The following is a 1,153,433-nucleotide window of genomic DNA, read 5'->3' on the forward strand; positions in this document are numbered from 1 at the left end:
TGATCAGATCAATTACCCCTGCTGGAGCTGTAACCCCTTCCTTTGCCTGCTGATCTACCAGCATGAGGAGGCCAAAGTGGCCAGGCTGCAGCCATAGCTGTAAGATTATTGGGACTCCTATGGCGTCCTCCAATAGAAGCATTTCCCGCTCCTGCCCCCAGGAACCAGGAGCTCTAGACCCACAGAGTCTAAAGTTTCTGTGAAGAGAAGCATAAATTCCCCAGGTGGGTCACTTAGAATAGTGATGAGCAGAGCCACTCCTACTTCTACCGCTTGGACCCTGGACCATCCATTCTACCTAGTGGGGACAAATGCACATGCAATGGCCATTGGCTTCAGATGTGTATTGCATCCTGAAGATAGCACACTATCCCCAAACTAGCTCCTCCATGCATCTTCAGGAGGCCATCTCGCCACTCTATTGGGCAATAGTTGGTGGTTGATGTGATATGCACCACACTGCCTCCCTTACTCTAAGTTGCTGTTATGCACAGTCATATGTAGATTAGACATTGTGTAAGTCGTTGGATTGTCGTGCTTGCTGAGGTGCAGGAAGCCGGAAAGGTAATCCACATACAGAATGTGTGTCCATTTCAGTAAGTATGAATTGTCCTTTTCAGGACAGAAGGGGTCCTGTATAATCAGCTTGCCATCAGCGGTCAGTTGAGCTCCTGGGTGCCTTATTGCAGACTCGGTGTCAGTCTTTGCAGCTGGCAGGTTCGACAATCAGCAGTGTCAGTAGCTAGGTCAGTCTTGGAATGGGGATCCTATGCTATTGGACCCCTGTACTGCCTCCATCTCTGCTCCATTTGGGAGCACAAACATTAAGATGGCTGAGGACAGGGCTGATTGACAACCACTGGACGATCCATCCCACTCATCTGGTTGTTCAGTCCTTCTGCGAGTGGTCAGCACTGTCATTAGCATAAAGATGCTCACCCTTTGTGCCTACTCCCGAAAGGGCTCAGCTGCACTGCAGACTGGGCAGAATAGGCCAAGTGACAGGCCAGCCCTGGTACTGGTGACTAACAGCCTGCTGGACCTCCCTGCCCTAGTCCTGAGCTTGAGCTCTGCCGGCTGGCTCTGGGCCTGGCCCTGGAGGGGTCCACAGGTTGCAAGAAGTACCTTGTGCAATCCACACTGGAAGCCTGTCCTCACCCAGATCAGGGTGGAGCTGAGGGGGCCCTCAGGGTTTCAGGGCCTGGGTGTAACAGCAGCCAGTCAGATCAGGGTAGATACACACAGATACACACACACACACACACACACACACACACATATTATCCCTGGGGCTCAGCCCAGCTCACTCTGGAGGCTGAAGGCACTCCTGTCAGCCCTGTATCTGGCTTCATTGGAAGTTTCCCAAATGCAAAGACTTTTTGTTGTTGTTGTTGAACTCAGGCCCCTTACTTTCTCCACATTCATGCCTAAAACACAAGATGCGAAAAAAAAAAGCCAAGTGCTCAAAGGCATACGGTAGTATGGTGGCTAATTCTTTGGGTGTTGGAATTAAAAAAAAAAAAAAAGCCCTGAGTTTGAGTTCAAGGTATGGCTTTGTCACTTTTGACTTTAATGTTCTTGGATAAATAACAATTCTCTGAGCCTCAGTCTCTACATCTATAAAACATGAATAATATTACCTCCCTCACAGAATTGTGAGGATAAAGGAAAACACATATGTAAAATGTTTGACACAAAACAAGTATTCAACAGAGGCTATATAACAATATTATTAAAAACAAGAGTTTGTGATAAAATAGGGAACACAGAGAGAAAACCCAAAATAAATGCAGAAGACAGAAAGAAATGGGAAACACCGAAGACCCTGTGGCAAGCATGAAAATCAGACCTCCTTCAAAAGAACCTGCTGCAGGCTTATAGTGACCACCAGTCCCTGGCCACCCTCTGGAGCTATCACTGCGTTCACACCAAGGCCACGCTTTCTTGAGTTACTCCTAGCCAAAGACAGAACGTGGTGGGGCACTAGTGTCTGCCCATTCCTGTGGGATATGGGACCCCTCTAATGGGCAACTATGGCTCCAGGACTCCCATCAGCCGGGCTGGAATTTTCTTAGAACTGAGTCTGAGGCCCTTCCTTCCATCGCCCCTTCCTTCCCTGTCTCCTTTCATAGGTGTCCAAATGGTATTACAATCTGAAGGCTCTCCTGCCCCTTTCCTTCCTCATTCACAGGTGTTTACTTTAACAAGTCTCTGGCACAAATAATCCCATCTTGGCCACTTTAGAGCACCTGAACTAACACAGGCCCCTTCCCTAATGCTGGGCTTTCTTAGAGGGAGGGTCCTGAGAGGATCTGTCCCAAATCTGTGTTGTGCACCACCTGGGTGAGGGCAGCCGCAGTTCCAGGTTGACATGAAATTCTTAGATCATGGAGCTTGAATGGGAAACAGGAAGTGAGTGTCCTTGGGACATGCTATGATGCCTGATGGTTCATGTTCCTCTCTGTACCTGAAGTCGCCCCTCAGATTAAGCAATCCCTGCCTCTTCCTGCCCCCACTCCCTAGGCTGGCTCCTCTGGCCTGCACTTCAAATTCATCCTGCTTGTGCATAAACATAATTAGTGTGAATGCTTTGTTTGGTTGAACCAGTATTCTATATAGGTCTGGGGAGGAGTTTATTGTTGGCTTCTCTGAAGCCATAAATGTAAAGGAGAGCTTTAGGTGGGATGTGGCTCCCTGGGCAGGGAGACAAGCTGCAGACGTGGCCCAAGCCTAGGAGAGCTGGGAAACTCCAGCCCAGGGAGGGCTGTGGCTATGCCCACTTGCAGGTTGGGTTAAATCCCCAGCCTTTGCAGGGACAGAGTGTAGCCCTCAGGGTCCTGGGGGTTCTGGGTCAGATAAGGGTCTCTGGAGACTTCCCTCCACCCCTCATCCCAGGACCCAGTGCATCAGGGAAGTCCTCAAGGTCTGCAGCATGGCGCTGTGGCCGCACAGGTGCAACAAGTGGTCGTAAAAGTCTTTCACCTTGAACATCATGTAGTACAGAGAATAGGGTGAGGAAAAGTCACAAAGGTGTAATTGGCTTCCCTGCCTCCAAGGAGAGAGGAGATTAAGAGCAGGTCACAGAAGGCTTCCACCCATCTAGTAAGCTGAGGTCTCAAGGTTGGGAACAAGCCAGGCTTCATGCTTGGAAACATAGAAATGTTGCATTTTCTGGATTCAGACACATGTAACCACATGTAACCAGCACTACAGTGTCATATAGAGTAGATTCACTACCCTCAAAAGCTTCTGTGCTCTGCCTCTTCATCCCTCCCTCCCACCTAACGCTTGGCAATCACTGATTTTTTTTTTTACTGTCGTTTAGTTTTTCCTTTTTCAGAATGTCATACAATTGAAATCATACTCTGTACTCTTTTCAGACTGGCTTCTTTCACGTAGTAATACACATTAAGTTTCCTCCATGTCTTTTCAAGGCTTGAATGCTTATTTCTTTTTAGTGCTGAATCATATTCCATTGTCTGGATGTACCCCAGCTTGCTCATCAATTCACTCACTGAAGGACAGCTTGGTGTCTTCTAAGGTTTAGCAATTATAGCTAAAGCTGCTATAGACATTCATGTGCAGTCTTTGTAAAGAGATAAGTTTTCAACTCTTTTGGGTAAATATTCCAAAATGAAATGGAGAATATGTTTCGTTTTTTAAGAAACCTTCAGATTTGTATCCAAAGTGACTGAATCATTTTGCATTCCCACCATTAATGAGTGGAAGTTCCTGTTGCTCCATGTCTTCGCCAGCATTTGGTGTCGTTAGTGTTCTGGATCTAGTCATTCTCATAGATGTGTAGTACTATTTCATTGTTCCTTTAATTTGCATTTCCCTGATGATGTATGATACGGAGCATCTTTTCATATGCGTACCTGTCATCTGTATTTCTTCTTTGGTGAGGTGTCTGTTAAGGTCTTTGGCCCATTTTTTAATAGGGTTGTTTTCTTTTTATCAAGTGTTAAGAGTACTTTGTATTTTGGATAACAGTCCTTTATTAGATATGTCTTTTGCAAATATTTTCTTCCAGTCTGTGGCTTCTCTTCTCATTCTCTTGGCAGTGTCATTTGAGGAGCAGAAATGTTTTTTTTGTTTTTTGTTTTTTGAGACAAAGTCTCACTCTATTGCCCAGGCTGGAGTGCAGTGGCACAATCTCGGCCCACTGCAACCTCTGCCTCCCGGGTTCAAGCAATTCTCCTGCCTCAGCCTCCCAAGTAGCTGGGATCAGAGGCATGCGCCACCATGCCCAGCTAATTTTGTATTTTTAGTAGAGATGCGGTTTCACCATGTTGGCCAGGCTGGTCTCAAACTCCTGACCTCAGGTGATCCACCCGCCTCAGCCTCCCAAAGTGCTAGAATTACAGGTGTGCACCACCACGCCTGGCCAAGAAATGTTTTATTTTAATAAAATCCAGCTTATCAATTATTTCTTTCATGGATGTTGCCTTTGGTATTGTATCCAAAAAGTCATTGCAAAACCCTAAGTCATCTAGATTTTCTCCCGTTATCTTCTAAGAGTTCTATAGTTTTACATTTTACATTTAAGTCTCTTATCCATTTTGAGATAATTTTTGTGAAGAGTATAAGGTCTGTGTCTAGCCATTATTTTTTTTTTTTTTTTGCATGTGGATGTCCAGCTGCCCCAGCATCATTTGTTGAAAAGACTCGGCTTTATTGTATTGCCTTTGCTCCATTGTCAAAGATCGTATATTTATGTAAGTCTATTTCTGGGCTGTCATTCTGTTCCATTGATCTATTTGTCTCTGTGCTGTGTCTTCATCCCTTCCTCCCCCTTAACTTCTGTCACCAATATCACATTGTCTTGATTATCATAGCTTTATAGTTAGTCTTTAAGTTAGATAGTGTCAGTCTACCAACTTTGTTCTTCTTTAATGTAGTTTTGGCTACTCGGGGTTTCTTGCCTCCCCATACAAACTTTCGAATCAGTTTGTCAGTATCCACAAAATAGCTTGCTGGGATTTTGATTGGAAGTGCATTAAAACTATAGATCAAGTTGTGGAGAACTGACATCTTGACAATATTGCATCTTCCTAACTATGAATATGGAATATCTCTCCATTTACTTAGTTCTTTAAATTTCTTTCATTGTGGTTTTATAGTTTTCCTCATATAGATGTTGTGCATATTTTTTAGCTTTATACCTAAGTATTCATTTGTGGGGATGCTAAATAGTATTGTGTTTTTTAATTTCAAATTCCACTCATTCATTGCTGGTATATAGGAAAGTGATAGACTTTTAGATATTAAACTTGTGTCCTGCAACCTTGCCATAATTGCTTGTTCACTTGGAGTTTTTCTAGTACATGGTATGGAGCATGTGAATCCAATTTTATTTTATTTTACAAATAACTATCTGGTTATCACAATGTCCTTATTTAAAAGTCATTTTCTTCTTCAGTGACTTATCATGTATAGTTTACACTAAATGTTCATATGTATTGCCATCTATTTTTATACTGTGTATTCTGTTCTGTTGGTTATGTGTCAGCAGCATATAATTTTAATTATAAGGCCTTTATCATGTTTTAATGTTTGATAAGGCTCATCCCCTGCCCCCCATTCACACCATAATTATTGCTTTTTCAAGAGATGGGGTCTCACTATATTGCCCAGGCTGATCTCAAACTCCTGGCCTCAAGCGATCCTCCTGCCCCAGCCTCCCAAAGTACTAGGATTATAGGTGTGAGCCACCGTGCCTGGCTCCTGCAAGTTTATCTGTTCATATAAACTTTACAATTAACTTCCCTAGCTTAAAAAAATAGTTATTTTTAATTGAATTACATTGGGGGAAATTGATGACTTTATGACATCAATTTCCCCCAATGTAATAAATATATACTTATTTTTATTATTATTATTTTTTGAGACAGAGTTTTGCTTTGTCACCCAGGCTAGAGTGCAGTGGCACAATCTCGGCTCACTGAAACCTCTGCCTCCCCAGGTTCAAGCAATTCTTGTGCCTCAGCCTCCTGAGTAGCTGGCCATCAGGCACCTGCGACCACACCCAGCTGATTTTTTGTATTTTAGTAGAGACGGGGTTTCGCCATGGTGGCCAGCCTGGTCTTGAACTCCTAAGCTCAGGCCATCAGCCCAGCTCAGCCTCCCAAAGTTCTGGGATTACAGGCACGAGCCACCACACCCGGCCTCTACTTACTTATTTTATTATATTTATTTATTTATTTATTTTGAGATGGAGTCTCGCTCTGTCACCCAGGCTGGAGTGCAGTGGTGCAATCTTGACTCACTGCAACTTCTGCCTCCTGGGTTCAAGTTATTCTCCTGCCTCAGCCTCCTGAGTAACTGGGATTACAAGCACGTGCCACCATGCCCAGCTAATTTTTTGTATTTTTAGTAAGACCGGGTTTCACCATGTTGGCCAGGCTGGTCTTGAACTCCTAACCTGCGCCTCCCGGGTTCAAGCAATTCTTGTGTGTCAGCCTCCCTAAGTGCTGGGATTACAGGCATGAACCACTGCATCCAGCCCATTTATTTATTTTAGATTCAGGAGGTATACGTATAGGTTTGTTACATGGGTATATTGCATGATGCTGAGGTTTGGGCTTCTAACCCAAGTACTTCGCCCAAATGATATGGGATGGGACAGGGAAGTTCTGGTTAGAGAAGGGCGGGGTCCCTGGCGAGGGCTCCATCCCCATTTTGTGCTCAAATGTTGTGTTTCCCAAGACCACCCTGGCCTGCCACACTCCCATCCTGTGCCTATAAATACCCTGAGACACTAGCGGGCCAAGCAGCTGGATGTTGAGAGGAACTCAGCCATGGAAGAAGACACAAGCCACCTAAAGATGGCAAAACTGAAAGAGCACACCATAACACACGCCCACTGGGGCTTCAGCTGTAAACATTCACCCCCTAGACACTGCCATGTGGTCGGAACCCCACAACCTGTCTGTATGCTCCCCTAGAGATTTGAGCAGCGAGCCACACCCCCATCGCACGCCCTGCAGGGGGATAAGGGAACTTTTCCCATTTCACAAGTATTGAATAGGTAGTTGTTCAACCCTTGCCCCCTTCCTTTCTCCCTGCTTTTGGAATTCCTAGTGTTTATTGTTCCTGTCTTTGTGTTCATGCATATCTAATGTTTAGCTCCCACTTATGAGTAAGAACATGCAGTGTTTGGCTTTCCGTTTGTGTTAATTTGCTAAGGATAATGGCCTCCAGCTGCATCCAAGTTGCTGCAAAGGACATGATTTCATTCTTTTTTATTGCTGTGTAGTATTCCATAGCGTATATGTGCCACATTTTTCTTTACCCAATCCACCATTGATGGGCACCTGGGTTGATTCCATGTCTTTGCTATTGTGAATAGTGCTGTGATAAACATAAAAGTGCAGGTGTCTTTTTGGCAGAACAATTTATTTTCCTTCAGGTATATATCCAGTAATAGGATTGCTGGGTTAAATGGTAATTCTATTTTTACTCCTTTGAGAAATCTCCAAACTGCTTTCCACCGGGGCTGAATAAATTTGCACTCCCACCAACAGTGTATAAGCATTCCCTTTTCTCCACAACCTCACCATCATCTGTTATTTTTTGAGTTTTTAAGAATAGCCATGTTGACTGGTGTAAGATTAAACAGTGCTTGAAGGAAGTGTATAGCTCTAAATGCATATGTTAGAAAATAACCTGGGCTGGGTGTGGTGGCTCATGCCTGTAATCCTAGCATTTTGGGAGGCCAAGGTCATCAGATAGCTTGAGCCCAGGAGTCTGAGACCATCCAGGACAACATGGTGAAACCCTATCTCCACACACACACACACAAATATCTATATCTCTCTCTCTCTATATATATATAAAAATTTAGCTGGGCGTGGTGGCGCACACCTCTAGTCCCAGCTACCCAGGAGGCTGAGGTGGATCACTTTAGCTCAGGAAGTCAAGGCTGCAGTAAGCCAAGATCATGCCACTGCACTCTAGCCTGAACGACAGAGCAAGACCCTGTCGAGGGGCGGCGGGGGGAGAGAGGGAGAGAGAGAGGGAGGGAGAGAGAGAGGGAGGGAGGGAGGGAGGAAGAGAGGAAGAGAGGGAGAGATAGGAGGGGAGAAGAGGGGAGGGGAGGGGACAGGCTGATAATTAATGATGTTGAGCATATTTTCATATATCTGTTAGCCATTTCACATGTCTTCTTTGCAGAGATTTCGTTCAAGTCCTTTACTCAGTTTAAAATCAGGTTATTTTTGTTGTTTTTGTTTTTTGCTATTGAGTTGCAGGATTTCCTTATATATTTTAGAAATTAACCCTTATCAGATATATGATTTACAAATGCTTTCTCCCATTCTGTAGGTTGCCTTTACATTCTGTTAATTGCTTCCTTGGTATGCAGAAGTTTTTTGGTTTGATGTAGTCCTATTTATCTATTTTCAGGTTTGTTCCCTGTGCTTTTAGAGTCATATCCAATAAATTATTACCAATGCCAATGTCAAGAAAATTTCCCCTATAGTTTCTTTTAGGAGTTTTACAGTTTCATGTCTAACATTTAAGTCTTCAATTCATTTAATTTTTGTGTACAGCGTAAAGTAGTGTTCTAACTTCATTTTCATTTTCTCTTTTTTTGGCATGTGGATATCCAATTTTCCCAGCACATTTGTTTGAAGAGACTATATTTCCTCTCTGTCTCATTGCATATTCTTGGTACCTTCGTCAAAGATCAATTGACCACATATACATATGTTTACTTCTGGGCTCTCTATTTTGTTCCATTGGTCTATACGCCTGTCTTTATGACAGTATTTTTTAGAGTCAGACTCATGGAATTTATTTTTTAAGAGTCAGACTCATAGAAGCAGAGAGTACCATAGTAGTTGCCAGAGTTTAGGTGTGAGAGAAATGAGGAATTGTTGTTCAATGGGTATAAAGTTTCACTTTTGCTAGACAATTAAGTTCTGGAGATCTGCTGTACAACATAGTATTACAGTTAACAACATGGTATTGTAGAATTCAGAATTTGTTAGAGGGCAGATCTCACCTTAAGTGTTCTTACCACAAAGACAAAACAAAGCAGAAACAAAAATAAAACAAAGCGGAAACAAAAACAAAACAAAGCAGAAACAAAAACAAAAGAACACCAGGAACTTTTTTAGGTGTTGACTGTGTTGACTTGATTGTGGTGATAGTATCACAGGTGTTTGCCTACGTCCAAACTCATCAAATTTTACATATTAAACATGTGCAGTTCTTTGTACGTCAATTATACATCAATAAAGCTGCTTTTTAAGAAAGGAAACCACTGAGTTGAAATGGTCAGCTTCTGTCTTAAGAAGCTAGACAAAGAGCAAATTAAACTCAAAGTAATTAGAAGGAAGTAAAAAAGAACAAAATTTATTTAAATAGAAAATGGGAAAATAATGAATAAACAAAAGCAAAAGTTAGCTCTTCTTGAATATTTAATAAAATTGAGAAATCTCTTCGCTAGACTGATCAAGCAGAGAGAAAACACAAGCGAGCAACATCAGAAATGAAAGGGGACATTACTCTTCATCCTAAAATGAGAGACTTGACCTAGCTAGCCTCTGACGTCCCTTCCAGCTTAGCTCAACCTTCTCCCAGGGCTCCCTGCAACTCTATTTCCACTCGTGCTGAACTCACCAGGAAGGAATCCCCCAGTGGCTTCACCAGCTCTGCAGAAGCCACTCACTAGGCTTGTGATAAAGGGCGCCAGGGAAGGAGCCTCTAGGATGACTGTGACTTGGGATCCTCTGCAGGAAGAGCAGCCTCAGATTGCTGACCCCCTCTCTGGTTGGTAAACTAGGACCCATTGGTAGTAAGAAGGTTTGGGATGGGGAGCATCGGAGAAGGGCCGTGGAACTACAGACAGAGCTGAGAGCCCTGCACCATAAGGAAGTAGCTTCCTCCATGCCTCAGACCCCCCAGTGAGCAGGTTCCAGAACAGTCCTGGACGCCCAGGCTGCTCCCTAGCTGCTCTTTTGCCCACCTACCCCATTCCTGCAGCCTTGAGCTCCTCCAGCCTATAGTAGGGCACTTCCATCTGCTAATGGATAAAGTCCTCTGGGACACCTAGCAGGAAACACTAGAAGCTCAGGATGACACAGGCTGTGGTGGCAAATCCCTGGCTGTAACGGCACTCAATGAAAGGCAATCTCTACCCCTGGGGCCCCAAATGCCTCTCATTTCCAATTCCCCAGGGTCAGCTGGTTCCCACAGCAAGCCTCCTCTGAGAGCTCCAGTCGGGAACTGCTTGTCTAGACCCAGCTCAGGTCTAGATGCCCAAGGTCAAGACTTCAGTAGCCAGGTTCAGTCTGGGAAATAAGATGAGAAACCCAGGATAGTGACCCTGGTGACATGTAGGCCCCCTCTGTAGCCAGGATATGGGACCCCAAGGGAGACTTGAGAAGGCAGCCTGCCTGCAACAGCTCTCACTCAGAGGAAGACACAGATCAGGAGCAGGGGCAATGAGGAGGCACCAAAGCCTGGATCAACAGCGGGCTTCTACTAAGTGTGAACCCTGCAGGTGCATCTGGGGAGCCTCTTGTCAGTGTGGTGAGGACAGAGAAGGGGGTTTGTATGAAGTGTGTAGCCTTGTAGCTGTTGATCATAGCAAGTGATCCAAAAATGTATGGCTGAGGATGGGCTGGCAGTCCCTTAAGCCTGTACTTCCCACCTGTTTCCATGTGAAGGCACTCCTGGAAAGTGAAGGCATCGATGTGGTACACTGGGGTAAACATACAAGTCTGCAGGTGGTTGGAGAATGACAGCAAGGCTCCTGTCTTCGGTTTGTGCTGCTCTAATAGAACACTGTAGCCTGGGTGATTTATACAGAACAGAAATGTATTTCTCAAGGTGTCAGTGGGTTGCGTGGTGAGGGCTGCTGTCTGCTTCCCATGTGGCATCCTATGGCTTTATCCTCCAGAAGGAAGAACACTGTGTCCTCACTTGGCAGATGGGTCAGAAAGGGCAAACTTGCCTCCTGAATCCCTTCTGTAAGATCACTAATCCCCATTCATGAGGGTGGAGGCCTCATGGTCTAATCACCTCTCAAAGTCCCCATCTGTTAATACTGTTGCACTGGGAACTAACTTTCAACATGAATTTTGGAGGGGACATCATGTTTCAAATCACAGCAGATTCTAACAGCCCAGGCCCTTCCAGCCACCTTGGGGGCTGAGGAGCTTGGCATCTCCCATTCAGGAATATGAGAGTACAGCTCTGGGCTTCAGGCCCCTCCTACCCTGACTCTGGCTCTACTCCAAGCCCAGCTCTTAACAAAGATACCTACTCCCTGGGTGGTGGCAGCAGCAGTCACACAGGATGGGAGCTTGAATCTCCCGATCTCAGCAAGGCAGGGATCTATGAAGGCATCCAGGCTCTACCCTCTGGGTGGCTCCACACCGAGTGCTTTTCCCTCAGCTCTTTGAGGCCAGCCAGCACCACCAGGAGCCCCTGGCACAGCTCACAAAAGAAAAAGCAAAGGCCAGGCATGCACACGGGGAAACACAAAAGTAGACACCTCCCCCCAGGCCAGCAGATGAGGGAGGGAGATGAGGCAGATCCATGGGCAAAGATGAGGAGCCAGTCCTGTGAAATGTCCCAGAAGGCCGGGTCCTACCCCTGGCCTAGGTGAGGGTTAAGACCAGAGGACTGGTCACTCTGGCCACCACCACCCCAACCCCCACCAGTGTGGCAGCAATAAGGCCAGGTCTGAGCCAAGCTGCTCTGAATACACCTGGCAGAAAGTGGGGAGTAATGAGGACTGAGTCACTTAGGAACAGCCAAGAGGCCACTCCTGGGCAGCTTAGCGCAATCAGCACCCTGTGTGAAATAATAACCACTTCTACTGAGGACTCCCAGTGTGCCGGCCACTGTGCTTACCACGCTCCACATCTTATTTCAGTTCACCTTCACGGCAACCCGTGAGCAGGTCCCTGAGAGACTTAGGGAGCCCTGGCAGCTCTCAGGTTACAAAGCTCCTTATCCTTGCACATGTCAGGTCCAATTAGTCCACCCTCTGATTCAGCTGGTGAAGAGGAAGAGTGGATGTCAGCACAGATTGATGGTGCATTTGGGGATTGAAAAATACCTGAGTAATCGGCTAGGTGCAGTGGCTCACGCCTGTAATCCCAGCACTTTGGGGGGCCAAGGTGGCCGGATCACCTGAGGTCAGGAGTTCAAGACCAGCCTGGCCAACATGGTGAAACCCCGTCTCTACTAAAAATACAAAAATTAGCAGGGTGTGGTGGCATGTGCGTGTAATCCTGGCTACTTGGGAGACTGAGGCAGGAGAAATCACTTGAACCCAGGGGGGCAGAGCTTGCAGTGAGCGGAGATCGCACCACTGCACTCCAGCCTGGGTAACAGAGTGAGACTCCGTCTCAAAAAAAGAAAAAAAATACATGAGTAATCAAAAAACTCAAATATTAATAGAATAAAATGTATAAAACAATTCATGCCTAAAATTTCTTCATTGTTTCAGATGTAGAATAGTTAATTTAACTTAAATCATTTCTTAAAAAGACAAATTCAGAAAATTTACTGTGTAATTGAAAATAATTTTTTTAAAATGTTGAGGGTGATCTTAGCCTGTTCTCTGTCTTTCATCTTGAAACACAACTTTTCCTTTGTAACATTTTACTCATCCCCATCTTAGTTAGTTTGTGTTGCTATGAAAGGATACCTGAAGTTGGGTAATTTATAAAGAAAACAGGTTCATTTGGCTCATGGCTCTTCAAGGCAGGCTGTTCAAAGAGCATGGTGCCAGCATCTGCGTCTGCTTCTGGTGAGGGCCTCAGACGGCTTCCACTCGTGGCAGAGGGCAAGGGGAGCCTTTGTGTGCAGAGATCACAGAGTGAGAGAGAAAGCAAGAGATGGGGGAGGTGCCAGGCTCTTTTTAACAACCAGCTCTTGGAGGAACTAATAGAGTGGGAACTCACCCAGCCCCCAAGAAAGAGGGCAATAACCTATTCTTGAGGGATCTGGTCCCATAACCGAACACTTCCCATTAGGACCCATCTTCAACACTGGGGATTAAATTTCAATATGAGGTTTGGAGGACCCCCTATACCAAGCCCGTCATATTAATAATAGAAAAGATAAAAACATAGGTTAATAAATTAATAACCCATGATTCAAAGCAAGAAAGAGAACTCTTCATGAGTCAGAAACGCAGAGGCAGCCCTGAATGAAGGAGGTAAACGGGCAGCCCAATGGAACACACTGGCACGCTACCCGGCCCTCCATGCCAAGGCTGCTACTGTTACCCAGGGGCTGCAGCATCCCTTCAAGGCTGTGTGAGTCCCCCAGCAGCATAGCTTCAGCCTCCCCAGCCCCAAGTCCCACACTGCCACCTGCAGGCCAGCCATCATTACCACGGCATGGCCAAGGACACGCAGCCAGGAGCCATCACAGCCCAGGGCATGCAAGGAACTCTCTCAGAGATGAGGTTACAACCAACAGTCACCAAATACATAAAGAAGGCAGCATCCATGAAAGAGAGGCAACAAAGAACCTACCCCCAAGGAATCCAGTCACAGAACAATCAGAAAAACGTGTTAAAATACATACGCTAACATCATCACAGTGAAAGGAGTGAAGCCTATTCAGGAAATGAAAACACGTAGTTTTGGAAAAGATCCGCTTAGAGAACTTAAAATGAAAAATGTGATAGTCAAGTTAAACAGAAACCCCAAAAGATGAATCCAGGAGCGGACTGGACACAGAAGATTGTGTTCATGATCTGGAAAATCATGCTAAGAAAATCCCCCGGAATACAGCACAATGAAAAGATAGAATGCATAAGAGGAAAGTTTAGGGATACACAGCGTTGATTCAGATATTCCTACATCCAGTTAATATGAATTCCAGAAAGGGAGGATGAACAGCAGTTGTGATAAAATTGACAGGTAATTTCTTAGAGCTTCAAAAAGACATACATCCAGAAGTTGAAAGAGCTCACTGATAATTTTTTACCTTTACACTTTAGAAAAATCAAAATTAAACTTTTTGATTTTATTATTTTTTTTTGAGACAGAGTTTTGCTCTGTCACCCAGGCTGGAGTGCAGTGATGCAATCGTGGCTCACTGCAGCCTCGAACTCCTTCTGGGCTCAAGCAGTTCTCTTGCCTCAGCCTCCCAAATAGCTGGAACTAAGGTGTGCACCATCATGCTTAGCTAATTTTTTATAGAGATGAAGTCTTGCTTTGTTGACCAGGTTTGTCTTTAACTCCTGGCTTCAAGTGATCCTCCTGCCTGGCTTCCCAAAGTGTTGGGATTACAGATGCGAGCCATAGAGCCTGGCCAAAGTTAAACTTTAAAAATCAAAGACAGGCCGGGTATGGTGACTCACACCTGTAATCCTATCACTTTGTAAGGCCGAGGTCAGAGGATTGTTTGAGCCCAGGAGTTGGACACCAGCCTGAGCAACATAGGGAGACCCCGTCTCTACAAAATTAAAAATAAAAATAAAAATAGCCAGGAATGGTGGCACATGCCTGTGGGCCCAGCTTCTTGGGAGGCTGAGGTGGGAGGATCGCTTGAGCTTAGGAGGTTGAGGCTGCAGTGAGCCATCATCTGCCACTGTACTCCAGCCTGGGTGACAGAGTGAGACCTCATTTCAGAAAACAATAAATAAATAAAATAAAAGACAAAGTCCTAAAAGTTACAGACAAATGACCTGCAATGGGGACTCCAGCTGCCATCAGATTGCATATCAGCAATATCAAATGCAAGAAGGCATTAACATCTGAGCATATGCAAGCATGAACCAAGAATTCTATACTCTTCCAGGCTATTACTCATAAGTCAGGGCAAGAAAAGAGAATTCTAGACATATAAGCAGTCAGAATATTTACCATCCACACACCCTTCATTAAATATTCAATTTTGCACTCCACTAAAAAGAAAAGCAAACGCAAAAGAAAGAAAGGAGTTACAAGAAGCAATGACAAGCAACTAAATCAAGAAACTATATTGTAAAGTGGAAATAAAAATTTCTATTTTGCAGTTTTTAATACACTGGAAATAAGATTCCAGGTGATTAGTAGAATGTTTGGGTGGTTGGGGAGCGGCACATAGGGCAGGAAACAGGAAGCTACAAGCATGCCAGGATGCTTGTCTTGTTTGGGGAGAGACAATAGAGACTGGTGGACTTTTTAATGGGACTTTAAAAAAATAAAAGTTTAGGCTGGGTGTGGTGGCTCATGCCTGTAATCCCAGCACTTTGGGAGGCAGAGGTGGGTGCATCACTTGAGGTCAGGAGTTCAAGACCAGCCTGGCCAACATGGTGAAACCTGTCTCTATTAAAAATACGAAAATTAGCCAGGCATGGTGGTACACACCTGTAGTCCCAGCTACTCGGGAGGCTGAGGCAGAAGAATCGCTTGAATGCGGGAGGCAGAGGTTGCAGTGAGGAAAGATCATGCCACTGCATTCCAGCCTGGGCGACAGAGTGAGACTGTCTCTGAATGAATGCATGAATGAATGAATGTTTAAGTAAGAAGACTTTTTTTTTTTCGGAGACAGAGTCTCGCTCTGTCACCCAGGCTGGAGTGCAGTGGCGCGATCTCAGCTCACCGCAAGATCTGTCTCCATGGTTCACGCCATTCTCCTGGCTCAGCCTCCTGAGTAGCTGGGACTACAGGCGCCCACGACCACGCCTGGCTAATTTTTTGTATTTTTAGTAGAGACGGGGTTTCAGTGTGTTAGCCAGGGTGGTCTCGATCTCCTGACCTCGTGATCCACCCGCCTCGGCCTCCCAAAGTGCTGGGATTACAGGCGTGAGCCACCGCACCTGGCCGTAAGAAGACTTTTAATGAAGCTAAATTTGGAAATAAACCAAATTTCCATCAGCAGGGGAATGGATAAACATTGTGGGATATCTACATACATCCTAGTGAGTTATACTAAGGAAAGAACTACAGACACAGCAACAGGGATGACTCGCAAACGCAAAACGTGTTGAGTGAGAGAAGCTGGACACAATGAGTCAAAAAGTCAACGAATTGTAAGTCAAAAAAATTTTAAGTGGTTCAAGGTAATAATTTTTCGACTATACCATTCCATTTGTATGAAACTCTGGAAAAGACAAATCCATTGTGGGAGAAAGCCGATCAGTAGTCACCTGGGGCCAGGAGTGGGGAAACTGACTGGGACGGAACGCAAGATAACATTTTGGGTGATGGAAATGTTCCATATCGTGACTGTGGTGGTAGTTACACATGTATATAAATCAGAATTCATTGAACTGTGCACTTACTCTCTTGTACACTTACTGTACACTTAGAATGTGTGCTATTGCATATAAATGATACGTCAATGAAATTGACAAGAGGAACCACCAGAATGGTGGAAATAGGATGCATAACATTCAAACCAGCAGAGGGGAAAAGAAAAAAATCAAACCAGAAAGCAGGAAGGCGGGGGAGAAAGACGAAGCATGGCAAACAGAAAACAAGTGTGTCTCAAGCCCCAGGACTTGCTTTGAAACCCAGCGATGGTAAAATAAATGGAGAGGTTGGGGTGGGGAGTGAAAGGAGACCTGGGGCATGGCACAGTGTTTCCTGGTACCCAAGATGGAACTGAAAATCTATAGGCCCTTAGAGGACTTAAGGTGCCTCCAGGAAATTCTGGCAGTGTTCAGGGACCCGAAGAGAGGACAGGAGGACAAGGACAGCAGAAGCGCTGAGGCCAGAGGGAGGAAGGAAAAGCAAGAAGGGGCTTCAACGGTACCAACCCGAACTAGACGATGCACAAGCAAGGGCCACCTGGACCCTCCTGTGGAAGCCTCAGCCACCATGGTCCAGAGGAGCCCAGTGGGGGTGGTGGGATGACAAAGATGCCCCGCAGTAGACCAAGCAGAGCCAGGGCAGGCATCAGGCATTTAAAGCTCCCCAGGTGAATTCAAGGTGCAACCCAGGTGAGATCCATCACTCTGGGGTCAAAGGATAAAGAGCCACGAGGACTTGTGAATGCCAGCAAATCAGCCAGAGCCTCTCTCAAGAGCACCTGCCTGCCTCTCCCCACCCGGGTGGCCCCCCTTCTGGGTAGCTCCCCATCCCTTCTCTTCCTTACTCATATTTTCCTCCCCTTTGTCTTTTCCTCTTTCTCCAACTTCGCCTCCTTTTACCACTTACTTTGCCAAAGCTCGCCACCTAGTGTTGGTAGACTTTTAAAACAGTGGCCTTTATTACATATTTATCCAGATGGTCCCCAACTGAATGGTTTGACTTACAGTTTTTTGACTTTCCAATGGGTTGAGATGTAACCTCATTGTAAGTCGAAAAGCAACTGTACATCTTTTTCAAAACCAAGACCTAAATCTTACTAAAGTAACTGGCTTTTTAACATAGTGAGTCATTCACCGCTTAATATTTCCTGTGCCTCAGCTTTCCTAATAGGAAAAAAAAATCAGTCCCCAGCCCTGACCTCTAGTGGTTAACAGCCTCCCTGACTCCCAGGACAGCCCCCTACAGACCCCTGTCCTTCATGGAGAAAATTCCAGGACTCCTTGCCCCGTTTGTTGGGTGTCCCTGTGGAGTTTTACAGGACAGAGGTGCTAGGGAAAGATAGATTCCTGCAGGGTATGCAGTGTGCCCTGCTTTTCTCCTCTGCAAGAATGGTTTCATCTGAAATGAAGGAAATTTCATTTAAAGCCTCAGCTGATTACCACCACCAACTGAGCAATGTTAGCTGCATGGCCTGGGCTCAGAGAAGGCGGGGGTTACCCATGCCCACCAGCCACCTGCCAGTACCTGAGGCCCTTCTCCCAGTGCTGCACCATCCAAGGAATGGAAAGGATACTTGCTCTTCGATTTTCTGCAGGAGATTCTTGTGAATGCCGAGCTGCATCGAAGGAACCAGGGGGCCTGATATTTGAACCAGCCTCTGTCCTCATACTCAGTTGAGGCTGTGCTCCCAGGGCTGCTAGGTCACACAACTCCAAGAGACAAATTCACACCATCAGTTCATGTGAACAGGATCCCCTGAAGTTGTGCAGTGCACAACCTGTGCAGCCCTATGTGACAGGCTTGTGGCCCCCTTTTTCTCTCATGAGGGGCTCTGACAAGCTGATGAATGATGCCCCTGCTCCTGTGTTTCTACCCAGCTTCAAGGGAAACCATGCTTGTTCTTCTGGACAAATCCCTCCAACTCTGTCACCTTCAGGACCTTGAAGCTTATTTCCAGCCATCTCAGACAAGAGTTGGAAATGAGGTAAGGACTCAGATACCTCCTCACTGAGGAGCGACCCTGGCTGAGCAGTGGATGAAATGTGTACTCAGACACAGGTATGCAGTGTAAGAGCAGCTAGGGGACTGCCCAGCTCAAGTGGCCAAAGTGCAGCCCTGAGAAGCTGGAGCTGCTTGCTTTTATTCAGTGCAGGCACAATGCCAAAAGCCTGGAGCAAACACTGGAGGTAATTAACATTTATTGTTCCCCTTTCAGGGAAGGTCATGGGCGTAGATGATCAAAGGTCAGTTCCTGGTCAACAGAAGTAAACAAGCCTGTTTAAGATAAATTCCCCCACACTCCCTCGTACCTACTCCTTGCCCTCTGCCTCAGGGTTATAGAACAGCTGTCTTTAGCTATTCTCCTCCAAAGCTATGCAGAGCCTTCCAACCTTTCAGAAGGCCTGCTCCTTTCCCTATAGCTTCTCCCACCACTCTGACCAATCTCCTACACTTGTGGCCCCCTTTTTCTTCCCTTGCCTCATGAGGAGCTCTGACAAGTTGATGAATGATGTCCCTGCTCCTGTGTTTCTACCCAGCTTCAAGGGAAACCATGCTTGCTCTTCTAGACAAATCCCTCCAACTCTGTCACCTTCAGGACCCTGAAGCTTATTTCCAGCCATCTCAGATAAGGGTTGGGAATGAGGTAAAGACTCAGATCTCTCCTGAGGAGCAGACATTAAACTGGCTGGGTTACCTTCGGCCCCTCCCCTGGCTTCTTGCTCTGCGTGGCTCCCAGATTCAGTCTTGTTGGAGCCTCCCCATCCCTGGCTGAGATCCTCCCTGTACTTCTGGCCAATATCTGGGCCACAGCACTAGCCCAGCCTCCTGCCCCCTGCCCCCTGCCCTTGATCTTGTCCCAGTCTCCTCCCAAACCTTATCTGAGCACAAGTGGCATTGCCTACACTTCTGTGTGAGAAGGTCCCCGCCCACTCTGCACAAGCCCACGTTTGCCTCCTTCACAAGCCTTGCTGGCCTGCGGGGACAGACGCTGGCCTCTGCAACCCTGGGGCTGCTGATCACATAGCTGAAGCAGAGACCTTATTGTAAGCAACTTTTCATGTGTGTGTGTATGCCTTTTTCTTGGGAGAGGGTCTGTGGTTTATATCAGCTCTTCAAAAAGTCCACATGGGTTAGGAATCATGAAAGCATTGCATGCTTTTTTGTGGTTGGTGGGTGACGATCCATTTCTTAGAATGTAGGTTCCCATTCATTTATCAAATATTTACTGAGCACCTACCATGTATCAACTGCTGCTCTAGGCACTGAGGATACAGCAGTGAACAAAACAGATGGTAGAATGACTTTCTAGGAGCCAGAGACAGCCTGAGGCTCTAATGGGCACTGAAGAAACACCACAGATTCTAAGTTGTGAACGCTGTGCAGTTCTGAGCTGTGAACCCTATGAAGGTTTTACTAACAAGTTATTGATGACGGCAGGCACAGCAGTGTTGATGACAATGGCCACAGCAGGAGCCAGATAAACTCCCAGATAAACCTCTCACTGCTGAACCAAGGGGAGGGGCCGTGGCCTGTGACAGGCAGCCATGGTGAGGAGGCAGAGGAGAACTGAGGTGTCCCCACCCCATGCCAGCCCAAATAACTGGCTCCCCCAGCCCTCGCAACTCATGCCAGCTGGAGGGCTGCAGATCCCAGGCCAGGCCAAGACACAGGCTGGGCTCCAGTCACCCTTCCCCAACCTGGAAACCAGAACTAGTCTTCTTTCCAGACTCAGGACAGGTAAGGCTTCCCAGCACAGGTGTTCCTGACAGCGTGTCTGTGTGAGAGAGCATGGAGCAGGGGGTGCAGCCAAGAGGGAGCCCCTGGGACAGGGGGCAGAAGGAACAAGGTCTCAAGTGCTGCTGCAGGCTCCTAGGCAGCTCAGCACTGGAGGCATATGCTGCAGAGGCCGTGGCCAGATGGAGAGGGCCTGGCCAGAACGGGATCTCCTCTTCACGAATCTGAGGGCTGCCCACACTAGAGAGGTTCTAGGTATTTGGAGAGTCCCTGGCGGGTCAGGGGAAATGGAGAAGAGGGAGAGTGAGAAACAAAACTTGCCAAGACCCATTGGATGCATCTGGGAAAGAGGCAAGAGCCCAGGCGAGGCTCCCTCTGCACTGCCCATGCCTTGGAGTAACCCACCTCCAGGAACTTGCACACCCTCCTGCCCCACATACAGGTGCACACCTCTCCCCCGATGAACTGATGCCCCTACTAGACACACCCATTTAGCTCCTAGGAATGGTGAGACTATATTTGCATGATGTGGCCACTACACACATCACCAGAGACTGTGGTCCAGGTTCGAAGAGTGAAGCCTGGGTAACTGGCAGGGAGACACGCGCACATCTCCCACCTGGAGCAGCCAGAATGGGACATCACCCCACAGGCTTTAGGGCGCTGGGAAGAGAAGGGTGATCTGGGAGGAGGCACGAGGAGACCAGAAGGCAGAAGGAGGGTTAGGATGATGGAGTCAGCAACATAGGCTGGCCATCCCCTCAGCCCCTCATTGTTCTTGATAGCAGTGCATCCAGGAGCTCGAGGTGGGGTTGGGGCTTGGGCCGCTCTGCAGGAAGTGTGGATGGATGCATCTCTGCTTTCCATCTCAGTGTAAGGAGGACAGCTGGCTTCTCAGTGCCCTCAGCCCCTGTTCTGTGTGGGTCTGAGGACTTGGGCCCTCTGAGGTCCTTCTGTGTCTGGGGTGGGCTCTGTGGCTCACCTGATTCTCTCCACACCCCGCTGTGAAATGAGTGCTGTTCTCTTCTGCCCTACATCCCCAAGAGTCCCTGGAGCGATCTACTGCCCATCTTCTCCAAAAACACACAAGGAGAGCCCTGCCCCAGTCCAAGCTGCAATTCTGCAAGAGCTTTCCGGGGCCTGGGGCACCTCGAGGCAGGTCCTGGAGAGAAGGGAAGCAGATCCTGCACAGAGTCCCCATCGCTCCTCCCTCTACAAGCCCTGACCATGAGCAGTGTGTCTCCTCTCTGTCACAGTCCTCCGCTTCCTGCCTTGGTCAGGCCCCTGCCCTCTCCCGAGCCTGGTGCCGGTCCAGAGCCAGCTGGAGGGCGCACTTCAAGGTCTCCACGTTGTTCAGGACGTTGTATCGACTGAGGGCCACCAGCCGATAAAAGTCCTGGGGCTCATAGGTGAAGTTCATCATGCCATAGGGGGTGTCTGGCCTGTTGATGACAAAGTCCCCAAAGGCCTTCTCCTCAGCTGTTTGTCGCTCCACACCTGTGGGTGGGGGAAGCAGAGGAGAGGCCAGGATGGAGCCCTCTGTGGAACTGGCTGGAACAGCCCAGAAGTCTTCCTTGTGCAGGACACCTGGCTGGCTCCCTGCGGGCCCTGCTTGGGCCACATCTCAGCTCTCAGACCCCCCAGGAGGGGCTGGCCCCATCTGAACGCTGAGACCCAGGGAGCAGAGGGCCACAGGGGCCAGCTCAGGCCCACCAGGAGGCGTGCTTAGTGACATTCTCCAGGGAACCCACCCTCAGAACAGCGTCCCATCACCATCCCAGGGCTCTGTGGGTCAGTCCCAGGCCTGGAGCTTCCCTTACCTGGGGCCAGGTGTGTGCGGAAGGTACGGTTAACCAGGGGGAAGTGCAGCACAATGGGGGAGCGGGGGTCCTCAGCCTTGGCAAACAGATAGCACTCACGGGCCTCCTCCATGTCCTCAGGGCCCACCTCGATGCTAGGGAAGGGGATTCCTCGGTCCAGGCAGTACTTCTCTGTCATCTTCAAGACCTGAGCAGGAGCAAGCCTCTGACTCTGCCTTTCCTCCACCCTGGCCACTCCCGCCGCCCTGGACTCACACACGCCCAGGCTTCAATGCCAGCTCTGTTTCTGACTAGCTGAGTGACTTCAGGCAGGTGACAGCTCCTTTCTGAGCTGGTTTCTCATGTGTAAAATAAAAAATTTTTAAACTTCCGGCCGGGCATGGTGGCTCATGCCTGTAATCCCAGCACTTTGGGAGGCCGAGGCTGGCAGATCATGAGGTCAAGAGATCAAGACCACCCTGGCCAACATGGTGAAACCCCGTCTCTACTAAAATTACAAAAATTAGCTGGGCATGGTGGTGTGTGCCTATAGTCCCAGCTACTCGGGAGGCTGAGGCAGGAGAATCATTTGAACCTAGGAGGCAGAGGTTGCAGCGAGCCAAGATTGCACCACTGCACTCCAGCCTGGTGACAGAGTGAGACTCCATCTAAAAAAAAAAAAAAAAAAAAAAAAAAAAAGCTCCCCATCCAGTGGTGTTGTGAAGATTAACAATAATCAGTAATGATCAACAATCAATCATCCACTGCCTCAACAGCATTCCGCCATGGTCCTCCAGGAACCACCATGGTCTTCCCTTCTCTCACCCCTCTCTGCTCCCTATTAGAAGCTGATGTCAGTTTCACAAGGTTGACATGCGACAATCACAGAAGGTCCACGTCAGAAGAGGCTTCATCAATCCCCAGTCAATCCCAGGCTCTCACTGGACCCAGGACAAAGAGGAGACCAAAGGAAGGGCTGCTCCAGCAGCACCACCAGCACCCACATGGGAATGGGGGCATCCGTCCACCACCCAGCAGAGATGGAGGGACTTGCTGCAGGGCTTCTGCATCAGAGGGGACCCTCATGGCTCTGTTGTTACCATGGTAACAAAGGGGCCACAGACTCAGGTCCAAGCTGGAGTGGGGAAATCTGTCATGAATGGGCAGAGTCTAGAACTGGGGGATCTTCTATGGATGAGGCTAGAAGATTCCTGGGGACCCTCTTTGGCCTCCTCTTCCCACGCCCACCATAATCTCAGCAACTCTCCTGCAACTGGGAGACCTGTGCTGCCAACAGCGTTCAGAAGGCAGCTCCCTCACACACAGAGTGGAACCCAGGCCGTCCACAAAGGGCAATCCCCACACACCCAGCCAGTCCCCCTCACCAGAGCCTTCTTTCCCCTCCTCTCCTCCCTCACCCTTTCTGTCCACTCACTGCAGGTGCTCCCCACATCCCTGCCTCCCAGCTCACCTCAAAAGGGGCTTCCAAGGAATAGTCAAAGGACAGAATGAGGTCCACTGCTCTCTGAGGCAGCAGAGCCAGTGGGAACGGAGAGTTGATGGCAAAGCCTCCGTCCACCAGGTACAGGCAGTCCCGCATGGGGGTGAGCTGGTTGGGGAAGGCGTCCGGGTGTGTGTCTGCAAGGAACCCATGTGTACGCACAGGGACGAATGCAGTTACTCTTGCTAGCAACCGCTTCTGTATTTGCATTCACGTTTGCCTTCTCTCTGTAGAGTTCTCTCTGACAGCCATGGAGACTCCTGCCCCAAGCCCTTGGCCCTGCCTTCCAGCTTCCAGCAGTATTTAGAGTCGCTCCGCATCAGCCCATAGGCAGCAGGAGACCACACCTCAACCCCCAGCCCAAAGCCAGCACTGGCTCCAGTGAGCCAGAGGTGCAGGCAGGAAGGGAAGCCCCCCATCTCCCACCCAAGGCAGCACCCACCTTTCCAGGCCACGAACTCCCTGCCAGCCACATAGTCCTTGTGCAAGCAGAGACCCCGGGTGAAGTTAAAGCTCTGGGCGGAAGTGAAGCGGGAGGTGAATATGTCCAGCACAGCCTGGGAGAAGGGCCCCTGTGGGGTGAGGAGCCTCGTTCGCAGCCTCGAGGGGTTGTGCAGCTGAGGCTTCTGGCAGTCGTCTAGACAGGGGCGGGACAGTGAAATAGAGGGGAAAGTGGCATCCTCCTTTGCCCAGTGGTCCTTATAGTTCAGGGGTGCCCCTCCCCAACAGTGAGCCCTCCCCACATCCCTCCTCCTCCCTGACCCCACCTCCCAAGCCTCTGACCAATGCTTCATTGAACCACTTTGAAACGACTTTTTCTTTTGTATCCTCTATGTTTTGAAAACTGCCTACAGCATTTACTAAATAATAATTTATCTTTCACCCTTCCTAAAATAAAGTTTGAGTCTACAGCTTCCAATCAGAACTTCGTCCATTAAACACTGACTGAGCAATTACTATGCCCAGCACTGCACTAGGCATGAGGGCTGTGAAGGTGAACGGGACCTGCCCTGGCCCTCCCAGGTGCACGGCCTACTTGTGGGGGAAAGTCACATAAAGAGAGAATAAATGATGACAATGCTCCGGGGTAAGGACGACGACAGGGATGTGCACATGGTCCTAGGGGACCATGGTGGTAAGATTCTCAGGCATCCTGGAGGGATGGAGTGGAAAAGGGATGTCTGAGAAAATGACATCTGAGCTGAACTGAAGAACAGAGCAAAAGTGATCCAGGGGAGAAAAGCGGGAAGGGTGCTCTGCACCGTGGGGCCCCCATGAGCCATTTAAGGACCAGGCTGAAGAGGGGCAGACAGAGTATCAACCCAATACCCAGTAGTCCTGCACCGAGTGGACCTAATTGGATCCCAGAACAGAGAACTCAGAGGTGTGGCTTGATCATACCTCTGGGCATCTAGACACCCTAAGCTAGAAGTCATTTCCTCAGGACTTCCCCGAATCCAGTGGGACAGCCAAGTCCTTCTCTGTCCCCTCCCTCATTCTTCTTGTCTCTGCCAGGGCCCTGTTGCTGGAATGTGGTGTGGGAGGGGCTCGGGGTCGCTACCCTCACCTGTGATATTCACACTGCCTCTGTACCACTCCAGGAAGCTGAGGCCCGAGCCGGCGGTCTTTAGGAAGATCTCATCCAGGCTGGTGGCAAAGGCGCTGCCCCACATACCTAAGGAGACAGGCAGGCCCCCACCCCACGTCAGGGCCTGGCCCCGGCACCTGCCTGTCCCCAGCCCTCCAGCCTCGACTCACCTTGCAGGTAACAGATCCGGGGTTCAGGCTGGAGCTGCAGCAATCGTCCCATGAAGAGTTCTGAGCCGAAGAGCTCGGTGGGAACATAAGCCCCGTACTTGGGGAAGCCAACCTCATAGGGCGTGAACTCGCACCACTCTAGGGGCCCGAGTGAAGGGAAAGTCACCAGGGGCTTCCCACCACGGTGCTTGTGCCCAAGCAGGAATCTTAGCCTTGACAATGACAGGAAGAAGCAGCAGCCCCGCTGTGCTCCAAGGTGCCTGTGTGCAACCACCTCCTCTGGGTACCCTGATCACCCTGGCCTCTCACCTCCTCCTCCCCACCTCCTCTACCTCCTTCCTTCGTCTCCACACCCAGGCACCTGCAAAATCTTCCCCACTCAAGTTGGTGCGGACGTTGACACTGGTGTAAATGGGGTAAGGGTTCTGACCCTGGCGGACCGCCTCCTGTTGGTCAGACAGCTTGGCAGGGTTCTCCTGGGCAGGAAAGAAGGGAGGCAGCTTGGCCTTTCAGGAGTTCCATTCCCCATCCCCGTGGCCTGGGGCCGGCACCCTGCAAGGCGTGGTGTGCCCACAAGAGAGGCTTTGGGTCGCCAAGGCCAGTGCTGTAAGGACAGCCCTCTGAGGGACAGGCTTCAGGCCGCAGCCAAGGGGAGCCCACAGTGGGTCTGTACAATTCCAGGGACTATGGGAACACCCTCCCTCCTTCTTTACTATTCAAAACAGCGTATCAGAACACCAGGGAGTCAGGGTGACATGGTTAAAGGAATCCTTGAAAAGCCAGTCCAATTTCTTTAAAAAATAAATTACTAGAAAACGTGGATTATTTACTTAGAAATGAGAAATCACTTGTGATATCCACCCACAACTGATCTCCACACACGGGGTGGTGGGGAGCAGCTCCGAATCTTATCGCCTGGAACTGCAGCTGGGTCTGAAGTTCCAGGAGCAGCCAGGCGGAGTGAGTTATGGCGGAATTGGCTGAGAAGTGGGTGTGGCGCTGGGCCTCACTTCCAGGTGTGGGCTGAAATCACTTTCAAAACATCCTGAGAACAACTAAAATCACTCTCTCTGGAAGGGGGGCCGAGGCATGGGTGTGTTTGAAAAGCTGCGCCGGTGATTCTAATATGCACCCAGAGCTGAGCGCTGCGGACCAGGCTCCTCCTCCCCAGGGGTTAGGAGCTAGGGAGGCAAAATGGTACCAGCCCACCCTGGAGTCACACTCCTGGCCCCAGGGGAGCCGAGAGCTCAGGAACAGCTTTGTAAATCAGATCTTAGCCTGAGGGATGAGGCAGAAGCAAGGGGCGGGTGGAAGGAGTGGAGAGGAGCCTACGTATTTCCTTCTGGCTCTTCTCTCACCTCCTGGTACAGGAGATACTCAACAAGGAGGCCCCAGAGGTCGATGAGGGACACGCTGTGGCCACTGCGCTCCCGGACCCCCAGTTCCTGAGTGTAGTACTGTAGCCGCTCCGTGGACAAAGCTCCCATCTTACTGCTGCAGACGTGAACCTGGGCACGCTCAATGGGGCCCTGCAAGGCCACCTGGGACCAGGCTGGGTCCCTGTAGAGTGTGGAGATGCACCTGGGGATTGGAGGTGTGCCTGAGTCAGGGGCAGGAGAGCACAGCCACGGGAGAGAGGGGTGCAGAGTCTGTGAGTGGCCCTCCACCCCCACCACTTGCACTGCTGCCCTGCAAACAACCCAACTCAGAGGGGCGCTTGGGACTCAGCCTCTTCCTGCCCCTCCTAACACCCTGGGAGGCAGGATCCCAGCCCCTCAGGGACTCCTTAAGATCACCAGGTCACAACCCCACACTTTGTGGGGTCTCCTTTACCCTGTGCCCTGCCCCCACCTCACTTACCAGGTAGACCCAGAGACCCCACTCAGGTAGGTCACAGTGTCTAGAAGGCCGAGCTCCTGCAACCCTGCCAGGCTGCCGTACAGAGAAGACATGGCTCGGGTTCCACCCCCGGAACCCAACACAGCCACTACAGGCACCTGGGTACAATAATAACAAGGATAACGACTCCGACTACCACCGTCATTGACGTATTACTGCCTATACATGTAGGACATTATTCTAAGAGTCTTACACGTATTATCTCATTGAATCCTCACAGCAACCCAATGAGAACCCCATTTTCAGCCAGGCACAGTGGCTCACGCCTGTAATCCCAGCACTTCGGGAGGCCGAGGCGGGCGGATCATGAGGTCAGGAGATCGAGACCACGGTGAAACCCCGTCTCTACTAAAACTACAAAAAAATTAGCCGGGCATGGTGGTGGGCGCCTGCCTGTAGTCCCAGCTATCTGGAGGCTGAGGCAGGAGAATGGCGTGAACCCAGGAGGCGGAGCTTGCAGTGAACTGAAATTTCACCACTGCACTCCAGCCTGGGCGACAGAGCGAGACTCCGTCTCAAAAAAAAAAAAAAAAAAGAGAGAACCCCATTTTCCAGATGTTGAAACTGAGGCACGGGAAGGTTAAATAATGTGCCCAAGATCATACAGTTAAGTGATGAGCTCTCACACCTAAGCAGTATGGCTCCAGAGATAGCCCTTAACCATTCGACCTGGAAGATATAGACCTGGAAGGTATATCTGATTCCCCAAAATCAGCTACAGCAGGTTCCTCTCAACCGTGGCACTCTCGATATTCTTGACCAGGTAGCTCTTCGCTGTGGGGACTGTCCTGTGTGTTGTAGGATGTTTAGCAGCATTTCTGGCCCCCTCTACCCAGTAGAAGTCAGCAGCCTCCCTCCACCTCCCCTTTCCCCAGCAGCAACAATGAAATCGATCTCTACACATGGATGAATGTCCCCAGGGGTGCGGTGGGGAGGAACTAAATTGTCCCCCGTTGAGCACCACCGAGCTAAAGTGACAAAGGCCAGCAAGCAGCCTAGACCTGCCCCCAGGCACCAAAGGTGCCCAGAGGTTTTAAGGTCTCAGGATCGGAGGTGCCTGAGGGGTCAGAGTCCATGCTTTTGGTTGCTTAGCTTTCCCAGTAAGATTTGGCTCATTCCACTCTGGATTTTTGTTCTTTTCCCTGTTCTCTTTTCGTCTCCTGTCTTGAAAAAATGCTCCCTGGCCACTGCTCACAGAAGGCGCTGTCGCTTCAGAGTGCTGGATGAGACAGAGCAGACACCTAGCACAGAGAGGGCATACATATTGCCCCAATGAACGATCTAGCCTTGTCAGCGCTGGGCCACAGTGATAGCGTCTCCTGAGGACTCAGGCAGCCTGGAGGAAGCCGGCAGCCTATTCCTGATCCCCTGTAAGTCCCTCTCTCAGCACGCCTTTCCTCCTGCCTCCTGGCCACAGGCTGGCTGTCTCTATACCCAGAGGATCCCAGGGACCCCCCAACCTCCACATCCCTTTGATCACATTACAGACTCAACTGTCCCCCTCCAAATTCCTGTGTTGAAGCCCTAACCCCCAATGTGACAGTATTTGGAAACAGGGCCTACAAGGAGGTAATAAAGGTGAAGTGAGTAAGGGTAGGGCCTTCAACTGATAGGACTGGGGTCCTTAGAAGAGGAGGAGGAGACCCCAAGGCGCACGCTCTGCACACATGCACAGAGGAAGGGCCACATGAGGACATGGCGAGACAGCTCCACCAGGAAGAGGAGAGGGAACCCAGCAGAAACCAACCCTGATGATGACACCTTCATCTCGGACTTCCAGCCCCTAGAACTGAGAGAAAAGTCATTTCTGTCATTTAAGCCACCTAGTCTGTGGGGTTTTGTTACGGCGGCCCACATAGACATCCAGCTTTGGCCAGGGCCGTTTGGCCCTGGTCCCATATGGGGTCCTAGCTCTGCCGATGGTGCCCACAGCTCAGGTGAACAGGCCAACCTCCTCTGGCCCCTCTTAGCCATGCTGGTCCTCTCAAGGGAAGAGACTTGATTTAGTCCTAGAGGCTCTGGGGTCCAGCTCCTCCTCCATTACGTACCTGGCCACTGTCCAGAGCCTCACTCAATCCCAGCACTTGCTGCAGGGCCTTGGACACGACCTGCTTCCTCCTGTCCAGAAACTCCTGCTCCCCGTCAGAGAGGTCAAAGCCAAGGCGTAGGTCTAGGTCCCCGGAGCTGCCTCAAGTAGGGTGGGGTGGCGGTGGGGGGTTCTGGGTGACTGTCCAGTGGAGGAGAGCCTTGGGCCCAGCCCAGGTCTTTCACAGGAGCAGGTCCAAGGGATCCGCCCACCAGCACCAGAACCAGGGAGGGAAAAATGTCATCCCCACCCCACGGCCTGAGCTTCTTGGGCAAGAGAATGGAGCACGTTGGGGTATGTCCCCGCACTTCTAGCCCAGCCCCAAGAGGCCTTCTGCCTGGAGTCCCACTCACCTCATTTCCACCTTCATGCTCAGAGCCACCTCCTGGCCCTGAAAGACACAGCAGCCCCAACCCTGAGTTCTCTGGGCAGGATTCTCCCAGGGAAATGGCTCCCCCACCTGCAGCCCTTGCTGCCCTGCGATCTCTGGCCCGATGTGGACATCATAACTGACCTCTGGACTGACCTGATCCAGCCACCCTCTTGGGTCCCTCCTCCAGACCTCTCTTGGTGGTCACAGAGAGCAGGCAGGGGTCCCTCTGGCACCCAGACAGAGCCTTACCTCCCCCAGGGCCACAGAACACTGTTCCTCCTGGCCTAGGGGCAGAGAGGAGAGCAGGATGCCCCCCTCGCCCAGCTTGCTGGTCTGAGCCTCCAACTCTGCGCTGGGGCCACTCTGTGGAAAAGAAAACACCCAAGAAGCTCTCCAGCAGGGAAGAAAAGTCTCCCCCAACGTGGCCCTGGAACGCCAGTCTGGGCTGAGTTGGATCTACCGACCATCCTGGCGGCGCACTCACCTGCACAGCTGCCAGCAGCTCCATCAGCTCCACGTGTAGCCTGGAGCTCAGCACTGGGTTCACGTGGAAGGTAAAGGTGGGTGGGAGGCCTGGCTCTGTGGGAGGCTGCAGGGGCAAGAGCTGTGGCTTCTCGTAGGCTCCAGGCACTGCCAGCTGGAGCTGCCTAGAGCCTGAGAGCAGAGGGCCCAGGTGGGTGCGCAGGTGAGGGGGTGGGTCTGTGTCTCTGCGGCTTATGCTGGCAGCGCCCCAGCAGCAACCCCTCCCTTCTCTTCCCCTAGGAAATGCCAGCTCTTATCGCCCGCTCTCTCTTGAGCACTGCTCATAGAGAAAGCCTCTGGAAGGACTCTTGGGTCCTCTAGCCTGCCCTGGTCAGAACTGGGACTCGGGAAGGGTGGGAAGCACACAAATGCCTGGAGGGGAAGGCAGGGAGCGGGGAGGGAGAGGGGCCCTGCCCAGAGCCTGTGGGGCTGATGATTTGAGATGATTCTATGTTTATCATAAGAATGAGCAGTTTTCAGGCAGTGGTTTCCCGCTTGCCCCACTTCAGCCTCTTTACTCATTGTGTTGGAGGTTTGTGGCCCAAGAGAAAACCAGTAGGCTGCAAGTTGTTCTGGCCTTTGTTTCCAAGTGTAGAACGTTGGGAGAGGAAGGTTTGTAGAGGCGGGAGGAGGAAGAATGGGATGCGTGGGTACAGAGAGATGCACGTCCTGGAGAAGCGGCGGAGGGCTAGCCCAGACTGGAAGATGAGGCCCAGGCTGGGAGGAGTGAGGGGGTGGGCTTGTGGGCTCCGGAGCTCCCTGCCCAGCTTCCCAGCAGCTTTCTGGGGAGGAGGCCAGACCCCAGGGAGAAATGGCTGCACATGACATCCGGGCAGAGGGGGCCGCAGACAGCCTCCCAGGAGTCCCAGCCCCTAACACAACATGGAAGCAACAGAGACCCAAAGTATGCGAGGACAGCAGACACTGAGGGATGAGAGGTCCAGAGGAGTCCCTGCCCTACAGCCCCTCCTTGCACTAGATGAGGCCCGGAGACTCGACATGACCAAGTGTGGGGAGGGAATTCAAGAAAATAAGGAAAGTGATATTTTATTCATGCCAAGGCCTATGGACTGAGATGGAGACGTGCTATTCATAAGAAGAAACCATATAATCCGTGGTTGAGAGAAGCGGAGTGTCACCGACCTGGGTTTGACCCTGGCTCTACTACTTACTGGCTGTGTGCCCGTGAGCAAGTGTTTTCTTTGGGCCTCAGTCTCATGAATTAGAGGATACTGATTGTGCCTGCTTTACAGGGTTGTTAGGAGGATTATAAGGCACATTAAAATGCTTAGCCCAGGGCCTGCCTCAGAGTGAGCACTCAGGGTTCCCTGGGCAGGACTCATCCTGCAGGCTCAGGCTGTCAGCACTGGAAGGGGCCTTTGCTGTCACACAGCCACTGCTGCTATCCCACATCTGGACTTCCCTGCCTGGGTGGCTGTCCTCTGTGGCACTGGGTTTGACAACCCCAGTTCTTCATTTCCCCTGTATTCTCATTCTGCCATGTGACTTCAGCTCCTCCCGCTAAAGAGGCCAACTATATACCCTGCCCTCCAGCTTTGAGTTCAACCCTGTTTTGGCCAATAACATGTTAGGTAGTGGCCAGGCTGTGACCAGGCTTAACAAGCGCTTACTCAGTTGGGCTTGCTCTCTTGTTCCTCTGCTGATGCCTTGAGAACATGCCCAGGCTAATGGGCTTGTCACAGGAGGCAGAGGAGAGACGCATGGCACAGGGCTGGGCCACCCCCGCCAAGCCCAGCCCAGCTGACTGCCAGTTGTGTGAGCCAAATAAATGCTGCTTGTATGCCACTGAGATCATGTGAGTGTTTGTTGTAGAGCAATAGTTGGGCGGATACAACCTCTTTGCTCGAACACTTCCAGGGACAGGTTGTTCACTGCCTCCAGTGAACAATCCATCCCATCGTTAGTCGGCTTTGAGCAATGAAAACTTTAAGAACTTCCTGCCCCAGACCCACCTCCTTGACATCAGTAGTTCCAACCCCGGGAGAGAAGGCAAAAGACCCAAGGCCGCTGAGCAGACTCACCGTACTCTTCCCGTGGGGCTGTCCCATCTCCCCGGAGCGTGCCCTGGATTCTCAGACAGGGGTGAGCCTGAGGAAAGCAGAGGCCTGTAGGAGCCAGACAGCCCACGGCCCCAGCCAGGATGGAGAGAGGGAGGAGTGCCTAGGGCAGGGTCTGGGAAACAGCCATGGCCCCATCCAGGATGGAGGGAGGGAGGAGTTCCTGGGGCAGGGTCTAGGAAACAGCCCTCCCAGGACCTGGGCCTCACGGGTAAGAATCTTTTACAGCAGCCCAAGGTCATACCTAGCCCCTCTCCCCAGACTCAGAGGAAGTGGGTGCTGGTGGGAAAGGGGGAGGAGTTGAGGGGCCATGACAGTGGCTGCTCCGGTGGTCTCAGCAGCCAGAGGCCCAAGTGAGTAACGTGCTGTGTGGGAGTAGGAGGCTGAGGTCCTGGGCTGTCCACCAAGTGCCTGGCAGCTTCTTGTCCTTTCCCTCTGGAGGTGCCTCCCTAGCACATCTCCCCTCCGAGGAGGGCTTGGGTGTCCTTCAGAGGCAACTGGGCCTGATGGGCCCTGTCACGGGTTCCTCACTGCCCCCCAGCCCAGAACAGCGCCAAGCTTGCCTTCCCCACTCACCACCAGAACCCCGTTGGTGATGACTTCAGATGCAGGCACCTGGCTGCAAAGGATGAGGAATACATGGAGAATACATCTGGCCCCATCATGATGGCCTCTACAATCATAATGTGACTGAAGCAGCGGGCAGAGCATGAGGAACACAGCAGGGTTTGGAGTGGGGCGAGCCTGCCGCCCAACATGCAGATGGGTGTCAAGACCAGGCCATTGCCTCCAGGCCAGGCCTCCAAGGCCAGTGCAGGACATGGTGACTGGCACCTAGGAGCTGCCCTGACTCAAATCTCTGAGTCTCTGAGGGCGTTGGCTCTACCAGAACTCACCTCTTCTCCAGAACAAATTCCACCTGCAGCTCTTGTGAATCCTACATGGAGGGGGAGGGAGCACCAATTTTTTCAAGGCTCCAAAAGCCTCCAGAGCTGTTCCTGCCTGCCAGCCCTGCTTGGCTCCAGGGGCTAGAAGGGGAGACTGGCATTGTGGCTTGTCATGGACATAGGAGGGGCAGTGGTATCTCCATGGAGAACCTCATTTATTCCAAAATATGTGTCAGGTGCTGTTCTAGACATTGATAATTCAGCTGTGACTGAGGGAACACACAGCCCTCAAGGAGCTCATATTTTGGTTTCATGCAAGGAAGATGTATTAGAGGGAGACCTTTATAGGGTCAGGGCTGCGGGGTGGAGGAAGGTCTGCCTTGGAGGCTTGGCCTGTGCCGACCAGAGCCCCCTCTTTGGTGGCCCTGTGCTGGGCCTCCCCTCCTCCAGCTGGGCTCTCCGCCAGCACTGGTGGGCTCACCTGGTGGTTGAGTGGGAAGGTGTGTTTGTGAGGTTGGCCACACTTGAGGCTTCTCAGGTCAAACAGGAGCAGAGAGAGCTGGTCGCTGCCCAGGATGTCCTTGTCATAGAGGGTGAGCTCCAGGACGTTCTGGGGACAAGGCAGGCAGGAGGTCCGAGCATGAGGTAGGACAGGAGGGTAGCTGCCTGAGGAGTTCCCCTCCCGCAGCCTGGCCCCTGGCTGGCCCTCACCTTCACAGCACCATGGATCTGGTAGTGGAAGGTCTCATTCCACTCGGGGTCACTGCAGTTGGCCACTATCCTAGTCTGGGCAGGGCTTGGGGACGCCGTGGGCAGCCACAGTTGCACATAGCAGTCGGCTTTGGACACTGCAGGTAGGACAGGGAGGGGCCGGGGCCTCAAGCTCTCATTGCTGAAAAGGTTTCCTTGGGGAGGCTAGGGCAGAAGGGGAAGGAGCAGAGTGGGGAGGGGAAGCCGCCCACGTGGCATGGTGGGGTGAGGAGGTGGAGGGAGAGCCTTGATGTCTTTCACTCCATCTTGATTCCACACACCTCCCATTCACCTGAACAGAAATCCTGCGGCAGCCAGTTGGAAAGATCCCATGGCAGCACAGACCATTAATTCCAGCTACTGCCTGATTCAGGCAGTAAAATCCCCTCCCTGTGTGGGCACTGGCATGGAAAGCTCCCTGAGAGCGCGTGCTGACTTGTAGCCACAGCGGGCCTCACACTGTCACCCAGGGCGGCACTCCCAGGCACAGGGAGGAGGCCGAGTCTGCACAGCTGTCCCCTCCAGCCCTGCCTGCCCTCACCTCCATGGTCAGCACCAGTCCCTCCACCTACTCTTGCACTCACACACACACTCTTGCACTCATGCACGCACACATGTGTAGTACTCTCACACTGGCACACACACACGTATATACACACACTCGTACTCAGTCACACACACTGGCACTCACTGTCATGTATACAGACACACATACACAACACGCACACACGTATACACACATACACACTCACGTTCACACACACTCGCACTCACATATATACACTTCCACTCACACTTGCACTCACACACTCCTACATGTGTATACACACTCGCAGTCACATTTGCACTCACACACTCGCTCACACTTGCACGCATGTATATACACACTCGTGTTCCCACACACTCGCACTCACATGTTTACACCACATATACACGCACTCACACACACGTATACACATGTACTCACACTTGCACTCACACATACTTGCACAGATGCCTACACGTATACTCACACATGTATACACACATGCACTCTCACTTGTACTCACCCATGTATACTCTTACACACACACACTCTCTGTTAGCCAGCCTGAGCTGAGCTCTGAGGAAGCCGCAGGGAAAGGACAGAGAGAAGGATGGAGATGGGGTCACTCACGCAGGTCTGTGCCCCGGATGTTTGTGGCCCTCAGCACCTTCACCTGGAGGTCATAGTATGGGTAGGTTTCCCGCTGCAATAACAGAACTCCAGGGACTCAGTCAGCTAGTGTGAGCCTGGTCCCTCGCCCCATTGTTCCCCTCGTCCCATCATGGAGCAGCAACCTGGCATAGGGTCACTGACGTCTCTGTGCCGGGGAGCAGGGAGACCTTGGCGGGTCCCAGGCATTGGGAGTTCAGCACCTTCGTGATGTGTCTGGACCCTGGAACCCATCCGGTCTGGGTTCAAATCTAAATCCAGCACGGACTCACTGAACTAACGATGGCTGTCACGCACCACACACCTGCAGCTCCCCTCAGACGCTCGCGCCCCCACTCTAGCTTGGGAGCAGCTGTGAGAGCTGTGCTAATGTTGTGCTTGAGAAGATTAAATATTAAAAGAGAAAACTGTGACACCCCCTCCCTTGCTTGCTCCCTGACAGAGGCTCAAAGACCGTCTAGGAGGCAGCGAGCAGGTGAGCGGAAGCCGAGAGTCACCGGCCGGCCGGTACCGGTCTGACGAGTCACCGAGCAGATTGCAGCTGGGCTTAGGAGAGATAACATCAGCATGCTGCCTACTGGGAGGGAAACTCTCCCCTCACAACCCCACCAGCTCCGTGGACTCTACAGCCAGGCTCGCGCATCCTTGGTGAAAGCCAACCCACCCCAGACAAGTGTCAAGTGAACTAACCCTCCATTTCCTAATCGGAGGGAGCTATTTTTAAGAGCCAAGGTCTAATTTAAGCTCTGCCAGGTCATCTAGAATAAACAGGTCCCACCCCAACTCAAAACCCAGGGCTGGGGCTGGTCTCAGTCTTCACAGGGCACTGCAGCTCCCAGGACTCCCCCAGTCCGGGTTTCCCAGGTAATCTCAGGTACGTTACCCGCCAGTGCCTCCACAGAGGGCCCCTCTTCTCTCTCTTCTGAAGCAGCACTGCCCCCAGGAGGGGCAGCATCTTGTCTGCCAGCCACCTTGGCCAGAGTGCCCAAAGCATGGCTGGGCAGCCCGGGCCCCAGCAGGGAACCCTGCCTGCGCTCCTCTGGTTGCACAAACTGCTGGCTCAGGTGTGACAGGCAGCACTGAGTTGGGAGGGTGGAGCTGCCTGCTCTGCAGAGAACTCAGGCTGGATGGCCTGCTGGAGGTGGAGTTTGACATGCTCCAGGAAGTGACTGGAGCTTAATTTCCCCAGGCAGGAGGCAGCTCAGTCCCTCTCCAAGAGACTCTTGGGGTCTCTGGTTAGCACTCTTGTTCCCAAACCCAGCGCCCTGGTTATCACTGGGCTGTTTGTGAAAAATAGACACCGGAGCTATTTCCAACAAGACCTCTAGGTGAAGCTGGCACAGCTGGCCCAGAGACCAGCTGGCAAGTGCAAATCAGGGAAGAGTCTCCTCCAGCTGTGGAAAAGGCCTGAAACTAGCCACCCTTCAAGTCCCACCTTCCCTGCGGCTCTTAAGCTGAAGCCTAGAAATCTCTGCTTCAGTGTTTCATCTGGGATCAAAGATGTTTCTCTCTTTATATATATTTTCTAATTATACTTTAAGTTCTACGGTACATGTGCACAACGTGCAGGTTTGTTACATGTGTATACATGTGCCATATTGGTGTGCTGCACCCATTAACTCGTCATTTACATTAGGTATTTCTCCTAATGCTATCCCTCCCCCATGCCCCCTGCCCCCCGACATGCCCCGGTGTGTGATGTTCCCCGCCCTGTGTCTAAGTGTTCTCATTGTTCAATTCCCACCTATGAGTGAGAACATGTGGTGTTTGGTTTTCTGTCCTTGCGATAGTTTGCTCAGAATGATGGTTTCCAGCTTCATCCATGTCCCTACAAAGGACATGAACTCATCAAAGATGTTTTTAATCTCTCCTGACCACCCTCATTAATTCGCCAAACACCAAGAGCCTGGTGGGTGCCAGACCTGTGCTAGGCCCAGAAACGCAAAGGTGACAGAGGTGAGGCGGGCCCATCCACATCCTGGAGAAATTCAGTCTCATGACTCCCTGTGGCTTTGGCCCAGGCTCGCTTCCTGGGTCAGTGTACAGTGTCCAGGTACAGACAGGCATATGGGCAGGGGGTTATAAATAAGGACAGGCCAAACAACAAGTCTACGTATCCTTCAGCGACCAGATATACAGGCTTTAGCATTCTCTTTGGCCATCGTAGGCCTTAGGCTGCAGATGGATGTGATGTTCGCTCTTCTGTGGACCACAACCATCAAGGTGGCTGAGACAGGCACAGTCTCCAGGAAGAGTGAGGATCTCGGGGGCCGTGAACTGTGGGAGGGAGAGAATTTCTGTCCCTCAACTAAGATTCAGTCATCTCCACTCTTCCCAAGGCCTAGAGTCACAGGCTGAAAAATACAACATCCAAAAAAGATGTGATTCAACTCCAAAATGAACCGAATGGGCAAGTTCAGACCAGAAACTCCCCCCAAAAAAGGAATGTGTGACTGCCAGTGACCAGGCCCCAAAGAAGGGCCTGTTTCTGCTTTATTTGGATTGTGAAGCCAAGACTTGGCCTGGGCTCTAAGAAATGAGAGTCTGGCAGTTGGTGATAGCTGTGAATGTATGCAGGGGACCTGCGGATCCATACAAGAGGAGAGGGCACAGAGCTAGCTGGGGGCAGAACCAGGCTGGGGCTCTAGCTCCTGACTGATGTGTCTTTCTGGCTGTACCATCCTCTTCTGGAAGTCATCGGCCCCACTGCACAATAAAGTCATTGCCCCTAGTGCCAGATGGGACAGAGACAACAAGGACTACATTTTCTCTTTGGAGTTGGCCAAAGTGAACCAACACTTCTCCACTTCCCAAACACCTCTGCGTCCCTCCATCCCAATTCCTTCATCATGGGCTGCAGGAAGAGGCACCAGGTGCTACTACATGATGGGGGAAAACACTTGGATCTCCCAGACGCCAGTGTGTCCCGCAGAATTCTGTAATGATGGATGTGTTCCGTATCTGTGCTGCTGACTCATCAGCCATGACCACACTGGCTGTACCACGTGGCATTTGTAATGCAAGTATTATATTCATTTTTTCTTGGTCACTAATTGGCTTATTCTTCTAAGTTCTTTGCTAAACTACTATCTTTTCATTGTTATTTTCATCAAACTCCACGGGAGGGAGAAATAAGAGACCCAGATAGGCTTGGTTTCTTGCTTTATTAGGTTTATTATAAGGAGCAGTGATGAGATCTTTATCAGTCCTCACTACAAAGCTTTCATCTCCAGCCTTCTCCATAGCTCTGTGGAGGGCAGAGAGTTGAGGGAAGGAAGAATGGAGCTTGGGAGCATGGGATCATGTATGTATACCAGGAAAGAAAACACACATTCTTTATTCTATTGCTTCAAAGACAGTTTGTGAGAATGGAAGATAACAAGCACAGCTGGCCAGGAAGGCAGGGCACACATGGCAGGTCAAGTTCCTGCTATCCAGGGAGGTGGCCCAGAGCTTCCCTGCTGCTCCTGGAGGAAGCAGAGTCCAAGCTGGCCCAGATGAGGCCCCGGGCAGCACTGCTTCTGTGTGGGTATGGCCAGTCGGGACGTGGCGCCACACACTGCTCCTCCGAACTCTGGTGAAGGGCTGCCCAGCCTCACAGGCCTGAGCAGAGTCTCCCACATCTGCGAATGGGGCCAATGGCACTCACTGTCTCTTCAGGCCCCCACGGACGGCATGCCTGGGGAAGCCTAGTCTACTTACCATCAGCACGTTGATCTGTCACACAGCATGGAGCCATAGTTTACAAAGGACCACGGCAGGTCAAGGACAGGCCACTAAAACTGTTGGTGCTGGGCACCATCACCCACCCTCACCACCATCAAAGACACTGGTGCAGTGAGACTTCGAGTCTGCAAAAACCCCGGGGAGGACAGGAGGCAGGGCCACTCTCCCTGTGTGTCATCAGCCTGCAGTGCCTGAAACTCCAGCCTGTGCACCTCTGGCAGGATGCCCCACACTGCTCCACAGGTTTGGCGGTGAGTTATTTTTAAACCAGCGTCCTGCTGTTCTTGCCCCCCGCGTCCCCTCTGCTGTGCCTAAACACCTCTCAGGAACACTTGGCAGCACGCCATTGTCAGTTCCAGGTCCACTCATCCCCTGCGTGTTGCCGGGACCCACCTTCCTGCGCTATCCCAGCACAACTCTCCAACCACACCATTGCTGAACAAAGCTGGGGAGTGACGGCCAGGGCAGGCTGTAAGGCAAGTGAATGGAAACTGGCTGGAAAAAGAGAAAGGGCCCAGAGCACAAAATCGCCACGCACAAAGACTAAGCCAGCCTGCCTGAGTGTCTGGTGAGCGAAGACGGAGCAGGCACCTCTGTGGGAACATGTATCTAGGGATCACGCATACCCCAGACAGGGCAGGCCCATCCTCAGGAGCTGCAGTCACACTCAGCCCGGCCTGAGGCAAGGGATGCAGGGCCTTGCCTAGGCAGAGAATGATGCTCTCCGAGGCATCTAGGCATGGAGTGTATGGCCAAAGAGGGTCTATTTACAACATACCTGACAATCAACTAGCACTGTATTCCTAGAACTGAGACCCCTTGCTTCTCATCTTACCTTGCTTAAATATTAGTTATTCCCAGAGTCAGGGAAGTGGGAGAGAAAGCCTGGGTAGGGCAGTGAGGGAAGTGATAAATGGTGAGAAAGAAAAGGAGACTGAAAACTAACAGGGCGGCTACCGAGGGGTGCAGGGCACAGTTACCATGGAGACGTAAAACACTACACAGAATGCGAGCCATCGGGTCCATGCGGCCAGAAGCTTGAGTGCTGTTCTCTCATGGAACTCTCCAGTGAGCCATGCTGAGCGGTCCTTGTGAAGTCATGTACTTAATAGAAAAGCCCTTGATGAACAACCCCATGGTTACAAACACTTGTGACAAGTTTCCTTGTTCAGGTGACTGGTGTGCAAAGGCAAGATGGTGCACATCCTCCTGACCAAGCAGGTACTGAATTCTCTGGAATTGCCCACAACATAATGGTATAAGGTATAACTAATCTCTTTTCCCATTAAAAAGCTGGCAATGCCAGACCATGAGTCTAATTAATTCAGAGTTGTTCCAGGGCACAAGATAGCCAGTAATGTCCAAATGGGGAGCCTTGTGGTGGTGGCAGCCAGGATTCCTAAGGCCAGGTGCTCCTTCACCTCTCTGGGAGAGCCAAGCTGTCCATCCGCTGGATCCCCAGGATGCTGGGCTCAAGTGTCAGCTGGGTTTACCTCTTTGGAACAGAAGTAATGGACGACCACTCCATTGGGGTATCTTGCAAATGCACTGCAGGGAAGAAAATGGCTTGGGAGTGAGGACTGCTTCTAAGTGACCACTTCTCTGGCAGCGGCACCTCCTACAGAAGAGGCACATTGCTGGGGGGCCATTCCAAAAGCAGCCCACCCAAACCTCAAAGAACAGCCTGCCTGAGGGGCTCTGGATTTCTGTAGCCATCATCTCTGTCAAATAACCAAACAGAGGATGAGGTGCACACAGTTAAGAGTGCATGGGGTATTTTTTTATTATGCAAAACACAAGGCATATTAAAGATGGGCAGTGCACCAGCCCAAAGCTCAGCCCTGGCTTCCTGAGAGCCAACAATGTTCATCAGAACAGGTTTCAGGCTAATTCTGAAAAGGACGGCGAGTTTGTCTTTCTAAAGAAAAATATTTTTCCAGCTACATAAGAGACAAATCACTCTCCTTTGAAGAAAAGGGGACTAACTAGAGTATATGTCTTAACACAGTATGAGTCTGGCTCAGGATCCTACTTGAGTCACAATGCAGTAGCTTGAAAGATCTTTTTCTTCCTTCACTGGATCTTCCTTATAAGAACTTTCTGCAGACCTACATCTCTTGGGCACCCACTATATCAGGTTCTAGCTTCAAGAGGGGAAGAGTTTTATGGACAAGAATCCAACAGCTCCATACCATACATTGCAGGTCTTTAAATTCTCGAAGCCCACTCCCAACAGATAGAACAGGCTGCTCTCTGAAGGCTCAAGAACTAAAAGTTGTCAGGACAGCCAGCAGCCATGTTCTCCTTCTCTGTTAAAGGGCAGAAATCCATCCTGAGCGTTCTCCACCCCTGGGAACCTCCACAAAGCCCAGATGCCACACAGGTGTGAAGGAGGCTCACCTGTTCCCAATCTTCTTCTTACACACCATGCACACCTTCTCCTCTGTGATGATGCACTTCACCTGCTGGTGTAAAATCCGCTCTTCCTGGACCTGGAAGAACAGGGGGATTGAGGAAGAAGTTCTACAGTGTGGCACCCAGAAACAGGAGGCAGAGGCCAGCAACTGTGTCCTCTTTCAGTCGTCACAGATTCTTCTGCTTAGAACATTGGCAATTCAATGTCAAGCTGGCTACTGGATCAGCTTGAGCTGCACTGTACAGGCTCTGCCTTGGTCAGAAGGGAACATGTGGACATTGTCTCATACTAAAAGTTAAAAGCCCACCCTAGAGTTTGGAAGGCCCATACCTACCCTCAGGAATTCTGCATGGAGAAGGTTCTTGAGCACTTGATTGAACCGTTTCTTTTGTGCATTTTCTTCCAAGACCTTTTCCAGGAAGATGCGTATGTCATTGATCTGAGTGTTTGCTGGCAGAAGGTTGAGGGCCTAGGGACAGGAACAGAGATAGGGACTGGGTGAGGTGAACAGGAGTGAGAATGAAGAAATGTCTGCAGCCGTGGAGCTCTTGGACCCTAGTCCCTTTCCACATTTCCTCTTCTCATTCGGTGCTCCCTGCAAACACCCTCCATCTCCCTAGGAACAACTCCTGACCTTGGTGGTGTCCAGTTTGCTGTGGTGTAGCTCGAGGACCTGCAGAGCGGCCTGGAGGTTGGCTTTTGGCTCCAGTAGTTCCAGCTTGATTGGCCCCAGGCAGTGAATGCTGGGGGGCGACAGGTACATCCGAAGCAGGGACAGATACACCTGTCTCAGAGAGACATGAGCTACGTCAGGCTGGCAGCAACCCTCCCAGAACCCCCAGCACTGAGCATGCCTAACGATTCGAGGGGCTCGCCTACAGTAACAGCTATCACTGAGCATGTAAAACTGGTCATTTTCACCTTGTAAATTGGTAAGGTCAAACAGGCAACTGAAGATGTTAATTAAGGATTGCTTTTTCCCTGAGAGAAAAAACCAAATGCCTTGTATTCGTTTACCATTATGCCATTTACAAAATGCTACCACTGTAAAACAATTCAAAAAGATTCCTCATTTCCTTTGGCTTTAAAAGCTGAGACTCCGTCACATTTTTGCAGGTGGGGATATCCTAAGGTGAGATGCTGCATTGCCTACTGGTGCCAGTACCACAGGCTTTCGCAACCTCAGTGCGCATTCGGGGCCAGATGATTCCTGGTTTGGGGGCTGTCCTGTGCATTGTTTAGCAGCATCTCTGGCCTCTACCCCCTGGATTCTGGAAGCACCCCTGTCCTCAGTCACAACAATCAAAAATGTCTCCAGACATTGAAAAGTCAATGTGTATTCAAGATATAGTACATCAGAACCATGACGGGTTCCCGCTCGACAGGCAGACCTCATAATTTATGACACAAATCAAGAGAGTAAAGAGACAGGAGTGCTATTAATCACAGGGATAACAAAGATATACGCCAGAACTACCCCAAGCACACCAGGATGAATGGTCCCCTGCTGTCCCTCAATACACACATGCAAGATCAATCAGAGCCCTGACTCGTGCCCTGTCTTATTCTGCCACTCATATTATTGCCACCTCTGGTCAAACCAACGGGGAGAGGTATGCACACGTGCTCCCTGGGTCAGGGTCACTACTCACATCTTTGTTGCCATCTTTGTTTCGGTCATAGTGTTTGTGGCAGTACCTGCAAGGGAGAGAGTGGTGAGAGCAGGTGGTGTGAGGGGGGCACATCTAAATGAGAGGCTGTGCGTGCAGCCTGCTCGAGCAGCCTAACCACAGCCAAAACTGCGGGCCAGGACGGAGGCGATTCTTGCTCCCGCAGTGGAGTATGGGGAGATGGCCTTCTTAACTCTCATCTCTCTGCAGGGCCTGCTTTTAGACTGCTTAGGAGGTGGGATGTTGGGGCAAACTTACTCCTCAGCCATCCTTGTATCCTTCAAGATGTGGACATAAATGAAAAGAGCTTGTTCATGTTTCCCCATGCGCCCCAACAGGAGAGCTCGTTCTTCTAAGAGGCCTAGGAGGAAAAGGAATATGAGGAACCACTGCCGCCATCACGCAAGCACAAGGTGGGGGCTATGCTGTCAGAGGAGTGGACACGAGGCAATATAAAGGGAAGACAATAGGATTCTTATTGCTTGGGTTTTTCTTCAAGGAGAAAATAACTGAAGTTTAAAAAAGGGGGAGGGAGCTATTTTAGGAAGTACTTTATCCCATCTTTTTTGAGGTCACATATAAACTGGGTAAGAATATTCATTCAGCAGCCAAGTACTTAACAACCACCTACAACATGCTAGGTGGTTCAGGTAAGATGAGCAAATGCTTGCTCTCAGCTCTCATAAAGACAAATTATGCCAGATTACAAAAACTGCTGAACAATGAACTTGGCCAAGAACATGTTCTGAAGCAAAAAACAGGTTGCAACCTGGCTATCAATTAGCATGTGGTTCATACCCAGGAAGGAGACTTTTCTCAGTCACGGTACAAAAGTGAGTCTTCAGAGAGGACAAAACAGGAGCACTGGCCTGAAATGCCTGGTTTTTCCAGGCCCAACTTTTGTGGAGAGTTGGGGAACAATTAAAGGGGTGGATTAGTCTTTGCATGACCTTCGCTGAAGTGGCTTCTGGCCCTAAGCCAGACACTCACCATCAAAGGGAAAATCACAGATGAGCCGGCCTGGATCATAGTAGCTGGAAATCTCCAAGAACATGAGGAGCTTTTGCCGGTATTCTCCCAGCTCACCCTCTTCCTCTCCAGCTGGGACTGGGGTTTTGCCTTTAAGGGAAACCAAGCTCAAAATGAAAGGACACTGCCAGGTGGCAATGTAGGGTCATCAAGAAAAATGAAGGGAATGGGGTTCAAGGATGTCACCACATGACCAGAAAGGGCCTCCAGGGTGGCTTCCATGCTAACTTCTTTTAGTTCATAGTCTCCATGTGGCCCCAAAACATCAGCTTACGGTTAAAAAAATAAGCTGAATAGAGAAATACTCTGTGGGCAAACCTGTTTCTTATCAGTATAGCTGTCATCTTGCAGACAGGTCTGTTCCTTCCACCCTCCCCGAGGGATGACTCTGAGACACTCAGAGATGCCAGGACCTAGACAAGAGCTCCTGAGTCTCATGTGCCAGGCTTGTGTCACTTAGCTCCCCTGGCTCCTCTTCAGAACTTCTGCGCACCTGGGCAGAGAATAGGGTGGCCTGCTTACCCCCACCACACGTGGCACCTGGGTCTGTGCTCTCCTCTAAGGCCTGGGGCCAACCGGCTTCCTAAAAGAACTGGTACCTGCAGGGAAGGACAGGAGATACTCCTTCATCAGACCTTGCACCTTCTCACAGTATAGCTGGATCAGGCAGTTGTGGAACCGAGAGCCTGTCTCCTCCCAAACATGGATGATGTGTTCCTGAGGCAAGATGTAGGTCTTTGTCACTGGTATTCTCCAGGCTGTGACCTGGTCTCCCAGCCTCCCTCACATTTTTAAGGCCCAACAGGTCCCATCCAGATTATCCCCTAATCGGGCTGCAAAGATGACTAAGAGACAGCTCGTCTAAAGCCACCAGGAAGTTTCACAATGCGACCCAGTAACGTGAGGAGCCATCTTCTCAATTACTAAACTCCATTTTACTAATTTTGTCCCATAATCCTCCAAACTCTCATAGCGACTCATGTAATTGTGGTTAAATATCTGCATCCTGGTACTTAAGCCTATTTGATTGTCCTGTGGTCACTTTTGAGTTTCGCTTTGGAATTTTTTTTCCAAATGTGGCTTTGGAATTTTTTTTTCTAAAACATTATTCTTTTATCCCTCTGTAGTTTACCTAGATTTGGTAGGTAGCATTTCCAGCTTGGTCTACTGGGATCTTTTTCTTCAGAGGAAGCTGAAATAACCCTCATCCTTCCAATCCCCAAGTGACATAAATCCCAAATCTGAACAGCCCGATAACAGAACCACGCAGTCCTGGATCCTGGGTTTAAAGCTTTTTAGTGCAGACCAAAAAATACCTTACCAGATAAGGAATAGCCAGACCCTTAAAATTCTCTATTAAGAAGCCGAGGACTCGATCACGTGGCAGAGACTCCACTTCCGGGAGATCTTCAGTAAATATCTGTTAGAATGAACCCGAGTTCCAGCAGCAGAACCATCTGACTGCAGTTCCAGCAAACACACACGCATGTGAGCGCAGGGATCAAACAGACTTTAGGAGGGCAAGGGTACGAGAAGGCATCTGTAGGCAGTCAGCATGTCAGACGAGGCACAGGCCTCCTCATGCCTGTGTAAGGCTCTCTCTACCAACTACAGTGCTGGCTCGCGCTTCCCAGTCCACCCTTTCTTCATGCACCAATGAAGACAGATGCATGAATCCACCCTCCTCTCCATCCACTGCTGTCTCAAGTGCAATCAGAACCAAGTGTTTACCAGATAAATCCAAGGGACTCCTGTGGCTCACCTTCAGGCCATCTTCTGGGAAGTCTCTCAGCACCCACACTGAGTAGGAGAAAATCAAATGCAGGTTTTCTGTGCCTAGAAGGAAAAGCAGGACTTGTCAGCAGTTGAGGCCCATCTTGCCTGTGGCACTGGGAAGGCAGGTGGGCAGGTTGCCCCAGAATTCATTTTCCTGAAAAGACAGCTCAAGCATGAGCCACTTGGGGTTGTTAGCCCTACTGGGCTGGCTCCATACCAGGGGGCTGTCACAGGCCAACCACCGAGGGACTTTTATGCCATTTGGAGGAATGAAATTGAGTGAACACGAGCACGGGAGGGAGGGGAGCAACCAACCAGAAACAGAAACAGAGGGAGACCAGGTCATTTGAACAGGAGCGCTTTCCCACCCCTTTCAAAAGGCGGACTTACCCAGATGCTGCAGATACTGCACTGTCCTCTCGTGGCCTTTCAGAGGGGAGTTGGCTTTCTTGGACTGGTCCACGAGCACCTGCAGAGCTGGCCACCAAGCCCAAGAACAAGGTCATGAGCCTTTTCCCCACGGGAGATTTCCATATCTCAGTGGGTTTCCCCTGCCATGTACAAGAGCCCCTCCCAGATCCAAGGAACCACTCCCACACCTTTCTCGTGGAGCCCCTTCTTCTCATACAGGATGATAAGCTCACTGTACTTGTGAGCCTTCTTTAGCACGTGCTCGCTCTCCTCGATGTGGCAGTGATTGTTCTCCAGGCGTAGCAAGGGGGCCACCAGGGCCACATTTGTCTGCAGAAAGAGCAGGAGTTCAGTGGAAACTGCTTCCTGGGGAGCCCCACCCTTCCCTGGCCCAGGCCTGCTCTAGGCTGAAAGGCCAGGAATGTAGCACAAGCAAGAGAAAGCAGACAGCCCTCTTTCAGGACAGCAGGTAGAGGCTTTTAGAGCATTTATGGACCTTCGCACAATGTGTTTTAATGTTCTGTGGGGGAGAACATTTCTTGAAGGAAATACTGTCCCAGCTGACTTTGTAGCACTAACTGCAATCCGACCAGAGAAGATGAATCCACTGTACAATTGTGCATTGATATCTTGCCCTATCCTCTTAATTCCAAGAGACTCACAGACATCAGGAGAAGTCTATATGGTTTCCAGAATCAAAGACTTCACTCTTACTAATGGCAGGTCCCTCAGGGTCTAGCACTCCCTTTTACTTTCCCAGACTGTCAGGGTAACTGGGAATTGTGGCACCCGAGCGCTCAGGTAACTCACATGGAGATAGCACTTGAGCAGGGTGGTGTCGATGATTTGTAGCAGCTTCTTCTTGGATTTGATGGTGGGAGTGCCTTCCATGAGCGGTGAGGTGCTTGACTGGTGATCAGAGTCATTCAGCTTCTTTACCAATTGACTTCGTTTCTGCAAAGGTCAAAATGTGGGGTTAAGGCCAGGACTAAGTCTTCCTTTGTCATCTGAGCTACTGGGTAATTCTGAATACCTCCAATCAGCTCATGCCTATTGGCCTGATCTCACATTAGCATTCGATTTTTAGCACTGCCAAATTGCCACAGAGACAACAACAATTATTTATTGAATATTTACTACAGACCAGGCACCATGCCAAGCACTTTATATATACCATCTTAAACCTAAAACAAGTGCCGATAATATTATCCTTATTTTACAGGTGAGGAACCCAAGGCACAGGTGTCAGCTGCTACATAAGGGGTAGGGCAGGATTCACACTGGGGGCTGACTCCAAAGCCCATGTTCTTTTATTTTTTTAAAAATCAACCTTATTGAGGTATAACTTACAATAAAATCTAATCTTTTAAAGTGTACCATCAGATACATTTTGACAGATGTGTACATGCATGTAACCACCTCAGTGAAGGAAGATAACATTTCTATCACTCCAGAAAGTTCCTCGTGCTATTCCCAAACAATCCCACCTACTGATCTGCTTTTGATCCCTGGAGATGAGTTTCTGCCTATCCTAGAACTTCATCCAGTATGTATTCTCTTGAGTCTGGCAGAGCCCATGGTCTTGCTCTGCCATCTCTCTGGCACAATACTAGTGTCAGTTACTTCACACATTCCCATTGTCAGTGAAGAAGGCCAGGGAAGGACGTGTGCTCACCTTCCTACAGCTAAGACATTGGCAGTGGAGGGCCTTCCACAATGCCACTGGCTTTGGGAGATAGTATGCCCAGGAATCTTTTTTACTTAGCACAGTGTGTGCAGTGTGTAGGCAGTGGCAAGTTTGTGTGCTCCTTGCAGGCTGCCAGCCCCAGGAGGGTACCCCTGGAGCCCAATGTCAAGGAAGGGCCAAGGCCACCCATGCCTGATCAGACCTGCAGGGACTCACTGACCCAGAGGCAGGGAGTGGAAAGTGGCATGACAATTTTTCCAGCAATACTTCTTCTTTTTTTTTTTTTTTTTTGAGACAGAGTCTCACTCTGTTGCCCAGGCTGAAGTGTAGTGGCGCAATCTCGGCTCACTTCCACCTCTGCCTCCTGAGTTCAAGCAATTCTCCTGCCTCAGCCTCCTGAATAGCTGGGATTACAGGCGTGGGCCACCACACCCAGCTAATTTTTGTATTTTTAGTAGAGACTGGGTTTTGCCATGTTGGCCAGGCTGGTTTCGAACTCCTGACCTCAGGTGATCTTCTGTCTCAGCCTCCCAAAGTGCTGGGATTACGGGCATGACCCACCACACCCGGCCAACAGCAATACTTCTCAGTGCCTACCCTAGAGCATTCTGGAGACCTCTTACAAAGATCTGCAAAACACTTAAGAGGAAAAAATATCAATAAGGTCTCTGATTCTGAATGGGTACACAGGAAATAAACAATAGCCTTCTGTGACAGAAATCTAGGGTTAAGAGACTTTAATGGAGATGCTGGCTTTAGTGCTGACTTAAAAAATGTATCTGTCTATAACAGTAAATCATAAAAAATTTTAAATCTAAATACCTCCCTAAAAAACATGTTATATAAGGACATTTATTGATAAGGAAGTACTTTCTCAGTATATGGCTAAATTTTTAAAAAGTTAAGCTATAAAACAATCTACAATTTGATATCCATTTGCAATAAATAAACCAAGAAGTAAATAAACAAAAGCTAATTCATAGATATACAAGTCTAGAAGGACAACACTAAAATGTTAGTTTCTTACATTCTGGTGGTAGAGTTATAGGTAATTTGTATTTCTGCTTTGTACTTTTTTGTGTGTGTTTTCCAAGTGGTTCCACATACAGGAGGCATTTTCCCCAAAACCATGTATATTACAAAAAGTTTGTTTTAAAAAAACTTGTATGCTTCTATCAACTAAAATTTACTTTTTTTAGTTTCTATAACAGCTTTGTGTGAATTTACTAGGAATTGGGTGTGTTTATTTTTATCAAGATTTGGCAGAAAACCCCACCTCAATGGTACTGTAAAGTTAGAAGTAGCAGAAAGAAACTTTACCCCAGGCAGACTTCCTACAGCATTAATTTACAGACTGCCTTGGCATTAGAGAAGGCCCTCAATTCCTTGCCACAAAGAAACAAGTACTGAAACTCCCAGGCAAACTCTTTCACGCACTCTGTACTATACCTACCTGTGTCAGGTAGTCAATCAGAGCTAAGTGAGCCTTCTCCAATTCAGCCCCGGAGAGCACAGGCAATGGGTTGGGATACTGCAACTGCTTTCTGTAGTCTGTGGGCAGCAGGTCAGGGTACAGGCCCATCACATGGGTGGGATCTATATGGAAGGTAAACATGATTCCTCTGGAAAGGAGCCCAACAATTTAGGGATAAAATAAAACAGGACTATTACTATAGCAAAATAAGTTCCAGACTGATTTAAAAAAAAAAAAAAGACTCTCAGTTCATAAACATTCAACGAGCTGTAGACTTATGATTTGAGCACTTTTTATACATATGTTAAAATTCACTAAAACATCACAAAAATGCCTGACTATATTCAAATACACACACATAATTAGAATTGAATATTTATCAAGCCTCTGAAAGTAGAGAATAAAAAATTTCTAAGGAAAAATGCTGATATTGAAGTAGAAGAGATCAAGAGACTCAACAATAAAAAATTTAAGTCAAAAAAAGAAACATTACTAAAAAAAAAGACAACAGGCTAGGGAATATATTTGTAGTATATATGGCAAGAGGCTAATTTGTTGATTACAAGACTGGGCAGCATAGTAAGAACACATGTCTACAAAAAAATTTTAAATTTGCTAGGCATGGTGGCATGTGCCTGTATCCAGCTACTTGGGAGGCTGAGGTGGGAGGATCGCTTGAGCCCAGGAGGTCGAGGCTGCAGTGAGCTGTGATCATGCCACTGTACTCCAGCATGGGCAAGAGTGGAGACCCTGTCTCAAAAAAATTTTTTAAAAGAGGGTAATATGTTGATTAAACAAATTCACATAAATTGGCAATAAAATGTAAGACTTCATTTGACAAATGACCAAAAGACAAGACCAACTGACAAGAGAATATAAATATGTGGGAAAATGTTCTGCTATATTAAGAATCAAAATGGTGCACGTTAACAATGTCAAAGAGGTGACATTTTCCTTCTGCCTTAGAATTTATGGTGTTCTCACAGATGCTCGCAGATTTTTTTTTTTTTTTTTTTTTTTTTTTTTGAGACAGGGTTTTGCTCAGTGGCACAATCTTGGCTTCTTGTAGTCTTGACCTCCTGGCTCAAGTGATCCTCCTGCCTCACCTTCCCAAGTAGCTGGGACTACAGGCATGTACTATCCTGCCAGCTAATTATTTTTAAATTTTTTGTAAAGACAAGGTCTCACTATGTTGCCTAGGCTGGTCTTGAACTCCTGGGCTCAAGCAATCCTCTTCTCTTTGGTCTCCCAAAATGCTGGGATTATAGGCATGAGCCACTGTACCTGGCCACTCCCAGATTGTAACAGCAAAATGCTGTAAGTAGCCAACATATCCCCTCACTGACTGGGGGCTGGTTATATAATTTACAGTGCATCAATGCTGTGGAACACTATGGTGTATGGTCAATTGGCACTTCCCATCCATTTCTACTCCTTTATAGTCCACAGGGGCTATAAAACTGAAAACTACTTTTATCAAACTCCCTAGCAGTCAGGGTTCTAAGTGAAAATCTGGTTCCACCCAGAAACAGGATATGAGATTTGGAAACTGAAAGTGAGATGGAAGCCTCCCTCTTCCAGCTCATGAGTGTGTGCAGCCAGACTCGGCATTTCCAGTGTCTGGTTATCAGCTCTGCCATTCCATAGAGGCACCTGCCTGGATACAGCAGCCTGCACTCAGTCACCAGCTCTGTGGGAACTGAGGATACTACAGGGCTTAGGCTGTGGAAGCAGTAGCAACTTGCTGACCTCTGGATCACAGGGATGTGCCCACATCAATGTCCAGTAGTGGAACCCTGTCTTCTGCTCATTCAGCTCATCCAACAATCTGTGTGTCTATATGTAGTAAAATATACATGCCACAATATTTATCCTTTTAACCATTTGTAAGCATACAATTCAGTGGCATTAAATACATTCACACTGTTGTGCAACCATCACACCATCCATCTCCAGGACTTTTCCATCATCTCAAATTGAAACTACCTTAATAATAAACAATTACTCCCTATTCTCCCTCCATTCCAACCCCTGGGAACCTCTCTATTTTACTTACAGTCTCCATGAATCTGCCTACTCTAGGTACTTCAGATAAGGGCAAGTTCTCTCTTCCAGGCTATGTGGAGTCTTGGTGGTAGGATAGCTCTAGGGACCTACCTTTGCCTTCAGAAGCAGAGGGGAGCCAAACCTCTTTCTCCACCCCTAGTAGAGTCTGGGGGTCAGACCATGACCTAATCCTGGCTAATCAGATCCCTTGATCTGGAGGAAATGATGCAAGGATGACAAGTAGCGTGGTACACACCAACATATATCATACATCCCATCCTATGTGCTCCTCTTAGGTAACATGACACTCCTCCATCAAGAGAGGAAGTCTGATGAACTTCCTTGCCTTGAACCTGGCAGGACCCTTGTAAACCAACAGAATATAGGAAGAGTGAGAGTCACAAAAGACATTGAAGCTTCTGCCTAGGTCTCTTAAACACGCCTTCCGGAAAGAGCCAGCTGTTATGCATGAGGACACTCAAGCAGCTCTGAAGAGAGACCCCCTTGGACAAGAACTGAGGCCCCTGGCTCCAGCCAGCACCACTTTTTCAGCCATATGAGTGAGCCAGCTTGGAAGTGGATCTTCTAGCCCCGATTTCAAATGATGGTAGCCCAGGTGACATAAAACTGCAACTGCCTGAGAGATCTGAAGCAAGGACAGTGCAGCTGACCCCTTCCCAAACTCCGGACCAACAAGTACTAACAGAGATGGATGATTACTGTTACTTTAAGCCATACAGTTTTGGGGAGATTTCTTACGTAGCATTAGACAGCTAATACACTAGCAGAGGGCAATTTTTATCAAGGATGCAACAACAGGGGAAGTGGCAGTGGCAACGGCTAAGAAGGTGGCTATGCTAGTGCAGGATGGCCCAGCCTGTCCTGGCTACAAACTGATCATTGTCTGGCTTCCTGTTTTGTTTCCAGCTGGGAGGGCTTCCAGAGCTCCCTTCGTTTCCATCTATTCCCCAGCCTAATCTCCCATCAATTTTATGAATTCTTTCAACTGTCATTACCCTAATATTCCAATAAACTCTGCTTAATTTATCCAGATTCTACTTAAACGATCCAGAGTTGGTCTCCATTGCTCACAACCAAGAATCTTGACTGATACAGGGAATTACCACAGTTCATTACTGGCCAAGGTTGAGGAATGGTGGAAAAAAGGCAAAGCAATGAAGAGGAGAAAAGAGGAGATGCTAGTATGATATAGAGTCAATCCAAGTATATATAGATAGATTGATCCAAATTAAGCAAAACTGGGATATACAGTTTTGAATATACAGTAATGAAATTCAATACTAATAACATCAAACACTTACAGAGCACTTGTTAAGTGCCACACACTGTTCAAAGCACTTCATATAATCCTTATAGCAGCACTCTAAAGCAAGCAGTAGTATGATCATCTCTTTTTTGCAGAGGAGAAAGCAGAAACACAGAGAGGTCCAGTAACTCTACCAGACCTCAGGCAGACCCCAGGGTACCTGCTCCTCGCCACTACACTCATGTCTAGAGGTTTCAGGACATTAAGAAAAGGAAGAGCTTCATGGCACTGCCCTGTGTTGGCTCTCATAAATGATCTGCAGTTTAATCCAAGGACTTTGGTTCAGAACAGCATTCAATAAACACTAGCTGATCAAATACCCATTTGTTGAACTGAATGACTTTCTGCTACCTTTCTCTAATGGCAAGGGCATATCATACTGGAAAATTGGGAGTCCACATTTATTGAGAAGACCAGATTCATAGGATTAGGAGTATAGATATGTAACCACTGTGGTCACCCCACAGGATCTTGCTAGGTATGAGGATCAATTTAGCTGAGCCTAAACCTTCTCCATTCTCAGAAGTCTGTTATCATTTCTCCCCATACTTTTCAGGCTCCCCTCCTCCATTAGTCCCTTATATAAAGGCCTCACCACTTGTTACCTGTGCCAAGTTTAGCAAAGACCTGCATGGACTCATCAAAACGCTTCTGGCAGAAGAGGTTGAAGGCATACAAGTTCTTGATGTGATGAATTTGTTGCTGCTTTTCACTGTCAGAATCATCTTTCATTTCCTAATAACGGAGCAGAATATGTAAGAGTTCACTCACTCAACAAATATTGTTCAGTATGTTCTTGATGTTAGAGAAGATGCTAGGAGCTACAGACACCAAAGTGTACAAGACAAGGCCGGGCGCGGTGCCTCACGCTTGTAATCCCAGCACTTTGGGAGGCCGAGGCGGGCGGATCACAAGGTCAGGAGATTGAGACCATCCTGGCTAACACGGTGAAACCCCGTCTCTACTAAAAATACAAAAAATTAGCTGGGCGTGGTGGCACGTGCCTGTAGTCCCAGCTACTCGGGAGGCTGAGGCAGGAGAATCACCTGAACCCAGGAGGTAGAGGTTGCAGTGGGCCAAGATCATGCCACTGCACTCCAGCCTGGGTGACAGAGTGAGACTCCATCTCAAAAAAAAAATAAAAAATAAAACAAAGTGTACAAGACAGCCACATGGTATCCACCTTGCAGCCTGCCCTTACAGTCTAACTGTAAGACTGCTAAGTAACTACGCAATTAAAACACAACAGGGTTTCTACAAGATGCCTAACCGGTAATCTTGAAAATTGTCATGGTCATGAAAAACAAGGAAAGATAAAATGTCACAGACCAGAGGACACTAAGGACACATGACAACTAAATGCAATCTGATTTCTGGATTTGATTCTGGAACAGAAAAAAGGACACTAATAGAAAAACTGGCCAAATCTGAATAAAACCTAGAGTTTAGTTTAAAAACACAAAATAGGGTAAGAGTGATGATAAGCATGTGGGAGGGGTCCCCAATCCAGTCTGAGTCCGGGGTCCAGGATGGATTCCAAGAGGGACCTAAACTGAGACATAACGGATGAGTTGGGCCAGGCACGGTGGCTCATGCCTGTAATCCCAGCACCTTGGGAGGCCGAGGTGGGCAGATCACCTCAGGTCAGGAGTTTGAGACCCAGCCTGGCCAACATAGTGAAACCCGTCTCTACTAAAAATACAAAAATTAGCTGGACATGGTGGCATGTGCCTGTAATCCCAGCTACTCAGGAGGCCAAGGCAGGAGAACTGCTTGAACCCAGGAGGCGGAGGTTGCAGTGAGCCAAGATCACGCCACTGTACTCCAGTTTGGGTGACAGAGCGAGACTCCATCTCAAACAAAAGGATGAGTTTGAGTTAGCTAAATGAGGCTGAGCAGATGACAGGGAGGGGAAGAGGAGCATGTACTCCCCAGCAAAGGAGACAGCACATGTGCAAGGCTTTAAAATGGCAGAGAGAGCACAGTGTACTCAAGGAATGAAAAACATCCGATGGGCCGGGCGCGGTAGCTCACGCCTGTAATCCCAGAACTTTGGGAGGCTGAAGCGGGCGGATCATGAGGTCAGGAAAGACCATCCTGGCCAACATGGTGAAACCCCGTCTCTACTAAAATACAAAAAATTAGCTGGGCGTGGTGGCGCACGCCTGTAGTCCCAGCTACTCAGGAGGCCGAGGCAGGGGAATTGCTTGAACCCGGGAGGCGGAGGTTGCAGCGAGCTGAGATTGCACCACTGCACTCCAGCCTGGCGATAGAGGAAGACTCTGTCTCGGGAAAAAAAAAAAAAAAGAAAGAAAAAAAACAGAAAGCCATCTGGCATAGCTGGCACGGTCGGGAAAGGTCCTATTCTCAGTAAAAGCTAAACAAATGCAGCTGCTATGAGCTTTGCTTCTTCCTCATAACCTATTTTCCCCTTATACCTCTTTAGCCAATCTTTATCAAATTTAGTTTTTTCTTTCAAAATGTCTCTCAATTTCCCCCTTTCCTTTCTTTTCCTATTACCGCCACACTAGTCCAAGCCATCATCAACATGTGGCTGTCCCTGGTCTCCGCTCTCCTGCTTGGTGCTTCAAAGGCTTCCAAAACCTGGTGCCAGCTTCCTTATCTAGCTGAGTCCCAAACACTTAGGCCATACCTTCTTCTCCAGTCAGGACAGGCTCCAAATGCGATAGACACAGGCCACACTTTACACTTCTTTAACTTCCTCTCCATCTGGAATGTTCCATTTCCTGCTCTTGATCCTAATCTAACATATTCTTAAACGGTCAACTCAAGTGTCCAGCCGTAGGATGCCTTTTCCAGCCCACAGCGAACTGTCCCTCTCTGACACTTGGCTCCAGGACTTATCAATGCCAAAGTTTAGTTTGTAATTTCCCTCTGAAAGTTCCATTATGTTTGTGTATCTATTTAAATAAAAGATAGGTTCTTCCTGGACTAACATGATGTCAATCAACCTTTTTTTGTCATAAAAAGGGCAGAGCACAAAATAAGTATGAGCCTAGAAAAGAGAAGGAAAAATGGGAACCCACTTCCATTTTCTTTACCTGAGATTAAACAACCTGAACTAGGAAGATCACTGAAAAGACTCTGAGACCTTTCTGCTAAGAAAAATAGACTAAAGAGTTTCATACTGCATAACCTTTTTATCAAAAACTAAATACATTACTTCCATATGTTAAATATATGTAAAAGATTAAACATATGTGTTTAATCATTAAATATATATTTTAAACGTATACTAAATATGTTTATATTTTAAATATATATGTAAAAGAGTAAGGTCATGATAAATACAAAATTTAGGATAATGATTACATCTGGAGGAGAGGCAGAGGGATGGGATGGGAAGGATTATAAAAAGTTATAAAAGTTATGGTTCTTGGGTAGGATGGTGAGTTCATGGGTATTCACTGTATTATTTTTAAAAATGAAAATAAAATAATATAGGACAATGCATGAGTAGAAAAAAAAACAGTAAGATGCTGAAATTCAGTGCTCTAAGAAAGCAATCATCTTTATGGAATATTAACTATGTCTTACTATTAAGATCAGATTTTTATTTTAAATCCAGAACATATATGTCCAAAGTAAATGTTCTTCACGAGTAGCCACCATAGGTAACTTAAAGTATCTGCATTCTAAAAAAGTGCTTTCCTTTTAGAAATAGTTTACAGGATACTCTAGAAATTCAGTTTTATTACTATTATCTTCATAAACATCTCTTCTTTAAAGTATCACTATCTGAGGCTGGGCATAGTAGTTCACATCTATAATCCCAGCACTTTGGGAGGCTGAGACAGGAGGATCACTTGAGCTCAGGAGTTTAAGACCAGCCTGGGCAACAAAGTGAGACCCTGTCTCTACAAAAAATAAACAAATTAGCTGGGTGTGGTGGTACATGCTTGTGGTCCCAGCAACACAGGAGGCTGAGGTGGGCTGATCACTTGAGACCAGGAGGTCAAGACTGCAGTGAGCCAAGACTGCATCACTGCACTCCAGTCTGGGTGACAGAGTGAGACCCTGTTTTAAAAAAAAAAAAAAAAAAAAAAAAAAACCTCAAAAAACCCCCAAATACATAAAGTAGCAATATCTGGTTTAACAACTAGGTTAGGCTCAGAATGACTTTTGGTTGTTTCCTAAAAGCAAATCCACCCCCTACAGATGACAATAATCATCACTGACGATGTTTAAAAGAACAAGACACAGACTCTGACATCAACATTGGAACAAGAGGTGGTCACTATTTTGCTGTGAACAAGATCCCTTGCAAACATTACAGTAAGCATCATAAATATAAGACTGCCGCCTGGCTGAATACAACAACTTGAAGTAGTTTCAGAATATCAAAAGAAAGCCTACTTATCCAAACATAGGAGTCTACTGTGGAAAGGAATTTTGAGGGGTCCTCTAGTTGTTGCATTCAACTTTACTATAACAGTATATTTATGATTGCTACTAAACTTTAATGTCTCCATTATCTTTAATTTTTCATGACCATACAATATATTAAATTATTTTATTCTCCCATTAATTTTTTTTTTTGTTTTTTGAGACAGAGTCTCGCTATGTCACCCAAGCTGGAGTGCAGTGGCATGATCTTGGCTCACCGCAACCTCTACCTCCTGGGTTCAAGCAATTCTCCTGCCTCAGCTTCCTGAGTGGCTGGGATTACAGGTTCCTGCCACCATGCCCAGCTAATTTTTGTATTTTTAGTGGAGACAGGGTTTTGTCATGTTGGCCAAGCTGGTCTCGAACTCCTGACCTCAGGTGATCTGCTCGCCTTGGCCTCCCAAAATGCTGGGATTACAGGCGTGAGCCACTGCTCCCGGACTCTCACCTTAATTCTACAAGGTACTATTACTAGAATTGATATTCATTCTACATTTGACAGATAAAGTGAAAAAGTAAACTCACTTAGAGTTACATAGATATTTTACGGTGGAGTCAGACCTAGTATTCAAGGCCCTGGACTTTCAGCTATGTGCTTATTCTACTAACCCAAAATAAATATGAACATTGAAACCCAAATCACCTACTTTCAAGAACAATAAGGAAGGAAGACTAGTCAGGAACAAGACTTACTGCGAGCTGCAGAGCCAATTCAAACTGCTTGTCCTGGAGAAGTTGTTGGATTTGGGTTGCCATGGGGACAGGGATGAGTCTCCAAACAAAATGATTGCTGGCCACATAGATAATGTTTGATCTGGAAGCAAGAGTAAGAATATTAGCAAAAGATCACAGGCTTTGTGATGACACAGGTGACTTTACAACTTTGGGATAATATACAGCCATAGCAAAAAAAGAAATTCCTTACCCTCCTGAGGTAATGAAACGGGGCCTTTGCAATTCAATGCTTTGGACCAGAAGCCTCGGTTCAAATGTTCGGATCTCAACATATCGAGGCAACACTGCAATGATGTAGGGAGGCTGGTGCTCTGTGAAAGAGAACATACACAGCAGTTGTTCCGGTCTAAGGCTTTGGGTTTATGGAGTGTTTCAGCTGCCCATTCTAAGATACATTTAAATGGATCTCCAAAAAGTCCCCTAGTCAAATATCAAGCCAGGATCTTACACTGTGATTCAGAAAGAAAGAAAAAAAAAATTGGCCTGTAATCCCAGCAACTTGAGAGGTTGAGGTGGGAAGGTCACGTAGGCCGGAAGTTTGAGACCGACCTAGGCATCTTAGTGAGACACTGCCTCAACAAAAACATTTATTAAAAAATTAGTCAGGTGTGGTGGTGCACACCTGTAGTCCCAGCTACTCAGGAGGCTGAGGTGGGAAGATCATTTAAGCCCAGGAGTTTGAGGCTGCAATGAGCCATAACTGCACCACTGCACTCCAGCATGGGTGACAGAGTGAGATCCTGACTCTAAAAAAAAGAAAAATAAAAAAAAATTGCTTTGCTTGAGTTATGATCAGAGAAATCTCTTGCACAAAAAAGACACATCAGCTGTGCTGACAGTCACCTGATCCCACTCCTGCCTTATTCCCCAAAGAACTGGATAAAAGTTTCACTTGCTCCTTTTTCATCAGTCACAAAGCCAGGCCAGACAAAGGCCAGTTGCAGCTGCCCATAACAATGCATCAGTGGGAGAACCAGGTAACAGAACCTCTTCTTTCATTCTCTTAGAAAAGTGGCGGGAGGGGGAAAGGCCGGGTGCAGTGGCTCACGCCTGTAATCCTAGCACTTTGGGAGGCTGAGGCAGGTGGATCACGAGGTCAGGAGATCGAGACCATCCTGGCTAACATGGTGAAACCCTGTCTCTACTAAAAAAAAAAAATACAAAAAAATTAGCCGGGCGTGGTGGCAGGCGCCTGTAGTCCCAGCTACTCGGGAGGCTGAGGCAGGAGAATGGCGTGAACCTGGAAGACGGAGCTTGCAGTGAGCCGAGATGCACCACTGCACTCCAGCCTGGGCGACAGAGCAAGACTCCATCTCAATAAATAAATAAATAAATAAATAAATAAATAAATAAATAAATAAATAAAATAAAAAATAAAAAAAAAAGAAATAAAAAAGAAAGGTAGGGGGAAGGCAAATTCTGTTTTCCCTAAAATTACTCTAAGGGAAGAGTTCCACATTTCTAGCCAATGTTGTTTCTGCTAGAGATTTTCACAGAGAAAAGGTGTGATGCTCCACCTGATGGCTGCTATGGTTTGGCTATTTTTATTCCCTCCCCAACTTATGCATTGGACACTTAATCCTCAGTGCAAAAGTGTTGGGAGGTGGGGCCTAATGGGAGGTGTTTAGGTGGTGAGGCTCCAGCCTCATCAATAGATTAATGCACTATAAAAAGGGCTTGTGGAGTGGGTTCTCTCTCTTCTGCCATGTGAGAATGCAGAGCTCATCTTTCTCTTACCCTTCTCCTTCCACCATGTGAAGGAGCATCAAGAAGGCCCTTACCAGACACCAGATGCCGGCACCCTGATCTGGGACTTCCAAGTCTCCAAAACTGTGAGGAAACAAATTTCTGGTTTTTATAAATTACCTAGTCTGTGGTATTCTGTTATAGCTGCACAAATGAACTAAGACATGGCTTAATGGTACACAGAGAAGGTGGCTGGATGGACTTCTCAGTGAAGGCATTTCTATTTGATACTTGCTGTCGAGTCTTAAAATTGTTTTCCTCTATTATATCTAAAAAAAAACCTTTCATTCATCTATCCATGACCCCAAATTTACCCTTCTGATCCAGTACAAATTATTGGGTTATACTCCTTTTCTTCACTCTTCCTCTCTCTTTTGAAAATAACTTTTAATATATCCACTATATTTTTCTGTACTTTTTGACAAGCATGTGACAGTCCAAAGCTTAAAATGCTGGATGAAGCAGAACAATTCCACACAGTGCTAAAGAAGTCAGCATGCAAAAAGCAGACTGACAAAACCATAAAATCATTGCAAATCAAGTCTTCCAATATTTGAGAAGTTGTATGGTGAAGGAGATTTAACATAAATGGAGGGAATTTAGAAAATAAGCAACACAAAACATATCTTTAAAAACACAAATCTCAGAACAAGACTGAATAAGGATCTGCTTTACCTTACACTGAACTGTAAGATAAATTTATTGTTTGTATACTATATGAAACATAATTTCACTAACTTAGAGATAATAGAAATATTTTCTATGACTATATTCTGTGCTATATCAAGAATCCGTAAAGAACTACAGTGAGATATCACCTCATACGCCTTTAGGATGGCTACTATTAAAAAAATGAAAATAACAAGTGTTGACAAGAATATGGAAAAATTGGAACCCTTGCGCACTGTTGGTGGGACTGTAAAATGGTGCGGCCGCTATGGAAAACAGTATGGTGGTTCCTCAGAAAATTAAAAATAGAATCACCATATGGTCCAGGAATCTCATTTCTGGGTACATATTCAAAACAGTTGAAAATCAGGATTTCAAGGAGATATTTGCACACACATGTTCGTAGCAGCATTATTCACAGCAGCCAATGGTGAAAGTAACCCAAGTATCCACGAACGGATGGATAAACAAAATGTGGTATATACACACAGTGGAATATTATTACTTTTTTAAGTAATTATTTTATTACCTTTTTAAGTGGAATATATATTACCTTTTTAAGGTTCAGCCTTAAAAAGGAAGGCATGAACCTTGAGGACATTATGCTAAATTAAACAAGGCAGTCACAGAAAGACAAATACTGTATGATTTCCCTTATATGAGGTATCTAGAAGATGTCAAATTCATAGAAGCAGAAAGGAGAATGGTGGCTTCAGGGACTGGAGGGAGAAGAACTGAGGAGTTGTTAATGGGTATAGAGTTTCAGTTTTGCAACATAAAAAAGTTCTGAAGATCTATTGTACCACAATGTTAACATACGTAATACCACTTAACTGTACACTTAAAAATGGTTCAGGTGGTAAATTGTATGTTATGTGTTTTTTACATTTAAAAATAAAAATGTTTTTAAAAGTAAAAAAATTAGTAAAAAGCAAACCACTAGATGCATAATTACCACATAGAAATTTAACTTCAAAATATATATTCATAAAAATAATTTCTTAGTGTGTCTAATTTGCTAATATTTCTAATTATCCTTTTTTTTTTTTGAGACAGAGTCTCTCTCTATAGGCCCGGCTGGAATGCAGTGAGTGGTGTGATCACGGCTTACTGCCGCCTCCATCTCCCAGGCTCAAGCAATCCTCCCACCTCAGCCACCCAAGTCCTGGGAATATATGCGTACAGCACGATGCCCAGCTAATTTCTTAAATGTATTTTTTGTAGAGACAGGGTCTCACTATGTTGCCCAGGCTGGTCTCAAACTCCTGGGCTCAAGCAGTCCTCCTGCCTCAGCCTCCCAATGTGCTGGGATTACAGGCATGAGTCGCTGCACTAGTTTAATTATCCATTTTCTGATAAAAAGTTTTTCCTATTATATTTGCAATTTATACTATCAATGAATAGTACAATAAAATTTCAAAGCTATGAGGGAACTCAGAAATGAGTAACTTGAGAACTAAGTTATATTTCTATCATTTTGAACGCTACTGCTATTATACTGATATTTTTCATCTTACCAGAAAAATGAAATTAAAAGCATATTGTTTTATATTGAATTTTTTATTTTATTTTTATGCTGGCCTCATTTTGAAAAGTTAGTACAATTTTCTTTAGTGCTAACTTGTATAACATATGTAAAATTTCTTTCTCCTTTTAAAATCTGTCCCACTTGAATACGTTCTCATTTAATTAAAAAGGTAATCTATAACAGAAACCCCTTTGGTTGTCATATCTTTTGTTGACAATAGAGATGGTCTGGATCTCTTTATATCTCCAAAAGTTGGGAGACTGGCTGGTGTACAGCAGGCATATAAATAATGACTGACCAGGATAATGATGCAATTATTCAGCAAGCATTTTCTTACACGCTCTGATGTTTCAGGCACTGTACTATGTAGTAAGGACTCAAAGTGGATCAAGACATGCATCCAGACCTCACAGAGCTCCTACAGGAACAGAGGAGACAGATCGCTCACGTGTGACAAGTTGCTGTGACAGAGATACCTGAAAGGGTTAGGGAAGCACCAAGAAGTGACTAATCCTGCCTGTGGGTCAAAGGAGACCTCACAGGGCAAGTGCCTCAAAACTTTCTTCAGCAGTAAGACACAGACATGGTTTTGAGAAGCACTGATGAAGGCCCCAGGCACTAACGAAGGTTGGAAGACAGGAACTCTCATCCTGGGAAATCAGAAACACGCTTGACTTTTACATGCCTCTTAAACTCATCTACCAAAGTTCCTCTTCTGAAGGGAAAACAAGGTCGCCTAGAACATCGGGAAAGCCTCTCATAAAGCTCCATAAGCCCCTCAAACTTGTGACTATCCATAATCCTGGGCCTTTTAAAATACTGACCTTTTGATTTCTCTTCCTTCTAGTCTACTTATCTCTAACCACAACCAGAACAATCACCCTAGAACATGATGTGTTTTTTGTTTTTTTTTTTGAGGCGGGAGTCTTGCTCTGTCACCCACGCTGGAGTGCAGTGGCACAATCTCGGCTCACCGCAACTTCCCCCTCCCTTCAAGCAGTTCTCCTGCCTCAACTTCCCAAGTAGCTGGGACCACAGGCACACACTGCCACACTCAGCTAGTTTTTTTTTTTTTTCGTGTTTGAGACGGGGTTTCACCATGTTGCCCAGGCTGATTGTGAACTCCTGAGCTTAGGCAATCTGCCTGCCTCAGCCTCCCAAAGTGCTAGGATTACAGGCGTGAGCCACTGTGCCCGGCCAGAACATGATGCTTTTATCAAGACATTCTACCATTCAGGAATCTACTGGCCTCCCAGACCTTCTCACGGACATCTACCAACTGGCCCTATTTCACTGCTCTGTAATTCAGACCACCTGTATCAAGTCAGGCTCTGTAATACCCTCTCCCAAATCGGCATGTCTTTCTTTGGACTTCTACTCATTTATTGGGCTTTCTGCCTAGATTGAATGGAAATTTTTCTTCAAGCCAGGTTCCAAACTCCCTGCCTGACCTAGTCCATAGTTCAGTCTTACCTATGTAATGAAACTTCTTCCTAATTAAACAACAAACTTCCCTTTCTCTGAACTACTGAATTTTAACTCATCCAATTTAACACCTTAAGCAGTGCCTTGTTTTGTCTCTTTATCCAAGACTGTAACCCTTGTCTCCAGAGACAGGGGTCTTTAAAGACAGAAAGCATGTCAGTACGTCCCACTTCACAGCAGTAACTATTTTAGTAATGCTCACTCTTCCGACTGAAAATAAAATGGGGCAAGAGTGGTTATATGCTTCCAGGCAATTCCATTGTGGAGAGCTGGGAACCTGAAGCAAGCATAAGAACAGAAGCACCTAATGCGTAGAATAGAGGCTGACACCAAAATCACCTAAATGTTGTCTGTGCCTCTAAGCTACAAAAAAAAAAAAAAAAAAAAAGCAACAATAGAAAAACCCTTCAACATGGAATTACTATATCAAAAACCCTTCAATATGGAATTACTCATACTATAGGAATACACAAGGAATTTCCACTAATTTCCAAATGTAGTCTATTTGGCAGAGGACACAATCAAAACTCTTAAAAAAAGGAGGAAGAAAAAAACTAAGAAGTAAAAGATAGCAGTAGATAATCACTTCCTAAAATAAACATTTCTGTTTATATGTTTTCCCCCTCTGGAGTAAAACTCAGCTTCTTGCAAGAACTAGACTATCCCATTTTTAATGACCCTAAAATGTCATCTACTTATAAGAAGGGGAACTGAAAGTGAATGACACAACGTAAACCAGTCTGCTAAAGCTACGAATGGGACTCCGTTCTGCAGGAATGGCACACAACCTCAACCCAAAGTGGGAAACAGCAGCTACTGTTGGTCTCACCCATGGCCACTGGTATGTCCGTCCAGTTCAGGGCACATTTCTGTGTGCAGATCCCTTCCTCATTGAGTACCACGGTGAGATCATCCTGGCCCACAGCCACTTTTCCATCTGCCAGAGGTGCAACTAAGGGCTCCAGCTGTTTTCCTGTTGGAAAGAGCTCTTTGATGGACCCCTTTCCATCCACCTATAGGAAGAAACAGAGTGAGTCACCTAGCATTCCCCAGCCAGAGGTAAGAACACAGGAAAAATCCAGATAGAACCCGAAACCTAGAGAAGCCAATAATATTCCTTGTTTGACATAAGAAAATGTTACAGAGTTTATTATAATAACCGTTGTTATCACAATGTAAAACCCGTTCTCTAATGCAAAGGAAAGCATCTAGCCTGGCAACTGACAATGCCAGGTGCTGGCAAGAATGCAGAGCAACTAGAACTCACATTCACTGCTGGTGGGAATGCAAAATGGTGCAGCTGTTTTGTTTGTTGGTTTCTTACAAAGTTTAAGATACACTTGCCATATGCCCCTTAAAGATACACTTACCATATGCCCCAGCAATCCCATTCCCAGGCATTTGCCCAGGAATGCCAATGTATGTTTACACAAACGCTTGTATGCAAATGTCTTAGATGCTTATTCAAAATTGCTAAAAATTGAAAACAACTTTTTTTTTTTTTTTTTTTGGAGACAGTCTTGCTCTGTCGCCCAGGCTGGAGTGCAGTGGCACAATCTCAGCTCACTGCAACCTCCGCCTCCTGGGTTCAAACAATCCTCCTGCCTCAGCCTCCTGAGTAGCTGGAACTACAGGCGTGTGCCACCACGCCAGGCTAATTTTTTTTTTTGTATTTTTAGTAGAGATGGGGTTTCACCGTGTTAGCCAGGATGGTCTCAATCTCCTGACCTCGTGATCCACCCGCCACGGCCTCCCAAAGTGCTGGGATTAAAGGTGTGAGCCACCGCGCCTGGCCAAAATCAACTTTGTCCATCAACTGATGAATGGATAAACAAACACCTTGCCATAGACTACTATTCAGCCATGAGAAAGAATAAACTATTAACACACACAACAACATGGATAAATCTCCAGTGCATTCTGCTAAGTGAAAGAAGCCAGACTCAAAAGCCTACATATTGTGTCATTCAATTTATATGACATTCTGGAAAAGGCAAAGCTATAGGAGATGAAGAACAGATGAGTGGTTACCAGAGGTCTAGGAACAGAAGGAGAGGCTGACTTCAATATGAGGGAATTTTGGGGGGTGATGGTAGTGTTGTGAATCTCGATTGTGGCATTAGTCACATAAATCTAAGCATTTGTCAAAACACAGAACTGTACACCAAAAAGAATAAATTTTACTGTATGTAAATAAGTAATTTCTGAATAGCCTGGTCCTAAAGCAAGGTTTCCCACCCTGAAGGTGATGTCAGCATCCAAGGCAGTCAGAGAACTGAGAGCCTTAAGTCCAGCTTTTGCTCAGTTCCCTTATTCCTTGTGCGCTCTCTCACCATCTGTAGGCCTACTTGCTATTGAGTCAGTGGCACAGCAGTGACTCCTCCAGGAGTCTGCAACTCTGATGCTGATAAAATCAGGATATTCAAATGACACAAAGATGGAACAAATATATTAACAAGATAACAATGGGGCCAGGCATGGTGGCTGTAATCTCAGCACTTTGGGAGGCTGAGGCAGGAGGGCTGCTTGAGCCCAGGAGTTTAAGACCAGCCTATGCAACATATTGTGACCCCATCTCTACAAAAATACAAAAAAAAAAAAAATACAAAAATTAGCTGAGCATGGTGGTAGGCATCTGGGCTACCTGGGAGGCTGAGGTGGGAGGACTGCTTGAGCCCAGGAGACGGAGGCTGCAGTGAGCCAAGATCCTGCCACTGCACTCCCGCCTGGGTGACAGAGGGGTACCCTGTCTCAAATAAAATAAAATAACCAATGAAGAGCTCACCCAGTGGAAGGTAGAGAGAGAGGCTTCTAGAATTGCCATGTCTGAATTACAAGGGGTGTGAAGCTAAGAGATTTAGATTATTCAATGAAACGAACAGTGTGTCAATCTTTTCTACATATAGTATGCATATTGGAGAAAAACAACGTCATGGATATTTACAACTTACGTTAAGAGAAAACACAGGTCATAAAACAATTGTATAGCATAGTATTTTTACCAATAGGATGGAAGTTCATATACCAAGAAGTTGGCAGTGACTATTTCTGAGTGGGGGGACTATGGTTGATTTGCACTTCCTTTATCTCCTTATCTATATTTTCTGTAATAAACACGTGTAAAAACACGTGGCTTTTGAAATTTAAAAAAATAGTGAGAATCACTTTTAGTACAAACATACAAAAAGATTTGACGGCAGGAGAGGAAACTCAAAGTCTTAAAAATACTTAAGTTTATACTAAAATTAGTTTAAAATTCCTAAGCACTGAAGCCTTAGGATAGCAGTCCATGATGATCCACTGGACAGAGGCAAACAGCCTTCATTATCTGTCCCAATAGTAAAATACACACTGTGGATCATCATTACGTAAAGAACTGAGCGTTGACTCTTGGACTGACTTAAGTTACAAAGATATCCTATTTGTGAAAAATGCTGAGCATGAATGATAACTACACATACAAATAACAAATCCTGTTATGCCAAAAGCTCTACTTAAAGTGGTCGCTTGACCTGGAGTTTGGAGCAGATAATCATCTTCCCCAAGATAAACTAATGATATTTGCAAAATAATAAGATTTTACCCTTATTAGGTAGTAGTCTCTCTTGAAACCCACACAGATAGAATTTTCACACCACGCCATGGACTTGGGCACATCTGGCACACTAAAGTCCCCCTGAAAAAAGAGAGCAAGGATCTGAATGAAATAAATATTTTTTTAAAAAATCATGACTTTCCTGTTATTCTGCAACCTCCATTCTGCAAAACAACCCTCACCCTCATCGGGCACAATTCTACAGGCACAAGGCCAGGAAACTACCCTTAATAAAAATACAAGTCCATGAACTGGACAAAGTACATTTGGAAAAGGTGAAAACCCACTTTGAAATAAACCAATCTATAAAAACACTGTAGAATCATATTACAAGTAGGCATCAACAAGCTCTCATGCACTTCATACCAGAGTATTCATTTGCGTAGAATGACAAGACTGGAGTCCTGAACTTCACTAGAACCGAGCCACTGCAGCAGCTCCCACCCAACCATGGACCAAGGAACAGTGGACTTACCTGCAATTCATGAAATTCCCTGTCCTTCCAGAAATAGAGCTGCAGCTTCTTTTTTACTGCCACACACATCCGTAACACCTCCTCACCGGTCTCTGTGTGCTGGGAGGAGACATGCAGAGCAAATGAAAATACAATGACTCTCTCTAACTGAGTGATAACTAAATTAGAGATTGTCTACCTTGAAATTGCTACTACTCTGAAAATTCCCTGTAACACAGTCATCCTGCCAGGAAAGCTGAGCAGAACACCATTCTCTAAGATGCGCTAAGAAACAAGTGACTGAGGAACACTTCCTCCCGAAGGGTTGCCAGCCAAAGACCACAGCACCAGCAAATCACATGGACATTCACAATTCAGAGGAGAAAATCCTGGGGCAGTCCTTCCCCTATATAACTCCTCCCTCCTTTTTGCTCTTAAATGTTTCTTGCTCCTGGCTGTCAATGCATGCTGGGTTAAGGGTGACCATGTGCCAGTGACATCAAGCCCACTTTTAAGCCTTTAAAGAGCAAGGAAAAGAGTATTCCTAAGCATAAAATGATGCAGTGTCAATGTAGAACATAAATGCTAAAAAATGGTAAGTTGAGTAGAGAGAGGGGTGAGGCAGATTCTGAAGAATAAAAGAATGATAAATTGGCAAAAATAAAGAGCGATATCTTTTCTGAACAATGAAAAGTCCCTAATGACAAAGACCTCAGTGATCTGTTTAGAACAAGACTCCATTTAATGTCTTATAATTATCTTCATGATATTGTTACAGTCTTGCTTTCCCAACAATGGTTTGTCCAGGACGAGAGTTTTTGTCCTCGGTTAGCTGCCTCTTGCCAATAGTATTAGATTCTCATTAACCCACGCACAGGGAATGCAAACGCTTCAACTTCACACTATGCACCAACAGAGAAATTTCTCTAATACAATTAAATATTCTCTTTGGGCCGGGTGCAGTGGCTCATGCCTGTAATCCCAGCACTTTGGGAGGCCAAGGTCACCTAAGGTCAGGAGTTCGAGACTAGCCTGGCCAACATGGTGAAACCCCATCTCTAATTTAAAAAAATACAAAAAATAGCCGGACGTGGTGGTGCACACCTGTAGTCCCAGCTACACAGGAGGCTGAGGCAAGAGAATCACTTGAGCCCGAGAGGCAGGGGTTGCAGTGAGCCGAGATCGTGCCACTACACTCTAGCCTGGGCGACAGAACAAGACTCCATCTCAGGAAAAAAATAAATAAATAAATAATCTTTGGAGTCTCTGTTGGGTATGGATCATCAGTGTCATTCTTCCCATCTAATGGTAGGAATGATGTAGGAAAGACTGTATTGATTAAAGCATAAAGCCAAATTTCATCTTGGGTAAACTTACCTGGAGGTCACAAGTAAACAGTGATGCTCCCTTTGCCTTTGAAACCGTAGTGATTTGTTGAAATGTCAATAGGTCATGGACATAAATGTTATTTTCTGTTTGGGAGGAGGTATAACATCAGGATCAATGATCATAATTCTCTAGCATAGCCACTATCGAGGCAAAAAAAGTAACTGTGTTAACATCTAGAAGAAGCAAATGGCAGATGTTGGTTGAAGATGTCCCTTCAGTTTCACTAGGATGATTCATTCTCACCTATAACCAGTACAAAGCATTTAAGAGGTCACTTGGTCTTCTAAACTTGGATATTTTCTTCCTTAAACATTTGAGCTTGGCCCGGCATGGTGGCTCACACCTGTCATCCCAGCACTTTGGGAGGCTGAGACAGGCAGATCACTTGAGGTCAAGAGTTTGAGACCAGCCTGGGTAACACAGTGAAACCCTGTCTCTACTAAAAATACAAAAATCAGCTGGGTATGGTGGTGGGTGCCTGTAATCCCAGCTACTCAGGGGGTTGAAGCAGGAGAATCCCTTGACCCAGGAGGTCAGAAGTTGCAGTGAGCCAGGGCTGCACCACTACACTCCAGCCTGGGCGACAGAGTGAGACTCCGTCTCAAAAAAAAAAAAAAAAAAAATTGGGGCTGACTTGAGTAAAAGAGATCTTTCACTTCCAAAACACTCTTTTTTTTTTTTTTTTTTTTTTTTTTGAGGCACGGTCTCACTCTGTTGCCCAGGCTAGAGTGCATCAACAAAAGGGGCATGATCTCAGCTCACTACAGCCTTAACCTCCTTGAGACTCAAGTGATCCTCCTACCTCAGCCTCCTGAGTAGCTAGGACTACAGGCATGCACCACCACACCTGGCTAATTTTGTTTATTTTTTGTGGAGATGAGGTCTCCCTGTGTTGCCCAGGCTGGTCTCAAACTCCTGGACTCAAGCAATCCTCCTGCCTTAGCCTCCCAAAGTGCTGGGATTACTGGTGTGAGCCACTGCACCCAGTCCAAAGCACTCTTATACTCTGTCCATTTCAAGTCTGAAATATTATGATGCAGTATTTATACAAGAAATGGCTTTCAAAGCTACTCACATTAGGAGGCTCCAATTAGAAAAGGGAAATCCCCTGTGCATTTTGTACTAACCCATGGCAATGATTTCTTTCCTAGCAAAGCAATCAAAATAATCATTTTACCTGGGCCTCATATCTAGTTTTAGTCATGAAGATTAAGTTACCTCAGATGTTTATCTGTGGACCCAGGAACAACATTTAACATGATTTTACTCTTTGGGCCCCAGGGTCAACAGCGCAAAGTGTGAGATCAGCTGCTAGTCCCCTGCATGTCCAGAAAAGGCCTCACTGGCTGCTTTCTATGAAACCATGGTTTTTCACATGAGGGCCTCAACAGTGTAGCCCTGCTCTGTCTCTTACCTGATATCCTGCCAATCTCCACCACATATCCTTAGTCTGGCCACAATAAACAATTTGCCACAAACTGCCACATCTCAAGGCCTTTGTTCTAGTTGTTCCCTGTGTTTGTGATACGCTGCTGGCCTCTTTTCCTACTGAAAGTCTAGTTATCTACTAGACAATATAGTCCCTCCCATTACCAAGATTCCACAACACTTTTTATAAATTTTCACTGTAACTTACCACATTGTATCGTGATTACTTCCTGTCATTTAGTCTTCATAATCAGAATGTAAGTCTCAAAGATAGCAACTATGTCTCACTGAACTTGGTATCCCGAATGTCTAGTCCAGACTTTGCATAGAATAGGCTCAATAAATATTTGATCAATGAACGAATGAATGAATAAAGTGAGACTCCTTGGAGAGAAGAGTTCGAGTCTATGGAGGATGCTGCTGCCTTTATTAACCATGTACCCTGTTATACCAGGTTTGGAACACGTCAGTTCATTGTTAAGTAACCACTATCAAATTAACCATGAAAGGATTAATTAGGTCATATCTTTTCTTGTTAGACACAGGATACAAATGCAACTCCTTTTCTTACCTAACAAGCTGACCAGAATCTTAAACTGGGAAACCACATGGATCTGGAAAATAGGAAATCATGAGACCCAATTAAACATTTCTGACAAGGTTTAGCAAATGTTCATTCAATAACAGTAATAAAAAGGGACCACGGAGCCTATCCAGTTACAGGGATCTCACTGATTTTTCTGGGCACTATAATTTCTGTGATTATCATTTCTGCTTGTGAGAGAGGATCTCAGGCACATGATATATGAGCAGACACTCCTGCATAAATAGAAGGTCAAAGAGAAGAGGATTCAGAGTTAATAAATAACATTACCAAAGTTCTAGTCTGACAGGGTCTCATGTAAGTCAAATATTCTTGTAAGGACTGCCATCACTGCTTACCTGCTGAATCTTTTTGGAGAAGTTCTTATTGGATTTCTCTAGTGTCACTTCAAATCTGTTGCAACCTATGGAAAACAAATAAACACTGGTAGTTCCAAATACAGGGATACATAGAAAAACCACTACTAGAAAAATACTGCTCCATACTGCTCTCCTATATAAATCTTTGGAAGTTCCTGAAAGACTAAAAATCAGAGATCTAAATAGCCAGCTCTCTTACAAGCACTATAAGATGCTTTCAACTCTAATTTTAGAGCAGAGCGTTTCATGCACCTTCACTCGGCATCAGCAGAAAGGATCACACAAAGTTCACTGAAGCGGCAAGGTACTCGTGAGTCTGAAGATCTTATCTTGCAAAATCAGTACCTTGGCAAAGTGTTCCACAAGGAAGGGTGTAAAAAGTAACAGTCAAATATAAGAGCCCAAGCCATGAAACCCAGCCCAAAGCATCCTTAGATCTAGACCAACTAATTTCCAGCAACTATTCTAACTAAGTTCTGTATCACGGAGACAGAGCAAACACTCAAACCCATCTCCAGAGCTAAAGCAATTCAATGCGTCTACACTTACTGCCGCTTTCAGGTGATGCTACATCTGCTGGCACTGTTACAAAAAAGGGGAAGAAAGTTATATACCATAAAAACATGTGAATTCAGCCTTGCTGGGGATGACAAAAATATTCAGCCTCAAAAGTCACCAATGAGTCAAAAAGAGAATAATTATCATCATCATCATCAGAGCAGCTATCATGAAGCAATAACTACATACTGGGTTCGGGGTTTAAAAATTTATATATATTTTTTTCTGTAAACTCACAACTACTCCCAAGAAGTAGGTATTATTATTCCAAGCTCATATTTGAGGGGCATGAGGGGTAAAGCAGTTAGGTAACAGCCAGTGAGGGAGCCTACAAGCAAACCCAGGCTGACTCTAAAGCCTGTGCTCTGAACCCACGCCCTGCTACCTGCCTTCTACTTCATGGACAGGATGCTCGCACTGCTGACCTGAGTTGTTCCCCACAGCTAGCTCTGCCCTTGCCCTCTGGAAATCAGGGAGACTCTTTGGGGCAGCCATAAGAACTCATGCCACCAAAGCTGGTCTTACTTCTTCCATGTGTCCCTCAGCAGAGGGGATGAAGAAAGGGCCCTAAAGTTGCAGGGAGTGTGCCCTGGTATTCTGCTGTTACATTTCATGAGAAAAAAAAACAATTCAGACACTTCCTACACTTGAAAGCGTCCTATTATTGCATTTAATACTTCTCTTTTCTTATTTTTTTGTTTTGTTTTGTTTTGTTTTTTTTTGAGACAGAGTCTCATTCTGTTGCCCAGGCCGGAGTGCAGTAGTGCAATCTCAGCTCACTGCAACATCCACCTCCCGGGTTCAAGCAATTCTCGTGCCCTCAGCCTCTGGAGTAGCTGGGATTACAGGCATGTGCCACCATGCCCGGCTAATTTTTGTATTTTTAGTAGAGACAGGGTTTCACCATGTTGGCCAGGCTGGCCTTGAACTCTCGACCTCAGGTGATCCACCCACCTCGGCCTTCCAAAGTGCTGGGATTACAGGAGTGAGCCACTGCCCCCGGCCTATAATTCTCTTTACAAACAGAATTTTCTAAGGCAGAGATTCTTAAACTTTTTTGTCTCAAAATCTTGATAATCTTAAAAATTACTGAGGACCTCAAAGAACTTTTTTGGGGGTTATATACATGAATATTTATGTTAGAAATTTAAATACATACATTTAAAAACATATATGTATTTAAAAATAACAATAATAACCCCATAAGTAAGAACCCACATCTGCTTCTGCATTTAATCTGTTTTGATAATTTAATTTGTTTTGGTTGAAGTATATGACAAAAAATCTGTCCTCATATAGATAACATAGTTGAAAAGGGAAAAGTACTTTAATAGATTTTTCAGATTCTTCTTTGATACTACACCAACACTTAACAAATGTAATTTCTTGTAAAGCGAAATCTCACACCTGTCAATGAACTTTTCATTTTCTGTTACGTAAAAAAACATTGGTCTACCTTACACTTTGAATGTATTTTTTACTCATACGTGATTTTAAAACTCATGCATTAGTCATTTGGAAAATACTGGTTCACTGAGTTATGCAGATTTTCCAATCCAGACCTACATTTCATTATAGGATGTTAAAAAATGACACTCATTATTATCACCCCCAATCTCATCAGAAAAAATCTTTAATTATGGAGAAGCTGTCACACTCAGGGGAGTGAACACAAGTTTTCCATAATTCTATTTTTTTTCTTAAAAGCTCTAACTTTATCATTCACAACAAATACTGCCAGTTGTTTACCTTAAAGTAACAGATTCCCTTTGTTCATAAAAAAAAAAAAAAAAATGCCAAATATCTAAATGGTCTGAAAAAACCACAACCTGTCATTCTTTCAAACAAAAATAATACTCCCTGAAAAAAGTAGCCAGTTTAGCTCGTAACTCAATCACATAAGCATTTTTCCCTTGAGACAGCTATCGGACTTCACACCCTAGCACACAGCAGAAGTGCTTTATGTGTACTTCCCATTATATCATATGAGATTACTAAAAAGATGTGTTGCCAAAAGTCAAAATACAATAAAAATAACTTGTACTGCCTAACCAAGAACACTTTTAAGTGAAACTAGCTTTAAAAAAAAACAAAAACAAAAACAAACTGGCCAGGTGTGGTGGTTCACGCCTGTAATCCCAGCACTTTGGGAGGCCGAGAAACCTCCCAGGTGTAGATCACCTGAGGTCAGGAGTTAAAGACCAGACTGGCCAATATGGTGAAATCCTGTCTCTACTGAAAATACAAAAATTAGCCAGGCATGGTGGTGGGCGCCTGTAATCCCAGTTACTCAGGAGGCTGAGGCATGAGAATTGCTTGAACCTGGGAGGGGGAGGTTGCAGTGAGCCGAGATTATGCCATTGCATTCCAGCTTAGAAGACAAGTGTGAAATTCCGTCTCAAAAAAAAGAAAAGAAAAAATAAATAAATAAAACCCATCACTTGAGGCAAGGAGTTTGGGGCCACCCTGGGCAAGAAGAGACAACTCATCTTTACAAGAAGTGAAAAAACTATCTGGGCATGCTGGTGTGTGCCGGTAGTCCTAGCTGCTTGAGAGGCTGAGGCGGGAGGATCGCCTGAGCCTAGGAGTTATAGGTTGCAGTGAGTCATGATTGCGCCACTGCACTCTAGTCTGAGTGACAGAATGAGACCATCTCAAAAAAACAAACAAACAAAACCCACTGTGAGCACATGGTGAGAATTACACAATGACCATCAGTACAGCTTGGTACCACTGTTTTTTTCGTTTTTTTAAAAAAATCTCTATTTGAAGTTAGGTACTACTGTTCTGATTTGTGTTCAGGTGCTAACCAGTTTTAATTACCATTCCTTTTGCACCATCATTGTAAATGTCAATACAGTGAAAAAAAAAAAAAACAAAAAACGAAATGTTTTAGTGTTTCTGCAAACTTGGTTTTGTCCTTGTAGGTCCTCTGAAAGGATCTTGAGGATCCCCAGGGGTCTAGAGACCACATTTTCAGAACACTGCTCTAGGATGACAGCATGACTGAAATAAACCTAGAGTTGTAAAGGCCTCAGACATGAACAAATCTAAGCCCTCTCAGTTCAAAATAAGAGTAGACTGGGCTGGGCACAGTGGCTCATGCCTGTAATCCCAGCACTTTGGGAGGTCGAGGCGGGCGGATCACTTGAGGTCAGGAATTCCAGACCAGCCTGGCCAACATGGTGAAACCCTGTCTCTAAAATAGTACAAAAATTAACTGGGCATGATGGCACGCATCTGTAGTCCCGGAACTTTGGGAGGCTGAGGTGGGCAGATCACTTGAGCCCAGGAATTCAAGTCCAGCCTGGGCAATCTGGCGAAACCCCATCACTACAAAAGATACAAAAATGGCTCAGCCCAAAATCTCCTTAAGCTGATAAGCAACTTCAGCAAAGTCTCAGGATACAAAATCAATGTGCAAAAACCACAAGCATTCTTATACACCAATAACAGACAAACAGAGAGCCAAATCATGAGTGAACTCCCATTCACAATTGCTTCAAAGAGAATAAAATACCTAGGAATCCAACTTACAAGGGATGTGAAGAACCTCTTCAAGGAGAACTACAAACCACTGCTCAACGAAATAAAAGAGGACACAAACAAATGGAAGAACATTCCATGATCATGGATAGGAAGAATCATATTGTGAAAATGGCCATACTGCCCAAGGTAATTTAGAGATTCAATGCCATCCTCATCAAGCTACCAATGACTGTCTTCACAGAATTGGAAAAAACTACTTTAAAGTTCATATGAAACCAAAAAAGAGCCTGCATTGCCAAGTCGATCCTAAGCAAAAAGAACAAAGCTGGAGGCGTCACGCTGCCTGACTTCAAACTATACTACAAGGCTACAGTAACCAAAACAGCATGGTACTGGAACCAAAACAGAGATAGAGACAAATGGAACAGAACAGAGGCCTCAAAAATAATACCACACATCTACAACCATCTGATCTTTGACAAACCTGACAAAAACAAGAAATGGGGAAAGGATTCCCTATTTAATAAATGGTGCTCGGAAAACTGGCTAGGCATATGTAGAAAGCTGAAACTGGATCCCTTCCTTACACCTTATACAAAAATTAATTCAAGATGGATTAAAGACTTAAATGTTAGACCTAAAACCATAAAAACCCTAGAAGAAAACCTAGGCAATACCATTCAGGACACAGGCATGGGCAAGGACTTCATGTCTAAAACACCAAAAGCAATGGCAACAAAAGCCAAAATTGACAAATGGGATCTAATTAAACTAAAGAGCTTCTGCACAGCAAAAGAAACTACCATCAGAGTGAACAGGCAACCTACAGAATGGGAGAACATTTTTGCAATCTACTCATCTGACAAAGGGCTAATATCTAGAATCTACAAAGAAATCAAACTTACAAGAAAAAAACCAACAACCCCATCAAAAAGTAGGCAAAGGATATGAACAGACACTTCTCAAAAGAAGACATTTATGCAGCCAACAGACACATGAAAAAATGCTCATCATCATCATCACTGGCCATCAGAGAAATGCAAATCAAAACCACAATGAGATACCATCTCACACCAGTTAGAATGGCGATCATTAAAAAGTCAGGAAACAACAGGTGCTGGAGAGGATGTAGAGAAACAGGAACGCTTTTACACTGTTGGTGGGACTGTAAACTAGTTCAACCATTGTGGAAGACAGTGTGGCAATTCCTCAAGGATCTAGAACTAGAAATACCAGTTGACCCAGCCATCCCATTACTGAGTATATACCCAAAGGATTATAGATCATGCTAGTATAAAGACACATGCACACGTATGTTTAATGCAGCACTGTTCACAAGAGCAAAGACTTGGAACCAACCCAAATGTCCATCAATGATAGACTGGATTAAGAAAATGTGGCACATATACACCATGGAATACTATGCAGCCATAAAAAAGGATGAGTTCATGTCCTTTGTAGGGACATGGATGAAGCTGGAAACCATCATTCTCAGCAAACTATTGCAAGGACAAAAAAACCAAACACTGCATGTTCTCACTCATAGGTGGGAATTGAACAATGAGAACACTTGGACACAGGAAGGGGAACATCACACACTGGGGGCCTGTCGTGGGGTGGGGGGAGGGGGGAGGGAAAGCATTAGGAGATATACCTAACGTAAATGACGAGTTAATGGGTGCAGCACACCAACATGGCACATGTATACATATGTAACAAACCTGCACGTTGTGCACTTGTACCCTAGAACTTAAAGTATAATTAAAAAGAGTGGAAAAAAAAACCTAAAAAAAAAAAAAGAAAAAATCTAAGTAATGCTAAAAAAAAAAAGATACAAAAATGGGTTGGGCATAGTGGTGTGTGCCTGTGGTCCCATCTACCTGGGAGGCTGAGGTGGGAGGATGGCTTGAACCCAGGAGGTTGAGGCTGCAGTGAGCCAAGATAGCGCCACTACACTCCAGCCTAGGCGACACAGCAAGACCCTGTCTCAAAAAATAAAGGAGCAGAATGAAGCCTAGAGATGTCTATTGAGGAATGTTTATACTCATATTTTAGAATCAACCAGTTAAAAACACATTTATTGAATAATTACTAGGCTAGACATATCAGAGGATAAAAATGTCACTGGCTCAACTGAGCTCCAGGGAAATGACTCAGATCAGATCAGAGCCTACGATCCCTACCCCTAGTCTTTTCTTGACCCTATTATCCCCTCCCTTTCCTCAGAAAGACAGTCTACCCAAAGACCTATTTAGGCTTGAAATATCTCAAATCTGGAAACCAAATTAACCCTAGAACTAATTCACACGGGCCCAGGTCTATTTCTGGCCCACATCAGGCCAGATCTGGGCCAGAACTAAACTGTTCACCAAGAGTATAGGGAAAAATGGCATTTCTTGAAGAAAAGTTTCAAATCAGAATTTGATTTCCTAATTGTCTATATTTAATCTACCTATGGCGAAACCAAGGCCCAGGAACATTAACTAATTTGTCAAAGGTGACATGATAAAATGATCATAGGGCAAGGAATAGTCGCCACCAGGGTTCCAAGCCAGATTAACACTAATATTACCAGTTCAGGTCTATACTGTGTTGAGACTTCATTTATAAAGTCTTGTTTTCAATTTCTGATCACCACTTACATGTGAAAGCAAAGCAGAGAGTCAAAAAACAATTGTTGAATGCTGAATAAGATAAGCATTTTTAGCTTTAAAATTAAAATGTGAGCTTAATTTTAAAATTATAGACCAGGCAAATATCACAGAACGCAAATATTTTGGCTCCGAGAACTAAAAAAAGAAATTTTTTTTTGAGACAAAGTCTGTTGCTGAGGCTGGAGAGCAATGGTGTGATCATAGCTCACTGCAGCCTCAACCTCCTGGGCTCAAGCGATCCTCTCACCTCAGCCTCCAGAGCAGCTGGAATTATAAGCACGTGCCACCACATCCAGCTAATTTTTTGTAGACAGGGTGTTGCCATGTTGCCCAGGCTGGCCTCGAACTCCTGGCCTCAATCATTCCTCCTACTTCAGTCTCCCAAAGTGCTGGGATTATAGGCATGAGCCACTTCACAGGCCATGAGAATTAAAAATTTAAAACATTAAAACAAAGATCAACAATGTACTGCTCCAGGGCCTAACTGAGGCCTTTGCATGTTTTTGTAAATAAAGTTTTATTGGAACATAGCCATACCTATTCATTACATATTGCCTACAGCTGCTTTCATGTTACAAAGGCAGAGTTAAGTAGTAACAACACTGCAAAGCCTAAAATATTTATTCTTTGGACCTTTTCAGAACAAGTTTGCTGACCCTGATTTAGAGGACAGTTGAAAAACTTAGAAATGAAATAAATTATCTATTTTGTTCTCTGGTTTCTTTTCTTACCCTGCTGCAGAAACTGACCAGGATATCTTCTCTTTCCCGAGTGCACTAGTAAGGTGCTTTTTCCCCCAGTGTTACCCTTGCTCCAGGTTCCACAAGAGAGCTCTATTTATCTTAAGCTATCTCTTAAGCTATTTACCAGAGAAATATATATTATATTGAAGGGTATGAAATTAACTGCAGATTTCTGTAGAGTGGCTCCAGGGCATAATACCTAAACACATCTATTCTCCATAAAGAGAGCACAGAAACGAAAACAAGGAAGGGCAGTGAGGTACTTTCTGCCCCAATAAAAAACACTCTTTAACAGAATACATTTCAAATACTTTAGTTATTACTCTACATTACTGACAGTCACATTTGATTAGAACTTTAGTTTTCACAGTTTCTTCGAGCCTATTATTGCATCCACCCCAACAACTTTGTGGGGCAGAGAGTTTATAGAAAACTGATGTTGGAAAGAACTTGCTCACGGTCACGCAGCCAGGGGGAAGTGCACATGAAGGCAAACCCTGGTCCTCTCTTCTTGTTCTACCCCTCATAAGCCAACAAGATATTTTAAATCGATGTTGCCTAATTTTTTTTCCTACCACCACACCATATATACAGGAAGCTTATGCCCATTAGTAGTATTTCTTATTATTGGTAGTGAGTCTCAAAGAAAAGAGGAGGAAAACAACCACCTCCTCTTTTCTTAGAGACTCACTACCAGTAATAAGTAATTCAGTAATAAGTAAACCAGCAATTCATCCTCACCTCCCAAATGCAGGTAGGGCAATACAATTTGGAGGAGAAAAACCCTAGGCATTCTCAAGTCTTCTCCCCATTTTCCCACCGTGCTCCCTCTAACCTTCAATCTCTCTTTTAATGGTCCAGGAATAACTGATTTCACAGTTGTATACTAGCTGACTATTAAAACTTATTTTTTTGCATGAGCAATGTGCACTTACCAACGTCCTTCCGAATCCTATAGAGAAGAAGATGTCCTTGTTTGGTTCCCACAAGAAGCCATTCCTCTGGAAAAACAAAACAAAACAAAAACAAAAACAAAAAAAAACCAGCTTTGAGAAAGGTCAATCAGCTTGAGTATAACCCTATTTTTTTAGCTGGGGCTTGTAATCAGAAATCAATGTGTCAAGAAAATGAGTTGCTTTTGATAGGAGGTGTTTTGCAAAGCTAAGAAATGTTTATACTCATGTTTGAAAATCAACCATTTAAAAACACATTTATTGAATAATTACTAGGCTAGACATATCAGAGGATAAAAATGTCCTGGCTCAATTGTTTTAATGTTAAACTAATAAAAAAGATAGAAGGGCTTTGTATTTTTAAGATTAAATTATTATGATTTTTATTTTTTGTTATATATACTTTTATTAAGATATATATCTTCAGATATATATTTTTAAATTCTGCTAAAAAGAATATGATGAAAGTTTATAAAATCACAAAATGGAAGTACAAATGTGAAACCAGGTATCCAACCTCAGCAATAATAGCTAAGAGGCATCCTTTAAATGCTTTTACTTTCAGGAAAATAAATGACGTAACATAATAAGCTTACAGAATTCATTATCTCAAAAGATAGTCTAGTAGAAAATATTTAATAACAAGTGTTGATGAGAATATAAAGAAATTAGAATCCTCATACACTGCTGGCAGGAATGTAAAATGGGAGAGCCACTTTGGAAAAGTCTAGCAGCTCCTCAAAAGGCTAAACAGAGTTACCCTGGGACCCAGCAATTCCACTCCTGGTTACACACCCAACAGAAATGAAAACATATTCTACACAAAAACTTGTACACAAATGTTCACAGCAGTATTATCTGTAATAGCTAAAAGATGGAAACAAACCAAATGTCCACCAACTGATGAACGGATAAACAAAATGTGGCATGTCTATATAACGGAATATTAGCTAACAATGAAAAGAAAGGAAGTATGGATATATGCTACAACACAGATGAACCTAAAAACATGATGCTAACTGAAGGAAGCCAGACAAAAGGCCACGTGATTCCATTTATATGAAATGTCCAGAGTAGGCAAATCCACAGAGGTAGAAAGATTAGCGGTTGCCCAGGGCTGGTGGGCTTGGGGGAAAATAGAAAGTAAATACTAATGGGTACTGAGTTTCTTCTGAAAGTGATGAATATGTTCTAAAATTTATTGTGCTGATAGTTGCATAACTCTGTGAATGTACTAAAAACCATTTAATTGTACACTTTTTTTTAACTTTTATTTTTTTAAGATAGGGTTCTACTCTGTTGCCCAGGCTAGAGAGCAGTGGTGTGATCATGGCTCATTGCAGCCTCCACCTCCCTAGCTCAAGTGATCCTCCCACCTCAGCCTCCTGAGTGGCGAGAAATACAGGCATGCACCACCACGTTCAGCTATTTTTTAAAAAATGTTTATAGAGATGAGGGCTCACAATATTGCCCAATCTGGTCTCCAACTCTTGACCGCAAGCAATGCCCCTTCAGCTTCCCAAAGTGTTGGGATTACAGGGGTGAGCGACTGTGCCCAGCCAAATTGTACATTTTAAAAGATGGTCTAGGCTAGTGGTTCTTAAACTTTAGTGTATCACAATTATTTGAGAGTTTGTTAAAATACAGAATGCTAGGCTCTACCCCGGAGCATCTGATTTAGTAGGTTTAAAAGTAGGCCCAGGAATTTTCATTTCTAACAACTTCCCAGATGATGCTGATGCTGGTGGTTCAAGGACCACATTTTGGGAGGCACTGGTCTAGGTAAAAAGAGGCTCAGAAAGAGTTTAAATAATTACCCTGACAGACCCATATTACATCATTCAAGGAAGGTAAGCATGTACAGATACTTCCTTAGCTTTTTGATAACATAAAGGTCACTCATTCCTTTCATAAACTCTCTTGATTCTTGACCTCTGTAAAATAAAATCTTGGATAATGGTACAAATAGATAACTTTTATTGAGCATGTATTGTGTTCCAGGAAATGCTAAACGCATCTGTTATTTCACTAATCCTCACAACTATCCCTTGAAGTAAGTCCTTTTTTCAAATCCCCATTTTATAGATGAGGAAGTTGAGGCCTAGGGAATATATAACTTTTCCAGAGTCACACATGTGGCAAGCAGCAGAGTTGGGATCCCAACCCCAATTTGTCTTGATTCCCAACCACATGCTGTGATGTACTTACTAAGGCACCCATGTCAAAAAAAATGGGTGTCAGCCAAAGGTTGTCTGAATGGCAGTAGTTATATTTATAAAAACAGGTCAGCACCTACATTCCTTATCCAAAGGATCAATAGTATTTCTCCAGGATGATGTTCTTAGTCATCCAGAAAAACAGAGTGATTCTATTTTCTTTGATTTGGGGTCTTAAAGGAAAGGCAGGTCACACACAAAAAAAATGTTGAAATCAGAAATAACAGCAGCTCTAATGAAGGCTGGAGATTTATGCTGCAGCAGAACATGAAAAAATAAAAGAATTCATTTTGCAATATTTGTTTTGTAAAAGATACTATATTTAGAACTTTATAGATATCATGATATCAAGCAATTTAGCAATATTAAAGTTGATTTTTAGGCCACCCACTGATATTTCAGATATAAATAAAATGAAGTGGAAATTTTTTAAAAATCCACTCATAACATACATAAAAATCTACAACCAAAACAAAAGGCCAACATAATGTTCATCATCTTCCCCATCCTTCTCTCTCCACTCTGTCCCCCAAATCCCTGCCAGTTCCTGCTTTTCTTTATCTTTTTTAATAGCCTCAGCTTCCTCCCAAGTCGGCCAGGGTCTATCAATTCTACCTGTAATGGTACCTCATGACAGCCTCCTCCTATAGAGTCTCTCTGGGGACCCCTGTGACACCTTCAACTGGTCTCATTCACTCCATGCATTCTCTCGCATTTGCTGTCAGTTATCTTAGAGCAGATCTCTGATGCTGTCACACTGGGGCTTAAAAAATCCTGTGAAGCTACACTACCAAAATATGAAGTCAAATTCCTAAACATGACATTCAAGAGTCTATTTTCCATTTTTATTGAAATGTTTCTTGCCAATAGATTTTTTAATTTACTTTTTTTTTTTCTTGTGAACCCAAACTAAGACATGACAAAACATTTTAAAAAGTCAAATGTCTAGGGGCCGGGCACGGAGGCCGAAGTGGGCGAATCACTGGAGGTCAGGAGTTTGAGACTAGCCTGGCCAACATGGTGAAACCCCGTCTCTACTAAAAAATATAAAAATTAGGCCGAGTGTGGTTGGCTCATGCCTGTAATCCCAGCACTTTGGAAGGCCAAGGCGGGCAGATCACCTGAGGTCAGGAGTTCAAGACCAGTCTGGCCAACACAGTGGAAACCCATCTCTACTAAAAATACAAAAAAAATTAGCCAGGCATGGTGGTGTGTGTGCCTGTAATCCCAGCTACTCAGGAGACTGAGGCAAGAGAACTGCATGAACCCCGGAGGGAGAGGCTGCAGTGAGCTGAGATCGTACCACTGCACTCCAGCCTGGGTGACGGGGCAGGACTCTGTCTCAAAAAAAAAAAAAAAATTAGCCAGGTGTGCTGGTGAGCACCTGTAATCCCAGGTACTAGGGAGGCTGAGACAGGAGAACCACTTGAACACTGGCGGCGGAGGTTGCAGTGAGTGGAGATTGTGCGCCATTGCACTCCAGCCTGGGTGACAAGTGTGAAATTCTGCCTCCAAAAAAAAAATTAATTAAAAAAATAAAATGTCTATTCTACTGGTCATAAAAGGGAATCAATCCGATGGATTAAATTCTCTGTAAACTTTTAAATCAACCTGATTGATTACATGTGCCATTAGCCAGAGGACCTGTCCCATGTTGGGTCCTCCACTCTCTAGGACACGTTATTTAACAAAGCTGTGCATGCACAACACAGAGGATGACAAGCCTGCAGAGCACGCGCAGCATGGGATGGACAGTGCCTTCTGAGACTCAATACAGTAACACACAACAGAAAGTGAGACATACTAAGCAAACACAAAACGCACACATAAGCAAAGCAGTATCAGCCCTAAAAAACTCCTGACGGCCTAACCCTGAGCCACAAGGTTGGACTTAATTCCTCCTGAGAAGGAGGGCTAGGCCCTATTGCTCATAATTACCCTAATGGAGCTCCTTCCAACAGTGCAATGCAGTCCAACTTCATGTAATAAATTCCATTTCTGGCCCAATGCTGGCCACTGCAGGGACCACAAAGATAAGTAAGATAGTAGTCACTTCCCTTCGTTGGGTAACATGGCAAATAACAGTACTTCTCATCTGGGCATAAGCCCCCAATTAGCTGCATTAGAATCACCTGGACTTATTAAAAATGCACATTCCTGGGCCCTGCACATGGAGATTCAGATTCAATGGCTTTGAAGTGGTACCCTGAAATTTACATTTTAAAATTTAATCTTGTTGGCTGGGCAAAGTGGCTCACGCCTGTAATCCCAGCACTTTGGGAGGCCGAGGTGGGCGGATCACCTCAGGTCAGGCGTTTGAGACCAGCCTGGCCAACATGACGAAACCCCGTCTCTACTAAAACTACAAAAATAAGCCAGGTATGGTGGTGGGTGGCAGTAATCCTAACTACTCGGGAGGCTGAGGCACGACAGTGGCTTGTACCTGGGAGGCAGAGGTTGCAGTGAGCTGAGATTGCACCACTGCACTTCAGCCTGGGCGACAGAGCGAGACTCAGTCTCAAAAAATAATAATGAAATAAAATAAAATAAAATAAAATTAAATTAAATTTTATTTGTTTTTATGAAACATTCATGTAGTTCCAAAGCTAAAACGACGAAAAGTCTAGTTTCTATCATTGTCCATTTTATCCTCTCTTCTCCCTTCTGCTATGGGCATCATTTTAGTAATTTTTGACTTATCTTTCCATTGTTTCTCTGGAAAATATAGGTATGTATGTATATATAGACATACAGATACTCATATATACATGTGAAGTCTGCATTTTTTACAGGCTTTGAATATACATTCAAGTTTGAGAACCAGGCTCTAGAAGCAGACATGATTTACAGGACATGTGACCTTGGAAAAATTTCTTAAATTTTCTAAGCCTTAGGTCTTTCTTCTGTAAAATGGAGTCTTATTTTATAAAAGCCTAATACAGATTAGCATTTAACAACTGCAAGCTATTACTATTCATATTAACATTATTCATTAAATATATATTTAATGAATACCCATTGAGTCAGGAAATGTTTTAGGTACTGCAGATATAGCAATGCAGAAAACAAAGATACTGCCCTGAGGGAACTTATATTCTAATGTGGAGTGAGAGAGGCAATAATAATTAAATATATAAAATAACAGTAGATGGTGACCCATGATTAGAAGATAAGGCTAAGAAAACAGCACATTGGTGGATGTGGCAATCTCTTTTATATAGGATACACAGGGAAGGTTTTGCTGATTTGGGTGACATTTCAGCAGAGAACTGAGTGAAATGAGGAATGAACCATATATACAAAGGCAAGTGAGTGCCAGGCCAAGGAAACAGCAAATGTAAAGGCCCTGAGGTGGGTATGTGCTTTGTGCATTGATGGAACAAAGAAGGCTGTGTGGGACTGGTACCAGAAAGGAGTGAGAGGTAAGTACACAGAAGACAGGGAAGAAATCAGGGCCTGATCATGTCAGATGTTGCCAGACAGGGTGAAAACTTTGGAACTTATTCTAGTTGTGATGTGATACCATGAGAGGGTTTTGAGTAGAGGATGGAATCAGATTTAGGTTTTCAAAGTTTCACTCTACCTGGTAGACAAAAAACTGAAAATGGCACACTGGCAAATATAGGGTGATCAATGAGAAGACTACTACAGTAATTCAGGTGACAGATGATGGTGCCTTCAAGAGTAGTAATCATCAAGATAGAGAGAAATGACTGGATTTCAGATTTATTCTAGGGGTAGAACACACAAGATTTGCTGATAGATGGGATACAGTGTAAAACAGAATGAAAGAAGTCAAGAACGATTCCAAAGCTTTTGGCTTTAGTCAAAGAGGTAAATAGAAATGCCACTTGCTGAGACGTAAGATACAGGAGGACAGGCATGTTTGAGGGGAGAGGAATCAAGAACGGTTTTGGCTATGCTACTGGACATCCAAATGAAGATGCTGAAAAGGCAGCAGGATTATACAACTTTGGAGTTTAGAAAGAAATCATCCTCATCATGTTCTCTCCTGATTTCTATTTCCCAGGAGACAGAGTATGTTGTCTCTAAGACATTTACACCTCAAATACTATTTGGCCCTGTGTGACCTGCCTCTGGAAGTTCCTGGACGAACTTTCCATCCAAAGGCACAATGTAGTTAAAAAGGGGTAATGACTAGAAAGAGCAATAATTACTGCTGCTCAAATCTGGAAATAAAGCACTTTTGAAGCAGGAGGCAGTTAATGGCCTCTTGTAACCTAATATGTACCTAAGCACCTTAGGAACCAAAGAGCATTTCTCCTGTTCGGTGGGTGATCAAGGAAGGCCAAAAGCTACCTATTGTTTCAAAACTGTGTTCCTGAAAACCACAGGTGCAAGGAATCTTTACTGTGACAAAGTGGAGTTGGTGAGAGTCTAGGAGCACTATGTGCTAATGGTCCAACAGGAGATCAGAGTCAAGGATTCTGACGAGCTAAGTCAAGTGTAGCCACAGCTGCATTAATCCCTTTCAGAAACATATGTCCTTAGCTGAGTTGGGTACCCCCTCATCCATGTTGCAATAATAGGCAGCATATGTCTCTAGTATTATAATCTGTTCACGTGTATTTGTCCCCCAGTGTGTGTCCTAGGAGCACAGGCACTGTTTCTTATTCATCATTGTATTACTGTCCCAAGCAAAGAGAATGGCCCGTGTAGCCACCTAATAAGTATATCTGATGAAGCAATGGGGGAATTAATCCTTTCATGCAGTGTCAGGTCTTTCATTTAAAAACTTTTTCTCCTCCTCTATTTAAATGTTTAATGAGAGCATTTAATGACAGAAATTGGTTTTCTTGAGATGTCTGGAGGAAGTAGGATTCTCCTCTTAACCCAAAGGACTAGAACTGCTTACTGTGGAGGTATGATTTTAAAGAGACCCAGAGCTGCTAAAGGAGGAAGGGTGCACATTAACATGAAAATTCTTCGTGAAAGAACCCTACAGAAGAAGTCATCAAGAACTCTGCAAGGATGACTCGGTGACACTGTGAACAGCTGACGCACATGGTATCAGACACCACCAAGATTCCATAAGGCCCATCATGGTTACCTATCTAGCTCAGTATAAGATCTGATTAAGGGATCTGAATCATCTTTTTATGGTCCTTGATTTCTAGGACCTAAACATTAAGAGGAAAGTTAGAAATGATTTCCTTGGTCTTTGGCGGCTGGTATCAAACCAGTCACTCACGGATAAGAGCACAATGTTCACCGTTATCCCTGAAACCTTCATTTGTATTTCAGAGCACACAAGAGATGTCTGTCCCGGCCTTCTGCACTAGTCAATCCCAAAAGGACTATGCTAGTTTTTATGGGTTAGGTTTCAAGACAGTCTGGAAACTCTTCCGCCTACAGTTAGGTAACTTGGACACTTTGGATATAAGGTAATCAACCGCTTGGCTAGATTCAAAGGTTAGCTAACTACATGAGTTCCCTACAGGAATGAGAAATGAACGAATGATCACTAAGGGGAAAAAAAAGCATATGGTGTTAACTTGTTCAATGCCCCCAAAACCAGGGTTGACTTTCATCTAGAAAACAACACAAACATCTGGACAACTTCAAGCCCCTGGCAGGCTGAGAACTTCTTACTGCTTTGACCCTCTAAAATGAAGTCTTCGTGGGAATCAAAATGGGCCAAAGCTGAGCACAACTAAAAAGGAAAGCTCATCCTCCCACTCTGCACAGAGAGCAAAAGCAAGGGGAACTCCCCTAAATGACTGGATCACTGGGATCACCCAAGTAGCCCCACAGACATCGATGTCTATAGCCGGTGGTCATCTCTCTGCCTTCTCTCATCCTAAGCCCCTCTCGTGTAGCATCCAACCGAAGCCCACACGGATGGACGCCTGTCCACTTCCCCGGCCTCAGAAAAGATCCGGACCGCTCCTGTGCTGACTCCGCCTCGGCCCCGCGGCCCCTCGGCTCACCCCAGGCAGCCAGACAGTCGATTTGCAGAGGCAGCTTTTCTAGGATCGGCACTGGCTCGAAAGCGTCGTGCATGGCGGCAAGGGGAGAGTTGCCACCGCCGTCTCGCCCAGAGTGTTCCGGGCCGGGCTGGGGTCCGGAACGAGTCTGGGCTAAGGGTAGACCGGGATCCGGCCAGGAACCCCCCGGCTACAGGCCCTTCAACAACACAGCCATCGTCAACCCCGGACTTCCTGCTAGTTAGGCCCGCCTCTTCCGCAGCCGAAGTCCCGCCCCTTCCTCCCGGTGCACTCTAAATGAATTGTTTTGTTGCTGAGTTGCCATCGTCACTCTGGACCCATAGCTACTCCATCCCGAGTAGCCATGGGCTTACCATAGAAGGAACAAACTCTTAATCTTAGAACTGCTTTAGGCAGTGGGCGTGATGGTTAAAAACTCGGCCTTTGGCGTCGACCTCAGACGGAGATCTACCAATTAGGAAATTAGCTGTGATTTAGAAAATTTAATATTTCGATGCCATACTTTCCTAATCTGCAAAATTTTTGTAAATACCTGTGACCTAGTGTCGTGAGCGCTTAGCAACACCTGACACCCACTAAGCTCTCAGTAAGTGGTAGCTTTAGTATTACCATTATATCCCAATTAGTACAAGCACCTTACCTTAATGCTTTCATGGTTGTTCTAGGCCAGTGGTTCTGAAAGTGGTTCTAGACCAGCAACAACAGCAGTAGCAGCAGCACCTGTGAACTTGTTAGAAATGCAAAGTTTCAGGCCCATTCCAGTTCTACTGAATCTGAAACTCGAAGGGAACAGCAACCTATGTTTTAATAAACCCCAAGGTGAGTCCATGCACTTAAAAGCTTGAGAACCACCATTTTAGGTTAGGGTTGTTCAGCGATAGCACTACCGGCATTTAGGACAGGATAATTTCTTGTTGGGGGAGGGGGCATGTTCTGTACAATGTAAGATGTTTAACAGCATCCCTAACTTCCACCCACCAAATGCCAGTTATCTTCCCCACAGAGGTATAAAAATGTCTCTTTTCCGTATGTCCTCTGGGAGGCAAAATTACCCTGAGAACCACCATTTGAGGCCAATGCTTTTCAAATTTAACGTGCATACAAATCACCTAGAGACATTGTTAAAATGCCTCTTTTGATTCAGTAGGACCAGAGTAAGACCCTCAGTTGAGCACCAAAAATCTCCCAGATGTTGCTGGTCCCTGGATCACATTTTGAGTAGCAAGAGTTTAGGCAAGAGATGATTCACTAACTCTTGGAAGTCAGTGAAATAAGCCTCCTTTTAATTTGATGACCACATTCCTACCAATTCAACTTTCCAAAGCTGTGTCTTACATCCTAATATTCCTTTAGGAAGGTGTCATGGCTTTTCCTCCTATAGGACCTGGGACCTGTACTGTCTGCGGTTACCTTAGTATTCCCCTTGAAGACTTAAAAAACAACAAAGTTTGGGCTGCAAGAATGATCTATATCTGGTCATTTCCCCCTAGGAAAACATCGTAGGTCAAAAAATTAAGCATTTGGGTTTAAAGCAAAAATGTAAAAGAAAAAGGGTAAGTCTGTGATATGAAGTCAAAAAAACTGGTCCTGGTCATTTTATTTTTACACAATATCAGTTTCTTCATATGTAAATTAGGAATACTTGTCCCATCTTTACCAAATGCTGTTCTGATAATCAAGTGAAAAGTACTTTCAAGTAGTCAAAAACATGAAAATTGCTACACAAATCCTGTGTTATAGCTGATTTTCACCATAGAAGCTGATCACCTTCTTAAAAATTTAGAATTACCAGCTGTTGTGCTGGAAGGTCTAGTACCTTTTCGTTCAGGCCCAAAACCCTAAGGTTTATATTGTTTTACAGATTACTGCAAAGCTATCAATTTCTTCTGAACCTAAGAAATGACACACTATATCTATTCCCAGTAATACAGAAAGCTGTAAGTAGAATTATCAGGGCCCAGGCTATAGAACTTGAACTATACACTCCCGCTTAACACAATGGGCTTTTTTTTTTCCTAGTCTCAAGTCAACATCAAAGCAGCCTAAAAAAATAATTTGACCAACTATCCTGCTGCATTACAACTATTATTCATCTGCTACGTTTTAATATGCAATAGCAGCATGCAACAATACCACCAGCTTTTGGCTAATGACTTAGCATGAGAATATAGTCAGTTCTTCAGATTGCTGTTCCTCAGAGATACTTCCTAGGAAACTTTTTTAAAAATCACCATAGCAAAGAGTTGTAGAGAAACTACCTAAGGGTTAACACTTTCACTGCAGTATGAGTTAGTGAAGATTGTGGTCATGTGGTCATTGGTTTTAACAGAAAATAAGACAATCTAGAATAAAAGCCATAGAAAGAAATTTTTCATGAGTTTGACAGAAAGAGTCTTTAGAAAAAGTTTGAAAAAAATGAGAAAAATACATTAATTTTGTTAAATTTTTTTATATTAAAAAGTGGCATGAACTTTTTATGTAGAACAAAAATCTTGGGAAGGCAAAATTGGATAAAACCATTAAAACAGAAATAGAGTGCTTCAAATGAATCCCATCACCTTGTGATGTCCCTTATTAACAGTCTCTAAACCAATACCAGATACCAGAACAGTCCATCCTAAAGAACGAGCAGCAGTCCAGGGCCTCCACGCTACTTCATGCAATAACTGTTTAAATTAAGCCAGCAGGACCTGTTTCCTTTGTATAAGCTACAACTTCTGAAGCATTACAGTTCCTCTAGCACGGTGCTCAATCACAGCACTTGGAGCACCTCTCTGCATAAAGGCAAACAAAACATTGCCTAAGGACCCTGCAATGCCACCCTTGGAGGCTTACAAAACAGTAGTTAAAAGTTTCGGAGTGTGCACCACATTGCCAGCAATGGGATGTGTCACAATAGCAGATGTCAAAAGAGTTAAGCTAATATTTCTCTTTAAAGTACATCTGAAATAGAAAAATCTTTAATATACACCATTTGTAAACAAAATTGCACTTGATTTTGCTTTTTTAAATGATCTGAATCATACTGTAACAGTTTCTCTTTTTTTTTTTTTCTTTTGATCATTGATAGAACTATGGCTCCTTAACTCAGAAGGGCCCTTTTTTCTCAAAACAACCTCTGCAAGATGTAACCTTGACTTCCCAGGAAAATGAAAGGTAGTTAACAATTTCCCCCATCACCTATGTAACTCCCTAAATAAATAAAAATTACAGGCAGTTGCTCCTGGAGATTACATATTATGGTGTTGATGACAATCTTTTAGAAGACGTTAAACTTTTTAGTTTGTCAGATTTAAAAAATGAAACATTACAGAAAGTTCAGGAACAACACACTTAAGTTGCATGAACATCCATGTCAGAGTCTGGGAGGAAAGGGGGCAGCAGTGTTGTAAATAAGAAGCTCGTAGATTTTTCTCATCTTATGAACTTGTTTTCAGTAAGATGTTCTCTTTGTTCTGACACCTCTCGCCAACTCCAATGCCCAAAGATCAAGGAACAGATCAGGATGTCATTGCTTCCTTTAATCCCATGGAGCCGTACAGAAGACTGACACAGATGCTGATCTCTTCCCTGATGGTAGCCATCTTTAACTGCAAATCTTCCCATTCCTTACTCCATTTTGGACCTTTCAAAGTGTGTGATCATTCGTTCCTAGGGAAAAAAAAAAAGGTTGAAGTATATTAGGTTAAAATGATCTATATTCCAAATATCTTCTATACAGACTATCCAAGCAAACATCTTCCACGAGTACTTTATGTTAATTAAATGTTTAGAGAAATGGTTCCTAAACATTTGTGAAGATTTTGAACATACAGATGTCCAGACCTCACCCAAGAACAACTAAATCAAAAGCTCTAGGCTTCTGGACAGAAAATCAGCACTCAGAAGGAAATGTATAGAGTCAGCTAAGATCTTATGTAAACAAATATTTACATAAGATTAGGCTTTAATAAAAATGTGTAACTCCTCTAATTCAGGAATTTCACTTGAAGACCCAGTGAAGGATGAGGGCAAAGACGTGCACCTAGTTAGCACTTTGCACTTTAGAATGGTTAGGAGGGTTGATTTGTTATGTGTTTTTTACTACACTTTTTAAAAATCATGTAAAAAATAAAATTACATTTAATTTAATATAGTATTTACAGTATCCCATTTCAATTAAAATAATTAATGTACTACCCTTAAATTTCCCTTCTTAGGCAATTTTATACCTTAGAGTTAATTTTCATTTTTCTTTTGCTTCATTTGCGAAGTACCTCTCACTATTGTATCACAAACTGACAGAACTACAAATCCTTTTTGAATATAATCAATCACATCAGATAATCTATAGATGTTTCCCTTTTTCTTAAAAATATCCTTTCCGATGCTCTCTGTTCTCCACTCCATCCAAGCCTGGTGCCCAGCTGCCAACCTGAGAATTTCTTACATCATACTGGGAATTTTTCTTGTCTCTGTGTTGGACCCTTTATTTCCTAGATCCCAAGTCTTTTTCCTAGCTTCCTCATTTTTGTGGAGAACATTTTCCCCTACTTTCTTCAGAAACTGCATATAGAACATCAATTATTTTACTTCTTGTGTGACTAGAAACATCTTTATTTTACCCTCATAATGATAGTTTAGTTGAGTACAGAATTCTAGGTTGAAAATGATTTTCCTCAGAATTCAAAGGCTTTGTTCTGGCTCCCAAAGATGTTGTTGAAGAGCCTTATGCCATTTTGATTCCTGGTCCATCATGTAAATTGTTTCTCCTGTAATTCATTTAAGGTCTTTTTCAGTTTTAAGGGAAAAAAAGGCCTTGGAGAAAGTGATGTCAGCAAGATGACAGAATAGGAAGCCCTGGACACTCCTTCCCTCTACAGACACACTGATTCAATAACACATGGAAAAATTCCCTTTGTGGGAAATCCAGAAACCAGTTGAGGGTCTTCTGCACTATAGGAAAGCATGAAACCAGCTGAATCAAAGTCGGCAGAAAAACCTGAGGCACCCTCTTGCCATAATTCTTCCCTTCCCATGGACCCAGCACAGTACCACATGATAGAGAGGAAACCCTCAGCTCCCAGCTTCTTTTTGCAGAGGGAAGGAAATGACTGGAATGTACATCCAACATTCTGACTTTTCTGGAACCTGCACGAGAGACTGTTTTCTGTCTTGCCTGAGTCCGAGAGCTAAAAACAAAGGGCCCAGGTTGGAAGTTGCTGAAATCAAAGTGGAAGTTTGGACTAGCAAGCATGAGCTCACTACAGCCGCTCCCCCAGCTCAGTGCAGAGTAAGCAGGTAGAATCCCCAACATCCCCAAATCCTAGCTTTTCCCTAGGGAGGAGAGATGGACTGTGAAAATGTTCCAACTTTGTAAGAGGTTACCTGAGGGAATGGTTTCTGTAGGGAATGGTTTGAAGCACAGATGGGACCAGTATATTTTAGGTGCCTGGGGCCAGTATGAACAAAAAAAGAGCTGGGCTATGCCACTGGCTCCAGGAGACCCATGATACAGCAGATAAACACAAAAGGGAGCAAGAGATTATAAATTCCTGGGGAGGGAAAAACCCAGCAAATCCCTCTGATTGGGAATACATATGCAGAAGTCCAGAAAAGACATAATACAGAGTGGGTTAGAGAGGCTATCAGAATGATTGATGAGGGTGTTCTCCTGTACAATGCCAGTCCATGAACACTGGAAAGGTAACTGTTTTTTTTTCTAATGCAATGAAACCAACACAAAGAATTAAGGAAAATAGAGAATCAGTGAAACATGGCCCAAACAAAGGAAGAAGATAAATCTCTGGAAACCAACCCCAGTGAAACAGAGGTATAGGAATTATTTGAAAGAGAATGCAAAACAACTATCATGAAGATGTTCAACGAACTCAGGAGAACAATGCATGAACAAAGTAAGAATTTCAATAAAAATATACAAAACATTTTTAAAAATATGCCAAGAAACTGGATAACCTAGAACAAAATATATAATTCCTAGAAGTATACAATCTACCAAGACTGAATCATCAAGGAATAGAAAATCCGGGGGGGGAACACACAACCTGGTAAGACCTACAACAAGATTCCATCAGTAATCAAAAACATCCCAACAAAAAAACAGCCCAGGACCAGATGGCTTCTTTAGTTGAGTCCTACCAGGTACTTAAAGACAAAGTAACACTAATCCTTCTTAAACGCTTTCAAAAAAATTAAAGACGAAAACATTTATTTGGAAGGAACTTCCAAACTTATTCTATGAGGCCAGCATTACCCTAATGCCAAAGCCAAAGACATGACAAGAAGAGAAACGACAGGCCAATATCCCTGATGAGCAGACGCAAAAATCTTCAATGAAACAATGGAAAACAGAATTTAACGGCACGTTGAAAGAATCACATACTATGACCAAGTGGAACAAAATAGAAAGCCCAGAAATAAAACTACACATACATGGTCAACTGATCTTCGAAAAGAGAGACAACACTACACAGTGGGGAAACTGACAGTTTCCTCAACAAATGGTGCTGGAAAAACTAGATATTCACATGAGAAAGAATGAAAGTAACTCATCTTCACTATACACAAAAATCAACTCAAAATAGATTAAAGACTTAGACAAGTCAAAATAGATTAAAGAATTAGACATAAGATTTGAAACCACAAAACTCCTAGAAGACAACCTAAGTTTCTTGAAATTGGTCTTAGCAGTGATTTCTTGTCTAAGACACCAAAAGCACAAAACAAGAGCAAAACAGACCAATGGGACTACATCAAACTAAAAAGCTTCTGCACAGCAAGGGAAGCACACAACAGAATGAAAAGCAACCTACAGAATTGGAGAAAATATTTGCATACTACATACAGTCACGTATACTTAATGATAGGGATACATTCTGAGAACTGCATCATTAGGCAATTTCATAGCTGTGTGAACTTCACAGAATATACTTACACAAATCTAGATGTTATATAGCCTACTACATACCTCGGCTATATGTATAAGCCTATTGCTCTAGGCTAAAAACCTGTACAGCATGTTACTGTACTGAATACCAAAGGCAACTGGAATACAATGGTAAGTATTTGGGTATCTAAAGTTATCTAAACATTGAAAAGGTACAGTAAAAATTCAGTATTGGCCAGGTGCGGTGGCTCACGCCTGTAATCCCAGCATTTTGGGAGGCTGAGGTGGGTGGATCACAAGGTCAGGAGACCGAGACCATCCTGGCTAACACGGTGAAACCCCGTCTCTACTAAAAAAATGCAAAAAATTTGCCGGGCGTGGTGGCGGGCGCCTGTAGTCCCAGCTACTTGGGAGGCTGAGGCAGGAGAATGGCGTGAACCCGGAGGTTCTTATGGGACCACTGTCATATATGTGGTCCGTTGCTGACTGAAATGTGGCATAGGACTGTATCTGATCAGGGTTAATATCCAAAATATATAAGAAACCCCTACAATTCAACAGCAAAAAATCAACTAACTTGATTAAAAACTGGGCCAGGGACTGGAAGAGACATTTCTCAAAAGAGGGCTTCCAAATGGCTGACAGGTATATAAAAAAAATGCTCATCATCACTAATCATCAGAGAAATACAAACCAAAACCACAAGGTGTCACGTCACACCTGTTAGGATGGTCATTATCAAAAAACAAAAAATAACAAATGTGGGCAAAGAAAGAAATTGGAACCCCTGTGCATTGCTGGTGGAAATGTAAAATGGTGCAATCACTATGGAAAACAGTATGAAAGCTCCTCAAAAAAATTAAAAAATAACTACCATATAATCCAGTAATCCCACTTCTGCATATATACCTAAAAGAAATGAAGCAGGATCTCAAAGAGAAATGTGCACTCCCATGTTCACTGCAACATTATTCACAACAGCCAAGGTATGGAAATAACCCGTGTCCACTGACAGATAAATGGATGAAGATAACATGTTACATATATACAATGGAACACTTGTCAACCTTAAAAAGGAAGGAAATTCTGACATGTGCTACAACTTAGATAAATCTTGAAGACATTATGCTAAGTGAAATAAGCAAGCCACAGGGGGACAAATGCTGCATGATTCCACTTATATGAGTTATCTAAAATAGAACTCAAAGGCAGAAATAGAATGATGGATGCCAGGCGCTGAGGGAGGGGGAAAGCAAGAGTTGCTATTCAACAGGTATAAAATTTCATTTAAATGAGATGAAAATGTTCTAGAGATCTGCTGTACAACATTGTGCTTATACGTAATAATACTGTAACGTACACTAAAGGAGTTAAGAGAGTAGATCTCATTGTTATGTTTTCTTACCACAAAAAAGCCTTATGTATACCTGGAAAATCTTGCACAGTGTTTTCACAGAGGAAAATATGAACAGATGGCTGAACTCAGTGCCACCAAATTACTATAGCAAACTTGCATTCCCATGAAGGGCACAATCAGGTTTCAATTAATCAGCCTTCTCTGCTTATAGCAGCTCATGGAGAGCTGAAGTACAAGGGAAGCCTTAAAGGCAAATAATTAGCAGAGGAAGACCTCAAGAGGGAGATGTGGGAACAGCAGAATATACCACAGAAAGCAAAGTGTTATGTAGATAGGTTCAAATCTGAATGGTAGAGTTCTCAATTATTTCAACACATAGAACAGCTAAGGAATTTGATACTGTACATGCTGTGTCAAAGATCATGTCAGTGGGAAATGAACAAAACATTTTTAGCAGCCAATTCAACACAATGAATCAGAATCAGACAAAATGCTTCCAAAAGGCTTCCTGAAAAAAAACAAAACAAAAACAAACAAACAAAAACTCTAAAATGACCTAATATTCAGAACATATCCAGAACTAGTTTCCATGAACTCAGGCCACAATTCTTTTTCTTTTCTTTTTTTTTTTTTTTTGAGATGGGGTCTCACTCTTTTGCCCAGGCTGGAGTGGCGTAATCTCAGCTCACTGCAACCTCTGCCTCCAGGGCTCAAGTGATCCTCCCACTTCACCTCCCAAGTAGCTGAGACTACAGGTGTATGCCACCATCTCCGGCTAATTTTTGTATGTTTTGTAGAGATGGGGTTTCACCACGTTGCCCAGGCTGGTCTCAAGCTCCTGACCTCAACTGATCCTCCTGCCTAGGCCTCCCAAAGTGCTGGGATTACAGGCATGAGCCACTATACCTGGCCCACAATCCTAACATAAGACTTCATGTGAAGCCTTCTAGATTAACTGTATGGAGGCAAACTAAAAGATTAAAAACATAAATATTAGAGGTACTAATTATAATCCTTACTATCTGAAGAAGGTAGTGACAAAAATATTATTAAATAGTAGGTAACAATTTAGATTTTGTTTTGGTCTACTATATTCCTTTCTCAATATTTTTCCTTATTATTTTTGCCAATATTAGATTAGAGTTAAATTTGCATTTCTTACAGACAAAAGAACTAGATGGTGGAGAGTACTGTATTTACTACCCAATTTAAACAAAAACATTCTGAAGTCTGACCATATAACTTTGAAAGGTGAAACATGTATAGACAGATGCAAAGAAAGGAAGATTCTTGAATGTTTGAACTCTATTAGTATTTCTATTCTTATCCTTTTCAACTATATAAACTATAGTTTTCAGGCCACTACTGAGTCAAATAAAGAGAATCTCCATGAACAGACGATTCATGACTTTCTATTTAGTCACCATATACATAATTTATGCACGTGAATTGAGTACCAACCTCATCTGAATCCAGAAGGGCTGGAAGTGCTCTGCAAAGAGAGAGAAATACTAAATTGAACAATGTAAAATAAAGCCATAAATGGTTCATAAAAGACAATGGAATAATGCAATTAAAAGCTTTATAATTATCTAAGATTTGCATTTTATTAATGGCCCTTTTAGGAAAAATAAACAGCAAATACAATAAGCAACAGTTACAGAAATTGTATAGAAAAAAAACGTATTTTGCAATGCAACAGGACCAATGTTTCATTAAAATTATAGCCCTGGAAAGGAACTAAAAATTTCAAAAGGAGTATCCCATTCATTTTAAGATATACTACATAGCTAAATCTTTCTAAGCAGAAATGTCATCTGAATGAATAAACCCAATTAATTTTGTTTGCGGATTATTCCTATTCTTTTAATTATTTTTCAGTATCTTGTATTTTCATGAGTATAACTTGCTCATTTAAAATAATAACAAAGTAGTACTAACTTTGAAATAGGATTCTTGTGGTAATCATTCAAAAACTTACACATCTGTCACAGAAGAAGGAACATTCTCTTCTACCCACTTCAAATCATCTTCCTGCTGGGAACATACAAATACCACTCATTACTAAAATGCACCACATAATACATCTCAAGTAAGGACATGAAGGTCTTAAAACTTGTCTTTCATAATTCTGTAGTCATACATTCACAAATGGGACTGCTGACAGAAAAGTCAAATATTTTAATTTTTAAAAACATTTTTAAAAATCCCTTTGACCAACATCTCCCCAGTTCTCCCATAGCCCCTGGTAACCAGCACTCAACCCTCTGCTTCTAGGAATTCAACTTTTTTAGATTCGACGTAAGTGAGATCATGTGGTATTTGTCTTTCTGTGCCTGGCTTATTTTGCTTAACATAGTATCTTCCAGGCTTCTTCACGCTGTTGCGAATGACAAGATTTCCTTCTCTTCTGAATCTAAATAGTATTCCATTGTATATCAAAATACACATTTTCCTTATCCATTCATCTACTGATGGACATGCAGGTTGATTCTGTATCTTGGCTACTGTGATTAATGCTGCAATGAACATGACAGTGCAAGTATCTCTTTAACATACTGATTTCATTTCCTTTAGGTATATACCCAGTGACATGAATCCTGGATCATAAGGTAGTTCTATTTTTAATTTTGAGGAAGCTCCATACTATTTTCCATAATGGCTATACTAACTCACATTCCTATCAACAGAGTACAAGGGTTCCCTTTTTTCCATGTCCTTGCCAACACTTGTTATTTCTTCATTTTGATAAATGCCATTCAAACAGGTGTGAGGTGTTATCTCACTGTGGTTTTCATTTGCATTTCCCTGAGGATTAGTAATGATAAAAATTTTTTCATATACTTGTTGGCCATTTGTAGGTGTTATGTTAAGAAATGTATATTCAGGTCCATTGCCCATTTTTAAACTGGGCTATTCGTTTTCTTGCTACTGAGTTCCTTATATAAATTGGGTATTAACCCCTTAACAGATGCAATGTTTGCAAATGTTTTCTCCCACTCTGTAGGTTGTCTTTTCACTTCGTTAATTGTTTCCTTTGCTGGGCAGAAGCTTTATAGTTTGATGTACTCTCACTTCTCTATTTTTGCTTTGTTCCCTGTGCTTTTGGGGTCATATACAAAAAAAAATCATTGCCAAGACCAATGTCACAGAATTTTCCTCCTGTTTTCTTCTAGTAGTTCTACTAAGGGTTGGAAGATGGGACAAAGAACAAAGACAAATGGAAAAGTCATACTTACTGCTTTGTTAACTTTACTATTTCCATTGGGTTCTTGTTTGGTACTTCTCATTTTCATTCCTTCTGTAGAAGAAAATAAATATACACTGTTTAACTTTGTGAACAGACCAACAATGTTGGCAAAACGGATTCAGAACTTTTTCTTTTTTTAAATTAAAAGCCCCAAAGTTACTTATCATAGTTTTATTTTAAGCTTCCTAATACTTGTGAAGTATACAACAGATGCTTCTCCATCTTTATATGTAAGCTGGGAAGTTCAAAGCAAAATTTTTAGCTCACTTCTAGCAAGTAAAATGGATACTTAATGTGCAATTACTTACTGAATTTACCATGCCTTCATCTTAAGATTCACACCCTTATTTTCTTAACCCTGACTTCATCCCACACCAAATATAGGAACAACACAGTTATAAAATAATAAACAATGTACTTACAGAAAAATAATATTTAAAGTACTAATAAGAGGTGAATTTTATTATTACCAAAGCTTTCTTTCAGCATAGGCTCCTTTTGTTCATCCTCCTCCTCTTCCTCAGACAATGGTGAAAAGGCAAACCTAACAGAACCAAAGTGAACAGAAGGAAAAAATTAGAAAACTTCAAAAACTGCTATACCAGTTGCATTTTACAAAACTAATTATTGAAACTGCAATTATAGTAATTCATTAAATCAGTTTAATAATAATATTTCTTCCCCTTCAGAAAGCTCTTTATTGCCTATATTAGCAAGGGAGAAGCAGGACAGTATCATATTTATGAGTGCAGGCTCAGCTGAATACTACCTGTGACATCAGACTAGTTACTTAATCTCTCTGTACCCAGTTTCCTCAACTGTAAATAAGGGGACAATAGAACATTACTCATAGGGGTGTTTTGTAAAAGTAAGTCGTTACAAATAAAGTGCTTAGAACAATACCTGTCACATTCAGTAGACAGTCAACAAATGTTCATTCATAAGGATATGTATCAAATAGAGTTAAGTAAATTCTCATCTAATTTAAAATCGCAGCCTTCAAATTGGGAGTTAAGAGAAGGGAGGCCTATTCCAGGTAATTTAATTTCAGTTTACAAGTGGGAAGCTCAGAAGATGAAGGTCTGATCTGGTATATCTCAGATGCCTTTCCTTAACAACTTCCAAGAGATTCAGCAAAGCAGCTCCCAGACATGTAATTCCTAGAATGCTTTAGCTTTTATTTATTTGTTTTATTATTTATTTATTTATTTATTTTTTGAGACGGAGTCTCGCTCTGTCGCCCAGGCTGGAGTGCAGTGGCATGATCTCACCTCACTGCAAGCTCCGCCTCCCGGGTTCACACCATTCTCCTGCCTCAGCTTCCCGAATAGCTGGGAGTACAGGCGCCCGCCACGATGCCTGGCCAATTTTTTGCATTTTTTTATTAAAAATACAAAAATTAGCTGGGCGTGGAGGTGCACGCCTGTAATTCCAGCTACTTGGGAGGCTGAGACAGCCTCAGGTGATCCGCCTGCCTCAGCCGCCCGCCACGGCCTCCCAAAGTGCTGGGATTAAAGGTGTGAGCCACCGCGCCTGGCCGAAAACAACTTTGTCCATCAACTGATGAGAATCCCTTGACCCCGGGGAACAGAAGTTGCAGTGAGCCAAGATTGCACCACTGCACTCCAGCCTGGGCGACACAGCGAGACTCCGTCAAGAAAAGAAAGGAGAGACAGAGACAGAGAGAGAGAGAGAGAGAGAGAGACAGAGAGAGAGAGACAGAGAGAGAGAGAGACAGAGGAAAAGGCAACAGCATTCCTACATATTTGGAAAAGCTGTATATATTTTTAAAAGTTGCATTCGTAAGAGTCACAAATTTAAATCAGAAGTTACAAAACGTAATTCAAAGACTAAAAAATGGAGAGATGCCATACTCAAGGAATTATCAAAAATATATATATAATCTCCCTAATTTATTAATTCAATTAAGTTCCAATCAAAATCTTAATAGGTTTTCCTAGAATTAAGCAATCTAAAATTTTTATTAAAAAACAAAAGCTGGGTGTAGTGACATGTACCAGTAGTCTCAGCTACTGAGGAGGCTGAGGTAGGAGGATCCCTTGAGCCCAGAAGTTTGAGTCTAGCCTAGGCAACATAGCAAGACCCCATCTAAAATAAAAAAATTTTAAAAATAAAGGGCAAAAATTCAACACCAAAGGCTTTTAAAAAATTTTTTTGAGACAGGGTCTTGCTCTGTTGTCCAGGCTGCAGTGCAGTGGTATGACCACGGCTCACTGCAGCCTCGACATCCCAGGTTCAAGTGATCCTCCCACCTCAGCCTCCCAAGTAGCTGGGATTACAGGCATGCACTACCATGCCCAGCTAACCTAAAACAATTTTTTTTGTAGAAATGGGATCTTGCTATATTGCCAGGGCTGGTCTCAAACTCCTGGGCTCAAGCAATCCTCCCGGCCAGACCTCCCAAAGTGCTGGAATGACAGGTGTGAGCCATCACGCCTGGCCAAATGTTTTTTTGGTTGTTTTTTTTGAGAAAGAGTTTCACTCGTTGTCCAGACTGGAGTGCAATGGCGCGATCTCAGCTCACAGCAACCTCCCCCTCCTGGGGTTCAAGCACTCCTGCCTCAGTCTCCCAAATAGCTGGGATTACAGGCATGTGCCATCATGCCCAACTAATTTGGTATTTTTAGTAGAGACGGGGTTTTTCTAGTTGGTCAAACTGGTCTCGAACTCCTGACCTCAGGTGATCTGTCCGCTTCAGCCTCCCAAAGTGCTGGGATTATAGGCATGAACCACGGTGCCTGGCCCAAAGGCTATTTTTAAAAGAGCCAGGTAGTATGCAGCTGAGCCTGCACTTATAAATATGATTAGGGGTTCAGGCCCTCCAGATACCACAGTTTATCAGAAGCCTAGGGTAATTCAGACAGTGTGCTACTGATGCAGGAGCAGAACAGAAGAGAGTAGAGAGCCTAGAATCAAGTAATTCTTGGTGGATGAACATCTTGATTGTGATTTTTTTTTTTTTTGAGACAGAGTTTCTCTCTTGTTGCCCAGGCTGGAGTGCAACGGCATGATCTCAGCTCGCTGCAACCTCCGCCTCCCGGGTTCAAGCAATTCTGCTGTCTCAGCCTCCCAAGTAGCTGGGATGACAGGCGCCTGCCACCACGCCTGGCTAATTGTTGTTATTTTTAGTAGAGATGAGGTTTCATCATGTTGGTCCGGCTGGTCTCGAACTCCTGACCTCAGGTTGTCCACCCGCCTCAGCCTCCCAAAGTGCTGGGATTACAGGCATGAGCCATAGCGCCCGGCCTGATTGTGAAATTTTTAAAAAGTCATTAGAGAATAATTTTTTGAAATCACCTTAGGCTAGATAAGAATTTGTCAAAATAAGATGCAAAATGTACAATCCTTGAAGGGAAAAACTACTCCATATTTCTGAGATTTTGTATGATTAAAAACAGCATAAAAATCATAAGATTATTAACTGGCAGAAAATATATGCAATACTTAGAACAAACAAAATATTGGCATACAAAATATATCAGAAATTCCTACAAATTGGGCCTGGTATGGTGGCTCACGCCTGTAATCCCAGCGTTTTGGGAGGCCAAGGCAGGCAGATCGCTTGAGCTCAGGAGTTTATAACAAGCCTGGGCAACATGGCAAAACCCCATCTCTACAAAAAATACAAAGATTAGCCCAGTGTGGTGGTGCACACCGGTGGTCCCAGCTACTCAGGAGGCTGAGGTGGGAGGATCATTTGAGCCCAGGAGGTGGAGGTTGTAGTGGGCCAAGGTTGCTCCACTACACTCCAGCCTTGGCTTCAGAGCGAGACCCCATCTCAAAATAAATAAATTCCTACGAATCAATACATAAGTGATTGTTACAGTCTGAATGTCTGTCCCCTCCAAAACTCATGTTGAAACCTAATTCCCAGGGTGACAGTGTTGGGAGTTGGGCCTAATGGAAGGCATTTAGGTCATGAGGGCTCCACCCTCATGAATGAATTAATGCTGTTACATAAAGGGTTTTCTGGAGTGGGCTCTCCCTTTTGCCCTTCCACCTTCTGTCATGTGACGACCCAGTAAGAAGGCCCTCACCAGATGCTGACACTGCGAGCCAACAAATTTCTGTTCATTATAAACAAACAGTCTGTGGTAGTTTGTTATAGCAGCTGAAAATGGACAGAGACAATGATCAATAAGCCAATAAAAAATAAGCTAAAGATCCAACCTTAAATGCAAAAAGTAACAATATTAATTCTCATCCACCAAATCTGCAGAAATTAAATAAAATGATGGGACATAAAACAAGGGAAGAAGAAAAAACCTCTCTCATACCATTGTTGTTAAATATGCAATTTCTTTCAGGTTTTTTTTGGGAACGTAATCTGGAAATACTTTAAAAATTACAATCTACACATATCCTTCAACCTAGCAAATCCAAGCCCACTCATTAAATATTTCTTGAGCATGTGCCAGTGTGTAGTGAGAACCTAACCTTCATTGACTAATGTGAGGTGATCCCGACACCCATAACATGTCCTGTCTTTATTTGCCTGGGGACTTTGGCTGACAGTGTAACAGTATGGTTTATGATAGGGGCTTTGGGCCATGCCATATCAGCTCTGACCTCCAGAGGAAATGGTATTAGCATGACTGCCAGGAGGGGTTGGAAACTAAAAGTCAGCAACAGAGACAGTATGTGATTGAGCCCCAGTAAAAACTCTGGACATTGAAAGCTCAAATGGGTTTCCCACATTGGCAATAGTCTGTGCATACTGTCACATATTTGGCTGGGAGGAGGTAACACTGCCCAATAAAAATCTTGAGTGCTGAACATTAATGGGCTTTCCCAGACAGAAACAATGTGTTACTACATTTTTGTTGCTGGGGAAAAGAACTGACTTGATGTACTTCCTCAGAAGAGAGACCGAACACCAGGAAAGAAAATACAGATTTCCCCAGACTCTACCTGCTATCACCATTTTGTTGTAATACACCTTAACTGTGAGTATAACTGTACGCTGCATCCCATGAGGCCTTCTAGTAAATCACTGAACATCAGGATGGTCTTGAGGACCCTGACACACCTCAAACTGGAAATATCCCAAATGCCCATTAATAAGAGAATATGTTAATTTAACTGTACTACACATGTCCCATATTTATGCTATCCATGAAAATGAATGAGTTCAGTTAAACCTGTTACACTGGAAGGAATCTCCACAATGTACTGTCACAAGAGTAATGTAAGATTCCATACATGAACAGGGAAAAGACACATTATAATATGCAGTTAACACTGAAGTCACAGAGAAAGGGGGCAATGTTTTAAAAGAAAAGGGGGAAAAAAAGAAGAGGGAAGGTAACGCAAAAATTTTTTAATGACTGAGGAAGGGAAAATATTTAAATACAAATATAGCTAGTGAGTAACCAGTAGATCAACAGACGGATATAAAAGAAGGGTCTCCAGAATGTAAAAGTTCTTTCTCAATAGTGTGATTTCAGATCTCCTTTATTTTCTTTCATTACTTTTCTCTATTCTGACTTTTTTTGATAAACACATATAAAGTGCATAGTTTGAAATGACAGCAAGGCCATTTTCATGGAGTAAAAGGATTTCACCTATTTTCTATTTCAATCTTTCATTGGGTCTGGTTATAAAATTAGTCATTTATATCATGCTACCCTTTTCCTTCTTTGGTGGTATGGGTGTTTAATATAAGCTCTTAACCGTCTAAATGCAAATGGGGGGGGGGGGAAGGCATAATCACAAAATAAAGCTAGGCAGTTCCTAAATGACTGAAATTTGCCTATAGTTGGACAAATCAGATTTACACATACATTTTTAATTTCAAAGTTGGTTATGTAAGTTTTAATTTTACCCTTTCTATCATTACAAAGTGAGCTGGGCTGCTGGTTACAGAAATTTTCTTTCCTTCTAGACACTAGACAGGAGAGACTCAGTGTAAGTGATACAATTATATCTTCTGTTTTCTTTGAGACAGTCTCACTCTGTCACCCAGGATGGAGTGCAGTGGCGCCATCTCGCCTCACTGCAACCTCTGTCTCCGGGTTCAAGCGATTCTTGTGCCTCAGCCTCCCGAGTAGCTGGGATTAGAGGTGTGCACTGCCATGCTCGGTTAATTTTTGTATTTTTAGTAGAGGTGGGGTTTTGCCATGTTGGCCGAAACCATGTTGGCTCAAACTCCTGGATTCATGTGATCTGCCCACCTTGGCCTCCCAAAGTGCTGGGATTACAGGCATGAGCCACCGTGCCTGGTTGACACAATAGATTATATATCTATCTCCCTTGTTTACTATACAAATACTTACAGTTATACTTGGTTTTATGGTGCTTCATTTTACTGTGCTTCCCAGATTTTGCAGCAACCCTATGTCAAGGAAGTCTATTGGTGCCATTTTCCAACAGTAATGTGCTCACTTTGTGTGTCAGCATTTTTTTTTTGAGAGGGAGTCTCGCTCTGTCACCTATGCTGTGCAGTGGCATGATCTCGGCTCAGTGCAACCTCTGCCTCCCAGGTTCAAGCGATTCTCCTGCCTCAGTTGCCCAAGTAGCTGGGATTACAGGCATCCACCTCCACACTCAGTTAATTTTTGTATTTTTAGTAGAGACGGGGTTCCGCCACGGTGGTCAGGCTGGTCTCGAACTCCTGACCTCAGGTGATCCAACTGCCTTGGCCTCCCAAAGTGCTGGAATTACAGGCGTGAGCCACCACGCCCAGCCCCTGTGTCGGTATTTTTTTTTTTTTTTTGGCAATAAAGTGTTTTTAAATTAACGTGCATATATTTTTTAGACATAATGCTATTGCACACATAGTAGACTACAGAATAGTGTAAACATAACTTTGATATGCACTGGAAAAAACAAAATATGTATGTAACTCAATATCTGCTTTATCGTGATGGTCTGAAACCAAACTTGCAATTTATTTCCATAGTATGCCTGTGTATTTATCACAAAATGTCAGAGCTGAAAGGAACTTCATGTTGCTGGGTTTAATTCCCCCTCAGTATATAGAAAGGAAACTAAGGCCAGAGAGGTGGAGAGGCTGCATGCCAAAAATCATGAAGTTAAGAGGAGAGCTGAGATAGGAACCCAGTTCTTCTGATTCCAGGCCCAGTGTTCCTTCCACTATATGACACAGCCCTGATACTGTCCCCCAATGCACCACCCCTAATTGATGACATGGTCATCTCATGTTAGCAGAGTAAACAGAAGAGTCCAAGAACCTCTGGTTGTTTGCAGATGGTCGCCAGAGAACCATGATGACAAAGAGGATCATGGAGAACAGCAAGCGCCAGATGGCATCGTCTACCCACAGCTCCCGCCAGTCCTACAATACAGGGGAGAAGTACAACATTTATACACATTATCTTAACCCCTTGTTCATAAAGCCTTTGGCATAGAACAAAAATCACTTATTTGTTCATTCAAGTTATGTTTACTAAGAGCCTGCTACGTGCTCAGTACTGTGGTAAGTGTGGGGAAACAAAGTGAATGAATGTAGTTTTTGCCCTTGTAGTGCTTACTGTTGTTAAAGAAAATGCATCAACGGAACAGAGTATTTGTCAAAGCTTCATCATCCCTCTGAGAAGCTTTAAGAAAGGGTTTTATACAGGGTTAAGAGAAAGTTACCTTATACAGTGTAAGAGAAAGTTACATTAGGTTGGTATACTTTATAATTTTCATTTTCATTATTTATTGAACAAAATAAGAGCCTTAGCTGCTTCTGAAGAAATCCTACTGTCACAGTCGTTGAGCTCAGATCTTAAGGATGTGGCTTCTATTCAGATTAGTATTATTTACACATATGGTACTTAATATTTAGTACTCTGGACTTCTTAAGATTTTTAGTTAAAATAAGACTGGGTTATAGCACACTGTAGTTATAACTTACAAAATTCTCTCCCAAAACTGGGAGAATACAGTCAGAAAAAACAAACAAAAAACTACTATACCAAGCACCATGATAGTACAGAATACTTAGGAGGAGGGAAGTATCACAACCCTCAGAGTAGAGACCTAGCTCTAATTTTTTATAAGGTATATAACTTAGAAGAACCTTACCACTGTCATCAACACCATCAGTTGTTTATAAGACAGTACATTATTCATAAATGTGCTTATAACTCACCGACTGACATGTCACTATTCTGAACTTCATGGTTGTCCAGATGATAAACACAATGGATGCTAACAGTAAATGAAAAACCAGGTCAGAGTATGAATGCTGGTTTACATCCCCAATTACATTCCCCCATTTCCGGTTAAGTGGAATCCCACACACCCCGAACCCCCAAATACATCACAACTCTATCAGTTATTTTAACAAATGTATTCAATACAAAAGGACTGTATACCTGCTATCAGCAAGGCTCATGATACATACTCTGGCCAATCCTTTCTCTATTTAAAGAATAATTTGGTAATAATGTTATTTGCCATCTGGCTACATCAGTAACCAGTGTGGTTGGAAAATAAGGTATTGGAAATATAGCTCTTTCCAGCATTATCAATATAATTTTTTTCTCCTTTTATCCTTAGTATAGTAATGCTAATTTTTCTTTGGCTGGTCAGATGAAAAAAAATGGCTGATAAAACGACTGTAACACAAACAGAAGAGCTAGTTCCAATCATAAATCAGACCTCACTATTCCTGGTACAAGGGTCAGGAGGTAGGCAAATTAGCCTAGTTTGGTTACAGTCCACCTAATGTCAATTTTTTACATATGCTTGCTGACATATGTAAAACCACTATAATAGCAATGCACCCTAAAATTCTACAACTATTTAATAAAACTAAACAAACATGTGGTAATGTCTTCTAAAAGGAGTACTCTCTGGCACTTAAGCTAACTAACCTCAAGAAAAAGAATGCCTCAAGAAAGAATGCAAATAGAAGAGGGATAAATGAAGAGCTGAAATATGAGGTTGATTTCCAGCTACTGTACATAAAATAAATGGTTCTCAACTTTTTAAAAACCACAGATCCTTCTGAGAATTTGACAAGAGCTAAGAACCCTTTTCCAAGTGAAATATACAAAACTTTCTATGTCCACCCATGGCCTTTCAGGTTAAGAATGTCCATTCTAAACAGATCACATTTGAACTCCAAGAAGAAAGTCCCAGACTTACCTGCCACTGCCAAAATAAGCGTGTTGGTGAAATGCCGATACAAAGAGAGTTTTACAATGTTCCTCCGAAGTTTTAATAGCTTCATTGTTTGAGTCAGGCTAATAAATATGTGTTTGCAGGTCAAGGAATTCAACATTCAGGAAAAAACAGTAAGCTAGCCAATTAGTTTTCAGGTTTCTTTAAGGATCTGGGGTCATGCCAATAAACTTATAGATCTCTCAGAGGCCTTATAGCTCTCTTATTCTCACTTAATCTCACAAACACCTCAAGATGAATAAGAAAGTCATCATTTTATTTTCTTTTCCTTTTTTTTTTGTGAGGCAAGGTCTAGCCCAGGCTAGAGTGCAGTGGCACAATCACGGCTCACTGCAGCCTTGACCACTGAAGCTCAAGCGATCCTCCCACCTCAGCCTCCCAAGCAGCTGGGACTACAGGCATGTGCCACCATGCCTGGCTAATTTTTAAATTTTTTTGTAGAGATAAGGTCTCGCTATGTTGCTCAGGCTGGTCTTAAACTCCTGACCTCAACTGATCCTCCTGCCTTGGCCTCCCAAAGTGCTGGCATTACAGGCACGAGCCACCATACCTGGCCGGAAGTCATCATTTTCAATGAGACATTAAAGAGAAGACAGAACCAGAATAAAGTAAGAATGTACAAAATCACAAGAGAAAAAATATAAAAAAGAGAAAGGAAGAGGCTTTCTAGAGAAACAAAAAAAAAAGACAGAAAATAAATAGAGAAATGGCAGAAGATAAAGTGAACATGAGTAACAGGCAAGGGACAAAGAGTTAACATCATCTTCTCTCTCCCTTTAAGGTGGGTAGCTCTGTTCTCATCTGTCCAGCAAATCTAGTTGAGGGTCATAATTATACTCGTGCCTATAATCTCCCAGAGATCTACACTCAGTCCCCTCATGCCATCTTAAGGAACCTGCCATCAGTTGCCTGCACTATCCTGAATTAAGAGGACCTTACAATTGGTTGAGAAGCTCATATGGTTTGCTTCCAAAAGCAATGACTCTCCATTTTCAGAACATTATTCTCAAGTAGAAGTTGCCAGAGAAAAACAGGAGGGGAATTGGTGACTACTAAAAATGGTATCTGCTCTCACGTTCAATGTTCTTTTCTTTTTGAGACAGGGTCTCACTCTGTCACTCAGGCTGGAGTGCAGCGGTGCGATCTCGGCTCACTGCAACCTCCGCTTCCAGGGCTCAAGCAATTCTCCTGCCTCAGGCTCCCGAGCAGCTGGGACTACAGGTGCAAGCCACAATGCCTGATGAATTTTTGTATTTTTTGTAGAGATAGGGCTTCGCCATGTTGCCCAGGCTGGTCTCAAACTCCTGAGCTTAAAGCAATCTGCCCATCTCAGCCTCCCAAAGTGCTGGGGTTACAGGCATGAGCCACTGCACCCGGCTCAATTTTCAGAATGAGAAGCAGATACAAAAATAAGGGATTTGGCACTTGCTCTGCCCTTACAGAGCCGTAGCTGTTACCTAGTCATTGGGTTATCTTACTGTACAATCCATTCCCACCTCCCTCTTCTCTCAACGCTTGCAGAGGTTCACAAAACACTTAGAAAGATACTAATCTAGAAAAGCTTTGGCTATTTAGTCCAAGGACACTTTAACTGAAAACTCTTATACAGCAACCCACTCAAATTCACAAAACAATTTTGTTTACATTCACAGTTTTTCAACAGTCACAATCTATCAGGTCAGTAATAATGAAAACTGCTAATAGGACCAAATATATAAAAACCAAAACAAATTCAATAAGATAAAGTCCAAAAACTTGAATCCTTTAGCCATCAGGCCAAGCCCCTAATATATAAATTTAATTTTAAAGAGCAGGAGAAAAAGATTGCTCAAATAGAAGCTTGTTTGTTATCTGCTGGTTGACTCTGCCTGTAAATGAATCAATTATTTATTCTGAAGGGTGGAAATCTTCAAACAATTCCAAGCCAGCTTTTGAATGAGGCAAGAAAACACTCACTCCATAAGGGTTAAAACCTGCTGAACATACAGAGTTTCAGAAAAGTCAAAGCACCTTACATAGTTCCTGAAATCAAATTTTAAGGATCAAAATCTTTTCATAAGTTTCAAAGCATTTAAGAATTGCTAGAGGCTAAAAGGCAGAGCAGGACCAGCACAGCCAGTGACTCTAACACTAAATGATTAGGTACACAAACAAGAAGTGCAAAATCAAGATGAAATGCTCACTTAAAAGAAAAAAGCCAAAAGATTTTATCTCGAGCTCGGTCCACAGTCACCAATTTCCAATTTGATTTTTAAAATTAAAAAAATAGAAACAAAAAAAACTGCTTACCTGAACCCTCAGGTTGTTAAGACTTAGCATGCACTGTTCCCCACACTAAGGAGTAATTAACAAAACTGATAAAAACTCTTTGCAGAAAGATCAATGGAAACCCATCTCAAGGGGAGAAAATGGACCATCATCAAACAAGCCAATGAGAAGGATATCCACCAGCACAAGGCAGTGTCTAGGAAAGCCAAGGGGATAAAGGCCAAGGAAGCAAGATCAGTCTGGGCCTGCAGACAAAGAAAAAGAAGTGGTGAAAAACAGATGTCTAGAGAGGCACAGAGAAGAAACCACCACATGATTCTGCATTTACATAATCACTGGAAAGTTTTTGCATTGAACTGAAAGAAAATAAAAAGAACATTTGACACCTAATCATTCTTCCCTTCTTATAAACCATCACATAGAATATACAGCTATAAGCATTTCACATAAATTGTCATTTACAATCTCGAAACATACTGCTAAGTACGAGTTTTTCATATATAAAGATCCATGTTAACAAGTGACCATATTCCAAAAAAGTTCTAATGTTTATAAGCCCCATCCTTAATCTATCATTTCCTATTATTGCAATTTTGGCTACAAGTCTGAAAAGACTTTTCTCGTATTTAAAAAAAATTACTGCATCATATACAAAGAATTATTAATTTCTAAAATTATAATATTTTACAAATAAGAGCTCACCCCAAAATAAAATGTAAGGCAATTATCTGTCTGAAAAACTATGCTGCATGTTTCCAGGAGTTTATATAGAGTATGTTTTTTATATAACCCTAATTACCCAATCAACAGGCATTACTGAAAGGATATCCATAAAATAACACAGGCGTCAATTGCTGAGAGGGCCAGGTTTACTATCAGAGTCAAGGGATAAGAAAAATACTATAGCAACAGCAGAAGAAAGAAAATGAAATTGACAGAGGGTTAAAGTTGCTAGAAGTCTAAGAGAATTACATACAGAGGACAGTGTGATTTGAAAAGCAAATGTGCATCCACAAAGTGTTTGATTTAAGAGGCAATTTATTGCAAAACATATTGAGCCGTTTTCTTGTGGGCAAAGCCAAGTTTATAGTTTTTACAATATTGAATCTAATAGGTTGCTGTGGAGTCTTTTTTTAAAAAATAAGAAAATTAATTGAAATGGCCTAGAGAACCTTATACTTCTTCGTATTAATCCAGTGGTAACATAAATTTCTTTTCTCCTCTTTTTTAAGGAAGAGGTATCACTCTGTTGCTGGAGTGTAATGGCATGATCATGGCTCACCGCAGCCTGAACTCAATCAGTCCTTCCACCTCAGCCTCCCAAGTAGCCAGGACTACAGGCACCCACCACTGCTCCCAGCCATAAATTTCTTTATCACTTAGATTCTTTGGTTTCCTTCCCTGGCAAAGGGAATAATTATACAATTCTCAAAAATGGTGTGAAACTTCATTAGCTGCATTTTTTTTTCTTTTTTTGAGACGGAGTCTTGCTCTGTCGCCCAGGCTGGAGTGCAGTGGCACGATCTCGGCTCACTGCAAGCTCCGCCTCCCGAGTTCACACCATTCTCCTGCCTCAGTCTCCCAAGTAGCTGGGACTACAGGCGCCTGCCACCACGCCCAGCTAATTTCTCGTATTTTTTTTTTTTTTAGTAGAGACAGGGTTTCACCATGTTAGCCAGGATGGTCTTGATCTTCTGACCTAGTGATCCGCCTGCCTCGGCCTCCCAAAATGCTGGGATTACAGGCATGATTACACACCCAGCCTCATTAGCTGCATTTTAAGGAAGTTTTTGAAACTGAAATGTTAAGAAACAACAGTTACTTTAGATTAGATTAACTAGTAAGTGTATGACTCCAAAGTCTGCCATTTACACAAGAATTTCAGTCTGGATTTCAGTCTGGATTCCATTGATTAGAAAAAGAAAAAAAAATGCAAGTCTACTGCTTGGGAGGAGGAACTAAAACAATTAGCAATTTGGAGACAGGTGGAAAAGCATTCATTCGGGCACACACTAAATTTACAAAGCTCTAATAGATTTAAAAGAGAACATGAACTATACATATATTTTGAAAATCAGAGCCCAAAAGTGACTTAAAGCAAACAGAAAGAAGCCCACAGACATTTCCAATCCACACTGTCAAGATGTAAACAATATAATTGAACTGACCACAGAAAATGAGATTAAGCAGTACTAACCCCAGTAACTCTGAGGACCCCTTCCATGCCAGAGAACAAAAGATAGAGGGCTCCTGCTACTACAACCTTATGAAGAGTGACTCCAAGGCGTGGCCTAAAGAGGAAGCAAGGAGATATTTGAGTACATATGGGACAAATGCCGAAACAAGCTAAGTAACAGGAACTTGTGTTAATTAATATAGGCCAACAATTTAAAGCAATAAATAATATACACTTGATTCACCTAAGAGAAAAAAACTAAGACCTTATGGTCTTAAAACAAGATAGGGAACACTACAACTTGAGATCTTGTGTCTGGTTACCACATTTTAAAAAATGTTTCCTCAGAGAGTTTTGAAACATATTCACAAGTAGTATAATGCACCCTTATAAACCCTTCACCAAGGCCCAACAACCACTAACCTATGGTCAGTTTTGTCCCATGCATACCCCATCCCCTTTCCACCCTTTCATATTCTCTTGATGCAAATCCTAGACAGTATATCTTTGATATATTTCAGTATGTGTTTTTAATAAATGAGGACCTTATTTTTCTTTGGTATTTCAATGGCTACAAAAGGGCCTTTCTTTTTTTCCCCTAAAGAAACAGGGTCTCACTCTATCGCCCACGCTGAAGTGCAGTGGCCCAGTCACTGGAGCCGTGAACTCCTGGGCTCAAGCAACCCTCCCACCTCAGCCTCCCGAGTAGCTGAGGACTACAGGCACGTCCCACTACACCAGGCTAATTTTTTTTTTTTTTTTTGATGTTTTGTAGAGACAAGGTCTCACCGTGTTGCCCAGGCTGGTCTAGAACTCCTAGGCTTAAGCGATTCTCCTGCATTGGCCTCCCCAAGGGCTGGGATTACAGGCATGAGCCACTGTGCCTGGCCCACAAAAGAAACTTTTAAAAAACATCACCAAGATACCACCATCAAATCTAAAAATTCTAACGATTCCTTAATATAATCAAATATCCTATTACGGTTCATTAAATAGTATATTTGCAAGCTCGAAACCTAATATATGAAAAGTCTTCTGAGCAACTTCTGTTTGAAGGAGAAAAAGTCTTAACTCCTTGAGATTCAAAATCCTACACAACCAGAATCCACATGTTAACAAAATCCTTAGGTGATTCCTTAGTGTAGTGTAGTTTAAGATGTGCTGCCTTAAATCATGTCTGCATAGGCCTTACCAATATTTGTTCTTATATTTTTTGTTATACATTGGGGAAAACTCCATATGAGCAGGGAATTTTCTCCCCATTCATCTTGGAAACCTAGAATACTTCCTGGCATATAGGAGGCACTCAAATAATTGTTAAATAAATAAGTTTTAAGAATTAAAATTCCCCATATCTCTAATCCCATTTAAAGCAAAACTCCTTTAATTGAATAAACAAACTTAAAACAACTAACCTTAATCCTACTTAAAGCACTATAAAGTGATGCTATAGCATTACTTAATCCCACTTAAAGCAAAATTCCTTTAAATAATTGTCTATACAATTATTCTAATTCCTCTCCTCCTATACTCTCTGGAACTCTCCCCAATTAGGCTTTTGTCCCTATCTCTTCACCAAAACTATCACTATGACCCTCCATATAGGTAAACTCAATGGCCAATTCTCACTTGACCTATCAGGATCTCTTGACACAATCACTTCCTCCTTGAAACACATTCTTCAGTTTTCTACCCACCTCACTGGTCTCTCCTCAATTTCTTCTGCTAACTACTTCATCTTACAGACTTCTAAATAATATTAAATATTCAAGGGCCCAGCCCTTGGACCTCTTCTCTATATATACTCACTTCCTTGGTGACCAAATCCAGTCTCATGACTTTATTTATTTATTTATTTAACTTTGGAGATGGAGTCTCGTTCTGTTACCCAGGCTAGAGTGCAGTGGCATGATCTTGGCTCACTGCAATCTCCGCCTCCAGGGTTCAAGCGATTCTCTTGCCTCAGCCTTCCAAGTAGCTGGGACTACAGGTGCATGCCACCACAGCCGGCTAATTTTTTGTATTTTAGCAGACACAGGGTTTCACTGTGTTGTCCAGGCTGGTCTTGAACTCCTGACCTCAGGCAATCTGCCCGCCTTGGCCTCCCAAAGTGTGAGGATTATGGCGTAAGCCACCACGCCTGGCCTTCATGACTTTAAATAATATCTTTATCTTCATGACTCCCAAACTTTTATCTCTGCCCCAACCTCTCCCCTTTGTTTCCCCTACTTAGTTATCTAATTCAACTCCAATCTTGCCCCTGCTCCACACTTATTTCACCTAAGGTCTTCCTGAACTCAGTAAATCTTCAATTCCATCCTGCCATTTTATCAGATCAAAACAATTGGCATCATCCTTAATTCCTCTTCTCTTTCCTATCATACATCTGATCCATCAGCAAATTCCACTGGTTCCACCTTCAAAATATATATAGAATCTGATCTCAATTCAGCATCTCTTCCCTTGGGTATACATATAGCTCCCTCACCTCCTTGAAGTCTCTGCTTAAATGTCATTAAGTGAAGCCCTCCTTGATCACCCTATGTACAACTGCAAGCTCTAGCTCCTGCATTACCTGCTCCACTGCACTTTCCACTGACATATTAAAATATTTTACCCACTTAAATTTTGTCTTTGTCCCCTCCCTCCACAAATGTAAGCTCAAAATCTTCTGTTTACTTGCCATATCCCCAGGGCCTAGAACAATGCCTCAAAGAATGCCTATAGAAGACACTCCTCAATAAAAATAAAATTTTTTGGATAGAAAAATATTTTCAGACAGTTACAGCAAGAATGCGTTTCCCATAAAAAATCTAATTTGCAAAAAATATTTTGGAAGTATGGAAATATATTCGGAAGTATGGAATACATTTGGATTTGGAAGTATGGAATACATTTGGACTTGGAAGTATGGAATATATTTGGAAGTATGGAATATATTTGGAAGTATGGAAAATGAAACACATTTTCCCAACATTTACAATGCTACAAAATTTCAAATACCTTTCTTGTTTCAGAATTATTTCTTTTATCAACTATTTCAGAACTACTACATTGGGAACATGCAATACTGTTTTAATTTAATCAGCATTTTAATTTGCTCTTCCATACAGGAAGTTAATACTTACTTGACGATGCCATATCCCAGACTGACTATGATGACCAGGGTTCGAGCCAGTGAGCGTTTCACTGCTGAAAGCAGCTCTGCAAGGATCAAAGCACCCTGGACTATGAAAAAGAAGGGAAGAAATGGCACCATAATCTAGGTTTGGCAACAGGCCAGATGCCAATACTAGACTGCTGCTTTCTACACTCTTCAGAATAAGCATTGATATTAGTCCTGCTAAAATAGAATACCTCTTCCACAGTTTTTACAGGATACAAGCTGATGCCACTCACAATCTTACTCATGTCTATGTATGGCAATCTGGGTGCGCTCAACTCAGCTCCCTCCCCGACCTGGCCCCAAATTCACTAAAACTTTAACAGAATACCTCACCCTATATGGACAGTTTGTAGCATCGAGACAATTTCCCCCATTTTTAAAAACTGTGAAATACAGCTACACATAGAAAAGCACAAAACACACTCGTGTACACGCTTGTTGGCATGTACAGCTTAACTTTTTTCAGATCTACTATTTTCAAGACCTTTCAAAGACCAGGGAAAATCTTATCAGTTTATCTCACAATAATAATTATGACTAAATTAAATGGTCTGACAAGAAAAAACTGAAGCAATCACAAAAAACTACAGTATAAAACAACTTCTGTCATTACCAGTTCACCTTACTAAACCATAAGCACTCTCCTATTTTCTTGATATGACTATATTTTATCAGTTAGATGCACTTTCCCACCACATTTTGAGGTTTTTTAAATCAAGGTGTGTCTTACAATCAGTGACATTTTACAATTAAATTGACAGCTTTACTTTTTTTCTTAGATGTATAATGGTGCCTTAGAAATCAACAGAAATTGAGATTTGATGTTAATAATCATTCCCAAAATGGTCACTACTGTTGTGACTTTTGTGAGCATATTTCAGTAAAATTAGTCTTACATCACTGAACTCATAAGATTAAAAACAAAAGTCAGAGTCATAGTGATTCTGCTTAAGATATTGTAATAATTAAGTAATTGAAAAGTTAAGCCTATGTAGTGACTGCTGACCTTAGGAATATTTTCATACATCTCACCTTCCAACCACTCGAACTGGCAAAGATTTTCTGGTTACTTACCAGATTCTCCTTTGTATCGGATATTCTGAAATTCCGCATAGAAGACAGCTTTCTCAAGCATTCCCAGGAAGATGACAGCACCAATCCAAAACTGAATTCTCAGGAGATCTCTCCAGTAGCAGGCAGACCATGCCAGCCACAGAACACCAAACAGGACATATACAATACACATCACCATGAAAAACTGTTATCAAATTGGGTAAAAGATAAAAAGGAGAATTAGGGCCAAGAGCCAAGTCTGTAGATTTAGAATCAATATATACTTTTTTTTTTTTTTTAAGAGATGGGGATTTGCTATGTTGCCTAGGATGGTCTTGAACTTCTGGACTCAAGCAATCCTCCCATCTCTGCCTCCCAAAGTGTTGGGATTACAGGCATAAGCCACAGCGCCTGTCCTGAATCAATATACAGTCTTAACAAGTTACAAAAATATATTCTACCTTCTAGTTAAGAAATAATTCTTCCTTTGGAGCTTAACATTAACTAATATGAAAGCATTATCTTGTCTTGAGCAGAGAAGACTACATATGAACTTGTCCTCAAGAGCGAATGCTCTCATATGTATATATATATATGTGTGTGTGTGTGTGTGTGTGTGTGTGTGTATGTATGTATCACATATGTATACCATATAAAAGGTGCTCTCTATTATACACACAGACACATATATGGTATATATAGAGAGCACTCAGCCTGCTCTCCTATAGTAAAAGAGCTTTTTCTGGTCAGGCGTGGTAATTCACACCTGCAATAGTGCTTTGGGAAGCCGAGGCAGGAGGACTGCTTGAGGTCATGAGTTCAAGGCCAGTCTAGGCAACATAGCAAGACTCTGTCCCTACAAAAAATAAAAATTAGGCCAGGCATGGTGGCTCATGCCTGTAATACCAGCAATTTGGGAGGCAGAGATGGGCAGATTACTTGAGGTCAGGAGTTCAAGACCAGCCTGGCCAAAACATGGTGAAACCCCGTCTCTACTAAAAATACAAAAATTAGCCAGGCATGGTGGTGCGCACCTGTAGTCCCAGCTACTCAGGAGGCTGAGGCAGGAGAATCGCTTGAACCCAGGAGCTGGAGGTTGCATTGAGCCAAGATCGTGCCATTCCACTCCAGTCTGGGTGACAGAGTGAGACTACGTTTCAAGATAAAAAATAATAAAATAAAATAAAAATTAGCCAGGCATAGTGGCACACGCCTGTTGTCCTAGCTGCTTGGGAGGCTGAGGTGGAGGGTAGCTTCAGCCTGGAGTTTAAGGCTGCAGTGAGCCATTATCCATTATCATGCCACTGCACTCCAGCCTGGGAGACAGAGTGAGACTCTCTTTTTTTTTTTTTTTTTTTAAAGAAGGAGCTATTTCAGCTCACGATCTAAAATTATATAGATGAAGACAACACTGAAGAAGAAAAATGGCATGATGATTAGGATACATCTAGAGGCAAGGAAACACAACAAAACGGGAAAACTATTAAAGGGAAAGGAAGAAGAGAATAATCATGAACAAAGAAAATTGAAAATATATTAAGGATATTCTGAGACACAGACGTATGCACACATACATGTATGTGCACACATACACACATACACACACAAAATGAAGAGAAGGGAGCTTCATCATTTTGTTAATTTTTTGTTGTTGAGACAGTTTCACTCTGTCGCCCAGGCTGGAGTGCAGTGGCAAGATCTCAGCTCACAGAAGCCTCTGTCTCCTGGGTTCAAGCAATTCTGCTTTAGCCTCCCGAGTAGCTGGGACTACAGGCGCCTACCACCACGCCCAGCTAATTTTTGTATTTTTAGTAGAGATGGGGTTTCACCATGTTGGCCAGGCTGGTCTCAAACTCCTGACCTCAAGTGATCTGCCCGCCTCAGCTTCCCAAAATGTTGGGATTACAGGCATGAGCCAGGGCACCCAGCCTCATTTAGTTAATGTAAGTGGGATCAGAAACAATAGAGTTGTAGTAAAAAGTGCCCCACTATGCATCCTAGAGAGAATGTGAGATGATCTTTGAGGTATTTCCACAGGTCACTGACCCCTTCATTATATGGATAAGAAAATGAGGCACACAAGGGTATACTGACTCTCTCAAAGTCCCAGTCTAATAAGAAATAAATCCAGGACTACAAGCAACATTTTCTGAATTGCACAGGAACAATTCATTAAAAAGAATACTGCCACAAAACATGGGACAATCTTTGAACCCAAAACCATCCAATACTGAGGTTAAATAATATAAAGTCACTTACAATCATCAAGGGATAGTCTTCAAGTGTGAGGTATTCATAGGGACCCTTCACTTCAACAGTCACTGCCAAAACAGAGTCCTCAGAATTAATTTACAGGATGCAGAAATTAAACAAAAATATTGCCTAATATTTGTTTAATGAACTTAGTAAGAATTTCATTGGGTCATTTACTTTTAGGCACTTCAATCCTGGTCAATATTACATTATATTTGTACAGCACTTGGAAAGTCATTAAGTGTCCTCATAGTTCATGCTGTGTCCTGCACAGGTTTCCATGCCTCCACCATAGTCTGAAGTGGGAAGGCTCTTTTGTTTCCATACTCACATCTTAAAAAAGACTAGATTGAATATTTCCTCCACACAGCCTTCTCTGGCTGCCCATCTGGAACAACTCTACACATACTCTAAATTCTAAACATACTTCATATATACTTTTCCTTACAACACATCAGTAAAATATGCCTTACAGGACTTCCTTTTTACATATTGCCATCTTCTTTGTTTTCTATCTTTCCTCACCTGTATTTTCCTATTGCTTTACTATTTTTTCATGGACTCCAATTTTCTTTTATTGCTACATTCATGTATCATTTTCGGAATGAAGGCATTGGAAAAAAACTTAAAAATTTAAATTAACTCACACAAAAAAATATACCATCCCTCATACAAGATTGAAATCTAGCTTCACAATCAGGTACCCTAGATGCTCACTCCAAAATAAAAATAACTCAAAAGTTCAGATGCTTCAAGGCAAAGCTCCATCCAATAAACATAGAATTGAACTTCCCCAAAACCTGCTAGTTAACATTTTTCAAAGAATTTGTTAATAACAAAGTGTTTAATGAGACAGATAAAGTAACAGTAATAACATATATCTGAAAGACATATTTGCCTTAGTAAAGCAAACATTGACTAATTTTAAGATTATCTGTAATTTTAAAAACTATTTCAAGATGGACTATTTTATTATTGTATTGATAAAATAATTTGGATAAATTCTAGGCATAATTAATAAATAAAAATCTGACTTGAGTGGTGATCATCCCTAGAGACAGACTAATAACTGTTCATTCAACAATTCCCTACTAGCTTCTGATATACCATTATTTAAAGTAAACTACATCCAATACTTACATGAAAAAAAGAGCATTCCATAAGAGCAATTATAAAAATTTCAGAGCAGAACTATTATTAAATCTATACCTTCCTAATTCAATAAAAGAGTAAACAAAATAATTAGTAAATACTTGGATCATATTCTTTGCTTACTCTATGCCTTGGTCAGCAAAATATAGCACATGGGCCAAATCTGGCCACCAGCTTTTTCTGTTAATAAAGTTTTATTGGAACACAGCCACATCCACTCATTTACATATTGTCTACAGCTGCCTCTGCACCACCTCGCAGAGTTGGGTAGTTATAATAGAGAAAAAATTTACTACCTGACTCTTTAAGAAAAAAATTTGCTAGCCCCTGCTCTATGCTAAAATATACATTTACTAAGCACTTATTATTTGACAGGCCTATGGAAAACACAGCAGACAGAAACATGAGTAAGATGTTTTCTGCCATCAAATGGGTAACCACCTTGCAGGGGAGAGGGAGTTGACAAGCTACATAGAGAACTATCCCTCTCAGCCAGACTAGAAGGATAAGTAGAGAACTATCCCTCTCAGCCAGACTAGAAGGATAAGTATGTATTTTCCAGAACAAAGTAAAAAGCCTTCTAGGTAGAGGAAATAACATGAACAAAACAGCTGTGAAAATGTGTGGTATATTTAAAGAACAAATATAGTCTGAGACTGCATATAATACCATATAGTAGTGGTGTTTTGACATAAGGCAGCAAAAGGTAAACTGGGACCAGTTGTAAAGAGTTTTATAAACCTTGCTGCAAAATGTAGTCATTTTATAGGCAATGGGGAGCCATCCATTAAAGGTTTCGATGAAGGGAAGAAAAATGATAAAACTGTATTAGTGATGATGTATCTTCTCCATTCCAAAAAAAGACGGGTATTTTTAAAATGAAAAAACAAGGCCAGGTGCGGCGGCTCACACCTGTAATCCCAGCACATTGCGAGGCCAAGGCGGGCAGATTACTTGAAGTCAGGAGTTCAAGACCAGCCTGGCCAACATGGTGAAACTAAAAATACAATCTACTAAATAAAAATCTAGTAGATTTAATAATTTAGCAGATAAATAATAATTTAGTAGGTTGTAAAAACACAATGTACTAAAAATACAAAAATTAGCTAGGTGTGATGGTGCAGGCCAGCAATCCCAGCTACTTGGGAGGCTGAGGCAGCAGAATCACTTGAACCCAGGAGTCAGAGGTTGCAATGAGTCAAGATCACACCACTGCACTCCAGCCTGGGTGACAGAGTGAGACTCTATCTCAAAAAAAAAAAGAAAAAAAAAAAGAAAAAGAAAAAAACAAAAAAGGATATAAGCTCAAAAACAAGACAGACATTTCCAAGAATCAAAACAGAAACTCAAAACAGTGCACGAGGCCGACTCCATGATCATGTTGGGCTCTTGGGCCAGAAGCAGGCTATGGTAGTTGGAAGTGCTGTCCCTATGGGATCTATGGTAGTTGGAAGTACACTACCAATGTACTACGGTAGTACATGGGATCATTGAAGCTAGTAGGTTTCAAAGAAAAAGAAGAGGGACCAGAGCCAGGCTGGATGCATGAAGAAGCTGAAGTAGGGTGGAATAAAGCTTCTCTTCCAGCCTTTTCAAAGAAAGAAGGTTGAAAATGAACACTGGTAACTGTGCCTTGAGACTATAATCCATTAGAAAGTCATGGGCCTAAAAAGACAGGAGGATACACATGTATGAGTGAGGGGGAGAGGGACAGGGAGAGAGGGAGAGGGAGGGAGGGAGGAGAGGAAGAGAAAGAGAGAGAGAGACAGACAGACAGAGAGAATATGCGTGTGTGTGTCAAAACCAAGTAGTGGTATCCCAGAAGTTCAACAATGATTTAATGTTAGAAGATCAGTTAATTTAATGTATGACATTAACTTATTAAATGAGAAAGCCCATATGATCATTTAAATCAGTACAATTAAACTATTTGATAAAGCTAAGTATTCATTCTTAACATTTTTTTTAAAAAAGGAAACTATTCTCATTAAACTAGGAATAGAAAGGAACATCTTTAACCAAATGAAGAATATTTCAAAAGTTCTACAGTAAACACAGTACTTAATGGTGAAATATACCAATACAGCCAGTAAAGTCAGGAGCGAAGTAACGGTGGCTGCCATCATTGTTTCTATTCCATATTCTGCTTAAGAAAGCAGGGTAGGAAAGGGCCAGGCACGGCGGCTCACCCCTGTAATCCCAGCACTTTGGGAGGCCAAGGCAGGCGGATCACAAGGTCAGGAGATCGAAACCATCCTGGCTAACACGGTGAAACTCCGTCTCCACTAAAAAATACAAAAAAATTAGCTGGGTGTGGTGGCGGGCGCCTGTAGTCCCAGCTACTTCGGAGACTGAGGCAGGAGAATGGCGTGAACCCAGGAGGCGGAGCTTGCAGTGAGCCGAGATTACGCCACTGCACTCTAGCCTGGGCGACAGAGTGAGATTCCATCTCAAAAATAAATAAATAAATAAATAAATAAATAAATAAATAAATAAATAAAAAAAAAGAAAGCAGGGGAGGAAAGGAAATTGCAAAAACACAAAGAAGAAACAAGGGGGAAACCACAGGAAATAAGACCAGTTAGGAAGTTCTTGGAAATTCCACGTAAAAGATGATGACTCTATGAACTAGGCAGCAACCTTGGAAAGGAGAACACTTAAATTCTTGAGACATTAAAAACTACCAATGTTAATTAATTTTTTTTTTTTTTTTTTTTTGAGAACAAGAACGAAAGTTCTTGTTGCCCAGGCTGGAGTGGAATGGCGTGATCTCGGCTCACCACAACCTCCATCTCCCGGGTTCAAGCGATTCTCCCGCCTCAGCCTCCCAAGTAGCTGGGATTACAGGCATGTGCCACCACACCGAGCTAATTTTGTATTTTTAGTAGAGACGGGGTTTCTCCATGTTGGTCAGGCTGGTCTTAAAACTCCCGACCTCATGTGATCTGCCTGCCACGGCCTCCCAAAGTGCTAGGATTACAGGCATGAGCCACCGCGCCCGGCCAATGTTAATTAATTTAAAATTTCCTTATCTCTGGCTTGGTGACCAAGTTTTGACAATTCTAGTTCAGAATACTGAAAACATGTTACTAACTAAAAATTTTAACAGCAGGAGTGTCAAATGAAGGAAATAGAAATCTGATACCTGTAATACCTAATAAAAAAGCATATGTAAAGTACATGAATGACATAACCAGATAATAACATAACCATTAAAAAAAAAACTGAACTTACTGGTAAAAAGATTACTCAGTGAATTTTCTTTTGATGATTCCTTTGAGGATGAAATGCCAATATGTACAATAAAAATGTATGGTGCATCTTGCCAAGTTTGCAATGGTTCATGCATTGCCTAGAAAGGGAAAAGGGCATCACATCTATAAATCTTAAGAATTAAGAGCACAAATTAATAATACAATATGCAAATTTTGCTCCAGAATGTGCCCAGAAATATGGTAAAGTCCTTCTCTTTCATTCATTGAAACATTAGGCACAACAAACCAAACAAGCCTAGTGCATAAAGTAGGCTAGATTATGAATTACTGAAAGGCAAGATACCATGTCTTGTACACAAAAATCACATTTAACATATTTTTTTAATGAGGAAACCCCCAACTAAAATCACTAATTTAATCTCTGTTTAACTAAGCCATACTAGGATACTAGTTTGTGTTTTATGCAGACATTACAAAGGAATTTAAATGATTATTTAAATCACCTTAAACAAAACTTAATGATGGTATCAGTAAAATGAATTCTAATCACCAATTCCTAAATCTAATCCCTTTGTTCAACATGCTTCCCAAGAATATCAGAATTTCTGCTGACATGGTCTCACATTTATATCAAAAATTTAACCTTGAGCTAGTCTATGTGGTAAGCAAGAGTCACTACCCCTCAAAGTCAAGGAAGACAAATTAACAGTCTCCAAGTCCTTGACTTTGAGGGGTAGTGACTCTTGCTTTTCACATAGACTAGAGTCTTCACAAACAGAAGACTAAGACACAATGATAAAGAGGAACACAGAAAATAACTGGTTTCTTCTTCCTTGGAATTGCAATTTACTACCATCTGTTCTTAAAAGGAGAAACGTTTATCCAGAGATCTCTGGGTAAGCTTCTAGGTTCTGTGAACCCCCCAAAATGAATAGCTGATTTTTTATGTTTATGCATTTTCCTGTGGAGCCATAGTTCTCCTCAAATGGTTAAAATATCCTACAACCAAGAAAAGGCTTAGTTCAAAAATTATATTCCATGATAAAAATCCATGTCAAACAAAGCAGACTAAACAATTCTCCAGATATCCATTTACTAGGTTATCTTAGTAAAATTTAAGAATATAAATGTCTTCCTAATCATACATTGATTTATCTCCACCTAATAGTCTCTGACGAGACTCACAACCAATTTGTGAGAAAACTTTGCAGCTTCAAAGTTATGGGTAATACATGTCTGCTTAGCCATAATTACAGAACCTTTCCTGAACTTACTTACTCATCAACCTATAAAATGCTGGTGTAATAACCTGCTCTATTAATCATATATGTCTTAAAACCACCTCTTACAAATTCTAAAATAAATTGATCAATTCTCATATTCCAGGATTTGAGAAAGTTTATACTTAACTCTGGAATGCAGAGATTCTGACCCTGTAAAAATAACATTTATATGCCAGATAACTCTGTTAAGCATATGACATTTATTACTTTTTTTTTTTTTTTTTTTTTTGAGGCAGAGTCTCGCTCCATCGCCCAGGCAGGAGTACAGCAGTGCAATCTTGGCTCACTGTGACGTCCGCCTCCCGGGTTCAAGCAATTCTCCTGCCTCAGCCTCCCAAGTAGCTGGGATAACAGGTGCATGACACCACACCCAGCTAATTTTTTTTTTTTGTATTTTTGGTAGAGACGGGGTTTCGCCATGTTGGCCAGCCTGGTCTCGAACTCCTGACCTCAGGTGATCCACCCACCTTGGCCTCCCTAAGTGCTAGGATTAAGGTGTGAGCTACCACGCCCCGGCCCATTTACTACATTTTTACATCCTCACAGCAGCCCTATCAGATAGGTATTAACTCCTTTGTAAACTAAGGTAAATTTTACACAACATAAAATTCACAATTTTAATGCGTATAAATCAATGGTATGTGGTACAAGCACAATGATGTGCAAATATCACCTCTATCTAGTTCCAAAACATTTTCATCAACCGAAATGGAGACCCTGTACTCATTAAGCAGTAGCTCCCCATTTCTTCCTCTGTCACCACTTGCAACTACTTATTTACTTCTTGTCTCCATGGAGTCATCTATTACGGACATTTCATATAAATGGGTCTAGCTTCTCTCACTTAACATAATGTTTTCAGGGTTCATCTATATTGCTGTATGTATCAGAGCTTCATTTATTTTTTTCTTTTTGAGTTGAAGGAATTGGCAAATATTTTATTGATCATGGTTAACTATTTTCTAAGTACTGAGACCCAAGTTTTGTTGTTTTTTTTTATACCTTAAGTTCTAGGGTACATGTGCACAACGTGCAGGTTTGTTACATAGGTATACATGTGCCATGTTGGTTTGTTGCACCCATTAACTCGTCATTTACATTAGGTATTTCTCCTAATGCTATCCCTCACCCAGCCCCCGACCCGACGACAGGCCCCACTGTGTGATGTTCCCCGCCCTGTGTCCAAGTGTTCTCATTGTTCAACTCCCACCTATGAGTGAGAACATGCAGTGTTTGGTTTTCTGTCCTCGAGAGTTTGCTCAGAATGATGCTTTCCAGCTTCATCCATGTCCCTACAAAGGACATGAACTCATCCTTTTTTATGGCTGCATAGTATTCCATGGTGTATATGTGCCACATTTTCTTAATCCAGTCTATCATTGACGGACATTTGGGTTGGTTCCAAGTCTTTGCTATTGCGAACAGTGCTGCAATAAACATACGTGTGCATGTGTCCTTATACTAGCATGATTTATAATCATTTGGGTGTATACCCAGTAATGGGATGGCTGGGTCAACTGGTATTTCTAGTTCTAGATCCTTGAGGAATTGCCATACTGTCTTCCACAATGGCTGAACTAGTTTACACCCCCACCAACAGTGTAAAAGTGTTCCTATTTCTCCACATCCTCTCCAGCACCTGTTGTTTCCTGACTTTTTACTGATCACCATTCTAACTGGCATGAGATGGTATCTCATTGTGGTTTTGATTTGCATTTCTCTGATGACCAGTGATGATGAGCATTTTTTTCATGTGTCTGTTGGCTGCATAAACGTCTTCTTCTGAAAAGTGTCTGTTCATATCCTTTGTCCACTTTTTGATGGGGTTGATTTTTTCTTGTAAATTTGTTTAAGTTCTTCGTAGATTCTGGATATTAGCCCTTTGTCGGATGGGTGAATTGTAAAAATTTTCTCCTATTCTGCAGGTTGCCTGTTCACTCTGACGGTAGTTTCTTTTGCTGTGCAGAAGCTCTTTAATTAGTTCTGATTTATCTATTCTGGCTTTTGTTGCCATTGCTTTTGGTGTTTCAGTCATGAAGTCCTTCCCTATGCCTATGTCCTGAATGGTATTGCCTAGGTTTCCTTCTAGGGATTTTATGGTTTTAGGTCTAACATTTAAGTCTTTAATCCATCTTGAATTAATTTTTATATGAGGTGTAAGGAAGGGATCCAGTTTCAGCTTTCTACATATGCCTAGCCAGTTTTCCCAGCACCATTTATTAAATAGGGAATCCTTTTCCCATTTCTTGTTTTTGTCAGGTTTGTCAAAGATCAGATGGTTGTAAATGTGTGGTGTTATTTCTGAGGCCTCTGTTCTGTTCCATTGGTCTATATGTCTGTTTTGGTACCAGTACCATGCTGTTTTGGTTACTGTAGCCTTGTAGTATAGTTTGAAGTCAGGTAGCGTGATGCCTCCAACTTTGTTCTCTTTGCTTAGGATTGTCTTGGCAATGTGGGCTCTTTTTTGGTTCCATATGAACTTCGAAGTATTTTTTCCAATTCTGTGAAGAAAGTCATTGGTAGCTTGATGGGGATGGCATTGAATCTATAAATTACCTTGGGCAGTATGGCCATTTTCACAATATTGATTCTTCCTATCCATGAGCATGGAATGTTCTTCCATTTGTTTGTGTCCTCTTTTATTTCTTTGAGCAGTGGTTTGTAGTTCTCCTTGAAGAGGTTCTTCACATCCCTTTTAAATTGGATTCCTAGGTATTTTATTCTCTTTGTAGCAATTGTGAATGGGAGTTCACTCATGATTTGGCTGTTTGTTTGTTATTGGCGTACAGGAATGCTTGTGATTTTTGCATATTGATTTTGTATCCTGAGACTTTGCTGAAGTTGCTTATCAGCTTAAGGAGATTTTGGGCTGAGATGATGGGGTTTTCTAAATATACAATCATGTCATCTGCAAACAGGGACAATTTGACTTCCTCTTTTCCTAATTGAATACACTTTCTTTCTTTCTCTTGCCTGACTGCCCTGGCCATTACTTCCAACACTATGTTGAATAGGAGTAGTGAGAGAGGACATCCCTGTCTTCTGCCAGTTTTCAAAGGGAATGCTTCCAGTTTTTGCCCATTCAGTATGATATTGGCTGTGGGTTTGTCATAAATAGCTCTTATTATTTTGACATACGTTCCATCAATACTTAGTTTATTGAGAGTTTTTAGCATGAAGGGCTGTTGAATTCTGTCAAAGGCCTTTTTGGCATCTATTGAGATAATCATGTGGTTTTTGTCTTTGGTTCTGTTTATGTGATGGATTACGTTTATTGATTTGCATATGTTGAACCACCCTTGCATCCCAGGGATGAAGCCAACTTGATCTTGGTGGACATGCTTTTTGATGTGCTGCTGGATTCGGTTTGCAAGTATTTTATTGAGGATTTTCGCATCGATGTTCATCGGGGATAGTGGTCTAAAATTCTCTTTTTTTTGTTGTGTCTCCGCCAGGCTTTGGTATCAGGATGATGCTGGCCTCATAAAATGAGTTAGGGAGGATTCCCTCTTTTTCTATTGGTTGGAATAGTTTCAGAAGGAATGGTACCAGCTCCTCTTTGTACCTCTGGTAGAATTCAGCTGTGAATCCAACTGGTCCTGGACTTATTTTAGTTGGTAGGCTATTAATTATTGCCTCAATTTCAGAACCTGTTATTGATCTATTCAGAGATTCAACTTCTTCCTAGTTTAGTCTTGGGAGGGTCTATGTGTACAGGAATTTATCCATTTCTTCTAGATTTTCTAGTTTATTTGTGTGGAGATGTTTATAGTATTCTCTGATGGTAGTTTGTATTTCTGTGGGATCAGTAGTGATATCCCCTTTATCATTTTTTATTGCATCTATTTGATTCTTCTCTCTTTTCTTCTTTATTAGTCTTGCTAGAGGTCTATTTGGTTGATCTTTTCAAAAAACCAGTTCCTGGATTCATTGATTCTCTTGAAGGGTTTTTTGTGTCTCTATGTCCATCAGTTCTGCTCTCATCTTAGTTATTTCTTGTCTTCTAGTAGCTTTTGAATTTGTTTGCTCTTGCTTCTCTAGCTCTTTTAATTGTGATGTTAGGGTGTCGATTTTAGATCTTTCCTGCTTTCTCTTGTGGGCATTCAGTGCTATAAATTTCCCTCTACACACTGCTTTAAATGTGTCCCAGAGATTCTGGTATGTTGTGTCTTTGTTCTCATTGGTTTCAAAGAACATCTTTATTTCTGCTTTCATTTCGTTATTTATCCAGCAGTCATTCAGAAGCAGTTTGTTCAGTTTCCATGTATTTGTGTGGTTTTGAGTGAGTTTCTTAATCTTGAGTTCTAATTTGATTGCAATGTCGTCTGAGAGACGGTTGTGACTTCTTTTACATTTGTTGATGAGTACTTTACTTCCAACTATGTGGTCAATTTTGGAATAAGTGTGATGTGGTGCTGAGAAGAATGTACAATCTGCTGATTTGGGGTGGAAAGTTCTGTAGATGTCTGTTAGGTCTGCTCGGTGCAGAACTGAGTTCAAGTCCTGGATATCCTTGTTAACCTTCTGTCTCATTGATCTAATATTGACAGTGGGGTGTTAAAGTCTCTCATTATTATTGTGTGCGAGTCTAAGTCTCTTTGTAGGTCTCTAAGGACTTGCTTTATGAATCTGGGTGCTCCTGTATTGGGTGCATATATATTTAGGATAGTTAGCTCTTCTTGTTGAATTGACCCCTTTACCATTATGTAATGGCCTTGTCTCTTTTGATCTTTGTTGGTTTAAAGTCTGTTTTATCAGAGACTAGAATTGCAACCCTGCTTTTTCTTTTGCTTTCCATTTGCTTGGTAAATCTTCCTCCATCCCTTTATTTTGAACCTATGTTTGTCTCTGCACATGAGATGGGTATCCTGAATACAGCACACCAATGGGTCTTGACTCTTTATCCAATTTGCCAGTCTGTGTCTTTTAATTGGGGCATTTAGCCCGTCTACATTTAAGGTTAATATTGTTATGTGTGAATTTGATCCTGTCATTATGATACTAGTGGGTTATTTTGCCCGTTGGTTGATGCAGTTTCTTCCTAGCATCGATGGTCTTTACAATTTGGCATGTTTTTGCAGTGGCTGGTACTGGTTGTTCCTTTCCACGTTTAGTGCTTCCTTCCGGAACTCTTGTAGGGCAGGCCTGGTGGTGACAAAAATCTCTCAGCATTTGCTTGTCTGTAAAGGATTTTATTTCTCCTTCACTTATGAAGCTTAGTTTGGCTGGATATGAAATTCTGGATTGAAAATTATTTAAGAATGTTGAATATTGGCCCCCACTAACAGATTGTCTGTTAGTCTGATGGCCTTCCCTTTGTGGGTAACCCGACCTTTCTCTCTGGCTGCCCTTAACATTTTTTTCCTTCATTTCAACCTTGGTGAATCTGACAATTATGTGTCTTGGGGTTGCTCTTCTTGAGGAGTATCTTTGTGATGTTCTCTGTATTTCCTGAATTTGAATGTTGGCCTACCTTGCTAGGTGGGGGAAGTTCTCCTAGATAATATCCTGAAGAGTGTTGTCCAGCTTGGTTCCATTCTCCCCATCACTTTCAGGTATACCAATCAGATGTAGATTTGGCCTTTTCACACAGTCCCATATTTCTTGCAGGCTTTTTTCATTTCTTTTTACTCTTTTTTTCTCTAAACTTCTCTTCTCGCTTCATTTCATTCATTTGATTTTCAATCACTGATACCCTTTCTTCCACTTGATCGAATCAGCTACTGAAGCTTGTGCATGCATCACATAGTTCTCGTGCCATGGTTTTCAGCTCCATCAGGTCATTTAAGGTCTTCTCTACACTGTTTATTCTAGATAGCCATTCATCTACTCTTTTTTCAAGGTTTTTAGCTTCCTTGTGATGGGTTTGAACATCCTCCTTTAGCTCAGAGAGGTTTGTTATTACCAACCTTCTGAAGCCTACTTCTGTCAACTCGTCAAATTCATTATCTGTCCAGCTTTGTTCCGTTGCTCGCGGGGAGCTGCAATCCTTTGGAGGAGAAGAGATGCTGTGGTTTTTAGAATTTTCAGCTTTTCTGCTCTGGTTTCTCCCCATCTTTGTGGTTTTATCTACCTTTGGTCTTTGATGTTGGTGACCTACAGATGGGGTTTTGGTGTGGATGTCCTTTTTATTGATGTTGATGTTATTCTTTTCTGTTTGTTAGTTTTCCTTCTAAGAGTCAGGTCCCTCAGCTGCAGGTCTGTTGGAGTTTGCTGGAGGTCCACTCCACACCCTGTTCGCCTGGTTATCACCAGAGGAGGCTGCAGAACAGCAAATATTGTTGCCTGATCCTTCCTCTGGAAGCTTCATCTCAGAGGGACACCCAGCTGTATGAAGTGTCAGTTGGCCCCTACTGGGAGGTGTCTCCCAGTTAGGCTACATGGGGGTCAGGGACCCACTTGAGGAGGCAGTCTGTCCATTCTCAGAGCTCAAACACTGTGCTGGGAGAACGATTGCTCTCTTCAGAGCTGTCAGACAGGGACGTTTTAGTCTTCAGAAGTTTCTGCTGCCTTTTGTTCAGCTATGCCCTGCCCCCAGAGGTGGAGTCTACAGAGGCAGGCAGGCCTCACTGAGCTGTGGTGGGCTCCACCCAATTCGAACTTCCTGGCCGCTTTTTTACCTACTCAAGCCTCAGCAATGGCGATGCCCCTTCCCCAGCCTGGCTGCCACCTCGCAGTTCGATTTGGGACTGCTGCACTTGCAGTGAGCAAGGCTCCGTGGGCGTGGGACCCGCTGAGCCAGGTGCGGGATATAATCTCCTGGTGTGCCGTTTGCTAAGACTGTTGGAAAAATGCAGTATTAAGGCGGGAGTGTCCCAGTTTTCCCAGTACAGTCTGTCACGGCTTCCCTTGGCTAGGAAAGGGAAATCCCCCGACCCCTTGCGCTTCCTGGGTGAGGTGATGTCCTGCCCTGCTTCGGCTTGCCCTCCGTGGGCTGCACCCACTGTCCAACCATTCCCAGTGAGATGAGCCAGGTACCTCAGTTGGAAATGCAGAAATCACCCGTCTTCTGTGTCGATCACGCTGGGAGCTGTAGACGGAGCTGTTCCTATTTGGCCATCTTGGAATCCAGCTCCCATTCATTTTTACAGATGAATGATATTCCATTTTATGAACATACAACATTTTACTTTTTCATTCCTGCTTGTAGTTTGAGATTTGTGAGCCTCTCAATCTTTCTGAAATTCATACTTTCATCAAATTTGGTAAGTTTCTGGGCATTATTCCTTCAAATATTCTTCCCATACCTTTCTCCCTCTCTTCTCCCTCTGATGAATTCCTATTATGTGGATGTTGATACACCTGAGGGTGTCCCATAGGTCTCTCAGGCTCATCTTCATTCTTTTTATCATTTTTATCTCTATGTTCTCCTGGTTTCCTTTAGTTTCTTCATCCATGGTTTTTTTATTTTTAGCTCTTTGAGTATATTTAAGACAGTTCACTTAAAATCTTTGGTCTGGTAAGTCTAATGCTGAGGCTTCCTCTTCAAAGCATGTATTTTTTTTAATCCTGTAAATATGCCATACGTTGTTTCTGTGCATGCCTCATAATTTTCCACTGAAAACTGAATGTTATAAAGTGGCAACTCTGGAAACCACAATCTGCCCCCTCCTTGGGGTTTGTTAGCTGGTAATAATAATATGGGTTATGTCTCTTTTGCTTAGTAAGTTTTCTAAACCATTTTTGTAAAGTCTGCATTCTTAGACCTGTGTGGCTACTGGAATCTATATTCCTTTAGCTTAGTGGTCAGCTAGTGTTTTGACAAAGATTTCTTAAACACCAGGAGCCAAAGACAAAAAAGAACAGAATATCCTCCCAGTCTTTGCACCCTGGCGCAATCCTTCAATGCTTAGCTGGGCCAATTAAAGCCATTCCTTATTCTTCACTTTTTGCTTGTACAGAGCCAGAATGAAAGCTTAGGGTCATCTAAGGTCTTTTCTGATCGTATGTCCAGTCTTGAGAATATATATGGCTTTCTTCATAGCTCAATATACACAGAAGCCTTAAAAAGCCTTGTTCTCCCACAAATCTCCTTTCTGGACCCTTTCCTTCTCATGCTTGACAGTCTCTCTATTGCTTATCCCCACTGTTATCCCCTTCCCTATGCACATAATACTTCTGCATTCAAATGCTTTTGGCAAACACAACCCAGGAAGCCACTCCAGCCCTGGGAACACTCTAAGTTGGGGAAAACAAAGTTAAGTCCTGGCAAGGTTCCTTCAGGGAGCCTCCAGGCAGGTGAAAACACACAATGGCAAGTCTTTAAGAAAAAGGTCTGTATTAGTTCCCCTGGCACCAGCAACCTGCACCACGACTGCGAGTTGCCATCTTCCTGCCTCTGAACTGGGAAGGAGGGTATGGTAAACAAATTACAATATCACTGCACTTTCTTAATGTAATGTAGCAGCTTCTTTCTTTGTTGAACTTTTTCCTTATTAAGTTTTGGTTAGATTTCAAAGTTCTGTGAAAGCTGAATGTGATAGCTTTCATCAGCTTACTAGTTGCTTTTGTGGAGGCATGGAGACCTGGACCTCACTACTCCACAATTCTTGGTAATATCATTCCTATTAGCTCCATTTTATTATGTAAGAAACTGAAGCACAATAACATTTCCAAGGGAAATATTAAGTTGTGAAGTTGGGATTTCAAAGTCTAGGACATCTGACCCGAGAGCCTGGGCTCTTAACTACCATCTCAACTATTAATTATTTTGTTCTCCATAACAAAACTATTTTTTTCTTTTTTTTTTTCTCTTTTTCACAGTCTACCACTAGCTTGTGAACAGAACTGTTTTTAAAGCACTGTCTTCATGGTATGATCTCAAAATTGTAAGTGCCCTTCAAAAGAACCTTTTAACCCCATGAGTAAGGTAATTAAAGCTACAAGTGACAATCCAGTTATTGATGCTGTCAGACAGACAGCCTACAAGAGTAGTTTTGTTCCCAAAACATTGTTTTTGATTAAGCACTGCATTGTCAAAAATGCAATTGTTACAAAACTAAACATACTCTTACCATACAATCTAGCAGTCATGCTCCTTGATAATTACCCAAATGAGTTGAAAACTTATGTCCACATAAAAGCCTGGACACAAATGTTTACAACAGTTTTATCTATAATTGTTATAACTTGAAAGCAATCAAGATGTCCTTCAATAGATGAATGGATAAACTGTGATATATCCAAACAATGGAATATGATTCAGCACTAAAAAGAAATGAACTATCAAGCCACCAGAAGACATGGAGGAAACTTAAATGCATATTACTAACTGAAAGAAGCCAATCTAAAGAGGTCACATATTTGTACAATTCCAACTAGATGACATTCTGGAAAAGGCAAAACTATGAAGATAGTAAAAAGATCAATGATTGCCAGGAGTTGAAGGGGAAGGGAGAGATGAACAGGCAGAGCACAGAGGATTTTTAGGCACTGAAACTATTCTGTATGATACTACAAAGGTGAAGATGTCTTTACACATTTATCAAAATTCATACAATGTACACTGCAGAGTGAACCTTAAACTATAGACTTTGATAATAACATGTCAACGTGGTTCATCAACTTTAACAGTGTGCCACAGTGGTGCAGTATGTTGACGATGGGGGAGGCTAAGTGTATAGGTATAGACACAGCATGTGGGAGGTCTCCTTTTTTTTTTTTTTTTTTGAGACAGAGTCTTGCTTTATTGCTTAGACTGGAGTACAGTGGCATGATCATGGCTCACTGCAGCCTTGACCTCCTGGGCTCAAGTGATCCTCACTTCAGCCTCCCCTGTAGCGGTGACTATAGGCATGCACAACCATGCTGGGTAAATTGGGGGTTTTGTTTTTTTTTAAGACGGAGTTTTGCTCTTGTCGCCCAGGCTGGAATGCAATGGCACGATCTTGGCTCGCCGCTACCTCCACCTCCCAGGTTCAAGCCATTCTCCTGCCTCAGCCTCCCAAGTAGCTAGGATTACAGGCATGTGCCACCATGCGCAGCTAATTTTATATTTTTAGTAGAAATGGTTTTCTCCACGTTGGTCAGGTTGGTCTTGAACTCGTGACCTCAGGTGATCTGTCTGCCTGGGCCTCCTAAAGTGCTGGGATTACAGATGTGAGCCACCGCACCCGGCCAACTTTTGCTTTTTGTAGAGATAGTGTCTCTAATGTTTTCCAGGCTGCTCTTGAACTCCTGGGTTCAAGTGATCCTCCCACCCTGGCTTCTGAAGTGCTGCAATTACAGGCATAAGCCACTGCACTGCCCTCTCTGTACCTTTTACTCAATTCTGTTGTGAACCTAAAACTGCTCTAAACAATAAACTCTATTAATTTTTTTAAATTATGTTAAATGTATCACATTATTGCTTAAATCCAAAAAACTGAGTTAATCAAAATATTAAAGTGTTCTCTTTTATCAATATTTCCTTAGAAGAAGGGACATGCAGAGGACCTTTCTTCCATAAACATATAGATTTTTGTTTTTTTTTTTTTAGATGGAGTCTTGCTCTGTTGCCCAGGCTGGAGTACAACGGAACGATCTTGGCTCAATGTAATCTCCACCTCCTGGGTTCAAGGGATCCTCCCACCTCAGCCTCCCAAGTAGCTGGGATTATAGGCGTGCGCCACCACACCCAGCTAATTTTTTTTTTTTTTTGTATTTTTAGTAGAGATGAGGTTTCACCATGTTTGCCAGGCTGATCTCGAACTCCTGACATCAGGTGATCCACCCACCTTGGCCTCACAAAGTGCTGGGATCACAGGTGTGAGCCACCACACCCGGCCCATAAACATATATGTTTAATCAGAGCTTTAATGAAATAGGATGGAGGTACTGAATTTGTGAGTATCCTTTTTGCTTTTTGAGACAGAGTCTCATTTTGTCACCCAGGCTGGAGTGCAGTGGTGCAATCATGGCTCACTACAACCTCTGCTTCTTGGGCTCAAGTGATTCTCAGGCCTCATGCACCCAAGTAGCTGGGATTACAGGTGTACCCCACCACACCAAGCTAATTTTTGCATTTTTAGTAGAGATAGGGTTTTGTCATGTTGACCAGACTAGTCTCAAACCCTGGCTTCAAGTGATTCACCCACCTTGGGCCTTAAAAAGTGCTGAGATTACCACTGAACCCAGCCTGTGAATATTCTTTAAATAGGATTATAAGGTATTTGCCTTGGACCAAATTTTCAGGAAGAAAGATCAAAAGATAGATAACTCTTTCATTTCTTTTGACTATATTTTGACTAAGTATTCCTAAATATTACTTGTGGTATTCAACAGGCTCACCTTTCAGCCAGTTTTAATCACTGTAACAAGACTCAAGCCTTGAGTAGAACTCAAAGTATGCTGTGCACAGAAGACAACTGAAGAAAGCACAAGTGCCAATATCCATATAAATGAAGGTTCACCCTCAACAATAATTTTTTTGCTGTTGTTTTTGTTTTAGAGACGAGGTATGGCTCTATCGCCTAGAGTGAAGTGGTGTGACTTTGGCTCACTGCAACCTCTGCCTCCCAGACTCAAGCCATCCTCCCACTTCAGTCTCCCAAGTAGCGGGGACTACAGGTGCACGTGCCACCTTCTGGCTAATTTTTCCATTTTTTGTAGAGACGAGGTTTCACCATATTGCCCAGGGTGGTCTCAAACTCGTAAGCTCTAGCGATCTGCCTGCTGTGGCCTCCCAAGGTGCTGGGGTTACAGGTGTGAGCCACAGCGCCTGGCTTAACGATAACTTTTTAAATACAATTTACAAGAACAAATTGTTGCTTAACTAGACAAACTGCATAAAATCTATTTTAAATGATGACAGCCATTGTTTTTGTGAGGAAAGATGGAAACTCACTGCTATGGTTTAGATATCTGTCCTCCCAAATTTCATATTGAAATTTGATCCCCAATGTTTGAGGTGAATTCTAGAGAGAGGTGTTTGGGTCATGGGAGCCAATCCCTAATGAATGGCTTGGTGCCACTGTCCTTTCAGTAATGAGTTATCCCTCTATTGGTTCCTTGATTATTAAAAAAAAAGCCCACTACCTCCTCTCCTCCTCCTCCCTCTTTCCTTCTTCCTCTCTTGCCAGGTGATCTGCACACACAGGCTCCCCCCTTCACCTTCCACCATGAGTAGAAACAGCCTGAAGCCCTCACTAGAAACAGATGCCGGCACCATGCTTCTTTCATAGCCCACAGAACAGTGAGCCAAATAAACCTCTTTTCTTTATAAATTACCCAGCTCCAGGTGTCCTTTCATAGCAACATAAACAAAGACACTCACTCTCACTTTCTTGGGGCCATAAATTGCTATGAAAAAGCACCTTTAAACTGTGCATACATGTGGATCTAGCAATTCTACCTCCAGGAATTTAGCCTAAAGATTATAAATGTACACAGAAATATAGCTAGACATTATGAACATAACTTTATCCATAATAGGGGAAATTTGGGAACAACCCCAATGTTCATCAATTGGGAGTTATTAAAATCATAATAAAATGGAACACTAAGCAGCCATAAAAAGGTGAAGTAGTATTCAATGTACCAATTTGGTAATAAAAAGAAAAAATTATACAATGGTATATAATATGATCTTATTTTGGTTAATATGCATGTGCTCTGTGTAATCACACCAAACTGCTAAAACTATTAGAACATAAAATTACAAAGGATTTTTACTTTTAAGTTATAGAATTAAAAACTTATCCCAATATACAATTCTTCTGAGATCAGAAAATAAAGACTTAAAAGCAAATGTAGTTAAAATATTAATCACAACACTGCATAAAATTCCAAGATAATGAAACTCATAAAAGTTCAAGAACAGAGAATTGAACAAATTGCAATGTACTCATACAATAAGACACTATACAAGCATTTAAGTAACGATGCAATACAATATTTACCAAACTGACGACATGTCCATGTTATATTGCTAAGCTACAAAAAAAAGTCATATAATACATACTCTAAGATTCCCTTTTTAAAATAATATAAACATGCCCATATACAAAAGAATAGGAAGATAAATATATCACTGCATGGTATTATAGATTACTATTTTCTTCTTTTCATTTATGTATATCGTCTCCATTTTCACAGTGAATATATACCTATTAGTAAGAGAAAATCCAATGAATATCTTTTTTCTTTTTTTTTTGAGATGGAATCTCACTGGCTGCCCAGGCTGGAGTGCAGTAGCGTGATCTCAGCTCACTGCAGCCTCCACCTCCCAAGTTCACGCGATTCTCCTGCCTCAGCCTCCTGAGTAGCTTGGATTACAGGTGCCTGCCACCATGAGCAACTAATTTTTGTATTTTTAGTAAAGACAAAGTTTCACCACATTGGCCAAGCTGGTCTCGAACTCCCAACCTCAAGTCATCTGCCCACCTTGGCCTCCCAAAGTGTTGGCATTACAGGCGTGAGCCACTGTACCCAGTCCTAATGGCTATCTTTTGTTTAAAAAAATTAACAAAGACTGTCATGCCTAACTTACATTCAGTTAAAATTCTGTACAAATAAAACTGGGGTTTAGGTAGTGAGAACACTTTCAGAATGGCAGAATAAGAAACTCTGAAAATCTACTCATCCATAAAAGCAACGAAAACACTGGCAAAAACTATCAAAATCAACTTTTGGAACTTTGGAAATTATTAAAGTCTTTCAACAATCCAAGAAATGTTTCTTCAAGAAAGGCATCTGAATCTAGGAAAGAAAAGCAAGCTTGAGATGTCTGTGTTCACCCTATTCCCATTCCTCTCTCCCAAGCTCCTTAAAACCAAAGTCCCTGAAACTGTTAACAGCTGATAAAAACAACAGCTTAGCAGCCACTAGGCAAAGGGGGTAGGGGAAGCAAACACAGAGTTTCACTCTGTTGCCTAGGCTGGAGTGCAGTGGTGTGATCTCGGCTCATTGCAGCCTCCACCTTCTGGGTTCAAGTGATTCTCCTGCTTCAGCCTCCCAAGTAGCTGGGATTACAGGCGTGCACCACCACACCTGCCTAATTTTTGTATTTTTGGTAGAGACGGGGTTTCACCACGTTGGCCAGGCTGGTGTCAAACTCCTGGCTCTCAAGTGATCTGCCCACCTAGGCCTCCCAAAGGAAAAAATACATTTGGAGGTCCCTAAAAGACTGATCACCTGAGCTGTCTGGCAAATTGCTGAAAAGCTCCATTCTCAGGGCTTGTCTTTATCTGACCTGACTCAGAGATCACCCAGTGTCAACAACCCTGTACTCAAAGCATTTGTCAAAAACATTGAACAGCAATCCTTCAAGATCACAGCTGCCTGAGGTGACCTTACCAACTGAGGCTATTAAGAGGCTGATTGGAAACTTAAAAGGAAAAATTGGAGAATGAGATGTCCATAGGAATTTTGGAAAGCTCCAAAATATTCCTGGAAATCTAGAAGGCCATATGTGCAGGGCTGTGCACACATGCCCAGGGCTGTGCACAGGTCCAGGAGAGACCTGAGGAGGCCCTAATCATTCACTGGCTGATCTTAAGGTTCTGTGCAAGCAGGAAGTAAAAGTTGAGACAGAGTGTAAACTGTGAAAGAAGCCAGACACAAGTCCATGTATTATATGATTCCAGTTACACAAAATGTCCAGAAAAGGCAAGTACAGAGAAAGAAAATAGATTACTGATTGTCAGAGGCTGGGGGCAGGAGAAATGCGGAGTGACTGATGAGTATGGGGCTACTTTTGGGGATGAACAATTCTGGAATTAGCGATTGGTGCTTGCACAACTTGAGAATACTAAAAACCACTCAATTATATGCTTTAATAACTTTAATAACAACTTTTAGGCTAGGTGCAGTGGCTCACGCCTATAATCCTAGCACTTTGGGAGGCTGAAGTGAGACTATTACTTGAGCCTAGGAGTTCTATACCAGCCTGGGCAACATGGTGAGACCCAACCCCCACAAAAAATTTTTTAAAATTAACCAGGCATGGTGGTATGTGCCTGTGGCCCCAGTTACTTGGAGTCTGAGGCAGGAGGATCACTTGAGCCCAAGACGTCAAGGCTGCAGGGAGCCATCTTCATACCACTGTTCTCCAGCATGGGCAAGAGTGAGACCTTGTCTCAAAAAACGAAACAAAACATAACTTCTGTAATATGTATATTATACCTTCATAAAGTTGTTATAAAATTAAAAACTTTAATCAGCTTTGTAAAAACCATAACCCAACATTGATAGCTGTCATCCTTCCTCTAAATTTTTAACTGGTGATGTTTTGAGGAATTAATTATGAATTTGAAAATAGTATCCATACAATGCATATTTATGAAAACTTAAGGCATATTTATAGCTTTAGACCTTATTTCAATTTTTCCAAACTCTCTTTCAATTATATTTTATCACAGATAATTTTAGATGAAGTTTAAGAGTTCTTATTTTTAATAAGTTTCTTCCTGTTTACAGATATTTATGGGGGGATAATTATAAAAGCAATACATGTGTACAGTAGAAAATTCAGAAAACACAAAGAAACTAAAAATCACTCATACTATCATCCAGAGATCCAACCATTTTTAACATTTTGGTCTATAGCTTCCAGATTTAACTTTCTTTTCAAATATTAGCATAGTATGGGAGAACAATTCAGAAATACACAAATTTAAGAAAACTAAAATATGTGTTCAATGCCCCAAATCCCCAAATATACTTACGGTTTTGTCTCCAATAAAGGTAAGGTTTGTTCCATTCTCCTTAGCCTTTAAACATTAAAAAAATAATAATAATTAATTCAGAACTTCTTGTTTTTAGCTGCCCAAGTTCCTGTAGCCACTGGGGAAGCCTGCTCCCCAGGTGCAGCACTCCCTCCTTAGAGATGCAGTGAGCACGGGTATCTCCTGCACCACCAAAGTTTTTACTGCACTCTCAGAAATATATAATGAAAACAATTACCTCCTGTTTTTCTCCTAAAAGAGGCAGTCGATGCATAAAATCTCCAGAAAAGGTCTATAAAAGAAACACAAAACAAAACATTAAAGGTGTGTAAATACTAGAAGAAAAGTGTAGCTCAAAATACAAAGAAATGGTTAGAACAAAACACCACACCCTAACTAGTAAATATAATAACACAGCATCAGTAGACAAAACATTTCCAATTAACCACAAACAAGTGAATAAAACCCTGCTGGGAACTAGAAAATAGTATCAAACCAAAATGGCCATTCAATTTTTCTATCAGAATAATAAACATTTAAGAATGACAAAGCTTTAGATATAGGATGTATGCTTAGGATAGAAGAAGCTTAGATCATTTCCCCTCATTCTACAGATGAGTAAAATGTGGCTCAAAACTACAAAGCTTTAGACAAAGAAATAGGATTTAAACCTAATATTCTTTTTTTTTTTTTTGAGACGGAGTCTTGCTCTGTTGCACAGACTGGAGTGCAGTGGTGTTATCTCGGCTCACTGCAAGCTCCGCCTCCCAGGTTCATGCCATTCTCCTGCCTCAGCCTCCCGAATAGCTGGGACTACAGGTGCCCGCCACCATGCCTGGCTAATTTTTTTGTATTTTTAGTAGAGACAGGGTTTCACCGTGTTAGCCAGGATGGTCTCAATCTCCTGACCTCATGATCCGCCCACATCGGCCTCCCGAAGTGCTGGGACTACAGGCGTGAGCCACCGCGCCCGGCCTAAACCTAATATTCTTGATGCTTAGGTCTGCTGTCCCTTCCACCATACTACATTTTTTATGCCTGTAAAAAACTACACTAATTATCTTTCTTACCAGTTATCAGTAGATGAGGCATTGTCCTTCCTGAGTAATGAGACTGTGTAATTCAACCCTGTTACATTAGACTGGAGGAGGAGAGGAAACCTTACCAATAAGCCAAGACCCTGGAAAGATTACAGCACATCTAAAAGTAGTCAGCCTCCAGCAACCAGATGCATCAGGTAGCTTTCCATAATCAAATCCAAGAAAAGACCAACCAATCCTCCTAGTCTAAGGGATAAATTTGGAAAACCAACAGAAAACATACAAACTACACAACATCACATTGCTTCTAGCTTTCTCTACCATTCTTTCACCATCTTAAAGCTATTTTCTTTTCCCTCCAAGACCATAAAATCTAAGTTATAATAAAAGCGGAACTCTTCCTTCAATTACCAATTAATTCATCTGCTCATCAATTATCCCTTTTTTTTTTTTTTTTTTGAGACCAAGTTTCACTCTTGTCGCCCAGGCTGGAGTGCACTGACACTATCTCAGCCTCCTGGGTTCAAGTGATTCTCCCACTTCAGCCTCCCGAGTAGCTGGGATTACAGGTACCCGCCACCATGCCCGGCTAATTTTTTTGTAGAGACAGGGTTTCACCATGTTGGCCAGGCTGGTCTTGAACTCCTGACCTCAGGTGATCCGCCCACCTCGGCCTCCCAAAGTGCTGGGATTACAGGCCTGAGCCACCGCATCTGGCCTCAATTACCAATGACTAAATTTGTCTTCTTAATAATAAACTTTACTTCTAGTAATTTGACAGTTCAAGGCAAGTTGCTAAATATTCCAAAATAATTTTTAAATATAGTAAGGACAAGTATAGATGATAATTACTATAACTATTTTCAACACATATAAAATTTTTCTATCAAAAAACTGAGATTACTATTTCTAAGACAACAAAATTTGATATCAGAATCTCCACTTACATGATTGCATATGTGTAAGCACGAAAAATGTATGATTATTCACATCTCCCTCTTTCTACAAAATTAAGGTGTGAAATTGAACTCTAAGACAATGATGATACCCTTCTGATTTCAGATCTATAGAAGTAAATTTTAAAAACCCTGATTTTTCTGGGAACATATTAATTAGATGAGGAGACCAAAGAATTAAAAATGTGACGTTTTAAATGTCCATCAACAGATGAATGGAAAAACAAAATGTGGTACATACATACAATAGAACATCACTTAGCCTTAAAAAGGAATGAAATTCTGATAACGCTATAACATGGATGAACCTTAAAAACATTATGCTAAGTGGAAGAAGTCAGACAAAAAAGAACAAAAGTTGTATGATTCTATTTATATGAGGTATCTAGAATAGTCAAATTCATGGAAAGTAGAAGAGTGGTTACCATGGTCTTGGGGTTGGAAGGTGGGGAATTTTTGTTTAATAGGTATGATGTTTCAGTTTGGGATGATAAAAGTACTAGAGATGGGGCTCAGCCCGGTGGCTCACACCTGTAATCCCAGCATTTTGGGAGGCCAAGGTGGGTGGATCACTTCAGGTCAAGAGTTCAAGACCAGCCTGGCTAACATGGTGAAATCCTGTCTCTACAGAAAATACAAAAAAAATTAGCCAGGCGTAATGGTGTGAATCTGTAGCCCTAGCCACTTGGGAGGCTGAGGTGAAAGAATTGCTTAGATCCGGGTGATGGAGACTGCAGTGAGCCGAGATTGTGCCACTGCACTCCAGCCTGGCGGACAGAGCAAGAATCTGCCTTGGGGAAAAAAAAAGTACTGGAGATGGGTCGATGGCTGCACAGCAATGTGAATATATTTAATGCCACTGTATTATACACTTAGAAATGGTTAAAATGGTAAATTTTATGTAGTGTATATTTTACCACAATAAAAAAATGGGGGTTTGCTTTTTACACACAAAGCAAAGTACAACCTCTCTTTGATGAGTATGTATAAGTGGCTGACTATGTACCTATCAGAACATGCTTCCACTTACTTCTGCCAAAAGAAATACTTGAGAAGTCGGAAGTGGATACAGCCAAAAATATATACATTCCAATTTTTGCCTATTCTATTTATCTCCAATCACTTTCAAAGATTACCTGTGTTTTAAAGAGTTCACTGCAGTTCTGGAACAATTTTGATGATGTTTGATATTTCCCAGACAAGCCTCTTTTTTCCTTAAGTTTTTCCAAATACAACTCTACTTCTTCTGCCTGGAAAAAGAGATAATACAGAGTAGTTAACTCACCTTCCAAAAAATAAGATACTAAGAGCACAGCACAACAAACAGTTCACCTGCAGTACAGATACAATTTTGAGTTTGCTATTTTAAAAATGAACAGCATCAGATAAAGGCTCTATATAAAAATATCTAAGAATCAAACACTATCAGACTCAAGGACTATTAGACTCTAGTCTTTGGCTCACAAGGCATAGTTCTACTAACAATTCTGAGTAGACTGGGAAACTGCCAGAGTGTAGAGGGTTTTGTCACATTAAAATATACTTAAAAGATTTACTTGACCAAATTAACAACATCAACAAAAAAATATTCATGCTCATAAGCTAAGATAGAGCAGAAAATTGTTGCAAGCACAGAACTAGGATAATCTTCTTAAAAATGCAAATTGAGAGATAGAAACAGAATGGAAAAGGTCTGAAAAATTCAACTCAGAACTATATATATGTGTGTGTATATATATATATATATTTTTTTTTTAACTTTTATTTTAGGTTCCGGTATACATACGCAACTTTGTTATATAGGTAAACTGAACTCACAGGGAACTGTTTTACAGATTATTTCATCACCCAGGTACTGCCTAGTACTCAAGAGTTATTTTTTCTGATCCTCTCCCTCCTCCCACCCTCCACCCTCAAGTAGGCCCAGTGTCTGCCGTTCCCCTCTTTGTGATCATGTGTTCTCATCATTCAGCTCCCACTTATAAGTGAAAACGTGGTATTTCGCTTTCTGTTCCTGTGTTAGTTTGCTAAGGTTAATGGCCTCCAGCTCCTTCTGTGTTCTTGCAAAGGAAATGATCTCATTCTTTTTTATGGTTGCATATGTATCACATTCTTTTTTATGGCCGCATATGTACCACATTTATCCAGTTTACCATTGATGGGCATTTAGGTTGATTCCATGTCTTTGCTATTGTAAACAGTGCTGCAGTGAACATATATGTGCATATGTCTTTACGGTAGAATGATTTATATTACTTTGGATATATACCCAGTAATGGGATTGCTGGGTCAAATGGTAATTCTGTTTTTAGCTCTTTGAGGAATTGCCACAGTGCTTTCCACAGTGGTTGAACTAATTTACACTCCCACTAACAATGTATAAGCATTCCCTTTTCTCCACAACCTTGCCAGCATCTATTATCCTTTGACTTTCTCATAATAGCCATTCTGATGTGAGATGGTATCTCATTGTGGTTTTGATTTGCATTTCTCTAATAATCAACGATACTGAGCTTTTTTTTTTTCATATGCTTGTTGGCTGTATATCTTCTTTTGAAAAGTGTCTGTTCATGTCCTTTACCCACTTTTCTATGGGGTTGTTTTTTGCATATAAATTTGTTTAAGTTCCTTATAGAGGCTGGATATTAGACCTTTGTTGGATGCATAGTTTGCAAATATTTTCTCCCATTCTGTAGGCTGTCTACTCTATTGATAGTTTCTTTTGCTGTGCAGAAGCTCTTAAACTTAATTAGATCCCATTTGTCAATTTTTGCTTTTGTTGCAATTGCTTTTGGCGCAATTGCTTTTGGCATCTTCATCATGAAATCTTTGCCACTTCCCATGTCCAGAATGGTATTGCCTAGGTTGTCTTCCAGGGTTTTTATAGTTTTGGGTTTTACATTTAAGTCTTTAATCTATCTTGAGTTGATTTTTGAATATGGTGTGAGGAAGGGGTCCAGTTTCAATCTGCATATGGCCAGCACGCTACCGCAACACTATCTACTAAATAGGGAGTCCTTTCCCCATTGCTTGTTTTTTGTCAGCTTTGTTAAATATCAGATGGTTGTAGGTGTGCGGCCTTATTTCTGGGCTGTCTTCTCTGTTTCATTGGTCTTTGTGTCTGTTTTGGTTACTGTAGCCCTGTAGTACAGTTTGAAGTCAGGTAATGTGATGCTTCCAGCTTTATTCTTTGAGCAATATATTTTCAACGCTCAAGTATTCTAGATTATGGCAATTCTCAAAAGTGTGGCCGTTGAACCATAGACAAAACTATTTTCATGGCTGGGCACAATGGCTCACGCCTGTAATCCCAGCACTTTGGGAGACTGAGGCAGGTGGATCACCTGAGGTCAGGAGTTTGAGACCAGCCTGGCCAACATGGCAAAACCCCATCTTTACTAAAAATACAAAAATTAGCCGGGTGTGGTGGCAGACACCTGTAATCCCAGCTACTTGGGAGGCTGAGGCTGGACAATCACTTGAACCCAGGAGGCAGAGGTTGTGGTGAGCTGAGATCGCGCCACTGCACTCCAGCCTGGGTGACAGAGTGAGACTCCATCTCAAAAAAAAAAAAACTATTTTCATAATAATAATAGTATGCTATTTGACTTGTAACGATATTACAAAAGCAATAGTGGGTAAAACTGTTGCCCCTTATCAGGAACTAAGGCAGTGGCATTTAATTCTACTAGCAGTCATATTCTTCATAGTCACAAACTGGCAGTTTTTAAAAATGCCACTTTTATGTAAGAATATCCTAGATAAAGCAGTAAAAATTATTAATGTTATTAAATCTGGACCTTTTGAGTACCTGACTTTTTAAATAATCTAGGTGACAAAATGGAAAGCATGCAAAATACAATAAATTATTGTCTTGAGATAAAGCACTCTGCAATTGCTTTGACTTGTGAGTTAAACTAATCATTTTTTCCACGAAACACCATATTTACTTGAAAGAATGACTGAAAAACTACCATTACTCAGACTTGGTTATTTGAGAGTTATTTCTCTGGAAATGGGCAACAGAGGCTGTCCCCTCAAGGAAGACAACTGACAGTATTCACTGCCAAAATAAAATTTGAGATTTCAAGCAAAAACTGGAATTTTGAAGAACTTGTATCTGCTACACTGAATTTAACGGCTTCCAAAACTTAAGAACCTACTGATGAGATGAAGAGGGCAGGGTATAGTTATAAACAATGTAATTTTTAGCTAAGTGTGAAATGAGTTAATATTTATAAAAATGTATATAATTCAGTCAACTGCTATTTTCTAAATGACCAATAAATGATGCTACAAGATCACACACAGGTAAAAGATACATTCATATCAGTGGATTTCTTATCAGAGTACAAAAAAAGTTCATTAATATTTCAGATTCCACATTGCAACTAACCTTTAAAAACTTCCACTTGTTGAGTTTTGGTATAGAATCAAAAAAGAATATCCTCAGTTATCTGAAAAGGCCATTAAAATACCATTCCTTTTCCCAACTATATATCTGTATGAGGTCATTATTTTCTACATGTACTTAAGCCAAATTATTGCAACAGACTGAGTGAAGGAGGGAATATAAGAATACAGTGATCTTCTGTTATGCCAGATAGTAAACAAATTTACAAAAATACAAAACAATCCTACTCTTCTGTGTGGTTTTCTGGGAAAAACAGTTATTTATATTAACATGCAATAAGTTTATTATTGCTACTTTAAAATAAACTAATAAATATTTTTATATTTTCTCAGTTGTAATTTCTAATAGCATAACCCACATGCTCAAAGGCTTTCTGGAGTCCACAATAATTTTTACAAATATAAGAGTTCTGAAACCAAAAAGTTTGAGAATTGGTGGTCTGCAAATTGGGAAGCATGCATTCTAGTTTCAGCTCTCCTCCTCCATAGCTACATGATACTCTTTCCTCTATGAAATTAAGAGACTGGAACCAGATAATCACTAAGGTCCAAAAAAACTCTGTAATTTTATGTTCCTTACCTTGAAGTTATAGATTTCATTGTAACAATCAGCGCTTTTCAGATACCAGGTTATATTCAAAGACAGGTCACAAGGTTCTCCATCAACTACAAAAGAAGAAATCTTTGTTAACAAAAGATAATTCCCCAACAAAGCATTTTTCCTAAGCTGTTAACCTATATCCTATTCATTTCGTACCCTAAACTGAGATACTCAAAGACCATCCTTTCTCCAAACATAAGGTATTGAAATAATACATGCAAAAAGAGCTGGATATTAAGATAAAAGTATTGTTGTTCATAGAAAAATAGCAGGTAAGCAGTTTTTAACCTCTGGAAACTGTGGATCTATTTTTATGCCATAAAGTCCTAACTTCTGGATCTCTATTGAGAAAAACCTGGGAGTGATAAAGCACTCTAAATTCAAGCCAGTCTTCTATTATTTAAGTATTTATTGAGCAGGCTAGGTGCGGTAGCTCACACCTATAACCCCAGAAGTTTGGGAGGCCAAGGCAGGGGGATCGCTTGAGCCCAGGAGCTCAAGACCACCCTAGGCAACATAGTGAGAACTCATCTCTACAAAAAATGATTAAAAAGCTAGGCGTGGTGGTACATGCTTGTAGTCCCAGCTACTCAGGCAAGGGAGGCAGGAGGATCACTTGAGCCCAGGAGGTCAAGTCTGCAGTGAGCCATGATGGTACCACTGCACTCCAGCCTGGGCGACAGAGCGAGACCCTGTCTCAAAAAACATAAATAAATAAATAAATAAATAAATAGCACAAGTATTACAAAGGTATAATGGCACACTGTTAGGCTAAAGAGGGAAACGAGTGGAAACAAATTATTAAGACCCTTCAAAAGGCTAGTTGAAGAGACAAGCAATAATAAAATTAGGAATGCATGTCACAAGGCAATATTAACAACTGTTAAATGGTGTTAAATGATGATATACATAATAGTTCCACTGAGAGCAAAATTGCTATCTCAGACCTTGAAAGATATCAAGATAGAACAGAAAGAGCAATGAACGAAAAGCAAACATGGCTGTGGAAGGTAGAAATAGCAAAAGCAAAGATAAGAGTATCAGATTTTTTTTTTCAAAGCCTACCTTAAAAGAGGCCTCAAGGAAGCTCATGTTATCATGGAAGCTTCATAAAGCTCATTAAACACAGTTTGGAACACAGTATTCTAATGGATCAAGACATTATTCTGAAGACTTGGGAGGGTAAATCTGACTATATGACTGATTAGCTGGAGGAAGTCAGTATTCGCTTTTATCTTTGATTCTAGCTATGAAAGGAAAAATATACTAAAGACTCCCTACTTTATATAAATGTAATAATAAACATGACAAAAATAAACATGACTGCATTTAGGAATCTACTTTTCATTCATAACAAAAGAAGCAACCTAATTATAAGCTTCCTTTTTTTTTCTTTTAAACTGTTTTCTCAAACTAATTTTTAGATGACCAACACATTTTCAAAGGACTCTATTAGAATGTTCAAAAATTTGACCTGTTGGATAGAATTTATGGAAATGATAAAAAGCAATTGGGCTATGAACTATTCAAAATAATCCATACAGGGACAGGATTAACTAATAAAAAGCCAGTAAGAACACATCCCCCAAACAGGAGACTTGTAAGGAAATTTGGCAGCAAAAATACTGCTGTTTATGTTACAAGACAATATTTAGAACTTTAAATGAAAGGCTTTAAGAGACAATAAGGTCGGGCGCGGTGGCTCACGCCTGTAATCCCAGCACTTTGGGAGGCCGAGGCGGGTGGATCATGAGGTCAGGAGATCGAGACCATCCTGGCTAACAAGGTGAAACCCCGTCTCTACTAAAAATACAAAAAATTAGCCGGGCGCGGTGGCGGGCGCCTGTAGTCCCAGCTACTCGGGAGGCTGAGGCAGGAGAATGGCGTGAACCTGGGAAGCGGAGCTTGCAGTGAGCCGAGATTGCGCCACTGCAATCCGCAGTCCGGCCTGGGCGACAGAGCGAGACTCCGTCTCAAAAAAAAAAAAAAAAAAAAAAATGGTCCCAGCTATTCCATGGAAAGCTATATACCATCCCCCAAAAAGTACAAAATCAAAGACAACTGGTAAATATGAGAAAGCACAGAAATAACAAAGAAAAAGATAATGTTAAAGTGTCTCAGGCCGGGCACGGTGGCTCACACCTGTAATCCCAGAACTGTGGGAGGCCAAGGCAGGCAGATAACTTGAGGTCGGGAGTTCGAGACCAGCCTGGCCAATATGGTGAAACCCCCACCTCTGCTAAAAATACAAAAATTAGCCGGCGTGGTGGCACGCGCCTATAGTCCCAGCTACTCGGGAGGCTGAGGCAGAAGAATCGCTTGAACCCAGGAAGCAGAGGTTACAGTGAGCCGAGATCGTGCCACTGCATTCCAGCCTGGGCGTCACAGCAAAACTCCGTCTCAAAAAACAACAACAAAAAATAAAGTGCCTCAAATCCTCCAAAAACAATGAAATATAAACACTTCAAAATACGCAGTTAGGGCTGGGCATAGAGACTCATGCCTGTAATCCCAGCTACTCGGGAGGCTGAGGCAGGAGAATCGCTTGAACCTGGGAGGTGGAGGTTGCAGTAAGCCAAGATCGTACCACTGCACTCCAGTCTGGGTGACAGAGTGAGACACCATCTTAAAAAAAATGCAGTTGGTTTAACTTGGCAAAACACCACTAGATCAAACTACACGAGAAAAAAAGACTGGACCTAATAAAAGAATAAAACAGCAAACAGGCTGTCAAGCTATTCCAAAAGACAAGGGTTACTAGGTTACCCAGTAAACCAATCTCACAAGGCCAGTGTCAGAGTAGATTTGATCTAAATCAAATATAAGTCACTGGTCAGGAGACTGATTACATATTCATGGATACAGTATATATTCTTCAGAGAAATTCTACCTGCTGTTTTCACTCCCACTAGAATGTAAGCTCGATGAGGGAAGAACATTTTTCTATTACTTCCCCACAGTCTATGCAATAAGTAATAATTACTCACTAAACAATTGAAAAGAATAAAATTATCCAACTATGACTTAAAATTTTGCACTTCCGTGAAGACAGTATGCATAGAATCACACATCTATCATCAGGATTTTTATCCCTCATCTAGAAATAAAGCTGCCCACGATCAATCGTTCTCTAAATTAAAGCCGGTTTCAGAACTAAAAGGAAGCTTTTACTGAACACACAATGGGATACTTTAGATTCAGATACAGTCATTTTTCCACTAGACAAACTAGTTTTGTTCTACATAATCCCTATTTCTTGATAATATCTGAGCTTCCTCTTCCAAAGCAGTAAAATACTCCTTTTGTAAATAAAGGATCTACTAAATATATTCCTTCACAGCCAACGGCCTGACAAACCTAGGTCATGTTTGCAGTAAACATTTAACAAGCACACAAGAGTAAAACCTCTTTAATCTACACAGAACAGATTAAAACCACCATGCAGGGAATCAACCCCAACATAATCACAGTCATTCACTACATAACATTTCAGTAAATGAAAGACTACATATACAACGGGGGTCCCATAAAATTGTAATATCGTATTTGTACTCTACTTTCCTATGTTTAGATATACAAAAACTTACCATTGTGTTACAACCACCTATAGCATTCAGTACAGTAACATGTTATACAGGTTTATAGCCTAGGAGCAATAGGCTGTACCATACAAACTAGGCGTGTAGTGCCATCCAGTTTTAAGTATACTCTATGATGTTTGCATAATGACAAAATCACCTAAGGATGCTTTTCTCAGAAAGTATCAACTGTAAATGTAATTCGACTGAGATGTGACTGAATATTCAATGTAGTATATACAGCATATATATTAATATATACATTATATATACTAATATATAATGTCTACATAGTGTATATATGCAATGTAAACACCAGAAAAACAAGAGAAGAAAATAAAGTTCACACGAGTACTTTGAAGATGATTCAGTAAAAGGACCTTAGTAATACTAAAAATATTTATACCTAGATAATGCCAGACTATTAGATTTCAGAACTTATAAAATAGGTAATTTAAAACATTACCTATAAATTTTTAAAATTCAAATTAAAACTTCATGAAATTCAAAAACTCACACTTCAGGAAGATAGTGGTATTTCTGAAGAGGATCTTTCCAAAACTAAAATAATTTTTCCCCTGCAAACATAAAGGAAAGATAATTAGCCTCAGATGGCTTCAATTACCAAAGCATCATATAACTATCTAAGACTGCTAGAAATTCCAACTTAACTTAAATCTTTATGGGACGTACCCCTTAATCAGTTCATTCCCTTTACTCACCAATCACTGCTCAGAATAACCAATCATTTTTTCTAATGAACTATTCTGTGTGCAAATAACCAGAGTTTTATTTTCAAATCTAAAAAGACTTAACTATTAACCATTTTAGTAACAAGTAAAAACCTAACTGAACACCTGAAAATCTTCACCACTGAACAAAAGGTATAACGTTTACCATAATAAAAGCCCAAATAAGATTTGGACATTACAGTCAGTGAGCAGAGCAGAATGAAACAAAAAGGCCAACGTAGGTTTAATGGGGCTAATGCTTTTCAGCATTTCCTCCCTGCATCTGGTTTTTGTCTGCTCACAGGACTATACCTGTTACTGAAATAAGGTTTAAAATGGGTAAGGGGCAGAAAGGGTCAACCCATGTAGTTAATTATCCAAATGAAAGACTAGCCTTACCACATTAAATTTTAAGTACTATTTCTTCAATTTTAACCATTCCCATGTTAAAACACATTTCTTAAATCTCTATGCTTTCTAGTCACACAGTAAAGCTTAGAATAGCCATTCCAAAGTTGAAGCGAAGTCGAACCATCTCGTAAGCAGAATTACCCAGGGACCAAGAAGTGCAGAGGAAGAAAAAGAAAGAAAGAAATGAAGACTCCTATTTACATATCTTTCTTATCCAACCCGGGGACACTGGATTCTGTGAAACATCTGAAAGATAAACAACTCTCCGTTTGTACATCAAGTTTACATCTCAAGTCAGGCACTGAAAGTTCTGTTTTTCTGATGAGAAGCCGCTCCACCACTCCTTTCTGTTGCTGAAGTGGCCCTTACATTCCCGCTAGCCTAATCACAGAAGTGCGCGGCTTTCCACTCCAGGGAGGTGGGTCCCAGTTGGCTAGCCACACAGACCATCCCAGCAACCCCACCCCTTTTGAAGAGACTTTTGCGGAACCTTCATGGACCCCTTGGGCCGCCGTAGCCCCACCCCTTGCTCCTCTAGGTTCAGACGTTAGTGAAGTGAATACTCACCGACGGTATCGGAATGTGCCATTTGGACCGGTCGGCAGCAGCTACGGTTGCCGGTCCCGCACTGAAAAACGACAGTGGTGACGGGTGAGCTCCCAGAAGCAGAAGAATGACAGGCAACACCTGAAGCCACGCAGCCGCCGCCATCTTCACAGCCGTGGAGTGCCTACCGAAAGCATTTCACCCTCTTCCGGTTCGTCCCGCCTTCTTCCGGCTCTGCTCTAAGGGCGGGATTATCCGGGTCCTGGAAACGTCGCGGAGCTTGTTTGCTGTGCGGCGTAGCGGCCCCTCTCTCAGACAGTCGTCTGTGCGCCGTGAGACTTTGGACCTACTGCGCAGGCGTCATCCTGTTGGAACCTGGTCAGCTGGGTTAGAGAGATCGCTACATGCCAGCCTGGCCTGAGTCTTTTCTGTCTCCCAGCCGTTAAAGGTTTTAGGACCAGGCAGGCACCCCGTGCAGGATTTGGCTCTCTACTTCCGCTCGCCCCAGCCCTTCATCCCTTCTAAGTCAATGTCAGACTTTGGGGCCAGAAAGTCTGGAAAAGCCCTAAGCCTGGCTGCCCAAGTGGCGTCTAGTAGTGAGTTCTCCGGTTTGGGTGGTATTTAAGCAAAGGCTGGAATTCGGCGGTGGTGGAGTACACGCGATTCCTAGACTGGGTAGTGTAACAACCTTCAAAGGCCCCTTCTAGCCCTGAAGAGTACGATGCTGCAGTACAATCTGGCTGGAGACCTAGCCTCCAGCAAAGACCCGGCCGGCACTTCCCACCCTTAACCGAAAACGGAGACAGAGAGGGTCAGTTTTCAAAATCTGTGGCGTGACCCCGCCACTGAGATAGATCTGCAGATGCTTCGTCCCAGTCAGGGAGGCCGTCTCGGCATTTCCAGGTTCTTAACGCTCTTGATTTTTACCCTCTAGGACTCATTGCGTACACGCCCTCACCGCCGCCCAGTTTCGGTTCCTAACAAAAGCACGTTCCTCATCAGCCACCCATAATCAAGACAAATTTGCCAAATAAATCATTGTAGAAACGCTAGTTTGGGCCTGAAAAATTCCAGGAGCAAGAGTCAAGATTTGTCACTCCATGAGAATCTGGAGGGGACTCCCTTCCCAGAAACTTGACGATGAAGTACTGGTTGTAATTTTAGAAAGACACCCAATCGGCTTTTTTAAAAGATCGCCCAGGGCCCTTGTCCTGAGAGCTGGGAGCTGGTCGGAGTGACAGAGAAGCCATGGAAGCAGCAGTGAAAGAGGAAATAAGGTAAAGGCCAAGTGCTTCTGTAGCGAGTGACCCCAGGGTCCCTAGAAACAGGGAATAGTGTTTTAATTGCATTTCTTATTTGCGTATTTGGTATTTGCTGACCTTTATCTTTTCTCTCAATTCGCGGGAAGTTAGTTGATATTAATAGCCTCTCATAAAATACTTTCAGGATGGTTAAATAGGCCGGGTGCAGTGGCTCACGCAGGTAATCCCACAGCACTTTGGGAGGCTAAGGTGGGAGGATCGCTTGAGTTCAGGAGTTCGAGACCCCCTCCCCGCCCCCTCGGAGTCCCAGCTACTTGGGAGACCACTGGGAGGATGGATTTGGAGGCTGCAGTGGAGCTGTGATCTTGCCACTGCTTGGGCAACAAAGTGAGACCCTGTCTCCAAAAAAAAAGGATGGTTAAATAACATTAACAGTGGAAAAGTTGCAATCAGAACTCTTAACACGTGAATTTCAGGCATGTTGCTTTCCAAATTCATCTATAATCACCCCTTCCTATATCATCCCAGAGTTAATTCTTCGAAGCTGTAAAGAGGAAACAAAAGATTCTCCAATCTTTGTACACTTGATTAAAATAAACTGGGCCGGTTCGCTCATGCCTGTAATCCCAGCACTTTGGGAGGCCTATAGGTGGGCAGATTGCTTGAACCCAGGAGTTCAGACCAGCCTGGGCAACATGCTGAATCCCTGTCTCTACAAAAATTTTAAAGTTAGCCAGACGTGGTGATGTGGGCCTGTAGTCCCAGCTACTCAGGAGGCTGAGGCAGGAAGATAGCCTGAGCCCAGGAGGCGGCAGTTGCAGCAAGCCAAGATCGTGCCACTTCACTCCAACGTAGGAGGCAGAGCGAGATCCTGTCTCAAAAAAAATTTTTTTAATAAATTAAAATAAACGGACAAAGACTGAGTTCAGTGAAGGACAAACAGTTTTTTAGTATGGCCAAGTATATCTGCCTGGGCTTGTTTTCATAATATTTCGACGTTTGTGTTCAGTCATAGCTTTCTACATAATCATGGACATGCTGACTACAGATGCATTCGGCCACACTAGTGCATGAAAGCCGGTGTAATTTTTTTTTCTCCTTATAATCTGTAGTTGTTTTAATCAGATGGAGGCTAGTTTAAATACATATACTCAAACTTCAATATACATATATCTCATTCATGTTTTATCCCAGAAACAGCTCTTCTGGAAACTTGGTTTTAAAAAACATGGCCCCTAGTTTGTCACCTCATCTTAAAAAGCAAGAAATTCCCCTTCTACGTCTGTTCTGTTCTTATTCTAGCACCTTGCACCTCTATTAAAGCATTTGTCAGCTTGTATTGTGATTGCTGGTAAAACCCTAACTGATAGCTTGAACACAGTTCATATCTTCCTCAGAGCCCAGCTCTCAGGAAGAATATTCTGAAAATATTTTCTTGAATAAATCGGTGGGTGGGTTATGGTTCTTAGTTTGTCTGGTTGGTTGGTTTTGGTTTGTTCGTTTTGGGATGCTGTTTTGGTTTTCCTCCTTCAGATTTTACTTTTGTGGTCATAGCCTTCAGTCATTATTTCAAAAGAATATGTCCTCATAAGTGACAGTGATCTTTTCCCATTACTTTTGGAGTAATCCCAGAACCTGATGTTTTGTTGTTTACCTCAGAGGGTTTACAAAAGGCTATTGTTCTGCAACATAATGTGCTATTATGTTATACTGTGGCCGTGACACAATTTTGCATTGCAGAATAGACTCCAAAGGTTTATTTTGCATGTTCATACTGTCGTTAGAGAAGGTACAAAAGTTGGATTCACAAGCCCTGTGTGAAATAAATTTCTCAAAATGTCTTTTTATTTAGTCTTGAAGATGAAGCTGTAGATAAAAACATTTTCAGAGACTGTAACAAGATCGCATTTTACAGGTAAGGAAAATAAATATAGTAGCTAGATCAAAACATCTCTGACAGTATTTCAAAATTGATGCTTATTAAATTTTTGGAACTGATAGACTTTCCAAGGAAAGGATAATTTAATAATTAAGGAAATCATCAGACAGGAGACTCACTTTTAACTTTATACATTTACTCCTGAAGTATTTAAATTTTTCAATAAACAGCTATTTTATTTTAAAAGCCAAAATATTTTTAAACTAGTTTTAAATTTTGACGCTTTGAATAGATAACACTTTTACATGGTTCAAAAATAATATAAAGAGCTATACATTGAAAAATGTTGCTTCCACTCCTGTCCCCTTCTACCCATTCCTCATCTTGTCCCGAATAACCGAATTTCTTCATTTCTTATTTATCCTTCCAGTATTTTTTTGTAAATACATGTATTTTTATATTATTGCTTTTCTCTTTTTTTAATCACCCCTTTTTATACCAAATAGGTTTTTTTTCCTGCTTTATAGTTTGTTCTGAGGAGAAATTCATATGAGTGCATGGAGATTGTTTCTCCTTTTTACAGCTGCATAATATTCCATGGGGTAGATATACTATTAATATAATTTATTCAGTCTGTCTCTTATTGCTAGACCCTTGGGTTGTTTTTAATCTTTTGCTAAAATAGCACTACCACAATGAAGAGCTATACATAGGTCATTTTCTACACATGCAGGTGTATTTATAGGATACCTTTCTAGGAGTGAGATTACTGGGTCAAAGAGTAAATGCATTTGAAATGTGTTAACTATTACCAGATTTCCCTCCATAGGAATTATACCATTTGTACTCCTATCAACATTATATAAGATTGCCTGGCTGGGCGAGGTGGCTCACACCTGTAATCCCAGCACTTCGGGAGGCCAAGGCAGGCGGATCACCTGAGGTTGGGAGTTTGAGACCAGCCTGACCAACATGCAGAAACCCCGTCTCTACTAAAAATACAAAATTAGCCAGGCATGGTGGCGCATGCCTGTAATCCCAGCTACTTGGGAGGCTGAGGCAGGAGAATTGCTTGAACCTGGGAGGCAGAGATTGTGGTGAGCCGAGATTGTGCCATTGCACTCCAGCCTGGGCAACAAGAGTGAAACTCCGTCTAAAAAAAAAAAAAGATTGCCTGTTTCTCCAGAGCTACAAAAAATATGCCTTTAAAATCTTCATTTTATTTTATTTTTATGCATTTTTTTGAGACGGAGTCTCCCTCTGTCACCCAGGCTGGAGTGCAGTGGCGCAATCACTGCCCACCACAACCTCCACCTCCTGGGTTCAAGCGATTCTTCTGCCTCAGCCTCCCGACTAGCTGGGATTACAGGCATGCACCACCACGCCCGGCTAATTTTTTGTATTTTTAGTAGAGAGGGGGTTTCACCATGTTGGTCAGGCTAGTCTTGAATTCCTGACCTCAGATGATCCATCCACCTCGGCCTCCCAAAGTACTGGGATTACAGGCGTGAGCCACCACGCCTGGCCATAATGTTCATTTGAAAAAAAAAAAAAAAAAAAAAACAGTCTTTACGTGATCTTGAAACTGAAATAATCAAAAATTGTATTATACAGTATAGCTTTCTAACATATTCCCTCTCTGTTTAATAGGAAGAAAAGCGTATTATGTTAATTCTGAACAGGTATCTAGAGGGAAGTCTACAGTGAATGCCTGGTAACCTTGTTAAACCACTAGATTATATTTAATATCCACTAGAAATTATTTAGTTACTATTAAAGTCCATTTTATGGAAAGAGGGAGGGAAATTAACAAGTTCACAAATGTCATCTATGAAAATTGCCCCACCATCTCAAGAAAGACAAGATGTCATCCTTTGAGCAACGTTATAATAATCAATTGTATTAGTATTCTTACTAATACTCATCTTATTAGCATTCTAATAATAAAGTTCCTGATTAGCACTTTATTATAGTACTAATACTGTTTGTGCCCTGAAATTCACTGAATATCATAGTGAATTTTAATGACTTCCACATGATAATATAGTCTTTTGGATACTGACAATCACAAATAATTATCAAGCATCTGCATACTCCGTATCTATAGGCGTCAGAAACAGTGGCTTTCCAAGAAGTCCACCTATCAGGCATTATTGGATTCAGTCACAACAGATGAAGACAGCACCAGGTTCCAAATCATCAATGAAGCAAGTAAGGTGAGATGGAAGTATTTTCTACAGAGAATAATTTGTTTCTGTATTTATTGGGCCTGAATGAAGTAAATTAAAGCTATGTATGCTTCAAAAATAAACCTCGTTAGAAAAGGAATATCAGCCTTTTAGTGATTAGTGGCTCACGCCTGTAATCCCAGCACTCTGGGAGGCAGAAGTGGGCAGATTGCTCGAGCCCAGGAGTTCGAGACCAGCCTGGGTAACATGGCGAAAACCCATCTCTACAAAAAGTACAAAAAATTATCCAGGCACAGTGGTGTATGCCTGTAGTCCCAGCTACTCAGGAGGCTGAGGTGGGAGGATCTCTTGAGCCCGGGAGGTCGAGGCTGCAGTGAGCCATGATAGTGCCACTGCACTTCAGCCTGGGTGACACAGCAAGATCCTCCCTCAAAAAAGAACAAAGAAAGAAAGAAAATGAATGTCATCTTTTCGTATCTATACTAATAATATTGTAATAGGTATATGAATATAAGTATATAGATTGCCTGTGTATCAGATGTTTTCCTAAATGTCTTACAAATATTATTTCCTTTTGTTTAGTCTTCGTAACACATCTAAGAGGTACATTATATTATCCCAATTTTCAGATAAGGAAAATGAAGTCTGGAAAATCACTTGCCCAAAGTCTCACATTTAGTAACCAAAATTTTCTCCTGCATCTGTCAGACGCTGTCACCCACGTGCTTTCTAACACTGTTACACAATGCCCATTTGCATGTTTAGCCTGAGCAAGGTACAAATTCAGGGTATGTCCAAATCTCAAAATGCAGGTGGGCCAGGGGGAACAGGGAACAGGCAAAAGGACTATGCAGTTGAAAACCCAAGTAACAAGTGTTCCCTCACCTGAGCTGCTTCACTAGAGGTTACCATAGTTTTTGCCTAGTGAGAGGGTTAGGGAAGTATATCTTAAGTGCTTTATCTCACCCGTGAAGTTGTCATGTTACTTTAGATGGGCCAGTCATAGAGGAAGCACTATGGGCTGTGCTAGGAAGTGTGACTGTGCACTACTGCCTGATGCCTTCAACCTGACCTTCACTTTCAGATCCTGCCTGCATTCTAAAGGCATCCTAAGTTTCTAAGGCCTCTGAGACCAATCTGACTTAACTGGTAATTCATATCACTGAAAGACAGTTAAGGCCATTAGGTCTGGGTCCCATAACTGCTTGGATAATAACGGCACCAACTCACTAACAAGTCCCAGTTCTGGGAAGCTGACGTTCGTGGCAAAGCTGTGAACTATGTGACTACTATAGTTCCTGCCCTGCAGCGCTGTACTGATATTCGTGGGTTCTCCATAATAATTGTAAGGCCTTTAATTTAGAAATGGGTCCAAACTTTATTCCCAGACAGAAAGAACAATTGTACAGTAAGGAAAACTACCTTCATTATGGAGTTTTAGAGATTTTAGTCATATGGAATCTTCATCCATAACTTTCTTGCCCAAATTCAAAATAATGAGCTAGAATCATATCAACAGTTCTGTGTTCTTTATCCCCATCCCCTGTCCTCAACTTCTACAACATAGTTATTGTGGCGGTACATTTAGCTCATCTCTCTTAGCTGCACAGATGGGGCAGTTAGCCTTTCTCCAAAATCTAGTACTGATTCTTACACCACCCATTTTTCTGGAGTAATTTTCCTCCTTGCCTAGTGTGTTTGATACATTTGAGTTCTCAGCTCATGGTACCCCCAAAGCCATAGGTCCTCTAATGCTGATTCAGGTCTCCCTTTATATTCTTATTTATATATGTTTTTTATATATCCTTTTGTAGCCTAGTTTGGTAACTGTTCATGGAGAAAAAAATGGGACAGCACTAATTTCCTTCCTGGAGAGCCAACCACTGTTTGCATGTGGTCTAATAGCCTGACACCCGGCCAGACCCTTCTATTCAGGGTCAGCAGAAGCAGTTGGCTCCAGGAAATGCATCAAGTCCATCAGAGGCCTTCCAGGAGTCTTTAGGCCTTGACCAGATGTCAAGAACCTTTCTGTCAAGTTTTTCTTCTCATTGTCTCATTTTCTTTCCTGTTTCCATTGTGTCTAACCTGAGAGAGTTGTAGTTGTCCATAGTCAGAGCAAGAATCCCTATCCATTCTTGAGGATGCTTAGTATATTGAGCACCTGGTCATGAAGACGTGCTGAGGTAAAGTAAATGAGGCAAAATCACCCGGAATATCAGTGGTGAGCCGAAATGAAAATTCTCAACACAGCGTGATACCAGTTTGCGGTGGACACCCACATATGCCATTTCACGTTACTGTAGATCAGTTTCTCTTTTTGGATCCTGAAAAAGTGAGGAACAATGCTCTTCAGGTCAGGTGCCAGGACCAGAGCCCAACAACTCTGGATGCCTTCAAAGGCAAAGAAACCACAGTCCAGGAGGAGACACAGGATCTCAGCACAAGACAGCACCTGGCTCAAAAGGAAGCTGAGGAGCCTGATAAACAAGGACAAATTACCTGGGACATCAGCAACGTAGCTCCCAAGACTGAGAACTTTGAGGACCTCTTGGAACAAACTCCATGCTCAGGTATTAGAAATATCAGAACCACATAGGGAATCTGCATGCCCTGATCTCAGGCAAATGTATGCAAATACATATTTCGGGAGATCACCCTGAAATTCTGCACTGAACTCCATTTTAATGTCCTCCTTGTCATGTGGTGTTGAGATGACTAGTAGGTACATAAGGTTTCATGCCCTCTGTCAGTCTGTTAGAGACAACAGAGGTGATGGTGATCACTAATGTTGCCTGCATCTTATATGCAGCTCATTGCATAGTGAAAGAGCCTCTATTAGGCCAGGCGTGGTGGCTCACACCTATAATCCCAGCACTTTGGGAGGCCAAAGCAGGCAGATCGCTTGAGGCCAGGAGTTTGAGACCAGCTATGGCCAACATGGCAAAACCCCATCTCTACTAAAAATACAAAAATTAGCCAGGCAGGGTGATGCATGCCTGTAATCCCAGCTACTCCAAAGGCTGAGACATGAGAATCACTTGACCCTGGGAGGCAGAGGTTGCAGTGAGCCAAGATTGTGCCACTACACTGCTGCCTGGGCAACACAGACACTGTCCAAAAAAAATTGACCTAAAACATGACAAAGACAGCATGGAAAAAGAAAATTACAGATTAACTTACTTATGAACATAAATTAAAAAATTGTGAAGGCTGTACTAATAAAGTGAATCCTTCAGGATAGTAGAAAATAATTATTGTGACTGAGAGGTTATACATATACATTGATTAAATTGCCAAGCTGCAAAAGTCTTGAGAAACGGTCTCTTTTAAATTCCTGTTTAGGCCAGGTGCAGTGGCTCATGCCTATAATCCCAGCACTTTGGGAGGCCCAGGCAGATGGATCTCCTGAGGTCAGGGGTTTGAGACCAGACTGATCAACATGGTGAAACCCCATCTCTACTAAAAATACAAAAATAAGGCCGAGTGCGGTGGCTCACACCTATAATCCCAGCACTTTGGTAGGCCGAGGCGGGCAGATCACGAGGTCAGGAGTTCAAGACCAGCCTGACCAACATGGTAAAACCCGTCTCTACTAAAAATAACAAAAATTAGCCAGGCATGGTGGCATGTGCCTGTAGTCCCAGCTACTCAGGAGGCTGAGGCAGGAGAATTGCTTGAACCTGGGAGTCAGAGGTTGCAGTGAGCCAAGATTGTGCCGCTGCACCCTCAGCCTGGGCAACACAGTGAGACTCTGTCTCAAAAAAAAAAATTTTTAATAACAAAGAACTTCTATTAAAAATGGTTTCTGGGATAAGATGGGTGTTTCAAGGAGATTGCACATTAAGATATGGTATGAGTGTGATCTGAAGTTTTAAAATAAGCTGCATACATCCACTTATTCAGAATGATAGCTTTTTATTTCAGGTCAAGAGGGACAGCCCAGAGTCTAAGAGGATCATATTCAGCTCACAGCTGCAGTTCTCAAATTACACTGATCAGGCAGATTCTGACAAATCCAACACTCTTGGTGCCTGCCTGCCCCTACACCTTTAAAACCCTTAAAGCAGTAACTTTGGAGTTGTCAAGATTTGTTAATTTTTGAATTTCTCCCTCTCAATTCCCTTCCCCAATCTGCTCCTTAATAAACAACCAGGAAGCAGAACCAAGCTTCATTCAACATTGGGTTAGGCTGCCATAACCAAATATCACAGGCTAGGCAGCTTACACAACAGATGTTTATTTCTCGCAGTTCTGAAGGCTGTAAATTCCAAGATCAAGGTGCTAGCAGCTTCACTGTCTGGTGAGGGCTCTCTTCTTGGTTTGTAGATGGCTGCCTTCTTCTTGTGCCCTCGCATAGTGGAGAGAGAGTGTGTACACAAGCTCTCCCGTCTTTTCTTATAAGGGCACTAATCCATTCCTGAGGACTTCCTCAACCTCGTTACCTCATCTAAACCTAATTACCTCCCAAGGGCTTCATCTCTGAATACCATCATATTGTGGGTTAGGGCTTTAATAGGAAACTTTGGGAAGACACCATTCAGTCCATAGCAAACATGATGTTCCAGGACATAGATCTGTTCCAAAACAAGCTAGAATGTTGACCTGTGTGTTGTTGCAAGGTCGGAACGTCCAGGCTTTGGAGAAAAGCTGGTTGCGTGTTCAGATGCATAAGTTTTCTCACATAGGGTCCTAATATAGTGTTGTGCTTATTCCTGATGACAGAATAATCAGGTAGATATTTAGTAAAGAAGTTTCCAGAAAATAGAAAGTGATCAGGAAAGTGTTGACTGCTTTTGTAGAACTCAGTTGTTGTTGTTGTTTTCCTACTACTATCAGTTTTCTATCGTCAGTGAAAATTTGGTCTGGATTGAGAAAGAGAGATCTAGTCTTGTGATCTAGGCAAAGGAAAATGTATGCTGTCTTGTGAGTCTAGCTTAAATAGCATTGCTAGCAAGGATGTCTGGAGCAATCTACTTTATATTGCTAATTATGATGCTTTCTCATGATATAGGTGACCATTTGGCAACACGTTTATTTTCTTTTGCAGCCTGTTTGCAAGGTTTCACCAGAGACAACACTTCCAGCAGCTTCTCCGAGGATGCAGGAATATCTCTGAGCACCTCTGTGAAGTTACCCCTTGCCTCTTCATCTAAGCCTAATGAAAATGAAGCTTTGCCCAACCAGCCACCTTCTCAGCAGATAAGGCACAACTACCGCTTATTAGCCAGTACTGTGTCTGCAGAAATGGCCAGGAACAGGCAGCTAATTTGGGAACTGGCCAGACAATCAGAAGCACACCTGGACAGGCCAGTTGTCCTTGGGGAACAGGCCAGTGCCCAGCGTGAGGTTGCCAGTATTCTTTGTAGAAAATCAGTGCTTGCAATAAACCAACTGGCTGCAACTGTAGAAGGGACAATTAGTGTCCTACAGCAATTTAATGAACTATTAGACCATCCTCTGGATCCCGGGAGGTCTTGATCACAGCTGGTAGAGGTGGCCACTCACTGTTCTATGTCTTTTAGGTTAACAGTTCTTTACATAACAGTGAAGAGTCCTGGTGCCTCAGGAAAAGCAAGATCAACCTACCAAGGAAGAGTTGATGGAGTCATAATTTTCCTACTTAACACCCACTGCAAATTTAAATATGTGTTCTAGGGCTGTTTGTTAATTCTATTATGGTCTTTACTAATTGTGATTCCCAGTTCTGGGTGAATAAAAAGTTTTTGTTTTAATGTAATTGTGATCAACACTATGCTTGAAGACATAGACAAAGCTATTTCTACCACCATGATGTTTACAAAATATCTGGTATTTTCGCCTATATGGCCATTAAAAAAACTAGATTTGTGGATAACAAACCACCAAGTTTTAATTGTTTTTATTTAATAAGGGAGAAATAAGATAGAAAAAGAGAATTAATACTCTTTTTCCCAGACTGAGAGGCGGGCTTCTAAGTAAAGGTATGTGAAAAACTGAGTAGAGGCTTGTAGTACTAAAATGAACCTCCAAAATTTATTCTTTTCTCTGAGGATTTATCTCAGCTTCTCTGTGTAATTGGATATTAACACATCTTAAATTTTTTAAAGAGATGGGGTCTCACTGTGTTGCTCAGGCTGGAGTGCAGTGGTTACTCACAGGTGCAGTCATGGCACACTGTAACCTCAAACTACTAGGCTCAAGCAATCCTCTTGCCTCAGCCCCACTGAGTAGCTGGGGCTATATGCATGTACCACCCACTGGCATGTCTTAAATACTTCTAAGGGAGCAAAACACATGCTCTCTCACCTCATTTTAACTATCCATTTAAAATTATTAGATGTATGTTCATTTTACATAAATTGACCTGGCTACAATTGAGTGTAACTACTTATATTATCTAAGGATTAATACTAGATTCTCAATTTAAGCAGTCCAGCATCTCTAACTTCTTAATGTATTTTTTCATTGTCATTTCCAATCATCACTAACAGGAGGAAGAGATTTGATAGTTTATTTGTATATTATTTTATTTATAAATATCCAGCAGGTCCTAGCAAATAGGAAAGGAATATCTACAAATGTTTACTGTTTTAGGTAGAAGAATATAACAGTCATGTCCAAACTTTTTGAAAGAGCAAGGATGTGGTGGAAGGATTGGGAAAGAACTGGCAGTTAAGCCTCAGGGAAGTGGCATTTAAACTGTCATCCACAGAGCCCTAAGGTTTCGACAGAGGTGACTTAGGACTCAGTACAGGGAAGGCAGGGGACTCTAAGGTGGGACACTGAGCCATTCCCCACTGTCTTTAACCCAAGTGGCTTTACTTATTGGACTTCTGGGAGTCTGCTGATATTTAAAAGAAAGAAAGAAAGAAAGAAAAAACACATGAGCCCAGATCATAGGAGGAAATGCATACTAAGGTCTAAGGAAAGTAGAGCCTGGACCAAGAAAGCTATGTTGGTGATAATAAGAGATAAGGCACAGTGGCTCATACTTGTAATCCCAGCACTCTGGGAGGCTGAGGCAGGAGGATCACTGGAGGTCAGGAGTTTGAGACCAGCCTGGTCAACATGGTGAAACCCCATCTCTATTAAAAATACAAAAATTAGCCTGGTGTGATGGCACGCACCTGTAATTCCAGCTACTCAGGAGGCTGAGGCACAAGAATCTCTTGAACCTAGGAGGCGGAGGTTGCAGTGAGCCAAGATTGCGCCACTGCACTCCAGCCTGGGTGACCAAGCAAGACTCCATCTCAAAATAAATAAATTTAAAGAAAGAATGACTGTAAATATTGCTAAATTTCAGAGTGATTTTTGCTAAAATTAGATTGCTAAATTAAAATGAGGATTAACTCTGATTTATACATGAAGTCATTATAGTGAAAACAGGGTTATTGCTCTCTTTTCCCCCCTGGGCTGCAGCCTCAGGAACAGAACATACAGATCAGTCTTTGGTTTAAACAAAAATTAGTTTTTTTTTTTTTGTAGAGAAAGCTGTTTTACTAAAAATGGGACAATCTCTGAGTGAATAACTAAATGTAAATTGTTAATCATATATAGGCAGACCACCTATATGCCCCCTGCTTAGGAAGTTCTTGCCCATTTTTGCCTACTCAAAGTCTTACTAATTCCTGAAGGCCCTGCTTAAATCTCTATTCCTCTAGAGAAATGTCCAGAACTTCTAACCCTACAGTCATCATTAATAACCCTTCTTAATCTCTTGCCTTTCTGTTTTAAAACTTATCACAGAATGCTCTGTGTTAGCTTTGCATCTCTTTTATCTCCTCCAATTTCAGCCTCCCCAAAAGTTCAATCATTGCAATAATAGATGCCAAATAAATGTTAATTGAATGGAATTTGAGAGAGCAATGGAAACACATGTTTAAATAGTGAGAAAATACATAATCTAACAGAATTTGAACTTTGTACTTGGACATATTTCCAAATGTTAAAATTTTGATTGTACGCTAAAAGTAGTTTAAATACATAAAAGAACATTAAACATGCAAGCAGTAATTACAGTATGATCACTATTGCATCATAACCCTGCCTTAGAATATCTAGAAAAGGATCCACAGCCATAGCACTGTTTACTTGTTCACTGTTCATTATCATGTTACAGTTTAACTGCCCTGATTGCTTCCCTGTTTTCGCAAGAGGCAAAGTTCCAGTAACATCATGTTTTTGGTGCTGGCTTGGTATTCTTCATATTTCTTATCTTTTACTTGCACCACATTGTACCCATTCTAAGCTATGTCACACAACTTACCGAGTTTAGCTGTCATTTAACAGACATAATAGTAACAACACAGGCACCCAGTAGTAACCAAAATTTGGCATCATACTTCGTGAGGAAATTGCAATTGACTAGTGTGGCATGGCCCACCAGTTGAAAACCATGGTCTTAAAATATTTTTCTAGGTGCTCATTTTGTAGCCTGAGTCCTGTCATTTCTGTTCTCCTAGAGCTTCTTGTTCTGTGTTTTATTTTTCAAATTCTCTATTATCTTCATGATTCTACATTGTTTCCGTGTCCCACGGTAGGCAGAATTTTACTTAGGTTCCCCAGCCTCTTGTAAAAGTTCCCCGGGTCTATTTTCCCAGCTGTGAAAAATCAATTCCAGTTTGATTTTAGTGCACCAAGCCTCCTTTCATCCACCACTAGAGAACTCCAATGATCATCATTTTATTCTGTACTGTTTTCTCTTCTGTAGCCTGCCACCCTTCATCTTTCATCCAGCTGGAATCTAGTTACTCTGCTTTTAACAGGCAAACTCTTATTCTTAATGTATCTGTAGTTTATCATAGATACAGTAGCCACATGTCCCAATCTTCCAAGGCAAGTTTCAGTTTATGCCTGTCTTTCAGTGTAATTATTAATAGAGACTTCTTTCACTCTGAAGATCCTGGTTTGACAATTTTATGTTCACCTAGCCACAGAACACATAGGAGATATTTCTTGTTGCTGCTGTAGCTATAGTCAAGCAAGTACATACATAAACTGGGGAGCTTTTTTTTTTAATTGCCATTGTTCTCCAATTTGCTTGGCCTATCATAATTGAAACAAATACTTTCCTAATTATTGTAATTGGTGCAAAATTGGCCATCACTTGGGTAACCTGTTGAAGGTAATCTCTTGTATCTGTTTCCAGGTTCCTCTCCTGGCTGAAATTTATGGTATAGAAGGAAACATTTTCAGGCTTAAAATTAATGAAGAGACTCCTCTAAAACCCAGATTTGAAGTTCCGGATGTCCTCACAAGCAAGCCAAGCACTGTAAGGTAAGCCAAGGAGCGAGGTATTTTAGAGACACGCTTGATATATTCTTTTATCATATCTTGAGTAATAAATTTTGTTATGTGCACTTCTTATTTTGGCTGCTCAAAACTACAGTCATTTAGGTTGGTGTAAAAGTAATTGTGGTTTTTGCCATTACTTTTAATGTATTCAGTTATTTGGGGATAAGTCTATCCATTTTCCTTATTATCCATTCTGTTTTTTCTTCATCCACCATTTGATTCATCAGGATTTATTTAACGGGGAGAAGCAGAACTTTGATCCCTGCTCTCCTTCTCACAAAGAAAGTGGTTTTATTAGCCAGACTATGGGAGCAAGTAGAAGGAAAGCTACTTATTACTCACTCAGATTAGCAGCAGGGCTCCGGAGATCTAATACGCTAGCCAAACTCCCATACTTACAGTAATTTATACTATTGGACGGACTCACTTAATTAAGGTTATTCTCAGAAGTCTAACATGTAATTTTACTTAGTGTCAAGGTAAATTAATAATCAGTGTCTAGGTGAAAAACAATCTTTGGGGACTAAAGCATTTTCAAGTACCTGCAAAACTTTAATCTCTTCTCATAACACTTTCCAGTGATATTTCAACTCAGTTTTGCCGGTTGGTTTCCATTATATTGTCATATTATTTCACTAAAGGAATATCAGATTATGCCAGATGCTTTCATTTTTACTATATCATTACTGTAGTTTTATGTAGATTATTTTTTCCATGAAAATCTTATAAAAGGTCAATACATTATAATGAGAAATGAATTCAGTTATGATAGAATCATCAAAAGTTTAAAATATATCTATTCACTGAGCCACACTATATGCCAATAACTTAGTAAACATAATTTTTTTTAATTTAATTTTTTCTTTTAATAGAGACAGAGTCTTGCTGTGTTACCCCAGCTGGTATCAAACTCCTGGCCTCAAATGATTCTCCCTCCTCTTCCTCCCAAAGTGTTGGGGTTATCGGCATGAGCCACCATGCCTGCCCTAAATAAGAACTTAAAAGAGACTGTTTCTCAAGGCTTTTGCAGTTTGACAATTGAATCAATGCATACATATAACCTCCTGGCCACAGTATGTTATTTTCTACTATCCTGAAGGATAGTACAGCCTTCACAATTTTTACACTTGTGTTCGTAAGTAAGTTAATCTGTAATTTTCTCTTTCCGTGCTGTCTTTGCCATGTTTTAGGGTCCAGGTGATAATTCACTTGGTATGGTAAATATGGTATTAATTCTGCTTCTGTACTGAGTTCTTTCTAGAGGGCCTTTGGCTACTGTAGTAACTGGAAAGCTAAAAACTACGTTTCTTCATTTCCCAGACTCCCTTGTAGCTACAGGTTCTGATATAATTCAGTTTCCACCAATCAGATGCACTTAAAAAAACCTTGATTTCAGAACTGAGTTCCCCATTTTGCTTATATGGATTTGGCACCTGTAGAGTGGCTCTAAGGCCATTAGTTAAGGCCATGATTTACTCATCTCTGAATCATAGCTAAGGTGGCATGATCCTAGAGCCCAGCAGTTGTCATAGTGACTTCTGATAACTCAACTTCCTGATTCTAGCTAAGATAGAAGGTCAGTTGGCCATACAGTTACACAGTATTGTTCTAGGGGGTCATTCCTGGACATGCAGCCTGGAACCTACTACCTCAACCCTTCCCGTGATGTTGTAAGCAACAAATTATCCATATGAAGTCATTTATTTTCTGCTTAAAATAGCCAGAGTTGTTTTTGTTTTCTACAATTGAGCCTTGGTTGATAAAGTAGTTGGTATTATAAATGAATATAAGCAACAGCCTCTCAAGGATGGGAGTATGAGATTGGCTGGCTGACCTAGCTGGATTTGGAGGCAGTGAGGATGTATTTACCTATAGAGAATGGGATACTACTGTTACAGGCTGAATTGTGTTATCCCAAAATTCAGGTGTTGAGCCCTAACCTCTAGTACCTCAGAATGTGACTATATTTTGAGATAGGGTCTTTAAAGCAGTAAATAAGTTAAAATGGGATGATTAGGGTAGGCTCTAATCCATTATACCTGGGTGCCCTTGTAAGAAGAGGAGATTAGGACACAGATGCAGGCACAGAGGGACAACCACGTGAAGACATAGTGATAAGGCAGCCATCTGCAAGCCCAGGAAATAGGCCTCACAAGAAACTCAACTTTCTGACACCTTGATCTTTGACTTCTAGCCTCAAAAATTATGAGAAAATAAATTTCTGTTGTTCAAGCTACCCAGTTTCTGATATTTTCTTATGGCAGCCCTGCCAAACTAATAGAACTAATAATAGACCACAAAATTCTGTGGCAATGTTACTTAAATGACCACTGGTGGTCAACTAAAATAAAGTGGCCCATTGAAAGCAGACCAAGAGGTAGGGCCATACTGCATTCTGATTATCATGCAGAATTCAGAGCTCTGAGGTGGCTTGGCTGCTACAACTTCACTGAAGAGTTTAAAGAAAGAAAACAATAGTCTCAGGGCTTTAAATTCTTAGCTCAAGGTATTGTCAGAAGATTGTTAATTTTCTGTGACAATCCTAAAAGTCCTCATATCTTCTGTAGCTGCAGGTACATATAGCTGAAAATCAGATGCAGAGTTTGATATTGCAGGTCACTGAATTAGTCCATAAGTTAATTTCAGGCATTAACTGGGAAAACGTAGGACTCCTCAAAATTGAATAGCAGGCTGAGTGCAGTGGTTCACACCTGTAATCCCAATACTTTGGGAGGCCAAGGCAGGAGGATTGCTTGAGGTTAAGGGTTGTAGACCAGACTGGACAACAAAGTAAGACTGCATCTCTATAAAAAATTAAAAAACTAACCGGGCATGGTAGCACACACCTGTTGTCCTAGCTACTCAGGAGGCTGTGGTGAAAGGATCACTTGACCCCAGTGGTTTAAGGCTGCAGTGAACTATGATCGCACCACTGCACTCCAGCCTGGGTGATGGAGCAAGACCCTGTCTCTAAAAAAATAAACAATTTTTTTTAAAAATTGAATAACAATATTTGGGAAGAGTTGGGTAATTCTAAATAGTCAAACCTCAAAATTTCACTGGCCCTCCCATTTCAGCAGAAGCAACCCCTCCTATAAAGGCAGGTGAAGCTGATCCTGCCTTGCTTGGATACCCTGTATTGACCTCACCTAAAATATACATGCACGGGGATTCCAATTCTCCTGTGCCCGACCCCTACCACCCTTCACTGCCTCCAGACCCATCATCAGAGTCAGATCCCAACATGCCCAGAGAGCCAATTACAGTCAAACCCGGGGGAGAAGGCTTGCATGCCTGAAAAATTATAAGACTATATAATGCAAAAAAAACCTGGGAAATATGAATGGAAATGGTTTCTGAGGAATTCCTAGACCAGAAAGAAGGAACTTAATTGTAGATCAGGCTAAATTTATTGACTCAGGTACACATACCAGATAATGTAGATTTGATATGCTAGCTTGGGCAACTGAGAATGGCTCTAATTGATGGCATAGTTGGTTAATTATAATCTGAACTCAGCTATGGATTCTTCTGAATGAAGCTGAGATATCAGGAATTCCTTGGCATGGTGTAGAGGAAATGATCCACAGACTTAGAGAGATAAAGATGTTGAAGTGGATTTGTTTCATGCAACCAGCTCATCTAGCCCCTCTGGATTCTGTTCCCCACGAGAATCCAGAACATACCCCCTTCACTGAGAAACTGATGAGGGAGCACTTGGAAAGCATTGTAGTGAACATCTTCCTTTTGTGGGCTGGAGATAATGGTGGGAAATGATGCCGTTAAAATGGTCTCCCTGATTTCAGTGGAGATAATGAGACTCCAGGTAGCAGAGGCAGAGTAGAAACATTTAATTGTCAGAGACAAGGTGAACATAATTCCATTATGTGTGGTAGGACCCATGTAGTACTCAAAATGGTTTAACGCTTGGGGCAGTAAGCAATTTATGGTGGGGTGCATTAGACTGACATATATGAACTACAGTCCTACTTAATGGAATCATCAAAAGAACTCTGTCTGGGTTCAATGGATAGTGAGAGACAGCCTCTCAGCTGTCTCCAGAGTTAATTTCCAGATCCTAAGCATCTTGCTTGAAGAGAAGGCATAGAATCCATGGAGGACTGAAAAGACATCATAAGAACATAAACTGTCTCTTTTTACCTTCCTGAAAGAGTCCTGTGAACATTTACTGGGGACACTGTGCACTGGAGAAAGGGAAATATCTAGCTTTGAGGGATTTTAAGTGCTGTGTCTGAGCTTACATAATTCTTGTGGATCTAAAACATCCTAACAATGTACCTGTGAAATTGGAGGCTGGTGGGAATCAGGCAATAAATAGGTAAATAAAAATTTGACCTGGTTCCATCTCACTGTGGAGAGATGGACCCAATCTGTGTTATTTCCTCAGTTTCTGAGTATGTGTTTGGAATGAGAAAGAAAAACAATAGTTAGATTTTACACACCAAAATCTAGAAAGTTACTAGACCTTCCAGACCAAGGTGATGATGATGACAACGATGATAGCTAACATTTACTGTGTGTTTTTTTTTTTAATGTGTCTGGCACTGTGTCAAGAGCTTTACACATGTGATCTCATTTAATTCTCTCCAAAAACTTTGTTGTTGCTTTTGTTATTTTCACTTTACAGATAAGGAAACCAAGACCTAGAAAAGTTGGATAACTTTGTTATCCGAAGTTATAACGTATATGATAGAGTTATGCTCAATTTAAGCTCTTTGGCATCAAAGCCAATGCTCTCATTAACTTTTCTCTGTTGCCTTATCTATGGCTATGTCACATGAATATTGATTTACTAATTAATTACTTGGAAGTACAAATCACATAGGGCCATGTAAACCTATAGCAGCTTGTTTCTCTCTTCCTGTTTTGTTTTCTAGGCTGATTTCATGCTCTGGGGACACAGGCAGTCTGATATTGGCAGATGGAAAAGGAGACCTGAAGTGCCATATCACAGCAAACCCATTCAAGGTAGACTTGGTGTCTGAAGAAGAGGTTGTGATTAGCATAAATTCCCTGGGCCAATTATACTTTGAGCATCTACAGATTCTTCACAAACAAAGGTATTCTTATGCATTACTTGACACATAAAGACCTTAACATAACCTGGTTAATGAATATCAGTTGCCTAAATAGATAACATAGCACCATAGAAAATTGGTTTGCCTTATTTGCTCTAGTATTGTTCTGAGAAATTTTACCTTTTCACCTGTGAAGGTGAATACAAGCTTTATGACAAAAATAATTCCCAAACTTTTGTAAATGTTACACTCTTAACATGTCCTGTGTGTAACTGATGGCATTCTCTACCCTGCACACCCTTCTATAAAAGCACTCTGTTGACCTGACAAATGTTAATGTGAACTAGCATACCTTCGTAATTTCACTTCACTCCCTTGCAATAACACAAATTACCCTAGACTTGAATAGTTGTCCAGGAATTTTCTGGGACCATCTGCTTGATCAAAGCTGTTTATGTGGGGTGCTCACATGAATTAGGAGGTGGTGGTAAGGAGGAGATTCTTATTCCATTCTTACGAACACTGTTTTTAAATCTTTTAGTCTATAGTTCTTTCTATTTTTATCATGATAATAAACGTATTATATGATCTGCAGAAAGCATTCAACATTCATTATTCCAACATAGTCATTTTTCTGAGTTTCAACTCATTTCTGTTTTAAAATTTTGATACTAAAAATATCTCATTTTCTCATCTCAGAACTAATACTTGTTCATCATAGGCAGATTAGAAAATATTGAAAAGAAGAAAATTTAAAATCCCCATAATCTCTCCACCTACTCTCTTAGTGCCTTATGAATAGTCAAGTACTTGTTTAACTGAAAAATACTAATAATAGCAGAACAAATATCTGTGTACCCACTACTCATGTTCTTTATATGTAAAGCCTTTTTTCTAGCCAGGCACAGTGGCTCACACCTGTAATCATAACACTTTTGCCGAGGTGGCAAATCAGTTGAGCCCAGGAATTTGAAGCCAGCCTGGGCAACATGGTGAAACCCTGTCCTACAAAAAAATACAAAAAAATTAGCTGAGTTTAATAGCACATGCCTGTAGTCCCAGTTACTTGGGAGGCTGAGGTAGGAGGATCACTTGAGCCCAGGAGGTCAAGACTGCAGTGAGCTGCGACTGTGGCACTGCACTCCAGCCTGGGCAACAGAGCGAGATTCTGTCTCAAAACAAACAAACAAAAAACGCTTTTTTTTCTTTTGTAAACCCCGATGATTTTGTTCTGTTTTCTTTTAAACATTGTTTTCTTTCCTATCTAAGTTGATCCTTTTACTTACTTATGTAGAAGAGGCACATGGTACAAAGGAGTATATATTAATACACATTTCTATGTAATAATAGTAAAGAATCTCCTTCCCCCTGTGTCCTCTAGCTGCCCACTTTCCATCGTTGAAAGTAATGTGTTCTGGTCGGGTGTGGTGGCTCATGCCTGTAACCCCAGCACTTTGGGAGGCCGAGGCAGGTGGATCACCTGAGGTCAGGAGTTCGAGACCAGCCTGGCCAACATGGTGAAACCCTGTCTCTAGTAAAAATACAAAAATTTAGCCAGGTATAGTGGCACATGCCTGTAGTCCCAGCTACTCAAGAGGCTGAGGCAGAAGAATCTCTTGAACCCAGGAGGTGGAGGTTGCAGTGAGCTGAGATCATACCATTGCACTCCAGCCTGGGCAGCAGAGCAAGACTCTGTCTCAAAAAAAAAAAAAAAAAAAGTAATGTGTTTCCAGTTTTTTGTGTATCCTTTCAGAAACAATTTATGTATACACATTTTATATATATTCTTTGACTTTTCCTTTCCTGACACAAATGGCGCCACCTTTACACATTATTCTACACCTTGCTTTTTTCTGTTAACAATGTGATAATTCTTAATTTCTTTAAAGCAGCTACATAATTTCTGTTGTATGGCTTTACCATGATTCACTGAGTAAATTCTCTATTGAGGGATTTAAAGTTGTTTCTAATCTTGTTTTACAACTAGTTAGTTTACTAATAACCTTGAATATGTGTCATTGTGCATATATACAAGTATATTTATAGTATAGAGTCATAAAAGGATAGTTGTTGATCAGATGGTTTGTGCATTTGTAGTTTTTTTTTTTTTTTTTGAGATGGAGTCTCGCTCTGTCACCCAGGCTGGAGTGCAGTGGCATGATCTTGGCTCACTGCAAGCTCTGCCTCCTGGGTTCATGCCATTCTCCCACCTTAGCCTCCCGAGTAGCTGGGACTACAGCGCCCACCACCATGCCCGGCTAATTTTGTTTTTGTATTTTTAGTAGAGATGGGATTTCACTGTGTTAGTCAGGATGATCTCGATCTCCTGAACTCGTGATCCGCCCGCCTCAGCCTCCCAAAGTGCTGCGATTGCAGGCATGAGCGACCACGCCCCGCCTGTAGTTTTCATAGGTATTGCCAAATTGCCTTCCATAGAGGTTGTACTGGTAGCTATAGTTCCATGATTTACATTTATATTTATAATTATATTTGTGTTAGGAAAATCAGATGATCTAACTGGAAAAAATTTTAAGTTAGATTTTAACCTCATAACATTAACAAAAATCAATTGCAGATGAATAAAAATTAAACATAAAAAGACATAAAAATAGAAGAAAATATAAAACAATATTTCTGTAATTGTGAGAGTGTGACATAAACTGAAGAGCCATAAGGAAAAGATTGATGGATTTGATTACTTACACATTTTAAGCTTTGATTCTACTCAGAAAGCAACACAAGAAGAAAAAAAGCTTTATTATAGACACACACACACACACACACACACACACACACACACACACACACACACAGCGTGAACAAAATTAAAAGTCAAGGACTTCCAGTTTCCCGTCTGGCATGTAAGGAGCTTAGAAGTCACTACTCCATCCTAACAATGACTAAAAAGCTCAACAAATCAGTTTTTGCCTTATATAGTTTGATGCTCTGTTAGACTCATACACGCATTAAAGATTGTTACGTTGAGCTGGGCACAATGGCTCATGGCTATAATACTAGCACTTTGGGAGGCTGAGGCAGGCAGATCATCTGAGGTCAGGAGTTTGAGACCAGCCTGGCCAACATGCTGAAACCCTGTCTCTACTAAAAATACAAAAAAATTAGCTAGGCATGGTGGCATGTGCCTGTCGTTCCATCTACTTGGGAGGTTGAGGTGGGAGAATCACTTGAACCTGGGAGGTGGAGGTTTCAGTGAGCCGAGATCATACCATTGCTCCAGGCGGGGCGACAAGAGCAAAACTCTGTCTCAAAAAAAAAAAAAAAAAAGATTGTTATGTCTGCTTAGAGTATTGATCCCTTTATCATTGTGTAATATCCCTTTTTATCCCCCCAAATTTTCCTTGCTTTGAAATCTCTTCTGTCTGAAATTAATATATCTACTCTTACTCTCTTTTGATTGGTGTTAGCATAGTATATCTTACCTTCAGAGGTAACCAGTTTACTAAATTTTGTGTTAATCACTTCCTTGGGTTTGATTTGGTTTGGTTTAGTTTAGTTTTGTATTGTTTTAAGACGGAATTTCACTCTTGTTGCCCAGGCTGGAGTGCAGTGGTGCGATCTCAGCTCACTGCAACCTCCGCCTCCCAATTGCAGGTTCAAGCAATTCTCCTGCCTCAGCCTCCCAAGTAGCTGTGATTACAGGTGCCCACCACCACGTCCAGCTAATTTTTGTATTTTTAGTAGAGACAGGGTTTCACCATGTTGGCCAGGCTGGTCTCGAGCTCCTGACCTCAGGTAATCTACCCGCATTGGCCTCCCAAAGTGCCCATATTACAGGTGTGAGCTGCCGCACCCAGACTCCTTGGGGTTTTTAATTGGATTCCCACATATGTATGAATTCCCAAACAACATATTATTTGGATTCGTCTTTTCTAAAAAAACTTTTATGTAATAAAAGTATGCTGTATATATTCTTTTGTAATGTATTTTTCACTCAAATATTTTTTTTCTTTTTCCTTTTTTTTTTTTTTTGGAAGATATGGTCTCACTATGTTGCCCATTAAATGTATAAAAGTTAGCCTACATCATTCATGCTCTTAGAAATACAAACTGAAATGCATTTATTTTTTCTACAATTTTAGATTGGCAAAAACTGAAAGATTGATAAAGTCCAGCAATGTTAAGAATGTGGGGAACTGAGCACTGAAATACAACTATGGGTGGAAGAATAAATTGTCACAATCATTCTGAAAGACTGTACATTATAGTGCTGTGTTCTGGGAGTGAGGAGAGTTACACCGAGTGTAGGGAGCTATGTTCTACCTTGCTTACTTAGATTTTGTTGAAATATTATGAGCATGTTTAACATTTATAATAAAAAATGATAAAAGTATTTTTTAAAGAGTTAACAAAATTAAAATACTTCTACATTAAGAAATGAAGCTATTAGATTAATGTTCATCATTACTGTCCAATTTTATAAACTCATTTTTAAATTGTTTTTTATTGTTTAAAGATGAGATCTCACTATGTTACCCAGGCTGACATCGAACTCCTGGGCTCAAGTGACCCTCTAGCCTCAGCCTCCCAAGTAGCTGGGATTACAGGCAGGCACCACTGCACCTGGGTTCATTTTTATTTTTATAATGATGTTATATTTAATACATTAAAGGATATAACTGAGGTCTCAAAAGTTGGAAATGAAAAATCTTTATCATTGAACAAAATTCTGTCAGTCTTGCCATTGAGTGAAACAACTTTATTTACGTTAAAACAGAGCTGCTAAAGAAAATGAGGAGGAGACATCAGTGGACACCTCTCAGGTAATCTAGATTGATCCATTTATTGTTATCTTTTTCACCATCATCATCATGATAGGGCATATAAGGAATTCTCTTTCTTCCTTCTACAGAAGGGTGCTTGTTAAATGATCGACTGCATATAAATAGGACCACTTGTTTCTTCGGCTCACCTTGTCATCTCGTTGATTCATTCATTCATTTATTCATTCATTCATTCATTCATTCATAAAAACAGATGCTTCCTGAGTGCCTACTTTTTGCCAGGCATTATTGCTAGGCAAGGAGAATCAGCCTTGAATAAAACAAATCCCAAACATGTTCTCATGGAAATTAGAATCTATTGGGAAAGACAGACATTGGGTAAGTAATTACAAGCATGAGGAGTGTTACAAAATGGTGCTGTAGGAGAATACAAGGGACCTGGCCAAGATGAGGGTCAGGAAAGACCTTCTGAGGGAAATAATGTTAAAGCCGAAACTGATGTCTACACAAGTCAAAAAGTTGTATATACACAAGTCAAAAAGTTGGGAAAAGAATGTTCCAGGTAGAGGGAACTGCATATTCAAAGATGTGGAGGTAGGATGGAGCATATTCCATTTGAAGAAATGGAATATGTATGCAATATATATTTATTTCATCTGGAGAAAGGAAAGCAAAGGGGAGGGTGGTATGTAACGAGGCTAGAAAGACACGCAGGGCAGTGCTGTGGAAAGATTTGTAATAATTATTTTATCTAACAATTATTTGTTAAGTACCTCCTATATCCCAGGCACTGTTCATGGAATTGGTGAGACATCATTGAAAAATATAAGTCCCCCATTTATCATGCAGCTTACCTTCTTCCAAGCCATGTTAACCTTTCTGAGTTTCTCCTAAGAGCAAAGGAAAACTCTGGAACGGTTCTAAGTAGCAGAGATGCATGGTCTTATTTCTATTTTTAAAAGATTATTTTGTTGAATTGTGAAGAATGGACACTCCAGAAATCTTCTCTCTCTTCATCCCCAATCACATGTATCTTCAAAAGAGCACTTTTCACAATATTGATTCTTCCTATCCATGAGGATGGAATGTTTTATCATTTGTGTTCTCGCTTATTTCCTTGAGCCGTGGTTTGTAGTTCTCCTTGAAGAGGCCCTTCACATCCCTTGTTAGCTGTATTCCTAGGTATTTTATTCCCTTTGTAGCAATTGTGAATGGGAGTTCATTCATGATTTGGCTCTCTGATTGTCTAGTGTGGATGTAAAGGCATGCTTGTGATTTTTGCACATTGATTTTGTATCCTCAGACTTTGCTGAAGTTGCTTATCAGTTTAAGGATTTTTTTGGGGCTGAGATGATGGGGTTTTCTAAATATAAAATCATGTCGTCTACAAACAGAGACAATTTGACTTCCTCTCTTCCTATTTGAATACTCTTTATTTCTTCCTCTTGCCTGATTGCCTTGGCCAGATCTTCCAATTACTATGTTGAATAGGAGTGGTGAGAGAGGACATCCTTGTCTTGTGCCAGTTTTCAAAGGGAATGCTTCTAGCTTTTGCCCATTCAGTGTGATATTGGCTGTGGGTTCGTCATAAGTAGCTCTTATTATTTTGAGATATGTTCCATCAATATGTAGTTTATTGAGAGTTTTTAACATGAAGGATGTTGAATTTTATCAAAGGCCTTTCCCGCATCTATTGAGATAATCATGTGGTTTTTGTCTTTGGTTCTGTTTATGTGATGGATTACGTTTATTGATTTGCATATGTTGAACCGGCCTTGCCCCAGAGATGAAGCTGACTTGATCGTGGTGGATAAATTTTTTGATGTGCTGCTGAATTCGGTTTGCCAGTATTTTATTGAGGATTTTCACATTGATGTTTATCAGGGATATTGGCCTGAAGTTTTCTTACTGCCCAAAATAATTTATAGATTCAATGCTATTCCCATCAAACTACCATTGACATTCTTCACAGAATTAGAAACAACTACCTTAAATTTCATATGGAATCAAAGAAGATCCCGTATAGCCAAGACAATCCTAAGCAAAAAGAACAGATCTGGAGGCATCACATTACCTGACTTCAAGCTATACTACAAGGCTACAGTAACCAAAACAGCATGGTGCTGGTACCAAAACAGACATATAGACCAGTGGAACAGAACAGAGACCTCAGAAATAACCAAATAACACCACACATCTACAACCATCTGATCTTCGAGAAACCTGACAAAAACAAGCAATGTGGAAAGGATCTCCTATTCAATAAATGGTGCTGAGAGAACTGGCTAGCCATATGCAGAAAACTGAAACTGGATCCCTTCCATATGCCTTATACAAAAATTAACTCAAGATGAATTAAAGACTTAAATGTAAAACCCAAAACCATAAAAACCCTAGAAGAAAACCTAGACAATACCATTCAGGACATAGGCGTGGGCAAAGACTTCGTGATGAAAGCGCCAAAAGCAAATGCAATAAAAACCAAAATTGACAGATGGGATCTAATTAAACTAAAGAGCTTCTGCACAGCAACAGAAACGATCATCAGAGTAAACAGGCAACCTACAGAATGGGTGAAAATTTTTGCAATCTACCCTAAGTGCTAATATCCAGAATTTACAAGGAACCTAAGCAAATTTACAATAAAAAAACAACCCCATCAAAACATAGGCAAAGGATATGAACAGACACTTCTCAAAAGAAGACATTTATGTGGCCAACAAACATGAAAAAAAGCTCAACATCACTGATCATCAGAGAAATGCAAATCAAAACCACAATGAGATACCATCTCACACCAGTCAGAATGATGATTATTAAAAAGTCAAAAAACAATAGATGCTGGCGAGGCTTTGGAGAAATAGGAATGCTTTTACACTCTTGGTGGAAATGTAAATTAGTCCATTGTGGAAGATGGTATAGTGAGTCCTCAAGGGTCTAGAACCAGAAATACCATTTGGCCCAGCAGTCCCATTACTTGGTATATACCCAAAGGAATATAAATCATTCTACTATAAAGACACATGCACATGTATGTTTATTGCAGCACTATTTACAATAGCAAAGACATGAAACCAACCCAAGTGCCCATCAGTGATAGACTGGATAAAGAAAATATGGGACTGGGTGTGTGGCTCATGCCTGTAATCCCAGCACTTTAGGGGGCTGAGGCAGGTGGATCACCTGAGGTTGGGAGTTCAAGACCTGCCTGACCAACATGGAGAAACCCTGTCTGTACTAAAAATACAAAATTAGCTGGGCGTGGTAGTGCATGCCTGTAATCCCAGCTACTAGGGAGGCTGAAGCAGGAGAATCACATGAACCTGGGAGGTGGAGGTTGCAGTGAGCCAAGATGATGCCATTGCACTCCAGCCTGGGCAACAAGAGTGAAACTCCATCTCAAAAAAAAAAAAAGAAAGAAAGAAAGAAAATGTGGTATGCTGTGGCTGGCAAGATGGCTGAATAGGAACAGCTCCGGCCTGCAGCTGCCAGCAAGATCAACACAGAAGGCAGGTGATTTCTGAATTTCCAACTGAAGTGCCCTGACTCATCTCATTGGGACTGGTTAGAGAGTGGGTGCAGCCCATGGAGGGCGAGCCGAAGCAGGGTGGGGCATTGCCTCACCCGGGAAGCACAAGGGATCAGGGAACTCCCTCCCTTAGCCAAAGGAAACCATGAGAGACTGTGCTGTGAGGAATGGTGCATTCTGGCCCAGATACTACACTTCTCCCATGGTCTTGGTAACCCACAGACCAGGAGATTCCCTCAGGTGCCTACACCACCAGGGCTGCACAAAACTGGGTGGCTGTTTGGGCAGACACCGAGCTAGCTGCAGGGGTTTTTTTTTTTCATACCCCAGTGGCGCCTGGAACACCAGCGAGACAGAACTCTTCACTCCCCTGGAAAGGGGGCTGAAGCCAGGGAGCCAAGTGGTCTAGCTCAGTGGATCCCACCCCCACAGAACCCAGCAAGCTAAGATCCACTGAGTTGAAATTCTCACTGCCACCACAGCAGTCTGAAGTTGACCTGGGATGCTCAATCTTGGTGGGACGAGGGGCATCCGCCATCACTGAGGCTTGAGTAGGCGGTTTTCCCCTCACAGTCTAAACAGAGGCACCTGGAATTTTGAGCTGGGTGGAGCCCACCACAGTTTTGCAAAGCTGCTATAGCCAGACTGCCTCTCTAGATTCCTCCTCCCTGGGCAGGGCATCTCTGAAAGAAAGGCAGCAGCCCCAATCGGGCTTATAGATAAAACTCCCATCTCCCTGGGACAGAGCACCTGGGGGAAGGGACAACTGTGGGTGCAGCTTCAGCAGACTTAAACATTCGTGCCTGCCAGCTCTGAAGAGAGCAGCGGGTCTCCCAGCACAGTGCTCGAGCTCTGCTAAGGGACAGACTGCCTCCTCAAGTGGGTCCCTGACCCCCATGCCTCCTGACTAGGAGACACCTCCCAGCAGGGGTTGACAGACACCTCATACAGGAGAGCTCCGGCTGGCATCTTGCGGGTGCCCCTCTGGGACTAAGCTTCCAGAGGAAGGAACAGGCAGCAATCTTTGCTGTTCTGCAGCCTCTGCTGGTAATACTCAGTCAAACAGTGTCTGGAATGGACCTCCGGCAAACTTCAGCAGACGTGCAGCAGAGGGGCCTGACTGTTAGAACGAAAACTAACACGGAAAGGAATAGCATCAACATCAACAAAAAGGACGTCCACACAAAAACCCTATCCGAAGGTCACCAACATCGAAGAGCAAAGGTAGATAAATCCATGAAAGTAAGGAAAAACCAGCGCAAAAGGCTGAAAATTCCAAAAACCAGAACACCTCTTCTCCTCCAAACGATCACAGCTTCTCAACAGCAAGTGAACAAAATTGGACGGAGAATGAGTTTGACAAATTGACAGAAAGTAGGCTTCAGAAGGTGGGTAATAACAAACTCCTCCAAGCTAAAGGAGTATGTTCTAACCCAATGCAAGGAAGCTAAGAACCTTGAAAAAAGGTTAGAGGAATTGCTAACTAGAATAACCAGTTTAGAGAAGAACATAAATGACCTGATGGAGCTGAAAAACACAGCATGAGAACTTCATGAGGCATGCACAAGTATCAGTAGCCAAACTGATCAAGTGGAAGAAAGGATATCAGAGATTGAAGATCAACTTAATGGAATAAAGAGTGAAGACAAGATTAGAGAAAAAAAAATCAAAAGGAATGAACAAAGCCTCCAAGATATATGGGACTATGTGAAAAGGCCAAACCTACCTTTGATTGATACACCTGAAAATGACAGGGAGAATGGAACCAAGTTGGAAAACACTCTTCAGGATATTATCCAGGAGAATTTCCCCAACATGGCAAGACGGACCAACATTCAAATTCAGGAAATACAGAGAACACCACAAAGATACTACTCCTCAAGAAGAGCAATCCCAAGACAATCATCAGCCTGACCAAAGTTGAAATGAAGGAAAAAAATGTTAAGGGCAGCCATAGAGAAAGGTCAGGTTACCCACAAAGGGAAGCCCATCAGACTAACACCGGATCTCTCTGCAGAAGCCCTACAAGCCAGAAGAGAGTGGGGGCCAATATTCAACATTCTTAAAGAAAATAATTTTCAATCCAGAATTTCATATCCAGCCAAACTAAGCTTCATAAGCAAAGGAGAAAGAAAATCCTTTACAGACAAGCAAATGCTGAGAGATTTTGTCACCACCAGGCCTGCCTTGCAAGAGGTCCTGAAGGAAGCACTAAATATGGAAAGGAAAAATCAGCCCTAGCCACTGCAAAAACATACCAAATTGTAAAGACCATTGACACAATGAAGAAACTACATTAACTAATGGGCAAAATAACCAGCTAGTATCATAATGACAGGATCAAATTCACACATAACATTATTAACCTTAAATGTAAACGGGCTAAATATCCCAATTAAAAGACATAGACTGGCAAATTGGATAAAGAGTCAAGACCCACCAGTGTGCTGTGTTCAGGAGACCCATCTCACGTGCAGAGACACCCATAGGCTCAAAATAAAGGGAGGGAGGAATATTTACCAAGAAAAAAAAAAAAAAAGAAAGCAGGGGTTGAAATCTTAGTCTCTGATAAAACAGACTTTAAATCAACAAAGATCAAAAGAGACAAAAAAGGGCATTACATAATAGTAAAGGGATCAATGCAACAAGAAGAGCTAACTATCCTAAATATATATGCACCCAATACAGGAGCACCCAGATTCATAAAGCAAGTTCTTAGAGACCTACAAAGAGACTTAGACTTCCACACAATAATAGTGGGAGACTTTAACACCCCATTGTCAATATTAGACAGATTAACGAGACAGAAAATTAACAAGGATACTCAGGACTTGAACTCAGCACTGGACCAAGCAGACCTAATAAACATCTGCAGAACTCTCCACCCTAAATCAATAGAATGTACATTCTTCTCAGCACCGCATCGCACTTACTCTAAAATTGACCATGTAATTGGAAGTAAAACACTCCTCAGCAAATGGAAAATAACGGAAATCATAACAAACAGTTTTTCAGACCACAGTGCAATCAAATTGGAACTCAGGATTAAGAAACCTCAGTCAAAACTGCACAACTACATGGAAACTGAACAACCTGCTCCTGAATGACTACTGGGTAAATGACGAAATGAAGGCAGAAATAAACAAGTTCTTTGAAACCAATGAGAACAAAAACGCAATGTACCAGAATCTCTGGGACACAGCCAAAGCAGTGTTTAGAGGGAAATTTGTAGCATTAAATGCCCATGGAATACAACTTACAAGGGATGTAAAGGACCTCTTCAAGGAGAACTACAAACCACTGCTTAAGGAAATAAGAGAGGACACAAACAAATGGAAACATTCCATGCTCATGGATAGTAAGAATCAATATTGTGAAAATGGCTGTACTGCCCAAAGTGATTTATAGATTCAATGCTATCCCCATCAAGCTACCATTGACTTTCTTCACAAAATTAGAAAAAACTACTTTAAATTTCACAGGGAACCAAAAAAGAGTCCATATAGCCAAGACAATCCTAAGCAGAAAGAACAAAGCTGGAGTTATCACTCTACCTGACTTCAAATTATACTACAAGGATACAGTAACCAAAACAGCATGGTACTGGTACCAAAACAGATATGTAGACCAATGGAACAGAACAGAGGCCTCAGAAATAATGCCACACATCTACAACCACCTGATCTTTGACAACCTGACAAAAGCAATGGGGAAAGGATTTCCTATTTAATAAATGGTGCTGGGAAAACTGTCTAGCCATGTGCAGAAAACTGAAACTGGACCCCTTCCTTACACCTTATACAAAAATTAACTCAAGATGAATTAAAGACTTAAACATAAGATCTAAAACCTTAAAAACCCTAGAAGAAAACGTAGGCAATACCATTCAGGACATAAGAAATGGAAAAGACTTCATGACTAAAACATCAAAAGTAATAGCAACAAAAGCCAAAATTGACAAATGGGATCTGATTAAACTGAGGAGCTTCTGCACAGCGAAAGAAACTATCATCAGAGTGAACAAGCAACCTACAGAATGGGAGAAAATTTTTGCAATCTGTCCATCTGATAAAGGCCTAATATCCAGAATCTACAAGGAACTTAAAATTACAAGAAAAAAACAACCCCATCAAAAAGTGGACAAAGGTTATGAACAGACACCTCTGAAAAGAAGACATTTATGTGGCCAACAAACAAAAAAAGCTCATCATCACTGGTCATTAGAGAAATGCAAATCAAAACCACAATGAGATACCATCTCACACCAGTTAGAATGGCAGTGATTAAAAAGTCAGGAAACAACAGATGCTGGAGAGGATGTGGAGAAATATGAATGCTTTTACACTGTTGGTGGGAGTGTAAATTAGTTCAACCATTGTGGAAGACTGTGGTGATTCCTCAAGGATCTAGAACCAGAAATACCATCGGACCCAGCCATCCCATTACTGGGTATATTTCTAAAGAATTATAAATCATTCTATAAAGACACATTCACACATATGTTTATTGCAGCACTGTTCACATTAGCAAAGACTTGGAACCAACTCAAATGCCTATCAGTGATAGACTGGATAAAGAAAATGTGGCACATACACACCATGAAATACTATGCAGCCATAAAAAAGAATGAGTTCATGTCCTTTGCAGAGACATGGATGAAGCTAGAAACCATCATTCTCAGCAAACTAACACAGGAACAGAAAACCAAACACCACATGTTCTCACTCATAAGTGGGAGTTGAACAATGAGAACACATGGACACAGGGAGGGGAACATCACACACCGGGGTCTGTTGGGGGATGGGGGGCTAGGGGAGAGATAGCATTAGGAGTAATACCTAATGTAGATGATGGGTTGATGGGTGCAGCAAACCACCATGTCTATTTTTTTTTTTTTTGAGACAGAGTCTCGCTGTGTCGCCCAGGCTGGAGTGCAGTGGTGTGATACTGGCTCACTGCAACCTCCGCCTCCCAGGTTCAAGCAATTATTCTGCCTCAGCCTCCTGAGTAGCTGGGACTACAGGTGCCAGCCACCACACCCGGCTAATTTTTGTATTTTTAGTAGTTCAATAGTTGCACAGCAATGTGAATGTACTTAAAGCCACTGAACCTGAACTTTATACTTGAAAATAGTTAAAATGGTAAATTTTATGTTGTGTATATTTTACCACAATAAAAAACATATTTATGTCAGCTATGGCCCATAAAGATTATTACTGACATGTATATAGAACACAGATTTGATTTGTTAAAGGTACTGACGTCACACACTGGTCTTCTAAAAGATGAACTCACTTTCTCAGTCTTTTAAAAAAATAATCCAAATAAAATGAGCTATTGTGGTAAACACATTTGTTGCAATTTGTAAACTCAGTTTGCTCCCTTTTTTGTACCAACAGGAAAATCAAGAAGATCTGGGCCTGTGGGAAGAGAAATTTGGAAAATTTGTGGATATCAAAGCTAATGGTAAAATTGAAACTGGTATAGTATTAAAACAGATCATTCTAAAAATGTCTACATAATTCTATCAAAAAGCCCCTTGATCTCTGGCACCTAAAACAGGTGACTTTAACAGAAGAACAGAAATCCCAGATCAGATTTGCTATCCTTCAGTAATGCATTGCATCAGAGAAATAGCAATTATTTGCCTTTTGTAGGAAGTGTAAAAGAAATATAGGCCACACGGAGCTTATGGTCTCATACAGGGTCATGGGTCAGCACACTGCTTGCACTGTTCATCAGATAAGACAGCTACAAATTCCACATTAAATTTTTATGAGAGTGAAGTGATGAGAAACCCAAGTTCTAGAGCCACTCTGTTGCAACATTTCAAGCCAATGGTTCTCAACCTTTTCTAGGCCTCCCCATCATTCACATGGGTATCACATGCCCATCTGTCACATTTCTCACCAGGCTTAGTGATGGAATTAGGGTAGAGGGGCGAGTTTGTCTCTTTAGGAGATATCTTTCAGGTACTTGGGGCTTATGCAGTTAGAAAAATACTCACTTTCCTCTTTCCTCCTCCCTATTCTGTAGAATAACAAACCCTTTCTAACACCTTTAAAATTCCCATTCTAGCCATCATTATCTATAGCATAGTATAATGATGAGGGCTGACAGAATGCCCCAAATTAAAAGTGGGGGCATGGGTTCTCAGGCCCTCCTTTCTGTAACATCATCATCTTTTTATCTTTTTTTTTTTTTTGAGGCAGGTTCTCACTCTGTCACCCAGGCTGGAGTGCAGTGGCATGATCATGGCTTACTGCACCCTTGAACTCCTGGCCTTGAGTGATGCACCTGCCTCGGCCTCCCAAAGTGCTGGGATTACAGGCATGAGCCACCATACCCGGCCATGTCATAATCTTTTTCACCTTCTCTGTAGCATCCCTTTTCCACAAGCTCCTACAAATAAGGACCATTTGATGTCAAATACTTTAACCTAAGCATAAATTAAAGTCCACGTTATACCTCCTAGTCATTTGCATTTTTCCCATAGCTCTAAAATAATTGTTAAAGACTTCGTCTTTGGTTAAAGGAAATTTATATAATCACAGAGGAGGAGTATTTTGAGGAACCAGTTATGGCCCTCCTGGTGCCCTTGACATTTGCATTCCCTGTAGGTAGTCACAGACGAGGCTGGCAGTAAGAATGATCAGGCACAAGACAATCAGTCATTTCATCTAGTGTAGACTGAAAGTGCACAATATCCTTTGCTTCCTAAAGCAAAGAAATATGTGATAAGGAAAATTTCGATTAGGAAAAAATCTAAAACTTTGTAATGATGTTTTATATAGAGACGAGATTTACTGTGAAGAGGACACAGAGAGCTTCATCACACAGCTAAGGCAACAGAACTAATACATGACCAGAACTTTGCCTTACACATTTTTGTATCCCCACAACACCTGAATATAATATCTCACAGAGGGTCAGTACACAGCATTTGCTAATTGATCTAGGTGAGCCCAGGTCTCTCAGCCTTTAGTCTAGTCATCTCTCTGCACTCAGAATTAACTGAATCTCCTTAAGTGAGTGTTCTTTTCAGAAACAAAACTCAGTATCCTGGTCTCTACAGGCCCTTCTTCTATTGGTTTGGATTTCTCCTTGCATGGATTTGAGCATCTTTATGGGATCCCACAACATGCAGAATCACACCAACTTAAAAATACTGGGTAAGTGAAAACAAGAATTCTTATGGGAGTCTCTGGTTTTTGTATTGAGATGATCTGAAAACATTTGTGAGCTGTCTGAGCCAGTGCTAATATGTGCCAGGCCTTTTCCTCCTTTATATTGCTTGTGGATCTTTAAGAACCCTCCTTGAATGATCACTCAGAGCAGTGGTTTTCCTTTTTTTTGAGACAGAGTCTTGCTCTGTCGCCCAGGCTGGAGTGCAGTGGCACAATCTTGGCTCACTGCAAGCTCCACCTCCAGAGTTCAAGAGATTCTCCTGCCTCAGCCTCCTGAGTAGCTGAGACTACAGGCACCTGTCACCACGCCTGGCTAATTTATTTTGTATTTTTAGTAGAGACAGGGTTTTACCATGTTGGCCAGGCTGGTCTTGAACTCCTGACCTTGTGATTCACCCACCTCAGCATCCCAAAGTGCTGGTATTACAGCAGTGAGCCACCGTGCCTGGCCGGTTTTCCAGTTTTATTTATTTTTTTAATGGAAAAATTAGATAACTGTAAAAACTATAATACTGAACCTAGAAATATAGAGGAAGTAAAATTATGGAGCTGCTGTGATCAGAATAGAGGGAAGATCTTTATCCTCGGGTTTCACTTTTACCTCTCAAGACCTTTTGTGGAGCCTTGGGAGAATATATTGTGAAAAATCACTGACCCAGAAAAAGGCTTTTACCAAAATGGGAGAGTGAGCCAGAGAATGGAAAAATGTGGTATCTCATATCACCTTTAGTTTCCTCAGGGATATCATGTCAGGCTAACACTATTGACAAATAGATGCCCGAGGCATCAGACTAAGAGGAAACAAAACCAAAGAGAAACAGAGTCTGATAAGATTGCCAGGTTCAGGTGCTGTTTACTTTCAGGTAGGCACAGTGGCAAGTCCAGCAGAAACTGTGCTGCTCTCACACTGATTTCAGCTCTGTGCTCCCACCCCCAATTCAGTTCCCCATCTTCCCCTGCTAAGCACTGTGGAAGCCTGTTGGACACAATTTTTTTTTTTTTTTGAGACAGAGTCTCGCACTGTCGCCCAGGCTGGAGTGCGGTGGCGTGATCTCGGCTCACTGCAACCTCTGCCTCCCAGGTTCAAGCGATTCTCCTGCCTCAGCCTCCCTAGTAGCTGAGACTACAGGTATGCGCCACTACGCCCAGCTAATTTTTGTATTTTTAATAGCGTCAGGCTTTCACAGTGTTGGCCAGGATGGTCTCGATCTCTTGACCTCATGATCCACCTGCTTCGGCCTCCCAAAATGCTGGGATTACAGGCGTGAGCCACCGGCACCCAGCCTGGACACAATTCTTTTAACCGCAGAGAAGTACTCACAAAATTCATCAGTGGGTACTTGCTGTGTGCTTGCTATTGTGGAGTATTCATAGGAGAGAGTCCTCCACTCAAAGGATATTTAGGCTGGGCACAGTGGCTCATACCTGTAATCCCAGCACTTTGGGAGGCCGAGGTGGGTAGATCACTTGAGGTCAGGAGTTTGAGACCAGCCTGGCCAACATGGTGAAACCGCATCTCTACCAAAAAATACAAAAATTAACTGGGTGTAGTGGCACGCACCTGTATTCCCCGCTACTTGGGAGGCTGAGGTGGGAGAACTGCTGACCCTGGAAGGTAGAGTTTGCAGTGAGCCAAGATCGCACCACTGCACTCCACCCTGGGTGACAGAGTGAGACCCTATCTGGAAAAAAGAAAAAGGAGATATTTAGAAAAGATGTCTAAGATGTGATCGTATGTGCTAATGTCACAGGAAGTGGTGCCAAAGGAGTCAAGGGAAGAGGACCACGTTCACCTAAGTTGGGTCAGGAAATCTTTAGGGAAGTGGCAAGAGTTGAGCCTCCAAAGATGCGTGGGACCTAAGTGTTTAGAGAGAAGAGTAGAGCTGTTCTATTTATTAATATTAATAATATATTTGTGATGGTAATTGATGATAATCTTTGTGTTTCAGTGATGGAGATGCTTACCGTCTTTATAACCTGGATGTCTATGGATACCAAATATATGATAAAATGGGCATTTATGGTTCAGTACCTTATCTCCTGGCCCACAAACTGGGCAGAACTATAGGTATTTTCTGGCTGAATGCCTCGGAAACACTGGTGGAGATCAATACAGAGCCTGCAGTAGAGGTGAGCTATTTATCATGGCTACATGTCATACTTAAAGAAGAAACAAAACCACTGCAGTGGAGTTATAGCTCTTATCTTTGTATTGGCACTTCTCTGCCAACAAAAGCTTTACAGTGTAATCAGTGAATATCAGTAGTATCTACTAAAGGATCAGACTGTTACTTATATGTGGCTGGATGTTGCAGGTTAGAGGGAAATTTCTCAAATTTTTATTCCATTCTTTTTCCAGTACACACTGACCCAGATGGGCCCAGTTGCTGCTAAACAAAAGGTCAGATCTCGCACTCATGTGCACTGGATGTCAGAGAGTGGCATCATTGATGTTTTTCTGCTGACAGGACCTACACCTTCTGATGTCTTCAAACAGTACTCACACCTTACAGGTATTTGCACGAAGAAGTGCCAGTTTCTTGTTCTGTTACATATCCAATGTCCCATGTGTCATCACGGTAAGTTAATATTTGTTGTATACTATGTAGAGTTTATAACTTACCCAAGCATTTTAATTAGCAAGCATTTCTGTTCCCATCCTCATCCCATTCAGTTCAGTAAAACATTGCACTGGGTCTAGAATGCTCTACTGTCTAGTTCCTAATACTTGCCATCTGCTTTCCTTGAAGCTTTTAGCCCCTGGGCTATCTCTACCTTTATCTCAGATGACCAGTATCCCAACTTCAACTTTTCTATGTTTTCTTCTCCATTAAAATATGCAACTGGCTTTAGCATTAGAGCATTTTATTTTAAAAGAATGCAAGCTTTTCTCTAAGATCAGAAACAAGACAAGGCATTGCATTTTCACCACTATTATTCAACATTGTACTGGAATTTCTAGCCAGAGAAATTAGGCAAGAAAAATAAATAAAAGATATCAAAATTGGAAAAGAATAAATAAGATTATAGGAGATGATATGATCCTATATATAGAAAATCCCAAAGAATCCACAAAAAAATTACTAGAGGTAGTAAATTCAGCAAAGTTGCAGGGTACAAGATCAATATATTAATCCACTCTCACACTGCTAAGAAGAAATACCTGAAACTGGGCAATTTATAAAGAAAATAAGTTTAATTGGCTCATGGTCCTGCAGGCTGTACAGGAAACATGGCTGGGGAGGCCTCAGGAAACTTAACAATTATGATGGAAGGCAAAGGGGAAGCAGGCACATCTTACCTGGTCGGAGCAGGAGGAATAAAGAGAGGGAGGAGGTGCCACACACTTTTAAACAACCAGATCTTGTGAGAAATCACTATCACAAGAACAGCAAGGGAGAAATCCGCCTCCATGATCCAGTCATCTCCCACCAGGCTCCTCTTCCAACATTGGGGATTACAATTCGACGTGAGATTTGGGTGGGAACACAAATCCAAACCATATCAATCAATAACGAAAAAAAAAATTAGTTCTGTTTCTATATACCCGCAATGAACAATCCAAAAAAATTTAAGAAAACAGTTCCATTTACAATAATATCCAAAAGAATAAAATACCTAGGAATACACTTAACAAAGGAGGTGAAAGACTTGTACACTGAAAACTATAAAACATTCCTGATAGAAATTAAAGAATGCCTAAATAAATGGAAAGACATCCCATGTTCATAGGTTGGAAGGCAATGTTAAGATGGCAGTAATATAGAAAGTGATTCACAGATTCACTGCAATCCCTATCAAAATTCCAATGGCTTCTTTTGCAGAAATGGAAAAGCTGATCTTCCATAGAATTGCACAGGGACCTGAATAGCCAAAACAATCCTTAAAAAGAGAAACAAAGTTGAAAAATTTATACTTCTTATATGATTTGGCTGTTTCCCCACCCAAATCTCATCATGAATTCCCCTGTTGTGGGAGAGACCCGGTGGGAGGTAATTGAATCATGGGGGCAGATCTTTCTCGTACTGTTCTCGTGATAGTGAATGAGTCTCATGAGATGTGATGGTTATAAAAAGGGGAGTTTCCCTGCACAAGCACTCTCTTTGCCTGCTGCTATTCACAGAAGATGTGACATGCTCCTCCTTGCCTTCGGCCACAATTGTGAGGCTTCCCCAGACATGTAGAACTGTAAGTTCTACAATTAAACTTCTTTCTTTTGTAGATTGCCCAGTCTTGGGTATGTCTTAAGCAGAGTGAAAATCAAATACAACTTCTCAATTTCAAACTTACTTCAAAGCTATGGCAATCAAAAGAACATGCCACTGCCCAGGCACGGTGGCCCATGCCTGTAATCCTGCACTTTGGGAGGCTGAGGTGGGTGGATCACTTGAGGTCAGGAGTTTGAGACCAGCCTGACCAACATGGCGAAAACCTGTCTCTACTAAAAATACAAAAATTGGCCAGGCATGGTGGTGGGCTGTAATCCAGCTACTCGGGAGGCTGAGGCAGAAGAATCGATTGAACCCACAAGGCGAGGTGGAGGTTGCAGTGAGCCAAGATCATGCCACTGCACTCCAGCCTGGGTGACAAAGCAAGACTCCGTCTCAAAAAAAAAAAAAAAAAAGAACATGCTACTGGAATAAGGATAGACATACAGACCAGTGAAATAGAATTGAGAATCTAGAAGTAAACCCATACGCTTATGGCCACCCAAAACACTGGGATTACAGGCACAAGCCACAGTGCTTTGTCCATGTCACCATTATAATTTCAATAAAGGTTCATGACCATTCGATGAAGAAGAAATAGTCTCTTGAGCATATGGTGTGAGACAGTTGGATATCTACTTGCAAAAGAATGAAGTTGGACTCCTATATTCAAAAATATGTTATATGTGTATCATATACAAAAAAATAAAATGGTTCAACTATATAAGAGCTAAAACCATAAGACTCTCAGAAGAAAACAGGTAAATCTTCATGAACTTGGATTTGGCAGTGGATTCTTAGATATGACAACAAAATCGTGAGGAACAATGACAAGAAACACATGTTAGAATTCACTAACATTAAAAACTTTTGTGCATCAAAGAACATAAAGTGAAAAAGCAACCTACAGAATGGGAGAAAATGTTTGCAGATTGTATATCTGATATGGGTCTCTTATCCAGAATACATGAAGAACTGTCTACCACTGAGCAACAAAAAGACAGGCTGAGCACTGGGCCCATATCCCTCATGCTCGTCTGCCACTGAGGGCGCATGCAGCCTCTAGACCACAACCAAACAGTGACCCAGACTGCTACAGCCACCTTCTGGGCACCATATCACAGAGCAGGGACCCCAGGCTGTAGGGAAAGAGCTTGCAGGGCTCCTGGATAGAACTGTACTTTAGCAATGATAGGAAGGGGAACAGTGCTCCAACATCAGTTTCTGTTTATAATGGTGACATGGGCTGGGCACAGTGGCTCACGCCTGTAATCCCAGTGCTTTGGGAAGCCTCCAAAGTGCTTCCTTGAATTCAAGTAATCCTCTGCCTTGCTTCCCAGAGAAAGGCTGCAGTAAGCACTGTTCATGCTGCTGCTCTCCCGCCTAGACAACAGAGCGAGACCCTATCTCTAAAAACAACAGCAACAACAACAACAAAATTAATGTAATAGTGACATGGAAAAAATACAGCTGGATGCTTAAAATGAATTTGGACAGAGTAGCTCCAAAAGTTCTGTGACAGCCTACCTCTTTTACAGACATTGGAGAAAAATAGCTCTCAGTCTGAGGAAGATACTGAGAAAAGGAAAGAAGTTGAAAGCATCTTGAAGAAAAATTCAGATTGGATATGGGATTGGACAAGTTGGCCAGAAAATATTCCCCACAAGGAGTTCCTCTTTAAAGCACCTGAAGCACGTAGCTACCCAGCATGGAATTTAAAGCCTGATGAGGAAAGGGGGCATTTTCTCAGCAGAATTTCCAAAGGGTTTTGCTGCTGTCTCATCTGGTGGCCATGGGATTGGGGATCTATATTGGAAGGCATCTGACAACTTCTACCAGCACCTTTTGATGAATAATTTGAATCCAGCTTTGTGCGTATAGTGGGGATTTCTATCTGAGCTTGTGACACAGCTAACTCAGGAGCTGTTATGGTCCTTGGGTGGCTGTTTCACTTGTTTTTATTTGTTCTGTAAATACTGCTTTCCTAATTTAGTAAAATGAAAGAATAGACACTAAAATCACACTGACCTATACTTATACCTATAGAATCAGTTAATAAGGGTATCAGACTGATTAATATCTACTGTAACAATTTGGCAGTGAGTTTTCTTTGGATATTAGTATAAATATGTAAGTATCGTTTTAATATATTAGTCATGATATAGCATTTTAAAAATTATCTGTAACCTGAATTCTGTTAAAACACTTTATATTCCAAAAGAATGAATGACAGTGATATTAAAATCACTACATTAAAGGGTTTGCCCAGAATAAATATTGTGGCCTTACTTACACTACTGTGGAAAATATTATGTTTAATTTAAATAAATGCAGGTTGTCTACTAAGACTACACTTAACTATGGTAATTGTTCTTAATAAATAGAGAACAAGTTACAGCTACAAATGCCACCATACACTTCATACACCAAATTGTTCTCACTTTTGCAGCATAAGGACTTCAACCTCCAACTATTAGGTAATCAACTTGGATAATGTGTCTGTCAAAGGCACGTACTCAGTATCTTTTCCTCTTTATCACTCTGGATTGCTGAATTTAATCCTATCCTTTGTGCTCAACTTTTTTGTGCTGTTAAAATCAGCTTTATCCTAAGCATATCTGTATCTACTTTAAAAGATTGGAAATGGAAAAAAATAAATATTTGCCATATCCTTTAAAAAAAGAAAAGAAGCCATACTTTAAAAGACTAGAAATGGAAAATAAATAAATAAATCTTTACCAAATTCTTAAACAACAAAAAGATAAACAACCCAATTCTAAAATGAGCAAAGGATTTAAAGAGATAGTTCTCCAAAGAAGATAAATAAGTGAACAACAAACACATGAAAATATGCTCAGCATTGTTAGTCATTAGGAAAATGCAAATCAAAACCACAGTAAAATATCACTTCACACCCACTAGGATGGCTAAATCCAAAAAAATGGAAAAGCATAAGTGTTTACGAGGATGCAGAGAAATTGGAACATTGCTGGTGGAAATGTAAAATGGTTCAGCCATTGCAGAAAAGTTTGGCATTTCCTCAAAAAGTTAAACATAGAATTACCATATGACTCAGTATGATGGTTAATTTTATGTGTCAATTTGACTAGGTCGTGGTACCCAGGTATTCAAACACCAGTCTAGATGTCTCTGTGAAAGTATTTTTTAATGAGATTAACATTTAAGTCAGTAGACTTTGAGGAAAGCAGATTACTCTCCATAATGAGAGTGGGCCTCATCCAGTAGTTGAAGGCCTGGAGAAAAAGACTAAGGTCCCTGGGGAAAACAGAATGTCTCCAGCCTGCCTTCAGGCTCAAGCTGCAACATCAACTCCTCCCTGGTTTTCTAGTATGCCAGTATCTCCTGCAAAACTCAGACTTGCCAGCCCCTACAATCACACGAGCCAGTTACTTTAAATAAATAAGTATTTGTATCTCTCTCTGTGTATGTATACATATTTATAAGTATATAAATATATTCAATATAAATCCTATTAATTCTGTTTCTCTGAAAAACCCTGTGTTCTCTGAAGAACCCTAACTGATACACCCAGCAATTCTACTCCTAGATATATGCACAAGGGAATTGAAAGCAGGGACTCAACAGATACATGTATGCCAATGATCACTGTAGCATTATTCACAATTGTAGGGTCCAGCCCTATGGGGCTTAGTGGGTGTTGTCCCTATGTGCGGAGATGAGAGATTGTAAGAAATAAAGACACAAGACAAAGAGATAAAGAGAAAACAGCTGGGCCCAGGGGACCACTACCACCAAGACGCGGAGACTGGTAGTGGCCCTGAATGGCTGGGCGCGCTGATATTTATTGCATACAAGACAAGGGGGGCAGGGTAAGGAAGGTGAGTCGTCCAAGTGATTGATAAGGTCAAGCAAGTCACGTGATCATGGGACGGGGGCCCTTCCCTTTTAGGCAGCCAAAGCAGAGAGGGAAGGCAGCATTTTCTTCTATGCGTTTTCTTCTATGCACTTGTAAGAAAGATCAAGGACTTTAAGACTTTCACTATTTATTCTACCGCTATCTACTATGAACTTAAAAGAGAAACATGAAAGTGGACAAGGAACGTGACCATTGAAGCACAGCACTACAGGGAGGGGTTTAAGCCTCCAGATGACTGCTGGCAGGCCTGGATAATATCCAGCCTCCCACAGGAAGCTGGTGGAGCAGAGTGTTCCCTAACTCCTCCAAGGAAAGGAGACTCCCTTTCACTATCTGCTAATTAACGGGGCCTTCCCAGGTACTGGTGTTACCGCTTGACCAAGGAGCCCTCAAGCGGCCCTTATGCGGGCATGACAGAGGGCTCACCTCTTGCCTTCTAGGTCACTTCTCACAATGTCCCTTGAGTACCTGACCCTATACCCGCTGGTTATTCTAGGTTATATTAGTAATGCAACAAAGAGTAATATTAAAAGCTAATGATTAATAATGTTTACGCTAATGATTGATAATTGTCCATGATCATCTCTATATCTAATTTGTATTATAACTATTCTTTATTCTAACTATTTTCTTTATTATACTGCTACAGTTTGTGCCTTCAGTCTCTTGCCTCGGCACCTGGGTAATCCTTCGCCCACACATGATAGCCAAAAGGTAGAAACAATCCAAGTGCACATCAAAGATGAACACATAAACAAAATGTGGTATATACATGTAACAGAATATTATTCAGCTATAAAAAGAAATGAAGTTCTGATACATGCTGCAACATGGATGAACCTTGAAAATATGGAAAATGAAATAAGACACGAAAGGACAAGTATTATATAATCCACTTATATGAAGTAGCTATGATATGCAAATTTGTCAAGACAGAGATGAGAGGGGGCTGAGAGGTGTGAGTGTTAGGGAGTTACTGCTTAATGATTACAGAGTTTCTGCTTGGGGTGATGTAAAGGTTTTAGAAATAGTGGTAATGCTTGTACTACATGGTGAATGTAATTAATGCCATTGAATTGGACACTTGGAAATGGTTAAAATGGCAAATTTTGCTATATATATTTTAACACAATTTTTAAGAATCAATAATGTAATATGCCATAAAAACCCTCATTAAATTGTGCATTTTAGATGGGTAAATTGCATGGTACGTGAATTCAGTAAAGCTGTTAAAAGTATTGCAGCATCATTTCTGCTGCATTCAGTTGTTAAAAGCAAGCTAAGTCTAGCCCATGTTCAGTTCCAATTGTGATGGGAGGAATGACAATTTATGGATATGGGCACCCATGCAGGAATAAGTGCTATCAAAGCCCACCTGCAGCTACATTCAACATTGTTATTAGTGAGAATGCTGGTTTATGATAAAGCACTTCCAAAATACTGGATCTCCCACCATGTTCAAAGACAGTAAAGATTATTTGTTGACTCCTGCTGAGGGTTTAGCTCAATCATATACCATACCCTCCTCCGTCTCCCATCCAATCTAGTTATATCACAATTTTTGGTTAAATCAATATTCAATGTTTACATTTTTCACATGCTCAAGGGTGTCTGTTACTTTATCCAGTCTACTTCTTTCCCTGGAGACTTCCTTCCCTACCAGAGCTCTTCATCTTCCTCCTCCCATCTGGACCATTGTTCTCTAGGTTCCCTGCACAGCTTTCATCTCAGAACTTACCTTTGCTGTTTTCTGGTGTTGTATCCCTCCTTTCTTCAGTTCCCTGTTTTTCTCTTTTCTGGTTTATTCCCTTGCTGTGTTTATTTGTTTGTAGCATCTTCTGGTAGTTTCCTAAGAACATTTGCATTGGAGGTACTCTTTTTGCTTCCTTGCAGGTATGAAACCATCTTTTTTCCTACCTTTACCTTTGGCTGATAATTTGCCTGGCAAGACTGAATATTCTTTCTCTCAGAATTTGAAGGCATTTCTTTTACTGTCTTCTACCTTCTTGCTCCAAAACCATTCTTAATTCTATTCCTTTGTTCCTCTGTATATAATCTATCTTTTCTCTCTGAAATACCTTCTCTTTATCACTAACATTCCAAATTTCCAGTATTCTGAAATTTTGTAATAAAATCCCTTGATGGAGATCTTTTGTTTGTTTGTTTGAGTCAGGGTTTTGCTCTGTGCCCAGGTTGGAGTGCAGTGGTGTGATCATGGTTCACTGCAGCCTCAAGCTCCTGGGCTCAAGCGATCATCACACCTCAGAATCCTGAGTAGATGGGACTTAACAGGCATGTGCCACCATGCCCAACTAATTTTTTCATTTTTTATATAGGCAGGGTCTCCCTAGGTTACCCAGGCTGGTTTTAAAACCCTAGGCTCAAGGGATCCTCCCACCTCAGCTTCCCAAAGTGCTTTACAGGGATTACAGGTGTGAGCCACCATGCCTGGCCCTAGGTCTTTTAAAATAATTATTGTTCTGGATGTTAGATGTGGACCCCTTCAATCCTGAGAATTGTGTCCTTCAGTTCTGAGAAACTGTTTTGTATTATTCCTTAGATTAATTTTTCCCTTCCTTTTTTTCTTTCTACTCTACGGATTTTATAATCTCCTTTTCCTTTTTTGCCTAGTTTTTGAGCAATTTTCTCAATTTTATCTTCTAGGCTTTCCATTTATGCTATCATGTTTCTGCTTTCAAGGAGCTCTTTCTTATCCTCTGATGGTTCCTTGGTTTTTGTTTTCATTTTATGCAAAGCAATGGCAAAACATTTATTATCCTGAAATGTGTACATCCTATTTTTTTCAAGTAGCAAATTTGCTGGTAACATAATTTATTTAACCTGTTTCAGTCAGACAAACTCATGATCAATGCTGCTCTGTATAATTTCAAGTCTGATGAGCCTCTTTTTTGTTTTTTTGTTTTTAAACAAAAAACACTCTGTTGCCCAGGCTGGAGTGCAGTGGCGTGACCATGGCTCACTGCAGCCTCTAGCTCCTGGGCTCAAGCAATTCTTCCGCTTTAGCCTCCTGAGTAGCTGGGACTGTGGGCATGTGCTACATGCCCAGCTAATTCTTTTTATTTATTTATTTTAATTTTTTTGTTGAGATGGGGTCTTGCTCTGTTGCCCAGGTTAGTCTTAAACCCCTGGTCTCAAGCAATCCTCCTGCCTTAGCCTTCCAAAGCACTGAGATCTTCTAAGTATTTTTACCCCACTTCTAAAACTTGATGAGGAATTCAAAATAGCACACCACGTTAAATGACATTTATTGTTTTATAAATTGTATACAGGTTGAGTATTCCATGCTTGGGACTCTAGAGTGTTTCAGTTTTGGGATTATTTTGAATATTTTCATTAAACTTACTGGTTGAGCATCCCAATCTGAAAATCCAAAGCCCAAAATGCTCCAATGAGCATTTCCTTTGAGTGTCATGTTGGTGTTCAAAAAGTTTCAGATTTTAGAGGCCAGATTTGGTGGCTCATGACTGTAATCCCAGCACTTTGGGGAGCCAAGATGGGCGATCACCTAATGTCGGGAGTTTGAGACCAGCTTGGTCAACATGGTGAAACCCTCTGTCTACTAAAAGTACAAAAATTAGCTGGGCATGGTGGCATGCACCTGTAGTCCCAGCTACTCGGGAGGCTGAGGCAGGAAAATCGCTTGAACCCAGAGGCGGAGGTTGCAGTGAGCTGAGATCGTGCCACTGCACTCCAGCCTGGGCGACAGAGCTAAACTCCATCTTAAAAATAAATTAATTAATTAATTTTAAAAAAAAGTTTCAGATTTTAAAGTATTTCAGATTTTGGATTTTCAAATTAGGGATACTCAACCTACACTTGTTTTATGCTATCCTAGTCTTGTTTAAGGGTATAATACCTTATTTCATCTCTCTAGAGATACTAATGATAATGTTTTGATATTTACTTTGGTTCCTTGCATTGTTCCTGTTTTCTTGGAGATCCTTTTCTGTTTCCTTATTTGAGTCACTGTCTCTGATTTTGGAGACTTTGCTCAAATGTGAGTTTTGAGACACAATCTCACTCTGTTGCCCAGGCTGGAGTACAGTGGTGCAATCTCGGCTCACTGCAACCTCCACCTCCTGGGTTCAAGCAGTTCTCCTGCCTCAGCCTCCCAAGTAGTGGGGACTACAGGTGCCCGCCACCACACCTGGATAATTTTTGTATTTTTAGTAGAGACGGGGTTTCACCGTGTTGGCCAGGCTGGTCTCGAACTCCTGACTTCAAGTGATCCACCCACCCCGGCCTCCCAAAGTGCTGGGATTACAGGTGTGAGCCACCACACCTGCCTCCATTCATATTTCATGGTGAGGCTCTGTGTGCCTAGATGAGGCTTCCACTCTAGTTTTGAGAGTGGGCATGTCTACTGGTGTTTGGGAGCAGGGTGAGCTCTTCTGTCAATAGCCTCCTCAATACCACTCTGGGGAGAGCTTCCCTGGCTTTGGCCAACAGTTACCACCCTGCTCCTGCCTGCCACCTGCCAAATTTTTGTTGAAATTACTCCACTCCCATTCTCTTTGTTTTTGTGGCTTTCTTCCTTTTTTCTTCTCTTTACTCAGATTTTAGTGTGACTTTAGGAGGGGAAGGAGATACATGCAAGTGGTTGACCAGAAGTCCTTCACGTTATCAGTAAACATTTTGATAATAATTTACTGAAACTTCTTCCCAACTTCAGTTTCTTTACCTTTAAGTGAGTCCCAATGCTGCACCCTGACTTAATTTTTCTAAAATATAGGTCTGCTAAGATTACATCTTGCCAGACTTTTGATGGCTTCTCATAAGACAAGATTCAGAATTCCTAACCTCAATTACAGGGCCCTTGACAATCTGACCCTATTCAGTTTCATCTTCTACTGGTCTCTCTCACAGTGATACCCTTGAATATTTATTTTTCTGTAAGCCTGTCATGTACTTCCTTGCCTCTGTGTTTTTTCTGTTCCCTGTGCCCGGAATGCTCTATCTATTCTTCCTGTCTGGTATATTCCCACTAACTCTACAAGGTCCAAACCAGGTTTTATCTCCTCTGTGAAGCCTTTCAAGACCCTATACTTCACCACAGGCAGAATTTATTAACCTCTCTGTGTTCTGGTAGCACTAAACTGATGCTTAACCTGGCAATTATACCTCAGGGCAGAGCACTTTATTTACACTCCTGCCTCATTAGCCAGGTTGTCACTTCCTTAAAGGCAAGGACTGTGCTTTCTTCTCCTTGTTATTCTAAGCATAAGCTCAGTGCTGAATACTCTGTAGACATTCAGGAAATGTTTATCAAATGAATAATGGTCATTGCCATGGCAGTTGACTCAGTTGTCATCTCCCTCTTTTAGGCACACAAGCCATGCCCCCTCTTTTCTCTTTGGGATACCACCAGTGCCGCTGGAACTATGAAGATGAGCAGGATGTAAAAGCAGTGGATGCAGGGTTTGATGAGCATGACATTCCTTATGATGCCATGTGGCTGGACATAGAGCACACTGAGGGCAAGAGGTACTTCACCTGGGACAAAAACAGATTCCCAAACCCCAAGAGGATGCAAGAGCTGCTCAGGAGCAAAAAGCGTAAGGTAAAATAAGCCAACATTTCTGAACCTTTTAATTACAGAGTTTTAAAAAATGTTTTAGACTTGCCTTGGCACATCAGTGGTGGAGAAACATCTGATAAAAAATGGCTGTGAAAATAGTAGATTCAAATATAATTGTCACTGTGATAAGAGAGAAAGTGAATGGTAAAAAGGTGATGACCCCATCCATTCCTGGCTTAGTTATCTAGGTCACCATAATGAAGAAGGGGTCTAGCATTTTCAGTTCCGTTTGTTGTGGCCACCCTGTAGTAATGTGATCCCCCCACTCAAAATTTAGTTTCCATGTCTCAATTGGTGACACCACACTTGCACTAAGAGTATATTAAAAAGTTTATTACTCATATAATGAGGCTTTCTGGGGAGAGCAGGGGTGGCTCCCAAGCTGGTTTGAAAATGGCTTGAGAGAACTGAGAAAGGAGATTGGCTCAGCTTTTATGGTGGTTAGCGGGTGGGGACAGGGCAAGGGCTCTTGCACGCAGGCTGAGGCTTAGATAGTTTGAACCCCCTGCTGGCACCAAAGGAGGGGGCACTAGAGCTTTCTTTGTCAGCTTGTCCAGATACGGGCCGAAGGGTAAGGGGGGAGTAGCAGGGCTTGAAAACGCTTAAAAGTCAAATATCAAATATGGTATCAAATTCTTTATTACACTGTTTTTCCTGCATGCTTCCCTGGTGGACTCCACCTGTCAATCTGGCCAAGAAAAGAACGGAAATAGAAAATGGGGAGGGAGAGAAGCCCCTGGAACATGTATAATGCTGCTTTCCAGTTCCAGGAGTGGTGGTGGTGGTAATAGCAATAATGAAAAGATGGAAGGAGAGAAGAAAATGGAGAGAGGAGAAGGGGGGCGAAACCCTATGTGTATCATGTGAGTGAATAAAGTCCCTCTCCTTGAAAGTAAGGTTGACTTTTCAACCCATTCCTTTGACCTCCCCACCAGGCTTTTCACAGACAGCCAGAGCCCATCCAGTTAACTCCTAATTTCCCAATTAATAAATAGTTACCATATATCAAGCTGTTATGGGCTAGACAATATGATAAAACACATTATTCCATCCAGCGATGACAAAACTATAAGGTAGGTCTTGTTACCCCATATTTTAGATGAAGAAGCTGAGGCTTAGACTGGTTTCAAAATTTACACAAAGGCACACAGTGAATAAATAGCATGGCAAGAATATGAACCATGGTCTGCCTGACTCCAGATCTTCTGTCCTTAATAAGTAGTTATTTAATGAGGCCTTGAACCTTCAAGATGCTATGGTAGTGCTGAAGGGTATACAGAGATGAGCTCCTTGTGGTCTTACAGTGAGTGAAGAAAAGGCAAGTATCCAACTACAATACAGGAAAGTAACATAAGGGCCAAAGAAAGGTCAGGGTAGGGGCAGGCCAAGAAAGAGAAGATTGTATCCTCAAGACTTAAGCAGGGCTTTGTTCCAGAGGTGCATTTTATTTTATTTATTTATTTTTTATTTAATTTTTTTTTGGGGACAGAGTCTCACTCTGTCACCCAGGCTGTAGTGCTATGGTGCGATCTCAGCTCATTGCATCCTCCATCTCCTGGGTTCATGCAATTCTCCTGCCTCAGCCTCCTGAGTATCTAGAATTACAGGCATGTGCCACCATGGCCAACTAATTTTTGTATTTTTAGTAGAGATGGGGTTTCACCATGTTAGCCAGGCTGGTCTTGAACTCCTGACTTCAGGTGATCCGCCCACCTGAGGCTCCCAAAGTGCTGGGGTTACAGGCGTGAGCCATCATATCTGGCCTAGAAGTGCATTTTAGATGAGCCCTGAAGCATGTCCCTAACTAATGAGTAAGCAGGGAGAGGGAAGAGGGCAATGCAGCCAGAGGAAGGAGCATTAGGGGTGTTCGGAAAGCAGTGCACAGGCAAGTTTGACAGCCAGGCATGTGAGGGTTCTAATAGTGGAGGATCTGACCAGAAAGGTTGGGACCTTTGTGTAAACTGCTTTGTATGCATTTGGAAACATTACAAGTTTTTGAATAAGGGGTTAATATCCAGAATATATAACAAACTCCTACAACTCAGCAACAACAAAAAAAAACAGTTAAAAAGTGGGCAAAGAACTTGAATAGACATCTCTCCAAAGAAGATACACAAATAGCCAACAAGCACAAGAAAAGATGCTCAACACCACTAATCATTAGGGAAATGCAAACCAAGACCACAGTGAAATCCCATTTTACATAATTAAGATGACTACTATTTAAAAAAAAAACAAAATAACAAGTGTTGGCAAGGATGTAGAGAAATTGGAATCTTTGTGCACCGTTGGTAGGAATGCAAAATGGTACAGCTGTTATGGAAAACAATATGATAGTTCCTCAGAAATTTAAAAATGGAATTACTGTATGATCCAGCAATTCCACTTGTGGGTATATACCCAAAGGAACTGGAAGCAGGAACCTGAAAAGATATTTATACACCCATGTTTATAGCAGCATTAGTCACAGTAGTCAAAAGGTCAAAGCAACCCAAGCTGCTTGGGTTGCAACTCCATTGACAGACGAATATGTAAACAAAATGTGGTATATACGTACAACAGAATATTATTCAGCCTTTAAAACGAAGGAAATTCTAATAGATACTACAGCATGGATGAACCTTGAGGATAAATGCTAAGTGAAATAAGCCAGTTACAAAAAGACAAATACCGTGTGATTCCACTAATTTGAAGTAATTGGAGTAGTCATATTCATAGAGACAGAAAGTATTATAGAATGGTAGTTGCTGGAGCTAGGAGGAGGGAATGAGAAATCATCATTTAATGAGTATAAAGGTTTAGTTTTGCAACATGAGAGAGTTCTGGAGATTGACTACACAACATTATGACTGTACATACTTAACAGTACTAAACTGCACACTTAAAAATGGTTAAGATAGTAAATTTTATGTTATGTGTATTTTACCACAATTTAAAAATTAAGGCTGGGTGCGGTGGCTCACACCTGTAATCCCAGCACTTTGGGAGGCCGAGGTGAGCAGATCACCTGAGGTCAGGAGTTCGAGATCAGCCTGGCCAACATAATGAAACCCTATCTCTATTAAAAATACAAAAAAAAAAAAAATTAGTCCAGCATGGTGGCGGGCACCTGTAATCCCAGCTACTTGGGAGGCTGAGGCAGGAGAATCGCTGGAACCCAGGAGGCGGAGGTTGCAATGAGCCGAGATCGTGCCACTGCACTCCAGCCTGGGCGACAGAGCGAGACTCTGTCTCAAAAAACAAACAAAAAAAAAAATTTAAGAAAATGTTTGAGCAATGAAGAATTAAACTTTAATATTCAGGACTGATTAGAATAGAGATGAGGAAGGAGGATTAGATGGTGTTCTGGCCAAATAAAGTGTTATTGAGGCCCTAGACTGGTGGAAGTGATGGTATTGTAAAGTCACAGAGAGATGCTAGAGACACAGCGCTGTGGCTTACAACTTTTCTCAAATCTCCTTCCTAATATGCCTGCACCACTGGGCTTGGGGACTTTGTTTTTAACATGTTATTCTCTTAGTTTCTTTAATGTTTGCTTATATCAATGTTATCTGAGCGTCTAAATGTCTAGGGAGCAGGTACCCTGCCTACTTAGTTCTGTATGTATAGTATGCAGCACTCAGCATCATGGACAGATAGACACTTAATGCTATTTAAAGAACATCTATTGGTTAGGCAGCAATAATTATAAAAGAGCATTGGCCTGGTTTTTTTGTTTTTGTTTTTTTCTTTTTTAGAGATGGGGTCTTGTTCTGTCACCCAAGCTGGATTGCAGTATCATGATCATGGCTCACTGTAGCCGCGACCTCCCCAGCTCAAACAGTCCTCCTGCCTCAGCCTCCTGAGTAGCTGGGACCACAGGTGGACACCACCACACCCAGCTAATTTTTAAATTTTTTTGTAGAGACAGTGTTCCACTATGTTGCCCAGGCTGGTCTCAAACTCCTGGCCTTAAGCAGTCCTCCCACCTTGGCCTCCCAATGTGTTGGGATTGCAGGTGTGAGCCGCTGTGCCTGGCCAGCATTGGCCCAGTTTTGGTATCAGTTGAAATTCTCATAAGCACATGAAAGGTTATAGGGTTTTACTGGTGTCTGAAATATTTATTTTTTGTTTTTGTTTTTGTTTTTTTGTCTGAAATATTTCAATACTAGTTGTAGTTGTTTGTAAAAATTGAACCCCCAAACTATGGCGAAAACATATACGTGAACATTTGTCTTACATAAAACTGATGAGACCTCCAAACCTTCATGTCCTGACAGCTTGTGGTCATCAGTGATCCCCACATCAAGATTGATCCTGACTACTCAGTATATGTGAAGGCCAAAGATCAGGGCTTCTTTGTGAAGAATCAGGAAGGGGAAGACTTTGAAGGGGTGTGTTGGCCAGGTATGAAATCACTTTATACACTTATTATTTCCACATGTTCTGTCCCAATTAATGAAGGCTGCGTGGTCATCATTCTGCTCCCTTGTAGATGTCTCTTGCTCCTCTAGCTACATTTTAAGCATATAATTTAATGAAGAGATAGGTTTGCCTTCTTTTGTATCTTTTATAATACCTGGTACTATATGCTTTGTATGTATTTATCAATCAATAATTGAATGAATGAAAAATAAACAAGCAAACCTCAGTGGCATGCTGTTTCTCCAAGCAAACAGAGATAAAAAGTCGGGGAATAAGAAAAGCAGAGGAGGAGAAAGAAAAAAAGTGGGTCCTGCAAGCTCTCTCCTTGTGATTGCTCTTCACCCTTTTAGCCCATAGTTTTGACTTCCCAGGCTTTCATGAGTCACCTCAGCCACCCTGATGACTATGGATTCTTCATTTCAAAAGTTATTAAAAGTTATTAATTTAAAGCCTTGGTAGAAACTCCCCAAGGACAAAAGGAAAATACGTTGTTTAGAAATAAAGAGTCAGCACTATCTATCATAAATCCATGCACTGTAGAGAAACCCCGTGCCTTTCTTTTTTTCCCTTTACATCCCTTGAACACAATTCCCTGTTCTCTTTAAGAACCAAGAGATCACTGCAGGATATTTGCCATCCTTCCTTGGGCTATATTAGGCCATCAGTGAGGGACAGGCTCTATCATGATACTTGTGCATTGGCATTCCCCTGGGCTTCTGGTATTGAAAGATCTAGTGATTGTCACTGGAGCCCAGCATTACCTTCCTTCACTTCTCAACAGACCATGCCTCTGTCAGCCAACTTTCGTGTTTATGTAAGGTGCCCATTTCCCAGCTCTCACATCTGATACCTTCTTTACAATGCATCCTACTGTGAGGACCACTGTTCTTGACAGGCTATCTACTGTTCTGCCTCCACAGGTCTCTCCTCTTACCTGGATTTCACCAATCCCAAGGTCAGAGAGTGGTATTCAAGTCTTTTTGCTTTCCCTGTTTATCAGGTTGGTTTTTATTCCTTTGTTCTTTTCTAGTTACCTGAAAGAGTGAAAGAAGTGGAAAAAGTGATTGAATAAAACTATTCTTTTTCATTGAGTAGCTTTTGATATATAATGCTTTTATTAAAAGGCAAGTATGGCCACCACATTACAGACTCTGGGGGTGCTGGGAGAGGTGCCATATGCATAAGCAAATGCACAAAACCTGTGATTTTGACCTCTATTATAATAGACTCTATGATATATCAAAGTACTTTATAGCAGAGGTTTATTATATTTTCAAATTGCTATATATATTTTATATAAAATTGTGTTCCATAACTGTTATTTAAATATGATGATACATGTGAAAATATCTTACAACGTATTTGTCATTAAAAGTGAAGTATGATTTTTAAATAATCTGATAAGAACCACAGAGGAAACTGGAGAGGCCACATCTGGAGAACTGTTTTCAACCAATTATGATGATATTAATGATGGCAGTGTTGATGATGATGATACCTAATGCAAATGGAGTACTTGCTGTGTGCCAAGCACTGTGCTAAGGATGACTTCATGTGCATCATACCATTTGTCTTCATAATAACCCTCTGAAGTTGGAACTATAACTAAATCTAACCCCATAGAAGAGGAAATTGAGACATAGAGAAGCTTAAAAACTTGCCAAGGTCATGCATCTAGTAAGTGGTGGAACCAAAATTTGAACTCAGGTCTGTTTGTGCCCTAAGCCCAGCTTTTAACCACTAAACTGTAGTTTCTGGCATCAAGTATTAGGGCACTAATAAACAACTTAGTACAGGGATAGACAAGCGTTGGGCCAAATCTGGCCATGCCTATTCATTTCCCTATTTGTGGCTGCTTTTGTACTACTATGGCAGAGTTGAATAATTGAAAAAGAGACCTCATGGCCTGCAAAGTTGAAAATATTTACTATCTGGACCTTTACCAAAAATGTTTGCCAATCCCTGCTTTAGATGGTTCTAAAGGAAAGATATGGTAGTTAAATATTTGGAAATCATTTACCCCCTTATACATAGAAGAACACACATGTTTAGAAATAAAGATTCAAAAAAAAAAAAAAACAAGCCACCTCCAGGAATTTGAAAGACTTTCTTGTGGGCGAGGTGACAGATGTATTCTGTGGGGTCTCAGAAGGTAAGCTAGGTAGGCTCTGCGAGGGGAATGTTATATACAAGGAGCAGGATTTTTGAAAAATAATAGAATGAGCTGCCTGAGGGACTCCCTGTCTTTTTAGCTATTCAGTCAAACGCCAAAAGATAAGTGATTCTAGAAAAGACCAGGGATTCTACAATACCATGTTAGCTAGATGACTCAACTGTCCCTTCCCACTCTAAACTGAACAGTTCTGTGTAGGATACAAACTATAGATCATGTTAACAAACAGGTATATTGGCTGTCAAGTCTTTCAAAGTATTAGAGAGAAGGTAGAATCTTGTCATGTTCAGCTATAGTTGCCCTTAGTTAAGAGTTGTAGCATCTGATGAATGAGAAGGAGCCCAATTGTGAACATTCACAACCTTTCCCATAGGAGTCCTGCAGGGAGGTCTTGGAATGAATTTGCCAGGCAATATATATTTCACAGACAACACAGGGCAGCATTCTTTTATTCAGCAGCAAATATTTATTGAGATCTGTCTATGGGCCAGGTACTATTCTAGATGTTTGGGATTTATTAATGAACAAAACAGACAAAATGTTGTTCCCTGTGGAACTTATACTCTAGCAGTGGAGCAGAGGACAGAGCATAGATAATAAACATAATTTTTAAAATGAGGTAGCAATGGTGACAGCTATTATATAGACATCATCAATGTAGGAGTGTCATGACCAAGGTTTACTTCCTAGGGATCTACGGACATCCTCTTCCTTTGGAATGACATGAATGAGCCTTCTGTCTTTAGAGGGCCAGAGCAAACCATGCAGAAGAATGCCATTCATCATGGCAATTGGGAGCACAGAGAGCTCCACAACATCTACGGTTTTTATCATGTAAGACATCCAAAAAGAATTAAACTGGGCTTGTGTGACCCACCTTTTGGCTGAAGGTCATTTGCTTTGTGATATAATGGCTATTCTCTACTGTTCATTTCTCTTTGTGTGTCTTTTCTGACAACTGCAATGAGTCTTAGGTAGTAGCCAATACAAGACTTTTTATTATTTCTCCCTTTGCTTCTTTTCTTTTCATGATGAACTTGATGAACTTTTAAATATTATGAAATTAATTATAACATAAAGCTTCTGCCTTGATAGGAGCCATTAATAAGTGGCACTCACTGGCCACTACCTCAAACTTTTATTGATGCAAGCAGTATATAAATATGTGAATGAAGGTAATTAAAACAAGTGTTTTAAGATTTCACAGATATCTAAATACAGCAAATCTTATATTCACACTGGAGGAGCAATATTTAGAACACAGACACACAGCTTCAATAAGTATATTTTAAAAATGTAAAGCCTTCCTTAAGTACTTAGCTTCCTCAATAAAGGTGGTAAAATTATCTTTCATTTGCCAACTACATCCAAAAGACGTGGCAGACACTTGACCTCATGTATACCCATGGTTCTTTGTTATTTTCAAATTGTGACTGTATTCCTGTGGCCCTCTTACCTATTGGTATTTTCCAATGGGATCTTTTGGCTAAATATAAGCATAGTTTTCAGATTGTGTGTGTTTGCCTCTTTAACAGCCTGTTGCAGTAACTGTAGACTGCTTTAGTTAGTGAGCTGTCTTATATAGGTCAGGACCAGTCATTTAACCTCTCTGAAGCTCAGTTTTTCGTACCAATGAAAACTGTCTGTCTCAGAGGTTGTTACGGAGATTATATGAGAAAATTATATTAAATGCCTAGCAATAGTAAGCACCAAAGAAATGCTAGATGATTGTTTATTATTATTTCATTGCTATTGTTAACCAAAGAAAATTTTCCATTCTTTTAATAGGGGAATTTAGAGTAATTTCATTATACCATGAAAATTATTTGATGGATTTATTTTAATATTTTCCATTTCATGCTCCTGCCTACTGTTTGCTTTTTGTATGTTAGATAGCTTATTGGGGATGTCTGTACAAATCCAATCATCTCTTTGAAATTTTTCTTGTTTGGTGATATAGCAAATGGCTACTGCAGAAGGACTGATAAAACGATCTAAAGGGAAGGAGAGACCCTTTGTTCTTACACGTTCTTTCTTTGCTGGATCACAAAAGTATGGTAAGGAATGGCTCATATCAGACTTAAAAACACATTAGCAACTTTTTTTTTAACCATTTATAGAATGTGATGTTACTGTGCTGATGCCTTCCTTTTCCTTTTTTTTTTTTTTTTTTTTTTCATTTGTTTGTTTGAAACAGAGTCTCGCTTTGTCACCCAGGCTGGAGTGCAGTGGCACAGTCATGACTCACTGCAGCATTGACCACCTGGGCTCAAGCAATCCTCCCACCGAAGCCTCATGAGTAGCTGGGATTACGGGTGCACACCACCACACCCAGCTAATTTATATATGTATATGTATTTTTTGGTAGAGACAGGGTTTCACCATGTTGCCCAGGCTAGTCTCGAACTCCTGGACTCAAGCGATCTGCCCACCTTGGCCTCCCAAAGTGTTGTGATTACAGGTGTGAACCACCACACTCAGCTGATGCCTTCCTTTTCAATAGCCATTGGTCAGGCCTTTGATTGTAGACAGTGGTATGCCCTAAAGTGTGGATTTTGTCCTATAAGACAGAATAAACAAATTTTAGTCATTTGATACTTGTTTCTCACTGAAGAAATGGCCACTTCGTTGTTGGGAGAGTAACTTCTAAGTATTCAGTTTGCTGGGATAGTCATCTTTGGTCCTGTCTCTTTGATTTATCAAAGCCAGGGAGATACACCTCTAACACATTCCATTAACCAACTGTTCCACTTAGAAATGTGGCTTAAAATAGACCTGGCTGTTGCGTGTGGTCAGGGTCATCTATAACTGGATGCAGTTTACCAGCTAATGCAGATCTGGTTCAACTTAACAACCCTGTGGCAGGAAGGCTATTTTAAGTCCCCTGGCCTTGCATAAGCAACGGAGAGCTTAGATCCTAGTTTAAAGAATCCAGCCCTTACTATCCTGTGGACATTATTAAGCCTCCCACTCCACCCCTGAAAACCTGGCCCTGTGGCATTCTGGAAAGGGCCAAAATATTACAATCTCAGGCAAAGATTCATGTACAGAGGTATTCAACACAGTGGTAGTCCTTGAAACAAAAGTAAGAAAGAAAATCTAAATACATAACAATAAGGGAATAGTTATAAAAGTATGGTATAGCAACATGATAGATTATCGTGAGGCTATTTATGTTTAAAAAATTTTTTTTCTTTTTTTAATTTTCATAAGGCTATTTTAAATGGTAGATTTAATTGCATGAAAAAATGTTTTTGATATGATAAATAAAAAAAGGAACACCTAAGTGTTTATAATATTAACCTAATTTTGTATTGATATGTATTAGATGTACATATTTTCAGGATATGTGTGATAATTTGATATGTTCATATAATCAAATCAGAGTAATTGGGATATCTATCACCTTAAATATGTATCTTTTCTTTATACTAGGAACGTTTAAATTATTCTCTTTTAGCTTTTTTAAAATGCACACAATCAAGGCTAACTATAGTCACCTTACTGATCTATCAAACATCAAGTCTTATTTCTTATTATCTCAATTTTATAAAAGATTAATGGAAGATAGTAATTTAAATAAATAAGTGGGTAGATAGGCAGACAGTTAAATATAAGAAAATGTAATACCTTGGTGATTTTGAGTGATTTTCATTTTTTTCTTTTATCTAACTTTATTTTACAAATTGTCTACAAGTATCATTTTTAATCACAAAAAAAAGTATTTTTAATGAAAACATTTACCAGCAACAGTTAAAAAAAGATAACAGAAGATTTAAATATTAGGTTATTGTTGATCTCTTATGTTGGTCCATTGCTTAGCCTGCAGTACTCTGTGTGAAGCTATCAGCTTTGCTTCACTGTGTAGCAAGACATTACAGGAAACACTACTTTGTTAAGTCATATGCGATGATCAATAGCCATAGAGAACTTCTGACTAAACAATAGTATGAGACATGAAAATATCTGCATGTTTATGTGAGCTTTCTTTCTTGATGAGAATGTCTCCATACGGATTTCAAAATCATTATGTAAATACGTACATATCTCGCTTGAAGTCAAGAGGAAATTAGAATACTTTTTTAAAAGAACAATCCCTGGAAAATATTTTTTTTGAGCCAGGCACAGTGGCTCAAACCTGTAATCCCAGCACTTTGGGAGGCCGAGGCGGGTGGATCACCTGAGGTCAGGAGTTCAAGACTAGCCTGATCAACATGGTGAAACCCTGTCTCTACTAAAAAAAAAAAAAAAAAAAATAGCTGCGTGGTAGCGCGCACCTGTAATCCCAGCTACTAGGGAGGCTGAGGCAGGAGAATCGCTTGAACCTGGGAGGCAGGGGTTGCAGTGAGCAGAGATCGTGCCATTGCACTCCAGCCTGGGCAACAAGAGCAAAACTCTGTCTCAAAAAATATATATATATATATTTTTTTTGGTCACGAGCAGTGGCTCATGTCTGTAATCCCAGTACTTTTCTGAGGCAGGTGGGCAGATCACTTGAGGTTAGGAGTTTGAGACCAGCCTGGGCAACATGGTGAAACCCTGTCTCTACTAAAAATACGAAAATGAGCCAGGCATAGTGGCACATGCCTGTAGTCCCAGCTATTCAGGAGGCTGAGGCAGGAGAATTTCTTGCAACTGGGAAGTGGAAGTTGCAGTGAGCCAAGATTGCACCACTGCAGTCCAGCCTGGGCCACAGAGTGAAACTCCATCTCAAAAAAAAAAAGAATTTTTTTTTTCCTGGCCATAGGGCGGCCTAAAATTTCTATGAAAGATTAAAACAAAAATAGCTACCAAAACTATTTTGGTAGAAGATAGACAAAAATGCTTCAGAAGTAGTATATATTTCATAAAATAAGACTTTCCCTTTTATGGCTGTCTTTGGTGGTATATAATCTCTCATCACAAACTCTTAGCAACTCTTCAGTAAATAAGAACAAGAACACTGGCTTAGGCATCAGAGTGCCTGGGCTCAAATCCTGCCTCTACCACTTAATAACTGTGTAACTCTGGGTAGATTATGCATCCATTGCTTGCTATACTTCCCTCATCTATAAAATTGAGTTTATAATAGTGTTTATCTGATAGGATTGTTGTGATTATTAAGTAGGATAATACCAGCAAACTATTCGGCATAACACCTGGCTCAGTATGGGTTAAATAAATGTTAATTATTGTTATTGCTACTGTTATTATGTCTCCCCTTTAAGGCCTGTAACACTTCTCTCAAATTTTTTAGGGTTTTCTTTGGAAGCAGGGGCTGGTGGAGGTGGGAGGAAATAGGTACATAGATCAATTGAACAGAGTAGAGAATCCAGAGTATCCAACACATATGTGATCAATTGCTTTGCAACAAAGTTTCCAAGGCAATTTAATGGAGAAATTACAATTTCTTTTCAGTAAATGGTTCTGAAACAACTGGATATCTGTGTGGGGAAAAAAATGAAACTACACCCCTACCTCATACCATATTCAAAATTAAACTAAAAAATTAACTCATTTTAAAAGCTAAAAATACAACCTAACTTCTGGAAAAAAACATAGAATAAAATCTTTTTTTTTTTTTTGAGATGGAGTCTCACTCTGTTGCCCAGGCTGGAATGCAATGGCATCATCTCAGATCACTGCAACCTCCACCTCCCGGGTTCAAGTGATTCTCCTGCCTCAGCCTCCTGAGTGGCTGGGATTACAGGTGCCCACCACCACACCTGGCTAACTTTTACATTTTTAGTAGAGACAGGGTTTCACCATGTTGGGCAGTCCGGTCTTAAACTCTTGACCTCAAGTGATCTGCCCTCCTCGGCTTCACAAAGTGCTGGGATTACAGGCGTGAGCCACTGCACCTGGCCAGTAGAAAATCTTTATGGCTTTGAAACAGACAAACATTTCTTAGAAAGAACACAAAAAGCATGAATCATAAAAGAAAAAAATGACAAATTAGACTTTATCAAAATTTAAAAATGTCTGCCCTTTCAAAGACATTGGTAAGAAAATGAAATGGCAAGCCACCGACTGAGGAAAAAAATATTTGAAATATACATATACAGATATATCTGCCAAAATACTTGTATCCAGAATATATAAAGAACTTTTACTACTCAATAATAATAAGAAAGACAACCTACTTTAAGAGTTGGTTTTCTGAAAAAAAAATAATAATAACAAAATAGATAGACTGCTAGCTAGACTAATAAAGAAGAAAAGAGAGAAAATCCAAATAAACACAATTAGGAATTACAAAGGAGAAAATGTAGGAGAAATGGATAAATTCCTGGACACATATACCCTCCTAAGACTGAACCAAGAAGAAATTGAATCCCTGAAAAGACTAATAACGAGCTCCAAAATTGAATGAGTAGTAAAAAGCCTACCAACCAAAAATAGCCCAGGACCAGACAGATTCACATCCCAGTTTTACCAGATGTACAAAGGAGAGCTGATACCATTTCTACTGACACTATTTCAAAAAATTGAGGAGGAAAGACTCCTCCCTAACTCATTCTATAATGCCAGCATCATCCTGATGCCAAAACCTGGCAGAGACACAAAAAAGAGAAAATTTCAAGCCAGTATCCTCGATGAACATTGATGCAAAAATCCTCAACAAAATACTGGCAGACTGAATTCAGCAGCACATCAAAAAGCTTATCCACCGTGATCAAGAAGCCTTTATCATTGGAATGCAAGGTTGGTTTAACATACCCAAGTCAATAAATGTGATTCATCACATAAACAGAACTAAAGACAAAAACCACATGATCATCTCAATAGATGCAGAAAAAGCTTTCAATAAAATTCAGCATCCCTTCTTGTTAAAAACTCTCAGCAAACTAGGTACTGAAGGAACATACCTCAAAATAATAAGAGTCATATTTGACAAATCCACAGCCCACATCATACTAAATGGGCAAAAGCTGGAAGCATTCCCCTTGAAAACTGGCACAATACAAGGATGCCGTCTGTCACCACTCCTATTCAAAATGATATTGGAAGAAGTCCTGGCCAGAGCAGTCAGGCAAGAGGAAGAAATAAAGTGCATCCAGATAGAAAGAGAGGAAGTCAAACTATTCCTATTTGCAGATGACATGACTCTGTCTAGAAAACCCCATAGTCTCAGCCCAAAAGCTCCTTAAGCTAATAAACAACTTCAGCAAAGTCTCAGGATACAAAATCAACATATAATAATCATTAGCATTTCTATACACCAACAACAGTCAAGCCTAGAGCCAAATCAGGAGCATAGTCCCATTCACAATTGCCTCAAAAAGAAGAAAATACCTAGGAATACAGCTAACCAGCGAGGTGAAAGATCTCTACAATGAGAACTACAAAACGCTGCTCAAAGAAATCAGAGATAACACAAGCAAATAGAAAAACATTCCATGCTCATGGATAGGAAAAATCAATATTGTTGAAATGGCCATACTGCCCAAAGCAATTTATAGATTCCGTGCTATTCCTGTCAAACTACCAATGACATTCTTCACAAAACTAGAAAAAACTATTTTAAAATTCATATTGAACCAAAAAAAAAAAAGAAAAAAAAAAGAGCCTGAATAACCAAGGCAGTCCTAAGCAAAAAGAACAAAGCAGGAGGCAATATGCTACCCAACCTCAAACTACTACAAGGCTGCAGTAACCAAAACAACATGATACTGGCACAAAAACAGGCATGTAGACCAATGGAACAGAATAGAGGGCCCAGAAATAAGGTTGCACACCTACAACCATCTGATCTTTGACAAAGCTGACAAAAACAAGCAATGGGGAAAGGACTCCCTATTCAACAAGTGGTGCTGGGACAACTGGCAAGCCATATGCAGAAGATTGAAACTGGACTCCTTTCATATACTGTATACAAAATTAACTCAAGATGGATTAAAGACTTAACAGTAAAACCCAAAACTATATAAAAACCCTGGAAGACAACCTAGGCATTACCATTCTGGACATGGGAATAGGCAAAGATTTCATGATGAGGATACCAAAAACAATTGGAACAAAAGCAAAATTGACAAATGGGATCTAATTAAACTAAACAGCTTCTGCACAGCTGAAGAAACTGTCAATAGAGTTAATAGACAATCTACAGAACGGGAGAAAATATTTACAAACTATGCATCTGACAAAGGTCTAATATCCAGCATCTATAAGGAACTTAAGCAAATTTAAGAGAAAAAACAAACAGCCCCATTAAAAAGTGGGCAAAGAACATGAACAGACACTTTTCAAAAGAAGACATACATGTGGCCAACAAGCATGTGAAAAAAAGCTCAACATCACTGATCAATAGAAAAAAGCATATCAAAACCACAATGAAATACCACCTCACACCATTCAGAATGGCTGTTATTAAAAAGTGAAAAGGTAACAGATGCTGGCAAGGTTGCAGAGAAAGGACAATGCTTATACACTGCTGGTAGGAGTGTAAAATAGTTCAACCATTGTGGAAAGCAATGTGGTGTTTCCTCAAATAACTAAAAACAGAACTACCATTTGACCCAGCAATCCCATTACTAGGTATATACCCAAAGGAATACAAATCATTCTGTCATAAAGACACATGCGCGTGTATGTTTACTGCAGCACCTGTTCACAATAGCAAAGACATGGAATAAACTTAAATGCCTATCAGTGGTAAACTGGATAAAGAAAATGTGGTACGTATACACCATGGAATACTATGCAGCCATAAAAAGGAATGAGATATCTTGCCTGTGATCTGGTCTTTGATATTTTTTTCTTTTTTATTAAATTTATTTTTATATATATGAATGAGATCATGCCCTGTGCAGGAACATGGATGGAGTTGGAGGCCATTATCCTTAGCAAACTAATGCAGAAACAGAAAACCAAATACCACATGTTCTCACTTAGGAGTGGGAACTAAATGATGAGAACACGTGGACACATAGAGGGGAACAACAGACACTGGGGCCTACCTGAGAATAGAGGGTGGGAAGAGGAAGAGGATCAGGAAAAATAACTAATGGGTATTAGGCTTAACATCAGGGAGACAAAATGACAAAATAATCTGTACAACAAACTCCTGTGACACACGAGTTTACCAACATAACACACCTGTGCATGTACCCCTGAACTTAAATATTTTTTTTAAATGAGCAAAAGATTTCTATAGACACTTTTCAAAAGAAGATACATGAAGAGGCTGGGCATGGTGGCTCACGCCTATAATTTCAGCACTTTGGGAAGCCAAGGCAGGTGGATCACTTGAGGCTAGGAGTTCAAGACCAGCCTGGCCAACATGGTGAAACCCCTCTCTGCTAAAAATACAAAATTTAGCCAGGAGTGATGGTGCACACTTGTAATCCCAGCTACTTGGGAGGCTGAGGCAGGAGACTCACTTGAACCCTGGGAGGCAAAGGTTGCAGTGAGCCGAGATCACGGCACTGCACTGCAGCCTGGGCAAGTGAGAACATGACTCCATCTAAAAAAAAAACAAACCACATGTATTATATGCAAGTTAAATCTTAAAGTTGATTTTTCAAAGGGTTCCTCTATCAGACCTAAATTATACTTAAAAAAAAGTGCAATTTCAGAATATTTTCCTAGAATGTTTGTTTTGTAGATTTTAATAACTTTTCACGTTAGAAAATTGATACTTTTCATTGTAGAAAATTAGAATTTATTTATTTTAAGGCAAGAAATTGGTTTTCCTTTTCATTAAGTTGTCTTTTACAAATAAGGAATCTACATAGGAAATTGAACGCATGGGTTGATTTGTGATTTTAATACATTGTTGCTGGTGACCAAAGGTGCCGTGTGGACAGGCGACAACACAGCAGAATGGAGCAACTTGAAAATTTCTATCCCAATGTTACTCACTCTCAGCATTACTGGGATCTCTTTTTGCGGAGGTAAGATGAGTCCTTTGAGGCTTGAAGTGCAAGGAAATAAAAAATGAGGGTGTTTTCATCAAAGCTGGTTACAAATCCCTTCTCATTAGCTGTTGTGGGCAGACATAAATGTGGGAAAGAAAAAATGTGAGAAAGTGAAGAGGAGCGGATTAGAGAGGAGAGTGAAAGGCATGCCTCAGAGCTATTTCTATCTGGTCTCTGTTGAGGGCATGAAATCAAGTTGTCAGAAAGGGAGCCAGAGCCATTTTCTTATCACTTCCTTCCTAGACGCTCTTGATAACTAAGTTTCTCTTCCTGACAGCTATCTTTTCTTCTTGAAAGTGAGAAAAATAGAACTACAAGGAATTTAGCAAATCAGAAAGTCAGCCTTACAGAAATTCTTTTTACTCAGCAGATTTAAAATTCTGTGGCATATTTTAACTGTACTAAAACAAAAACATATGCTCTTGAGAAAGATGAATTTAGTTAAAATAAGATTTTCCAATGGACTATCTTCCCTGCATCCTAAGAATTCTCTGTAGATGAGCGATCTCAATATGGAGGGGGCTCAAGATGGCTGCAGTTCCAGCTGCTCTTTGTTTCCTGTAGGAGTAGAAGCAAATTAATATCATTCTTTTGATGCATGTGTTTTTATTGCATTGGTCCATGTACAATACAAGGAATATGTATATACCACTCAGTGGCCCAGCATGGAATTCTATTCTGATAATCAGAACCTCTACTTCTGATTATCTGCTTCTCTTCAGTTCTTTCTGTTTTTATCTTAGTTCAGCTGTTGCTTCCAAAGGAAATCAGTTGCCAACCACCCCCCTCCAACACACACACACACACACACACACACACACACACACACACACACACACACACAGTTATTTAATCAGGCAGACATTTTTCAGTGTCTGGGTTATCTGGTTTGGGGAACATACAGGAATATTGATCTTGAAATAAAGCCTCTGACCTTTCGACAAGAAAGTAATATTCTAAGAGCCCATTGTCAGATCCCCAAACAGGCTGAATTATGTAGTAAGGGGGTCACCTGTTTGAGGCCACGGCTTTATCCTGTCATTTGAAGTGCATATACTGCACTTTTCTCCTGTCGGTCTTCAAGACCTTAATTTCCCTGTGTGCATCATTTATCCAAAGCTTGGTTGCCTCACTTGGCCTTCTTTTGCTTCCAGCTGACATAGGCGGGTTCATTGGGAATCCAGAGACAGAGCTGCTAGTGCGTTGGTACCAGGCTGGAGCCTACCAGCCCTTCTTCCGTGGCCATGCCACCATGAACACCAAGCGACGAGAGCCCTGGCTCTTTGGGGAGGAACACACCCGACTCATCCGAGAAGCCATCAGAGAGCGCTATGGCCTCCTGCCATATTGGTATTCTCTGTTCTACCATGCACACGTGGCTTCCCAACCTGTCATGAGGTAAAAAAGCTTCATCCATTCAGGGACCCCAGCAACCAATCTGTAATAGAAGATCTCAGTGATTAAAGAATGCAATAATTACAGTGATTTCAAGAGAAAGGTGAAGAAAAGCTACATGTTTAATCAAGTTTCAATAAGCTTATTGAGCAGCGCGGTGAACAGGGTGCTGGCTGTTGGGGACACAGAAGATAAAAACTGCTACTGCTTTGTGACTAAAGTATGAATATTTGATAGGAGACAGAATAGAGATATTTCAAAGAAAAAGGAAGTGGCTTTGTAATAAAATTCATTCAGTATTTAACCTATCAGTATCTTCTCATGAAGAATAACTTATTTTGCCAGGCTTAGGCTTGAATCATATGAAAAAGAGTCTTGGCTCTTTGGCACGTTCCCATTTCCTTTGAATAGTTATAAAACTGAAAATAGGCCAGGCTTGGTGGCTCACACCTGTAATCCCAGCACTTTGGGAGGATCATCTGAGGTCTGGAGTTCGAGACCAGCCTGACCAATATGATGAAACCCTGTCTCTAAAAATACAAAAATTAGCTGGGCGTGGTGGTGTGTGCCTGTAATCCCAGCTACTTGGGAGACCGAGGCAGGAGAATCGGTTGAACCCAAGAGGCGGAAACTGCAGTGAGCCAAGATAGCACCACGGCATTCCAGCCTGGGCAACAAAGTGAGATCCATCTAAAAAAAAAAAAAAAACTAAAAATATAAGTGATTGATTGCAATAAGATGTCTATAATGTTAAAACAATAATTTTTTTTCTTTCCCCAGGCCTCTGTGGGTAGAGTTCCCTGATGAACTAAAGACTTTTGATATGGAAGATGAATACATGCTGGGTGAGCATTTCTGTTTTTTTTTTTTTTTTTGAGACGGAGTCTCACTCTGTCACCTAGGCTGGAGTGCAGTGATGCTATCTCGGCTCACTGCAACCTCCGCCTCCCGGTTTCAAGAAATTGTCTGCCTCAGCCTCCTGAGCAGCTGGGATTACAGGTGCCCGCCACCATGCCCGGCTAATTTTTGTATTTTTAGTAGAGACAGGGTTTCATCATCTTGGCCAGGCTGGTCTTGAACTCCTGACCTCATGATCCACCCACCTTGGCCTCCCAAAGTGCTGGGATTACAGGCGTGAGCCACTAGGCCTGGCCAAGCATTTCTTGATTAATTACAGTCATTATAAAAAGTGTAATTACGTTTTTATTATATTTTCTAATATAAGAGCAATAAAAAAGTTCCTAATTCCAAGAAAGACAAAAAATAAAAATATAGGAAATTCCTTCACCAAGATTTCTAATGCATTATTAGTAGGATCATACCTCCATTCTGTTGTGATGTAGCATTTCTCATAATATTGTTCTTGCTGACTTATTTGTGGATGTCGTTTAGGATTCTTGTTCTGGGTTCACTCCTCTAATCCTGTGAGATCACTTGGGGGAAGGGAAGTAGAAAAAAACAGCCCAGGTGGTGATAGTAAAAAACCAGAAGAGCTTATTTCATATGCAATAATAGGGTTTTTCTTTGGTTGACCTCTTCTTTAACAAAGATTAACTATCAAATCCAGAACATAGAATTTTACCAGCTTAGTAGCAGGGCTCAAGAAGCCAGGCTAAATATACTGTTCCCCAAAGGGTGACTCTCATTTCTGAGTTCTATTTTTTTTTTTTTTTAAATGGAGCCTCACTTTGTCACCCAGGCTGGAGTGCAGTGGTGTAATCTTGGCTCACTGCAACCTCTGCCTCCGGGGCTCAAGCAATCCTCCCACCTCAGCCTCTCGAGTAGCTGGATCACAGGCATGTGCCACTATGCCTGGCTAATTTTTTCTATTTTTAGTAGAGATGGGGTTTCGTCTTGCTGCCCAGGCTAATCTTGAACTCCTGACCTCAGGTGATCCACCCACCTCGGCCTTCCAAAGTGCTGGGATTACAGGTGTGAGCTACCACGCCCAGCCCCGTTTCTGAGTTCTTTTAAGTCTCCACTCATCATTAGGTCTCAGTTTAATAGTCACTGCCTTGGAGAAACTTCCCTGACCACTCCTGGTTTCCTTATACCTTATTCTACCTAGTAAAAATCAGCCCCTCTTATTATGTAACTTTCATTCCATTTTGTAATTTGGTCTCTTTTGGTATTTGTCTTAATTCTAATTAATTTGTAATTATTTTTTAATATTTGTTTTCACTAACTGTAAACTCCGTAAGGTCAGGAGCCACGCTTGTCTTATTGGCCACTATATCCCCAGAGCCTAGCATGGTGCCCGGCATGCAGTAGGCACTCGAAATAAGTATTTATTGAATAAAAGAGCAAAGTAGTAAGTGGGTGAATTTTACATACGTGTTGTGCCAAAGTCAAAGCAAATTTAATAATCCAGATTGCCTTTAAGAAAACTAGAGGCCAGGCATGGTGGCTCATGCCTGTAATCCCAACACTGTGGGAGGTCGAGTATGAGATCGCTTAAATTGAGGAGTTTGAGATTAGCCTGGGCAATATAGCAAGACCCTGTCTCTACAAAAAATTTAAAAATTAGCTGGGCACGTTGGGTGTGTACCTGTCATCCTAGCTACTCAGAGGCTGAGGCTGGAGGATTACATGAGCCCAGGAGTTAGAGGTTGCAGTAAGCTGTGATTGCACTGCTGCACTCCCACTTGGGGAACAGAGTGAGACCCTGTCTCCTGTCTCTAAGGAAAAAAAAAAAGAAAAAGAAAACTGCAGCCTCTCTGATGATAACTCCAAGCAAGAGGGTCTGAGCACCCACACTGACCACACTTCTGGATAATAGTTGTGGGCTCCCCATCTTCAGCTTCACTGACAGCAAACAGTAAAGCACTTGGAAAGGAGCAATGGGGGTGCTTTGACTACTGACACATTAGCAGTTAGACACAAAATGAGACCGATGGACTGTGTCAGAGTCCCTTCCTATAATCTCAGTATACCCAGAGTGCATTAATGACAGGCGATGACCTTTTTGAGCTCACCTCTTTGAGCGCCTGCCCTCTTTCTATCAGTGCATCTCTCTAACAAATCATTGGTTCAAGTCAGTCTCTGCCTCTCCAAAGTTCACAGCTGGGAGGTCTGTAACACCATGATAGCTAGCACTCAGTTAAAGAGAAAGGAGATTTTTAGACCTCTTATAATGATACTCAACTTTATTTCCTCTCCATTACTTAGGGAGTGCATTATTGGTTCATCCAGTCACAGAACCAAAAGCCACCACAGTTGATGTGTTTCTTCCAGGATCAAATGAGGTAAGAGTAATAACAGCCACATATCTGATATGTCTCATATCTCTCATCCCTTCTTTTCTTTTAGGAAAGAGATTTCTTCATCATGTGTTTGTGAACACACCCCAGATGACTATAGCAAGTAATTATTATAATAAGTCATGACCACTGTCCTCAGAGGTCAAGAAACTTAATGGAGGAGAGGAGGGAGAAAGATGAATTGGTGAGGATTCCAAGGAGGATCAGAATGATTTTTAGTCTTCACACTTTGACTAGTAAAAGTGAGTCCTGATAAACACACCGAGGCTTGGGGTAGGAAGAAATCTTCAGTCTGCTATGAGGTATCAAACTCTGGGGGAAAGCAGATATGAAGTGACTTTGCTCTTTGGTCTGGCTCTATCTGAAGCCTGAGTTTTTGGTACCAAAAGCTGGTCTCAATACACTCACTGAAGTGGGTAAAAAGTAAAAATAGTGACTCCCCTCCCACATTCCTCTGCTCTTTTATTAGTTATTGTCACTAATTACTGTCCCAGGTATAAAATATCATCCTAGACCTGCTGGAGCCCAGGGCACTGAACCCAGGCAGGGCACAGGGGAGAGGAGGGAATACCAGCGGTCTGCAGGCAGAGAGCCATGGGTAATAAGAGCAGCCTTCAGAGACAGGCCACAGATAAATCCAGAAGGGCCAGGAGAAGAGCTGGAGCAAAACTCAGGTCACCAGACTAAGGGAGGAGGGTGTGGAAGGGAGAGCAGGAAGGAGACAGACCCTAGAGAGCATCCTTGAGCACGGGAGCATGCCACAGGGTTCAGCAGGCAGGGGAAGAGCCACGCAGGTATGGAGCTGGCATGGGACTGCCAGGCCACATAGTCATGGACTGTCAAGGCAAGTGGCAAGGTAGCTGAGCCAGGCCACGCTTGCTGCTCAGTACTGTCAGGTGCTGGGCTGGCAACCCCATGAAACCACATCCAGCGCCGTGCTCTCCCTCAACATAGCTTTACATGTTTGGTTGTTCTTTTAGTTTCTTGAGGCTTCTGTAACAAATTACCTCAAACCTAGTGGTTTAAAACAACAAAACTTTATTCTCTCACAATTCTGGAGGCTTGAAGTCTGAAATCAAGGTGTCATCAGGGTTGGTTTCTTCTGGAGGCCCTGAGGGAGAATCTGTTCATGCCTCCCTCTTAGCTTCTGGAGGTTGCCAGCAACCCTGGGCTTCCTTGGTTTGTAGCCACGTCACTGCAGTCTCGCCTATCTTCATGTTGCCTTTTCCTCTGTGTGTCTCTGTCTATCTCTTATAAGGACACTTGTGGTCACATTGAAGGCCCACCTGGATAATCTGGGATAACCTCCTTGTCTCAGGATCTTTAACTTAATCAAACCTGTGACCATAGAAGGTAATATTCATTCCTTCCAGGGATTGTGACGTGAGTACATCTTTTTGAGGGGCGACGGTTCCATCTGCTATGCTTGTCATTATTGACAGAACAGTAACCAGGCTTCTCTCCAGAATGTTCATGAACTATGGTCTATTCTCTTGGTTTCTCCAGTTATTTGGAGTTCTGAAGATGAGGGCTCTTTACTAAGGTTCCCCTGCCAAGTAGAAACCTGAGGAAAAGGTTAAATGCAACAACTGCTGAGTAAATGCCCTGCCAGATATTTTTGCTGAGAATTTCTCAAGTTGATTCCAGCAAAGTGGTGGGTTCCCATTAAGAGGAACTGGCTCCCTTTCCGACTTAGTCACAGAGTTTTATTCGTGATCTATCATCATTCCAAACACGTCGTTGTGAGTGTGTATTATGTTCCTTCAGCACTATTTCCTGGACTGTTCTGTGATTGTTTCTCTTGCTTCACAAACCTGCCGTATAAAGGATGTGGTAATCCCTGGAGGTGAACTTGCAAAATAGACTCCAGGGCTGCCAGAAAGTGTACTGAGCTAGAAGAAAGAAAAAGATGTTTGCTTTCATTCTGCTTCTGATGATATCTTAAGAATTTATCCCATCAAATTACTTTAGAGACCTTATTGGTACTTCAGCAACTAAACCCCCTTGATAGATAACAACCTTATCTTTGAATTGTGCTTTGTTTAAAAAAAAAAAAAAGATACTATAATAGTAATTCAAGTTTCCATTTTTTTCCTCCCAGATATGTTTCCTTCTCTGATGCTTCCTTTTCTCCTGCCTCTTTTGTAATTGATTTGCCTGCAATGTGCTTGTCTTCTTTGTTGTTTTTTTTTCTTTTCTCCATCACCTCTTTCACTACTAGAAGCATTAAGTTTTTATAAGCCAAATGGACTATAAGATCCATGAGGACAGGAACTATGTCTTTTCTGTTCAGTCTTGTATATTCAGCACCTGGCACAGTGCTGGGCACATGGTAGATTGTTCAGTCGGTAGCTTTTGGATGAATAGAAAACAAATGGCCTTTTAGTTAAATTAATCAGCCATAGTCTTTTGGGATCTTCCTAAAAGCACGTATTCTTCCTAACTTCTACCCAATATATTTTTTAAGTTATATTTATTTTAGCTTTCTGGTTATTTGAAATCCAGGTAAGTGGATATTTTGCTGACTAATGAAATGGTGAGCAGAGTTGCTTATGTACTCTTTTTTACTGGACTCTGTTACTTTCTAGGTCTGGTATGACTATAAGACATTTGCTCATTGGGAAGGAGGGTGTACTGTAAAGATCCCAGTAGCCTTGGACACTGTAAGTTATTTTCAGACTACTATTTTTACCTATCATGCTCTATTGGTCGGCTAGGGCTGCCATGACAAAATACCACAGACTGGGTGGTTTTACCCAACAGAAACTTATTTTCTCGAAGTTTTGGAGGCTGGAAGTTCCAGATCAAGGTGCCAGCCGATTCTGTTCCTGGTGAGAGATCTTTTCCTGGCCTATAGACTGCTACCTTCTTGCTGTGCCTACACATGGCAGAGAGAGATAAAGAGAAGGTGCTGTCTCAGTTTTCTTCTTACAAGGACACTGTTCCTGTCGTTTCAGGACCCCATCCTTATGACCACATTTTTAACCTTAGTTAACTCCATAAAGGCCTGATCTCCAAATATCTCAGGCTTGGGGATTCAGCATATGAATTTGGGGGACATACAAACATTCAGTCCATAATGTGTTCCTCTGTAAAAAGAACCAAGGATGCTAGTGTTCTGCACAATAGCACATATGCATAGAGACAGAAGGTAGGTCCGGGGGTGCCTAGTGCTGGGGCAGAGGAGGGTTAAGGAGTCATGGGGAATGACTGTAAACTGGTCCAGGGTTTCTTTTTGGGGTGATGAAAATGCTTTAAAATTGAGTGTGGTGATGGTTGCATGACTCTGAATATGCTGAAAACTGTTTAATTGTATACTTTAAATTGGTGAGTTGTATGGTATATGAATTCTATCAAAGCTGTAAAATGTGAGAAAAAAAGTTAAAAATCACATCTACTCTGATTTCACAGAATGAGACATCAGAGACAAACACACCTCTTCCCCGTATGTTTACATTTGTGTGTCTAAGAAGAACAAAAACACTGAAAACAAAAAACATGGTAGTCACCATATGTGCCATCTGGAATATCATTCTACAGGATTAAGGCAAAAAACAGGAGTTTTCAGTTGTAATCCTGGGCCCAGGGGAATGCATCAGTTATGATGTTAAAATCAAAGTGGTCCATCCAGGCTATCTTGAGTTTCTAAAGGGAACTTTCTTTCTACACCTGAATTACAACCACTGCCACACTACTACAGGCCCAAAGTAGTGTGAAGATTAATAGATACTGATATTATTTTGTAAACCATCAGCAGCAATATGAACCCCATTATTTAAAAAAATAGTTTCAGATACCAACTTTCAGATCTAGAAGAGAACTTAACAATTATCTACTCTAATCCCTCACACAGGTAAAAAACCCTGAGATTCAGAGAAGTTAAATTATTTGTCCAGGAACACAGCAAACTTGTGGCAGAATTGAGACAAGCCCCCAGGTGCATTCCCTTGGGCTGGACTCCCATTCTGGAACCCATTTCACTCTAACTTATGGCCTTGTTCTTTGAAAAAAAAAAAAAAAAAGAAGAGAGAGATTGGCCAGTGAGGAAGGGGCATGTGTGGGGAGATGGAAGTGCTTTACTTCTCACTGCCGAGGCAAGTTAAGCAGAGGTGGGACATCTGAACTACTGAGTCCTCAGTCTCAACTTCATGTATGTTCTTGTACTCTCCTGCATGCTCATTCTTGAGTCAGAGCAAAGCACAAGCCCTTCTCTGACACAGGCAGCTTCCTTATAGGAGGTGGGAAACCTACCCTGGCATTGCTACCTGGAGTGCCATTCCAGAAGACTCATAGTTATGGGCCTGTTGTTAGGGTCTCTTAAAGTACCCTTGGTAGTCTCTAATGTAAGAGCAGCAGTTTCACAGATTTACCCTCAGAATTGAGTCAGTCATCCAGGTAATCCATGTAATCCAAACAGGGAGCAAGAGGGGACAGGCTGCAGTGAGTGAGGACAAAAGTCATCTGTCCAAACCAAGAAACCACCATCAGTTATACATACACACATACACAGACTTCTGGGCCCACTCACACAGACAGAAAACTTCACTCTTCAGCAGGGTTCTGGAAATAAGCATGTATATACTACACTGATAGGAAAATTTAAAATACAAAATAGGAAAAGCCACTTATAGGATGGGCAGAAAGGAATTCATCACTTAAGAGGAAAAAACAGCAAAGACAGGTATAGATAACAAACCAATGAAGGGTGGGAAGTTTCCCTAATAATTAAAAAGTGGACCATTCTTCAGCGTTAGAGCTCTTTTCCTTTTAATGCCAGGACCCCCATATTTGCCATCTCTGTGCCCCAAAATTTATTTTGCCTACAAATCCGTACTTGTAGACTGTGAATTTTATAAAATGAAATATTTTTAAATTCTACCTTGAAATTTTCTTATATGAATACTGCTTCCCTGAGCGTGCTGCTCTGTTACAGATTCCAGTGTTTCAGCGAGGTGGAAGTGTGATACCAATAAAGACAACTGTAGGAAAATCCACAGGCTGGATGACTGAATCCTCCTATGGACTCCGGGTTGCTCTAAGCACTAAGGTATTTGGTAAATCTGTTACTCATTTTGTTTCTACTCTTTCTTTACAGTGATAGCCTTTTGAGTGTGTGACACTACGTAAAAGTGGTGAGCTCCTGACATTTATCTAGAAATCAAGGTTTGAATCATTTCTGAATCATTGTTCAGCTTGTCTGCCTTCCTTGGAATTGTTCTTAAGGGAACCTTTGAGATCTAGGAATGACAGAAATGTTCCTCTTGGGCACTGTGAGTGTTGGTGCTCTTCAACTTGACGTTGATTACTACTGGAGTGAATGCTTTTTGGGCCATAGACAGCCTTCCCACGTGGATTAGCCCTGAAACCCAGTCTCCCATAAAACGGTACCCATGTCTATGCACCATTTCAGAGATCCCAGTCCCAACCAGTGATTTCTTATCAGGTAGCTCCAACAACTAAAACCCCCTTGGGCAAAGCCTGGGAGGATCCAGAAGTGATGTGTCCTTTTCAGATTTTTTAAGCCTAGTGAGGCCTGTAGCAGATTCCTCTCCTGTCCATTTGTTCAAACCTAGTACAGGGCCAAACACCAACCCTTACTCTTACTATATTAATACTCACTTGCATTGATATCAATATTATAAAATAATTCAGTTGTAGGGTTTTTTTTCCCCTATCTTTTTCACTTAGGCATGTCTTCTTGGGCCAAACTATGGGTCCCAGACCCATGTGAGGCCCCAGAATAAATACAAAAGACTAGCGATCCATATCCTCCTACTAAAAATAAAAATAAATTTAAAAAAAGGAAGCAGATACCATTCTCTGAGTGGAGGGTCTTCTAAAGATAGTTGATGTCATCTATTATGTATTAATTTTTTTTAACATCGTTGTCATTCAATGAACTTTCTTGGCCTTGTTGTCACATTCTGGTGGAGTATTTTCAGGGAATCCACTTATACCACTGAACATACTTCACAGTTTAAATTCTTTGAACAAAGCCTAACTCTTTGTGCTCCTCTTATGTGACTTTCCTATTGTTTTACTATCTACTCAGGAGTGATTGGCTATTGAATATGTTAGGTATTTGTACGACTACTTTATATAGCTTGAATTTTTCACAAACTTTTTACTCTGTTGTTACCCTTTAGGAGCTGACATTCTTTTCCTGTAAAGCTATCATATAAGCACATTCTGTCTCTGTGATTCATTCTCCAGGGTTCTTCAGTGGGTGAGTTATATCTTGATGATGGCCATTCATTCCAATACCTCCACCAGAAGCAATTTTTGCACAGGAAGTTTTCATTCTGTTCCAGTGTTCTGATCAATAGGTAATGGCAGCTAAAGAAACTGTTTGTTTTCTTAAGTAAATCACACTATCCGTTCAGCATCCTCAAATCAAATGCACAGGTATGTTTTAAGTTACTATTTAAAGAAATGAATGGTGAAGGCCGTTTCCGGAATATTTTTTTCTTTTCTTTTCTTTTCTTTTTTTTTGAGACAGAGTCTCACTCACTCTGTCGCTCAGACTAGAGTGCAGTGGCGTGATCTCAGCTCACTGCAACCTCCACCTCCTGGGTTCAAGTGATTTCTCCTGCCTCAGCCTCCCAAGTAGCTGGAACTACAGGCATGCACCAACATACCCGGCTAATTTTTGTATTTTTAGTAGAGACGGGGTTTCACCATGTTAGCTAGGCTGGTCTCAAACTCCTGACCTCAGGTGATCCACCCACCTCAGCCTCCCAAAGTGCTGGGATTACAGGTGTGAGCCACCGTGCCCGGCGCATTTCTGGAGTATTTTTCAACCTTTCTACCATAAACAATCCTCCCTTATTGTCTTCACCTTTCTTTCCCCCACTTTTTTTTTTTTTTTTTTTTTTTTTGAGATGGAGTTTCACTCTTATTGCCCAGGCTGGAGTGCAGTGGCACAATCTCGGCTCACCGCAACCTCTGCCTCCCAGGTTCAAGCGAGTCTCCTGCCTCAGCCTCCCAAGTAGCTGGGATTACAGGCATGCGCCACCACGCCTGGCTAATTTTGTATTTTTAGTACAGACAGGGTTTCTCCATGTTGGTCAGCCTGGTCTCGAACTCCCGACCTCAGGTGATCTGCCCACTTCGGCCTCCCAAAGTGCTGGGATTACAGGCGTGAGCCACTCCGCCCATCTCCCCGACTTTCTAAAAAATGAAAAAGGACTTAATTTAAGTTCCCACTAATTCCATTCATTCATCCATTCACCAGCTCACTAAATATCTGATTTATTACAATTTGATTATAATATCCAAGTCACATTTGTAACTTTTGTGTTCTTCAGTTATTTTTCAAATAACTTGTTAAAAAGAGCCTGATTTGGCCACCAGTTAGCTGTTCCTTGGTACACAGAGTTGTCTTTTTTTTTTTTTTTTTTGAGACGGAGTTTTGCTCTTGTCGCCCAGGCTGGAGTGCAGTGGCATGATCTCAGCTCACTGCAACCTCAGCCTCCCGGGTTCAAGCAATTCTCCTGCCTCAGCCTCCTGAGTAGCTGGGATTACAGATGCCCACCACCATGCCTGGCTAATTTTTTGTATTTTTTTAGTAGAGACGGGGTTTCGTCATGTTGGGCAGGCTGGTCTCGAACTCCTGACCTCAAGTGATCCGCCCACGTTGGCCTCCCAAAGTGCTGGGATTACAGGCATGAGCCACCATGCCCAGCGAGTCGTCTTTTATTATTATTATTATTATTATTTTGAGATGGAGTCTCACTGTATCACCCAGTCTGGAGTACAGTGGTGCGATCTCAGCTCACTGCAACCTCTATCTCCCAGGTTCGGGGGATTCTCGTGTCTCAGCCTCCCAAGTAGCTGGGACTACAGGCACCCACCACCACTCCTGGCTAATTTTTGTATTTTTAGTATAGACAGGATTTTGCCATGTTGCCCAGGCTGGTGTTGAACTCCTGGCCTCAAGTGATCTGCCCACCTCGGCCTCCCAAAGTGCTGGGATTACAGGCGTGAGCCACCGTGCCTGGGTCTTTTATTATCTCTTCATCCTAGTAAATATGACTCCCATATGGATCATGCCTCCAAGGGACAGATGGGAGAGGAACTCACAAGGCTGGAGATGTTGAGCTGGTGGCCACTTCAAACCCCCATCCCTCTCCTTTTAATACTGTTTGTATCTATTCCAGTTTTGCTGACCAGAGGGGTCATTATCCCAGCAAGTGTGTGGTGGAGAAGATCTTGGTCTTAGGCTTCAGGAAGGAGCCATCTTCTGTGACTACCCACTCATCTGGTGAGAAAGCAGTCCATTCTTACCTCACCATTTGTTTTTATAAACAGAAGTATCTGCAGTGAGATGATTAGTCCCCAAACGGAGATAATATGCTGAGCCTGAGTGTGTGCTTTCAGGTAGAGGTGAAATATACTAGTCTGTAGAATAAATGAGGCCATCTTGCTTCTCTTCATGAATTGATCTTTCTGCTCACTTTTAATGTTTTTCTAAGGAAACTTATTTGGGGCTTGAAATAATATCATAGCTTCTCTGAATATTTGTTTAAACTATAGCTGCCTGAAGACCTGGAAAATCCTACCCATGTGTTTGGAGTTTATGAAAGGGCAGGATGGGACTTATATCCTTCCTTGCTTCCTGAAGTTCTTGGACAAATTTATTCATTCCTTACGGTTTCTTTTCAACCAATCTTGCGGTCAAAACAATGAAGTTTTCCACGTTTCTAAAACTTCATGGAAGTTCATGGGTAAAAGTGCTATTAATTTGGAGTGGGGTATAAGGTTTTATGATACAGTGAGAAAACATTTCAGATTTGGAGAAAAGACTTTTCCCTTCTAGAGATTCATCAAAATTTCCCTCTTTTATTGTCTTGCTATTTAGATGGTAAAGATCAGCCTGTGGCTTTTACGTATTGTGCCAAAACATCCATCCTGAGCCTGGAGAAGCTCTCACTCAACATTGCCACTGACTGGGAGGTCCGCATCATATGACAAAGAACTGCCCCTGGTGATGTGAGCAGGGACCTGCCTGCCCCTTTCAACCTTTCCCCTCACCTTTTTTGAGATTTTTGCTGCAATCTGTTTGCCTTCCCTGAATCAAAATAATCTTTCATTCGTCACCATTATACTAATGAACAATAGATTTCATGTTTCAAAATTTCAGATTTTACATGTTAAGATGTACTAACAATATTCCTTGTATCAAACATCTCCTTTTCTCCCTGATACATAGCCCTGAGACATTTATAGCGTTCAGGAGTCTTCTATTGCTTCCATTCCTTCAGCAGGGCTGCGTGGGTCTGTTTTAACGTGGGCCAAGCCTACCTGGGCAGCCCATTTGCCAGGGCTTGCCTCAGGCCATGCAGCATTGGCGCTCTGGCTGCAGCAGCTGAGTTGCTCAAGGCCAGTGTCCAAGTGGACAGCAGCCTCTGGTACTCCCCCCAGTTATCTTCCACCCACATGGACTGGGCAGAGCAGCCCTCTTCTGTGTGCACTGCATACGCTGCAGCCGTGGGAGTTATTCTCCCCTAGAGATCGACTTGGCAGCACGAAGGATTCTTTTCTCTTTCATGCTTCTCAGGCTCAATAGTTTCTAATTAATCTTAAAATCCATGTCTTTTACATTGTTTTTTTAATTAAGTGCTGTTTACTAACCAAATAATATTTATAACATGAGTAAGCTATAATTAATAACAATGAAATAAATACCCATGTACCCACCACTGGACTTCAGAAGTAGAACTCATGACTGGGACTAGGATGAGGCAAGGGAGACCCTGGCCTTGGGCACAAAATGTAAGGGATGCCAAAAAAATACAGTAATCAAAGTAAGTAATATTTCAATCCAATATTTTTAAAAATCAGAATTAATGCAAAAAAAACCATGATGAACAAAATATTAAAATTTAAAATAAAGACAGGATTAGTATTACTGAGTTTTCCTTTTGTCCCAGGCTCTAATATGGCTTGGCATGGGGCAGAACATTACAACATACCAGTCGTGTCATGGTGCCCAAGGCTCCACAGACCTCAGTGGCTCCCTGCTGCCTGCCACAGCATCTGTTTTAGCAGCCTCGACTCCTCAGCACTCCTCAGCACACACCTCTTCTTATCAGGCTTCCTCCACTTAGCAACTTGCTAACGGCCACCTCTGTGCCTTCTGATCCCTGGGCGCCAATATCCTCCTGCCCTTACCATCCTTCCAGGCCCAACTTAAATCCCACTTTCCCATGAAGCCTAACTGCGTGAACACCCCTACCCCCATACCCATTAGCAGTGATTTTGCCCTTCCCCGTAATGCTGTCCCACTTATAACTGTGCTCTACTTAGCATTCTCAGGGATCATACCTTAATGTTTTCAGTATGTCTGCGTTCTCCTACTAGATTGTATGTCCCTCAAGAGCATGTTCTGTTTCTCTTCTGTCTGACAGAGCACTATTATACCTGACTTTCAGTAACTGTTAGCTGTGATTAGTTAGCTGGTGGATTTAATTGATTAAAAAATTACGATTGAATGTATTTCCATCTGATTTGCTTTTCTGGTACAAGATTCTTCCCAAAGGCAATCAACATTGTGCATTTCCTTGTGGACACATTTCATAGTATGAGTTGAGATTTGAGCTCTGCACCATATGTAAGCTCACAGAGACCTGCACAGATTCTTTGCTCCTATTTCTGTAAGTTTTGCAGTTGAGAAGAAAGGAGCAAGCTTATATTAGCTGAAGCCATGGTGCCTATCTTCAAATTTCCCTTGCCAACCTAAAATAAAACTTAGCCAGAAGACTGGGTGCTCCTCCCTAATATAAATGATAGTTTTTAATAGCATTTACAGTTGAATAAGAACTATCTTTAGGTCAACATTTATTGCACGTCTAGTCTTCCATTTAAAATATTATTGGAGGAATGGAGCAGTAACTAGTAGAGTAAGTTAATGAGGAACTGCTCTGTTTTGACCCAAATCTATATTGAAACATTTGGCTAGAGACAAGTGGAGACAGCCTGGGTGTTTTTAATGGTTTTCTGCTCTTATTGCTTCTCACACTTTACCTACCTCCCATTTCTGAATTTGTGTACCAGAGAGCAACATGGGGCTGAGTTGGCCTACAGGTATTGTTACTTTTTTGTGGCTAATTCTTAATATGGTTTCATAGGAAACTGGATTTTATATAAGAAATTTTATTCATTTCAACAGGGTTCCTAAAAAAGCTCTAAAATGAATGCATAGTGTGTCTTTCCTTCAAGATGTAAATGTCAAGGAATGAGTTGGCAAATCAGTTTAAAAACACAAACTACCCAACAGAAAAATGTAAGTATAATCTTTCAGAGTGGCAATCTGGCAACAATATAAAAAATATTTTAATTTTAATAAAAATATGTGGGGGTCTCACTATGTTGCCCAGGCTAGTCTTGAACTCCCGGACTCAAACAATCCTCCTGCCTTGACCTCCCAAAGGGCTGGGGCTATAGGCATGAGCCACTGTGCCTGGCCTTACCTCCTCTGTTGGAACAGTTGGCAACATTGGAATGGGATCTTTTGATTACATGGTAATTTTTTTACTTTTGAGCATTGTATTAGGATCATATAGAAGAATTTTCTTGGTTTTAAGAAAAATACAATTCTGGAGTTTGGTCTGTGTGCAGAATTCCTTCACTTTGTCACATCCTTTTCACTATCAAGGCATCAAAATGATAAGCAGCAGAAACACAGTCAAAGCACATAAACACTGGGAGTTGAATAGTTTTTAGCTAATTAACCACTCTGCCTGAAAGCCTTAGTAATGAGATTCCTAGGATTTCCACCTACCAAACCCTCGAAGGGCTACTCTAGACTAAAATAACTTCTCAGGCCAGTGGGTAGAAAGCCATCAGCAGCTCCACTGGAAACAGGCTATCATATTAGCCACTGACAATGGAGGCCATATAGCTAGCATTCTAGGAGAAATAGCAGAGACATTGGCATCTTATATCAGATCTGCTTGTCTCATGACAAGCCTTGCTAAAGGCTATAGTGCCACACGAAGACTTGCCAGAATTAGACAGCTGCTGCTGCTTTTTTTTTTTTTTTTTTTTTTTTTATTGAGACAGAATCTTGCTCTGTCACCCAGGATGGAGTGCAATGGCACGATCTCGGCTAACTGCAACCTCTGCTTTCCGGGTTCAAGCGATTCTTCTGCCTCAGCATCCTGAGTAACCGAGATTACAGGCATGCTCCACCAGGCCCAGCTAATTTTTGTATTTTTAGTAGAGAAAGGTTTTCACCATGTTGGCCAGGCTGACCTCGAACTCCTGACCTCATGTAATCCACCTGCCTCTGCCTCCCAAAGTGCAACAGCTGCTTCTTGACAGTTGTTTCCACCCAGGCCGACGGTATTAGATTGCTGTCCAATCAGAGCCAGGGAAAGGGGAGCCTGACTATTTACATGCAAGGATACAGAGATCTTATACCTAATTCACATCAATTAAATCTTAGTCAAGCATTTACTTCCAAGGAAATCAAGAGACCTGGAGTCTAGTTTGCTTCTACAGTGAACTGGCTGAGTGATCTTGGCCATGGCATTTGACCTCTCTGGGCTTTGTTAAAGAAAAGAGATAATCTCTAGCCTGGGTGCAGTGGCTTACGCCTGTAATCCCAGCACTTTGGGAGGCCGAGGCAGGGGGTTCACTTGAGTTCAGGAGTTCGAGACCAACCTGGCCAACATGGTGAAGCCCCATCTCTACTAAAAATAACAAAAATTAGCAGGGCATGGTGGCACATGCCTGTAATCTCAGCTGTTCAGGAGACTGAGGCAGGAGAATCGCTTGAACCCGGGAGGCGGAAGTTGCAGTGAGCTAAGATTGCACCAGTGCACTCCAGCCTGGTGACAGAGAGAGACTCCATCTAAAAAAAAAAAAAGAGAGATAATCTCTAAAATTTTGTGAGTTTTCTGATACTTAACTGTCAAAATACAGCAGATATCTCAAGTTTCCTCAGTTGTAAAATGGACTTAGTGAAACTTGCAGAGTTTTTCTACAAATTTAAAATATCTTATGTGTACAGAAAGGGAAAAATAGTAACATTACCAGGGAGAAACCCAGTAAACATCACTTTAGGCAAGTGATCAAAGTTGACATCACCTGTAATAAAACCTATCAATATCATGTGCCCCCAAATATGGTTTGAGGAGGTAGCCATGTCACATCTGTGACAGTCTTCCCCTAAATCCATAACCTCAGTCTAATCATGTGAAAAATATCAGAGAAACCCAAATTTAGGGTCATTCTACAAAAACCTGACAAGTACTCTTCAAAAGTGTCACGGTCATGAGAGACAAAGACTGTGGAATGATCAGAGACTGGAGGACACTATCTTTGCAACTCTTTTGTAAGTCTTTGCAAGTCTTTTGTAAGTCTAAAATTATTTTAAAATAAAAAGTTTTTTAAAGGTCTCTGTGAAGTGGCTAGCTCCCAGTAGGCACTTAATGAATGAGAGGTATTATAATGATAAGCAAAGACATTGCTTCCAATAGTGTTAGTAATCAAAGAAATGCTTCTTGGTGGAAAAGACAGAGCCATTAGTTGGCAATGCTGTGCAGCAGAAACCATTCCAGCCACAGATATTACATGACCGTGGGTGAAATATGTTATAAAAACTAGTTCTTTATCCTTGAAGGGGCTTCTGGGAATTGAAATGTGCAGTTGTTTATGTGTTCATTATCTGCCCTTTGTTCATGGGCTCGAGTTGGACTTCTCCCTGATAGCATTGGTTTCCACAGCTGTGCCATTGAATAAACCTTGAGTTTGGACCTGTTCATCTGAGAGAATGTTTTATCCACAACAACTGACAGAGCAAAATGAATGGCACCTTGCCCTTTCTGTGTTTGATATGCCCACCCTGCTCTGACAAGAGGCTCGCTGGTGTCACACACTTCTGTTAGTTACTCACAGATGGTGCTGGCTGAGACAGCTGAGGAAAGAAAGCTCAGTGGGTATGCGGCCCAAGACAGCTCCTTCGCCTGGAGCAGATCAGCAGAGAAACTTTGATTGCACTGGCAAAGCCAGAAGTGTAAGAAATTTCTCTTTGCATAGGAAAATTTCATTCACCAGATATATAACACGCATTTATTAAGGGCCTTCTAAACCTGAGAGGGAAATGGGAACCCACTTCCCAGCTCCACGGTCTTATGGGCAAACGGGAAGTTAAATAAGCAAAAACAATACAGTGTGGGTCAGTGCTCTGAATTTCAGGGTGGGATAGAATGCTAGGCTGGGACCCAAACTTATGACAGTGGGGGAAAGAAACCCCACCTTTGCTGTCTATGCCACTGGTGACTTTGAGGGTGGAAGTCAGTCTTTTTGTTGCAGGCAGATAGGCCAGCTTCTGATTGGAGATGCTGCATACCACATGAGCCTGGGCAGATTATACCTATTCCTGTGCTGTCCACATAGCAGATATTCAGTTAATGCCCATTGAGTGGATGCTGATTTGCGTCAGCGAGTAAATGTAGCATTCGACCTGATCTAACTCCAAAGTAATATTAAATTCAGGTCTTCTCTAACAACACCATTTATTGAGTGCTTAAGAAAATCCTGGCACTGTGTAAAATGTATTACATAAATTATTTAATTGTTACCAAAACCTAATAACAGAATGACTGTAATTGTACCTATTTTATAGGTGAGAAATCTGAGACAGAAAGGAAGAAATAACTCACCTAAAGTTACACAGGCACAGCCAATAAGGGGCCAACCTAGACTTTGAACCGAGGTGGTCAGTCACCAGAGACCACTGTCCTCTATTCTGCCTCTCCAAGACTAGTAAAAAGCCCTGGGCATTTTCTTGGAGGGACAGATGGCTAGGCTGATGGTTCCTGCAAGCCCAGACATAGAGTCCTTCAAAGCCGCAATCCCAGGGATCAGGAGGCTGATAGTACTCCCTATTTTACCTGTCACTTCCCACCTTCTTCCATAGCCTCTAATCTTGGATTATTGAGACTGGTCGCATGGGAACAGGCATGACTGCAGCCTAGGACATGCCTCCACTCTGCCATACTTGAAATGTGCTCATCTCCTTACAGCCCAGGGAGCAGCTATTGTGGGTAGAAGACAAGGTGGAGGCCAGGCAGGCACTTCCCTTCCCCAGAGCCACTTATGCTCTCATCTAAGAGCCCTGAAACCAGGTGTGACATCCCAGGAGTTGACAGACAGTCTGGTTCAGTATCTAATTCCAACTTCTGTCTCAGATGCCTAATGTGGCATGGCTGAATGAGTCAACATATAACCTGTACAGTAAGTCCTCACTTAACATCATTGATAGGTGCTTGTAAACTGTGACTTTAACGAAAACATACCGTGTGCTGTAGGGACTTAACTCTTGTTTATATCAGTTAGCCTGGTTTCACTATACAGTACATCATTTTGCTTAAAGTCACAGCTTACGAGAACCTATCGATGATGTTAAGTGAGGATTTTCTCTGCTCAGGTGCACTTTTTTTTTTTTTTAAGACGGAGTCTCTTTCTGTCACCTGGGCTGGAGTGCAGTGGCGTGATCTGGGTTCACTACAACCTCTGCCTCCTGGGTTCAAGCAATTCTTCTGTCTCAGCCTCCCAAGTAGCTGGGATTACAGGCACCCGCCGCCACACCCGGCTTATTTTTGTATTTTTAGTAGAGACAGGGTTTCACTATTGTTGGCCATGCTGGTCTCGAACTCCTGACCTCATGTGATCCACCCGCCTCGGCCTCCCAAAGTGCAGAGATTAGAGACGTGAGCCACATGGCCCAGCAGGACCACTTTTTAGCAGATTCAGTCCCAGTGTTCATTTTGTGGATGGGGAGAGACAAGAGGTGGCAAGGTCAAGTGTGCAGGTAGAGACAGGGATTTTCTCAAATGAGGACTCTGCTGAGTAGCATTTTCCATGCAGACATTTCCAATGAGCGCTGACCCAAGAACATTCTAAAAAAGATACCAAATCTAACATTGAATAATGTTCTGATATCCTAAAATTTTAGGACTAAAAATCATGTTCTCTAAAATTCACAGAATATTTTTGTAGAATTCAGTACCTCCCGTTCACCCTAACTAGCTTTTTTGCAATATTGTTTTCCATTCATTTGATGGCCAGTAGTTGGGTGGTCTGTATAACTGCCTACTCAATAACATGTCAGCAGTTCTCAGCTTCTTTCCAGTGTTCACCTTACTCAGATACTCCCTTTTCATTTTCTGGCAACACCAGCACTTCATGGCAACAGAAATGTCCCTAGCCAGGTTCTCTCTCTACCATGCAGTCTCTCTTGCTCTCATACTCACAGTGTTTCTTCACATCTATTTTTAGTTTTCCTGGCTCAAGCATCTTCAGGCCACTGAAACACAACCCTCACTCTCTTTCTCTCTCCCTCTGGCATGCATGCTGCTGGTAGGAGACCCCCAAGTCAACATTGCTTCAGAAATCCTTTAGCACTCATTTCTCAGGAGAACTTATGGCTTCAGAATCACAGCTCGGTTTTTAAGATGGACATAACCTGTACGACCTTCTGATGGGCTTTCAACTTTGAACTGGATGTGGACACTTTTCTCTCAGATGACAGAATTACTCCAACTTCCCCTTTGCAGTTGCTTCCTTTCCTTGAAGGTAGCTGTATCTTATTTTCTTTAAAAAGCTTTTTCTTCCAAAGCCACTTGCCATGCCGACCGTCATTAGCGCATCTGTGGCTCCAAGGACAGCGGCTGAGCCCCGGTCCCCAGGGCCAGTTCCTCACCCGGCCCAGAGCAAGGCCACTGAGGCTGGGGGTGGAAACCCAAGTGGCATCTATTCAGCCATCATCAGCCGCAATTTTCCTATTATCGGAGTGAAAGAGAAGACATTCGAGCAACTTCACAAGAAATGTCTAGAAAAGAAAGTTCTTTATGTGGACCCTGAGTTCCCACCGGATGAGACCTCTCTCTTTTATAGCCAGAAGTTCCCCATCCAGTTCGTCTGGAAGAGACCTCCGGTGAGTAGCTTCCTGCTTGCTGGCTGGGTTTTCCCCCCACGGAGGAGTCCTCTCACTCAGCACCTCCGGCAGCTCAGCTGTGCACATGGGCACTGGGGGAAGGATCCTGGCAGCAGCTCTGCTGGGCTCTGTCTTTAAGTGTGAAGCAGGGAGGAGAGGAACAGGTCTCAGATATTTCACCAAATCTCAGCAAAATCCAGAGGGAGAGCGCAGGAGGTGGGGCTGATTCTTATGCTCTGGCTCTTTCTCTCTGAAAAAAAAAAAAAAATCTTGCTTTTTATAAAAGTGGGTGGAACTCAGTTTAATTCATCCTGTAAAAATAAATATTCCTTTCTCAGAACAAATTCCAGACAGCCCAGATGTACCTGTTCGTTTTAAATATTATTCATCTTTGTAAGATTATTTCAGTTTCTCTGGCTAAAATCATGATGTTATTCTTCTTTAATTTACCAATGGCCATATCTTTCTGAAACACAGAAACCCTAGAAAGAGAAGAGTCATAGGCAAGGAATATTTTTTCATGCATAAAATGTTGGGGTTAAAGAGAGAGAGACCTAGCAATCGCTTTTGTCCACCTACCTCACCTCATAAGTGAGGAGTCAAGGCACACTAGAGTGAAATATATCTAGTGGGCACATGACAGAGCCCGGATTAAAACTTTCTGTTTTAGGAAACTCTCCCAGCCTCTGGGTTTCATTTACAGTGATCGCCAGGAGGGAAATCACATTCCCCTGGCTCACCTCTCTGATCATCCCTCCAGTGTGACTCTTGTTCTTAATTCGAGAAATATTTATTGAGCATCTACTAGTGCCAGCACTGGGCAAGCAACTGGGGGGACAGCAGTGAGTAAGAAAGACCAAAATTCCAGCTGTCTTGGAACCTAGGGTCCTGAAGGGAAGATGGGCATTGAACAAGAGTGACATTGTCAGGAGACGATGTTCTGGGTGCCACAGGATCATGTGGCAAGGAGAGCTAACCTGGTCCAGGGAGACAAACCCTCTCTGAGGAAATGATGACAAGCTGAGACCCAATACTATTGATTAGCCATGGTTTTCTTTAACCTAAGGTGGGCCAGGCATGGTGGCTCATGCCTATAAACCCAGCATTTTGGAAGGCCCAGGCTGGAGGATTGCTTGAGCCCAAGAGTTAGAGACCAGCCTGGGCAACAGGGTGAAAACCTATCTCTTTTGTACTAAAAATTCAAAAAATTATCCAGGCATGGTGGCACATGCCTGTGGTCCTAGCTACTCAGAGGCTGAGGTGGGAAGATCACTTGAACTCGGGGAGTTGAGGCAGCAGTGAGCCGAGATCATGCCACTGCACTCCAGGCTGGGTGACAGGAGTGAGACCCAGTCTCAAACAACAACAATAACAACAACAAACCTGAGGTGGAGTACTAGACAACCCTGTATATTCCATAGGGGCTCTTCTTGGTTCTATGGTAAGGCCCATAACTGTCCTGAAGGCCTTCAGTTTAGAAGATAACACTACTCTGCTATCAGAGTAGTTGGACATGTCACAACCCCCTGCTGAAATATCTTCAGTGACATCCCTCTCTCGGCCCCCACTGCCTTCAGGACAAGTCCAAACTCCTTAGCCAAGCCATAGGCCCTTCTCAGCTGGTCCCTGCCTACCTGTCCAGGCCCATGTCCATCCTCTTTCCCCAGATCCTGACACACCAGCAGTGCTTGGACATTTAGCTGCTCTGTAGTTCCAAGTCTTCTCACACCGGAGGCCTTTGCTCATGCTGTCTGTCTGCCTGACATGCCTTTTTTGTTCCTATCTGAACCTCTGCTCAGGTGTCACTTCCTTCAATCTTTCTCATGACTGATTTCCTCTCACTGAGAGCAGAAATCCTTCCTGTTCATCTTTGAGGCCCCCTCACCAAGCTCAGGCCAGTCCCATAGTGGGTACTCAGCTGATGCTGGTGAGTGAAAACCCACGCCCAAGGGCCTTGACCAGTGAGACAGGATAGGCCTGCGTTCCCAGGCAGGGAGTTCCTAAAAGCCCTTTCTTGGGCCAGACATGGAGGCTCATGCCTGTAATCCTAGCACTTTGGGAGGCAGAGGTGGGAGCATCAATTGAGCTCAGGAGTTGGAGACCAGCCTGGGCAACATAGTGAGACCCTATCTCTATAAAAAAAGTTTAAAAAAATAAAAGCTCTTTCTCAGAATGGGGAAAATTAAAACCTACAAATACTGTTTTCAGTGAAATCATTGGTGGACTTGAGTCTTCAAGCGAGACTTACAAATTAATAAAAATTCTTTAAGGGCCTGTTATGCTCTAGGTACTAGATTGGGCAGTGTCCATGTTTGAAATGAGGGGTGCAGAAGACTTGTCTGTTCTAAATTGTGCCCCCACCACCACCATCACCAACAACAAAGATCCTGGATTTTCCACTGTTTGAGTCACTAAAGGACCAGATAACAAAGGCCACTCTTGGATAAAATGCCCACATGTTCCCCTGGGGTTAAGATCACAGGAACACTGCCCATTGGGTTCACTAGCATAAATGAGAAATATAAAATTAGAGATGGTCAGAGTTGGAATGATTCTTGGAGAGGTGCTCCAGTGTCCTTGCTTTATAGGTGATTAAGGCCCAGAAAGGGCAAATGACTTATCTACAGCCACACAAGTTGACTTGGAACTGAAAAACTGAAATGACTCCAGAACTTTCTGACTGTAAAGCACTTCTTGGAGACATCAGTTCTCCATAAACTTCTTCAGATGTAGTGACCTTTGCCAGCCCTATGCAGTCTGAAAAGACTGTGTCCTATCAGGAGAAGCACCACACAGGTGAGTAAAGGCCTTCCTGCTTTTACTGTCTAAGGCACAGAACCTTTGGAAACCAATCTGAATTTTTTTTCGACCATCAAGTATTATTTATTATAATTACAGTGATAATGATAATAATGATAAAGGGAGAATTATTCCTGGCCAACTATAATTCTAGTTAAAATAGCATGCTGCACTTTCAGCCTTTCCCTCTTAAAAGAAAACAGGCTCTGGCCGACTGTTCCCAGCTCACCTGTAATCTCTTCTCTTACTCACCAGTGCTACCTCACAGACTTTCTTCCTCTACTCGGGAACATCATGCATTGAGTTTCCAGGGCAAACAATCTGGTTCCTCTAGACTTTCCTTATATGATCTATTTCTAGGATCAGAAAGCAAACAAATTATTCAACACTTCTCAACTGTTAAGGCAAGTTTTCTTGATGACAGATCCCAGGGCAGAATAGAATGGGTTCTAGAACAGGGCTTCTGGGATGCTGGTGCCCAATATACTAGGGATAGGTTGGGGATGGGAGGGCAGGTCGTGTTTCATTCCATGGGGTGGAAGGTTCAATTGCACCACACTCCTGGCCTGTCTCCTTCCCATGGTGGGTTTGTAAAGAGAACTTGACCTGTAAAGCCCAGTTCTTGGCTTCTGTCTTTCTCTGGGAAGCAAGCTGCCTGCAAGAAGCATGGCTTCTGCTCTCTGCCCTCCTTGCAGTAAGTTTTCTGGAGGCAAGTCCCCATGGGGAGTCATGCAGGAGTCCCTGGGCCACCTGGTAATGTGTGGTTAACAGTAAAGATAATCGCTAATCTTGAGTGAGAACTCACCACATGCCAGTAACTAAATGCTTTCCATATGTTAATTCATTTAATCTTCACAACAATCCTGTGAGGAAGTACCATTATTGTCCCACTTTACAAAGGAGGGAACTGAGTCTCAGAGGGATTAAATAACTCGCGCCAGATCTCCCAGTTAGTGAGGGTTGGAGCTGGGATTTAAACCCACACAATCTGGCTCTAGAGCCCCAAATCTATCTAATTCTGAGATTTAGATGTCAATATCCATTTTTATTAAACAATAAATGTGGGATTTTGGACTCCCACCTGCCCTGCACTTTTGTAGTATTCCTTTATTGGCTCAAAACTCATGCATGGAAGTAAGGTGTCATTTATTGGGCCTCCTCAAGACACAACAGGCATTGAGTGACACCCCAGGGGTTGCCCCTGAAAGCATCAGCCTCTATAAGTTGGAGATGGAATGGCACAGTGGCTAAGAGCCCAGGCTCTGAGGTCAGATAACCTAAGTTCAAGTCTGGGCCTGCTACCTAACACTTAGGTAATCTTGGTCACATACTTACCCTCATTTTGCCACAGGTTCTCCATGTGAAAAATGGAGAAAAACCATAATTGAAGAACCCATCTCTTAATTAATTGAGGATTAAATGAGTTAATGCAGGCTAAAGGCTTAAGACCAGCACATGGTTGAGTGCTCAGTAAACATAGACTACTCTTATTACTGCCTACAAGCAGCTATGCAGTCTCTTAAAAGTGGCAACATCATAAACATTTTTCCAGCTTAATTTGTGCCTATGACCAGTCAAGATATTAGCTACAGCAATGTGTTTGAGTACTTCATGCCTGGTCTAAATGCATCCATCCATCTCAGCATGAGGATGTGTGTGTGAATGCTCCCCTCATGGGCAGGGGACTGCTTGTCCTTTAGGGCAATTCTAGTTATCTACATCAAATATAAAATGTACATTTGGTTGTGAAAATCTGAGTGTATCATAGAGCCAGGAAGGAGACTACAAAAGAGGGATCACACTTGGCTGGGAAACTTGGCACCTTGCCCAGTGATTGGCTTTAAAGGCTCACTGAGACCAACTTGCTGAGCAAGGGCTTCGTTTTTCCCATCTGCATGTGCCTCAGTCATGCCAGGTGGAGAGTTCTTAAGCTTCTTCTCTCTCATCTCCTGCAATTCCCAAAGCAGGGGCAACCTAGATCCCTGCTTCTTTTGGAGGGATGAGAAGTGAAGGGCCAGTTGCAGGACCTTGTGATGAAAAGGTATCTGGTCCTCTCCTCACCCTTGGTAACATGGGATCCCAGAATTGCTCCACAGGGCCCTGCCCTGCACCATCAGCTCAGCTGGCCAGGGCTTCCAGCAGTGGACCCTGACAACAATGAGGTTCCTGGGCTCCTCCTGTCTCTGGTGCTAGGTGGAGTCACCTTTCTGTAAATTCCATGTTATTCCAGACCCACCCTAACCTAGAGCTTGGAGAAGGAAGGGCCCACCGTATTTAGCAGCTGGATTAACCCAGACTTCAGGTTAAACTTCCCTCCATCAGCATGGTCTCAGTGTTTCTTGGCTCTGCTAGGAGAGGTTATTTCTGGTTGGGCCTCCAGTTCACAGCCCTGAATCGGAGTCAAAACTGCATCATTGATATACAGCCACCTCCAGCTTAACCTCCAGCTCCTTCCCTAGGAAATCCGTTCTCCCTTCCTCCACTGTCCTCCAAGCTCCTTGGGCTGATAGCTGGGCCTTGCAGTTTCTCATCGCAACCTTCTGCTTAGCTCTCTCCTCTATTTGCTGTTGGGAGTTGGGGGAGCTTGCCACCTTCCCACTTAACTCCAGATCCAGTGCCTTCTCACTTGCTGATGGTGGCTGGAGCTCCAGCTATGGGTCTTTTCCCCTCACCTTTTCCCCTCACCTCTTTCCCTCAACTCCTGTCCCCACCTCTCTGTCATTACAGGGCCCCACCCGTTCCCAGCTCAGAGCTGGGTCTCTACTTCAGCCACATTTCTCTGGTGTTTGCCTTTCTTCCTGCCAGGTATTACTATCATACCCATATCCATCTGTGCTTTGCCCAGTAGTCCAACCTCACCCTTAGCCCTGCTCTTCTTCACTCCTGGGGCCAGCTAGTGCCCTCCACCAACACCTGGACCTGTGGACACCTCTTTCCCAGACAGACGGCAGCAGCCTCTTAGTCCTCTGAATAGATGACTTTATTCCTTGTATTCTGGTACACAGAAATCTCTTGAATTAGGCTTATTTTAAGAATAGAGTTTAGATAAGTTTCCCAAGCTATAATTCATCATGAACCTTATTTTCCCAAGTCTAGAAGATTCTCAATACTAGTACTTTCTTGATCTTATCAGAGGGTGTCCATGGAAGGTCATGACCATCACCCAGCTGAGTGCAGTAGAAGGAAGCTTTCTAATGTAAGTTGCATCACAGTTTCAGAGATGTGAGAGAAATTCAGAAATGTGAGGGAAATTGTGAAATGTAAAACGTGAGGGAGAAAAGCATTCAGAATGGAAAAATAAGACAAAGAGTCCCTTCCCATCTAACTCACAACCCTGCCATCCCCAACCTATTCCTTTTCCCAGGCTCTTTCTTTCTTCCGTGCTGTCTATCGACATGGACCCAGCCACACCGGCTGGTTTTTGCTGCTTTCTGTATGACCTGGTCTCTTGCCCCTTCCCAAGGTCCTCATCATCCAGGCAGAACCAACTTCTTCCTTGTGCCAGGGCTGTTACACCAGGAGAAAAAAAAGTATGACATTCTTCAGGGTAGATCTTCTTACTACTGTGGAATTATTGTCAAGTCTTTAAATTTATTTCGCCAAATGTGCTCACTTTCTGAACCCTTAACATGGCAGAAACATCTTCTCTCTTCTCGAGGAAAACCTGTAAGAAAAAATCAGAAAGATTATTATAATTACAGAATTACAATAATCTCTGGGGTGGGGGAAGGAGAATTAAGTATGATTGTTTTCGAGGAAGAAAAGAAAGAAAAACACCTGCCCGTTTACTTACAAGAGGGAGGAGAGCTAGAACTGAAAGGAAAATGGAGTGGAGGAAGCAACAGGGCTTGTGACGACCCCTAACCTGGTGTTCTTCCTCTCCACGACCCGACCCTCACAGAATTCTTTTTTTTCTTTTTTTTTTTCTTTTTTTTTTTGAGACAGGGTCTCGCTCTGTTGCCCAGGCTGGAGTGCAGTGTCTCCAGCTCAGCTCACTGCAACCTCCACCTCCCAGGTTCAACCAATCCTCCCACCTTGGCCTCTCTAGTTGCTGGGACTACAGGCATGCGCCACCATGCCTGGCTAATTTTTGTATTTTTAGTAGAGATGGGGTTTCACCATATTGACTAGGCTGGTCTCAAACTCCTGACCCCAGTGATCCACCGCCTCAGCCTCCCAAAGTGCTGGGATTATAGGCATGAGGCTCTGCACCCGGCCTCCCTCACAGAATTCTTTCCGAGTGCTTGTGAAACTTCTGAGGCAAGTGACTTGGTAGAGGGTGGAGGTTCCTATTTTGGTTTACACAAGCAGGGGTGAGCCAACACTCAGAGTGTGGAAAGCACAGGAGTGTGGGGAGAGAGAAGCACACAGAAAGGAGCTGCTAGGAACCGGCTGAACTGTGGTGGGAGTGAGGAGGCTCTGCCCTCTCAGAGGCTATGGAGTGGTGTTCAAGACAATTCACAAGGAAGCCTGGTGCCTCAGCTAACACTGGGTGGCATTCTGCTGAAGAGGAGCTGACACGTACTTTTCCATTTTCATTCAATCTTCAAGTTTAAACAATCACCATCAGAACTTTCAGAAGTGTATTATATACTCCAGAACACCAGAAATATAGTATAAAAGCTGCTATTTTTAAAATACCCCAGAGATATAGGACCAAAAATGGGAACTACTTTCAGCCTTTCCAGATGGATGGCTTTCTTTCCTGATATAAAGGTTTTAAAGAGAAAAGGATGGCTCCATCTCCTTGAGTAACCTACAGCTTGTAACTTTCACAGTCTGAACACTCATCCTTATTTCTAACTAGAATGTTTCCAGGTGCAAATGTAATATATTTTCTCTGGCTGTGACCCAAAAGACAGTGAAATAGAGTCAGCTGATTTTCCCTGTATGGTAACCCTCCCTATTTTTTTCTCTCTTTTTTTTAAACAGAGATAGGAGTCTCACTATGTTGTCCACACTGGACTTGAACTCCTGGGTTTAAGTGATCCTCCTGCCTCAGACTCTGAGTAGCTGGGACTACAGGCATATCCTGTTTTTGAATCATGTCATCCCTCTTTTAGTTAATTCAGATCAGTCACAAAAGTGTTCCAACTTTATGCCATAGGCATGGCTTTTCCAACATGGAGGACGTCAGTGCTATAAACCTTACACAGCCAATCCTTGTTATTTGCAGATGCCATATTTGCAAATTCACCTACTCGCTAAGGTTTGTCTCCTCAAAATTAGTACTTGAGGTGTTTTTGCAGTCATTTGTGGGCATACACAGAGCTGTGAAAAATCTGAGTCACCCCACATGCCTGTTCCCAGCTCAGGTCAAACAAGGCAACACTCAGCCTTCTTGTTTCAGCTTTGATACTGTAAAGAATGTCCTTTTCATGACGTCTTTAGTGCCATGTTTTTCTCATTTCTGTGCTTTTTATTGGTGACCTCCAAGCATAGTGCTGAAATGCTGTCTAGCATTCTAGGAGGCTGTGGTGTGCCTCATGGAGGAAATACGTGTGTCAGATAAGCTTTGTTCACACACAAGTTATAGTCAGTTGGCTGTGAGTTCAATGTTATTGAATCATCAATCAATAAACAATAATTTAATGAATCAATATTAAATAAGGTGTCTTTAAGCAGAAACATCATAAAATAAGGCTCTGTATTGATTGGTTGATGAAAATGTGACCAGAGACTCATAGGACTCTAACTCTGTAGTTCCCCTAGGAGCAATGGTTCAGTATTTACTAATACAGTGTTCTCAGCGTTATTATAAAACATAACTACCAAGAATAATGAGTATTGACTATACTTCATTTTCTCTGTATTCTTAAATATTACAGCTTGAAACAATGCTCTATTAAGAATGTGGGCTGGGCGTGGTGGCTCACACCTGCAGTCCCAGCATTTTGGGAGGCCAAGGCGGGTGGATCACTTGAGCCCAGGAGTTCAAGACCAGCTTGGGCACCATGGTGAAACCCTATCTCTACCAAAAATACAAAGATTAGCCAGGTATGGTGGTTTGTGCCTATAGTCCTAGCTGTAAGAGTTAAAAAGAAAGAGGAAAGAAACATGAAAAATGGCTCAATAAAGACAGGTTTATTTTGGAGAATAAACCTGAGAGGGGCTTCTGGCTGATTTCTGTCAGGAGTACTCTCTCTTACAGACTAAGTGTATTTAAGGGTTCAGGGTGAGAGAGCCTATCACAGGCTTGGAATGTTTCTGTGTGGAGGAGAAGTTCATTGTGGGTTTGGAATGTCTCTGGTTGGAGGGGAGGTTATCTTGGGGCTGGCTTGTCTCTGGTCAGGGAGAGAGTTTATCTTACGGTTGGAATGTTTCTGGTTGGAGATGTCATTTGTGGTTTATGGTCATACTGACATTAGCCATTAGGCTGATGCCCTTTGGGTTGGATTTAGGCAGTTTTTGATCAAGGGGCACTTTAAAATGGTGGTGCTTGTCCAAGATGGTGATGCTCCTGCTCTGTCACTAGCTACTTGGGAGGCTGAGGTGGGAGGATCACTTGAGCTACGGAGGTTGGGGCTGCAGTGAGCCAAAATTGCGCCACTGCATTCCAGCCTGAGTGACACAGTAAGACCATCTCAAAAAGAAGAAAAAAAAAAGAATGTGATCAGTATGAAGTATTGCAGCATGTTTTAATCCATTGCAGTCATTCTTCTTTTTCATGTTCAAATTGTTCCATCTTTGGACAGTAGGAGCCCCTGTATGTTGCCTGTATCATTTCACGTTGCTCCATTAATCTTTTATCCCTTTCTTGTTTTCTGGCCACAACAAAATGTGCCACGCCCATCTTGTACATTTGTTGCCCCACAACTGGAATGAATCATTTCTTCAAGAAACCCAGTTCCTTTGGTCTGAAAGGGAGGGAAAGAAAGGGCATAAGATTGAGAGGACAGATGGCCACCAACTTCCCCAGCACTTGGCCATCGCATCAGCACTTTCTTTCTTTCTTTCTTTTTTTTTTTTTTTTTTGAGACAGAGTCTTTACTCTCGTTGCCCAGGCTGGAGTGCAATAGCGCGATCTTGGCTTACTGCAACATACATCTCCTGGGTTCAATTCATTCTCCTGCCTCAGCCTCCCAAGTAGCTGAGATTACAGGTGCCCGGCACCACGCTTGGCTAATTTTTGTATTTTTAGTAGAGATGGGGTTTCACCATGTTGGCCAGGCTGGTCTCGAACTCCTGACCTCAGGTGATCCACCTGCCTCAGCCTCCCAAGGTGCTGAGATTACAGGCGTGAGTCACTGCGCCTGGTCTCACATCAGCACTTTCAAGTTGGAAGCTTTCTGTCCATACCAGACGGTCTCTTGCTCTAATGACCTCTTCCATGTGCCCCACTGCCTCTAAAATTAATACTGACTCCTGTGTATCTTCTCAGCCAGGAGTCATTTGACCTGTGTTACTCAGTTCTGAAAAGAAGAAATCCTAGGTTGGCACACAAAAAAAAGTTACTCCATGCCAGCATGAGAAGAGAGGGAGGGGGCTGAATCACAGAAAAACCTAGGCTGTGGCAGGAAGCTCTCTGCTCCTAGTGCCTACGACCCAGTTGTTTCTTCTCCCAGGAAAATTATATATCTTTCCAATGAAGCTGGCTCAGCGAGTGGTCTGCTTGTGATCTGCTTTAAGAGTGTTACCTTCTGTCAGACAGTTTACAGAGAAGTGAGGTCACTGTCCTAGCCACAGAGAGGAAGAACTGGGGGCATTGTGCAGAGTGGATAAAACAGCTAGAGTTAGAACCAAACAGACCCGGTCTGAACACTGACTCGGCCACTAGCAAGTCACATAAGTAAGTCACATTTTTTAAGTTTCGCTTTTCTCTTCTGTAATGAGGATAAGGATATTCCCATCATAGGGCTGTTTTGAGTGGCATTCAGCGTCCTAGTAGGTGTGCAAGGTAAGGTAGCAATTACTATTAGCATAGGCAGCAAAGGGTAGGAGCATAACACAATGATGTTATGACTTCATAACATCAGAGCACATAACATCAGAGCACAGGCTCTGAAGTCAGGCAAACTTCATTCAAATCCCAGCTCCACCGATTAACGATGTGACCTCAGGCAAATTATTGACCATTCCGAGGTCTCAGTTTCTGCATCTGTGAGAAGAAAATGAAAATTCCTACTTTCATAGAGTTGTTGTAAGGATTAAATGAGATTCTATACATAACATAATACAATGAGTCAATAAATAATGATGATAGTAACTGAAAGACAAAACGAGGTACCCATTTGAGAGCCAGCCTTCTGTCTACTCAGCAGAGAATCATGATAGTGTCATCACGGGGGTAGGGGGGATGGGGAAGGTGCATATGTTTCAGTGAAAGTGACAATTATATAAGTAACTTTTAGGAGCAACTTCTATTATATTCTACAAGACAGCAGCTCCTCCTGGGGGTCATGATGGGGACAGAGCTGTAGACATCATGGTGAACAAATTAAAGTGACTCAGCAGTTTAATGCTGACAATGAGAGGGGCTGGGACAGAAATGGCCAAGAAATACAAGAAAAGATGCATTTTCCTAATTATAAATAAGGCAAAGCATCTTTTTTGTACACTTGTCTGTTCCTTGATCATCTGTATTTCACTGTACATGAAACACCTGCTAATGCCTTTTGCTGATTTTTCTACTGAGTTGTCTTTTTCAATTTGAATTGTAGGCATTCTTTATATATCCTGGATACTAATCCTTTCTTGGTTAGATGTGTTACAGATACCTTCTCCCACCTTGTGACTTGCCTCTTCACTCTCTCAAGAATACTTTTTTAGGCTGGGCGTGGTGGCTCATACCTGTAATCCCAGCACTTTGGGAGGCCGAGATGGGCAGATCACCTGAGGTCAGGAGTTCGAGACCAGCCCGGCCAATATGCTGAAACCACATCTCTACTAAAAATACAAAAATTAGCTGGACATAGTGGCGGGAGCCTGTAATCCCAACTACTCGGGAGGCTGAGGCAGGAGAATCGCTTGAACCCAGGAGACAGAGGTTGCAATGAGCCAAAATCCTAGTACTGCACTCTAGCCTGGGTGACAGAGCAAGACTCCATCTTAAAAAAATTAAAAAAAAATCTTAAAAATTAAAAAAAAAAAGGCTGTTGGGACTTTTATTGCAGTTACATTGAATCAATATGGGAAGAATACACATCTTGACAATATTGAGTCTTCCTATCCATGAAGCAGGGATGTTTCTCCATTTAAATAGGTGTCTTTTAATAAAAGTTTTATAATTTTCTCAGTGACATCTTTAACATTTTTTTTTCTTTGAGATGGAGTTTCGTTCTTGTTGCCCAGGCTGGAGTACAATGGTGCAATCTCGGCTCACTGCAAACATCACCTCCCAGGTTCAAGCAATTCTCCTGCCTCAGCCTCCCAAGTAGCTGGGATTATAGGCATGCACCATAATGCCTGGCTAATTTTGTATTTTTAGTAAAGACAGAATTTCACCATGTTGGTCAGGCTAGTCTCAAACTCTTGACCTCAGGTGACCCCCTACCCTTGGCCTCCCAAAGTGCTGGGATCACAGGTGTGAACCACTGCGCCCAGCCTGCCTTGAACATCTTTTGTCAGATTTATTCCTAGGCATCTTTTAACAAAAATGGTTAAACAAAAGTCACTTTTTTTGTTGTTTTTTTTGAGTCAAGGTCTCATTCTTTCACCCAGGCGGTGGCTCACACGTGTAATCCCAACACTTTGGGAGGCCGAAGCAGGCGGATTACCTGAAGTCAGGACTTCAAGACTAGCCTGGCCAACATGGTGAAACCTCGTCTCTACTAAAAATACAAAAATTAGCCAGGCGTGATGGTGGGTGCCTGTAATCCCAGCTACTTGGGAGGCTGAGGCAGGAGAATCAGTTGAACCCAGGAGGCGGAGGTTGCAGTGAGCCGAGATCGTGCCACTGCACTCCAGCTTGGGTGACAGAGGGACACTCCATCTCAACAACAAAAAAATTATTTTAAGCTATTATTTACCCTGTAATGCCAAAGTCATGGTTTCGACCAGCCACGGTGGCTCACACCTGCAATCCCAGCACTTTGGGAGGCTGAAACGGGCAGATCACCTGAGGTCAGGAGTTCAAGACCAGCCTAGCCAATATGGTGAAACCCAATCTCTATTAAAAATACAAAAATTAGCCAGGCATGGTGGTGTCTGGGTGCCTGTAATCCCAGATATTTGGGAGGCTGAGGCGGGAGAATTGCTTGAACCCAGGAGGTGGAGGTTGCAGTGAGCCGAGATCATGCCACCGCACTCCAGCCTGGGTGACAGAGCAAGACCCTATCTCAAAAATAAATAAATAAATAAGTAAAGTCATTGGTTTTCAACTTTAGTGGACATAAGACTCTCCTGGTGAGCCTATTCAAAATGCAGAGTCCCAGACCCCTACCAAATCCTCAGGTCTGGGATGGGCCCTGGGAATCTGTATTTTCAACTGGCAGACCAGATGATTCTGATGCATGAAGTTCAAAGATCACACTTTGAGAAGCACAGAGTAGACAAAGGCCATCAGGCATTCATGAGCAGACAGGGAGACTGGGTGTCCTCCTAGCGGGCAAGCTGCCAGGCCTGAGTTTCCTCCCATGTCAGCTCCCTGCTCTTACATTAGAGCTGCCTATTTAAGCACAGTGAAAGTTGAAAAGGCTGGGCTTTCTTATGAATATAATTCCCACATGACACACATTCATCTGCTTTCCCCATCCACCACATTCTCTGCCCTAAAGGTCCTGAATTTGCAACAGTGGATATCTGCTCACTGCCACTGGGACCTACTCTAACAGGGACTTCCATCTGCAGTCAAGTTACCTACCCTCTGCATCATTTTCACAGATGAGAGTCCCTAAATGACTGGTCAAGGTCTTTGAGGGGTGGGCCAGGGACATCAGGAGTGTGAAGGCGTCATTACCCCCAAACAATGGCATGGAGCAGATTCCTCCTATGCATTCAGTAGCCTGTATAGGATTAGTATATCAGAAGGCCCCATGCTATAGCCCTTTGATCACCAGTGTCAAAGGCATGAACATCTTTTGCTGAGACAAAGTAAGCCTCTCTGTAACTATAGTAATATTTTCTTTTTAGAGGAAGAATCCCAGCAAAGGGTGATGAAGGTTCCCTAAAGGTCCTCAGACCACTGCGGTCTGTCCTGAGGCTGTCCTTGGAACTCTCTCTCCCCTCCCTGGCTCCCTCTCACAGAGTTGCCCCTAGACCACGGGCTCAGGGGCCTCCAGTCAAAGCTGCTGACTCTGACCATGCATGGTGCTGCTGAGGGTGGAAGAGCTATATTAGGCTCCAGGCCATTCACAAGAGGATTAGGCGTGGACTGAGGGTGCAGTGGGAAAGAGGCAGCAGGGAAGGCCCAGCTCTACTCCCAGAGCATTCGCCATGCCCTACCTGCTGTCAGGATTCTTCTGTGACTGTGTGATCCAAGAGAGGGACAGGAGAAATGGAGAGGGCACCATCGCACAGCCCCTCAAGTTTGAGGGGCAGGATTTTGTCGTTCTCAAAGATGTCTGGCCCAGAAGTGCCTCTTTGAAGATTGTGTGTTCCTAGCAGGTGTTCAGGCCCTGGCCTCCCATGAGCTGAGCCACAAAACCAAGATTTAGGCCATCACATGGAAAAGGCCAAAGGTAGGGATGGAGGGGATGGGACTTCAGGAGCCAGCTCTTGGGGAACAAGAAGCCAAGTGATCCAGAGCCTGAGGCCATGGATCCCTCCTCTGGGCAATTGACTTATCAAGGGTCTCTTTATCCAAAATACCTTTCTGCTCCTTCCTGAAACTGGAGATGTTATTTTCTATTCCTGAGCTAGAGATTATTATAATACTTTATGGGTCCCTGAAATCGTAAATATTTTTAGGGAGCTAATGCATTGTAATCGAATATCATGTCTCTTTTTTTTTTTTTTTTTTTTTTTTGAGAGAGAGACTTGCTCTGTCACCCAGGCTGGAGTGCAGTGGCTTGATTATAGCTCACTGCAGCCTCAACCCCCCAGGCCCAAACAGTGATCCCACTTCACACCTCAGCCTTCCAAGTAGCTGGGACCCCAGGCATGTGCCACCACATTTTTATTTGTTTAAATAAAAATTTATTTATTTATTTATTTATTTATTTATTTATTTATTTATTTATTTATAGAGATGGGGCCTCACTATGTTGCCCAGGCTGGTCTCAAACCCCTCGGCTCAAGCAATCCTCTTGCCTAGGCCTCCCAAAGTGCTGGGACTACAGGCAAGATCCATTTCACCTGGTCTCATGTGTCTTTTTCAGAGCAGGTGTTTTGGGGTGGGAGAGTAGAGTGGTTAGAAGTACTAAGGCTCACAGTTTCCGGGAGAGTTCTGTGGAAGGTGGTGAACAGTAAAGAAATGGAAGGATGGAGACCTGCCTTCTTAATCTTTCACCTAAGGCTTGTTCATTCATGTGCTGTCGCTTCTGTTTAAACAGAAAGGTCCGTGCTGAGCAGCCAGACTCCTTACGGGATGAAGCAGTTTGTGTCAGGCTACCTTATGGCGCAACCGAGAAGCCCCTTGTGTCAACTTGAGTGGGTGAAAGTGCTTGGGAGTGTGTAGCACAAGGCCCTTCTTCCTGCTTGGAGAGGCTCAGAGCTCCAAAAAGGGTTCACTGCATTTAGAGCAGGCAAGAAACTCTCTAGACCAGTAGGCTCTGAGGAGGGCATATACAGCCCAGTAGATCTGCAAGATGATCCATTGGAGTGGATGAAAAAACTATTAGAAGTATTTATATCTATTTTTTAAATAAACTGTAAATTTCAGAATGGTTTTAGATTTACAGGAAAAAATTGTGAAGATGGTACAGAGTTCTCATATACCTTGCAGCCATTTCTTCCTATTACCAACATCTTGCATTAGTACAGTACATTTGCTACAATTAAATTAGCCAGTGTTAATATATTATTATTAGCTGAAGTCCATACTTTTCCTTAGTTTTTTGTCTGATGTCCTTTTTCTGTTCCAAGATCCCACCCAAGATATGACATTACATTTAGTAGTAACGTCTCCTTAGCCTTCTCTTGGCTGTGACAGTATCTCTGCCTTCTCTGGTGTTTTATGACCTTCACAGTTTTTTAAAGAGTACTCGTCAGGTATTCTGTAACATAATGACCCTCAATTGGCATTTGTCTGCGGTTTTTCTCCTTATGGGCTTAAGGGTTTGGGGGAGGAAGACCACAGGGTAAAGTGCCGTTTTTGTCACATTATATATCAAGGATGCGGGCAATAAACATGCCTTCTCATTGTGGTGTTGACCTTGGTCATGTGGCTGAAGTAGTGCTTGTCAGGTTTCTTTACTGTGAAGTTACTTCTTCCCCTCTTTTCATACTATACTCTGGAAGCAAGACACTAAGCATAAGCCCATACTTAAGCAAGGGGGAATTGTGCTCTGCCCTCTTGAGGGCAGAGAATCTGCATCAATTATTGGGAATCATTCTGCATGGGAGCTTTGTCTATTCTCCCCATTTGTTTATTTATTCAGTCACTTGTTTATATCAATATGGACTCATGGATCTTGATTTTTATTTTAAGTCGTAATCCAATACTGCTTTATTTTGTTGCTTAGGTTGTCCCAGCTTTCTTCACTGGGAGCTCTCAGTTGGCTCCTGTGTCTATTTAACATACCCTAATTGTTTGTGGGTTTTTTTTTTTTTCCTTGAGCACTTTCTTACTTTCTGGCACTACCAGCTCATAATGTGTATCTCCTGCCCCAATCCTAGAATCAGTCATTTCTCCAAGGAGCACTGGTTTCTTTTATTGAAAAAGGTATTAGATATCAAGATCTGGTTGCTAAGTCTGCTCATTGCTACCGGAGTGTGATTGCTTCTGTTCCTCTCAGCTTGTAGAGAAAGGAGATATGTGTGTGTACTAAGCCAGCTGTATACACATATCTATAATATTTCTATGTATAACCATCTCACATATCTGTAAATATTTCTATATAAAGCCATTTGTATCTATACTAAGCTAAACATGAGTTCACACTGACATAACTAAATATTTCTTGGCTTAGTGTGTTAATATAAAAGGAATATTTTTAAATTTCGAATTCCAGTTGTTCATTGCTGGTATATAGAAAACTAATTGGTGTTTATATACTAACTTGGAATCTTGCAACTGAGCTATACTCACTTATTAGTTCCCAGTGGATTTTTTTGGGTCATTTGTTTGGAATTTTCTACATAGACAATTGTGTCATCTGTAAATAAAGATAGTTTTTTTTTTGTTTCCAATATTTATATCTTTCATTTCTTTTTCTTATCTTGTTGCATTAGCTAGGACTTCCAGTAGGACACTGAATAGGAGTGGTACAGGAGGACATCTTGCTTTGTTCCTAGTCTTAAGGGGAAAGCATCTAGTTTCTCACCCTTAAGTATGAAGTTAGCTGTTATTATTTTTGAAAGTGGATGATCGTTACCAAGTTGAGGACATTCTCCTCTCTTCCTAGTTAGCTGAGAGGTTTTTTTAAATCATGAATGGGTGTCAGATTTTGTCAAGGGCATTTTCTCCATCAATTAATATGGTTATATAATTGCTTTTCTTAGCCTGTTGATGTGGTAAATTACATTAATTGATTTTTGAATGTTGAACAAACCTTGTACCTCAAATAAATCCCACTTGGTCATGGTGTCTGTTTATACATTGTTGTATTTGAGTTGCTCATATTTTGTTGAGGATTTTGCTTCTATGTTCATAACAGATATTGGTCTGTAGTTTTCCTTTATTAGAGTATCTTTTACTGGCTTGCATATTAGGATAATGCTGGCCTGATAGAATGAGTTAGGAAGTGTTCCCTCTGCTTCTATTTTATGGAAGATATTGTGGAAAATTCATATTATTTCTTCCTTGAATATTTGGTAGAATTCATTAGTGAAACCATCTGGTTCTGGTGCCTTCTTTTTTGGAGGGTTATTAATTATTGACTCAATATTCTTGATAGGTATAGTGCTATTCAGATTATCTAATCCTCGAATGAATTTTGGTAGCTTTTGTCATTCAAGAAATTTGTCAGTTTCACCTGTTATCAAATTTGTGAGCATGGAGCTGTCCATATATTCCCTTATTATCCCTTTAATGTCCAAAAGTTCAGTAGTGATTGCAGGAGTCTGTCCTGCAGACCCCAGCTCGTGCGACGGATGAATAACATACCAAGACACCAATATTTAGTGAAAGAGCAGCTAGGGGTCCAAGCCGCTCACAGATACTAAGGAAGGTGCTGTGAAGAGTCAGCAGCCACGGCCCTGACTAGCTAGCCCTGTGGGCATTTATTTAGCACAGTTTTAATGACAAAGGCTTTGAGTCAACACACCTGTGGGTAATTAATCTGGTTGCCCCCACCCCGGGGGGAGCTATCCTGCCGTGAGTGATCAAAAGTTAGTTTTAGGACCACATGAGTAAACAAGCTCTTTAGATAAACTCCTCTACATTCCTATGTATCTGTGCCCTAAGCTATTAAGTGGATTCGGCTGCCTTCAGCCAAACACTTTATGCAAACCTCTAGGCCTTCCAAGAGGGTTTGTGTTTATATCCTATAAATTCATCTTAAAATTTTTGCCACCAGCCTGACTGAACTCCCAAAAGTGATAACCTCTCCTTCATTTTTAATATTAGTAATTTGTGTTTTCATTTTTCTTGTTTAGCATGGCTAAAGGTTTATCAATTCTATTGATCTTTCCAAAGAACCATTTTTGTTTTCATTGACTTTCTATTGTTTTCTTGTTTTTTATTTCATTCATTTCTGCTCTGATTTTTTATTGTTTCTTTTCTTCTGCTTGCTTTAGGCTTAAGTATCTCTTCTATAGTGTACTAAGATGGAATATTGCTTATTGATTTTTCTTTTCTTTCTTTTCTAACTTATGCATTTAATGCTATAACTTTCCCTTTAAACACTGCTTTTGTTGCATCCCACAAATTTTGATGTTATATTTTTATTTTCACTTAGTTAAAAACATTTTGTAAGTTCTTTTGAAATTTCTTCTTTGACCCTTGTGTTATTTAGAACTGTGTTGTTTGGTTTCCAAATAATTTGGGATTTTTCAACTATCTTTTTGTTATTGATTTCGAGTATCATTCCACTGTGGTCTGTGAAGACACTGTAGGCTTTCTATTCTTTTAAATTGGTTGCCGGACGCAGTGGCGCACCCCTATAATCCTAGCACTTTGGGAAGCTGAAGCAGGTGGATCATGAGGTCAGGAGTTCGAGACCAGCCTGACCAACATGATGAAACTCCGTCTCTACTAAAAATACAAAAATTAGCCAGGCATGGTGGCATGCATCTGTAATCCCAGCTACTCAGGAGGCTGAGGCAGGAAAATCGCTTGAACCGGGAGGTAGAGGTTGCAGTGAGCCAAGATCGCACCACTGCACTCCAGCCTGGGTGACAGAGAGGGACTCTGTCTCAAAAAAAAAAAATTGGTTAAGGTGTGTTTTATGGCTCAGAATGTGTTCTGTCTTACTGACTTGTTACCTATGAATTTGAGAAAATGGTTTGTTCTGCTATTGTTGGATGTAGAATTCTATTAATGTCAATTTGATCCAGTTGGTTGATAGTGTTGTTCAGGTCAACAATATCCTTATTGCTTTTCTGCCTGCCTGCTTGATCTATAATTACTGAAAGAGAGTGTTGACATCACCAACTATAATACTGGATTTGTCTATTTCTCCTTTCAGTTCTATCACTCTTTGCCTCATGTATTTTGACACTGTTGTTAGGTGCACACACATTTAAGATTGTATGTCTTCTTGGAAAATTGACCAATTGACCTTTTCATCTATATGTAATGCCTCTCCTTATCTCTGATAATTGTCCTTGTTCTGAAGTCTGCAGTTTCTGAAATTAATACAACTCCAACTTTCTTTTGATTATTGTTAGCATGATATATCCTTCTTTATCTATGAGTTTTTATATTTAAAGTGGGTTTCTTGGCCAGGCATGGTGGCTCACGCCTGTAATCCCAGCACTTTGGGAGGCCAAGGCGAGCACATCACCTGAGGTCAGGAGTTTGAGACCAGCCTGGCCAACATGGTGAAACCCCATCTCTACTAAAAATACAAAATTAGCCGAGCATGATGGTGCATGCTTGTAATCGCAGCTACTCAGGATGCTGAGATGGGAGAATTGCTTGAAACCGAGAGGCGGAGACTGTGCCATTGCATTCCAGCCTGGGCGACAAGAGCGAAACTCTGTCTCAAAAAAATAAATAAAGTGGGTTTCTTGCAGACAACATATAGTCGAGTCTTGTTTTTATCCACTTTCACAGCCTTTGTCTTTTAATTGGTGTATTTTGATCATTCACATGTAAGTGATTATAATATAGTTAGATTACTACCTACATGTTTATAACTGATTTCCATTTATTGCATTTGTTCTTGTCCCTGCCCCTTTTTCTGGCTTCTCTGATTTAACTGAAAGTTTTATATTTTATCCTATTTTATCCTTTTACCTCTTCTTTTTTGTCTTTTTTTTTTTTTTTTTTTTTTTTTTTTTGAGACAGGGTCTGGCTTCTGTCACCCAGGCTGGAGTGCAGTGGTATGATCTTGGCTCACTGCAACCTCTGCCTCTTGAGCTCAAGCAATCCTCCTATCTCAGCCTCCTGAGTAGCTGGGACTACAGGTGCATGCCACAATGCCAAACTAATATGTTTGTATGTGTGTGTGGGTGTGTGTGTATGTGTGTATGTATATATATGTATGTGTATATATATATGTATGTATATGTGTGTGTATATATATATATATGGCCCCATTCTTCTCAGCTTCATGGAGTCTTGGCATTCCTGTGACACAGTTCAAACGGGGTCTCTCCCCCCACCTTCCCCATATATATATATATATATATATATTTTTTTTTTTTTTTTTTTTGTAAAGATGGGGTTTTGCCATGTTGCCCAGGCTGGCCTCAAACTCCTGAGCTTAAGCAGTCTGCCCACCTTGGCCTCCCAAAGTGCTGGGATTACAGGTGTGAACCACGGCACCCGGCCTTATCTCCTCTCTTGGTGTATCAATTATATTTATTTTTTCAATTCTAGTGGTCATGCTAGAGTTTCCAGTATACGTTTTCAACCAAGTCCACCCTCAAATAACACTATACCATTTAGTTTGTACTCTAGGTACTTTATAACAGAGAACAAAGTATTACCATTTCCTTCCTTTCTTTGCTTATGACATTACTGTCATTTGTTTCTCTTATCTGTATGCTATAATTGCCCAATACATTGTTTTTATTATGATTTAACTAAGTTACCCTTTAGATTAAGAATTTAAAATCAAGATTTTATTTTATCTTCATTTATTTATTTCCTCTCCAGTGCTCTTCCTTTCTTTATGTGGGTCCAAGTTCCTGACCTGTATCATTTTTCTTCTCCCTAAAGAACTTCTTTTAACATTTCTTGCATGGCAGGTCTGCTGGCAATGAATTTCCTCTACTTTTGTTTGTCTGATTAAGCTGCAGAATAACAATATTAATAATATCACTACCAAAATAATTCCTGAAAACAGTTTACAGTCTTTCCATAGGCTTTCTTCTTTCTCCTTTGATTTAAAATGGTTTTAAATAGTTGTTCATTGCCCGAACACTATAGGCAATATATTACATACTTTACATCCTCCCTTTAATCATCAGGTACTTTGTTGGGTTTTTGTTTTTTCTGAGACAGAGTCTCACTCTGTCGCCCAAGCTGGAGTGCAGTGGTGCGATCTTGGCTCACTGCAACCTCTGCCTTCAGGCTCAAGCAATTCTCCTGCCTCAGCCTCCCGAGTAGCTGGGACTACAGGCATGAGCCACCATGCCTGGCTAATTTTTGTATTTTTAGTAGAGACGAGGTTTCGTCATGTTGGCCAGGCTGGTCTCGAACTCCTGGCCTCGTGATCCGCCCACCTCAGCCTCCCAAAATGCTGTGATTACAGGTGTGAGTCATTGCACCCGGCCATCATGTAATTTTAAATCTACAAATAACGAAATACTGACTACTTATTCTCAGTCCTTATGTTAGTGTCCTTCTATACCTGGTTGTCTGAAGGTTATTCTCTAGTATATTCCTCAGGAAGAGCTCGTGGGAACAATATTCCCTGAATTCTTATGTATTAGAAAAGTTTGCCCACATCCCTTATTCTTGAAATGAATAAAGGAAGTCATATTGTATATACATCCTTGGTTCACATTTTCTTTCCTTGAGCATCTTAAATATACTGCTCCAATTTCTTCTGGCATAAAAAGGCCTTGCTACTGGAAAGTCTGATAATAATCTAATGTTTTCCCCTTAAAAGTCACTTGTTCTTTCTCCCTAGATGTCCAAACAATGTTTTTTTTTTTCTTTGAATCCCAGTAATTTTCTAGAATGTATATTCATGTTGGTCATTCTGGGTCAATATTCAATTTGCCCTTTCAATCAATATGTAGTATTAAATATGTGTTTTTATTTAAGGAAAAATATTTTCAAATTATAGTGGGGTTTTTTGTTTTTGTTTTTGTTTTTTTGAGACAGAGCCTCACTCTGTCGCCCAGGCTGGAATGCAGTGGTGCAATCTTGGCTCACGGCAATCTCTGCCTCCCAGGTTCAAGCGATTCTCTCACCTCAGCCTCCCAAGTAGCTGGGACTATAGGCATGCGCCACCATGTCCAACTAATCCTTTTAATCTTTGTAGAGACGGGGTCTCACTATGTTGCCCAGACTGGTCTCGAACTCCTGGCCTCAAATGATCCTCCCACCTTGGCCTCTCAAAGTGCTGGGATTACAGGTGTAGGCCACCACACCTGGACAATATTATTATTTCTTATGGTTCATATTTCTTAGTATCTTCATAACATTCAAGGTTCATATTTCTTTATGGTTTTGGTTTTTGTCCTTAGGATATATTCCAAAAGGGATAGACAGCCAAAATGTTACATTTTAAGTGACTTGAAGTAATTATTTTTCTGTGAATGGTTATGCAGTTAGGTCCCTTTGCTTCGGTTTGCTTTCAGCTTTTACAGATGGCTTTTTAAAATAATTTTTTCTTTAATTTTGGCTCTTAATTATTTAAAACTTTACATGATTCCTAAGTCAAAACTATTTTTAAACAGTTATATTCAGAGTTCTACTTCCATCCCTATTTCTACCACCTTATTCCTTCCCTCCCCATATAGGTAAACGTTTTTGAAAACGATTGTTTTGGTTTATCCTTCCATTCCACTCAGAGTTGCAGATGGGACGCATGCTGTGGGGTGTAGCATAAGCAAGACTTTCCATCTACTAGGAGTATACACCCCTGAGTGCAGGAGCTTCAGCTCACTTGGGTATATTGGGTTGTTGTGATGGGGGTTGGGGGAAGGTGGAGAGAGAGACCCTGTTTGAACTGTGTCACAGGAATGCCAAGACTCCATGAAGCTGAGAAGAATGGGGCTAAAACCAGATCACTAGCCTGGCGCGGTGGCTCACGCCTGTAATCCCAGCACTTTGGGAGGCCAAGGCTGGCAGATCACTTGAGGTCAGGAGTTCGAGACCAGCCTGGCCAACATGGCGAAACCTCATCTCTCTCTACTAAGAATATGGAAACCACCCATGGTGGCACACATCTGTAGTCCCAGCTACTCGGGAGGCTGAGACAGGAAAATTGCTTGAACCTGGGAGGCAGAGTTTGCAGTGAGCCGAGATCGCGCCACTGTACTCCAGCCTGTGTCGCCCACTGCACTCCAGCCTGGCGACACAGTGAGACTCTGTCTCAAAAACAATACAAAACACTGAATCTATATTTTATTTATTTTTATTAATTTATTATTATTATTATTATTTTGATTCTCCTGTCTCAGCCTCCCAAGTAGCTGAGATTACCTGTCACCACGCCTGGCTAATTTTTGTATTTTTAGTAGAGACAGGGTTTCACTATGTTGGCCAGGCTGGTCTTGAACTCCTGACCTCAAGTGATCCACCCGCCTTGGCCTCCCAAAGTGCTGAGATTACAGGTGTGAGCCACCACGCCCAGCCGACACTGCCCTAACTCTCAAGTTGCATCCTTACTCGAATAGTATGACAGTGTGGGAAGCAGCATGGGACAATGTAAAAAGGAGGCATGTTTCTGGCTTCTGCTACTTACTAGCTGTGTGTCTTTGCACGAGTTTCTTAACCTCTCTGGGCCTCAGTTTCCTTATCTGAAAAATAACAATGATAGTATTCCCTTCACAGGGCCAAATGGAATACTATCAGGAACACTACATAATGGAACTCAATAAATAATAGCTACTGCGGCCGGGCGCGGTGGCTCACATCTGTAATCCCAGCACTTTGGGAGGCCGAGGCGGGTGGATCACAAGGTCAAGAGATGGAGACCATCCTGGCCAACATGGTGAAACCGTATCTCTACTAAAGATACAAAAATTAGCTGGGCATGGTGGCGCATGCCTATAGTCCCAGCTACTCGAGAGGCTGAGGCAGGAGAATCACTTGAACCCCGGAGGCAGAGGTTTCAGTGAGCCAAGATTGCACCAGTGCACTGCAGCCTGGCGACAGAGTGAGACTCCGTCTCAAAAAAATACCTATCTATCTATCTGTCTATCTACTGTTATTCTTACCTGGTCATTTCCTTTTTGTTTCACAGGAAATTTGCGAGAATCCCCGATTTATCATTGATGGAGCCAACAGAACTGACATCTGTCAAGGAGAGCTAGGTAGGAAAGTGCCTCAGGTCAGATCCTGCCAGATGATCAAGGGGTGATTACAAGGTGTGATCCCCTTCCAGGAGGTAAAGGGACAATCTGTGCTTGCTTCCAGTAACTTTTTGGAAGATTTTTTATAACAGTTGCTTTATGGTCGTTTATCTACATGCTGGCGATTGCTTCATTTCCTCCTACATGCCTCTTTAGCACTCTGCCATGCATCACAGGGGGTATCTGCATCCTGTGGCCTCCTCTCCAGTATCTCAAGGACACTTACATACCCCACTCAGCATGACAAAAGCCCTGCTTTTCACTGTATCGTCTTTCTTGGAAGACAGCTCTGTGACTGTGCACCAAGCATGCCCCTTGGGCATGGAGATTCTAGATACACACACAAAAGGCATCGCCAAGGAAAGCACTTGTAACTGGAACCCTTGTTTAAATTGCCCCAGCATAGCTCCATCTTAAAAGAGTCTTTCCACAAAGATGGCATCCGCCATGTGGATGAGCATCCAATTTTCTCTTTGATTGGTTAGCTTGACTGCTCCATCTGATCTTCCTCTCTCTCGACCTCTTGTTCAGAAAGTATTGTCTTTGGTGTGGACTATAAGCAAGCTCTGTGAAGTAAAATTGGAGAGAACACCAACAGAAACAATTTAAATTTGAGGAAAAGGGGGCACCTAAGACCAAAGGAATTTGGCTTATTTCATTCCAGAAGGGGAGGCTGAGAATAAATCAGATGAATATCTGGGTTCCTGCACCTGAGGGAAGGCTTCCTGCAGAGCCCTGGGCATAATAATCTGGGACCTTCAAACCAATAACCTCTTTCCAAGGAAAGACTGGCTGCTTCCAAGGAGGGTAGGGGAGAGTGGCTGCAGGCAGCTCTCAGTCTCCCCTGCACACTCTCAGTTGCATTTCACTTAACCCATCCTCCTTAGAAGGCAGCTCTGTGACCAGGTACACCCCCTATTATATATATATATACACACACAGAGAGAGAGAGAGAGAGAGAGAGAGAGAAAGAGAGCAAAGTGTTACCTCCAACTACATACAGTACTCTGTCAGAAAAGAGGTTCAGAGAATAAGAAAACGTCCCGAGCTCATTCCGTTGCCAGCAATGTCTTACTGCCCCCTATAGACGGGTTCCAGGGCAGCTGCCTACCTGGCCTTCCTTCCAATACAAATCATCTTGGTGGATGGTTCTCTGAGGCTCAGTCTTCGCTGAAGTCAGAAGAGGAATTGGACTCACATTGCAAAGGCACAGGGCAGGGCAGATTTCCTACAGGTGTTAGGAAGAACAACCCAGTTATGATCACCTACTGCTCTGTCTCCATTGAGGCCTAAAAAGGAAGTGAGTTTATACTGCAGTTGGAGGAACTGCCTGCAGCCTTGAGGAAAATGTCTAGTCACAAGGGAGTAAGTTACCTGTTGATCATATTGTCAAGGAATTCCTGTCCAATTCTCCTTCCCTGGGTTGACACCTCTGTAAGGTCAGATCTGGAAGTAGGAGAGTGGGCACCAAGGGAGTCCCCGTTCAGGGAAGTGGAGTGGCTGGCTGGGATTGGGGCTTTTTCTTCCCAGGAGGAGCAGGAGTGCTCACGATCTGTGCCCTGTGTCTGCCTGCAGGGGACTGCTGGTTTCTCGCAGCCATTGCCTGCCTGACCCTGAACCAGCACCTTCTTTTCCGAGTCATACCCCATGATCAAAGTTTCATCGAAAACTACGCAGGGATCTTCCACTTCCAGGTGAGGTAATGAGAGTGTAGTTAAGAGGGCCAGCGGCAGGCCACCCACCGCTGGTCTCCTGGCCTTGACTTCCCAGAAGCTGGAGGAAACTTCCCACCCATCTACCCGCAGCGGCAACAGTCGGCATGGACCCCCTTAAGGCTTCAAGCCTGGGAGGAAGCAGTTGCTTATCTCTGGCTCCCTAATCCCTCCCCCACCACCTTCCACTATGTCCCAGAAAGACAGGAAGACATCCTGTTTACTGTGGGTCTATTTTTGTCTTTGCAGCTGTCTGGCTGCTTTTATTGCCTGCAGCCCTTCTCAAGTAGGTCCCTAAGATATTAGCACTGTGACACCACAGGACCCTTCAGGTTGTACAGGAACCCCTGTCCAGGGCTCCTGTATACTTCTTCCTCTCTAAGGCATGGCGGTACCAAGGCTATCACTCCTCTCTTCCAAGCCCTGGAAGAAGAGTCTGCTTAACCTGGGGATCAGGCTTCTTGTTTGCCCTAGAACTGAATCTGATGGTTCTAGAATCCATCCAGCTACTGGAAATTTTCTGGGTCCCAGTCACCTTGGCATAGAGCTGGTGCTAGAGCAGAACCAAACTGAATTCTACCTGTGAGGGTCTCGTAGCTTCCGGGATGCTGGGGAGTCAGCCTGTCTCCAGCTTCAAAGGCTCCCTCATGTCCCAGGATGACCCACATTATCAGTTCTTGCTCCCCGGGTCTTGCACCTCAGCACGGAAGGCCTCAGAAAAGGTCTGTCTCCAGGCTCAGACTCCCCCTCCTGCCGCCTTGGGAACATGGCATATTTAAAGGGTCTCAGATCTAAAGGGCCTTACATACAAATATCAGATAGATTTCTGTTCTCATTTCAATGAGGGAGAAAGTGCCATTGAAAAGGAGACTAAACCACATTTGGCCCTTTTCAGTTCAAACTGATTCATTCAAAAAAGAGCGACATCCAAACTTGAAATGATTGAACAATGTTCCTGCTACAGCTAGAATAGATTCTGGGTCACTTTGTTCCTCCGTTTCAATCCTTGTTCTTCAGTTTGGCATCAAGAAATACCTAAATCAGCACAGTGCCTTCACTGCATAGTTCCCAATCCTGGCCACATTGAATCAGCTGGGGGCACCTGAGAGTGCTGACACCCAGGCCCTGCCCCAGACCTGCTGAGCAGGAGAATGAAAATCTTACATCCTAAGACACTCATGGAGCACCTACTCTACCCATTACTGGGCTGGACTCTGTGGAAGACATGAAGTATATGTAACTCACTTCCAGCTCTCAAAAAGCACCCAGTCCAGTTAGAGACAGATTTACACACCCCAAACACAAAATAGGATGAACAGGCACCCAGATGCAGAGTCCAGGAAATGATGCTGCTTTGGGATTCAAGAACCCCCTGAGGAATGTGGAGGAAGGACACATTTCCTAACAGTAATTTGAGTATGTGACTCTGTGCGTGACGCTTCTGTGCAGTTCTGGCGCTATGGAGAGTGGGTGGACGTGGTTATAGATGACTGCCTGCCAACGTACAACAATCAACTGGTTTTCACCAAGTCCAACCACCGCAATGAGTTCTGGAGTGCTCTGCTGGAGAAGGCTTATGCTAAGTAAGCAACACTTTAGAATGTGAGGTGGGGCTAGAGGTGAGAAAGTGGGTTGCAAAATCCAGCCGAGACCTCACTCACAGGAAGAGGCATGTGCCTCTATACGTGCATATGTGTGGGCATGCAAGTCCAACTGTGACCCAAAGTTAGAGATCAGTTCCAGGCAACAACAGCTCTAACTAAAAACATTAAATTTAAGAGTAGAAATGAAGATTTGCATAGAAGACCTTTAGCTTTAGCTTACCATAGCGAGTTCTTTCATTGCACCTCCATGGTGGCATTGCAAGTCTTGGATCAGAGCATTGTATCTCTGGAGCTCAGATCCCAGGGTCTCGCTTGGCTCAACCTCATGTGCTTATAGCAGATTTATAAAGCCATGTTGTCTCTCAACTTAAAAGCTCCACCCCAGATGCTAATAATGGATTTTTTAAATTTTTTTGAAACAAGGTCTCACTCTGTAATGCAGGCTGGAGTGCAGTGGTGCAGTCACGGCTCACTGCAGCATTGACCTCCTGGGTTCAAGGTGCTCCTCCCACCTCAGCCTCCCAAGTAGCTGGGACTACATGCGGGCATCACCATGCCCAGTTAATTTTTGTATTTTTTTGTAGAGACGGGGTTTTGCCATGTTGCCCAGACTGGTCTCGAACTCTTGGGCTCATGCAATCCACCAGCCTTGGCCTCCCGAAGCGCTGGGATTGCCGGTGTGAGCCACCACACCGGCAGCTGCTAATGGCTTTAATGCAGCCCTTCCTCAACGTTCAGGATGTAGTGGAAAGAGCTCTCAGGAAGTGGGGATAGCTGGGTTTCAATCCCAGTGCTTCTGGCTCTCTGTGGTCTTGGGTGGGTCACTTAGCCTCTTGAGCTCAGTTTCTTCATTATGAAGAAAGGGAATCATTGTTTCCATCCCATGAGCTCATAGGGTTAATGTGGAATTGATGAAAGAACATCACAGCATCCAAGAGGTAAAGTTCTGGTGGCAGTGGTACCTGGGTTTTGTTCCCTGGAACTCTGTGACCCCAAATTGGTCTTCATCCTCTCTCTAAGGCTCCATGGTTCCTACGAAGCTCTGAAAGGTGGGAACACCACAGAGGCCATGGAGGACTTCACAGGAGGGGTGGCAGAGTTTTTTGAGATCAGGGATGCTCCTAGTGACATGTACAAGATCATGAAGAAAGCCATCGAGAGAGGCTCCCTCATGGGCTGCTCCATTGATGTAAGTCTGGGGTGTGGGGCACAGGGTGGGGAGCTCCAAGTGTCAGGAAGCCTTTTACCCAATGAAGGGCAGCATAGAGCTTTTGTGTGGGACAGAGCGAATGTTTTGTTTGAGGAAGCAGGAACTGGCTCTCAACTTTGAGGACTGGGAATTTCTCAAGGGAGAACAGTTCTTCCGGATTTTCAATAAAGACACTGGTCAAGGACATTTCAAGCCCTGGAATGTCAGTGGAAATCAGTCCAGAGGCCTGTGTCAGTGGAGGCCTCCCTTGCTGGTGCTCCTCAGTCTCAGCACGCTCCCATTAAGCTGGCCACGTACTTGGCTGTGGACCTGAGCCCACCATTTCCCTAAGAAAGCCTCCCAGTCACTGGGCTTTCACCACACCTCCCCGCTTGAGACGTGGGCTTTGTGTTGTTACCTGGGAGAAGCTAAGCCTGCAGCACCTTTCAGTGCAAAGAAATGCTGTGAACTGAGACAGGAGCCAAGGGTAGGGAGATGGCCGCCCATGGCCAGGCCTCCTTCAGGGGGCATGCCTTCCCTGAGGGCTGCTCAGTATATTGATATGATAATCTTAGTGGTTTCCATTGGGGAGGATGGGGCTGAAGCTGAATTCCTGCCCCTTCTTCTCCCAACACGCCCAATGGACAGCTTGGAAGGTCAGTTAGCACACAACACCATGGATGAACTTTTTTTCTGTATCACTTTTCTCCGTCTTTCCTCCATTCGTGCTCTGTTGATCTCTCCTCTCTCCCTTTGTCTGTCCCATCTCTTTCTCCTCTCTCCTTCCCTTTCCACCCTTCTGTGTTTGTTCTCTCCCTCCCCTGTGTTGTTCCCTACATTCTCCATCGGGCCTCAGGATGGCACGAACATGACCTATGGAACCTCTCCTTCTGGTCTGAACATGGGGGAGTTGATTGCACGGATGGTAAGGAATATGGATAACTCACTGCTCCAGGACTCAGACCTCGACCCCAGAGGCTCAGATGAAAGACCGACCCGGGTGTGTACACCTCCGATTATCAGAACTGACCATCCCTCCAACCCACATGACCCCGCCCTATTAGTGTCAGACTCCCCTCAGCAGCCAGGGCCTTACCCACACACCCCCACCTGGCACCTCCCAAGGGTCTGGGTTGAAATAACTTGCTCAGCCAAGGCTCCTGAAGAGGGTGCAAGAACCAGGATTTTGGAGGGAATCTCTGCTGGAGTTTCTGCATATTCCATGGTCCAGGCAGTTCCTCTCATAACGAACTATCAGACAGAAATACTTGTAAAGATACTTCATTTATTTTGAAATATTTTTCCTCTTCTAATGTATTCATTTATTCATTCAACACTTATTTTTGAGCTCCTACTATGTTCCAGGCACTCCTCTAGCAAACAAAGCAAATTCTCTCCTCTTTTTCAATATTTGTGGAAAAAGCAAGGTCTCCCTCTTGTAGAGTTTATATTCTAGTATTTTCATAAGTTATACCTGCTCACTGGAGAATACTGAGCCATACAGAAAAACACAGAGGAAAATTTCACTTATATTTTTCCCCATGTAAAGATAACCACTCTTAACATCTAGTATATGTTCTTCCAGGATTTTTCTATGCACACACTGAATCTGTATTTTTATTTTTAAAATGTTATCATATTGTATGTACCTCTTTGCAGCCTGCTTTTTTCAGTTAGTTTTTTTTGTTTTTTTGTTTTTTTTTTTTTTTTTGGAAACCAAGTCTTGCTCTATTCCCTAGGCTGGAGCACAGTGGTGCCATCTCGGCTCACTGCAACCTCTGCCTCCAAAGTTAAACTAATTCTCCTGCCTCAGCCTCCCGACATAGCTGGGATTACAGGCACACACCACCACACATGGCTAATTTTTGTATTTTTTAGTAGAGACGGGGTTTCACCATGTTGGCTGGAATGGTCTTGAACTCCTGACCTCAAGTGATCCACCTGCCTCAGCCTCCCAAAGTGCTGGGATTACAGGTGTAAGCCACCACACCCGGCCTAGTTTGATATTCTTAATGTGCCCAAAGTATTCTCCTGTAACATTTTTTAATAGCTACACAATATTCAAACACACAGATATGTTATAATTTATTTACCCAATACCCTATTATTGGAAAGTTGAGTTCTTTTTTTTCTTTGTTTTGTTTTGTTTTGCTACTATTCTAAAATGCTATAACGAACATCCCAATAGATACATCTTTGTATACATCCATGGTGACTTCCATAGGACAGATTCCCAGCAGTAGAATTGCTGGGTTGAATGATATGCTTAGGTAATGACAGAAGAGTCATTTCAAGCAGCTTCCTAGGTCTAGAACTAAGGATTAATGAGTCTCCCGCCCCCTCCCAGTCTATTCAGCATGATCTGGATCATGAGGACTGAGATCTGGAAGAGACTGAGATCTGGGAGAGGCTGAGATACCAAAAGCCCTGGCTCCACCCATACCCCTCGCCCTGAAAACAGCTCTAGGAATTCCGCGGCCTAGCAAGGCTCCGGGAAGCTCCTTTTAAAGCTGTTACGTTAGTAGGCACATGGAAGCCATAGAGAGCCTATCCAGGGCTCATGGGACTTTAGTGATCCTGCCCTTCTGCCAAGGATCCCCCATGGCTGCAACTTGGAAATTTCTGCAAATGGAAGAGCTACTCCTTAGGCACGGTCATGTCTGAGCAGGGATCTCCTCGGGCTTTCTTAGAATTCTCTCCCTGGGCACTGGGACTCTTGATTTCTTGAATATTATGTTCCAGGTGGGTGTGGAGGAGGTGAGGGGATGTAAAGAAGGCTAGACTTGGCCAGGCGCAGTGGCTCATGCCTGTAATCCCAGCACTTTGGGAGGCTGAGGCGGGTGGATCACCTGAGGTCAGGAGTTCGAGACCAGCCTGGCTAACATGGTGAAACCCCGTTTCTACTAAAAATACAAAAAATTAGCTGAGCATGGTGGCACGTGCCTGTAATCCCAGCTACTCGGGAGGCTGAGGCAGGAGAATCGCTGGAACACGGGAGGCAGAGGTTGCAGTGAGCCGAGATCGCGCCACTGCACTCCAGCCTGGGCGACACAGCAAGACTCTGTCTCAAAAAACAAAAAAGAAAGAAAAAAAGAAAAAGCTAGACTTACATGTGTCACTTAACCCCTTTTCTCAACCTCTTTCTCTTCCAGGAATAGTCAACCCTGGATGGCTTCAGGGGAAGGGGGATCCTGAAGCCCAGGGCAGCCTCCAACTCTACCCCTTCCTCCTTTGAAGGATACTAAGGGGTCCAGAAAGGAGGGGCAGGACACTGTTACCCACCCCACATCCCAGCATCCACATTGCTCTCTGATGGTCAGGACAGAGCCTTCTCAGGGAGACCAGCCTGTCTGGAGCTGTGTCTCTTGGCACTCTTAAAGGGCCACTGAAGGTCCGTTCGTGGTCGTGAGGCACACTTTCAGGGAGCAGAGTGGTCTGTGTCTTCACAGAGCCCGGAAAATGAACTAGTATGAACTTTGCCTCCAAGCAGCAGAACTTCTGTTCCCCCGCCCCTAATGGGTTCTCTGGTTACTGCTCTACAGACAATCATTCCGGTTCAGTATGAGACAAGAATGGCCTGCGGGCTGGTCAGAGGTCACGCCTACTCTGTCACGGGGCTGGATGAGGTAAGCCTGGTGGGGCTTGGTGGGGCAAGGGCACCCTCCTGGGTTAACCTCATGAAGTCAGGACTTAGCTGTTGGGGCCCCTTCCCTGTCTGCAGAGCTTGCCTCCAATCAGGACATTCAGTTCAAGGTCCAAGCCACGCCTGGGAGCAGAGGGGCCTGTGAAACTGGTAGAGGTGGATCCTGCCACAGTTGGTGCACAGTTTATCTTTGCTTTTCGTGCTAAAGATGGCAATTTTTCCAACATTTCCAATGAACAAATTGAAATATCACTTAACTTTGCTTTTACAAAGTTGGTTTCATGTGTTCTTGAGCTTCCTGTTCTCTCGTGTTCAGATAGCTACAGTTGTCTCTGGGTAGCCACGGGGACTGGTTCCAGAAGCCCCAACAGTAACAAAATCTGCAGATGCTCAAGTCCCTTCTGTAAAATGGAGTAGTATTTGCATATAACCTATGCACATCCTCCCATATACTTTAAGTCATCTCTGGATTACTTACGATACCTAACACAATGGAAATGCTATGTAAATAGTTATTGCACTGCATTGGGTTTTTTTGGTATTATTTTCTGTTGTTGTATTATTATTTTTTCTTTTTTTGAATATTTTTGATCCACAATTGGTTATATGCCAAAGCCATGGATACGAGAGGCTGACTGTTCTGTTTTGCTCCTTCTGGGACTTCTGGGTTTTCCTGGACCATGTCTGAGACAGGAACGTTGTAAGACCTGTTGCACACAGTTGGGCAGGTTGTGCCCTGTACAGAGGGATGGGCTGAGAGGGGCAGTTGCCTGCATCACCCATTGCAGCAGACTGGAGGGAGTCTGCTTGTTTGTAGTTCCTCAGTCAGCAGGGGCCTTTTGTCTTTCTTTCTTTCTTTTTTTTTTTTTTTTGAGACGGAGTCTCACTCTGTTGCCCAGGCTGGAGTGTAGTGGCACAGTCTCGGCTCACTGCAATGTCCGCCTCCTGGATTCAAGCGATTTTCCTGCCTCAGCCTCCTGAGTAGCTGGGATTACAGGCGCGTGTCACCATGCCCAGCTAATTTTTGTATTTTTAGTAGAGATGGGGGTTTCTCCATGTTGATCAGGCTGGTCTCGAACTCCTGACCTCGTGATCCGCCCACCTCGGCCTCTCAAAGTGCTGGGATTACAGGCGTGAGCCACCACGCCTGGCCAGCAGGGGCCTTTTTTCTAATTTATATGAAGACACCTAATTTATATGTGTTAGCAGGGCCCTACTGTTTATGCCTCACCTCCTCCCCCGAAGCTCATAACGGCAGGATGTTCCTGAGAAAATTGCCTCTTAGAAGATAGAGAGGAGATGGCCAAGCCCTAAGTTAGGCAGACTCAGGAGGAAAGGTCTGACCCACCCCCTGCCATTCCCCAGCACACTTGTGATTAATCTCCTTGGCCAGAGCCAGGCAGAACACCCTCGCGTAAGAGATTTGCCCCCCAGCCCCGTCCCAGCCCTCAGCAAGACAGAAGATTCCCTTTCCAGAGAGGCTGCAGAGCATGAGAGCTCTTTCTGTGTGCTTAAGGTCCCGTTCAAAGGTGAGAAAGTGAAGCTGGTGCGGCTGCGGAATCCGTGGGGCCAGGTGGAGTGGAACGGTTCTTGGAGTGATAGGTAGGTGAGGGGACCCCACGGGATTGGCGGTGGCGGGGAACAGGGTCCGGGACAAGGCTGTGTTGGGAACTGAGCCATGAGAGTATTGAAGATGCTTGGTATAAAATCACCCTCAAAACCAATGATCCGCAGAGAAGAGGGGCACAGGTGTTGGCTCCAGGGAAGGGCCAGGAGTGGAAGCGGGGTGCTGGGGACCCAGAGAGGTTGCTGACAACCATTGGCTGGAAAGGAAGGATTCCAGAAAGCGTGGGGAAGGTCCAGGCAGGAAAAGCGTATGAATGCAGGGTTCTGGGCTAGAGAAGTGACTTCCCTTCTTGGGGTCTTGTGTTGCCTTTCCTGTGAAATGGGAACAGTATTATTAGCACTTACCTTGTGGGCTGATATGAGGAGTAAATGGGACTGTTTTTGGCAAGTGCTGAGCCATTGCTAAGATTCCCTTACCCGTGCTGTCCCTGTATAAAGGCACAAGGGCCCTTTGAAAGAATTTTACTGCTTATCATTGAAAGGAATAGACTGGGGGCAACAAAAATAACAAACATGCGAAGTTATTATGAAGGCTCCAGCACATTTGCAAAACCTCCATGGTCCTACTGGTTCCTGATTACCTCCACTGAATGAGAGGCAATTCATTACTGAATGAGCCATAAGCGCCTCTTATTTCGAGAGGGGGATGGCAGGACTCAGTAGAGGAGAAGGACCGCACCCAGGCAGCCTGGGCCCCTCGGCTCCTGTACTTATATACTGCTGGGTACTTCTTAGCCCAGCATGTAATTACTGGTTCGTTCAGTCATTCGTTTAGCAAATGTTTCTTGGGCACCTACTACATAGGAGGCACAGGTCAAGGCACTGGGGATATTCTGTGAACCCATAGCCTCCCTTGATACACTGTGATTAGGGGCTGATCCTCATGTCCTGACTGCCTCCTGCAGACATTCTCATGCCTTCCTTCACCTATGCACGCTACACCTATCCTTACTTCCTCAGTGCTGACTTCTGCCAGGCCCTAGGCTACCCACCTGGGGATGTAGAAATGTAGAAATGAACACAGACACGTGGGCCCTGTGCCTGTGGGTTTAAGGTCCGGGGAAGGACAGGCAAGCACACACTAATAATTGAGATGAGTGCCACAGTAAGGATCACAAAGAGGGGGCCTCTGCACCTAGTTTGGGTGGGAGGGGAGGCGTAGAGAAAGGTTACCTGGAGGGAGTGACATTGGAACTGTGCTCTGTGCTCTGGGAAGGCCCTCAGTGACTCCTCAGTTGTCTACTTCACTGGCCCAAGTCACCTGCAGGGACGCTTGCTGTGTTCTCCAGCCTCAGAGCTTGGTGTGCAGCCCTGCCCTGCTTACCATGATGCTGCCATCACAGGGGCTGGAGACAAGTGGACCCAACGCTGTTCACTCAAGGAGATTCCCTTTGCTGCATCCCTCCTCCTGGTCTCAGGAATCTCCATGTCCCCTGCAGTGTTCTCTGACTGACTCCAAGCGCTTCCTCCACCCCTTACCTTTCCAGGGAGCACCCAGTTTAGTTGAATTCTCCTCTGTGAGCCTGAAACACACATGCACTTTATTGCCACCATAGTGAGGAGAGAGAGTGTGAAAACTGCCCAGCCTTTAGAAGCACAATGCTTGATTATTTCCCAGCACAGGAAAGGAGATGTTTACAGACTTGGCCTTTTTCCTTAGTAAATCAGAGTTTCTTATTATATGACAGACACTATGCTAACAGCTTTGCATGCATTATTGCATCTGCCCATCCCAGCCCTGTGAACAGGTGACATAATCATTTTCCTTTTGCAATTGAGGAAGCAGAGTCTGACAGAGGTTAAGTGACCTGCCCAAGGTTGCATAGCTAGCCCTATTATTAAACGGAACTCCCAGTTTGTCTATGTCCAGAACCCATTTTTTTTTTTTTTTTTTTGAGACGGAGTCTCACTCTGCCACCCAGGCTGGAGTGCAATGGCGCGATCTTGGCTCACTGCAACCTCCGCCTCCCGGGTTCAAGTGATTCTTCTGCCTTAGCCTCCTGAGTAGCTGAGACTATAGGTGCCCGCCACCACGCCCAGCTAATTTTTGTATTTTTATTAGGACGGGGTTTCACCATATTGGCCAGGCTGGTCTCGAAATCCTGACCTTGTGATCCGCCCACCTCGGCCTCCCAAAGTGCTGGGATTACAGGTGTGAGCCATTGCGAGCAGCCCAGAACTCAATTCTTAACCTTTAAAGTATGATGAAAAGAAGGATCAAGCCCTCACCAGCCCATTTAAGGAGTTTAGGCTCAGTCTTGAGGATGTGAGAAGTCATTGCTATTGGGTTTCACACTGAGGTTAACAGGTGAAGTCAGCATTTTGGTAGTTCACAGCAGCTGCAACTCTTTGTATTTCTCTGATACCTCCTGTCCCAACCTACATCAGGCCTTCCCTTCTTCCTGCTTCCTTAATTCCTCCATTTTCCCACCAGATGGAAGGACTGGAGCTTTGTGGACAAAGATGAGAAGGCCCGTCTGCAGCACCAGGTCACTGAGGATGGAGAGTTCTGGTGAGTCCAGAACCCAGGAAGACCCAGAAGGGTAAGGGTGGGGAAGAGAGGGGAAATCTCAGACCTCAGTCCCCAGCTAAGGTTATCAGATTCCAGCCCTTGGGAGATCTGGGCTGTGTTCTCCTCCAGCCCAAGGCCCAGCAAGGATGAGGTTCTGAGAGGAGCCTTCCAGGCCACAGGGACAACTGAGCCCAGGACCAGGCCAACATGACATGGCTCTTGCCTCCTGTGTGCCCCTCCGCCACACACTCTATTCCAGCCACAGGCACCCTGGCCTTAGCACAATTCTTTTCTGAGCCTAGGAAGCTCCACTTACCCTGATCTTCCAACGTCAACCTCACCCTCTCTCAGGTTGTTTCTATTCAGGCTTCAAGTCTCAGCTTAAGGAGAATTTTCAAGTCTCAGCTTAAGGAGAGCCCCCTAAGTTCCCCGAGGACTGGGATTAATTTATGATGCTCATCACCCTTAAAATTGTTTGCTTAAGCCGGGCGCGGTGGCTCACGCCTGTAATCCCAGCACTTTGGGAGGCCGAGGTGAACGGATCACGAGGTCAGGAGATCGAGAACATCTTGGCTAACACGGTGAAACCCTGTCTGTACTAAAAATACACAAAAAAAGTAGCCGGGCGTGGCAGCGTGCGCCTGTAGTCCTAGCTGCTGGGGAGGCTGAGGCAGGAGAATCACTTGAACCTGGGAGGCAGAGGTTACAGTGAGCCCAGATTGCGCCACTGCACTCCAGCCTGGGCGACAAGAGAGACTCTGTCTTGGAAAAAAAAAAAAAAATGTTGTCTTAGTATAATGTCAAGGGAAAGGTTTTTTGTGTTTTTATTACTTTATTTTTTATTTAAAAACTATAATAGAGACGGGCCTCGCTATATTTCTCGGGCTGGTCTCAAACTCCTGGGCTCAAGCGGTCCTCCCACCTTGGCCTCCCAAAATGCTGGCATGTGGGCCTGGTCAACATATGGGACCCCAACTCTACAAAAAATTTTAAAATTAGCCAGATGTGGTGGCGTGTGCCTGTAGTCCCAGCTACTTGGGAGGCTGAAGCAGGGGGTCACTTGAGCCCAGGAGGTTGAGGCTGCAGTGAACTATGATTGTACCACTGCAGTCCATCCTGGGCAACAGAGCAAGACACTGTCTTAAAAAAAAAGTGCTGGGATTACAGATGTAAGCCACCACACCTGGCCTTCTATTTTTTATGGATATATCATAGCTATATATATTTTTGGGGTACATATGTACCCATATTTTGGGGGTACATATGTACCCATATTTTGGGGGTACATATGATATTTTGATACACATATACAATGTGTAATGATCAAATTAGGGTAATTGAGATACCATCATCTCAAATATGTATCTTTTCTTTGTGTTGGGAACATTACAATTCTTTTCCTCTAGTTATTTTGAAAGATATATAGGCTGGGCGTGGTGGCTTATGCCTGTAATCCCAGCACCTTGGGAGGCTGAGGCGGGCAGATCACTTGAGGTCAGAAGTTCAAGACTAGCCTGGTCAACATGGTGAAACCCCATCTCTACAAAAATACAAAAATTAGCCAGGTGTGGTGGTGTGCACCTGTAATCCCAGCTGCTCAGCTGGCTGAGGCAGGAGAATCCCTTGACCTCAGGAGGTGGAGGTTGCAGTGAGCCAAGATCATGCCACTGCACTCTAGCCTGGGCAACAGAGCGAGACTCTGTCTCAAAAAATACACACACACACACACACACACACACACACACACACACACACACATATATATACACACATATATATACACACACATATACACACACACACGTCTGTATATATATGTGTGTGTGTATATATACACACACACACTATACTATAAATTCTTGTTTAGCTATGTTTGTCTTACTGTGCTATTGAGCATTAGAGCTTTTTTTTTTTTTTTTTTTTTTGAGACAGAGTCTCACTTTGTCGCCCAGGCTGGCATACAATGGCGCAATATCGGCTCACTGCAACCTCCGCCTCCTGGGTTCAAGTGATTCTCCTGCCTCAGCCTCCCAAGTAACTAGGATTACAAGTGCCCGCCATAATGCTCAGCTAATTTTTGTATTTTCAGTAGAGATGGGGTTTCACCATGTTGGCCAAGCTGGTCTCAAACTCCTAGCCTCAGGTGATCCACCTGCCTCAGCCTCCCAAAGTGCTGGGATTACAGGCATGAGCCACAGCACCCTGGTGAGCACTAGAGCTTATTTCTTCTATCTAACTGTATTTTTGTATCCATTAGCCACCCTCTTTTCATCCTCCCCTCTCCTTCCCTTCCCAGCCTCTGGTAACCACTGTCTGCTCTCTACTTCCATGACATATGCTTTGTTTTAGCTCTCACATATGAGTGAGAGCATGCGACATTTATCTTTCTGGCCCTGGCACATTTTTGAATCATTGTTAGAAAAGATGATGGTTTGGAGTAGATACATCAGAAGTGACAGCGTTTGCCCTAAAAAGGAAAGACAGGCTCCTCTGGGACCCTGACCAAGTTCCTGTGAACTATTTTATTATTGTGCTGTGTTAGTCCTGGGGTCTTCCGTTCCCAGCCCTCCTCACCTGCTCCCATATGGCTCTCTCTCTTCTTCCAACCTCTCAGGATGTCCTATGAGGATTTCATCTACCATTTCACAAAGTTGGAGATCTGCAACCTCACGGCCGATGCTCTGCAGTCTGACAAGCTTCAGACCTGGACAGTGTCTGTGAACGAGGGCCGCTGGGTACGGGGTTGCTCTGCCGGAGGCTGCCGCAACTTCCCAGGTGGGAGATGCTCTTGATGGGGGGAGGGTCTAAGCCGAAAAAGTTCCAGGCAGAAGAAGCCTAACTAGTGCTTATTAAGTCTCTCTGTTCCAGACGTCCACTATCTTATTAAACCTTCCCTGTTTTACTGAGAAGGAAACCACCATGCTGAGAAGTTTGCAATAGGGAGCTGGTAGCAACTTTGAAGCAGGAAACTGTGGGAACAATGCAGATGCTGCTTGACTTACGATGAGGTTATGTCCAGATAAGCCCATCCATCTTTGAAAATACCCTAAGTGAAAAGTGCATTCAATATGCCTAACCCACCAAACATCATAGCTTAGCCTGGCCTACCTTAAACATGCTCGGAACACTGACCTTAGCCTAAAGTTGGGCAAAATCATCTAACTCAAAGCCTATTTTACAAGAAAGTGTTGAATATCTCATGTAACTTACTTAATACTGTACTAAAAGTGAAAAACAGAATGGTTGTACGGGTACTCGAAATCCAGTTTCTACTGAATGTGCATCTCTTTCACATTGTAAAGTTAAAAAATTGTAGCCGAACCATCCTAAGTCAGGGACTGTGAGTACTGTGTCAGTAACAGTAAGGGCACTATTGGAGAACCAAGTTAGCAGCTGCTGCAATAGTTCAAGTCAGAGATGATGAAAACCTAGACCAAGTCAGTAGCAGCAGAGATGGAGGGGAGACAGCAGATTTAGGGAGAGCATATTGGGTGATGTAGGGAAGGAAGAAGAATGATGTCAAGATTCCCAGTTGGGGACCTGACAACATTGCAACATAAGACACACAAGAAGATCGGGTGGGTGGCTCATGCCTATAATCCCAGCACTTTGGGAGGCAGAGCCAGGAGGATCACTTGAGCCCAGGAGTTCAAGACCAGCACAGGCAACATAGTGACACCTCATCGTTACAAAAAATAAAAAAAAAAATGAGGTGGGAGGATTGCTTGAGCTCGGGAGGTTGAGGCTACAATAAACTGTGATCATGCCACTGCACTCCTGCCTGGGTGACAGAGTGAGACCCTGCCTCAAAAAAAAAAGACACACAAGAGAAAAATATCAGCGTGTTGTTTGTTTTTGGTGGAGTTAATTGTGGGGTTCTAGGGAAAGGAATTTAGCTTGGGACATGGAAAGTTTGAGGTTCCTGTAGAGTGTCCCAGTGAAGATTTGTAATAGAGCATCGGATGCGCATATTAGATGGCACTTGGTGATATGATAAGAACTCAAAAAATATTTGAGGAATAAAGGAAAGAAGAGGCCAGACGTGGTGGCTTATGCCTGTAATCCCAGCACTTTGGGAGGCTGAGGCAGGCGGATCACTTGTGGTCAGGAGTTCGAGACCAGCTTGGCTAACATGGTGAAAACCCATCTCTACTAAAGATACAAAAATTAACCGGGGATGATGGTGGGTGCCTGTAATCCCAGCTACTTGGGAGGCTCAGTCAGAAGAATCGCTTGAACCCAGGAGGCGGAGGCTGCAGTGAGCCGAGATCGCGCCACTGCACTCTAGCCTGGGCAACAGAGCCAGACTCCGTCTCAAAAAAAAAAAAGTGAGAGAGATTGAGGCTGGGATATATGGCTCAGGCATCATGCGCGTGTAGGGGGCAGTTAAAAAGCAGAAGTAAGAAAGATTGCCTAGGGAGGCAGGAAGGGTGAGGTGAGAGGAGAAGAGGCCCAGGACCAGATTCTAGTCACCAACAGCGTTTAAGGGGCAGGTAAGGAAAACAAAACCATCAGCAAAGACTGAGAATGAAAGCCCAGAGAGGAAGGAAAAGCCACACATACAATCAGTACAGCTCCATCTGAATAAAGGTAGCGCCCCCCCCCCCCCCAAATCATTAGAGAAATGCCTGAATCGTGTTTTCTGTTGATATTTCCTAAGCACCTAGATGTAGGGAATAGAAATAAATGGCTCCCTCTGTCTCATCCCCTTCCTGCCCTCTGAGAGGCAGCTGTGAATGCGTGCTTCCTTTCTGGGGGTGCAGATACTTTCTGGACCAACCCTCAGTACCGTCTGAAGCTCCTGGAGGAGGACGATGACCCTGATGACTCGGAGGTGATTTGCAGCTTCCTGGTGGCCCTGATGCAGAAGAACCGGCGGAAGGACCGGAAGCTAGGGGCCAGTCTCTTCACCATTGGCTTCGCCATCTACGAGGTGTGCAGTCCTGATTGGCTCCAGCCCAGGAAACATACTTTCCCAGGGAGGACGCTTCCAGGGGCTTCTAGAGGGGCCCTCTGGCTTCCTCAATACCCAGTGACCCACAGAGCTCCTGGTATCAGGACCACTTGTGTTTGTAACAAGCAAAAAATACCAGGGGGGGCATTAGAGAGGCAGTGGAGCGGGCCTGGCAGAACAGGTGCCTGGGGGTCAGGCTTCCGCATGCGGGCTGCAGTTGCTGGCATTGCCTTCCGCAGGCTCCTCATCCTCATTCACATCTGAAGCATCTTCCTTTCTGTTTCTTCTCAAGGTTCCCAAAGAGGTATAGCAGCAGCAGCGGCCAGCAGTTGTGTGCAGCACTACCCAGGGGGCCCCGAGTCTGTCTGTGGCTCGTCGAGAAGCTTCCTGGTGGGGTTTGTGGGCAGGACTGTGATAGGAGAGGGCCTTGCCTGTGTTATTTCCACTGCAGAGCAGGTGCCTCAGGGCATTGCATGACCCATGACTACCACCCCCAGGATGTGCACTTTCTCCCTCGCACCAGACACTGCACGTCACACACATGCCTTTGCACACTCACCCTCCTCCACGCTTACAGCCACACACACAGTCACACAGACGCGTTCTGAGGGTGGCTGCCCGCTTGGGATGGAGGAATCACTTCCCTCAGAACCCAGCCAAGTCCTCTAGGCCTCCTTGGGGGTCCTTCCAGCCTGAGGGGCTTCGGAGCTGAGGAGCAGCTGTTCTGGTAAGTGTCCCTGAGTGTGGGGATGACACATTTGCCATTCACTCTGAATCACAACAGAAAAGGAAGAGGAAGTGAGGTAGGGAGGCTATTTAAGCCTTGGGAGTCGGAAGTAGGGAGGTTGAAACTGTGACATGGGTGACCAGGGAGTTGGGAAGGGACCCTTGGAGGTGGCTGTGGCAGGACAGGATGTTCCTCCCGAGGGGCTCATGTGCCCTGGGCTCTCCCCATCTCTCAGATGCACGGGAACAAGCAGCACCTGCAGAAGGACTTCTTCCTGTACAACGCCTCCAAGGCCAGGAGCAAAACCTACATCAACATGCGGGAGGTGTCCCAGCGCTTCCGCCTGCCTCCCAGCGAGTACGTCATCGTGCCCTCCACCTACGAGCCCCACCAGGAGGGGGAATTCATCCTCCGGGTCTTCTCTGAAAAGAGGAACCTCTCTGAGTGAGTGCTGGCCCAGCTTTCCCACGTGTTTCTAAAAGCTCACATGGCCCACTCCAGAGGTTGAAGGCATGAGGCAGCTAGACACGTCTCCTCCAGGGTCCTTCTGCTGCTCCTGAGCCACTGGCCACATTACCCCCATTCATTCATTCATCCATTCTGTGATATTTATTGAGCACCTACTATGTTCCAGGCACTGTCCTAGGCACTAAGGATAGAGTAGTGAAGTAAACAGAAAGAAATCCCTGCCTTCATGGAGCTTAATATTCTAACATGAGACAATAATGGATAGGAAAAACATATGTAGCATGTTAGATTTGGAGAGGTGATATGGAGCAAAAATAAAGTAGGGAAGAGGGATAGGAGGTGTTGGGGATGCTTGAAATTTTAGGTTAGCATGGCCAGGAAAGCCACATCCTGTCCCTGGCCACCACAGATGAGCTCATAGCCCCTGCCACTCTGATCTCTGTCCTTGGAAGATGCACCAGGTCCATGGGTAGGTGGCTGGGTCATGCCTTTGGGGGGCTCTGAGCAATACTAACAAGAACCTGCGTGCCTGGGCTTGGCTGTCGGGGATGGTGCTGACATGGGGCTGGTTCCTGGGGTTGGGGTGTTCCAGGGGTTCTCTAGAGGCTGGTTCTGGCTTGGCTGCCAGGAAGCCGTGCACCAGAGCAAACCGTCCACGGGCCTCCTGCTTGCTTCTGGTGACACTGAGACCCCACATGTCTGTATTCCTCACAGGGAAGTTGAAAATACCATCTCCGTGGATCGGCCAGTGGTGAGTGGTTTAGATCTTCTGTGCGAAAAGTCCAGAGGGTCCCCTTCCCTGACCATGCAGGGGACAGATGGTGCAGGGGAGAATGGGCACTGGCAGAGGGAATGGGAGTCTGGGCTGTGCTGAGCAGTCCCTCCTTGGCACTGCAAATCCTACTTTGGCATGGCCAGAAGTAATCGGCCTTAAGCACCGGGGGCCATTGAGGCAGTTCAGGGGCTGGGAAATATGGAAGAGGGTCCTGGAAAGGAGAAGCAATTTGAACAATCGGAGGGAACAAGGCCACAGGAAGGGATGACAAGAGCCGCAGCGAACACTGGATTCTGAGACTGGATAACATTGGATTTCACACATAGAGAAAAGAAAGTAAGCTGGTGCCGGACCTGGTGTTGACACTTGGATCCTCCACTTACCAGCGGGGTGACCTGGACAATTTCTGTAATCCCTCTCACTCAGTTTCCTACTCAGTAAAACGGGGATGATAATGTGCCTTGCAAGGCTTTTGTGAGGCTTCATCAATGAGGTGATGTATGTGAAGTGTCTGGCACAGCATGGGCACTCAAACAGAGGTGCTTTTTCACACTTTACACCTTACAAGGTACTTTTCACATGTGTCATCGCGATACTTGCAAGGTTGCTGAGAGGTAGATGGGGTTATAATCCCTGGTGTTCAAGAAAGGAAGCAGAGGCTCAATGGGGTTGAATGACTTCTCTGAGTTCACAGAGCTCAGTAAGTGGCAGGGTTGGAACTCACATTCAGACTCTCTGACTCCAGACTTAGGTTTTTCCGCACCTCCACGCTGAGGCCAGCCCCAGGCAGTGAGAAGCCCAAAGTCCGAAGCACAGAGTGCTGTGTGTTGGGCTCTGTGTGTTGAGGAGTCTTGTGACTGCCTTGGGGCTTTGGGCTGTAGTCAGCTGACAGTCCTTTGTGCTCTGTGGGGATGACGTAGGCCAATGGGAGGACAAATGCCCCTCTGAACTGTCTTCTGGGCAGTGACAGTCATGGTCATAATCCTGACCCTGAGCCAGTGCCAGGTCTCCAAGTGCCTTCTGAATGACCACAGGCGATTGGTTTTAGTGGTAGGTGTGTGGGGATCTGTTCTGGTCATCTGGATGCTGGTCATCGGTGTGCAGTATTGATCAGGACCTGCAAACCCAAAAGCTTATGGGAGCTGGCACGTCACGTGAGTAGAGCAGGCAGGTGCAGGGGTTTTGATGTCCCTGCACTGACACAGTTGTCTGCAGTTCTCAATTGACATTTCGCTCCAGTGTCGAGGGTCAACAGGAATGTTGGGGCGTGGGGCAATCTGGAAGACACAGGGAGCAGGGCCCTTGGCTCAGCTGATAGTTGCCGCAGGGATTACAGGCCCAGGGCAGCCTGCCACAGCTGGGGCTTTTACCAAAGAAAATCTCCCTATGTTAAATGCTTGCTCAAAAATTTTTAAAAAATATTCTGTAAGTCAAAATCCATTGTTAGGTCAGTTTGAGAGAGCCATGTTTTTGGTGTTTTAGTAACCAATTTCATTTTTTTATTATTTATTTATTTGTTTATTTTTGAGACGGAGTTTCACTCTTGTCACCCAGGCTGGAGTGCAATGGCATGATCTCAGCTCACTGCAACCTCCGCCTCCCGGGTTCAAGCAATTCTCCTGCCTCAGCCTCCTGAGTAGCTGAGATTACAGGTGCCCACCATCACGCCTGGATAATTTTTGTATTTTTTAGTCGAGATGGGGTTTCACCATGTTGGCCAGGATAGTCCTGAACTACTGACCTCAGATAATCCGCCCACCTCAGCCTCCCAAAGTGCTGGGATTACAGGCATGAGCCAGCACGCCCGGCCACCAATTTCATTTTTTAAAAAAGGAAGAAAGAAAACCTTAGCCAGAAGATCTTTTTCCTTGCCATATGCAGTAAGAGTAGATTATAAAAACAAAGTCAGAGCAGTCACTGGTGTCTGGGCATGGAGGAGAAAGAAGAATTCTCTTCTCCCTTCACCCTCCATGCCCCTTTTTGGCTCCATGTGATTCAGATTTCTGGACCCTGGAGCCCCACCCCAAGCTAAAGACCAGGATACAGGGAAGCCAAAAGCCACTGGCGGTTCTGAGAACTTACTTTTCACTTATTCTGCATTTACTGTTTCCTTTTCTTATGCAGAAAAAGAAAAAAACCAAGGTAGGTGTGTGGGTAGAGAGCATGAAGTGTGTGTACTCATGCATATGTATGTGCATGCATGTGAAGTGTGCATGTGTGAGCTCATATGCATCCATGCACCAGACTTGCCTCTTCCTCCCCCTCCTTCCTGAGCTTCTGCTGGGGCCGAGCGTGCAGTAATGACAACTACGATTTGCTGGGGGAAGGCTACGTGCCAAGCACTCTTTTAGGTGCTTTCCATGATTAATTCCTTCCTCACAACAGCCCTATGAGATTAGTACTATAACTATCCCCATTTTCAGAGGGAGAAAAGGTACAGACTTGACTAACTTGCCCAAGGCCACACAGCCAGAGAGGGGCAGAGCCAGTACTTAGAGCCAGGCAGTCTGGGTCCAGAGTCCGTGTCCTGAACCACAAGAGGCCATCATACACCATCAGATTTGGTGCTAGCATTTCTGGTGGTGCCTGGTGGTGATGGATCCATCACAGGGGTCCTCCAGGTACTGGTGCTGGCCCAGACCAGAGCTGACACTCCTCAGGCACTACCACATTCCAGGCACTGTGCTTGGGGTCAGTCCCTCTCTTTTTTTTCCCCCCCAATTATAACAGTATCTACAAAGTAGGTGCTGTTATTTTTCCCCTTTCACAGGTGAGATAGACTCAAAGAAGTGAACTTGCCCAAGGAACAGAACTAATGAGTGGGGAAAATGGAACTGGAAACCATGTCTGTTTACTCCAAAACCTGTGTTTCTTGCCCTCTTTCTCTGATGCCAGCCCCCTACACTTCAAGGCCTGTGTTGTCCAGACCCACACTCGGGCCTGCCAGTGTGTGCCTGGCAGGGATGCTCCATGGCCACACCATATCCATCCTACACATCCCCCCTCAGACTGTGACCTCCATTTGCTCTGGGATCCCCACAAGCTTCAGCTGCTTGAGCAAGACACTGCTTAGAAGGCAGAGCAAGCCAAGGCCTCTGGGGCCTGCTGGGAGCCAAAGCTGGGGAGCCGTTTCCACGGGTCTATCTGCTTGAGCTGTCCTAGATGAGCAGCATGGAAGGGCAGTGGTGCATGAGTCCAGGCGGGCTGCTTTTCTGCTCCGAGAGGCTCTGCCTGCCCAGTTGTTCTCTGCATTGCAGCCTCAATCCCCACAGCCTTGCCTTCCCCCGGCTTTCCCTACAGGTGCACCGCATCCACAGTGTTGGCACCATGCAGCAGCCGCTCTCCGTCCTTTTCATATCCTTGTCACTTGCACGAGCATGTCTTGAAAATATCCCTTGTTTGTGTAGCATCTTAAATGTTTTTGCAGTATGATTTTGCATTCAGTATCTCATTTGATCCCCACAAGAGCCCTATGAGGAGGGAAAGCAGATTTTACCATTAAAGGATGAGTAAACTGAGGCCAGAGAGGATATTTTTGGTTTTTTTTGAGACAGTCTCACTCTGTCACCCAGCCTGGAGTGCAGTGGCTTGATCTTGGCTCACTGCAAGCTCCACCTCCCATGTTCACACCATTTTCCTGCCTCAGCCTCCCAAGTAGCTGGGACTACAGGCACCCACCACCACACCCAGCTAATTTTTTTGTATCTTTAGTAGAGATGGGGTTTCACCCAGTTAGCCAGGATGGTCTTGATCTCCTGACCTTGTGATCTGCCTGCTTCGGCCTCCTAAAGTGCTGGGATTACAGGCGTGAGCCACCGTGCCCGGCCAGAGAGGATATTTCTTATATGAGGGGCAGGGCTGGGATTCCAGCCCAGTGTTCTGATGGCTCACCCACTGACCATGCCACTAATCCGTGTCCTTTTTCAATCTATACTTTGCAGGGTTGTAGAGGTTCCTTTGAGGTGCCTCAGTAGCTGCCATGGTGATGTGGGGTGCTGAGGGCAAAGAGCTCTGTTCTCATTAATCAGAGAAGCTTGTGTTTTTATATACACCATGTTTCTGCAGGAAATTTAATTTGAACAGTGTTTCCATCTGGAAAAAAAAAAGTCTACAAAATACTTGACAATCACTGCACTAGATCATGCTGCTTTTAGCATTCTTAGCATTTCACGTGCTGAGCTCTCAATACTCTACCATGAGGAGGGATGGAGTGGGTATGAAAAGATAAAGAACTGAAGTCACACGGCTTGTCAGTGGCAGAGATAGAGCTTGAACCGAGGTTGAAGAGCTCCCGCCTATTCCTTTCCTCTTCTCACTGGATAAAGCTGCTCCAAGAGAGGTGCTGCCTCAGTGTGCCTGTTCAGACTGTAATCCTCCCTTCCTTCCTGCCTCCTCCCTCCTCTCTCCAGCCCATCATCTTCGTTTCGGACAGAGCAAACAGCAACAAGGAGCTGGGTGTGGACCAGGAGTCAGAGGAGGGCAAAGGCAAAACAAGCCCTGATAAGCAAAAGCAGTCCCCACAGGTGTCTGGGCATGTGGCATGGGTGGGGTGGCCAGCACGCTACAGGGGCTTCCTATGCGCTTGGGATACACAGGGGCTGGAGGCTTCCCAGGAGTTTGTCTTGAACATCTGGAGGTTTGAATTTGTCCCACTGACCTTTTCTTTCAGCAAGTTCCCCTGAAATTTGGGCTGCTGCTTGGGTGAATATCCCAGGATGGGGGTTCCATTCTAGGAGTGGACTGGCAGGCTGAGCCTCCCATGGAGCTGATCCAGCCAGGATACAGAGAAGGGGAGGCAAAGGCTGAGACAGAACCAGCTTGAGAGCGGAGGCGCAACTCTTGTCTCCTGGTGGCCTTGAGCATTTCACAATAGGGGGATAAAGGATAGGAGCAGAAAAGTGGGGCTGACTTCAGAAATGGGGTCCTCTAGAGCTCACGGGAGGGTGTTAGATTGGAGTGGGAGCTTAGTGGAGGTGAGCCTTAGAGGCAAAAGTCTCCAGACCAATCCAGGGCCCCTCTTCTATCCGGGGGCCCCTCTTCTATCCAGGGCCCCTCTTCTGTCTGGGAGCCCCTCTTCTATCTGGGGCCTCATGCAGTGGGGCCTAGGGGAGGTTCTCTGAGGACTTGGCCTTGATGACAGGGTGGCTGGAGGAATCAGAACGGTCAGACCTTCTTTGACCTGCGGGCACCTTTAGTTGGAATGGTCAGGCCTGGGATGGTGGAGGGGGCTCTTGCAGGTGGGGACTGGGGTGGCGGGGAGGAGGCTGTATGGCCGCCATATCTCCTTTGGCTGGGGGCGTCAGGGCTGGAGAGGTGTGAAGAGTCCCTGAGGCCTCGATGCATCTCACTCCAGCTCACCAGGTCTGCATTTGCCCGTCCCCAGCTCCTGCTGCCACCTCCGGCCGTTTTAGGCACTTGGCTCCCTTGGCCCAGAGGAGCTTGCCTCACAGGCCTGTGCACCTCTGACCCCTGTGAACCAGTTTTCCTTTGTGCCTCCACAGCCACAGCCTGGCAGCTCTGATCAGGAAAGTGAGGAACAGCAACAATTCCGGAACATTTTCAAGCAGATAGCAGGAGATGTGAGTACCTCCAAGCCCAGGACGCCCACAGGTGCTTCCTTCTCTCCTGGATTAACTGCTCAGATTACCAATTATTTCATTATTGTTTGGTAGAGGTCACTTTGGACTTTGGTGGAGCCAGGGGATGTGTGCGTAGCACACAAATCCACAAGCCCTTGAGTTTTGGACTGCCACGTCTGCTGGGGGGCTCAGAGGCCTTTTTGCTCTGAGCTGCCCACGGTGGTCCTGATAGCTGAGGTGCAGTATCTGGCCCCCTGTCTTCCTCAGAAAAGCCCCAGCTTCCCATGACATAATAGCACCGACAGGGATTTTACAAACACAGCCAGGTGGAATTTGTTTTGCAAAGTGTCCGCGCCAGGAGCTGCTGTACTCCTGAACCATGACCCTCCTCTCCCTTCCTCCTCAGGACATGGAGATCTGTGCAGATGAGCTCAAGAAGGTCCTTAACACAGTCGTGAACAAACGTGAGTTGCTCAAACCAAATGGGGGTGGGGTGGGTGGGGAGTCCCGTTGTCTCAAAGCAGCTCCTCACTCTTCTCCATCCCCCCAGACAAGGACCTGAAGACACACGGGTTCACACTGGAGTCCTGCCGTAGCATGATTGCGCTCATGGATGTATCCTTCCTGCCGCCCCTTCCCGACCCTCTGTCATCAGCCCACGGGGGCCAAGGCAACATACAGGGTGCCCAGTCAGGCAAAGGGCCCTAATTTGTGCCCAGGGAAACTTAAGGAGACCCTGATTCAGAACATCTTGGATACTCGTCTGAAAGGGGTTGTTAGAGGCGGAAGGGGAGGATGTTGGGTTGTAACTGCCCTAACCCCTGTGCTTCTCTCAGGCCTGGGATCCTGCCCAAGCAAAAGTGGTCCTTAGGAGAGCGGCTCCTGGGTTACAGAGTAGGCGCAATCTCTGACTGGTGGTGGAGTGGAGGGGAGGGTTAAATAGTACAACAGGGCAGTGGGTAGGACAGCCCGGAGTCTCCTAGACCCTCCCTCCAAATCCAGGGGGATTTTGCTGTGTGCTGTGTAGCCCTGACCTCCCTCCTCCAGACAGATGGCTCTGGAAAGCTCAACCTGCAGGAGTTCCACCACCTCTGGAACAAGATTAAGGCCTGGCAGGTGGGAAGAGAAAATGAAGCGTGGGAGTCAAGAATGGGGTTGATTTGGAGATTCAGTGTGTGACCTCCATCCTCAAATTTTCTATTGCCAGAAAATTTTCAAACACTATGACACAGACCAGTCCGGCACCATCAACAGCTACGAGATGCGAAATGCAGTCAACGACGCAGGTGCTGAGAAGGAAGGGGTGGCAGGGATGTGGACCCGAGACGGTGGGAGCAGGAATGGGAGGGGACTAGGCTACTAGGGCCCCACTAGAGAAAGGAGAGGGAAAGGGCTTCTCACTTTCCCTTCCCAGGTCACAGAGTGGCCGAGAGGCAGGGAAAATAGAAGGCAGGCCCAAGGCCTCCAGCTCCACGTCCACCTCTAACATGGTCCCCTCCACAGGATTCCACCTCAACAACCAGCTCTATGACATCATTACCATGCGGTACGCAGACAAACACATGAACATCGACTTTGACAGTTTCATCTGCTGCTTCGTTAGGCTGGAGGGCATGTTCAGTAAGTGGGAGAGGGGGGCTGCCCTCTGCTCTCTTGCAGGGGCAGTTGTGGCAACAGGCATCTCACCTGATAATCTCCAGTCTGCTCCATCCAGGCTGAACAAGGGCCAATGACCTCTTTAGGCCCAGAATGGGATGGCAAAGGGAGGGTTACTGGTGATTCTCTGCCTGCACATCTTTGTGCTGATGAGGGACAGCACTGGGCACATGGTCCTCTGAGGGGAAGTTACAGTAGTAGAGGCGGAGTGCGCCTGTAACTGGCCTCTGGCCTGTGCATTCTTTCACAGGAGCTTTTCATGCATTTGACAAGGATGGAGATGGTATCATCAAGCTCAACGTTCTGGAGGTAAAGCATAGGCACAGCACATTCCCCCTACACATTAAAACTCAAGGTGGAGGGGTCAACGGGGCGGACTGGACCCAGGGTGTGCTCCTCATTTCCACACAGTGGTGGAGGGAAGGGATAGGAACAGAACATGGAGGGAGGCTCAGCAGGCTCCCAGGACACATGCACTTGAGGCCCAAAAGGACCTCTGCTCCCCCAGTCACTTGATGCGGGAAAACATGCACCTTCTTAGGGAAGATCTAGGAGAAAGGAAACAGTAAGCCACTGCTTCTTGGAAAATCTTCTGGGGGTCTGACCTGCTGGGACTGTTCCCTTTCCTCTTGCCCCGTAAGATTCCTAGGGCGGGGGGGGGGGGGGTCACTCTTTTCTGATCTACATTCTGATCTTGGGACTTCTTTCAGTGGCTGCAGCTCACCATGTATGCCTGAACCAGGCTGGCCTCATCCAAAGCCATGCAGGATCACTCAGGATTTCAGTTTCACCCTCTATTTCCAAAGCCATTTACCTCAAAGGACCCAGCAGCTACACCCCTACAGGCTTCCAGGCACCTCATCAGTCATGCTCCTCCTCCATTTTACCCCCTACCCATCCTTGATCGGTCATGCCTAGCCTGACCCTTTAGTAAAGCAATGAGGTAGGAAGAACAAACCCTTGTCCCTTTGCCATGTGGAGGAAAGTGCCTGCCTCTGGTCCGAGCCGCCTCGGTTCTGAAGCGAGTGCTCCTGCTTACCTTGCTCTAGGCTGTCTGCAGAAGCACCTGCCGGTGGCACTCAGCACCTCCTTGTGCTAGAGCCCTCCATCACCTTCACGCTGTCCCACCATGGGCCAGGAACCAAACCAGCACTGGGTTCTACTGCTGTGGGGTAAACTAACTCAGTGGAATAGGGCTGGTTACTTTGGGCTGTCCAACTCATAAGTTTGGCTGCATTTTGAAAAAAGCTGATCTAAATAAAGGCATGTGTATGGCTGGTCCCCTTGTGTTTTGTTGTCTCACATTTAGATATCAGCCATGCATGACTGAATGGCTTCCAATCATATACTCACCTATCACCTACAAGAGAACAATGAAAAACACACACAAAAACAAAATCTTGAATTTTGTAATCATGCCTATTGCTATTTCTTGAGCATAAGAATGGCTCAGATACTTTCCAAGACATAAAAGGAAGGCAGAGGAATAGTTGTTGCTGTAAAAGACATCAAGAATAAATGGGTCATGTACAACGGGAGGGGCCGGTTACCTGAATAATGGAGTGGAGATTGAGCTATCCTAGCTCCTCTGCTCACTAACTGACCTGTCGCATGACCGTGGACAAAACCCTGAACGCAGCTGTTTGTTTGCTAAACTTCTCTGGACCATGGCCTGCGGCATATCTATAGGCATCCTGTGTTTTCCACCCAGTTTCCTTCTTCCTCGCTAAGCCAACGTGGAAAGGGCTGGCCGTGAATATGCAGACAAGGTAACGAAAGTAAACCGTCAATTAGTAAAAGTACTTTATTTTCCTCTTGTATTTGCTTTATATCTTGCTTTACAAAGTTACGAAGTTCACAGCTTTATACCAAAATGTAAGAAGGCTATTTGCTTATAAACATTTTTGCAGTCAGGTGTCATCTGATTTCATTCTTCTAATCCATATTCAATATTAAAAAAATCAGAAACCAAGGGTGCTGGAGCAGCTCTAGGGCATATATTTCTCTTAAATAGGAGAAAGATTTTCAACAGCTTTTCCTCCTTGACCCCCTCCTTTCCCAATTTATTTGGGTCACTACCTTGAATTTAGAGTGAATCTGGGAAATGTAGTCACCAGGTAACCCAGCAGGGCCATATACTTGGGCTTGGAGGTGAGGTTAGAGGTTACTGTCTAATACAGTAGGTCTGGTTTCTATGAGGAGCTCATATCCACTTGCATAAGGAAACCTAGTCTATCCCAAATCACCTCCACCACAACTTCTATTCCTGTCTATTAGACCACTTCTCTTAAACCCGAGGAACCTGATGATTTGGGGGCAGGGATAAAACCATTATTTTATAAATGTGGCAGGTATGGCCTTCGTAATTCTAGAAGCTCCCGTTTAGGTAACAGAAACAAAATTTAGATGTAAGCATAAACTGCAGTTATTTGAGCAAACCAGAGCATATGTGCTGTTCAAATCCCACTTCACAATATACTTCAATCTCACCTCCAATGAATTCTCTTCCATAAAATAAACCATTCCACTAAGTATATACCTACTCCCACCAAATCATCCACATGCCTCATCACTAAAGTTGTCCCTTGTATAATCTACCAGCAAAAAGACAAAATAAAACCTGTGTTAAGCAAATAATCACTTAAACAGTAATAATATTGCCTCTAAATTAAAGGTAAGTCAGGAGCTGAACACTCAACTGTTAACTCTTCTGGGGAAGAAGAAAATTTTTCCCACAAAAGCAGGAGTGCAGTAGTAAGTAATGACTTTCTCTCAGATTCAAGTAACATCAGGTCAAGATAACCTTTGCTGTTAGAGTTTTGTTTGCATGGTGTGGAACTGCTTTATAAACTGAGTAGAGACGTATGCCAAAATTATTTTTAACCTAATTAAAAACTTTCACAGAAAACTTGAAGTGACTGATACTTTATCACAACGAACTGCCATTTAAACACTAGCATAGGTACACAAAAAGATTTATACTATGGTTTTCTTGGCTTTAAGCCATTAGAATTAGACAAAAGCAACCGAGAGTAACATTCTAAAAGTGGCTTCAACTACTTTAAAGACATGAGTCAGTTTTTGTCAGGTCATTTAATGGTTTCTTTCCTTCACAAAGCCACTAAATGCCAGAGTCAACACAGATCCCTGAGCCATAGCTCTTCTCTGAGGGGAAACAGGGTTATAATCAGTCACAACATTGTGGAAGACATTAAAAAAAGAAGGCAAAGTTCTGTATAATTTTCAAGACTCTTGTAAGTAGTAACACACAGCCATAAGCAGCCAAAATGCTTATGGTCCCTTTATTTCTTAATAGAGGGCTAGAACCGTTCATTTGGGGTAACACACTAATCTGGTGTTAAAAGAATTTCATGTGTTCTTGAAACAAAGGCATACTGCCACTGCTTCAAAAAAAGCCTTTGTGAAATGAAGAAAAATATGACAAACACAGGTTCCCACACGTACACATACATACAAAGGAACCTGCACACTTGCACACACACAGGCAGGTATAGGCACACAGTTCCACCAAAGCGAAGTCCAAATCAGAGTTCTTACCGATTCTACCACTCTGTAATACTCTCAGAAGTTCCCACAACTGCCCAACACCTCACCTACCCGTTTCCTGCTGCACAAAGTCTCCTTCACTCTCATCTTTTCGATACATCGTCAGGCAGGGCAGAAGGGCACTACGCCGCAGAGCATTCGAGGCTCTCAGCACACTGCCAGCCAGCGTGAAAATGCGGCTTCACTACAGCCCAGAGAAAAGGGCCAGGTTTAGTCATCGATCCAGATGCATTTTCCCGGGAAATGACCATTCCCAAACCCACAGAACAGTTTGGCTTCTCTGGATATCCTTATAGGAAATAGGGGTGAGAGGTGGGAAAAGCTTCTCAATCTCATACAGAAACAGCACAAATATTTAATACACCTTTTGCAACAAGATCTTCTCTGTTCTCCATTAAGCATCATGTAAATCTCACTAGTGTGGTTAACAAAATGGCTTTCCCCAAGGACAGAAGTCAAGAGCTTGTGGGGCCATATATTATCTAGTACTAGGCCATTCATTATCTCCTAGATTAACTCTTTTTTTTTTTTTTTTGAGGTGGAGTTTCACTCTTGTCGCCCAGGCTGGAGTGCAGTAGTATGATCTTGGCTCACTGCAACTTCTACCTCCAGGGTTCAAGTGATTCTCCTGTCTCAGCCTCCTGAGTAGCTGAGACTACAGGCACATACCACCACACCCAGCTAATTTTTGTATTTTTAATAGAGACGGGGTTTCACTATGTTGGCCAGGCTGGTCTCAAATGCCTGACCTTGAGTGATCCACCCGCCTCGGCCTCCCAAAGAGCTGGGATTACAGGTGTGAGCCACCAGGCCCGGCCTCCTAGATTAATTCTTGACATTTTTTGGATCAAGTAAGAACCACTGGAGCCTTTCCTGGAAAAAAGAACACATACTCAGTCTCACACACAATTTCTGGGGGCTCACAGACCCTCTTGAAGCCTATCCATAAACCCCCTGGTGAAGTCCCCCTGCCCGATAGCCTGAGGGAAGACATGTGAGTGGATATATGTGCACTAACAGGGGCGAAGACAGACCTGGATGGTCTGCAATCCCAGAGAGCATGAGGCACCATGTCCCAAAGCTTGGTATGTGGCCCTGGGCTCCTCCCCCAATTTTATCTCTCTGAAGAAGCTGAGTTTTTTTTTTTTTTTTTGAGACGGAGTCTCACTCTGTCACCAGGCTGGAGTGCAGTGGCACGATCTCAGCTTACTGCAATCTCTGCCTCCCGGGTTCAAGCGATTCTCCTGCCTCAGCCTCCTGAGCAGCTGGGATTACAGGCGCCCACCACGCCCGGCTTTTTGTATTTTTAGTAGAGACGGGGTTTTGCCATGTTGGCCAGGCTGGTCTGCAACTCCTAGCCTCAGGTGATCTGCCTGCCTCAGCCTCCCAAAGTGCTGGGATTACAGGCGTGAGCCACCACGCCCGGCCACGTTCTGAGTTTTGAGGATCCAGAAACAAAAGGCTGGAAAGCGACACTTCTACAGGTTTACTGATGAGTCCGGAGAAAATCCAAAAACAAAGCCCCACTGAGGGTTTGTGAATTTGGCTGTTCTCAGTGGCCAGGCAGAGTCTCTGCTCCACTCTTCTTTCCCAGCTAGCAGGGAAGTGAAGGCAAAGAACTGTCTCAGAAACAAGTCTCTAGGAAGTCTGCTTGAGGTCCTGAAAACTGTATTCAGATGCTTTATTCTAACCCCCTCTCCCCCACCATCTTAGTTGCTGCAGGGGGGTGGAAAACACCCCGTGAGCCCAGAGGAATATTCGATGGCTGCCATCGGTCTAGGCACGGCCATACAGTGGGAGAGATGGAGGCTGGCAACTGAACAAACCAAAAGGGTTCAAACCAACATTAGGCTTGCAGGGTCAGACACTAGAAAGGAAGATAAAGGTACACCTCCAGTTCAACAGCCTGACAGGATCTGTAACAGGTAGTGCCCAGGTTCAACAGCAGATGTAAAGGTAGACGTTAGGTCTACGCACTGCCTCACACTGAGCTTTCTATCCACATTTACAGAGATTTACTAGAAGTGGTGTCTGTAAGGACTTGTCACTATGTGATTTGCTTCCTGAATTCCTAAAAGATAGTCAGCAGAGCAGCCACTGTTTGTCAAAAATCTACTGTGTCCTTTAGCACTTAAAGCCAGCTCTATCTATAAAGCAAGAAAACAGTGACACACACTGCACATAATTGTTAAGAAAGAAAACTATTTGCTTCCAGTTTAAATACCCAGCTATTACAAATGGAGAAATTAAAACTGATCCTCAAAGTCTGGCACTTAAACAAACTTGTACTTAAAAGCCTGACTATAGGTTTAAACCATCATAAGAACATAAATTAAAAATTGCAAACTGAAATCAATAAAATATACATATGATTAGGGTCAAACTGGGTAACCAATTAGGATCTGTATCTTCAATAAACATCTGGAGAACGCAAATAGCATATATCACTATATGCCATGCTGTCCCAGAGAAGTATGGTTCCTTAACATTTGTCTAAATCTATTTAAAACCTCCAGCAAGAACTTAAAAGTGTAATTTATCATCCCATAGAGCTGCCCAGACTTATGCTAGGGGTATGCCTGGCTAGTAACCACTTTCTCCTTCCTTACTTCACCAAGAAAGGGAAGAGAGTGGCCTGTGTGGGGGGCCAATGTGAAAATAGTTCAACTAATGACTTCCCAACGTGGGAGGCAAAAAACTTCATGAATCAATTTTGCTGTCATCTTCAGCATGTCGTTCAATATGTCCTGCAGCATCCTAGGAATGAAGGGAAAAGGGCCCATGAGAGAGAAGTCGATAGTAAGACAGGAGAAAGTCAAAGCCAAGGAAAGCCATGTGGGTCCATTCCACCTAGGATCCAGACAGGAAAGGCAGTTAGGAGCCAGCACTTTGCTAACTTACGTGAAACCATGTACTTAAAGGTGAGCTGTTGTCTCAGCACAAGAGCACTGTAATAAATCTCCAGGTTCAGTTACTGGATTTGAAACATCTGAAAACATTCTCTTTAGGCCCTTTCTCAAAAATGACCTAATTCTTCATTTGCAACTTCATTAAGCTACCCCCCAAATCTCTGAATCATAAAAATAAAAAACCCTAGGCCCTCCCTATATATGGCAATTCTCAATAATAAAAAAGGTTTGCTAGCCCCTGCTCTGAGCAGTCTACTGAATCCCAGGCAAACCTCAAGTCCCACTAATGTACCTGTTTGGATCCTTTCCTAGCAGTGAAAAAAGCATCGCAGTTCTTCCAGCGACATTTCAGAGTCTGGAAGTTGGGATTAGTGTGGTCGGTCAGCAAGTGTTGTTTTAAATGATCTACAACGCCAAATATCAGAGAGCAACCATGCCACTGGAGAGAAAGAAAATGAGGAGACTCGGTGAAAAAGGGTGCAGTGAACGTGAATCAGAACAGCCCCCAGCTGGATCCCATAAGCACTATGGAAGCAAAAAGCCAGCCCCTTATTTCAAATTTATTCTTGGCTAGAAAAGACAACAAAGCCAAGGCAACCAAAATATCAGTATAATGAGGAACCTTGAAAATACTGGAAAAATCTTTTGATATTTTGAGAGGGCACAGCACTAACGTAGCAATTACAACTTCTTAAATCAGGAAAAGGCCAGCAAATGTTTATGGGTAAATTACCATGAAATTCTGTTTAAACTGTATTTTTTGATGTTGCCATCATAAAATTGAGTTTCTATCTTAGTTTATTCAATACAAAAGGCAAATACCTTTCCTATAATATCGAAAGGGCTTTTTTTTTTTTTTTTTTGAGATGGAGTTTCACTCCTGTTGCCCAGGCTGGAGTGCAGTGGCACGATCTCGGCTCACTGCAACCTCTGCCCCCTGCCCCCTGGGTTCAAGCAGTTCTGCTGCCTCGGCCTCCCAAATAGTTGGGATTACAGGCGTGCACCACCACGGCCAGTTAATTTTTTTTTTTTTTTTTTTTTTTTTTAGTAAAGACAGGGTTTCACCATGTTGGTCAGGCTGGTCTCAAACTCCCAACCTCAAGTGATCCGCCCATCTTGGCCTCCCAAAGTGCTGGGATTACAGGCGTGAGCCACCGCACCCCGCCCGAAAGGGCTATTTTTAACAATTCTAAGAACTGTTGAATGTAAATGTGAAAATAAAAATGTCTGATAAAGAAAACTACATTTGTGGAAATATTTATTGTAGAATACTGTGTTTGCCATGGAAGCCTGACTTTACTCACAACCTTTGTCACTTGAATCTCAATCTTATGAATACCTACTTATTTTTTTAAGCTATAATTTTACTTATAAACGTGGCTTAATTTCATGTATTAGAAAGCATAAGCTAGTGTCTTATGCTTCCTAAGTGGTGGCTCAGTGGGATTACACCCTGTAATCCCAGCACTTTGGGAGGCCGAGGTGGGTGGTTCACTTCAGCCCAGGAGCTCGAGACCAGCCTGGGCAACATAGTGAGACCCTTTCTCTACCAAAAAAAAAAAAAAAAAAATACAGGCCGGGCGTGGTGGCTCACACCTGTAATCCTAGCACTTTGGGATGCTGAGGCAGGCGGATCACCTGAGGTCAGGAGTTCAAGACCAGCCTGGCCAACATAGTGAAACCTGACTCTACTGAAAATACAAAAATCAGCCAGGCGTGTGGCATGTGCCTGTAATCTCAGCTATCCAGGAGGCTGAGGCAGGAGAATCGCTGGAACTTGGGAAGTGGAGGCTGCAGTGAGCCAAGATCGCACTCCAGCCTGGGTGACAGAGCGAGACTCTGTCTCAGAAAAAAAATAAATAATAAAAATAATACAAAAATTAGCTGGGCATAGTGGCACATGCCTACAGTCCCAGCTACCAGGGAGGCCGAGGTAGGGTGATTGCTGGAGCCTGGGAGGCTGAAGCTGCAGTGACTGTTGTGACCACACCGCTGCACTCCCGCCTGAGTAACATAACAAGACCCTGTCTCAAAAAAAAAAAGAAAAGAAAAACAAGGAAGCACAAAGACTCTCTGTCTTGGCTTTTCCCTACAGGCTTGTTGGTAAAGTCTTGTGATTCTAATTCGAACACATGTTTATTTCTTAAAAGTAATGCAGGCCGGGCACTGTGGCTCACGCCTGTCATCCCAGCACTTTGGGAGGCCGAGGCAGGTGGTTCACAAGGTCAGGAGTTCAAGACCAGCCTGGCCAACATGGTGAAACCCTGTCTCTACTAAAAATACAAAAATTAGCCAGGTGTGGTGGCGGGCGCCTGTGTTCCCAGCTACTAGGGAGGCTGAGGCAGGAGAATCGCTTGAACCAGGGAGTCGGAGGTTGCAGTGAGCCGAGATTGCACCACTGCACTCCAGCCTGGGCAACAGAGTGAGATTCTGTCTCAAAAAACAAAACAAAACAAAAAAAGTAATGCAAAGTTAAGTTTTTCCTCTGTCAGTACTACTCCATCCTTCTCTCTATAAAGCCAGAGGTATCTTCCCCATTTCTCTCTATAGATTAACTCTATTTGTGTACTCTGGATCCTGTCGTTCAGTAGTGCCTCCTTATCCATGGTTTCACTTTCTGAGGTTTTAGTTACCTGTGGTTAACTGATCTTCAAAAATATTAATTGGAAAATTCCCAAAATAAACAATTCTTGAGTTTTAAATTGCACATTATTCTGAGCAGTGTGATGAAATCTCCTGCCATCCCACTCCATCTTGCCCAGATGTGAACTGTCCCTCTGTCCAACATATCTACATTATATTCGCTACCGCCTGTTAGTCACTTAGCCCTCTTGATTATTACATCAAAAAAACATAGACCATATCCCCCTTGGATAAAGAGGAACTGCACTAGATTCTGCTTGCCTTCACTGAGAAAATTAAAAAGCAAAGATAGTAATATGTAAAGAGCTAAAAAGTCACTAAGCTGTGGGCAAGCGTAAAGTCGAATTTTAAAATGGAGAGTGTCAAGTTCACGCCATCAATGCTGAAAAGGATCTTAGGGTTTTAGGGAAAAGCTACCATTGTTAGAACTGACGAAAAAAAAATTAAGGCTTATAAGAAATAGTGTGAAAATTTTAAGGGTTAATCATCAGTCCTAACCCCAAAATAAAAACCACACAATTCAGCCTGATGAACTAAGGTTTAGAACTTACAAGACCTTAAATTTTTTTTATTTGCCTATTCCTCAAAAACCAATGAGGACACAAACCAAACCATTAACACTAGTAATCTCTGATGAGCGGGAGTAGAGGGGGCAGTGCCATTACCAAAATAAGCACTTCCGCTTTTTATTTCATATATTTCTGTACTGTTGTTTTCTAAGCATGTATTGATTTTATAATAAAACAAAACCACCACCGAGGAGACAACCTGTGATCTACAGTGTAAGGCATAAAGTAGATGCTAAAATATAAAAATGCTACACTGATGATAATGAAGATCTATCAATTAGCCTAGGGTGAAGCAACCTATAGAAGTCCAGTGACAGGAAGAGTTTCACTCCTTACCCAACAGCGGTAATTCTGCATCAGATTAAGCCTCACGGCCTGAATACTGCCATCATAACAGCCAGTGTAAATCTGGAGAAAGAGAGGTTTATAATATCAGACCAAAATACATACAAACTACAAAACACCCTCAAAACAAGAGTCACAAGCTCCTTGCAGCAGCTACAAGAAAACAAACACCTAAATCAAAACCAGCTCCAGAGCAGGAGAATGGGAAAGTATTTTCCAGATCTTCTAGTCTAGGTATTTTGCAGCTGTGCTCCTTAGAAAGCCACTTGGGACCAGGGCAGAGAGGAGTGGCAGGGCTCAGAGGCACCCACTTGTCCTTTATACTTTAACTGGGGTAGCCCTGGTTTCTATCGGGTGCTCTATGTTAGGCACCTGTATTTCCCTGGAAAAGAAAGGATTCTACTACTCAGAGTCTGAAAAACATCCATTCTGGTTCAACTCCATAACTTAAAAATAAAAAAAACAAGGCTTAGCAGGGTTACGTGAGTTGGTTTCTACTTTTAGGTCTGCTGTAACCATGCCACACTGGCCAAATCTCCTGACTCCATTCCAGTGTTCCATTCAGATCATGTCTCTGGAAAAGGCACCACTCAATTTTTTGAAGCATCTTAAATTTACCTTCTATTAAACTGTAGTTGATACTACCATTTTTATTGTAATAATTTTGGCTATTAATAGACAATGGAATATTCAACACTGTCCCCTGGTTACTTCCCTATTATGCCAAGAGATGGGAAGGTACTTAACAATGAGGCATATCAGAAGCAGATGTCACTTTTGGAAGTGACAAGAATTTTTTAGCAAACACATTCAAAAGCAAATATCTTACATGACAAATAACACTCACCATGCTTTTATGGATGGTCATACACATAATCATGTCTTTGTGTCCTCCATAAACTTGTAATCGATCATGAGACTTAGGCAGAAAAAAAAAAAGAGAATTGAAGTTATTTATACCTTGCGTTTAATAAGTACAGTCCCTAAAGGCCTTTGGCAGGTTTAAAACCACACCTGAGGCGCCAAGTGGAAGCACCAGTAGCATTCTAACAGAAATATAATCTAATGGCAATTTTTCTTTTACATTCTACTACTCAAGGAGGGAGCTGGTAATTAGAAGTAATAAAATCAATTTTGTTAGAATCAGAGTTTCAAACTTGAAACTGCACACAAGGAGAACTAGACAGGTTTTAAGAGACTGGAGTTGCTCTCCAGAAATTAAGTTTTGACACCCATGACCCAGATCAAGTATCTTAGAGTGGTTTCTGAAAGCTGCAGTCCACAGGCCAGCTGTTTCATAATTATCTAGAATGCTTGTGAAAATACAGATTCCTGGGTTCCATCCCACCTTACTGTATCAAAAATCAACACTAAACCCAAATAGACAATCTCCCCAAATCATTCAAGCAAAATACTGAATCTAAATTCTACCTGTAATTCATAGACACGAACAAATTTATCCAGGCAAGCAGTCACCATCACTTTTCCTAGGATATTCACCACAGTCACTGCATGATTGTGACCTTTATAGATCCGCACGAGCTCACCAGTCTATGTCAGAAGAGAAGTAAGAGTCACCAGACTGACTTTCGAGACTCCTTCCTGGTTATAATTCTATAATTCTAAGAGGCATAATTCTGAGGATACTGTACACATATAATTAATACAATTAATTGTATTAACTGTACAAATACAGTTAATACAACTGTATTAACTTTAATAGCAGAAGTATCCCACAATCATTTATTACATATACAAAATATATGGATTGTATCCTGATGGAAAGACTCTAATATTAGTCATGGAAAGAAAGCGGCCAAAACTCTATCTGTATTTATAGCTTTCCAAGTACTTTCACTTTTTTCATTTCACTGGATCTAGACCACAAGTCTATCAGGTGGGAATTATTCTGAGGTTATGAACCAGGAACTGAGCTTCAAAAAGCTGCCTCTATGACCTGAGAACAGTCTCTCAGCTGTTTCTGTTGTTCATTTTTTTAAGAGATGGGGTCTCACAGGCCGGGCACAGTGGCTCACACCTATAATTCCAAAACTTTGGGAGGCCGAGCTGGGCAGATTACTTGAGCTCAGGAGTTCAAGACCAGCCTGGGCAACATGGCAAGACTCCATCTCTACAAAAAATATAAAAAAATTAGCCAGGCATGGAGGCTCACGCCATTAGTCCCAGCTACTTGGGGGGCTGAGGTGGGAGGATCCCTTGAGCCTAGGAGGTTGAGGCTGCAGTGAGTCAAGATCGCACTACTGCACTCCAGCCTGGGGGACAAAGTGAGACCCCTATCTCAAAAAAAAAAAAGAAAGAAAGAAAGAAATGGGGTCTCACTTGGTCACCCAGGGTGGAGTGCAGTGGTGCAATCACAGCTCACTGCAGCCTTGAACTCCTGGGGCCAAATAATCCTCCCACCTCAGCCTCCTGAGTAGCTGGAATTACAGGACGCACTGCCATGCCCAGCTAATTAAAAAAAAATTTTTTTTAAGAGATGGGGCCACTATTTTGCCTAGGCTGGTCTCAAACTCCTGGCCTCAAGTGATCTTCCCACCTCAGCCTTCTGAGTAGCTGGCATTACAGGTGACAGCCATTGGGCCCAGCTCTCAGCTGTTTTTACTAGTTCTATTTTAACTACATATCATATCCACTTTCTGGAAGCCTCAGCTGCTCAGTTTATTTCAAGTTTAAATGAGGCATTCAAACTAAACCTTACATAAAGCCTGTCTGTCCACCATTAAAAACTTTGATGAGGTAGAATTTCTAAATTACACAATATTATCCAAGAGCATATGCACAGGGATGATTACGAATCCCTTCGGTGGATAAAGGGCTTAATTTAAATTGCAAGAGGTTTAAGAAAACCATCAAGCTTTAACCATTATTTTATTCACAGTTTCTTTACACAACACCAACACAGCTTACGTGAATGTTGTGAGCATGGACTGACTGATCACTGGAGCCACTGAACACGAGATCATTCACCACCTTAAAGAAAAAATTAAACAAGTCAGATTCTGTATACGGTTCTTAATTTTCTCTATAACTTGTAATACACATTGGCAAATTCTAATTTCCATCCTATTTTGAGATGAGCACGATGAACTAGGTATAAAAGTTTCTCAGATGAATTTTCTCAGCTGAAACTTACACCCCCCTACCAAGCATGCTAATGAACTGACAATGTATTATTACGTTTGTTACCTTTCCAGAATGATTATGAAGCAGCCTAGAAGGGCATTCGAGTATACCCACAGTATAACAAAATACACTCATTGTTTCTCAAATGAAAGTGCATCACTTGGTGATGTTGGTGTAAAGAAAAGGTTTGCAATCTCCTTGCTCTTTCCAAGGTGGTGCTTCTAAATGATGCATGAGACAACACGGGAAATGCCATTTAAAACCCTTCTTTGTTTTGTTTTGCTTTGCTTGAGTCAAGGTCTCACTCTGTTGCCCATGCTAGAGTACAGTGGCACAATCATGGCTCACTGCAGCCTCGATCTTTGGTGCTCAAGTGATTCTCCCACCTCAGCCTCATAAGTAGTACAGGTGCACACCACAACATCCCGCTAATTTTTGTATTTTTTTGTAGAGATCGAGTTTTGCCATGTTGCCCTGGCTGGTCTCGAACTTCTGAGCTCAAGCGATCCCCCTGCCTCACCCTCCCAAAGTGCTGGGACTACAGACGTGAGCCACCTCGCCTGGCCTCAAAACCCTTCTATTTGTGCCAGACAACTCCGATTCTCTTGCACTGTACTTGCCTTCATGCAAAGAATGGTTTTGCTATGGCCCTCCAGAGTTCTGAGGAGCAGTCCATTCCGGGCATCGCGTACACTAATTGTGCAGTCATAAGACCCCACGACCAGCAGTTTTCGGGCACCTTCCTGAGCTGTAGCAAGACAGCTGACTGCCCGAGGGCCATGGCATTCAAAGATCTCAAGTCGTTTGTTGTTCTGGAAAATAAGCCAAGATTACAGCTAAAACCAACTTAGCTGGAAAATTCAACTAACCAACATCATTACCTTGGTACAAACTCATTTCTGTCACCTGTACTCAAATTTTCATACCCACTCTGCAGCCTTAACTTATCCATCTCCGCTATTTCCCACTCCAACCCTTTTTACTGAACCTCCCCCATCCCCTGATCTGAGGAGGGCAAACGCTTACATTATAAACTCATTTATAACTTCAACCCACACCATCTCCATCCTAATTAGAAACTGGTTCTCTTTTTATGCTTTCTTTCACCACCTGTAAGTTAATAATAATGAAGGGTGAACCTTTTTTTTTCAAACTCTAGTGCATATTCCCTGACACCGACCCAGGAACTATTTCTGTCATCCAAAATTTAGGCAATCTATGTGTCATGCTGTTTCCAAAAATCTCTATTTAGAATTACCTTCCTAGGTAATTTCAGTAAGTCTCAAATTCTCCACTTTTTTTTTTTGAGACGGAGTCTCGCTCTGTCGCCCAGGCTGGAGTGCAATGGCGCCATCTCAGCTCACTCCAACCTCCGCTTCCTGGGTTCAAGTGAGTCTCCTGCCGCAGCCTCCTGAGTAGCTGGGATTACAGGCGCCCGCCATCACACCTGGCTAATTTTTGTATTTTTGTAAAGACAGGGTTTCACCATGTTGGCCAGGATGGTCTTGAACTCCTAACCTCAGGTGATCTGCCTGCCTCAGCCTCCCATTACAGGCGTGAGCCACCACACCTGGCCTAAATTCTCCACCTTATTATGATGTTCTTCTGGCACCTGGTTCCATGTCATCTCTCACAACATCATTTAGTAGACTATAGAAGCCTAATTATATCAGAGTGGTAGGGTCACATCCTGAATCCCAAAACATTCTTTTATCTCAGATTTTAGACTTCTTTCCTTCATCCCCCAGCCAACCCTGTTCATTAAGCCTCCCACTTCCACAGAAGTTTTTTAGGTGCATGCCTGGAGTAAGGCTCCTAAAACTAAGCAGAAAGCGACAGCTGGGAGCCTACATTGCTGAGCAATGATTTCAACAGTGTTGAAGTGCTAGGGAGACAGACTGAAAGGAGGTCAGGACCCAAAGGTGGACCGGCCCTGGTAAACAGTCCTGGCTCTCTGTTGTGACTCCAGAAGCACTACATTCTAAGAGTATGGGCAACCTAGGAAAAAGCCCAGCCCTCATCTTCAAAATTCACATCTATGCAGAGATTCTCAAATGTCTGTCTCTAGGACCATCTTCTCCAGGGCTTTTCAATCCTTTAAAGAACTTTTCCATTTGAATTTCTTGTCATCATCTCATCATTTTGCCTCAAGATTGTCTTGCTCCTTACTTCTGTCTACTACTTAAAAAAAAAAAAAAGAGAGAGAGACAGGGTCTCACTCTGTCAGCCAGTCTTGAGTACAATGGTGTGATTATAGCTCACTGCAGCCTTGAAGTCCTGGCCCCAAGCAATCCACCTGCCTCAGCTTCCTGAGTAGCTGGGACTCCAGGCGTGTGCTACCATACTTAGCTTTTTTTTTTTTTTTTTTTTTGAGAAACAGAGGTCTTGCTTTGTTGCCCAGGCTGGTCTCGAACTTCTGGGCTCAAGCAATCCTCCTACCTCAGTCTCCCAAAGTGCTGGGATTATAGGCATGAGCCACCATACCCATCCACTTCTGTCTACTTCTGATAATCTCACGAAAGAGAAGGTAATTAGGCAATTATCACGTTTTAGCCTTTAAAATATTTTAAATTTACTTTCCTCTCCATTTCTATTGCCCTAATCCAATTTAATCAGACTTAGAACTTGTCTGCATCTAAAATGCAAAAATCTTCACTAATTGCCCTTCTGTGATGTATCATATCGAACAGACCAAATCACTTGGCACTTGATTATATACGTGCTAAATTCTTCTCACTTGATCTTAAGTTTCCTGTAGGCAGAAACCATGACATATTTCAATGCACACCTTCTGTTAGTTCCAGCTAGCATGCAGCCTATGAATGACACTGTAATAGTACCATTCTAACACATGGTTACAAGATGACCAGAGGATATGGTGCCACAACTAATTAGCAATCAAACCTATCGATTCTACCTCTTGGATTATATATTTCCTCCATTCCCTTCTCTTCATCCTGTTTAACCTTTTTCATGTCAGCTTCCACTACAAAACCTCCTAAATGGTCTCCCTGCCTTTGCTAATACCAATCTTTCCCAATCTTATCAACTCCAGTGACTTTTTCTAAAATATAATGGGATCATGTCTCTCATACTTTACAGCCTGTAAGATGAAGTCCAACTACCTTAACAAAGCACACAGGGCCATCAAAAACTAAACCTTATCCTGGGGCCTAGCACATAACAGATGCTCAATAAAGGCTAGGTCAACAAATGAATTTATCTCTGGTTTAGGAAAGAATGAAGCCATATGGGCATTACAGCAAACCTCTTAGTTCACCTCACAGATGGGCCGCCCTCATGAAACCCTAAACCAGTGCCAAACCACACCAATGTCATACTCAACGGAATTTAAGTTCATTTTTCTTCATTTTTTTTAAAATATGTAATGCTTCATGAATTTGCGTGTCATCCTTGTGCAGGGACCATGCTAATCTTCTCTGTATCATTCCAATTTTAGTGTATGTGCTGTCAAAGTGAGCACTTAAGTTCATTTTTTATGATGTCATTCTTAAATTGAGACAGACTAGTTTAATACATGACTCATTATTTGGCCCCAAATCTTCAGACTTGGTTTAATTTAGTGGAGTTACATTTTGGTCCTGGAACATTTGAGTAGAAGCAGAGAGAATGGAGGATCTTGTTTCACTTACATCAGAAGATAACTGTGTTTGAGTAGTGGCTAATTCTGCTGCTTCCTCACAGAAGAAAATAGGAAAATCCCTGCCTGCTACTTCTTCCCACACATGCTCACACTGTTTTCAAGTGCATGGGAAGTAAGCCTTTTCTCCTCCAACCACTAACCTTTATGTTGAAGGTGACCACAGTGCCATTTGCCAGTCCCGCATAGAGGATTCGCCATCTACTGTGGAGGCAGAGGACCCGGTCTTCCAGCTGTAACTGCTCCACACACTCTCGGCTCTGATAAAAGCACACAACCTTTAATCAGCAGAGGGTACTGGCAAATGAGATGTCAAAAACAATTCCTCCAGAAAGCAGACTTTAAAATGACTCTTATGCGGAAGAAAGTGTGACATCCTCTATTTTGTAGGGGACTATCTTAGATCTGTTTCTCCTTTGAAATATGAGGCCTAAGACTTCCAAGCTGTAGGTAATATGAAAAATAAACATAAATTCTAGTAATGTTACCCATGTTTCTAACTTAGAATGTAGAAATTCTTCAAAGGGTACTATGAGTTAGGTCTTAGCCTCTTAAATTAAGAGGCCAAATATAAAAGACAAAGCTCTATTTTGACATCTAAAGAGGAAAATCAGGATTATAGTTATATATTTGATAAATGCACTAATCAAATATGTGGTTTTCCGCACATGATTCTCTATTTCAATAGCTCCCAAATGTCTCCTTCAAACTGGTGCCAGGTTAGCTGGGCTAAATTACTCAAGAGGCTTTTAAAATACATAGAACCCAAGCTCCAACCCCATCCCTGAGACTCTTAATTCAGTGGGCTCTAGAATCTGTGTTTTAAAAAATTTCCCTAGTAATTCAGATGCACATGCAGATTTAATACCCACTGTTTGATCTGACCTTCAAAAAACGATTTCTTTTTGAGACGGAGTCCTGCTCTGTCGCCCAGGCTGGAGTGCAGTGGTGCGATCTCGGCTCACTGCAAGCTCCACCTCCCCGGTTCACACCATTCTCCTGCCTCAGCCTCCCGAGTAGCTGGGACCACAGGCGCCCGCCACCACGCCCAGCTAATTTTTTGTATTTTTTTAGTAGAGACGGGGTTTCATCGTATTAGCCAGGATGGTCTCGATCTCCTGACCTCGTGATCTGCCCGCCTCGGCCTCCCTTACATGCATGAGCCACTGTGCCCGGCCAGAAAACGATTTCTACCAATTTCCTCCAACTAGATTGTACTAGCAAATCTCTTTATCTAGAACCAAGAATTGGGACAGGACATAGTAAATTCAAAATTTGTTGTTGAGGCCGGACACAGTGGCTCATGCCTGTAATCCTACACGTTGGGAAGCCGAGGCGGGTGAATCACGAGGTCAGGAGATTGAGACTATCCTGGCTAACACGGTGAAACCCTGTTTCTACTAAAACTACAAAAATTAGCTGGGCATGGTGGTGCGTGCTTGTAGTCCCAGCTACTTGGGAGGCTGAGGCAGGAGAACTGCTTGAACCACGGAGGCGGAGGTTGCAGTGAGCAGAGATCAGGTCACCACACTCCAGCCTGGGCGACACAGCGAGACCCCGTCTCAATTAAAAAAAAAAAAATTTGTTGTTGAATGATACTGAAGACCCAGGTGTAGCTTTTTAAGTGGGCTTGGCTGTAGATATTAAAATCAAGATGGTTACAATTGGGTAGGATGAGAAAAGCTGTGGCTTGTCAAATCCATTGGTCTCGTCTCCCAACCTTCTTTCATACCTAAAAGAGTCAGTCACTTAAATTATTCAATTTCTCCCCTGAAAAAATCACAAACATAAGTGCCATATATGAAATTGTAAGATACAGCAAAAGACAGTAAATATGCCTAAATATTAAGATTCATGTTGCTTCCCATTAATCCTATGAGATCTTTTGTAACTTTATAGGGGAAATTGAACATTACATAGCAATAAAAAAGGAACAAACTATTGGCACATGTACCAATACAGATGAATTTTCAAACATTATGGTGAGCTAAAGCTAGACATAAAAGAACACATGTGGTACAGTTATACTGATATGACAGCTAAGCACAGAGAAAAGTAATCTATGACAGGAGTCAAAATAGTGATTAGCTTTAGAAGAAGGTTATGCCCAGGGAGGCATTTGAGGGAAGCTTCAGGGCTATGAAATGGTCTACGTTTTGATCTTTGTGGTAGTTATACAAACAAATATCTGCAGAAAAATTCATCAAGCTGTATACTTAAAATCTGTGTGCTTTACTGTATGAAGTTATGTCTCAATGTTAAAAAATGGTTACAAAATCTTTTTCACTAGTGTACGGTCCTGCTATGCCAAAGACTACACGTTAGAACCCTTAATACTGAAAAGCCTTTTAAAAGAGTTTTTGCTAATATTGTGAGTAAAAATGGTATTCCTTGTACTTTGGTTTTAATTTGCATTTATTTGCAAGATTGTATTTTTTTCAGTTATTTGTTATTTCTTTTTAAGAGACTTGCTTGTTTTTTGTCAATGTATGTTTAGGGATTTACTTATGTATTTGTTTTTTGAAAGACAAGGTCTCGCTCTGCCTCCTGGCTAGAGTGCAGTGACGTGATTACTGCTCACTGCAGCCTTGACCTCCGAGGCTCAAGGAATCCTCCCACCTCAGCCTCCCGAGTAGCTGGAACTACAGGCGTGGGCCATCGCGCATGCCTAGTTAATTTTTAAATTTTTTTGGAGAGATGAGGTCTCGCCATGTTGCCTAGGCTGTTCTTGAACTCCTGGGCTCAAGCGATCCTCCCAACTTGGCCTCCTAAAGTGTTAAGATTATAGGCATGAACCACTGCACCTGGCTATAGGAATTTAAAGGTGTAAGCCCCTTACAACATATACCAAACCTGTTTGTCCTATCTTAAGTTACGGCTTTTCCCCCTGGTTTTATGTAAGACTATTTATTACCAAAATATGCTTACAATTTTTTTTTACAAGTTTGTATAATTTTTTACAGGTTTGTACAAGTCGCCTAGCTAGGCTTGAACTCCTGGCCTCAAATGATCCTCCCACCTCAACATCCCAAAGCACTAGAATTACAGGCATGAGCCACTGTGCCCAGCCTCTTTTTCTAGTTTCTTGGATTTTAAAGCTTTCTTCTTTTCTAATAGAAGCAATTAAAACCACGAATTTCCCTTTTAGCAGTGCTTTAGCTGCATCCTACAAATGATACGTTGCATTTTCATTTAGTTAGGTATTTTCTAATTTCCCTCGTGATTCCTTCTTTGAACCACAATAATTTAGAAGTATCTTATTTTCATCTCCCTATATTTGGGGATTTCTTAGATTTCTGTTACTGCTTTCTAATAAATGTCATTGTGGTTAGAGAACATACTTTGTATGATTTTGGTGCTTTTAAATTGATTGAAATTTATTTAATAGCCCAGCATGTGGTCCTGGTAAATGTTCTATGTGCACATTCTTGAAAAAAATGTGTATTCTGCAATTTTGAGTGGAATGTCCTATAAATGTTAATTGGATCTTGATCGTTAATGATGTTATACGGTTCTTTTTTTTTTTTTTTTTTCTTGAAATGAAGTTTTTCTCTGTTGCCCAGGCTGGAGTACAGTGGTGCAAATCTCAGCTCACTGCAACCTCCACCTCCCAGGTTCAAGTGATTCTCCTGCCTCAGCTTCCTGAGTAGCTGGGATTACAGGCACGTACCACCAGGCCCAGCTAATTTTTTTGTATTTTTATTTTTGTTTATTTATTTTTTGAGACGGAGTTTACTTATTTTTTCAGACGCACCACACCCAGCTAATTTTTGTATTTTTAGTAGAGATGGGTTTCACCATGTTTTTCAGGCTGGTCTCAAACTCCTGACCTCAGGTGATATGCCCACCTTGGCCTCCCAAAGTGCTGGGATTACAGGCATTAAGCCAACCACAGCCAGCCTAATTTTTTTGTATTTTTAGTAGAGATGTGGTTTCGCCATGTTGGCTAGGCTGGTCTCGAACTCCTGACCTCAAGTGATCCACCCGCCTCAGCCTCCCAAAGTGCTGGGATTACAGGCATGAGCCACCACACCCGGCCAGTGTTGTACAGTTCTTGTATATCCTTCATGGTTTTTTATTTAGTAGTCTATCAATTATTGAGAAAGGGTTGTTAATGTCCCCAACTATAACTGTGAATTTGTCTACTCCTTTCAGTTCTATCAGTTATTGTTTCACGTATTTTAGAGCTCTGTTATTAGGTACCTGTACTTATAATTGTTATATCTTTCGGGTGTGCTGACTCATCATTATGGGATATCCTCCTTTCTCCAGTAGTATTCCTTGTCTTTTTCATTTTTTAAAGGGACAGCGTCTCACTCTGTCACCCAGGCTGGAGTGCAGTGGCATTGTCATAGCTCACTATAACCTCAAATTCCTCAGCTCAAATGATCCTCCCACCTCAGCCTCCCAAGTAGCTAGGACTACAGGTACATATAACCACGCTTGCCTCATTTTTTTATTTTTTGTGGAGACGGGATCTCATTATGTTACCGAGGCTGGTCTGGAACTTACAGTCTCAAGTGATCCTCCCACCTCAGCCTCCCAAAGTGGGATACAGGCATGAGCCGCAGTGCCCAGTCACGTGTCTTAAAGTCTGCTTGCTCAATATTAACATAACCACTCCAGCTCTGTTACTATTTGCATAGTATATCTATTTCCATTCTTATTCTTTTACTTTCAACCTATTTTGTCTTTACATTTAAAGTATGTCTCTTTGCCTGGGCATGGTGGTGCATGCCTGTAATCCCAGCACTGTGGGAGACCAAAGCAGGAGGACTGCTTGTGCCCAGGAGCTTTAGAATAGCCTAGGCAACATAGCAAGACCGTATTTCTAAAAAAAAAAAAAAAAAAAAAATTTAATTGGCAAACCATAGTGACATGTGCCTGTAATCCCAATTTACTCGGGAGGCTGAGGCGGAAGGATCACTTGAGCCCAGGAGTTCGAGGCTGCAATGAGTTATGATCACGCCACTGCACCCTAGCCAGGGTGACAGGCCAAGACCTTGTCTCAAAAATAAAAGTGTGTCTCTTGTAGACAACAAAGATTTTGATGTTACTTTTGTATCCAGCCAATTTCTGTCTTTTGATTTTAGTGTCAGTTCACTCACATTTCATATAATTATTAAATATGGGTAAATTTAGGTCTCCAATTTGCTATTTGCTTTCTATTTGTCTCATTTTTATTCCTCTATTTCTCCTTCTACCTTCTCTTGTATTAAGTATATTTTTATTTATTTATTTATTTTTTTGAGACGGAGTCTTGCTCTGTCGCCCAGGCTGGAGTGCAGTGGCGCAATCTCGGCTCACTGCAAGCTCCGCCTCCCGGCTTCACACCATTCTCCTGCCTCAGCCTCCCGAGTAGCTGGGACTACAGGCGCCTGCCACCACGCCTGGCTAATTTTTCGTATTTTTAGTAGAGACGGGGTTTCACCGTGTTAGCCAGGGTGGTCCCGATCTCCTGACCTCGTGATCCGCCCACCTCGGCCTCCCAAAGTGCTGGGATTACAGGCGTGAGCCACCGCGCCCAGCCTTAAGTATATTTTTAGCTCACCATTTTAATTCCTCAATTGACTTTCTAAGCTCAATTTCTTTGCATTGTTCTTTTTTTTTTCTTTTCTTTTTTTTTTGGACAGAGTCTTGCTCTGTCGCCCAGGCTGGAGTGCAGTGGCATGATCTTGGCTCACTGAAATCTCTGCCTCCTGGGTTCAAGTGATTCTCCAGCCTCAGCCTCCCGAGTAGCTGGGATTACAGGTGTGCGTCACCACACCCGACTAATTTTCATATTTTTAGTAGAGACAGGGTTTCACCAGGTTGGCCAGGCTGGTCTCACACTCCTGACCTCATGATCCTCTTTGCATTATTCTTTTAGTAATTACTCTAGGGCAGTATTTCTCAAAGTGCGGTCCCCAAACCATCTGCATCAGTATCACCTAATAACTTATTAGAAATGTAAATTCTTTTTGTTTGTTTTGGTTAATTTTTATGCTTTTTTGAGGCAGGTTCTTGTTCTGTCACCCAGGCTGTAGTGAAGTGACACAAGCACAGCTCACTATAACCTTGAATTCCTGGGCTCAAGTGATCCTCCCACCTCAGCCTCCCAAACAGCTAGGACTATAGGTGTGCATCACCACACCCAGCTGATTTTTATTTTTTATAGAGACAGGGTCTTGCTATGTTGCCCAGGTTGGTCTTGAGCTCCTGGCCTCAAGCAATCCTCCTGCTCTGGCCTCCCAAAGTGCTGGGATTACAGACATGAACCATAGTACCTCGCCTAGAAATGTAAATTTGGGAGCTTGATCACAAGCCTACTGGATCAGAAACTCTGGCAAGGGCTGCATGTGGTGGCTCACGCCTGTAATCTCAGCACTTTGGGAGGCCAAGGTGGGAGGACTGCCTGACCTCAGGAGTTCAAAACCAGCCTGAGCAACATGGTGAGACCCTGTACCTTAAAAAACAAAAAACAAACAAACAAAAAAAACACCTCTGGGAGTGGGGACCAGTAATATGTGTTTTAACAAGCTGTCCAGGTCACTGTGATGCACACTAAAGTTGTGAGCCAGTGCCTCTAGGGATTATATTTTTAAAATTATAACAAGCTAGTTCAAATTAATACTTATTCCCAGTAAAATATAAGATCCTTGTCCTAGCACAGCTCCATTCCCTCCCCCTTCTTTATGTTCCTGTTATCACATATATTCCACCTATGTTATAAACTTAATGATAGTCATAAATTCTGCTTCACATACCTCCATCTTTTAAAGAAATTAAAAACATATTGTATATAATTTTAAATGTAATTTTCTCATGTCTTTCAGTGCATTTAGGTTTAAAAAACTCTCAGAGGAGATGTCCATTTCTAATTCTGCAGATTTAAAAAGTTTATACATTTTGCTCTTTTTTTTTTTTTTTTTTTCCTGAGACGGAGCTTCGCTCTTGTTGCCAAGGCTGGAGTGCAGTGGCACAATCTCGGCTCACTGCAACCTCCACCTCCTGGGTTCAAGTGATTCTCCTGCCTCAGCCTCCCAAGTAGCTGCAATTACAGGCATGCACCACCATGCCTGGCTAATTTTGTATTTTTAGTAGAGACAGGGTTTCTCCATGTTGGTCAGGCTGGTCTCAAACTCCCAACCTCAGGTGAATCCACCCGCCTCTGCCTCCCAAAGTGCTGGGATTAGAGGCGTGAGCCACTGAGCCCGGCCTACATTTTTCTCTTTATTCTATCTAGGATTAGTTTTGACATATGATATGCATAACATTTATGGCAAAGACCAAGGAAGGTATATTATTAATAGTAGGAAGTGAAAAAATACTGGTGGAGAGAGACAGAAAATATGGTTTATGTGTAAGTCTCATATCTACCTAGGGCTACAACAATGTGCTAAACATTGTTTAGAAGCAAAAAGGAGATGGTGGGTAGAATGAAGCGTCTGCCACAGTGTCTCCACTCCACACAGTAAATACAAAGGCGACTCAATATGAACCACTTTGGATTTCTCTGGACCCACCTACCTTAACATTATAGCAGCGGATGGTATGGTCACTGGACCCGGTGTAAAGGGCAGCATTCTTCCCGGAGGTCTGAGTAACCAGGAGGCAGTTAACTTTGGAGGTATGACCCTCAAAGACACCAATACATTTCCGACTCTAAAGTTTAAGCACAGACCAGATTATTACTTATGAGATATAGGAGGATTAGATAATATATTTCCTCAACAAAAAGATGCTAAAACATTCAGTTCACTGCTGTATCCTCATGTCTAAAACAGCACCTGGTACACAAAAGATGCTCAGTAAATGTATGTTCACCAAGTGCCTAGCAAACAGTCACAGGCAATGAGGTATCTGAAAGTATATGTTAGTTGAGCCATACCAGAAAATACTTATGGCAACACTGTAAGACAGCCAGAATTTTAATTAACGTTTAGGGCAAAGCTTTCTGACATATGGACCAAGGACCTAGCAAATCCAAACTGCAGCTAATTTCCCACAAAAGATGAGCATTTGATAAGCAGTTTGTGAGAATGCACCATGGTATTCAAAAACGTCAGGTGCTATCACAGGTCTAGTGGTTCTGGTGTTGTTTCTTTTTTTTTTTTTTTGACAGAGTCTCGCTCTGTCCCCCAGGCTGGAGTGCAGTGGCGCGATCTCAGCTCACTGCAAGCTCTGCCTCCTGGGTTCACACCATTCTCCTGCCTCAGCCTCCCAAGTAGCTGGGACTACAGGTGCCCGCCACCACCCCCGGCTAATTTTTTGTATTTTTAGTAGAGATGGGGTTTCACCATGTTAGCCAGGATGGTCTCAATCTCCTGACCTCATGATCCACCCACCTTGGCCTCCCAAACTGCTGGGATTATAGGTGTGAGCCACTGTGCCCGGCCACTGGTGGTGTTTCTTATGGGTACATTCCAAATGTTATCTCAGTGCACATACTGAGATCTATTTAGAATGTACATATATACATACACATACATATTTTGATATCCTGTTCCCCTAGATCTTACACTTATACATCCTGGTAGCACTGCTTCCTTTTTTCAGTCATTCGTGTTAATCCTCATATCATTAAGCTAAAGGAATCTACACACCTGTTGCCTATATAGCAAACACATTTTCCTGGTCCATCATCTAACTTTTTAATTTTCACTGACTCTAGCAATTTTAAATATTTTCATGGTATTCATTCAGACATCATGTTCTTCAAATTTCTTAAGCTTTCATTGTTCATAAACATAATTAGTTTATTAACAAATTCAAATTCAAAACTCAAAAGTTCATTCTTTTGAGAGTAATAAGCATCAGATAATACTAAGTGTGAGGCAGTGGAAAAGTGTTGCTCTCCTTAATAACTTGAACTCTGTAATCAATCACTTGTCAGGGAAAATACCTCCTCCAGTACTTCCCCATATTCACTTCATCCCTCCTCTATTATGTAGCTGCTATGCAAGTGACCCCATTACCAACTCCAGCATTGGGACCTGAACAGTCCAAGACCACTGGTGTAATCCCAACCCCCTTTGCCACAGGCAAAGGTGATCGTTCAGGGAGTAAAACACAGGACCCTTCTGTGCTGGTGGGAGGGAAAAAGAGACTCCAGTGGCTCCTGACATTTACCCTGTAAGCAGGAGGGGAACTAGCTTTCAGGAAGAGGTGATACCAGAGAAGGCAGAGTAGGGAGACAAAAAGAAATTAAGTCCCCAGTGACCTTGCTGAGCTTCTGGATTAAATGCATCTAAAGTCAATCTCAGGCCCACCCCTTCCTTCAGACAGCCAACAAATTCCCTTTATTGTTTAAAAAAGTATAAACTGGATTTTCCAAAACCTGCAACCAAAAACATTCTACATGTTCTATCAACTTACCACCAGATTATAAACCCGAACAGTTTTATCTGCTGAACAGGTATATAGCAAGTTCCCAAATATCTGAATTGCATTTACGGCAGCTTGGTGTCCCTCAAAGCTTCCTTCTGTGGGTTCATCATCATCTCCTGGCTCTGAAGATATTTCTGGAAAACAAGAATAGGTTTCAGAGACATGTCTGCTAGAGTCTGAAAAGATACTCAAAAATCAGAACTATTATACAATACAGTAGTCCCTAGATTAAACCAAAAGTAGATCCCTTAAATCTTAGTTCCCCTATCAGACTACTACAATTTTCAATACCCATCTTCACTATGAAGACTGCATGATAAGCAAAGGCAGAGAAGGCCTTTCACTTAGGAAAAAGATAGATAATTATATAATGAGCTTTTGGGCCAGGCGTGGTGACTCACACCTGTAATCCCAGCACTTTGGGAGGCCAAAATGGACGGATCACCTGAGGTCAGGAGTTGGAGACCAGCCTAGCCAACATGGTGAAACCCCATCTCTACTAAAAATACAAACATTAGCCAGGTGTGGTAGCGTGAGCCTGTAGTCCCAGTTATTTGGGGAGGCTGAGGCAAGAGAATCACTTGAACCCAGAGGCAGAGGTTGCAGTGAGCCAAGATCACACCACTGGACTCCAGCCTGGGCGACAACGACTCCGTCTCAAAAAAAAAAAAAAAAAGAAAAAGAGCTTTGAGTGATACTTGGAAGGTATCCAATCTCTCCCACACTTCCAAAAAGTTATTTCTTTGAGTAATGTAGTATTCCTTAAGCAGTTCCTTCTGAAAGCAAATATCCTTAGAGCCAATGAAACCTTAATACTAATTAGTTGAACAGATAAGGGAGCCGGATAAGACAGATGAGAAAGGCCAGGCATGGTGGCTCACGCCTGTAGTCCCAGCACTTTGGGAGGACAAGGCAGGAGGATCACTTGAGGCCAGGAGTTCGAGACCAGCCTGGCCAACATGACGAAACCCTGTCTCTACTAAAAATACAAAAAAAAATTTGCCAGGCGTGATGGCGCGCACCTGTGGTCCCAGCTATTTGGGAGGCTGAGGCAGGAGAACTGCTTGAACCTGGGAGGTGGAAGTTGCAGTGAGTAGAGATAGCGCCACTGCACTCCAGCCCAGGTGACAGAGCAAGACTCTGTTACAACCAGTCAATCAATCAGATAGATGAGAATAAGAATCTGAAAGACCAGGATTTGAGGTTTTAAGAATATCAGAACTGTTGATCAAGGCAATCCTCTTGGTGATAAACCCCTCCCCATTCTCCTATTCTATAAATATATTTAAGTAGGTTTAAATCCTGGCTTTAATATTTACAAGGCTTTTAATTCTGTGGTTAACTTAAATAAAACTGAACAGCAAATACCTGAAGAATTCTTTGATCCTTTTATGGAGGAGATCACAGTCTGAGTTTCTGCCACACTACAAAATAATAGCAAAAGTGTTCTCAGCATCTGTGTGAACAGGGCAGGTAGTAAAAGTAAAAATTTCTGACTCAAAGGATTTTTCTAAACAATGGGCAAAGTAGCAATGATATAAGAGATTAGATTTTCCATCTGAAATTTCTTAATGAAGGGAAATAAAAGCAGAGTGAATATTTATAACACAGTCAAAAGAGAAAGCAGAAAATCTCTACTGCTGAGCTTTAATTTTTCCATATCCACAATCTCTACTGCATTCACATAAAGTTTGGTTTTTAAAGAAATTCTGATTCATAATTTCAAATTCTATTTAAAAAAATAAAGTTGGTGAAAGTTGTTCTGACTGGACCAATACAATATTCTTACCTTACAGGGATGCCATCTTTATAGCGAGTGCCAATTTCACTGGTAGAGCTAACTTCATCACACCCAGAACGAGACGTTTCTAGTGGGTTTTGCTCTGTAGAGTTCCAAATATCCTTTTTAGATGGGCTGTCTGGTTTCTCTTCTCCTGATTCTGAAGAATCAATGGCTACTACTTCTAACTGAGGATTAGGAATTTCTAGGACTTCCAGAGACGAGTCACTATCTGGCTCATCTCTGACACTCTCCTGCTCCCGACCAGTCCTGCTGTCTTCCCAAGTGGAGGTTGTTACTTTCCCCCCTTTAATTAACTTTCCAGCTTTTACTTTCCTTACAGGTTTAACAGTCAAAACATCCTGTTCAGTGTCACTATTCTCAGGAACATGGGCAGCCCGTAGACTTTTCTTCTTCCGGAGTTTCTTCTTTTTCTTGCTTCCCCTAGTCTCAGCTGATGTCAAAGTGGATTCTGCCTGTTGTTCAGGCTGGTCAGCTGGAGAGTGGGGTTCCTTCTCCAAAGGGGTTTCTGAAGCAAAAGACAATCTTAGAAAAGAACTGGTACAGGCTTCAGACCCACTATTGCCTTTGGTTGGCTCTTCCCCTTCTTTATTTATGCTAGAAAGACCAGCTGATTGGGAAGAGGGAGAGTTTTCTCTGTTTCTGGTATTTCTTTGCTCCACAGAAAACTTCAGTTCTTGGCTAGGCTCATGGAAACTTTCTGTTGACTCTGGTAAGGACAATCTAGCAGTGATGACTGGATAAACTGGACAACTGTCACTGATCTCTCCTGAATTGAGAGGAAAAAAATTATTGCATCCTTTTTTGTGTTTGCTGCAATTTATCACTGACTGAAACTCTACCAAATATTTCAATGATATGTTCAGAAAACCATGACTGTTTCAGCTGGTATCTCACCCCTCAGTTTCCCATCACCTACATACACTCCTATGACAACACTTACTACCCTCTGCCTTGCGTGAATCTCACAAACACTGTGTGTCTTATTCCCTACAAAAGCTCCTTGTGGGGAGGGATTGTTTCTATCAATCTTTTTTCTTGTTTTAAATGTCCACACATTTAACATTGTGGTTTATTCTTAGTAGACACTTAAATGTCTACTTAGCTGAAGTCCTTTTACTTTTATTTCTTTGAAGTTTTCATTATCCACACCCATCCAATTTAGCTACAGCTTAGTAGTTAAAAAAATTTGCTGACTTAGAAATGTCAATTTCCTTTGACTTAGTTACTTCATGTCTAGGAATTAAAAGTGATGAAATAATCACAGATGTACTCAAAGACATATACAATGCAGTGTTACACAGAATATGAAAAAAGTTAGAAAACTAAATATTCAAAAAAGATTCACCACATAAATTATTGTTTAGCCAGATTATGCAACTATTCAAATATTATGCAACTTGTAATATAAAATACTTTAGATAAATTATTTTTACAACAGAAAAATCATTATATATTAAATGGAAAAAGTCAGGTTATATATGACTGCTCCTTTGTACAAGTTCTACATGTAAACACAAAAATATGATTTAAGAAAGATTGAAATAATATGTAATACGAAAAATAATAGTACCAAAATATTTCATGTAATCCATAAATATATACACCTACTATGTACCCACAAAAATTTAAAATAATTTTTAAAAATATGCTAGGGGCTGGGCAAGGTGGCTCATGTCTGTAATCCCAGCACTTTGGAAGGCTGAGGCGGTCGGATCACTTGAGGTCAGGAGTTCAAGACCAGCTTGGCCAACATGGTGAAAGCCTGTCTCTATTAAAAATACATAAATTAGCTGGGCATGGTGGTGGGCGCCTGTAATCCCAGCTATTCGGGAGGCTGAGACAGGACAATCACTTGAACCTGGGAGGCAGAGGTTGCCGTGAGCCAAGAGCATGCCATTGCACACCAGCCTGGGCAACAAAAAGCGAAACTCTGTCTAAAAAAAAAAAAAAAATATATATATATATATATATATATATATATATATATATATATATATATATGCTAAGTCACGCGCAGTGGCTCACACCTGTAATCTGAGCACTTTGGGAGGCCAAGGCGGGTGGATCACTTGAGCCCAGGAGATCAAGACCAGCCTGGGCAACATGGTGAATCCCCATCTCTACTTAAAAAAAAAAAAAAAAAAAATTAGCCGGGCATGGTGGCAGGCATCTGTAGTCCTAGCTCCTCTGGAGGATGAGGTGGGAGGATCAACTGAGCCCAGGAGGTCAAGCCTGTGGTGAGCTGTGATTATGCCACCATACTCCAGCCTGAGTGTCAGAGTGAGACTCTGTCTCAATAAATAAATAAGCTATATATTTGATACTAACATCTAGATTAATATTGCAACATAGTACTGGTAGTAAAATCTAGAGTAATTTTTTAAACTTTTTGCTTTTGCTCAGGAAACCACACAATGCCAGTTTGTTGGACTTAATTTTCAAATACAGCACCACTGTGGTAATGCAAACTTCTAACAGGATTTTACATAGCTTAGACGTATTCTCAAATGATAACCAGGTAAGTGTTATTTTTTGAAAAGAGTGAAAACCCTGGCTATTTCTCAACAGCAAGTTCTTAGTAGATGATTCCAAACCCCATCATGGCCACCTGCCTCTCACGCTTATATTAATCCTGGTTTGTATTTGAGATTATATAGACAGTAAGTGCAAAGAAATTCAGAGGATAGACCTTATTCAGAAAATTGGCTGAATTAACTTCAACCCCATTTATTTCACACGAAACAAATTTTGTACTTATCCTAATAAATGGAACCTTGTGGGTGCTAATACAAAGTCAACTCTAACCCTAGATTAGAGGAAATGAAAGAAAATGACTGATATTTAAATTACATTCTCTAAAATATTTTAAAAGAATCCTCCTGTATATATGAAGAGAATTCCAGTGACAAATTAGTTGTACTTGCTCATTTTAGTTTTAATGAGCAAGTATGGCTTATATCACTCATATAAAAATGCCCCAGTCTCACTACTGGGATGCCCTTAACCCAGAGAAAAGCTTACATACTATTAGCTTCCAGTAATTCCTTGGACACATTGCAGGCAGAGCTTGGTGGCACAGCATTCACATTCTCATCTTGTTCAGGAGACATGGGCTCTTGTTTAATCTGAACTGATGAGTCTGGAGCAGGGACACTGCCATGGGTTTGGAAAGTAGGAGACGTGGTTATTTGAAGAGAGGCTCCGGTGGGTGATGGAGACACATGGGAAGATGGAGGCTCCAGAAAAAGTGGGAAAAAGGGAGTGGGCAGCAGTGCGGCATCAATGGATGTTTGAGATCTACTGTTCCTTCGTTCTCGTGTGAGGCTACAGGGAACCTGGTCTGGGTGCTCAGAAGGTTCATATGTTTCTAGAATGGGAAACATACATACATAGAAATGCAAAAATGTTATCTGAAAAGTCATTTGTGTCTGAGCTAATTTGTATTTTTAAACATTAGAAAAGAATTATAAATAAGTATATTAGTATAGTCCCTCATAATTCTCCGAAATATGGAGAATATAATCTCTACAACCACCAAGGATACAGAGAGAATAGGCATCAACATTCTTTTTTTTTTTTTTTTTTTTGAGATAGGGTCTCGCTTTGTCACCCAGGCTGCAGTGCAGTGGTGCAAACACTGCTCACTGCAGCCTTGACCTCCTGGACTCAAGCAATTCTCCTGCCTCAGCCTCCCAAGCAGCTGGGATTATAGGCACATGCCACTATGCCCAGCTATTATTGTTATTATTTTTTTGAGACAGAGTCTCACTCTGTCACCCAGGCTGGAGTGCAGTGGCGCAATCTCGGCTCACTGCAACCTCCACCTCCCGGGTCCAAGCGATTCTCCTGCCTCAGCGTCCTGAGTAGCTGGGATTACAGGAGCACGCCACCATGCCCAGCTAATTTTTGTATTTTTAGTAGAGATGGGGTTTCACCATGTTGGTCAGGCTGGAATTATTATTATTACTAATAATAATTATCAATAATTTTTGTATTTATTTGTAGAGACAGGGTTTCACCACATTGCCCAGGCTGGTCTCAAACTTCTGGGCTCAAGGAATCCACCTGCCTCAGACTCCCAAAGTGCTGGGATTACAGGCATGAGGCACTGTGCCTAGCAACATTCCAATTTTTCAAATTTTAAATGACTTATCCAAAGTTATATAGGCTACTAATGGAAGGGAGAAGATTTGAACCCAGGCCTTTTGATTCCTAATCAAAACTCTTTCCATAACATATTGTCTGTTGCTAAACATTTTTGGGATGCACAGTTTACAGACCTTTCTATAGAAGGAAGAAACTGGCCAGGCGTGGTGGTTCAGGCCTGTAATCCCAACCATTTGGGAGGTCAAGTTAGGAGGACTGCTTGAGCCCAGGAGTTTGGGACTATCCTGGGAAACACTGGGAGATTCCATCTCTATAAAAGCATTTTTTAATTTTTATAACTTTTTATAATTTTATATAACTTTTTATAACCTTTAAATTTTTACAATTTAAATCATAATTTTATAAAATTAAAAGTTAGAAATTTTAATAACCAGGCATGGTGACACACGTCTGTAGTCCCAGCTACTGGGGGGAGTGAGGTGGGAAAATTGCTTGAGCCCAGGAGGTCAAGGCTGCAGTGAGCCATGATCGTGCCACTGCGCTCCAGCCTGAGTGACAGAGCAAGACCCTGTCTCAAAAAAACAAAAAAAAAGGATGAAACCAAGGAGACAGGAGAGAAATAACATGACCTTTTCATGACTACTTTTCATCCCCTCAAAGAGAACAAAAAGGCCTGGTGCAGTGGCTCATGCCTGTAATCCCAGAACTTTGGGAGGCTGAGGCAGGCGGATCACCTGAGGTCAGGAGTTCGAGACCAGTCTGGCCAACATGGCGAACCCTGTAACCCTGTCTCTACTAAAAATACAAAAATTAGCTGGGGGTGGGGTGGGCACCTGTAATTCCAGCTAATCAAATGCTGAGGCACGAGTATCACTTGAACCTGGGAGGCAGAGGTTGCAGTGAGCAGAGATTGCACCACTGCACTCCAGCCTGGGAAATAGAGCAAGACTCTGTCTCCAAAAAAAAAAAAAAAAAAAAAAAAAAGCAGAGAAAACAAAAAAGTAACACGCTATAGAGGGCCCAATCCATCAGATGCCCTCTGAATACCTTGTAATCCCTGTAGAATCTGTATTCTATGGGTCCTCAGTGCACTCATCTCCATAGTTATCTAAAAATAAAGTATTTTATTAAGCATTTTGAAATCCAACTTGTAAGGTCCTCTAGGTCTCCCCATTTTTCTTCTATGTCCTGACCAAAAATCAGAGTGTCTTGACTGCTCTGTGACCCAGCCAGCCGCAGGTTTTCTCCAGCAGGCTTGAACCCTACCTGGGGCCTTGAAGATTCCCAGGCACTGATAAAAGTATCTAGGTTGTTGCCCAAAACACTGAAAGAAATTGGCCCTGGCCCTGAGCCAAATTCCTTAAACCCTCATATAAACTCCACATCCCGCCCCCTGGCTGTGGATATACCTAGGGAGAACACCCTTGTGGGGACTGCTGCAGCCTACTCTGTAAGTAAGCTCTCCTAATAAATGCTTTGGACTCATCACCCTGGCATTTAGTGCTTCTTTCTTTGGAATCCTAACTGTCCCCCATTAGGCACAGTCTGGGGCACTTCCCTTGTGGAAACTCCCCTGCCATTGCTTTTGGGGTGACTCCAGACATGGGTTTGGCAGCACAAAACAAGATTTCGGAGATGATCCATTTTTATTAAATCCTCCACATGCTGTTACCTGCTGCTTGAGCATAAGTAGCCTCTGAACTTCCACATAAGCTGTCTGAAGGGCTGCACGGGCTTGCAGAAGATTGTTATCCATGCACTGCAATGACTTACTAAGTTCTTCCTCCCTTAAAGAAATATTCAGCAGCTGGTCAACCTGAGAACGTTCTGCCAAAAGAAATCATAAGGTTCAGGTTAATACGAGAGATTTCCCTCTCATCACACAGCTCAGAAGACTAAACTATACCCATTATTTAGGATAAGACTTTATGTTCTCCTCAGTAGGTCATTGGAAATTCATAAAACATTTAGTCAAGCACAATGATATCAAAGCTAGGAACCAAAAGTGAGAACTGCTAAGATGGAGGTATCTCATAAGCTCCAGTGTACCATCACATCATTCTGTCTCATCTAATCACCGCCTTCTACCACCACCTTTCCAGGTGAAATCTGTCCCATGCAAACCACCTGTTCTAGGACTCGTTTCCCATTCTTCCTTTATCTACCACTGTCTTCACACAGGACTTTTGCTTAGATTGGACTCTAGACCTAGACTGCTTGCACTCTCTTTCCAATCCATATTTAGTCTGTTAGTTGACTTAAAAATTGTTTTTATTAGAGAAGACTTCCTGAAGAAAATACAGCTTTGAAATAGTACATTTAACTTAGTTTGAATAAAATGTTCTGTGTATGTATTTACCATCATTGTGTTTGTCTGTTTCCTATTCAATATGCCAGGACCTCTCCCTTAAGCTCCACACCCACATATCCAACTACTGACTATGATATTTCTAGCTAGGTTATCTCAAAGGTCCTTTAAGTCAAAGAATCCCTGAGGGAATTCATCATCTTTCTCTATTCTCAATCTGCTCCTCTCATGGAGTTTTCTAGCTCTACATATGCTCCATCTGGTTGGCCCAGCCAGAAATGTGGGTTGTCCTTGACTCCTCCCTTATCCATCACATCCACTCACTCAAGCCTCATCCAATCACTTCCAGGACTAGCCCTTATACTAGAACTGGGTTAGAGTCAAGGAAAAGCAAGAATCACAGAAATACATCAATGAGGGAGCAATGTTAATAACTTCTTTCCATAATTCACTTTAGAAAAGCAACCAAGGAAGGGAGTGTGGAGGTGGGGCAGCGGGGAAGCAACCAAGATGCCTCAAAAACTGAAAGTGAGAGAAATGGCTATACATGACCAAGAGGGCCAACACATTTCATCCCACTGAAAAGGCTCAAGGAAACTTCCTGGCTTTATATTGTCCAAGTGGTATACTAACCTTGGCTTACAAGTCTATGTGACATCATATATTTCTTCTACAGTTGTTAACTGGATGTATTAGGAAATCAAACTTTTCTTTCCTCTTAAGCAAGGCAACAAAAATGTCCAAAAAAAGTAAATGGACAATCAGTGTTTGATAAATGACAAGCTATGCTCTGTGTCAAGCTGCACAAACGCTGAACTGCTACAAGAACCTCTTGGGGCTGGGCACGGTGGCTCACATCTATAATCCTAACACTTTGGGAGGCCAAGGTGAGAGGATCACTGGAGTCCAGGAGTTTGAGTCCAGCCTGGGCAATATAGCTAGACCCTGTCTCTACAAAAAAATAAAAGAATTAATGTAGTGTCACATACCAGTAGTCCTAGCTGCTCGGGAGGCTGAGAGAAGAGGATTGCTTGAGCCCAAGAGTTGGAGGTTACCAAAAACCCGCACCCCCCAAAAAAAACCAAAAAACACCAACTTCTTTCTTCCAAAATATTCTGCACCATACCTTTTTTTCCTTTAATTTTCCTTCTTTTATTTTTTCTCTCAAGACTTGGGAGTTCAGGAGAAGATCCATCCTGGAAGGATAAAGAAAACTGAATAAAATCCAATGTGTAAAAGCCATTATCCAAGAGGAGAAAAAGGAATCAATTCTAAGATAGCCATACACTGTTCTTCACTATTGCTACCATCTCTAACATGATCGTAGAAGTCTCACGCACGTGGTACCAACGCAAACTTTAGTTGAATAAACGTATCTGATTTAAAAAAAAAGAATCCAGGGTGAAGTGCCTCCTAGCATCCTAGAGGTAGGAAAGCCCATGGAGGTCAGGGAAAGCATTTCATCTTGGTGTAGTAAGGCACAAGTAGAAGTATAGACAAAGCCAGTAAAATAAATATATCTGATTTATAACTTGGCATAGTTTCTACTTTAAATTTCAGCAAGAAAACCTTTACAACAAAAAGCTTAACAGTCCATGAGACAAGCTCTTTGTCATAGGACAATCCCTCAGCTTGAAGTGTATTTTAAGTCATCCAGTAACATCCACTACATATAGCATCTAGCTCAAAGGAGCAGAATTGCAATTTGAAGCAAGTCTAAAATTCATGACCTTAACTACTATGCTTATCACCTCAGTATTAAATGAGAGAAGCCCAGCACAGTGACACATGCTTGTAGTCCCCGCTACTTGGGAGGCTGAGGCAGGAGGACTGCTTGAGTTCAGGAGTTCCAGAGCAGTATGGACAACATTGTGAGACCTCATCTCTAATATAAATTTTAAAATATTATAAAATAAATAAATAAATAATGAAGAGAAGAACCCATTTTTTTTCACATTGCCAGATCCCAGACTGTATCACTACCAGCAACTCTTTCTTTTCAGAAAGGGATACTGAGAGGGTTAAGCCAATATTAGCGGCAGAAATGCCGGAAGAGCAGAAGTGGTATCAGTGAAATAAAAGACTCTTAAAGGCCAGGGTGGGTAACTGAAGGACGAAGGACAGAGTTACACAGACTAAAAATATTTCTATACTCTGCTCATATATATGCACTCTAATAGTATTAAAACCATCTTAGTGTTAAGCCTATCACTCCTGAATCCAGCAATCATCCATGCCCTACAAGTGCAACAGTAGAACGCCTTTCTTCAGTAGCAGTGCAGAACGCATCTATGAAAACAGATTGGGTTACAGCTGAATATGTGACTTATCCTTGGTCAGGTGATACAAAGAATCATTGGCTTGGACACTGGTTTTAGATATGACTTCATATTTTCCTGGTACTGTACATTCATATTAGATTACATTTAATTTAGCAGAATTACTCAGTGTAAGAAACCAGTAGGATGAAAGTAAGAACCTCACAATTCTTCTAGAAGTTGAGAGAATCACAATCCCAGATACCCAAGAAAAACAGTTGAACCTTTTTTCATAAGCAACCAACTTGCCACATGCGATGTTCTACAAAAAGCAGAGGGAATTATACTCACTCCAGTGGCTCTTCGTTTCTTTCTAATACTTTGGCCATCATTTTGTTCAGCACCAGAGGTACAGCTACTATCTGTGGCTGCATCCGCTAAACTGGAGATCGCAAGGGCTGAGGATGCGCTTGATGACAGACAGTTTCCCTCTCCATTACTCTCCTGGGAATTCTGATTCTCTGACGGTGGTATAGACCTCTCCTGGCTGTTCAAGTCTTTTGCCAAATGCATCAAAGGTATTATATGGTCAGAGGATAATTGTGCACTATGTCGCCTTTGGGTAGCAACATTTTCAGCCCTTTCACCTGTTCGGAGGGAGGCAGCCCGAGGTGTCACTTCTTGTTTGAGGTGCATGGTTGCTTTCTGGCTCTGTCCAGCCCTCAATGAGTTACTAGGTGAAACCATCTGCTGGGGCTCATTTTCTTTGCCTGTACCTTCCTCACTGAAGAAGCTATACACAGAAGGAGCTCTGTCCATGATCACGCTGCTCTCAGAAAGGCTTCGCTTTCTTGCCAAGCCAGGGGACGAGGAAATGGAAACACCTTCCCACTGGAATCCTTCTAGACTGGACAGATCAGGTTCCCCATCCAAATCTAAGGCTTCTTGTTCATTTTGAACAAGGGGTACCATTTCTATGCCAAACCTTAAGGAAGAAAGAAAAAATGAAAACATAAATTGGATATGGTTGTTGGGAGGGGCATTATTTTTTAATGTGCCAGGCTCTCTCAAGCACTGAGGTTATAAAAAGTAAGGTGGCTCTTGCCTTCAAGGGGCTCACAGTCTAGTCAGTGGTACAGATATAAATATATTACGTTGTCACAAGTACCAGATTAGAGGTTTGTATACAGCTATAATAATATATTTGAGGGAGTAAAAATTGAGTTTTGTTTCATATGGAGCGCTAAATCTATAATAATACATACAGCATATAATTTTTAAAAGCAAACAAACCAAAACAAAAAAAAAAACCCTTTTACTGAGCACTTACAAGTGCTTTATACTTACAATTTCAAATGCTACTCACAAGGTGTGGGAAAGGAAAGTGGGGGGAAATAAACCCATTATTTCAACAAGTACAGAAATGCCCCTGAAGCCTGGAGAACTGTATCATCATGCAGCAGAGTTATGACTTTCAAGTAGCAAACTTACGTTGAACACTGTTTTAGCATTCAGAAAAGTCTAGTACCTCAACATAAGATGAAGAGCCAAAATATTACACAAGCGCTTAAGAGAAAGCATGTTGTAGTCATAAAGATAATGCCCAGAGTACATACAGAAAAGTTAACTATTCGTAGGTTCTAAGTAAAAGGTAATGAGAACAGTTGTATTTAAAAGTTATAGCACGCATTCCAAAATTAAGATCTAGAAAAAGACAGAGATCTATAGCTCTACATTTTTATGCTGTCATTTTCTACCCCTATAAAGTGACGGATTTTACCCCTGTAAAGCCATGACTTTTTTCCTACGTCACCACCTTGTTTCTCAAGTAGGTGTGCTTCCATTTTAACCTGCACTCTCTGCTAGGAAATACTTTATTCCATCTGTCATAGAGTATCAGTCACTATTTGATATTAAATCAAGACATCTACAACAGATATTGTTGGCAAACATTTAATTAAATGAAACACGTAGAATTCTCTTGATCAGGGTCAAAGGGTTACTTTAAAAGAAAGTGAGGAAAAAAAAGACACCGAAAAGCAGCACACACCTGGGTAAGCCTTTGCCCAGCTCTTGCTTTTTCTTGGTTACTTGCTGAATGACCTGTTCCCAGTTGACATTTCTCCGAGATGCATTTAGAATCTGCCGTAGGGTTGGCTTGAGCCCAGACTCCTTCTCTGTCTCACTCTTTCGGTGACCGCTAATATTGCGAATGCGGCGGGCACTATTGAGGTTTGGCTCAGGAAGGTGTACTCCAGTTTTGCTCTTCAAACTAATGTGCCGGGTTAGATCCCTCTGAAGTGAGGCAGGAAAGCCAAGCTTACTTAGTTCAGGCAGGAGAGGGCCCGAGGGCTGACTGATGTCACTTTTTTGAAGCTCTGCATCCAAGCTAGCACTCTCAAAGCCTTCTGTTTCATAAGATACATGAGATTTAATAGAGTCATCAACCTGTGCATCTTCTAGAGAGGTTTTCAAGTCTAGCAATAAGCCAGGGTGTGGACTGGCTGCAGATGTCATTTGTAATTCAGATTCTTTCTGGCGAACTATGGGATTACATGGGGAAGTGGATAGCTCTCTAGAAGTCTTCAGGATGCGGTCATCCTCCTCTTTCTCATCAGCAGTTCGAGTGCTGCCAGATAACAATTCTGTAGTTGCAGAACCTAGGGTTCCAATTTTTGTTCCATGCTTTTCCGTGTCAGATGTCTCTCCATCACTTTCATCTTCTAGTGCGTGCACTTGAAACTCAATTTTCAAAGACCCTTTTTCAGATTCTTCTACATTTCTACTTGCTTTTGCATAGTTCCTGGTACTTTTAGAAGTGCTAAGAAGTGGATTTTGCAATGACTCATGACACTGTAGCACCTCTTTGGCCTTTCGTAAAGTATCATTTAAATTATCACCAGATTGCTTTTGAGAGCCAAATGTACTTTTATTCCCTTTTAAAACATGAGGACATGAACTACGCAGTTTGGATATGTAAGGACCATGGTTATCTTCCACAGTGGGCTTGTTCGAGGGATTTGAGTGTTCTCCAGGGGAAAAAAAATTTGTTTTGGTGTTTTTTGAGATATTCTTTGGATCTTGCTTTTGAGACAATGATTTAGTGGCTGGACATGGAAGGAGTGGGGATTTCAATGATGGCATTTTATTTGGTGTATGCTCTTGTTCAGGTTTTTCTGCAGTGGGGCACTGTCTCACCACCTCGAAGGAAGCAGCGGAATCAGAAGAGGCCTTGTGATTAAGAGATCCAGTATGTATTTCTTTTTGTGTTTTCTGTGTTGGGGAATTACGTGTTTCATCAGTTTGGGGCTCCTGTATTCCTGTAGTTATCAAGCTAAAATCAAAGAGAGGTTTCTCTATCATTTCTGACTTGTTACCAGTGATGTCTTTCAATCCCGACTGTAAATCCAGAGTCTTCTGAGAAGGGTAAGGCGTCCAGCGACGAGGCTTTTCCCTTGCCGCACTGCCATTCTTTCCACTAACTTTGGAAGTAGCAGTGTCTGCTTGTTTAGTGGTTTGGCTTTCCAGCTGCTCAAAATTGAAGTCGAGTAAGCCTTCTGAAGGAAATTTATCACTTGTAAATCCTTCAGAAGGACCTCTATATGTGGCAACTGTACCAAGTTTGTCATTTTCTTGCCGCTGCCAATTATATCTGTCGTGACTGTATTTGTTTGACTTATTAGATTTCTTGTTCCATAGCATAGTCATGTCTTCCATTTGACAGTTAGAATTTCTGTTTCTGCCTGGTTGAAATTTGTCTCCAGGGCCACTGTAATTCCAATTATTTGTACTACGTACACTGGATTTCCAGTTTCCGTTACTGTTGTTCATATGCCAACTGGAAAAGCCACCTGTTCCTTCAGAAAGCCAACTGGAATTCCTTCCTGTACCATTATGATTCCAATCTACTGCTCCACTATTTGAAAGCCAACCACCTCCAGAATTACTATGGTTGTGAAACCAAGTCGAGGAGCCTCCTGCAACACCCTTATGCCACCCGGAACGTCCTCTTGGTCCACCACCATTCCTCAAAGAATGTGGAAAGCTGTTTTTCCTAGTATTATTAAAGCCATCTTTTTCCCATTTCCAATCCCGCTGTGGAGGTCCACGATGATGCCATGCAGGCTGACTGTAACTCTCTCTGTCTTGGTAAGGAATTCGGTCTTCTCGTCTCCATTGGGGTCGTCTGTCATCAGAGTTTATTTCTTGGTTGCTATTGGAAGGTTCATCTTGTCTGGAAGAAAAACAGTTTTTCATTAGCGATTTAAAGGAATTCCTATGCTACCTTGAAAGGCATAACCCACCAAACTTCCCTTGTACTTTCCTCCCGTTACTTAGAATATGTAACCGAGTCTGGTTTTATATCTAATAGTGGTTGTTTTCATATCTTTAAATGATATATTTAAACGTATATTCCTCAACTTATTAATTTAAAAATAAAACATTTTAAATTACTTAAATTTCAAGTAATTACAACCATCTCCCCCATCACTCAGAAATATTAAAAATTTGGCACATTTGGCCAGGTGTGGTGGCTCACATCTATAATTCCAGCACTTTGGGAGGCCGAGGCGGGCAGTTCACTTTAGGTCAGGAATTCAAGACCAACATGGCCGACATGGAGAAACCCCATCTCTACTAAAAATACAAAAATTAGCCAGGCGTAGTGGAGCACGCCTGTAACCCCAGCTACTCGGGAGGCTGAGGAATGAGAATCACTTGAACCCAGGAGGTGGAGGTTGCAGTGAGCTGAGATTATGCCATTACACTCCAGCCTGGGTAACACAGTGAGACTCTCTCAAAAAAACAAACAAAAATTTGGCACATTTATATTCCCTCCCTTTCTTGGTCTTGTTTTTCTTGGCATGTTCTGAGATTTTGTCCCTATCATCCAATTATTATTTTTGTATTATGCAGGTTTTTTGGAAAAAGAACAAGTATATTTTATAGCTATAGTTATCTTTTTTTTTTTTTTTTTTTTTTGAGACAGAGTCTTGCACTGTTGGCCAGGGTGGAGTGCAGTGGCACAATCTCAGGTCACTGCAACCTCTGTCTCCCAGGCTCAAGCAATTCTCCTGCCTCAGACTCCCGACTAGCTGGGATTACAGGCATGCGCCACCACACCCGGCTAATTTTTGTATTTTTAGTAGAGACGGGGTTTCACCATGTTGGCCAGGCTGATCTCAAACTCCTGACCTCAGGTAATCCACCCACCGCGGCCTCCCAAAGTGCTGGGATTACAGGGGTACAGGCTTGAGCCACTGCGCCCGGCCTAGTTATCATATTTAGTACAATTTTATGTTCAGCTGCCCTTAATACCATGATTTTTCCAGTTGTAGGTTCTTTCTGAAAAACTCCATTTCTTAACCTATTTTAAATAAGATGATACTTTGCATGGTTATTTTTATTAATAAACACTTTGTCCAGTACCCATTCAATAACTGTTAGTGGTATAAGAAGACTTTTATGTACAGTTCCAGTTTGTGAAGGCCTTAGAACCTAGCTGAGACAGTAAGGTCACAAACAGGAGGAAAATAGCATATACCAAACAAGTAGTAACCATAATATGTGCTATAAGGAGCTTCATGAGCCAGAGGTTTTTAAAAAGAAACTACAGCTGTTTCATGTTCATGTCAGACGAGGAGTCCACAGAAACATGAATAAGCTTCAGTAAGCATCACAGCAATAGGTGTAAAAACCATTTTCTTCTACAAACTGCCTATGGTGTGCATGGGCATGGTGCTTAGCATGTGGTAAGTGCTCAAAATACTGAGTACTGCTAGCTAAAATTTACTGAGTACCTGAGTGTCAGGCATTTAATGCTAAGCACCTTATATAGATTATCTCACTTAGTTTTTATAATCCTGAGGCAAGTATTTTTTTTTTTTTTTTGGAGATGGAGTCTCGCTTTGTCGCCCAGGCTGGAGTGCAATGGCACGATCTTGGCTCACTGCAACCTCTGCCTCTCGAGTTCAAGCGATTCTCCTGCCTCAGCCTCCTGAGTAGCTGGGATTACAGGCTCCCGCCACCACGCCTGGCTAATTTTTGTATTTTTAGTAGAGACGGGGTTCCACCATGTTGGCCAGGCTGGTCTTGAACTCCTGACCTCGTGATCCGCCCACCTCAGCCTCCCAAAGTGCTGGGATTACAGGCATGGCATGTATTCTTATTATTCCTACTTTATAGATGAGAAATTGAGCAGTAGAGAGAATACATAACTTGCCTAGAATAAGATAGCCAGAAAGCAGTAGAGCAGAGATTTAATCCTTGGCAATCTGACTCCAGCCAGAGTCTATACTCTTAACCACAGGCCTTCAGAGAATCAACATCTCAAAACAAAGTTTCCACATTTAAGTTCCTTCCTCTGACCTTGACTTAAAAATCTTAAACTCAATACTGACTTTAATTGGCTTTAAAGGCTTTCAATGTCTATGATATTTTGGACACAAATTGGAACTTCTTCCTTTTTCACAAGACGGAATTTAAAAGTCTATTTAGAAGTTCAAACATCCACTCATATTATATAAATTACAATCATTTCTAAACAGGAGACTCTTTAGAAAGTAACAAGTATTATTACATGCAGTAGCAGAATTTTTTTATAACCATTAACCAAATTGCCTTTATCTTTTGATTCTATGCAATATGCAACTTCTGGCATCCAAGGAGACCACTGACTCAGCTATACTGATATGATCAGAAATGGGAGAACTGGGGGATAAATAAATCACAAAGTAGAATTCCTAGATCATCATGAATTGGCTAGATTCAGAAGATAGGAGCATTCAGCTAAACCCATAGACCAGAAAGAATAATCTAAGTTAAAAATTCATGAAGGAAAAAAGAAAAAAAAAAATACTCCTGAAGAAGTAGATGATTTTGTCCAGGTGTGGTGGCTCATGCCTGTAATCTCAGCACTTTGGGAGGCCAAGGTGGGTGGATCACTTGAGCCCAGAAGTTCGAGGCCAGCCTGGGTGACATGGCTAAACCCCATCTCTACCAAAAATAAAAATAAAAAAAAAAAAATTAGCCACGCATGGTGGCGATGCATGCCTGTAGTTCCAGCTTCTCGGGAGGTTGAGGTGGGAGGACTGTTGGAGCCTAGGAAGTTGAGGCTGCAGTGAGGTGTCATCGTGCCACTGCACTCAAGCCTGGGTGACAGACCGACACCCTGTCTCAAAAAAAAAAAAGAAGTAGATGATTTTATAAATAGGTCATCAAGGAGGCACATCAAAAGACTCAAAAAATAGTAACTATGATACAAATGTCTAATCTATTCTGACTTAATGTTTAATTATTTACACAGATAAAGCTAATAATGGCACTAGTATGTAAGAACAAAATAGAAGTCTCCCAGAGGCTCCAACTGCCTAAAGCAGGATAAAGTAAACTGCAACTATATTAAAAGTAATGAAAATGTCATTTGAAGGACTAAGCTACTAAATGATTTAAGAACCATGTGGTTTGAGTGTCCCGTATCTGAAATGCTTGGGACCAGAAAGGTTTTGCATTTCAAACTGCTTTGGATTTTGGAATATTTTTGCATATACATAATGGGATATTACGGGAATGGGACCCAAGTCTAAACATAAAATTCATTTATGTTTCATATACACCTTTTATACACAGTCTGATGATAATTTTAGGTAATATTTTGAATAATTTTGTAAAATGAAATGAGGTGTGGAATTTTCCACTGGTGGCCTCATGTTGGCACTCAAATGTTTTGGATTTTGGTGCATTTTCAGACTTTGGATTAGGGATGCTCACCCTTTACTGATATTTTAAGATGAAGAAAGTCTCCTTCAAGGAATTGTTCAAAAAACTTTTTTTTAATTTTAATTTTTTGTTGTTGTTATTACATAGATAAGGGCTTCCTATGTTGCCCAGGCTGGTCTTAAAGCCCTGGCCTCGTCTCCTCATGCACCAGGACAATAGGCCTGAGCCACCGTTCCTCCCGGCAAAAAAACTTTTAACATATAGAGTAAAAACAACTTCCTTTTTATAGTTAAGCCTCTGACTAAAAAGGAGGTACAGACGGGGTATAACTAGTATTCAAAGAAGAATCTTTAAATTTTTATTTTAGAATCTGAAATGATTCTCTTCATGTTCTGGGACTTAAAAAATTATCCCACCTCATAAGTGCTTCTCTCTCTCTTTCCCTCACATTGAAAATTTCTACCTCATTAATTAAACTCTTTTTAACAAATTTTATAATTAAACTCTTTAGACCAGAAAGCAGTAAGGTAAAAACATAAATGCCTAATACCTGAATGTATAAATGTAGGTATGAAATTATGCAGTACAAATTAGAAAATTTATATTGCTTAAATTATCTTGACACTTATCAAAAAAAATTTATTCAAGAAAGCACTGTGGTAGTCACTGGGGATTCAAAGACAAAAAGATAAATCAAATTTGGCAGAAGCAACACGTTAATTCACACCAGTCAAAAAATATTTTCCTAAGAAATGTTATTTGGCAGTAAGACTATACTATATACTATAGACTACACTGTTATTTTGGCGATACGACTATACTATATACTATACGATTTATACAATGAAGCTTATATTCTAACACCTTTCCACTGGAAAATTTAAACGCCAAATAAAAACTTATTGGTATTCAAAAGATTTGGATACTGGACAGGTACGGTGGCTCACGCCTGTAATTCCAGCACTTTGGGAGGCTGAGGTGGGCAGATTGCTTGAGGTCAGGAGTTTGAGACCAGCCTGGCTAATGGGGTTAAACCTCGTCTCTACTAAAAATGCAAAAAAAATTAGCCAGGCATGGTGGCAGGCATCTGTAATCCCAGCTACTCAGGAGGCTGAGGCAGGAGAATTGCTTGAACCCAGAAGGCAGAGGTTACAGTGAGCCAAGATCACACCACTGCACTCCAGTCTGGGTGGGTGACAGAGTGAGACTCCATCTTAAAAAAAAAAAAAAAGATTTGGATACCAATAAAGCCATTCTCAACATAGTTACCAACATGGCAAAAATTTCAGATATGTAGCTACAGCTTATGTAGGAACAATACTAAGTTTGCTTTTTTAAGAAGATATTACAGTAGTTCAAGAAAACATTCCATTGCCCTTTGATTAGTAAGACAACAACCTCAAGCTAAACTTTATACCTAAGTTTAAATGCCATGGGCTGACCAGTACAAAGATATAAAATATATTCTCTGCTGTGTTCTGTTATAGATAGGCTTTTTTTAAAAAATCAATTACTTACCGACTTTGTTCTTTCCTTTGTTTTATTAACTGAATGAGTTCCTTGTCAAAATAATCTTCTTCCTCTTCCTCTCCTTTTCCATCATCTTCTCTTTCCTGGGCATCAACGTTATCTTTGTGCAACTGGCCAGAAATGTGCTTTGCATATGCAGAAAGACCCACTTCTGTGACCCCGCACACTCGGCACTCATGACTAATGTCCCTAGGGAAAGAGGGAGATGAGGGACATTCAATTCTCCCCACTGGCATGGCACACTCACCAGATCTGTTATTGTTTCCTCTGAAGGACACTGCACACTTTGGCACAGTGAAAAATTAGTGCTAATTAATTTCAATGCTCCTTTCATCACTTTTAATAAGTTTGTTTATAAGTTACTTTTGAAATGATTTTAAGATTCTTTTCCAGCAATCAAGAGGCAATAGACTTCAGATAAATGTCGTTTAGGAGGAGAAATCTTCTTGAATTGCTGTACTTAAAATCTTGTCAGAGGAAACATGGTGAAAGGGGAGGCAGGGCAGGGGGCTCAGAGCAAGCAGAAGTTGCTCTGGAGCACACCCATGGTGCCAGCTGCACTCAGAAGGCCTGGTGACAGCGCTTACATTTAATCTTTAGTCTAGAGCTTTCTTCCAGTGAAAGTTAAGGGGTGGAAACAAGAGTAGGTGGCGCAGCCAATCCCAAGTCGGTAACTAAATCGGAACAGCTGGAGCTCTGCCTGGAATGTGAGGATTCCGGACCCCAGGAGTAGTCCAGGCAAACTTTTTTGGTCTGGATGATACATGTGATCTACATTCTGCTTCAGAAGGGCTTATTTTAAAGGGAATGGAAAGCATTTCAGTTGTAGGAAGTTAACAGCTGTGCCAAGCAAATGTGTTTTCTCAAGTTTCAGAAAATGCTACAGTTGAGAGAGATGCAAAACCAGGTTTTTAGTTAAACTAGGCAGACTTTTTTGCTTTGTTTTGTTTTTTTACTTTACATACTTCATGCAAATCTCACTTAGCCAGTCTTCAGAAGCCAGTCTTGAATCAGTGTCCACAGCTGTAGCAGATCAGTAATTTAACTGCTTTTTAGCTTCTGGAAATCCCTTGACTGGGTCAGCTGACTATGCAGTCATTTATGAGAAACATCTGAACACCATAGTTACAAGACAGCAGTATCCATTCAACAATCCAAATTGGCTTAACTCTGTATCATGTGTCCTGGATTTAGACTAGTTATATTTTTGCACTTCCTATGCCAATCTATTAAAAAAAAAACCAACAACCCAAAAGGACATGCCGTCTTTGTCCAGACAGAACACATACACACACGTGCACCTCTGTTCCATCTTTCCCTCACAAATACCTAACTAGACATAGGCAGAATTTACATCAACCAGAAGAGACCCTCAAAACTGGGCACTTCATTTACTAGAGGACAGTTACTGTTACAGATCACCTGAATATTCATTCAAGGAAAAAAAAAAAAAAAAGGCCGGGCTTGGTGGGGCTCACGCCTGTAATCCCAGCACTTGGGGAGGCCAAGGCGGGCAGATCATGAGGTCAGCAGTTTGAGACCAGCCTGACCAAAATTGTGAAACCCTATCACTACTAAAAATACAAAAATTAGCCTGGTGTGGTGGTGTGCACCTGTATTCCCAGCTATTCGGGAGGCTGAGGCAGGAGAATCGCTTGAACCCAGGAGGCAAAGGTTGCAATGAGCCGAGATTACACCACTGCACTCCAGCCTGGGTGATAGAGCCAGACTCCATCTCAAAAAAACAAAAGAAAAAAAAAAACAACACCTTACCAAAAAACAGCTAAATTCTAGGTGTGCTGTTTTTTGGTAAGGTGTTTTCTTTTTTTTTTTAAATGAATATTCAGGTGACCTGTAACAGAAACTGTCTTCTAGTAAATACTTAGCATAGACACTCTTGTTTAGGGTGACAAAGTTTAAACACTCAAACAATGCCCAGTAAGTTTAAAAAAACAACACTGTTCCTTATTTTGTAAGGATCATGGAGAAGAGCTCAGAAAAACTGAGAAAATTTGCAAGTTTTCACTCTTTTTTGACTTTGTAACCTCAAATACTGACATTTTTAAGATTCATTTTAATGTGCTCTGACCAGGTTTCCTAAAAATATCAATACCTGATTACCCAGAATATCAATATTCTAATTCCACAGGTACTTAAATACATTATTTTTACTGAGGGTTTTCAACTGCACTTACTACATTTATACACTTAAAGAATAATCTTCGGCCAGGCGTGGTGGCTCACACCTGTAATTCCAGCACTTTGGGAGGCCGAGGCGGATGGATCACCTGAGGTCAGGAGTTTGAGACCACCCGGGCCAAACTGGTAAAACCCCGTCTCTACTAAAAATACAAAAATTAGACGGGCATGGTGGCGGGCACCTGTAATCCCAGCTACTCAAGAGGCTGAGGCAGGAGAATCGCTTGAACCCAGGAGGCAGAGGTTGTAGTAAGCTGAGATCGCACCACTGCACTCCAGCCTGGGCAACAGAGTGAGACTCCGTCTCAAAAAGAAAAGAAAAAAAGAAAAAAGAATAATCCTCAACTTTCTCCAGTTTACCAGGGATACCGATACTTTTCTCTCAAGCAATTAAATTGATGGTAGCTCATTCCAACTGAACGTTAATAACAAGCTGTTTCTCAAAGCAACACACAAAGAAGTTAATTATATAAATCTATCACAATGGGCAGCATCAGAACAGTCTGAGGACTATAACAAATCTACAATATCTCATTTACACTATAAACATTCCAATCAACTCAATTTTCCAGTTAGAAAATCTTTTTGTTGGCCAGGCGCAGTGGTTCAAGCCTGTAATCCCAGCACTTTGGGAGGCCGAGGTGGGTGGATCACGAGGTCAGGAGTTCGAGACCAGGCTGGCCAATACGGTGAAACCCCATCTCTACTAAAAAAAAATACAAAAATTAGCCAGGCATGGTGGCACACGCCTGTAATCCCAGCTACTCAGGAGGCTGAGGCAGGAGAATCGCTTGAACCTGGGAGGTGGAGGTTGCAGTGAGCCAAGATCACTCCACTGCACTCCAGCCTGGGTGACAGAGTGAGACTTGGCCTCAAAAAAAAAAAAAAAGAAAATATTTTTGTCTTAAAACTCTCTAAAACTATGGAAAATATCTTAGCCTACTTTTCTACCTAAAAGCTCATAGAATGCTAAACTGAATATTGCAGTACCAGAGACATCTTTCTATTGGGGACTTTAGTATAATCCCTAAAAAGTATTTTAAAATAAAATCCATGATTTTATCCTTACTTCTAAAATGCAGAGAATCTGTCTAATGCTCAAACTATCAAAACCCCTCGCTCTTAAAAGACACAACTAGAAAGCAATACTGACTTTCCAAAATATTAAGGAATGTCGTATAAAGTAGGCAGAACTTAACTGTTAAAAATAAACATCCATAATCGTAAACCCACACACCCTGCAACCCCCAAAGCACAAACATATGTTGGATTCTTAACAGTGGAACATTTTCAAACCATTTTGCAATCCTAGTGAGAAAGAATATAACCATAGTTCCAAAATTATTTGACAGAGAACAAATCAGAGACCCTGCCCAGAAGGGCATACGCAATAAGTGCAGTATAAAAGTTAACACTAGCCAGGTGCCCACGCCTGTAATCCCAGCACTTTGGGAGGCCGAGGCAGGCAGATCACCTGAGGTCAGGAGTTCAAGACCAGCCTGACCAACACGGAGAAACCCCGTTTCTACTAAAAATACAAAATTAGCCGGGTGTGGTGGCGCATGCCTGTAATCCCAACTACTTGGGAGGTTGAGGCAGGAGAATCGCTTGAACCCAGGAGGTGGAGGTTGCGGTGAGCCGAGATTGCACCATTGCACTCTAGCCTGGGCAACAAGAGCAAAACTCCGTCTCAAAAAAAAAAAAAAAATTAACACTAAAAATAATTTTTCAAAAACCAAATCCCTAACATTTTTCTTATAAATAAAATCCAGTTTAAAATAGAAACTTTGCAAGAAACTTCAAAAAAAAACTTTATAAGAAACTTCAAAAAGAGAAACTTCAAAAAGTGTGTAGGGGTAATATGGTTACCTCCACACACATCTGCGTTTTCAGGAGATGTGGTTATACTACCCTGTTCTTTCTCTATGTAGCCACATCTTCTGAAAATTCAAGTGTGTGTGGAGTAAGCATATTACCTCTATTACCTCTGTTCTCTACACAACAGGCATTCATGCTTCAACATAGTGTTTGGGAAACCATGTTTTAAAAGCCTAATAGCAAGTTAATATTTTAATGAGGTTACTTGATAATTATTTATTAACAATCAGTTAAAATACTTACTATACTGTGTGAATAAATAAAATAATCACGGGGGAAATGTACAGCTTTGCTCCTTGGCTAGCAAAGGCAATAATTTTCCTTAGGGCATTTAAAGGAGGGCCTAAATTAGCTTCATCCTGTTACCACACAATTTCCTCTCATGTGTGAAACACAAAGTCTTAAGATACTCTCTCCATAAGCTTTTCTTTATTAAGCTTGCTCTAACTACCCGACAACAGCTGCTGAATAAATAAAGGTTTGTGCCTTTTTAATAGTCTCTATCTGGAGATGTTACTTACGGCCCACACATCTGAAGAAGTATATTAGGAAAAAATAGGGAAATGTTTCACATGTCCACAGCCATGAACCAAGTAAGACCAGTTACTTATTGCTTATTCAAGCTTGCTGCAAAGCCTAAGTAACACATACTTTGCAATTCTTAACCAGATCACAACCAAAAACTGTAGACACAACTATAAAGAGAAAAAGAAAGTCTCAGTGTCAGAAACCCAGTAGTTAAAAATGAAATCCAGAGGAAATAATCACAAACTCAGGATAACAGGGTAAAGAAATAATGACTGATAATTATTTGTCCCTATGGTACAAGCTGGTGAAGACCGTCCTTACAGTAAATGCTCCAAGTCCGTAAACAATTTTTGAGATTTTATGGGGTTTTCTATAATTTTGTAAGCTGGTTTTTCTTGCTACCTGTTTGTCTTCTCTCTTATATGTAACATGATTTGTTACAGGTCAGGAACACTATATCCAATATGTGAGTAAATAAGTACTAAAGGCTATCCTCTAAAGAAAATGAGTTTGGGTGCGAAACCTGACATTCCCATTGGCAGCTCAGGGAGGCTTTTAGTGCCTTTTTCCTAATTATTTTACTGTGATCCACATAATTTAAAATGGTAGATAAAATCTCCATAGCACAGTGTAGTTGCATGGGTGGAAAAGAACACATTACAGAACAAAACATAAATGACAATGTGGTTCATTAAGTTAACATCACAAAACAAAATGTGTATCTATAAATATAAATGTATAGGCCAGGCGCGGTGGCTCACGCCTGTAATCCCAGCACTTTGGGAGGCCGAGGCAGGTGGATCATCTGAGGTCAGGAGTTCGAGACCAGCCTGGTCAACATGGCGAAACCCAGTTTCTACTAAAAAGAGAAAAAATTAGCCGGCATGGTTGCGCGTGCCTGTAATCCCAGCTACTTGGGAGGCTCAGGCAGGAGAATCGCTTGAACCAGGGAGGCAGAGGTTGCAGTGAGCCGAGATCACACCATTGCACTCCAGCTTGGGCTACGAGTGTGAAACTCCGTCTCAATAAATAAATAAATAAATAAGTACGTAAATACATAGAAAGAGGTCTGGATAGGATACGCACCAACCATTGAGTCTCCTCTAAGAGAGAAATAGGATTTAGAGGGGAAAGGGGGGTGGAGAGAAGACTTTTACTTTTTAAACAACTTTTTATGATTCTGTATTGATTATAAACACGAGTCTTATGTGACCAAACTTGGTTTTGTTTTGACAGGGTCTCACTGCCACCCAGGCTGGAGTGCAGTGGCACAATCATAGCTCACTGCAGCCTCAAACTCCTGGGCTCAAGGGATCCTCCTGCCTCAGCCTCCTTAGTAGCTGGACTACAGGTGCAACCCACCACACCTGGCTTTTTTTTGTTTTGTTTTTTGTTTTTTTTTTTGTAGAGACAGGGGTCCCACTATGTTGCCCAGGTTGGTCTTGAATTCCTGGGCTCAAGTGATTCTCCTGTCTTAGCCTCTCAAAGTGCTGGGATTATAGGCACGAGCACCGCGGCCGGCCCAAACTTTTAAAAATGTTTTAAATGGATGATTAGTGACGTCTGAAATAAATGAGGCATTAATCTTTGAATGCAATGGGCTTCTCTCCTACAGACTAGATTTACTGACCTTGTTTGTTTTGTTTAATGATATAGTGCATATGGGTAGGGTGGCAGGTAAGTCACCCATAATAAAATGAACTCTAGAAGGAAGTCTGTTGAAAATGGGATTTTTAAGTAAAATACTCCACATAATCAAAAGTTGACTGCATTTCATAGATTCTGAATGTTAATGACATAGAGATCATATATATTCAAGGTATTATGATAAGGGCTTCTGGCCATGCAGAGTGGCTCATGCCTGTAGTCCCACCACTTTGGAAGGCAGAGGTAGGAGGATCAGCTAGAGCCCAGGAATTCAAGACCACCCTGAGCAACAGAGTGGAACCCTGTCTTTACAAATAATAAAGGCCAAATGAAAGACAGAGTGGAACTCTGTCTTTACAAAAAATAAAGGCCAAATGAAAGACAGAGAGGAACCCTGTCTTTACAAAAAATAAAAGCCAAAAATAAAAGCCAAAAGGGTGTGGTGGCACACGCCTGTAGTCCCAGCTACACAGTAAGCTGAGGTGGGAGGATTGTTTGAGCCCAGGAGTTCGAGGTTGCAGTCAGCTGTGATCGTGCCACGGCACCCCAGCCTGGTGACAGAGTGAGTGAGACCCTGTCTCAAAAAAGTATATATTAAAAATAATAAGGGCTCCCCATACTAAAATTGAGTGAGTGACAGTCTCCTTTATATTGCTGCTAAGACCTAACCTTCACATAATAAGAGACTGGGGGCAGGGAAAAATTCCACTAATAGGCTAAAGAGATGCTGAAAGTTTAATAACACATTAATTTGCCCACAGAATTTTAAACTGTAGGTCACAAAAAAATAAATTTCAAATGACCTAGGTTGACATCCTGATCAAAACTTGTAACTACTGGCTAGGCATGGTGGCTCACGCCTGTAATCCCAGCACTTTGGGAGGCCGAGGCGGGCAGATCACAAGGTCAGGAGTTCAAGATCAGTCTGACCAACATGGTGAAAACCCGTCTCTACTAAAATTACTAAAATTAGCCGGATGTGGTGACGCACGCCTGTAATCCCAGCTACTCAGGAGGGTGAAGCAGGAGAATCGCTTGAACCCGGGAGGCGGAGGTTGCAGTGAGCTGAGATAGCACCACTGCACTCTAACCTGGGCAACAGAGTGAGACTCCGTCTCAAAAAAAAAAAAACAAAAAACCACAAACTTGTAACTATTATTCATGGGATAAGATATAATTCCTATTTCCTAGGTTCCCAATGTTCCTCCATCTATCTTGTTTCCAAACTTCAAATTGACAGAAGTCAAATACATCAAAATAAATCACAAATAGACCAAAGACATGGAATATACACATGCTACTTTTTTTTTTTTTTTTTTTTTTTTGATACAGGGTCTGGCTCTGTCACCAGGCTGGAGTGTGGTGGTGTGATCTTGGCTCACTGCAACCTCCACCTCCCAGGCTCAAGCATCCTCCCACCTCAGGCTGATGAGTAGCTGGGACTACAGGCACATACCACTATGCCCAGCTAATTTTGGGGGTTTTTTGTGGGGCAGGGGATAGAGACAGGTGATATGGTTTGGCTGTGTCCCCACCCAAATCTCACCTTGAATTGCAATAATCCTCACATCTCAAGGGTAGGGCCAGGTGGAGATAACTGAATCATAGGGGCAGTTTCCCCCATACTGTTCTCATGGTAGTGAATAAGTCTCAGGAGATCTGATGGTTTTATAAATGGGAATTCCCCTGCACAAGCTCTCTTGCCTGCTGCCATGTAAGATGTAACTCTGCTCCTCATTCACCTTCTGCCATGATTGTGAGGCCTCCCTAGCTACGTGGAACTCTGAGTCAATTAAACCTCTCTTCTTTATAAATTACCCAGTCTTGGGTATGTCTTTATTAGCAGCGTGAGAATAGACTAATACAATGGGGTTTCCCCATATTGTCCAGGTTGGTCTTGAACTCCTGGGCTCAAGCAATCTGCCTGGCTCAGTTTTCCAAAATGCTCGGATTACAGGCATCAGCCACTGCACCTGGCCTACATTTCATTTTTTAAAGGTGTCCACTTATTAGATTTCCTTTCCTTAAACATCTCAAGCTTCAAATCACAGAATAGCATCCTTCTTTTTTTTTGAGACAGGGTCTCACTGTGTCACCCAGGCTGGAGGGCAGTGGCACAATCACAGCTCACTGTAGCCCTGACCTACCTAAGCTCAAGTGATCCTCCCAACCTTAGCCTCCTAAATAGCTGGGACCACAGGCTATTAGCTGCCACACCCACCTAATTTCTTTATTTGTAGAGACAAGGTCTTTCTACGTTGCCCAGGCTGGTCTCAAACTCCTGGGCTCAAGTAATCCTTCCACCCTGGGCTCCCAAAGTGTTGGGATTACAAGCGTGAGCCACTGCACCTGGCCAGCATTCTTAAATACATTTAAGGTTTATATTTCAATTCTGTTTATACCAATGAGATTCAGTGCTATTTAGCAGACTTTGGATGTCTCAGACAATTCCAGCAATACTAAACGTTTATGGCATGCAATAATTTGTAACACTGCTGAAGTAAAAATACAAAATGTCCTAGTTGCAAGGCTAGCACGTAGGAATGAGAAAGCTTACTAATGAGAGAGTTAGCTCATCCCAACTCACCTTTGTTGCAATCTACTTGATAGGGCTGCTGTGAATTCACACATTTGAGATGCCCAAAGGTATCAGAGTTTATCCCTTTTGAATGCCAAAAATCTACTACACTTGGTATTAATTCTAAAAGGTTGTTCTACGCCATAAGACAACATTTGCTTTTGACGGATTACTGCAAAACAAACTGACAGGCACCATCATCACTCAGATCCACCCACATTCACAAACTTATGGAAGAGAGCCGTTCCCATACCTGCCCTTGAGGTTCTCAAGTTCCCTGTGATGCAACATGCTCCGCATGTGTTCGTCCATCTCCTTCAAAATAAAAGAAAGTAGATTAAAACTAAGCAGGATTGCTTTGAAAAAAAAAAACTCCTCTGTTCCTCCTCAATCAAAAATTGGGGCTCAAACTCCTTATGTCAAAATGTGTTTTTGGTTATTCTCAATTTAATACTGAAATCAGTTCCTTAATAATTAACTGTGTTTTTTAATATATTTCATGTTTAAATAAAAAGAATTCTTAAAAAGACATATTTAAGTGGCTTTCCAAAAAGATTAGAAAGTATTATCTTTAGGAAGCAAAACACTTAAGAGTAAACTAAGTAAGTTAAATTCTATCCCATTATAAAGAATTTACTAAAGTTCATTTAAAAAAAAAACCTTTCAAATCACTCAACTTTTCAACTATTTGGCTTCTTTTATCCACAGTTTCTCAAGAGTAAGCTACAACTCTTACTTTACCCATGTCTTGGACAGGGCCTAGCATATAGTCATCAATAAGCATTTGTTGAATGAATATAGATGGATACATCAATTCTAGATAGGAGTTACAAACATAACAGAGCCTCTCTATGCTAGATAAGAAAGTTTTAAAAAAATACTTTGAACATAGCAGCTTAATCAATCCTTTATCTTCACTGTCCACTCCCTCACTTCCCCAGTGGATTTGTTTGGTTCCAATGAAAAGTTTGAACATTTATAGTAGGTTCCCTTCTTCCCATCCTTAGAGGGAAGAAAATATGTGGGAAAGCTGCCACTTAAAAACATGCACACGGCTGGGCGTGGTGGGTCACACCTGTAATCCCAGCACTTTGGGAGGCCGAGGTGGGCAGATCACGAAGTCAGGAGATCGAGACCATCCTGGCCAACATGATGAAACCCCGTCTCTACTAAAAATACAAAAATTAGCTGGGCGTGGCAGTGCGTGCCTATAGTCCCAGCTAGTCAGGAGGCTGAGGCAGGAGAATCGCTTGAACCCGGGAGGCAGAGGCTACAGTGAGCCGAGATTGTGCGACTGTACTCCAGCCTGGCGACAGAACGAGACTCCGTCTCAAAAAAAGAAAAAAGAAAAAACATGCACACATGTACACATACACATACACAAAACTCAAAAAGCTATAAATGTCTATCCCTTTGTCACTCTACAGTATACACAGCCAGTATGCCATAATTAAAGAATGGCTGTTCACATATATAATAATAAAGGGCTACTACACTTGTTGTGTTATTGCTATTTACTGCATTCCGTGTGAAGTCCCTCAAACATTTTCTCACTTGAACTGCAAAATACTGCCGAGGGAGTATGATTAACTTCATGCTGAAGAATGCAGAGAAGTTACCTCATTCATTCACCAAATATTTATCAAATTCTTATTATATGCCAAGAATAGAGCTAGGCATTGAAGGTTAAGCGTGAAAATATTCAGTCTTGGCCGGGCACAGTGGCTCATGCCTGTAATCCCAGCACTTTGGGAGGCTGAGGCAGGTGGATCATGTGGTCGAGTTTGAGACCAGCCTAGCTAACATGGTGAAACCCCATCTCTACTAAAAATACAAAATCCAAAAAAAAAAACCAAACCACTAACTGGGCTGGTGGTGAACGCCTGTAATCCCAGCTACTTGGGAGGCTAAGGCAGGAGAATCGCTTGAACCTGGGAAGGCGGAGGTTGCAGTGAGCTGGTATCACGCCACTGCACTCCAGCCTGGGCAACAAGAGTGAGACTCTGTCTCAAAAAACAAACAAACAAACAAAATATTTAGTCTTGCCCTCTCGGAGTGACAAATAATCAAGTGGTCAAAGTGGGATTCAAACCCAGGCAGATCTGACACCAAAGCTAATGCTTCAAACACCATGTCACACTGTAAGCATTTGGTGCATTGAAATTTTTCATTATATACAGTTCATTTGTCAAAAACAATACAACACAACCCACTGTTACTTAAAGTTATCTACTATAGTGTGATAAACAGGGTTGTGATTCAAAACGCCTTTTTTTTTTTTTTTTTTTTTTTTTGAGACGGAGTCTCGCTCTATCGCCCAGCCTGGAGAGCAGCGGCTCGATCTCGGCTCACGACAACCTCTGCCTCCAGGGTTTCAAGAGTTTCTCCTGCCTCAGCCTCCTGAGTAGCCTCGATTACAGGCATGCGCCACTATGCCCAGCTAATTTTTTGTATTTTTAGTAGAGATGGGGTTTCACCATGTTGGCCAGGCTGGTCTCAAACTCCTGACCTCAGGTGATCCACCCACCTCAGCCTCCCAAAGTTCTGGGATTACAGGCATGAGCCACTGTGCCCAGCCAAAACACTTCTTTTAAATGGCAATTTTACTGAAGATTACCATCGTTTCCTTCCTAGCTCTACAGATGCTTCATAAGGAGAGAGTAGGCCAGGTGCGGTGGCTCACGCCTATAATCCCAGCACTTTGGGAGGCTGAGGTGGGCGGATCAAAAGGTCAGGAGTTCGAGACCAGCCTGACCAACATGGTGATACCCCGTCTCTACTAAAAGTACAAAAATTAGCCAGGCATGGCAGCGCGTGCCTGTAATCCCAGCTACTCAGAAGGCTGAGGCAGGAGAATCGCTTGAACCCAGGAGGCGGAGGTTGCAGTGAGCCAAGATCGCGCCATTGCACTCCAGCCTGGAGACAGAGCAAGACTCCGTCTCAAAAAAAATAAAAAATAAAAAAATAAGGAGAGAGTAGCTTTACACATGACCTCTTCTAGCCACAACTGACTGGCCGCTAACTAAAATTAACACTTGTGGACCTGAAAACTAAGACAAGTTAGTGACAGAATAGAATGAAAAATCGATTAATATACACATCTTCGGTGGGGCACGGTGGCTCACGCCTATAATCCCAGCACTTTGGGAGACGGAGGCGGGTGGATCACCTGAGGTTAGGAGTTCGAGACCAGCCTGACCAACATGGTGAAACCCCGTCTCTACTAAAAATACAAATTAGCTGGGCGTGGTGGCGCATGCCTGTAATCCCAGCTACTCAGGAGGCTGAAGCAGGAGGATCACTTGAACCCAGGAGGTGGAGGTTGCAGTGAGCCGAGGTCACACCATTGCACTCCAGCCTGGGCGACAAGAGCAAAACGCCGTCTAAAAAAAAAAACTTCTCAAGTCCTGTTATTCAATGCTTCCTGTTATTCAATTCCTCCTTGATTTAGATGCTTACCAATATGCCTAATCCCCTTTACTTGAGCTAAATTTAAGTGAGTTCTGTTCCTTACAACAAAACCATTCCTGACCAAAACAGCATTCACTGAAATGGGTTTGTCTGACAAAAAAACTGATTCTTCTTACTATAAAAATGTTATCACCCACTAATAGTTTTAATGTGACTTTTGTTTTTTTTAAAACACTTCACTAATCTTGTCCTAAATTTACATGCAAAACCTTCTCCCATCCTGCTCCAAGGAATGAATACAAACATTGAGACAACTGAGCTTTCAAAAATCATTAGAAAAAATTCAGCCAGACATGGTGGCTCACACCTGTAATTACGCCCAGTACTTTGGGAGGTCAAGGTGGAAGGATCACTTGAGCCTAGGAGTTCAAGATCAGTGTGGGCAACCTAATAAGACATCATCCCTACAAAAAAAAATTTTTAATTAAAAAATAGCACATGCCTGTAGTCCCAGCTACTCAGGAGGCTGAGACGGGAGCATCACCTGAGCCTGGGACACAGAGGTTGCAGTGAGCTGAGATGGCTCCACTGCACTCCAGCCTAGACAGCAGGGTAAGACCCTGTCTCAAAATGAAACAAAACAACAACAAAAAAAAAAAAAGAAAAAAAAGAAAGAAAGAAAAGAAAAAAGATCCACAGGCACAGGATTAAGGTAATAGCCCCAAATGCATTCCTTCTCATGTATTAGGCTTCTATTTAGGCCTTGTATATTAATCAGTATTATATTTTTAAAGGCTGGGTTGGTTGGAGGGGAGGGGGGACTCATGGTTAAACACATGTGGAAAACATTGAATAATACAAAAAATATGACCAGGTGTAGTGGCTCACACTTGAGGCCAGGAGTTCAAGACCGGCTGGGCAACACAGTAAGACTCCATCTCTATTATACACATATATTTAACTCCAGGGCTTCTCAGTATTTTATGTTAATGGGCCTCAGGATACTCAGGGATACCTTACACAGCTTTTCCCCATACTCAAGTCACTTAGAACCTTTTCTCCTCCATAGTTTATTTGGAGAAACCAGAGTTACACTAGTTTGGGAAATTGGAGACAAGCATGGCTTCAACACCAATTGTTCATAGTCCTATCTGAAAATAAGTATCAGTTATCCCTTCCAACTAACCCATTTTGTTACTTTCTTAAGTCATACCACTCACTTAAAGCAGGCCATTCCCTTGCTTTAAAAAAAAATAAAAAGGCAAAAAATAAAAATAAAAACTACAACCAGCTTTTCCTTTTTTTAAAAAAAAGGAAAATAAATAAAAACTACAATCAGCTTTTCCTAGGGCAGGAGTAGATAATTCCAGCCCTTCATTTAACTTCATTATGATCATGGAAAAGTATGAAGAGATAAAAGTATGTTTGAAACCAGAGTAGCAGAGCCAGAAAGATTTAAAATGGCAAAATCACAAAATCATGGTATCACAAGATAGGGCTGCTATTCTATGAAACTCTGATATCACATCTCTGAACAGCAGCCTTTCCATCTCACATCTTCTCCCTACCTCTGTCCAACGTGAAAGTAGTCATAAGGAATTCTGACTTATTGACAATTTGTATAAACCTTCATCAAATTTTTAAAACTAGAAGAGCATTCTTCTATTTTTGTAAACAGTAGCAGGTATATTATTAAACATGATTTTTAAATCTCACTAATTTTTCCATCACTAACAGAAATCTAGATAGAAAAAAAAATAGTATCCACCCAAGTCTACTTGGTGGATCATAATCGACCCTTCAGTCTGGCATCCAACACTGTTTATCAACTATCTTCACTTAATTACAAATTACAGTCCTGCTATTCCCAAGGCAAAACTGTTTTAATCAGATGAGCCTTCTTGCCAACTCCTAGAACTGTCATACTCCATTCCATTTGTCTCTGTACATGTTGTTCTCCTACCCAAAATATCTCTTCCTCGTTTCTCTTAAACCATCGTTACTCTAGACACTTTTCAAAGTTTACCACTTCCACTCACACTTCCCTGGCTAACCTAGCCCATGATCCTCCCAGTTCTCTGCATTTCCAGTAACAATCAAGAGCATCTTAAAAGCAAAGAGAATAAATTCCTCAGTATTTAAACTAGCAGCACTACTCTGAAAGCAAATGATAAAGGCAGGTAAAGGCAAAAAGTGACACAAATTGCAGCCAATTTTAGGTCCTAAAAAGATGTTTTGGCCGGGCACAGTGGCTCATGCCTGTAATCCTAGCACTTTGACAGGCCCGAGGCAGGTGAAAAACCTGTGGTCAGGAGTTCAAGACCAGCCTGTGCAACATGGTGAAACCCTGTCTCTACTAAAAATACAAAAATCAGCCATACCCAGCAGCACATGCCTGTAATCCCAGTTACTTGGGAGGCTGAGGCAGGAGACTCACTTGAACTGGGGAGGCAGAGGTTGCAGTGAGCTGAGATTGCGCCACTGCACTCCAGCATAGGCAACACAGTTAAGTCTCCATTTCAAAAAAAAAGTTTTACTTTGAGCAACATCCCCACCTTGTGGACATCTAGGATATTGTTAATACCATTTCTGCTGTGCTGCATTTTTCACAAGCATAGGCATAAACAGATTGTAGGTACATATAATAGATGCTATATCCTTAGCTAATCAAAAAGTACATGATTTTAAAATTACAGAAAGCAGTATGACTTCAAATAACCTTGGAATTTTAAGGTATCTTCCCTATAACTGGTTACTAAATTTCTGTGTCATCTAGTTTTGAATACGCTCAAATTCTGGATGGACAGAAGTTTAATAATACAGGTACTGGCTTTAGGAGGCAGTAACGAGAAAGAAACCAGTGGAATGAGACTATGGTTTAGGAAAGAAAAGAAGCATAAATAAGACATTGTCAAAGCTTTTCCTATTAATAACATATGTCTATTAATATTAATAACATCTATTAATAACATGTCTCTTTAAAAAATAGTCATAAAGCCTCAGATTCTCCCTCTTCCATTATTACCTTTTTTGAGCTGTACACGATGTGGCATAATATGCATTTTCGTTCTCGTACCATAGTGACCAGATCTGAAGCACTCAACGTCACAGCTGCAATGAGGAAGTAACATTTAGTAACCTTTTCTCCTCAGTACCTTCTTACATTCATCTTCACATAACCAAAATTACAAGTCTTATCTTCCTCACCTCCACCTTGCTCCTCCCCCAGATCTTTCCGTTTCCAGGTGCATAGGGTAAACATTTTGGGAGCCATCCTTGATCCTTCTTTTTCACCCCATATCCACCCTCATTAGGAAATTGTCAGACCTACCTTGCTATATAGCCAAATTCCAACACTTCTCACCACCCAGCACATCTCTCATCCCACACGGCATTACCCTACTACTGAAACGACTCCTTCCTTCTGCTCTTGTCCTCTCACAGCTGATTCTCAAAACAGTGTTTTGAGAGTAGCCAAAGATTCTTAGAATAAGATTCTTTTAAAGTTTAATTCAGAATGGACAGGTGCAGGGGCTCACGCCTGTAATCCCAGCATTTTGGGAGGCCGACGCGGGCAGATCACGAGGTCAGGAGTTAGAGACCAGCCTGGCCAACATGGTGAAACCCCGTCTCTACTCAAAATACATAAATTAGCTGGGTGTGGTGGCAGGTGCCTGTAATACCAGCTACTCAGGAGGCTAAGGCAGAATTGCTTGAACCCAAGAGCGGAGGTTGCAGTGAGCTGAGATTGCACCACGGCACTCCAGCCTGGGCGACAGAGCAAGACTCCAACTTTGAAAAAAAAAAAAAAAACAAGTTTAAGTTAGAACATATACAGGTTGAAAATTCCAAATCTAAAAATCTGAAATCTGAAATCTGAAATGATCCAAAACCGGAAACTTTTTGGGTGTCAACATGATGCTCAAAGGAAATGCCCGCTGGAGCAGTTTAGATTTGGAATGTTCCGATTTGGGATGTTCAGCCAGTAAGTACGCAAATATTCCAAGATCCGAAAAAATCTGAACTCCACAACACTTTTGGTCCCAAGCATTTCGGATAAAGGAACTCAACCTGTATGTAATTCCTCTGCTCAGAATTTCCCAATGGCGTCCATCTCACTCACAGAAAACCTAGTCTTTGCCATGGCTACAATATCTGTTTCTCTCTTCCTCTCCGAATCATTCGCATGCCCTCCCGTTCTTCCTCTATCATTCTGGTGCACTTGCATTCCCCTCGTTGCTATTCTTTGTTCACATCACAGATCCTCCCACCTTTGCACCTCTACATTTTCTGTTCTCTGCCTGGAATATTCTTCCTTAAAAAGTCCTTATGGTTCCCGTGGCTCATTCATTTCCATCAGGTATCTAAAATATTGCCTTATGGGAGAGGCCCTGCCTAACCCTCTACATAATATTGCACTTTCTGACACCCCACCTCTCCACATAGTTCCAGTTTCTCTATTCCCCTATTAACCTGCTTAATTTTTTATAGCACTGTGGTAGATCATGTTTCCATAGAAGGCCTCAACAATATCTGCTACCCCATGTGCTCTTTTGCAATGTGATCTTGCCACCATCCATGAAAAGGTGGATGGAGTCTGTTTCCCCTCCCTGTGAACTATTTTGATCAATAAAATGTGGCAGAAGTGATGCTGTATAACTTAAGAGGCTGGGCTTTCAGAAATCTGTACCTTCTGCCTCTGCCCACTTGTTACACTCCCTCTTGAAAGCCAGCCACCGTGCTGTGAGAAGCCAAAGCCACAGGGAAAGGCCAGGTAAAAAAAGAACTGAGGCCCCCACTGAGTACCCAAACAACAAGCAGGACCAACTGACAGCCAGAAGCGTGAGCCATCTTGGGGGCTCCAGGTCCAGCCACCAATGAGAGACCCCCAAGTGAGACCAATACATACACCATCCAGATAAGCCCTCTTCAACCCAGAGAATTGTGAGACACAATACAAGAGTTGTTTTAAGCCAGGAAATTTTGGAATAGTTTATGAACAAGTGACATCTGGAACATTATCTTTTACTACCTGACATAGTATGTATTTGTTATTCTCTGTCTCTGCCAATTAAAATTTAAATTCCGTGAGAAAAAGGACTTTGCATATTTTGTTCACTAGTATAGTTCGGTCTAGCACTTAGAACAGTGTATGACATATCATAAGGAATTCAAAAGTATTTGTTGATTATTCCAAATGGAACTATCCATCTTGGGTTACTAAATGTGAGTTTAGTAACTGAGCTGAGTAAATAGCAGGGTTTGAGGCCAGGCACAGTGGCTCACAGCTGTAATCACAGCACCTTGGGAGGCTGAGGTGATAGGATCACTTGAGGACAGGAGTTCAACACCAGTCTGGGCAACATAGTGTCTCTACAAAAAATGAAAGAATTAGCTGGGTACTATGGCTCATGCCTGTAATCCCAGCTACTTGGGAGGCACAGCAAGGAGGATTCCTTGAGCCCAGGAGTTTGAGGTTATAATGAGCTATGATTGTGCCACTGTACTTCCACCCTGGGTAAGAGTAAGGCTCTCTATAAAAAGAAAGAAAGAAAGAAAGAAAATACCAGGGGTTTAGATTAAGACTCAACAATGGTTTACTCTTTCATAATCCTCTGGCACTAGCACACTTTCCTCAAGTCCCTGCTAGAGATGCTCTATATGAAATTTTAAATCTACTCCCCAAGCAGCATTGTTCCTTCTTCTACAGAAAACATCAGGCTCTAATAGATCTGCTTCCTCATTTGGGGTACATTCCTTAGGAGATTTTAAAACTGTGACATAATGAGGTTACAAACTACCACAGTTTAATCTGTAACTCCTAGATAATATGGCAGAAGGACCAATGAAAGAGGCCTAAGGTTCTCCACTCCTGTGATTACTCGGCAGTTTTCTTGCCATGCAACCCACTTCATAATATTACTGAATGCCTAAATAATTTTATTCAATAATAAAGTTCAGGCCAGGCATGGTGGCTCATGCCTATAATCCCAGCACTTTGGGAGGCCGAGGTGGGTGGATAACTTGAGGTCAGGAGTTCAAGACCAGCCTGGCCAACATGTCTCTATTAAAAATACAAAAATTAGCTGGGTATGGTGGCACGTGCCTGTAATCCCAGCTACTCGGGAGGCTGAGGCAGGAGAATCGCTTGAACCCAGGAGGCAGAGGTTGCAGTGAGCCGAGATGACGCCCCTGCACTCTAGCCTGGGCGACACAGCGAGACTCTGTCTCAAAAAATAAAAATAAAAAATAAAATTCAAAACACTAAAGTAAGATTATCGGGTAAAAATATGGACATTTAAGAAAGCTGAATGTCAATTAGCTACCAAAACAAAGAAATATACCTTTGTGGATAGGTACAGTATTATTTATACTTTCCATATTACTAATAATCTCTTAAATCTCAAACAGAAATGTTAAGTGCTGTAGCATACTACTTCTAACTGCTTTATAATGTAACATCTACTTCAACTTTAATTACTACTTACATGCGTTATTTTGTTACTTCATTCAACAAACATTTATTGAGCACTAAGCACTATTCTAAGGGTTGGAGAAATTGGTAAAGATACGTCCAGAAATGTTTTAAATTGTGCTTCCAATTATTAACCACCAAAGCAAAACAGGAACAAGAAACTTAGAAGCAATAAAGTCAGTAAAAGAGTGTGACTCTCTGGTAGAAATTATAGCAGTTACTGTGGAGTTTTTATATATTTACTTGGTTGAAAACCAAGCACTAAAATACAAACTGTGCTTTTATTTGACAAAGCCAACAACATCAACCCCTAGCAAATGGATAAAAAAAATAAAGCCATACAATATAATAGAAATACTCTATATCAACCTTTTAACCAAAGTCTCCCTCTTTTTAGTTATTTTTTCCTTTCACAAGCTCATTTCTAATCTGCATGTATTAAGAATACTCATTTTCATTTTCTTAAAAAATCAAAATATAACTGCCAGCAAAGTATTCAATCGATAAGGAAGATTTAGTATTTAAACCCTGAGGTGACATGATTCCAGGCAAAGTAACTTTAGTTTATATATTCTTAAATTGGGTAAATACATAAATTCCATTAAGCTTTCTGAAATACTGTAATTAGCCCAGTCTTCTAGATGGGAACCACTGCTCTTTTTAAAGGCCCTGACAAAGACTAGAAGCCAAGGAAATACAAACCATCCAACTCTGTGATCTCAACCAAGGTGACTGAGAAGTGACAAACTAGAAGTAAGTAAATAAGGAATCCAAACCTACTGCCATCCTCACTTTAGTCACCTTACACTGGTTTTCACCATGTTGGCCAGCTGATCAAGAACTGACCTCAGGTGATCCACCAGCCTCGGCCTCCCAAAGTGCTGGGATTACAGGTGTGAGCCACCATGCCCAGCTTCATCTCATTGTTAACAGTACATTTAGTAATCTTTATCCATTTTGTATATATATATATATTCATAAAGTGGATCATCATAAAGGTCTTCATCCTCAGTCTTCACACTGAGTACACCGAGGAGGAAGCAGCGGAGGGGTTGGTCTTGCTGTCTCAGGGGTAGCAGAGGCAGAGAAAAATCTGTGTATAAGTGGACCTGCGAACCGCAAACCTGTGCGGTTCAAGGGTCAACTGTATACTTTCTCTTCCTTAAGATTTCCTTAATAATAATATCTTTTCTCTAGCTTACTTTAAGGATACAGTATACAACATATATAACATGCAAAATATGTGTTAATTAACTCATGTTATCAGTAAGGCTGCTAGTCAACAATAAACTATTAGTAGTTAAGTTTTTGGGGGAGTCAAAAGCTATAGATGGATTACTGACTTCACAGGGTATCGGTGCCCCCAACCCTTGAGCTGTTCAAAGGTCAACTGTATTTTTCTTTATCAGTCTATCTATGGGTTTGTTAATATTATTAATCTTTTCAAAGACCAGTTTTGTCTATTTTCTTTTTCTATTTCTTAATTTCTACTGCTGTCTTTATTACCTTTCATTTAACATACATTGGGTTTATTTTGTTCTTCATTTACTAGCTTCTTAAGGTAGAACTTGAGGTCAAGTCTTTAGGCCTTTTTTCTTTTCCAATAAATATATTTAAACCCATAAACTTCTCTGTAAGCACTGCTTCACTGGCATCCCACATTTTTTAGTACTTTTTAATAAACATTTTATTTTAGAATTGTTTTAGATTTATAGAAAAGTGGCAAAGATAGAGATAGTATAGTTTCCATATACCCCACCTCTAGTTTCCCATATTAACATCTTTCATTTGGCCACGTCAGTAGCTCACGTCTGTAATCCCAGCACTTTGGGAGGATGGCTTGAAGCCAGGAATTCAAGACTAGGCTGATCAACACAGCAAAATTCGTGTATCCACAAAAAAATTAAAAATTATCCAGGTTGCTCAGGTGTGGTGGCTCATGCCTGTAATCCCAACACTTTGGGAGGCTGAGGCAGGTGGATCACCTGAGGTCAGGAGTTCCAAGACCAGCGTGACCAACATGGTGAAACCCCATCTCTACTAAAAAGAAAAAAATTAGCTGGGCTTGATGGCAAGCACCTGTAATCCCAGCTACTCGGGAGGCTGAGGCAGGAGAGTCACTTGAACCTGAGAGGTGGAGGTTGCAGTAAGCCAAAATCGGGCCACTGCACTCCAGCCTGAGCAACAAGAGTGAAACTCAGCCTCAAAAAAAACAAAAAAAAACAAACAAAAAAAACTTACATTAGTGTGTTACATTTGTCACAATTAACAAACCAATATTGATACACTGTTATTTATTTATTTATTTATTTGAGACAGAGTCTCACTCTGTTGCCCAGGCTGGAGTGCAGTGGTGCTATCTCAGCTCACTGCAACCTCTGTAACCTCCACCTGAAACTACGTCTCAAAAAAAAAGACAAAAATCTTACATCAGAATGTTACATTTGTCACAATTAACAAACCAATATTGATACATTGTTATTTATTTTATTTTTTGAGACAGAGTCTCACTCTGTTGTCCAGGCTGGAATGCAATGGCACAATCTTGGCTCACTGCAACCTCTGCCTCCTGGGTTCAAGGAATTCTCCTGCCACAGCCTCCCAAGTAGCTGGGACTACAGGCACCCGCCACCATGCCCCGCTAATTTTTGTATTTTTAGTAGAGATGGAGTTTCACCATATTGGCCAGGTTGGTCTCAAACTCCTGACCTTGTGATCCACCTGCCTCGGCCTCCCAAAGTGTTGGGATTACAGGCATGAGCCACTGTGCCCAGCCTGATACACTGTTATTATGGAAGCCATATTTTATTCAGATGTCCTCTTTTTCTTTTTTTTTTTTTTTTTTTTTGAGACACAGTCTTGCTCTGTCTCCCAGGCAGGAGTGCAGTGGCATGATCTCAGCTCACGGCAACCTCCGCCTCCCAGGTTCAAGCAATTCTCCTGCCTCAGCCTCCCGAGTAGCTTTACAGGCACCTGCCACCACGCCCAGCTAACTTTTGTGTTTTTAGTAGAGACGGGGTTTCACCATGTTGGCCAGGCTGGTCTGGAACTCCTGACCTCAGGCTATCTGCCCTCCTTGGCCTCTGAAAGTGCTGGGATTACAGGTGTGAGCCACCATGCCCAGCCCAGATGTCCTCATTCTTTACCTCCTACCTTTTTTCTCTTCCAGCATGTCACAGAGGATACCACATTACATTTAGTCATCATTTCTCCTTTGGCTCCCCTTGGCCATGACAGTTATCCCACAAATTTTGATGTCGTATTTTCATTATCATTCAGTTCAAAGTACTTTCTAATTTCTCTTGTGATTTCTTCTTTGACTCACAGATTATTTGGAAGATTCACTGAATTTACAAATACTTGTGGCCTTTTACACATCTTGGTTTCTAATTTAATCTTATTAAGAGGCTAGGAGCTACGACTCACGTCTATAATCCCAGTACTTTGGGAGGCCGAGGTGGGTGGATCACCTGAGGTCAGGAGTTCAAGACCAGCCTGGCCAACATGGTGAAACCCCGTCTCTACTAAAAACACAAAAATTAGCTGGGCATGGTGGTGGGCACCTGTAATCCCAGCTATTTGGGAGGTTGAGGCAGGAGAATCGCTTGAACCCAGGAGGCAGAGGTTGCGGTGAGCTGAGATCATGCCACTGCACTCCAGCCTAGCCTACAAGATCGAAACTGTCTCAAAAAAAAATTAATAATAATTTTATTACAGTCAAAGAACACATACTATATTATTTTAATCCTTTCAACTATACTGAGAATTACAGCCCAGCATCTGGTTTATATATACACTTGGGGAAAAAAAGTATATTCTGCAGTTGTTGTGTGGAAATCATTTATATTGATGTTTTTTTTAAAGACAGGGTCTCGGCCAGGCACAATGGCTCAGGCCTGTAATCCTAGCACTTTGGGAGGCCAAGGCGGGCAGATCACCAGAGGTCAGGAGTTTGAGACCAGCATGGCCAACATGGCAAAACCCCATCTCTACTAATAATATAAAAATTAGCCTGGTGTGGTGGCAGGAGCCTATAATCCCAGCTACTCGGGAGGCTGAGGCAGGAGAATCGCTTGAACCCGGGGAGTAGAGGTTGCAGTGAGCTGAGATAGCGCCACTTCATTCCAGCCTCAGCAAAAGGGCAAAACTCCGTCTCAATAAATAAATAAATAAAAATAAATAAAGACACAGTCCCACTCTGTCACCCAGGCTGGAGTGCCATGACACAAACATGGCTCACTGCAGCCTCAACCTTCTAGGTTCAAGCAATCTTTCCTACATCAGCCTCCCAAGTAGCTAGGACCATGGGCACATGCCACCACGCTGGGCTAATGGTCTTATTTTGAACAGATTGGGTCTCTTCATGTTGGCCAGGCTAGTCTTGAACTCCAGGGCTCAAGCAATCTTCCCACCTCGGCCTCCCAAAATCTATACTAATTTTTGTTGTTGTTATCACTGAAAGAAGAATGTTCAAATCTCTCTGACAGTGAATTGTCTATTTATTCCTTTAGTTGTATCCATTTTTGCTTCATGTATTTTGAAGCGCTGATATCAGGCACAAGCATAGTTATAACTGTTACATCTTTCTCATGAACTGACCTTTTATTGTTATGATATGATCCCTTTAACTCTGGTGATACTTTTTATATTGAAGTCTATTTTATCTGATATAAATATAACCACTCTAGGCTTCTTATGCTACTTTGTATGATCTTTTTCCATGCATTTGCTTTTAGCCATTTGTCTTTATGCATTAAATCAGTGTATATTTCATTAAAGTCAATGAAGTTATTAATATAGTTGAATTAGATCTACTATTTTATTATTTATAGCTCCTCTATTTTTGTTCAGTTATACCTGTTTCTGTCTTGTTTGGATTATTCACTTTAATTTTTCTACTAGTTTTTTTTTAGCAACACTTCTTTGCATGATTATATTTTCCCCCCAGTGGTTGCTTTTAGGAATTCCAACATATATCTTTACCATTATACTCTTTACTGTGTTAAAAAGTACCACTGGCCGGGCTTGGTGGCTCACGCCTGAAATCCTAGCACTTTGGGAGGCCAAGGCAGGAGGATCACCTGAGGTCAGGAGTTTGAGACCAGCCTGGCCAACAAGGTGAAACCATGTCTCTACTGAAAATACAAAAATTAGCTGGGCGTGGTGGCAGGCACCTGTACTCCCAGCTACTTGGGAGGCTAAGGCAGGAGAATCACTTGAACCCAGGAGGCAGAGGTTGCAGTGAACAGAGATAGCGCCACTGCACTCCAGCCTGAATGACAAGAATGAAACTCTGTCTCAAAATAAAAAAAGTACCACTACAGGTAATATGTAAAAACCCTGCAACCATATAGGCCCATTTACCCTCACCCATCATCCCATGCTTTATGGGATATGTTTTATATCTACCATAAGAAATGAACCCCCAAGATGATGCTTTTTTGTGCTATAGTAATTTTTTTTAAGAAATGAAAAAGAAAGTTTTAAAATATCTACCCAGATATTTACAAGTTCTAACCTTCATTGTTTTCTGAAGATTCAACTTTCCATCTGGTATCATTTCCCTACAGCCTGAAGAACTTCTTTTAGCATTTCTTATAGTGCAGATCTACTAGCAATGAATTATCTGACAATGTCTTTATTTCATATTCTTTCTGTTTTTTTTTTTGTTGTTTTTTTTTTTTTTTTTTGAGACAGAGTCTTGCTCTGTCACCCAGGCTGGAGTGCAGTGTTGCCACCTCAGCTCACTGTAACCTCCACCTCCTGGGTTCAAGCGATTCTCCCGCTTCAGCCTCCCAAGTACCTGGGATTACAGGCACCAGCTAATCATGCCTGGCTAATTTTTTTTATTTTTAGTAGAGATGGGGTTTCACCATGTTGGCCAGGCTGGTCTCAAACTCCTGACCTCTGGTCATCACCCGCATCAACCTCCCAAAGTGTTGGGATTACAGGAGTGAGCCACTACACCCGGTCCCATATTCTTTCTTGAAGGCTATTCTGCTGAATCTGAAATTCTGGGCTGACATGTTTTTTCCTTCAGCATTTTAAAGATTCTCTATTCGCTTCTGACCTCCACTGTTTCTGATGATTCGTCAGTGGTAAACAGAATTCTCTCCCTGTATCTAATGTGTTGTTTTCTTTGCTGTTTTCTAGATTTTTCCTTTTGTCTGTCAATAGTTTAACTATAAGGCACCCACCAAATTTGGGAAATTTTCAGCCATTAAATTTTTAAATATATTTTTCTTCCTCATTGTTTTTCTTCTCCCTCCCAGATTTCAATTAAATGTGCTAGGTTTTTAAAATATTGATCCCAGGTCACTGAGGATGTATTTCTTTTTCCCTCCCACTCTTCCTTCAACTTTAATTTCAAGGATGCTTTCCTCTGTCATCTCCATTCTTCCATTAAGCCCCATCCAGTTTAAATTTTTATTTCAGATATCATATTTTTCAGTTCTAGAATGTCTATTTAGTTATCTTAGTTTCACACTCATTCTTTATGAATACATTTTCCTTTATATCATTTTTATTTCCTTTACTAATGCATAGTTATAAAAGTTTAAAATCATTTCCTGCTAATCCCAACGTTTAAGCATTTTAAGGTCACTCTCTAGAGTGTCATTTAGCTTGAGAATAGGTTACATTTTCCTGTTTCTTTGTATATGAGTAGTTTTGGAATATATCCTGGATATTTTGAATGTTATATTACAGCAACTCTGGAGTCCTTTATATTCCTCCAAAGAGTATTGACTTTTGTTTTTTTACTTTTGTTTTCATAGTATCTAACTTGGTTAACTCAAACTACAAATCTGTCTCTTAGGCAGTAGATGAAATCTCCAGTTTTTTTTTTTTTTTTTTTTTTTTGAGATGGAGTCTCACTCTGTCACCCAGGCTGGAGTGCAGTGGCACGATCTCAGCTCACTGCAAGCTCCTCCTCCCGGGTTCAAGCAATTCTCCTGCCTCAGCCTCCTGAGTAGCTGGGATTACAGGCATGTGCCACCACACCTGGCTAATTTTTTTGTATTTTTAGTAGAGACGGGGTTTCACCATATTGGCCAGGCTGGTCCTGAACTCCTGACCTTGTGATCCACCCACCTCGACCTCCCAAAGTGCTAGGATTACAGGCGTGAGCCACCGCGCCCGGCAAAATCCTCAGTTATTTCATCCTCAGCTGGGCTTCTTTGGAGTCTGCTCCACATATGCATAATTCAGCAGTCTGCCAAGGTTTGGGCAGAGTTTATTCACAGAGTCTGATGCTTCTCCTCTCTCTCTGCTTTCCAGGATTCTCCTCTCACTTCCCAACAGCTGTAGTTGCTTGAGCTTTATCTTCTGGTTCTTCAGGCCACAAAGACTAAAGTTTACTATTGGAATTTTAAGCACCCTACATGACATAGATCAGGGCCTGCCCTAAAGTTAGAAGCCATGAAAATGGGAAATTACTCCAAGTAGTCCCATTCTTGTGTTAACTCCCCGCTAGAATCTGCCTGGTTTTTTTGTAACTCTCCAGTAGATTTTACTGGTTTTATGTATTTCCATCCAGATGTAATAATAGTTGTTATCTGTGGGGGCATTGGCCAGGAGGAGCTTACTCAGCCTATGACCAGAACAGGACTCTCATGTTTGCACTTTTGAGAGCCACCAGCCTCTTCGAATGGCTCCAAGCAATGCTCAAGCGGGACAGACTGATCAAAGAAGACATATCCTCCATCATGCGATGGAGTAGGAGGCCCTAGGTTTAGTGACAAAGTCTGCTGGGACCTGGGTGACTCCTGAATAGCAGCTGTTCATGAGGTGGCTCGGCATTCCAGCCTACCTCAATTTTACGGTGCCTCCATCTAAACATACACATACATGGTTTGCTCAACCATACACTGAAAAAACTATTCTCATGCATGCTTATGTTTTATGCCTTTGTCCCTCACTATTAAAAGCCCTTCAAAGGCATCTAATTATGTAAGATATAAATCAAAATATTTAAAAGGTCTTACAAGGCCCGCTTGACACAACCCTTGCTAATGTGTATTACATAGGTTTGAGCTACTTTCTTGTTGATCTCTGTGATCAGACAAAATGACATTTTCAGTTCTTCCCACCTACCACACTCCTCCCACCTTAGGGCTTTTTCATATGCTGGTCCCTCTCCCTGGAAAGCTCTTACTCCTTTTCATCTAGTTAATTACTCATCCTTCAAATCTCAGTCCAAATGTCAGTTGCCTAGGAAAGCACTCCCTCATCTCCCAGACTAGGTCATACCCCTCACTGTGCACTGCTCTTCTGAAACCCTATCTCTTCTTTATAACACTTATCCCAATTGTGGCTATTTCTGAGGCACACTGTAGAGCAGCAATTCTCAATCACATCAGACCCAACTTTTTTCCTAAAACATATCATTGTGGAAATTTTCATTCATACATAAAAATAGAAGGCTTATTATAACAATCCCCAGTGTTCTGATCAGCCAGCTTCCCCAATTGTCACCATACAATTTTTTCTTTAAAGATATTTTGTACCCCCTTTTGTTGTAAATATTTTGTAATAACCTTCTTATCCTTCCTGAAATAAAATGCAGAGCTACTGTAACTTACTTACACATGTAAAACTTCAAATATCAATTAATGTGCTAACTATAATAAAAATGAAAAATTAAAGGAAAGTGAGTTATAAAGTAACATGTATATCAACATATAAATGCTCAGACATGACTATATTAGAAGAATAAAACTATAAATATGACTACTACAAAATCAGACTAATATAGACAGGCATGTGATATTGTTGATAAAAAATACCATGAATAGGATAGGCATGGCGGCTCACGCCTGTAATCCCAGTACTTTGGGAGGCTGAGGCAGTTCAAGACCAGCCTGGCCAACATAGTGAAATACCATCTCTACTAAACACAAAAATTAGCCAGGCGTGGTGATGCGTGCCCGTAGTCCCACATACTCAGGAAGCTTACGCACGAGAATTGCTTGAACCTGGGAGGCAGAGGTTGCAGTGAGCCAAGATCATGCCACTGTACTCCAGCCTGGGTGACAGAGTGAGACTCTGTCTCAAAACAAACACAAACAGCATTGCTGTCTGCAATATAATTTCCCAAAATAGTGACCAACTCAATAATCTTTCTGAACTAAAGAAAGCACAGTCCCTTGATTTACACATTAACTATGCTTCAGGCAAAAAATACTCTGTGTTGACCAGGCGCGGTAGCTCACGCCTGTAATCCCAGCACCTGGGAAGCGGAGGCGGGCGGATCGGTAGAGTCCAGGAGTTCAAGACCAGTCTGGCCAACATGGCAAAACCCCGTTTCTACAAAAAAAAAATTAGCTGGGCTTGCATGCCTGTAATCCCAGCTACTCAGGTGGCTGAGACACAAGAATCACTTGAACCCAGGAGGCAGAGGTTGCAGTGAGCCAAGACCATGCCACTGCACTCCAGCCTGGGGGGTCAGAGTGAGACCTTACCTCAGAAAAACAACAACAACAAAAAAAATACTGTATGTTTATGTTAAACAAATTTGGTTTGAGGCTCAGATAATTATAAACAGATTTTTCACCTACATGAACATCTTCTGGGACATTAGAAAGTGATGCAAGGTTTATGTGTTCTCACCACAAAAACTTATAAGTAATACATATGTTAATTAGTTTCATCTAGCTATTCCACAAGGTACAGCAGGTCCTCAAAAAATGCTGTTTCATTCAATATCATGCTGTTACAACATTAATGAGAAAAAATAAATTACTTCCAGCTGAGGCCACTGTCCATGAAGACTTCGTATGTTCTCCTTATTCCTTCATGGGTTTCTTCCAGGTCTCCAGTTTCCTCCCACACCCCGAAGTAAGTGCCTGATAGGTGAACAGGGTGTCTAAACAGTCCCAGTCTCAGTGAGTGTGGGTGTGTGTGTGTGAGTACACCCTGGGATGGAATGGCGTCCTGTCCAGGGTTGGTTTCTACCTTGTAACCTTAGCTGCTTAGGATAGGCTCTGACCACCTGAACACTGAACTGGAATAAAGACGTTGGAAAATAAAAGAGTGGATAAATAAAAATTATTATAAAATAAAAATGTGTGACGTATGCACAACAATAAACAATGTGGTACGAAAGCACCCACCTGTCATATTTGTTGATTTTTAACCACATGGTAGTAGCCAGTGCTCCTTAAAATTTTCACTTTGGAAATATTTATTCCTTGATTTAGCCCACCACCAGTGGGACTGTGGTCACCCATTGATTTGCCAAAAATTAGGCAAATATCCTGTTTTTATTACTCTTTCTTTTTTTTTTTTTTTTGAGACGGAGTCTCGCTCTGTCGCCAGGCTGGAGTGTGGTGGCATGATCTGAGCTCACTGCAACCTCCACCTCCCGGGTTCAATCGATTCTCCTGCCTCAGCCTCCCGAGTAGCTGGGACTACAGGCGCATGTACCACCACACCCAGCTAACTTTTGTATTTTTTAGTAGAGATAGAGTTTCACTATGTTGACCAGGATGGCTAGATCCCTTGACCTCGTGATCCGCCCACCTCAGCCTCCCAAAGTGCTGGGACTACAGGCGTGAGCCACCGCGCCCAGCCCTTCTTTTTTTTTTCTTCCAGAGACAGGGGTTTGTTCTATCACCTGGGGTAGAGTGCAGGGGCATGATCATAGCTCACTGCAGCTTTGAACTCCTGGGCTCAAGTGATCCTTCCACCTCAGCCTCCCAAGTAGCTGGGATTACAGGTATACGCTACTATACTTGGTCAATTTTTAAAATTTTTTGTAGAGACAGGGTCTCGCTTTGAAGCCCAGGCTGATCTTGAACTCCCAGTTTCAAGTGTCCTCCACCTTGGCCTCCCAAAGTGCTAGGATTACAGGTATGAGCCACCATGCCCAAGCTACTCTTTTTTACATCTACGTATAGCTCACATTTATTTCAATGTTTAGTATTAGAAGTGTTTGGGGTCTTCATTTAGAAGTTTGGTGATGTTCTTGTGACCAGAAATATGCCATAGGAACTTAACTCTTTTTTATATCAATTAACCTGTGGCAAAATTAGTTTTGTTATTATGCTGTTTTGCTTAGAGTCACAGTTTCCAAGATCCTATTGATGTTAAGTGAGGACTTGTTATATATATATATGTCAAGGCACCATATTGTACACAATAAATACATATATTTTATTGCCAATTAAAAAATTAATTTTTTTGGCCAGGCACAGTGGCTCACGCCTGTAATCCCAGCACTTTGGGAGGCTGAGGTGGGGGGATCACCAGGTCAGGCATTTGAGACCAGCCTGGCCAACATAGTGAAACCCCATCTCTACTAAAAATACAAAAAATTAGCCAGGCATGGTGGCAGGTGCCTGTAATCCCAGCTACTCGGGAGGCTGAGGCAGAAGAATCGCTTGAACCTGGGAGGCAGAGGTTGCAGTGAGCAGAGATCGTGCCATCGCACTCCAGCCTGGGCAACAAGAGTGAAACTCCATCTTTAAAAAAATAAAATAAAATAAAATAAAAAAGCTTATAGGGAAAATATGGCCTGGATGCAGTGGCAGCACACTTATAATCCTAGCACTTTGGGAGGCTGAGGCAACAGAATCACTTGAGGCCAGGAGTTCAACACCATTCTGGGTGACACAGTGAGACCTCCTCTTCACACACACAAAAAATTTATTAATTAGCTGGGCATGGTGGCACGCACCTGTAGTCCCAGCTACTAAGAAGGCTGAGGTGGGAAGAGGATTGCTGGGGCCAAGGAGTTTGAGGGTGTAGTGAGCCATGATCATGCCACTGTACTTCAGCCTAGGTGACTGAGCAAGACCCTGTCTCAAAAAAAAAAAAAAAAAAAAAAAAGCTTTTAGGAAAAACTATTACTACCCCCTCCTGTTTCCTAGCCACCGCCACTTCCAGTCAGCCACTCTTGTGAGTTTCTTATTTGTTTTCCAGAGATATTTTTCAATTTTTTTGCATGAAAATACAAAACATAAAATTTACCATCTTAACCATTTAAGTGTAGTTTAGTGGTATTAAATACATTCATAATGTTGTACAACCAACACTACCATCCGTCTCCATAACTACTTGCATCTTGCATAACTGAAACTTTATATCCATTAAACAATAACTCATTTCCCCCTCCCTCAACCCCTAGCAACCACCATTCTACTTTCTGTCTCTATGATTTTGACTATCCTCCACAGAGGATATTCTATGCATATATGGTTGTCCCTCGATATCCATGGGGGATTGGTTCCAGGATCCCCCTCAATACCAAAATCTGAGAATGTTAAAGACCCTTATATGAAATGGCACAGTATATGCATGTAACCTACACATACCTTCCGTATACTTTAAATCATCTCTAGATTACATGTAAGACCTAATACAATGCCTACACATAACTTCATTTATGTGGATGCAATGTAGTATGTACTCAGCACGTAGCAAATTCAAGTTTTGCTTTTCAGAAATTTGTGAATTTTTTTTCCCCAAATATTATCCATCCAAAGTTGGTAGAATCCATGGATGCAGAACCCATGGACGGATATGGAGGAACAATTGTATATGCAATACATAATATTTTTATAAAACCACAGTGGTTGCAAAATGCACACCCTCTTTTGCACCTTTTCTTTCTCACTATATGGGAGGTCACTCAATATTAGCACATATAGAGCTGGCTCATTCTTTCTAGCAAATTCATACATTTATTTAACCAATCCTTCACTGATGAAGACCTGGGAGCTTCTTGATAGTTTCTTTCAGATTAAAACATGCACAAACATGCACACACACACACACACTCGACTGTAGAGTTTCCACTAGTGATTTCACATGCTAGAGGTCCAAGTAGAGCATTCATATGTAACTTGTCTGCCCAGGTGCTCTTATTCATTGGGTACAGAAATTAATCCTAAACTCTCCACTAAGATACTCCCAATTACAAAACACACAATACATAGACTTCTCACTGAGCCATTCCTGGTCCCAGAACCAAGTCGTCTAGCATCTTCCATTCCTCTCAACTCTTGTAGAGCAGCCTTCAGACTACACGTGCACTAATCTAGATGTACAATAATCACTATTCATAGTCTTTCCTTTTTAAATATCTTCCTTTTAATCAAAACAATTGAGGCCGGGCACTGTGGCTCACACCTGTAATCCCAGCAATTTGGGAGGCTGAGGTGGGTGGATCACCTAAGGTCAGGAGTTCAAGACCAGCCCAGCCAACATGGTGAAACCCCGTCTCTATTAAAAATACAAAACGTTAGCCAGGCATGGTGGTGGGCACCTGTAATCCCAGCTACTCGGGAGGCTGAGGCAGGAGAATCACCTGAACCCAAGAAGCGGAGGTTGCAGTGAGCTGGGATTGCGCCACTGCACTCCAGCCTGGGCGACAAAGCAAGGCTCTCTCTAAAAAAAAAAAAAAACAACACACACACACACACACACACACAATAGGTTCTGAACTAGCCTGATCAGATTCGTTCACACCCTCTACCTCCTGCCAGGCCATTTTTTATTATTTTTTAATTTTTTTTTTTTGAGATGGAGTTTCGTTTTTGGAGTACAATGGCACAATCCTGGCTCACTGCAACCTCCGCCTCCCAGGTTCAAGCGATTCTCCTGCCTCAGCCTCCCAAGTAGCTGGAATTACAGGCATGTGCCATCATGCCCAGCTAATTTTGTATTTCTAGTAGAGACGGTGTTTCTCCATGTCGGTCAGCCTGGTCTCAAACTCCTGACCTCAGGTGATCCGCCCGCCTCGGCCTCCCAGAGTGCTGGGATTACAGGCGTGAGCCATCGCGCCTGGCCCCTTCCAGGCCATTTTAAAGTTCTCCTCGAAAACCATCTAGTATTTCTAATTAAAGGGCTCCTACTATCTTCTAGACTCAAGAGTTAACTCTAGGCATGGCGCGGTATTGGCAAATGTGTAGTAGATACTAAATAAATTCTAGTTGCATCTGAAAATTGTCTTTCATTATTTCATTCACGACCAAACTTGAGAACGGGGCTTAAAGCAAATTTTAAGATTTCCCATGCTATTTACAACAGTACTAAGCTCTTAATAAGCACTCAAAAGTTATCTGTGGGCCGGGCGTGGTGGCTCAAGCCTGTAATCCCAGCACTTTCAGAGGCCAAGGTGGGTGGATCACCTAAGGTCAGGAGTTGGAGACTAGCCTGGCCAACATGGTGAGACCTCGTCTCTACTAAAAATACAAAAATTAGCCGGGCGTGGTGGTGGTGCACGCCTGCAATCCCAGCTACTCGGGAGGCTGAGGCAGGAGAATCTCTTGAAACTGGAAGGCGGAGGTTGCAGTGAGCCAAGATCCCGCCACTGCACTCCAGCCTGGGCGAAAGAGCGAAACTCCGTCCTAAAAAAAATAATAATAATAAAAATAAATAAAAATACAAAAAATTAGCCAGGTATGGTGGTGGGTGCCTGTAATCCCAGCTACTGGGTAGGCTGAGGCAGGAGAATTGCTTGAATCCAGGAGGCGGAGGTTGCAGTGAGCTAAGATCGCGCCACTGCACCCCAGCCTGGCAACAAGAGCGAAACTTTGTCTCAAAAAAAAAAAAAGAAGTTATTTGTGCTTTGAATAAACTGGATATAAACCATTATGGTGGATACAGCACTTATTTGCTAGGTAAGAGAACTTCGCTTACCTAGGATGACAGTCTCAAGTTGCTAAAAGCCACGGATATCTCAAACTTCTCAATAAGATGCCTTAATCTTACTCTCAAAGATGATTACACAACAAATTGAAAGGGGAAGAGGATGTAAAGCATTTCCTCTCCACAATTATACACCGAGATTCGGACTAAATATTAAACGGACACAGTAAGCTGTTGTTACTATTTGTTATTAGTTGTTATTATCAAGACGCATCCCACAAGGAGAGAAACGAAAGGAGGAAAAAGAACGGAGGTTGTCAGTCGCGAGAGGTTGAAATGTGTCCCTGGCCTGAGACCTACGGGCTTTAAGGACCAGGGTCTTTGGACTCCCTGCCCAACTGGGGACGAAGGAGGTCAGTGGCTTCCCCTAAAGGTCAAGGCTTTGGAGCCACGTTTCCTTCTGGGGCTGGGAGCAGAGCTGGAACGCCCCCGCGAAAATCCGTACCCCGAAGCCAGCAGCACCGCCTGCCCATAAACCCGCGCCGGCTCTGGGAGAGTGGACCACCAGGTTGCCCCTGAGCCGCAGCCTGCAGGAGTAGAAACCCGGTGGTGTCTTGCAGCCCCACAACCTCCCTAAGGGGCAGACGACCAGGACCCTTGGGCTCCGATACGCTCAACGCAGGCCGGCCCGTCGATACTCACATTCACAGCCAACCCCTCTTACTCCATCAGGCCGCCGAGAGCCAGGCGAGGGAGCTCCCTGACGCCTCAGACGCCCCCTTCAGTTTTGGGTCCGGGAGCCTGCTCCGGACCCGCTCCCCGCCGGGCCCCGCCACAGCCGCCGCCAACGCGCAGGCGCACACCGAAGCCGTCACGCTCGCTTTTTTTTCCTTTGCCGTCCGCAGTTCTCAATAATCTAGCTTTATTTGAACACAAGAGAGTGAACAACGGACACACAGGAAGAGGTTTTTCTCAAAAAGAATGGAGGAAGAACAAAGGCAGGCCCGCTTGCGGGAGAGTCAGTACGCAGCGTTGGACGCTATGAACAGCCTCCCTGGTCCCTTTTTCATTCTCCTTGTTTCTCCTTGTTCTTTCCCGGCCTCCCTGTAGCTCCTACTCTCTTCCTTGGTGTCCCGCCATTTCCTTTAGTCAGTGGCAACTGTTCGGGCTACATTTTGAAAACACTCCTTCCTTGTAAAACTTTCTGAAGTTGAATGGAAGGTGCAAGAGCTTTAGAACAGCCAGACCTGAGTTTCAGATCTTGGACTAGCTACGAATAATTTGTGACTTTGGGTAAATTACAATTCTTCTTGGAACCTCAGGTTCTTGAGTTAAAATTAGGATAATGTTATCTCACAGGGTGTTGCTAGGATTAAATAACATAGGTCAAGTGTTTATCTATGAATGCTGCCTATCACAGAGCAGACATTCCATAATACTGACTTTATTCTTACTCATGCCTAAGGTATTTATAATATTTTTTAAGTAGAGACGGGGTTTCACCATGTTGCCCAGGCTGGTCTCAAACTCCTCGGCTCAAGTGATCTGCCTGCCTTGGCCTTCCAAAGTTCTGGGATTGCAGGTGTCAGCCACCGCGCCCAGCCTACATTTATTATTTATTTATTTAGTTAGTTAGTTAGTTAGTTATTTTGAGATGGAGTCTTGCTCTGTCGTTCAGGCTGTAGTGCAGAACCGCTCTCTTGGTTCACTGCAACCTCCACCTTCCGGGTTCAAGCGATAATCCTGCCTCAGCCTCCCAAGTAGCTGGAATTACAGACGTGCACTACCACGCCCAACTAATTTTTGTATTTTTAGTAGAGATGGGGTTTCGCCATATTGGCCAGGCAGGTCTCAAACTCCTGACTTCAAATGATCCGCCCACCTCGGCTTCCCTAAGTGCTGGTATTACAGGTGTGAGCCACCGCGCCCGGCCGCCTATATTTATTATTAAACTTAGCCCATACCCATTCCCTCAGAAACCTAATTTTAGTGACTAAGACTATCAGATAAATGAAATGACATTCAGGTTGATAATTATGTGGAGTGTCCCTCCTATATTATTGAGATTATAACATCTCTGTTTAACAAGACCTTCAACGTCTCAAATAAAAGTAAGCAGCGGTGGGGCACAGTGGCTCACGCCTGTAATCCCAGCACTTTGGGAGGACGAGGTGGGCAGATCATGAGGTCCAGAGATCGAGACCATCCTGGCCAACATGGTGAAACCCCTTCTCTACTAAAAACACAAAAATTAGCTGGGCGTGGTGGTGCGTGCCTGTAGTCCCAGCTACTCGGAAGGCTGAGGAAGGAGAATCGCTTGAACCCGGGAGTCGGAGGTTGCAGTGAGCCGAGACCTCGCCCCTGCACTCCAGCCTAGCGACAGAGCGAGACTGCGTCTCAAAAAAAAAAAAAAAAAAAAAAAGAGAGAGAAAAAAGAAAGGAAGCGGCTATATTAACCTCTTCTATGTAAATCCAGATTTGTTCTAGAGGTTTAGGAAACTTCCAATTCCGTGTTTGTGACATCACAAGTCCTTGAAACACTCAAGGGTTGTGGTACGCTGCTCATTCTATTCTCCTTCAAAGGCATGCAATGGAGGAACTATTTTACCCTATAAACTCTGGGCCATCATTCAGGGAAAAGCCTGTAGAAGACCACAGTCAGATATTGGTGAGTGCCAAGGTAACGCTAGATTATGGTTTCTCAACTTTGGGATTACTGACATTTTGGAACATATACTTTTTTGTCAGGGGTATCCTGTGCATTATAAGATGTTTAGCAGCAGACTGGGAGCAGTGGCTCACACATGTAATCCTATAACTTTGGGAGGTCAAGGGAGGCAGATCGCTTGAGTCCAGGAGTTTGAGACCAGCCTGGGTGACATGGTGAAACCGTGTCTCTACAAAAAATGCAGAAATTAGCCGGCAGTGGTGGTGCACACCTGTAGTCCCAGCTACTCAGGAGGCTGAGGTGGGAGGATTTGAGCTGCAAAGGTAGAGGTTGCAGTGAGCTGACATCACACCATTGCACTCCAGCCTGAGCAACAGAGCAAGACCTTCTCTCTCTCTCTCTCTCTCTCTATATATATATACATATATGTGTGTGCGTGTGTGTGTATGTATGTTTAGCAGCACTGTTGGACACGATGCTAGTAGTACCCACCCCCGTTTCCCTGTCATCACAATAAAGCATCTCCAGACATTGCCAAATATCCCCCGGAGGACAAAATCGTCCCTGGTTGAGAACCACGGAATTATATCAATGACCATCACAACCCTAAATGAACTAATGAACTCAACCATACATTTTCTCCACCTCTGCCCTCAACAAGTGACTGCTGCTTGAGAAATTTACACAGGAGGGCAGAAAATGGTGAGTTCATTTTTGCCCATATTAAAAAGGCCCTCAATATTGCTTACCAGTCCTACAACATTCTTCTGTCAACTTGTTGTATTACTTTCTACAATATTCCAAATCTTCTCAGCTTTCCTTTAAACTCCCAATACCACCTCCTTTTCTATCAGAAGATGACCCCATCTTCAACTTCACAGAGAAAACAAGTCAGCAAATGAGAACTTTAACTTCCTGTTACTAAACATACAGAAACATACTTCCTCTCATAATTGGGGAAATATCTCCTCTCTCTCTCTTTCTCCCTCCCTGCCCTCTTCCAAAACCATTATTCTTACCAGTGTTTCGAACTGCCTCTAAACTGCCTCTATTCTTACCCTTTCAAGATCTTTGCCTACTGACTATCCCTTCTCTTCCTTTATTCAACCATTTTTTTCTCAGTTGAATCTTCCCTACCATGCTCAAGTTTCTCCTGTCTTAATTCTAACAAAAATCAAAAAAACAAAAACAAAAAATCTTGATCCTTCATCATTCTCCCTCCTTCCTCCCTGTCAAGGCCAAACTTTCCAAAAGCATTCTACAACTTGTCCCCATCTCTACATCTCCCCCACCTCCAAACTACTAAGTTGTTTTTTTCAACCCCAGCATTCCAACAAACAGCTTTCACTGAGATAATCAGTGACCTCTGTGTTATGAAATTAAAAAAAACATTTCTCAGGCTTCATCTTCCTTGATCCCTTAGGAATAGACTACTTACTCCTTGAAGCACTTTTTTTTTTTTTTTTTGAGATGGAGTCTGGCACTGTCGCCAGTGATAGACATTATGATAGTAATGTAGCTGGGATTACAGACACCCGCCACCACACCCAGCTATTTTTTCTTTCTTTTTTTTTTTTTTTTGTAGGGGGGACGGAATTTCACTCTCGTTGCCCAGCCTGGAGTGCAATGGCATGATCTTGGCCCACTGCAACCTCCGCCTCCCAGGTTCAAGCGATTCTCCTGCCTCAGCCTCCCGACTAGCTGGGATTACAGGCGCCTGCCACCATGCCCGGCTAATTTTTTGTATTTTTAGTAGAGATGGGGTTTCTCTATGTTGGCCAGGCTGGTCTGGAACTCCTGACCTCGTGATCTGCCCGCTTCAGCCTCCCAAAGTGCTGGGATTGATTACAGGCGTGAGCCACTGTGCCTGGTGAAGCACTTTCTTTTCTTGATTTCCAGCAGTTTATTTTATTCTTAGAGGTGCATGGAGGGGTTCCTGCAGCAAATAGTTTACAATAATCCTCCATCTGCTTAAAACTCTTCAATAGCTTTCAGTGCCCCTAGTACAAAGTGGTCTAAAATTCCAAGGCCTTCCAAGATCTAGCGATTGTTGGCCTTCTAAAGCTTTCTTTCCTCTACACTCGGGGATGTACGATTAGCACTAAGCCTCTAACAAGGATGAACTACTAGAAATTTCCAGAAGGCGTTATGCTGTTCTCGACATAAGCTGTTCCCCAGAGCCTGGAAAACTCTAGCTCTTTCTCTGCCGGATTTCCGGGGGAACTCCTACTTATCCTTCATGACTCAAGTCACTTCCTCCGGGAACCCTTCCAGACACCCCTAAGAATAAAACGCTTTGTTCATTATCAGCCAAAGGCGCCTCAAATTTTCTATGTGCTATGCACTGTATTCTATCCACTATAATTTGTTTACATATCTATATCTTAGTCTAGACATATTGAAAGGCGATGAAGAGCAGGGAAAGCACTGTATTCGCTTTCTTTTCTTCAGCGTTCATCCAGCACAGTGCCTGGCATACGGTTTGCCCTCAGTAAATGTTTATTGCATGAACACCTCCCAGCTTCGGGCAGGACTGAAATCTATCCGGTTAACTAGTGAATTCCCAGACTCTCCGTCTGCGTGGCAGGGACATTTAAACCCCCAGCACCGTGATTGGCTCCAGCTGCAGGGGTGTGTCTGTGTCCGCGGCGAACGGGAAGTGAGCAGGCGCGCGGGCTCGGCGCGCGCAGGCGCGACTAGGGTGCAGCGCCAGGTCCGGTGTTGGGGTGTCCGAGTTGCCGCCGGAGAGGAGTGGCCTCGCCCGCTTGGTGAGTCTCCAGGAGTGGGACGGAGGGAGCTGGCCGGGATGAAGTCTGAGACTATGTCCTGAGAAGAAAGAGTGTATCGTATTGGTTGAAAAGTTGGTGGGGTCGGGCTTAAGCGGAGGAGGGGGCTCTCTGGCCCTTACTCGGCAGATGGGCCCGGAGAGAGGACGGGAGGTGCCGGGAGAACATCGAGGGACCAGTGGAGGAAGGGTAGCTGGATGGTAATTCTCTGGACCCTTCCTCGAAATTAAACAGAGATCACTTTCCGCCCCTCACCCTTACTGTGTTGCTGTAGTTGACATTAATAGACTGCCTGTATGGTGACCACAGTGATCAGATAGCTCTGAGATAATGGCTTGAGGAAGGACTCTGAGGTTCCTGGTATTGGATAGCCCTTGCTCTCTAGAAAGGTTCAGCCTTACCTCGCGGCATTACTGCACAAATTAGAGGATCAGGAAAAGAATGAATTTCACAATTCGGGATTGGAGTGGTGGGGGGAAAAAGTACTGTAAAGTGTAGTTTCATCTCGTCCTTTTTTTCTTCTTTAATCAGTCACCACAATGTTAGGAAAGGCAGTTGATGGTAGGAGGAAACGTAAAGACATAAAAGTGGGAGAGGAAAAAAAAGTCAAGAAGGGAGTATCATTTTGCCTTTTGCTATTTGTCATCTCCTGGAATGGGGTCTGTATTAGTGCGTTCTCACACTGCTATAAAGAAGTACCCAAGGCCGGGCTTGGTGGCTAACGCCTGTAATCCCAGCACTTTGGGAGGTCGAGGAGAGAGGATCATATGAGATCAGGAGTTCGAGACCAGCCTGGCCAACATGATGAAATCCCATCTCTACTAAAAATACAAAAATTAGCCAGGCGTGGTGGTATATGCTTGTAATCCCAGCTACTCCGGAGGCTGAGGCAGGAGAATCACTTGAACCTGGGAAACAGAGGTTGCAGTGAACCGAGATCGTGCCACTGAGCTTCAGCCTGGGAGACAGAGTCAGGCTCCAACTCAAAAAAAAACAAAAAGCAAAAGAAATACTCGAGACTGGGTAATTTATAAAGGAAGGAAGTTTAATTGACTCTCAGTTCTGCATGGCTGGGGAGGCCTCAGGAAACTTATAATCATGGTGGAAAGCAAAGGAGAAGCCAAGCACCTTCTTCACAGGATGGCAGGAGAGAGACAGTGAAGGGGAAAAAGCCCCTTATAAAACCAGTATCATGAGAACAGCATGGGGGAAACCACCCCCATAATCCAATCACCTCTCACCAGATTCGAGATGAGATTATGAATAGCCAAACTGTATCATTCTGCCCCTGGCCCCTTTCTTTCTTTCTTTCTTTTTTTTTTTTTTTGAGATGGAGTCTCACACTCTGTCACCCAGGCTGGAGTGCAGTGGCGCGATCTTGGCTTACTACAACCTCCAACACTTCAAGCGATTCTCCTCCCTCACACTCCTGAGTAGCTGAGACTACAAATGTGTGCCACCAAACCTGGCTAATTTTTTTTTTTTTTTTTTTTTTGAGATGGGGTCTTGCTCTGTCGCTCAGGCTGGAGTGCAGTGGCGCGATCTTGGCTCACTGCGACCTCCGCCTCCCAGGGTCAAGCAATTCTTCTGCCTCAACGTCCCAAGTAGCTGGGATTACAGGCACCTGCCACCAGGCCTGGCTAATTTTTGTATTTTTAGTAGAGATGGGGTTTTGCCATGTTGGCCAGGCTGGTCTCAAACTCCTGACCTCAGGTTATCCACCGGCCTCCGCCTCCCAAAGTGCTGGGATTACAGGCGTGAGCCACCGCGCCTGGCTAATTTTTGCATTTTTTAGTAGAGACGGGGTTTCACTCTATTGGCCAGGCTGGTCTCAAACGCCTGACCTCATGATCCACCCACCTCATCTTCCCAAGGTGCTGGGATTACAGGCATGAGCCACCACGCCCAGATTCCCTGGCCCCTTTCAAATCTCATGTCCTCACAGTTCAAAACACAATCATGCCTTCCCAACAGGCCTCCAAAATCTTAACTCATTCCAGTATTAACCCAAAAGTCCAAGTCCAAAGTCTCATCTGAGACAAGGCAAGTCCCTTTTGCCTAGGAGCCTGTAAAATCAAAAGCAAGTTAGTTACTTCTAAAGATGCTATGGGGGAATAGGCATTGGTAAATGCTCCCATTCCAAATGGGAGAAATTGGCCAAAACAAAGGGGCTACCGGCCCTATGCAAGTCCAAAATCCAGTGGGACAGCCATTACGTCTTAAAACTTATTTTAATCTCCTTAGACTCCATGTCTCACATCTAGGGCACGCTGATGCCAAGGGTGGGCTCCCAAGGCCTTGAGCAGTTCTGACCCTGTGGCTTTGCAGGGTTCAGGCCCAGAGGCTGCTCTGCTGGGCTGGCATTGAGTGCCTGAGGCTTTTCCAGGTTCATAGTGCAAGCTGTTTGTAGACCTGCCATTCTGGAGTCTGGAGAATGGTGGCCCTCTTCTCACAGCTCCACTAGGCAGTGCCCCAGTGGGGATTCTGGGGGGTGGGCGGTGTCCAATCCCACGTTTCCTTTCTGCAGTGCCCTAGCAGAGGTTCTCCATGAGGTCTCTTCCACTGCAGCAGACTTTGGCCTGGACATCCAGGCATTTCCGTACATCCTCTGAAATCTAGACAGAGGTTCCCAAACCTCAATTCTTGACTTCTGTGCACCTGCAGGCCCAGCTACCACGTGGAAGCTACCAAGGTTTGGGGCTTGCACCCTCTGAAGCAACAGCCCAAGCTGTACCTTGACCCCTTTTAGCCAGGAGCTGGAGCAGCTGGGACTCAGGGCCCCAAGTTCTGAGGCTGCCCACGAAACCATTTTTTCTTCCTAGGCCTCAGGTCTTGTGATGGGAGGGGCTGCCATGAAGATCTCTGATATGCCCTGGAGACATTTTTCCCATTGTTTTGGTGATTAACATTCAGCTCCTTGTTACTTAACGCAAATTTCTACAGCTGGCTTAAATTTCTTCTCTTTGCTTTATAAATTACTTGGTGGTCTCAGCTCAGTGATCCAGTGATCTGAGTGATCTCAGGAAAAGAAAGAAATATTAGCAAATAAGAGAAACACCTTACATTGCCATACTCCTTTGACAGGTCATGTGAAAGTAATTTAAGTGATCATATCACTTAGCCTGCAGCTTGAATATTTGTCTCAGGCTAGGTTTTACTTTAGGTGCTTGTAGTATGTGTTTATGCACTAGAAAGTTAGTGTTATCATAGTTCCAGCATAAGGATGTCTTACTGTGCCAAATAAACAGTGGAATTCCTATATGTATCTTGATATTTGTTTCTTGTACACTGAATGAACTTAGGTACAATACACACAAGCCCACTTAACTAAAGGTCACATCTTTTTTTTTTTTTTTGACAGAGTTTCACTCTTGTTGCCCAGGCTGGAGTACAATATCTTGATCTAGGGTCACCTCAATCTCCACCTCCCGGGTTCAAGCGATTCTCCTGCCTCAGCCTCCCGAGTAGCTGGGATTACAGGCAGGCGCCACCATACCTGGCTAATTTTATATTTTTAGTAGAGACGGACGGGGTTTCTCCATGTTAGTGAGGCTGGTCTCGAGCTCCCGACCTCAGGTGATCCGCTCGCCTCAGCCTCCCAAAGTGTTGGGATTACAGGCGTGAGCCACCGCGCCCGGTCTAAGGTCACATCTTTTCTAATCATTTAGAACACAACCTAGAACCAGAAAGAAAGTAAACAAAAACAGGCCTGTACTCATGGGACAGCTGTGGAGTCTTCACCTATGAGTCATACCACCATCATAATTTTTGCCATTTAGAGTACTGTTGTTATTTTACTTCATGTTTAATGGGTTTTTTAAAAAAACATTGCCCACTTCCAAAGTGATAATCTGTGAAATCATGGTTTTTATGTATTTTATAGCTTTTTTAGCATCCATTATAATAAATACATAACTATTAAATATATAACTCTTTCATATGTAACAGTTAAAATCATATTCTTGCTCAGCACTTTGGAAGATACTGCTTTGGGCCTAATCAGCTCATTTTTAAAATGAAGATTGAACTAAAGCTTATGGGCTTGAAAATTCTGTGATCTCTATGATGATGTTCATTATCATAACACAATTCTAGCAAAGTTTACTGGTTCCACCAGATGAAAGTAGATTAGGGCCGGGCGGTGGTTCATGCCTGTAATTCCAGCACTTTGAGAGTCTGAGGCAGGAGGATCGCTTGAGCCCAGGAGTTTGAGACCAGCCTGGGCAACATGCCAAGACTGTCTCTACAAAAATTTTTTAAAAAACTAGCTGGACCTGGTGCCCAGTGCCTGTGGTCCCAGCTACTCAGAAGGCTGAGGTGGAGGATCGCTTGAGCCTGGGAGGTCAAGGCTCCTGTAGATTAAAATAACAAAAAGGAAAAAGAGGATGTTTGCTCTTTGATATCAGCTGCCTTTTTTTTTCCCTGAATTCAGGCTTTCCCCCGCCCCCGCCCCAATTTGGTTCCTTTATCTGCAACACTCTGGACATCTGTTTTTGAGCTATGTTTGTACTCCACATTGTGTATATATTAGCATGTATAATATTATAATGTTGCTTATCTCCAAGAGTGCTGAACTTTTTATTCCATTACTATATTTTGTTTCCAGATCTGTAGGTTGACAGACGGGCAGATGACAAGGACTGCTCTTTTCTTTTCCCTTTTTTTTTTTTTTTTGAGACAGAGTATTACTCTTGTTGCCCAAGCTGGAGTGCAATGGTGTGATCTCGGCTCACCGCAACCTCTGCCTCCTGGGTTCAAGTGATTCTCCTGCCTCAGCCTCCTGAGTAGCTGGGATTACAGGCATGCGCCACCACGCCTGGCTAATTTTTTGTGTTTTTAGGAGAAACGAGGTTTCACCATGTTAGCCAGGCTGGTCTCAAACTCCTGACCTCAGATGATCTGCCTGCGTTGACCTCCCAAAGTGCTGGGATTACAGGCATGAGCCACCTCACCCGGCCAGGACTGCTCTTTTTCTTTGCTGTGATAGGTAGAAACTTGAAACAGAAGGATCCAGTGCCTCTAACAATTAGAGGAAGTGGATTATGGAGCCAGGAAACAAAATGTACTGTGTTTTTTTAAATAGTAAGAGTAGAAGAAGCCCATTTGTATTCATTTAGATTCACTGACATTTTGGTTTGGGTTTCAATTTAGGTTGTATTGCTACTAAAGTATTTAAATCACTGATTCCTATGTTTTTCCAGAATTCTCTCTTCTTGTTGCTTTCTGTAAGTTCTGTAACTTAGATGTAAAGTTTGTTTAAATTTATTTTGACAGTGTTTTGGAAATTGAAATTACTTTCGATGGCCTTTCAATACTTATAAAACTCAAGCCAGGTGTGGTGGTGTGTCTGTAGTCCCAGCTACCTGGGAGGCTGAAGTAGGAGCATCAGTTGAGGTCAGGAGTTCAAGACCAACCTAGGCAGCATAGCAAAATAAATTTCAAACTTCTTGGTATAGTATACAAAGCTCTTCACAATATGTGTTCTGTCTTGAAAGCCATCCCCTGCCCTCCATACATACACACACACATTATATTCCTGCCTCACCACTGAAGCCTTACATTGTGGCTTTTTCTTCCTTTTTGATAATTTAATTTAAAATCATAATTTTTTGGACTTGATCATACTTGGATTTTGACCCACACAAATGAGAATCAGGGTGTTTGTGTTTTTTTGTTTGTTTGTTTTTTAAGACAGTCTTGCTGTGTCACCAAGGCTGGGGTGCAATGGCATGATCATAGCTCGCTGCAGCCTCAAACTGCTGAGCTCAAGTGATCCCCCTGCTTCAGCCTCCTGAGTAGCTGGGACTACAGGTGCACGCCACCAGGCCTGGCTGATTTTTTTTTTGTTGTTTAATTTTGTGTAGAGATGGGGGACTTGCTTTACTACCCAGGCTGGTCTCAAACTCCTGGCTTTAAGCAATCCTTTTGCTTTGGCCTCCTAATGTGCTGAGATTGTAAGCATGAGCCATCATGCCTGGCCAAAATCACGAGAGATATTTCATAATTATTATGAAAAGTTATAATAGTTTTATTGAGCACTGTGTGCCAGGCACTGCTCTAAATACTGTGCTTGAATTAGCTCAATCCATGTAACAACACTTAAAGTAAGCATTATTCTCATTTAATGAGGAAACTGAAGCACAGAAAAGTTAACAGTAATCAGGATTTGAAACCATTATGCCTTCAGATATTGGGCACATAACTACTATACTATGTTGTCTTTTGTATAAGCAAGAATGCCACTCTTTTCTGTTGGGGGTATCCTTTCCAGGGACGTGAGTGCTTATATTCTCTCTTTTTTTTTTTTTTTTTTTGAGACGGAGTCTCGCTCTGTCGCCTAGGCTGGAGTGCAGTGGCGCGATCTTGGCTGACTGCAAGCTCTGCCTCCCAGGTTCACGCCATTCTCCTGCCTCAGCCTCCTGAGTAGCTGGGACTACAGGCGCCCACTACCACGCCCGGCTAATTTTCTGTTTTTTAGTAGAGACGGTTTCACCTTGTTAGCCAGGATGGTCTCGATCTCCTGACCTCGTGATCCGCCTGCCTCAGCCTCCCAAAGTGCTGGGATTACAGGCATGAGCCACTGCGCCCGGCAGAGTGCTTATATTCGCTGTCTGTAGCTTCTGACTCTTAATATCGGAATATTTGAAAAACTAACCAGAAAGCATCAAAGTGGCTGGGTGTGGTGTCTCACGCCTTCTGGCATTTTGGGAGTCCAAGACAGAAGGATTGCTTGAGGCCAGGAGTTCAAGACCAGCCTGGGCAACATAGTGAGCCACCCTATATCTACCTAAATAAATAAATAAATAAATAAAGCATCTAAGTGAACTTAATCAGAGCTAAACTATGTGGATGGTTTCGGTGAATATTTCATTCAGGCAGGGTGAATCCTTGCCAATTAATCTCACCCCGTACTTGGTATCTCCCTGGCAGATACCACACTTATGCCTGCCACATTGTCTCTTCCTGGGTAGATTGCCAGCTTCTGGCTCTTGAGCCCCGTTCTTATCTTTCACATAGAACGTCCCCTTTCTGTTCACATAACCATTCTCATTGATAGGGTTAATAAAATTGATTACAATCAAACCTACATCTACCTCCCCAGTATTACTCCTGGGTCACTTAGAGTAGAATTGTGGAAGTTCCTAATTTGACAGGGACTTGAAGACCAGGCGTTGGACATCAAGCAATTAAGTTACCATAGGTGCTTCTGTAAAACTGAAGTTTAATTTTTTTTGTAATTAGAGTCAGGGTCTTGCTATGTTGCCCAGGTTACATTTAAACTCCTGGGCTCAGGTGATCCTCCTGCCTCAGCTTCCTGAGTAGCTGGGACTATAGGCCTGAAAATGTAATTTTGGTTTTCTTTTTGGTTCCTGATTTTTAGTGGGACTTTCCCATTTGTTAATATGATTTCTGTCTTGAATCTTGTGCTTCAGTGTACTTTGAAACCAAGCTGATTTTTGTTTGTTTTGTTTTTTCGTGTTGTTTTTTAAGATGGAGTCTCGCTCTGTCGCTGAGGCTGGAGTGCAGCGGTGCGATCTCGGCTAACTGCAACCTCCGCCTCCCGGGTTCAAGTGATTCTCCTGCCTTAGCCTCCTGAGTAGCTGGGATTACAGGTGCCCGCCACCACGCCTGGCTAATTTTTTTTTTTTTTTTTTTGAGATGGTGTCTCACTCCGTTGCCCAGGCTGGAGTACAGTGGCACAATCTCGACTCACTGCAACCTCTGCCTCCTGGGTTCAAGTGATTTTCCTGCCTCAGCCTCCCAAGTAGCTAGGATTACAGGCACATGCCACCACGCCCAGCTAATTTTTGTATTTTTAGTAGAGACGGGGTTTTGCCGTGTTGGCCAGGCTGGTCTCGAACCCATGACCTCAAGTGATCTGCCCTCCTCAGCCTCCCAAAGTGCTAGGATTACAGGCGTGAGCCACCATACCCGGCCTTTGGTATTTTTTAGTAGAGACGGGGTTTTTCCATGTTGGCCAGTCTGGTCTCAAACTCCTGACCTCAGGTGATCCACCCACCTTGGCCTCCCAAAGTGCTGGGATTACAAATGTGAGCCACTGCGCCTGGCCTGAAACCAAGCTGTTTAGTAGATACGATTCTGTGATGTACTTAGTATATTTGCATTTGAGTTATAGACTTTGTATGGTAAAAAGAAAAGAGTTTTTAAAAAGAGAAAAAAATATGTATGTATATTTGCATAGTTTTGGGGCCTATATATAAAAATGGTTAAAGTTGTTTGTGTAGAAGGAGATAGAAAGGAAAGCCCAGAGAGGAAGTAAAAGGAGGAAGCCATCCTTAACATAAAGGAGACCCTTGCCAGGCAAAGTGGCTCATACATGTAATCCCAGCACTTTGGGAGGCTGAGCCAGGAGCATCACTTGAGGCCAGGAGTTTGAGACCAGCCTGGGCAACATAGTGAGACCCTGCCTCTACAAAAAAAAAAATAATAATATAATAAAAGGGCCAGGTGTAGTGGTGGGCACCTGTAATCCCAGCTACTCGGGAGACTGGGGAAGGAGAATCACTTGAACCCTGGGGCAGAGGTTGCAGTGACCTAAGATTGCACCACTGCACTCCAGCCTGGGCAACAGAGCGAGACTCCGTCTCAAATAAAATAAAGTAAAATAAAATAAAATAAAAAGTGAGACTCTGTCTCAAAAAAAAAGTTGTATATAGCCTATACTTTATATCATCAACTTTAATATTCAAATTTAGCCTTGCAGATGGAACTATTAATATTTAGTAGCTATTACTTTCAGCTACATTTACATAAATGTGACTCATATTCAACATTGTTACTTTCCTTTTGTTTTGCCTACTATTTATTTCCACTTCAGTAAAAATATTAATATAATGGCTAACATTGAACACCGGCCATGTGCAAGGCATTGTACTAAGTACTTTGTGTAGATCATCTCTTTTTAATCTTCACAAAAAAAACAAAACTATAAAATAGAATGTTATCCTTGTTTTACAAATACAGAAACCGAGTTTTAGTGGTGTTAGGTAATTAACTTGGGGTCACACAACAAATACATTGTGAGGCTGGAATTTATATGCTGGAATTCCCACTCACCCACTATGCTATCCTGCTATAAACAGAAGTTTCCTCTTGCTGCGGATGCATTGGTTACCATGGACGTAGACTTCTATCAAGCCAAAGAGAATGCTGAACTTAAAAGTACAGTAATAAACCCTTTGAGTGTAACTCATTGAGGAGCTTTATTGTGATTAATTTTCAGAGAAGGAATAAGGCAGGAAACTAATTTGGTAGAATATTTTAGCTGCAAAATCCTTGTTTACCAGTATAAAAAGAATTATCTTATAAAATCATTCTTTGCAAGACCCTGTGAAATTGATGGTGATTTTTTTTTTCTTTTTTTTTCAGACAGTCTTGCTCTGTTGCCCAGGCTGGAGTGCAGTGAGTCTTGGCTCACTGCAGCCTCTGCCTCCCAGGCTCAAGCCACAGACGTGCACTACTGCACTCGGCTAATTTTTGTGTTTTCTTTTTAGTAGAGCTGGGGTTTCACCGTATTGGGCAGTCTGGTCTTGAACTACTGGCCTCAAGTGATCCGCCCACCTCTGCCTCCCACAGTGCTGGGATTACAGGCATGAGCCACCACGCCTGGCCTGATGGTGATTTAAAGTGCTCTTTCTTCATTACTTCTTGAGTAGCTCACCAGTTTTACAAATGAAGCCACATGGATCTTCCAAGGCCTTATTTAAATTCCAGGGCCTTTTTTCTGTGTATTTCTTTCCAAGAAGCTCATTTACTTTTCCTTTCTTCTTTTCTTCTCTTTTCTTTTACTTCCTTTCTGCTTGCATTTTTTTTTTTTTTTTTTGAGACGGAGTCTTGCTGTTGCCCAGGCTGAAGTACAGTGGCATGATCTCGGCTCACTGCGACCTTTGCCTCTCGGGTTCAATCAACTCTCCTGTCTCAGCCTCCTGAGTAGCTGGGATTATAGGTGTGCATCACCACGCCTGGCTAATTTTTGTATTTTTAGTAGAGACGGGGTTTCACCATGTTGGCCAGGCTGGTCTTGAACTCCTGACCTTAGGTGATCTGCCCACCTTGGCCTTCCAGAGTGCTGGGATTACAGGCGTGAGCCACCGCACCTGGCCTCTTGCTTGCTTGTTTTCTTATCTCCTCCCTTCCTCCCTCCCTCCCTTCCATTTCTTTTCCTTCTTTCTTTTCTTTTCTTTTTTTTTCTTTCTTTTTTATTTTTTTTGAGACAGAGTCTTGCTCTTGTCACTCAGGCTGGAGTGTAGTGGCATGATCTCGACTAACTGCAACCACTCCCTCCCGGGTTCAAACGATTCTCCTGCCTCAGCCTCCCGAGTAGCTGGGACTACAGGCGCCCACCACCACACCTGGCTAATTTTTGTATTTTTAGTAGAGATGGGGTTTCACCATTTTGGCAATGGCTGGTCTTGAACTCCTGAGCTTGTGATCCGCCAACCTCGGCCTCCCAAAGTGCTGGGATTATAGGCGTGAGCCACTGTGACCGGCCCATTTCTTTTCTTTCTTTGGGGTCTTGCTCTGTCAGGCAGGCTGGAGTGTAGTGGGGATCATGGCTCACTGCAGCCCTGAACTCCCAGGCTCAAGTGAACCTCCTAACTCAGTCTCCCAAGTAGCTGGGACTACAGGCACTGGTCACCACACCTGGCTATTTTTGTTGTTACTTTTTGTGGAGACAGAGTCTTGTTGTGTTGCCTAGGCTGGTCTCAAACTAGCCTCAAGCCGTTTTCCTACCTCAGCCCTCAAAAGTGCCAGAGTTACAGGCATGAGCCGCTGTGCCTAGCCAATAGACTTCTTTTCATTTTCTAAATTAATGTAGATTATTTTCAGCTTCTGAAATAATAGAAGACAGTTGAAAACCATGATTACTGTGGTCTATTTCTCCTTCAATTTAACTGTCTTCTTTGAGTCTGTAGAAGAGATAAAATTTCATGGTCTTATAGAAAGCATCTGAAATTTTGAAATGAGCCATCATATAGGATTGCTTGACCTATTTTCCAATATTCAGCAGCTCTCATATGATCTATTGTTTGTTAAGGGGGCGGTGGATACAGTCAACAGAAAAAACTTTTTTTTTTTTTTTGGAAACAGGGTCTTGGTCTGTTGCCCAGGCTAGAGCACAGTGATGCCATCTCGGCTCACTGTACCCTCTGCCTCCCAGGTTCAAGTGATTCTTGTGCCTCAGCCTCCTGAGTAGCTGGGACTACAGGCATGCGCCCCATGCCCAGCTAATTTTTTGATTATTTGTAGAGAACGGGTCTCACTATGTTGCCCAGGCTGGTCTTGAATTCCTGGCCTCAAGCAGTCCTCCTGCCTTGGCCTCCTAAAGTACTGGGATTACAGACGTGTGCCACCACTCCCAGCTCCAGAAAGACTCTTTATCAGACCATGAATTATACTTAATTTGCGAGTAGATCCCGACTTGAATAATCAATCTGCTCTTTACTGACACAGCCGCCTTGGGTAAGTTACCTAAACTGAGCCTTAGTTTCTCCATCTGTAAAATAGTATAATGAAGATAATGATGTAGATAAATACTTAGTAGGGTATCTGGTGCCTAAGAGGTACTCAGTGAACTTTTCTTTCCCTGCCTAGGTTTAAATTAGAAAAGAAAAAGGTCAAATTAGGAGTCTTTTAGTAAGCCCAAGTGAACCATAGCATGAGAAATAGGGTGTAAAAGCACTGAGAAAAATCTTGCATTTTCCTCTGAAAGGCACACTATTAGCATAGTATAAGTTCCCAGCAGCACTGGAAAAATGACACAAGTATTTAATAGATTAGATTAAATCTGAGAAAAGTACGTTTAATGGCATCTTTGTATCAACTGATGTTTTATTTTTCATCCCACCCCACCAGTTCTCTTTTCTGTAATATTCTGGGTAACCTTTTCCTGATTCCGTAAGGAAAATGTCTGCAGAGAATAATAAATATGAGTAAGGCTATGTAGCTAATTATAGGTTACATTCTCTCTGACTCGTCTCAGCAAACTTACAAAGACCAATAAGAACTTGAGGAGTATTATTCCTTGTCTGTCTTTGTCCTTCCCCTTACAATTCTACTTTGACTCTGTTACTTTCATATACAGTTGACCCTTGAACAACATGGGCTTGAACTGCGTGGGTCCACTTATAGGTAAATTTTTTTTTCAGTAAATACAATCAGCCCTCCGTATCAGCAGGTTCCACATCTATAACCAAATGCAGATAGAAAATATGGTATTCAGCCAGGTACGGTAGCTCATCCCTGTAATTCCAGAACTTTGGGAGGCTGAGGTGGGAGGATTGCTTGACCCCAAAAGTTTCAGAAGTTTGAGACCAGCCTGGATAACATAGTGAGACCCTGTCTCTATAAAACAGCTTAAAAATTAGCCGGGCATGATGCATGCACCTGTAGTCCCAGCTATTCAGGGGGCTAAATGGGAGGATTGCTTGAGCCTGGGAGGGCAAGGCTGTAGTGAACCTGATTGCACCACCGCTCTCCAACCTGGATGACAGAGTGAAGCCTTGCCTCAAAAAAAAAAAAAAAGAAAGAAAGAAAGAAAAGAAAATACGGTATTCATACATGCAAAACTCCCGTCTACAGAGGGCGGACTTTTATATCTGCAGGTTCCTCAGGGCCAATTGGTATCCACAGGCAGTACTGAATCCAACCCTCTGAGCGACAGCCACACTAAACTTGTGCTCAAAACCCTCAAGAACACAGAGTAATCTTAGGCAGCTGCATCCTGGCGTTAGCATGCCAAACTTGGGAGTAGATATCTGTTACTTGTCTTGCGTGTTGTCTGGTCAGGGAAGAAAAAAATATTAAGCAGAACTTCGAGTTCACATGGAAAGGATGTGTCCTTCAGAATGACCTCATTGCGATGTCAGGGGTGATTCCTCACGTTATCCATCTCCCAGTTATATCTGCTTTCTTTTTTCTTTTAAAGAAGGCAGCACAGAGGTCAGGAGTGCATTCACTCCTAACTCTGGAGTTTTGCTTTTTTTTTCCTAGGAAGCTAGCAAAGACTGACTTGTAATTGGCAATAATCACCTCTAGGAATAGAATTACAAAATTACATAATTTGTGATATTTGGGCTTCCTTACCCCAGAATGTCTCCCGACCCACAGGATACTATATCTGAAAACCTCACTAAGGGTGCCTTTTCCAGGCACTAATGGATTAGTGTATATTATTTTTCATATTTTCTTCTCTGTCGGGCATTGAGGAGTTACACATGACAGGAATAGATAACTTCAGAGCATTACTGCCTGGGGAGGGCAGGCTTTGGAGAGGTATCTCGGTTGGGGCTTTAGGAAGTGATGGAAAAGCATGAGGCTACCTGGGCAGATGTGGGGTATTATAGAAAGGAAAGGTGTGCAAAAGTGTGGAGGTGAGAGGGTACAAAAAATAATCTCCATTTACTTTTTGTAGTTGCAAATAGGAAAGAGTGACAAAAGAGGAACAGTAGCATGGACATGTGTATGTATGATAAAGCTTAAGACTCAAACAATTAGCAAATTAATAAAATACCTGGTTCCTTTTATGCTTGTATCTAATGAATGATATCTTTATATCTTGATTATATCTTAGTGTGGAAACTTTTTGCCTGAAGCACAGTCTATGGCAAGCAAGATAGAAACTTAAATTTGGAACTTAAAATGCTTTTTTTCATGAGCACTAATGGCTTTAATCAAGGCTCAAAATCTTTTTTTTTTTTTTTTTGAGATGGAGTCTCGCTCTGTCACCCAGGCTGGAGTGCAGTGGCACAGTCTTGGCTCACTGCAACCTCTGCCTCCCAGGTTCAAGCAATTCTCCTGCCTCAGCCTCCCGAGTAGCTGGGATTACAGGCGCTCACCACCACTCCCGGCTAATTTTTGTATTTTTAGTAGAAACGGGGTTTCACCATGTCGATCAAGCTGGCCTCGATCTCCTAACCCCGTGATCCATCCGCCTCGGCCTCCCAAAGTATTGGGATTACAGGCGTGAGCCACTGCGCCTGGCCCTCAAAATCTTAAACCATAAAACAGCTATGACAGTAGAATTATAAACAAGGCCAGGCACGGTGGCTCAGGCCTGCAATCTGGGCACTTTGGGAGGCTGAGGTGGATAGATCACCTGAGGTCTGGAGTTCGAGATCAGCCTGGCCAACATGGTGAAACCCCATCTCTACTAAAAATACAGAAATTAGTGGGGCGTGGTGGTGCATGCCTGTAATCCCAGCTCCTTGGGAGGCTGAGGCAGGAGAATTGCTTGAACCCAGGAGGCAGAAGGTGCAGTGAGTCAGGGTTACACCACTGCACTCCAGCCTGGGCAACAGAGTGAGACTCCATCTCAAAAAAATAAAAAAAATAACATGATAGTAGTGGTTCAATTAAAAACAACTGAAAAGATTTAAATTTTTTTGTTTGTTTGTTTTTTGAGATAGGGTCTTGCTCTGTCACCCAGGCTGGAGTGCAGTGCCATGATCTTGACTTACTTCAGCCTCAACCTCCTGGACTCAAGCAATCCGCCCACCCCAACCTCCCCGGTAGCTGGGACTACAGGTGTGCGCCACCATGCCTGGCTAATTTTTGTATATTTGGTAGAGATGGGGTTTTGCCATGTTGCCCAGGCTGAACTCCAACTCCTGAGCTCAAGCCATCCACTCACCTCAGCCTCCCAAAGTGCTAGGATTCCAGTCATGAGCTACCACACCCAGCCAAAAATGACTGAAAAGATTTATATGTGATCATATCATACACTTGCAATAGCAGTTTTTGGTTTGTGGCTCTAGTGATTCTTTGCGAGCTTTGTGCTACTGTTACATGCAGCTTTGTTTCTAAGAGCCATGTAAATACTTTGAGAGTACACCCTGTTTTTCTACTTATTTGTTCATTCAGCTATTTTTGGAGTATCTACCATCAGATCCTATTAGGTGTTAGAGATACAAAGATAAAATCTCTGCCTTCCAAGAATTCAGTCCAGTACATTCTTGGGGAATTAAGTTTTCTGCTTATCAAAGAGTATATCCATGGCAAGGTTTCTCACCTCAAATTGACATTTTGGGTCAGATTATTCTTTGCTGGAGGGCTTTCCTGAAGAGTGTTGTAGGATGTTAAGCAGTTTCCCTGCCTCTACCTACTAGATGCCATTAACCAGCCCCATCACCTGGCCCAAGTTGTGACAATCAAGCAACTCCAGACATTGCCAGATTCCTGGGGTCAAATCTGTAATAAGAACCAGAGTTTATCTGTGTCATTGACCGTGAGTTTTGATAAATGAGTTTTGAGAAAATTCATACAAAGCTAGCAAATGTAACAAAGAACCTAGATCCGTTGCACAATGCTTGTTATTACTCCACATGACTTCTCAAAGAGGAATTAGATAACAGCCGTGCTGAGTAACACCTACGAAATGTTTTATTTTTTAGCTTGGATGTCTATGAGATCTCCTTCTGAGTTACTGTGTATAGGAGAATAATTGTTTGGTTTCTTAGGGACTCCAGTAAAACAACAAAACAATATAAGCCACTGGAGGGGAAGAGTCTAATGCATAATAAAAACCTTAGTCTTTTCCGAGCTGTTTGTACCAGCATTTCCCTTTTCTTGTTAAGAGTGAAAGTATTTTCTCCAGTGAGTGTCCTGGACAACTGGCATATTTAGAAATGTTTCCTGTGTTCTTCAGGCACATAACTTCAAATTTTGTTACTTTACTAAATTGGACTTTTCTTCACCTACTGCTTTTCCATGTTCAGACAACACATGAAGAACATTGAACAACCAAAAATTCACTTTAATAGTCTTTTAATGCTTGTCTTCCAGTAATGCCTTGCTTCTCTAAGTAGAGGATCCACTTTCCTGTTGGAAAGAGTACTTCCCTAGAAGTCCTAAAACCTGTATTTTAGGTTCACCCTTGGCACTCTTATTAAACATTCATTTAGCCTCTCTCGGTCTTGATTTCTTTACTTGTGGTAGACTAATAGATATAGAAAGAGGTTCTTTTATCCTGTTTTCCTGATAAGTTCCTAAATTCCATAAATCTACACTTTTTGCTCACACAAACTTTTATATATCCTTATTCTTATACAATATCCACATTTCCATTTCTGTGCCTAATAGAGTTTTGATTCATCATGGATAATCTGTCATCAGAAGAAATTCAACAGAGAGCTCACCAGATTACTGATGAGGTAAATGTTTTACCTAAAATAAGTAAATAATTCTATTTCAGTTTTCATATTGGAGGAGTGAGAGAGCCTTCTTAGGGACATTTTGGCCTCTTCCTAGTCCATTAATATCAAAGAACACATTTGCTCCTTAGTGCCATTGCTGGTTTTTATTTTCTTTTTAACTCACCAGAAAACTAAAGTGAAAACAATTTGTATGATTTTTATTTTTTAGGTAATTATTAATATTACTTAAGTGTAACAAAGATACTCTACTATGTATTTGAGAAATGCTAGACTTCTATTTAACAATTTCCTAATATCTGTAATTTACTTAGATTTCTACCTACATTAAATTTTTATTCCCATGAACTTCACCATCCAAATATTCTCTTTTTTAAAAAAACTTTTTCTTTCAACATCACACTGGAAGTCCTTACACATTTTCTCTTAAGGAGCGCCTGAAAATAACTAAAAATGTAGTGATCAACTTACTTTTTTTTTTTTTTTTTTTTTTGAGACGGAGTCTCACTCTATTGCCCAGGCTGGAGTATAGTGATGCGATCTCGGCTTATTGCAACCTCTGCCTCCTGTGTTCAAGCGATTCTCCTGCCTCAGCCTCCTGAGTAGCTGGGATTATAGGTGTGTGCCACCACGCCCAGCTAATTTTTGTATTTTTAGTAGAGATGGGGTTTCACCTTGTTGGGCAGGCTGGTCTCAAACTTCTGACCTCGTGATCCGCCCACCTCAGCCTCCCAAAGTGCTGGGATTATAGGCTTGAACCACCACACCCGGCCATTGTTTTGTTTTAAAGGGAAGGATAGGCTGGCAATTCTTTTTGTTTTTTCCTTTAATGGAAACAGTCTCACTATGTTGTCTGGGCTGGTCTTGAGCTCCGGTACTCAAGAAATCCTCCTGCCTCGGCCTCCCAAAGTGCTGGGATTATAGGCATGAGCCACTGTGCCCGGCCTGAGCTGGCAATTTTTAAAGATAGAATAGCATCATGAATTTGGCCTGTGATCAGATTTTTTTTTCTACATATTTTGGAATGCTAAAATTCTGTGTTCTTTCCTAGTCTCTGGAAAGTACGAGGAGAATCCTGGGTTTAGCCATTGAGGTAAGAAAATGTTAGTCATCAACTTAAGTATAGAAATTTATAGGAGCGATCCTAATACTTCTGGCTGGAATTAGTATTAAAGGGTAATGTATCAATATGCTTTATTATTTGAAATTAACAGTTGCTGAAATGTCAAACCATGCACTAATGGGAATTTTCTGTTTTTCCCTTTAACAGTATTGGAATATGACAGGGAAGATGAATTCACTATGAGTTTGTGACTTAATTATTTTGGGGGCTGCTATGTTAAAGTGTGTTAGTTTAAGAATACTAGTTCTGTCTGTAGCTCTAATCCTCTGAGAGCTTGGGTTTCTAAATTATTCTGTGTTGCTCTTGTAGGTTTTGTTTCTGTTGTTTTTGGTTTGTTTTGTTGTACTATCAGCTTTTCCCCCCTTGTCTTAGTCTCAGGATGCAGGAATCAAGACCATCACTATGCTGGATGAACAAAAGGGTAAGTTAAATTATTAGCAGAAATTCTTAATTTGACTGTGATGCCAAAAAGCCCTATCAAATTAGCCACATACAAATTTCAGCCTTTGGGAGAGCCTTCCCTTTGTAAAATAAGAATGTTATGTTTACTTCTTGTCTTCTGATTTGAATTATATATCATGTTCACTGTCTATTTGGGATGGCAGGCAACAATGCCCAATTGTATATACCAAGTATGTGTTAGGCCAGCATGGCTTATTTTGTGTATTGGTTATATGTGCCTTAGACATTATGATAGTAACATAGCTGGGATTACAGGCACCTGCCACCACACCCAACTATGTTTTTCTTTTTTTTTGGGGTGGGGGACGGAGTTTCGCTATTTTTGTCTAGTTTTGGGGGTGGGGGATGAAGTTTCGCTCTTCTTGCCCAGGCTGGAGTGCAATGGCGTGATCTTGGCTCACTGCAACCTCCTCCTCCTGGGTTCAAGTGATTCTCCTGCCTCAGCTTCCTGAGTAGCTGAGATTACTGGTGCCCACCACCACACCCGGCTAAGTTTTTGTATTTTTAGTAGAGACGGGGTTTTACCATGTTGGCCAGGCTGGTCTCGAACTCCTAACCTCAGGTGATCCACCCGCCTTGACCTCCCAAAGTGCTGGGATTACAGGTGTGAGCCACCGTGCCGGGCCTTTTGTTTTGTTTTGTTTTGTTTTTTTAATTTTTATTTTTTGAGTCGGAGTCTTACTCTGTCACCCAGGCTCGAGTGCAGTGGTGCAATCGTGGCTTACTCCAGGATCCTCTACCTCCCACGTTCAAGTGATTCTCCTGGCTCAGCCTCCTGAGTTGCTGGGATTACAGGTGTCCACCACCACACCCAGCTAATTTTTTGTGTTTTTAGTAGAGATAGGGTTTCACCATGTTGGCCAGGTTGATGTCGAACTCTTGACTTCAAGAGTCACTTGATCCGCCCACGTCGGCCTCCCGAAGTGCTGGGATTATAGGCGTGAGCCACCGTGTCTGGCCAGACATTGTGATATTCTTACATCATCCTCAGAAATCAAGTTCTAAAACAGATCTAGATTCAGGTATGCTTGGAAACACTTGAGTTGAGTTGGCCCTGAGTAATCAGGTCTAGTTTTTATTACTCTTATAATAGCCCTCAGGTTTTGAACCTATTATAGAAATGATGGGGATTTGACCTCGTCAAAGTACCCTTAACTTGGTTGTAAGGATGATCTCTAAATAACCGTCCCTTGGTCCTACTATACAAGATTCTTTTTTTTTTTTTTTTTTTCGAGCGGGAGTCCCACTCTGTCATCCAGGCTGGAGTTCAGTGGTGCAATCGCAGCTCACTGCAACCTCCAACTGCCGGGTTCAAGCAATTCTCCTGCCTCAGCCTCCCAGGTAGCTAGGATTACGGCACCCATCACCACACCCAGCTAATTTTTGTATTTTTAGTAGAGATGGGGTTTCACCATGTTGGCCAGGCTGGTCTTGAATTCCTGACCTCAGGTCATCGCCCACCTCGGCCTCCCAAAGTGCTGGGATCACAGGCGTGAGCCACCATACCCAGCCATATACAAGCTTTTTAGAACAAATTTTTCCACAGCAAGAGGCTAGGTGCCTCCGGATCAGTACGTGAAAGATTGTTATCATGTTGAATCGCTTCTAATACCTTTTGACACTGACATACTCACTGTGGGGAGTTATTGGTAGATTCAAGGTTGAAGTTTGCTGTTCCATAATAATAGCATTTTCTGGTTGACACTGTGAATGGAACACAAAGTGTTAACTTCACAACTTATTCTTAGAACAACTAAACCGCATAGAAGAAGGCTTGGACCAAATAAATAAGGACATGAGAGAGACAGAGAAGACTTTAACAGAACTCAACAAATGCTGTGGCCTTTGTGTCTGCCCATGTAATAGGTGAGTTGATAAATTAAGATGGTTTCAAAATAAGTAATGAGAGTACCCCACCTTCTCCCACCAGCTAAGGTCAGAAGTATGACTGGGCTTAATGAGGAACTCTATTAGATAAATCTAAGTTGTCTCTCCTTCAGGCAGATTAAGCTTTTTGTGTAAATACTGCGTGTTCACTGAAAACTGTGACTTACATTTGACCAATCCTGGGATCAAGTCCAATTTCAATTTGTAGTAATACATGAAAAGGTTAGGAAGTATAGGGAAATGTATATCTGGATGATGGAAAGCAGGATGGAGTTATTTTCTTTTCCTTTCAAAGGAGGAGTATTAACAAAATATATATTTTGTGGTAGGCACATGAGGGATGGCCAAAAGAGTAGAAGAGTTGGGAAAGAATGGCAAAACATAAAAAATACATAAATCTAATGTTAGATTATATGATAGTGAGCAAGGCTAAATCTAATGTTAGATTATATGATAGTGACCAAGGCTAGGTATACAGAACTGATAAAGGTTGGGTTGGAGAGCATCTTATAGAAGAGGTAGGATGTGGATTGGGCTTTGAGTGATAAGAAGGATTTGGATGAACAGGGAGGAACAGTGAGGGCATTTCCTATGAAAGGTTCAAAATAAAGATTAACAAGGAGCTTGACTTAACTGAGCTGTGTGACTCATGTAGATGAGAAGTGGAAAGTAAGATATAAGTAGGTAGTAGAGGAACTTGAATGCCAAACTAAGGAGTTGACAGATTGGAGTGGAGTATAAAAAGAAACGACAGTATCTGGAGATTGAATGACTGTACTCACTGCTGAAAGTTTTGTTTTGTTTTTTTTCTGAGACAGGGTCTCTGTTACTGAGGCTGGAATGCAGTGGCGTGATCACAGCTCACTGCAGCCTCTCTTTCCTGGGCACAAGAGATCCTCCCACCTTGGCCTCCCAAAGTGCTAGGATTACAGGCATGAGCCACTGCACACAGCCAAAGTATCCTTTTTTTTTTGAGACGGAGTCTCACTCTGTTACCAGGCTGGAATGCAGTGGCGCAGTCTCAGCTCACTGCAACCTCCGTCTCCTGGGTTCAAGTGATTTCTCCTGCCTCAGCCTCCCGAGTAGCTGGGACTACAGGCGCATGCCACCACACCCAGCTAATTTTTGTATTTTTAGTAGAGACGGGGTTTCACTATGTTGGCCAGGATGGTCTTGATCTCTTGACCTCATGATCCGCCCGCCTTAACCTCCTCAAGTGCTGGGATTACAGGTGTGAGCCACCACACCCGGCCTCAATGTATTCATTTTTAAAGAGGTTCTTAGACATTAATATTTCATCCAGTTCTCAGCTGGTCTTGTAAACCAACAGCGGTTATATTTTTATATTTTCAGTAAGTGTTTTTATGAAACAACATTTTTATGCCATTTCTGTTATAGAAAGTAGAGATTAATTGCTTGTCAGTCAACTTTAGTGTTTGTTTTGGCCATGAGGAAAGGTTTGACAGTGTTCTTCCTAGTCTTATCCATTGGCTTCCTATTCTAACACAAGTCTGTTGACCTGTTTACACCTTGGTTGACCAACTGAAAGTTCTGTATTTTTTGAGACGGAGTCTCGCTCTGTCACCCAGGCTGGAGTGCAGTGGTGTGATCTCGGCTCACTGCAACTTCCACCTCACGGGTTCAAGTGATTCTCCTGCCTCAGCCTCCCAAGTAGCTGGGATTACAAATATGTGCCACCATACTCAGCTAATTTTTATATTTTTAGTAGAGACAGGGTTTCGCCGTGTTGGCCAGGCTGGTCTCAAACTCCTAACCTCAGGTGATCTGCCCGCCTCTGCCTCCCAAAGTGCGGGGATTACATGCGTGAGCCACTGCTCCCGGCCAAAAGTTCATATTTTAATAACTATGACTTGTCAATCAGAGTTTAGCAGATTACTTTAAGCAAACAAGTTAAAATGTACAGATTATTTGATACAAACTCTTAGCTATGTTTTACAAACATAATTGTACCTTTCTCTTGTGTTCCATGTACCTTCTTGGAAGAGTACAGAAGAGAGGAAGTAGATGAATTTTCTTGAGATCAGATGTTAGGAGAACAAGGAGAAAGAAGTCTCCCCTAAAATCTTAGAGGAAGATCAGCTCTAAGTCACGTGTTGATAAATAGGAAGAGCACTGAATTAGACCTAAGATGGTCTAATATCATAGAAAGTGGGAAATGCAGCTACAGAGTATTAATTTTATGTCTCTTTGTGTATCCCAGCCAAGCATAGGCAAGCTTTTCTTGAAGACTGGTGGGAAACAAGGTAGGGTATGGTCCTGAATCAGCATTCTTCAGCCTCTAACCTCAGTAGAACCCTTTCTCAGTGGATCAAGAGAAGGCATTACTTTTTTAGAGATGGCCTCTCCCTCTGTCTCCCGGGCTTGAATGCAGTGGTGCCACCATAGCTCACTGTAGCCTCAAACATCTGGGCTCAAGCAATCCACCCACATCAGCCTCCCAAGTAGCTAGGATTACAGGTGTGTGCCACCATGCCCAGCTAATTTTTGAAATTTTTTGTAGAGACAGGGGTCTTGCTATGTTGCCCAGGCTTGTATCAAACTCCTGGCCTCAAGAAATCCTCCCACTTCAGCCTCCCAAAGCACTGGGATTACAGGCTTAAGCCACTGCACCCAACTGGCACTTCTTTCTTTTTTTTTTTCTGGCACTTCTTGAGAGATGGAATCAAGGGGCTGCTGTAACAAAACAGTTCCCTTAAGAGAAGAAAGTATTATCTCAGTTAAAGATGTCTGATTGTAATTGTCTTTCTTCCACCTATTTCTTTCTTACACCATTGAGACCTTGGCCAGTATGATATCTCTTATCCTCAGCTCTGTTCCTATCATTCTTGCCTGTGTCTTGATCTTTCTAATCTGCTAGTCTGTGTTTCAGTTAGGCTCGTCACATGAATAACCATAACATGAGCTTCTTAAAGGTAGACATGAGATCTTAGTCCTATGTGTAAGGCCTAGTCTTCATACCAGCAGTAGCAGTAACAACCCAGGTCAGGTCCAGAGTTCCTTATTTGCCATTTGGAAATACTTTTTCTTTTCTTTCTCTTTTTTTTTTTTTTTTTTCTCGAGACAGGGTCTCGCTCTGTTACCCAGGCTGGAGTGCAGTGGCAGTCATGGCTCACTGCAGCCTCAACCTATCCTCCAGCGTCAGCCTCCTGAGTAGCTGGGATTACAGGCACATGCCACCACACCCAGCTAATTTTGTATCTTTTGTAGAGACAAGGTTTCACCATGTTGGCCAGGCTGGTCTTGAACCCTTGGGCTCAGGCAGTCTACCCACCTTGGCCTCCAGAAGTGCTGGGATTGCAGGCATGAGCCATTAAGCCCTGCTGGCCATTCAGAAATCTAAAAAACTCCTAAAGTTTTGTTTTATTTTTGCTGTAATGGTGCCACAACTCATTAGGGTATAAAATGTAACCTGAACTGAAGCTATGTTTAGTCTTTATTACTTGCTGTAGATATTAATTGGTTTCACTACAGAAATACTCTTTTTGAGTCAGGGTCTCACTCTGTCACCCAGGTTGGAGTACAGTGGTATGATCTTGGCTCACTGCAGCCTCGACCTCCTAGGTTCAAGTGATCCCCCCACCTCAGCCTCATGAGTAGCTGGGACTACAGGTGCATGTCACCATGCCTGGTTTGTTTTTAAAAACTTTTGTTTCTTCTTCTTTTTTTTTTTTTTTTTGAGACGGAGTCTCACTCTGTTGCCCAGGCTAGAGTGCAGTGATGCAGTCTCAGTTCACTGCAACCTCTGCCTCCTAGGTTCAACCGATTCTCCTGCCTCAGCCTCCCAAATAGCTGGGATTACTGGTGCCTGCCACCACGCCCAGCTAATTTTTGTATTTTTAGTAGAGATGGGGGTTCACCATGTTGGCCAGGCTGGTCTTGAACTCCTGACCTCAGGTGATCCGCCTGCCTCGGCCTCCCAAAGTGCTGGGATTACAAGCATGAGCCACCATGCCTGACCCTGTTTCTTTTCTTTTCTTTTTCTTTTTTTTTTTTGAGACAGAGTTTTACGTTGTCACCCAGACTGGAGTGCAGTGGTACAATCTCGGCTCACTGCAACCTTCGCTTCCTGGGTTCAATCGATTCTCATGCCTCAACCACCCAAGTAGCTGGGATTAGAGGCATGCACCAACACCTTGCTAACTAATGTATTTTTAGTAGAGACGGGGTTTTGCCATGTTGGCCAGGATGGTCTTGAACTCCTGACCTCAAGTGATCCACCCACCTCGGCCTCCCAACGTGCTGGGGTTACAGGCATGAGCCACCGTACCTGGACTTTAAAAAGTTTTTGTAGAGATGAGTTCTCACTATGTTGCTCAGGCTGGTCTCAAACTCCTAAGCTCAAGCAATCCTCCCACATTGGCCTCCCAAAGTGCTGGTATTACAGAAATGAGCCACCACACGCAACGTCACTACAGAAATATTAATGTATTTAATTATGTGGTACTGTCCAAAACATCTTGCCCCCAATGGATTGGGGTAACAGTTGTGGGCCTGTGCATTAATTTAAGGTACTATTCTGAACATGTTAATTTAATCCTTAAACAGTAGCCTTAATATGAGATAGATGTTTTTTATTATTATCATTTTACATCCAGGCTACACTATGTAGTGGAAGAGCTGGGATTCAAAACCAGGCAGAACCCCCTTGCTTTTTTTTTTTTTTTTTTTTTTTTGAGACAGAGTCTTGCTGTATCACCAGGCTGGAGTACAGTGGTGTGATCTCAGCTCACTGCAACCCCTGCCTCCCAGGTTCAAGTGATTCTGCTGCCTCAGCCTCCCGAGTAGCTGGGATTACAGGCGTGCACCACCACGCCTGGCTAATTTTTGTATTTTTAGTAGAGATGAGGTTTCACCATGTTGGTCAGGCTGGTCTCGAACTCCTGACCACGTGATCCATCCACCTCGGCCTCCCAAAGTGCTGGGATTACAGGCGTGAGCCACCGCGCACAGCCCACAAATCCTTTTTTAAAATCACATATCTTAGGCAGTAATTGATAAATTGTAATTCTAATTAACAAGAATTTGAAAGCAGACAGATTTAAAATGGGAAGTCTCAGAATAGTAAACTGCTTGATGTCCCAGTTTAAACATTCTTTTTTTTTATTTTTATTTTTTTGAGATGGTGTCTCGCTCTGTTGCCCAGGCTGGAGTGCAGTGGCACGATCTCGGCTCACTGCAAGCTCCGCCTCCCGGGTTCACGCCATTCTCCTGCCTCAGCCTCTCGGGTAGCTGGGACTACAGGCGCCCGCCACCACACCTGGCTAATTTTTTGTATTTTTAGTAGAGACGGGGTTTCACCGTGTTAGCCAGGATGGTCTCGATCTCCTGACCTCGTGATCCGCCCGCCTTGGCCTCCCAAAGTGTTGGGATTACAGGCGTGAGCCACCACACCCGGCCTTAAACATTCTTAGATAAGGTATTCTTCTGTCTTAACTTGCCTGTTTTATAAAGTCTAACAATGGCACATAGTTTGAAGACAAATTGGCATTTCTGGACCACTTACTAGAGAAGTTCCAAATTGGCACTACAGGTTTACTGCTATTCCGATCTTAAGTCATACCAAGGTGTAAAAATTCAGCTCCGACTAATTAAAATGAATATTGAATTATATTTCATTCAGTGGTTTAGTGCTTCTTCCATCCTGCTCACTGGAGACACAAATATGAGTAAGGCATACCTCTGGCCCTGCCTGTTTTATTTATCATGACATGATTTTTTATACCTCACATAGTATTGGATATACAGTAGTTACTCAATAAACACTTGTTGATTTGAGTGTCCTTGAGAAACTTGTTGGCTGGTGGGAGAGTTTGACGTGTAAAAAGATTTTTTAAAATTACAATGAAAAAATATATAAGAAAATAAAATACATAATAGAAGTCATTAAGAGAAATCTTAATCACTAAGAGGAAGGAGTCTCAAAGCACTCCATTGGTTTTTGCCTTCTCTCATATTGTCTAATTTTAGGAAAGAATATCATCACCCAAAATTCTGAGGAAAAATGAAATGTGCTCTGGTTTAAATAGTTTTCTTATTTTTCTTTTTATCTAGATTCTCAGATGTTGGTTGTTTCTATGAAACCAGGCAGGAAATTGAATGCATTATGTTTTTAAAACTTTAAACCTGCTTCTGTTCTGTTTGACTGGCATTTACTATTTTCTGCATTTCATTCTCTCACCTAATCTCTTCCTTTCTAATCTGCTTACTAAAAATGAAGATTTAACATCAGAAGCCGGGCTCAGTAACTGATCAAAGGGAACTTTAAGATGCAGTCTTGTGGCGCAGTTTGGGCTGCTAACCTGCTATCTAAAGGTGATGCTTCAAATGGCTTTTCTGTGCATGTGCATGGATTTTGTGAATGGTGAAAACTGTCTCTAAACTGTGTGGTGGTGTGTAGTGTAAAGTGAATTTGTTCTTGATGGGTGCTATCTCACAAAAGATGGACTTGACAAAAGGACCTTAATTTATAATACCATCCTTTGACAAATGTCTCTGATAACTAAGTTTTTGCTAAATAACATTTAAGATTACCAAAATAACAATACTCCTGGAGTTTCTTAAGAAATTTAAAATAGGTTGATCTTTGAGACAGCTGCTGCAGTCTAGTTCTGATAAAAGGTAAGGGAAGTCATGCTAAATGCTTCTCTGTCTTCATAGACTTTGATTTTAGCATCCTGTCTTCCATTAAGTTTCCCTACTTTTTTCTGGTTCTTGAGTCAAGATTTCCTCTATTAAAGTTTTGCTTCTAATGATTAGGATTACCCATGATTTAGGCCACTACCAAATTAAGGAATCAATTGCCAGTCTAGTCGTCTCAAATCCTATTTGGAACAAGGTGGGATATAAAATTTTAAATGCTACCATATCTGGTATCTTCTTTCCTTAAATAAGGGTTTCCCCTCTACATATGTTATAAACTATTCTATAATTCCTGTTACATCATGTGTTAACTTGCTGTGATTTCATGTTGAATTAATACAAAACTAACTAATATTAATTTTTCATGGGAGGTAAGTTTTGTCAGCTTACTGTTTATTATTGTGTCTGACTCTTAAGTTTAGATCTTTATGAGAATTATGAACATGATTAAATGTTAAAAAATTAAGTATTTGATTTCTACCCTTTGTTTCCTGCCCTCCTTTTTTCTTCTTTTCTTAGTTTGACTATCCAAAGCATACACACACTCACATTCACTCTTTATTATTAGTTAATAGTTATTTGGTCCCTTTTCTCCTTGATGTGAAATAGTCACAGCTAATATTTAGTTTTATTTTTGCTATTTTTAATTCAGTTAAAACTAATATTGATGCAACCAAAACTAAAAAAAAAAAAAAAAAAAAGAAATTATCGTTTTTGTGCTCATACCTTGATATTTACAGTTTTATGCTTGATACCAGCTTCCTGAATTGACTAAGGGATATTTCAGATTCTTACTTAAAACTTGCCTTTTTTTTTTTTTTTTTTTTTGAGACAGAGTCTCGTTCTGTCCCCCAGGCTAGAGTATAGTGGCTCAGTCTCAGCTCACTGCAACCTCTGCTCCCAGGTTCAAGCGATTCTCCTGCCTCAGCCTCACGAGTAACTGGGATTACAAGCGTGCGCCACCACACCCGGCTAATTTTTTGTATTTTTAGTACAGAATAGGTTTCACCATGTTGGTCAGGCTGGTCTTGAACTCCTGACCTCAAGTAATTCACCCGCCTTGGCCTCCCAAAATGCTGAAATTACAGGCGTGAGCCACACACCCGAAAACTTGCCATTTTTGAATGAGACGTTTAAGTGGGAAAAAAAAAAAAAAGGTTCCAGTTAAAGACTATTAGACCACTCAGAACTAACAGTCAGTTGTAAATCTAAGTTTCTAGATGGAGTTCTGAACTTCATTAAAATTTATCACAAATTTACTTAGGCATTTTATCATGAAGACTAATTTCTTCCCAGAGGGGCTGTACATTTTATTTTCAAGAGTCCTGTCACAGATTAGAACTATTCTTTCTTACTGTAGACTAAAACAACCTGGTCCTAGTAATCTTTCATGTCACGATATTCCAACTACATTCATGTACCTGTAGATCTCAAAGCCAAGAAATGGTAATGGACCAAAAAGTAAACATGCCAGTTGGTAACCCATGCACTTACAGGCATGAACTGTTGACTAAAGGTCAGGTTGAAGTTGAAGCCAATGAATGAAAATATTTATCCAGTGATTTACAAAGCAGTTTTATGTCTGTTATCAACAGAACATTTTACAGCCCTGCTAAACATTAAGTATTGTTATTATCCTAGTTTTACGTACAAAGAAAGGGATGCTCTGACACTGAAGTTTGCTCAAGATTCTGTAGCTTCTGAATGACATGCCTAGGATTGGGATTTAGTTATTTTACTCCAAATGCTGTTACTTTTTTGTTTTTTGTTTTTTGTTTGTTTGTTTGTTTGTTTATTTTTAGATGGAGTCTCACTCTGTCCCTCAGGCTGGAGTACAGTGGCATGATCTCAGCTCACTGCAACCTCCGCCTTCCGAGTTCAAGTGATTCTCCTGCCTCAGCCTCCCAAGTAGCTGGGATTACAGGCACCTGCCACTGCGCCTGGCTAATTTTTTGTATTTTTAGTAGAGACGGGGTTTCACCATCTTGGCCAGGCTGGTCTTGAACTCCTGACCTCACGATCCACCCACCTCGGCCTCCCAAAGTGCTGGGATTACAGGTGTGAGCCACCGCGCCTGGCTTTTTTTTGTTTTGTTTTAATCCTGACATGTCCCTTTGCTTCTTCTAGATTAATTATTTAGTGCTCCAATATATAGACTACTAGAGTCTATAATAGACTACCAGAGTAATCTAAAGTACTCCTCCTGGATCGCTAAATGTCCCACTGACCTTATATAAAACAACAACAAACGATTCCCAGGCTATACTCCATGTGTATTGGAGTAGAATCTTCAGAGTGCAGCCTACTATCTATGTGTTCTACAGCAGGGGCCCTCAACCCCCCCAGCCATGGACCACTATTGGTCCACGGCCTGTTAACAGAAACTGGTCCTCATAGCAGGAGGTGAGCATTATTGCCTGAGCTCTGCCTCCTCTCAGATCAGCAGTGGCATTACATTCTCATAGGAGCAAGAACCCTATTGTGAACTGTGCATGTGCGAGATCTAGTTGTACGCTCCTTATGAGAATCTAACTAATGCCTGATGATCTGAGGTGGAACAATTTCATCCCCAAAGCATCCCCTGGTCCCCATTCGTGGAAAAATAGTCTTCCATGAAACTGGTTCCCCAGTGCCAAAAAGGTTGGGGACTGCTGAGGTCACTCTGATACTCAGTCAAGTTTGGAAGGTATTACCTTTAAAGCATCTAAGACCCTTTGGAAGGAAAGTAAATTAGTTTAAAAACATATTTATATTTGTGAACATTTTTTATTTTATTAACTTAGATAAGCAGCTATCTGACAATGCCTTAAAAACAGGTTCCAACTTGGTGGAGGAAACTCCAGGGTGATGGCCAGTAACAGGGTCTTGAGCAACCAAAAGGCATTACCTAGAGTGGACATGCTGAATGAGACGCACTGAACTGTCCCACCACCCCTTCATAAACACGCAGAACATACTATAACTGCAAGAAAAACAAGTAGTTTTTTTCCCCATCCCATTTGAAGGTAAACATGCCAACACAATGCAAAGCTGTAAAAAAATTCAAAGTCAGCTGGGCGCGGTAGCTCACTTCTGTAATCCCAGCACTTTGGGAGGCCGAGGCAGGCGGATCACGAGGTCAGGAGATCGAGACCATCCCTGGCTAACACGGTGAAACCCTGTCTCTACTAAAAATACAAAAAATTAGCCGGGCGTGGTGGCAGGCGCCTGTAGTCCCAGCTATTCGGGAGGCTGAGGCAGGAGAAGGGTGTGAACCCGGGAGGCGGAGCTTGCAGTGAGCTGAGATCGTGCCACTGCACTCCAGCCTGGGCGATACAGCGAGACTCCGTCTCAAAAAAAAAAAAAAAAATTCAAAGTCAGCTTTTTGTGTCTTTTCCCCTTGTTACAGAAAGAACATCTTCAAAGATCCAGTCTTCTTTTTTTTTTTTTTTTTTTTTTTTTTTTTTGAGACGGAGTCTCACTCTGTCACCAAGGCTGCAGTGCAGTGGCACGATCTGGGCTCACTGCAACCTCTGCCTCCCAGGTTCAAGTGATTCTTCTGCCTCTGCCTCCTGAGTTGCGGGGACTGCATTCGAGCGCCACCACACCCAGCTAAGTTTTGTATTTTTAGTAGAGACAGGGTTTCACCATGTTGGCCAGGCTGGTCTCGAACTCCTGACTTCGTGATCTGCCTGCCTCGGCCTCCCAAAGTGCTGGTATTACAGGTGTGAATCACCGCACCCGGCCAAGATCCAGTCATTTTAAAGACAGCAGAGTTTGATAACCAATCTGATTCTTTGTTTATAGACTATGTTTCAATTAAAAATCATTCACATGATCATTTTTAAACAATTCATTTGCATTTTATGCCCTTATATCTAATTGTGGAAAGAAGAATTCTCATAAGTGTAAAGAATTTTTTCAAATATTGCCTCTTAATGTTGGGAAGGAGGTTGGAATGCATATATATTCCTTAATAGACCAGAACCCAAGGTCATGTCCCAGTCCACTCCTCTTTTTGTGCTGTCAGAAACATAATATCTCATTAGTTACTTTGGAATTTCAACCTTCTCTCTTGCACCTGTTCCACAATCCGAAATTCTAATAAAAGCCCCACTTCTGTTACTTCTGTTAATATTTGTGGTTATTAACTTTCTGATAAACTAATATATTGCTTTTGTTTTATTTACTAGCACTTACTCTGCTCTAGAATTTTGCCTGGGACCTTTCTTATTATTAACAAAGAATACATGTGAATATTTATTTTAAAAATATATATCCTACCTTGTTCCAAGAAAAATTTAACATGGCTTCTTAATAAATAAATGGGTTAATTAATAAAAACAGCATAGAAACATAATTATGATAACTTAAAGTGGTACCATGAAACACACTTGGAGAACTAGCTCTTCAGTGTTCATAAATTTGCCTTTGCAATGCCTCTCACAAAAAAAAATTAGTAGTATCCTTTCTGTAATGTTAATGATAAAGTCTAAGATTCAATTCTAGGTTTGCCGAAAATGAATCCTCACATGCCTATTAAGGAAGAAGTCACTTTTTTCATAAAATCTCTTCCCTACCTTTTTAATTTTTGCAATTTTAAAACTTCCTTATTAATGTAAAATGTAGAATAAATCAGAGATCAATATTTGAGCAACATACTATTTCGTTTTTGTTTATAGAAAAGTGAAAACTAAAATTGAATGAAAGCTTGACTTTAGCCAAATAATCAAGAAAAGTTTTGTGTCACTTTTCCGTAACAGCCATTTTTTTTTCCCTGTAATAGCCACTTTTTCTTTCTTTTTAAGACACTTAGACTTATGATTTTTTTTTTTTTTTGAGATGGAGTGTCTCGCTCTGTTGCCCAGGCTGGAGTGCAGTGGTGTGATCTTGGCTCCTTGCAACCTCCGCCTCCTGGGTTCAAGCGATTCTCCTGCCTCAGCCTCCCCAGTAGCTGGGATTATAGGCACGTGGTGCCACACCCAGCTAATTTTTGTATTTTTAGTAGAGATGGGGTTTCACCATGTTGCCCAGGCTGGTCTTGAACTCCTGACCTCAGGTGATCCACCCACCTTGGCCTCCCAAAGTGCTGGGATTACCGGTGTGAGCTACTGTGCCCGGCCTTGATCGTTTTTTTAAAGAGGAAACTCTTAAATGAAAAACTCCTACACTACAGGATTTATGAATGACCGCTTGTGTGGTCAAGGTACTTATTTGTCCGCTGATTGTCCAATTTGGAAATTATTCATGCCTTTCTTTCCTGATGGCTGGTTTGTTTGTAAGAAACCATTGTTTAAAATTTCATGGAAAATTCTAATAAAAACTGATCAGCTGGAACTACGCTGGTTCAAATTCAGTCTTCTTATTTTAAAATTTTATTTATTTATTTAAGATTAGGTCTCACTCTGTCACCCAGGCTGGAGTGCAGTGGCACTATCATGGCTCACTGCAGCCTCGACCTTCTGGGCTCAAGCAGTCCTCCCACCTCAGCCTCTCGAGTAGCTGGGACCACAGGCGTGTGCCACCACACCCAGCTAATGTTTGTATTTTTTTATAGAGATGGCATTTTGAGGCAGGGAGCAGTGGCTCACGAGCCTGTAGTCCCAGCACTTTGGGAGGCCGAGGTGGATGGATCACTTGAGGTCAGGAGTTTGAGAGATGGGTTTTTGCTGTGTTGCCCTGGCTGATCTTAAACTCCTGAGCTCAAGCGATCCACCCGCCTTGGCCTCCCAAAGTGCTGGGAGTACAGGCGTGAGCCACTGCACCCAGCATCAGCCTTCTTATTCTGTCATCCCTTGTCAACCTCTGAGATGCCTTCAAGGAACCTCTTAAGGTATCCCAGAACACCTTTTCTAAGGGACCTTTTTTTAAGTAATGTGCATTAACCTCTTTTCTAGATAGTGCTGGATACACTAGGAAGAGAAAAGCAAAACGATAGTGCCAGAGGCTAAGGGAACCTGAAAAATCAAATAGTTGCCTTTTGCTACTTGCTAACAGCCTAGTGAAGATTTGGTAGAAGTAGTATTTGGACCTTTTTAAAATTTTTTTTAGTGTCAATGGGTTTACATAATTCATCTATTTCCTATTCCATATTGCCATGGAGCATAGTGTAGATCATCTAGACTTAGCTGTATGCAGCTTTTCTACTAGAGTTATTAGTGTCATCCTCAAGGTAACAGGCACTAATAATTAGAACTCTCCGTCTTCTTTTTTTTGGTATCTCCCTACACTCCTGACTCTTATATAGAACAAAGAACTTTGAGTCTGGCAAGGCTTATAAGACAACATGGGGAGATGGTGGAGAAAACTCACCTTGCAATGTAGTATCTAAACAGCCAGGCCCGGTGACAAATGGTCAGCTTCAGCAACCAACAACGGGAGCAGCCAGTGGTGGATACATTAAACGGTATGCCAACTCCTCCTGATATTCCTGTACCTTTCTTAATGAATGGTTCACTTAGGAGATGAGTTTAGCAGTACATGACCCCTAATAAAACAAATAAAAATTGTATTTATTCCATTTTTAAAATGCATTTAAAAATCTGCCCACTGACAAAATGTGGGTTTTTTTTATTTGTTGTTTTGTTTTGAGACAGAGTCTTGCTGTGTTGCCCAGGCTGGAGTGCAGTGGCGTGATCTCAGCTCACTGCAACCTCTGCCTCCCAGGTTCAAGTTATTCTCCTGCCTCAGCCTTCCGAGTAGCTGGGACTACAGGTGTGCGCCACCACGCCCAGCTAATTTTTGTATTTTTAGTAGAGACAGGGTTTCACCATGTTGACCAGGCTGGTCTTGGACTCCTGACCTCAGGTGATCCACCTGCCTCGGCCTCCCAAAGTGCTGGGATTACAGGCATAAGCTACCACACCTGGCCAGACAAAATGTTGACTGTGGTGGTTGACCTTGGGTGATGGAATTAACTTTTCTTTATACTTTTCAGTACTTTCCAAATTATTGAACTAGACATATTTTACTTTTATATATAGAAAAAAATAGGTTTTAAAATGTGTCATCTAGAACAAGGGTCAGCTAGATTCCTGTAAGAAGATCTGTAACGAGCCAGAGAGTTAATATTTCAGACTTTTCAGGCCATACAGTCCCTTGCAATTACTCAACTCTGTTGTAGGGTTAAAGCAGGCATAAACAATATGTAAACAAATGAGCACAGCTGTGTTTGAATAACACTTGATTTACAAAATCATATGGTGGCCAGATTTGGTCCTTGGGCCGTAGTTTTCCAACCTCTCTCTTAGGGCAGTGCTTCTTTAGATAGACTTAACTGTGCATTAGAACCACTTGAGGGGCTTATTAAACCGTAGGTTTCTGGGATGCACTTACAGTTTCTGATTGAGTAGGTCTGGAATGGAGTGTGAGAATTAGCATTCTCATGTCTAACAGCTTCCCAGGTGATGCTGGGAATTAAGCTTTGAGAAACACTGTTTCAGAGTTTCTTTCTTTTCTTACATGGCTTTAAGATACTGTGCTCTCTTTGATGAGTCTCCCAGTTTTTATTATAGAATGTTTCCCAGGAATGGTAACCTATATTCTTTTGGATCTTATACTTGCTGAGAGTCATTTTGGTTACTTACTTTTGTGAAAAGTAAATCCAGACTTTTATTTAAATTCAACAAAACCTATGGAATTAACTGTCTTCTTGTGATAGCATAACTAATGATGCCAGAGAAGATGAAATGGAAGAGAACCTGACTCAAGTGGGCAGTATCCTGGGAAATCTAAAAGACATGGCCCTGAACATAGGCAATGAGATTGATGCTCAAAATCCACAAATAAAACGAATCACAGACAAGGTAAAAGCTTTTTATTGCCACAAGAAAATGAGACACCCAGTTCAGTGTTTCAGTAATAGACATCTGTGCTAGATACTGTGGGGGACACGGTAGAATAAGCTCCTGTCCTCATAGGTCTTAATTCTGATGAGGTGGTGGTTCTAACACATAAAACAAGAGCCAAGTCCTCCCTGTCATGGTAGTTGGTGCATTTTGAAACCAGAGTTTTGGAATATAGTAGTTTTACTTAAACCTTCACACATGAAGCTTAGTATCTACTTTAGCTTTTGAGCGTGTTTTTTTCTCTCCCAAATGAGTTTTATTTTGTTAACTAATTTTTTAATTGAGAATGGGGTCTTGCTCTGTCGCCTAGGGTAGTGTGGTGGTACAATCACAGCTCACTGCAGCCTGCCTCCTAGGCTAAAGCGTTCCTCCCACATCAGCCTATTTTGTTAACTAAAAATAAATTAAGTTCCTGAATCCTCATCTCATGAAAGAGTCCGTAGGTGAAAATCTGTTCTGCAGAATAGTTCTTATGGAGTGGACACACGAAATAGAGTCATGTGAGTGAAAGAAAGTTGTGATTCTTTTTTTTCCCCCTTAACTTTACATGATATAAATATAGTGAAAGCGAAATTGTTTTCAGTGTTTTGATGTGTCACATGTAAAGTCATACCTTGGCCAACCGTGGTAGCTCACACCTGTAATCTCAACACTTTGAGAGGCGGAGGCAGGAGGATTGCTTGAGCTCAGGAGTTTGAGACCAGAGCAAGACCTCGACTCTACTAAAAAAATTTAAAAATTGACCAGGCATGGTGGCATGTGCCTATTGTCCCAGTTACTCGGGAGGCTGAGGCAGAAGGATTGCTTGAGTGTAGGAGTTGAAGGCTGCAGTGAGCTGTGATTGCACCATTGCATTCCAGCCTGGGCAACAGAGTGAGACCCTTTCTCAAAAAGAAAGGAAAAAAAGAAAGTCATACCTCATTAAAATCTCAGTGAACTTTAGGGTGAGTTTTTAAGCTTGGCTCTCTGTTAAATCACTTTTGATGGATTTAATTGAAACAGTGGTTCACAAGATGCTTTAAATGCTGCAGTCTGGGTTTAGGCTATATTTACCTGTCATTTTAATTCAGATGTTGGTGAGGATGGTAATAGATTCGTTTCAAAGATCTTTGGAAAGGTTATTTCAGTCTCTCCAGGTTAGACTTAGGGTGTCTGAATCCAGATGAGATTCTATGATTCAGTTCAGAGGACTCACACAAGGTCCAGATCTTTAACAGAGAAGAGCACTCTTTCATATTTCATTGCATCAAAAAATGCCATTGATTACAGGATGCATCCCAGTTTCAGGCATGTTAAACTATGAAAAAATGCGTTATAGAATTTATGAAATATTGGCAAGGTCTTATATGTTACACCTTTGTCATGTTTATATACCAGGGGTTTTCCAAATGAATTTCATATTCTGTTACTTCTTGCCCAACATGAGTTTTGTAATGTAACTTCACGTGGTTTCTTGGATTTTCTTGGTGTGTCAGTTACTCCAAGTGTAAAAAGTTTAATTTTTATTAGAGTTACTTACCTTGTAAAGCTGATATCTTTCTTGTTTTTCAGGCTGACACCAACAGAGATCGTATTGATATTGCCAATGCCAGAGCAAAGAAACTCATTGACAGCTAAAGCTACTGCTGTTCTTCTTTATCATTTATTCACTTCCGTAGCTCCTCCTTGAAAGTTATTACCTTTTCAGAGTTTAAGTTTTCGGTTCCACGCTCTTCTAATTGGGAGATAATATGGAAGAAGGGCCAGAGCAGTTACAGCCCTCCTTCTTTTTTGTTTTCTGTTGAGGGCCGACTGCTGCTCTGCCTTCCTTCTAGTATTTTCTTTCTCAATTCATACGCTTAGATTGGTTTTCATATGTCATGTTTAGTGTTTTCATCCTCCTCATATACTTCAGCAGGTTCTTTTGCTTTCAAGATTTGGAAGCATTGCCAAAGACAGCCATGAAGAAGGAAGCTGTAGAGGTGTTTTTTGTTGTTGTTTATTTTTGCTTTTGTGGTTGAGGGAAGGACAAGAGATAAGAGGTTGTTACCTCAGTAAAAACCTTCAGGCCACAAAGCAAAAAGTTGCATAGCCACAACGAAGATCTAGTTGGATATAGTTTTTGATTTAAGTTGCAGTTATAGCCAATTTAGGCTAATGCTTGGTTTTGGAGCTTTTATACACAACGTTTTTGTTAGGCATCACAGTTTTGCAACCTCTGCTCCAAAGAGAAAAATAGAATGAGTTTTCTTTCTTTTTTTTTTTTTTGGAGTCAGAGTCTCGCTCTCTTGTCCAGGCTGGAGTGCAATAGCGCGATCTGGGCTCACTGCAACCTCCGCCTCCCTGGTTCAAGCAATTCTCCTGCCTTGCCTCCTGAGTAGCTGGGATTACAGGCGTGTGTCACCACGCTCGGCTAATTTTTGTATTTTTAGTAGAGACAGGGTTTCACCATGTCAAGCTGGTCTTGGACTCCTGACGTCGTGATCCACCCGCCTTGGCCTCCCAAAGTACTGGGATTACAGGCGTGAGCCACTGTGCCTGGCTGAGTTTTCTTAAAGTGAGCTTAATTTCTGAACTCTTAGTGATTCATATATGTACATAAATCTGTGATCCCATTTCTTATTGCACCATTCAGGAACACTTTATATAAATGAGTGGCTTTTTATTTCATATTATTAGTAGTATCATGGTTCCATTACAGGCCTATTAACATCATACATTGTCATTAGTCTTTGAAGAAAAAATATGTAAATATATATGTGTAACATGAGAATTTCTCTCTAAAGCAGGGCTTAAAATTTTTTGGAAAAGTTTGACAAAGCATACCACATGAATTCAGATTTACCTCAATGCTAAGAATTATGTTTAGTTAGGAAAAAGGAAAGTCATTTTGACCTCAGGTAGAAAAATAGATTGCTTTGAGTTTTATGTAGCTTTAGACTTTAAAAAGTTAGAATTTATTCTGTAACTAAAAATTATTTGAAAAAATTATGCCTCTGGTTTAATTATTGGTGATTACACACTCTTTCTCTTACCCTTGTGTATTGAACTATGTCCATAATCAAGTTGATGTGGATCCTGAAAAGTGTTATGAACATCTGATTGGTATTTGTCACATTTATTTTAAAATTAGCATCTGAACACTTCAAAGCTGTCAGTGTGTATTGGTTTCACCAATAACCACTGCTTGATCCTTACAATTAAATTTTTTAACTAACTAATGGTATTGTTCTTTCAAATAGGTAACATGTTTCTATGACTGTTATTTGGGGGAAAATAGTTTCATCAGCTCTCATTTAACAAATTAATAAAGCAAAGATCCATACATCAAGAAACACTACAGCAGGAAGCTGCCTTTAGCATCTTTCCAGTATTTATTGAAAATATTGATGGGACTTAAACTTACCTTGCTAAAAATTTATTGTGAGGTTCATTTTAATCATTACTAGTCTTACTCACTTGAGCTTAAATACACTAGTGACTGGAAGGGTAATGGTTCTGTGTGAGAACTACAACTCACTGGAGAAGATACAGTTAATGTGGGAGCTTTCAAAGGCTAAAGAGGAAAATATTTAAATAAAGTGAGATGCAACTACACCCTCTGTAATAGAAATGCTCCATGTCAAAATGAGTGGTTTGGCAGGGATGGTAAATATGTAAAGTAAGGTGTAAAACGGAGGATTGTGCTTTACCTAAATGCCTTTCCTAAAACCATTTACCATAAAAAAAAATTTTAGCACTGTTCTGGATAAAGGAAATAGTTCTGAGAATACCAGCATGCTACACTCACAGTATGATTGGTTAGAAGCATGGGCTGAGGCATTATCTGAATTTTCACTCTAGCTGAAGTGACTGTAAGATCATTTCTGTGCCTTAATTTGTCTGTAAATGCAGATTAATACAAGCATACCTCAGATACTGAGGGTTCAGTTCTAGACCACTACCATAAAGCTAGTATTGCAATGAAGTGAGGCACATGAATTTTGGTTTCCCAGTGCATATAAAAGTTCTGTTTACACTATTCTGTAGTCTATTAAATGTGCAATAGCATTATGTCTTTAAAAAGCAATGTATATACCTTAATTTAAAATACTTTACCATGGGCCAGGCGCAGTGGCTCACGCCTGTAATCCTAGCACTTTGGGAGGCCAAGGCAGATGGATCACTTGAGGTCAGGAGTTTGAGACCAGCCTGGCCAACATGGTGAAACCACATCTGTACTAAACATACAGTTAGCTGGGTGTGGTGGCATGTGCCTGTAATTCCTCTACTGAAGTCTCTTTTTTGTTTGTTTTGTTTTGTTTTTTTGAGAAGGAGTCTTGCTCTGTCATCCAGGCTGGAGTGCAGTGGCGTGATCTGGGCTCACTGCAACCTCCACCTCTCGGGTTCAAGCGATTCTCCTGCCTCAGCCTCCTGAGTAGCTGGGATTACAGGCAGGCACCACCGTGCCCAGCTAATTTTTTTATCTTTAGTAGAGACAGGGTTTCACCACGTTGGTCAGGCTGGTCTCGAACTCCTGACCTTGTGATCTACCCGCCTCTGCCTCCGAAAGTGCTGGGGTTACAGGCGTGAGCCACCACACCCGGCCTCCTCCACTGAAGTCTTCAAACGCCCAGTCATCCATGAGGGTTGGAATCAACTTCTTCCAAACCCGTGTTAATGTTGGTATCTTGACCTCCTTTCATGAATCATGAATGTCCTTAACGGTATCCTTTCCAGAGGGTTTTCAGTTTACTTTGCCCATATCCATGAGAGGAATCACTATGGCAGCTATACCTTTATGACATTTATTTCTTAAGCAATAAGACTTGAAAGCTGAAATGACTCTTTGATCCAAGGGCTGTAGAATGGATATATTAGCAAGCATGAAAACAACACAACATTAATCTTGTACATCTTCATCAGAGCTCTTGGGTGACCATATACTCTGATGCTCACTATCAATAAGCAGTAAGATTTTGAAAAGAATACTTTTTTTTCTGAGCAGTACTTCTCAACAGTGGGTTTAAAATATTCAGTAAATCATGCTGTAAACAGATGTGTTATCATCCAGGTTTCATTGTTCCATTTATAGAGCACAGGTAGAGTAGACTTAGCATGATTCTTAAGGCCCCTATATTTTCAAAATGTTAAATGAGCAATGCCTTCAGCTTGAAGTCACCAGCTCTATTAGCCTCTAACAAGAGAGTCAGCCTGTCTTTTGAAACAAGCTAGGCATTGACTTCTCTCTAGCTATGGGAGTCCTAAATGGTGTCATTTTCCAATAGAAGGCAGTTTCATCTACATTGAAAAATCTATTGTTTACTGTAGCCACCATCATCATTATCTGGATAACTTGCTGCAGCTTCTCCATCAGCACTTGCTGCTTTATCTTACACTTTTATGTTAACAGATACAGCTTCTTCCCTTAAACCTCATGAACCAACCTTGGGTAACTTCCAACTTTTCTTCTGCAGCTTCCTCACCTCTCAGCCTTTATAGCATTGAAGGGAGTTAGGGCCTTGTGTTTACTGGAGTAGCACTTTTAACTTCCTTCAAGAACTTTTCCTTTGCATTCACCACTTGGTTAACCGGCGTAAGAGGCCTAGCCTTTAGCCTGTCTTGGCATTTTTTTTTTTTTTTTGAGACAGAGTCTTGCTCTGTCGTCCAGGCTGGAGTACAATGGTGCGATCTCAGCTCACTGCAACCTCTGTCTCCCGAGTAGCTGGGATTGCAGGTGTGTGCCACCATGTCTGGCTAGTTTTTGTATTTTTAGTAGAGACAGGGTTTTTGCCATGTTGGCGAGGCTGGTTCGAACTCCTGACCTCAGGTGATCCGCCCACCTCGGCCTCCCAAAGTGCAGGGATTACAGGTGTGAGCCAACGCGCCCGGCTATGACTCTTCTTTTCACTTGAACTTAAAGGCTATTGCAGGGCTATATATTGGCCTAATTTCAATATTCTGTCTCAGATTAGGGAGGCCCAAGGAGAGGAAAGTGATAAGGAATGGCTAGTTGTTGGAGCAGTCAGAACACACATTTCTCAATTAAGTCTGCCATCTTATGGCTTGGGCAAGAAGATGAGACCGTTTCTACAAAAAAATTTTAAAATTAGCCAGGTGTGGTGGTGCATATCTATAGTCCCAGCTACTGAGGAGGCTGAGATGGGATGATTGCTTGAGCCTAGGCGGTTGAGGCTGCAGCGAGCCATGATTGCGCCACTACACTCCAGCATGGGTGACAGAGCGAGACCCTGTCAAAAAAGTTTGCCATCTTATATTGGCATGGTTTGTGGCATCCCAAAACAGTTAAAATAGTACCATCGGTGATCACAGATCACCATAACATATCATAATAATGAAAAAGTTTGAAATATTGTGAGAATTTTCAAAATGTGAGACAAAGTGAGGACATGCTGTTGGAAAGATGGCACTGATAGACTTGCTCGATGTAGGGTTGCTACAAACTGTCTATTTGTGAAAAAACTTAATGGAGTGCAGTAAAATGAGGTATGCCTATAATTCCTACATAGCATTGTATTGCATAGAGTGGTAACACAGGTAAAGCACTTAGAACAGTTCCTGGCTAATGTAAGAGCTTAATAAGCAATAGCTGCTATTCTCTCTAAAGTGGAGCTCTTTCTGGTCAAGCATCTCTGTGAATTTGATGAAAGACAACATAGCCTCTCCCCAGAGAAACAGGCACACAAATGCAAATCATGCATAAGTGAGGTCCATAAATGGAGGTCTTGAAAGCCCGTCCATGGAACCCAGGTTGAAACTTTCCCACAGCTTCTGCTATTGAGAAAAAAGAGAGGTGAGGCCATCAAAATTAGACTCCATCATGCATTAGAAATGGCTGTTCACTTAAAGCCCTTTCTGATTTTCTCCCATAACATTGTCTGGAAACTTGATTCACTTTTGAAAGGTAGTAAATGGTTAACACAAGCTCTGGAGTCTGACCACCTGGGATCAAATTTTGGTTCATTCATTTACTTCTAGTTGTGTGGCCTTGAGCATAATACTGACCTATAACTAAAGAGGTAAAAAATTATATCCCCCACTGAGCTTGTTTTTTAACACTAAGCTCCCTCTTCAAGTTTCCAGTCTTATAACCATAATGATCTGTGTCCCCTATAGCCATGCCTATTTCTTTGCTTCAGTTTTAATTCATCTTTTGTTTCTATACTCTAAACCTTTCCATTTCATGTGTGGATTATGAGTCTGTCCTTAACTTAAACATCTATGGCCCAGACATCCTGAACTCAGTTGCACTTAGAATTAGCTTTTTAAAGACATACACTGTAGTCCCAGCTACTTGGGAGGCTGAGGCGGGAGGATCACTTGGGCTCAGGTGTTCAGGACCAGCCTGGGCAGCATAGTGAGATCCCATCTCTCTGTCTCTCTCTCTCTCTCTCACACACACACACACACACACACACACACACGCACGCACACATGGCCAAGAGGTATGTGAAAAAAATCTCAACACTGCTAATCATCATGGAAATGCAAATAAAACCTACAATGAGATGATCTCATTCCAGTTATCATGGCTATTATCAAAAGTGAGAAAATGCTGGCAAGGATGCTGAGAAAAGAGAACTAATTCCCACTTGGTGGCAATGTGAATGAGTGCAGCCACTATGGAAAACAAATATGGAGATCTCTCAGAAAACTAAAAATGGAATTACCATACTATCCAGCAATCATACTACTGGGTATTTATTGAAAGGAAAGGAAATCAATATATTAAAGGGATACCTGCACTCCCATGGTTATTGCAGCACTATTCATGATAGCAAAGATAATGGAATCAACCTAAGGGTCCATCAACAGATGAATGGATAAGGGAAATGTGTATATACACAGTGGAATACTATTCAGCCATAAAAAGAATGAAATCCTATTGTTTGCAGTGACATGAATACACTGGAGGTGTATCCAAGGAACTGGAGGTCATTGTGTTAAGTGAAATAATCCAGGCACAGAAAGACAAATACTGCATGTTCTTACTCATGTGAGCTAAAAAATTTATTTCATGGAGGTAGAGAGTAGAATGATAGTTACCAGAGGCTGGGTAGTGGGTGTACAGGGTGGGGCGATGAAGGAAGGTAGGTTAATGGGTAGATACAAACATACAGTTAGATAGAAGGAATAAGTTTTAATGCTTGATAGCATAGTACGGTGACTATACTTAATGTAAGTTTCAAAATGGCTAGAAGATTTGAAATGTTCCCAACACAAACAAATGATAAATGTTTGAGATAATGAATAACATAAATATCCTGACTTGATCATTATACATTCTATGCATGTCTCAGAATATCACAAGTACCCCATAAATATGAACAAATATATATCAGAAAAATAGTAAAGTGAAAAAGGAAAACAAAGTAGCTTATCTAAGTGCTGTTTTCTTTAGGTCACTCTTACCAAAACTTCAGGTTATCCCAATTACATTCCTAATCAGATTTTATTTCTCAGATTGATATTCAAGTTTCTCATCTAGTCATTTAAAAATTTATTTTTTCCATAAAGTAAAAGCAAGTTTATTAAAAAAGTAAAGGAATAAAAGAATGGCTACTCCATAGGCAGAGCAGCCTATTTTTTATTATTTTTTTGGAGCCACAATCTCACATTGTTGTCCAGGCTGGCCTCAAACTCCTAGGTTCAAGGGATCCTCCAGCCTCAGGCCTCCTCAATAGCTGGGACTATAGATGCCTGCCTCTGCCTGGCTCCATTTTTTTATCCTTTTAATGTAGTGTCCACTCCAAGCCTTCTATTTCTGTACAACTTGTAAAATTCTACTTTCATGCCTTATAGATGAGATAAATGGCATGATTTACTGAGTGCTTACTCTGTCATGGCCACTATGCTAAGTGCTTTTATATAGTTTTTTGCAACATACCTGAGAGGTAGGAGCTATTCCCTATATTTACAAGTGAGACGAAATTGCTCAAATTCATAAAGCTAATAAATGACGGACTCTGTATTCAAACCTGGATCTTTCTGACTCCAGGGCCCATAATTTTAATATACTACATTGCCTTCCAAACCAAGCTGTAAAAAATTTGGGTGACTTGGGCCAGATGTGGTGGCTCACACCTGTAATCCCAGCACTTTGGGAGGTAAGGCAGGATTGCTTGAGCCCAGGAGTTTGGGGCCAGCCTGGGGAACACAGGAAGACCCCGTCTTTCTAAAAAATTAAAAATTAGCTGAGTGTGGTGGCAGATAACCTGTAGCTCCAGCTACTTAAGAGGCTGAGGTGGGAGGAGATAGCTTGAGCCCAGGAGATCAAGGCATTTGTGAGCTGTGATCATGCCACTGCACTTCAGCCTGGGCAATAGAGCAAGACCCTGTCTCAAAAAATACATATAGGCTGGGCGTGGTGGCTAACACCTGTAATCCCAGCACTATGGGAAGCCAAGGCAGGGGGATCACCTGAGGCCAGGAGTCTGAGATAAGCCTGGCTAACATAGTGAAACCCCATTTTACTAAAAATACAAAAATTAGCTGGGCGTGGTGGTGGGCACCTGTAATCCCAGCTATTCAGGAGGCTGAGGCAGGAGAATTGCTAGAACTCAGGAAGTGGAGGTTGCAGTGACCCGAGATTGTGCCACTGCATTCCAACCTGGGCGAAACAGACAGCCTCTGTCTCAAAAAAAAAAAAAAAAAAAAAGAGACTTAAAAGCCAGGCAGTGGCTCACACCTGTAATCTCAATACTTTGGGAGGCCAAGATGGGAGGATCACTTGAGTCCAGTTTAAGACTAGCCCAGGCAACACAGCAAGATCTGTCGCAAAAAAAGAAAAAAAAAATTAGGTGACTTGGACTAGTGGCCAGATTCAAATCTGGGTCTTTAGACCACAAGCTAGTTTACTTGATTAGCTCATATTTAAATCTAAATCTTGTTTGCTGTAACTTTGGGCATATTACTGTATATAGCCCTTGCCCTCAAAGAGTTAGTCTATCATGAAAGATAAATATAGAATGTGAGAAGTGCTATAGTAACAGATGGGTGAGCAGTTAATTCGGCTTAGACGCAGGAAAGAGGCTTAGACATACAGAATGAGCATATTAATTAAGAGAGGGCAGGCTGGGCACGTTAGCTCACGCCTGCAATTCCCAGCATTTTGGGAGGCCAAGGCAGGTGGATCAACTGAGGTCAGGAGTTTGAGATCAGCCTGACCAACATGGTGAAACCCCGTCTCTACTAAAAATACAAAAATTAGCCAGGTGTGGTGGCACCTGCCTGTAATCCCAGCTACTCAGGAGGCTGAGGCAGGAGAATCACTTGAACCCGGGAGGCGGAGGTTGCAGTGAGCCAAGATCGCGCCATTGTACTCCAGCGTGGGCAAGAGTGAGCCTCTGGACCAAAAAAAAAAAAAAAAAGGGCATTCCCAACTGAGTGAACAATACAGTTGGCCCTAAGTATCCATGGGTTCCACATCTGTGGATTCAACTGCAGGTCAGAAATATTTGAGCGGGAAAATGCCTCAAATTTCTAAAAAACAAAACCTTAATTTAGCATGCATCAAATACTATGTTGAATCTATGCAAATGAAGTTATGTGTAGGCATATTAGGTATTATAAGTAATCTAGAGATAATTTAAAGTATCAGGAAGATACTATGTCATTTTGTATAAGGGACTTGAGCATCATGGACTTGGTATCCATGGAGGTATTGAAACCAATCCTCCATGGACACTGAGGGACAAGCTGTATAAAGGAGGTCAGAAAAGACTGCACTGTGGGTTTAGAGAGAATAATCTGATATGGGTGGGCAGGCAAATGAGAGTGAAGAAAGGGCAATAAGTCTAGGCCCAAATTGTGAAGGGTGGTAGTTGTGGATTCTGATAAGAGTGTGGATTAAACTCCAATTAATAATTAAATGGGAACATTTAAATTGTTAAATGTATAAGTTCTGGCCAGGCGTGGTGGCTCACGCCTGTAATCCCAGCCCTTTGGGAGACCAAGGCGGGTGGATCACCTGAGGTCAGGAGTTCGAGACTAGCCTGGCCAACATGGTGAAACCCCATCTCTACTAAAATACAAAAAATTAGCAGGGCGTGGTGGCGTGCGCCTGCCTGTAGTACCAGCTACTCAGGAGGCTGAGGCAGGAGAATTGCTTGAACCTGGGAGGCAGAGGTTGCAATGAGCCAAGATCGCACCACTGCACTCCAGCCTGGGTGAAAGAATGAGACTCCGTCTCAGAAAAAAAAAAAAAATGTATAAGTTCTGATTTATTAGATGAGAAGTACTGATAAAACACAGAAATGTTAATTGTTCAGTAGATCAATAAGATTAATAAACATTAAAATTTAGAAAAAACAAAACTCCTAAACTGGTATGGATAAACTAGTACCCCTTTCAAAGTGAGAAATAGAAAATGACATATGGGAGGCTGGGTGTGTTGGCTCCCACCTGTAATCCCAGCACTTTGGGAGGCTGAGGTGGGTGGATCACCTGAAGCCAGGAGTTCAAGACCAGTCTGGCCAACACGGTGAAACCCTGTCTCTACTAAAAATACAAAAATGAGCTGGGTGTGGTGGTGCATGCCTGTAATCCCAATTACTCAGGAGAATGAGGCACAAGAATCAGTTGAACCTGGTAGGTGGAGGTTGCAGTGAGCCAAGATAGTGCTACTGCGCTCCAGTCTGGAATGAAATTCTGTCTCAAAAAAGAAAGTAACATATGGGAAAAAGAGAACACCTAGACCAGATTTACGTCAGAAAGATTTTGTCGTGGAGGTTAAATAGTAGGTTTGTGTGATCTCTTGACTTAATGGATAAGCTAGGTTTAACCATTATTGAGAACTGTTGATATATAGTTAGTAATAGCTTTGTGACTAAGATAAAATCAGAAAATGACCAAAATGGTAGCTTTCTAAATGTTGATGTTAGTGGTAGTCTGAAATCCTCTACCTTTGTACCTTCAGATTCTTTTTTTTTTTTTTTTGAGATGGAGTCTGGCTCTGTCACCCAGGCTGGAGTGCAGTGGCAAGATCTCCGCTCACTGCAAGCTCCGCCTCCCGGGTTCACGCCATTCTCCTGCCTCAGCCTCCCATGTAGCTGAGACTACAGGCGCCCACCACTACGCCCGGCTAATTTTTTGTATTTTTAGTAGTGACAGGGTTTCACCGTGTTAGCCAGGATGGTCTCGATCTCTTGACCTCGTGATCTGCCCGCCTCGGCCTCCCAAAGTGCTGGGATTACAGGCGTGAGCCACCGCGCCCGGCCTTTTTTTTTTTTTTTGAGACGCAGTCTCACTCTATTGCCCAGGCTGGAGTTCAATGGCACCCTCACTGCAAGCTCCGCCTCCCGGTTTCAAGCAATTCTCCTGCCTCAGCCTCCTGAGTATCTGGGATTACAGGCACGTGCCACCACACCCAGCTAATTTTTGTATTTTTAGTAGAGATGGGGTATCACCACATTGGTCAGGCTGGTCTTGAACTCCTGACCTCGTGATCCACCCACCTCAGCCTCCCAAAGTGCTGGGATTACAGGCGTGAGCCACCGCGCCCAACCTCAGATTCTCTTAATAAGCATAGTTCTAGTATCACAAAATGTTTATGTCACATGAAGGCATTTCACTACTCATACAATCTGAACATAAGCATGAAACATGTCTTCCTAATCTATTTATAGGTTTAAGTTCTCCTGTCCTCCTCCTTTAAAGGATTAACCTTGCTTCCAGCCAAAGTTCATTAAAAAATTCTTTATTTAGTATATTCTGTCACTCAGAGAGTAAGCTTGATAAACATAGGTTGTTTTAAAATATTATAGTAATGGTTTATTGATAGGTAATTTGGTTAGTAGAGTTATAAATACAAAAAGGGAAAGGTTACCAGAAATAAGACATTATTTCTAACAAATCTTCAAGAAAATCTTGATTATTAAAGTCCCTTTTATCTTACAAGTGTTGCATATACAGTTTTGGCTCTTCAGAGCCCTCTACCAATAAGGCACCTGCAATAGTAGATAATTTGCTACCGCAGCCTTAGAGAGCAGTTCTTAGAGGTCTGCTGGTGCTTCTCTTGACAAAGCACACTTTTTTTTTGTTTCCCCCGAGACAGAGTCTTGCTCTGTTGCCCAGAGTCGGAGTGCAATGGCATGATCTCGGCTCACTGCAACCTCTGCCTCCTGGGTTCAAGCAATTCTCCTGCCTCAGCCTCCCAAGTAGCTGGGATTACAGGTACCCACCACCACGCCCAGCTAATTTTTGTATTTTCAGTAGAGACAGGGTTTCACCATGTTGGCCAGGCTGGTCTCGAACTCCTAACCTCGTGATCTGCCTGCCTTGGCCTCCCAATGTGCTGGGATTACAGGCGTGAGTCGCCGTGCCCAGCCAACAAAGCGTACTTTAAAAAAAAAAAATTATTTTTTATTTTTTTAATTTGAGACAGAGTCTCACTCTGTCACCCACGCTGGAGTACAGTGGCATAATCTCGGCTCACTGCAACCTCCACCTCCTGGGTTCAAGCGATTCTCCTGCCTCAGCCTCCCAAGTAGCTGGGATTATAAGCATGCACCAACACACCCAGCTAATTTTTGTATTTTTAGTAGAGACAGGGTTTCCTCATGTTGGCCACGCTAGTCTTGAACTCCTAGCCTCAAGTGAGCCACCCGCCTTGGCCTCCCAAAGTGCTGGGATTATAGGCATGAGCCACCATGCCCAGGCCAAAGTGCACTTTTAATCAAGACAAACAGTCACACATTTATGTACATCCTAAAGTCCTAGTATAAAAACTGCGACTGAACTGATGGACTAGAATAAAAATAATAAATCCTTAGATCCATGCCAGCCTCTCACAAATTATCTGAATTTCATAAAAATATGAAGTGTTAACACAGAGATGGAATGGCAACAGACTTTATGAAAGCTCACACAGTGAAACTAAACAAAATCTCAAGCTGTGGTGTGGAGCTATTCTGTTACCAGGCAGCACCCCCTCACCATATAAATAGCAGCTAGCTACTGGTTTCTTAAAGCCAAACTAATGATGGTTTTGAAGAGAACCTTGTCTATTGCCCTACTCATGACTCAAAACGGAAGACTTTTCCTGTCTCCTGATCCTTTTTCTTTTAGCTTATTTGAGAAGAGCCCTGAAATGAGAAAAGATCATTGAGTGAAATATAATCTCCTGAAGTATCATCTCCTTACTGTAGATACCCCTAACAACAACAGGAGGCTTTGACTCAGCCACATTCCAACAGAGGTTCTAAGTCAGTATCCTGTAAGGTTTCCATAGTCCTGGAGAACTTCACGCAAACTTCTTCTTGGTGGCTGTGAACCTCTCCATGTACTAAAAAACATGAAAGAATACATAAGGGGTATTTTGGCATGAGTAAATAAATATAAGCCTAACTATTTTTTTTTTCATTTTGGTTTTTATTGCATGTGGTTTTTCATTTCCTACAAAATATAACTGCTGTAAATGCAAAATGAATTACATAGTTTTGGCCAGGTGCAGAGGCTCACACTTGCAATCTCAACACTTTGGGAGGCCAAGGTAGGTGGATCGCTTGAGCCTAGGAGTTTCAGACCAGCCTGAGCAATCTACCAAAAATAGAAAAATGAGGCATGGTAGCGCCTGTAGTCTCAGCTAATCAGGAGGTTGAGATGGGAGGATCACTTGAGCTGAGATCCTGCCACTGCACTCCAGCCAGGTGACAGAGTGAGACCTTGCCTCCAAAAAAAATAAATAAATAAAGCACATAGGGCCGGGTGTGGTGGCTTACACCTGTAATCCCAGCACCTTGGGAGGCTGCGGCGGGCAGATCACTTCAGCCCAGGAGTTTGAGACCAGCTTGGCGAACAAGGCAAAACCCCATCCCTGCAAAAGTTAGCAAGGCATACTGGCACACGACTGTGATCCCAGCTACTAGGGGGGCTGAGGGATGAGAATCGCTTGAGCCCAGGAGGTGAAGGCTGCGCCAGTGAGCTGAGATTGCGCCACTGCACTCCAGCCTGGGCGACAGAGTGAGACCCTGTCTCACACACACACACACACACACACACACTATATATATATATATATCAAAAGACAAAGATGAAGACAAAGATGCTTTACAATAAGCTGTCTATAGAGAAAAAGTCATCTTGGTACAATACCATTCAGCCAATGCTTTGAATCTACTTCCAAAATGGGGAAGAACAAATCCTGTTGACATGAGCTATAAACATTTCTGTGGATTACTTCACCATTGTCTTCTCTGGGGTAGTGACTAGAAATGCAGAAGTACATTAATTCATACCTTATCATAGCCTTCCAGTTCTCGAAGTTTCTTTATTTCAAAAAGATTGCCTTCCACAGCAAGCAGACAGATCTGGGAATCACTGAGGATGCTCTGGGGAAGCATGCTGAGCTCAAGACAATTCTCTTCCAGGCGAAGAATTTTAAGGCGTGGACAGCAAGATATCTTCACTGAGATCTGAGATATCTATTGAAAAACCACAAAAGAATAACAGGAAAAAGCATAAGCACTATACTGGTTACTTTTAGTACATTAAAACAAAACAAAAATCTTTACTTGACTATTTGTTCTAGTTTTCCCCTCTTTTACCACCTCCATTTTCTCACTGCCTACTCACTCCAGAAGCCTCTGTTATCTAGCTTCTGTTACTACGCCCCCACTTAAAAAAAATGCTTTTATGAAGGTCACCCATGGCTTTTTGGGAACAAAATTTTCTGATGATAAAAGCACTGTATGTTCATTATAGAAAATTTGAGAATCACAGGTTTAAAGAAAAAAGTTTACCTGGAATCCACCACCCAGAAATAACCACCATAAACATTTTGGTACATTTACTGCCAATGTTTTATGTGTACATAGATACTGACCACTTTACTACCAAATTCAAGGATCCATTGTCCTCAGTCCCTACTGCATTTAACTGTACTATCTATCCCTTCCTTAAAACCCCTTATTTTTGTCCTTTTTTGGTTTTTCTTCCTATCTTTTGGATTCTTCCTTACTTCTCTTGTTTTTATGGGCATTTTTCAAGTAGCTGTCTGTAATACTTCATATGTCATCTTCTCTCTAAACTTCTTCTAGAAAGCTCATTCATTAAAGTCCATCACTTTTGTTATGACCTCAAGATCTGTATCTATACTCTTACCTCTATTCTGCTCCCACGTTTCCAACTTTCAGTAAGATATTTCCATTTACAAGATTCACCACAGACAACTCAGCATGTCCATTCTCAATAGCACTACTGTTCCTTTAGGCCCTCAAGCTCAATACCAAGCAATTGTCTTTGACTCACCCCTTTTGCCATTTAAATACTAAAAGTCACCAAATTATTTGATTCTGCCCAGTATCATCTCAGACCATCACTTATTAGAAATCATGGGAACTTTAATAAGTTCAATAACTAGCAATGCAAGTTCTCAGACCTCATCCCAGCCCTACTGGATCAGAAACACTGAGGGTAGGGGGCTAGTGATCTCTTTAAACAAGCTTTTCTGGTTAATTCTGATGCATACTAAACTTAGAGAACCACTGAATAAAGGTACTGGCAGAGGTGAATGTGGAGCAAATCCTCAACTAATACTTGCTGCTTAATTGATTCAGTTTTTTTTTTCCCCCAAGAAGCTCTATAACATACAAGAATATCCACTTAAGGTAAAAAAACATGAGGCCAATTCCTCAAAGACAGACTGAATTTCATCATGATGTAAAATCACTACAATCTAGAAAAGTAATAACCACATGCAGCTTCTGGCCACTTTAATGGACCATGCAGATCTAGAAATACAGACACTAGAAAACTAAAGGCCATCCAGTCTCACAGTGTTTAATATTTCATCACTTGTGCCTTCATGCCTAGACAAGAATCTTTGGATTGGTTTTCCAGACAAATATTAATTGAAAGCTTCCAAAGTAATGGAAACAAATTTCAAATATTATAATTAAAGCTGTACAACAGTGAAATGGGCTATCTCCAGAAAGCCTATCACTTAATATTCTTCAGCAAAAGGAGACACACTTTGTAACAAAGATGTCAAAACCCCACACAAAACGAAAAACAAAACTGAATTACCTCTGACTCCCGACTCTGAGAACCTCAGTTTAGGCCTCATTTCCACATTATATCCCTGACATAGCTCCTGGCTAGCTGGTTAGGGGCATATATTTGAGGAGGATCTGAAGAAGTCTTCAAGATTTGTGAGACAGTAGTTTAACTTTTGAAATGATCTCTCCCTGTTACCTACCCCACCCTCCCCAAAACACCTACACAACTAACACATCCAGTGTCTCAACTAATTCCATGGCACTTTGGGCCTTGAAATTAGTTCAGCCTATAGAAGAAACCTCTCATTTAGCCTCTGATACTTAGCTCTATGATGGCAGTTTAGGAAACAAGAGGTTAACAGGTATCAGGAGACCTTAAAGCCACACATATGCTGTAGGAAAAAAAACCTTAAAGCTCTAGACCTGATTCTGGTTGAGGTTGAGTTCGATGACTTGCAGCTCTCCCACTGAGTCAGGTATACTTCGAATCTGGTTCTTAGAGAGATCCATCACATCCAGGTGCCGTAGGCTACAAAGTTGGGGAGGTAATGCTCCCAGTTGGTTCCCAGAGAGGCTCAGGGTCTTGAGGGCAGAGAGTTGCCCAAAGGTAGACGGCAGCTCTCTAAGGTGATTGTTGTTTAGGCTTAGCGTCTCTAGTTTTTTCAGATTGCATATCTCATCAGGCAGAACAGCTGGCAAAGAAAAATTTTTTTAAAACCTGAATGTGATAGAGCTGAAAACAACTTTGATGAAGTTTATAAAGACTATATGGCAGCCTGCTTCGCCTCTTGTTAATATATGTAAAACTCCCACATGTGCCATTTTTAGATATTGCATTTTACCAACATAGTCTTTAGAAGGTGAGGGTGCCATCAAAATGCCGGAGAGCATTTGTGTGTATAATGGGCTCCTTTTGTAAAGGGGCCCAAGGCACAATCCGACAGCAATTTTGTGATATTTGGAAGATCCTCCCCTTCTCATCCATCCCCCATTCCAAGTTAGGTAGCTTTGTTTACATTACATCCCCAAAATGTTCTTCTCTTTCAAGTCCAAATTAACCCAGTAACAATCATTATAACACCCAATCATTATAAGGCTTATTTTAGATGTAATTACAAGAAGTAGAAAGAAGGCTTCAAGGATTCCGGCATTCGCAACTTGAGCCCTCCTGCACGGTTTCATAACAAAAACAAAAATCAGCTTGTAAGAGAAAACCACCCCTGGTAACAGCTGATCACTAGCAAAAGCCTCCCTGGCGAGAGCCATACTCAGTTTGTTGTTGTTCAGGGAGAGGCTCTTCAGCAGAGTGAACTTTCCTATCAGCAAAGGCGGTAGGCTTTCGATCTTGTTGTTGGACAAGTCGATGGTCCTGAGATTGCTCGTCAGCTTCTGCAAGTCTGCGGGGAACTGGAGAAAGGAGTTCACAGCGTGGGGAATCCCGCACCGACTAAGTTCGCCGCCCCCGCCGTCCCTCTCCCTTTAAGTTCCCTGGTCGTGTCCCTCCCAGTCTCACCTCGGTCAGCCCTCGGTCCTTAAGCTGAAAGACACCAGTTTTCTGCGCCGTTTCCACATGAGCGCGGAGCGCACTGTTTCCCATCCTAGCGCCGCGGCTCAGGTCCCTGCGGGAAGGAAGCGCTGCTGTCACCGCCCAGTCCACCCGGTCGGCCTCCCGGCTGGGGCTCCTGCCCCAGCTCTCAACTCCCGCCGATCCCTGGCTCCTGGGGCCCGACCCAAGAGCGACAAGGAAGAAACGGAAGAACACACAGCCCGACCACCAAGCCCTGCCGCCTTTGCAGCTCTGCGGAGGCCAGGCGCCTCTGGGAGCCTACGGAAGATCAGGGAGCCCCGGACTCGCCTCCCACCGCTCAGCTGCCGTAAGGCTCCGCAGGTGAAGACCCAGGACCCGCAGTAGCCGGGATGCGCTCCCCGGCTTAGTCCCGGGCGGGAACGCCCTGTGACGTCATCGAGCCGCGCCGTGCGTTCGCCCTGCGATCCCGCTCACTCTTGGCGCCTTCGCGGAAGGTGCGTCCGAGCCATGGCCGCTGCCAACCCGTGGGACCCGGCGTCCGCGCCTAACGGCGCTGGGCTAGTGCTAGGCCACTTCATAGCTTCGGGGATGGTCAATCAGGTACGTGGGGGTGGCGGTGGTGTCATCAAGGGGGTGCCCAAGGTGGCAACAATATGGCTGTGAGTTGGTGCTGCTGGCTGTGGGAGTGGTGAGGGTCCTGGTTGGGGTCTGTACTAGAGTAATAAGAGCCCCTTCCAGGCAACAGCCGCGAACGTTCTGCCGTGGATGCTTGGAAAGCGGGGATCTGAGTAGATGGTGTTTAGGGTAGACTGTGTTTTGAGTGTCTGTAGGGTAAATTTGTCCCAGTCCAGTTTGTGGGAGATTAGACTGTTACCAGCCTTTTTTTCATCCAGTGATACTGCCTCTAGACTGTAGTGTAAGGGCGGGGATGGGAAATACGGGTCGTTCTGTCCCCTTGCGGAACAAGCATTTCCAACAACCCTCGTTTGTGGGAAGTGTTGAATCGTATTTGGGGCGGGAGGTGCTGGGTAGAGAAGAGCGCCAGAAGCTCTTTTTTGACATTTTTATTTTATTTTATTATTTATTTATTTATTTATATGAGACAGAGTCTCGCTCTAACGCCCAGGCTGGAGTGCAGTGGCGTGGTCTCGGCTCACTGCAACCTCCGCCTTCCTGGTTCAAGCGATTCTCCTGCCTCAGCCTCTGGAGTAGCTGGGACTACAGGCGCCCACCACCACACCCAGCTAATTTTTTTTTGTATGTTTAGTAGAGACGGGGTTTCACCTTGTAAGCCAGGATGGTCCCGATCTCCTGACCTCGTGATCCACCCGCCTCGGCCTCCCAAAGTGCTGGGATTACAGGCGTGAGCCACCGCGCCCGGCCTTGGCATCTTTAAAGGCAAAAAAAAAAAAAAAAAAAAAAAAGTATTGGCTAAAAAGATAAGACCTTGGAACGTGAATGGAGGAAGAGATTAATTTTGAGAAGGAGAGAAAAGAGACATTAACCCAAGGAGTCACGGAGTGGCAGTTTTAGGTTGGGCAAGAGGAGCATGTCGGAGGAAGGAGCCAACAGAGGGAGAAATTGAACATGTGAGGAAATAATGGAATGCAGTGACAGGAGGGCATGGGGCAAGTGGGATCAAGGGCATTGAGAAAAATGGGGAAATAAATTTTGATATATAGAGGAAGTTGAGAAATTTCACTAAAAAGAAAACAGAAAAGTTAAACTGATCTGTAAAAATCAGCACATATTAGCCGGCATGGTGGCGTACACCTGTAGTCCCAACTACTCCGCGGACCACATGGGTCCTGGAGGCTCAGATGGGAAGATGGCTTGAGCTTAAGAGATGGAGGTTGCAGTGAGATGCGATCGGGCCACTGCACTTAGCCTGGGCGACAGAGTGAGACCCTGTCTCAGGGAAAAAAAAAAAAAAAAAAGCACTACAAACATGATGGAAGATTTACGGAAAATACATAACTTTTTATAGTCAGAAGAGCCATTAGAGACTCTAATACCTTACAGTATTTTTTAATTTAAGAAACTAAGGCTTAGACCAAGAAACTTGCCCATGGTCACTAGACTGTTAAAGGAGAATTAGATCTTAGTACTCTCCCTTTTGACACATTGTATCCCCTCTCAAGATGAACTGTTATAAGAGGCTGTGATACTGTATTAAAAGATTTTAAGCTTTTGTTGAACACCCATTGTCTGGGTGATGGGGAGATTCAGGTGGTCCTAGTTGACTAACTTTACCAGGAGTGACCACAGCACTCTACAGTGTAATCCTTCCTCCCTTCTCTCCTGTGTTTTCTTTTTTTTTTGAGACGGAGTCTCGCTCTGTTGCCCAGGCTGGAGTGCAGTGGCACAGTCTTGGCTCACTGCAAGCTCCACCTCCTGGGTTCATGCCATTCTCCTGCCTCAGCCTCATGAGTAGCTGGGACTACAGGTGCTCACCACCTCACCCGGCTAATTTTTGTATTTTTAGTAGAAATGGGGTTTCACCATGTTAGCCAGGATGGTCTCGATCTCCTGACCTCGTGATCTGCCTGCCTCTGCCTCCCAAAGTGCTGGGATTACAGGCGTGAGCCACTGCACCCGGCCCTCTCCTGTATTTTCTTTTTCTTTTCTTTTCTTTTTTTTTTTTTTCTGAGACATAGTCTCCCTCTGTTGCCCAGGCTGGAGTGCAGTGGTGTGATCTTGGCTCACTGTACCCTCTGCCACCTGGGTTCAATCAATTCTCGTGCTCCCGAGTAGCTGGGACTACAGGCACCTGCCATCACACCTGCTAATTTTCATATTTTCAGTAGAGACGGGGTTTCACCATTTTGGCCAGGGTAGTCTCAAACTCCTGATCTCAGGTGATCTGCCTGTCTCGGCCTCCCAAAGTACTGGGAGCTGAACCCAGCCTTTTTCTTCTTATCAGGTTACCTAGTACTCTCACTTGTATTGTCCAGTTCTCCTGTCACAAAATAGTTTGGCAAACTCATAATAGAAAACATTTTTGAGGGTTCACTCCTGTAATCCCAACACTTTGGGAGGCCGAGGCGGGTGGATCACCTGAGGTCAGGAGTTTGAGATCAGCTGGGCCAACATGGTGAAACCCAGTCTCTACTACAAATACAAAAATCAGCCGGGTATAGTGGTAGGTGCCTGTAATCCCAGCTACTCGGGAAGCCGAGACATGAGAATCGCTTGAGCCCTGGAGGTGGAGATTGCAGTGAGCAAAGATCGTGCCACTGCACTCCAGCCTGGGTGACACAGTAAGACCCTGTCTCAAAAAAAAACAACCCCCCAACTTTTGGTACTTGGTATCCCTCTAAAGAGCATTGGTAGGAAATACAAATGCCTAAACCAAAGGAGTAAGGCACTGGTGACAGAATTTCAGGCATTGATGGGTGAACTCTTTTTTGGGGGTGGTGGTTGTCTTGGGGGTGTCTACTGTCTCTCAAGTAACATTAATTAGACAGTTACTGGTTTTACCTACAGTTAACATGTCCCACTCCATAGCTCCTTAAGATCCCACTCCATAGCTCCTTAAGACTTCTGACAACCTTACTACACAGCTAGTCCCAATGAGGGAGCTATTTACAGACTTGTAGGTTGGTTTTACTTTAAGCAAACTTTATACATAAAAACTTTTGTCTCTTTTTTTTTGTTTTTTTTGTTTTTTTCCCTGAGACAGAGTCTCACTCTGTTGCCCAGGCTGGAGTACAGTGGCACAATCTTGGCTCACTGCAACCTCCGCCTCCTTGGTTCAAGCAATTCTCCTGCCTCAGCTTCCTGAGTACCTGAGATTACAGGCGCGCACCACCACGCCCGGCTAATTTTTTTAATTTTTAGTAGAGATGGGGTTTCACCATATTGGTCAGGCTGGTCTCGAACTCCTGACCTCAAATGATCCACCCGCCTCGGCCTCCCAAAGTGCCGGGATTACAGGCATGAGCCACTACACCCAGCCAAAAACCTTTTCCTATTAGAAGGATTTAGCATTGATTCTTTCAAAATGATTTGTCACGTCATCCCTTCAAACAGCCCATCCCTTTAATGCACATCATTTTTTGTGCATTAAAAATTAAGACTATTGAGTTCCTGCTGGCAAGGATTTTTTAAAAATTGAGTGATTCCTAAAATTGTGATTTGATACAACTCTTCTAGAAAACATAGCTTGTTTGAAGTTTTGTTTCAATCTGTTAGAGAGTGATTTGGTGAAAGAAAGGTAGGGCTATCTGTAGGATAATGGGGTATTGCTTTAGTTTATTCCCCTAGGGACTGCTTTAGTGGCCTTACATTCTAGATATTTTTCCAGCAAGTGTGAGTGAGTCATGGAGTCTTGACCAAAGCTTGATCATTGCTTATTGGCAATTAATAAGATCAGGGTCTGGATCTACCAAAAAACCCACAGAATCTACTAATTCTGTTTTCTTAACTTGTGTCCTACTCTCCTCTATACCTCTTCTCCCATTTGAGAGCCTCTGCTCTTAAATTCTCTGCTATACTACCTCCCTTTTAATGTCCCTCAGCTAGAATTCAGTATGAAAAGGAAGGGATAGGAAAAAGAAGAAAGAGTGCCCACCAATTACAAGTTTATACATACATATATGGTATATAATGTTACCAGGATTTTTTTTTTTTTTTTTTGAGATGGAGTTTCGCTCTTACTGCCCAGGGTGGAGTGCAATGGCACGATCTCAGCTCACCACAACCTCCGCCTCCCGGGTTCAAGCAATGCTCCTGCCTCAGCCTCCCAAGTAGCTGAGATTACAGGCACATACCACCACGCCCGGCTAATTTTTGTATTTTTAGTAGAGACGGGGTTTCACCATGTTGGTCAGGCAGTTCTCGAACTCCTGACCTCATGATCCACCTGCCTCGGCCTCCCAAAGTGCTGGGATTACAGGCCAGGATTTTTATATTAAGTATAAAGGTTCTGGATTTGAGCTTCTTCTTGTGCCTAGCCACGGAATAAACAGAAATACCCTGAATAGACTCCTTTTTCTCAGGATCCTTTCATTTTCAGGGTTCTTTTGCCCTTTGGGGCATGTAATAGCAATATATAGTAACAATAGCTAAAGGAAAAGACTTTTCTGTATTCCCCAATCCCTGATACTTTTTTCTTTTTTTTTTTAAATGTGTTAAACTAAGTCTCAATCCTCAAATAGTTGTACTTCCTATTTATTATGGAAAATAAGCCTCCACCTCCCTAAGTGCAGGGATTACAGGTGAGAGCCACTGCACCTGACCCTCTTTCTTTCTTCTCTCCTTTTTTGTTATCTGCTTCTTAAACATTCTTATTTTTCCTCTGGTTTCTCTTGCATGTTCTTAGCTAAGCACCATTACTCTATTGTTGAACCCGACAGTTTACTAGTTTGCCAGATGTACAACTAAGATTAGTGTGTAAGCATGGAGAGAGGGAGATATACCAGTGAACAGGTTGGTTACAATGTGATAAATTGTAGAAAATATTTTACTTTCATTTACCTCCTGAGAGAAACAAAGAAAAAAGGGTCAGCTGATATGATGGAAGGGCAGTGGATTAGATGTGTTCTCACTTCCATCTTGGCACACACTGGCAGTGTGAAGTTGGAGTAATACTTTCCTGTTCCTCAATTTTGCCATCAGTAAAATATCTTGTGTTATCTACTTCAGTGAATGGCATAACTCTGTCCACTCACCTGAAGCAAAATCCTTAGAGTATTAACTGGATTTTATCCCTTACCATATCAACTAAGATTTGTCAATTCCATCTTTGCAGGAACTCCCATCTTTTCTTCCTTTCCTTTTTAACTGTTACTGACCTAGTCCACATTCTCATCCTTACCTGGAATACTGTAGCAGCCACCTGTTTAAATATCCAACCTCTCCAGTCTATTTCTCCACTAGTGTTTTTTCTTTATGTTAGCTAGTTACCAGGGTTTTCCTTCTTTTTTTTTTATTGTGGTAAAATACATATAACATAAAATTTACTATTTTAACTGTCTTAAAATGTACACTTCAGTGGCATTTACTATACTCAATATTGTGCAACTATTTTCAAAAACATCTTTATCACTCCAGATGTAAACTCTGTACTATTCCCTATTCCCTCCTCCCTCTTCATTAGTGTTTTTATTTTGTTTGTTTTGTAGGTGTATTTTTTTTTTTTTAAGAGAGAGTCTCTCTGTGTTGTTCAGGCTGGAGTGCAGTAGTGCGCTCACAGCTTACTGCAGCCTCAGCCTCCTGGGCTCAAGTGATTCTCCCATCTCAGCCTCCCTAGTAGCTGGGATTACAGGCATATGTCATCATGCCTGGCTGATTTTTGTATTTTTAGTAGAGACAGGGTTTCACCATGTTGGCCAGGCTGGTCTCCAACTTCTGATCTCAGGTGATCTACCCCCTCGGCCTCCCAAAGTGCTGGGATTACAGGTGTGAGCCACCACGCCCAGCCAGTTTTATTTTTCATACTGCCCCAGTTAAATATCCCCACCTTCCCCGCCGCCGCTGAGACAGGGTCTCACTCTGTTGCCCAGGCTGGAGTTGCAGTAGCATGATCACAGCTCACTACAGCCTCAATCTCCCAGGCTCAAGGGATCTTCCCACCCCAGCCTCCCAAGTAGCTGGGACTATAGGCACATGTCACCATGCCTGGCTAATTTTTTTTTTTTTTGAGACAGAGTCTCTCTCTGTCATCAGGCTGGAGTGCAATGGCGTGATCTCTGCTCACTGCAACCTTCGCCTCCTGGGTTCAAGCGATTCTCCTGTCACAGCCTCCCGAGTAGCTGGGACTACAGGCACGCCACCACACCCAGCTAATTTTTGTATTATTAGTAGAGATGGGGTTTCACCATGTTGGCCAGGATGGTCTCGATCTCCTGACCTCGTGATCTGCCCACCTCGGCCTCCCAAAGTGCTGGGATTACAGCCGTGAGCCACGGCGCCCGGCTGCCTGGCTAATTTTTTTAATTTTTTGTAGAGACAGGGTCTCCCTGTGTTGTGCAGGCTGGTCTCAAACTCCTGGGCTCAAGCAGTTCTCCTGCTTTAGCCTTCCAGAGTGCTGGGATTACAGGTGTGAGCCATCATGCCAGCCTGTATTTCTAAATAAGTATTATGTATGATTATATTACTTCTTCACCAGAAAATGTTCAGTTGCTCCCATTTTCTGCAGTATGATTGTTGAGCATAGCACTCAGGATCATCTATGATTATGTTGGAGACTATGTTTTCAGCTACATCTTACCCCTCTTTTCACATATATGCTAACACTGGTGGTTATTGAGCATTTGTAATGTTTTTGATCTTTCTATCTAGAATACCTTTTTCTTCCCATCCATTATGAGCCTCATGAGGGTAGAGAGCTTGTTTCACTCATATTTGAATATTTCGTTGACTAACTCAGTAAGTGTTCATAAAATTGATTATTTTTGGACAGTAAACTTTTACTATGAAGAGCCAGAGAGTAAATATGTAAGGCTTTGTGGGCCATATGGTTGCAGCTACACAACTAGGTGGTTGTATAAAAGCAGCCAGAGATAGTGTGTAAATGGATGAGAGAAGTCATGTTCCAATAAAACTTTATTTCTGGACCATGAAATTTGAATTTCAGATCATTTTCTTTTCTTTTTTAAGACGGAGTTTCGCTCTGTCACCCAGGCTGGAGTGCAGTGGCGCGATCTCGGCTCACTGCAACCTCTGCCTCCCAGGTTCAAGCAATTCTCCTGCCTCAGCCTCCCAAACTAGCTGACTAGCTGGGATTACAGGCGCCTGCCACCACGCCTGGCTAATTTTTTTTTTTTTTTTTTGAATAGAGACAGAGTTTCACCATGTTGGCCAGGCTGGTCTCAAACTCCTGACCTCAGGTAATCCACTTGCCATGGCCTCCCAAAATGTTGGGATTACAGGTGTGAGCCACTGCGCCCAGGCTTTTTTTTTTTTTTTTTTTTTTTGAGACAGGGTCTCACTCTGTCGCCCAGACTAGAGTGCAGTGGCAATCTCAGCTCACCACAACCTTGTCTCCTAAGCTCAAGCAATTCTCCTGCCTCAGCCTCCCGAGTAGCTGGGATTACAGGTGTGCACCACTCCTGCCTGGCTAATTTTTGTATTTTTAGTAGAGACGGGGTTTCACCATGTTGTCCAGGCTGGTCTTGAACTCCTGACCTCAAATGATCTACCCACCTCGGCCTCCAAAGTTCGGGATTACGGGCATGAGCCACTGTGCCCAGCCTGTTATAAAATATTGTCTTTGATTTTCTTTTTCCCAACAATTTGAAAATATAAAAACCATGCCTGGTTCACAGGCTGTACAAAAACAGGTAATGGGCTGCATTTATTTCATGGACTATAGTTTTCCAGTCCCTGGCCTATCTGATCTCTAAAGTTCTTTGGCCTGGACGCGGTGGCTCACGCCTGTAATCTGGGCACTCTGGGAGGCTGAGGCGGGTGGATCACCTGAGGTCAGCAGTTCTAGACCAGCCAGGCCAACATGGTGAAACCCCAACTGTACTAAAAATACAAAAAAAAAAAAAAAAATTAGCTGGGCATGGTGGCAGTAATCCCAAAAACTCCCAGCTACTTGGGAAGCTGTAATCCCAGCTATTTGGGAAGCTAAGGCAGGAGAATCAGTTGAATGCAAGAGGCAGAGGTTGCAGTGAGCAGAGATGTTGCCATTGTGCTCCAGCCTGGGTGACAAGAGCGAAACTCAGTCGGTGGCTCACGCCTGTAATCGCAGCATTTTGGGAGGCCTAGGTGGGCAGATCATGAGGTCAGGAGATCGAGACCATCCTGGCTAACACAGTGAAACCCCGTCTCTACTAAAAAATACAAAAAAATTAGCCGGGCATGGTGGTGGGCGCCTGTAGTCCCAGCTACTCGGGAGGCTGAGGCAGGAGAATGGCATGAACCCAGGAGGCAGAGCTTGCAGTGAGCCGAGATTGCACCACTGCACTCCAACCTGTGCGACAGAGTGAGACTCCATTTAAAAATATATATATTATATATAATATATATTTTATATATAATATATATTTTATATATATTATATATTTTATATATAATATATATTTTATATATACATTATATAATGTATACATTGTATATAATGTATATTATATATAATATATACATTGTATATAATGTATATTATATATAATATATACATTGTATATAATGTATATATTATATATATATGAAGTTCTTTGCTGTGCTAGCATTCTAGAAAGCAAGATGATAGAGAAAATTATGGATGAAGTCTAGGAATGCACAAGATAATACTCAATTCTGAGATAATGTGCATGGACTCATGGAATGAAAGGATGAAAAAGAAGGGGTAACCTTTTTAAAAGAATAATTATGCCTGGATACAAATAATCCTTTAACTAAAAGATGAGAATGTGAACATACACAGTATGAATGACTTGTAGGCAACTGAGGTCATTTAACGAATCAGATAAATAATTCCATGAAGGCGAAAATATTTGATTTCAACCCCGGAAGCTCTGAGAGACTGGGCCTGAGTCATTTGGAAAGGTAGAGGTGATTCTCCAACAAATTTAGCCTTTGAATCCTTTGATAAACTATCAGTAATACAAATCTATTTTGTATGGTACCTTAGGAAATAATACAAAGGGAGTGTGTTGTTTGTTTCTCTTATTTTTTTTTTAAATATTTGAGCAAGTGATTTGTGATGGTGAAGGTTCTAAAACAGGAATTACACATTGCTACTATTTTACTTTGTACTTCATGTTCAAAGGCAGTGTTGAACATAATATTTTCTCATATTTTAGACTATGGGCATGCTATTCCAATGTACCTAGAAACTTTTTGTGACATTCTGCTACTTTCCTTATTCATTTACCAATAGGAGATGTTAAACATGTCTAAGAAAACAGTTTCTTGTTTTGTGAACTTCACCAGACTACAGCAGATCACAAATATTCAAGCTGAAATCTACCAGGTAAATCATTTTGTTTTCACTTTCTTTTTTTTTTTTTTTTTTTTTTTTGAGACGGAGTCTTGCTCTGTCACGCAGGCTGGAGGCTGGAGTGCAGTGGCACAATCTCGGCTCACTGCAAACTCCGCCTCCCAGGTTCACGCCGTTCTTCTGCCTCAGCCTCATGAGTAGGTGGGACTACAGGCGCCCGCCACCATGCCCGGCTAATTTTTTGTACTTTTAGTAGAGATGGGGTTTCACCATGTTAGCCAGGATGGTCTCGATCTCCTGACCCCATGATCTGCCCGCCTCGGCCTCCCAAAGTGCTGGGATTACAGGTGTGAGCCACTGCGCCCGGCCTGAACTTTTCACTTTCTACTCCTAGTATAGGAAAACAAAAACAAAAGTTGGCCAGATGTAGTGGCTCACACCTATAATCCTCGCACTTTGGGAGGCCAAGGTGGGAGGACTGCTTGAGCCCAGGAGTTTGAGACCAGTGTGGGCAACACAGGGAGATCCCGTCTCTACAAAAAATTTTAAAAGTAACCAGACATGGTGGCACACACCTGTAGTCCCAGCTACTTGGGAGGCTGAGCTGGGAGGATCACTTGAGCCTAGGAAATCGGGGCTGCAGTGAGCCATGTTTGGGCCATTGCACTCCAGCCTGGGTGACAGACGGAGACCCTGTCTCAAAAACAAAAAAACTTTATTGGTTCAAACAGCAATTCCTTTGAACTTAGAACAGTGTCTAGCACATAACTAGCTAGCTACATGTTTACTTACTAATAGTAGTTACAGTAATAGTAGTAAGAGTAGCAGCAGCAGGGCAAGAACAGCAAAATGAAAAACTTCAGTAAATCCCCTGGACTCTTTTTTTTTTTTTTTTGAGACAGAGTCTCACTCTGTCACCCATACTGGAGTGCAGTGGCACAATCTCGGCTCACTACATCCTGACCTCTGGTGATCCACCTGCCTCAGCCTCCCAAAGTGCTGGGATTACAGGAGTGAGCCACCGCACCTGGCCATGGACACTTTCTGATTGAGCTAAATGTTACTTTTGTTCCTCATGTAGAAAAACCTGGAAATTGAACTCCTGAAACTAGAAAAAGATACAGCAGATGTTGTTCATCCTTTCTTTTTGGGTAAGTGGTTTGGTTAAGTGGATAATCACTGGAATTTCAACTTTTTCTTGGATTACTGTAAATAAGCACCAGTCAGTCAAATTATGATACACCATCATTTTTCCAGGTGTTGTCCCAAAGCTAATGAAATCTTGTATTTCTATGCTGAAATAGAAGTTCTGTTGGCTTGAGTAGTACAAATAGCATAAAAAGTCACCAAATTGGCTCTTCAAAGTCAGGAGAACTTGAAAGACAAAGTCTGAGGAACTTTTCAGATTAAAAGAGACTAAAGGGACATGACAACTAAAGCACTGTATGATCATGGATCGATTTTTTATTTTAATGAGATGGGGTCTTCCTATGTTGCCTAGGGTAGTCCTGAATGGCTCAAGCAGTCCTCCCAAATCACCCTCCCAAGTAGCTGGGATCACAGGTACATACCACCATGGCTGGCAATGTTTTGAATATTTGATGAGAAAATGTTCTTGTGGCCAGGCGTGGAGAGTCACGCCTGTAAACCCAGCACTTTGGGAGGCCAAGGTGGGTGGATTGCTTGAGCCCGGGAGTTCAAGACCAGCCAACATGGTGAAACCCTATCTCTACAAAAAAAATACAAAAACTAGCCAGCATTGTAGCATGTACCTGTAGTGCCAGTTACATGAAAGGCTGAGGCAGAAGGATTGTTTGAGCCTGGGAGGTCGAGGCTGCAATGAGTTGTGATCGTAGCACTCCACTCCAGCCTGGGTGACAGAGTGAGACCCTGTCTCAAAAATTAAAATTCTTTTTGCTGTAAAGGACATTATTGGGATACTTAGTGATGTTTAAATATGGACTGTATTAAATATTGGTAGTATTGTATTAATGTTATTTTTTGAATTTGATAATGTGCTGTAGTTATATAGGAGAATGTTCCTCTTCTTGGGAAATACATGCTAACGTTTTACAGGTAAAAAATATCATGCTGTCTGCAGCTTACTCTAAAGTGGATCAGCAAAAATTAGAGAGAGAGAGAGAGAGAGAGAGAAGAGAGAGAAAGAAGATAAAAAGAAAATGTAGCCAAATGTTAATAATCGGTGAATAAGTAAAATGTATGTGTGAGTTCACCAAGCTTTTTTTGAAACTTTTCTGCAAATCTGAATTTTTCCAAAGAAGAATTTTAAAGAAAGGTCAATTGGCAGCCATTAACTGAATGGGGAAAATAATGAGATAATCAGAAATAGCTTGTAGGATGACTTTTTTTTTTTTTTTTAAGAGTGTGTCACTCTGTAACCCAGGCTGAAGTACAGGTCGCTGTAACTTCAACACGTGGTTTCAACTGATTCTCTCAAGTAGCTAGGACTACTGGCATGTGCCACCATGCCCAGCTAATTTTTGTTTTTTCAATTTTTTTGTAGAGATGAAGTCTTGCTATGTTGCCCAGGCTGGTCTCGAACTCATGGCCTCAATTCTCCCGTTTCAGTCTCCCAAAACACTGCGATTACAGGTATGAGCTAGAGCACCAGCTAAGGTGACTCTTTTTCGATGGTCTTTTATAGACTATTAGAGTCAGGGATAGGAAAAAAGACTTTGTGTTAAGAATATAGCTCTGGCTATAAGAACTGAATAAGAAGTAGAGATGAGAAACACAGAGAAAGAATTTAGCACTAGATTTGGTTATCACTAGGAAAAGAGATAATAGAAATATATTAGATATACAAAAACCGACTAAGAGAAAGTTGTTGAAAATGAAATTGGTATTGGTATTAAAGACAGCAAAAAGGAGACAGGAGGGTAATGATAGGATGAATTTTTGACATGGGTAGTGTCAAACCAAGGCAAAGAAGAAATTATTCTGTTATTTGTCCTATTGCTAACTATAATTACTGTTTTTTAATTTGTATAGCTCAGAAGTGTCATACTCTGCAAAGCATGAATAATCATTTGGAAGCAGTGCTGAAAGAGAAGAGATCCCTTAGGCAAAGACTGTTGAAACCCATGTGCCAGGAAAACTTACCTATTGAAGCTGTTTATCACAGGTTAGACTGAAAAGTAGAAATTAACAGTTACACCTGTTTTCTGAGTTTACTTTTTGTTTTGCAGTTACTTTGTAGCAGAATTCATAAAACAATTAGTGATTGTATTTGTTAACATTATTAATGGTGATATATTAAATCAGAAAGAAAATCTTTGCTTTTAAACCATTATACCTATGGCAAAAAGGAAGAACTTGGCCATCGTGTTTTGGGAATTATAAATTATGAGTTTAATGAAAGAAATTAGATCCATAACATGTAACAATAAAAACTGTTTGTATGTGAAGTAAATTCATTGTTGTAAAGTACATTCATTGTTGAGTTAATGTTGCCTATATGTAAAAATTCTATTGGCGGGGTTTAACTGGGGCAGATGAAAACACTATCAACTAAGGGAGGAAAAAACCTGGATTCTGTTCTCATCTCTACTGTTTATATGCCTCAAAGCCTTGAGCAAATGATTTACATTTTTGCCTTAGTTTCCCAATAAATAGAATAGAGATGAGTTCTATTGCCCTCTTCCTCACAGAGTATTACAAGTATCAAATTGAAGATGTAGATTATGACTAATGATAAATACTAGCCTGGACAACATGGCAAAACCCTGTTTCTACAAAAAAAAAAAATATAAAAATTAGCAACACATGATGGAACACACCTGTATTCCTGAGCTGGGAGGGTGACCTGAGCCCAGGAGGTCAAGTCTGCAGTGAGCTGTGATTGCACTAGCCTGGGTGACAGAGTGAGACCCTGTCTCAAATAAATACGAAGCAAGCATCTGGGGATCTCATTGCTAACTTTCTCCGCCAGTGCCTCACTAGCTTAAGCAAATCAGTATCTTAAGTGTCAGATTTTTTATTTTGTAGGAAAATAATAGATATACAAAAACTTATTCTTCCAAAAAAACAAAACAAGGCTGGGCACAGTGGCTCATGCCTGTAATCCCAACACTTTGGGAGGCCGAGGTGGCTGATCACTTGAGGCCAGGAGTTCAAGACCAGCCTGGCCAACATGGTGAAACCCCATCTCTACCAAAACATACGAAATATGCTGGGCATGGTGGCACATGCCTGTAATACCAGCTACTGGTGAGGCTGAGGCAGGAAAATCACTTGAACCCAGGAGGCAGAGGTTGCAATGACCTGAGATTGTGCCACTGCACTCCAGCCTGGGCAACAGGGTGAGACTCTGTCTCAAAACAGAAAACAAAACCCCTTTCTTGTGGCTATATTCAGTATCTGTTTAGTACATTATCATTACCCTTAATGTATATATTGTACTACATCTAAGAACTAGGCAATGATTTGAAAGCATTTTTGCAAGTGCAGAGATTCAAAGTAGCTTTCTATGTAGGCTATTTCAGTTAAGTACATTTATCCTTATTGTCTTCATTCTTCACAGAGAATGAGTAAGTTGAAATGGAATGAGGCCAGGCGTCATGGCTCACGCCTGTAATCCCGGTAATTTGGGAGGCCAAGATGGGTTGATCACTTGAGGCCAGCTGGGAGTTTGAGACCAGCTTGGCCAACATGACAAAACCCTGTGTCTACTAAAAATACAAAAATTAACTGAATATAGTGGTGCACGCCTGTGATCTCAGCTACTCAGGAGGCTGAGGCACAAGAATCACTTGAACCCAGGAGGCAGAGATTACAGTGAGCCGAGATTGTGCCACTGCACTCCAGCCTGGGCAACAGAGTCAGACTCTGTCTCAAAAAAAAAAAAAAAGAAATGGGGCTGGGCAAGGTGGCTCATGCCTGTAATCCCAGCACTTTGGGAGGCCAAGGCTGGTGGATCACAAGGTCAGGAGATCGAGACCATCCTGGCCAACATAATGAACCCCTTCTGCTAAAAATACAAAAATTAGCCAGGCGTGGTGGTGGGCGCCTGTAATCCCAGCTACTTGGGAGGCTGAGGCAAGAGAATTGCTTGAACCCAGGAGGCAGAGGTTTCAGTGAGCCGAGATTGCACCACTGTGCTCCAGCCTGGTGACATAGCAAGACTCCATCTCAAAAAAAAAAAAAAAAAAAGAAAAGAAAATGGAATGGGGTTTTTTTATCTAGGGAGAAAATGATTAACATTGAGGTTTCTCTAACATTAAGTTGGATTCCAGATAGGATTACTGTTGTCTCTTTCCATTTTTTTATTTGGATGACAAGTTGCTTAAAGTGAAAGAGAAGGACCTTTTTTTAATCACTAATATTTCTATGAATGCAGGAAGGTTGTTATTGGCTCTCTAGGTTGATTGTAATTCTTATCTCAAATTAAAAGTCCTGATTAAAGGAGAAGAAAAGGAACGTAAAACAATTAAACTTTAAAAAATGGTTGACTTTTTTCTTTCTCTTTCAGATATATGGTACATTTGCTGGAGTTGGCTGTGACTTTCATTGAGAGATTAGAAACCCACCTTGAAACAATTAGAAATATTCCTCATTTAGCTGCAAATCTAAAGAAAATGGTGAGTATTAATATAGCAATCTTCAGTTATTTTTTACTAGAAACTTAGAGGTGTGCTCTCCCAGTTTAGCTTTTTAATAGCTAATATTACGAGCTAGTTAATTTTTAAATCAAGAAGTATTTTCTTGGCCTGGCATGGTAGTTCACACCTGTAATCCCTGCACTTTGGGAGGCCACAACGGGTGGATCACTTGAGGTCAGGAGTTGGAGACCAGCCTGGCCAACATGGTGAAACTCCATCTCTACTGAAAATACAAAAATTAGCTGGGCATGGTGGTGCGTGCCTGTAATTCCAGCTACCCGGGAGGCTGAGGCAGGAGAACTGCTTGAACCTGGGAGGCAGAAGTTGCAGTGAGCTGAGATCGTGCCAGTGCACTCCATCCTGGGCGACAGCAAGACTCCATCTCCCATTAAAAAAAAAAAAAAAAAAGAAGAAGAAGTGTTTATTTATTTAGACCTTGGATTTAACATTTTCTTTTTTATATAATTTTTATTTAGAAGCCATTTTAAATTATTTTATTCCAACATTTAATAAACATGTGTTGGCTTCATTGTGCCGTGGCTATGCTACATGTATTGTGAAAGATAGATATGACCAATCCCTGCCTTCAAATTCTCAACGTTTGGTGAGACAGCTGTAAAATATACATTTTCTACTTATAGGATTATATTTGCATAATAAATGCAGCAAAGAATTACAAAGAGATGCCATCTATTGAGCATAGAAAAGGGAGGAATTACTTCCAGTTTAGGAGGATTCTGAGTAGGATAGGGATAGGAAGACTTCAATAAAGTTTTTGTTTTGTTTTTTAAATAGAGACGAGTTCTCACTATGTTACCTAGGCTGGTTTCGAACTCCTAAGCTCAAGTGAGGCACCCGCCTCGGCCTCTTAAAGTGCTGAGATCACAGGCATGAGCCACCATGTCCAGCTTTGCAATAAAGATTTATTTAGGTGTTAGCAGTAAGCTGAATCTTTATTTATTTATTTATTTTCTGATATGGAGTTTCACTCTTGTTGCCCAGGCTGGAGTGCAATGGCACAATCTCGGCTCAGTGCAACCTCCGCCTCTTGGGTTCAAGCGATTCTCCTGCCTCAGCCTCCCAAGTAGCTGGGATTACAGGTGCCCACCACCACACCTGGCTAATAGTTTGTATTTTTAGTAGAGACGGGGTTTTGCCATGTTGGCCAGGCTGGTCTCCAACTCCTGACCTCAGGTGATCCACCTGCCTCAGCCTCCCAAAGTGTTGGGATTAAAGGCCTGAGCCACCGCACTTGCCAAAGTAAGCTGAATCTTAAGGAATAAGTGAAATTCGGACATGCATCAGAAAGAATAGTTTGGCCAAAAGGAGCAATGTGAGGAAAGACATAAAAGTCAAAGAACCCAGAGAGTATGGGGGAAAAGTGATACTCCACTTTGGCTGATGCGTAAAGGTATTGAGGAGATTAGCTCAGGGTTAGTTTATGCAGTGCCTTAAAAACCAGACTAATAACCTTAGACTTTACTGTCTGAGTATTGGGGAGCCATTGAATGTGTGTGTGTGTGTGTGTGTGTGTGTGTGTGTGTGTGTGTGTGTTTTCTTTTTTTAGTGAAGGGTGCAGAGGAGTGACTTGATTAGAACTGCCTTAATCATGGAGAAAATATTGGATAGAGCAGACTGAGCCTTGCTACTCTTGAGTATGGGCAGAGAGTATCAACATCACTTGGAAGCTTGTTATAAATACAAAACTACAGACATCATGCACCCTAGAACTTCAGAATCAGAATCTACGTTTTAACAAGTTCCTCAGGTGATTCCTGTGCACATTAAAGTTTGATCAGCTCTGGATTAGAAGACTAGGCAGAGAAACCAAAGGCAGAAAAACCTGGAGACTAATTACCGTCATTCAGATAAAAGATTTAAAGCATAGGAATACAGAAGATAATTTTTTTAGATTTTGGAGGTCACATTTTTAGAACTTGGCTATGAATTGGACAAGGGACACATCAAAAATAATGAAGTTTCTAGTCTGGGTGACTTGAAGGTGAGTAGTATCAAGTGTGGGTTAAAGAAGTTAGTAAGTGGGCTGGGCGCAATGGCTCACACCTGTAATCCCAGCACTTTGGGAGGCTGAGGTGGGTGGATCACGAGGTGAGGAGATCACGACCATCCTGGCTAACATGGTGAAACCCCGTCTCTACTAAAAATACAAAAAATTAGCTGGGCGTGGTGGCACGTGCCTGTAGTCCCACCTACCTGGGAGGATGAGGCAGAAGAATCGCTTGAACCCAGGAGACGGAGGTTGCAGTGAGCTGAGATTGCGCCACTGCACTCCAGTCTGGCAACAGAGTGAGACACCATCTCAAAAAAAAAAAAAAGAGGTTAGTAAGTTTATTTTTTGACACATCTTGCACATGTAGTAAATGGTCAATCATTTTTGAACTGTAGTTAGACTGAGTTTGAGATATTGAAGGTACATCCAGATAGAGATTACCAGTAGTCTTAAATGTGGGCCTGAATTTTAGGAAGGAAGTTAGGTTTAGCAATATAAATTGAGGGTCATCTGCATTGAGTGATTATTGAAGACAAAAGAGTTGAACTCACAAAGAGTAGGTTTGTACTGTAAGAAGTGGGAAAGCACAGTTTTAAGGAGCTTTTGAAGTAAGGGGCTGGAAAAAGATCATGTGTTAACCTTTGGTATCAGTTACTGATGATATAATGAATTAATAAGAGACATAATTTCTCCTGTTTCCCTTTTCAAATGTTACAGAACCAGGCTTTAGCAAAGATGGATATATTGGTGACTGAGACAGAAGAACTGGCAGAGAATATACTCAAGTGGCGTAAACAACAAAACGAAGTTTCGTCTTGTATCCCCAAAATATTAGCTGAAGAAAGTTATCTTTATAAACATGATATTATAATGCCTCCTTTACCTTTTACTTCTAAAGTTCATGTCCAAACTATTAATGCCAAGTAGTCATCAACTTTATTTTTGCTTAATTATGTGTAGTCATATGAAGTCTATTTCTAGTTGACTGTAACATGGGTATTAATAGTCTTTGCTGCTGGTAATACTGAAAGAACCTGCTTTATATTGGAGTATCAAGATCTCAGGTTCATTAAGACCAAACTGACTTTTCCTTTGTTTTTCATATATTTTTATTCTACCTTTCAGTAAAACTAGAGAAGCTAAAAAATAGCCATGACAATTTATTAATATAAGTGAATTAACCATTTCTCAGGTGGGAAATTCTCTTTTTTTAAAAATGTGTGTTTATCGTCTGGTGTGGTGGCTCACACCTGTAATCCTAACACTTGGGGAGGCTGAGGCGGGCAGATCACTTAAACCCAGGAGTTCAAGACCAGCCTGGGTAACATGGTGAAATCCCATATCTACAAAATAAACAAAAAATTAGCCGACCATGGTGGTGCATGCCTGTAGTCCCAGCTATTCGGGAGGCTGAGGTAAGAGGATCACCTAAGCCTGTGAGGTCATGGTTGCAATGAGTCATGATCACGCCACTGCGCTACAGCCTGGGCGACACAGTAAGACCCTGTCTCAAAAAAAAGAAGTGTGTTTCTGGCCAGGCACGGTGGCTCACGCCTGTAATCCCAGCACTTTGGGAGGCCTAGGTGGGCAGATCATGAGGTCAGGAGTTCGAGACCAGCCTGGCCAACATGGCGAAACACCTGTCTCTACTAAAAATACAAAAATTAGGCCGGGCGCAGTGGCTCACACCTGTAATCCCAACACTTTGGGAGGCCGACCCAGATGGGTGGATCACCTGAGGTCAGGAGTTTGAGACCAGCCTTGACAACATGGTGAAACCCCATCTCTGGTAGAAATATAAAAAATTAACCGGGCATGGTGGTGGACGCCTGTAATCCCAGCTACTTGGGAGGCTGAGGCAGAATAATCGCTTGAACCCAGGAGGCAGAGGTTGCAGTAAGCCAAGATCGTGCCTCTGCACTCCAACCTGGGTGATGGAGCAAGACTCCATCTCCAAAAAAATAAAAAATACAAAAATTAGCCAGGCATGGTAGCATGTGCCTGTAATCCCAGCTACTCAGGAGGCTGAGGCAGGAGAATCACTTGAACCCAGGAGGCAGAGGTTGCAGTGAGCCCAGATCGTGCCACCGCACTCTAGCCTGGGCAACAGAGCAAGACTCTGTCTTAAAAAAAAAAAAAAAAGGTGTTTCTGAATTAGAAGGGTCTTCTTGAATCTGAAAATGTCTATGATGATTATTCCTGTGGGAATGTCACTAAGTATGCAGAAAAGAGTAACACAGCCAGCCTGACTTATCCTTTGAAAGGCCTGATTATAAGGTTTGTCCTCAGCTGTTGCATCTGGGAACTTAGATATCAGAAGGTATCTTAGTCTGTTCTGCTGTCATAACAGAATTACACAAACTAAGTATTTTATAATGAACAGAAGTTTATTTGGTTGACAGGTGTGGAGGCTAGGCAGTCCAAGAACATGGTGCCAGCATCTAGTGAGGGTCTTGCCATGGCAGAAGGCACCACATGGCAAGTGAGCATGAGAAAGATATATGGGTCTAAACTTAGCCTTTTATCATGAGCCCACTCCCAAGATAGCAGCACTAATTCATTAATGAGGGCAAAGCCCTCCTTACCTAATTACTTTTTAAAGGTCTCATAACACTTTTACAATGTCAATTAAATTTCCAACACTTGAACTTTGGGGGACATATTTAAACCTTAACAGGAGGGCTCCACTCACTGAAAAGAGTCGTTCATGGTAGCTAACCTGTGGTTTGTGCTGAAAACCTGCTTTCTTCCTGGGAGTCTAGAATTTTGGTACATGGTAGGTAGAAGGTACCTACGTGACCAGCCCCCAGTAAAAACCCTGGGCACTGTATCTCTAACAAGTTTCCCTGGTAAACAACATTTCTCACATGTTGTCACAATTCAGTTGCTGGTGGAATGAAACAACAGATATGTGTGACTCCACTGTTAGAGGACTCTGGAAGCTTATACCTGGTTTCCCCCAGACTTTGCCTCTGTACCTTTTCTCTTTGCTGTTTTGCTTCATATGCTTTTGCTGTAATAAATCATAGCTGTGTGATGATATGCTGAGTCTTGTGAATTCTCCTAGCAAATCATGGAACCTGGAGGTAGTCTTGGAGACCCTGGCATACAAAGCAGTTCCTAAGTGTTTACTGGTAGCTGTAGGAATAGGCAAAGAAGAAACAGCAAAGAAAAAGGCACACTGTGGTATAACTTTGGAGGTTTACCTTGCAAAATGCTCAGATATTTTACCTATCAGAGGTTATTGTGCATATAATAGAGAGTGATATACTAACAACTGCCTCAGGATATACTCTTTTTAATCAGTATTGTAACTAACCTTGGCTTATTTTACTTTTAGACTTGGGGTTCTATTTTGCTTTAAAACATGTACATCAGTTTTGTTTTTTGTTTTGTTCTTTTCTTTCCTTTTTTTTTTTTTTTTTTTAAAGACAGGATCTCACTCTGTCACCCAGGTTGCTGAGAGTGTGGTGTGGCCCAATCTTGACCTCACTGCAGCCTTGACCTCTCAGGCTCAAGTGATCCTCCCACCTCAGCCTCCCAAGTAGCTGGGACTATAGGCACGCGCCACCACGCCTGGCTAATTTTTGTATTTTCTGTAGAGACAGAGTTTTGCCATGTTGTTGAGGCTGGTCTTGAACTCCTGGGTTCAAACGACCCTCCCGCCTCAGCCTCCGAAAGTGCTGGGAGTACAGGTGTTAGCCACTGCGCCTGGCCTCATTGTACTCCTTAACACAAGAAGACTTCAACAATGATAAGTAGTTGTTTATAAGGAAGCAGGATCATTACCAAAATAAATCCTGCTAAAACAACAGGAATCATGTTTTAAAGCCTAGTTTGCTAATTTTTGCTAGTAGGATAAGAGTGATCGTAATATCTCGAACATTACATAGACACTTAAAACCTTTAGTTGTATTTCATCAAAAATCTGTTCATACCCCACGTTGGTTTCAAAACATACTATGCTTTTTCTTCGTGTTATTTCCTATATTCATTTTTGTGTGTATGTGTATGTCACAAATATTGATATGCCTGGTTGTTTATTTTTGTTTTCTATTATGCCTTTTTCAAAATATAAAAATAAACTTGTAATTTCTAACTAAAATTTTTTAGTCCTAGTCTGAATTTAAAGTGATAGAAAGGACTGATGCACTGTTTAACTTATACAGTATAGGCATATAGGCTCTCAGAATCAAAAGAGCTTGAGGTAAGTTAAGCCTGAGGTCTACTTCAAAGAGAAAGCTAATTTAATACTCTTCCAGAGTCAATCAGTGCTGATTAATTTTTCTTTAATTATTCAACTTTTAGATGTGTGGATATTAAAAAAAAATTAGCTCTGCATGCCTTTTTTTGTTGTTGTTGTTGTTCTTGTTTTTTAGATGGTCTTGCTCTCACCCAGGCTGGAGTGCAGTGGCACAATCATAGCCCACTGCACTCTGAACCTCCTGGGCTCAATGGATCCTTCCACCTCAGCCTCCCAAGTAGCTGGGACTACAACTGTGCCCCACCACACCCAGCTAACTTTTAAATTTTTTTGTTGAGATGAGGTCTCGTCGTGTTGCCCAGGCTGGTCTTGAACTCCTGGGTTCAAGCAATCTTGGCCTCCCAAAGTGCTGGGATTACAGGTGTTAGCCCCTTGCACCTAGCCTGAATGTCTGTGTTTCCTACTTACACTAGAAGAGGTGTGTGAGATTTGCAAATTTATTGCCAGCATAACAGTGATGCCAGTTTGTGAAGACCATTCTGGAGGAATTGAGATGCTGCCTGGTTTTCCTAGCATTTTTCTTATTTTCTTTCTTTCTCTATGTGACTCTACCAGTCTGACCCCTGATTTATCCTCTGAAACCCTCAATGAAGTCAGGAACAGTCTGAGGAATAGCAGAACCTAAAAGATTTCTTGACATGCAAAATCTATAATAGAGTTGAGATTTTAATAAGACTGTAATTAGTGTATTGTGGGATTTCTTCACATATCTGTAAAACACATGAATTTACATAAAAGATTTATCTCACAATTTGGGGAATCCACTAATTGAGTTTACTAAAAAAATTATGCATTAGACCCTTGAACAATATAAGCTTGAAGTGCATATGCAATTTTTTTTTTTTTTTTGAGACAGGGTCTCACTGTCACCAGGCTGGAGTGCAGTAGTGTCATCTCAGCTCACTGCAACCTCCGCCTCCTGGGTTTGAGCAATTCTCCTGCCTCGGCCTCCCAAGTAGCTGGGATTACAGGTGCACACCACCATGCCCGGCTAATTTTTGTATTTTTAGTAGAGACAGGGTTTCACCATGTTGGCCAGGATGGTCTCGATCTTTTGACCTCGTGATCCACCCACCTCGGCCTCCCAAAATGCTGGGATTACAGGAGTGAGCCACAGTGCCCAGCCACAATTTTTTTTTCAATAAATATATTGGAAATTTGGAGCTTTGTGACAACTTGAAAAATTCACAGGTCAGGCACAGTGGCTCACGCCTGTAATCCAGCACTTTGGGAGGCGGAGGCGGGTGGATCACCTGAGGCTGGGAGTTCAAGACCAGCCTGAGCAACATGGAGAAACCCCGTCTCTACTAAAATTACAAAATTAACCAGGAATGGTGGCACATGCCTGTAATCCCAGCTGCTTGGGAGGCTGAGGCAGGAGAATTGTTTGAACGCGGGAGGCGGAGGTTGCAGTGAGCTGAGATGGTGCCATTGCACTCCAGCCTGGGCAACAAAAGCAAAACTCTGTCTCAAAAAAAAAAAAAGAAAAAGAAAAATTCACAGATGAACTGTGTGGCCTACAGATATCTTGAATGCAAAAAATATATATAGATACAAGTCTATCATTTACTACCACAAAACACACAAATCAATTAAAAGTTAAATTTTATGAAAACACAGACTGTACGTGTAAGCAAATTTAAAATGCAGTATTAAATCATAACTCTATAGCCGCCACTGTCCGGCCACAGCCCCACACTCTTCACTGTCGCTCGTCATCTCGCACAGGGTGGCTCCAGTTGTGGTGTTTGGCGCCAGAATTAAACCACCACCATGTCGAGCAAAAAGGCAAAGACGAAGACCACCAAGAAATGCCCTCAGTGCACAATATCCAATGTGTTTGCCATGTTTGACCAGTCACAGATTCAGGAGTTCAAAGAGGCCTTCAACATGATTGATTAGAACAGAGATGGTTTCATCAACAAGGAAGATTTGCATGATATGCTTGCTTCTCTAGGGAAGAATCCCACTGATGCATACCTTGATGCCACGATGAATGAGGCACCAGGGCCCATTAATTTCACTATGTTTGGTGAGAAGTTAAATGGCACAGATCCTGAAGATGTCATCAGAAATGCTTCTGCTTGCTTTGATGAAGAAGCAACAGGCACCATTCAGGAAGATTACCTGAGAGAGCTGATGACAACCATGGGGGATCAGTTTACAGATGAGGAAGTGGATGAGCTGCACAGAGAAGCACCTATTGACAAAAAGGGAAATTTCAATTACATCGAGTTCACAAGCATCCTGAAACATGGAGTAAAAGACAAAGATGACTGAAAAGAACTTTAGCTAAAACCTTCCAATTACATTGTCTTACTCTGTTTTATTTCTCACACACTTCCCCCACCCTCATAGAACCTGTTGCATGCAACTTAGTTTCACAGCTTTGCCTTTTTTTAAAAATGTATTTATTCCAGACCTTTCTGCCACTTAGCACTTGTATAATCAGACTGGAAATGGTGATGACGCCATAAATTGTATTGAAAAAGAGATCGCCAATAAAAATCAACAAATGTGAAAGCCCCCCCAAAAACATAACTCTATAAACTAGTACGTACTGTACTACTGTAATTTTGTAACTGCCTCCTGTTTTAGTGAGTCAAGTGTTGCCAGCATCTGCTTAAAACTCTGTGATGCTAATCATCATAGCAGTTCCTCTCTTCAGTAAACTGTGTATCACAATAAAAAGTGATCTCTTGAGGTTCTTGGGTGTTTTTCACCGTATTCAGTGCAATATCATAAGCCTTGAATAACATCAGGGGACCAGTACCAAGTGCCACTAGTGATGCTGGAAGTGCTCCCAAGAAGCAGAGAAAAGTCATGACATTACAAGAAAAAGCTGAATTGCTTGATATGTACTATAGATCTGCAGCTGTGGTTGCCTACCATTTCATGATAAATGAATCCATTGTAAGGACCATTGTAAAATTTAAAAAAATTGTGCAGCCATGACCACAGCTACACCAGGAGGCACAAAAACCTTGAGCTTTTTGTGAAATACCTTTTTATAGTTTATTTTTATTTTTTAATTTGTGTAGAGATGAGGTCTCACCATTTTGCCCAGGCTGGTCTCAAACTACTAGGCTCAAGCAATACTCCTACCTTGGCCTCCCAAAGTGCTGGGATTACAGGCGTGAGCCACTGTGCCCGGCCCTGAAATGTCTTTTTATCTCATATTGAAAATGCAGCTTTTGGCAAGGTGCAGTGACTCATGCCTGTAATCCCAGCACTCTGGGAAGCCGAGGTGGGCAGATCACCTGAGGTCAGGAGTTTGAGACCAGCCTGGCCAACATGGTGAAACCCCATCTCCACTGAAAATACAAAAATTAACCAGGCATGGTGGTGCACAGCTGTAATCCCAGCTACTCGGGAGGCTGAGGCAGAAGAATCGCTTGAACCCAGGAGGCAGAGGTTGCAGTGAGCTGAGATAGTGCCACTGCACCCCAGTCTGGGCAACAGAGCAAGACTCTGTCTCAAACAACAACAACAACAACAAAACAACCAAAAACACACAACAACAACAACAAACAGAAAATGAAGCTTTTATGTGGGTACAGGATTGCTGTAAGAAAAACATACCTGGCCAGCGTGGTGGCTCACACCTGTAATCCCAACACTTTGGGAAGCAGAGGTGGTCAGATTGCCTGAAGTCAGGAGTTCAAGACCATTCTGGCCAACATGGTGAAACCCCGTCTCTACTAAAAATACAAAAAAATTAGCTGGGTGTGGTGGCACACGCCTGTAATCCCAGCTACTCGGGAGGCTGAGGCAGGGGAATTGCTTGAACCAGAGAGTTGAAGGTTGCAGTAAGCCAAGATCGCGCCACTGCACTCCAGCCTGGGCGACAGAGTGAGACAACATCTCAAAAAAAAAAAAAAAAAAAAAAAAAAAAAAAAGGAAAACATACCTATCTATATACCTATATACTCTTAATATGATTTGAGAACAAGCAAAGTCATTATATGACAACTTGAAGCAAAAGGAAGGTGAAGGATCCAAACAATTTTATGCCAGTAAGGGATGATTTGATAAATTTGGAAAGGTTTGGTTTAAAATATGTCAAGATAACAAGAGAAGCAGCTTCTGCTGACCAAGAGGGAGCAAATGAGTTCCTAGACACCATTAAGGAAATAATTGAGAAGAAAGGGTATCTGCCTGAACAGCTTTTCGGTGCATATGCAAGTTCCCTATTCTGGAAAAATAAATGCCACAAAGGACATTTATTAGTAAGGAAGAGAAGCAAGCACCAGGATTTAAGGCAGGAAGGGATACGCTAATATTTTGTGCAAATGCAGTTGGGTTTATGATCAGCACTGCCCTTATCTATATGGCTGCTAACCCTCAAGCCTTGAAGGGAAAAGATAAACACCAGCCACCTGTCTTTTGGTTGTACAAGAAGACCTGGACAATAACCCTTTATCTGAATTGGTTCCATCTATGCTTTGTCCCTGATGTCAGGAAGTACCTTGCCAGTAAGGGACTGCCTTCTATTTTTTTATTTTATTTTTTTTAGACAGGGTTTTGCTCTGTCGCCCAGGCTGAAGTACAGTGGCGCGATCCAGGCTCACTGCAGCCTCCGCCTCCAGGGTTCAAGTAATTCTCCTGCCTCAGCCTCCCGGGTAGCTGGAATTACAGGCGCACGCCAACAGGCCCGGCTAATTTTCGTATTTTGAGTACAGACGGGGTTTCACCAGGTTGGTCAGGCTGAACTCGAACCCCTGACCTCAGGTGATCTCGCTTCAGCCTCCCAAAGTGCTGGGATTACAGACGTGAGCCACTGCACCCGGCCTGCCTCGAAAATTTAACCACAGAATTGACAGTTCAAGCGAACGCAGAGAATAAAAGTATTTAGCAAATTACTTTGCAAACTTTCGGACCAAAAGTTGATTTACTTGACTTTACATAGCACGGACACCTAGTCGAGGAACAAAAACTATTTCTGGGTAAGCGGGGCCAGGAACAACAGACTTAGCACTGAGTCCTCGCGGCCCACTCGGCTCAGGATTGGCTGAAGCTGGGCCGGCACTGCTGGGCCCGGTGCGGCACGCGCATGGGTGGGGGCGTCCCAAGAGGCTGTAGGGCGGAGCGAGGCGGGGCGAGCCCGGGCGTCCTCCCGCCCACCGACTAGCCAAGGCTCGGCGGGCACCACCCAGCTCGGGATGCAGCGCGTGTTTGGGCGGGGGCGACCCGGGAGGCTTCGGATGGAACGAGGCGGAGCGAGCCCTGGCATCCTCCCGCCCACCAGGCTAAGGACTGGCCGAACGTCCACACGGGCCCGCCTGCTCTGGCTGCGGCGCGTGTTTGGGCGGGGGCGAGTCAGGAGGCTTTAAGGAGGATTGAGGGGAGGCGGGGCCGGGAGTTCTCCCGCCCACCGGGCTCAGGATTGGCCGAAGCTAGGCAGGCACCGCCCCGCTCGGGCGGCAGCTCGCGTCCGCGCGGCGGCGTCCCCAGAGGCGCGTGGGGCGGGCGGGGCTGGGTTGGGGCTGTGTCTGGGCTTAGGGCGGGGGCCTGGGATGCTGCCGCTGAGCTGACCCGCTGGACTTGGGTTGTGGCAGACGGATGGCGAACGTGCAGGTCGCCGTGCGGGTCCGGCCGCTCAGCAAGAGGTGAGTCTCCGCGGGAGAGGGCGCCTGAGGCTTCACAGGAGCTGAAAAGAGCGGGAGGTCCGCGTCTCCCCCTGCAGAGATTCTGGCGCGCAGAAATCGGTGACAAAGTGACCCGGGGGGTCGGGGTCCGGAATCCACGGAGGCCTGGCGGGACGGGACCTCAGTCGAGCTTTCGCGTTGTGTCCTGGGGATAGCGGTTCCCGGACGGCCGCGGGAGGGCTGCCCTGGGTGAGCGTCGCTGGCGTCCTGCCAGCAGGAGTTTCGAGGGACGGCGGCTCGAGGCTTGCTGCATCGGGTTGGGCCTTTGAGAAAGGCTGGGAGAGGGATGAGCATTCTCCTCTCTCTTTCTGGGGGCTTGGGAGTACCCATGAGGACTGAGGCTGAATGGTGTGTGTTTCTGGGTGCGCGTGGGCTTCTCTGCGAAGATGTGGAGAAAGCAGAAGGTGAGGGCGTGAGGGGGAAATTGAGGCCGACACAGGTCGCGGTTTCTTTCTATGCTCGACAGCTGATTTAATCCAGGACGGAACTGTTAAGTAGGGGAAGTTGTTCCAACCCCTTCTTTCTCTCAGAGCCCTCAGTGCCCGTTTTCTCGTGGCTTATTTTGATTCCGCACCTCTCATCTCAGCCCTTGAGACATCCAGTGTGCAGCCACGAACTTTTTTCTCTTTGTCACCAGATGAAGTGTTTTTTAAAGATCAATTAGAGTTTGTTGACAGGTGGAGAGAGTTTAAAGAGCCTTCTATGTAGTAAGACCGCCAAGAGCAAAGGACTTAGACTGTAAGGGACTAACTAGAGGTTAAGTTTTGGTGGGGAAAGGGTGGTTGGTGTGGAGGGAAGTGAGTGGTGGAAGGTAAATCTGGCAGAGGGTGCTTTGGGGACCAGGAGGCACATGTTGGAATTATTTGGCAAGTTTAAAAATCTCTGGGACATAAGATAGCTTGATAATTGGGCAGAAGGATCAAGAAAGGTATCGTCTCCCATAATAAAATTGGGTACTAGTGTGGATTATGTTCGTCCTCATATAGAAATGATTGGCTTTGAAAAGTCTTGTAATTGACAGACTAATGAGAAGAGCAATGAGATAGAAAGAAACAAAAAGTTAAAGAGAATAGGAAGAAGGCAAAAGAGGTACACTGAAGAAAGAGGGAAAGCAGATGCCTGACCTGCTGCGTTTTGATTGGTAAATGGCTTGTGACACCTGGCTTCTTCATAACTGGATGTGGTAGCTCAGGGCTGGGGGGGGTTTTATAAGTGCAGATGCTATGCTGGAGGTAGTCTCTGGTATATTCTGTATTTGTGAAACTGTTCTTTTAGGGTTCTCAGGATAACAGTATTGACCACTCCTAACATTCAGTAACTTCTCAGTTCCTTGGACACTAGGAATTTCTTTCTTTTTTCTTTTTTTTTTTGAGATGGAGTCTCGCTCTGTCGCCCAGGCTGGCGTTGAGTGGCGCGATCTCGGCTCACTGCAAGCTCCGCCTCCCGGGTTCACGCCATTCTCCTGCCTCAGCCTCCCCAGCAGCTGGGACTACAGGCACCCGCCACCATGCCCGGCTAATTTTTTGTATTTTTAGTAGAGATGGGGTTTCACTGTGTTAGCCAGGATGGTCTCGATCTCCTGACCTCGTGATCTGCCCGCCTGGGCCTCCCAAAGTGCTAGGATTAGAGGCGTGAGCCACTGCGCCCAGCCGGACACTAGGAATTTATAATAGCATGAATTAGATTAAGAAAATGATGCTGAAATTGGTTTACTTGCAGCCACAGTAGAGAATAACATACCAAACAAAAGTGAAGGGAAAATGAAAGCACAATTTATTTACTTTCAGCTCAAGTTAAGAGCCTTGAGCAGCAAGTGGTAGGATGTCAAGACTGTAGATACCCAGGTGTGAACAGATTGTAGCAGGCTGAAGATTCAGGAGCAGATACAGATAAACCCAGTGTGGCCCCAGCCAAGAGGTCCGGATCACTTCCCTCTTCTCACAGAATCCTGCAGAGATGGCAGCTGTTCTTCAGGGGGTGTTATACTGTCTTCATTGAGGCTTATCTGAATGTGGGGAATCTGGTGATTATGTGGTTTGTTCCAACCTTCAAATAAGTCATTGGCACACACTCAGTTGACAGTCATTGGATCTGATGTTGTGCTTGGGAAGAAATCTTACAGATGATCTGGCCCAAGCTTCTATTTTTTGTTTTTCCAGATGACAGAATGGTTTGGCTTAAGTTCTAAAAGTAGTAAGAGCCAAGATTTGATTCATTAGACCTACTGCTCTTTCTGAGATTACAGAAAAGTTGCATTTGTGTCTCAAGTGCCTATTTATTCAGTAGGACTAGAGTTGACGCTCAATTTTTTTTTTTTTTTTCTTTTGGAGATGGAGTCTCACTCTGTCACCCAGGCTGGAGTGCAATGGCGCGATCTCAGCTCACTGAAACCTCCGCCTCCTGGGTTCAAGCGATTCTCCTGCCCCAGCCTCCTGAGTAACTGGGATTATAGGCGCCTGCCACCATACCTAGCTGATTTTTGTATTTTTAGTAGAGACGGGGTTTCACCATGTTGGCCAGGCTGGTCTCAAACTCCTGACCTCACCTGCCATGGCCTCCCAAAGTGCTGAGATTATAGGCATGAGCCACCACGCCCAGCCTGACCCTCAATAAAATGATACTGCTGTATAGGAAATGGTTTTGATGTCCTCCCCTCTACCTCACAGTTTCCCATAATCAGAAATTGCATATCTCATTATGAAATTGCTGCCCTTTGTCTACTCCAATTAACCATTATGAGAACACATCTGATCTGCCAATACTGTAGGCTCTAGAAGACTATTTGCCCTGTCAAAACTTACTCTTTACCCACTGTATAGCTTTGTTTTTTTTTTTTTTTAAAGTTTTTCCAAGAATATGTAAAATGAGATTTGGAGTTTAATTAAAGTCAGAACAGGGATACATTAAACAAACAGAAGATACTTTTCTGATTATCAGTTTTTGAGACTCAAAGCATCCCCAAAACATTGGAGATCCAGCTTATTCCTGAGAGACATCAATCATCACAAAAGGTTTTCACTCTGAACTATTCACATTTTTGTAGCAGAAAACAGAACAAAGTTCTGCAGACATCCTTCCTTTCTTCTTTCTAAAATGTGTTCACAAACAGGGTCTTTTCATAGTTCAAAAGGAAAACAAACAGGTTTCTTTCTTGGCCAAATGGCTTATTACTCTCACCCTGGGATCTGATTTCTTACTAAGAAAGTTCAGGGCACCAAATCCAACCAGAAATTCCCAGGACACCAATGGCTACTTAACTATGAGGGGATGGATGCTTTAATCTTTCTATGAGGGGAGTCATTCTCCTGGGATTATTATGCCCATCAGTAGTCCCAGGAGAGGTAGGTGGGAAGGAGGGTGAATGCAAAAGCTAAAGGGTCAGAGAAAAGAATGAGGCTTTCATGAACAACCCATAACAAGGCAGAATGGTCGTTTTACAAACCAACCACTACAAACTCCAAACATGCACACCCAAAACTAGAGGGGAAAATAAAGAGCTCCTGGGGGATGAGAGGAGACAAAACATGGTCACATAGAACAGCAGACTCGCCTGTGAACATTTCTCACCTTCTTAACACTGGAAGATGTTTAATTAAAAAGTTGCTGTTCAAAATGGTACTGAAAACATATCTAAAAATAGGTCTGTAGTCATCTTAAAAATAAAAGGTCACTTCTCAGATAAGAGGAGTGACAGATATTCTCAGATACTAACACTTGAGCTGTCTTTGATGTAAATTTGTAAAATGGCCAGGTAGAGAAAAAGGAAGGAAAGGAAGGAGAGAGGAAGACAGTGAGGGAGGTAGGGAGGGAAATTCAGAGTACGATAGGAAAGGCAAGAAAACTGGAAGAACACATTTTTTAAGCCCATGCTTATCTATCCCAGCAGCCAAACAAAGCAGATCCACAAAGGAAAAAAAATGCAGTTCTTTTCTAAGAACATTCTGAAAATCAACTTCAAACTCAAAACATAAGAAACTGCAATCTGAGAACAACTATCACAATGCTCACTGGACTTAAAAATGACTACTGAGACTGGGTACTCAAATGGGTCAACACTCTTCAGAGGTCATTCTTAGGCATTATCTGACACAATACTATGATCAGGCGTTACCCACCAAGTGGAGGCTAAAGTGCCTCTATTACTTGGTGTGGACCTGCTCTAGGAGCAGACAAAATCACTTCACTTTCTTGAAGTACAAGAGGACTCTGCCAGCAACAAGATGCAAGCAGGGAGGAATGGCAGAAGAAGAGCAAGACTGGTTATCAAGGGCTCTCTTCTGATGTACAGAGTTAAAAATACCTGCACAAATGTGCTAAGTAAAAGAATGGGAAGATGAACTATAATACCAAAGACAGAAGACATTCCTCCCAGAGGAAAGAAGGGAAGAGGACCTCAAAACAGTGTCACAGGGTAATGCTACCAGAGTTGCACAAACTGTGCTCTGTCCCAAGGGACAAATACCTCAAGGTAAAAGGAAAAGCAGCTCTCTTTTTTATCATTCCCCCCTGCTAGTTTTAAAGACCCCAAGCCCAGAATCTTGCAACACTGAACCATAGGTGGGATACAAAGGAACATGAATGGTGTTAGGCCCACCAAGCCTCTGTATCCCTTCCTCAGACTTCCCCATTTCTTCCCAAGCACAACAACAAGAAGCCAGGCAGTTGTAGGTTGGTATTTGATTTGGAACAAAAATGAGGGGTATGAGGGTGGCTCTCAATAAAAAAAAACAACTAGAAGGCGTGGTGGCTCACGCCTGTAATCCCAGCACTTTGGGAGCCCAAGGCAGGAGGATCACAAGGTCAAGAGTTCGAGACCAGCCTGGCCAGTATGGTGAAACCCCGTCTCAGCTAAAAAATACAAAAAGCCCGGCGTGGTGGCGGCCACCTGTAGTCCCAGCTACTCAGGAGGCTGAGGCAGGAGAATCGCTTGAACCCGGGAGGCAGAGGTTGCAGTGAGCAGAGATCATGCCACTGCACTCCACTCCAGCCTGGGCAACAGAGCAAGACTTTGTCTAAAAAAAAAACTAGGAAAGCCAGAGTTTAACTGTTTTCCTCTAAGGACTGCTTAGCGCTACAGAAATACACCAAGGGCCTTCAATCTAACTTGTTTAACTGGGAAGGGGGACAGGAGACAGGGAGAAGAAATGGTCAGATGAAGCTCATCTTCCCATCATTTGGCACCCAGAGGAAGAGTGGGAGACGGAGACTGTAATGGGGACTGCTGGTATTGCCTCTTCTGTCTTTTCACTGTTGATCCTATTGGCCAAATCAGGTGCACACAGGTACCAGTGTTGCTGCTTTTCTTCTAATCCTTGCAGGAGAGTCAGATGCCCATCTCCAACTGAGCATCACCCCCCAGCTGCATGTTTCCTGTCATGATTGTTCAAGTTGTTCAAATTATTGACTTCTACTTGTGGAGTCTTCAGTTAAGGTGCCAGGGCTAGTGACTCCCGGGATATTGGGCAGATGGCAGGTGGGGTCTGAGCCATGGAAGAACTGCGAAGATCCAACAGAAACTTTCTATCATAAATGATTTGAGTTTCTCCTGGTGTGGTGGAGAAGAGCGTCCCCTCGGGCGTGGTGCAATAGTCAAGAGGTAGCTGCGCGGCGTCGCTGATGGCCACGGTGTGGGTGGGGAAGGCGCGGCTCTGGCTGGGCTGGTGGCCGCTGCCAGCGGAGGAGGACATGGCTGTGGACGCGGGCTCTGGGCTTTGTGTGGCGGGTAGGCGGCGGCGCCGGGCCGGTCTGCTCCAGCTCCTAGGGCGGGTGGAAAAGCGAGCTCTGCGCACTCCTCGCTCGCTTCCTCTAGTTCCCTCGTCTGGCTCCGCCCCTGCCGCCAGCCGATCCTCGGGCCTCGCCAGCAGCCTCAGCAGCAGCAGCAGCGGCGGCGACGACCACGATGACAGGAAACCTACATAGCTTTTTTTGTTTTTTGTTTTTAAGTCTGTAAAATAGGGATAACTACTTCAATAGTTTTTATGAACATTTGATAAAAGAATACATTACAACAATCTTTATTCCTCAGACCCCTGTGCTTGGCTGTCTGGTTTTTAAACGTTTTACAAGGGGCCAGGCAGTGTGGCTTATGCCTGTAATCCCAGCACTTTTGGAGACTGAGGCAGGAGAATCGCATGAACCCAGGAGTTCAATACCAATCTGTGTCGTCAACAACAACAACAACAAAAAAATTAGCTGGGCATGGTAGCAAGTGCTTGTAATCCTGGCTACTTGGGAAGTTGAGGTGGAAGAAATGCTTAAGCCTAGGAAATTGAGGCTGCAGTGAGCTATGATTGCACCACTGCACCCCAGCCTGGGCAGCAGAGTGAGATCCTGTCTCTAAATAAATCAATAAACAAAATTAAATCTAAAGACCCCTGTCTCACTGTGTTTCTCCTACCCCCAGTCCTCTAGGTCATAGCCTGGGAAGCCTGAGGAAGGATAAAAAATAAGACTGAAGGTATTGTCTCAACTTTCAGGTTCTAGGCTAGGAGTAATTTAATTGATAACTTTTATTGTTTGTAGTGGAGGATGTTCTAATTAATTCTCATCTGTTAACATTTTGGTCATGAGTACTTTAGCTGTGGCTTTTCATATTATGAAAAAGGATAGGTATCAGGTATGTGGGTCATCTGGATTAAGCCCATTAAAGTGAGTGTAGAGATTGTTTAGTTGTTAGCAGTATTACCACATAACTGCAACATAGGAAGATTCTTGAGGAGCTTGGCCCTGCTTCTGATTTAAGAAGATATAAAGAAAGGATTTGAGAAATATATTCTCAGGGTCTCAGCAGAGAGGATTCCAATACTTTTTTTTTGTCAATATCCATGCCCAAAATGCTGGAGAAAATGAGAGATGATGCCGTGTTATATGCTGGGCCAAGGATGCTCTCTAGAGTTTCTTTTCTTTTGAGAGATGAGATCTTGCTCTGTCACTCAGGCTGGGGTGCAGCATCGTGATCATAGCTTGCTGCAGCCTTGAACTCCTGGGCTCAAGCAGTCCTCCTGCCTCTCAGTCTTGCAAGTAGTTGGGATTGTATGTGTGAGCCACTGCTCCCCGCACTCTCTAGGGTTTCTAAGCCTGACTTCTAAGGTATAATTCAGAGCCTAGGCTTCCTGGTCAGACAAATATGAGTTTAAATCCTAGCTCTGCCACTGATAGCTGTGTGACCTTGGACAAGTTACATAATTTCTCTCAGCTTTAGTCCTCTGCCTGTAAAAATGATATGTTAGCAAGCTATGTCAGGAGGATACGTAGGAGGATAGCGTAAGATGAAGAACAATATGTAGTGCCCCTAATAAAGTGCCTTACACATAGAGGGTACTAAATGTGAATGTGAGCTGTTGCAGAGCCAAATTGTAAAGATCCAGGGAAGCATGCCAGCTAGGGGACTGCTTGATGCGACGCTTATAGCCATTTATGGAGACAGACGCTTCTCTTAAGGGTACAGCAGTAGGGAAATATTTTGTCCCACTAGCACTGGTTTTAGGCTCTTTTTTCTTGATTTTAAAAACAACATTTCTTCTGAGCTTGGGTCTTGTTTCTAGGGAGACCAAAGAAGGGGGAAGAATTATTGTGGAAGTTGATGGCAAAGTGGCAAAAATCAGGAATTTAAAGGTAAGCCTGAAATTGTTTTTCATTTTCTTTCCACTGAGGAGCTAATATTGTTACAGGGGCTTCCAGGCTGAAGGTGTATATGTGAATGTGTTTAGAGTTGGGGAGGAAGGGGTATATAAGAGGAATAGGGGGAGGAGCTTATGCCAATCATAAAGCAAATCAAGAAATCAAGAAAGAAGTGCAGGGCATTTGGCTGCTGCAGCCTAAGTTTTATCAGATAGGGTGCATCTGTTTTGGAAATTAGTTGGTAGATGTTTTGAAAGTAAACTTGGGATGTTTTGGGGGCAATAGTTAACTTAAATCGTGCTGCAGGCAATCCATATTCTATTTAACTCACCTGACCACCAGTTAAACTTTGTCCTTATCTTTTCAGTTGATACCACTTTATCTAGAGACATTATTAGGCATTGTAGTATGCACCTGGTAATGCAGGGTTTCTTTTAGCTATACTGAGATCCAAGTAACATCTTTCAGATCCCAGAAGGGAGTCAGTCACTAGCCTGGGTTTTGTTACAGATTCTCTTTCACAGATCTTACTGAACTTAGAGTCATAATTGGACAGACATTTGGAACTTCCTTCCGTACCCCTCAGTCTCCCTTAGGGCTAATTTTTCTCCATCCTGTTACTCCATTTACCAGGCAAACAGAAGACGGAGGGGTTTCTTTCTTTCTGGGCCTTGGGGAGTGGAGAGAGACTGGGGAAGCTGACCATGTGACTTTTGCTATAGTCAGCTTGCAGGTGGTACTCAGCATTCCTGAGAGCTGAGGAAACTGGCAAAACAGAGTTATTTGGACCCCAGTCTTCACAGTCATGCCTGCTCTCTTGTTACTCCTGTGATGTGATGTGTTTCCTCTTGTCATTAGTTCTCTGCTAAAAAACAATGGGGACCTACCAGACTTTCAACGGGGCTCCCCAGGGACAAAGGACCTTTTATTCTCTGCTGTCTCTTATTTATATTGCTGTCGCCTAATCACTTCAGCTGCTTTGTTGTAAGATTCTCATGTTTTTGGTTCTTAAGAATAAGTCTCAGCCAAGATCAAACTTTAATCTGCCTTCTGCACACCTCCCTGGCTGCTGACTTCCCTGTGGTCAGTTATCCAGGAAGAATCTCTTAATCATTCTGGCAGCCTAATTCTTCTGTAGTTTATGATGGCTAGTGGCAGGGTTGTCTTTCCCTGTCCGGAGTGTATAAGATAAGGCATTTCTGTGAATAATGCTGTTCTCCTCAGTACCTGGAGGTCAGTGCAAGGCCAAGCTCTGGTTCTACTCTCATCTACCTTGAGCAGCTACATTGCTTCTGACTCTTCTGTCCAATGTGGTGTCTAAATGGGGGTTGAATATTCCAGGAACCTCAGTGAAAGCCCCAGGTTGATGAAGCCTGTCAGGCACCATGGCCAAACTACTCACGTACTCCCAGTATCCTCTGCAGAAATACTTAGAAAAGAAATAATATAGGTTGAACGTCTTAATTTGAAAATTTGAAATCTGAAATCCTTCAAAATCTGAAGCTTTTTGAATGCTGACATGACGCCATGAGTGGAAAGTTTCACAGCTGGCTTCATGTGATGGGTTGCAGCCAAAACTATTTCATGAACAAAATTATTAAAAATATTGTATAAAATTACCTTCAAGCTATGTTTATAAAGTGTATATGAAACATAAAAGGATTTCATGTTTAGACTTGGATTCACCCCCAAGATATTATGTATATGCAAATATTCCAAAATCCAAAAAAATCTGAAATCCAAAAAATTCCGAAACAGTTCTGGTCCCAAGCATTTCAAAGAAGGGACATTCAACCTGTAGTGATAAGAAGATGCCCAGAGCGGGAGAGGCTTTCTCTCCCAAGCTTTACCACATCTCATATAGTTGGTTCATATGTAGGCAGATATATGATAGAATGACAGACAAATTTAGTTATCTGTGCTTTATTTGTATCTAATAAGATGGAGAGAAAGATTACCTTTTCTTTTTCAGGAAGATAATATAAACAGTCTCATGACCAGTCCAAGTCTCTCTAGCTATGGTAGAGGGTGATCAAGTGCCACTGGCCAGATTCTAATATTATGATAGAAAAGACACTGGATCCTATGTTTGATTTTAGGTGGACAATCGACCAGATGGCTTTGGGGACTCCCGGGAGAAGGTTATGGCATTTGGCTTTGATTACTGCTACTGGTCAGTCAACCCAGAGGATCCCCAGTATGCATCTCAAGATGTGGTAATATCATTTATCATTTTTCTTTCACCTCAGTTCTTTTTTTATGTATAATATTTAAGATGTTTATTATAAAGATACTTTGCAAGGTTAGTATAGCACAGTTGTACAGATTGGAAGTACTCTAATTGGTACTTTAAGAAAACTTTGAAATAACTAACAGATTTTCAAAAAGAAGAAACTTCAATACATCAAGAAACCATTGGCCTTTTCAAGTAACCATTTTCATGGTAGGTAACAAAAGAAGCTTATTTCAAATGCGGTAATATCGTGTATTTCCTCATTTCTTCATAACTGGATAATCATTGGGAAATTAACATGAAATCTGAGTCCTGGCTATTTCTTATGATACTTTTGTCTGAAACTAATGATGTTTTGGTCTGAGAAATGGTAGTGAGAGGTATCACTTCCAGAAAGAACAAAGAAGGTGGGAAAAGACTGCTTGAACAAGACATCAAAGTTGGCTAGTGTCCATTTAGGCTTGAGCCTCCTCATGATTCAGGTGGGTATAAGTTAGCTCAGGTAGTGTTCTGCTCCTATGATAGGTGAACAGCCATGTGCACAAGGGAATTATAGAGGTTAGTATCTTCTTTGAACCTTAGGCTTGTACTTGTCCTCCTAGGTAGAGTGGAAAAGGGCTAGACAGCTAGTCAGCCAGCCTGCAAGGTAGGTAGGAGGCAGGTGAATCTTATCAATCTGCTGTTTGAGCAGCCAAGGCTTTGCCAGCTGAGCCTGTTGGTCACCCGTCATGTGTCTTGTGGTTCTGCTTAGCTCTCGGTCAAGTTTCCAAGGCAGCAGGAGGTCTGGCCAGTGGGTCTACAGGACTTCTCTGTTTCTCTGAAGCAGCAGTGTTGTCTTGGTTTGAGCACTGTTAAAGGCCATGTACTCAGACCCCATCATGGCCAGCAAGCCTTGCCTCATTCACTTCTATGGCCACAGACAGTAGCCCTTGCCCCAGCAGCTATCAGGGTACTTTGCAAAAGTCCAAACCTAAAATTGGAAAAGCCATTTACTTGGCCTTTCATGGTTCATTATCATCATATCACATATGAAAGAAAAGACTATGGGAATATATCCTTGGGAAATACTACTGGAAATAGAAATATTTTTGGGGAAACCTGGACAGTCATTGCCTAGGATTCTATATAACTTTGAATAAAAAGTCAAACTATGTTTTCTGACAAATATTTCAGTCTTTCATAAAACTTTTTTTTTTTTTTTGGTGGGGGGCCGGGGGGCGGAGATGATCTTGTTCTGTTGCCCAGGCTGGAATGCAGTGGCATGATCTCAGCTCACTTCAGCCTCTTTCTTCTGGGCTGAAAGTGATCTTCCCACCACAGCCTCCTGAGTAGCTGGGACTACAGGTGTGTGCCCCCATGCCCAGCTAATTTTTGTATTTTTTGTAGAGACAGGTTTTCATCATGTTGCCCAGGCTGGTCTTGAACTCCTCAGCTCAAGCAATTATCCTACCTTGGCCTACCAAAGTGCTGGAATTATAGGCATGAGTAACTGCACCCAGCTATAAAGCTTTTAATAATTATGTCAAAGGAACAACATTATCAAGTCTGAGTGACTCAGAGGAGACAGTACTGATTTTCTGCTATTGTAGACTTCTGAAGATGATTGAATATTTCTAAATCACAGATTTAGATATTTCTAAATTTAAATATTTCTAAATTACCCCATTCTTCCCTTCTGAAAGGAACACACAGAAATAAGACCGTAGACCACTGTGGGATTTGCTGTCACAGTGGGCCTCTTCTGTTATATAAGCATCTCACCTTTGTAGTCCTAATGTGTTTGCTGTTAATGCTCAGTACAAAAGAGCAGTGTGGACATTACCTGCCCTCCACTGAGTCTTCTCTGTCCTTTTGAATACGAGGACAGGGGCAGGTCTAGGCTTGTCTTGTGGCCCTTGATTTATGTATTTATTTATTTTATTTTTTGGGGGGATGGAGTTTCGCTCTTGTTGCCCAGCCTGGAGTGCAATGGCACCATCTCGGCTCACCACAACTTCTCCTCCTGGGTTCAAGCGATTCTCCTGCCTCAGCCTTCTGAGTAGCTGGGATTACAGGCATGTGCCACCACGCCTGGCTAATTTTGTATTTTTAATAGAGACGAGGTTTCTCCGTGTTGGTCAGGCTGATCTCGAACTCCCGACCTCAGGTGATCCGCTCACCTCAGCCTCCTAAAGTGCTGGGATTACAGGCATGAGTCACCATGCCAGGGTGGCCCTTGATTTTTTATCCCAGCACTCAAGTGTGTATGAGGCATCTGGTTACTAGTGTTTGTAACCATTCCCTTGAGCTCCTCCAAGAAGAACCAGCAAAGTAACTAACTTTGAGTAAGAAAGATGGGACTCCTATAACAGTCCACAGTTGTGACTGTATTTGTGGCGTAGAAGACAGTGGCCTTTCTGTTAGCGGAAAGTATGAGCATTCTGATAGCTGTTTGAGACCTGCCTGGCCATGGCATACGTGTGGCTGTTCTGTACATAAGAGGAATTAACTATTTTGTATAACATTTGATAAATCAGTCATCTTAGAGGGGGTGTGTGAATGTGTTAAAATTTTATGTGTGTGTGTGTGTGTGTCTGTGTGTGTGTATTAGTATCATTAAGCTTGAGTATGAGTTTGGTTGTGAGTCCCGTATTTTACATTTATGTGTCTTAACTGTATAAAAATCTAGTGAAAGCCCAAAAGGCCATAGAGGAGGGAAATTCATAAATATGATTCTTCTTTTGCCTGATTTGAAATTTGATGGAAAGATCAAATGAGATCCAGACAGGAAGCCTGTGCAGAGAGATAAACCAGTGTCTCCTGAGGTTTCTTCTGGCTTGTTTATTAATTGTCTGAGTCCCTCATTGGTCCCAGGAGGAGTTAGGATAGGAAAGAGAAGGAAGGGAACCTCTGTCACAAGCTGGAGTGGAGCCAGAGGTCCCAGAGTGGTGGCAGGACTCATATCTACATGATACAATCAGAGGCCCTCATTGCTTTAACACAGAAATTGGAGCTCAGGTTTAACCCTAATCACTATGGCTCTGAGGCCACCACGGACGGGTAAGAAAGGTGGAATCTATACAATCTTAGGACTTGGGGTGGAAAAGAATTTGGATGTAACCCAGTTTATCCTCTTCACAGCGTTTTTTTTTTTTTTTTTTTTTTTTTTTTTTTTTTTTTTTGGAGTGGGGGGTGGGGGTGTGTGGACAGAGTCTTAGTCACCCAGGCTGGAGTACAGTGGCTCAATCTTGGCTCGCTGCAACCTCCGCCTCCTGGGTTCCAGCGATTCTTGTGCCTCAGCCTCCTGAGTAGCTGGGACTACAAGCGTGTGCCACCATGCTCAACTGATTTTTGTATTTTTAGTAGAGACAGGGTTTCGCCATGTTGGCTAGGCTGGTCTCGAACTCCTGACCTCAAGTAATCCACCTGCCTTGGCCTCCCAAAGTGCTGGGATTACAGGTGTGAGCCACCACATCCAGCTCTCCACAGCATTAGTGATCAAATTTTGAGAGGAGGGGTCAGTCTATTGAAGTATAATTTAGATATAGTGAAAGATTTACCTTTTTTTCTTTTTTAACAATTATTTATTATTATTTTTAATAGAGATAGGGTCTTGCTGTATTGTCTAGGCTGGTCTTGAGCTCCTGGGCTCAAGTGATCCTCCCGCCTTGGCTTCCCAAAGTGTTGGGATTATAGGCATGAGTCACCACGCTTGGCCAAATTCACCTTTTTAATGTACAGTAACACATTCAGGTGTGTAACTGACACTACAATCAATATACAAAATAGTCTATCATCCCAAAAATTGCTTCATGCTCTTTTATAGTCTATTTCCCCAGGCCCTCACAATTACTGATCTGTTTTCTGTCCCTACAGTTTTATCAGTTCCAGAACGTCATAAAAATGGAATCAAACAGTATGTAGTTGTTTGAATCTGGCTTCTTTCACTTTGCGTGATGTATTTGAGATTCATCTTTTTTTTTTTTTTTTTAAATGGAGTTTCGCTCTTGTTGCCTAGGCTGGAGCGCAGTGGTGCGATCATGGCTCACTGCAACCTCCACCTTCTGGTTTCAAGTGATTCTCTGGCCTCAGCCTCCTGAGTAGCTGGGATTACAGGCGCCTGCCACCATGCCCAGCTAATTTTTTTATTTTTAGTAGAGACGGGGTTTCACTATGTTGGCCAGCCTGGTCTCAAACTCCTGACCTTGTGATCCACCTGCCTTGGCCTCCCAAAGTGCTGGGATTACAGGCGTGAGCCACCACACCTGGCCAAGATTCATCTTTACTGTTGTGTGTGTCACATCTTCTAACCTTGATTCTTTTTTTTTTTTTTTTTTTTTTTGTTGAGACCGGGTCTCGCTCTGTCACTCAGGCTGGAGTAGGGTGGCGCAGTCACAGCTCACTGCAGCCTCAACCTCCTGAACTTAAGTGATCCTCCCACCTCAGCCTCCTGAGTAGCTGGGACTACAGATACGTGTGCCACCATGCTCGGCTAAGTTTTGTAGTTTTTGTAGAAATGTGGTCTCACTGTGTTGCTCAGGCTGGTCTCAAACTCCTGGGCTCAAACGATCTGCCTGCCTTGGCCTCTCAAAGTGCTGGGATTACAGGTGTGAGCCACCACACCTGACCTTGATTCATATTTATTTAAATTATCTGCTCTCCCAGAAGGAATCTCATGACTTTGGAAGCATGGATTCTAACTATAAAGGATACAGTGTGTCTTTCATCCCTAGGTTTCTTCTTATTACAAAGGAAGGACTGCTCAGAAATATGGCATTGATTTCAGATATCAAAATATCTGAGGGAACTATCTAAATTTCCCTTAGTGGATATGGAGGGAGTATCTAAATATCTGACTTTAGGGGGATTTAGAGCAGCATCTTAAGAAGCCATTCAGAGGTAGATGTTGACAAGAATGTCACCTGATCAGTGTTGGTGCTTGTGTTAGTCTATTTTGTGTTATAAAGGAATACCTGAGGCTTAGTAATTTATAAAGAAAAGAGGTTTATTTGGCTCACAATTCTGCAGGCTTTATAGAAAGTATTGTGCCAGTATCTGCTGTTGCTGAGGGTTCAGAGAGCATCCAGTTGTAACAGAAGGGGAAGGAGACAGTCTTGTCACAGCGAGAGAGAGAGAGCGAGAGATGGGAGGGAGGCCACTCTCTTAAACAGTCAGCTCCAGTGTGAACTAATAGAGCAAGAACGCACTCATTACTGTGGGGAGGGGACCAGGCCATTCATGAGGGATCTGTCCCCATGACCCAAACACTTCTCAGCAGGCCCCAGCTCCAACATTGGGGGTCACATTTCAACATGAGATTTGGAGGGGACAGATGCACAAACTGTGTCAGTGCTGCCTTGTCATAGCCTCTTAGTATGTTAGAGTTTGAAGAGAACTTGTTAGTCATCTAGGCCAGAGTTTGTTGACCTCAGCGCTGTTGACATTTTGACCATATAATTCTTTGTTGTGGGGGTCTGTACTGTGCATTGTAGAATGTTTAGCAGCATTCCTGGCCTCTACCCACTTGATGCCAGTAGCAATCCCCCAACTGTGACAATAAAAAACATGTCCAGGCTGAGCACAGTGGCTCACGCCTGTAATCCTAGCACTTTGGGAGGCCAAGGCGGGTGGATCACCTGAGGTCAGGAGTTCAAGACCAGCCTGGCCAACGTGGCGAAACCCTGTCTCTACTAAAGATACAGAAAATAGCCAGGCATGGTGGTGCATGCCTGTAATCCGAGCTACTCGGGAGGCTGAAGCAGGAGAATTGCTTTAACCCGGGAAGCGGTGGTTGCAGTAAGCCGAGATCGCACCACTGCACTCCAGCCAGGGCAACAGAGCAAGAGTCCATCTTAAAAAAAAAAAAAAAATGTCTGGACATTAGCCACTAATCTAGGCCAACCCTCATATGTTACAGATCTGGCCATGTAATTTATGGCATTATACAGGTGGTTAGTGCTCAAGCTGGAACAGACCCAGGCTTCCTTATGGTGGTCTTTTTATTGCATTGTATCATTCTCTGTCTTTTTATATTTACAGCCTCAAAAGATAGGTTCAAAGTTAAAATTCCTTAGTGCTTTGGCACTCTTCCTGGTCCTTAGTGGTGAAATGCCTGAGTAAATAGATCAGTTGTCACCAACTAGGGACTACTAGAGGACAAGTCAGCTACTGCAAGTTCTACTGAGAAGCAGCTTTATTTGTTAAATGCCTATTGATAGCCAGATACAATTGTAAATGTTTATCACTTCATTCACGTTCTATTAGATCTATATTATTTACTCCATTTTGTAGATAAGGAAACTGAGGCATAGAACGTTTATAGGACTTGCCAGTAAGTGGTGGAGCAAGAATTCAAATTCAAGACTGTTTAACTCTAAATTTTATGTCATTTCCACTAAACCTCACTGACTCTCAAAAAGAAATACCATTTAGCCTACTAGTGATCTGATCATCTCTTTATGTATATTTGATATAATTTCTTAAATACCCTAAAAGGTAGAGGATTTTATCCCCCTTTTATAGTGGAGGAAATTTAGGCTTAGAGAAGTTATATGATCTGCCAAAGTTACACAGTAAGATGTGAGTTCTAGATTTGAACACAGGATCATCTGACTGCAAAGTTCATATTCAACACTATGCTGCAGTACAAAAGGAAAATGAAGGATATGGGAAAAGGAAGCGATGGAAAACTGGAGAAGGGGAGAGAAAAGACTATAGTGAATGGGATGTGGTTGGAGATCTCTATAGTACCTGTCTTGTCCATTACTCCTTGACCCTGGTGTCAGCTTCCTGTTTTTTTTCTTTTTCTTTTTTCTTTTTTTTATTTTTTGAGACAGAGTCTCACTCTGTCACCCAGGCTGGAGTGCAGTGGTGCGATCTTAGCTCACTGCAATCTCCGCCTTCCGGTTTCTAGCAATTCTCCTGCCTCCGCCTCCCGAGTAGCTGGGATTACAGGTGTGTGCCACCACACCCGGCTAATTTTTGTATTTGTAGTAGAGACGGGTTTCTCCATGTTGGCCAGGCTCGTCTCGAACTCCGGATCTCAAGTGATCTGCCCACCTCAGCCTCCCAAAGTGCTGGGATTACAGGCGTGAGCCACCACACCCAGCCAGCTTTCCATTCTTAAGGCAAGTCATTATTGGTCTAAATGCTGTTTTCAGTATTTGTTAATATTTGGACTTGCAGCAGAAGCTTTTCTTCAAAATTGGCCTGTATTTTTTCTGGCTTGAATCTGTATTAAAGTCAATTTGCTTCTCTGAAATTAAACCTGGACTTGAATTCAGGCAGTCAGTTATTGGCTAGCTTACTTTGGGCAAGTTGCTTATCCTCTTTGCTTTCTAGTTTCTTCAGCTCTAAAATAGAGATCATATATGCCTCAAAGAGTTATTGTGAGGAGGAAATGAAATAATTAAAGTGCCCAGCCCAGTACTTGGCACCTCGGCGTCAAATGAGTTTATGAGTGCTGTGCCTTGGGTCCCTGCCGTGATTACCATTATCATACGTAGTACAAGAGAAGCAAGGCTCATGATATTTTTCTGAGTTGAACTAGATTTGGAAACCTCTTTTCTGAATCTGGTTATGATCCCTTCTGGGACCATCCTGCTCCATTTGGAAAACTAACTTCCCTCCCTTCCTCCTGGTGAGGAACATCTGTTGGCGCAGGAATCCTCTGCTCCGGCGTATTGTGTTTGGGTGACTGTGTGTTTGTAAAACTTTCCATGAGGAGTATTAGCTCAGCTTTACCCACCAGGGCCTGAAAGTGGCTGTTTAAAACAAATGCAGACTGAGTCAACAAAAATCATGTCTATGAACAAAAAGCTAACCGCTCTTCATGGAAAGAATTGCTCCTATTCTTCTGGAAATCTTTATTTTAAAATGGTCTGTTATTTAGCTAAAACACTTGTAGCATTTCCAGACCAAAAAAAAAATCATGTTGAGTGAGCAGGAGATTTTTGTCTGAATTCAAAACAACCACTGTCTCCAAAATTGAAAGTATTTTAGTAGTAATATGGTTGTGCTTCTTTTTTTTTTTTTTTTTTTTTTTTTTTGAGACAGAGTCTCACTCTGTTGCCCAGGCTGGAGTGCAGTGGTACAATCTCGGCTCACTGCAAGCTCTGCCTCCCAGGTCCACGCCATTCTCCTGTCTCAGCCTCCTGAGTAGCTGGGACTACAGGCGCCCGCCACCACGCCCGGCTAACTTTTTTTTTTGTATTTTTAGTAGAGACGGGGTTTCTCCGTGTTAGCCAGAATGGTCTTGATCTCCTGACCTCATGATCCGCCCGCCTCGGCCTCCCAAAGTTCTGGGATTACAGGCGTGAGCCACCGCGTGGTTGTGCTTCTTGTTGTTTTAATATTTATTTGGTCTCCACAATATACTGAACATCAAACAACACACAGAATACATCATTACTTATGTCAAGGAGCCCTGAGAGAGAGTGAGCAAGTGAGAGTGAGAGAGACAGACAGACGGAGAAAAGAGAGTGTGCTATAGATTCTTTGGTGAATATCTTTTCCAATTCTGGACTTCAGTGTGAGGATGTCAGGAACCTGGAGAGGCTTCAGAGGGAAACCACACATACTCCCCCAAATGATTACAGAGCTGGACTGCAGGAACCAAGAGGAGCCACTATTAGTGTAGTATACCTCATGGGCATTCCACATGCGATTATTCAGTAAAGGAATGTTGATCCTGCGATGGGAAGGCAGAGATGATAATGCTCCATAAGTACTGAACATGAGGAGTTTTTTTCTGGAACATGAGAACCAGCTGGTCTTTGTTTTCATTAGGATAAAAGAGATTTCAGTTAAATTGCAGAAAATTGTACGTAATTAGGACACGAAGAGTAACTTGTACAGAATTTTTGAATCCTGATACATAGTAGCTAAATAGCTTGACTTTAGAATTCCAGAATATTAATACTGGAAGAAATGTTAAGAGACCATTCAAGATACTTACTTTTTCAGATTGAAGGTCTAGAGAGACAAAATAACAGTTAGAAGTTTTTTTTGTTTGTTTGTTTTCTTTTTGGCCAGTCCAGAATTGTTCTTGATGTGGCTGGGAAATCCTGTTGTTTATTCTAATGGTAGGGGCCATGGACTGCAACACAATGGTCCTAGCATAACAGGTAATGTGCCACTAGCAGAATCTCAAGGAAAGATCTTGTTCTTTAGATCTAACCTGTCCCTGGCTCTGTAGTCAACTGGGATGAGGAAATTGCCCTATTGCCATCTAGTAGTATGGGGAAGTATTCCATACCTGTTGTTATGCGTTCTCTAATGTGACCAGGTGTGATTAGATACTGCTGCCATAAAAGCAGCATTTCTGTTTGGGAAACCCCAACCCATTACAAAATGATAACAAGTGATCTGTTATCTGCTGCCTCAGAAAGTACGCAGGATGAGCTGGAGAGATGGAGTGTGACCTTCCCTTCTTTTATGCCTTACTTTTCTTGTATCTGCTGAACTTGGAGTGTGAATGAAGGTTTTGGGGAAGGTGGAAGAATGACTGAAACTGAGGAGGGACCTTTGAGGGGCTAGAGGAGAGGGAAACATGAGGAACAAACTAAGGTGAGGAGGAATTTGAGAGCTCACAGAGGGGTGGGCACTGTTAGGATTGTGTCACTTTTTTACAGCAGGTATCTCCATTTTAGGGATAGGAACAGGCTCAGATTTGTTGCATTATTGCTTAAGGTCATACAACCAAGTGATGGACGCAGCAATCAAACCTTGACTATGTGACTCCATGGTCCAAGCTCTCGCACACTATACCACATACAACTCTATTCCTGTATTTCCAGTGCTGCACATCTTCCATTATCAATCAATGGCTATTAGATTAATTATTCAATTAAAGGTTCAATGTATGACTGACAAGATAGGACTCTGCCTTCTTGAATTTTGCTGCCTGTTTTGGGAAGGCCTCATAATTTGCCTAAGTTAAAGAACCACAGATGCCAATCAGTTTCTTTGTGCATCCCCTTTTTCTGATGCATGTATGTGCTAGGGGAGCTGGGGAGTATGTGGATTCAAAGCAGCATTTTCTCATGAATATTTGCAGAGCTTTGTACATTCCATCACTAGTGCTGGTTTTTTTCCAACCAAGATGGAGACAGAAGTCGAAGGGAGAGAAGTTTATAAGAAAAAGCCTTTTTGTGCAGTAATCAGATGGGGCTCTGCAGAGCTGAGTGGAAGATGGGAGGGGTTACCATGAGTGTTTCAGTATGTCCCTCTGCCAGCAGCACAGCTGTTTGGTTCCATAAGCATGTCTGTGAGCTGGATTTTAATCTAACTTGTTTTTTCCGTCTTTAGAAACTTGACTGTGAATCTTTAAAGAGTAATTTTCAGACTCGTAGAAACATCTGAAAGACAGAGATTCTTGACAATGTTTGCTGCTCGTGGCACATGACTATGCAAAAATGAACAGTGGAAACTAGAGAAATCTTTTAAAATGCCAAAGCTTATGTGGATTTTTCCCCCTGTAAGACAAGGGTAATGGAAATTCCTTGTGGTAGCTAGAGCCCTTGAGATCCAGGCTGGAGAGAGAGGTTATCTGTAGGGGAGACATGCCCAAAGCTTGATAGTCATTTGCAGATGACCAAGGGCAGCCTAAGCATAAATGGAGAGTTCCTAAGACAGTTGTCCTTGATGTTACCCCATTTTTCTCTTGCTTGGATCTGCAATGCTGAAAATTCCTTATACTCACCCTTTGCACCTTAAACTTGGGTTTGTCCTGGGTTTAAAGCGATTGTCAATTAATTGCTTGAGGAAGAGAAGTATGATGATGGTGATGATTACTTTGAGAGTCTTTGGACAAAATGATTTGCAAAATCTTCTAAACGAGAGGATATAAAATGAACAGCAGCCCTTTGAGCAAAAGATCTGTATGTCCACCACAGTAGACAGGCATGCACAGGCAGACTGCTAACAGGTGCTAAATTTTCTTCCCACATACTTGCACAGTAAGCCTGTGTCCAAGTACCCTCTTAACCCCATTTCTGTAGTCCTCTGTTTGGGGGAGCCAGTGTAGCTGACCAACAAAAGGCTCCTTCTAAATACAACATTCAGAAAAGGGTTCAGAGAAAGTTTTGGGAAAAAATGGTTTCTATTTCTGTGCTCAGCAGAAAGCAGATAACGGCATAAATGAAAATGTCAGCTAATTGATTAGCTTATTAAAATATTTTGCTTAAAGGCAATGTAAGATAATTGCAAAATATTCGAACAGTACAGAAGACTATAATGGTAAAACTAGAAAAGCCTTCCCTTTCTATACCTCCCACTCATCTTATTCTCTAAACGTAACCATTGTTTACAATTCTTTTGGTATCCTTCTAGATAGCATCTATTTCTTATTTTTCAAAGGAGTTAGCATATTAAGGAAATTGATTCATCTGTCATAGATACTACAAACATTTTCCCTGTTTATACTTTTGTTTTGATTCTGTTTACGATTGTGTGTGTGTGTATATATATTTTGTTTGTTTGAGACAAGGTCTCGTTCTGTTTCTCAGCCTGGAGTGTAGTGTCGTGATCATGGCTCACTTTAGCCTCAACTTCCCCAGCCTAAGCAGTCCTCTTACCTCAGTCTCCCATGTAGCTGGGACCTTAAGTGTGTACTACTACTCTTGGATAATTTTGTAATGCCAAGCTGGTCTTGAACTCCTGGGCTCCACCTTGGCCTCCCAAAGTATTGGGATTATAGGCATAAGCCACCGCACCTGGTGCATGCATATATATGTATATTTATTTTTTTTTTGAGATGGATTCTCGCTGTGTCACCCAGGCTGGAGTGCAGTGGTGCGGTCTCAGCTCACTGCAACCTCTGCCTCCTGTGTTCAAGCGATTCTCGTGCCCCAGCCTCCCAGGTAGCTGGGATTACAGGTGCCTGCCACCATGCCTGGCTAATTTTTGTTTGTTTGTTTTTTTAAATAGAGTCTCGCTCTGTTGCCCAGACTGGAGCACAGTGGCACGATCTCGGCTCACTGCAGCCTCCACCTCCTGAGTTCAAGCAATTCTCCGCCTCAGCCTCCCAACTAGCTGGGACTACAGGCACCTGCCACCATGCCCAGCTAATTTTTGTATTTTTTAGTAGAGACAGAGTTTCACCATGTTGGCCAGGCTGGTCTCGAACTCCTGACCTCAGGTGATCTGCCCGACTTAGCCTCCCAAAATGCTGGGATTTCAGGCGTGAGCCACAGTGCCCGGCCAATTTTTGTATTTTTAATAAAGATGTGATTTCACCATGTTGGCCAGGCTAGTCTCGAATCCTGACCTCAGGTGATCTGCCTGCCTCAGCCTCCCAAAGTGCTGGGATTACAGGTGTGAGCCACTGCTCCCAGCCTGTGTGTGTGTGTGTGTTTGTATATATATATGTGTGTGTGTGTGTGTGTGTGTGTGTGTGTGTGTGTGTGTATGTGTTTGAGATGGAGTCTTGCTCTGTCGCTGAGGCTGGAGTGCAGTGGTGCGATCTCGGCTCACTGCAAGCTCCACCTTCCGAGTTCACGCCATTCTCCTGCCTCAGCCTCCTGGGTAGCTGGGACTACAGGCGCCTGCCACCACGCCTGGCTAATTTTTTGTATTTTTAGTAGAGACGGGGTTTCACCATGTTAGCCAGGATGGTCTTGATCTCCTGACCTCGTGATCTGCCTGCCTCAGCCTCCCAAAGTGCTGGGATTACAGGTGTGAGCCACCGTGCCCGGCCCAGCCTATATTTTTAATGTAGTCAAATTTATCATCCTTTCTCTGTGGTTTCATGGTGTGTTAGGCTTCGAAAGGCTTTCTCACTCTGAGATTATAAATGTATTCATCATGTTTTTTTTTTTTCCTGGCATGGTAATGAATTTTTAAAATATTTACATATTTAATCTATTTGAAATTCTTTGGCATAAAAAATGAGGTAGGGCTTCAGCTTTATATTTTTTCCCCAGATAACTATCCAGTTGTCTGAATACTATTAGTTCATCTATTTTTTATTGATATACATATTTTGGGGGTACATGTGATATTTTGATACAATCTGTCATGATCAAATCAGGGTAGTTAGGATAGCCATCGCCTCAAACATTTATCTTTGTGTTGGGAGTGTTATAATTCTTCTCTTCAAGCTATATTGAAATATACAATAAATTATCATTAGTTGTAATTTTCTTACTGTATTATTGTATACTAGAGCTTACTTCTTCTAACACAGTACCGTTTATTGAACACTCATTCTTTCTCCACTGAAGTGAAAGGCTACTTTTATCAGTTAATACATTGCTATATATATTTGGGGTCTCTGTTTTTTTTGTTGTTGTTGTTTTGTTTTTTTTGGCAACCGAGTCTCACTGTGTCATCCAGGCTGGAGTGCAGTGGCACAATCTCAGCTCACTGCAACCTCCGCCTCCCAGGTTCAAATGATTCTCCTGCCTCAGCCTCCCAAGTAGCTGGGATTACAGGCCCCCACCACCATGCCTGGCTAATTTTTGTATTTTTAGTAGAATCAGGGTTTCACCATGTTGGCCAGGCTGGCCTCAAACTCCTGACCTCAGGTGCTCCACCTGCCTTGGCTTCCCAAAGTGCTGGGATTATGTGAGCCACCATGCCCGGCGTATACTTGGGGATCTCTTTTAAAACTCTGTTTTGTTTCCTCAACTGTATTTTTGTGCCTGAACCATACTGTTTCAGAAAGTTTCAAATATACATGAAAACACCATCTTGTTTCACTACTTTTTAATATTGGTGAGGGCTCGTTCTTTCTCAGACTGTCCTAGTTATTTTGGTTATTGCCCTTCCCCAAAATGCCATATCTTTCTCTGCTTTTGCTTATATTGGCTCCTCTTCCTAGTGTATATTAATACATCTCACCTCTCCAGTTTCTATCGTACAAAATACTGCTTGTTCTTTAAGGTTCAGTTAAAATGATGCTTCTTCCTTGAAGTCACCATCTCTTGGATTCTCATAGTATCTTGTTACTCCCTTGTGATACATTCTGTTTACTAACTAAAGTTAATGCTCTTTGGATACAAGGCTTATCTATTTTATTAGTCTGAGTGATCCTTGAAGGCAGACTAGGTCTCATCTATCTTTGAACATGCCACGTTTCCTAGCACAGTGACCATTCATTTATTCATTCATTCAGTAAGCATTTAGGAAGCAACACATGGGGTTTAGTGCTGCGAGGAATACAGAGTAGTAGATGTGATTCCTGCCCTCAAAAAGCTTACAGTCTTATTGGGATTACCAGGCTTTAGGTATGTAAAGATCATCAAGAATAACAAGCATTTAAGTGTTATAATCGTACTTAGAGTAAGTACTTAAGGAATCCAGAAGAATAACATATCCAAAGTTTGTTTTGAATGAGTTCAGGGAGGGTCATTTTGGTTGGAGGGGACAGCTTAAAGACTCTAAGGCAGGAATGTACACCATGTGTTTGAGGGGATCAGGTGGTGCTAGTCTGGGTGAAACTAAGAGGATATAGTCACAGTGCCCATCTTTCCAAGTGTTTCAGGAGGCCAGACTCCTATATTTCACCTCTAAGCTGGTCCAGACTCCTAGAGGAGATGAAGACCAAACGGTTTCTCTGGTACAATGACAAAGTGGTTTCAGAAGCGTACTGGATACTTAGTTGAGTCCAGCCTATATAGGACATGTCATCACTCCCATTCCAGGAAGCAAGAAAGGGAGGATGGGTGCTTTCCCTTTAGATAATTTGGAGGAGCTATGAGGACTTTTAACCTGAGGAGAGGAAGCAGTGTATACTGGATACAAGGTTATAGGTTACAGAAAAAGCATTCTTCACTCAACAAACATTTATCTATTATATGCCAGGGATGGGCTAGGTGCTGGGTAAACAAATGGGGGGTGCTTGTGCATGTGTGTGTGAGAGAGAGAGGGTTTTGCTTCGTTTCTTTCTTTCTTTTTTTTTTTTTTTTGAGACCAAGTTTCGCTCTTGTTGCCCAGGCTGGAGTGCAACGGCACGATCTTGGCTCACTGCAACCTCTGCCTCCCGGGTTCAAGCGGTTCTCCTGCCTCAGCCTCCCGAGTAGCTGGGATTATAGGCATGCACCACCATGCCCAGCTAATTTTGTATTTTTAGTAAAGATGGGGTCTCTCCATGTTGATCAGGCTGGTCTCGAACTCCTGACCTCAGGTGATCTGCCCATCTTGGCCTCCCAAAGTGTTGGGATTACAGACATGAGCCACAGTGCCAGCCTGCTTCGTTTATCTCACTTGATATATCTGTTTTTCTTTCTTTTTTTTTTTTTTTTTAGTATTTATTGATCATTCTTGGGTGTTTCTCGGAGAGGGGGATTTGGCAGGGTCATAGGACAATAGTGGAGGGAAGGTCAGCAGATAAACATGTGAACAGAGGTCTCTGGTTTTACTAGGCAGAGAGCCCTGCCGCCTTCAGCAGTGTTTGTGTCCCTGGGTACTTGAGATTAGGGAGTGGTGATGACTCTTAACGAGTATGCTGCCTTCAAGCATCTGTTTAACAAAGCACATCTTGCACTGCCCTTAATCCATTTAACCCTTAGTGGACACAGCACATGTTTCAGAGAGCACGGGTTGGGGGTAAGGTTATAGATTAACAGCATCCCAAGGCAGAAGAATTTTTCTTAGTACAGAACAAAATGGAGTCTCCTATGTCTACTTCTTTCTACGCAGACACAGTAACAGTCTGATCTCTCTCTCTTTTCCCCACATTTCCCCCTTTTCTATTCGACAAAACCGCCATCGTCATCATGGCCCATTCTCAGTGAGCTATTGGGTACACCTCCCGACGGGGTGGCGGCCGGGCAGAGGGGCTCCTCACTTCCCAGACGGGGCGGCCGGGCAGAGGCGCCCCCCAACCTCCCAGACGGGGCGGCGGCCGGGCGGGGGCTGCCCCCCACCTCCCGGATGGGGCGGCTGGCCGGGCGGGGGCTGCCCCCCACCTCCCGGACGGGGCGGCTGGCTGGGCGGGGGCTGCCCCCCCACCTCCCGGACGGGGCGGCTGGCCGGGTGGGGGCTGCCCCCCACTTCCCGGATATATCTGTTTTTCTACAGGAGGGTTTTCTGAGCAAAACTCTCCATTGTCGGTCTGTTAATATATTCTTTATTTCACCTATCAGTGCAAAGATGGACAGTGTGTTTGATTTATATTCCACAAACCCTATAGCATTAAGTCTAGCGTCAGCAGATGATCTGCAAAAAATTTACATTTTGCTCTATGGACTCTAGAGCCTATTTTACTTTATTTTATTTATTTATTTATTTTGAGGCAGTCTTGCTCTGTCACCTGGGCTGGAGTGCAGTGGTGCGATCTCAGTTCACTGCAACCTCTGCCTCCGGGTTCAGGTGATTCTCCTGCCTCAGCCTTCTGAGTAGCTGGGACTACAGGTGCGTGTCACCACGCCCGGCTCGTTTTTATATTTTTAGTAGAGACAGTGTTTCACCATGTTGGCCAGGCTTAGGTCTTGAACTCCTAACGTCAAGTGATCCACCCACCTCAGCCTCCCAAAGTGATTACAGGCATTAGCTGCTGCACCCAGCCTAGAGCAAATTTTAATTTAGTGTTTGTTTCCTACACCAAAGGCAGGCAGAGTCTTTGTCAGACATGGCAATAGTATGCTCTGGCTTCTAGAACATGGCTGGGTGACTTTATCTCTTAAAGCCAAAGCCAGAAATTGATAATTTACTATGAAATATTTTGGGGCATTTCCAGTTGCAGGTTTTGATATACCTGGCTAAGGTATGGTATGTTCAAGGTAGAGGGGTCGTGACTGCAAGTTGTCCAGGTTCTTGGTGTTTTGAAGAAGGAATTGGACAAAATGCCCAGTAAAGCAAAGAAAGAATGAAACGAGAGAATGAAAGCAGGGATTTATTAAAAATGAAAGTACACTCCACAGTATGGGAGCAGGCTGAGCACTGACTCAAGGGATCAGATACAGAATCTCCTTGGGTGCAAATACCCTCTAGAAGTTTTCCCATTGGCCACTGCATGCTCACCTCATGTAAATGAAGTGGTAGCTTGCAATCTGTCTGATTGGTTGCAGAAGGCAGTCAACCAGAGCCTGAAGTGAAGTTGCAAAAGTCACACTGCTGTGCAAACAGAGGTTAGGGTGAAGTTACAAAGTCATACCTCTATGGTAAACGAAGAAGACTCGGCCAGCAATCAGCCTGATTGGTTGTAGACAGCAACCATTCAGAGCTGTGGAGTGAAGTTACAAAGTTGCAAATGAAGCCAAGACCCCCAACTCCTTCATCCCACCCCTTTTGTTACTTTTGTTACTTAGGCGTGGAAAGTCTAGGGTTTTCCTTTCAGTTTAGTTCTGGGAAGTTGGCGTGAGAGCCTTAGGTTCCCTGCCTCTAGACCCTATTCTCCTGCCTCATATCCAGTATGGATCCTTGCTGCTACTTGCTGCTCTTTCTGAACTGCATTTTTTGGGACTGGAGTTTGGCCTCATATATTCTTTTCCAGGATAAAGTTTGAGGTGGTTGTTACAATATGTTGGCTCCAATTATTCTGTGATTTACATATATTTACACAAGCCCACTTTCCAGTAAAAATAGACTTTTTATTTATTTATTTATTTATTTTCGAGACAGAGTCTTGCTCTGTTGCCTAGGCTGGAGTGCAGCCTGCCTCAGCCTCCTGAGTAGCTGGGACTACAGGCACGTGCTACCACACCTGACTAATTTTTGTATTTTTAGTAAATATTGGGTTTCCCCATGCAAGCCCAGCTGGACTCGAACTCCTGACCCTGTGATCCTCTCAGCCTCCCAAAGTGCTGGGATTACAGGCATGAGCCACCATGCCAGCCAAAAATAGACATTTTAGAATTGTGAGCAGGTGTGGAGGTGAAGAGGAAACAATTTGTGTCTTTGTTCTTGTAATCACCAGATTACAAGGTTCTTGCCTGCTGCCCCATAGAGCCAATTTACCGAGACAGTGGAATCACAATAAAGAGTTGAATAAACACAGAGCCAGCTAAGCAAAAGCCCAGAGTTTATTACTCAAATCAGTCTCCCCAAATATGTGGAGACGAGGGTTTTTAAAGGATAGTTTTGCAGGCAGGGGGCTAGGGAATGGGGAATATTGATTGGTTGGGTCTGGGATGAAATCATAGGGGGTCAAAGCTTGTCTTCTTGTGCTGAGTCAGTTATTGGGTGGGAGGGCCACAGGACCAGATGAGCCAGTTTTGTAAGGTCTGGGTGGCACCAGCTGGTCATCAGAATACAGGGTCTGAAAAATACTTCAATTCCTATCTTTGGTTCAAAGAACCAAAGGAAAAATACTTCAGTTCCTATCTATAGGAGCAATTGAGGAGGTTAAGAATCTTGTGATCCCTGACTGCATGACTCCTGCACCGTAATTTCTAGTCTTGTGGCTAATGTGTTAGTTTTACAAAGGTGGTCTGGTCCCCATGCAAGGAGGGGGTTTGTTTGGGGAAGGGGCTGTTACCTGTTTCAAAGTTAAACTATAAATTCCTTCCTTAGTTAGCTTGACCTGTGCCCAGGAGTGAACAAGGTAGCCTGGAGGTTAGAAGTAAGATGGAGTTGCTTAGGTCAGATTTCTTTCACTGCCATAACTTCCTATGTCAGATTTTTCACTGTCATGATTTTTGCAAAGGCAGTTTCAGTCTGTCTGCTTCTACTTGTTTGATCCACGCTTCTCTTACCTGTCTCTTAAATCAACATCAAATTTGATTTTTTTATTTGTGGAAGCTCATAAGGTCATATAATATGTGATTATTCTACCTCGTTCATTCATTCAGCATGCATTTACATAAAAATATGCCAAGAATTGTGCTAGGCACTGGAAATAACCAATAAGAACCAACATTGTATTTGTCCTTTAAAAACTAATAGTTCTTGACAGAGACAGATACTAAAGAGAGAATTACTCCACAGTGTGGTAAATGTTATCATATTTTAACCAAGGATTTGAAAAAACGTGAAGAGGGAGGAAGATTGTTTTTGTCAGGGGAGGAAATCTAGTTCATAGTATGATTGCTTTATTCAGGATCAAATTGATTTTTTTTTTTTTTTTTTTTTTTTTTTTTTGAGACAGGGTCTCTCTCTGTCCCCCAGGCTGGAGTGGAATGCAGTGGTGTGATCTTAGTTCACTGCAGCCTTGATCTCCTGGGCTCAAGCAATCCTCCCAACTTAGCCTCCTGAGTAACTAAGACTACAAACATGTGCCACCACACCTGGCTAATTTTTTATTTTTTGTAGAAACAAGGTCTCACTATGTTGCTCAGGCTGGTCTCTAACTCCTGGGCTCAAGTGATCCATCCACCTCAGCCTCCCAAAGTGCTGGGATTACAGGTGTGAGCCATCGCGCCTGACCTGGATCGAATGGAATTTAAATCCATATATTCTGTTCCAAAGATGAGAAGGACATTTCTTCTTAAATCTTGAGGGTGCTGTTTCATGTACATAAATTTAACCTCACAGCTTGGTGAGTTTCCAAAAAGATCAAAGACTTCTCAAAGCATCATATGAATTATTCACTAGTCCTAACATGGAGCTCTCTCCTGAGTTTTATTCTGGATGCCATTTAATCTTATAATAAAATAGATATATGAATCATTTGGTTGAGGCTGCTACTTAGCATATTAACTTGATGTATGGTCATTATAGAGGGGCTGGATTCAGATGTTTGAACTACAGCGAAAACCTTTCTGCAGGAAAGGCAGAGTTGACAGTTTCTTATTTTTCAAGTATGAGGCAAAGGAACATGAGCTATTTATAGACTCACTTCCGCAACAGACTGAACACAATAGAAGCCTGAAATCAAATGGTGACCAGATGTGCCCAGGCATCCCCCAAGTCTAGGTGTCAAAATTATAAAAGACAGAGCCCCTGGGGAATTGGTTTCAGGGCAGAAGCAGTGCACTTAAGCCCATAAGATCACCATCTGTATACAAATAGCCCCTTAAACAGCTGGTCCTCAGGAGTGGAAGAGGTAAACAACAGTGTGTTCAAACTCACTTTTCTTGCTTCTCTTCCTAGAAGTGGGGGATAATCCCTTTGTCAATAACTTTATTTCCCAATTCTTGTCTCTCTAGTTAGGCAGTTAGAAAAGATACAGCTGCGTTCTGGGGATATGCGCTGAATTGGTGTCCGAGGAAGATTAATGCAGCTTCCATGCAGTTGGTGGAGATCATGGTTCTGCTGAGATGAGAAGACATCTGACAGGGATGGAAACCCATAATTACTTTTCTTTCTTTACTGTTCCTCCCCTGTTAAACTAATTTCATCTTGTTTGTGGTGGTGTTGTGGCGATGTTTAAAGCACAAACATGTCGTGGTCTCTGGCTGGTATTGCTTTTCCTTTTCTCCCGCATCAGAGATTTTAAGAAAATACAAACAACTTCCTCTTTCCATAAACATCTGGAAACATTCCCATGGAGTTTAGATTCAATTTCAGGGTTTGGAAAAGTTGTACTTAATTTTGGAAAATGTTCAAACCAGCTTGCTTCAATGGGAAGGGAGAAAAGAAAATAGCACTTTTTGAGAACCTACAGTCTTCCAGGTACTGTATTGAGTACTTATCACCTTCACAACAACCCTGTAAAGTGGGTTAGTACTCTGTTTTACAGATGTGCTTACTGAGGTTCAGAGATGAAGCCCAGTTTTAGTCCATTCTACTGTCTCACCACATCCTGCTACCTTTGCACTCCTTCTCTGTGCTAACCTCTAATACTTGGAGTATGACATGAATTAGCTGACAATTGGAAAATATTGGACTGTTAAATCTTGCATTTACTATAGGAAAAGACCAAGAGTCATGAATATAGAACATGTGTTTTCAAGCCTCTCTATTGGCCCCTCTCTCTGAGATGTGCAGAACACCACCTATTTTTAGTTTTGTTTTTTGAAACAGGGTCGGACTCTGTTGCCCAGGCTGGAGTGCAGTGGTGTGATCTCAGGTCACTGCAACCTTCACCTCCTGGGCTCAAGCCACCTTCCCACCTCAGCCTCCCAAGTACCTGGGAACACAGGTGCGCACCACCACACCCAGCTAATTTTTGTATTTTTTTTTTTTTTTAAGATGGAGTTTTTCCAAGTTGCCTAGGCTGGTCTCAAACTCCTGGGCTCAGGTGGTCCTCCCACCTCAGCCTCCCAAAGTGCTGGGATTACAGGTGTAAGCCACTGCGCCCAGCCTATTTTTAGTTTTGTATCCAGAGTAAGTGCTTGTATACATGTACAGTCAGGGTGCTTTCTTCTGAATCCCCTGAGTAGACCTAACTGACCCAGCTACTCTCTAAGGCACAAAAAATAGCTCACCCATTATAGCAAATGGATGCTTCATTTCACTCATTCTGACCCAGAGGCTGGGTTTTGAAGTGTACTTCATTGATTGATTGATTGACAAGGTCTCACTCTGTCTCCCAGGCTGGAGTGCAGTGGCGTGATCATAGCTCACTGCAGCCTCTATCTCCCGGGCTCAAGTGATCCTACCACCTTAGCTTCCTGAGTAGCTGGGACTACAGGCATGTGCCACGTCCTCCACATGGAGGAGTCTAAAGTCTGTGCACAACCCTGTAACCATTGTGCTCTTTTTCCTTCCCAGCACAACCCTGCATTTTTCTGGTGCTTTTTTTTTTTTTTTTTTTTTTTTTTAAGATGGAGTCTCTCTCTGTCACCCAGGCTGGAGTACAGTGGTGCGATCTCAGTTCACTACAACCTTCGCCTCCTGGGTTCAAGCAATTCTCCTGCCTCATTCTCCTGAGTAGCTGGGACTACAGGCATGCACCACCATGCGCGGCTAATTTTTATATTTTTAGTAGAGATGGGGTTTCACCATGTTGGCCAGGCTGGTCTCAAACTCCTGACCTCAAGTGATCTGCCCACCTCACCCTCCCAAAGTGCTGGGATGACAGGTGTGAGCCACTGTGCCCACCCTCCTGATGCCTCTTTTTCTGAATAGATTCTTTCTCATCTGTGGAGTACCCTAGGAATTCCAGTTTCATATTAGAGAGGGAAAGAATAAATACAGGACCTCCAGACTGAATCTAGGAGAATCTTAATATATTATACACACACACACTTATACACACACACACACACACACACACACACACACACAAATATATATTTGAATATAATTAAATCCTATATTGTTTTACAGGTTTTTCCTAAATCCCACCTGCTTCCAAGTATTTATTTTCTAGCAAGTATTTATTTACCCCCCTCTGATCAGTATCTTCCACATAGAAGTACTTACACAGTAGGGAGGATGAATCTCTTAGGCATTTGTCAGCTCCGTTAGGATTTTTAGAGGTTTACTATGTTTTATTGAAAACCAGCCTCAAGTTCCTGATTGACTGTCCAGGTTTGTGTCAGTATATTTCTTAGTTGTCACTAACAAGTAATTGTGGAGCTGAGTGCTCACCCCCACCCCCCGCAGGTCTCTTTTCCATTATCTTATTTTTTGTTTTTTTGCATACACTTTGGTAAGTTGCTGAGACAACCTTGAGAAACACCTTTGTCCAGGGATATGGGCTAAGGCTGGAGTCAGGCTTTGTTTGCTTGGTTGAAGTGACTTGCTATGAAGGGCTGAGGTGTAAGAAGTGCCACAGACGAGTGTGGTTAGAGATCTTGTGACTCTGGCATGCAGCACTGCCCTTCTGCAAGCTAGTCTTTAGGATTGGAGGAGGGTAGTGTGGTTTGTGGGTAGTGTGGCTTGAGGGAAGACAGGACCCTGCCAGCCGGATGCGTGAGGTGGATGCTGTTCAGATGAACACATAACTAATCTCTTCAACCAGACCCTGGATTGCCAAGAATGATATGGGCTTCACCTGGGCTGGCTGAACCCAACAATGAAACCGGAATTGTCTCAGAGGCTCAGCTCCCTTGCTTCTCTTACATTAAGATTGGTCTCTAGAGACCCATTTAGACTAAACAGTATTAAAAACAGGAAATTTGCTCCTAGCAGCCTGATTGCAGGAAAAGTTTTTTCCACATAGGCAGGAATGAATGTTAAGAACAAAAACTCCATCCTCCAGGCTTGTTTTCTTATATAAAATTATTAGCAACCAAAAAAACTTGAAGCATCTTTGACATATTGGACTACCTCTCAGAGTGCTGACAGGACCCAATACCAAAAGGTGATAAAGAGCTCTTGTGAACACAATCAAAAATATGAAAACGGTGCTTTGTGGAAGATACTGACCTGGTAATGTTTATCTTGCCTGAAGATCAAATATGTGGAAATTAATGCAGAAAGGATTGGGGGAAACCTAAAGAACAGCTATAATTTAATTTTAGTCAACACTCATTTATTGTGACTATTCTGGATTCAGTCCATAGATTATGTATTCATGTATTCAGTCAGTGTTAACCGAGCATGCACTGTGCGTTGTTGCTGGGTGCCATGTCCCAGCTTCAGCCTTAGATGTGTGAGATCCTCTTTCCTCTTTGGTACCTCAGGGGCTTGCTAGGGTTTTCTTATGACAGTTCCGGGCATCCCTAGATCTAGAGACCAAACTCCTGGGACTGCTGCTCTTTTGAATGATTTTGCTGCTGAGGATAGTGGGGGGCGGGAAGGGGAATATATTGGAAGAAGAGAAAGGGGACAAAGAGAAAACTAAAAGCTAGAAAGGAAATGCTTTTTTTCTTCTGTGATGTCATTCTGCCCAAATAAGTCGAGTGTTGAAGAAGGCTTCTAAGCCCTCAGAACGTGACCCAAGTCCTCTCTCTAACCCTGGCTTCTATTCATAACCCTAATGTGGCTCAGTCAGTGTGTCATGAACACACTTCTGCAGAAGAGACGGTATGGTCAAAAGATTCTTTAGTAGATCTGTGTCATTTCTTTGCTTGTGAGGAAACAACTATTTTTAAAACTTTTTTTTTTTTTTTGAGATGGAGTCTTGCTCTGTCACCAGGCTGGGGTACAGTGGCACAATCTTGACTCACTGCAACCACTGCCTCCCAGGTTCAAGCAATTCTCCTGCTGCAGCCTCCTGAGTAGCTGGGACTACAGGCACGCGCCACCACGCCCAGCTAATTTTTGTGTTTTTAATAGAGATCGGGTTTCACCATGTTGGCCAGGCTAGTCTTGAACTCCTGACCTCGTGATCTGCCTGCCTTGGCCTCCCAAAGTGCTGGGATTACAGGTGTGAGCCACCGTGCCCAGCCCTGAAATTTTAATTTAAGTGAAGGTGACAGTGGTTTCTGGCTAACTAGTTAATCAGAAATGTATTTGAATAATGGCTGGGTGTGGTGGCTCATGCCTGCAATTCCAGCACTTTGGGAGGCTGAGGCGGATGGATCACTTGAGGTCAGGAGTTCCAGACCAGCCTGGCCCATATGGCAAAACCCTATCTCTACTAAAAATTCAAAAATTAGCTGAGCATGGTGGTGGGCTCCTGTAATCCCAGCTACTCGCGAGGCTGAGGCAGGAGAATCACTTGAACGCAGGAGGTGGAGGTTGCAGTAAGCTTAGATCACGGCACTGAACTCCAGCCTGGGCGACAGAACGAGACACTATCTCCAAGAAATAAAATAAAAAATAAAGAAATGTGTTTGAATAAGAGTCTCATTTTGTGATCATTTACGTAAAAGCAGCATAACCATTGCTTTATGATAGTCATTTTTGCTGCTCGCTGAATATTCATTGCCCTTCATCTTCTGCTGCTAGGATTTCACTTCCCAGCCCCACTTGGTTAGGTGGGGCCATGTGATTGGTTCTAGCCAGTGGGTTATTAGCAGAAATAATGTCTGAGCCTTTGATTGCTGGGATATGACCCTCTAAAGCCCTCTTTCCTTTCGGCAGCATGATCAGCAACATTGGAGATGGGTTGTTCTCTCAGTTGGGCCCTAGAGAAGCTGTAACAATCAGTGTCCCCTACTGACTCCTGTGTAGCATAAGCCAGAAATAAACTTCATTGTTTAAACCACTATTCTTTTGGGGTTTGCTGCAATAGCCAAACTTATACTTTCTTTTTCTTCTTCTTTTCTTTTTTTAAGACAGAGTCTCACTCTTGTCGCCCAGGCTGGAGTGCAGTGGCGCAATCTTGGCTCACTGCAACCTCCGCCGCCCGGGTTCAAGCTTCTCCTGCCTCAGCCTCCTGAGTAGCTGGGATTACAGGCACCCGCCACCACGCCCGACTTATTTTTGTACTTTTAGTAGAGACGGGGTTTCGCCATGTTGGCCAGGCTGGTCTTGAACTCCTGACCTCAGGTGATCCGCTTATCTCAGCCTCCCAAAGTGCTGGGATTACAGGCGTGAGCTACCGTGCCTGGCCCAAACTGATTCTTTCTTAACTGATAGATTACTCACTGTTGAGTTTGTTGAATGGCTTTAACTTTGATATAGTATCAGTCACAGTAAGAAAATGGGTCGAGGTGATCTGTATATGTACTTTCATTTTATTTTCAATGATAAATTATTTTAATGAATTTCCAAGGATTGAAAGTACCCAGGACTCTCTTAGTCTTGCTTTTTTCCCCCTTTTTCTATGGAAACCCACAAATCTATTCTATTTTTTGAAGTTGGCTCTAAAAAGGACTTTTGCCCTACAGCAGGGCTTGGCAAACTATGATCTGTGGGCCAAATCTTGCCACCACCTGTTTTAGAAAGTAAAGATTTTTTGAAATACAGCCATGTCCATTAGTTTATGTAATATTTGTGGATGATTTTGTATACTACAAAGATGGAGTTGAGTAGTTGTGACAGAAACATTATGATCCACAAAGCTGAAAATACTTGCTATCTGGCTCTTGATAGAAAAAGTTTGCCAGTGTCTGCCTTGTAGGATCCTTAATTATTAGGAATGGAAATGTTCCCAGAGGATTTGCCTCAATTGTTGGAGACATTCTCGTTCTTGGAAATTCCACCTGATGGAAGGAAAGCCTTCTTTTGGATCTTTAGTCCAGCATCACCTTTTAAATATACTATCCTTTAGACAGAGACACAGCTTACCCTTCTTGGGTTTTGCCTATGACTAGATAAAGACTCCCTCAACCTTGATAATCATGCCATCTTTTATACTGCCACCCTCATTGTCCTTGTCCAGGCCAGCTGCTGGGCAGACTGCTAACATGTCCACTTCTCATACAACTGCTCTTCAGTGTGTCTACTTTATGCTTGTTGCTGTTGGCTGTTAAACTTGCCATTGTATTAGGGCTTTTTCAGGATACAAGGACGAGGGGTGATTAGGTTATCTCACATTGTGGGTCATTAAGGCTATGTGGGGAAATAAACTGGAAACTGTCAGCAGTCACACAGCCAAGCCACATGACACTGGAATATTATTTATTACTGCTCAGAATTCAACAGTAACTATAAGAGACTAATGGTACCTCTCTCCTGTCAAGAACTCCCCAAAAGAGTTGATCAGTTAATCTTTGGCATACCCTTATTAACATTATTATGATTATTATTAGAGACAGGGTCTCACTCTGTCGTCCAGGCTGGAGTGCAGTGGCACAATCATGGCTCACTGCAGCCTCAATCTCCTGGGCTCAAGTGATCATCCTGTCTCAGGGCCTTAGCCTCCTGAAGTAGCTAGAACTACAAGCATGTTCCACCACACCTGGCTAATCTTTATATTTTTTGTAGAGACAGGGTCTCTCTATATTGCCCAAGCTGGTTTCAAACTCCTGGCCTCAAGTGATCCTCCAACCTTGGGCTCCCAAAATGGTGGCATTACAGGCCGGAGCCACCTCGCCTGGCCCCTTATTAGCATTCTTATTTGGGTCATCTGTGAGCTGACAGTGAGCACCTAAGAACATGAGTCTTAGGCTCATGCTAAAAATGCTTACCTTTGCTTGGAAATCGAGTCAGTGAGGCTCTGGAAAGAAGTGACATAAAACATGGTAAATTATGATAAAGGAATCATTTGTGGTTGTCTTTTTAGAAGAGGCTGTGGGAACGGCAAGAACTTAGAGTCTATTCCAATAAAGCTATCTTTTATCATTTCTCACAGGATTCTAATGAATCCATCTTTTTGTAGGGAGGAGGGAAGTGTTAGAGCTAGATGTCCATCTGTCTGTTAGGATAGCCTCATAAGGAATTTATCAGATCTCACATGCTACTCGGACAGTTGTCCATGGGAACATTCTTTAGCAAAAAGAAGCACTGACAGAAATAGCAAAATCCAGCAGGTTGCAGTGGCGCATGCCCATAATCCTATCAATTGGGAGGCCGAGGTGGGCGGATCACCTGAGGTCAGAAGTTTGAGACCAGCCTGGCCAACGTGGTGAAACCCCGTCTCTGCTAAAAGTACAAAAATTGGCAGGGTGTGGTTGCACATGCCTGTAATCCTAGCTACTCAGGAGGCTGAGGCAGGAGAATTGCTTGAACCTGGGAGGTGGAGGTTGCAGTCAGCCAAGATCCTGCCACTGCATTCCAGCCTGGGCAACAGAGCGAGACTATGTCTCAGAGGGGAAAAAAAAAAAAAAAAAAAAGAGCAACATCTGTATAAAGAAAAGAAAATATTTTTGATTATCTCAAAGCTAACTTTTTCTGGTTCCCTCAGGAACTAGGGTCTTATGCTGGGAATATGGATTTATGTTTCTGTATGCATTTATGTATATCTGTCATCTGTATAATGAGTGTATGTATCTGTTATCTCTATATAAACTCCTCCTATTTGTTATTTTCTTTTTCTTTCCTTTTTTTGTTTTTTAACTTTTCAGAAAATGAAGCACTAGACAGGGACTTAGGGGACTGGCCTAGGGACAGAGAGATTTCCATTTTTGCATTTTTACCTTCCAATAAAGGTAATAAAAGAGTAGCATTTAGCAAAGAGGGGATATTTTAGGATCTGATACCAGAGAGACCCTAAACTTTCATCTTTGGTACCCCAACCCCTTCTAGGTGAAAGATGGTCAAGCATAGTGATTAAAAAGTATGGTTTATTTCCCAGATTCATAATTTACTGGCCATAATCCTGAGCAAGTCCATTTATATTTCTGTGCCTCAGTTATCTATAAAATGAGGATAATAATAATACCTGAGAGGAGTTGTGAGGACTATATTAGTAAATAAATGTAAAGCACTTATAATAGTGCTTAGCAGATAATAAGTGCTGTCTGTTGTCATTATTGACTTCTCTGATACCATATCAAGAATTTATCGGCTGGGCGAGATGGCTCACACCTGTAATCCCAGCACTTTGGGAGGTTGAGGCGGGTGGATCATCTGAGGTCAGGAGTTTGAGACCAGCCTGGCCAACATGACAAAACCCCATCTCTACTAAAAATACAGAAGTTAGCCGGGTGTGGTGGCTTGCGTCAGTAATCCCAGCTACTCGGGAGGTTGAGGGAGGAGGATCACTTGAACCCAGGAGACAGAGGCTGCGGTGAGCCGAGATCCTGCCACTGCACTCCAACCTGGGTGACAGAGCAAGACTGCATCTCGGAAAGAAAAAAAAAAGAATGAGGACATCTGAATAAAATAATGGCTTCCATAATAACAGTGTATCAGGCTGGGCACGGTGTCTCATGCCTGTAATTCCAGCACTTTGGAAGGCTGAGGCGGGCAGATCACAAGGTCAGGAGTTCAAGACTGCCCTGACCAACATGGTGAAACCCCGTCTCTACTAAAAATACAAAAATTAGCCAGACGTGGTGGTGGGCGCCTGTACTCCCAATTACTTGGGAGGCTGAGGGAGGAGAATCACTTGAACCTGGGAGGTGGAGGTTGCAGTGAGCCAAGATCGTGCCATTGCACTCCAGCCTGGTGACAGAGCGAGACTGTCAAAAAAAAAAAAAATTATAAGAAGGCTTTTAAGTGGACAAGAAAAAGAAAAAGCAGTTCAGTAGAAAAACAGTCGAAGTAGGCACTTCATAGGAGAGCAAAACCGAATGGCCCAAAAAATGAATGATGAGCTCAAACTCATTGTTACTCTAGTAACAAGATACCAGTTTGTTTCCTTTAAACTAGGAACAGTGAAAAAGAACAGTGATGCTGATTGCTGGTGAGAATGTGCAGAAGAGGGCCCATACATTTTCGATGGAAATGTAAAATTGTTACAGCTTTTGGGAAAGCCATCTGGCAATATGTATTAAAATAAATATTTTACCCTTTGACCTAGGGGTCCCACACCTGAAACTTACTCTATAAAAATAAAAACACCAGGCTGGGCACGGTGGCTCACGCCTGTAATCCCACCACTTTGGGAGGCCGAGGTGGGCAGATCATGCCGTCAGGACTTCAAGACCAGCCTGGCCAGCGTGGTGAAACCCCGTCTCTACTAAAAATACAAAAATTAGCCAGGCATGGTGGTGGGCACCTGTAATCCCAGCTACTCGGGAGGCTGAGGCGGGAGAATCCCTTGAACCCGGGAGGCGGAGGTTGCAGTGAGCTGAGATCGTGTCACTGCACTCCAGCCTAGGTGACAGAGCGAGACTCCGTCTCAAAAAACAAAAACAGAAAACAGCAGTTCATAAAGATATATAGTCAAGGATTTTTTTTTTTTTTTCCAGGAGTCTTGCTCTGTCGTCCAGGCTGGAGTGCAGTGACACCATCTTGGCTCACTGCCATCTCTGTCTCCTGGGTTCAAGTGATTCTCCTGCCTCAACCTCTGGAGTAGCTAGGAGTATAGGAGCCCACCATCATGCTGGCTAATTTTTTTGTATTTTTAGTAGAGAGAGCGTTTCACTATGTTGGCCAGTCTGGTCTCAAACTCCTGACCTCAAGTGATCCGATGCCTCCGCCTCCCAAAGTGCTGGGATTACAGGCATGAGCCACCACACCCAGCCATGGTCAAGGATGTTTACTGGAAACATTGTTAGTAAGGATAAGATAGTAGAAACAAAGTGATTGCTCGTAATAGTTGAATCAGTTTTGGTATATTCATAGGATGAAATACATTGCATCTTCCTTGGAAGAATTTCCATGAAATGGTATTGACTGAAAAAGAATATGACAGCATCCCATTTTTTAGTTAAAAAATTATTTAATAACATCCCATTTTTAAAAAATATTAAAAAACATCCCATATATATATATGGGTTATATATAAAACCCATATTATATATATATAAAAATGTGTGTGTTTATGATTATGACTATGGGAGGAACAAGAAAGGATGCCTGATGTTAACATGTTATCTGGGAGTGAGAATTAACATAGGAGGAAAGAGAGAAGGGAGATGAAAAGGAGATTAAAAAAAAAAAAGGAGATAAAGCGTTCCCACCTCAGCATGAATGCTGTCTCAATTATTTTAAATAGTATTTTGTGTAACTGTGGCTGTATGTGTACACATGAAAAAGAAGAGTTATATGCATAGCTAATAGATACAGTCTTTATGTCCATGATATGTGATAAAAAGCAGGTTGATGTATATTGTATGTATCTATTTCAGTAAAAATAAAACAAAGACCACAAAAATCCTTGTATATGTGGAGAAAGGTATGGAAGGAAACACATCAGGCCACTATTTGAGTACTTCAATGAGTAGGATTGGGGTGAGCTTTTTCTCAAACATTGTATTTTTTTTTTCGCTTGGTATAAGAAGTGAGCATTGTTTGTAATTTGAAAAACAGCAAAGAAAAAATGTAATTGTGTTCTACTCATTTAATAATGGCCATGTGGGTGAAACTTGTGCAAATGAAAAGGTTAATATGTGCAATGAAAAGGTTAATAATAGGCAAAAAGACTCCAGAAATGATTTATGTGCAAATGAAAGGTTAATAATGGGCAAAAGACTCCAAAAACGATCAACAAATGGGAGTGGGATCAGATTTTATTACTTTTGGCCAAAGGCCATTTCAAAATATTAGTAAGACTGTTATTCAGAAATACTGAAGGGGAGACATGGTAAAGTTTCTTCCACTGTAAAGTGAAACAACGGAAAGTAAGGAACCTTGAGGAACAATTTTAAATTGTAGAGTAATAGCTTAGTGTTCAACAGATAAGATTTGCCTTTCCTGATAACTCTGCCAACAGAGTTATTTTGTTAGCGGCAGAATATCACAGTGGTTCAGAGCAAGAGCTTTGTTTAGAAGTACCTACTACTAGCTGTGTGCCTTCATTTTTCTCATAGGAAAGTTAGAGAATGGCCGGGTGCAGTGGCCCATACCTGTAATCCCAGCACTTTGGGGGGCTGAGGTGGGCGGATCACCAGGTCAGGAGATCGAGACCATCCTGGCTAACACGGTGAAACCCCATCTCTACTAAAAATACAAAAAATTAGCTGGGTGTAGTGGCGGGCACCTGTGGTCCCAGCTACTCGGGAGGCTGAGGCAGGAGAATGGCACGAACCCAGGAGGCAGAGGTTGCAGTGAGCTGAGATCGCGTCACTGCACTCCAGCCTGGGTGACAGAGCGAGACTTCCTCTCAAAAAAAAAAAAAAAAAAATACAAAAAGAAAGTTAGAGAATAACAGTAACTACTTCATAAATGTATTGTAAGGATTAAATGAGTTAATCTTTAAGGTGCTAAGAAGTAATCTAATACAAAAATAATTCCTGAGTTAAGTGTTATTAGCTATATGGATCTAAAATGCTGGTTTTGAATAGAACACTTCTAATGAAGTATTCATTGTGTAAAAGAATCCTAACAATTCACCTTACACAGTAAGAGCCGTGCCCAGCACAGTGTTTTGCTTTAGTACATGCTTTACAAATACTGGTGGAATAAATAATTTTCATTCCTTTCACATAATTTTATTAGAGTGTCTGATTAGTTCAACATTATTTCACATATTTTGATTAATATAGGATTTCAGAAATTAATGCCAGTCAAATTAATGTTTGACTTCAGAAAATTAGGAGGAAAAGAACATTTATAGGGTGATAACTATTACCTATAATAATTTTTTTTTCTTTGGAGACAGAGTTTTGCTCTTCTTGTCCAGGCTGGAGTACAGTGGCACGATGTTGGCTCACTGCAACCTACTCCTCCCAGGTTCAAGGGATTCTCCTGCCTCAGTCTCCCGAGTAGCTGGGACTAGGTGATAATAGTTATCACCCTAGTTGGAATTGGATTCAAGAATGAAAGCGACTCCTGTGTACATAAATATACACAGCTTTCAATGGGGGGAATGTGAGTATGCTAACTTGTGCTTTCAACAGTCATTACACATTATCACAACTTTATATAGAAAAGGAATCTAAACAATTTTGTTTATTGTACTACCATTTGATTTTTAAATTCTCTTTCACTGTTGTTTTCATTCCTTCGTTTTTGTTTAAATTTTTATTTTGTTCTTTTCTTTTCTAGAGACAGGGTCTTGCTCTTTTGTTCAGGCTGGAGTGCAGTGGCACGATTATAGCCCACTGCAGCCTCAACGTCCCAGGCTCAAGCGATACTTCCACCCCAGCCTCAGCCTCCAGAGTAGCTGGGAATGCCAGCATGCACTATGACACTCTGCTAATTTTTTTATTTTTTGTACATACGGGGTCCCACTATCTTATTGAGGTTAGTCTGAAACTCCTGGGCTCAAGTGATCCTCCTGCCTGGCCTCTCAAGGTGCTGGGATTATAGGCATGAGCCACCGTGCCTAGCCCATTCCTTCATTTAGTACACACTTTATGTATTTAGTAGTATACTTTTATTATGTATTTCTTTAGTATACACTTTTATTTACTATTTATTTATGATTTACAGGGCCTTGCTGTCTCCCAGGCTGGAGTGCAGTGGTGTGATCATAGCTCACTGCATTCTTGACCTCCTGAGCTCAATTGATCCTCTTGCCTCAGCCTCCTGAGTAGCTGGGAGTACAGGTGTGCGCCACCACACCTGGCTAATTTTTGTATTTTTTGTAGAGATGGGGTCTCCCTATGTTGCCCAGGTTGGTCGTGAACTCCTGTGCTCAAGTGATCCTCCTGCTTCAGTCTCCCAAAGTGCTAGGATTACAGGCATGAGCCGCCACACCCTGCCACTATACACTTTTATTTGTGTTGATTTTGTTAATTTATATTGGGCTAGATAATCATCCATTTCATCTAGGTTTCCAAATATATGGTGCTAGAGTATATCACTATGCATGAATGTCCTCTTCTAATTTAAAAAATACTTGAAAAAAAAGTTGTCTTTTTTTATTTTTATTTTTTATTTATTTATTTTTTTGAATCTTGCTCTGTCACCAGGCTGGAGTGCAGTGGTGTGATCTCGGCTCACCGCAACCTCTGCCTCCTGGGTTCAAGCGATTCTCCTGCCGCAGCCTCCCGAGTAGCTGGGACTACAGGAGTGCACCAGCACGCCTGGCTAATTTTTGTATTTTTATTAGAGATGGGGTTTCACCATCTTGACCTTGTGATCCACCTGCCTCGGCCTTTCAAAGTGCTGGGATTAGAAGTGTGAGCCATCGCGCCTGGCCAACAGTTTTGTCTTTTATATATGGTTCTTTTTTCTTGTCCCCAGATATTTTTTTTAATCTTTTCCTATCTTAATCTGGCATTATCTATTTCATTGTTTTTCCAAAGAAATTGCTTTTGTAAATATTTATTCTTTATAACACATTTTGTTTTCTAGTCTGTTAATTTCAGTTTTTACTCTTTTATTTCAGTTTTTCACTCTTCCTAATTTTGTTGAATTTTTAAAAATTTAAATTTACATATGGTAAAGTTTACTTTTTTGGTGTACATTTCCATGAATATTTACACATGCATAGATTCTTGTAATCACCACAGACAGGACACAGAATGATTTGAACAACTCCAGGAATTCCCAAGTGCTGCCCCTTTGTATTCACACTATCCTGCCACCCTAACCCCTGGCAACCACTGATATGCTTTTTGTTCCTTTAGTTTTGCTTTTTCCAGAATCTCATACATAGACTTAATGTAGTATGTAACCTTTTAAGACGGGATTTTCAGCCTGGGCAACAAAGTGAGACATCTCTACAAAAAATTAAAAAAAAATTAGCCGGGCATGGTGGCACACATCTGTAGTCCCAGCTACTTGAGTAGCTGAGGTGGAAGGGGAGGGGTTTTAGGTTGCAGTGAGCCAAGATCGTGCCACTGCACTCCAGCCTGGGTGACAGCGCAAGACTGTCTCAAAAAAAAAAAAAAAATTCTCGTAAGGAACATGCAGCCTAGAACCCTCGCAGGCACCTGTGCAGTTTAATAGGGTTCACACTCTTGTGAAAATGTAATGCCTCTGCTGATCTGACAGGAGGCAGAGCTCAGGCAATGAAGTGAGCAATGGGAGAGTAGCTGTAAATACAGATGAAGCTTTACTTGCTCCTCGCCTGCCTGCCCACCACTCACCTCCTGCTGTGTGGCCTGGTTCCTGGTTGGGGAGCCCTGACTCAAGCTTTACCCAATTTCTTTTGGTTTATTTTGCTTTTGTTCCCACTCATTCCTTAAGATGAATATACTGTTGAGCTAATCAATGGCTAACTTGCCCTAAGGCTTGAGGTTGGGGTTGAATAAACGAGAGGCCTTTATTCAGATCAGCAGGAGGGGTTTCCTCCAGTAGGATTGTTTTGTTCTGGCATCTTTTAACTTTAAAGCTTCCCTTAAGCTGGTTTCTCTTCATGATTCTCCTTCCAGGTGACCATCTCTTTCCCTTGGCTCTTTGGGCCCAGCAGTGGTGAATTTCCATTTTTGTTGGTTCTAGGTTACTGGACTACTCTTTGTGGTTTCCTGCTTCTCACAGTTGACCTAAAAGGAAGAAGCTGAGGCAAAATAAGCAGAAAGTTTGTTTGGGCCAACTTGAGCATTGCAACCTGGGAGCAGAGGTTCAAGTTGCCCTGAATATACACTCCAATTAGCAGCAGTTATAAGTAGATTTTTTTTTTTTTCCGAGACTATGTCTCTACAGAAAATTAAAAAATTAGCTGGGCATGGTGGCTCGCACCTGTATTCCCAGCTACTCCAGAGGCTGAGGCAGGAGGGTTGTTTGAGCCTGGGAGGTCAAGGCTGCAGTGAGCTGTGATCACACCACTTCATTCCAGTCTGGGTAACAGAGTGAGACCTGTCTCAAAAAAAAAAAATTTTCAGGAAATTAAAGTGTTAATTGCTGCCATCTAATCCTTAGACTTCATTCAGGATTCACTGATTGTCCTAGTAAGATCCTTACAGCAAAAAGATTAAGTTCAGCATCACTTGTTGCATTTAGTTATCTTAACTCTAGTCTAATTCAGTCTGGAATAGGTCCTCAGTTTTTCCCTGATGTTCATGATCTTAACACTTACGAAGATTACAGGCCAATTATTTTGTAGAATGTCCCTTTTATTTTATTTTATTTTATTTTATTTTATTTTATTTTATTTTGGAGACAGAGTTTCCCTGTGTCGCCCAGGCTGGAGTGCAGTGGCACAATCTTGGCTCACTGCAACCTCCACCTCCAAGGTTCCAGCAGTTCTCCTGCCTCAGCTTCCTGTGTAGCTGGGATTATAGGTGCCTGCCACCATGCCTGGTTAATTTTGTATTTTTAGTAGAGATGGGGTTTCACCATGTTGGCCAGTCTGGTCTCGAACTCCTGACCTCAAGTGATCCACCCGCCTCAGCCTCCCAAAGTGCTGGGATTATAGGGGTGAGCCACCACCTGGTATACATGTCCCTTAATTTGGATTGTCCAGTGTCTCCTCATGATTACATTCAGATTATGTATCCTTGATACCAGTATCACTGAATTTACTTTGATTGCTTGATTAAGGTGGTGTCTGCCAGATTTTTTTCACTGTAAAGTTACTCTTTCTCTTCTTTGTAATTAATAAATATTTTGTATTTAATAAATATTTTGTAGGAAGTACTTTGAAACTATGTATTCCGGCCCTCATCAGACTTTCAAATTATTTATATCTGTGATCCATGGTTATATTATATATTATATCTTTGATTCATGGTTTCTCATTTTATACAGTGGATTACAACCTGTTACTATCATTGCTTATTGTGTTAAAAGAAAAATTTTAGACAAATTTAACAGAGCTTAATTGAGCAAAGAAGAATTTACAAATAAGGCAGCCCCTAGAACTACGATAGGTTCAGATACAGCCTGAGGCTGCCACATGGTTGGATAACACTTTTGGACAGAAAAAGGAAAGTGACATACAGAAAACAGAGGGATGAGGTACAGAAACAGCTGGATTGGTTACAGCTCATTTTCTTCATTTGAACACAGTTTGAACAGTTGGCTGTCTGTGATTGGTTGAAACTTGGCTACTTGTTACAAAAGTAGGTTACAGTCTGTTTATACATTTAGTTAGGTTATAATCACTATGTATGGAGAAACCCTTAGGACAAACTTAAAATCTGCAAGGAGACAGCTTTAGGCTAAACTTAACAATTGTGATGCTCATTTTGTTCCTGTTAGTGGAAAATGATATTTAGAAACCAAGTTCTGGGTGCTAGATGTGATCATTTCTGTTGGGGTATCACTGTTTTCAGGTCCTCTTGGTAAAGTTAGACAAAGCTAGGGAATATATATTTGCATATACATTTTCATATATATACACATACATTTATCTATTTCTTTTTCAATCTATATTGAAGCCTATGAATTCTCACTGATTCTGATCTAATACCATACAATTCATTCTTTTTTGTTTCCTTGACTCTACATTAAAGGAAAATAATTCATTCTTGCTTTCTTCCTCTCCTAATTTATAACTCCTTTATCTGATGATGAGGCTGGCTGTGGTGGTGTGCAACTGTAGTCCTAGCTACTTGGAGGCCACGGCAACTCCTTGAGCCCAGGAATTCAAAGCTGTAGTGGGCTGTGATTGTACCACTGCACTCCAGCCTGGGAGACAGAGTGAGACCCTTAAAAACAAAAAACAAAGAAAAAGAATAATGAAAAATGAAAGCCAAGTTTCTCATTATCACCTGTAGCTCGCTCTCTCTCTCCCTCTCTCTCTCTCTCTCTGTCTCTCTCTTTTTTTAGAGACAGGGTCTCACTTTGTTGCTTACCCTGGAGCGCAGCTGCATGATCATAGCTGATTGCAACCTTGAACTCCTGGGCTCAAGTGATCCTCCCACCTCCGACTCTTGATTAGCTGGGACTTCAGGCATGAGCCACTGCCCAGCGGATGTCTCTCCGTTTTGGATCCATACTTCCTTGTTCAAATAAAACTAACTTGAAGGAAGGGGTGGGGCAGAGAGATTTGTTTGACTGTCTCTGTGGTTACTTGCCTGGGTATCTGTTGTTCCTGAGGTGGGAGATCTTTAGTTGTAACTATGAACTTTCCAAGGTTGACAGTGAGGTATTAAGAGATGACAAATGGAAGTACAAAGATTTTTCAGAGGGAGTCATGTGACATGGTTGTTCTCCTGTTTTGTCCAGAGCTCTGATGTTCTGAAGGATTGAAATGAAAAGGATACATTTTATATTTTATGGTGATACAGTCCTGGGGTCAACCTCACTGAAGAGAGGCCTTTATCTGGGGACATTATGTGGGGCTTCAAGGTAGGGACCTCTCTCAAAGTGTGCTTTGAAATAAGTAAGTATAGCTTAAGATGCAGATCAGGGCCAGGCGTGGTAGCTCACGCCTGTAATCCCAGCACTTTGGGAGGCGGAAGCAGGCAGATCACCTGAGGTCGGGAGTTTGAAACCAGCCAGACCAACATGGAGAATCCCCACCTCTACTAAAAATACAAAAATTAGCTGGGTGTGGTGGTGCATGCCTGTAATCCCAGCTACCTGGGAGGCTGAGGCAGGAGAATTGCTTGAACCTGGGAGGCGGAGGTTGCAGTGAGCTGAGATTGTGCCATTGCACTCCAGCCTGGGCAACAAGAGCGAAACTCTGTCTCAAAAAAAAAAAGATGCCGATCAAATGCCAACACTGCTATGAATATTTCCCTCACTACCTCAGGCCACAGTCATTTTCCTTTCTCCAAATATAATATTTATGTCTCCTCTTTATTCATATTCTACTATGTACTGGTATTGAACTGTTTACTGACTCTATGGTCTATCTCTCCAACTATATGATAAGTTTGTTGTGGACTGAAGACAGTGTTTGAAAGGTTTTTCAAACCTCTCTCAGTGTCCTGTGTGGTGCTGGGTTCCTGTTAGGAACTCAATAAATACTTTCTTCCAAGATTAAGAGAATTCTAGTTCTGGGACTTGGATGGTTCAAGACTCATTTCTTTCAAAATAATGACTCTTCTTTCTTTCCGTTGGGTATGGCATAGATTTCATTTGGCTTTGTTCGTGTTTACCTTCATTTCAAAATTTCTGTTGTAGTCTCTCCCTTCTCTTGTTCTTTGGGAACTGTTTAAATACCAATTTCCATGGTATGCATTGCATGGATAAATGTAAAATGTGGACGAACATGGGAAATAAATCTCTGTATTTCACAGCATAAAATGGAGAAGGCAAATAGGAAATCTAGACTCATTTGTCAAAGTTACATATAGGCTGTTGCCTGGAAAAATCTGCAATTTATCAGGGATAGTATCTGGTCCACACTTGGGCCAGGGCCCAAATTATGTCAGTTAACTTCTAGCTAGGCTTACAATGGGAATAGATGCATCTATAAACATTTATATTGGGTAGAGACCCAAAGATGAATGGCCTGTAGTGGGATTGAAGGAACAGCCCAGAATTTACCTGACATTTATGAAGTGTGGACAGTATTTCCTGAAACTGTGGGTTTATGTTTGCAAAGCTGGCACAGATGACACTTTCCCTTGTTAGACTGTTCACACTTTGGGTAAGCTACTGCCAAGTGGACAGTGGCTTATGTAAGGCTTGGATGCCTTGTGAGTGGAGCTATAGTATGCTTTCCCATGCTATATACATTGGGAAATTAAATAGAAAATTTTAATTACTAATTAAAATGAAAAATATTAAGTTGTCTAAGCATAAACAGAAAAACACTATTTATGTCTATAATATAACAAAACAAGGTTCAGCTTAGTATCCTCATTATATTTAGGTATTCTTAATTACTGTATTTACATCAGAATTTAAGATCTTGAAGGAACATTAGATATATTATCTAGAAATAAAACAAAAGTCTGAAAGAGTAATTTCACCACCAAAATGTTAAGAATGTATTATCTCTGAATAGTGGGATCATTTTTGTTTATCACCATTTTCTGTTGTCTTTTTTTTTTTTTGAGACAGAGTCTCCCTCTGTCATCCAGGCTGGAGTGCAGTGACGCAATCTTGGCTCGCTGCAACCTCCGCCTCCCAGGTTCAAGTGATTCTTCTGCCCAAGCCTCCCAAGTAGCTGGGACTACAGGCATGCGCCACCACGCCCAGCTAATTTTTGTATTTTTCATATAGACAGGGTTTCGCCATGTTGGCCAGACTGGTCTCGAACTCCTGACCTCAGGTGATTCACCTGCCCTGGCCTCCCTAAGTTCTGGGTTTACAGGCATGAGAGAATAATTTTCATAGTGAATACACAAATACTGACTTGTCAATAAAGATGTTATCTGTTACTGCATTTAGTAGCAATTTTTCTAAAAAGGAATAAAGTTTTCTAATATAATTCTTTTATTTTAACAATGGAGTTACAGACCCATAGAGATAAGTAATATTTAAAATTCATTTAAACAGAATACATCATAGACATTTAAAGCTATTTTCTTTTTGATACAGTCTCATTCTGTCACCCAGGCTGGAGTATGGTGGCACAGTCTTGGCCCACTGCAACCTCTGCCTCCCAGGTTCAAACGATTCTCCTGCCTCAGCCTCCCAAGTAGCTGGGATTACAGATGTGTACCACCACACCCGGCTAATTTTTGTATTTTTAGTAGAGATGGGGTTTCACCATGTTGGCCAGGCTAGTCTCATATTTCTGATCTCAAGTGGTCCACCCACCTCAGCCCCCCAAAGTGCTGGGATTACAGGCATGAGCCACCACCCCCAGCCTTAAAGCTATTTTCTGTTTTTGGAGACAGAGTCTGACTCTGTCGCCCAGACTAGAGTGCAGTGGCGCGATCTCGGCTCACTGCAACCTCTGCCTCCCGGGCTCAAGCAGTTCTCTTGTCTCAGCCTTCCAAGTAGCTGGGATTACAGACACACGCCACCACTCCCGGCTAATTTTTATATTTTAGTAGAGATGGGGTTTCACCATGTTGGCCAGGCTGGTCTCGAACTCCTGACCTCAGGTGATCCACCCACCTTGGCCTCCCAAAGTGCTGGGTTTACAGGCATGAGCCACCATGCCTGGCTGCTATTTTCTTCTTCCTATTTTTTTTTTTTTTTAGGTAGATTAAGAAAAACTAATGAAGAACTTCTTTTCTGTGTGAAAATTTTAGTTTTTAATAGCAATTTCAGTTTGTAATAGACATGCATGAAACTTTTCTGTGGGAAGGTATTAAGGGCTGAGTACTACATGTATTTTGTTGAATAACTAACCTCTCTCTCAGTGGAATGATTTTCGTATTTATAAAAGAAAAAGAATGACCCCTAAGCCCTAACAAAACCTTCAAGACATGAAGAAAGAGTTATTATTATTATTATTTTATTTATTTATCTTTTTGAGACAGAGTCTAGTTCTGTCGCCCAGGCTGGAGCACAGTGGTGCGATATCGGCTCACTGCAGCCTCTGCCTCCTAAGTTCGAGTTATTCTCCTGCCTCAGCTTCCCAAGTAACTGGCATTACAGGCACCTGCCACCACGCCTGGCTAATTGTTGTATTTTTTAGTAGAGACAGGGTTTCACCATGTTGGCCAGGCTGGTCTCAGAACTCCTGACCTCAGGTGATCTGCCTGCCTCGGCCTCCCAAAGTGCTGGGATTACAGGCATGAGCCACCACACCTGGCAAGAGTTTTAATTCTTCTTCTTCTTCTTCCTCTTCCTCTTCCTCTTCCTCCTCCTCTTCCTCCTCTTCCTCTTCCTCCCCTTCTTCCTCTTCCTCTTCTTCCTCCTCTTCCTCTTCTTCCTCTTCCTCTTCTTCCTCTTCCTCTTCTTCCTCCTCTTCCTCCTCTTCCTCTTCCTCCTCCTCTTCTTCCTCCTCCTCCTCCTCTTCTTCTTCTTCCTTCTCCTCCTCCTCTTCCTTCTCCTCTTCCTCCTCTTCATCCTCTTCCTCTTCCTCTTCTTTTTTTTTTTTTGTGGCAGGGGAAAGAGTTTCATTCTTGTTGCCCAGGCTGGAGCGCAGTGGCGCGATTTCGGCTCACTGCAGCCTCCGCCTCCCGGGTTCTAATGATTCTCTTGTCTCAGCCTCCTGAGTAGCTGGGATTACAGGCATGCGCCACCACGCTCAGCTAATTTTGTATTTTTTTTTTTTTTTTTAGTAGAGACGGGGTTTCACCGTGTTGGTCAGGCTGGTCTCGAACTCCTGACCCCAGGTGATCCACCCACCTCGGCCTCCCAAAGTGCTGAGATTACAGGTGTGAGCCACCGCGCCTGGCCATCTTTAATTTAATGGTTTATGTGAGGGTTTTTGATATCAGTTTTTTTTTTTCAAGACAGCGTCTCTCTCTGTCACCCCAGGTAGATGGAGTGCAGTGGTGTGATGTCGGCTCACTGCAACTTCTACCTCCGCGGCTAAAGCGATCCTTCAACTTCAGCCTCCCAAGTAGCTGAGGCCTCTCAGCCTCCCAAAGTGCTGGTATTACAAGTGTGTACCACCGTGCTTGGCCAATTGTTTTCTGGGAGGCCAAGGTGGGTGGATCGCTTTGAGTCCAGGAGTTTGACACCAGCCTGGGTAACATGGCAAAACTCCATCTCTACAAAAAATACAAAAATTAGCTGGGCATGGGGACATGTGCCTGTAGTCCCAGCTACTTGGGAGGCTAAGGTGGGAGGATTGCTTGAGCCTGGGAAGTTGAGGCTGCAGTAAGCTGTGATTGTGCCACTGTACTCTAGCCTGGGCAGCAGAGGGAAACCTTGTTTCAGAAAAAGAAAAAAAATTATGGGTACATAGTAGGTATATATATTTATGAGGTACATGAGATATTTTGATACAGGCATACAATGCGTAGTACTCACATCAGGGTAAATGGGATATCCATCACCTCAAGCATTTATCCTTTCTTTATGTTACAAACATTCCCGTTATGCTCTTAAAGTTATTTTGAAATGTACAATAAATTTTTGTTGGCTGTAGTAATCACGTTATGCTATCAAATACTGGATCTTACTCATTTTGTCTAACTTTTTTTGTACCCATTAACCATCCCCCTTTCCCTCTACCGCCACTGCCCTTCCCAGCCTCTGGTAACCATCATTCTACTCTCTGTTTTCATGAGTTCAAGTGTTTTAATTTTTAGCTCCCACAAGTTTGTCTTTCTGTGCCTGGTTTATTTCACTTAATGTAATGTGTTCCAGTTCTATCCATGTTTTTGTAAATGACAGGGTTTCACTGTTTCTATGGCTGAGTAGTACTCCATTTTGTATATGTACCACATTTTGTTTATGTTTGTCTCTTGATGGACATTTAGGTTGCTTCCAAATCCTCACTATTGTGAATAGTACTGCAATAAACATGGGAGTGCAGATACCTTTTTGACATACTGATTTCATTTTCTTTGGATAAATACCCAGTAGTGGGATTGCTGGATCATATGGTAATTTTATCTTTAGTGTTTTTTTTCTGAGGAACCTCCATACTCTTCTCCATAGTGGCTGTACTAATTTACATTCCCACCAATAGTGTATAAGGGTTCCCTTTTCTCCACATCCTCACCAGCATTCATTATTGCCTGTCTTTTGGATAAAAGCCATTTCTCCTGGGGTGAGATGATAACTCATTGTAGTTTCAATTTGGATTTCTCTGATGATCAGTGATGTTAATATATCTTTTTATATGTCTGTCATTTGTATGTCTTCTTTTGAGAAGTGTTTATTCAGATCTTTTGCCTATTTTAAAATTGAATTTTTAGATTTTTTATTGATTTTTTTGCATTCCTTATGTATTCTGGTTATTAATCCTTTGTCAGATGGATAGTTTGCAGATATATTCGCCTGTTCTGTGGGTTGTCACTTCACTTGGTTGATTGTTTCCTTTGCTATGCAGAAGCTTTTTAACTTGATGTGATCCCATTCATCCATTTTTGCTTTAGTTGCCTGTGTTTCTGGTGTATTATTCAAGAAATCTATGCCCAGACCTATGTCCTGGAGAGTATTCTCAGTGTTAATGTTTAGTAGTTTCATAGTTTGAGGTCTTAGATTTAAGTCCTTAATCCATTTTGATTTGATTTTTATATAAGGTGAGAGATAGGGGTCAAGTTTCATTCTTCTGCATGTGGATATCCAGTTTTCCCAGCACCATTTGTTGAAGAGACTGTCTTCTCCCCTGTGTATGTTTTGGCACCTTTGTCAAAAATGAGTTCACTGTGGTGTGTGGATGTCTTTCTGGGTTCACTGTTTTGTTCTATTGGTCTGCGTGTCTGTTTTTATGCCAGTACCGTGCTGTTTTGGCTACTGTAGCTCTGTAGTATAATTTGAAGTACGGTAATATGATTCCTTCAGTTTTGTTCTTTTTGCTCAGGATGGCTTTGGCTATTCTGGGTCTTCTGTGGTTCAATAAAAATTTTAGGATTGTTTTTTCTATTTCTGTGAAGAATGTCATTGGTATTTTGGTAGAGATTGCAAGTATTTCTCATACTACCCCAGTTAAATTTCTTTTTTTTCCCCAAGACAGTCTCTTGCTCTGTTTTCCAGGCTGGAGTGCAGGGACGTGATCATTGCTCACTGTAGCCATGACCTCCTGGGTGCAAGCAATCCTCCCACCTCAGCCTCCCAAGTAGCCAGGACTATAGGTATACACCACTACACCCTGCTAATTTTGTTTATTTTTTGTAGAGACAAGGTCTCACCATGTTGCCAGGCTGATATTCAACTCTTGCACTCAAGGGATCTTCTTCCTCAGCCTCCTAAAGTGCTGGGATTACAGGCCTCAACCACTGTGCCTGGCCTATAGTTTTCATTGTAGAGGTCTTTCATTTTGGTTAAGACTATTCCTAGGTATCTTATTTGTAGCTATTGTAAATGGGATTGCATTCTTGATTTCTTTTTCAGATTGTTCTCTGTTAACATATAGAAATGCTACTGATTTTTGTATGTTGATTTTGTATCTTGCAAGTTTACTGAATTTGTTTATGAGTTCTAACAGGTTTTTGGTGGAGTCTTTAGGTTTTCCCAAATATATCATCTGCAAACAGGGATAATTTGACTTCTTCCTTTCCAATTTGAATGCTTTTTCTTTCTTTCTCTTGTCCGATTGCTCTAGCTAGGACTTCTACATTGAATAACCGTGGTGAAAATGGGCATTGTTGTCTTATTCCAGATCCTAGAGGGAAAGGCTTTCAGTTTTTTCCTGTTCAGTCTGATACTAGCTGTGGATCCCTTCTTGTATATGGCTTTTATTGTGTTGAGGTATGTTCCTTGTGTACCCAGTTTCTCAAGGGTTTTTTTTTCTCATAAAAAGGATGTTGAATTTTATCAAATGCTTTTTCAACAATAGTTTAAATGATCATATGGTTTTTGTCCTTCATTCTGTTGACATGATGTATCACATTCATTGATTTGCATATGTTGAGTCATCCTTGCATCCCTAGGATAAATTCCACTTGGTCACGATAAATGATCTTTTTTTTCTTTTTTTTTTTTTTTTTTTGTGAGACTGAGTCTCACTCTGTCGCCCAGGCTGGAGTGCAGTGGTGCAATCTTGGCTTACCGCAACCTCCATCTTCTGGGTTCAAGTGATTCTCCTGCCTCAGCCTCCCAAGTAGCTGGGACTACAGGTGCGTGCCACTACACTCAGCTAATTTTTTGTATTTTTAGTAGAGACCAGGTTTCACCACGTTAGCCAGGATAGTCTCGATCTCCTGACCTTGTGATCTCCCTGCCTCGGGCTCCCAAAGTGCTGAGATTACAGGTATGAACCACCACGCCCAGCCTGAATGATCTTTTTCACATGTTGTTGAATTTGGTTTGCTGGTATTTTGTTGAAGATTTTTGCATCAATGTTCATCAGGGATATTAGCCTGTAATTTTCTTTTTTTGATGTATCTTTATGTGGTTTTGGTATCAGGGTAATACTGGCCTTAAAAGATGAGTTTGCAAGTATTCCCTTTTTCATTTTTTTGGAGTAGTTTTAGTAGGATTGGTATTAGTTCTTTAAATGTTTGGTAAAATTCAGCAGTGAAGCTGTCAGGTTCTGGGGTTTTCTTTGCTGGGAGATTTTTATTACAGCTTCATTACTTGTTACTGTTCTATTCAGGTTTTGGATTTCGTCATGGTTCAATTTTGGTAGATTGCATGTGTCTAGGAATTTATCCATTTCTTTCTAGGTTTTCCAATTTATTGGTATATAGTCATAGTAGTCTCTAATGGGACTTTGGATTTCTGCAGTGTCAGTTGTAATGCTTCCTTTTTCATTTCTGATTTTATTTATGTGAGTCTTCTCTTTTTTTCTTCATCTGTCTAAAGGCTTATCGATTTTATCTTTTCAAAATACCAACTTTTCATTTTTATTGATCTTTTGTATTGCTTTTTTCATTTCAATTTCATTTATTTCTGCTCTAAGTTTTTTTCTTCTGCTCATTTTGTGTTTGATTCGCTCTTACTTTTCTAGCTCTTTTTTTTTTTTAATTAAAAAAATAGAAATGGAGTCTTACTATATTGCAAGAGTTTATAGAGCTTGAGCCCAGGCTAGTCTTGAACTCCTGGGCTCAAGTGATCTTCTTGCCTTGGCCTCCCAAAGTGCTGGGATTACAGACATGGACCACCATGCCTGGCCACTTTTCTAGTTTTTAAGATGCATTATTAGGTTATTTGAAGTTTTTCTACTTTTTTGATATAGATGCTTATTGCTGTAAACTTTTCTCTTAGTAGTACTTACACTGTATCCCATTTGTTTCTTCTGTTTCCGTATCCATTTGTTTCAAGAAATTTAGGCCAGGCATGGGGCTTACACCTGTAGTCCTAGTACTTTGTGACGCCAAGTTGGGCAGACTGCCTGAGCTCAGGAGTTCAAGACCAGCCTGGGAAACATGGTGAAACCCTGTCTCTACTAAAATACAAAAAAAACCAGGCGTGGTGGTGTGCGCCGGTAGTCTCAGCTACTTGGGATACCAGGGCATGAGAATTGCTTGAACTCGGGAGGGAGAAGTTGCAGTGAGCTGAGATGACGCCATTGTACTCTAGTCTGGGTGACAGAGCGAGATTCCGTCTCCAAAAAAAAAAAAGAAATTTTAAAATTTTCTTCTTATTTTGTTCAGTGGCCTAGTGGTCATTCAGGAGCATGTTGTTTAATTTCCATGTGTGTGTATGGTTTCCAAAATTCCTCTTGTTATTGATTTCTAATTTTATTCCATTGTGGTAATAGAAGATAGTTGATATGATTTCAGCTTTTTGGAATTGTTTTATTATTTATTTTTATTTATTTTTTCCTTAACCCACCTTTCAGGAAGATTTTTTTTTTAAATTATTTAAGATGTGTTTTGTGGCCGAACATATGGTCTATTCTTGAGAATGATCCATGTGCTGAGGAGAAGAATGTGTATTCTGCAGCCATTGGATGAAATGTTCTGTAAATATCTATTAGTTCCATTTGGTTTACAGTGCAGATTAAGTCCAACATTTCTTTGTTGATTTTCTGTCTGAATGATCTTTCCAATGCTGAAAGTGGGGTGTTGAAGTCTCCAGCTATTACGGTATTGAGGTCTCTCTCTCTTTAGCTCTAATAATATTTGCTTTATATATATCTGGGTGATCCAGTGTTGGGTACATATATATTTATAATTGTTACATCCTTTTGCTGAATTGACCCCTTTCTGATTATATAATGACCTTTGTCTCTTTTAAGTTTTTGTCTTGAAATCTATTTTTTCTGATACACATGTAGCTACTTCTCTTTTTTGGTTTCCATTTGCATGGGTTATCTTTTTCTCTCCCTTTGTTTTCAGTGTATATGTGTCTTTATAGGTGAAATGTGTTTCCTGTAGGCAGCAGATTGTTGGGTCTTGTTTTTTAAATCCATTTAACTCTGTCTTTTGATTGGAGAGTTTAGTCCCTTTACATTCAAAGTTATTATTGATGAGTAAGGACTTCTGCCATTTTGTTATTTGTTTTCTGGTTGTTTTGTGGTCTTTTCTTCCCTCTTTCTTTTCTTCCTGTCTTCCTGTTTTGTGAAGGTGATTTTCTCTGGTGACATGTTTTAATTTCTTTTTATTTTTTGTGTATCTTTTGTAGGTTTTTTGATTTGAGGTTACCATAAGGCTTGCAAATAACCCATTCGTTTAAACTGATGACAACTTAACACTGATTATTAAAACAAATAAACTAACAAAGAGAAAACTAATAAAAATGTCTGTAATCCTAGCTACTCAAGAGGCCGAGGCGAGATGATCCCTTGAGCCCAGGAGTTTGAAGCTGCAGTAAGCTATGACTGTGCCACTGCACTTCAGCCTAGCTGACAGGATAAGACCATGTCTCAAGAAAAAAATAAATAAAGAGCCAGACACAGTGGCGCACACCTGTAATCCCAGCACTTTGGGAGGCTGAAGTACGTGGATCACTTGAGTCCAGGAGTTCAGTACCAGTCTGGGCAACATGGGGAGACCTGTCTCTACAAAAATACAAAAAAATTAGCTGGGCATGGTGATGCACACCTGTAGTTCCAGCTGCTGGGGGGCCAAGGTAGGGAGATCGTTTGAGCCCAGGAGGTCAAGGCTGTGGTAAGCCAAGATTGTGCCACTGCACTCCAGCCTGGGGGACAGAGCAAGACCCTGTCTCAATTAAAAAAAAAAAAAAGAACAGGGAGTGTAGTCTTGAGTTAGCAGCTCCTTTGTCCCTAATTACGTGTATTACTTTGTTTAATCTTCACAACAAACCTGTATTACAGATACAAAAATAAACATTTTATACCTAAAGAAACTGAAGTTTACAAAGTTTAAGTAACTTGCCCAAGATCACACAGCTTTGAAGTATAAGAATACACTACACCTTGGAATCGTATCAGAGTTGTCACAGAATTGAAGGGAAAGTTGAAAAATGGGCAAGAAGGCATGGGATGCTAAGCAGCAGGGACCCCAGGCAGAACCATATCACAGAATCATCTGATTTGAGCACACACTTGGCACTTCTACCACTGTATGCCCAGCAGCAGTGCTATTGGATCCTTGATGCCAGCATGGACAATTTATTAACTATTCTTTATTTTTATGTCTTTCTTTCAAAATTCAAATGATAATCTAGTTGTCAAGTGACATCTAGTTGTCCGGCCCCGTTTCTTTCTTTCTTTTTTTTTTTTTTTGAGATGGAGTCTCACTCTGTCGCCTAGGCTGGAGGGCAGTGGCACGATCTCAGCTCATTGCACTTCCGCTTCCTGGGTTCAAGCGATTCTCCTGCCTCCGCTTCCCAAGTAGCTGGGATTATAGGTGCCCGCCACCATGCCTGGGTAATTTTTTGTATTTTTAGTAGAGACAGGGTTTCGCCATGTTGGCCAGGCCTGTCTCGAACTCCTGACCTCAGGTGATCCACCCACCTCATCCTCCCAAAGTGTTGGAATTACAGGCCTGAGCCACCGCGCCTGGCCCTGTCTGGCCTCATTTCATGTGCTAGTGTTGTCCTAGATGGAGAGGAATATCTGGCCTGTTTGGCTTCTATAGTAGAGCATTGAGCTGTGCTTCCCACCAAGACTGACACAACCAAAGATTCAAAGGAAGAGTATTTTGATGCTGGGCAACAATACAAAGGGTAAATATCCGCTGTACCAGCTGTGGGTATGCAGATGCCCACGTAGCATTCTGCTGAAGACTGGCTGAACTAGGAAGCTGTGCCTTCCCCATAAAGCTGGCTATTTTTTCCTGAGACCAGAGTCTGCCTAACAGAGCTCAGTAGGACTTCCAAGCAGTATACCAAGTACAGGAGTTTTCACATGAGGACCTCTGCCTATTTCTGATTCACTAAAGCAGGGGTAAATGACCAGCAGAACCAGCCAGCTCTTAGGGTCAATCTGAGGAGGGAGTGTGTAGAAAATAAATGCATGTGGAAAACACCTCCCTAACTTCTGGTCTTACTGATCTTCAGTATGGTATCCTAAGACCCTGAATTTGTATGTTATTGGGCAATATTTCACTGCAGCTTTACCTGATTAACCATATTAAATGTTTTCTTACGAGAGATACAGAATTATTTTGCTTGCATATCTTTGCTCTTCTACACTCTCTTTGCCTTAAGTTTAGAGACCATATTACTTTTGTATCTTATCTTCAGAGTCTAGTATTGTGTCTAGATACACTAGGCACTTAAAAAATTTGACCGGCTGAATGAATGAATTTTCCTTAGCTATCTTTTTATGAAGCTAAATTGATTCTTATGAAATGGTAGTGAATTAATAGTCATGTATGTTTGAAATATTTTATATTTTTTTAGATTAGAAAATAATTCTAAATCTGCTATGAGAAGAAGGACCACAGTGATATTTCCTCTGCTTTTGTTGTTACAGGTTTTCCAGGATTTAGGGATGGAAGTACTGTCTGGAGTTGCCAAAGGCTATAACATATGCCTTTTTGCTTATGGACAGACAGGCTCTGGGAAGACATATACCATGCTGGGGACCCCAGTGAGTATTACAATGATATATATTCCTAATGCCACAGCAAGCCTGAACCTTGCATTGTCCTTACTACTGTGAGACAGAATATGATTTCTGTAGGCAGTCAACTTTAAAGAAGATTGAATGAGCCTTCTTCTGTTTTAAGAATGAGTTTTTCGGCTGGGCGCAGTGGCTCACGCCTGTAATCCCAGCACTTTGGGAGGACAAGGTGGGAACCCGGGAGGCGGAGCTTGCTGTGAACTGAGATCGTGCCATTGCACTCCAGCCTGGGCAACAAGAGCAAAACTCCATCTCAAAAAAAAAAAAAAATGAGTTTTTCAGCATTTAATTGGAAGGTAACCTTTGAATAATTAACCCTTATTTATTTATTTATATATTTTTGAGACGCAGTCTTGCTCTGTCGCCGAGGCTGGAGTGCAGTGGCGCAATTTCAGTTCACTGCAAGCTCCGCCTCCCGGGTTCACGCTATTCTCCTGCCTCAGCCTCCAGAGTAGCTGGGACTACAGGCACCCGCCACCACGCTTGGCTAAGTTTTTGTATTTTTAGTAGAGACGGGGTTTCACCGTGTTAGCCAGGATGGTCTCAATCTCCTCATCTCGTGATCTGCCCGCCTCGGCCTCCCAAAGTGCTGGGATTACAGGCATGAGCCACCATGCCCGGCCTTAACCCCTCTTTATTAAACCCTGAAGAGCCTTAGAATTTTACAGCTCCCTTTGACAAAGCAGTTCTTGTCAGTCCTGCTGAATTTCTACTTATCTCCAGGTTCATTATTTGGATCTGTTTTGCACCTTTGTTGTGGACAAGACCTGGACTAAATCTTAAGTGCATGCTAGAGCTGTGCAGAGATTTGATTATTGTGGCCAAGCTCCAAGCCTACATGTGTTAGATCTGTGTGTTGGAAGAAAGCAGGAGAACTAGCTCCTGAGTCAGGGGCTTTCAAAAGTATGCAGGATTTAATGAGAGGCTTCCTTTATCACAGAAAATCAGGAGGGCAGAGTTGCTTAAGAATACCTTTTTGTTTTGGGTTTAGAAATATCCTGGTCAGGGTGCCAGGTGTAGTAGCTCACACCTATAATCTCAACACTTTGGGGTGGCTGAGGCAGAAAGATCTCTTAAGCCCAGGAATTTGAGAACAGTCTAGGCAACATAGGGAGACTCCATCTCTACAAAAAATACAAAAGTTAGCTGGGTGTGGGGGCACATCCTGTGGTCCCAGCTACTTAGGAGGCTGAGGTGGGAGGATGGCTTCAGCCTGGGAGGTTGAGGCTGCAGTGATTAGCCATGATCTTGCCACTGTACTCCACCCTGGGCAACAGAGTAAGAGACCCTGTCTCAGCTGGGTGGGGTGGCTCATTCCTGTAATACCAGCACTTTGGGAGGCTGAGGCGGGCAGATCACAAGGTCAGGAGTTCGAGGCCAGCCTGGCCAATATGGTGAAACCAAGTCTTTACTAAAAATACAAAAATTAGCCAGACATGGTGGCGTGCGCCTGTAATCCCAGCTACTTGGGAGGCTGAGGCATGAGAATCGCTTGAACCCAGGAGGGAGAGGTTGCGGTGAGCTGAGATTGTGCCATTGCACTCCAGCCTGGGAAATGGGACGAGACTTTGTCTCAAAAAAATAAATAAAAAGAGACCCTGTCTCTAAAAGTATATATGTCCTGTTAGGTGGGTAACAAATAAACACTACACAGGGACATTCTATAGGACATGATTCCTCTTAGATGATTATCCCTGATGCCTTGGGCCTAGCTCATTGCTCGCTTTGTCCTGTGTTTAGTGTGATTTCATAGTATTTGACATTAAAAGAAGAATTGGGGCTGGGCATGTTGGCTCACACCTATAATCCCAGTACTTTGGGAGGCTAAGGCAGGCGGATCACCTGAGCTCAGGAGTTCAAGACCAGCCTGGCCAACGTGGTGAAACCCCATCTCTACTAAAAATACAAATTAGCCAGGTGTGGTGGTGGGTGCCTGTACTCCCATCTACTTGGGAAGCTGAGGCAGGAGAATTCCTTGAACTCGGGAGATGGAGGTTGCAGTGAGCCGAGATCATGCCATTGCACTCCAGCCTGGGCAACAAGAGTGAAACTCCATTTCAAAAAAATAATAATTAAAAAAAAAAAAAGAAATTGGCCACTAAACGAAAAGTATAAAGCCCTTAACCGAGTACAAGTTAGCACTGGATACAAGATGGGAAAAGAAACTACCTCTTTCTAAATGTGTTTTTTTGCTGTTGTTGTTTTTGTTGTTTTGTTTTGTTTTTGAGATGGGGTCTCACTCTGTTACCCAAGCTGGAGTGCAGTGGCACGATCTCAGCTCATTGCAGCCTCTGCCTCCTGGGTTCAAGTGATCCTCCCACCTTAGCCTCCCGATTAGCTGAGACCATAGGCACACGCCACCATGCCTGGCTAATTTTTTTGTATTTTTAGTAGAGACAGGGTCTCCGCAGGTTGCCCAGGCTTGTCTCTAACTCCTGAGCTCAAGTGATCCACCCACCTCGGCCTCCCAAAGTGCTGGGATTACAGGGGTGAGCCACCACACCTGGTCTAAATGTGTATTTTGAATACTCATATACTCTTGTCCGCCTGTAAGGACTGGAGGTATAGGGGGCTGGGGGAACATTGGTAAAGTGTTTTTATCCAAGAATAATGTAATCTTCATTGCATAAAAGCAGGTATCTGGGTTTGCCGGCTTCTCCTCTTTTCCTTCTTATGGTGATACATATTCCTCTCATTTGGTACATTTCTCCCATGAGTGTCTCTCAGAGCACTGGCACATAAAAGTCTTCTATATTCCCCAGTGAAACTGCCTGGAGTGAAGAGGCTAGCACAAGGAGTCCATGCACTCATCCCCCATGCTGAGGATGGTTCCTGGGTATTCTGTGGGGGAGAGCATCATCTTAAGTAAACAATAATGCTTTCCTTTCTTCTGTTCACCAGGCCTCTGTTGGGTTGACACCACGGATATGTGAGGTATAGACTATCTTTTGGCTGGATCCTCTCAAAGTAGGTCTCTCTACAATTCCTACAATGAAACCCCAACCCTCTGGTTTGTGCAGGGTCTCTTCGTCAGGGAGAAAGACTGTGCCTCACTGCCTTCCTCCTGTAGGATAAAAGTAAGGTAAGAACCTCCCAAGCTCTGGGACCTACAGTAGTTCTTCTTCTACTCCAAATTCTACCATGTTCAGCTGTCCTCTCTTTGCTTCCAGAGTCACCACAGGGATGGAGAAAAGCCACAGAAGAAATATCTTGCAGTACAAGAGCTGAGAAAGATACTTAGGCCCTTGGTTGTAGGAAACTTAATTTCCTACCCATAGACTTAACAAGCAGGTCTTTCCTTCTGTGGCCCAACTTACCCTGGCTGTCTAGTAGCCCTTGAGATGCCTTCACAGAACAATAGAGCTCAACGGTCATGTTTGAAATTCACTCAAGAAACAACCTCTGTGGCTGGGTGCGGTGAATCTGGGAGGCGGAGGTTGCAGTGAGCCAAGATTGTGCCACTGCACTCCAACCTGTGAGACAGAGCGAGACTCTGTCTCAAAAATAAAAAATACAAAAAACTCTATTGTATATGTATGGAAAGAGAATCAAGGGGGAACCTTGGCTTGATCATTGCCTTAGAGTGTCAGAAGTGGAGCTGGAACAAGAACTAAGACCTCCTGATTTTTAGCTCAATGTTGTTTCTACTTTTTTTCAAAATATAATTATGTTGCCTTTTTCTACTTAACTCTAGTTTTCTAGAAATCTATAATGAACGGGTGCGGGATCTGTTGAAGCAATCTGGTCAAAAAAAGTCCTATACCCTGCGGGTCAGGGAGCATCCAGAGATGGGGCCCTATGTACAAGGTGAGCTACTGTGGTCCTGGAGATCTGAAACCAAACTGAAGCCTGGGAAGCTCTCCTAATGTTCCCTAATTCATTGAACATAGGTGTAATGAACACTTATCGTGTGCCAGCTACTGTACTAGACACTGAATATGTATTGATAAATAGAGAAGACGTGGTCCTGCCCTCAGGCAAGCTTACAATCTAGTGGGTGTGAGTCAGGAAACAAACAATTACAAGTAGTGATAAAGGTTAATAAATAAATGGATGTCAATGGCAAAGAACGTTGGAAAGTGTTGGTGGCCCACCTGTATGAGGTGATCAGGAAGAGCTTCTCTGAGGAGGAAACGTTTAAGCTGAGACCTGAAAGGAGTATAGTCGTGTGAAGAATGACGTAACGTGGTGAGAAGTGTTTCAGGAAGAGGGAGTGGAATGGACTAGAGCCCTGGGAGAAGGCTTGATGTTTTCAAGGGGCCAGTGTGGCTAAAGCATGGTGAATGAGAGGGAAAACTGTAGGGAATGTGGTGGGGTCTGCAGGCGCCCAATATGGCATGGCCTCTACTGGTTCCCTGGTAAACCAGTCCCCTTTCTCTGCCATTGGTGGTGGTAGTCAGACATCAGACATGGGGTAGGATTTGATGTGTTTCCTAACCAAATACTGGTGTTTGGTGCTTGGTACCATCTGTCTTATATCATTAAGGTAGGTCCTGCTATTAAGTAGCAACAGATGGGTTCTTTTATAGGCGAAGTTTTTACCCTTCCAGGCCACTTATAAGAAGTAATATATGGCCCAGGTGCAGTGGCTTACGCCTGTAATCCCAATGCTTTGGGAGGCTGAGATTGGTGAATTTGCTGGAGGTCAGGAGTTCGAGAGCAGCCTGGCCAACATGGTGAAACCTTATCTCTACTAAAAATACAAAAGATTAGCTGGGTGTGATGGCACATACCTGTAATCCCAGCTACTCGGGAGGCTGAGGCAGGATAATCACTTAAACCTGGGAGGCAGAGGTTGCAATGAGTCGAGATTGCGCAACTGCACTCCAGCCTGTGCGACAGAGCAAGACGCCATCTCAAAAAAAAAAAAAAAGTAATGTATATTTTATGTTCCTGTAGCAGTATGCTAGTTTATTTTTTATTTTTATTTTTTTAGCCACAAGGTCTTATTCTGTCACCCAAGCTGGAATGCAGTGATGCAAACATAGCTCACTGCAACCTGAACTCCTGGGCTCAAGTGATCCTTCCGCCCCAGTCTCCCAGGTAGCTAGGGCTACAGGTGTGCATCTAGGCAGCGGATTTTTAAATTTGCTGTAGAGATGGGATCTCACTATGTTGCCCAGGCTGGTCTTGAACTCCTGGCCTCAAGTGATCTTCCCACCTCAGCTTCCTAAAGTACTAGGATTATAGATGTGAGCCAGCGTGCTTGGCTGTAGTATGCTAATTTAAATCCTGATAAGGAGCGGGACATGAACATCAAGAGCCGGTCTTTTCTCTGGTCAGGGCATGGCAAATGGATGACGCAATAGGTATGCTAGTGACTGATTCTGCTACCTATGTCTTTTCCCAAATGTTTAATCATAAATAGCAGCCTAGAAACAACAACAAAAACACCATTTCCTTTGCTAGGAACCAGTTTAAGTTTGCTCTGTAAAACTCTGTGGGTATACATATCTGTGTAAAGCAATACTTTCAAGGCAGACCATGAGTTGATGCAGCAGTATCAAACTTCTCATCTTAAAAGTCTGTGTGTGGGCCGGGTGCAGTGGCTCACGCCTGTGATCCCAGCTCTTTGGGAGGCTGAGGCGGGCAGAACATGAGGTCAGGAGATTGAGACCATCCTGGCCAACATAGTGAAACCCTGTCTCTACTAAAAATTCAAAAAAATTAGCCGGGCGTGTGGCACACACCTATAGTCCCAGCTACTCGTGAGGCTGAGGCGGGAGAATCGCTTGAACCTGGAGGTGGAGGTTGCAGTGAGCCAAGATCGCGCCACTGCACTCCAGCCTGGCAACAGAGCAAGACTCCGTCTCAAAAAAAAAAAAAAAAAAAAAGTCTGTGTGTGTATGTGTGGGAGGAGTAACCATAGGAGACCTCAGACATAGTTCAGATATCCGCATTATACAGAAAACAATGAAATCTGGAGAAAGTTAAGGGTTGTTCCCAAAGTCACACAGTTAGAGTTGGGACAGAATTGAAACTGGGAAACTTGCATTGCATTGGAAGAGAAGAATGGAACAGAATCCTGTATATCAAGAACCTGGAAGGAGACCTAGGTTCCTAGATGATTTGATTGGTATAGTACCTGCAACTCAGAAAATATGACTCTTGGAAGGTCATATAGCTTGGGTCATGTGTCCAATGTCAATGACAGGATCAGGATTCAAATCTCAGGGTTCATGGTGCAAAGTTCAGGACACTTTTGGATACCTTTATGGAGTGAATCCTTGAAGGGAGGGAGGTAGGAAATACTACATTCTAAACCAATAAAAAATCTCTTAGATTCTGTGTTACAAGTTTCTTGAAGCCATTCTGGACTTTCTTAAACCATTACAAATACAGGTGGACATTTCGTTGTTTTGTTTTTTTTTAAATTATACTTTAAGTACTAGGGTACATGTGCACAATGTGCAGGGTTGTTACATATGTATGCATGTGCCATGTTGGTGTGCTGCACCCATTAACTCTTCATTTACATCGGGTATATCTCCTAATGCTTTCCCTCCCCCCACCCCACAACAGGCCCCTGTGTGTGATGTTCCCCTTCCTGTGTCCAAGTGTTCTCATTGTTCAATTCACAGGTGGACATTTCTTTTTTCTTTTCTTTTTTTTTTTTGAGACAGAGTTTTGCACTTATTGCCCAGACTGGAGTGCAATGGCGCGATCTCGGCTCACCACAGCCTCCACCTCCCAGGTTCAAGCGATTCTCCTGCCTCAGCCTCTCGAGTAGCTGGGATTACAGGCATGAGCCACCACGCCTGGCTAATTTTTTATTTTTAGTAGAGATGGGGTTTCTTCCATGTTGGTCAGGCTGGTGTTGAACTCCTGACCTAGGTGATCCACCTGCCTCGGCCTCCCAAAGTGCTGAGATTACAGGCATGAGCCACCGCGCCCGGCTGACATTTCTTAATGAAGGAGCCATGAGCTGAAATAGTATAGAACCAGCCTTGGAAGCTAGGACCCTGAGTAGTCACACTGAACTATGTTATTCTCATCATCACCCTCTGATGAGATCTTAGTAAACTTTTTTAAAAAAATGTTTTCTTTCTTTATTGATACATATATCTTATCTATCTGCCTGTCCATCTGTCTTAAGGCTTATCCATTCTGTGAATATGACTTTAAAGTGGAAAGTGGTTTCTGGCATGAAACCAATTCTACAGAAATTTATTGAGTACCTACAAGATGCCTATACTATTCCAGGTGCCATGGGAAATATGAAAATATAAGCCCTTAAAGAACTTGCAGTTCCAGTTCAGAATTGTGAGATGGACCTTGATAGCTACCTAAATCCAAAGAAAGGAAAAGAGTAGCCTTTCCATTAAAAAGTTTATTTATTAGTCGAGAGATTAAGTTGAAATCTGAAATGCACAAGGGCCTGCCCAAAGCACACATAAGAGGCCAGTGGTTATAGGATCTAAACTGATATCTAAGTGAGACAAAGACAATATTGTATTTTTACTGTGGCCTTTATTTTAATATAAAGGTACAGGTGCAAACCAAGAAGCAGGTAGTTGGAACTTGAGAAAAATTCTGTATTTCCTGTGTACTCAATCTATAAGTCACAGGAGTTTCCCCCCAACCCCAACCATTTAGTTCTTGTGCCTTTTTTTTCTTGCCTTTCTGCATAAACTAGGACCTCTAGTACAATAGTAAATAAAAGTGGTGACAGTCTTGTTCTCAGAGGAAAGCTTCACCATTTTACCATTAAGTAATATATTTGCAATAGTGATTGTTTTTAATAGATATTCTATATGCTTCTCAAACTGTAGTGAAGGACCAGTTTTTTTTGTGGTGGTGTTTTTGTTTTTGGATCAGAGTCTCACACTGTCATCCAGGCCGGAGTGCAGTGGCACGATCGTGACTCACTGCAGCCTCAAACTCCTGGACTCAGGCAGTCCTCCTACCTCAGCCTCCCAAGTAGCTGATACTACAGACATGTGCCATCATGCCCAGCTAATTGTTTTTTATTTTTTCTTTTAGAGATGGAGTCTAGCTATGTTGCCCAGGTTAGAAGAACCAGTTTTTTTTTTTTTTAATTCCAATCTTTGGTATACTAATACATTTATAAAATAAAATAAGGATGAATTACTAGAAAAAATTAAAGGAATATCTTAATTACAAGCCCCAAATCTTCTTTACTAGATTCAACAGATATAAAATTACTTTATCAAAGTTACCCTTTTATTGTTTTTGGTTTTGTTTTTTTGAGACGGAGTCTTGCTTTGTCACCCAGGCTGGAGCGCAGTGGTAGGATCTCAGCTCACTGCAACCTCTGCCTTCCAAGTTTGAGTAATTCTGCTGCCTCAGCCTCCTGAGTAGCTGGGATTACAGGCACACACCACCATGCCTGGCTAATTTTGGATTTTTAGTAGAGACGGGGTTTCACCATATTGGTCAGGCTGGTCTCGAACTCCTGACCTCAGGTGATCCACCTGCCTTGGCCTCCCAAAGTGTTGGGATTACAGGCGTGAGCCACTGTGCCCGGCCCCTCGTTCTTTTTAAAAAAAAACAGAGTCTCGCTCTGTCGCCCAGGCTGGAGTGGCACGATCTTGGGTCACTGCAACCTCTGCCTCCCGGGTTCAAGCGATTCTCCTGCCTCGGCTGAGGCAGCTAGTCCTGACTAGCTGGGACTACAGATGTGCACCACCACGCCCAGCTAATTTTTGTATTTTAGTAGAGGTGGGGTTTCACCATGTTGGCCAAGATGTCAAACTCCTGACCTTGTGATCTGCCTGCCTTGGCCACCTCTTTTGTAGTATATTTATTTATAGCTATAAATTTCCTTGTAAGCATGACTTTAGCTGTATTGCACCAGTTTTAATGTGTAGTATTTTCATCATCAATCAGTTTAAAGTATATATAATTTCCAATATGATTTCTTTTGACTCATGGATTTAGAAGTGTGTTTCTTTATTTTTTAACACTCAGGGATTTTCTAGTTGTATTTTTGTTATAGGTATCTAGTTTAATAGTATTGAGTTCAGAGAACATGCTCCACATAATTTCACCTAAAACAACATGTATACAGACATGCTTTGGATATATTTGGTTTGATTCCAGACCACCACAATAAAGTATCACAATAAAGCAAAAATCAAAATAAAAACACAAATGTTTTGGTTTCCCAGTGCATATAAAAGTTATATTTATGCTATATTTTATTAAGTACGAAGTAGCATTATGTATTAAAAATGTACATACTTGGCCGGGCATGGCGGCTCACGCCTGTAATCCCAGCACTTTGGGAGGCTGAGGCAGGCAGATCACAAGGTCAGGAGATAGAGACCATCCTGGCTAACATGGTGAAACCCCGTCTCTACTGAAAATACAAAAAATTAGCCGGGTGTGGTGGCGGGCACCTGTAGTCCCAGCTATTCGGGAGGCTGAGGCAGGAGAATGGCATGAACCCGGGAGGCAGAGATTGCAGTGAGCCAGGATCACGCCACTGCACTCCAGCCTGGGTGACAGAGTGAGACTCCGTCTAAAAAAAAAAAAAATGTACATACATTAATTTAAAAATACTTTATTGCTAAAAAATGCTAGTGGTTACCTGAGCCTTCAGTGAGTCATAATCTCTTTGCTGGTGCAGGATTTTTTCTTAGTGATGATGGCGGCTGACTGATCAGGATAGTGATTGCTGAAGGTTGGGATGGCTGTGGCAATTTCTTAAAACAACTTATGGAGTTTGTTACATCAATTGACTCTTCCTTTCATGAAAAATTTTTCTGTAGTGTGAAATGCTGTTTGATAGCATTTTACTCACAATAGAACTTATTTCAGAGCTGGAGTCAGTCCTCTTAAATCCTGACACTCTTTTATCAACTAAGTTTATATAATATTCTGTTTCATTTTTTTGTCATTTCACACAGCATCTTCACCAGGAGTAGGTTCCATCTCAAGAAACCACTTTCTCTGCTCATCCATAAGAAGCAACTCATCATCCATTCAAATTTGATCCTGAGATTGTGGCAATTCAGTCACATCTTCAGGCTCCACTTCTCATTCTACTTCTCTTGATAGTTCCACCACTCTGGAATTACTTCCTCTACCAAAGTCTTGAACCCCTTAAAGTCATTCATGAGGGTTGGAACCAACTTATTCCAAACCCCTCAATGTTGATATTTTGAGCTCCTCTCATGAGTCATGAATGTCCTTAATGCCATCTAAAACGGTGAATTCTTTCTGGAAAGTTTTCAATAGACTTTGCCCAGATCCATCAGAGGAATCACTGTGACAACTATAGCTTTATGAAATGTATTTCTTAAATTATCAGACTTCAAAGTTGAAATGATTCCTTGGTCCATTGGCCATAGAACAGATGTTATGTTAGCAAGCATGAAAAGAACATTAGCTTCTTGTACGTCTCCATCAGAGCCCTTGGGTGACCAGGCACACTGTCAATGAGCAGTAATATTTTGAAAATAATCTTTTTTTCTGAGCAGTAGTTCTCAACAGTGGGCTTACTGTAAGCAGATACGCTGTCATCCAGGCTTTATGGTTCCATTTATAGGGCACAGGCAGAGTAGATTTAGCATGATTCTTAAGGGCCCTAGGATTTTTTTTTTTTTTTTGAGAGAGGGAGGGTCTTGCTCTGTCACCCAGTCTGGAGTGCAGTGGCGTGATCACAGCTCACTGCAGCCTCAACTTCCCAGGCTCATGTGATTCATTTTCCCACCCATGCGCTACCATACCTGGCTAATTTTTTGTGTATTTTGTGGAGACAGGGTTTCACCATGTTGCCCAGGCTGGTCTTGAACTTGTGGGCTCAAGAGATCCACCTGCCTTGGCCTCCCAAAGTTCTGGGATTACAGCTGTGAGTCACCGCGCCCAGCCTGGCCTTAGGATTTTCAGAGTGATAATGGCTTCAATTTAAAGTCATGGTGGCTCATGCCTGTAATCCCAGCACTTTGGGAGGTTGAGGTGGGTGGATCACCTGAGGTCAGGAGTTCGAGACCAGCCTGGCCAACGTGGTGAAACCCCCATATCTACTAAAAATACAAAAATTAGCCAGACGTGGTGGCTGGTGCCTGTAATTCCAGCTACTCGGGAGGCTAAGGCAGGAGAATCACTTGAACCCAGAAGGCAGAGGTTGCAGTGAGCCGAGATTGTGCCACTGCACTCTGGCCTGGTGAACAAGAGTGAAACTCCGTCTCAACAACAACAACAACAATAATAATAATGATAATAATAATAATAAAATAAAGTCACCAGTTGCATTAGCCCCTAACAGGAGAATCGGCCTGTCCTTTGAAGCTTTGAAACCAGACATTGGCTGCTGCTTTCTAGCTATAAAAATCCTAGATGACACCTTTTTCCAATGGAAGCCTGATTTGTCTACATTGAAATTCTGTTGTTTAGTGTAGCTACCTTCATTATCTTAGCTTTAGCTATATCTTTTGGATAACTTATTACAGCTTCTCCGTCAGCACTTGCTTGCTTCACCTTGCACTTAAATGTTACTGAGAAGCTTCTTTCCTTAAACCTCATGAACCACCCTCTGCCAGCTCCAACTTTTCTTCTGCAGCTTCTTCACTTCTCTCAGCCTTCATAGCATTGAAGGGAATCAGGGCTTTGCTCTGGATTAGTCTCTGGCTTAGGAGAATGTTGTGATGGTTTGATCTTCTAACCATACTGTAAAAACTTTCTTCATATCAGCAAGAAGGCTGTTTTGTTTTCTTATCGTTCATGTGTTCACGGAGTAGCACTTTTAATTTCCTTCAAGAACTTTTCCTTTGCATTCACAGCCTGGCCAACTGTTGGGCGCAAGAGGCCTAGCTTTCAGCCTTTCTTGGCTTTCGACATGCCTTCCTTGCTAAACTTCAGCGTTTCTAGCTTTTGATTTAAAATGAGAGACTCTTTCACTTGGACACTTAAAGGCCATTGTAGGGTTATTGGCCTCATTTCAATATTGTTGTGTCTCAGGGAATAGGGAGGCCTGAGTAGAGGGAGAAAGGTAGGGGAAAGGTTGGCTGGTGGAGCAGTCAGAACATATACATTTATCAATTAAGTTCGCTTTTCTATACGATTCTTGGTGTACCAACACAATTATAATAGTAACATCAAAGATTACTGGTCACAGATCATCATAACAGATATAATAATAATGAAAAAGCTTCAAATATGTATAGCACAGTTTGATTTGTAGCCTAGCACATTGGCCAGTTTTTGTAAATTTTCCATGTATGCTTGAAGAGAATATGTATTATACAATTGTTGGGCATAGTGTTTATATATTACTATTTATCAGGTTTGATACTTGTTCAAATCTTCTGTACCCCTATTGATTTTATTTTTCCACTTGTTTTAACAGATACTAAGAAATGCAAGTTAAACTTTCCTACTATGAGTATGGATGCCTTTTTCTCCTTTTAATTCTGCCAATTTTTGTTTTATATATTTTGAGGCTTTATTATTACATGCATACAAAATTAGAATTGTTAAAACTTCCTGGTTCATTGAACACTTTTTTCATTGTGAAGGATTTTTCTTTATCTCTAATAATGCTTTTACTTTAAAGTCTACTTTGTCAGGCATTAACGAAACTAGCTTTCTTTGTGTTATTGTTTGTATTTTTATCTTCTTTTCTACTTTTACTTTCAGTTTTCTATGTATGTTTCAGATGTGTTTTTTATTTTAAAAAATTTTCCTTTTGCTTTGTTTTACCTTTGTTTCATCACAGTTTTGGTCTTTTAATTTGGTATTGTGGTCTGCTTGTATTTAATGTAATCACTGATTTTATTTGGGTTTAAATCTGTTATTTTGTGTTTTCTCTTTACTTTTCCTGTTTTATGTTCCTTTTTCGTTACTTTGTCTTTTGGTTTGATAACTTTAAAAAATTATTCCATATTCCTTCTCCACTAGCTTATTATTTACACATTGTCTTACTATTTTGGTGGTTACTCCAGAGATTACAACATAGACCATTGATTTATCAAAGTCTAATATTTACTGGTTGTTCTGCTTCTTCCCAGACAATAAACCTTTTGGACCTTATAAGACTTGAACTCAGTTTGTCCCTTCTTGACTTAAATGCCATTTTTAGGGCTCTTAATTTTTAAAGAATATCCTACCTTTTATCTCTGAGTGCCTTCTACTTCAAGAATAATCTTGTTTTCCCTCTAGTGTGGATCTGCTATTGACAAGTTCTCTTTTGGCTTTTTGTTTGTTTGTTTGAGATGGAGTCTTGCTCTGTCACCCAGGTTAGAGTGCAGTGGCGCGATCTCGGCTCACTGCAACCTCCGCCTCCTGGGTTTGAGCAATTCTCCTGCCTCAGCTTCCCGAGTAGCTGGGATTACAGGCACATGCTACCGTGCCCAGCTAATTTTTGTACTCTTAGTAGAGATGGGGTTTCACCATGTTGGCCAGGCTGATCTTGAACTCCTGACCGAAAGTAATCCACTGGCCTCGGCCTCCCAAAGTGCTGGGATTACAGGCATGAGCCCCCATACCCAGCCTGCTTTTCTTGTTCTTGAAGGTAAAGTTCACTGAGTACAGAATTTTAAATTGATGGTTATTTTCTTTTAGTCATTAAAAATTATACCATTCTCTTCTGCTTTCCACTGTTTTTGCTGAGAAGTCATCTCCTAGTCTAATTTTTTCAATATTTTTACTTTTGTCTTTGAACAGTTTATTATGGTCTACTTATGGGTAGATTTAGGTTTTTAAAAAATCATGCTGGGATTCTTGAATTGTGCTTTTGTATCTTCTTATCAGTTTTGGAAAGTTCTTAGCCATTACCTTTCCCTTTTTTCCCCCCTTCCCTCCACTACCATTACCTCTTATAATAATCCTTCTATCCCATTCTTTCCTCTTCTTTTGGGACTCTAATTACAGGTATGTTAAGGCCTATTGCCTGTATACTCTGTGAGTCTTACCATTTCTTCTATATTTAATTAATTAATTTATTTATTAGACATGAAGTCTTGCTAATGTTGCCCAGACTGGTTTTGGACTCCTGGGCTCAAGGGATCCTCCTGCCTCAGCCTCCCAAGTAGCTGAGATTACAGGTGTGCACACCTAGCCTCCATTTTTTTTTCTTTGAGATGGAGCCTCGCTGTGTTGCCCAGGCTGGAGTGCAATGGCGCAATCTCAGCTCACTGCAACCTCCACCTCCTGGGTTCAAGCGATTCTCTTGCCTTAGCCTCCCGAGTAGCTGGGATTACAGTCGCGCACCACCACAGCCGGCTGATTTTTGTATTTTCATGAGAGACGGGGTTTTACCACGTTGGTCAGGCTGGTCTTGAACTCCTGACCTCATGATCCACCCGCCTCAGCCTCCCAAAGTGTTGGGATTACAGGCGTGAGCCACTGCACCCGGCTCCCTCCATATTTTTAATCTTTTGTCTCTCTGTGCTAAATTTTGAGTATGTTTCTGATCTATCTTCCTGCTCACTCATTCTTTCTTCAGCTATGTCTAACCTGCTATTAAACTTTATATTGAGTTTTTATTTTCACTTACAGTATTATTTCTCAGATATCCATTTTATTATTTCATTATAGTTTCCAAGTTTACAATCTTGTCTTTAAACTCCTTGAAAATATTAAGCAGAGTTACTTTTTTTTTTTTTTGAAACGAAGTTTTGCTCTTATCGCCCAGGCTGGGGTGCAATGGTGAGATCTTAGCTCACTGCAACCTCTGCCTCCTAGGTCCAAGTGATTCTCCTGCCCCAGCCTCCTGAGTAGCTTGGACTATAGGCTCCCGCTACCATGTCCAGCTAATTTTTTGTATTTTTAGTCGAGGTGGGGTTTCACCATCTTGGCCAGGCTGGTCTTGGAACTCCTGACCTCATGATCTACCTGCCTTGGGCTCCCAAAGTAGTACTGGGATTACAGGCATGAGGCACCGAGCCTGGCCTTTTTTTTTTTTTTTTTTTTTGAGATGGAGTTTCGCTCTTGTTGCCGAGGCTGGAGTGCAATGGCGCGATCTCGACTCTCCACAACCTCCGCCTCCCAGGTTCAAGGGATTCTCCTGTCTCAGCCTCCCGAGTAGCTGGGATTACAGGCATGCACCAACACACCCAGCTAATTTTGCATTTTTAGCAGAGACAGGGTTTCTCCATGTTCGCCAGGCTAGTCTCAAACTCCTGACCTCAGGCCCGCCCGCCTCGGCCTCCCAAAGTGCTGGGATTACAGGCATGAACCACAGTGCCCAGCCTTCAGGGTTACTTTTAAGTCGGCCTGGTAGCTTCAGTATCTGGGTCTTTCTTGGATTGCTTTCTATTGACTATTATTTTTGTTGGTTTCATTTATGTTACTTTGTTATTTTGGGTGTAATTGTATTTAGCAATAAGCCCATGAAGTTACTTTGTTTTTGAATCTCTCATACAGAGATTCTCTGGAACAGTTGGGAAGGCCTTTGGGACTTGGTCAGTAACCAGCCATGAAGATTTACTTTCATGCCCGTAGGCTCCTCTTCACCTATCTAAAGCCTCCCCATTCTATAGTGGCTAAATTTAAGTCTCACTTCTTCTGTGGAACCTGTCCTGACCACGCCTCTGATCTCCTCATCATGTATCATCTTTCCAACTCCTGTGGCACTTGGCCATATTGTCTTGTGTAGTGTAACTTACCATGATTGTAAACTGTGGGAGGACAGAGATGAGTGTACTGTGTATTTTGTATGCCAAACCGAGTCTGCCACCTTGTGGGGAAAACAACACTGGCCTACCTCAGGGACTTTGTGAGGGCCAAATGAGAACAGTTCTTATAACCTATATAGCAGAACTGTAAGGAATTATAGTTGTTGTTAGCATATGGTCTATATGACTTATAGACCATAATCTCTGTGAGGACAGAGACCTATATTCCTAGAGTCTATCATATACCTGACAAGAGGTTTCCAATAAATATTTCTTGATTTAATTTATTATCTGAATGAATTTGGCCAGATTCCCTCATTTTTGTCTATTAAACAATATGAAATAGGAATGATAAAGACTTACAAGAAAAGGTTAAAGTTTACCAAAAATCTCATTTAATTTCTTTTTTCCGTTTCACAAATCCGATAGGTTTATCTCAACATGTAGTTACCAATTATAAGCAAGTAATCCAACTCTTGGAGGAGGGAATTGCAAACAGGTAACAGGTTTGTTTGTTTCTGTCATTCTTTTATCCTCACACTCCTATCCTGTGTTCCCATTTCCCTTTGGGGAGTGTATAATGACACTTAAAATTGTCTCTGTGTGTAGAGATGTTCACAACCAGGAGGCTCTTCCCAGAACAATAGTGTTCACAGGGTAAGGGGTGGTGACTAAGATTTAGTCTCTTCTCACTAGTAATGAAGCTGGAATCTGTTCTGGACATAATAATATTAGGCAGTAAGCCCAAGGAAGTTACTCTATATTTTGTTTAGAGCTTCTAAATTTGGAAGAAAGGGTTCTTACCTGCATTGTCCTCTCCTCAGGTTTGATAGATATAAGGATGAATATAGTGTAAAAGGTTCATAAAAACATTTTTTTCTAGTTTTGCATACTTATAAGGTAGCCCCTCAAAAGACTGTTTTGAATCTGCTATGAATAACTAGGTGCTGTAGATTCCCCTAAAAGCTATTGTAAATTGTAATAACATTTCATGTTGTAAGTTACTATGAAATACCTAGAATATTACTAGTAAATGTCCCTAAAAAAGGCTTTTTTTTTCTGGGGTAAAAAGGTCTTTAGAGCCTTCTATTTATCCTGTTAATAGCAGGACCAAGTTAATTGAACATAAAGGAAGAAATTTAAATTTAACATTCTCCTGAGCTTCATGGAACTCTCCTGGAGACACTTACTTCTGGTCTTCAGGGTACCCTGAGCTCCATGATTTTTCAGTGTCAGGCTTGAATCATGAGACTAGCCTCTAGATTTTGGCCCTTTTCTTCAATTCTCCAGATCCTCTGAGAACAGAGCTCAGTGAGATGCTCTTAGATAAAGGAAAACCTCTCCTGACTTTAAGGGTTAACACTGTAATGGATTTCTAAGGGAGACTGTGAATTCCGCCTGGCTTAAGCATGATATTGATGTGATTTAAGATCTCATTTCCAAGATCTTTCTGACACTGTAGAATTAATATTCTGTGTTTAATCAAAACTTACCTTCTCTGTCTTTGAGGTATCTTCTCTAGCAAGCTTTCTACATCCACTTGTCTTATTAAAATGACTCCAAGAATAAAATAAAATAAAGTGAAAGAATAAAATAAAATGGGTCTATCTTGGGCATGTTCTTCCAGGATGATGACGCTCTAGTCTTCATTTCCCTTTTCACTTGAATTTTTGCTTCTATTGCTTAAAAAAAAAAAGTTTCAGTGTAGTTTAGTATGAAGCTACACTCCGTTTTATGCTCAGATATCAGCACCTAGAGTGCTGCTTCTGCCCTCTTTGGACTATTCTCTTCACGATACTGGACTAAATATGTGTGTTTTATGATTCTTGTCGGTGAACCTCAGCACTAACATTTCTTGTATTCTGTATGGATCCTTAAGAATCCACCATGTGTAAACAATCCTCGTCCTAACAGTTTTTCCTTGTATACACAGAATCACAGCAGCCACCCATGTTCATGAGGCCAGCAGCAGATCCCACGCCATTTTCACGATCCACTACACGCAGGTTGGTAACTCCTTATGTTTGGTGAGATTTCTTCCTCTCCTTGTACCTTTAAACCACTTTCTTGTCTTCCTTCCTATTTCTTTTTTTGTTTGTTGGTTTTTGAGACAGGGTCTCAGTCTGTTGCCCAGACTGGAGTGCAGTGGCGCGATCTCGGCTCACCTGAACCTCTGCCTCCCAGGCTCAAACAATTCTCCTGCCTCAGCCTCCCAAATAGCTGGGATTACAGGAGACGCCACCATGCCCGGCTAATTATTTTTTAATTTTTAGTAAAGACGGGGTTTCACCATGTTGGCCAGACTGGTCTCAAACTCCTGACCTCAGATGATCCACCTGGCTCGGCCTGCCTAAGTGCTGGCATTACAGATGGGAGCCATCGTTCCCGGCCCTGTTTCTTTTCCTTTCCTCCTACTCTCATATTTATAGGTCCTCTGATAGAACCTAATATTGTAAACCGGATTTACACACAATCCGTTAAGCTATACACCTAGAATGGGTAGAAGCATTTTATAAAGACTAATCAAAATATCTTCTGCTTATATTTATTTTTAACATTTTAAAACGCTTTCACATCGGTGTGATCAGTATGGACATTTAAAACAAAAGGTTGAAAAGAAAATAAGCATTAAAATGAAATATTAGAAGATTCACTTCCATTGTGATGGATTGAGGAGGTCAAGTCATATCCCCAAAAAGCAACTATAAAGCTGGACAAAATCCTTTCTGTGGTCTGAAAATAGATTAAAGGAATGTAACAAAGTGAGAAGTACCACACCCAAAATAAAATGATGACTAAAAACTTCCTAAATTTGTTGAAAATCATTTATAGATCTAAGAAGCTCAAAGGACTCCAAGTAAAATAAACACAAAGAGATCCACACCTAGACACATCATAGTTAAACTGTTGAAAGACAAAGAGAAAATCTTAAAAACAGCTAGAGAAAAGTGACTTATACAGTAGAACAATTACGTGATGAATGGCTGACTTCTCATCAGAAGCATTGAACCCTTAGAAGTCAGGGGGCTGAGATAATATAAAAAACTGGCAATAAGAACATTCCCAGATTGGAAAAATAAAAAGTAGAATTTATTGCCAGCAGACTTACCTGACAAGAAAACTAAATGAAATCTTCTAGGCTGAAAGAAAGTGATATTAGAAAGTATCTTAAATCTATAGGAGACAGTGAAATATCTGGGAATGATAAATGTGTGAGTAAATATAAAAAAAACCTACATTCTTTCTCGTTTCTTCTCCTAATGTCAATAAAAGAATAAGATTACATAAAACCACAATTGTAACAATGCATTTTTGTACATTGTCATATATGAAAATAACAGCACAAGGGAAATGAAAGGAGATATATTTAAGTAGAGTTACTATATTTTACAGGAATTAAGTTAGTATTATTTTAAAGTAGATCATAAATAAAGATATGTATTGTAATCTGTAGAGCAAGTACTAAGAAAATAGCTCAAAAATACAATTTTAAAAATCAACATTTCTTCTGCCTCCTCTGGGCAGAAAAAACAACAGAAATTAAAATGGTACATATTAATAAAAATACCTAACAGTTAAAGGCAGTGGAGGAAGAACAGAGGAACAAAGGAGATATGAGACACAGAAAAAAGAAAAATCAGACATGGATGGTTCTGAGCACATCAATAATTATTAAATACATTAAGTGTGAATTGCCTAAGGTACAAATTTTCAGATTGCATAAAAGCAAGACCCAACTACATGCTGTCTATAAGAAACACACCTTAGAATCACAGACACAGGTTGAAAGTAAAAGGATGGAAAAAGATATACCATAATAATAGTAACCATAAGTCCTAGCTAGAGTAATGAGACAAGAGAAAGAAATAAAGGGCATCCAGATCAGTAAAGAGGAAGTCAAACTGTTGCTGTTCGCTGACAACATGATTGTATACCTAGAAAACCCTAAAGACTTATCCAAAGAGCTCCTGGAACTGGTAAATGAATTCAGCGAAGTTTCAAGATACAAAATTAATGTACATGAATCAGTAGCTGTGCTATACACCAGCAGCAGACAAGCTGAGAATCAAATCAAGAACTCAACATTTTTTACAATAGCTGAAAAAAAAAAATACTTAGGCATACACTTAACCAAGGAGGTGAAAGACCTGTACAAGAAGAACTACAAAACACCGCTGAAAGAAATCATATATGACACAAACAAATGGAAACATATCTCATGCTCATGGATGGGTAGAATCAGTATTGTGAAAATGGCCATACTGCCTAAAGCAGTCTACAAATTCAATGCAATCCCCATCAAAATACCACCATCATTCTTCACAGAACTAGAAAAGACAGTCCTAAAATTCATATGGAACCAAAAAAGAGCCCACATAGCCAAAGCAAGACTAAGCAAAAAGAACAAATCTGGGCCAGGCGCAGTGGCTCATGCCTGTAATCCCAGCACTTTGGGAGGCCGAGGCAGGCGGATCACTTGAGGTCAGGAGTTTGAGACCAGCCTGGCCAACATGGTGAAACCCCTCTCTACTAAAAATAGAAAAAATTAGCTGGGCGTGATGGCAGGCACCTGTAATCCCAGCTATTCGGGAGGCTGAGGCAGGAGAATTGCTTGAACCTGGGAGGCAGAGGTTGCAGTGAGCTGAGATCACACCGCTGCACTCCAGCCTGGGCAACAGAGTGAGACTTCGTCTCAAAAACAACAACAAAACCAAATCTGGATGCATTACATTACCCAACTTCAAACTATACTATAAGGCCAATAGTTACCAAAACAGCATGGTACTGGGACAAAAACAGGCATATAGACCAATGGAACAGAATAGAAAATGCAGAAATAAAGCCAAATACTTGCAGTCAACCGATCTTTGACAAAGCAAACAAAAACGTAAAGTGGGGAAAGGACACCCTATTCAACAAATGGTGCTGGGATAATTGGCAAGCCACATGTAAGAGAATGACACTGGATCCTCATCTCCCACATTATACAAAAATCAACTCAAGATAGATGAAAGACTTACATATAAGACCTGAAACCATAAAAATTCTAGAAGATAACATTGGAAAAATCCTTCTAGACATTGGCTTAGGCAAAGACTTCATGAGCAAGAATCCAAAAGCAAATGCAACAAAAACAAAGAGAAATAGATGGGACTTAAATAAAACAAAAATCTTCTGCACAGCAAAAGAAATAATCAGCAAACAGCCCACAGAGTGGGAGAAAATATTTGCAATCTATGCATCCTACGAAGGACTAATATCCAGACTCTACAAGGAACTCAAACAAATCAGCAAGAAAAAAACAGTCCCATCAAAAAGTGGGCTAAGGACATGAATAAACAGTTCTCAAAAGAAGATATACAAATGGCAACAAACATAGGAAAAAAATGCTCAACATCACTGATTATCAGGGAAATGCAAATCAAAATCACAATGCAATACCACCTTACTCCTGCAAGAATGGCCATAATAAAAAAATCCAAAAAGAGGCTGGGTCAGTGGCTCACGCCTGTAATCCCAGCACTTTGGGAGTCTGAGGCAGGTGGATCACCTGAGGTCAGGTGTTCAAGACCAGCCTGGCCCACATGGCGAAATGCTGTATCTACTAAAAATAAAAAAATTTGCTGTTGCGCTCCTGTAGTCCCAGCTACTCACGAGGCTGAAGCTGGAGAATTGCTTGAACCTGGGAGGCAGAGGTTGCAGTGAGCCGAGATCATGCCACTGCACTCCAGCCATCTCCTAAAAAAAAAAAAAAAAAAAAAAAAAAAAAAAAAAAAAAAAGATGTTGCCGTGGATATGGTGAAAAGGGAACGCTTTTACACTGTTGATGGGAATATAAACTAGTATCACCATTATGGAAAACAGTGTGGAGATTCCTTAAAGAACTACAGGTAGATTTACCCAGAGGAAAAGAAGTCGTTATATGAAAAAGATACTTGCACATGCATGTTTTAGCAGCACAATTCACATTTGCAAAAATACAGAACCAGCCCAAATGTCCGTCAATGAGTGGTTAAAGAAAATGTGGTGTATGTATACTGTGGAATACATTCAGCCGTGAAAAGGCACCAAATAATAGCATTTGCAGCAACCTGGATGGAATTGGAGACCATTATTCTAAGTTAAGTGTCTCAGGAATGGAAAACCAAACGTATCTTCTCACTCATAAATGGGAGCTAAACTATGAGGACACAAAGGCATAAGAATGATACAAAGGCATAAGGACACATAGGCATAAGGACGCAACAGCATAAGAATGAACTTTGGGGACTTGTGGGAAAGGGGGGTGAGGGATAAAAGACTACACATTGGGTACAGGGTACACTGTTTGGGTGATGGGTGCACCAATATTTCAGAAATCACCACTAAAGAACTTATTCATGTAACCAGACACCATCTGTTCCTCCAAAACCTATTGAAATTTTTAAAAAAGTAAGCATAAGAGAGCTGGAGTGGTATTTTAATGTCAGGCAAAAAATAGGTTTTAAGGCTGGGCGTGGTGGCTCAAGCCTGTAATCCCAGCACTTTGGGAAGCCGAGGTGGATGGATCGCCTGACGTTAGGAGTTTGAGACCAGCCTGGCCAACATGGTGAAACCCCGTCTCTACTAAAAATACAAAAAAAATTAGCCAGGCATGGTGGTGAGCGCTTGTAGTCCCAGCTACTCAGAAGGCTGAGGCAGGAGAATCACTTGAATCCAGGAGGCAGAGGTTGCAGTGAGCTGAGATCGTACCATCACACTCCAGCCTGGGCAACAAGAGTGAGATTCCGTCTCAAAAAAAAAAAAAAAGGTTTTAAGACAAATACTAGAGACAGGAATATTTCATAATGATAAAGGGTCAGTCAGTACATTGAAGAAATACAACATTTATAAATGTATGCACCCTGAACAACCAAACCTCAAAATACATGAAAACACTGATGGAATTGAAAGATTAAAATAGACAGTTCAACAATGGTTGGATATTTCAGTACCTAATTTCCAGTAGTAGGTAGATAACCAAACAGAAATCAGTGAGGAAATAGAAGATTTGAGCAACATTATCAAACTATGTGACCTGACATTTTCAGAACACTTCATCCAACATCACAGAATACACATATTTTCAAGTGCACACGGAGCATTCTCTGAGATAAACCCTATGCTTCCTGAAGCTAAAGTAACCAAGATAGTGTGGTGTTAGTGTTAAGATAAATAGATTACTGGAATAGAATAGAGTCCAAAATAGACTCACACATATATAGGCAACTGATTTTTAATAAAGTTGCAAAGGCAATTCAGTGGAGAAAATATGTTTTCAGCAAATGGTGGGAGAACAATTGGATGTCTATATGAAAAAAAGAACTTTGATCTATATTTTGCACTTTATCGAAAAGTTAACTCATATTGAATCATAGCTCTAAATGGGAAACCTGAAACTATTAAACTTTAGAACATAACTTAGGAGAACCTTTGTGATTCTTGATTAGGCGAAGGTTTTATAGATATGGCACTAAAAACACAAATTGAACAGAAGTACAAATTGAAATCGAGTTAATCACAATTTCAAACTTTTGTACTTTTATAATTTTTTTTTGAGACAGGGTCACACTCTGTCACCCAGGCTAGAGTGCAGTGGCACAATCATGGCTCACTGCAGCCTCAACCTCCCGGGCTCAAGTGATCCTCCCACCTCAGCCTCCCAAGTAGCTGGGACTTACAGGTGTGTGTGTGTGTGTGTGTGTGTGTGTGTACACTTACAGTGTACAAAATAACTTTTGTATTTTTTTTGTAGAGACAAGGTCTCGTTATGTTGCCCAGGCTGGTCTTAAATCCCTAGGCTCAAGTGATCCTCCTGTCTCAGCCTCCCAAAATGCTGGGATTACAGGCATGACCCACCATGCCTGGCCTTTTGCACTTTTTTTTTTTTTTAATGAGACTGATTCTTGCTCTGTCACCCAGGCTGGAGCACAGTGGCACAATCTTGACTCATTGCAACCTCCACCTCCCGGGTTCAAGTGATTCTCCTGCCTCAGCCACCTAAGTAGCTGGGATTACAGGCACGCATTACCATGCCTGGCTAATTTTTGTATTTTTAGTAGAGACGGGGTTTCACCGTGTCGGCCAGGCTGGTCTTGAACTCCTGATCTCAAGCAATCCAGTTTGCCTCTGCCTCCCAAAGTGCTGGGATTACAGGCATAAGCCACCGTGCCTGGCCCCTTTTGCACTTTTAAAGACATTATTAGGAGAATAAAAAGAAAAGCAGGCCAGGTGTGGTGGTTCATGCCTGTAATCCCACCACTTTGGGAGGCCAAGGTGGGTGGATCACTTGAGATCGGGGGTCGAGACCAGCCTAGCCAAGATGGTGAAAACCCTGTCTCTACTAAAAATACAAAAATTAGCCAGGCTTGGTGGCTTGCACCTGTAATCCCAGCTGCTCAGGAGGCTGAGGCAGGAGAATTGCTTGAACCCAGCAGGCAGAGGTTGCAGTGAGCCAAGATCGTGCCACTGCACTTCAGCCTAGGTGACACAGCAAGACTCCCTCGAAAGAAAGAAAGAGAGAAAAGAAGAAGGAAAGAAGGAAAAGCAACAGATAGGTAGAACTTTTTTGCTAAACATACATCTGATGGAGGAATTATATCCAGAATATATAAAGAACTCTCTAAACACCGTAAGAAAACAACTCAAAACAATGGCAAAAATTTTGAACTGACATTTCACTAAACAAAATATGCTAGTGACAATTAGGGAGTTGAAAAAATTCTCAACATCCTTGTTCATTAGGGAAATACAAATTAGAACCAAATGAGATACCACTACCCACCTTTTAACATGGCTAAAATTATACTAAATATCAGCAAGTTGTGTAGGAGCAGGAGTTTTCATACACTGCTCTGCTGGTGGGAATGTAAATGGTATAGCAACTTTGGAAAAGAGTTTATCAGGGTTTTCTTTGTTTGTTTTTGTTTTGTTTGTTTGTGATGGAGTCTCACTCTGTTGCCCAGGCTGGAGGGGCAGTGGCGCGATCTTGGCTCACTGCAGCCTCTGCCTCCTGGCTTCATGCCATTTTCCTCCTCAGCCTCCTGAGTAGCTGGGACTACAGGTGCCCGCCACCACGCTTGGCTAATTTTTGTATTTTTAGTAGAGACGAGGTTTCACCATTTTGGCCAGGAAGGTCTCAATTTCCTGACCTCATGATCCACCTGCCTCCACCTCCCAAAGTGCTGGGATTACAGGGGTGAGTCATCATGCCCAGCCTAGCAGTTTCTTAAAATGTATACCTACCATATGACCCAGCAATTCTACTCTTAGGTGTTTATCCAAGAGCAATGTCCACAGAAAGATGTGCACAAATATCCATAACTGTTATTTGTAATTACCCCAAAATAGAAACAACCTGCACATCCATCAAAAGGCAAATGGATAACTGTGGTATATCCACACAATGGAATAATAGCAGTAAAAATGAATGAACTTTTGATGCATGCCTTAACATGGATAAATCTCAAAATAATTATGTACAGTGAAAAGAGCTAGATGTACGATTCTATTTATATGAAACATTCTGAAAAGGTAGACTTACAGACATAGAAAGTTAAGTGATTGCTTCAAGCTGGGGATGGGAACAGAATGACTGCAAAGACTTGAGGGATTTGGGGATTATTTGAAATGTCCTAAAACTACATTCGGTTGATGATGTATGATATTAACAATTTCTGGTCGGTGCAGTGGCTCATGCCTGTAATCCCATCACTTTGGGAGGCCGAGGCAGGCAGATCACCTGAGGTCAGGAGTTCAAGACCAGCCTGGCCAACATGGTGAAACCCTGTCTCTGCTAAAAATACAAAATTAGCCAGGCCTGGTGGTGCATGCCTGTAATCTCAGCTACTTGGGAGGCCGAGGCAGGAGAATCACTTGAACTTGGGAGGCCAGAGGTTGCAGTGGGCCGAGATCGTGCCATTGCACTCCAGCCTGGGTAACAAGAGCAAAACTCCGGCTCAAAAAAAAAACAGACAAACAAAAAAAAAAAAACAAGAAACAAAAATTAACAATTTCTAAAACAAAATAACAAAACCGACATTGAATCGGGGTTGGGGGCAGAGTAGTTTCTTCTTGGGGGCTGGATGGCGCTAAATAGAACTTACAGGGCAGAGTTTCTACCCTGGCAAGTTAAGGTGCTGTGACTGAGGTTAGGAAGAGACCATCAGAGGCCACCCACATGCTGTGGCTCTCTGCTAATAAGAGTCAGAGCCCCCTGGGAGGGAGTTGAGCATTTGCGTGGTAAATTGTACTGAAATTTCCTGATGCCACTGAAAGTTGTGCTCAGCAAACTTCATGGAAGTTTATGTACTTAGTCTGTAAGTTCTGCTGGTGTTTTTTGTTTTGTTTTTTTTTTTTGAAGTGATGATCCAGGGCCCTATTGATTTTATCTGTCAGATATTGAGAGCTCACCTGGTTTACATCACATTAGAATACAGATTTGTTGAGTGAATTGGATAAAAATCCAAAATATCACCTTGGTTAGAAGAGTTCTAAGGGGAAAACAATACAAATCGTTCCAAATGACAGGCTTTAAATGTTTTCTCCTCTAGGCAATCCTGGAGAACAACCTCCCTTCTGAAATGGCTAGCAAGATCAACCTTGTGGACCTAGCAGGCAGGTAATTAGGATTTTAAAGCTAAGGGGAATTACTCTTGTTCTTGCCTGTTTTACAGGGAATAAGCTGTTCCAATCTTTTTCACATTTCAGTCATCCTGAGAGTATTACAAAAGAAATAAGCTCTTTGAATGCTAGGTTAAGAAGTTATTTTCTAGGGGCCGAAAAGTTCCTCTACATCAGGGATTCTCAATCTTGGTTGTACATTAAATCACCTGAGGACCTTTTCTTTTTTTGAGACAGTCTTACTCTGTTGCCCAGGCTCCAGGCTGGAGTGCAGTAGTATGATCATGGCTCATTGTAACCCTGAACTACTGGGCTCAAGTGACCCTCCTGCCTCAGCCTCTGGAGTAGCTGGGACTACAGGCACGTGACACCACATCTGGCTTTCTTTCTTTCTTTCTTTCTTTTTTTTAATGGAGACAACATCTCATTATGTTGCCCTGGCTGGCCTCGCACTCCTGGCCTTGGGCGATTCATCTGCCTCAGTCTCCCAAAGTGCTGGGATTACAAGCGTGAGCCACTGCACCTGGCCACCTGAGGACCTTTTAAAACTCCCCATACCTACATCTCAGATCAATCAGATTATTAGGAGGTTGGTGGGAGTGCAAGCATCAGGATATTGTTAAAGCTGCCCAGGTGATTCTAATGTATAGGAAGGATTAAAAAACCACTGCTCTCAGTGAAGGTAACTGAATTAGTACAACTTTTCTCTTTGATTTAATATTGATTTTATTTTTTCTTTAATATTGATTTTTATGCAGTTCTTTACTTAAAAAAAAAGTTTTACTTTGTGGTGCACATCTGTAGTCCCAGCTATTCAGGAGGCTGAGGTGGGAGGATCACTTGAGCCCAGGAGTTTGAAGCCATCCTGGGCAACATAACAACATAGCTCAACCCTATCTCTAAAGAAAAAAAGTTTAAAAAATCTTGAAAGGTTGAGAAGATACTGCCTTGTAGGTATTAGAAGGGAGCATGAATTATAGTTACATATGTATTTAGAAAGAGGTAGTCTTGAGGGGGATAATGTGATCACAAGAAAGGGTAAGATGAAATAAGGCAAATTTTCTTATTTTAAAACATAATATGGTACAGTATTCCCTTAAGAACTAAGTGCTGTTTGAAAGGAACTATTATCAGCCAATTGGAAGTGTGAATTTTTAATATTTCCCATTTACTTAAAAAAGAAATTCAAACTGTTGTCAGCTAACGGCACAAATACCATAAAACTATAAATATAGGAATTTAAAACAATAGAGAAGTGAATATACCAAAAAGCCGTGCTAATATCATTACTGTAAATGAGCATTACATTTAGCATAAAGTGTTCTGACAGTCAAAATAAAAACAGAAACATAATGAGTTATTTGATTTTTATTGCCTGAGAAGCAGAAAAAGTCCAGTTCATTACAAAATGGTAACATTTTCTTCTGGAACTGAATTCTAAAAGGAATTTATTATGTGAGTCCTTTACAGCATGATATACAGAATAACGGATAGTATTTTTCAACAGCATTGTAAAGATAGTGTCTTATTTGCTTTTGTTTTTGTTTTTCATTGACTGTGTTTTAGCGAAAGAGCAGATCCCAGTTACTGTAAGGACCGCATTGCTGAAGGAGCCAATATCAACAAGTCCCTTGTGACTCTAGGAATTGTCATCTCCACCTTAGGTATTTTCTGATAGATAATGGGAGTGGGAGGGAGAGTTCGGAAAATAACTCATGTTTTCATTTTGTCGCAATAGGGTAGACACAGGGTTCCTTTTGATAAGGTTACCTTCTGGTTTGGGGCATGAAAAGTTGATATTTGTCCTTGGTTTTAGAGTAGAATGCTGTCCTACTACCATCATTTCTCAAAGAGGGGAGTCTAAAAAATTATGTGACTCAAACATTCCATATCGTGAGTCTAAAGTCTTTAGGAATACCTAAAATATCCTATTGTATGCAGAAGGGATTAGGAAATATGATACTTAAGTCTGTGTTCTCCAACCATTGTTTTGTTTTAATATATTTGCTTCATAATTCCTTCTTTCTTCCATTTTCTTTTTTCATCTTTTAAGCCCAGAACTCCCAAGTTTTCAGCAGCTGCCAGAGCCTCAACAGCTCAGTCAGCAATGGTGGTGACAGTGGGATCCTTAGCTCTCCTTCTGGGACCAGCAGTGGAGGGGCACCCTCCCGAAGGCAGTCTTATATCCCATACCGAGACTCTGTGTTGACCTGGCTGCTGAAGGACAGCCTTGGAGGCAACTCTAAAACCATCATGGTTGCCAGTGAGTGGGATGCCAGAGCTGGACCTGTGTTGGGACTGGTACTCTATCTCAGAGAAAGGGCCATGGCCCCAGTGAGTGGGATGCCAGAGCTGGATCTGTGTTGGGACTGGTACTCTATCTCAGAGAAAGGGCCATGGCCCCAGTGAGTGGGATGCCAGAGCTGGATCTGTGTTGGGACTGGTACTCTATCTCAGAGAAAGGGCCATGACCACCTAGGTTTCTCATTTCATCAGGGGTCTTATACAGCATGGGCAGTAGTAACAAGGCAAGTGATTAAGAGCTGGGATGGATGGGCTGGCATGTTTTTAAACTTTCTCCTTCTACCTCAGCGGTGTCTCCTGCACACACTAGCTACAGTGAGACCATGAGCACACTGAGATATGCATCCAGTGCCAAAAACATTATCAACAAGCCACGAGTAAATGAGGTGAGACCTTTTCAGAAGTCCTGGTCTGGTATAGTTTACACAAAGCTTTCCTTATTTTTTTTTCTCTCGTGATTTCTTTCTCTTTGTACTCACCTCAACTTTCCAGACTTGTCCTCCAGATGATGAGGGAGTAGAATTCTTTCTTGTACTGTCATCTCCTTCTTTCCTATCTCTACTGCCTTCATTCAGTAACCTTTTATGAATGACTTATTTCAGATACTTCTCTAAGGCCATTCCTCTTAAGATTTCTTAGTTTACCATTACTACTCTAAGAAAGGTCATTTATTTTTTATTTTATTATTTTATTTTTAGAGACAGGGTCTCACTCTGTCACCCAGGCTGGAGCGCAGTGGTGCAATAATGGCTCACTCTAAGAAAGTTCATTTAAAAAGTTTGTGTTTACTGCTTTTATTTTGAATTTATGTTGATTTATTCCTGTGTTTTTGTATTTGTTTGCCTGTTTTGAGAAGGGGTCTTGCTCTGTTGCCCAGGCTGGAGTGCAGCAGCACTATTGTGGCTCACTGCAGCTTCAACCTCCAGGGCTTAAGTGATTCTCCCACCTCAGCCTTCTGAGTAGCTGGAACCACAGGTGCCTGCCACCATGTTAGGCTGGTTTTCAAAAAAATTTTTGTAGAAACAAGGTCCCACAATATTGCCCAGGCTGGTCTCAAACTCCTGGACTCAAATGATCCTCCTACCTCAGCCTCCCAAAGTGCTGGGGTTACAGGTGTGGGCCAAAGTGCCCAGTCTTATGCCTGTGTTTTTTTATGCAAGTAGTCTGTGTTTTATTTTTCTCTATGCAAATTGCAGTGACTTCTCTGTTTAGATTAAAAGGAGAGTGTATGAATTCATTGGTTTTTGTTTATCCTTTAACACACACACACACACACACACACACACACACACACCCCATACGTACACTGTTTTAAAAAGGCAATGTAATTAGGCAGTATAGGCTTAGTCACAATACAGGAAGGTTAGTACCTACTACCTATACATGCCCTGGCTTTTGTGTTACCTGCTTGACCTCTAGGGAAATGATTCTCAAACTTTAGTGTGTATCCGAATCACCTGGAGGGTTTGTTAGAATGCTGCTGGGCCCCAGTCCTTCAGAGTTTCTGATTTATTTGGTCTGGGGTGGGCCAAACTGTGCGTTTCTAACAAGTTCTTAGGTGAAGTGGGTGCTGCGGGTCCTGGGACCACAACTTGAGAATGACTGCTGTAGAGACTACTCCAAAGGAGTAATCTACCTCTTCCCAGCCAATTGCAACTAGCATTTCACAGCTGAGTGGGACTTGATAACAATCAGTGGTGATGGAGTTCTCTGTGTTTCAGGATGCAAACTTAAAACTGATTAGAGAACTCAGAGAAGAGATTGAAAGACTGAAAGCCCTGCTGCTGAGCTTTGAACTGGTATGCAGACAGTCAGAACCTTTCCGTACTTAAGTGAAATTCTCCTTCTGAGCCTCTTTTCTTCTCCATAGAGTCTGGGCCCTGCTGCATTCTATGTTCTCAATTGACTCTCTTACGGCAGAGACAGGAGCAAAGACAAAACAGAGATTTCTCTGATTTCTCAGTGTAGCTTCAGATGGTGTGGGCATTTTTTCACTTTATCATCTCTTGTCTTGTGCCTGGATGGTCCTTGCCCTGTGTGGGCAGGTACGGAGAATGGGGCCCTCCAGGAAAATTTCTTTGTATTTTCCATCTTTGTACCAATATGAGCCCAAATACTTAGGCTCCTGATTTCTTATTTTAATAATAAAGTTTTTCCTTTATCTGCATCTTATCCTCCTCCACAAGTGTAAGGGTGGGACCTACCTGAAGTTCAGACCAGGAAAATATCAAAGCACATCTCTATCTTTGTGCAGAGAAACTTCAGTTCATTGAGTGATGAAAACCTGAAGGAGCTGGTTCTCCAAAATGAATTGAAGGTGGGTGTGTTGGGTGGACTCAGTTGTTCTTTACATCACCTGGGAGCTCCTCCATTATTCCGGAGCTAGGTAGGGTTGCTCCCTTGGCAGGGCAGAGAAGAGCTGTCTCATTTAAATACAATGTTTGTTTCCTTTAAGCCTTGACCGGGGGATGTGTTTGCCTAGGGGGACTGTTAATGGCTTTCTGACTTTCTGTATTGTTCTCTCAGGGATTCGTAAGTCCTTTGGATAGTGAGAGTAGCCTGGGGGCAAAAGACTGTTTTCTTGTCTAAATCAGTCAACCAAGATGTATTCATTGTTTGAGGATCAAATAGGTGCTCAGCATGATGCTGCAAGAGGTACAGAGAGGTCCCTGCCCTCATATGGTTTGCAGTCTAGTTGGAAACACATTTAGAGAATGGTGTGTTTCATGAACCATGTGATTTAGCTGAAAGAGTCTAGGGAAGGAAGAAATCATTATGGTTTGGGATTTTCAGAGCAGATATCATATGTTGGTGCTGGAAGGCAGAGAACTGACCTTGAACTAGCCCTTGAAGGTTTGCTAGGGTTGTTACATAGGGAGAAGGGGTAAGGCATTGGGTGAGGGAGGGATAACATAAGCAAAGCCTTGAAACTGGGAGAAGGAAGGGGTGTGAGAGGCCATGTGGAAGCACACACCGTGAGGAAGACTAAGCTGGTTAGAATGGGTGTTCATGGTAGAGGGTAGTGCAGGTAAGGTTAGGGCACATTTAGAAGGTTTGAACTTGGTGTAAACAGGATTAATAGCTTCTTGAATCAGGTTGGTGACATAATAAAGGAGTATCTTTGGAAAATTAATATGATAGTTGTATGCAGGATGAATTGAAAGGTGGGAAGACTGGAAGCAGGGGACTAACCAGGAAAGAGACTGCTGTAACCCCGTGAGGGCAAGGACAAGACATTTTGGAAAAGTAGAATAAATGGTGATTCCCAGAGACATTTTTTTTTATTAATTTTATTTTTTTTGAGAGGGAGTCTCACTCTGTCACCCAGGCTGGAGTGCAGCGTTGTGATCTCAGCTCACTGCAACCTCCGCCTTCCAGGTTCAAGTGATTCTCCTGCCTAAGCCTCCTGAGTAGCTGGGACTACAGATGTGCACCACCACACCTGCCTAATTTCTGCGTTTTTAGTAGAGACGGGGTTTCACCACATTGGCCAGGCTGGTGTCAAACTCCTGGCCTCAGGTAATCCACCCGCCTTGGCCTCCCAAAGTGCTGGGATTACAGGCATGAACCACTGTACCTGGCCCCCAGAGATATTTAAAAGGAAGAAATGGTGGGCAGTTTTTTTTGTTGACGGATTAGATTTATTTTTATTTTTTTATGTTATTTTTTTTGAAACGGAGTCTCACCCTGTCACCCAGGCTGGAGTGCAATGGTGCGATCTCAGCTCACTGCAACCTCTGCCTCCCAGGTTCAAGCAATTCTCCTGCCTCAGCCTCCTAAGTAGCTGGGATTACAGGCTCACGCCACCACGCCCGACTAATTTTTGTATCTTTAGTAGAGATGGGGTTTCACCGTGTTGGCCAGGCTGGTCTCAAACTCCTGACCTCGTGATCCACCCACCTCGGCCTCTCAAAGTGCTGGGATTACAGGCGTGAGCCACCGCACTTGGCCTATTTTTTATTATTTTGGGACAGAGTTTCGCTCTTGTCATCCAGGCTGGAGTGCAATGGTGTAATCTCGGCTCGCTGTAACCTCTGCCTGCTGGGTTCAAGCAATTCTCCAGCCTCAGCCTCCCAAGTTGGGATTACAGGCACCCACTGCCACGCCAGGCTAATTTTTTGTATTTTCAGTAGAGAGGGGTTTCACCATGTTGGCCAGGCTGGTCTTAAACTCCTGATCTCAGGTGATCCGCTTACCTCAGCCTCCCAAAGTGCTGGGATTACAGGCGTGAGCCACCACACCCGGCAGACAGGTTAGATTTAAATCCTACAACCAAACGTTTCAATTTCCAATATTCTGTTGCATCATCCTTATATGTTATTAAAGTATCCTGGCCATGTTAACATTTTGTCACCCTTAGTAAACCTCAAGACTAAATCACACGTCTAGAAGTTTCTCTAAAAAATTCCTCCTTCAGTCATGTATTCTGATTTTTTGTTCAGAAAATATCATCCCTCTATACTAAGAGATGAAGTAGTGGAGCCAAAATCATTCCAAACTCATTAGCATTCTTGCATTATGCAGGCCAGCTGAGCTGGACTTGAACCTGCCCCTTGTTGGCTGTATGATCTTAGGCAGTGTAGGAGTAGGTGGTGAAAGCTGGCCAGAGGGGCAGCTGTGCCAGGTTGGCTGAACTGTAAGCCAGAGTGTCCTGCCACTCACCAATGCCAGGGGTCCCTATCCAACCCAGCCCTTTACAGGTACCCTGTAGTTTCCTGGTTTCCAAACTTCAACTCAATGATTATTAAAATAATGTTTCTAGGGTACATAAAGCACTTGTACCTAAACCTGGCATAATTTTTTTTAACTATTCCCTTTATGAGAGAAGCACTTAGCTAAATCTAATTTTTTTTTTTTTTTCTGAGCTTCCTCAGTTCTTCCATTCCCAGGATAAGCTCAATGCTTAGGCATCGGTTTCCACTAAAAGAAGAAAAAGTACCCTACATTTATCACTGTGCATGTCCCTAAAGTGGTCTTAGCTTAAGGCCTCTAAGGCTGGGTACATTTACTTTTAAAAACTCTGTTCCTGGTACACAGTAAGAACTCAGTATTCTACTGTTATTATTGTTTTTATTGTCTTATTACATGATCTTCCAGACAAGTTCCATATAGTCTTAGTTCCACCTGGGGAGATTCCTCTCAGTGCTTTGTGGTTCTGTGAGCCGTGTGCAAGCTTATATTATAACTCAAAGTACTGTACTTTGGGAAAGAAGTGTGTAGGTCATAAAAGGGTTCCCAAGTATGGATCATGTAAAACTGGGGTGGGGAAAGGGAAATTATAAACATAGATGTCTAACATCCCAATTAATTTTTAAAGAATAACTTGAAAATAACATGTTTTTTTCTAATTATAAAAACAATACATGTTCATTGCAGAAAACTTTAAAAATAACATTTATTGAGGGGGCTTCTGTTTATACAAGTAACACTTGCTTATTGAAGAAAACTTGGAAAACACAGCTTGCAGTTGGAGGAGGTACAAGGGCTTCTGTGGGGCTTTGAATAGTATCTGGGAGGATCATAAGAAAGCAGTACCCTGGGGAAATAGGAATAGATTGTAATGACTTCTGACCTTTAGTCTGTTCCCCATGCTGAGTGTCTCAGATCACCTCCTATACCTCTGCAGATAGACCAGCTGACTAAAGACTGGACCCAGAAGTGGAATGATTGGCAGGCCCTCATGGAGCATTACAGTGTGGACATCAACAGGAGGAGGGCTGGGGTGGTCATCGACTCCAGCCTGCCACACTTGATGGCCTTGGAGGATGATGTGCTCAGCACAGGTGTTGTGCTCTATCATCTCAAGGTGAGGAGGCTAGTGTATCCTTTTCTTCCTAAGCCACTGGTTCCAGAGGTCAAGGAGGGAAAAGCTAGGAGCAGCAGCCATGTTACTGTGAATTGAAATCAAGACAGATGCTACAGAGCTGCCTTCAGGTTTGCTCTCAGGAAACGTCTACCTGACAAATTGTGATCTGTTTTGCCTTCGTATGTATAGAGCAGAAGACTGGAAATCAGAACAATTGTTTTTCAACTGCTGCTACTGTTGTTCTTATGTAACTTACTTTTGTTCTCTTTGCCTTAATTTCCTCATTTTAAAGTAAGAATGATGCTTATCATATTCCTTTTCTGGCTTAGTGAAGCATAGGGGTATAGTCATGGAGAGTGAAACCCTAACCTCAAGATAACCATTAGTGCTCCTAAACTCTACAAATACAGACTGCTCAAAGGTGGCTTTCAGGTTGGGCGCGGTGGCTCACACCTGTAATCTCAGCACTTTGGGAGGCTGAGGCGGGCAGATCACTTGAGGTCAGGAGTTCAAGACCATCCTGGCCAACATGGTGAAACCCCACCTCTACTAAAAATACAAAAGTTAGCCGGGCGTGGTGGTGGGAGCCTGTAATCCCAGCTACTTGGGAGGCTGAGGCAGGAGAATCACTTGAACCCAGGAGGTGGAGGTTGCAGTGAGCTGAGATCACGCCACTGCGCTCCAGCCTGGGTGACAAAGTAAGACTCTGTCTCAAAAATAAATAAATAAAATAAATAAAAATAATGTTTTTAAAAAAAGGTGGCTTTCAGAGACTAAAGGGAATTCAGAAGATTTGAAAGTTTTCTTCTGACACTTCCCCACTTCATTCAACCCCAAATAAACAGTACACTTCCCACTTCTCCATCACTACATTTACCTGGAAAAGGAGACAGAGAAAGTAGGTAAAGGAAGCTTAAAACATAGGGAGGGTCCAAAGAGCTAGAGTAGTGTGATGGTGGGGGAAGAGGGGATGACAGGCATCCATCTAGAAAAAGATTAAAGTTAAAGCTTCCAAACAGCACCTGGCCCACCTGGCTCTGTGTCACCTGGAGGCCAGTCCTCATTTCTGATTGAAGTGGTTTTGAGAGTTAGTGACCTATGGTAGATAGAGTCTTTTATCTTGTTCTCATCAATGTGTTCTACTGTGGGAGGACAGTTCCTTTTGACAGCAGAACGTACTTCCCATGCTCAAAATCCCTGTGCTCACTGAAAATCTAGTTTTCATTCTCATAATTATCCCCAGCTGACGTTTAAAAAGAACAAAGAGTTTCTGGGGAGTATGTAATGCTGCTGTTATCCCTGGAGAAATTGGACTCCTTCTTAGTGCTGCAGGGCATATGGAAGTGAGATGTTAGCAAAGCTCATCGGTGTTCTTAGGATAAGCCCTTTGGGAAGTTGTCAGAGACTGAGCTGCTCAGACAGAAAATTTAAAGTAGCTTATTTTCTGGTATACAGGGTATAAATTTTCTTAGTGAAAGTGCCTGAGGCAGAAGTGGCTGGCAACTTTTACCTTAGCAAGAAAACTAAACACCAAATGGCTGTATAGATCCTCCCATTAGTCAGAAGCACAGAGAGAGGTTGGAGGTCAGGAAGAGACCAGATTGATTAAAATGGTCACTATTTGAGTAGAACTGATCTGATATATGGATTGGATGTAGAGTGAATAGATGAAGCTAGAAATCAAGTAGTAGAGCTTAGGGTCGCAGCAGAGGGTTAAAGGACATGACTATTAGATTGAATCGTAGACATGGAGATGAATGATGAACTCATCTGAAGATAGGATTGCTGATTTTTTTTTTTTTTTTTTTTTTTTGAGACGGAGTCTTGCTGTGTCACCCAGGCTGGAGTGCAGTGGCGCGATCTTAGCTCACTGCAACCTCAACCTCCTGGGCTCAAGTGATTCTCCTGCCTAAGCCTCCTGCATAGCTGGGATTACAGGCATGCACCACTGTTGGGAATAATGCTTAAAATTTTAAGGAAATTGAACACTTAAAGGATTTTTAGTAAAGCAATTTTACTTTTGTGCAGAGGGGTGCTTCTCCTTGGCCAGTTGCCATGAGAACACATCTGAACAAAGGGGCATGAGAGCCTTTATTTCTGACACAAGTCCTGCTCCTGTACCCTTTCTCCTTCCCCATTGGCTGGGGTTGGGTCGTACATTCTAAACTAATCCTGGTTGGCTAAACATCTGAACCTTTTTGGATAAGGTGGGCACATAAGGGAGAGGGGGGAAGGGGTGTCTGCAATGAGCTAGAGAGCTAGTTTTTTTTTAAATAAGGAAAGGAATGTGAGCTGGTACTGATAACGCTGGTACTGTGGCATGTCTGGGCATGTAATAAAGGCAGAAAGGAAGAAAAAAGAGAAAAAGGAAAAAAAGGGGTGGGGGGTTACTATGAATTGAAGAATAAAGGATTGATCAGGCTATTTGAAGAGAAACTTCATCATATCCCACAACCACCATGCCCGGCTAATTTTTGTGTTTTTAGTAGAGACGGGGATTCACCATGTTGGCCAGGCTGGTCTTGAATTCCTAACCTCAAGTGATCCACCCATCTTGGTCTCCTAAAGTTCTGGGACTACAGGCATGAGCCCTCACGCCCCGCTGGACTGCTGATTTTCATTGCTTAGTCAGTGCATAGTGAGGATTTTACTCCCTTCCTTGTGCATTTCTGGTGGACCTGGGTGATGAGATTTTAATCTACTTCTAATCCTGGCATTTCTGCATTTTATGTACTTTCCCCACCTTTTGTTTGTTTAGCTATTGACTTAGGTAATAGTACTAACAGTAATGGCCCAAGATTCTGTTTGTTGTTGTTTGTTTGTTGGTTTGTTTGTCACTAAGTTGGTTACAGACCTAGAACTAGTCCCTGGCAACTCGGAAGCTGTTTTTTCCTGGGTCACCTTGGGGAAGTGTCTTGGGTGGGAAGAGGACAGAGGGAAGGACAGGGAGAGCCCAGGTTACTGATATGCTGGACTTCATCCTCATAATTGCCTTTGTGCCACTAACACTCCCTACATAAAGAGGCAGGGTGGGCAGTGAACACATATGCCAGCCAGCTCAGTCCTCATCTGACATGCCATCACCTTTTGTTGGTAATTTCTACCCTGCAAATCTAGAAGTTATGATGTGCCATAGCCTTTATCTTTTTGGAAGGGCTGTCCCTGAACGCACATGAAAAGTTTCGACCGTTTTCCCTTGAACTGCCCTCTGATTCTGTTTGACAGTGTTTGTGGAGGCTAGCATCTGTTGACTTCTGTGGTCCTCAGTGCCTGAGCAGGAAAGGCTGGCTCTGGCTGTTTGTGTGTTTGCAGAGAGGAGGGACAGAGGGGCATGCAGTGCGGACAGAGCCTCATTCATTATAGCTAGGATTCTTCCTTCTCGCAAGCTATTTTGGAGGAGTGTCAGGGACCTCCCTGCTCTGGCTGCTGACAGTGAAGCCTAGTGGGGAATTCTCTGGTCTCCCTAAAAACATTACTGGGCCAGATGTGGTGGCTCATGCCTATAATCCCAGCACTTTGGGAGGCTGAGGTAGGCAGATCACCTGAGGTGAGGAGTTCGAGACAACCCTGGACAACATGGCGAAACCCTGTCTCTACTAAAAATACAAAAATTAGCCGGGCATGGTGGCACGTGCCCGTATTCCCAGCTACTCGGAAGGCTGAGGCAGGAGAATCGCTTGAACCTGGGAGGCAGAGGTTGCGGTGAGCCAAGATCGTGCCACTGCACTCCAGCCTGGGTAACAGAGTGAGACTCCATCTCAAAAAAAAAAAAAAAAATTACTGGTTGGGTGCGGTGGCTCACGCTTATAATCCCAGCACTTTGGGAGGCCAAGGCTAGCGGATCGCCTGAGGTCAGGAGTTCAAGACAAGCCTGGCCAACATGGTGAAACCCTGTCTCTACTAAAAATATAAAAATTAGCTGGGCGTGGTGGCAGGCACCTGTAGTCCCAGCTAGTTGGGAGGCTGAGGCAAGGGAATTGCTTGAACCTGGGAGGCGAAGGTTGCAGTGAGCTGAGATTGCACCACTGTACTCCAGCCTGGGCATCAAAGTGAGACTCTGTCTCAAAAAAAACAAAACAAAATAAACAAAAAGACATTCATTACTGGGGAGGTGTTATGAAGTCGAAAAAGCTGCAGGGGCTTAGGATCCAGAGAGACCTGATTTCTAGTTATAGCTCTTCTATTTGGTATGTGGGTTTCTCAGGCAGTTTATCCCCTGTGAGCTTCAGATTCCTCATCAATAAAAAGGAGATGTTAATACCTGTATTTTGAGTTGTTAAAGGATAAAGTAATATGATTTGTATAAAGTACTCAGCATAATGCCTAGGACATATTGAATAGTCAATAAATGATAAAGATATGTCTAAAATTTAGCATCCCGGTTGCCATGTTGCTGCCTTTTCCTAACATAGCTATGTGGGTCTTAAGCAAATTTGCCATAATCTGAGGTCTAAAAGGCCTTGTCTTCAACTAATCCACTGATTCATTTGTACTAACTCCAGTTTCCCCCTCCTCTCTTACACTCTCTTCCAGTTCTTTTTTATTCTAGAGGTGCTTTTCTCCTATTTGTGCTTTTACCCTTCTTAGAATCTGGTGTCTGTTAAACTTCATCTGCGGACCAAGAAGGTAAAAATCCTGTGTTTCCATAAATCTTCACAAAATGCTTGTTTGATTGAGACTTACTGGATCAAACTTGGACCACATCAACCTTTGCCCCTTAGGGAAAAGCCATACTTTTGCATGTACTTTCTCGGACTAGAGAATTTTTCTGACCAATGGCTGTAACTATTCCCTAACTTTAGGCTGTGGGACAGAAAGGAGTTTGCCCACACTTGCTGGACTTTGCAAATAGCTTGGGCTGCTTTGTGGTATATTTTTTAGCTCTACCATCTCAGGGGCTTCCTGGGCTGTAGAGTGAGTGGGCAGAGGGTCAGAACAGCCGGGACCAAAGTTGAGAAGTGGTACCGACCAGGCTGGGATGGGATGAGAAGTGGTACAGATGAGGCTGGGAAGACAGTGAGAATATTCTAATGTGGACTCTCCTGTAGGGCAAGGCTCTGTCCCTTTTAATTCTCATTAAAATGGCTTTTTTCCCCCTTTAGGAAGGGACAACAAAAATAGGAAGGATTGACTCAGACCAGGAACAGGACATTGGTAAGTGGCAGAGTATATGAGTCCAGCATTTTGGGGCTAGTATTTGTGCCCGAAAGGTTTCTTCGAGGACTTTGATGATGCTCTGAGAAGAAGGGAATCATTGGCGTATTCAGGGCCTGCTTCTCTTTCTGCTGCTAGGTTTCAGGTCTGGGACGTCACAGGGGGAGACCCACGCAGTGGGAGGATTTCAGGTCTGGGTGGTTTCAGGTCAGCTCTTCCTCTTTTATTATGGTATGAGGTCTTCCAGATTTTGGATTCTGATCTCACAGAAAGAAATGGAGAGGGTGTTTCCCTGCATCGTCCTCCCACCCAAGTGACCACCACCTCTTTTGTAGTCCTGCAGGGTCAGTGGATTGAGAGAGACCACTGCACTATCACCAGTGCCTGTGGTGTAGTTGTTCTACGACCTGCCCGTGGGGCCCGCTGTACAGTCAATGGCCGGGAGGTCACTGCCTCCTGCCGTCTGACTCAAGGTAGGACTGTCTGTAGCCCTGTTTATCCCAAGATGAGTGATGGACCAGCTCCAGTTTCATGGGCCCAAAGAGCTCAGTGAAGCAGGCTTTAAAAATGGATCACCCAGCCTCTGCACCCTGAAGTCTGAAGATTTTCTAATATGATCCTATTCCCATAAACAAGCCTTAATTCCAAAGTCTTGGAGTGAAGAATGACTGTATGAAATTTGTACCTGTGTTAATTAGCTCTGTCTCCCTAGGAAAGTCTCTGAGCCTCAACTTTCCTCATCTATAAAATGGGGATAATAATAGAATCATTGTGAGGATTGAATGAACCTTATAGTTCTTAACAGTGTGCTTTGCACTCTGTAAACACTCATTATCATTATTACTTTAATTACCGCTACTGTTATTAATCTATGCAAATTCTGTCTGTTCTTTTGAGACTGAGCTGAGATTCCTCCTCTTCCATCAAGTGTTCCCTGACTACTCCACCTGGAACTCAACTTCCTTTCCCTTGGAATAGTAGAGTTCTTCCTGTCTGTCTTATTAATTCAAGATGTATGCTGTGAGATGCAGAATTAATATGTATCTTATCAACTCAGCAAAATTATCAGTTATCGAGGGCATGACTTTGTCTCACAGAGCAGTGCCGTACACATAGTATGTACTCCAAAACATGAGCTGTTGATTGAATTCTCATTTGTCTCTGTGCTGCAGGAGCTGTCATAACCCTGGGGAAGGCACAGAAGTTCCGATTCAACCACCCAGCAGAGGCTGCTGTCCTGCGGCAGCGAAGGCAGGTTAGCAGGGCTGTGTTTTCTAGGTTATTGCTGGCCTCCCTGTTTCCACCTTTTAGATGAAAAGCCAAGCTGGGAGAGGTGGAGGCGATGACAGCAGCCTCACTGTGCTTTCTTCCTTGTTCAAGGTTGGAGAGGCTGCTGCTGGTCGTGGCTCGTTGGAGTGGCTGGATTTGGATGGAGATCTCGCTGCCTCCCGGCTGGGTCTCTCCCCTTTGCTTTGGAAGGAAAGGTAAGAAATAGCTGCTTATACTGATGTGGAACCTACTGGGTTCGCTTCTTAGTCCATGACAGCATGGATCAGGGTGGGGGTGGGGGGTGATTAATGTAGCAGCCAAGGTCTGAATGAGCCCTTGTCTGAATCAACTTGGGCAAGTCATTTGATGATGCTGAACTAGCTGCTAAGTTCGTAGTTGGCAGGGAATTGGTCTTGGCCCTTGTTCATTTCCTCTTTGGTATTTCGACTTTTTTCATCACTGAAAGAGGTACATTATTTGATGTTCCTGTGGCCACTTTTCTCTCTCCACAAAATTTAGCTGTGCTGTGTTTGTGGACATCTTTGTTCTGAGCTTACCTTCCCATATACTCCTTTAAGTTCTGGCCTGTGTGTGAGCTCATAGTATATGTCACGTAGTGTATGTGAGCTCATAGCTTCCAGAACGTATGGCTTTCTCTGAGTTTTTAAAGATAGTGTGTGACTGAGAAGGCTTTCTTTCTCATAACCAAGAATCCAGAACTGTGCATAGAGGGGCAGAAACTATAGGAACAATATGAAAATATCTTTTGGTTCTACCCTCTCATACCCACTTTGCCTGCATTGTAACTATGAAACATTGAGTCAGAGTTTTATATGGGATTGATGGCAACTACTTTTCTACTTCATACTTCATCCGTTTCTACATAAAACACCCTTCCCAGATCCAGAAGCCTTGCAGATTTGGTACTGGGAGTCCTTCTATTCCTGTACGTCAAAGTGACCTCTGCCTTAGAGATTTCCTTTAGAAAATTTCAGCAGGGGACTTGGTGCCTGTGACATCACTGGTGTTGGGAGGCTGCCAAACACCTTGAGCACAGGGTCTCAGTAGTTATGATGGCCCGTAGTTTCTTCAGAAGGATCCAGCAGTTCTTTCCTCAGGCCAGCAGCATTTGATGGCAGATGAAGACAATCTTATGTCTGACCTTGGCAGTGAGGAATGTTGGATACAGGAGCAGAAGTGCTCTGATCAGGGCTGGGCACGGTGGCTCCTGCCTGTAATCCCAGCACTTTGGGAGGCCGAGGTGGGTGGATCACAAGGTTAGGAGATCAAGACCATCCTGGCTAACATGGTGAAACCCCGTCTCTACTTAAAAAAAAAAAAAAAAAAAAAAAAAAAAGCTGGGCATGGTAGCACATGCCTGTAGTCCTAGCCACTCAGGAGGCTGAGGCAGGAGAATCACTTGAACCCAGGAGGCAGAGGTTGCAGTGAGCCGACATTGCGCCACTGCACTCCAGCCTGGGCGACAGGGCGAGACTCCGTCTCAAAAAAAGAAAAACAAACAATGCTGTGATTCAGGAAAGCATGAACAGCAGGCAAGTCCTCATAGGAGAGCTGCTGAGTGAAGGATGCTACAACAGAAATTGCGTGAAGGATGATCCTAGTGTTGAGTAACTGAGAGCTCTATGGGATGGAGAATAAGGTAGAAGAGGTGACACAAGGTGGACTCAGGACTTAGGCTGGAGCTTTTGCTTTGTCAGAGTGACTTTCCTTTTTTGTAGTGAAGTCATGAAAGTAGCTCCTGTTTTAGGTAAGGTTTGTGTTGGGAAGACTCTTTGAAGATCTGTTTTTCCCAGAGTTCAGAGGTTTACAGAAAATAACACTGCAACTTAAATAGCTGAGAATGGAAGAGATGCATTGCAGCAGACAAAACCGATTCACGTCCTGGCTGTACTGCAGAAAAGCTGTGTGACCTTAGGCAAGTCAATGAACCTCTGAGCCTGTTTCCCTACCTCTAAAGAGACGATACTGCTATCTGTTTTCCAGGGATGATTGAAAGAGCGAGTATATATGCACGGTGCAGACACACCCCACAGCCCCTATTGCTGCCAGCAAGGCTGCCTCCCTTTCTCTTTCTTGTCCTCCTGTCTCAACCCAGCTGACCTATCCACCCCAGAGTACATCATGGTGTTGTGCTCTTCTCTTGCCTTTTTAAAGTCTTCTATGGCTCTCTAGCCCCACAGGCACTGACATGAGCTTTCAGACACACAAGAATGTGTCCTTTCATTCAGAGAAGACAGGAATTTCAGAATCAAGGCCTCTCCCACCCACTGTCTCCACTCTTGAGCACCAGCTCTAGGAGCCTGTAGGCTGGGCTGGTCCTGCCCAGCTACTGTAGCCAGCATCTGTACCAATCCCTGGTGGAGGTGGTGTGGTGTGGTGCTCAAGTCCGTGATTGGGCAAAGGGACCAGGGAGAGGAACCTGCACGACTAGAGAAAAATATAAATTGTCAGCTGGGCTCCCAGTCTGGATTTGTGGTTGTGTGTCTACGAGTCTCTCCCTCTGCTCTTGGATGTGGTTGGCTCCAAAGCCTCCCTTTATTCCAGGTTTCCTTTCCCTCATTTATCTCTGGAGCAGCATTCATGAGGAGCCTGCAAAGCTGGAGCTAGCTCCAGAGCCAGGGGAAATTGGCCAGTCTGCCTTCCTTTTCTCCTTGCAGCAGTAATCTGGACCAGAGGGGAATTTGTCTTTGAATACCATTGCCTGTGTTCTTGGCATTTTCCCATTTGGAATTGTAGGGGGTTAACCTTAAGTGCCTAGAGCCTGGGAGACACTGTTGCTGCTTCCGCTGCCACCACCGCTGCCACTGCGGCTTTAGTAAGTAGATGCCACTGCAATCTGCTGCAGAAGCTGCCAGACCCCGAGGCTGGGGGACAGCTGTGAGAGAAGAAGCAGGAGAGTGCAGTGGAGTCCTCACAAGCAGGTGTCTAGGCAGCAGCTGGGGGATACTGGAGCCATCAGAGATGAAGGGCAATTACCTGATAAAGACAGAGGTCCCTTGGCTGGCAGGTAAATGAAGACTTGCCCTTTGTAATCTAGCCAGACATGTAGTATAAGGTTGCTATTTTCTTTTTCACCTGCTTTCTGGGAACTTGACAAAATGTGCTTAGCAGAGGGACCATTCTGTGCGGCCTCTTGGGTGAATGTGCTGCATCTATACAGATGGCAGCAGACAGCCTCTCCTTGCAGGTCCTATGGCTATGCAGGAAACAATATCATAGCTGTCACTTTCTTAGGTGAAGGGTAAGGAGCACCCCTTCTAGGGAGAAGCAGATTGTAAATCTGAAGGTTGAGGAGAAAGCCAGACAAGGAGACTGAGTAATCTCAGGGAGTTCAGATAAAGACCCTGTCTCAGCCTCTTGCATCTGGTGGTCTGTGGGTCTTAGCTGGGTTTGTCTAGGATGGGCTCATGTTTGTAATTCAGCCATTTCTATAGTCAGACAAAATTTGGAGCAGTAATACAAGCATGATACATATGGATGTATGTTTCCTGTTAACTGCTTTCTCTATTTGTTTGGCATTAACAGGTTTCTATTCCAGTTGCTATCCTGAGCCTCCACATAACAGAGAGTAACCTTCCTCTTTCTGTATGCTCCACTGTGTATATTTGGCCTTTTGCCCACAGCAATCAGTGCCAGTCTTTTGAGCACACTCACTCAAGTGTCTGGACCTGTCCTAGTCCTTGGACCTGTTGCAGATTGAATGACCTCATAGCCTTCTTCCCTGGGAAGAGACTGTGGTTGTGTCAGCTCCCACTCCCATTCCCCCGGGCTATTCCACCTATCACTCTTCACCCATCCATCTTTTACTATCCTCCAAAGGCTGCGTTATGAAATCTTAATTTCTTCCAAGGCAGGGGCGGCAAACATTTTCTGTAAAAGGCCAGATAGTATTTTAGGCTTTGTGGGCCATATGGTCTGTGCTGCAACTACTCAATTTTGCCAGGGTGGTGCAAAAGCAGCCCTAGACAGTACGTAAATAAATGGGTGTGGTTGTGTTCTAATAAAACTTTATTAATAAAAACAGGCAGCAGACCAGATTTGGACTCATAGGCTTTCATTCGTGGACCTCTTCTGTGATACCCGTGTGATTTCATTCTGCTCTACAAAGTGGTGGATCTCCTAAAAAGTGGTTCCCTTACAGCGTATGGGTCATACTGCCTGAGATATAGTTCCAGCATCAAACCAATAAGCTTCTCCAAGCTTCCAAGTCATGACATCCTGGGATTGTGGGGAAGGCTAGATAAAGCAGGCTTGATTCTAACTTTTTTGTTAGCCTCTGGCAGAATCTGACTCTTCCCAGCCACTCCCATTCTGTGCCCATCCTGGGGTGCCCATACAGTTGGCTCCTTTAAAAACCTAAATGACAGGGATGAAGATACCCTGCAGAAAAAGCATTTGAGGTCCTTACGTGACCCCCAGGGAAAGGTCAGCAAGTAGGTAGAAGCTGTCAGTTTTCAGAGTAAGCCTCTGAGTCATCTGTGGTCATATAGGAACCTGGTGGCAGAGTAAGGCATGACTAAAATCTAGAATTTTTTAGGTCGGGCGTGGTGGCTCATGCCTGTAGTCCTAGCACTTTGGGAGGCTGAGGTGGGGAGATCACTTGAGGTAAGGAGTTCGAGACCAGCCTGGCCAACATGGTAAAATCCTGTCTCTACTAAAAATACAAAAATTAGCTGGGCGTGGTGGCATATGTCTGTAATCCCAGCTACTTGGGAGGCTGAGGCAGGAGAATCGCTTGAACCCAGGAGGTGGAGGTTGCAGTCAGCCAAGATCATGCCACTGCACTCCAGTCTGGGTGACAGAGTGAGACCCTGTCTCAAAAAAAGAAAAAATCTAAATTTTTTTGTAAGCTTTTTATTATGGAAGACTTCAAATACAACACAAATTATCAACTTACGGCTAATCTTAGTTCATTTATATCCACACTCACTCTCCCTCATTCCCTCTCACTGGATCTAGACAAATTCTTGACATATTTCACCAGTAAATGCTTCAGTATATATCTTTGAAAGGTGTGGTAGAGTCTAAAACTCTTGAATCCTATTCCAGGGCTCATTCACTGAAAACAGCTCTGGAGTGGAGACCAGCTCTCCTTTGGGTCACACACACACAGGCGTGGTGTGTGTATAAATTATCAGCTGCCTTTTGCTACCAGATCACAGAGGATTTCTGTTTCAGGGAATGGAGGTGCAGTAACAATCTCTGAATATGTAGGAGAGAGTTTTATGCCCACAGTGTTTCTGGAGCTTCTGCTTTACTGAGTATTTCCAACATATTTTTAGCAGACACCTTTTTGTTCTTTTTAAAGGACCAAACTTCTGAATTTAGCTAAAATGTTTTTGTGTCTTTTTAAAAAGAACAACTTTCCTGGTGATTTTCCTTAACTAAAATGGATTTGTGTTTCTGCTAACCCCACAACTCTAAGACTATGCCAGTTTAATGACCATTCTCCCCTCCTGCACTGTGACATCGTAAGCTGCCTGTGACACCAGGCCTGTTTGTCCAAGGTTGCCAGAAGTCCAAAGCACTCTCTACCCTGTTGATTGCAGGGGCTCTCTTGGAAGGCCTTACACTGCTATCAGTTTGTCCTGAGCTTGGTTTGCATTTCCCCTTGGGTAACCTCAGCCGCTTCTGTGACAGGAGAGCGCTTGAAGAGCAATGTGACGAGGACCATCAGACACCGAGGGATGGAGAGACATCCCACAGGGCCCAGATTCAGCAGCAGCAGAGCTACGTAGAGGATTTGAGGCATCAAATCCTAGCAGAAGAGATTCGAGCTGCGAAGGAACTGGAATTTGACCAAGCTTGGATTAGCCAGCAGATTAAAGAAAGTAGGTGTCCACCACTTAATGTGTCTGCCTCACCTCCTTATTCTTTCATTTTCATGCTTCCTCAGCCTTCTGTATTCTCTCTTTTGTTTTCTTTGTGATATGATGGAATCTTTGGTATTAGGTGTTCTCTTTTCTTTTAGACACCAGAGATTCTTATAAGAAGAGGGCTGGAAGCAAGAATAAGGACGCTAATTTCCTTATTGTCCTCAGAATTACGGACCTCCTACTTACTGCTCCTCATTTGGTCATGTATCCATACCCTACCGCCTGCCCTAGCACGTGCCCACTGCTGTGCTGAGTCCTGAGGGTCTTCATTCCCTTACCTTGTGGTAAGGGAGCCCTGTAGCCCTGCAGCCCTCACCCTGCCACATCACCTTGGCCAGCTCTTTCACTCCACACAGGTCCAGCCATGGCTGGAGGTATCTGAGTCCAGGCAGCCACAAGCAGGGAAGGAGATGCTGAAATTCTCTCTGGGTGTTTTTGGTTCCCAGACCAGCAGTGTCTGCTCAGAGAAGAGACCTGGCTGGCCAGCTTGCAACAGCAGCAGCAAGAAGACCAGGTAGCAGAGAAAGAACTTGAGGCATCTGTGGCACTTGATGCTTGGCTTCAGACAGATCCTGAGATTCAGCCATCCCCATTTGTCCAAAGTCAGAAAAGGGTGGTGCACCTGCAGCTCCTGCGGAGACACACTCTTCGGGCAGCAGAGCGGAATGTCCGGCGGAAAAAGGTCTCATTCCAGCTAGAGAGAATCATCAAAAAGCAGAGGCTGCTGGAGGCCCAGAAGAGACTGGAGAAGCTCACGACATTGTGCTGGCTCCAGGATGACAGCACCCAGGAGCCCCCATACCAGGTCCTCAGCCCTGATGCCACAGTCCCACGGCCTCCATGTAGAAGCAAATTGACGAGTTGCAGTTCTTTGAGCCCCCAAAGACTCTGCAGCAAGCACATGCCCCAGCTACACAGGTACAGCCAGTAGTTGTCACTGGGAAGCACTCGGTTAAAGTTTACAACCTTCTTGCCCAGGTAGTTTTCTGTTTTTCCCCATGCCTCATTTCCTCAGTCTGTGAAATGGAAGAATGTGTATATTTCTCTCTTCCTCATGACTTTTTCCATCTTCTGGTTACTCTTCTTTCTGTGTATATCGTTTTAGATTCAGGCCTTTCCCATCTTCCTTACCCCCTGAGTAGCAATTCTTGCTTCTTTGGTAACATCTTAGGAGTAAGGATCTCGGCCTCACTTTTCGTCTGTTCCTTAGACCTGGGCTATCCATATACGTTTCCTTGTATGTCACACCTCAATCTTGTCATGCCTGTAACCAGACTTCTTGACTCCTACACCACCTCCCTCCCTCTCCCTCCTCGACCTGCCACATCAAGTGAGCTTTCTCACCCCACCTCCCACCTGGTGACTGAGCTATCTTTTTGACTCCCAGGTTCAAGTTGGGACCTTCCTTGTTTCTTTTCTCCATTACTTCTTACATGCCATCAAGGCAGGGCTGTATTATCTCCCAGACTCCTTGGAGCAAGGGTTTGTGTCTTATACCTCTTTGTATCCTCAGGACCTAGCACAGGTTCTTGTCCATAGGACGTTCACAATTAACGTCTGTTAGTGTTGTGTTTGCTCACCTCTCTGGTCTTCAAAGTACCAGGTGGGCTTTTTAAAAAAACTTTATTATGAAAAAATTTTAAACATATGCCAAGTTGGAAGAATAGTACATGTATCACTGATATTATTCAGCAATTATTAGGTTTTACACACTTGCCTACCTTCCCATTTTCTGAAGTTTTTTAAAGCAATTTCTAGACACCATGTCACTTTAGTTCTACATTTCTAAGTATATACTTCTAAAAAAAAATGGACTTTTCTTGTAACCACAATGTTATTGTGACAGCTACCAAAATTAAGATTATTTGATGTATTCTAAAACCTAGGCCATATTCAAATTTCTCTGCTGCCCAAAACTATTTACAGTTTTCTTTTTTCTCTCTCTTTTTTCTCTAACATGGTTCAGCATTGAAACCGTTGGTTTTTCAAATCAAGATCCAAGTAGGATTTACACACTGCATTTGTTTGTTGTTTCTCAGGTTTCTTTTAATCATTCTTCTTGTTTTATTTGTAATCATTATTTTTATTTCTTTTTATTGATAATTATAGTTCTGTAGAATATGTATCACTCTATAGATTTATCTTTTGGTTCCTCATAATACCATTTAAATTGTTCCTCTATTCCTCATATTGCCTATTAATAGGAAGCTTTCCCTACAAGTGTGATTAGCTTCAGTTCAGTTTTTTAACAAGATGAAGAAATTGAGGAACAGAGTGGGCCTGGAGCCTCTTGGAGAACTAGGACTAGAGTCCACAATTTCCTTTTATACCTGGAGAGCTTTTCTCTGGGTCTGAAGTCTATAGGAGACAGTGACACTGGCCTTGTTTTTAACCTCCTTCTGTCCACAGGAAGTAGTACCTCTCACATCTTCTGAGATAGCTTTCCTTGTCTTCACAGCATTTTCCTAAGTTGGGATCCCTCTACCACATTGCCACCTAGGCCTGACCCTACACACCAAACATCAGAGAAAACATCATCAGAAGAGCATTTGCCACAGGCTGCTTCCTACCCTGCAAGGACAGGGTGCCTCCGCAAGAACGGCCTGCATTCCTCAGGTCATGGGCAGCCCTGCACAGCCAGAGCAGCCTTGGCCAGGAAGGGAGCCTCAGCTCCAGACGCTTGCCTCACCATGAGTCCCAACTCTGTTGGCATCCAGGAAATGGAGATGGGGGTTAAGCAGCCCCATCAGATGGTGAGCCAGGGCTTAGCATCTCTGAGGAAATCAGCTAACAAACTAAAGCCAAGGCATGAGCCAAAGATCTTCACCTCTACTACCCAGACCAGAGGGGCGAAGGGACTAGCAGACCCTAGCCACACACAAGCTGGGTGGCGAAAAGAAGGGAACCTTGGGACCCACAAGGCTGCTAAGGGAGCCAGTTGCAATTCCTTGTATCCTCATGGACCCAGGCAGACTGCTGGGCACGGAAAGGCAGTCAAGACTTTTTGGACAGAATACAAACCACCTTCTCCAAGCAGGGCATCAAAAAGGCATCAGAGGGTTCTGGCAACTAGGGTCAGAAATATTACCAAAAAGTCCTCTCACTTGCCTCTTGGCAGTCCTTTGAAGAGACAACAAAATACAAGGGACCCAGACACCATGGTCCCACTCACAGATTTCAGCCCAGTAATGGATCATTCAAGAGAAAAAGACAATGATTTATCTGACACAGATAGCAACTACTCATTGGATTCTCTCTCATGTGTCTATGCCAAAGCCCTGATAGAGCCACTGAAGCCAGAGGAGAGGAAATGGGATTTCCCAGAGCCAGAGAACTCTGAAAGTGATGACAGCCAACTATCTGAGGACTCACTGGCTGAGAAGAGGTACCAAAGCCCCAAAAACAGGCTAGGGGGCAATCGTCCCACCAACAACCGTGGCCAACCCAGGACCAGAACTAGAGCTTCTGTGAGGGGCTTCACTGCAGCCTCAGACAGTGACCTACTTGCTCAAACTCATAGGAGCTTCTCCTTGGATAGCCTGATTGATGCAGAGGAAGAACTGGGGGAAGATCAGCAAGAAGAACCTTTCCCTGGTTCAGCTGACGAGATACCCACAGAGACTTTTTGGCACCTGGAGGACTCTAGTCTGCCTGTAATGGACCAAGAGGCAATATGCAGGCTTGGTCCCATCAACTACAGAACAGCAGCTAGGCTGGATGCCGTCCTGCCAATGAGCAGTTCGTTTTACCTTGATCCTCAGTTCCAACCCCATTGTGAGCTCCAACCCCATTGTGAGCTCCAACCCCATTGTGAGCTCCAGCCCCATTGTGAGCAGGCTGAATCACAGGTAGAGCCAAGCTACTCTGAACAAGCCGACTCTCTCCAAGGCATGCAGCTTTCAAGAGAGAGCCCACTGATGTCCATGGATTCCTGGTTTTCCTGTGACTCTAAGATCAACCCCAGCAGCCCCCCAGGAATAGTGGGTTCTTTATGTCCAAGTCCTGATATGCAGGAATTTCACTCCTGTAAGGGGGAGAGGCCTGGATACTGGCCAAATACTGAGGAACTAAAGCCATCAGATGCAGAAACGGTTCTGCCATATAGCTCCAAACTGCACCAAGGCAGTACTGAGCTCCTCTGCAGTGCAAGAGATGAGCACACAGCCTCTGCTGCTGATACGTCTAGGCTGTCTCTCTGGGGAATTCAAAGGCTTATTCAACCAGGAGCTGATGGCACCTTTCAGGGCAGATGTATCCCTGACATGACCCAGCAGGGCAGCTCTGAAGCATCCCACAATTCTAGCGTATCAAACGTGCTGGCTGCCTCTGCCACCACCTTGACTCATGTAGGCAGCACCCATGAAAGGGATTGGTCTGCCCTTCAGCAGAAGTACCTCCTTGAACTCTCTTGTCCTGTTTTGGAGGCCATAGGAGCACCCAAGCCAGCTTACCCCTACCTTGAGGAAGACTCTGGTTCCCTGGCCCAAGCTTCTAGCAAAGGAGGAGATACTCTATTGCCAGTTGGCCCTAGGGTATCTAGCAATCTGAATCTCAACAACTTTCCAGTCCATCTGTCCAGAATCAGGCGTTTGAGGGCAGAGAAAGAACAGGACAGTTTAAATGCCAAATTAGAAGGTGTTTCAGATTTCTTTAGCACTAGTGAGAAAGAGGCGAGTTATGACGAAACTTATTCGGCAGACTTAGAATCATTGTCTGCTTCTCGATCTACAAATGCACAGGTCTTTGCAACAGAGAACGCGATACCAGATTCCATGACAGAAGCATGTGAAGTCAAGCAGAACAACTTGGAAGAATGCCTTCAGAGTTGCAGGAAACCTGGACTGATGACTTCCTCTGATGAGGATTTTTTCCAGAAGAACGCTTGTCACAGTAATGTCACTACAGCCACCAAAGCAGACCATTGGTCCCAAGGCTGGGCTCCTCTCAGGAAAAATAGTGCAGTCCAGCCAGGGCAATTAAGTCCCGACAGCCACTACCCACTAGAGGAAGAGAAGACAGATTGCCAGGAGAGCTCTAAGGAAGCAGTTAGAAGACACATAAATGTTTCCTTTGCCCTTCCTTCAGGTCCAGAGCTATACCTTCACTCTGCTCCCTGGAATCCATTGTCATCTTCCCTGCAGCCCCCACTCTTGGAAACATTCTATGTGACCAAAAGCAGGGATGCCCTGACAGAAACTGCCTTAGAGATTCCAGCTTGCAGAGAAGTAAGGGTACCCTCCCCACCCCCCAGGGAAGCCTGGGGCTTTGGTCACAACCACCAAGCTCTCCAAGGTGCTTATTTGAAGAATAATTTGCCAGTGCTGTTACAAAACCAGAATTCTAAGATTGCCTCATCTCAGCAGGTCACAGCTGAGATACCAGTTGATCTGAATACCAGGGAAGTCATCAGAGAATCAGGTAAATGCCCTGGAAATATTACAGAAGAAAGCCATGATTCAGTTTATTCTTCTGTTACTCAGAACAGACATTTTCTCCCCTCTACCAGCACAAAAGTATGTGAATTTGAAAACCAAGTTGTAATTTTAAATAAAAAACACAGTTTTCCAGCACTTGAGGGAGGAGAGGTCACTGCTCAGTCCTGTTGCGGTGCTTCCTCAGACAGCACTGAGTCTGGGAAGTCTCTCCTCTTTCGTGAATCTGAGGCACGAGAGGAAGAAGAGCTGGATCAGAATACGGTTCTGAGGCAGACCATCAATGTAAGCCTTGAGAAAGACATGCCAGGGGAAAGTGCTGTTTCTTTGAAATCCAGATCAGTAGATCGTAGAGTAAGCAGCCCAGTGATGGTGGCCCAGGGTGGTGGCCCAACCCCTAAGTGGGAAGGGAAAAATGAAACTGGGCTTCTTGAAAAAGGTCTTCGTCCCAAAGATAGCTCAGAAGAGTTTAAGCTTCCAGGTACAAAGCCTGCATATGAAAGGTTCCAGTTAGTTGCATGCCCTCAGGAAAGAAACCCCAGTGAATGCAAGTCACAAGAAATGTTAAATCCCAACAGAGAACCTTCTGGAAAGAAACAGAATAAAAGAGTTAATAATACTGATGAAATGGCTAGGCTAATTAGGAGTGTAATGCAGCTGGAAAATGGCATCTTAGAAATTGAATCTAAGCAGAATAAGCAGGTTCATGCTTCCCACACACCAGGAACCGATAAGGAGTTGGTGTTCCAGGACCAGAAGGAGCAGGAGAAGACTGACCATGCCTTTAGGCCAGACAGCTCTGGAAACCCTTTGCCCTCTAAGGATCAGCCATCTTCTCCAAGACAGACAGATGATACTGTCTTTAGGGATAGTGAAGCTGGAGCGATGGAGGTTAACAGCATTGGGAACCATCCCCAGGTCCAGAAAATCACCCCAAACCCCTTCAGGTCAAGGGAAGGTGTACGAGAGAGTGAACCTGTGAGAGAGCACACCCACCCAGCTGGATCGGACAGACCTGCCAGGGATATTTGTGATTCTTTAGGGAAACACACAACTTGCAGAGAGTTCACCAACACTTCTCTTCACCCACAGAGAATGAAAGCATTGGCTAGAGCTCTGCCATTGCAACCCAGGCTAGAGAGGTCTTCTAAGAATAATGGCCAGTTTGTAAAAGCATCAGCAAGTCTCAAAGGGCAGCCTTGGGGCTTAGGAAGTCTTGAGGAATTGGAGACTGTGAAAGGTTTTCAGGAAAGCCAAGTAGCTGAACACGTAAGTAGTTCCAACCAAGAAGAGCCAAAAGCTCAAGGTAAAGTTGAAGAAATGCCTATGCAAAGGGGAGGCAGCCTTCAGGAAGAAAATAAAGTGACTCAGAAATTTCCTAGTCTCAGCCAGCTTTGTAGGGACACGTTTTTCAGGCAGGAAACTGTCAGCCCATTACTAAGCCGGACAGAATTCTGTACAGCTCCTCTTCACCAAGACCTGAGTAATACCTTGCCCTTGAATTCTCCAAGGTGGCCAAGAAGGTGTCTTCATGTACCTGTTGCTCTAGGCATCTCTTCACTTGACTGTGTGCTGGATCTCACAATGTTGAAAATTCATAACAGTCCCTTGGTAACTGGAGTAGAGCATCAGGACCAGAGTACGGAGACCAGAAGCCACAGCCCCGAAGGAAATGTTAGAGGGCGTTCCTCTGAGGCACACACTGCCTGGTGTGGGTCTGTGCGATCCATGGCCATGGGATCTCATAGTCAATCTGGTGTACCAGAGAGCATTCCTCTGGGGACAGAGGACAGGATCTCAGCAAGCACCAGCCCCCAAGACCATGGAAAGGACCTCAGAATCACCTTGCTGGGTTTCAGTACCAGTGAAGATTTTGCTTCTGAAGCCGAGGTGGCTGTACAAAAAGAAATAAGAGTCAGTTCACTGAACAAGGTCTCTAGCCAGCCTGAAAAGAGGGTCAGCTTCTCCTTGGAAGAGGATAGTGACCAAGCCAGCAAGCCAAGGCAGAAGGCAGAGAAGGAGACTGAGGACGTCGGACTGACCAGCGGTGTTTCCTTAGCACCTGTTTCCCTGCCGAGGGTGCCCAGTCCAGAGCCTAGGCTGTTGGAGCCCTCTGACCATGCATCCATGTGCCTGGCCATCTTGGAGGAGATCAGACAGGCAAAGGCCCAGAGAAAGCAGCTTCATGACTTTGTGGCCAGGGGCACAGTCCTTTCTTACTGTGAAACTTTACTAGAACCCGAATGTTCTTCAAGGGTTGCTGGCAGGCCTCAGTGTAAACAAATAGACCAGTCATCATCAGACCAGACCAGGAATGAGGGTGAAGCACCGGGATTTCATGTGGCATCTCTATCTGCTGAAGCAGGGCAGATAGATCTGTTACCTGATGAGAGGAAAGTCCAGGCCACATCTCTGTCTGCAGACAGCTTTGAATCTCTGCCCAATACGGAAACTGACAGAGAGCCATGGGATCCTGTGCAGGCTTTCTCCCATGCTGCTCCTGCTCAAGACAGGAAACGTCGTACTGGAGAACTGAGGCAGTTCGCGGGAGCAAGTGAACCATTTATATGTCACTCTAGTTCTTCTGAAATCATAGAGAAAAAGAAAGATGCAACCAGAACACCTTCCTCAGCTGATCCTTTGGCCCCAGACAGTCCTCGTTCTTCAGCACCTGTGGAGGAGGTCAGGAGGGTAGTATCAAAGAAGGTAGTGGCTGCCTTACCTTCTCAGGCCCCTTATGATGATCCTAGAGTGACTCTGCATGAGCTAAGTCAGTCAGTTCCGCAGGAGACTGCAGAGGGCATACCCCCTGGCAGTCAGGACAGCAGCCCAGAGCATCAGGAACCCAGAACTCTAGACACCACATATGGAGAAGTTTCAGATAATTTGTTAGTGACTGCACAGGGAGAAAAAACAGCCCATTTTGAAAGTCAGTCTGTGACCTGTGATGTTCAGAATTCTACAAGTGCCTCAGGGCCTAAGCAAGACCATGTCCAATGCCCTGAGGCTTCTACTGGCTTTGAAGAAGGTAGGGCAAGTCCCAAACAAGATACCATTCTGCCTGGAGCTCTGACAAGGGTTGCACTGGAAGCTCCCACACAGCAGTGTGTGCAGTGTAAGGAGAGTGTTGGGTCTGGGTTGACAGAAGTCTGCAGGGCTGGCAGCAAACATTCCAGGCCAATTCCACTGCCAGATCAAAGACCAAGCGCAAATCCTGGGGGAATTGGGGAGGAAGCCCCATGTAGACACCCAAGGGAAGCTTTAGATGGCCCTGTCTTCTCAAGGAACCCTGAAGGCAGCAGGACTCTCAGCCCGTCTAGAGGGAAAGAGAGCAGAACTCTTCCTTGCCGACAGCCATGCAGTTCTCAACCTGTTGCTACTCATGCTTATTCCTCCCATTCCTCTACTTTACTGTGTTTTAGAGATGGTGACCTAGGGAAGGAGCCTTTCAAGGCTGCCCCACATACTATCCACCCACCCTGTGTAGTACCTTCCAGGGCCTATGAAATGGATGAGACAGGAGAGATCTCTAGGGGACCTGATGTGCACTTGACACATGGCCTTGAGCCCAAAGATGTTAACAGGGAATTTAGGCTAACAGAGAGCAGCACTTGTGAGCCTTCTACTGTGGCTGCTGTCCTATCTCGAGCTCAAGGCTGCAGATCCCCTTCTGCTCCTGACGTGAGGACAGGTTCCTTCAGCCACTCAGCTACTGATGGAAGCGTGGGGTTAATAGGGGTTCCTGAGAAAAAGGTTGCTGAGAAGCAAGCAAGCACAGAACTTGAGGCTGCCTCTTTCCCTGCAGGCATGTACTCTGAGCCCCTGAGGCAGTTTAGGGACAGCTCTGTAGGTGACCAGAATGCACAGGTGTGTCAAACCAATCCAGAACCACCTGCAACAACTCAGGGACCACACACCCTGGATTTAAGTGAAGGGTCTGCTGAGAGCAAGTTGGTGGTAGAGCCACAGCATGAATGTTTAGAAAATACCACTAGATGTTTTTTGGAAAAGCCACAATTTTCCACTGAGTTGAGGGATCACAATCGCTTGGATTCCCAAGCCAAGTTTGTAGCAAGGTTAAAACATACCTGCAGCCCCCAGGAAGACAGTCCCTGGCAGGAAGAAGAGCAGCACAGAGACCAGGCTTCAGGTGGTGGAGAAGGCTTCGCCCAGGGTGTGAATCCCCTTCCTGATGAAGATGGCTTAGATGGCTGTCAGATTTTAGATGCTGGGAGAGAGGAGGTGGCTGTGGCCAAGCCTCCTGTGTCCAAGATTTTATCACAGGGCTTCAAAGACCCAGCCACTGTGTCCTTGAGGCAAAATGAAACACCGCAGCCTGCTGCTCAGAGGAGTGGCCACCTCTACACTGGCAGAGAGCAGCCAGCACCCAACCACAGGGGCTCACTTCCTGTGACTACAATCTTCTCTGGCCCCAAACACTCCAGGTCCTCCCCCACACCACAGTTCTCAGTTGTCGGCTCTTCTCGTTCTCTTCAGGAGCTGAACTTGAGTGTGGAGCCTCCTTCCCCTACAGACGAAGATACACAGGGGCCTAACAGATTGTGGAACCCACATCTCAGGGGCTATTCCTCAGGAAAGTCAGTGGCAAGAACATCTCTGCAGGCTGAGGACAGCAATCAGAAAGCCTCATCTCGCTTGGATGATGGGACTACCGATCACAGGCACCTGAAGCCTGCCACCCCTCCTTATCCAATGCCTTCCACTCTCTCACACATGCCAACCCCTGATTTCACGACCAGCTGGATGTCTGGTACTTTGGAACAAGCCCAACAGGGAAAGCGAGAGAAACTGGGTGTCCAGGTTAGGCCAGAAAATTGGTGCTCTCAGATGGACAAAGGAATGCTGCACTTTGGCTCCAGTGACATCAGTCCCTATGCGCTGCCGTGGCGTCCGGAGGAGCCTGCACGTATCAGCTGGAAGCAGTATATGTCTGGCAGTGCAGTCGATGTTTCCTGCAGCCAGAAGCCCCAGGGGCTGACACTATCAAATGTGGCCCGGTGCTCCAGCATGGACAATGGCCTAGAAGACCAGAACTCCCCTTTCCACTCCCACCTCAGCACTTACGCCAATATTTGTGATCTGTCAACCACACACAGCAGCACTGAGAATGCCCAGGGTTCAAATGAGGCCTGGGAAGTATTCCGAGGGAGTTCTTCAATTGCCTTAGGAGACCCCCACATCCCGACGAGCCCTGAAGGAGTAGCCCCCACTTCGGGTCATGACAGAAGGCCTCAGTTCAGGGGCCCTTCTGGTGAAGCAGACTGTCTGAGGAGTAAGCCCCCCTTGGCCAAAGGAAGTGCTGCAGGTCCAGTGGATGAGATTATGCTGCTGTATCCATCAGAGGCAGGCTGCCCTGTGGGACAGACCAGGACGAACACATTCGAACAGGGCACACAGACCCTCGGCAGCAGGCGCCACTGGAGCAGCACTGACATCTCCTTTGCTCAGCCTGAAGCCAGTGCAGTATCAGCCTTTGATCTGGCCTCATGGACCAGCATGCACAATCTGTCTCTCCACCTCTCACAGCTCCTGCACAGTACCTCAGAGCTGCTTGGGAGTCTCTCCCAGCCAGATGTGGCCAGAAGGGAGCAGAACACCAAGAGGGACATCCCAGATAAAGCCCCACAGGCCCTGATGATGGATGGCTCTACTCAGACCACTGTGGATGAGGGCAGCCAGACTGACCTCACCTTACCCACCCTGTGCCTCCAGACTTCAGAGGCTGAACCTCAGGGAGCCAATGTGATCCTTGAAGGGCTAGGCTCAGATACCTCGACTGTGTCTCAAGAAGAGGGAGATGTGCCAGGGGTACCTCAGAAGAGAGAGGCAGAGGAAACAGCACAGAAAATGGCTCAGCTCCTCTATCTTCAGGAAGAAAGCACTCCCTACAAGCCCCAGAGCCCTTCAATACCCTCATCCCACTTGAGGTTTCAGAAAGCCCCCGTTGGGCAGCATCTTCCTTCTGTGAGCCCCTCAGTTTCTGATGCTTTCCTGCCTCCCAGCTCCCAGCCAGAGGAGTCATATTGCTTAGTTGTCAGCAGTCCCAGTCCCAGCTCCCCTCATTCCCCAGGGCTCTTTCCCAGTACTTCCGAGTATCCTGGGGACTCCAGGGTCCAGAAGAAGCTGGGCCCCACAAGTGCTTTGTTCGTGGACAGGGCCTCCTCCCCAATCCTCACTCTTAGTGCCAGCACCCAAGAGCCGGGTCTTTCCCCAGGCTCTTTGACCCTCTCAGCCCCTTCAACTCACCCTGTTGAAGGCCACCAGAAGCTTGACTCCAGCCCAGACCCTGTTGATGCCCCAAGGACTCCAATGGATAATTATTCCCAAACCACTGACGAGTTAGGTGGCTCCCAGAGAGGTAGAAGTTCCTTACAAAGGAGTAATGGGAGATCCTTCCTTGAGTTGCACTCCCCACACAGCCCACAGCAGAGTCCAAAACTCCAATTTAGTTTCTTAGGGCAGCACCCTCAGCAGCTTCAGCCCAGGACAACTATCGGGGTCCAAAGCAGACTGCTGCCACCACCACTGAGGCACAGGAGCCAAAGGCTGGGCAACAGCTTTGTGCCTGAGAAGGTGGCTTCCCCGGAGCATTGCCCACTGAGCGGTAGGGAGCCAAGTCAGTGGCAGAGCAGGACAGAAAATGGAGGTGAGAGTTCAGCATCTCCAGGGGAACCACAACGCACTCTGGACCGACCTTCTTCATGGGGAGGCCTCCAGCACCTCAGCCCCTGCCCTGTCTCTGAGTTGACTGATACTGCAGGGCTCCGAGGTTCTGCCTTGGGCCTCCCTCAGGCCTGCCAACCTGAGGAGTTACTGTGCTTCAGTTGCCAGATGTGCATGGCCCCTGAGCACCAGCACCACAGTCTGAGGGACCTCCCGGTGCATAACAAATTTAGTAACTGGTGTGGGGTTCAGAAGGGCTCACCTGGGGGGTTGGACATGACTGAGGAGGAGCTGGGGGCCAGCGGTGATCTCAGCTCTGAAAAGCAGGAACAGAGTCCCCCACAACCTCCTAATGACCACAGCCAGGATTCTGAGTGGTCCAAGAGGGAGCAGATCCCCCTGCAAGTTGGGGCCCAGAACCTCTCACTCAGCGTGGAACTCACAGAAGCGAAACTGCACCATGGCTTTGGGGAGGCCGATGCCCTGCTCCAGGTGCTGCAGAGTGGGACAGGGGAGGCGCTTGCTGCTGATGAACCTGTGACATCCACCTGGAAGGAGCTCTATGCACGGTAAGGACCCCCAGCCTGGAGTCGGGAGGGGAAGGGGTGGGCTGTGAGGAAAGAGAACCCAAGAAAGCTAATAGCTTGCTGTTTCCTCTGCCCTGGTTCATCTCTGGGATCTTCCAGGGGTCAGAGATAGATCTTAAAGTGAAGGACATTCAGGGCCAGCTTCAGCGAATCGTGTTTTGCCTCAGGCAAAAAAAGGCCATTGAGACCCTCAGGAGAGAGCGGGCTGAGCGACTTGGGAACTTCTGCCGGACGCGAAGCCTTAGCCCTCAGAAACAACTGAGCCTCCTGCCCAACAAAGATCTCTTCATCTGGGATCTTGACTTGCCCAGCAGACGCCGAGAATACCTGCAGCAACTGAGGAAGGATGTTGTGGAGACCACCAGGTAGTGTGGACCGAGAACCCTGCTGGGAGCAGGCTCTGTTGGGGGAGGGGAGTATGGGGAGCAGGAGCTGAAGTTTTAGCATCCTGGAGGGTTCTCTATAGGAGACAGGGTAAATGGAAAGAGGACATAGAAGGGAATGGAATGAGGGAGGGGGTGGGCAGAGAGAAGGCACAGGAAATGATGGACAGAAGGGCTCTGACATGCTATGCAAGTCTGCAGGCCTGGGTCTCAAGGTGGCTTGGTTCTCTCTGTCCAGCAACCTCTCCTGAGGCTAAAAAATCATACTTTAAAACCCTGTGGGCAAATGGAGGTTGGGTCTTTTAAGAAGGTGGTATCACCCAAGCTAGCCTTGGATGGACAGACCAGGACTGTCACCCACCCACCATGTTCTTTCCACCCCGTGATCTTCCTCAGGAGCCCAGAGTCAGTGTCAAGGTCAGCTCACACACCCTCTGACATAGAGTTGATGCTGCAAGACTACCAGCAGGCCCATGAGGAGGCCAAGGTGGAGATTGCCCGGGCCCGAGACCAACTGCGGGAGCGGACTGAACAAGAGAAGCTGAGAATCCACCAGAAGATCATTTCCCAGCTATTGAAGGTGTGGAGTGGGGCATGCCTCTGATTTCAGGATAGGCCTGGACCTCAGACTGGTACACCTTCACCGTGGCCGCCTCTGAGTCTTGGGACATACGTAACATTTGGAGGAGGCTGTGGGACCCCTGTTGTCAACTCAAAGCTGGGCTCACTGTCTTTTTACATCATCACACCAGCTCCTTTCCCCAGGCCACGGCCTGGGAGGAAGAGGCTTTGGTGTGAGGTGCAGGGTGTGGGGAAATACGAGCAGTGGTGGCTTTAAGGAAGCCAGGGCATGTGAGGCTAAGTCAGGGAGGCCCTGGGAGGTGGGTGAAGGAGCAGTAGAGGTGAGCAGGGAAGGGGTGGCTTTGGGTAGGAAAAGGCGTGGCCTGGGGAAAGTGAGGGTGCATCAGAAGCTGGTTAATGGTGATTTGTCCTTCCCAGGAAGAGGATAAACTACATACCTTGGCCAATTCCAGCTCCCTGTGCACCAGCTCTAATGGAAGCCTCTCGTCTGGCATGACCTCTGGCTATAATAGCAGCCCAGCCTTGTCAGGCCAGCTCCAGTTCCCAGAGAATATGGTGAGTAGGCAGATGTTGGGAATGAGCCAGGGGCCTGGACTGCCAAGGCAAGAGTTTGAGCAGGACGCTGTGCCTCCTGGAGTTTGGGCAAGACGCCGTGCCTCCTGGAGGCCACTGCTGACATGAGCCCTTCTTATGTGCAGGCCTTTGGTTTTCCATTTAGTTCTGCCCCCTGCTCCTTCTGTTCATTCATTCAACAAATGTTTATTCTGTGGGTATTATTTTAGGATACAGCGGTGAGCAAAACTGTTCTTGTCCTTAGACTGTTTGAGGGATAAATATTAAACAACTGATTTTATTGTTTAGTTATTGTTGCAGTAAATTGTTTGAAGGCGGGTTGCTAAACCAGCATAAAACCAGGGGTCTGACTTAGTCTAGAAGGTCATAGAGATACTCCGAACAGAATGTGTTTAAACTGAGACTAAAAGGATAAGAGGTAGTTAATGCAGTAAAAGCTTATTGGTGCTGTTATTGGGAGAGATGTGGGCCTAGCAAGTGAGGCCTTGAGGAAGAAGAGTTTGAGGAACTCAATGAAGGTTAGTGTGGTTGGAATGTAAAGAGCGAGATGGGAAAATGACATGAGAAGGGACTAGAAAATCATGTGGACTATAATGAGAGTTCTGGCCCCTTTCTAATCCATCTCATTGTGTTACTTCCCAAAAGTGAAAAGGCTGCTGAAAGTAATAGAAAACTTTTAAGTAGGGGAGTAGAATGACTGGATAGTAAGAAAAGGAGGCAGGAGCAGCTGTGGGAGACCTCCTAGATGACCACGGCAGAGCTGAGAGAGATGATTGCTTGCTTCAGGGCACTGCTAGTGAAGACGAACAGAGGAGGATGTAATGGAGAGAGAGATCTGCAGGACTTGGTGACTGGTTGGGTGTTAGAGGAAGGAAGAGCGGGGAGTTGAGAAGAGCACACACTTGACTTGAGCAGCTGAAAGGCGGTCATGTGAACAATGACAAGGAACACTGGAGGGAGAACCAGGTTTTGTGTGGGAGATGATGAGTTCAGGTTTGTACTTACTGAGTTGAAGGTGCCTGTGAGAAATCCAGATAGAGCAGTTGGAAATATAGAGCTCATAAGTAAGATCTGGCTGGGGATGAATATTTGAAATTCATTTTACAAATACAACGTCATTTAACAAAATAATGTTTAAACAGTAGCAAAAGACATACAATGTCAGGCACATGTTTGAGTCTCCTATTTGCTTTCCCCAGAAGCAGTCATTTACCCCAGTTTGTTGTATATTTCCAGGGATGATGTATATACATCTTTTTGTAAAGCAGATGAATGGGAGTATACTGTACTCACTTTCTCACTTTGCTTTTTCTTTTAAAAATATCTTTGGGATATCATTGCATATCAGTAAATCTAGTGCTGACTTCTTTTAATTAGTTATTTTAAGAGCCAGGATTTTGCCATGTTGCCCAGGTTAGTCTCAAACTCCTGGGCTCAAGCTATCTTCCCACCTCAGCCTCCTAAAACGCTGGGATTACAGGTGTTAGCTACCATGCCTGGCCTTCTTTTTAACAGCTGAATAGTGTTTCTTTTTTTCTCTTTTATTGCATGTTTTTAAGTTTGATGTTTTATATAGATAATATATTCATATAGTAGAAAGGGCACAAATATATACACATACAGGTTGAGCATCCCTAATCCAAATATCAGAAATTCAAAATACTCCAAAGTCTAAAACGTTTTGAGCACTGTGACACCGGAAGTGGAAAATTCTACACCTGACCTCATGTGACACATTGAGTTGAAACACAGTCAAAACTTGGTTTCATGCACAAAATTATTTAAAACACTATATGAAATTACCTTCAGGCCGTGTGTATAAGGTATATATCCAACATAAATTTTGTATTTTGACATGGATCCTATCCCATCATATCTCCTTATGCATATGCAAATTCTCCAAAATCCGAAAAAATTCACAATCCAAAACACTTCTGGTCCCACACATTTTGGAGAAGGGGTACTCAACCTGTAAAAGGGATACAGGGAAATACCCATCCCCGCCCTCAGTGTACCTAGTTCCTCTCCCTCACCCGACCCAAGGAAAGCAGTGTTGTTTCTTGGAAGGTATCCTCCTAGGGGTCTTTATGCATACAAAATAAAGCATATTATGCCACTGTCCTATACCTTATATATTTTTTTCACTCAGTATAATTTGTAACTCTATTTGAATATGCAGAGAACTTTCTCATTTTGTTCATTGCTGCATAGCATTCCATTGTAGAGTTGCACCGTCATTTACCCAGTATTCTAACTTGGGTTGCTTTCAGACTTTTGCTGTTATCAGCAATACTACAGTGAATAACTTTATTCATGTATCATTTTGTACATAGGCAAATATATTTGTGGGATAAATTCCCAGAAGGGCACTTGTACAAAGAGTATATACATTTAAATTTTTGATAGGTACTATTTTCTCTCACAGATGAGCTAATTTATACTCCCACCAATAATAGCTGAGAGTTTACCTTTTCCCACACTCTCACCAACATGTTATCAAATGTTTAGATTTTGTGTTGAAAATTGTATCTCATTTTTCTCATATGCTTGAATATTTGTATTTTGTTTTTCATGAGCCATCTGTTCATATCCTTTGCTCTTTTCTCTTTTTCTCTTACCAATTTGGAGAGTTCTTTATATTTTAGTAAGAATAGCCGTTTGACTGATACGAACTAGAAATATTTTTTTCCCAGTGCTTCCTTCTCTTTTGACTTTGCTTATTTTGTTTGAGGCCATGCAAGCAGATATATTTGTCCGTTTTCCTTTTATGGTATCTAGGTTATAAATAATAACTAGAAACACATTCTTCAATCCACAATTATAAAGAATTTCTTCCATGGTTTCTTCTAGAACTTCTGTGGTTTTATTTTTCATATTTAAATCTTTGTTCCTTTTGGAGTCATTTTCATATGAGGTATGGATCCGATTGTGTTCTTTCCAGATGGCTATCTAGTTGTCCCTGTAATGCTTGTTAGACAGTTTATCTTTGCCTCACCAGTTTAAGGGGTCCCCTTTCCTTATACCAAGGCTTAGAATAGATTCTACCCTGCGGTAGTGTTAGTCCACCACTACCCTCATTGCTCTTCTCTTTCTGAGTTTACCAGAGTATTCTTTCTTGTTTATTAAAAAAAATTGTCTTATTTTATTATAATTGACACATAATGTAAATATTTATGAGGTACACTGTGATGTTTCAATCCACATATGCATTGCATAATGATCAAATCAGGCAATTAGCACATCCATCACTTTAAACATTTATCATTTCTTTGTGGTGATAACATAAAACCCTTTCTAGCCAACTTGAAATATACATTATATTGTTATTAGCTATAGTCACCCTATTGTGTAATAGAACACCAGAACTTATTCTTCCTTTCTAACTTTGTACCTGTTGACCATCCACTCCCCATTCCCTCTTCCTGATCCCCTCCCCAGCCTCTGGTAACCACTATTCTGCTTTCTTCTTCTATGAGATCAACTTTTTTCTTTTCTTTTTTTTTTTTTTTTTTTTGAGATGGAGTCTTGCTCTGTCGCCAGGCTGGAGTGCAGTGGCTCAATCTCGGCTCACTGCAAGCTCCGCCTCCCGGGTTCACGCCATTCTCCTGCCTCAGCCTCCTGAGTAGCTGGGACTACAGGTGCCCGCCACCACGCCCAGCTAATTTTTTGTGTTTTTAGTAGAGATGGGGTTTCACCATGTTAGCCAGGATGGTCTCGATTTCCTGACCTCGTGATCTGCCCGCCTTGGCCTCCCAAAATGCTGGGATTACAGACGTGAGCCACCGTGCCTGGCTAACTTTTTTATTTTCATTATTTATTTATTTTTGAGGCAGAATCTCACTCTGTTGCCCAAGCTGGAGTGCAATGGTGCAAACTTGGCTCACTGCAACCTCCGTCTCCCGGGTTCAAGCGATTCTCATGCCTCAGCTTCCCAAGTAGCTAGAATTACAAGCGCCCACCACCACACCCAACTAATTTTTGTATTTTTAGGAGAGACGGGTTTTCACCATGTTAGCTAGGCTGGTCTCAAACTCCCGACCTCAGGTGATCCACCTGCCTCGGCCTCTCAAAGCGTTGGGGTTACAGGCGTGTGAGATCAACTTTTTTAGATTCCGCATATGAGTAAGATCACGTGGTGGTTGGCTGTCTATGCCTGGTGTCTTCCACTTAGTATAATGTCCCTGGGTTCACCCATGTTGCCACAAATGACAGAATTTTATTCTGTTTTATGGCTGAATAGTATTCCATTGTGTATATATGCCACATTTTCTTTGCCCATTCATCTGTAAACATTTAGGTTGATTTCATCTCTTGGTTATTGTGAGTAGTGCTGCAATAAATATGGGAGTGTAGATATCTCTTTGACATACTGATTTCATTTTCACTGGCTATATACCTAGTGGTGGAATTGCTGGATCATATGGTAGTTCTGCTTTAGTTTTTTGAGAAACCTTCATACTGTTTGCCATAATGGCGGTATTAATTTACATTTCTACCAGCAGTGTATAAGAGTTCCCCTTTGTCGACATCCTTACCAGCATTTGTTGTTTTTTGTCTTTTTATTATAGTCATTTAGATGGAGCGAAGTGATATTTCATTGTAGTTTTGATTTGGATTTCCCTAAAAACTAGTGATGTTGAGCATTTTTTTCATATACCTGTTGGCCATTTGAATGTCTTTTTTTGAGAAATGTGAAATCAGGTTTTTGCCCATTTTAAAGTTGAATTCTTTGGGATTTTTTGCTATTATTTGAATTCCTTATGTATTCTGGATATTAACCTTTGTCATATGCATAGTTTGCAAATCCATTCTCCCATTCTGTGGGGTGTCTCTTCACTCTTTTTTCCTTAGCTGTGCAGAATCTTTTTAGTTCGATGTAACCTCATTTGTCTATTTTTGCTTTTGTTACTTGTGCTCTTGAGGTCTTGTCCAAAAATTCCTTTCCCAGTCCAATGTCATAAAGCATTTCTCCTATGTTGTCTTCTTGTAGTTTCATATTTTCTGGTGTAAGATTTAAGTTTTTGATCCTTTTTGTATATGGTAAGAGATAGGGGTCTAGTTTCTTGCTTCTGTATGTGGATATCCAGTTTTCTCAGCATCATTTATCACAGAGATTGTGCTTTCTCCCTTGTGTGTTCTTAGTGTGTTTGTCAAAAATCAGTTGGCTATGAATGTGTGGATTTCTGTGTTCTTTGTTCTGTTCCTTTAGTCTGTGTGTCAGTTTTTATGCCAGTACCATGCTGTTTTGATTACTATAGCTTGGTAGTATTTTTTGAAGTCAGGTACTGTGATGCCTCCAGCTTTGTTTTGCTCAGAATTTCTTTGGCTGTTTGGGGTCTTTTGTGGGTCCATATGAATTTTAGGATTATTTTTTCTATGAAGAATGTTATTCGTATTTTGATAGAGCTTGCATTGAATCTGTAGATTGCTTTGGGTGATATGGACATTTTAACAATATTCTTCCAATCCATGAACATGGGATATATTTCCACTGATTCATGTCATCTTTAATTTCTTTCATCCGTGTTTTACGGTTTTCGTTGTAGAGATCTTTCACCTCTTTGGTTAAATTTATTCCTAGGGACTTTATTTTTTTGTAGCTATTGTAAATGGGATTGTGTTCTTGCTTTCCTTTTCAGATAGTTTGCTTTTGGTCTATAGAAACACTACTGATTTTTGTATGTTGATTGATAAATAAAAGTAAAATTCTAAGCCTCCAACTGACTGAACAGACCTCCTCTCAGCCAGGGAGACCCCAGAGAAACCTTAAAAGTTGAGTGCATGACCAACAGAAGATGTTGAAATAAATGCCCTGGCCAGGCACGGTGGCTCACGCCTGTAATCCCAGCACTTTGGGAGGCTGAGGCAGGCTGATCACAAAGTCAGGAGTTCGAGACCAGCCTGGCCAACATAGTGAAACCCCATCTCTACTAAAAATACAAAAAATTAGCCAGGCGTGGCAGCATGCACCTGTAATCCTAGCTTCCTGGGAGGCTGAGGCAGGAGAATTGCTTGAACCCGGGAGGGTGGAGGTTGCAGTGACCCGAGATCATCATTGCACTCCAGTGCAGGTGACAGTGTGAGACTCTGACTCAAAAAAAAAAAAAAAAAAAAAAAAGCTGAATGCATGACCATGACCTGATGGGAGGTTGGACACACCTGCTTATATCCCCTTCCTCGCTAACAGATATTAGGCATTCTTCCCTAAGGGCTAAACAGAAACCAGCCCTTTCAGCAGACTCCACACTGATAATGTCAGTTACTAGTTTATCTTCCCAGTTATAGAACAAAGACGATTAAAATTTTTTGTTTGTTTGTTTTTTTAGTCAGAGTCTTGCTCTGTCGCCCAAGCTGGAGTGCAGTGGCACAATCTCAGTTCACTGCAACCTCTGCCTCCCGGGTTCAAATGATTCTCCTGCCTCAGCCTCCTGAGCAGCTGGGATTACAGGCGCGCACCACCATGCCTGGCTAATTTTTGTATTTTTAGTAGAGACGGGGTTTCGCTATGTTGGCCAGGCTGGTCTCCAACTCCTGACCTCATGATCTGCCCACCTCGGCCTCCCAAAGTATTGGGATTACAGGCATGAGCCACCGCGCCCGGCCTGTTGTTATTATTTTTAATAGTTTTGTCTTTTATTCTTCATAGCAAAGATAGGAGTTGTCTATCTATCACAGTTATAATATTAGAGTTTTCTAAATTTGTCTGTGTACTTAGTTTTACCAGTGAGTTTTATACCTTCAGATGTTTGCTTGTTACACATTAGCATCCTTTTCTTTCAGATTGAAGAAGTGCCTTTAGCAGTTGTTATATAAGACAGGTCTGGTGTTGATGAATTTCCCCAATTTTCATTTGTCTGGGAAAGTCTTTCCTCTCTTCTTCATGTCTGAAGGATAGTTTTACTGGATGAAGTATTCTTGGTTGATGTTTTTTTCCTTCAGCACTTTGACTGTCATCCCACTCCCTCCTAGCCTGTAAGGTTTTTGCCGAGAAGTCTGCTGCCAGACCTATTGGAGCTCCTTTACTTGTTATTTGCTTGTTTTCTTTTTTAAAAATTACAGTTTAATTTAAGTGTTTTGTAGAAATGGGAGTCTCACTATGTTGCCCAGGCTGGTCTTGAACTTCTGGCCTCAAGCAATCCTCCTACCATAGTCTCCTAAAGTGTTGGGATTACAAGCATAAGCCACCACACCTAGCCTATTTGCTTCTCTTCTCTTGCTGGTTTAATGACCTTTTCTTTGTCCTTGACCTTTGAGAATTTGATTATTATATGCCGTGGAGTAGTCTTATTTCATTAAATTTAATTGGGAACTTTTTACCTTTCCATACCTCAATATTTATATCTTTCTCTAGGTTTGGAAAGTTCCCTGTTATTATTGCTTTGAATAAACTTTCTACTCCCCTCCGTTCTCATTCTGCACTCCCTCTTGAATGCCAGTGACTCGTACATTTGTTTTTTTTGTTTTGTTTGTTTTTTTTTTTTTTAGATGGAGTCTTGCACTGTTCACCCAGGCTGGAGTGCAGTGGCACAATCCCTGCCCACTGCAGCCTCCGCCTCCAGGGTTCAAGCAATTCTCCTGCCTCAGCCTCCCAAGTAGCTGAGATTATAGGCGCCAGCCACCATGCCTGGCTGATTTTTTTTTTTTTTTTGTATTTTTAGTAGAGACAGGGTTTCACCATGTTGGTCACGCTGGTCTTGAACTCCTGACCTCATGATCCACCCACCTCGGCCTCCCAAAATACTAGGATTACAGGCGTGGGCCACCGCGCCTGGCCACATTTGTTCTTTTGACACTATCACACAGATTCTTTAAGCTTTCTTTTGTTCTTTTTCATTCTTTTTTTCTTTCCTCCTCTGTATTTTCAAATATCCTGTCTTTGAGCTCACAGATTTATTCTTCTGCTTTATAATTTCTGCTGTCAAGACAGCATTTTAATGCATTTTTGTTTGTTCAGTGTATTTCACCTCCAGGATTTCTGTTTGATTTTTAAAAGATTATTATTATTATTTACTTATTTATTTATTTTGAGATGGAGTTTCACTCTTGTTGCCCAGGCTGGAGTGCAGTGGCGTGATCTTGGCTCACGGCAACCTCCGCCTCCCGGGTTCAAGCGATTCTCCTGCCTCAGCCTCCCGAGTAGCTGGGATTACAGGCACCTGACACAGCGCCCGGCTAATTTTTTTTGTATTTTTAGTAGAGATGGGGTTTTACCATGTTGGTCAGGCTGGTCTCGAACTCCTGACCTCAGGTGATCTGCCTGCCTCGGCCTCCCAAAGTGCTGGGATTACAGGCATGAGCTACCACGCCTGGCCAAGATTATTTTAATCTCTTTGTAAAGTTTCTCTCATAGATTTCTGAATTATTTCTCTGTGTTTTCTTGAAGTTTATTGGGCTACCTCAAAACAACTATTTTGAATTCCCTGTCTTAGATTATACTTCTCAATCTCTTCAGGATGGATCACTGGCACCTTATTTAGTTGGTTTGGTGAGGTCATAGTTCCCTTAATGTTCTTGATGCTTTCCAATGTGTGTCAATATCTGGGCATTGAAGAAATTGATATATATTCCAATTTTTGCAATCTGGCCTTGTTTGTACCTGTCTTTCAGAGAGCCTTCCAGGAATTCAAAGGAGCCTGACTGTTGAGTTCCCTAAGCCTGTGGTCACTGTAGCCATCTTAGCGCTAGAGGGCACTGTAAGCCTATGTAGCTGGGACTCTGTTACAGACTCCAATGTCCCTGGCCCCGATGGACCTGAGTAAGACCCAGGGAGAGTTCCCCACCTCGTGTGGTAATGCTGGCCAGGGCCCTGAACCAGGTGCTGGTTTTGTTGTTGTGGGCTTGGTACTGGGTTCCAAGGAAAAGTTTCATGCATAATTCGGTCTCCTTCCCTAAAGTAGATGGTGTCTTTCTCTGTACCATGTTGCCTACAGTTGGAGGGAAAGGTGATGTGGGCAGTCCTGTGGCTGCCACAGCTGATGCTATGCAGGGCTACACCTGAAGCCTATGGCCTCTTGGACCAGGGTGGAAATGGGTCATGCCCAAGGCCCAGGCTGCTACCATGCTGAAATTTATTTGGGGCCCAGTGATGTGAGAATCCCATTCATCCTGATGGGGTGGGGAATTCCTTTCTGGTGCTTAGTGTGGGTCCACAATCTTTGTCCGTGGGCACAGGCCTGGAATTAGGCTGTGGGGTTTTTTCTGGTTCTGTGTATTACTGTGGCAGACTTAGTACTGGGCTCTAAGGCAAAGTCCCATGTCCACTAACCTCTCCTTCTGCCATGTGGGCGGTGTCTCTCATCACTACCTAGGGTTGGGGAAGGGTTGGTACAGATAATATGAGACTGTCCTTCCTATTATCTTTAATGCATCTTCTTCTCCTTGTAAAATCTAGTACTTTTATCTATCAACTGGTTTTCCTAGCTCTAGCGAAGATATTTTCTTTTGTGGATTGTTGTTCAAATTGATGTTTCTGTGGGGAACTATCACTGACGGGTCCTATTCTGCCATCTTGTTGTGCCTCTGTGTTACTGATCTGTTGTTTGTTTATTTTTTTGAGATGGAGTCTTGCTCTGTCACTCAGACTGGAGTGCTGTGGCGCCATCTTGACTCACTGCAACCTCCGCCTCCCAGGTTCAAGCGATTCTTCCTGGCTCAGCACTCCGAGTACCTGGGACTACAGGCATGCATCACCCTCCATGCCTGGCTAATTTTTCTTGTATTTTTAATAGAGATGGGGTTTTCAGTGTTGGCTAGGCTGGTCTCAAACTCTTGACCTCAGGTGATTTGCCCACCTCAGCTGAACAAAGTGCTGGGATTACAGGCATGAGCTACTGCACCCAGCCTGTTGTTTGTTTGTTTATTTTTTATTTTTTGAGATGGAGTCTCACTCTCTCACTCGGGCTGGAGTGCAGGGGCGTGATCTCAGCTTACTGCAACCTCCACCTCCTGGGTTCAAGCGATTCTCTTGTCTCAGCCTGCTGAGTAGCTGGGATTACAGGCGCCTGCCCCCACGCCTGGCTAATTTTTGTGTTTTTAGTAGAGATGGGGTTTCACCATGTTGGCCAGGCTTTTCTCAAACTCCTAACCTCGAGTGATCTGCCTACCTCAGCCTCCCAAAGTGCTGGGATTACAGGCGTGAGCCACCGCACCCGTCCTGTTGTTTATTTTTTATATGAAATTTAGGATCACCTTGTCTAGTTCAATTGCAAGAACTTGTTACTATTTTTAATAGGATCATGTGGATTGACTTAGGGAGAAACCACGTCTTATGCTATAGAACTTTCTAACCAAAAATGTACTAGGTTCAAGCTTTCTTTTTATGTTTTTAAAGTTTTCTTCATATGTCTCTCACATTTCTTGTCAGATTTATTTCTAAGTATTTTAAGTTTTTTGTTACTCTTGTAAATAGGTTTTTTCGTTCCTTTATATCTTCTGATTATTTTGTGTGTATTAAAGCTATAGATTTCTGTGAATTAATTTTGCATCTATTTTTTTGGTTGATTCTCTAGACCTGCACTACTAATTTAGTAGCTGCTAATACATGTACCTATCTTAATTTTTTTTTTTTTTTGAGACAGTGTCTTGCTCTGTTGCCCAGGCTGGAGTGCAGTGGCATGATCTCGGCTCACTGCAACCTTCGCCTCAATCTTTAAGCGATTCTCCTGCCTCAGCCTCCCGAAGAGCTGGGATTACAGGCGCCTGCCACCATGCCTGGCTAATTTTTGTATTTTTAGTAGAGATTGGGTTTCACCATGCTGGCCAGGCTCGTCTCGAACCCCTGACCTCAGGTGATCCACCCATCTCGGCCTCCCAAAATGCTGAGATTACAGGCGTGAGCCACCACACCTGGCTTTTTTATAGCTTTTGAGCTGAGATAGATATATTTTTGCAATACTAAGGAAATATCCAACTATTCCTACTTTATAGCATATTCTTATCCAGAATGGGTATTTCAGAGTCTTTGGAGATGATTTCATTCATTCATCCATCCATCTATCTATTTTGGGGCTAATATTGAACTATTCTTGCATTCCTGGAATAAATCCTATAATATATATTTATGATTCTGATATACTATTCTTTTAATGTGTTGGAGTCCAGTTATATTTTAGAATTTTGCATCCATATTTGAATTTTTCTGTGGTTTTTGCTTTCACAATATATTCCTTAGGTTTTGTTATTACTTTATACTCCTTTAATAGGAAAGAAAGGTGGTAGTTTTCTTTTTCAAGGTTTATGAATAGTTAAAAAAGTAATAAAAACTTTATACTTATTAAGTTGGCAAAATTTAGGAAGCCAGATGATGCCAGATTTTGGCAGGACTTTGAGGATATTGGAACCATTACAGGTTCCTATGACTCAGCAATGTTTGCATAGGTTATGAGAGAACATGTAAGGAATTGTTTATTAAGGCATTATTTGAAGTGGCAATGAGTTGGAGGACATTCGCAAATCCATCACTGAGAAGAGTGGATAGGTAAAATGTGGTAGTTGCACACATGAAATATTAATACTATGCAAGACTCGAAATCAGCAGATTAAACACCTAGGCAGAATACTGAGTGAAAAACTTTTTTTTTTTTTTTTTTTGAGACAGAGTCTTGCTGTGTCGCCAAGGCTGGAGTGCAGTGGCACGATCTCGGCTCACTCCAGCCTCCGACTCCTGGGCTCAAGAAATTCTCCTGCCTCAGCCTCCCCAGTAGCTGGGACTACAGGTGCCTGCCACCATGCCCAGCTTATTTTTTTGTATTTTTAGTGGAGACGGACTTTTACTATGTTGACCAGGCTGGTCTTGAACTCCTGACCTCATGATCCGCCCATAAGATGAGATATATTACTATTTGTGAATTAAACAACATATACAGTATATAAATACAACATACACAACAATCACTTTTTGCAAGAACACATACAAACAAAAAGATACACTCTAAGCACATCAGAATGATTTGGATGGGAGTGTGAAATGGGGATGAAAAGTAAAAAAATTTGAGAGCCAGACACGGTGGCTCACATCTGTAATCTCAGCACTTTGGGAGGCTGAGGCAGGAGGATTGCTTGAGCCCAGGAGTTTGAGTCCAGACAGGGCAACATAGAAAAAAAAAAAAAAGCCAGGGTGGTGCTGCACACCTGTAGTCCTAGCTACTCAGGAGGCTGTGGTGGGAGGATTGCTTGAGCCTGGGAAGTCGAGGCTGTGGTGAGCTGTGACCATGCTGCTGCACTCCAGCCTGGGTGACACAGCAAGACCCTGTTTCAAAAAAAAAAAATTTCTTTTGAATCATCTTTTAAAGTTTGATATAATAATCCTTTTAAATTGACAAGGCTTGGTGTTTCAGTAGGGGATTAGTTATTTGAAAAACTTCTTCAATGGAAGATGGTCTGTTAAGATCAGGGGTTAGCAAACTATGGCCCTTTGGCCAGATCTGGCCTGCTTCCTGTTTTTGTAAATAAAGTTTTACCGGAATACAGTCATGCCCATTCATGTACATGTCTTCTATGGTTGTGTTCCCACTACAGTGGCAGAGAGTTGAGTAGCTGCAGCTACTCAAATGGCCCACAAAGCCTTAAATATTCAGTATCTAGCTCCCCACAGAAAAAGTTTTGCCAGCCTTTGGTTTAGATATTTCATCTCTCCTGGAGCCCCTTTTGATTCTAACTTATTCATTTCTGTGTATGTTGTTATCAGTTTCTTTTTCCTATTGTGATAGTTTCTCAGTCTTTTCTTGCTTCGTGGTTAGTAATTTTTTGGAATGTATTTATCTGCTGTTTCTTGCTTTTTTTCTTTTTTTTTTCATGTAAGACAGGTAATGTGCTGACGTAACAAGGTTTGAGAGAGGCACTTCTGAGACATGTATGTGAAAACCCGATCGTCATGCTTACGAACTACAAAAGGATCGTGTCTGTGGTTTTCTTATGGTTGGATTGAAGTTATGCGTTTTTGGCAAAAAAAATACCATAGAAGTGATTTGCCCTTCTGAAGGTTGACAGATTAGGCAAAGAAAAATACAGGATGCTAGTTAAATTCAAATTTTAGACAACAAATAGTTTTATAGTATAAGTATGTCTCATGCAATACCTTATTCTCGGTGCATTGTATCAGAGGTTACCGGATACCGACATGTCCTGTTTCTGGTGATGTGAACTTTGATGTTAAGGTGGTGGTTGGGGGTCTCTCCACTGAATGTTGCTATATTGTCCTTTATGATTAATGAACATGGCTGAATGTGGTGGCTGACGCCTGTAATCCCAGTGCTTTGGAAAGCTGAGGCAGGAGGATCACTTGAGTCCAGTATTTTGAGATCAGCCTAGGCAACATAGTGATACGCCATCTCTACACACACACACACAAAAGCTATGTTGGTGGTGCATGCCTGTGGTCCCAGCTACTTGGGAGGCTGAGGTGGGAGGATCGCTTGAGCCTGGAGGGGAATGGAGGCTGCAGTGAGCCATGATTACATCATTGGCCTTGGACAGAGGGAGACCCTGTCTCAAAAAATCTTGGAGACTAGCTGGGCAAGGTGGCTCACGCCTGTAATCCCAGCACTTTGGGAGGCAGAGGCGGGCGGATCACGAGGTCAGGAGTTCAGGAACAGCCTGGTCAGCATGGTGAAACCCCGTCTCCACTAAAAATACAAAAATTAGCCAGGCATGGTGGCACACGCCTGTAGACCCAGCTACACAGAAGGCTGAGACAGGAGAATAGTTTGAACCCGGGAGGCGGGGTTTGCATTGAGCTGAGATGGCGCCACTGCACTCCAGCCTGGGTGACAGAGCAAGACTCCATGCCCCACAGCAGCCCCCCAAAAAAATATTGGAGATGATGGAAAATCCTGTTTTTCCTCAAACTTTCATCCACTGATTTTAGTGTCTACTGGTGTATCTTACCTGTAAAAATTATTACTGTGATATTTTAGGGAATTTTGTATTTCCCTCATTTATTCTACATTTATTAATTGGAACTTTTCTCTAAGAAAGTGCAGTCCCTTCTTCCGCCACTTAATTTATTCAACTATTTAATTTTTTTCAGTTTGGAATCATATTCTTTGGGGCGTAATTCAATACAGTACTGTCATTATTAATTTCATTGTTCAACTTGTTCCAGCTTTAATTATTTGGAGTTCTTTCAGCTTGGGTCTTGTGTCCTTTTGACATGCCCTGTCTTTTTTTTTTTTTTTTTTTTGAGACAGGGTCTTGCCGTGTTGCCCAGGCTAGAGTGCAGTGACACAATCATGGCTCACTGCAGCCTCGACCTCCCTGGGCGCCGGTGATCCTCCCACCTCAGCCTCCTGAGTACCTGGAGTACAGGTGTGCACCACCATGCCCGGGTACTTTTGTATTTTTGTTTTCTAGAGATGGGGTTTTACCATGTTGCCCAGGCTGGTGTTGAACTCCTGGGCTCAAGGGATCTGCCCGCCTGAGCCTCCCAAAGTGTTGGAATACGGACGTGAGCCACCGTGCCTGGCCCTTGAGCACTTCTTTAATTGATTTTTTTATTGTTATAATCCATTGGCTTTAGTATATTCATAGAGTTGTGTATCCATCACCAATTTTAGGACATTTTCATTACCCCCCTAGTTATTCCCTAAATTCACCATTCCCCAGCCCTTGGCAACCACGAATCTACTTTCTGTCCCCATGGATTTGCCTATTCTGGACATTTCATATAAATGGAATTACACAATATATGATCCTTTTTGATGGCTTCTTTCTCCTAGCGGAATGTTTTCAGGATTGTGTTAGTTTCTTAGAATTGCTGTAACAAATTACCACTCACAGAGTGGCTTCAAACCACAGACATTTATGCTCTCATAGTTCTGTAGGCTAGAAGTCCAAAATGTTGGTGTTAGCAGCACCATACTCCCTCAGAAAGCTCCTGGGAGAAGGATCTGCTCCAAGCCTCTTTCCAGGCTTCTGATGGGTTACCAGCAATCCTTGGCATTCACTCCCATTTCTATCTCTGTCTTCACATGACATTCTTGCTCTCACTTGTGCGCTCTCTCTCTCTCTCTCTCTCTCTGTGTGTGTGTGTCTGTCTCCCTGTCTGTTTGTCCCCGTGTTTTCACATAGCCTTCTTTTTTTTTTTTAATTTAACTTTTTTTTAAGAGACAGGGTCTCTGTCACCTGGACTGGACTGCTGTGGTGCAATCACAGCTCATTCTTACCTGCAACACCTGACCTCAAGTGATCCTCCCGCCTCAGCCTCTCAAAGTGCTGAAATTACCATCGTAAGCTACCACATAACTTTTTTTTTTTTTTTTTGGAGACAGAGTCTTGCTCTGTTACCCAGGCTGGAGTGCAGTGGCACGATCTCGGCTCACTGCAACCTCTGCCTCCTGGGTTCAAGCAATTCTCCTGCCTCAGCCTCCCAGGTAGCTGGGATTACAGGCATCCGCCACCACGCCCCGCTAATTTTTTGTATTTTTAGTAGAGACGGGGTTTCACCATGTTGGCCAGGCTGGTCTCCAACTCCTGACCTCAGGTGATCCACTCGCTTCAGCCTCCCAAAGTGCTGGGATTACAGGCGTGAGCCACTGCACCCAGCTCCACATAGCCTTCTTATAAGGACATTAGTCATTGGATTTAGGGACCACTCTAATCCAGTACTATCTTATATTAACTTGGTTACATCTGCAGGGACCTTATTTTCAAATTAGGTCAAATTCACAGATACTGGGAAAATACTTCAACATATTTTCAGTGGAGACAGTGATTTAACCCACAACAAGGGGTCCTTCATGTTGTAAAATATATGAGAGCTTCATTCGTTTTTATGGCCGAGTAATACTCCATTATATGAATAAACCACATTTTATTTATCCATTCTTCAGTTGATGGACATTTAGGTTGTTTTGTGCTTTTTGCCTACTAATGAATATTGCTGCTATGAACATCCCTGTAAAGCTTTTGTATGGATATGTTTTCATTTCTCTTGGGTATGTATCTAGAGTTGAGTTGCAGGATCATAGAGGAACTGCCAGACTGTTTTTCACAGTGGCTGTCCTATTTTACCTTCCCACGAGCAGTATATGAGCAGTGTGTTTCTCTCCGTCCTCACCAACAGTTGCTATGACCTACTTTTGATTATAGCTGTCCTAGTGGATCGGAAGTAGTACCTTATGTGGCTTCAGTTCCATTGCCCTGATGGCTAATGGTGTTGAGCATCTTTTTATATATATATATATATTATATATATATATATAATATATAATATATAATATATAATATATATATAAATGTGCCTTTGCCCATTTATATGTCTTCTTTGGAGAAATATCTAGCAGGATATTTTGTCTATTTTAAGATTCGGTTATTTGTCTTTTTAAGAGTCCCTTAGCAAATATATAATTCACAGAAAATGTCCTCCCATTCTTTGTGTCTGTTCACTGTCTTGATATAGTGCCCTTTGAAGCCAAAAGTTTAATTTTGATGATGTCCAGTTTATTTTTTATTGTTGTTCCTTGTGCTTTGGTTTCATATCTAAGAAACGAGTGCCTAATCCAGGATCACAAAGATTATGCCTATGTTTTCTTCTAAGAGTTTTATGCTTTTAGCTTCCACATTGCATTCTTTGGCCCATTTTGAGTTAATTCTTACATATGGTGAGAGCTAGGGGTTGAATTTCATTCTTTTCCATATGGATATCCAGTTCTCCCAACAACATTTGTTTAAAAGATTATTATTTCCCCCATTGAATTGTCTTGGCACCCTTGTCAAAGATCAGTTGACTATAGACATATGGCTTTATTTCTGGACTCCTAATTCTATTCCATTGATCTACATATCTATCCTTATGCCAGTACCACACTTTTTGTGTGTGTGTGACAGGGTCTCGCTATCTTGCCTGGGCTCGTCTCAAACTCCTGGCCTCAAGCGATCCTCCCACCTCAGCCGCCCAAAGTGCTAGGATGACAGGTGTGAGCTGTTGCACCCAGCCTCACACTGTCTTCTTTACTGTAGTTTTGTAGTACCTTTAGAAGTCAGGAAGTAGGCATCTTCCAACTTTGTTCTTTTTCAAGATTACTTTGACTATTCTGGGTTTCTCAGATTTCCATATGAATTTTAGGATCAGCTTGTCAATTTCTGCAAAGAAGTCAGCTGGGATTTTCATTGGGATTACTTTGATGGGTAGATCAATTGGGGGAGCATTGCTATCTTAATATTAAGTCTTTAGCTCTGTGAATATGGGATGTCATTGTGTTTATTTAGGTTTAATTTCAACAATGTTTCGAAGTTTTCAGAGTATAAGTTTTATGCTTATTTTATTAAACTTATTCGTAAGTATTTTATTCCTGTTGACAGTATTATAAATGGAATTGTTTTCACTTCATTTTCAGTTTCTTCATTGCTATTATGCAGAAATAAAATTGATTTTTATATATCGTTCTTGTCTCCTATACCCTTGCTGAATTCATTTATTAGTTCTGATGGTTTTTTAAAATAGATTCCTTAAGATATTCTATATGCAAGATCATGTCATCTGCCTTTTTTGTTTTTGTCTTGCCAGTTGTGCTGGCTAGAATCTCCAGTACACTGTTTATTAGATGTGGTGAGAGCCGATGTCCTTGTCTTACTCCTGATTTGAGGAGGAAGGTATCCATCTTTCACCATTAAGTATGATGTTAACTGTGCATGTTTTATAGCTGACCTTTATCAGGTTGAGGAAATTCCCTTATATTCCTAGTTTTTTGAATATTTTTATCATGAAAAGGTACTGGATTTAGTCAAATACTTTTTTCTGGTGTCTACTGAGATAATCTTACTGGGTCTTTTCTTTTATTAATATAGTGTATTGCATTGATTTTTGTATGTCGAGCCAGCCCTGTGTTTCTGTGATAAATCCTACTTGCTCGTGATATATGATCTTTTATGTGTTGCTAGATTTCAGTTTACTAGTATTTTGTTGAGGATTTGTGTGTGTGTATTCATAAGGGATATTACTCTATAGTTTACTTGTGATGTCTTTGCCCAGTTTTTGTGTCAGGGTAATTCTGGCCCTATAGAATGAGTTGGCAAGTGTTCCCTCCTGATTTTTGGAAGAATCTGGGAAGGATTGGTATTAATTCCTTAAACGTTTGGTAGATTTTACTAATGAAGCTATCTTGAAATTTTCTTTGATCACTAATTTAGTATCTTAAATTTGTAAATAAAATATGCACTAAGATTTTTTTTTTTTTTTTTTTTTTGAGACGGTGTCTTGCTCTGTCCCCCAGGCTGGAGGGCAGTGGTGCGATCTCAGCTCACTGCAAGCTCCGCTTCCTGGGTTCACGCCATTCTCCTGCCTCAGCCTCCCGAGTAGCTGGGACTACAGGCGCCCTCCACCATGCCCGGCTAATTTTTTTGTATTCTTTTAGTGGAGACAGGGGTTTCACCATGTTAGCCAGGATGGTCTCGATCTCCTGACCTCGTGATCCACCCGCCTCGGCCTACCAAAGTGCTGGGATTACAGGCGTGAGCCATCCCGCCCGGCCTGTACTAAGATGTTTTATTTCTCCTTGAGTCAGTTTAACTTTTGAGTCAGTAATTTACATTATTGAATTTGTTGGCATATAGTTCATAGTATTAATTCATTTATTTTTATTTCTTTTCATGGATGTTTTTAAAGCTAAAAATTTCCCTCTGAGCATTGCTTCAGCCATTTTCCATAGCTTGTGACATGTATTTTCATTTTTAATATAATTTTGCATTTTCTGTTTGTATTTCTTCCTTGATTCAATTGTTGAGAATTTCTTAAACCATTTTTGAGGCCAGGTACAGTGGCTCATGTTTCAAACTCCTGGACTCAAGGGATTCTCCCGCCCAGCCTCCCAGGCAACTGTACTACAGGCACAGTTATCTTTTGAATTATATTTTCTTGTAATACTTTTATACTCCTCCATCTCCCAGTATATCTTTGATCCATAAAGCATAAAGGATCCATTTTGGTATGTCTGTGAAATGGGTCTCTGATGCAATCTTTTTTTTTTTCAGATGGCTGCCCATTTGTCTCAGCAGTACTTATTGATTAATTTATGGATATTTATTTTTGGAAGTCAGTATCCAATAATTTTTGGATATTTATTTTTGTACAGCACTGGGAACAGATTAGGTTACTTAGGAATATATTATGGAGTGAGAAAATAGGGCCTAGGCCTGAATTTTGAAAGAATCCCAAAATGTCAACAGTTGAAGAGGATGTATCAACAAAAAAAAAAAAACCACTCAGAGAGATGAGAAGCCGGGGCCTCTGGAAGTGATTCTGTCAGTGAAAGGGAGAGACTGGCTAAGTCAAAGCTTGCTGAGAGACTCAGGAAATGTAGGACAGAAGTTATTTACATGATCCAGCCACACGGACACCGTGGACCTTGGTGACTGCTGTTTGGAGGAGTGACGAGGGCAAATGTTAGATTAGGGTGGGTTCAGAAGTCAGTGAGAAGTGGGAGATGGCAAACAGCGAGACTGGTTGCAAGAAGCTTATCTGTGAAGGGCAGGAGAGTGAAGAGGAGGGTTTTAAAGATGAGAGAAGCCGGGCACAGGGGCTCACGCCTGTAATCCCAAAACTTTGGGAGGCCGCAGAGGGGAGGATCACTTGAGCCCAGGAGTCTAAGACCAACATGGGCAACAGGGTGAGATCCTGTCTTTACAAATTTTTTTTTTTTTTTTGAGATGGAGTCTCTCTCTGTTGTGCCCAGGCCGGAGTGCAGTGGCACAATCTCGGCTCACTGCAACCTCTGCGTCCTGGGCTCAAGCGATTCTCTCAAGTAGCTGGGATTACAGGCGCCCGCCACCACGCCCGGCTAATTTTTTGTATTGTTAGTAGAGATGGGGTTTCACCATGTTGGTCAGGCTGGTCTGGAGCTCCTGACCTCAGGTGATCTACCGCCTTGGCCTCCCAAAGTGTTGGGATTACAGGCATGAGCCACCGCCCGGCCCCCAAATTTTTTTTTAAAATTAGCCAAGTGTTGTAGCTAATAGGAAAGATCCAGTGAAGAGGAAGAGGTGGGGGCAACAAGTGAAGAGACTGGTGATCAGTAGTGAAAGGCTTCTGACAGGGCAGCGTGAGAGCTAAGCCAGAGGCAGAAGGGCCTGCTGTCTGTGACAGCAGGTGAGAAGGAGATGAGGGTGGATAGAGAACTGTCTTTGTTTCCTCCTTTATTGTGATCAGAGTAGCAGTAGGTTAAAGGTGATGATGGAGGTAGGATGGTGGGTGCCTGTGAGTTCCAGCAGAGGTCAAGGGTCCTATTGTTGAGGAGCTTGCTGCGGTGGAGGTGTGGTGACCACATTGCAGATCCAGAGGGTAACCCCATCTAATCCCCAGTTAGGACCTTTAGCTTGGCTGCTGCACCTGGGGTGGGGGTCAAGCGTTCAGCTTTTCATAGCCCATTACTTTTCCTCCCATCCCATCTTCCACATTTATTACCCCGTTAAACCCCCTCTAGCCATGGCCTCATTCCTGTTGCCCGGGTGGTGCAGAGAGCCTCTCATGCACTGATCCCTGGTACCCCCTAGCTTGGAAGCTGGCAGAGCACCCCATACTCTCAGGCCCTGGTTGTTTTGATCCCTGTTGGAACTCTCCTGTAAGCAGCCTCTGCCTGTGGCTTAGAGGGGGAGCAGAGATCGTCTAGATACCTATTTCTATTGCTGTGGTCTTCTTTGGGGGACATCGAGCCTCTTGTATTCCCATCTGGGAAGACCTTTGCAGTTGAGTCATCCCACTGGAAGCTGTGAGATGCAGTTCAGAGGCAGAGGAGATAATTCTGTGCTTGCCTTCTGGCTCTGTCCTGAGTATCCTCTCTTCTGCAGGGGCATACAAACTTGCCTGATTCCAGGGATGTATGGATAGGGGATGAGCGAGGAGGCCATTCTGCAGTGAGGAAGAACTCTGCCTACAGTGAGTTGCGGGGAGTGTTGGGCATAGCCAGCTGCCTGGTTTGGGGACTTGGGGGCTGATGGCTGCTAGATCTTAGTGAGTCACTGGTCTGTGGGAGAGCTGTTGCTGTCCTGAGGCCCTGATGTTCAGTGCTATCACAGGGCCTCCACCTATTTCTTGTAGGCCACAGAGCCTCCCTGGGCAGTTGCTGCTGTTCACCATCCAGTCTGTCCAGCTTGGGGACCTGCTTTTCCTCCTCCTACCAGGATTTGGCCAAGCATGTCGTGGACACTTCTATGGCTGATGTGAGTAACTGCTCCCACCCATCCCTACCATTCCTTTACCCAGACCTCTGCTGGGTGTGCAGGAAGAGAAAGTAGGAAAAAAGCTGGGCAGATGAGGAGCCCAAGGCTTGTGGGCATCTTCAGTGGTTCTTCATCTTGAGAAAAGGGGAATTCGGGTCAGGCGCAGTAGCTCATGCCTATAATCCCAACATTTTGGGAGGCTGAAGTGGGAGGATCACTTGAGGTCAGGAGTTCGAGACCAGCCTGGGAAGCATAGCAAGACCCTGTCTCTACAAAAAAATAAAAAACATTAGGCCAGGCGTGGTAGCTCACACCTGTAGTCTCAGCACTTTGGGAGGCTGAGGTGGGAAGATTGCTTGAGTCCAGGAGTTCAAGACCAGCCTGGGCAACATGGTGAGACCCTGTCTCTACCAAAAAAATAAAAAAAGATAGCTGGGTGTGGTGGTGTGTACCTGTAGCCCTAGAGACTGGGAGGCTGAGGTGGGAGGATCGCTTAAGCCCAGGAGGTTAACGCTGCAGTGAGCTGTGATTACGCCACTCCACTCCAGCCTGGGTGACAGAGCTAGACCCTGTCTCAAAAAAAAAGAAAAGGGGAATTTAGCAGATGCAGGCCAGACTGACTAACCCAGGGGCTTAGTTTTTACTGTGCCTCCTAATTTGGGTGTGGCCATTGTGTCCCCAGGTAATGGCTGCTTGTTCGGATAATTTGCACAACCTCTTCAGCTGCCAGGCAACTGCTGGCTGGAAGTAAGTTTGTTTAGGGTCCTTTGTACAGTGTCTGTCTTGGTAAGCTTGTCACCCTGCTTGGCTTCTCTCCTCCTTTCCCTTACCTGGATTCCTCAAGTCTTCACTCTGAGCCCCTCCTTTGTGACCCTTAGAGCCCATTTTTGACCCCTTTCTATTTTCTGTGCTTGGTGTCTCCCCCCAGCTATCAGGGTGAGGAGCAGGCGGTGCAGCTTTACTACAAGGTGTTTTCTCCCACTCGGCATGGCTTCCTGGGGGCAGGTGTGGTGTCCCAGCCGCTGTCTCGTGTGTGGGCGGCTGTCAGTGACCCCACTGTGTGGCCCCTGTATTACAAGCCCATCCAGACAGCAAGGCTGCATCAGCGAGTGACCAACAGCATCAGCCTGGGTGAGCCCAGGGAAGGAAGGCTTCCATGGGGCCTAGTTTCTGGTGTGCCCAGTGGGGTCTTGCTGGGGGATAGAGGTGGAGGGTTGGAGGCAGCCCTCTTTGGAGGCCAGGTACTCAGGTTACCTTGATTGCTCAGCCTAGGTTGAGCTAGGTGTCAAGTGATGGGGTGTTGGGGGGAGGGCTCCCTGACCAGGAAGGCTTTAGGACTAGGTCTGTCCATGGGCCTCCTGACCTTCCTTATCCCTGTCCCTCCAGTGTACTTGGTGTGCAACACCACCCTGTGCGCACTGAAGCAGCCACGGGATTTCTGTTGTGTCTGCGTGGAAGCCAAAGAGGTGCCTGCCTTGGTGGTAAAGATGTTGTGGGAAGAACTTGGGCTGAAGTGTCGTGAGAAACAATCTATGTGGGCCTCAGGTCCTCTAGGGGAAGGAGGGCAAATTGGGGCTGGAGCCAGGGTAGGGGTGGCTTGAAGGCTGGCCCAGTGTTGCCTTTCACCATACTGTCTACACGGGAGCCTGTTCCTGTTTTGTCCACACTACACAGGCAGGACTCCCATTTCCCTCTGTCCCCAGGGTCACCTGTCTGTCATGGCAGCCCAGTCTGTGTATGATACATCCATGCCAAGACCCAGCAGAAAAATGGTTCGCGGGGAGATCCTGCCCAGTGCCTGGATCTTGCAGCCCATCACTGTGGAAGGGAAGGAAGTCACCAGAGTCATCTACTTGGCCCAGGTGATAAATCCTTTGCAGCTGGCCTCACAGCACAGGCTGACTTGGTCCCACAGCCCCCTGGGATTTTTCTGTCTCGCTTTTGAACACCCTCCAGTGCCCAGGCCCTTTGGCCTGAGACCTGGAGACTTGAGGGCTTCCTGGGCTTTTGCAGTAAGGGGAGTCAGTGGGGAATTGGAGAGAAGGGAATGCGACAGGAGTTTATCAATCTTTTCTGAAGCTGCTGTTACCGAAAACCTAGTGACCTGCATCCTGTGGGTGATCCCAGTGTCCTTAGGAGATAGATGAGTCATTGTGAGGCAAAAGCAGCAGCCTCAGCAGAGCGGAATGATGACCTGTTGGGTTCACCTCTCCCGTCCCAGTCCCTTGACTTGTACTTTGTCACTAGGAGGTGAACGCCAATACTTAGATCTGGATGGCAGAGCCCAGGGGCCTGTAAACACCAAACCACAATCTGAGGTGCTTCTCCCATCACCACAGGCTGAGGGGACTCCATGGGACTGGAGTACGCCTGGCATTCTCTCAAATCTATTTGCACCTTAAATTCTTCTCTCTCTGCTTTCAGGTGGAACTTGGTGCTCCAGGCTTCCCACCTCAGCTCCTGAGCTCTTTCATCAAACGGCAGCCACTGGTTATAGCCAGACTGGCTTCCTTCCTTGGTAGGTAGCATCTCACCGTCAAGATGGTGCTGCTGAGATGCAGGCCCAGGCTGCTCAAGAGAGACACTGTGGCAGCTCCTTGTTACTTTCCATACCACAGTGCAGGAAAAGCTGATGCTACCTGCTGTGGCCGATTGGGGCAGACAGCACTGGCCCAGGGATGCTAGCAAAGCCCAGTCAGTACTTGGTCACAGCTGGCACCAGTGCAGAGCAAACGGCCTGAGCTCCTGGCCCAGACTATCCAGAGTGAATGCAGCTCCGCTCACCTTTTGGATTTCTCACCTTTCTTTCCTGTTTCTGGGACTCTGCGGCAGACAGGACACTTAAGGACCAGGACTGGGCACAGCCAGCAGAGCCGGGGACTGCAGTGCTTTGGCAAGGTGCTTCCGCAGGCTGGTAGGGAAGCAGGCAGCCACTGGCCAAGACTCTGTTCTGAATCTACCTCCTCTAGCATTCAGCTCTACTGTGTGATGGGACGTTAAAAATACCAAAACAGAAAGAGGGTTTAAAAAACAGCTGCACAAACCAGAACACCGATTCAGAATCTTTTCTCCCTCTTGAGTTTTTGCAAAATACTTTATTATTGATTTTTGCTTTTTTTCTCCCTTTCCCTCCCAGGAGAAGACATTTGGGTCTTGGCCTGAGGCAGGGGTGTTGAGCGATGATGCTCTGATATGGAGCTGTCACTCTAGAGCTCGGTCAGATGGAAGACACTATAGAACCAGGTTGGACAGATTTGGGGTCAGGGTTGGAGGCTGAGTTCTTTTGAGGACTGGTTGGAGTGGCAGCCAGATGGTGGCTGCTGACAAGGCAAGAGGAATTTCAGAGATTAAACATTGTCCTTTGAGGAAGGGAGAGGAGGTGAATGAACTCCCAGAGGAGGTGAGTGGCTTGTTGGGAGGAAGCTCAGTTCCAGAACTTACCTCAGTGCACTTGGGAGGGGTGGAGTCCTGAGCATTCCATGATTTCTGCCCTGGCCCCACCTATCCTAGGATGGGGTGGGATGGAGAGTGGGTTCAGTTTTCTTGTACTTTAGCCTGGCTGAACATGAACTTTGTGTTTACCTGGAAGTGGTAGGGGTGGGAGAGATTCTCATCTTTAGTTCTGGTGCCCAAAATCTTTGGTAGATGGAGGGAACTGGGGATTCAGAAGATGTGGTAAAGGTCTATTTCTGTAGTGTGGCAGAGATGTGTTTTTCTAAAGTGTTTGCAGGGCATTTTTCCCTCTTACCTCAGATTAAGTTATTTATATATTGTTGATTGAAGGTTTTTTAAAATTGCTTTTAAACTTCTATTTCTCGGGTAAATTTTTTGGTGACATGATATATTTAACACCCTATTTATATACTCCTACCTCTTTTCATATAAATCTCTTACTAAGACTACTGACCAAAAAAGAACATTTTAAAATTAAAAGTCCTCTGTGTACTTTATCTAGTGAAGAGTAGATGAAATCCTGCACCGGGATAGCCTAAGTGTGTGATTCGAGCTTGGCAGATTAGCTGGAGATCACCCTGGCAATACCCACTCATAGCTGTTTCAAAGATTCAGTTTACATGTATGTACAGTTTCCCATGAACTTGGCATTGCTTTGCAGGGTAAACAGCAACCAGGTAAGTTGCTCAACTATAGCCCAAGTAAGAACTAAAGGGGAGAATCCAGAACAGTCACTGCCACACCTAACAGTGACCACAGTGCCCTGGGGCTTCTGAGGCAGAGCCACCTATGGGAATCTGAGTCAGGGGATAACCAGGAGGTGACCCTGCCCGCCTTAATAGAGAAGCCAGCCGGGCATGGTGGCTCATGCCTGTCATCCCAGCACGTTGGGAGGCTGAGGCGGGTGGATCACCTGAGGTCAGGAGTTTGAGACCAGCCTGGCCAACATGGTGAAACCTGTCTCTACTAAAAATACAAAAAATTAGCCAGGCGTGGTGGCATGTGCCTGTAATCCCAGCTACTTGGGAGGCTGAGGCACAAGAATTGCTTGAACCTGGGAGGGGGAGGTTTCAGTGAGCCGAGCCGAGATTGTGTCACTGCACTCCAGCCTGGGCAACAGAGTGAGACTCTGTCTCAAAAAAAAAAAAAAAAAAAAGCAACACCAGACCTGACTGAATCAGCAAGCGAAAGATTGAGAGGGATCTTGTAGCAAAAAGCAAAAGTGGAGTCAGATTTTGGATTCATGGCGTGGTTGTCATACTTTCGCATACATCAGAATCACCTGAACGCTTTCTTATGCCCCAGGATGGGCCCTACCCCAAGTTACTGGTTTGGTAGCCCCGGAGAAGGACCAGAGAATTTGTGTTAACAAGAAGTCCCAGGGGACCCTGAAGTTTGCTGGTCTGGGGACCACATTTTATAAACAGCTGGCTTTGACAATTAGAGAGCAGACATACAGAATCTAGTTCACTGACCCACTAGCTGCCTGTCTCCATAATCCTTAGAGTAGCCTTTAAGGCTCACACAGGCCAGCAGGAAGTTTCCTTCATCGGGAACATGTTAAATTTCCATTCAGATTCCCAAGAACTTGTTTTTAACTCAGTGGGCCTTAAGCCAGGCCTGGGTTATGGCCCAGCCCTTCAGTCTCAGCATCCTTAGGGGTTTCAGGTTTTCCTCTCCTGCCCATTCCATGTCACACACCTCAGCTGGGTCCTCTGGAACAAGTCAAGGAGTAGCCACAAGCCTGACGCTGACCCTAAGCTTCCTGGGTGGGGGCGGTGCTATGGTTTAATCACACCCAGTGCTGGTCTCTGGGCATAGAAAGCTTTTTTTTTTTTTTTGAGACAGACAGGGTATCGCTCTGTAGCCCAGGCTGGACTGCAGTGGTGTGATCATGGCTCACTGTAGCCTTGACCTCCTGGGCTCAAGTGATCCTCTGACCTCAGCCTCCCAAGTAGCTATGACCACAGGCATGGACCACCACTCCTCACCAATTTTGTATTTTTTAAAGATGAGGCTTCCCCATGTTGCCCCGGCTGGTTCAAACTCCTGAGCACAAGTGATCCTCCCGCCTTGACCTCCCAAAGTGCTGGGATTACAGGTGTGAGCCACTGTGTCCGGCCGAGAAAGCATTCCTTAAAGCTTTTTTGGTTCCCAGGCATTCAGAACAAATTGGATTTAAAGGATAAAGATAAAGGCCTTTGAAAATGAAGAGATCAGGGGAAAATGGTTCAGATATAGAAACTTGTTAAAGGAGTAGCTGAGCTGAGGAGAAGGGAAAGGCATGGTGTTTGGGAGAAGTATGATCACAAGGTGGTGACTGAGGAAAACTCCCATTTTTTACTTTCTAGGTTGATGGGATTTCCTGGCTCTACCATGGTCACACAAGTGGACCCCTTTAGGTCCTCCTGAGGATTATATTATCAGTCCAACTCCTGGTTATTAATGCACATGATCACAGTAGTGCTTTTTTTTTTTCCCCTCAAAGAGATGGGGGTCTCACTCTTGCTCAGGCTGGAGTGCAGTGGCACAATCATAGTTCACTGTAACCTCTAACTCCTGGACTCAAGTAGTCCTCTCTCTCGGCTTCCCAAAGCACTGGGATTACAGGTGTGAACCTGTCAAAATCAGTGGCTCATTTATAGAGCTTGATACAGCTGTAATCGAGAAGCAATGCTTTTGCTCTGAGAAACTCCAAGCCAAATCAATCAAACAAACACCTTAGCCTTAACAAGCTTAACAAGAACACTGCCCCACCATGTGGTTCAGTAGGGAATATCTTGTGTGTGGAAACTACATTATCCTAACCCTTTCTCCCACAAATAAAGCGAGTTACACAGGAGAAGTCAGTACCACTGGCGATAAATTAAATTAATAGATATTGCCACCAGAGACTAGCCCTCTAGAGTGGAATATACAGGCATTTCTAAGAGCCAAGGTAGCTCACCTTGTAATGCACAGAGCAAAGCCACAATTACAGCGCTCCACCTACAGCCCACCCGAGACTGCAGCCTTCTAAAGGGAGAAGACAGGTGACAATGATTAGACATCAAGCCCTTGTTAAAGAAAACCAGTTTATTCTAAAAAGCTCTAAATGCCCTGTGCTTGGTCCCTGGTCAGGGAGAGGTCTCAAGAGGTTACTACCTGCACAGGGGCTGAAGGTACAGGGGGAAAGTCAGGTTTCAGTTGGTTGAGTCCTACCTTATCTGTTTGTTAGGCTTTTTCTAGAAAGTCTCGCTCTGTTACCCAGACTGGAGTGCAGTGGTGCGACCTCGGCTCACTGCAACCTCCACCTCCAGGTTCAAGCAGGTCTCCTGCCTCATCCTCCTGAGTAGCTGGGATTACAGGCACACACCACCATGCCCAGCTAATAATTTTTTTATTTTTAGTAGAGATGGGGTTTTGCCATGTTGGCCAGGCTGGTCTTGAATTCCTGACCTCAGGCAGTCCGCCGACCTCAGGCCTCTCAAAGTGCTGGGATTACAGGCATGAGCCACCAGACCCGGCCTGTGTTAGGCATTTATAAGGAGATGGCAGTCCAGCTCCTGGTGATAAGAAAATGTAGACTCCCAAGATTCATGTTTTAACTTTCTTCATAAGTTAAGCAGGAGTCATTTGCCTCTGTCATGAATTCCAAGACTACAAAGTTTTAAGAGATGCTGGGATAGCAAATGAGGCTTGAATTCTGTGTTGACAAGCCCACACACCTCATTTCATTTAGTATCCAAGAGATAAACAAACACCACCTCTTCTACTCCAGGACTGGCATCTCTGGACTTTTCTGCCATAATCCCAAATCAGGCCAACTCTCCTTCCTCTAGGATTCGCGTGGTGGGATGCCAGGCAGTGACACCCTTAGAGCAGGAAGTCTGACTGTAGACCCAGCTACACCCCAACCAGTGAGGGTCTGCATTGGGCACTTGGGCCTCCTCGTGAGGCGGGGGTCCAGGGTTCTGGTGCAATGCCCAAGGCAGGGCCACTTCTCAGCCCTAGCTCTGGGCCAGCACAGTGCCCCGGTTTGGCTGCACCAACTCACAGGCTCTTAGCTGGGGTTCTGGCAGGTGGGGCTCGGCTAGAAACAGATTAGACAGTGTTGCTAATTCTTCAGCAAAGTCCTGGAATACATAGAAAGATGAGGGAAAAGGCAGCATGTAATAATTCTCAATGGCTCATCCTTTGTCACTAAAGACCACAACCTGGCTGGCTATATTATTTTTTCTCAACTGCCCTCCACACTGAAATGGACATGAAACCTTGTCTGTTTGTTAGTACTCTGGGAGGCTGAAGTTATGGCAGGGAGCGAACTCTGATGGAGGCACAGGCTTGACCAGTTTTTGAGTACTACTGAGTGCATCTACTTCATCTTGAAATTATTATTCCCGTTAAAATCCAGGTTATTCTAATTTTAAAAACCCATATAATGGGCTGTGCTGCTTTCCAACTAACTGCCTGCCTTTCGTCCGTCTTCCCACTAACACAGTCCCTCATATAATAACTACTCAAATCGGGACAATTTCAGGGTGGCCCTGAAGACTCTTGACAAAAATCCACTTAGTTTGGCCCCATCACTTGCTTCCTTTCAGGACAGATGGGATATGTAACACCTGTTCTCTCTCCACCTAAAAGACAGGAGACTCCTTACCCCTGGCCACTGGGCCTGGTGGAGGCTGCCCAGGCAGGCCTCTATCTCCATCCGTCCCATCAGACCCTTCTCCACCAGCTCCCGTAGCAAGAATAGCAGCAAGTCCCACTGCAAAACACACCGAGGTCAGGGTTGCTAGGAGGACGACAGAGTGACCCTGATGACAGAGATTGAGATCTCAAAGGGCAGAGCTGCTGGGAAGAGACTTGAGATGGATAAATGGAGCCCATTTCTGTGTGGAACAGGAAGGGGAAATAAAGGATGCAGAGCAGCTCATAGTTTGGGGCAAGGGTGGTGGATGTTCAGAGTGTGACTGCAGAGGGCTTCTTGTTCCGTCTGACTCACCTCCCTTGGCCTTGTGTCTGCCAGAAGCCCCACATTTCTTGGGCTCAGCAGCAGCTGCAGCGGAACCGGCCCCTGAAAGTCTTCCTTCCACAAGGAAAGCAGCATGTGCAGAAGCCTTCGAGCCTGCCCTCTCTCCAGCCTGTACTGTGCCGGGGGCCCTAGGATAGGAATTTGATCTGCAACTGTGGAAAGAGGAAAGCCAAGCTTTAAAAGATGGGGGCAGGCCGGGTGCGGTGACTCACACCTATAATCCCAACACTTCGGGAGGCTGAGGTGGGCAGATCAGGGGTTCGAGACCAGTCTGGCCAACATAGTGAAACCCCATCTCTATTAAAAATACCAAAATTAGCCAGGCGTGGTGGAAGGCACCTGTAGTCCCAGCTACTTGGCCGAGGCAGAATTGCTTGAACCCGGGAGGCAGAGGTTGCAGTTAGCTAAGATCGTGCCACTGCACTCCAGCCTGGGCAACAGAACAAGATTCCGTCTCAAAAAAAAAAAAAAAAAAAAAAAAAGGGACAGAAGAGGGCTCTGTTTCTAATCTTGCTTGTACCCAACCCTGAGATTTGGGGGATCAGGCAAGAGAGGGATTTGATGGAAAGCAACCATACCGAGGAGGGAAGCTAACTCCACAGAGCACTTTGCCAGATGCTGCTCAGCAGGTGGGCACAGGAACTGCGGTTGGGGTGGGGGGGAAAGAGAGACCATAGGTATCACCATGCTTACTGCTGCGAGAACTGGCCCTGAGCCAGTGTGGCTCTGGTTATCAGGTCTCACACAAGGACACAGAAAAAAGCCCCCCGGTGGCAGATGCCACAGCTCACCTGGCGGCACCGCAGCGTCTGGCCCAGCTGGCCTAGGAGCTGTTCCAGATGCTCTGGGGAGACTCCCTCGTCAGGGTCCCGTGGCCCCACGGCCAAGGAGAGCACGTCCTGTGAAGAGCAGGGGGAGATATCACCTTGCGCTGGGGGCCAGGATGCCACAGAGAATTTGGCTTGGGACAGGGATCAGCCAGTGGAGAGAGGCAGAAGAATGGGCCCCGGGATATGGTGAGTAAAGCCAAGTTGCCCCTAGACCTGGGACTTGGGCAGGATAATACAGCCAGGGGAAGCAACCATGTGGACAACAAAAGAGGGAACAGATGGAGGTCAGCTGAGGGACAGTAGGCTGCCATAGCATGGGAAACGTCACTCAACTTGGGACCAAACTGTAGCTAACCAACTCCCATAGGGCATCTTATTCTTGAAGCATGTAAGGAAACCGGCCTATCAGATACCGTCTTAGTATCGTCTGTCTCTCAAGCCTCTCTGTTCATCTTCTCTGGAGAGCTGAGCTTTCAATACAGAAATCCTCTGCATATTGACAACCAGTATCAAATGGCCACTAAGCCTCTTCCTCTCCCTCCTACATAATCTCCATTTTTTAGTCATTGTACCTTATAGTCCCTATTCCAATCTCTATTCCTAGATCATTACCCTAGACCAGAACCAGACAGTAAATATTTTAGGCTTTGCAGGCCATAAAGTCTGTGTCCCAACTATGCAACTCTGCTGTTCAGTAGTTGCACAAAAGCAGCCATAGGCAGCTCGTACACAAATTAATATGGCTGCATTCCACTAAAACTTCACTCACAAAACAAGGGGCTGGCTCGCTTCAGTCCATGGGCTGTTTCTTGACTCCTGCTCTAGAGAGTCTTTGAGTTTTAAAATAAAGTTAGGAGAACTGATGGTTTATTCTTACTGCCTGTAACTAAACAAGCATCACCTCCCACATAGAACATTTCTGAAATTGTCTCCAAATACTGGGGCGACTGCCTCCTAGAGACTCATTTGCTATCAAGCCATTCACCACCGCACTCTCATCACCATCTGCATAATAAGCATTTAGTCAAAAATGTCCTAGCTGCCCTTTTCCCCTTTTGGATGATTAAAAAGTCAGAGTGACAATTAGGAAAACCATTCAATTCAGCTCTGCCCTACCTAACCCCCATTCAGTAATGAGTGAAACGGGGACTAGCTGGACAGCACAGACAGCTTCTACATAAAAATCCTGGAGCTGATGTGAGAAAGGAAAAACCAGGAACAGAGCAGGGGGGTGGGAGCAGGGAAGCCAAAGGGAGTAGGGTAGCCGTGTACTTTTATCTCGGAGATGAGGTGGGAGGGGAGGGGAGCATGGTGCTCACAGGCGCGGGAGCAGCCCCTCCGCTCCCCCCGGGCAGCAGGTTCAGGACCCTGGGCTCGAAGTGTGCGACTCACTGCTGCTTTCACCTCCCTCCTGATCAGTGCTGTGGGGCAGAGGGAGAATGGGAAAGGAATCACGGGAGGGCCCTGCACAGGTTCACCATGCTAACCCATGCCTTTTGCTGTTTCCTACTGGCTCTCAGTCCCATCGCCCACAAGATGCCTCTGACTCTCTGCCAGTCCACTTTTTAAACACTTGATTCAGCCACTCCCCCATCCAGGACCTTACCTGTGATGTTGGCTGACAGCCAAGCACAGGCTTTCTCTGTTGCAAGCCCCACAGCAATGTTCTCTGCACTGCTCAGAACCTGCGAAACAGAACTACAGAGTCAGGGGCTAGGGGAGGGCTGGGTGCAACAAAGGATGCCAGAGTCGAGCACTGACCCCGCCCCCACACACCCTCCCGCAGCCTCAGACTACTCCGTGCACCTCCCCACAACTGCCTGGCCTGCTAGCTGCAGGCCTCCCTCACACGTACGGCTGCCGGGGTCTCCTCTGGAAGCAGCGCCCGCACAGCCCCAGGGCTCTTCCTTTGACAGAACCTAAAAGGGGACAGATGGGGTCAGTGATCTCTGGGTATTTCAGCCTGGCTGCAGAAGTAAATGCCCCGAGTGCACCAAGCCCCTGACCTGGGAGGCTGTACCTTGGAAGGAGGCACCGTTTGCCCTCCCGCCCCACCCCAGGTGCCAGAGAAAAGACAAGCCCAACTGCCAGCCCCACAGCATCACACACGCTCCCAAACCTAGGTTTGGCTTTTGTGCCACAGAAGGCCTACAGCCAGTGCAGGGCTTATAGAGAATGGGCGCAGGGAGAAGAAAAAAGGAGGCATGAAGAGAAGAAAGGGAAAAAAGAGTAAGTGTGAAGGAGGAAAGAAAGGACAGAGAAAGCCAAGAGGAGAGTGGATCAAATGGACCAGCGCTGCTTACTCCCGCCCCAGGGCCAATGCCTGGGCCCCGTGAGGGCACAGCTGGGAACACAAGATCTCCAACAGCTGGGCTGGGTCTCCCCCTTCCTCTCCCTGTGTCACCAGCTGCTCTTGGAGAAGTGACTCTGCCTGGCGCACCAGATCTGCCACCAGTGTAGCCCTGCAGCAGGGACAGCAAGGTTGGGGATGGTTGGAGGGTTAATCGGAAAGAGGCTGAAAATTTATGGGAATTTGGTCAGAAATTTGCTTCAAAATGTGTCAGCCATTTCAGCCCCACACCCACCCTCTGGCTGACCTTCTCAGTTTAGCAACTGAGGAAAAAGGGGAAAAAATGGTAGGGCGATGAGACCAGGATCCTTAACCCACTCTTACTTGATATGTTTGACACAGTTTGATCCAATTCTTTCTGCCACGAACTCTACGGTCCGGCGCAAGGAGGGCGGCTGGTTGTGGAAAAAGGCCTGGGCGAGCTGTGCCTGGGGGGAGGAGGGAGAGGCAGCAAGGCTTCCTCCAGCCTCCCTGTCCCCGCCCCCAACCCCCCCTCATTTTCCCCACGGCTGTCTCCGCCCTGCCCTTACCTGCAGCCCCTGGCTGGTCTGGGAAGGCTGGGCTCCCAGGCTGGTGGTAGTGGTGGGGGTGATTTTCCTCATGAAGCCCCCACTCCGTCCACTACTGCCTGACACCCACGAAGCGAGCAGTTTCCGGAGCTCTCCTGTATCAGTGAAGTCCAAGTTCTCAGTTCCAGAACCCTCTCCCCTCCCTAAGTATCATGGACTTTACTTGTGGAGTCAAGAGGCTCAGATACCCAGGAATGACTATGAACGGAGCAATATCCAAGGGAGCTGGGCCAAGGGGGTGCCTTTTGGGTACTCATGGAGGGACAGACCAAGGACCGTCCAGGGAAGACCGGTGCTCACCGATGTAGGGGCAGCAGGTGTAGAGCAGCTGCTGGTCCACCACAGGCGCATTGTCCTGGGGAGAAAAGGTTGGTGTCAGCAGACTGCCCCTCCCCCAGCGCACCCAGAAAGCAGGCAGTTGGCAGGGCCTTTACAAGGGTTACATCTGCCCCTGGCTGGGCCTCCCCAGGCAGCCCACTTCCTTTATTCCTGAGTTTCCCATGGCTCTGGCGGAACCCCAGCACTCACCAAGCCATGCTCTGGGGCTACTGTGTCCACCTCAAAGGCATATGAGGGACCCTCTTCCAGAAAGAACAAGTCCTCAGGGACTGTGGGAATCTGGCAAGACAGTCACAATTCAGGTCAACTTCAGAGACCCCCACCCAACCCACCCCACCTCCTGCACGGTCCCAGGGTGTAGGCGCCAGCTTCAAAGCAGCCACCTCTGAGATGATGGGAATCCCCAGGCCTTTCCTGAACCTTCGTCTTCCAGCCCTTGCCTCATTCGCACTCAGACATTTGCCCACTCCCCATCTTCAGCTGTAGAACCTCTCTCCAATCTGGACCCTCACTCTGCCCACCTGGAAAAGCCAGCCCAGGACAGCAAGTAGCAGCAGCTTGTTCAGGAAACACATCTTCCCCTCACTCTCCTGCGACAACACCAAGCTCCTGAAACATCAATGGGCAGTACACGGGTTTGAGCAGAAAGGGGAAGGGAATGGAGGCAAACGCCATCAGTGGAAACTGGCTTGCAAAAGCAGAACTAAAAGGGACTGGGGCCATGTTGGCAAGCAGGATCCCCCCAGCCCCGCCTCCTGCATGGGGACTGTCTCTCAGCGGGGCCACCTCAGGAACAGCATGAGGCCAATGAAAGTGCAGATGATTTCCCACTGTACCTCAGGGGAGCCAATCGTGCCTCTCCCAGGGCTCAGTTATGGCCAGGGCCCCACACGCACAGTGCAGACTGCTCGACCCTCTTTATTAATAGCAGGCTTGACCAATGTCCCGAGTCCCGAATCCTTTCATCAAGCCTCAGCCTTGTTCCACTCACCGGTGCAGGCGCAGCAGGAGAGTGAAGATGTCCCGGTAATATTCCAGCAAGGGAACAACATGGTCAGCAAAGGAGAGAAACTCCACCAGCCAGGGCACGGTGAGCACCGCCCGGCGGGCCTGCAGCCCTCGCTGCAGCAGAGTCCGCACATCCAGGACCGGAGGGACCTGGGAGGGCCAGAGCTCAGTCAGGGGGCAGGTCCCTAGGAAGGGCTGGGAGATGCCCTTTAACCTGCCTGGTTTCCAGAATAGCCAAGGAAACCAGTCAGCTTCAGTGCCTGGCCGGTCCTCCCTGCTCCCTCCTCACCAGAATCCCCCGCCCATTCACCTGGCTCCTGAGGGCCAGAATGGAGTCCTGAAGCTCACCGGTCGGGGGAGGTTCAGGCCCCCGGTATGGCAGGAAAGCCACAAAGCCCAGGAATTTAGCCAAAAGTCTCAGGCTAAGAAGCACCACAGCAAATTGCTTCCGCTCACCCTGCATGGAATCAAGGGAAGTAAAAGGTCCAAGCATGAGGCTTCCAGAACAATTCCCGATCTGTTATAAAGTTTTTCTTGAACATACTCCCTTCCCTCCTGGGTCAGACCCCATTATTTCCCTTGTTCTGTTTTCGGACCTGCCAGTCTACGTCTGACTCCCCGTCTTCATCATTGGGCTCATGCTGGGGCAGGGCAAGACCATTGAGCTCCTGGATCTTCAAGCTCAGACTGTCCATGAGATGCTGGTTAAACTGGAAGCTGAGAAGAAGGGGTGGGTGGGGCATAAGCACTGGAAGAGGTACAGGAAAAGCCAGAATCGAGAAGGGGCACTCCAGAGGGAAGGGAGCAGCAGGACAGACAGGGAGGCCCAGGAGCAATGAAATCACCCACGTGGGTGACAGAATGAGAAGTGCAATGAAGCCAGCAAGTTGGAGCTGGAAGGAGCCTATCTCCAGGCAAAGGAGACTGGAGAACTATTTACCCTTTTGGGAAGCCAAACCTTTCCTGGCCTCTGCCCCATTCCTTGCAAGACACAGGGGAGCCTACCTGCTGGCACTAAGGATGAAGTCCCTAAAGAAGCCTTGACAGCCTGGGAAGGTGGGGGGTGGGCAGGGCCCCCCACTGCTCTGAGGAGCCATAAGCCGTTCCTGTAGGCGCCACAACCGCCCCAGCTTGTCAGCTCCCAGCATACTCAACACATCTGGGGCCTCGCCCAAGACGGTGCCCCCAGCACCACCAGGGCTCTGACACATCTAGGGTGGAAGAGGAAGGAGAGAAATTAAAAAAATCAGCAAGTGGGAGGGAAGGACTGAACAAAAAATAAGGAGAAAGTAATGAACATTTAAGGAATGCCAACTGTGTCAAGTGCTTTAGATAGATTTTCTGAGATGTGAATTACAGTATTGTTTCACAGGTGAAGAAACTTAAATTCCAAGGTTAAGCATGTGCCTAGGGTCACTAGAGCTAGGATCTGAAACAAAGCTTGACTACTTACTAAGCCTGGGCTCTTTACCACAGCACAAATCAGGGAAGGCAGCAGCAGGCTAGAGGAGCTGCAGGGCCCGGGATGTGTCAAAGAGAGTGCCCTGGCTTTTCTGTGGCCACTGGAGTTTCAGCCACTCCGCGAGGAGTAGAACTCTTGTTCAAATTCCAGCCCAGGACCTGCCAGGCTGTCTGCCCTATCCCAAAGTGCAGCCGTTAAGTGGCTGCCTGTGATGCCTGCTGTTTAATGTGGATTAATCTCTTGCTGGGGCTGTTACCTGGAGTAGTTGTTTTTGGAAAAGCCGAACAAAGTGGCTGTGGCTGCAGGCTGCGGAGAGCTGACCCATCATGGCCCTGAGGAATAGAAGGCAGGAATGAAGGGTGTGGAAAGGAGGGAGAGGGAGAAAGATCTGAGAGAAGCAGCCAACCCCTGGACTTCCCAGCCGTTTACCAGGGACTTGAGCAGACCTCAGCCAGAGCCAGCCTGCAAAGGGACACTGAAGGCAAGGGACACTCCCTCAGCACCAAGGTCCTCCGAGGCTAGAGGTGCACTTAACCAAACAAGAAATCATGCGACCACACCCCCCGACCGTCTTCAGCCACACTAACAGGCGGCGGGTTTCATGAGCAATGTGAAGGGAGATGACTGGACTGAGGTTCGCGTTCTGAGCCCAGGCATCTACCTGCACAGTGACCAGACTTGCCCAAATTAGAGGATGGAGAAGATGGAGGCTGGATGTGTCTAAGCAGTGACTTGGGCCAAAAAAACCTCAAGCAACCTGAGTTAAGAGCTTTGGACTTTCTAAGCAATTGCCACTACAGAACAAGGATAAGACACCTGTGAGTGGAAGGAGCTGGAGAGACACATCCCTTTCGAATAGAGGCAGAGTTATCAATAACTAAAGAGATTTCGGAGGATAGTAGAAAACAGCTAATGGCTGGTAGGAGCGGGGAAAACCTTCCCTCCTCCTCCCTCCTGCCACCGAGCAAGCACTGAGCTACTCATTGCCAGGAACAAGAAAGACAAGGTCTGAGCACCCACCTGATTCTGCTGCCCAAGCCCTTCTCAAAATCCCAGCCAGGCTCCTCATGGTGATCTTCCCACTCTCGCAGCACCTCATAAAACACATCCCTGACGCATAAGAACGCCTGATCAGCCGAGGCACTCACTCCCACCAGTGCCTTCCTGCCCCTGGAAGAACTATCCGTAGCCCACCCACCACCTTTTTTTTTTTTGGAGATGGAGTCTTGCTCTTGTCACTCAGGCTGGATTGCAATGACGCGATCTCAGCTCACTGCAACCTCCGCCCCGCCTGGGTTCAAGCGATTCTCCTGCCTCAGCCTCCAGAGTAGCTGGGATTACAAGTGCCCACCACCACGCCTGGCTAATTTTTGTATTTTTAGTAGAGACGGAGTTTCACCATGTTGGCCCGGCTGGTCTCAAACTCCTGACCTCAGGTGATCCGCCCCTCGGCCTCCTGAAGTGCTAGGATTACAGGCGTGAGCCACCACACCCGGCCAGCAGCCCCATTTTTAAATTTCTCCAGAGTTCTCTATATGATGACAGTAGTGCTACAGACCAGCAGCACATTACAGGCTTCATGTACTTCTGTGGGCAGTGACAGTTCATCCTGGCACACTCTTGCTTGAGAACCCTGAGACTAAAACCATACACCTGTGAGATGGCTTGCTAAGCGCCGGGGTTCACAGATGCACATGAGAATGAAGCCAGGTGGTCCCTATGATGGCCGGCAGGAAGGACCTGGGGGGACTAACCCACCACCTGTTGGTGCCAAACTCCTAATTTCTATGAAACCAAACAGCTGCCTATTCCAGAAAAATGTCATCTCATTCCCTCCCCAAAAAGTCCCTTTTCTTATCACCTCTGTTTCTTAAAAGTATGAAAGGCTCGGTCACTGGAGAAGTTGGCACGATTGTCAGTCTCTGGCTGAAAGGAGACAGCTTGAGTAGAGGGAGGCATCACCAGAGAGACCTAAAATACAGCAGGAACGTTAGGAACTGCAGGGTCATGCTGAGAAAACTTCTCCCTCTTATTCTTGCCCAGAGTTAGCTCACATTACACTGAAGTGTCGTCAGCAGGGTTGCCTGAATTTATGAAAGCTAGGAAGGGTTAGGTCCAGGCTAGTGGGCAACTAAGCTGGGGTTACTACCTTGGCAACACTGCCCTCATAGGCAGCTCGAAGGCGGCCTTGCAGAGCTGGTGAGAAGCACAGCAGCCGCTCATTCTCAGCCAGCAGCTTCAAGGTCCCTTTGTCCAGGTTGGAAAGAACCCTGCAGGGACAAGAGCACCTATGACTGAGACCAGAACACAGACTGCAAGTAGGAAGCAAGCACCTGCACACCACAGAGGATCTCTAAGGCATGGCGCAGGTATGCAAGCCCAGATATGTACTGCAAGGTCATGGGCCAAGGATCAAAGATAATGAAAGTCAAGGGGAGGATATGAGACTTTACAGAGCAAGGACCAAGACAGCAGGACAGGAACATTACCCAGAAACCAAAGCTCAGCTGCCAAGACCACAGGGGTCCATTTCTTTTTCTTTTTTTTTGAGATGGGGGTCTCTGTCACCCAGGCTGGGCTGGGCGTCACCCAGGCTGCAGTGGCGTGATCTCACTACAGCCTGGACCTCCCAGGCTCAGGAGATCCTTCCACCTCAGCCTCCTAAGTAGCTGGGATTATAGGCGCACTCCCCCACACCCGGCCTTTTTTTTTTTTTTTTTTTGGTGGAGATGGGATTTTGTCATGTTGCCCAGGCTGGTCTAAAACTCCTGGGCCTAAGTCACTGTCCTGCCTCGGCCTCTCAAAGTGGTGGGAATGCAGGCGTGAGCCACCACACCTGGCCCGATCTCAATTCTTTCAGGGACTACATTCATAGCCTTAACACAAAATTAAAGAAAGATTATAGGTAGGAGAAGGTCCAGGACCACTGCCCCTGTGTTAAGCACCAGCATATATCCCAAGCAGCCAGAGAGCTAAGCAGATGATGAGAATGAGGCCCAAATGCCTCAGCCAGGGAAACTCACTGAAAGTGACACTCCAAAACCTGCACTGCAAAGAAGACACAATCGTGGATGCTTTGGAACAGTGGACTTTCCAGGGAATCTAGAAGGACAGTACCAAGCTGTCAGTTAAGAACGGTCCCGTTTCTAGACCCCATGTCTCAAAAGGAGGCTTGCTCACTGACCTAGGACAGCTGGACTTAGTTCAGGGTCGCTGTCCTTGGCAGTCACCATCCTCCGGGCAGTGAGGAGCTGAAAGACGAAGAAAAGCTCCAAGAAGAGGTTTGGTACCAGGTTCTCTAGATAGATACAAAAAGAAAGCCCATGGTATGGGCACCATTTGGAGCCAAGGCTCAGTTCCAAGTGCCTTACCAATTCTCTTACCCATAAGTTCTACAAGTGTCTCCACTCCCGCTCCCTCCGCTCTCACTCACCAGCAATGCACGAGGAGTAAACAAGGGCTACAAGCTCCAGGCGCTGGCGGGAAGACACTCTGGCAGGGTCTGCAGGTTCATCTGTGAGGCTTCCTGTCCGGCTGGGGAGGGGCGACCCCAATTCTGGGGTGGGACAGGTGGGGGTAGGTGACTGCTGCAGCTGCTTAGAGCTATGGAATAAAGAAATTTCATGAGCAGTCAGCTTGGCTTCCCTGCTACGGCCACACTCAGGTCACTCCAGAGAAGATACCAACAGCCCAGGAGACAAACCCAGAGTCCCCAAGAGGGAAATCAATTTCAGGGAAAACCCCTGAAGATCCCCCACAGCGAGGAAACCGATATCCCCAGGAGCGGCCAGGCCATACCGCTCCTTCCTGAGCATCTCTCGCTCCTCTTGCAGACTTCTGCACCCTGGGGGAAGGCCAAGGCCCCAAGGGCTAGTGTCCAGGGCTGAGGGTTGGGAACTGGGGACACAGCTGATTGGGGGTGAGGTGAAGCAGGTCTTGGGCTTGGAGAGTGACCGCTCTTCGCTCACCGGAGTTGGGTTGATCCTGCGAGAAGGCTTCGTCCTGCTGAGAGTAGCCACAGGTTTTTCTCAAATTCCTATCTTCAAACATCTCCCCTCCACCACCGCAACAGCTAGACCTCTTGCCAAAAAACCCCACAAAAACCCTCACCATCACCCCCAGCCTTCTACCCATCCTGGCGCTCCACTGCGGAGCGCCGAGCTCGAATGACTGACTCCCCAGAGCCTTCGTGGTACCCATCTCCTGCATGAGAGCTGAGTCTCACCCTGTAGGGCCGGGGGGAACCGAGCCTACGGGAGGGAACTCCTCCAGGTTGCTGAGGTTTGGCGGATCAGACAGCGTGAGGCTGGGGCGGCTGGGGCTGCCAGAGCCCCTAAGCCTCCGGCCCCCGGCTCCGGGCAGGCTCTCCCCGCTGACCCCCTCCTCCAGGCCGCGGCCTCCACGCTCGCGGGCCGGCCCCGGGCCCCGCCTCCTGCCCCCGCGGCGGGCCAGAGGGGCCTCGGCAGCGGTGCTCTGGGCCTCGGTCGGAGGGAAAAGCTGGCTGCGCGCCCCGCGGCTACCCCGCGGCGGGCCTCCCGGCCTCCCTGGCAAGGCTGCCGAGGCGCCCGGGGTCTTGGCGGGGGTCGGGGGCCCCTGCGGGAGGACGCGGCTGCTCTGCTCCCTCAGGAAGTTCAACAGGAACGGTACGAATTCTTTCCGCAGGGCCCGGAGTGAGCTCAGCGCGGCCGCCTCCCCAGCGTTATCCTAGGGCAGAAGCACAGGTGGAGGGGCGAGAGGGTCAGCCGCCGGCCCGCGGGCCGTGAGCAGCCGGGGCCGTAGGGCGCGCCTCGGGTGGGCGGCCCGGGCAGCGGCGCCCAGTTGGAGTGCACTCGGCCCGGCTGGCAGCCAGGCGCCCTAGAGGAAGGGGACTGGAGGGCTGGACTCCACTGCGGGAACCGGCTTCGAGTCAGACCTGGGGGCGTGTCACCGCTGTTACCTCCGAACCCTGGGTGCTGCGCGCGATCCACCGCACGACGGCTGCGACCGACACCTCTTCTCGCAGCAGCGACTCCAAAACGGCCGCCATCCCGGTCGGGGCGCTCTGGGGCGACTGCGCAGGCGCCGGCGCGCCGCGGGCGGCCAGGGAGGGGCGGGGCCGGCGGCGGGGAACGACCGTTGGGTCGCGGGATGGGGAGGGACCCGGCTGGCGGGGCGGGGCGGAGCCGGCTGTTGCCCAGACCCACGGAGTCAAGGCCTCGCTGAGTCCTCAACCCCGGCCGAGAGGCCGGTTGTTAGGAGGTGAAATGTGGATCACAGCGCCTGGGGAGGCCCACCTTGGCTGCCCGCCCTGGAGCGACCTGAAGGGAGGGATTCGAGCTGGGAGTGGGGCTGCCGCGGGTCGGACGCCCCTCTAGGGAGACCCAGGACCCGGGAGAGAGGTAGAGGGGAGCAGAGACAGCCACCAGCTTCTATCTTCTGCTCTAAGCACATTCTTTCACGAGTTTAAGTTTCCTAGATCCAACTGGCACCACCCCAGAGAAATTATAATCTAATCTTTCATTTTGACTTTGTTCTTCTCAAAGGCCGATTTTTCAATCCCTTGGCCGAGCAGTACCCATCGGCTTTTCAGCGCTCACCATCAACTGACCATTTAGGAAAGAATTATTTCTAGGAGGTTCTTAATAATCCCCAAGCCACAACCCTTAAAGTGCCTCGGGCCACCCTGCACACAGAATTGCTTGTATGTAGCTTTATTTACTTAAGTGGGTTTACATGAGGTTAATATTTCAACTACTTTGCAGTTTAGATGTCAGTAAGCATATCATGATTAGCTTCTGGGAGCTTGAGGTTTGTATTTTTGGGTTTGGTGTTTTTTGTTTTTGTTTTGTTTTTTTTGAGACAGGGTCTTGCTCTGTTGCCCAGGCTGGAGTGCAGTGGCGTGAGCACGGCTCACTGCAGCCTTGGCCTCCTGGGCTCAAGCAATCCTCCCGACTCAGCCTCCCTAGGGCTATAGCCCAGCTAATGTTTTGGCCGGGAGAGGGCAGCAGATCCAAAGTGCTGGGATTATAGGCGTGGGCCACCACGCCCGGCCTGAGTAATTTCTTAATCTCCTTTATTTAATTTTATTTTGAGATGGAGTCTCGCTCTGTCACCCCCGGGGCTGGAATGCAGTGGGAGGCAGAGGTGGGCGGATCACGAGGTCGAGAGATGGAGACCATCCTGGCCAACATGGTGAAACCGTGTCTCTAATAAAAATACAAAAATTAACTGGGCGTGGTGGCACGCGCCTGTAGTCCTAGCTACTGGGGAGGCTGAGGCAGGAGAATCGCTTGAACCTGGGAGGCGGAGGTTGCAGTGATCCAAGATCACGCCACTGCACTCCAGCCTGGGTGACAGAGCGAGACTCCATCTCAAAAACAAAACAAAACAAAAAAACCTGAGAGAGGATTTTGAAGGTTGCTGCTCAGTGACAAATCAAGCAAGGGAATCCAAGCGGAGAAAAACAGATGGCACGAACATTCCATGTCAAACCAAACCAGGAGGGGTGAGGCAGTGCCCTTGTGAATGCCTCCTGAGAGTTGCTCTGGTTCAAAGGAAGGTTACGGGCGGAAGGATGAGGGTGGGGGTGCAGGAATCTCTCTAGTGGCAGAAGGGGTATTTCCTATGGAGAAGGAAAAAGTACCTCCAGCCAGACAGAATAATGGACTAAAAAGGAGCTTTTAATATTTTAATTTTATTACAGGAAAACATCTCCTAACTGCAGGGACACTTAACACCTAGCTTCTATTCAGTCCTGGGCTGCTTTTTCTAGGGAACTTCTAGATGTGGTACTGCATTTACAGTAACACTATCTGCTCCCCGTTGATCTTGTAACATCTGGTGTATTCAATAACTTTATTAAATTAGAAAAATATTTTCCACTTTTGAAATCCAGACCATCACACAAACAGAACTAGATTTTGCATGCGGAATGAATATTTTATTACTAGGTTATAAAAATAAAATACAAAATAATTTTAAAACAGAACTTAAAACACTGTACAAAGCTTTAATATGATACAAATGGGAAAATTAAATAAATAATTACACTTTTATGTACAGGTGGCCTATACAAAAGCACTCCATGTTTCTGCCGATACTCTGTCCTTGGTTGCCTGAGCAAAATTGTATAAAGGGAGCTGCTTGGAGGGGAAAGGAACACAATAAAACGCCTCTGGAGGTATTTCAAAGAGTAGTTTCTCATCTCTCTGATTTCAGGAAGAGGAGAAGAGAGGGAGAGAAAAGTGGAATTATTAAAGTCATCTAACTCATTGGTCTTGTTCAACAAGAAAGAATTCTGGTTTGTGGCTGAATCTGATTTAACAGCTGCCAATAGCTCATTACTTCTAAGATGTATATCTAATTCAAAACTAGATGCTCCCCCCTCCCTCTTTTTTCCCTAAAAGCTGGGAACTTGTAAGTAAATGGCCTAGTGAAATAGACACTGGCTATTTTAGAAAAAGGGTCAGAAGGTAGACCAGGAACTATGTATCAAGGAGAAGTAAGTGAGGCTCAAGCCCAGGCCACCTAGGCTGTGTTTATTCAGTCCACCCAATCCAATGTCAAAGCCCCAAGTGGGCCAGTGTTACCTTTATCTTCCCATCTTTGTATTTCTGAAAGCTTTGTCACCTCAGTGGACTACTTTGGCTGATGAACAGTTCAAATAGAAGATTGTTTTGGAAAAAGTCCCAAGGGCTTTCCCCTTCCTGGGTAGCTCCCTATAAGTCAAATTCAAGTTCTGGTAGCCTTGTTTACCCCTTGTAGGCGAGTGAAGAATGCCCACACAGAGTTCAGATGTGGTGAAATGCTGGGCATTGATTCCTCAGGATTTAAACTGCATATTATTAGAGAAAAAGAGCATCATATGGCAAGGGTAGTCTATATAAAAACTTGGTTTACTCAATGTTTTTAATTAGGCGAGTGAACACTTATGTACATAATATTAAATAATATTAAACTAATAAAAAGAGAGGTAAAATTCCTATCCATTGTTATTGTAAAATTATATCATCAGCAAATTCTATAGTCACATGGGCTCAAAGATCTGCCTCATCCAATCTTGTTCCCTAGGTCAAGGAACCCAGAGCCAGGGTACCTGGGAGGCATGGTCAGCATCGCCAGTGTACATATATTCTGTGCCCATACTACCACTAACGCTTCCAGCTGAAGAGGAGGCAGAAAACCGTTACATTGCACAGGGCCATGAAAGGAAAGGCTTCACTACTTTTACATGTTACCTTAAGACCAAAGATCCAGCAAAGTCTAAGGAAATATCCTAATCATTACTGTGTAATGTTACTTTTTTGCTATTCAGTGTCTTGAGATTGTGTGGAAATTCAAGGTGACCTGATCTTGTCACATACTTTAATTTTCTGATCCAAATTTGCTGAAAGGGAATAATTAAACATCAAGCTTAAATATTTTTTTAAGTAGGAGCAGACAATCACAACTGAATTAGAAGACGTCTTAATGGGCATAGACTTTATTTTTGTTTTACTTTTTTTTTTTTTTTTTTTTGAGACGGAGTCTCACTCTGTCGCCCAGGCTGGAGTGCAGTGGGGCGATCTTGGCTTACTGTAATCTTCTGCCTCCCAGGTTCAAGCGATTCTCCTGCCTCAGCCTCCTGAGCATCTGGGACTACAGGCGCCCGCCACCATGCCCAGCTAATTTTTTGTATTTTCAGTAGAGACGGGGTTTCACCCTGTTAGCCAGGATGGTCTCGATCTCCTCACCTCGTGATCTGCCCGCCTCAGCCTCCCAAAGAGCTGGGATTACAGGCATGAGCCACTGCGCCTGGCCTTGTTTTACTTTTTAAAATTTCTGTGAGCTGCTCTAGAAAACTAAAGGACGAAAACTTTACTGTCATAATTCCAAGTTCAGTCAGGGATTTCTCAGAATTGAGGTGTGCAGCATCCAGATTCCCCTTTATGTGGATAGGGATCCCTGTGCCATGTCTTGCACTTACCTAAGAACTATAGGAATTCTCCATGTACCTCCTACAGTTTTTCTAGCAGTGTTGGACAATGGATTCTAAAGGTTCCTGAGACTTTGTTAAATTTCTCATAATTCCAGAGGGAAGGCCAAAATATTGAGAATACTCAATGATAGGATGAGTTTCCACTCTACTTCCTTATCCTCAAGGCACACACCAGAGTTCCACTGGGTGAGGACAGGGAAGTAGGATGTCCCAACACCCTCTGAGGGTTTTCATGCATTAATCCCGCCATATGGGCTGATGGTTGGAACTGCCTTTAGTTCTCTAAGTAAAGGTCTAAAAATGCACCTGTGGTTTCTGAACTTGGGTATACGCTGATACATAAGGACTACCATAGAAGTTACATGCCTTAATCCTGTAATACTTTTGTGTGGTATCATTCTGCTAATATATTGTCCACAGGGCCAAACCCCAAGTTACACAGCGCAACAGTACTTGTCAACCACTCCATCTCCTCAGTGACACAGGTGCTAAAGTACCTCTCCCCTGAGGCAAAGTCCCGACACATCTGTGGTAAGTGCACATAAACAGAAATGGGCAGATTTTGAAAGTGAATGCAAACAACTTAATTCCAAAATACATAAACATGACAGAAGAAGTGGTTCTCTAACATATGCCATGTTTGATCAATATAAAGAATAAGTTTTTAAAATATAAAAGACTTTGATCTCCAAGACTAAATCTAGACTTATCTGCAAATAAGTAAATTTTCAAACAGCCAGGGGAAAATGCATTTTTTTCACCGAGTCTCACTAAATCATTCTGAATTCTGGATCCTGCTTCTCGTATCACCAATTCCTAATGTTAGGAATGTAGAACTGTCTGCTCTTGGGGAAAAAAAAAGCATCTGTTTTTAATTCAAAGCTCTGGGTATAGAAAAACTAATTATGGTTTTAGCTATCTGTGTCTGGGTTTATAAAACATGCACCAATGTACACTTTCTCCTTGTAGATTGAATGCAACTATAGAAGTATTAGCATAAAAATATGTGGCCTGGAAGGAATCTCTGAAGATACTGAAGAACCTCAAGTTCCCTACATTGCTAGGAGCCAAGGGAAGGAGACACTGTACACCTAGAGCGCTGAATTAGCAGCTGAGGTTTTAGTATTTGAAAGCAAATAATATAAAGCGAGTAATGTCTACAGTGGGTCTCAGTTACCATTTGGCTACTTATTTAGGACTCGATTAACTTGGCAACTTTTACAAAAAACATTCACATCACAACATGCAACTTAAAAAACAGTTAATGTAACTATGCCACTGTCAGCAAGGCCAGCTTGCATACCAGAGTTAAGAATGAGAGTGTCTGTCTGCCTAGGGCTTAACATTCAAAGATATTTATAATCTGTGTTTTAAGGTTAAATTTTATATGACCCAGTTTTCCTTCTTTGTTCACTATACACTAAAATTAAACGCCTCTACGCTGTGCAAGAAATCACTATGTGTGATTTTACTATTTCAACCAATCCATAGACCCTGAGGATTTGGCAGCAGAATTCAGGAGAAATGCTACCTAAAGTGATTGAGCTGTTGCTAATTCTACCTTCTGTTCCACTCAAGTACCTCCAGGGACTAACAAGGGAAGGCAAGGGCAACTGTGACTGACTAGGTAACCAGCTATTCTGTTGTGACAGAAGAAACCAGGTAATACTTGATTTTCAAAAGATAATTTTAACTGCTGCCCTATACTACTTTTAGTATAGTTTGGCTTGACCTTAATAGCCATGTCCCTCATCTTAGATAGAATAACCAAATTGGTTTAAAATTACTTGATCTATGTCACTGAAACCTGAAATATGCCATCACTAAGAGAACCCCCAAATAAAAAATAAAGAACTAAAAAACACAACCAAACCAAATCAAACCAAAAACCTCATTCTCTGTATCATACTTTAAAACTAAAATAAAAATCCCTGTGTCACAGGTGCTTGCTCAGGGCTGCCAACTTCTATTTTTCACCTGAGAGACATCTAAAAGCGCAAACTATGCTTGTAAAAACCAAAAAGTAAATCTCTACATAGGACAATACTTATAAGCAGACCTATTGATACCACTTATATATAATTAGTCTGTTTTCTTTAGAAAGTATCAGAGCAGAAACGTCTTTGGTTAATTCTTTCCTCTACATGCAAAATAAAATATTCTTAAACGATGGACTGTTTATCTCTGGATCTTGATGAGTTTGTCAATGCCATTTAGAAAAGGGGACAACACACTAGAAAAGTTGAGATAAAAATGGAAGGAACCAAGAAAGAGAGAAAACATTCAGTTGCCACATTCCCATCACTGTCAGTTCCAACTGCCAGCAGAGAAATGCCAATAAGAAATAAAATCACACACACGTACCACAGTTGTAGCTTCATCAGCTTTTCCAATGATTACTACTAGCATATTTCCGACTAAAGGGGTCAGGATTTAAAGCTAGCTACTTTTAGCACAATTTAGCTAATGCAACAGAAATATGACAATTTCTTCATTATTCCCCCGACCCCCTGCAAAAAAAGTGAGATGAAAAGAGGAAAGTAGAATGGCAATTTTTAAGAAATGTTTTAAAAATCTGTCAGACTCATCATCATCCCAGTTTATCCACTCTAACTATAAGGAGAGAACTATGTGATTAACATGACAAATCTCTGAACCAGTATTACAAGCATGTCCCTGTAATTTTTTCCCTATTAAAATCTTTTTGAAATGAAAATTAAATAACCTATCTTGGCTTGTTAAATACTGCCCACCCTTGCATTGTACACAGGGAAGGCAAGAAGACTCTGAGGTGTCACATGCCAAGAACATAGTTTCAGAAAATGAAGATAGGCAAGGCCCAAGTGTACATGAGGCACACAATAGAAAAGGAATTTCGCCATCTGTGATCTCGAAATTACAAATGGAGAATGACAAAGAATGACTCTATATAAGGATATGTCTCTCTATATATTTATAAATATTTATATAATTTACCATGAAGACATGCAAGTAGTGTTATAGCAACTATTATACAATATAATACAGAAGGACTGATCTTCCAATATTACAGTTGCTTTAGATAAACAGCAAGTATGTCTTATCTATTGCATTCCTCTGGAGTGTTTGAAACTGGAGAGAAATTAAGATTCCACACTATGCTACATTTCTTATAAGAGACGTTATATGCCTCAATAGTGTTTTGAGTTTGTTTTTTTAAAAAGCTCAACACAGATAAAGAGAACAAGAGAAGTTCAGTGCAGCTTCAGGGCAGCTTTGATGCAGCATTAGAAGATGTTCACTTGGGGAGGAAATGTATTCCTTTCTTTTTTTTTTGTTTCCCAATTCAACTGTATTAGGTTTGGCAGCAAACACAAGGTCAAACAGAAAGCACATATGTTTGCTAGAAGGCAAATTTCAACAGCAAGCAGACCAATTTACCTGACCTTAATAAGGTCTTTACAACACAAAACACCTAGAGAGTATAAAAACAGCCCATTTTAAAAGTCTGGTAGACTTTCATTTGCCTGATTCCTATTAGAAGAGTGAGATTAGAACAAATATCTTCCTCTTTACAGCTTCGTAAATTGAGATTGTATGAAAATCAGGCCAAGAAGCCCAAATGTTGAACTAAAACACAGGAGAAGCAGGTAATAAAACATTAAAAAAGAAATATTTGCCTAAATTTATTTCCCCAGATATTAATTCCTTATTGGCTAAATGTATAAAATACAAAGTTTGAGGATTCTAAGCCTCAATAATATATCTAATTTATTTCTAAATCTCAAATCACAGTCCAAAGCATTGTGCTTCCCTCGTATCATCTTGGATGCTGATATTACAAACAGTTGGAACCCAGAAGACTTAAGGAAGCAGTCTACTCTGGTCAGTTTTCCTTCTACTCAAGTTTCTAAAGGAGGACACTTAACAGAGATGAAAGGGCATCTTCTATCTTGAAGGCTATTAACCCACACTTTCTTTCTCTCCCTAAACACTAAAGCCTGCAAAATAGCTCTAGTTAGACTTTTCTTTCCTTTACCTAACTTTCTTATTTTTCATAATAAAAATGTAATATGTTAAGAACTCTTGCTCTAAAAAAAAAAAATCAGGGGGACCTAAAAAAAAGTAATTGGATTTGATAGTACAACTAGGACCATAAAATAAAAGCAGAGAGATTGAATCAGACGAGACATACAAAATTTTAAAAAAAAATCTGAACTCCAGGGAGGGTACTAGGAATGAGGCAAAGTAAAGGTGTTCATTCTCAATACACGAAATAAACACACAAGCCAAATATACATGAATACTGGCTCCCTGGCAACAGACTTCTTATATAATCTAATATCTGATCAATGACTCTTCAGGGTGGGAAAGTTTTGAATGAAAATATCAAACAAGAAGTTTCACTTTTGCTATATAATCTTTGAATTGAGGCTTAAAAAAATTAGGCAACCCCCCTAAAATTCCATTCTATCTCCTATCCTCAACTCTTTTGTTTCAAAGGCAGCTTAAAAAATGAGAGCTCATTTTAATGAGTTTCTCCCCCTTGGATTTTTGCTCTATTTTTCCTTCTTGTACAAAGACATTGATTCCTAATCTACTTGCTGCCTGCCTTAGGTAATTCCTTATCATGTATTATGTCTTCTTATAAATAATTGATCATGTTACTTTCTTTTGCAAGAGAAGATCAACACTGATTTTTTTACATAGAAAGTACAGGGACACACATGCATCAGGTTTAGGAGGAAGATCTCACACCTTTCAAAGAGATGCAGCCTGGCTCCTATCTGCTGAGTTTACTGGCTGGCTTACTCTTCCCTTGGGGGGTTTTAGTGCTGGCTGAGTGGTGGTGGAGGCTGCCGGATCCTTTCAGGCCATTCTTGCTGGGTTTGCAATGCTCCTGTTGGCAGGACCTCCTGGAGGAGGAAGATCCTGAGTGGCTGGGAGGTGACTTGCTTCTCCCCAGATGTGGGGACGAACTCCTCTGGTCATGGTGGGGCCGTCCAGCCCTAGATGGTGAGGAACTAGACGTGCGAGGCAAGGATGAGCTTCGAGGAGAGGCACTGGGACTCCTGCGAGGGACAACTGGACTCTTGGGTGGTGTTTTTGGATTGTGAGGAGATCCTGGACTCTTGCACTGAGTAGTGCTCCGGGGTTTCTGAGATCCATTTTGAAGAATTTGGGCCAGGCGGGAGAAAAGGTCTGAGTCGGAGTTACTACTCCCTAGGACTTTATATCTGCGTAGCCTTAAAAGAACAGAGAAAATATATTTTAATTTTAATTCATTTCAAGTGTGCCTAAAAAGTCACAATGTCCCAAAATCATAATGTGAATGTGTAGAAATCAGAAAATAGACTAACAGGATACAGGGTTACTCTGTCATATACTAGTTGTATGACCCTGGACAAATTCTTCAATCTCTCCCTGCTTTCAATGGGAATACTGTCTATCTCACAGGGTCACTGAACAGACCAAGGGCAGTGACCCAAGTACGTAGATGAACATCTGCCATGAAGAAGCCCTTAAATGGTATTCGTTCCCTTCCTCCTATGCCATGTTTATTCTGCTAATTTTCAGATGAATTTAACTAGCATGTTAAATTGTCTCTAGCATGTTAGCACATAAGACAGAGAGTAAACCATACTGTGTAAGGATGTTAGGACAGGAATCCTACAAACACGAAATCCCACAATGTAAGTGTTTTTTTTTTTAATTTTCTTTTTTCTGCCAAGGATCTGTCACCCCTAAGTCTTCAACATGAACTACACTCAGCAACAGGAGGAACTACAGATAAATGTACATTCAACTCATTTAATAATTTACAAGAGAAAAGAGTAGTCATTGGTTTCTGTGGACCTCAGTTTCTATTCCTGTCAATAGTCTGGGATTAAGGAGGGTGGAGGCTGGAACTGACTGCCCACTCCATACTGGCAACTGAGCTTGGGCCTCAGATTTTTTTTTTTTTTTTTTTTAAACAGGGTCTTGCTCTGTCACTCAGGCTGAAGTGCAGTGGGATGATCACAGCTCACTGCAGTCTCGACCTCCTGGGCTCATGCAATCCTCCCACCTCAGCCTCCTGAGTAGCTGGGATGACAGGTGTGCACCTGTAGTGCATGCCTGGCTAATTTTTATATTTTGTGTAGAGACGGTTTTGCCACATTGCCCAGGCTGGTGTCAAACTCCTGAGCTCTAGCAATCCTCCTGTCTCAGCCTCCCAAAGTGCTGGGATTACAAGCATGAACCGTAGTGCCCCGGCCCTTGGGCCTCAGAATTCTTAGAGTATTCATATGAATAGCAAATGTCTTCTTTGTCCTAAATGTCTTTCTGGTTTGGCCTAAGAATCAAAGAAAATGGAACATATAAAAGTGTTTTTATAAACTACAAAGCAGTGGTCCCCAACCTTTTTAGCACCAAGGAGCAGTTTCGTGGAAGACAATTTTTCCACGATGGGGGGAGGAGGGGCAAGGATGGTTTCAGGATGAAAGTGTTCCACCCCAGATCATCAGGCATTAATTAGATTCTCATAAGGAGCGTACAACCTAGATCTCTCCCATGTGCAGTTCACAACAGGGTTCACGCTCCTATGGGAATCTGATGCCACTGCTGATCTGATAGGAGGCGGAGCTCAGGCGGTAATGCCTCCTGCCGTGCAGCCCTGGGGTGGGGAGGGCCTGCTATAAAGCAGTCTACAATATATTTTAGTGGCAATGCCAAATTACGTAGTGAGAAGGACCCTAGGGCCCCTCTAATAATAAAACTATGGTAATGGAAAGTGTACAGCAAAGGAACAGACAAATGAATGGAACAGAGCATTGAATCCAAAAAGATCCCCATGTTTCTATGGGAAATGAGTATTGCAATATCACTAACTACTTGGAAAAAAACTTCACATCATATATAATGATACACTTTAGATCGATAGTAAATTTATACACAAAGCACAAAACTATAAGGGTACTGGAAATTACTACCTTTTAAAAAATATTAGGGTTGAAGGACCTTCCTATGCATGATATAAAACACAATTAATAAAAAATGTTCAGTTCCATGAACACTAAACTTTTCTATCAAACCAAAGGCACTACAACCCAAGTTAAAATTCAGACTAGGATAAAATATCTTCAATATAATTTGCAGAGAAGGGGGTTAGTTACAGAAAATAACCCAGGGCACGGTGGCTCACACCTGTAATCCCAGCACTTTGGGGGGTTGAGGTGGGTGGATAGCTTGAGGTCAGGAGTTCGAGATCAGCCTGGCCAACATGGCGAAACCCCATCTCTACTAAAATACAAAAAATTAGCTGGGTGTGGTGGCAGGTGCCTGTAATCCCAGCTATTCGGGACACTGAGACAGGAGAATCGCTTGAACTTGAGAGGCAGAGGTTGCAGTGAGCCGGGATCGCACCACTGCACTCCTGCCTGGGTGACAGAGCAAGATTCCGTCTCAAAAGAAAAAAAAAAAACTAACCCAATAGAATGTTTTGACATGAAGACAGACAACAACTCATAGAAGGATCCTCCCACCTCAGCCTCCCAAGTAGCTGGGAATACAGCTGTGTAGCACCCGTGCCTGGCTAATTCTTGTAGAGATGAGGTTTCACCATGTTGCCCAGGCTGGTCTCAAACTCCTGAGCTCAAGCAATCTGCCTGCCTCAGCCTCCCAAAGTGCTGGGATTACAGGTGTGAGCCACCACATTTGGCCCTGGAAAGCACTCTTCACTGGTTTACCACCTCCCAATATTTTCCCCTCTTCCTCAAAATATAAACATTCTGTGGTCAAATATATCAAGATAATATTTAAATAAAAAGTATAGCATGCAGTATATACTAAAGCAGTATCTTTACTATGTATGGTTGTATATACCATCAGACCTAGGGAAATCTATAGGATTTTTTTGGTTTAATTCATTATAATCAAGATAAACAGCACTGTTACCAGGGTCCATTTATCAAATCATGGACAACGTATTCTTCACTAGCATTTGACATCATAATGGCATTATGGGACATAATGGGATTCTGACTGAACAAAGCTAGAAAATTGCTGATCATCAAAATGCAACTGGAGACAGACATAATCTTTATTACATGCTAAGCAATGTACCAACTCCTAGATGATTGTGGCTTTGTTTCATTCTCCCAAAACTATTAAGCAAATATTTTGCCCACTCCGTAGATGAGGAAATGGAGGTTCTTACTGCTAGAAAGTGGGAGAGCCAAAAATTAACCTGGATCAGAGAAGATTCTGGGAAGACAGTAGAGTAGGAAGCACTAGGAATCTGTCTCCCCACCTAGGCAACTGCACTGGCAGAATCTGTCTGATGTAATTATCTTGGAAATCTGGAGTCTACCAAAGGCTTGCAACTTCCAGGAGAAGGCTTGGACTGTCAATTACAGTTAATTTTAGTCTATTTCAGATCTTAGCACAGTTAACAGCTACCCATCCCCCATTCCCGGCCCCATGGCAGGCAGCTGTGCACTTATTTCTGGAGCAGTGTGCACACAGCTTACAAGAACCAGGTGGGCAAAAAGAACCCTGTCCTCCAATTACTGGGGATCTGTGCTCTGATTACTCATTGCTGCTTCTGATCACAGAAGAGCAGAGAAAGAGGTAGGTAGTAACTCTTACATTTTTCCCCATTGTTACAAACTGGTTCTCCTCTGGCTGAAGTGACTGCTAGGGGATTAAAAGGGCCAGTCCTCTTTTTTCTTCTTCCCTCATTTTTCTTTTTTCCCTTCTTCGGAGCCAGATATTAAAGACTTGTATATTCAAAACCAACCACATATACTGGGGAAATCAGAAAGCTACTATGCTTAGTCAGGAAAAAGTACAGGCTTAGAAAAGGTCTGAGACCTTAGGTTTACATCTCAGGCTGGTCCTCAGCACAGAGACAGTCTACAACCATCAAAAAAACAAACAAACAAATTAGCTAGGTGTGCTGGCATGCACCTGTAGTTCCAGATACTCAGGAGGCTGAGGCAGGAGGATCACTTGAGCCCAGGAGTTAGAGGCTGCAATAAGTCATGATTATTCCACTGCACTCCAGCCTGGGTGACAGAGTGAGATCCTGTCTCAAAAATAAAAAGAAACAAAAACAACCCACAGCAAATCCCGAAGAAAGGGGAAAATCTTATTTTCAGAGTTACCACATTATTAGATTCAAATATCCAATTTTCAACAAAAAAAATAAAAAAACTTACACAGAAACAGGAAAGGATGGTCCATTCCAAGGAGAAAAAAATGTATCAACAGAAATTGTACCTGAAAAAGACCTGATAGCAAAGCTACTAGACAAAGACTTTGAAACAACTCTCTTAAGGATGCTTGAAAAACTAAAGAAAGACACGGAGAAAGTCAAGAAAACAATGTATGAACAAAATGGAAATATAAATAAGAGACAGAAAACCTAACAAGAACCAAAAAAAATTTGGAACTAAAAAGTACAATCACTAAAATAAAAAATTCACTAGATGGATTCGAGAGCAGATTTGAGCAGGCAGAAGAAAAAATCAGCAAACTTGAAGACAGGACAATGGAAAGTATTGAGTCTGAGGTACAGAAAAAAAAAGGAGTAAAGAAAAGTAAACAGACAATAAAGGGCCTGTGGGGCCATCAAGCAGACTTGCATGCACATTGTGGGAGTTCCAGAAGGAGAAAAGAGAAAGAGGCAGAGAGAATACTTAAAAAAAAGAAAAAAAGCCTGCAAACTCCCCAAAAGTCATAAGAGACATGAATATACAACATCCCAGAAGCTCAACAAACTCGAAGTAGGATGAACTCAGAGACCCACAATGAGACACATTATAATTAAACTGTCAAAAGACAAAGACAGAGAATCTTGAGATTCTCAAAAAAATTATCAGAACACTTCTCATCAGAAACATTGAGGCTGGAAGTACTTTAGTACTTTAAAGTACTTCTTTTAAAATACTAAAAGAAATGTCAACTAAGAATCCTATATCTGGCAAAACTGTCCTTCAAAAATGAGGCAGTAATTAAGACATTCTCAGATAAAAGCTAAGGGAGTTTGTTACCACCAGACCTGTCTTGCAAGAAATGCTAAAGGGAGTCCTGTAGGTTGAAATGAAAGGGCGCCACACAGGAACTTGAAGCCATATGAATAAATAAAGATCTTAATAAAGGCAAACACATGGACAGTTAAAATTCCACATTTTGTTTTTTACATAATTTAAGAGATTAATGCATTTTAAAAATTATTAGTTTATGTGTTTGAACACACAATGTATAAAGATGTAATTTTGTAACATCAACAGCTGAAAGGAGTGGGGATGGAGACTGAAAGGAGCAGTTTCTGCATGATATTGAAGTTAAGCTGATATAAATCCAAATGAAAGTGTTATAACTTTAGAATATTAAGTGTAACACAACAATGTGAATGTACTTACTACCACTGAACTGTACACTTAAAAATGATTAAGATACAGCTGGGCACAGTGGCTCAAGCCTGTAATCCCAGCACTTTGGGAGGCCAAGGCAGGTGGATCACTTGGGGCCAGGAGTTTGAGACCAGCCTGCCCAACATAGCGAAACCCTGTCTCTAGTTTAAAAAAATAAAATAAAATAACCTGGTGTGGTGGCAGGTGCCTGTAATCCTAGCTACTTGGGTAGCTGAGGCAGAAGAGAATCTCTTGAACCCGGGATGCAGAGGTTGCAGTGAGCTGAGATTGAGTCACTCCACTCCAGCCTGCGTGACAGAGCGAGACTCTGTCTCAAAAACAAACGAAACAAAAGATGCTAAATTTTATGTTATGTGTATTTTACCGCAATAAATTGGAAAAAATCTGATTACTTCTACTGCACTAGGCTGTAAGGCCTGGGAAAGGCAGGAAAGAAAGATACTGAGAAGGGGGCAACACAGAAATGTTGCCATTGGTGGACTACAATAAAGCAGATATAGAAATGGTGTTACACACTTAACACAGGGAGAGCACACAGCATTACCTGGCTTCTACTCCAGGCCTCGTGGGTGGCTTTCCTGGTGGTGGCCGAGGAAAGAACTGAGACGAAGTTGAGCTATTGACCTGATCTGTGTTGACCCATGAAACTGGCCTTGGAATTTTGCTCTTTCTAGACTGGGAGATGATGGGTGACAGAAAGCTATCTTCAGCTGACCTACTCAGGTGAGAATCTACTGTCAGTCTTGAAAAGGGAGTGAGCACTTCCTCCTCACAAAAGGGAGCAGGAACAGTAGCTAGTTTCTCCTCTAGCAATTTATCAGAGGCACTTGAGAGGTCGCCAAGGAAGGACTTGAATTGTCTTTTTTCCACCAGAAGCTTGACTAGGTCTGGCTGATAGGCTTTCTTTTGGAGGAGCTTTTCTTTTGCAGAAACTGGAGAGGATGATTCCAAAGTTGAGTCTATCTCTTGTGCTAAAACAGGGATTCGGCTGTGTCTAGTTACAAAGGATGACCTAACCATATCCTTCCGGGTTGGGGCACCATGTTCATTCTCTGAAACACAATGAAATAGTTCTCCATTTCTAGGGGTGATTTTCTCTCTCTTGCCCTCTTGGTGCAAAAAAGTAGAGAGGTCTCCTTGATGACCTGGCAAGTCTTCACTCATGATGTCATCATCCTTAGATATCTTATTTTTTTGCATTTCTGCCACTTGGCCTATCTGACCTTCAACATGTGGGTCAATGTCTCTGGAAGAAATTTCTGAAGTTCCAACTGTCAGAAGCTTCATTATCTCATTATTTTTGTCTTGATTTGGCACCACACTAAAAGTCTGTGTTTTTGTCACATCAAGAGGTTCAGTAGTAGCTGAGTGATCCTTTTCCACAATTACCAAATCTCCTGGGAGAGAGGAGATCTCAATACAATGCTGCCCTCTACTTAACTTCTCATCTTCATTATCTGACTCTAAAAGGATGCTTTTCTCTTCAGTTTCCCCAGGGAGATTTTCAAATTCTCTCACAACCAGTCTATTATGATCAGGAAGTTCTTTTGGTCCCAGGTCTTGAGATTTGTTACTTTCTCTAATGTTGGGTAACATGTCATGACCAATGTGATCTATCTGAAGCCCCAAATCTGTTCTGCTTCCTCCACTAGGAGGTTCACCCTCTGTCACAACCAAGCCAGAGAAGTTTTCCCTTGGAGAGTAAAGTTCCACAGTGGGCTCCATGGGCTGAAGATCTTTCTTCTCTGGCTGCTGACCACAGTGAAAGCTTCCTGAAGTTGACTGTGTAGATGCCACAGAAGGTCTAGGAATTGTAATCTGGAGAAGGGGAAGAAAAAATTAAAATGCAATTATGTAAAATATCAACAAAGATGCATGCTTTGAGATTTAACATCTCCAATTCTAATTTATAGGAAGAACACAGATGTTGACCAGGTCTGCCCAACTTATAAGAAAAATGAACAATTCTGAATAACAATGATTGACACTCAAGCTACCCTACTCAGAAACTGTGCAGAACAGTCTCTCCCTGTAGGTTTATCCCTGCCCCTTCTTTGGTGTGCTGTATGCCCTGGAAGACTAATTTCTATAGACTGCACCACCTGGGTTTCCTGGCTTTCTGATTTGTGGTTAGATCTGCTCAATGGATGGCACCAACAGGCAATCAGAGGGTTAGAGGAAAGAGGGGGCTGGGTAATGATTCTCCTTGCTTCCCCACTGAGGACTGTGGCACTAGTGACAGCTACATTCCACTATCCTGGCCACAGCTCCCTTCTTATGGCCTCTCTCTCAGCTACTACCCTCGCCAAGTTCTGCGAACACCCACTTCTACTCCCCTTTCAGGACTCATGGTAGGAATGGCTCCCTCTGTTACTGGTCCCACTGGCTCTCTTAACTCTGCCCATACATCTGTAAAAAATTCCTTACATTAAATTCTCTCCAAGTCCCTTTGAGTATGCCATCTATTTTCTGCCAGAATCCAGATACAGGATTACAGGAAAAAATTATTGGCAAATAATTGTTCATTGAAAAACTCCAAATTTGCATGCATTTTGTTGTTTTCCATAAATTCTATTAAATACTAGGATTATATCTTCCTACAAGTAAAGACATACAAAGGTATTTACTAATGTTTCATGATTTCTCTAATGTTTTCTTTTTTTTTTTTTTTTTGAGACACGGTTACTGTGTCACCCAGACTGAAGTGTAAGTGGTGTGATCTTGGCTTACTGCAACCTCTGCTTTCCAAGCTCAAGTGATCCTCCCACCTCAGCCTCCCGAGTAGCTGGGACTACAGCATGCACCACCACATCTGGCTAATTTTTGCATTTTTGTAGAGATGGGGTGTCACCTGTTGCCCAGGCTGGTCTCGAACTCCTGAGCTCAAGTGATCCATCTGCCTTGGCCTCCCAAAGAGCTTGGATTAAAGGTGTAAGCCACCATACCTGGCCAATTTTTTATTTTATTTTATTTTATTTTTTTATGAGATGTTGTCTTGCTCTGTCGCCCAGGCTGGAGTGCAATGGTGCAATCTTGGCTCACCGCAACCTCCGCCTCCTGGGTTTACGTGATTCTCCCTGCCTCAGCCTCCCAAGTATCTGGGATTACAGGTGCCCACCACTATGCCCAGCTAATTTCTGTATTTTTAGTAGAGACGGGGTTTCACCATGTTGGTCAGGTTGGTCTTGAACTCCCGACCTTAGGTGATCCACCCACCTCGGCCTCCCAAAGTGCTGGGATTACAGGTGTGAGCCACCGCACCCAGCCCACACCTGACCAATTTTTAAAGATCAAGCGGGCTGGGTGCGGTGGCTCACGCCTGTAATCCCAGCACTTTGGGAGGCCGAGGTGGGCAGACCACCTGAGGTCGGGAGTTCGAGACCAGCCTGGCCAACATGGTGAAACCCCGTCTCTACTAAAAATACAAAATAAACTGGGCGTGGTGGCACATGCCTGTAATCCCAGATACTCAGGAGGCTGAGGCAGGAGAATCGCTTGAACCCGAGAGGCAGAGGTTGTGGTGAGCCGAGATTGTGCCATTGTACTCCAGCCTGGGCAATAAGAGTGAAGCTCCATCTCAGGAAAAAAAAAAAAAAAAAAAAAAATCAAGCCTATGAGAAGTGAAAATCTACCCCCCTTCCACTGAGGTAATTTTAATTCTATATGAATAAGATTCAATATCTAATAAGAATGTCCTTCCTTAAGATACCTAAAGTTTTTATTATTTTCACGTCACCTAAAGTGACATGTAAGTAGGCTGAAAATAACTATATAAACTAATAAAGAAAAACAGTCTTTTTGAGAAATCAAGTAAGTTCAAATCACTTAATGAGACCCATTAAGTTCTAGGAAAACTACAGAAATTGGTCTGAATACAATGCAAAATGAATTTGGATTAGTCATAGGAGATTTAGTTTAGAGTCGATCTCTAGTCCAAAGACACCAAGAAACCATGTGGTTCCAGGGTCAGCTAAGATGTTCAGATCTATTTCACTTTGTGTCAGGAATACTATTAGTTGGACATGGATCTGTAAAGCTCATTGACATGTAAAGCTTGTCCTAAGTCCAGCCCAGGAAAAAAAACACCTAACTAATGTCCTGGAATAGCTCCCAAATGCAACCACGGTCCTGAGGATCTTTCAGGCTAATCCAAGACAGGCAATTTGGGTTTAGAGCTAAACTCTTAGAATAAGCACAAATCTAAAATGACCTTGGGAAAAAGCATTAGGTTCTATTGGTACTGTTTTCCTTCAGGAAGTTATCTCATATTTCTGTTTTAATTATTCTAAAATATATTTAGACAGATGGCAATTTTCTAGTATATTTTGAAAGTGATGTTGAAATCTAAAATTTATAGTAATTCACTTTTCAAAATTTACTTCTTAGTAAATGCACCCAAAAGTGACCATGATAAGAAAAGCAAGTGTAAGAAATTATATTAAATGTCAAATACCAAGGGAGATGATAACCTATATTCAAAATCGGGCCAGGTGTGGTGGCTCTTGCCTATAATCCCAGCGCTCTGGGGGGCCGAGGCAGGCTGATCTCCTGAGGTCAGGAGTTTGAGACCAGACTGGCCAACATGGTGAAACCCTGTCTCTACTAAAAATACAAAAAATTAGCCAGGTATGGTGGTGGGCGCCTGTAATCCCAGCTTCTCGGGAAGCTGAGGTGGGAAAATTGCTTGAACCTGGGAGGCGGAGGATGCAGTGAGCCAAGATCATGCCACTGTACTCCAGCCTGTGTGACAGAGCCAGATTGCTGGACCCTGTCTGAAAAACAAAAACAAAAAAAACCAGTCACCTAATTATTACATGTAATTCTAAGTACATTCGTCAAAATGAACACAGCAGTGCTATAAAAATAATACTCCAGGCCAAGCACGGTGGCTCATGCCTGTAATCCCAGCACTTTGGGAGGCTGAGGTGGGCGGATCATCTGAAGTCAGGAGTTCAAGACCAGCCTGGCCAACATGGTGAAACCCTCTCTCTACTAAAAATACAAAAATTAGCTGGGGGTGATGGCGGGTGCCTGTAATACCAGCTACTTGGGAGGCTGAGGCAGGAGAATGGCTTGAACCTGGGAGGCAGAGGTTGCAGTGAGCCAAGATCGTGCCACTGCACTCGAGCCTGGGCAACAGAGCGACACTCTGTCTCAAAACAAAACAAACAAACAAAAAACTCCATTGGTCTTCTGAGATTGAAGCTAGGGTTAATTTCTACAGTTCTGAGATTAACTCATTTTAGATTCAGGATATAAATGTGCACATACATATGGTATAAAAAAAAGAGTGGCAATTTTATACATAGAAAATATATATGACCCAAGCATGGTGGCCTGTACCTGTAATCCCAGCTACTCAAGAGGCTGAGGCAGAAGATTGCTTGAGCCCAGGAGTTTGAGACCAGCCTGGGCAACATAGCAATACCCCACCTCAAAAAAAACAAAAACAAAAACAAAAACAAAACACCAAAGCAACAACAATAAAAATATATATGAATCACCAGATGGGAGAATTTTTCTTGAAAAGATTCTGAGCAATTATGATAAACTGTGCATAAACTACTCTCATATAATATTTCCATAGTACTTTAAATTTCATATTTCCCAGATCATTTTTACAAACCCCATTTCATAGCTTCTTTATATTTTAATCAGGTACTATTATCATTTTTTAATTATTATTATTATTTTTAGAGACAGAGTCTTGCTTTGTCGCCCAGGCTAGGTGCAGTGGTGCAATCACAGCTCACTGCAGCCTCTAACTCCTGGGCTCAAGCAATCCCTCCACCTCAGACTCCCAAGTAGCTGAGACTACAGGCATGTAGCACCACACCAGCTAATTAAAAAAAAAAAAAATTTGCACAGACAGGGTCTCACTATGTTGCCCAGGCTGGTCTTGAACTCCTGGGCTCAAGAGATCTTCCTGACTAGGCCTCCCAAAGTGCTGGGATTACAGGTATGAGCCACTGTGCCCGGTTAGAGTACTATTACTAATACAAATTCACAAATGAGGAAAAACACAGCCAAGAAGTCATAGATAGGACTTCAGGATTTTGAAAGTTGTGCACAGCACAGTACAGCCTACTGACATGTACTACACACTCTCAAAGTCAGGGAAACTGAGTCTGCAATAACATTATCTGACAAAATAAAAGGAGAAAACCTAGGATCAGTAGTTGAGTATAGAGAAGAGAAAGCTAATTCTAAGTGTAGCTGCAAAGAGCTTCCTTAAACTATAAAGACATAAAAGCAGTTCTCATACTTGGGGCGCTCTACAAATGGACCAAATAAATAATCTGCCAGTAAGCCATATGCATCTTTTATATCTTTAATTTCCATAATTCACAAACATTTCATTATGGCATTAATCAATCATTTCCTTTCTTCTGTTCTGTAATTGTACCATGTACATCCTTCTAAAGAATTAGAAAAGGATCTCAATATTTTCCATTTCTTTCATAGTTTCTTAGTTCTATTAGTGCCTAGTACTGTTTGACCAAAATTAGTGTCTTATTTAATAGTTCAGGTAAAGCAGCCTCACTATTTTTCAGTCACCCCATGTTTCAAACTAGCCACTAGTGAGAAACAATGAGCTGCAAACCAACTACCATTTGCATTTTAACTTACAGATTATCCTTTTACTTTTCTCTCATTCAAGGATTGTAATGTTACTAAGATAATAAAAACTGCGAAATTCAACATCCATTCCAAATAGCCTTTCTTCCAAATGAAAAGAATGTGGTATATGAAATTTCTATGTCTCATTTTTGTTTGTTGACAAAGACAAATAATTGAGCAGAGATATACATAGAATAATGTATTGGTACCTAATACAGCCTGGCCTATTAAGAAGTTAAATTTTAGCCATTCAAATTCTACCATAGACCTTTTTTGTCTAAAGCAGCTTTATATAATACTTTATAGAAATGTTGAAAATTATAGGCTGGGCGCGGTGGCTCACGCCTGTAATCCCAGCACTTTGGGAGGCCGAGGCAGGCAGATCACCTGAGGTCAGGAGTTCAAGACCAGCCTGACCAACATGCAGAAACCCCGTTTCTACTAAAAATACAAAATTAGCCAGGCATGGTGGCACATGCCTGTAATCCCAGCTACTTGGGAGGCTGCCGCAGGAGAATCACTTGAACCCATGAGGCAGAGGTTGTGGCGAGCCGAGATCGCACCATTGCACTCCAGCCTGGGTGACAAAGTGAGATTCCATCTCAAAAAAAAAAAAAAAAAAAAAGAAGCCCAAGAAGGCAGCATGGAGGCACCCAGCCTCTGCCACCCCGTTACCCAAGCCCAGATTGGGCTGGAGTCAGGAGGGACTTCCTGTTGTGGGAAAAAGGTAAGCAGAACAGCCTCATCAGCCCTCACTGCCACTGCAAACACCTACAATCCTTACTACAAGAGAAACCAACAGTCCTAGCGAGCCTGGAGCCTGGAGCCTAGTTTGGAGAGCTGCTAAAAATTCACACAGCTGCTTTGCTCCAGATTAGGAGAACAAGGTAAGCATTCCCACCCACCCATGAGCCAAGCTGCCACAGCTTAATGCCACCCTAAGGCCAGAGCCACTTCTGGAGTGTACCCTGTTCTGGGGGCCAGAAGCCACTGCACCTGTCCAGCCCTTGGACTCCATCTTCATTCCCTCAAGCTCACACAGGTGGCTGGTGGCTACAATGTCATGACCCTGACTGCTTGGAGCCTGGGCTCAGGATCAGCTGTGATTTGAGTCCTGCACAGCAGGAAAACTAACCCCTGCCATGCACACTTCCAGGTAGAGAAACAGTCTGGCAGTCCCACACAGGGCAGACACACCCTTGAGCAGGAAAGGCTTCCAAACCCCTGAGGAGCTGACCCACCTTCAGGTCAGTGTATTTGCCAGCACTCAGGGACAGCTGGCTCAGGCCAGCTCCTGGCAGATACACCCCCAGGCCAGCTGAGCGGCTGCATACCTGCGCCTTGGACCTGAGAAACAGCCTGCTGAGCCTGCCCCTGGCAGGTGTGCCTCCCAGCCCAGCCCAGCAGCCATGAGCCCATGTCCCTGGCCAGAGTAACAGCACTGTGGCCCCAACCCCAGTGAGCCAGACTCCAAACTGGCTGACCCACTTGTCTGCACATGCAGACCCTGACCTGAGAAGCAGCCTGGTGAGACCATACCCAGAAAAACCATGCCAACACTGCCACAAACTCTCACCTTAGGCCACAGAGACACTTGCAAACATCACCAGCATGGGTTACAGCTGAAGAAATTGCATGAAGACTACATTATTGCATCCACCTAGCATCAAAGCAAAGGCACCACACCCAACTGATACCCCAAGACCCAAGTATTTCCCTGTGAAATCTACTCCATAAAATTTGGAGAGTCAACTGTTCTACCAGATGCATAGAAATCAACATAGGGACACATCAAACATGAAAAAGCAAGGAAATATGACAACACCCAAGGAATGATAATTCTCCAGTAAAAGACCCCAATCATAAGGAATTATACAAAATCCCAGAAAAAAATCTAAATAATAATTTTAAAGAAACTCAGTGACATATAAGAGAATAAAGATAGACAATTCAGTTAAATCAGAAAAACAATTCATGATTTCAATGAGAAATTCAACAGAAATAGATATCATAAAAAAGAACCAAAGGAATCTTAGCACTAAAGAATTAAATGGGCCGGGTGTGGTGGCTCACGCCTATAATACCAGCACTTTAGGAGGCCAAGGTGGGCAGATAACTTGAGGTCAGGAGTTTGAGACCAGCCTGGCCAACATGGTGAAACCCTGTCTCTACTAAAAATACAAAAATTAGCCAGGTGTGGTGGTGGGCACCTGTAATCCCAGCTACTCAGGAGGCTGAGGCAGAAGAATTGCTTGAACCAGGAGGCAGAGGTTGCAGTGAGCTGAGATCATGCCACTGCACTCCAGCCTGGGTGGCAGAGTGAGACTCCATCTCAAAAAAAAAAAAAAAAAAACAAAAAAAGAATTCAATGAATGAAATAAAAAATACAATTGAGAGCTTCAACAACAGACTAGACCAGGCAGAATTTCTGAATTGGAAGACAGGTCTTTTGAATAACTCAGGCAGACAAAAATAAAATTTTTTAATGAAGAAAACCTACAGGATCTACTAGATTTTCTGTATTTTATTTGTTTGCTTAACAAATAAAATAACTAGGAATAAATTTAACCAAAGAAGTGAAAGATCTCTACAAGTAAAACCAGAAAATACTAATGAAAGAAACTGAAGAGAACATACAATAAAATGGAAAGGTATCTCATGCTCTTGTATTGGAAGAATTAATATTGCTAAATTAATAGTGTTTAAATGCCTATAGTATCTGAAGTGCTACAGATTCAATGCAATCCCTATCAAAATACCAATGACATTTTTTGCAGAAATAGAAAAACAATCCGACCCCAAATATCTAAAGCAATCCTAAGCAAAAATACAAAAGAAAACAAAACAAAAGTTGGAGGTATAACACTACCTAATTTCAAATTATACTACAAAGCTATAGTAACCAAAACAGCATGGTACTGGCATAAAAACAGACACATAGACCAACAGAACAGATCAGAGAATCCAGAAATAGATCCATTTATCTACAGCCAACTGAGTTTGACAAAGGCACCACAGCATTCACTGGGGAAAGAACAGTCTCTTCAATAAATGATGCTGGGAAAACTGGATATCCACATGCAGAACAATGAAACTAGACCCCCATCTCTCACCTTATATAAAAATCAGCTCAAAATGGATTAAAGACCTAAATGCAAGGCCTGAAACTACAAAACTACTAGAAGAAAACATAGGGTAAATGTTTCAGAACACTGGTCTAGGAAAATACTTTATGAATAAGACCTCAAAAGCACAGGCAACAAAAAAATAAACTGGATTATATCAAACTAAAAACCTTCTTCACAGCAAAGGAAACAGTCAATAGAGTGAAAAGATAACCTACAAAATGGGAGAAAATATCTACAAACTATTCATCTAATGGGATGATAGCAAAGGAAAACCTTCTTCACAGCAAAGGAAACAGTCAATAGAGTGAAAAGATAACCTACAAAATGGAAGAAAATATCTACAAACTATTCATCTAACAGGATTAATATCCAGAATATTTAAGAAACTCAAACATCTCAACAGCCAAAAAAAAAAAAAAGGAAAGAAAAACATCTCATTAGAAAATGGGCAAATGGTCTACACAGACATTTCTCAAAAGAAGATATAGAAATGGCCAACAAATACATGAAAACATGTTCAGTATCACTAGTCATCAGGGAAATGCAAATAAAAACCACAATGAGATATTGTATCACCCCAGTAAAAATGGCTATCATCAAAAAGACAAAAAAATAACAAATGCTGGCAAGGATGCAGAGAAAAGAGAACTCTCAAATACAGTGTTTGTGGGTGTAACGGTTTGGCTGTGTCCCCACCCAAATCTCATCTTGAATTCCCACATGTTGTGGGAGGGACCCAGTGGGAGGTAACTGAATCATGGGGGCAGGTCTTTCTCATGCTGTTCTCGTGATAGTGAGTAAGTCTCATGAGATCTGATGGTTATTATAAGGGGGAGTTTTCCTGCACAAGCTCTCTTTGCCTGCTGCCATCCATGTAAGATGTGACTTGCTCCTCCTTGCCTTCCACCATGATTGTGAGGCCTCCCCAGCCATGTGGAACTGTAAGTCCAATTAAACCTCTTTCTTTTGTAAATTGCTCAGTCTTGGGTATGTCTTTATCAGCAGTATGAGAACAGAGTAATACAGTGGGAATGTAAACTAGTACAGTTACTACTATGGAGAAAAGTATGTAGGTTCCTCAAAAAACTACAAATAGAACTACCATACAATTCAGCAATCCCACTACTGGGAAGATCAGTATATTGAAGAGATATCTGCACACTCACGTTTACTGCATCACTGTTCACAATAGCCAAGATATGGAATCAACCCAAGTGTACAACAACAGATGAGTGGATAAAGAAAATGTGGTATAGCGGCCGGGCACGGTGGCTCATGCCTGTAATCCCAGAACTTTGAAAGGCCAAGGCAGGTGGATCACCTGAGGTCAGAGTTCGAGACCAGCCTGGCCAACATGGTGAAACCCAGTCTCCACAAAAAATACAAAAATTAGCCAGGCATGGTGGCATGTGCCTGTAGTCCCAGCTACTCAGGAGGCTGAGGCAGGAGCATTGCTTGAACCCGGGAGGTGGTGGCTGCACTGAGCCAAGATCACCACCACTGTACTCCAGCCTGGGTGACAGAGTGAGATGCTGTCTCAAAAAATAAATAAATAAATAAATAAAAGAAAATGTGGTATAAACAAACAATGGAATACTATTCAGCCATAAAAAATAAAATCCTGTCATTCATGGCAACATGGATGGCACTGGAGGCTGTTATGTTAAATGAAATAAGCCAGGCAAAGAAAGACAAATACCGCATGTTCTCACTAATATATGAGGAAGCTAAAAAAAAGTTGATTTTACGTAAGTAAAAAGTAGAAGAGAGGTTATTAGAGGCTGGAAAGAGTAGCGGGAACGGGGAGATAGGGAAAGATTTGTTAAAGGATACAAAATTACAGCTAGAGAGAAGGAATAACTTCTAGTGTTCCATAGCACTATAGGATGATTACAGTTAACAATTTTATATATATATATATATACGTATATATATATATACACATATATATACATATATACATACATATATATATATACATATATATATATATATATATATATATATATATATATTTTTTTTTTTTTTTTTTTTTTTTTTTTTTTTTTTTTTTTGAGACAGAGTCTTACTCTGTCACCCAGGCTGGAGCACAGAGTGCGATCTTTGCTCACTGCAACCTCCACCTCCTGGGTTCAAGCAGTTCTCCTGCCTCAGCCTCCCAAGTAGCTGGGATTACAAGCATGCCCCATCACGCCTGTCTAATTTTTGTGTTTTTAGTAGACACAGCGTTTCACCATGTTAGCCAGGTTGGTCTCCAACTCCTGACCTCAGGTAATCCACCTGCCTCAGCCTCTCAAAGTGCTGGGATTACAGGCATGAGCCACTGCGTCTGGCCCAATAATATATATTTTCAAATAGATAGAAGAAAGGATATCGAATGCTCCCAACACAAAGAAATGATAAACGTTTGAGATGATGTAGATGCTAGTTACACTGATCTAGTCACTATACATTGTATGTGTCAAGACATCACTATGTACCTCATACATATGTATGATTATTATGTGCCAATTATAACTTTTTTAAGAGGCCATACATGGTATCTTCCACTTTGGCCAATGTGGATTGAGGTGAGGGTGGATGGGGAAGAGTGGGGAAGGCAGCAGTCTTTGCCACAAAGGTGGGCAAAACTAAAAACCTAAAGCCTCAAAACCTACGTGAATGAAAAGTAAAAGCTGCTTTTGTCCTTACCTTGTCATCCCACTCCCCAGACAAGTCACTCATTATTGAAAGTTTAATGTGTCTTTAAAGGGGTTTCCAATTATAAAAATTTTGTGGGACTACTAAAAATCATAAGCCACAACTCATATCCAAAGAATAGAAGCCCAGAAAAGATGGACTAAAACAAAAATATTTTTTGGCAGGCCTGTAATTGCATATTATATACAAGGCTACAGGATTAAACAGTCACTTTTCTAGCCCCTTCATGCAGTATTGAAAGACACCTTAGGGGTTCTGTCCCAAGATGGCCGAATAGGAACAGCTCCAGTCTGCAGCTCCCAGCATGACTGACGCAGAAGACAGGTGATTTCTGCATTTCCAACTGAGGTACCTGGTTCATCTCACTGGGACTGGTTGGACAGTGGGTCCAGCCCATGGAGGGCAAGCTGAAGCAGGGCAGGGCATCGCCTCACCCGGGAAGCATAGGGGGTTGGGGGATTTCCCTTCCCTAGCCAAGGGAAGCCGTGACAGACGGTACCTGGAAAAATGGGACACTCTCGCCCAAATACTGTGCTTTTCCAAAGGTCTTAGCAAACGGCACACCAGGAGATTACATCCTGCGCCAGGCTCAGCGGGTCCCACGCCCACGGAGCCTTGCTCACTGCTAGCGCAGCAGTCTGAGATCAACTTGTGAGGCAGCAGCCTGGCAGGGGGAGGGGCGTCTGCCATTGCTGAGGCTTGAGTAGGTAAATAAAGCAGCCAGGGAAGCTCGAACTGGGCAGAGCCCACCGCAGCTCAGCAAGGCCTGCTGCCTCTGTAGACTCCACCTCTGGGGGCAGAGCATAGCTGAACAAAAGGCAGCAGAAACTTTTGCAAACTTAAACGTCCCTGTCTGACAGCTCTGAAGAGAGCAGTGCTTCTCCCAGCATGGAGTTTGAGCTCGGAGAATGGACAGACTGCCTCCTCAAGTGGGTCCCTGACACCCGTGTAGCCTAATTGGGAGACACCTCCCAGTAGGGGCTGAGTGTCACCTCATATAGCCAGGTGCCCCTCTGAGACGAAGCTTCCAGAGGAAGGATCAGGCAGCAATATTTGCTGTTCTGCAATATTTGCTGTTCTGCAGCCTCTGCTGGTGATACCCAGGCAAACAGGGTCTGGAGTGGACCTCCAGCAAACTCCAACAGACCTGCAGCTGAAGGATCTGACTGTTAGAAGGAAAACTAACAAACAGAAAGGACATCCACACCAAAACCCCATCTGTAGGCCACCATCATCAAAGACCAAAGGTAGATAAAACCACAAAGATGGGAAGATGGGAAGAAACCAGAGCAGAAAAGCTGAAAATTCTAAAAACCAGAGCACCTCTTCCCCTCCAAAGGATTGCAGCTCCTCGCCATCAACGGAACAAAGCTGGACGGAGAATGAATTTGATGAGTTGACAGAAGTAGGCTTCAGAAGGTCGCTAATAACAAACTTCTCCGAGCTAAAGGAGGATGTTTGAACCCATTGCAAGGAAGCTAAAAACCTTGAAAAAAGATTAGACGAATGGCTAACTAGAATAAACAGCGTAGAGAAGACCTTAAATGACCTGATGGAGCTGAAAACCATGGCACGAGAACTACATGATGCATGCACAAGCTTCAGTAGCCGATTCTATCATGTGGAAGAAAGGGTATCAGTGATTGAAGATCAAATTAATGAAATGAAGCGAGAAGAGAAGTTTAGAGAAAAAAGAGTAAAAAGAAATGAACAAAGCCTCCAAGAAATATCGGACTATGTGAAAAGACCAAATCTACATTTGATTGGTGTACCTGAAAGTGATGGGGAGAATGGAACCAAGCTGCAAAACACTCTGCAGGATATTATCCAGGAGAACTTCCCCAATCTAGCAAGGCAGGCCAACATTCAAATTCAGGAAATACAGAGAACACCACAAAGATACTCCATGAGAAGAGCAACTCCAAGACACAAAATTGTCAGATTCACCAAGGTTGAAATGAAGGAAAAAATGTTAAGGGCAGCCAGAGAGAAAGGGCCAGGTTACCCACAGAGGGAAGCCCATCAGACTAACAGCAGATCTCTTGGCAGAAACCCTACAAGCCAGAAGAGAGTGGGGGCCAATATTCAACATTCTTAAAGAAAAGAATTTTCAACCCAGAATTTCATATCCAGCCAAACTAAGCTTCATAAGTGAAGGAGAAATAAAATCCTTTACAGACAAGCAAATGTTGAGAGATTTTGTCACCTCCAGGCCTGCCTTACAAGAGTTCCTGAAAGAAGCACTAAACATGGAAAGGAACAATTGGTACCAGCCACTGCAAAAACATGCCAAATTGTAAAGACCATCGATGCTAGGAAGAAACTGCATCAACTAACTGGCAAAATAACCAGCTAACATCATAATGACAGGATCAAATGCACACATAACAATATTAATCTTAAATGTAAATGAGCTAAATGCCCCAATTAAAAGACACAGACTGGCAAACTGGATAAAGAGTCAAGACCCATAAGTGTGCTGTATTCAGGAGACCTATCTCACGTGCACAGACACACATAGGCTCAAAATAAAGGGACGAAGGAAGATCTACCAAGCGAATGGAAAGCAAAAAAAAAAAAAAAAAAAAAGCAAGGGTTGCAATCCTAGTCTCTGATAAAACAGACTTTAAACCAACAAAGATCAAAACAGACAAAGAAGGTCATTACACAATGGTAAAGGGATCAATTCAATAAGAAGAGCTAACTATCCTAAATATATATGCACCCAATACAGGAGCACCCAGATTCATAAAGCAAGTCCTTAGAGACCTACAAAGAGACTTAGACTCCCACACAATAATAATGGGAGACTTTAACACCCCACTGTCAACATTAGTCAGATGAACCAGACAGAAGGTTAACAAGGATATCCAGGACTTGAACTCAGCTCTGCACCAAGCAGACCTAATAGACATCTACAGAACTCTCCACCTCAAATCAACAGAATATACATTCTTCTCAGCACCACATCATACTTATTCCAAAGTTCACCACACAGTTGGAAGTAGAGCACTCCTCAGCAAATGTAAAAGAACAGAAATTATAACAAACTGTCTCTCAGACCACAGTGCAATCAAATTAGAACTCAGGATTAAGAAACTCACTCAAAACTGCACAACTACATGGAAACTGAACAACCTGCTCCTGAATGACTACTGGGTAAATAACAAAATGAAGGAAGAAATAAAGATGTTCTTTGAAACCAGTGAGAACAAAGACACAATGTGACACAATCTCTGGGACACATTTAAAGCAGTGTGTAGAGGGAAATTTATAGTACTAAATGCCCACAAGAGAAAGCAGGAAAGATCTAAAATTGACACCCTAACATCACAATTAAAAGAACTAGAGAAGCAAGAGCAAACACATTCAAAAGCTAGCAGAAGGCAAGAACTGAAGGAGATAGAGACACAAAAAAACCCTTCAAAAAATCAATGAATCCAGGAGCTGGTTTTTTGATAAGATCAACAAAATTGAAAGACCGCTAGCAAGACTAATAAAAAAGAAAAGAGAGAAGAATCAAATAGACGCAATAAAAATGATAAAGGGGATATCACCACCATCCAACAGAAATACAAACTACCATCAGAGAATATTATAAACACCTCTATGCAAATAAACTAGAAAATCTAGAAGAAATGGATAAATTCCAGGACACATACACCCTCCCAAGACTAAACCAGGAAGAAGTTGAATCTCTGAGTAGACCAATAACAGGCTCTGAAATTGAGGCAATAATTAATAGCCTACCAACCAAAAGAAGTCCAGGACCAGACGGATTCATAGCCATATTCTACCAGAGGTACAAAGAGGAGCTGGTACCATTCTTTCTGAAACTATTCCAATCAATAGAAAAAGAGGGCACCCTCCCTAACTCATTTTATGAGGCCAGCGTCATCCTGATACCAAAGCCTGACAGAGACACAACAAAAAAAGAGAATTTTAGACCAATATCCCTGATGAACATTGATGCACAAATCCTCAATAAAATACCGGCAAACCGAATCCAGCAGCACGTCAAAAAGCTTATCCACCACGATTAAGTTGGCTTCATCCCTGGGATGTAATGCTGGTTCAAAATATGCAAATTAATAAACATAATTCATCACATAAACAGAACCAATGACAAAAACCGTATGTTTATCTCAACAGATGCAGAAAAGGCCTTCAACAAAATTCAACAGCCCTTCGTGCTAAAAACTCTCAATAAACTAGGTATCGATGGAACGTATCTCAAAATAATAAGAGTTATTTATGACAAAACCACAGCCAATATCATACTGAATGGGCAAAAACTGGAAGCATTCCCTTTGAAAACTGGCACAAGACAGGGATGTCCTCTCTCACCACTCCTATTCAACATAGTGTTGGAAGTTCTGGCCAGGGCAATCAGGCAAGAGAAAGAAATAAAGGGTATTCAATCAGGAAAAGAGGAAGTCAAATTGTCCCTGTTTACAGATGACATGATTGTATATTTAGAAAACCCCATCATCTCAGCCCAAAATCTTCTTAAGCTGATAAGCAACTTCAGCAAAGTCTCAGGATACAAAATCAATGTGCAAAAATCACAAGCATTCCTATACACCAATAACAGACAGAGAGCCAAATCATGAGTGAACTCCCATTCACAACTGCTACTAAGAGAATAAAATACCTAGGAATCCAACTTACAAGGGATATGAAGGACCTCTTCAAGGAGAACTACAAACCACTGCTCAATGAAATAAAAGAGGATACAAACAAATGGAAGAACATTCCATGTTCATGGATAGGAAGAATCAGTATCGTGAAAATGGCCATACTGCCCAAGGTAATTTATAGATTCAATGCCATCCCAATCAAGCTACCAATGACTTTCTTCACAGAATTGGAAAAAAACTACTTTAAAGTTCATATGGAACCAAAAAAGAGCCCGCATCGCCAAGACAATCCTAAGCCAAAAGAACAAAGCTGGAGGCATCATACTACCTGACTTCAAACTGTACTACAAGGCTACAGTAACCAAAACAGCATGGTACTGGTACCAAAACAGATACATAGACCAATGGAACAGAGCAGAGGCCTCAGAAATAACACCACACATCTACAACCATCTGATCTTTGACAAACCCGACAAAAACAAGAAATGGGGAAAGGATTCCCTATTTAATAAATGGTGCTGGGAAAACTGGCTAGCCATATGTAGAAAGTTGAAATTGGATCCCTTCCATACACCTTATACAAAAATTAATTCAAGATGGATTAAAGACTTACATGTTAGACCTAAAACCATAAAAACCCTAGAAGAAAACCTAGGCAATACCATTCAGGACATAGTCATGGGCAAGGACTTCACGACTAAAACACCAAAAGCAATGGCAACAAAAGCCAAAATTGACAAATGGGATTTAATTAAAACTAAAGAGCTCCTGCACAGCAAAAGAAACTACCATCAGAGTGAACAGGCAACTTATAGAATGGGAGAACATTTTTGCAATCTACTCATCTGACAAAGGGCTAATATCCAAAATCTACAAAGAAGTTAAACAAACTTACAAGACAAAAACAACCCCAACAAAAAGTGGGCAAAGGATATGAACAGACACTTCTCAAAAGAAGACATTTATGCAGCCAACAGACACACGAAAAAATGCTCATCATCACTGGCCATCAGAGAAATGCAAATCAAAACCACAGTGAGATACCATCTCACACCAGTTAGAATGGCGATCATTAAAAAGTCAGGAAACAACAGGTGCTGGAGAGGATGTGGAGAAATAGGAACACTTTTACACTGTTGGTGGGAGTGTAAACTAGTTCAACCATTGTAGAAGACAGTGTGGCGATTTCTTAAGGATCTAGAACTAGAAATACCATTTGACCCAGCAATGCCATTACTGGGTATATACCCAAAGGATTATAAATCATGCTACTATAAAGACACATGTACATGTATGTTTATTGTGGCACTATTCACAACAGCAGACTTGGAACCCAAATGTCCATCAATGATAGACTGGATTAAGAAAATGTGGCACATATACACCACGGAATACTATGCAGCCATAAAAAGGATGAGTTCATGTCCTTTGCAGGGACGTGGATGCAGCTGGAAACCATCATTCTCAGCAAACTATCACAAGGACAGAAAACCAAACACCACATGCTCTCACTCATAGGTGGGAATTGAACAATGAGAATACTTGGACACAGGGTGGGGAACATCACACACCAGGGCCTGTCGTGGGGTGGGGGGCAGGGGGAGGGATAGCAGAAATACCTAATGTAAATGATGAGTTGATGGGTGCAGCACACCAACATGGCACATGTATACCTATGTAACAAACCTGCACGTCATGCACACGTATCCTAGAACTTAAAGTATAATAATAATAATAATAAAGACAACTTAGGGATAAATCTAGTCCAACTTCTACAACACAAAATTTCTATCACAGCACCTATAACACTTAAACTGTTTCTTTACTAGATTGAAGACCCTTGAAAGCAGTGAGGTGACTAACTGGGCTTTTTATTCTTGGTACTTAGCATAGTACCCAACTCACAGTAGACACTCAACAAATGTTGCACACATGAGTATATCAACCATTGCATGCTGAGGTTCCACAAAAATCTCCCAAGTGATATTCCAGTCTGTACTCAAGCACTTCACAAATGGGCTTTCTTTACTTTCCAGTGCAGTCCATCCAATCACTGATCCTTTCTGACTGTACATAGGTTGAAGTGTAATATCAAATACAATTACAAAAAAACTTTCCTATGATTATAATGACCAAATTTTCCAGATCAAAAATAGGAATTCATGGTCAGACAGAGGACATTTGGCCAATCCCCAGTCAATATACATACATTCAACCCTTCTGCAAAATCCATTTTAAGAAGTTAAACAGATGGTAACCAACCCAAAGAGTCTTCACCTTTTCACATTATTAAAGCACACCTCTATTAATACACGTGTGGATCATTCCTGTGTCAGTGGAGGCTCTGAATAACTCCATGAGCTTTCACACAGTCACTGTAGTTTATACAAGGGATCCAAATAAGCAAAGCATGCCTTGCCAGGAAAGCCACATGGAACTATTTCTTTTTTTTCTTTCCTTTTTTTTTTTCTTTGACACAGAGTCTTGCTCTGTCGCCCAGGCTGGAGTGCAGTGGCGCGATCTCGGCTCACTGCAACCTCCGGCTCCCAGGTTTTTAAGCAATTCTCTGCCTCAGCCTCCGGAGTAGCCGGGATTATAGGTGCTGCCACCACGCCTGGCTAGTTTTTTGTATTTTTAGTAGAGATGGGGTTTCACTATCTTGGCCAGGCTGGTCTTGAACTCCTGACCTCGTGATCCGCCAGCCTTGGCCTCCTAAAGTGCTGGGATTACAGGCGTGAGCCACCACGCCCGGCCTGAAGCATTCCTTAACCTTCCCAGAAAGATTTTTAATTACCATGCTAAAAAAAAATTAGTTGAGAAAATAAAGATATCCAAAATTCCACTCCTAAGTCCTAGGCAGATATGTCTGTGTCCCCATTCCTGTAAACAGCCCCACTACAAATCACTTCAGGTTGTTTAAATTAACTGTTTAGATGTAACTTTTCATTGCCAACCTGACAGGTTGGTGCCAACTTGTTATCCCTGAAGTATAGCGTAAAGCCTGGAACTTAGCAGATACTTCACAGGTATGAAGAAATAAACATAATTAAGGCAATACAACTAACTGCTAATTTAAATTTTATTAGTGCTGGTATTGGTAGTCCTGTAAATACAGTCAGAGGAATTCTCTCAAAAGATGTTGGCTAACAGGTTATTAAAAATACTGCTACTCTTTTTCTTTTGGTACTGTTCCTTCTTTGTGCATTATTTTAAACCCCCTTTCCTTTTCTCGATCTCTAAGAAACAAGCCAATTAGGAAAGTCTTTCAGTATGCTGGCAATGCCCTGGTGTAGGGACAGAAGACTGGTGTAAGGTGTAATCTCCTGGCACGAGGGACGGAACACCAAGTCTAGCCTACCAGCGTCTGACTCTTCATGGATTCTCCCTGTCCTGAGGCTTAGTGCCCTCGGTACGAAAAGAGAAAATAATATTCCCTCTGCTTGTTCCATGGAGTTGCAGTTAAGATCAAATAGGGAAGTATTCTGTAAAGTATAAACGTAAGGTAATAATGGTAGACAGCCTCTAAAATGGTTCCCAATGACCCAGAGGTGTCTCCTGGTATTCACACCCTCGTATAGACCCTCATATATTGTACAGCGTTGGTCTTTGTGACTAATAGAATATGGCAGAAGTGATGGTATGTCCCTTCTGACAGATTAGAAAAGACACTGTGGCTTCCATCTCGGTGGGAATGCATTCTCTTCACCTCTCTTCCCCCATTTCTGTCTCTCTCACCTCACTCACTGGGAAAGCCAGATGTCATGTCAGCTATGGAGAGGCCCAAATGGCGAGGAACTAGAGCCTCTGGCTAACAGCCAGTAAGGAACTGAGGCCTGCCAACAGTCATGTGAGTGAGCTTGGAAGTGGATCTTCCCTTTCCAGCCAAACTTTTAAATTGATTTTAACCCTGACTGAGAGCTTGACAACCACCTCATGAGAGACCACACATGAGCTAGAACCACTGAACTAAGCCACTCTTGCATTTCTAGCTCCAAGAAATTGTGTGAAATAATGACTGTTGTTTAACGATGCTAAATTTGGGCTAATTTGTTACATAGCAATGGCAATGGATAACATATGGGTGATGTTACTAGTGCCCAGCCACATTTACACTGTTTCTAAAGGTAATATTAAAATGAAGCACTGACTGGGTACAGTGGCTCATGTCTATAATCCCAAGATTATAGACAGGCTGAGGTAGGAGAATCTCTGGACCCCAGCAGTTTGAGCCCAGTCTGGGCAATACAGTGGGACCCCGTCTTGCAAAAGATTGAAAAATTAGCCAGGTTTAGGAGCTCACACCTGTAATCCCAGCACTTTGGGAGGCCAATGTGGGAGGACCACTTGAACACAAGAATTTGAGACCAGTCTGGGCAACATGGAAAAACCCTGTCTCTACAAAACAACAACAACAACAACAACAACAGCCCCATTACAAATCACTTCAGGTTGTTTAAGGTAACTGTTTAGATGTAAGTTTTCATTGCCAACCTGACAGGTTGGTGCCAACTTGCTATCCCTGAAATATAGCAAAATTAGCTGGGTGTGGTGACTCATGCCTGTAGTCCTAGTGACTTGGGACGCTGGCATGGGAGGATCACTGGAGCCCAGGAGCTCAAGGTTACAGTAAGGTATGATCATTCCACTGTGCTACAGCCTGGGTGACTGAGGAAGACCTAGCCTCTAAAATAGAAATAAAAAACTGAGAAATAAGTATACAATTGATGCAGCTGACATTTCATTAGAGACTTTCAATTAATACAAAAAAATTAGCCGGGCTTGGTGGTGGGCACCTGTAATTCCAGCTACTTGGGAGGCTGAGGCAGGAGAATCACTTGAACCCAGAAGGCGGAGGTTGCAGTGAGCCGAGATCACACCACTGCACTCCAACCTGGGCAACAGAGTGAGACTGTGTCTCAGTAAAGAAAGAAAGAAAGAAAGAAAGAAAGAAAAATAATTCAAAGATATCTAAAAATAAGGTCAAACATCACATACATGAACACAAGCCTATCAACAACTTGTCAGAGAAAACACCGCAGTAGTGTAAGAGAACCATGAGCACAATCTTTGTAAATAGGACAGCGTCGAGAGAGGGCAAAAAATACCAGGAGAAATGGAGCAAAGGTTTTAGAAAGCCTCCATGAAGGGAGGCACACCAGAATGCTGCTGGAAATATGCTAGAGCAAAAGTTAGTACACAGCATAATAGAGTTAAAGAACAAAGTGAACCTGGGAAGGTGGAAAGAGTGGATGAATGGAAAGAGGAAAGGTGGGTTGGGAGAAAGGATGAAGCAGGGAGGGAGGGAGTTAGTAGTTACCTCCCTCTAGCCCACATGATAGCTTTGTACAATTTGGAAAAGAATGCCCTTCCAAAAGGAAACAGCCCTGTGCCAAGATGCACAGTTTGGAAAGCAAAGTCTGGGGTAGATTTCAGCCCTAATTTGTTTCCTGGCTAGATTCCTTTATGCTGCAAACAACCTGCCTAACTATACAAAGCAGTCCCAGGAAAGAGGGACCTGCTAACTAACTCTGGTGAAGAAGCAGGCAGGCCTTTATTTCCCTATTTTGGAGCACAGGCAAATTTCTCAGAACTGTACACAAAATGTATTTTCACTGGTATCTTTTCCCACTGTTTTGCACTTGATGTGGAATTGTGTTCTAATAGAAAACCTTTCAGTTTGGGGAACAATGCTGTTTCTGGTGAGTTGGGGGAGGGGGACTGCTAGATGATTATGGAATTTAAGGAAACCTGGTAGCTCTCATCACATAAGGACAGATGTACCTGTGGGTGCCTAAGATTTGTGTCCACAGTTACTTATTTAGCCTGGGGGCTTTTCATGGCTTTGCTTGGCCATCTCTGGCTTTTCTGGGGCTCCTCCTCACACAGTCACCAGGGGCACCACTGTTTACTGGTAACAGGATAACAGGCTTCTCCAGCTGAATGCCCAAAACTGAAAATAAACAATAGTCGTTCCTCAAAAGTTTCCTTTGCAGAAGACCTGTATCATAAATGCCGCCTCTACCTGCTTGTTAAAATGAGGATTCCTGAGCACGCTCTTCCCCAGACCTGCTAAAACAAAAGTTCTGGAAGTGAGGCCTGGGACTCTGCATTTTGAACAGTGGCCATCAATGTTAGAAAATTACCGTTTAACAGGAATATGAAGTATGAGAAATTCCTGGGTGGACTTTATGAAAGAGAAAGGGAATTAAAGGCTCAGGCCTCCCAACAGTGTACAGTGTAAAGAACAAACCATGAAGGGTTAAATAGATGCCTTCCTCAGTAAATGTATAGTAAAAATTGCTAGGAACTTCAAAAAATTGTAACATATATAAACACACATAGATAGCTAGCGCTTGTAGTCTAATTAAAAATGTTATTCTAAAATTAGGTTATAATGACATTTCATGTATTGAGTTTGATATAATAAAAGAAGACCTCACTTTTTGAAAAATTTCATATTGGAGGGTTGACTATAGAACTTAGTACAAAATCACTCCCTGGGCCATCTGCAAAATTTAGGCCTGTACTGAAGTATCTTAGTTGATCAACTGTTAGTCCTTTCTTAATAGCACCTTGAGTGGATAACAGAGAATAATAATAAAAACAAATTTCTTACCGCTGTAAGGGGTCCTTCTGCCTGCGCCTCCATTAGACTTGTGGGCGTCGCTGCAATAAACTGACTAGCAGCTCCAGGCTGGAGTTCCAGCCTATCTGTATATTGTTCTGAAGCAGCAGTAGGAGGACCCTCTGCAGAAAGTGCTAAGACCACACCTGAGGTTTCCTTCTTTAAATGATCATTTTCTGCCCAAGGACCTAACTGGAGCTTTTCATCTTGAGGTGATGCCTCCAGGACTTGAAGTACTTCAGGCTCCTCATCAGAAGGACTTCCAGTTGTTTTATGTCCTACAGCCTCATTTGTCCTAAAATCCTGAAGGTCCTGCTCCTTGTCCACAATCACCCATTCTTTGGAATCAATTTCTTGCTTGCAAGAGCTCAGGTTAACAGCTATAAATCCATTGCTGCCACCACCATCTGCCTGCTCAGGGGTGTTGGCAGAAGCAGGCTTGGAGGCATCTGGAAGATATTCTTCATCATAGTGCCAGATGTGGTCAGTACGGGACACAGCAGGAACGCAAGGCTTATGCAGCAGAGCAGGGAGAATAGATTCTTTTCCTGCACTGGTATCTTTCTGCATTTTCTCCAGGCTTAAGGAAATGGAAAGAAGTTACTCAACTGTCCTAAGGAAACATTTATTATATAATATATAAGCTCCATAAAGAACTAATATGGACACAAAGATGAGAGAAAAAAAGATGGATAAAGCACAAGGAAAGTTTCACAGCATTGATAATGCTCTTCTCTACCTGCCACATCCTGCTTTGGAAGATGGAGCTCAGTTCTTTCCTCAGCAAGGCCCTTTTTAGTTCCCTTATTTTGTCAAACCAACTTTTTATTGAACTGAGCTTTTATCCCTATTGTATGTTGATATTTATTCTCAATATGAGCCACAACTCAAAATGTATAAACCAATGCCCCATCCATCCTTTCGATCGTGTGAGCGTGTAGACATGTGCTTACATAACATAGCTATGAATGATTACCATGTGAGGAAGAACACACATATGTGAAGGATTGTTTAAAATGGACGCCAGATTGGAGTAGGCCAGAAGTGGCTGAATTGTCTTGGGAAACAGTAATTACCATCTTAGTCAAATTCACAGTCCCTCTAACCTAATATTTCATTACCAATAGTAGCCACTAGAGATGCACCATTGAAGGGCATGACTACTATTAAAGGAAATTAGGTCTTAATGCTGCGAATACTACTGAAGTTTCTATAATTCATAAATATATCCCACACTTTTTTCATTTCTGTCTTCTGTTATCAAAATTTGTTGTAGGGATAATGTGCCTCAAAACCATGCACTACAATCTTTACCTATGTATATAGATCTCTCAAGTTTCACCTTCCTTTCTCTCTAGGTAGATTGCAAACTCTCGAGGGCAAGCATGATATACTTATTGGTATCTGTTTTCCCACAGTATCTTACTCCTAGAGGGTCTTCACTAAAGTGAATTGAACTCACCGTCCCTTGTGTATGAATTACTTTTTCCCCTCCTTTATGTATTCCCCTCATCTCTGCCTAATGCCATCTTTATCATGCCCTCTCCAGCACTACACTGTTGTGTGGAAGAGATTACTTTCTAAACAAAGTTACTGTAAAAATGTTCATTTAACTTGTACCTAGTGTTAGGAAGTCATCAGCTCTTACTGCTCAGCTTCCAAAGCCAAAGGACATGCTATAGAATTTATAATAATTAAGAATCAGGATAATAATAATTAAAAACATGGATGAAAATTGGAGCTGAATAGACTCAGTGTTACAAAAATGCAAGGATTTCTTATTTGAAAGACTTTATGTAACAGAAATATACAATAATAATAACAACAATGACAACAATAATAATGGTACCTTAGAAGCTTTAAAAAGAAAAATACACTATTTTATACCAGGTCTCAAGGAACTTGTCAGTGTCTGGCTTTGGCTCCAGGGTCAGACGTTTTTCCAGCTCAAAGCTGTGAATGGAACGTAACTTTCGCACCAGTGGAATATCTCTGTCTGGCTGAGTAATCTCTGAGCGGACACGAATTGGTGACCCAAGGCTTGGAGCATTGAGAAGACCATTTGCCTGGCCATGGCTGTTCTCCTCTTCAGTAGCAGCCTATCCAAAATATAAAATAAAATCATGAAAAACATTCTAGGCAACACACATGAGAGGAATCATTGAAGCCTTTCAAAATAATATAAATAAATGATTAGATGTGTTTTCAGATGATTAGGATATTTTGGCTAGTTTACTTCATTACATTCTTATCTATTAACTCTTTATTAAATGTGTTTTCTTAATTTATACTCAGTTTCAGTATTATTTTAGGTTTTTAAAATACTTTTGGCACAAACATAAATAATCTAAAAATGTTTAACAGACTTGGATTTTTGAATTATGTCTGACATGAGGCTTGTAGTATCCCATTCCACTAACCTGACACTGAAACCTGGAAAGGATGTTCCCTATGAGACATAAGTGGTCTCACAATTTAGGAGAGGCTGCCAAGCCTGAGTCGCTATACCTCTTTTCTCATTCTCCCTCTAAAAAACAAAAAACAACAAAAAGCCTGGGGGCCAGACTACTAAGGAGCTGAGGCAGAGGAGAAGGAGGATGACTGTGAGGCAGCCCAGGGGGTGGGACTATTTAAGCACAGGTGCCTACAGCAGCACATTATCAGGGAAGCAAAGCCTTATATAAGGAGTGTGGTGACAGAGGGAAGTCTGGGACATCTACTCTGATTAGAGACCCTCAAGAGGATGCCTAACTGGCTCAAATTGGTGATATACTCAGGGTAGCAGCAGAAACACAAGCCAGTCTTCCTTGAAGGAAAGTTTCCCCAAACCCCAATTTAGGTCTCCAGAACTCCCATCAATTATTAATTAATTAGCCAAAAAAAAAAAGAGAGAGAATCAATACATGAGAAGGCCTGCTACCATGATTGACACAACAGAAATAATAGTCAAAATTAAGAAAAACATTTAAAACTCCCAAATATTTCAGATATTGAACTGGTTCCAATATAAAATATAGACCAGCTATGCATAAATGTTTAAATAAATAAAGGTTATTATAACAAAGATCAACAAAGGGTTATTTGGAATTAAATGATTGATTAACTTAATATTTAATATTCAATTAACAAGTTAAGCAGCAAGTAAGCAAAAAAAAAAAAAACAAAAAAGGTTGAAATTATTAATTAGTGAAGTGGAAGACACAGCCAAAGAAATTACCTAGAATAAAAAACAGCAAGATAGGCCGGGCGTGGTGGCTCACATCTGTAACCCCAGCACTTTCGGAAGCCAAGGAGGGTGGGTCACAAGGTCAGGAGTTGGAGACTAGCCTGGCCAACATAGTAAAACCCCATCTCTACTAAAAATACAAAACAAAATTAGCTGGGCATGGTGGCACACGCCTGTAATCCCAGCTACTCAGGAGGCTGAGGCAGGAGAATCACTTGAACCCAGGAGACGGAGGTTGCAGTGAGCCGAGATCGTGCCATTGCACTCCAGCCTGGGCAACAGACCAAGATTCCATCTCAAAAAAACAAAAACAAAAACAAAACAAAACAAACCCAGCAAGATAAGAAGAAAATTATGAAAAAAGATATTAAGAGATATGATGGATACAATAAAAAGCCATAACATATGTCTAACTGGAGTCCTAGAAAGAGATAATAGAAAGAATGAAGAGGTAGTAACATTCAGATACAGAATGGCTGTTATTTCCCAGAACATATTTTTATACAAAAATATGAATAAAAATATTCAAGGGACACAAGATATCCTAAGCAAGATAAATATATGCTTAGAAACATCATAGTGAAAACGCAGAACACCACAGACAAGAACAAGAACTAAAAAGTAGCTGGGAAGGAAAGATGAAGGTGGGGGAAACAATCACTTAAAAAGAAAAAAACAATTAGAATGACAGTAAGTTTCTGAACACCAGTGACTGAAGCCAGAGGAAAAATAACTATCAATAACTTTATATTTGGGCTGGGCGTGGCGGCTCACGCCTATAATCCCAGCACTTTGGGAGGGAGGTGGGTGAATCACTTGAGGCCAGGAGTTCAAGACCAGCCTAGCCAACACGGTAAAACCCTGTCTCTAATAAAAATACACACAAAAAATTAGCCAGGTGTGGTGGTGCATGCCTGTGGTCCCGGCTACTCGGGAGGCTGAGGCAGGAGAATCGCTTTAACCCAAGAGGTGGAGGCTGAAGTGAGCTGAGATTGCGCCACTGCACTCCAGCCTGGGCAACAAAGCAAAACCCTGTCACAAAAAAAAAAAAAAAGAAAGAAAACAAACCAAAAAAACCCCCGACTTTATATTTGGCATAAACTATCTTGAAAGAATGAAGCTAAACTAAGTACATTTATAGATAAGAAAATACATTTATAGAAAGAGTCCTCTACCAAAAGACATGAGGTAAAGGAACTTCTGAAGGAAATATTTCCGGAAGAAAGATGAGCCAAGGACTTTCAGAAATGAAAGGAAATGGTAAACGTCTTTGAAAGTCCATATAAACATTACTTGTATAAAAGAACAACATTAATAATCCAATTCAAGGCTGGGCGCGGTGGCTCACACCTGTAATCCCAGCACTTTGTGAGGTCGAGGCAGGTGAATTACTTGAGGCCAGGAGTTCAAGACTTAGCCTGGCCAATACGGTGAAGCCCCATCTCTACCAAAAATACAAAAAATTAGTCGGGTGTGGTGGCACGTGCCTGTACTCCCAGCTACTTGGGAGGACGAGGCACGAGAATCACAACCCAGGAGGCGGAGGTTGTAGTGAGCTGAGATCGCACCGCTGCACTCCAGCCTAGGTGACAGAGCGAGACTCTGTCTCAAAAAATAAATAAAATAAATAATAATCTAATTCAAGTCATTCTTCTTTGTTGCTGTCTGTTTGAGACAGAGTCTCACTCTGTCACCTAGGCTGGAGTGCAGTGGCGCAAACTTGGCTCACTGCAGCTTCTCCTCCCAGGTTCAAGCGATCCTCCACCCTCAGCCTCCCAAGTACCTGGGACTACAGGTACGTGCCAACATGCCCGGCTAACTTTTTTTTTTTTTTTTTTTTTTTGGTAGAGATAGGGTTTTGCCATGTTGCCCAGACTGGTCTCGAACTCCTGGGCTCTAGTGTTCCTCCCACCTTGGCCTCCCAAAGTGCTGGGATTATGGGTGTGAGCCACTGTGCCAGGGCAAGTCATTCTTTTTCTTTTTTTTTTTTTAAAAGAAAGAATTAAAATTAGAAGAGTACTAAAATGTTGGGAGAAGGGTGAATGAAGTTAAAATGTTCTACAGTCCTTGCAGTATCAGAAAGGTAGTTAGGATATTGCTTAATTTTAGACTTTTAAGTTAAAAATAACTGGGAAATTTCCAGGACAACTACCAAGAGAACAGAATTAGAATGTTTAAATCCCCAGTAAGTACAAAGAGAAAACAGAAGATGAAAAATACCAACAAAATCTGTAATGAAAAGAAAGGCAGGAAAAAGGCATTAAAAAACTGAATAGAAATTTAAAAGAGAAACAAGTTCATATAAAAATAATTTGGCTGGGCGTCGTGGCTTGTGCCTGTAATCCTACCACTTTGGGAGGCTGAGGCGGACAAATCACCTCAGGTCAGGAGTTCGAGACCATCCTGGCCAATATGGCAAAACCCTCTCTACTAAAAGTACAAAAATTAGCCAAGCGTGGTGGCGGGTGCCTGTAATTTCAGCTACTTGGGAGGCTGAGGTAGGAGAATCACTTGAACCCGGGAGGCAGAGGTTGCAGTGAGCCGAGATCATGTCACTGCACTCCAGACTGGGTGACAGAGCGAGACTCTGTCTCAGAAAATAAATACACAAATACAATAATAATTCTAAATGTAAATCAATTAAGCTGACTAATTAAAACATAAAGACGTAAGATTGTCCACTTATACTCCACTTAACAACAGTCACAACAGAATGAGAAAAAATAGAAAGATAAAGGCAGAAAAAAGATACACCAGGCATGTACTACCCAAAAGAAAGTTGGCATAACTGTATTAACATCTGACAAAATAGGCTTTAATGCTAGAAAAAAAAAATAGTAGGAACAGAATAGAAATAGTCATTATATAAAGAAAAACAAAACTTTTAATCACCTGGCAGATGTAAAAACTCTAAACTTGTATGCACTTAACTCATGGATGAAAAAAATCATTACGGAAAAATATTCAGAACAGAATGAGAATAAAAATACAACACACCAAAACTTTTGCAATACAGTAACAGAGATATTCATTACCTTCTTTCTGCTTGTCTTAGCTTATTCTGCTGCTTCTTTTTCTACTTTCTTGAGGTAGGATTTAGACTATTGATGTAAAACCTTATCTTTCCTAATGTAAGTATTTAGTGCTATACATTTCTCTCTCAGTACTGCTTTAGCTACCTCCCCAACATTTTGATATGTTGTGGTTTCGATTTCATTCAATTCTATGTAAATTTAAAAAATTTTCCTTTAAGGCTTCCTCTCTGACCCATGGATTATACAGAAATATGCTGTATAATTTCCAAGTGTTTAGAGATTTTCCTGTTGTCTTTATGTCACTGATTACTAGATTAACTCCAATATTTTTAGAGAACATAGTATGTGTGATTTCAATTATTTAAACTTATTAAGGTTTGTTTTGTAGCTCTGCTTTTATGGAATCTAACCTAAGACAGCGGTTACCTCAGTGGGGATAGGGTAGAAGCATAAATATAGAAGGAATATGTTAAAATATTCTAGTTCTTAGGGCAGATGGTGGATTCACATGCTTATATTACTATGCTTTGACATGATATATATGAAATCTTTTATATATAGTATAAGTAGATTTTAAAAGATAAATATAGCTGTTTTGAATTTTTCTCCTAGATGACCAATAAATTCCTAAAGTTATAAGCTCTATCCATGCACTTTTTCATGTATATATGTATATATATTTTTTGAGGTGGAGTTTCACTCTGTCATCCAGGCTGGAGTGCAGTGGCATGATCTTGGCTCACTGCAACCTCCACCTCTCAGGTTCAAGCGATTCTCCTGCCTCAGCTTCCCAAGTAGCTGGGATTACAGGCACCCACCACCAAACCCTGCTAATTTTTGTATTTTTAGTAGAGACAGGGTTTCACCATGTTGGCCAGGCTGGTCTTGAACTCCTGACTTCAGGTGATCCGCCCACCTTGGCCTCCCAAAGTGCTAGGATTACAGGTGTGAGCCACCATGCCTGGCCCTCATGTACATATTTTTACTTATACTTCTACTTCAACCACTTCTTCCATAAGACATGTTCCCAACTCCCACCCCATCTGCATGCATTTTAATTTTTTTAAATGTTTTGCACAATGTTCTGTCTTGTATTATATTTGCTTGTGCAGCTACATATCTACCCAAAGAGACCGTAAGCTCCTTAAAGGTAAAAGATGTATCTTAAACTGCACAGCACATAGCTTAGTAAATTGTCTTCAATATTTAGCTTAATGCTTTATCCAGATGTTCAAAATGAGAGCTTGTAATGTACAGCACTATACATTATAAATTCAATAAACTGCACATCACCATGATGACAAATAATGGACTTAGGGTCAAAACTATCTACCATTCAAATTTCACTGAGATTAAATAGTGATAGTGAGTAAAAGACAGAAACCAAAATAACTAAGATCTTCCATGTCAAGCGCCACTTCATTCTCTCGCATACACGGATATCCATATGGGCTGACAACTGAGAATGTCACTAGTGATTTTTTTTTTGCTATAAGAACAGTTTGTTCCTGGTGCCATAAAGACAGCCACAGCTGATACTAGAAAAATCTGACACTGACTCCCTGTCTACTTTCCACTACTCATTCCTGATTACTATTCATCCAGATTGTGCTTTGTCAACAGCCAAATCACATTGTGGCATATCACATCGATCCAGAGATCATTTTGCAAATGACTCCCATGACTGAACATATACACCTGCTATAGTCTGAATGTTTGTGTCCCCCCAAAATTCACATGTTGAAATTCTAACTCCCAATGTGAGGGTATTAGGAGGTGGGCCCCTTGGGAGGTAATTAGGTCAAGAAGGCAGAGCCCTCATGAATGAGAGTGGTGTCCTTACAAAAGAGGCCCAAAAGAGATCCCTTTCCCCATCTACCACATGAGGACTCAGCAAGGAGGAGCCACAAAACAGCCCTCACCAGATACCAAATCTGCCTAGCCTTCCTTCTTGGACTTCCCAGCCTTCTGAACTGTAAGAAATAAATTTCTGTTGTTTATAAGGTACTCATACCTTACAAATTCCAAGCTTTATCTTGTTTTTGTTGGCATCCATCTCTTCCCAAACATCCTTCTCCTGGGGACGGGGGTGTCCCAGAGATCCAGGCAATTTATCTGGTGACACACCAACAGGGATGCCATTTTCTCCATCGCTAAGCTGTTCATCTGGAAATACCTCATCTGTATTTTCTCGAAGCAAGTCTCCAGGGATGGGAGTAGCATTGGCAATTCTACATATGAAGGGAGAAAAAAAAGGCAAGAATCAAAAATTACTATGAGACTATCTTACATCATTTTATTTCTTCATTTAAATGAACTCCACACATAATTAAGAGAGTTAAAAAAAAAAAAAAAGCACCTTGAAAACTTAGGTTGGCCGGGCATGGTGGCTTATGCCTGTAATCCCAGCATTTTGGGAGGCTGAGGCAGTCAGATCACTTGAGGTCAGGAGTTCAAGACCAGCCTGGCCAACATGGTGAAACCCTGTCTCTACTAAAAATACAAAAATTAGCTGGGCGTGGTGGTGGGCACCTGTAATCCCAGCTACTTATGAGGCTGAGGCAGGAGAATTGCTTGAATCTAGAAGGCGGAGGTTACAGTGAGCCAAGATTGCGCCACTGCACTCCAGCCTGGGTGACAGAGCGAGACTCCAGCTCAAAAAACAAAACAAAACAAAAACAAAAGAAAAAGAAAAAAAAAACTTAGGTCATGCCAATCCTACGAAATAAAACTTTAAAATTTTGATCAATTAGAATTTTCAAGCTGATTTTAAAATACAAAATCTAAAACAATAACACCCTAATTTGACAATCACTTTAAAAGTAAAAAGCATTTCATCTATTTTCATAGAAGTCTCTGTCAATTATAACAACATTTTTTTTCTTTTTTTGAGACAGAGTTTCACTCTTGTCGCCCAGGCTGGAGTGCAGTGACGCGATCTCGGCTCACTGAAACCTCCACCTCTCGGATTCAAGCGATTCTCCTGCCTCAGCCTCCTGAGTAGCTGGGATTACAGGCGCCCACCACCACACTGGGCTATTTTTTGTATTTTTAGTAGAGACAGGGTTTCGCCATGTTGGGCAGGGTGGTCTCAAACTCCTGACCTCAGGTGATCTGCCTGCCTTGGCCTACCAAAGTGCTGGGATTACAGGTGTGAGCCACGGCACCCGGCGTGTTAGAGAATTTTTAAAAATTCTAAACAGGAAAATGTTAAGTGCTGTTGAACTCCAAATAAAATACAGAGATGAATCTCCAAATTAACATTCCATTTGGGAAGCAAGAATGACAATTTGGGGCACACACATAGACTGAGTGGGTCTCTGGTATATCTAAAGACCAAAGGAGAGGTTGGGGGTTTTATTAGAGAGATGTCATATACTGTTTTGAAAGAAAGTTCATTGGCATCAGAGAAGCTTTTGGGAGCTGGCAGGCTCTGACTGGTGAGTGACAGAGGTATGTAAATTTAGTCTTGGAGTCACAGCAGGCCATTTCAGCAGCTGGGCTTGTAAGAAATTAAATTCTTGGAGCAGGTGCTATGTGCCCCAAGTACTTTCTCCCTGGCCTCTTGATTGATTTAGTTGACTATGACAAGAATGACCTAATTTGTATAATCAACTTTCGCAGTGCCATAATGAAATAAACAGGTGTCAGATCAATCAGCTATGTTATTTTTTTACAGTGTGAAATGTGTATTACTTTTTCACTTGCAGATTTTTTTTTTTTTTTTTTTTTTGAGACAGAGTCAAGCTCTGTCTCTCAGGCTGGGGTGCAGTGGCATAATCTCTGCTCACTGCAACCTCCGCCCCCGGGGTTCAAGCGATTCTCCTGCCTCGGCCTCCCAAATAGCTAGGATTACAGGCATGCACCACCATGCCCAGCTAATTTTTTATATTTTTAGTAGAGATGGGGTTTTGCCATGTTGGCCAGGCTGGTCTCGAACTCCTGGCCCCAAGTGATCCACCCACCTTGGCCTCCCAAAGTGCTGGGATTACAGGTGTGAGCCATCGTGCCCGGCCACTTGCAGACTTTTTACTAAGCACCTACTACATGCAAGGCCCTAGCAACACAAAGAGGAAGGAAATTCTTGCCCTAGAGGGGAAACTAGACTTTCTGTAATTATACAGTTGATATAGTTCAGCATGAACTGACCTGGGGGAAAAAATAGCAAATATTAATTGGTATTTGTCTATATATTTCTTTCAAAGTAATTCCAGGTCTTATTTATATGGTTGGTCATCGCTCCCTTAGACCCTCCCATGAGAGGCTTTTCTAGTTCACAGTTTTCCTTCACCAAGTGAAAAGGCTCCTGCCAGTTCTGTAACTCTATATTCTAGGGTTTTTTTTTTTTTTTTTAAATATTGCTGACTGAACACAATACTTAGCACACAATGAAACCTCCTCTTAGAAGTGACCTGGAATGTCTCAAAGTAGAAAAATTAGTCTTCAGTACATTATACTGACTCCTGTAATTACTGTGAGTGGCAACATCCTCTCAGTGAGCCACTTTAAGGGTCACAGTTAGATCCTGGCACTGGTGTCACGAGTATTTCATATGCTCTGAGAAGACCAGTGATTTTTCAGGGACTTGTTCCACCTGACTTGGTAACCGATGACCTTCACCACTACCTTTGCCTAAATGGATCAATGCTAGAATGAACCTCTTTATCAACAATTTACAAGGATATAATCTAGAAAAGCACTGATAATGGCTCCCCGAAAAAAAAGAAAGAAAAAAAAAAAAACTTACAACCTAGTAAAGTAGTATCTGTAGTTCTGACAGTGGAAGCATATTTAAAAGGTAGTTTGGCCTAAAATAGTTCAAATAGTTCAAATCAATAGTTCAGATTTATTATAGAGATAATTAAAGATCAGAAATAAACTGGCTACTAACAGATTTTTCAGATATTAGTTCAATATAATTTATTTATTGATAAAAGAGTCATAATGGACACTAACATACATGTACTACATGGTAATCCAAATGTTTATTGAAAGAATTCCCTCTATTCCTGAGGAAAGAGAAAGGGAAATAGATGAATATTTGAACTCAAGAAGCTTAGTCTATTATCGTCACCTTTTTTCCATTTTAATCACTCAGTATTCTTTCAAGTCCCTTTTTCCCTTATGTCTAGCCACTATTCTGCTTTTTTTCCAACTACCTCAATTCCTTTGCATTTCCTTCTTTCACACCTCAGGAAACAAACCACACCTCCATCTCTGAATACACTTCTACTTTCATTCAATCCTACTTTTTCTCTTATCTCTTATGCTTCAATATGATACCACACACTCCAAGGACCTCGTCCATCTTCTCCACACAGGCTCTCTTTTATAGGACTCAGGTTCCTCTCCCACCCAGACCCTCCCTCTGCATTTATTCTCCATTCCTTTCTCCTTCCCTGGTTATTGTTTCTTTTCCTAAACTCTGATCCAAATCTTGAGTATGCAATATGGAAAGAAATAATTCCTTCCCAGGAAAATTATATCATGTTCAGGAATATGAATGAGTGAGAAAGTATACATAAGAGTGTTATTAGCACATGGTCTGTGTTTCCAGGCAAGGTATTATATAACTGAAGCAGATTAAGGGAATAAGTAAGAAAATGTGTGGAAGAACTGAAGAGATATGAGAAAAAATAGTAAGAACGAATATCCTTTTCATATTTCATTCCCCATAATCTAAGGCAAACTAGTGCTTGTGGGCCAAATCTGGCCTGCTTACCTATTTTTTTTTAATAGACTTATTGGAACACAGTCAGTCTCGTCTGTTTACACGTTGGCCATGGCAGCTTTTGCACTATAACAGCAATGACAGTAGTGACAGAGACAGCATAGCTCACAGATATTTATCTGACCCTTTATAGATAAAGCTTGCTGGCTCATGATTTAAAGCGTCCTCTTACCTTCTAAACTTTCATTCTCCCTCTACGAAGAAATTCAGGGTTCTGGGACATACACTATAAATTTTTCTCTTTAACACTGATTCTCCAGGTATTCTACCATATCATTTGCAAACAGAAAAAAATCAGAAGTTGGCAAACTTTTTCTTAGAGGGCAGACAGTAATGGTTAGGCCTGTGGGCAAGATTCACTGATGGATGCTACAATTAATAGGAAAAGTATGACAAGAAACACAGTGCTGACATAGTTGCAAATATCTTCCCACAAGATTATTTCTTACAAAGAGAAAAACAGTAACTTTATAGTAGAAAGAACTGGCCACTGTAACCAAATTGTCAACATAAGTATCATCAGTAATGAGACATACTGACATTATGTACCTCCTTGTTTAATGCCATAGGTTTTCCTCTGATCTTTGTTCTAAAGTTATCTCATAGATTCTGATAAGTAGTGTTTACATTATCATTTTTTTCTATAACTTTTAGTTTTTATTTTCCTTTTCACCCAAGAGTACAGTCATGTATCGCTTAACAACGGGGATACATTCTAACAAATGCCATCGTTAAGCAATTTCATCATTATCCAAATGATCACAGCGTACTTAAAAAAACTATATTGTATAGCCTATTACGTGCCTAGGCTATATGGTATAACCTATTGCTCCTAGGTTACAAACCTGTACAGCATGTCACTGTTCTGAATACTGGAGGCAAGTGTAACACAATGGTTAAGTATTTGGGTATTATAACATTATCTAAACATAGAAAAGGTAGAGTAAAACTACAGTATTGTAATCTTATAGGACCACTGTCATATATGCGGTGTATCACTGATTGCGATGTCATTACACGGCACATGACTGTAGTTTAATAGGTTCTTAAATTTCCAGTAAAAGGGCCTTTGATATTTTAATTTTGTTGGTAATTTCTAGTTTTCTTGCAGTGTGATCAGATAATGTAATACTTCTACTTTATGGAACTACTTACATGTTTGTTTGTGACCTAATACCTGATCAATTTTTGTGAATGTTCCAGGGGCCCCTGGGCAGGAGGTATAGTCTCTATCATCAAGGTATAGAGTTCAGAAAACATACATATGATCTACCTTACTACGATCACGCTGTTTAAGTCTTCTATCTTCCTATTCTCTGTTCACTTGATCTGTCTTAAACTGAGGGTGGTACATTAACATCTCCAACTATGAGTGTGTTTTTATGTCTCCTTGAATATCCTGCAGTTGTTGTTTCCCAAAGGTGAGTGTCATGATTCTGGTGACTAAATATTAATAAATTTTGTATCCCACTTGTGAATTGTGGCATTTGGCATTAAAAAGTGCCCTTCCATCTTTTCTAAGTTTTTTGTTTTGGCTTGAATTCTACATCATCTGTTATTAGGATCACTTCTCTTTTCTATCTTTCTGATATATCTTTGTCCATCTCTTTCTTACTTTTTTTAGGTGTGTGTCTCTTATACACAGCATATGAATATAGCTATATAACCCAAACTGAAAATGTTTTCCTTTTAATAGGTGAGTTAACCCCATGTATATTTATTGCTGTGACTGATGTGTTTGGTCTTAAGTCTGCTGTAGTATTTTACTTCCTTAAATTGTATTTGAGCTTTGTAACATGATGTAATAGGATATACATAGACAGTAAAATGGTCATTACAGGGAAGCAGATTAACCTATCAACTCACAGTTACTTTTTTTGTGACAAAGAGCAGCTAAAATCTACTTATTTAACAAAAATCTCTAATACAATTTTATTTTTATTTATGTCCAAGACTTCTGAAAATACAATTTTATAAAGGTTATTCCTTATGCTGTCCATTAGATCTCCACACTTGTTCATCCCACATATCTGCTATTTTATATCCTTTGACCTACATCTCCCCATTTCCTTTCCTTCCTCCCTCCTTGAACCCCCTGTGGTAACCACTGTATCATTCTCAATCTCTGTGTATTTGAGTGCTTTAAAATATATATACGTGTGTGTGTGTATATATATATATATGTTTTTTGTTCACATATAAATGAGATCATGCAACATTTTTATTTCTGTCTGGCTTATTTCACTAAGCATGTCTTTTAGTTCCACCTATGCTGTGGCAAATGATAGGATCTCCTTCTTTTTAAAAGCTGAATAAGGTCGGGTGTAGCGGCTCATGCCTGTAATCCCAGCACTTTGGGAGGTTGAGGCAGGTGGATCACCTGAGGTCAGGAGTTCGAGACCAGCCTGGTAAACATGGTGAAACCCCATATCTAATAAAAATACAAAAATTAGCCAGCTGTGGTGACGCAGGCCTGTAATCCCAGCTACTCAGGAGTCTGAGGCAGGAGAATCCCTTGAATCCAGGAGGCGGAGGTTGCAGTGAGCAGAGATCATGTCATTGCACTCCAGCCTGAGCAACAGGGCAAGAATCAGTCTCAAAAAAATAAATATAGAAAAATAAAAAGCTGAATAATAGTCCATTATGTGTGTGTGTGTAAGTATTTATACATCATCTATATTCCATTGTGTGTGCATATATATATACAAATACATACAATACACACACACACACACACACACATATACATTTTCTTTATCAATTTGTCCATCAGTGGGTATTTAGGTTGTTCCTGTATCTCGGCTATGGTAAATACTGCTGCAGTGAACACGAGAGTGCAGATACCTTATTTGGTCAACTAATTTTCAACAAGGGCACCAAAAGGACACAGTGGGATCCAATAAATGGTGCTCTTCAATAAATGGTGCCGGAAAAACTGGATTTCCACGTGCAAAGGAATTGGACCCCTATTTTACACAATACACAAAAATCAACTAAAAATGTATAAAAGACCTATATGTTAAGACCTGAGACTATAAAACTCCTAGAAGAGAACATAGGAGGAAAGCTTTGTCATAGTATTTTATTATTATGTGCACAGTATCTTGCTATACTTGCTATATTTCTTCCTCTACAAGATGTATTCTTTGTCTATTTTTTTTTTTTTTGAGTCAGGATCTCACTCTGCTGCCCAGGGTGGAGTATAGTGGCGCGATCTCAGGTCACTGCAACCTCCATTTCCTGGACTCAAGCCATTCTCCAGCCTCAGCCTTCGGAGTAGCTGGGACTATAGGTGCACAACACCACACCCAGCTAATTTTTGTATTTTTTGTAGAGACAGGGTTTCACCATGTTGCCCAGGATGGTCTCAAACTCCTGAGCTCAAAGTGATCTGTCCACCTTGGCCTCCCAAAGTGCTGGAATTACAGGCATGAGCCACTGTGCCTGGCCCGTACTTTAATTTATAAATAATTTGGGGGGTGGGTATTTCAGAAGTTTTGCCTTTTTGTTCTAATGCTTATCTTTGGACATAAACCTTTTTAAATGCTCTTAGTTCTCTGTGAGTTTTTGTTTGTTTGTTTTGTGACGGAGTCTCACGTTGTTGCCCAGGCTGGAATGCAGTGGCATGATCTCAGCTCACTGCAACCTCTGCCTCACAGGTTCAAGCAATTCTCCTGCCTCAGCCTCCGGAGTAGCTGGGACTACAGGTGTGCGCCATCATGCCCAGCTAATTTTTGTGTGTTTTTTTTGTTTGTTTGTTTGTTTTGAGATGGAGTCTCGCTCTGTCATCCAGGCTGGAGTGCAGTGGCTCAATCTCAGCTCACTGCAAGCTCCACCTCCCGTGTTCACGCCATTCTCCCGCCTCAGCCTCCCGAGTAGCTAGGGCTATAGGCACCTGCCACCATGCCTGGCTAATTTTGTTTTTGTATTTTTAGTAGAGACGGGGTTTCACTGTGTTAGCCAGGATGGTCTCGATCTGACCTCATGATCCGCCCGCCTTGGCCTCCCAAAGTGCTGGGATTACAGGCGTGAGCCACGGTGCCTGGCCAATTTTTGTATTTTTCAGTAGAAACGGGGTTTCACCATATTGGACAGGCTGGTCTCGAACTCCTGACTTTGTGACTCGCCTGCCTCAGCCTCCCAAACTGCTGGGATTACAAGTATGAGCCATCACACCCAGCCAGTTCTCTGTTTTTAAATCTAACCTTCTACTATTTGGTTTCTCAGTTTTAACATATTATTTTGTTTTTCTTCTTCAGGGACTCCAACAACCTGACTGTTATTTCTTCTCTGCCTTCAATTTGCATTACCTTCTCTCTAACTCTTTTGAATTATCTCATTTTCATTCTCTCAGGGTTTTTTCTTTGTCCTTATTCAATGACTTCTATTAAATTTTCACTTATGTCTATTCTCCTTTGTGCACTTTTTAATATATTCTTCAATTATGAGATAATTTTGTCTTTGCCTTCTATTTCTTTCCTGAGTTCAATCAATTATGATTTCATTTCTTCCTCTCCCAATAAGGTCTGAACCTCAGCCCTTGGGCAGGGGTGGGTCAGTTCTTGCTTGGATGTTTAATCTCACTCAGTCCTAGGCATCATGGCTGGACCTTGTATCTGCTATTCCTGTACCTGTATTCTTTATATTTATCTTTATTTCTTATTAATCAATCCTATGTTATTCCAATTCCCTATTACTGACTATAGTTAACAATAGCTTGTGTAGGCTGGGCGTGGTGGCTCGTGCCTGTGATCTCAGTACTTTGGGAGGCCGAGGCAGGTGGATCACCTGAGGTCAGGATTTCGAGGCCAGCCTGCCCAGCATGGTGAAACCCCCTCTCTACTAAAAATACACAAATTAGCATGGTGGCACATGCCTGTAATTCCAGCTACTCGGAAGGCTGAGGCAGGAGAATCACTTGAACCTGAGAGGCGGAGGTTGCAGTGAGCCGAGATCACGCCACTGCACTCCAGCCTGGACAGTGATAGAGTGAGACTCTGTAGCAAACAAACAAACAAAAATACTAGTGTATATTTCAAAATAGGTAGAAGGTTTGAAATGTTCCCAACACAAAGAAATGATAAATGTTTGAGGTAATGGATATCCTAATGACCCTGATTTGATCACAACACATTGCATGCATGTATTAAAATATTGCATGTATCCCATATATATGTATAATTATTGTGTAGCCATAAATAATTCTTTGATTTTTTTTCCCTATTCAAATTACTGTGTAGTTTCTGTCTCCTGACTGGACCCAAATTGATACATCTTTTTTCCTCCGTCACTCCACTAATGAAGGACACTTCTCCCTTTTTTTTCTTTTGAATTATGCATATTTTTACTTCCCTGAAATTCATCATCTGATCTATCAGGACACTTTTTAGTATTTTCCTTATTAGCATGGGTTTAGTCTTTCTAGCACTGGTTTTATTTATTTATTTATTTTTTGGGATCGAAAGACAGCTGGAGTATGGCACTGGTTTTAGATCAACCTTACATCCCATTGCTAATTTTCATCTTCCCCACAGTTTTTCTTGATCTGTCTTTATAAAGTCTTCTGGCAGGGGTAGGTGAGGCAAGAGCATGAAAGATACTGCACTAGGATTTGTGGTCTCATTTTTTTCTCTCTTTTTATTTACAGTTATTTTGAAGCTTAGGCATCTTCTACAAGTTACGCTGAGGACATGGTTTTTCTGTGTAGCTTTAGTTTTCCTTCTTTGTTATTCTGTGTTATTTTGGAGAAAATATTGGAAGATGGGAACATAAACTGCCTTCATTGTCTTTAGGTCCCTGAAGTGCTATCACCTGGATTTTTGCAAGTTTGAGACTTATTTCTAACAACAATCAAAGGGGAAGGACAAAAACACTAGAACAAAATTTCTGGACTGGCTCCAGCTCTGCCACTAATATTTACCTAAAGTTGGATTTACTTCAGTGTTAGGATTATTTCCTCACTTGTAAGATAGGGTGGCTGGACCTAGGGCAGTGGATCCCAAACTCTGATAAGCATGAGAAATACTTGATGCATATGGACTTCTGTGCCCCACTTCTAGGCATTCTGATTCAGTAGGTCTAGGGTAGGTCCCAGGAATAGGCGTTTTTTAAAAACATCCGTGGTGATTCTGGGTCTAGTCAGGGTCTCACATTTAGGAATGCTTAGACATGATAGTCAGTGATACTATCCAGTTATGTGAGTCTATGAAAACTCTTCCGATGATTCAACAAGTTCTAGTGATCCCATCTTTCAATATAAAAATCACAGCTGGGCACAAGGGTGCATGTCTGTAGTCCAGAGAGGCTGAGGTAGGAGGATTGCTTCAGCCCAGGAATTTGAGGCCATAGTGCACTATGACTGTGCCTATAAATAGCCACTGCACTCCAGCTTGGGTAACACAGCCAGACTCCATCTCTTAAAAAAAAAAATCAGGCCGGCGCAGTGGCTCACGCCTGTAATCCCAGCACTTTTGGAGAACAAGACAGGCAGATCACTTGAGGTCAGGAGTTTGAGACCAGACTGACCAGCATAGTGAAACCCCGTCTCTACTAAAAATACAAAATTAGCCGGGCGTGGTGGCAAAGGCCTGTAATCCCAGCTGCTTGGGAGGCTGAGGCAGGAAAATCGCTTGAACCCAGGAGGCAGAGCTGAGATTGTGCCACTGCACTCCAGCCTGGGCAACAAGAATGAAACTCCATGTTTAAAAAAAAAAAAAATAAAAGCAATGGATGAGTGGTATAATGTCCCAATTAACTTAAATTGTATGATAATTTGTCCCTATTCAGTTTCTTTTCCCCAGAGACGGGTCCCACTCTGTTGCATAGGCTAGAGTGTAGTGGCACAATCATAGCCCACTGCAGCCTCTAACTCCTGGGCTCAAGTGATCCTTCTGCCTCAGCATTTTGGGTATTTACCTTTTTTTTTTTTGACCAAAAAGTTTGAAACAACCAAAGCAGGTAAAAAATTAGAAAAAAAAAAAAGACAAATAAAAAAACAAAATAAAAGACAAAAGGAACTCTAATACACGTAGAGGAAAAAACATTAACAATAAAAAACTAAGATCACGGAAATAGATCATAACCTTTTCTTAATACATTATGAAGGTTAAATCACTTTAAGAGGAACATGTTACATGCTTTGTTCCCACTAAACTTTGGCACAGTATAGTTAGATATAACTGTGGCACATTCTTTTCAGGGTTCCATATGTTATTTGGAAACACAACTAATGCTGGTCCTCATTTTGAAGAATACCCATTATAAATTTGATATCAACAAGTCACATAAGCTCTAAGCTCTAAGCTCCCATTTCACAGTATAATCTATTAGTACTATCTAAAGCAAGTAATTCCAAAGGCGTACATAAGAGCAATGTTAATTCGAGGAGATCCACAGGCTTTCCCGGATGTCTTAGCATTTGGTCATCTGAGGGAATCTGGATGAAGTAAATTTTTGCAAATATAATACATCCAGGAAAGACACCACCAAATGATCTGTTTAGGACATACCCAATTGCAGCAGGGGTCAAGCGAGTGTGCAACTGAGGGGTGGTAGAAGTAGTGGTGGTTGTTAGGGAGCCATCATTTCCAGTCTTCTCCCAGTCAAAAGGGTCACTCTCAATTACTCCAAAAGTCTTGATGCTATTGTCAAACACGGATGTAAGAAGCTAAACCACAAAGAAAAAAACTAGAGTAAGTGAACAGTAAACATAGTCACTTTATTCTATAAGAGAAAGCACACCAGACTCATAAAATGATTTTGTAATGTGATTTTCTTTAAAAACTGATGGCTCAAATTGCGAAATTTGAATAGGAACTATATGTAGATGATGATAGTGAATTAATGTTGATTTTTCTCCGTTGTGTAGAATGTTTCTGTTTTCGAGGGATACATAATGAAGCATCATATCTATAACCTACTCTCAGATGGTTGGCTAAAGGATGTGTGTTGTGTGTAAGTGTATATGTTTGTGCATTCAATTGAACCATCTATTTTATCATTTATTTGTCAAAACAAAACAAAACAAGGACTTTTTATATGTTTCAACCTAAAAAAGTAGCCAGTGTTAACATGTAACGTGTCTAGGTAAGGGGAATATAGAAGTTCATTGTGCTTTCCTTCATTTTTTTTTTTTTTGCAGGTTTAAAAAATTCTTAAAATATGTGTGTGCATGTTTGTGTGTCTCCATATATAAATTATCAAAAAATTGCTTGATTTATATTCTGTTAGTTTGATTTATATCCTGTATAATTTCATTTTTTGTCTTTCAATTCCTAAAGTTTGATGTGATCTTAAGAAGGGTCTCATAAAAGGCCTCTATTGTTTCTGTCATAGGCAACATTTCCAATTTTATGATTATAGCTTTATTCTCTCCTCATCATTTCTGGAACTCTGTTACTATCCTATCCTCTGAGATTCATCTTGTACATTTCCTGCCCCAGACCTGAAATCAGCACTTCTTTGGAGGATTTTGCGCAGGTCTGATTTAGGCTTTAAAAATATTACTTCACCAGCCTGGCGAACATGGTGAAACCCTGTCTCTATTAAAAATACAAACATTAGCCGGGTGTGGTGGTACACGCCTGTAATCCCAGCTACTCAGGAGGCTGAGGCATGAGAATTGCTTGAACCTGGGAGGCGGAGGCTGCAGTGAGACAAGATCGTGTCACTGTACTCCAACCTGGGTGACGGAATGAGAATCTTTCTCCAAAAAAAAAAAAAAAAAAAAGATTACTTCAGCTATTAAGTGGTCAATAGATGCCATAAACAGGGATGGGAATGAGGGTACTTGGAACAGATGACCAGTTAAGAGATTACTGTCAGCTGAACCAGCATGGTAATAGTAAAGGTGATAAGAACTGCACATAGATTTCTGTCCTGAGCCACTGGGTCAGTGCAGTGACATGGAAAGCAGTGAGTTTAGGGAGGAATAGGAAATGCAGATATAAATTTGGGTGTCATCAGCATATAGATATCAAGAGATACTGGCCACGCACGGTGGCTCACGCCTGTAATCCCAGCACTTTGGGAGGCTGAGGTGGGCGGATCACTTGAGATCAGGGGTTCAAGACCAGCCTGGCCAACATGGTGAAACTCTATCTCTACTAAAAATACAAAAATAAGCAAGGTGTGGTGGCAGGTGCCTGTAGTCCCGGCCACTCGGGAGGCTGAGGCACAAGAATTGCTTGAGCCTGGCAGAGACTGCAGTGAGCCAAGATTGTGCCACTGCACTCCAGCCTGGGTGACAGAGCGAGACTCGGGTCTCAAAAAAAAAGAGAGAGAGAGAGATATTATTTAAAGCCATAGAACCAGCTGGTATTATTGAGGAAGAATAGAGAGCAAAAGATCAAGGGCTATAGCCTAGAGTACTCCAATACTTAGGTGAAAGAAGAGAAAGACTCAGCAAAGGAAACAAAAAAGGAGTGGCCAGTGAGGCAGGAAAACCACGAGTCTGGTATTCTAGACTAAAGTGAAGAAACCATTTCACTAAGGAGGATGATCAAATGTTATCAGTTGTAAATGTATAGTTATTTCTGTATTTAATTAATTTCTCTTTCAACCCAGACTATATGCTCCAAGATGCTGACATTAATCTGAGCTTACTCATCATTGTGTCTCCAGGATCTCATACATTACCTTATTCATAACATTCCTAAAAACATTCCAATAATACATGTTAATTTGTAATAATATTTACTGACTCACATGATTTAATCTTTCATTTAAGTTCCAAAAGGAAGAATTGTAAATACAGAAAAAGAAACTAAAAAGATAAAGGGAACTGGAAAAGACATAGTTATAAAATCTGAGAAATTTTATTTGGGTCCTATTTTTGTTCATGTAAGTCACCTACGTTATAGCTTAGACTTCTCCAAATGTCAGAGGTAGAGGGCCGTAGAAAACACAAAGGAGGAAATAAAGATGGACTGGAACCTAGGGAATTGAAGTGCCAGACCTTTGACCCTCTCTCCTAACTCTGAAATCAAGGTTCTCATAGGTTCTCACAGAGTGAGATGCATGCTTCCTGGAAGGTGGAATCCCCATACAGGGGAGCCTTGCTATGTGAGCACTTAGACTGCCACTGCTAAATTCTCTGTCTGTACTGTGCTGCAACAGGAATGATCCTAAATGGCTTTTATGTCAGATGTCCTTTTATCATGGAATTATTTTCTTACATCTGTCACAGTATTGTATGTCTTAGAAAATGTATTCTATGGCACTGGACCTCAAATTAGAAACAGTTTGTTACTACGATGGTGATATTAGACACCAGCAGCAGGAGGCAGAAAGATGGAGGACACAGAACAAAAGAAATAGGAAAGCTAAAAGCACTGAGGCACTTAAAGGCACCCTAGTGGGAACAAATGGTCAGACTGGGCAGAGGTCTGCAGATATTTTAGAGAAAAACATTTCTAATCTAGCAAAATAATTTTCTAATTCGGGAGCAGGGTGGCGCTAAATCCTAACCTTCCTCAGATTGGAATAGTAGAAACAGGACAAGTCAGGGACTTACTTTTTTTGGTAACTGAATGTGTTACATCACATTTGGTTATGATAAATAATAAAAACAGAAAACTCTTAATTCAGTGAGTCAAATAGATTTGAGAATAAAAATTACCTTGTAAGTCATCTATATAGTATATACAGTATATGTAGTGTGTGAATACATGTCTGTGTATATATATATATGTGTGTGCCTGTTAAATTTGAATAGTCCTCATGCCTTTTTTATTTTTTATTATTTTTATTTTTATTTATTTATTTTTGAGACGGAGTCTCACTTTCTTGCCCAGGCTGGAGTGCAATGGTGCGATCTCGGCTCACTGCAACCTTCGCCTCCCGGGTTCAAGCGACTCTCCTGCCTCAGCCTCCTGGGTAGCTGGGACTACAGGCACACGCCACCATGCCCAGCTAATTTTTGTATCTTTAGTAGAGACGGGGTTTCACCATGTTGGCCAGGATGGTCTGAAACTCCTGACCTCAGGTGATCCACCCACCTCGGCCTCCCTAAGTGCTGGGATTATAGGCATGAGACACCATGCCCAGCCTCTCATTCTTTTTTATATCCCAATGTCACTGGGGAACAAAGCACTTTCCCATCAGAACAGGGACTCACTGTGGCAGTAATTCTCAAACTGGAAAGGGAGAAGGGAAAAATCTGAAAAAAATCTTCAAAATGATTCCAACGCTTCCCTCTAAAAGGCATGTCCCATATCTCTTCATTGGTAATCTCTGAAAATCTAGTATACATCTGACTCCTTATTTTACTTAATAATACATTCTTAGAAAATACAAATTCACCTACATTTAGAGTCTAAGTTTCTCAAACTAGGGTAACATGTACCCCCAGGGGATGCAGCCATATGCCAGAGAGAATTTAAAGTCATTTGACAATGTGGCACAGCTTCCTCAAGTATTTTACACAGAGGTATGACATTTATTACAATATTTCATAATACAATGAACACAAAGAAGTTGGAAGGCAAAATTTAAATGAACCTTTAAGATAAATCAGGAGAATACAAAGAAATTTTGGACTTATGGTTGATACTGTAAGGCTATTCCCAGACTTCTTGAGAAATATGCTTATACTTGGCTGCCAGAGGAGTAACTGGTGAAACAGTGTGAGAAACACCAGAAGCAATTATCTTCGGGAAAGTGAATCTTCTGTAAATGGATGTAGGGAAGAGAAGCAGTTAAGTGAAGGGGAAGTTGTTTGAAGAGGAGGAAAAGAGGAGGGAGAACTTGAAGAAGGTAATGAACAGGCAAAAATGCTACACAGGTTGAGCATCCCAAATCTGAAAATCGAAAATCCAAAATATTCCAAAACACAATTTTGGGTGCTGAAGTGATGCTCAAATGAAATGCTGACTGGGGCATTTCGGATTTTCGATTTGGGTTGCTCAACCAATATAATGCAAAATATTACAAAATCCTAAAAAATCTGAAATCCACTGGGCGCGGTGGCTCAGGCCTGTTATTCTAGCACTTTGGGAGGCCAAGGCGAGCGGATCACGAGGTCAGGAGATCGAGACCATCCTCACTAACGTGGTGAAACCCCGTCTCTACTAAAAATATGAAAAAATTAGCCAGGTGTGGTGGCGGGCACCTGTAGTCCCAGCTACTCGGGAGGCTGAGGCAGGAAAATGGTGTGAACCTGGGACGCGGAGCTTGCAGTGAGTGGAGATCATGCTGCTGCACTCCAGCCTGGGCGACAGAGTGAGACTCCGTCTCAAAAAACAAACAATCTGAAATCCAAAACACTTCAAATAAGGGATATTCAACCTGTATTACTTTTGTTTGTTTGTTTGTTTTTGAGACGGAGTCTCACTCTGTTGCCCAGGCTGGAGTGCAGTGGTGTGATCTCAGCTCACTGCAACCTCTGCCTCCTGGGTTCAAGAGATTCTCCTGCCTCACTTCCCAAGTAGCTGACACTATAGACATGTGCCACCACGCCCAGCTAAATTTTTTTGTATTTTTAGTAGAGACAGGGTTTTGCCATGTCGGCCAGGCTGGTCTTGAACTCCTGACCTCAAGTGATCCTCCTGTCTCGGCCTCTCAAAGTGCTGGGATTACAGGCGTGAGCCACCGCACCCGGCCCTGCATTACTTTTTATTTGGCCACTGTGTGGATTATTTGTGTCAACCCCTCTTCTACTTGCACTTATGAATAAGAAGCAGTCCATTTTAAATCTGATGGGATATTCAATACAATGATTTTTCAAAAGCAAATTATTCAAGATACAAAGTAATAAAAGTCAATTACAGCCTAGGCAACACGGTGAAACCCTATCTCTACCAAAAATACATAAAATTAGCCAGGTGTGGTGGTGTACACTTCTGGTCTCAACTACTTGGGAGGCTGAGGTGGGAGGATTACTTGAGCCCGAGGAGGCAGGGTTTGCAGTGAGCCAAGATCACACCACTGCACTCCAGCCTGGGTGACAGAGTGAGACCCTGTCTCAAAATAAATAAATAAATAATAAAAGTCAATTACTATGTCAGGATAATGAGATTCTGAATAATCTAGATTTTCTATTTTTCTGTTAATTCTAAAACTTTTATAATGACCACATATTACTTTTAATAACTAGAAAAAATTAACCAACAAAAATATATTATTCTAAAATAAATTGACTATATACCTATATGCAGCCTACATAGATGCTTGGTGCAAGCTCCTACTACCTAAAATACCCTTATTCTTTATGGCAATCAGTCATCTGACATACACACAATGCCTTAGGGAAGCACTCCTCTCATCCTTAGCACAAAATGCAATCAATAACTGTATCATATTTACCTCCATATGAAATCCCAGTCTGCCCTTTCAAAGAGAGTGTAGACCAAGTCCAGCTTTTGCAAAACCAAGAATTATTTGTAAGGTGATATTAAGAACTCACTAAGAATCCTGATTCCTGAATTCTCAGTTAATAAATGGAAAATTAGTGGATCAATAAAGTACTTAAGCAGGAGAGCACTATGGCAATGTTGGCTTGGCTGATTGAAAGGCAGATTATTTAGAGCAAAAGAAATTGCCCCACTTCAGTGATAAGTAGATGCAATAGAGGGAAAGAAATGCATACAGTCTTTTTTTTTGGCAGAGCTAGCCGAGGTTTATTTTGGGAAAAAAAAAAAAAAGCAATTGAATTGTTTCATAGCTGGAGGCATGGGCAAGGGGGGGTCCCCAGGTAGTAAACTCCCTCGCGGATGGGCTGAGGGCTAGGGCTGAGCCTCGGGTGGGTCTCCCGTTCCCTGTGTTCCCCTGCACAGTGGCCTCCCTCCTAGGCTCTGCGGCAGCCGCAGGAGGGACAGGCTGGGAGGGGCTTCACTTGGGCAGGACGTTGGAGGACTCAGACACTAGCTTCCCATCACGGGTTTCGATCTTCTTCATGACCACGGCCCTGGAGGAGCTGGTGTGGCTGAAGGAGCTGGAGCCCATGCCAGAGCCAAAGCTGGAGCCCAGGCCGTAGCTGAGGCCAGGGCTTGTGAGGCCCCCATAGGCCAAGCTCTGACCACCTGCATAGCTGCTGGTGGTCTTCATATGGATACTCATGTTCTGCATCCCAGACTCCAGCCAGCTCTCCTCGCCCTCCAACAGCTTCCTGTAGGTGGCGATCTTGATATCCAGGGCCAGCTTGACGTTCATCAGCTCCTGGTACTCACGCAGCTGCCGCGCCATGTCTTGACTGGCTAGCTGCAGGGCGGCCTCCAGCTCAGACAGCTTGGCATTGGCATCCTTAATGGCTAGCTCCCCACGCTGCTCGGTATCTGCGTGGCAGCCTCCAGGGAAGCCCTCTGGCCTTTGAGACCCTCAGTCTCAGCTTGGAGCCAGCTGATGTTCCGGTTCATCTAGGAGATCTCAGTCTTTGCACACCACAGGTCATCCCCATGCTTCTGACCCAGCGTCTGCAGCTCCTTATACTTGATCTAGTACATGCTCTCAGCCTCAGCCTGGCTGCGGTTGGCAATCTCCTCGTACTGCACCTTGACCTCAGGGATGATGCTGTCCATGTCCAGGAAGCGGCTGTTGTCCATGAACAGCACCACAGATGTATCCGAGATCTGGGACTGCAGCTCCCGATCTCCTCTTCATACAGCTGCCTGAGGAAGCTGATCTTGGCAGTCAGCTCTTTCAGGGAAGACTCCAGCTCCATCTTGTTCATGTAAGCTTCATCTACATACTCCTTGATGAGCACAAATTCATTCTCCATCTCTGTACATTTACTGATCTCAACCTCATACTTGTTCCTGAAGTCCTCCACCAGCCCATGCATGTTGCCAAGCTCCGCCTCCAGCTTCAGCTTCTCCTGGCCCAGAGTCTCCAGCTGCCACTTAAGGTTGTTGATGTAGCTCTCGAACATGTTGTCCATGTTGCTCCGAGCCATCTTCTGCTGCTGCACGAGGCTCCACTTGGTCTCAAGCATCTTGTTCTGCTGCTCCAGGAACCGTACCTTGTCTATGAAGGAGAAAAACTTGTTGTTGAGGGTCTTGATCTGCTTCTCCTCCTGGGTGCGCACGGCCTGGATGTTGGGGTCCACCTCCAGGTTAAGAGGGCTCAGCAGGCTTTGGTTGACAGTGATGGTGGTGATGCCTCCACTGGCCCCACCATATCCTGCACCCAGGCCACCCCGGAAGCTGCTGCTGCCCATTCGGGAGAAGCTCGAGGAGCTGATGCAGGCACCAGGCCCACTCGTGTAGGAGAGGCTGTTAAAGGCCTGGGGGCCAGAGGTGGACACCTTGTAGGACTTCCGGGTCACCCTGATGGACATGGTGGAGGCAGGCGGGCCGAACCAGACGGAATCCCAGAAGGAGTGGAGAAGCTGCTTCTTGGTCTGCACACAGTCTTTACTTCTCTGCTCTTCTTGGGGATTTTAGCAACATTGGTAAAGAAAAAAATTTAACTGCACCCATCCTCTAACAAACTAAACCAGCAAAAATAAAATAAAATAAAATAAAGAGAATGAGTTGAAGAAGCTGCAACCTTTACCTGTTTTCACCATTAAGTCGGGTGTCACATAGCAACGGGGATACATTCTGAGAAATGTGTCGACAGGCATTTCATTGTGCAAGCATCATACAGTGTACTGTGATGGTTAATACTGAGTGTCAAATTGACTGGATTGAAGGATACAAAGTATTGATCCTGGGTGTGTCTGTGAGGGTGTTGCCAAAGGAGATTAACATTTGAATCAGTGGGCTGGGGAAGGCAGACCCATCCTTAATCTGGGCACTATCTAATCAGATGCCAGTGAATATAAAGCAGGCAGAAAAATGTGAAAAGGTGAGGCTGGCGTAGCCTCCCAGCCTACATCTTTCTCTGATGCTGGATGCTTCCTGTCCTCCAACATCAGACTCCAAGTTCTTCAGTTTTGGGACTCAGATTGGCTCTCCCTGCTCCTCAGCCCGCAGACGGCCTATTGTGGGACCCTGTGATCATGTGAGTTAATACTTAATAAATTCCCCTTTATATATATATCTCTATTCCATTAGTTTTGTCTCTCTAGAGAACCCTCACTAATACATGTACTTACACAAAGCTAGATGGTACAGCCTATTACACACCTAGGCTATATAGTATAGCCTATTGCTACTAGGCTACCTATCTGTGTAGCGTGTTATTGTACTGAATACTGTAGGCAATTGTTATGCAATGGTAAGTATTTGTGTATGTAAACATATCTAAATATAGAAAAGGTATAGTAAAAACACAGTATTATAAGCTTATGGGACCACTGTCGTATATGCAATCCATCATTGACTGAAATATCATTATGTGGCACATGACTGTATATTAAGATACTGGAGATTCAGAAGTGCCCCATGTGGTTGGCTGCCCCAGGACCTGAGGCAGGGTAAGGCAGCATGGTCACTTACTCAGCCAAAAGTGCTGGATGATATCAGTCTTCCCTTTCAGGGGCTCAGTCAGTCCAAAAGGTAAACTGCCTGGAAATATAGTACACTAAGGCTTTTCAGTGCCTCCTCACAAGGCCAATAAAAAAGGTAAACAACATTTTCTTATTGCTGTGACAGGACAAAGCAGCAAAGAGGAAATAAAAGAAGTTCTATTAACATAGAAGGTAATGCTGAGTGAAGAAAAATGAGATGATTTTAGGCAGGGTGCGGTGGCTCACATCTGTAATCCCAGCACTCTGGTAGGCCAAGGCGGGCCGATCACCTGAGGTCAGGAGTTCGAGACCTGGCCAACGTGGTGAAACCCCATCTCTACTAAAAACATAAAAATTAGCCAGATGTGGTGGTGCACACCTGTGGTCCTAGCTACTTGGGAGGCTGAGATGAGAGGATTGCTTTAACCCGGGAGGTGGAGGTTTCAGTGAGCCAAAATTGTACCATTGTACTCCAGCGAGGAGTGCAAAAAAAAAAAAAAAAAAAAAAAGAGAGAGATGATTACAAGCAAATGCAGCATCACTGTGGTACATGTAAAACTACTTACATTTCTTACATTTACATGATACTTTAAAATTTATAAATTATTATCATAATTACCTCATTAAAAATATTAACAATGGCCAGTTGCCATGGCTCACACCTGTGATCCCGGCACTTTGGGAGACTGAGGTGGGCGGATCACCTGAGGTCAGGAGTTCGAGACCAGCCTGACCAACATGGTGAAACCCCATGTCTACTAAAAATACAAAATTAGCTGGGCGTGGTAGCACATGCCTGTAATCCCAGCTACTTGGGAGGCTGAGGCAGAATTGCTTGAACCCAGGAGGTAGAGGTTGCAGTGAGCTGAGATCACGCCATTGCACTCCAGCCTGGGTGACAAGAGCAAAACTCCATCTCAAAAAAAAAAAAAAAATCTTAACAACAATGCTGTGAAGTCAGTATTTCCACCATTTCACAGACTAGAAAACTGAGATCTAGAAAGGTTATCCAAACAGTGTGTGGCAAAGCATCAATTTAAACAGGTCTTTTAAGTATGGTGCTATTTCTACTAAAGAAGAGTTACAGCCAGTCAGCAGGCAAGGTAAAAACAGCATATAGTTGAAATTATTCTTGAAAGTGCCTTAAAATGTCCATAAAGTACAGAATACTACCATTTCTCAATAGGTGCAACAGAGCCAGTTTTTCCTCCAGCTCTAGAATAGACGTCTTTTCCTCAGATGAATGTGGATAAAGTAAGCTGGCTGCAGACAGCAGTCACATTTGTACCAAAAAAAGTACTCTGCTTTCAACTACTGGACTCATACTGGTGCAGCCTGATTTGGGGCCACTGAACTGCTGTCAACGAGAAGACTGAGAGAATAGCAGATGCATGAGGGCACTAAATCATTACCCTCACCATAAAGCATGACTAAGCCAAAGGACAGGCAGAATCACAGACGTTAAGATTTTTCTACCTCCTGAACACACAGCTGAATTTAAGAGAGTCATGTAAACATAGTGTGACTCTATTGTATTCTATAGCTACATCAAATATCCACTCCTTGTTTCAGACATACATTGACTGCCTACTGTCCTAGGTGCTGGGAATACAAATGTTAACAAAACACAGTCCTGTCTTTGGGTGGTTTACATTCAATAGAAGCAATAATCAAGCAGATTTAATTAAATTTTTCACTTTTATTAAATGCCTATCATTGTGCTATGTTCTTGAGAAAATTGAGATAAATGTGCAAGGCCCTGGCTCTTAAGGAGCTTATATAATAAAGAGACAAAACAAAGTACTGCTGCTCTAAGAGTTGAACCGAAGAAACTACTCCAGTATGGAATATGGAAGGAATTGAAGGAATCAGAGGAGGCTGCGGAGAAACTGACATCTGAGTTGGGCTTTCAATTTCACAAGACAAGCAGTGTTATGAAACAGAGGCACGTTCCAGGTAGGGCACACTGGGAGAAGAGCTGGTAGTCTCATCTGACTGCATCGAGGGGTCTAATATGACTAGATCACATAAGTACAATGGGGAATGAAAGGAGATAAGGCGTAATGGGGCAGAGGCAACAATTCTCCCATTTCCCTCCATCTCTATTACTTCTCTCAAGTCAAGGCCATCATCATCTTGCCTCCTGGCCACAAGGGAATACTCTATCTCCTAGCCTCCCCTGCAGTTAGAATTGGGCCAGCGTGATTGAGTTCTGACTACTGGGCATACACCAGTGTTGTAGATCACTTCCAGGCCTGCTGTAAAACCCCTAAGCCATCATCCACACTATACCCTTTCCTGATAATAGTAAAAGGCCATGTATTAAAGACAGCAGTGTCAATATATGGGCAGAGCCTGGATTTTCAAGTTACTCTTAAGAGTTGCCTAGGAGAGCTGTACAACTTGACTAATGTATTATATGATCAAGAACCTTTATTGTGTTAAGACACTGATTTTTAGGCCAGGCATGGTGGCTCATGCCTGTAATCCCAGCACTTTGGGAGGCCAAGGTGGGTGGATCACTTGAGGCTAGGAGTTTGAGACCAGCCTGGCCAACATGGCAAAACCCTGTCTCTACAAAAAAATACAAAAATTGGCTGGGCATGGTGGCATGTGCCTGTGGTCCCAGCTACTTGGAAGGCTGAGGCAGAGAATCACTTGAACCCAGGAGGCAGAGGTTGCAGTGAGCCGAGATCACACCACTGCACTCCAGCCTGGGCAACAGAGCAAGACTATGTCTCAAAAAACAAAACAAAACAAAATACACTGATTTAAAAAAATTTATTTCTTTCCAAGGCACAGCTCAGCTTATCTCAGTACCTTCCCAACTAGTCTCTGATTCTCCTTTGTTTCATTTGGATGCACATAACCGCAAAAGTAATCCTCTTAAAGCACAAATTGGATCACCATGCTCCTGTTTATAACACTTCCAACGCTTTGTGTTGTACTTAGAATAAAAATCCAAACTCCTTAAAAAGGCCTACAAGGCCCTGCATTATCTGGTTTCTGACTCTTTCCAACCTCACCTCAACCTGGTCTCTCTCCTTATTTATTGTCTGACCATACTTGTCTTCTTTCAGTCCTTTCTCCCATTAGGGCCCATGCATGTACATGTTCTTCCCTTGGCTTGTAACATTCTACCTCTTATTTTTGCTCTTCACATGGCCAACACAATCCCATCTTTTGGGGCTTGGCTTACAATCAAGCTTCTCTAACCTGTAACCCAGGATGGCTTTGAATGTGACCCAACACAAATTTGTAAACTTTCTTAAAACATTATGAGATTTTTTTGTGATTTTTTTTTTTTTTGGCTCATCAGCTATCATTACTGTTAGTGTATTTTATGTGTAGCCCAAGACAATTCTTCTTCTTCCAGTGTGGCCCAGGGAAGCCAAAAGATTGGACACCCCTGGGCCTTACATGGTAGCTTTAGAAAGAGACCTTCCTTGACCACTCTATTTGATCGGAGGTTCCCCCTTGTTTTCAGCTCAACCTTGTAGCATCTATGCCCTCAGAAAAATTTAATTCAGATGTTATCAGAGTCAGAGGATCCTACAACTGCTCTATGTCCCCCAAAGCAAGAGGCAAATCTACTGCATTTTTATGTAATCTACATTTAAATAGCCCCATTCCTAAACCTGGAAAGTATATTAAGAAGATTAATGAAGCTTGCTTAGCTTTGCATTTCCTCTCTATCCTATCCTCTGATATTAGCAACGTTGTAGCAGTGGGTGAACTGGTTGAGATACACATTTTAGTTTCAGGCTCACCAACGGTGTGTATATTTATGGATTCCATTAGTCTTCTCAACTTGCTAAGTGATGCTTAACAAATTTGAACACTCTAATAAAGATATTTGTGTTACCAGGATCACGTGATCCTATTATTATTATTATTATTATTATTTTTGAGATGGAGTCTCACCCTGTCACTCAGGCTGGAGTGCAGTGGCACAATTATGGCTCACTGCAGCCTTGATTCACTCAAGTAACCCTCCCATCTCCGTTTCCCAAGTAGCCGGGACTACAGGTGCATGCTACCACACCTGGCTAATTTTTTTTGTTGTTTTTTGTTGTTGTTGTTGTTTTGTTTTTTGTAGAAACAGGGTGTTACTATGTTGCCCAGGCTGGTCTCAAACTCCTGGCCTCAAGTGATACTCCTGCCTCAATCGCCCAAGGTGCTGAGATTACAAGCATGAACCACTGTGCTTGGCCCACTCTGTCTCTTATAGTTGTTATAATATTCAGAATCTGACAAAAACAATATTTATAGGAACATATCTGCTTTAATCTTGTTTATAATTCTGATATCTTCACATTTATTTTAACAGACAGAAAACATTATTTATGCACTTATAGGGTTAATTTTTCTTGTATTCTCTGTGTAGGAGACTGTTGATCCAAAGTAAAGACTTAATTAAATTTGCCTAACATTTGTTGAAAATTTAGGTGCCAGGTGTAATATGGGGTTAAAAAAATAAGACATGGCTGTTTCTCCAGGATTTAAAAGCTAGTTAGGAAAACAGACTCATACATAAATACTAAGTACAGATAAACTTGATGTAATTTCCCAAAATAATATAATACTTCTCAAAAGCAAATTTCGACCTTTACTGTAAAGTGAGAGACACATGAAAGATTCCTGGTAGAAAACAAAATAGCTACTCTCTCTAGGTCCACAACTGATGTCAAAGTGAACAGCAGCAGCTATTGGATGAGGTGTTGGCCATGTGCAACGTGTTGAAGTAATAATATTCTATGGCAAGATATTCCAATTTTTAAAGATTTATAAAATATACACAAAGTGAAAGTGGCTCTGTAAAACTGCATCATTTAACACTTTGATTATAACAAAAAAACTGACTTTGGTCTTAGCTCAGAATAGACAAAGCTGGAAACATATCATTGCTATTTGACCTTTGATGTAGCTAGGGAAGCAGTCATATTTAATATGGATATGCTTTTTGCTTGTTGCTGGAGGAGGTTTATTGTTTTTTTTAACTTTATTGGTTGTCCCATGAGAAACCTAAAATTTTGAAAGAAAAGACCAGGTATGGTGGCTTCATGCTGGCTATTTCAGCACTTTGTGAGGCCAAGGCAGAAGGATTGCTTGAGGCCAGTTTGAGACCTGCTTGGGCAACATAGGGAAACCTCATCTCTGCTTTAAAAAAAATAAAAAAAAAAAGCCAGGCATGGTGCACACTTGTAGATCAAGCTACTCAGGAGGCTAAAGTGGGAGGATCACTTGAGTCTTGGAGGTTGAAGCTGCAGTGAGCCATGTTTGCACCAACTGCACTCTAGCCTTGCTGACAGACCGAGACCCCGTCTCAAAAAATTTTTTTAAATGAAGAAAATAAAATCTTGAAAGAACAGTAAGTAAAATCAAATTCAGGAATGAATCTCAAACTGTAAAATTAATCACAGGGACAGCATGAATTCACGAGACCATTCAGATTAAAAGTAGAGTTATTTTTCTCAAGATGAAGACTGAGTAGAGAAACAAGAGGCAGAAGCTGCAAAGCTCAGGCTTTTGAAACCTGATGTCACATTGATACTAGTCATTAGAACACACCCATCACTTACATAACATCTTTTTTCAATTATCCTTCTCCTGTCCACCTGCCCTCTGTTCTCACTCACTGCTTAGGAAAGATCACAGCAGGAAAGAGCTGGATTATTTACAGAATCTGTGAAACAAAGTAATGTTATGCCTGTTCTCTTTCTTTCAAAAATGGAAAATTACCAAACTTTGTTTTGTTATTAAGTGATAGAAAAGCCCTTAGGAGAATGTCCAACTGAAAAACTTGAGAACAATAATTTGTTAGTTTAAAATAATCATTAAGTTTCAAACTTCAGCTGGTAAATATGATAGTCTTCTTTAGATATAGGTTTAAGAAGAGAATGTGATCAAAGTTTTTTACTGTCCTAAATTCCCCTAAGCAAATTTTGTCAATAAGAAACTATTAGCACTCAAGATGGGAAAGTTGGAACAATTTTCAGCTCCTCTTGAATCTAGTCTTACAGGTATAATTTCATTGCTTTAAGTAATGTGAACTGTATACATTTCAGAAAATACATACAAAAGACAAATATAAGAACACATTCCAAAACAACTCACACACAGTGTATTTTCTCAATTTGTTAGACAGTCCCTATTGCTTACAACACAAATTGGCATATGCATGAGAAGACAAACTCACCAATTTAAGGTCTCTAAGGACTCAAGGCTGTATGTTGCCTCTTTGCTTTATATCCTGTTTGTATCTTATACAAAAGCAGCAATTTCACAGAGCAATAATTACTATATGCAAATACATTTACTGTGCTATAGATACTTCTTAGTCTTTTGACTGCACAACACTGACAACACTGTAGAATTTAACTACCATTAACATGCAGTAAAGTCTATGTATTGTCCTTTGTAAATAAGGATGATATACTAATACATATTCTTATTAATCTATGTGTGGCCGCATTTATGTTTTCAGTGGTAGCAATTATTAGGTATTAAGCCCTGACCAAATTCTCCCTGAGAGCAACAGAATCTTCTGAAATACCGCTGGTTGGGGTTAGGGATGTAATTTGTAGTAAACCTAGTCAACCCTTCTAAGGCTCATTAACTGATGCTCTAAGGAAATGATTCTCTGACCACAGGCAAAATGGAGCCAATTTTCACTGACCGCTGTCCCATAGCATATTAACATATGATATGCTGCCCTAAAGCCCTTGACAGATGCATTACCTAGTTGGACATTTCCTTCTGGTCAACAAATTAGCTATAGAATTTACATAATTTCAACTGTCAGCAGTTCTATACGCCGAATGAATCATGCAGGAATAGGAAAATCTGTTGCAAGATGAATAAACCTAAAACTCGAATGAAGTTAAGTCCATCCAGAGGGATGAAACACATAACACACACGCTGACACTCTCATCATAAGTTAATTTCACCATGTTTCTCAGGATGTATTAAAACAGTCGTATTCTAAGGACCTCCCCTACTCATTTATAACACCTTCAAAGCTACAATGAGTGAAAGCATAGACTAAGAGAGAAAATAACTAACCCACAGAACTCACAAAGATGGTTACCTGGTAGTCTGGTTTTGTAAAATAATCCAAAGAAGAGATATGGTCTAGAAAGATGCTGAATTCTGGAGGGAGATGTTTCAACATGAGCCTGTGGTCATATCTCTCCTTAATAGAGCCTACTTGCTCCTGGGAAGTAAAGAGAAAAAGAGCTACAGTCAATTTCTCTTGGTGGTTAGGCATTAAGAGCCCCTCAGTAACCGTCTCAAGGGTATGTACTAGGGAATGAGATAGTGGGTAATTAAGCATAAAGCAAGAACTGAGCTCTTACTAACAGCTTAATGTACAGTGTTTTAAAGCGGAAAAAAACTATAATGCAGAACGAAACAAGTAGCACAGAGTTCTGCATCAGTGTATCGATAGTCCCCAGAAAAAATAATTTATTTATTTAGTTTTCTGAGACAGGGTCTTGCTCTGTCACCCAGGCTGAAGTGCAATGGCATGATCACAACTCACTGCAGCCTCGACCTTTGAGACTCAAGTGATCCTCCTGCCTCAGCTTCCCAAATAGCTGGGACTATAGGCACTTGCCACCATGCCCAGCTAATTTTTAAAAAATTTTTGTAAAGATTGGGGTCTCACTATGTTATCCAGCCTGGTCTCGAATTTTTGGGCTCAAGTGATCCTCTTGCCTCAGCCTCCCAAGGTGCTAGGATCATAGATGTGAGCCATTGCACCCATCTCAAAATAATTTATCTTAAATCTGATCTACTTTTCTTTATCAACACATGTGTTTACAGTTTTCTAAATCAAACAATATAATATGACAATCAAAAACTAAAAGCTTACTTGACTTACAAAAACAAAGGGGAGAACTAATAAAATTAAAAGCTAAGAGGGAGGGCTATAAATTAATCAGAAGCAATTAGTATCTATTCTCCATGTACACAGAAAAATCTCATAACATTAATTTGATCTCTAATGTCAGCTCACACAGAAAAATACATATATTGGGACATAGTGAAAATGCTTGTAGATTTTAAGTCTTATACATAAGTATATTTTCAACAAAAATGTTTATTCAGCAGAAATTTTTATTTCTTCTACCACAATTGACATCTCCATTCCCAAAATTACCTTGTCCTTTATTTTTCTCCAGGGCAGCTGACCAACCACAAACTCCACCAACATGTAGAATAAGGACCAAAGGTCATCATGTCTTCCCATTTCCTTCATAAACAAAACAGAATCCAGTCACATAACATTATTACTTGTGAGTACATTACATTGTTCAAGGTCTAACCATTTTGTTTCACCTTATTAGGCTAAAAATGTAAATTTATTTCCCAAAAAATTATATGATAAACATATATATATATATAAATTTACATAGCTATACAGCAATCTATATGGCAGAATATACAAATTGAAAAACTTTTTGAAACAAAGGACACTCCAAAACATAGAAATGGTGGAAGTAATATAACAGCCCATTAGTTAATGTGTTCATTTAGAAGAAAGAGAACTCTTAAAAGCTATTTTTTAAAAGGTAGAAATAAGGGAAGCAAGCTGATGCTGAAGTTTTGGCTGCTGTGGGGGCATCTGTCATGAGTTTATCAACCAGGAAGGGGACAGGCATAAAGGCCTTGGGCCTACATAGGACATGAGTTGTAACTGAGATACACCCCACCCCCACCATATAGCTAGGGCCCTAAAAGGGTTACATCCGTAGTGCAGTATTTGGTGTGTACATTATACTGTAATTGTTTTCTGTAAAACTTAATTGCTATCAAAAGAAAAAAATGAGTTTTAAAAAAATTGTCCTGGGAATTTGTTACCACAGGTCTGTCCCTCATTTAGATTTGGGGGTTAAATATATACCCATGTGGTCTGAAAAACCAAGCCTAGAAATTAACTTGAAATTAACTTCTGGGTGATCATGCCCTGCAGGAATGACAGAAGCAAATTTATCCTCTCAGGATAAATACATCCCTAAATTCAGACCTCATAGAAGTGCTATAGAAAAAGCCTCACCAAACATATGTTCATTATTCAAATTTATAAAGTATATTAATAAGCTAATGTCAAAAGAAGCTACAAAGAGTAGAAAAAAGTATCCCAGGATTTCAGAAATAGAATTATAGGATACGAAGAGTGTTTAAAATGTTAAAATGAAAAATGGAATCAGTCATCAGAAAAGAACCATATTTAATAAAAACAAACCAAAACCCAACCAGATTTGGAAAATGATTAAAAAGAACATCTAGAAATAAAAAGCGCAATTATAGAAATTAAAAACTCAATGGGCAGGCTTAAAAGCTGACCAAACACAGCAGAAAAAAATCAATTGGAAAACAGATATGAAGAAATTATCTAGAATGCAGCACAGAGACACAAAGAATTAGAGAATCCAGTAGTGAACTTAAGAGGCAGCACAAAGGACAGAATAAGAAAATCTAAGAAAGTCTAATGTATCAATTTGGTGATCTGGGAAAAAGAGTATAAAGAGAAAGGGAAAAAGGGAATATAAGAATCTTCCAGAATCAAGGAAAGACATGAACATTTTGGTTAGGAAACACATCAAATCCCAAACAGATAAATATTTAAAAACCCACACCTAGGCACATTTGAATGCAGGACTCCAAAGACAGAGAAGATACCAAAAGTATTCAAATAAAAAGGACAAATTGGCTAGGCACGGTTGCTCATGCCTGTAATCCCAGCACTTTGGGAGGCCAAGACAGGTGAATTGCTTGAGCTCAGGAGTTCAAGACTAGCCTGGGCAACATGGCAAAGCACCGTCTCTACAAAAAATACAAAAATTAGCCAAGTGTGGTGGTGAATGCCTGTGGTCCCAGCTATGCAGGAGGCTGAGGTGGGAGGGCTGCTTGAGCCCAGGAGGTTGAGACTGCAGTGAGCCGAGACCATACCAGTATACTCCAGCCTGGGCAACAGAGCAAGACTCTCCCAAAAAATAAAAAATAAAATAAAACTTTAAAAAGGACAAATTAAGGCCGAGCGCAGTGGCTCACACCTGTAATCCTAGCACTTTGGAAGGCTGAAGCTGGTGGATTGCCTGAGCTCAGGAGTTCGAGACCAGCCTAGGCAACACAGTGAAACCCCGTCTCTATTAAAAAATAAAAAAATTAGCTGGGCGTGGCAGCATATGCCTGTAATCCCAGCTACTCGGGAGGCTGAGGCAGGAGAATTGCTAGAACCCAGGAGGCGGAGGTTGCAGTTAGCCAAGATCACACCATTGCAGTCCAGCCTGGGCGAAGGAGGGCGAGAGAGCAGGACTCCATCTCTTAAAAAAAAAAAAGTAACAACAATTAAATAAAGTAACAAAGATGTTCTCAACAGTGACCCAAGAAGCAGAAGAAAGTAATTTTTTCAAAGTATTGAGATAAATATTAACAAGATTAAAATGTAAAACAACAATAAGACAGTATGACAGAGTTCAAGTGTTTTTTTGTTCTGTTTGTTTTTTGAGACAGAGTCTCGTTGTCGTCAGCCCGGGCTGGAGTGCGATGGGGCACTATCGGCTCACTGCAACCTCCGCCTCCCAGGTTCCAGCAATTCTCCTGCCTCAGCCTCCCGAGTAGCTGAGATTACAGGCGCCCGCCACCACACCCAGCTAATTTTTATATTTTTAGTAGAGACGGGGTTTTACCATGTTGGCCAGGCTCAAGTGTTTTTAAAAGTCCTTGTATTATTTAAGAATTATTTATGTTAAAACTTTAAGATTTGGCAAGGCATGGTGGCTCATGCATGTAATCCCAGCACTTTCGGGGGCCAAGGCTAGAAGACTGCTTGAGGCCAGGAGTTTGAGACCAGCTTGGGCAACATAGCAAGACTGTTAATATGAAAAATTAAAAAATTAGCCAGGTACAGTGGTGTGCACCTGTGGTCCTAGCTACTGAGAAGGCTGAAGTGAGAAGATTGCTTGAGCCCAGGAGTTCAAGGTTATAGTAAGCTATGATCCTGCCACTACACTCCAGCCTGGGCAACAGAACAAGACCCTGTCTCTAAAAAGTAAAGTTTAAGGAACCAGAAAAAGAGAAATAGAGTGTATTATTTTTAGATATTATCAAATCAGGGTTTCAGAGTATGGAAAAAAGAAGCATGTTAGAATTAGCTGGGAAACCTTTTAAGTTTAGACAAGCAACTGTGGAAGTTCCAAGAGGTGCACTCCTGCATCACCTCACAAACTAACAATCGTTGTGAACTATGTTACTGAGTAAAAGCATTCTACCCCTCAGGTGTGCTGGGAGCAGAAAAGAGGGTTAAGAACCACTGTTATATACTATCAAATTCCTCTACAAGGTTAGATGAGTAACAAAGAAGCAAGTTATCAAAGTAACTGTTAGAGGACACTGTGCTGGAAAGGCTTTTAGAAGAAATTGCCACTGTCTAAATTAAAACAGTAAAAGTACATAATCTCTATTAGCTATTTTGAAAATGCTTATGTAGCTATTAGAATCCCTGAAAATACTTATGTTTATCTTAAAAATAATGTATTTTCACAGATTCCAATGTTGACATAATTCTTTAATAAAATTAACTGGAAAACCTAGTATTTCTAAACTTTTGTAAGAATCTATCAGGAAAAGAAGAGAGCTTCTTTTCAAGACAAAGTAAATAAGTAAATGACTAGATATCATGAAATAAAGCAACACTGAATCAAACCAAATGAGTTTAAATGCTTAGCAGAGTGCTACACACCGAGAAAAATAGCTTTACTATTTTCAATTTATAATCACGCCATAAGAAGCCAAATTAACTGCAGCATAGCATTTAAGACCACAGTATACTCTTCCTATCATATATTGGTCAAGTTCTCATTTTGGCTTATCAGAACAGGAACAAGGTAAAGAAAAGAATCAACAAGAAATACTTTTTTCCCTATTTTATCAAGGAATCACTTGCTCAGTTTCCCAACTCCATGCAAAAAAGTTAAAGGACTGATAATCCATAAAAATGCCCAGTTTTCCTACTCATAAAGTTCGGGATGAAGGGGAAAAAGTCAGCGCAGAACAAAGGGACCAAAGTAAGGGGGTGAGGGGAGATATTTTTAAAATTTAACCCAAGAGGAAAGGGATAATTTACTAAAACAAACATTTTAAAATTGTCTGCACTTGAAATCTTCATGAAAACAAAAGGTTTGGTGGGGAGAGGGATATCAGATTAGATACATATTACAGATAAAATGATGACTCCCACATTTCATTAGGTATTGATAGTATTATATTCCCAAATAATTTCTTGAAATAGTACACAGATGTTCAATCTCTTCCAAATTCTCTCTCTCTATATATATATATTTAAATATATATATATTTAAAAATATATATATATATTTAAAAATATATATATATTTAAAAATATATATATATATATTTAAAAAAAAAATATATATATATATATATATTTGAGACGGAGTCTTGCTCTGTCTCAAATTTGGAAGAGATGTTCAATCTCTTCCAAATTCTCCCTCTCTCTATATAAAAATATATATATATAAAAATAAATAAATAAATATATATATATATATATATATATATATATATATGTGTATATTTTTTTTGAGACAGAGTCTTGCTCTGTTGCCCAGGCTGGAGTGCAGTGGTGCGATCTCAGCTTACCACAACCTTCGCCTCCCAGGTTCGAGTGATTCTTTTGCCTCAGCCTCCTGAGTAGCTGGGACTACAGGTACATGCCACCATGCTCAGCTAATTTTTGTATTTTTAGTAGAGATGGGGTTTCACTATGCTGGTCAGGCTGGTCTCAAACTCCTGACCTTGTGATCTGCTCACCTCAGCCTCCCAAACTTCTATATTAAATTTGTTAATACTTATATCTAATTAAGGACACAGATTTCCCAAAGACATAAATATACTTAGCTATCGTCTTTTCTGGCAAATCCAATTTTATTTTCCAAGCAGCTGCACATATCTATTATCCACGATACACTATACCGTGCATTAGTATTACCAATTCCATTATCATTAGTGCCACACAAGAATGAATTAGGACGAACATTCCAAGCAACTTTGTAGCTATTAAAGGGATCCTCAACTCTCAAGCACTTTCCACATCTTTGTACTTTGTAAAGAAGTCAATCTCACCTTGGGAGGCTGAGGCAGGTGATCATGAGGCTAGGAGTTTGAGACCAGCCTGGCCAACATGGTGAAACACTTTCTCTACTAAAAATACAAAAAATTAGCTGGGCGTGGTGGCGGGCACCTGTAATTCCAGCTACTTGGGAGGCTGAGGCAGGAGAATCACTTGAACCCGGGAGGCAGAGGTTGCGGTGAGCCAAGATCGGGCCACTGCACTCCAGCCCGGGCGACAGTGCAAGACTCTGTCTCAACAAATATACATATATATATATATATAAAATAATAATAAAATAAAAAAGAAGTCAATCTGATTTAAGCTATTAGCATACTTATACAGATATGACTCTAGTTCAGATACCTACCCTGTTCCGATGTGCGTTGATTGATGCATAACGAACTGTCCCTCGAAAACCTGCCACAGCTCGAGGCTACAACGAAGCCATGCAAAGAATAATAAATGAGCTTCAAACAGCAATACATTCAGCACACTTGAACCATGAAGTAAATGGAAGAAACACGTCCTTTATTGTCACAATAAAACACTATTTAATTTCTAACTTTTAACTATGAAATTACAAGAAACTAGAGAGATTATCTCTAAATCACATCTTTAAAAAAAAAAACTGATAAAATTTTAATTTTCAGTCCAGTTTTTTCCTACCTACATTTTAAAATACAGAGGCATTTATGACATCTATACAATTCTCTATATTAGAAAACATTAAATGCTTTCATATACCCATAATCGTGGTAAGTATCATAGTATATACATTAATATTCAGGTTCTGATACAAATAAATATATTTAGATGGTGAGGAATCACTAAGTAAACCTGAGATACCAAGCTCTTCATATCTTGGCTATTTCATTCAAACTCAATTCAAAGGTGGTGGCAACTTGTACCCTACCTCCATATGCAATTCATGTATTAAAAATTCAAGTTATCGGATGCTTAGTATGTGCCACATACTAGAAATAACACCAACATGAAAAATACATGATCCTAGTCCTCAGAGAACTCAACTTAGAATAAAGTCCAAGCTTTTTACTTAGCCTACAAGACTTTTCATGATCTGGCATTTGTCTCCTTCCACAATGGATTTACCATGGTTTCTTTCATGACCAATTTTGGTTTTAGCTCAAAACAGTGCACACGATTCTCTCCAGCTGGAATGCCAGCTCCCTGAATCCCTCCAATGGCTAGCTCTTCTACTCCATTTTAAGGCTTCTGCTCACATGTCCCTCCTGAGAGAAACTTTCCTTAATCATCCTAATCTAAAATACTGCTCCCCCATCTGTGGTGCCACTCTATTCTTTTACTCTGCTTTCTTTCTTTCTTATAACACCTTTACTACCCCCAAATCAATTTTATTTATATTCTTATTCTGTTTATTGCCCATTTGTTTAGATTTTAATTTTTTTAAGAGATGAGGTCTCGCTCTGTAGCCCAGGCTATAGTGCAGTGGTGTAATCATAGTTCACAGCAGCCTCAAATTCCTGGGCTCAAGTGATCCTCCTGCCTCAGCCTCCCAAGTAGCTGGAACTACTGGAATGTGCCACTACATAGGGCTAATCTATTTTAATTTGTTTACTGCCTGTCTTCTTTTAGTCTATAGAATATAAACTCTGTGCGGGCGAGGTCTTTGTCTTGCTCATTTTACAAATATAGATATAGGCTCTGAGAAGTATATAACTTGTCTAAGGACACAAAAGTTAGTAAATAGTAAAACCAGGCATTAACTAAGGTCTTTCAACATTGTCTCCATTCGGCCAGGCGTGGTGGCTCACGCCTGTAATCCCAGCACTTTGGGAGGCTGAGGCGGGCAGATCACAAGGTCAGAAGATAGAGACCATCCTGGCTAACACGGTGAAACCCCATCTCTACTAAAAATACAAAAAAATTAGCCGGGTGTGGTGGCAGGTGCCTGTAGTCCCAGCTACTCGGGAGGCAGAGGCAGGAGAATGGCGTGAACCCGGGAGGCGGAGCTTAAAGTGAGCGGAGATCGCGCCACTGCACTCCAGCCGGGGCGACAGAACGAGACTCCGTCTCAAAAAACAAACAAACAAAAAATCTGAAATCCAAAACACTTCAAATAAGGGATATTCAACCTGTATTACTTTTGTTTGTTTGTTTTTGAAACGGAGTCTCGCTCTGTCAACCAGGCTGGAGTGCAGTGGTGCGATCTCGGCTTGCGGTGAGCCAAGATTGAGCCACTGCACTCCAGCCTGGGCGACAGAGCGAGACTCCGTCTCAAAAAAAAAAAACAAAAAACAAAACAAACAAACAAACATTGTCTCCATTCTACTGCTCCACAAGAATCAAGTCAGTACCCTGACGATTCGTGGGTGGCACTGTAGCTCAATATGACAACTGCCAAACTTGAAAATGATCATAGACACACTTTTCATTAGTATAATTTTTGGGTTTTTTTTTTCTTAAGTAACCTCAAATTTTTCTCAATTAACATGTATTACTTTTGTAGTCAGAAAAGATAGTAAACGTTATTTTAAAAATCCTGGCCGGGCGCAGTGGCTCATGCCTGTAACCCAGCACTTTGGGAGGCTGAGGCGGGCAGATCACAAGGTCAAGAGATCGACACCATCCTGACCAACATGGTGAAACCCCATCTCTACTAAAAATACAAAAATTAGCCAGGCAACAGAGTGAGACTCTGTCTCAAAAAAAAAAAAAAAGTCCTTACCAGAATAATTTGGTTGTATGTTATTGCACAGGATAAACAATCTATGTGTTCTTCCTCCACTTGCTCATTTTTATAATCTATGTTTAATCAAGTTAGCTATTTCATTTCTTCCTTCATTAAATACTCTCTTTCCCTTTACTTTTGTTTGGTTTTTAAGACAACTATTTTAAAATATTCTGTATTTAATGGCAAGTCTCAGTAATTAAAATTTCCTGCAATCTTTAAAAAAATCCCCATTATTTTCTTAGCTGTCATTCATTGACAATCATAGTCAGTGGATCTCAATATTTTCCTAAGACATCATGATTAACAGGAATACCTAATATTCTCCATTTGATTGATGGAACTAAGGTTGGAGAGTTCTCTTTTTAGAAGAAAATTGTCTAAGAGAATATATGAAAGTCTACTATGAATCTTTTTTGGTAAATAACGTTTCAGAGGTTGTACTTTTATTCATTACCTGACATGACCCTTCAGCTAACATAGAATTTTTTTGTGTTGTGTAATTTTGCCCAATTATTTTCATTCCAGTAACTGTCAGAATGAAAATCTCCAGACTTATTATCACATTCTGCAGCCTAGTCCACAGTTGATTGGGCATCTAGACTTCTCCCTGATGGATTCTAGCCAAGTCAAGCCCAGGAGACTCTTTCTACTTAAGAGTTTCCCCTGCCTGGCTCTGACCTTACTTCTGCCATAGAAAGACTGAAATAGAGAAAACAGAAATCAGCTGTTTAGAGAAATCTTGACATAAGTAGTCAAAGAAATAATACCAGTTTGCATATCTCATCTAATTCTAATAAGAAAAAGAAATAATGTCAGATCAAGGAAATTCAATGACCTTATTTAATGTAGTAAAGACAACTCAAACCCAACTGGAGAAAAACAGTCACATATGCAAATGATTCCAATTTAAAGCAGATTATAATGAATATCATTAGTGAAGCACAATGAAATATAAACACTCGGGACAGGTAAGGATTAGTTCCATGTAGTAGGAGAGAGGAAGGACAAGTCTTAGGAATAGGCAGCATTTTACTGGGTCTTGAAACAAATAATCTCTTGAAACTTCCTCAATTGATGGCACTTCAGCAATATTTATCAAAATTGTAAATGCATATATTCACTTTGTCTCACAATTTCACTTCTGGAAATCTATCTCACAGATATACTTGCATTTGTGCAAAAATAGTGGATGTACAAAGTCAGTCACTACCATCAGTGTTTGTGACAGCAAAAGATTTTGTGCAACCTAAATGTCTGCCAATAGGAGACACTGATTAAATAAATTATAGTATGCCCAAATAATGGAATACACTCTGAAGCTGCAAAAAAAAAAAGGGGTCGGGCCAGGCACAGTAGTTCATGGCTATAATTCCAGAATTTGGGGAGTGTAAGGCAGGAGGCTCACTTGAGGCCAGGAGTTCAAGACCAACCTGGGCAACATCATAGTGAGACCCCCGTCTCTAAAAAAAAAAGAATTAAAGAATTAGCTGGGCATGGTGGCACACACCTATAGCCCCAGCTACCAGCTACTTGGGAGGCTGAGATGGGAGAATCCCCCAGCTATTTAGGAGGATGTGGCAGGAGGACTGCTGAGCCATGGCTGTAGTGAGCTGAGATCGTGCCACTCCACTCCAGCTTGGGTAACAGAGTGAGACTTTGTCTAAAAGAAAAAAAAAAAGAATGAGGAAGTTCTATATACTAACATGGAAAGATCGTCTACATACACTGACAAGTGAAAAAAAGAAAGGTATAGAATGTATATCATGCTACCTTTTGAATCAAAAAGGGAAAATTAAGAATGTTCATTTGTATTTATTGTATGTGAATAAAGAAATTCTGGAAGAATATATTAAAGAAACTAATAACAGTACAGCTACCTAAAGGTGAATGTAGGGAGCAGGGGGAAGAATCAGAGACAGTATAGGAAATGAGTAGATTTGGAATAGGCAGAGGTGAAATGGAGATTTATTTCACTGTTAACTTTTTAATTTATTTTCAAGTCAGGTTTAATTTGCTTTACTTTTAATTATTGAGGTATCATTTACTTACAGTAAAATTCATACTTTATGTATACAGTTCTATGAGTTTTGACTGACATAAAGTCATATAACTACCATCACAACTAAGATATCAAATATTTCCATCACTCCAGTAAGTTTCCTTAATGCCCCTTTGAGTCAATCCCTCCCACCCCTAGTCTCTGACAACCAATGATTTCTGTCCCTTGTCAGCACTTAGCATTGTCTGGTTTTTGTTTTAACCATTCTAACTGGTAGGCAGTGGTATCTTGCCAGGGTTTTTGTTTTTTGTTTTTTTTTTGTTTTTTTTTTTGAGACAGAGTCTCACTCTGTCTCCAGGCTGGAGTGCGGTGGCGTGATCTTGGCTCACTGCAAGCTCCACCTCCCGGGTTCACCCCATTCTCCTGCCTCAGCCTCCCAAGTAGCTGGGACTACAGGGTGCCCGCCACCACACCCAGCTAATTTTTTGTATTTTTAGTAGAGACGGAGTTCCACCGTGTTAGCCAGGATGGTCTCAATCTTCTGATCTCGTGATCTGCCTGCCTTGGCCTCCCAAAGTGCTGGGATTACAGGTGTGAGCCACCATGCCCAGCCTCTTGCCAGGGTTTTAATTTGCATTTCCCTAATAACTAATGATATTGACCATCTCTTAACATGCTTATTTGCCATTTGTATCTCTTCTTTGATAAAATGTCTATTCAAATCTTTAGTCCATTTTTATTGTGTTGTTTTCTTTTTATTGAGTTGTATGAGTTGTTTACAGATCTTGGATATAAAACCTTTATCAGATGTGCGTTCTGCAAATATTTTTCCCCATCTGTGACTTGTCTTTTCATTTGCTTAACAATGTCTTTCAAAGAGTATAAGTGTTTAGTTTTGATATATTTTTAATTCTTTAATTTCTGCATCACATGAATATATTATCTATTTGAAATTTATATTTAAAAACATTTTGAAAGAAAAAGAAAGTAAAAAAGTGAAAGTATTTAACAATCTATGAGCATATTTTATTTGATACCTAGATATTCAAATGAAAACAAAAAAGAAAAAATAAACCGGGCCTTGAAGGGCTGACAGAATTACAACAGAAAAAATGAGATGCATTTTAAGTAAAAAGAACATAGTGAACAATGCAAAGAGGGAGGAAAGTACTGTTGGTGTTAGAGAAACAAATCTGATATGACTGCAGCAGACCATGAGAGAAAAAAAAACAGAAAAATAGGTTGAAGTCAGATTAAGGAAGGACTTAAATGTCAAATTAAGGTCTTCTTTAATTTGGCTTATAACAGTAGGTAATTGGAATTCATAAAATATTTTTAAGCTGGAAAGTAACAATTGAGAAAATGCTCTGGATGGATGTTGACTCTGGTGGAAGTATAACAGATAGCCTGAAAGGAGAAGACAGAGAGATGAGTGAGGAAACTATTTTAACAATTAAAACAAGAAACAACAAAATTAGTACAAGGACAGAAGCAGTGTGAATGTAAAGGAGGGAATGTATGTTAGAGATGGGATGAACTCCTAGGAGAATAAATCAAGAAAGAAGAGAATGACTCTAGGAATGAGCCCTGGCCTATTGCTAACAAAAGGGAAAGGATCAGGGGAAAAAATTCAAGGAGAACTATGTAATACAACTACTCCCAATGGAATTAAGAAAATATCTCAAATTCAGCTAAATTCTGAAATACTAACAGAGAAAAAAGACTTTAAACATTTTTCTTATGTAAGTTACTACAATCCTAGGCACTGGAAGTTTCAGGTGAATGGTTAGGAAGGGAGCAACGAGAAAACATGTCACTCCAAGAGCTTAGACACAAAGGGCCAGTGTGAGATGCCAGCTGAAGGGCTGAAACTGGGGAATGCCTTAAAAGCAGGATACATACAAAAAATGAACAGGCAGATTCAAATCATTAGGTAAACAGAAGTTCAACTATGAAATTATGAATCAAAGTGTTGCATATATATATATAGTTTAGGACTTCTTTGCCCCTCACAACCCTACTTAATGTAACTAATACATCTTAAAGGTGATAAAGAGTAGAGGCTGTCAAAACCAACTTCGTAAACACCACACTGGTATAACAGATACACTCCATCATTCCCTCTGTAATGCCTTCTGACTGATGGTCCTATACCACAAGATTGGTAAATAAATATACATTTATGTTTTGAGGAAGTTCTTTCGTGGTGATAGAATAGTTTTGTATCTGGATTATGGTGTTGATGTCTTAGTCCATTTGTACTGCTACAAAACAAGCTTGCCCAACATGTGGCCCAGGATGGCTTTGAACACAACACAACACAAATTCACAAACTTTCCTAAACATTATTTTTTTTGTGTGATTTTTTTTTTTTTTAGCTCATCAGCTATTGTTAGTATATTTTATGTGTGGCCCAAGACAATTCTTCTTCTTCCAATGTGGCCCAGGGAAGCCAAAAGATTGGGCATCCTTGCTATAAAGGAATACCTGAGGCTGAAAATTTATAAAGAAGAGGTCTGTTTGGTTCGCAGTTCTGCATGCAGGTTGTACAAGAAACATGGCACCAGCATCTGCTTCTGGTGAGGGCTTCAGGCTGCTTCCATTCATGGTAGAAGGCAAAGCAGAGGAGGCATGTGCAGAGGTCACATGGTGTGAAAGGAAGCAAGAAGGTGGGGGAAGGTGCCAGGCTCTTTTTAACAATCAGCTCTCATAAGAACTAACAGAGTGAGAACTCACGACCCCTCCGCTCCCAAGGGAGGGGAGTGATCTATTCATGCGTGATCCATCCCACGACCCAAACCCTGCCCATTAGGCCTCACTTCCAGCACTGGAATCAAATTTCAACATCAGATTTGGATGGGACAAATATTCAAACTATAGCAGTTGGTTATATGAATCTATACATGTGATAAAATTTCATATACCACCCCTCCCCCACCAAAACGTGCATGTTGAACCTGGTAAAATCTAAGTCTGTACTTGAGTTAATAATATTATACCAACATCAATTTCCCAGTTTTGACAATGTACTATGATTATGTAAGGTATTATCACTGGAGGAAGCTGGATGAAGGTACACGGTAACTGTACTATTTTTGTAACTTCTTATGAGTCTTAACTACTTGAAAACAAAAAGACTTAGAAAACAAAGAAAAATATAAAAAATGCTTAAAGTAATATGTCATGATTCTTCATCCTTAATGAATCTTTTCAATTAACAGACCAACTACTATTACATATTGATCAGCCAACAGGGTATTTACTGTGATAATAAAACAGTATCTGTTATGATGAGAACTCGTAGACACAAAGGGAACGATGTACACTGGGGACTACTTCAGGATGGAGGGTGGGAGGAAAGAAAGGAGCAGAAAAAATAACTATTGGGTACTAGGCTTAGTAACCAGGTGATGAAATACTCTATATAACAAACCCTCATGGCATGAGTTTACCTATATAACAAACTTGCACAGGTGCCCCAAACCCAAAATAGAAATGAAAAATAATAATAAAAAATGACAACAATATACATCAAATCAGGGGAAAAAGCAAATAATAATAATAATAAAATAATAAAAAAGCAGAGGAGGCCAGGTACGGTGGCTCACACCTGTAATTTTAGAACTTTGAGAAGCTGAGGCAGGAAGATCACCTGAGCCCAGTAGTTTGAGGCTACAATGGGTTTGATTTTACCACTGCACTCCCGCCTGTGCAACAGAACAAGACCCTGTCTCTTTAAATAATAATAATAAATGTAAAAAGCAGAGGGAAAGGAATATGAGAGGGAAGAGGGAGAGAGGCACTGGATAAAAAAATTAGAAGTAGATTGGGTTAAATTTATAAGCTAAACATGAAGGCCTGTCATGGCAGCTATCTGCATCTGCTCCCTAACTCCAAAACAAGTACCCTCAAGATCTGCAGAAGAGAGAAGAAAGAAAACAAAGAAATTAGTTAACACAAAATATAGAATGGAGAGTATGTCAAGGGCTGCACTGGGTAATATGATAGCCACTTAAAATTAATTGAATTTAAAATTCAGTTCCTGGGCCTGAGTTCAGGTGTGGTGGCTCATGCCTGTAATCCCAGCACTTCAGGAGGCCAAAGAGGGTGGATCCCTTGAGGTGAGGAGTTCAAGACCAGCCTGGCCAACATGGTGAAACCCCATGTCTACTAAAAACGCAAAAAGAAATTAGCTGGGTGTGGTGGCGGGCGCCTGTAGTCCCAGCTACTGGGGAGGCTGAGGCAAGAGAATCACTTGAACCTAGGAGGCGGAGGTAGCAGTGAGTCGAGATGGCGCCATCGCACTCTGGCCTGGGCGACAGAGCGAGACTCCATCTCGAAAAAATAAAATAAAATAAAATAAAATTCAGTTCCTCATTTGCTCTGGCTACAATCCAAGTGCTCTATAGCCACATGTAGCTAGTGGCTACCATATAAGACAGTACAGATACAGAACATTGCTATCATCATAGTAAGCTGTATTTGTCAGTGCTGCTTGAGGAAGAAAAAGGGATATGATCAGGAAAGGACCCACAGCATGCTTCTAAGACGGTAACATGCCATTTCTTAACCTAGATGGAGGCCAGTGATGTTTTGTTATTCTTCCTTAATTTTTTAATGTTTTTTACACTCTTTTGGAATATATATATATATAGCAAGACAAAATAAACAAAATCAAAATACAGATTTCTGCAGATAACATGACGGTATACTTAGACAGTCCAAACAACCAATTCAAGTTTCCTAGCAATAAATAAATAATTGTACATATGAAACAAATCTACAATGGGAACTTTTGATTTTACATTAGTAGAATATGAGAAAATTATTTCAACCACAATCCAAAAAAGTATGACATTAACTTTTATTTTTATATTTATTTTTTATTTTAGATTTATTATTAATTTCATCAAACCAAAACTTTAAAGAAGGAGACAGATCCCAAAACAGACAGGAGCTGAGACCAAATAAGACTTGGTCTCATTTGAATCCCATAAGGAGACCAAATAAGTCCATTTACGATATTGACAGAGTGACATCAATGCCTTACGGTTTTATTGCTAAATTAAGTTTGGCCTAAAACTGCCTCTGTACATGTTTTATGGCTGGCCTACAGGTACTGATGGTAACCTAACTTGATGTGTAAATAGACTGTAAACTACTCTTGTAACAAATAGCCAAGTCTCAGCCAACCACATCAGCCAACTGTTCAAAACAGATTCAAATAAAGCAAATGCCCAGCTATAACCAATCCAGCTGTTTCTGTACCTCAAATTTTCTGTACTCATTTTACTTTTTATGTTCAGACATGTTATCTGACCATGTGACAGCCCCGGAGTCATTCTGAACCTATTCTTATTCTCGGGGCTACCTGATTCATGAATCATTCTTTGCTCAACTAAACTCTGTTCAATTTAGTTTGCCTAATGTTTTCTTTTTAACAAACCTAAAAGCCCTATCAAAAATAGAGGTTGTGGTAAAGGGAACTGGGAGGAAATTCACTGAACATACAGCTTAGAGAATAGCTGGGCAGGAGAGAACTAGGGGGAAAAGATAGCTGAAGGACCTGACGTCAGAACAATGATCAAACACTGACTTCAGAAATGATTCCATTTTAGAAGCCACAATTTGATTAAATTAGTCAAGGTATTTATGCCCCCAAGATATTGTCATAAACAATAAAGTAACTGGCTTGCAATTAGTGAAGTTCAACAGCTGGATGTGGCCAAGGAAAGAGCAGAAGTGAGCCTTACTGGTACCACTACCATCACAGTGTAATTGTGGTCATACCCAAAGACGCACCACCCTGAAGAGCAACAGCAGAGTCTTAATACTGTGTGTATGGTTGGCAGGGAGGGAGGAAGAACGGAATAGATTTCACTAAAATGATCCTGTCGGACACTAAACAAAAAATAACAACAAGCCCTAGAAGGGGGAGACCAGTACCCAGAGTTGCTGTAATATATTACCTAAAATGCCCAGTTTCCAACAAAAAATCATGAGGCATGCAAAGAAACAGGAAAGTATGACTTACACATAGGGGGAAAAAGGCAGGCAACAGAAACTGCCTGTGAGAGTGACCAGATATTGGATTTAACAGAAAAAGATTTCAAAGTAGCCATTATAGATATGTTTTCAGAAATAAAGGACAGCTTGATTAAACAAGTAAAAGAAAATGTGATGACAGTGTGGCACCAAATAGAGAATATCAGTGAAGTGGATATTTGGGAGTGGATTAAAAAGTACAATAACCGAAATAGAATTATAGCATGTAGAAAGGGTCTCATACTGCAAAAATGACCCCTAATCTCAAAGGGTCAATGTGTGTTCTTACTATAAGACCACTCTAAATCTCCCTCTAATATACATTTTTTGAAGCCACAAATTTCAACAATAAAATTTATTGTCATTCTATAATTTAATCATTAAATGTATATGCCACTTCTTAGATAACATCCATTAGGATAAATAATTAGCATTGTTTAAAAAGTGTGATACTATAAATACCAGGGTAATTATCAAATATTTGATAATAATATGAAAAATCTTACTGGTCTGACGTCACCACAGGAATTGGTAAATTGTCGAGCCAAGCCAAAATCAAGCATGTAACATTTCCTACATGTACTAGGAAAGCGACCCATAGCGAAGTTCGACTAGAAAAATAAAGAAGGAAAATATATACATTCTTATAATACTTAGTCCTTACATTTTATCATTCTTACATTTTAAGTCTTCTTCTATTTAAGCTCTATATAACACACATGTTCCAAATATACTATTCTAGTAAATGATGTTTAGTGGTATTAAAATATGATTTAGTTTTGGGTTCTATTAGTGCCTAATATCAGGTAAACTTTGAGCAAAAAAGGATGTAAATGACTAAGGTTACACACAAGACAACATTAACTAGACTTGGAACTCTAAGTTCTTGAAATTCTAGTCTAAGTTAATGCTTAAATGACAGCCCAATCCCTACTTTTTAAAATAGGAGAAATCAGAGATGGACCAAAAAAAAAAAAAACCCCGTAGAAATTTAAAAGAATTTCCTATAAGCAGCCAGGTGCGGTGACTCACGCCTATACTCCCAGCATTTTGGGAGGCCGAGGTGGGTGGATCACGAGGTCAGGAGTTTGAGACCATCCTGACCAACATGGTGAAACCCCGTTTCTACTAAAAAAAAAAAAAATACAAAAATTAACCGGGTGCGGTGGCGCGCGCCTGTTATTCCAGCTACTCAGGAAGCTGAGGCAGGAGAATTGCTTGAATCCAGGAGGCGGAGATTACAGTGAGTTGAGATTGCGCCACGGCACTCCAGCCTGGGTGACAGAGTGAGACTCTGTCACAAAAAAAAAAAAAAAAGATTTTCCTATAAGCATCATAAAGCTGAATTTCACTAAGTCCAAAATTAAAATACAATCTATAGAAACATTTCAAAACAGACTTAAGGAAAATACACTTTGTATTCTTCCCCTAATGAAAATCAGTGTGATATTAAATGACCACAAATGCAAAGATGAGTATGTAAGTAAGAGGACTTGTGACGGTAAAAGCCAAATTGTTACCAGAATTGTTAGTTTTTTTTGTTTTGTTTTAATATTGTTCTACTTAGGGGCTTTCTGATAAAAATAGAAACTCTTCCAAGTACCATAGTTCTCAAATAATGATGCATAGAAATAGACTGACTCTACTACGTTAAATTTAGTTAGCATTTTCATGTAAGCTAATTTTAGAAGTCATGTAACAACTGACGGTTATACTTTTCAACTGTACCAACATATGATACATTTATAGTAAATATGGTATATCAGAAATCGGTCATTTCACCTAATGAACAATCAAACACCAAAAAGGACAAAAAAGCCTATTTCACACTTATGGAAATGACAATTTCTAAGACAAACAGATTAGCAAATAAAAACCCCACTATATTTCCACAGTAGCAGTCAGGAGAAAAATAAGGTCTTTCACAACTGATGATTTCTTATAATTTTTGACTTAACAAATAGTTCAAGAACACAGTATGAACAACTAAAAGCAACATATATAGTTTCTTAACCAATATATCTATAAAAGAAACCAGGGAATAATGCCAATTTAGGCATAAGGTTAAGTAACTGGCAATGTTAGCACACATAATAATAGTCAAACATAAAGCTTTTTAAGAGACAGGGTCTCACTATGCTGCCCAGGCTGGAGTGCAGTGGCTATCCACAGGAGCGATCATAGCTCACTGTACTCTCCCTCTCCTGTACTCAAGGAATCCTCCTGCTTCAGCCTCCTGAGTAGCTGGGACTATGGGCATGTGCCACTGCCCCAGTCTCAGTTTTTATTTTCACTGTATGAGAAAAACTCCTGAAAATAAGTTGTAGTTGTAATTATCACTTAAAAAAATTAACAGGTAAGTTATATTTTTGCTTCCAGGTCTCTATTGGAATGAAAATATTACCTTGTATTTTACCACAGCAAATACACAAAGCTACATTTGTAATTTATTGTGTCCCATCATAACATTAAAAGTATCAAACTCATTCTGTGCTCTGGATAGAAAAGGTCCCTACCGGTTTGATGTCTCGATGCAAGAATCCCACAGAATGAATGCTTTCAATAGACTCCAAAATCTGTCTACCCAGCCGGAGAGTGGTACTAATGGTGAATGTGCCTCGGGACTGGCTACGGCGAAGATCTGCCAGATTCCGACCCTATGGAAATCAAATAAACACTTTCAAATACAGTACTAAAACTATAGTATAAGAGAAGACTGGGAAACTACTCACTTACCATTAAAAGATGTTTTCAGCAAAATAGCAAGAATTTTTTTTTTTTTTGAGAGGGAGTTTCACTCTTGTTGCCCAGGCTGGAGTGCAATGGTGCGATGTCGGCTCACTGCAACCTCCACCTCCCGGGTTCAAGCGATTCTCCTGCTTCAGCCTCCCGAGTAGCTGGGGTTACAGGTGCATGCCATCATGCCCAGCAAATTTTTCTATTTTTAGTAGAGACAGGGTTTCACCATGTTGGTCAGGCTGGTCTCGAACTCCTGACCTCAGGTGATCCACCTGCCTCAGCCTCCCAAAGTGCTGGGATTACAGGCATGAACCACTGCACCCAGCCAATAGCAAGAATTTTACCCAAATTGTGATCCTCTCACTCAACAGATCTCTTAATCACACGAATGTTTCAGACAAGTTTTAGAAAAACCAGATTTTTAGCATATCATGTTTCTGATTCATGTTTCCCTTTATCTCTGAAGTCATAACAAAAAAGTCTTGATTATTTAAAATATAAGTAATCAAATATATAATTTATATTATTTACATTTATATTTATTTATTTAAAATATGTGATCAGGCCAGGAGCAGTGGCTCACGCCTGTAATCCCAGCACTTTGGCAGGCTGAGGTGGGCGGATCATGAGGTCAGGAGATTGAGACTATCCTGGCTAACACGGTGAAACCCTGTCTCTACCAAAAATACAAAAATTTAGCCGGGTGTGGTGGTACGCGCCTGTAGTCCCAGCTACTCGGGAGGCTGAGGCAGAAGAATCACTTGAACCAGGGAGGCGGAGGTTGCAGTGAGCCAAGATCACGCCACCGCACTACAGCCTGGGCAACAGAGCGAGACTCCATCTCAAAAAAAAAATGTATATATGTGTGTGTGTGTGTGTGTGTGTGTGTGTGATCAAGTATATAGAATGCATATACATACAAAGGGCACTAATTCCTCATTACTGCCTAACATATATTCTCATACAAGCTACTTAACTTTCTTCAATCAGTTTCCTCATAAAAACAAGCTAATAAAACCTACCTCACAGAGCTCTGTGAGGATTAAACAAGACCTATATTTAAAGTTTTTTTGTGTGTTTTTTGTTTTTTAAATAGAGATGGAGTCTCGCTATGTTGATCAGGCTGGTCTCAAACTCCTTGTCTCCCATCTCAGCCTCCTGACATGCTGGGATTACAGGTGTGAGCCACCATGCCTGGCCCCATATAAAGTTTTTAGAATACTGTGTGGTACACAACAGGTACTCAACATATGCTAACTATTGTTATTATGACCAAACATTATATGACAAACATTCAATTTACTTGTAGAAGTATATAAAAGCAATGAATACATCCAGCGTCTGCCATTCATGATTGCACTGAAGCTTCACAGTACCCTAAATAGAAGCTGTTCCTGTGTCTGTTTTACAGATAAGGAAACTGAGGTTCAAAGAGGTTAAATAATGTTAATCTGTTAATGTAAAGCTGTTTTCCAAATCTAACTCTGACCCCAAAGTGCTCTTCTTTTACAGTCCTCTTTCACAGAGCTTTTCTACAGACTTTTTCATGATGCTGCTCCACCAAGGTTCCTTGCTGCTTAGGTAACAAACCAGTAATCTGAAAAGGAGAGCAGGACCATGGCCCTGCAGCACTACCTCCCAAAGACTGGCTCTCCTATCGCAAGGGGATTTAAATATCCCAATCTATTCCCACAATTTTATAATATATCTTTAGGGGTACTATGTGACTAATATCATCACTTCATCTAAAGACAATTGATTCACTTTTGAAAAGTAATAAACTCTTAGATTAATATTATTCAAAATAAAATACGAAGTACTCCTCAAGTAACAGTTTAAAAGTTACAGTAAAGTCAGGATCCTTTCATACTTCGTACCTTCTTTTTTAAATGCAGCTTTCTCATAATATAAATTAATTGGGATTTACCATAGTTATTATTTTTAATGGAAATTTGTTGTTCCCTGCACCTGTAGCGAACGTTAAATAAGTGACAGTCTACAGCAGTGAACTGTATAACCACATGAGAGTACCTAATAACTTTTATTAGCATTCCAATAGTTTTTTCTTCAAAAATCAAAATTGTGATGCCGAAAATATACCTAAAATTGAAATTTTATTTGTAAACAGCTTTCACCACAAAAACTTTCAAAAGGAAATCAATTAAATTTTATTTATGACATTAGTAATACTTTAAAAGATTTAAATATTTTAAAATATAAGCCTAACATATCAACTCACAAAATCTGAGAAGGTAAACACAAAACTGATAAGAGTATGGGGTAAAGTGTTATTAACATGGTAAAAACATGCAGGTACGCACTAAATTATACTTTAAATACTGCTAATGAATTATTATTTGTTACAAAGAAAAACCGAAAACACCCTATACAATAGTCCATGGTTATACATGGTTTTACTTTATCCATGGTTTTACTTTGCTGGTTTCAGTTACCCACAGTCAACCGTGGTCCGAATATATTAAATGGAATATGCCAGAAATAAGCAGTTAATAAGTTTTACTTTACAGGCCATTCTGAGTAGTGTGATGAAATCTCATACCATCCTGCTCCGTCAGGCCCAGGACGTGAATCACCCCTTTAGTCCAGCGTATCCACATGTTGTTACCTGCCCATTAATCACTTAGTGGCCCAATCAGTTACCCAGATGTCCAGGGTTCAGTATGATCTGTGGTTTTAGGCATCCACTTGGGGCCTTAGAAAGTATCTCCTCAGATAAGGGGGTACTATTGTAAGTACATTAATAAGTGAATAGTTACATAAATAATAGTACAGTCATCTTACTGACTGATATGCAGTCATTCAAAAAATGAAGAATCAAGAACTTATGAACACAAAGAAGAAAACATCAGACACTGGGGTCTACTGGACGGGGAGGATTGAAGGAGGGAGAGGAGCAGAAAAGATAACTAGTGGGTACTGAGCTTAATACCTGGGTGATGTAATATTACATACAAAAAAAAACCCATGACACATGTTTATCTATGTAACAAACCTTCACATGTACCCCCAAACCTAAAATAAAAATCTTTTAAATAAAATAAAATGTCACAAGCCACCAAATTTTGTAAAAAAAAAAAAAAAAAAAAAAGGAAGAGGACTATATATAGTAATGTGGAATGAATAAAAGAAGCAAGTTCATTTCTCTATAAATTTACAAGATCTCAATAAAAATGCAAGTGAATTGCTAAATTGAAGACATGAAACATACCCAAAAGGAGAAAAAATAATATAATGAACCTTCATGTATCTACTGGTCACCCAGAATTAATAATTATCAATTCATGGCCAGTCTTGTTTCATTATTATTCACCTCCCCATCCATATCCTCTCCCCTCCCACCCACATGTACTGAATTATTTTCATGTAAATTCTAACCATATAATTTCATCTATATACATTAAAAATTGTCGGCCAGGTGTGGTGGCTCACATCTATAATCCCAACACTTTGGGAAGCCAAGGCAGGAGGATCACTTGAGCCCAGGAGTTCAAGACCAGCCTGGGCAACATACTGAGACCTCATCACTACAAAATATTAAAAAGTTAGGGCCAGGCATGGTGGCTCACATCTGCAATCCCAGCACTTTAAGAGGCCAAGGCAGGCGGATCACGAGATCAAGATATCGAGACCATCCTGGCCAACATGGTAAAACCCCGTCTCTACTAAAAATACAAAAATTAGCTGGGCGTGTTGGCAGCGCGTGCCTGTAGTCCAGGCTACTCGGGAGGCTGAGGCAGGAGAATCACTTAAACCCGGGAGGTGGAGGTTGCAGTGAGCCGAGATCACGCCATTGCACTGCAGCCTGGGCGACAGAGAGAGACTCTGTCTCAAAAAAACAAAACAAAACAAAACAAAACAAAATTAGCTGGGCATGGTAGCAGACACTTGTAGTCCCAGCTACTCAGGAAGGTGTGGTAAGAGGATCACTTGACCCCAGGAGGTAGAGGCGGAAGCGAGCTGTGATCACTCCACTGTGCTCCAACCAGAGCAAGACCCCATCTCAAAAAAAAAAAAAGGGGGGGGGTGTATAAAAGGAAAGAGATAAAAATGTAAGTAGAAGTTATTAGCAATTATATCATTGTAAATTTGAATTAGAAACATCGATATGAACCATGGCATAATTTCTCATTTTTTAAAATGTATTTCTTAAATCCATCCACTTGAAAAGAATTAAAAATAATGACCAACTCACTTTCAACAGACACCCACATCATCTAGAATTTGGTCTCTAAACATCATTTCCCATTAAAAGGAGCCAAGGCTTAACGGAGAAATGGCTGATTCCAGATCTGGAGTATGAAATATACAGAATGAGTCTGGTACTCAGTGTGGCACCAAAAAATAAGGATGCTATCAAAGACTGCTGCAGCCTAGTCCTAACAAAATGAATCCAGATCCAACATGAAAGAAGCCCCTGTAGCAAAAGATGAGACAATTTGAATATTAAAAAAACCGTAGGCCAGGTACCTGTAATCCTAGCACTTTGGGGGTTTGAGATTAGCCTGGCCAACATGGGGAAACCCCATCTCTACTAAAAATAAAAAAATTCGCTGGGTATGGTGGCATGAGCCTGTAATCCTAGCTACTTGGGAGGTTGAGGCAGGAGAATCGCTAGAACCCAGGAGGTAGAGGTTGCAGGGAGCCAAGATCGTGCCACTGCACTCCAGACTGGGCAACAGAGTGAGATTCCGTCTCAAAAAAATAAAACTGCAATAATTGAAAGACATCAAACATGTTAAATCCATGAATTTATGGATTTATTATATAGTTATATATTTATTATGTGTTTATATTAGGGAACCAATTCATTATTCTAAAAACTGATAAATAAAATAATCAAGTAGTAGTCCTGCCTTTCCTATATAAAATATACTTGAGGATAACCTAATAGTGAATGTAGTGGTTTTGAAGAAGAATTCTAGTAAACAAAAGAAGAATAAAATGATAGAACACTGTATTTGCAACCCCCATTAAAATAATGGATGATGATTACAAATGGGTTGATAAAACCATTAGGAGAAAAACCACTGGTAACTTTAAAATGGATGGATCAGACTGACAATGCTGAACTCACTGACCAATCTTAACCTCACTGAAAGACAGACAACCAGATACTGCCTCCTGATGTGATTCAAGAGGAAGCATACAACCCACCTCTGAAGTATCCTTGCAAAGTAAAACTGGAATCTTATATAATCATCAATTTATAGAAAATACAGGGGACAGAAATACATATTAAAGACAACCACAGGGAAACAACCAGCAAAATCCAGAATATGGTAATGTGTGCATGTCAAATTCCTCCATTTTTATCAACAACAATAAACACAATGAAAAGAAAATTGCAAGAAAATAAAAGACAGAGGGTGAACCAATTGATTAAAAGAGGCTTAAGAGATAAGCAATGTGTGAACCCTATTTGGAACTCAATTCAAATAAACCAAATGTAAAAAAAAAAATATTTATTAAAGAGATGGACGATCATTGAAACTGAAGATTGGTTTGATATTTGTGTTATTATTAAGGAATTATTATTAGGTATTGTGGTTACTTTAAGAAAAAAAAGAGTTCTTGTCTTCTAGAAATGTATATATAGATAAAATATGCCTTGGATTAGCTATTAATTTCGGGAGGGACAGGAGAAAGAGAAAATACTTGAAACAAGATTAGCCATATACTGATAGTTGTTGAAGTTGGGTAATGAGTAGATGGGTGTAAATTATACTATTCTCTCTACTTTGTGTATGTTTAATTTTTCCCATAATAAAAAGCTTTTAAAAGGTAGTAGGTGTTAGGCAATCTAGACCTACAGTTGTACTGGTTACAGCACTTGAAAAAATGTTTTGCACCTCTGTAGTTGATGTACTTATCACAATATATCACACTTTGGTTATACTAAAGATGCTCATATAAAGCTTCAGTGGTGACAAAATACTAGGTGAGACCTGGCTAAGGTCTTGTAAGGGGAATTCAGAAAAAAAAAATGTGTACAACTGCTTGAGCTCTGTAAGATTTTAAAAAACATTTTAATGGCAAATAGAATTTCTACAACAGAGATAAGGTTGTTCCTTAAAAATTTTTAAGGCAGATATTATGTAATTGAATCAGCAGGAGGAAAAGAACAAGTTTATCTTAAGAATAATGAATTTATGGTTTTTAGAATAAATTAGGACTCTCTGTGGGAAGCTGAATACATGGAGGAGACCCAGTAGTTATCTTCCATATGTCAAATAAGAGAAAATATGCTCTAGCGGTTATACCAGCTTTAGCCTAATCCCAAATCAAGTCAGCCACAAACTGTACAGATGGGAGTTTAAATGGGTTAACTTTCTTGTGACAGGAAAAAAATATAGCATGCAATTCAAATGGAAAAGTTCTTAGACAAATCCATAGGAACTTGCCAAAGGCCACAAAGGTCATCATTGCCTAATATACACCAGTCTCTTAGGTTTCCCAGTACCAGGAGCCTTCCCATTTACAGAAAGTCAGATTTAGGTAAGTACAAGAATGAAAATGAATATATGCTAAGACTCAGAAAGACTCTGCAGACTAAAGAAAAAAAGCTGCTTTATATAATTCTCCAGTCAATAGTAACCTGAGACAAAACAGTTTTCTCTTATTACTGCCTAAAGAATACTGGGTTCAGGCTTCCACCAAGCTTTAATACCCATCAAGTAGGCTAGTACCAGACAAATCACAAACCTCCTTGAGACTCAGCTTCTCCATGTACAAAAGAGGGATAAAACTTGTTCTCTCCTCCCCATGGGGGTATAATGAGGATCAAATAAGATGATAAATCCAGATGAAAACTATAAAATGTCACACAAAAAGTTATATTATTACTAGCCAAAATGAGAGAAAGCAGGATCCAAATTAATGATCTAAAAAGGTTCAGAGGCTGGGCGCGGTGGCTTACGTCTAGAATCCCAGGGCTTTGGGAGACCGAGGTGGGCAGATCACCTTAGGTCAGGGGTTCAAGACCAGCCTGGCCAACATGGTGAAACCGTCCCTACTAAAAATACAAAAATTAGACAGGTGTGGCGGCGCGCACCTGCAGTCCCAGCTACACCGGAGGCTGAGGCAGGAGAATCACTTGAACCTGGGAGGCGAAGGTTGCAGTGAGCTGAGATCACGCCACTGCACTCCAGCCTGGGTGACAAAGCGAGACTCCATCTCAAAAAAAAAAAAAAAAAAGGCCAGGCATGGTGGCTTACGCCTGTAATCCCAGCACTTTGGGAGGCCGAGGTAGGTGGATCACTTGAGGTCAGGAGTTCGAGACCAGCCTGGGCAAAATGGTGAAACCCAGTCTCTAATTAAAAACATAAAAATTAGCCAAGTGTGGTGGCGTGTGCCTGTAATCCCAACTACTTGAGAGACTGAGGCACAATAATCACTTGAACCCAGGAGGTGGAAGTTGCAGTGAGCCGAGATTGTGCCACTGCACTCCTGCCCGGTGACAGAGTGAGACTCTGTCTCAAAAAAAAAAAAAAAAAAAAAAAAGGTTCAGGGATAGCTGCTTAAGGAAATAAAACTAGGCTGGCTCAAGAGTTAGTGAATCACATGACTCAGAAAGACCTTAAGATTATAGTCTACAGACGTTAGTATCTTTAAATCTAAATGAAATCTGAAGGATGGCTGAGGGAAACAAGAAAAGCCTCCTGATGAGAAAAGGAAGCATTTAGGCCAGGATCTATGTCTCTAGAATCACTGTTATTTAGATAACTTGAAAGAAAATAAAGAAACCTGCTGGGCGCGGTGGCTCACACCTGTAATCCCAGCACTTTGGGAGGCTGAGGCAGGCGGATCGCCTGAGGTTAGGAGTTTAATGCCAGCCTGGCCAGCATGGTGAAACCCTGTCTCTACTAAAAATACAAAAAGTAGCGAGGCGTGGTGGCGACTACCTGTAATCCCAGCTATTCCAGAAGCTGAGGCAGGAGAATCGCTTGAACCCGGGAGGCGGAGGTTGCAGTGAGCCGAGATCGCGCCATTGCACTCAGCCTGGGTGATAGAGCGAGACTCTGTCTCAAAAAATAAAATAAAATAAAATAAAGAAACCAAATGCCCAAAACAACGTTTGCTTAAGATGAAAAGAAATACTGAGAATTCTAGATCTAGGCAGCAAGATCAAGATGAACCATGGTTTTTAAACTTTGAGGGTGACTATAATTCAGGGTGTGTGTGTGTGTGTGTGTGTGTGTATGTGTGTGTTTTCAGGGTCAGAGGTAGTGTCAGAAAAAATAGAAAGGTTTCCCTCTTCTCCCCACTATAGCCATTATTCCAATATTCCTTTTCTGAATTTCTTTCCTCTGCTCCCTCGACCTAACTCCACTACCATCTAAAGAACAGGGAACAGGCTGGGGGCAGTGGCTCACACCTGTAATCCTAACGCTTTGGGAAGCCAAGGCAGGCAGACCACCTGAGGTCAGGAGTTCAACGCCAGCCTGGCCAACATGATGAAATCCCATCTCTACTAAAAATACAGAAATTAGCCGGGCATGGTGGAGCACAGCTGTACTCCCAGCTACTTGGGAGGCTGAGGCAGAAGAATCGCTTGAACCTGGGAGACGGAGGTTTCAGTGAGCCAAGACTGCACTACTACACTCCAGCCTGGGTGACAGACCAAGACTCCATCTCAAAAAAAAAATATACAGGGAACAGAGTTATGTTACTGATGAAAAGAAAAAGAAAAAGGAATGGCATTTCTCCTCTATCTCAACTACTGCTTAAGTTTCAAGTAGACAAGACTTGCTATGGTTTTTTTCTTTTTCAATATTTATTTTAGGTTCGGGGGTATATGTGCAGGTTTGACACATGGGCAAATTGTGTGTTGCTGGGGTTTGGTGTGGAAACGATTTTGTCACACAGGTAGTGAGCACAGTATCCAACAGGTAGTTTTTCGACCCTCATCCTCCTTCTTTGCTCCACCCTCAAAGTAGGCCCTGGTGTCTATTGTCCCCCTCTTTGTATCCATGTGTACTCAATGTTTAGCTCCCACTTATCAGTAAGAACATGCAGTATTTGGTTTTCTATTCCTGCATTAATTTGCTTAGGATAATGGCCTCCAGCTGCATCCATGTTGCTGCAAAGAACATGATTTCATTCATTTTTATAGCTGTGTAGTATTTCATGGTATACACGTACCACATTTTCTTTATCCAGTTCACCATTGATGGGCATGTAAGGTTAATTCCACTTGTTTGCTATTGTGAATAGTGCTGCAATGAACACATAAGTGCATGTGTCTTTCTGGTAGAATGATTTTATTCCTTTGGGTATATACCCTGTAATGGGATTGCTAGGTTGAATGGTAGTTCTGTTTTAAGTCCTCTGAGAAATCTCTAGACTGCTTTCCACAGTAGCTGAACTAATTTATATTCCCACCAGCAGTGTATAAGTGTTTCCTTTTCACCACCATCTCACCAGCATCTGTTATTTTCTGACTTTTTAATAATAGTCATTCTGACTGGTGTGAGCTGGTGTCTTACTGTGGTTTTGATTTGCATTTCTCTAAAGATTAGTGATGTTGAACATTCTTTCATATGCTTTTTGGCCATATATATGTCTTATTTTGAGACATATTTTGGTGTGGAAGTGGGGTAATCTTGGAAGTAGGTTCCTGATAAAAAGGATGAGCTGGGACCCCTTCTTCACCTTCCTTGCTAATGTGCATACTTACTTGCACTTCCAACTTCTACTATGGAATGATGCAGCAAGAAGTCCCTTGCAAGATATGGGTCCCTAGATCTTGGATTTTCCAACCTCCAGAATGGTAAGAAATAAATCTCTGTTCTTTATGCATTACTCAGTCTTGGGTATTCTGCAGCAGCACAAAACAGACTAAGACAATACTTTAGAATACAAATGGAAAACTGGAACCCCTAAGGTAATGAAGGGTGGAAGGGGCAAGATTCACATTATATCCCCTCATCCATGCAGGGATCGAAAACTGCAAAGATGACAATCAGTAAAGATACAGGTCAACTCAAATAGCGGACAAAGACAATTATTTCATTTTTGGAAAATCTGTATCAAGTCTGTTTAAATACAGTTCCATCTGCATAGTATAAAACATTCTCACATGGTACTAAGATTGTTGTTACTTTTTATTCATATTCACTGTAATTGTATACTTTGATCAAAACTGAAGAATTTAAAGATACGTTTTCAAGGTAACCTACCTGCAACTGCATGACCACATAGTTGAATCGATCATTCCTCCCACAGCCAATAAATCTACAAACATGGTCTTTCCCTGGATAAAAAAAGAAAACAGTGGAAAAGAATATACTATGGTTTCTCTTAAAAAATTAATAATTTGCTTTTCTGTATAGTGTTTTATGATTGAATATAAAATACATCTTGAGAACCTTAAGGATAGAAAACTTATATTATTCAAATTTTCTACCTACCTCTTCTCCTCCCAGGCACTGTACTATTCCTTTGTGTGGTCAAATAAATGACTATTTGAATGAATAAATAAACAATATATGAATGAGGAAACAAATGTATGGTAACTTATTTAGGGAGGAAAAGATTAAGTGGTCAATTCAGATCAACCTGCCCAGATACAATACATATGAAGCCACAGAAGAGCAATAAAAAAGAACTATGTTAGGAATATAAACCCTGAATTTCAGATATGTTATGGTACTCATTGTTATGACTTCAGCAAGACAAACAATCTTTCTGGGCCTCACTGATGTGGATTAGCCCAGTGATTTTCAACCTGAGTTCCATCTGAGAAACCCAAAAATGTGCTGGCTGGGGCATAGAGGGGAGCAGGGGTACAGCAGAAATCTCATTAAAGAAAAGCATGCAAAGACCCCCCAAAAGAATTGAGCCACATATATTGGTTAGTGTTTTTCAACCCTGGCTACTTATGAAAACCAGCCGGAAAACTTTATTTTTGTTTTTTGACACCACTGACCCGAAGGCAGTGGAAAACTTTTTAAAGATTCCTCAGTTCTATATTGATTCAGAATCTGTGGAGAAAGATAAAGAATATGAGCTTTTCAAAAGTTCGTTGTTATTTTTTATTTTTTTGAGACAGGGTCTCACTTTGCTGCCCAGGCTGAAGTGCAGTGGCAAGATCTTGGCTCACTGCAACCTCTGCCTCCTGGAGGGCTCAACTGATCCTCCCACCTCAGCCTCCCGAGTAGCTGGGACTAGAGGTGTGTGCCACCACACCTGGCTGATTTTTGTATTTTTTTGTAGAGATGGGGTTTTACCATATTGCCCAGGCTGGTCTCAAACTCCGGGGCTCAAGCGATCTGCCCGCCTCAGCCTCCCAAAGTGCTGAGATTACAGGCATAAGCCACTGCACCGGGCCTCAAAAGTTCTTTAAATGATCCTAAAGCAGGTAGGGCATGGATAGAGATTTGAAAACTACTGCAGGGTAATGAGAAGTATCGAAAAGATTTTAAGATAAAGAATAACTACTAAAACACTGTGGCGGCAATGAGGCGGGTAGACCACAAGGGTGTCAATTCTAGCGGAGAAGGTCACTCTGGGGGATAGTTACAATATCCACGAGAAAGAATAAGGGGATTAGAGATAGATAAAATAAGATAAATCTGACCAATATTAAAGATGTAGTTTTTTACTAGAATTGGCAAAATTAAATGAAAAGTTGTATCAAAATATGAGAATATAGTAGGCTGTATAGATTTTAAGGGATACTAAAATGTTGAATTTTAGGACAATCAAGTGAATTCAGTAGACATTGTAAGTTCAGGCCTGGTGCTAAGACCAAAAGGCAGAGCTCCAGATGTACACTGAGGAACCATTAGTTCATGGACAATACGTGGAAGGTTGACAAGTAAAAGAATGTAATATAAGAGGAAAAGAAACTTAAGCACATAATTTGGAAAATGAAACATTAATTATTATTATTATTTTAAAGACAGGGTCTCAATATCTTGCCCAGGCTGGTCTCAAACTCTGGGCTTAAGCAATCCTCCCACCTCAGCCTCCCAAAGTGCTGGGATTACAGGCATGAGCCACAATGCCTGCCCTAGAAAATGCAACATTCAAAGCATGAGCAAAAATAAGAGTCCCTCAAGGAAATAGAGGAATAGCCTGAAAGATAGGAGGAAACTGAGAGAGCCGTATCACAGAAACCAAGGGAGAAGAACACTTTATGAGGGCAGAAGTGGACATTGACAAGTACATAGAAAGGCTGAGAAATACTAACATAAACCGGAAGTCATTAGTGAGTCAAGGGGCAGAAGCCAGTTTATAATGGGTTAAAGAGTAAAGAGAATATGAAATATGAGGGCAGACAGCCTTTGAAGGAGCTTGCTTGAAAGTAAGGAAGAGTAACAGGCCAAAGCTTGAAGATGAAGATTTGGTGGACTGATGAAACACTAAAAAAAATTTGCCTCCTAACTGACTTAAAACATAAATACAATTAAGACTCAGCAAAGCCAGGTGCAGTGGCTTTGCCTATAATCCCAGCTACTTGGGAAGCTAAGGTGGGAGGATTGCGTGAGGCCAGGAGTTTGAGACCAGCCTGGGCAACATAGCAAGACCCCTTCCCCTAAAAAAAAAAAAAAGACTCATTTTTTTGCACCTGTGTTATCAACCAGTTACAAGACTGTTCTCTCATTCTCTATGTTTTTGTTTATAAAGGGGGTATAAGCTAGCAAGAATGGGTGCAATGGAGAACACAATAATTCACAATGTACACAGTACATGTTGATCACTTAACATGTATTTTACATATATTTGCAAAATAGTGTTATCTATTACATTGTAGTAAGAATGAAAGGATAAAATGATGGTCATTAGCAACTTACTCTTGTCCTCCAGCTTCAAAGAAACAATAAAAAATAAGTTAAATAGTGTTTTCCTTGTATTATCCATCCCTTAAGACTACTTTTCTGTCATGTACAGGGACCGTATCTATCTTGTTCTGGTACTAAAAACACTTTTGCAAAAACTGTAACAGTGAGAGACATCCAACATAGCTGACTCTATCTTGCTTCTAACATCACAAGCTAACTGCCTTTGCTCATCCCTACACACAGGCCAAGCTGGCTATGGGAGGAATTTAGTTTACAGTTTAACTTTAAAGCAAGGATGACAATGGCCCCTTCTCAAAACAAACCCACTCTCTGGCGACAGAAACTGCTTTTATAAAACTAATGAAAGGCCAAAAACGGGATTACGGTAGGGGCCTGAATTCTGTTAAGGTTTAGGTATAAATAATAACTAGTCATTGTTTCCTAACTTGCCTTTTTGTAATTGCCTACTACTCAGGAGTCACTAGCTGGTGGTGATAAGATTTGTAACTTCTGGCTGGGCGCAGTGGCTCACGCCTGTAATCCCAGCACTTTGGGAGGCTGAGGCGGGCAGATCATGAGTTCAGGAGTTTGAGACCAGGCTGGCCAATATGGTGAAACCCCATCTCTACTAAAGATACAAAAATCAGCCGGGCATGGTAGCGCATGCCTGTAGTCCCAGCTACTCAAGAGGCCGAGGCAGAAGAATCGCTTGAACCCGGGAGGAGGAGGCTGCAGTGAGCCAAGATTGCGCCGCTGCACTCCAGCCTGGGCGACAGAGAGAGACTTGGTCTCAAAAAAAAAAAAAAAAAAAAAAAAGATTTGTAACTTCTCAATTGCCCCTACTGATAACATTGCTATTGTGAAACCTAAGACTGGTGTTTGAGATATTTTTTAGTGGACCAACTGACACCACCCAGGCGTCCCCCACCCAGGGAATGACTCAGCACATGAAGATAGTTTCAATACCCCTGTGATTTCATCCCCAACTCAACCAATCAGCAGTGCCCATTCCCTAGCCCCCTGCCCACCAAACTATCCTTAAAAACCCAGTTGTCAAATTCTCAGGGAGGCAGATTTGAGAAATATCACACATCATCCTCAATGAGCCACACTGCAATTATTAAACTCTCTGCTGCAACACCAGTCTCAGTGTATTGGCTTTTTCTGTGCAGCAGGCAAGAAGAACCTGCTAGGCTGTAACAGTACCTGGCACAATACCCACAATACCTGGCACAGTAAAGAGTGATTTAAATGCTCAATGAATATGTGTAAATAAATGAATAGAATAATGGCTAATAAAACATGCATAATATGGGCCAGGAGTAGTGGCTCATGCCTGTAATCCCAACACTTTGGAAGGCTGAGGTGGGAGGATTATTTCAGTCCAGGAGTTACCAGCCTGGACAACATGGCAAGGCCCCAACTCTACAAAAAATACAAAAATTAGCCAGGTGTGGGGGCACATGCCTGTAGTCCCAGCTACTCAGGAAGCTGCAGTGGAAGGCTCAGTTGAGTCTGGGAGGTCAAGGCTGCAGTGAGCTGTGATCATGCCACTGACTCCAGCCTGGGTGACAGAGTGAGACCCTGTCTCTAAATACATAAATAAATAAGCATGATATGCACACATAATATGCAAGCATTTTATGCCAGTCTCTATATCAAGCATGTTACATGCATTTAATCCTGCCAATAATGTAAGTATTATTATATTCTCCATTTTTCAAATACAGAAATAGAGGCCTAGGGAGGTTACTTTGTCCAAAATTACAACCAGAACATGAAGCAGTTTAATTCCAGAGCCTTTGCTCTTAACCATTATGCCCAGAAATGACAGAAACAGATTTTAAAATCATGTAACACCTTGTCTATAAGTATTAAAACTAAAAGGGAAAGAAAGACTGTGACAGAACAGAAACAGGACGACCTACTATATGCCAAGCACTAAACTAGGCACTAGAAATACAAGATAAATTAAGTAAGATCCATGCCCTCAAAGAGTTCACAGCCAAGATACGTAAACAAAAAAAGTAATACAGTATGAGTTCTATAATATTATACATAAACTGCTATGGATATAAAGAAGATTCAAAAATTTGGCTTATGAGGCTTCACATAAGCATTAAATCACTAGATTTTACAAGTTTTTGAGAAGAGTATTCTAAAAGGTCACCCACAAAGTCATAAAGGATCTAAGTACATGTGATAAATAATTAATAGAGCTGACAGGCTAGAGGACTTGATACGAGTTAAGGTGGGCTGAGGTGGGAAGTAGGATCAGACAAGAAAAGTAAGCTAAAACCTTATATGCCACTGTGGTATACAGTTGTCCCTTGGTATCCATGGAGGACTGGTTCCAAGACCTTCCTTGGATACCAAAATCCACCAATGCTCAAGTCTCTGATAAAAAATGGGGTACCTGCCAGGCACAGTAGCTCACGCCTGTAATCCCTGCACTTTGGGAGGCCGAGGTGGGTGGATCACCTGAGGTCAGGAGTTCAAGACCAGCCTGGCCAACCTGGTGAAACCCCATCGCAGTAGGCACCTATAATCCCAGCTACTCAGGAGGCTAAGGCAGGAGAATCACTTGAACCTGGGAGGCGGGGGTTGCAGTGGGCCGAGATCGCACAATTGCACTCCAGCCTGGGCGACAGAGCAAGGCTGCATCTCAAAAAAAAAAAAAAAAAAAAAAAAAAAAAGATGGGGTACTATTTTCCATGTAAGCTAGGCACATCCTCCCATATACAGTCAGGCTTTGCAAAACAACAGGGATATGTGCTGAGAAATGCATCCTTGGGTGATTTAGTCACTGTGCAAACATCATAGGGTGTGCTTACAAAAACCTAGATGGTCTAGCCTACTACATGCCTAGGCCTATATGGTACAGCCTATTGCTCCTAGGCTAGAAACCTGTATGGCATGTTACTGTATTGCATACTATAGACAGTTATACCACAACGGTTAAGTATTTATGTACCTAAACGTGCAAAAGGTACACTAAAAACATAGTATTATAATCTTATAGGACCACCGTCTGTCACTGAACAAAATGCTGTTGTGTGATGCATGACTATATATAATCTCTAGATTACTTATGATACCTAATACAATGTAAATGCTATGCAAATAGTTGCCATACTGATTGTTTAGGAAATAATTACAGGAAAAAAAAAAAGTCTATACATATTTAGTACAGACGCAATATTTTTTTCCTAATTTTTTTTCTTTTTTCTTTCTTTTTTTTTTTGAGACAGTCTGCTCTGTCACCCAGGCTGGAGTGCAGTGGACTGATCTCATCTCACTGTAACCTCTGCCTCCCAGGTTCAAGCAATTCTCGTGCCTCAGCCTCCCAAGAAGCTGGGATTACAGGCGTGCACCACCATGCCCGGCTAATTTTTGTATTTTTAGTAGAGACAGGCTGATGGCCAGGCTGGTCTCAAACTCCTGATCTCAAATAATACCCCCACCTAGGCCTCCCAAAGTGCTGAGATTACAGATGTGAGCCACCATGCCCAGCCTTTTTCCTAATAGTTTCAATCTGTGGTTGGTTGCATCCACAGATGTGGAATGCATGGATGTGGAACCCACTGACAGGAACAACCAACTATAATATGAAATATATTTAGTCTCTGTCCCTGGTACTTGTCACCTGGTTTCTAAAACTTGTGGAATTTTCTGAGTGATAGAAATGTCTTTGTTATTTATTACTCTTTTGATAACACCTGAGTTTATGTTAATCAGGTAACTTGGACGAAGCCCCTATATAATCAGGACAGGGGCAGTCACCAGAAAGACAAAGTGCTTAGAGGAGAGGATTGGAACTTTCAGCCTCACCCACCAACCTCCAGGAAAGGTGAGTGGGAGGGGCTAGAGATTAAGCTCTATAAAGACTCTTGAACAATGAGATGTGTGAGCTTCTGGTTTGCTGAATAAGTGGAAGTGCTGGGGGGGTGGCCTACCCAGAGAGGGCACAGAAGCTCCCCACTCCCCCATACCTCACACTTATCCATCTCTTCATCCAGCTGTTCATCTGTATCTTTTGCAATATCCTTTTTAATAAACTGGTAAACATGTTTCCCTGAGTTCTGTGAGCCATCCTAGCACGTTAATCAAACCCAAGGAGGGGGGAATCAAGGGAGCCCCAGGTTGCAGCCAGTCAGAAGTACAGTTTAAGCCATTCTAATGGTGTGCAGTGGTATCTCACTGTGCATTCTCCTAATGTTTAGTCATGTTAAACATCTTTTCATGAACTGATTTAACACTCTATATCTTCTTTGAAGTACCTGTAAAAGCTTATTAAATATTTTTAATTGTTTGTTTTCTTATTGTTGAGTTTTCAGAGTGCTTTATATATTCTGAAAATAAGTCCTTTGCAGGTGATTTGCAAATATTTTTCTTCCACTCTGTAACTTGTCTTTTCATTCTCTTCATAATGTCTTTTGGAAGCAAAGTTTTTAATTTAATGAAATCCAAATTATCAATTTTTTAATTTTATGAATCATGCTTTTGTTGTCATTTGACAAGCTTCTTGCCTAAACTCAAGTTACAAAGATCTTCTCCATGTTTTCTTCTAAAAGTTACACAGCTTTATATCTCACATTTAGATGTGTGGCACATCTTAAGTAAATTTTTGCATAATGTGTGTAGTTTAGGCGGAGGTTCATTACTTTTGTAAAAGGATGCCTGATAGTTCCAACACCAAGACTGTTCGTTTTCCACCAAATTGCCTTTGCAACTTTGTAGATTATTATTGGCCTTCTTTGTGTGGGTCAGCCTATGTCCAAAATCTCTATTTTATTCCACTTGATCTATATGTCTATCCCTTTGCCAATACCACAGTCTTGATTATCCTAGTTCTGTACTACGTTTTAAAATCATATAGTTTCTTTGCTTATATTTTATATTTTTAGACAGGATCTCACTTTGTCACCTAGGTTGGAGTATGGTGGCACAATCATAGTGCACTCAAACTCCTGGGCTCTGGCAATCCTCCCATTTCAGCCTCCCGAGCAGCGGGGGACTACAGACATGTACAACCATGTTGAGTTTATTTTTTTTTCTTAGTTTATAGAGATGCGGGTCTCACTAGGTGTTTTTTAATTGACAGAAATTATACATTTTTATTGTATAAACATGATGTTTTGAAGACATGTATACATGATGGAATGGCTCAAACTAATAACATGCCTCACAAAGACATTTTTAATAAGAATACTTAAAATCTATTCTCTATGTGATTTGATTTTTTTTCCAACATTCTTCTTCTTTTTCAACATTGTTTTGGCTACTCTAGGTCCTTTGCCCTTCTATATTAACTTTAGAATCAGCTTCTCTATAACTACAAAAAGTACTGCTGGGATTTTTATTATTATTTCATTAAATCTATAGATCAATTGGGGAGAATCAACATCTTTACTATAGTGAACCTTCCAATTAATGAATATGGTATGCCTCTCCATTTATTTAAATCTTCTTTTATTTCTTTAATCAGGGTTTTATAGTTTTCAGCATACAGAATATATACATATACTTTTTTTTTTTTTTGAGACAGAGTTTCACTCTTGTTGCCCAGGCTGGAGTACAATGGTGCGATCTCAGCTCACTGCAACCTCCACCTCCCGGGTTAAAGCGATTATCCTGCCTCAGCCTCCCAGGTAGCTGGGATTACAGGAATGCACCACCATGCTCGGCTAATTTTGTATTTTTAGTAGAGACGGGGTTTCTCCATGTTGGTCAGGCTGGTCTCGAACTCCTGACCTCAGGTGATCCGCCCACCTAAGCCTCCCAAAGTGCTGGGATCACAGGCGTGAGCCACTGTGCCCAGCCCAGATCTGGCATATATTTTGTTACATTTATACACTATGTACTTCTTTTGGAGTTACTGAACTTTTTAAAATTCAGTTCTCAATTGTTCATTGCTAGTACACAGAAATATGGTTGCTTTTTGTGGCCTGATCTTGTATCACTTGCTAAACTCACTTATTCTAGGAAGTTTTTATGATTCTTGGGATTTTCTATATAGACAATCATGTCATCCACAAACAGGAACAGTTTTATTTCCTCCTTTTCAGCCTGTATGTCATTATTTCTTTATATATCTTTGCTGCACCAAACTCAGTCTCATTCTGGATTGCTGATGACACAAATGTAAGATGTTTTGATATTATCTCATAGGTCACTGAGGCTCTGTTTTTTTTTTTACATGTTTTTTCTTTGTTGTTCAGATTAGATCATTTCTACTGATCTGTTTTCAAGTTCACTGAATCTTTCATCTATCATGTCCATTCTGCTATTGAGCCCATTCAGTGAGTTTTTTATGTCTGTAATTGTACATCTTGGGTCTAAATGTTCCATTTAGTTGTTCTTTATATCTTCTATTCCCTTGCTAAGATTGTCTATCTTCCTGCTCATTCTTGTAGCAAAGTCATAATGGCTGATTTAAAGTCTTTTTAATATAATTTTAACATCTGTATGATCCTAGCATTGGCATCTATGTTCTATCTTTTTCTATATGAATTCAGATTTGTCTGATTCTTTCTAAGCTGAGTGATTCTAGGTTGTATTCTGGACATTTTGAATATTATGTTATGAGACTCTAGGTCTTATTCAAGTTCCACCAAGAATGTTGGTATTTTTGCTTTAGCCAGTAATTGACCAAGTTGAGTTCATGCTTCAAGTTCTGACTGGCCTTCTGTAGGTTGTATTTCTAATGTCAATTCAGTTTTCAAAGCCTTTGCAGTTATATTTAATGTGTTCCATAAGTACCCCACGTGGTTTCCCATTTGGGATGTGGGCAGTGGTCTATCCCATAATTCAATTCTCAAAGTCCATATATGCTGTTTAGGATTGGACCCATGCATGCACAGATTGGAGGTCAGCTCAGGAGTCCAAAAGCAACTTTAGGTGGTCAGTGTTCCAAGTTCTTCCCTCTTCTACAATCTTTCATTTCACTGGGGCTCCCCTTTTCCAGTCTTCCAGCAGAACTCTGGGGCTTTACTAACACCACTCTGCAGAGTACTTCCCATGACTGTGCCCACATCAGGCAGGGCCAAGCAACAGAACGGCAGAGGGAGAAAAAAAGCAGTGGGGATTTTCCCAACTCTCTTCAGACCACAGTTCCTCCCATCTGAGAAGAAGGATCCTCTCCCTCTATTTTAGGCTCTTGCCTGCCCCCATTGAGGCCACTGCAGCCACTGTCAAGGACTGTTTGAGGCCCGGGTATAAGAGAATAAAGAAAAGAAAAAAAGAGAGAAAGATGTAGGATTTCCATGCTTTCTCTGGGCATTAGGAGACCCCTTTCCTCCTCCTTGAGTCAGAACTAGAAGACTTCTCTCGACGCATTTTCTGTCCATGTCAATGCTCACTTCCAAGTTGCAGGATACATTAAGTTCAGGCTGGGGTATACTGGAAGAAAAAAATGGTAAACCCACTGCTGGTTCAATGGTACTTTGAATTTTGGTCTTCTTCCCCAGTCTGTCTCCTACAATTTACTTTTCAGAGTCCTCAAATAGCCACTCCAAGAATTTTGCCCAGGTTTTTAGCTGCATTCAGTGGGAGAGACAGAGTGAAGTGCGCTTACTCCATCTTATCTGGAACCAGAACCTGGACTACTGTTTTTCTTAACAAACTTTGTAGAACTCATTATTTTAAACTACTTGTATAACCTGGATCTTAATTAAAAATTAAAAATAAATCCTGTAATAATCTTATTGAGGAAGAGGGAAAAAGCAAGTTAGTAGAATCACAATTTTTTTAAAGCATATACACTTTTGGACATTATATCTATGTGAAAAAAAGTGAAGTTCTTAATTGTACTTTGCTTCTTGTCTTTGAATCTTGTATGACCTGTGGACTTTTATAAATATTAGGACTATTATACATTTTTTAAAAGAAGAAAAAAAAGCAGGAATTACCCAAAGTGTGAGAAAAAAGAAGCAGTTTGCAGGTGAGAGGCTGTAAGCCTTAAGAAACTGAAAATATGGCCAGGCGCGGTGGCTCATGCCTGTAATCCCAACACTTTGGGAGGCTGAGGAGGGTGGATCACGAGGTCAGGAAATTGAGACCATCCTGGCTAACACAGTGAGACCCCGTCTCTACTAAAAATAAAAAAATAAAAAAATAAAAAAATAAAAAAATTAGCCGGTCGTGGTGGTGGGCGCCTGTAGTCCCAGCTACTTGGGAGGCTGAGGCAGGAGAATGGCATGAACCCGGGAGGCGGAGCTTGCAGTGAGCAGAGATCATGCCACTGCACTCCAGCCTCGGCGACAGAGCAAAACTCTGTCTCAGAAAAAAAAAAAAAAGAAAGAAAAGAAACTGAAAATAGTTCAGGATGACCAGCACTCTGGGTATAAGCCCAACATTTTCGACAGAAAAAGCAGAAGAAGCAGGCAGGGGTCGGTTCAGTGTTTTGTATGCCATGTTACAGTGTGTGGACTTTACATGAGAAAAAGAAGATTATGAATAGTTTCTACTAAAGGCTGGGGAGTGACATAACTGTTTAGTATGTTAGAAGGATCACTCTTGCAGCAAAACATTCAGGTGAATAGAAAATAAATCTTAGTGACTGAATTTAAGGGACACAGTGAGTTGCAGAACAGCATATATAGTTTGATTCCATATGTTGTTGTGGAAGGTGGGTAATGGAGGGGGATTTTATATATACATACATATATAAACATATGGATGATTATATATTATTTTAGATATATGATTTTCTATATGTGTGCGTATATATGTGTATATATATATCTATACATAGATATATAGAGCTGATTATAATATGCATAGAACATTTCTGGAAGATACACAGGAAACCGGTAACAGTAGATAACAGTGGGGAAGAAAGTGAGGGGCTTAAAGGAAACTTACTTCTCACTTTATTCTGTTGTGTTGATTTTCAAGTTTCTTATTGTGACCATTTACACTCTTAAAAATGTTTATTAGTGAAATGGAGGAAGGGTTTATGCACGAACTGGATATTAGTTATATATGAATGATACTAAAACAAGATAAAGTATCAACGAGCCTAACATTCAGTAGCACTGTTCTACCATATCGTTAGCACTCAAACAAGTAGTATAGATGTCCCGACACATAAGATATTACCAACTTTTTTTTTTTTTTTTAGATGGAGTCTTACTCTGTCACCCAGGCGGGAGTGCAGTCACGCGATCTCGGCTCACTGCAACCTCTGCCTCCCAGGTTCAAGTGATTCTCCTGCCTTAGCCACCTGAGTAGCTAGACTACAGGTATGCACCACCGGGCCCAGCTAATTTTTGTATTGTTAGTAGAGACGGGGTTTTACCATGTTGGCCAGACTGGTCTTGAACTCCTGACCTCAAGTGATCCACCCACCTCAACCTCCCAAAGTGCTGGGATTACAGGCGTGAGCCACTGTACCCAGCCATTACCAACTATGTATACATTAAGTTCACAACACAAAATAGCTTTTAATTACATTACAATACAATGGGTATAAAGGGAAAAAGTAAAATATCTTCTCCTTTTCTGACTCCTCTGATTCTAATCACCTCAGGGGCTTCTTGAGTTATATGTGATTCCAAATGTTCTTTGTGCATATGGAGCATATATAAATATGTACGTGTGTTTTCAGGCAAAGACACACATATTCTATTCCATTTCAAGGAAATAGACCTCTGCTCCTTAAAATAATCTAGACCTATTCTCTACATGTCATTTTTCTAAATGAAAGCAGAGTAATGAGTAAACGAATCCTCAAGCCTACAGATAATGTTACATCTTCCAAGGAGAAAAACGTGAAAATGAACGTATTCAACAGATAGTTCTCAGAGACCTCCATACACCCTTTGGTGGAACAATGAACATCAACAAGGACAAGCAAAAAGTTACTTTAGGAGAAGAAAAATGCAGAGGATGAAATAAACAAAAGAGTAGATTATATGTTTACATAAGGTTAAAGGATAGAATGAAGGGTAAGGATGTATCCCTAATCTTTCAGGTCCCAGTATGTAACTATTATGCCCTCCCACAAAAGGTCCCTGTGGAGCAATTTTCACAGTCTTCTATACTGGATAAACCAGTTGTCTAATCCAGAAATTACATATTTCTTCTATTCTTATGACTGGGAAAAAGGAGCAGTCATACTTTGCAGCAGTAGCTGGAGACTTCAGGGAAGTCTCCAGGGAAGGCAGAACAGGTGCAGTTCCTCTCCTATAACAGTAACAGTAATAGTTACTTCTCCTGTAACAGTAACCAACTCTCAGCTTGTGCTCTGTAGCCTAAAAGGCAAAAATAAAATCCAGGACCAGTATTTCAGGGTAAAAAAAAAAATCCCTGAAAATCAAAGCAAAAGCATTTCCTCTTCATGACCTATAAAGAAAAATGTAGTTTTTCCTGAATTTATATGAGGCAAGACAAATTAATTCCCAAATATCTCAACTGAGAATAAAATTGTTTCATTATCAAACAATGACATTTATTCTGTTATTTTTTGGTATTAGTTGGACCTCCACTCACTTTAGATGATGGAAAGGAGAAAAATTTAAAATAATTAAATAATCCTTCAATTAATTACCTTCTCATCCAAGGGAAAAAACAGAAAAACATCAGTTCTACTCAGGATGGTACACTGAAAAATGAAAAAGTACAAGAGATGATGCTGATCACTCGCAGCATAAAGAGCTAACATGGAAAAGAAGGGCCAAACAACTTTCTATTCATCACTGACTTAAGTAGTGATTTTTAAATATAACCAACATCGTCAGATTGAACATACTATGGAGCGAACACACATAAGAATAAACGAGCACACCTGTAATCCCAGCTACTCAGGAGGCTGAGGCAGAAGAATTACTTGAACCTGGGAGGTGGAGGTTGCAGGGAGCCGAGATGGCACCACTGCACTCCAGCCTGGGCAACAGTTGAAGGCTCCGTCTCAAAAAAAAATAAAAAATAAAAAATAAATGAGAAATCAGATCTACAGAATATTTTTTTTTTATTTATTTACTTAGACACGGGGTCTCACTCTGTCACCCAGGTTGGAACACAGTGGCATAATTATGGCTCACTGCAGCCTTGATCTCCTGGGCTCAAGTGATCCTCCTACCTTAGCCTCTCAAGTAGCTGGGTCCACCGGCGCACATGATTACAGCTGGCTAATTTTTTTATTTTTTGTAGAGACAGGGTCTCTCGCTATGCTGCCCAGGCCGATCTCATACTCCTGGGCCTCAAGTGATCCTCCTGCCTTGGCCTCCCAAAGTGCTAGGATTAGAGGCATGAGTTACTGCACCTGGCCTACAGAATACTTTTAAAAGAAAAACATTTTGTTATGCTCAAGTAAATATTTATATACCAATTAGAAGCCAGTAAATGATGTATAAACTTTTAAAGATCCTAAGAAGATTTCCTTTGATAAAAAGATACACTAAATATAAATACAGCAAGTCCTCATTTAATGTCATTGAGAGGTTCTGGGCTTTAAGCAAAACAACATGTAACGTAATTCAGTCCTTGAAAAACCTTATTGAGTTCAAAGTCATTCTGTCATAACGTTGGTGAGGAAAAACAATTGGTTTTGTTATACGTTGTTTTGCTTAAAGTTGCAGTTTCCAAGAACCTACTGAGACTTAAGTGAGGACTTACTGTAATAGGAATTTTACAATATTCTGAATTCCTAAAACATTAGACCAACCTATATGCAAGAGAAAAAAAAAAAAAACCTCAAATCCTTAAACCAAATGAAAATTTCCTGGAAGATCCAAGGGACTGGCTTCCATTATAATAAAGAGTTGACTGTCTATATGACACGGTCTTGGGACTCGGAGCCTTAGTCATCCAAAGGTAACTGTCAACGAGTATTTATAGCACTCTTCAGCAAATTATTACAGAACCTCAGTATTTATTTTTCTTACTCAGAAAAAAAATCAACAATAAAGTTTATGAAGTAAATAACCAGAAATGGAATAGGTATGTTATCCTATCTTCCCACATCAATTTACAAATGTATGCTATAATTGAATATAAAGATACTTTGTGCTGTTATTTTGCCACTAAGCATAATATAAAAGTCAAGTTTAAATATACATAATCTCTGCTTTTTAAGAGGCCTACAATTTAAAAGAAAATACAAATTTATTTCTTTATTTATTTTTGAGATAGAGTCTCACTCTGTTACCCAGGCTGGAGTCCAATGGCGCAATCTCGGCTCACAGCAACCTCAGGCCTCTCGGGTTCAAGTGATTCTCCTGCCTCAGCCTCCTGAAAATTTATTTTTTTAAGTATCATAACACAAGTTGAAAAGTGCACAAGATAATAAACAAGGCAAAATACAGTCCTTATTAAAACCTATTGAGAGAAGTGTGTTAGCCCAATAGCAATTAGTACCCTAGTGGTCATACTGTGGTCTCAATTGTTTCCCAATACAAGGAAACAGAGTTACTAGGAGAAACAAGGCTCCTGATTCTGAATATGGCACAGAAAAAGTTTAAGGAACATCTGAAATACTCTGCTGTGCCAGAAAACAAGGATGACATCAAAGAATACTGGAGTTATACAAGAAGAACACAGAAGCCAATGCAAAAGAGCTTCTACTGGTGAAAGATACGAAATTTAAGCTTCAAAAGGATAATGATTTCAATGGTTTGAAATAAAATACAGAAAAAGGCATGAGTTCATAATGATACTCAAAACGAAAAACAAATCACTGGTCATATAAGGCCACAACTTATTTATTTATTTATTATATATTGATTTATTTATTTAGAGACGGAGTCTTGCTGTCGCCCAGGCTGGAGTGCAGTGGTGCGATTTCGGCTCACCGCAGGCTCCGCCTCCCGGGTTCACGCCATTCTCCTGCCTCAGCCTCCCGAGCAGCTGGGACTACAGGCGCCCGCCACCTCGCCCGGCTAATTTTTTTGTATTAGTAGAGACGGGGTTTCACCGTGTTAGCCAGGATGGTCTCGATCTCCTGACCTTGTGATCTGCCCACCTCAGCCTCCCAAAGTGCTAGGATTACAGGCGTGAGCCACCATGCCCAGCCAAGACCACAACTTATTATTCTGAAAATTGATAAACAAAAGAGAAGAAAACTCAATCCCTTTATCCTGTCCTTCCTATACTAACTATATTTCAAGGGAAACAAATGATGGAATAACATTCTACTTTGTAGAATAATTCCAGTTAAGGAATTTAGAAGGAATCAGAGAATTAGGAAAACCACCATTTTGCAATCCCTAATGAAAACAATGAATGTAGGTGATAAATTCTTCCCAACAATAATAACAGCATGAATCTCATTAATCCTCTAGATCTAATTAGGAGTTCACAAGAAATATGAAGGATGGAAGAACACATTAAAAGACACCACAAGGATGCAATCAGCCATATCCAGATTTCGGACTATTTTATCAAACTAAGAACTTCATTCCTTCAACAAAAAAAATGTGAAGGCAAGGGAAAAAAAAAAGTAGGTGAGAACAAACTGTGACATGGCAACAAAATATAATGCAATGTGCCTGCCTTGTATATAAATCCTAATTTGAACAAAGCCACCTGTAAAATGATATTTTTGAGACAATGGGAGAAATTAAATACTGGATAGATATGAGATGGTATTGTAAAATAACGGTTAATTTTGTTAGGTTTTCAATACCACTGTGTTCACATTATTAAGAAAAGAATCACTTTGGGAGGCCGAAACAAAAAGATCATTTGAGGCCAGCAGTTCAAGTTCTCAACATAGTGAGACCTTGTCTCTACTTAAAAAAAAATTTTTTTTATGAAAAAAGAAAAAGAATCCCCTAATGTAAACTGTGGACTTCAGTTAATAAAAATCTAATGCCAGGCGTGATGGCTCACACCTGTGATCCCAACACTTTGGGAGACTGAGGCGGGGGATCACCTGAGGTCAGGCATTCAAGACCAGCCTGGCCAACATGGCAAAACCCTGCCTCTACTAAAACTATAAAAATCAGCCGGATGTGGTGGCACACACCTGTAATCCCAGCTATTCAGGAAACTGAGGAAGGAGAATCTCTTGAACCTTGGAGGCAGAGGTTGCAGTGAGCTGAGATCACGCCACTGCACTCCAGCCTGGGCAACAGAGTTAGACTCTGTCTCACAAAAAAAAAAAAAAATCTATCAATATTGGTTCATCAGTTGTAACAACTGTATCACAAGAATGCAAGATGTTAATAATAGGGAAAACTGGATGGGAAGTCTGTATACAGGAACTTTGTACTTTCTACTCAATTTTGTGTAAACCTAAAACAGTTCTAAAAAGTAAAGTCCAGGGCCAGGTGCAGTGGCTCATGCCTGTAATCTCAGCACTTTGGGAGGCCAAGGCAGGAGGATTGTGTGAGGCCAGGAGTTCAAGACCAGCCTGGGCAATATAGCAAAACCCCATATCTACAAAAATTTTTTTAAAAAATTAGTTGTGCATAGTGGCATGTACCTGAAGTCCCAGCTTCTGAAGAGGCTGAGACAGAAGGATTGCCTGAGCCCAGGAGTTCAAGACTGCAGTTAGCCATGATTGTGCCACTGTACTCCAGCCTAAGCAACAGAATGAGAACCTGTCTAAAATAAAGAAAAAAAAAAAGTCCATTCATTAAAAGAAAGAAAAACTGAGAACGTGGGTTTCCTCTCCAATGAGTCTCTAATCCATTCTTAAAACTGGTCACCTGAGGAAATTCTACAGCCTATTATTTTACTTTTCAACAATACAGATCCCTCAAATTTCCCTAATGCTTAACACAGCTACTTCTAATACGTTCTTACATAAAAACTTTCATACAATTTTTTTTTTTGGCAATGGATAAGTGGCAAAAACTTTCTATGCTCTAGTAAGTACAAGTTAATGGGGCCAGGCTCTGTGGCTCACATCTGTAATCCCAGTAATTTAGGAGGCTGAGGCAGGTGGATCACCTGAGATCACGAGTTCAAGACCAGCCTGGCCAACATGGTGAAACTCTGTCTCTACTAAAAATACAAAAATTAGCCAGGCATGGTGGCACATGCCTGTCGTCCCAGCTACTAGGGAGGCTGAGGCACAAGGATCACTTGAACCTGGGAGGTGGAGGCAGCAGTGAGCCGAGCTCACAGTCCAGCGACAGAGCAAGACCTTGTCTCAAAAAAAAACCCAAAACAACAACAACAACAACAACAACAAAACCAAAGTTAATGGATTCACAAAATCACCAATCATCAACTAAGCTCTCACAGGCAAAGTAATGTCTGCCAAATTTTGATACATCTCCAAACACCCCCTACCCCATCTCCACAGATTCTCTGACTAGAAACTAGGAACACAAATCTATAAAACAAAGTATATTTATCTATAAAGAATATTTTCATTACAAAAACAAAGGAGCCCCCATTTGTTAGACAGAGATACATACTCAAAAAATTATATGACGTCTATAATTTATTTTAAAGTACTCCAGAAACGTGGGGAAAAAATGTTGAAGGGGTAGGATATATTTGCAACAATATTGGCCAAAATGCTGATGCTTATTAAGACTGAGCTGAGTTTTGGATACATGAATGTTCATTATATAATTCTATTTTGGTACATATTTAAATTTTTCATAATAAAAAATTAGAGTAAGGGACTTCATTTCCAGTTCCACAAGTGAGGAACATGGAAGCTGCCATGCCATTCTATCAACAAGTACAAAGCCGAACAAGTGAAAAAATCACCAACTCTTCTTAGAGCAAACTGCTGCCTCCAAAATTGGAAAGAGAGATGGGCAGACACAGAGAGTTATGACATACCAGAGCAGAATCATACACGGGAACCAGTGCCAGAGTAGAAAAACCTGAATTGCAACTGACAGATTGCTGGAGGCTAGGTGTCAACAAGCCCAATACTTTAAAACTTCAGGGGTACCTAGTCATAGGTATGTTCCCTGAAATTTACAGAAATATTAGACAGAAGTCATGCTTTTGTGAGTTTTATCTCCAGGAGTTCAACTAGTTTTTTACAGTATATATAGGAGAAAAATTCCCTCATGCTTCCAGCAGGGAGAAGAGAAAAGGAACCATTTTTAAATATGCCACAGCATTCTGTTCTTCCTAACAAGGTCTGCCCTCAGGAGAAATAAGTTAACTACACCTAACCTGCTGGAGTTTGTTTTATTTATTTATTTTTTATTTAATTTTAATTTTAATTTTTGTATTTTATCAGGCAGGGTGTTACTCTGTTGCCCAGGCTGGAGTGCAGTGGCATAATCACAGCTCACTGCAGCCTTGACCTTCTGGGCTCAAGTGATCTTCCCACCTCTCAGCCTCCTGAGTAGCTGGGACTACAGGTGCACACCACCATGTCCAGATAATTTTTTGTATGTTTTGTATAGGTGGGATTTCACCACATTGCCCAGGCTGATCTCAATCTCCTGGGCTCAAGCAATCCACCCACCTCAGCCTCCCAAAGTGCTGGGATTACAGGCATGAGCAGTGCACCATACCTGGCCTGGGGTTTTACTGAAGCTTAATGGATCTGGCGGAGAGGAAATACCCAAATGCAACCCATTCTAACTATCCTGTCTCACCTAATGGGGTGCGGGGGGACTAGAAGCACTTAGGAGGTGCTTCACAGTCCAGAAGTATAGGCACACTAAAAAACTGAGAACTAATAATAGGACTATGGAATGCCTCCCCTCTCTCCACCCATTACCACATTACTAACAGTCTATTTTTGGCATTTGCTTTTATGCAGTACATTATGTCTAGCCATCAAGAAAAATATACAAGGAATACTAGAAGGCAAAAAAAACACAATTTGAATAGAAAAAGCAAATAAATATCAGAACCAAACATGGCAGGGATGTTGAAACAATCAGATCAGGAATTTAAAACAACACTGATTAATATGCTGAGGGCTCTAATGGATAAGGTAGACAGCATGCAAGAAGAGGTGGGTAATGTAAGCAGAGATGAAAATCCTAAGAAAGAACGAAAAGAAAACACTAAAGATCAAGAACACTGTAACAGAAATGATGAATGCCTTTTATAGGCTTATTAGTAGACTGGACACAGCTGAGGAGAAAAAAAAAAGTATCTGAGCTTGAGGATGTATCTACAGAAACCTCCAAAAGAGAAAATCAAAGAGGACAAAGACAAAAAAAGAAAACAAAGAAACAGAAGAAAGGATTAAGGAACAACTATAAAAGACATAACACAACCATACACAAAGGGAACACCAGAAAGGAAAGAGAGAAAGGAACAGGTAACTATATGAATCAATGACTAAGAATTTCCCCAAGTTAATATCAAACACCAAACCACAAATCCAGGAAATTCAGAAAACGCCAAGTGGGATAAATGCAAAACAAACAAACAAACAAAAAACCCCAAAAACCTACATCTAAACATACTATTTTCTAGCTATCAAAAATCAAAGATAAAGAAACAATTCTGACTCTGAAGAAGCAGTTTGAAAAAAAAGAAAAAATTCTGAATGAAGCTAGAGGGAAAAGAAAAACAAGCCTTACCTATAGAGGAACAACAACAACAACAACAAAAATTAGCCAGGCACAGTAGCTCATCCCTGTATCCCAACACTTTGGGAAGTCAAGGGGGTTGGATCGCTTGAGCCCAGGAGCTCAAGACCAACTGAACTCCTTGAGCCCAGGAGTTCAGTTCAGGCAATAGTGAGACCCCATCTCCACAAAAAATTAAACCTTAGCTGGGGTATTCTTTCTTTTTTTTTTTTTTTTTTTTTGAGATGGCATTTAGTGCTACACTAAATGCCTTTACACTCCTGTTGCCCAGGCTGGAGTGTAATGGCGGATCTCAGCTCACTGCAACCTCCGCTTCCCAGGTTCAAGCGATTCTCCTGCCTCAGCCTCCCAAGTGCACCACCATGCCTGGCTAACTTTTTGTATTTCTAGTAGAGATGGGGTTTCACCACGTTGGCCAGGCTGGTCTTGAAGTCCTGACCTCAGGTGATCCACCCACCTCAGCCTCCCAAAGTGCTGGGATTACAGGGATGAGCCACTGAGCCTGGCCTAAAGCTGGGTATTCTTATATCAGACAAAACAGAATTTAAACCAACAACAATCAAGAAGGACAAAGAAGGGTATTATATAATGATAACAGGTTCAATGCAGTAAGACTTAACTATCCTAAATACATATGCACCCAATATTGAAGCATCCAAATTCATAAAACAAGTTCTTCTTGACCTATGAAAAGACTTAGCCCCACAATAATAGTGGGAGACTTCAACAGCCCATTGACAGCATTAGACAAATCATCAAGGCAGAAAACTAACAAAGAAATTCTGGACTTAAACTCGACACTCAACCAATTAGACCTAATAGACATCTACAGAATACTCCACCCAATAACCACAGAATATACATTCTTCTTATCTGCACATGGAACATATTCTAAGATTGGCCACATGCTAGGTCATACAGCAAGTCTCAATAAATTCAAAAAATCAAAACCTAGCACTCTCAGACCACAGTGCAATAAAAATAGAAATCAATACCAAAAAGATCTATCAAAACTACAAAAATACATGGAAGTTAACCTAGTCCTGAATAACTCATGTGTGAACAATGAAATTAAGGCAGAAATAAAAAAATCATTGAAATTAATAAAAATAGAGACACAACTTACCAAAATATTTGGGATGCAGTTAAAGCAATGTTAAGAGGAAAGTTTGTAGCACTAAATGCCTTTATCAAGAAGTCAGAAAGATCTAAAATTAACAATCTAATATCTTGCATAGAATAGAAAAAAAAAGAGAACAAACTAATCCCAAAGCTAGCAAAAGAAAATAAATAAATAAAATCAGAGAAGAATTGAACAAAATTGAGACACAAAAATCCATACAAATGATCAATGAAATAAAGAGCTAATTTGTCAAAAGAATAAACAAGATTGACAGCACTAGCTACATTACCAAAGGGGGAAAAAGAGAAGATCCAAATAAGCACAATCAGAAATGACAAGGATGATAACTGATCCCACGGAAGTACAAAAGATCCTCCGAAGTTATTATGAACACCTCTAAGCACACAAACTAGAAAATCTAGAGGACATGGATACATTCCTGGAAACACACAAACTCCTAATATTAAACCAGGAAGAAAGTGAAAACCTGAACAGACCAACAACAAGACTCAAAATTGAATCAGTAATAAAAAACCTACCAACCAAAAAAAGCTCTGAACCAGACAGATTCACAGCCCAATTCTACCAGCTGCACAAAGAACTGGTATCAATCCGACTGAAACTATTTAAAAAAAAAATGAGGATGAGTGGCTCCTCCCTAATTCATTCTATGAAACCTGCATTAGCCTGATACCAAAATTTGGCAGAAACACAATAAAAAGAGAAAACTTCGGGCCAATATCCATGATGAACACAGACACAAAAATCCTCAACAAAATACTAGCAAACCAAATCCAGCAGCACATCCAAAAGTTAATTCACCATGATCAAGTAGGCTTTATTCTTGGGATGCACAGTTGGTTCAACACATGCAAATAAAAAAATGTGATTCACCACATAAACAGAATTAAAAACAAAAACCATATAGTCATCTCAATTAGATGCAAAAAAAATTTTTCAATAAAATCCAACATTCCTTCATGATAAATACCCTCAACAGACTAGGCATCAAAAGAACATATCTCAAAATAATAGCCATCTATGGCCAGGCGCGGTGGCTCACACCTGTAATCCCAGCACTTTGGGAGGCGGAAGCAGGCAGATGACCTGAAGTCGGGAGTTCCAGATCAGCCTGACCAACATGAAGAAACCCTGTCTCTACTAAAAATACAAAATTAGCCAGGCGTGGTGGCGCATGCCTGTAATCCCAGCTACTCGGGAGGCTGAAGCTGGAGAATCGCTTGAACCAAGGAGGCAGAGGTTGCAGTAATCCGAGATCGCACCATTACACTCCAGCCTGGGCAACAGGAGCAAAACTCTGTTGCAAAAATAAACAAATAAATTAATTAATTAATAAAAATAATAGCCATCTATGACAAACCCACAGCCAACATCATACTGAATGGGTAAAAGCTAGAATCATTTCCCATGAGAACTGGAATAAGACAAGGATGCCTACTCTTACCACTCCTACTCAACATAGTATTGGAAATCCCAGCAAGAGGAATCAGGCAACAGAAAGAAATAAAAAGCATCCAAATAGGAAAAGAAGAAGTCAAACTATCTCTCTTCACTAACAACATGATTCTACACCTAGAACACCCTAAAGATTCCACCAAAAGGCCCCTAGAACTGATAAACTTCAGTGAAGTTTCAGTATACAAAACCAACGTACAAAAATCAGTAGCATTTCTATAGACCAATAATGTTCTTGCTGAGAGTCAAATCAAGAACACAAGCCTGTTTAAATAGCCACCAAAAAAAGAATGAAAAATAAATGAAACACCTAGGAATACAGCTAAGCCAGGAGGTAAAAGATCTCTACAAGGAGAACTATAAAACATTGCTGAAAGAAATCAGGAATGACATAAATAAATGTTAAAACATTCCATGCTCATGGACTGGAAGAATCAGTATTGTTAAAATGGCCATACTACCCAAAGCAATTTGCAGATTCAACACTACTCCTATCAAACTACCAATGTCATTTTTCACAGAATTAGAAAAAAAAATTCTAAAATTCTAAAATTCATATGGAACCAAAAAAGAACCCAAATATCCAAAGCAGTCTTAAGCAAAAAAGAACAAAGCATCACATTACCCAACTTAAAACTATAGTATAAAGCAACAATACAAACAAAACAGCATGGTACTGGCACAAAAACAGACACACAGACCAATGGAACAGGTTAGAGAACCCAGAAATAAAACCACACACCTATAACCAACTGATCTTTGACAAAAGTCAACAAGAGCAAGAAATGTGGAAAGGCCTCCCTATTCAATAAATGGTGCTGGGATAACTTGCTGGCCATATGCAGAAAATTGAAACTAGACCCCTATCTTTCACCACATACAAAAATTAACTCAAGATGAATTAAAGACTTAAATGTAAGCCTTCAAAGTAAAAAATCCTAAAAGAAAACCTAGGAAATACCTTTGTTGACATTGGCCTTGGCAAAGGCATTTTGGCTAAGTCCCCAGAAGTAACGCAACGATAACAAAAATTGACAGGTGGGACCTATTTGAACTAAAGAACTTCCACAAAGCAACCTAGAAACTACCAACAGAGTAAATAGACAACCTACAGAATGGGAGAAATTATTTGCAAACTATGTATCCTCCAAAGGTCTAATAATCAGAATTTATAAGAAACTTAAACAAATGAACAATAAAAAACAAATCACCCTATTTTAAAACAGGCAAAGGACAAAGTGAAATATTAAAGTGTTCAGAGAAGGCCAGGCGTGGTGGCTAACGCCTATAATCCCAGCACTTTGGGAGGCCAAAGCAGGCAGATCACCTGAAGTCAGGAGTTCAAAACCAGCCTGACCAACATGGAAAAACCCCATATCTGCTAAAAATACAAAATTAGCCAGGCATGGTGGCACATGCCTGTAATCGCAAATACTCGGGAGGCTGAGGCAGGAGAATCCCTTGAACCCGGGAGGCAAAGCTTGCAGTGAGCTGAGATAGCGCCACTGCACCCCAGCCTAGGCAATAAGAACGAAACTCCATCTCAAAAAAAAAGAAAAAAAAAGTGTTCAGAGAAAAACTCACCAACATAGATTCTGTACCCCCCAAAATTATCCTTCAGAAATGAAGGAGAAATAGACTTTCTCAGACAAAAATTGAGGTAATTTTTTGGCAGTAGACTTCTCTTACAAGACATGTTAAAAGTTCTTTGGAGAGAAGGAAAGTAATATAGGGTAGAAACCCAGATGTGAAGAAGGAAAAAGTGAAGGCAACATAATAAATTATTTTTCTTATGCTTAATTGATCTAAGAGATAACAGTTTGCTCAAAATAACAATAGCAACAATGTACTTAATTATGTATGCTTATGTATATATTTTGTGCATATAAATATATATACATGCTTATGTATGCTGAATATATATGATGACTACAATGATATAAAGGACAGGAGGGAGAAATTAGGATCATTTTATTACGAGAAAATATCTTCACATTACCTTTGAAGTGGTATAATGTTATTTGAAAGTGGACTTGGATTAGTTATAAATCTGTATTGCAAAATCTAGGGCAATCACTAAAAAAAGTAAAAACAGAAGTATAATTGATATGTTAAGAAAGGAGAGAAGGCCAGGCACAGTGGCTGTAATCCCAGTACTATGGACGGTCGAGGTGGGTCAATTGATGGAGGTCAGGAGTTAGACCAGCCTGGCCAACATGAAACCAGCCTAGCCAACATGGTGAAACCCTGTCTCTACTAAAAACACAAAAATTAGATGGGCACAGTGGCACGCATCTGTAGTCTCAACTACTTGGGAGGCTGAGGTGGGAGGATCACTTGAGCCCAGGAGGAGAGGTTGCAGTGAGCCGAGACTGCGTCACTGGCACTCCAGCCTGGGCGACAGAGTGAGACTCTATCTAAAAACAAAAACTACAAAAGACAGAAAAAGAATGGAAGACAAAAATAATAATACTAAAAAAAAAAAAAAAACCAACAACAGGCTGGGCACAGTCGTGCACACCCTTGTAATCCCAGCACTTTGTGAGGCTGAGGCAGGAGGATCACCTGAGGCCAGGAGTTGGGGGCCGGTCTGGGCAACATAGCGAGACTCTGTATCCATCAACTTTTTAAAACTTAGCTAGGCATGGCAGCACAGACCTGTAGTCCCAGTTACTCAGGAAGCCAAAGCAAGAGGATCACTTGAGCCCAGGAGTTCAAAGCTGCAGTTAGCTATGATCACACCGCTGTACTCTAGCCTGGGTGACAGAGTGAGACTCCATTTCAAAAAAGAAAAGAAAAGAAACAAAGAACAAGACAACAGATAGAAAACAATTAACAAAAATGGTAGATATTAATCTACCTATACAAACAATCACTTCAAACATCAATGGTCTAAATGTACCAAATAAAAGAGACTGGACAGACTAAATCAAAAAACAAAACCCAATTGTATGTTGTCTACAACAAACTCACTTTAAGTATGTAAATACAAATAAAGTAAATGGATGTAAATTATATACCATACTAATACTCAAAAGAAAGTAAATATTGCTATATTAATTTGACAGAGCAGGCTGTATGTCAAGAAAAATGAACAAGTATAAAGAAGGGCATCATAGCCAAGCACAGTAGCTTGCACCTGTAACCCCAGCTATTCGGGAGGCTGAGGCAGGAGGATCACTGAAGTCAGGGGTTCAGGACCAGCCTGAACAACCTAGTGAGTACATCTCCAAGAAAATTAATAATAATAGTAATAATAATAAAAGAAGAGTATTACATAATGATAAAGGGGTCAATTCTCTAAGAGGCCATATACTATGTGTCTCATAATATCTAGAAACATGCATGCATCTAACAACAGAGCTTCAAACTACATGAGGTAAAAAACAATAGAACTGTAAGGAGAAAGATGAATGCACTATTATAGCTGGAGACTTCAAAACTCTTCTATCAGAAATGAACAGACCCAGCAGCCGGAAAATCAGTAAAGACACAGCTGAACTAAACAATATCATCAATTAACTAGATATAACTGACATCTATAGACTACTTAAACCAATGACAGCAGAATACACATTCTCATGCTCACACAGAATATTCACCAAGACAGATCACATTCTGAGTGCTATAAAACATACCCTAACAAACTTAAAAAAATAGAAATCATACAATGTCTGCTCTCAGAACACAGTGGAATTAAACTAGAGATCATATTAGAAAGACAACTGGAAAAATTCTGAAATACATGGAGATTAATACAATGCACTTCTAAATAACACAGGAGTCAAAGAACTATCATAAGAAGTTTTAAACTATTTCACACTAAATAAAAACATAACATCAAAATTTCTGGGATGCACTGAAAAAGGTGCTTGAAGGGGAATTTATAGCACTGAGTGCATGTATTAGAAAAGAAAGATCTAGGCCGGGCGCAGTGGCTCACGCCTGTAATCCCAGCACTTTGAGAGGCCGAGGCGGGCGGATCACGAGGTCAGGAGATCGAGACCATCCTGGCTAACACGGTGAAACCCCGTCTCTACTAAAAATACAAAAAATTAGCCGGGCATGGTGGCAGGCGCCTGTAGTCCCAGCTACTAGGGAGGCTGAGGCAAGAGAATGGCGTGAACCTGGGAGGCGGAGCTTGCAGTGAGCCGAGACATCGCACCACTGCACTCCAGCCTGGGTGACAGAGGGAGACTCCGTCTCAAAAAAAAAAAAAAAGAAAAGAAAAGAAAAGAAAGATCTAAAATCAATAACCAAAGTTTTTACTTTAGGAAACTAGAAAACAGAAAGCAAATTAAAGCAGAAGAGAAGAAATAATAAAAATTAGAGCAGAAATCAATCAAATTAAACATAGAAAATCAATAGAGAAAATTCAAAATATTTGCAAAAGACCTATATGATAAAAGACTGATATCCAAATATTTGAAGAATTCTAAAAACTCAACAGTAAGAAAACAAATAACCTGATTTTAAAATGGGCCAAAAACTTCTGACACCCCACCAAAGAAGATATACAGATGGCAAATAAGCACATGAAAAAGCGCTCCATATCACACATCACTAGATAAATGCAAATTAATGACAATGAGATGTCACTACACACCTATCTGATGGCCAAAATCCAGAACACTGACAATACCAAATGCTGGTGAGGATGTGGAACAACAGGAACTCTCATTCATGAGCTGATGAGAACGCAAAATGATACAGCCACTTTGGAAGAAAATTTGGCAGTTACTTACAAAACTAAACATACTCTTATTATCAAATCCAGCAATAATGCTCTTTGGTATTTACCCAAACAAGTAGAAAACTTATATCCACACAAAAATCTGCACAGCAACCAAGATATCCCTCAGTAGGTGAATGGATAAATGAACTGTGGTACCTCTAGACAATGGAATATTATTAAATGTTAAAAAGAAATGACCTATCAAGCCATGAAAAGATGTGGAGGAAACTTAAGTGCATATTACTAAGTGAAAGAAGCCAATAGTGTATGATTCTAAATATATGACACCTGGAGAAGGTAAAATTAAAGAGAAAGTAAAAAGATTAGTCATTACCAGAGTTTAGGAGGCAGGGAAACAGTGCACAGAGGATTTTTAGGGCAGTAAAAATAGAGAGAGATGGTTCCTGACATACGATGGTTCAACTTACAATTTTTCAACTTAAATGGGTTTATCAGGACATAACCCCATCATAAGTTGAGGAGCACCTATATACACATAATGGTGGATATATGTCATTACACATTCGTCCAGGCCCACAGAATGTTCAATAAGAGTGAACCCTATTGTAAACTATGGGATCTGGGTGATAATGATGTATCAATGTAGGTTCATCAATTGTAACAAATGTACAGCTGTGGGGATGATGATACTGAGGGAGTACATGCATGTGTGAGGGCAGGCAATATATAGGATACCTCTATACTTTCCTCTCAATTTTGCTGTGAACCTAAAACTGCTCTTTTTAAAAAAGTCTTTTAAAAATTAGGGAAAAAAGTAAATTTAATATTTGCCTGTCTCAGGCTGGGTGTGGTGGTTCACACCTTTAATCCCAACATTCTGGGAGGCCGAGGCAAGAGGACTGCTTGAGCCCAGGAATTTGAGACCAGCCTGGGCAACAAAGCCAGACTCTACATCTCTACAAAAAAAAAAAAAAAAATTAGCTGAGTGTGGTGGCACACACCTGTGGTCCCAGCTACTCTGGAGGCTGAGGCCAGAGGACTGGTTGAGCCACAGGATCGAGGCTGCAGTGAGCTGTGTTTGGGCCACTGCACTACAGCCTGGACGACAGAGTGAGACCTTGTCTCAAAAATAAATAAATAAATAAATAAATAAATAAATAAATAAAAGATGTGCCTGTCTTACTTCAGGATTCTACATGTGTACCAAATTCTATTAAGACTAGAATGGAAATCTAACTTTTTCAGAAGTACTGATGGTTCCTGAGGAACCATCATTTTACTGTAGAAATTACTAGTGATCAGATTTGAAATCAAAGGAGAGAAGTGTTTTTTCTCTTACAATGGCACTGCAAATCTATACTTTTTTATTTGAGACAGGGTCTGGCTCCATTGCCCAAGCTAGAGTACAATGGCGCCTTCTTGGCTCACTGCAACCTCCGCCTTCTGGGCTCAAGCGATTCTCATACCTCAGCCTCCAGGGTAGCTGAGATGACAGGCGCACGCCACCACGCTTGGCTAAATTTTGAATTTTTTAGTAGAGATGGGGTTTTACCATGTCGCCCAGACTGGTCTCAAATTCCCGACCTCAGGCGATCCACCCACCTTGGCCTCCCGAAGTGCTGGGATTACAGGCATGAGCCACCACGCCTGGCCTAAACTATACTTATTAAAAAGAAAAAAAAAAAAACCTGGTGTGTTGAGATACAGCATAAGAGATCATGAAAACTGAGAAAAAAACAACAAAATAATTTTGTAATAAAAAAAGAAAATGGAGAAGTGAAGATATGTAGATATCATTACAAAACATTCATTTAAAGTTGAGGAAAAAGGAATCTAACAGATTAGAATGGCAATGACCACCTTTGCAGTTTCAAAGCAAATAAACTGAAAAACAAAGGATGAAGATAGTAGAGCTGCAAATGGAGAGGGCGAAGAGACACACATAAATGTTTATTCAGAGATGTATCTCTGAAAAATGCTGTGAATCAAAGGATAGGCCTAATAAATTTTAGGGCTATACTTATTAGGAATACTTTAGAGAATAATAATAATAAGGTATAGAAGTACTATCTAATAGGCTTATAAATAGATAATTTAGTTTATAAGTAGCTAAAACATTCAAATACATTTGTAAAAACCAAGTAAAATTCAAGAGTCTTGGCCAGGTGTAGTGGCTCACACCTGTAATCCCAACACTTTGGAAAGCCAGGACAGGAGGACAGTCTGAAGTCTGGAGTTACTCGCCTGGCCAACATGGTGAAACCCCATCTCTACTAAAAATACAAAAAATTAGCTGGGCATGGTGGCACCCACCCGTAGTCCCAGCTACTTGGGAGGCTGAGGCAGGAGAATCACTTGAACCCAGGAGGCGGAGGTTGCAGTGAGCCGATATTGTGCCACTGCACTCCAGCCTGGGCAACAGAGCAAGACTCCATCACAAAAAAAAAATAATAATAATAATAAAATTCGAGAGTCTAGCTTGATTCATTAGAGAATTGCAGGTTACATCCAGAATATTTCTGAAAACTTTGAAAAGAGAGTAATCTGACACAGCAGCATGGGGGAAGGTCACTCAGAAAATATGGGGTGAAATGCTAAGGGCTTCACACTTTAGGGTCAAAGAGAAAGGAAAATACTAGTAATGAGAGTTTTGCCTGAACTGAGAAAATCTAGGGTTGTTAAGTACAGAAAAGACTACGAGAAAGAAAATTGAGAACTGAGGGAATGTGAGAACAGACAATATCTGAATTTTGAGAAGAGGAATTGGTCTATTAAAAGGAACAAAATTAGGGGTGGGCTAATTCATCATAAAATATCTTTTCATCTTGTTAAAAAAAAAAATCGCAGCCAGGTGCAGTGGCTCATGTCTGTAATCCCAGTACTTTGGGAGACCGAGGTGGGAAGATCATGAGGTCAAGAGATCGAGACCATCCTGGCCAACATGGTGAAACCCCATCTCTACTAAATATACAAAAATTAGCTGGGTGTGGTGGTGTATGCCTGTAGTCCCAGCTACTCAGGAGGCTGAGGCAGGAGAATCGCTTGAACCCCAGAGGTGGAGGCTGCAGTGAGCCGAGATCATGCCACTGTACTCCAGTGTGGTGACAGAACAAGACTCCGTCTCAAAAAAAAAAAAAAAAATCCTTATCCCAGCTATCAAAAATTGAACATCAATTTAAAAATCAACAAATCCTATAAAGGGTTAGCATCTGGTTAAATACCTTTTCCTTACATTCAGCCTTTTCATTGGGATCATTCAGTAAGAAGTCATTAGGCCAACATGACAGCAAGAGCAGCTCCATAAAAATGTTATCAGAACGGTCCAGATTACAAAGCACCCCCAACAAAATGAAGCTGTGAGGAATAAGTATGCAGAAGGCATAAGTTAGGAAGCCAAGAGAAGAGAGTCAAGGACTACCTCACTGAAATAGGGACCAGAAGATTAAAAATCAATTTATTTTTGGAAAATGAAGGGTTCTTAAGAATGGGATGTCATGTGGTTATAAGCAGATAGGAAAAATATATTAGTTAATAACGTGAAAAATAAAATACAAGAAAAGGAGACAGCTAGCATCCAAGGGTCTCTAACTCATTCATAAAAGGTACTAAACTGATCTTCAAGTTTTATCAAATAGAATCCTGAGTAAACCATACACAAAATAAGCAGGAGAACCTCCTGAAGGGGTGGCAAAGCTGTATCCTGCCTCACCTGGAAGCATCTCCTTGGAGCCAAGTAGGAGAAAGGTGAAGTGGCACTATCCACACCAAGCTGATGCTGACATACCCTTCATGGGCTTGGCTGATAGTAAAACAGGTATCCTGGGATCTGTGCAACCCAGGAAGATGTAGCTCTGGCTGTACCTGTTTGTAGCCTCTACACCACTGAGTTGAGAACAACAACTCAAGAGAAATGTGGAGAAAATAGAAAAGGTCAGAAAAAGAAAGAGCCATCCTTTTACCTATTCTTTCTTCTCCAATTATTTATTTTTCCAGTATTGACAATAGGTGTTAATCTATCCACTGTTTTCCTGATTTACCATGTTGTGGAGATGCTAAGTTTGAGCTAAAAATTACTATAAAAACAGATCTATAATTTTACTGGCATCATTCTCTAATCAAATGAGCCAACTGGTAGAGAAACTTGGATACGCTTGGGGCAAAGGAAAATGATCATCCCTATTTAATTTTGTTTCAGATCAAACATTTAAACATCAGTAATATCAGAGAGTATGTCATTAAGCTGAGAATACAAAGGTGAACACAAACTAGCAATATATTCAGGGTTTTATACCACTGGATTCATGTCAGAAAAAAAATTATTCATTCTTGTAATAAAAACAAATAGGGCCCAAGTAGTAAAACGGACTTCAAAAATGACGACAGGGCCAGAAACAGTTATTCTCTGAAACTGAAGCTAATATGAATCAACATATAATCAACAGTATTATTTTTAATCCATCCTGCAGTGTGATTTGAAGGCAGCTTCCTTACTGTGATTAAAACATATTTAACATCCAAAGACTTGAGTAGAGACAACTCAGAGGTATCTGTTATTGGTAGTTTAAAAAAGAAAGGCAAATAGCAGACTTATGACAATACTTTCCGAAGCAGTAAAAATTCTGCTAATTCACACTCTCTTATCCTTACTCCATGAAAAAGAACTCCCAAAGCCCAATTATTCTAAGTAATTACATACTTCTACTACTACTAACTCATTATAAAATTTCCAAGAGAAAAATGCTCAGCGTATTTATACCCGGCTGACACCAGTACATTCAATTAGTACTTAAAGAATGTAATTAAGGTTCAGGAAGATACAAATAAATTATAAATTAACATACAAATCATAAATTGTATATTCTACAAAGGGCTTACCTTGCAGCTTTTTCAAAACAGCAACTTCCATTTTCAGAACTTGTTTTGGTTGTTGAGCTGATTCCACCTTCAGTGCAACATTTTCCCTGGTGAGCATGTCCAAGGCATCGTAAATTTCTCCAAAGCCCCCACCCCCAATCTTTCTCAACTGCACAGAAAATAAGAACACACACACTCTAAATTACTAGAAGATTCTAACTTGAAAGCAATTGATCTCTTATATTTAGAAAATGTATAATTTTATAATCTGTTTTTTGATAAAATATTTAAATATTGTTAAATTAACTATGTATATGCCAAGAAGAAAACATATGCCTGAAAATAACATCAAAACCTTTCCCCACAGGTTTATCCACAACAAAGTAATGAAATTATTTCACTCACAAACAATTTTAAAATTTGGTCAACAGCCAGCATCAGAAATGTCACCAACAATACAGTATTTGAAAGAATCACTTCCCACAAATGCCAGTCTACAACCAGATTTGTTGTTTTAATTTTAAGGAAGACTTTTTAAACTTTTTAAACTATGAAATCCTGGCTGAGTGCAGTGGCTCACACCTGTAAACCTAGCACTTTGGGAGGCCAAGGCGGGCGGCTCACTTGAAGTCAGGAGTTCGAGACCAGCCTGGCCAACATGGTGAAACCCCCATCTCTACTAAAAAATACAAAAATTAGCCAGGCGTGGTGGTACATGCCTGTAATCCCAGCTACTTAGGAGGCTGAGGCAGGAGAATTGCTTGAACCCAGGAGGCAGAGGCAGAAGTAAGCCAAGATCCTGCCACTGCATTCCAACCTGGGTGACAGAGAGAGACTCCATCTCAAAAACGAAAAAAACAAAAAACACTACAAAATCACCCAGCCCTCTCACCACCACTTACCATTCTCTCTGAGGTACCTAACAGGGTCCACAGAGCAGGCAGAGAACTCTAGTACCAAACTATCCCAGAATTCACTATACATCTATTTATTCAAATAAGAGTAAAAAAAAATCAATTTAAGCAAGTTCAACAAGCACTATTCTCTCTGATAAAATAAATATGTTAGCTTAACTGGGGAATATCAGGATGCTGGTGTGAGTATCATAAGCAAGTTCTGAAGAGTCAGTGGCAAGTGCACCTGTAGTGTCTGAAAGCTGGGTTGTGGGGGTAGATACTTCAAGCTAGATACAGCAATTTTTTTCCATTTCCTGAAACTAGGTTGTCTCCTTATCACATTATCCAACATCCAGGATGTGATATAATGTAGGAAGTCATCATAGGCACAGGGTCCTAAATCATAACCAGCTCAAGACACCCCAGCTCCATGTTCTACCTCTTTCTCCACTTGATCTTCACTGATTACTATATCTAGGTTAATTTCTTTATCTTCTGAATTTCTACAGTAATTATTTATTTAATCATTCAATTAATCACTTTACCAGGCCATACCTCAGATAGCACTTGTATTATTGCCTTGTATTTTTTAAATTAAAGACCTGTCCATGAAATAACTTGTTTTCAAACTGTCATGTTGCTTAACTTTCCATTGTCAATGTCCTATCCTGCTACAGAGAAACTAAGCCTTTTCAAAGAGATGGCCATTTGTTCTATTCTATTTCCTTGTGTCCCCCATAGCATTTGGCAAAGTGCTAACTTATAAATATAATCCTATATTTATTACTTTGCACATGTGAGCCATAATCCTTCTTTATTTTTTTATTTTTTTTATTTTTTTATTTTTTGAGTTGGTAGTCTCACACTGTTGCCAGGGCTGGAGTGCAGTGGCATGATCTTGGCCCACTGCAACCTCCGCCTCCTGGGTTCAAGCAATTCTCCTGCCTCAGCCTCCCCAGTAACTGGGATTACAGGTGTGCACCACCACGCTTGGCTAATTTTTGTATTTTTAGTAGAGATGGGGTCTCACCATGTTGGCCAGGCTGGTCTCAAACTCCTGATCACAGGTGATCCACCCACCTCTGCCTCCCAAAGTGCTGGGATTCCAGGCGTGAGCCACCACACCCGGCCGATCCTGCTTTATTTTCATTTGGTGATGGGAAAGGAATACTACTTGAAACTACAGGATGAGTTCAAGATTTTTTTAAAGTTCCAGAAGTGGCCGGGCGCGGTGGCTCACACCTGTAATCCCAGCACTTTGGGAGGCCGAGGCGGGCGGATCATGAAGTCAGGAGTTTGAGAGCAGCCTGACCAACATCGTGAAAGCCCGTCTCTACTAAAATTATAAAAATTAGCCGGGCGTGGTGGCATGTGCCTGTAATCCCAGCTACTCAGGAGGCTGAGACAGGAGAATCGCTTGAACCTGGGAGGCAGAGGTTGCAGTGAGCCAAGATCACACCATTGCACTCCAGCCTGGGCAACAGTGTGAGACTGCCTCAAAAAAAAAAAAAAATTGATACTTATGATTCTTTATATTTTGTCCATTAAATAAAACCTAGTGTAGGTTTAAAAACTCATAAACAGTACCAAACAGATTCCTTTCTAACTAAGGACTGGTAGAGGTAGCTTCACGTTTTACCTCACAAAAAACCTTACCAAATGACAGAATAAAACATCTAGGCTGAAGTAAATGTTCTTGCTTCTTAGTCTATTTCTATTCCTATAATGCCATTTAAACATTAATACAGCATTTTTTAATTGGCCTGACAAAGCCCTAAGAAATTATCAAGGTTTATGAGGCAAAGAGACAGAGGCAGTTTAGTATGATTGGGGTACACAGATTACAAGAAGAATAGAGGTAAGGTCTGTGGAAGATTGTATTTTCCAACGATAGGCACAACAATATCATCCATTCCTGCTCTTCTTCAATGTGAAGAAAACCTTTCACACTGATGAAAACAATGTGACCTTGCTACTCCCCCACCAAGAGGTAGAGTCCATTTTCCCCTTAACTGTTTTCATCAACAGAATAGGGCAAAGTGACACTGTGCCAGCTCTGAGGATTGCCCTTAACCAGCCTGGGAGCTTCCATTTCCTGTCTCTTGAAAGCTAGCTACCATGTAAGAAATGGGACCATCTGGCCAGGCACAGTGGCTCACATCTGTAATCCCAGCACTTTGGGAGGTCGAGTCAGGTGAATCACCTGAGGTCGGGAGTTCCAGACCAGACTGGCCAACATGGCAAAACCCCGTCTCTACTAAAAATACAAAAATTAGCCAGTGTGATGGCGCGTGCCTGTAATCCCAGCTACTTGGGAGGCTGAGGCAGGAGAGTCGCTTGAACCCGGGAGGCGCAGGCTGCAGTGAGCTGAGATCACGCCTCTGCACTCCAGCCTGGGCGACAGAGCAAGACTCCGTCTCAAAAAAAAAAAAAAAAAAAAAAGAAATGGGACCATCCTGAGAAGCCACAGCCACATGGAGATGCCCTAGAAAATGAGCCACCAGGTTGGGGGTTGGGGGTTGGGGGTGAAGAGCTAAGGACCTCAAGATACCGGACAAGTGAGTGAAGAAACCATGTATAAATGGATCCTCTAACCAAAACAATCTTCCTAGTGCCACATGGTTAAGAGACAAATCACCCAGGCAAACTCTTCCCAAATTCCTACGTCACAAAACTGTAAGCAAAATAAGCCTCTAAATTTTGATGTAGTTTGTTATATAACAATAAATAACTAAAACACCATCCATAACAGTGAGCTTGTCATTTTTTTTTTAACTAAAAATGCCACTATGCCCTCCCAAATTTTGGAGATAAGTTGCTCAGATATATTAGTTCTAATTACCAGGACAAGGGAACCATGCCAATCAAGAGTTTCACTTGTCACCTTTTGATATGTCCACTGGAGAACAAACCAGCCTTAACACAGTGCTTACTATAATCCTCTCACCAAAGCAACACTCATGTCTGACTTACATAAAAGATTAGCAACTGCTGAATCTCCCTGCACTAGTCCATGATAATGACATAGTTTCCTTATATTTGGTCAAGTAAATTTTCAAAGCCTACTGACTTACCTAATCAGTAAAACACATTGTACCATACAAATAAAAAATAAAAATTCTATTTCTAAAGGGTCTTCTTTTTCCAATCTGTTCATAGATTAAGGAAACCATTAAAATAGCTTTGTGAAACCTACTAATGGAAAAAAACTTTGGTGGACTGTGTAGCAATAAAAAAATATTTAAATATATCCCAAACAAAAATAGTTCCTTTAAGAAACAAGCAGTATTAGAGAGATGGCAGATTCCAGGTCTAGGAAAAGAAAGCCATTGAAAGACGATTAGGATCCTGTCAAAAGAACTCAGAAGACAATGTGAAGTGTGTCCCCTTAGTCAAATAAGACAATTTAAACATTTATAAGGATAACTACCATTCACCGAAACACATCAAATTTGATTAAATCCATGAATTCTTAATTACACTAAAAAACAAATCTAATTGATCACTTTTGGAGAATGGCAAGAAACCAATTCATTGTTTTGAAAACTGGTAAATTAAAAAAGAGAAGCAAGTATTTATCTTGTTTTCCTAATCAAATTGTACCTCAAGATAATCAAATAATTGATGATAAAAAACTTGTCCTTATAGATACATTTCAACTAATAAATGAATTATGGAATATCACCAATCTGCAATCCCTAACTAACAGACCTAGGTAATGATCATCAATAGTGTTAACACCACAAAAAAGATAGACAGACGGACAATAAGATATTATATGCCTCCTAGTGAAGGCTCACAATAACATTTATGAAAAAAAGATGTCCCCATCTCAAAACAAATCTAAAGTCAGATCTAATCAAGCCTGTAGATACAACTACCAATTTACATGAAATACACAAGACAGAGAAATGTGTTAACCCCAAATGGAAGCAAATAGCAAAATCCAAACCATGGGAAAGTCTACAGACAAATCACCTAATTTCTTCAGTAAATAAATTGTAAGGAAAAAAAAAGAGCAATAAAGAGGAAGGAACCTAGAAATGAAAAGTAATGGCAACTAATTACAATATCCAGGTTTTATTTGGATCTTGATTCAGGCTATTCAAAATACTTTACAATCAGGAGAATGTGAAAACTAAAACTGTATTTGGTAATATTAAGAAATGATTACTTTTTTTTAGTACTACTACAGTATTTTATAACAGTAGAAAGTAGCTGAAAAATACTACATGCTAACAGACAAAATGATACACAATCTTGGGGGAGGAGTCAGCAGGGAAGAAATGATTATTTTTAAGGTATGATAATGGTATTATGATTATGTTTTTAAAAGTAAGTCCTTATTTTTTAGAGATACATACTGAAGTATACACAGAAGAAATGCTAAGGTTAAATATCGCTTCAAAATATTCTGGGAGAGAGATGAAACAAAATTAATCATACATTGATGACTATTTAACTTGAGTCATGAGAACATGGAGGTTCATTATATAAGTCTATTTTTTATGTATACTTACAATTTTCCTTAATAAAAAAAAAAAAAGAGAGAGCAGCTCATTGTACTTCCTTTTTTTTTCCCGGGTTCACGCCATTCTCCTGCCTCAACCTCCTGAGTAGCTGGGACTACAGGCGCCTGCACCACGCCCAGCTAATTTTTTTTGCTTTTTTTTTTTTTAGTAGAGATGGGGTTTCATCGTGTTAGCCAAGATGGTCTTGATCTCCTGACCTCGTGATCCGCCCGCCTCGGCCTCCCAAAGTGCTGGGATTATAGGCGAGAGCCACTGCGCCCGGCCAGCTCATTGTACTTTCAAACACTGTATTTTTTTCATCTGTTCAAAAATTTAGTACTATACGAAGCAAGAGTAAGAATTAGGGTATAAACAGAGCTTAATCATAGAAAAATAACTGTAAATAACTGCTTTAGGCATATAAGTAATGTATGTAATATTTCCTAATGAAATGCTATTTTTATCAGGATACCAAAAATTACCCCCCGATATGTATACACACACACACACACACACACACACACACACACACTCTCTGAGATGTACACTCACCACTTTCCATCTTTCTTTCACTAGGATTCCAACACTCAGGATATCCAGCTGCTCTCCTCCCCCACTCATTGCAATACACTGATATGGTAGAACAGCTACACAGGCATCCAGTTCCCAAGGGTGGTTTCCATTTAACCTAAAACAACAACAACAAAAAATAGTAGCAGTATTTAGGGTTAACTAATCAACACAAATAACATTCCAGCATCAGGAAGCACTACTAATACTATACACTAATTAGGCTATTTTGTTGGGAAGAAGGGGAAAAAGACCTAGAAATGTTTGATGCGTATTTTTAAAACCACGTATCTTTCTATTACAGATGCCCAGTGAAATAGCTAGGCATTACAAAGACACCGTTAAAACACAGATATTATTTATAATAACTGAGATTGTTAGATTATAGGGCAAGCATGATGTCAATGGCACTTGAACTAGGTAGACAACTATCCTGAGAACAATATACTGCTGAAAAGACATAGTACCTAATTTACAACTGCTTATAGTTTGTAACTTAGAGCTTAATATCATTAGAGCTAATAATATTTTAATGTTACAAAATGCACAGGAAATAAATACTAACAAATAAAAGGGTTGTTGACCAAACCTCATTCAAGGACATTGTAAGAAAAAGAGGATACTAATAAGATGAACAGCATACCTGTAGAAAATGAAGATATAGCAGAAAAATATGGCCTAAAGGAGATGAAAACTGTAACCAGTCCAGGAATGAGAAAGATACTGATACAGAGTGACTTTCAAGATACATTGTTTAGTGAAAAAGGCAAGACAGTAAAGGGTGCTGTACTTTGTAGAAAAAGGAGATAAATGTTGAGTATATTTAAGTATCTGCTTTTGTTTTTTAAAAAGAAAGAAAGAAGAAATAAGCCAAAACTTAATGAAAATGATGGATTCTTTATAGCAGGAGTCAGCAAACTTTTTCAATACAGGTCTAGAGAGTAAATATTTCGGTCCCTAGGCCACATACTGTATTCTCTGTCATAGCTACTCAATTCTGCCACTGCAGCACAAAAGCCATACACAATTATGTAAACGAATGAGTATGGCTGTGCTCCAACAAAATCTTATTTACAAAAAAAAAAAAAAGTGGGCCAAATTTGGCCTGCAGACTGTTTACCAACCTTTACTCAATAGCAAAAAAAACAGGCCAGGAGTGGTAGCTCACACCTGTAATCCCAGCATCTTGGGAGGCTAAGGCAAGAGGGTTGCTTGAGCCCGGGAGTTTGAGACCAGCCTAGCCAACATAGGGAGATCCCGTCTCTACAACAAATTTAAAAATTAGGCAGATGTGGTTGCATGTACTCGTAATCCCAGCTACTCAGGAGTCTGAGCGGGGAGGATCACATAAGCCTGGAAGGTTGAGGTTGCAGTGAGCTGTGAAGGTGCCACTGCATTCCAGCCTGGGTGACAGAAGAAGATCCTGTCTCAAAAAAAAAAAAAAAAAGAAAAGAAAAGAAAAACAGGATGGAAGGGATAAGAAAGAAAGCCAGACTTCTGTGAATGCATCTCGTGGTATAGTTTTGATTTTTGAACCATGTAAATGTTTTACATATGATTAAAAAAAAGTTCTAAACTCCAAATTCCAGAAAGGACCGTAACAACAAGTAATCATCAGAACTGGTGTTAAACCCATCCTAAGCCCATCAAAGGAAGCTTTGAATGAATGATATCACTTCAGCAAGTCACCAGTCAGCAACAGCCACAATTCATAACCACATTTACATAATAAAAGGTCAATCAATTCCTAAATACTCCTACTTCACCAATCCCTGAACTCCATAATTCCTCAAATCCTATTTAAGACCAGCAGTTTCTTTTCTTTTCTTTTTTCTTTTGAAACAAAGTCTTGCTCTGTCACCCAGGTTGGAGTGCAGTGGTGCAATCATAGCTCATTATATCCTTGAACTCCTGGGCTCAAGCAATCTTCCCATCTCAGCCTCCCAAGGAGCTGGGACTACAGGCACGCACTACCATACCTGGATAACATTGTTTGTTTGTTTATTTTTAATAGACAGGGTCTCACTATGTTGCCCAGGCTGGTCTCAGATTCATGGCCTTGAGTGATCCTCCCACCTCAGCCTCCCAAAATGGTGGGATCATAAGCATGAACCACTGCACCTGGTCGGGCAGTTTGTTTCATTCACAGAAATTATGTCCTACAATTATGGCTCTCCCTTGTATATCACACAATAAATTTAGCATTTTGTTCAGAAAATGAATGATGGAATGTTCAAGAGACAAAAATTTTTAAAAAACACTAAAAATAAAGGACAATCTCTAAAAATTCAAAACAAACTGAAACCAGTAATCTACTGCAATCTGTTCCCCAAAAACCTATGGAACTAAAAAAATTAAAAAAAAAATAAAATAAACCATTGCATCCATTGCATACTGAGTTTGTGCCATAGTCACACAGAAAACAATTACTTCAGCTGGGCATGGTGGCTCATACCTGTAATCCCAGCACTTTGGGAGGCCAAGACAGGCAGATCTCTTGAGGTCAGGAGTTCGAGACCAGCCTGGGCATTATGGCAAGACCCTGTCTCTACTAAAAATACAAAAATTAGGCAAGGCGTGGTGGCAGGTGCCTATAGTCCCAGCTACTCAGGAGGCTGAGGCAGGAGAATGGCGTGAACCCGGGAGGCGGAGCTTGCAGTGAGCCAAGATTGTGCCACTGCACTCCAGCCTGGATGACAGAGCAAGCTTCCGTCTCAAAAAAAAAAAAAAAAAAAAAAAAATCAACATTTTCCACAGAATTTAAATAAGACTCAAATTTCAAAAAAAAAAAAAAACCTTTTAATGTTGAGCATACAATCCAAAATTACCAAGCACACAAAGAACCAAGAATATCTCAATTTACATACGAAAGCACAATCAATAGATGCAAATGCCAAGATGACACAGATTTAGGACTTATCAGGAAAAATATTCCAAAAAATAAAGGTGAACACCCTAGAAATGAATAGAAAGATATAAAGTCTCAGTAAAGAAATGAGACATAAAGAAAGAAATTAAAATTTTAGGCCAGGCGCGGTGGCTCATGCCTGTAATCATAGCACTTTGGGAGGCTGAGGCAGGCAGATCACAAGGTCAGGAGTTCGAGACCAGCCTGGCCAACATGGTGAAACCCCATCTCTACTAAAAATACAAAAATTAGCGGGCGTGGTAGTAGGTGCCTGTAATCCCAGCTACTCGGGAAGCTGAGGCAGGAGAATCGCTTGAACCCAGGAGGTGGAGGTTGCAATGAGCCAAGATCGCACCATTGCACTCTAGCCTAGGCAACAGAACGAGACTCTGTCTCAAAAAAAAAAATAAAAAATTTAGAAGTGAAAAATACAGTAAATGAAATTTTAAAATTTCACTGGATGGGGTCAATAGAAAAATGGCAGTGTCAGAGTAAAGAGTCAGTAAACTGGAAGATAAATCTATAGCAATTACACAATGTGAAGATAAAATATTTTTATAAATGAATATAGACCCCAGGGACTAGTGGGACAATACCAAAAATTCTAATATTTGTGCCATTAGAGTTGAAAAAGAAGAGGTAACAGTTTAGGACAGAAAAAAATAAAAAATAGCTAAAACTTCACAAATTTTGTGAAGGAAAAAAACAACAGATTGAGGAAGCTGACTGAATACAATAAGCACAACACACACACACACACAAAAACAACTCTTAAACATATCATAACCAAACTGCTGAAAATTAAACAGAAAAAAATATATACTTAAAAATAACTAGAAAACAGCCAGGCACGGTGGCTCACACCTATAATCCCAGCACTTCGTAAGGCCAAGGCAGGCAGATCACCTGAGGTCAGGAGTTTGAGACCAGCCTGGCTAGCATGGTGAAACCTCATCTCTACTTAAAATACAAAATATATATATATATATATTAGCCAGGTGTGGTGGTGCATGTCTGTAATCCCAGATACTCAGGAGTCTGAGGCAGAAGAATCACTTGGACCCAGGAGTTGGAGGTTGCAGTGAGCCAAGATTGCGCCATTGCACTCCAGCCTGGACAACACAGTGAGACTTCATCTCAAAATAATAATAACAATAATAATGATAACTAGATAAAAATAATATATTACTTATAGGGTAACAATGATTTGACTGACTGCGGATTTCTCATCAGAAATCATAAAGGCCAGCAAGAAATAGAAACACATATTTAAAGTACTAAAAGTAAAGAACTGTCAACCCACAATTCTATATGCAGAGAAAATATCCTTCAGAGATAAGGACATTCTCAGATAAAGGAAAATTAAGACTATGTGTTGTCAGCAGACCTGCTCTTAAAGAATTGTCAAGGAAAGTTCTTCTGAGAAAAGGGTAATTATAATACAGAAAAATCTGGAATAACAGCAATGGAGGAAGAGCAATAGAAATCCAGGGAAGTATAAGAGCCTGATTTTCTCCTCTTGAGTTCTCAAAAATATGCTTGCAAGTTAAAGGCAAAAATTAAAAACTGGCTGAAGGGATTTCCAATGTAAACAGATATAACACTACTCCAAAAAAAAGGTAGAGGGCTGGGCGCGGTGGCTCACACCTGTAATCCCAACACTTTGGGAGGCTGAGGCAGGTGGATCACCTGAGGTCGGGAGTTCGAGACCAGCCTGACCAACATGGAGAAACCCCGTCTCTTCTAAAAATACAAAATTAGCCAGGTGTGGTGACACATGCCTGTAATCCCAGCTACTCGGGAGGCTGAGGCAGGAGAATTGAACCCAGAAGGTGGAGGTTGCGGTGAGCCGAAATTGTGCCATTGCACTACAGCCTGGGTGACAAGAGCGAAACTCCACCTCAAAAAAAAAAAAAAAAAAAGTAGAATGGTAAAGGGACTCATGTAAAGGGACTCAAGATTGCGGTTAGGTTTCTGCGTTATTTTAGGTAATGTAATATTCATATTATGTAATATTTATATAACATTTAATATTTAATGTAATAACTCTAAGTAGATGGTAAAAAGTAGATATATCGTAAGCCCTATAGCAACCGCTTTAAAAACTACACAAAGAGATATCAGGAAAAGCAAAAAAAATAAAAATAAAGTGGAATACCAAAACATGTTAAGATAATCCAAAAGTAGACAGAAAGAAACAGAAGAACAAAAATAAAGGGACAAACATAAAACAAATAATAGAATGGTTGACCTGAATCCAAACTTACCTGTAATTACCTTAAGTATAAATGGCATAAACACACCACTGAAAAGACAGAGATTAGCAGGATAAATATGATTCTATAAGAAACTCACTTCAAAAATAATATGTAGGTTAAAGTGAATATACTTAAATACCACTGAAAATAATAACAAAAATAATACTATTATTATGTAGGTTAAAAGAAACGGGAAAAAAGTATACCATGCAAATATTAACAAAAGAAAAGCTGGAGTATCTATTATAATATCTGACAGTGTTGACTTCAGGGCAAAGAAAATCACTGGAGATAAAAAGAGATACAGAACCATGGAAGAGCCAATTTACAAAGAAATTATAAACATGTATGCACCTTAAAAAGACCATCAAAACACATGAAATAAAAATCAATGAACTGAAAGGAGAAACAGACAAATCCGTGGTTATAACTGGAGTAGACAAATCCATAGCTATAACTGAAGACTTCACTCTTTTCCCAAATAAATAACTAGACAGAAAATTGTCAAGAATACAGAAGCTAAAACAGTACCATTGGGGTATAATTGTAAAATATATTTGGTTGTGATATTGTGGCTTATATTAATAATAAGAAATATAAATATTTGGTCTTTGTCCCTGGTTCTTGTTCAGCGCTCATAAAGCCCTTGTAATTTCTGAAGTGACTGGGGTGCTAGGAGCATCTTTTGGTATAATATTTGGTTTTTATACTCGGTTCCTGAAATAGCTCCAGATAGATAAAAGATGATAGGAGTGAATTTTGTTATTCATAACAAGCCCCTTTCAACCACATCTGGGATTTTGTTAATGAGGTGACTTTAGGAAACCTTTAAAGATAGACGGCTGGTTGCCAGGGGAACCAACCCTGTGATTAGAGGGCTGGAACTTTCGGCCCCACTCACAAGCTCTGGGGAGGAGAGAGATGCTGAAGGTTGAGTAGATTTCCAATGGCTAATGGTTTAATCAATCAGGCCTTAATGAAGTCTCCATTAAAAACACAAAAGCACAAGTTTTGGAAACTAATAAGTGTCAGGCCTCTGAGCCCAAGCTAAGCCATCATATCCCCTGTGACCTGCACGTATACATCCAGATGGCCTGAAGCAACTGAAGATCCACAAAAGAAGTGAAAATAGCCTTAGCTGATGACATTCCACCATTGTGATTTGTTTCCCCCCACCCTTAATAAGGTTCTTTGTAATCTCCCCCACGCTTAAGAACATTCTTTGTAATTCTTCCCACCCTTGAGAATGTACTTTGTGAGATCTATCCCCCGCCCACAAAACATTGCTCCTAACTCCACCACCTATCCCAAAACCTATAAGAACTAATGATAATCCCACCACCCTTGCTGACTCTCTTTTCGGGCTCAGCCCACCTGCACCTAGGTGAAATAAACAGCCTTGTTGCTCACACAAAGGCTGTTTGGTGGTCTCTTCACACAGACACGTGAGACATTTGGTGCCAAAGACCTGGGTCAGCAGGACTCCTTCGGGAGACCAGTCCCCTGTCCTCACCCTCACTCCGTGAAGAGATCTACCTATCACCTCAGGTCCTCAGACCAACCAGCCCAAGGAACATCTCACCGATTTTAAATCGGGTAAGCAGCCCTTTTTACTCTCCAACCTCTCTCACTACCCCTCAACCTCTTTCTCCTTTCAATCTTGGCGTCACCCTTCAATCTCTCCTTCTCTTAATTTCAATTCCTTTCATTTCTGGTAGAGACAAAGGAGACACATTTTATCCGTGGACCCAAAACTCCGGCACCAGTCACGGACTCAGGAAGGCAGCATTCCCTTGGTGTTTAATCATTGCAGGGACGCCTGCCTGATTATTCACCCACGTTTCAGAGGTGTCTGACCATGCAGGGTCACCTGCCTTGGTCCTTCACCCTTAGCAGCAAGCACCGCCTTTCTGGGGGGCAAGTACCCCCCGACCTCTTCTTTTGGTGTCTCTACCCCTTCTCCACTTTCCTGGGGGGCAAGCACTCCCCACCCCTTCTCTCCATGTCTCTACCCTTCTCTTTAAACTTGCCTCTTTCACTATGGGCAACCTTCCACCCTCCATTCCTCCTTCTTCTCCCTTAGCCTGTGTTCTCAAGAACTTAAAACCTCTTCAACTCTCGCCTGACCTAAAATCTAAGCGTTTTATTTCCTTCTGCAATACCGCTTGGCCCCAATACAAACTCGACAGTAGTTCCAAGTGGCCAGAGAATGGCACTTTTGATTTGTCTATCCTGCAAGATCTAGATAATGTTTGTCAAAAAATGGGCAAATGGTCTGAGGTGCCTGACGTCCAGGCAATCTTTTACACATTGGTCCCTCCCTAGTATTTGTTCCCAATGAGACTCATTCCAAATCTTTCTTCTTTCTGTCCTATCTGTTCCTTCAGTCTCCACCCCAAGCTCTGAGTCCTCTGAATCCTTCTTTTCTACGGACTCATCTGACCTCTCCCCTTCTCCCCAGGCTGCTCCTCGCCAGGCCAAGCCAGGTCCCAATTCTTCTTCAGCTTCTGCTCTCCCACCCTATAACCCTTCTATCACCTCCCCTCCCCACACCCAGTCTGGCTTATGGTTTTGTTCTGCGACTAGCCCTCTCCCACCTGCCCAACAATTTCCTCTTAAAGAGGTGGCTGGAGCTAAAGGCATACTCAAGGTTAATGCTCCTTTTTTCTTTATCTGACCTCTCCCAAATCAGTTAGCATTTAGGCTCTTTTTCATCAAATACAAAAACCCAGGCCAGTTCATGGCCCGTTTGGCAGCAACTCTTAGACGCTTTACCGCCCTAGACCCAGGCGGGCCAGAGGCTGCCTTATTCTTAATATGCATTTTATTACCCAATCCGCTCCCGACATTAGAAAAACTCCAAAAATTAGATTCCGGCCCTCAAACCCCACAACAGGACCTAATTAACCTCACCTTCAAGGTGTACAGTAATAGAGAAGAGTTGCAACTACTTGACTCTGCTGTGAGAGAAAACCCCAGCCATATCTCCAGCACACAAAAACTTCAAAACGCCTAAGCCACAGCGGTCAGGCGTTCCTTCAGGACTTCCTCCCCCAGGATCTTGCTTCAAGTGCCGGAAATCTGGCCACTAGGCCAAGGAATGCCCACAGCCTGGGATTCCTCTTAAGTCGTGTCCCATCTGTGAGGGACGCCACTGGAAATTGGACTGTCCAACTGGCCCAAGGCTCTGACTTACTCCTTCCCAGATCTTCTTGGCTTAGCAGCTGAAGACACACTGCCCAATCTCCTTGGAAGCCTCAGATGCTTTGGGTAACTCTTACAATGGAGGGTAAGTCCGTCCCCTTCTTAATCAATACGGACGCTACCCACTCCACATTACCTTCTTTTCAAGGGCCTGTTTCCCTTGCCTTCATAAGTGTTGTGGGTATTGACAGCCAGCCTTCTAAACCTCTTTATACTCCCCAACACTGGGGCCAACTTGGAAAACATTCTTTAATGCACTCCTTTTTGGTCATCCCCACCTGCCCAGCTCCCTTATTAGGTCAAGACATTTTAACTAAATTATCTGCTTCCCTGACTATTCCCGGGCTATAGCCACACCTCATTGCTGCCTTTTTCCCCAGTTCAAAGACTCCTTCACATCCTCTCCTTGTATCTCCCCACCTTAATCCACAAGTATAGGATACCTCTACTCCCTCCTTGGCAATAAATGATGCACCCCTTGCCATCCCATTAAAACCTAATCACCCTTACCCCGCTCAACGCCAATATCCCATCCCACAGCACACTTTAAAAGGATTAAAGCCTGTTATCACTTGCCTGTTACAGCATGGCCTTTTAAAGCCTATAAACTCTCTTTATAATTCCCCCATTTTACCTGTCCAAAAACTGGACCAGTCTTACAGGTTAGTCCAGGATCTGCGCCTTATCAACCAAATTGTTTTGCCTATCCACCCTGTGGTGCCAAACCCATACACTCTCCTATCCTAAATACCTCCCTCCACAACCCATTATTCTGTTCTAGATCTCAAACATGCTTTTTTTTCACTATTCCTTTGCACCCTTCATCACAGTCTCTCTTCACTTTCACTTAGACTGACCCTGACACCCATCAGGCTCAGCAAATTACCTGGGCTGTACTGCCGCAAAGCTTCACAGACAGCCTCCATTACTTCAGTCAAGCCCAAATTTCTTCCTCATCTGTTACCTACCTCGGCATAATTCTCATGAAAACACACGTGCTCTCCCGCTGATCGTGTCCAGCTAATCTCCCAAACCCCAATCCCTTCTATGAAATAACAACTCCTTTCCTTCCTAGGCATGGTTAGTGCGGTCAGAATTCTTACACAAGAGCCGGGACTGCACCCTGTAGCCTTTCTGTCCAAACAACTTGACCTTACTGTTTTAGCCTACCCCTCATCTCTGCGTGCAGTGACCACCACTGCTTTAATACTTTTAGAGGCCCTCAAAATCACAAACTATGCTCAGCTCACTCTCTACAGTTCTCATAACTTCCAAAATCTATTTTCTTCCTCCCACCTGACACATATACTTTCTGCTCCCCAGCTCCTTCAGCTATACTCACACTTCGTTGAGTCTCCCACAATTACCATTATTCCTGGCCCGGACTTCAATCCATCCTCCCACATTATTCCTGATACCACACCTGACCCCCGTGACTGTATCTCTCTGATACACCTGACATTCACTCCATTTCCCCATATTTCCTTCTTTCCTGTTCCTCACCCAGAACACACTTGGTTTATCGATGGCAGTCCAACCAAGCCTAATCGCCACTCACAAGCAAAGGCAGGCTATGCTATAGTAGCTTCCATATCTATCATTGAGGCTACTGCTCTGCCCCCTCCACTACCTCTCAGCAAGCCGAACTCATTGCCTTAACTCGGGCCCTCACTCTTGCAAAGGGACTATGCATCAATATTTATACTGACCCCATATCCTGCACCACCATGCTGTTATGGGCTGAAAAGTTTCCTCACTACACAAGGGTCCTCCATCATTGATGTCTCTTTAATAGAAACTCTTCTCAAGGCCTCTTTACTTCCAAAGGAAGCTGGAGTCATTCACTGCAACGGCCATCAAAAGGCATCAGATCCCATCGCTCAGGGCAACACTTATGCTGATAAGGTAGCTAAAGAAGCAGCTAGCATTCCAACTTCTGTCCCTCATGGCCAGTTTTTCTCCTTCTCATTGGTCACTCCTATTTACTCTCCTACTGAAGTTTCCACCTATCAATCTCTTCTCACACAAGACAAATGGTCCTTGGACCAAGGACAATATCTCTTTCCAGCCTCACAGGCCCATTCTATTCTGTCTTCATTTCATAATCTCTTCCATGTAGGTTATAAGCCACTAGCCCACCTCTTAGAACCTCTCATTTCCTTTCCATCATGGAAATCTATCCTCAAGGAAATCACTTCTCAGTGTTCCATCTGCTATTCTACTACTCCTCAGGAATTATTCAGGCCCCCTCCCTTCCCTACACATCAAGCTCAGGGATTTGCCCCTGCCCAGGACTGGCAAATTGACCTTACTCACATGTCTTGAGTCAGGAAACTAAAATACCTCTTGGTCTGGGTAGATACTTTAACTGGATGGATAGAGGCCTTTCCCACAGGATCTGAGAAGGCCACCGTGGTCATTTCTTCCCTTCTGTTGGACATAATTCCTCAGTTTGGCCTTCCCACCTCTATACAGTCCAATAACAAACCGGCCTTTATTAGTCAAATCACCCAAGCAGTTTCTCAGGCTCTTGGTATTCAGTGGAATCTTCATACCCCTTACCGTCCTCAATCTTCAGGAAAGGTAAAACGGACTAATGGTCTTTTCCCAAAAACTCGCCAACCAAGCAAGTAATTACGCTAAACCCCCTTGGGCAGTCTCTAAGTGGATGTCTTGGGTCCTCCCAATTCTTAGTCCTTTAATATCTATTTTTCTCCTTCTTTTATTCAGACCTTGTATCTTCCGTTTAGTTTCTCAATTGATACAAAACCGCATCCAAGCCATCACCAATCATTCTACACGACAAATGCTCCTTCTAACAACCCCACAATATCACTCCTTACCCCAATATCTTCCTTCAACTTAATCTCTCCCACTCTAGGTTCCCACGCCACCCCAATCCCACTTAAAGCAGCCCTGAGAAACATTGCCCATTATCTCTCCATACCACCCCCAAAATTTTTCGCCACTCCAACACTTCACTATTTTGTTGTATTTTTCTTATTAATATAAGAAGACAGGAATGTCAGGCCTCTGAGCCCAAGCTATGCCACCATATCTCCTGTGACCTGCACGTATATATCCAGATGGCCTGAAGCAACTGAAGATCCACAAAAGAAGTGAAAATTGCCTTAGATGATGACATTCCACCATTGTGATTTGTTTCTCCCCCACCCTTAAGAAGGTTCTTTGTAATTCTCCCCACCCTTGAGAATGTACTTTGTGAGATCCACCCCCTGCCTGCAAAACATTGCTCCTAACTCCACCACCTATCCCAAAACCTGTAAGAACTAATGATAATCCCACAACCCTTGCTGACTCTCTTTTCGGACTCAGCCTACCTGCACCCAGGTGAAATAAACAGCCTTGTTGCTCACACAAACCTGTTTGGTGGCCTCTTCATATGGACATGAGACAATAAGCATATCCATATGTTGTGAGGGTAGTGTATCCTAACTTCATGAGGAAAGAAACTCCTGCTCTGAGGATCCTTCCAGACTTTGCCCTATGTATCTCTTCACCTGTATCCTCATTTATATCCTTATTAGATAATAAACCAGTAAGCATAAATGAAGTGTTTTCCTGAGTTCTGAGAGCCATTCTAGCAAATTGCACTTCTCTGTCATTTGCCAGAAGTATTCAGTATAGTAGTAAGAACAGTTTATTTTTTCCTATCTTACATTTTTGTGTCAGAGGATTGGTATTCATTTCCAAATTCCTGGCAGTGCTTGGAATTTCCTAAGTGATATGAATGCCTTTGTTATGCTAATGAAGTGACTCCAAGCTTCAGGATGGGGGCTGTCACCTGAAAGCATATGACTACATGACTAGAACCTTCATCTCCACCTCCCAACTTCCAGGAAAAGAGTTACTAGTGATTGAGTTCAATCACATGGCCAATGATTTAATCAACCATGCCTACGTAATAAGCTCTTTTTGTTTGTTTTTTGAGATGGAGTCTCACTCCTTTTGCCCAGGATGGAGTGCACTGGCGCAATCTTGGCTCACTGCAACCTCTGCCTCCAGGGTTCAAGCGATTCTCCTGCCTCAGCCTTGTGAGTAGCTGGGATTACAGGTGTGCACCACCACGCCCGGCTAATTTTTTTGTATTTCTGGTAGAGACGGGGGGTTTTACCATGTTTGGCCAGGCTGGTCTTGAACTCCTGACCTCAGGTGATCCACCCACCTCGGCCTCCCAAAGTGCTGGGATTACAGGCGTGAGCCACCATGCCCGACTTTTTTTTTTTTTTTTTTTTTTAAGAGATGGGGTCTCACTGTCGCCCCGGCTGGAGTGCAGTGGTGCAAACATAGCTCATTGCAGCCTCAAACTCCTGGGCTCAAGCAGTACTCCCATCTCAGCTTCCCAAGTAGCTAGACTACATGCATGTGCCACCACACCCAGCTCATTTTACTTTTTTGTAGAGACAGAGTCTGGGTATGTTGCCCAAGCTGGTCTTGAACTCCTAGACTCAATCGATCCTCCCACCTCAGTCTCCTAAAGTGCTGGGATTACAGGCATGAGCCACTGTGCCCAGCCCTGAACTCTGTATATTAAAAACTCTGTAAATCTTAAATTCAGCTGGATAAAAAAGAAAAAAAAAAACAAACTCTGAACTACAAGGCTCAGGGAGCTTCCTGGTTGGTGAACATACTGATGTACCAAGAGGGTGGTGTACCCTGGCTCCACAAGTAGAGAAGCTCCCGTGCTTGGGAGCCTTACAAACTTATCATATAGTCCTCTTCATCTGATTGTTCATTTGTATCCTTTATAATAAAAAGGTAATTTTAAGTATAGCACTTTCATGAACTCTGTGAGTCATTCTAAGCAAATTATTAAACCCAAGGGGATTGTGGGAAGGCCCAAACTTATACTCAACCAGGGAAAATTTGAGTGGCTTGTGGCTCCAGTCTGAAGTGAAGGCAGCTTTGTGGGACTGAGCCCTGTAACCTGTGAGGTCTGCATTAACTTGACGCAATTAGTGACAGAATTAAAGCGAATTATAGGACACCCAGATGATGTCAGTGAACTTAATCAAAAACAACCATCAAACAACTGGAACTGACATTTACAGAACACTCCACCCAACAAAAGTGGAATACACATTCAAACTCACAAGGAACGTACACCAAAAGACTATATAATATCCCAGGTCACAAAACAAATTTTGCAAATTTAAAAGAACGGAAATCATACATACTATGCTCTCTGATAACAAGCTAGTATATTCTAGCTTAATGTTATTAAGCTAGAAATCAATAACGGCAAGATAACAAGAATACAAACACTTGGAAATTAAACTATAACAACAGGGCAAGGTGCCTGATTTTTATATAAATAACACTTTATTGGAACTAAGCCATGCTCATTCATTTATATGTTGTGTATGGCTGATTTTATACTACTAGAGCAGAGTTAAATAACTGCAACACAGACGGTATTACACTTAGGCCTAACATATTTATTATTTGGACCTTTAATAAAATGTTTGGCTGGGCACGGGGGCTCACACCTGTAGTCCCAGCATTTTGGGAGGCCGAGGCAGGTGGATTGATTGAGCTCAGGGGTTCAAGACCAACCTAAGCAACATGGCAAGACACTGTCTCCACAAAAAATATAAAAATTAGCCAGGTGTGTGGCACTCATCTGTGGTCCCAGCTACTCAGAAGGCTGAGGTGGGAGGATCTCTTGAGCCAGGAAGTTGAGGCTGCAGTGAGCTGTGATTGTAAGACTGCACTCTAGCCTGGATGACAGAGCAAGACCCTGTCTCAAAAAAAAAAAAAAAAAAAAAAAAGCCGGGCACGGTGGCTCACGCCTGTAATTTCAGCACTTTGGGAAGCTGAGGCAGGCGGATCACCTGAGGTCAGGAGTTCAAGACCAGCCTGGTCAACATGGTAAAACCCTGTCTCTACTAAAAATACAAAAATTAGCCAGGTGTGGTGGTGTGTGCCTGCAATCCCAGCTACCTGGGAGGCTGAGGCAGGAGAAATCTCTGGAACCCGGGAGGCGGAGTATGCAGTCAGCCAAGATCATGCCACTGCATTCCAGCCTGGGTGACAGAGCAAGACTCTGTCTCAAAAAAAAAAAAAAAAAGAAAGAAAGAAAAAAAACCAAAATGTTTGCCAATGCCTGTTCCAAATAAGCCATGGTTAAAGACAAAGTCCCCAGGCAAATTAGAAAATATTTGAATTGAACAAAAAGGAAAATAAAACATATGATATGCAGCTAAAGCAATGGTTAGAGGAAAAACTATAGCACTGAAAGCTTATATGAAAAATGAGGCCAGGTGCAGTGACTTAGGCCTATAATCCCAACACTTTGGGAGGCCAAGGCAGGAGGACTTGAGGCCAGGAGTTCAAGACCAGCCTGGGCAACCTATCAAGACCCTGTTACTACAAAAATTTTTTTAAAAAACTTAACTGCATGTGGTGGGTGCCTGTAGTCCTAGCTACTCAAGAGGCTGAGGCGGGAGGATAATTTAAGCACAGAAGGTTGAGGCTCCAATGAGGTATGATCACTCCATTGCACTCCAGCCTAGGTGACAGAGATGCTGTCTCTTAAAATATATATATAATATTAAAATAATTTTTAAATTGAAAATAAGCACGGAAGTTTCAAATTAAAACTATAAGCTTCCACCTAGGGGGAAAAGACAAACAAACTAAACCCAAAACAAGCAGAGGAAACAAAAGACAAAATAATAACAATGAAATTAAAACCAGAAACGTCATAGAAAAAAAAAAATCAATGAGACCAAAAGCCAGCTCTTTATAAAGATCAATACAATTTATAACCTTTTAGGAAATCTGGGAAAAAAGAACTCACAAATAATCAATATTAGGAATGAAACAGGGGTTATCACTATAGACTCCACAGACATAAATATATAATTAGGAAACATAATGAACAACATTATACACAGAAAGTGAACACAGACAACCATCAAAAACTACAAACTACCACAATTCACCCAAGGTGAAAGGGACCTCCTTAATAGTCCTACTAAAAAAATATGGGCATGATATGGTTTGGCTGTGTCCCTACCCAAATCTCATCTTGTAGTTCCCATAATCCCCCACATGTCATGGGAGGGATCTAGTGGGAGGTAACTGAATCATGAGGGCAGTTACTGCCATGATGCTGTTCTCATGATGGTGAGTGAGTCTCATGAGATCTGATGGTTTTATAAAAGGCAGTTCCCCTGCACACGCTCTCTTGCCTGCTGCCATGTAAGATGTGCCTTTGTTCCTCCTTTGCCTTTCACTATGATTGTGAGGCTTCCCCAGTCATATGGAACTATGAGTCCATTAAACCTCTTTTTCTTTACAAATTACCCAGTCTCAGGTAAGTCTTTATTAGCAGTGTGAGAATGGACTAATACAGGCCTAGATTTTTTTTCCAATGGCAAATTCTACTAAACATTTAAAGAAAAAATGAAACAAATTTTATACAATCTCTCCAAAAAAGAAGAGGAAAAAACACTTCCCATCTCATTTTATGAGTCCAGCATTAACTTGATATTAAAACTAGTCAAAGGATGGGCATTGTGGCTCATGTTTGTAATCTTAGTACTGTGGGAGGCGAAGGCGGGTGGATTTCTTGAGCCCAGGAGTTTGAGACCAGCCTAGGCAACATGGTGAAACCCTATCTCTACAAAAAATACTAAAAATTAGCTGGACATGGTGATGCACACCTGTAGCCTCAGCTACTCAGGAGGCTAAAGTGGGAAGATCACCTGAGCCCAGGAAAGTCAAGGTTGCAGTAAGCCAAGATACCATCACTGCACTCCAGGCTGGGCAGCAGAGTGAGACCTGTCTCAAAAAGAAAACAAAAAATAAGAGACCCATATCCCTTATAAACACAAACATGAAAATTCCTCATAAAGTAGTAGCAAACTGAATCCAGCAATACATAAAACGAATAATACACCACAATCCGGTATGGTTTATCCTGGGGATGCAAGGCTGACTCAATATTCAAAAATCAATTCATGCAGTACAGCAGATTAATAGTCTAAAAATGAAAACCACATGACCTATCATTTGATACAGGAGAAGCATTTGACAAAATTCAATATTCATTCATGGTATAAAACTCTCAGCAAACTAGGAATAGAAGAGAATTTTCTAAACCTAATAAAAGGCATCTAAAAAAACAAAGTTCACACAAACTGTCAGTTTTAACACAATTCCAATTGAAATCTAAGCAGAATGTTTCATATAAATAAGCTGACTCTAAAATCTATGTGGATAAGCAAAAATTACCCAAAATCTTTATTAAAAAATAAAGTTGGAGGAAACACACTACATGATTTTAAGTCTTACTGTATAAAGCTACAGTAATCAGATCAGTGAGCTATCTGCAAAAGGACAGAAATATAAACACATGAAACAGAAAAACAGTCCATTGAGGGTACAGGGTAGGAAGTGGGTCAGGATCAACAAACTACCTATTGGATACTATGTGTATTACCTGGGTGACAAAATAATCTGTACACCAAACCACTAAGACACATATTTACCCATGGAACAAATCTACACATGTACCCCTTGGACCTAAAATAAAAGTTAGAAAGAAAAAAAATAGAATGTATACATCAAAAAGATTTTTTTTTTTTTTTTGAGATGGAGTCTCGCTCTGTCACCCAGACTGGAGTGCAGTGGCAGGATCTCAGCTCACTGCAAGTTCCGCCTCCCGGGTTCACGCCATTCTCCTGCCTCAGCCTCCCAAGTAGCTGGGATTACAGGCGCCTGCCACCACGCCCAGCTAATTTTTTGTATTTTTAGTAGAGACGGGGTTTCACCGTGTTAGACAGGATGGCCTCGATCTCCTGACCTTGTGATCTGCCCACCTCAGCCTCCGAAAGTGCTGGGATTACAGGTGTGAGCCACCACACCTGGCCATCAAAAAGATTCCATTACCACTATCTAATCCCAGAACATTTTCACCATCCCAAAACAAAACCCCATACCCATTAGCAGTCACTCCCCATTCCCTTCTTCTCTCAGCCCCTGGAAATCACTAAATCTTTCTGTCTGTATGGATTTGCCTATTCTGGGCCAAATGATATTTGACAAAGATGCAAAGGCAATTCAACACAGAAAAGACAGGCCGGGTGTGGTGGCTCACATCTGTAATCCCAACACTTTGGGAGGCCGAGGCCTCAAGTGGATAACCTGAGGTGAGGAGTTCGAGACCACCCTGACCAACATGGAGAAACCCTGTCTCTACTAAAAATACAAAATTAGCTGGGTATGGTGGCACATGCCTGTAATCCCAGCTACTCGGGAGGCTGAGGCAGGAGAATTGCTTGAACCCGGGAGGCAGAGGTTGCAGTGAGCTGAGATCGTGCCATTACACTCCAGCCTGGTGACAGAGCAAAACTCTGTCTCAAAACAATAATAATAATAGTAATAATAATAATACAGAAAAGATAGTCTTCTCAACAAATTATGTTGAAACAATTGTATTTCCATATGTAAAAAACAGAACCCCTGTCTAAATCTCACACTCTACACAAAATGTAACTCATAATGTATCACAGACCTAAATGTAAATATACAACTTTTAGGGCAGGCATGGTGGCTCACACCTGTAATCCCAGCACTTTGGGAGGCTGAGGAAGGACTATCGCTGGAGGCCAGGAGTTTAAGAACAGCCTAAGCAACATAGCAAGACCCCATTTCTACAAAAGATTAAAATAAAAACAATTAGCCAGGCATGGTGGTACGTGCCTGTAGTCCCAGCTACTGGGAGGCTAAGGCAAGAGGATCACTTAGACGCCAGGAAGTCAATGGCTGCAGTGAGCCATGATCACACCACTGCACTCCAGCATGGGCAATAGAGTGAGACCCTGTCTCCAAAAAAATAAAATAAATAAATAAAACTAAAAGATTTAACATGTAATAGGTTTACTATTATTAAAATTTTTTTAATTTTTCAGTTTTAGATTTTTTTTTTTTTGAGACATTCTTGCTCTTGTCGCCCAGGCTGGAGTACAGTGGCACGATCTCATTTTACTGCAACCTCCACCTCCCGAGTTCAAGCGATTCTCCTGCCTCAGCCTCCCGGGTACCTGGGATTACAGGCGCCTGCCACCACACCTGGCTAATTTTTGTATTTTTAGTAGAGATAGAGTTTCGCCATGTTGGCCAGGCTAGTCTTGAACTCTTGACCTCGTGATTCACCCGCCTCGGCCTCCCAAAGTGCTGGGATTACAGGTGTGAGCCACTGCACCTGGCCACTTTTAGTTTTTAATACAGTAACTATCAATAGATATAAATCTATGTTAAAGAAAAAGAATATTTAGAGTACCAATAATTTTTAAGATTAGTAAGACGTCCTGAGAGTTTGGGAATGGCTAGATTATGTAACAGAGATCTATAATCATTTTTTTTACTATTAATAACCTTGATTTATGGTATATATTTGAATGAGTGAACACTTTTTAATACTCTACTATCTGAAATTTTACCAATCATTCTTTCAATAAACAAACATTTGACAAGAACCCCGACAATAGCTGAAGGAAATACGAGATGAGTAAGTCATGCTCCCTAGCCTTTTAGACAGGGTGGGAAAAAGATCTGATCTCCAGGGCAGCCTGACACATTAAGTTGAGAAGGATCCTGAAGCAAAGTCTGGGCTAAAAGGAAAGGATGCCATTATTGATTAGCTGGTCTTGGAAGGACAATAGCAACATTCATCCATTCGACAAGTATTTATTGAGAACATAAGATGTGTTTTAGGCATTTTTCTTTGAATAAATTCACAAGGAAAACCCATACAAGACAGGAGACAATGATAAAAATTTGCAAGTTGGACAGAAGATGTACAAGAGGTAACTGATTTAATGAATCTGAGAAAACTGAACTTATACCAGTAGTGGTACACACACACACACACACACACACACACACACACACACACACGGAACTTCCAATCAGCTTCACTACTCAAAAAAAGAGATAACCATCCAGGCGCAGCGGCTCATGGCAGTAATCCTAGCACTTTGGGAGGCCAAGGCAGGCAGATCCATTGAGCCCAAGAGTTTGAAATCAGCCTGGAAAACTTGGTGAAACTCCATATCTATAAAAAGTATAAAAAATTAGCCAGGTGTGATGGTGCGTGCCTGTTGTCCCAGCTACTTAGGAGGCTGAGCCAGGGATGTCGAGGCTAACTGCTTATGACGGCCTTCTCAAGTAAATGGGTAAGGGGATGACAAACAACTCCTCAAATGAGTAATCAAGGTTCAAGTTGTCATGATAATGGTCGTTTAAACCACTCATTTTGCCATAACTGATCCATGACCAGACCAAACAGAAAATACTGTACTTCTGGCCAGGTGCAGTGGCTGATACCTGTAATCCAGCACTTTGGGAGGCTGAGGCAGGAAGATCACCTGAGATCAGGAGTTCGGGACCAACATGGCAAAACTCCGTCTCTAAAGAAAATACAAAAAATAGCCAGTTACGGTAGCATGCACCTGTAGTCCCAGCTACTCGGGAGGCAGAGGTTGCAGAGAGCCAATCGTGCCACTGCACTCCAGCCTGGGCGGCAGAGTGAGACTCTGTCTCAAAAAGAAAAAAAAAAAGAAAAAGAAAAAAAAAGCATTGACAGAGTCATAATAACTTAAACTCTAAGTACTGGCCTAACCAAAATTAAACTCTGAGTACTGGCCTAAACTCTGACTACTGGCCTAACCAAAATTAAGATATAACATTATTGGAAAAATAAAAGGATCTAACTGTGCATGTGTAGTAGGAATGAGATGGGCAGTGAAAAAGTTAAATCATCTTCCATAGTGGAAAGCTGGTAGATAATGACTACAACTGAAAAATTAATCAGCAGTAACACAAGCATCTTAGTTTGAGATGTGGAGGTAAATACCAAAAGTACTGAAAGTGAATACTTCCCAAAGGATGAAAATGGGACACAGTGGAGAAGCCAGAAGACTCCTTTTTCAATAACAACTTGTATATAACCATTAAACTTTTAAAATTATGTGCTGTTAAAACTCTAATAATAAAAACTAATTTTAAAAAGCAATTTGTAGAATTTTTTTTGGCAGGGGAGAGAGAGAGGGTCTCGCCCTGTCACCCAGGCTGGAGTGCTGTGGTGTGATCTCAGCTCTCTGAAAACTCCACCTCCTGGGCTAAAGCATTCCTCCTACCTCAGCCTCCTGAGAAGCTGCAACCACAGGCACATGTCACCTTGCCTGGCTAATTTTTTTCATATTTTTTTTTGTAGAGATGGGTTTTACTATATTGCCCAGGCTGGTCTCGAACTCGTGAGCTCAAGTGATCTGCCTGCCTCAGACTCCCAAAGTGCTGGGATTACAGGTGAGAGCCACTGTGCCTGGCCAATTTATAAAACATTTAAACATAAAAAGTTTCTCACACCTGTAATCCCAGGACTTTTGGAAACCGGGGTAGGCGGATCACTTGAGGTCAGGAGTTCAAGACCAGCCTGGCCAACATGGTGAAACCCCATCTCAACTAAAAATACAAAAATTAGCCAGGTGTGGCCGGGCACGGTGGCTCACGCCTGTAATCCCAGCACTTTGGGAGGCCGAGGCAGGCGGATCACGAGGTCAGGAGATCGAGACCATCTTGGCCAACATGGTTAAACCCTGTCTCTACTAAAATACAAAGAAATTAGCCGGGCGTGGTGGTACGTGCCTGTAATCCCAGCTACCTGGGAGGCTGAGGCAGGGGAATCACTTGAACCCAGGAGGCGGAGGTTGCAGTGAGCTGAGATCTGCCACTGCACTCCAGCCTAGTGACAGAGCAAGACTCCATACAAAAAAAGAAAAAAATTAGCCAGGTGTGCTGGTGGGCGCCTGTAGTTCCCAGCTACTCAGGAGGCTGAGGCAGGAGAATCGCTTGAATCCAGGAGGCGGAGGTTGCAGTGAGCCAAGATCACGCCACTGCACTCCAGCCTGGGCAACAAGAGCGAAACTCCATCTCAAGAAAAAAGAAAAGAAAAGTGCACTCTAGCCTGGGTGACAGAGCAAGACTCTGTCTCAAAAAATAAATAAATAAATAAATAAATAAAACTTTTATTTTCTCTTTTTTCAGATGGAGTTTCACTCTTGTTGCCCAGGCTGGAGTACAATGGCATGATCTCGGCTCACTGCACCTCCACCGCCCGGGTTCAAGCGATTCTCCTGCCTCAGCCTCCTGAGTAGCTGGGATTACAGGCACCCACCACCACGCCCGGCCAATTTTTGTGTTTTTGGTCGAGACGGGGTTTCACCATGTTGGTCAGGCTTGTCTCAAAACTCCTGACCTCATGATCTGCCTGCCTCAGCCTCCCAAAGTGCTGGGATTACAGGCATGAGCCACCGCACCCAGCCTAGAAAAGTTCTTTATGTTTTAAATTAAAAACATAAAACAGTACATATGTATGATCCCATTTCTATTAAAAATGTGTACACATAAATAAATTATGCACAGAAAAAACCTGAACTGAAATTTACCAACTATTAACAGTAGTTATAGGGCTGGGCATGGTGGCTCATGCCTTTAATCCCAGGAGTTTAGGAGGCTGACACAGGCCGATCACTTGAGGTCACTAGTTTGAGAATAGCCTGGCCAACACAGCAGCAAAACCCCGTCTCTACTAAAAATACAAAAATTAGCTGGGCATGGTGGTGCGTGCCTATAGTCCCAGCTACTCGGGAGACTGAGTCAGGAGAATCGCTTGAACCCGGGAGGTGGAGGTTGCAGCAGTGAGCCGAGATCGTGGCACAGCACTCCATGGGAAACAGAGCCAGACTCCATCCCCCCACCAAAAAAAAACAGTAGTTATTTCTATGTAGTATGGTTATTTTCTGGTGGATGGGGGAATTCCTCTTTTGTAAATTTACTACAGAAAACATGTATTTTTACAATTAGAAGGAAAACTTTTTAAAAGCTAAAATATTTAACTCTCCCATACATGGTCAAATGATTTTCAACAAGAGTCCCAAGATCACTCAATGGGGAAAGGAAAGTCTTTTCAACAAATGATGTTGGGGAAACTGGATATCCACATGTAAAAGAAAAAAGATGGACTCCTACCTCATACCATATACAAAAACATACTCAAAATGAAGCAAGGAACTAAACCTAAGAGCTAAAATTATAAAATTATTAGAGGAAGGCCGGGCACAGTGGCTCACACCTGTGATCCCAGCACTTTGGGAGGCCGAGGCAGGTGGATCACCTGAGGTCAGGAGTTCAAGACCAGCCCGGCCAACATGGTGAAACCCCATCTCTACTAAAAATACAAAAAATTAGCCGGGCGTGGTGGTGCATGCCTGTAATCCCAGCTACTCGGAAGGCTGAGGCAGGAAAATTACTTGACCCTGGGAGGCGGAGGTTGCAGTGAGCTGAGATCACACCATTGCACTCCAGCCTGGGCGACAGAGCAAGACTCCGTCTTGAAAAAAAAAAAATTATTAGAGGAAAACATAGGGGTAATGTATTCAGACAATGGATTTGACAATAATTTCTTGGATATAATACCAAAACAAAACAAAACAAAAAATAAATTTGGACTTCATCAAAATTAAAAACTTTTGGCCAGGCACAGTAGCATGTGCCTGTAGTCCCAGCTACTTGGGAGGCTGAGGTGGGAGGATCTCTTGAGCCCAGAAGTTCAAGTCCAGCTGGGCAAAATAGCGAGACCTCGTCTCTAAAAAAAAAAAAAAAGAATTTAATTAAAAAAAATTTAAAACTTTTGTGCATCAAAGAATACTATCAACAGAGTGAAAAGACAACCCACAAAATGGGAAAAAATATTTACAAATCATATATCTGATAAGGGATTAACATCTAGAGTACATAAAGAACTCCTAAAACTCAATCAACAACAAAATAACAACCTGGAAGAAATGAACAAAGGACTTGAATAGACACTTGTCCAAAGAAGATATACAAATGGTCAATAAACATGAAAAGATAGCCCCAACATCACTAATCATTAGGGGAAATGCAAATCAAAACCACAATGAGGGCCAGGGGCGGTGGCTCACGCTTGTAATCCCAGCACTTTGGGAGGCTGAGGCCGGCAGATCACCTGAGGTCAGGAGTTCGAGACCATCCTGGCCAACATGGTGAAACCCCATCTCTACTAAAAATACAAAAATTAGCCAGGCGTGGTAGAGCACGTCTGTAGTCCCAGCTACTAGGGAGGCTGAGGCAGGAGAACTGCCTGAACCCAGGAGGGAGAGGTTGCAGTGAGCCAAGATCGTGCCATTGCCCTCCAGCATGGGCAACAGAGCGAGACTCCATCTCCAAAAAAAAAAAAAACCAACCACCGCCAGGCGCGGTTGCTCACGCCTGTAATCCCAGCATTTCGGGAGGCCGAGGTGGGTGGATCACCTCAGGTCTGGAGTTTGAGACCAGCCTGACCAACATGGTGAAACCCCATCTCTACTAAAAATACAAAATTAGCCGGGCATGATGGCAGGTGCCTCTAATCCCAGCTACTTGGGAGGCTGAGGCAGGAGAATCTCTTGAACCCAGGAGGCGGAGATTGCGGTGAGCCGAGATTGTGCCATTGCACTCCAGCCTGGGCAAGAAGAGTGAAACTCCGTCTTATGTATATTAAAAAAAAACCACAATGAGACACCAGTTCACTTCCATTAATATGGCCATTATAAAAAATAAATATGGCAGGTGCCGGTGAGGATGTGAAAAAATTAGAGCCATTCTGCATTGCTGGTGGGAATATAATATGGGACAGTTACTGTGAAAAACAGTGCGGCAGTTCCTCAAATAATCAAACAGGGCCAGGCGCAGTGGCTCAAGCCTGTAATCCCAGCACTTTGCAGGGCCGAGGTGGGAGAATTGCTTGAGCTCAGAAGTTTGAGACCAGCCTGGGCAACGTGGCAAAACTGTCTCTACAAAATATACAAATATTAGCAAGGCATGGTGCCATGCACCTGTAATCCCAGCTACTTGGGAGGCAGGAGAATCGCTGGAACCCAGAAGGTGGATGTTACAGAGAAGAGAGATCGCGCCATTGCACTCCAGCCTGGGCAACAGAGTGACACTCTGTTTCTCAAAAAAAAAAAAAAAAGAAAGAAAGAAAGAAAGGGAATTCTTTTTAATTTTTTTTTTATTTGAGACAGTCTCGCTCTGTTGCCCAGGCTCTGTCGCCCATGAGCCACCGTGCCCGGCTGGGAATTCTTACCCATGCTAAAATGCAGATAAACCTTAAAGACATCACACTAAGTGAAATGATTCAGCACAAATGGATGAATATTATATGATTCCACTTATAATAGGTATCTAGAGTAATCAATTCAGAGACAGAAAGTAGAATGATGGTTACCAAGGGCCATGGTGAGGAGGTATTGAAAATTAGTGTTTAACGGGTATGGAGTTTCCATTTAGAAAAATGAAAAAGTCCTACAGATAGATGGTAATGATGGTTTCAGAACAATGGAAATGTACTTAAGGCCACTGAACTGTACACTTAAAAATGCTTAAAAAGAAAATCTTATGTATATTTTACCATAATAAAAAGAAAGTTTAAATTTTAAATAGGACTACTAGGCACTCCTCAGATGTAACTATAAAAGCCAAATAATTTTCACTATCTCACTCTAAATTACCAGTGGAAAAATCATGTGACAAATGGGTGGAGTCCTTCAGTACACTGAAATAAATCTAAGAATAGACTTGTCCCAATTAGGAACCGAACACTAGAAGAAAGACCAGGAATTCTATAAGACACCCAGGTTTGGCTGACTGCTTCTAAAAATGGCTCTCAATGACCCTCATCTCCTGCTATTGATCCTTTCCCTTAAGTGTGGGCTGTATTTAGTGACTTACCGCTAATGAACAGAATACAGCAAAAGTGATAGGATGTTACTTCCCAGATAGGTTATGAAAGACTGTGACATCTATCTTGCTCACATTCTCTCTCTCTGGCTCTTTCCACTTACTTGCTCTGATTAAGCGAGCTGCCATATCACCCTATAGAAAGGCCCACATAGCAAAGAATTGAGGCAGCTTCTGCTAGAATATTACATGATTCTGCTTATAATAGACCAATAGCTAGCAAGGAACTGAGGCTCTCAAACAAACTACAGGAATTGAATCCTGCCAACAATCATCAGAATGAGCTTGGAAATAGAACCCTCCCAAGCTGGGTCTTGTGATTGCTGCAGCATACCTTGATTGCAGCCTATGACTGATCCTGAAACAGAGTATCCACCCGAGTCATACCCAGAATCTTGACCCACAGACATCGTGAGATAATAAATGTTGTTTTAAAACACTAAGTTTTGAATAATTTGTTATGCAGCAATAGATAACTATATACCAGGCTTCACTGGTAATGGGGTGATAGTTTCTCAAAGTTATGCATGACCACAGGTTCCTTTTTTGTTCTAGATTATGGATTATACCTGAAAAATTAATAACTTAGCTACAGTACCAATATTGCCAAGAATTATTTTATATTTATTTTTTCAGTAAGATTTACAATAAAAAAAATCTTGGTGCAAGAACACTAGATACTGTAAGACAGAAATTAAATAAATTCCTCCTTGGTAATATCCTTAATGACCTAACATAGGAAGTAAATCGCATGCTAATGAATTCGGACAAAGATGCTAACTCTGGAGGTGTTGCCAAACAGACCCAAAGAAGATCAAAATATGGACAGAACATACTAAATGGAGATTCAACTTGTAAATGTAGAATAACATGTGGTGAAAAGTCATTTGAAAAAATTTGCTGGGTAGAAAAAGACTAAGAAAATAGCCAACAAATTAATAAGTAAACACTGACAATCACCTAGATTATAAACTCCTTGAAGATGAAGACCCATATCATAATGATTATCCTCTGCCATAACCAAGTATTGAGCTTTGCAGTTAATCAATAGATATTTGGCGAAGTTAATTAAAGGGCTCAAAATGAGACATCAAACTGTATATAATTTTTTTTTTTTTTTGACGCAGGGTCTTACTCTGTCGCCCAAGCTGTAGGGCAGTGGTACAATCTCGGCTCACTGCAACCTCAGCCTTCTGGGCTCAAGTGATCCTCCCACCTCAGCTTCCCAAGTAGCTGGGACTACAGAAACATGCCACCATGCCCGCCTAATTTTTGTATTTTTTGTAGACACAGGATTTCGCCATGTTGGCCAGGCTGGTCTAGAACTCCTGGACTCAAGTGCTATCCGCCCATCTTGGCCTCCTAAAGTGCTGGGATTACAGGCCTGTGCCACCACACTTGGCCCCAAACTGTATATAATTTAAGTCATATAGATTCACATATACAAATAGAGTAAAAAAGATAAAGTAGAACAAAAATAAGAATGATAAGAGGCACAAAGGGAAGTTTTTTGTTTTGTTTCGAGACAGGGCCTCACTCTGTCACCCAAGCTGGAATACTGTGGCATAATCCCAGCTCATTGCAGCCTTGACCTCCTGGGCTCAGATGATCTCCCCGTCTCAGCCTCCCAGGTAGCTGGGACCACAGGCACACACCTAGCTAAATTTTTGGAGATACAGGTTTTGCCATATTGCCCAGGCTGGTCTCAAACTCCTGAATTCAAGAGATCTTCCCAACTCGGCTTCCCAAAGTGCTGGGGTTACAGGCATGAGCCACCATGCCCAGCCAGGAAATATCTTTTAAATTGTATAGGAACTTCAAGAAACATAAGCCAGACCAAACAAGACTTAATGAAAAGAACTCCCTAAAAGAGTATTATCTGAGATATTAACATAACACTAAAGTTTATTGTCTTCTAACTCCAGGAACTCCTCACAAAATAGAGATTAAGACCAGACCACTGTACCTAGATTCAAATTCTGGCTATTGGGCCCATTAATTAACTTCTCTGTACCTCAATTTCCTCATCTATTAAAAAAAAGGGTAATGACAATCACTAAGCATTAAAAGTGCTAAGATATATGTAAAGTGTTTATTCATCACAGTGCCTAGTATACTGACTGTGCTCAATAAAACTGGCCGGGCATGGTGGCTCACACCTGTAATCCCAGCACTTTGGGAGGCCAACACAGGCCGATCACCTGAGGTCGGGAGTTCGAGACCAGCCAGACCAACATGGAGAAACCCTGTCTCTACTAAAAATACAAAATTAGCTGGGCGTGGTAGTGCATGCCTGTAATCCCAGCTATTCGGGAGGCTGAGGCAGGAGAATCACTTGAACCTGGGAGGTGGAGGTTGTGGTGAGCCAGGATCACACCATTGCACTTCAGCCTAGGCAACAAGAGCGAAACTCCATCTCAAAAAAAAAAAGCAGTCATTACTTATGTAATTCTGCATGTTTCCTAAACAACAGAAGAGAAACAGTCACATTCACAGACATAATACTGTCCAAAACAGTTCCTGTACCACTTGAATATTAAAGAAAATTACCATATTTGCACGGAGGCCCAGAATTGAAACCTATTATACAAATACTACTTATCAAATTCATATAAAAATATTTTTGTCAGCAAAAGAAAATTACCATACTAATATGATTACAAATTAAATTATACCATTTGCATTGTTATAATTTTGCTTTTAAAGTTATTAGTAATAGAAAAACCCCTATCTTTCACCATATACAAAAATCAAATCAAAATGGATTAAAGACTTCTTGAATCTAAGACCTGAAACTCTGAAACTACTAGAAGAAAACACTGGGGAAACACACCAGTACACTGGTCTAGGCAAAGATTTCTTGTGTAAAATCTCAAAAGCACAGGCAACCAAGGCAAAAATAGATAATTGGGATTATATCGAACTAAAAAGCTTCCGCACAGCAAAGGAAACAATCAACGAAGTAGACAACCCACAGAATGGGAGAAAATATTTGCAAACTATCCATCTGACAAGGAGTTAACCAGAATATACAAGGAGTGCAAACAACTCAATAGCAAAAAAAATTAAATAATCTGATTTTTAAATGGGCAAAAGATCTGAATGGACATTTCTCAAAAAAAAAAGACATTCGGGCCAAGAGCAGTGGCTCATGCCTATAATCTCAGCAATCTGGGAGGCCAAAGCAGAAGGATCACTTGAGCCCAGGAGTTTGAGGCCAGCCTGAGCAACACAATGAGACCCTGTCTCATTAAAAGAAAAAAAAAAAGAAATACAAATGGCCAACAGATATATGAAAAAATGCTTAATATCACTAATCAGAGAAATGTAAATCAAAACCTCACAAAATAGAGATTAATATGATATCATCTCACCCCAGTTAAAATGGCTTATATGAAAAAGGCAATAACAAATGCTGGCAAGGATATGGAGAAAGGGAAACGCTCATACACTGCTGGTAGGAATGGAAATTAGTACAGCCACTATGGAGGCGCTATAGAGGTTCCTCAAAAAAACTAAAAATAGAACTTCCATATTATCCAGCAATTCCACTATTGGGTATATATCCAAAAGAAAGGAAATCAATATAGCAAAGAGATATCTGCACTCCCATGTTTATTGCAGCACTATTAACAACAGCCAAAATGGAATCAACCTAAGTGTCTATCCAGATGAATGGATAAAGAAAATGTGGTATACACTGTGTATACACATTCAAAAGAATGAAATGCTGTTATTTGCAGTAACATGGATGGAAATGAAGGCCATTACATTAAGTGAAATAAGCCAAGTACAGAAAAATAAATGTTGTATGTTTTCACTCATATGCCAGAGCTAAAAGAGTAATCTCATGAAGATAGAGAGTAGATTGGTGGTTACCAGAGGCTGAAAAGGGGAGGGGAAGGGGGAAGAAATGGGAAAAAAAGAATATAAATGTATTTATTGTTACTAAACTGTACATATAAAATGGTAAAGATGGTAAATCTTATTTGCACGTTTTACCTCAATTAAAAAATTTTTTTGGCTGGGCATGGTGGCTCACAACTGTAAATTCAGCACTTTCAGAGGCCAAGGCAGATGGACTTGAGCCCAGGAGTATGAGACCATCCTGGGCAACATGGCAAAACCCCATCTCTACAAAAAAAAAAAAAATAATAATAATAATAATTAGCCTGGCATGGTGGCATGTGCCTGTGGTCCCAGCTACTCAGGAGGCTGAGGTGGGAAGATTCCTTGAGCCCAAGAGGCAGAAGTTGTGGTGAGCCAAAATCATGCCACTGCACTCCAGCCTAGATGACAAAGTGAGACCCTGTCTCAAAAAAACAAAGCTTTTAAAATAAAGTTAATAGAATTAGTTGATCAAAAAGGGAATAAAAATAAACCAATGCCACCTACTATTTTTAGACTGGCGAAAGTACAGATTAGGAGAGGCAAGGTGGCTCATACCTGTAATCCCAGAACTTTGGGAAGTTGAGGTGGGAAGACTGCCTGAGGCCAGGAGTTCAAGACCAGCCTAGGTAACATAAGATGCCGTCCGTAAAAATTTTAAAAATTAGTCAGGTGTGGTGGTGTGCATCTATAGTCCTAGCTATTCAGAAGGCTGAAGCCGGAGTATTGCTTGAGCCTAGGAGTTCAAAGCTGCAGTGAGCCATGATTGTGCCACTGCATTCCAGTCTGGGTAACAGAACAAGACCCTGTCTCAAAACAAAAAGTATAGATTAGTTCTCAAATATGTTTTAACTTGAAGCAAATTTTGAGTACTCACCCATATAAAGGAAGCATTATCATAGTTAATATCAAAGAAGAAAGTATTTAAATTAAAAAGTGAGGACTTTTGTACACCTCTAGTAGGAATATACTTTGTTGTTGCTTGTTGTTGCTTGCTAATCGTCCAGTGTACATGCCAAGGGAATGTACTTTGAAAATGGTATTGTACTGTATTATAAAAGAAAGCTGAAGATAATGCATACCCTGTGACTCAGCAACTCCTTTACTAGGTATACACCCTAGAAATACTTTTTCCCCATGTACACCAGCAAACAGGTACAAGAATGTTCATAGTCACATTGTCCATAAATGGTAAAAACTACAAACAACCCAAATGTCCAGCAAGAGAAGAATGGATAAATTATAGTATATTCGTCCTGTATATATATTCATATAGCAGCTTCTTACTGTTGCTGTAACAAATATGACAAATTTAGTGGCAAAAAACAACACAAATTTATAATCTAATAGCTCTAGAGGTCAGAAGTCTGTGCTTCTACTGGGCTAAAGCTCTAGGGAGAATTTATTTCCTTACCTTTTCTAGCTTCTAGAACCCACCTGAATTCTGTTTTGTTGTTGTTGTTGCTTTGCTTTGTTTTGTTTTTTAAGAGACAGGGTCTCACTATGTTCTCCAGGCTGGAGCGCAGTAGCTAGCTATTCACAGGCTCAATTCTTACACACTACAGTCTCAAAGTCCTGCGCCTAAGCGATCCTCCTGCCTCGCCTTCCAAATAGCTGGGAATACAAGTGCACCACCAGGCCCAGCTTGCCTGAATTATTTGGTTTATGGCCTCATCCCCCACCTTCAAAGTCAGTAGTATAGCATCTTCAAATCTCTCTCTGACTTTTGCTTCCATTGTCACATCTCCTTATCTCTCTCTGACAAAGTATATGCCTCCCTCTTATGAGCACCCCCTTGTGATTACATCAGACCCACCCAGATAATCAAGGAAAATCCTCCTCTCGCAAGAGCCTTAATTTAATCATATATGCAAAGTCTCTTCTGCCACATAAGTTAACATATTCATGTGCTGGGGATTATGACATGAACATTTTGGGGGGCCATTATTGCACTTACCGCAAAACTACGCTAAAAAGAAAATGAAGAAAATATTGCTATACTGAACTACATGAATGAATCTCACAAACTACACTGAAAAAAATTAAGCAAGACAAAATAATATACACAATATGAGCCCTTTTACATAAAGTCCAAAAATAAGCAAAACTAAACTACGTTAAATGGAGATGCAAACATAGATAGTAAGTCTATAAAGAAAAGCAAAAATATTATTATCACAAATATCATAAGAATGGCTACCTTTGGGGTAAAGAAAGCAGGTGAAAGCCAGGCAGCTTACACCTGTAGTAATCACAGCTACTAGGGAGGCTGAGGATCACTTGAGCCCAGAAGTTTGAGACCAGCCTAAACAACACAGGGAGATCCCATCTCAACAAAACAATACAAAACAAAACAAAAAAGGCAGGTGAGATCAGGAATGGGATTCTGAGATGCTGACAACATTTTATTTATTGAACACTGGCTTTATAATTATTCCTTAAACTGCACATGTATGTTTTATATACACCATGATTAATATATCTTATAAAAAGAACAGTAACAGATAATAGTTATATAAACCAGAAACAGAGAAAGCCAGACATAGAATAGATTAGGCAACAATAATCTAGCAGTGTGAGAGAGAGTAGAAGAGTGCCCCATCTACACAATAAAAAAAAAAAAGCCAGCTAACCTGTGAGTTGAGCATGAAGCAGAAATATAGGTTTGCAGTAAAGAAACAACCTTAGAAGCACGCACACAATTTACGTCCTCCTAATAGAGTACACATTTCTTGAGGTCAAGAGCATCTACTCATTCACTTCTACTCATCTAGCATCTAGCCTAATACCTACCATTGAACCTTTCACTAAATGAAATATCTTTCACCTCCCATACAGCTGAATGAAACTAAATAGTCCTCTGGCAAATAACTGGACAGTTGATTTGAAAATTTAACATATGCTCATTCAATAAATTGTCACGAATACAGGGAAGAGAAAAAAGAAGCATAATGCATAGCTTTGCCCTCAATGAGTTAATAATCAGGAGAAGAAAAGTTATTATTTCAAAAAATAATTATTTCCAAAATAGTCTTTGAATGAGAACACATAATACAAAAACAGAAATTAACAGTAACTATCTGGATGTAAAAGGTAAAAAAATAGGGGCCTGGCGCAGTGGCTCATGCCTGTAATCCCAGCACTTTGGGAGGCCGAGACAGGCAGATCACGAGGTGAGGAGTTCGAGACCAGCCTGGCCAACATGGTGAAACCCTGTCTCTACCAAAAATATAAAAATTAGCCAGGCATGGTGGCAGGTGCCTGTAATCCCAGCTACTTGGGAGGCTGAAACAGGAGAATTGCTTGAACCCAGGAGGCGGAGGATGCAGTGAGCTGAGATTGTGCCATTGCACTCCAGCCTCGGTGACAAGAGTGAAACTCCGTCTCAAAAAAAAAAAAAAACGGTGAAAAAATAGAAAAAGTTAACCTACATCAATTTGTAAGGGCCAAATGCATACAAAAAATTGAACGGGGAGGTTAATACTAGCTAGGATTGTCATACAAAGTTTCTTACAAAAGGTGGATATGATTTGTAGAAGACATCTGGTCGATTGCAAAATAGCCACACATTTCTCCCATTCCCGTACATACATTCCTTTGCAATGTGTCCTTGATACTTTGCAATGTGTCCTTGATACATATCCCATCGAGAGGTAGGACTGTGCTGGGCACTGTGGCACATGCCTAGAATCCCAGCTACTAGAGAGGCTGAGGCAGGAAGATTGCTTGAGCCCAGTAGTTTAAATCCAGCCTGGGCAACATAGCAAGACCTTGTCTCTAACAAAAGAGGTAGAACATTCCTTTGGTTCCTTTCTCCTTCTCTGAAACTGGGGTTGGCCATGTGATTTGTTTTGGCCAATGGGACATTAGCAAACATGACCCAGAACCCTGAAAAGTACTTATACACTGGACTTGCCCTCTTTTGCTACTTTTGGAGCCCAGACTCATGAGAAGAAACTCAAGCTAGCCAACTGCCTCATATAAATGAGAACAAACAAGACCAAAACAAGTACTATTCAGCTGAGCCTAAACTGCCAACCCACAGAACAGTTAACTAATAAATAATTATTGTTTTAGCCTCTAAATTTTGAGGTGCTTTGTTTCAAGGCAAAAGTTAACTAAGGAGGTATGCAAAGGCACAGAAGAGGAAATAAGCATAACATACAAGTGCATGGGAAAATAAATGATAAGATTAATCTACATCAGGGGTGTCCAATCTTTTGGCTTCTCCAGGCCACAGTGGAAGAACTGTCTTAGACCACACATGAAATATACTAACACTAACGATAGCTGATGAGTTAAATACACACACACACACACACACACACAACTACAAAAGCTCATAAAGTCTTAAGAAAGTTTACAAATTTGTGTTGGGCCACATTCAAAGCCGTCCTGGGCCACGTGCGGCCCATGGGCCGCTGGTTGCACAAGCTTGGTCTACGTGAAAAGGGTGCTTATTGGGAGAAAGAATACATAGGCCTGAAAGGTAAACTGAGTTCAAACTGCAAAAACCAGGCTAGGAAGAGGACAGACATCATTCTGTTTCAGTCGGCAAGGTGGCACAGGGTGGGCCTGAAGGCACCCCTTCAGGAGCTGGAGGATGATATAATGTAAGAGGAAAAAGAGTCCATTTAGAAGACTATTACCATCACTATTATCTCTCAGGCTAAAGTAATAAACTCCTACATTTAGGAGGGAAACTAGATAATTCACCAAATAGCAGTTTTATAACTGTCATATAGTTTATATAAGATTCTACTCTTTGGCCAGGCCTGATGGCTCACACATGTAATCCCAGCACTTTGGGAGGCCCCAAGGTGGGTGGATCACCTGAGGTCAGGAGTTCAAGACCAGTCTGGCCAACATGATGAAACCCCATCTCTACTAAAAATGCAAAAAAATTAGCTGGGCCTGGTGGCGGGTGCCTGTAGTTCCAGCTACTCGGGAGGCTGAGGCAGGAGAATTGCTTGAACCCGGGAGGCGGAGGTTGCAGTGAGCTGAGATTGCAAGATCGCGCCATTGCACTCCAGCCTGGGTGACAAGAGCAAAACTCCATCTCAAAAAAAAAAGTATCTAAATTGTTACATTTTAAAATAAAACAAGATCATGTGTAGAAACAAGTTTACAAAGAGTACACACCAGCTAAATTTTTCAAGGCATCTAATATACTAATAAGCAACATAGGCCGGGCGCGGTGGCTCACGCCTGTAATCCCAGCACTTTGGGAGGCCGAGGCAGGTGGATCATGAGGTCAGGAGATCGAGACCATCCTGGCTAACAAGGTGAAACCCCGTCTCTACTAAAAATACAAAAAATTAGCCGGGCGCGGTGGCGGGCGCCTGTAGTCCCAGCTACTCGGGAGGCTGAGGCAGGAGAATGGCGTGAACCCGGGAAGCGGAGCTTGCAGTGAGCCGAGATTGCGCCACTGCAGTCCTCAGTCCGACCTGGGCGACAGAGCGAGACTCCGTCTCAAAAAAAAAAAAAAAAAAAAAAAAGAGCTCCTCTGAAGAGTTAGTAAAAAGAAATGAAGATTTGTAAAGAACCCCATTTGCTGATGGCAAAAGAAGAGAAGGTAAGTTTATTCACCACTCACACTTCAACTGTTCTTTATCAACTTTCAGGGGAGGTAAATTATACTTTGGGCAACCTGAAATCTCTCTGAGCTCAATAAATCTAAGTAAAATATCTATTGAGAGAGGCTGGGCGTGGTGGCTCACATCTGTAATCCCAGCACTTTGGTAGGCCGAGGCGGGCGGATCACGGGGTCAGGAGATCGAGACCATCCTGATTAACACGGTGAAACCCCGTCTCTACTAAAAATACAAAAATTAGCCAGGCGTGGTGGTGGGCGCCTGTAGTCCCAGCTACTCAGGAGGCTGAGGCAGGAGAATGGCGTGAACCCGGGAGGCAGAGCTTGCAGTGAGCCGAGATCACGCCACTGCACTCCAGCCTGGGCGACAGAGCGAGACTCCGTCTCAAAAAAAAAAAAGTAAAGAGAAGCTTTACAGGTCAGTATGGTTACAATTACTGACAACAAAAGTGTAAACAACCTAGTTTTCCTCTCCCTGGCTACCATACTAGCAACACATAAACAAATTCTTCCCTTATAGGAAGTACAGTATAACTTACATGACCAGATTGTTAAGGAAAACACTACACATTCCTTGGGTAAACAAAATCATTCCTCGGGTAAAATCTACTATAACCAAATCAACCGAGCAAAGCATTATGTCTATGATCTTCCCACTAACACAAAGAAAAATCAATACAGAACCTTTTCTGTATCTTCACTGCAATAACATTTTAAGTATATTAACTTCCTTTTTTTTTTTTTGAGATGGAGTTTTGCTCTGTCACCCAGGCTGGAGTGCAATGGTGCTGTCTCGACTCACTGCAACCTCCACCTCCCGGATTCAAGCGATTCTCCTGCCTCAGCCTCCCAAGTAGCTGGGACTACAGGTGCGTGCCACCATACCCGGCTAATTTTTATATTTTTTAGTAGAGACAGGGTTTCACCATATTGGCCAGGCTAGTCTCAAACTCATGACCTCGTGATCTGCCCGCCTCAGCCTCCCAAAGTGCTAGGATTATAGGCATGAGCCACCACGCCTGGCCTTAACTTCCTTTTTCAAAAACAGCAAAACTGGCCAGCCACAGTATAATATAATATATCCTAATATATTATATCCTAATCACTTGTACATTTAATGAATCACCGATAAGCTGCTGGACCCTAGCTACAGAGACACTATAGCCATCTACTTGGAACACCTCTTTCTTGTAACCATGGCTTGTACTCTGGCTTCTGGTAACACAGTCCTAAGTTCTCATGGTTCAAACAGAGAGTGTAAAACCATAACATAGGAACTCTGTCAGTATTCAAGTAATTGAGGCTTGGGAGAATCCAAAGTAGAAACCCATATTGGAGGGAGAGTGGGGACTCTTTAGGACAAAACTCTTTCAAGTGTTCTTGTGTTCTGAAAGAACTTGTCTAAAGCTGTTTCATGGGTTGTGTGGACATTTAATTTCAAATAGTCTTTTAAATTTAAAAACATTTATTTTGTCATTATTTATTTAATTATTTAACTAATTATAGGGATAATATATCCACTAGCCTCTGACTCTGGTGAAGTATGTAGAATGAACTGTGGCTGATGAAACAGAAACTTCTTCCCTGAACCCACCTCTTGACTGTTAGGTCTGTTAAATGCTCATGTCTGCATCTTCCCTTCATAATACCTGGAACACTTGTAATTCCTTCTCCTGCAAATCTCTGCTTCCACTATTTGTAAGCTCCAAAAGTGAGTAGATTATTTGTCTTGTTGGCTGTTAAATCTCCAACCCCTAGCACAGTAACATGGTAGATGCTTAGCAAGTATTTAATCAAGGAATGAGGCTACTGTTACACAGTAATCCCCCTTATCCATGGTTTCACTTTCTGCAGTTTCAGTTACCCGTGGTCAACCACAGTCCAAAAATATTAAATGGAGAATTCCAGAAATAAACAATTCATACGTTTTAAATTGTATATTGTTTTGAGTATGGTGATGAAATCTCAAGCTGTTCAGCTCTGTTGCACCTAGGACGTGAACCATCCCTTTGTCCAGCATGTATCTGCACCGTCTGTGCTGTTTGTCACTTAGTAGCCATCTTGGTTGTTAGATCACTGTCTCAGTATAGCAGTGCTTGTGTTCAAGTAACTAACTCTTATTTTACTTAATAATGGCCCTAAAACACAAGAGTAGTGATGCTGGCATATTACGATAACTGTTCTATTTTATTAGCTATTGTTATTATTCCCTTACTATGCTTAATTTATAAACTTTATCACAGCCATGTATGTATAGGAAAAGCATAATTATCTATAGGGTAAGGTACTATCTGAGGTTTCAGGCATCCACTGGGGGTCTTGGAATGCATGCCCCTTAGATGGGGATGACTACAGTAGTTTAAAGTTTCACAGAGACCAAAGTAAGGTGGTAGCAATGGAAATAAAATGCAGAGGGCTAGGCATTGTGCCTCATGCCTATAATTCCTGCACTTTGGGAGGCTGAGGTGGGAGGATTGCTTGAATTCAGGAGTTCAAGACCAGCCTGGGCAACATAGTGGGACCCCACCTATACAAAAAATTGTAAAATTAGCCAAGTGTGGTGGCACATGCCCGTAGTCCCAGCTACCCAGGAGGCTAAGGGGGGAGGACTGCCTGATCCCAGGAGGTCAAGGCTGCAGTGAGCTACGATCATGGCACTCCAGCCTGGGCAACAGAGCAAGACCCTGTCTCCAAAAAAAGAAAGAAAGCAGAGGTTTTGTGTGGGTGAGATCCAGGAGAAATAGGGAGCAAAAAGAAAAAAGAAAAAAGAAAAGAGAGAGAGAGAATGTGTGTTTTGATCCTGTATGACTAAATGATAATGCCTTTATTTATAGAATTAAGGAAGTTAAAAAGAGAACTGACTATTATCTTGGATATGTTGAATTTTTTAAGTGCTAGGGAAGTCCAGCAGAAATGAAGTCCTAATCTAGTTTATTATCTACCATATAATTTAGCCTCCAGATGATTTTTCTTAAATCAAATTTCCATGAGAGGCAAGGCTCACATTTTTTTCTTTGGTTATTCATTTTTTCCTATTTTCCTCCCCTCATCTTCGCCTTATTGGTCATTGAAAAATGTTTTTTGTTTTTGTTTTTGATACAGAGTTTCACTCTGTCACCCAGGCTGGAGTGCAGTGGCACAATCTTAGCTCACTGCAACCACCGCCTCCGGGTTCAAGCAATTCTCCTGCCTCAGCCTCCCAAGTAGCTGAGATTACAGGTGCATGCCACCACATCCTGCTAATTTTTCTATTTTTAGTTGGGATGCGGTTTCGCCACGTTGGCCAGACTTGTCTCCAACTCCTGACCTCAAGTGATTCAATTACCTACCTTGGCCTCCCAAAGTGCTAGGATTACACGTGTGAGCCACCACACCCGGCTGAAAAATGGTGATAAAACTTTTAGATATTTTTGAAACTGAAGCACTTGGAGGATCAAGAAATTTAAAAAGACTTTACAAACTTCATCTATAATATATAACGTGGAAAATTCAATGTTGGAAAAATATGAACAAAATATAGTCTTTCAATGATCATATGGCTAGAACAAGATGATGGAAACTGCAACTCCATTTTTTTAAAGGCAACTACTTTGAAACTGCAGAAAGAAAAAGACAAATATAAAAATATTAATTATAAAACCATTTTGGTAAAAACATATATAATGGCAAATATGTTTTCTAATTCAAACATTTTAAAATGCTGATTCTTGTTTTCAATAAAGATGTTAATTCTCTGTTTAAAAAAATAATGATTCTGAAAACATGGTTAAATCTCGATAGCTTACCAAAGGAAGCTAAGAAGCTACTTAGTAACTTCCACTCTTTAGGAGGCACTATTACATCCCAGATTCTTTTCAAAGGACACTTAAGTTTTTCACATTGGGAAGCTTTACCCTAACTGAAGTGAAAGCAAATTCCTATATACAATAAAAAACAGCTATAAACACTCCAAAACACCAAGGATTATAGAGACAAAGGTTAAAAAAAAAATCACAGGAAAAAAAATCCAAAATGTTCACAAAAGTTTGTAAGTACTATATGTTCACTTAAGCATCAAGAATAAAGTCACATGACATTAATGAAAATATACTAAGAAGGCTATTTAAAAATAACCAACTGAAAAGAAGAAACTATCTAGCAAAATTGACATTCATATTATGTTATAATATAATTTCAATCTGTATTATAAACCTATAATCAAGGATCACCAGACTTTAATGAGGCAGTTTTGAGTAGTAATATGTGTTGTCCTTATGCTCAAAATTTAGTTCTAAAAAACTGAATTTTTTCATATGACCTTAAAGGCTCTTTCACCAAATATGTACGATATTTAACTTGAAAGCTTTCAGTACTTTCGGCATAAAAGGTTCTATCCACTGAAGCCTGGGGAAAAAACTTCCACTACCACACATTGTTTACAATATGCTGGATGACAAAAAAAAAAAAGACTAGGAAATAAAACTAAATAAAATGTATTTAATTTCAAAAATCCATAAATATTGAAGGTATATTGCAATATTACTAATCAAACAGAAATAGCTCCAGCTACATTTTGAGTGTCTCTCAAAAACCTCAATAAGAACAAAAAATGAATACATGACTAGAGTAATTTTGAGTAGCATACCCTCAAATTGAAAACACTGTTTGCTATATATTTGTAAAAGAATATTTCCTATAGGATTTTTTTTTAAGTGTGGAAAGAAGTAAGCTATAGCTATATTTTCCATAATTCTCAAAGACTTTTTATTTTACTGATCAACACAGTCCTTACTAGATCAATAATGATCCTAAACACTTTCCCTTGTCATAGATTTGTATTTATTTATTTATTTATTTATTTCAAGAGATGGGGTCTTGCTCTGTCACCCAGCCTGGAGTGCAGTGGAGCGATCACAGATCACAGCAGCCTCAACCTCCGATCCACCCCCTCAGTCTCCCTAGTAGCTGGAACCACAGGTGTGAGCCACCATGCCCGGCTAAATTTTTGTTTGTTTTTTGTAGAGACAGGATCTCCCTGTGTTACTTAGGCTGGTCTCAAACTCCTGGGCTCAAGCGATCCTCCTGCCTTGGCCTCCCAAAGTGCTGGGATTACAGGCATGAGGTTTTTTTTTTTAAAGCAGCAAACATTTATTATCTCACACAGTTTCTCAGGATTCGAATCTGAAAGTGTCTTAGGTAGGTGGTTCTGGCTCAGAGTCTCTCATGAGTTGCAATCAAGCAGTCATCTGGATATGTTACTTTTTAAAGTTATAAAGCATATAAAAAAGTGGCTGCCCCCCACCAAAGTGAAATTTAAATTCCATGATCACAGCTAACTCGGATCTGTAATATTCATTTACTTTGAAAAACCAATAACTTATCATTGCCACATTTTTAGTGCACTTTTTAGAAGTAAAATACGCTCGAAAATGGTCTAAATTATGCAAACTTCCCTTCTAGTATTACATTTAAAGATACTTGAAGCCCCACATAATTGAGTTCAATTTGCTAAAGCAAATGAGGTCTAACCTCTTGAAGATTTCCTGAAGTATTAAAATAATCAACACTTAAAATCAAAAGAAGATACAACAATCTAAAGTCATATATAATGCAATAGAGAATTTACTAAATTATGTATTAACCATAGTACAAGATAATGAGCAAGATATATTATTCTCAGCCCCCTAACCAATGTACAAATTTGCATCAACTTGATATTATATATTAAATTAATGAAGTTATGGACTTTAATTTCTTCTGTGTCTAAAACTGGAAGAGGGAAGAAAGCATTTCCTAACATTCTATCATAAAAGAAAAATGTTAAGAGAAACTTTCCTTTAAAACCATGCTTCATATGTCCCCTTCGGTGTCTTGATAAAATGTTATCATACAGGAAAACATAAGCTTCTAAATCAAAGATTTCCTTCAATGTTTTCAATTTGCATAGATCACAATATAACACACACATTATTTGAAACATTTTTTGACTTCAGACAAATGCCTCAAGATTAATCATATTAAGCTATATTTGTCATCATTACTGCTTCTTTATTTAAAAAAAAAAAGGAAATAAAGCAAGCAATACATAGCATTCAATTCCCTTGATAAGTTAAAATCATTTCCCCCTTCTATCCCCAAATGAACTTTATTCTATTCCATTTAGCCAAAGGTACACAGCCAACACATCTTTGTGTTATACTGTGGCAAATCAGGGTTTAGATACCAATGCAACTATTATCAATGGCTCAGAACCAAACATTGTTAACAAAACACACTGAGTGGATCCTCCCTCTGCGTGTGTGTCTACATGTGCCCATTCATAACATGACCCTCCTACACACACAGAAACTCAATTTCTACTGAATTACAAAACATCTTCACATTATTAGAAGTGTATAATAAAACTGTCCTCTTTAATGTTCAAAGAAAGAATAATTTCTAAAGCGATGAGAGAGAAGAGTTAATACCAGGATTGCTGCTACCCATCAACTTTAATTCAAAGCAAAGTACAACTCAATGTCATTTTTACCTCTACTGTAGCCTCGACGGATACAAAATTAACTTCGCTGTAGAATAAAGTATCCTGGCATCCCAATGGATTATTTACTTCTCCGATTTGACAGAACATATACGTGAGTCTTTTGTCCCTCCCACAGCATCCCAGGGTGTCAACATCATCTCTGCCACAGCAAATGACGAGCAAATCCCTCAGATCATTACTTCAGCACCCTAAGTACAAGAAAGTCGCGGCCTTCACTGTCGTTACAACACAGCAAACAGATTCAGTAGTCCCATGTTCCTTTCCATGATAGTTGGGGAGGCGGGGTGGGAAATAAGCGCTCAGATTTCCTAGGAATCCTTCGTGTTCGGTGCTGGTACCAGAAGTGGCATGGGTACAAGTGATATGTGGGTCACCCACAGAGAGAGACGCAGAACGAAGCTTCGTGACCCTCCAAGTTCAGTGAAGACACCCAAAGCCTGGGGCAAAACGAGGCGGCAGCCTTCGGGGAAATCGGGCAGAACCAGAACGATCTCCGAGATGGAGAGTGACGGGGTCTGGCACGAGCCCCGGGCTTGCAGCGAACTGAAAGTCCCCGGTACCCCTCCCCTCCTCAGCAGGCTCGGTCACTCGGCGAGGGGTGCGGCCGGAGGAGGGGGTCGAGACTGGGGGAGGGCGGCGCCCTGGGGGGTCGGGGGGTGTGTCCTACCTGGGCCGTGGCGGACGCAGGGGTTTCTGGAGGAGGGCTCTGGTCCAGCTCAGGACCGGGACCGGCGGGGGTTAACCCTCGGCAGGCGGGACCGCCACTGCCTGCCCATCCCCCACCGCCGACTGCGGCGGGACCCGAGCGCGGCTTCCAGGGCCGGCCGGCTGGGTAGTCCCCTGGGGTACCGTCCGCGTTTACTGGCGGCGGCGGCGGCGGCTGCTGCTGCTGTTACTGCTGCTGCCGGCTCCCCCAAGCCGCTGCTCTTGTGCCAGCACCTGCTCCCCCTCCTGCCGCCGCCGCCGCCTCGTCCCCACCGCTCCCATCGCCGCTGCGGCGACTACTGCAGAGCCCGCTGACCCGACCCGACGTTATTCTCCCCCCTCGTAACCCGACACAGCCTAGCCCACCTGCCCTGCCAGCGCGCACGCCCACCTCTCCGCTACAGGTGCTGATTGGAGAGTGCGTTCCGAACTCGCAGCGTCGGTTGGCTAGTCCCATTGCCTATCACGAAGGGGGCGGAGAGTCGGGCAGAAACCGTCTCCGCCCCCCACCGGAGAATTGCCGCTATCTTCAGGTTTGCCTGAGAGGGCGAGTTACCGGGAAAGGAGCATCACAATGGCAGCGCGCATGCGCCTAGGAATTCTGGGCCTCGTAGTTCCAGCCATAGCCGCAACTCCCCGCCTGTCCCGAGGAGAGAAGTAGGGCTTCCGAGACAAGTAGTTTGCGCACATAGGTGTTCTCCTAGCGTGACAGTTAAATTGGTTATAGAGGGATGGTTGGGACCCCATGGTTGGGCTTTTCGGAATAAAATCGGAAATGCTTTGTCACGATACGAAATTACACACTGAGGCAGTCGCGATGAAGGGCCCAAATCGTGAGGCCCTGCAAGCCTTAAGGATCCATCCTCTTCCTCAGCATCAGCGCTGACAGCATCCCGCAAATTGGCGCCGTCCCCAGAACCGCCTAACGTGAAGCTAATCATCTTTGGGGGACTGGGGAAGGGCCTTAGGTGTGACGAGGAAAGGAGATGGGCACTTCCATAAACGAATGTCAACTTGGAGACCGGAGTGTCCTTACGGTTTCACAACCCAAGAACAAGATTTCATTCCCTTTGTGAAACACCACCAGCTAAAGACTCAATGGCCAGCCCCGGTGCACACCAGTATGCGATGCTGAGCAAGTGTATGCGGGAGGTGCTCAAAGACTTTCAAAGAAAAGCGAGGAGGGCGGAGCAAGGACGCTGTGCAGGATGCGTTTCTATTTAGTGTTGTGTCAGTCGCTTTGGCGAAGGAAAACCTTAAGATTAAGCACCTCTCCCATCTTTGCCCACCAGTGTACAGTAGAGAAAACACATGAAAAACGCTAAACAGCTTTCCTAAGGCTATAAACTAATCAGTGGCAAAACCAAAACTCAGGTCTCTCATACGCCCCACATCTAATGTCCTTTCTACTTAAGAATCACAATGATCCCCAGGGTTCTGCCATGAATGGAAAGAATGTAATGAATTATGAACTTCATTTTTACTTTAAATCCTTTTCTTCACTCAAGTGACATTGTCATTAAAGCTGATTAAGAATATAGAAAGGTAAATGACTAATCCTATATTCAATCTTGGAACTGTTCCTATAGAATCTGTTTCTTCTTGCTCAGGAAGTGCCACAGCCTCTTGCCATTCTTTTTAAAAACAGCAGGCATCTCTACTCTCTGTCATGTCCAGATCCTTGGATTGAAAGCAGGACAAAATGTACATTAAAGGCAAGTGATGATGCAGCTCATCTTGTTCTATGCAAACATAAAGATGTTGCCAAATTGTTTTTTATTTCTACTGATTAAAACCACACGTTACTTTTTCTATTACTATGTCTAATAGAGTACTTCATTCATTTCAGAGTATTGACCAATCACATAATTTGAATAAGAAAACATTAGGGTTTCTGTAAATATTTTTCTTTAAAATTAAAGAAGTTTATAGGGGCCAGGCACAGTGGCTAATGCCTGCAATCCCAGCACTTTGAGAGGCTGATGTGGGAGGATCACTTCAGTCCAGGAGTTCAAGACCAAACTGGGCAATGTAAGGAGACATAAGGAGACTCCTTCTGCACACACACACACACACACACAAAATGATCACGGAAGCATGGATTTAAAATTTTTTTTAATTAGCCGGGCATGGTGGCATGCCCCTGTAGTCTCAGCTATTCGGGAGGCTGAGGCAGGAGGATCGGTTGAGCCCAGGAGTTCAAGACCAGCCTGGGCAACATAACAAGACCTTGTCTCTACACACAAAAAATTTTTAGTTAGCCAGCCCTGTCTCTACTAAAAATACAAAAATTAGCCAGGTGTGGTGGCATGCACCTGTAGTCCCAGCCACTTGGGAGGCTGAGGCAGGAGGATTGCTTGAGCCCTGGATGTCAAGGCTGCAGTGAGCTATTATCGCATCACTGCACTCCAGTCTGGGCAACAGAGATACCCTGTCTTTAAAAAAGAAAAAAAAAAAGTTTCTAGGGAAAAAATGTCCAGATTCATTGAAATTAGGCTTAGCAATAAAAGCCTCCCCTTTTCTCCAGTCTTTTCCATTTTAGAATTATTGAGCTGTCCCCAGAGATACTCTTTCAGTCAGGCTAAATGTCAATGTAATATGTTATTCAAGAGCTGGTACTGGAGTTTAGGAATCCCCTTTGAGTTATAGATATAGATAGATCTCAAGTATATATATAAAACTCAAATATATATGCATGTATCTCTTTTAAGAAATAAACTGAGCATAGTGGCTCACACTTGTAATCCCAGCACTTTGGGAGGCCAAGGCAGGAGGATCTGTTGAGCCCTGGAGTTGGAGACCAGCCCTAGCAACATAGTGAGACTCTGTCTCTACAAAAAATATATATTTTTAATTAGCTGGCCCCTGTAGTCCCAGCTACCCAGGAGGCTGAGGTGGGAGGATTGCTTGAGCCCAGGAGGTCGAGGCTGCAGTGAGCTATGATTGCATCACTGCACTCCAGCCTGGGTGACAACGCAAGACTCTGTCTCTAATACATAAATGTGGTAGCCAGACTTCCAGATGGCCCCCAATGATCCCTACCTCACTTACTCTCATTCTTATTTATTCCTTTCCATACTGAATTGGACTGACCTGTGTAACCAATAGGATTTTCCAGAAATTATGGTGTGGGAATATCAAGGCCAGGTTATAACAGACATTGTAGCTTCTGCCTTATGTGTTCTTGGATCACTTATTTAGGGAGAAGCCAGTTGTCTTCTCCTGAAGATACTCTAGCAGTTCCATGCAGTGTTCCCCTGGCAAGGAACTGAAGCATCACATCAATAATCAGCACCAGTTTGCCGTCTATGTTAGTGAGCCATTCTTAGAAATGAATCCTCCAGCCCCAGTCAAGCCTTCAGATGACTGAAAGCCCAGCTGGCTTCTTAACCACCACCTTGTGAGACACTCCAAGCCAGAACTACCCAGCTAAGCCACTTCTAAAATGTGTTACTATATCACAGAAACTATGTGATATAGTAAATATTTACTATTGCTTTAAGCATTAATTTTTGGGATAATTGGTCATGCAGCAAGAGATAACGAATACAGTAAGACTTGGGAAAATAAGAGAGAGGAATAACTCAAGTCTAAGGATGTGTCCCTGGATAAGTCTAAAGGAATCAGACAGACTCTAGGATCAGTCTTACAGCATATTCAAAGATACAATGTCCAAAGTTCAGACATTAAAAAGTCCCCACACAGGACATAAAGCCCCTTTTAACACAGCTTCTTTTCTCCTAGCATGAAATAAATAACATATTGAAGAATCTCTTTCTTCTTTTCCTTTCCTTCCATTTATGTCCTCTTCTGCCTATCTTTAGGTACCACTTTGTAACCTTCTTCCCATAATCCAAACAGAAAAGGATCTAGATGTGTCATTTACATCACATTGTTATTAGGACAGCACCACAGTGTGAATCAGTGTGCAACTCAAGGAAAAGAGACCTCTGCCCTTTTCTCTTTCTATCTCTCTCTTTAGAAACAAATCTCAGAGTTGCACATGAGAAGTGGGTAAATATATGTTATGTTAATTATATCTCAATAAATCTCTTTTTTAAACTCATTACGCAGTGCTTTGAAACATGAAACTCAATAGTGAACTGGTGCTCAAGCATTTCTGCAAACCAGCAAGCAGCCCTGTTTTTCAGTTTTTCAGCAAATAAGTTTCTATTTGAATGTTACTTAATCCACAAACAAAATCCCCATAAACAAGTTTTTTTGTTTTTTTCTGAGACAGAGGCTTGCTGTGTCACCCAGGCTGGAGTGCAGTGGGCGCAATCTCGGCTCACTGCAAGCTCTGCCTCCCGGGTCCATGCCATTCTCCTGCCTCAGCCTCCCGAGTAGCTGGGACTACAGGCACCCGCCACCATGCCCGGCTAATTTTTTAATATTTTTAGTAGCGATGGGGTTTCACCGTGTTAGCCAGGATGGTCTCAATCTCCTGACCTCATGATCCGCCTGCCTTGGCCTCCCAAAGTGCTGGGATTACAAGCGTAAGCCACCACACCCGGCCCCCATAAACAAGTTTTTATAGAGCCTACTAATGCCATCTACTCTGATAGGCACTGGGAAAGCAAATTTGAATAAATTCAGTCCTGTCCCTCAGGGTTTCACAATGTAATGATTAGCAAACATGCAAATCTTATTAGAATACATTGTAATAACTGCTATAAGAGAGGTATACAGCATATAAAGATACTCAAAGGCCAAATCCTTGGGGTTCTCTGAGAGCTTCATTTCTTTAAGTCAGTATCAGCTGCATTCTGATTTCGACAGAAAGGCATTCACATCAAATATATTCACTACCTCAAGTGTTTGTGTTTTTGAAACTTTGTTCTTTTTTTTTTTTTTTTTTAGTGAAAATTTTACTTTTAAGTAAAAGACTTGATTTTTTTTTTTTTGAGATGGAGTCTCACCCTGTCACCCAGGCTGGAGGGCAGTGGCACGATCTTGGCTCACTGCAACCTCCACCTCCCAGGTTCAAGCAGTTCTCCCGCCTTAGCCTCCCAAGTAGCTGGGATTACAGTCACCTGCCAGCACGCCAGAATAATTTTTGTATTTTTCGTAAAGACGGGGTTTCACCGTGTTGGCCAGGTTGGTCTTGAACTCCTGACCTCAAGTGATCCATCCTCCTCAGCCTCTCAAAGTGCTGGGATTACAGGCGTGAGCCATTGCGCCCAGCCTTGATTTATTTTCTTTTTTTTTTTTAAACAGAGTCTTGCTCTGTCACTCAGGCTGGAGTGCAATGGCACCATCTTGGCTCACTGCAAGCTCCACCTCCCGGGTTCAAGCGATTCTCCTGCCTCAGCCTCCCAAGTAGCTGGGACCACAGGTATGTGCCACCACACCTGGCTAATTTTTGTATTTTTAGTAGAGACAGGGTTTCGCTATGTTGGCCAGGCTGGTCTCGAACTCCTGATCTCGTGATCCGTCTGCCTCAGCCTCCCAAAGTGCTGGGATTACAGGCATGAGCCACTGCACCAGGCCCTGATTTCTAATTAAAGAAATTTCAAGCAAAAAGAATTAGGTAAGAGAAAACGGTGTTGAGCGGGCAAGGCAAAAAACTCTCAATTTGGGAGATATGAGTTTATCGCCTTTTAACCTATTGATATCAATTTGTGTTTAATGATGATGATTAAAATAGACCGTAATATCAGAAAAGATTGACATTGATTAGACCTAGTAAAGTGAGAAAAGAAACTAAAAGAGTTTACATTCACAAAGTAATTCTAATTGTGGTTATTTCTTGATCTGCTTCCTGTTTAGGCCTTTTATGAAACACAGAATAATTATATCATTAACTGTTAACTTTTTGCAGGTTTTATTAGAAGAGTGAATTATAGCTACACATATTTGCTCATATTTTTGTTGCAAGGTCATATATATATATAATTTTTTTTTTTCAGAGATGGAGTTTTGCTCTTGTTGGCCAAGCTGGAGTGCAATGGTGCGATCTCAGCTCACCACAACCTCCGCCTCCCGGGTTCAAGTGATTCTCCGGCCTCAGCCTCCCTAGTAGCTGGGATTACAGGTGGCTGCCAGCACACCCAGCTAATTTTTTTTGTATTTTTAGTAGAGACGGGGTTTCATCATGTTAACCAGGCTGGTCTCGAACTCCTGACCTCAGGTGATCCGCTGGCCTCGGCCTCCCAAAGTGCTGGGATTACAGGTGTGAGCCACTGCGCCCGGCCCCATTAATATATTATTGTTGTATACTCATATTTTTAAAATGAGAAAGTAGTGGGGTGATGTTATGATTGTGCCTGTGACAGTCTGGAAAAAGTTCAGTGACTTTCAGTCTAGTTCAGGAACCTGCCACTCCACTCCAAACACTGGACAGCTTTCTGTGATTTTCAGGCTCTTCTGGCAGGATCATTAACTGGCTAGCAATGCTAATAGCGCACCCTAGCGATAATAGTGTTCCACTGCAAGGTGTATTGAAGCAAAACTGGTCTTATATTTTTGACATTAATCAAAGCCGACTAGCCAGTGGCTAAAGATTTTAATCATTTTTAAAGACCTGATTATGCTCATGAAAAAGATAATCTTTTTTTTTTTGAGACGGAGTCTCACTCTGTCGCCCAGGCTGGAGTGCAGCGGCACGATCTCGGCTCACTGCAACCTCTGCCTCCTGTGTTCAAGTGATTCTCCTGCCTCAGCTTCCCGAGTAACTGGGATTACAGGCATGAACCACCATGCTCAGCTAATTTTTGTATTTTTAGTAGAGACGGGTTTCCACCATCTTGGCCAGGCTGGTCTCGAACTCCTGACCTCAGGTGATTCACCTGCCTCAGCCCCCCAAAGTGCTAGGATTACAGGCATGAGCCACTGCGCCGGGCCAAAGATGATCTTAAAATATTTTTCCGGTGGTGTTATTTGGGAATTGTATGTTCTACCAAATAAAATATATTCATAGATGGCAGATAAAAATTTCCAGAAATGTATTAAGCACCTACATCAAGGCTACCATAGGATATCCTATGGAGGATTAAAAATATATAAGATGTGGTTCCTATATATGCTATTTTGAATTATAGTTTTTGTACATCTTATTTTTATAGAATGTAGAGGGATAATTTCTTATACTGTGTATTCCCCATACCTTCTTCACTCTGTAAATATTAAGTACACTCAGTAGGTATTTTAAAATAATTAATGCAAAAAGTTAAATACTAATAAGTACAAAAATACAAGTGATGTCACATTGTATTACCTTTCAAACAAGTGCTATCAACACCTCTGGGTTTGCCTTTTTCTGCATTTTTCTGTATTAAGATGCTTTCAAAGAAAAGAAATGGTATCACTCTGTTGCCCAGGCTGGAGTGCAATGGTGCCAGTATAGCTCTCTGTAACCTTGAACACCTGAGCTCAAGCAATTCTCCCACCTCAGCCTCTTCAGTAGCTAGAACTACAGCAGTGTACCACCTCATCTTTTTTATTATTATTATTTTGTAGGGCCAGGGCTAGCACTATATTGCGCAGTCTGGTCTTGAACCGCTGGCCTCATGGTATCTTCTCACCTTAGCCTCCCAAAGCACTAGGATTTCAGGTTTGAACCACTGCACCCAGCAAAATGCTTTTTTATTTTCCTCAACTCTTATCCAGAAACACAACAAGGGTGATTGTTAAAACAACAAAGAAAATCCTTCAGTGTGGAGACCTCAGAATAGACAGAAGAGAGAACAATCCTAGGAAATTTACCTTGGGAGTGGTAACAGCAGTATGGAACTAGAAACGGGACTTTTTGCGTTCCTGGGTCAGTCTGTCTGATAAACAGCATTCAAATAGAGTCCCTGCTTATTCTTAGCACGGCATCTCATTGTGTGCTCGCATGTTAAGCTTGCTCTAAACAAGTCAGGGTTGCAAGTCTGTGGGGGAATATCCAGATCCAGTTGGAGATGAGTTCTAGCCTTGCAGAAGGACAGTATACTTATTCCTCTTTTCTTTTTTTTTTTTAGACAGAGTTTTGCTCTTGTCGCCCAGGCTGGAGTGCAACCTCCTCGGCTCACTGCAACCTCCACTTCCTGGGTTCAAGCAATTCTCCTGCCTCAGTAGGAGGCAGTAGCTGGGATTATAGGTGCCCGCCACCAAGCTCAGCTAATTTTATTTGTATTTTTAGTAGAGATGGGGTTTCATCATGTTGGCCAGGCTAGTCTCAAAACTCCTGACCTCAGGTGATCCGCCCATCTCGGCCTCCCAAAGTGCTGGGATTACAGGTGTGAGCCACCTCGCCTGGCCTCCTGTTTTCTTAGTGAACTGAAACTTCGTTTTTTTGCTCACACAGATTTTGAAAAAATTCGTTGCTGGGAAAATAAAAACAACTGGAAAAAATAAAAATTTTAAACTTTGAATTCTAGTTGCATGTAATAGGAAGTTGAGAATGAACTCAAGTACATTTTATATATGATAAAGGTGACATCTCAGATAGTTCGGACAAAGATGGACCCTCTTAGAAATAGTGTCCAGAGAACCAGATTAGATGGTTAAAAATAATAATAAAATTGAACCACAAACAGGAATAAACTCCAAATGGATCAGAGATCTAAATATAAAAAGTGAAATCATACAAGTACTAGAAGAAAACATGGATGAATTCCTTTAAACCTGGGTGTGAGAAGAGGCTTTCTAATTATAATTCAACATCCAGATGTAATTTTTGAAAAGATTGAAAAATTTAACTACAAAACATTGAAAGAACTTTTATGGAATTAAAACTATAAAGTCAAAATCAGTGAGATAAAATATTTAAAATATATTTCACAGATAAAGAGCTAATATCTTGGATATATTAAAAATGCTTAAAAATCAAGGGAAAATAGAATTTAAAACAATAGAAAAATGGGCAAAAAATATAAGGTAGCTACTATACAGCTAAAATTATAAAGACTAACAGCATCCAATGTTTGTGAGGACGTGGAGCAACCAGAGCTCTCATACATTGTTGGTGGGAATGTAAATGGTACATTCATGTTGAAAAAAAGATCTGGACATTTCTTTCAAACTAAACATATATCTATCCTATGAATCAGCAGTTTGACTTCAAGATATGTACCCAAAAGAAATGAAAACATATTTTCACAAAAAGACTAACTCAAGAATGTTCAAAGTAGTTTTATTTATAATATCCCAAAATAGGAAACAGCTCAGGTCCGAAAGAGAACAGACTACAGACTGTACTATGTTCATAAGTGGAATATCACTCAACACTAAAAATAAACTAATACACAAAACAACATGGATGAATCTCAAAAACAATATGCTGAATGAAATAAACCTTGCCAAAGCATCATATTATATGATTCTATTTATGTGAGGAAGTCTTATGGAAAAGAGAACATACTGGATTATTCCAGTTATATAAAACTCTAGCACAAGACACACTAATCTATGATAGAAAAAAATCAGAACAATGGTTGCCTCTGAGTAGACAGGGGCTGGTATTAGCTGGTAAGAGTATAGAGAGTAATGATAATGTTCTATATCTTAATAGGGTTTTGGGTTACACAGGTGCCTGCATTTGTCAAAATTCCATGAATGTACACTTAAGATTTGTGCATTTCATTGAATGTACATTTTATATCAAAATTAAAAACTGGCCAGGCACAGTGGCTTACATGCCTTTCCCAGCACTTTGGGAGGTCAAGGCAGGAGCATTGCTTGGGCCCAAGAGTTCAAGACCAGCCTGGGCAATATAGTGAGAACCCTTCTCTACAAAAATAGAAACAAACTAGTTGGGTATAGTGGCATGCACCTGTAGTCCCAGCCACTTGGGAGGCTGAGGTGAGAGGATTGTGCCCAGATGATTGGGGCTGAAGTGAGGTGTGATCGCACCACTGCACTGCAGCCTGTGCAACAGAGTGAGACCCTGTCTCAAAAAAAAAAAAAAAAAAAGAAAAGAAAAAGAAAAAGAAAAAACCTGCAAAAAATATTGAGTTCTAGTTAATTATATGCATGCAAAATACATTGGGGGGCATATGTATTAATTATTGCAATTGACTTTGAATTTCCTCCCAAAAATAAGAGGGATTGATGAATGAATAGAGGGATGGATAGGTGGATAGATATACAATAAAGCAAGTATAGCAAATTATTATTGGTAGAATCTTGGTGGTGGTATATGGATGGTCACTATAAAGTTCTTTCAACTTTGCTGTATGTTTAAAAATATTCATAATAGACCAGTTTTGTGGCTTATGCCTGTAATCTCAGCACTTTGGGAGGCTATCATGGGAGGATCACTTGAGACCAGGAGTTCAAGACCAGCCTGGGCAACACAGTAAGACCCCATATCTACAAAAAATTTAAAAATAATAAAAAATTAGCCTTTCATAGTGTTGCATGCCTGTGGTCCTATCTACTTGGGAGGCGGAAGTGGGAGGATCACTTGAGCCCAGGAGTTCAAGGTTATAATGAGCTGTGCTTACACCACTGCACTTGAGCCTGGGCAACAGAGTAACACTCTGTCTATAAAAAAAGAAGAGAAAAGAAAATATTCATAATAAAATATTGGAAAAAAATATTTCACAACCATGTTAAGGAGCCATCTTGGAAACCAGTCCTCTGATCAACATCTACTTAGGATCCAGCAGGGCTGCAAATGCACGGAGTGTTCAGTTCTACCCAGGGCTGAGGGCAGTGCACACCACCTTTCTGTGCTGATGTAACAAATGAACACCAACCTAGTGGCTTAAACAACACAACATTTTTATCTTACAGCCTTGTTGGTCAGGAAGTCCAACATGGGTCTTACTGGGCTTAAATGAAGGAATTGGTAGGGCTGCCTTCCTTCTTAGAGGCACAAGGAGAGAATTTGATCCCTTGCCTTTTCCAGCTTCTAGAGGCTGCCCATATTCCCCAGCTGATGGCCCACTTTCTCCATCTTCAAAGTCAGCAGCAACAGTGGGCCAAGTCCTCATGGTACGTCTCTCTGACCCAGGCTTCTGCAAGCCTCTTCTCCTTTTAAGAATCCGTGTGATTAGCTGGGCGTGGTGGCTCACGCCTGTAATCCCAGCACTTTGGGAGGCCAAGGCCGGTGGATCATGAGGTCAGAAGTTTGAGACCAGCCTGACCAACATGGTGAAACTCCATCTCTAAAAATACAAAAATTAGCCAGGCCTGATGGTGCGCACCTGTAATCCCAGCTACTCAGGAGGCTGAGGCAGGAGAATTGCTTGAACCTGGGAGGCAGAGGTTGCCGTGAGCCGAGATTGCGCCACTGCCCTCCAGCCTGGGCGACAGAGCAAGACTCCATCTCAGAAAAAAAAAAAAAAAAAAAAAAATCCATGTGATTAATTTGGGCCCACTTGGATAATCCAGAAAACTCTCCATCTGAAGGTTTGCACACATAATCACATCTATAAAGTCCCTTTTGCCATGTAAGGTAAACATGTTCACAGGTTACAGGGTAGAACATGAACATCCTGTAGAGGCAAGTGGACATTGTTGTGTGCCTGCCAGAGGGAGCGTCAAAAAACAACATTCCTCCAGGAAGTAAAGCTTGAGTTCAACTCTTAAATTTTCTTGCATCTTTTAATTTGCATTCATAATATTATTCATTTATATATCCTTGCTTTTGTCATTTCTGCATTATTTATTTCTATGTTAGAACTTGGGGATTTCTTCAAGAAATGGCTGTAAATCTCCTATGGTTTGTGTTATCTTTGCTAAGAATTATAACAAAACATTTGAAAAATTCAAATCAGGCTTTGATATGGTTTGGCTCTGTGTCACCACCCAAATCTCACCTCAAACTGTAATCCCCATATCCCCACGTGTCAAGGGCGGGAGCAGGTGGGGGCAATTGGATCATGAGGATGGTTCCCACCATGCTGTTCTCGTGATAGTGAGTGAGTTCTCACGAGATCAGGTGGTTTTATAAGCATCTGGCATTTCCCCTGCTTGCACTCACTCTGTCCTCCCGCCTTGTGAAGAAGGTGCCTCCTGCTTCTCCTTTGCCTTCTGCCATGATTGTAAGTTTCCTGAGGCTTCCCCAGCAATGTGGAACTGTGAGTCAATTAAACTTCTTTCCTTTGTAAATTACCCAGTCTCAGGTATTTCTTCAGAGCAGTGTGAGAAGGGATTAATACAGGCTTATTTTGATGCTCCTTTAATTGTTGGTTTGACCTTGTGCCATTTCATACACTGGACACTAATTGTGTTGGTCTTTTGCAAATTATAAATCCCACTCTGCAGGAGCAAATTTATTAACTTTTACATGCCACCTAGCCTAGAGTCATGCACAGACAATAATTAGGAGAAAATAAAAATAAAAACTAGGCTGGGGGGCGGTGGCTCATGCCTGCAATCCCACTAGTTTGGGAGGCTGAGACAGACGGATCAATTGAGCTTAGGAGTTTGAGACCAGCTTGGGCAACATGGCAAAACCCCAGCTCTACAAAAAATACAAAAATTAACCAGGTATGGTGGTGCACGCCTGTAGTCCCAGCTACTTGGGAGGCTGAGGTGGGAGGATCTCTCGAGCCTGGAGGCAGAGGCTGCAGTGAGTCAAGATTGTGTCACTGCACTCCAGCCTGGGAGACAGATTGAGACTTGTCTCTAATAAATAAATAAATAGTAAACATAGGGATTTCCCTATCTTTCAACCATGTTAACTCACCTAAGCATTAATCCCTCATAGACCATAAAACTGAGTTTCAAAACAATAGTAGCTGCTGTTCAAAATATCTCCAGTATTTCTCTCTCTCTCATTTGATTCCAGCCCTAATTAGAATCAATGACTTTGATGGATGAAATCCACAAGGAAGTACATAGGAAGCAAGAAGCCAAGAGGGCAAGATTGGAACCTGGATAAAAGCCAACATTTAAAAGGAAGATGGAAGGACAGGATTGAGGAGAGGCCATTGGGTAGGACAGTCTGACCTGTGTGAAAAGTGTTCCTGCTGAGCTCCCAGATCCTCTTTCCTTGCCTCTTACTTCACTGTGTTTACTTTTACCCAGAGGCTCCTCCTGGAAGGATCTCAGAACATTTTGGGTTATTCTCAGCTACCCCTTGCCTATTCTTTCCTGACAGGAAAAATTCTAGTCCACTCCAACTACAAATGTCAGGAGGAGGATTTGGTAGACCATTTTCTTTTTTTTCTGATTTTATTTATTTGTTTGTTTAATAGAAAATATATTCATATAGTGCAACATTCTAAAGGTCAAAAGGTATTAAAAAGAGTATATTGTGAGGCAGGAGGACTGCTTGTGCCCAGGAGTTCGAGACCAGCCTGGGCAACATAGTGAGGCCTTGTCTCTACAAAAATTAAAATTAAAATAAAATTAACTAGACATAGTCCTAGATACTTGGGAGGCTGAGGTGGGAGGATTGCTTGAGCCTAAGAGGTCAAGGCTGCAGTGAGCTGTGATCATGTCACTGCACTCCAGCCTGGGCGACAGAGTGAGACCCTGTCTCGAAAAAAAAATATATATATATATTTATATTTATATATATAGTGAAGAGTAAGCCTCCTTTCCATCCACATCTCCCATGGATGTTCCCTGACTTTTATTACTGGTTTCTTATACATGGTATGGGAGCCAGAGATAACCTCCAACCTCTCTTTTAGCTCTTAGTGTGCTCTTCAGCTGGATCTAAAAACCACATTGACCTGTGGTTAACCAGAGAAAAGTATACAAATTTTATTAGTTTTACATGTGTATTGCCTCCAGCTCCGTCTCTGGTGATAAGGACTGTTTTCTCACCCTGGTGTAGAAAGGATCCCCTTCTCAGAAGAATCTTGATTTCTTGCTGCATGCAAAGTTCAAATGGTATTAAAACATTCAAACAAAAGGCATTAAAACATTCAAAAGGTATGAAAAGAGTATATTGTGAGGCAGGAGGGTCACTTGAGCCCAGGAGTTCAAGACCAGCCTGGGAAACATAGTGAGACGCCATCTCTACAAAAAATTTCAAAACTAGTCAGGCATGATGGTGTGCACCTGTATTCCCAACTACTTGGGAGGCTGAGGGGGGAGGATCCCTTGAGCCCAGAGTTCAAGGTTACAGTGAGCTATGATCTCACCACTGTACTCCAGCCTGGGTGACCTAGCAAAACCCTGTCTCTAAAAAAATAATAATAATAAGGCCGGGCACGGTGGCTCACGCATGTAATCCTAGCACTTTGGGAGGCTGAGGTGGGCAGATCACTTGAGGTCAGGAGTTCGAGACCAGCCTGGGCAACATAGTGAAACGCCGTCTCTACTAAAAAATACAAAACTTAGCTGGGCATGGTGGTGCGTGCCTGTAGTCCCAGCTTCTTAGGAGGCTGAGGCAGGAGAATCACTTGAACCCAGGAGGTGGAGGTTGCAGTGAGCTAAGATTGTGCCACTGCACTCCAGCCTGGGCGACAGAGTGAGATCCTGGTCTCAAAAATAAATAAATAAAATAAAAATAATAAAATGGGTAATTATTATTAACTAAAGTCCATAGTTTGTCCAAATATCCTTAGTTTTTACCTAGTGTCCTTTTTCTGTTCTGGGATCTCATCCAGGGTACCACCTCACATCTATGACTTGGCTATGACTTGGACAGCTTTGAGGAATATTGTTAAGTATGTTGTAGCTTGTCTCTCTATTGGAATGTGATGTTTTTCTTATTATTAGACTGGAGTTAAGGGTTTTAGGGAGGAAAACCACATAAAGTACCATTTCATCATATCATGTCAAGGTTACATACCATCAGCGTGATTCTATCACTACTGATATTTACCTTGCTCACCTGGTTGAGGTAATGTTTGTTAGGTTTCTTCACTGTAAAGTTTTTTTTTTTTTTTTTTTTCTCCGTTTCATATTGTATTCTTTAGAAGGAACTCACTGTAGTCCATACTTTGGCCAGGCGTGGTGGCTCTTAGGGAGGCCGAGGCGGGTGAATCGCTTGAGCTCAGGAGTTCGAGACCAGCCTGGGCAACTGGTAAAACCCTGACTGTACAAAAAAATACAAAAAATTAGCTGGGCATGGTGGCACACGCCTGCAGTTCCAGCTAATTGGGGGTCTGAGGTGGGAGGATCCCTTGAGCCCAGGAGGTTGAGGCTGCAGGACGTTGAGATAACGTCACTGTACTTCAGCCTGGGCAACAAAGTGAGACCCTGTCTTAAAAAAAAAAAAAAAAAGCTCATAACAGCTTTATTCCGAATGGCAAATTTAGAAACAACCCAGATGCCTATCAATAGGAGAGTGGGTAAATTATGTACTCACACAACTAGATACTAACTAGCAATAAGAAGAAAGACCTACTGGAACATACAACATGGATGAATCTCAAAGGTGAAAAACTTGAACACAAATAGATACTGTATGTTACCGTGGATGGGCTAAGTGAGTGCACATAGTGCACACTGAAGATTTCTGTGTTACATGTTAACAGCCACCAGAAAGCATCCATTACAGAAGAGGGACCAAAACAATCAAGTGTCAAAATAATGCTCAAACTAATGTTTTAGCACCCTTTGGAAGCTGGCACAATGGGTACACAAATGGACAGATGGGGGTTAAGCATGGGCCTAGTGGCATGGACCTCCACTCATCAAGACTGCCACCTTTGAACATCCAACCTGTCAGCCACAGAGACCAATGCTCTACGGATGTGGCACTATTTTTGTTTGTTTTTCTTTTTTTTGAGACAGAGTCTCACTCTTTCGCCCAGTCTGGAGTGCAGTGGCACGATTTCGGCTTACTGCAACCTCTGCTTCCTGGGTTCAAGTGATTTTCCTGCCTCAGCCTCCCGAGTAGCTAGGATTACAGGCACGTGCCACCATGCCTGGCTAATTTTTGTATTTTTAGTAGAGACGGGGTTTCGCCATGTTGGTCAGGCTGGTCTCAAACTCCTGACCTCAGGTGATCTGGCCACCTTGGCCTCCCAAAGTGCTGGGATTACCGGTGTGAGCCACCTCGCCCAGCCTGTGGCACTGTTTTTCAAAATCAACCAGCTACCTTGCAGCAACTTGACTACATTTTTTTTTTTTTTTTGAGACAGTCTCCTTCTGCCACCCAGGCTGGGGTGCAGTGGCACAATCATAGCTCATTGCAGCCTCAATCTCCCAGGCTCAAGCAATCCTCCTGCCTCAGCCTCCTGAATAGCTGGGACTACAGGTGTGTACCACCATACTTGGCTAATTATTTTTTTATTTTTAGTAAAGACAAGGTCTCACTATGTTGCCCAGGGTGGTCTCAAACTCCTGAGCTCAAGCAATCCTCCTGTCTTGGCCTCCCAAAGTGCTTGGATTAGACATGAGCCACTGTGCCTGGCCAGGATGTTTCTATCCTAGAAGAGTCACTGGTTCATTCTCATATGAACAGATACATATTCAGCATATGGGTTTGCCTTTCCTGCCCACAGAGCTTCAGGCAGCACCAGTGTCTGGGGGCTTGTCGAGTACCTGTTCTACAACATGGAATTCCACTCAGCATAGCATGTAACCAGGGAACCCATTTCACAGTAAGAAAGTGCTGCAGTGGGCCCCATGACTATGGGCTACCCTGGTTGTACTGCATACTGCACCACTCAGGAGCAGCTGAGCCAATACAATGTTGGAATGGCCTGCTGAAGGTACAGTGGAAGTGTCAGCTTTGAAGGTGGGTGCCATGCTCCAGGATGCATTGAATCAGAAACACTATCTAATCCATAATATTTTCATCAACCCAGTAAGAAACCCCATACCCATTAGCAGTCATCCCCTACTCCCCTGTCTTCCCAACCCCTGACAACCACTAATCTACTGTTTGTCTCTATGGATTTGTCTAATTCTGGACATTGGATATAAATGGAATCATACAATATATGGTCTTTTGTGACTGGCTTCTTTCACTGAGCATAATGTTTACAAGATTTACCCATGCTATGGCATGCATCAGAATGTCATTCCTTTTTATGGGTGCATAATATTCCATTGTATGGATAGGTATATTATTTATCCATTCATTGGTTGATGGACAATTGGGTAGTTTCCAGTTTTGGGCTATTATGAATAATGCTGCTATGCACATTTTTGTATAAGTTTTTTTTTGTGTGTGTGTGTGTGAAGATGTTTCAAATTCTCTTGAAATTTTAATTTGGGAGAAGAATTGCTAAGTCATCTGGTAACAGATCTTATCAGGAACTGCCCATCTGTTTTTTAAAGCAGCTGTACCATTTTATATCCTCACCAGTGATGTATAAGGGTTCCACTTTCTCCACATCCTTGCCAACACATTATTGCCCATCTTTTTGATTATAGCCATTCTGGTAGGTGTGAAGCAGTACATGAGTCTTCATTTAACATCATTAACCCTTGGGAACTGTGACTTTAAGCAAAATGATGTATAACAAAGCCAGTTTTACCATAGGCTAATTACTATAAACAAGAGTTAAGTTCGTATGGCACACTTCTCATCACAAAAACATCACCAAACTTCTTTTTTTTTTTTGAGACAGAGTTTCACTCTTGTTGCCGAGGCTGGAGTGCAGTGGCGTAATCTCGGCTCACTGCAACCTCAGCCTCCCGGGTTCAAGCGATTCTCCTGCCTCAGCCGCTTGAGTAGCTGGGATTAAGGCATGCGCCACCACGCCCAGCTAATTTGTATTTTTGGTAGAGATGGAGTTTCTCCATGTTGGTCAGGCCGGTCTCAAACTCCTGACCTCAGGTCATCCGCCCATCTCGGCCTCCCAAAGTGCTGGGATTACAGGCGTGAGCCACCGCGCCCGGCCCAAACTTCTAAATAAAGACGAAAACACTTCTAATATTAAACACTGAAATAAATGTGAACTATACATACATTTAAGAAAGATTGATAAAAACAAGTAAAATAATTATTTATCTGCTTATTCCAGCTCAGGGTCTCAGGTGTCCAGAGCCTATCCTGGCTGCAGCTCAGGGCACAGGGTGGGAACCACATTGTTTCACTATGTAGTCTATTTGCCTTTTTCCTCCTCTTTGGTGTTGTACTACTTTTTTTTTTTTTTTTTTTTTTTTGAGACGGAGTCTCGCTCTGTCGCCCAGGCTGGACTGCAGTGGTGCGATCTCGGCTCACTGCAAGCTCCGCCTCCTGGGTTCACGCCATTCTCCTGCCTCAGCCTCCCGAGTAGCCGGGACTACAAGCGCCAGCCACCACGCGCAGCTAATTTTTTGTATTTTTAGTAGAGACGGGGTTTCAACATATTAGCCAGGATGGTCTCGATCTCCTGACCTCGTGATCCGCAGGCCTTGGCCTCCCAAAGTGCTGGGATTACAGGCGTGAGCCACCGCGCCCGGCCTTGGTGGTGTACTTCTAGCAGTAAATTTTATACTTACATCTTTATGTAATATTCTCTTTCCTTAAATACTGTTGGTTTCTTAATACATGACCAATTTTGAAATTGCTTCTTACCCTGCTCCTTCTCTCTCACCATTTAGCCACTAGCTTTATCCTAGTGTCAATGTGTGTACTTGTTTTTGTTTTGTTTTGTTTTTGAGACGGAGTCTCGCTCTGTCGCCCAGGCTGGAGTGCAGTGGTGCGATCTCGGCTCACTGCAAGCTCCGCCTCCCGGGTTCACACCATTCTCCTGCCTCAGCCTCCCCAGTAGCTGGGACTACAGGCGCCCGCCACTACGCCTGGCTAATTTTTTGTATTTTTAGTAGAGACGGGGTTTCACCATGTTAGCCAGGATGGTCTCGATCTCCTGACCTCGTGATCCACCCGCCTCAGCCTCCCAAAGTGCTGGGATTACAGACGTGACCCACCGCGCCCGGCCACTTGTTTTTATTTCTTGATTTGTCACCTTCAAGTGATACCTTTTTATTTATTTTTAATTTTTTTTTAAGTTTACACAATAATTTATTGAGAGCCTCCTCTCCCCACCCTTGCAGTCTCTGGTCACATTTTACTTTTGTAGATTTTGCATGTCAGCCCTAGAAAGATGGCTGGGGACAGGGGAGCTGCGTACTGTTCAATGAGACCCATAATGTGGCTGTAACTGTCTTCCTATTATTGCAAGAACACGGCCGGCAGATCCAGCTCCTCATATACTGCCTTCACCTGGGCCACCTTCTTGGCCTCCTTCTGTCTGTAATTCTCCTTCAGGATCTGGTAGTGTTCCGGAGTGGCCCGTTGCAGACACTGAACCAGCAGCCAGCTGCATTTATTGTCCTGGATGTCAGTGCCAACTTTGCTGGTCACACTGGGGTCCCCAAAAGAGGTGAAGGTAATCATCCTGATCTGGAAGAACTCTCCCTCTCCCATCTCCAGCAGGATCTTCTTGGCATTGTCGTGCTCCTTCTCGCCATCAATGCCTGCCATGTACATGGCTGCAGCTACAGGAATGTAGAAGTAGAAACTGCCTTGTACTTGACAGTAGATTTGTACCTCTTTTCAGTGAATCTGCCAAGATCCGCATTGCCCTGGGGGGCTGTGATGAGGTCCAGGGTCTGCCCAATCTCAGTCTGATAGAAACTCTGCCGGAAGAGCTGGATCAGGTTCTGGCAATAGGGCTGCTCCCAGCAATAGAGCTTCAGCAGGCAGTAGATACATGCTTCCACAAGGATAGCATCACTGATGGCATCCAAACCCACGCCCGGCTTCTGAAACCAGCAGATCTGTTACCAGCGGTGAGCAATGAATCCGTGATGTCATTTGCCACCAGGAACAAAGCTTGCAGCAGTTCCACACACCAGCCCACAGTCAGGGCCCGCTGGAGACTCTCAGCATCATGTTTCCTTGGCTCCACCAGCTCCCAGAACGCTACTAGCACTGTCAAACCCCGGTGATACTTGCCTCCAATGGCATTGTACTACAGGATCTCCTTCAGCTGGGTGATAGCATCTCCTGTCTATGGGTGCCTCATCTCATCCCCAATGATCTGGGAGAAGTACTGAACGAAATCCTGCTTTTCTTGGACATAAACATCTGATCTCTGGTCTCCATTCATTCTGAGGGAGGAGCAAAGGGCTTTGTTCCTGGATGCGGGTTTCTGCCTGATACCTTTTTAATTCTGGCGAAAACCACTGATGTAATTAGTGAGCTTGTTTAACTTTCCACCCACTTGCCCTTTTTCTCCTATTTTTTGTTAGTTGTAATAATTCTACATCATTAGAGCATCCAATTTTGTCTCTCATCCCTCCATCTGTACAATTAAACATATGCAACACTCACCCCCAGACCTTATGCCAAGGCTTCTATAATCATTTACGATTGTCTGAAGCTTGCTCACTGGTAAATTTCTTAGGAAAGGCTCATGGGAAAAAATATTCCCTGAGTATTAGCATGCTCTGAACTATCTGTGTGGACTTTATGCTTGGATAGTTTGTCTGGATGTGAAAATCCTTTGGTGTTGACTCTTCTGGGTTTTTACAATGTTCTCTTTCAAAATGTGTTCAAGTTTTTTTTTTCCCCCAAGAAATTTTAACCTAATTATAGTTTTCCATTTGTGTTCTGTTCCATTGCTTTTTCTTTCTTCAGGGACTCCAATGAATATATATCAAATCTTCTTTATCCTAAATCCTTTTTTTCTCCTTCCCTGCCCCCTGCTTTTTTTTTTTTTTTTTTTTTTTTTGTCAGGGTGTCACTCTGTCACACAGGCTGGAGGGCAGTGGTGTGATGTCAGCTCACTGCAACCTTGACCTCCTTCTCAAGGGATCTTGCCACCTCCGCTTCCCAAGTAGCTGGGACTACAGGTGCGCCACAATGCCCAGGTCTTTCCAGCTTTTCCTTACTGTGCATTCCATTGGTAACTTTTCATTTTTGTCTTCCTTCTTAGTCTTCATTTCTATTTTTTCCCCAAATTTCGCTTGACTGATCTGGGTGACAGAGCGAGACTCCGACTCAAAACAAAAAACAGACAAAAACCGTTCTTTGCCTTCAGTGTTGCCCCTCACAGAATTTTTTTTTTTTTTTTTTTTTTTTTTTTTTTTTTTTTTGAGATGGAGTCTCACTCTGTTGCCAGGCTGGAGTGCAGTGGCACAATCTCAGCTCACTGCAATCTCCACCTCCCACATTCAAGTGACTCTCCCACCTCAGCCTCCTGAGTAGCTGGGACTACAGGTGCGCACCACCATGCCCAGCTAATTTTTGTATTTTTGGTACAGACAGGGTTTCACCATGTTGGCCAGGATGGTCTTGATCTCTTGACCTCGTGATCCGCCCGCCTCAGCCTCCCAAAGTGCTGGAATTATAGGCATGAGTCACCGTGCCTGGCCCCCTCATAGAATATTTTAAAGCTTAAAACTAAAGCAATTGCATCTAACCTTTTAAAAATTCCAGGTACCCTTTTCTCAAATGAAAGCTTACACAGAAACTCAAAATGAAAAATCACAACTATCCAGCTTTGGCACTCTTTCCCCTCTCGGGCCTACGTTTCTCCCAGAATCTTTGGCACTTAGTCTGAAAATCACCAAGCTAAAAAGAAAGCAAACTCTTCATTTTATGAAGAGTCATGGCTCAGAAATGGAAGAAAACCACCCTGCTTATTTTAAGGCTCAATCCCACAAGATTGATTCCAGATCGAGGGTGAGAACTGGGCATTTGTATTTTGTTAATACTCTCTAGGTGACTGTAATGCACAGTTAAGTTTGAGAACCATCACACTAGATGTATACTGCCCAATATGGTAGCCACCAGCCACACATGACTACATTTAAATTAACTAAAAATTAAAAATTCAGGCCCTCAGTTGCACTAGCCACATCACAAGTGTTCAACAGCCACATGAGAATAGTGACTGCCATTCCATATGGTAAATACACACAGAACATTTTTTTTTTCTTTGAGACAGAGTCTCACTCTCTCACCCAGGCTGGAGTACAATGGTGTGATCTCGGCTCACTGCAAGCTCCGCCTCCTGGGTTCACGCCATTCTCCTGCCTCAGCCACCTGAGTAGCTGGGACTACAGATGCCCGCCACCAAGCCTGGCTAATTTTTTGTATTTTTAGTAGACACGGGGTTTCACCGTGTTAGCCAGGATGGTCTTGATCTCCTGACCTCGTGATCCCCCCACTTTGGCCTCCCAAAGTCATGCGATTACAGGCTTGAGCCACTGCGCCCGGCCAGAACATTCCTATTATTGCAAAACTCTTCTGGATACTGCTGCTCTAGACAGCTGTCTCCATATTAGAGCGTGCATACCCAAAAGGATGCAGATTGGATTGGAAGATATTTAAATATCTATTTCTATTTTTAACTGATTTTTAAATCTCCTTTTAAAGCTATGTTTTATAATTTGCATGATGTATTAGTAAAGCACTGCATATAGAATATAAAATATGTGTTATGTGTTTATATTCTATTTGGTATGCATGCTAAAAACTATTTATTGATGGAGTATATGGCTAAAAAGTTTGGAGACCCATGTATACTAAACACCTATGTCTTTTAAAACATTTGCCTCGGCTGACAAAGGTTTCAACTGGAGAGTCTTCCTAGCAGATTTTTATACTTCAAACCCAAATCCCCAAACATGAGAAGTCCCTATTTTTCTTTTTAAATATACACATATATTTTATTTTAAAAAGCACAAGAACATTATACAAGTTTTAAATTTACATTTTTGCAATAAAAGTTATCAATATATGCATTATTTGTATAACTTCATCATGGATGGAATTTGAATCAGTGGTATAAACATGTTGCAGTCACTAAATATAGATCATCATCACAGTGAACCAAAATGCATAGTTGTTATGAAATGACAAATGACCACTAAAAGGTGAACTCACAGCCCATACACCAATATAATAAATTAATTATACAGATATATTTTTCTTCACCATATCATTAAAATTCTCACTAGCCCCTTACCAAACATTAGAAAAACACAGTTCTGGAGCCATCCTGTTGAACCAGTGCCTTCACATACTACACTAAAGAAAATAAAGTGACTCAGTTGCTTGTTTGTAAGTAAACTTCATAAGCATAATTGTTTGCAATGATTAAGGTAAATCACTAGGACATTTGAACATAATGAGAAATCCCTGGGGCTTGGGGCAGCACTGAGACATACGCTCATCTACAGTGCAAAAATCTGAATCAATCTCAATCAGTGGAACGCAATATGAAATGGGTTCTTTGGCAGTAAAGGTCTGGCTGGCCATTGCCAGACAGTCCCTCTGTCCTCTTGAGAGCCTAACTCCAGAATTTATTAAGTTAATATAAAAAGGACTAAAAATAAAGTCAGTTTATCTTTGCTAAATTGGGGCCCATCTATTAGGGTAGAAGTCAGTATCTTCTGTTTCCTATTCTAGCCCAGATTTCCCAGTCAAACAATCCACTCAATACAATTATATAAGAAACAAACACACATGTTCAAATACTTTCATCATTCTGGCAAATCTGACAAACTGAATACTGAATTTCCTGATCCTTACCTGTTATTGTTACAAATTGTTCACTAGACATGTATCTATTTATCCAGATACCTTCTGAATTGTAATTATTCAAGTAGAAAATCATGATTGTGATTCTGACGCCTGCTCATGCCAATCCCTTACTGCAAAATCCACTTTTCTTTACATAAAAGTACCAAAAAAATCTAGCCCCAAATGTGCATCACTAATCACTTAGCAAATATATTTTACTTGCTTGCCTTTGCTGAGCAAAAAGAAGGTAGGAAAACATTTACACACATATGTGAGACACTAATAGCCAAGGGCAAAATAAGATACAGTCTTTGAATGCATCTTTCAAGGTTCTAACATTACCCCAGAAACAACGTAAGTTAAAATGGAAGGTTTCCATTTATCTTCTGCTGTTTTATATCACAATCTCTTGATACAAAAAACAAAAGCCAGGAACCAAGAAGTCTATGCACAAATTCAGGAGAGCTCTATTATTTATAAACAAGATGGCTCAACCACAGCATGTTATAACAGGACACAGACTATTGATCACATGGCTTTTTTGGTGGTTTGTACTAGTCATAAAACCAGAGTTTATGAAAAGGTTGCACACAGACAACATCAAGGATTTGTCTTTTACAAAGATATAGAAGACTGCGGAATTGGTTTAAATCTGATTGTTCTAATTTACAGTTGTCATGATCCACTCATTGCGAGAATTTTCTCATCTTCATTCTACAGTTTTTACATCAGAATTACAAGAGGTTTCTGAGAGTCAAACAGGATGGTGCCACAATCTCCTTGCAGAATGAGATTTGCCTTTGGAAAATGTCAAGTATTATTTCAAAACTCAACAAAGCTACTGGTAGTCAGAGGTGAGAACTGCAAGCTCTTTGTACCGTCAGGAATGAATAACAAATACATTACCCTAACTTTTCTTGAGGCCTACAGTGAGAAAAAAGCTTTTCCATATTGGCAGAAATCATCCTCTGTCCACATAGAGATTGAGTTTAATTTGTGGTGATAGCAGCAGGTGGCACATTAGGGGTATTTCCTTAAAAGAGAAATAATAAAAAATTTATTTTTGGAATCTTTCCCAAGTATATTGCATGGTTTCTGCAATTCTTCTTTAACTGCAAGGAAGACTATCACAGATTATTAGAATTTTGTCAGTGATCCAATGTCAGTTGAACTAAACTTGGGGGGAAAACACCAAATACAAAATTGCAGAAGAGTTAACCAACATATAAAATGTCTACAACTGTTTGACGTGACTTCATCTACCAAGTGGATGAAATAAAATGAAATGAGACAAATTATGAAGGGGAATAAATTCCTGGAAATACTAGCACATAAAACAGATTGATCTATGTCCTTTTTTCCTGTGAAGCATATGTTTGCTAATTGAAAGCAATACTCCATTAAGAAATATTTTATTGATGTAAGTGAACCTGGACATGGAGCAAAAGACCCTCCAATACTTTCCCAGCCCTCAGAAAGTTTTCCATAATTTTGAATCAGCCTTTACTACTGTCGTCATTTGTGATTGTCTTGAGGCAGAGTTGGAGCTCACAGTAACTGCCAGTTGAATCCAAATAACATCTGATTAGTCTCTTGGCTCCTAGCAATCTCTTCTATAATGCAGTGTTGTTGCCAGACCAAATGGAGCTTCCGATACCGCTCACGAGATAAATGAAGGGGGTTGCCCCTCCTTTAGGGAAAAAAGAAAAAACAACATGTAAGTTTGAATCTAGTAACTGCCACATCTTTATTGTCTAAATTAGTATGCACTCTTGAGATGTTCCTGGAGCCGGGAGGACTCACCAGCACAGGGCTTAAAAAGGGATATTTTCCCTTCACCATTGATCACTAAGAACTTGACAGGCTACTTAGCTAATAAAGCAGAAATGTACTCCTTGACCATTCATAAAATAGGTCAGGTATATTATGGCATTATGGGACCTCACTTAAATGGTCACTGAGGTTTATAACTTGAAGCAGCACTATTCTTTTTTGGTGGTTAGCTTGAATAGCTTTTTGGCTTCATATTGTTATCTAGCTTCAATTTATGATCTTTGCACAGTAGAGGTTAGGCCTGACGTATAACACTAGGCCCTAAAATTATATTTTGCTACTCAGAGATATTTGGTTGTAACTGTCCTTACGATACAAAAAACTGGCTGGTTATTAGCAAATAATTTAATAAAATAATTATACTTCAATTCTAGAGTTGCACAGTTTTTAACACTGTATAACAGCTAATCCAAAATGACTTAAGTCTGGCTGTTGCCAGTAACGGAGAACTGTGAGATCCTAATTCCTTGAGACATTCAAGTCTCTCAGCTGGTTGGGGATTTTTTTTGTTTTTGTTTTTGTTTTTTGGAGATGGAGTTTCGCTCTTTTTGCCCAGGCTGGAGTGCCGTGGTACGATCACGGCTCAGGGCAACCTCTGCCTTCCAGTTTCAAGCAATTCTCCTGCCTCAGCCTCCAGAGTAGCTGGGATTACAGGTGCCCGCCACGATACCTGGCTAATTGTTTTTGTATTTTTAGTAGAGACGGGGTTTCACAATGTTGGCCAGGCTAGTCTCGAACTCCTGACCTCGTGATCCGCCCGCCTCGGCCTCCCAAAGTGCTGGGATTACAGGCGTGAACCACCGCGGCCGCCTGGTTGGGGATTTTTAAACTGCCAAATTAATGTTAAAACTCTGCTTTGTACCCTTGTGGAACAACTAAGATTCTCAGTCATTAACTACTTTCACCACTCTGCTTTTCTCCCTAAACCTAAAGACAGGTCAAATGTCATCCCAATAAAAAGAAAGCTCTGTGTGATCCAAGGTCCCAAGCCCCATCTAATAAGTGTATTCTTTCTGAGCAATATTTCAAAGGAACAAAATTTCAGTGAACCAAAAAGAGTTTATTGTAAGGAGGTCTAATCTTTATCTATATGTACTTTTGAGATCACTGTCAGTCTCCTCATTTTCATAAGTCATCAGTAGGACCCCAGTTCCTACCACCAGGGAAGGATACAGAAAAGTTCAGGATTCTAAATATTTTGTTAATGCTCAGAAGGAAAGAAGGCTGATATAGCTGGCTAATAAAAAGTCTCAGTTGGGTGCAGTGGCTCATGCCTGTAATCCCAGCACTTTGGGAGTCCAAGGTGGGCAGATCAACTGAGGTCAGGAGTTCGAGACCAGTCTGGCCAACACAGTAAAACCCCGTCACTACTAAAAATACAAAAAAAATTAGCCGGGTGTGGTGGTGCATGTCTGTAGTCCCAGCTACTTGGGAGGCTGAGGCAGGAGAATCGCTTGAACCCTGGAGGTAGACGTTGCAGTGAGCCGAGATCCAGCCTGGGTGACAGAGTGAGAGACTGTCTCAAAAAACAAAGAAAAAAAAAGTTTCAAGTATTGCAATGGAAACAATATCTCTAAAACAAACTTCATCACTGGACACTACAAACTTATACTATCAGTGTCAATCCTTTTAAGTAGTTCTGAAGAAAGGTTGATTACAAACAATAGAACACTGAAACATTAAGATGGCTGGTGTCTTTAAAAATTTTGGGGAAACACTACCTTCAAATTTTGGAGAAGTTGTTGAAAATTATGTGCTACAAGACAGGGATGCCCTCTCTCACCACTCCTATTCAACATAGTGTTGGAAGTTCTGGCCAGGGCAATTAGGCAGGAGAAGGAAATAAAGGGTATTCAATTAGGAAAAGAGGAAGTCAAATTGTCCCTGTTTGCAGATGACATGATTGTATATCTAGAAAACCCCATTGTCTCAGCCCAAAATCTCCTTAAGCTGATAAGCAACTTCAGCAAAGTCTCAGGATACAAAATCAATGTACAAAAATCACCAGCATTCTTATACACCAATAACAGACAAACAGAGAGCCAAATCATGAGTGAACTTCCATTCACAATTGCTTCAAAGAGAATAAAATACTTAGGAATCCAACTTACAAGGGACGTTTAGGACCTCTTCAAGGAGAACTACAAACCACTGCTCAATGAAATAAAAGAGGATACAAACAAATGGAAGAACATTCCACGCTCATGGGTAGGAAGAATCAGTATCGTGAAAATGGCCATACTGCCCAAGGTAATTTATAGATTCAATGCCATCCCCATCAAGCTACCAATGACTTTCTTCACAGAATTGGAAAAAACTACTTTAAAGTTCATATGGAACCAAAAAAGAGCCTGCATTGCCAAGTCAATCCTAAGCCAAAAGAACAAAGCTGGAGGCATCACGCTACCTGACTTCAAACCATACTACAAGGCTACAGTAACCAAAACAGCATGGTACTGGTACCAAAACAGAGATATAGATCAATGGAACAGAACAGAGCCCTCAGAAATAATGCTGCATATCTACATCTGATCTTTGACAAACCTGAGAAAAACAAGCAATGGGGAAAGGATTCCCTATTTAATAAATGGTGCTGGGAAAACTGGCTAGCCATATGTAGAAAGCTGAAACTGGACCCCTTCCTTACACCTTATACAAAAATTAATTCAAGATGGATTAAAGACTTAAACGTTAGACCTAAAACCATAAAAACCCTAGAAGAAAACCTAGGCATTACCATTCAGGACATAGGCATGGGCAAGGACTTCATGTCTAAAACCCCAAAAGTAATGGCAACAAAAGCCAAAATTGACAAATAGGATCTAATTAAACTAAAGAGCTTCTGCACATCAAAAGAAACTACCATCAGAGTGAACAGGCAACCTACAAAATGGGAGAAAATTTTCGCAACCTACTCATCTGACAAAGAGCTAATATCCAGAATCCACAATGAACTCAAACAAATTTACAAGAAACAAACAAACAACCCCATCAAAAAGTGGGCAAAGGACATGAACAGACACTTCTCAAAAGAAGACATTTATGCAGCCAAAAAACACATGAAAAAATACTCACCATCACTGGCCATCAGAGAAATGCAAATCAAAACCACAATGAGATACCACCTCACACTAGTTAGAATGGCAATCATTAAAAAGTCAGGAAACAGGTGCTGGAGAGGATGTGGAGAAATAGGAACACTTTTACACTGTTGGTGGGACTGTAAACTAGTTCAACCATTGTGGAAGTCAGTGTGGCGATTCCTCAAGGATCTAGAACTAGAAATACCATTTGACCCAGCCATCCCATTACTGGGTATATAACCAAAGGACTATAAATCATGCTGCTATAAAGACACATGCACACGTATGTTTATTGCGGGACTATTCACAATAGCAAAGACTTGGAACCAACCCAAATGTCCAACAACGATAGACTGGATTAAGAAAATGTGGCACATATACACCATGGAATACTATGCAGCCATAAAAAAGGATGAGTTCATGTCCTTTGTAGGGACATGGATGAAATTGGAAATCATCATTCTCAGTAAACTATTGCAAGGACAAAAAACCAAACACCATATGTTCTCACTCATAGGTGGGAATTGAACAATGAGAACACATGGACATAGCAAGGGGAACATCACACTCTGGGGACTGTTGTGGGGTGGGGGGAGGGGGGAGGGATAGCATTTGGAGATATACCTAATGCTAAATGATGAGTTAATGGGTGCAGCACACCAACATGGCACATGTATACATATGTAACTAACCTGCACATTGTGCACATGTATCCTAAAACTTAAAGTATAATAATAATAAAATAAAATAAAAAAAAAATTATGTGCTAAAGAATGACATCATATTTTTTAAATTTGAAGCCATTTAAAAGATAGCTCTCAGCCGGGCATGGTGGCTCATGCCTGTAATCCCAGCACTTTGGGAGGCTGAGGTGGGTAGATCACTTGAGGTCAGGAATTCCAGACCAGCCTGGCCAAGATGGTGAAACCCTGTCTCTACTAAAAATACAAAAATTAGCTGGGCATAGTGGCACATGCCTGTAGTCCCAGCTACTCGGGAGGCTGAGGTGGGAGATTCACTTGAACCCAGGAGGCAGAGGTTGCAGTGAGCTGAGATAGCGCCACTGCACTGTAGCCTGGGTGAAACAGGGAGACTCTGTCTCCCAAAATAAATAAATAAATAAATAATAAAAATAAAAAGTAGCTCTCAATTACTTTTTTTTTTTTTTAGACAGAATCTCCCTCTGTTGCCCAGGCTGGAGTGCAGTGGGCGATCTTGGCTCACTGCAACCTCCTGGGTTCAAGTGATTCTCCTACCTCAGCCTCCCAAGTAGCTGCGATTACAGGCATGCACCACCATGCCCAGCTAATTTTTGTATTTTTAGTAGCGACGGGTTTTCACCATGTTGGCCAGGCTGGTCTCAAACTCCTGGCCGCAAATGATCTGCCTGCTTCGGCCTCCCAAAGTGCTAGGAATACAGGTATAAGCCACGGTGTCTGGCCTCAATTACCTTTTGTGATTAAAGAACTATTACCGTTTACATACAATAATGTGACTGAAATAGAAAACAATCAACATAAAAGAGAACTTACTGAAACCTTCCTATTATATAAAAAAAATCTTACTTCAGGCCAGGGTCTGTTTCTCCATATTCATCCAAGTAAGGAGCTGGATAGGCACAGCCTCTGGCTTTACCTTCAACCAGGACCACTCGGCATTCTCTGATTCTGAAAGAGAAAATCAATAGGAAATATGGTTAAGTGTATGTGTGCAAATGATAGGCACTGCATCAATGTTAACCTAGAGAAAAGACGTGGCCAATATCTGTTAGATATTCAGTAAAAAGACAATATAAACAGACAAATAGACTAAATTATGTTTTGTCTAAATAAAAGAGAACACTTATTGCTATTTCTGTTGAAGCTATAGAAAAGGAGCAGTGGATTTGGTGAAATGAGATCATTTATACTGACGGAATCTGTTGAAGGGAGGAAACTGTCCTACTTCAGCCACAGACACCTTGGAAAATGGTGGCTGGGGTTGTTTCTATTCTAATTCCTGACACAACCTGGAGAGGGGAGGGAACCTCACAGAAGAACAGAATCACATCTCCTAGTCTGATAACCTCAAGCCAGACAGAATATCAACTAGGGAAGTATGCCAGCTTTTCTGGTTAGAGCTGGCCTGAAACACTGCAGATTAAAAGAGCCACTACCACCCTGAAGGCACCTGGGACTTTTATGTCTCTTGGGAAATAGACATAAAAAAGGCTTGCGTACACATATATGGGGGATAAGTACTTTACAGATAAATTATAAAATAAACAGCTGGGATAAGGTAGTGGGTTTACTTGCTGTGGGTTCCCTAAAAATAGGTGTTTGGGTTTGGCTTCCATACATTCTTTCCCCTTGGTTCAAAAGATGCCTATGAACAATGATTACATATTTCACAGTTAGAAAGACATTTGGCTTTATGTAACAGAAACTGTGTTACATGAGGAGAGTGGAAAGAAAAAGGATATATATCCACTTTGAATTTTATTTCTCTGCAGGCAACTTAAACTCTTTTTTCATAAATATAAGTGACTATTTTTCTTTTTTTTCCCAGATAGAGTCTTGCTCTGTCAACCAGGCTGGAGTGCAGTGGTGTAATCTCGGCCTACTGCAACCTCCACCTCCCAGGTTCAAGCGAATTCTCCTGCCTCAACCTTCTGAGTAGCTTGGATTACAGGCATGCGCCACCACGCCCAGCTAATGTTTGTCTTCTTAGCAGAGATGGGGTTTCACCACGTTGGCCAGGCTGGTCTTGAACTCCTGACCTTGTGATCTACCTGCCTCGGGCCTCCCAAAGTGTTGGGATTAAAGGCGAGAGCCACCGCGCCCGGCCATAAGTGACTATTTTTCTATCCTCAATCTTTTGCTGAAAGACCAGGAGAAATGGTGGGTTGATAGATGAAATAAAGATATCACAGGACAATCTAAAGTAAAAATTTACATGTACTTTTTTTTTTGATAGAGGATCTCACTCTGTTGCCCAGGCTAGAATGCAATGGCACGATCATGGCCTTGAACTCCCAGGCTCAAGCAGCCCATCCACCTCAGCCTCTCAAGTAGCTGGGACTGCAGCCATGTGCTACCATGCCTGGCTAATTTTTTATAGAGATGGGGGTCTCGCCTTGCTGCCCAGGCTGATCTTGAACTCCTGACCTCAAGTGATCCTCTTGCCTCAGCCTCCCAAAGTGCTGGGATTATAGGCATAAGTCACTGTGCCTGGCCTACATGTACCTTTTATTTGTTTATTTTTATTTATTTTAAAGAGCTCATCTTCCAGGAAGAGTACTTTTTAAATACAAGTTTTAGGACTTGAAGTTCTTTCATTACACCTGAGTATTATATAATACCAGAGCAATTAATACAAACTCTATCCTATTTAAGATTTTCCATAAATAATGGAAATGTGAACAGAAACTTATTCTTTTTTCACAGTATCTTCTCAAATGCAATTTCATGTCAATAACAGGTTAATACTCTAACTTCTGATTGATTATTTGCTATCAACACACTGTCCCACCATAGTGACCCCCAGATTGGATCCAGATTCCTTAAGTTCATCATGAAGCTTCCAGAACACTCACTACTCACTTTAGGAAAATGCAGACTCCGGCTCCACAGTGAAGTGCGTGAAAAATGCAAGCTCCAACCTCTTCCCCGTTCACAATTTCCTGGCAGCAAATGTTCTGAGAACATAGTATAGCCCCACAGAAAAGGCAGAGGACAGGATGCTTTCGCTCATCATCTGCAGACCGTGGGCACCTCAAAAGAGAAGAAAACATTTAGAGAATGATGGAAAAACAAAACAAAACAAATAAGTACCATATATCCTGTTAGCAATCAAGCATGTTTTCATCACTGACCCCTTTCCAGCAAGGAAGCTCTTAAAACACAAGGAAACATTTAATTAGCCAATTCCTCTTTAATATGCCCCCTAAAAGGGCTTCATGGAAAATCTTCCAATTAATCCATAGTAAGAAAATCTATATTACATAAATGGTGTCCTGATAATTCTCATAAAGTATGGTGGTTGAATATGCCTTGTGATTGAGATTCACTGATAGACTCCAGTCTTCATCTGACATGCCCAATTTACAGTTACCTGCCTCCTCTGTATTGTGTTAGTCAAGCTTGTGTCTTCGATGTTGAAGGAATATGACCTTGTAAGTATGCAATTGTTTAAAAGAAAAAAAATTAAAATTTACAGTAAGGGTCCAAACACATTCCCCCCATTTCTTTTCTTTTCTTTTTTTTTTTGAGACAGTCTTGCTCTGTCACCCAGGCTGGAGTGCAATGGCATGATCTCGGCTCACTGCAACCTCGGCCTCCCCGGTCCAAGCAATTCTCCTGCCTCAGCCTCCCGAGTAGCTGGGACTGAAATGAGAGATTGTAGCCTTTGAGTTGGCCCAGCCTTCCATCTGGGAATCACAGTAAGTCTTAGGAAGGAAAAAGTGATAGTGCTGACTTGCTTGAGTCAACTAGTGTTTTATGATGAGACCATTTTACATAGTATGCTGGAGGCGTGCTATAATGCCCCACCAAGGGGGATAATGGTTATCTTTTAAAAAGGAGTTTCCCATGCTCCTCCCATCTATGCTGTACACTGAACACAATGGGAAATATCAAATTCCTTAATTTGGGAAGTAGAAGATAAATGCAACCGAAGGAGAGATCCAACTAGGCCCACACTGGGGTCGGAATAAAGAAGATCAGAAAGAATCTCCAATAGGGTACTGACAGCCTTTTTTCTGATCCCCAGTTTCTCAGACAGGATAAAAAACAAAACAAAAAACACCTGTCTCCATAGGAGCAGAGGGACTCTGCGCATAGGATGAGAGGACTATTTTCACTTCCGGGAGGTTGCTCCAGAACATAATTATAGCCCTTTTTGGATAAAGCCAACATCTTCTTTCATCTTTAACACAGGATGGCTGAGTCTGAGTCATTAGACATCCTACAGAGGAAAAGCTGGGAGGGAGCCTAAAGTATATGACTGAGCAGCCACCCTCCAACACTAGGGATGGTTCTGTCTTATGGAAATTGGTGGTGACAATAAAACTGGAAGACATCATAGGATTGATTTTCATTCTTATGTGAAATCATAAGTGGTAATATCATCCAGAAGGATCCTCATTGTGATTAATAAAGACCAACACTCTCCACAGATCCTCCGAGGAGCCAACAACTTGATATTCTTTTTTTTTTTTTTTTTTTGAGACAGGGTCTGGCTCTGTCACCCAGGCTGAAGTCCAGTGTCACAGTCACGGCTCACTGCTGCCTCAACCTCCTCGGCTCAAGTGATCTTCTCTCCTCAGCATCCCGAGTAGCTGAGACTACAGGCACATGCCACCAAGCCTAGCTAATTATTTTGTATTTTTTGTAGAGACAGGGTCTCCCCATGTTGCCTAGGCTGGTCTTGAACTCCTGAGTTCAAGAGATTCACCCACCTCAGCCTCCCAAAGTGCTGGGGTTACAGACATGAGCCACTGTACTCAGCCAACCTGGTATTCTTAATGCCTGGAAGATAATATCTATTCACCAGGCTTTTGTGGTAGCAATGTAGCCCCAAGATTAGGAAAATTACTGAATTTAGAGATGGATGCAATCTTTGAAACTAATTAGCTAATTGTTTGAGGGCTGAAAGGTAAAGTGACCCAACCATTCCTTTAGATGATTGACTAGAAAGGGAGCTAGAACAGGAAGGTCAATTTTATACTGTAACAGTGGCTAGGGTGTGAGCTACTGAAGACCCTATTGGGCCAGTTAACTTCCCCAACTTCATGGCTTAAAACAATGGTTATAACTAGATAAGAGAATTTCCTGAGTCATTCCGCAGGGCAGTGATTCTCAGAGCGAGTCAAAGAGGGGCTCTTTAAGACCTCAAATGATCTTTTATTTTTTGAGACAGTCTTACTCTGTTGCCCAGGCTGAAGTGCAGTGGTGTGACCTCAGCTCACTGCAACCTGTGCCTGCACGTTGAAGTGACTCTCGTGCCTCAGCCTCCTGAGTAGCTGGAACTACAGGATGCGCCAACATACCTGGCTAATTTTTTTTGTATTTTTAGTAGAGATAGCATTTTGCCATGTTGGCCAGGCTGGTCTCAAACTCTTGGCCTTTAGTAATCTGCCCGCCTTGGCTTCCCAAAATGTTGGGATTACAGGCATAATCCACCGCACCTGGCCTCAAAATAACCTTAAACCGGCCAGGTGCGGTGGCTCACGTCTGTAATCCCAGCACTTTGAGAGGCTGAAGTGGGTGGATCACGAGGTCAGGAGTTCAAGATCAGCCTGGCCAAGATAGTGAAACCCTGCCTCTACTAAAAATACAAAAATTAGCCAGGAGTGGTGGCGGGTGCCTGTAATCCCAGCTACTCGGAAGGCTGAGGCAGAGAATTGCTTGAACCCAGGAGGCAGAGGCTGCAGTGAACTGATATCGTGCCACTGCACTCCAGCTTGGGCAACAGAGCGAGACTCTGTCTCAAAAACAAAACAAAACAAAACAAAAACAAATTTAAACTGCACTCCTTTTTTTTGGTTCCTTCAAATGACAGCAAGTTATTTCACATATGACTGAGGACTACTACATGAAAGCAGTTAATTATGACTACTAACTGCTATCCTTAAAACAAAATGTAAGAGTTATGTGTATTTACTGAGATCTTGAATTAATTTAAGTATTTTACTAAAACGTCTGGCTGCTGCATAATGCTTAGTAATATTACAAAACTCTTAAAGGAGCTTTGGAATTCTTGCAATTTGGAAAAAGGATGATTACTTACTAGTAAATCAATAAAGTCTTGAATAGGCTTTGTTTTTCAGGCTACTGAGATTCTTGTCTTTTAATTACAAGTTACTACTTGTTACATGTCATCATTATCAATGTGGTTTGCTATGGGAGGTGATATGATGCCTCCTGAGTATCCAGAATACATAGTTACATCAACAGAAGTTTTGGCTTAGTATTTTCAAGACATAATGCATTATGATTCAAATATGAAGTATTCACCCCCCAATGGTGAAAGCAGATGTGAATATAATTCCTCCATTCAGTGACATCTCACTGGTGGTGGTCATGATTCATGCTACTCAAATAACTTACAACATATTATAGCAAGGTAAGCATAATAAGATACAAAATTATGTTTAAGCTACAGGACATTATTTTATCATGTAGACACATGTTTAGGCTTATGCTCTTACAGAAGTAACTAATAGGTAAGTCACACACAATGTTAAAAATGAGTACCTGTATATTGTTAACCTATTTTGTTTTCACCAGTCTTTGTTATCATCCAGTTCTTTTTCCACTTGAAATTATCAGTGAAAGGGGTGAAAGAGATAAAAAAGTTTGGGAACCACTGCTTTAGAGTGGTTTGATTGAGGTGGGGGGATGGTGCCAAAAAAGCCTAAGCGGGTGTACTCCACTCTTCAAGCTTGAACCTGAGTCACGATGCTATTACCTGTTCTGCTGTTTAATGGGCTTCCATGTAAGATTTTGTTTAATAACGGTTCTTGTGGCTTAAAAAACAACAACAAAAAAAGATTAAGGAGTGATATCATAGAAAATGGTAGCTCCAGAAATCAGTCACTCTAATGAAACAACTGTTGAGCCAGCAAGAACTGCCTGAGGCAACTTTTTTTTTCTTTTGAGACATAGTCTCATTCACTCTGTCACCCAGGCTGGAGTGCAGTGGCACGATCTCGGCTCACTGCAACTTCTGCCTCCTGGGTTCAAGTGATTCTCACGCCTCAGCCTCCCAAGTAGCTGGGATTACAGGTGCGCACCACCACACCTGGCTAATTTTTGTATTTTTAGCAGAGGCAGAGGCGGAGTTTCACCATGTTGGCCAGGCTGGCCTTGAACTCCTGACCTCAAATTATCCACCCACCATGGCCTCCCAAAGTGCTGGGATTACAGGCATGAGCCACTGTGCCCAGCCTGAAGCAACTATTTTGGAACTCTGGAGCCTGGTGAAATGCTTGCAGCATCCAGGGGAATGCTTAATAAAGGAAGAAGCTGGCATTTTGTGTAGTGGCTAGCATCCTCTATTCCCCAATGTCATGGCAGGTAGCCATGGGGATGATGGCTTGTTTTTCTGGTGTGGCTTGCTTGTGTCAGGGTAGGCAATAGAGACGTCTTCCAAAAATTGAGGCTGTATGTTTAGATCTCTCTGGTGGTTCACTGAGGGGCCAGCAAGGATGTGAGAAAAAAGGCGCCCTCACACATTGCTGGTTGGGACATAAAATGGTGCAACCACTGTGGAAAACAGTTTGCAGCTCCTCAAAAAGTTAAACACAAAATTACCATATGACTCAGCAATTCCACTCCTGGGCATACATCCAAAAGAAATGAAAACTTTATGTCCACAAAGAAACTTGTAGATGAGTATTTTTTTTAGTAGCATTATCTGTAATAGTCAAAAGGGGGAAACAACCTAAATGCCCATCTATGGATGAAGGAATAAACAAACTCTTATATATACATACAATGGAATATTATTTAGTCAAAAAAGGAAAAAAGTAATGACATATGCTACGACTCGGATAAATATTAAAGACATGCTAAGTGAAAGAAGCCAAACACAAAAGGTCATATATTGTATCATTCCTTTCATATAATATATCCAGAATAGGCAAATCCATAGAGACAGAAAGTAGATTACAGATTACCATAGGGTACGGGATGAGGGGAATAAGAAGTGATTAGTGAGTACAAGGTGACGAAAAAGTTTGCAAACTAAAGAGGTGGTGATTGTACAACATTTTGAATACATTAAATGCCACTGAACTGTACACTTTATCATGGTTCATTGCATGTTATGTGGATTTCCCCTCAACTTAAAAAAAATTGACAACCACTGTTATGAAGGATACTCAGAGGTCACCGCTAAAAAAGGAAATTTGTGGCCAGGTGCAGTGGCTCATGCCTGTAATCCCAACATTTTGGGAGGCCAATGGGTAGGAGGATCACTTGAGCCCAGGAGTTCGAGACCAGCCTGGGCAACATAACGAAACCTTGTCTCTATGAAAAATTAAAAAAATTAGCAGGGCATGGTGGCGCCTGCCTGTAGTTTCACTACTTGGGAGATTGAGATGGGAAGAGCCCAGGAGTTTGAGGCTGCAGTGAGCTATAGTCAAATCACTGCACTCCAGCCTGGGCAACAGAGCAAGATCCTGTCTAAAAAACAAACAAACAAAAACAAAAAAACCCAAACCAAAACAAACAAAAAAACAAAAACAAGGAAGTGTGTTAGTTATGGCATATACCAATTGCGAGTTCAGAAAATGATTTAAAATTACACACATATATATACACACTCTCCTTACCTGAAATGAGAAGCTTGATTCAGGAGGCAGCTATAGTCATCAGGAAGCTCTATCAAACTATTTCTTTTTCTAGGGTACCTACAATGTAATTTAAAAGGCAATTTTATTTTAGAGTAAATAACCCCAGATCAAAAACTGCCCAAAGTGATAGAAGAATGTCTTAAAAATAACAAAAGGATCTACACTTGCAATCCAAAGTAATTCCCACTGTTGACTTGATCAAATCCAAACTTCTCAGCCTATAATTCCAAATCTTTCATCAGCTGGATTCCTTTCCAAACTTAACTTCCTCTAGTTTCTAGGACTAAACTGTTATAGCTAGATTTCTGTACTGTATAGGGAAGTAACATAAAGTAGTAGTTAAGAACACAGCCTTTGAAATTAGAGCTGGTTACAAATCCTAAATTCTCTGACACTTCACAAGTCTTTGAACCTAAGCCTGTATTTCCCTGTCTGTAAACTAGGGATAAAATATACCATACTCCAATCATGGGGCCACCATCAAATCAGGTTCTGGGGAAGGGAGGGAGAGAAACATTACATTAAATGAACTTATCAATTAAAAGGCTAATATTGATTTAAGAAATGTCAAATTAAATATGAATATTAGCATTAAGGAAACATATAGAGCGGTTGAGGACTAAATGAGATACTGAAGTAAAACACAATATACTTAGTACTTAATACATGCTTGCAAATGTTACTCATTCTCACCAAACTAGATACAATAAAAGCCTTGCTTGCATGTATTGGGGAAGATCATCTGAATAATGTGAAATTCTCTCCTCAAACCCCAGTCAATCAACCAATCAACCAATTTATTGATTTATTTATTGGAGGCAGAGTCTCACTCTATCCCTCAGGCTGGAGTGCAATGGTGCGATCTCGGCTCACTGCAACGTCCGCGTCCTGGGTTCAAGCGATTCTCATGCCTCAGGCTCCTGAGTAGCTGGGATTACAGGCGCCTGCCACCATGCCCAGCTATTTTTTGTATTTTTACTAGAGACGGGGTTTCGTCATGTTGGTCAGGCTGGTCTCGAACTCCTGACCTCAGGTGATCCGCCCACCTTGGCCTCCCAAAGTGCTGGGATTACAGGTGTGAGCCACGGCGCCTGGCCCCAATCAATTTAAATTCTGTAATTCTTTTCATCTTCAATTCAGTTGTCTATATTTAGTACAACCATAACATTTATTTGGCAAACCTAGACACTTTTTGGTTTGTTTTTTTAGAGACAGTATTCACTCTGTTGCCCAGGCTGGCCTTGAACTCCTAGGCTCAAGCAATACTCCTGTCTCAGGCTCCTGAGTAGCTGGGACTACAGGTGCATGCCACTGTGCCTGGCTTAAATTTTATAATTATTTCTATACTCAGCTAAAAATGATCTCTAAGACTAACCTTGCCTCATTAACAATCTTTTCCTCTTTAAATTTCTATAGCACTAATGGTATATTCCATACATCATTATACTTTATGTTATAATGTCTTAAGTTTTATGTTCATAACTAGATTGTAGATGACTCATGACCAAAAGCTATGTTACCTCTTTTAAATTTTCCAGAGTATTTCAGTACCATGCTGGGTAAATAGCAGATGTATAAAAGGTGTACAGTGAATTGAAATAAAGGAAAAATTGTGTGAGATTAACAGTCCAAAAATATGTATTCATATCTTAAACTTTTCTTTTTTCTCTACTCGAAGATCTTTTCTTAGTGATGTGACTCCTACTGCATCTGAGCACAGAGGCTGGATCTATTATCACTAAATCTCTAAAGATGTGTTACAAGTGAAAGCAGCATATGCACATGTACAGTGGAGGTGAAAGGAGTTCCAGGGTGAGAGAAGATGAGAAAAGGCGGCAAATGTGCACTGTCTTGAAGTTTGCTTTATCCACAGGAAAATGGTACTAGTGTTGGTATTTAAAGCTGGGAGTCAATTCCTCCACTTGTTTATAGATGTGATTCAAGTGAGTAAAATTAGACACCGTATACAATACCAGTCAGGCCCTCGGAGGGGATACAAAGACAATAAGCATGCAGTTCTTATTCGTCAGTTATTCTGGGTGCAAACAAGTGGACATTTATGAGAGAGACTATATTAGGGGAGGCTTCATGGAGGAGGTGGCATTTAAATTAGTACTTAAGAAGTAGATTTTGTTAGAGACAACTTAAGGGAGATAAGAGGGCTGAAGAAAAGTTTTTGGGGTAGTTTCTAAGGACACAGGAAGGAAAAAGGATATAGTTCTATGTATATCTTGCTTTATTCTAACAAAAAAAATCAAAAACAAAAGTGGCTTATAGAAATATTGTAAACCACTACCTTTTGAAGTTAATACACCAGCAGCTCCATGATGCCTCCTCCAACTTTGCCTTTTGACAGGTATGTGCTAGCTTAAAAAAGATTCTCTTAAGAGGAACTGCTGGCTTCTAATAATCTAAGAGGAAAAGGACAGCCACTCCAAGAAAAAAACATTTGTAGGAAGAATCTGATTTCTGGCAAAGACCTAACAGAAATCAGGAACACTGTACTGAGTGAGAATGAAGAAAGCAGACTAGAAACTATGCTCAACAAATCAACTACTTTAGGAAACACAACTTGTGGATGAGGGAGAAAGGATTAAGTAGTAAAACCAACCTGACCACGGTGTTTTTTTGCTTCAAACAGTTTAGTAAGGCAGGATCTGCACACCACCTGTATGTGGAGCCAAGAGAAAAGACAAATGGATTATCACAGCTTCAATGCATGATTTGTCAACAAGCCATTCTCTTTTTTTTTTGAGATGGATTCTCACTCTTTCGCCCAGGCTGGAGTACAGTGGCAGCAATCTCGGCTCACTGCAGCTTCTGCCTCCTAGGTTCAAGCAATTCTCCTGCCTCAGCCTCCCAAGTAGCTGGCACTCGCCACCACACCTGGTTAGCTTTTGTATTTTTAGCAGAGACGAGGTTTCCCATGTTGGCCAGGCTGGTCTCAAACCCCTGACCTCAAGTGATCCGCCCGCCTCAGCCTCCCAAAGTGCTGGGATTACAGACGTGAGCCACTGTGCCCAGCCTTGCCATTCTCTTCAATTCTTTCTGTCCCTTCTTTCTATTTCTATGTTCCCCCTTTTTTTTTTTTTTTTGTTTTGAGACAGTTTTGCTCTTGTCGCCCAGGCTGGAGTGCAATGGTGATCTCCACTCACTGCAACCTCCATCTCCCGTGTTCCAGTGATTCTCCTGCCTCAGCATCTTCAGTAGCTGGGACTACAAGCACACACCACCATGCCCGGTTAATTTTTTATTTTTTAGTAGAGACAGGGTTTCACCATGTTGGCTGGGCTAGTCTCAAACTCCTGACCTCAGGTGATCAGCCTGCCTCGGCTTCCCAAAGTGCTGAGATTACATGCAAATGAGCCACTGTGCTGGCCTATGTTCCTCTTTTTTTTTTTTTTTTTTTAGATGGAGTCTCACTCTGTCACCCAGGCTGGAGTGCAATGGCGCGATCTTGGCTCACTGCAACTTCTGCCTCCCAGGTTCAAGTGATTCTGATGCCTCAGCTCCCGAGCAGCTGGGATTACAGGCATGCGCCACCACGCCTGGCTAATTTTTGTATTTCTTTTTTTTTAGTAGAGATGGGGTTTCACACCATGTTGGCCAGGCTGGTCTTGAACTCTTGACCTCAGGTGATTTGCCCACCTCGGCCTCCCAAAGTGCTGGGATTACAGGTGTGAGCCACTGTGCCTGGCTCTGTGTTCCTCTTTCTATACTTATCTTTTTTTTTGTTTTTGAGATGGAGTCTACCTCTGTTGCCCAGAGTGGAGTCCAATGGTGTGGTCTTGGCTCACTGCAACCTTCGCCTCCAGAGTTCAAGCAATTCTCCTGCCTCAGCCTCTTGAGTAGCTGGGACTACAGATGTGCGCCAACATGCCCAGCTAATTTTTTTTTTTTTTTTGTATTTTTAGTAGAAATGGGGTTTCACTATCTTGGCCAGGCTGGTCTCAAACTCCTGACCTCGTGATCCAAAGTGCTGGGATTACAGGTGTGAGCCACCGCACCCAACCTTATATTTAACTTATTTATATTTATCATTTTGCCCCTTTTCTTCTCCCTTTCTTTCCTCTCTTTCTTTGTTGTGTCTAATTATTTTTCTTCTCTTATTCATTTATTTTTTACAGAGTATATCATCCAAGGTCTTACTAGAAAAACAGAAACCATTCTAAGTATTTAAACAAGAGAGAATTTAACAGGAGTTAGTAATAAAAGTGATGGAAGGGCTGAGAAGCCAACCATGAGACAAAAAGGCAAGGCAAACTAAAGATCACCACTCCCCTAGGCTGGAGGAACAAAAGGAAACAGCGGTATCATGGAGCCCAGAGGCTAGGGACACCAGCAGATACTGGAATCACAGCAGGCTTGTCTGGTGGGAACTGGAGCCAGACAAGAGCTGCCGTCACCATCAGAGATGCCCCACAAGACAGACAGAGCTAGCCTGAACTGGGGCCTCTCTTTTTTTTTTCTTTTGGAGATGGAGTCTTGCTCCATCACCCAGGCTGGAGTGCAGTGGTGAGATCTCAGCTCACTGCAACCTCCGCCTCCTGGGTTCCAGCGAGTCTCCTGCCTCAGCTTCCCCAGTAGCTGGGATTACAGGTACCTGCCACCACGCCTGGCTAATTTTTGTATTTTTAGTAGAGATGGGGTTTCACCATGTTAGCCAGGCTGGTCTCGAACTCCTGACCTCAGGTGATCCACCTGCCTTGGACTCCCAAAGTGCTGGGATTACATGCATGAGCCACCACGCCTGGCCAACACTGGGGCTTCCCTTTTTCCTGGCCACCAAAATCTTGCCAGTGCTTCCCCTCCCACTGGCTGAACCCATGCAGAAGTCAGCTGACAAGGTAGACTGGGAAATTCCCAGGGTCACTTTCCTGCAACATAGGGCAGAGGATGAGAGAAGACTTTCAGACAAGGAGGGTCTGGAAAGATACAGAGGGCAAGGACTTTCTGTTTCAAAGTGTGAATTTTTAATACTTGACTGAACTAGAACAGCAATTAAGACTTTTCTACTCCAAGAATATAAAAGTAAAATTAGTTAACCTACTGTGATTGTACTCAACACAAAGCATGATACTGATTTTCTTAAACAATTCATTTTGATCACGCTAGAGATCAGAATATTTCGAGAGAAATGAGGAAGCAAAGAAAAGAACCCAACACAGAGAACCCACTGCACAAGAAGGGTGGTAGGAGACAGAAGCCAACGTTCACACAAATACTGACCTGGGTATTTAAAAAAAAGACAATTAAAGAAAAAGGTAGAAAGCAAGGAGAATAAAGGAAATGATGGGCAAGGAAAGCAATACAGTGAGAGCTGATTATAAAAATGATAGAAAATGGTGCAGGCAAAGATAGGGTAAGAAGACTGGAGGTTAGCAGCATTGACAGTGCACAAGAGGGCCAGTAACCAATAGGGTAAAAAGTTTTTCTGAAAGAAGGACACATTTCTCTCTTGGAAATTTAACTGAAGTATTTTTTTTGATCTACCAAATGACCTTCCTTCTTTTCTCAGTCACTCTCCTGATACATGCGCTACCATGTGAGATATGCTCCTATTTTGGATACAGTTCCAATTTGGGTTCTTTTGATACTAACTGTGACTTTATGCCTGCTAGCAAAATCCCCACCCCCCACCCCCAATTTAAAACAGATGAGACACCAGCTGTGGGGAAAGTAAATAAAATGAATGATAGTTATAGTGGAGCAAGCAGAAATTCCAACTGCCTATGGCTGTTGATCTTATCCCCACTTCTTAAGTGTGTAACTTAGGAATCTCCTATACTTTTGCCACCCCTTTAATCAGTGCTGATTGAACTAAAAGCTTAGCAAGTAATTGTAATTTTAAAATTTCAAATTGTATAATAACCCAACAACAATATTTTATCCCCATAGTACCTCTGGAGCAAGGGCCTTACAGTATCCCAATATTCCTGGAAGAGCAGGAACAAATTTGTAGGTAAAGATAGATAGCTACAGAGTGCACTGTACTCTCCTTCTGCAGAATCTGCAAGAGAATAAAAATACATTTAATAAGCACATTATTCTTACCTGGTCAATCTGTGCATTAGAGTTTCTTCACTGTTTATGCTTATTTCTACACTCTCCTTGTAGAGGGTATATTGCTTATTCTATAAAACCATGGGTGGCAGTCCGGGCACGGTGGCTCATGCCTGTAATCCCAGCACTTTGGGAGGCCGAGGCGGGCGGATCACCTGAGGTCGGGAGTTCAAGACCAGCCTGACCAACATGGAGAAACCCCATCTCTACTAAAAATACAAAATTAGCCAGGCGTGGTGGCACATGCCTGTAATCCCAGCTACTAGGGAGGCTGAGGCAGGAGAATTGCTTGAACCCGGGAGGTGGAGGTTGCAGTGAGCTGAGATCGCGCTATTGCACTCCAGCCTGGGCAACAAGAGCGAAACTCCGTCTCAAAAAAAAACAAAAAACAAACAAACAAACAAAACCCATGGGTGGCAAATAAGTCACAGTGATTTTTTTAAAACATAAATTGTATCGAGTCACTCTCCTGATCGGATGGCTCTAATGTGTAACCACACTTAGTATAAAATACAAGGTCCCTATCGTGGCCCAAAGGTCCTGTGTGAGCTGCCCCTGGTTGCCTCTTAGACCTCATCTCCTGTCATCTCCTGTTACCCTCCCCCTTAGGCTTCAGCCATACTCATCTCTTTGCAATTCTGTGACTACGTCAAACGAAGCCTTGACATTTATAACTTCTTCTATTTAGGAATATTCTTCCTTCAACTGTCTGTTCAACTCAACCCCCTCTATGTAGCTGTTTGCTCAATGTCTCCTCACAGAGAAGCATTCTATGAAAACTATCTCAGAGAGTTCCCCACTCTGGCCCCAATACCCTCTATTCCTGAACTGCTTCATTCTGCCTTGCAACATTTATCAGCATTTGACATTACATTATATGTATTTCTCTATTTGTTTATAATTGGATTCCTCCCAATAAAAAGGACTTTATTTCACTCACAACTGTACTGTAGCACCTATGAGATAAATACATGACTTTTTTGTATGTGAGCAAACAACAGATCTGTGCTGGCAATTACTTGGAAAGTGGACTCCTATTTTATACAAGACCATGAAAAACCTAGATCAGATAAACCCTACTGAACTGAGTTCAAGATAAAGAAGCTGATAGCCAGTAACGGTAACCTGGTCAGCTTATTCTCAAAGGACAAAAGGAAGAATCTCAGCAATTTTGATGACTCTTCCAAAATCATATAAATATTCTGATTTTTACCCATACAAAGCCACAGGAAGGCTTCCCTACTTTGGTCTAGATTTAGAGGCAAGTAAATGAGAAGGTGATCCTATTGCTTAAATATGCATGGCCTAGGTTGGTTCTAGTAGGCCTTTCCTAGCAGCACTTTCATTCTTTAATGTAGTCATATGTACTTTTTTTTTTTTTTTTTGAGACAGAGCCTTGCTCTGTCACCCAGGCTGGAGTGCAGTGGCGCAATCTCGGCTCACTGCAACCTCTGCCTCCTGGGTTCAAGTGATTCTCCCACCTCAGCCTCCTGAGTAGCTGGGATTACAGGCAATATGCCACCATGCCCAGCTAATTTTTTTGTATTTTTAGTAGAGACGGGGTTTCACCATGTTGGCCTTGCTGGTCTCGAACTCCTGACCTCAAGTGATCCACCCGCCTCGGCCTCCCAAAATGTTGGGATTATAGGCGTGAGCCACCACACCCGGCCTACATGTCCAAAATTTAAATAACAGAGTATACAGTAAAGTCTTCCTCCTATCTAGCCAAACAATTCTCTTCTCTAAAGACAACCAATGTTTCTAATTTCTTGTATAGCATATCAGTTATATTCTGCATGCAGGTATTTTATAAGCTCAAGCACATAACCTATACATAGATAGGAGCGAAGAGTAGGTCTTGCAGATTATAAAGCTAATATACTTTTTGGCCTCACCTTTAACCTACACCAGGGCTCATGTTTGAAGGGAACACACATGAAAGAAATGGGGAGAGGAGAAGTGGTTTTATCTGCTTTAACCTTGTATTCATGAGCTTGAAGGTAAGAACAAAGAAAATCTCCCATTTTCCACTCCATGATTTCATTTTTCTACTTACTGGTATGCAGTTCCTCAGGCGGAGTTACCCCAAGTAAATAGTGGAAAAACAATGCAGCACAGCGAAGATAAGGGGTGATGCCATTCTTCAGTGAGACCCACAAATACCAGCCAGGAATATCACACCCAATGGAGCTAGGAGACAATAATTCCAGAAGAGAACAGAATACATATCAGACTAAAGCCCTAGATTTAAACATATCCCCCTTTTCAAATACAAAGTTAAACATTTAGGTAATTTATTATCCATGCAATTTTTAAACATTTAAAACAAAATATAATCCCAGCACTCTGGGAGGCCAAGGCAGGTGGATCACCTGAGGTCAGGAGTTCAAGACCAGCCTGGCCAACATGGCAAAACCCCAGTCTCTACTGAATTAGCCGGGCATGGTGGTGGGCACCTGTGATCCCAGCTACTCGGGAGGCTGAGGTGGGAGAACTGCTTGAACCCAGGAGGTGGAGGCTGCAGTGAGCTGAAACTGTGCCACTGTACTTTAGCCTGGGCAACAGAGCGAGACGCTGACTCAAAAAAAAAAAAAAAAATTTGAGTAGCAAATAGTTTCAGTGTTTAAATCTCCTAATAATTTCCTCAAGAAAATCACAAATCTTACATATTTTACCATGTGGATTTTTAAGGCAAGGAACTACTCTTCTTTTTCCTAGGTGGTGATAAAAAACAAAAGCAAAACAAAAACAAAGAGGCAACCAAAAAATCTACTTTAAAGGAACTTGACTCTTAAATAAAGTATACTCTTTATTTTCAAATTTTTATTATTATTATTTTTTGAGATAGAGTCTTGCTCTGTCACCCAGGCTGGAGTGCAGTGCTGCGATCTGGGCTCACTGCAACCTCTGCTTCCCAGGTTCAAGTGATTATCCTGCCTCAGCCTCCCGAGTATCTGGGACTAAAGGCACACGCCACCATGCCTAATTTTTTGTATTTTTAGTGGAGACAGGGGTCTCACCATGTTGGCCAGGATGGTTTCGAACTCCTGACCTCGGGTGATCCGCCCGCCTCAGCCTCCCAAAGTGCTGGGATTATAGGTCTGAGTGACCATGCTCAACTAGTTTTTTTTTTTTTTTTTTTTTTAAATAGAGACAAGGTCTCACTATCTTGCTCAGGCTGATCTTGAACTCCTGGGCTCAAGCAATCCTCCTACCTCAGTTTCCCAAAGTGCTGGGATTATAGGTATGAGCCACCGTGACTGGCCTAAAATAAAGTATATTCTTCAACATAAAAGTTAAAGGTTACTAAAGCTTCCTTTTTTTTTTTTTTGTTTAGATTAAAACCTTGTAAAGAAATGTGGAGAAAAAAAATTTATCAATAACTAACCAAAGCAACTTGTTAGCTAAAACAAAATTAATAATTTCCTGGTTTCTATATTAAGATTGACTAATGATGTGTGTGGCAGTTAAATTATTCTGTATGATACTGTAAAGCGAATCTTATGTAAACTATGAACTTGAGTTAATCATAATGTATTAATATTGGTTAGTCAATTGTAACAAATGGTACCTCCCTAATGCAAGGTATTAATAATACGGGAACTGGTAGGGGGAGGGAGCAAATGGCGACTCTTTATACTTTCTGCTCAATTTTTCTGTAAACCTAAAATGTCTCTAAAAAACAAAATCTATTAACTTAAAAAAAAAGAAAGACTGGTAAAGGTGACTGATGAGGGGAACTTGGCAGCAGATGTAGTTCAGCAGAGCATGCCTATCGTACTCCTACTATAACCTCTACACAAGGGTTAAATATATATAAGATTTTAAATATATATTATGAATATATATAAAAATTATATATGTAGTATGTACTGTTATACAATATATGTACATATTGTATGTTATGTATATATTACATGCATGTTAAAATACAAATGCCAATGTATTTTCCATATTACTCAATAAGGGCCTTAACCTGTAACTACATGCATGCACTGAGTGCATCAATTGTATGGATCACTGTAAAAGGACAACCTATTTTCTATTTTCTACATTTATTTTAATTCTAAATACTCCTTTTTTTAAAATCCAATCATCTTTTGTCTATGCTTCCAGAACAGTTTACAAAAGTAAAGATGTGTTGAACTTGTTTCAGTCTCAGAAACAAGTGGGTAGCTGTTATTCCAACCTACTATCTTTTACTTCAAAGTAAAATCATCAAAATAAATTTTCTTCACTGTAAACCTATCCTGTAGCAAACAAAGTCATGCTAAAAGCCCTTAACAGATTTTTTTTTTTTTTTTTAAATAGAGAGACAGGGTCTTGTAATGTTGCCCAGGGTGGTCTCAAACTCCTGGGCTCAAGCAATCCTCCTGCCTTGGCCTCTAAAAGTGTTCGGATTACAGGCATGAACCATTGCACCTAGCTTCATAACTGATTATTATTATTATTATTATGCACGTGCAGAACGTGCAGGTTTGTTATATAGGTATACATGTGTCATGGTGGAGGTTTGCTGCACCCAGCAACCCGTCATCTACATTAGGTATTTTTCCTAATGCTATCCCTCCCCTTTTCCCCCAGCCCCTGACAGGCCCTGGTGTGTGATGTTCCCCTCCCTGTGCCCATATGTTCTCATTGTTCAACTCCTACTTGTGAGAACATGCGGCATTTGGCTTTCTGTTCCTGTGTTAGTTTGCTGAGAATGATGGTTTCCAGCTTCATCCATATCCCTGCAAAAGACATGAACTCATTCTTTTTTATGGCTGTATGATATTCCATGGTGTGTATGTGCCACATTTGCTTTATCCAGTTTAACACTGATAGGCATTTGGGTTGGTTCCAAGTCTTTGCTACTGTGAATGGTGCTGCAATAAACATATGTGTGCATGTGTCTTTATAGTAGAATGATTTATAATCCTTTGGGTATATATCTAGTAATGGGATTGCTGGGTCAAAGGGTATTTCTAGTTCTAGATCCTTGAGGAATCGCCACACTGTCTTCCACAATTGTTGAACTAATTTACACTCCCACCAACAGTGTAAAAGTGTTCCTATTTCTCCACATCCTCTCCAGCACCTGTTGTTTCCTGACTTTTTAATGATTGCCATTCTAACTGGCATGAAATGGTATCCCATTGTGCTTTTGAGTTGCATTTCTCTAATGACCAGTGATGATGAGCTTTTTTACATGTTTGTTGGCCGCATAAATGTCTTCTTTTGAAAAGTGTCTGTTCATATCCTTCGCCCACTTTCTGATAGAGTTGTTTGCTTTTTTCTTGTAAATTTGTTTAAGTTCTTTGTAGATTCTGGATATTAGCCCTTTGTCAGATGGATAGATTGCAAAAATTTTTTCCTGTTCTGTAGGTTGCCTGTTCACTCTGATGATAGTTTCTTTTGCTGTGCAGAGGCTCTTTTGTTTAATTATATCCCATTTGTCAATTTTGGCTTTTGTTGCAATTGCTTTTGGTGTTTTAGTCATGAAGTCTTTGCCCATGCCTATGTCCTGAATGGCCCAAAAACTCCTTAAGCTGACAGGCAACTTCAGCAAAGTCTCAGGATACAAAATCAATGTGCAAAAATCACAAGCATCCCTATACACCAATAATAGACAAACAGGGAGCCAAATCATGAGCAAACTCTCATTCACAATTGCTACAAAGAGAATACCTAGGAATACAACTTAAAAGGGATGTGAAGGACTTCTTCAAGGAGAACTACAAACCACTGCTCAAGGAAATAAGAGAGTACACAAACAAATGGAAAAACATTCCATGTTCACAGACAGGAAGAATCAATGTCGTGAAAATGGTCGTACTGCTCAAAGTAATTTATAGATTCAATGCTATCCCCATCAAGCTACCACTGACTTTCTTCACAGAATTAGAAAAAACTACTTTAAATTTCACATGGAACCAAAAAAGAGCCCGTATAGCCAAGACAATCCTAAGCAAAAAGAACAAAGCTGGAGGTATCACGCTACCTGACTTCAGACTATACTACAAGGCCACAATAACCAAAACAGCATGGTACTGGTACCAAAACAGATATATAGACCAATGGAACAGAACAGAGGCCTCAGAAATAACACCACACATCTACAACCATGTGATCTTTGACAAACCTGACAAAAACAAGCAATGGGGAAAGGACTCCCTATTTAATAAATGGTGTTGGGAAAACTGTCTAGCCATATGCAGAAAACTGAAACTACACCCCTTCCTTACACCTTACATAAAAATTAACTCAAGATGGATTAAAGATTTAAATGTAAGACCTAAACCATAAAAACCCTACAAGAAAACCTAGGCAATAACTGATTATTTTTAACTGGAATTTAAATGATTCAAATGTTACGTTGCCAAACAACTGAACAAGAAATGGAATTATTACAATAGACTGAACTAATGGATTGTTACTCACCCACTTGTATATTGAGAAATTTCTGCAAAGAAAGAAGATGCGGAATGAGCCTCTTCACTGTCTTCTTGAACCTGAGCAAGGGGTAGGCCTGAAAAAGAAATTCTGCAAGATGAATTATGTATTTGCTATTCAGTTTACAAATTAGACTTTAATTTCATTGTTCCAAGACAATAAACAACGTAGATTCATTCAACTGAGGTTCTTTCCTTTTTTTTTTTTTGAGACAGAGTTTCGCTCTTGTTGCCCAGGCTGGAGAGCAATGGTGCGATCTTGGCTTGCTGCAACCTCCACCTCCCGGATTCAAGCAATTCTCCTGCCTCAGCTTCCCAACTAGCTGGGATTACAGGCGTATGCCACCATGCCCAGCTAATTTTGTATTTTTAGTGTGTTTCACCATGTTAGTCAGGCTGGTCTTGAAATCCTGACCTCAAGTGATCCACCTGCCTTGGCCTTCCAAAGTGCTGGAATTACAGACATAAGCCACCATGCCCAGCCCCACCTGTTTTTAATCTAAGTAGTTGATGCTGAATTTTAAAGTTGTTAGGTAAACTTTATCTATATATTAGCTGGAGAAACAAATAGGGCAGAATCACTAAACATGGATGTTTAATATTTACTTGCTAAACATGTAAATACTTACTTCATCATAATATGACCATGGAAATAAATTGTTATCAACCTGCTTTGGGTTCCTAGGAATCTAAGCCAGCAGATAGAAATTCAACCTCTAGAAAGGGAAGTAGGTGTCTGTCCTGCCTTCATGCTCAAGCAAAGGGTCCCATAAAGAGAACTTTGTGAGGTTATTTTCCTCCATCAACCTATCTTTAAGGAGGACCATCCTAAACCCTTCCAGCAACTGCCAACTCTCTCACTTACATTAAGGCTCTGGATAAGCTACATAAGTTCTCTGAACTTCAGAAATATTGTATTAAACTTGATATACAAATGTCTACCTTGTAGTTTGCTGTGAGGTATAGTTATAGCACATTTGAGTAGTGCTCTGTTGTTTTAAAAATGCTTTTGTTTATGTATTAATTCATCTGGAAGGTCAAGATTCAAGTTGCCCTCAGTAATTTTATCATATCTTGAATGAATACTGCTAGTCCTTTTCATTTTCCAAATAACATCTCTTTATTCCTATACTTTTAAAAAATGCATCATGAATTCATACTGATTTTTTCAATTCAAATGTAAGAGAGTTCAATAATTCTAAGGGATTCTTTATAAATTTGAGGTAAATTTTACATGCAATTAAGTGCACAAATATCAAGTGCTCTATCTGATGATGAGTTTGACAAATGCATACACCCACAAAATAAGATTTTTATTTTTTAATTAATACACTTTATTTTTTAAGAGAAGTTTTAGATTCACAGCAAAATTGAGCAGAAAGTACAGAGGATTCCCTCTGTCTCTATGCACACACAACATCCCCCACCTATCAACATTTGGCACCAGTGTTGTACGCTTGTTATAATCAATGAGCCTACATTGCCACACCATTATCACCCAAAGTCCACAGTTTACATTAGGGTTCATTCTTGGTGTTTACATTCTATGAGTTTGGACAAATGTGTAATAATGACATGCATGCACCATTGTAGTATTTTTCATAACAGTTTCACTGCCTTAAAAATCCTCTATGCTGTGCCTATTCAGCCCTCCCCCAACACCCTTACCCCTGGCAATCACTAATCCTTTCACTGACCCTATAGTTTTGTCTTCTCTAGCGTGTCATATAGTTGGATTTGTATAGTATACAACCTTTTCAAATTGACTTATTTTAGCTAGTAATAGGCATTTAGGTTTTGTCCATCTTTTCATCACTCGGTAACTCATTTCTTCTTTTTATTTTTTTTATTTTTTTGAGATGGAGTCTTGCTCTGTCACACAGACTGGAGTGTAGTGGTGCAGTCCTGGCTCACTGCAACCCCCGCCTCCTGGGTTCCAGCGATTCTCCTGCCTCAGCCTCCTGAGTAGCTGGGATTACAGGTGTGCACCACCATGCCTGGCTAATTTTTGTATTTATTTAGTGGAGATGGGATTTCACCATGCTGGCCAGGCTAGTCTTGAACTCCTGACCTCAGGTGATCCACCCGTCTTGTCCTCCCAAAGTGCTGAGATTACAGGTGTGAGTCACCGTGCCCGGCCGATAACTCATTTCTTTTTAGCACTGAATAATATTTCCACTCTCTGGATATACTGTAATTTATTTATCCACCCACCTATTGAAGGATGTCTTGGTTGCTTCCAAGTTTTGGCAATTATGAATAAAGCTGCTATAAACATCCTTGTGCACAGTTTTGTGTGAAGTTCAGTTTTTAATTCATTTGGGTAAATACAAGAAGCATGACTGCTGGATCATATGGTAAGAGTATATTTAGTTTTGTGATAAACTGTCAAACTGTCTTCCAAAGTGACTGTACCTTTTGCATCCCCATCAACAACAAATGAGAGTTCCTGTTGCTCCACATACTTGCCAGCATTTGGTGGTGTCAGTGTTTTAGATTTTGGCAATTCTAATAGGTGTATAGTGGTATCTCATTGTTTTAACTTGCAATTCCCTAATGGCATATAGATGTTGAACATTATGATCACTTACCATCTGTATATCTTCTGTGGTGAGGTGTCTTTTCAAGTGCTTTGCCCACTTTATTTTTTAGAGACGGGATCTTGCTATGTTGCCCAGGGTAGTCTCAAACTCCTGGGCTCAAGCAATCTTCCTGCCTTAGCCTCCTATAGTGTTGGGATTACAGGCATGAGCTATTGCACCTGGCTCATTGCCCCGTTTTTTTGAGACCAAGTCTTGTTCCGTTGCCAGGATGGAGTGCAGTGGCATGCTATCAGTTCACTGCAATCTATGCCTCCTGGGTTCAACTGATTCTTATCTCTCAGCTTCTCAAGTAGCTGGGACTACGGGTGTGCACACCATGCCAGGCTAATTTTTGTACATTTAGTACAGACAGGTTTTCCTCATGTTGGTCAGGGTGGTCTCAAACTCCCGGCTGAAGTGATCTGCCCACCTTGGCCTCCCAAAGGGCTGGGATTACAGGCATAAACCACAGCACCCGGCCTCATCGCTCATTTTTAAATTGGGTTGTTTTCTTATTGTTGAGTGTTAAGAGTTCTTTGTATACTTTGGATAACAGTCCTTTATCAGAAGTACTTTTTGCAATACTTTTTCCCAGAATGTGGCTTGTCTCTCATTCTCTTGACAGTGTCTTTCAGTGCATAAGTTTTTAATTTTATTATAATGAAGTCCAGCCTATCAATTATTTCTCTCACAGATTATGCCTTTGGTTTTGTATCTAAAAAGTCATCTCCATACCTAAGGTCATCTAGGTTTTCTATGTTAACTTGTAGGAGTTTTTTTTTTTTTTTTTTTTTGAGATGGAGTCTCGCACTCTCTCCCAGTCTGTAGTGCAGTGGAGCAATCTCGGCTCACTGCAAGCTCCACCTCCCGGGTTCACGCCATTCTCCTGCCTCAGCCTCCCAAGTAGCTGGGACTACAGGCACCCGCCACCACGCCCAGCTAATTTTTTGTATTTTTAGTAGAGACCGTGTTTCACCGTGTTAGCCAGGATGGTCTTGATCTCCTGACCTCGTGATCTACACGCCTCAGCCTCCCAAAGTGCAGGGATTACAGGCGTGAGCCACCGTGCCCAGCCATCTTGTAGGAGTTTTATAGTTTTGCATTTTACATTTAGGTCTATGATCTGCTTTGAATTAATTTTTGTGAAGGGTGTAAAGTCTGTGTCTATATTCATTTTATTGGACATGGGTGTCTACTTGTTCCAACACCATTTGTTGAAAAGACTACCTTTGATCCTTTGCTCAAATGTCAAAGATCAGTTGACTACAAATATGTGGATCTATATCTGGGCTCTCTTTCATATTTCATTGATCTATTTGTCTAATCTTTTGCCAACCACACTGTCTTTATTACTGTAGCTTTATAGTAAGTCCTAAGGTTGGGTAGTGTCAACCCTCCAAATTTCTTCTCCTCCAATACTGAGCTGGCTATTCTAGGACTTTTGTCTTTCCATATATACTTCATGTATTTATTTATGTACTTGTTTGTTTACTTATTACTTACTTTCTGGTTGATTGACAGGGTCTCACTCTGTTACCCGGCCTGGACTGCAGTGGTGCAATCCCAACTCACTGCAGCCTTGACTTCCTGGGCTACAGCAATCCTTACACATCAGCCTCCCAAACGGCTGGGACTATAGGCATGTGCCACCATGCCCAGCAAATTTTCCTATTTTTTTTTAGAGACAGAGTCTCACTATGCTGCCCAGGCTCAAATTCCTCCCAAAGGACTGGGATTACAGGCATGAGCCACTGGGCTTGGCTCACATAAACTTTAGAATCAGTTTGTTGATATCCACAATAATAACCTGCATGGATTTTTATCGGGAGGCTGGAGTGCAATGGCATGATCTCAGCTCACTGCAACCTCTGCCTCCTGGGTTCAAGCAATTCTCCTGCCTCAGCCTCCTGAGTAGCTGGGATTACAGACACCTGCCACCACGCTGGCTAATTATTGTATTTTTAGTAGAGACGGGGTTTCACAATGTTGGTCAGGCTGGTCTCGAACTCCTGACCTCAGGTGATCCACCTGCCTCAGCCTCCCAAAGTGCTGGGATTACAGGTGTGAGCCACCACCCGGCCTCTATTGTCTCTTTTATAAAACACATAAGCAAAAATGTATATAAACACATATATGCATAAAATACCTTACAGAAAAATGCTACACTATAGCCACTATTCTGTACCTTACTTTTTTAACTTATTGCATCATGGAGATCAATTCATATCAGATCTTGTTCATTCCTTTTTAAAACTGCATAGAATTTCATTATATGGTACATCATAGGTTATTCAAAGAATCTCCCATCGATGGACAGCTAAATTGTTTCTGTTTTTTTTGATATCCCAAGTAATATCACAATAAATAATGTCGTGCTTGTATCATTTCATATTTTTGCTGGTAAAGCTTTGGGATAAATTCCTAGAAATGGAGTTGGTGTACCACAGGGTAAATGCACATGTAATTTTGCCATATTTTATTCTGACATCACTTTAATTATGTTTGTTCTCTACATTATATGAATCTTCAGAAGCCCTTATTGGTCACTGATACCCAGGACCAGATTTTGCTTTGGGTTTTTTTTTTCTTCTTTTTTTAAGAGATGAGATCTTGTTCTGTTGCCCAGGCTGGAGTGCCATGGCGTAAAGGCACTCTGCATGGTGCAATCACAGCACTCTGCAGCCTCAAACTCCTGGGCTCAAGTGATCCTCCCACCTCAGCCTCTCAAGTAGCTGGGACTACAGGCACGCAGCAGCATGCCCAGCTAATTAAAAAAAAATTTTTTTGTAGAGATAGGGTCTCACCATCTTGTGCAGGCTGTTCTTGAACTTCTGAGCTTAAGGGATCCTCCTGCCTTGGCCTCCCAAAGTACTGGGATTACAAGCATGAACCACTGCACCCAGCCCCCAGACTTTGCTTCCTATTAAAAACCAGACTCCAAAAGAAAAACTGTATCATCATTCCATAATGTTGTATTACTAATGTATCTTCAAATGAACATTAATTCAAAAGACATTTAATGAGTGTTTACTGGGTTTAACAAGTGTTACCAGATACTTGCAGTTTTAGAGGGAAGATGTTGATATTTCATTGTTTCCTATCATCAAGAAACTTACACTGAGGACAAAGGAGCAGAGAGAGAGGAGAAACAGGGAAAGGAGCAGAACAACAGTAAGATATAACCAGAAATAACTATAAAACAAGATACTAATGATAAATGCTACAAGGGGAAGAAAGTACTATCATTCTAGCTGAAGGAATTAAGAATGGTTTTAGGGACCTCCTTATCAAAAGGTTGAAAAAACTCATGTAGGGACAGACCTCGAGGATGGGGAATTTGAAAAAGAGGGAAAAGCAGGTCCAAGTGGTCTCCCTGCATATCTGTAGAGCAGTTGATAATTAGGTAGTTTCACCTAATTATCTTTTTCACAGCTTATTCTACCTTTCCTTGTTTAAACAGTATCCATTAAAAAACAGATAATCATTCAACAAAAAACATAACACAGAACCTAGAAATACATTATATAATCACAAGAATAATTAATTTTGCCAGTAAAGCATGGCAAAATGTTATTCACAGTCAACACCCAGATGAAAACCTTACCTGTGTCTACTGTAAGTAGTATCTGAAGCATGTGTGCCATGGTGATCAAATGGAAGAGATAAAGGTGGTTATAGGAAGAACTAACTGAAGAAGGCTGCAGATCAACAGGGTCATCCCAATACAAGGATGGGAATGCTAACACAGCACCCACCTATGAGAGAAAAATGGACATCAATATGGCTAATGATAAAAGACTAACATAAATTAATGTCATAACTAAATGTGAAGGGCAGCAGATGCTACACAGTGTTTGTGTGTGTGTTTTTTAATAAAAACCATATTTTTCTTATTTATTCAATAGAATATCTTAGAATATAATGTACCATAAATGGAGGACGATGATCACCACCAAATAGGTTATCCCTTTGCTGTGTCTACTTATTGTAGGTCTAGGTAGTGGTTCTGAACTCTGGCTCAAAGATTCAACATTACAGGAGTTCTTAAAACAATACTGACACAGAGGCCCTACCCTAGTCCAACCAAATGAGAATCTCTTGGGGTAGGGCCTAGTTAATAGCATTCTTTTCAAAGTTCCCCAGGAGATTCCAAAAGACAGTCAGGGTTGATGACCACTGGGTAGAGGCCTAGATAATGAGGGGGATGAGGATGTTGGCTACCCCTGCATCCATAAACTCCATGCTCCCAATCTCAATACTGCTTTCTCTACGGAACTTGGTTTGAAGGAATGAGATCATCACAGGAATGGAAAATCTCTACAAAAAACTAAGGGCAGTTGCCATCCATCCATAGGTGTTTTGAGGAAGCCTAGATACACCCATGGTCTGGTCCTCATCACCAAATAATTAATGATTTTAAGAGAGCTCACACAGTCATTGACTGCATATCATATATACAACTTAAGAAAAAGGCCAGAAGAGGAGCATAATATGAATTAGAAAAGGCTTGTCTGTACAGACACCCACTAATGTAATCAACCAGGACAAGACCTATTACAAATTGAAGTGCTTTTTTTTTTTTTTTTTAATGATTTTGACAGTCTCCATCAAATCTGTACCTATTTGTAAACAATGGACAGGAGAGACCAAACTTTATAGATTAAACACAAAGAATTTATAATCTTGAACAAAGGGCATGAATTTAAATGAGGAAAATACAAGAAATTATCAACATGAGTGACTTAAACAAAATTACTGAACACTTACCAAAACATGAAACAGATCTATAGACAGAAGGCATGGTGTATCTTCTGATTTTATGTTAGGAAGAACAACTAAAACAAACAAAAAGTTAATGTAATTCAGTCAGTAAGATAGCAGTGTAGGTAAATAAAATGCAAGCTAAAAACACCTAAACCAAACATATAACAGGGTTATAAAATACAGAAACTAATACATCACACCTTTGAGATATGAAAACCATAATGAGAGACAAACTGAACTGAGAAAAGGCTGCTAGAAAGCCTTGGATACAGTTTAAGGGTTAAAAGGTAAAATCTAGGTGGAAATGGCACGTGAACTAGGACAACTGAAATATAGAGATTGTTAAAGAAACATTTGTTGAATGAATGAGAAGAGTTACTTTTATACAATGTTCCCTTTATCACTTGTTTTCTGACTTCCATTTCTAAACGTTCTGTGATACATAATATGTGAACAAAATTGGGGTTGTGAGTGGGAAGAACATGCAAAACAGAGTAGGTAAAATGAGGATGGAGAAGATCATCCTGAACAAAATTAGATAATGGTTTATATAGATTGTTCATCTGGAGGAAATGCAAACAGCTCAAAAGCTACTTAATCTTTCTAATCTGGTCCGTGCCTAAGGAAAAGCTGTAATTCCAAAAGTGAGAGCAAGAGTGGCAAAGAAGTGAAATTAATAAGTCAGGACAAGAGGAATGGTTTTGTTTATATAAAAATGAAGGAATTATTGTAGGTCTAGGTATTGGTTCTGAACTCTGGCTCAGAAGATTCAACATCACATAAATAAAGCTGTTATTTTTAAAAATGAGGGAGAAGACTCTTTTCAGACTAGGTAAATTTCTTTTCTTTTCTTTTCTTTTTTTTTTTTTTTAGACAGAATCTTGCTCTCTCATCCAGGCAGGAGTGCAGTGGCATGATGTCGGCTCACCGCAACCTCCGCCTCCCAGGTTCAAGTGATTCTTGTGTCTCAGCCTCCTGAGTAGCTGGGATTGCAGGCACGCGCCACCACGCCCGGCTTTTTTTTTTTTTTTTTTTTCGAGATGGAGTCTCGCTTTATTGCCAGGCTGGAGTGCAGTGGTACAATCTTGGCTCACTGTAATCTCTGCCTCCCGGGTTCAAGCGATTCTCTTGCCTCAGCCTCCCGAGTAGCTGGGACCACAGGCACGTGCCACCATGCCCAGCTAATTTTTGTATTTTTAGTAGAGATGGTGTTTCACCATGTTGGCCAGGATGGTCTCGATCTCTTGACCTCGTGATCCACCTGCCTTGGCCTCCCAAAATGCTGGGATTACAGGCATGAGCCACTGTGCCCAACCAATTTTTTCTTTTTTTCTTTTTTTTTTTTTTAGTAGAGATGGGGTTTCACAATGTTGACCAGGCTCGAACTTCTGACCTCAGGTGATGTGTCTGCCTCGGCCTCCCAAAGTGCTGGGATTACAAGCATGAGTCACCACGCCTGGCCATGTAACTAGATCAATTTCTTAACCTCAAATTCCAAGATTCTAAACAAAAAGCATAAAGGTTAAGATCAGGGGCTTTGAAGTCAGACTAAAATGGCTTCCAGTATTGGCTGTGACTACTGGTCATGGGCAAGTGACAGGCGACTTAACTTCTCTAAGTTTACATGCAGTATATGCAAGTTTGTTGGGAGGTTCATTAACAAATTAATTTATTATTTATGTATTTTATTTTGAGATGGAGTCTCACTCTGTCCCCCAGGCTGGAGTACAGTGGTGCAATCTCGGCTCACTACAACCTCCGCCTCCTCGGTTCAAGCAATCCTCCTGCCTCAGCCTCCCAAGTAGCTGAAATTACAGGCACCTGCCACAATGCCCAGCTAATTTTTTTATTTTTTATTTTTAGTAGAGATGGGGTTTTGCCACGTTGGCCAGGCTGGTCTTGAACTCCTCGCCTCAAGAGGTCCACCTCCCCTGGCTTCTCAAAGTGCTGGGATTACAGGTGTGAGCCACTGCTCCAGGTCAACATATGAATTTAAAGCACTTATCCAAGCTTGGCATATGTAACCACTCTATAAATGTTATTAATATTGGCTACATAAAACAAACTAAAGTGATCATAGGGCTCTGACATTAACTAGCTATGTGACTTCAACAAGTCATTTGCTGTTTCTAGGTCCCATTTCCTCAAATTATCTTTTAGTAATATTTCTGATATTTCAGTTAGCATGTCTATGATACTACCTATCTTATTTTTTTCTCAATGTTACAGCTTACTCAAAATATTTAAATAATTCCTGATCCCTCGTCCTAATTTCCATCATCTTTTCAGCCAAAAGAATACTCTTTGTGTCATCAAATTTTTCTTACAGGCAGTTTAAAATGATTTTTCTTTCCCTGATTGCTAAAAATATTTAAAATTCTGTTGAAATCAAAAGTCAATTTTGGTATGCATATTTTCATTTTAACTATGGGTTAAGCCAACCCTTTATGCACAATTAAACACCTCGGCAAAGTTTACATGATATAGTGGGAAAATCATGGGCTTTATGGTCAGGCCTGGGTTTAAATATTAGTTCTACTTCTTATTGGTTTTATTACCATGGGCAAGTCATGCAACTTCCCTGTGCCTCAGTTTTCTCGTAAATCGGGAGAATAATTTCCTTGAAGGATGGTGACTAGAAATTAGATTTTATTTAAAAATTCTAGGACAAGGCATAGCACATGGCAGTGAGCATTGTATGTCCTATCTATCTATCCATCCATCCATCCATCCATCCATCCATCCATTTAGAGACAAAGTCTCTCTCTGTTGCCCAGGCTGGAGTGCAGTAGTACAATCATGGCTTACTGCAGCCACGACCTCCTGGGTGCAAGTGATACTCCCAACTCAGCCTCCCGAGTAGCCAGTACTACAGTTGTGCACCACCACACCCGGCTAAGTTTTTTGTGGAGACGGGGTTTCACCATGTTGCCCAGGCTGGTCTCGAACTCCTGAGCTCAAATGATCTGCTCACCTTGGCTTCCTAAAGTTCTGGGATTACAGGTGTAAGCCATTACACCCGGCCTGTCCTATTGCTACTGCAGAAATCAACATATTAAAACAATACTCATCACTTTACATAGAAAATAGCTCCTATTCTGGACTTCCTTATTTCTCTCAATTTTTCTGCTATTCATTTTAGTTCAAAATCTTGCCCCTGACCCAGCCCACCCCAACGTCTTCCCTAATTCCTGCTATCACATTCAGATGCATATGTTACCTCTAATTTTTCCCTCCTTCAATCCAACCTATTCAATATCAAATTAAGCTCAGAATACTATTGTCCACAACGTTTCAAAAAATTCCGATTACCTAAAGAATAAAGTTCAAACTTATGCCTGGGGCATTTAAGCCACTGTAATTTTATTAAAAAAAACCTTCATGCTTTTCTAACTATAGATGCCACTACTCCTATCAAACCTATCTACTTGAACACATCACGCACTTTCCTACCTCCTCAATCTTTGTTCAAATGTGCCCTGTGTCTTTTGGAATGCAGCTTCTGTTCCTCTCAATTTATCTATTATGTGTACTCCCTTCAAGGCTCAGTTCAAATCCTACCCTGTTAGAGGAGATAACAGCAGAGTCCCAAAGCGATTTCTTTCTTGCCTCAATTTTTTTTTTCTTTTTTGAGATGGAATCTCGCTCTGTCGCCCATGTTGGAGTGCAGTGTGGCAATCTCAGCTCACTGCAAGCTCTGCCTCCTGGGTTCACGCCATTCTCCTGCCTCAGCCTCCCGAGTAGCTGGGACTACAGGCGCCCGCCACCACGCCTGGCTAATTTTTTGTATTTTTTAGTAGAGACAGGGTTTTACCATGTTAGCCAGGATGGTCTCGACCTCCTGACCTCGTGATCCGCCGCACCCAGCCACTTGTCTCAATATTTGAAGCATGTATTAGTGAAGCACATATCTGGCATTTGGCTATTTTATGTTTGTTTTTATAGAAGTTCTGCTTAATTCAATCATAAGCATTAAAATGGCAAGGAACATATCTGATAGCCCTAACATCTTACAAATAAAAATGCACCTCTAATAAATGTTCATATGAAAAACTTTCATATATAGGCATAAAGCTACACTACATAAATTCCTCCAGTATTGCTAATTAGAGATTATACACCATCATTTTAGTCTCTACCATCTGTGATAATGTTAGTCTCCTTCTTTGGTGCTTTTTTTGAGACAAGGTCTCACTATACTGCCTACACTGGTGTCAAACTCCTGGGCTTAAGGGATCCTCCCCCTCAGGCTCCTGAGAAGCTGGGATTATAAGTGTGTGTCACTATGCTGGGCAATAAGCTGTTTTAAACATTGTAAATCCCATAATGTTTAACAAGTGCAAAAGCAGTGAAACCATTTGGAAGAATTAGTAAATATCTAAATTATGACTGAAATGAAAAAGATACCAAAAAATTAAAAAACAAAAACAAAATAGTGATATGCAAATAGGATAAACTGTTCAACAGAAAGAGGTCCTAAAAACAAAGACAGGCGCATGTGACATATGGAAGGTTCTGGCCCTGTGCAACTGACCAAGAAGGGAAAAAAGTAAGTGAAAGAAGGGAAAACTTTTAAGTGTGTGACTAGTGGAACAGCATCAACATTAGATTTCTATTAGCATGAAGCCAATTCAGGAGACACCTGGAAGTTAATTTGAAAATATAAAAGCTAAGCATGGCAGAAGTTCTAACAAAACTTGGATGGTAGCTTTGGAAGGAGTTGTGGAATCTCCACATCAACAGGATGAGCGGAAAGCTGCTCAGGAAGAGCTCCCTAAGAAGCTTGTGGGGATTGACAAGGAAAAACACTATTGGCTTCAATAGATTTTCAAGGTAAAGAAGTAGGTCTATTTTGCTGGAAAAAAAAAATGTCTGCTAGTTCAGCTACAAGAAAATTATGCCTGGATTTAAAGCGTAAAAAATCTGAATAACTCTTATTTGGTAGAAATATATCTGGGAAGTGCACGCTGAAACTACCCTACTCGTGACATTTGGGACTTATGAACAAACAGATTTACAAACAACTCTCTTAAAGCCTGGTCTGTTTGGGTGCAGAGGAGCTTATAGTAGACTTCAAATGCACAGATGGAAATGCAGATAACCAAAAGGAAAGCAAAATCACTCTAATGCTGTGTAATGACTTACCCTGCATTTTATTTCTATACTAATTGAGATCACCATATGAACTCTTAGTAAATTTCTAACTTGTTAGAATCTGAGAAGATTAGCTGTTATAGCCAGCCTGTCAAAGAAATGGGCATGGAACTGAGTTCTGCGATTACTGAATGTAGCATTTCCATTATTTCATAAGAATTTGACCCACAAACAAAACTAAACATATTTTAAAATGATCTATCCACATCACTGCTCCCTTTTCTAACTGGATTGGGGATACATGGATGTTAGTGGTTGTAGACACTGGTTCAATAACCTAGGCAGGTAGAGAAACATAAGTTGAAAATATTTGGAAAATACAGATTTTAAAAATAAGGTCATGAAGGCCAGGAGTGGTGGCTCACACCTGTAATCCCAGCACTTTGGGAGGTGGAGGCAGGCGAATCACCAGAGGTCATGAATTCAAGACCAGCCTGGCCAACATGGTGAAACCCCATCTCTGCTAAAAAAAAAAAATACAAAAATTGGCTGGGCGTGGTTGCGGGCACCTGTAATTCCAGCTACTCAGAGGGCTGAGAAAGCAGAATCACTTGAACACGTGAGGTGGAAGTTGCAGTGAGCCGAGATTGCGCCATTGCTCTCCAGCCTCAGCAACAACAGCGAAACTCCCACTCAATAATAATAATAATAATAATAATAATAATAATAATATCACAAGTTTTACAGAGGCAGCTATGTGTTTATCTGTTTTTTGCATGGCTTCTGTAGGTGGTAAAATTTCATTAGTGAGTGCTCAAAATTAGTGCAGTGTATGTTGTTTCCTAATGAAATACACTGCCAGAAATGCAATAGAAAAAGATATATAAATAATATAATACATAATAATAGTTCAGAGAAGACTCTACCTGATAGAAGACGAACCAGATGTTTCTGTATCAGGACCTGAGGACAGGTAATCCTCTGTGCAACTGCAAACTGCATTAATGCTTTCAGACCATTATGCTAGATTGTAAGAGAGAAGGAAGATAAAAAGATGAGGGAAGATGAGAGACCTAAGTCATCCACTTAAGAGTTGGTAAAAACCAACTCTAGTTTGTCGGAATTAGCTGCAGACTCATTATATACCTTATATCATTGCAAATAAATTACAATATTCTTAATACCTGTACAAGGTTTTATGGCCTTGCTAAATTTCTAATAGATTTTCTTATAAAAAAGTGGTATTAAAGCTATAATTATTTTAATTTTCACATAAAAAGTGTTTTCCCCAGAGCTGAGCACACTGTGTACCACAAGTCTTCTAGTCTTCTGTGCCAGCTGTCAGAAAAATAAGAGGGAAATGGCAGGGAAGGAATGGCAACCTCAATTACCCCTTTTGTCTTCACAGGGCTACTCTGCATATTTCTTTAGTACTGTTTTCCAGGGATCACTATGTAAAGAGGTTTAGGCCTGGGGCAGGAGTAGAGTCCTACAGTAGTGTCAGTATCTGCCCATCAAGGAGTCATGTCTTAATTTTATTTTTGAATTCAGTATGATGATTCATCCAGAGCTAAGCCAGCATTAATACTCAATGTTATATAATGGTGTAAAATTAGTGAGAAGGAAAAATATAGGAAACATCAGGATTTTGAAATGTAACAAACAAAGGGAGAAAAAGTAATCATCACATGAAATCTCTGTATGAATTACACTTAACCTCTGAGATTGAGTAAGCGCTGTAAAGTGCACATGCTATTCAGTTTCCTATAAGACTGATGCAGTTCCTTTTTTCCCCACTATAGAATTCTGCTAATTTTTACAGAAAATGAGTAAAGATTTTTTGTTTTTAATAATAAACTGTGGGGGGGAAAAAAGGCATGCCATGAGTTACATGTACCTTGTTGGAATATACATACCTGCCTATTTTGAAGTGCTCCAAACAGAGGTTTTCCTTCATCTCCCAATAGATTTTCTCAAAGAATAAAAAAAAATAAAAATAATAAATCCTGAATAGTGCTATAATCATATACTGTACTTTTTATCAAATGTTCTTTAATAATATTTTTGATGAGATGATTTGCATTTTTCCCCTTCAAAGTCTTGTGTTTTAAGTCTATGCCAAAATTTTCCAATTTTTGAGTGAGAGAAAATTAGAGAATCAAATGTATATCATTTACAAATTACTAGCATAAAAAATAAAGCACCTGCAGCAATCTTATAAGAATGCTTGGGAAAAACAAAGCAGCCTGGACTGCTTCTTCTCATTTCAGCATCTTTTTTATGCAAAATTTTCTAAAATAAGTAATTTATATATGTAATTATAGCCTATTTTGTTTAAAAATAATATGTAAGGCAGATACAAACAACTTCATTGCTCTTTTGGGTACAATTTTTTTTTTGAGACAGACTTTCGCTCTTGTTGCCCAAGCTGGAGTGCAATGGCGCGATCTCGGCTCACTGCAACCTCCACCTCCTGGGCTCAAGCGATTCTCCTGCCTCAGCCTCCTCAGTAGCTGGGATTACAGGCGTGCACCACTACGCCAGCTAAATTTTTGTATTTTTAGTAGAAACAGGGTTTCAGCATGTTAGCCAGGCTGGTCTCGCACTTCTGACCTTAGGTGATCCGCCCACCTCAGCCTTCCAAAGTGCTGGGATTACAGGCGTGAGCCACTGCGCCCGACCTCGGGTACAATTTTAAAAGAATTAGAAAAGATCAATAGGAAAAAAAGAAAATGAGACCGGGTGCAGTGGTTCATGCCTGTAATCCCTGGACTTTGGGTGGGTGAGGCAGGAGGACTGCTTGAGCTCAGAAGTTCAAGACCAGCCTGGACAACATGGTGAAACCCTGTCTCTACAAAAAACACAAAAATTAGCTGGGCGTGGTGGCACATGCCTATGGTCCCAACTGCTCAGGAGGCTGAGGTGGGAGGATCACCTGAGCCTGGGGAGGCTAAGGCTGCAGTGAGCCATAACTGCACCACTGCACTCCAGCCTGGACAACAAAGTGAGACCCTGTCTCAAAAAAAAAAAAAAAAAAAAAAAGAGAAAGAAAAAGAGAAAATTAAAATACCAAAATCACAGATTTGTGTTTTGTTGTCCATGGTATTTATTCCTAAATTACTCTTATTTTCACTGATCCTTAGCAGCAGATACGAGTGTGGAAGCATTTTTTTTCATCTTTGCATAAACAGTAATTCAAAGGACGCTTTGTTTTGATTCCTCAACTATTATCCTATGCCAATGCATTCTGTACATATCTCTCCATCTCCACAGGGACTGAGATAAGTTAGTTGTTTATGTACTAAGAATAAAGTAGAGCATTATGCCTGCTTGATAGAAAAAGCACAATAGTGAACACAATATGATATTAATCAAATGGAATCCAATTACTAGATTATAGAACCACATATGAAAAGATTCAGCTCTATCAGCAGTGAATTTCCTATCTCCTTTATAACAGACTGTGCCCCCTTTTTAATGTTCAAGGTCTAAATATAAATTCTTGATTTCCTAATGCTTATCTTCCCCAAAATAGTAAAGTGTGAAATAGCTTCACTGAAAGTCTGAAGAGACTTAGCATGTCATGACTCCACAAGAATGCTTTACATTTCTTATCAATTTGTTCAGACTCTATTTTATATAAACCTCACCTTTCCTATATCCCACTTGATTGAATCATAGCAAATATAAACTGATGTATTATCCTATACCCATGATTTAAGTCTAACAGGTTTGGATGTGACTTTTTTTCCCCCAAGCACATCCACCCACAGTGGCTTTATTCAGTCACATCCCCACCCCCACAGCTCCCTCCACCAGGCAGACAGGTGGGAGGCCACGCCACGGCAGTACCCGGGGACCATGGGCCAGCAAAGGGTCCCGGCCAGAGGGCACCAACCCCAGGAAGACACGGTCCCCACCCGGAGCTTCCCTGGGCTGCCTCGGCCCCTGAGCCCACCCTGAGGATCTGTGCTTTGACTCTGACAGGGAGCAGCAGGAAGCCGCCAGCCCACTGACCCCCTGGGTATCCTTGGAAGGCACACGGTGGAGTGGTGACTCCAGCTCCTGAGCGGCGCTTCCTCAGCTCCCATGCCCCTGCATGGTGCTGGGCTCGGCCCAAGATGTCCAACCGCAGTCTGGCTCTGACAAGGATGGTCACGGCCTAGCCACAGGGGCGGCTTTGCCCATCAGTCCCCCTGGGGCAGCAACTGGATCCCGGCAGGGGCAGAGCCGGGATGGGCCCTCTCTATGGGCTTAAGATCAATGTAGGCGGAGGCTCACTGGGCCAAGGCCAATGAACCCACTCATAGGAGCCCTCTGAGGGCACCGGTAGGGGGTCTGCTAAGGGCAGGTGCCCGTGGCCTGGAACCTGCCTTTGCCAAGGCACTGAAAGCGACTCTTAAACTCTATTAAGAAACTAATGATAGTATGTAGGAAGGCTTTGGGAAAAAATGTGGCTTCAAGGCCGGGTGTGGTGGCTCACGCCTGTAATCCCAGCACTTTGGGAGGCTGAGGCGGGAGGATCACGAGGTCAAGAGATCGAGACCATCCTGGCCAACATGGTGAAACCCCGTCTCTACTAAAAATACAAAAATTGGCTGGGCGTGGTGGCGTGCACCTGTAGTCCCAGCTACTCGGGAGCCTGAGGCAGGAGAATTGCTTGAATCTGGGAGGCGGAGGTTGTGGTGGCCGAGATTGTGCCACTGCACTCCAGTCTGCCAATAGAGCGAGACTCTGTCTCAAAAAAAAAAAAAAAAAAAAAAAAATATGGCTTCATGCTACTTAATTCAAATTATGAAATATAAGTGTCTTGTTACAAAAATACATTTAAATGAAGAAAATATAATGGACTCCATTAAAAACAATTACCAAAAATATATATATTGAAAGGGAAATCAAAGTTGGCTTGGATAAAGATAGGGAAGAATCACCATTCTTAATTTTTTCCATGTAATATTGCACCTTGTCCCTATAACGAACAAATGCACTAACTTAAAAAATCTAAGTGATCCCTCACTGCTACATTTTTCTGTGCAAAATTTTCAATATGGCAGAGAATTTGATAGTAGGCTTCCCTTTAGAGCTGGTTTCTGCCTGCTAATCTCTCTTAAACTGCCTCAGTCTTCCTTTCCCCTTTCCGTTAATTTTTAGGTGACTTTGGTTTCCCCTCACTTCTTCTCTCAAACTATAAAAGAAAGAAAAATTACTGAACACTTCTGAGTTGATTCTTTTCTTTTTTCCTTGAACCTCTATAACTTACATCATGCTGTTCCTTTAATATAGATACTAAAGGAATATATGTGTGTGTGTGTGTGTGTGTGTGAACACACACACACTTTTTAGAGACAGGGTCTCACTCTGTTGCCCAGGCTGGAGTGCAGTGGTGCAACCATGGCTCACTGCAGCCTCAAACTCCTGGACTCAAATGATCTTCCCACTTCAGCTTCCTGATTACCTAGGATTACAGGTGCATACCACCACGCCTGGCTAATTTTTTGTAGACAATCTTGCTGTATTGCCCAGGCTGGTCTCAAACTCCTGCTCTCAAGTTATCCTCCCACCTCAGCCTCCCAAAGCTCAGCCTCCCAGGCATAATCCACCGTGCCCAGCTTTTTAAAAATATTTTTTTTAACTTATGTTGCATATGGCCACAATCATAGTTAAAAAGAGATCAACATAAAAAAATTACCAGACCAAATGGCATGAGCCACACTAATACACTGAAATACTAATAGTCCTCATACAAGTCAAATTATTCTGGGCCATCAGTGAAAAAAAGAATTTAAGAATGAATGATCAAAGTTAATTCTCACTGAAACCTCCAAACCAGTTTTCTTATGAGCTTTACCAATTGCCTGGATAGTGAAAGCGCAGGTGCTCCAGGTCAGCATGGGGACTCGAGGATCCCTTTCATCAGGTGGCACTTTCAATCCAATTCTATAAATTGTTGTGGCAAAGAGAATAACCATTTCCTTGATGCTATTTGAATATTTAATCCTATAAATAAAACAAGAAAATTTGTATGATTTAGTAAAAGGAGCTACTTAGTAAGAAGTCCAATTAAGTCCTGAAGCAACAGAAACAATTTAACTGCTTTCAACATAAGTAAACTGCTCTTTGCCAAATTAGAGATTAGAGCCTCCAAAGATTTATTCAGTTGGAAAAAAATTGGAAGAGCAGAACTGTATTTTCTAAAGGTAGAGAAACAGCTCTTATAAAATGCTAATGACCTACATAACTTCACTTCCTGTAAAAGATGCAGCAAATGCTCACAGCTAGAAGGGGTTCAGGTTCTAATTAAAAACCAGACTGAACACAGAAAGAATAAAATTCAGAGGAACAGATCTAACCTAACAAGCTTTGATGCTTGGAAAAGGAACCAAAGAAGTACTTTTGTGTTGATAGGTATGTGTATGTGTTTGTGTTGTGTGTATGTGTGATATGATACCATGTACCTGGAGTGATAATTTCCAGTTTTCTGAACTTCCATTTATAACAAGTATTTTCAGTAGCAATGGGATAGATAAACAAGGATCACAACTAGAAAAACTACCCTGGATACTCAATATTAATGAAATAATAATATCTGATTTGGGTACATTACATCTCTCCAATAACCTAATGAGGCAGGATAGAAGGCCATTGCCTCAATTTTACATGCAAGAAAAATGAACGGGTGGTGGCATGGAGTGACCTGAGACTTTTCAGAAAGTCACAAAGCAAGTTAGATGTAATTTTAAATGAAGTCTCATAATTCTGGTCCTCTTGTAGGACCAGACAGAATTGGCATTTTTGGTCCTCTTGTAGGGCCACAGAGAACTGGCATTTTTGTTGGTTAAAAATGGTTACTCAGAGGCATAGTTCACCTTAATATATATTACTTTAATATCTCAAACCACTTCATTTTGTTAATACAAATAAAACAAACGAGAAAGAAACAAGATAATGGGATAAACTATTTTACAAATAAAAAAGTAAGGAAAGATGGAAGCCTACACTGTTTCCTACTCTTATTTTCACAATCATTTACAAAGTTCTCTTAACTATTTAGATACTTACGAAGACTCAACGCCAAAACTCAGGATGGAATGGAACTCCAAAGTAGAATCTCCCATTCCTTGATTAAAGAAAATAGGAATTGGGTTTTCTCCTTATAAATTAAAAGGAAAAAGAAAGAAAAATCATGAATGAGTTTAGTCTGACATACAGTTTTCTAGCATTTATTTATTTATTTTTGACAGTCTCACTCTGTCACCCATGCTGGAGCACAGTGGCATGATCATCTGTAGCTTCCATCTCCCAGGCTCAAGCGATCCTCCCAATCTCCGCCTCCCAAGTGACTACAGGCATGTGCCACCATGCCTGCCTAGTTTTTAAACAATTTTTTTGTAAAGATGGGGTCTTCCTCTGCTGGCCAGGCTGGTCTTGAACTCCTTAAGAGATCCTCCCACCTTGGCCTACCAAAGTGCTGGGATTACAGACATGAGCCACTGTGCCCAAGCTTTCTAGCTTTTTAATACTATACATGATCATTTTAGGAAACTTGGAATATGCTAATAAGCAATGAATGATTAACTGAAGTTTCGCCATCCAGATAACCACTGTTAACATTTGGGTGATATTCTTCTGTTCCCCATATAAATATTACATATATAGAATTTTTTTAAGAGGATGACATAATACTAGCCTGCATCTTGCCTTTGCACCTAATAGATCATGAACATCTTTCTATAACAGTAACTTTCCCTCTATTTTGCCATGTTTAATGACTGCATAAATGTTCTCTTGATAAGGCAGCATATGTTAGTGAATAAGAGTAAATGATCTGAAGCCAAGCTGCCTGGGTTTGAATCCTAGCTCTGCCACTTACTGTTACTGCAACCTTGTGTGAAAGCTAAACCTCTCTGTAGCTCCATTTCCTTGTCAAATTCAAATGCTATTTCCCGACATGAAATGGGTTGTTTTTCTCTGGTTGCTTTCAAGATTTTTAATCTTTTTTTTTTTTTCAAGAGATGAGGTCTTAGCTGGGCATGATGGCTCAAACCTGTAATCCTAGCACTTTGGGAGGCCGCAGTGAGAGGATCAATTGAGGTCAGGAGTTCAAAACCAGCCTGGCCAACATGGTGAAACCTCATCTCTACTAAAAATACAAAAAATTAGCCTGGCGTGGTGGCGGGTGCCTGTAATCCCAGTTACCTGAGAGGCTGAGGCAGAAGAATCACTTGAACCCAGGGGGTGGAGTCTGCAGTGAGCCGAGATCGCACCACTGCACTCCAGCCTGGGCGACAAAGCGACACGCCATCTCAAAAAAAAAAAAGATGAGGTCTCGCTATGTTTTGCCGGTTGGCTTCAATTTCCTGGGCTCAAAGCATCCTCCCACCTCAGCCTCCCAAATAGCTGGGACTACAGACACGCACCACTGTGCCTGGCTCTTTATTTTTTGTTTTCAGCAGTTTGCTTTATGATGTGTCTGAGTGTGGTTTTCTTATCTGCTTGAGATTTACTGAACTTCTTGAATCTGCAAATTTGTCTTTCACCAAATTTGGGAAATTTTCAAACAATTATTTCTTCAAATATTTTTTCTGCATTATTTTTCCCTTCCTTTTGGGACTTCAATGACACAAATGTCAGGTTGAAAAAAAAAATTGTCCCATAGACCCCTAAGGATATATTTTTTTGTCCCCCATCTCTTTTCTGTCTGTTCTCCAGACTGAATAATTTCCACTGACCTAATTTCACATTCATGGACACTTTACCTCATCTCCAGTCTAGTATATGTATTTTTGAAACAACATAGCCTTGCTGTGTTGCCCAGGCTGGACTGCAGTGGCATGATTATAGCTCACTGTAACTTCAAACTCCTGGGCTCAAGCGATCCTCTCCTCAGCCTCCCAAGTACCTAGGACTATAGGCACACACCACCAAACAGAGCTAATTTTTATTATTATTATTTTTTATTTTTTTAGAGATGGGGTCTTATTATATTGCCCAGGCTGGTCTTGAATTCCTGGCCTCAAGTGATCTTCCTGCCTGAACCTCCCACAGTGCTGTTATTATAGGCCTGAGCCACTGTGCTCAGCCTTCTAGTTTACTATTGAGCACATCCAGTTAATTTTTGTTTCATCCAGTATTTTTTCAATTCTATTATCTCCATACGGTTGGTTTTTTTAGTTCCTATTTTTCTGATAACTTCTATCTTTCAACTCTTTCAAGAGTGTTTACCTTCACCTTATGTTTAAGGCTAACTAGCTGCTTTAAAACTCTTCGATAAGTTTAACATTTAAAACATCTCAGGATTGGCATTTGGTTGTTTTTCCCTTGAGAATCGGTCAGATTTTTCTGGTTCTTTGTATGTCAAGTAATTCTGGATATTATCTTGTATATTTGGAATATTACATTGGGAGGTTCTGGTCCTGTTAAAAACCTCTGGAAACATGAACAGTTTTAAAGTGTTTTAGAAGGCAATAAACTCAGGTTCAACCAGTTCTGTCTCATCCTCTGTGGATGGTGATTCCAATGTTAGTTTTCAGAGCCTGTGCTGTGGTGTTTTGATCTGCCCAGCACATGTACTCCTCGGGGGGTTAGCCTGGGACTTGAGTGATGGTTTAAATGAAGCTTACTTCTCAAAACTTTGGCTATGCCTCTTTGAGCCTATTCTGCACATGTGCAGCTTGGAGGTGAGCCCAGGACTTGTGTGGACCTCAAAAATATGAGAGTCCCCTTCTATAGTTCTCTCCTCTTGGGGATTTCCCACCCCAGTCCTCCCACTTTCTAGCTCCAAAGGGCCCTTTTCCCCAGTTTCTCTGGCCAGAATGACATGTTTTTCTCAGTTTTAGTCTCCCATGCTGTCAGTCAGATTTATGACTGCGGATGCCCTTGGCGTGAAGCCACGAGGCAAAGACAGAAAAAAATGATGAAGATTAACCTTGTACTCTTTGGAACACAGGAGCTCCTTTTCCCAGTTCCTCACCACAGAGACTGGTTTTCTCTTGAGATTATGGGCATCTGCATGGCCACCATGGCTGTGCAGCTCTATGCCTGAGGCTGGCCTTGGGAGAAGACCAGAGGAAAAATAAAATAAACACACTCCTTTTATATTCTGGCTATGAGGGGCTTCTTTTCCTGATCCTCTGACCAGAAAGAGATGGCATTTCTCATGGATTTTTGCTGTTCATGCTTGTTGTACAGTTCTAGGACTCAGCTGTTCTTGAGTGAAAGTTGGGAAATAAAGGAAGAAAAAGCCTCAGGAAACTCACTACCCGTAATGATAATTCTTAAATTTTGACTTTAGTTCCCATCTGCCTGCTAGTCTACTTTTCAGAGACTTCAGCTGCTGTGGTTTTTTTGTATCCTGTGAAAGTATGAGGAATTAGAGATTGGATTTTATGAAATGTCTTTTTTTTTTTTTTTAAAGACAGAGTCTCGCTGTATCACCCAGGCTAGAGTACAGTGGTGCAATCTCGGCTCACTGCAACCTCCACCTCCCCGGTTCATGCCTCAGATTCTCCTGCCTCAACCATCCGAGTAGCTGGGATTACAGGCGCGGGCCACCAAGCCTGGGTAATTTTTGTATTTTTAGTAGAGACGGGGTTTCACCATGTTGGCCGGGCTGGTCTTGAACTCCTGGCCTCAAGAGATCTGCCTGCCTCGGCCTCCCAAAGTGCTGCGATTACAAGCGTGAGCCACTGCACCCAGCTTGAAATGTCTTTTAAAAAGTTACAATGACAAGCCAGGTGTTGGTGGCGGGCAACCAACTACTCAGGAGGCTGAGGCACGAGAATTGCTTACACCTGGGAGGCGGTGGTTGCAGTGAGCTAAAATCTCACCACTGCACTCCAGCCTGGGGGGCAGAGCGAGACTCCATCTCAAAAAAAAAAAAAGGCTGTAATGACCATATTAGTTTTCATCTTTAACCTATTTATTTAAGAAGTTTCCATCAAGGCACTGTTAGAATAAACCCAATCTGAGCATTGTCTCTTTTGGGCTATGAGCTGTCTTCTAAGCATGGTTTTGGCCATACTCCATGGATTTGATCTGTGTTGTTCTCATTGTTAATTGCTAAATAGTCACTGATTTCTCCATCTCTCTCTAGCTTTTTCCTTGCATTCAACAGTTACATGGAACAGTATTTTAAAATTCCTAATTTGTTAGGTTTTTGAGCTCTCTTTTGTTAAGTATTATTTTATTGTATTGTGGATAGTATAAGTATCGTACATAATTTCCCTTTTTGAAAACTATTGAGATTCTTACATGGCCTAATTTATTAACCAATCTGTTATTAATAATCCATGGAAAGGCCAGGCACAGTGGCTCACACCTATAATCCAAACACTTTGGGAAGCCATGGTGGGAGAATCACTTGAGGTCAGGAGTTCAAGATCAGCCTGGGCAACACAGCAAGACGCTGTCTCAAAAAAAAAAAAAAAAAAAAAAAAAATCCGTGGGCATTTGATAAAAATATATTCTCCAATAGGAACAAACTTCTGTAGAACATATTACTAAATCAAGCTTAATTTTAAAAATTCTCTAAGTCCTTATTTATTAGGATGACTTGACCAGCCATAAAACTATCTCCCACTATCACTATGTTTTTGTTTAATTCTACTTATGTACCAAAACAACACAGCGTGAAAATAAATAGAAACTGAATTTACTATCTGTCTTTTCTCCTAACCTCCCCATATTTGTAGGCAATATAGATAAAATGCTTACACATTCTCTGCAATCCTTCCTTTACAATCTCTTGGCTGTTTCTTTTCCCCAAACAATTAGTCATTCAATAAGCATTCAGAGCAAACTTGTCAATGCTTACTATTAATACCACCACCTCTCACCATGTCATGGTAGGACCAGTGCAACTGATTCCTGATTAATCTTCTTGAGTTATCTCCTCACTCTTGCAATCTATCTGCGGCACCACTCCCACACTAAAAAGCTACCAGAATAAATGCTAGTCACTTGCTCAAAAATTTTTAATCATTCCATGATTTCTTTTTTAAAGTTCTCTATTTCAATAGTTTTTCCTTAGCTTATGTTCAGTATTTTCTTCCCTTAAAAATATAGGCTTCTAAGTAAATTAGTGAATATGTTTAAAAGATACTAATCACTCTTATGCTTCTTTAGACGGTCACAGAGGTCCTACTGCTAATAAAGTGATATTTCTACTTAATGCCATGTTTGAGACCTCCAATTAAACATTTAGAGGCCAAAATAACAATAAAAAAACTGATTTAAGGCTGAATTTTTGAGACCTAAAAATCATGATGTAAAACCAACATGTCATTCTACATTTTTTTAAATAAAAAGAAACTAAATTCACATATGTCAAAGTCATTTTAAATTACTATAAAAATTAAGAAGAATCTCTTGTACTGAATTGCTTCTCGGTGCTTAAAACAAGTAGCAAAGGCTGGGCACGGTGGCTCACGCCTGTAATCCCAGCACTTTGGGAGGCCGAGGCGGGTGGATCACAAGGTCAGGAGATCAAGACCATCCTGGCTAACACGGTGAAACCCCGTCTCTACTAAAAATACAAAAAAAAAAAAAAATTAGCTGGGCGCGGTGGCAGGCGCCTGTAGTCCCAGCTACTCGAGAGGTTGAGGCAGGAGAATCGCGTGAACCCGGGAGGTGGAGCTTGCAGTGAGCCGAGATCACGCCACTGCACTCCAGCCTGGGCGACAGAGCGAGACTCCATCTCAAAACAAACAAACAAACAAAAAAAAACAAGTAGCAAAGTAGTTAAGTACATGCCAAAAATCACTTCTTAGCAAATATAAGTTCTTTTGTTAGAAGAGTTTTCCACCCAACAGATTGTTATCTCATTAGCACTTGTGGTAAAGGTTTTGTTATAAAATGAAGGAGGAGGGGAAACTGACAGGACGTTGCCAGACTCATTCATTGCTGACTGTTGTCTTCCATCATTCTGTGTTTCTACATGACCAAGTCCAAATTCTTACAAACCTCCACAACTGCCCCATATTCTCCACTGTTCCCCACTGTGTACTCTCAACTAAGGTAGGCCAGGCTTTTTCAATGTCTCTGAAAATGCCATGCTCACAGTTCCCTAAAAACATTTCTGTTTTCCACCTGGGTTCTCCTTTATCCCTACCACACATCCAAATTTTATACAAGGTCAAATCGAATCTCATTTTTTCCATGACATCTTCCCTTACTACTTCAGCCCCTACTGATCAATTCCTTCTTAAAAATCCTATGAGTCCTATTGTTTTATACTATAAAATCTGGCTGTTAATGCTATTTCCTCTTGTATCATTCTTAACTGCGTAACATGCACACATATGAGGTCAACGAGGCAGGGAACATAAAACTTTGTATGATAACTTAGGCTGGGCACACTGGCTCATGCCTGTAATCCTGGTACTCTGGGAGGCTGAGGTAGGAGGATTGCTTGAGTCCAGGAGTTTGAGACCAGTCTGGGCAACACAGCGAGACCTTGTCTCTACAAAAAATTTAAAAATTAGCTGGGTGTGGTGGTGTAAGCCTGTGGTTCCAGCTACTTGGGAGGCTGAGGTGGGAGGATCACTTGTGCCCAGGAAGTTGAAGCTGCAGTGAGCTGTACTCCAGCCTGGGTGATGAGCGAGACCTGTCTAAACAAACAAACAAAAAAACAACAAACCCCCCCAACAAAACAAACAAAAAACCTTTGTAACTTAGACTATGGTGATGAGAAATAAAACCATCACCGCTATTTCTTCCTCTGTAGCTTTTGTATACATCCTTCATTTTCCTTAAAAGTACGTAACTGAAAGGACATAATTAAATCACAACAGAGGGTAAAATAATCAGGGAAAATGTGGATAAATACAGAAAGATATGAATTGTAGAAATAAGACATAAATATTTTGAGTAGAATACCTAGAAATATTCTTGAATATTTTCTAGGTATGGTTTTCATCAATTTTAGATCCAAAGAGGGGATGAGAAGATAATTTTTTAAATACTGGACTTTGCCTTCACCCTACTGATTTCACTGCCTAAACCAGGGGTCCTCAACCCCAGGGCCATGGACGAGTACCAGTCTATGGCCTGTTGGGAACCTTGGGAATGGGCTGCACAGCAGGAGGTGAGCAGCAGGTGAGCAAAGCTGCATCGGAATTTACAGCCGCTTCCCATCACTTGCATTGTCGCGTGAGCTCCGCCTCCTGCCAGATCAGCAGCCACATTAGATTCTCATAGGAGCGCAAACTCTACTATGAACTGCCCATGTGAGGAATCTAGGTTGCCCACTCCTTATGAAAATCTAATGACTGACAATCTGTCACTGTCTCCCATGACCCCCAGATGGGACCATCTAGTCGCAGGAAAACAAGCTTAGGGCTCCCACTGATTCTACATTATGGTGAGTTATATAATTATTTCGTTATATATTACAATGTAATAATAATAGAAATAAAATGCACAATAAATGTAATGCACTTGAATCATCCCAAAACCATCCCCCTCATCCGAGGAAAAACTGTCTTCCATAAAACCGGTCCTTGGTGCCAAAAAGGTTGGGGACCATTGGCCTAAACAAAAGACAACTTTTCCTCACTGTATTTTAAAAATTCCCACTTTATCCTTTTAAGCACATCTCCATTAATAGCCATACTTGTCTCACAACTGTAAAGAATATGTAAATAAGATGATAGTTTTAAAATGTTTTTGTTATTACAAACATTACTAACCACACATTAATAGTATTAGTAATAGTAATGGCTAACATGTAGCACTTACTATGTACCATGGACTATTCTACTTTACATATAATAACTCTGCTAATCCTTCAACCAATAAAATAGGTACTATTATAATATTATTATCCCCGATTTGCAAATAAGAAGTTGAGGCACACAGAGCTTAAGTAACTTGCCCAAGATCACATAATCAGTAAGTGGATCTTAGTGATTTAGATGAATCTTGGATCTAAGATTTAAATCTAAGCAGTTTGACTGCTTGGAATAATCAGATAGATGGACTTGATAGTATAATCACTGTCTGTATTGTCTCCTAGTATGAAAAACGATTAAATTTAATAAAGCAATTTAAGCCACTTATTTTTAGCTTCAAAAACTTCTATTTCCTGATATTCAAGAAATCTGTACTTGCAAACCATATTTTAGCCCAATAATTATTTAAAAAAATAAAGATTCTGACACCATCTTCACATAGCTAATATAAAATAAATTTAAGCAAACCTTTAGCATGTCTTATATTATAACCTGATATTCTGGCCAGAACAGTCTGTATCCACCGTGCCAGGGTCAAAAGTTGAGCAAGAGCATCTGCATTCTCACTGAAAAATGATATTTAAAAATTATTACAACCATGGGTACAAAGTCAAATGGAAAAGCTGAATTTGTATTATTTCCTTGGATAAATGGTCATATAAAAAAGTTGAGTTCCTCCAGATTAATTTCCTAGGTCACAGAAACATGTGTCTAAAAATGTAGCTTTTTGGAAGGGGAAGGAAATTTTAAACTTACAAGAAATAAGTCACCACCCACATGCCAATCACCCACAGGTAGTAAATGTCAGTAAATAGAATCACCATTCTAGTTGCTCCAGTCAAAAACTAGGTGTTGTCATTGATTTCTCTGATTCCCTCACACCCCACATTCTAATCTATTAATTAACCTTGCAGGTTTTATCTTTCAAATATATCCCAAGTTCATCACTTCTTCCTACCTCTCATTACTACCCCCTAATCCAAGTCACATCAGCCCTCACTTGGATTACTTAAATAGACTCCTAAGTGTTCTTCCTGCTTCTACTCTTGTGTTTCATTTAAGTATGAATTCATCATACAGCAGCTAGAAGAATTTTCTAAAAATGTAAATAGGATCATATAACTTCTAATCTTTGCTCATAATCCCTTTTATGATCTGGTCTTTGCTTGCTCCATTCCATGTTGCCTTCTTGTTGTGACTCAAACATGATCATGGGGTTCCAAACTTGGAGCCTTTGCTTTTTTTTTTTTTTTTTTGAGATGGAGTCTCACTCTGTCGCCAGGCTGGAATGCAGTAGCACAATCTTGGCTCACTGCAACCAACCTCTGCCTCCTGGGTTCAAGCGATTCTCCTGCCTCAGCCTCCCGAGTTGCTGGGATTACAAGTGCCTGCCACCACGCCCAGCTAATTTTTGTATTTTTAGCAGAGACAAGGTTTCACCATGTTGGCCAGGCTGGTCTCGATCTCTTGACCTCGTGATCCGCCCGCCTCAGCCTCCCAAAGTGCTGGGATTACAGGCGTGGGCCACCACACCCAACCGAGCCTTTGCTCTTGATATAGCCTGTGCTTAGAATTTTTTTCTCCCAGAGAAAAGCAGTGATTATTCCTCACTTTATTCAGGTCTCTGTTCAAATGTCACCATCTCAGAGAAGAGCTCCCTGACAACTCTGTCTATAAATAGCCTCATGCCCCAGTCTGTCTTCAGCCCTTTAACCTACTGCTTTAGCTTTCTCATAGTATTCCTCACTACTCAACATTTTGTTTTATTTTTTTATTGCCAGTCTCTCCTTCCTAAAATGGACGTAAGGACAGGGACTTGAGACAGACTGTTATTAAGAACAAAGAAGGGCTGGGTGCAGTGGCTCAGGCCTGTAGTCCAGTACTTTGAGAGGCTGAGGTGAGTGGGTCGCTTGAGCCCAGGAGTTAGAGAACAGCCTGGGAAACATAGTGAAACCCTGTCTCTACAAAAAATACAAAAATTAGTGGGGTGTGGTGACACATGCCTGTGGTCCCAGCTACTTGGGAGGCTGAGGTGGAAGGATCATCTGAGCCCAAGAAGGTTGAGGCTGAAATGAGCTAAGATCACACCACTGCACTCCAGCACACAGTGAGACCCTATCTAAAAAAAAAAACCAAGAAGGACTAGAAACAGTGTTATTAAAAATAAAATAGGAATCTTTTTATTGAAAGAATAGTCTTGAGCAAAGGTAAAATATATAATGAACTGTGCCAAAATTTACCTATCTGGGCACAAATTTGACCTAAGAAGTTTTTTTTGTTTTCAAAAAATGGAAATGTACTATGACTGGTTATAACCAATTTTCTTTACAGATACCAGTTTATTAGTTTTAAATTTTTTCGTAAGTTTGTATTATACATTTTTAATCAAAATCTTAGTTTTGACAGTTTTTATATGCTTTTATCTTTACTATCTTAGATTATATTCATGCTGATTTCCTAAAATCCAAAAAAGGCAAATATAATCAACTATATGGGTAAGTCGAAGTATCTAATAAAACTGCTATGTATAATCATGTATTTCAGATCCTGAGTAACAGAATTGTTACTATAGATTAAAAGTGTGCCAGAGTTCTAAGAGACCTTTAACTAGTTCTAAGAGTTTTAAGGATCAGTTTTCTGAATTTAGAAAGAACTGCTCTGAAGCATCTGATCCTTAAAGTCATCAAGGAAAGAAGTAGCTAAATATTCTGTTAGAGAACAATTTACATAGTTTAATAATCCTATTTTGGGGGAGCCACTGTGTAAAAAAGGCTTGTACAAGAAATTGGAAAGTCACTTTATTATGATTTCCTTTATCTTTGTCTTCTGCTGTATAGTTAGGTAAGGCTTTGGAGTCAGGTCTGGGTTTGAATATTAGGTCTGTCTTGGGACAAGTAAAAACTATCCCTAGTCTCCAATTCCTTATCTTTAAATGGAAATAACAGTACCTACTTCAATGGACTACTGTGATAATTAAATAAGATAATGCAGCATTTGCTTGGTAAAATGCCTAAAATATATTAATTACTCAAATCAAAGATAATTCTTTCTCATGTTACCACATACGTTGAAGAAGACAATTTCAATTTAGGTTTATCAATGACATGGAATATTAGAGATTAGAACAACTCTTTATTTATTTATTTATTTTTGACACAGAGTGTAGCTCTGTCGCCCAGGCTGGAGTGCAATGGTATGGTCTCGGCTCACTGCAACCTCCACCTCCCGGGTTCAAGCAATTTTCGTGCCTCAGCCTCCTGAGTAGCTGGGATTACACGCATGTGCCACCATGCCAGGCTAATTTTTGTATTCTTAGTAGAGATGGGTTTTTGCCATATTGGCCAGGCTGGTCTCAAACTCCTGATCTCAGGTGATCTGCCTGCCTCAGCCTCTCAAAGTGCTGGGATTCAGGCGTGAGGCACTGTGCCCAGCCAAGGTTAGAGCAATTCTTTTTTTTTTTTTTTTGAGACGGAGTCTCACATTGTTGCCCAGGCTGTAATGCAATGGCTCAATCTTGGCTCACTACAACTGCCACCTCCCAGGTTCAAGCAATTCTCCTTGGCTCAGCCTCCCAAGTAGCTGGGATTATAGGTGCCCACCATCACACCCAACTAATTTTTTTGTATTTTTAGTACAGACGGGTTTCATTATGTTGGCCAGGCTGGTCTCCAACTCCTGACCTCGTGATCCGCCCACCTCGGCTTCCCAAAGTGCTGGGATTACAGGTGTAAGCCATGGCGTCCCGCCAGAGCAAGTCTTTATATTGACCCTTCTCGCCCAACCTATCACCTTTGAACTTTTATGGGGACATAAAGGTATTTTTATCAACAAAACCATTTTCTTTAGGAGAATTTAGGTTTACCATTACAAATCCATTGCATTTTAAAGCAACTGAAATAATATAAATATTATACTACTGTTATCATCATGTACAACAGTGAGAATATAGAAATATATAATTAAATTTCCAAGATGTTATACAAAAAATAATAATTTGCTGTTAATTCCATTTACAGATCAGAATATAAAAATTTAAAAACTCAAAATGCTTAAAACACTACCCAAAGAGAGATATATAAAAACAAATCTAGTGTTTCTATTTAATTTTTTTAGTTAACATTTGTCCATATCTCTAGAGCTATAGCATTTGGATCTTCAGAAAAATGAAATTAAAAATAATACAAAGATCATTAGAGCTATCAGACTCCAACTGGCAACTCTAATGATGGCAAAGGGCCATATGAAAGGAATGAATTTTTTTTGCATCTTTTCTCCTTTTGTGAGTGCTAAGGCAGAAGTCAGAGTTCTATTACTTCAATGGCTGCTGGAAAATATAACCACAATGTAAAGATTTGAGTAAATAAACATTCTAGTTCTCTTAGAGTCCAAAAATTAGGCTTTTGATCACATTTTAAAAGTATAATACAAGATATAAAATGAAAAAGTATTAATTCCTTTAAAGAATAAAAAACAGTAATGTAACAAAAACAGGCACAAATTAAAGAACTAAAGACAACTTTCTATTTGTTTTTGAGACAGGATCTCGCTTTGTCACCCAGGCTGGAGTGCAGTGGGGCAATCTCGACTCACTGGAGCTTCAATCTCCTGGGCTCCAGTGATTCTCCCACCTCAGCCCCCTCAAGTAACTGGGTCTACAGGCGTGTGCCACCACACCTGGCTAATTTTTTTTTTTGTATTTTTTGTAGAGATGGGGTTTTACCATGTTACCCAGGCTGGTCTCGAACCCCTGAGCTCTGGCAATCCGCCCATCTCAGTCTCCCAAAGTGCTGGGATCACAGGCCACTGCACCTGGCCAACTTTTAAAAAATTAACCAAAACATAAATTAAAATATACCTGTTTATCTTTTGAGGTTGCAAAGGAATAATGGGGATCACAGTATTGCACAGAGATTTGCAAAGAGGGCAAAGATATTCTCCACTTTCCAAGTCAAAAAGGTCAACATGAATGCGCTGCTGAGAGCTCAGCTGTACAGCTTCAAAATACCTGCAAAATTACAAAGACACAGGCCCATTCAGAACTACACATGCATCTCTACATGTGTATCTCTACTTGCTCTAATCCAAGTTTTAAAAATCTGGAATTTTTGCCCCAATAAACATCTTTAGAACATACATGCAAAAACACACAAGTTGTAATTATAGAAGAAACAGGTTGCCCATTATTTTGGGGACAAATTGGAAAATACATCAGAGCAGATATAAATTTAAAATAAGTTTATTGAATCATAACTCATCTCTTGCCTCAACAGCATGGTGATACAGCATGGACACTACTTTCCTCAGTTTCTAATGATGAACTGAAGTAGTGAGGGCTATCATGGAAAAATTATATATTGTAATCTAAAGCCAAATGGGTAAACTCTACACAAAAGATTTCTCAGGAATTACATTTTTGAAATTTTATATTTTCCAGAGATAGAACGAGAACTTCTTGTCCTATTCATCCTATTCTATTTCAAAGGTACTTTTCACAGCTGTATGTTTTGACAGAAATTAGATTTTTATAAAGATTACTTTTTTATTATTTATTTGTTGTGTTTATTAATTTTTTTGAGACGATGTTTCGCTCTTGTCTCCCAAGCTGGAGTGCAATGGCGCAATCTTGGCTCACTGGAACCTCTGCCTCCTGGGTTCAAGCGATTCTCCTGCCTCAGCCTCCGGAGGAGCTGGGATTAAAAGCATGTGCCACCACACTCAGCTAATTTTTGTATTTTTAGTAGAGACAGGGTTTTACCACGTTGGCCAGGCTGGTCTCAAACTCCTGACCTCAGGTGATCCTCCTGCCTCGGCCTCCCGAAGTGCTGAGATTACAGGTGTGAGCCACCACGCCCGGCCAATTATTACTTTTTTTACATGAATACTGATGAAGAGCAACTGATTAGTTTATGGAGAGCAAGCACAAAGGAACAGTGAAAATCTAAAGTTGGTAACTTTACACACCACTTTCCAACTTTGATAATAATAATTCATGCAAACAGAATTAGTAATTAAAACTGTTTCAATTATTCAAATAAGAAGAAAGGAAAGAAGACATGAGAAAACATGCCTTTTTGTGGCCTTGAGTGAACTTCAATGTTCCTAGTCTCTTTCAAGAACATGTCAGAAGGACAACTTACTTCTGCCAGCACACTGCGTGCATTACATGACCACAGCTTCCTGTATAAGTTCCATATGCCAAGTCTGGATCCATGAAAAGTGGGTCTAGGGCTTCTGGTACAAGGTATAAAAAGGAGGGAAAAAGAGAGACAGGTTATCAGGTCCAAAGTCTAATCACAAACTGTCTTAGGAATGTCCAAGCAAAGTGTCACAATATCATGATAGGAGGATATATAGTAACAAAAAGAGAAAAGTAATAGTAACAAAAGAGAAAAGCATAAAGGTAGCCTGTCAGATATGATTCTAAAATTAGTATGGATTAATAACTCTATCTTTGATTTACTTTTTAACCTTGAATATTGGGTTTAATCTGCATTATCTTGGTTATTTAAGTGATCTTCTATGTTTCCAAGATAATTTACTTTTTTAATTTTAATAGTAATTTGATAAATAATAATTTTAAGGGATACTTAGGGGAATTATAACCTCATTAAGAAAAGCACAGATTGGATCTCCCTCTTCCTCTCTCTCTCCCTCCTCTCCTCTCCCTCCTCTCCCTCCTCTCCCTCTCCCTGTCCCCGGTCTCCCTCTGATGCCACCAAAGTTGTGAAAGCCGAGGCTGGACTGTACTGCCGCCATCTCGGCTCACTGCAACCTCCCTGCCTGATTCTCCTGCCTCAGCCTGCAGAGTGCCTGGGATTGCAGGCACACGCCGCCACGCCTGACTGGTTTTTGCATTTTTTTGGTGGAGACGGGGTTTCGCCCTGTTGGCCGGGCTGGTCTCCAGCTCCTGACCGCGAGTGATCTGCCTGCCTCAGCCTCCCGAGGTGCCGGGATTGCAGACGGAGTCTCGCTCACTCAGTGCTCAATGGTGCCCAGGCTGGAGTGCAGTGGCGTGATCTCGGCTCGCTACAACCCCCTCCTCCCAGCCGCCTGCCTTGGCCTCCCAAAGTGCCGAGATTGCAGCCTCTGCCCAGCCGCCACCCCGTCTGGGAAGTGAGGAGCGGCTCTGCCTGGCCGCCCATCGTCTGGGATGTGAGGAGCCCCTCTGCCCAGCCGCCCAGTCTGGGAAGTGAGGAGCACCTCTTCCCAGCCGCCATCCCGTCTAGGAAGTGAGGAGTGTCTCTGCCCGGCACCCATCGTCTGAGATGTGGGGAGCACCTCTGCCACGCCGCCCCATCTGGGATGTGAGGAGTGCTTCTGCCCAGCCGCGACCCCGTCTGGGAACTGAGGAGCGTCTCTGCCCGACCGCCACCCCATCTGGGATGTGAGGAGTGTCTCTGCCCAGCCGCCCCGTCTGAGAAGTGAGGAGCCCCTCCGCCCGGCAGCCACCCCATCTGGGAAGTGAAGAGCCCCTCCGCCCAGCAGCCGCCCCATCTGGGAAGTGAGGAGCATCTCCGCCCGGCAGCCGCCCGGTCCAGGAGGTGGGGGGGCAGCCTCTGCCCGGCCAGCTGCCCCTTCCGGGAGGGAGGTGGGGGGCAGCCCCCGCCCGGCAGCCGCCCCATCCGGGAGGTGGGGGGCAGCCCCCGCCTGGCCAGCCGCCCCATCCGGGAGGGAGGTGAGGGGCAGCCCCCGCCCGGCCAGCCGCCCTGTCTTGGAGGGAGGTGGGGGGCAGCCCCCGCCCGGCCAGCCACCCCATCTGGGAGGGAGGTGGGGGGGCAGCCCCTGCCCAGCCAGCCGCTCCGTCTGGGAGGTGGGGGGGCGCCTCTGTCCAGCCACCCCGTCTGGGAAGTGAGGAGCCCCTCTGCCCGGCCACCACCCCGTCTGGGAGGTGTACCCAACAGCTCATTGAGAACGGGCCATGATGACGATGGCGGTTTTGTGGAATAGAAAAGGGGGAAATGTGGGGAAATGAGAGAGATCAGATTGTTACTGTGTCTGTGTAGAAAGAAGTAGACATGGGAGACTCCATTTTGTTCTGTACTAAGAAAAATTCTTCTGCCTTGGGATGCTGTTAATCTATAACCTTACCCCCAACCCCGTGCTCTCTGAAACATGTGCTGTGTCCACTCAGGGTTAAATGGATTAAGGGCGGGGCAAGATGTGCTTTGTTAAACAGATGCTTGAAGGCAGCATGCTCGTTAAGAGTCATCACCACTCCCTAATCTCAAGTACCCAGGGACACAAACACTGCGGAAGGCCGCAGGGTCCTCTGCCTAGGAAAACCAGAGACCCTTGTTCACATGTTTATCTGCTGACCTTCCCTCCACTATTGTCCTATGACCCTGCCAAATCCCCCTCTCGGAGAAACACCCAAGAATGATCAATAAATACTAAAAAAAAAAAAAAGAAAAAAAAAAAAAGAAAAGAAAAGCACAGATTGAGGATTTCAAATTCTGGTTTCATCACTTGTAACTCATGGCCATGGGTAAGTTACTTGACCTCTCTGTGCCTCAGGTCCTTCATCTATAAAATGGAACTAATAGTGATAACTAACTCATAGGGCTGTTGTGAGGATTAAGTAAGTAAATACACATAAAGCACTTAACAAGTGCCTGGCAATGTTAAGTTTTCAATAAATGCTAGTCTTTATTATCACTATTATTCCAAGGAGCTTGTTTTGTTTGTTTTGAGACAGGGTCTCACCCTGTTGTGGACCACAGGCTCATGCAACCATGCCTGGCTAATATGTTTGTAAAGACGAGGTTTCGCCATGTTGCCTAGGCTGGTCTCAAACTCCTGAGCTCAAGTGATCCACCCACACCGGCTTCCCAAAGTGCTGGGATTACAGGCGTGAGCCACCATGTCTGGCCTATTCCAAGGATATTTTAAAATAATAATGATGCTAAAGCAGCTAATTCCTGATGTAATAAGTGCAATAAATTATCTAATTAGCATTCCTGCCAAGAAAATGTTTAACATGATTCTAATCAGGAGGCAACTTAACAATCAGATAAATTCAGAATGTGACACATTATACAAAGCAAGTGGCCTGAATTCTTCAAAAAAGCTACTATCATAAAAAAAGGAGGGACTAATCTGGATTAAAATAGAGTAAAGGAAATATAGCCAAAGCAACACGTGTTTGTTTGGATCCTAAGTGAAAAAAAAAGTCTAGGAATTGAAGACATTTTGAGAACTGTTGGAGAAAAATTGATTTTATATTAGATAATATTCCTGGATTATTATTACTTTCTTAAATATGATAATGGTATGGTAGATATATAACCCTTATTTCCAAATGTTTTTCAAATAGTATTTTCTTTAATTACACAGGCATGAAAAGAAATGCACAAAAGGATATTTATTAAATAATACATACCTCCTGAGAGTTCTATGGGTTTTCCCCTGTGCTGGGTTAAGGCAGTAGATTTCTGGACACAGGCCGATAATACCATGGCATTATTTTCTATTTTCACCTCCTGTTCTTCTTGGCAAAGGATGCACGTCAGCACCTCCTTTTCAGTAACAGATGGACCCCGTTTAGGACCCAAAGCAATTCTAGAGTAGTCACTGACTGCTGGGGTGCTACCAAAAGAAATGATCAGAAATGAGGACACATGTTTTGGTCACTTGTCTTCATATTTTGGTAGATTTTAAGTAACTATAGGCAAGAAATATAAGAAAGATAATAAAAATAAAAATGATATTTAGCAATATTAAGTTAAAAGCTTCCCCCTTTCCTTTGTGGCTTTTATCAGTTATTTGCTTATTACAAAATACAAGTGTTGCTAAGTGCAAAAAACAGATGATAAAATGGAATGTATATTATAATTTTACTTAATTTACTATACCAATAAGCTGGGCTTTTTTTTTTTTCTGGATATAAAAGTAATACAGGCTTATTGAATAAATTTTGGAAAATCTATAATAGTATAAAAAAGTGTTATATTCCCACAACCTAGAGATACCTACTAGTAACCTTGTATATTTCCTTCTAGGTCTGCTTTCTATTTATAATATACTTCTTCATATAAATAAGATCACATTACACAGATCTGCATCCTGCTCTATTCACTTATAGTATCTTACATCATTAAAACTTCTTCAGAAACATTTTAAATGGTTGCACAGCTCTTACTGTATGTGCCATAATAGTTTTTATCCATTCCCTGTCATTAGGCATTTAGGTTTCTATTCTATTTTGGTCGCTATTCAAACTAAAAAACTTACACCTTAATGATTCAGCAATTCTTAGAATCTACTCTTACTGACTGGGCAAAACTCAAGATCTACTGAGGCGTACAATAATATTTAAATAATAGCAAATATTTGTAACATGCTGATTGTGAAGCTAGGCACTGTTTCAAATACTTTACATGTTTACTCAATCCTTACAATAATCCTATGAGGTAGGTGGTATTATTCTGTCTAGAGCAGCTCCTGCAAAGATGTCGCTGCAGCAGTGGAGGCGTGGCTGGGGCAACGTGCTCCATGTAGCCCTTGGGTTGGGAACAGGAGGGAACCCCACCCCTTCCAAGTTTGCAGGGCAGAAGCCCCGTGCTCCCGGGCACAGCTGCAACTGCCCAGCTCAGAAGTGCGTGTTCTGAGCCTCTCCGCACTCCCAATGCCCGCTCCGATTTTGGAGCAAAGCTGTGGCCAAGCCCAGGCGCTGCCGCGGCCCCGGCCAGGTGTGTGCACACTAGGGGCGGTGCTGACATGTCAGCCCCCTCCTGCCTTGGACCCCTCTGGTCTTTGGGTGCTGATAAGCATGGAAGGAAGGCCAAGAGGAAACAGGTGGCTCAGCATGGGCCTGCAGGTGCCCCTTGGCACAAACAGCCAGGGAGTTGTGGATGATATGTTGATGGCGGCAGGAGGCAGACAGGTTCCTAGGCAGAAAGGGATGGGTCCCCAAGCCAGGAATGGCCTGAAGCCTGGGGACCGGTATGTCAGTTACAGGTGGAATCCACAGCCTGGGGTGAGAATTTATGGTGCTTTCTCCGGGTCTGTCCATGAACCAGTCAGCACACACTTTCTCTCTTCTGAAGCCCCTAAAAACCCCAGACTCAGCCAGACTCACATGGAGACTACAGCTGCAGGAAGGAGCTACCCAATTCAAGTCTCCTGACTTGCTGGGATGACCTGCCTGTGGAAAGGAGATACCCACTCTGGATCTCCTCTCCACTGAGTGCTGGACACTTGTTGGGATGACCTGCCTGCAGAAAGAGCTACCCACTTTGGGTCCCTAGAGAGCTGTTCTGTTGCTTAATAAAGCTCTCCACCTTGCTCACCCTCCAGTTGTCCGTGTACCTCATTCTTCCTGGATGCAGGACAAGAACTCGGGAACCACCAAATGGCAGGACTGAAAGAGCTAGTAACATAAACAGGGCTGAAATGCCCACACCCAAAGCTTGCCACGTTGCAGGTGACAAGAAGGAGAGAAGAGCTGTGGTCCTTTGGGGAGCCCACACCTAGGGGCTCCCTGAGCCAGGGCTGTGACACCCTCTTTGGGGCTTCACAGTTTCTGGCATCTCTGAGCTGCCAGGTGCCACCATATTCCCCTTGTCCAGACAAGAGTCCCTGCAGCGGAACCTGCTGGTGCATATGATCCAGCTGCAGGCTTGCACAGAGCTGGCCCCTGTCCCTGTGCCTAGAGCTCCCTGCCCTGCACAGCAGCTGGCGTGCCTGGCTGTGTGCAGTGGCCAGACCCTGCAGGTGCCCGCTTATGCACCCCTGGTCACTCCACACCTGGCTTGCCCTTGGCAGGCATGGGATCCAGGCTGGTAGTGTCAGTCAAGTGCAGCCTGCCAGGCCAAGTGGGCAGGATGAGCCCAGAAAGACCAAGCAAAATTCTGGCAAAGGTGCCACTGGCCACAGAGGTTTCTGGCTGGAAAAGCAACACCCTAAGGATCCTGTGATACTTCCACTTTTCAGATGAAGAAACTGAGGCCTAGTGACAACAAAAGACTCAACCCAATGATTCATCAATAGTATGTAGTAGAGCCAGGATTTAATCCAGGTAATCTAGGCTCACAGTCCATGTTCTGAACTACTATACAATGTTGTCTCTGTCTGTGCAAGAAGCTCCCTGAACTATAGTATATCATTGAACAATAAATAAATATTAATCATCATATATAGATGAACTTACCTAACATAGAATACTCTGCAGCTTTTTTGTTTTATTTTGTTTGAGACAGAGTCTTGCACTGTTGCCGGGCTGGAGTGCAGTGGCGCGATCTCGGCTCACTGCAATCTCTGCCTCCCAGGTTCAAGTGATTCTCCTTGCCTCGGCCTCTGAAGTAGCTGGGATTACAGGCACCTGCCACCATGCCCAGCTAATTTTTTTGTATTTTTAGTAGAGACGGAGTTTCACTATGTTGGCCAGGCTGGTCTCAAACTCCTGACCTCGTGATCTGCCTGCCTTGGCCTCCCAAAGTGCTGGGATTACAGGCGTAAGCCACTGCGCCCGCCCTACTCTGCAGTTTTTAAAAGGTGGGACTCACTAAGTGTGGTACCACCTCCTAGGAGGCATCTAGCAATAAATTATGAAAGGTTTACTTATTGATTGTCACAAGGTTCTAGTGGGCGCAGGATGCAGTCCCACAATTCACAGGACAGTACTACATGAAAAAAAAAAAAGCTGCCTAAATGCCAAGACTGAAAAACGCTGAGCTTGTTTTGTATATAAGAACATACATAGATTTCCAAGACATACTACAGAGTGAAAATGGGAAGTTGTAGAGTGATATGGACATAATACTATCAATGCAAATAAAACCAAAGGCTGAATGACACGCTATAATTTCTGTGGCTACATATATTTGTATTAATAACATAGGAAAAATTCTGGCAAGATACACATAAAACTTATAACCAGAGAACCTCTGAGGAGGAGCAGAAAGAAGTCCAGGATTTGGGCTGGTGCTCAAATGGAACTTTAGCTTTATCTCTGACATTCAGTTTTCAAGAGGAAATATAACTATGTAATTTGGCTGGGCACACTAGCTCACGCCTTGTAATCCCAGCACTCTGGGAGGCTGAAGTGGGAAGATCACTTGAGGCCAGGAGTTCGAGACCAGCCTGGCCAAAATGGTGAAACCCCATCTCTACTAAAAATACAAAAAAAAAAAAAAAAAAAAAAATAGCCAGGTGTGGTGGTGGGAGCCTGTAATCCCAGCTACTCAGGAGGTGGAGAAGGGAGAATCGCTTGAACCCAGGAGGCGGAGGTTGCAGTGAGCCGAGATCACGCCACTGTACTCCAGTCTAGGCGACAAAGCAAGACTCCATCTCAAGTGTGTGTGTGTAACACTATGTAATTAAAATTTTAGCTAGGTGTGGTGACACGCCCATAGTCCCAGCTACTCAGGAGGGTAAGGCAGGAGGATCACTTGAGCCCAGGAGTTTGAGGCTGTAGTGTGTCATAATTATGCCTGTGAAGAGCCACTGCATTCTAGCCTGGGCAACATAGTGAGACCCCATCTCAAAAAAAAAAAACTGGTTAAAAAAATATGAGAGAATATATTTGAGACTTTGGAATAGGAAAAGCTTTCTTAAACAAGATATTAATACAAAAAGTTAAAACTCTAAAAGACTGATAAATTTGTCTTTATCAACACTGCACACTTCTCTATGGCTAAACCCCATAATTAATGTTAAAGAAACAGGGACAAAATATGGTAAACATATGTAACAAAGCTAAGTATTAATAATTTTAAGACTTATATAAGTCAGTAAGACAAGAGGAAAGCACCCAATAGAGATGGGCAAAGAATAATAATAGGCAATTCCCAGAGGATAAAATGTAAAAGGTCAGTGAATAATCATATGAGAAGCTGCTCAACCTAGTACTAAATAGCAATTGGGGAAATTCAGCCAGATTGGCACAAATCTGTAATTTTAATAATATCACATTTTCAAGTACTGAAAATAGTTAAGTATTAGTGAGAACAAAGTAAATTAGGCACGTATATACACTATCAGGAGCAGAAACTAGTAAAACCACTCTGGATGGTAATGTGGCCACATCTATAAAAATTTTAACCCAGCCCTTTCACTTACTGGACTCCTTGACTAAGTACTTGCAGAGTTCCACAAGGAGACACATACAAAAAGATTCTCACGAACAGTTCTAAGGAAAAATTAGAAGCAACCTAAATGTCTAAAGTCAGATGAATAAACTATTATATAACCACATCAGAGACCACTATGCAGCAGTCATAAACAATGATGTAGAATCTACATTATAGGCCGGGCACAGTGGCTCACGCCTGTAATCCCAGCGCTTTGGGAGGCCGAGGTGGGCGGATCATGAGGTCAGGAGATCAAGACCATCCTGGCTAACACAGTGAAACCCCCTCTCTACTAAAAATACAAAAAAATTAGCCAGGCGTGGTGGCGGGCGCCTGTAGTCCCAGTTACTCGGGAGGCTGAGGCAGGAGAATGGCGTGAACCCTGGAGGTGGAGCTTGCAGTGAGCCGAGACCGTGCCACTGCACTCCAGCCTGGGCGACAGAGTGAGATTCCGTCTCAAAAAAAAAAAAAAAGAATCTACATTATAGAGTGACATGTACTGATATCAAAAGATTCCTAAGACACTGAAATAGCAAGCTGCAGACAAAATGTATGGTTAAAAAAGAAAAACCACTAGAAAACACGAAACAAGCCTCACTATTTCTTCATGTATACATGTTTATAAATGCATAGAAAGAGGTCTAAGAACAATGATAATTTGTAATCATGGTTATGTGTGGAGAAAGATCAGTAATGCAGAGATGGTCAAAGGGGGACTTCCTGCATTATTTAAATTGCTTTCAATAAGAACACATTCAAAAATCACATGTCCAATTAATCAAGCAATAAAAATAAATAATGAAAGCATTAAGGCCATAAATGAACTCTGAGTACACCTTTGCTTACACCTTCTTATTTTATTGTCAGTAGTTTCTTTCTCACTATTTCTAAATAGTATGTTGTTAATACATAATATCTAGAGGTGGGACTTTGGCTTGTCATTTAAAATTTCCAGTTTTATTACCCTATAGTCAGCCAAGGAAAGCATACCTTCATATCTTTTTATTTTTAATCACTAATATAATCATTATTCTTTATGGTCCTTGTTAGCATACTCAGCTTCAAGATTAAAGATACATATCAGATAGGATGTATTGTGCCTACTAGTATTCCAAAACCAAAATTTTCTAAAAGTATCCACAAGATTTTTTTTTTGAGATGGAGTCTCACTCTGTTGCCCAAGCTGGAGTGCAGTGGCACAATCTCTGCTCACTACAACCCCTGGCTCCCAAGTTCAGGTGATTCTCGTGCCTCAGCCTCCTGAGTAGCTGGGACTAAATGCACGCGTCACCACACCCGGCTAATTTTTGTATTTTTAGTAGAGACGGGGTTTTGCCTGTTGGCCAGGCTGGTCTCGAACTCCTGACCTCAGATGATCCACCTGCCTCGGCCTCCCAAAGTGCTGGGATTACAGAGGTTAGCCACTGCTCACAGCCCTCAACACATATTGTTTTAAACAGCAGTGAAAGCTTGTCTTTAAAAAGGGCCAAAGTGGGTACTTTCAATATTTTAAATTTCTTGGAATGCTGTTCAAAGTAACATTATGTCTCCTCCCTTTTATCACTGTATAATAGCCCACAAAGCACAGCTCAGAAAATTAACCAATTTCTCTAAGAGCATACCACAGTCAGAACTCAGAAAACCAGATTTACTGATTCCAATTCCAAGGTGCTATCCATACCTGTAGTTATAGGCAATGTCTTTCTTCTAAGAAAAAAAGAAAAACTTGTATAAGCCACCTTTTTCAGGCAAAGAATTTGTTTCCAATAATGTAATAACTGCAGTCATTTTTATTAGAAATAATAATGTGAAATAAGTGAACTGATGTGTAAATGTGTACCTAAAAGTGCTAATGCACACAAAATAACGGGTTGGTTATCTTTTTGTGCATAAAGGTTCCTAACCTAACTTTACTGCACACTCAATGCATTTATCAGTATAAAATTATATTCAATAAGTACCATAGAGTCTTCACTCTGACCTTTCTAGAATGAAAATAGTTGAATTTCTCTTGCCATAAAATCCATTTTGGAAAAGCAAAATTTAAAGTGACTATTTAACTTTTCCTCCAAAAATTGAGTTGGCCTCTCCTCCTCCCCTTCCCCCTCCCCCTCCCCACGGTCTCCCTCTCCCTCTCTTTCCATGGTCTCCCTCTGATGCCGAGCTGAAGCTGGACTGTACTGCTGCCATCTCGGCTCACTGCAACCTCCCCGCCTGATTCTCCTGCCTCAGCCTGCAGAGTGCCTGCGATTGCAGGTGCACGCTGCCACGCCTGACTGGTTTTCGTATTTTTTTGGTGGAGACAGGGTTTCGCTGTGTTGGCCGGGCTGGTCTCCAGCTCCTAACCGCGAGTGATCCGCCAGCCTCGGCCTCCCGAGGTGCCGGGATTGCAGACGGAGTCTCGCTCACTCAGTGCTCAATGGTGCCCAGGCTGGAGTGCAGTGGCGTGATCTCGGCTTGCTACAACCTCCACCTCCCAGCCGCCTGCCTTGGCCTCCCAAAGTGCCGAGATTGCAGCCTCTGCCCAGCCGCCACCCCGTCTGGGAAGTGAGGAGCGTCTCTGCCTGGCCGCGCATCGTCTGGGATGTGAGGAGCCCCTCTGCCTGGCTGCCCAGTCTGGAAAGTGAGGAGCATCTCTGCCCGGCCGCCATCCCATCTAGGAAGTGAGGAGCGCCTCTTCCCGGCTGCCATCCCATCTAGGAAGTGAGGAGCGTCTCTGCCGGGCCACCCATCGTCTGAGATGTGGGGAGCGCCTCTGCCCCACCGCCCCGTCTGGGATGTGAGTGCCTCTGCCCGGCCGCGACCCCGTCTGGGAGGTGAGGAGCGTCTCTGCCCAGCCGCCCCGTCTGAGAAGTGAGGAGACCCTCCGCCTGGCAGCCGCCCCTTCTAAGAAGTGAGGAGCCCCTCCGCCCAGCAGCCACCCCATCTGAGAAGTGAGGAGCCCCTCCGCCCGGCAGCCACCCCGTCTGGGAAGTGAGGACCGTCTCCGCCCGGCAGCCACCCCGTCCGGGAGGGAGGTGGGGGGTCAGCCCCTGCCCGGCCAGCCGCCCCGTCCGGGAGGGAGGTGGGGGTCAGCCCCCGCCCGGCCAGCCGCCCCGTCCCAGAGGGAGGTGGGGGGTCAGCCCCCGCCCGGCCAGCCACCCCGTCCGGGAGGGAGGTGTGGGTCAGCCCCCGCCCGGCCAGCTGCCCTGTCAGGGAGGGAGGTGGGGGGTCAGCCCCCGCCCGGCCAGACGCCCCGACTGGGAGGGAGGTTGGGGGTCAGCCCCCGCCCGGCCAGCCACCCCGTCCGGGAGGTGGGGGGCACCTCGGCCCGGCCGCCCCTACTGGGAAGTGAGGAGCCCCTCTGCCCGGCCACCACCCCGTCTGGGAGGTGTACCCAACAGCTCATTGAGAACGGGCCATGATGATAATGGTGGTTTTGTGGAACAGAAAAGGGGGAAAGGTGGGGAAAAGATTGAGAAATCGGATGGTTGCTGTGTCTGTGTAGAAAGAAGTAGACATGGGAGACTTTTCATTTTGTTCTGTACTAAGAAAAATTCTTCTGCCTTGGGATCCTGTTGATCTATGACCTTACCCCCAACCCTGTGCTCTCTGAAACATGTGCTGTGTCCACTCAGGGTTAAATGGATTAAGGGCGGTGCAAGATGTGCTTTGTTAAACAGATGCTTGAAGGCAGCATGCTCGTTAAGAGTCATCACCACTCCCTAATCTCAAGTACCCAGGGTCACAAACACTGCGGAAGGCCGCAGGGTCCTCTGCCTAGGAAAACCAAAGACCTTTGTTCACTTGTTTATCTGCTGACCTTCCCTCCACTATTGTCCTATGACCCTGCCAAATCCCCCTCTCGGAGAAACACCCAAGAATGATCAATTTAAAAAAAAAAAATTGAGTTGGTAATTTTTGGTTTGCTTTATTTTACCTCTCTTCCTCCATAATGGAATCTTCTTTCCCAGGCATTTCTGATGTATTGTCATACATGAGTTTATGAGTTTCAATGAAGTTTTTCTGTAAGGCAGACATCTGAGCCATGATCTTCTGGCGATGTAGCCTAGCAGCTTCAGCTTTTCTTTTTCGTTCTGCTTTTTCTTTATCATGAGTAATCTGGGTATTAAGAAATGACAAATTTAGGTAAGATCCACTGTTAAACATTTATATACGCTGTTTGGATGGCAAAATTCCTTAGAATAAGATTCTGAAACCCTGATTACCCCTTACATCCTGGATTCAGTTTAATGTTTCAAAATTAGCATTACAGGCTGCATGACATCATACAACTAATTATTCCTTTAGTTATTTAAATAATTTACTGTAAAAAGCTAAGAACCTTAAATATCCAATTAACTGCCTTTTATACTCAATGCAGGTACCTTAAGAAATAAAATTAGATAAAACAATTTCAAAATCATTTGTCAATCACTTAATCACTGACAATTTAAACAATCTTGATTTCTAACAGTTACTTCTAAATGCACTGTGAAAAATGAGAAATTTAACAATTTTTTTAACTTTAACAATATTACTGAGATACATTTGGTGCATGTTAATTTTCTATTCAAATTTACATCGTGTGTTTTACTGAACATGTAATAACCACAAATAATATTATTCTAATAATACAAATTTTAGAATCATCAAAACCTGATTCACTATATTATAGCAATAACACAAATATTATTGCATTTCATTGAATCTAAGATATACCATTATCTTATATTTCTCTAAAACATGCTGTTGATGAAAGTCATTTATTGTGAGACATATCCCAATTTAAGTCACTAAAATATATTAAAAGTTAATAAAATATGGTATTTTGGTTTTTTGTTTTTGGGATGGAATCTTGCTCTGTCACCCTGGCTGGAATGCAGTAGCGTGATTTTGGCTCACTGCAACCTCCGCCTCCTGGGTTCAAGTGATTTTCGTGCCTCAGCCTCCCGAGTAGCTGGGACTACATGAGCAAGCCACCACATTGGGCTAATTTTTGTATTTTTACTAGAGACGTGGTTTGGCCATGTTGGCCAGGCTGGTCTTGAACTCCCGACCTCAAGTGATCTACCCACCTCCGCCTCTCAAAGAGCTGGGATTTCTAACAGAGCTCTACGATATATCAATTTCTCCTGTTTTTGCAAAATACAAAAATTATACTGAGTTGTCACGTACCATTAATCTCCACAATATAGAAGCATAATGAATAAAAGATGGACAGATCTCATATACTTCACAATCAACAGGTTTCTCCTAACAAAAAAGCAGTAGCTCCCTTATACCAGTAAAGTTCAAAGACAGAGATGAATGTCACCATTACTACAGTGTTATTACAGTGTCATACCTCATCATTCTTAATAGATTCCGATCCTGATGTGGTTGCTACAATTAAACAAGATTTTTCTCTTAATCGCTTCACTGTGTCAAACATCTGTGAAAAACAGATGAAACGTTAAAAGAGTTAGTTAGACTGTTAGACCGACCAGGAACAGAAACATTCACTAATCTGATTTTGGCATCATATCTCCAAATGTCTTTCACTTAAACTATTTCAATATATGAAGAAAAAAAGTGACTCTGACTGTGACAAACGCCTCCCCTGGTCAATGAGCAATCCAGCTGAGGAGGAGGCCACTGGTAGCAGAATCAGCAGATTCAGTAGGCTGGGGGCATGCCTCTGTTAGCTTTCAAGAGATTTGCCAGGAAACAAAAATTTTTTTAATTTGAAATAATATTTTTGTGCAAAAACACATAAAAACAAAGACACAAAATGGTGACTGCTCTTTGGGAGGCGGAGGCGGGTAATCTCAGCACTTTGGGAGGCCAAGGCAGGTGGATCACCTGAGGTCAGGAGTTAGAGATCAGCCTGGCCAACATAGCAAAATCCTGTCTTTACTAAAAATACAAAAATTAGCTGGGCGTGGTGACCCATGCCTGTGATGCCAGCTACTTGGGAGGCTGAGGCAGGAGAATCGCTTGAACCTGGGAAGTGAAGGTTGCAGTGAGCTGAGATTGTGCCACTGCACTCCAGCCTGGGTGACAGAGCGAGACCCTGTCTCAAAAAAAAAAAAAAGATACAAAATGGAAAGTAAAATCCTCCTCTCCCTGATTACAACACCTCTATCAGAATATATAATTTTTATATTTACATCTATTTTCATAAAAAGAGATCTTACCATACATACTGTTTCACACATCCTCTTTTCACTTAATCATTTATCTTCGGAGACATTTCGACATTTCTTTTTTGGTTTGTTGTTTTTTTTTTTTTTAACAGGGTCTTGCTCTGTCGCCCAGGCTTGAGCGCAGTGGTGCAATCTTGGCTCACTGCAAGCTACGCCTCTTGGGTACATGCCATTCTCCTGCCTCAGCCTCCTGAATAGCTAGGACTACAGGTGCCCGCCATAACGCCCGGCTAATTTTTGTATTTTTAGTAGAGACGGGGTTTCACCATGTTAGCCAGGATGGTCTCGATCTCCTGACCTCATGATCCGCCCACCTCAGCCTCCCAAAGTGCTGGGACTACAGGCATGAGCCATCGCGCCCAGCTATCCTCGGAGACATTTCCACAACAGCTTATACAGAACTGCCTCATTCTTATTAACAAAGCTCATGGTTTCAGCATGAATGCATTCATTAATTCATTAATTCATTCATTCGACAGAGTTTCAGTCTGTCGTCCAGGCTGGAGTGCAATGGCACAATCTTGGCTCACTGCAACCTGTCTCCTGGGCTCATGCCATCTTCTCACCTCAGCCTCTCAAGTAGCTGGGACTAGAGGCGCACACCACCATACCCTTGACTAATTTTTGTATTTTTTGTAGAGATGGAGTTTTTGCCACATTGTCCAGGCTGGTCTTGAACTTCTGGGCTCAAGCAAGCCACCCACCTTAGCTTCCCAAAGTGCTGGAACTATAGGTGTGAGTCACTGTGCCCAGTAAAATTTATTTATATTTTGAAAGAACCTTGGTCTCATGAGGAAAAATTTCCCACAATGAACACCTACAACATAGCTTTAAATCAACCATCTGGATAGAGTATCTAATGTTTTTAACAGCAGATACATGTGCTTTTCAGATATTTTGATAATAAAATTTAGTATTCTAATTGAAAATGAATTTTCAGGACTAGATCTGCAATTCATAACACCATCTCTATGGGATATGAATGCTGAACTAAATGGTACCTCGATTTACTTTCTTAATAGTTACCTACTTTCGTTTGATTTTATAATCTTAAAATAATATTGGCTAGTTTAACACAAATACTACATATTCATAAAATCTACTTCAAGAAGAATTTTAATAATATCACTATCTTTTTTTTTTTGAGACGGAGTCTCGCTTTGTCGCCCACGCTGGAGTGCAGTGGTGTTATCTCGGCTCACTGCAAGCTCCACCTCCCGGGTTCAAGCCATTCTCCTGCCTCAGCCTCCTGAGTAGCTGGGACTACAGGTACCCGCCACCACACCTGGCTAATGTTTTTTGTATTTTTAGTAGAGACGGGGTTTCACCATGTTAGCCAGGATGGTCTCGATCTCCTGACCTCGTGACCCCGCCGCCTCAGTCTCCCAAAGTGCTGGGATTACAGGCGTGAGCCACCACGCCAGGCCAATAATGATATTACATCATGCTTAAGGACTGTTTCTAATAAAATGGTAAGAAGAGCTGCCCTCTTAAAAGTATAAATCAGTACCAAGATTTCCAATTGATAAGAATGTGAAAAATAACTACTTTATATATTCTGATTATCAAAACAATACTTACCTAAAAACATCAGAATATCTTAATGAATGCAATGAGTGCAGAAGCTCCATAATCCTGGCTTCAGGTTTTTTTTTTTTTTTTTTTGAGACAGAGTTTCACTCTGTCGCCCAGGCTGGAGTGCAGTGGTGCGATCTCGGCTCACTGCAACCTCCGCCCTCAGAGTTCAGGCGATTCTCCTGCCTCAGCCTCCTGAGTAGCTGGGATTACAGGCGCCTGCCACCACGCCTGCCACCACGCCCAGCTAATTTTTTTTTTTTTTTTGTATTTTTAGTAGAGACAGGGTTTCACCATCTTGGCCAGGCTGGTCTTGAACTACTGATCTTGTGATCCACCCGCCTCCGCCTCCCAAAGTGCTGGGATTACAGGCGTGAGCCACCGTGCCTGGCCGGTTTTATGTTTCTATGTGGAGGTTTTCCATTAAAGTAACATTCCTGGCCTCTCTCTCCCCTGCTTATTTAATTCACTCGTCTCCAAAGGCAATGCTATCTACTCAATAGCTCAAGCACCAAATCCAGGAGTCATCTTTGATTTCCTTTTTTCTGAGACAGACTCTTGTTCTGTTACCCAGGCTGGAGTGCAGTGGTGCGATCTTGGCTCACCGCAATCTCCACCTCCCTGGTTCAAGCAATTCTCCTGCCTCAGCCTCCCAAGTAGCTAGGACTACAGGTGTGCCCCACCATGCCTGGCTAATTTTTTGTATTTTTAGCAGAGATGAGGTTTCACCATGTTAGCCAGACTGGTCTCGAACTCCTGACCTCAGGTGATCTGCCTGCCTTGGCCTCCCAAAGTGCTGGGATTACAGGTGCTAGCCACCATGCCCAGCCTCATCTTTGATTTATTTCCTTCATCTCTCCCATCAGACTGATGAGCAAGTACTATAGATTTTATCTTCATACACCTTCGACATGCACCTTAATCAGTTCAGATTCTTACTATCTGCATCTTAGCCTAGGTCATGCTTATTTCATATCAAGATTACTGCAACAGTCTCCTAACAGTTTCCTTACTTGTATGCCTATCCCCCATAATCCATTTACTCCACAGCAGCCAATACCATCTTGTACAAATATAGATTAGGTCACTTAAAATCCTCCAATATTTTCCCATTGTCCTAAAAAATTATCACTTTATGCTGACTTATAAGGACCTACAAGATCCGGCCCCTGGCCACCCCTCTGATCTCATTGCCCACTTTTCCATCCCTCACCCATTATGTTCCAGCCATACTGACCTTCTTTCTGGCCACCACAGAGCTTTTGCACTGCTGTTCCCTCTTCCTGGAGTACTCTTCCAGACTCTTCTAAGACTGACTCCATGTCATTAAGGTCTTAGCTCTAATGTCGTGTTTTGAGAGAGGCCTTCCCTAATTACCCAAAGTAACCCCTTACTCATCTATTGAATTACCCTGATATTTTTGTTTATTTATTTGTTTAATGTCTGTCCCTCAACTGGAGTATATGTTCCATGATAGTAAGCACCTTGTCTGCCTTGTTCCATCTAGAAATCTATAAGTGAGCATGGCACATGGTAGGTTTTCAGTAAAGTTGACTAAATAACGACAAAAAAAATGAATAAATCTTAGTTTATTTTTAAAACTACAATAAAATATAGGAAAATAGAATTATTAACATGAAAAATAAGTGATTATGAAAACCAGTAGTAAATGTCTACAATGGTACAGTGGTTTAACACTGGAGGCAAGCAGAGAATTCTTAAATATTTAAACCAAGATATGATCACTTTACTTTTTTAGTTTACCTGAAGTATCCACGTTATCATGTCCTTCTGGCCTTCTAACTGGGGAATTCCTTTGAGTTTTTCCAAAAGCATTTGTATATTCATGGCTGAACTTCCCAATCCTTTTTTAAAACACAAAATCACACATCATAAATACATAAAGTCATCTCTTGGTATCCTCAGGGAATTGGTTTCAGGACCCCTGTGGACATCAAAGTCCACTAATGCTCAATTCCCTTATGTAAAATGGTGTAGTATTTGCATAAAATCTATACACATGCTTCTGTATGCTTTAAATCATCTCTAGATTACTTATAATGCCTAATACAATGTAAATGCTATGTAAATAGTTATTAGATAATATTGTTTAGGGAATAATGACAAGAAAAAAAAGTCTGTACATGTTCAGTACAGTGACAACCATCCTTTTTCCTTTTTCCCCCTGAATATTTTCAAACTGCGATGGGATGAATCCCTAGATATGGAACCCACAGATATGGAGGGTCAATTATGTCTTCATAATTATGTACAAATTACAATTTCTAGTTAATGTTATTTACATTGATAACCAAGGTTTGCCAATCAATCCCTTAACTTCATTAATTATTCAATGGACAAATCTGCAATTATATGAAGTACTGGATTACAATGATATGATCTACTAAATTTAAAAATGACTTTAAGTCTCTCTCTTACATCTTTTACTGGCACTGCTAAGTGAAAGCTACCCTAAATATCTGTCTCTGGTCTTTCCTCTGCTTGACTCAACATCTAAGCAAAAGTGCTTAATGAGAAACAAAATTGCCAAAAATATTGAAGTGGAGGACTGTATATCCATAAACTGAATAGGTTTTTGATGTCTTCAGGGATCTAAAAAATACAGCATGTAAATAGAAAATGTTTGTCTCCTATTGTTTTTATAATCAACATGCCTGGAATGTGCTTTGAAAAAAACTATCTTAATCAGGTAGCATTTATTAGAAATCTAATTTAAAACTATCCTTTTCTTCCAAGTTGAATACAACGCAAAATGAACGTTATCATTCAGATTTCTATCATTTAAAATTCAGAAACAATATCTTATTAAGACATGTCACTTGAATGCTATGGTTGACACAGCAGCAAATATTTGATAATACTGAGATGAGGAATGAAAGTTAAAAAATACCAATATATGCAACCAAAAAAAAAAAAAAGTGGGGCGATCATGTAGTAAAAAGATTGTAGTAAAGATTATAGTAAGGGATTAAAAAATATATTAGTATACTTGAAAATATTAGTTACAAACTAAGAATGCTAGGAAAAAAATTATTTCAGGGTTACCTATGTTTTAAGGACTGACAGATTAAAACTCTGTAAGATATAAACTTTCAGGATTGACAAATTAAAACTCCTTAAGATCTAGACTTTCAATGACAAATGTGTTGAAGAGTGATACTCAAACATACTTGAAGCCTTATGATAAAAGTCAAATGTTACTTCTTCTTCAGGAGCTTTTTGAAGCTGTTGCTTCTCTTCTAGTAAACCCAATGCCAGAATATGAAAAGCCTGAAGGAGGAAAATAAGAGATCTTTAAAATTGCGCTTCTTCAGGTAAATATATTTTTAATTTAATTTTAATTTTTTTCAGAGACTGGTCTCACTCTGTCACCCAGGTTGGAGTGCAGTGGGGCAATCCTAGCTTACTGCAGCCTTAAGCTCTTGGGCTCAAGTGATCCTCCTGCCTCAGCCTCCTGAGTAGCTGGGGACTAGAGGTGCACACGACCACGCCCAGCTAAATTTTTTTTGGAGGGGGCGGGGGGTATAGACAGCATCTCACTATGTTGGCCAGGCTGGTCTTAAACTCCTGCGCTCAAGTGATCCTCCTGCTTCAGCTTCCCAAAGTGCTGCAATTACAGGTATGGGCCACCATGCCTAGCAAGGTAAATCTATTTTAAGTAGAAGTATAAAAATAAGAAAGCTGATAGGTAAAAAACACGGAAAGGTTTCAGCAGTTCACATTAAGCAGTTTACAGAAAGAGAAATGATGAATACACATATGAAAAATGTTCAACCTGGCCCGGAGCTGGTGGCTCACTTCTGTAATCCCAGCACTTTCGGAGGTTTGGGTGGGTGGATCACCTGAGGTCAGGAGTTCATGACCAGCCTGGTCAACATGGTGAAACCTTGTCTCTACTAAAAATACAAAATTAGCCAGGTGTGGTGGTGGGCATCTGTAATCCCAGCTGCTTGGGAGGCTGAGGCAGGAGAATCGCTTGAACCCAGAGGCGGAAGTTGCAGTGAGCCAAGATTGTGTCACTGCACTCCAGCCTACTCCAGCCTGGGTGACAAGTGAAACTCCATCTCAAAAAAAAAAAAAAAAAAAAAAAAAAAAGTTCAACCTCACTTAAAGAAAAATGAGTTGAAACAAGATCATCCTATTTTTCACCTATTACAGTGGCAAAAATTTTGGTGTTTAGTAAAATATAGAGCTGGCATAGGTATTGGGAAGTAGGCACTTTTGACCATAGTGGTGATGGTAAAGTAAACTGGTATAACATTTTTGGAGGCCAATTTGAAAACATCTATCAAAAATGTAAAGGTATATACCAACTATTAGGAATTAGTATGACAAATACGCTCCCTTAGGTATGCAAAAACATTTGTATAAGAACGTACATTTTATTGTTCTTTGTTACAGCAAAGACCTAGAAACACCTGAATGTCTATTAATAGGAGACTACTGAAACACATTATATCCATACAATGGACTACGCAGCTATCAAGAATAAGTAGATCTATATGCACTAATGTGCAATGATTTCCAGAATATACAAAACTTTAACAATGCTTATGTCCTATATAGCATACTGGGACTCAGGGAGAGAAATTTTAACTTGGTTTCAAACATATCTCTATGGTTTGAAATTTACTAGTGAATGTATTTATCAGTGTTATAATAAAAATTGAGGCACACATATGGCAATGACAGCATTTAGAACCTGTAGACCAACAATACTCAAGGAAAAAGGAACATTTAGTTAGGCAGGTATAAATAAATATGGTGTTACAACTACCATGACGTGGCATAATTAAGTAACGTGTATTTATCTACAACAGTAACAAGGAAAAGTAGCTGCTTTCACTTTAGCTAATTCTCCTACCTCTATGAATAATTACACTTTTATCCATTTTACTAATGAGAAAATTATTATTTGCTCCTTAAATAGGAAGTGGGGAAACCCAAGACTGACGTCTAGACCTATCTTCAAATTTTATTATACTGTCTCCTTATAATTCAAGTAAAATTAAAAATATAAAAAATCATGACACAATAACAACATGTCAATTTATTAGCATAAGTACACCTGTTTTTGTTTTCATGGGTTTTATTAAACAGAAATGGTTCCCAAGAGTAAGGATGCTAAAAACACGAGATCACTAAAAAAAATTTGTGCTGTGTGTAAGCTATTTTTAATGACCCCTATGTTTCCGGTGCTCTAGATGTGGTTCCAACTGAAGTTAGACCTGAGATCTTCCCTAGCTCCCCAAGAACTCTAGGACTTGATGTAGAGAAAATATTTCAGGTAAACAAACCATTTGGAGCATCCCTTCGGTCCACAAGTTAGAATCTGTGTCTATTGCCCGCTCAAATACGGTCCTGAGAATGTACATCATGATATCACAGTTGAGAAGGTTAATCACTTTGCTGAAAGCAGGGCAGAATTCAGGAGGTGGTGGTGGCGGCAATGCTATAGGAGGTGGGGAATGGATGGGGAAAGAGACAAACAGGTACATTTTTATTTGGGTTATCCTACATACTAAAGTGCAAATGTCAAAAAATAATAGGTTACATGCAAAACAACACATGCTTTTTTGCTACCTTTCCAGTACTGAAAATATCAATGTTAAGTGTAATGTAAGTACTATATCAGTCACCCAAAATGAACTACATTTGTTATCAATTTTAAATTCAATCACTACTGATATATACCATATCTTAATATGTGAATAAGAAGCAAAAAGCTCTTTGCACTTCCTTGAGTTGCCCACTCTCAAAAACCAACAACAACAAAAAACTATATGCTTTGCTGATGTGAAACCACAGAAAATAGTCAAAATGAGTCAATTCAGAATCTCACTTTTTACCTTCATCTTTGTTTTCTTGTTTTCTCCTTTTCTTCTGCATATGTTCAGCCTATAAAAAAATCTATCATTAAATATACTGCTTTGGAAGCATGAAACAAATGAAATACATTAAAGCAGTCAGGAAAGACCCAACCACCTATTAAAATACTTTATATACTGAAGCATGTATTCAAAATGCCTCTTTGTCCTAGAAATAAAATTGTGTTCTAGAGAAACCTAATGCAAAATAGATGAGGAATATCCCTGATCAAAAACTTAGTCTCCATTATTTTCTACTGAAAATATTTACCCAGTACCTATTATGCACAGGGTACTATGCTATGGGCTGTAAAGTATTTACTTGATAAGGACAAAGCCAGACATCACCTTAACTAACTGATCAAACTTAACATGATCCTTCATGGGACAAAAAGACGTATGTGCCTAATAATGGGATGCAATATATCATTTACATAGTATTCTTGCCAAAAACTGTTTAAGCTGAATCTATTTGGTACTCTATAGAAATGCCGATGTTACAAAAGAAAAAAATGCAAAAGAATTATCTTCTAAATTAAAGGAAACTATTGGCCGGGCGAGGTGGCTCACGCCTGTAATCCCAGGACGTTGGGAGGCCGAGGTGGGTGGAATCATTTGAGGTCAGGAATTTGAGACCAGCCTGGACAACATGGTGAAACCCGGTCTTTACTAAAAATACAAAAATTAGCCAGGCATGGTGGCATGTGCCTATAGTCCCAGCTACTCAGGATGCTGGGGCAGGAGAATCACTTGAACCTGGGAGGTGGAGGTTGCAGTGAGCTGATATCGTGCAACTACGTTCCAGCCTGGACAACAGAGTGAGGCTCCATTTCACAAAACAAAAACAAAAACAAAAAACAAAACAAAACAAAAACTAAAGAAACATGACAATCAAATGAGTGTGTGATGATGAAGTCCATGATGCTTGATTGAATCCTCTTCCCAAAACAGCTATTAAAGACATATGTAGTATAATCAGGAAAATCTGAATATTGCCTGTATACTAGATAAGATTATTGATTCAATTTTAATTCTTGGGTGACATAATGACCTCTATTAATAAGAACCAGCGTGAAACTATAGAAAAAGCAGAAAATTTTCTGTGGAGTTAGAAAGCATAAAGCATTTAGGTTTATTTACTGAAAAGGATACTTTTTTCTACCTTGCTATGCTGGGTTTTGGAGTAATGATAAAAGTACATATTGAAGTCTTTCAGTGATTCATCTTTTAGTTCATAAACTCCATGGCCTGATACACCTGGTTTCCTAAATAGATGGAAAATACAAGATGAACTGCAGTGTTCTTGAAGTATAAAATATAGACAAAATAAAAACCTAAAAATTAATCTAGAAGTCAAATATACAGAAAAAAATTATGTCTCATTTAGCTTATGAAAAATTCCATTGCAATAATAAAACTAAAAACCTACATTGTGAACACAAAGCCTGATAACAGCTAAGCTGTGTTTTATAATAATGAAATTCAAACAAATCTGGAGAAGTTTGTTTTATACTATCTAGAACTGATACCATGCCCTATCTCTAAAGCTTCTTAGAGATTTAAGAGTCTCTGATGCCTAAAGGTTGTCTGTTCAACTAAAGAACACTTCATTGACCTTAGACACTTCATTGTCTAAGGTCATATCTAAAACAGTAGGGAGACATCATAACCTTAGTAATTTGCAAATGAAAATATACTACTGAATCCTTTATATAGTACTATAAGGAAAATCACTGAGGTCAAAAGGAGTACTCCATATTTGTTCTAAACATTAAACAGCTTTTGGTTTCTATCCAATCTCTAAGTCGAATATTTCAATGAACATTACTAGATCATAAGAAAAGCTATACCCTATTTTAAAAGTTATTTGAAACTAGTAATGTATCTGTAAACACAATACTGTAACAAGTAGAAATTCACTATCAGTATCGATTTTTCAAATTTCAAAGATTAATACAATTAAATTTGTATTTCCATTTTATATACTGAAATGAAAATATTATAAAATACTGTTTTAATTCTACCAGAGAATAATCCAAAATTAGCATATAAAATAAAAATTTATAAAATAAATGAAATCATGGGTTCAGATTAATGGGAAAGAGAGTATCAGAAAAGTTCATTTACTTACTATCTAAATAAATCACCTAATATCATAAATGAGTATTTCTCATTCACTTGCCAAAAACACTCATTTTTTCAACAAACAGGTGCTAAGTGTCTACTGTGAGCCCCTCATTCTCACCCTTTCTAATCTGTATTCCACTCTTATTCTTGGGAGTTCAGGCAAGAACTTCAGAGCTTCTACAAAGTATCCAAAGTACAAGAACAAAGATCAAACTACCTTTTAGAATAAGCATAAATATTAAGCACTTACTTAAATGTGGCCACTTTGTTTATGACATTCTCTAAGCCAGTTTCATTATTTTCCTGTTGAAACAATATTTTTGTCATTTTTACCTTCATATAATGACTTCCACCTCTCTGTGAAGTGAAATACATTTTCTACTGCATCTCTGAAGTACTTTGTAAATAATTTTAAAAAGATCAATTTCCACTATTAAAAAATTAGGTCTAAAACCAATTATCTACGTTTTGGGAGACCAACTTCGTAAGAGGTAAGATGTATATATAAACTGTTTAAGAAAGGTTATCTAAGTTTGCCTTCATATGTGTGTATAAGTACACACATACATCTACAGCATACACACATAGTATTACCAATACTTCAAAGAAAAGAAGCTCTTCTTTATGTAGTATGTTCATCACCCTCATCATTTATGTACATGCCCATGCTGTATTAATCCCTAAAACCAAGGTAACAAAATTAATGAGCTCCAACTAGTTAATCTATAGCAATACATGTCTAGATGTCCTAATATATTCTACCTTTTGCAAGTTTTTTTCTGATTGACCTGATCTTTTCCTTAAATAGGGAACACTATTTTTTTACAAAGTCATTTAAAATTAAGATAAGGACCTAGTCAAACTACTACAGTAAGCTCACAGATTCCTGTAGGCTTGTAAAGATAAGAAAGGTAACCTCCCTTAAAAATACATATATTTGGCCGGGCACAGTGGCTCACACCTGTAATCCCAGCACTTTGGGAGGCCGAGGCGGGTAGATCATGAGGTCAGGAGTTCGAGACCAGCCTGGCCAACATAGTGAAACCCTGTCTCTACTAAAAATATAAAAATTAGCCAGGCATGGTGGTGCGCGCCTGTAGTCCTAGCTACTCAGGAGGCTGAGGCAGGAGAATCACTTGAACACAGGAGGCGGAGGTTACCGTTAGCCAAGATGGCACCACTGCACTCCAGCCTGGGCAACAGACCAAGACTCCATCAAACAAAAAAAAAAAAACAAACAAACAACAACAAAAAAATATATATATATATATTCCTTGGCCGGATGCAGTACATCACACCTGTAATTCCAGCACTTTGGGAGGCCAAGATGGGTGGATCACTTGAGGTCAGGAGTTCCAGACCAGCCTGGCCAATATGGTGAAATCCCATCTCTACCAAAAATAATAAAAACTAGCCGGGTGTGGTGGCGTGCACCTGTAATCCCAGCTACTCGGGAGGCTGAGGAAAGAGGATCGCTTGAACCCGGGAGACGGAGGTTGCAGTGAGCCAAGATTGTGCCACTACACTCCAGCCTGGGTGACAGAGCGAGACTTCGTCTCAAGGAGAAAAATAAATAAATAAAAACAAATACACACACACGCACACACACACACATCTCTATTCTACCTCTTTGGAAAGCCTTGACAGCACAAATAAGTATAATTATTTTTTAAGAATCATTTTTCTAACTCATATTCAAATCTCAGAGGGAAAAAACATGAGACTCATAATCTGTAGGACTATTACCACAGTATCTGTATATACAAAAATACAAATGCCACCTGTGGTGGTCATGAGAATGTACCTTGCAGACATCTGATTACAGGGAGTAAATAACCACGTGCCTCAACTGCTGTGCTCTGGTGAAACTAAGGCCAAGCTTCTCACCAGTCATTACCAGACAATGAGCAAGGCAGAGATACTAACGCAGGCTCATTCTGGGAGACATGGGGAGGGACAGATGGAAAGGCCATTGAAGCCCAGCAGTCTGGGATGCTTCTATGTAACTTTCCTTCCCTCTTTATTTCACTGGGAATCAGATTGGCATCAGAATCTGATGGCTCCCCTTGTCATTCCCAGATCCCTTACCATTGCCTTTAATAAAAATCTTAATGTTTTGTCACAAGATCTGCTTCTCAGAAGACCCAGATTAACACACCACCCAGTTTCAGAAGTTCCCTTTCAAGAAGTTCCCTTTTTTCCTCTGGAGTAATCTTTATTTTAAAGTAAACAAAAAGTAAAGGAGTTTCTCCCAGAATTAAAATTTATACCACTAAAGGATGAAGGTGATTGGTTTACATCTATAAGGTAATGATATAGGACTTTTTGCCTAAAATTTTGAAGTAGTTTCCAATTAAAGAAAAAGAAACATCTACCCCATCTTGAGGTACATAGAGATAAAACCAAAATCAGACTTACATTCTCAGGTAAATTTTTGGCAATGGCACTGTGTGGCATGGGTTCAATGCAAAGCAAGTGAATGATTTCTCTCATTGTGACCTCTTCTTTGGTCACATTTCCCACTCCAGGTACATAACGCTCACCTAGTTCAAATAATTAAAAACAAAAAAAAAGTAGAATAATTATTTTCTATTTAAATCTCTCCCCATCAGAAGCACTTACACACAGAACACTGCATTAAATTAAATCTGTGAGAGAGGGGCAAAAGTTATTTGAATGTGTTCCCAAATCTGAATAAGAATCTATGTTGAAAGACAGAGGCAGAAAACTGTGACCTGAAGGAGAATCCAGGCCTTGTCTTAGCTTACTTACACACATACAAACAAACACACATACATATACATACATATTCGTATACATACACATACACATACTCACACATTATAAACAAGGCCCCTCAAATAAATTAGCATGTGTTTCTAACCCAGAACACATGGCTGATGGCATCTGAATGAGCAGTGGCCATCACTGAATAGCTTTTCTTTCAAGATCTTTCTCAATTTTGTCTCTACTTGTTATTTAACAAAGAACAAAGTGAAAACTGAAAAACACAATACTTTAAAATGTCTTTATGTGCTAAATGACAAAACAGTAATATGTATTAAAAATGACTGGTGCTGTGAAAATGCCCACAAGGTCAGATTTCCATTTTCATCACAATAAACTGCCAAATGAAGAGAGAAAATAGCTAAAATAAGTATGAGAACTTCACCGGTGTCAACAGCATCTAATTCCGATTGCCTTAAGAAGGCTTACAATATGTGGCCTTATGTTACCACTGATTTTCAACACTACAGTATCTGTATGAAGTCCTATGATATCTATAAGAGGGTTACAAAGAAACCCCTTGCCTAAGAGATTTGATGAATTCTACAAATTTGCCAAAGAACGACTTTTTGTTAAGTGAATTCGTTTCCAACACATTCATTCCTCTTTACATTTGTAAAGCATTTTGTAATTTCCATAACTTTTCACCAAAAACAGTATCCCCTAGAATTTCAGTGCTAGAAGAAACCTTAGAGATCACGTAGGTTACCTCCACATTTTACAAATCAGGAATCTGAGGCCCAAAGAATGCAACTGCATGCTCTTGAAAGTTGGTAGCAAGGCCAAGACTAGAGTTCCTGATACTAAATCCAAATATTTTTCTATTTCTTAATGATTTTCCACTATAGATCAGAAATATAATTTTTTAAACAAAAATGTTGACTCCTGAGAGTAATGAACTTAAACTCAGGAGCAGAGCAAGTATTAACTAAAAATCAAATCACAAGAAAAAAAAAACAATAAATTTGGGCAAACACAATAATAGTAAAATAACAGTAGGAAAAATAAAACAGTAAAAATAAAACAGCAAAATTATACTACAATATTAGAGATTCTTTACATAGCACTCTAAGGACAAATGCAAAAATTTCCCTTGAGTTTTCCTAATTTGAAAAAGTATATAATCAATTTTAAAATCTTTTACACATTCTTAATTTGCCCATTTTTTCCCATCTGTTTCTAACTGGCATATTCTGGACAGGAAGGTTTAAGTCTCACTCAGCAATAAAGGCTTACTACACTTTCTGCTGAGACATGTAGCTGGTCTAGCAACTAGCTCTCTGACAAACAATAAGTAAAAATGAATCCATGTTTACAGACTTAGGTAACAGCTAGAATCCCCAACTAAAGAACTATTCAAACCAAACAGCGTTTGGTGCAGTAAAGTAAATAACAAAAGCCAGAATGAGAAGTCAAAAACAAGATGACAGCCGGGCGCGGTGGCTCACGCCTGTAATCCCAGCACTTTGGGAGGCCAAGGCAGGCAGATCATGAGGTCAGGAGTTCAAGACCAGCCTGGCCAATATGGTGAAACCCCGTCTCTATTAAAAAATATATACATATATACAAAAATTGGCCAGGCGTGGTGGCGCACACCTGTGGTCCCAGCTACTCAGGAGGCTGAGGCAGAAGAATCGCTTGAATCCAGGAGGCAGAGGTTGCAGTGAGCTGAGATCGCACCACTGCACTCCGGCCTGGGCGACAGAGCAAGACTCCGTCTCAAAAAAACAAAACAAAACAAAACAGAACAAGATGATGGCAATGAATGTACCAGGTGGTAAAATCAACACAGACTATGACATAGCATATATTTGTATTCAATAGGTTAGAATATAGTGTTTCTGCAGCAAATATTTATATTAATCTCAACTGAATTTCTATGGGTCAATGTCATAACTTGATAAACATTATTTCTGGCAAAGAACACTCTTTTTCTTTTCTCTAAGTAACCTTAACAAAGCTAAGTATGACCAATATTTGCAGAAAATAATTAAACAGAATGACATAATGAAAATATATTTCACTTAGACCTATAATATATATAAAATTTTTAGCACTAAAGGACCTCCAAATAAGTCAAAACATTTACAAATCAGGTACTGAAAAATAAAAATGTAAAATCTGTGCTTTTGTGAAGGTGATTTTCTAAATGCAGTATACGAATAAGGAGTAAAATGATCAATTATAGTTCATATAAATGGTCTCTCTAAAAAGTAACCCATGTTCTATTTCAAAACATTGTGTTTTAATCTTACCCACAATATAGATGAGGACCTGAAGCATTTCTTCTATTAGTGTATTATATTGTTTAATCAAATCCTATAGAATCGAAAAAGAGTAAATTAGTTATGGAAGAACCAAAAACCTCCATAAAACATGCATTTCTGGACGAGACTCATGGTCCATCCAGCCTAGTATTTTTCATCCAGTCCAGTATTTTTTTTGTATGTGTGCACAGCACAAATAGTTACAATAGTTCCCTTTTTTGACATCAAATTCAACAATACCTGGCATATAATTGCTAAATACTGTCATCATTTTCATTATCATTATCCCCCACATAGTCATAAATAAGCACACATGCTAATCTTCAACTCTTCTTCTATTATTTGCTGCCTTCTTACCTGCGTTAGTGAGAAAGTGCCTTCAAATAGATTGCCAACAGTTATATGGTGAGAGTATCCTTCTCTAACACGCCCCTCATTTAAACTATGAAATCAGATACTGATTTTCACTAAGTATAAAACAACTAAAAATTAGCTCTGCATTTTATATCCTATTCATGTTAGCCCTTTGCAAGTAACTTCTATTTTTTTCATTTAAAAACATTTTTTGGCCAGGTGCAGTGGCATGCGCCACTGCTCCTGGCTATCCCAGAGTTCTTTAATTCTTAAATTTGATTTAGAAATTTTATATGAGGCCAGGTATGGTGGCTCACACCTGTAATCCCAGCACTTTGGGAGGCCAAGGTATGCGGATCATGAGGTCAGAAGTTTGAGACCAGCCTGACCAACATGGTGAAATCTCGTCTCCACTAAAAATACAAAACTTAGCCAGGCGTGGTGGTGCGCCCCTGTAATCCCAGCAATTTGGGAGGCCAAGGCATGTGGATCACAAGGTCAGGAGTTTGAGACCAGCCTGACCAACATCGTGAAACCTCGTCTCTACTAAAAATACAAAAATTAGCCAGGCATGGTGGCATGCGCCTGTAATCCCAGCACGCCTGTAATCCTCAGGAGGCTGAGGCAGGAGAATCCCTTGAATCCGGGAGGCAGAGGTTGCAGTGAGCCAAGATCGAGCCACTGCACTCCAGCCTGGGCGACAGAGCGAGACTTCGTCTCAAAAAGGAAAAAAAAATTTATATATTTATTTATTATTTTTCCAAAGAAATTTTACTAGCAGGAGTAACTTCTAATTTGAAAGAATAAAATAATGTGATTTCATGAATTCAAAATAGTTAAGGGCTACTTTATAGGCTGGTACTTCAAATATTCAAACAATAAAGACGTGGCTGGGCACGGTGGCTCACGCCTATAATCCCAGCAATTTGAGAGGCCAGGGCAGGCAGATCACTTGAGCTCAGGAGTTTGAGACTAGCCTGGTCAACATGGTGAAACCTCGACTCTACTAAAAATACAAAAAATTGGCCAGGTGTAGTGGCTCACGCCTGTGATCCCAGCACTTTGGAAGGCCGAGGCGGGTGGATCACAAGGTCAGGAGTTCGAAATCAGCCTGGCCAACATGGTGAAACCCCGTCTCTACTAAAATACAAACATTACCTGGGCATGGTGGTGCACACCTATAATCCCAGCTACTTGGGGAGGCTGAGGCAGGAGAATGGCTTGAACCCAGGAGGTGGAGGCTGCAGTGAGCCGATTGTGCCACTGCACTCCAGCCTGGGTGACAGAGCAACACTCCATCTCAAAAATAAATAAATAAATAAATAAATAAATAAATAAATAAATAAATAGATAAATAAATGAGCTGGGCGTGGTGGCTTATCCCTGCAGGCCCAGCTATGCAGGAAGCTGAGGTAAGAGAATCACTAGAATGGGAGAAGAAGGTTGCTTTGAGCCAAGATGGCGCCACAGCACTCCAGCCTGGGCGACAGAGTGAGACTCTGTCTCAAAAACAATTAATAAATAAATAAAATAAAATTTGTATATTACCTCTGAGACAACAAAGATAAAAAAGACCAATGTCTTTATAGATGTACATACTGAAAGAGAGAGCTTAAATAGGACTTTCTTCTGAGAGCAATTTGACAATATGTATTAAGAGCCTGAAGAAAAACATGTTGTTGGCCAGGCACGGTGGCTCACCAGAACTTTGGGAGGCCAAGGCGGGCAGATCACCCGAGGTCAGAAGTTCGAGACCAGCCTGGCCAACATGGAGAAACCCTGTCTCTACTAAAAATACAAAATTAGCTGGGTGTGGTGGTGCATGCCTGTAATCCCAGCTATTCAGGAGGCTGAGGCAAGAGAATCGCTTGAACCCGGGGTGGGCAGAGGTTATGGTGAGCCGAGATCGCGCCATTGCACTCTAACCTGGGCAACAAGAGCAAAACGCCATCTCCAAAAAAAAAAAAAAAAAGAAAGAAAAGAAAGAAAAACACGTTGTTTTATCCAACAAATCCACTTCTAAAAATGTGTCTTAACAAAATAGAGAAGTATTTAAATACTGAGCTACAAATGTTTATAAGACCAACCAACTAGAAAGACCTCTTCAGTAATAGACTTTAAAGTATAATGCATCATATAGTGCAATCCTATATAGTTATTAAAAATGATGATATAATTGTGTACTTATTTCATGACAAGAAAAAAAACTTTTCACAATATGTTGTTAAGCATAGGAAGCAGATTACAAAACAGCACATTCACAATGATACAATTTTTGTTTTAAAAACAAGCAAGACACTAAAACTTTAAAAGTGATCATTTCTAGGAAGCAGTGTTTTTCATGTGATTTTTTTTCTTTGTTAATCTACATATTCTAATTTTTCTAGATTAAAAAGATTATATATGTGTATATATGTGTGCCATATGTATACATCTCATTTCAGGAGGTATGGTTAAGAAATAACTTTTAAAATATGGCTAAATATGTCTTCTTTTGAGAAGTGTCTGTTCATGTCCTTTGCCCACTTTTTGATGGGGTTGTTTGTTTTTTTCTTGTAAATTTGTTTGAGTTCATTGTAGATTCTGGATATTAGCCCTTTGTCAGATGAGTAGGTTGCGAAAATTTTCTCCCATTTTGTAGGTTGCCTGTTCACTCTGATGGTAGTTTCTTTTGCTGTGCAGAAGCTCTTTAGTTTAATTAGATCCCATTTGTCAATTTTGTCTTTTGTTGCCATTGCTTTTGGTGTTTTGGACATGAAGTCCTTGCCCATGCCTATGTCCTGAATGGTAATGCCTAGGTTTTCTTCTAGGGTTTTTATGGTTTTAGGTCTAACGTTTAAATCTTTAATCCATCTTGAATTGATTTTTGTATAAGGTGTAAGGAAGGGATCCAGAACAAAAAACCAAACACCGCATATTCTCACTCATAGGTGGGAATTGAACAATGAGATCACATGGACACAGGAAGGGGAATATCACACTCTGGAGACTGTGGTGGGGTGGGGGGAGGGGCGAAGGATAGCATTGGGAGATATACCTAATGCTAGATGACGAGTTAGTGGGTGCAGCGCACCAGCATGGCACATGTATACATATGTAACTAACCTGCACAATGTGCACATGTACCCTAAAACTTAAAGTATAATTTTAAAAAATATGGCTAAATATGACTGAAATAAAATATGACTGAAATAGTAACAATATTTCCTTTAAAATTAATTCACATAATTTACAGGTTGTATACCTGGTCTTTTGTAGATATGGTCTTGTTAAAAGCCTCGGCAAGTTCATACCTCTGAAGTACCAGTAACAAGAACTTATTGGGATCCATTAAAGATGCACCAATCTGTGAAAGAAATCCAGCATCATATTTCTTCTGTATTATATGGAGAAACATTTTGTCTCATGTAGGACTGTCAAAAATTAAAAAGTTTGCAGAAGATAATGTAGTAGTCCCTTCTATTTCTATGAGTCATAATCAGTTTAACAGTGAGAGTATTTTAAGTTAAAAATTATTACATTATCTTCTCTCCTTAGAAAGAATTCAAGAAGGAAGATGAAGACACAAATATCAGAAACAATTTAAATAGGTACCTGAAGCATGATGATATCTTTATCATACATTTCTTCTCTGCACTTAACATCTTGGTAATAAAACACCTATAAGGTAATAGGTAGAATAAATCCTAAAAGAATTATTTTATTTCAAGCAAAATTCTCAAGAAAACCTATCCTTAAAACTTTCTCTAAGCTAGAAACCCCTCAAAATCCTTAGTGGCAAAAATAAGTTGTAAATCTATGAATCACTTAAAGGGACTAGCGAGGATGAAGTGAAGAAATATGGCATGAAATCACTTCAGGGTTAAAAATGTTCTATATTAGTTATTACTGTCATGTATAACAAGAGAATTTATTTTCCCTAAGTTTAAAATACCTACTTCAATAAAAGTAAACCAATTTCTACACTCAATCATAATACCATTTTTTTCTTTTTTTTTTTTTAATTTCATTTTAAGTTCCAGGATACATGTGCAAGACATGTAGGTTTGTTACAGAGGTAAACGCATAATACCATTTTTCTTCCAAGTGCTAACTTTACAAGACCTATTTCTCCACCTTTTAAGAAATGCAAGGGCAGGCTCAGTGGCTCATGCCTGTAATCCCAGCACTTTGGGAGGTTCAGGTGACCGGATCACCTGAGGTCAGGTGTTCAAGACCAGCCTGGCCAACATGGTAAAGCCCCATCTCTACTAAAAACACAAAAATTAGCCGGGCATAGTGGTGTATGTCTGTAGTCCCAGCTACTGGGGAGGCTGAGGCACGAAAATCACTTGAACCCCACAGGCAGAGGTTGCAGTGAGCTGAGATTACACCACTGCACTCCATAGCCTGGGCAGTAGAGTGAGACTCTGTCTCAAAAAAAAAAAAAGAAAAAGGAAAAAAAAAAGAAAAGAAAAGCACTGCTGCATATTTACTCCAAAATAGAAGAAAAAATTACAAGGTGGCCTTCAATTAAGACAGATGGTGGAAAGACTAAAGGCCTCTAAGTAAGGTAATTCTCAGAAAAGAACTATGTTAATGGGGAGGACTCTGGTGGTACTACCGGCTTTCCCTTAATTTATCACACAAGCATCCTAGTTTATAATTCAGATGGAATACACAGTGAACAGGATAGGAGAAATGTCTATATAGTTCCTAGAACTTTCATTTCTAGGAGTTTATACAAGAGAATAGTAACATACACTCAGTAAAATCTAGGAACACAGGGTAAAATCATATAAGAGAAAAAAATTAGAAAATGAGCACATTCATAAATATGAATAATAGACTTTGCTGTACCTGGCTAATAAGAGACAGTCCATTTCTTCGCCACATCTCAGCAACAACCTGGGCAACCAACACCAGACAACGTAAAGGATATTCCACTAGTACCTCTACTTGAAAGTCCTCCTGAAATAGAGTGAGTTCAATTTTATCATTTCTCACAGAGCTTAGATGTGTCTCCAAGTTATGCCACTACATATTCTTCAGTTTTCTCACGTGAAAAATGGAAGAGCTTGAACTAGATGACGTCTAAGTCCCTGTGACTCAGATTACAATGTACTATATGAAGATGTAAAATTACTAAATGGGAATTCCTCAGGTGGGTTTCTAAATATTATCTCCTTCTCGTCCATCAACCAAGAGATATTCAGAAACAGAATATAAGCAAATCAATACTTAGTAGAATCACTTACAAAAGACACAAATTCATGCAGTCTTGAAACAGCACCCAGCCTGCTTAAACGTACATGAAGACCTAAAGTTAAAAAAACGAGAGAGAAAATGAGAAAACAAACCCAATTTGTTAACTAGTTAACTCATCAAGTTTAGAAACTTGTGCGATTTGATTTGGCTGGGCGCGGTGGCTCATGCCTGTAATCTCAGCACTTTGGGAGGCCTAGGTGGGTGGATCATCTGAGGTCAGGAGTTCAAGACCAGCCTGGCCCACATGGTGAAAGCCCGTCTCTACAATAATATAAAAATTAGCCGGGCCTGTAATCCTAGCTACTTGGGAGGCTGAGGCAGGAGAATCGCTTGAACCTGGGAGGCGGAAGTTGCAGTGAGCCAAGATCATGCCACTGCACTTCAGCCTGGGTGACAGAGTGAGACTCCGTCTTAAAAAAGAAAGAAAGAAACTTGTGTGAGTTAAATGTATGTTTACTGAGTTTAGAAGTGACAATCTAGAATGCAGACTGTTGATTTCTAATTTTGAAATACAATATTACTAACGTATTTAAAATCCTACACCATGCAAGGTGTGCTCATACCTTATTTAAAAATGACAAACTGTCTCTCAAGATACCTTTATTCTGCCTTTAGCCACGTATCAAAAGAAATGAAAATTAATCTAAGTATTTTTAAGGAAAATTTTTATTTTCATTAAAAAGGTACTTTTAACAAAAATTTTTATTTTCATTAAAAAGGCACTTTTAACAAAAATTTTTATTTTCATTAAAAAGGTACTTTTAACAAAAATTTTTATTTTCATTAAAAAGGTACTTTTAACAAAAATTTTTATTTTTATTAAAAAGGTACTTTTAACAAAAATTTTTATTTTTATTAAAAAGGTACTTTTTACAAAAATTTTTATTTTTATTAAAAAGGTATTTTTAACAAAAATTTTTATTTTTATTAAAAAGGCATTTTTAATAAAAATAGAAGCAATATAAAATCACATGACATCAATTATGCCATATACAAACATTAACTCAAAATGGATCAAAGACTTTAAACACAGGTTTAAATATAGGTGCTAAAACTAAAAAATAAAACTCATACAAGAAAACGTAGGGAAAAGCTTCATAACTTTAGATTTGACTCTTCCTATCCATGAGCATGGAATGTTCTTCCATTTGTTTGTGTCCTCTTTTATTTCGTTGAGCAATGGTTTGTATTTCTCCTTGAAGAGGTCCTTCACATCCCTTGTAAGTTGGATTCCTAGGTATTTTATTCTCTTTGAAGCAATTGTGAATGGGAGTTCACTCACGATTTGGCTCTCTGTTTGTCTGTTATTGGTGTATAAGAATGCTTGTGATTTTTGCACATTGATTTTGTATCCTGAGACTTTGCTGAAGTTGCCTATCAGCTTAAGGAGATTTTGGGCTGAGACGATGGGGTTTTATAAATATACAATCATGTCATCTGCAAACAGGGACACTTTGACTTCCTCTTTTCCTAACTGAATACACTTTATTTCTTTCTCCTGCCTGACTGCCCTGGCCAGAACTTCCAACACTATGTTGAATAGGAGTGGTGAGAGAAGGCATCCTTGTCTTGTGCGGGTTTTCAAAGGGAATGCTTCCAGTTTTTGCCCTTTCAGTATGATATTGGCTGTGGGTTTGTCATAAATAGCTCTTATTATTTTGAGATATGTCCCATCAATATCTAATTTATTGAGACTTTTTAGCATGAAGGGCTGTTGAATTTTGTCAAAGGCCTTTTCTGCATCTATGGAGATAATCATGTGGTTTTTGTCTTTGGTTCTGTTTATATGCTGGATTACATTTATTGATTTGCATGCGTTGACTGTGAAAATGACCATGCTGCCCAAGGTAATTTATAGATTTAATGCCATCCCCATCAAGCTACCAATGACTTTCTTCACAGAATGGGAAAAAACTGCTTTCAAGTTCATATGGAACCAAAAAAGAGCCCGCATTGCCAAGTCAATCCTAAGCCAAAAGAACAAAGCTGGAGGCATCATGCTACCTGACTTCAAACTATACTACAAGGCTACAGTAACCAAAAACAGCATGGTACTGGTACCAAAACAGAGATATAGACCAATGGGACTGAACAGAGCCCTCAGAAATGATACCACACATCTACAACCATCTGATCTTTGACAAACCTGACAAAAACAAGAAATGGGGAAAGGATTCCCTATTTAGTAAATGGTGCTGGGAAAACTGGCTAGCCATATGTAGAAAGTTGAAACTGGATCCCTTCCTTACACCTTATACAAAAATTAATTCAAGATGGATTAAAGACTTAAATGTAAGACCTAAACCATAAAAACCCTAGAAGAAAACCTAGGCAATACCATTCAGGACATAGGCATGGGCAAGGACTTCATGTCTAAAACACCAAAAGCAATGGCAACAAAAGACAAAATTGACAAATGGGATCCAATTAAAGAGCTTCTGCACAGCAAAAGAAACTACCGTCAGAGTGAACAGGCAACCTACAGAATGGGAGAAAATTTTTGCAATCTACTCATCTGACAAAGGGCTAATATCCAGAATCTACAAAGGACTCAAACAAATTTACAAGAAAAAACACAACTCCATTGAAAAGCAGGCGAAGGATATGAACAGACACTTCTCAAAAGAAGACATTTATGCAGCCAACAGACACATGAAAAAATGTTCATCATCACTGGCCATCAGAGAAATGCAAATCAAAACCACAATGAGATTACCATCTCACACCAGTTAGAATGGCGATCATTAAAAAGTCAGGAAACAACAAGTGCTGGAGAGGACGTGGAGAAATAGGAACACTTTTACACTGTTGGTGGGACTGTAAACTGGTTCAACCATTGTGGAAGACAGTGTGGCGATTCCTCAAGGATCTAGAACTAGAAATACCATTTGACCCAGCAATCCCATTACTGGGTATATACCCAATGGATTATAAATCATGCTGCTATAAAGACACATGCACACGTATGTTTATTGCAGCACTATTCACAATAGCAAAGACTTGGAACCAACCCAAATGTCCATCAATGATAGACTGGATTAAGAAAATGTGGCACATATACACCATGGAATACTATGCAGCCATAAAAAAGGATGAGTTCATGCCCTTTGTAGGGACATGAATGAAGCTGGAAACCATCATTCTCAGCAAACTATCACAGGGACAAAAAACCAAACACTGCATGTTCTCACTCATAGGTGGGAATTGAATAATGAGAACACCTGGACACAAGAAGGGGAACATCACACACCGGGGCCTGTCGTGGGGTTGGGGGAGGGGCCCCCAATGTATAGGGACCCCCCTATACATTAAATGACGAGTTAATGGGTGCAGCATACCAACATGGCACATGTATACATTTGTAACAAACCTGCATGTTGTGCACCTGTACCCTAGAACTTAAAGTATAATTAAAAAACAAAAAAACAAAAAAAAATTAGATTTGACAATGAGTTTTTTGGATATGACACCAAAAGCACAGGCAACAAAAGAAAAAAGTAGATAAATTCAACTATAACAAAAACTCCTGTGTCTCAAAGAAGACCATCAACAGGGTAAAAAGGCAACCCACAGAATGGGAGAAAATATTTGTAAATCACATATCTGATGAACACTTAATATCTAGAATTATATAAGTAACTCCAACTGAACAGCAAAATTAAACCAGATTAAAAAATGGGCAGAGCACTTGAATAGACAGTTCTCCAAGGAAGATATACAAATGGCCAACAAACATTTGAAAAGCTGATCAAAATCACTAATCACTAGGGACACGCAAATCAAAACCACAATGAGATATCACTTCATATCCATTAGAATGGTTATTATCTGGGGGGGAAAAAAGGAGAAATAGCAAGTGTTGGCAAGGTGTAGAGAAAATGGAATCCTAGTGCATGCGGGTGGGAATGTAAAATGGTACAGCCACTAAGGAAAACACTATGATGGTTCCTCAAAAAACCAAACATAGAATTCCCAAATGATCCAGCAATTCCACATTTGGGTATATACCCAAAAAACTGAAAGCAAGGACTTGAAGAGATACTTCTACATCCATGTCATAACAGCACTATTCATAACAGCCAAAAGGTAGAAGCAACCCAAGTGTCCATCAACGGATAAATGGATGAACAAAATGTGGTATATTCATACAATGGAATATTATTCAGCCTTTAAAAAAAAAGGGAATTCTGAGATGTACTACAACATAAACCTGAGGACATTATGCTAGGTGATATAAGCCAGTCACAAAAGGACAAATACTGTTTGAGTCAACTTATAATAGGTACCTAGAGTAGTCAAATTCATAGACACAGAGTGGTAGTTGCTAGCGGGTGTGGGGAGGAGGCAATGGGGAGGTATTGTTTAGTAATAATAATTGTTTAATAAATTATTATTCTATTCAGTTTTGGAAGTTTCATGCTTAGAAGATAAAAAGCTTTTGGAGAAGGATGGTGGTGATGGTTGTAGAAAATGTGAATATACTTAGTGCCACTGAACTGTACACTTAAAAATGGCTAAAATGATAAGCTTTATGTCATGTACATTTTATCATTGAAAATAGAAATATATACACTTCAATAAAGCTATTTTTTAAAAACCCTGACAAATGAATGGCCAATTTACATGGAAATGCAAATGATTAAGGAGAATCTATGATTTCTTCCTTTTAATGATAAAGAATGATACAGATAATACACCAGTGAAATTGGTCAGAGAGGAGGTTTAGAAACCAGCAACCAGATTTTATTATATTTAAATTTGGGTGGGAGATGAGTTACCACGTTAGTCCTTAAGTATATACTCTAAGGATCCATAAGTTGACCCAGACAAAACAAAGCCCAGGTAAATAAGCAGCTTTAAATAGATGTTCTGGTGACAGCTCCTTGAAGGACAGTGACAGCCCTTAACTGCAGTATCTGACCTGAGCATGTCTGTACATATTGAGCACAGAACAAAAATAGAAATGATTCTACTAAATGAATACCTAGAAAGAAAGCTAATAGGTATATGCAAAAAGAAAAAACAAACACTCACCAGCAAGGGTCCTAGAGAGTGGCAGATGTATGCTTACAAGATCCTCAGATACTCTGTAGGACTTTGTTTCCAAACTATGTCCACACGATTGTACTACTGTCTTGCTACTAGATATGAAACTGGTACTGCACCTCATCACAGCTTTGTGACATTCTTTATAAGCCACAAGTAAGAGTTCTTCCTAAGAGGAAAATAAGATACAAAAAGTTGACAAGTTTTCTACTTTAACACTTTTTTTGTTTTGTTTTGAGACAGCCTGTCCTGTGGCCTAGGCTGGAGTACAGTGGCATAATCACAGCTCACTGCAGCCTCAACCTCCTGGGCTCAGTCACCTGAGGTGATTCTCCCACCTCAGCCTCCTGAGTAGCTGGGACTACAGGCGCGTGCCACCATGCCCAGTTTTTGTATTTTTTGTAGAGGCAGGGTCTCCGCATGTTGGCCAAGCTGGTTTTGAACTCCGGGGCTCAAGTGGTTCACCCACCTTGACCTCCCAAAGTGCTAGCATTACAGGTGTGGGCCACCATGCCCAGCATAACATGCATCATTCAATAAATATTTACTAAATATGAGTGGAAAATTGTTCTATGTATTACTAAGTCTACCTCCACAGGATCTGCAAACTTGTAGGAAACATAAGATATACCTATATATGCACTTATAATCAAAGTAAAAAATAAGTACCATGTAAATGGTACAGACTAATTGCTCTAAGAGGGGGGAAAAAAAAGAATCACAAAGAACTGGGAAGACATATTTGTGAAAGCAGCTTCTGATGGGCCCTAAAAGAATATGCATAATTTAAGTATGGGGAAAGATAAGGAGAAGATGGCATTCTAAGCAGAGATATAAAATAAATAAAGACAAAAATAAGAGAAATACAACTCCTATTCAGGCAGTGGAGAATAAAGAGTAGATAAAATGAAAGAATTTACGGATGAAATTAACAAGCATTTGAACTGGAAATGTGCCTTGGCACAGGCATGTGAATACACTGATGGAGTCCGCAGTGTAATAATGTAGCCAACACACTGCTTCAGGAAGAATTAATGTGGGTCATTGAAGATGGTAGATTGGAGAGGATAAAGTTAGTAGACAAAGAAACCAACAGGAAGATGACTATAAAGTAAAGTGATAAGGGTCTGAACTAGGGTGGGGCCATCAGGACAAAAAAGAATGAACCCATAGAAAATAATTTAGAATTATAAAATATATTTGAGATAAGGAAGAATCAAATCTGGGTGAATACAGAAGGGAGACATTAAAGACCATTCTTTTAAGATAATGTTTCTAATTTAATCTTGAAAAAGGAACTCCATGGTCAAAACAGATGATTTGGAAACATCCCTCTCAGAAATCAGCATACTGACTAACTAAAGGGTTTTAGAAATTCAGTAGCGGCTGGGCGCAGTGGCTCACATCTGCAATCCTAGCACTTTGGAAGGCCGAGGTGGGCAGATCACGAGGTCAGGAGTTTGAGACCAGCCTGGCCAATATGGTGAAACCCCGTCTCTACTAAAAAATACAAAACAAATTAGCCGGGTGTGGTGGTGCACACCTGTAGTCCCAGCTACTCAGGAGGCTGAGGCAGCAGAACCGCTTGAACCCAGGAGGCGGAGGTTGCAGTGAGCCAAGTTCGTGCCACTGCACTCCAGCCTGGGTGACAGAGCGAGACTCCATCTCAAAGGAAAAAAAAGAAAGAAAGAAATTCAGTAGCTTTAAAAGAAAAAAAAATCCTCTTTTTGTTTAACCTGACATTTCTGAATCTTACATGAACCCAGAACATTTTTCCCTTCAAAACACCAGTTAATGTTGAACATATAGAAAACAGTGGCTCTGAGATTTCCCATATGGATGAATTTAATAGTAATGTCATTAATAAAACAAGGATAATCAAAATGAGAAAATGCAAGTTGGAAGTAGAAGGAAATGATGACAGGTCCATTTAAAATATTTTGAGTTTGAGGCCAGGTGTGGTGGCTCATGCCTATAATCCCAGCACTTTGGGAGGCCAAAGAAAGAGAATCACTTGGAAGTGAGGAGTTTGAGACTAGCCTGGGCAACACAGAGAAACCCTGTCTCTGCAAAAAATAAAAAAATTAAAAATTAGCTAGGTGTGGTGGCATGTGCCTGTAGTCCCAGCGACTTTGGAGGCTAAGGTGGGAGGATCATGTGAGGCCAGGAGGTCAAGGCTGCAGTGAGCCATGATAGCGCCACTATACTCCAGCCTGGGTGACAGAGTAAGACCTTGTCTCTAAAAACACACACACACACTCACACACACAGACACACACGTGTAAGATCTAAACAGGAATGTCTGGCCCACAAACAGAAGTGACACTGTAGCTTAGGAGAGTCATCCCTATGAACTTTTAACTAAGTGGTAGAAATACAAGAGAAGAGAAAAGAATGTAAGATATACACACATACACACTTACCATCAAAGTAAAAAAATTTTAAATACCATGTAAATGGGACAAGCTAATTGCCCTAAGACGGCAAAGAAAATAATCACAAACAATTAGGAAGACGTATTTGTGAAAACATATTTCTGTAAGAAAGAGAATATTGGGGAATGTCTCGTTTAGCAGGCAGAAGGCACTAGAAAAAAAGGTAATCACTGACTGAAATAGGTAATCGATAATAAATGTATTAGGATAATGCCTGTTTGTGAAAACCAGAGGGAAACAAAGTTTCAAGATGGTTAAAGTACTCAAGAAAATACAATGCTACAGATAATTCAAGGAAGATGGAAACTAAGGAAAGACCTCTGAATTTGGTTACCAAATGGATCCTCTGTGATTTTTTTCTAAATGCAGTTCTTGTCAATTGATAAGGGCAGAAGCCAGACTGTAAAGAAGTGTTAGGAGCTATAAGTGAAGATACTAAATGTAGATGACTTCAGAAGGTTTGGAAGAAGTCAAGATGAAACCTTTGCCTCATCACCTAACAATTGTGCATGCCCTCCATAAAAGTGAGGGAAGCCAAAAAATACATGCTGTGCTTGCTGGACAGTATTTCCTGTGGTGATTGTACTAAAAAGCTACAGTGCTAGATTAAAGTCTACTACATTTGTGAGTATGGCTGCCACTCTGAACCTATGACCAATTGCTGGTGGTGAAGCAGAAGAGATTATAGTTCACAGGGGTGCAAAGGCAAGAAAGGAGGCTTTTATTATTGTTGTTTTTAAAAATAAGCGAGTCCTGTGTGTTTATAGACAATTGAATAAAAGAGTAGGAAACACAAGTCCAGATAATTCAGGAAGCTAACTCCAGGAAAAAGTAATATAAGTCAGAACCAAGAGCCTAGGTAGAGTCATTAGACTTAGAAAGAGACAAAAAGGAAAAGACCAATAGTGAAGACGCAGAAAAACTTAGTCACTGAATAGGTTATGGTAACAGACACAGAGAAAGCAGAGATGATGAGGGAATTTAACTTAGATAATAGCAATTTTCTCAGAAAATAAATAAATGAGGTCATCATTCTTAAAGGGAATCTAGGGTGGGATTACATATTTAAAGACGGTTATGGTCTAAAATTGCTGCTTAAGGAAATACATTAGTTCTATAGTTTGAAACTAACACATACAACAAAGCTCTTGAATGAATAATCTACCCCTCTCCATTCCTGGAATATTTAAAAGTCTACTATGGTCCTCATTATATTATTATTAATATGCATTTTCCAGGGAATAAACGTGTGTATAAATACATACATACACATGTATAAACCCTGCTATTCCCCAAAATAAGCAAAACTACCACAGGGCACATTTTCTACTCAAGTATATACAGTTTCCCCCTAAATTTAAAAAGAGAAATTCAAATATGTAAAAAGCTACTATAAATAATAAAAACTTTACATCAAGGAAGCTGCAACATAAAACTATACTATTAATAATTACTAAGAACTTAAAAAGGCACTGATCCTACTAACAAATTTTACTTACATCACAAGCACACCACTCTTGGAACATGAGTAAAATATTCTTCAATTGCATCTGTATAGCAATGGCAGCCTCCCAATCAGGATCCACTTCAATGTGTTGCCCAACCTGTCTTCGGATTTCTTCCATTCCCTGCAATTACAAGTTGGTCAACATACACCTATCTGAGCCCTCTCTCTTTGCTCTGCTCTTGGCAAAATATAAAACTGTCAGGATTCATAACATTTTAACATGGTTGTTACACTGGGTCAGAATGCATGGGTTCAATTCCCAGCTCTCAGGTATGTGCTCAGGGTTAGAACATTAACCGCAAAGCCCAGCTCTGTCTGGTATTTCTAGCTGTGTGACCCTGGGCAAATTATTTCTAAGCTTGGTTACTAAATGGATCCTTTGAGATTTTTTCCTAAATGCAGTTCTTGTCAATTGATAAGGGCATAAAGTCAGACTCTAAAGAAGTATTAGAAGCTAACAAGTGAAGATACTAAATGTAGATGAATTAAGAGTATTTAGGAGATGTCAAGATGAAAACAAGCACCTTAACCTCATCACCCAACAACTGTACATGCTTTCCATAAGGGTGAGGGAGCCAAAAAAATATGTGTTGTGCTTGCTGCACATGCAAGTAACCCTTACATGTAAAAGGAGAATATTAATAGTAACTACTTAATAAGATTGCTATAAGGCTCAAAAGAGATCATGCATGAAAAGTGCTTACTACACATTTATCACATGGTAAGTATTCAGCAAACATTAACAGAAGTAGCAACAGTAGGCCGGGCATGGCAGCTCACACCTGTAATCCCAGCACCTTGGGAGGTCAAGAGATTGAGACCATCCTGGCCAACATGGTGAAACCCCACCTCTACTAAAAATACAAAAATTAGCTGGGTGTGGTGGTGCATGCCTGTAATCCCAGCTACTTGGGAGACTGAGGCAGGAGAATCGCTTGAACCTGGGAGGCGGAGGTTGCAGTGAGCCGAGATTGCACCATTGCACTCCAGCCTGGCAACAGAGCGAGACTCTGTCTTCGAAAAAAAAAAAAAAGTAGCAATAGTAAACTAAGGTATATAAAAGGATCTATCAAAACAGGATGAGTGAGTCAATGTTTAAATCTTGTTTCTACTTTGCTAGATAAATTCTTTCTTGTATTAAAACCAAAATCTGCTTTAAAAAGACTGCGGTTCAATTTTTAAAAATAAATTTCTTTTACTGATGTACAGAAAAATGATCATACCTGCATACAGGTAAGAATCTTCAAAAAAGATCGAAAACCTTCAAGGAACTGCATTCTTAATCTTTCTGTCCATATTGTGGGTTTGCTGATCAGGATATACCTATCGTTTCAAGAAAGAAAGAAATATTTCATTTATCTATTTTGAGATAATTTTAAGGTTCTCAGGGTTATAGACAATGTTGATTTATAAAAATTATGGATTCTAATTTCTCACAATAATTAGAAGCTCTGAGTAGAGCTAGAATTATTTATTCTGCCTTATTTTAAATACAACCAGTAAAACATGAATGCTCTAGAAGAGGCAGATATCAAGCTAAACCTGACTTCACACACTACATTCTCAGAGGTTAGTCTGATTAAGTGAACCTAGAACTGACCAAGCCTGTCACAGCTAACTCTGGACAACCACAGTACAGATTCCCTAGAACTGTTCACACCCATCAGCCAAAGGGCCAGCTGAAATTGTTTCAGCCTCAGGAGATTTGGAACAGATTTTCTACCTCCAGTTTTTCATAACCCAGAACTTGGAAGAAGGATGTAAGCACCTGTCATCTTGACTTGCACATCAGGATGTACTAGTTTCAAGAGATAAACAAACTCATTTTAGCCTATAATTTGTATGATTAATATTTCTTTTGGCTGTAAAGACAATGACTGGTTTCATATACAATGGGAACAATGTTTATCATGAAATGAGTTATCAGGAAGTAATTATTAACAAGTATAAAATACTATTTTGCACTTGACCAATGAGAATAAATTCCTGTTATATTGCAGGTGTTGGGAACATAAACATGGACACACCTGTCCTGAAGTTCATAGTATAGTGGGAAAAACAGATACACACAGTAGACAGAAATTCAATGTTAAACACTAAAATAATGTATAAAAGAGGTAATGTATGGCTCACGCCTGTAATCCCAGCACTTTAGGAGGCCGAGGCAGGTGGATCACGAGGTCAGGAGATTGAGACCATCCTGGCTAACACAGTGAAACCCCGTCTCTACTAAAAATACAAAAAATTAGCTGGGCGTGGTGGCGGGTGCCTGTAGTCCCAGCTACTCGGGAGGCTGAAGCAGGAGAATGGCGTGAACCCAGGAGGCAGAGCTTGCAGTGAGCCGAGATCGCAACACTGCACTCCAGCCTGGGTGACAGCATGACACACAAAAAAAGAAGTAATGTAGGTACATAAAGACAAAGCAACAAAGAAAATACATTTTTTTTGAACTGCAAAGATAGGATTGTGGTTTAATTTTTCTCACTCTTTAGATACCCATTAACATGCAAATGTACATTAAAAATACAATCATCAAAGAAACTTATAAAGATTTAATTCAAATATACTAATTACCATCTAAATCTTTCTTTTAAAGTAAAAGATAAAAAAGATTAAAGTTTAAAATCTGCCACATTGAACAAACGGCATTCATGTTTTGTTGCTTTCTAGAGCACTACTACTCAAAGTGTGGTCCACTAACCAGCAGCACCAGCCTCACCTGAGTGCTCTTTAAAGAGGCAACATGTTGGGCTCTAATTAGACCTGCTGAATAAGAAGCTTCCCTGCCCCCGTTTTTTTTTTAAACTTGGCCTTACTCTGTTGCCCAGGTTGGAGTGCAGTGGTGCAATCATAGCTCACCACAATTTCAAACTCTCAGGCTCGAGTAATCCTCCTGCCTCAGCCTCCTCAGTAGCTAAGACTACAGGCGCGTGCCACCAAACCTGGCTAATTTTATTTTTTGTAGAGACAAAGTCTCACTATGTTGCCCAGGCTGGTTGCAACCTCCTGGCCTCAAGCAATCCTCCTGCCTCAGCCTTCCAAAGCACATGAGCCAACGCAATCAGCCCCAGAATCTGAACTTAAGGAAGCTCCCCAGATGATTTGCTTCTGCACAGCAAAGGAAACTATCAACAGAGTGAAGAGACAACCAACAGAATGGGAGAAAATTTTTGCAAACTATGCATCTGACAAAGTCCTAATAGCCAGCATCTATAAGGAAAATAAATAAATTTACAAAAAAGAAAAAATGAATAAGTGAGGCCGGGTGCAGTGGCTCACGCCTGTAATCCCAGCACTTTAAGAGGCCGAGGTGGGCAGATTGCCTGAGCTCAGGAGTTCAAGACCACCCTGGGCAACACGGTGAAACCCCGTCTCCACTAAAATATCTCCACTAAATTACAATAAATTAGCCAGGCATGACAGCATGTGCCTGTAGTCCCAGCTATTCGGGAGGCTGAGGCAGGAGAATCACTTGAACCCAGGAGACTGAGGTTGCAGTGAGCCAAGATAGTGCTACTGCATTCCAGCCTGGGCAACAGAGCGAGACTCCGTCTTAAAAAAAAAAAAAAAAAAGCGGGGCAGGGGAGCAAAGGATAAGAACAGAACAGACACTTTTCAAAAGAAGACATACATGCTGCCAACAATTACATGAAATAAAGCTCAACATCACTGATCATTGGAGAAATGCAAATCAAAACCACAATGAGATACCATCTCACACTAGTCACAATGGCTACTATTAAAAAGTAAAAAGTCACAGACGCTGGGGAGGTTGCAGGGAAAAATGAATGCTCATACACTGTTGGTAGGAGCATAAATTAATTCAAGCATTATGGAAGACAGTGTGACAATTCCTTGAAGACCTAAAAACAGAAATGTCATTCAACCCGGCAATTTCATTACCGGGTATTCACCCAAAGGAATATAAATTGTTCTATTATAAAGACACATGCACACATACATTCACTGCAGCATTCACAATAGCAAAGGCATGGAATCAACTTAAATGCCCATCAGTGATAGACTGGATAAAGAAAATTTGGTACATATACACCATGGAATACTATACAGCCAGAAAAAGAATGAGATCACATCTTTTCTGGGAACATGGATGGAGCTAGAGGCCATTATCCTTAGCAAACTAACGCAGAAACAGAAAACCAAATACTGCATGTTCTCACTTACAAGTGGGAACTAAATGATGAGAACACATGGACACATAGAGGGGAACAACACACACTGGGGTCTATCAGAGGATTGAGGTTGGGAGGAGGGAGAGGATCAGGAAATATAGCTAATGGGTACTAGGCTTAATACTTGGGTGACAAAATAATCTTAACAACAAACCCCCATGACACAAGTTTACCTATGTAACAAGCCTGCACATGTACCCCTGAACTCAAAATAAAAGTTAAATAAAAATTAAAAAAAGCAGCTCCCCAGATGATTTGCATTCACATTAAAATCTGAGAAGCACTGATCTAGAAGAGAATTTACATTTTTGGTTTCTAACAATCTCACATAGCTAATGAGCAACCTCTATAGATGACTTACCAAGTAAAGAAGATGTAAGGGATTGGAACAAACAAAAGGGTAAGGAAGGGAAGGAAAAGAAGTCTGTAGATAAAAATAGGTGGCAAAAGCAATGGGAAAAGAGGGAGAAAAGTGTGGACAGGGTGAGACAGTAAGGGAGTGATTTGGTTTGAGAGTGTGCTATACTTTCTGGAAATGGAACAAAGGAATAGGTTAGAGTAATAAAAGAATAATATTGTTCCTCAATAGCACCAAGGTTCAACTGCATCTCTTTTCTAAGTTGCATTTCCACAATAAATTAGCAACTGAGAAACAAAGTACCCCATGAGATACCTCCCAAAAAGCAAGTGACAAAACTAAATAGACATAAATTTTTTAGAATAAGAGAGGTAGCAATCCCTCCCTTCTGTGTTTTCCTAGGCAGATCTCAGTTGGAGTACTGTGTTCATTTCTTGGCACATAAATGGTATACATGCACCTGGAACAGGTTCAGTAGAGAAGGACAATGATTTAGAAGGAATTTTAACCAACATGAAATGGGACTAGTTAAAGAAATAAATGCAACTCAATGCAGAAAAGACCTGGCAGGTATGACTGCTGCCTTTAAATACTTCTTCAAGTTAAATGAGAATTGAAGTTGTTCTGAATGGACAAAGAGAGAACTAGAACCAGAAAATAAAAGCTACAAAAAAAGACAAGAGTTCAATATACAATAGGAAACTTTCTAATAGTTGGAAGAAGCTATCCAAAGTTGGAATGTGCTGCTTTGAGAGAATGAAAATTTCCTAAGGCAGGCTGAACAGAGTACCTACTAGTACCAACAAACTTATTTCATGCTGAGGTACAGTCAGATAAACACAAAGCTAAACTATGAAGACCTACAAATTCTGACAGAATTTAGACTTTATCTGGGAAAGAAAATACATTAAGTGTGGTTATTGCTAACTAATTTAAAAACAAGGTTTCAGGGGAAATTAGTAAATAAACATGTAGGGAAAGAGTAAGATGTGACTACAGAATTTCTACAATGAGAGACTGAGAAAGCAATTAACACGAATTATTTGCTAAATAAAGAGTTTTTGTGATTGGTGTGTTAGGCCAGGTTTCAGAGTAGATTTTGTGTTGTTGTTTATGTATCCTGTGAGGCTACATGACATAGTGAAAGGAACATGAGTTTTACAGATAAACGGTGTTTATAATCAAATCTCAGTTCTGCCACTTACTAGGTTTGTGACTTGAGGCAAATATTTACAATCTACAAAGTAAGATTATATCAAGTACCTTCTAAGAATAGTGCAAGAATATAATCAGGTAAGATAAGCAAAGCTCCTTGGCACATAGCAGTTACTAATAAATCTCACAGGATTCTCATGAGAGTGAATTACACAGTACCTGCAGAACAGGTGTTAATTTTCCCTTCCCCTGGTCACTGGAGATATCTATATTTAGGTTGGGATAGAGGGGAGGAATTGTAAGCATCAGAAGATTTAAAGTTGCCTTCCAAACTAGACACCTTAAAGTTCTACTATAAGGGTAGGTATTTAGGGATGTGCTGGCTCTAAATTATTCACCGTAGAGATTAGCTATAGTCAGAGACTCATAAAATATGATAAAACAAGTGATTATGCACCACTTAACTGGATATAAAAATAACTCAGTTATAATACTTCACAGTAATGATAGCCATGGTAGAGAGATTTTTTTCTATATTCACTGACCTAACAATAACTTTAAGTACTGCCATTAGGAGTTTTTGTTTTGTACAACATGTAAGTTTTGCATAATTTGGCTGAGAAACAAATTTCAATTACAATGGCTATATATTGATTCACTACTGAATTTACCTACCATCTCCACTTATACTGAAGATAAAATATAATAATTTACTGAACTTTATTTTATTTTTTTAGAGATAGGATCCCGCTCTGTTGCCCAGGCTGGAGTGCAGTGGCATGATCACAGTTTACTGTAACCTCAAACCCCTGGGCTCAAGTGATCCTCTCGCCTCTGCATCCTGAGTAGCTAGGAATAGAGGCTTGCACTGCTGTACCTGGCTAATTTTTATTTTTATTTTTGTAGAAACAAGGTCTCGCTATGTTGTCCAGGCTGGTCTGATACAGACGCAATTTTTTTTTTTTTTTTTTGAGATGCAGTCTCACTCCGTTGCCAGGCTGGAGTGCAGTGGCGCAATCTTTGCTCACTACAACCTCCACCTCCTGCGTTCAAGCGATTCTTCTGCCTCAGCCTCATGGCAATTTTTAAAAAATGGAGTATTTTCAGTCTGCGGTTGGTTGAACCCACAGATGTGGAACCCACAAATACGGAGGATCAACTGTATAGCAAAAAGGAGTTAAAAAAATGTTAACAGCCAGCCGCAGTAGCTCATGACTGTAATCCCAACACTATGGGAGGCCAAAGCAGAAGGACTGCTTGACCCCAGGAGTCCAAGTCAGCCTGGGCAACAAAAAGTGAGACTCCGTCTCTACAAAACAATAAAAAATTTGCCAGGCATGGTGGCACGTGCCTGTGGTCCCAGCTACATGGGAGGCTGAGGCAGGAGGATCACTGGAGCCCAGGAGGTTGAGGCTTCAGTGAGCCATGTTTGCATCACTGCACTCCAGCTTGGGCAACACAGCGAGACCCTGTCTCAAAAAAAAAAAGAAAGAAATTTATGTCAATAGATTGTCTGAAACTATGCACAAAGAGACTATATAGGAAGGACAGAACCAAAGTGTGTGAGTGGAAGTGAATGAAAAGTATGGTAATTACAATGGCAATGCATTTGGTGACCCCAGGAGATCCCAAGTTCCTGTAATGGGCCTCTCCTCAATACCTTCTTTACTAACCAGGTTTTACAACTCAATAAGAAGCCTTCACTGAAGACATTTATTAACGCGAGGCAGTAACAGTTCTTTGTACTTGCCATCATTATAAAGAGAATTCTGGATAACCAAAATGATCACAGGATTACTTATAAGACACAGCAAATAAGCACACTGAGTTTAACAGGTGCCCTCACCTTTTGACTTGAACAACTTACTTTAGGTCACATATTACTGCATATACTCTTCCCAATTTGTCCTGGCTATAACCCTGGAAGTTGAATTTATTGTTCCTGTCCAAGTACTCAGGTAAAACTTCTAGCAGAGTTTCAGTAATGACAGAGATAACATTCTGCTCTTCAATAAGATGTCGAGCCTGCGGAATATTTCAAGAATATTTTCTTTAGCATTAACTCATTGTGGTATGGACTTAATTTATTCATTCATTTGGTTAGTCAGTATGTCATTTTTAATAAATGTTTGTTATTGAATGTTAAACACAGTCCTTAGTTTCACTGAATAGCAACTACTAAGAAGTTATTTTCTAAAAGAAAAAATTCCCTACTCCTCAGTAACTAGACAACACCTATCTGGATACTCCAAGCCCATTAGACAGGTTATCTAGATAAATGTTTATCATCAGTAATGTGGTGGCTCATGCCTGTAATCCCAGGACTTTGGGAGGCCGAGGCAGGCGGATCACCTGAACTCAGGAGTTCGAGACTATCCTGGTCAACATGGCAAAACCCCATCTCCACAAAAAATACAAAAATTAGCCAGGTGTGGTGGCAATGCCTGTAATCTCAGTTATTCAGGAGGCTGAGGCAGGAGAATCGCTTGAACCAGGAGGCGGAGGTTGCAGTGAGCCGAGATCGTGCTACTACACCCCAGCCTGAGTGACAGAGAGAGACTTCATCTCAAAAAAAAAAATCACACAATGAGCAAGTATAACAAAGATATACTTCATGACTTCTAGCACACTACGATCTATTCTGAAATCTCCTCCTTACCCCAATCTAAACTCTCCTCTCCATCCTTTTGAAAAAGTAAAGTAGAAACAATTAACCAAGTTTGGATAACTATCTAATTCCAGACAAGAAAAGAAGTAGGGCTGGGCGCGGTGGCTCACACTTGTAATCCCAGCACTTTGGGAGGCTAAGGCTGGCAGATCACCTGAGGTCAGGAGTTTGAGACCAGCCTGGCCAACATGGTGAAACCCCGTCTCTACTAAAAATACAAAAATCAACCAGGCGTGGTGGTGCCTGCCCGTAGTCCCAGCTACTTGGGTGGCTGAGGCATGAGAATCGCTTGAACCCGGGAGGCGGAGGCTGCAGTGAGCCCAGGTCGTCCCATTGCACTCCAGCCAGGGCAACCCAGCCAAGACTCTGTCTCAAGAAACAAAAAACAAAGAAAAGAAGTGGTATACAAAGGAAGCAGAATCTTCCACTCTCCTCCCAGGCCTATGCAGCACCCTCTCTCCCAAATGCTTGACAGGCACACCCTCCCACTTCTTAGTTTTATCTTATTCTATCTGCCTACAAACAATAACTTAAAAATAAAATATTTTTGGTATTGAAAAGGCAGTGTTCATAAGTTACTCTAGAAAGTAAGAAACCAGCTCTAGGTGTCATCTGCATTGACGAGGACATCTGAACCAAGGCAGCGCCTAGTTAACTAGTCCTTGGGTAGCACTAAAGTATTCACATAGCCCAACTTAGTGATTCTAACATTGTTCTAATTTGATTCAACATTAAGTGGAATTCTTACAAAGCAAAACAAGTTTTACTTAGAAAGACTGAAAAGGAATAATCAATACATACCAGAGTAGGAACAGTAAACATCTGAACTGAAAGTGCAGTTATAGAGATACTTCTGTCATGATCATCACTGATATATTCTTTCTGCAGTTGTTTATAATACTGAAATATATAAGTAGAGAATCAATTATAAATCACTACTAAAGACCTTTAAAAAATCCCAATTTTAATAACTGCTGCAGGTTTGTTTCTATCTATAAAATGTCAAGTAATATAATTCCTATTTATTAAGGCAAGATATTATGATCAGCAAAAATATCTTAGAAGGAGAATAACAAACAACAAATCAAGTAAAAATTCACCTACTCAATTTAGCAGAGATAGAAGTGGAAACTATTAAAATATACACATAGGTTAAAAAACAAACAAACAAACAAACAAAAAACAGAGGACTGCAATGGTATAGTTTATCCTTTCTCCAAACAGAATCTGGGGCAATCTTTAGCAGCTTCCACTCTAATGGTATTGGGCAGGGAATATATTCAAAGTATTTAACAACTGATATGACCCAGAAAAACCAACCAATCAGATTGAATCCAGCCTTAAACAGAATGGATGCTGGCTGCAAATAACTTCTTTCCCATACTGGTACATAACAGCTGCAAAACAACCCTGATATACTGGGAGAACAAAAATAGGAATATACTCAGTCACATAATAGGCATCTATTATGTGTAAGGCACAAAGTTGGATACTTAACCTACTTTAAGTTAGATACTTTACCCTCCAGAATTCCTACAAAGTTTAAGGGGTAACCATGGTGTACAAAAAAAATCATCTAAGTAGGGAGATTAGCTTTTGTATAAGAAAACAAAATTTCATTTCAGATCACACATATGGTCCAATATTCTATATCTGAAGAGTTTTAGAAGAGAACATCTTGAGTTGCCATCACTGCTGAAGGATAAGACATACAACAAATGTCTTAGTTACTTTTAAGTCTGCATATAAAATCCAGGTAATGCAGGTATCTTATCCCACAGTGTCATTTGCCTACAACAATCATTATTTCTTTCTCTGCTTCCAATTCCATCTTGGGTCCTATATCTATCTTAAGTCTTACAGAATTGACTGCAACTCAAAATCAGAGGAAATCAACAAGTATGACTGGCAAGTATGATTGCCTTATATAAGGCAAAATAAAAGATTCAAAGGAGTCCTTGATCTGTATACCCTTGCAATCTAATTTGGTAGATAGACAAAAAGATACAGTAAGGTAAGAGATACACGATAGATTAATAAAACATTAAAAAGCTGTAAATTTTAGCCTTATGCTTTAGCTTCCAAAAACTAAGTAGAACTCTTGGCCACCTAATTCCTGCCCCCCACTTTAGCATACACATCTGTTCTTCTTTCCTGCTATACTTTTCAATTAGTCACTTCTATTCTTATTGTAATTTTACTAACAGGCAAATAAATGATTAGGAAGACTGAATGCATATGTGAATGTGATAACCTCCCTTTGCTCTGGGTCAGTGGGTCATTTTCCACCTATCTCTTCTCTAAGAATGCTGTTTCTATACTAGCAAATAACATTTGTGAAAATATTTATATAACGTATGAGAACGAACTTTTTTTTTTTTTTTGAGATGGGAGTCTCACTCTGTTGCCCAGACTAGAGGGCAGTGGCGCGATCTTGGCTCACTGCAACCTCTGCCTCTCAGGTTCAAGTGATTTTCCTGCCTCAGCCTCCTGAGTAGCTGGGACTACAGGCACCTGCCACCATGCCTGGCTAATTTTTGTATTTGTAGTAGAGACGGGGTTTCACCGTGTTGGCCAGGCTGGTCTCGAGCTCCTGACTTCAAATGATCCACCCACCTCAGCCTCCCAAAGTGCTGGGATTACAGGCGTGAGCCAACCCGCAGGGCCAAGAACAAACTTTTGACAAAGAAATAAATCATAACATTTAATTTTTGATTCATAATTATCCCTGTTTCTATTAATTCATTTATAAAAACTGCCTATTTCTATTTATTGATATCTAATTTATAAATAATTACCTTCACAAATTCCATAGCAAAGAGTTTTTTGTATTCCATCTCCATAAAAAAACTGCTGAAGATCAATTCATGAAGGATCTTACGGGCACCTATAGATTATTTTGGGGAGGGTGGGGGAATGAGGAGAATCACCAAGGCAAAAACCAAAAACATTCTGGCTATTAGAGTGGCAGAATATTATAAAATTACTTCACATGCAAACAGACCTCAAATAGTATTTATTGTATTAATATTTAATAACTGGAATTTAAAATACACACATATATTGCCTTTTCCCTCTTTTTCTGCACCCCTCCCACCACTTCATCTTACACTTCAATTTACTCTCTCCCAACCTTTTCATTCTTTTTCTATTTCACTGTACTTTTCCTTCTCCATGCTTTTAGCCTTTTACGTTTTGTTCTTCATTTAGATTTTTACAATGAAAATAGCATCTTTTTCGCTACTCGATAATGGCACTACTACCTGAATATATAGATACATGTATAGACACATACATATATACTCTTTTTGACTGGCTCTCACTAAATGAAAAGACTCTATAATTAAAAGACAACATCCCTGGGTTTTAACACCAAAGAATACATACTGACTGGTTAAACTTTATATTCACATGTAGTATCTTATCAATCAAGATTACAGATTTAATAACTAATTTAATAAACAAAAGATATTACAGCTCCACTTTAAGGTCATAATCTTCCTTTGCTTCCTGACAAACAGCATAAGCAAATGTCTACTTACCTTTATAAAGCTTTGCATCCCAAAGCATTAACCTGCTTATGAGACAGGGATTCTCCGAGTCAGGTTCTTCTCTAAGGCATGCTTGGCAAAAGATCTGCCTAAAGTCACCTACAAACAAAAGAGGTCACACAGTTACACAACTTGTATTCTTTTTCTTTTTAAATAGAGATGAGTCTCACTCTGTTGCCCAGGTTGGTCTTGAACTCCTGGGCTCAAGCGATCCTTCCACCTCAGCCTCTCACAGTGCTGGCATTACAGACATGAGCCCCTGTACTCAGCCATAATTTTTATTCTTATAACATTTCTCCTAAAAGTACATTTCCTATAACATGTGAAAAGAATAATATTAATCCTCCCACATTTGAGGCAAAGAATAATTCTGTCAACATCAAAGACTCAACAGCCAATAAAAAGATATTATTTGATACTATGCACTTGAAATAATATCCTAAGATATTATACATTTGAAATGCAACCCTGAAAATTAATCAAAGTGTATAAACCAAAAAAAAAAAAAAAAGAAAAACTTTATTTCATACTCAATGACATTTTAAAATTTGTGGCTATAAAACACATAGTATTTTATCAGAAACAAGAAAAACAGGAGGTATGCTTACTTGAATAGCTCATAATTTTGTTCATCCAGGAACCAAGACGCAAAGCAAATTTCTGATGAGCCATAATCTCTGAGTGTAATACTTCTACATGAAGTGGATGTTGAGAGACATTTTCTGAATGACTCTACAAATGAAGGGAACGAACCAAAAAAATAGCATTTAAAATTTGCTTTTAGTTAAGGGATTTATACTTCAAATGAAGAAATCACATAACCCTGCCAGTTCCAAATCTCTGCATCTAGGTGCCCCAAACCACTTCAACGACATCATCACTCAAATTATTCTACTTGGGCTCTTGTAATGTACATTCATCTTTAACTTCTCTTTTTCCCCCTAATTCAGAAAGTTACCTTTATATCTTCCTTTGCTTCCTGGCAAGCAGCATAAGCTCCCGCTTTAACAGCCCGACGACCCTAATTATAGACAAAAGTGAGAATTAGGTAGTGAAATGATAACCACAATCAATAAGCAATATGTAGCCCAAAGACTTAATGAGCTCTTAACTGAGCTCTAATCGCGTGTTGACTAAAAGTTGTAAGATACCGGAACAATATCTGAAAGACAGATGCAAATGTTTAACACCTTTATGAAGTATGAAAACTTTAATACCTCTAGGACAGACAGTCTATAGTTTAAGATGCTGAGTTTCTTGCCTGGCAGGAATGGCAGTTCTTTAGTTACTGCAGTGTCCTCTCTACTTATATGAAACAATGACTCAGGCTTTCTAAACTTCTGCTATGTATTTAAAATATTTTTCATGAATGAATTCACAGCTCTTCAACATGTATCCTATGATATACTTGTGGCCCATTAACGAGCGGGAAGTATAGCTGGACTACTGATTCCACCAGTCCTGGAGGCGGTCATGCAAGGTCTATGTAGGATTTCCTTGTAGCTCATTCTTTTACCCACCTGTAAAAATTCATCATTTTCTATATGTGCCATGTGAAAAAAGTCAGGAAGCACTGTCTTCCTCATTTAACCTTTACAATGACCCTATGAAGAAGGTATACCACATTTTACAGATGATAAAAAGAAAAATAAGACAGAAGTTAATTTGTCCCCCAATCAGAAAGTTAGCAAGTGACAGATTCAGAGATCCATGACAAGCATTTCATCTCCAGAGTCTGTACTTTTAACCATCCTGTAATATTCCCTCTTTAGCTGCTTAGTACATAAGCATAAGAACTATCCAAATATATTTGGACTACTAATTACACCAGTAAGGTTGCCATTACAGAAAAAAAAAAAAAAAGCACAAAAAGCCAGGCCATAAGAGATTGTTAAAAGAACAGATTGGACAAGAATAGTTACATAAACTCGAGCTCAATCAGCTTGTATGTATGTGATGCTGGCAATTAACCTAAAGCAGTGGATCTCAACAAACAGGGGGAGGAAAACCACCTCACATCCATATTTTTTGGCTGCTATCAAAAAATAAGAAGGGAGTTAGCTGCTGATCATGGTGGATGGGAGACAGGACTAGATTGGAGCTCCGAGCTCTGACTCAGATGGACAGAGCAGCACACAGAGGCTCACATCATGAATTTTAGCTCCAGAACGACTGTAAGAACAAACCAGGAATCCAGAGAGGACCTACAGACCTTCTGAAGCAAGGGGACTGCTCCTGCAGGACCTGGGAGACACCCCAAATACTCAGTCCCAATACTGGCTATCTTTCCAGAGGAAAAGAAGTCATTATACGAAAAAAGATACTTGCACACGCATGTTTATGGCAGTTACAATTTGCAATTGCAAAATCACGGCACCAACTGAAATGCCCATCAGAGTGGATAAAGAAACTGTGATAGATATAGATACACACACACACATATACACATACACATACATACACACACATATGTATATATACACACACACATATATGTATATATACACATACACAGGCTGGAATACTACTCAGCCATAAAAAGGAATGAATTAACGGTATTTGCAGCAACCTGGGTGAGATTGGAGACTATTATTCTAAGTGAAGTAACTTAGGAATGGAAAAACAAACATTATATGTTCTCACTGATGTGTGGGAGCTAAGCTATGAGGACGCAAAGGCATAAGAATGATACAATGGACTTTGGGTACTTTGAGGGAAGGGTGGGTGGGGGAAGAGGGATAAAAGACTACAAATAGGATGCAGTGTATACTGCTGCGGTGATGGGTGCATCAAAATCTCACAAATCACCATTAAAGAACTTGCTCATGTAACCAAATACCACCTGTACTCCAATAACCTAGGGAAAAAATGAGTTGGCTGTAAAAAAAAAAATAATAATAACAAGTAATGACAAGGATGTGGAGAAACCCTTGTGCATTGCTGGAGAATACACAAAATGGTGCAGCTGCTATAGAAAACAAAATGGTGGTTCCTCAAGAAATTAGAAATAGAATTCCCATATGATCCAGCAATTCCACTTGTGGGCATGTACCCAAAAGAACTGAAAGCAAGGACTTGAACGGACTTTTGTGTATCCATGTTCATAAGAGCATTATCCACAATAGCAGAAGGTGGAAGCAACCCAAGCGTCCACTGACAAGATGAACAGGCAAACAAAATATGGTGTGTGTGTATATATACTGTATACAGTACAATACTGTACATATATGTATATATGTGTATATATATATACAAACAGACAAATACTGCATGATCTCATTTGTATGAGATATCTAAAATAGTCAAGCTCTTAGAAAGTAGAATTGGTGGTTGCCAGGGGATAGAGGGAGGGGAAAAGGGGGAATTGTTCAATGGATATAAAGTTTCAGTTTTGCAAGATGGAAAAGTTCTAGAGATCTGTTGCACGACAAGATAGTTAACACTAGTATATGGTACACCTAGAAAAAGATTAAAATGGTAAATTTTATGTTATGTAGATTTTACCACCATTAAAAATGTTATTGATTGACTGAATGGAGATGGGGTCTCACTCTGTTGTTCAGGCTGGAAGGCAGCGGTGTGATCAAAGCTCACTACAGCCTTGAACTCCCAGGCTCAGCCTCCTAAGTAGCTGGGACTACAGGAATCCAACAAAAATAACCTTTCTTAATGACCAAAAAATACAGGGGTGGGAGTAGATCAACTGAAGGGAGGCAGTGTTTTTAAAATACGTGGGCATTTCTTTCCTCTTCTCTTCCCCATACTCCCAATTCTGATTTCCTAGGCTTGGGCTGGCATGTCTACTCTGAAAAAAAAAAAATTATTTCCAAGTGATTTCTAATAGGTTACCTTTATCCTCATACTATAGCTGAAAACACAGAACTACAAGTGTGTATCTTTAAGGGTTTGTAAAACAGACTAACTGCAACACAGTTTCTTCTAGCCAAGGAGTACATTTTTTACTTCAATTGGGTGTACAACATTATCTCATGTCCTATTTTACCTTTTGAATAATCATTTATTAAAAAGCTTTTCTTGCAATCACCATCACCTTATGGAGCTTTGGGACCCCAAAACAAGACAACCTATCAGTAGATAGATTAGCTGTAGCTACAGGCCTTCTCCACTTTGACTATAGAGGAGAGCAGTAACAGGAATAAAGGCTAAGAAGAGATAGGGCAAACACTGGGAGACACAGATCTTTCCGTTCCATATGAAAACCGACAAAGCACAGCCCCACGCTTTCCCAAGCTAATTCTTCTCCTGGGACACTGGTTTATCCTACTGGTATGTGTTTTTTTAGAGTCCTACGATCATGATAGCTCACAGTAATCCTACCACAATAATATATCTTGATATCTACCAAGATTTTCCCTTACAATCTGCAATATTAACCTTGTACATAAGACGGCAAAAATGTGACCCAGGAGCCAAGTGCAGTGGCTCACACCTGTAATCCCAGCACTTTGGGAGGCCAAGGTGGGTGAATCACCTGAGCCCAGGAGTTGAAGACAAGTGTGGGCAACATACTGAGACCCTGTCTCTTAAAATAAAATTAATTTTTTAAAAATATGAACTTTAAAAAGAGCACTATTACATCTTTAAATTTTTTCAGAATGCCTGCCTTTTTTTTTTTTAATTATTATTTTTTGAGATGGAGTTTCGTTCATCGTTGCCCAGGCTGGATGCAATGGATGCAATGGTGTGATCTTGGCTCACTGCAACCTCCACCTCCTGGGTTCAAGTGATTCTCCTGCCTCAGCCTCCCAAGTAGCTGGGTTTACAGGCATGCACCACCACGCCTGGCTAATTTTGTATTTCTAGTAGGGACGGCGTTTCTCCATGTTGGTCAGGCTGGTCTCAAACTCCCGACCTCAGGAGATCCGCCCACCTCAGCCTCCCAAAGTGGTGGGATTACAGGCGTGGGCCACTGTGCCCAGCATTTGAATGCCTGTTTCTCTCATAAGAACAGTAGAGAATACTCCTTTGAAGGTAGATTCAATCTGATTCATCTTGGTATTTCCTCAAAGTGCTTTAATAAATGTTTAGTGAACTCATTTAGAGTACCACATTTTAAGAAAATCTTTGATAAACTATTATTTACCCGGGGGAGGAGGTGGAGAGAAGGAAATAGAGCTTGATCACTATGAGGTTATTATCATAGGACAGTTGAAGAAAACAGAGGAAAGCAAACATAAGAAATTACAGTTTTTTAAAACTATTTGATGGGTTGCCATCTGAAAGCAAAAGAAGAGCTTTTCTGGTTTGTTCAATAAGAAATTAGTCTAAAAACACATGGAGGAAGATTTTGGCTGAAAACAGGAAAAAAATTTTTCTAAGAATGAGAGCTGTCCAACAAGCAAAGCAGTCAGAGAAACAAACTTTCTAAGTGCTAAAAGCACAAGTTAGAGAACCAGGGATATTGTTCTCTCAATACAAGGATGGCCAATTTCACTTGTTTTTCACTATTTCCTATCTTACATCTTTTTTTTTTTTTTTTTGAGATAGAATCTCGCTCCGTTGCCTAGGCTGGAGTGCAGTGGTGCAATCTCAGTTCACTGCAACCTCCACCTCCCAGGTTCAAACAATTCTCCTGCCTCAGCCTCCTGAGTAGCTGGGATTACAGGCATGTGCCACTACGCCCAGCTAATTTTGTATTTTTAGTAGAGATGGGGTTTCACCAGGTTGGCCAGACTAGTCTCCCGACCTCAGGTGATCCGCCCGCCTCAGCCTCCCAAAGTGCTGGAATTACAGGCATGAGCCACCACACCCGGCCCTATCTTACATCTTTATCATCAAACAGGGTCCTACTAGGACAAAAACAAAAGGCTCCATTTTTCTCCTAAGAAGGATATTTAAAGATTGTCTTTTAAGGTCTTTGTGATTACAGCCACCTAACGTTTTCTGAATGAGACAGGGTATAAATATATATTTAATAATTGTTGTGAAAATCTAACATCCCAAGTAGATTTTACTTTGTACAACTAGTACTGTAGTTGAAAATCATAAGCCTGATTAACCTTTAAAGTTCCTTCTATGACCTATAAGTAAAATGTAGCAATAGTAATATAGGTATTGACATCTGACCAAATCTGGTACCATTCTGAAGGACTAAAAAATGTTCGCTAAATACCCCATTTCACTTTCTTTTTCTTCTATTATTTTCTGTCTTCTTTTCCTATCTCTATTCTTTTTGCCTTTTCTTTCTTTGCCCACTTTTCTCTTTCTTCCTCTGATTCGTTCTCCTTTCCTATTCTCTTCCTTTCCTTTTTTTCTCCAACTTTTAATTTCCAGGGTACATGGGCAGGTTTTTTACAGAGGTAAACGTGTGCCATGGTGGTCTGCCGCAGAGATCAACCCATCACCTAGGTATTAAGCCCAGGATCCATTAGCGATTCTTCCTGATACTCTCTCTACCCCCACACCCCCGACAGGCCCCAGAGTGTGTTGTTCCCCACGAAGTGGCCATGTGTTCTCATCATTCAGCTCCACTTATAAATGACAGCATGCAGTGTTTGGTTTTCTTTTCCTGCATTAGTTTGCTAAGGATAACGGCTTCCAGCTCCATCCACATCCCTGCAAAGGACATAATCTTGTTCCTTTTTATGGCTGCATTTCTCTAATGATCAATGATGTTGAGCTTTTTTTCATGTTTGCTGGCTGCATGTATGTCTTCTTTTGAGAAGTGTCTGTTCATGTCTTTTGCCTACTTTTTGGTGAGGTTGTTGGTTTTTTTTCTTGCAAATTTGTTTAAGTTCCTTGTAGACTGGGTACTAAACCTTCATCAGATGGACAAATTGCAAAAATGTTCTCTTATTCTGTAGGTTGTTCACTCTGATGATAGTTTCTTTTGCTATGCAGAAGCTGTTTAGTTTAATTAGATCCCATTTACTAATTTTTGCTTTTGTTGCAATTGCTTTTGGTGTTTTTGTCATGAAATCTTTGCCCATGCCTATGGTCCTGAATGGTACTGCCTAGATTTTTTTCTAGGGTTTTATAGTTTGGGGTTTTACATTTAAGTCTTTAATCTATCTTGAGTTAATTTTTGTATAAGGTATAGGGAAGGGGTCCAGTTTCAATTTTCTGCATATGGCTAGCCAGTTATCCTAGCACCATTTATTGAATAGGGAATCCTTTCCCCATTGCTTGTTTTTGTCATGTTTGTCAATAATCAGATGGTTCTAGGTGTGTGGTCTTATTTCTGAGTTCTCTATTATGTTCCATTGGTCTATGTGTCTGCTTTTGTACCAGTACCATGCTGTTTTGGTTACTACAGACTAGTAGTATAAAGTAGGGTAGCATGGTGTCTCCAGCTTTGTTCTTTTTGCTTAGGATTATATTGGCTATTTAGGCCCTTTTTTGGTTCCATTTGAATTTTTAAACAGTTTTTTCTAATTCTGTGAAGAACATTAATGGTAGTTTAATGGGAATAACATTGAACCTAAAAATTACTTTGGGCAGTATGGTCGTTTTTACAATGGTGATTCTTCCCATCCATGAAGATGGAATGTTTTTTCCCATTTGTTCGTGTCCTGTTGAGCAGTGGTTTGTAGTTCCCCTTGAAGAGGTCCTTCACTTCCCTTATTAGCTGTATTCCTAGGTATTTTATTCTCTCTGTAGCAATTGTGAATGGGAACTTGTTAGAAATGAAGAACTGAACTGCATACCCCATAGCAAATCAAAATTTGCATTGTTTTGTTTTAGTTTTTTTGTAGAGACAGAGTCTCTTTATGTTGGCCAGGCTGGTCTCAAACTCCTGGCCTCAAGCGATCCTCCTACCTCAGCCTCCCAAAGTGCTAGAAGTACAGGCATGAGCCACAGCACCTGGCCCCTAGAATCTGCATTTTTAATAAGATCTATTCATGTGAACATTAAACTTTGAAGAATGCCATTCTAACCAGAATTCTTATGTACTCAGAATGGGTTACTGGTGTGCCAAGATATTGATCCTCTTAGTTTTCCAGGTATAAACACAGGTTTATGAAATAGAGATAATAATATGAGTATCAGTCTCAAAGAGTTGACTTATGGTTATAGGGCTTAAATGAGATATTACACATAAAGTATACCATGTTTGACATATGTAAATACTTCATAAATGTTAGCTATTATTAGCTGTTCGTACCCTTTTGTTTTTTTTTGACTCCGTTTGCTTTTTCATTAATAATTTGCGATCACATAAGCTATACATACGAAACACAGAGAAAGTTAACCACCTATTCTAATTCTATATTAAACCATGCGGTTTTTAAAAAGTACATTAAAAATGAAAAAATTAAATGACGAATGTCATGCTATTTCTTACTCTAGATTATACTGCACCCAAGGGCAGGGATGAGGTTAATATTCCTTTTATATACTTATATTACTTGAAGAACCCATTTTGCTCTGGATGGATGTTAAATAAACTGAGCCATAGAATTAATATTACTCTAAAAATAATTTAAATAAATCATGTTAAGACCTCAGAAATTACCAACTTTTCATAATTCATACACTTATTCATTCATTCAATAAATAATTATAGGACCAGACTAAAGTTGAGATGACATTCTTACCTACGCTTTGCCAAATAAATTCAGTAACTTTCTAATTATTTAAAATAAAAGATGAAAGTTATAAATAGTTATTTAAAATTATGATATACACACAAAACTGAAGTTCTAACCAATTTACCTAGGATGTAAGGAATAAATGGAGAGGATGGTCAGACCTAGCACAATACTGAGCAAGGGCTCAGTCAACATCTGGCTGCCAGGAAGCTGACAGAAAACAGAAACGCAATTCAAAAGGAGACCACAAACCTCTTTGTCAATGGCAGTGGTATGCAACTGGGCCTCTGCGAGCTCACAGTCAAGAGCTCTTTGTAGGCTGTATATGACGTGGTCATATGAATGGTGTTCATCATTGAAAAGGACACAATAGTATCTTTCATTTTTCTCCCTGTTAGAAAAAAAACATATATATTTGGATACTACAACAAATAAAGGAAAAGTAAAAAAAAAAAAAAAAAAGACAAAATTAATACATAACATCTGTGTAGTTTCCAACCTGTGGGAAAGTAACACCATAAAAGTAATATAGAATTTGATTTTTTTTTTTTTTTTTTTTTTGAAACAGGGTCTCACTCTGTCACCCAGGCTGGAGTGCAGTGACGCAACCTCGACTCACTGCAACCACTCCCTTCCAGGCTCAAGCAATCCTCCCACCTCAGCCTCCTAAGTATCTGAGACTGCAGGCACGTGTCACCACACCCCAGCTAATTTTTGTATTTTTTGTAGAGATGCTTCGCCATTTTCTCCAGGCTGGTTGCAAACTCCTGAGCTCAAGCAATCCGCCTGTTTTGACCTCCCAAAGTGCCAGGATTATAAGCGTGAGCCACTATGCCCAGCCCAGAATTTGATTTTAAGTGGTATAGTGCCATCACTTTTTAAAACTCTGATAAAAATGTTTCCTTTTCCATGTTTTTCCCCCAATTTTTCATATTACTTTCAAAAGTCTCAGTTCAGTGACCGTATGTTTTTGGGTTTTGTTTTGTTTTGTTTTAGATGGAATCTCACTCTGTCACCCAGGCTGGAGTACGGTGGCGCAATCTTAGCTCACTGCAACCTCCGCCTCCCGTGTTTAAGTGATTCTCCTGTCTCAGCCTCCTGAGTAGCTGGGATTACAGGTGCCCACCACCACACTTGGCTAATTTTTATATTTTTAGTAGAGACAGGGTTTCACCATGTTGGCCAAGCTGCTCTTGAACTCCTGACCTCAGGTGATCCACCTGTCTCGGCCTGACTGTATGTTTTTAATACTACCCTTAACTCTTGCTTATCTCCTATTCTGACAAAAGGAGACAGGCCTCAGGCTCAGAACCTTGAAGCAAGCAATGATAAATAAACAGATTTTATTAACAATTAGTTGTTATTGAATTTATTTTTGTTTTTACCTTCTATTTAAGTGATACTGGTATTAATGTACATTTAAGTTAGTTTCAAGAAGTATACAGTATAGACTTAAGCGCCAGCACTGCCATTTTGGCAACAGGACCTTAAGACAGCTCACCTAATCTTTTAATCTTGCTGAGATGACAGTGCTTTTTCATCTCCAAAAGGAACATAATATCTACATTCAAGAGTGTTATGAGGATCTCACAAGATATGTAAAAACAGCTGCCACGGGCTACATATGTGTTCAGTATTTTTTTTTTTTTTTGAGACGGTCTCGCTCTGTCACCCAGGCTGGAGTGCAGTGGCGCAATCTCGGCTCACTGCAAGCTCTGCCTCCTGGGTTCACGCCATTCTCATGCCTCAGCCTACCAAGCAGCTGGGACCACGGGGGCCCGCCATGATGCCCAGCTAATTTTTGTATTTTTAGTAGAGACAGGGTTTCACCATGCTAGCCAGGATGGTCTCGATCTCCTGACGTCGTGATCCACCCACCTCGGCCTCCCAAAGTGCTGGGATTACAGGCGTGAGCCGCCGCGCCCGGCCTATGTTCCCAGTTTTAAACAATATGTAATATACTTTTACAATACGCTCAATTGATCCTCAAAACTCTGAGGGGCATATTTTCTCAGCCCTCTTATGTTTTAGAAAACAGAGACTAAAGGGGTTAAAAGGCCAATATGTCATGGTCACAATGCCAACAGGCAATGAGAGGGCCTAGAACTCAGATGTGTGAACCCAAAGACCCGTGCTACCCACATAAAAAATGACACTCAAGCAATCCTCGTTTTTTTATGGGCAGATGGCTCATATTATGTTTACCAACATAAAGTGACTTAAAAGGTTTAACTGACATTAACACCTGTTGGAAATTAACATATTTGTGGATGCAGTTTGTCATGACATTTATTTCCACAAGTGGTTTTTAGCCTAATAAGAGTCAAAATAGTACATTTAATGTCTCTATTGATTAGAATTCTTACTTCTTTCTCCCTTTAAAACAAAACAAATGAAAATAGCCAGTAAACTCAAAGAATGACTATTTAGATTTGGGCTGCAATTTTGTGAAAATCCTAATATTACATAGGTAGAAAAATTCTCACACAACTCAAAGTTATCTTCATATCAGGTCCAGAATTCCTCTTTGCATTTATAAATTAAGAGCAAATATTACTGTCACTGAAAGACTTATGGCTACCAGAAATTGCTGAGTTCTAGCTAAAAAAAAAAAAAAAAAAAAAAAAAAGCTACATCCCTATAATTTCAATAATCCTAGATACCACCAAGGCACAGGGGAAAGGGCCATTTCCTCATTCCCATCAAACTTTTCTTGATCAGGACAAGAGCTAAAAACCCGGGCTAAATGGAGATACACTGTTCCAAAGTCCCTATCTTTGTTAACGAACCTCCTGAGGAAACCAGACATTAGTCCAGGCCAGGATCAAAGTGGGCAGTTTACTTACCTAGTGGGATGAGAGGCTGCTAGGTCCTTATAAATCATTTAGAACAGGACCCCAAAAATGTTGATTTTTTTTCCGTAAAAATTCAAAGCTCCTGATACACTACTCTTTTGGCTTAGCTTCTGGATGGTGCCTAGCAAAGTATCTCATACAAACGGACATTTTGAAATATTCCCAAGAGATAAGTCACTAAGAATTTTTCATAATGATAATTAGGCAGTAAATAACAAAAACAATTATCAAACACACATTTTGCAATACAAATAACCATCACTAAAACTTGTTCCGTTTGACAGTTTTCCCCACCTTATCTGGAGTTCAGGAGGCAGTTCTTTTTCCTCTTCCCATATAGTCATTTCTACGACATATTTTATCACTGAAGGAAATATTTTCCTGGCTTGGACAATTACCTCTTCATTCAACGGACAGCGTGAATTCTATAAAAAAGCCGAGAAAAACATACTAGTCAAGATTGTATACAAATAAATGGATAAGGAAGGTAATGTTAAGTTAAAATAATCACTTTGCTGAATTCATTACAACATCGTCCAGGAATGAATTCAAGTTGAGCTCAAGAGGGTTGCTATATATTTAGATCAGTTTAGCTTAACCCCTTGTGGCCAAGTTGGTGTTACTGATGACAGAAAGGAGGCAGAACCATGAAGTCTCCCCATTAGTGATATACTCTCTTATGAATGTTCCTACCTGCCTTTCTGAGTAGCTAATTACGATGATATCACGTAACAACTGTTTATCCCTTATAGCTTACAAAGACTTTTCTCACAGCTTGTTTCCCCAGATCCTCATGGCTCTCTCTAAGACAGAACAGGTATTAATGACATTGAAAAGAAATAGAACCCAGCCAGTCACAGAGGGACAAATACTATATGATTCTGCTCATACGAAGTATCTAAAGTAGTCATAATAATAGAAGCAGAAGATAGAAAGGTGGTTGCCAAAGGCTGGGTGTAGGCAGAAGGTTGTTCAGTGGGTAAAGAGTTTCAGTGTCACAAGATGAAAAAGTTCTTAAGATCTGTTACACAACAATGTGAATATACTTAATACTACTGAACGCTATATCTACACTACTGAACTATATTCTTAAAAACGGTTAAGATGATAAATTAATGTCATATGCTTAACCATAAAAAAAAAGATAAGGAACCCATCTAAGATCACAGAGCTTACAAATAGCAGAAACATGACTAAAATCTGGGTCTTTTGACTCCCACAAAAAAGCAATGTTCTTTTCATTACAAAACATTAATAAAAAGCTTGTTCAAGCCAATGAGTTATGAAATCCATTTGAATGCTCCATATCATAAGCCATCAGGGAATGCAAACCCAAATCACAATGAGATACCACTTCACAACTACCTAGGTGGCCATAACAAAAAAAGCAGAAAATAACAAGTATTGGCCAAGATGTAAAAAATAATGTAAAAAGATCAGCAAGATTGCAGGATACAAGATAATGTTACAAAAATTACTTGTATTTCCCTCCCACCTCAGCCTCCTGAGTAACTAGGACTATAGGCATGTGCTACCACACCTAGCTAATTTTAAAATTTTTGTAGAGATAGGGTCTCCTGGCCTCAAGTGATCCACCCACTTCAGCCTCCCAAAGTGCTGGGATTACAGGCATGAGCCACTGCACCCAGCCACCATAATAAGCTTTTCATACGATATAAAATGAAGTACATAGTTTTAACATCTAAAAATCAATCAATGTAATACACCATATAAACAGAATAAAAAATGACTCTTTATGGATTCTTTAGGATTTTTCATATACAAAATCACAGTTGCCCAGGTTGGTCTCTAACTCCTGGTCTCAAATAAGCCTCCTGCCTGAGTCTCCCAAAGTGCTGGGATTACAGGCGTGAGCCACCAGTTGTGTGTATTTTATGGCCGAAGATGTGTATATTTTATGGTTGTAACTGATAAAACAGACTGGTGTCTACAAAATCACGTCCTCTGCAAACAGAGCTAGTTTTACTTCTCCCTTTCCAACGTGGATGCCTTTTACTACTTTTCTTCCCTAAATTCCTTGGTAGAACCTCCAATACAATATTGAACAGATATAGCAAAAGCAGACATCCTTGTCTTGTTTCTGACTTCAGGAGGAAAACATCCACTGTTTCAGCATTAACTATGATATTAACTGTGAGTTTCTCATAGATGTCCTTTATCAGGTTGAGGAAGTTCCCTTCTAAGTTTGTTGAAATATTTTTATCCTGAAAGGGTACTGGATTTTGTCAAATGTTTTTGCTACATCTACTGAGATGATAATGTGGTTTTTATTATATTTATATGGTGTATTACATTGATTGGTTTTCAAATGTTAAAACTATGTACTTCATTGTATATCATATGAAAAGCTTATTATGCTGGCTGGGCGTGGTGGCTCACACCTGTAATCCCAGCACTTTGGGAGGCCGAGGCAGATGAATCACTTGAATCCAGGAGTTCGAATCAGCCTGGCCAACGTGATGAAACCCCATCTCTACTAAAAATATAAAATTAGCCGGATGTGGTGCCATACGCCTATAATCTCAGCTACTCGGGAAGCTGAGACATGAGAACTGCTTGAACCCAGGAGGTGGAGGTTACAATGAGCCGAGATCATACCACTGTACTTCAGCCTGGGCGACTCTGTCTCAAAAAAACAAAAAAAACAAAAACAAAAACAAAAGCTTATTATGCCATATCACTTCATTATTAATGATGATGTTAATATTAATGACTGATTTCAGGTGATGACAGTATGATAACCCCATTGTAAAGTTTCAGTTTTTTCCCCTTATGACTAGCAAATAATCAATAATTTAGAAGTATGTAAATGTAAATACTGTTCCTCATCAACCTAAGTCTTAAGAATTTTAGCATCCTTGTCTGAATCAAATATTTCCTTATGGTTGACAAAATGTTGATTTTTCTAGTTCTATCATTCCTTGTCTAATAGCTAGCATTTCTCTAGAAAGAAAAGCTTTTCCTAATGAACTAGAGATACTTGGTTACCATGAAATACAATTCTTATTGAAAAGGCAGGATAAGCGCTTACTTCATTCCCTTTACCAATTTTAATAGTAAGAAATTGATAGTACAGCTACTTGTCATTGTCAGAAACAGGTTTTACTTCATCTAGCTCTCATTTAGGTTTCATTAGGAACTCACGGATTTTTATATATTCAATGTGATTCAATCAATTATATTGGTTATTTATTGTTTTTTCTTTTGATGCTTCAATTATCCAAGTAAGGTCAATGTGAACCTTTTCAAGCTGGGTCCTACGTTCTTTTGCATGAGCTTGCCTTATACTTCCCCTGACCCAGACCTGGAACCAGGTATTTCTGACAACAAGAAATACCTTATTGCTGTAAGAGCAGAATGGTACTTAAAAGATCAACATATGTGCCCTACAGGTGTTTGCTGCTTTAGGGATATCCACAACAGTTTAAAGAGCGCAAAAACTATTTATTCCTTGAAGTTGTGAAATAATTCATCTGTAAAACTTCTGAACATGGCATTCTGGGGCAAGTACTTTCTTGTGAAAATTTTCTGAATTTCTTCAATGTAACTGACCAAGTTTTCTCTCTGCTTTCTAATAAAAATATTGCACTCTATACTATCTGATAAGATAATCCATTTTCAAGTGTAATTGCACAAAATCATTAAAAGAGTATTTTATAATCCTCGTGATTCCTTCTGTATTTGTGATTCTATGGTTATTTTCCTATTCTCATTTCTAATTGTCTATATCTGGGCTTGCTCAAACTTCTTTATTTCCTTGACTGGGATATATCTATGTAATCTAATTGACATTTTCTTTAAGAAAAGCAATTACTGAATTTATATATCAGCTCTACACTTCTAATTCACTATATGCTACTCTTATCTATTAATAATTACTTCCTTTTGTTCATTTAGGCTTATATGTTGTGTACTATTTTCCTTTTTGAGATAGTCTCACTCTGTCGCCCAGGATGGAGTGCAGTGGCATGATCTTGGCTCACTGCAACCTCCACCTCCCAGGTTCAAGTGATTCTCGTGCCTCAGTCCCCCCAAGTAGCTGCAATTACAGGTGTGTGCCACCACACCTGGCTAATTTTTGTATTTTTAGTAGAGACAGGGTTTCATCATGTTGGCCAGGCTGGTCTCAAACTCCTGACCTCAGGTGATTGAGCCTCCCAAAGTGCCAGGATTACAGGCATGAGCCATAGCGCCCGACCTGTGTACTCTTATGTATCAAGTTGATTGCTTAACAAAACATATTCTGAATTCATCTTTTCATTGTAAATTCATTCTCTCTTTAGAGACATTATCAAATCCTTAGTTTCTTTGGAGCTAGAAAAAAAGCCTCCTTACACCTAAATATGAGAATAAAAACAGCAGGGTTCTAACTGGAATCTATACACATAACATTTATTCTTATCTAATCTCAGCAAACTTAAAATAGTTAACAATTTTTAACAAAATAGCATTCTTACCTCTTTTATAGTACCTGCTCTTCCAGGTTCATGATTTACACAAAAAGGGCCAGTTTTCCATGCCTCTGTGTCTCCACAGTCACAGAACCCTCCTCCAGTAGAAGTATGCATCTGATAAAGGAAAAATGAGTTTGTCTTGATTTCAAACATTTTACTAAGCATGAAGAATGATAAAGATGACTCAAATAATAAATGCTCACCAATACTCCAACCTTAATTGAGTTCAATGTAATATTAACTGGATGTAACAAAAACCATTTTCGATTAGTTACCTAAAAAACAAACCAACAAACCAAAACTTCCAAATTCTGAATACTTCATCATAACAAAAATGAACTGCCAAAATTGATAAGCTTTTGAAACATAACTCTAATTTTTAAATAACAGTTGTTTAAATTTTGACTAATGGAGAAGAATAGATTGCAAAGTGTGCGAAAATAATCTATACAACACCTAGAATTTTTTTTTTAATTGTTATACTTTAAGTTTTAGGGTACATGTGCACATTGTGCAGGTTAGTTACATACGTATACATGTGCCATGCTGGTGTGCTGCACCCACTAACTCGTCATCTAGCATTAGGTATATCTCCCAATGCTATCCCTCCCCACTCCCCCCTAGAATTTTTGAGTGATAAGATTTTTTTTTTTTTTTGAGATGGAGTTTCGCTTTTGTTGCCCAGGCTGGAGTGCAATGGCGTGATCTTGGCTCACCGCAACCTCTGCCTCCCGGGTTCAAGCGATTCTCCTGCCTCAGCCTCCCAAGTAGCTGGGACTACAGGCATGCACCACCACGCCTGGCTAATTTTGTATTTTTAGTAGAGACGGGGTTTCTCTACGTTGGTCAGGCTGGTCTCAAACTCCCGACCTCAGGTGATCCGCCCGCCTCAGCCTGCCAAAGTGCTGGGATTATAGGCATAAGCCACCATGCCCAACCTGATAAGATTTTTTTAATTAAACAAACTTAAAAAAACTCATGCCCTCTCCCTCTCCCTCTCCCTCTCCCTCTCTCCACGGTCTCCTTCCATGGTCTCCCTCTGATGCCGAGCCAAAGCTGGACGGTACTGCTGCCATCTCGGCTCACTGCAACCTCCCCGCCTGATTCTCCTGCCTCAGCCTGCAGAGTGCCTGCGATTGCAGGCGCGCGCCGCCACGCCTGACTGGTTTTCGTTTTTTTTTTTTTTGGTGGAGACGGGGTTTTGCTGTGTTGGCCGGGCCAGTCTCCAGCCCCTAACCGCGAGTGATCCGCCAGCCTCGGCCTCCCGAGGCGCCGGGATTGCAGACGGAGTCTCGTTCACTCAGTGCTCAATGGTGCCCAGGCTGGAGTGCAGTGGCGTGATCTCAGCTCGCTACAACCTCCACCTCCCAGCCGCCTGCCTTGGCCTCCCAAAGTGCCGAGATTGCAGCCTCTGCACGGCCGCCACCCCGTCTGGGAAGTGAGGAGCGTCTCTGCCCGGCCGCCATCCCATCTAGGAAGCGAGGAGCGCCTCTTCCCCGCCGCCATCCCATCTGGGAAGTGAGGAGCGTCTCTGCCCGGCCGCCCATCGTCTGAGATGTGGGGAGCGCCTCTGCCCCGCCGCCCTGTCTGGGATGTGAGGAGCGCCTCTGCTGGGCCGCAACCCTGTCTGGGAGGTGAGGAGCCTCTCTGCCCGGCCGCCCCGTCTGAGAAGTGAGGAAACCCTCTGCCTGGCAACCGCCCCGTCTGAGAAGTGAGGAGCCCCTCCGTCCGGCAGCCACCCCGTCTGGGAAGTGAGGAGCGTCTCCGCCTGGCAGCCACCGCGTCCGGGAGGGAGGTGGGAGGGGGTCAGCCCCCCGCCCGGCCAGCCGCCCCGTCCGGGAGGTGAGGGGCGCCTCTGCCCGGCCGCCCCTACTGGGAAGTGAGGACCCCTCTGCCCGGCCAGCCGCCCCGTCCGGGAGGGAGGTGGGGGGGTCAGCCCCCCGCCCGGCCAGCCGCCCTATCCAGGAGGTGAGGGGCGCCTCTGCCCGGCCGCCCCTACTGGGAAGTGAGGAGCCCCTCTGCCTGGCCAGCCGCCCCGTCGGGGAGGGTGGTGGGGGGGTCAGCCCCCCGCCCGGCCAGCCGCCCCATCCGGGAGGTGAGGGGCGCTTCTGCCCGGCCGCCCCTACTGGGAAGTGGGGAGCCCCTCTGCCCGGCCACGACCCCGTCTGGGAGGTGTGCCCAGCGGCTCATTGGGGATGGGCCATGATGACAATGGCGGTTTTGTGGAATAGAAGGGCGGGAAGGGTGGGGAGGAAATTGAGAAATCGGATGGTTGCCGGGTCTGTGTGGATGGAAGTAGACATGGGAGACTTTTCATTTTGTTCTGTACTAAGAAAAATTCTTCTGCCTTGGGATCCTGTTGATCTGTGACCTTATCCCCAACCTTGTGCTCTCTGAAACATGTGCTGTGTCCACTCAGGGTTAAATGGATTAAGGGTGCGAGATGTGCTTTGTTAAACAGATGCTTGAAGGCAGCATGCTCGTTAAGAGTCATCACCACTCCCTAATCTTAAGTACCCAGGGACACAAACACTGCGGAAGGCCGCAGGGTCCTCTGCCTAGGAAAACCAGAGACCTTTGTTCACTTGTTTATCTGCTGACCTTCCCTCCACTATTGTCCTATGACCCTGCCAAATCCCCCTCTGGGAGAAACACCCAAGAATGATCAATTAAAAAAAAAAAAATCTGAGAAAAAAAAAAATAAAAATAAAAATAAAATAAAAAAACTCATGATGATTACATAGTACTTAAGAAATGTATAAAGTATTTTAATTTACACAAATATCCCATAGCAACTAAAACTTATTTATAAACTTTATCCTTTCAGTGTTGTTGAAAAAAAATTATCCAAAATATACTACCTCAGGTAGAGGATGATGGCAACAACCTGATTTTGAATCTTCCTCAAAACTTCCTCCAAAACATAAAAAGAATAAGGAGAACACTAAAACCATACATTATCCATACTTTCAGCATTTACTAGGAGAACAACAAAAAAAATTACCACAACGTTCATATGACGTACTCCAAAGGAATTCCCATTGCCTATCCCTTCAAGCCTGTGGGTGCAGATAGCAAGAGAAGGGAGCTTAAAAGACTCCATGAAAAAGTACAGAGGTGCAGAGGACTTAGAAGAAACACTGAAACACAGAAAAAAGTCACCCCCAAAAGAGAAAGCCCAATGCTAAGGGATGAAACCTGAACATGAGTTGGGACTTGATTCACAAAGAAAGTGAGAAGGACAAGAGGTGGCAAACTCAGAGAAGCAGTACTTTTGGAAGAAAATCAGATACATTTTTACAGAGTGGAAACCCCTAAAGATGTGGCAATGAAGGAAAAAGGGATATAAGGGAAAATTCTATAGAAATGAGAGAGAAACAAGACGTGCCAAACCCTCCCTTCACATCACCACCACTAATATCATCAACAAAAAAAGAAATTACACAGAAAATGGAAGAACTGACAGAAGAGAGCACTTGTAACCCTTGAGCATGAAATGAGAAAGAACAGAAAAAGCAGCCCATATTCACATAAACATGTAAAAATTAAAAGGGGAGGGGCAAAAATGCAAATAAGAGCCAAAACCCAATCACAAAGCTAAAGAAAACTATAACACAATGCTCCAAACTCAATTACATGGAGTCAAACAAGCATTTGGTGATTATGACTTGAATCAGATGAAAACACCTTGTATCAGAAATAGAAAAACTGGCCAGGCACAGTGGCTCATGCCTGCAATCCCAATGCTTTGGGAGGTTTGAAGTGGGAGGATCACTAAAGGCCAAGAGTTTGAGATCAGCCTGAGCAATACAGCAAGATCCCATTTCTACAGAAAATTAAAAAATTAGCCAGGTGTGGTGGCATGCACCTGTAGTAAGTAATACATAAACTAAAAACAGAAATGGACAAAAAAGCAGGAATAAATGAGACTTAATTGAACTCAGGAAAAAAAAATACAAGAAGATGAGAAAATCATGCCAGAAATGAATTTTACATTACAAAGTATCCAAAATATAGACTCAAATGAAAAGTTAATGAATAACATTGAAGCAAAGCAGGAATACAAGAGAATGAAAATGAGATGAAGTAAAAAGTAGGATCAGAGAGAAAGTCATTGAAATGGGGGACAGGCATAAGAAAGCCACTATAACTGGAGTCACCGAAGAAGAAAATCAAAACAACGGAACACAACTAACATTTAAAACCACAGACCAGGCACAGTGGCTCATGCCTGTAATCCTACACCTTGGGAGGCCGAGGCAGGAGGGCTGTTTTAGCCCAGAAGTTTGAGACCAACCTGGGCAACACAGTGAAACCTCGTCTCGGTTAAAAAAAATAATCGAATTAAATTAAAATGTAAAAACAAATTAAAAATAAGACTATAAACTAAGAAAACTTTCTGCAAATAAAAGAACACCTGAATCTGTACACTAAAAGGGCCCATGAATTCTTGAGTGACTAATCAACTCCAAAATATATCCTAGTAAAACTATTTGACTTTAAAGATAAAAGTCCTGAGGGTGGCCAGGAGCAGTGGCTCACGCCTGTAATTCCAGCACTTTGGGAGGACGAGGCGGGTGGATCATGAGGTCAGGAGATCGAGACCATCCTGGCTAACACGGTGAAACCCCGTCTCTACTAAAAAATACAAAAAAAATTAGCCGGGTATGGTGGTGGGCGCCTGTAGTCCCAGCTACTCAGGAGGCTGAGGCAGGAGAATGGAGTGAACCCGGGAGACAGAGATTGCAGTGAGCTGAGATCGTGCCACTGCACTCCAGCCTGGGCGACAAAGCGAGACTCCGTCTCAAAAATAAATAAATAAATAAATAAATAAAAGTCCTGAGGGTATTCAGGTAAAAGATGAGATATCATAATGACAAGAAAATCATACTGGCATTAGACTTCTCAGTAACAACATATGAAACAATAGCAGAGTAGTATTTTTAAGTAAAGAAAATGCAAACTAAGGATATTATTTCCAGCCAAGCTATAAAGGTCTGATTTTGAACATGTCAGGACTCAGGGAACACTACACATGTACCCTTCTTGAGGTGTCTATTTGAGCAAGAATCAGCAAACTTTCTGTGTAAGGAACCAAACAATAAATATTTTAGGTTTTGCAGGCCACATAGCCTCTGTCAAATTACTCAATGCTACTGCCGTATTGCAGAAGCAGCCACAGAGAATACAAAAGTGAATAAGCATGGCTTTGCTGCAATAAAACTTTATTTACGGGCACTGAAATTTTAATTTCATATAATTTTAATGTATCATGAAACATTTTTTTAAACTAACCATCTAAAAATATAAAAACATTCTCAGCTGTTTGAAGCCATATAAAAATAGTGAGCCAGATTTGACCCACAGGCTGTGGTTTATCATTCCCTTCCACCATCATCCCCCAGCCACTAGCAACCACTGATTTTTTTATTGCCTCCCCAGTTTTGTCTTTTCCAAAATGTCATACAGTTGGAATCATACAGTATGTAGCCTTTTCAGAATTGTTGCTTTCATTTATCAATATGTACTTAAGGTCCCACCATGTGTTTTCATGACTTGATAGCTCCTTTCTTTATAGTACTAAGCAATATTCCATTGTATGTATGTACCACAGTTTTTCCATTCACCTACTGAAGGACATCTTGGTTGCTTCCAAGTTTTGGGAAATATGAAGAAAGCTGCTATAAAACATTCACTGGCCGGGCGTGGTGGCTCACACCTGTAATCCCAGCAATTTGGGAGGCCGAGGTGGGTGGATCACTTGAGGTCAGGAGTTTGAGACCAGCTTAACATGGTGAAACCCCGTCTCTACTAAAAATACAAACATTAGCTGGGCATGGTGGTACACATCTGTAATCCCAGCTACCTGGGAGGCTGAGGCAAGAGAAATGCATGAACACAGGAGGTGGAGGTTACAGTGAACCAAGATTGTGCCACTGCACTCCAGCATGGGCAACAGAGCCAGACTCCATCTCAAAAAAAAAACATTTCGTGTGCAGTTTTTTTGTATGGACATAAGTTTTCAATTCATTTGTGTAAATACCAAGGAGTGCTGTTGTTGGATCATATGATAAAAGTATGTTTACTTCTGTAAAAAACTGTTGAATTATCTTCTGAAGTAGTTATACCATATTGCATTTCCACCAGTTATAAGACTTCCTGGCCAGGCACGGTGGCTCACGCCTGTAATCCCAGCACTTCAGGAGGCTGAGGCGGGTGGATCACAAGGTCAGGAGTTCAAGACCAGCCTGACCAGCAGAGTGAAACCCCATGTGTATTAAAAATACAAAAATTAGCCAGGTGTGGTGGCGCACGCCTGTAATCCTAGCTACTCAGGAGGCTGAGGCAGGAGAATCACTTGAAGCCAGGAGGCGGACGTTGTGGTGAGCCGAGATCGCACCATTGCACTCTAGCCTGGGAAATAACAGCGACACCCCATCTCAAAAAAAAAAAAAAAAAAAAAAAAGAAAAGTTCCTGTTGTTCCACATCCTCACCAGCATTTGGTGCTGTCAGTGCTTTGGATTTTCACTATTCTAATAGGTATATAGTAACATCTCATTGTTTTAATTTGCAATTCCCTAATGACAAATGATGTTGAGCATCTTTTAGTGTGTTTACTACTGATCATTTGTATATATTCTTGATGAAGTGTCTATTCAGATATTTTGTCCATTTTTTAAAGGGATGGTTTTCTTATTCTTGAATTTTAAGAGTTCTTTGTATAATTTTAGCACTGGCCTTTTTTTAAGATGTATGTTTGGCAAAGTTTTTTTGCTCAGTCTATCTCTTGCCATTTTATTCTCTTAAAAATCCATATTTTTTAATCCAGTAATTCCACTTCTGAGAACCTATCCTAAGGAAATAATCCTACATATAAAAAAATTATTTACACATAAAGGCATTTACTGTAACACTGTTTATCATTTTAAAAAAACTGAAACCCAAATAAATACCCCAATAATAGGTAAATTTAAAAATAAAATATGGTTAAATATTATATACATAATATGTTCTTAAAAAAGCACAATGTATAATTTTATATATTTTGCTTTTTACATTTAAAAGTATAACAAAATTTTATTTTTATAACTCCACAAACTTCCTTTGAAAACTACATTTTTTTCCTGATTAAAAGAGATAGTTGCAGAAATACACTCTTTTTATAGCTCATTTTTCTCATTTAACAACATGAAAAAAACATTTCTATTAAAAACAATCTTTAACAGTAAGTGTATGTTCGTTTCTATGTATGTATTTTTGAGAAAGAATACACAGAGGTTTACTGTAAGTTTTTTTTTTAGTAGTAAACTACTGAAAGGCTAGAGATCACAAAGAAGGGTCATATTACACACTGTAGAGCAAAGAGCTCAAAATTTTGTTTGTTTTCTTGTTCTCAAAAGTTGTTATGGACTATTCTGCAACTGAAGGTTTATCTTGGTCCTTTCATCACATAATATCTGATCTTGAGTCTCCCTAAAATTACTCCTTTTTTCTTTTCTGTAAAGCAACACACATCCCTTATCTCTTCCAATCTTTTCTTTAAAATGGCTATGTTCACATATCAGAGCTGTTATAGCAGGAATGTGAATACTACTCAAGAATTTGGACTAGATGGCCATCAGATTCCTGCTTATTCAGAGGTTATGGTTATATTTTCTTACCTTGTAACGATGATTTTTATGAACACTGTCCTGGAAGCAGTCCATACAGAGTACACATGTTGGATCAATTGCACAATCCCTGAAAAAGATCAGAAATCAGATTCCAAAATTTAGATGACTCCCACTGATGCTCAAGGTATGACTATAATACAATGTGAACAAGTTTCCTCTATGGTACACAAACTGAATATGAAAATGCTTCAAAAACTGGATTGTTAAAATGTTTTGAACAAAGATAATATTGCTAGCACAACTTTAGTCTCATTTTAGCCACATTTAAGTGTGTAGGTCTGGATGTTTGGTTTTCTTTCTGAAATCATTCTCATAACTTTGGGCCTTGACCTGGTTTCGAACTGTTAGATTACAATTCAAAAATAGTTTTGTAAAAAATAATCCACTTTTTCCATTAACTACCATCATCTCATCCTATTACATAAACAAATATATTTTACAAAAGCTGATTGCTCATTGTTAAATGAGGCTTGGATAAAGACAAAGTTCATTAGAATGCAAGCAACATAAGGGCAGGGATTTCTATTCATTGTACATTGAAGTGTCCCGAACACCTGCAATGATGCCTGGCATATAGTGGGTACTTAATATTCATTGAACAAATGAAAGAAATTCAATCCCTCTTCATCTCTCCCTTAATAACAACTTCTTAAATGCATTGTTTTATTTAACATTTTGGAGGAGACATTAAGAACAATATAAATTAGTGCAAAGTGCAGGATTATTATTTTTTTTTCTTTTGAGACAATCTCACTCTGTCACCCAGGATGGAACGCAGTGGAAGGCAGTGGCATAATCATAGCTCACTGCAACCTCAGCCTCCCAGGTTCAAGTGATTCTCGAACCTCAGCCTCCCAAGTAGCTGGGATTACAGGCATGCGCCACCACGCCCAGCTAATTATTTGTATTTTTAGCAGAGACAGGGTTTCACCATGCTCGCCAGGCTGGTCTCGAACTCCTGACCTCAAGTGATCTGCCCACCTCAGCCTCCCAAAGTGCTGGGATTACAGGCGTGAGCCTCTGCACCTGGCCAGGATTAATTTTTTAAATATCTTATTTAGAAGAATTGAAGAGATAAAATTGGGGAATTTTAAAAAGATTTTAAAAGGCTGGCCAGGCTTGGTGGCTCACACCTGTAATCCCAGCACTATGGGAGGCCAAGGTGGGCGGATCACCTGAGGTCGGGAGTTCCAGACCAGCCTGACCAACATGGAGAAACCCCGTCTCTACTAAAAATACAAAAAATTAGCCAGGCATGGTGGTGCTTGCCTGCAAGCCCAGCTACTCAGGAGGTTGAGGCAGGAAAATTGCTTGAACCTGGGAGGTGGAGGTTGCGGGTGAGCTGAGATAGCGCCACTGTACTCTAGCCTAGGCAATAAGAGCGAAACTCTGTCTCAAAAACAAACAAACAAACAAAAAACAACAACTTAAAAAGCTAACAGGAAATATAGGTTGTCTAATAATATTCTGTAAAATATATATCATCTATAGACCTATTTAGAGTAGGATTTTTCAACCTTAATACTACTGACATTTTGGGCCAGATATCATTTGTCGGGGGTGAACCAGACTGTCCTGTGCATTAGGATGTTTAGCAGGAATCTTGGCCTCTACACACTAGATGCCAGTACCTTCATCCCCAGTTGTAACAACTAAAAATATCTCCATGAAACTTTTGGAGACATGAGGTCTGCAAATGTCTAGCATGCTTTAGTTGAAACTGATTGGGCTTTAGCTAAAAATATGTAAGAATATAAATGACCCTTACTATACTATATAGCAACATGGTACACAAAATGCAAAGACTATTTTTTCGTTTGTTTTTGAGATGGAGTCTTGCTCTGTTGCCCAGGCTGGAGTGCAGTGGCACAATCTCGGCTCACCACAACCTCTGTCTCCCGGGTTCAAGCAATTCTCTGCCTCAGCCTCCCGAGTAGCTCGGATCACAGGCGCCCACCACCATGCCTGGCTAATTTTTGTAGTTTTAGCAGAGACGGGGTTTCCCATCTTGGCCAGGCTGGTCTTGAACTCCTGACCTCGTGATCCACCTGCCTCGGCCTCCCAAAGTGCTGGGATTACAGGCATGACCACAGCGCCTGGCCAAGGCTATTTTTTTTCCCCTGAGAAAAGAACAGAATAAAGAAAGATAGTATGTTCTAAACAACTGTTAACTGTACATAAACCAGTTAGGCCTAGAATTATAAGGAAGTAAAAACAATTCTCTGTATTTATAAAGTTTAAAACTTTACACTCCTAACCTAAACTAGCTCTAAGAAGGAAAACTAAATTTCAAATTTCAGGCAGAGGTAAGGAGTAAAAACATTCTCTGTGCTGTCACGAAGTTTAAGGCACTGCTCTCACAAAGAATAAAAAGCCTAAAGTTGCTTTCAGTTTCCCTGCCGCTGGCCTCTTCTATTCAACTAAATTACAACTGTTTCTACAGGTTCAAAATCCCTTATGCCAGACTCTGAAATCCAAATAGCTCCAAAACTGAAAGGTTTTGGGATTGTAGGTTTGGCAATAAATCTCACTTGGTGGCAAAAAATTACTTTAAATGACATGCGACTACAGGCATGATTTATACTACTTGTTATGAATATTCACAGATTTCTTAAAGAAAGATTGTGTTTGATTACAGTGTCCCGCCCTGACTCTGCTGGGGAAGTATTCAGAATTCTGAAATGGCCCCAAAGAGTTTCAGGTAAGAGTGTACTGGATATATTATGAACAAGGCAAAAATTTATCACTGACATTCCGTTGGAGAACAGGAAGAAACAGTGAGCACTATTTAACTGGAAGACATATATATTCAGAAACAAGCTATACTAGCAAAAACCAAACTATAACGGTATAATAAAAGAAAATTAATAAGATTAAATGTATTATAAATAGCAATAAACCAAGACAAGTACATCGTGAAATAGATACAAAATACCAAGATTGTAATACTTGGCCAGGATGCAGTGACTCATGCCTGTAATCCCAGCACTTTGTGAGGCTGAGGCATGTGGATCACTTGAGGCCAGGAGTTTGAGACCAGCCTAGCCAACATGGTGAAACCTTGTCTCTACTAAAAATATGAAAATTAGCCAGGCATGGTGGCGGGTGCCTGTAATCCCAGCCAGACGTGGTGGCGGGCACCCGTAATCCTAGCTACTTGGGCGGCTGAGGCAGGAGAATTGCTTGAACCTGGGAGGCAGAGGTTGCAGTGACGTGACCGGAGATCGCACCACTGCACTCCAGCCTGGGTCACACAGCAAGACTCTGTTTCAAAAAAAAAAAAAAAAAAGGATTTTAATAATTATAATCAATCCTGTAAATTTCTAATTCTTACCTGCAAGAATAGGTTGTCTCTCCACTTTTGAAAACCCTCCCACAAAGCTGAAATGCTCCACTGTGCTTCAATTTCTCTAAGCAAATATCTGGATCTTCTCCAAATAAGTACCATTCCAGTGGAGTGAATATTGACATTTGTACACTTTCCTCCTGCTTTTCCAAGTCTGGGTCCATTTCAGCAAAGTAAATTTCTGGCACCAATTGTGCCAAATGATGCAAGAAAGCAGTATAAAAATCAACTTGCTGATCCCACCACTAAAAGAAAAGAAGATGAAAATTAGACTGACTTACAAGTTCCTTCTTAATCATCTAGGGGCACAAATAATGACATAATTCTACAATTTCAAAGTAATTTACAGTATATTTCATCTTTCACCAATACAGAAGGAAAGTGGGTGATTAAAAAAATTAAGCTTGGAAATAAGCAACTGCTCACATACCACCAGTATCTGAAAAAAAAAAAAAAAAAAAGAAGAGTAGCTGTAGTAAGAATTATCCTTCCCTTCTGAAATGGCCAATTCCTGCTATGTGAAGGTGGTTCTATTATCAGTCACAGGCTGTACAGACAATGCATTCATCAAAAATTTTGTTTTAGGAAACCAGAGTATTTAACAAGAGATCGAAATGAACATAGGCCAAAATTTTGTAAACACAAAAAGCACTAACCATAAAAGGAAAAAAACTAGATAAAATGGACCTCATCAGAAGTAAAACCTTCTGCTCTTTAAAAGAAACTGTTACAGATGGCTTATTTGCATGTGAAAACATGCTTACATTATTAGTCATTAGGGAAGCACAAATTAAAATGACAATGAGATACCCCTGTACAACCTAGTACAGTGGCTAAAATAAAAAACTGGCAATATCAAATGCTAACTAGGCCAAAAGTGCTTTCCCACCTATAGTCCCATCTCAGGAGGCTGAAGTGGGAGGACTGCTTGAGCCCAGGAGTTCAAGGCTGTAGCGTGTGCCTGTGAATAGGCACCGCACTTCAGCCTCGACAACACATAGGGAGACCCTGTCTCTTAAAAAACAAACAAAAGACAAAAACAAAAACAAAACACATATGACTCAAGGCACATCATTTAAAAACAACAACAAAAACTTATCCAAGGAGTTTTACAAGCTAATAGAATCGGGCCGGGCGCGGTGGCTCACACCTGTAATCCCAGCACTTTGGGAGGCCGAGGTGGGTGGATCACGAGGTCAGGAGATCGAGACCACCCTGGCTAACACAGTGAAACCCCGCCTCTACTAAAAATACAAAAAATTAGCCAGGCGTGCTGGCGGGCGCCTGTAGTCCCAGCTACTCAGGAGGTTGAGGCAGGAGGATGGCGTGAACCCAGGAGGCGGAGCTTGCAGTGAGCCGAGAATGCGCCACTGTACTCCAGCCTGGGCGACAGAGTGAGACTCCAACTCAAAAAAAAAATAAAATAAAATAATTAGAATTAAGATTTTAGATAAGGTTCCATAACAGGTCATTAAGGAAAGTTACAGATATTTGATTACATATAAGGCTTTTTTAGTTTGTACTAATGAACCTCAATATTCCATTCACAAATAAATTCAACCTCAATATTCCATGCACAATTAAAACTTTATGGAAAATATGTTTAGATTAGGTATTACTATAGAAATTAGTCCATTCTCTAAAGGGCAATTTGTAGACAGTTATTAAAATTTTAGATTTACATATATTTTGACCCAGAAATGCCCATTCTAGGAATTTATTCCTCTGATAAACATGTAAAAAGAAAGTATTTTTTTTTGCAGCATGACTATTTTTAATCGTCAAAGACTGGAAACAACCGAAATGTCCCAAAACAAGAGCTGAATAAATCATGGGACATTATAAAAAAGGAGAGGGCACAGATCTATGTCCTGATATGGAACATAAAGCAAAAGTTACACAACAGTGAGTATAATGTGCTACCATTTATACTGGGAGAAGGGAGGAAAAGAAAAAAGAAGAGGTGAAGGAGATGTATCTGTATATGTTTATATTTGAATACAAAAATCTCTGAAAGGATTCAAAATAAACTGTTAGCAGTAGAAAGAGCCTGGGAAAAACTTAGCGTTCACTGTGTTAACTTTTTTACTGTTTTAATTTTTTACTGTATATACACATTATCTATTTGAAATCATTTAAAAACTTTTTCAATCCTATACATTTCATGTACAGTTATTCATAACAGCAAAAAATTAAAAACCTGAATGTCCGTGAAGACAGGGTAATAATCTATCATTTAGCCATACTCATCCAAGTGTGAAAATATATATTTACATCCACCAGATGTGCACTATAACATCACTTGTAACTGAAGAGATGAAGTCCACCTAAATGTCTATCAATAAAGGTATATCCACTGTGGTACAGTCATACCACTCAATGCAGTCAGAATGTCATAAATACTGTTAAGTGGAAAAAGAAGCTTTAAACATAATTTCATTTTTGTAAAAAGTAAAAAATTATATATACTTTTAAAATTTCAACACATTTGGGCTTTCTTTCTTTCTTTTTTTTTTTGAGATGAAATTTCGCTCTTGTCATCCAGGCTGGAGTGCCATGGCAGGATCTCAGCTTACTGTAACCTCTACTTCCTGGGTTCAAGCGATTTTCCTGCCTCAGCCTCCCAAGTAGCTGGGTTTTCTAATTTAATACATGTGGAGGCACATCTCTGCCTATGCTTCCCTAAACATAGACTAAGGGTCTGGAAGGAGAAACAACAAACTATTAATAATGGCTACACAGAGGGAAGGAGCTGGGGAAAAGAATTAGGGATTGTCACATTTTTACTTTCAACAATGTTACATTGTTTGACTTTGTTAGACAAGTGTCAATACTTTTGCAACTAACAAAAAAAAAAAAACTTTTAAAAAATCTACATGAGGGCTGGTGCACATGGTGGCTCATGCCTGTAATCCCAGCACTTTGGGAGGCCGAGGCGGGCGGATCACTTGAGGTTAGGAGTTCGAGACCAGCCTGCCTAACATGCTGAAACCCCGTCTCTACTAAAAATACAAAAATTGGCCAGGCATGATGGCATGCACCTGTAATCCCAGCTACTCAGGAGTCTGAGGCACGAGAATTGCTTGAACCCGAGAGGCAGAAGTTGCAGTGAGCTGAGATCATGCCACTGCACTCCAGCCTGAGCGACAGAGTGAGACTCCATTTCAAAAAAAAAAAAACTACATGAGATAATACGCCCATTTAAAAATGATGCTGGCTGGGTGAGGTGGCTTATGCCTGTAATCCCAGCACTTTGGGAGGCCGAGAAGGGCGGATTACGAGGTCAGGAGATCAAGACCATCCTCACTAACATGGTGAAACCCCATCTCTGCTAAAAATACAAAACAAAATTAGCCAGGCGTGGTGGTAGGCGCCTGTAGTCCCAGCTACTCGGGAGGCTGAGGCAGGAGAATGTCGTGAACCCAGGAGGCGGAGCTTGCAGTAAGCTGAGATTGCGCCACTGCATTCCAGCCTGGGCGACAGAGCGAGAGTCCATCTCAACCAAAAATAAATAAATAAATAAATAATAAAAAATGATGCCAAATGGTCTCAAAGTATCTCCAATGGGAAAGACAGTAACAGAGAGAAAGACACCACAACATTATTGTATTATTTTTTTTCTTTTTAATAGAGAAGGGGTCTCACCTAGGTTGGTCTTGAACTCTTGGGCTCAAGTGATCCTCCCCACCTCCCAAGGACATGGATCTGACGGGGACTACAGGCTCATGCCACAGCACCTGGCTGATTTTTGTGTTATTTTTGCCCAAAATGTATAATCTAATTCCAATCATGAGAAAATATCATACAAACCCAAAATGAGGGACATTCCATACAATAACTGCAAAGTACTCTAAAAGTGTTAAGGTCATGAAAACAAGGAAAGATCAAGACATTGTTACAGACTGGAGACGAGAGAGATAACTAAATGTAACTGGGATCCTGGGTGTTATCCTAGAACAGAAAAAGCACATTTGTGGGAAAACTGATGAAATGCAAATCAGATCTGTAGTTAGTATTTATATTAATTTCCTGTCCTTGATAATTATACTATGGTTATGCAAAATGTTAACATTACAGGAAACAGAAAGAGGGAGGTAAAAGAACTGTGCTACAATTTATGCAACATTTTTTATAGTCTAAGATTAAAACAAGAAATGATGCTGAAGAGGTTTATTTACTAATATGGAAAGGCATTAATAACAAACAGTTCAGTAAAGTAGGTTACAAAGCAGTATATATAAAATCTCAATTTGGTTAAATATTATATTTACATTTACATAGAGAAAAATCATGACGACTATTTAACAAAATATTAACAGAAATGGGTGGTGTGATTTTAGCATATTTTCATGGAATTCATTACTCTGCTTATCGAATGAGTAATATCCTTACAGTGAGTCCATATTTTGGAAGTAATTTTATAATTTTAAAATTAAAATTTATTTTACTAATACCTTTTAAAAATAAATATACCTTCCAGTATTCCTACTCCAACTTTTCTGGGGTACTCATACACAAACAACTTTTCTCTACATACCTGGCAACAACTACAACTAACATAGAGATAATATCTAATGTTCTATGTTATACCTAAGGTTCTTTTCATCAACAGCACTAAATGAAGAAAAAAAAAAAACTTGCATATTCAGCGCTACAAACCAAACAAAAAATCTTACTGTTCTACTTAATTATAAGAGGCACAGAACTAGCTCTTTTCAATTTGTCTTGTTTAGAAGAAATTTAAGAGTAAAAAAGAGTACAAGCCCCTCACATTTCATAGATGAGAAAGCTGAATCACAGGGAAGTAAACTGACTTGTCCAAAATCATCAAATCACCAGTTGGTATCAATGTCAGGAACAGAACTAGGTATCCTAAGTCCTAAAGTTCAGTGCCCATTCTACTAAACCAAACATAAATATACAGTTTTTATTTTATTTATTTATTTATTTTTATTTTTTTTGAGGTGGAGTTTTGCTCTTCTTGCCCAGGCTGGAGTGCAATGGCACGATCTCGGCCCATGCAACCTCTGCCTCCCGGGTTCAAGCAATTCTCCTGCCTCAGCCACCCGAGTAGCTAGGATTACAGGAACGTGCCACCACGCCTGGCTAATTTTGTATTTTTAGTAGAGACGGGGTTTTTCCATGTTGGTGAGGCTGGTCTTGAACTCCCGACCTCAGGTGATCCGCCCACCTCAGCCTCCCAAAGTGCTGGGATTACAGGCATGAGCCACTGTGTCTGGCCAAATATACAGTTTTAAAATCTACCTTTACTGGCTTGTTCAATTTCACATTATAGGTTGGGCATCCCACACCCAAAAATCAGAAACCAAGACACTCAAAGGAAATGCTCATTGTAACATTTTGGATTTTAGATTTTCAGATTTGGAATGTTCAACCAGTACAATACAAATATTCCAAAATCTGAAAAAATCCAAATTCCAAAACACAAGGGATACTCAACCAGTAATGGTAAAATAAACAAAACAATAAAGTTTTGCCTTCTTAATTTTTGCTTTAACTATTGCCTTCTTTGTAATTACAATTACAAATGAAGCCTCTTAGCTAACAACTACCGAACACTACTGAAGGCTACTAAATATTCTTAAATTATATCTGTCATCACATGCTTTATAATGAATAATTGATATTTTAAAACATCATGGCTGGGCATGGTGGCTGTAATCCCAGTACTATGGGAGGCCGAGGTGGGTGGATCACTTGAGCTCAGGAGTTTGAGACCAGCCTAGGCAACATGGTGAAACCCCGTCTCTACTAAAAATACAAAAATTAGCCAGGTGTGGTGGTGCGCATCTGTAATCCCAGCTACTCAGGAGGCTGAGGCAGGAGAATCACTTGAACCCGGGAGGTGGAGGTTGCAATGAGCTGAGATCATGCCACTGTACACCATCTCAAAAAAAAAAAAAAAAAAAAAAAAAAAAAATTAGCCAGATGCGGTGGCACATACCTGTGGTCCCAGCTATTCGGGAGGCTGAGGTGGGAGAATTGCTTGAGTCAGAGAGGGAGAGGTCAGTGAGCGGAGATCATGCCACTGCACTCCAGCCTGGGCAACACAGTGAGACCCCATCTCAAAAAACAAAACAAATTATACTCTTGGCTGATTTAGGCAGAATGTCTGGGTGCTGATGCCTTAAATACCCTCTCCATCAGTCTCACTACTAGCTCTCTGTCCCTCCACCCCCACACCAACTTATTTATCCCTCAAGGCCCAGCTCAAGGCCAACCTTAGCGAATCCTTCACTGATCAGCCCAAGAAAATTTTTCTTCTGTTAATTCTAATACAGTATTTGAAGGCAGTACTCATTCTGTACTTATACCACTGGCTGATATCATTAATTACCTTTAAATGTGTACATCTAGCCTCTTCAATTAGAATGTAAGCTCCCTGAGGAGAGGAACTTTGCTCTTCAAATCCCTGTATCCTATAGGCCTAGCACAAGTACACAATAAAAGTTATCAGTTAATTGCTAAATGCTACACATTTCTTGCCAGAGAAAACAAAGCAAATTTTGATAACATTAAGCCTTCTATAACTTTGTGTATAGAATTTTTTTTTTCTAAGACAGAGTCTTGCTCTGTCACCAGGCTGGAATGCAGTGGCACGATCTCGGCTCACTGCAACCTCTGCCCCCTGGGTTCAAGCGATTCTCCTGCCTCAGCCTCCCAAGTAGCTGGGACTACGGGCGCGTGCCACCCCAACCAGCTAATTTTTGTATTTTTAGTAGAAACGGGGTTTCACCATGTTGGCCAGGATGGTCTCAATCTCTTGACCTTGTGATCCGCCTGCCTTGGCCTCCCAAAGTGCTGGGATTACAGGCGTGAGCCACCGCGCCCAGCCTAGAATTTTTATGGGAAATAAAGTTCAGTTACACTCTTCACAAAAATGTTTTCCATTATTGCCAAACTGTGGAAAATTTTTTTCAACTAAAATAGGTTTGATTTTTTGCCTTTGGTTGGTTGTTTTTAAAATTTTCCCCCATTTTCAACAGGAATAAAATTAAGAATTTTTAAGTACCAAGTCCAGGAAAAAAAAAATAACTGTTTGAAATTAAGGGAAAGCTTTCCTAATTGACTATTCTGTAAAAAACAAGTTCTTAACAAGTTCTCAACATTAAAATTCCCAAACATTCCAAACATTTCCCTCATCCCCAAGGAGACTAGAGATATGTTTTCAACTCTGACCCAACAGCTTAGATGCCTGTTTGGGAACATCATTCTGAAAAAGGAACTTACTTAAGTAGATTAGTTTTGTTTAAACCACAATTTGACCTTCCTTAAACAACTGCTAGACATCTACAGAGCCTTCAGAGCCCAGTAATTGTTTTTCTAATTCTTCTTTTTAAAGTGGTAACAAAACCTGGAGGCGCTACCATTTTTCACAGCCACTATGGATTAGTAATAATTAGAGCATCTCTAGGCACCAAAAATCTTTGATTATACAATGTTTTCTTCTAATATTATTCTACAGACTCAAAGGTTTACAGCAACCAGGCACAATGGCTCATGCCTATAACCCTAGCCCTTTGGGAGGCCAAGGCAGGCAGATCACTGGAGCCCAGAAGTTCAAGACCAGCGTAGGCAACATGGTAAAACCCCATCTCTACAAAAAAACACAAAAATTAGCTGGGCATGGTAGCATGAGCCTGTAGTCCCAGGTACTCAGGCTGGGTACCTGAGTGGGAGGATCACCTGAGCCCAGGAGGTTGAGGCTGCAGCAAGCCCTGATCGCGCCACCGCACTTCATTCAGCCTGGGGAACAGAGTGAGGCTCCGTCTCCAAAAAAAAAAAAAAAAAAAAACCAAAAAGGCAAGCTCATAACTAAGCTAAAATCTACTTTCCTGTAACTTTTATCCTGTTACTGAAATAAACCAATATAATTCACTCTGCTTTTTCATCAGTCTTTTCAAATAAATGAAGATAACTATTACGTCTCTCATTTCTAGTCTCTTCATTTCATGGCTAAACTGAAAAAAAGAGAATAAAGAAATTTGGCCAGCCCTAAAGACATGGTATCCTGACCACTCTCCAACTTGATTACCCTTATGAAACTGCACAGCATGCTTCCATAAAGAGGAATAGGACTATTTATTACCTTCCTTATCCTGAGCACTAAACTGCTTCAAAAGATCACATTCTGAAAAGGCGTGGTGGCTCAGCTGTAATCCCAACACTTTGGGAGGCTGAGGCGGGCGGATTACTTGAGGTCAGGAGTTTGAGACCAGCCTGGCCGACATGATGAAACCTCATCTCTACTAAAAATACAAAAAAATTAGCTGGGTGTGGTGGTGCACGCCTGTAGTCCCAGCTCGGGAGGCTGAGGCAGGAGAATCGCTTGAACCTGGGAGGCAGAGGTTGCAGTGAGCTGAGATCGTGCCACCACACTCCAGCCTGGAAGACAGAGTGAAACTCCATCTCAAAAAAAAAAGCAAACAAACAAACAAACAACAAAAACATCCATTCTCACATTCTTTTTTTCTTTTTAAATTTTTTTCTATTTCTTTTTCTTTTTTATTTTCTTTTTTATATATATTTTAAATCCTCTTTTTCCTAGCTCCTGCAAGCAAAGCATTCTTTGGCTGCTACATCACATGACTTGGTTAAAGTGCAGACAACTAAAACCCTTAGATCAATCACATGTAAGAGACCTAGTCCTATACCAAATGAACCTAGATATAAGGCTTTACTTTCATCACAATTAAGTTAGTTTTGACACAATATTCAGCCTATATGGGATTTATCCTTTACTTGTTATCCCTACCAGCCTTGTGCTGTCTGTAAATATGATAAGTCTTCTATGCCTTTATGGCATTGATAAAATAAGCCAGAGTCAAATATAGAGCCACATGACAAGTCCACTCTCTTTTCTTTCCTGTTGAGATAACGTATAAGCATGCTGTCAGAATTTGGTTTTTGAAAACATTTTGTCCCTCCTAAGGGACAAATTCTCTTTGTCCTATTTGTTGTATTCTCTTTTTCATCTCTGTCATAAGTCATGCCCCAATTTTTTAGGCTTTCCTTGAAGTATCTGGATAAGTAAAATCTGCTTTCATAAACTCTGAGGTATCTATTTCATATTCTCTTTCTGCTGTATGGAATATATATCTGCAAACCAACTAAAATCCTCTCTTAAATTACAAGGCAGAACATGTGTGTATTTTTAAAAAATTGATAAATTAACAGACTTTCCCTCCAGTGGCTAAAGTCATTTCTGGCTTACCCATAAATACCAAAACTTCAAAGGCATTTTAAAAGGTGGTCCATAAAGACATTAAGTAGTTACAGCTTCACTCCTCTAAACAAGTCAAACAGACTTTGTTCTGAAGAGTGGCATTAAGTAAACTATTAGAAAGAGAATTATATTCAAGTGAGTAACAGTAGACTCCATTCTGGACAGGGTCTGTGTCATTCCTGGGCAGCAAGTGGGCAGTTAGGAAAGTGCACTAACTCTACTGGAGTCTTATCAGTAACGTTTACTTACCACAGCATATTTCCATAAGCACTCAGATTAGAATTAGAGTGTGACAACATTAAAAAAAAAAAAAAAAGGCTGCATCAAATGCTTTAAAAAAACTAAGCTCATCAACTATGGTTTATTCAAGAGGAGGCATGTTAACTGAAAATATCTTGAAAGAACATGTAGGCGGTCATAGTAAATCACCTGGCATTAGAGGTCTTAATATTTTGTGTTAGGTCATCTGAGGCAAGGGGTTAAAAGCTTAAGGAAAATTATTTCACAGAGCACAGCATATGCTTAATACCTTTACAGAAATGGATAAAGTGGCAGCAAGGGAACTCCGAGGTAACCCTCAAAGTCAGCATCCAAAGAAAGGATGGGCAAGATACAGGCACACCTCAGAGACATTTCGGGTTCAGTTTAAGACTACCACAATAGAGTGAACATAAAGTGAGTCACACAAATTTTTTTGGTTTCCCAATGCATATGAAAGTTATGTTTACACTACACTATACTAAGAGTGCAATAGTATGAAGTCTTTAAAAATGTACTTAATGTTAAAATACTGCTAAAAAATGCTAATGATCATCTGAGTCTTTAGAAAGTTGTCATCTTTTTGCTGATAGGGGGATCTTCCCTCAATATTAATGGCTGACTGATTAGGTTGGTGATTGCTAAACGTGGGGGTGGCTATGGCAATTTCTCTCTTTTTTTTTTTTTTTCTGAGACAGAGTCTCACTCTATCCCTCAGACTGGAGTGCAGTGGCACGATCTGGGCTCACTGCAATCTCCGCCTGCCGGATTGAAGCAATTCTCCTGCCTCAGTCTCCCGAGTAGCTGGGATTACAGGCGCCTGGCTCATTTTTGTATTTTTGGTAGAGATGGGGTTTCACCATGTTGGTCAGGCTGGTCTCAAACTCCTGACCTTAGGCAATCCGCCCACCTCGGCCTCCCAAAGTGCTGGGATTACAGCCGTGAGCCAACGCGCCCGGCCAGGCAATTTCTTAAAATAAGACAACCATGAAGTCTGCCACATTGATTGACCTTTTCACAAAAGATTTCTCTGTAGCATGTGATAGCATGTTACCAATGGCAGAACTTCTTTCAAAACTGGAGTCAATCCTTGCCAACTCTGCGGCTGCTTTATCAACTATGTTTATGGAATATTCTAAATCATTTGTTCTTATTTAAACAATGTTCACAGCATCTTCACCAAAAGTAGATTCCATCTCAAGAAACCACTTTCTCTGCTCATCCAGAAGAAACAATTCCTCATCCATTAAGTTTTATCATGTGTTTACAGCAATTCAGTCATAACTTCAACCTCCACTTCTAATTCTAGTTCTCTTATTTCTACCACATCTGCAGTTACTTCCTCTACTAAAGTCTTGAACCCCTCAAAGTCATCCAGGAGGGTTGGAATCAACTTCTTCCAAACTCCTGTTCATGTTGATATTTTGACCTCCTCCCACAAACTATGAATGTTCCTAATGGCATCTAGAATGCTGAATCCTTTCCAAAAGTTTTTCAATTGACTTTGCCCACATCTATCAGAGGAATCGTAATTTATGAAAGCTATAGTTTTATGAAATGTGTTTCTTAAATAGTAAGAGTTGAGAGTTGCAATTACTCCTTGATCCATGGGCTACAGAATGGATATTGTGTTAGCAGGCATGAAAATAACATTTATCTCCTTGTATATCTCCATCAGAGCTTTTGGGTGACCAAATGTATTGTCAATAAGCAGTATATTTTGAAAAGAATCTTTTTTTTTTCTCAGCAGTTCTCTACAGTGGACTTAAAATATTCAGTAAATCATGTTATAACAGATGTACTGTCATCCAGGCTTTCTAGTTCCATTTATTCAACATACGCAGAGTAGCATAATTCTTAAGTATTCTTGGATTTTCTGAATGGTAAATGGAAATTGGCTTCAACTTAAAATTACCAGCTGCATTAGCCGCTAGCAAGAGAGTCAGCCTGTCCTTTGAAGCCAGGCATTGACTTCTCTCTAGCTATGAAAGCTCTAGATGGCATCTTCTTCCAACAGAAGGCTGTTTCGTTTACATGGAAAATCTGTTTAGTGTAGCCACCTTCATCAATTATCTTAGCTAGATCTTCTGCATAACTTGCTGCATCTTCTCCATCAATCAGCACTTACTGCTTCACGCTGCACTTTTATGTTGTGGAGATGGTTTCTTTTCTTAAACATCACGAACCAACCTCTGCCAGCTTCCAACTTTTCTTCTGCAGCTTCCTCACTTCTCTCAGCCTTCGGAGAACTGAAGAGAGTGAGGGCCTTGCTCTTTGATTAGGTTTTGCCTTAAGGGAATATTGTGGCTGGTTCAATCTTCTATCCAGAGCACTAAAACTTTTTCCACATCATCAGTAAGGCTGTTTCACTTTCTTATTATTTGTCTGTTCACTAGAGTAGCACTTTTAATTTCCTTCAAGAACTTTTCCTCTGCATTCACAACTTGGCTAACTGCTTGGCACAAGAGGCATAACTCTTGGCCTATGTCAGCTTTCAACAGCCTTCCTCACTAAGCTTCATCATTTCTAGCTTTTGATTTAAAGTGAGAAATGTTGAACTTTCCTTTTCACTAGAATACTTAGAGGCCATTGTAGGGTTAACTGGCTTAATTTTAGTATTGTCCCATCTTAGGGTATAGGGATGCCCAAGGAGACGGAGAGAGATGGATAAGTAGCTGGTCAGTGGGGCAGTCAGAACAAACACAGCTTTTTTTATTATGTTTGCTGTCTTTTATGGATGTGGTTCATGGCACCCCAAAACAATTACAATAGTAACATCAAAGGTCACTGATCACAGATCATCATAACAGATATAATAATGAAAAAGTTTGAAGTATTGTGAGAATTACCAAAATGTGACACAATGACACGAAGTGAGCACACAATGTTGAAAAAATGGCACTGAAAGGCTTCCTTGAGACAGGGTTGCCATAGACTTTCAATTTGTAAAGAACTGATTATCTACAAAGCACAATAATAAAGCTCAATAAAATAAGGTATGCCTGTATTTCACTGGTTCATCTGTATCACTGATTTATAAAAGTATCTATCCAGACACACTCTTTGTGCAGTACTGAGGACAAAAACCTTTTCATTTGCAGGATGTTTGGTATTATAAGAAGTCAGTTTCCAGCACTAGCACATCTACACTAAGTTACTGTTCCTTCCCTAGACTCTTAGTTAGTGGGGCTGAATCAGTCATTTTGACTTAGAGTTTTAGAACTCAATTTCACATCTAATTCTATAGAATCTGGCATTAAAAAATCAAAATTTCCCTAACTCCCCAAAATAGAAATTATGAGATGGTGAAAAAACAAAAGCCATTAGGTCTTGCTAAGATCTGGTGACAAAGTACTTCAGTTAGACTCAAAAGACCTACATTTTCATCAGTTTTCCCACTCAGAGTGTGTCCTTACTACACAAAACTGTGCTCTGGCCTAAAACAATATAGATTCAAATTTCTAAGGAAAATCATCTCCAATTAAAATCACATATAACTCCTCACTTCTATATTGAAGTCAAGAGATTATGTTGTATTTTAAAGATCCCCTATAGCCCAGGCACGGTGGCTCACATCTGTAATCCCAGCACTTTGGGAGGCTGAGGCGGGTGGATCACCTGAGGTCAGGAGTTTGAGACCAGCCCGGCCAACACGGCAAAATCCCGTCTCTACTAAAAATACAAAAATTAGGTGGGCATGGTGGTGTGCACCTGTAATCCCAGCTACTCGGGAGGCTGAGGCAAGAGAATTGCTTGAACCCAGGAGGCAGAGGTTTCAGAGAGCCAAGATTGCACCACTGCACTCCAGCCTGGGTGACGTCTCCAAAAAAACAAAAAAAAAAAGTTCCCCTACAGATATGAGATTATGGGTACATTTTTCTTTGATTTCCATAATGATTATTGCGTAACCATAACAATATTAAACTTTTAAAAAATCCTCCCATTTCAGCAGGAGACAACTTTGGGAAATAACAGAAATATTCTATAACCTGATTTGGTGGTAGTCACACAAGTATATACATTTGTTAAAATTTATCCAAGAAACGCCTTAAATGGGTACATTTTATTGTATGTAAATTATATCTCAATAATGTTAATATCTCTTAACATTCTCAGCTTCTATTACCCCCACTTCCTCTCTACCTCAGTGTCTTCTCATTCATTCATTCATTCATACATTCAATAAAAACTTTGAAGCAATGTGCTAGAAACTAGATACAGCTGTGAACAAGCAACAGTTCAGGCCTTCAAGAACTTCACTGTCTAGAAGGAAAGACACATAGTAAACAGGTAACGTAGAGTACAGTCTGAGACACGCTACATAAAACCATAAAACAGGAGTATAGAAAGGGTGCTATAGGAACACACAAGAGGTGCCTCTTTTTTTTTTTTTTAGACGGAGTCTCACTCTGTCGCCCAGACTGGAGTGCAGTGGTGTGATCTCAGCTCACTGCAAGCTCCGCCTCCCAGGTTCACGCCATTCTCCTGCCTCAGCCTCCTGAGTAGCTGGGACTACAGGCGCCCGCCATCATGCCCGGCTAATTTTTTGTATTTTTAGTTGAGAAGGGGTTTCACCATGTTAGCCAGGACGGTCTCGATCTCCTGACCTCATAATAAACCCACCTCGGCCTCCCAAAGTGCTGGGATTACAGGCATGAGCCACTGCACCAGGCCAAGAGGTGCCTTTAACCTGGCTCTACCATCACAAAAACTTGATGTGCCCCCATGTACTCAAATTCTAAAATGCCCCTTTCTGACCACAAAGTTCAGTCCTCCCACTTATGTCAACCTCATGCCCTTTAACACCTCAATCCCACCAATTCCCTCCAGATTTCCTGTTTTGGCTTTTATTACCTCCCTGTTCAGCCTGGACTCGAAGGTTAGCCACTACCCTAACATGCCGGCTCATTCCCTTTTTTCTATCTACAACCTCCATCCACCAATCACTACTAATCTTACTACAATAAATCATTAATGTTGATCCTCAGTTATTCATTCATTTAAAAATATTTAAGTGTCTTCTGTATCAATCACATACCAAGATACATCAATGTGGCCAGGCATGGTGGCTCATACCTGTAATCCCAGCAGTTTGGGAGGCTGAGGCAGATGGATCATGAGGTCAAGAGATCGAGACCATCCTGGCCAACATGGTGAAACCCCGTCTCTACTAAAAACACAAAAATTAGCTGGGCATGGTGGCATGCCCCTGTAGTCCCAGCTACTCAGGAGGCTGAGGCAGGAGAATCGCTTGAATCCGGGAGGCGGAGGTTGCAGTGAGCCGAGATCGCACCACGCACTCCAGCCTGGCGACAGAGCGAGACTCCGTCTCAAAAAAAAAGATGCATCAATGAACAAGTCACACATGATCCTTCCCTTCATGGAACTTACCTCTCCCTCTGGAGGAAGAAACAGACATTTTGCTAAGTAAATAAAGACAATACAGTAATTACAGATTGTAATAATTGAAATGGGAGAAATAAACAGGTTGCTTTGACAGAGAATAAGAGGAACCCATCTTTTAGACAGAGTGTGTATTAAGAAAAAGCAGAGGAAGAACACTCTAGGAAAAGCAAACAGCAAGCAACAGCACAGACCCTAAAGCAAAATACAGCTTGGGCTTGTACTAACAGGCCAGGATGAGTGAGGAGAATGTAACAGGAAATGAGGTGGAGATGCAGGGGCTGGACCAGGCAAAGTCTTGAAGGCTTGTAATGAGTTTATAAGTATAAGAGAAAGCCACTGAGGATTTAGGTAGGAGACTGACATGATCTCATTTAATCTTTAAAAGATTACTCTGGTTGTTCTGTGCAGAATGGACAGGAAGAGGGCAACAGTGGAAGCAAACAGACCAGTTAGGAAGTCACTGCAGTAGCCAAGACAACAGAGAGTGACTTGGACTACATGGGTGGAGACAGAATTATTTGTCTTCAAGAGCTATGATGGAGGTGCTGTCTACTGAGACAGGGACAACAAAACTCTTGATCTGCCTTTCTCCTTTCCTCTCCTAAAATCTTGTCTTTCCTCTCAATATATGACACAACCAAGGCCAGGTGCGATGGCTCACATCTGTAATCCCAGCAACTGGGGAGGCCGAGGTGGGTGGATCACTTGAGGTCGGGAGTTCGAGACCAGGCTGGCCAATATGGTGAAACCCCACCTCTACTAAAAATACAAAAAAACTGGCTGGGCACGGTGGCTCATGCCTATAATCCCAGCAATTTGGGAGGCTGAGGTGGGCGGCTTGCCTGAGGTCAGGAGTTCAAGACCAACCTGGCCAACATGGTGAAACCCCTCTCTTTACTAAAAATACAAAAATTAACCAGGCGTGGTGGCAGGCACCTGTAATCCCAGCTACTTGGAAGGTTGAGGCAGGAGAATCGCTTGAACCCGGGAGGTAGAGGTTTCAGTGAGCCGAGATCTCGCCACGCACTCCAGCCTTGGCGACAGAGAGAGACCTTGGCTCACAAAAAAAAAAAAAAAAAAAAAAAAAGCCAGGCATGGTGGTGCATGCCTGTAATTCCAGCTACTCGGGAGGCTGAGGCAAGAGAATCACTTGAACTTGGGACAAAGAGGTTGCAATGAGCCGAGATCATACCGCTGGAAACAACACAACCGCTGCCATGAATGCTTAAACCAAAAACTGAGGATGCAGATATCATCTATTCCTTACCTTTTGCCTCATGCCTAATCTATCAGCAAGTCTTTTTGCTTCTTCCATCCTTCTAAAATCTTTCTCACATTCATCCTCTTCACTCTATCTCCAAGGATAACCTTTCCAGTGCAAGCTACCATCAACTATGGCTTGGGTTACAGCAGCAACTTCTTAATTGCTCCCACTGTTTGAAACACCAGACATCCAAGTGAAGATGTCAAGTAGGCAGTTGGATTTATGATTCTGGAGTTCAGAAGTGAGATGACACAGAGATATAAATTTGGGAACTGAATACATACAAATGGTATTTAAAGTCACAGAACTAGATGAAATCCCCTAGGTAGAGGTTATAAACAGGCAATAGAAAAGAGCTGAGTATCATGCCAAGAGGTATCTTCTGAAATTGACTTAAGGAAGAAAATCTAGTCGAGGAAGACAGAAGGCAGAAGTTCTGGCAGACTACCTCACAAGTCTCTTGATTCCCAATTTTTCTCAGTCCTCATTATCATGGACCCAATAAACCACCCTCTCAAAATAATACCCCATGCCATCACACTACTCTCACCTCCTACGTGCTTGCCTATTGTTTCCACGTTCTTACCTCATTCTTCCATTTTCCACCCGTTTCAATCATTCCTGTTCTCTCTTTCTCATCATCTCTGTCTCACTCTCTTTTCCTCTGTGTGTGTGTATATATATGCACACATTTTCCTCCTCAAAGATCTTATCCGGGCTGGGCGTAGTGGCTCACGCCTGTAATCCCACCACTTTGGGAGGCCAAGGCAGATGGATCACTTGAGGTCAGGAGTTCGAGACCAGCCTGGCCATATGGCAAAACCCTGTCTCTACTAAAAATACAAAAATCAGCCAGGTGTGGTGGAACACACCTGTAATTCCAGCTACTTGGGAGGCTGAGGCACAAGAATTGCTTGAACCTGGGAGGTGGAAGTTATAGTGAGCCAAGATGGCACCACTATACCACAGCCTGGGTGATGGAGTAGGACTCTGTCTTAAATAAATTAAATTAAATTAAACCCTGTCTCTACAAAATATGCAAAAAATTAACTCGGCATGGTGGCACATGCCTATATTCCCAGCTACTCAGGAGGTTGAGGTGGGAAGATCATCTGAGCCCAAGAGATTGAGGCTGCAATGAGTTGTTTGTGCCACTGCACTCCAACCTGGGTGACAAAGCGAAACCCTGTCTCAAAACAAAAAGGATGTTATCCATTCCCACAACCTCAACTATAAATTTACTGATAACTTCCAAATACCTAGCTAAGTGTTACTCAAAGTGTGGCCCATACACCACTATTACAGAATCAGCAGGACATGCTTGTGAAAATGCAGATTCTTGGACCTCACCTCAGACCTACAGTATCAGTTCCCCTGGTAATTCTTAAGCAATGGCTTTTATCAATGTCCACTAATTCATACGTATTATTTTATTTGAATTGCATGTGAGATAATGTTAGGAATACTACAGCCTTCACGCTTACTAATAGCAATATGAATGAAAAAGGATCTGCAGACTAAGAAGGAAGTTTAAGGAAATCAGAGACTATAACCAGGGATTAGACTCTAATGGAAATTGTACGATTGCTTAAACCTCTATAAATGTCCCATACTATTTAACTTTGTCTAAAGATAAACAATAAGGAGTAGGGGGAACAACTGAGCTTGTATTGCTTAACAGCAAAGTAGTAAACTTGGAAGCCAGTGTCATACCATGGCTAGAATAAAATTAAAAACAGTAATAGCTTTTAAAAGAGAAAAAGAGAAAGAGAGAGGTAGAATGATCTGTAGGGTCTTCAGTAGACAGAGAGATCCAAGCCAAAAAAGGGGTTATAAAGCTTAACAGTCACAGGACTTCATTTACTGACATTACTCTACCTTGAATTAAAATTATTTGGGCCCTTATATTACCTGTGTCACCAGACTGTGAGTTCCTTGAGGCTATATTACACAATCTACCTACTACTTTGCAAAACCCAAAGCCCTGCCCAACAAAATCTAATAATATTTCCTGAGGTAAAGAGTTGCCACATAAATTCTAGCTCAATTCCTGTATCATTATCTCCAATTCCAAATTAGTGACGTCCAGAATGATGGGGTTTTATTGTATTATCTGGAAAAAATTAATGTATCAAAGCTTTAAATAAATATTAGTCTTCAGATACAAAACTATAACAATTCTTCTGACCACAGCAGTTTCCCCACTCCTTCTAACAAGCAAAACTCACAAACTACCATTAAAATGTTTCAGTTGCTTTTAAATTTGTCCTACCTCCTCATTCCTTATCATCTCAAATAAGATGCTTCCTCCTTCAGGAACAGTAGTGAAGTGAATTTGAACTGCTATTTGGGGTGGAGGAAAACGGCAAGCACTGACATAGTCAGTGGCCAAATCCTTTTTCCAACTCCCTCCCTACCTTGTTCCTACCTCCTAGACAGTCTCTTCAGTCCCTGGAGTTGACTCATGCCGTAGCTCCCTCTGTAGTTCCCTCTGTTCTCGCATAAAACAATGTTCAATTGTATGCAGGGTTAAAAAAAAAAACAAAAAACCTTCAAGAATGCTTTTAATCTGTAATCCCAGCACTTTGGGATGCCGAGGCAGGTGGATCACCTGAGGTCAGGAGTTCGAGATCAGCCTGGCCAACATGGTGAAACCCCGTCTCTAATAAAAATAAAAATAAAAAAAATTAGGCAAGCATGGTGGCAGGCACCTGTAATCCCAGCTACTCAAGAGGCTGAGGCAGGAGAATTCCTGAACTCGGGAATTTGCAGTTCAATTCCTGAACTCGGAAGGTTGCAGTGAGCCGAGATTACACCACTGCACTTCAGCCTGGGCAACAAGAGCAAAACTCTGCCTCAAAAAATAAATAAAATAAAATAATGTTTTTATTAAACTACAAGCCAAAGAAACTTCAGAAAAAATGTGTATATCCCAAATCTCTAAATGCTGCTATTTAGAAAGACAAACTAATAAAACATCATGCGGTGACAGATATTTGAATATTTTCTACATATCTCCACACTAGATGCCCTGGGCATCCAGAACATTCCCTAACATTGCCCCCTACTCTTATCTTCCTCGGCAGCTTTCTCCCTGTAGCTAGTGACTCAAATTTGTTCACTATCTGTGCCTTCCCATTCTTTCAAAATGCAAGAGCAAAGTATAGATTCCGACATCAATTAATGGTATTGCTCTGGCTTGAAATGTTTGGGAGTCCTTTCTTCACCTTTAAAAAGTAGCGACAGATGATGGGTTTCTCCACTGAGGGTTAGGCCTGGGGTTCCCAAGATGCTATACGCAAGGACAATTACTACACCTCACATCTAGACATGACTTGACAGTAGCAGCACTACCTACCAATATCAGGTCCCGGCCAGCAGGCTATGCAATAAAATACCAGGTGCTGCGTTCCCATCATCAAGAGTAAAGGGTTAGTACTGCTTCTATACGAAAATGGCTCTTGCTCCAACCCCGCCTCGGCCCCCACATCAAACCGTCTAATAACATCACTGGTTCTTTCTACTTCAGAATAGAGACATGCACACTTGAGATCATCAAGAATAATACATAACAAAGTCATTATATTCCGTAGACTTGGCTGGCAGAAATGTGGGTTGCGACTAACTTTTTATTCGGTGGCTTCCTTCCAGATCAATCCAGATAACTCCCCCTCCCCAGAGCCGCCATAAGGGGTGAAGCCCCACATCCTCCTAAGCGCAGTAGGGAGGGACCGGGGGGAGGACAAAAGAGACTTGCCTATAGGGACTTACAGATGCCAGACGCTGAGGGGTCTGGGGTAACTCCGCGCTGATTTCCATCCTCTCAGTACCTCCAGCCTCCTCGTCCGCCATCTTGAGGGAAACTGACGCCTGCAGTTGCCGACCCCCGGCCAGAGGCAAGCGGAAACCTGTGGCCGGTCGGAGAGACAGGGACGACACTTTTACGACGGCCCCTGAAGTCGGGTTTGACGCAGACTCGAGGAGTGGCTTCCGGCCCGCTTCCCGGAAGCAAGCGTCACGACGTGAAGGGACTGGAGATTTTTTTTTTCCCCTCTAATTTATCAGGCGTAGCTCTTGGTAGCTGAATGGTTGTATATCTGGGTTTGGTGCTGGGAACTGTTGCATCTACGAGGTAAAAAAAACAAAGTCAGCGTCCATTATGAAAGGAAGAAAACTTGTCGGGGGCTAAAGCAAGAACCTGTCCTAGCTGGCCGGTTGTTGGCCTGGGGATGTTTTGTATCCCAACCTCCCTGCAGTAGTTCCCCAGAGCCTACAAAATGAAAAAGAAAGTACTCACACATCTTCTATTTTTAGGATTCTACCCCGTGGGCACTTGCACATGTGTACAAAAAAAGCTCGGGATCCAGCTTTATTGGGGGACACGGGGGGAAATAACAAAAAATTGGAAACCTAGTCATTCATCGATAGAGGAAAGACAAGATATACTATGGTACATTCGCATTTTGAAATACTGTGCAGCTCTTGAGCAAGATAAATCTGCGTGAAAAGATCAAGATAAATTGAGAGAAAAAAAAGCCAAGTTGCTGCAAACTATATATTTGCACACATAGGCATTTAAATGTGAAGGAGTAAGTCTGAAAGGGGAAAGGGCAAAGTAGTAACTCTGAGGGCCAGGATTCGGATTGGAGGAAGAAGGTGGTCAAGAGCTACTTTACCTTCATTTGTATTTTAAATTTTTTACAAAACAAATAATTTTAAAGTATATTTTTAACAAAGGGAAGAAAATAAAGCTCCAAACAATGTGAAAAGTAGAGGAGGCTTTCCAAATGCTGTGGTCCACCTTGATTTATAGAACTTTCCTGCCTAAACAATGTTTCTGCTCAAATGAACTACTTCCTGGGTGCTAAAATACTGTTTTTCCAGCCTTTTTTGCCCAACAACCACAATAAATACATTTTACATCTTATCACGGTACACCTATACAAAATTAAATGGGTATATATAGAATATGTATATATATACTGAAACTTAAATTTTCTGAAACAATACTTCCAATATGTCATATTTTCTATTCAATTGCAATATGTTTATGCATTTAAGCCAAAATACTGGTTGTAGTTATTAAAGTGATACTATAACCCACAATAGGTATTGTCCCACATTTTGATAAAAATTGCCCTAAAAGTTACCTTGTCCCTTCCTGTCTCTATGCTTTTACTTCTGTAGTTCTCTTATGCTACCCCACGCTCTTCTCTTTTTCTTCTTTCATTCCTAGATAAATGAAATAGACTAGAACGTTCAGAAATAGGTCGGGGCAGTGGCTCACGCCTGTAATCCCAGCACTTTGGGAGGCCAAGGTGAGTGGATCACCTGAGGTCAGGAGTTCGAGACCAGCCTGGACAACACAGTGAAACCCCATGTCTATTAAAGATACAAAAATTAGCTGGGTGTGGTGGCAGGTGCCTGTAATCCCAGCTACTCAGGAGGCTGAGGCAGGAAAATTGCTTGAACCCAGGAGGTAGAGTTTGCAGTGAGCCAAGATCATGCCACTGGCACTCCAGCCTGGGCTACAAGAGCAAAACTCTGTCTCAAAAAAAAAAAAAAAGAAAAAGAAAAAACAGAAAATAAAAAGAAATAATAGCCACTTATCAACATCTTAATGTAATCAAAGCACTAGTATATTAATAACACTAGCTATATATTAATAACAATCCTTTAGGTAGATGTTACTACTTCTATTTTACTGTCATGAGAAACTGAGAAAACTGAAGTTTAGAGAAGTTACATAATTTGGTTAGGGACATGCAGCTTCCAAGTGACACAGCAGATATTCAGCCAGCACAATGGCTCACCCCTGTAATGTTAGCACTTTGGGAGGCCAAGGCGGGAGGATTACTTGAGCCCAGGAGTTTGAGATGGGCAACATAGCAAGACTCCCACCTCTACCAAAAAATAATAATAAATAAAATCCAGTTCAAATGACTCACAAGGCCCTATTCTTATCCATTTCACTTTATTACTTTATACCAAATTCAAGTATTTTACACATGAAAGATAACAGCATTTCAAGTGAGAAGGAAATTATGAACTGCTTATTTATTTATTTTTTCAGATGGAGTTTCGCTCTTGTTACCCAGGCTGGAGTGCAGTGGCGTGATCTCAGCTCACCACAACCTCCGCCTCCCGGGTTCAAGCAATTCCCCTGCTTCAGCCTCCCAAGTAGCTGGGATTACAGGCATGCACCACAATGCCTGGCTAATTTTGTATTTTTAGTAGACACGATGTCTCTCCATGTTGGTCAGGCTGGTCTCAAACTCCCGACCTCAGGTAATCCGCCCGCCTCGGCCTCCCAAAGTGCTGGGATTATAGGTGTGAGCCACCACGCCCAGCCGGACTGTTTATTAAGTGGTGCAAAAACAGATGGTTATGTAGCAGTTCCTCAAAAAACAAAATTAGACATAGAATTCCCATGTGATCCAGCAATTCCACTTCTGGGTATATATCCAAAAGAAGTGAAAGCAGGGTCTTGAACAGATGTTTGTATACCTGTGTTCATTGAAGCATTATTCAGTATAGTCAAATGGTGGCAGGAACCCAAGTGTCCATCAACAGCTGAGTGGATAAACAAAATGTGGCATATACATGCAATGGAATATTATTCAGCCTTTAAAGGGAAGGAAACTGTGACACATGCCACAGCATGGATGAACCTTACAGACATTAGGCTAAATAAAAGAAGCCAGTCACAAAAAGACAAATACTGTGTAATTTGACTTATAATACATACCTAGAGTAGTCAAATTCATAGACACAGAAAGTAGAATGGTGGTTTCCAGGGTCTGAGAGGAGGAGAGAATCGAGTTTAATGGATACGGAGTTTCATTTTGGAAAGATGAAAAAGTTTTGGAGATGTGTAGTGGTAATGGTTGCATAACAATATGAATATATCTAATGCCACTGAATGGTATACTTAAAAGTGGTTAAAATGGTAAATTTTACGTATATTTTACCACAATAAAAAAATTTAAAGAGGCCGGGCGTGGTGGCTCAAGCCTGTAATCCCAGCACTTTGGGAGGTCAAGGCCAGCGGATCACTGGAGGTCAGGAGTTCGAAACCAAGCTAGCCAACATGGTGAAACCCCATCGCTACTAAAAATACAAAAATTAGCCGGGCATGGTGGTGCATGCCTGTAATCCCAGCTACTCGGGAAACTGAGGTAGGAGAATCGCTTGAATCCGGGAGGCGGAGGTTGTGTTGAGCCGAGATCGCGCCACTGCACTCCAGCCTGGGTGACAGTGCGAGACTCTGTCTCAAAAAAAAAAAAAGAAACATTTAAAGAATAAGTAACCATCTGGGAAAAGATGGTCAGATCCTTACCTCAAATCATACCCCAAAATAATTCTTTTTTTTTTTTTTTTTGAGACGGAGTGTTGCTCTGTCACCCAGGCTGGAGTGCAGTGGTGCAATCTCGGCTCACTGCAACCTCCGCCTCCCGGGTTCAAGTGATTCTCCTGCCTCAGCCTCCTGAGTAGCTAGGATTACAGGTGCATGCCACCACGCCCGGCTAATTTTTTATATTTTTAGTAGAGACAGGGTTTCACCATGTTAGCCAGGATGGTCTCGATCTCCTGACCTCGTGATCCGCCTGCTTCGGCCTCCCAAAGTGCTGGGATTACAGTCATGAGCCACCGCGCCCGGCCCTCAGAATAATTATTAACAGATTAAAGAGTTAACTGCTAAAAAGAGTAAATAAGTAAAAATTATTATTATTTTTTTGGAGACAGGGTCTTGCTTTGTTACTCAGGCTGGAGTGCAGTGGCATGGTCTTGGCTCACTTCAACTCTACCTCCAGGACTCAAGCGATCCTCCCACCTCAGCCTCCCAAGCAGCTGAGACCACTGGCATGCACCACCATGCCTGGCTAATTTTTGTATTTTTTTGTAGAGACAGGGTTTCTCCATGTTGCCCAAGCTGATCTCGAACTCTTGGGCTCAAGTGATCCACCCACCTTTGCCTCCCAAAGTGCTAGAATTACAGGCATGAGCCACTGAGCCCTGCCCAAAGTAAATATTTTTTTAATATTGCATTGGAGAAGTCTTTTTTAAGCATGTTGCTAAAGGCAAAAAATATAAACATAAAAATACTTATATGTAATTTTATTAAAATTAAAAACATAAAAATAAATGACATAAAATTTAAAAGGTAAACAAAAACTAGGGAAAAATGTCTGCAGTAGACATGGCAGATCAAAGGATAAAATCCCAAAGTGGCCAGGCACCATGGCACATGCTTGTAATCCCAATACTTTGGGAGGCCGAGGAGGGTGAATCACTTGAGCCCAAGAGTTCCAGACCAGCCTGGGCAACATGGCAAAACCCTGTCTCTGCAAAAAATACAAAAATTAGCTGGGCGTGGTGGCATGTGCCTATAGTCCCAGCTACTCAGGAGGCTGAGATGGGAGGATAACTGGTGCCCAGAAGGCAGAGGTTGCAGTGAGCCAAGATCAGGCCACTGCACTCCAGCCTCAGCAACAGAGTGAGATCCTGTCTCAAAAAAAACAAAAAAAAAAATCCTAAAGACGACTATTCCAAAAGAAAAATGGATGAAAGACATAAATGTGCAACTTACTAATTTTTATTAATTTGTGAAAAAGACCTAACTAGTAAGCAAATAAATGCAAAATAAGTAAAAATTGGATATGATTTATTGTCCGTAAATTTGGCAAGGTTTTTTTTTTTTTTTTGGAAGATAATCAGTGTTGGTAAGAAGCTGGAAGGACAACCATATTATTAAGTAAAATGCAAATGTAAATTGGTAAACCTCTTGGAAGGTGGTGTGGCAATATTCAGAAGCCTTTTTTAAAAAATGTATACTATTTGGACCAGGCACGGTGGCTCACGCCTGTAATCCCAGCACTTTGGGAGGCCAGGGCGGGTGGATCACGAAGTCAGGAGTTCAAGATCAGCCTGGCCAAGTTGGTGAAAACCCGTCTCTACTAAAAATACAAAACATTAGCTGGGCATGGTGGTGGGTGCCTGTAATCCCAGCTACTTGGGAGGCTGAGGCAGAGAATTGCTGGAACCCGGGAGGTGGAGGTTGCAGTGAGCCAAGATCGCGCCACTGCACTCCAGCCTGGGTGACAGAGCGAAACTGCATCTCAAAAAAAAAAAAAAAAAAAAAAAAGGCATACTATTTGACCAGTGATTCCATTTTTAACACTTTATACTGGAAAAATAATTCAGGGTGTCAGCCAAATCTTAACTACATAATTATTGGTAACGTAGAAAAGTAAAGAACAACTCAGATGCCCAACAATAAAGGACACTGGCTAAATAAACTGTTTTCCCATATAATATAATACTCTGCAGCCATAAAAAATGTCCACAGACGCAATGAGAGTTCTTGAGACTCAGGAAGTCTGTGAGGGGAAAACTGTTTTTATAGTAACACAAAAAGTAATTAGCTGGGTGTGGTGGCCTTGGCCGGTAGTCCCAGCTAGTTGGGAGGCTGAGGTGGGAGGATGGCTTGAGCCCAGGAGGTGGAGGTTGCAGTGAGCCAAGATCAGGCCATTGCACTCCAACCTGGGTGACAGAGCCAGGCCATGGTTCAAGAAAAACAAACAAAAAACAACAACAACAAAACAAAAAACAAAGAGTTATTTGCCTTTTATTTAAAAAAACAACAACAACACCATGTTGGCATTTGCACTGATGAGTGCAAAAGCTTGGTAGCTGAAACTACTGGCCTCTTAGCACAAAATCAAGGCAGCGACACCAAACTGGACTAGTCATCAAAGTGAAGTAGTAGTTTCTTCACCACCATGCACTTGCAGTTAAAAAAAAAAAAAAAAAAAAGGGAGGGGGGAGAAAAGTCTTTCCGTTAAGAATACCCTTGATGAAGTAAACATTAATTTTATTAAATCTCAACCCATGAGCCTTTTAAATATTCTGTATGATGAAATAGGAAGCGCACAAAGTTTTTCTGCCATGTACAAAGTATGATGACTGACTTGAGAAGAAGCACTTCTGCATTGAGTTGCTAGCTCAACCAGCCACTTTTTTAATCACAGAACACCCTTTTTACTTAAAAGAACAACTGACAACTGTAACTATGATTATTCAGACTTGACTATTTGGCAGGCATTTTCTCAAATATGAACAAGACTTTTTCTTCAAGGAAAACAACTGTCAGTTTTTGTTGTCTATGACAAATTTGAGCTTTCAAATGAAAAATTAGAATTGTGGAAAAGTCATATCTGCCACTGTGAGCTTGACAAAGTCCTCAGGATCAGTGGTGATATTAATGTGATTTTTTGATAAATTATAATGACGTGTCAACATGTAGAAGATTGGTATAACTCAATCAGTATTTTCCAGATGACAAATGAGGTGTTAAAAATCCAGCATGGGTTGGGCGCGGTGGCTCACACCAGCACTTTGGGAGGCAGAGGCGGGTGGATCACGAGGTCGAGTTCGAGACCAACCTGGCCAAGATGGTGAAACCCCGTCTCTACTAAAAACAAAAGTACAAAAATTAGCTGGGCGTTAGACTCCATCTAAAAAAAAAAAAAAGGTGGGTAAAAGAACCATCCAAAATGCTAAATAGAACAATGGAATTGAATGCTGTGGAGTACAAGAATTTCATTGATATGGTTTCAGATTCCACACTGAATTGAGTCTTAAGAAACTACTATTTATTGGCCAGGCGCAGTGGCTCATGCCTGTAATCCCAGCACTTTGGGAGGCCGAGGCGGGTGGATCACGAGGTCAGTAGTTCAAGACCAGCCTGACCAACATGGTGAAACCCCATATCTACTAAAAATACAAAAAATTAGCCAGGTATGCCGAGCCGCGCGGTGGCTCACGACTGTAATCTCAGCACTTTGGGAGGCTGAGGTAGGTGGATCACGAAGTCAGGAGATTGAGACTATCCTGGCTAACACAGTGAAACCCCGTCTCTACTAAAAATACAAAAAATTAGCGTGGCGTGGTGGCGGGTGCCTGTAGTCCCAGCTACTCGGAGGCTGAGGCAGGAGAATGGCATGAACCTGGGAGGCGGAGCTTGCAGTGAGCCGAGATGGCGCCACTGCACTCCAGCCTGGGGGACAGAGCGAGACTCTGTCTCAAAAAAAAAAAAATTAGCCGGGCGTGGTGGCACGCGTCTGTAGTCCCAGCTACTCGGAAGGCTGAGGCAGGAGAATCGCTTGAATCCGGGAGGCGGAGGTTGCAGTGAGCCGAGATCGCACTCCAGCCTGGGCGACAGAGCGAGACTCAGTCTCAAAAAAACAAAACAAAACGAAAAACAAAAACAAAAAAAAAACAGGGTAGGCGCGGTGGCTCACGCCTGTAATCCCAGCACTTTGGGAGGCCGAGGTGGGTGGATCACGAGGTCAGGAGTTCAAGACCAGTCTGGCCAACATGGTGAAACCCCGTCTTTATTAAAAATACAAAAATTAGCCGGGCGTGGTGGCGCACGCGTGTAGTCCCAGTTAGTGCACGCCTGTAGTCCCAGCTACTCGGGAGGCTGAGGCAGGAGAGTCTCTTGAATCCGGGAGGTAGAGGTTGTAGTGAGCCAAGATCCCGCCACTGCACTCCAGCCTGGGCAACAAAAGCAAAACTCCATCTCAATAAATAATAAAATAAACAAATAAATAAAAAAAATGCTCTTCCCCTTTCCAGTTATGTATCTGTGTAAGGCCAGATTTTCTTCGTACACTTCAACCAAAACAATATATCACAATATATCGAATACAAAAGCAGTTATAAGAACCTAGCTGCCAGGCCGGGCCCGGTGGCTCACGCCTGTAATCCCAGCACTTTGGGAGGCCAAGGTGGGCGGATCACGAGGTCAGGAGATGGACACCATCCTGGCTAACACGGTGAAACCCCGTTTCTACTAAAAATACAAAAAATTAGCCAGGCGTGGTGGCGGGCGCCTGCAGTCCCAGCTACTCTGGAGGCTGAGGCAGGAGAATGGCGTGAACCCGGGAGGCGGAGCTTGCAGTGAGCACAGATCACGCCACTGCACTCCAGCCTGGGCGACAGGGCAAGACTCCGTCTCAAAAAAAAAAAAAAAAAAAAAAAAAAAAAAAGAACCTAGCTGCCTTCTGTTAAGCCAGACGTTAAGAGATTTGCGAAAATATAAAAGATTACCACACTTTTCAATATTTTTTTGTATTTTGGAAAGCAGTTAATTTTTATTTTAAAATACTGTTTTTGTTAAACATATATTGGGTTTATTCTTTCAAAATAATTGATAAATATTTTAACATTTTCTCAGTTTTAACTTATATTTTCTTTTTGTTTGTTAGTTTTTTTGAGACGGAGTCTCACTCTGTCCCGCAGGCTGGAGTGCGGTGGCGTGATCTCGGCTCACTGCAACCTCCTCCTCCCGAGTAGCTGGGATTCAAGTGATTCTCCTGCCTCAGCCTCCTGAGTAACTGGGATTACAGGCATGCGCCACCAGTATTATGAATTTCTTTGATTCATACGCAAAGATGTACTTCTTTTTTCATTTGCCTTCAGTTTACAGTAGCTTTGTGAGTAAACAAGCTATAAGGTCTTCTGTAGGTTCCATTTTACTGTTTGACACATTATCAACAACTAATATACATTAGTTAGCTTTCCTGACACCCCAGGATAACACAGTTAGTTGGGACAACCATGCTTAGAACAGTTTTCCTTAAAAATCCTTATTTATGGAATATGCTGGAGGCTTTCAATTTTTTGCTATACATTAGGATTACCTGGGATCTTTTAAAAAATTCCAATGCCAGGCCGCATTCTAATGAATCTGATTTAATTAGAAAGGGGTGGCCAGGCTCATGCCTGTAATCCCAGCACTTTGGGAGGCCCAGGCGGGTGGATCACGAAGTCAGGAGATCGAGACCATCCTGGCTAACATGGTGAAACTAAAAAACTACTAAAAATACAAAAAATTAGCCGAGTGCGGTGGAGGGGACCTGTAGTCCCAGCTACTCGGGAAGCTGAGGCAGGAGAATGGCGTGAACCCGGGAGGCGGAGCTTGTAGTAAGCCGAGATTGCACCACTGCACTCCAGCCTGGGCGACAGAGCGAGACTCCGTCTCAAAAAAAAAAAGAAAGAAAAAAGAAAGAAAAAAGAAAGGGGTAGGACCTGGTTGGGCATGGTGCCTGACACCTGTAATCCCAGCACTTTGGGAGGCTGAGGTAGGAGATCGCCTGTGGTCAGGAGTTCAAGACTAGCCTGGCTAACATGGTGAAATCCCATCTCTACAAAAATACAAAAATTAGCTGGGTATGATTGCTGGTGCCTGCAATCCCAGCTACTCGGGAGGGTGAGGTGGGAGAATTGCTTGAACCCAGGAGGTGGCGTTTGCTGTGAGCCGAGATCACGCCATTGCCCTCCAGCCTGGGTGACAGAGGAAGATGTTGTCTCAAAAAAAAAGAAAGAAAGAAAGAAAAGAAAAAGAAAAAAGAGAGAAAATAGAAAGGGGAAGGACCTGAGTATTAGTTTTTGTCTTTTTTTTTTTTTTTTTTTTTTTTTCACAAATAGCACTTTTTATTTGCCACTATTTGAAGTCTGAACTTTAAACAGATTCTTGGACTGGTGGTTCATATCCATCAGCTCGTCCAACTTTAGCACCTGTCTCATCCCCAGTGGCTTTTCCAGAACTACTGCCTTCACCATGAAGCTCCATGAGCCTTCCCAATTCAAACTTGGGCTTCTTCAGCATTTTTACTTTTCTAACGAAGACATCACGGAGAGGATAAATAGATTGGCAAGCCTTTTCTATGTCTTTTCCAATGCTGTCTGGAATCAATTTATTGACCACTTCTTTCAAGTCATTAGTCTGCACCTCTCGGGTCGTGATTTCCATCATCTTCTTCCGGATTTGGCGGACCTGTTGGTGCTGAGCATAAGAGGTCTTCCATATCTGATTGTTGCGTTTTTTATTAAAACCAACACAGAACAGATGAAGCAAGTAACCATCGGTAGTCTTGACATCAACATGAGCTTCAATCATTGTCTGCCATTTTTTGACCATGGAACACGTTTTGTCACGGGTAAGATCCATGCCATGGAAGTTAGTCAGGCAGTTTTTACCCTGAACATCTTCAGTAATCAGCTTGAATTTTCTAAATGCAACTTCATCATTCTGCAAATCAGCAAGACTCACTTCAAACACATGACCCTTGAGATCATCAGATGCAATTTTGGTTCCTTGGGTCCTGGTGACCAGCATCTTTCCAATATTTCATATATTGAACATAGCAGGTGCTTTCGTATCATACCAATTTTTCTTAGAAAACGGATCAACCACTTTCTTCTTGGCTCCCTTTTTGCCGCCTTTCGTAAGGCTCTTGTTCTTGCCAACCGCCATGGTGCTGGTCAGAGAGCCAAAAGGCTAGTTTTTGTCTTTTTAGACCTCTCCCAAGTGAACCTACTGAGCAATCAAAATTGAGAAGCCCTGGGGGATTCCATTCACATGCCCTTCTCCCATCTTTCTTCTTGTGCGAGATGACAGTAGTGTCTACCTGTATTCCTCCTGTCTGGTATAAAATCTTATTTTTTTTTTTGAAACGGGTTGCCATGTCATCCAGGCTGGAGTGCAGTGGCACAATCATAGCTCACTGCAGCTTTTTACTCCTGGGCTCAAATGAACCTCCCCACTCAGCCTCCCAAGTAGCTGGGACCACAGGCACAGCATCACACCCAGCTCATTAATTTTTTTTTTAATGGAGCAGAGTCTCACTATGTTGTCCACTCTAGCCTCAAGTTACCCTCCCACTTGGCCTCCCAGAGTTAAAATAGCATCTTAAAAATCAACTCACAAAATGTGCATTGGTCCCACAAAAATTTCCAAAGCCAGATTAGAGGCTAGCACTTGTCACATTTATTTCATCATTAGAGGCTCTTTCCTAGGGGTCCTGGCATTGTCAACCCAAGACCTTATTAATATGCAGGTATGTTTGGGATGATAACCTCTTATCAGATTACCTTTAAGTAGGTATTAGTTTAAGAGATCCCGAAATCCAAGTTCTTTGGAATTGTGCATATCATAGGTTGAAGGTTAGGTTTCACAAGAAGCTGAAACTGAAACAGATTAGCTTGCAGGGGGTATATTGGGGAGTATTCTTGGGATCAACAACCATGGAAGGGAAGGAAAAGGAAGGAAACATGATTGGGCTGAGGGAGAAAATGAGCTGCCATGCAATCTGAACAACTCTCTGGGGAATCCTGAAGCTGGAATAACCTTTTTTCAGAGTTGGCCCTAGTTGGGAGTAGGAGGGAATGTTTTCATATTCTTAATGTTGATCAGTCATTAGATGTGGGCAGCCCTGGCAAAAGGGGTCAACTTGAGCAAGCCAGCCCTCTTCAGCAGAGGCAGTCTCTGATGGCTTCTCACTGCCAGCACTCTAAGCAGCTGGGGGAGTAAGTCCTTCATTCCTGAAGGAGGATCTGGGTGGCACATTACAGTTTCCATTACATATGGGAATGGTGAGAAAGCAAAAGGCTAAAAAAAAAAGTCAGCTAAAAGAGCCAAAGACAGGCCGGGCATGGTGGCTCACGCCTGTAATCCCAGCACTTTGGGAGCCAGCACTTTGCGAGGCCAAGGTGGGTGGATCACGAGGTCAAGAGACTGAGACCATCCTGGCCAACATGGTGAAAAATTAGCCAGGCATGCTGAGCGTGGTGGCTCACAACTGTAATCTCAGCACTTTGGGAGGCTGAGGTGGGTGGATCACGAAGTCAGGAAATCGAGACTATCCTGGCTAACATGGTGAAACCCCGTCTCTACTAAAAATACAAAAAAAATTAGCTGGGTGTGGTGGCACGCGCCTGTAGTCCCAGCTACTTGGAAGGCTGAGGCAGAAGAATTGCTTGAACCCGGGAGGTGGAGGTTGCAGCGAGCCGAGATAGCGCCACTGTACTCCAGCCTGGCGACAGAGTGAGACTCCATCTAAAAAACAAAAAAACAAAAAACAAACAAACAAAAGCCAAAGACAAATCTTATCTTCTTGAGTTTGGTCTACACTCGAGAGGTTGGATTTGAATGCTGATTTCACTATTTCCTTACAAAGTCAAGTCACAATCCCTGAACCTCAATTTTCTCATCTGTAACTGTGATGATAAAATTTATCTGATAAGGAGGTTATAAGAATTACACAAGAAAATGTATATGAAATTACTTTTTCAATTATCAAATGCCATACAAATGTATGGTGTTGCTATAAATAGTTGATTTATTGATTAAAGCTAGTAGTGACAGGGATAGTAAAACTGCTATCTGGTTGGCTGAAGCCAAGGCAAGGATGAAATACAGTTCTCCAGATCTGTTATGACTGCTTTGTGTAAAGCATCACTGAACAGTACTCCTTTGTGTTATTTCCTCTTTAGCTCTTGCTGGGTATGCTCCAGTGATCCAAGATGCTACCAACATGCCTATTCTAACATGCTTTTTACTTTTATTTAGATAAAATAAACTCGTTCCTGAGAGATGCTTATGATGCAGTAGTATTGTGTTGGGTCAGAGGTATTTTAATGTAATTGAATTATACTTGAGCTAGTCTGTGTTAACGTCTTCCAAGGAGATAAATAATTGATGGCCTAAACAAAACATGAAGGTCTGCATGTGGGAACTAGTGGTCTCACAACAGAAGGAAGTTTAGGAACTCAGGAGGAGGAAGACAGAGGACAAAGGTACAGAGGATTTGAGAGATGGAGGGAATGGCAGATCTAAGCAGATAATAAGCTGATGGAGATGGAAAGGGCTTAGGCAGTCATCCCATAAGAAAATCATTAGCCCCAAAAGCATTATCTCATTTACCCCTTAAAACAACATTGTGGAAGAGAGACCACTATAGTTGCCATTTTAGAGGTAAGATAATAGTGAGTCATAGGAGTTAAAGATTTGCCTGGTCACACAGTAAGTTTCAGAACTGGTTTCAATCCAGGTTAGTCTGAAGTTCTTAGCCACACTGCCTGAAGAGCCTGGTTTCAACCTGAAACTAAGGGAGTATTCCTAGCGGAGAGATAATGACGAAGGAAGGGTGGTAGAAAAATAACTCTAAGAATAAAGTAATGAAAGACAGTGACCCAAAGGATCTGGCTAGGTGGGGTTAATCATATGGATAAAGAAACAGGGAGACCTAGAAAAGACTGAGTAAGATTTAAATGGATGTGCTACCTTTACCTAAAATTTCCAGAACTGCCCTATCATTTCATTAATGCCACAACTGAGGGTCAAGAATGAGAAAGATGAGAACATAGTTAATTGTTCTCATCTTATTGTAATTTTGGAAGAGGAGAAAAGAACAAAAGAAGTGAGTGAAGAAAGCAAGGACTTGTGATCTCTATGGAAGGGCAAATGGAGTTATTATAGAAGAGTCTAACATCCTTCCAGGCAGGAGACAAAGTAAGAAGGGAAATGACTAGAAAAGAGTGAAGGGAAGAAGGGGAGAAGGGGAAATTATTGGAAATAGAAAGATAAGCCTCAATGTGAGGAGGAAAGAAGAGAAAAGGAACATGACATTCATTCATTAGTTTCAGACAGTTTAAATGAAGACACAATTAGGTAAATTTATTTAAATGGTCATGTTCCTGTCATAAATAAACACACACACACACACCTTTTTGTCACATTAATAAAAAGGCAGCAAAACTAAGTTGAGTGGCATAAGTTGAGTGACAGCTTAGTCCCAGGAACTACTTTGCACCAGAACCTATAGTAACAAAGCAGAGATATTATAACTTATTTTATGCCATGTCACTTAAATATACAGTTGTCCCTTGGTAAATGCCAGGGATTGGGTCCAGGACCCCCAGAGTATATAAAAACCCGTGCATACTCACGTCTCACAGTCAGCCCTGCAAAACCCGCATGTACAAAAAGTCAGCCCTCTCTATACTCAGGTTTCCCCTGAATAGTGTATTTTATTTTATTTAATTAACTTATTATTATTATTTGAGACAAAGTCTCACCCCATCACCCAGGCTGGAGTGCAGTGACACAATCTCAGCTCACTGCAGCCTCTGCCTCTCAGGTTCAAGTGATTCACATGCCTCAGCCTCCCAAGTAACTGTGATTACAGGCATGCACCACCACACCTGGCTAATTTTTGTATTTTATTTTTATTATTTTTTTATTTTTTTGAGACGGAGTCTGGCTCTGTCGCCTGGGCTGGAGTGCAGTGGCCCAATCTCGGCTCACTGCAACCTCTGCCTCCCAGGTTCAAGCGATTCTCCTGCCTCAGCCTCCTGAGCAGCTGGGATTACACACATGTGCGACCACACCTGCCTACTTTTTGTATTTTTAGTAGAGACGGGGTTTTACCATGTTGGCCAGGCTGGTCTCAAACTCCTGACCTCAGGTGATCCGCCTGCCTCGGCCTCCCAAAGTGCTGGATTACAGGTGTGAGCCACCACGCCTGGCCTGAATATTGTATTTTTGATCTTCATTTGGTTGAAAAAAATCTGCATATAAGTGGACCCATGCAGTTCAAACCTGTTGTTCAAGGTTCAACTATATAATCTTTTCCTAGGCATCCCGTTTCCCAAGGAACCAACTGTCTTTGTCTGTTCAGGCTGCTATCACAGAGTAACATAAATTGAGTATCATATAACCAACAGAAATTTATTTATCACTGTTCTGAATGCTGGGAAATCCAAGATCAAGGGATATTCAGTGTCTGGTGAGGGTCTTCTTTCTGGCTTATGGACGGCGCCTTCTAGCTGTGTTCCAACATGGTAGAAAGGGCAAGACACCTCTCTGGAGCCTGTTTTATAAGGGTATGAATCCCATTCATGAGGGCTTTACCCTCACGAACCTAATCACCTCCCAAAGGCTCACCTCCTAATACCATCTACCATAGGGGTTAGGGTGTCAACATATGAATTTTGGGGAACATAAAACATTCAGACCATAGCAACAATTTGTGTGAAAGTCTCTTTGGTCCCAGTGGGGTGGCTCACACCTATAATCCCAACAGTTTGAGAAGCTGAGGCTGGCGGATCGCTTGAGCCCTGGAGTTCAACACCAGCCTGGGCAACATAGTGAAACCCTTTCTCTACCAAAAAAAAAAAAAAAATTAGGTGTGATGGTGTGTGTCTGTAGTCCCAGCTATGTAGGGGGCTGAGGTGGGAGGATTGCTTGAGCCCAGGAGGTCCAGGCTGCAGTGAGCCATGTTCGAGCCACTGCAATCCAGCCTGGGTGATTGAGCAAGACCTCCTGTGCTCAAGTGATCCTCTTATGCCATGTCTTTTAAAATTTTTTTTTATTTTACTTTAAGTTCTAGGTACCCGTGCACAACGTGCAGGTTTGTTACACAGGTATACATGTGCCATGTTGGTTTGCTGCACACATGAACTCATCATTTACATTAGTTATTTCTCCTAATGCTATCCCTCCCCCTGCCATGTCTTATTAACATAAATCGGGGTGGTGTGAGGGGGTCATATGTGTGTGTGTTTGTGTGTGTGTTGGTTGGTTATACCAAAATTTTCAGTAACTATTAAGAGTAGTGTTAAACAAACAAAAAAAACTAAAGTGTTAATTTTTTTCTTCAATGTTCACTGTAACTTTTCCTTAGTGAATTCTAGCTGTGTTTGAATAGTTTGGTCTTAAAATACTAGATTTTAAGTTCAAAATAACTTATCTTTGAATATAATCACCTCTACATAATAAAATATACCTATTTGCCTACAACTCTTCACAGTAATTTGATGAGATAAAGAGATTTTAGGCAACAACCTGCTAATAGTTTATGCCAGATGTTGACAAACTGTGATTAGTCCAACTATGGTCGTTTTTTTTACTTCCCTGAGCTAAGGATAGTTTTTACATTTTTTAATGGTTGAAAAAAATCAAAAGAATAGTAACATTTTGTGACACAAGAAAGTTATTCAAAATTTGGATTTCAGTGTCCATAAAGTTTTATTGAGATACTACTACTATGGCTGCTCTCCCAGTGCAACAGCAGAGCTGAGTACTTGTAACAAGGCTCACGTACTATCTGGCCATTTACAGAAAAAGTTTACTTACCCCTTTTCCTGTAATATGATCATCATTTAGCTATACAATGAGAACTCAGGGTAGAATTCAGCTCTACTCTGAATAGAAACTCTACAGTCACACTAAGGTCAACTCTGAATATTGACCTAACCAAAACTGATACAAATTGTTTTGGAACGATGGGGTCTGGGAGTACGAATGAAAGTGGTCCTTGCAGCATTTCTTGTGATCGTTGTGAGAGGGCTAGTCTCACCTCTTCCTTAGTGGGAATCGGTAGATATCATTTGATCCTGAAAGCCCACAGCATCACTATTGGCAGGTCAAGAGAGATAAGGAGGTCAAAAACAAGAGTGAGCTCCAGCATTAAAAAGACTACTCTGGAAGGTGTAAATGGGGAACACTTGAGACCGTTTCTTGGTAGTAAACAACATGGGTTTCTTTTTAGCGGCAAATGTGTTGAAATACTTGCCCCCTTAAACTGAATGTATGGATAGTTTGAGTAAAACAAAAGTATTGAGAAATAGAGCCACTAGTTCCCCCACACGGCATGGCCTTGTCTCCCTGACAGTGCTCCTGACAGGAGAGCCCAGACCTCTCTTCACATACCTCCAGTGCCTGGGTTGAGTAAAGAGGGTTGCCACTTATCCAGAGCGCCTGATTCATCCCTGAATATTGAAGTTCAGTTCAGCTTCTACCGAGTCCCACCCAGTTCCGTGGTTTACCAGTTCAGCTTCTACTGAGTCCCACCTAGTTCCGTGGTTTTCTCCCTGTTCCTGGCTCTGCCCTCTCTGCCCTACTCACCTCCCACCCACTTCCCTAAGCATTGAAGTCCAAACGTAAATCCTTCCAGTTTTTGGCGCCCGGGTATTTGACTTGCGCTCCTTTAATGTGGTATTCTGCCTCTCGTTTTCCTGGCCGCCTCCCTGGGACCCAGTTCCAGCTCACCAGCATCGGCTCCTCACACTCAGTGTTTAGGAGGTATCATCATATCATGGGCTGACAGGAATGACGGGAGAGAAACCTTAACGCAGAGTGAGTCCCCATGGAAACCGCGCCAACCCCGACCGGGGGCGTCGCCAGCGGGAAGGGGTGGGTCCCCTCTCGAATACCCCGCCCGGCTCCGGGAACGTCACCGACGCTCTGGGGCTTTTGCTAAGAAGCGCTCGCCCAGGAGGAGGCAGGGCAAATTGGTGAACAGGGCGGCGTGTCCTTATACGGGCACGAACTCGCGAGGTCCTGTGAGTAGGTCATACTCTCCTGGCCCCGATGTCTTCCCCTGCTTAATGAGAGGCATCTCCTGGCTCCACAGTATAGACTGTCAGGACTTGACTACTTGACTATCCTCTAAAGAGAATCATGATCAAGTCCCAAGTTCTTGGATAAAATGAATTTGTCCTAGATTATGGGAAAACACATTGTGTGTGTGTGTGTGTGTGTGTGTGTGTGTGTGTGTGTGTGTGTGTGTGTTTAAAGACTACTTCAGAAAATTGAGAAAATGTAAATGATGTGCAGGTAGGACTTTAATAAATATAAAGGTAAAAATATTATAAATATGGTATTAAGCATTTGGAATTGGAGGTTTCCATTTGTAAAAGTTGCCAATTATTTTTACAGTTTCTAGTAAAATCATATCCCAGCTTCCTGTTACTCTTTCATTTGCAAAGGTGATCATTCTTAGCCTTTTATTCATCTTGCTCATTGACTAGAGTTCCCAGATTATCTCGAATGGGACTGGTATATCCCTTGTGTAGAAACGTTGCCTTCCTTTTTTTTTTTTTTTTGAGATGGAGTTTCGCTCTTGTCACCCAGGCTGGAGTGCAGTGGCGTGATCTCAGCTCACTGCAACCTCCACCTCCTGGGTTCAAGAGATTCTCTTGCCTTGGCCTCCCAAGTAGCTGGGATTACAGGCCTTTTAAGATTAAAGACTGTTTTTCATTTTGCTTAATCTTTGGACTGCTGGTAATGTAGATATTGAGAACCCTTGAGCATGACTTTAAAATGGCAGCAACTTGAATCTTGAAGTATTGGAACACCGGTGTAAACATGAAACACCTTTACACCCATGTATGGATGTGCCATTTTATTTTCTATGACTCTTATTGTGGAACCTTTACTGTAGTTTGTTTCTGGTTTTCTTCTATTATAAACTTTGCCTTCATAAACATGCCTATTGGTAAATCTCTCCACACACATCTTTCCTTAGGATAAGTTATTCTAAGTACAAATAACAGGTCAAAGAAATGTACATTTTAAAACACTTCAGGCTGGGCGCGGTGGCTCATGCCTGTAATCCTAGCACTTTGGGAGGCTGAGGCGGGCGGATCACGAGGTCAGGAGATCAAGACCATCCTGGCTAACACGGTGAAACCCCGTCTCTACCAAAAATACAAAAAAAATGAGCCAGGTGCAGCGGCAGGCGCCTGTAGTCCCAGCTACTCGGGAGGCTGAGGCAGGAGAATGGCATGAAACCGGGAGGCAGAGCTTGTAGTGAGCCAAGATCGTGCCACCGCACTCCAGCCTGGGCGACAGAGCGAGACTCTGTCTCAAAAAAAAAAAAAATAAATAAAATAAATAAACATTTAATGGAGAAAAATAGAGAAATAGAGTGTATACATTTATTATTATTTTGAGATGCAGTCTTGCTCTGTTGCCCAGGCTGGAGTGCAGTGGCATGATGGTGGCTCACTACAGCCTCCGCCTCCTGGGCTCAAGTGATTCTCCTGCCTCAACCTCTCAAGTAGCTGGGACTACAGGGGTGCACCACCATGGCCAGCTAATTTTTTTGTTAAGACCAGCCCAGGCTGGTCTTAAATTCCTGACCTCAAGGGATTCTCCTGCCTAGACCTCTGAAAACACTGGGATTATAGGTGTGAGCCACTGAGTCTAGCCTTTTCCTGAATTTTTTTTTTTTTTTGAGACAAAGTCTCACTCTGTCACCCAGCCTGGAGTGCAGTGGCACAGTCTTGTCTCACTGCAACCTCCACCCCCTGGGTTCAAGTTATTCTTCTGCCTCAGCCTCCTGAATATCTGGGATTACAGGTGTGCACCACCAGGCCCAGCTAATTTTTTGTATTTTTATTAGAGACTAAGGGTTTCACCAAGTTGGCCAGGCTAGCCTTGAATTCCTGACCTCAAATGATCCGCCCACCTCAGCCTCCCAAAGTGCTCAGATTACAGGCACGAGCCATTACACCCAGCCTTCCTGAATATTTTTGATCCACAGTTGGTTGAATCCACAGATGCAGAACCCATGGATATGGAGGGCCGATTGTACATCCATACTGTAAAACCATCACTACTATCCATCTCCAGACTTTTTTCATCTTGCAAAACTGAAACAGTGTTCCTATTAAACATTAACTCCCCATCCCCACTTCCTCCCAGTCTCTGCAAACCACCATTCCACTTTCTGTCTCTGTGAATTTGACTACTCTAGGTACCTTATATAAGTGGAATCACACAGTGTTTATCTTTTTGTGACTGGCTTATTTCACTTAGTATAATGTCCTTAAGGTTGATCCATGTTGTAATAAGTCAGAAATTCCTTGATCTGTGATTTTTTTACTTTTGCAGGTGTTTCAGGTTTCTTGTAAAGAGCATTGATTACCTAGATGAAATTCTTCCCAAATTTCTGTTTTGTTAAGGAATAAAAGGAGTGCTCCCTCAAAAGCTTAAAAAGCGTATATACCTAAAGTAAAATAGTTCATCCTACCATAAAAACACATGCATGCAAATATTTACTGCAGCACTATTCACAATAGCAAAGACATGGAATCAACCTAAATGCCCATCAATTGTAGACAGGATAATGGAAATGTGGTACACATACACCATGTAATACTACACAGCCATAAAAAAGAATGAGATTATGTCCTTTGCCGCAACATGGATGGATCTGGGGACCATTATCCTAAGCAAACTAATGCAGGAACAGAAAACCAAATACCATATGTTCTCACTTAAAAGTGCGAGCTAAACAACGAGAACACATAGACACAAAGAGGGAAATGACACACACGGACCTACTTGAGGGTGGAGGGTAGGAGGAGGGAGAGGATCAGAAAAAAAAATAACCTGTTGGGTACTGTGCTTATTATCTGGGTGACTAAATAATCTGTACACCAAACCCCTGTGACATGCAGTTTACCTGAATAACAATCCTGCACCTGTACCCCTAAACCTAAAATTAAAGTTAAAAAAAAAAGCTTTAAAAATGTCTAGTACACACCAGTGTTCATTGTAGCATCATACACAATAGCCAAAAGAGGAAAACAACTCAGGTATCCATCAACAGATGAATGGATAAACAAAATGTGGTCTATACATACAATGCAATATTATTCAGCCTTAAACGGAAGGAAATTGTGGCACATGCTACAACATGGATGAACCTTGAAGCCATTATGTTAAGGGCTGATGGTTGCATAACAATATGGATGTACTTAATTGCACTGAATTACACAACGTCTCACTCTATTGCTTGGGCTGGAGTGCAGTGGCGCAAAATTTCGGCTCACTGCAGCCTTGATCACCGGGGTTTAGGTGATCCTCCCACCTCAGCCTCCCAGGTAGCTGAGACTACAGGCATGCGCCCACCACACCCTGCTAATTTTTTGTATTTTTAGTAGAGACAGGGTTTTGCCATGTTGTGCAGGCTGGTCTCAATCTCCTGGGCTCAAGCAATCTGCCTGCCTTGGCCTCCCAAAGTGTTGGGATTACAGGGGTGAGCCACTGTGCTCAGCCTATTTTACCACAGTTTAAAAAAATAATTAAAAATAATCTTAATCCCAGCACTTTGGGAGGCCGAGGCGGGCAGATTACTTGAGGCCAGGAGTTTGAGGCGAGCCTGGCCAACATGGTGAAACCCCGTCTCTACTAAAAAATACAAAAATTAGCCGTACGTCGTGGCCCACGTCTGTAATCCCAGCTACTTGGGAGGCTGAGGCATAAGAATTGCTGGAACCCAGGAGGCGGAGGTTGCAGGGAGCCAATATTGTACCACTGCACTCCAGCCTGGACGACAGACAGACCTAGACTCTGTTTCAAAAAACAAACAAACAAACAAACAAACAAACTTTATATATATGCAACCTATTTTAATTACATTACTTTAGCTCTCTATATAAATGACTTCACAAAACGATTTAATACTATATTTTTGTATTTTTAACAAAGTCAGTAAGATAGTGATTTGAAGACAATTATGGCTGGGTGTAGTGGCTCACGCCTGTGATGCTAGCAATTTGGGAGGCCAAGGCAGGTGGATCACTTGAGGTCAGGAGTTTGAAACCAGCCTAGCCAACATGAAGAAACCCTGTCTCTACTAAAAATATTTTTAAAAATTAGTCAGGCATGGTGGCGGGCTCCTGTAATCCCAGCTACTTGGGAGGCTGAAGCAGAATCACTTGAACCCAGGAGGTGGAAGTTGCAGTGAGCCAAGATCCCATAATTGTACTCCAGCCTGGGCAACAAGAGCAAAACTTTATCCTCCGCCCCCCGACCACCCCCCCTCGCCCAAAAAAAGACAATTTCTGCATCTTATGTTTATGAGAGTCACTTAATTCAATATATGGCTGTTGGTGACAATGTACGTTGTACTGTAAAATGTCTGAGTGATACATTCTCCCTTGACTTTGGTTCTAGGTAAGTTTGCTTTCATGGTGAATTGCTGCCTGCTTTCTTTATAAGAAGAACTCTATTTACCTTTCTGCTTTGACTGTCAGGAACTGAGACACCTTTTATGCTGAATTGAAGTGATTAGCTGGTCAAACCAGTATTTCCCTGGAGAATCATTAACCATCATTAAATAAATAATATCCTGTTCCTATTCACTTTGAACACCATGAGTGAAGTGGCTTGGTTGGAGTACAGTGTCTGAAATTGAGACTGCTGGCTTTTGTGACTTTGGACCTTGTCCAAATACTTTAACAGCATGATTCTTCCTCTTGTTGTGCCCCATTTCTAGAAAATGATTTCCTGTATCTTTGAGGTTTCTCTAATGTTACGGGAAGTCAGGGACCCTAAACGGAGGGACCGGCTGGAGCCGTGGCAGAGGAACATAAACTGTAAAGATTTCATGGACATTTATCAGTTCCCAAATAATACTTTTATAATTTCTTATGCCTGTTTTTACTTTAATCTCTTAATCCTGTTATCTTCATAAGCTAAGGATATACGTCACCTCAGGACCACTGTGATAATTGTGTTAACTGCACAAATTGATTGTAAAACATGTGTGTTTGAAAAATATGAAATCAGTGCACCTTGAAACAGAACAGAATAACAGCGATGATTAGGCAACAAGGGAAGACAACCATAAGGTCTGACTGCCTGTGGGGTCGGGCAAAAAGAGCCATATTTTTCTTCTTGCAGAGAGCCTGTAAATGGATGTGCAAGTAGGAGCGATATCACTAAATTCTTTTCCTAGCAAGAAATATTAATATTAATATCCTGGGAAAGGAATGCATTCCTGGGGGGCGGTCTATAAACGGAGGCTCTGGGAGTGTCTGTCTCATGTGGTTGAGATAAGGACTGAGATACGCTCTGGTCTCCTGCAGTACCCTCAGGCTTACTAGGGTGGGGAAAAACTGCCCTGGTAAATTAGTGGTCAGACCAGTTCTCTGCTCTCAAACCCTGTTTTCTGTTATTTAAGATGTTTATCAAGACAATACGTGCACCGATGAACATAGACCCTTATCAGTAGTTCTGCTTTTGCCCTTTGCATTGTGATCTTTGTTGGACCCTTATTAGTAGTTCTGCTTTTTGCCCTTTGAAGCATGTGATCTTTGTACCTACTCCCTGTCCTTACACTCCCTCCCCTTTTGAAACCCTTAATAAAAAACTTGCCGGTTTGAAGCTCAGGTGGGCATCATGGTCCTCCCGATATGTGATGTCACCCCCGGTGGCCCAGCTGTAAAATTCCTCTCTTTGTGCTCTTTCTCTTTATTTCTCAGCCAGCTGACACTTATGGAAAATAGAAAGAACCTATGTTGAAATATCGGGGGCGGGTTCCCCATACTCTAAGGTTTTTGCAAATGCATTTTACATATGCCACATTCCTTGGGTTTTAAATTAGATCATCTCAATCATGTCTCCCAAATTTGGTTTTAAAATATCCTTCCACATGTTTTCTAGTGGTGTAGTATTAGATAAAACCAAAACCAAAATTTTATTTTATTGATATGGGTAATGCTCTCCATTCATACATTACAGCCCTGGTCCCTCAGTCACTAGGTTCCACATTTTGGCACTATTAAAAAAAAAAACAAAACTTTTATTTTCTTCCCTTGAATATCCAATCAGGTGCCATGTTCTATAGTTTTTATTTTTAAAATTATTGTTATATCTGATTATTCCTTTCTAATCTCAATGTTGTATTCTCCCATCTTTCTTCTTCAGGTCTTTGTAATTACCCCACTACCTGGATTATTGCAATCTCCTTCCAACAGGATTCTCTCTCACACCTATCCTCTGGACAGCCAGTTCTCTATGCCGTTGCCAGATCCATCTTGCCAAAGCAGAACTCTGTTGTCTTCACTCTTGGCATTTACAAAGGCCTTCCTCAATGTGCCTCAAGCCAAGGGTCTGGTCTAATTACCATTATTCCTCTTGGCATAGCCTAGCCAAACTGAAACACTCACTGTCCCTGCAACATGCCCTGCATTTTCTCATCTTAATGCTTTGGTTCGTGTTGTTAGGTCTTAGTGCAAAGTGCTTTTACCCACCCCAACCTCAATCTCTGCCAGTCAAGAAATATTACCCATCCTTTATATGTGGCCTCCATAATTAAACTTTTCTTGATTCTTTCCAAAGATGTACTGTCTCCTAGTTTGTTGTTGCTTTTGTTGTTGTTGGTGGTGGTGTTTGAGACAGTATCTTGCTCTGTCACTCAGTCTGGAGTGCAGTGGTCCAATCTCAGCTCACTGCAACCTCCACCTAATGGGTTCAAGTGATTCTCCTGCCTCAGCCTCCCGAGTAGCTGGGACTACAAGCACGTGCCACCATGCCTGGCTAATTTTTTTGTATTTTTATTAGAGACGGGCTTTCACCGTGTTAGCCAGGATGGTCTGGATCTCCTGACCTGGTGATCTGCACGCCTCAGCCTCCCAAAGTGCTGGGATTACAGACGTGAGCCACCGTGCCCAGCTTCTCTCTCCTAGTTTTAACCTTCCCCCTGCCTTTTATATCTGGTCATCTCTTGTGGCAAAAAGCATATTCTTCATATATTAAACTTACTTATGTATGTCTCTCTCCTACATAAGCTCTTAAGATAATGAACTATAGCTCTTTGCCTACTTACCTTTATGTTTCTTTATGTTTTCTGATTAGATCAATGTATTCTATTCCAAAGGTACTCCAAAATTTAATTGAAAATTTTAAATTGAAAATTCAATTTAATTGAAATTGGCATAAATCCAATACTGACAACATGCCCCAAGGAAAAAACTCAAAGGGAGTTTTTTTTAAAGAGCACTACTTGTGTAAAAATATTCACTCAGCCAGGCGCAGTGGCTTATGCCTGTAATCCCAGCACTTTGGGAGGCCAAGGCGGGTGGATCACGAGGTCAGGAGATTGAGACCATCCTGGCTAACATGGTGAAAACCCGTCTCTACTAAAAATACAAAAAATTAGCCGGGCATGGTGGCGGGTGCCTGTAGTCCCAGCTACTCAGGAGGCTGAGGCAGGAGAATGGCATGAACCCGGGAGGTGGAGCTTGCAGTGAGCAGAGATGGCGCCACTGCACTCTGGCCTGGGTGGCAGAGCGAGACTCTGTCTCAAAAAAAAAAAAAAAAAAAAAAAAAACAACATATATATATATATATATATATACACACACACACACGTGTATACATTTACTCAGAACAGGCAGAAGCGGATAAGATGGCAGCAGCAAGCAGCTGATCAGGGTGGGAGAACCAGTGGTAGTGGAGGCAGTAGTGGGGCTGGCGGTGGTTCCAGGTGCGGCACAGGCAGTGGCCATAGCAGCTTGTTGGATAAGTGGAAGACAGATGATAAGCCTGTAAAAATTGACAAGTGGGATGGATTAGCTGTGAAAAACTCTTTGGATGATTCTGCCAAAAAGTTACTTCTGGAAAAATACAAATATGTGGAGAATTTTGGTCTCATTGATGGTCGCCTTACCATCTGTACAATCTCCTGTTTCTTTGCCATAGTGGCTTTGATTTGGGATTATATGCACCCCTTTCCATAGTCCAAACCCATTTTGGCTTTGTGCGTCATATCCTATTTTATGATGATGGGGATTTTGACCATTTATACCTCATATAAGGAGAGGAGCATCTTTCTTGTGGCCCACAGGAAAGATCCTATAGGAATGGATCCTGATGATATTTGGCAACTGTCCTCCAGTCTTAAAAGGTTTGATGACAAATACACCTCTAAGCTGACCTTCATCAGTGGGAGAACAAAGCAGCAGCGGGAAGCCGAATTCACCAAGTCCATTGCTAAGTTTTTTGACCACAGTGGGACACTGGTCATGGATGCACATGAGCCTGAAATATCCAAGCTCCATGACAGTCTCGCCGTAGAAAGAAAAATAAGGCCGGGTGCGGTAGTTCACGCCTATAATCCCAGCACTTTGGGAGGCCGAGGCGGGCAGATCACAAGGTCAGGAGATCAAGACCATCCTGGCTAACACGGTGAAACCCCGTCTCTACTAAAAAATACAAAAAATTATCCAGGTATGGTGGCACGTGCCTATAGTCCCAGCTACTGGGGAGGCTGAGGCAGGAGAATGGCCTGAACCTGGGAGGTGGAGCTTGCAGTGAGTCGAGATCGTGCCACTGCGCTCCAGCCTGGGCGACAGAGCGAGACTCCGTCTCAAAAAAAAAAAAAAAAAAAAAGAAAAATAAAATAGCCAATTCTAAAAGTAGCCCTCTTTCTGTTGGATCTTGCTGAATTACTGGTTTGTGGGGTGGGGGAGATAAAAAGAATTTAAAATGGATAAAGTAAAAAAAGTTTAAAAATCCCTGTTTTGTCCTGAAATTTTAGTCTGTTCTGGATAAATAGGATTTTCTGAGAGAGATATGAGAAGTTGTAGCTCTGATGTCTAGCTGTAGTCTCCTGGGTCTGCTGATTGCATTATTTTAATTTGCTTTTCTGGGAAAGCAGTTTTGCTAAAAGCTGTACAGACTTTCCTTTGTACCTAGTAGTACTTTATATAGTATAGCTTTGGGCTATGTAGCATTTTAAGACTCAATTAATAAAAAATTAATCTGTTGCTGACTCTGTTAATTCCTATTTCCACATGTATTTCCTTGAAGAATTCAGGATACGACTTCTTGTGTATGACAGTTTTCCTTCACACACTATTTTTGTGGGTGTGTATATATCTGATTTGGGGAGAATTTAAAAAACACATAGCTTTTTAATTTGTTTGAAACAGACCTTTTGCCTGTTACATTTTGTGCTCTTAACCAATTAAAGAAGCCAATGACATGTTAGTTTTATATTGTGTTTTCCACTAGTATATCCCTGTTGATTTGTTTGTGCCTTTTATTAACTGCCATTTTCTAAAATTTTTTTCAATAAAGGGAAGACGTGAAAAAAATTACTCAGAACAGCAATATATAATAAACAATTAAAAAATCAACAATAAGGGAGTTGTTAGATAAATTAAGGTAGGGCTGAATCTAATTCTCCTGGGTCTGGCCCATAGGAAGTATTTAATACTTATTAAATGAATGGTATACTACCGTGTTGCAATATTATTTACTCAGGTGCATGTGAAATCAGTTTAAGGGAAAAATAACTTTCACAAAACATAGGAATTACATCTATAGAAAACCTATGCTGCCGGGCGCGGTGGCTCAGCCTGTAGTCCCAGCACTTTGGGAGGCGGAGGCGGGAGGATCGCTTGAACCTAGGAGTTCCGAGGCCAGCCCGGGCAACACAGACAGATCCCAGTCTCTACAAAAACTATATTTAAAAAATTAGCTGGGCGTGGTGGTGCGAGCCTGTAATTCCAGCTACTTAAGGTCAGGGAGGTCGAGGCTGCAGTGAGCCATGATCGCGCCACTGCATTCCTGCCTGGGGGATAGAGACCCTGTCTGAGAAGTGAAGGAAAGGGGAATGGTAGAGGGAAGGGGAAGAGAAAGAAAAGAAAACCTATGGAGGTACGTTAATAATCAGAAGGGGCCAGAGGAAGCCACCTGACACATTTGTGAGACAATTTAAAAGGCGTTCTCATACATTCTCACTTTGATACAACAACCCTGCAAAGTGCGCACGGAAGGTGTTATTAACTCCGTTTTACAGGTAAGGAGATCGACCCACTGAGGTCAGGAGTGACTGACCAAGGCGGAGCCAGGACTCTAGCCCCCGCCTCCCGGCCACTGGTCCCGGTCTCCTTCCCCGCCACCACTCGGCCACCGTCATTGGTGTTCAGAGTTTCGGTTCTCTTTTCTGTGATCGTATTACTTATGCAAAACGAGCCCAGTCACTTGCGCGGCCAGAGAGGGGCAGGTGCTGGGCGGCGGCTGACGGGCGCAGCACCCTAGGCCCAGTGTCTGGCTCCAGCCCCGCATCCGGCGCCGGCCCCGCATCCAGCTCTGGCCCTGCGACAATAGAGTCCGGAAGTGCAGGCAAAGCGGCTCCCGGGAGCGCCGCGCGGTCCTGCGCGGGATCAGCGAGGGCCGCGCCCCGGCGGGCGGGCGGCATGGCTGCAGTGCTGGCTCTCAGGGTGGTCGCGGGGTTGGCGGCCGCAGCGCTGGTGGCCATGCTCTTGGAGCACTACGGCCTGGCGGGCCAGCCCTCGCCGCTGCCGCGCCCCGCGCCCCCCAGGAGGCCGCACCCTGCGCCAGGGCCCGGAGACAGCAACATCTTCTGGGGCCTGCAGGTGACGCGGCGGGAAGCCGGGCCGGGAGGCAGGTGCAGATCGGGCACCGTGCGGTGGGACCCTTGCGGGTGTTGGGCCCCACGCTCCAGGCTGGGGACCTCAGTCAGATTGTAACTCGAGGCTCTGTCTAGTGCTGGCCCTGTCCTTACCTGGGGGGTTCGTTATGCATTGCCTCTTTGCCTTTTCCTTCTGCCCGAGAGAGCCGCTGAGCCGCCCCTCCCCATGCTGCCTCTTCCTGGCTCAGATCTCTCTGTTCAATACCTGTTTTCGGCAGATATCCGACATTCACCTGAGCAGGTTTCGAGATCCAGGCAGAGCGGTAGACTTAGAGAAATTCTGTTCTGAAACTATTGACATCATTCAACCAGCTCTCGTCCTAGCAACAGGTAGGGAGGCTTGCCGTGCTGTGGTGGTGGTCTGTGGTCCGCATGGTAGAACTCTAGCCAGGGCTGTGGCTTTTCATTTTGGGGACGTTGGGAGCAGTATAGCCACAGCCCCAGGTGAGCTCTGTGAGGTGGAAGAGATTGGACATTCTAACCCCTTTGCCTATGGATAACTGAATGAGTCAAGATCCAGGCAAAATGATTTGACGTAGCAAGGTTTTGTCAAAGCAGTAGAAGCAAGGCTCCTGGTTCTCATGTCAGTCTGTTGTCTGATATATTTGTATCTGGTTTTTGTTCTTGTTGTTGTTACAGTTCTGGTTGTGAGAATTAGGGAAAAGCCTGTAACCACGAATCAGAAGTTCTCTTCTTTTGCTAACTTTTCTATTTTCTTTACATTATTAATCTTATATTTTCAGTTGTTTGAGGCTTCCGGTGACCCAGGGCACTTTTTCTTCATCCTTTGATAGTTTTATGACTTAAGTTTTCTAGACTCTTCAAACACTTTATTTGCTTTCAAACTGTAATGGGGAGAAGAAGCTAAAGGAGCATCTATCTATCTTGCTTACTGGGGAATTCATCACTCATCCACCTTATTGAAGCATCTCTGCTGACATGAAAGGGTATCAGTTCTGATTTAATGGATGAGCCTCCATAAAAAGTTTTCTGTTTAGTTCTCTATAAATTTTGGTATTTTGTTGTCCAATTCCACCTGCCACATTGCTTCTTGCTGTAAAAATAATACTTGGTCAAATCACATATTCTGATTTTGTGGTTTGGAAAATATGGTTGCCATAGATATTAGGCAGCCACTCAGAGTACTGGAATTTCTTATAAATCATTTTCATTTTATCAGAGTCTATTGATGCATTTTGTACTGTTCTCTTTAAAGATTTTTTTAACAACCCATTTCGAATATCACAGGAGATTGAACAGGCATTTGCTAACCTATAAGAAACAAAGTCCTTGCTGAGAAAATCTTGTTAGTTTAGATGGCTCGATTTGGACATTGGTGGTCTCGTGAGCAGTTATGCTTATACACGTTGAGTGCTTTAAGTATCCTTGTTCCTTCAGTGTACATATCTAAAAAAAATGGAACCCCCAGTAGTTTATTTTGCATTGTGATTCAATTCTTGTGTAAACCTACAGGAGACCTGACAGATGCCAAAACAAAGGAACAGTTGGGATCCAGGCAGCATGAGGTAGAATGGCAAACCTACCAGGGTATTCTGAAGAAGACAAGAGTCATGGAAAAAACCAAGTGGCTGGATATCAAAGGAAATCATGGTAAGAGCCAAGAGCCAGATACAATAAAGACAAGAGTTTTTTTCCCCCTTCAGGAACCTAGATTTTCCAACTTAGATTGTAAAATTATAAAGTGGGACATTTACATATACTAAAGGTCACATCTCTGAAATACAACTATATAATGTGGTTTTAAAACTTCAAATGTCATTGTTAGCCTTTGAGATGACAATTGGTATGGTCCTTTTTTTGTGACATATGCTGCTTCTTTTTTTATTATTATTATTATACTTTAAGTTCTGGGATACATGTGCAGAATGTGCAGGTTTGTTACATAGGTATATATGTGCCATGGTGGTTTGCTGCACCCATCAACCTGTCATCTACATTAGGTATTTCTCCTAATGCTATCCCTCCCCCTGCCCCCATCCCCCAGTCCTTTTTTCTGTACATGGAAAAAATATGAGTTTTAGCAAAACTCATGCAGACAGATGTTTTAATAAATATACATTTTGCTAAGTGAAAGAAGGCAAACCCGTAAGTCTGCATACTGTATGATTTCATTTATATGACATTCAGGAAAGGCAAAACAATAGACAGAGAACAGATTGTAGTTACCAGAGGATAGGGATTGGGAGAGAGATTAACTGCAAACAAGCATCATGGAGAATTTTTGGTGGTGATGGAACTAGTCTGTATTTTGATTGTGGTGGTAGACTTCAGGTTCACTATATATTTGTCAAAATCCATAGAACTGTAAGTCACAAAGGATGAATTTTACTGTGTGCAAATTTTAAAAACTTAGCTTTTATTTTTTCTTTTTAAAATTTACTAGTATTATTATTATTATTTTGTGAGACAGAGTCTCACTCTATCACCCAGGCTGGAGTGCAGTAGTGCAATCTCAGCTCACTGCAACCTTCGTCTCCCGAGTTCAAGCGATTCCCCTGCCTCAACCTCCTGAGTAGCTGGGATTACAGACAGGTACCACCCTGCCCAGTTAATTTTTTTTTTTTTTTGGTATTTTTAGAAGAGGTGGGGTTTCACCACATTGGCCAGGCTGATCTCGAACTCCTGACCTCAAATGATCTGCCCCTGCTCAGCCTTCTAAAGTGGTGGGATTACAGGCGTGAGCCACCACGCCTGGCTTATTATTATTTTTTTGACAGGGTCTTGCTCTGTCACTCAGCCTGGAGTGCAGTGGTGTGAGTATAGCTCATTGCAGCCTTGACCTGAGCTTAAATGATCCTCCCACCTCAGCCCCACAAGTAGCTGGGACTACAAGCATGCATCACCATACCCTGCTAATTTTTGAAGTTTTTTTTTGTGGAGTTGGGTTCTTGCTATGTTGCTTAGGCTGATCTCAAACTCCTGGGCTCAAGTGATCCTCCTACCTCATTCTCCCAAAGTGCTGGGATTACAGGTGTGAGTCACTGCACCTAGCTTAAAAAGTTTAAATTGCAAACAAATCTCCATAGGCATGAACAGGGAAATGGATAATCCTTTCCCTTTTTAAGATTATCATTGTGTTGGTAAGGAAATGAACTCTTCTCCAAAAGAGTCCTGATGGTAGTGTATTTGTTTGATTTATAAAGGTTGACTTTTTTATTAGCTAAGTACTTCATTTGTCTACTTTATCTGATCAGTAGATCAGGCATGAATCCACTTCTTGCTGGCTTTTAGAATCACATGATTAAGACAAGAGCAACTACAGTTCAATCTTATAATTTCAAAGTTATTTATTCTGAGTGGTATAGAATTCAAAGTACCTGTTTTTCTCTAGTATACTAAGTGCCTTAAATAAGTTTCTAGATAATCTGAATTTTGTTAAGATATCAAAATTTTAAAGTATCAATCTAATTGATTGGCATTCTGCCATTAAAAGTGTTATAGAAAGATGACAGAGGCTGCTACAGTCACGCCATGCCTAGCTAAGTCTGTGCCAGCAGAGGCAGAGAGCTTGCGGTGGGCCAGTTGCCCCTGCTGGAGCCTCAGTTAAATCTGAACATCCCACTGTCCCAACCCTCCCACAGATGTGCACCGGGCTGTACTTTGGCTTAAGACTGCAGGTGGACATCTCCACTGCCCGGGAATCATGGAGTGTGTAGACAGGACAGCCTCCATGGAAGGCTGGTCATACCAGAGTCCCACCTTGGCACAGGCCTTGCCATTGAGGCAGCTCTACTGTCTGTGCTGGTCTGAGGGTGGGCTGCCTGTCATGGGGGCAGCCATTTCCCAGGGGGTGTTCATTGCCGTCATCTGCAACGCCTCATAGGCTTCTTGCTGCTTCTGCTCCGAGTCATTCTCTGCCGGGCCTACACTCTTGCTATGCCAATATTGACTGTCTCTACAGATTTAGTCCCAACTCCAGCCCTGGCCCCTATCCTGAAAAGGTACCACTGCCCAAGAAACCTAGCCATGAAGGCAGCTACCTGCTGCAGCCCTGAAGGCCCCTGGCTTAGCCTGGAGCTTGGGACCTAAGTCCATCCCACCCACATCCTGGAATCAAGATTCCAGGGTTTTAGCCAGACTAGGGTCTAGAACTTGGAGCCTAACCTGCTTGGATTGGACTCAGCAACCCTGAGTCTAGCCATACTGGTTCTAGGAGAGGCTCAGTGGCCCTAGAGAGATGGGCCATGGTGGGAGTTCATGAATTGCTGGTAGGGCCAGGGCCATCTGGACTCTGTTCTGAGTCAGGGGCTGAGTCTACCCTTTCCTTAGGCTAAGCACTTCTAGGTGGGGGAAGCAAACTGAAACCCATGGCAATAATGGGAGGTTGTCCAGGATGTGCCCCTCTCCTAGTCCTCCCACTGTTTGCTGAATAATAAATGGAACGGCTCTACCCTGGGGGTGTGTGTGGAAGAATTGTTATAGAAAGAATTATTTTCCCTTAGTCATTAAAGAAAATGTTTGTATTCTTTTTTTAATGTGGATGAATGTTTGCTTTTTTTTTTTTTTTAAATTAGATGCATTCAATATTCCAAGTCTGGACAGCATCAAGAATTATTACAGGTACTGTAATAAACAGAAGACAGACCACTATGTAGAGTCAGTGTTATAAGGAGGGTGTGGTCAACTCAATGAATGAGAGAAAACTTTAAAAAAACATTTTAAGAGGCAGGGGTCTCGCTATTTTGCCCAGGCTAGCTCTGAACTGAGCTCAAACGATCCTCCTGCCTCAGACTCCTGTGTAGCTGGGGCTGCAGGCACATGCTACTGTGCCTAGCTGAAAACATTTTTTAACAGGTAAAATTTTTCTATAAAGAATCTCTAGTAATTTAAAAAATGAGCCTTTTTGTCTTTTTGTGACAGATGCATTTCTTTTTGTTTAGAGTTTTTCTTTCCTTTAATTCTTTCTGTTTCATATACAGGCATACCTCGTTTTATTATGCTTCGCCTTATTGCACTTTGCAGATGTTGCATTTTTTCAAATTGAGAGTTTGTGGCAAGCCTGCCTTGAGCAAGTCTATGGGAGCCATTTTTCCAACAGCATGTGCTCACTTCCTGTCTCTGTGTCTCATTTTGGTAATTCTCACAATATTTCAAACTTTTTCATTATATCTTTTATGGTGATCTGTGATCAGTGACCTTTGATGTTACTATTGTAATTGTTTTGGGGTGCTACAAACCTTGCCCATATAAGTCCAGGAACTTAATCAATAAGTGCTGTATGTGTTCTGAGTGCTGCACCAATCAGCTGTTCTCCCATCTCTCTCCCTCTCCTCCAGCCTCCCCATTCCCTGAGACACAACAATATTAAAATTAGGCCAGTTAATAACCCTACAATGGCCTCTAAGTGTTCAAGTGAAAGGAAGGGCCCAACATCTCTCACTTTAAATCAAAAGGTAGAAATGATGAAGCTTGGTGAGGAAGGCTGTTGAAAGGCTTTCAGATAGGCTGAAAGCTAGGCCTCTTGAGCTGGAGCAGTGAGCCAAGTTGTGAAGGCAAAGGAAAAGTTCTTGAAGGAAATTAAAAGTGCTCCTCCAGTGAACAGATGAATGATTAGAAAGTGAAACAGTCCTACTGCTGATGTGGAGAACGTTTTCGTGTTCTGGATAGACAATCAAACCACCTACAACATTCACTTAAGCCAAAGCCTAATCCAGAGCAAGATCCTAACTCCCTTCAATTCTATGAAGGCTGAGAGAGGTAAGGAAGCAGCAGAAGAAAAGTTGGAAGCTGGCAGAGTTTGGTTCATGAGGTTTAAGGAAAGAAGTTAACTCCATAACATAAATATGCAGTGTGACGCAGCAAGTGCTGATTGATGGAGAAGCTGCAGCAAGTGACCCAGAAGATCTAGCTAAGATAATTGATGAAGGTGGCTGCGCTAAACAACAGATTTTCCATGTAAATGAAACAGCCTTCTTTTGGAAGAAGATGCCATCTAGGACTTTTATAGCTAGAGAAAAGTCAATCCCTGGCTTCAAAGGATGGGCTGACTATTGCTAGAGGTCCATGCAGCTGATTTTTTTTTGTTGTTGTTGAGAAAGTTGCACAATAATTTATTTAGGGCCTCCTCTCCCCACCCTTGCAGTCTCTAGGTCACTTTTTCCGCTTGTAGATTTTGCGCGCCAACCCCAGAAAGATGACTGGGGGCAGGGGAGCTGCGTACTGTTCAATGAGACCCATAACGTGGCTGTAACTGTCTTCCTATTATTGCAAGAACATGGCCGGCAGATCCAGCTCCTCATATACTGCCTTCACCGGGGCCACCTTCTCGGCCTCCTTCTGCCCAAAATTCTCCTTCAGAATCTGGTACTGTTCTGGAGTGGCCCGTTGCAGACACTGAACCACCAGCCAGCTGCATTTGTTGTCCTGGATGTCAGTGCCAACTTTGGCGGTCACATTGGGGTCCCCAAAGAGGTGAGGGTAATCATCCTGATCTGAAAGAACTCTCCCTCTCCCATCTCCAGCAGGATCTTCTTGGCATTGGTATTCTCCTTCTCTCTATCAATACCTGCATATACATGGCTGCAGCTACAGGAAGGTAGAAGGAGTAGAAACTGCCTTGTACGTGACACTAGATTTGTACCTCTTTTCAGTGAATCTGCCAAGATCCACATTGCCCTGGGGGGCTATGATGAGATCCAGGGTCTGCCCAATCTCAGTCTGATAGAAACTCTGCCGGAAGAGCTGGATCAGGTTCAGGTAATAGGGCTGCTCATGGCAATAGAGCTTCAGCAGGCGGTACATACATGCTTCCCTTCCAGAAGCATAGCAACATTGATGGCATCCAAACCCGCGCCCGGCTTCTGATATCAGCAGATCTGTCCCCAGTGGGTGAGGGATGAATCCATGATGTCATTTGCCACCAGGAAGAAAGCTTGCAGCAGTTCCACACACGAGCCCATAGTCAGGGCCCGCTGGAGACTCTCAGTATCCTGTTTCCTCGGCTCCACCAGCTCCCAGAATGCTACTAGCACCATCAAAGCCCAGTGATACTTGCCTCCAATGGCATTGTACTACAGGACCTCCGTGAGCTGGGTGATAGCATCTCCTGTCTCTGGGTGCCCCATCTCATCCTCAGTCAGCACCCTAACAATCTGGGAGAAGCACTGAATGAAATCCTGCTTTTCTTGGACAGAAATGTCTGATTTCTGGTCTCCATTCATTCTGAGGGAGGAGCAAAGGGCTCTGTTCCTGGATGTGGGTTCCTGCTCCATAGCTGATGACTTTAAGTGGAGCCAATGCCCACTTACCATTCTGAAAATCCTTGGGTGCTTAAGCGTTATGCTAAATCTACTCTGCCTGTGTTCTATATATGGAACAACAAAGCCTGGATAATAATAGCACATCTCTTTACAGCATGGTTTACTGAATATTTTAAGTCCACTATTGAGAACTACTGCTCAGAAAAAAATATTCCCTTCAAAATATCAATGGTCATTGACAATGCACCTGGTCACGCAAGAGCTCTGAGGAAGATGTACAAGGAGATGAATGTTATTTTCATGCCTGCTAGCGCAGTATTCATTCTATAGCCAATGGATCAAGGAGTAATTTCAACTTTCAACTCTTACTATTTAAGAAACACATTTCATAAGACTATAGCTGCCTTAGATTATGATTCCTCTGATGGATGTGGGCAGTCAATTGAAAAATTTATGGAAAGGATTCACCATTCTAGATGCCATTAAGAACAGTTGCAATTAATGGGAGGAGGTTAAAATAACAACATGAACAGGAGGGAAGAAGTTGATTCCAACCCTCATGGATGACTTTGAGGGGTTCAAGACTTCAGTGGAGGAAGAACTGTAAATGTGGAAATAGCAAGAGAACTAGAATTAGAAGTGGAGCCTGAAGAGGTGACTAAATTGCTGCAATCTTATGATAAAACTTGAACAGATGACAAGTTGCTTCTTATGGATGAGCAGAAAAAGTGGTTTCTTGAGAAGGAATCTACTCCTTCTAAATATGGTGTGAACATTTTTGAAATGACAACAAAGGATTTAGAATTATACATAAACTTAGTTGATAAAGCAATAACAGTGTTGGAGAGGATTGGATTTCTTTGGGTAAAATGCTATCAAGCAGCATTGCATGCTATAGAGAAATTCTTTTTTTTTTTTTTTTTTTGAGATGGAGGCTTGCTCTGTCACCCAGGCTGGGGTGCAGTGGTGCGATCTTGGCTCACTGCAACCTCCGCCTCCCGGGTTCAAGCAATTCTCCTGCCTCAGCCTCCTAAGTAGCTGGGACTACAGGCGCCTGCCACCATGACCCGCTAATTTTTATATTTTAGTAGAGACAGGGTTTCACCATATTGGCCAGGCTGGTCTTGAACTCCTGACCTCGTGATCTGCCCACCTCGGCCTCCCAAAGTGCTGGGATTACAGGGGTGAGCCACCGCGCCCGGCCAAGAAATTCTTGTGAAAGGAAAAGTCAATTGATGTAGCAAACTTCATGGTTACCTTATTTTAAGAAATTACCACAGCCACCCCAACCACCACCCTGATCAGTCAGCAGCCACCAACGTCAAAACAAGACCCTCCACCAGTAAAAAGATTTTGACTCGCTGAAGGCTCAGATGATCATTAGCATTTTTAGCAGTAAGGTTTTTTTTTGTTTTTTTGGTTTTTTTTTTGAGACAGGGTCTCTCTGTCACCCAGGCTGGAGTGCAATGGCGCGATCTCAGCTCACTGCAATCTCCACCTTCCAGGCTCAAAGTGATCCTCCCACCTCAGCCTCTCGGGTAGCTGGGACCACAGGCGTGAGCCACCATGCCTGGCTAATTACTGTGTTTTTTATAGAGACAGGGTTTCTAAATGTTGCCCAGGCTAGTCTTGAACTCCTGGGCTCAAGTGATCCACTCACCTCGGCCTCCCAAAGTGCTAGGGTAACAGGCGTGAGCCACCATGCCCAGTCAGTAGAAGTATTTATAAATTAAGGTATGTGCATTGTTTTTCTAGACATGATGCAATTGCACACTAAATAGACTATAGTATGGTGTAAACATAACTTTTTTTTTTTCTTTTGAGACAGGATCTTGCTCTGTTGCCCAGGCTGGAGTGCAGTGGCACCATCTTGGCTCACTGCAACCTCCACCTCCCTGGTTCAAGCGAGTCTCCTGGCTCAGCCTCCTGAGTAGCTGGGACTACAGGCATGTGCCACCATGCCTGGATAATTTTTGTATTTTTAGTAGAGACAGAGTTTTGCCATGTTGGCCAGGCTGGTCTCAAACTCCTGACCTCAAGTGATCTGCCTGCCTTGGCCTCCAAAAGTGCTGAGATTACAGGCATAAGCCACTACGCCCAGCCGTAAACATAACTTTCATACACACTGGGAAACCAAAAAATTCATGTGACTCGCTTTTTTGCAATATTTGCTTTATTGTGGTGTCAGGAACCACAATATCTCTGAAATATGCATGCAGTTTAATGCTTTGTTTTGGCTAATGGTACTTTTAATATTCCACACGGGCTTAAAAAATTGTTTAAGTCATTGATACATAGGAAAAGTCATTTATATCAGAGCTTGTCAGCCACACTACTGAGGTCACTGGGTTTTCAGAATCCTGAGATACTGATTCTCCTGGCCTCTGTGGTGGCTGGAGAGCCCAGTTAGTCACCTGGCTGCTTTATCTTTTCATCCTGTGTCATACAAATATTAAAATAATCTTTATTTGTCACAAATGTGAAAAGGCAAGGGATCTCTGAATTAGAAACCAATTGTCTAGTTTCATTATGTTTAGATTCCTCTTTTGGTTGCAGTGCACTTTTCAGCCTCAGGGTATTCAGTAGCTTTGTTCTGCATTGTCAATCAATCATGTAGCAAATATTTATTGAGAATCCATCCCTAGTTGGATAGTGTGAGAGATACATGAGTTAATGTTAAAAATTTGGCTTTTGCCTTCAAGGAACTGATAGTGTAGTTAAGGGACATCAGAATTATTTAGGAAACAATTAGAAAATAACATGAAGAAATGGCCGAGGAAATGCTAGATTATTTGGTACACATGATAATCACTATGAGAAATTAGAAAAGCATGGGGGTGGACATAGAGAAGACTTTATAAAAGAAGCAAAAAGTGTGTCCAATCTTAAAAGATGAGTAGCATTTGAAGAAGTAAGACATGCCAAGGAGGATATTTTAGGCAAAAAGATAGGTATGAAGAGATCTTTAAAAGCTACAGACTGGGAAACCAAAAACTGAACTTTGCAGGGGCAGTAAGAAAACTGGTGTCACCAGAATTAACATTCATACTGAGGACTAGTATGACACTGGATAGGCAGCCTAGGGCTAATTTATGGAGGTCTTAAGTAACAAGCATAGAAGTTGAGATGTGATGGGTAATAGTTCATAATTCAGCATAGGTTCTTAAGGAGGCAAGTAACATAATTAAAATAGTGTTTTATAAATGGCAATCCCACAATAAAAAAGGAAAAAGATGGGATAAAAAGGAAAAAAGAGATATTGGAGTTATGTGGACTAAATAGGAGGGTCCTGCAATAGTCTAGTCATGATAATGAAAAGTCATACCCATCTGAACTAAGTTCTTGGATATGGAGATGGTGACATCAATTTGAGGATGATAGGTCAAAAAGCACTGGTTAACTGAGTTTGTATGATTAGAGTCACCATACATTGGAAGAGGAGGTTGTTCTCTTTTGTTAATGTGAGAAAGGAAGAGGACAGAGATGAAAATCTTTCACTTCCTGTTAACTGTTTGTATCTTTCATGGTGACTGTGGGGAGTTAGGAGACATGTTCAAAAGTAATTAACAGGACTTGGGGCTGAGTGGTTATTGGGAAAGTAAAGTGAATAGTCACTTTAAAGTTTCTTACCTTTGTATTTTTGTTTTTAGCCACCTAAACTTTATCTGAATTTAATAAATGGCATTTTACTAAAAATATAAATATTACAGAAATACCAATCTGAAGAAAAAAAATTAAAGTTAAATCTTGATCTTAAAAATGTCCCAGAGAGGAGGCAGAGCTTGCAGTGAGCCAAGATCGCGTCACTGCACTCCAGCCTGGGCGACAGAGTGAGACTCCGTCTCAAAAAAAAAAAAAAAAGATTCTGAGGAATAACTGAACATAAAATAAGCAAGAAAAAATATAAGTAAAAATTTTAATTTAGAATAAAACCCTGAAATAGAATTTTTTTTTTTTTTTTTTTGAGACAGAGTCTCATTCTGTCATCTAGGCTGGAGTGCAGTGGCACGATCTCCACTCACTGCAAGCTCCGCCTCCCGGGTTCAAGCCATTGTCCTGCCTCAGCCTCTGGAGTAGCTGGGACTACAGGCGCCCGCCAGCACGCCCGGCTAATTTTTTTGTATTTTTAGTAGAGATGGGGTTTCACCATGTTAGCCAGGATGGTCTCGATCTCCTGACCTCGTGATCCGCCTACCTCGGCCTTCCAAAGTGCTGGGATTACAGGCGGGAGCCACCGCGCCTGGCCCTGAAATGGAAATTTAAAAAATACCAAGAAGAAAGGCAGTAGAACTAATTGACATTGTTTAAATTGGGTTTGACTAATTTCTGAGTATTAGTTGTAATGTCTATATCATATATTTACTCGGGTTACATTATATTTGATGGTTGTTGTGGCCCACTAGCATATTAAATTTCAGGAGTTTATTTGTATTTTTAAATATATGCTGTTAGGTAAAAATCATGTAAGACACTTAGATAAATGATAATACCAACTTTTCTTATAATGTTCTGACATTTGAATAATATAGGTATGCCCTCCAATAAAATCTATACTTTCCTTCTTATTTATTCAACACATACTTAATGAGTGCCTGCCCTGTACTGTGTTACTCATCCTTTCTTCCTGGTCTTCACTCTGCAGTTTTATGGACACCTGAACACTGTTGACGCTTAAGGTGGTAAACTTTCATTAGTGGATATAGACCCTGTGTATGTTATCAATATATCTTTAGGAACTGAAAAAGATTTAACAACCCAGACCTAGACTAATATTTTTTCTCCTTGCTTGAAGACTTCATCTTTGCAAGTCTTTCTTGTGAATTAAGCCTCTGTAGTCCTGTTTCAAGAAGTAGACAGCTTTTTTATCTCACTACACCAAGAATTCTAGGTACTTAGTATGCCCTCACTAAATCTGCAAATGATTGATAAATACTGTTCCACTGGATTTTGATTTCTTTTTGAACATTTAATGGACTCCCTAAAAGAGCCGTCTTACTTCTGAACTTGGTGAACTTGTATTTGGTTATTGAATGAGTTTGCATGAGTCTTTGGGGACAATGGGAGAAAAACTTTGAAATTTCATCAGTTTATCCATTGTGGATCTAGTTTAGTATATTTCTGTCAGATCAGCAAATCTCGTTTTCAAAGGAAGGTAAAATCTAGCGTATTAGGGAAGGAATTTTAAAGCATTGTCTTTTTATTACACTAACACCCTCCTGTCTTCTATTTTTTAGGAAATATTCTGCTGTACGTAGAGATGGCTCTTTCCATTATGTCCACAGTACTCCCTTTGGCAACTATTCGTTCATCTGTGTAGATGCCACTGTAAATCCAGGGCCTAAGAGACCCTATAATTTCTTTGGAATTTTAGATAAGGTGCAGTAAAAATCTTACTTCCCTTTGTAGCTTACTTATTTTTTCATGGATACGTGTGGATCACTTAAAGTTATCAAAAGTAAACTAGTTGTTATCTAGGAATGCTTTGGAGAAATTTAACTTGGTTACAGGTATGGCTAGAAGTTACTGGCTATTTCAGCACTATTTTTGCTATCCTTTTTCTTGTCCCAAAATCTGAGAAAGAAGTACCTCACACTTTATGGAGTAAACATTTATTAAATAGGTACTGAGTACAGGATGCACTTTGCAAGTTACAGGACATACAGCTTTGTGTGGTATATTCCTAAGTTCCCACAATTGCCAGTTCTAACTAGTGTTTATTTTTTGAGACGGAGTTTTGCTCTGTCGGCCAGGCTGGAGTGCAGTGGTGTGATTTCAGCTCACTGCAACCTCCACATCCCAGGCTCAAGCAATTCTTGTGCCTCAGCCTCCCAAATAGCTAAGATTACAGGCACGTGCCACCATGCCCAGCTAATTTTTGCATTTTTAGTAGAAAGGGGGTTTCGCCATGTTGGCCAGGGTGGTCTCGAACTCCTGATCTCAAGTGATCCACCTGCCTCAGCCTCCCAAAGTGCTGGGATTACAGGCATGAGCCACTGTGCCCAGCTGGTCTGTATTTTTTTAAAGAAGAGAAGGATGACTATTGAAATCAATAAGTTTATTTTCAAGTATTTTGACAAGGCTAGGTGATTGCTGGATTTAAACTGTGTGGAAAGTCTCATTTGAGAACCTCTTATTATTTCTTGGTACAGTAAATGCCAACTCATTATTTAATAAGCATATGCCCCTAAGTAAGACATATGTGCTCATATGAAAGAATACAAAAGTGATAAGATCAAGTTCTTAGACTCTTAGAGTATTTAATCTAGTGGTGAGGTATAAGACCAGTATAGAAATAAATATAATAAAGAGCAGAATTTGCTAAATTAGAAGTAAGAGGTTCAGAGTTATACGAGAGTTCGAAAGAATGTGAAATCAAGTGAACAGAATATTGTCAAATGCATTGTGTTACTTTAGGCATTTTATTTAATTAGGTTCTATTTTGTTTCTTATCTATCAAGTGTCTTTAGTCAGGGTTGATGAACTTATATTAAATCCCATTCCTTAGTATAGTGTTTTTTAAAGGTAGAATTCAAGGATCATGTACATGAAAACCAACTGGAGTGTTACAAAATACAGATTCCCTTGCCTTGCCCCAGACTTATCAAATTAAAAACCCTGAGGGTAGATCCCAGAAATGTATTGCTGTAAGCACCTTACATATAATATTAATGCATATTTACATAGGTACCAGTTATTTTTTGAAATCAACTTTTGAGGTATGATTTGAGTACTATAAAATACCCTCATTTTAAATGTTTGAAGAGTTTTGACAAATGTATATATTGGTATAACTGTCACCACAGTTAAGACATAGAACATTTCCATCATCCTAAAGTCTTGTCATCCTTGTACAGTCTGTCTTCACTTCCTAGGGAATTACTGATTGGTTTTCTATCAGTATAGATTCATTTTGTTTGTTCTAAAATTTTGTATAAATGAAATCATACAGTATGTACTCTTGGGTCTGGCTTCTTTTGCTCAGTATAATGTTTCTGAGATCCATCCGTATGATTGTGTGTATCAGTAGTTCTTTCCTTTCTGTTGCTGAGTGCTGTTCCATCGTGTGGATGTATTACAACTTGTTGATGGTTTCTAGTTTTTGGCTATTATCAGAGCTGTTATAAACATTTAGGTAGAAGTCTTTCCATGATATTATTTTAGAAGTTTAGTTTCTGTATCCTCTTTATTAATCGTAAAGTGTTATACAAAGCTGTAAAGATTAGTGATGACTTCATTTCGCAGTTTCCTTATCTATTAAAAGAGGATAATACCTACCCTACCTATTGCAGAGTTATTTTTAGTATCAAATGAAATATAATGTATGTGAAAACAATTTGAAACTTACAGAGGTCCATAGAGGTCATTAACTAGTAAGGTTTAAGGCCTAGACACATATAATAATTATTATAAATCTTCAGAGGAGTTTTCTAATCTGTTGACATTAGATTTTAGCCTGAGCCCTAATTTAAGATCCTTCCATTTTTCTCCCATCTCAGAAAAAGATGGAGGAGCTCTTATTACTGGCCAAGGAAAGCAGTCGGAGCAACCATACAATTTGGTTTGGACACTTTACAACATCCACTATTCTTTCTCCATCACCAGGAATCCGGTCAATAATGAGGTGAGACAAGCTTCCAAAATCAGAATTAATTTGTTTTTAGTTTTTTTATTTTGCTGTTACCTATTCTGCTTTTCTGGCAAGACATTTTTATTAGTTTGGCCTCACGCGTTATCTTTGTTCATTTATTTCATTTATTTTTCATTGGTTAGTTCGGCTATAGCTTATTTGTGTGGACATCTCCATACACTTGGTGGACTGATGCCTGTTTTGCACACTCGTCACTTCCAGGGCACTTTGGAACTTGAGGTGGGAGACTGGAAGGATAATAGGAGGTAAGGGAACCTCCCCATAGAAGAAAACTTATACACATAAGTTTTGCCAAAGCAATGATAGTTTTCTTACTGATATCATGGGTGATCACAGTTAAAGAAAAACTTGTGATATTTCTGTTTTTTTAAAGTAATATATGTCTCTGAAATCTTTGTCATTTTGCGGAAACCTTGTCATAGCAGGGATGTTTACTATCACTATGTTACATTGGATTTTCAAGATATGTCCATTAGGAATTGGACTCAAACTCTAGTGTGCACAAGAATTATGGAGGAGCTTATGAAAAATAAAAATTTTCAGGCGCTGCCTCTAGAGATTTTGATTGTGTTGGTCTGGATTAGGGTCCAACAAATTACATTTTTTTTTTTTTTTGAGACAGAGTCACGTTCAGCTGCCCAGAGTAGCTGAGATTACAGGCACCCACCATCATGCTCAGCTAATTTTTGTATTTTAGTAGAGATGGGGTTTCACCATGTTTGCCAGGCTGGTCTTGAACTCTTGACCTCAGGTGATCCACCCGCCTCGGCCTCCCAAAGTACTAGGATTACAGGCGTGAGCCATGGCGCCTGGCCCAAACTGCCTTTTTTAAAAGCCCTCTGGGTGGTCTATGCATGACAATTTGAGAAATACTAGGACTAGAAGTGTCATGTTTTTCCTCCTGAATTTTGTATCTACCATACTGGTTATTGTTACAAGATGGTAGTGATTTAACTTCTTCAAATAGATGATAGTTGGCTTTTTTAAGGTTAAAGTCTCTCTAAGAGAAAATATGTTTATCAAAAGCATGTAGTGTAGTTAAATATATGGTTTTTTCTTTTTTAAAAAGAAGTATTTAAGTGAAATAGTTTATCAAGTTTTGAGGAGTATCATCTTATTGTTTAACTATTACAGTTATTTAATTTACACAAACCCTGTGCTCTCAGATAATAGGTACTCAGCAAAGGTTTGTTGAGCTGAATATGTTATCTTTTTATTTTTAACTACTTCCATTAATTAAAAAGGAACTTTACATCTTGGAAGGTACTTTCTCATTTTGGTTGACTTTTTAAAAACTGTGTGAGTTATGCTTGAAACGTGTAATTATTTGGCAACTATAATTACTTTGAGCTAAGAGTTGTCTGTTCATGGCTGTGAGGCTGTGGGCTGGGCTATGATTGCCTTTTGTGAGATAGTCTTACTAAGCCTTGACCAGCTTCTTTATTTCTTCTAAGTGCTCTAGTTACAAGTTGTGATGTTAATTATGAAGGCATTTCCTTTCTCTCTCCACCAGTTTTCCTGTGTCCAACCCTGGGGTTTTATTTGGAGCGTACTCCAGATAAAAGGACCTAAACTTTACCTGCCCTTATAAACACTTAAATTGTGTTAGTTACAATAGAATAATTTTTAAAAACAGTATATTGGAAATATTAGGCTAGGCCTTGTTGTAGATGCAGATAAATCCAGAAATATCAGTGGCTTAACACAAATGTTTTTCATTTGTATAAATTCAATATGAGTCAGAACAACTCTTATCCATGGGATGAGTCAGTAATTCAGACTTCCTCCATCTTAAAATTCCTATTTCGACATGTCGATTCCAGGGCAGGGAAGAGAGCAAGGAGAACTCACACCCACTCTTAAGTACTTTGGACCACAGGCATGATATGTGTCACTTCTCTTCACAGCCCATTGGCCAAAACTAGTCACATGGTCCCAACCTGATACCAGGAGACTGGGAAATTCAGGGGAATGTGTAGAGAATTTCGTGAGCACTATTGTTTCTGCCATAGTGAATCATTTCTTTTTTTAGTTCTAAAAGTTAGAAAATATAAAACTTTGGTTATTCTTTAATGAATATTTTATACCTTTTGTTATTGCATTTGGAAAATGAAAACAACTTTAATTTCTTTGAAATTATAGAAATAAATGTTTAATGCTAGGCATGGTGGCTTACGCCTATAATCCCAGCACTTTGGGAAGCCAAGGTGAGGGGGATCACCTGCGGTCAGGAGTTCGAGACCAGCCTGGCCAACATGGTGAAACCCTATCTCTGCTAAAAATAGCCAGGTGTGGTGGCGGGCACCTGTAATCCCAGCTACTTGGGAGGCTGAGGCAGAGGTTGCAGTGAGCCAAGACTGCGCCACTGCACTCCAGCCTGGGTGACGGAGTGAGACTCCATCTCAAAAATAAGAAAAAAAAAAAAAAAAAAGAAAGAAAGGTTTAAAAGAAGCATGAAAGATTTCTAATTTTGTTCATATCAACCATTTTAATATTTTATGTAGCATTGTTGATGGGATGAAGAATGTCAAGTATTAGGGTTATAATAAATATTTTAGGTTCAAAATTGTCTTAAAGTACAGGGATAAGATGAGTTACTTCAACAAGTATTTATTTAAAAATTAAAGAGTACATGCCGTGTACCAGGTGTTGTTCAAGAGCACAGTTGAATCCATTGCCCAGTCAGAGGCAGTTATGTGACAAATGTGAAGGATAAAGTGATGGGGTAAGGGAAGAAAGAAAGAAAATATTACTTAATCTGTATTCAAATTAATCATGTAAAAAAGTCCTAGTTATGTATTTTTATATTTGTTCTGTATATTACCTTCATGACCTCTTACAATGTGAAGTGACTAAATTACCTTATCATTATCTGGTCTTTAGGTACCGGATTTTTGCTTTTGATCACGACCTCTTTAGCTTTGCAGATTTGATCTTTGGGAAGTGGCCTGTGGTTCTTATCACCAATCCTAAATCACTCCTTTATAGTTGTGGTGAACATGAACCACTAGAAAGACTTCTTCACTCAACACACATCAGGTATGTAGCAATTTTTTAGAATTTACTTTCAGTTTGATAATGAAGGAGAATAAGTCATTGTGATTGCATTCCCATGTGAAAGCTATGAGATGCCCCATTTTAGTTTTCTCAACAACCTAAACATTATATAAAGATAGATTGCTTACTGTTTTGTTTCCATTAAGTTAAAAAGCATATCATTTTTTTAAGCTGATGAAATTTTAAAAACCATTCAGAAATCTATAATTCTACCATTATTATTTTTGTTTTATTTTATTCCAGCCTTTTTATTTGGACGCTTTTACATTGCTATAAGCATAATGTACATATTCCTTTATAGTCTACTTTTTAAAATTTGCATTATATATCAAATTTTTTTTCATTTGTTATGTAGCCTTCTAAGAAAGCAAAAGCTATATATATAATCCTTATGGAATTGAAAATTCAGTTGGCAAATGAATTTGTTTTGTTTTGTTTTGTTTTGATTTTCGACAGAGTCTTGCTTTGTTGCCCGGGCTGGAGTGCAGTGGCCTGATCTTGGCTCACTGCAACCACTGCCTCCCGAGTTCAAGCTTTTCTCATGCCTCAGCCTCTGGAGTAGCTGAGATTACAGATGTGTGCCACCACGCCTGGCTAATTTTTGTATTTTTAGTAGAGAGAGGGTTTCACCGCGTTGGCCAGGCTGGTCTCGAACTCCTGACCTCAAGGGATCCGCCCTCCTACGCCTCCCCAAGTGCTGGGATTACAGGCTTGAACCACCATGCCTGGCCATGAATTTGATTATATAGATTAATAGAATCCAAATGGGACATTAACATTCTTTTTGCAAAGAGATATATAACTTGTTTCAAATGTAAGAGCACTTTTTAAAATATACTTTTACAATTTATTTTGAAAAGTAATACAATAGAACAACCTTTGGAAAATAGGGTAATGGGATTTTAAGTATGTTTTTCTCCACTTCTAATAGAACTATTATTAGCACTTCTGAGTATTTCTTCTCAGGCATTCTCTCTTAAGATGTTTTTATATAATTATAATCATAAGGCACAGTCTATTCTAATTCCTGATTTGTTTTCTTTCAGCACAAAGAATGTACCACAGTTTTTCTAACCATTTTCATATCTCATTGGTGAACTTTTAAGGTTTTTCTTATTTGTGGATGAATATCTGGTACATATATATTCTTCCTTCACTTGAATAATTTCTTTAAGAAAGAGTTCTAGAAGTGGGATTCTAGGTGAAAGAATTTGAATTCTTTTATGACTGTTGATAAAAATTGCTCAATCCCTTTTTTTTTGGAGCTAAAATCACTATTTTTAATCATGGTAAGCATGATTAAACAAAGTACACATGGCATAAAATGTACCATTTTAACCATTTTCAAGTGTACAGTTCAGTAGCATTAAGTTTGCTTCAAGTTTACATTGTTTTGCAACCATCACCATTATCCATTTCCAGAACATTTATCATTTTCTAAAACTGAAACTTTTACCCATTAAACAATAACTTCCTGTTCTTCCCTCTCCCACAGCCCCTGGCAACCACCAATCTACTTTCTGTCTCTATGAATTTGACTACTCTAGCTAACTCATATAAGTGGAACCATTCAATATTTATACTTTTGTGACTGGCTTATTTTCATTTAACATGATGTCTTCAAGGTTTATACATGTTGTGGCATATGTCAGAATTTCCTTCCTTTTAAAGGCTGAATAATGTTCCATTGTACATTGTGTGTGTGTGTGTGTGTGTGTGTGTGTATATACACACATATGTATACACACATACACACATACCACATTTTGTTTATGTGTTCAATGGACACTTGGGTTGCTTCTAACTTTTGGCTATATTGAATAACGCTTCTATGAATATGAGTGTACAGATAACGGTTCAAGTCCCTGCTGTCACTTCTTTTAGATATATATCCAGAAGTGGAATTGCTGGATCATATGGTAATTATCTGTTTAATTTTTTAAGGAGCTGCCATACTGTTTTCCATGGTGGCTGCACCATTTTACATTCCCACCAGCAGTGTATCAGGTATCCAATTACTTTCAACAACAGATGCTAATTTATCATATTACCAAGCAATATGAATGCCAAATTCACAATACTCTTATTATTATTGGATATTATGCTTTAAAAAGTATTTACTAATTAACTTGTAAAAAATGGTACCAAGATGTTTACATTTATTGTTTTCATCACTAATGAAATGGAACACACATGTGTCAGTCAGGTTTTTTGGTGGGAGCTGGATATCAGGTTTAGGTGTCATACTCTCTGAAAGGGCTTGGTAGCCTAGTTCTGGTTATAACCCTGTTTCTTTGGGACAGACACCCTGGTACCAAATGAGTAGATGGTAGGCTTGACATTAGATTAACAAAATGAGATTTCCACCCTATATTATTTTCCTAAGAGAAAAATCAGTACTTCTGGAGTTTCTTCAGAAAGAACTTTGAATCTACCTTACCTAGATTTGTCAAAAGAAAATTGATTTTTCTTTCTAAAAAGTAAAAGAATAGTTCCGAATTTCTTACCAGTTCAGTTTTGCTAATTGTCCAACTCCAGAAGCCACCATTCGGAAAGAAACCAGATCATATCAATAGTGGCTCCTGCTGTTGTACAATATGATGGTTCTGCCTATACGTGTATATCTGCAAGTTACAATAAGGTTATTCTCCTTTGCAAAAACAATGACAAACCTCAAACCATGTGTTTTATATATGCTCTCATTTTAGAGTCTTGGCCTTTTCCTTATCCTCCATTACTTCTGTCACAGTTAAGATTGATGGAGTTCATTTAGGCCAGGCTGTTCATGTGTCTGGTCCCATTTTCGTACTGAAGTGGAATCCTAGAAACTACAGTAGTGGGACACATAACATAGAAGTAATCGTCCAGGTAAGTTAGTAATTTATATTTACTATGTAAATGATTAAGCTGTAGCCACAATGAATTCTGGTTTGGAATTTTTTAGTCAATTGGTAATGAAACCATGTTTAAAAAAAAACTGGGGGCCGGGCATGGTGGCTCACGCCTGTAATCCCAGCACTTTGGGAGGCCAAGGCAGGCAGATCACCTAAGCATAGGAGTTCGAGACCAGCCTGGGCAAAACAGTGAAACCCTGTCTTTACAAAAAAATACAAAAATTGGCTGGGCACAGTGGCATGTGCCTGTAGTCCCAGCTACTCAGGAGGCTGAGGCAGGAGAATCCACTTGAGCCCAGGAGGTAGAGGTTGCAGTGAGCTGAGATTGCACCACTGCACTCCAGCCTGGGCAACAGAGCCAGACCCTGTCTCAAAATAAACAAAAAAAGTGAAAAAATTGGGGCTGAGGCTGGAGGATCGCTTGAGGCCAGTAGTTTGAGACCAGCCAGGGCAACATAGTGAGACCGCATCTCAACAAAAAAATAAAAGTTAGCTGGGCATGGTGGCGTGCATCTGTAGTCCTAGCTACTTGGGAGGCTGAGATGGAAGGATCGCTTGAGCCCAGGAGTTCAAGGTTATAGTGAGCTCTGATTGTGCCAGTGCACTCTAGCCTGAGTAACAAAGCGAGACCCTATCTCAAAAAATAAATAAATAAAAATAAAAATAAATTGAATACACTGTATTTAGTATATTCTGAAAATGGGCACTTGGAATAATTCTAATATTAGATTAAAAACTAGGCAGAGGAGAAGAGGAGTGGCCATAGACTCCCTTTTTTTAGCCCCAGGAAATCATTCTTGTGTTTTCTTCCAACTTTGCCCAGAATCTTTTCATAATAGGGGCAAATTCCCCAGTATACCCAAAGGTAATAGAATAAGTCAGAAAACATGTATTATGTATCCATGTCTTTGATTGCTGTCTCTAATTGTAGGACAATTGTGTCATTATTTGAAAGCTTCAGGACACAGAATTTTCAGTGCATCAGAAGCACTTTTTTGTTAGAGGAATAAGCATTGTTAGCATATGCAGTACCAGTTTGCCTTTTCTTATTCTGATTCAATTTAGGGCATTTAATTTATTAGCACCTGCCAGAGTAGAAAATAATAATCATTACCAAAATAGAGCAGTTTCATTAAACTCTTAAGGCGATAAGCTGTGCTCAGAAATTAGTTTCTTAAACACACACACACACACACACACCTGTCAATTTCTGCAACTTTATGATTTGATGACAGTTGTTAACTATTTAATCTTCTAATATTAAGACTTAATTTGAAACACTAAATAATTTTTCAGAAAACATATGTAGTTATTTTCATTATCTTTTTTATCCCCCCTACAGAGACAGGTTGAGTAGGAAGAAACTATTTACTGAGCTCCCTCTAAGGAGATGCTAGGCACTTAGAATTTTTTACTTAATCCACAAAACAATCCTTTGTTGGGGGTAGTTTTACCCTTGGTTTGTAAATGGAGAAACTTGTACATCTGCACAAAAGAAGACACTCTGCTATGCCATCCATCTTTAAAATGTTCTGTGTAGAAGGAAGAAAAAACTTACAGCAGAAGTAGAAGGAGAGATAGCTGGGGATGAACCCTTAAGGTCTTTCATATTAGAAGAAGGTGGATCATTTTAAAGAGACTTGAAGGTTCATGTGCACCTAGAATAAATTATTCCCTGTCTTCACAGTCACTACAGTCTGGAGTGCCTCAGAACCCCAGTGTATTATTTTCTTAATAAGATATACATACAACTTCTGTAGTTTTATGAAGAAAAAAAAACCATAGCTTATATTCCTTGAAACATTTCTGGCTGCTTAGTTGAATCCTTAGTAAAAATGTAAAATCACATACTTTTTGTATGTTTAACATTTCTTACAATGGTATCAAGGTATAATTTATACATAATAACATAATAAACCCTGTATATTTAAAGTATACAATTTGGTGAGTTTTGACATATGTATACATCCTTGAAGTCATCGCCTACAAACAATATGATACATTTCCCTCAAAAGTTTTCTTGTATCCTTTGCAATCTGTTTTCCTTACATCCTCATTCTCAGGCAAGGACTGATCTGTTTTCTGTTTTCTTATATGTATAACTTTAAACAACCTACTGAGTATTAAATAGGGAACCTGGTCCCTTCATTCATTCATGGGAAAGTTCTGTCCTTTTAAGTACAGTAAACTGTAGATAAGTCAGATTTGAAACTCAAAATCCGTGGGAGAAGACACTTATTATCTAATATTTTACCTACTCATTGTATTTATTGAATATCTATAGGTTCCCCACAGTCTAGTAGCAACTAGACCTTTAGATCAATTTTCAATGTGGGTCCTGGGCTAGTGGCATCAGTATCACCTGGGAACTTGTTAGAAATGGAAATTCTCAGGTCCCATCTGAAATCTACTGAATCAGAAACTTTGGAGATAGGACCTAGCAATCTAGTTTAACAATCTCTCCAGGTGATTCTGATGTCCACTAAAGTATGAGTATCTGTAGTTTAAGATTATTGTGCCTACTTTGCCAATTTAAAGAGTAGACCCTAGAAAGGTCTAATCTCAAACATTAGAAAAATCTAGATTCCTGCTTTAAAACAATAACATAGTTTAATATAAGCACATTTTGAGCAATAAAAGCTTAAAAAACACAACTGTAAGTTCTTATTGTTATTTTTAAAGTTTTTTTTATAATGGGAAAATTTTAAATATACAAAAGAGATAATATTATAATGAACTCCCATGTATCCATCAGCCAGTCTCAACAATTATCAACTCATGATCAATCTTGTTCCTTCTTTATCCCTATCTCCCCTCCCTGCACCATGATGTCTTTCATCTGTAAATATGTCAATATTTATCAGTAAAATATAAGGACTGTTTTTTAAAAACTTAACCATGATACCATATCATACCTGGAAGACTAACAGTAGTTCCGTAATATCGAACTACCCATTTAATGTTCGGTTATCCCAATATGTTACATAGATAGATAGGCAGATAGATAGATAAATAGATATGTATATTTTCATTTGGTTGGTTCAAATCGGAATTCAATCAAGGCTCTTACATTCTATTTAACCGACTTGTCTCTTTCATCTCTTTTACTGTACAGATTGCATCCCTTACCTCCCCCCTCTTTTTTGTACCCTTAAAATTTATTTGTTTTGGAAACTGAATCTTTGGTCCTGTGGAGTTCCCTGTTTTCTGGATTTTTGCTGTTTACATCCCTGGGGTATCATTTAACATGTTCCTCTGTCCCTGTCCCCTTTAGGTTCTATAATTGGTAGTTAGATTTAGAGGTTTCATCAGATTTACATCTGTTTGTTTTTTGGCAAGAGTACTTTATCTGGTTTTTTATGCTTTTAACAGGATGCCCATAATATTTGGTTGTCTCTCTTTCTATAATGTTAAGATGGATCAGTGTATTCAGCTGTTGGTAGCCTTATCCACTGATGTGCTGGTAAATATTTAGTAACCAGCTTGGGGCAAGTTACAGGGGTCAAGGAGAGGGGATCCTGATTTGTAGCATTTCCCTGATTTGTACCAATCCCCATAATATAAATATTTCTACCATGGCTGGTTTTAAGCTACCAACGCCATGCTAAGTGGCCTGCAAAATTGCTGAAAACTTAACATTTGGCTCTTATGAGCAGTCAAGCCAGCTCCAGCACACTGCTGGCTCATCCCTCCATTATCTTTTCACCTAAGGGTTTTTAGCAGCCATTGATGATACTTACCTAAATCCATTTTTTATTAGAGTTATAAAATGGTGATATTCACATTTTCTTTCCTTATTATAGGAATATTAATTAGAACAGTCCTATGAAGAAAAAAATTATCTTATCTATTTGGTACCCAGATATAAAGTTCACACACAAAATGCAAGATAAATTCTTCTTTCCCCATTGCCCCTTTACTAAAGCAGTTTTCAGAATAATGAGTTGGTTCTTTAGTATCTGCCAAAGGTGACTGAGTCTTTTACATTTAGTAGTATTATAAATTCAAAGTTTAAAAAATATATTGATGTATAAAAAATACTTGATGTATTTCAGTCCATTGCATTTATTATTTTCCATGCTCAAATTGTTCCACCTTTGGCTAGTGGGAGCCTCTTCATGTTGACTACTAAGCCCTTTGACACAATCCCAGTAGTCTTTGTTCGTTTTCTTACTTTCTGATTTGACAAGATATTCCAAGCTTTTCTTATGCATTTTTTTCTTTAAAAAAATTTTTTTTAAAGTTTTACTTTTTGTGAGTACATAGTAGGTGTGTATATCTGTGGGTTACATGAGGTGTTTTGATACAGGCATGCAATGCGTAATAATCACATCATGGAAAATGGAGTATCCACCCTCTCAAGCATTTGTCCTTGTTTTACAAACAGTCCAATTACACTCTTTTAGTTATTTTTAAAAGTACAATTATTATTGACTCTAGTCACTCTGTTGTGCTATCAAATAGTAGGTCTTATTCATTCTTTTTATGCTTTTTGTACTGATTAACCATCCCCACCTCCCTCCCAATGCCCCCTTACTACCCTTTCTAGCCTCTGGTAACCATTCTTCTACTCTCTGTATCCATGAGTTCAATTGTTTTGATATTTGGATCCAACAAGTAAGTGAGAACAAGTGATGTTTGTCTTTCTGTCCCTGGCTTATTTTACTTAACATAGTGGTCTCCAGTTCCATCCATGTTGTTGCAAATGATAGGATCTTATTCTTTTTTGATGGCTGAATAGTACTCTATTATGTATATATACCTCATTTTCTTTATCCATTCATCTGTTGATGGACACTTAGGTTGCTTCCAAATCTTATTGTGAGCAGTGCTGCAACAAACATGGGAGTGCAGATATCTCTTCTTGTGCACTTCCTATTCAAGAACTGGAATGAGCTGTTTCCCTAAAGAGCACTGGTTTCTTGTAGTGAGAAATACTATTTTGAGACCGCAACCTGGGCACCAGCCTAGGTAGCTCATTACTGTTAGCTTTGTTGTTATTTCTAGGCCTTTTTAGGGAACAGAGGGAAATAAAAAAATTTTTTTTAAAGGGAAAATACACGTGAGTGCATGCTAATATTTACTCTTTAAATGTAGAATTATAGGTTTTAATCTCTTTTTTTGTTTTTTTGACAGAGTCTCACTCTGTCACCCAGGCTGGAGTGCAGTGGCGTGATCTCGGCTCACTGCAAGCTCTTCTTCCTGGGTTCAAACAATTCTCCTGCCTCAGGCCCCTGAGTAGCTAGGATTACAGGTGCGTATCACCATGCCTGGCTAATTTTTGTATTTTTAGTAGAGATGGGGTTTCACTATGTTGGCCAGGGTGGTCTTGAACGCCTGGCCTCAAGTGATCCACCTGCCTTGGCCTCCCAAAGTGCTGGGATTACAGGTGTGAGCCACCTTGCCTGGCCTAAGAAATATTATTAAAAGTACTTATAAGGCCAGCACTTTGGGAGGCCAATGCAGGAAGACTGCTTGAGGCCAGGAGTTCAAGACCAGCTTGGGCAACATAGCAAGACCCCATCTCTAAAATAAATTTAAATATTAGCCAGGCGTAGTGGTGTGTGCCTATAGTCCTGCAGCTGTATCAGGAAGATCACTTGACCACAGAAGATGAAAGCTGCAGTGAGCTAGCTATGATTGCACCACTGCACGCCAGCCTGGACAACAGAGAGAAACCTTGAAAAACAACAACAACAACAACAACAACAATAACAACAACAACAAAGTGTAGTTATTAGAAACCTATTCTTATTTTAATTTAGAACATTATAAATATTTCCATGTACATGAAAGTTACTTTTCTTCTGTGGTTATTACTAGGATTCTGCTGGAAGAAGTAAGAGTGTTCACCACATATTTTCTGTTCAAGAGAATAATCATCTCAGTTTTGATCCCCTGGCATCATTTATTCTCCGTACTGATCACTACATCATGGTAAGTGAATTCAATTAAATATTACATATGTTAAATGCAGAGTCCTAAATAATATACAGTAGTCCTCCCTTATCCATGATTTCACTTTCCATGGTTTCAGTTACCGAAGGTCATCCATGGTCTGAAAATATTATATATAATAAGATATTTTGAGAGACAGAGACCATAGTCTTGTAACTTTATTATAGTATATTGTTATAATTGTTCTATTTTATTATTATTGTTGTCGATCTGCTGTGCCTAATTTATAAATTAAACTTTATCATAGGTATGTATTTATAGGAAAAAACATAATATATATAGGGTTCGGTACTATCTGTGTTTTCAGGCATCCACTGGGGGGGACTTGGAATGTGTCCCCTGTGGATAAAGGGGGACTATTGTAAACATATGACAAGAAAGTTGAATCTTATAAAATTAAAGGTTAGTTATTTGTCTAGAAGAATAAAATGCTTTTAAGTTGATTTGAATTAAAAGAAGCAGAGGCATGGATGAGTCATTTGGGATGCTATAAATCCAGGATAACTAAGGGAATTATAACAAAGGATATTAGTTATCATATCGAAGGGAATTATAACTAAGGATGCTATAAAAACAGGATAACTAAGGGAATTATAGGGACTATGCCAACTTGGGTTAAGGCTTTTTAAAGAATATTTCTTTCCACATCAATAATATATGCTCAGTGTAGAAAACTTGGAAAATTTAGAAATAAAGTTAAATCAGCCACACATCTTTCTTTTATCACACTATCCATTATAACCATTGTATTTGTCATTATGATACTCTAATTTTTCTCTCTTATATACACATGTGTATATATATATGTGTGTGTGTATATATGTATTTTGTTTGTTTGCTTGTTTGTTTTTTGTTTTTTCTGGAATCAGAGTTTTGCTCTTGTTTCCCAGGCTGGAGTGCAATAGTGCCATCTCGGCTCACTGCAACCTCCACCTCCTGGGTTCAAGTGATTCTCCTGCCTCAGCCTCCTGAGTAGCTGGGATTACAGGTGCCTGCCACCACGCCCAGCTAATTTTTTGTATTTTTTTAGTAGAGACGGAGTTTCACTGTTGGCCAGGCTGGTCTCGAACTCCTGACCTCAGGCAATCCACCCGCCTCAGCCTCCCAAAGTGCTGGGATTACAGGCATGAGCCACCATGCCCAGCTTGTATATGTATTTTTTTTTGTATATGTATTTTTAACATAAATACTATTATACCTTTATTCTCTTTTGCTGTCTGATTTTTTTCCACTGAGGAATTTGTCTTGACTATTTTCTCTTATCAATTTATATTATAACATATTAGCTGCATTATATTGCCATAGATATGCCTTAATTTTTATTTTATTTTATTTTTTTTGAGACAGAGTCTTGCTCTGTCACCCAGGCTGGAGTACAGCAGTGCGATCTTGGCTCACTGCAACCTCCGCCTCCTGGATTCAAGTGATTCTCCTGTTTCAGCCTCCCAAGTAGCTGGGACTACAGGTGTCCCCGACCACGTCCAGCTTTTTTTTTTTTTTTTCAGTAGAGTCGGGGTTTTGCCATATTGGCCAGGCTGGTCTCGAACTCCTGACCTCAAGTGATCCACCCGCCTCCCAAAGTGCTGGGACTACAGGCGTGAGCCACTGCCCCTGGCCCTTTTTTTTTTTTTGTTGAGCTGGAGTCTCGCTCTGTCTCCCAGGCTGGAGTGCAATGGCACGATCCCGGCTCACTGCAACTTCTGCCTCCTGGGTTCAAGTGATTCTCTTACCTCAGTCTCCTGAGTAGCCAGGATTACCGGCGCCCACCACCATGCCCGGCTAATTTTTGTATTTTTAGTAGAGACGGGGTTTCGCCATGTTGGTCAGGCTGGTCTTGAACTCCTGACCTCAGGTGATCCACCCACCTCAGCCTCCCAAAGTGTTGGGATTACAGCGGTAAGCCACCGCACCTGGCTGCCTTAATTTTTTTAATCACTTCTCTATTGTTGGACATTTAAGTTGTTTCTAATTTGCCCCTCTACTGTATAAATAATGCTTGTAACTAAGTTTTTAGATATCTCTCTAATATAGTTTCTTGGGATCAATTTCTAGAAGTGAATTTCTGGATCAAAGGGTGGGCACACTATTTTATATACTTTACTATTTATATACATAATTACATAAATTATTTATTATTTATAACCATCATTTTTTTTTCCTATCCTCGCTCATTAAAATATAAGCCCCATGAGGGCTTATATTTTGGTATGCTTGGCACATAGTAGGCCCTCAATAAATATTTCTTAAATGAGTAAATGGGTATTTTTTTAGTTTTTAATATACACTGTTAAATTGTCTTTTAGAGAAGCTATGGTAATTTATACTGTAGTTCCCTCAGATCTCATTTATCCTGGGTGTTAGCATAAAATAAAAATAAAAAAAAAGAAATACACTAAAATTTTCAGAAGAAAACTTAAACCTTCCTTAATTTCACCTCCCAGAGATAGGTTTAGTGTATATTCTCACGGACTTAAAATGTGAGATCATTATTATTTTAATTTACTTTTGTTACTTGTATGATTTTTTCAGACATATTATTAATAAGCATTTGCATCTCATTACTACAAAATTTTTAAATCATTTGTTATTTTTTCTTTTGTGGATTTTTAACAGTCACCTAAATTAGGCTTGGGGAATTTTGATATTCAAATGAATAACCTGGATGTTATTAAAATACGGTTCTGGGGCCGGGCTCGGTGGCTCAAGCCTGTAATCCCAGCACTTTGGGAGGCTGAGGCGGGCGGATCACGAGGTCAGGAGATCGAGACCATCCTGGCTAACATGGTGAAACCCCGTCTCTACTAAAAATACAAAAAATTAGCTGGGCATGGAGGTGGGCACCTGTAGTCCCAGCTACTTGGGAGGCTGAGGCAGGAGAATGGCGTGAACCCGGGAGGCGGAGCTTGCAGTGAGCCAAGATCATGCCACTGCACTTCAGCCTGGGTGACAGAGCGAGACTCCGTCTCAAAAAAAAAACAAAAAACAAAAAAACAGGTTGTGGTTTAGCAATTCTGAGAAGGGGACTGAGATTCTGCATTCCTAACAGGCTTTAGTGGATTCCAGTGACGGTCCAGGATCTTACTTTGAGAAACAAGCACCTAGGTCATATGTCACTATTGTGAATTCATCTCCAGGTGAATGACTTCTTGAGAAGAAAGCAAAAGAAAACAGTCTATGTTCACTCAGCCTGCAGTGTAGTCTATACTGTTTTTTTATTCTTATAGAACTTTAAAACAAAACAAAGTATCCTTCTCCCAGTACAATGAAAGTGGACTATTTTAATTTGATTGCTTAATATAATTGTATAAAATTACTTAGCTTCAATATTGGTCTAAGTATCTAAATTCAGAAAGAGCAATGCTGAAGCAATTTATAATTTTCTTTATTGGTGGATCAGATGTTTGATTCCATCTCTTAAAGGCTCCATCTCTTAAAAAGAAAAGACTTAAAGAGTCCATCTCTTAAAAAAACTGATGTTGTGGTTATTATTTTTGATAGGTTTATCTTTTAGTCTTCTTACTCAAGATGTGAGTGGTTTATGTACCACAATTACAGTGTCAGAGTATTCTATATTAGGCTGTATATTTACTGTTGCCAGTGAGTTTTATACCTTCAGATGATTTCTTTTTTCTTTTCTTTTTTTTTTTTTTTGAGATGGGGTCCTCCCAAGTAGCTGAGACTACAGGCACATGCCAATACAACCAGCTAATTTTTACTTTTTTTTTGTAGAGACGGGGTCTCACTTTGTTGCCTAGACTGGTCTTGAACTCCTGGCTTCAAGCAATCCTCCTGCCTCGGCCTCCCAAAATGTTGGAATTACAGGCGTGAATCACTGTGCCTAGACTTCTCATTGCTCATTAACATCCTTTTCTTTCAGACTGAAGAACTTCCTTTAACATTTCTTATAGGACAGGTCTGGTGTTGATGAAATCCCTCAGCTTTGTTTGTTTGGGAAAGTCAGCTTTGTTTGTTTGGGAAAGTCTTTATTTCTCCTTCATGTTTGAAGGATATTTTTGCTGAACATAATATTCTAAGATAAAATTATTTTCCTTCTGAATATGTCATGCCACTTTCTCCTAGCCTTAAGGTTTCCACTGAGAAGTCTGCTGCCAGACATATTGGAGCTCCTTTGCATGTTATTTGTTTCTTCTCTCTTGTTGCTTTTAAGATCCTTTCCTTATCATTGCCCTTTGGGAATTTGGTTAATAAATGCCGTTAGGTAGTCTTATTTGGGTTAAAACTTCTTGGTGTTCTATGACCTTCTTGTACCTGAATATTGATATATTTCTTTAGGTTAAAAAAGTTCTCTATTATTATTTTTTGAATAAACTTCCTACTCTGATCTCTCTCTGTACCTCCTCTTTAAGGCCAATAACTCTTAGATTTGTCCTGTTGAGGCTGTTTTCTAGATCTTGTAGGTGTGCTTCATTCTTTTTTTTTTTCCTTTTTTTCTCCTCTGTGTATTTTCATATAGATGGTCTTTAAGCTCACTAATTCTTTCTTCTATTTGATGAGTTCTGCCCTTGAGAAATTCTGATGCATTTGTCAGTTTGTCAATTTAATCTTTCAGCTTCAGAATTTCTGCTTTGATTTTTTAAAATTATTGTAATGTCTTCATTAAATTTCTGTGATAGGAGGCTGGGTGCGGTGGCTCACGCCTGTAATCCCGGCACTTTGGGAGGCCGAGGTGGGCGGATCACAAGGTCGGGAGATAGAGAACATCCTGGCTAACACAGTGAAACCCCATCTCTACTAAAAATACAAAAAATTAGCCCGGTGTGGTGGCGGGCACCTGTAGTCTCAGCTACTCGGGAGGCTGAGGCAGGAGAATGGCATGAACCCAGGAGGCGGAGCTTGTAGTGAGCCAAGATTGCGCCACTGCACTCCAGCCTGGGTAACAGAGCAAGACTCCGTCTCAAAAAAAAAATAAAATAAATTAAATAAAAAATAAATAAATAAATAAATAAATAAATTTCTGTGATAGGAATTTGAATTCCTTTTCTGTGTTTTCAAGAAGTTCATTGAGCTTCCTCAAAACAGCTATTTTGAATTCTCTGTCTGAAAGTTCACATAACTCTGTCACTCCAGGAATGGTCTCTGGTGCCTTATTTAGTTCATTTGGTGAGGTCATGTTTTCCTGGATGTTCTTGAGGCTTGTGGATGTTTGTCAGTGTCTGGGCCTTGAAGAGTTAGGTATTTATTCTAATCTTTGTAGTCTGGGCTTGTTTGTACTCATCCTCCTTGAGGAGGCTTTCCAGGTATTCAAAGAATTGAGGGTTGTGATCTAAGTCTTTGGTCACTGCAGCCATATCTGTACAAGGGGGTGCCCCAAGCCCAGTAATACTGCAACTCTTGCAGCCTTACGTGGGCTTGGTGGGCTTGGGTAAGAACTGGGAGAATTCTCTTGATTACCAGGCAGAGTCTTTTGTTTTCTTTTCTTTTTTTTCTTTCCAGAGATTTTATTTGTTTTGGTGGCAGAGACAGAGTAGACTGTGCTTACTTCGTTTTAACAAGAACCATAACCCCAAATCTCTAACATACCAAAGTAGAGGGAATCATACAGCAAACACCTATGTATCCATTGCCCATATTAGATTGCATCTTTTCTTTTAAACAGAATATCTGAGGATTGCCATGTTTCTAATATGTTAAATACAGGACTGGTTTGTGTCAGAGTGCAAATCAATTATTCCTGAAATGATGGAGAGATATTTCACCAACTTGTTCTCCTTGAGGTTTTTCTTTTTTTTTTTTTTTTTATTGATCATTCTTGGGTGTTTCTCGCAGAGGGGGATTTGGCAGGATCACAGGACAATAGTGGAGGGAAGGTCAGCAGATAAACAAGTGAACAAAGGTCTCTGGTTTTCCTAGGCAGAGGACCCTGCGGCCTTCCGCAGTTTTTGTGTCCCTGGGTACTTGAGATTAGGGAGTGGTGATGCCTTCAAGCATCTGTTTAACAAAGCACATCTTGCACCGCCCTTAATCCATTCAACCCTGAGTGGATACACCACATGTTTCAGAGAGCACAGGGTTGGGGGTAAGGTCACAGATCAACAGGATCCCAAGGCAGAATAATTTTTCTTAGTACAGAACAAAATGAAAAGTCTCCCATGTCTACCTCTTTCTACACAGACACGGCAACCATCCGATTTCTCAATCTTTTCCCCACCTTCCCCCCTTTCTATTCCACAAAACCGCCATTGTCATCATGGCCCGTTCTCAATGAGCTGTTGGGTACACCTCCCAGACGGGGTGGTGGCCGGGCAGAGGGGCTCCTCACTTCCCAGTAGGGGCGGCTGGGCAGAGGCGCCCCTCACCTCCCGGACTGGGCGGCTGGCCAGGCGGGGGGCTGACCCCCCCACCTCCCTCCCGGACGGGTCGGCTGGCCGGGCGGGGGGCTGACCCCCCACCTCCCTCCCGGATGGGGCGGCTGGCCGAGCGGGGGGCTGACCCCCCCACCTCCCTCCCGGACGGGGTGGCTGCCGGGCGGAGACGCTCCTCACTTCCCAGACGGGGTGGCTGCCGGGCGGAGGGGCTCCTCACTTCTCAGACGGGGCGGCTGCTGGGCTGAGGGGCACCTCACTTCTCAGACGGGGCGGTTGCCAGGCAGAGGGTCTCCTCACTTCTCAGACGGGGCGGCCCGGCAGAGACGCTCCTCACATCCCGGACGGGGCGGCAGGGCAGAGGCGCTCCCCACATCTCAGACGATGGGCAGCCGGGCAGAGACGCTCCTCACTTCCTAGATGGGATGGCGGCCGGGAAGAGGCGCTCCTCACTTTCTAGATGTGATGGCGGCCAGGCAGAGACGCTCCTCACTTTCCAGACTGGGCAGCCAGGCAGAGGGGCTCCTCACATCCCAGACGATGGGCGGCCAGGCAGAGACGCTCCTCACTTCCCAGACGGGGTGGCGGCCGGGTAGAGGCTGCAATCTCGGCACTTTGGGAGGCCAAGGCAGGCTGCTGGGAGGTCGAGGTTGTAGCGAGCCGAGATCACGCCACTGCACTCCAGCCTGGGCACCATTGAGCACTGAGTGAACGAGACTCCGTCTGCAATCCCGGCACCTCGGGAGGCCGAGGCTGGCGGATCACTCATGGTTAGGAGCTGGAGACCAGCCCGGCCAACACAGCGAAACCCCGTCTCCACCAAAAAAATACGAAAACCAGTCAGGCGTGGCGGCGCACGCCTGCAATCGCAGGCACTCGGCAGGCTGAGGCAGGAGACTCAGGCCGGGAGGTTGCAGTGAGCCGAGATGGCAGCGGTACAGTCCAGCTTCGGCTCGGCATCAGAGGGAGACTGTGGAAAGAGAGGGAGAGGGAGACCGTGGGGAGAGAGAGGGAGAGGGAGAGGGAGAGGGAGACGGAGACGGAGAGGGAGAGGGAGAGGGAGAGGGAGAGGGAGAGGGGTCTTTTGTTTTCTTTCCTCACTTTTCCCCAAGCAGAAGGAGCCTCTCTCTTTGCTGGCCTGCCTGGATATGTGGGAGAGGTGACCACAGTTTGTACCGTTCTGGGTCACACCTGAATTCACCATAGTACTGGGTCTTGTCCAAGTTCTGTGGTGACTACTGCTTGGCTACTGCTGATGTTTATTCAAGGCCCAGGGGCTCTTTAGTCAGCAGATGGTGAATCTTGCCAGGACATGGTCTTTCTCTTCAACACAGCAGGTTTTCTTCTGGCCCAGGCTGAGTCTAGAAATGCCATCCAGGAGTGAGGGCCTGGGCTCAGAGGCTTCAGGAATCTGCTTGGTGCTTTATTTTTACTGTGGCTGAGCTGGTACCCAGGTGGCAAAACAAAGTCCTCTTTACTTTTCTCTCTTGTTTCCACAAGAGGAAGGAGTCTCTCTTTGAGCTGCACTGCCTGGAGAGTTGGGGGATGGGTGACACAAGTACTCCCCTGGCCACCACAACTGGTGTCTCACTGGGTCTTGTGCACTCCATTTCCACTGGCTCTGAGCCCAACATAGTACCCAGATTTGCCCAAGGACTGCAGTCCTTGTGGCTTGACTGCCTTTCAAGTTTATTCAGGACCCTAGGGCACTTGTTTAGTCAGCTGGTGCTGGAGCTAGCTGGAACTCAGGTTCCTACCACTGGGGCAGAGGATTGCCCTCTGGCAAGGGCCAGCTTAAATGCTCCCTCTGTGGGTGCTGGCAGAATTCTGCCCTGTGTTGTGTTCCCCTGTGACAGCACTGAGTTCCAACGCAAAGTCTCACAGTCATTTTGCTCTCTCCCACAAGTGCACAGATTATCTCTGCCACAGAATGGGGGAAGGGTGGTGTAGGCAATGAAGTACTGTGTTGTCTACGCTTTTTAGTGCCTCTTTCCTTGATATGATGTTAAAACCAGGTACTGTGATCACTCATCTGATTTTTGGTTCTTATGAAAGTGCTTTCTTGTGGGGATAGTTGTTCAATTTGGTGTTCTGAGGGGAAAGGGGTGGATGATTGCTGGAAGGTTCTATTTGGCCATCTTGCTTTACCTCCTCCAAAAGGGGCTTGTTATGAATAACAATAGGTATTCCTTTTACTTTATCACTCTAGAGCTGTTTTAGGAGCCAGAGACAAAATCCAAATGTTATAACAATATGCTCCTATCCTTGTTATCACTTAGAAAATTACAAGGATTTTAGGAGCTCTGACCAGTGGGGACAAAGACCAAAATATGTATTTCTTATATCACAGTATCACAGATGCCATTTCCATTTTTGTTAATAAGGCTACTTTAAAAATCTTAACTGAAAGTGTACCCATGTATCTATTTCACGTTAACATCTATTTCCCTGCAGGCCCGGGTCCTTTTTGTGCTGATTGTGCTGAGCCAGCTCACCATTCTCATTATTTTTAGATATCGAGGATACCCAGAGCTTAAAGGTTAGTTATGGTTCCTTTTATTCCTATAAGCCTTGTTCATGGAAAAAACCAAACTCCGTAAAATATTTTAAAGAGGTTTATTCTAAGCCAATATGAATGACCATGGCCCAGGGAAAACACAAACTCAAGAAGCCTTGAGTAAATGGTCCTGAGGCAGTTGGATTACAGTTGGGATTTATACATTTTATGGAGGCAGGGGTTATAGGAAAAGACATAAAGCAATACATGGAAGGTATGCATTGCTTCGGCCCCAAAAGTTGGGATATCTTGAAGTGGGGGCTTACAGGTTTTACGGGGATTCAGAGATTCTTTAATTTGCAATTGGTTAAAGGACTGAGGCTCTGTCTAAAACTTGTCAGCAGAAAGGAATGTTTACGTTAAGATAAGGATGCTAGGTCAGCCACAATATACTGGGTGAAAAATGACCTGTTTAGGAAGATTGATGTCCTGCAGGCATTATATCTTGTTTATAATTTGGTATCTTATTGTGACAGAGTCTGTTTTGTCAGTCTTATGATCTCTATTTTAACATTAATGATGGTCTGTTGTTGTGCCCAAACTCTAAAAGGGAGGGAGTATGACAAGGTGTGTCTGACCTCCCTTTCCATCGTGGCTGAGAACTCAATTTTTAAGGTTTCTTTGGGGTCCCCTTGGCCAAGAGATATCCCAAAATTAGTTCAAGGTCAAAAAAGATTTAATTTATAACTTGATCCTTGGGAGGCATGCCAAAGATGTCAAAAGGTTTAAAACACTTGGTCAGAATAGGAATAGATGTCATTGTGAAGTAATAGTCACTCACTTAAACAGAGAGACAATTAAAAGACTTCATAAACAATGCAGAAAGTTCTGTGGCTGTAAACAAAAACCTTTCAAAGCTCAGTTTTCCTAAGAAATTAAAAAAAAACTAATAAGGATAATATGAAACATAGGAAATTATCTTGATAATATGTAAAATCTTTGTTTCTTAGGTCAGTTCCCAAAAAAGTAAAGAAAAAAACCTTCCTGAAGTGTGATTGCTCCTCCTTATGGGAAGCCTGTTTAGATAACCTGGAAGTGAAACCTGATGGAAAGATACTTAAATATAATCAGACATAGGAAGAGCATGCATCCAAGGTTATATGTACACACTATATTATAGAGGGACATAAACAAGAAAACTAGTACCTTGAGCAGGGGAATACAGCGCTCTTAGAAAAAGCATGGGAAATTTCCTGGTTATATGGGCAATTCAGAAACATCAAGAAAAGCCAAGAGTACAGAATCAAGTTATATCGGAGGAAAACACTGGCCTATAAACTCTAAAGCTGCAGTTCAGAAGATGCTTGAAAATTAAATTTTAAAGAAACAGATTTTAGAATTAAGTCAAAACCTCTTATGGTTGGGCACAGTGGCTCACGCCTGTAATCTCAGCATTGTGGGAGGCCGAGACGGGCAGATCACCTGAGATCAGGAGTTCAAGACCAGCCTGGCCGACATGGTGAAACCTCATCTCCACTAAAAATACAAAAATTAGCCAGGCATGGTGGCACACACCTGTAGTCCTAGCTACTCGGGAGGCTGAGGCATGAGAATTGCTTGAACTTGGGAGGCAGAGGTTGCAGTGAGCCGAGATCATGTCACTGCACTCCAGCTTGGGCAACAGAGCGAGACTCTGTCCTTAAAAAAAAAAAAAAAGTTCCCTTCAAATTCCAACCATCCTGATGATATAAAACTTCCATTACAGGACCCATCCTTCATAAACCTTCCACAACTTGCTTAGACCTTCCATTATTCTCCTAAACTCCTAGTCTTTGTCCTGTATTTTCCCCACTTTTATATTGGAATAACTAATTATTTTACCATAAGACAAAAAAATTACTTAAAATTTTTTTATTCCTTTATATTGAGACCACATAAAATTCTTTCTCATATAAAAACAGTTTCATATTAATAAAAACTTTTTTTTTTTTTTTTTTTTTGTGTGTGTGTGACCTGGAATTTCGCTCTGTCCCCCAGGCTGGAGTGCAGTGGCGCAATCTCAGCTCACTGCAAGCTCTGCCTCCTGGGTTCATGCCATTCTCCTGCCTCAGCCTCCCAAGTAGATGGGACTACAGGCGCCCACCACCACGCCTGGCTAATTTTTTGCATTTTTAGTAGAGACAGGGTTTCACCATGTTAGCCAGCTTGGTCTCAATCTCCTAACATCATGATCCACCCGCCTCAGCCTCCCAAAGTGCTGGGATTACAGGCATGAGCCACTGTGCCCAGCCTTAATAAAAACTTAATTTTTAGTAACCTTAAGCTTTAGGTTACTCTGGAAGTAAGTAATTTTGAACTGTTATATATTAACATCTCATGAATATATAGTTTATAATCTCTAAAAAAAATTTTTTATGGAACAATTTTTGAATGTGGAGTTTACTATTTACTAATAGACCCAAGTATGTTTTGTCTTTCTATGCAATTTAAGAAACCAAGAACCAACTTATACTAATGTTTAGCAATTTATGTTTCAGTATTTTATCTTACTTAGAAATGACTCAGACATTTCATGAGTATCTATTACTTAATTTAATATAATGTAACTTTAGGATTTAAAATCACATGAAAAGTTCATTTATAAATTTATCCCATTTACATTCATCTAACTTATTTTTTAACTACACATAGATTACTTATGAAAACTAAGATATTAGATAGAGTTAGTCATTATGTCAAGGTATCTTTCTGTTAATCAGTTTTACAGCATGTGAATTTCGGGTGTTCACCTAAGTAGAAATCTTAAAGCTAATTATATAAATATTTTGCCAAAAACTGAAAACAGCTATCTTCATTAAATCAACTATATTAAATTAGTTTTACTTATCAAAGAGTTACACAAAGATCATTCTGATTTTAGGCTGGATATATAGTTTTGTGACCTTTTGGTCAAATCCTGCTTAAAACATCTAGCACAGAGAAATGCAAAACTATCTGATCAGTAAACCCAGGCAAAAAATGTATGCTGACAATTCTGAAGACATTTCTGTTTTTATCAACAAATTTAAAATCAGGTATTTTATGAAAGATTTACTTAAGTCACATGAACTTTCAGGCATTTGAAATCACTATATTTTGATAGAAAAATATATACATATACTGATATTAAAAAAATAAAAACATATAGACTATCAAAAATAAAGACCTTACAGGAAGACCTTACTACAGTTTTTACCTTAAAAATCTAGTCATTTTTCAGTAAGCATCAGTCTTCACTCCTAATGGCAACATATTAAAACTCATTAATTCAGGCCAGGTGCAGTGGCTCATGCCTGTAATCCCAGTACTTTGGGAGGCCAAGGTGGATGGATCACTTGAGGTCAGGAGTTCTAGAGCACCGTGGCCAACATGGTGAAACCTTGTCTCTACTAAAAATACAAAAAATAGCCGGGTGTGGTGGCATGCACCTGTAATCCCAGCTACTCAGGAGGCTGAGGTTGCAGTGAGCCAAGACTGCGCCACTGCACTCCAGCCTGGGCAAAATAGTGAGACTCCATCTCAAAAAAACAAAACAACCCATTAATTATTTCTTCAAATGTTCCTTTTCCTTTTGAGAGGTCACCAATGCCATGTCAGTATCACCTCTCTGGATTCCTGAATAGACTCCTAACTGCTGCTCTTATATCCAGTCTCTCTATCTAATTCATCCTCTTCATTATTAGCCAATTATCCTTCTTATGGCATCTCATCCATAGATCACTTCTGTATGCAAAAGCCTTAAGTGGCTTTCCAGAACACACTGAATAAAGGTCAGACATCTCTGCAAGACACTAAAAATCTTCCACAGTCTAGTCTTATTTAACTAGCCATGTCTTCAACCAGTTACCTGTATTTTAGCCTAGATACTTTTTCACTGTTCCCTATACGTGCCATGCTCATTTCTGCTTCTGTATTTTTCTCATAGTATTATCCCTACTTTAAGTTATTTTTCTAAACTTATCTAAATCTTAGCCTCCTGTAAGGCTTACCTGAAGACCTCCTTTATCATACTGTTTTCTCCAGCCATTCCAGGTCATAATGAGCTCTTGCTTATCTGAATCCCTATAGTCCTTTCTCACAATTAATTCTATACTTAATTAGACAGCCACTTTGCTTTATATAACCACTTCGAATGTATATACATTTTCTCCTTAACCAGATAAGTTCCTCAATGCAGGAACTTTTTTTTTTTTTTTTTTTTTTTAGACAGTCTCGCTGTGAACCCCAAGCTGGAGTGCAGTGGTATGATCTCAGCTCACTGCAATCTCTGCCACATGGGTTCTCAAGCAATTCTCTTGCCTCAGCCTCCCAAGTAGCTGGGACTACAGACATGCACCACCACACCCAGGTAATTTTTGTATTTTTTTTTTAGTAGAGATGGGTTTCACCATGTTGGCCAGGCTGGTCTCAAACTCCTGACCTCAGGTGGATCCGCCTACCTCAGACTCGCAAAGTGCTGGGATTACAGGCTTGAGCCACTGTGCCTGTCTTCAATGCAGGAACTCTTGCTTCCTAATTCTCTTCTGTTTCCCACAGCCCCCAGCACCAAATTTGTGTATAATAGACAATAAATACTTGTTGAATCAAATTTTCCTGATCCCTTCTTAATTTGGATGAAATCCCTGGGATTAAGGACTGATGATAGAGAAGGGGAGTATTGTAGTAATGATTAAACAGTAACATGATTAACTGAATAGGTACAGTACACATCCTACTGAATGTTTTTCTTCTTATATTTATTTTAAAAATTCTACGAAAAAGTTCAAGAAGCATTATTATACATGTGTATTTTCCTGAACATAATGTAAGTAAATAAATATTTGAAGTCCCCAGCCTCTTATATGGGGGCTCTCAATATTTTTATATAGTTATTTAAATTTGAAACATATTTTAACCTACATTGTTTCACTTAATCCTTAAAACAATCATGTGAGGTAGGTGCTATTGACCCCATTTTAAAGATTAGAAAACAAAGGTTTTGGGAGGTTATGTAAATTGTCCAAGGTTTCATAGCTAATAAGAGATAGAGGAGAGACTCCAAACCCAAGGCTTCTGACCCCAGGTCAGTTCTTTCCTCTAAACAAGACTTTTCCACTTTGGTCGTACCTTAGAAACTGCTGGGGGAACTTCTGAAATTTCAATAGCTATAACAGCATTCTATACCAATTACATCAGAATCTCTAGGGTGGGACCTAAGCATCAGTATCTTTTAAAGCTCCCTGGATGATTCCAATGTGCAGTCAAGACTGAGAAGCACGGCTTTGTCTAAAGCAGTATTTCTCAATCCTGACTGCTTAGAATCACTGGGTTGCTGCCTAAGATCTCCCTCTACCCCAGGCAAATTAAATCAGAATCTCTGGAGGGTGAGATACAAGCATGAGTATTTTCTAAAAGTTCCCCTAGGTTATTCTAATGTGCAGCCAAAATGGAGAATAATTACTTAAAATTTAAAGAATAGCTGCCTCTAAGGCTAAAGGATTTTTTAAAATAATAAATAATTATTATTCTATCTGAATATGTAGGCTAATACTTTGAGAAGTACAGACTAGAACAAAAAAGAAGCTGAGAGAGTAACACAAAGTAGGAAAGGTCATGCATTATCAGGCTTTGCATAAAATGAAGTGTTAGGCTGAGCAAGGTTATAAGTATAAAATGAATGTGCTGGTCTTTTAGCAAAGACATGACTTATTTAACTTACATCAGACTGTCTTTCATTGAGACTAGTCCTTTAAATATTTTTTACCAGTAGTGTTGCTCAGTGTATACTGAACTTCCTTTCATAGTCCTCAGCTGACTGGTTTATGGCCAGCCACATGCATGGGTGACATGGCTGGTTGGGGCTGAGGATCTGTGGTACTGTAGACTGTGGCCGCAGAATGGAGCTTCTCTGAGTCAAGCCCTTACACTTGGGCTTTTTGGCACTGTATTTTAAAAGCACGTTAATTTGGAAAGTTTAGGGAAGCCTTTCAGTTGGAGTAAGAGGTTAGCTGTGCGTTAAGAACTGTAGAAATAGGGAAAGCGCTGGCAGCCAAGATGGCCGAACAGGAACAGCTCCGGTCTACACCTCCCAGCGTGAGTGACACAGAAGACGGGTGATTTCTGCATTTCCATCTGAGGTACCAGGTTCATCTCACTAGGGAGTGCCAGACAGTGGGCGCAGGACAGTGGGTCCAGCGCACCGTGCGTGAGCCGAAGCAGGGCGAGGCATTGCCTCACTCGGGAAGCGCAAGGGGTCGGGGAGTTCCCTTTCCTAGTCAAAGAAAGGGGTAACAGAGGGCACCTGGACAATTGGGTCACTCCCACCCTAATACTGCGCTTTTCTGATGGGCTTAAAAAACAGCGCACCAGCAGATTATATCCCGCACCTGGCTTGGAGGGTCCTACACCCACGGAGTCTCGCTGATTGCTAGCACAGCGGTCTGAGATCAAACTGCAAGGCAGCAGTGAGGCTGGGGGAGGGGCGCCCGCCATTGCCCAGGCTTGCTTAGGTAAACAAAGCAGCCGGGAAGCTCGAACTGGGTGGAGCCCACCACAGCTCAAGGAGGCCTGCCTGCCTCTGTAGGCTCCACCTCTGGGGGCAGGGCACAGACAAACAAAAAGACAGCAGTCACCTCTGAAGACTTAAATGTCCCTGTCTGACAGCTTTGAAGAGAGCAGTGGTTCTCCCAGCACGCAGCTGGAGATCTGAGAATGGGCAGACTGCCTCCTCAAGTGGGTCCCTGACCCCTGACCCCCGAGCAGCCCAACTGGGAGGCACCCCCAGTAGGGGCAGACTGACATCTCACACGGCCGGGTACTCCTCTGAGACAAAAGTTCCAGAGGAACGATCAGACAGCAGCATTCGCGGTTCACGAAAATCCGCTGTTCTGCAGCCACCACTGATGATACCCAGGCAAACAGGGTCTGGAGTGGACCTCTAGCAAACTCCAACAGACCTGCAGCTGAGGGTCCTGTCTGTTAGAAGGAAAACTAACAAACAGAAAGGACATCCACACCAAAAACCCATCTGTACATCACCATCATCAAAGACCAAAAGTAGATAAAACCACAAAGATGGGGAAAAAAACAGAGCAGAAAAACTGGAAAACTCTAAAAAGCAGAGCGCCTCTCCTCCTCCAAAGGAACACAGTTCCTCACCAGCAATGGAACAAAGCTGGACGGAGAATGACTTTGACAAGTTGAGAGAAGAAGGCTTCAGACGATCAAACTACTCCGAGCTACAGGAGGAAATTCAAACCAAAGGCAAAGAAGTTAAAAACTTTGAAAAAAATTTAGACAAATGTGTAACTAGAATAACCAATACAGAGAAGTGCTTAAAGGAGCTGATGGAGCTGAAAGCCAAGGCTCGAGAACTACGTGAAGAATGTAGAAGCCTCAGGAGCCGATGCGATCAACTGGAAGAAAGGGTATCAGCGATGGAAGATGAAATGAATGAAATGAAGCGAGAAGGGAAGTTTAGAGAAAAAAGAATAAAAAGAAACGAGCAAAGCCTCCAAGAAATATGGGACTATGTGAAAAGACCAAATCTGCTATGTGAAAAGAAGACACTTATGCAGCCAAAAAACACATGAAAAAATACTCACCGTCACTGGCCATCAGAGAAATGGAAATCAAAACCACAATGAGATACCATCTCACACCAGTTAGAATGGCAATCATTAAAAAGTCAGGAAGCAACAGGTGCTGGAGAGGATGTGGAGAAATAGGAACACTTTTACACTGTTGGTGGGACTGTAAACTAGTTCAACCATTGTGGAAGTTGGTGTGGTGATTCTTCAGGGATCTAGAACTAGAAATACCATTTGACCCAGCCATCCCATTACTGGGTATATACCCAAAAGACTATAAATCATGCTGCTATAAAGACACATGCACATGTATGTTTATTGTGGCACTATTCAGAATAGCAAAGACTTGGAACCAACCCAAATGTCCAACAACGATAGACTGGATTAAGAAAATGTGGCACATATACACCATGGAATACTATGCAGCCATAAAAAATGAGTTCATGTCCTTTGTAGGGACATGGATGAAATTGGAAATCATCATTCTCAGTAAACTATCGCAAGGACAAAAAACCAAACACCGTATGTTCTCACTCATCGGTGGGAATTGAACAATGAGAACACATGGACACAGGAAGGGGAACATCACACTCTGGGGACTGTTGTGGGGTGGGGTCAGGGGGAGGGATAGCATTAGGAGATATACCTAATGCTAAATGACGAGTTAATGGGTGCAGCACACCAGCATGGCACATGTATACATATGTAACTAACCTGCACATTGTGCACATGTACCCTAAAACTTAAAGTATAATAATAAAAATTAAAAAAAAAGAACTGTATAATGTATAGGAAAGGACCATATTTGGACAGATACTCATATTTATGATTAGAATGAAGATATTTTGATATTTCTTTTAATTTACTTTTGAAGTATTTTGATATACCTTTTTGAAGTTTGTACATTTGGACACTAAATTCCATAGAAAACAGAGACTTGATCATCCTTTGAACAAACCACTATCTTTCAAACCTATATAAAGATAAAATAGTATGGTGCTCTGGTAGGTGTGTCCATTGCTTTCAGTTATTATATATATATGTATATGTACATATATGTGCATATATATATGAGTTCGATATATTGTGATATATATAACAATTATGTATCTTATGATATATATAAAATATCTCACAACTACACCATTTCTTCGAACTCTCTGCCTTTTGCAATTCTAAGTGAACTGTCTCACCAGGATTCCTGCCAAATTCTGAATTTAAAGTGGTGTCATCTGTATAGTTACCATCTAACAAAGGATTTGCTGAATATATGGTAGATAGCCCATGAAAATCTTCTAGAAAATGTCATAAAGAAACTGAACTTTGCATGTGTTCACTGGGTTTTTCAACTTTATGTTTTTTAGAACCTTCAGGGTTTATAAATCTGACCTCATTTTCTCTTCATGTCTTGAGCAAAATAAACATCTTCTACTATTCTGTGTTGTTGTTGACCCTGTATACAGTGCTGGGTAAGTAAATTAGTACAGATTATGGGGAATTTTGCCAAAGAATATATTAACAATTTTGACAATAGAATTAGACTCTTGAGGGTATAACAAATGGCTCATGGATTCTTCATAAATCATTTTCTGGGACATGGTTTTGGAAAATAAAGCTCGTGCCTAACATGTTTAAAGGACATTTAGTTAACACCAAGTTAACTTAAGGGTGCTGAGAAGACTGCTACAGAATTAGTATTTGTGTAGAAACCTAATAGAAGCTTAAATAGCACCTCCTCAGAGCAACCTTCTTTGTCTATCTTAAAGTTTTAGTCTATATCTCATCACAGGTTTTACTTCCATCATTACCTTTATCAGAATTTATACCTATCTTCTGTGTTTATTATCTATTAACTCATTAAAATATTCACTGGTAGGCGGGTACGGTGGCTCATGCCTGTAGTTCCAGCTACTTGGGGGCTGAGGCGAGAGTACTGCTTGAGTCCAGGAGGTCAAATCCAGCCTGGGCAACACAGCAAGACGCCATCTAAAAAAAAAGTATATATATCTATCCATTGGTATTTTGCCTATTTTGCTTAGTATGTAGTTCATTGAATATTTACTAATGTGTGGCTCTCAAAAATTCAGCTCAAAAAAGAGAGAAACTGAGATGAGCAATAGTTCAGGCATATCTGCACTCTTCTGTTGTATTATTATACCCAGTAGTATCATGTGGCATATGACAAACATTTCAGTCAACAAGGGACCACATATACAGTGGTGGTCCCATAAGACTCTAGTGGAGCTGGAGGTATATAATAGACTATATCATGTAGGTTTGTGTATGATATGTAAGGACAAAATTGCCTAAGGACACATCTCTCAGAATGCATCCTCATGGTGAAGCAATGCATGACTGTACTTATAAAGTCACTTAGCCACACTTATAAAAGCAGAAATCACCATAAATCTTTTAGGCTTTTTTGCTTATGTTTCTTAGTGACTAAAAGTCAATTAGGAGTACATTAGCCTATTTGTTGCCTAGTCTTAGTCTTTATTTTACACTTTTATCCTCCCTTTGCACTTTGCTCATTAGTAACTCCCACCAGAGAACAAATGAAAATATAACACTTTATGATTCTGTGTAAGCTATGGCAGATCACCTTTGGAGGTAAGTTCTCTTGTTCAAGATAGGTTGAAGCTGTTTTTGACGCTTGTCTTACACAATGAGGTAAAGCAAGTAATTTGGTTCCTGGGCTGTAAAACAAAACAAAACAAAATACATTAATAGGGAAGAATTGTTCCATTCAGAAAGTTGAAATCTGAAGACAAAACACCTTTTTAGACTCATATGTCTTTAATGCAGTTTATATAAAGTATATCTGAGAAAATTGCCTCTGACTTTTTAAAGCTGAACCCTATTCTTGCCAGCAAATGATGGTATTTGCATTTTTTTTTTGAGATGTAGTCTTGCTTTGTTGCCCAGGCTGGAGTACAGTGGTGCAATCTTGGCTCACTGCAGCCTCTGCCTCCTGGGTTCAAACAATTCTCCTACCTCAGCCTCCCGACTAGCTGGCATTACAGGCATGTGCCACCACACCTGACTAATTTTTGTATTTTTAGTACAGACAGGATTTCACCATGTTGGCCAGGCTGGTCTTGAACTCCTGACCTCAGGTGATCTGCCGGCCTTGGCCTCCCAAAGTGCTGGGATTATAGGCATGAGCCACCCTGCCTGGCCTAGTATTTGCATTTTGCAAACGGAAATCTAACTGTCCCTTATCACTCTTGACAAACAACTTGACACTCTTATGGAGACCAGCACACTTACAAGACAAAATGACAATAATAATAATAATAATACCTAGAAACTCACACACTGAGAATGGGGCAGTAAATAATAATAGGGAGGATAGAAAAGTCAGCATGGCATTCCAGATGAGAAAACTGAAGCAAGTTAAACTTTCTACATGGTAACCGTGATTATGTAGTTGATATACAAAGTAATGACTGTGGGCCTTCAAGAAGAGGTTAAAATACATTCATTATATTAACGAGTGCATCTTAGAAAGATTTCTTTCAAAAAGTAGTTGAAGTTTTTTTGCTTTAAGGAGTAAATCTCAATCATCTGGAAATTTAACTTCTGTGGAATACCTCTTTACATCTTAAAGGAAATGTTAATGCATTATATTGAGGTTATTATTGCAATGGAATTTTCAAAAATGTGAGTGTGCTTTTTTTGTTTCTAGAATCTATAAGACACATATCTGTTCTAGGTATAGTGTCTACTAAGACAATTTCACAATCCAAAAAATAGTTGGTTAGCAAGGATATCAAGTACAACACAGAGACTAGCAAAGAGGGAAGGCTATGAAATAAAATGCTTATAGATGGCTAGTCTCATATCTCTGCTTTATTCCTATAAATGTATCTCATGATATATGTAATCAGAATTATAGTTATTTAATCTCCTCCTTTTTTGTCCATTGCCTCTTTTAGGTCCATGGTTTTTTGGTGAAATCATTGATGGCAAATTTGGTTGCTGCTTTTCCTTTGGGATATTTGTTAATGGACATTTCCTACAAGGCAGCATAACATTTATAATTGGAATTCTCCAGGTAAGAAGTCAGAAAAGCAATTTAAGAACATCTTGGACTTGTCAGACTAATTGCATAACAGTTATGAATTAAATCCAAAATCCAGAATTAAGTACCATAGATCATCTTTCCTACTTTACTTGCAGGGCAGTCTTTAATAAAAGCTTCATTTGCTTTTAAAGTGCTTCCTAAACTCCTTCCACCACTCTCATGTAAACATCTAAAATACATTTTTTTTTCCCCAAGACAGTGTTCTGCTGTCGCCCAGGCTGAAGCACAGTGGTGCAATCTTGGCTCACTGCAGCCTCCACCTCTTGGGTTCCAGCGATTTTCCTGCCTCAGCCTCCTGGGTAGCTGGGATTACAGGCATGTGCCACCATGCCTGGCTAATTTTTGCACTTTTAGTAGAGACAGGGTTTCACCATGTTGGCCAGGCTGGTCTCGAACTCCTGACCTCAGATGATTCACCTGCCTTGGCCTCCGAAAGTGCTAGGATTATAGGCGTGAGCCACCATGCCTAGCCTAAAATACATTTTTGTCATGAAGTGTTTATAAGAGGTGAAAGAAGTTTTTGTTGTTTTTGTTTCACTGTGCTTTTTCATTGACAAAAAAATGAAACAAGGGATTATGGTAGAAAAAGTTTTAGATTTCTGAGTAAACCAAAACTGATTATGATGATGAAGAAGGAAAATATTTTAGAGGGAGGAAACTAAAAAATAGACACATTAAAAAAATGGGTCAGTTATTCAGTGGAAACTGCATTATTCAAAAACCAGACCTGGGCTTTCCTAGCAATGTACTTGTTTAGGAAACAAACTGATGTATTAGGTTTACATTTGATTCCTTTAAAATAAACACACAAAGAACCTTGATCCATAGAAAAACTACATAAACAGATTTGAAAAGTATTTATCTAACAGTTTCTTTATTTTACTCACCTAATGGAGTTAGTGGACCAAAATTTGAAGTTTTGGAAGAGATCCAAAAACATTCAAAATAAGTTCATGGCCTTCTAACAGGGCAGTAGAACATGATCCAACAGGATTAGAGACAGCCAAGTAGGAAAGACTTCTGCCTAGCAAACACTGACCCAAGTCCAGAATATTCTCTGCATAGCAGCATTATATACATGAGTAGGTCCTGGGTTCATTTCAGTTTTCTTTTCTTTTCTTTTCTTTTTTTTTTTTTTTTTGAGATGGAGTCTCGATCTTGTCGTCCAGGCTGGAGTGCAATGGCATCGTCTCGGCTCACTGCAACCTCTGCCTCCCTAATTCAAGTGATTCTCCTGCCTCAGCCTCCCATGTAGCTGGGGTTACAGGTGCCTGCCACCATGCCCGGCTAATTTTTGTATTTTTAGTAGAGACAGGGTTTCACTGTGTTGGCCAGGATGGTCTCGAACTCCTGACCTCAGGTGATCCGCCCGTCTCGGCCTCCCAAAGTGCTGGGATTACAGGCGTGAGCCACTGCACCCAGCCTCATTGCAGTTTTCTATTATGTTGATGGAGGCTGTCTCTAAGGAGCTCTCTCATACCAAATGAATCCTGAGCCTTACCAAAAGGCAGGGTTTTTTCCTTTGTAAATGTTTACATTCATATTCTAATAAATAGTACACTAATAATGGATTTTATGTATCATCCAGACCCATGAATCCCAAATCTATATCTCTGATCTAGACCTCTTCTCTGCACTTCAAGTGCCTCTATATCCAATGGCCACAGATGTCTAACAGGCATCTCAACTTCATGTGATGTCTCTCTGATAGGAACATTATTTCCACCCCAAACCTGTTCCTCTCTGTTTTTCCAGTTTTAATAAATGACTCCACCATTCACCTGATTTCTCCAAGATGTATCCTCAATTATTCCCTTTCCTTCATACCCTGTATCTATTTCACCAGCAAGCTCTACCTTATTTGATCTGCTTCCAATGCATATCTTGAATCCATCCACTTCTCTCCATTTCTGTTTTCCTAATCTAAGTTGTAATTATTTCTTGCCTGGGTCTTCTCCCTGATATTCTTGCCTCCTTACTCTCAGCTTAATACAGAGCATCCAGTGTGCTCTTTTAAAAACTTTACAATCAGCTCACTTACTTTTCAGCTTGAAATGCTTTGAAGCAGAGCAGTGATCTGGGTCCTGCCGACTGCCCCAATTTCCACCTGGCTCATGCTCTGCATGCACTTCCTTAAAGAGGCCAAGACCTCTCCCACCTCTGGGCTTTTCATTTGTTCCTTCTGCCTAGAATGCACTTCCCTCCGCTGATTCATTCTTGTCCTTCTGGCCTCTGAGAGCCTTTCTCCCAGTTACCTTCTCATGACCCAGTTCTTTCCTTCATTGAACTAATCACGATCTGTAATTATATTTTTTGGTTTTTTTTTTTGTCTGTCTTCTCCCTGTTAGAATGTAAGCTCTATGACGGACCTTTTCTAACTTGTTTGCCATTGTGTCCCCAACTTGGAGCCTAGCTCATGCCTGCTACATAATGGGTGCTCAATAAATATTTGTTAAATGAATGAATCATACAGCAGCTCAACTTGGATTATAATTTAGATACTCTAATTTATATTCCAGTACTTATCATGCTACCTCAAACAAAAATGGAGGTAAGAAAAAAAATACTGATAGCCAAGTCCTCCCCTCACTCCACCAAAAAAGAGGGGTTGTTGTATGTGTGTGTATACATTTACTCAGTTCAATTCCAGCTTAACACCATTGGGTATTAACTGTGTATATGATACTGTACTACAAGTTGGGACTTCAGCATAAATTAAATGATACCTGCCTCTAAGATGAATAAAAGGACATGGGCAAATACACAACTAGCCACAAGTCAGCTGTTGTGTTATAAGCAACTGTGCTTGAAGTAAATTAGCTAACGCCAAGACAGATAGCAGCATAGTCTTAGGATCCACTAATAATGCATTATTAAGACCAAACTCTTCCAAGGACTTGGGAGTAAGCTATGGTTCTGTTCTTTTCCAGCTGGCGTTTTTTAACATCCCCTTGATGGCTTACATGTGTTGGAGCTTGCTGCAGCGGTGCTTTGGTCACAACTTCAGGTCTCATCTCCATCAAAGAAAATACTTGAAAATTATGCCTGTTCACCTACTTATGCTACTGCTGTACATCTGGCAGGTTTATTCCTGCTACTTTCTTTATGCAACATACGGCACCCTAGCTTTTTTATTCTCCCCTTTGCGGACCTGGTTGACACTGCTGACACCTGTTCTCATTCGTTATGTGTGGACACTGAACTCCACCAAGTTTGGAATCTTCATGGTGCAGTTAAAAAGCCACCTGAGCTCCTGAAGGCCATGTCTCACCACTGGCAGCTGGGCAGAAGCCCAGCCTCTGTGTCTGTAGCCCAGGCCTCTACCCCAGTAGCAGGTGGAGGGCCAGGATTGGTGGGTGAGCTTTAGGGAGCAGCTGCTCGTTTGGAGTCCTGGACGTTGGAGGGATTACCCACTACTGATACCTGCAGAATGGACTGCAGAAAAGTCTCAAAAATAATGCCTTTATTCCTTCCCTCCCTAAGGAGGCAAAGAGTTGATTTACCTTTGTGAAGAGAAAACCCTTATCTAGGACATCCACAGGGTAGAGGTTGGGTGTGTGTACGGGAGTGTCTGAGGCCCAGTGTGTTTTTTAGGGTTACCCCATGTAAAGCACTTACCGCTGTGCTTGGAATTCAGCAGCTGTCAAAGGTGCAATTTCAGGGGCAGGGAACCTTTGAGGATCTGGGCCCGACCCTCACTACCCCTGAGATATTAGTTCCCAGGCCTGTTTTCCCACAGGATTGTGGGCTCTCTGCTTCCTTAGTCGGAAGTGTTTTCAACTAATCAAATAAATGAATGAATGATGAATAAGAAAGACGGTGAGCCTGAGGCTTGCTTGTGTAGCCTGGCCTAAGGGGCAAGAGAAGGCGTGGCCTGTCCTGGCCTCTGAGAGTGGGATGGTTGGTGCTGTACCTCAGGGGACAGGGCGGGGCGGGAGGAGGCGGGGCCAGGCCTGGTCTCTGATAACGGGATGGGTGGTGCTGGACCTCGGGCGGGGCCGGGCCTCGTGGCGGGAGGAGGCAGGGCAGGGCCTCTGGGACGGGGCTGGACGGCTTGTTGACGGAAACGAGCCCTTGACGCTGTGGCCCGGAAGTGGAGCGGCTGTCGCAGTGCGGCTCCGGCAGTGGCAGCGGAGGCCTGTGTTTGCGGCCTTCGGCAAGCGACTGAGATGGCGAGCGCAACTGCACCTGCAGCCGCAGTCCCCACCCTGGCTTCGCCTTTGGAGCAGCTCCGGCACTTGGCGGAGGAGCTGCGGTTGCTCCTGCCTCGAGTGCGGGGTGAGCTGACGGAGTTAGAACGGGCGACGGCAGGGGCGGGCTCGGGGTCGGGGAGAGGCCGGGCTCGGGGTCGGGGAGAGGCCGGGCTCGGGGTCGCGGAGAGGGCGGGCTGGGGCGGCGGCGGGGAGCCGGGCTTGGGCGAGGGAGGTGGCTCCGCTTACCTCAGCTTTTCCATTCGCCACCGTTCGGCCCCCACACGCCACACCCACAAGTCGGCGAAGCCCAGGAGACCACCGAGGAGTTTAATCGAGAGATGTTCTGGAGAAGACTCAGTGAGTGCGCCTCCTTCCGGGCTCCCCTTGCCTCAGTTCCTCCAGCGTCCCGACCCCTTTTCCTCCCGCTGTCCCCCACGGAGGGGACTGCTCTCCCCCGCTGCATCCTTTCTGTGAGGTACCTTACCCACCTCAGCACCTGAGAGGGTGAAATAGAATTCTAACCTCGACATTCGGGAAGTGTTTTTGAGAAGTCTCGGTCGGTAAGGGAAGTCTTCCAAGTCCGTGCAGCACTAACGTATTGGCACCTGCCTCCTCTTCGGCCACCCCCCAGATGAGGCAGCTGTGACTGTGTCAAGGGAAGCCACGACTCTGACCATAGTCTTCTCTCAGCTTCCACTGCCGTCTCCACAGGTGGGCTTCACTTTCGTGGAATCCTTGGGCTGCCGAGTTACACCTTAGGAATCCTCTAATTTTCTTTCCACCTTTTGCACGCACGCCAGGAGATTTCTTTTCTTCATCTGTCCAGTGAGGTTACCGTTTTTACTTCACAGGATTGTTGTGAAGACCGAATTGCCAAGTGCAGTTCCTGGCGCGGAGTAGGCAGGTCTTATAAATATTGGTTCAGTCTGAAGTTTATCCTGGTTGTTTCCCTTCTGATAATTTTTTAAGCACTTTTTATTTGCTGGGTGTTTTCACATACTTGATGGCCATCTGACAGATGAGCAAGGAGGCTCAGAAGCTCAGCTTAAGATTTAAAAAAAAGCAGGGGGGCTAGAATTTAAATCAAGGTCTATCTGATGTCTAAGCTACCTATTCTGTTATACTGCATAATACCCTTTTTATATTATTTTTTATATTTAATCAGTAACATATGTAGATAGTACAAAATTCAACAGATATCAAAGTGTGTTAAGTTTACCTTTCCACCCACTTTCTCATTTTTGTCTCCCCCAGTTCCTTTTGCATTATTCCACGTATATTCTGTGCATATATACATTCATATACATTTATCTGTATGTGTCAGCTTCTTTTTACACAAATGATACATAAACACTGTTCTGGACCTTCCAACTTAGAATTACTGCAAACAGTGTCGTGATGAATTACCTAATTCTGTGTATGTGTGTATATTGGTAGAAAAAATTCCCGGAAGTAGAATTGCTAGAACAAAGATTTATGCATTTTAAATATTCCTTTATTATAAAACTAATGAAAGTAAACATGTTGGCTATGACCACGTATGCTCTATGCTCAGTTTTTCTAGAGTTGTGTATGCTTAATATAGGAGTAAGATTCTTTTAAAATGGCATATTCATTGCCTTATTTGATTTTCATAGTCAATTGTTTTAATTTTTCAGTCTACATATATAGGTGTTTGGAAAGGATATAAATATCTTCTGCTGCATGTACCTACAGTGATAAACTCTCTCCTCCTACATACCTTTGAGATTTTTTTTTTTTTTTTGAGACAGAGTCTCTCTCTGTCACTCAGGCTGGAGTGCAGTGGCACAGTCTGGGCTCACTGCATCCTCTGCCTACCGGGTTCAAGCAGTTCTCCTGCCTCAGCCTCTCGAGTAGCTGGGATTACAGGCACCTGTCACCACGCCTGGCTAATTTTTGTATTTTTAGTTGAGACGGGGTTTCACCATGTTGGGCAGGCTAGTCTCGAACTCCTGACCTCAAGTGATCCGCCTGCCTTGGCCTCCCACAGTGTTGGGATTACAGGTGTGAGCCACCGTGCCTGGCCTACCTTTGAGATTTGTGATGAGGAAACAAGAGATGAATTGTATGAGAGCACTTCAAAAGATTCATGGAAAATACTTATTTCAAAAAGAGTAGTTAATATTACCTTATTTTTCTTATCTGCTAACCCCTTTCTTTCAAATGCACTTAGGACTTGCTGCTAAAACTCACTGCAAGTAAGATACCACAAGGAGGCAGCATAGAACTGATTTTCTATACATGCTCAGGACAGTAGTTTCACTCATAGATGAAAAGTTAGAATTTGGATTTATTTGAAATATATACAAATATTCAAGTATATACATATATTCAAATAAATACATATATGTATATATGTGTGTATATACACACATACATACACATGAATCATCATTGCCTTCTTGAGATCTCACCACTTTAGTCCTACTAAAAGATGGGTGGTTGTTGGTTTTTTTTTGTTGTTGTTGTTGTTTTTTAAATTCCAATCTGTATGGAATGATACTTTAATAAAATTATGTGCTCGGATGTTGAATAAATGTCAAATTGCCATAAAAGTTTCTAAACACTCTCAGTCACTGCTTATCTCATCCCTGACTGGTCACAAACAGTTTGTAGACTGGCTCCAACCTGGACCACATTTGTATAGTATTGACTTAGAATTTAACAGAAAATTGAGGACAAGGAAGATGAGAAAGCCAGTGACCACCTAGAAGGAAAATAGTTAACATGGAGCATTGTCGAGTCCATGCTAGTTACCTTTAGTTACATATTCTGATTCTGTTAAAAAAAGAGAGAGACCTGGTTAATGGTTTAATAACCATGGTCTGTCAGTTGGTCTGTCTGTCTCTCTCCCTCCCTCTCTTTTCTGTAAAGGGCCAGTTAGTAAATATTTTAGATTTTGTAACCAACTACCCAACTCTGCCCTTATAGAGCAAACACAACTACAGACATTAAAACCAGTGAGTATGGCTGTGTCCCAATACACTTCATTTCCAAAAACAGGCAGTGGGGCCTGACTTGGCCTGAGGACCACAGTTTGCCAGCTCCTGGTCTAAGATATCATGAATATCTTGGGATACAGAGTATCAGGAATAAGTTTTTTCCTGCTGTTTCTTAATGGTTTATTGAGTTGTCAGCCCAATATCTACTATATAGCTAACTCCTCCCTGGTATGTGATGAGTATAGTAGGCCTGCCTTCATACCAGGACTTCAGAAAATGTTTGATGATGCTGTAGAAATATCTGCCCTAGGCCGGGTGCAGTGGCTTACACCTGTAATCTCAGCACTTTGGGAGGCCAAGGGAGGTGGATCACCTGAGGTCAGGAGTTCGAGACCAGTGTGGCCAGTGTGGCAAAACCCCATCTCTACTAAAAATACAAAAAATTAGCTGGGTGTGGTGGCGGGTGCCTGTAATCCCAGCTACTTGGGAGGCTGAGGCAGGAGAACTGCTTGAACCTGGGAGGTGGAGGTTGCAGTGAGCCAAGATTGCGCCATTGCACTCCAGCCTGGGTGACAGAGTGAGACTCTGTCTCAAAAAAAAAAAAAAAAAAAAAAAAAAAGAAAAAGAAAGAAAAGAAAAAGAAAAGAAATATCTGCTCTATTCCACAGCAGAAGGGTTGACCACTTTGATCTAATCTGTTTCCTTTTTCATAGGAAACCCAGAAGTTCTGTGAACAAGTCCATGCTGCCATCAAGGCATTTATTGCAGTGTACTATTTGCTTCCAAAGGATCAGGGTAAGCCACATAAGTGTTGCATTTATCGTGTAGATCTTTGCTAATATTGTGGATTATGTCTTGTGACTTTTACCTTTACCCAACTTGAACATGTAACTTTCTCCCATAAAATACAGTGAAGGATAATTTTGTAATGTAAGTGACTTATATAAACAAGCCATTATTCTAAGATACAGATGCTTTGTTCCTATGACTTCCCATCTCCCCTGCCTTGCCTGACTCATAAGGCTTTTAATTCTCACAGCCTTCTCCCTCTTCAACCCGTTTTAACACCACAGATACTGGCTGGCTCTCAGCCCCATATGCAGGCTCAGGCCATCCTTACTTTCCTCCACCCATGTTATATCTCACCCTATTTCTGAACATCTGCATAGGTTAAATGGCCTCCAGCCCTGCCTGTAGAATCATGCATTGATTATAATCATGCCAAAATTATAACTGAATACATGTCATGGATCTTCAGGGTTACTCAAGTGGCTTAAACTTCAAGTGTTTCATCTACAGTTGTTAAGAGATCACGGTCCTTAATGAATGAATACATGGTGTCACGGAAAGATTTTGTTCCAAATCTCTTTTGAAGAAAACACTAAGGAATGGCAGGAGGGGCAAGAAAATGCCATGGGGATATAAGTAAGACCTGAGTTTTGTGTTAGCATGTAGGTTAAAGCATGTGGGTGTACATTACCTTATAGTTCTGTAATGCTTAGACTCAGGAAAGCAGATGGTGCTTCTGAAAAGAACACCAGGTTGCTTATTCTTTGGGTTTGGCCACAGGGATCACCCTGAGAAAGCTGGTACGGGGCGCCACCCTGGACATCGTGGATGGCATGGCTCAGCTCATGGAAGTACTTTCCGTCACTCCAACTCAGAGGTAGTGATGCCACAGTTTAGGTTACCAGTTATTGGGGTTCCTTGCCTCAGAGGGGAAAAGCTCATTTTAACAGCAAAGTTACTGACAGCTGAGAGTAATGACCAGCAGGAAGAAGCTTTTTAGGAGACAGGAACCTAGGTTATTAATATATCCTTACTGATTTCTTTCCCCAGCCCTGAGAACAATGACCTTATTTCCTACAACAGTGTCTGGGTTGCGTGCCAGCAGATGCCTCAGATACCAAGAGGTGAGTGAAAGTGGGCAGTGGGCCATGTCTGCTGGCCAAAGCAAAGAGACCTCATGTCTAGCTTCCAGCTTTGTAACATGTATTTGAATTTATATAAACAGTCTAGTGAAATATATATATTTTATTAATGAAATTAATAGGTAGGTATTAATACTTTTTGTCATTCTCTAGTTATCATACTTCTAAATTCCACTCCCCCTTGCTGTGGCTGTCTCTTGTTGAACAAGTATGGTTTGTTTTCCTAGTCCTACCCCAAGAGTAGTATTATGGAGCACACTGAAGCAGTTATGAGGTAGAGACAGCTAGGCCAAAACAGTGGTTGTCCAAGAGGACCATGATGATAAACATCATGTGACCATTTTATTTCTTCTTGTGAATAAAATACAAGCTTTTTAAACCCCTATCTAGATACCAGGGGATGTAGTGAGAATTTTTTATTAAACCCGCACCCTTGTCAACCGTCCTTGGCACTCCCATCAATAGGAACAATGTGATTGTTCCTTGCAGTCATAAGAAAATTGTTGGATTTCTCCTCTAATTCTAGTGCTTCTGATTTTTCACTCATAGATAACAAAGCTGCAGCTCTTTTGATGCTGACCAAGAATGTGGATTTTGTGAAGGATGCACATGAAGAAATGGAGCAGGTGAGGGGACCTCCATCATTGGAAGGCAACTCCTTGACTAGTAGATGAGAATTAATTATAAAGAGAGATTTCCTGAGCATTGACCAGATAGGTCCCATTCTCACTACTGTCCTCTGTCTTCCATCTCCCACTGCTTGTTAGTGTTTGATTTAGTACCACTCCTCTGTGTTCCCTTACTGGACAAGGAGAGCGAGAACAGGGTTTATGAAGTGATTCAACTCTGTAGCCCTTAGTGAAGTGGCTGGCTAAGATTTTTGGACAACTAAGACATCGTGGTAAAAGTATAATAATAGGCCTCGCCTTTTTTTTTTTTTTTTTTTTTTGCATTCACATACATCATGGTATGTCTTAGGCTGTGGAAGAATGTGACCCTTACTCTGGCCTCTTGAATGATACTGAGGAGAACAACTCTGACAACCACAATCATGAGGATGATGTGTTGGGGTTTCCCAGCAATCAGGACTTGTATTGGTCAGAGGACGATCAAGAGCTCATAATCCCATGCCTTGCGCTGGTGAGAGCATCCAAAGCCTGCCTGAAGAAAATTCGGATGTTAGTGGCAGAGAATGGGAAGAAGGATCAGGTGGCACAGCTGGATGACATTGTGGATATTTCTGATGAAATCAGCCCTAGGTAAGCGGGATCCCCACTTGAAACATCTGAGCAGCAGCGTTCTGATTTCAATTTGTGTTGTCACCTCAAGGTTTTCACAGTTTTTTTATATTTTGAAATTTTTCAAACCTATAGGAAAGTTTAAAAAGTACCTTCAGTGAACACCCCTATATCCTTCTATTAGATTTGCCTGTTGTTCACATTTTTTCCTATATTGGTTTATTTCTCAAGAGATACTGTTTCATATTTATTCCAGAATGTTTTGAGAGTAAATTGCAGACAGCAATGACATTTCACCCCTAAATACTTCAGTATGTATCTCCTGAAGTACTCTTATTCCTACTCTTATTATCACATCCAAGAAATTTGACATTGAATATAATAGTATTATCTAATATTCAGATTTCCCCAGTTGTCTGTATCTAAAATGTCATATAAATTCAGGGTTCTGTCAAGGTCCCACATTGCATTTAATTGTCATCTCTTTAGTCTCTTGAAATCTAGAACAGTTCCTATCCTTTGTAGTCTTTTTTAATCAACATTTTAAAAAGAAACCAGGACAGTTGTCTTGTAAAATATCCAACAACCTGGATTCACGTGATTGTTAGTTCTCATTTTTGCAAGAATATCATATAATTAAGTGTTTTGTACATCTCATTTTATCATATTAGGGAGGCACATGATGTTGGTTTGCCTCATTATTGGTGGTACTAAATTTGATCACTTAAAGTGGTGCTCACTTTAGTAAAGGTATATTTTACTCTAATTTTAGCTTCCACTGATGAAGGCTGCCTGCCTATATTAGTTATTAAACTGATGGTTTCACATCCTCACATTTTTGACTGAATTGATCATGCACCCTACTATGAACCAAGGGAATTTCCCCCCCAGCTTCCTAGTGAAATGGGGTATGGTTGTTTCAATAAAGACTGGTTGAACTCATTCTGTATTGGTTGCCCAGTTGCCCAATTTTAAAAACTGACAGGCATTTCTGGGACAGTTTCTCACTGTTGACATCCATAGTTGTGTACTAGAAACAACCTGGCTGCGTTTTTTTGTTAATGATTACTTTTGTTTTCTGCTCTTAGTGTGGATGATTTGGCTCTGAGCATATATCCACCTATGTGTCACCTGACCGTGCGAATCAATGTAAGTACTGGCTTTGAGGGAATAGCTACAGAACAAATGGGCAGAATTTCACTAATCACTAGTATTTCCTGTAAGCTATAGGGTACATATTTATTAGTCACATTTGGATGGAAGTACAACAGTAATGTCACAGTTCTTGCATGCGTTTGGGGTTGATAAATATTCACTGAAGTTGAATTATAATAGCCATGAGCTTTGGTAGTTCTCTCTTCCATAATCACCTGGGTAATCATTCAGAAAAGCCCAAAGGCCTTAGAAAATGATGCTTTAAGGCTGGGCGCGGTAGCTCACACCTGTAATCCCAGCACTCCAGGAGGCGGAGGTCAGGAGTTGAGACCAGCCTGGCCAACATGGCGAAACCTTGTCTCTACTAAGAATACAAAAATTAGCCGGGCATCATGCACCTATAATCCCAGCTACTTGGAAGGCTTAAGCAGGAGAATCGCTTGAAGCCGGGAAGTGGAGGTTGCAGTGAGCCGACATCGCGCCACTGCACTCCAGCCTGAGCAACAGAGCAAGACTCTGTCTCAAAAAAAAAAAAAAAAAAAAAAAAAAAAAAAAAGCTTCTTTGAAAAGAAAGTCTTAATTACACGGTAATTTAGGAACTTCTCAACTTGAAGTCACAAGTTTCTAATTTCTAGACTAGGCAGCAATTAGATTGAACTTCAGCTGTTCATGAAGTAGCTGGCTGAGGTCACATGTTTCTGATTTCTAGACAAGGCAGAAATAAGTGTTCCAGAAACATACTCTGTTCTAATACAAACACATTGTGTGATTTAACTATGGAGAGTCAACTTTCTTATAAAAATCTGATTTTATTGTATTCTTTGAGGTTCTGTGCCCTTTACTAGAGAGAGTTCTGTTCTCTCTAATGTTATTGGAAAGAGCAGTAAAACTGCCAAATGGCTTATATTTTACAATTGAATGTATCAATTCTAGTAATATTTGATAAATTGGATAATGGAAATTAGATTCATCAGATGTGTCTTCATGATGTATAAACACCTTGAAGTAGAATAGGATCCTTTTGGGCATTAACATTTTTTTGGCATTAACTTTTAAAAAATTGACTTCCTAAGAAATAAACATTTTTAGCAATATGCCTAGTCAGCTATCCCAAACATAGTATCTGCTCTAGCAATTTTAAAATGTGTACTGCATATGCATCTTATATGTATTGATATTTTATATTAAACGTCTCCATCTTATCCTTATATTGGTGTTCTTAAAATTCTTAATGCGCTTTTTTTTTTTTTTTTTTTTTTTTTTTTTTAAAGGAACCTTAGTCATTTCTGCTTTATATTTTGAGCTATCAGCATTTGGGACCAATTCAGGTTACATTTTCCTTTTTCTGTCCTTTTTTAAATTGAAAATATTTTAGATCTAAAAAATCTTATTAAAATGTTATAGCAATAGTATTAATAAGATCTTGCTAAATAGAAAAGAACCCGTAATCCTGCCACCCTAACCTAATCAGCATTTTAAATTTTGCATACTTCCTTCAGGTCCTTTTTCTAAATAATTTTTTTATTACTTGGGTCTTTAAAAATATTTGAACTCACCTTTTTATGGTAGGGCTCAGGGTGAATAACTTCTGTGTTTCTTTTCTAGTCTGCGAAACTTGTATCTGTTTTAAAGAAGGCACTTGAAATTACAAAGTAAGTATGAAGACTTCTCAGATAGCTTTTTGTGAGTAAAACGGAACTGCTGTCCAGACGTTCTCAACTCCCTAGCTCCCATTTCAAGGAGTGGGAAAGGGTGGGTGTGGGATTTTCTTTCAGCTTCAGTTGTGGGGCAGCTGAGATTCTGCAAAGAAGCTTCCCTTTAAAAAAATTTTAGTTTTCCCTGTGCTCCCTCCTGAGGATAGGTTTTCCCTTGACATCCTAATAAGTTTAACTTACTTCTTTCCTATTCTATTCACAGAGCAAGTCATGTGACCCCTCAGCCAGAAGATAGTTGGATCCCTTTACTTATTAATGCCATTGATCATTGCATGAATAGAATCAAGGAGCTCACTCAGAGTGAACTTGAATTATGACTTTTCAGGCTCATTTGTACTCTCTTCCCCTCTCATCGTCATGGTCAGGCTCTGATACCTGCTTTTAAAATGGAGCTAGAATGCTTGCTGGATTGAAAGGGAGTGCCTATCTATATTTAGCAAGAGACACTATTACCAAAGATTGTTGGTTAGGCCAGATTGACACCTATTTATAAACCATATGCGTATATTTTTCTGTGCTATATATGAAAAATAATTGCATGATTTCTCATTCCTGAGTCATTTCTCAGAGATTCCTAGGAAAGCTGCCTTATTCTCTTTTTGCAGTAAAGTATGTTGTTTTCATTGTAAAGATGTTGATGGTCTCAATAAAATGCTAACTTGCCAGTGATTAAATGAGTGCCCTTCCAAAGTTTCTTTTTACCAGAAATACAGTGGATTGAGACTAGAACATTGCTTTCATTTGGGTTTGTAGGTTTAAAAATCTGATTCTAATCAGAAGTATATTTAGAACAAAACACTTTATTTATAAAAGATGACTCCAAAATTCATCTTAGTATTTCACCATGTTATATATTATTATCAGCAAGTCCTTCTGAATATTATCACAGATTACTCCATGTCTCTAAAATATATTGGCATTGAGCTCATTTGTTAGGTTTGCCCACCTTATTGAACAGATTTATTTTCCTTATACATACTTGTGTTGTCCTTGGTTACGTGTGTCCCCAAATGTAAATACCAAATTTTTATAAATCAAAAATTTTTTAGTGTGTAAGAGATTTTATGTAATTTTAAGGGCCTTTTCAGTTCATCCTTTTGCAAAACCATCACCACTTAATTATACTTTTGCATCAGTCTAGAAGACTGCATATTGGAAAGCAGTGTAAATCTATAATGATGTATATTCTGGTGAGCTGAATAGGGCATTATGCATGTCCTACAGGTCTCCGCCACCTCTCATGCCCATCATCTTCCTTTTGTAGGTGTAATTCATAACATATGCCTTTCTGCTGTCTTTAGGTATAATCAGCAACAGCAGTCATTCTTTGAGTGACTAATGTATACTTGGGGTTGGGGTTGAAATTCCTTAAGCCAAATGAGTTTTAGCTTACTGTTTTGAAGTGCCATTTTGTATTGTTAACAAGTGTCATGAAGGGAAGGAACTAAAATCAAACTGACAGAGTGTCAAGGCAACAAAATAACATAAACAAAATAATAACATTGTACAACAGTCTAGTTCTTTTATCCTTTCATATAGAGCCTATTTTTTATATACTTTTATATTTCTCTACTGGACCAAATTCATGTTATTAACATCAGACTTTAATTGTGGGATACTTAATGAATATAGAACTCTAATATAAAGACTTACCTCTAGCTGAATTATTCTCTCAGGTCCTGTATTGTATAACTTCGTTCAGTCATGTTTGGATCTTTAAGGATAATGATCAGGGAAAGCACTGATCAATGTAATTTTTTTTTTTTTTTTTTTTTTTTTGAGATGGAGTCTTGCTCTGTCCCCCAAGCTGGAGTGCAGTGGCACACTCTCGGCTCACTGCAACCTCCGCCTCCCAGGTTCTCAAGCAATTCTCTGGCTTCAGCCTCTCAAGTAGCTGGGACTACAGATGCACACCACCATGTCCAGCTAATTTTTGTATTTTTAGTAGAGATGGGGTTTCACCATGTTGGCCAGGCTGGTCTCAAACTCCTGACCTCAGGTGATCTGCCCACGTCAGCCTCCCAAAGTGCTGGGATTACAGATGTGAGCCACCGAGCCCAGCTTGATCAATGTAATTTTAAGATTACCTAAAAATTCCATTTTGGGATAATATCCCACTTCATCAGAAATATTAGAATGATTTAAGTGTTAGGTCCTTTCCCTTATCTGTAAGTTAATGAATGTATTAATGAGCAGTAAAATGGTTGCAAAAAACCTGAACCTGAACAATCTGAATGTACTCCTTAAAGGTATCTGAGCACCTTTTCAACCTGAATGACTACTCATTTATCTGATAAAGTGATGTAGTTTGGATATTCAACCCTGCAAACCTCATGCTGAAATTGGATTCCCAGTGTTGGAGGTGGGGCCTAATGGGAGGTGTTTGGATCCCTCATGAATGGCTTCGTTCCATTGGTGGGGTAATGAGTAAGTTCTCGCTCTATATGTCCCTCCCCCACCCCAGAGCTGGCTGTTAAAACGAGGCTGGCACCTGGCACTTACCCCTACCCCTCAACCCATTCTTGCCCTGTGATCTCTGCTCACGTTGCCTCCCTTCATCTTCCTGCATAAGTGGAAGCAGCCTGAAGCCCTCACTGTTTCTTGTACAGCCTGCAGAGCCGTGAGCCAAATAAAGCTCTTTTCTTTTAAACTACCCAGCCTCAGTTATTCCTTTATAGCAACACAAACACTGAGACGCAAAGTTTCTCTTCCTAGCACATGTTTGGTTTAGATTGTAGAACAAGGGTTGGCAGGAGAGTGGTGATAGAGCTGGAAGTTTAAGCTGATAGTTCAGGGGCTACCACGGTGACGCTTTTATAGTTGGTTAGGTTCTGGAACATGTTGCAGTCCACTTCCACAGTGAGTCTCTGGAGCCCCACATGTGTTGGCGTGAACTGGAACTTGGCACACATGGTGTTTTCAGGCCACACTGAACGGAATCTGAAATAAAGGAAAAGGCAGGTGCTAGTTCTGTCCCAGGTTCATTGCTCTGCTGGTCCCAGTGACTTTGATCCTTCCTTGCTTGAAGAGGTGGACCATGCAGAAATAAACATCTAAGTACCTTGCTATTAAAATGGAAGTGTTTATAAAGGAATAGAAGACAGGAGCCACCCAATGCTGAGCAACTGCATGGTTGAGAAGAGGTACATCCTAAGGGCTTCCAAGCTACATCTGTTGTTCCTTTTGTCATCTGTGACTTCCTTCTGGTTCAATTCCTGGTAATTGTATTGGAGTTTGTTTGGAAGAGTGATATGGTTTGGCTGTGTCCCCACCCAAATCTCAACTTGAATTCTATCTCCCAGAATTCCCATGAGTTGTGGAAGGGACCCAGGGGGAGGTAATTGAATCATGGGGGCTGGTCTTTCCTGTGCTATTCTCGTGATAGTGAATAAGTCTCAGGAGACCTGATGGGCTTATCAGAGGTTTCTGCTTTTGCTTCTTCCTCATTTTCTCTTGCCACCACCCTGTTAGAAGTGCCTTTGCCTCCTGCCATGATTCTGAGGCCTCCCCAGCCATGTGGAACTGTAAGTCCAATTAAACCTCTTTTTCTTCCCAGTCTCAGGTATGTCTTTATCAGCAGCGTGAAAACAAACAATACAGTAAATTGGTATGAGTAGAGTGGGGCATGGCTGAAAAGATACCCGAAAATGTGGAAGTGACTTTGGAACTGGGTAACAGGCAGAGATTGGAGCAGCTTGAAGTGCTCAGAAGAAGATGAAAATGTGGGAAAGCTTGGAACTTCCTAGAGACTTGTCGCATAGCTTTGCCGAAAATGCTGATAGCAATATGGACAATAAAATCCAGGCTGAGGTGGTCTCAGATAGAGATGAGGAACTTGTTAGGAACTGGAGCAAAGGTGACTCTTATGTTTTAGCAAAGAGACTGGTGGCATTTTGACCCTGCCCTAGAGATTTGTGGAACTTTGAACTTGAGAAAGATGATTTAGGGTATCTGGTGGAAGAAATTTCTAAGTAGCAAAGCATTCAAGAGGTGACTTGGGTGCTGTCAAAGGCATTCAGTTTTATAAAGGAAGCAGAGCGTAAAAGTTTGGAAAATTTGCAGCCTGACTATGCAATAGAAAAGAAAAACCCATTTTCTAGGGAAAAATTCAAGCTGGCTGCAGAAATTTGCATAAGTAACAAGGAGCCTAATGTTAAACCTGAAGATCAAGGGGGAAATGTCTCCAGGCCATGTCAGAGAACTTCATGGCAGCCCCTCCCATCACAGGCCCGGAGGCTCAGGAGGAAAAAGTGGTTTAGTGGGCCAGGCCCAGGGTTCCTGTGTTGTATGCAGCCTAAGGACTTGGTGCCCTGTGTCCCAGCCACTCCAGCCATGGCTGAAAGGGGCCAACATACCGCTTGGGCTGTGGCTTCAGAGGGTGGAAGCCGCAAGCCTTGGCAGCTTCCAAATGGTGTTGAGCCTATGGGTGCACAGAAGTCAAGAACTGAGGTTTGGGAACCTCTGCCTAGATTTCAGAATATCTATGGAAATTCTGGGGGCCCAGGCAAAAGTTTGCTGCAAGGGCAGGACCCTCATGGAGAACCTCTGCTAGGGCAGTGCAGAAGGCAAATATGGGGTCAGAGCCCCCACACAGAGTCCCTGCTGGGGCACTGCCTAGTGGAGCTGTGAGAAGAGGGCCGCCATCCTCCACACCCCAGAATGGTAGATCCACTGACAACTTGCACTGTCTGCCTGGAAAAGCCACAGACACTCAGCGCCAGCCTGTGAGAGCAACTGGGAGGGACGCTGTACCCTGCAAAGCCACAGGGGCAGAGAGAACTGCCCAAGACCATGGGAACCCACCTCTTGCATTATTGTGACCTAGAGTCAAAGGAGATCATTTTGGAGCTTTAAAATTTGACTGCCCTGCTGGATTTTGGACTTGCATGGGCCCTGTAACTCCTTTGTTTTGGCCAATTTCTCCATTTGGAATGGCTGTATTTACCCAATACCTGTACCCCCACTGTATCTAGGAAGTAACTAGCTTGCTTTTGATTTTACAGGCTCATAGGCAGAAGGGACTTGCCTTGTCTCGGGTGAGACTTTGGATTGTGGACTTTTGGATTAATGCTGAAATGAGTTAAGACTTTGGGGAACTGTTGGGAAGGCATGATTGGTTTTGAAATGTGAGGACATGAGATTGGGAGGGGCCAGGGATGGAATGATATGATTTTGCTGTGTCCCCACCCAAATCTCAACTTGAGTTCTATCTCCCATTCCTCATGGGAGGGACCCAGGGGGAAGTAATTGAATTATGGGAGCTGGTCTTTCCCATGCTATTCTTGTGATAGTAAGTCCCATGAGATCTGATAGGTTTCTCATGGGTTTCCACTTTCGCTTCTTCCTCATTTTCTCTTGCCACCACCATGTTATAAATGCCTTTCACCTCCCGCCATGATTCTGAGGCCTCCCCAGTCATGTGGAACTATAAGTCCCATTAAACCTCTTTTTCTTCCCAGCCTTGGGTATGTCTTTATCAGCAGCGTGAACACGAACTAATATAAAGAGCTATAGCTTTGGAACCCTTGCTTATTGCTAAGCACAGTGGATGTAGCAGGGCTTATTGAGAGGATGTCAGTATGTCAGCAGGTGGTGTTTGGAGCCTTGTCAGCAACCTCCTGGCCTGCCTATAAACCTTCTTTTGGTGACAGACTTCCTTTGGGGAGCTTTGCCCCACAACTGATTTGGGAGACCACAAAAGTATGGTTAAATGTTGACAGTCCCTTCTCTTGATTTCTTGGCAAGAATGTCTCATTAAGTTTCATGAGGCTGAGGCAGTGGCTCAGTAACCCACACACCTGTTAGGGACCTCAGGGAGGGTAGGAGTAAGTATCTTGAACTTTATACTGTCTGTTCAACTAAGGATGCAGTAGACATAATGAAAGAAGATATTTGCAACGTCTAAAACCAACAAGGGACTAATACCTGGACTATACAGGAAACTTCTACAGATCAATAAGAAGGAAGCACAGAAACACCAAAAGAAAAGTGGGCAAAATAAGACAAACTACTTACTGAGAAGAAAACATAAAAGGCTAACAAACATATGAAGAGTTGCAATTAAAATAATAGTAAGATATTACTTCATTTTTATTGGACTGGAAGAAAATGTTAATAGCTGGGTATTGCCAGGAATGAAGGAGGGGTAGGAATACAGAAATTCTCATGTGCTGCTGGAGGGAGTGGAGACTCTTGCAGCCATTCTGCAAATCTGACAGTACCTGGTCAAACCACATCATAGCCTAGGACCCAGCAATTCTATTCCTGGGTATATATCCCCAGACTCCACCAAATTTTTTTTTTTTTTTGAGATGGAGTCTCGCTCTTTCACCCGGGCTGGACTGCAGTGGCGTGATCTCGGCTCACTGCAAGCTCCGCCTCCCAGGTTCACACCATTCTCCTGCCTCAGCCTCTCAAGTAGCTGAGACTACAGGCGTCTGCCACTGTGCCCGGCTAATTTTTTGTAATTTTAGTAGAGACGGTGTTTCACTGTGTTAGCCAGGATGGTCTCGATCCTCCTGACCTTGTGATCCACCTACCTTGGCCTCCCAAAGTGCTGGGATTACAGGCGTGAGCCACCGGGCCTGGCCACCAAATTTTCAAACAAGTATATAAGGAGACTTGTGTGAGGATGTGCACTGCAACATTATTTGCAGTGTCAGAGAGTTGGAGGCACTCTGGGTGCCCATCTCTGTGGAGTGGAGTGGTAGAAAGTGGTGGGTGTACACGATGAAATATTATGTAGCAGAAGACATATGGGCATAAATCTTAACATAGTTCTGAGTGAAAAGTAAGAAAGCAATTAAATATAAATTTATATAAGTTAAAAGTACAGGCTCATGAAAGCAACAGTACACATTTTATACGTACGAATAAAAGGATATGAAGGATGGTGGTGAAAATGGGAATAAAAGGGAATAAATTAAACAAAATTGTATATTGTGGTGGTGACTACCAGAATGTAGCCCTCTGACCACAATGAAAGATAGCCTGTCCTCCCTTCATTACTCTCCAATACCCAGCCCTAATGCCCTCGCCTATATTCACAGCAACACCCAGGCTCTCCCTGCAGGATCAGGGCAGCAACCAGGGCAGGCGGGTGCCCAAGGGGCCCGCACAGCCTGCCTCACTCCCATCCTCCTGCAGATATGGTGGTCCTAGGATGAGGGAAGCCACTTGGTAGCCCTAATCCTTTAGTTTAGTTTCTAGGGGTATCTGCTGTCTGCATGGACATGGCAAAGAGAGAGTTTCTCTCTTGGGCCCTGCCTTTCTGACCCATTGAGACATTTCAGGGGGATGAGAAGCCTGCCATCACTTACCTGTAGCTCCTCTCTCTGTGAATGAGCCCCCTTCCCAGGATGGAGATCACACAGTCCTCCATGGGGGCATCTAGGGAGTTCTGGAGGCTGACTGAGGCTGTGAGGGGTTGATACTGCTCTGCTTTCTCTGGCATCTGTGGGAAGAGGCAATACCTGGTGTGGATGCCAAGGGCACAGCTGCAGTCACTCTCTCCTCCCATGCACCCCTGTACCCTCCTCAGTAAGTTTCCTCATCTCTGCCAAGCTGACTCAAACTTCACAGCTGATGTCTTCTACCGCTCTACCTGCTCTTCCTGCATTTATTCCCACCCTTGGTCCTTCACTGATGATTTCTGATGTCGCCTCTCCTCTATGCAGACCCCTTGGAGGGTTTCCCACTGTCTTGGGAATTCAGTTTACATTGTATTCAACGTTCTTCATGGTGTGTCCCCAAACCCCCTCTCCCACCTCACCTGTTCTTCCCATGACTAAGTGACATCCCAGCCCCGTCAGGGACTGTTCCATCCCCAGCACACGCCTCACGCTACCTTCCATTACACCTCTTTGCTGTCTTCTTCTGTCTTCAGTGGCCTTCCCCTACCTCTGTACTGAAAGGGTACCCATTTTTCAAGGCCCAGCATAGATGTCATCTCTTTCATAAGGTCATCCCCAAACCCACCAGCTGGAATTAATTCCCTTTGCTTCACTTATTCCATAGCAACTTTGTGCATCTATTAAAGCACTTATCTGGAAGACCAAATGTTGTGTCTCCCTAACTAAACTATAACCTGCTTGCGGGCAGGGATCAGATCTCATTCATTTTGGCCAGGGTAGACACATGGAAAGAGGGCTGGACCAAGAGCCATAAGCCTCTAGAACTTCCTGTTTTTATAATCTTGGGCATGTTGCTCTCTAGGGCTCACTTTTTTCATCTGAATAATGGGAACAGTTCTACCTCACAGGGCTTAGAAAGAAATAAAGGAGCTGAAAATCCTCTGGCATGTGTATGAGGTGCTAAATAAACATAGGCTATTATGATCCCTGTAGGTAGGAGGCAGTAACTGGGAAGGCCCCAATTTTAGAAACCTTTACTTAACTAAAGAAGTTGGAAGATTTAAACCTTAATAGGGCATGTAAGAAACTATGTCTTTCAAGGGAAGGAGCTCTTAAATGTAGCATTTTCTGGTAATCTTGCAGCACAGTCATCTGCTCTGAAGGGGCCTGGATTCCTTCTGAAATGGGGACCTGAGTGGTGGCAGACGAGGGCAACTCAGGGGAGGACTGGTGCCTACCTTGATGGCAAGGTGTGGTCTACAAATGGCAATGTCTTCCTGAGCAAAGCAGCTAAGGTTGGATTCAGAGTGTGTTGCCATGGCGGTGAGTCTAAGGAAGGTGTTCTCGGGTGGGTTTCGCTCAAAATTGGAGAAGAACAGGCCGATGGTTATTATCTTTTCTGAAACACATGACAGGTGGAGTCAGTGGCAACAGGTGTATGTACCCCAGAAACAGCCATAGTTACACACACAATACAAAGGACTCAGGGCCTCACTGAGGCCAGAAAGATGCACCATTTTCCCCAGCAATTGTACACTTGGAACTCACTCAAGACCTCACTCCTCACCCTCATCCCCATCACCAACCCCGACAATGCTCTTGGCAGACCACCTCAGTGGGGTTGGGAAAGGGTCCCCTGTGAACTGGAACAAGTTAAGCTCTTTCGGCCTCAGTGTCCTTGTCTAATAATGCCTACCTAGTGGGATGGTTTGTGTTGTTTGTAGGGTTTTTGTTTTGTTTTAGAGACAGGGTCTCGCTTTGTCACCTTACAGAAGAAATATCTACTCCTACTGTCACTACTGCTCAGGGGATGAGGTATCCCCCCTGCCTAAGTTGAATCCTCTGCTTTCTAAATCTGTGCCCCATCCTGACCCCATCACACTAGCTGTGTAACCCTGAGTAAATTAACGACCCTCTCTGTGTCTCATCTCCTCATCTGTAAAGTGGGGATAGCAATGGTTCTTGCCACAGAACGTGGTTGTGAGGGCTAACAAGATGATGCATATGATGCATATAAAGCACTTAACACCATTTTGGGCAAATAGTAAGTGCCTGATAAATGTGAGCTACAATTATTCTAGTTGTCTCATATCCCCAAGCATAGCACTATCAATTTTAACCCATCTCTCCTGAGGCTCCATTCTTTCCCTCTTGCCTGCTTATTTTCCTCAGCATAGAAGCAGGTTCAACTCTCTCCCTCTGCCCAGTGTCCCTGGCTGACTACTCCCCAGCCTCACCTTTTCCTGTCATGCCTCCAGGGAGGACTAGACAGTTTGTCTCACCTTCCCAACGCAATTGGCTTAACGCCCAGGAAGCTTCTCTGTAAGTCCACTCTCTTAATGGTGCTTTTCAGCCTTGACACCTCGTGCCCTTTCTGCTGACCTTGCTGGGTGCCCCCTTTCTTTGACTATTTGACCTCCCTTACTCTGCTTTTCCTCTGATCGCCCCCTAAATGCTGCTGCTGCTGCTGGGTTCCCTCCTCACCCTCTCATCTACTCACTGACCTCTCCCCACTGCCATGAGCTCATCTATGCCCTGACTCTTTGTTGGCCCCCCTGTGCTGGGATTTCCACGTCTGAGCTCCAGCCCAGAACTTTATCTTACCAAGGTCTCCTGCCACCTGCTGGCCAGCTCCACTTGCGTGTGTCACGGGCTTTCAGACACAATGTGCCACAACCAAATCCATCCTTTTTCTCCCCAAACTTGCTCCTCCCCATTTTTCCTATTCTAGTGACTCACCCAAACCAGAAGCACCCACCACACACATATACACATTCACACATTCACAAGCCCCATCTATCTCAACTCCTTAATATGTTTTAACTCTAAGTGCTGCTAGCTTAGTTTGGCCTTGATTTCTTGACTTGATGATTTACACAACCTTCTCATCTTCAATCCAGTGGTTCTCAAGACTGGATGCATGTTAGAATCAAGTGGGGAGCTTTACAAAACAATCCCAATGCCAGGCCACACCCCAAATCAGTTACATCAGACTCTGGCGATGAAGCCCAGACATCAGTATTTTTAAAAGTTCCCCAGATGATCGGAGTCTCTGAACCTACTCTGGCTCAGAAGGCTGCCCCCTCCGCCCCCCCCCCAAAAAAAAGTTCCCAAGATGACTCAATGTGCAGCTAAGGTTAAGAAGCACTCTTCTTATATGACCCCTTCCATTCCATTCTGCCAAAAGTTCTTTCTTGTTAAAATGAATTTCTGATTCCATTGACTACCCTGGTTGAAACCTTCCACCAGTTTTCCATTACCCAGAGAACAAAACTCAAACTCCTTAGCAAGAGAGACAAGACCCTGTGTCACCTGGGCCCTGTCCAGTTCTCACGCCACTCTCCCAACTCCACTCCTCCCATGCTTGGAAAGGGAAGAGTGATACAGAGACTGGAGGTGAGGTGACCGGTTAGAAGGCTGTTGCAATGCTGTAGACAAGCTCTCGTCAACTGATTCTCACACTTGTCTGCACATCGGAATTACTTCAGTTTTTAAAAATTCTGATGTGTTCCACCATGGAGTTTTTGTTTTTTTTCTTTTTGAGACGGAGTGTCACTGTGTCACCCAGGCTGGAGTGCAGTGGCATGATCTTGGCTCACTGCAACCTCTGCCTCCTGGGTTCAAGCGATTCTCCTGCCTCAGTCTCCCCAGTAGCTGGGATTACAGTTGTGTGCCACCAAGCCTGGCTAATTTTTGTATTTTTAGTAGAGTCGGGGTTTCACCATGTTGCCCAGGCTGATCTTGAACTCCTGACCTCAGGTGATCTGTCCACTTTGGCCTCCCAAAGTGCTGGGATTACAGGCATGAGCCACTGCGTCCAGCCCACCATAGAATCTGTCATTTAATTGGCCTGAGATGCAGGCTGAGCATCAAACTTCCCCCAGGTGATTCTAATGTGCAGCAAAATTTAAAAACAATTGTTCTGGTTCAGGGAATCTTAACTGTAGAATAACACAGGGTGTTAAAAAAAGAAAAAAACAATACCTGGACCCCATCTCAGACCAATTAAGAAAGAACCTCAGGGATGAGCAGGGCCCTTTGCACACGTTGCTCCTTCCGTCTGGAATGCCAAGACTTACTTTTCTGGCCATTACTCTCCTACTCATCCTTCCAGATTCCATGCAGTACAATTTATTTGGGGGCAGCTTATTCCAGCCTGGGGGGAGGTGCTCTCCTGCCACTGTACTCTGTTAAACTCAGCAAACACTTCTCACACTGCTACGAAGGGTCTGTTTACTTATCTGACTGCAGTTGGCATCGTGTTTTTTTCCTGCTTCAGGCCCAATAAATATGTGTTGAATGAATGAATGAGAGAGAACATGAGAGTGAGCAGCAGGGGCTCAAAGCCATCTCTAGAGACTGCAGGGGGTGCCCTGTGGCTGCTGCCTGCCCAAGGCAGGGGCCATGTGTGTGTGTGTGTCGGGGGGTGTCTGGTGGGGCCATAGAGCATTACCCAGGTTGGCACTGAGCGTGAGGTGCAGCTTCTTCCTCCAGAGCTTGGCAGCAAGGACACCGTTGTAGTGTACAGCCTGGACCCCAATTGCCAGCTGCACTGCCTTCTCCTGCTCACTGTGATTAACCAGCGTCACTGAGATCTGGGCATCCCCTCTCAGGGGTAGGGAGCTGGGTGCTTTCAAGAGCAGGTACAGAGGACTGGCAGTCTCGAGACTGGGAGGACGGATGCCGTTGTCTTTCTCACGTTCCATTTTCTCTTTCTCGACTCTCTCCAGCACCTCTTTTTCCTGAAGAGACCCTGGAGAAGGGAAGAAACAAAGCTGACCTTTTACCCGGGTGGTATAAATGCTTCTAATAAAACCCTGGGAATCAAAACCATTTACCCACTTCTGCTCAAATGCCAAAGTCACAAGAACTCAGCAAGCCTCTAAGGCCATATTTAGCCCAAAAATGTCTGTGTCAGGCAGCTCCACCACCGATACAGTGTGTCTCTTCCAAACCACTCAAGGACCAAGTTCTTTTTCAAGTGCTATGAATTCTCCCCTTGAATGATGAGAGAGCAAGGTTGGGGACAAGTCAACACTGTCTCTGAGGACAGTTTTGCAGGGAACTGAATTTTCCTATGTGAAAGAATTTAGACTTCCTCTGAGGGTCAGGAATGCTGCTAAATGTCCTAGGGTGCACAGCCTGTACAACAAAGACATATCTGGGCCCAAATGTCAATGGTGTCAAATGGGGTTGAGAAACCCTGTTTTATATGATGCGGAAAGGACAAGTCTCTTTCTGGCTGCATCTACCAGGCCCATCCCTTTCCCTCGCTTGCCGTTTCAGGTACCGAGAAGCCTGGGGCCCTTCCCTGGCCCGTACCTTCAGGATACTTGTAGTTCTGAGTGATGTCCTCGCAGCGGTCACTGCCCACACCCTTGGTGCTGATGTTGTTGCCAACATACTTTGTGTTGGAGTCAGTCAACTCCAGTGTCCCATCCTCACAGCACTTCCAGACCACACATGAGGCATTTATGGCAGCAAAAAGGTCTGACACTGCTGGGGTCAGCCCCAGCGTCCCCTCCTTGACTGCTCTGACCGGCACCAGATCACAGGACCCCAGGACTGAGGGAGAGAAAGGTTGGTGAGCATGGGAGCTGCGCCTAGACCTCTGCTCAGTTCAGAACTGCGTAACCTCAGTCCCCATCCTCTAGCCTATTTTCCCTCCACGAGGACCAAGGTCAGAGGTGAGCACTAGGCAGGGTTTCTGAGAGAGTCACAGAGGTGAAACTATTTAGTGATCAACTATTTAGTGATAAAACTTTTTGGTCATGGTCCCTGGCAGAAGCCCTCTCAGGAACTGGACAGGCAGAAGCTCAGAGGGTCATATTTAGCGTGAGGAGCTCTCAAGCCAGCTTTACTATGGATATGACAGGAATAGGGCTACCTTTCTTGAGCACTTACTAGGTGCCAGGCTCTGTGCCATTTCTGTTCCTGGGTGAGGAAGAGCTATCTTTTTGTGGGTCCTGAAGCTTCCTTTTCTGGGCTTGAGCCTATCCCGATGCCCTCTTCATCCGTGTCCAGAACCTCAGAACCTCTGCTGTAAGCCCCTGGCCTAGCACAGCCACTTGCCATCTTAAGATCCTCTGCCCTTCACTGTGACCCAACTCCCTCACCCACAGCTCTAAGGTGCCTCATCTACCTACAGCCTTGTAGCCGGGATAGCAGGCACCTCTATTCCCATGAGCCCACTGGCATCAGGTCAGCTTTCTGCTGGCTGCTGTCATGCCTCGTGCTTCTACTGTTTTCGAGGATGCAGACCCCCTTGGGACTGCCTGCTGCTCCCGAGTCCTCTCTGGGGACTTCAGCTCTGTGCAGCCCTGCGTGGTCCTGGACCCACCCCTAGGCTTTACCTCCACCTCCATTAGGAGCACTTGGGTGCAGAATCTGCCATCCATCATAACCCTGGGGCAAGGCAGGCCGCGTCATCCAGCACTCTGTGGAAGTCTGGAAGATCCTGAATGCAGCAAAGAGAAAAATTCAAGTGGGAAAGAAAACGAGTGCTGAAGAGGTTCTGGAAATGCAGCCTGGCAGAGCTGTTGTTGTTCCAGTGGGATGGGAGGTCACTGTGTCAAAGTGGCTGTGGCACTCCCAGGAAGGGGCGTGCACACCATCACTGACCATCAGCGCCGCCTCTAAGGGTCTTGAAAGCCTACTCTCCATGCCAGGGCCATGCAGGGGGTGGGGCTCCTGCAGAGGTGTGCTATGCAGGGTTGGAGCCCTTCCTGGACTGGAACCTCATCTCCCTTGGGCTTCTCACCAGATTCTGCCTCTCTGGCCTTCTCCGTTCTGAAGTCCCTCCTCATTATAGTATTCATCTATGAGAAGACGCCCACCGGTGCCCTGTGCTGAGGCAAACGTGGTCACCACGCGGGCAGGGATTCCCAGGCATCGCAGCACTGTGAGAAGAGGGGCGGAGTGTCAGGGGGCGCTTGAGAGACCGGGCTGGGGGCGTGTGGGAGGCTAGGATTTTCAGTGTCTCCTCTGGGCACTGAAAACTTGGAAAGAAGAGGAGTGCAGGAACCTAGAAGTGGCAGCCAAGAACAGGATGCATGAAGGCTGATCAATAAGGCACAGGTTCCACCGCATGCGGGGCATATACCAGGGGAGAAGGCAACAGAGCATAGAACACAGCGCTGCGGGGCTGCTCTGCTAGGGCAGGGTTAGGGAAGTAAGTGAATTTGGGAAAGGAGTTTGCAAATGAGCCCAACTTTGCTGAGGGGAAAAGCAGCAGAAGCTGGCGGGAGGAGCTGCCTGGGACAACTACTTCTGTGTGATGAGATGGGGAAATGCGGCCGCAGGGAGGCAGCACCTGCTTTTGGAGATGTCCTTCCCACATGGGAGGCCAGGGAACAACCCAGGAGGCAGGGCACTCTACAGGAGACAAGGGGACCAACCTGTGCAAGCAACAGCAGCCAACACCCAGGCCTGGCCATCATACACAGGTCGGCCTCGGCCGGTGAGCCACTGCCGCAGGATGGGCACGCTGCCCCGGCGCTTGTTCAGCAAGGCCCCTTCCTGGGTGGCCTGGGTCTGCGGGGTGGGCAGGACCCTCTGCTCCTTGAGAAAATGCAGCTGTTTGGGGAAATGTGTGGATGTCAGTATGAGTCCCTTGGGCAGGACAGCTTCCAGGGCATGGGTAAGGAGGGCTCATCACAGTACTCCAACCATGGTGAACAGATCCCCAGCATTAGAGCCACCTGGTACTGGTTAAACCTGCATGCTTCTGGGCTCCATCCTAGGCCCCTGGGTCATAGCTCTAGGGCTGGAGCCCAGGACCCTCCTTCTTAACAAGTTCTCTGGCTCCAGCCACAAAGAGGAGCATTAGAGCTGCCCTTCCTTGGGGGCTGGTTTCACCGGTTCTTAGTCCTCCACCCTGACTCGTTTGAGGTGCTTTGCACCTGGGTCCTGGAGGCCACTTATCCCAAGCTTCTTTCAACTCACAGGCTGGCCTGGACTCTCACCATCTTTTCAGAGGGGACTTCAGCGGCAAAGAGGGAATGGTGAACACATGACTCCTCTGAGAGGATTTTTAGGGACAAGGAAAAGCACCGAGTTACCATCATGGTCTGCATATTCTTATGAATAATTTAGAAGTATAAAAGAAGTCCCTTCGATCACTGCAGCAGCAAGCCCTGGGTAAGATGGGCCCTACCCACTCCTTCCCATGGGCCTAAGCTCCAGGATGGGACTGGGTGTGGGGAGGGAAAAGAGGCTTAGTCTTCTGCGGGCTTGCATCCTGAGGGATCACACATTTCTTTGCTTTTCTCCCCGCTGTGGATGCTATTGCCTGTCTTTTTGTCCTCCTCGGACGCTTCTGTAGGAACTGTCCCCACACCCTGGGAGGAGGGGGCCATTTGTGATTTGGGGGTTTCTGAGGCCACGGTGGTGGGGCAGGTCTCTCAGAGGGCTTTTTTCTCACCCCTGCCCCATTCTGGTTCCCCAGCCTCTCGCTTACCAAGGCACCCAACACACGGGCCACGTGCACCGGCTGGCTCCACTTCTCTACCTGCTTGTCCTTGCTCAGCAAGCGCAGGCTGAGGTCAATGACATCCCCCTCGAACTGTTAAGGATCACACAGGGCCATGATGAAGGGTCCCCACACAGGGCCATGAGGAAGGGTCCCCAGGTCAGGCACTCATCCTGCAGGACAGCCTCATCATCTCGTCCTTCTCCCAGACCCGCACTCCACACCTGCCTCCCTTGCCTCATCCCTCTGAGGAGCTCTGGCTCCCTCCCCCAACCTCTCAATGGGACCTGGGTTCCTTTTCCCAGGCATCCAGTCCTTTGCCTATCTGTTGTCTGACTCCCGGTAGGGTGTGAGCTCTCGGGGACCCGTGCTGTACTGTTTCGTTTCATTGCACTGCATTCCATTTCCATTTAGTGAACCCTGACTGTCCTACCAGCCCTGAACCGGGAGTGGAGGATACCGAGGCAGCTCCTGTTCCTGAGGAGCCCACGGTTTAGGACTGGAGATGGACACGCAGTGCAGCCCCTTAGATTACAGAGCACAGCAGCATGGCCAGGGCTCTTGTAGAGATGCCGGCACAGAGCAGCACAGTGGAGAGGCTCCCCCTGCCTTCGGGGATTGGGGAAGGCTTCGAGAAGGTCTTGAGAGATGGGTAGGAGCTTGCCAGGAGATAAGAGTGGGAAGCCCTTCCTGGCAGAGGGAACGTTCAGCCTGTTGCTCTGAGGATGGTGAGGAGTTGGAACATGGGGCGGTTCATGGGGAAAGGAAAGCAGGGTCCTGGCTGGAAGGGCCGTGGATGTTAGGCTAGGGGGATTTGGTCTTTATCTCAAAGACAGTGGGGATGTAACTGGGGCTTGATTTGCCACAGTTTTAAGGAAAATAATTCTGGGAGCTCCCGGAGGATGTTCTGATATGGCCCAGAGGAAGGAGAGGCACCACAAAGCTGAAATGGGCTAAAGAAATGGTCTCATGACCAGGGGTTTTTGGACCTACCAGCTCTGTCTAGCCTCAACATGCAAGGTTATGGGACAGTCACTCTACACACTCCTCCCCTAGAGGGCCCTGGTACCTGGCCAAAGTCCCAGGACTCTGCCTGGATGCAGTCAGCTGTACCCAGGTAGATGAGACCATTCTGGTTCAACAAGTACTCCATGCGCTGAGCCTCATTCTTCAGGAACACAGCATCCTCTGGTGAGAGGTGGGTAGGGATGAGGGCCTGTGGGGGTCCTAGGTCCACCCTCCACATCCAGGCCTCTGTCCTCCCTGCCGAGATTAGGTTTGGCTGCAGGCCACCCCGTCAGCTCTGGGCCTAATGAAGACTGAGGAGGAAGTCCCTCTTTCACTGCCCCCACTGGGACCCAGCCCAGAGTCCCTGGGTCAATCAGGGTGTGGCCTTTATGGTCAGCCAGGAAGACAAGAACAACCTTAAAAAGCTTGGCTGGCCAGGTGCAGTGGCTCACGCCTATAATCCCAGCACTTTGGGAGGCCAAAGCAGGACAGTTTGAGGCCAGGAGTTCGAGACCAGCCTGGGCAACACAGCAAGACTCTGTCTCTACAAAAAATAAAAAAAAAACAGCCAGGTGTGGTGGTACGCACTTGTAGTCCTAGCTATTCAGGAGGCTGAAGCGGGAGGAAACTTGAGCCCAGGAGTTTGAGGTTGCAATGAGCTATGATGGTGCCACTGCACTCCAGCCTGGGTGACAGAGTGAGAGACTTTCTCTTAAAAAAAAATGAAAACCAGCCAGGCGTGGTGGCTCACGCCTGTAATCCCAGCACTTTGGGAGGCTGAGGCGGGTGGATCACCTGAGGTCAGGAGATCAAGACCAGCCTGACCAACATGGTGAAACCCTGTCTCTACTAAAAATACAAAAAATTAGGTGGGTGTGGTGGCACGTGCTTGTAGTTCCAGCTACTTGGGAGGCTAAGGCAGAAGAATCTCTTGAATCCAGGAGGCGGAGGCTGCAGTGAGCTGAGATCATGCCATCGCACTCCAGCTTGGGCAACAAGAGTGAAACTCCGTCTCAAAAAAAAAAAAAAAAAGAAAAAAGAAAAAAAAAAGAAAATCCTAGTCGTTCACAGCCAGAACACTATCGTCCCTGGATAAATTGGCAACAGGCCAGGGAGCTTCCCAATGGCTTGTATGTCTTTCCCACAAATTCAATTTGTGACCAAAAACAGGTGTTTCAGAAAAAAGACAATTAAGCATAGGCTGACGGATGTAAGCAGAGGGAAGAGGAGCATTTGGCAAAACAGGGTTGGAGGGTTGGAAGGAGCAGCGGGGTTGAGAGGTGGAAGTCAGAACATTGGATTTCTGCCCCGGGGGTGTCCAAGTGAGTCTAGGGCTCCCTCAGTCTCCTCCCGGTGCCCCTCCTGCTTTCCTCATCCTAGGGTTGGGCTGGAAATCATGAGGAGGGTGGGCGACTTTGGGGCCATCACCCATTCTGGGAAGCTAGAAGCAGGAGGGCAACTGCTTAGGGCTAATCACTCTGACCCAGTGGCCGAGGTGGAGTGGACAGGGGTTAGACTAGTTTCTGGGGACTACAGAGAGAAAAGGATTTCCAAATCATCCAGAGGAGCTGCTAGGCTAACCTCTCTGGAGCCCTCCAGGGATCCATCTGGGGATGAGGGTCCTGAAGGCAACAGAAGGATAAGACACCAGAAATGAGGAAGCCCTGAAAAATCTGGGGCCTAAAATTACAGACCCATATGCCCAAGGAGCCCTCCACTCCTGCCTTCCATCCTGAGTACTCTCTGAAGTCAGCTAGGCATCACTGTTTTTTATTTTTTATTTTTTTGGAAATTACTTCAAACTGAGGTGTTTGGCCCCAGGATCTACAGGGCTCTAGGAAGTAGCTTATGAGAGCATGGGCAGTGCCAGCCTCCTCCTCTCTGCTTGGGTGTATGTAGCCCCCTTTATAAAGTGCCTGGCCTGTGAGCAGGGCTCCAACTTTTATCATAGGATGTAAAATGATGTAAAATTTCATTTTGAATCCCCATCTCCAAGCATGGCAAGATGACACTGAGATGCCAGGGAATCTGAAAACTTCTCAGTCACCTCCCAGATGAGCGGAGCCAATGACTCTCCCCTGCCCAGACAGAGACCTCCACCCACACTCAGGCAGAGAGGCCCTCCCTAGGCAGGTCCCTACAAACTGAGCACAAAGGCAGGACTCCTGGCACTGGAGTCAAGAGTGTGGGCACCCTGAGCCAAGCACTGTCCTAGAACTCTTTGCTGGGTCTTTATGGCGGTCACCAGGGCCTGGCTCTGGAAGCAGACTCAGGGTGATCTGGGGGTACACCAATGCCTCAGCTTCGGAGGGAAGCAGCTTGAAGGGCTTTCTGCCAGTCATGGAAAGTCAAAGGGCCTCCCCCAGCCCAGGGGCCCTGCATCTACATTCAACCACGTGGGGCACCTGGATGAATACTAGCTCCCATCTGCTGATCCACCTGCCTGCGCCCTTGGAGCAGGAAATAAGGGCCTGAGCTGAGGACAGGTGGGGCCACCTGAAGTCGGGGAGAACGCTGCCCTGGACAGAAGAAGTGGAGAGAGAACCCACTGGGATTTAGGTACCACAGAGAAAAGCAGTCAGGAGCTGCGGGCCAGACATGAGGCCAGGCTTAAGAACCTGGGAAGGTTCTTCCACCTCCCCATGTTTCCGTCAGTTTCCCAGCCCTGCCTTGCCACGGGGCCTCCTTCAGGCTGGCAGCAAAACTCTTGAGAGGAAAAGGGCTATGTACTCGTTTGATGTTGTAAAGACAGGAAAGCCGGGAGAAACTCTTTTCCATTCTCCCAACAAACCCTTCAGGGAGCCCAAGGTTGAAGGTGGGTGAGATAGATTTAAAAGCAAAGACAGACACAATCTTCAGAGTGGGGAGGAAGAGAAGATGGGTCCTACTTTGGGTCTTATTTGGACATGTATTATGTCAGATGGCCATTTCTAGACGACACAGCTCCAGCCACAGCTAGGGCTGAGCTTTGCTAGAGGTGGCCACGGTTGGGGGGGCGGGGCACAGCAGGTCACCTGACCCCAGGGAAGCCGCTCATAGTCTGGTGAACCGTAGGGTCCTGTCAGACCCTTGGGTAGGGGGGTCTGGAGAGCGCCCAGCAATCTGCAAGAACAGAATGAGCCGGAAGAGAGGAGCAAAGACAGGGAAGTGTAGATTTTCTGGGAAGCGGAAGCAGAAGCTTGTGGAATAACACAGACCTCTTGGGGCCCTGGTCGGCCGGGGAGCCTTATCAATTCAAAATGGTATATTCTTTTTCTTAAAGAGGGTCCCCCAGATTGCATCAGCTTCAGGTCCTGCAAAGCCTGAGTGCACTCTGGAAACAGAATAGCCGGGGAGAGAGAGAGAAGCCCATCCTCAGGCCACCTCATTCCCGAGGCCCTCTCCAGTTCTCACCCCTGCACTGTTATAATGAAGGGCAGCTTTCCCAGGGTCATCTCAGTGAGTCTCAACTCCTGTGACCAAAATAGCCTGAGCCAGCACCAGGGTCTGGTGGTGAGACAAGCTTTTGCTTTCAGTGGGAAGGCTCAACCTGCTTCTCCCAGGGGTGACACCAAAACAGGACCCTGGGTCTGAGAGCTGGTTCATTCAGGGAGAAAGCCCTGGCACAGACTGGGTGTTGGTGCTGTCCTTAGAGAGGGCTGCCACAGGGGCCTGGTGCAGGTGCTCCCTGCCAGAGCTGCACCCCAGCTCCAGTGTCTGGAGTCTCCATGCAGCCCAGGCTGGCCCAGGTCCAAACTTACCTCTATTCCAGGGGTTAAAAAGCAGTGTGAACTGACCCAAGAGGAGTTGCTTCCTGCCTGAGACCTGCAGCAGAAGCGAGTAGTGGCCAATGACAGCGTCCGCAGGTGTGGTCACAGAGATGGTCCAGGACTGGGCATCTCTCTCCTCCACCACTGCACTCCACCACTTTCGGTCCCCCAGACTGGAAATTGGGAATGTGGCTTGGGTCCTGTTGATCTTGGAAGGCTGCTCTCCTGTAGTCACACGGTGATTAGTCTGTCACTGGGACTTCTTGGTCACAACTCAGAGTAATAAGGTCAGGGTATTACAAAGATGGAGCAGGTGAAATTTGTTTTTGGAGGATAATGAAAGTGACCCACCTAGAAATGAGGCCCATCAAGAAAGAGTGATAGGAGAGCAAAGGCTTTTGGCACCCATGGACCTTCATCACAGTCTATAAAATGGGCATTGTAATAGTAACTTCTTCATGGTCCATGGGAGGACTGAATGAAATATTGCATGTGAAGTACTTGCATACATCTGACAGGTAGTATGGATTCAATAAACAGTAGCAATTAAATGTTGTATTTAGCCTGGGTTCGATTCCATCCAGAATTTTCTTTTTCTTTCTTTCTTTTTGAGACGGAGTTTTGCTTTTGTCGCCCAGGCTGGAGTGCAATGGCACGATCTCGGCTCATTGCAACCTCCACCTCCTGGGTTCAAGTGATTCTACTGCCTCAGCCTCCCCAGTAGCTGGGATTATAGGCCACCATGCCTGGCTAATTTTTTGTATTTTTAGTAGAAACGGGGCTTCACCACGTTGGTCAGGCTGGTCTTGAACTCCTGACCTCAGGTAATCCACCCGCCTCGGCCTCCCAAAGCGCTGGGATTACAGGCGTGAGCCACCACACCCGGCCCCATCCAGAATTTTCTACAAAGCTACTATTATATTTGCAACTGAAAAGAAGCTCTTGGTGATGCTGCTGCTAGGCAGCTTCTGAGTCATCATAAACAATATTTACCAGGCACATAATCTCGTGGCACCCTCATGACTGCCCTGCCAGGTGGGCAGGACTTCTTACGGCCCAGCTGCAGTGTGGGCCATTTGTCCCTTGATTCCCTAACAGGGTGCTGGAGAGAACAGAGAACCCCCCAGGCCTGCTGCCAAAGGAGTCTAGGCCTGACTCACTAACCAGTTTGTGCAGTGAGGGCCACCTTCTTCAGGGCAGGCAGAAATGCACGGACTGGAGCGCGGAAGTACAGGATGATGGTGAAGGGCTGCCCCCTCCTCACAAAGAGGCGCCGGGAGCTGAGGGCCTTGGTGTGGTGCTCCTCATTGTTTCTTGCTGCCTGAAAGTCACAGCTCTTGATACCCAGGGCTGTTGTGGGAAAGAGAGAAGTCACGGAAACTAAGTACATGTGACAATGTAAGTACAAGCAGAGATTCTGGAGTCAGAGAGACCAGGGTTCTAATCCTCGGCTCCACTTACGTTTTAGCTGCGCAATCCCAGGCAAGTAACTTAACCACCCTGAGCCTCAGTTTCCTTTTCCTTAGAATAATCATCCCTCCCTTCAGAGTTGTGGGGATTAGATGATGTACAATACATTTAGCCGTGTCAGATACACAGTAAGTCCCATTAAATGAAACTGTTGTTGTTGTTATTATTATTAATAAGTGCGTTGCTTACTCTCATTGTTGGCCTCCTTTTTCTGGTCCCAATCCACAAGCAATGAATAAAACCCAAAATCTTTCTCGCACCTACTCATTTTTTCTTAGAGCACAATCAGATAATTTTTAGAGCTAGTTTTGAGATCACTGAGTCCAATTCTCTTGTTTTATAGATGAGAAGAGTGAGGCTGAGTGTGGAACTGTCTCACCCAAGACTGTGCATGGTAGCTTTTTGACCTAAAGTCTTACTATAAACTCACAGCTCTATGCAGCCCAGAAAAACCCTTCACGGAGGTGGCTCAAGAGTATTACAACAGTCTGTTAATCAATTCTCATTTAACAGAAGTGATATGGTTTGGCTTTGGGTCCCTGCCCAAATTTCAGGTCGAATTGTAATCCCCAGTGTTAGAGGAGGGGCCTGGTGGGAGGTGATTGGATCATGGGGGCAGTTTCTAATGGTTTAGCACCATCCCCCTAGTGCTGCTTGTTTAAAAGTGTGTAGCACCTCCTCCTTCACTCTCTCTCTCTCTTTCCCACCAGCCATGTGAAGATGTGCTTGCTTCCCCTTCACATTCTGCCATGATTGTAAGTTTCCTGAGGCCTCCCCAGGAGCAGAAGCTTGTATAGCCCGCAGAACCATGAGCCAGTTAAACTTCTTTTCTTTATAAATTACCCCATCTCAGGTATGTCTTTATAGCAGTGTGAGAACCGACTAATACAAGAGGGAAGAAAAAAACAAGGAGTAGAGAAGTCAAAAGATATGTTCAGCAAGCGCAAGATAAGGAACAATGCTGGAAAAAAAGTTGGTTTTTTTGTTTTGTTTTGTTTTTGCAGCAAAGGAATTGTGTACTTTTTGTTCCTTTAATAGCAGAAGGCCATTGGGAATCTCCTTGGTCTGAAAGGCAGCCTGCAGTTTTTGCACTGGCTCAACTGCCACAAGAGAGAAACTATGGCTTTTGCTCACAGGTATGAAATGAGGTCTAACCCACTTCAGGGAAGTGATATGACCCTGATAGCAAGGTCCTTTAGACTACAAGACGGATCTTGTCAAATTCAGGATACTCCTACTTCAAATTTTCCTCAATTCCCAGTCTCTCTGACTTAGAGCTGAAGAGTAGAGGGGAAGGATGTTCTACTTTTCTTTCACTGGTGATGGGGATGATAGAAGATGCCAATGATGTCTATTTAGGGCAAAAGAACTGACATTATTGAATATGAAGAAATGTGAAAGTGTGCAGAGGAGGGAAGGAACCTCTCTGTGTCTGGTCCTCATGTCCCTGGGTGCCCCTTGCATCCTTGTATCCCCCTCCTCCACTTGGCTTGGTCAGGCCATGGCTATAGATAAAGTAGCCATGGGGAGGCTGGGATTTGTAAACTGAAGTACAGCAGCACTCAGAAACCAAAAACGATTCCTCTTTCTGCTTAGCACAAAGCTCGTGCTGGGGCCCAGGGTAAGCCCTGCCTCTGCAGACTGGTTGAGTTGGATTGGATGGTGGAATGCCTTAGTCACATCCTAAGTCATATGACTTGAGCCTCCGTGTATCCGAACCCACGTAATGACCATAGTGTTACGGCAAGAGTCACTAGAATTCATTTGGATTCTTGTTCTGTCTAGAAGGCTCCCACCATCTCTTCTCTACCTGGCAGATGTCTACTCATCTTCCAAGATCCAAAGGCACCCACCTCTGTAGCCTTCACTGACTCCTCCTGGCAGAGGTCAGTCCTCTGGACTCCCACAGTACTCTGCTCCACTTTCTTCAGCACTTATCCCATTTGATACCCATCACCTGCTTAGTCCTCTGCTCCCCTTTTCACTGTGAGCTCCCCAAGATACAGTGCTTTCTCATATCTGCATCCTCTGTCCCAGCAGAACTCAATAGATAGCCAATCAGTGTTTGCTCCGTCAATGAATGGATGAGAACATTGAGACGGCCTTAAAGGAGATTTTCTCAGATACATCACAGGGGCCTCAGGCCCCCACCTGTGCTGCCAGACCCTCGCAGGGCCCCTGAGGTTTCTGCATTCTTTAGGTCTGCCTGGTTTCTTGGTTTATCTCTGCCTCTGCCCCTTTTAGGTGGATTCATTGACTCCTGCCTCCCCTTCTCTCCCACTGGGTCTTGAGGCAATGATACCTTCGTGTTTTCTCACCATCTCCTATTTGTACCACAGCCCATGAGAAGTTGTGTTAACCCGGAGATCATGTGGAATGCTCTTCAGAGGTGCACAATACCCCACCCTCCTCCCTCTCTGCCTTTCACAATACCCCAGAGCTGCCTCAGATGTGCCCCTCAAGCAGTTCTGTGTTTAACGACTGGCTGGGGGGAGGGGGCGGTGAGGGGAAAGGGCGTACTGAGTTACAGCATTTGCCAAGTTCTGTTGTGTAAACTACGCCCCCTGTGGCCAGTCTGAAGCTACTGAGGTGATGTCAGCAAGCGCAGAGCTGTGAAGAGGCGCGGACTGGCACATCATCATGTGGTTTTTCCAGCACAGAGATACAGGAGACATAAACGCCCTCAAGAACATAAAGGTAAAAAGGAGTAAAATACGTAGGAAGTGATGAGTTTAGAGTACTTATTATCTTTCTTTTTAATATAAATTTTTTACTTGTAAGTTTATACAATTTAATTTTTAATAATGCCTGTGTTTAAGAACTGGTTCACAAGGTTCCTCAAAATTTAGCAATTGGCTCTTGCAAGTCAGCACAAGCCAGCTCCAGCCACTGCAGCATGTCATGAGTTCATACTCAGTGATTCTCATCTGGTGGCTACTGGGCCCTCTGCCACCCACTGCCTGGAAAGAATTTAGTGCCCAGGGGCATCCTCTGGTTTGGGACTAGACTAAACAATCTCCTGATATCTTTGTGTTTCTCTGATTGAGTAGATTTTAATTTGTCTGGTCTCTACAGAATAAAAAGAACGATTTGGCCAGGCGCAGTGGCTCACGCCTGTAATCCCAGAACTTTGGGAGGCCGAGGCGGAGGATCACGAGGTCAAGAGATCGAGACCATCCTGGCCAACAAGGTGAAACTCCGTCTCTACTAAAAATACAAAAAATTAGCCGGGCATGGTGGTGGGTGCCTGTAGTCCCAGCTACTCAGAAGGCTGAGGCAGGAGAATCACTTGAACCCAGGAGGCGGAGGTTGCAGTGAGCCGAGATTGCGCCACTGAACTCTAGCCTGGTGACAGAGAGAGACTCCGTTTAAAAAAAAAAAAAAAAAGGACAATTTATTGGTGTCTGCCCTATTTTCACAAGACGTGGCTGAGATTATTGACTTAATTCACCCAGAGTTCTTTTTCTTCCCTTCTCAGCTGTTGGTCTCAGCGTCAGTTGCCCTCCGCACACCAGACCAACCAGGGCAGGGGAGTGAGGCAGTTTCTATAGCAACAGAACCACAGCTGCACCCCACTGTCCCCACACCTCTGCACCATTTCCCTCTGCCTACCCGCTTGCTTCTCCCAGGACACAAAACAGCCAGGCAATTCCCAGGCCAGGATATAATAATTCCTGCCAAGAGTGCTGCGACTCTGACCACCTGTGTTGGTTTCTTGCTTTGTGTCTGCCTCTGCCCCTTTTAGGTGGATTCCCTGACTCCCTCCTCTCCTTCTCTCCCATTTGGTGTAGAAGCTGTGACACCTTCATGCTACCCAGGGTGTCTCTCATTTGTATCAGTAAGCTGTGAACACTTATGCTATGATGACCTTGGGATAAGAATATAAATCCATGTTAACCACCATCACCATCTCACCATCATACAACTATCATGACCAGTTTACCCCAACATGCTACCCCATAACCACCCCACAGCAACATCACCATCACCTCCGCCTCCGCCTCCACCAGCACCCATCATCACACCACGCTCCACAGCCAGCTCACTATCACCTCTACCAGCACCCACCTACCACACCCCCCCCCCACAGCCACCTCATTATCACCAGTACCCCCTCCCCCACCATAGTTATACCACCATCTCCCCGCCTACCATCCATCCCACTTCCTTTAATGAAAACAGGTGATGCTGCGGGGGCTGCATACAGTCCAGCAAGCCCTGTCGAGCGCTGGCTTGGCTCACCCTGTCCCATGGTTGCAGGCCGCTCCTCTTATCCACTTGGCCGCAGAAAGCGCCTCTCTCAAACTGTTGCTTCTGGGCTCCTTCTGGGCTTTCTGTCTTCCAGACAGAAAATATGAAGGCACTTTTGTTGGCTTAAGAATCTGGAAATAGCAAAACCTCCCCCCACTACTCCTGTGAGCACCCTGACATGTTTCTTCTCTCCTACTCCCTCTCTGCTGGTATCTCCTGGACCAGTTACTGGGAGTAACCCTGTTCATTTTATCTCTTGTGCCAGGAGGCCCAGGCAGGAATACGCCTGGCAGCCCTGGGGGAGGGGGTGGGATGGGGAAGACCTGCCAACTAGAGAAGCCTAGAACAAACCTTGAAGCCTCTTGCTTCAGTGGTCTCAAGAGACTCTCAGAGATGTTATCTGGACTGCACTGGAAGACTCTGGAAGAGAGGAGGCCACAAACAGGAGTCCCATATCCAACTCCAAATCTCAGGCCCTAAACGTGACAGGGGCTGCAAGTTGCAAGATGTTCATGGGCTGTTTTGATAATAGAGAGAACACGTGCATCTGCAATTTATCTGTGTGAAAAAGATAAGGAAGTAGAATTTGTTGGTGAAAAATAAATGTATTAAAAGTAGAAGCTGGGGCCCCAACTCTTCCAAGCCTACCTGGTCTGGGACCCTCTACCAGAGAAGGTTGGGAACTATCTTGGGACTCAGGCCCTATGTCTTTTCAATTTTTCTTTCTTTAGTTCCTGAAGAGACAAGAGAAGGATCTCATATTTGGCCCTACCTGGGCTTGTGAAACTGTGTTACCAGAAGCACTTTCAGGGCAGCTGTACTTGCTGCATATACATGAGACGTCTATAGAATGATATAAAACACACTGCCAAAAATATTGGTTGCCTGTGGGGAGGGGATCTGGGCAGTGGGGTAGAAAGGTTATCTTTCTGCTGTTTACTCTTTTATACTTTTAAAACTTTGAACTTTTGAACTCATTTGAAGGATCTTATTATGTAAAAAAAAAAAAAAAAAAAAAAAATGAAACTTCTGCCTTTCACTAGCGCAGTGGCTCATGCCTGTAATCCCAGCACTTTGGGAAGCCAAGTCAGGCGGATCACCTGAGGTCAGGAGTTCGAGACCAGCCTGGCCAATATGGTGAAACCCTCTCTCTACTAAAAATACAAAAATTAGCTGGGCGTGGTGGCAGGCGCCTGTACTCCCAGCTACTCAGGAGGCTAAGGCAGAAGAATTGCTTGAACCTGGGAGGCTGAGGTTGCAGTGAGCCAAGATCGTGCCACTGCACAGCCAGCATGGAGCAAGACTCCATCTCAGAAAAAAAAAAAAAAATCCTTCATAAGAAATGAAGAAGTTAATTTTTCATTATTTGAAGATGTCATTTTTTACCTGGAAAACTTGAATCTACTAACAATGATTATAAAAGGTAATTTAGTGAGCTGGCTAATACCAAAAGTATAGAAGCCAATAGTTTTCATACCTGCAATCAATAACAAGTCAGAAACTGTAATTAAAGACCCAACCTATAATAGCAACAACAACAAAAGGTGAAATTTCTAGAAATAAACTTAAGAAATGTGAAGTGCTGTCAGTAAAACACTTGGAAACGGTATGGAGGGACACCAAATAAGACTTGAGCAGATAAAAAGGAAGATCACCATCCTGTGTAGGACAACTCAACTTTATAAAGCGGTCATTTCTTCCCAAGTTGATCTTAAGTTTAATTCATTCCCAATAAAAACACCAAGATTGTTTTTTGAAACTAGGTAAACTGATTCTAAGGTTCAAAAGGAAATTTCTAAGATAATAATAAAGTGTGACCAGCCTTCCTAGATATGAACACATAATATGATATTACTGTAATTGAAAAGTCCATAGATCAAAATACATGTATTAAATGTATGCTAAATGTGGCACTTCAAATCCATGGGGAAATGAAGGATTTATCAGTAAATGATTTTGGGACAACTAGCTTGTCAAAATACAGTTGGCTTCCTATCTTATGCCACACATCAAAATAAATTTCAGATGGATCAAAACTCTTATTAAATTCTTAAAGTAATAGAAGAAAAAATGAGACACTTCTTCTTAAGTTAACTTGGGAAAACCTTTAAAAATATTATGCAAAACTCAGAAGACAAAAAGAAAATACTGAGAAATTTGATTCCTTAAAAATTTTTAAATGGAAATATTCACAATGTTAAAAGATATGCAGATGGGGCACGGTGGCTCACACCTGTAATCCCAGAACTTTGGGAGGCCGAGGCGGGTGGATCACGAGGTCAGGAGTTTGAGACCAGCCTGGCCAACTTGGTGAAACCCCATGTCTACTAAAAATACAAAAAATTAGCTGAGCGTGGTGGCATGTGCCTGTAATCCCAGCTACTTGGGAGGCTGAGGCAGGAGAATAGCTTGAACCCGGGAGGTTGGAGGTTGCGGTGAGCTGAAACTGGGCCACTGTGCTCCAGCCTGGGCCACAGAGTGAGAATCCGTCTCAAAAACAAAACAAAACAAGATATGCAACAAGTTGGGTAAAATATTTGAAACTCATATCACGAAGGATTAATCTCCTTAATATAAAAGATGCCTATAAATCAATAAGAAAAGAATAACAAACTATTAGAAAAATGAGTAAAGGATATGATAGACAATTCACAGAAAAGGAAATAAAAATGTCTATCAATTCCATGGAAAGATGTTCAGCCTCATTTAATAAAAATGCAAAATAAAAACACCCTGAGATATCATTCTTTCTTCACCTATTAGATTGGCAAAGATAAAAGAGTTTGACAACATTTTGAGTTGGTGATGTTTTAGGAAAATAGTTGCTCTCTTATAATACTAGTGGGAGTGCAAATTTAAATTGGTGCAGCCTCGGCTGGGCGCGGTGGCTCATGCCTGTAATCCCAGCACTTTGGGAGGCAGGTGAATCACTTGAGGTCAGGAGTTCGAAACCAGCCAGGCCAAGATGGTGAAAACCAATCTCTACTAAAAATACAATAATTAGCCAGACATGGTGGTGGGTGCCTGTAATCTCAGCTACTCAGGAGACTGAGACATGAAAATCGCTTGACCTGGTGGGTGGAGGTTGCAGTTAGCCAAGATCATGCCACTGTATTCCAGCCTTGACAACAGAGCAAGACATTGTCTCAAAAAAATAGAAATAAATAAATTAATTAATAAATAATTGGTGCAGCCTCTCCAAATTTGTGCAGCCTCTACGGAGAGTGTTAGTCAGACTGGGTGGCTTAAACAACAGATATTTATGTTTTCACCCTTCTGTAGGATGGAAGTTCAAGATCAGGGCCTTTAGGCTTGGTGTCTGGTGAAGGCTCTCTTCCTCACATGCCCTCTTCCCTGTGTCCACGCGGAAAGAGAAAGATCTCTGGTGTCTTTTCCTTTTCGTCTTCTTATAAGGACATCATTCCTATTGGATTGAAGCCCATTCTTATGACCCCACTTCACCTTTATTACCTTCTTATAGGTCCCATCTCCAAATACAGTCACATTGGGGGTTAGGGCTTCAACATATGAATTTTTGGGGAGGACACAATTCAGTCCAGAACAAAGGGAAATTAAGTGGTTTCTACCAAAACTTTAAATGTCTATACTTTTTGCTGCTCTGCCTATGGATTAGCCATTCTTTATTCCTTTACTTTCTTAATAAACTTGCTCTCACTTAAAAAAAAAAAAGTCTATACTTTTGATTCAGCCATTCTACTTCTAGGTATTTATCATACAAATGATCAAACAGGTGTAAAATGAAATTTATACAAGTATATTCAAGGCATTGATATTTATAATAGCCAAATACTAGAAACTACCTAAACATCCATGCATAAGGTATTAGGTAGATAAATTATGGAACATGCATTCAATAAAATACATAAAGGTGAAAAAGAATGAAGTAGCTCTATATAAAAGGATGTGGAACAATCTCCAAGCTTGATTTGTATGTTTGTTTATTTGTTTTGAGACAGGGTCTTGCTCTGTCACCCAGGCTGGAGTGCAGTGGTGCAATCATGGCTCACTGCAGCCTCAACCCCTGGGCTCAAGTGATCCTCCCACTTCAGCCTCCAGAGTAGCTGGGACTACAGGCATGTGCCACTACATCTGGCTAATTTTTATTTTTTGTAGAGATGGGGTCCCACTATGTTTCCCAGGCTGGTCTTGAACTCCGGTGCTCAAGTGATCCCCCAGCCTTGGCCTCCCAAAGTGTTGGGATCACAGGCATGAGCCACCGCGCCCAGTCCAAGCTGTATTGTTAAGTGGAATAAGCAAGGTAGAGAACAATGTGAATAGTATACTATCTTTGTGTAAAGGGTATGTGTGCGTGGGGAGAATATATATGAATTTGCTTGTGTTTATATAGACTATTTCTAGAAAATTATTGCTTCTAGATAGAGACATCAGTGCCTAGGCACAAGGCTTTTTTCTATATACCCTTTGTATCTTTGTGCCATGAACTTGTATTTATGTGTTAATATTTTTAAAGTAACAAAAACTTTTAGGGGAAAGAAAAGTCTGGCTGAAAGAACTATTTTCACCACAGAGGGCCCCTTACCTAGGAGAGCAATGGGGAGGTTGTGGGCTGGTCTCCCTTTGGGGAATGTGTTCTCCTTCTGGTTCTAGCAAAGAGAATCTTCTCTTTCCCGGTACAGTTCCCATGAGAGCTTCACAGAGATCCAGTCTCTGGCAGTATTTCAGTCGGGGCACTTTCTGAGGTACCGTTAGGAACTGTTAGGAACCGCGTTAGATACTGGTGGTACAGCAGTAAAGCTCTATAGACGCGTCTCTGCCACCAAGGAGCTTCTATTCCAGCAGGGGGAGACAAACAATACTAAGTGCGTACACCATTAGCTATTTCTCTGTCAAGTGTGCCAAATGCTGTAAAAAAGAAGTTTGAGTGCTCTTGGACCCAGGTGTGGACGGTCAGGGTAGGCTTCTCTCAGAAGGTGATATTTAAGGGAGGATAAATAGGAGTTAGCTAGCTAATAGTGTGTCCGGAATTGGTGGGTACTTGGTCTCACTGACTTCAAGAATGAAGCCGCCGACCCTCGCAGTGAGTGTTACAGTTCTTAAAGGCCGCGTGTCCGGAGTTTGTTCCTTCTCATGTTCTGATGTGTTCGGAGTTTGTTCCTTCTGGTGGGTTCGTGGTCTCGCTGGCTCAGGAGTGAAGCTGCAGACCTTCGCGGTGAGTGTTACAGCTCTTAAGGGGGCGCGTCTGGAGTTATTCGTTCTTCCTGGTGGGTTCGTGGTTTCGGGGGCTTCAGCAGTGAAGCTGTACACCTTCGCGGTGAGTGTTACAGCTCATAAAGGCAGTGTGGACCCAAACAGTGAGCAGAAGCAAGAGTTACTGCAAAGAGGTAAAGAACAAAGCTTCCACAACACAGAAGCAGACCCGAAGGGGTTGCCACTGCTGTCTAGGGCAGCCTGCTTTTATTCTCTTATCTGGCCCCACCCACATCCTGCTGATTTGTCCATTTTACAGAGAGCCGATTGGTCTGTTTTACAGAGAGCTGATTGGTCCGTTTTGACAGGGTGCTGATTGGTGCGTTTACAATCCCTGAGCTGGACACAAAAGTTCTCCAGGTACCCACTAGATTAGCTAGATACAGAGTGTTGATTGGTGTATTTACAAACCATGAGCTAGACATAAAGGTTCTCCAAGTCCCCACCAGACTCAGGAGCGCAGCTGGCTTCACCCAGTGGATCCCGCACTGGGGCCGCAGGTGGAGCTGCCTGCCTGTCCTGCGCTGTGGGCCCGCTTTCCTCAGCCCTTTGGCGGTCGATGGGACCGGGCGCCGTGGAGCAGAGGGCGGCGCTCCTTGGGGAGGCTCAGGCATGGCGGGCTGCAGGTCCCGAGCCCTGCCCTGCGGGGAGGCAGCTAAGGCCCGGGAGGAATCGAGAGCAGCACCGGTAGGCCGGCAGTGCTGAGGGACCCGGCGCACGCTCCGCAGCTGCTGGCCCGGGTGCTAAGCCCCTCACTGCCCGGGCCGGCAGGGCTGGCCAGCCGCTCCGAGTACGGGCCCGCCAAACCCACGCCCACCGGGAACTCTAGCTGGCCCGCAAGCGCCGCGCGCAGCCCCGGTTCCCGCCCGTGCCTCTCCCTCCACACCTCCCCGCAAGCTGAGGGAGCCGGCTCCGGCCTGGACCAGCCCAGAGAAAGGCTCCCACAGTGCAGCGGCGAGCTGAAGGGCTCCTCAAGCGCGGCCAGAATGGGCGCCGAGAACGAGGAGGCACCGAGAGCGAGCGAGGGCTGCCAGGGCTGCCAGCAAGCTGTCACCTCTCAACAGGACAAGGGTTGGCGTGAGAGGAGAGAAAACAGCACGTGCACAGGCGCTAAGGCAGGAGGCATCTGAAAGCAGGTCAGTGGGTCTGCATCACAGAGAGAGATGGGGAGAGGTAAGGCAAGGGCTAAATCTTGCAGAGTTGAGCTGCGAATTTTGGATTTTATTCTCAGAGCAGTGAGAAGCCATTGAAATGATATTTGAAGCAAGGGAGTAACACAATCAGATTTGTATTTTTAAAATACTGGCTAATATGGGGGAAATGATTTAGAGGGGGCAAAAAGGGAAGAGAGATGACCAATAAGAGACTAGGGTAATGGCCCACGTGAAAGATGATGGTGGTCTACTCCGGGGGGTGTTAGTAAAGATAGACATAGGCCGGTCACGGTGGCTCACGCCTGTAATCCCAGCACTTTGGGAGGCCAAGACAGGCGGATCACCTGAGGTCAGGAGTTTGAGACCAGCCTGGCCAACATGGCGAAACCCCGTCTCTACTAAAAATACAAAAATTAGCTGGGCGTGGTGGCGGGCGCCTGTAATCGCAGCTACTCGGGATACCGAGGCAGGAGAATCGTTTGAACCTAGAAGGTGGAGGTTGCAGTAAGCCAAGATCATGCCACTGCACTCCAGCCTGGGCCACAGAGCAAGACTCCATCTCAAAAAAAAAAAAAAAAAAAAAGACATGGACAGATTTGACGGAGATGTAGGAGGTTAAATGGATATGACGTGCTAATGGACAGGATATCAGGGTGGAGGGCAGAGAGGAAAAGATACTCAACATGACTCCCAGGTGCAAATAAGTTAATTATGCTGGCACATTGCTTTACAAAGCACTTTCGCGTACATTATCTTGTATGATCTGAACCTCAATCTTGTAAACTGCATTAAGGGATCATGATTCCAATTTTACTGATGAGAAAATACGTTCAGAGAGTTAACATTTATTTTAGCGAATGTAAGATCAATTAATATACTGCCTCATTCCAGAAAGAATTTAAGACTAACAGTGAAATATGGTATTGCAGAAGAGCACATTACAATGATGCAAATGATGAAAGAATAAAGATGGAACCCAAACAGAGCCAAGGAGGAGGCTAAAAGTGCATACTATAGCCTACCTATCCACATGTGTTCCACATACGAGAAACTTACCTCTAAGCTCCAGAAGGGAAGGTTTCCCAATATCTCACAGCTTATGGTAAAGCCTAGACTCAAACTGAGGTCTTCCAACTCATACCCCACATATGTGATTTCACATTAGCCTTAATCCTAGCCACCACTGAGAAGGTCTCTCTATTCAACCTTCTTTTAAAATCTTTCAAGAATTTCTGTATCTAAATACAGCAGACTAGCTTGTTACCATCCTCTCTGTTGGGAACAATTAGAAAAGTTGAATGAAATATTTTAAATATCTCTTTGAAGGCATCAAGGCAGTGAGGACTTGAGGGATCAAGATCTTGGGGGAGAAGAGCAGAGAGTGAACTTGAAACTGGCTGCCACTCTTCTATCTGGGGCATTTGCCCATTCATAGTTGGCAGATAAGAGCCTGAGAATCTGGCAGTCTAGCAGGGTTTGAGTTTGAGGGTCATTAAGGATGAGGGGCCCCAATAAACACCCCAGGCTTTCTGTTGGGACTGCAGAAGGGCTATGCCCCAGGAGTTGAGTTAAGTAGGAAATAGACTAATCCTTATAAAAGGCTGAAGTTGGCTGGGCGCGGTGGCTCACACCTGTAATCCCAGTACTTTGGGAGGCTGAGGTGGGTAGATCACCTGAGGTTGGGAAACCTGACCAACATGGGGAAACCCTGTCTCTATGGAAAACAAACAAACAAAAAACAACAACAACAACAACAAAAAACAAAATTAGCCGGGTGTGGTGGCACATGCCTGTAATCCCAGCTACTTGGGAGGCTGAGGCAGGAGAATGGCTTGAACCCGGGAGGCAGAGGTTGCAGTGAGCTGGAGATCGTGCCATTGCATTCCAGCCTGGGCAGCAAGAGCGAAACTCTGCTTCAAAAAAAAAAAAAAGCTGAAGCCTGGTTTTAAATAAATCTCCATTATGGCACTCTCCCACTATCCTAACTTCCTACCAGAAAGAACATTCTCTGGAGGATATTAGCATTATCCAGAGCCTAACATTATCTATGTTCACAGAGTTCTTTCTCACATTCCCACAGATTCATTCAGCATCCCAGCTCAGACCTTCTGCTAACACTTGCTATACCAGGCACGTGGCCTGCCTCCCCTCAGGAAGCTCCAGGCTCTCATGGAGTCTGAAGCCAAGCCTATCCTCTGGGGTTGGAGGAAAGCTGGGTATATCTGAGATCAGCACTCTGCAATCAAATTCTTTTTGTCTGTACTCCTGAAAAAGCAGCAGCCCCAAAACTGGCACCAAGTGGCTCCTGGATACTGGGAAGTCAGGTCTCAGGGACAGGTAGAGAAGTGGTACCAGCTGCTCATTGGTTGGTTGGCTGCTGGTCAGTGGGCAAGTGGTGGGGAAGAAAAACTGAACAGTGGGCCTTGGAGGGCCAGGGACTAAAGGAGGAGCGAGCTCTGGGAAACAAAGTGTAGCTCTTGTTGCTGCCTGCCCTTTCCACACAGCCAGCTCCCAGCTCTCCAGTTATTCACCAGGTTGGGGTGAATGAGAGCTTCTGACACTTCCTTGAACTTCAGGCTAACTTATGACACTAACAAAGACACCTTTAGGACCCAAGGGCAGACCTATGGGAGTACTGGGCAGTGTGACATGGGGGGAATTTGGAATCAGACAGACTTTGCTGTGTGGTCTTAAACAAATTACCCAATTTCTCTGAACTAGATAAAGTCCTTTTGTCTCATGATTGTCCTTTGAATGCAAGCAAAGCCAAAACTAGTGTTGGTCAACTTAAAAAAACAAGAGTATGAAGGAGCTCGTAGATTGATGGGGAAAAGGAGAGCCAGGACTAGGAGAAGGATGGACTCCAGGGCAGCTCGAGTGACTAGGCAGCAGGAACAGAGGCTGGTCTGTCTCTGGGTCTCTGCTGCCAAGATGGATGGACTCCAAGTTTCTCCCTTTTCTAACCCACTTCACTCTGCAGTCAAAGTCCTGGGAGAAGTGTCTGATTGTCCCAGCATAAGTCACATGCCCACCTCTTGGCCATGGGCGGGCAGGGCTTCTTCACTGGCAGATCGACCAAGGCTACACACAATAAGGAAAAAGAAATTTCTTCAAAAACCCTTTTTGCCTGGAGCTGAGCTGAGCGTTGTCAGAAGAAAATTATACTGAGTTCCACTGGGGTTGGGGGATGAGGGGCTGTGAGGTTGTCCATTGGGAATGGGTTGGGGAGAACCTTATTTGCCGTGTTTATTGGTCTATTCCCTACACCTAGAACACTCAGCACATTAGGAACTCAAAAAATGTTAAACGAACGGATGAAAGACAACCTTTGCATTTAAGGAAGGCCTTTGCGCTCAAAGAAGTGACTCTGATGGGAATTGCAAGCTCCTATGGCAGACAAGGGTGGAGAACTATTTGTCCTTTAAGTGCTTCTTAAGTCACATGAAGTCTGCTCAGCTCTGCAAAGTGGAATCGGCCCTGAGCACTGACACTGCAGGAAGTGATTGTGATCCAAGACTTAGAGGAGGCAGATGCCTGAAGATGATTGTGACCCAAATTCCTTAGACTGCGGCCTGAAGCTCTTCACCCCCTGGCTCTTGCCTCATTTCTTTCCTGCTTCTTGCTCCCTCCCATTCTGACCTCTGGCCATCTGAATGACTTGCAGTTCCTGGCTGCTTTATTCCACTCCCTCTCCTTCCAATTCCTAGTCTTTGACCAACCACTAGCTTTTAGGGCTCCACTTAAATACCACTTCCTCCAGGAAGCCTTCCTTGAACCAATATCCCAAGGCTGGACTAGCTGGCCCTCCTTGTGCTCCCACAACACCCTGGTTTACCCCAGTGGTGGATCTCACCACTCTGTGTTATAACCTCCTGTTTATTTTTCATTCTCCACATCCTTAGACTTGAGCTCCTTGAGTGCAGGCCCTGGTCCTTCTTGTGTCCTTAGGGCCTACCTGGCTCAGGGCCTGGCCCCTAGTAGAAACTCAGTAAATTTTTGTTGAATCAAAGAATTAATGAATGTGGTGTTAAAATCAGGACTCATTAAAGAGTCCTAGGGTGCAGTTCCTGAAATCTTCCATGTGCTTCAGAGGTCATTGTGTCTATAAGATGTTTCTCTCTCTGGTGTTTTCCTTAAACTATTTCTCATGATTGTCAGGTAATAATTATAAGATGAAATAATTTTAAGTTACTTCCAGCTCCCTGCCAGTAGCTCCTGGTTCTCAGCCCACTCTCTCACAGGACTATTTCCCTACTTTCCCTAATTCTTGCCACATGCCCTTCTATCCCACTGATTAACTACACATACCTTTGGTTTATACATACTGGAAGTCTTTTTTTTTTTTTTTTTTTTGAGACGGAGTCTCGCTCTGTCGCCCAGGCTGGAGTGCAGTGGCGGGATCTCGGCTCACTGCAAGCTCCGCCTCCCGGGTTCACGCCATTCTCCTGCCTCAGCCTCCCAAGTAGCTGGGACTACAGGCGCCCGCCACTACGCCCGGCTAATTTTTTGTATTTTTAGTAGAGACGGGGTTTCACCGTTTTAGCTGGGATGGTCTCGATCTCCTGACCTCGTGATCCGCCCGCCTCGGCCTCCCAAAGTGCTGGGATTACAGGCGTGAGCCACCGCGCCCGGCCTGGAAGTCTTCATCTTCTTTATTTACTGTGTGTGTATTTGATAGGACAGCTGTCTCAGTCATATAGTCAGTACTGAGAGAGCAAGTGCATCATGCCTTTCTTTGTGCAGAACTTTGTGCAGTGCCACAAGAGGAGATAATGATCAGAATTTTTTTGTGTTCAGTAGGACCCAGAAAGCGTGGAGTTTGCATGACCATAAACACAGGCTGCAACTAATAGAAAACTCTGAGAGTATTCCATTTCCCACTCAAAGTCTACCTCATTGTGTTATTCAGCCAGCTTTATCTCCCCAGCCAACCCAAGGCCATCCAGGACCACAGTGCGTCAGTGAGTTTTGAGTGAATAGGCTGGTACTGTTAGGACTGAGGGACCTCTTAGATGTCATATGGGAAAGGATTCAAAGGAAGGCCAAGGGTGAAAGGTCTCCCAGACTTTTTTTTCCCCCCAAGACACAAAGATGGTAGGTAGTAAGTAGAAACACCTGTGAGTTTTTGTTTTTTCTAGCTGGATCATGGCTGATACACCACCTGTGAGTATCTCACTTATTTGTGGACGTGTTCATTGTCTATGTCCCCTGCCTCCACTAGAAATGTAAGCTCCATGAGGGCAGGGACTTTGCTTTGTTTACTTTGTACCCCTACACTCAGAACCACTTCTGGCATATGCTAGGCACTCAATAAATACTTTTTTGAATGAATGGAGACTGCAGCATCCAAGGAACAGATAGGAAAGTGATGACTACATGAGGCAAAGGAGAGCAAGGTCTGAAGTTTATTCATACTAGGGAATTAGCTTTCGCAACAACAAAACAACAGTGAGCTGTTCAGCCTGTCTTTTTCTTTCCTGGATATCTGGGGCAGGGGGCAGTTAAGTCATGGCCAAGTCCTACCAGTATCCTCTGACCTCTGTGCCAAATCACGCTTCTGGATAGGAGACTGGAATCCTGGAATCTCTGGATGGGACACAGTGGAATCCCTGGGCCCTGAAAAGAGTCCAGGGGAGCTGTGCAAATGGTCCAGGGAAATATCCATCCATAGACATTTCCTACCTGTTCTCTGGATGCTGGAGTCTCCTATTCATTCATTCAAAAAATATTTGTTGAGTGCCTAGCATATGCCAGAAATGGTTCTGAGTATAGGGGTAGTAAACAAAGCAAAGTCTTTGCCCTCATGGAGCTTAAATTTCTAGTGGAGTCAGGAGAGACAGAAAATGAACACGTCATCCCCTCTGTGGCTCTTGCTGGAGCCCTGTGAAGCCTCTGTTGTGGTGGGGAATGGCGCAGCTTGCATTTGAACTTGCTCCTTTTCCTGAAGCTTGAAATTCACACGTCTGGCGCGTTGTTCCAGAATTTATAATGCAAAGTCTACATAAACATTCCTGTAACCCTTAATGTCCTTAAACTTGTTGCTTCTCATATTAGCTTGGATCTGCCTTTGTCCACTCTTGAAGGGGACGGTCTCCAGAATGATGCTTGCTTGGTGTTGGGGTTTGAGGACTCCAAGGCTGCAACAGAGAATGGAGCATGTCAGAAAACCAAAAGCATGATAATGACCCTGGAGCCCTTTTCCACCCAGCTTCCTGAGTGGGAGGGAGTGCTTCCACTTTCCCTTCCCCGGTGTTGTGGAGTCTGGCTCAGGAACCCATGTTCAGGAAGGATAGTGCTAATCTCAGGGGGGAAAAACAGGAGAAGGCTGAGCACTTGCAGCACTTACAAGACTTTCTGCTGTTTCTTGAAGAGGCCACTTCCTTCCACAGTCAGCACACAGTCCTCAACCTGCTCCGAGAGGGGGTTTGAAAATATCACCTGTATGGAGAGTGGCTGGTTCACAACGGCTGCTCCTAGAACCTAAACAGACCAGGAGGGGAAGGAGAATTAGTTCTCATTCCCCAACTCACCAGATATTTACGAAGGGCACCATTCTGTAAGGTGGCAGGATATGCCACCTCCAAATATGCCACTTTGGCATAAGAATTCTTTGAGCCGAAGACAATTGAGAAGAAGCAGATATAAGAAAAGCTCTCTAGTTTCCCTTTATTTGCCTAAAAGCAGGACATAAATTTACAAAGGTGTCCCCCCTCCCCTCTCTACCAGGAAGGACAAAGGCTGATCACCAGAGATGCCTTCAGACCTTTACGAGCCTGGAGAGGGCACCAGAGGAATCTACACAACAAACTTTCTAAGTTTTATCTACCATGAGTTTCCCATGTATTTGCCTTCCCAAAATTTGCCACCCCTTGAGACTCAAGGTCCTTTCCTTTTCTCTTGTCACTTCTCTAAAAACATATTGCTTCTTTGCTAAGATGCCACAAAAGCCCAAGTTCTAGCCAAACCTTCATGTTTCCCCACCGGAAGGGGCTCCATGGGCTTACTTAACAGGGTCTAGGAGGCTGGTTGACTTTGGGGAGACAGCACGGGAAGGAAGGGAGACCTTAAAATCTTCCCACTTGGAAGACCGCAGAATGTCAGAGCAGGCGGGGTCCTCAGAGGCCATCTAGCCTAATCCCCTCTCTAACAGTTCAAGAAACAGAGGCCCAAGGCCCTGTCCAAGGATACACAGCCAAAAAATGGCAAATCAAGTCTGAACTGACTTTCAGACAGGGCTCTCCCCCGACCAGAGACCCTCCCATCTGTGCTCACTTTCCTTATGTTGACCCATGGGGAAGGCCAACAGCAGGAGGGGCACAAGAGGGGGGTCTCTCCTATTGTCCATGGCACCTGCTCAAGGACCCATCCATAGGGCCTCTAGTGAGTGGTGCAAGAGGATGAAGATCTCTCAGACAAACTTCTCCCTCCTGGAGCACCAGAAGAGGCAAAGGAAGGAGGGGATGCTCTCCTAAGCAGGCCCAGGCTGCCCTCTCACAGGGCTTCACCCCCTCCCCGCCAGATCCAAGGAGCCCCACAAGCCATTTGCAGGACTCCTGCCTACATTAATCGTGATGCTTGGATAAGATAAGGTGATGATCTTGTTCACCAGGATTTTCTCAGGACTGCTTTTCTCTTCACCCAGGGCACTGATGCGGATCAGCTTGTCTGTTGACAGGTACTGGCTGTACTGGGAATAGGAGATTTTGCAGGGGTAGGTCTTTGCTAAAGAAAGAACACAAGGATGGGGTGAGAGTAGCTGAGAAAATCAGCCGTACCTGGGTTGGACCTGGGTCTCTCTTCCACAGAGAAGAGAAAGTCAACAAGTACCAAATCCCAGGGAAGCAGGTGGCAGCTTTTTAGATGAGGAAATGAGCTGAAAAGAGCCAAAATGGCTGCCCAAGGCCATTCTGCTAGGAAATGGGAGAGCTGAGGCTCCAACGAAGGTCTCAGAGACTCCAAATCTCAGGCTTTTTCTGCAAAACCAGCTACTTTTGTTGTGGTAGGAAAGGAGGAGGAAGAGAAAGGAGGGAGAGAGGAGATACAACGAAGGAAGGAAGAGAGGGAGGGAGGGAAGGAGGGAGGGAGGGAAGGAAGGAAGGAAGGAAGGGGGAAGGAGAAGAGGGAAGGAGGGGAATCGTGCCAGAGGGGACAGTAGAAATGATGGTGTCTCAGGGGTCTGCCCCCAGAACCCTGTTGGCTGGCTTGACCCCACTGACATTGCCAAAACCAACTCTGCGTACACAAACTGTGCACATGCGTACCTTCTTTAGGAGAGAGTGTGATGAACGCTGTGTCCTGCCAGAATGGGGACAGGGGGCTGCCATCGTGCAGCAGAGACTGGGCACTCAGGTTCACTTTGAGGTCCTTGAACTGGGAGGACATGTTGAGGGCCAGCAGGACAAAGCATATATCCTGGCCCATGTTGGGCGGGTCGAGCAGCTTGAATTTCAGGGAGACTTGCACCACATCACTGGGTCGAAGGGAAGGTGTATGCAGGCTCCGAGGGCTGTCCTGGCTCAGTGATGTGGGCCTGGAAGGTTGCAACTCTGCTCCTCTTTGGGAGCCATGGAAGCTTCTAGCCTTCAGCTTCTGCAGAGCCTTCAGAAACACCTGCCTCTCCTGGAGGGATCCTGAAGTTGGGGAGAGCACAGCACCAGCTGTGAGCCAGGCTGACCGGGGTAGACTGAGGCTGAGCGCCATCCCCCACCCAATATCTCCACCAACAACTTCAGGCCTTCACTCCCAGTAACAAGCACTCCCTCCACTCCTCATGTGCTTTCCCAGGCAGGCTCTGCTGGCCACTTCACACCCTTCCTCCTGTATCAACCACAAGCAAGGTGTATTACCATTAGCATTCTTCTTCTTCTTCTTCTTCCATACACAGATAAAGAAAAGGAGGCTAATGGAAGTCATGTCACCTGCCCAAGTCACACAACTAGTAAGGAGCAGATCCCAGGTGGGAAGCAAACCTGCCCAACTCTAAAACCCGTGCCTGTGACCGCTCAACTCTATCCTGATCTCCTCAAGGGAAAGATGAAGGCCCACAAATGCAGAGAAATAAACCTCATAAAGACAGCAGGGCATGGTGTGATGTCCTGTTCCAGAGCCAGATTATTGGTCAGGCATAGACTAATTCCTGGAAACTAAGGGAAAGGAGAAGCACAGTAAATAAGTAAATACATATGAGAGGAGGTCTAGGCGTGCAGAGTTCCCAGGGTGGCCCCAGCTTCCCTGCTCTATCCTGGGGGTCCCTGTGGGCCGCATGTGCAGGAATACTTGCCCACGCCTCATAATTCCAGAAGCTGCTTTTGTTGAGTACTTACTATCCCCAGGGACCAGCTCTACCCCTTCAATGCATTTGCCACAACTTCCTGAGGCAGAGGCCACTTTTATCCCCTTGCTCTGGGGTTCATTCTAAGGCCAGTTCCAGACAAAAGAGAATCTGGAGACATTTGCTTCAGTAAGAGTGGGCCCACAGGCTGAGGGCAGTGGCTCACACCTGTAATCCCACCACTTTGGGAGGCCAAGGAGGGTGGATTACTTGAGGTCTGGAGTTCGAGACCAGCCTGACCAACATGGTGAAACCCTGTTTCTACTAAAAATACAAAAAATTTAGCCAGGCATGGTGGCAGGCACCTATAATCCCAGCTACTTGGGAGGCTGAGACAGGAGAATTGCTTGAACCCAGGAAGCAGAGGTTGCAGTGAGCGGAGATCATGCTGTTGCCCTCCAGCCTAGGTGACAGAGCAAGACTCTGTCTCAAAAAAAAAAAAAAAAAAAAGAGTGGGCCCAGGAAGATGGGAATCTGATTTAGCGCATCTGCGGTCTGTGCGACCCCAGACCCTGTCAGGCTGGGTGGGAGAAGACTGAATACTGCTGGCCTGAGGAGCACCTAAGCAGGACACTCAGGTCCACTCGGGTATGGCTCCAATCCCCCTGAGTCCACAGGGGACCCCGTGGGCCTCTCTAGCAAATGCCATCAAAGCCCTGCCCATATTCCCTTGGCACTTGCCATTTCAGTGTCCACAGGCCCTACTTTTCAAATTGCAGCCCCTGCAACTCTGTCTGAGGTTTTCTCTGCTACCAGAGCAGACTCAGCTCATGCATGGGGCAGGCCAGAAGTGCTAAAGAATTTACATCCCCCAGGAACAGCCCTCAACTCATGACCAACAGGAGTTGATGGATAAACACCCTAGCCCCTGTGACTCTCTGGTGTGATAAATCAGCAGTATTGTTCTACACTTCACACCGAATCAGTGATAGGGTTGCCAGATTTAGCAAACAAAAATACAAGGCAATTTAATTTGAATTTCAAATAAACAACAAATAATTTGGGACAGCCTTTTTTTTTTTTGTTTAGAAATGAGGTCTCACTCTATTGCCTAGGCTGGAGTGCAGTGTTGCCATCATAGTTCACTGCAGCCTCAAATTCTGAGGCTAAAGTGATCCTCCCGTCTCAGCCTCCCAAAGTGTTGGGATTGCAGGTGTGAGCTTACAGCTCCTGGCCTGGGACAAATTTATGCTAAAGCATTATTTGTCCTTTATTTTCTCTGACAACCCCACTTCCAGAGCTCCCAGCCAGCTGTCACTGTGCTAACAGGCTTGAAAATGTACTCTTACATCCACTTCCTTCCCTTCCCTGTCTCCCTCACTCTGCTCCAGGATTTCCAGGATAGCCTAAAAAATAAACCACCTGTATTTGAATGCTTGCCTCAGGATCCATTTCTGGGGCAGCCCAGCCAAGATGAGGCCGGAGGCCCCAGGGAGTGGGTGGTGATGGCACTGCTGGGCTGTGTTCAACACTTGCCCCCTACTGCAAATCCCCTTCCCAGGTGGGGAATTCTGGAGCCTCCCTGCGTCTGTCCCCGAGGCCCACGTAGACGAACCACAGACACCCACTCACCAGCACTCCCAGCAACTGCTCAGCCCTCCCCACCGCCCTTCAGCCACCCTGCCTTGCACCTGCTCAGATCCTCCCCAGCCAGATCCCAGCTCTGGCCCTCACCCTGCCTCTGGCCCTCATGGACTGGATATTTTTGCCTGGCTCCCTGGTAATTGAACCTAGTGGCTGGCGCTTCTCAATGTCCAGGCATTCATCTATAGCTGACTAACACAGCCTCCCCTGTGACCCTGCTGCCAGGGCTGTCACCTCAGAGTCAGCCTCTGGCCGTGCCGTTCCCACAGGGAGGAGTGGTGGGAGTGAACATCTGGGCTCACTTCAGCCTGTCCTCCAAAGACTCAGTGAAACACAGTGAATTAAATAATACCCTAAATAAAATAAATGAATGGCAGAGTGTTTACTAAATTCCCTGCCATCTTCAGTGGGAGGCTGATTTTAGGGGGAAGCAGGGGTGAAGTATTCATATTCTGTTTGGGCTCCACGGTCCATGTCAGCGCCTTGTGGCGGGAGCTCGCTGGCCTGCAGGATGTGGGGTGGGGGTGTCATGAAGAAGTGAGGCTGTGAGGCCACCCCAACTGGGGCCTCAAAACTGAACAGCTGAGGAGACAGTGGGGCTGGGTCCTGCCTCGCAGATGCTCTCTGGCTCCCTGGGGTAGGGGAAGGTTCCTGCAGGGCTGGGGCTCTGAGTAGGGCTGGCTTGCTTACTTACCTTCTTCATACTTGTAGTTCTCTGTGATGTCATCCCGCTCGTCACTCTGGATGCTCTTTGTGCTGATAAAATTGCCAACAGAACTCGTGTCCTGGTGAAGCTTCTGCTCCTTCCCTCCCTGGACGAGCCAGGACATGCAGTCAGCATTCACCATCGAAAACACAAAGGGCGTGTCATAGTTCAGGTCCACTTCTCCTTCTTTGATGGCTCTGACAGAGGCAGGGCCACAGCAGTAGACGCCTGAAGGAGAACAGGGGAGCCTCGGTGGGCTGTTTGTTGCAGGGCTGGGCAGGGGTGGGGTGCTTTCCACGGGAGCGGGGCCTGCCTTTCTTCTGGAGAGCCTCACCGTTGCTCATCTCCTGAGGTGTGGCGTCCAGCACCTGCCAGCCTCCATATGCAGGGGGCAGATCCTTCCGGGCCATCCAGCACTCATTCCAGACATGGAAGTTCCTGTGTCAAACAGAGCCAAGGGAGACGTTGTACTGCTTGGTCTTTCTAGAACAAGGCAAGGGAGGGATGAGCAAATGAACTGTTGGATAGAAAGACAGACTTAGCACACACAGGGCTTAAAACCTCTGTGGATAGCCAGGCACGATGGCTCATGCCAGTAATCTTAGTACTTTGGGAGTCTGAGGTGAGAGGATTGCTTGAGCTCAGGAGTTCAAGATTAACCTGGGCAAAAAAGGAAGATCTCGTCTCAAAAAAAAAAAAAAATTAACTAGGCATCATGGCACATGCCTATAGTCCCACCTACTTGGGAGGCTGAGGTGGAGGATCACTTGAGCCTGGGAGATCAAGGCTTGACCTTGATCATACCACTGTGCTCCAGCCTGGGCAGCAAAGCCAGACCTTGTCTCAAAAAAGTAATTAATTAGTGACAGGTCTTCCTCTTGTGGACCTCTCTTTGCCTCCCAGAAAAGAGTCTCCCTCTGCGGACTCAGCTTGTGAACAGAAAGTGAAGGCTTCCAGAGTCCACTGAAGTTAAAAATCCTTCACTGTCTCATGAAACAGTCTTTGTGGCCCCTTTGTGTGCGTTGATGACTCACAGAGGCACTCGTGGTCTTTGTATTCGGAGGTAAGGCCGTCCTGTGGTCAGAACTGTTGGGACTCAGGAAACAATACTCCAAAATGAAGGTCTCAGAAGCAGAAGTGTTTTTTTGGACCTTTTCCTGTCTTCCTGTCTCTCAGTCTCATTTACCCCCATGGCTAGGCATAGAAATTAAAATCTCGCCTCCCCAAGGTGGGAAGGTCATGGAAACCAGAACCCCTTTTCCCCAAAGGCAGTCTTAAAACCTAAAAATATTACCCTAGCTTTCCTTCTGCCTTTTTGTATAAAAACTGGCCATAAAAAATTTATCTGACCTACCTTGTTTGACTGTAGGTCAAAAAACCCTCATTCTAGAGAGGGTTCTGCCCCATATTGGGAAGGAAGGAACTCATGCTCAGAGAGGCCAAGCAGAATGTAGACAAACAGGGCTGGGTTTCCCCACTCAGTCTATTACCATTAGGTCATACCATTTGTCCAAGCAGATTTCTACATGGCTGTCCATACTCTGTTAGACTAAGCATAAAAATGGACAATTTCCCCTGTATCTTTGGGTCTTCATTCTGAAGGCTCCTGTATATACGTTAATTAATGTGTATGCCTTTTCTCCTATTGATCTGATTTTGTGAGTTGATTTTTTTTTTTTAAACAAACCTTCAAAGGGCAGTGGGGAAATTTTCTCCAGGCCCCATAGAGCCAGGAGGTTCTGTGATGGAGGTGACAAAGATGAAAACCTCAACCCAGGGCAGAACACTCTTATGATATGAGACTTCTAAACCCCAAATGGGCTTTGTTCAGATGTCTCCCAGCTGAAGATTGGCAAGAGGTGTGGGGACAGCCTTGGTGGGGGGTGGGTGGGGGAGGGTGAGGGGGTGTGGAGGAGGTGAAGGGGAGGGACCAGGCTCATGGACCTCGTTCTGCCCTTCCTCCTGCCATGGGGCTTGGCTCTGATGTGTGGCCCTAGAAATAGGTTGAGAGGTTGTTTCTCACCAGATAGTATCCTTCTTCTTATTCCCCAAAATCCTGCCTGTGTTGTCATAATACTCATCTATGATCAGGTTTCCATCTGTATCGTGGCCAGAGTCGAAGTTGGTGATCACACGGGTAGGGATCCCCAGACACCTCATCACTGCAAAAAGGGCACAAAAAAATCACCTGTGAGCTGTAGATTCCGGACCCGTATATTCCTGGACTTTGGGGCCTGGACCTGGGGAAATCTTCCATTTGCCATCTGCAGGAACATGCTGGAGCTGTCTGGAACACTGGAATAGTGATATTTCCAACTTCCTTCCCCACTTCTGGAGCTCATGGGAGAGATTCTAGGCAAAGGTGGGGATGCTGACTGCTCAGACAAGCACTGCCTGAGCCAGTAAAGTCTAGCAAGCTGTGAGCTCTGCTTACGCCAGGAGGGTGGGACTGGCAAGCCTTTCCTTTGGCAAAACTCAGAGGCCTGACTCAACTGCATTTCTCTTCTGGCCCTAAATCTCCATCTTCAAGCCAAAGCTGGAATTCCATTCCTTTCTGTAGTTAGGATTATTGCTTCAGACCATCAGATTCTCAAGCAAAATATTCTGTGGCTTTGATTCCCCCTTTTCCTGGGTATATGATCTTGGAAGCCTCTCTAGAAAAGCATCATAGATTAAGCCAAGAGGAAAGAAAACCATGTAACAAGAGCTTAGAAAAGTGAGAGTTTCTACCTGGTAGAGAAATTCTTGAAAGAAGGTAGAGTGTTGTCTTTATTCCTGGGGGCCATGCATTCTGTTTGCCAGCCAACTTCCTTTCTTTATCCTCTGCTGTATTTCCATTCTGTGCTTTTTATTTTTTTTGAAGTCAAAAAAATCGCACTCCAGCCTCCTCCTCCTCCCGGGTTCAAGCAATTCTCCTGCCTCAGCCCCCTGAGTAGCTGGGATTACAGGCACACAACACCACACCCGGCTAATTTTTTTTTTTGTATTTTTAGTAGAGACGGGGTTTTACCATGTTGGCCAGGCTGGTCTCGAACTCCTGACCTCAAGTGATCCGCCTGCCTTGGCCTCCCAAAGTGCTGGGATTACAGGCGTGAGCCACCGCGCCCGGCCTCTGTGCTCTTTTAAGTACAGGAAAATCTGACCATGAAATGCTCTGGGGATTCCTGTCCCTTCATGTCCAGCAATGACAGTCCACTCAATCTAATAATGACAATAATAGTATCTACCAGCTGGGCATAGTGCTAAATGCTTCACACATAGTATCCTTAAACAACTCTATCTGATGGCTACTATTATTATCTCCATTTTGAAGACAAAGAATCAGAGGCTAAGAAAGTTTGCTACCTTGACCAAGGTCACACAGCTAGTAAGAGGCAGAGCTACCACTAAAATCCTGGTTTCACTGCTAAGCTTGCAATCAATACTGAGTCCAGCTTTTGGTAGTATGCATACAGTTCAGCATCTTAGTGTTTTTACCTAATTTTACATCCTAAGCATTTTCCTATTTTATCGAATATTTGCCGAAAGCAAGATTTTAGTGGTGATTATTTTGAAACATTTAGTTGGTTTTCAATTTTCCCCCTGTTGTAAATACTGTGATAAATACCTTTGTAGATCAATATCCCCCCTCCCCTGGGACATATTCTAAGGGGTAAAGTGACTGAGTCAAAAATATGGTTATTTCTAAGGGTTCTTCACACACACTACTGTCATTTCTTAAAAGTTTATAATTTTTAGTTTAAACATTTAATTGTGTACAGATTTTAGCTCACCCTCTTCTTATTCTGCACTTTGACACAGAGCCTCTCCAGGCCAGGGTGGGGACAGGCCTCTGGATGCGACCAGAAAAGGGAGGGGAGAAGCCCAAAGGGAGCCTTGAGCTCGCGTGGCAGGTTTGAACAGGGCTGAAGAACTAGGGCAGGTGGTGGGTAGAGCTGACAAGTGGGTTGTAGGTGGAGGTGACACAGGACAGCTGCAGAGGTGAGGCTGAAGTTTGAAAAGCTGTCACTGAAGGACCCTGAGACAGCAGTGAGGCAAGAGAGCAGCATTGCAGGGGCGCATTTATGCTAAAAGTACAGTCAGGAGGGTGGATGACACTCACAGTGACAAGAAAACGTGCCAAAGAAGAGGGCAGGGAGGGAGAGCAGGGAGCAAGCCTCCCCCTGCCCTTCACCCAGATGGATGAGTTCATGAGTGGCCACCTGAAGTGTCAATAGTGGTGTCAACTCCTGCTAAACATGACTCGATGGGCACTTTCCCACCCTAACACAGGTAACTGGTCCTGAAGCACTTTGAAGTTCTCCATTAACCAGAGTATGAGGCTTGTAATGAATTGTTTATGAGTCTGTCTTCCTGAGGGCAGGGATTGTGTGTTATTCATCTTTATCATTACTCAACCATTAACAATACAGGGCAAGGCCCATTTTGCATCTTGCTGCATCTTTGCTGGATGGATGGATGAGTGGTGTCTTGTGAATCTTTTGCCTGTTCTGGTGATTTCTGAGTTCAACTCACCACTATCCTGATGGTTGTGGGATATGCTTTGGGTACCAAGCTCAACTGTCCGTAGAGCATAAGCTTTGAGTGGTGATGGATTTGCACTGATCCAGTCTCACCCTTTGCTCATCATGGCTTGTGAGAGGACTTGGATGGGGAGCAGATTGTCACAGTAGAACAGAATGAAGTTACAGAGGGGCAAGAATGGTTTCTTACATAGGGGGTGAAGCCAAGGCATCAGCTTCAAGGCACTCAGATCTGTTCACCAGAAGTCATGCACATACATGTTTCCAGGGGCCTTGCTCCAGAGCTCTGTCCTTCTGGTTCTGTCCTCCCACAAAGAGCTCATCCCGACTATGGCTTTCTCTCCCACTTCTGTGCCCAGGACTCTTGAATTTGAATCTTGAGCCTGTCTAGAGACCTTGCTGTCACTGAACACATCCCTTACTGAACTTATTGTCTTCCAGCCTTCTCGGTCTTCCTTTCTAGTCAAGGACATCATCATCATCATAGGTACCAGGCATGGTGCCAAGCACTGCACAAGGATTATCTACCTTAGTCTTCTTCATACCCATATGATTATCCCAACTTTAAAGATGAGACACCTGAAGTTTAGAGAGGTAAGGTCACAGGGCAGGAAGAGAAAAACCAGGGCAGGACATAAACCCATGTCTCTCTGATCTCAAAGCCTCTCATGCTTTTAACTGCAGGCCACAACACTGTAACTCCATTGGACATCCCAGCCACACCTCAGTCTCAATGCACCTTCCTCTGTGAAGTTTTCACCAATGACTCCACACCGCACTCATCCCTTCTCATGCTCTCACATAACCCTGATCGCCTGTGTCACACATTTCAGCACTGGATTCGGCTCTCTGTAATTTAATGTGTCTGTCTTACCTTGTCTGCCAAATTACAAATCCCCCTAGAGTTGAGCTCATATAAGACTTTTCTTGCATTTCTACATTCCTAGTACAAGGCTGGGCACAGGGTAGGTGCTCATTATATTCCTGTTAAAGTGAGGCACCTTTAACCTGTTTCTGCAGACTATCAGTCCTGATGACTCACAGTTTGACATGAGATTTAGGTGACCTGTCACTGATGATTTTGTGGGATCTGAGTCCCTCGTGAAAGAGAAACCCATGTGTGGCATCTGTGCTTATGGACATGCATACACTACATGCACTGATGCAGTGACAACTGGGCAAAGGTGAACGAGATCTCAGAGTTGGGAAGGGACCACAGAGTTATCAAGGTATATCACACTGCATTCTCAGCATTAGTAATTACATTTCTTCATTCAGCCATTTAGTAGTCATTCAGTGATAAGTGTTGAGACCAGGTAGTCAATTAGATGAAGAGGATACAAAAATGAAAGACATTCCTGCCTTCGAGGAATACAATTTCACTTGACTGGTAGTGGACCATGTCCTAATGGTGTATTAAAATGATGAGTATGGGGCCAGGCACAGTGGCTCAGGCTGGTAATCCCAGCACTTTGAGAGGCCAAGGAGGGAGGATTGCTTGAGCCCAGGAGTTTGAGACCAGCCTGGGCAACATAGTGAGACTTCACCTCTACAAAAAAATAAAAAAATTGGCCGGGTATAGTGGCACATGCCTGTGGTCCCAGCTACTCAGGAGGCTGAGGCAGGAGAATCGCTTGAGCTCAGGAGGTTGAGGCTGCAGTGAGCCATAATGGCGCCACTGCACTCCAGCCTGGGTGCTCCAGCCTGGGTGACAGAGTGAGATCCTGTCTAAAATAAAATAAAATAAAATATCTAGTATGTTTCAGGACTGGCTGTAAAGCTCTTTTTGCTGCAATGTGGAATGTGGCCCTAATTTTATAAGAAAATTCAGTGGAAAGTTAGAGTTCAATTTATTGAAATGCATTCAGTTAGCTTTACTGCCACACTCCCATAGCTTTTATCGAGAAATGTGGCCAAAACTCCAGCTCTTAGAGTCAAAGTAATTGAGTATAAATGTGATGACTTTTATCACCTTTTAATTTCTCCCTGAACGCATTAAGCTTCCAAATGATAAATATATCACTTCCTGCTCTTTATCCCATGCCTTTAATCGTCCCTTATAACCAAGATGATCATATTGCTTTGGTCTTTCAGATATGCCATCACTAATCATATTTGAACTGTTCTCTCTCACCTGTAATGGCAAGGAAATGAAATCTTATTTGTTTCCTTAATAGTACCTTAAGTATGCAAAGGTATACCATCTGTTTTCCATGATAATCTCCGGTCTTCTAGCCTGCACTAAGACAGGGCCCTACCAAAATTATTTTTTGATAAGGGGGTGGGGGCAATTAAGAACTGAACCCTCGTCATCGAAGTGCAATAACCTGTTACTCAAGAAGTACAAATGAGCACTGTTTACAGAGAAATAGGAAATGGAAACAAGGATATCAACCTTGAAGGAGCAAAGCACAGCATGTAGGACCTGGGTCATGTATTAGATGAAAATGGCAGCGCAGAAGATGGCACTGGGCAGTTGCCATGGAGCTGTGAGACCTGCTCTGTGGCTCTGTGGCAGATTTGTAAGGGTTATCTGTGTGTGTGTGTTGGGGGGGGGGGTCTTAAATGGCAAAAAAGGCCCCTTCACAATGAGCACTACAATCTACTCCCTCCATCCTCACACAAGTCAGTCTCCTGGACCAACAGAGAAAAGACAAAAATTTCAGCTGCTTGTGTGGGGATGGACAATCAGAAGACTGCTTTAAAAGACCTCTAGTCAAAATGTTTAATATGAATATTTTATATCTAACTTCCAGTTGCAAAATACAAAGAACAGAGGCATAAGACCAACAATACAATGAAGCCCTCGGGCAAGTCTAAAAGGTAGAGTTGTGCAGGACAACTGTCTCAGTGTCTTCAAAAAAGTCACATATTGAATTAAAGGATCTCTTTGATATTAAAGGAGACACAGAGGACATTGCAATCAGGTGCAATGTTTGGTTCCTAATTAGATCCTGATTTGGACAAACTGACTGTACAGACACAGCCTGTAGCCTCGTCCCCCGCCACTTCATGCTAGCAAAGACTGAACCATCTCAGCCAGGCATCAAGGTCAACATCAACAGTGATAAGTCGTATTGACAGCAGGCACCCTTGATATTATGTGAGCAGGAAGCACTACTTTTGTTGTCTTCCTCCCCAAAATACATACTTCTAGTATGATCATGAGAACAATAACAGACAAATCGCAATTGAGGAACTTCCTAGAGCAGCATCCAGGCCACAACACAGGCTCGGGAAGCCCAGAAAGAACTCAGCAGTCTTAACAAGTTAACGAGATGAGATCACAATTGAGGGAAGCTAAGATGGCTCAAATTTGCAGGATGGAGTGTATGGAGGGGAGAGAGCTGAACAGAGAGAGTATTCCAGAGATCTGCAGAGGGGTCTTTCAAGTCTTTGGCTGAGTGGTAATCTGTGCAAGCATGGGGATGAAATTCCAGGAGGCCAGATAAAGCAATAGAGTGGAGACGCCTCATAATACATAGGGCATTTGATAAGAGTCTTCAGAAGAGGCATGACTTAGTAGTGGGGCTAAATTAAGCTTAGGGTAAAGACTGCTCTGGAGCCATCATAACAAAGCTTAAAAGCAAACCTCAAGGAGTTTGAGACCAGCCTGGCCAACATGGCGAAACCCTGCCTCTACTAAAAGAACAAAAATTAGCCGGGCGTGGTGTTGGGTGCCTGTAGTCCCAGCTACTCAGAAGGCTGAGGCAGGAGAATAGCTTGAACCTGGTAGGTGGAGGTTGCAGTGAGCTGAGATTGTGCTGCTGCACTATAGCCTGGGCGACAAGAGCGAGACTCTGTCTCAAAAAAAAAAAAAAAAAAAAGCAAACCTCCAAAAGCTCAAATTAATCTGCAAGGAATTTGTTATTGCTGTACCACACAAAGTCCTTTAAAGGAATAAAACAAAATCCAGTTATCAACAGCATAACACAATAAAAAATGGGCAAGCATGCAAAGAAACAGAAAAATATGACCCATAGCCAGTAGAAAAATTAATCAATAGAACCAGATTCAGAAATGCCAGAGACAATGAAATTAGCACTGAGTGACGAATCATCCATACTCCAAACTTCAGCATCATGTAATATACCCACATAACACACCTGCACAGGTACCCCCGAATCTAAAATAGAAGTTGAAATTATTTTTTAAAAAGCTGACCTCAAAAAAAAAAGGAGACAAGGACCTCAAAGAGCTATTTTAAATATTATAAATATGCTCAAAATGCCCAAAGGGAGTTATAGAAAAACAAAAACATAATGAGAAGAGAAATGGAAGGTAAAAAAAAAAAAGACTCAGTGGAACTTCTAAAGATGAAAAATACACACGGGTCCAAGTGCAGTGGTGTTTACAACTAATTCATCACAACAAGTTACAGATTTCTTTGTTCCTTTTCCATTCCCACTGCTTCACTTGACTAGCCCTAAAAAATAAACAAAAATAAAACTATATACATATGCATGCAAAAGACAAATACAATAGATGAAACCAAAACCATACTGAATAAAATACTGCACAAAGATAATAATATGATTTTTTTGCGAAAACACATCCAACTACAGTGCTACATATTAAACACATTAAAATGTTTCCCTATCATGCAGAGAGGTGAATGGAAGTGGGCTATGAGATAAAAGGGGGAAATTAATTTTAATAAGAAGGGCCTTTTACAAAGAGGGGCCTGAGCAGACCAATTATGGTAAGTGCCATGAAATGAGGAATATAGTTAACTCTAAACATTCCAAGAAAGAAAGGAAATAAAAGGGAAAAAAAGTGGGAGAGAGGGGAACTGAAGTTTCAGGGATAGCTAGAAACAACTTTTTTATTTATTTTTATTTTTTGAGACAGAGTCTTGCTCTGTCACCCAGGCTGGAGTGGCCTGATTTCAGCTCACTGCAAGCTCCACTTCCCAGGTTCATGCCATTTTCCTGCCTCAGCCTCCTGATTAGCTGGGACTACAGGAACCCACCACCACGCCCAGCTAATTTTTTGTATTTTTAGTACAGATGGGGTTTCACCATGTTAGTCAAGTTGGTCTCGATCTCCTGACCTGGTGATTCCCCTGCCTCGGCCTCCCAAAGTGCTGGGATTACAGGCATGAGCCACTGCACCTGGCCGAAACAACTTTTGAATAAGACCCAGCCAAAGCCCTGGAGCCCAAGAGGCAGAGATTAAAACAGTACCAGACTAATTATAATAGCTAACATTTAGATAAAACTTATGGGCCAGACATCTTTCTATCTACTCTCCATGTATTAGTCAACAACCTTACGAGGGAACATTCCGTACTATCTTATGTCAATGGAAATCAATGGAAAATAAGAAAGGTTTGTGTTTAGTCCAGGGCACTGCACAAAAGAGTTTGAACTGGGATCTAAGAAAAGGCTGGGGTATGCACCAGGGCCTTGGCTGCAGTTCCTTCTTTGAGACTTAAGGGTAAAAACAATGAGAACAAGAGTTATTGTATTGAAATGAAGATGAGATACGTTTTAAAGGCCCCTACATAATTGAGTTAGAAAAATCTTAGATAATATCTAGCTCAGGGGTTTTCAAAAAAGTATTAAGCAGAGGGCCCTATATGCAAACCAATCATAAGTGAGGATTTGATGTATAAAAGACATGCAAGTTGGGTTGCTTTAGTTTAAGAGGGCCCAGTCCCAGTCCCAACCAGGCAGCCTCCCATCGCCCACACCCTTTCCTACCTCCCCTTCCCCTTACAGCCCCTGGGACCTTGGACCTTATTTTACAGAAGAGGGATGATGCTGTACACCTGCTTACGGTCACACATTAGTACCTCCCAACCCTCAGCCCAAGTCATTGCTGTCCCCTACCCCACTTCCAACCCCAGGCAGTTATGGACAAGAATAGACCAGGCATATTCCCAGGATGCCTGGCTTCTTCTCAAATAATTTTCTTGAGATATAATTCACATACCATAAAGTTCAGCCTTGTAAAGTGGACAGTTCAGTGGTTTGTAATACAGTCACAGGTTGTACAACAATCTTTACTGTCTAACTCCAAAACATTTTCACCTCAAAAGGAAACCTCATTACATTAGCAGTCACTCCCAACTATCCCCTCCTCCCAGCCCTAAGCAACCACGCTCTACTTTCTATCTCTATGAATTTGCCTGCTCTGGACATTTCATATGTATGAAATTATACACTATGTGGCTTTTTCACAGCTGGCTTTTGGGGAGTTTTCAGGCAACAGAACATCACTGTCCCCTCTGTACTCTTGCTATCGTGAAAGGCATCCAGGCTACTTCCCAGACCTCAGCCGAGGGCTGAGGGTTCCAATCTTGTCAAAGAGTGAAAGGCCAGAACAGGAAGAGCCTGAGGGCCTAGAACTCCAGGGTGCCTGGCCCTGGGCACAGAAAGGGTAGGCCAGGGAGTTCTCTAAAATTCTCAAGTAACAGGCAACTAAATGGATGTGCAAAAACTATAACCTCATCTTTGAGGCACGCAAAGCCTCCTTTTGTGGTTTTTCTATGGGAAGTTGAAGTCAATGTGTCAACGTGTTGAAAGGCCACACTGGGAGGCAGGGCCGTAGAGGGGAGATGCATGTCTGAGTCAGACCAGAGTCCCTCAGTCACTTTAAGCCTGCTTCCTCATCTGTGAAATGGCTATAATGATATATCGACTTTGCAGGTGGTGGTCAGGATTAGTAAAAGTGAAAGCGTCCAGTGTGTTCCTGAGGGACTTGGTGCTGGATTAATGGCAGCTGCTAGCAATGTTCATGAGGTGGTATGGCCTGATGGTTAGCACATGGCTTACAGAGCCAGCCAGACTTGGGTATGAGACTGGCTCCACCACTCAATTTCCTCTTCTGAAAAATGGAGATGATAGGTCCCACCTCATAAGGTCATTTAGGGGATCAGACAAGAGGACCCTAACTGATGCTTCCTGAACACTCACTATAGCCAGGCACTATTCTAAGCACTCTCCAGTATGAAGTCACTCAATCCCTTCAATAATCCTATGAGGTAGGTACCACTACTTTCCCCATTGTACATCTGAGGAAACTGAGGCACAAGTTAAATGACTTGCCCAAGGTTACTCAGCCAATTAATGGTAGTGCTGGTATGCAACCTCACGCATCTTGCCTCCAGAGTCCACAAGCTTCTCCACTACTCTAGGCTGTCAGGGTTTTAGCACAGTGCCTGGCACAAAGGAAGTCCCCAATAAACATTAGTTACTATGGCTATGAAATAATAACATATATATTTTCAAAAAACATGCTTTGGGAACTGTTTGAGGTTAAGGAGTTTGACTAAATCTTTAATTTTAACTTTGGTTGAAGACAGAAGCTGGGTCTTACCCATCTTGTATCCAAGAGCTCTTGGAACACAGTGAGTGCCTGGTGTAGAATAAGGACTCAGTAAGTATTGCTGTGAAGGGATGAGTTTTTCAAACTGCTGTATTTCTTAATTTATAACATGGTAGCTCTTTGGGGGAAGGTTAGTGCTGATTGAGCTACAGGGGACTGGGCCACGTTTGACCTACTTTGACCAACCCTTTGTTTTCCAGGCCACTAAAGGGCCATGATTCTCACAAACATGTTAATTGGTCTACTGTCATTGCATAATCTCCATTCACTGGCTCCACTTCTCTCATCACGCAGTTCCAGACAACCACACCCAAACCTGGCTCACTCCTTCTACACACACATACCTGGCCCATTAGATGCTAGGCTTTTCCACACACTGGAAGGTTCTCTCTCTATCTTATACAAGATCTAGTCTCTACCTGTCAGTCTTGTGCTTGCTTCCTGAAGGACTCAGTCCTCTCACTTCACCCAAATATTCATGACATGGAGTCTCAAAGCTGTGGAATTCCTTGTTTCTTATACCTGGGCACTCAACTCATCCAACTCAACTCATCCAACTCAAGAGCTGGCTCTGCAGCTGCAGAGGAGTAATCTTGGGGCTTACTGATCATTCTCATCAACTGTGCAAAGTCACTCTCTCTCGGTGGCAACACCTCCTCGTGCCCTTGGACAGATGCCTGGGGCTCTCTGAGCTTCCTTCAGGGAAGTTGCATTCTTCCAACAGCCCAGAGATGGGCCTGGCACATATATGCACACGAAATGCAACAAACTTTGTCACACACAAAATTCTACCCAGAAGGCCTGAGCCCCCAATAAACACCAAGCTATGGGCAGATCTGGTATTCTTGGATTCCCCTAAAGAATCCTGTGAGCGAAAACCTTGCTTGGCTTCTCTCCCCAGCTTAACACAATAAATAACCTTCTGATCGCCACCCAAATCAGAATGCGCAAGCCAAGAGGCCGAGAGCAGGCCTGGGTGTGGGGCAGGGTGAGGGTGAGGACCCGGAGCAAGTGCTTGGCCCTGGGTGAGGCAGAAGGCCTCCTCCTTTCACCTCCATGTGTGACTCATTTCCAAGTATCACTCCCCTCATGATTTCCTCCTCATCTCCTCCTCTTGTCACCCACAAACCAACTTCCATTTGCCATCTTTTCCACATATGTATTTTTTAGTTTTTCCTCTACTAATGTAGTATCCATTCCTTATCTGAAAAGCTGACCTCACATTTTCTTCCTTCCCCTAACCCTCTGGCCAGAGTCAGGCTATCAGGCCCTCAACAACTCCAAATTCAAGGTCATTTCCCTTGGGTTGCCATCTTGCTCTGGCCCCATGGCCCACACCACAGCCCTGACTCACGTTTCCCTTCCATGTACACATCTTCATTGAGCCCATTCTCTGTGCTCAGAAAGGACACTAATCAGTTTGTAGTTTCCTAATTACTCAGCCTCTCATCTCATTTCTGTCTTGAACCTAGACAGTTCCCAGCCAAGCTCTTAGGAATATGCTGGTAAGTTGCCTAAGCTTAGACGAAGCAAGGGTGTCAGGCGTCCTGGGACGTGTGACTGTCACTTCGGAACCATGGTCTGACATAAGCCCAGACATGTGCAGTCTGAGGTCCGTGATGAGACACTTTATTTTTTTATTTATTTTTTGAGATGGAGTCTCACTCTTGTCACCCAGACTGGAGTGCAGTGGCGTGATCTTGGCTCATTGCAACCTCTGCCCCCCCGGGTTCAAGCAATTCTCCTGCCTCAGCCTCCCGAGTAGCTGGGATTACAGGTGCCTGCCACCGTGCCCTGCTAATTTTTGTATTTTTAGTAGAGACGGGGTTTCACCATCTTGGCCAGGCTGGTCTTGAACTCCTGACCTTGGGATCCACCCACCTCGGGCTCCCAAAGTGCTGGGATTACAGGTGTGAGCCACCGTGCCCGGCCGAGACATTTCAGAGAGGAAAAGGGCTTCCTTCCAAATGTCCCTTGGTGGGAACTGTGTGGGACTGGGATGGGAATGGTTCAGAAGGCTCATACATGAGCGGCTATACTTCTGACCTTTTTGTGGGGTCCTTTCTACCTCCTACCTGTGCACATGACGGCAGCAAAGACCCAGCATTGCCCGTAGCGCACGGGCTGGCAGCCTGTGGCGTTCCACTGCTTCAGGATGGCCACGCTGCCCGTCCACTCCGCAGGGTTGGCGCCGTCTGTGTAATTCTCACTCCAGTTTCCATTGAGCACCCCATTATCATCATTGCTGTTGATCTGAAGAGAAGCCATATAGAGAAGTGTTAGAAACATCCATTTCCTCAACATGCCATGTGTGGGCTGCCTTGGAAGACCCATGGGCCTGAGAAACAGAGGAGAGACTTTTGACAGCATTTTACTGTGGACTTCCAGACCTGCTGGGGAGGGCTAAGGATGGGGGTTGACTCTTCTGACTTCTGCTCCACTGTGAATTAGTTTATTATTATGTTCCTATCTACCCCTTACCCATGTCCTCCCATCCCCTGCAAAGCTGGAGCTTACCTCTGAGAGCTTTAAAAAACACTTCAGAAAAGAGGAAATTTAGAAACAACAAGACCATTTCCCAAACTGGAGCTACACTCACCCTTTCTCAAAACATGCAATTTGGAATTAATAGAGGTGATGACCCACACCCAGCTATTTCAGAGCTCGGCTGAGAAAACTTGTCACCCACATTCTGGCGTCAGTCTCATCCAAGATGGCTTTGCCAGAGGGTCCCTCTTTCACCCACTGCAGGGGGCAACTGTGAGTGGGCAGGGCTCCCGCTGCACAGCTTCCTCCCTCCCCGGGCACGCCAGGGACCTCACCATGGCACACACCACTCTGCTGACGTAGACGGGGCTTCCCCGCAGAGCACAGTCTGTGGCTGGGTCAGTCTGGAAGTGCAGGCTCTTGTCTAGCAGCTTCAGGCAGATGTCTATGATTTTGTCTTCAAACTTCGGGGGGAGAGGCAGAGAGGGAAGGCACCCATGCTTGTCACGTGGGAGTATGTAAAAAGTAATGACTTCCCCCCAACCCTAGTGGAATATAAACTCACTTGGAAGGTAACTGTGTCAAACAGAACAGCCATGAATTCCCTCCCATTCAGGTGTGGGGTTTCAAAACTCTAGGGTCACAATTCACCTGGTGCATATGCCCTGCACACCAAATCCCTCCCCTTCACTCCGAGATGACTATTGCTACTCCTGGGTTGTTTGGGTTTTTTCCCCAGTGAGTCTGACTGATTGAAAAGGCTCCTCCTCTCCTCTCAGTTCCCACACTCCTAGAGCACCAGGGGGTGTTCCTGCCAAAACCACATTGCCCCTGCTTCCACACTCACCTGCTGACCCAGCTTAGCATTGGCAGCTACTGCTGAAGTGAGGGTGCCAACCTGCCATGGCACCTGTGATTCACTGGGGCTCTAGGCTGACTAATTGCATGTGAATTATGAAAATTTCCCACCCAAGGCAGGCTGGCTCCTCCTGGTCCTTCAGACTTGGTGTGAATGCCACTCCCTCTGAGGCCTTCCCCGAGCCTGAGCCTGCTTTAGCGCCACAGCCCTGGGTATGTGCCCTCTCCGCGTGAGACTCAGTTACGTGATGTAGTCAAGTCTGTCTTTTCCTGCCTGAGTCTCGGGGCTGTTTCAGTCCAGCTCTCTTCACAACTCTGGACCTTAGGCCTGGCATGGTGCCCAGCACATTGCAGGAACTCTGTACCTCTTTGTAGAATGAGTGTAAATGAATACATTTATTCCTGTGTAACACTGGGCAACATGCAGAATTAGGAGGCTTCTCTGATCAATCTTCCCCAGAGGACAGTCTGATCAGCTCACTTTTCTGTTTTCAAATTTTCAAAGGCCTCCTACAGCCTAGAGAATCAAAGCTCTGACCTCCTTCAGAAGGCACATAAGTTCCTCCCAGATCTGGCCCCAACCTACCTCTCCAGCCTCAAGTATCAATAATTGCCCTCCGCCCCCATCCCTACCATTTTTTCTCCAGCAACACCAAATGTCTGCAGCGGGCCAAACCGTTTCCCACCCTCGTGTCTTTGCTCACACCTTCCCTCTGTCTGGGATGTTTTTCCCACTATCCTTCACTTGGCTAACTCAATTCAAACATCTCCTCTCCCAGGAAGCTTCTATGATACTCCCATGCCCAACCAAGAGCTCTTCCCCTTGGCTCTCAGAACACTCTGCCCCTGTCTCTCAATCTTTACATATTCATGATAAGTGACCTGTTTATGTGTCTGAGTCCGCATTACACTGTAAGATCAGGGACAATGTTGTATTCATTTTCATATCTCTAGCACTTAGCACCCTGCCTGGCACTGAGCAGGCGATCAATATATATTTAATGAAGAAGAAAGACAGAAATGGGCCAGGCGCGATGGCACACACCTGTAATCCCAACACTTTGGGAGGCCGAGACGGGAGGATCATTTGAGCCCAGGAGTTTGAGACCAGCCTGGGCAATATAGTGAGACCTCGTCTCTGCAAAAAATAAAAAAATTAGCCAGGTGTGGTGGGGCATGCCTGTAGTCCCAGCTACTCAGGAGGCTGAGGTGGGAGGATCACTTGAGTCCAGGAGGTCAAGGCTGCAATGAGCCATGATCTCACCACTGCCTTCCAGCCTGGGTGACAGAGCAAGACCATGTCTCAAAAACAAAAAGCAAGACAACAACAACAAAAGAAAGACAGAAACAGAGGGACCCAGGTCTGAGAAAGCAGCAACCCCTCTCTTCTGTTTCTTACAGATGGCAGCCCACTCCTGTCCAGGTCTCTCCATGATGCCCAATCTGCCCATGCTTAGTGAGGATTGGGGATGTGAGTTGGGGCCAGTTGAGGCCGCTATATCTCATCTTGGCTAGAGCCACCCCTGGGCCCAGGCTGGGGCTGGAAGGACACATATGTTGGAGTTCTATTTGGGCAGGTCCAGGAGAGGAATTCATATCAAGCTGAGACAAGGCTCCACGAGGATCCCCAGGGTTTCCTAGCTGACAGCTTTCTGAGAGGCTGAGGGCTGATCCTCTCCCTCCCACAGTGCTCTTGGCACTGGGGCTCAGCATCAAGAGCCCTCTTCCTTGCCTGGCACTGGACTTCCTGAAGTCCCTGCTGCAGGCTGAATTTGAAATGAGAGGCAGGCTTTTAGAAAGGCAGGAGGTGCAGAGCATTGCAATTAATATGACGTTATTTTTACGTATAAAGTAGCGTTTTAGAATGCGTATAGAAAACAAAATGTAGAGGAACATACACCAAGCTGGTGATGGTGCTTGGGATGACCTTCATGTATCCATTTTTGTAATGTCTCTTTGCAAATCTTTTTAAACAAGCATGTATTAACTTTCATAATTAAAAAGATGTATCATCAAAAAGACACAGAAATAAAGAGACAGTAGCCATGGGGAGGGAGATGCATTGCTGCTCATCAGCCCTGCTTCTGGCTGAGACATTCAGGGGACAAGTTGTCCTTGGTGTGACAGAACTGATGCTAGGGGTCAGTCACCAAGGGTTGTGAGCATGAAGTGAGAGAGTGGAAAATGGGACCCCAGTGGAAAAACAGTTTAATGAACCAAAATGCCGGGCATCATCACTGCTGTGATGGTTGCCATGCCTTCCATCTTCACCCTCATGCTCACTGGAATTCCTGGGTGAGGTGCCTTTAACTGCCCTTACCCTTAGCTCTTGTTGTCCAAATCAGACATGATCAGCAAAGAGAAAGGCCCTCCCACTCCCTATGGCTGCTCCTCGGGCAACCTGGGCTCACAACACACATCTTCCTCGTGCCATTTAGTTAGCGTTGGTCAGCAGTTCTAGGTGAAGCTCACATGTGCCCTGCTCCCTCTCCCCACAAGCTCGGGGCCGGGATGGGCCATAAGCAGGGCTGAGACTCACCTGTCCATAGTTCCAGGGACATGGGCGGATCCAGTTCTTGCTGCCTTGGTAGATGAAGCCATAATCATTCATGACATACTCCTGCCTCTGGGGTTCACTGTCCAAGTAGACAGCATCCTCTAGGAACCAGAGTGGGAGGGCACGAAGCAGAAAAGTCACCTTTCCCTTACTGCCCCATTCTCATCCCCACAGTCCCAGAGGAAACGGTTCTGGAGCAAGGGCCCCTGGCGACACCAAGAGGGGCACGAGGCAGTGGGTCTTAGGGAGTCCATGCTCCCAACACCAGCAACAGGCTCAACATGAACATAAGGTAGAATAATAAAAATTTCCCTTTGGTGGAATTTCTTGGTTTACAAAGCACATTTACATCCTATCCCCATTTTAAGGTTGAGGAAACAGGCTCAGAGTGATTAAGTAAATTGCCCAAATCACACATCAGCACAGAGCTGGAAATTGAACACAGCCGATTGATTCCATATTCTGTGCTTTTTCTGCTATACTAATCTTGGTTGGAAAAGAGCAAACCAGACCTTAAGGGTTGGCATTGACCTCATTATTCCTTTTGTAGGCATTTAATCTAGACAAAGCATTTCATATGTGCACAAAGGTTTAGACACTAAGCTGTTCATCTGAGTGCTGTTTATGATTCTGAAAAGCTGGAAACCACCTACATGCCCTGTTATTGGGGAGTAGTTAGATAGCTTCAATACATCTCCACCATGGAATCCCATACCATAGAGACGTAAGGCAGCAAAATCGTGTACATGGACGTGGAAATCTGTATGTGATACATGAAGTCTGAACAGATTATGAACAATGTTTACAGCATGAATTTTTATACATATACACATATACGTGCTGCCCATATGAACAGAGGGTTTTGAAGCCAGTTCAAAAATATCTTAACATTAGGTTGGTGCAAAAGTAATTGTGGATTTTGCCATTGAAAGTAATGGAGCTTACTTGAGGGTGGAGGGTGGGAGGAAGGTAAGGATTGAAAAACTACATGTTGGGGGTGTGGAGACGATGTGGAGACATACCAACACTTTTACACTGTTGGTAGGACTGTAAACTAGTTCAACCATTGTGGAAGACAGTGTGGCGATTCCTCAAGGGTCTAGAACTAGAAATACCATTTGACCCAGCCATACCATTACTGGGCATATACCCAAAGGATTATAAATCATGCTGCTATAAAGACACATGCACACGTATGTTTATTGTGGCACTATCCATAATAGCAAAGACTTGGAACCAACCCAAATGTCCATCAATGATAGACTGGATTAAGAAAATGTGGCACATATACACCATGGAATACTATGCAGCCATAAAAAATGATGAGTTCATGTCCTTTATAGGGACATGGATGCAGCTGGAAACCATCATTCTGAGCAAACTATTGCAAGGACGTAAGACCAAACACCACATGTTCTCACTCATAGGTGGGAATTGAACAATGAGAACACTTGGACACAGGGTGGGGAACATCACACACCAGGGCCTGTCGTGGGGTGGGGGGAAGAGGGGAGGGATAGCATTAGGAGATATACCTAATGTAAATGACAAGTTAATGGGTGCAGCACACCAACATGGCACATGTATACATATGTAACAAACCTGCATGTTGTGCACACATACCATAGAACTTAACGTATAATAATAAAAAAAAGAAACCATTACAAAAAAAAAAAAGAAAAACTACCTGTTGGGTAGTATGCTTATTACCTGGGTAATAAAATAATGCGTACATCAAACCAAACCTCTGTGGTGTGCAATTTACCTACATAGCAAATCTGTATGTGTACCCCTGAACCTAAAATAAAGGTTAAAAATTATCTTTTTAAAGTTAAGAACAAACAAACAAAAGGCCATGGGCACAGACGTCCACTTTGCAGGGTCCTAGAACTGTCTGGAAACTCTGTCTGACCCTGAGGGAAAGGTGCCCTCCTCAGAGGCAGCCTCAGACACAGCCTGATAGGAGGCTGGTGCAGGAGGCGTCGTTGCTGAGATGTATTTTATTGAGGGTTTGGGCCAGTGTGGCGAGAAGCTGCAGGTTCATGGTTGAGACCACACAGCCCCCTTCTCTCAGCCAGGGCCAGCAGTGGCCTGAGCTACACAGTGAGGCTTCCCAGCCAATACCCTCCTGTCCTGCAGCACCACAGGGCACTTCAGCCCCCACCAACCCTAGGCCCAGTGTTGGGTCTCCCGGGGCCTGGGTGTGGCACAAGCTCAAGAGAGAAGGCCCCATCATTAACGCTTTTCTCCCCACTGCTCAGAAGGCCCTGAGAGAGAGAGAGAGAGAGATACGAGACAGAGACAGGGAAAACAGTCGACTGGCCCTCCTGGATCCCATGGCAGGGTCTCTCCACCTGGCTGATGGGTGAGCATTCTCAGCCATTCGGGGACAGGGAAGCGGGTAGTGGTTAGAGGCGTTAGAACCCATCCAGGGCTCTGGGTCCTGATGTGACCCAGGAGGCCCCCTTGGGATAAGGCTGGGGGAGAAGGTAGAAAGAGAGGGAAGATGGGAAGCGGATGGTCCCCTAAGTCAGAAGCCAGACTTGGGAGTCTGGCCTCTGCTCAAAGCACAGCAGACCCGTTCTCTACTCCTGACCCCTTCTGCCCACACCATGTCCTTGTGTCTGCCTATGTATCTAGCCCTGTCCCCAACTAGATTTAGAGGTCAGGGCTTGTGAGACAGGTAGTGTGAGATATTCACTGTTACTTTGTCTATAGAAGAAGAAGAAAAAAAAAAACCGGAAACAGCTAAAATGCCCATAGAGAACTAGTTAAAAATATCTGGTGCATCCAAACAGTGAAATAATTGTAGCTGCTAAGAAGAATGCTCCGATAGGAAAATGTGCCCAAAGTTGAATTGTTAAATTAAAAAAAAAAAAAAGCTGGAGAATGGTATGTATTACATAATCTCACTTACGGTATGTATTGTAGAATCACACACACACAGAGGCATACATATTTGATTAAGCATAGAACACTTTTGTAAAACTACACAAGAAAATGTTAAAGGTGAATGGAATCTGAAAGAATAGAACTGCTGTTGAATGGAACTTAGAGATTGGGAGGCTTTACTTTTTACTTTACACTTTTCTCTTTCTTTTTTTTTGACCCTTTCCTTCATTCCATAAATACTCAGTGCAGTGCATTCGTTCCTTTTATAACGAAAAATACTCTAGTTAACTTAAAATTATATGATGAAGGTAGATGTTATTCACGATCAAACTTAATTGTAACAGTTTTTCTGTTTAAGCAAAGATGATTTGGTTTATAACTTGAAAATTCTAAATAAGTAAATGAATAGCAAGATTTCCTGCCCTGATTGGTGGTAGTTGGGGCGGATGCTGAGTGCAGGGAATTGAGGAGGCTCTGGGTGGCCCGGGAGCGGGGTCTAGAAACCCTTGAGCCTGTCTCTCTGGCAGCACTGACAGAAGAGAAAGGAGGGCACCGCCTGGGCACCCAGCCTTACCTGGGCACCAGGGATTGAAAAGCAGGATGAACTCCCCTAGCTGGTAGGCCGTCACAGACCCCTGGAAGGAGTCGATGTGGATTTTCAAGAGGTACCGACCCACGGCCGCCGTGGGAGGAGCGCACAAGCTCACCTCTGTGGAGGTGGCCCCATTGGTCTCCAGCCAGGCAATCCAGGGGCTGGGGCTGTGATGGCGTGCCAGGCTGAACACAGCCCGAGTCCCCAAGGCCAGGTCTGGCAGCGGTCCTAGGAGGGAAGTAGAGCTGAGGCCCTCCATGGCGACCTCCAAACCCCCGAAAATCCCCTCCCAGACACACACAGCCCCTGTGAGCCAGCTGGGGTTCTTACCAGTTTCAACCACGAAGATGATGTTGTCCAGGCCTGGCTGGAAGCTCCGGTTCCTGAAGTACAGGGTGAGGTTGAAGGCCTGGCCCCGGCGAACAAGCAGGTGGTCCACAGTGATCTCCTCCGTGTGGTGCCGCACATTATTTCTGGAGCTCTGGAGGTCTGTGAGGGCCACTTCTAGCCCTGCAATGGGGCAGCCAGGGTTAGACAAAATAGTGGGGTTGTGGAGCCAATCCTGTCCACCACTTACTAGTTCTGCAAACTTGAGAAAGTAACTTAGCTTGAGCCTCAGTTTCCATATCAGTAAAATAGAGTCCATAAGATCAGCCTGCCAGGATGAGGATAAGGATGAGGATTTAATGAGGTTCCATGCATGCGCTTTCCTCTTTTTTCCTTCCTCTCCTATCTCTCTGACCCTCTATCTTCTTCTCCCTTACACCCTCCTGGAGGGGCATGGTTTTCTGCCTCTGTCCAAGTCCTTCTGTAGACCTGGCCAAGTTTGATTGCTCCCTTCAGCCTCACATGGCTTCAGATTCACCCCAGCATCCGCTTTCTTGGACTCAAGTTAACAGTCTCACTTGCGCCTGTACTAGCCTCCAGGTCTGGGGAGCTGCTCCCTGGTTTAGTTGCCCTGGGTTTAACTCCTTGGGCTAGCTGCTCTTCCTTTTTTTGTGTGTGTGTTTTTTTTTTTTTTTTTTTTTTTTTTTTTTTGAGACAGAGTCTCACACTGTTGCCCAGGCTGCTGTGCAGTGGCACGATCTCGGCTCACTGCAAGCTCCGCCTCCCGGGTTCACGCCATTCTCCTGCCTCAGCCTCCCGAGTAGCTGGGGCTACAGGCGCCCGCCACCATGCCTGGCTAATTTTTTGTAGTTTTAGTAAAGACAGGGTTTCACCGTGTTAGCGAGAATGGTCTGGATCTCCTGACCTCGTGATCTGCCTGCCTCGGCCTCCCAAAGTGCTGGGATTACAGGCGTGAGCCACCGTGCCCGGCTGCTAGCTGCTCTTCTTTTAGCCATCTGCTGGCTCTCTGACCACCACAGGCCACGTGCTCAGTGCCCTGGGAGCTTGGATGCTGACAACAGTCAAAGAAAGTTTCATTCCCAACCTTCTGGAGCCTCTGCTAAAACACAGACTGACCTCACTAGTCTCCAAGTGTGTCTCTGCCAGAAGGGTCTGTTTTTGATTTTTCCTTGTTTGACCATGGTTCTGCCATGGTCCGAGTCACCTGGTGGGCTCACAGCCTTTAAATCACAATTGGCTCACCCATCTTCTTCTCAGCCCATGCCCATTCACCTGTCACTAACTCTCTTCATGCCTTCCATTAAAACATCTCTGGTGTCTATCCATCCTTTTCCACATTCACATAATTCCAACGTCTTCTCATACCGAGTCACCATAATGGCCTCCATGAGGTCTCCTGCCTCCTGTATCTCTCCCCATCTCCCATCTCTTAATGCATTATCAGATTACCTTTCCTCAAGACAATTTAATCATGCCATTCTTTTGCTTTACAAGTTCTGAGATCTCCTACAGTCTGCCATATAAAAGGCACATTCCTTAACTTGACACAGCTCTTCATACTTGGCCTTAGCTTATTCTTGCATTCTCACTTCTCATCATTCCCAGCATTGACCCTGTCCTCTAGCCAATCTATCCCCAAGCAAATCCCTGTTTTTGTATTTGCTGTTATAGCCCCAACTCAAGGGCCCCTCACTCTCTAACCAAATTCCACCTGTCCTCCAATACCTACCTGCTCCATGAAGCCTGCCTCAGTTGGCCCACCCTTCTTTCCATCACCTACTGAGCTATACACTTACCTGAATCGCTCATCTGCTTAATTGACAAGTTAATTTACATGACCGGTTCATTTGTTCATTCATATCAACAGACCTACTAGTGTAAGGATTAGGATGAGGTGTTCAGATGTTTTTCTTAGCTACTTTTTTGTCTGTCTTTTGCCTCTAGATATAAGCCAATAAGTACAGAGACCTAGCTGCTTTTTCTTGGTTGTATTTAGACTTTTTCAAAGTGAATCAGCGAATTCAACAGAATCCAACATTCTTTCATGATAAAAATATTCAACAAACTAAGAATAGAAGGGGACTTCCAGCCGGGCGTGGTGGCTCACACCTATAATTTCAGCACTTTGGGAGGCCGAGGCGGGTGGATCACAAGGTCAGGAGTTCAAGACCAGCCTGGCTAAGATGGTGAAACCCTGTCTCTACTAAAAATACAAAAGTTAGCCGGGCGTGGTGGTGGGCCCCTGTAATCCCAGCTACTCTGGAGGCTGAGGCAGAGAATTGCTTGAACCTGGGAGGTGGAGGTTGCAGTGAGCCAAGATCGCACCACTGCCCTCCAAAGCCCACAGCCAATACCATACTTAATAGTAAAAGATTGGATGCTTTCTTGCTAAGATAAGGAACAAGACAAGAATGTCTCCTGTTGTCACATCTATTTAACATTCTACTAGAGGTTCTAGCTAGGGCTATTAGGCAAAAAGAAAAAAAATCAAAGACATACAGATTGGAAAGAAGTAAAATTGTTTCTATTTACATGTGACATAATCTTGTATATAGAAAATCCCAAGGAACCCGCCAAAAAATATAATTAATAAATGAATTCAGCAAGGTTGCAGGACACAATATCAATATACAAAAACCAATTGTATTTTTATACATTTGCAAGGAGTAACCTGAAAATAAAATTAAGAAAATAATTCCATTTATAACAGCATCAAAAAGAATGACTTAGTAAATTTAACAAAAGTGCAAAGCCTATATCACAAAACATCACTGAAAGAAATTAAAGAAGACCTAAATAAATGAAAAGACATTCCAGGTTCATGGATTGGAAGGCAATATCATTAAGATAACAAGTTTTTCTGCAGATTCAACACAATCCCTAACAAAATCCCAACAGCCATTTTGTAGAAATTGATAAGTGGATCCTAAAATTCATATGGAAATACAAGGGATCCATACTAGCCAAACAGTATTGAAAAGTAAATACAAAATTAGAGGAGTGGCACTTCTTGATCAAGGCAATGTGGTAGTGGCATAAGGATAGACATATAGATCAGTGGAATAGAACTGAGAGTCTAGCAAAAAACTCCCATTTACAGTCAATTGATCTTTGACAAAGGTGCCAAGACAATTCAATGGGGGAAAGAATGCTCTTTTCAAAAAGTGGTGCTGGGACAAGTGGATATCCACATGCAAAAGAATGAAGTTAGATGCATAACTCACACCATTTATTAAAAATTAACTCAAAATGGATCAAAGACCTAAACATAAAAGCTAAAGCTATGAAACTCCTGGAAGAAAACATAGAGGTAAGTCTTTGTGATCTTAGACTAGGCAACAGCTTCTCAGATATGACAGCAGAAGTACAAACAGTGAGAGAAAAACCAAATGAATTGGACCTCATCAAAATTAATAACTTTTTGTCTTCAAGAACATCGTCAAGAAAGTGAAGAGAAAAGCCATAGAATGTTAGGAAATGTTTGTAAATCCTATATCTGGCAAAGGACTTATATCCAGAATACTTTTTAAAAAATTCATATAACTCTACAATAAAAGAGACAACTCAAATTTAAAATGGGCAACTGACCTGAATACACATTTCTCCAAAGGAGATACGCAAAAGGCTAATAAATACACGAAAAGATGCTCAACATCATTAGTCCTAGGGAAACACAAATGAGATACCATCTCGTATCTCCTAGGATGACTATAATAACAAGTGTTAGTGGGAATGCAGAGAAATTGGAATCCTCATACATTGCTCATGGGGTTGTAAAATGGTGCAGCACTTTGGAAAACAGTCTGGAAGTTCCTCAAGACATTCAACAAAGAGTTACCATAGGACCTAACAATTCGATCCCCAGGTATATACCCAAGATAAATGAAAACATGTTCACATAATACCTGAAAAATGGTAGCAGTATTATTCATAATAGCCAAAAAGTAGAAACAACACAATTGTCCATCAACTGAAGAATAGATAAACAAAATGATATACAAAGGAATATCATCCAGCTATAAAAAAAAAGAATGCTGAACATACTAAATATGGATGAACCTTGAAAATATTGTGCTAAGTGAAAACAGTCAGACATAAAAAGACACATATTATATGATTATATTTATATGAAATGTCCAGAATAGGCAAATTCATAGAGACAGAAAGTAGATTTAGGGCTTGCTAGGAGCTAAAGAAAGGTGGAATGGGACGTGACTGCCAATGTGTATGGGATTTCTTTTTGAGGTAATGAAATGTTCTGAAACTAGATAGTGGCGATACTCGCAAAATTTTGTGAGTATATGAAAAACCACTGAATTGTGGACTTTATAAAGCTGAACTTGATGGTATATGAATTATATCTCAATAAAAGTTGTTATAAACAAATATGAACCAAATTGACTGTGCCAAAATACCCTAATAAGTATTACACTTTATGTTAAATCTCTTTGAGTGCTTTTGATTACTTTAACACACATCTGTTTCATAAACTAGTTTTTTATTATTATAAAAGAAATTAAGCATAATGATCAGCATATTGTAGGTACTCAGATTTGCTAGGTTGAATAGAATTCTCTATCTTTTGCAAAATCACCCTGTACGTATTTCAGATTTCAGATTTAATCAACATCTTATTGAGGGCCTATCTACTATGTGCCAGGCACTGTGCCAGGTACGCTAGGACAGTTATCTCATTTAATCTTCATCGCATCCTTGCAGGGACAAAATGTCATGTCATCCACACTTGGAGATGAGAAAATCAAGGTTCAGGTGGGTTAAATATCTCGTCTAAGGTTAAACCAGGATTCCTGAGCCCAGTCCAGTGCTCTTCCCATCACCCCCAAGAGCTGTTGCCCACTGTTGGCTTTCACTCATGATCAAAAAAATGTCCACACCCACTGCCAGCTAAGAAAGCACTTGGCTTTTACCTAACAGTGGAAAAAGAAGCTTGCCCCCTTTGGAGACCAATTTATTAGACAGCACTAACTGGCTACAGTTCAGGTTGGGCACATGACGCAGGCTACTCAGCAGGCATGGCAGCATCTGCCTGGCAGCAAGCGCTGGGACAAAATTCCATCCTCTAGAGACATCCTGGGCCATGTTAATCTCTGCCTAAGACAGGAATGACTCTTCAGCCCAGGTGCCATCTATTCAAATAGGAGGTTCATTGACTACTGGGCATATTTGTTTTCCTTGAGGTGAGAGGAGAATGGGGTGAGATGATCAGGAAATAAACAGAAGACTGTAGAAAGAACTTTTAAAGTAAGTGATCTTAGTAGTTATCCTAGAGAGACACTCCCACGTGAGCACACAGAGGCATGGATAAGTATGTTCCTTGCAATATTGCTTGTGTAACCGGAAAATTGAAAACAACCTAAATGCCCATCAATAGGGGACAGGATTAGAAATTACTTGCACTGATACTATGAGAAATATTGAGGTAGATCTATAGGTACTGACTGGCATGGACAGAGCTCCCAGACATACTGTGGAGTGAAAAAAATCAAGTTGTAGAAATATACATACAATATGATGATACCATGGATATACCAAAAAAGACCACACATGCTAATCCTATGTATTACATTGAGTAAATGTATGTCTGAGTGTAAATGTGCAGACAAAAGACAGGTAACAGTGTTTACTCTGGAGATGAGGCTGCCATTGGGGATGGCGGGCAGAGGACTATAGCTTTATCTATAATTATTTATTTATTTTACTCCAACTATGTATTCCCATATTTCTTGTGCAATTAAAAGTTATGAAAATTTTAAAACAAAAATTTAAACACAAAAAGTAATAAATAAAGGTAAGGTTGTTACAGTTGTAGAGGAAGTTGAAAGCTTATTCCTCTAAATGATTTCAACTAACGATTTAATCTTCACAGCAACTCTTTCCAGAGTGAGGGGGATGATATAGAGAGAAGGTTGGTGATGGGAAGATTAGCTAAGATCAGTAATAGACCTTCTGAAATGGAGGAAGAAGAGAAGATATGAAGATTCAGAGAACTTAAGAGCTGGAAGACAATTTCAAGATTGTCTGGTCCAATCCCTCCTTTTTCAGGCAAGGGGGTTGGAAACTAGAGGCGAAGTGACTTGTCCAATGTCAAAGGGTCAGCTAGTAGCAGAGAAGGACAGAAACCCTGACCCCCTCATCTCTGGCCCTGCCCTGTCCCACCTGGCTATGGAGGCAGGCATGTTAGCAAGCAGCTGTGTGCTGTGTTTACCTGTCTGCCTCTACGCTGTCTCCTGGTTCTCAAGCCACCAATGAATACTGAGGTTTCTGGGATTCTTGCTTTTCCTGCCTCAGTTCTGTATTTACTTCTTTATTTCTCTGAATCCACCCTCCACCCCTTGACTTCCTACAGTCTCTCTCTGTCCTTCTTATCCCTGAACTCCAGTGGCCACAGGGGCTTTCCCTACCTTGGGCCATGGTAGCTGCCTCCGGTTCCTGGGATGCTCCCCACAGAACAGCTGGGCGGTCTGGAGCTTCAGCAAACTGGTGCCAGAGTGTCTACTTCCCCTTCCATTGGAAGCCTCCAGGAGAACCGAAGGCGGGGCTGGACTGCTGCACTGCCACCTGATTACCGAGCAGATCACAACTGGTTTGCTCACTTGCCCTCAGGTTTTTCTTGGCAGTGTTGCTGAATTGAAAGGAGGTGTGGAGGCTGATGAACTGTCACAGCCTTATGCCGTGTGGGCCTTTGATAGCTCTTGAGCAATAGGGCATTCCCAGGGAGGTGCTGTGCTGTGGTGGAGAAGTCAGGAGGGAGAAGCGAGCTGATGGGCCCGCCAGAGGGATGCAGGGGGCTGCTGGAAGGAGCATCAGGGTCCCAAGACTCTGCTCACAGCTTAAAGCACCTCATTGAGCCGAGAACCCTGCTAGGTAACCAAGGCCTCTCTTTTATCCTGAAAAGTCACTTCCTGAACATTAAATGCAAACAGAACCCTCTCTGTCTGGATCTCCTTCGGTATGATTTCACTGTATTTAGCTTTGGCAGTGGCATTGTCTTGCATGAGACCTGGCAGGTCCAAGACAAATCACAAATAAAAGCAAATAATCACAAATAAAATAGAGGAAGAAAAATTGGGAAGATTTGTGGAGGAGGTGTGGAAATAGGTGAGAGGGTGGGAATGCCGGTGAGCAAGGGCCTTGATCCTAGTAAGAAAGGCACAAGCCCTTTCATAGGGAGAAAAGCGCAGGTGGAAGGAGAGAGAGGGCAGGAGGGGGAAGGGCTCTGCCTGTGGAGTGGGTGGGACCCCCATGCCTACCCTGTCTTTCTGTGCTCTGGGGCACTTCTCCCCACATCCCCTGCTTTCTGGGTCCTTCTCCCTGGGGAACCTCTTTCACCAGCATTGTCCTCCCTCCTGTATTTTCAATTCTCTCTGTCCCCACTCAGCTCTTTTTTAAAACCTATGTAATTATTTTTATTTTTAATGTCCAGAATGTGTACTATAAGGGCCAGGGCTTCTTCCTGGACTTAATTTTATAAATTCTTGATTGGTTGGTGAGACCAATAGCGATACTTTTTCTTGTCTAATTTGGTTTCCGGGAAAGCTTCGTTCAAGTCGTCAATGGTCATCTGATCAAATGGTATTAAGTTCCTCATCTTCTCCAGCTGTTTCTCATATTCTCCAACCTGGCCTTTGAGAGAGACACCCACTCAGCACAAGTTTTCCCATCTTCTTTTTCTTCAGCATCCACCTGGGCAGTATATTTATCCTCTGGTACAGGAAGCTTCAGGACATTAAACTTCTTCTCAAAGTCATCCACCAAGCCTGCCTTGGCCACATTGGCCTTGTAGTAAGTCCAGTCAATAGCTGGTGGATTCTCAGGTAAAGTAGCCAGCCTGGAGGTGAGGGTCTCATTCCAGGATTTCAGATAATTAGCAATGGCCTTTTGGTTTTGGGGTATCATCTCTGCAAAAGCTACCCAGTCAATGGTTTTTAGAGCAAGTTTTCACCCAGCCATCTTGGTATACTTCACTGACCATGGCAGCCCATGGCCCACACCCCACTCACCTCTTATAGGGTATATGTGCACAAATGCAGTTCACTATTTTAACACAGCACATCCACCTTCAACTCTCATCCCCAGCTTCCCTAGCAGCCCCTGCCCTTTCTCTCAACTCCACTTCTCAGCCAAGCTCCTTGCCCACTGCTTTGCCTCCCACCACCCCTCACCTGCTGCAGACTGCCTTCTGTCCCACGGCTGCCTCGACGCCACGCTCACCTCCCAGCTCTGAGGGCTGGGCTCTGGGCGCCTTTCCTGCTCTTACCCTGCAAGGCCTCCTGCAGCCCTGCGGGTACTGTCCACTCCTCCTGGGCTTAGGTGACTTCTCTCTCTTGGTTGTCTAGCTGCCTCCTTATCCCCACTGTCCTCTTCCTCTCAGTCCCCATCACAGACTTTCCCTTCTTGAACTGGTGCCTCCCAGGGATTTGTCCCCATCTCCTCTCTTCTCACTCCACTGGCTCCCGCGTGACACTGGGGACCCCCAGAACTGTGTACTGCGGCACCCTCTGCTGGACAGCTCCTCTGGGGGAAACCTTGGACACTTCACAGCCAAGGAGTCCAAATGGAACTCTTCCCCTTGCTCCTTCCTCTCAAAATACCTGCCCTTCCTCTTGCACGTCTGGTCTTGATGAGTGAGGACACTGTCCATCCATCACTTCAGGGGACACCTGCGTGCCACCTTGTACTTCTCCAGCTTCCTGATCTCCCTTTAGCCCATCAGTCCAGCCCAATTCCTGATGCTGTCCTGAAACGGTGCCCCCCTTGCTCTGCCTTCACTGAAGCCCCCGCTTACCTGGACAACTCCTAACCAGTTTCCCATTCACCCTTTCTCCAAATGAGTCACCAGTGATTTTTCTGAAGTGCCAATTCCATCAGGTTGCTCCCCTGCTTAAGATCCCACAGTGGGTAAAGTCCAGACTTCTCAGCATCACCCTCAAAGCCTTGAGGGTCTTCCCCTCCCCACCTGGAGGCCAGGAAGGCTGACCTCCTCTCTCCCGCACCTCCCTCTCTCCCTCTCTCTTGCATGCATCAGCCTCTCTCTTTCTGAAATGTCCTCCTCTCACTCTACTTTCTCTGGTACCCAGGCTCGAGCATCACCCCTCCAGGAAGTCTTCCTGACACCCTTCCTCTGCTGCACCCGGATTCTAATAGGGGCTGCTTCTTCTGTATTTCCTATTAGCCAACTCATGCCTCAACATTATAAATACTTATCTGTCTTTCCCCCAATCACCCTGGAGGGCATGGACTGTGTCTTATTAACAGCGTTCCCAGTGCTTAAGAATGACAGTGCCTAATAGTAGCAGAACGACTAATACAACCAGCAGTAGCTTTTAATAACATATACTATTTTGAGGTATTTATATGCATGACCCCACTTGGTCTTACAACATCCCTATAGTTAGTTACTGTTATTGTTCCTACATTACAGATGAGGAAATCGAGGCTTAAAGACATTAAATAGATCATTCACAAAGAACTGGTAGAGCTAGATTTTGAATGCAGCCGTCAGACTCCAGAGCCTGGGTGCTTCATAAGTGCTTGCTTGCTGCAATATCTGGAACATAGTTGGTTTTCCAGTTCGTATTTCTTGCCCGATAGAGTGAATGAATTAAAAGATGGTCCCTACATAAACAAATGGATGAATACCTGAACCCACTGCCACATGCTGAGATGGGTTAGCTGGGAAGGAGGAAGGAGCATAGGCAGGAGACTGTAAGGGGCATAGGCAGGAGAGTGTAAGGGGCATAGGCAGGAGAGGGGGAACAGGAAGGTAAGTGCAGCTAGGGTAACTGTGGTGGCCAAAGGAGAAAGTGCCCAATGGCCAGCGGGACACCAGTCTGTTTTGTGGTGCCCAGGCCAGCCTGAAGCATCTGGGAACAGTTGAGAGGATTTTGGAGCAATCAGGCAGTCACTCTGAGTAAAGTCCCTTGAGTTGTGCCAGCCTGAGTGGCTGAACTCTTGGCAGCTTTGCCCATGCCCCAACCTTGAGGAGAGGGCAGGGAACTCACACCCATTGTGGAGGGCCTGGGCCTCCCCCAAAAGACCTCACATGTTCAGGAGCACTTAGAGAAGTCTTGTTTAAGGTAGCCACTGGACAAGAGAGGAGGCGGAAGCACCGCAGGGGCACGAAGCCCATTCATAGGGTCAGGAAAACCCTGGCCAGCTCCTCTGCCTGGACCGTAGGGCTGAATAAGACCTGGGCTCTGGGCCTAGGGAGCTGGTTTATAGGTTCAGCCCCTCATTCGATTTCTGTGAGCCATTAGTCAGAGGGTATGTGGGTGAGGGTGCTGGGGAGAGGGAGGCAGCTCTGATAGAGCAGCTTGTCCCTCAGCACAGGGGAGGGGACAGGGAGAGAGAGGGAGGCTAAGCAGGGTTGATGAGCACCTTCCTGTCCGGAAGGAAGCAGGGCTGTGCCCACAGGGGAGGGACACCTGAACAGAGAAGTGAGGACACATCTGCCATCCGCATGGGGCAGGCCAGTGCTCACTAGGTGGGGGTGGAGAACCTCCAGAACTTCCTTTTTTTCTTTAATTTTACAGATGGGGTCAGACCTTTCTAAGACCCAGAGAGACTTGGGTGCTGATTCCGGCCCTGCCATGAATTTCCATTGTGCCCCTGGGCAGGTGACAGTTTCTTTGCCTATAAAATCAGAGGCTGTGACGGGCTGGATGCCTGGGTCTGAGGGAGGGTGAGGAGGTGCCCCACAGACGATTGCACAGGGAAGCCACAGCTGGCAGACGCCAATGGATTCCTCTTTCCCCTTCTTTTCTCACCCCTAGAAACAGAGACAGTCACCCTGGAGAAGGGATTAAACTGGTAGAGGGCCTCTGTGAGTGCACTTCACAATTTACAAAGCACTTCAATTAAAAAAATTTTTTTTAAACTTTTATTTCAGGTTCGGAGGTACATGTGCAGATTTGTTACATAAGTAAACTCATGTCAAGGGGGTTTGTTGTACTGATTATTTCACCACTGAATACTAAGCCTAGCACCCAATAGTTCTTTTTTCTGCTCCTCTCCCTCCTCCGACCCTCATCCCTCAAGTAGACCCCAGTGTCTGTTGTTTCCTTCTTTGTGTTCATAAGCTCTCACCACTTCTAAGTGAGAACATGAGATGTTTGGTTTTCTGTTCCTGTGTGAGTTTGCTAAAGATAATGGGCTCCAGCTCCATCCACATTCCTGCAAAAGACATGATCTCATTCTTTTTTATGGATGCATAGTATTCCATGGTATATATGTACCATATTTTCTTTATCCAATGTGTCATTGATGGGCATTTAGGTTGATTCTATGTCTTTGCTATTGTGAATAGTGCTGCAATGAATATTCGCATGCATTTGTCTTTATGATAGAATGATTTATATTCCTCTGGGTATATACCCAGTAATGGGATTGCTGGGTCAAATGGTAGTTCTGTTTTGAGCTCTTTGAGGAATCACCATACTGCTTTCCACAATGGCTGAACTAATTTACACTCCCACTAACAGTGTATATGTGTTCCCTTTTCTCTGCAGCCTTGCCAGCATCTGTTTTTTGTTTGTTTGTTTGTTTTTTACTTTTTAATAATAGCCATTCTAACTAGTGTAAGATAAGATGGTATCTCATTGTGGTTTTGATTTGCATTTTTCTAATGATCAGTGATATTGAACTTTTATTCATTTGCTTGTTGGCCACATGTATGTCTTCTTTTGAAAAGTGTCTGTTCATGTCTTTTGCCCACTTTTTAATGGGGTTGTTTTTCTCTTGTAAATTTGTTTAAGTTCCTTATAGAGACTGGATATTAGATCTTCGTCAGATGCATAGTTTGCAAATATTTCCTCCCATTCTGTAGGTTGTCTGTTTACTCTGTTGATAGTTTCTTTTGCTGTACAGAAGCATTTAAGTTTAATTAGATCCCATTTGTCAATTTTTGCTTTTGTTGTGATTGCTTTCAGCATCTTCATCATGAAATCTTTGCCTGATACTATGTCTAGGATGATATTGCCTAGATTGTCTTCCAGGGTTTTTATAGTTTTGGGTTTTACATTTAAGTCTTTAATCCATCTTGAGTTGATTTCTGTATACAGTGTAAAGAAGGGGTCCAGTATCAATCTTCTGGATATGGCTAGCCAGTTATCCCAGCACCATATACTGAATAGGGAGTCCTTTCCCCATTGGTTGTTTTTGTCAGTGTTGTCAAAGATCAGATGGTTGTAGGTATGGGGCCTTGTTTCTGGGCTTTCTATTCTGTTTCATTGGTTTATAGGCCTGTTTTTCTACCAGTACCATGCTGTTTTGGTTATTGTTGCCCTGTAGTATAGTTTGAAGTTAAATAATGTGATGACTCCAGCTTACAAATACTTTATATTTTTTATGTAAAATAAATATACATACTTATTTATGTATACTTTATATATACAAATACTTTATTTATTTATTTATTTATTATTTTGAGATGGAGTCTCACTGTCGCCCAGGCTAGAGTGCAGTGGCACAATCTTGGCTCACTGCAAACTCCACCTCCCGGGTTCAAGCGATTGTCCTGCTTCAGCTTCCTGAGTAGCTGGGACTACAGGTGCACACCACCATGCCTGGCTAATTTTTTGTATTTTCCGTAGAGATGGGGTTTCACCATGTTGGCTGGGCTGGTCTCTAACTCCTGACCTCAGATGATCCTCCTGCCTTGGCCTCCCAAAGCGCTGGGATTACAAGAGTGAGCCACTGTGCCCGGCTGCAAAGCACTTTAGAATACACTGCCTCATTTGATCCTCACAGCAACCCTATGAGGGAAAGTCAGGCTGACACTCCTATTATTATGTTATCATTTTACCCCTGGGGGAACCAGGGTCACACCATGAGGGAGTCCAGAGCTCTTTGCTTTGTATCACACAATAATGCTGGATGTCGTGAACCCCAAAACCATCAGCCACAAGGACCTGAAGATGACAGATTCTGTGCACACCATGGGGGGATGGGAAGACCAGGAATCAGGAGCCAAGGGTGCTGCCTGGCTGGTGCTGCTTCCTTGCTCCACAGTGGAACATTTCTTTTGTCACAGTTTGTCTGCAGGAGCCACTGCCTGGCCTGGGTGGCCAGCCTTACTCTGTTGTTGTGAGGCCAGGGGAGGCTTGCTTAGGAGCTGGTCTCAGGGGGCACCATAGCAGTGGGCATGAAGGAATTCCAGCGTTCCAGGCCCTGGGGGATGTCCAGCTGGAAGGGAGCTTTGAGATGATCTAGTTTATTCAACTGAGGTGGAAAAAGAAAGCCAGACAGGCTTGCCTAAGTGAAACGAAGAAGGAGGAGAAGGAGGAGGAGGGGAGGGGGTTGGGGGAGGATACAGAGTATAATTTTTTTTTTTCTTTTTGAGATGGAGTTTCACTTTTGTTCCCCAGGCTGGAGTACACTGGTGGGATCTCAGCTCACTGCAAACCCTGCCTCCTGGGTTCAAGAGATTCTCCTGCCTCAGCCTCCCGTGTAGCTGGGATTACAGGTGCCGCCACCACACCCAGCTACTTTTTGTATTTTTAGTAGAGATGGGGTTTCACCATGTTGGCTGGGCTGGTCTCGAACTCCTGACCTCAGGTGATCAGCTTGCCTCAGCCTCCCAGTGTGCTGGGATTACAGGCGTGAGCCACCATGCTCGGCCCAGAGTATAATAATTTTTAAAGTCAATTTTTAGTTGGGGACAGGGAAAATAATTTGAAAGGTAGGCTGGAAAGGCAGAAATGACCAACATCCACATACCCCTGAGAGGTCTTTCCCAGGCCAGTAGGAAGCC

General features: G+C 42.3%; 17 protein-coding genes, 4 long non-coding RNA genes, 2 other non-coding genes and 10 pseudogenes across 182 annotated transcripts, besides 61 other annotated features; 12 read left to right on the forward strand and 21 right to left on the reverse strand.

Moving 5' to 3' along the window:
• Positions 1-18,278: 18,278 nt before the first annotated feature.
• On the reverse strand, positions 18,279-35,881 carry PLA2G4F (phospholipase A2 group IVF). Of its 4 annotated transcripts, none has more exons than NM_213600.4 (20): positions 35,684-35,881; positions 34,762-34,834; positions 33,567-33,703; positions 33,337-33,465; positions 32,865-32,905; positions 32,545-32,587; positions 31,933-31,999; positions 29,853-30,022; positions 29,618-29,731; positions 29,349-29,386; positions 28,958-29,093; positions 26,871-27,007; positions 26,369-26,591; positions 25,372-25,486; positions 25,011-25,148; positions 24,820-24,927; positions 23,695-23,889; positions 23,223-23,389; positions 21,773-21,959; positions 18,279-21,449 (listed from the first exon to the last, which is right to left on the reverse strand). In NM_213600.4, the coding sequence occupies exons 1-20, from the start codon at positions 35,792-35,794 to the stop codon at positions 21,229-21,231; spliced, it is 2,550 nt and encodes an 849-aa protein (NP_998765.3). In that variant the 5' UTR covers positions 35,795-35,881; the 3' UTR covers positions 18,279-21,228. The 4 variants fall into 4 exon arrangements, 1 of the variants encoding a protein (NP_998765.3); XR_931785.1 differs by lacking the exon at positions 18,279-21,449 and adding an exon at positions 22,577-22,692 and having other exon boundaries at positions 21,871-21,959; NR_033151.2 differs by lacking the exon at positions 34,762-34,834.
• Positions 25,278-25,778: an enhancer, noted in NCBI's record as "H3K4me1 hESC enhancer chr15:42438231-42438731 (GRCh37/hg19 assembly coordinates)". NCBI's record gives its function as "activates a minimal SCP1, AML or CMV promoter by ChIP-STARR-seq in primed H9 embryonic stem cells {active_cell/tissue: H9 hESC(primed)}" and the evidence as "EXISTENCE:reporter gene assay evidence [ECO:0000049][PMID:30033119]".
• Positions 28,960-29,747: an enhancer, noted in NCBI's record as "H3K4me1 hESC enhancer chr15:42441913-42442700 (GRCh37/hg19 assembly coordinates)". NCBI's record gives its function as "activates a minimal SCP1, AML or CMV promoter by ChIP-STARR-seq in primed H9 embryonic stem cells {active_cell/tissue: H9 hESC(primed)}" and the evidence as "EXISTENCE:reporter gene assay evidence [ECO:0000049][PMID:30033119]".
• Positions 29,886-30,038: a silencer, noted in NCBI's record as "fragment chr15:42442839-42442991 (GRCh37/hg19 assembly coordinates)". NCBI's record gives its function as "represses an EF-1alpha promoter that drives an FKBP-Casp9 reporter gene in an ReSE screen in HepG2 liver carcinoma cells {active_cell/tissue: HepG2}" and the evidence as "EXISTENCE:reporter gene assay evidence [ECO:0000049][PMID:32094911]".
• Positions 33,304-33,814: an enhancer, noted in NCBI's record as "H3K27ac-H3K4me1 hESC enhancer chr15:42446257-42446767 (GRCh37/hg19 assembly coordinates)". NCBI's record gives its function as "activates a minimal SCP1, AML or CMV promoter by ChIP-STARR-seq in primed H9 embryonic stem cells {active_cell/tissue: H9 hESC(primed)}" and the evidence as "EXISTENCE:reporter gene assay evidence [ECO:0000049][PMID:30033119]".
• Positions 35,606-36,321: an enhancer, noted in NCBI's record as "H3K4me1 hESC enhancer chr15:42448559-42449274 (GRCh37/hg19 assembly coordinates)". NCBI's record gives its function as "activates a minimal SCP1, AML or CMV promoter by ChIP-STARR-seq in naive H9 embryonic stem cells {active_cell/tissue: H9 hESC(naive)}" and the evidence as "EXISTENCE:reporter gene assay evidence [ECO:0000049][PMID:30033119]".
• Positions 37,946-87,549, reverse strand: VPS39 (VPS39 subunit of HOPS complex). 5 transcript variants are annotated; one of them, NM_001301138.3, is made up of 26 exons: positions 87,326-87,549; positions 79,141-79,206; positions 71,311-71,343; positions 70,741-70,805; positions 70,370-70,412; positions 68,359-68,453; positions 67,003-67,101; positions 66,516-66,608; positions 63,762-63,945; positions 57,695-57,815; positions 57,463-57,583; positions 52,968-53,097; positions 48,969-49,111; positions 46,639-46,782; positions 46,017-46,158; positions 45,808-45,894; positions 45,404-45,477; positions 44,963-45,061; positions 44,241-44,358; positions 43,603-43,731; positions 42,871-42,973; positions 42,595-42,640; positions 41,577-41,726; positions 41,277-41,411; positions 40,927-41,018; positions 37,946-40,074 (listed from the first exon to the last, which is right to left on the reverse strand). In NM_001301138.3, exons 1-26 carry the CDS (start codon positions 87,396-87,398, stop codon positions 39,999-40,001), a joined length of 2,661 nt encoding a protein of 886 aa, NP_001288067.1. In that variant the 5' UTR covers positions 87,399-87,549; the 3' UTR covers positions 37,946-39,998. The 5 variants fall into 5 exon arrangements, with proteins under 5 accessions (NP_001288067.1, XP_011519705.1, NP_056104.2 ...); XM_011521403.3 differs by having other exon boundaries at positions 37,946-40,144; NM_015289.5 differs by lacking the exon at positions 71,311-71,343.
• Positions 38,612-39,111: an enhancer, noted in NCBI's record as "H3K4me1 hESC enhancer chr15:42451565-42452064 (GRCh37/hg19 assembly coordinates)". NCBI's record gives its function as "activates a minimal SCP1, AML or CMV promoter by ChIP-STARR-seq in naive H9 embryonic stem cells {active_cell/tissue: H9 hESC(naive)}" and the evidence as "EXISTENCE:reporter gene assay evidence [ECO:0000049][PMID:30033119]".
• Positions 71,778-71,967: an enhancer, noted in NCBI's record as "active region_9296". NCBI's record gives its function as "activates an Ori minimal core promoter by ATAC-STARR-seq in GM12878 lymphoblastoid cells {active_cell/tissue: GM12878}" and the evidence as "EXISTENCE:reporter gene assay evidence [ECO:0000049][PMID:35858748]".
• On the reverse strand, positions 78,815-78,911 carry MIR627 (microRNA 627). The gene has a single exon (NR_030357.1). It is a non-coding gene; the product is annotated as a microRNA 627 (primary transcript).
• A 96-nt stretch (positions 87,550-87,645) lies between the features above and the next one.
• Positions 87,646-110,437, forward strand: VPS39-DT (VPS39 divergent transcript). Of its 2 annotated transcripts, none has more exons than XR_932181.3 (3): positions 87,646-87,929; positions 88,009-88,162; positions 110,367-110,437. It is a non-coding gene; the product is annotated as a VPS39 divergent transcript (long non-coding RNA). The 2 variants fall into 2 exon arrangements; XR_932179.3 differs by lacking the exon at positions 110,367-110,437 and adding an exon at positions 103,653-103,732.
• Positions 89,692-152,829, reverse strand: TMEM87A (transmembrane protein 87A). 22 transcript variants are annotated; one of them, NM_015497.5, is made up of 20 exons: positions 152,500-152,678; positions 151,308-151,368; positions 147,192-147,277; positions 143,335-143,448; positions 140,441-140,494; positions 140,203-140,247; positions 123,295-123,412; positions 118,915-118,976; positions 116,677-116,860; positions 115,565-115,664; positions 112,458-112,551; positions 110,437-110,505; positions 107,957-108,065; positions 106,956-107,014; positions 106,051-106,154; positions 99,307-99,380; positions 98,826-98,887; positions 97,568-97,623; positions 97,048-97,078; positions 89,692-90,994 (listed from the first exon to the last, which is right to left on the reverse strand). In NM_015497.5, the coding sequence occupies exons 1-20, from the start codon at positions 152,641-152,643 to the stop codon at positions 90,953-90,955; spliced, it is 1,668 nt and encodes a 555-aa protein (NP_056312.2). In that variant the 5' UTR covers positions 152,644-152,678; the 3' UTR covers positions 89,692-90,952. The 22 variants fall into 22 exon arrangements, with proteins under 22 accessions (NP_056312.2, NP_001425915.1, NP_001425914.1 ...); NM_001438986.1 differs by having other exon boundaries at positions 89,777-90,994; positions 97,568-97,620; positions 98,826-98,884; NM_001438985.1 differs by having other exon boundaries at positions 89,777-90,994; positions 98,826-98,884.
• Positions 152,028-152,277: an enhancer, noted in NCBI's record as "active region_9297". NCBI's record gives its function as "activates an Ori minimal core promoter by ATAC-STARR-seq in GM12878 lymphoblastoid cells {active_cell/tissue: GM12878}" and the evidence as "EXISTENCE:reporter gene assay evidence [ECO:0000049][PMID:35858748]".
• Positions 152,438-152,667: an enhancer, noted in NCBI's record as "active region_9298". NCBI's record gives its function as "activates an Ori minimal core promoter by ATAC-STARR-seq in GM12878 lymphoblastoid cells {active_cell/tissue: GM12878}" and the evidence as "EXISTENCE:reporter gene assay evidence [ECO:0000049][PMID:35858748]".
• GANC (glucosidase alpha, neutral C) lies at positions 152,446-232,911 on the forward strand. Of its 10 annotated transcripts, none has more exons than NM_001393928.1 (25): positions 152,446-152,689; positions 153,413-153,755; positions 155,593-155,655; positions 157,727-157,835; positions 166,936-167,063; positions 171,980-172,162; positions 176,856-176,901; positions 185,791-185,857; positions 187,467-187,563; positions 189,528-189,708; positions 189,938-190,091; positions 201,030-201,265; positions 205,543-205,669; positions 206,608-206,687; positions 208,551-208,694; positions 209,821-209,917; positions 217,634-217,735; positions 218,914-219,157; positions 219,935-219,999; positions 222,323-222,399; positions 225,003-225,077; positions 227,348-227,461; positions 228,628-228,740; positions 230,574-230,677; positions 231,275-232,911. In NM_001393928.1, exons 2-25 carry the CDS (start codon positions 153,727-153,729, stop codon positions 231,382-231,384), a joined length of 2,745 nt encoding a protein of 914 aa, NP_001380857.1. In that variant the 5' UTR covers positions 152,446-152,689; positions 153,413-153,726; the 3' UTR covers positions 231,385-232,911. The 10 variants fall into 10 exon arrangements, 9 of the variants coding, with proteins under 9 accessions (NP_001380857.1, NP_937784.2, NP_001380859.1 ...); NM_001393929.1 differs by lacking the exon at positions 152,446-152,689 and adding an exon at positions 152,732-152,856; NM_198141.3 differs by having other exon boundaries at positions 152,446-153,755.
• Positions 152,640-153,839: an enhancer, noted in NCBI's record as "MED14-independent group 3 enhancer chr15:42565593-42566792 (GRCh37/hg19 assembly coordinates)". NCBI's record gives its function as "activates an origin of replication core promoter dependent on BRD2, BRD4, P300/CBP and CDK7 cofactors, and independent of MED14, by STARR-seq in HCT116 cells {active_cell/tissue: HCT116}" and the evidence as "EXISTENCE:reporter gene assay evidence [ECO:0000049][PMID:35650434]".
• BNIP3P5 (BCL2 interacting protein 3 pseudogene 5) lies at positions 193,232-193,924 on the forward strand (annotated as a pseudogene).
• Positions 238,746-291,562, forward strand: CAPN3 (calpain 3). Of its 6 annotated transcripts, NM_000070.3 has the most exons (24): positions 238,746-239,359; positions 263,728-263,797; positions 265,412-265,530; positions 266,998-267,131; positions 268,173-268,341; positions 269,198-269,341; positions 271,884-271,967; positions 273,501-273,586; positions 276,045-276,122; positions 278,737-278,897; positions 280,886-281,055; positions 281,369-281,380; positions 282,039-282,247; positions 282,986-283,022; positions 285,171-285,188; positions 287,456-287,569; positions 288,548-288,625; positions 289,032-289,089; positions 289,176-289,240; positions 289,673-289,741; positions 289,833-289,911; positions 290,129-290,245; positions 290,532-290,590; positions 290,992-291,562. In NM_000070.3, exons 1-24 carry the CDS (start codon positions 239,051-239,053, stop codon positions 291,016-291,018), a joined length of 2,466 nt encoding a protein of 821 aa, NP_000061.1. In that variant the 5' UTR covers positions 238,746-239,050; the 3' UTR covers positions 291,019-291,562. The 6 variants fall into 6 exon arrangements, with proteins under 6 accessions (NP_000061.1, NP_077320.1, NP_775110.1 ...); NM_024344.2 differs by lacking the exon at positions 285,171-285,188; NM_173087.2 differs by lacking the exons at positions 269,198-269,341; positions 285,171-285,188; positions 287,456-287,569.
• Positions 239,154-239,654: an enhancer, noted in NCBI's record as "H3K4me1 hESC enhancer chr15:42652107-42652607 (GRCh37/hg19 assembly coordinates)". NCBI's record gives its function as "activates a minimal SCP1, AML or CMV promoter by ChIP-STARR-seq in naive H9 embryonic stem cells {active_cell/tissue: H9 hESC(naive)}" and the evidence as "EXISTENCE:reporter gene assay evidence [ECO:0000049][PMID:30033119]".
• Positions 242,701-243,667: an enhancer, noted in NCBI's record as "OCT4-NANOG hESC enhancer chr15:42655654-42656620 (GRCh37/hg19 assembly coordinates)". NCBI's record gives its function as "activates a minimal SCP1, AML or CMV promoter by ChIP-STARR-seq in primed H9 embryonic stem cells {active_cell/tissue: H9 hESC(primed)}" and the evidence as "EXISTENCE:reporter gene assay evidence [ECO:0000049][PMID:30033119]".
• Positions 263,731-264,286: an enhancer, noted in NCBI's record as "OCT4-NANOG-H3K27ac hESC enhancer chr15:42676684-42677239 (GRCh37/hg19 assembly coordinates)". NCBI's record gives its function as "activates a minimal SCP1, AML or CMV promoter by ChIP-STARR-seq in naive and primed H9 embryonic stem cells {active_cell/tissue: H9 hESC(naive and primed)}" and the evidence as "EXISTENCE:reporter gene assay evidence [ECO:0000049][PMID:30033119]".
• LOC105370794 (uncharacterized) lies at positions 263,792-265,276 on the reverse strand. The gene is made up of 3 exons (XR_932178.3): positions 265,211-265,276; positions 264,948-265,064; positions 263,792-264,402 (listed from the first exon to the last, which is right to left on the reverse strand). It is a non-coding gene; the product is annotated as an uncharacterized LOC105370794 (long non-coding RNA).
• Positions 263,973-264,155: a silencer, noted in NCBI's record as "fragment chr15:42676926-42677108 (GRCh37/hg19 assembly coordinates)". NCBI's record gives its function as "represses an EF-1alpha promoter that drives an FKBP-Casp9 reporter gene in an ReSE screen in HepG2 liver carcinoma cells {active_cell/tissue: HepG2}" and the evidence as "EXISTENCE:reporter gene assay evidence [ECO:0000049][PMID:32094911]".
• Positions 264,781-265,980: an enhancer, noted in NCBI's record as "BRD4-independent group 4 enhancer chr15:42677734-42678933 (GRCh37/hg19 assembly coordinates)". NCBI's record gives its function as "activates an origin of replication core promoter dependent on BRD2, P300/CBP, MED14 and CDK7 cofactors, and independent of BRD4, by STARR-seq in HCT116 cells {active_cell/tissue: HCT116}" and the evidence as "EXISTENCE:reporter gene assay evidence [ECO:0000049][PMID:35650434]".
• Positions 280,429-280,508: an enhancer, noted in NCBI's record as "active region_9299". NCBI's record gives its function as "activates an Ori minimal core promoter by ATAC-STARR-seq in GM12878 lymphoblastoid cells {active_cell/tissue: GM12878}" and the evidence as "EXISTENCE:reporter gene assay evidence [ECO:0000049][PMID:35858748]".
• Positions 280,879-280,928: an enhancer, noted in NCBI's record as "active region_9300". NCBI's record gives its function as "activates an Ori minimal core promoter by ATAC-STARR-seq in GM12878 lymphoblastoid cells {active_cell/tissue: GM12878}" and the evidence as "EXISTENCE:reporter gene assay evidence [ECO:0000049][PMID:35858748]".
• Positions 292,068-370,386, reverse strand: ZNF106 (zinc finger protein 106). Of its 13 annotated transcripts, none has more exons than NM_001366846.3 (22): positions 370,225-370,386; positions 351,481-351,566; positions 345,298-345,359; positions 336,203-336,403; positions 329,016-331,199; positions 327,317-327,950; positions 325,834-325,903; positions 324,072-324,226; positions 323,447-323,507; positions 321,318-321,659; positions 318,278-318,797; positions 317,857-317,912; positions 316,477-316,622; positions 314,629-314,763; positions 307,263-307,379; positions 304,079-304,270; positions 303,243-303,305; positions 301,746-301,865; positions 301,162-301,233; positions 300,306-300,377; positions 297,050-297,196; positions 292,068-296,605 (listed from the first exon to the last, which is right to left on the reverse strand). In NM_001366846.3, the coding sequence occupies exons 2-22, from the start codon at positions 351,532-351,534 to the stop codon at positions 296,549-296,551; spliced, it is 5,460 nt and encodes a 1,819-aa protein (NP_001353775.1). In that variant the 5' UTR covers positions 351,535-351,566; positions 370,225-370,386; the 3' UTR covers positions 292,068-296,548. The 13 variants fall into 13 exon arrangements, with proteins under 13 accessions (NP_001353775.1, NP_001353774.1, XP_047288892.1 ...); NM_001366845.3 differs by having other exon boundaries at positions 318,278-319,058; XM_047432936.1 differs by lacking the exon at positions 336,203-336,403.
• On the reverse strand, positions 306,836-306,942 carry RNU6-188P (RNA, U6 small nuclear 188, pseudogene; annotated as a pseudogene).
• Positions 336,576-337,408: an enhancer, noted in NCBI's record as "OCT4-NANOG-H3K27ac hESC enhancer chr15:42749529-42750361 (GRCh37/hg19 assembly coordinates)". NCBI's record gives its function as "activates a minimal SCP1, AML or CMV promoter by ChIP-STARR-seq in naive H9 embryonic stem cells {active_cell/tissue: H9 hESC(naive)}" and the evidence as "EXISTENCE:reporter gene assay evidence [ECO:0000049][PMID:30033119]".
• Positions 337,409-338,240: an enhancer, noted in NCBI's record as "H3K27ac hESC enhancer chr15:42750362-42751193 (GRCh37/hg19 assembly coordinates)". NCBI's record gives its function as "activates a minimal SCP1, AML or CMV promoter by ChIP-STARR-seq in naive H9 embryonic stem cells {active_cell/tissue: H9 hESC(naive)}" and the evidence as "EXISTENCE:reporter gene assay evidence [ECO:0000049][PMID:30033119]".
• Positions 369,859-370,048: an enhancer, noted in NCBI's record as "active region_9301". NCBI's record gives its function as "activates an Ori minimal core promoter by ATAC-STARR-seq in GM12878 lymphoblastoid cells {active_cell/tissue: GM12878}" and the evidence as "EXISTENCE:reporter gene assay evidence [ECO:0000049][PMID:35858748]".
• Positions 370,099-370,148: an enhancer, noted in NCBI's record as "active region_9302". NCBI's record gives its function as "activates an Ori minimal core promoter by ATAC-STARR-seq in GM12878 lymphoblastoid cells {active_cell/tissue: GM12878}" and the evidence as "EXISTENCE:reporter gene assay evidence [ECO:0000049][PMID:35858748]".
• Positions 370,374-412,303, forward strand: SNAP23 (synaptosome associated protein 23). 8 transcript variants are annotated; one of them, XM_047433199.1, is made up of 10 exons: positions 370,502-370,815; positions 372,106-372,190; positions 391,078-391,148; positions 392,200-392,241; positions 392,644-392,692; positions 394,482-394,599; positions 400,693-400,725; positions 407,507-407,665; positions 408,920-409,064; positions 410,658-412,303. In XM_047433199.1, exons 3-10 carry the CDS (start codon positions 391,092-391,094, stop codon positions 410,721-410,723), a joined length of 669 nt encoding a protein of 222 aa, XP_047289155.1. In that variant the 5' UTR covers positions 370,502-370,815; positions 372,106-372,190; positions 391,078-391,091; the 3' UTR covers positions 410,724-412,303. The 8 variants fall into 8 exon arrangements, with proteins under 8 accessions (XP_047289159.1, XP_016878183.2, XP_047289158.1 ...); XM_047433203.1 differs by lacking the exon at positions 400,693-400,725 and having other exon boundaries at positions 370,374-370,540; XM_017022694.2 differs by lacking the exon at positions 400,693-400,725 and having other exon boundaries at positions 370,481-370,579.
• Positions 370,449-370,558: an enhancer, noted in NCBI's record as "active region_9303". NCBI's record gives its function as "activates an Ori minimal core promoter by ATAC-STARR-seq in GM12878 lymphoblastoid cells {active_cell/tissue: GM12878}" and the evidence as "EXISTENCE:reporter gene assay evidence [ECO:0000049][PMID:35858748]".
• Positions 374,552-375,095: an enhancer, noted in NCBI's record as "H3K27ac hESC enhancer chr15:42787505-42788048 (GRCh37/hg19 assembly coordinates)". NCBI's record gives its function as "activates a minimal SCP1, AML or CMV promoter by ChIP-STARR-seq in primed H9 embryonic stem cells {active_cell/tissue: H9 hESC(primed)}" and the evidence as "EXISTENCE:reporter gene assay evidence [ECO:0000049][PMID:30033119]".
• Positions 375,096-375,639: an enhancer, noted in NCBI's record as "H3K27ac hESC enhancer chr15:42788049-42788592 (GRCh37/hg19 assembly coordinates)". NCBI's record gives its function as "activates a minimal SCP1, AML or CMV promoter by ChIP-STARR-seq in primed H9 embryonic stem cells {active_cell/tissue: H9 hESC(primed)}" and the evidence as "EXISTENCE:reporter gene assay evidence [ECO:0000049][PMID:30033119]".
• Positions 397,383-397,583: a silencer, noted in NCBI's record as "peak2311 fragment used in MPRA reporter construct". NCBI's record gives its function as "represses an SCP1 promoter by STARR-seq MPRAs in K562 erythroleukemia cells {active_cell/tissue: K562}" and the evidence as "EXISTENCE:reporter gene assay evidence [ECO:0000049][PMID:32103011]".
• On the reverse strand, positions 407,572-428,038 carry LRRC57 (leucine rich repeat containing 57). Of its 4 annotated transcripts, none has more exons than XM_011521423.4 (6): positions 427,938-428,038; positions 427,596-427,701; positions 427,351-427,489; positions 426,506-426,774; positions 424,322-424,507; positions 407,572-407,746 (listed from the first exon to the last, which is right to left on the reverse strand). In XM_011521423.4, exons 2-6 carry the CDS (start codon positions 427,677-427,679, stop codon positions 407,717-407,719), a joined length of 708 nt encoding a protein of 235 aa, XP_011519725.1. In that variant the 5' UTR covers positions 427,680-427,701; positions 427,938-428,038; the 3' UTR covers positions 407,572-407,716. The 4 variants fall into 4 exon arrangements, with proteins under 4 accessions (XP_011519725.1, XP_011519726.1, NP_694992.2 ...); XM_011521424.4 differs by lacking the exon at positions 407,572-407,746 and adding an exon at positions 417,074-418,856; NM_153260.3 differs by lacking the exon at positions 407,572-407,746 and adding an exon at positions 417,074-423,369.
• Positions 427,874-428,343: an enhancer, noted in NCBI's record as "active region_9304". NCBI's record gives its function as "activates an Ori minimal core promoter by ATAC-STARR-seq in GM12878 lymphoblastoid cells {active_cell/tissue: GM12878}" and the evidence as "EXISTENCE:reporter gene assay evidence [ECO:0000049][PMID:35858748]".
• On the forward strand, positions 428,083-449,239 carry HAUS2 (HAUS augmin like complex subunit 2). Of its 7 annotated transcripts, NM_001323631.2 has the most exons (7): positions 428,083-428,210; positions 437,443-437,535; positions 438,584-438,653; positions 440,027-440,115; positions 440,515-440,647; positions 442,994-443,102; positions 445,852-449,239. In NM_001323631.2, the coding sequence occupies exons 5-7, from the start codon at positions 440,541-440,543 to the stop codon at positions 446,059-446,061; spliced, it is 426 nt and encodes a 141-aa protein (NP_001310560.1). In that variant the 5' UTR covers positions 428,083-428,210; positions 437,443-437,535; positions 438,584-438,653; positions 440,027-440,115; positions 440,515-440,540; the 3' UTR covers positions 446,062-449,239. The 7 variants fall into 7 exon arrangements, with proteins under 7 accessions (NP_001310560.1, NP_060567.1, XP_016877886.1 ...); NM_018097.3 differs by lacking the exon at positions 440,027-440,115; XM_017022397.2 differs by lacking the exon at positions 437,443-437,535.
• Positions 451,154-451,938, forward strand: MYL12BP1 (MYL12B pseudogene 1; annotated as a pseudogene).
• Positions 454,359-454,988: a silencer, noted in NCBI's record as "silent region_6374". NCBI's record gives its function as "represses an Ori minimal core promoter by ATAC-STARR-seq in GM12878 lymphoblastoid cells {active_cell/tissue: GM12878}" and the evidence as "EXISTENCE:reporter gene assay evidence [ECO:0000049][PMID:35858748]".
• STARD9 (StAR related lipid transfer domain containing 9) lies at positions 454,851-600,243 on the forward strand. 17 transcript variants are annotated; one of them, XM_011521831.4, is made up of 33 exons: positions 454,851-455,007; positions 462,591-462,660; positions 464,766-464,882; positions 514,101-514,217; positions 517,152-517,184; positions 517,271-517,332; positions 517,945-518,057; positions 530,261-530,330; positions 531,765-531,837; positions 540,403-540,470; positions 542,039-542,136; positions 542,526-542,735; positions 543,065-543,162; positions 544,498-544,575; positions 545,031-545,093; positions 548,403-548,582; positions 553,685-553,736; positions 554,072-554,209; positions 554,909-554,991; positions 555,117-555,220; positions 560,667-560,857; positions 561,349-561,820; positions 563,361-573,587; positions 573,773-573,970; positions 574,385-574,568; positions 574,988-575,125; positions 595,922-596,009; positions 596,172-596,293; positions 596,976-597,040; positions 597,222-597,424; positions 597,680-597,774; positions 597,997-598,155; positions 598,718-600,243. In XM_011521831.4, exons 1-33 carry the CDS (start codon positions 454,961-454,963, stop codon positions 598,817-598,819), a joined length of 14,118 nt encoding a protein of 4,705 aa, XP_011520133.1. In that variant the 5' UTR covers positions 454,851-454,960; the 3' UTR covers positions 598,820-600,243. The 17 variants fall into 17 exon arrangements, with proteins under 17 accessions (XP_011520133.1, NP_065810.2, XP_011520134.1 ...); NM_020759.3 differs by having other exon boundaries at positions 597,680-597,759; XM_011521832.3 differs by having other exon boundaries at positions 464,766-464,879.
• Positions 456,969-457,028: a silencer, noted in NCBI's record as "silent region_6375". NCBI's record gives its function as "represses an Ori minimal core promoter by ATAC-STARR-seq in GM12878 lymphoblastoid cells {active_cell/tissue: GM12878}" and the evidence as "EXISTENCE:reporter gene assay evidence [ECO:0000049][PMID:35858748]".
• On the reverse strand, positions 457,889-460,955 carry EIF4EBP2P2 (eukaryotic translation initiation factor 4E binding protein 2 pseudogene 2; annotated as a pseudogene).
• Positions 460,429-460,598: an enhancer, noted in NCBI's record as "active region_9305". NCBI's record gives its function as "activates an Ori minimal core promoter by ATAC-STARR-seq in GM12878 lymphoblastoid cells {active_cell/tissue: GM12878}" and the evidence as "EXISTENCE:reporter gene assay evidence [ECO:0000049][PMID:35858748]".
• Positions 461,019-461,068: an enhancer, noted in NCBI's record as "active region_9306". NCBI's record gives its function as "activates an Ori minimal core promoter by ATAC-STARR-seq in GM12878 lymphoblastoid cells {active_cell/tissue: GM12878}" and the evidence as "EXISTENCE:reporter gene assay evidence [ECO:0000049][PMID:35858748]".
• Positions 480,043-480,659: an enhancer, noted in NCBI's record as "NANOG-H3K27ac hESC enhancer chr15:42892996-42893612 (GRCh37/hg19 assembly coordinates)". NCBI's record gives its function as "activates a minimal SCP1, AML or CMV promoter by ChIP-STARR-seq in primed H9 embryonic stem cells {active_cell/tissue: H9 hESC(primed)}" and the evidence as "EXISTENCE:reporter gene assay evidence [ECO:0000049][PMID:30033119]".
• Positions 488,288-488,557: an enhancer, noted in NCBI's record as "active region_9307". NCBI's record gives its function as "activates an Ori minimal core promoter by ATAC-STARR-seq in GM12878 lymphoblastoid cells {active_cell/tissue: GM12878}" and the evidence as "EXISTENCE:reporter gene assay evidence [ECO:0000049][PMID:35858748]".
• Positions 498,378-499,143: an enhancer, noted in NCBI's record as "OCT4-NANOG-H3K27ac hESC enhancer chr15:42911331-42912096 (GRCh37/hg19 assembly coordinates)". NCBI's record gives its function as "activates a minimal SCP1, AML or CMV promoter by ChIP-STARR-seq in primed H9 embryonic stem cells {active_cell/tissue: H9 hESC(primed)}" and the evidence as "EXISTENCE:reporter gene assay evidence [ECO:0000049][PMID:30033119]".
• Positions 499,144-499,908: an enhancer, noted in NCBI's record as "OCT4-NANOG-H3K27ac hESC enhancer chr15:42912097-42912861 (GRCh37/hg19 assembly coordinates)". NCBI's record gives its function as "activates a minimal SCP1, AML or CMV promoter by ChIP-STARR-seq in naive H9 embryonic stem cells {active_cell/tissue: H9 hESC(naive)}" and the evidence as "EXISTENCE:reporter gene assay evidence [ECO:0000049][PMID:30033119]".
• Positions 545,008-545,580: an enhancer, noted in NCBI's record as "NANOG hESC enhancer chr15:42957961-42958533 (GRCh37/hg19 assembly coordinates)". NCBI's record gives its function as "activates a minimal SCP1, AML or CMV promoter by ChIP-STARR-seq in naive H9 embryonic stem cells {active_cell/tissue: H9 hESC(naive)}" and the evidence as "EXISTENCE:reporter gene assay evidence [ECO:0000049][PMID:30033119]".
• On the reverse strand, positions 587,937-588,037 carry LOC124903605 (small nucleolar RNA U13). The gene has a single exon (XR_007064831.1). It is a non-coding gene; the product is annotated as a small nucleolar RNA U13 (small nucleolar RNA).
• CDAN1 (codanin 1) lies at positions 602,789-616,373 on the reverse strand. Of its 9 annotated transcripts, none has more exons than NM_138477.4 (28): positions 616,258-616,373; positions 615,547-616,025; positions 615,120-615,323; positions 614,755-614,924; positions 614,506-614,619; positions 614,345-614,423; positions 613,471-613,591; positions 613,183-613,292; positions 612,342-612,431; positions 611,578-611,653; positions 610,865-611,070; positions 610,456-610,576; positions 610,170-610,316; positions 609,843-610,009; positions 609,373-609,460; positions 609,041-609,130; positions 608,813-608,867; positions 608,474-608,607; positions 608,268-608,371; positions 607,897-608,055; positions 607,449-607,512; positions 607,200-607,278; positions 606,866-607,014; positions 605,555-605,662; positions 605,342-605,405; positions 604,734-604,915; positions 604,389-604,496; positions 602,789-603,861 (listed from the first exon to the last, which is right to left on the reverse strand). In NM_138477.4, exons 1-28 carry the CDS (start codon positions 616,345-616,347, stop codon positions 603,736-603,738), a joined length of 3,684 nt encoding a protein of 1,227 aa, NP_612486.2. In that variant the 5' UTR covers positions 616,348-616,373; the 3' UTR covers positions 602,789-603,735. The 9 variants fall into 9 exon arrangements, 8 of the variants coding, with proteins under 8 accessions (NP_612486.2, XP_005254233.1, XP_011519573.1 ...); XM_005254176.6 differs by having other exon boundaries at positions 615,120-615,326; XM_011521271.3 differs by having other exon boundaries at positions 616,234-616,373.
• Positions 609,901-610,428: an enhancer, noted in NCBI's record as "H3K4me1 hESC enhancer chr15:43022854-43023381 (GRCh37/hg19 assembly coordinates)". NCBI's record gives its function as "activates a minimal SCP1, AML or CMV promoter by ChIP-STARR-seq in primed H9 embryonic stem cells {active_cell/tissue: H9 hESC(primed)}" and the evidence as "EXISTENCE:reporter gene assay evidence [ECO:0000049][PMID:30033119]".
• Positions 615,600-615,889: a silencer, noted in NCBI's record as "silent region_6376". NCBI's record gives its function as "represses an Ori minimal core promoter by ATAC-STARR-seq in GM12878 lymphoblastoid cells {active_cell/tissue: GM12878}" and the evidence as "EXISTENCE:reporter gene assay evidence [ECO:0000049][PMID:35858748]".
• Positions 615,980-616,119: a silencer, noted in NCBI's record as "silent region_6377". NCBI's record gives its function as "represses an Ori minimal core promoter by ATAC-STARR-seq in GM12878 lymphoblastoid cells {active_cell/tissue: GM12878}" and the evidence as "EXISTENCE:reporter gene assay evidence [ECO:0000049][PMID:35858748]".
• Positions 616,310-616,559: a silencer, noted in NCBI's record as "silent region_6378". NCBI's record gives its function as "represses an Ori minimal core promoter by ATAC-STARR-seq in GM12878 lymphoblastoid cells {active_cell/tissue: GM12878}" and the evidence as "EXISTENCE:reporter gene assay evidence [ECO:0000049][PMID:35858748]".
• TTBK2 (tau tubulin kinase 2) lies at positions 617,975-800,245 on the reverse strand. Of its 10 annotated transcripts, none has more exons than XM_047432189.1 (15): positions 800,087-800,245; positions 757,794-757,929; positions 751,856-752,003; positions 719,605-719,678; positions 709,183-709,323; positions 707,173-707,277; positions 696,277-696,342; positions 690,933-691,025; positions 689,859-689,984; positions 673,889-674,046; positions 662,664-662,880; positions 656,276-656,487; positions 654,380-654,968; positions 631,219-632,492; positions 617,975-625,502 (listed from the first exon to the last, which is right to left on the reverse strand). In XM_047432189.1, the coding sequence occupies exons 2-15, from the start codon at positions 757,860-757,862 to the stop codon at positions 625,040-625,042; spliced, it is 3,735 nt and encodes a 1,244-aa protein (XP_047288145.1). In that variant the 5' UTR covers positions 757,863-757,929; positions 800,087-800,245; the 3' UTR covers positions 617,975-625,039. The 10 variants fall into 10 exon arrangements, with proteins under 10 accessions (XP_047288145.1, NP_775771.3, XP_047288147.1 ...); NM_173500.4 differs by lacking the exon at positions 800,087-800,245 and adding an exon at positions 799,683-800,023; XM_047432191.1 differs by lacking the exon at positions 800,087-800,245 and adding an exon at positions 777,540-777,557.
• TTBK2-AS1 (TTBK2 antisense RNA 1) lies at positions 618,363-622,447 on the forward strand. Its single transcript, NR_186317.1, has 3 exons — positions 618,363-618,480; positions 620,698-620,808; positions 621,247-622,447. It is a non-coding gene; the product is annotated as a TTBK2 antisense RNA 1 (long non-coding RNA).
• Positions 638,242-639,004: an enhancer, noted in NCBI's record as "H3K27ac-H3K4me1 hESC enhancer chr15:43051195-43051957 (GRCh37/hg19 assembly coordinates)". NCBI's record gives its function as "activates a minimal SCP1, AML or CMV promoter by ChIP-STARR-seq in naive H9 embryonic stem cells {active_cell/tissue: H9 hESC(naive)}" and the evidence as "EXISTENCE:reporter gene assay evidence [ECO:0000049][PMID:30033119]".
• Positions 676,696-676,990: a silencer, noted in NCBI's record as "tiled region #5629; HepG2 Repressive non-DNase unmatched - State 13:Ctcf". NCBI's record gives its function as "represses a minimal TATA promoter and a strong SV40 promoter by Sharpr-MPRA in HepG2 cells {active_cell/tissue: HepG2}" and the evidence as "EXISTENCE:reporter gene assay evidence [ECO:0000049][PMID:27701403]".
• KRT8P50 (keratin 8 pseudogene 50) lies at positions 680,013-681,714 on the reverse strand (annotated as a pseudogene).
• Positions 768,726-769,598: an enhancer, noted in NCBI's record as "H3K27ac hESC enhancer chr15:43181679-43182551 (GRCh37/hg19 assembly coordinates)". NCBI's record gives its function as "activates a minimal SCP1, AML or CMV promoter by ChIP-STARR-seq in naive H9 embryonic stem cells {active_cell/tissue: H9 hESC(naive)}" and the evidence as "EXISTENCE:reporter gene assay evidence [ECO:0000049][PMID:30033119]".
• Positions 799,341-799,841: an enhancer, noted in NCBI's record as "H3K27ac hESC enhancer chr15:43212294-43212794 (GRCh37/hg19 assembly coordinates)". NCBI's record gives its function as "activates a minimal SCP1, AML or CMV promoter by ChIP-STARR-seq in primed H9 embryonic stem cells {active_cell/tissue: H9 hESC(primed)}" and the evidence as "EXISTENCE:reporter gene assay evidence [ECO:0000049][PMID:30033119]".
• Positions 799,341-800,342: a biological region, named in NCBI's record as "H3K27ac hESC enhancers GRCh37_chr15:43212294-43212794 and GRCh37_chr15:43212795-43213295".
• Positions 799,615-800,024: a silencer, noted in NCBI's record as "silent region_6379". NCBI's record gives its function as "represses an Ori minimal core promoter by ATAC-STARR-seq in GM12878 lymphoblastoid cells {active_cell/tissue: GM12878}" and the evidence as "EXISTENCE:reporter gene assay evidence [ECO:0000049][PMID:35858748]".
• Positions 799,842-800,342: an enhancer, noted in NCBI's record as "H3K27ac hESC enhancer chr15:43212795-43213295 (GRCh37/hg19 assembly coordinates)". NCBI's record gives its function as "activates a minimal SCP1, AML or CMV promoter by ChIP-STARR-seq in naive H9 embryonic stem cells {active_cell/tissue: H9 hESC(naive)}" and the evidence as "EXISTENCE:reporter gene assay evidence [ECO:0000049][PMID:30033119]".
• Positions 800,545-800,644: an enhancer, noted in NCBI's record as "active region_9308". NCBI's record gives its function as "activates an Ori minimal core promoter by ATAC-STARR-seq in GM12878 lymphoblastoid cells {active_cell/tissue: GM12878}" and the evidence as "EXISTENCE:reporter gene assay evidence [ECO:0000049][PMID:35858748]".
• Positions 818,498-819,649, reverse strand: FDPSP4 (farnesyl diphosphate synthase pseudogene 4; annotated as a pseudogene).
• Positions 822,142-985,283, reverse strand: UBR1 (ubiquitin protein ligase E3 component n-recognin 1). The gene is made up of 47 exons (NM_174916.3): positions 985,187-985,283; positions 965,229-965,485; positions 961,883-961,961; positions 954,224-954,334; positions 950,040-950,170; positions 947,143-947,281; positions 939,297-939,359; positions 938,947-939,070; positions 938,330-938,437; positions 937,586-937,674; positions 935,589-935,687; positions 933,987-934,144; positions 927,637-927,736; positions 926,406-926,534; positions 922,460-922,640; positions 917,416-917,477; positions 917,018-917,128; positions 915,773-915,838; positions 915,423-915,524; positions 911,813-911,876; positions 909,189-909,313; positions 907,021-907,073; positions 905,806-905,908; positions 904,626-904,674; positions 904,074-904,228; positions 901,947-902,046; positions 900,520-900,620; positions 896,340-896,426; positions 894,933-895,114; positions 886,324-886,529; positions 883,082-883,175; positions 881,800-881,949; positions 877,413-877,510; positions 869,275-869,365; positions 868,064-868,212; positions 864,132-864,187; positions 863,142-863,238; positions 857,125-857,192; positions 855,962-856,112; positions 849,765-849,852; positions 845,398-845,531; positions 843,180-843,288; positions 839,890-839,946; positions 837,258-837,335; positions 831,523-831,693; positions 829,507-829,608; positions 822,142-824,715 (listed from the first exon to the last, which is right to left on the reverse strand). Exons 1-47 carry the CDS (start codon positions 985,265-985,267, stop codon positions 824,574-824,576), a joined length of 5,250 nt encoding a protein of 1,749 aa, NP_777576.1. The 5' UTR covers positions 985,268-985,283; the 3' UTR covers positions 822,142-824,573.
• Positions 894,063-894,942: an enhancer, noted in NCBI's record as "NANOG-H3K27ac hESC enhancer chr15:43307016-43307895 (GRCh37/hg19 assembly coordinates)". NCBI's record gives its function as "activates a minimal SCP1, AML or CMV promoter by ChIP-STARR-seq in naive H9 embryonic stem cells {active_cell/tissue: H9 hESC(naive)}" and the evidence as "EXISTENCE:reporter gene assay evidence [ECO:0000049][PMID:30033119]".
• Positions 947,125-947,184: a silencer, noted in NCBI's record as "silent region_6380". NCBI's record gives its function as "represses an Ori minimal core promoter by ATAC-STARR-seq in GM12878 lymphoblastoid cells {active_cell/tissue: GM12878}" and the evidence as "EXISTENCE:reporter gene assay evidence [ECO:0000049][PMID:35858748]".
• Positions 955,950-956,757: an enhancer, noted in NCBI's record as "NANOG-H3K27ac hESC enhancer chr15:43368903-43369710 (GRCh37/hg19 assembly coordinates)". NCBI's record gives its function as "activates a minimal SCP1, AML or CMV promoter by ChIP-STARR-seq in primed H9 embryonic stem cells {active_cell/tissue: H9 hESC(primed)}" and the evidence as "EXISTENCE:reporter gene assay evidence [ECO:0000049][PMID:30033119]".
• Positions 985,102-985,381: an enhancer, noted in NCBI's record as "active region_9309". NCBI's record gives its function as "activates an Ori minimal core promoter by ATAC-STARR-seq in GM12878 lymphoblastoid cells {active_cell/tissue: GM12878}" and the evidence as "EXISTENCE:reporter gene assay evidence [ECO:0000049][PMID:35858748]".
• Positions 994,900-995,762, reverse strand: RPS3AP47 (RPS3A pseudogene 47; annotated as a pseudogene).
• Positions 1,010,236-1,010,930, forward strand: SPCS2P1 (signal peptidase complex subunit 2 pseudogene 1; annotated as a pseudogene).
• On the forward strand, positions 1,012,360-1,064,389 carry TMEM62 (transmembrane protein 62). Of its 42 annotated transcripts, none has more exons than NM_001347004.1 (14): positions 1,012,360-1,012,647; positions 1,013,502-1,013,613; positions 1,014,757-1,014,894; positions 1,017,819-1,017,864; positions 1,025,738-1,025,879; positions 1,028,000-1,028,124; positions 1,028,274-1,028,396; positions 1,031,035-1,031,190; positions 1,033,917-1,034,076; positions 1,039,926-1,040,039; positions 1,048,838-1,048,922; positions 1,057,852-1,057,956; positions 1,060,426-1,060,544; positions 1,063,505-1,064,389. In NM_001347004.1, the coding sequence occupies exons 3-14, from the start codon at positions 1,014,855-1,014,857 to the stop codon at positions 1,063,829-1,063,831; spliced, it is 1,542 nt and encodes a 513-aa protein (NP_001333933.1). In that variant the 5' UTR covers positions 1,012,360-1,012,647; positions 1,013,502-1,013,613; positions 1,014,757-1,014,854; the 3' UTR covers positions 1,063,832-1,064,389. The 42 variants fall into 42 exon arrangements, 38 of the variants coding, with proteins under 38 accessions (NP_001333933.1, NP_001333938.1, NP_001333943.1 ...); NM_001347006.2 differs by lacking the exon at positions 1,012,360-1,012,647 and adding an exon at positions 1,012,831-1,013,259; NM_024956.4 differs by lacking the exon at positions 1,012,360-1,012,647 and adding an exon at positions 1,012,831-1,013,227.
• Positions 1,012,619-1,012,678: a silencer, noted in NCBI's record as "silent region_6381". NCBI's record gives its function as "represses an Ori minimal core promoter by ATAC-STARR-seq in GM12878 lymphoblastoid cells {active_cell/tissue: GM12878}" and the evidence as "EXISTENCE:reporter gene assay evidence [ECO:0000049][PMID:35858748]".
• Positions 1,012,899-1,013,298: a silencer, noted in NCBI's record as "silent region_6382". NCBI's record gives its function as "represses an Ori minimal core promoter by ATAC-STARR-seq in GM12878 lymphoblastoid cells {active_cell/tissue: GM12878}" and the evidence as "EXISTENCE:reporter gene assay evidence [ECO:0000049][PMID:35858748]".
• Positions 1,013,489-1,013,700: a silencer, noted in NCBI's record as "fragment chr15:43426442-43426653 (GRCh37/hg19 assembly coordinates)". NCBI's record gives its function as "represses an EF-1alpha promoter that drives an FKBP-Casp9 reporter gene in an ReSE screen in K562 erythroleukemia cells {active_cell/tissue: K562}" and the evidence as "EXISTENCE:reporter gene assay evidence [ECO:0000049][PMID:32094911]".
• FDPSP10 (farnesyl diphosphate synthase pseudogene 10) lies at positions 1,019,339-1,020,512 on the reverse strand (annotated as a pseudogene).
• Positions 1,046,460-1,047,156: an enhancer, noted in NCBI's record as "H3K27ac-H3K4me1 hESC enhancer chr15:43459413-43460109 (GRCh37/hg19 assembly coordinates)". NCBI's record gives its function as "activates a minimal SCP1, AML or CMV promoter by ChIP-STARR-seq in naive H9 embryonic stem cells {active_cell/tissue: H9 hESC(naive)}" and the evidence as "EXISTENCE:reporter gene assay evidence [ECO:0000049][PMID:30033119]".
• Positions 1,054,763-1,055,263: an enhancer, noted in NCBI's record as "H3K4me1 hESC enhancer chr15:43467716-43468216 (GRCh37/hg19 assembly coordinates)". NCBI's record gives its function as "activates a minimal SCP1, AML or CMV promoter by ChIP-STARR-seq in naive and primed H9 embryonic stem cells {active_cell/tissue: H9 hESC(naive and primed)}" and the evidence as "EXISTENCE:reporter gene assay evidence [ECO:0000049][PMID:30033119]".
• LOC124903478 (uncharacterized) lies at positions 1,058,960-1,065,132 on the reverse strand. Its single transcript, XR_007064604.1, has 2 exons — positions 1,065,014-1,065,132; positions 1,058,960-1,059,183 (listed from the first exon to the last, which is right to left on the reverse strand). It is a non-coding gene; the product is annotated as an uncharacterized LOC124903478 (long non-coding RNA).
• Positions 1,064,374-1,064,673: a silencer, noted in NCBI's record as "silent region_6383". NCBI's record gives its function as "represses an Ori minimal core promoter by ATAC-STARR-seq in GM12878 lymphoblastoid cells {active_cell/tissue: GM12878}" and the evidence as "EXISTENCE:reporter gene assay evidence [ECO:0000049][PMID:35858748]".
• CCNDBP1 (cyclin D1 binding protein 1) lies at positions 1,064,648-1,076,422 on the forward strand. 6 transcript variants are annotated; one of them, NM_012142.5, is made up of 11 exons: positions 1,064,648-1,064,852; positions 1,065,065-1,065,124; positions 1,065,399-1,065,478; positions 1,068,444-1,068,525; positions 1,069,300-1,069,396; positions 1,069,570-1,069,643; positions 1,070,211-1,070,287; positions 1,070,640-1,070,920; positions 1,071,988-1,072,048; positions 1,073,660-1,073,706; positions 1,073,972-1,076,422. In NM_012142.5, exons 1-11 carry the CDS (start codon positions 1,064,744-1,064,746, stop codon positions 1,074,084-1,074,086), a joined length of 1,083 nt encoding a protein of 360 aa, NP_036274.3. In that variant the 5' UTR covers positions 1,064,648-1,064,743; the 3' UTR covers positions 1,074,087-1,076,422. The 6 variants fall into 6 exon arrangements, 2 of the variants coding, with proteins under 2 accessions (NP_036274.3, XP_047288284.1); NR_027514.3 differs by lacking the exon at positions 1,069,300-1,069,396; NR_045998.2 differs by lacking the exon at positions 1,065,399-1,065,478.
• Positions 1,064,894-1,064,983: a silencer, noted in NCBI's record as "silent region_6384". NCBI's record gives its function as "represses an Ori minimal core promoter by ATAC-STARR-seq in GM12878 lymphoblastoid cells {active_cell/tissue: GM12878}" and the evidence as "EXISTENCE:reporter gene assay evidence [ECO:0000049][PMID:35858748]".
• Positions 1,065,154-1,065,253: an enhancer, noted in NCBI's record as "active region_9310". NCBI's record gives its function as "activates an Ori minimal core promoter by ATAC-STARR-seq in GM12878 lymphoblastoid cells {active_cell/tissue: GM12878}" and the evidence as "EXISTENCE:reporter gene assay evidence [ECO:0000049][PMID:35858748]".
• Positions 1,076,472-1,104,982, reverse strand: EPB42 (erythrocyte membrane protein band 4.2). Of its 8 annotated transcripts, none has more exons than XM_011521351.3 (15): positions 1,104,631-1,104,982; positions 1,100,421-1,100,489; positions 1,099,971-1,100,152; positions 1,095,513-1,095,698; positions 1,094,340-1,094,573; positions 1,090,661-1,090,779; positions 1,089,580-1,089,684; positions 1,088,519-1,088,696; positions 1,087,882-1,088,020; positions 1,087,475-1,087,578; positions 1,086,444-1,086,686; positions 1,085,575-1,085,874; positions 1,082,360-1,082,520; positions 1,081,089-1,081,222; positions 1,076,472-1,076,709 (listed from the first exon to the last, which is right to left on the reverse strand). In XM_011521351.3, the coding sequence occupies exons 3-15, from the start codon at positions 1,100,068-1,100,070 to the stop codon at positions 1,076,547-1,076,549; spliced, it is 2,166 nt and encodes a 721-aa protein (XP_011519653.1). In that variant the 5' UTR covers positions 1,100,071-1,100,152; positions 1,100,421-1,100,489; positions 1,104,631-1,104,982; the 3' UTR covers positions 1,076,472-1,076,546. The 8 variants fall into 8 exon arrangements, with proteins under 8 accessions (XP_011519653.1, XP_011519652.1, NP_001107606.1 ...); XM_011521350.3 differs by having other exon boundaries at positions 1,100,421-1,100,627; NM_001114134.2 differs by lacking the exons at positions 1,100,421-1,100,489; positions 1,104,631-1,104,982 and having other exon boundaries at positions 1,100,061-1,100,263.
• Positions 1,083,536-1,083,830: a silencer, noted in NCBI's record as "tiled region #15360; HepG2 Repressive non-DNase unmatched - State 12:CtcfO". NCBI's record gives its function as "represses a minimal TATA promoter and a strong SV40 promoter by Sharpr-MPRA in HepG2 cells {active_cell/tissue: HepG2}" and the evidence as "EXISTENCE:reporter gene assay evidence [ECO:0000049][PMID:27701403]".
• On the reverse strand, positions 1,111,835-1,146,173 carry TGM5 (transglutaminase 5). Of its 3 annotated transcripts, NM_201631.4 has the most exons (13): positions 1,146,085-1,146,173; positions 1,139,645-1,139,824; positions 1,139,297-1,139,542; positions 1,135,813-1,135,931; positions 1,132,751-1,132,879; positions 1,132,004-1,132,181; positions 1,120,097-1,120,235; positions 1,118,408-1,118,511; positions 1,118,062-1,118,301; positions 1,114,714-1,115,082; positions 1,114,014-1,114,174; positions 1,112,799-1,112,932; positions 1,111,835-1,112,589 (listed from the first exon to the last, which is right to left on the reverse strand). In NM_201631.4, exons 1-13 carry the CDS (start codon positions 1,146,092-1,146,094, stop codon positions 1,112,436-1,112,438), a joined length of 2,163 nt encoding a protein of 720 aa, NP_963925.2. In that variant the 5' UTR covers positions 1,146,095-1,146,173; the 3' UTR covers positions 1,111,835-1,112,435. The 3 variants fall into 3 exon arrangements, with proteins under 3 accessions (NP_963925.2, NP_004236.1, XP_011520532.1); NM_004245.4 differs by lacking the exon at positions 1,139,297-1,139,542; XM_011522230.3 differs by lacking the exons at positions 1,120,097-1,120,235; positions 1,132,004-1,132,181; positions 1,132,751-1,132,879; ... (2 more) ...; positions 1,139,645-1,139,824; positions 1,146,085-1,146,173 and adding an exon at positions 1,120,262-1,120,465.
• Positions 1,128,921-1,129,200: an enhancer, noted in NCBI's record as "active region_9311". NCBI's record gives its function as "activates an Ori minimal core promoter by ATAC-STARR-seq in GM12878 lymphoblastoid cells {active_cell/tissue: GM12878}" and the evidence as "EXISTENCE:reporter gene assay evidence [ECO:0000049][PMID:35858748]".
• Positions 1,147,083-1,147,670, reverse strand: ATP5PDP1 (ATP synthase peripheral stalk subunit d pseudogene 1; annotated as a pseudogene).

Source organism: Homo sapiens, chromosome 15 (assembly GCF_000001405.40).
Source record: "Homo sapiens chromosome 15, GRCh38.p14 Primary Assembly".
NCBI classification, from domain to species: Eukaryota; Metazoa; Chordata; class Mammalia; order Primates; family Hominidae; genus Homo; species Homo sapiens.

Coding starts and splice junctions, on each gene's coding strand:
- PLA2G4F (NM_213600.4), bottom strand. CDS start 35,794: ATGCTTTGGGCACTCTGGCCAAGGTGGCTGGCAGACAAGATGCTGCCC. Junction 30,023..31,932: donor AGCCCCACGGGAAGAGTACG/GTGAGTCTGCTC, acceptor CTCTGCTCTCAG/GCTCTAGGCAGCTCCAGCTG. Junction 26,592..26,870: donor GGGGTCTCTGGGTCTACCTG/GTAAGTGAGGTG, acceptor TCCAATCCCCAG/GTGCATCTCCACACTCTACA.
- VPS39 (XM_011521403.3), bottom strand. CDS start 87,398: ATGCACGACGCTTTCGAGCCAGTGCCGATCCTAGAAAAGCTGCCTCTG. Junction 68,454..70,369: donor GATTCTGGTCAGCTTGTTAG/GTAAGAAAAGGA, acceptor CCTCCCAAACAG/AAAATAACATTTATGTCCAT. Junction 49,112..52,967: donor CTTTGCTAAACTTGGCACAG/GTAACAAGTGGT, acceptor CCTTCCATATAG/ATCCCACCCATGTGATGGGC.
- TMEM87A (NM_001438982.1), bottom strand. CDS start 152,643: ATGGCGGCGGCTGCGTGGCTTCAGGTGTTGCCTGTCATTCTTCTGCTT. Junction 123,413..140,202: donor CCTTTATTGGAGACAAAACC/GTAAGTATATTT, acceptor TTCCCTTTCTAG/GCAATGCATGAACCATTGCA. Junction 98,888..99,306: donor TATGCTGAAAGAAAGCTTTG/GTAATAATAAAA, acceptor TTTCTTCTACAG/AAGGAATGAAAATGAGAAGT.
- GANC (NM_198141.3), top strand. CDS start 153,727: ATGGAAGCAGCAGTGAAAGAGGAAATAAG. Junction 185,858..187,466: donor TGTGGATATCAAAGCTAATG/GTAAAATTGAAA, acceptor TGGTCTCTACAG/GCCCTTCTTCTATTGGTTTG. Junction 189,709..189,937: donor ATACAGAGCCTGCAGTAGAG/GTGAGCTATTTA, acceptor TTCTTTTTCCAG/TACACACTGACCCAGATGGG.
- CAPN3 (NM_000070.3), top strand. CDS start 239,051: ATGCCGACCGTCATTAGCGCATCTGTGGCTCCAAGGACAGCGGCTGAG. Junction 288,626..289,031: donor TCAAGCAGATAGCAGGAGAT/GTGAGTACCTCC, acceptor CTTCCTCCTCAG/GACATGGAGATCTGTGCAGA. Junction 289,742..289,832: donor ACAAGATTAAGGCCTGGCAG/GTGGGAAGAGAA, acceptor TTCTATTGCCAG/AAAATTTTCAAACACTATGA.
- ZNF106 (NM_001366845.3), bottom strand. CDS start 351,534: ATGGTACGAGAACGAAAATGCATATTATGCCACATCGTGTACAGCTCA. Junction 345,360..351,480: donor TCGTGTACAGCTCAAAAAAG/GTAATAATGGAA, acceptor TTTATTTTGAAG/GAGATGGACGAACACATGCG. Junction 297,197..300,305: donor TGCAGAATTACCGCTGTTGG/GTAAGGAGTGAA, acceptor CTTTCTCTCCAG/TGGCATGGTTGCTCTCTGAT.
- SNAP23 (XM_047433199.1), top strand. CDS start 391,092: ATGGATAATCTGTCATCAGAAGAAATTCAACAGAGAGCTCACCAGATT. Junction 392,693..394,481: donor TATGCTGGATGAACAAAAGG/GTAAGTTAAATT, acceptor ACTTATTCTTAG/AACAACTAAACCGCATAGAA. Junction 409,065..410,657: donor TAAAACGAATCACAGACAAG/GTAAAAGCTTTT, acceptor CTTGTTTTTCAG/GCTGACACCAACAGAGATCG.
- LRRC57 (NM_153260.3), bottom strand. CDS start 427,679: ATGGGAAACAGTGCGCTCCGCGCTCATGTGGAAACGGCGCAGAAAACT. Junction 427,490..427,595: donor AGGACCGAGGGCTGACCGAG/GTGAGACTGGGA, acceptor TCCTTTCTCCAG/TTCCCCGCAGACTTGCAGAA. Junction 424,508..426,505: donor TCAACCTCAACCAGAATCAG/GTCTAGAGCTTT, acceptor GTTTTTCAATAG/ATATCTCAGATCTCAGTGAA.
- HAUS2 (NM_018097.3), top strand. CDS start 428,118: ATGGCCGCTGCCAACCCGTGGGACCCGGCGTCCGCGCCTAACGGCGCT. Junction 428,211..437,442: donor CTTCGGGGATGGTCAATCAG/GTACGTGGGGGT, acceptor ATTTACCAATAG/GAGATGTTAAACATGTCTAA. Junction 438,654..440,514: donor TGTTCATCCTTTCTTTTTGG/GTAAGTGGTTTG, acceptor TAATTTGTATAG/CTCAGAAGTGTCATACTCTG.
- STARD9 (XM_011521831.4), top strand. CDS start 454,961: ATGGCGAACGTGCAGGTCGCCGTGCGGGTCCGGCCGCTCAGCAAGAG. Junction 596,010..596,171: donor GAGGAAGAACTCTGCCTACA/GTGAGTTGCGGG, acceptor TATTTCTTGTAG/GCCACAGAGCCTCCCTGGGC. Junction 598,156..598,717: donor GAGTCATCTACTTGGCCCAG/GTGATAAATCCT, acceptor CTCTGCTTTCAG/GTGGAACTTGGTGCTCCAGG.
- CDAN1 (XM_011521270.3), bottom strand. CDS start 616,347: ATGGCGGCCGTTTTGGAGTCGCTGCTGCGAGAAGAGGTGTCGGTCGCA. Junction 611,654..612,341: donor GGCTTGGGCAGCAGAATCAG/GTGGGTGCTCAG, acceptor TCTATTCCTCAG/GGCCATGATGGGTCAGCTCT. Junction 605,663..606,865: donor ACCTCATCTCCGAGATAAAA/GTACACGGCTAC, acceptor TGCTCTTCACAG/GACGTGCTCTCCTTGGCCGT.
- TTBK2 (XM_005254171.6), bottom strand. CDS start 799,102: ATGTTCTGTCAAATCGGAGAAGTAAATAATCCATTGGGATGCCAGGAT. Junction 757,930..799,003: donor CCGTCGAGGCTACAGTAGAG/GTAAAAATGACA, acceptor TTGTTGTTTTAG/GTTAAATGGAAACCACCCTT. Junction 654,969..656,275: donor GACAAGTTCCTTGAGACCTG/GTATAAAATAGT, acceptor CATTTCCTTAAG/CCTGGAGAAAATGCAGAAAG.
- UBR1 (NM_174916.3), bottom strand. CDS start 985,267: ATGGCGGACGAGGAGGCTGGAGGTACTGAGAGGATGGAAATCAGCGCG. Junction 937,675..938,329: donor GGATGCAAAGCTTTATAAAG/GTAAGTAGACAT, acceptor AATAATCTATAG/GTGCCCGTAAGATCCTTCAT. Junction 935,688..937,585: donor TTGCTATGGAATTTGTGAAG/GTAATTATTTAT, acceptor TATATATTTCAG/TATTATAAACAACTGCAGAA.
- TMEM62 (NM_024956.4), top strand. CDS start 1,013,048: ATGGCTGCAGTGCTGGCTCTCAGGGTGGTCGCGGGGTTGGCGGCCGCA. Junction 1,017,865..1,025,737: donor AGCATCAAGAATTATTACAG/GTACTGTAATAA, acceptor TCTATTTTTTAG/GAAATATTCTGCTGTACGTA. Junction 1,040,040..1,048,837: donor GTACTGATCACTACATCATG/GTAAGTGAATTC, acceptor ATTTCCCTGCAG/GCCCGGGTCCTTTTTGTGCT.
- CCNDBP1 (NM_012142.5), top strand. CDS start 1,064,744: ATGGCGAGCGCAACTGCACCTGCAGCCGCAGTCCCCACCCTGGCTTCG. Junction 1,065,479..1,068,443: donor TTCCACTGCCGTCTCCACAG/GTGGGCTTCACT, acceptor CCTTTTTCATAG/GAAACCCAGAAGTTCTGTGA. Junction 1,073,707..1,073,971: donor AAGGCACTTGAAATTACAAA/GTAAGTATGAAG, acceptor TTCTATTCACAG/AGCAAGTCATGTGACCCCTC.
- EPB42 (XM_011521351.3), bottom strand. CDS start 1,100,070: ATGGGACAGGGTGAGCCAAGCCAGCGCTCGACAGGGCTTGCTGGACTG. Junction 1,082,521..1,085,574: donor CACGCTCAGTGCCAACCTGG/GTAATGCTCTAT, acceptor CATGTGTTTCAG/AAAAGATAATAACCATCGGC. Junction 1,081,223..1,082,359: donor GACCACACCTTGCCATCAAG/GTAGGCACCAGT, acceptor CTCTTCCCACAG/ATGCCAGAGAAAGCAGAGCA.
- TGM5 (NM_201631.4), bottom strand. Junction 1,135,932..1,139,296: donor TTTCAATCCCTGGTGCCCAG/GTAAGGCTGGGT, acceptor TCTGGTTCCTAG/AGGATGCTGTCTACTTGGAC. Junction 1,112,590..1,112,798: donor AAGAAACAGCAGAAAGTCTT/GTAAGTGCTGCA, acceptor TCTCTGTTGCAG/CCTTGGAGTCCTCAAACCCC.